Source organism: Mobula hypostoma, chromosome 1, assembly GCF_963921235.1.
Source record: "Mobula hypostoma chromosome 1, sMobHyp1.1, whole genome shotgun sequence".
NCBI lineage: Eukaryota > Metazoa > Chordata > Chondrichthyes > Myliobatiformes > Myliobatidae > Mobula > Mobula hypostoma.
Genome location: NC_086097.1, coordinates 133,825,901 through 134,979,333, shown reverse-complemented (window position 1 = coordinate 134,979,333; position 1,153,433 = coordinate 133,825,901). Strand labels below are relative to the sequence as shown.

Here is a 1,153,433-nt window from a genome sequence, read left to right as displayed (position 1 = left end):
GCAATGGAACGCCAGGTGTCCACCTAACCACACCAGTGCATGAGTGGGTCACAGAATCCAAAAGGAACACTGCATTTTACTTTTTAAAATCCATTTTCTTGAGATATAGGCATTATCTGTAATGATAGCTTTTATTACCTCTGAACAGGGTGGCTTGTGAGGATGTTTACTGGAGTCACTTACAGATCAGATTGTGTAAAAACATCAGATTTGTCAGCTGGCCTGATGGGATTTGAACTAGGATCCTTGGAATGTTAGTCAAAGTTAGTTCATAGAACAGAGACATAAAGCACTGCGGCACGTCCTGCTGAGTTCATCCAACCAGATTGTTAACTCATAGAGTGCTTGGTCAGTTCTGCATTACAAAGTATAGTGCACAAAAACAGTTGTATTAAGCATCAAAATTTCTAAGCCCTTGTTCTTAACCTTATTTGCAAACCAGGAAAGCTTACTTCTATCTCAAGCAACCCTGAATCAAAACTTCAATCAGTAATTTATGTTGGTTTCGAGTCAAACCAGGGAAACTCTCTTTCCCTAAAATTCAGACCCTCCATCACTGAGGTGAGTTCGATTCATGAGCACTTGAATTACCAAGGAATGGAGGCTATGGATCAAGTGCTAGGGTTACTGCTTGATGGTTAGCACAGAAACGGTGGATGGAAAAGCCTGTTTCTGTGCTCTTTGCGAAATCTACGCTTGGACTTCTAACAATTTTAAACACTGATGCATATGCTCACAGGTTTTCTACTCAAAACGACATTTACAGCCTTTCCCAGTTCTGATAAAAGGTCATTAACATGAAATATTAACTGTTTCCTAGCCCACAGATGCAACCAACCATGCCTTGAGCTTCAGTGTTTTATATTGTTAAGAAAATAGGAACTTGTATTCTTATAACACATTTCACCACTATCAGATATCTGTAATTGCTTCACAGTCAAAGAGGAACTTTTTGGAGTGTGGTCTGTTTTAATGTAGGATGTGCAGCAGCTATTCTGCAATAAGCAAGCTCCCAGAACTGTTCATCTGTTCTACTGATGTTGGTCAAAGGATAACTATTGGCCAAGGCATCACGGGCATCTCCCTTACTCTTGTTTAAAATGTAGGTAGGACGTGGTTCTCTGTAATTAGTCTCAAGCTGTCAACTTCATACTCCTTGTCAGTTTCATGAAATTGCACCATAAATACCAAGTAAACACACAATGTTAAGGTGAATATCAATGATCCTTTGGAGTATTCCCTGAATATCATTCAACTACTTGATTCAAAAAGGGACTCAGTGAATCTACGGGGTTTCATTTGTCAAGCTGTAAATTACTCCAACAGAAGTTTACAATGATTAATTTATTTTCTCTTAACTTTTTACTTCTGATTTTTATCTAACTCTTCCTTAATCCAATTGTCCTTTCCATCAATGTAGTTCCCCTTCCATATATTACTTGACTTAATTTACTCAGAATCCTTCCACATTCTGTACATTTCTCTATTCGTAATAAACAGGGAAGGAGGGTGATTATTGGTCTCAGTATTTCTTGTCTGGTCTGTATCATGCATTGCGTTTGCTGGACTGTTCCCAAGACAAGCACAGGACTGGGCTGTACAGTTTACCAGTTTTTATTGATGCACCATTCTGCCTGGTTACACAATGGTTCGGTACGGCAACTGCTCTGCACATGACTGCAAGAGACTGCAGGGAGTTGTGAACACAGCTCAGCACATCACAGGAACCAGCCTCCCCTCCATGGACTCTGCCTATACTTCTCACAGCCTCAATAAATTAACCAGCATAATCAAAGACACCACCACCCTGGACATCTTCTCTTCTTGCATATCCTTTCAGGCAGAAGATACAAAAGCCTGAAAGCAGTTAGCAGCAGGCTCAAGGACAGCTTCCATCCCACTGTCCTCAAACTCTTGAATGGAGCTCTTGTATGATAAGATGAACTCTTGGCCCCACAATCGACTTTGCTGTGATCTTGCACTTCATTGTTTACATGCACAGTACTCTTTTGGTACACGTGGCCAAGTGGTTAAGGCACTGGACTAGCGACCTGAAGGTCGTGAGTTCGAGCCCCAGCCAAGGGAACGTGTTGTGTCCTTGAGCTTTCACTTAATCACATATTGCTCTGCGATGACACTGGTGCCAAGCTGTATGGGTCCTAATGCCCTTCCCTTGGACAACATTGGTGCTGTGGAGAGGGGAGACTTGCAGCAGGGGCAACTGCTGGTCTTCCATACAACCTTGCCCAGGCCTGCGCCCTGGAGAGTGAAGGCTTGCCGGGCACAGATCCATGGTCTCGCAAAACTCTTTTGGTAGTTTTTACACTTCCTCTGCATAGTTATTGTTTTACCTTGTACTGTGTGACGATTTAATCTGCGCGGACTTAGTATGCGAGATAAACTTTTCAGCGTATTTGAGTATAGATGACAATAATAAACCAGGACTGAGACATGGAACTGAAGGAGAAAAATATTCACCTCCTGGGACCCACTTCTCCCTGCCTCATTAAGTTGTGTGTCAATGTGTCTGCTCTGGACAAATAATCCTGACTATTATTGCAATGTATTGCAACCTACCTCCTACGATAATGATCCTGTCCCCAATCACAGCTGCAGGACCACAGATGTTCTTCACCATTCTTGTCTCCATTCTGAACCATATGTTCCGAGATATGTTGTAAACCTGAATTGTATTACAGAATTGAAAACAAATGTTACAGTTAGGCTCTCTGCCCAAATCTTGCTGCAGGTTTAACCCCACTGTCACATAAAGTGAATCTGGCTGCATTCTGAGCAGGGTGAAGAATCTGAAAATATTGACTACATGTCTTCTCCATCTTATGTACACACAGATGACCATTTGGGATTCTGGTGGGATGGATTTGCTGGCTCCTGTAAGACTGCAGGCAACTTCATCCACGGCTACATCATTGCACCTTGCAGAGAAATTTGAATAGTTGAATTACATGTCCTTGTTTAACTGCACATTGACCTTGGTGCCCCATATTTTTACTTGAATATATCGCCTGGCAAATATATTTCTGACTTGCAAACGGTTTAGGTTCCAATCAGTTCTCAGGAACAGAACTTTGTTGGAGGACCAGTGTAGAAAAGAGAAATCTGAGCAGGGATGTTCAGAGAACTTTACAGGGTTTTGAAAAGATTGTTTGAGAGACTGTGATATGTTGCAACTTTATAAAACTCCGGTTAGGATACATTAAGCCATAGCACCATAAGACAAAGGAGCAGAATTAGGCCATCCTTCTCAATCACATTCTCCTGCCTTCACCCCATAACCTTTGATGCCCTTACTAATCAAGAACCAATGAATCTCTGCTTTAAATATGCCCAATGAGTTGGCCTCCAAAGACATCCATGGCAATGAATTCCACAGATTCACCACCCTCTAGCTAAGAAAATTCCTCCTCATCTCTGTTGTAGAGGGAGGTCCTATTCCAAGGCTGTCCCCTTTGGTGCTAGACTGTCGTACTATAGGAAACATCCTCTCAATATTCACTCTATTTAGGCCTTTCAATATTCAATAGGTTTCAATGAGATTCCCCCACCCCCCCATTCTTCTAAACTCCAGTGACTATAGGCCTAAAGTCATCAAATGCTCCTCATATGTTAACCCTTTCATTCCAGGAATCATCCTCCTGAACCTCCTGTAGACTCTCTTCAATGCCAGCATATCTTTTCTGAGAACTGCTCATAATTCTCCAAATAGATCTGGAATATTGTATTGAGTTCTGGTTGCCCACCACAGGAAGGATTTGGAGAGCTTGGAGGGGGTCCAGAAGAGGTTTACCAGGACACTGCCTGGATTAGAGAGCATGGAGGGATCAGACAAAGTAGTGTTGTTTTCTCTGGAGCAGCAGAAGCTGAGGGGAGACCTGACAGAGGTTTATCCTTTTTTTGAACAAAATAAACTTCATTCATAATAAAAATTATTTACAGGAATAAACTGTTAACTGCCTTTTCATTCCTTAAATTCCTATTCAATGCTTTTTGGACTGTTCTATTACATTCATACACCTCAATAGCGCCGCCACCAGTGGTATACTGTTACAATAATTACAGAGGGGCTTCCTCCCTCAACCCAGCCCCTCCCTCCCTCTCCAGCAGGCGAATAACCCTTACACTGGGCTCCTTCCCCACTAAGTCTGTGTGGTGGCTACACCAAGCTTCAGTGTGCCCCTCAGCAGATCGGAATGCACCAGTCAGTAACACTTTCCCATGGACATCTCCATGCGCAGGCAGACCAAAGGGCGTCTTTCACCGAGATGATGCTCTGTCAGCAGCATTTGATCTTCTCTTTGAGTGTGTCCCTGGGAAGCAGCCCATAGGCCAGAGAGTCCCCTGCCATGTATCTGCTTGGGATGAACTGCAACACAGCCTCTTCCACAAACAAGAGAAAATCTGCAGATGCTAATCTGTGTCACCCAGTACTCCCTGTGGCCACCCATTTTAATTCCACTTCCCATTCCCAATCCAATATGTCCATCCATGGCCTCCTCTATTGTCATGATGAGGCCACACTAAAGTTGGAGAGACAACACCTTATGTTCCATTTGGGTAGCCTCCAACCTGATTGTACGAACATCGATTTCTCAAACTTCCGATAATGCTGCCCCCCTTCATCATTTCCCAACCACCTTTCCCTCTCTCACCTTATCTCCTTGCCCACCCATCGCCTCCCTCTGGTGCTCCTCCCCCCTTTTTCTTTCTTCCATGGCCTTCTGTCTCTTTCACCTATCTACTTCCCAGCTCTTTACTTCATCCCTCCCCCTCCAGGTTTCACCCATCACCTGGTGTTTCTCTCTCCCCCTATCTACTTCCCAGCTCTTTACTTCATCCCTCCCCCTCCAGGTTTCACCCATCACCTGGTGTTTCTCTCTCCCCTCCACCACCTTTTAAATCTACTCCTCAGCTTTTTTTTCTCCAGTCCTGCTGAAGGGTTTCGGCCTGAAACATCGACTGTACTCTTTTCCATAGATGCTGCCTGGCCTGCTGAGTTCTTCCAGCATGTTGTGTTTGTTGAATGCAGGCTCTTTCATCTTTCTGCACATCTTTTTTGCAAACCCACAGCCTGCAAAGAAGTGAATTACTCTCTGTTCCTCACGACAGTCATCCTGCAGGCAGGCACCCTGGGAGTGATGTTCTGCCATACAGGAAGAATCTGAGTGAGAAGGCCCATCTCACCACCAGCCAGGCAAGAGCTTGCTTGCTGCTGGTGAGGCCTGGCTGTGAGGCCTGATGGTGAGGCCTGGCAGTGAGGCATTCTGGAGATGGTCTGGACAGTTTGCTCAGGGAAGCACCCCACTGTGTCCATCAAGTCCTTCTCCTGCCGTGCCTGCAGGATGTTCTGTGCTGACCACTGCCTGATGGACTTGTGGTCAAAGGTGTGGGGCCAGAAGAATTTTTCCATCAAGGATAGGTAGTACGGCAACATCCAGCTAAAAGGGACGTTGTATGGAAATGGGGCCAGACCTATCCTTCACAACACCAGGAGCAGATAGGTACTTGCCACCCACACATTAGATTCCAAGCACAGTTTGATGCAGTTGCACACAAGAGTTCCCCCCCGCCCCGCCCCAGTCTGCTCCAGTCACAATTTTTGTCGCACACCTTGGCCCCCGTGCACCAGACCCCCGGCACCTGCACGTAACCAGACCTGACAGTGAAGGGGACCCTGGATCAGTCGGGCCAGTTGCTGAAAAGCGGGGCCTCAATCTTTGTGCGGTTAACTCTGGCCGCTGATGCCGACTCAAGCTGGTCACAGGTGCTGATCAATCTGCAAACTGACCTTAGATCCGAGCAGAAGACGGTGATGTTGTCCATGTACAGGGAGGTTCAGAAGTTTATAAGATCATGAGAGGCATAGATAGATCAGGCAGCCTGTACTTTTTTCCCTGGACTAAAATGTCCAACAGAGGGAAAGAGATGTGCAGGACAATTTTTTTCATATGGAGTGCCTGGAATGCACTGCTGGGGGGGGGGGGGAGTGTTGGTGGTGGAGGCAGATGTGATAGCTCACGTTGAAGAGTCTTTTAGATAGGCACAGGAATATGCAGAGGATGGAGGGATATGGACCAATTGCAGCCGGAACGGTTTAGTTTAATCAGGCAAGAAACTCTGCAGATGTTGGAAATCTAGAGCAACACACACACACACACACACACACACACACACACAAAATGTTGGAGGAACTCAGCACGTCGGGCAGCTGAATGAACTGAATGAACGGTCGACGTTTTGGGTCGAGAACTCAGCTTACTTAGTTCGGCACAACGTTGTGGGGGAAGAGCCTGTTCCTATGCAGTGCGGTTCTATACTCTCAAAGTAATTAACCTTGTTTGTACTTTCAGACAAGAAAGTCGTAGTGGTGGATGGTTTCTGTACTCCCAGATGCTGGTTATTGGAACTTAGGAGGATGATGGCACCTAAGAGCGACTCCTTTGTCTGCATCTTCGGAAACAGCCCTATTTCTATCTTTGATATCACTTGTTTTCCCTTTCAATGTTCTTTTGAAGCCTCTGACTTGGAGTTACATGCTGACTTCAGTTCTTGGCGGATTCAAGGCCGGTGCCGCCGCCTGATGTGTCGTGGGAGTACACAGAAGATCGAAAGCAGCAAGCTGGCTGCTGGCTGTGTGCCCAGAGACCCAAGCTCTTTGGGTACAGAGCTCGGAAAAAGCAATGCAACAGACTTTTAACTCCATAAATCAGCAAGTTGTTTTGTTGTGTCTCCCCTCTCGCTGTGAAATGGGGACATCTCTTTTTCCCTTTTTAGGGAGAGAGCGAGCCTGTGTTATGTCAAATTACCAGGTGAATGAGTAGTCTTTGGGGTAGTGCAAGTCTGTGTCTTTATTGATGCTCTGCTGCACTCTTTAGTGCTCGATAGACAATAGGTGCAGGAGTAGGCCATTCGGCCCTTCGAGCCAGCACCACCATTCACTGCGATCATGGCTGATCATCCACAATCAGTACTCTTTTCCTGCCTTCCACCCTTATCCCTTGACTCCGCTATCTTTAAGAGCTTTATCTAACTCTTTCTTGAAAGCATCCAGAGAATTGGCCTCCGCTGCCTTCTGAGGCAGAGCATTCCAGAGATCCACAACTCTCTGGGTGAAAATGTTTTTCCTCAACTCCGTTCTAAATGGTCTACCCATTATTCTTAAACTGTGACCTCTGGTTCTGGACTCCCCCAACATCAAGAATATGTTTCCTGCCTCTAGCGTGTCCAATCCCTTAATAATCTTATATGTTTCAATCAGATCTCCTCTCATCCTTCTAGTGTATACAAGCTCAGTCGCTCCAATCTTTCAACATATGACAGTCCCGCCATCCTGGGAATTAACCTCGTGAACCTACGCTGCACTCCCTCAATAGCAAGAATGTCCTTTCTCAAATTTGGAGACCAAAACTGCACACAGTACTCCAGGCGTGGTCTCACCAGGGCCCTGTACAACTGTAGAAGGACCTCTTTGCTCCTACACTCAACTCCCCTTGTTATGAAGGCCAACATGCCATTAGCTTTCTTCACTGCCTGCTGTACCTGCATGCTTACTTTCAGTGACTGATGAACAAGGACACCTAGATCTCGTTGTACTCCCCCTTTTCCTAACTTGACACCATTCAGATAGTAATCTGCCTTCCTGTTCTTGCCACCAAAGTGGATAACCTCACATTTACCCACATTAAACTGCATCTGCCATACATCTGCCCACTCACCCTGCATTCTCATAACATCCTCCTCACATTTCCCACTGCCACCCAGCTTTGTGTCATCTGCAAATTTGCTAATGCTACTTTTAATCCCTTCATTTAAATCATTAATGTATATTGTAAATAGCTGCGGTCCCAGCACCGAGCCTTGCAGTACCCCACTAGTCACTGCCTGCCATTCTGAAAGGGACCCGTTAAACCCTACTCTTTGTTTCCTGTCTGCCAACCAATTTTCTATTCATGTCAGTACCCTACCCCCAATACCATGTGCTCCAATTTTGCCCACTAACCTGCTATGTGGGACCTTATCAAAGGCTTTCTGAAAGTCCAGGTACACTACATCCACTGGCTTTCTCATGTCCATTTTCACAGTTACATCCTCAAAAGATTCCAGAAGATTAGTCAAGCATGATTTCCCCTTCGTAAATCCATGCTGACTGGGACCATTCCTGTTACTACTATCCAAATGTGCCGCTATTACATCTTTTATAATTGACTCCAGCATCTTCCCCACCACTGATGTCAGACTAACTGGTCTATAATTGCCTGTTTTCTCCCTCCCCCCCTTTCTTAAAAAGTGGGATAACATTAGCTACCCTCCAATCCACGGGGGGGGGCGGTGGGGTGCTGATGCTTTTTGCTGGTGTGGTGGTGGGGGTGGTGGCCATTGCTTTGCTGCTGATTGTGCTTGGGAGGGGCAGTTGGGGGGGCTTTGGGGTTCTAACATTTTAACTGTCATTCATTCTTTGGGGCACTCCTCTGTTTTCGTGGATGTTTGCGAAGAAAAAGAATTTCAGGATGTCTATTGTATACATTTCTCTGACATTAAATGCACCTATTGAAACCTATTGATTATTTGATTGTCACAGGGTTAATCTGACACAGAGTGAGGGTATTTAGTTAATTGCCTCTACGCCGGCTCCTAAAAGTACAATTTTGTCAATCCCACTCCCCCTCTTACTTCCCTGTAACTCTGCAGCTCATTCTCTCTCATGCCCATTAACCTCCTCCTGACTTTCCTCCCCACCAATCAACACTAGGGATAATTTACCTGCATGTCTGTGGGATGTGGGACGAAACCCATACAGTCACAATCTGCAGTCTCCACACACAGTCAACACCAAAGGTTGGGGGTTGGGGGGGGGGTTGTCACATACTTGGCACGTATGGCCGAGCAAGGACCTCTGTGCCAATGCTTCCACTAACAGGGAAATCCAAAAACATGGAGTCACGACTATACGAGAGTCACAATTACATCCAGTTGGGAATTGAAGAGAAACACTTTTACCCAGTGAGTGATAAGAATTTGGGGCTCACTCTCTCCGGGAGGAGTTGAGGTGATTTTTTTTTAAGGGGTAGTTGGAGAAATGTTTGAGGAACGGAGAGATGAGGAGATGGGTGGGACAGGTCAGTGTGAGAGGAATCTTGGGGTGCAGTACTAACACCAACACAGCTGAGCTGAAAACACTGAGCTTAAGTTACTGATCTAGTTGGTATTCGGTGTGTCAAAAGGCAAGAGCTTGATTGCTGGGGAATTTGATAATTAGTTTTATTTCGTGCTTTTGGTTCTATGTAAGAATAATTTACCTCTGTCTGTGGCCCATTTCTTTCCTGCTGCAGTGGTTACTCATAGACAGATGGAGAATGTGATGATTCATTAAATAAATCTGGTTAAAATGCTAGCATTAGTAATAATGATCGTGATTGTTTTAACTCCATTGGTTTACTATTGTCCACCAGCTCCTTGTGCTGCTGACCCATCCAGATGGATGATCAAAATGGATGTCTCCTTGCTGAGGACTACTTAGGGATGGACAGCAAATGCTGGCGTTGCTGGCAACATCTGGTCCCCTGAATGAATAAATAAAAATAAGGAGGATATTACAGTGTGGCGAAATCATTGACTGAACCCTGAGATTCCCCTCAGGGAAAGGAAATCAGAAATTCAAGGACATGGGTTTAAGGTGAGGGGGGAAAAGACCTGAGAGGCAACTTCTTCATGCTGAGCAACACACACAAAATGCTGGAGGAGCTCATCAGGTCAGGCTGTCAACATTTTGGGCCGAGGGTCTTCATCAGGACTGATGAACTGAAACGCTGACCATTTACTCTTTTCCGTAGATGCTGCCTGGCCTACTGAGTTCCTCCAGCACTTTGTGTGTGTTGCTCAGATTTCCAGCATCTGCAGACAATGGCGTGTTTGCTCTTCATGCAGAGGCTGGTATGTATATGGAAGGGGGTGACAGAGGAAGTGATTGACCTTGTACAATAACAACATCTAAAAGACATCTGGACGAGAACATGGACAGGAAAGATGTAAGGAATGTGGACCCAAGTTGGGAAAATGTGTCTAGCTTAGATTGGCATCTTGGTCAGTATGGATGGGTTGGGGCAAAGGTACTTTCTTCATGCTGAATTACTGTATAACTTACAGAATTATATCTGTGTCCAGATTTAGGCAATGACTTTAGGAACTTGAGGCAGTGTAATGGAGATTTATCCAAGGGATGAGGAACTTCGATAAGGTGCAGAAACTGCGGTTGAGGTTTGTACAGAGAAGGCCAATGTGAAATTTAATTGGGGTGTTCAATATTATGCAATGTTTCGATAGGTTAAATAAAGATCTGGTTTCTAGATGAGTAACCAGGGCAACGTAAGTAGGAAAACTCCCAAGGCATGAGGAAAAGCATTATTGTTGATGTTGTGAGTGAACGTGGGATATGCTACCTGAAAGGGTGAAGGAAGCAGGTTTACTGGAAGTTTCAAAGGGGAAATTGGATGAAATACCATAAAATGGGGAATGTGTAGGGCTTAACGGAGATTGGGTCTAATTGATAAGTCCACAGTGGGCTGAGTGGCCACTGTGTACAGTGGAAGTCCAAGAAATACTGGAGGGCTGTCTGCAACTTGAGCTATATCATGTACCTGAATGGATGTAACAGTTTCAGTTATCCTTTGATCAGTGAGCAGTATTATGGGGATATTGTGGTGAGTTTGCCTTTCAATTATTTGCAGTTTGAGTCACTTAATTCACAGCAGATAAATTATTTACCGTTTTTTTTCAGAAAACTGTCGGCTATTCACAATATCTGAACGAAACGTTGCTCAGGATTTATCACCTTGAACGCTTGATCTCAATCATTTACGATCACATTATTTATTGATTATTTTACTCTGCTGTCTTGTGTCCTGGGTTTGATGACACCATCTGCTAATGTTCAGTTAATGGATTGCGTCTTGGTTTAACAGCCTGGTTAGACATTAATCTTCAAAGGTAACAATCATTAAGAGAGACGGCGATTAATGTTTTCCACTACTTTAGCCACTTCTGAGAGCTTGTATTCAATCCAGGCCAAATCATCCTGGCGTAGTCATCCTAAATCCTTGCTGGTGGTCATCCAGCAACACTAACTTGCTTATAGCACAAAAAAAATCAGATTAATAGAGCAATTTCAGCCTCACAAGAGCTAACCTTGCATAAAACTTTTTGATGTTTTTGCTTTGTACTGTCTGATTAGCTGCGCTATTGAGTAGCTGGATTTAGGGCTGCCAGAATTCTGTGCGTTTAATGACTTCTAATAAATCAAAAGCATAACAGTAACAACTATTGTGTTTTTAGAATGGCCAAACTTTTCCCAGCCTATTTACGCGAACATTAGCAAAGTTTAATACTGAGCTCATCCGGGGAACTTAAAAGCAGGTACCAAAAACTTGGCAAAGAGCAGGCTGGAGTGAAAGGTGGGGAGGTCCAGGGAGGGAGTTCCAGAGCTAGGGACTTCGACAGGTAAAGGTATGGCTGCCAGTGGTGACTGAATCTGGGGATAATCAGCCGCAAAATTGGAAGAGTGCAGAAAGCTCAGAGGTCATGGTGGGTGGTAAGAGGGGGTGGAGGGTTTTTAAAAGTCAAAATGATAAGAATTTTTAAACTGAGGCCTAAACTAGGAGCTAGTGTGAGCCAGTGTGCATGGTCTTGTGGGATGATTAGGGCATGGGGTGGTGGTGGGGGTTGGGGAATGAGGGCAAGTAGTGAGCAGAGTTTTGGATGTCCTCAAGTTTGTGGAGGAGGCTAAACACCATGGGATAGTCAGATGGCACAAGGCGTCACCAACTTATTGTAGAGACTTAGGGTCGTACACCACAGAAACAGGCCCCTGGTCCATCCCTACCAAGATCCCTTCAAAGCTAGTCCCATCCACCCAGATTTGGCCCAAGTTCCTCTAAAACCTTCCTATCCACGTACCTTACACTTAAACATGGTTAAATGTGTGTTGTGTCACCTCCCCTTCTCCGAACACAATCAACCAATGGAGAACAGATCTGACAGACATACCTGTATCAGGCGAGCAGCATTCCGGCCCACATCTTCCCCACCAAAAACGTAGAGGCGTTGATTGACAGCAGCGGTAGCTGGGTGCAGCACAGCAACGGGCATCGGGGCCATTCTTTGCCAGATTCCGAAAACGCTGTCATACCTGTGCAGTGTGTCCAGTATCTCTTGACTGGGCCCGATTCCTCCCAGAGAGAAAATATAATTCACGTGCGCGAGGGTCTGATGGGAATAACAGGGAAAAGGCATGTCTTTCTCGGTCCGCCAGTGGTTCATCTTAAAGGAGAAACTATAAACTCTTGCACTCGCAGTTCTCTTCTTGTTACTAATGATCAGTCCTCCAAGGACGTACACGTTCCTGTGTAAGCAAACGCAAGAAGCTTTATAAAGATGTACAGGGAGCTTTGAGAGGGCGCGCCATTGCTGGTCCATATAATTATACAAGAAAACCTCTCTCGTGGTCTCTTGGTTGCTCTTCCTACCTCCAATGGTGACAAGGAACTCCTGGGAAGCACACCTACGTGGTAAGTGCATCAAAGGTGTACTGTTGGGGCTGTTTGCAGGGCTCAAAGAAAATAGCAGCCTGAGGGCTGACTCCAAGATGCCCCTGCAAACGGGTGAACCTTGGATGAAGGGGTTGTTGGCGATGAAGTGAAAGAGGTAAGTGGGGTGGACATACTGGAGCCGCACCTTCTCGAGGAGCTCATGTGCATGGTGCTGCCGGGTCTTCGGGTCGTGACTGATCCAGGCGGACAGGGTGTCAAATACCTGCTCTTCTTCGGCGCGGAGTTCATCGTCCCCGAGGTAGCCCGCCAGCTCAGTGCAGGAGAGCTCCTTCAGCTCCTCCGTAGTTGCCACCTCCAGGAAGTGCTCCAGAGCCATTTTCTTCGCCCGTCTCTCCAGGCTCCTGCAGTTGAACACTTGTGCAAGCCTTACCATGCCAAGGCAGTTGTCAGCGGTTAACTGACTTTGCAAGTATGTCGAGCAAGCCTCAAGCACGTTGGGGTATTGGTAAACGGCAGCCGCTTCCATCAAATAGAAAACGTTTGCCGCATTTATGGTAATCTCCCCTGTATACACATAATCCACAAGCAGAGCCAGAATGTCCCCATCGATCCCCAACAGGTGGATCCGCCTGAGGAAACTCTCTCTGAAGTTGTGACAAAACATAGCCCAGAAGTAGGGACTACTGGACGCCAGGACACTTCGATGGCAAGGCAGTTCTTTCCCCCCAGCACAGAGTATTACATCAGTCAAGGTCTCTTCATGACGTAGTGTATTCAGCTGTTTCAATAATTGGTGAGACAGGTCCATTTCTTGGAACTGAAATGAGCTGTGAAGAACTGTAGGTTCATTCATGCTGTAAAACAACAAAAAAAAAAGAGACATGAAAGGTAACCCAGATCTTTTTCAGCAGAAATTTTATGGCGTACTTTATCCATTTGTTTCCAGCTTGCTTCAGGAAGAATTAATAATGTGAACATTCTCTAAATGAATCCACACCAACAACAAAGTTCAAGGATGTGGGTTGATTATGGATAGCAAAACATTCTCGATCAGGGGTTCCTAACCTGGGATCCACAGACCCCTGGTTAATGGTAGGGGTCCATGGCATCAAAAAGGTTGGGAACCCCTGCTCTGGAGAGTTTCACTTGTTTTACAAATATTTGATGCTGTTTGGCTTAGTTGGCTGAAGTCTTGAATTTTATAGCCTATTTGTGAAAGATAATTAGCAGAAAAAACATAATTAACAAAAAAAATTGTGGGATGTGCTAAGTCACCACTATGCACTAAGTTGTAATCTAGAACACTTTGCCTGAAAGGAGAATGAAAACAGATTCTGTGTGGATTTTCAAATGGGAGATGACTGAAGGAGTAACATTTACAAGGCTTTGCTGGAAAAGGAAGGGATGTAGGGTTACTTGAAGGGTAGCTTTAACCTCTGTGGTGAGACGTGTCCAGGTTAGATATTCTGCTCCAATCTAGACATGGTGAGTGCTAGTAGCATGTGTTAATGCCAGGAGAGCCTCCAGTTGTCAAGGAAACTCAGGCATGAAACACTCACCCCCCCCAAAAAAAACATACACTTCTCTTGCAAAGTTATTACACTGGAAACTGGGGCACAACAGCTATTGCTCCAGCAGCCTGGGGTGACACCATTGAGTTTAAATCCCAATTACAGCAGTCGGTAAATTTAAATTGAACCAATAAAACAAAGTACATTTCAGCAGTGACAACCATGAAGTTGCTGGATCATCAAGGAAACTAATGTACTTCAGAGGTGAGTATCTGCTGTCTTTACCTTGTCTGGCCAATATGTGACCCCAGATCAACCAATATGACCCCAGAGGTAATTGGGGATGGGCAATAAATTTCATTGTTTCAAGGGGCATCCAATCCCCAGAATTGAAATGATTTACCTTCTAGTTGTCACTGGTCCCAGAGAAGAACGAAAAAGTGTTCAAAACCATGGGAAGAAATTAACTGGTTTGGTGTGTTGAGTTCTGGTTTCTGATCAGCCAGTGTACCTCATTCAACTTGAACAATTTGACTGGGTTGGTTATCGTATCTCCTAGTTCCAGAGCTAAATTATTTTTCTGTTTGTCCAATGAGGTGAAATGATTTCCTGGTTATAGAAACGGGTCCTTTGACTCAGCTGGTCCATACCACCCAAGATGCCCATCATAACTGGTCCCGTTTGTCCACGTTTGGGCCATATCCCTCTACACCTTCACTTGAACATCTGACTGAGAGGCACCCCAAATGGTAATGGCATTTAGGTCAGTTATATCTGTTGCCCAGTAACTAAGTGACACTTCAGAAATTAGTGCCTTTCAGGCACGAGGTCAAATTGACCTGATAGTAGGCTCATTCATCTTTTCTTCTCCAAGCTTACGAACACCACGTAGACACTGGGTCCCAGTAAAGCCCCTCAATGCCAGCAACAAAGAGAAAATACTCAAGATTGCACTGCTGAGACATAGAATGTGAAGGAATCATTATCACATTTCAATAACAGTTGCCCAAACGTGTCCCACCCCAATTTTCAACCCTGTTCCTTACCCCGCAACCTATTCCTTCCCAAAACACTACAAGGGGCACCCTAATTCCCTAGGGAAATCAGAACTTGAACAAAGAAGGATACTTTGTTCGTTGGAAAGGATGAAGGTACAAACACATCACCTCATGTGAAAGGAACAATTAGTCAAGGAATCTTACCTCCTACATAAAAGAATCCTATTCCCCAATAACATCGGTGAGTCAACGTTATTTTCAAACGAATTGGCAAAGATCAAAAGGTTACGAGCTTGAAGAAAGACATACGGAGCGAGTTTTGACGTGCTTACACATTTCTTGAAGATTATTAAATTACCTGACTTCCAGGGTTAATGATGTCCAGAGTCCCTTCCAGGGTTAATAGCATTGAATTTTTCTCTTTACACCTTCTTTGCTGGTTTGATGTTGTCTGACAGTGGTGCTCAAAGGTACAAACGCAGCAGAAGAATGTAAAGGCCTTTCTGTGGTGGGTTCAGTAAAACTTCCCTGAATTAATGTTTCCAGATTTGTTAATAAGTAGACAGCCTTGCTTTGAAACTTGTATTTAGATCAGCTCTCAGACACAAAACATTACTTACATTCCGAGACTATTAATAGACCAGCATACACTTTCAGCTAACAGCACATGTGACATCGCACTTGTTTGTGCTAGTGGTAAGATAAGACATGCAATATTTTGATGACTCCTCTGAGGCAGGGTGGTCTGATATTTTCAGCCTTTGAAGGGTCCATCTCCATCTACTCTAAGCTTGGGACACATCCAGAAAGGATTGATTGATCTAGTACCAAACCTGGATTAATTTCCCCAAACCGGAGTTTCTACTCAAACTTCAAAATTTAACCTTGTTTTCGCTATGGGTTGCTTCTCTTAACCACTGTATGTTCTGATAAGTTGCTGCTGGACAGGAGATCGATCCCACAGATTACTGCAACAGCATTACAGCATCACACCTCACAGAAAAAAATTCTTCAGCCCAGCTTGTTCATGCCAACCAAAATGTCTGCCTGAGCTGGTCCCATTTGCCAGCAGCTAGCCAATATCCTTCTAAACCCTTTTCATCTATGTACCTGTCCAGTTGTCTTTTAAATTGTGCAGTTGTACCCATCTCTATCATTTCCTCATTCCACATACTCACCACCCTCTGTTGTTGCCAGGTTCTTGAGGGGCTGAATTATAGTCGGGGGGGGGGGGAAATGGTTTGGCACGCTAGGACTTAATTCGTCAGAGTGTAGGAGACGGAGTGGTGACCTAACAGAGGTGTAAAAGGTCATGTGGGGCATTGAAAGGATGAATACACCCAGAGAAAGAGAATCAAAAACTAGAGGGCAGAGCTTTAAGATGAGAGGGGAAGATTTTTTCCCCGAACTTCCAGTAATTGCCCCCCAATTCACCATTCCCCATTCCCATTTCCCTATCTCATATTATTTCCTTACCTGCCTATCACCGCCCTCTGGTGCTCTTCCTCCTTCCTTTTCTTCCATGTTCTTCTCCCCTCTCCTATCAGATCTCCCCCTTCTCCAGCCCTTTATCTCTTTCTCCAACCAACTTCCAGGCTCTTTACTTCACCCCTTACCCCTCTCCTGGCTTCCCTGATCACCTGTCACTTTGTACTTCTTCCTCCCCTCCCCCCACCCTCTTTCTCTGACTTCTCATCTTCTTTCCAGTCCCTGATGAAGGGTCTCGGCCTGAAACGTCGACTCTACTCTTTTCCATAGATGCTGCCTGGCCGGCTGAGTTCCTCCAGCATTTTGTGTGGGATGCAAAGTTTCAAAGGGATTTAGGGGGCAAGAGGGTGCTGCATTTATGGAACAAGCTACCAGGTAATCTGGGAGGGCTGGGTACCATTAAACAAACAAAATGCGTTTGGATGTACATGCACAGGAAAGGGTCAGACCACTGAAGCATTTGAGGAACATGGACCAAACATGAGTAAACGGGACTAGTTTAGAACGGGATCTTGGTTAGCACGGTCAGACTAGGTCAAAGGTCCTGTTTCCGTGTTGTATTACTCCATGGCTCTGGAAGCATCTTGAATGTTATCCCTTTAAATAATCTCATCCGAATGGAGGCACCTCTGCTGGAGTGCCAGAGGCATTGAGTACAGGAGATGGGGTGTTATGTTGAAGTTATATAAGATGTTGACGAGGCCTGATTTAGAGTCTCATTCGCTGCTCTGCTTACCTACCTGCTGGAAAGATATCAACAAGGATGTTTCTGGGAATTGAGGACTTGAGTTACAGGGAAAGGTTGAATGGGTCAGGACTTCATTCCCTGGAGCGTAGAAGAATGAGGACTGATTTGGTAGAGGTATGCAAAATTATGAGGGGTATAGACAGAGTAACTGCAAGCAGGCTTTTTCCACTGAGGTGGGTGAGACTAGAACAAGAGATCTTAGGTTAAGGCTGGAAGGCGAAATATATAAGGGGAACCTGAGGGGAAACTCCTTCACTCAGAGGATGGTGGGCTGCCAGTGAAAGTAGAGGATGCAGGTTTGATTTCAGTATTTAAACCTGCAAATTTTGCACCTGAAATTTGGGTAGGTACATATATAGGTGGGATATGGACAGTTATGGTCCAGGTCTGGGTGGATGGGACTAGGCAGATAAATAGTTCAACAGAGACTGGCTGGACAGAAGGGCCTGTTTCTGGGCTGTGGTACTCTATAGATTCTCACACTGTGCTAAATCTACCCCAACGAGTGGGCAAAACCCATGAGATCGAATCAGCAGCGGGAGCTGAGCCCGGGATAGTACTGGGAAAACGTTGCGCATTGGGTCCTGGTTTGGTTAACTTCCTGTGGAAGGGAAAAGGAGATGAAGGGTAGCAATACGTGTTGGCACATGTCAACAGAGCAGAGCTTTGGGTAACGCAGCTGAAGAGCCATTACAACTGGTAGGATTTCCTGCTCTTCGGCAAATAATAGTGGCATCATATGATTTCCAAACAGAAGCAAAGGAGCAGGAGGAGGCCATTTTCTTCTGAGATATCACTGTTACTTCTGATTTATTTCTAACAGCTAGACTATCTTCCCGAACCAGTCGCTCGCTGGTTAAATATTGTACCACTTGTTCTTTGGGGTGGAAGTGTGTTTGTGTGGTCCCAGTGCCAGGAAACTGTTCATCTTGGCCACAGCCCAGCCGAGCAGAGGAGACATCATGGAAAATACCATCAGTCACTCTGTACCCTGTACTGCAATTGACCCACATATAGACCGTTGGTCACTAAAGAGTCCTTTGGCTCTGATCCACGTCACAATGTGATTGTCAACAACAACAGTTGGCTGGCTTTCCCGGGGCTGAATAACTTTGTGGTAAACCCATTCCCTCCAGCAGAGGGTGACTCAGTAAAGGTCTGGTAGAGATCACGTCCCGTGCTATGCTACTTAGTGAATTAAAAGGGGTGATTCTTTATTTTATTCAACCTGACACATTGTTTTTTTTTAGAGAACTATTTCATCCATTTTCTATATATTTGTTTTGACTCCACATCTGGGCATTTCTGCTGTTGGCTTATTAATGCTACACAGTGGACACAGTAAAACATCATTGTTTTGCATGCGATCTGGACAGATCATGGCATACATATTTAGTTAAGATAGTAAAAAAAGAAACAAAATGCAGAATGCAGTGTAGCAATTACAGAGAAGTTCAGTGCTAGTAAACAAAGTGCAAGGGCCATGATGAAGTCCTCAGATTGTGTTGGTTGTTAATGCAAACACCACATGTCACTGTACTTATGAATCTGAATCTGACGTGGGTTGAAAGATCACGAGTTCATTGTTTAGCGGATGAGAGGTCTGTTCAAGAGTCTGATGCCAGTGGCACAGAAGCTGTCTTGAGTCCTTGAGTCTCAAACTTTTGTAATTTCCTCCCAACGGGAGAGAGGAGACGAGAGAATGACCAATGTGGGAGGGGTCCTCAATTACGTTAGCTACTTTCGCAAGGCGGCTGGCAGTCCATTGGGAGTCAATGGGGGGAGGAGGATGGGAGTTAGCTTGTGTGATTTTTGTTTCAGCCGGGCAGGATTTAAATTGGATGAAAGACACAAATAGCAACGGATTGAGAAGCTCAAAGGGTGTCACTGTGCGGCATTTAAAAATGGTTCGAAAACCAATTTCTTTCCTGGTGCCTTGGGGTCCCGATTCAATCTAACTTGCAGCTAGTATCTGGCTCATAAGCAAGCACTTAGCAACAAAAACAACACAACTTTCCACTCTTATGTCCCTCAGTAAATCATTCTTAAACCTATGCCCTCTAATTTCTGATTCCCTTACCTTGGAAAAAAGATTGCGTGCATTCACCATATCTGTGCTGCTCATGATGAGAATGTCAGGAACATTTTTAAAAAGTAGGATTACTATGAATGTGTGCTTGATTGTGCAAACGATTGGCCGAAGGGTGTGTTTCTGTGCTGCACCTCTCAATTACACAATATTAACATATGATCATAATAGTGAAGGAAAGGCACCTCCAATCTGCCCAGACTATGAATTATTTATATGCAGTATTAGACGGAAAAGATTGTCAAACCCAACTGATATCCCAACCCTGTTTTGAGAGCTATTTCTATCTGAGCTCTTTTGGCCAGTAAACACGGAGTCACAGAAGCCAAAAAAAAAATGCAGATGAAATAAAAAGAGGAGAATCTGAAAATACTCAGTCGATCAGACAGTACCTGTAAAGAGAGAAATACACTTAGACTTTCAATGGCAATGACTACATCTCTCTTTCTCTACAGAAGCTGACTGACTTGTTGATTATTTCCAGGGAAGAATGAAATGGGAGAAGTCTGTTCAGACAATTGAGCCTTTTCTGCCATTGACTGACATTGCGGCAAAATGATGAGATAACTCCATATAATCACCTTTCCCTTTATCCCTTATCATCTTTGGCTAGCACAGTTCTGTCAAGCTCAGATTTGAAAATAATTGTCTGACAGAGACATGTGGAGCTGGCTTCAGATTTTCCCCTCCACTGCTTTTGTCCTGAGAGCTCTGGCTTTGAATTTTGAATATTACGCCATTCAAAATCCAAGTCAGTAAAAATGCCACCTATTTGCATTACCCTCATTGCAATTCCCCTTAATATCATCAATCAAATCATTCTTTAAGCTTCAAAATTCCAGAGAGTGCAACCCTGTAAAGAAGCCTCCATATCAGGAATTACACAGTACGATGGTCTCTGTAGACTGCAAACTGTCCCCTTTAACTTTGGCATCACTGATCTCAAAAATGATTTGGGGGTGAAATGGTGGAGGCGAAGTTATCAAGTTATGCAGAAAAAGGTTTTTTTTTTCTCCAGAGTGAGGTACAAAAATACCCACTGACCTCTCAAACTTTTCACTGCCAAGCATACAACCTCATGCTCCTCGAGAGCCCTCCCTCTCCCCACACCCTAATGAAGACCCGTGTCTCCAAATGCCTTTCCTTCCCTGTTCAAACCTTGAAATGACTACCCAAGATCCCATCCTTCTCACTCCCAAACTCCCACAGCCAGTAGACATTACTGTCCATCTCCACCAACCTCCTCGTCATCTCCACAACCTGGCCTCGAGAACTGATAGAGGTGGCCCACAGGCAAAACAGTTTTTAGCTTCCTGCTGTCGCATCCATGGGTGTGCTAAGGAAGGGCCTCGGCCTAAGATGTTGACTGTCCATTTTCCTCCATAGATGCTGCCTGACCTGCTGAGTTCCTCCTGTATTTTTTGAGCGTTTTGCTCAAGATTTTGTGTGTTTAGCGGAGTGTATGTTTCTCCAGGCCAACTTATTGAGTCCGTACAACCACACAGGTAGTGCTCCGTCCCTCACCATTCTCATGGTCGGCTAATCAGGAAGGTTAGATCGCAAGGGATCCGGGGAGCACATGATAACAGGATTCATTTTTGGCTTGAATGCAGGAAGCAGAAGGTGATGTCAGAAGGGTGTTACTCAAACAAGAGCCCTGTCACTGGTGGTGTGCCAAAGGGGTCAGTTCTGGGACCTGTGATTCTTGTTACTCACATGAATAATTTGGATGAGAATGGTTCATATGTTTGTGGACAATACCTAAAATAGATGTTGAAAATTACAGGGGAGTCTTAAGCAGCTGGGTAAGTGGGCTGAGGATTGGCAAACAGTGTTTAATGCTGATAAGAGTGAGGTGCTGCAATTGGGAAGCCAAACCAGTTAATGGCAGAGCCCGAGGAGTGTTGCAGAACAGGGGGACCTGGAAGTACAAGTGCATAGTTCACTGAAGGTGGTGAAAAGGCATTTGGCACACTGGACTTCATCGGTCAGTGCACTGAGGCTAAGAGCTGGGACATGATGTTTCAGTTACAGGAGACACTGGAGAGGCAGCAGCTGGAGTATTGTCTACAGATTTAGTACCAGTCCTACAGGAACAATGTCATGAAGCTGGAAAGTGTGCAAAGAAGATTGAGGAGAATGTTACCAGGACTTGAGGGCCTGGGTTACAGGGAGAGGTTGGGTAGGTTAAGACTTTATTTCTTGGAACGCAGGAGAGTGAGGGATGGCCTTACAGAGGTGAATAAAATCATGAGAGGCATAGATCAGGTGAATGCATTTTCTGTAAGGGAAGGGAATCTCTGGGGCATAGGGTTAAGGTGAGAGAGAAAAGATTTAGGAGGACCTGGGGGAGAGGGCAGTGCAACTTCCTCATGCAGAGGGTGGTACATTTAAGGAATGAGCTACTGGTGGAAGTAGTTGATCTGGGAACAATGAAGACATTCAAAAGACATTTGGATAAGAACATGGATAGGAAAGATTTAGAGGGATATAGGTTAAATACTGGCAGGTGGTATTAACCTAGATAGGCACCTTGGTCAGTATGAATATAACACACACACAAAAATGCTGGTGAACGCGGCAGGCCAGGCCGCATCCATAGGAAGAGGTACAGTTGACGTTTCGGGCCAAGACCTTCCTTCGTCCTGACGAAGGGTCTCGGCCCAAAACCTTGACTGTACCTCTTCCTATAGATGCAGCCTGGCCTGCTGCGTTCAGCAGCACTTTTTGTGTGTGTTGCTTGAATTTCCAGCATCTGCAGATTTCCTCGTGTTCAGTATGAATGTGTTAGGCAGAAGGGCTGATTTCATGCTGCTTTAATTTATGCCTCCATTGTACACTGTATCCACTGTGTATAAGGACTGTTGTTCTCCATGGCCAGAGGTAAGGTTAGTTCCAGCTAAAAGGAATTCAGTGGTTAGTAGACACATGCAAAAAATAGAGCCTGTTACAGACACCCAAGAACCTGGAGGGGACTCTTGTTAATTTCACCACTGCGCTGTCCTGTTCTTTTTTTAAAAATACATTTGGTATAATGTTTGCTTAGACATGTGTGGGACCATTATATTAGCAACAATCAAGTTGGAAGGCAAGTGGGCTTCAAGAAGCTGAATAGTTTTCCCCTGCCCCTGTGTGAACACATTCCCAAGAAATAAAGGGATTCTCTACCTTGTTTGTTTTGCCTTGTACGACCTCAATACACTGTTGCAATGAATTTATCTGTATGACTGGTATGAAAGACAAGTTTGTTCACTGTTCTTTGGTACATGTGATAATAGTAAACCCATTTACTACAAACAAGTTTCACTCTCAAAACGGTGGTGAGGTGGAATGCCGAAAATGTTCCCATCTGGCCTCCCTCCTGTACCCCCTATCCCTCACCACATCTCTGCAACTATTGTGACAAAATGTTTCTTTATCAGATCCACGTGTTTGCACAAAGATGGGACTTCAAATAAATATTTCCCACACGTATTAAACAAGTCCTACAGATGCTTATAACACAATCATAGGATCGGGCATCGATGCGAAGAGGAGCCTTATGCACAGAGCATAGGAACAAAATCAAACACTTGATGCCGTGACATTGGGAGATTTCACACTGACTAGTTGGATGAGCAAAGGGTCAGTGTTATAGTTTGTTGTGGTAATTCTGGGAAAAATAAGTACATTATTTCTACGTTACATCAATAAATTTCTAACTTGCAAAGATGTTAAACAGAGCCGATGACTCAACAGACAAACCACTGACACGGCAACTTATTCATGTAGATTTCCTTTTAATTATAATGCATTGCAATGAAATATAAACTACACTGTAATGTAAAAGAAAGTGGGACTTCACAGTGGGCTGATACTGACATGTATCGGGAAGCAATAAGCTGAATACATCTTAAAACAAGTCCAGGTTTGCTGGATCTTCTAGCCCCTGAATTTCTAAGAGCAAGGTGGGAAAAAATGCAACACTAGTTCTGCATTTAGCTCTACCAGAAAATGTCCGGTCTGCACTTCCAAAATCAACTTAACTTGTAGAGATGTCAAAGAATACTTCTTTTGGCAGGATGATACTTTGTTTCCCATTTCGCACACTGAGCAGATTTGAGTCTTCTTGGAGTCTGGTTGCCAAACAATCATAGGCTGTCAATGGACGGTTGGAAATAGATAGTTCCCTAACATTCTGGTCAATGCCACAGGCAAAATGAACTGTCAAATGTAGCACAGACCAGTATTAGGCCACTTGATCCTCCTGAGTCCATGCCAAATCTCTTTGAGAACAATGAGGAAAGTTCAACAGCTCCACTCTTACCCTGCAATCCTCTTTCTACCCTTGAATTGTTGAAAGCCATGACTGAATGCAGCTCCCACTCACAGGCAGACAACGCATTCCACTCACACACCCTCAGCAACCCCATACAACTAAACCCTACCGAATACTATGACTTGTCTTGCATGATGTCAGACATCTTTCCTTGGGAAATGATCCAGCACAAAAGGAGCAGGTTTCACCCACCGATGCTGTGTTCGTTTGTAAAAACTAGTCCCACTCCCCCGCATTTCCCTCTTGTTCAGGCAGTTTTACTCCTTCAAGTATTTACCAATGAGAGTCTGCCTTTTCCAAAAGAGATCATGCTACAATACTATTATTTGTAAAGGATTATATCACAATAGCATGACGAGAAATAAACCATGGGTGTGTCCATTGAATAGTGACAAGCTCAGGACAACATAGCTACTTATATTCCAACTGTCCCATTTTCTTCTTTTACTAAGGCCAGCAGAACTTTCTGGAAATGCCCAGAGGTCTCCGATTTGATGTCATCAGCCAAAGGCTTCTTGTACATCTCCTGATACCTCTCCTTAATGTTCGGAAGATCAACCTGTTGAATAGAGAAGTACAGGTCATCTTTCTTACAGTATGGGAATCAGCTAAACCTATCACTTTTATGTAGATGGGCATCACTGTGGTTTGGGGAGGGCAGAGGGGGCTGATGTGTGTGTTTCATTCATAGGTTGCAGTTGTCACGGGTGAGGTTAACATTTAGTACCCATCCAACTTGCCACTTTCTTAAATCGCTTCAGTCCTTCTGCTGAAAGTGATTCCACGGAGCTGTTGGGAAGGGATCTCCATGATGTAGACCCAGTGACAATGTAGTGATGGCGTGTGTCTTGTGGGCGGGGGGGGGACCTGCAGGTTGTGGTGTCCTATGTCCATTGGTAGAGATTAAAGTTTCCGCTCACAAAGAAACTGCAATGTACCATGTAGACGGTACACAATGCAGCCACAATAATGAATGGAGTGTTTAGGGTGGAGTTGGTGGTCTTTGTCAAGTGAGTTGATTTCTTCTGGATGGTGTGGAGTTTCTCCAGTGTCGCTTGAGCTGTTTTCTACCAGGTAAGTGGAAATTGCATGAGAGATTATGGAAAGTTTTGGAGGAGTGAGGAGGGCATTAGTTGTCATACTAACCATCACAGTATGTCATAGAATAATAGAGTCATACAAAGTGGAAACAGGCCCTTCAGCCCATCATGTCCATGCTGACCATTAAGTACTATTATGCACCCAAGGGGCAATCTACTACTTGACAGGTCTTTGGGATAAGTGAGCACCTGGAGGAAACCCATTCATAGTCACAGGGTGAACATGCACACAAGACAGCACTCAAGACCAGCACTGAACCTTGATCATAGAGTCATAGAAAAGTACAGCTCAGAAATAGGCCCTTCAGCCCATCTAATCCATGCAGAACCATTTAAACTGCTCTTCCCACCCCCAACCATCCATGTACCTTTCCAAAGTTCTCTTAAATGTTGCAATCGAGCTTGCATGCACCACTTGTACTGGCAGCTCATTCCACACTCTCATGACCCTCTGAATGAAGTTTCCCCTCATGTTCCCTGAAATTTTTCACCTTTTACCCTTAATCCATGACCTCCAATTGTAGACCCACCCAACCTTAGTGGAAAAAGCCTGCCTGCATTTATCCTAAGCATACCCCTCATAATTTTACATACCTCCATCAAATCTCCTTTCAATCTTTAATGTGCCAAGGAATAAAGTCTTAGCTTATTCAATCTTTCCTTGTCAATTTTTCCTGCACACTTTCAAACTTGTAAACATCTTTCCTGTAGGTAGGTGACCAAAACTGCATACGATACTCCAAATTATGCCTCACCAATGTCATATACAACTTCAACATAACATCCCATTTCCTGTATTCATTACTTTGATTTATGAAGGCTAATGTGTCAAAAGCTTCACAACTCTATCCACCTGTGATGTCATTTCCAGTGAATTATGGACCTGTATTCCCAGATCCTCTTGTTCCACAGCAAGCTTCAGTGCTCTACCATTCACTGTGTAAGACCTACTCTGTTTGGTCCTACTGAAGTGCTGGAGCTATGAAGCAGTGACTTGACACTGCACTACTGTGCCATCAAAGTCCTCCACTTGCTTTAAACATGATTCCTCTTTTTCTCTGTTCCAATGAGGTGTCTCATACCTGACTATTTCTCAGAGATGCTACCGGACTGGTTGGGTGTTGTCTGGGGTTAGAATTGACTCCACCCATGAGCACTTTACTTTCAGAGTGCTGCCAATCATTCCCCGTGCCCCCCCCCCCGTCCAACCTGATTGGAAACCAGACCCAAAAAGCCAAGTTTGAATTCCATTTTACCTCTGAGCGTGAGACCAGGATGCGAATCAGCGTGTCCTCGTCCGTCCCCGTACCTTTCATTGCTTCATGTAACACTTCTGCAAAATAGGCTTGGCAGTCCTTGGTGCACTGAACTGCATAAGGAAATTAAAGTAAGCCGAGTGTGGGTGAACGGGCTCTACGCAAGTCACAGGATGGATTTGAAAAGTTAGAAGAGAAGACAGAAAAATACTGTAGAAAAAGAATAATTCAAAAACTTAATAATAATTAAACATTTAATTGCAAACGTAATTTGGCATGTTCATTTCTGGGAAACAAGATTACACACACAAGATGCTGGAGGAACTCAGCAGGTCAGGCAGCATCTATGGAAATGAATAAACAGTTGACGTTTTAGGCCGAGCCCTTTCTTCGGGACTGGGTGCACTGGACTGCACAAGTTACAAGATGAGGGCCCTGGTATCGAGGGTGGTGTGGAGAGGCTATTTCCTCACATAGAAGAATCGAGTATTAGGGGGTTGCTGTTTAAAACTAAAGGAGTTATCTAAGGAAGTCAAGAGCAGGGATGAGTTTATTTCTCTCCAGAGGTTGTGAGTTTTAGTAATTATTATCCTCAACAGTACTGGTATTCGTTTATTATTGTCACATGAACCAAGATACAGTGGAAAACTTTTGTCTGTGTGTCATCCAGGCAGGTCATTCCACCCATAAGTACATCAAGGTTGTTAAAGGAAAACAGAATGCAGAATATAATGTTACAGTTACAGAGAAAATGTAGTGCAGGGAGACAAATAAAATGCGATGGCTAGAGCCAGGTAGATCAGGAGATTAAGACTTCGTCTTTTAGAATTTGAAATGTCCATTCAGGAGTCTGATAACATGGGGATGGAAGATGTCCAGTGGAAATGACAGATGGTAGTTTATCTTAGAAGGTACCTGGCAAAAGAATGTACATTTAGGAAATCAAATGAACAAGAGTTGTAAATATGCAACATATCAATGATGGATTCTTCTAAATGGCAGAACCAGTTTGAGAAGATGATGATTGGTATTGGCTTATTATTGTCACATTACCAAGATATAGTGAAAAGTTTTTGCTTTGCATGCAATCCAGATGGATCAGTGCATGCATAATCACCAGCAAGGTAGTAGCAATGAAACAGAACGCAGAATATACATCTGTTTTATTTTTACTATCTTATACAGTAGAGTTGCAGTTACAGAGAGAGTGCCATGCAGGTTGACAAAGTGCAAGGTTGCTCAGGAGATTACGAGTTCATCTTTTACCCTATGAGAAGTCTGTTCAGGAGTCTAAGAACAATGAGTTAGAAGGTGTTCCTGAGCCTGTTTCTATGTGCTCCCAAACTTTTATACCTATTGTCTGACAAGACAGGGGAAGGGAGGGCATGATCAGGGTAGGTGGGTGGGGTGCTCCAGGATTATGTTACTGCTTTCACTAGGCAGCTGGAAGAGGAGGCAAAGTCAATGGAGGGGAGGCTAGTTTGTATGATAGGCTGGGCTGTGTTCACAACTCTCTGAAATTTCTTGGTGATCTTGGGCAAAGCAGTTGCCTCACCAAATTGTGATGCACCCGAATAGGATGCTTTCAAAGGTGCATCTGTGAAAATTGGTGAGAGTCATCAGGGACATGAAATTTTCCTTAGCCTTCTGAGGAAATAGAGGTGCTGGCATGCTTTCTTAGGTGTAGAATCTACATGGCTGAAATTGTTGGTGATACTTACACCAAGGAACTTGAAGCCCTCAGCCATCTGCACCTCAGCACCACTAACACAAAGAGGGGTGTGTGCTTCTCCCCTCTTCCTGACGTCAATAACCGGCTGCTTCTTTTTGCTAACATCGAAGAGCTTGTTGACTTCACACTATGCCACAAGGTGGGAAAGGTTCTTGCATTGACGGAACAGAGTTTTTGAGTATTTTTAACACTGAGGTAGACAGGTTCTTGATATGCAAGGGGGTGAAATGTTTCTATGGATAGACAACAATGAAGAATTGGCTTGGTGAACAGGGGCTGCTGCAGAATAGGTGAATCAGGGGTCTGAGACTGGGTGGGCAGGCATCCAGCCCTAGGAGAGACTGAGAGAATGGTTGGAGAGCCCAGAGGGAAAATGGAGTCTTGAGAACGCCTGAGGGGGAGGTGGGGGGGAGAGGCACACACCACGGAAATAGACGCATAGAGTCTTGGAGTTATATGGAATAGAAACAGTCCAATATGTGAATGCTGGCAAAGCTGCCAGAGCTAATCCCATTTGCCAGTGTTTGATCCATATTCCTCTAAACTTTTCTTATCCATAAACGGTACTTATCCAAATGTCTTTGAAATGTTGTTATTATAGCTGCCTCAACCACTTCCTCTGGCAGCTCATTCCATTAATGTACCTCCCACCATCTGAAGTTGCCTCTCAGAGTCCCTTTAAATCTTTCTCCCCTCATCTTAAACATATGCCCTCCTGTACCCTGAAAAGAATATGACTATCCACCTTCTCAGCCTCCTTAAGGTCACCCTCCTTCCACACTCAAGGGTAAAAAGCCACAGCTCATCTAGTCTCTCCTTTTACTCAAACCATCCATTCCCAGTAGCGTCCTCATAAAGCTTTCTTGCACCCTTTAACGGCTGAAAGGGAGGCACCAAAAGAGAGAGAACTCACAGACTACATGAAGAAGTGTGGAACCCCAGGAGTAAATTCATGATCTTGGGGCTCAGAAGATGGAATGCTACCTACTGATCCACTGACGCCTTTCAGCACCTTCAACTGGTCGTTGTTCCACTAGTGAATGATCCAGTAAATTTTCTACTAAAACATATCTGTCTGCAGTTCCAGGAGGAGCCTAGCCAATTTCCTGCAATAAATCCCAAAGATTCCTTGAGAGATGGTGCAGGTGGTGGAACAGCAGCTTTCACCAAGGGAATTCTGTCAATCTTCTAGCACATTTACATCCGAAGATCAGAGCAATCTATTGCATCCTCTCCCTCAATATCTACTCTTTTACCAATCCCCAAGTGTTAGAATTATTACCCTTCTCTGCACCTTACCAGTTCACACTTCCATTAGACACTTTGTCCATTGGCATTTGCTATTATTATGAAAATTTATGTGAAATGAAGAGCTTAAGAACATCCTATTAGCTCAACAGGTCTACCCACTGAGCTTAAAGATGAAAGATCACATTTATTTGTCACATGTACATCAAAACATAGAGTGAAATGCATCATTTATGTCAACGACCACATTGTACAAATATGTGCTGTGAATACAAGTCTGCAAGTGATGCAATGCGTCTGATGCTAACTCGTCAAAGCTTCATAGTGTCTGAGAGCAATATAGCGTTATACAACATGGAACTGGCCCTTCAGCATATCATGTCTATGCTAGCCATCATGTACCAATCTACAATAATCCCATCTTGTATTACTATCAGCTCTCCCCTTCCCAGCCATATACAGCGCCGATAAAAAGTATTCACCTCCCTTGGAAGATTTCATGCTTTATTGTTTTACAACACTGAATCTTCAAGTCACTATTTAGTATGTGCACCTGTGACAGCAATTACAGCCTTGAGTCTCTGTGGATAGGTCTCTATCAGCTTTGCACATCTGGACACTGCAATTTTTCCCCATTCTTCTTTATAAAACTGCTCAAGTTCTGTCAGATTGCATGGGGATCGTGAGTGAAAAGCCACAAATTCTCAATTGGATTGAGGTCTTGCCTTTGACTTGGCCACTCCAGGACACTAACATTGTTGTTTTTAAGCCTTTCCCGTGTAGCTTTGGCTTTATACTTGGGGTCATTGACTTGCTCAAAAACAAATCTTCTCCCAAGTTGCAATTCTCTTGCAGACTGCATCAGGATTTCCTCCAGGACTTCCCTGTGTTTCCCCAGGATGTTTTCTATAGTGAGAGTGTCTAAGGCCAGAGGACACAGCCTCGGAATAGAGGGGCATCCTTTTAGAATGGAGATGAGGAGGAATTTCTTTAACCAAAGGGTGGCGAATCCATAGAATTCTTTACCACAGGCAACTGTGGAGGCCAAGTCTTTATATATATTTAAAGCAGAGTTTGATAGATTCTTGCTTGGTCAGGGCATGAAGGGATACAGGAAGAAGGCAGGAAATTGGGGCCGAGAGGAAATTTGGATCAGCCATGATGAAATGGTGGAGTAGACTTGATGGGCCAAATGGTCTAATTCTGCTCCTTTACCTTATGGTATCTTGCTGCATTAATTTTACCCTCTACCTTCACAAGCCTTCCAGGGCCTGCTGCAGTGAAGCACCCCCACAGAATGATGCAGCCACCACCATGCTTCACAGTGGGGATGATATGTTTTTGATGATGTGCATGCAGTTTTTGGCTTACAACAAAGATAGGGTTTAGTCTGATGGCCAAAAAGCTCAATTTTGGTTTCATCAGACCATAGAACCATCTTCCAGTTGACTTCAGAGTCTCCCACATGTCTTCTGGCAAACTCGAGCTGAGATTTCATGTGAGATTTTTTCAACTGTGCATTTCTCTTTGCTGCTCTCCCATAAAGCTGTGATTGGTGAAGTATCCGGGCAACAGTTGCTGTATGCACAGTCTCTCCCATCTTAGCTACTGAAGCTTGTAACTCCTCCAGAGTTGTCATAGGTCTCTTGGTGACCTCCCTCACTTGTCCCCTTCTTGCACGGTCACTCAGGTTTTGAGGATAGCCTGCTCTAGGCAGATTTACAGCTGTGCCATATTCTTCCCATTTCTTGATGATTGATTTAACTGTGCTCCAAGGGATATTCAGTGACTTGGAAATTTTCTTGTATCCATCACCTGACTTGTGCTTTTCAATAACTTTTTTGCAGAGTTACTTGGAATGTTCTTTTGTCTTCACGGTGTAGTTTTTGCCAGGATACTGACTCTCCAGTAGTTAGGCCTTCCAGATACAGGTGTATTTTTACTACAATCAATTGAAACACCTTGACTGCACACAGGTGATCCCCATTTAACCAATTATGTGACTTCAAAAACCAATTGGCTGCACCAGTGATGATTTGGTGTGCCGTATTAAAGGGGGTAAATACTTATGCAATCAATTATTTTGTGATTTATATTTGTAATTAATTTAGATCACTTTGTAAGGATCTGTTTTCACTTTGACATGGAAGAGTCTTTTCCGTTGATCAGTGCCAAAAAAGCCAGATTAAATCCACTGTGGTTCAATGTTGTAAAACAATAAAACATGAAAACTTCCAAGGGGGGATTTTTTTTTATATAGGCACTGTATTGACAACTGGGGGCAATGTACAGTAGTTAATTAAGCTACCGATAAGATTTATGGTTGGATGGCAGTGCACTCAGATGCAGCAGCCTTTCCAGGTCTAATTAAAGGTGTAATCGGTTGTCCTTTATGTCTTTTTTACGATGGCAAGACACTGCTGAATAGTAAGAACGTCAAATACTGCAGGTCTACACCATCAGCGAGCTGCTTGCTAGCAATGGAGCTGGACTTATTGTGTCCCATTGTTGCGTTGTTGCCTGGACTTGTTGTGTAGCATTGTTGTGCCAAGGCGTTGCATGGTGCGAGTGATTGTCTTGGACATTTTTCTTGTGATTGCAAGACCCTATTGGGCGTTGGTAATGCAGAATATTGCAAGCCTGGTTTACTGATTCACTTGTGAGGCCGATGGCGATGGGGCTGCATTGCCTTGGTGTCGGCGTGGACTAGGTCCTCATGCCGCGGGGTCGCCTGATGCTGCTGCCCATGTGGCAGTGTGGGAGAGAGCAGAGGCCTCAGTGGGCATGCTGGATTCAATAGTGGTTTGGGAGATAGCCCCTCCATCAGTGCTGCCCTTTAGTGTTCAGTCAGTGGAAGAACAAGCTAGAGCAGACAGCATCCCACACACCAGCAATCTACAGGCCATGCCACTCTGGGACTTGGGCTATATTATTTTAGTTTGTGACCGTGTATTTTTCTGCTGTCAGAACCATAGGTGCTATATGTTCTATGTGCTGTGTGCTGTTGGTAATGCGTTTTGCACCTTGGCCCCAGAGGAATACTATTTCATTTGGCTGTATTCATGTATGATTGAATGACAAGTAAACTTGAACCTAAACTAGCAATCTACATTCCTTTCCAATGCAGATACAGGAGACTGCGAATAATGAGCAGCAAACATTCGGGAGGAACTCAGCAGGTTGAGCAGCATTTATGGGAGGAAAGGTTATTGCTGATGTTTTGATCGAAATCCTGGACAGGGAAAGCGACGGAATAAAATTGAAAGGGGGAATGGTAATACAGGGGCCAGTAAGTGATTGGTGGACTGAGGAGATAATCGATGAGAGGTCATTGGAGTGAGGTGCGGGGGGAGGGGGCTGGTGGAATCAGGAGGCAGGTGGGTAATGGATGGAAGCAAGAAAAATAAAGACAGATGAGAGGTTTGGAGGGTGAAGGTGAAGACTGAGGCTGGCAGGTGATAATCAGGAAGACAAAGGCTACCAGTGCTGAAGTCTTGGTCCACCAGTCATCTACTGGCCTCTGTAACAGCCCTTTCCCTCTCTTCTTTATATCGGCCATCACCCCTTTTTACTCTCAGTCCTGGTGCATGGTTTCAACCCGAAAAGTCATAGAGACATAGTCAAAAATTCTTTTCTACCCACAAACCTGCTGAGGTGGTTATGCAGATTGTTTGTTGCTTTTCAAACAGGGCAGGAAACCAGGGAGCAGAGGAGTGAATCCATTTGTTAACAGGGAGAACCTGCAGACTCCACACAGACAGCACCCAAGGTGAGGATTGATCCCAGGCGCCTGGAGTTTTAAAGGAGCAGTGTTAACTGATGTCCCTTCCCACCTGCCTTTTCTCGCCCTGTCACTGAACTCTTCCCCCTTGTTCATGTAACGAATGGTCTGTATTTTACTGTAAATTCTTTGTAACACATTGAGGGAGTGTTAATTCTACCCAGGTCAAACATCACTGGAAGTGAACTGGAAGAGGACATTTGCCAAGTTTTCAATGCATCTTGTCATTCTCATTGCTCCGGAGAATTGACTAGTTATAATCAGATAATTCTGGTATATCGTGCTACATTCCCCACCATTTGTCTGTTGTTGAAAGGGAAAAGAATAAGTTATTCTGAAATTGTGAGGAAAGCATAACCACATCAAGTGACCTTTGAACTTACATTCTGATGAAAGGGCTTCAAATGTTGACTGTTTTTCTTTCCATTGACACTGCCTGACTCATTGATTTTTCCCAGCATTTTCTGGTATTTATTTAACATTTCCAACATCTGCAGCCTTTTTGCTTTTTCTCCCTTTGAAATTTCCCATTGTTACATCAATAATAGAAATACTTTTAGCTGCCCAGAGGACCAATTTAGCAGAACAAAGAGAGCGTGATTAAAAAAAGACAACAGGACATGTTGGAAACACTCAGAAGATCAGGTAGCATCTGTCGAGAGAGAAGTAGGGTTAACATTTCAGGTTGAAGTCCTTTGTCATTTCCATTTTCAAGTTGATAGATTTATATTTAGAAGTTTTTAGATCAAGAGAACCAAAGTAGCGAGAAGAGGTTGTGATACAGAGTAGCCTGTTCCAAAAGCATGGTGTATAGGATAGAAGGGTTGAATGGCCCCATGCCGATGTAACTTGTGCAATACTACATACTCATACCTGAGGGTATGACACTAACGTGTGCCATATTATTGAAAGATTTTAAAAGGGACTAAAACTAATCCCACACTTGAGGCCTCAAAATAAAACAGTCTTGATTTATTACAAATTATTACTCAGCTATTTACCAATTGTCAGGTAAGCCTTCTTCACGTCACCAGATGCTTCTCTTTTGATCACCTCCTCAATGTTTGAGCCATGGAGCTGTGTAAATAAGAGGGAAATCAGCAACAGCCCAGCTTCCTTGTGGGACTGCCAACCAGTTAACGCATCCGGGGAGATCTCGTCAAAACTTACAAAGTATCTCAAGGGGAGACTGAACGCAGGAAGATGTATTCCCTGGCTGAAGAGTCTAGGACCAAGGGGTAAACACAAAATACTCTGCAGATGCTAGGGTCAAAGCAACACACACAACACGCTGGAGGAACTCAGCAGGTCGTGCAGCATCGGCCCGAAACATTGACTGATTGTTTCCTGCTGAGTTCCTCAAGCGTGTTATGTGCGTTGCTAGGATGAAGGAGCATTGTTTGAGAATAAAAGGTTGGCTGTTTAGGACTGAGATGAGAAAAAATGACTTCACCACAGAGAGTGCTGAATCTTTGGAATCCTCTATCTAAGAAGGTGGTGGTGATTTAATGATTGTGTTCATTTAAAACACAGGTTGACAGATTTCTGGTGCTGAGACAGAAAATCAGCCGTGATCTAGGTGAAGGGTGGAACAGGTTCCAATGGAATGGATGGTCAACTCTTGCTCCTTTTTCTGAATACTATTTCCAAATTCTGTGGAATTCGTTGCCACAGGTGGCTGTGGAAGCCAAGTCATTGGGTATATTTAAGACAGAGGTTGATAGATTCTTGATTAGTCAGGTCATGAAGAGACGCGGGGAGAAGGCAGGAGACTGGGGCTGAGAGTGAAATGGATCAGCCATGATGAAATGGCAGAGCAGACCCAATGGGCCAAATGGCCTAATTCTGCTCCCATATCTCATGATCTGTTTCTTATGTTGCTATGAAATACACAGCAGATGTTGCACTCCACCGGTAGACATGGCACTAGGTCTAGGGAATTTGGTAATGTACTGAATTGAGAGGCCAGACACGCTTGGCACCTGACCCTTCTGCTTCACTCCAGCCAGAGCTGGTGAATCCAGTCCAGTCCCATTAGATAGGATCGATGACCAATAAAACAGTGACTGAAAATCAGTGTCCTTTTCCCTCTTCATTTTAAGTAATATTAACACATGTAATTGATTTACACACTAGGTGTAGTTTTAATAAAAGTAATATTATTTAGAAGTGTTTAATATTTTTAATGATCTGTTAGCCATTAGGGTAGAGAATGATGAAGAACCAGGATACAACTCCTGAGGCTCAGTTGCCAACTATGGTTCACTCCGCTCTTTATGCAGCCATAGTAATGACTAAGATAGTTATGTGCATGTCCTGCCTTGACCTCATATCCTCTTGTTATTAGGTTAAAGGTTCAAGAATCTTTTACTGAGAAATGTTCAAAACTTTCTGATCTTAGCTCCTGAATCGATTGGCTTTGAGCGAACATCTCACCGTCCTTGACTATATTCGCTTTCAAACATCCAGGACAGACAAGCAAAGAAATTATTGCAGTAGAGGAGTTGAGGCCGGCATAGATTGGCCATGACCACATTGAACAGTGGGGAAGGCTAGAGGGACCAGGTAACCTATTCATGTTTCTATTTCCTAGTCTTCATGTTTGCTTCCAAATGACACAAGTTGTGATTGTTACTCACTGTTTCATAAGCTTTGAAGATAGCTCTTAGCTGCATACAGCTTCTCTTGGATAAAATAGTATTAAATGCCATCTCATCTGTACCCCAATGTTTTTCACCAGCCTGCAAACAGAAATTTTTGGTTTCAAAAGTTATTGCAAAGTGCAACTTTTTGTTCTTGCATGGTTTTGAGGTTTAGTTATGTCAAACAGAAGCTTTATTTACCTCAAACAGTTTTTTGGCATCTTGTTCAGCCAGGCCTTCATTGACTTCAGACCCCTCGTCTCGGTTGGCCTGCATTTGCAAAGTTATCAATAAGGTTAGCTAAGACATTGCTAATTTATTCTTATTTAAATTTTTTATTCCTTAGTGAGCAGCTGGTCCCTCTACTTAGATTGGATTGAAAAGACTTCCATGTGTATTGTATATCATCTCAGGACAAAAGTAAAACGGAGATGAGAGTTGATATTGGACCACTGGAAAATGGTGCTAATGAGGTAGAAATAGGGGCAAATAAATGGCAGATGAACTTAATGGGTACTTTGCATTTGTCTTCACTGTGGAAGATACTAGTAGTGGTGTGCCAGAGGTCTGTGAGTGTCAGGGAGCAGGAGTGAGTGCCATTGTTATTACAGAGGAAAACTCAAAAGGCCTTATGGTGGATAAGTCACCCGGGCCTGACGGACTACATTCCAGAGTCCTGAGAGAGGTTGCTGAAGAGATGACGGATGCATTGGTCATGATCTTTCAAGAATCACTTGATTCTGGCATGGTCCTGCAGGTCTGGAAGGGTGAAGGGGAGATCTACAGTGACAATTTCCATTCTGCTGAATCTTAGCTTTGTGGAGAACTTGAATAGACTGGGATCTCTTCTTGGTGCAGAGGAGGCGAAGGAGAATTTTAATTGAAGTGGAGATTATGAAAGGCCTGGACACTATAAATGGGAAGCACCAAATGTTAGTAAAAGGGGCCATTATATTTGGTCGTTTGTTGGTCAGCATGGAACTGGTGGGCCGATGGGCCTATTTCTTTGCTGTATGGCTCTATGATCTATTTCTTGTAGCAGAGATATCCATATCTTAACAAAGTGATCGCTGGAAAGACTTGAAGGGGAGTTGAGGAGGAATTTTTTCACCCCACAATATGCGGGTGGGGAAGGGTCTGGAACTCAGTTCCTGAAAGAACGATGGAGGTTGAAACACAGGTCACATTTAAACATATATATCTGATGAACTCTAATCCACATGACCCTAGCCTAGAGCAATAACTGGGAAGTGGCACGCTGGGGTGAATGGCCTCATTGCTACACATTCCTACTCCTAGAGTAATATAATGTATGTTTAGAACATGGGGCATAGAGTACACAGAGCAGGGACAGGCCCTTTGGCCCATAATGTCTATGCTGAACATGATGCTAAATCCCTTTTGCCTGTACGTGACGCACATCCTGGACATCACCTGACCTAACTCCTTCCTTCTGGTAGGCGCTTTAGATCACTGTACGCCAGGACAAATAGGTACAAGAACAGTTTCTTTCTGTTTGCCATCAGTCTTATGAACACTTGAATTTTAGTCTATTATAAACCAAGTCTACCTGTACATACACAGGTATACCTCATCGTATATAGTTCACGATTATTTGCACTATTGTTTGCTTTTTGATTCTGTACGGGAGAGCTCAGGGAAACTGGCATCAAATTCCCTGTATGTGTCCACATACTTGGAGATAATAAAGGATTCTGATATACCTCCATTCCCTCCCTGCATATTCATGTGTCCATCTACAGGGCTCTTAAACGTCCCCATTGTACTTGCTTCCTCCACTACCCCCAGCAGCCGTTCCACACAACTACATCTCTTACGTAAAAAAAAAACTTGCCCCACACTTCTTTAAACTTTCCCCCTTAACTTAAAGCTCTGCCCATTAGTGTTTGACATTTCTACCTTCAGAAACAAATTCTACTGTCTACCCTCTCTATGCCTCTCATAGTTTTATGATTTTTCTCTCAGGTCTCCCCTCAGCCTCTGAAATTTCAGAGAAAAGAATCCAATTTCATCCAAGCTCTCCTTATAGCTCATGCCCTCTAATCCAGACAACATCCTGGTAACACACACAAAATGCTGGAGGAACTCAGCAGGTCAGGCAGCAACTATGGAAACGAAGAAACAGTCGACGTTTCGGGCTGAGAACCTTCTTCAGGACTGGAGGCGAGGGAGGAGGTGAATGGGCAGGTGTAGCACTTAAGCCACTTGCAGAGATAAGTGCTGGGAGGGAGATTAGTGGAGAGGGACGAAAGGACAAGGGAATCACAGAAGGAATGACCTGTGTGGAAGGTGGATAGCGGGTGAGGGAGGTAAAGATATATTTAGTGGTAGGATCCCTCTGGAGATGGTGGAAGTTGCAGAGGTTGATGTGCTGGATGTGGAGCTCATGGGGTGGTAAGAACTCTGTTACTGCAAAGGCCATGAGAAGAGGGGGTGAGCGTTGATGTTCAGGAAATGGAGGAGATGTGGGTCAGGGCGGTATCAGTGGTAGAGGAAAGGAAATCCCATTATTTGTAAAAGGAGGACATCTCTGACATCCTGGAAAGGAAAGCCACAACCTGGGAACAGGTGTGGCAGAGGTGAAAGAACTGAGTAATTTTTACAGGAACATACATCAAAGTTGCTGGTGAACGCAGCAGGCCAAGCAGCATCTATAGGAAGAGGTGCAGTCGACGTTTCAGGCCGAGACCCTTCGTCAAGACTAACTGAAGGAAGAGTGAGTAAGGGATCCTGAAACGTCGACTGCACCTCTTCCTATAGATGCTGCTTGGCCTGCTGCGTTCACCAGCAACCTTGATGTATGTTGCTTGAATTTCCAGTATCTGCAGAATTCCTGTTGTTTGCGTTAAATTTTTACAGGAGATGGGGTGGGAAGAGGTATAGTCAAGATAAGCGTGGGAATTGGTAGGTTTATAAAATATGTCGATCAACAGTTTGTCTCCAGAGATGGAGACAGGGAGATCAAGAAAGGGGAGGGAGGTGTCAGGAATGGACCAGGTGAATTTAAGGGCAGGGCAGAAGTTAGAGGCAAAGTTGTTGAAACTGAGGAGCTCAGCATGGGTGCATGAAGCAGCACCAATGCAGTCATCACTGTAGCGGAGCAAGAGTTGGGGAGCGATACTGGGGAAGGCTTGGAACTTGGACTGTTCTTCGTAGCCAACGAAGAGGCAGGCATAACTGAGTCACATCCTACTAAACCACTTCTGCATCCTTTCTGAATCTGCCACATCCATCCGCTAATCGGGCAATCAGGTAAAATCAATAGTTTTGAGAAAAGAAATTTGCATTTGGCCTGCGCAAGGTTTTACATACTGTAGCTGTACCATGACCTCTTGACTCCTACACTGAATGCCCCAACCATTGAAGGCAATCATGACATATGCCTTCCTTCCTACCCTAACTACTTGTGTGGCAAATTATATTAATAATTGGTGACATAGATTTAGAGTGATTGGTGAAGCACTTAAAGGGGAGCCAAGGGAGGGTCTGGAACTCATTTCCTGAAGAAATGGTGGAGGCAGAAGCCCTCAATATATTTAAACAAGTCCACCTGACTGGCTGTAACCCACACCACCATGGAGCAAGAATGGGGAAGTAGTGTGAGTCTGGATAGCCAGAAAAGCTTTGCTGGGCTGAATGGTCTCCTTCTCACTGTTCATTCCTATTCCTGGAGCAACGTAATGTTAGTTTACATTCATTTTGTTACTGTTTAGAGTATACCTGCTAATTCTGTAGAAAAGCAGGCACTCAGTCAAACTTCAATCAGGAGTAGTTTCTTATCCACTGGTTTCAACACCGTCCTAGGTTCTGAGAAGTGAGAATCTATCTCTGTTCATTTCCTTTCTGCTGAATTCTCCACATTGTTTTCAAATTCCAAGTCTTGAACATATTTTTCAATCCTCCTTTTAATATCCGTCATACAAAAATCTTTCTTAAGGTTCTTTAAGGTTGGCAGTGGAGATAAGCTCTCTACCTATTAAATGCTCACAATGGTGTGCATCTCAAATAGCCTCTGACACCCAAGTCCAGCTCCGGGCCTTCACATGTGGCTTAGCTACTAAGCCCAGAGGAGCTCCTCCTACTGACAGAAGAATGAGCAAAGGCGGGTTACTGGCACCTTAAAACCAGTCGCTTTGGGCAGATGGGGCACGTCTGCCATGGTTGGCAGCTCATCTAGAAGAAGGAAAACTCTGATCTCAAACCTCTACTGCCTTGCGGCTATACCCACTCATGGGGAAGGATTCGGAAGTAAATCCCAGGGAATAATCTGGAGCTTGAATCCCTAAGACAGTTTTACATTGATTTCAATGCTGGCTGGCAACTCCTGCGACGCCGCTGGTGCCGAACTCTATTAGTCTCTTCCATCCCTTTGGAGGCAGCTGCATGAAGTGGGCAGCCTGCTACATGGGCAACGTCTTTCTCTCCATATTCTACTGCCCTGGCTTGTGTACTATGTAGAAAACCCAGTACAACCAACAGAGGGACCTCGTACAAAAATCTGACTGAAACCATTCCCCTTCTCATTCTCTGCCTCCACCTCTCACACCCACCAAGCCTTCCTTAGTATTCACCCCACCATCACCACCCCCAAGGCCTTGCTTAGGAAGTATTTGTTCAGAACCACAACTGGCTGACTTTTGGTGAACATATCAAAACTTTGATCCCTAACTTCTGCTTGTATCACATGGCCGCTTCTTCTGGGTTGTGCGCTGGTTTGTCCTGGCTAGCTCTGTTATAGAGACAGCTTCTCTGACTGACTTCTGTTGAAGCTTTAACTTACTTTTTCCCTTTGCCTGCTGACCAACCTTCCCTATTTTTATTTCTAAATTTGTCAGGTCAACCAGAGAATAAAATAATTACATTTATTTTACACAATCAATTGGTGTGATTTGGGACAATTCTGCTCGAATGAATGATAGAAGCATTATTAAAAGGATCTTCCAAAAGAAAACTGGATAACAAAGCATGCACTAGTTTGTTCCAGGTTGGGCCAGGACTGACCCTAGCTGTGTTAGGATTGAATTGTCCGTTTTCAAGTCTGGCTGTTCTCAACTGACTGTGGTCAGGTTGGATTGCTTTTGGATCGGCCATGTTTGGGTTGTATCTAAGTTAGCCTCAGTCAGGTTGGATTAGACTATAAGACCATAGATGTAGACCATAAATCTAGACTTCAGAATTGTTTAATGATTGGGTTGGACTGGTCATCGACCAGGTTGATTCGGAACGGTTTAGGTCTGGTCAGAGTGTGCTCTGATTGGCAATGGTAGTGTTGGGGTCAGGTTAGGTTTTAATGTCATATCTGACCAGCTCTCTTGTTTGCTGTAATTTTAGAAACAACAGGGAAATTGGAGGAACTGAGACTTCTCATTGAAGGTCAATGTGGACCCAGGAATCTGAATGACATCCTTTCTTCCTGCGTCAGTCATTCTTTCTATTCTAAAATCCATACTCTACAAATAAAGTTTTGGATAAACAGTAAAAATGGATATTAGTTTCATATTAGCTAAGGAAACAAGGTTTGATTTTATGAACCAACTTGTTAGTTGTCCATTTTTCAAGTTTTTATAGGTATGAGCATTGACATAAACAAGTAGTCTTCATCGTTGTCAGCATTTTTGCCACCTTTAGAGAGTGTTGAATGTTTCAATGTTTCTTACCTCGAGCAATGAGAGCAGCAGTTTCTGTAGAGTTCCTCTGGTGTCACCTTGAACATCAGTTTCCAGATCACATGGGAACACTGCAGCAGAACAGGGGGAATGACACTGATCATGTACATTGAGTCTAAATCTGATACAATGGATACAGAGTGAGAGGGAGAAATGGTGATCAGGATTATGTTTGCTTTTACTGTCCATGCACGTGTGGACTGCATCCAGCATTCCCTGGTATCAACAATACCAGACCAAGATTGTTTTCCCACAGAGTAATGGAGAGAGGTAATCGCCCAGGTTCATGTCAAAGCAGAAACCACTGGAAATAATTTCTTGTAGATCTGAACAATATTTTGTGTCTTCTGGCTAAGCAACAAGTCCACTTCAATCCCCCTTTCTCTGTAATCTCTTCCAGCTCCACAACCCTCTCACAGATCTCTTTGTTTTTAAACCAGGCTTCTTGCCTCTTCAATTTTGATCATTCCAAGATTGGTCACTGTTACGTTTTGTAACTTCAAAAATTCGAAGGAAGACTCAGGAGTCCGAAATGTGGGTCTAACTTTGAGTTTACTTTAAGTGAGGTGCACATGCATCACGTTGCAGTGTGATGACGTATGCAATTCGTGTATTTATACAAATAACTTGTAATTAATTATTTAAATGAACTAGAATGTTTAACCAACCTATATATATACACACACACACAAGATTACTCAAACATTAGTTAAATATTAAATATATAACAGTCTGGGTGCCTTCAGATGCCAAGTCATTAAGCTCTGGAACTCCCCCCTTACACCCTCTTGTCTCTCTGTCTATTTCTCTTCCTTTCAATTCCTCCTTAAAACCTTTCTGTATGACCATGTGCTTTAGTTCTCAGATCTCCTTTTGAAACTTAGCATAGATCTTTATTCAATCATTTCCAGGTAAGTGTCCTAGTGATATTCTGCTGTGTTGAGGGTGCTGTATATTGCTTTAGGTTACTCTCCTGGCATCACACATGTATCTCGGTCAAACCCTTTTTATTCCTCTCTCACACAGAAACACGCACATCTGCTTGAACGTGTGTAGGAGAGAAAGATCTTGTACATAGGGACTTGTGTAATGCCAGGAGAGTAAACCAAAGCAATATGTAGCAACCTTAAAGCACACCTACATAGACACACACACATATATAAAATGTATACACATCTGCTTACTCAAAAGCACACACATAAAAACACATTCAATACACACATCCTGGGATGGAGAAGATTCATTATGAGGAGAGGCTGGAAAGGCTAAACTGGTTCTCCCTTGAGTGGAGGAGATTAAGAGGGGCATAATTGAACTATATAAAGTTATGAGGGTAGGCTGCAGTAAAGGTTTCACATGTCAGGGGTAGATAAAACTAGAAGATGTAGAGCTAGAGTAATGAGGAAGGGATTAGAGAGGACCTGAGGGGGTCTTCCTCTTGCAGAGAGTAGTGTGCAGCTGGAATACACTGCCTGAGAGAATGGTTGTGTCACAGTGGGGGCATTGGGAGCAAGGGTGGACCCAAATGCAAGACACATCTTGTGAGGTTAATTAAATTTAGTTTATTGTTTGATATCAGGAGAGCTAGGCAGGAGCAGGAGTAGTGAACTGGACAAGGACTGAGGACTACGACCAGGCTGGGACCAAGGGTCTGGGCTAGGACTCGGAATCAGCTCCCAGAACTAGAGGAGACATGAAGAGGCTAAGGTATGGACTCCGAGCCCGAGACTGGGCAAGGACCCAGTACCTGGATCTTGCCTTGGGCTCAGACCCCAGAACCAGGCATGGACATGACATGGGCTAGGGAGAGGAAGAACATGGAAAACAGAGCCTCGGTCTTGGGAGAGCAGGTACATGAAACCTTGGACACATACACAGAACAGAGAGCCGGGACCCCTCCTTGGGTACAGGACATAGGGCCGGGACTCATGACCCTCTGCGAGGCAACAGCAAGATGGCCTGACTTACCCCACAGAGGCGAGGACAAGACACAAGACATGACCCCCCGCGGGGCGACGGCAAGACGGCCTGACTTACTCCACGGAGGCGAGGACAAGACAAGACAAGACCAACATGAATGAACACTAGACAGTACCTATCTACCTCCGGTGATGGGACTAGACCGAAGTGCAGCCGGGAGCTGCAGACGAGGGCTAGAGGCGAGAGGGGCAGAGAAGGGATTCAGACAAGGGGGTAGGACAGGAATCACAGACCACCAGGGCCAGGACTTGACTCAGAACTGGGAAGCCGCCAGGGCCAGGACTTGACGTGGTACTTGGACGCCGCCAGGACAGGACTTGACATGGTACTTGAACGCTGCCGGAGCCAGGACGTGGATGTGGTACTTGGACGCCGCCGGAGCCAGGACGTGGACGTGGTACTTGGACGCCGCCAGAGCCAGGACGTAGATGTGGTACTTGGATGCTGCCGGAGCCACCCTGTCCAGTTACCTTGCCGAAGCGAGCCTGCAAAGTTTCCTCATCGAGGTGGGTCCGTCAGTTAACCCGCCGGAGAGAATCAAGAGCTGCTGTCTACTGTTCCTGGGCCGAGTCGAGAGCTCGGCACTACCTGGAGGTTCCAAGTACCACGTCCAAGTTCTGGCCCTGGTGGCGTTCAAGTACCGCATCCAAGTCCTGGCCCTGGCGGCTTCCCAGTTCTGAGTCTAGTCCTGGCCCTGGCGATCAGTGATTCCTGTCTGAATCCCTTCTCTGCCCCTCTCGCCTCTAGCTCTCGTCTGCAGCCCCCCCGCCTGCACTTCGGTCTAGTTCCATCACCAGAGCTAGACAGGTACTGTCTGGTGTTCATTCGTGTTGGTCTTGTCTTGTCTTGTCCTCGCCTCCATGGGGTAAGTCTGGCCGTCTTGCCGTTGCCCCGCGGAGGGTCATGAGTCCCGGCCCTATGTCCTGTACCCAAGGAGGGGTCCTGACTCTGTGTTCTGTGTATGTGTCCATGGTTCCATGTACCTGCTCTCCTGAGACTGAGGCTCTGTGTTTCCATGTTCCTCCTCTCCCTAGCCCATGTCATATGCATGCCTGGTTCTGGGGTCCGAGCCCGAGGCAAGACCCAGGTACTGGGTCCTTGCCCAGTCTCGGGCTCGGAGTCCATACCTTAGCCTCTTCATGTCTCCTCTAGTTCTGGGAGCCGATTCCGAGTCCTAGCCCTGACCCTTGGTCCCAGCCTGGTCGTGGTCCTCAGTCCTTGTCCAGTTCACTACTCCTTCTCCTTATTATCGAACAATAAACTAAATCTAAGTAACCTCACAAGATGTGTCTTGCATTTGGGTCCACCCTTGCTTTTGGGTGCATTTGGGTCTACCCAGTTTGAGGCTGGGCTGCTGGCAGTATTTGAGAAGTGTCTGGAAGAAAATTTACATTGCTAGACATGAAATGCTAAGATAGATTGGAAGATGGGATTAATATAGGAAGATGCTGACTGGTCATTGAAAATGAGTTGGGCCAAATGGCCTGTTTCAACATTGTATGATACTATGATTATGAGACACACAGAGACATGCTTTACTACACACACACACACACACACACACACACATGCTTTACTACACACACATACACACACAAAGGCACACAAGCACTTTCACATACATATAAAATGCACAAGCACACACAATTAGCATGCATATGATACTTCTCATGTCGTAACTTGTCTTTTGGCTCTTATGGGATATCATGTTGACATCAAACCACTTTAAGAAGCTATTAGCAATGAAAAGTTTAGTCAGAGAGACAGATAAGTTTTAAAGTCACTTTCTGAATACGTATTAAGCCCTGGCCGATTCTGTAAAAGCTCTGCGCGACACTTCCTGGTTTTTGGGTTAGTGTGCGAACCACGAACAATGTTCTCCACCTGCAGGTCTGTTGAAGAACTGCAAGCACCAACCATTCCCAGCGCTGGGACATGAGACTCTGTACTATACATTCGCAATAAAACAGCGACACGTTTGTGTTACTTCTTCAGCAATGTTAGTAAGCTCTGCACTGCGAATGATGCAGTGAGATACGAGACAATTGAGGCAAATTCCCCCCAGTTTCCCAGAGCTCTACGTTGTACTCCATCACCTGAAATGGCTCCCAAACACAGTATTAGGGAGATCGCAGAAGTTTTAGGAGGTGGAGATGTTTTCTCTGGAAAGGCCGGAGAAGAAAGTTTTACTGGGTTATTACATTTACTGTGTCATGGGGTCATACCCGTCGGCCCCGCAAGTCTGTGTCGGCCATCAGTCACTAATCACACAGTCATCCCATTTTAATTCTCTCCACATTCCCATCGAACCCCTCCCCGCAGATTTTACACTCACATACACACCAGGGGTAATTTGGAGGAGCCAAGGAGCCCACCAACCCTCACGTCTTCGGGATGAGGGAGGAACGCAGAGCCTCCGGGGGAGTCCAACACGATCACGGGGAGAACCTTCAACGTACACACCGTGCACCATCAACAGGAACATGTGGACTCTCTGGAGGTCAAGTCGGGATGGCGATCTCAAGAAATGATGATGTAGCAAATTCTTATAGAGCGGGATATGAGAGGATAAATTGGATGCTTCTGGAAATTATAATGTGAGCTTTAGAGCATCTGGAATTTGTCTGCCTTTGTTGAGTGGAAGAGCAGTCTGAAAGAGATAGGGAGCTGTCTGCACCGGAAGCTGTGGCCAACCCTGACACAGCTACACCTGTACAGTATTGGAGTTGGAATAATGTGACAAGAAATACATCAGCAATCAGAAAATAAAGTGAAAATGAAAAGACCACTTTCTGAAAACAACACAGAACAGGAAACAGGAGACAGAGTTTGTCATTGGACATGCAAGCCAACTCTGCTATTTAGTAATGCCATGTCTATCTGACTCTGATCTCAGCTCCACTTTTCTGTCTGATCCCCAACTCCCTTGATTCTCCATATTGCAAATACCTGTCTCCATCTTTCTCTGCGAATCATGAGAGGGAAAGTGAACAAAACTTGAAAAACTTTACTCTCGAGGTTTCATTGAAAATTCTTACAGCACACGACAGGCTGGATGAAGGGAGTGTGCTTCGCCTCAGCGAGGAGCCTAGAACCGGGGTCAGTCACGCACAGAGTAAAGAGTAGTCTGGTTTGGAATGGGATGAGGAGAATTTTCTTCACTCAGTCACTGAGTTCATTCAAATAGAAACTGATTACAAAAGACTCAAGAGATTCAGGGATACAACAGCAAAGTGGTACTGAGGTAGAAGATTAGCCACAACCTTGTGCAGCCTTGTGTTCTTATGATTATAAATTCAGTAATAAGTAATTATTCTAATTGATTGAGTATTAATTGACTTAGTTATTGTTAAAAAGTACTTACTTTGTTTGTATGCTTCTTTTGTGGCAATGATTTGCTGAAAAACAAATTATAATGAGTAAATAGCTACATATGCTCATCAGAAGTATTAAACCGTAAGACCATAAGGGATAAGAGCAGAATTAAGCCATTCAGCCAATCAAATGTGCTCAGCCATTTCGTTGTGGCTTATCCATTTTCCCTCTCAACGCCATTCTCCAGCCTCTGCCCTGTAACCTTTCATGCCCTGACTAATCAAGAACCTATCAATCTCCGCCTTAAGTACACTCAATGACTTGGCCTCCACAGCCACCTGTGGCAACAAATTCCACAGATTCACTACCCTCTGGCTAAAGAAATTCCTCCTCATCTCCGTTCTAAATGGACGTTCCTCTACACTGAGGCTGTGCCATCTGGTCTGACTCCCCCACTATAGGAAACATCCTTTCCACATCCACACCATCTTGGCCTATCAGCATTTGATAGGTTCAATAGTCCAATGGTTCCATTTAATATCTAAGAATGTGTACAGTATACAACCTGAAATTCTTACTCTTCGCAGACATCCACGAAAACAGAAGAGAAGCCCAAAGAATGAAGGACAGGAAAACGTTAGAATGCCAATGTCCACTCTCCCCCCTCCCACACTCACAAGCAGCAGCAAAGCATCAACCCTGGCCCCTCCCCGTCCTCCACTTACTTCAGCAGGAAGCGTCACCACGACCACCCACCAAGCAAGCAATAGCAAAGACCCCAAAGAGAGACCATGATCTGCAGTCCAACAAAAATTGCACTGAGATTCCCCCCCACCCCCCCATCTTAATTCCAGTGAATACGGGCCCAGGGCCATCAAACACTCCTCATACGGTAACTCTTTCGTTCCCCAAATCATTCTCGTGAACGTCTTCTGAACCCTCTCCTATGTCAGCACATCAATTTAAAGAGACAGCACAGGCTGGATGGGCTGAACTGGCTTCTTCAGTGTCACGTGATTCAATCCTTCAGCTCTTTGAAGTTGGAGAATCGAATCAAGTGGGCTGCACGGTAGCTTAGCGGCTGGCGAAACGCTATTAGGGCACCAGCTGTGAGATTGGGGTGCAATTCCCAGCGCTGTCTGTAAGGTGCTTGTACCTTCTCCCTGTGACCGTGTGGGTTTCCACCAGGCGCCCCTGTTTCCTCCCACATTCCAAAGATGTACGGTCATAGTTGGTGAGCAAGCTGTGTTGGTGCCAAAGTGTGCTAACCCTTGCAGGGCTGCCCAGCACAAACATCGCTGATTTGATTTGACGTAACTGACTCATTTCATTATTTGTGTTATGTATTTGTGACATATAAAGTGAGCTTTTATCTTTCTTTATCTCCTTTACACTTCAACAACACTTTTTAGTGAATTAAGTCAGAATATGTTAATTCTCCAAATAATGTGGTTCAGGATTAAACGTACTGAGTTAGCTCTTGTGCAGAGAAGCTCGATGAGGATGTCTTCATCTGTTCCAGCTCCTTTCATTGCTTTGTTCAGCAGCTTGGCATCGAAGTGGCAAGGCCAATCTAACATGGCCAGTAGTGTCTTTTCTAAGCATCCACTGAGTTCTCCTTGAAGCACTTTCTCAAGATCCTACAGAAAAAGAGGTGGGGGGGAATGCAAGCGTTAAATCTGTGTTAGATCCATTTGTTTGAGCCCATCGGATCGCTTTATGTACCTCCTGGTCTAATCTGGTCTCCAAGGAGATTGTTCCCAGGAAGAGGCAGCCAAGGTGATGATCCTTTGATCAACATTCTGAAGGCAGTAAGCATTTCAGCAGACAGCTTCAACAAAGGAAGCAGAAATGTACAGTGGTATAAAGTGGTGGTTACCTGAAATGGAAGGTGTCAATGTGTCTAGAGAGAAAATGTGGTGTGGTTCTGTTCCTCAAGGATCATTGGATCAATGTTGGAGGGTAAATTCGTAGAGGCCAGAAAAGGACTGGGATTAATGATTGACAATTGCAGAGGCGGTAAAGGCAATGGCCCTAAATGGCTGGTTGTTTCCTCTGGAAGGTGTGTTAGCTGGATCTACCCCCACCCATGAGAAGGTGCCACCCATCGTCTTCATAGCAATCTGATTCACTGCCCATTGCAAGCTGGGAGCTGTGCCGTCTTCTCTTGTTCGATTACCACCACAGGGGGAGAAGTGAAGCAAGCAATTATTTTTATAGCATCTGATCAGTACCTCACTGAGGCCTAGGGAGATTTAACACCAGTGAAATAATTTGATCGTACAGGGGTGCAGCCAATGGCGCCACAGCCCCACAGCTCCAGAGATGTGGGCTTAATCCTGGCCTTGTGTGGAGTTTGCACAATCCCCCTGTGACCATATGAGTTGCCCCTGGGTGTTGCAGTTTCCCAAAGATGTGCGAGTTGGTAGGTTGATTGACGGCTTTAAATTGCCCCTAGCGTATGGATGGATGGTTGAATATCTGGGGGGTTGGGAGTGCAGATGGGAATGTGTAGAAACTAAAAAGAAAACACAAGTGTCGGATAGGCCCAATGAGATACCACATGGATGTGCAGGGAATGGAGGGATATGGGCTTTGTGTAGGCAGAAGAGATTAGTTCAGTTAGGCATTCAATTACTATTTTAATGAACTTGGCACAACACATTGTCCAGAGGGTCATTTCCTGTTCGATACTTTTCAGTTTTCTATGAGCTATTGATATGTATGACGTGCGGAAATGATGGGCGGATTGGCTTGTTTCCATATTCCATGACTCCCTGATTCTGTTGTAACTTTGGAAATATGCTGCCAACTTGTTCATGGTACACGGCGAGTAATAAAGAATTTGTCACCTGCTCTTAGTGACCAAAATCGGTTCAGGAACTTAGCAAGAACGGCATAAACTGAGACTGGTATTTTCTGCAAGGACTTGTGTAACATGCTGTAAGGTTTCACTGATAATGTAATGGTTTCTCTGTAGCAGCAATGTTTGGGTTATGACTAGAGATAATGGGGTTAGAAATGCTGTTGTTCTTTCTTGTGAGCTGGAAGAGAGATTTCCGTGGTCTTTTTGGCTGGGGAGAGATGGGGAGAGAAGACACGAATGGAAAGAGTTGGTAGACTGCTGGAAGGGGTGGACTCGGGGCGAGGGTCCGAAGGGCAGACAGTCGGAGGAGGTCGATGGTGGACGAATGGCCGTGCTTGTGAGCTCCAACATTGTGCAATAGACTTTTAATAAGATTGGGCCCTTTTTTTTGCGATTAAATAATTAAGTTTTATAATTCTTACTTTGACTATATGGTTAGTGAAAAAAAGGGCCCAATCTTATTAAACAGTCTGTTGAGCAATGTTGGAGCTCACAAGTACGACTATTCGTCCACCATCGACCTCCTCCGATTGTCATTGCCCTTCGGACCCTTGCCCTGAGTCCACCCCGTCCAGTGGTCTACCAACTCCCTCCATTCGTGTCTTCTCTCCTCATCTCTCCCCAGCCAAAAAGACCACAAAAATCTTTCTTCCAGCTCACAAGAAAGAACAACAGTATTCCAAACCCCATTATCTCCAGTCATAACTCAAACATTGCTGCTGCAGAGAAACCATTACATTATCAGTGAAACATTATGGCACGTTACACAGCAGTGAAACCCTACAGCATGTTACACTTGAAATAGTGACAAGTAACTGATCTTTCCAAAGGACGGCACCCGTGACAGTGCTGTACCCCTTCAGTGTTCAGCAGCGGCAGCCGGATTTTACATACTCCTGTCTCTGGAGTGGGGTTCAAACCCACAAACTTCTGACTTACATTCTGACTAATGTAAGACCAACTGAATAATTACTTTGGTTCTGTCTTCACTAAGGAGGACATAAATAATCTTCCAGAAATAGTAAGGGACAGAGGGTCCAGTGAGATGGAGGAACTGAGTGAAATACATGTTAGTAGGGAAGTGGTGTTAGGTAAATTGAAGGGATTGAAGGCAGATAAATCCCCAGGGCCAGATGGTCTGCATCCCAGAGTGCTTAAGGAAGTAGCCCAAGAAATAGTGGATGCATTAGTGATAATTTTTCAAAACTCGTTAGATTCTGGACTAGTTCCTGAGGATTGGAGGGTGGCTAATGTAACCCCACTTTTTAAAAAAGGAGGGAGAGAGAAACCGGGGAATTATAGGCCAGTTAGCCTAACGTCGGTGGTGGGGAAACTGCTGGAGTCAGTTATCAAGGATGTGATAACAGCACATTCGGAAAGCGGTGAAATCATCGGACAAAGTCAGCATGGATTTGTGAAAGGAAAATCATGTCTGACGAATCTCATAGAATTTTTTGAGGATGTAACTAGTAGAGTGGATAGGGGAGAACCAGTGGATGTGGTATATTTGGATTTTCAAAAGGCTTTTGACAAGGTCCCACACAGGAGATTAGTGTGCAAACTTAAAGCACACGGTATTGGGGGTAAGGTATTGGTGTGGGTGGAGAATTGGTTAGCAGACAGGAAGCAAAGAGTGGGAATAAACGGGACCTTTTCAGAATGGCAGGCGGTGACTAGTGGGGTACCGCAAGGCTCAGTGCTGGGACCCCAGTTGTTTACAATATATATTAATGACTTGGATGAGGGAATTAAATGCAGCATCTCCAAGTTTGCGGATGACACGAAGCTGGGTGGCAGTGTTAGCAGTGAGGAGGATGCAGGGTGACTTGGATAGGTTGGGTGAGTGGGCAAACTCATGGCAGATGCAATTTAATGTGGATAAATGTGAAGTTATCCACTTTGGTGGCAAAAATAGGAAAACAGATTATTATCTGAATGGTGGCCGATTAGGAAAAGGGGAGGTGCAACGAGACCTGGGTGTCATTATACACCAGTCATTGAAAGTGGGCATGCAGGTACAGCAGGCGGTGAAAAAGGCGAACGGTATGCTGGCATTTATAGCGAGAGGATTCGAGTACAGGAGCAGGGAGGTACTACTGCAGTTGTACAAGGCCTTGGTGAGACCACACCTGGAGTATTGTGTGCAGTTTTGGTCTCCTAATCTGAGGAAAGCCATCTTTGCCATAGAGGGAGTACAAAGAAGGTTCACCAGATTGATTCCTGGGATGGCAGGTCTTTCATATGAAGAAAGACTGGATGAACTGGGCTTGTACTCGTTGGAATTTAGAAGATTGAGGGGGGATCTGATTGAAACGTATAAGATCCTAAAGGGATTGGACAGGCTAGATGCGGGAAGATTGTTCCCGATGTTGGGGAGGTCCAGAACGAGGGGTCACAGTTTGAGGATAGAGGGGAAGCCTTTTAGGACCGAGATTAGGAAAAACTTCTTCACACAGAGAGTGGTGAATCTGTGGAATTCTCTGCCACAGCAAACTGTTGAGGCCAGTTCATTGGCTATGTTTAAGAGGGAGTTAGATATGGCCCTTGTGGCTACAGGGGTCAGGGGGTATGGAGGGAAGGCTGGGTTCTGAGTTGGATGATCAGCCATGATCATAATAAATGGCGGTGCAGGCTCGAGGGGCCGAATGGCCTACTCCTGCACCTATTTTCTATGTTTCTATGTTTCTATGACTTTACCTACAGGTGACAGGTAAAATTATCATTGTCAGCTGGTAAGCATTAAACACAGGGGACACAAGAGACTGCAAGTTATGTTTTGTAACTCCAGAAATAAATCAAAAGGAAAACACGGATAATTCATCTACTTAGTTTATTTTTCTTGGTGAGGTGGACACATATGACATAGTGGTGTAATGACGTCTGCCATTCACGTACTTCTTACATACAACCCATAATGAATTATAGGGTGTTAGCTTTCATAAGTCGAGAGATAGAGTTTAAGAGTCGCGATGTAATGATGCAGCTCTATAAAACTCTGGTTAGGCCACACTTGGAGTACTGTGTCCAGTTCTGGTCGCCTCACTATAGGAAGGATGCGGAAGCATTGGAAAGGGTACAGAGGAGATTTACCAGGATGCTGCCTGGTTTAGAAAGTATGCATTATGATCAGAGATTAAGGGAGCTAGGGCTTTACTCTTTGGAGAGAAGGAGGATGAGAGGAGACATGATAGAGGTGTACAAGATAATAAGAGGAATAGATAGAGTGGATAGCCAGCGCCTCTTTCCCAGGGCACCACTGCTCAATACAAGAGGACATGGCTTTAAGGTAAGGGGTGGGAAGTTCAAGGGGGATATTAGAGGAAGGTTTTTTACTCAGAGAGTGGTTGGTGCGTGGAATGCACTGCCTGAGTCAGTGGTGGAGGCAGATACACTAGTGAAGTTTAAGAGACTACTAGACAGGTATATGGAGGAATTTAAGGTGGGGGCTTATATGGGAGGCAGGGTTTGAGGGTCGGCACAACATTGTGGGCCAAAGGGCCTGTACTGTGCTGTACTTTTCTATGTTCTATGTTAAACAAATAAGGAATGCTGAATTAAACAATATATTTCAATATTACTCAAATAGTTCTGAAATATTAAATACACCACGTTCCTCACTGCTCAGTTATACTTCTGACTCAGTACAGAGTGCATCTCAACTCAAATTTGTAACAGGTTGCTGTACAGTCATCTTACTGTCCATACAGGCCTAAAGATTTAATCGCTGTGGGGGCTTTCTTACCCTGCTGGAGTAATGTTTTTCCTGACAAGGGGGATCAGTCTGCTTGGCGGGTGAGACTTGTGGCTGTGAAACAATCTCAGGTTCTGGGATCTCATCCGTGGTGGTTGCAGGAGTTGACTCTGGGATTTGACGAAGTGGTTCTGACAGCTCTGGACACCTTTCTTCTCTCATGATTGAATCTGCTCTCCTCAACTGATCGGTGGGTCGTCTCCAGAAGATATCAGACATAATCTCCACTGTCTAGGAGAGTGGTCTAGCTCTGTCCTCAATCTTTCCAGTTATCCACTTTTGATCATCTCTTGTAGTCTCTCGCCAGGACTGCTTGTCCAGGAGTAAAACATCAAACCTCCTTGTTTGAGGGAGGAAATTGGCAAGCTTCTGATTCCGTGTTAGTATGTTTAGCTGACATTGCTCGCAATGCATTCTTTAGACTCTGGACAAATCTTTCTGCCAAACCATTTGTAGCTTAGTGGTACGGTGCAGATGTAGTATGTCTTGTTCCATTCACTTTCAGGATTTTCTGAAACTGTTTCACAACAAACTGTGGTGCATTGTCAGTGACTAAGTGTTTCAGAACACCAGTCTTTGGGAAGAGGCTTCTCAACGCATCAACAGTGCGCAAGGCTGCCGTGCAGGCTAATGGCAACACAGCTGGCCACTTTGTAGCTGCATCCACTACGACCAAGAAATTTGTGCCCAGGAATAGTCCAGCAAAATCCATATGAATTCTTTTCCAGGGCAATGCAGCCCATTCTCGGGATGGAGAGGTGTTACTCCTGGCATCTTTTGGACATGTTGGCATCCCAAACAGTGCATGGCGAGCTGCTTAATCTGCTGATTATCCCAGGACACCAGACAAAGCTTCGAGCCAACACTTCCATTTTGACCCTGCGTAGATGACCAGCATATAGCTCTCAGCCTGAATGATACAACTCTCAATCTCCTTATAACGCTGCCTCCATCAAGGCTAAGTTCACTCTGGCACCGGTAAAAATGGAGGAGCTGAATTTCTGCTGCACATTCCAGCCATTTTGTGTGGACCTGAGACAGTCTGGGATACCTTCTGATTTCCTTTTGGGTCATCTCTGCCATAATAGGGAGACTTCCAATTTGCATTAGGGAGAATATGTCAAGAGGACATATTCTGTAAACTTTTCCGGTATTTTCTTTTCCAAGATTACTCATCCTCTTGAATTCAACCGTGTGTCCTCCAAGGAAGAGAGGCCATCTCTGCATTCATGCTGCTGTTAGTGGAACATATATCTACGGCTTGAAATGGACACTCGTAGTTGATGATCAGTAGTGAGGGTAAACTCTCTCCCAGACAAGACGTTTTACAACCCGAACCAGACTCAAGGCCTCCCTGTCGATCTGTGTATAATTTTTCTCTGTGGCAATAAGGGAATGTGATGCAAAAGCTGTGGAGCATTCACTTTCATCACTCGTAAAATGTGACATGACCGCACCTCTACCGTAGGGCGAGGCATCACAGGCAAGCTACATTGGTTGATGTAGATCATAATGTGTGAGTACAATGATGTCACCATCTCCTTTACCTTTTTGAAAGCCACCTCACACTGCTTTGTCCATTGCCATTTCTTCCCCATCTGTAGTAATGAGTTTAAGGGGTAAAGCATAGTAGCCAGGTTTGGCAGGAAGCTGTAATAGTAATTGACAAATCCTAAACCACACTGCTATTGTGACATATCCTTTGGCTTTGGTGCAACCACCACCGCTTGAATTCTCTCAGCACACTTGTGTAATGCTTGAGCATCAAGGGTATGATGACAGTAAGTGATGCTTGGTCTAAAAAATTCACACACATGTTGTACTCTGAGCCCATAATCTACCAATCTCTTTAACACTACCTTGGGGGTTTGGAGATGTTCCCTGTCATCCTCAAGGGTAACAATGACATCATCCAGACTGCCTGGGAAACCTTACAGCACCTGGTCCATGGCTTTCTGACAGAGTGGAGGTGCAGGTGCTACTCCAAAAATAAGTCCACTCTGCTGAAGTGTTTTCTTCCAGAAAGTTTTGCAAAGTTATCCTCTCTCCTGGCTAGAGTGTATTGATCTACTTTCAGTATTGGGTTGATGGTGACCTTAAAATCAACACAGATCCTGACAGGCCTATTTTTTTTTGGGTTCTGGGACCACTACTGTTGCCCATGGGCTAACCGTGGAAAGAATTCCTTCAGCCTCAGTGTGGTCTAGCTCACTGGCTACTTTATGGATGGTATAATGAACTGGACAGGCATTGTAAAATACGGGTGTGGCATTTTCATTTAACACTATTTTACCCTTTATATGTTTAAGTTTTCCAGTGCCATCCTTGAACAATGAGGTGATGTCATCCAATACTTTTCTTAATTTGCTTTCAGTTGACTCTACTGCAGGCGATGTGGCATGCAAATGGTGGATGGATCTCCAATTGAATTGTAGTTGTCTCAGCCAATCATGGCCCATATTGCTTGCTCTCCTGCTTTTACCACATACAAGCCCAATGTAGCTGGTTAGTTGTGGTATTTCACTGTTATGGATGTCATTCCCACAGGAGTCATCTTTTCTCATTATTAGTTCTTAGGTGGATATCTGCAGGCTTCAGTTTGTTATTTTCGAAATGCCATTCAAACTCATTTTGTCAAATGACTGAAGCAGATGAGCCAGAGCCCAATTCCATTTTAATTAATTTGCAACACACATCAAAGTTGCTGGTGAACGCAGCAGGCCAGGCAGCATCTGTAGGAAGAGGTGCAGTCGACATTTCAGGCCGAGACCCTTCGTCAGGACTAACTGAAGGAAGAGTGAGTAAGGGATTTGAAAGTTGGAGGGGGAGGGGGAGATCCAAAATGGTAGGAAGAGGGGGAGGGATAGAGCCAAGAGCTGGACAGGTGATAGGCAAAAGGGGATACGAGAGGATCATGGGACAGGAGTCCGGGAAGAAAGACAAGTGGGGGGGGGGACCCAGAGGATGCGCAAGAGGTATATTCAGAGGGACAGAGGGAGAAAAAGGAGAGTGAGAAAAAGAATGTGTGCATAAAAATAAGTAACAGATGGGGTACGAGGGGGAGGTGGGGCCTTAGCGGAAGTTAGAGAAGTCGATGTTCATACCATCAGGTTGGAGGCTACCCATACGGAATATAAGGTGTTGTTCCTCCAACCTGAGTGTGGCTTCATCTTTACAGTAGAGGAGGCCGTGGATAGACATGTCAGAATGGGAATGGGATGTGGAATTAAAATGTGTGGCCACTGGGAGATCCTGCTTTCTCTGGCGGACAGAGCGTAGATGTTCAGCAAAGCGGTCTCCCAGTCTGCGTCGGGTCTCGCCAATATATAAAAGGCCACATCGGGAGCACCGGACGCAGTATATCACCCCAGTCGACTCACAGGTGAAGTGTTGCCTCACCTGGAAGGACTGTTTGGGGCCCTGAATGGTGGTAAAGGAGGAAGTGTAAGGGCATGTGTAGCACTTGTTCCGCTTACACATCTACGCTCTGTCCGCCAGAGAAAGCAGGATCTCCCAGTGGCCACACATTTTAATTCCACATCCCATTCCCATTCTGACATGTCTATCCACGGCCTCCTCTACTGTAAAGATACACCTTATATTCCGTCTGCGTAGCCTCCAACCTGATGGTATGAACATCGACTTCTCTAACTTCCGCTAAGGCCCCACCTCCCCCTCGTACCACATCTGTTACTTATTTTTATGCACACATTCTTTCTCTCACTCTCCTTTTTCTCCCTCTGTCCCTCTGAATATACCTCTTGCCCATCCTCTGGGTCCTCCCCCCTTGTCTTTCTTCCCGGACCTCCTGTCCCATGATCCTCTCGTATCCCCTTTTGCCTATTACCTGTCCAGCTCTTGGCTCCATCCCTCCCCCTCCTGTCTTCTCCTATCATTTTGGATCTCCCCCTCCCCCTCCAACTTTCAAATCCCTTAATCACTCTTCCTTCAGTTAGTCCTGACGAAGGGTCTCGGCCTGAAACGTCGACTGCACCTCTTCCTACAGATGCTGCCTGGCCTGCTGCATTCACCAGCAACTTTGATGTGTGTTGCTGAATTTCCAGCATCTGCAGAATTCCTGTTTGCGTTTTAATTAATTTGCAGTTCACTTCTGGTGTAAGCCCTGTTAGTTTCCACTTTGTAAATCTTAAGACTACTCAGCCCTGTGTCACTCCTATCATTATTAGATTTTTCATCAACATCAAGCAGATTGGTGCTCTTTTTGAAAAGCCAGCTTGACATTTTATCTTCTTCTCTTCCCTGTGCAGTCCATTTATTTTTGTCTGTCCAACATGTATTTGTATGTGCCCTGCTTTGTTGCATTTTCTGCAAGTTTCACCTTTAAACTTGCATTGATCTCCTGTATGTGAGCCTGTGCCACAATGGTAACACAATTTGCTTGGCCAGGCAGGTTTCTGTTTAGACATCATTTAAACTGTTCGCGCTCTCTTTCATTCCTGACTGCAACTCAATTGCATGTCTGACTGCTCTTTCCAGTGATACAGTGAGTTCAACTGCTCTTTTAAATATGAATTGTGCTTCAGCTTCAATTGTGCTTTCTTGTAAGATTCCACAAAATGAATGATCTCTCAGTGCATCATTAAGCTTGTCACTGAACTGACAAGGCTTAGACAATTTCTTCAATCCAGCCACATAACCTGAAATGGGCTCCCCTTCCTTTTGACTCTGCTCATGAAACCTAAAGTATTCTGCAATCAACAATGGTTTTGGTTCTAAATGTTTCTGCATTATGTTTCCAATATCAGCAAAGCTCATTTCAGCTGGTTTGGTTGGAGCAGTTACACTTCAAAGGAAATTGCATGCTTTTCCACCTATTGCACTCGGTAGCACTGGCAATTTCTTTTCATTGGCTTCAAAATATTGCTCAATTCATTCAGTATACATCATCCAGTTATCTGTTGTGCAATTTAAGTATCTATCTTTCCAATGTAGTCAGTCATTTTTGCTTTTATTAAATTTATTATTATTTTCACCCAGTACTCACTGCTTATGAACCTATGAATGTTTTGTCTTTTTAAATTCATCGTCTCTCTCCCTTTCTGAGGGAAAAAAATATACTGTGTTTCAACAGGTACTGTCAATAGTCAACTTGGGTTCATTTTAAAACCTCCTCATTGCCACTGTTATGTTTTGTAACTCCAGAAATTAGTTGAAAGATAAACACAGGAGCCCAGGATAACCTGCTTACTTAGTTCTTTTTCTTTAGTGAGGTGTACACATATGACATAATGGCACAATGACATGTCATTCACGTACGTCTTACATATAACCCATCATGAATTATGTAAACAAAGAATGCTTAATCAAACAATATATTTACAATATTACTCAAATATTACTGGAATATTAAATACACTACACTGTAGATACTGGAATCTGGAGCAACACACAAAGTGCTGGAGGAAGTCTGTGGTCCAGACAGCATCTATGCAGGGAGGTGAAAGTCGGCATTTGAGGTAGATATAATAGGGTGGCGTTTTCCATTTAGTTAGTAAATGAAATCCATCCCCAGATTTTAACATGAAATGTGCATTTTGCCTTGTCAATGGCTTCAACGGAAGAAAGTTAAAGCCCAGGACCACAATAATGCCATCAAGTGGCATATTCAGCACTACTGACAATCTGTCTGTAAATTACTGAGATATATATAGAACAAACACACTGTATAATGTATAGAGGGAACCAGTGCAGTGTGGATGTCTCACAAAGGAAATGAAAATACACTCCCTGGCTCTGCTGTTTGTTTATCCCCTGCATGATGAGCTTATCCATTTTGATCCAAATAAAGGGAGGATACAGTCCTCCCTGAGTTTCAAACATCCAACTTATAACCACCCCCCTACGTATGGGCAAGCCCCCATAATATTATTGCAATTAAAACTCTGATGTACATACAGTACGAAGGTTCCTGTGAATGGTAGAACTCGCATCCTCTCTCCACTTTTGGTAATTGTTTTTCTTATCAGTCACTACAGTTCACTACCATTCACTACAGTATTGTGGAGGTGTGGTTATCATATCAAGTGATTTTTGTTGATTCTCTGATTTGCATACAGAATTGACTTATGGATGTCTGCAAAAATGAAACTTGTTCGTTACCCAGGGATGGCCTGTAGAGTGTCACCAAAATGGTGAAAATTGAGTAACATTGGAGATACGAAGATGCAATGGGCAGACTGTTTCATGAATAAGATTGGACAGGCTAGACTACACCTGCTGGAGTTTAGAAAGACTGAGAGATGACTTGATTGAAACACATAAAATCCTGAATGGTCTTGACAGTGAGAATGTTTCTGTTGGTGGGGTCCTTGAATGGGGGTCAGTGTTTGAAGACAGAGGGTTGCATAGGTAAGATAAGGAGGAAGAAAAATTTTGTTCTCCCAGAATCAGAATCAGGTTTAATATCACTGGCATATGTTGTGAAATTCGTTAACTTACGAAACTTCTGTTAAATTTGAAGACGGTGACTTTTGGAATTCTCTTCCACACAGGGTGATGGAAGCGGATATTAATATTTGACACGCAAGGAACTAAAATAGTAGGAGTGTGAAGTTGAATTACATTCATATCATCCATTATCTTATAAAACAACAAAACAGGTTAGCCTGGCCAAGTGTCCTACTCCTGTTCCTAATAAGTTGGAAAAATGCCTACGTCAAATTAAAACACTACACATGGGTACAAAATGACAAAAAGTCTAGAGGAAAGACTCCAAAGGGTAGAAGAGGTGCTATTGTTAAAGTCCTAGTTAGATCATGTGCTGAATACAGAGAGAAGATCCGGACCAAAAAGTAGAAAAGCTGTATTTGGAAGGAGGTAAGATTTTGCAAAACATAGGAACATAGAAAACCTACAGCACAATACAGGCCCTTCAGCCCACAAAGTTGTGCCGAACATGTCCCTACCTTAGAAATTACTAGGCCTACCTATAACCCTCTATTTTACTAAGCTCCATGTACCTATCCAAAAGTCTCTTAAAAGACCCTGTCATATCCGCCTCCACCACCGTTGCTGGCACATGGGATCAAGGATCATGAAATATTTGGCTGTATTCCCAAGGATTCTGAAGATTAACAGGATACTTGATTGACTACTCCAAGATACTTATGGAAAGTGGTAGGTGAGATGGAGAGAGACTTTGCCTGCTGCTCAAAGAGTCTGGGCTTGGGAGACAGAAACTAGAAGTTGGAGCCAGGGTTTGAGGAGTGAAGGTTGGGGACGCTCCACATACAGACGATGTAAGAAACCGCAGCTCTTCCACACATGACAATCATTGCTGGGTTTCATTTCAAACTGAGACTGATAAGACCTCTATTTAAAGGGCTTTGATTGCCATAATAGGAAAATGGAATCAGATTACAGATCATGGACTGGTTCAACATACCCAAGGGTCCAAATACCCAACTCCTCCTCCAATGTGTAAAACTGAAGCTGAGTTTTGTTGCAAGTTGTACTTACTTTTTTGTACAGATCTCTGTACTTCTCTTTTATTTTCTGTCTCTGTTCTGTTGAGCGACTTGCAAGAACTTTAATAATTGTGATTTCATCAGTTCCTGTGAAACCCAAAAATAAATAGTTCAGCTAAGATAAATTGCAATGCCTGTTGCAAATTGCATTTGGTCACAGAAATGTAGCCAACGAGATTAGAGCAGTCAGTGTTGGGTGGCACTGAAGGTCGTCAGTTCTCCTGCAGCCCGGATTCAATCCTGACTTTGGCTGCGGTCTGTGTGGAGTTTGCATGATCTACCTGCGATCACCTGGGTTACCTCCAGGTGTGCCAGTTTCATAGAATCATGGAGAATTACTGCACAGAAATGGACCCTTCAGCTGCCTGAGCCCATACTGACCACCACCCACCAATTTACACCAACCCAACGTTAGTACCATTCTACCTATATTCTGCTACCTCCCCAAACCCCCCACCCCCAGATTATACCACTCATCTACGCTCTAACATCAATTTACTGTGAACAATTATCCTCCCGACCTGCGCACGTCCCTGGGATGTGGAACGAAACCGGAGCATCCAGTCAAAATTCATACAGGCACATTGAGTGCGAGGATTGAACCTGCATCCCTGGAGCTGCCCTTTCACAGAAGACCACGAGGACACTTAAGACCAGGAAAACCCTCCAAATTCCAAATCATGCAGATCGGTTGGTTGATTGGCCTCTGTAAGTTTTCCCTGGTGTGGAGTGGATGAGAAGAACTGAGTGGGGGAGGGTGTTCAGATGAGGGGGAATTGATGAGTACGTGGGAGAGGATGAATTACTGAGAAATGTCAGTAAGTAGGAAGGATGGGATTGCTCTGAGAACCAACGTAGATTTGATGGGCCAAGTAGCTTCCTTTTATCTTGTATGAAATCGAAATACTATGGATTCGTGTTATTTGGCCATTGGTTAATCGGGGCAGCCATTCATTTGGGACAACTCATAAAGAACAAAATCTAAATTGAGAAAATAGCCATGATTCCCTTCATTTAGTTGGGACACTATGCCACTCAATTGGGGCAGGAGACTGTTGCCGAATGGTCTCTCGCCAGTGTCAGTCATGTCACTTGCGTGGCCGTTAGATATCACTCCAAGCTGACAGTGATCAGTATTTAAAAAGCATCACATGCATGTGATTTTTGTCACTGATTGTTGGTGACAAATAAGCAGTAAGACAATTCAGAACTGTTTTGCTCACTGCGGTTTCAAGCATTCAGGCTTGGAGATGCGAGAAGCAGACAGGTGTGAAAATGAGACAATTTCACTACTTCAACGAGTTAGGAATTTGAAAGTATCAACAATCATCTTGAATGTTACAATGAAAGTGAAGATTTGGAAGATGCAGTCACCTAAAACATTGTATGAAGTCATTCCATTATCTGCACAAGGTGTCTTCACTAACTTTGTTCATTTACGCTTAATCAGAAGAACATGGCAGATGAATTCCTCTGTCAATAACTATTAGAAATTATACACAGATTTATAGCACTGTGGAGATATTGGTAGTGTTCTAATTTGTTCTGTATTTCATTTAAATACATAAATTGTTACTCAGTTAAACAGTAATTTATCTTTTTTTTCCTTTTAACTATTTCCATGAAATTTTGGCTATTTGGGACAGCTGCTGATTTGGGCCAAAATATAGTGCTCTTGATATGTCCCAATTAATCAGAATCCACTGTATACAAAATATATATGGAGGGAGAAATGACTTTATGTCGGGGCAAGGAGCACAAAATTGTTGTTGCGTGGAGTACAGAAGACATTTCTTCACACAAAAGGGGGCACATCCCTGATGTTACCTTTACTTATTGAACGGACTCGTATTGAGATGTTTTGTTTTGAAACATAACAAGGAAAGAAACTGGAAGTAGGTGATGGGTAATTTAGCCATAGAACCATCCAATCATTGCAGGCAGAAGTCATTCAGCTCAGTGAATTCATGCCCCTTCCCCTTTCAGCACCCTCACATCACTTTTTAGCCTTATCCGACAAAATCATTTTCCATTTTTAGGGGTTCCACTTTGGCTTCCTTCCATTATTTTTACAGGCAGAGGGTTCAGGTCAAAGCCTTTCTTGCATTCATAAGTGTTTTTTTCAACATTTCTCCATGTATTTTTTTGCTCTTCACTCTAAATGCTTGTGTTTGAAACATCTTGTAGGGGAACAGCTTCTATCTATTTATCCTTTCAAAAACCCATCATGTTCTTCTATACTTCTATCAAGTTAAGGCAAAAATTTTACTTATTCAAGAGTAATAAATTCTGAAATGCAACATTAGCAACAATAGTTTGTATTTGCATGGTGCAGTTTTACATGGCTACTGACAGGTGTGAGAGGAGACAAAAATAGATCCTCTCCGGAGATATTCTGACAGGACACCGGCACGTTGGTTAAATTTCTTGAATATCTGTAGGATCTGGATGACTGGGTACAGAATTGGGGTCCTTGTTTAAGAAGGGATACTAATGCTCTTGGAATAGCTTAGAGGATGGTTTCTTGGCTAATAACTGACATGGGCTGGTTGAATTATGAGGAAAAGTTGGACAGGCTGGTGTCAATTTGATTGAAACATGCAAAATCTTGAGGAGTTTTAAGAGTGCCACTGTGCAAAGTGTATTTCCTCTTGTGGGAGAATCTAAAACTTGGTCACTTAAAAAAATAAGGGCTTTCCCATTTAAGAAAACAAAAAGGCGATTTTATTTCTTTCAGTGTCTGGAACTTTCTTTCTCAAAGGGCAGTGGAAGCAGAGTCTTTGGATCATTTTGAGGCAGAAATAAATGGAATATTGACAAGAAAGGGTGCGAAAGGTTACCTTGAGGTAACCATGAGGTTACCATGACAACAAGGTTATAATCAAATCATCCATGATTATATTACATGGAAGAGTTGGATCAAGAGACCCAGTGGTCTAGTCCTAACTGAAATGTGTGATTATATGTTCACACAAGAGAAAGAAAGAGAGCTGAGTATTCAACATCAACAACCTTTTTAAGAAACACCCCGGATGCAAGAAGATGCCTCAAGGTTCTTCACAAGAATAATATAATGCAAAATTTTTAACTCAAGGTCATCAAGGCAGTGAAACGACAATACAGGGAGAAGATCCAGACACAACTTTTCACCAAAAACACACACAGCTTATGGCAAGGTCTGCACACCATCGCAGACTTCAAAGCTAAGTGCAGTGGTGCTGCCAACATCGCTGCCTCTCTCCCAGATGAGCTAAATCTTTCTTACGCTCGGTTCAATGTCGCCAACACTGAACCCCCGAGGAGAGCACATTGGTCATCTCTGAGGCTGAAGTACGCAGGTGTTTCCAATGAGTGGACAGTCGCAAGGCTGCAGGACTGGACAGCATTCCAGGGCAGGTACTCAGGATGTGCACGGCACAACTGGCAGGTGTGTTTACAGACATTTTTAATCTCTCCCTCTCCCAGTGCAGAGTGCCCTCCTGCTTCAAAACATCCACCATTGTTTTGTACCTAAAAAGACCAAGCTAACATGTCTGAACGATTGGTGTCCTGTCACAATCACCTCAATAATAAGCAAATGCTTTGAGAGGCTGGTCAAGGACTACATCTGCAGCTTGCTACCACCCACCCCTACAATTCGCCTACCGTCACAACCGATCGACAGATGACACAATAACCACAGCTCTACACACTGTCCCTACACACCTGGAGAAGAAGGATGCTTATGTGAGAATGCTGTTCTTGGACTACAGTTCAGCATTCAACACCATAATTCCCTCCAGACTTGACAAGAGGCTCAGAGACCTCAGCCTTCACATTGCCCTCTGCAGCAGGATCTTGGACTTCCTATCAGATCGCTGACAGGAGGTAAGACTGGGGTCCCTCATCTCTGCCCCTCTGACCTTCAATACAGGTGCCCCTCAGGGCTGTGTACTAAGCCCCTCCCTTACTCTGTGTACCTATGACTGCGTCACCACCCACAGCTCCAATCTGCTAATTAAATTTGCTGATGATATTACATTAATTGGCTTTATCTCAAATAATAACGAGACAGCTTACAGAGGAGAAGTCATCACCCTGATGAAATGGTGCCAAGAAAACAACCTCTCCTTCAATGTTGCAAAAACATAGGAGCTGTTTGGGGACTACAGGAGGAATAGAGAAGGGCTAACCCCTATTGACATCAACAGATCTGGGGTTAAGAGGATGAACAGCTTTAAGTTCCTCGGCATATGCATCACTGAGGATCTCACGTGGTCTGTATATGCCGGCTGTGTGGTGAAAAAAACACAACAGCGCTGTTTCACCTCAGACAGTTGAAGAAGTTTGGCATGAGTCTCCAAATCCAAAGAACTTTCTACAGGAACACAATTGAGAGCATCCTGACTGGCTGCATCACTGCCTGGTTACGGGAACTGTACTTCCCTGAATTGCAGGACTCTGCAGAGAGTGGTGCGGACAGCCCAGCACATTTGTAGATGTGAACTTCCCACTATTCAGGACATTTACAAAGACAGGTGTATAAAAAGGGCCCGAGGGATCATTGGGGACCTGAGTCCAGCTGCTACCATCCGGGAAACGTTACTGCAGCATAAAAGCCGGGACCAACAGGCTCCGGGACAGCTTCTTCCACCAGGCCATCAGACTGATTCATTCATGCTGACACAATTGTATTGCTATGTTATATTGACTGTGCTGTTGTACATACTGTTTATTACAAATTACTATAAATTGCACATTGCACATTCAGATGGAGACGTAACGTAAAGATTTTTACTCCTCATATATGTGAAGGATGTAAGAAATGAATTCAATTCAATCAGGCTTGTTTGAAAAAATCTCGACCCAGTTATCATCAGCAAATAACTTGCAGCACCGGGGATTCTAATACACTCGATCACTGCTGTACTATGATTAGAAATGCCAACAATTACATGCCTGGACCGCATTTTGGGACATCGCATCACTTGGCTGACCTCCTACCTGATCCAGGCAGAGGCTGCAGAGATTAGGACAACAAAGAGGTGGTCATGGGAGGCAAAGGAATGTCTGAAGCATTGCTTCAAGTCGGTGGACTGGGGCATGTTCAAGGACTCATCAGAAGATCTGACTGAACGTACCACAGTTGTCATAGACGTTATAAAAACTGTAGTAGACAAGTGTTTCCCCACAAAATCATTCAGAGCCCTCTCCAACCAGAAGCCCTGGATGGACCATGAGTTCCATAATCTGCTGAGAGCCAGATCAGTGGCATTCAGGTCTGGCCAACAACTAAGATACAAGAGGTCCAGGTATGATCTCCAGAAAGCCATCTCACATGCAAAGAGACAATTCTGAACCAAACTTGAATCACCAAGTGACATAGGTGATAACAAGGCCTCGCTCCCAGTTGAGCTCAATGTCTTCTATGCTTGCTTTGACAGAACACTCACGAGCTTCCACACTACCCGATGACCCTGTGATTTCAGTCTCTGAGGCCAATGTGAGAGCATGCTTCAGAGGGTGAACCCACTGAGAGCATTGGCCCAGATGGGGCACCTGGTCGAGTATGAAAGAACCATGCAGATCAACTGGCTGGAATGTTCACTGAGACCTTTAACCTCCTGCTTTGGCAGTCTGAGGTACCCACCTGCTTCAAGCAGGCTTCAGTTATACCTGTGCACAAGAAGAAGGTGGAAATCTGCCTCAATATTTTTAAAGCGGCAGTTTGCTGTGATGCAGAATGTGTTGCTTAAAAGAAGCAGATTCAGCAATAACTTTGGAGACACAGTCACAGAGCACGGAAAAGGGCCTTCAGCCCAACCGGTCCATGCTGACCAAGAGTCCCACTGAAGTTAGTCCCACTTGCCCGCAATTAGCCCATATCCTTCTAAACCTTTCCTATCCATGTCTCTGTCCAAATATTGTTAATGTACCGACCTCGACTACATCTTCTGGCAGCTCATTCCATATACTGACCACTCACTGGGTGAAAACGTTGCTCTCAAGTTCCTTTTAAATCTCTGTCCTCTCACCTTAAACCCATACCCTCAGGTTCTTGATTTCCCAACCCTGAGGAAAAGACCCAGTGGAAAGCAGCCAACCTAATCAAAGTTCAAGGTTCAAAGTTCAAAGCACCATTATTACCAAACAATGTATAAATTATCGTCTCCTTACAGGCAGCCACGAAACAATAAACCCAAAAGAACCCATTAAAAAGAGACCAACAAACATCCAATACGCAGTGAGAGAGAAAAAAACACAAATCATGTTAACAATAAAAGCAAGCATTCAGAATGAAAGTGAGTCCATAGACATGAAGCTGGAGCAGCCTGGAGCAGGCCGACACCCTCAGCCTCAGTTCATCACACAGTGGAGCTTGCAGCCTGAGTAGGCCTCAGCCTCAGCCTCAGTGCAGCGAAGAGCAGAGTAAATATTGTGGAGCAGCGAGAAGAACCAGCCTGACACTTGCCTCTGGTCCCAACACCCTGCCTTTTCAATCCATCTCTCTCCACTGCCCATTACGCTGCTGGCATTTACGGCAGTAATGAAGGTCCTCCATCTCTGGCATAATTCAGGGCTTCCTTCATTGTGTCGGTTGCTCAATCTCCACTGCTGTCAGTCATGCAACTTCCAGGCGGAGACACAGGAATTCTATCGCACTCAGATGTAGAGGGATTCTTCATCGCTGTTTCTGTAACAATTTTGTTTTACTTGTCAGGGGTGTTAGCCCTGAGCTGAACCCCCGAACCTAGATTTCTGGTGAACCACTCTTAGTCTGCCCTCTACCCTTTGACCTGTTTGGCCTGGGTGACCCCACCAAGAGCCAAAGCATAAAGCCCTGACTCCAGCCAACACAGCTTTCTGGGTCACTGGGGTAGGCAAGCCCCCAAACACTTTGACAAGGTTGTGGTCCTCTTGGAGGTTCAATTCATCTGGCCTGGTGTTTAAATTGTCCAAACATGGGTCATTCCATGCTCTAAGACCCGGTATTCTCTGGGCCTGTACCGCGCCGCCACTTTCCAGCCCGTACCCGGTCTTTCCAAATCGGCCCTGCCCTTAGGTTGATCAAACCTCACTCGCAGTTTAGGTGGATGGGCTCCTCCTAAATTCTTCCGCTTCGCACATTCAAGTCCATCTCGACCTCGCTCCAATATTGCATCGCACGTTTCGACCCTCGAGTCAGCCTTGCCTTCTCTCATCTCTTCATTGTTTGCAGTGATCGTTTATCACTATTTTCCACAGAAAAATTGCATTAAAATGACTTTATTACTTACACCCTTCATATACATAAGGATTAAAAATCTTTTATGTTATGTCTTTGTCTAAACTTGTCTAAATGTGCAATGTGCAATTTACAGTAATTTGTAATAAATAATATGTACAACAGGATAGTCAATATAATATAGAAATACAATTGTATCAGTGTGAATTAATCAGTCTGATGGCCTGGTAGAAGAAGATATCCTGGAACCTGTTTATGCTGCGGTACCGATTCCCAGATGGTAGCAGCTAGAACAGCTGGAACACTGAAAAGGTATTATGAATAAAGCATTTAGTTGTACTTCTTGCTTTTTGAACCATTATTAAGCTGTTGCCATCTTCAGTAGCTCCATCTTAAACTGGAAGTTCCCTAGCAGAAGATAAAAAAGCTTGAAAACACACTACCAGGCTCAAGGACAGCTTCTATCCTGCTGTTATAAGGCTCTTGAATGGACTTCTTTTATGTTAAAGATGAACTTTTGATCCTGCTTTTCTTTGCCATTGTTCTTGCATTTTATTAGTCAGCAGCTCTACATTTTCTTTGTAACTGTAACACCATATTCTGCGTTCTGTTAATGTCTTTCTCTTATACTACTTCAAAGAACTGAAATTTTGGAATGATCTGTATTGATGGCATGTGAAGTTTTTCCACTGTATCTCAGTACATGTAACAATAATAAACCAATACCAATAAATTGGTTGGATTGCAGCTACAGTATTGTGTACAGTTCTGATCAGCACAGGAAGGATATGGTCGTGTTAGAGAGAGTGCAGAAGAGATTCACCAGGCTGTAGCCTGGGATGGAGGGCTAAAGTTGTAAGGAGAGATTGGATAGGCAGGGCTTTTACTCACTGAAATGTAGGGGGTCGAGGGATAACCTCATCAGGTTTACAAAACTATGAGGCACATGGATAGGACAGATGGGTAAAGTCTTTTCCCAGAGCAGAGGGGTCTAGAACAAGAGGACATAGGTTTAAGATCAGAGGGGAGAAATTTGAAGGAGGTCTGAGGAGTAAGGCAATGATGAACATCAATGAGCAGCATGCAAATGATGGGCTGAACGGCCTGTTTCCACTACGTCCTCTGGAGTGGTTTGCTGTAGTGGAAGCAGGCTGTTCAGCCCATCATTTGTGTGCTTCTTATTGTACCTATGTACCCTATATGCCCAGAGGCAGCACTGCTACTGAGGTGGACCAGACATGGGCGAATTAGGACTCTGGCAGCATGGCTCTGGACATTTAAGTGTGGTGTACTTATAAAACTTAGTCACTGATGTTTTGATTTTTGGACAAATGCTCGGTACTAAGTGCACTTCTGAGAGTAGGAAGTTGCCAAAAGGATCAGAAAGACAAACAAAGGAGCAAATACTCTTGCATTTCGATGGATACTTGGATAGGAAATTACTAGAGGGGCTGGGCCAATGGTGAGGTAATGGGATTAATATAGGTTGTCCTCGTGGTTGGCATGGGTCCCCCTTCCCACTCTCAGTATATAATAGAGACCCATATCAGAATCAGGTTCATCAGCACACACACATGTCACGAAATTTGTTTTTTTTTGCTGCAGCAATTCAATGCAATACATAAAATTACTAAAGTACTGTCCAAAAGTCTTAGGCAACCTAACGATACATACTGGATATGGTTGGTGCCATCCGATGGCTACAGAGTATGTGTGTTATTGTCAGTCAGGAACTGTTATTGAGTATCCTTTATCATGTCCAGCTGGGTTTGAAGCACACCACTGCTTGTTGTCTTAGGACACAAGCTGAGGAAGAGTGTCTCAGAGTCACTCTGTTAGCCTCTATTTAATAGTCATCAAGTCATAGAATCAAATAGAATGGAAATGGGCCCTTCAGCCTGACTAGTTCATGCTGACCAAGATTACCATTTAAGATAATCTCATTTGCCCAGGTTTGGCCCATTCCCTCTAAACTTTTCCAATCCATGTACCTGTCCAGGTACCTTTTAAAGATTGTCAATGTGCCTTCCTCAACCACTTTCTCGAACAGTTCATTCCATATACTGACCATCCTCTGGTCAAAACGGCTGCAAATTCACAAATATATTCCTTTGCCTCCTCTGTCAATTTTGGTTCCTGAACCTCCTGGTAGTGGAAAACACAGAACCAAAGTCAATTCACATTCCTTCAGGTAATACACTAGTGTGGCCTGTTTGTAATTTGTCAGAGACAGGACCGCGGTGTCCACAGGCAGCTCTGTGGTGTTAAAGCCCAAGGTAGGCAGACTGATAAGATGTAAGAAGGAAATAAATTTTTTAAAAAACACTTTAAATTTTTTGAACTGTAAAATACTTTGGGAAGTCCTGATATCAAGGAATGCCATCTCTATAAATGTCATATTGTCATACTTCCTTAGACGATGGCTATTTGCCCCTTTCAGTCATGTTGGGTCTCAGAGCAATCACATCAATCATGCTTGTCCACTTATTTCCCTGTAGTCTTTCCTCTCATATGACCCCTCACACCACCTCCCCACAAACACCGCCCCCCCCCCAATTCTTTGGCCACCCAACAACCCCAGCATACCTACTCCTTTGCATGCCTTTCTGATCCTCTTGGCATCTTCTTCTTCGCTGAAGTGCACGTGGTATTGAGCACTTGTCTGCAAAGTAAAACATCAGTTAATGACGTCCTTAAGTGCACCAGGGTTTATATGATAACGATGAGAAAGGGATAGGGAACTACACTCATTTATCCAAAGCTTTCCCAGAATCCTAATCCACTCCTATTTGGTTCCACCTCAGAAGCAGTGCTGCCTCTGGCCACATAGGCAGCAGGACAGACTGAAAGGCTTGTTTCCATGCTGTAAATGTGTAAGGTGGTGGCTCATTTATTGATACTGTCTGGGAGGTAAAATTCGCAGGGTTCTTCTGTTAAGCTTCTGGCCCACTGGCCTCATTTTCTTAATGTGTTAAACTGGTGGTACCAGAAAGTAGAGCTGAACCACCAGGCCCAACGTGAGCCAAGCAGGATTCAACTACATGTGTTAGATTCAGGTTGGGCAGGGTATATAGTATATTCTAACAGGACGTAAGTTGAATTGGTATAAATGGCCCAGTACTTTATCAATAAAATTCAGCAATTGTGAGTCTTTTCCATATTATCTCTGACTTTGTTGGGATGACTTCACATGAAAAACAGATTGCTATGTTTAGTGTGGTGATCAGGTTGGGTGTGCTAAAAATTATGTCCTTGAGCTTGGGTCAACTTTGGATTGACTGTAGTTAAGGTGGGAGGGATTTGCCATGGTTAGTTTTGGTTGGCCTTGGAGACACGAGAAACTTCAGATGCTGAAATTTGAAACAAAAAAGAGAGTTGCTGGAGGAACTCAACTGCTCAGAGGGCAACTGGGGAGGGAAATGGACTGTTGAGATTTTGGGTCGAGATCTTTCATATAATTTATGTTAATTAAGTTTATGTTAACTTATGTGTGTCTTCATCTTAGAATATGCTGTGCTACTGCTGCAAAAAGCAAATTTTCATTGGGTAGTTATACTGTATATATATGAACATGAAAGCAATGAATTTGAATGATCTAGACTGAAGGAGTAAAGAGGAGAGAGGAGATAGCCTCACATTTCTATAATGGCTATTTACCCTCAATTGTTTCAGTCCCGATGAAAGGTCTCAACCCAAAACATTGACAGCCTCTTTCCCTCTACAGATGCAGCCTGACACAGTGAGTTACTCCAATAGTTTGTCTTTTGACTGAAATTGGGTTCGGCTTGATGTGGTCATCAGCTTCAGATTGGACATGGCCAAACTAGTTTCAAATTGGCCATAGTTGTGTTGGGTTCTGATTGGCCTTGGTAGGCTAAGGTTGTATTTGGTTTGGCCTCACTTAGGTAGAGTTCAGATTAGTCATGGTCTGGTTGGATTTGGATTGGCTGTGGTCGGTCAAAGCTGGATTGAGATTGCCCATAGTCATGCTAGGTTTGGGTTAGCTATGACTGGAAAGCAAGAAAATGTGGACGATGAAAATCTGCAATAAAAATGGGCATTACTGGACTGTCAGGCAGCATTTCTGGAGCAAGAAGTAGAGTTTTATCAGTTTTTAAGACTTTTGTTAGCTCTGAAAATTAATGTGATTAATTTGCAGAGAGCAGGAGGAATGAAGAGAACAAAGGTCATGGTCAGGATAGGTTTGGATTGGGTTTTAATTTAATACCCGAGAAGCCCACTACAAGAAGTATCTTGGGTTGGTTTGCTACGTTAAGTATAATTTGTTGTTGTCCCCTACAGATGTAAAGAATTGTACATCATAATGTAAATGCATACTTCAACAGCTGAGGATCAAAGATGACTAATGACTACAAATCATTCAAAATCTTATCCCAACAAAGAAAAAACTTGGAACACTCTCTCCCGTCTCCTTTCAGTCAAATTCTGGCTTGGTTTAATCTTCCTAATCCCTCCAAGTCCCTATTGGACCAAGAGATGTCTTTGACTTCTTAGGCAGTCTCTTGGGTTGGAGAATGACTTGCTTCCATTTCACTTTGTGTTTTCCGAGGTGGGTGGTAAGACCAATCAGCTAAAAAGCACCAACACTCTATGATTCTTTTTGTTCCTGCTTAAGGTCCATTTAGGTTCATGTTCTTATTAAATCACAAGCTCAATCCTATACAAATTTCCTCCCTCCCAATCAAATTCCGTTGCACCCTATCAGCATATTGCAAGGATAAATGAGAACAATATAAGTCAGCTTAATTATATTCCTTTGTACTTATCATACTGTAACCCTTATTGGTGCACAAAATTGCATAAAAGGGAACACAATGTCTCATTCATCAGACCATGTGGTGTGGAAGGAGGTTCCATTTCATAGGATCACAAGAGGCCACAGAGAGTTATCAACTCAGCCAGCTCCATCTCGGGCATGACCCTCCCCACCACGAAGGACATTTTCAGGAGTTGGTGTCTCAAGAATGCAGCAGCATCCGGAACATGCCCTTTTCTCAATATTATCATTGGGGGAGAAGATACAGGAGCCTGAAGACCCACACTCAGAGATTCAGGGAAAGCTCCTTCCCCTCCACCATCAGATTTCTGAATGTCCTTAAATCCATGAACACTATCTTCTTATTCCTTTTGTTTAACATTATTTATTTACTTCTGTAATTTATGATAATTCTGTCTTTGTAATGTACTTCTGCTGCAAAGCTACGAATTTCATGTCACATATGTCAGTGATAATAAACTTGGTTTGGGTTTTGATTCTGAAGTGGTTGAGCTAACTCTACACATTATGTCTGATTATCCAGCATTTAAACATCACTCAGGGAAGCAGACAGATGGATTACAACCTCTCTCATGCTTTTATCCTTGTAAATGCTCTCTCTGGAAGCAGGCTTTACTTTTGTCTCCACCTACTTAGGAGGAAAGGGTTGTTTTTCATCTTAATAGTGAATAAGTTTCTCCACAAGATAAAGTATCCCCCTTATATCTGTCATAAGAATCTTCTAATCATAAATAGCTCTTAGTTTTTTTTTAGATATATATCTTTGTGAGATGCCGACACCTGTGTATTTAATATGCATTTCTGGAGGCAGCTAAGGGAAAACTACTTTGGTGAATTTGCAGTCACACAGAGGCCAAATCTGTTGAGGAAACAGGTTTCCTCCTCGGTTTTCACAGCAAAATTTCATGGTTATCATTGAAACTGGCTCAGATCAGCTTTATTTTAGATCCCATGTTTACTTAATTACTTGAATTTAAACTTCCACAGCTCCCATGGTGGATTTGATCAAAGATAAGCGAAGGGGCAGGCAGCTTTAAGGATGTAGAGAGTCTGCAGAAGAACTTGGACAGATTAGGAGAACGGGCGAAGAAGTGGCAGATAGAATTCGGTGTAGGGAAGAGTTTGGAGCTGCAGTTCGGTAGAAGAAATAAAGGGATAGGCTATTTTCTAAACAGGGAGTTGATTCAGAAAATGGAGGTGCAAAGGTACTTAGCGATTCCTGGCAGGTTACCCTGCGGTAGTGAGGAAGGCAAATGCAACATCAGTATTCCTTTTGACAGGACTGGAATATAACAGCAACAATCTAATGATGAGGCTTTATCAGGCATTGGTCAAACTACACTTGGAGTATTGTGAGCAGTTTTGGACCCTTTATCTAAGAAAGAATGTGCTGACATTAGAGAGGGTCCAGAGGAAGTTTATGAGAATGATCCTGAAAATGAAAGGGTTAACATATGAGGAGTATTTGATGGCTCTGGTCCTATACTTGGCTTTTGTTTATAAGAATAAGGAGGGATCTCATTGAAACCTATTAAATATTGAAAGGCCCAGAGTAGATATAGAGAGGGTGTTTTCAATAGCTGGTGAGTCTAGGACCAGAGGGCAGAGCCTCAGAATATAAATTTATCCCTTTAGAACAGAGGTGTGGTGAATTTCTCTTGCCAGAGGCTGGTGAATCTGTGGAATTCAATGCCACAGATGGCTGTGGAGGCCAAGTCATTGGGTATATTTAAAGTGGAGGTTGATAGGTTTCTAATTGTAAGGGTGGCTGCAAGGTTACAGGCAGAAGGCTGGAGAATGGGGTTGAGAGGGAAAATGGCTGAGAAGGTTTGATGGGCTGAATGGCCTAATTCTGCTCCATTGTCTTATGGACTAGTACAGTAACTTAACCTCCATACCACCATACAGTAGCATATCTTTATACTCTCGTAACCGGGGAGAAGTTCTACAGGCTCATTACTCCTTAACAAGCATAGGAACGGGAGGAGGCATTATAATCTGGTTGCCCACTTGTGGCCTAACTTTACATCCTGGACACCTCCTTTCATCAACATCCTTGTAAATGATCTCTTGCATCTTCTACCGTGCATAACATCTTTTTATACAGCACAGATTATACACAGTGCAGACGTTGTTACGTGACTGGACGTCCAAGTTTAAACAAGACTACATGGGTGTCATCAAAAAAAAAATGCCAAGGACGCGTTACATTCTGGAAAAGGTCCATGGGTTCACAACCACTGATCACAAGCAACCTGGACAACTCATTTTTGTTGCACCAGAATGCTCATGCTGTTTGGTAAACACTTCTGTGAGAGCTTTTCTGTAATTTGGTTGTAAAGCTTGCTTTATGCTTTTGTACCGTGCAGTGTCTAACACACTAATCAGATTTTGTTGACTCAGATACCACAAGTTACTTTATTAGCTGATAATATGGTAGGGGTGAATCTTCTTTCAGTACATGGCCTGCTGGAATTCAGGTCAAGAATCCAATTGTTGAAAGTTATTACTTCATCTCAGTCTATTCCTGGCATTTAACTAGAGCATTTATTGTTGCATATCCTCCTTTTCTAGGGTGTAAGACTGAGTACTCAACTATCATGAACTGCTGAAAGAGAATAGGAGAGAGAAAAATGAGAACAGGAGCTCTCTGGCCGGTATCCCAAGAGCGCAGCCTAGAAGACGAGCGTGCCCTCGGGGTTCTGAGGATTCGCAGCCCTGGGGATGAGCCGATTCTATGCCGGTGCTGCTGAATGAGGTGTCGCAGGAGAAAACAGAACAGGACATTGGAGGGCTCTGTACCTGGATCACCCTTTCTCTCTCTTGTTGATGGGGAGAGTTTGTTGCTGATTCTCAAGTCAGAGCACTCGGGGGGGAAAAACACAACGCGGCAGACTTCAAAGCTATAAGTCAGCGAGTTGTTTTGTCAATATCTCACCCTCCACTGAGTGATACCTCTCTGCCCCTTTATTAGGGGGAGAGAGAGAGCCTGTGGTATGTCGAATTGTCAGCTGAACGATTAGTCTTGTACTGCAGGTCATGGTGTCTCTTGGGGACTTTGCTATTGCTTGCTTGGTGGGTAGAGGGTGCTGCTCCTTTTTGCTGAATTAACTGGAGAGGGAGAGAGTCAATGCTTTGCTGCTGCTTGTGCGTGGCGGGGAGGGGAGTAGGGGTGGCTTTGGGGTTCTGTAGTCCATCAACAACAACCTCTTATTCTGTGTCAGCAAGACCAAGGAGCCGATTATTGACATCGAGAGAAAGAAACTGGAGGTCCATGAGCCAATCCTCATCAGAGGACCGGAGGTGGAGAGGGTCAGCAACTTTAAGTGCCTCGATGTTATTACTTCGGAGAACCTGTGTCCTGGGCCCAGCACCTAAGTGCGATTATGAGGAAAGCATGGCAGTGCCTCCACTTCCTTAGGAGTTTGCGAAGACGTGACATGACTTCTAAAACTTTGACGAACCTATAGATATGTAGTGGAGAGTACACTGACTGGCTGCATCACAGCCTGGTATGGAAACACCAATGCCTTTGAATGGAAAATCCTACAAAAAGTAGTGGATGCAGAGCAGTCCGTCACAGGCAAAGTCCTCCCCACCACTGAGCACATCTACATGAAACACTGTCACAAGGAAGCAGCATCCATCATCAGGCATCCCCACCACCCAGGACATGTTCTCTTTCCACTGCTGCCATCAGGAAGAAGGTACAAGAGCCTCAGGACTCACACCACCAGGTTCAGGAACAGATACTACTCCTCAACCATTAGACTCTTAAACCAAAGGGGACAACTTCACTCAGCTTCACTTGCCCCATCATTGAATGTTCCCACAACTAATGGACTCACTTTCAAGGACTCTTCATATGCCCTGGATATTTATTGCTTATTTATTTATTATTATCATTTCTTCTTTTTGAATTGGCACAGTTTCTTGTCTTCTGCACTCTGCTTGAATGTCCTAGTTGGTTGGTCTTCAACTGATTCTGTTATGATTATTATTCCATAGATTTATTGAGTATTCCCACAAGAAAATGAATCTCAGGGTTGTATATAGTGACATATATATACGATAATATATTTACTGTGAACATTGAAGTTATGGTATAAATATCCACAACCAAAACCTCTTGCACCAGCTTCTCCATTCAATCTTTCCCAAACTTTCCTGGAGGCACACCCCTTCCGAATGAGCCATCAAGCAGCCCTATCAGCATTCTATACTTTATCTCATTAAAGTTTATCGTTTTACTAATGTTAAGTAATCTGTAAATCTGCTTATCACTGATGAAAATAGTTTTGTTTCAGCTGCCTTATCTACAAACGGATTACTCACTTCAGTGCTTTGTAAAAACAAATTATTGTTGTTAAAGACACAGTAAACAAATGATTTAGTGTTTCATCTCTCTCCTCCCCGTCACCCATGCTCCTGCTCCCCTTGGTGACCAAGGCTTTGGCAGCACCCAGAAGTATGAGTGTGGTGACCTCCAAGATCTCCTGGTGCTGGCTCCAACGTGAATGAGGCTACACCTGGCATTCATCTGGGGTTGTGACCATAGCTCAGGTCTTCCTGGAAGATCATGTGTGGGCTGTGTCCAGCCAGGGGCACATCAAATGGTGTCGGTATGGATGCTCTTTGCTGGGCTGACTCTTATTATCAGCTGTGGGGAGATGCGTTGATATGAGGGGAACAGGGTCACCAGGGAGATGATGGTGGGAATTAATAGTGTCATCTTCATCTACAGGATGCACTGCAGCAAATCAACAAGATGCCTCATCCATCACCTTCCAAACCCTGACCTCTACTAGCTCGAAACACAAGAGAAGCAAAAGCGTGAAACAGCCCTTGTCTGGAAGTTGAACACCACCTTGACTTGGAAATGTATCACTGTTCCTTCACTGTCGCTGGCTCGGAATCCTGAAATGGACTCCTTCACAGCATTGTGGGTATACCCACACCTCCAGGACTGCGGTGCTTCATAAAAGCTGCTCACCACTCTCTTCTCAAGGTTCAGGTGGGGACGAGCAATTGAATCCTGGCTGCAAATGAAAAAAAATGGCATCCTTTGAAGGAATGAAAACATCTTTGAAAATGGAAATTTGGATATCGAACCATGAAGAGATATATTAACTCAGGACATCCAAGTGCTGTTGAGTCATTCCGAGATAATATTTAACTTGTTCATTTTTACGCATTGATGGTGATTCACCAGTCAGTGCTTTTGCTTTTGAATCATTTTGAAGTCTCGATCCATAACCTACTGAGTTAACAATCCAGTGCATTAATGAAGGGGATTTACATTGTCAGAGTGACCACATTTCACTTGAGATTATTTAATTATATTTTTATTGCGATGCAGCATGGAATAGACCGTTGTGGCACTTTGACCTGTGCCCCCCAACAACCCCGATTTAAGCCTAGCCTAATCACAGGACAATTTACAATGACCAATTAACCTATCAATCGGTACATCTTTGCACTGTGGGAAGAAACTGGAGCTCCTGGAGGAAACCCACACTGTCATGCAGAGAACTTACAGTGGCGGGAAATTGAGGACCTTTTGCCCTCTTCAAGTAGATGCCAATAATTCCACATTTTCAAAGAAATGAAGTCATCAATGGTGTTCATTAGAGGGAAACATTTATTACTCAGTCAACATCCCGAGGCCATTAATCTGATTGTCATAGCATTGATTTTTGTGGGAGCTTGTTGAGTAAAAATTTTTGATTTCCATGTTTTCCACAATACTGCAGTTAATTTTTCAAAAGAACTTTTCATTCATAAAACAGGCCCTTTGGCCCATTAAATCAGTGCTGACTACCAACCACCTATTTGAACCAATTTCACCTTTAATGGATTTTTTAATCTCCCCACGTTCTCATCACCTCCCTCCAGATATATCACTCATCTACACACTCAGAGCAATTTACAGTGGCCGATTAACTGCTCACCTTCATGTTTTTGAGATCTAGAAGAAAACCAGATCACCCATAGAAAATCATAACCACAAGATGCTGGAAATCCTGAGCAACACACACAAAATGCTGGAGGAACTCAGCAAGTCAGGCACAATCCCCTCCAAAGAGCAATTTTGCTTGTCACCCACAGAAAACCCAGGTGGTCACGGGGAGAATGTGCAAACTCCATGCAGACATCAGCAGTGGTTGGTATCGAACCTCGGAGTCTGACACTGCAAGGCTGTAGCTCTACTACGTCGGCCAGTGTGCCGCCTATGCTGGGTTGTTCATAGCAAAACAAGTCAGCCAGTGGTGTAGTGGTATCAGTGCCAGACTTCAAGGCAAGTGCTCCTGAGTTCAGATCTAGCTGTCTCCTTGCACGCTTTCCATCCGCGCTGGGTTGAGTGTCGAGCTAGCAACGTGGCCTCATAAAAAACAGACAAAATGCCAAGGGTGCCGCCTGATGTGCCACAAGGCACGGAAAGGAACAACAGCAAAGTAACATGCAAGTTTGCCTTAAAAATCCTATCCAGTCTCATTGGCTGCAAAGTGTTTTGTGATACCACCACACTCATCCACTCCCCTAACAGCTGGCTAAAACATAGGACTCATGAAAAACATGAAGAGGCCAAGCATCAATGATAATCAATAAAACCTTTAACAATCTTTTTGGAATACTTCATGAAGTTTCCAACTTGATTTAAATGGCTTACAGGAGACAAACACTTGAGCAAATCTCAGAATCGGGAAATTCAGACATAGTGCCCGTTCCAATAGGTTTTGTCTAAGGCCGGATGTATATTTACTTACGTGAGTATTCCCCATTTCACTTCTGTCTCTGTCTACCTTCTGCAGCTCAGTGAGCTATGAGAAATTTGTGGTGCGATTTTTATATAATCTGCAATAAAACCAACCTTTCCAATGACTGGGTGTGCCTTTGCTGTACAGGGGATGGAGTCCAGTGATAAAAAAAAAGTTTCACATAATACCTGACATGTTAACTTGGCTTCAAGATGCGTAGGCAAATAGAAGCAGAGTTCAGGTTATTCACGTCAGTTTCAAAAGATAAGTAAAGCATTGCTTCATTCATCAAGCAAGAAAATTATTACCTGGGTTGTTATCATCGATATCTGCATGATTTGTCACCCTGTGCTTGGTGATCCGTATTTGTTAGGTCCAGCAAAGCTTCAATTTTGAAACAGCTCATTTTCAAACACCTCCATTGTCTTAATCATCCTTATCTCTGTCATCTCTTCCAATTAGAGTCATAGAGTCATGGAGAACTACAGCACAGAAAGAGATCCTTCACCCTATCCAGTCCATGCCAAACTATTATTCTACCTAGACCCATCGACCTGCACTAAGACCATAGTCCTCCACACCCCTCCCATTCATGTACCTATCCAAAGTTCCCTTAAATGTTGAAATCGAGCCTGCATCCACCACTTCCGCTGACAACTTGTTCCACAGACCCAGCACTCCTCACGTTCCCCACAGATTCTATAATGCACGTTGTTCCTCTATTTCTAATCCTGAATTCAATCATCTCCATTTCTACCTTCAGAAACTTGTACCCTAGGAATCCCTAACTTCGCAAATCAATTTCAATCTCAGTCTTAGTATCAATTGCTGTTTGATAACAATTTTGGAATTTACAAACCATGTAAATGATTTGTAACTGAGAACAAATATCTGCAGAAAAGCGTCGTTACAACCTACATATACTGGGCGTCAATGAAAGCAGATGGACAAGGTCTGGCAGACTCAAGGCAGCAATTGGTGAAACGGTTTTATACTAAACTGTTCCAGAGCTGTGTTCTGTCCACACTCCTGTACAGGTCAGATTGCTGGCACATGACAGAGAGTGACCTTGCCAATCATTCCATACCATGAGACTCCAACCTGGCCAAGAAGGATCTCCAACCACGCCTTACTCCCTCAGTGTCATCAAGGGGACGTGGCCACAATCATCATGAGGAACCATTGGAGATGGAGTAGGCATGTGATGAGAAGAGAGGCCAATGCCGTCATCAAGACAGCACTTCATTGGACCCCTGAAGTGCAGAGGAAATGCAGCGGACCAAAGATAACTTGGCGCCATACCGTAGAGGCAGGAATGAGGATACTGAAACACATTGGGGCACTATAGGGAAGATGGCAAAGGACATACAGAGATGGAGAACCTTCATTGCTGCCCTAAATGCCCACGGAGCAATCCGCAATAAGTGAGTGACAGTCTTGTGCAAAATTGCTCCATTGGTAAATGGTAAATTGGTTAATTATTATTAGATGTTGCAAGGTATGGTGAAAAAATTTACTTTGCATGCAATCCATACAGATCAATTCATTACAACAGTGCATTGAGGTTCTACAAGGCAAAACATAAACAGACTGCACAATGAAGTGATACAGTAACAGAGAAAGTGCAATTCAGGCAGATAATAAGAGGTATGAGGTAGATTGTGAGGTCAAGAGTCTATCTTATCATACTTAGAAACATAGAAAATGGGTGCAGGAGTAGGCCATTCGGCCCTTTGAGCCTGCACCGCCATTCAGTATGATCATGGCTGATCATCCAACTCAGAACCCTGTACCAGCCTTCTCTCCATACTCCCGATCCCTTTAGCTACAAGGGCCATCTCTAACTCCCTCTTAAATATAACCAATGGACTGGCCTCAACTGTTTCCTGTGACAGAGAATTCCACAGATTCGCCACTCTCTGTGTGAAGAAGTTTTTCCTAATCTCGGTCCTAAAAGGCTTCCCCTTTATCCTCAAACTGTGACCCCTCGTTCTGGACTTCCCCAACATCGGGAACAATCTTCCTGCATCTAGCCTGTCCAATCCCTTTAGGATTTTATACGTTTCAATCAGATCCCCCCTCAATCTTCTAAATTCCAACAAGTATAAGCCTAGTCAATCCAGTCTTTCATCATATGAAAGTCCTGCCATCCCAGGAATCAATCTGGTGAACCTTCTTTGTACTCCCTCTATGGCAAGGATGTCTTTCCTCAGATTAGGGGACCAAAACTGCACACAATACTCCAGGTGTGGTCTCACCAAGGCCTTGTACAACTGCAGTAGTACCTCCCTGCTCCTGTACTCAAATCCTCTTGCTATAAATGCCAGCATACCATTTGCCTTTTTCACCGCCTGCTGTACCTGCATGCCCACTTTCAATGACTGGTGTATAATGACACCCAGGTCTCGTTGCACCTCCCCTTTTCCTAATCGGCCACCATTCAGATAATAATCTGTTTTCCTGTTTTTGCCACCAAAGTGGATAATCTTAGTTATCCACATTAAATTGCATCTGCCATGAATTTGCCCACTCACCTAACCTATCCAAGTCACCCTGCCATCCTCTTAGCATCCTCCTCACAGCTAACACTGCCGCCCAGCTTTGTGTCATCCGCAAACTTGGAGATGCTGCATTTAATTCCTACATCTAAGTCATTAATATATATTGTAAACAACTGGGGTCCCAGCACTGAGCCTTGCAGTACCCCACTAGTCACTGCCTGCCATTCTGAAAAGGTCCCGTTTATTCCCACTCTTTGCTTCCTGTCTGCCAACCAATTCTCTATCCACATACTTGGGGACTGTTAAATAGTATTTTAGCAGTGGGATAGAAGCTTTCGCTGGTGATATGTGCTTCTAGGGTTTTGTATCTTCTGCCTGGTTGGAGGAGGGAGAAGAAGGAATGCCTGGAGTGGAGTGGGTCTTTGAATGTATTGCCTGTTTTACTGAGATCATGTGAAATGTAGACAGAGTCCATGGAACGGAGGCTTGTTTCCAAGATGTGCTGAGTTGTGTCCACACTCTGTAGTTTCTTGGGACCTTGGGCAGAGCAGTTGCCATGATACATCTGGATAGGACGCTTTCTACGGTGCATCAGTTAAAAATTAGTGAGGGTCAAAAGGAGCATGCCAAATTTCAGGAGGTCAAGAGGTTGTTGTTCAGTTATTGTTCAGACCAAACATCAGAATGGGGAAGAAATGTGATCTAAGTGACTTTGTCCGTGGAATGATTGTTGGTGCCAGACGGATGGTTTGAGTATCTCAGAAACTGCTGATCTGCTGGGATTTTCACACACAACAGTCTCTGCGATTTACAGAGAATGGTGTGAAAAACAAAAAACATCCAGAGAGCGGCAGTTCTTTCGGCAAAAAGTTGTTGTTAATGAGAGAGTCCAGCGGAGAATAGCCAGACTGGTTCAAGCTAATGGGACAGTGACAGTAACTCAAGTAATAACATGTTAGAACAGTCTTGTGCAGAAAGAGCATCTCTGAATTCACAACACACCGAACCTTGAAGCGGATGGGCGACAGCAGCAGAAGACCATGAAAATACATTGAGTGGCCACTGAATGTATATGATCCTTACCTGATTGTAGTTGTATGTGTTTCCAGATCCTTTTAAAGTAGAGCATTACAGATATTGGAAATGTGAATGTGTATCTAAGAGAAGAAGCAATCAACTAAAATTCAGAATCACCACTCCTTTAATCTTGCATTCCTTAACAGTGAAACAGCCAACCCTTGTATTAAAGGCAGATTCATTAATTGCACTACCAATAACTCTTGAGTCCAAGCTGCCTAAGGTGAAGGAGGTTTGGATACCAGCCCAGAAGTAATAAAATGCAGCTGCACATTGGCCACTCAAGTGACAACCCACAAGAGAATGTCTTGTACTTCTGGAGCATCCTTTGCAATTGCAGGATATCCTAGAGTGCTTTACAGCCAATGAAGCATTGTAACATAGGAAACCGTGCAACAAAATTGTGTACAGTTAATTCTCGATCAGAAAGTGAAGGTTTCAATGATGTTGAAAAAGGAATCAATATTGCCTCAGATAACAGGAATAAGTCCTTTAGCTTTCTCCAAAATAGCATTTAATAATTGCAAATTTTCATGTACCTGTATAAGGGTTTCTTCAGTGATAGTATTGTATCTGCCTCAACCTCTGGTTTCTCACCACCTTCTGTGTGCAAATGTTGCCCCTCAGGTCCTTTTAAAATCTTTCTCCTCTCACTCTAAACCTATGCCTCCTAGTTTTGGACTTGCCAGTCTTGGAGAAAAGATTGTTCCATATCCATATTTTTGAGTGTGGGTGTTCAGGCTCTTGTACTTTCTGCTTGATGAAAGGACATGTAACTCCTGGTGAGAGTGCTTAATGATGGATGCTGCCCTCTTGAGACAGCACCTTTGGGAAATGTCCTCGATGATGGAGAGGTTTGTACCTGTAATGGAGCGGCTGAGTCTACGACCAGTCTTGAAGCTTCTTATGCTCCTTTGCATTAATGCCTCCATGCCAAATGGTGATGTAACCAATCAAGTGCTCTTCATGCTACCTCAATATCTTGTTACATTTTGGGGAAGAACTGTAATTCTCCATACTGTGATGAAAACTATGAATATCAATTGTATTTCTGTGTCCTACCTGGCTTAATTATTTTATGAATGTTATGAGATTTCTTATCTGATTTACTTTAAGATTATACTGTATACCTGATGATGCCCTGTTTAAGCATGATGTAGAAAGAAATGATCGGTGACAGTTTACCTCTTGCAGAACAATGCACCTATAGGAAATCAAATTTAAAAGAGTTGTAAATATGCAGCATATTAATGAGGAATTTTCTAAATGGCAGAACCAGTTTGAGAAGATGATGATCGGTATTGGCTTATTACTGTCACATTACCAAGATACAGTAAAAAACTTTTGCTTTGTATGCAATCTAGACAGATTAGTGCAAGCATAATTACATCAAGGTAATAAGAAAACAGATTGCAGAATATAGTGTCACAGTTACAGAGAAAGTGCAGTGCAGGTAAACAAATAAAGTGCAAGGGCCATGTCAAGATAGACTGAGATCAACAGTTTAAACGTTCATTCCTTAGCATATGAGAGGTCTGTTCAAAGCCTGAGAGCAATGGGATAGAAACTGTCCTTGAATTGGTGGTTCACGCTCTCAGACTTTTGTGCCTTCAGGCTGATGGGCAGGTTCTAAGTACTGAGCACCTGCAGAAGGAAGGCAGAGATAGTGCCAGAGTGACCCGCATTGCTATTTTAATGCCAAAAAAAGGGTGCAGAGCACATTTTAAATTTTGGCATTAAATTGAGCATTTTGGAATCTAAACATAAGGCAAGTAATCAGGTACATGGTAAAAAAAAACAGAACATTAACTTATTAAAATAAGCATAGAAGTGGATGGAGCATTGTCAGTGGAATGACCCAAGCATTCTCTCATGTAGAATTACATAGAATGAGCAACACAGAAACAACCTATCAACCTAACTACTCTGCTCCTTATAAGTTTTCTCCCATCCTTCTTCATCTTGCCCTTTCCCTCATACGTTTATCTAATTCTCTTTAGATCCACATCTACTGTTCAACTCAACCACTCACGGAGTTCCACATTCACCACTCTTTAGCTAAAGAAGTTTCCACCAAGTTCCCTTTTGGATATATTAGTGACTACCTCATATTTTATGTCTTTAAGAACTGCTGGTGAACTTTGAACTATGCTACGTCACAGCCCCACAGTGGAGTCCTCATGTTTCCCTGTGACTGTTTGGCTTTCTTCTAGATTCTATTGGTTCTTTAATTATCAGACCATCTGCACTTTGATCAGACTGCCACTTTCACAAGATGTCAGTTCCCAAAGCATCCCCATTTGCTTACTCTGTTCTCTGGGTGGTTTGTGGCGGGATTGTTTACAGTGGAATTCAAAGCTGTCTCAGCCAAATAATCACACGGGTGCTGACAAGGCTTCAATTACATGACCTCCATTCCCTGTGCTTTTTTGTTTTGTGGTTTCCAGTATCTCTCCTTAGCCTGCAGAATGCTCCACCGCTGCCTGAAGGGATACTTAACCTCACTTTTGCTGCTCTACACCTACATCCCAAAAATGTGCTGATTAGTTCAATTTCCAATGAAAATTACCCTTAATGTAGCTAAGTGTCAAAAAATATCAAAAGGGTGTTCATGGGGCACGTGAGATGCAGGGGTGGGGGGAATATGGAAAGTGGAAGAGGAATTGATGAGATTGTAAGGGGTTTCTTTTTTTTATGTCACTGCGTAGTCTAATTAAAATGGCTTCTTTGTTATGTTATAATTGATAGGGCTTCTTTGTTATGTTAACTGCTGAGAAAGTCCTCCCGCTAGTAGTTTGTTTTGGATTATCTATTGATAAGAGGACGAATGAACCAATGGGAATAGTTGTTATGTTTTTGGTTTGCCTGTAAGATATTGTATGCGCGGGGTTTTGGGGCAGAAGGCGGGAGAGAGAGACAGAGGATGGACCAAGTGCTGTGAGTCTGCTAACAGGGTTGGACCCTGAGTGAGGCGTTTGGTGAGGAGAGGAGACAGAGACGGACTTGTGTGGAGCGTCTGGTCATCCACCGTTGTTGGTCCCAGGTGGCCGGTCGAGGTGATCCGAGGGGTTGCAGGGTGAAGCAGAGGGGTCCTGAGCTCCAACTGTTTGTGCACGAAGAGACTGAACTTTGATAAGTGTGGTGCCTTTTATTTTCCTTTTATATTTCATTCTCTATTAATTATATAGTTCCAGTAATATTTATAAACTGTAAATCACTTAATCGTATCTGGTGTATTGTCTGTTATTTGGGTGGGGTGGGGTACATCACACAGCATCCACACAAACTGATTCCCCAGTTTGGCGGGGCCGAGGGCTGTTTCCCTAGACGACAGCGAGCCGGGCGACCCTGAGGCTGGCCATGGGGGGCTACGGTCTGTTGGAATCCAATGGGTAGAGTAGCCTACTTTGTTGCAAGGAGATGAAACCTTCTGTCTATGTTCACAATATCAACCCCTACAATAATTTTAAAGACCTCTACCACATCAGTTTACCAGCCTAGAGAAAGTGCCCTGGCCAGTTCAATCTTTCCTAATAAGTGAATCCCTCAGCTGAGTCAGGCAAGCTCATTCCCCATTTGTGATTCATGCTGGCAGAGATTTCCTGGTAAATAATTAAAACATTTTCTTGCAAAACATGAGCTTTCTGAAATGCACTTTGTATTCTGTGGGAATGGTGTTGAAAAAGAACAAAGTTTATCAAGTTTCAAAATAGTTAAAGATCAGCTAAAGATCGTAAATTACTAATTTGCAGCAGTACCCTAAAGCAACACTGCAAGGAAAAAAGGCTGTGCAAAGTATTTCTCAAAGGTAAGATGGAATGAAAATATTAATATCAAAGAAAACTTCACCATAAAACACCAAAAGTCCAGAATAAGCTCTGAGCAGTCAAAGCAACTGAATATGAGAAGGTTCACATGGTGCAGACTGATATAGAGGGAGTGATGCAGTGTCTTTTGGATCAGACTATAAACCACATTCCCATGCACTCTCTCTGGTGGTATTCAACACTTTGCCAAAAAACAGCAGTGAGTTATCCGTTGTGCCCTGGCCAACATTTATCCCTCACCCCATGTCACTTAAGCTATTTTTTATTTTTGGTTATTAACCCTTTGCTATTTGTGAGAGTTGTCCTGTCCTGATCAGGTCCTGATGAAGGGTCTTGGCTCAAATTATTAACTGCTTATTCATTTCCAGCCATATGCTGCCTAACCTGCTGAGTTCCTCCAGCATTTTGTGTGCGTTGCTTGCAATTTCCAACATCTGCAGAATCTCTTGCGTTTAATATCTGTCTTCCTTTTATCAGAAAATAAAGAAATAAAGAGCAATCTTCACCTCTCAAAGTCCAACCCTACATCTCCAACGTGAGAGGTGGAAACGCATAAGGCTGGCCAACAGGGCTCTGGTGAAGCTGTATAGGCCAATCCCATGTACAGTGGATACAGTGAATCACAGAAAGATGGACGAACTCCAACCATACCATTGACTTTGTGAGAAGAGGCTCATCTTTGAGTGAGCACATGATGCAGTGCAGGTAAAGTCATCAGGATCCTGCATGGTTGACAACTCTTTGATCACCAAAGCCCATATCTAGCTTGGATATCTGGAATGTGAGAACCTTGTACCAGGCAGGAAAATCCACCATTGTAGCAAACAAGATGAAAAGTTACAAACTGTCCATTCTTGGACTGAGTGAGACAAGATGAACATCATCTGGAGAGACTCGACTGACAGACTGGATAAGTATCATCTACTCAAGCCATCAGAGCAATGATGCACCACATACAGAGGGTGTAGTCTTCATGATGACACCAGAAGCACGTAGAGCCATGATCACATGGGAAGCCATCAGCTCCAGAATCATCTTTAAAAACAAGCATAAGAAGACAATAGCTCAAGTATTTCAATGTTATGCATCAACAAACAATGCTAATGAAGAAGACAGAGATGAGTTCTACAACACTCTGAGTGGAGTCATCAGCTGAAGAAAGGGAAAAGACCTGACCATTGTCATGGGAGATTTTAATGCCAAAATAGGCAGGGATAATGCAGGATACAAACAGGCAATGGCGAATTGTGGTCTCGGAGAAATGAATGAAAATGGGAAACAATTTGCTGAAACCTGTGTAAACTTCAAGCTATTCATTAGAGCAAGCTTATTCCCACACAGGCAAATACACAAGGCAACGTGGATGTTAACAGACAAGGTAACAGAGAACCAGAACAATGATGTATGCATCTGAAAGATTACTGCATGATGTAAGAGTGAAACCTGGTGCAGATGCAGGGTCAGACCACCATCTACTGATCACCAAAGTACAGATGAAGCTAAAAAGAAGCTGTACACCACCCAATCAGCAACTGAAGTAAGTATGAGCTACCTGACAGACAAAGAAACAGCTCAGAGATCTTGCTCAGGTTCCAGGCACTTGAGGACCTTGATATCGAAGACAAATGGACTGCTGTCAAAGAGGGAATAAACAAAACTTGTGAGGAAGTGCTGGACAAAAGGACATTTGAGTATAAAGAGTGGATTACACCAGGAATAATGGAAACAATCAACAAGAGGAGAAGACTAAAAGAAAAATGCAATAGAAACAGAAATAAGATCGAGAAAGCAGGGACACAGAGAGAATTTGACAGAGTGCACAAGGAAGCGAAGAGAAAGACCAAGAGGAACAGGAGAGAGTACATCAACACTCTTGCATCCCAAGCAGAAGGTGTCAAAGCCAGGATCAATAAACCAATCAGACACTGTGGGAAAACACCAACCAGGAATCCATAGAGATACAAATATGCAAACAGAAATGGAGGTGGATTGGCCACACCTTGAGAACATCAACCAACAACATCACCAGGTCAGCATTAAAATGCAATCCCCAAGGAAAGAGAAAGAAGGGATGTCCAAAGGGCACATGGAGGAGAGACGTTGAGGCTGAAATTAGATGATGGGGACACTCCTAGTCCTTGCTTGAGAAACTGGCAAGGAGGATGGAGATGGGAGGTCATGGATAGCCTGTGCTCCACTGGGAGCTCAAGGCCCAAGCAGAAGATCGCAATTTTCAGCATATCTGGAAGTTTTTGATTTAGGAAGTACTATTGTTATAGAGTCATTTACACTACAGAAGAGACACAGGCCCTTTGGTCCATCTAGTCCATGCCAAACCATTAGTCTGCTTAGTCCCATCAACCTGCACCCGGACCATAGCCCTCCATACCCCTCCCTTCCAAGTACCTATCCAAATTACTCTTAAATGTTGAAATCAAACCCACAACCACCAATTGAGCTGGAAGCTCATTCCATATTCTCACCACCCCTGAGTGAAGATGTACCCCTTAAACGTTTCACATTTCACCCTTAACCAATAACCTCAATGACCTCTAGTTGTAGTCTCACCGAACCTCAGTGGGAAAGCCTGCTTGCATTGACCCTCTCTATACCCCTCATAACTTTGTGTACCTCTATCAAATCTGCCCTCAATCTTCTATGTTCCAGGGAATAAAGTCCAAACCTTTTCGACCTTTCCCAGTATCTCAGGTCCTCCAGTCCCAGAAACATCTTTGTAAATCTTACCTGCACGTTTTCAATCTCATTTTGCTGTACATCTTTCCAGTAGGTAGGTGATCAAAACCGGACACAATATTCCAAATTAGGCCTCACCAGCGTCTTATGCAATTTCAACAGAACATCCCAACTAGGGTTGCCGACTGTCCCGTATTAGCTGGGATATCCTGTATATTGGGCTAAATTGGTTTGTCCCATACAGGACCGCCCTTGTCCCGTATTTCCCCCGCTAAGGTGGAGCGTTCCTATGAAACCTTTTGTGCCGAAATGGTGTAAAGTGAAGAAGCAATTACCATTAATTTATATGGGAAAATTTTTGAGTGTTCCCAGACCCAAAAAATAACCTACCAAATCATACCAAATAACACATAAAACCTAAAATAACACTAACATATAGTAAAAGCAGGGATGAGATGATAAATACACAGCCAATATAAAGTAGAAATAATGTATGTACAGTGTAGTTTCATTGAACAGAATCGCCAAAACCGATTTGTAGAAAAAAAATCGGCACATACACGCATGCGCACGTCATGTATGTGCACACAGGTGCCTGCGCAAGGCTTCATGTTCATGGTAATCTTTCTCGGGGTAAACACAAGTGTCCTGTATTTGAATGCTACTTTTGTCCCTTATTTGGGAGTGAGAAAGTTGGCAACCCTAATCCCAACTCCTGTATTCAAAACATTGATTTATGAAAGCCAATGTGCCAAAAGCTTTCTTTATGACTATCTACCTGTGATGCCACGTTGAAGGAATTATGGAAAGTACAACACTTCACACTTGTCAGCGTTAAATTCTATCTGCCGTTTTGCAACCCATTGTTCCAGCTGGTCCAGATCCTGCCACAAGCTTTGATAGTCGTCCTCACTGTCCACTATATCCCCAATCTTCGTGTTATCTGCAAATTTACCACATTATCATTCAAATTGTTGATATAGATGACAAATAACAATGGACCCTGCATTGATCCCTGTATCACACCACTAATCACAGGCCTTCAGTCCGAGGAGCAAATATCTACAACCACCCTCTGACTTCTCCCATGAAGCCAATGTCTAATCCAATTTACTAATTCAACTTGAATGCCAAGTGACTGAATTTTCTTGACCAACCACCCAAGCAGGACTTTGTCAAAGGCCTTGCTAAAGTCTATGTAGACAACATCCACTGCCTTGCCATCATCAACTTTCCTCGTAACTTACTTGAAAACTGTATAAGATTGGTTCGACACGACCTACCACATACAAAGTCATGTTGACCATACCTAATCAGTCTCTGTCTATCTAAACACATATATATCTGATCCGTTAGAATACCTTTCATTCACTTTCCCACGACTGATGTCAGACTCACAGACCTATAATTTCCTGGCTTATTCTTAGAGCCTTTATTAAACAAAGGAACAATATTAGCTATCTTCCAACCCTCCAGCACCTCATTCATGGCCAAGGATGTTTTAAATATCTCTGCTATGGCCCCTACAATTTCTGTACTACCCTCTTACAGAGTCCAAGGAAAGACCTTGTAAAGCTTGGGGCATTTTCCTCCCTAATTAGCCTCAAGACAGCAAAAACCTCCTCCTCTGTAATCTGTCTAAGGTCCCTGAAGGCAATGTTGCTTTGCCTCACTTCTATAGACTCTGTGCCTGTCTCCCGAACTAATACAGATCCAAAAAACCTATTTAAGATCTCCCCTGTCTTCTTCAGTTCCACACATTGATTACCACTCTGATTTTCCAGGGAACCAGATCAAAATGGCATCAGCCGTACAATGCTCCCTCGGCCAACATTTTCCAGATAGCTCACGAAAATGTCTATTTTATGTCTGTTTTTCACCTTAGATGTATTTCTGAGAATGTTAGAGCCTGTGATTTACAGATTAGAGTTCGTTAGAGAGTGATCCAGCACTTTGCTGTCTCTGAGAAGATTCCAGGAAGCGATCGTGTACTTGGACAGCCTCAGTGCGAAGAAACTTTGAGACAGGGCACAATCCAATGTTCAGCTCCATTTCACTGGTTAAAGCGTCGACTAATTGCTGATTAAAGTATCGAGGAAGATTGAGACATTGAGGTGAATGCGGAAGGCGAGTGAGGGTTCACTGTCTTCCTTTTGATTGCTGCCAGAGAAGGAATCTGTGAGCAGTCTATCGCTGTTTAGCTCACTGTGGCAGGTGAGTAGGCCTCCCTGCCGTGTATGGTGTCCCTTTCCTTCGAACGATCTCAGTGGTATTTCTTCAGATATATAAAGTGTGAAAGAGAGGCAAGAGTGGATATCAGACCGTTGGAAAATGATGTTGGAGAGTTAGTAATGGGTGACAACGAAATGGCAGATGAACTGAGTAAGTAGTTTGCCTCAGCCTTTACTTTGGAAGACGCTAGCAGTATGGTGGAAGTTCCAGGTGTCAGGGGTCATGCAGTGTGTGAAGTTACCATAACTAGAGAGAAGGTTCTTGGAAAACTGAAAGGTCTGAAAGTAGATAAGTCACCTGGACCAGATGGTGTACACCCCAGAGTTCGGAAAGAGGAGGCTGAAGAGATGTAGAGGTATTAGTAATGATTTTTCAAGAATTACTAGATTCTCGAATGGTTTTATTTTGGAGGATGGTATCATGGTTCTGCAATTATGGACCGTAGACTTTTTCAGACTTATGGTTTTTATATTTTGTGTTTTTTGCTGCCCATTCCTTTTCAATTTTGTTAAGCGAGGGGAGGGTGCTTGGGAGTTGATGTTCTGTTGTGCTCTTAGCTTTTTTGTGCAGGGGAGGGATTGTTTTGGGGGGGGGGGTCGATGTCCCTGTTCCATTTTGTGCAGGGGAGGGAGGGGTTGGGTTTGATGTTTCTCGCTGAATGACTTTCATGTTCTTTCTTTGTTTTGTGGTTATCTGGAGAAGACAGATTTCAGAGTTATATACAGATACGTGCTTTGATAATAAATGAACCTTTGCTATCTTGAGATTCTTGCTATCTTTTTGATCTTAATATATCTGTAGAAGCCATAGAAGACAGAGGGTAGAATAGAATGGAAATGTATTGTCATTGCTCAAGACAATGAGATTGCGGTGCTACTCCTGTCCGCGCTTTACATATATCTACAATGAACGTGGTACGGAAAATTTTTAAAACATCCCATATTTACATGCAACAAGTGACTATGATCATCCATAGCACTCAAAGGCCATTGTTAAGTCGGGGTGTAGCATATCCAGCTACACAGCGGCTCTCAGGAAGAAGCTGTTTTTCATTCTTAAGATGTTTCTATATCTCCTACCAGATAGCAGAAGATTGAGCAGTGTCTGGGATGGGACGGGATGGGTCTTAATGATGCTGTAGGCATTGAGAGTTGTAGATTGTTTCCAAATCTGGTAGTTGAGCCCCATCGATGTGCTGAGCCATCCTAATCACCCATTGGAGTGTTTTGTGATCTGTCTTGCTGCAGCTAGAGTACCACACTGTCATTCGGTATGTCTGTATGCTCACTACCACACATCAACAAAAGTTGGCCAGCAGTTTTTGGGGCAGATTAGCTTTCCTTAAGCCCCTTGGATAGTATAGTCATTGTTGTACCTTCCCTACCATCGAGGTTGTATTGACAGACCAGGAGAGCTCCTCAGTGATGTTCATCCCCAAAAACTTGAAACTGGAGAGCCTTTCCACAACATCTCCATTAATGAACAGTGGAGCTTGTTCAGGACCTTGCCCTCCTGAAATCAATGATCATTTCTTTTGTCATCTTGATTGTGAATGATAGGTTGTAGTTCCTGCACCAACTGGACAGTTTCAACACCTCCTGCCTATAGGCAGATTCGTTATTGTCTGAGATTAGGCTAATCACAGTTGTGTCATCGGCAAATTTGATGATTGAGTTTGTAGCATGAGCAAGAGTGCAGTCATAGGTGACGAGAGGGTGGAGAAGTGGGCTCAGAACACACCCCTGTGGGGCACCGGTGTTCAGGGTTGGGGGGCCGGGGGAGCTGGTTGATGTGCACTTGCCTCGTTTCACTGTCTGGGTATGATTGTTAGTGAGGAAGTCCAAGATCCAATTACAGGTTGATGTGCCAAGACCTTGATTGTGGAGCTTGACAGTCAGCTTGTTGGGCAGTACGGTATTAAAGGCTGAGCTGTAATTAATGAAAAACAACCTGACGATGGTGTCTTCGTGCTCCAGGTGTTCCAAGACAGTATGAAGGGTGATGAAACGGCATCTTCAGTTGATACATTTGCCTTGTAGGCAAATTGGTGCTGGTCTAAGGTAGCCGGGATTACATCCTTGAAGGGACTTATTCTGGCTGAAGGTCTATGATTAGTGGTGTTCTGCAGGGATCTGTACTGCAACCTCTGCTGTTGGTGATATATATAAATGACCTGGATTGAAATGCAGATGGGTAGGTTAGTAAGTTTGCAGATGATACAAAGATTGGTTGTGCTGTGGATAGTGTAGAAGGCTGGCAAAGAATACAACAAGATGTCGATCAGTTGCAGATATGGGCAGGGAAAATGGCAGATGGAGTTTTATCTAGCCAAATATGAAGTGTTTCTCTTGGTAGGTCAAATGTAGAGGGACAATACACTGTTATGGGCAAGATCCTTTACAATACTGATGAGCAGAGTGATCTTGGGATCTAAGTTCATAGCAACTTGCTACATAGGTTGATCAGGTGGTTAAGAAGACATATGGCATGTTTGTCTCTACTGGTCAAGACACTGAGTTCAAAAACCAGGAAGTTATGTTGCAGGTTTATAAAACTCTAGTTGCACCACCTCCAGAGTATTGCATACAGTTTTTGTCACCCCAGTAAAGGAAGGATATTGAGGCTTTGGAGAGGGTGCTGAAGAGGTTTACCAGGATATTGCCTGGACTAGCAGGCATATGCTGTAACAAGAGGTTGGACACATTTGTGTTGCTTTCTCTGGAGTGGCGGAGGCTGAGGGGAGATCTGGAGGTTTATAAGACGAGAGGCAAAGATAGGGTAGACAAACAATATCTTTTTTCCAGAGTTGAAATGTCTCATACCGGAGGGCATGTATTAAGGTGAGAGGGGGTCATTTCAAAGGAGATGTGAGGAGTAAGTTTTTTACACACAGAGTAGTGGGTGCCTGGGGTGGTGGTAGTACAGAAACATCAGAGATCTTTAAGAGACGTTTAGTTAGGCACATAAATGTGAGGAAAATGGGAGAATACGGACATTGTGCAGGCACAAGAGATTAGTTTAGTTGGCCGTTTGATTATTAATTTAATTGTTGTAGAACATCACTGCGGGCTGAAAGGCCTGTTCCTTTGTTGTTCCATTCTATGTTCTTTGTTCTATATTTCGATCGTGTGAGCATTAGTAAATATGTAATGAAGTGAAAGAATTTATTGATTTCTAGCAATACACACAAGGACCAGGACTGTTTGCCTTACATGTGCCAGCTTTGTTATCTATTTCATAATGTCAATTCCCCCTATCAGTCCTAAACACTCAGTACCAGTTCACAGTTGCACCAACTAATGATTTCCATGACATGCACCTGCAAAATAAAATCACAGAACTTTTCACAAAGCCTTTTCTAATACGTGGGTAGTGCTGGATGAAGGGAGGGTGACAAGAAGCTCACACGGAGTATAAATGAAAACACGTGGACTGGAAAATTGTTCTTTTTGAATTCTGTATAATTCACTAACTTCAATTAACTTTTTATCACCCTTATGTTTGCTCCTCAATGGTGGGGAGAAATGTGCCCGTGATGGAGCCAGTTGAGTCTTCAACCCTCTGTAGCCACTTGCAATGCTGTGCATTGGAGCCTCCACATCAGGTAGTGATGCGAAGAGCTAGGTTTGCTCTCCACTGTATATCTATTGAAATTTGCAAATGTTTCTGGTAACATACCGAATCTCTTTGTGACTGCATTTTATTTTGGGCCCTGGATAGATCCTCTAAAACGTTGACTCCCAGAAGCTTGAAGCCACTCACCCTTTCCACCAGTGATCCCTCAATGGTGTGTGTGTGTTCTCCCAACTTCCCCTGCCTGAAATCCACAGTTTGGGATGGAAGATCAGTGGTAACAGGACAGACACTGGAAGATGGTCAGAAGAGAGATCAAGAGAATTTTTTTGGTGCAGTGAGCTTGATGCTGGAATTTCAACCAGGTCAGCTGGAAGAAGTCTCTGAACACCACCACCAACATATTACATGAGAAACCAGAGGAGCCAGCACACCTGACCACCATCAGGAAAGCTTACCATGCCATCCCTTGCCCATACTTTGGAAAGTCCAATCACCTGGCTGTACTTCTACACCAGCGCATAGGCAGAAGCTAAAGACCAGTGGTGAGGACCGAGAAGGTATGGTCAAGGGGGCTGAGGAGCACTTACAGGACTGCTTTGAGTCAGTACACTGAGCGATATTCAGGAATTCATCCTAGAATCTGAATGAATATGCCACCATTGTCACCGACTTCTCCAAGACCTATGCGGATGAGTGTGTGCCTTGGAGAACATACCGGACATACCCAAACCAAAAGCCATGGATGAATCAGGAGATTTGAAGTCTGCTGAGAGATAGCATTCATGACCAGTGATCCAGAACTACACAAGAAGTCTGGTAAGAGCTGCATAAGGCTATTTAAGAGTGAAAGGCAATTCCAATTGAGGTTAGAGATGGATGCACGTCCGCTTTGGCAGAGTTTGCAGGTCCTTACTTCCTACAAAATGAAACTTAACATCGTGAATGGCTGCGATGCTTCTCTCCCGGATGAGCTCAACACCTATTGTTGGCAGAATTTCAGATGGTGATGAGAGGGCATACAAGAGTGAGAGATATCAGCCAGTTGAGTGGTATTGCAGCAATAAACTTGCACTCTACATCAGTAAGACCAAAGAGCTGACTGTGGACTTCAGGAAGGATAAGACGAGGTAACACACACCAGTCCTCATAGAGGGATCAGAATTGGAAAGAGTGAGCAGTTTCAAGTTCCTGGGTATCAACATCTCTGAGGATCTATCCTGGGCTCAACATATCAATGCAGTTATGAAGGAGGCACAACAGTGACTATATTTCATTTGGAGTTTGAAGAGTTTTGATATGTTGCCAATGATCCTCAAATGTCTATAGTTGTACCATGAGTAGCATTCGAACAGGCTGAATTACTGTCTGGTGTGGGGAGGGGGCTACTGCACAGGATTGAAATAAGCTGCAGAGAGTTGTAAACTTAGTCAGCTTCATCATGAGCACAGGTCTCTTCAGTATCAAGGATCCCTTCAAAAGGCAATGCCTCAAAAACGTGGCATCTATCACTAAGGACCCTCGTCACCCAGAACATGGCCTCTTCTTATTGCTACCATCAAGGAGGAGGTACAGGAGCCTGGCATACATACTGAACATTTCAGGAACCCCTACTTTCCCTCAATCATCAGATTTCTGAATAGGGAATGAGTCCTTGGATACAACTCACCCTTCCACTAGAAACTGCTACCACCAACCTCAGGCCAGTCTTGGTTCTCTGGTCCAATTCATTCCAGATCGTCTGCATTGTGGAACTCGCAGTCCCATGGGGGAATTCAGAGGCTGAAGCCTATGAACACAAGAGGCTCTGTTATGCATACCTATCAGCTGAAGCTCAGCGACGGGGCTGGAAAACTAAAGTTTGCCCTGTGGAAGTGGGCTGTAGGGGATTTATAGCCACATCCAGCAACAAATTGCTGAAGGGGCTGTGGATCCATGGTCAGACTCTATGGCAAACCTTCAGAGCCACATCAGAGGCAGCAGAAAGAAGTAGCCAATGGCCTTGGATCAAGTGAAAAGGCCCCTCCTGGGCTCCAAGATAGCATCAAGAGTGTGGGAGGACACAACGCAGGGTGACTCTGGGACGCCAGAAGTCATTGTCCAGCCCTCTGGAGATGTAGTGGGCTAATTGATAAAATATAGAGGAAGGAGGTTGCCCACTTGAAATCCCCTGCGTGTCAACCCAGTGTCAGTCCCAAAATCAAGGCAGTGTTGAGCAGGTGCTCACGACCCATTATTAACACCCTATCTTTCGTTTGATTTTTTTTACCTCACTACATTTCTCCATTTTGCACAACTTGTTCAATTGTTTATATACGGTATATATAGATAAACATATAGTATATACACACACTTTTGTAACATATATTATGTAGTGCAATGTACTACTGCCAATACACTTCACAACATAAGCCTGATTCTGATTCTGATTATGCTGAGAAGCCCCTAAAACATAGGTAGAGTGACATTTATTGAAAGGAAAATTGGATAAGTACTTGAAAGATCAAAACTTGGATGCCTGTAGTTGAAACAAAGGGCGTACAAAGTCTAATCAGATAGATCTTTCAAAGAGCTAACACAGACAGTGTGAACTGAATGAGTTGTTTGATTCACTGAAAACAATAGTCCCTCATTCTGGTAATTCTCTTCTGTACTTTTCTAGTTCTGTAGTGGTGGTTGTATAGCTTGAGGCTCCCAAACCACCTGTAATGCTTGTGATCTGAATGAGTCCATGTTCCACATTGGAAGCTCGATATTTGAAGAGTTTGCTGTTTAGTTACAGACTTCGCTGCAGTCCCTGCTCCTGATCATTGACCATTGGCCACTTGTGCTGAGGATCTCCTCAGCAATCTGCTCTGGCCTTGGTTGAATATGACCAGTGTAGGGAGACAGCGGAGCATTTCTGAAGCCACACTCTGTCTCCCTGACTTTCTGATTCTCCATAACATTGTCTAGCACTGCATGAGAGTACCGTTTAAAAGTTTCTGGCACCATAAGTCCAAAGAGAATGAATTCTAGGAATTGGAATTAAAGTGTTTGGCCAACAGGAAGCTCCGCTTTTGGTGGATGGTGTGGAGGTGCTTGACAAGGCGGTCCCCCGATTTATGACAGGTCTCATCGATGTAGAGGAGGCTGCATTGGGAGCACTGGACACAATAGGCAATCCCAGCAGATTTGCAGCTGAAGTGTTGCCTCACCTGGAAGGACTGTTTGGGCACTTGAATGGAGGTGAAGGAGGAGATGAATGGGTAGGTATAGGGCTTTTGCAGGGGTAAGTGCCAGGAGGGAGATTGGTAGGGAGGGACAAGTGGACAAGGGAATCATGGAGGTAGCGGTCCCTGTGGAAAGTGGAGATGGGGCGAGTAGGTAAAGGTATGTTTAATGGTAGAATCCCACCACAGGTTCTTGCCCACGTTGGGGTTGAAGGAAACAAGGGAGCAAACTGGTGGGAACGCAACTGGAAAATGTGTATAAAAGGAGGGAAGAAGTTATACTTACACACTTGCATATTAGGTTGAATAATACCTTGTCAGAATTAGTATGCATGATGCAGGCATTTGTAGTGAGGGCCCTTGTCAAGATATGCAGTTCGTATGAGGTGCAAAGGAAACATTCAATTGCTAAATTGAGATCTTTGGAACAGACACAGTTCAACATGGAAAGGTTGTAGGATATCACTGCCATTGTAATGTATAGTAGTGTATATTTCTGTAAAGCATTAGACTTTTTTGATGTCATTTGAGTTTTCCTTTTGGAGGGGTGTATTTTGTGGGTGACTCTTTGCTCCACACTCCAATTCAGTAGGTGGCGGTAATGCACCTTATGTGGGTCTGCCAACAACCATGAAACTACAAGTATGTCCAGATCTGAGTGCGTCTGCGCTCCAGGTCTGGGTTGGCGCATGCGCACGCCGGGTGGGCCGCTATGGCGCCGGGGTACCAGTGAGCGAAAGGTGCAGGGAGGGAGACGTTGGTGTTTGTCGGCCGGTGAGGGTGCGAAACAGTGCGAGCTCCGACGGCCGTTTGGATTACAGCTGAGCTCCGGCCATGGACTGAAGAGGAGACGCCAGCGGTGGTGACAGTCTGACAGGCCGCTCGCCATGAACATCGACGTGGAGTTTCACATTCGCCAGAACTACCCCTGGGCCAAACTGCCGGGTAACGTGAGGCAGGTGAGGCTGCCCCTACATCTTCATGGCGCCAGGCACATCCCACTCGCACTCTCCTCGGCCCTCCCGTCCACTGGAGGCGCATGCACTACTGACATTGTTGGGTAACGAGAAACTGCGCGTTGTGAGGGGCTGGGGTAACTGTTCATAGGAGGATCTCAGGGTAAGCCAGTGTGTTTAAATGCACTGGAGGAGCCGGGCTGTTTCGGTGCACAGGAAGCTCACAGGGTGTGCCCTTCTGCTCGTGGCAAGATTTTAAATAACCAGTTTGTCCTTTTGTGGCGAACAAGATCTAAAGGTAGACAACTTATATACAAGATGTCAAATGGACCATCCACCTATTTGGCATCTTCTCATACATGCATAAAGATTCCGTTTGTTTACAATAAAATCTTCGGAGCAACGACTTGTGTTTGCACAGCGGGATTTCAGACGAAATAGCCAGCCAATTCTGTTTGCACTGTTTTGTTTGCACCACAAGCAGCATTATGCTATTTATGTAAAATTGCCTGCAGCAGCAGTACTTTTACGTTGTACCTTTTGGAAAAACACTAAATATAAACTAGGACTTTAGATATGCTGTAAAGCAGAGCTTTTCTGGATGAGAAGTACTGGAGTTTTTAATTGAGTGGTGCTATTGATTTAGTTGGCCAAGAAGAATTTGGAGGCTTTGGAGAGGGTGTAGAAGAGATATCCCACGATGATGTCTGGATTAGATGATGTGAACTACAAGAGGTTGGTCAAACTTGGGTTGTGTTCTCTGCAATATCAGAGGCTGAAGGAAGACCCAGGAGAAAGTTATACAATTATGAGAGGCATTGATAGGATAGATGGTCAGAATCTTTTTCCCAGTGTAGAAATAGCAAGTACTGGAGGACGTGCATGTAAAGTAAGAGGGTGTAGGCCAGGGCATGTTTGTTTACATAGTGGTAGTTGCCTGGAAGAGGCTGCAGCATAATGGGGGCATTAGCAAGGCAAATTAACATGCAAGGAATGAATGAATATGGATCACGTGCAGGCAGGAGAGAGCGACTTTAATTCAGCATTGTGTTTGGTACAGGTATCACAGGCCAAAGAACCTGTTCCTGTGCTGCACTATTTGTTTTGTGATATACCTCATTTTTTTAAACTTATTAGCTAGTGGGTGTAACATGTGTTTGATCTGTGTCCCACTGTGAATTTAAAATAAAAGATTAAGCAAATCTGAGTGCATATTACCCTGGGAAACTGATGTGGAAGTCGTGAAAGTCCGAGATGCATCACATAAACAGGCCTCTTCCCTTCAGCCCCATCTCAGTTCCTCAAATTGATTGCACTTGGGTTGTGGAAAACAGGAAATGATGTGCATGTTTTAGGTTACTAGTTTTTCATTGGAACTACGTACTTCCAGTGTAGTCTGTTTTCATAATGCACAGCATGACTTCTGAATATGTTTTTATTTGTGTGTGTTGGTGATGTATTTTTGCCAACATAAATATTTAAGTGGCTATTTTGTATGTATATGGGTACCTATGTGCTAAATTATTGTGCAGTACTTTGTACTACTGTATTTTCAACCTATAATCCAGGGTTCGATTATAAAGTTTAGTGGGAATATGCAGTATTTTGTGGTATTGTTCAAACTTCTTATCCAGATATGATTGAAATTGTTTTCTTTTGAAGAAAGAACAGTTGTTATTTTGAAGAATATGAATTCATGGACCTTTCAGTTTTGTGTTTGCTCTGCTGGGGTGGCTATTGCCAATCCAACAAAACTATTTTAAAGAAGAGCAGGGTTTCTCTGATTACTTGTCACTTTAAAAACTTCTGGCTATTATCTTGTTATTGTTTACCAGAGCTTTGTTGTGTGCACATTGATTGCTGAAAATTCAACATCTATAACAACTGAGCATTCTGAAACCATTATTGATTTTTATCTGCTCTATATTGTGTGCCTTAGGAAGCTCTTGACAATCGTGAAATATCTTGGCAAGGAAAATTGACTGGAATGCATTTCTGAACCCTAGTTTTAGAATATTTTCCCAGCAAAAGTGGTTTTAATATAAAATGTAGTTGTGAACATGAGCTTCAATTAGCTAATCCAAAAGTTCACTTACAGATTTTGACTTGTGGACTCTGGGGCAGACTTATATAATGTTTTAATAAGTGTTTTCTTTTATTTCCTGATTGACAATCAAATTGTATTTTCTCAGTTCTTGGGCAATGGCTCTACCTTACAATTTTAGTGGTACGTGGGATTACAAATTCCTTAGCAACTTTATTCAATGTATTTTTGCTTAAACAGTTTTCATAAGCGATTGATGTTTTGAGCATATGTAAATAAGTTCAATTTTTGCTTTTATACCAAGAAATTTGCTCTTAAAATAAAAATATTCATGTGTTTCCTGCTGGATTATCTGATATCGTCATTAAGAAGAGTTTTAAAGATTTATTGGCCTGCGTGTTTGTACTTTCAAGACTTCTAATTCAATGAAAACTAGGTAGCTGATTGAATAAAAGTGTGTCCATAACTAGCATTTTGTTTTGTGTAGGAACAGTAAATGAGCTTGTTGAACCTTTAATCATCAGTTCTTGCAGTTGAGACATTGACCCAAGGTGTCTGGGTGCCCAACAAAAATACGAAGTGGACTCAGTTTACAAATTGCCAAGTTTTAAAGCTACATTTTTACCAAGTGGCAGCAAGAGCAGAATATGGCAGCCTGCCTTTTGAACAGGAAGAATACATCTCCAGCCTCTCAAACAACAAGTGTTTTATTACACCGTCACAACTGACATCAGGTAGAGGCAGGCCAAGGGAACTGTCAGATGATTGCTGCTCCTTTGAGCAGTATTTTTTGTTGAGTATTGAAATAATCTTGTAGTCCCTATTTCAGACCTCCTTTGCAGGTGGTATTGTGGAGCTACTTAACTAAAAGCTTATGAAATTCTACAGAAACTTCCATACCATTTGCCCCATCCACACGAAGCATAACACGGTATTTTCACTCAACTGTTCATCATGTATTTTTACAAAAATCGTCGAAGGGGGTCAGGTTGTTTATCCAGCAGGTAGACACATGTCTGTCCATTCTCATCCAGAGCTTTCCCCCTCATTCACCTTCTTTGACTTGCGGCCTTTGCAAATCGCAGTTCTCCTTACTGAATCTTGCTTTTTGCCCATTTAGAGGCAGGCTTACCAATACCATTCGTGATGTAGTCTTGCGGAATCCTTTACCTGGAGTGCGCTGAGGGGTTAATTAGGGTCTCAGTCGAATATTTTGTCTGAAAGAATGGCATTTCAGACAGCAGCATATCCTGAGATTTTGTGCTCAAATCCCTGTGGTAGGGTTGAAGCCACAGCCTTCTGAGGTGAGTGCAAATTAATTGAATGTAGTGTTTCCTTGCTTCGTTGGCATGGCAACGGCTATATTTCATTGGGAGTTTGAGAAGAATTGTAATGTCACTGAAGGCACTTGCCAATTTCTTCATATATACCGTGGAGAGCCTGATGAAGTGCCTGTTGAGTCATTGGAGTAGTAAACTAGAACTTCCAACACTTGTGTTCTAACATTTCTGACCCCAAGCCTCGTCCCCAATTTCTCAATAACTACTGGTATCTTATCCTGTATTGATACAATGACGTCTGCTGCTTGTTAACCTGTTAATTTTATACTTGTGTCTGCTGACTTACCTTATTCATTTTACTTGCAGTACATTATCAATTTACTAATTCACTGCTGCATGCTTCTTCATTTATTGATTTGCCATACTGGTTATGAATTTATTCCATTTGTTTATTTATTTGTTGGTGTCCCTGCAGTGTCATTAAGTTAATTTATGATTTATTTTCCCTTTAATCTTTTGGGATGTAGCAATGCCTGGTACACGGTGAATTTGTTTTGTTATTTGCTGCTCTCTGAGTTTAATGTTCTACTGAATTATTCAACTTTTTCACAATGCATTTATTTATACCTTTGTCTGTGGCGCTTCCTCCATTTAATTTATTGATTTGTTGATGAGCCCTCTGCAGTATGAGTTAATTGATTTGTAAAATGCCTTGTACCGTGTACATGATTGTATGACCAGGCACAGCTAAAATACCATCTATAAATTTGCTGAGGATACAACCATTGTTGGCAGAATCTCAGATGGTGATGAGAGGGCAGACAGGAATGAGATATATCAGCTAGTTGAGTGGTGCAGTAGCAACCTTGCACTCATCGTCAGTAAAACTAAAGTACTGATTGTGGACTTCAGAAAGGGGAAGACAAGGGAACACACACCAGTCCTCATAGAGGGATCAGAAGGAGTGAGCAACTTCAAGTTCCTGAGTGTCAGTATCTCTCAGGATCTAACCTGGACACAAAATATTGATGCAGCTACGAAGAAGGCATGGCAACGGCTGTATTTCATTGGGAGTTTGAGAAGAATTGTAATATCACTGAAGGCACTTGCAAATTTCTTCATATATACAGTGGAGAGCATTCTAACTGGCTAACATCACTGTCTAGTATTAGGGTTTTTTGGGGGGGCGGTATCCTGCACAGGATACCTCAAAAAAAACCGGCGTCCATCATTAAGAACTCTAATCACTCAGGTCATGCAGTGTTCTCATTGCTACCATCAGGACGAAGGTACAAGAGCCTGAAGGCACACACTCAGTAATTCAAGAACACTTTCTTCCCCTCTGCCATCCAATTTCTGAATGGACACTGAACCCATGAACACTACCTCACTACCTTTTTATTTCTATTTTTGCACTATTTAGTTTAATTATTTGATATGTATATATTGTAATTCAGCTTTTTACATTATTATGTATTGCATTGTACTTTTGCCGCAAAGTTTAACAAATTTCATGACATAGGCTCGTGATGTTAAATCTGATTCTGATTTTTTTGTGGTACTTATGTGTTTAATTCAGTTGTAAATTTGGTCGTCTTCAAAATGTTTATTGATAGCCTGCTCTTCATCCATCTACTGTATTTCTTGGTTCCTGATTTTTGATGATATTGGTTAAGAGGTAAAAATTGGCTGGGACTGAAGGGGAAAGGCTTCCGTGCTCTTTTTTTGAAATAATGCCACAAATCTTTTGTCCAGTTCAGATCATCCTGAAGGCCTTGTTTAACACCTTATCGGAAGGATAGTCCAGCCAAAAATGCTCAATTCCTTCAGTCCAGGACTGTAGTCTTAACCTAGTTTTGATATTTAATTTCTAAAATACAAATTGAATCCAAAACATTAATCAGGGTTAAAGTGCAAATTGATCCAGTACTGTACTTTTTTCCTTAGATTATTTTGGTATGGTGAATAGATCAAAAGTGCAACATAAATCTTCAAAATCAAGTTATGATTCTGCATCAGATGACCCATAATTTAATCTGTAAGGAAGTGCCTTATAATTATTTGCCATCGGGAAATTGTGTAAAGTTAACTGTGAAACAGTAGGTAACAATCCTGCCTCTTGCATCTGAAGATTCAGTTTTTAATCTCCAACTCAAAATCAGGCATTGTCACTGACAGGGTTGGCTGTCATCTCCTTGAGGCACCACCTCTTGAAGAGGTCCTCGATTCATCTGCAGTGCGCCGTCACTTTCTCAGATGCTATTGATTGAATCAAGTCCCCATCTGTTTCCTTTGACAGAATAAAGGATCTTGCAATGTACTTGAAAGAACAAGAAGTCCTATGTTGTCAATATTGAGCTTCCAATACATGATTAATTCTTTATTTGGTGATATTTGTGCAAAAAAATTTCTTAAGATTTGCTATTAAAGAATTTGCTTTTTCATGCTAATACTATTATCAGCTCTGATAATTACTTAAGAATTTTTTTTTTGCAGAGCCTTGGGAACTCTCAGCGCGAGTATGAGAAACAGGTCCTGCTCTACAGCATCCGCAATCAACTGCGATATAGAACTAACTTAGGTAAGCAGAACAATAAGTTCACTGAAGTCTGACCTACAGTATTATAAACTGTATGTGCTTCAGTATCAAGCCCTCACTGTCAAGGCAAATGGGAATTTGTAAATCTTTCAGAACTTGCCCACTTTTCCAGAATTATGTATTATTTAATAAGAAACAGTCTTGACATACTTACCCCAGTCTAAATACATGAAAAGGTTAAATTTACCATTTTATAGGGTTACTTTATGTGACCCCTTCACTGGGCTCATATGCAAACTTGGCTCATTAGCCAACTCTGTTACTCTGTAACTCGGCAGTGAGAAAGCCACCTTTCATAAACGATGTACGTCTAGGGTTGGTATGGCTTGAGGTTCAACCAAACAGGCATGTTGTGATGTTCTGATGAAAGAAACCTCAATTTGAACGAATGCTGTGTAAATACTACCTACATACAATCGTCAGTCGGCAAGAAATAACAGACTGTACACTGCACAAAATTATAAAGAAAGTATATTTACTAACCGGCTTTCTCGAACAGTTAATAGGAAAGAAAAAAGAAGAAAAAGGGCCCATTACAGTTAAGCTAGTCCAAATGTGCACATAAAGTCGGAGCTTATCCTAGAGTTGTCCTTTTACCCAGACCCTCATTCTGCATGAAAGCACACACTGCATTCCGAACTTAGCTTGAAATCCATCTCAAACAAAAGGACTCTCTCTTGGGAGTATTGGGCCTTCCTCTTTGGAGACATTCATCTGCACAAAGCACTTCGTGCAGCAGGGATGCTGCTTCCCCCAGCATTGTCAGCCTTCTTGCCCCCTGTCCTCTCCACAGCTCCCGCCAAAAAAGACCCCGAACCAGACTGCTGTCTGTCACAGATGTATCTCTGCCCCGCTCTCTAGAACTTTCTCCTGATTCTGCCATCCTGAATGGCTGATGCAACATTCCTAGGTCGAGCAGCATGGCTTCTTATCTCTAGCCAAAACCAAACCATTCTACCAGCGGGATACATTGCTTTTGCTGAAACTGCTAAAATGAAATATCTACAGCATGGGAATAGAAATCTTAACCAGGGCATTACATTTACTTTAAGCAAAATTGGTTTGGTAAAAACTGTCCTAAATTATGTGGTCAACAGATTATTTCCACAATAAACTCATGGATTATGCATCCTGATTTCCAGTGTCTCCAACTACCTGAGGTTTGAGCTCTGGAATTCTCTGTCCTACAAGTGTCGCTTAAAACCTAAGTAGCCACGTTCACCATCTCCATTGCCTCTCCTGTCCTCTTGATCTACCCTTCACCTACACACCTATCCCTCTGAGGGGTGTGGTAGTGTAGTGGTTAGCACAATTGCTTTACTGTGCCAGTGATCAGGGTTCAATTTCACCTACTCTGTCTGGAGTTTTGTACATTCTCTCCTTGACTGTGTGGGTCTCCTCCAGGTGCTTCCGTTTCCTTCCACATTCCAAAGATGTATGGTTTGGAAGTTGGGGCTTGCTATGTTGGCATTGGAAGCAAAGGGACACTTGGGGGGCAGGGGGGGGAACGACACACAATCCTTACTGATTTGATGCAAATGGAGTATTTCACTGTCTGTTTCAATGTATATGTGACAAATAAAGCTAATTTTTATCTTTAGTCTTTATCACTGGTTCACCACCTCCCCTTTATGCCATGGTTCATTATCCCCTCTCATCTTCTTCAGTCTTGTGTCATTACCACCTCCGCCACCTGCCTATCAGCCTCCATCACCTGATCCACTTGCCAGCTTTTACCTTATCTGCTTCCCTCTTCCTACCCTGACTGTCCATTTTCCTCCATGGATGTTTTTTGAGAAGACTAGAATATAAAAGCAAGGATGTAATGTTGAGGCTTTATAAAGCACTTTTGAGGCCTTGCAGAGTATTGTGAGTAGTCTTGGGCCTCTTATCTAAGAAAGGATGTGCTAATATTGGAGAGGGTTCAAAGACAGTTTATGAAAATGGTTCCAGGATTGAATGGCTTGAAATATGAGGAGTATTTGATGGCCCTGGGCCTGTATTCACTGGAATTCAGAAGAATGAGGCAGAATCTCATAGAAACCTATTGAATGTTGAAAGGCTTCAATAGAGTGGATGCGGAGAGGACGTTTCCAATGGTGGGGGAGCCTTGGACAAAAGGACTGCCTCAGAATTGAGGGGCTTCCATTTAGAACAGAAATGAGGAGGTACTTCTTTAACAAGAGAATATCTGCAGATGCTGGAAATCCAAGCAGCACACACAAAATGCTGGAGGAACTCAGCAAGCCAGGCAGCATCTATGGGGGGGGAGGGGGGGAGAGTACAGTCGACATTTTGGGCCAAATCCCTTCAGCAGGCTAAAAGAATTTCTTTAGCCAGGGAGCGGTGAATCTGTATAATTCATTGCCACAGGCCATGTCATTGGGTATATTTAAGGTAGAGGTTGATAGTTTCTTGAGTTGTCAGGACATGAAGGGTTGCGAGAAGAAAGCAGGAGATTGGGGCTGAGAGGGAAATGGGTCAGTCACGATTAACTGGTGGACCAGACTCGATGAGCGAAATGGCCTAATTCTGTTCCTATCTTATGGACTTGTGGTTTTATGTTAGCTGACCTGCTGTGTTCCTCTACCTTTGTGTGTTGTTACCATTGAAACTTCACTGTGTTGAAACATGAAACTAGATCCTTGTGTGTGACCTGCCCAGCATTTGCTTCATACAATTTGGATTTCCAGCATGCATGGTGTTTAACATTTGACATGTTTAAATTATTATATCTGTTGTCTTTATGTATTGATCTGTAAGAAAAAAACTATATTAAGGCAAGTGGTGGTGCTTTTAATTTGTCTGCCTTGCTGACTTTTTTTAAATTTCAACCTACCCACATCCTCAGTTAGATGCATCAAGAAAGATGAACGCAAATACTATGAAGAGCTATTTAAGTATAGCAGAGAACATCTCATGTTGTATCCATACCATTTATCTGACATAATGGTGAAAGGATTGCGGGTCACACCTTTTTCCTATTATATAGGAATTATGGAGGTGAGTTTAAGAATTCAATAATTTCAAACTGTCAGTCAGAAGTCTTAACCTGTAAGATTGCACACTCTGAGATCTGTGGTTCCATTGTTCATTAATTTGTGGATGTTTGTTTTAGTGATGCAAGCCTGCATCCTTTAGGATTCCAGCACTTACATTCATTGGAGCACAGACTTCTAACTAAATAGCATTAATTGATTGGCATGAGCAAAGAGCTAACTGTAGGCTGAAGTGCCTCTTCCGTGCTCTATTACCCAATGTTCTGCACAGAATTCAGAGCACACAAAATAGACTATTTCACCATTGGTCTGTGCTGTGTTTATGCTACATTTGAGCTTTCTCCCAACTCTTGTTCTAAGCTTGTTATTGCAAATGTAACCTTATATGTAACCTTATAATGTGGAGTGACCCCACCCCATTAGTGTTTTCTCTCATTATCAACTACCTTCATAGAAACATAGAAAACCTACAGCACAATACAGGCCCTTCGGCCCACAAAGCTGTGCCAAACATGTCCTTATCTGAGAAATTATCTAGGGTTACCCATAGCCCTCTATTTTTCTGAGAGAAAAATGCATATAGACTAGGAACACACACAAAAGTTGCTGGCGAACTCAGCAGGCCTACCTTCGAGTTGAATTGAATTGACTACATCCTTCACGTACATGAAGAGTAAAAATCTTTACGTTATACATATGTCTAAATATGCAATTTATAGTAATTTGTAGTAAATAGTATGTATGACAGGACTGTCAATATAGCATAGAAATACAATTGTATCAGCGTGAATTAATCAGTCTGAATGCCTGCTGGAAGAAGCTGTCCTGGAGCCTGTTGGTCCTGGCTTTTATGCTGTGGTACCATTTCCCAGATGGTAGCAGCTGGAACAGTTTGTGGTTGGGGAGACTTGGATTCTCAATGATCCCTTGGGCCCTGTAAAATGCCCTGAATAGTGGGAAGTTCACATCTACAGATGTGCTGGGCTGTCCATGCCACTCTGTGCAGAGTCCTGCAATTAAGGGAAGTACAGTTCCCATACCAGGCAGTGATGCAGCCAGCCAGGATGCTCTCAATTGTGCCCCTGTAGAAAGTTCTTAGGATTTGGGGGCCCATACCAAACTACTTCAACCATCTGAGGTGAAAGAGGTGCTGTTGTGCCTTTTTCACTATACAGCTGCTGTGTACAGACCACGTGAGATCATTGGTGATGTGTTGCGGAGGAACTTGAAGCTGTTCACCCTCTCAACCCCAGATCCATTGATGTTAATAGGAATTAGCCTGTTTCCATTCCTCCTGTAGTCCACAACCAGCTCCTTTGTTTTTGTGATATTGAGGGAGAGGTTGTTTTCTTGACACCAGTGTGTCAGGGTGATGACTTCTTCTCTGTAAACTGTCTCATTATTATTTAAGATTAGGCCAATCAATGTAGTATCATCACTAAATTTAGGTAGCAGATTGTAGCTATGGGTGGCAACACAGTCATGGGTATACAGAGAATAAATGAGTCCAATACTCTATAGAAAAAAATTCTGAAGTTAAGGTGGATGAAAAGCTGTTAGTGGTACTTTGTTAATTTCAGTTTTTAAATGCAGGAAGAATCAATTAGTTTAGGATTATAAATATACTCTGGAGCACCAACCAAAGCACTTTTAAACCTGGCCATTTTGTCCAAAGCTGGTAAGTTACAGTGTGCATCATTCCTTGTCAGCTAGCTGATATCTCCCAGTAGATTTGTAATTTAGGACTGTAGTTTTGGACTGTAATGCAGTACCAGAGACTATGCATAACTCAATTTTGTAATTTTTTTTTTCCTTTTAGGATATCATGAACAGTGAAAAAAGTTATGATTCGCTACCTAACTTCACAGCTGCTGATTGTAAGTCTTTTGGTGGTGGAGTTAAACCATCTGTTAGAAGAGCAAGTGTTTTTAACTGTTAGTTTAGAAGAGTACTTCTCACAAACAACAAATGTGAGAGTGGGACTTGGTATAAGTTAGAACACATGCAGCAGAATTTAGATAATTAAACTTTAAAGACTAGAATCAGTATTCAGTATTCTGCAATCGAAGATGAGGTCAATGACTGAAAACTAATTTTGAAAAATAACTATTTGAAATAGTTATTGTTTTAAAAACAAAGAAAACTTTGTGCTGAGAGATAGATCGAAGTACTGCAGAATACACTCTGCTGTAGCAGTCACAATAATAACAGTTTATGCCATATACTCACATGAATGTCGTAACTATGCAAATATAAAATTTGGAACTTCTTGAGGCTATTTCAGAATTTGACTAAACCCATCCTCTCTAGGGATTTGGTCATATTTAACCATAATATTCAAATACGTAGTTTGAAAATAACTGAAAGACTCAAAGTATGCCATTAGTTATGTTATTAGTGTCAATATTGGATTACCAAACAGAAATGTATATTCTGCAAACACCTCTTTATAACCTAAGATTTGTGCTTTCCTAATTATGGCTTCAGACAAACTCAATTTCCTTTGAGCCACTGTTGATTCCAGTACTTTAAACATCTTGAGCTCAAGAATTCACCTCCAAAATATCTCTGGCTCTTTAAGAATCTCTCTAATACCTCGTTCTTTAGTAAGCTGTTTGTCACCTTAAAAATGTTAAAAAATGCCTTAAAAAAAAAATGGCATTAAAAAATGCCTTATGTGTTTAGTCATCTTTTGCTATGCTAAAATTAGTGTAGATGTGCATATTTAGGTTTCAAAAATGTGACTTCAGTTTTTGCAACATACATCAAAGTTGCTGGTGAACGCAGCAGGCCAAGCAGCATCTATAGGAAGAGGTGCAGTCGACGTTTCAGGCCGAGACCCTTCGTCAGGACTAACTGAAGGAAGGTTTCTTCAGTTCCTTCAGTTAGTCCTGACGAAGGGTCTCGGCCTGAAACGTCGACTACATCTCTTCCTATAGATGCTGCTTGGCCTGCTGCGTTCACCAGCAACTTTGATGTATGTTGCTTGAATTTCCAGCATCTGCAGAATTCCTGTTGTTTCAGTTTTTGCAGCTGTTTTAATAAAATTTAGGCTTTTGAATAACTAGTATATCTACCTCTTTATGACCTTGCACCTTATTGTCTATCTGCACTGTAGTTTCTCTCGCTGTAACATTCTATGTTGTGTTATTGTTTTATCATGTACTTCCTCAACATTGAAATGAATTAATCTGAATGGTATGCACGACAAGGTTTTCATTGTACCTTGGTGCATGTGACAATTTATCAAAGCCTGGCTGAAATGAGAAAGAGCAGAGGTAAATCTTGAAGGTGCTTTTAAACATTTTAAACACTATTAATTGATGTGGATTTTCTTTTCATGTAGGTCTTAGGCTTCTGGGAATTGGAAGGAACCAGTATATTGACCTCATGAATCAGTGTAGATCATCAAAAGTAAGTTCCATTGTAATTTGAAGGATTTTTTTGTTTGTTTTGATTCTCTGTAAAGTTCCATTCCCACCATCTTCTCCTCCCCCCCCCCCCCCCCATTATTGAGTAGATGGTGACCAGATGCAGGGTACAAGTGAAGTGTTGAGCTCTTCATAATGTGCTGGGTTCATTCCACATCAGTACAAAACTTAAATTTTGCCTAGTGTTTAGGTTGCTGGGTCAGTGATCAGCAATCTGAACTGCTGATCCAGAGATGTTGCCTGACCTGAGAATTTCATATGAGATCTCCTGTGAATATTTTTCCCCAGGAGGGTGCAGCAGGCAGATTTCTTGGCAGGTTGTGGGGAGTCTGCACTGGCCTATTGGATTCCACAAGGAATCCAGGAGTCAAAAGCTGATATTTAAAGCAAAATGCTGTACCTCAAACTGTGTTTACAGTGCCAAGTTAAGAGTCTAAAAGATAGCAGGCCATAGTGGATCAATTGTCTTCTCAGCAGAATGTTGAGCTCAGTACTTTTAATGTGTAAATGTGCATAATTAATTTGCTTGAGGAAAATGACATTTGGTAATGGTGTTCAATTCACTGATTGCATTGAAGAAATATTATTACAGAAATTTTTCAGGAGGAAAACTGCTCGGGATTTGCTACCAGTGAAGCCTGTAGAGATTACTATTGAGCCGTGGTGGGTGGTTCAGGCTGGTTTCATCACAGAGGATGATATCAAGGTAAGAGAAAGCTAAGTTTATAAAAGTAACAGCTGATGGCAAAGGCGGAGTTTGTGGCCAAGATGTATTTGATTTGCATTAATGGTTGAGCGCAAGATGTCGACTAAAATCCAATATAACACTGGGATAAGTTACTTTGTTAAGGTATAATATGGAGGAATACTGGACATTTTTAGTTTTAGAGATGTAGCATGGTAACTAGCCCTTCCAGCCCAACGAGCCTGCACTGCCCAATTACACCCACGTGTCCAACCTACTAACCCATACATCTATGGAAATGGGAGGAAAGCCCATGCAGTCATGGGGGAACATAAAAACTCCTTACAGACAGCAGTGGGAATTAAGCCTGTGTTGTTGGCATAGTAATAGTGTTATGCTAACTGCTACAGTACCATGCTGCCCTACATATACTGGATGTGTAGGGTCTATCCTGAGATTGAATGGTGAGAGGAGTTGAGATCCATAATCTAGGAAGTGATAATAGATTCATTAAAACTATTAATTAAAAGCACAGGGATTTTGGCCTATGAGAATAGGTGTGGGTGAAGGAGGAATTATAGAGTCATATAGCACAGAATTAGGCCCTTGGGCCCAACATGTCCATGCCAACTAAGGTTCACTTCTAAGTTAGTCCAATTTGCCCATATTGGGATGTTTGACCCATATCACTATAAACATTTCTTATCCACTTACCTGTCCAATTACTTTCTAAATGGTGTTTCTAAACCTGCCTCAACCATTTCTTCTGAGAATCAGTCAGCATCAATGGATGCAGTGAAGTAAATAAGTTTTTCAAAAAATCCAGGATGAAACAGCAGACGTGTTTGTGGGATGTCTTAGCAAGACAAAATTGGGTACTAAAGTAAGAAGGAGAAAAAAACTGAGCAGTTGGGTTGAAGATGGAGTTTTGAGATTAAGAGATTTGAATTTGAAGCTGTGAGCTTTGAGGGAAAGTTTTTAATGGTCAGATGTGCAGAAGGTCATCAGACACATCGAAATGTCACCAAGTGTTTGATCAGGAGTTAATTGAAGCATATTTCAAACTCTGAGAACTCAGATTATAGATAGATCTGTTTAAGTTTGAGAGTGTTTCCTGAGCCGTAAGAATATGGCTAACCTACAACTTGTACAACTTACTGGCAAGTTGCTCGCCTTTTTTAAAAATTGCATATTTTATGATTCTCATCTGAATACTGAGTATAATTGCCTTATTTTTTTAGCTTTGTTCTGGACCCGAAAAGAGTTGTATTGATAAAATTATTGATTCAGGACCTCAGTTGGTTGGAGTATTGGAACACAATGTGGTTCTTGGTGAGTACACTCTTTTGTGATATTATTACTAAAAAAACTTGCTGAATCCTGAAACTATCTTTGCGATCAATAGCTTAGTTAACTACATGTTGACAGAACATGTGGCAGGTAGATTTCAGCAAAGACCAATGCAAGGTTGCTCAATTGGTGTAACAAAGCCTAGATCTGAGTATTTATTAAACTTGAGGAGGCCATGTGATTCCTTCACCTTTGACATACATCAAAACCACTGTAACCCATCTTCCTAAATTGTACTTCATCCTTGTGTATTGCTTTCCTTTGCATTCAAACATCAGATCATCCTTATTCTAGAATATATTAGCCTCATGTCTCCCATCCCTTTGGAGTAGAATTCTGAAGATGTGCAATGAGTTTGAGTGAACATTTTCTTCTTGATCTGAAATGGCTAATCGTGTCCTCAGCTGTAGACTCCCTTGGATGACGGGGGGGGGGGGTGGTGGGATCCAACTAATTACTTGAATATCTTCTTGTTTTCATTACTAGGTTGATGAAAGGTCTTTGATACTTTGGTTGCAAGAACACTGTGAGGAAATAGTTTGAGCTATTATTAGTAAATATTTACTAACATAATATAAAATGATGCCTTTCTTTGATTTTTATTGTGCTTCATCTAAATCATTTGAAGTTGGAAACAACAGGACATAGTGAAAGGTCATATTAACTTCATTAGGAAAAGCTTTTGAGATTGGGGCAATGACAGATGGTGGGAAAGAACTGTTTATTCTGGCTATATCTAATAAGATTCTTAAAAGGATGGGTACATTTCTGTTTCTCAGTATTAAGACACTTGTTTTGAAGTTTTTAAAGACAGCCATTAAATGAAAACCAGTGAATTTGAGTTGGAAAATTTGTACATTTGTTTTTGAGGCAAGATAAATCAAACAATTGCTGTCTGTAATTGATAGCTTGTTTTTTTTACTTGCAGGTTTGTATAACAAAGGCTTCATTTATCTTGATGTACCAATATCTGATGACAGCTGCATTGCAGGTGAGCATTTTGCTTCAAATGAGCCTTTAGTAACACTACTCTGGTGAACTTTACAAAGTAGCATGTGATCTAAGTGGCTTTATGAATTAATCAAACCCTTTATATAGATTACTTTAATAACAATTTAAACTAGGGTTATTCCCCTCAGTCAAAAGATTAAGGGGAAATACTGAAAAAAATTTTTTCCTTTAAATTTCCACCTTTCAAATTGTTGATATTTTGATGTAGAGTAAATAAAGAGAAACTAGTTTGCTTCCTTCTGTGGCCATATATATATAAGGTAGCTGGCAAAAGAAATTGTTTTCACCCAGAATGTGTAACTGAGGGAAAGATTCAATATTAACTCTCAAAAGGGAGTTTGATAAATGTTTGGAAAGTCTTGTAGAATTGTATGTGGAATCACTCTTTCAAAGGGTGAACTCATTGACCATATGGTCTCCTTCTGCAATACATCATTCTGTGACTCATCTTTACCACTAGATTATCAAGTTTTAAATTTCCCAGTAGTTGTGAATTAGAATTGTTGTTTGGAAGTCTGTGAACAGATCCTAGGGGTAATATCCCTTCTACTAAAGTCTTTCCAGTGGGCAATTTGAACACTTAATATGGTGACAACTTTACTAACCATGAAGGTTCTTAATTTGCATACTACAGTAGCAGTCCTTGTTTTAAATGTATGCATAATTCATTTGCCTTGCATCAGAAGATAGGTGACTCAAATCTCACTTCAGTGCTGGAGTTCAGAGTTTAAGGTCATACTTAAGTGCAGAACTGAAAAAGTTGCACTCTTTTGAAATACTTGTAGAAAATAATTTGTCTTAAAATGCAGTTTTATTGAGGCAACATCACAATGATTATGTGGATATGAAAGATCACAGAACACTGCTTGAAGATGAACTGGGAATTCATGTGCAGTCCTTTTATTTTGGCCCATTGGATACTCTGCCTATCAATAAAGTCACGGCTGATCTCACTGTGGCTTCAGCTCCACAAACCTTAATTCCCCTACTGTGCAAAAATCTACTTAACTGTCTCTTAAATATAGTTAAAAAGTTACCTCTACTGCTCCCCTGGCAGAGAACTCCACAGATTCACCAATTTGAGAAGAGGAGTTCCTTCTCATTTCCATCCTAAATCTACTCACCAAAATCTTATTGTTTCCCCTGGTAGATGACACTAGAAATAACTAGAGGACCAAAAGTAACATTAGTGGCACATATAATAAATGCATATTTGATGCATGTAAGAATGGAACAGAAGCTATCATGAAGAACTTTAATTTGTGTGTGTGTATATATACATATATAGCAAATCAAGTTGGTTGAGGCATTCTTGAGGAGGACTTCATAGAATGTATTCATGATAGCTTTCTAGAACAGCATGTTACTAAACTTAAAAGGGAACATACTAGCATAGATCTGGTCCTGTGCCATAGGGCAGGTAAAATTAATTGTAGTAAAGGATCCTCTTAATGCAACAACTGGGTGGTCACCATCCCTTTTTAGCATACCCTGTAGCCACTCCAAGACATTCCTGACCCTTGCACCTGGGAGGCAACACTCCAACCAGGAGACCTATTTGCAGCCATTAAAGCTCCTGTCTATTCCCCTTACATGGAATCACCTACTGCTATACTTTTGCCATGCTTTTCCTAGCCACTTATAGTACCATAGTTTTGGCTACTCCCTTAACAGTATTTCAAAGTTGTATCTGCTTTAGAGGTAGATGACCACAAGGGATTCCTGCAGTACCTTCCTCCTACTCCACTGCCTGTTGTTCACCCATTCCTTATCTTTTTTAAGGCTTTAAACTGCATTGTGGCCAACTGACCAGGTGCATTAATCTCAACATTCTTAGCATCGCGGATGACCCGAAGTGAATCAATGTACAGCTCCAGTGCCAGGAGCTGCAGCTGGATGCAGTTTCTGCACACACAATCATCGTGACTGGCAACCTCCAAGTTCCCACATTGCACAATGGTACAGCTCTGAGCTCACCTGCCATGACTGAAAAGATATGGGGGGGGGGGAATAAACTACCTTAGTGTTACCAAACCTTGTCACCAAAGGATATGCTTAGACAATCTTTGAAAATGGCCACTCCACCTTACCATAACTTCTTTTTATTGGATGCTATTAATTAGCATTTTGGCCAATCAACTATTAAGTAACAGTTTGCAAATGTGCCTCTTTTCCTGTCCTGTGAAACTCATCGGCAAGTGCCCAGGAACTTGTTGGTGAATTTCAGCTAATTACAGAGGTAATGTTGGGTTGATGGGTTTTCATTCAAACTGAAGAATGTTCTGTAGGTTTTAAGGGGGTGTAAGTGGGGTGAGTTTTTTTAAAAATGAGTTTAGAATAGGCATGAGAAGTTGCAATGGAAGATTGTTATTCGCTGGCAACATGATGAGTAAACAGACCATCCTGCTGGCCTTGTTGTTAGTGGATGCTCAACCCAAGTGTCAGTTTGCAACATGGCCACGCACTGTGTAAGGACAATTATAGAACATAGAACAGTACAGCACCACCCATGATGTTGTCCAGCCTATAAAGAGTACTCCATGATCAATCAAATCTTTCCCTTCTACATTGCCCGTAGCCCTCCATTTTTCTTGTATCAATGTGCCTATCTAGGTCTCTTAAATGTCCCAATTGTATCAGCTTCTACTGCCACCCTCAGCAGTGCATTCCAGGCACCTACCAGTCTCTGTAGAAAATCCTACCTCTGCCATTCTCTCCTAAACTTTCCTTCACGTACCTTAGGTAGGTGTCCTCTGGTATTGGCTTTTGCCACCCATGGATAAAACCACTGTGTGTCTACTCTAAATATGCCTCTCATAATCTTGCACACCTCTACCAAGTTGCCTCTTATCCTACTTTGCTTCAAAGAAAACAGCCCTAGCTTGCTCAACCTTCCTGCAGAAGACATTTTCTTTAATCCAGGCCTCATATTACATCCTTATCCTTAAGTCTTTAGCAACTGTCCATTCACCCTTTCTCTTGCTGTCCAGGACCGCAAATACTTTCAAATGTGTATCCTGTATTCATCCTTGGTGCTGCTGCCTCCTCTATTAAGTGTACATTGGACAATTAGATCAACGTAAACAAGATTGAACAATGTTAACTTAAAGTAGTCAGGATGCTATTGAGGAGAAAATGTGATGTGTAAATTTGCAGGGATTTTTAGGGGAAAGTTGAATAAATGTTTTTGGGCATGGATAATCAGAAAAAATTCCTTGCAGTTCATCATTCACTTAATGAAAAGCTATTGATTGGTTTATTGTAAAACTAGAGCAACAATAAAGGGAAATTATTATATATGCCTCCTTTGGGAAACATACAGTTTTGTAATTATTATTTTCAGTGAAATAAGCTTTGAGAAATGGAAAATTTGATATTTTTTCTCTTTTAGTTCCTCCGTTGGAAGGATTTGTGATGAATAGGGTGCAAGGTGATTACTTTGAAACACTTCTCTACAAGATTTTTGTTTCTATCGATGAACAAACCAATGTTGCAGAGGTAGGGAGGCTTAAACAATAGCAATGTTGTTTAATGTACTTTTTTTTGCCAGTACAGATAACCAACAACAGAATTTTATAAGGTAGATATTTGTTACTGAGCGAGTAACGAATTGTGGAAGTATTCTGTCAGATGAGCTGTTGAATAAAAGCTCTTTCTACTCCCGAGGGTGTATGTAAAGAATCTCTCAGCATGATTTGAATACAAAAAGGGCAATGGCTTCCAGTGTACTTGCCAGTTTTCTCCTTCACTCCACCGATCTTTATTAAAACAGACACTGCAAGATTTCATTAGTGTTTGTGAAAGTTAGTAAGGAAAAGTGGACAACTAGATTTCTTAATTAACAGCCATGCCAACTATTCAAAAGTGCTTCATTATCTGGAAAGTACTTGGGGAAGTCTTAAAGTAATAAAAGGTGGACTGTAAATGCAATTTCTTTCTTGTTTCTTTTTTGAAAATTTTAAATAGTTTGACTTTTTGTGTTATTTAAAACAAGAAACATTCACTGAAATCTTAGAATAGGAAAGGAAATAAGATTAAGGTTTTTAAGAAAGGTTACAATCTAGTTTCTAAAATATGTTTATTGAATTTTGCATTTTAAAAATAAACACAGACTGCAAGAATGAATGAACTGTTATTTATATAATGATTTGGCCGTAGTTGCTCTACTGTGGAGTTCTGGAAGTGCTGTGTGGAAGTAATATCTGGTTTATAGATAGTGATTAGCATAAATTGGATGGATGACAGCCAACCAAAGGAAATTAAAATTATTGATATTGGCTCATTATTATCACGAGTACAGCAATAAAGTGAAAAGCTTTGTTTTCTTGTCACATAGGCTTATACGTGTATCAAGGCAGTAAAAAGAAAACAGAATATAGATTTTTTTTTTACACAGCTGCCAATGTACAATGTAAGTTTTATAAAAACAAACTGCATGGGCCATGACAGGCTAGATTGGCTGATCAAATTACATAGAGATACTGAAATATAGTGACATTTCAAGCTGGTAAGAAATGTCCTGTTTTTAATTATAAGGATTTGGAAAACTTTCATTTCTTTGAGTATTTATAGGTAAGGGCTATATACAAACGTAGTAACCGGACTGGGAAGGAATGGTGGACATGAGCAATGGGAAAACAGTATTTTGTCTTTGGGAGACAATGGGAGCAGAGCGGTCATGGAGTGCCAGGATGGCCATTAGTGTAATTGAAAATGATCTTTGCACATACTGAGGAGCTATATTTGATGTTTTTTTTCTGTTATCTATCAAAATAATTATTTTTAATGTTTTCCAGTTGGCGAATGTACTGGAGATAGATCTATCCCTTGTAAAGGTATGTAGAAATATTTATCAGGGTTCTGATCATGAGGCATCTTAAAATGGGATTCTTTAATCTTTTTAGAATTGTTCCATTTTTTTATTGATAATATTTTAGGTTGTCCAGAGTAGGTTAAAGTTGATAAAATAGTGTGGTACTACTGTAGATGCTTATGCATCACCTTTTGTAATTTATGCATACGTCTCCCAATGCAATGGACAGTGAAATAGAATTTTTTAAATTCTAGTAAAGATTCTTTAATGCCATTTAATAAAAAGGAATTTAACTGATTACATCTTTTGATGTTATCCAACTCAAACTGTAAGTTACCCTATTATGTATTTTTTTTACTTATTGTTTCTTTTTTTTCTTTTCTTTTTCTCTCCTGTTTGATGGACAGCACAGATTTTTTTCAAACACTAGGCTGGTTGGCAGTATGCACCATAGTCTCCTGTTTGCATTGGTCCTGCTGGACACCTGTCTGCTTCTTGCTTCCACACTAAATGCTTATTCTCCACTGTCAGTGGTTATGTCTAGAGATTCCCATGAGACAATGGGCACGTTGCAAGGATGTGTTGAGCACACTTGAAATTTTTCCTCTACTTGGTAATCTCTTCCCTTAACAGCAATGAATAGTACATTGGAAGTTTAATGTTGGGCATTTGATTTCCATACCTTCTCAAAGTAATTGAGAATGTCAAAGTAATTATTGCCTCAGTAATAGGAATGTTGTGTTGGGAGAGATGCTGATGCTGGTTTGGTTCAAATGAATTTGGAGGATAAAGGTTCATAAAATTATGAGGGGCATAGATCAGGTCATAGTTTTTTTTCTTAAAGTAGAGGAGTCTAAAGCTAGAGAATATAGGGAAAGATTTGAGAGAGACCTGAGGGACAATATTTTCCAAAGAGAGTTGTGAGTATATGTAATGAATTGCTAGAGGTGGGTACAATTACAATGTTTGAAAGACATTTAGACAGGTATATGGATAGGGCAAGCTTCAAAGGATATGGACCAAATTCAGGTAAATAGGACTGGTACAAATAGACAATTTGGTTTACATGGATGTGTTGGGTTGAAGGGCCTATTTCTGTGTTAACTCTGTGCTCCAAAGTCCTACAAGCCAATACACATTCTAACAACAGCCCCATAAAATGTCATGTTGTTTTCACATCATTGGGGAACTATAGTGGTATCACTAGCATGGAGAAGCTATCATAGCATTACTTGCTACAGAGGCAATTTCAGATATTTCAATTATTTTCCAGTAGCTGATACTGTAACCAAGGAAATTATGCTGTTACTGAAAGGAGAAATACCTATAATACCTTTTTATTTATGTGATAATTCTGAAATTGGTTATTTTGAACGTTGATGGTAATGTTTTGTCTCCCCAGAATGCAGTGTCAGTATATTGCCGCTTGGGCTTTGCACATAAAAAAGGGCAAGTGATAAATGCAGATCAGCTTCACCCAACATGGAGGAATGTTCCATCAGTCAACAGATTAAAGTAAGGGAAAGATTTCTCTCTGGTCTGTCTGCAGACAACTATATCTTTGTGCATATCCCTTTAACCAGAAAGGTTTCAAATGTGAAATTGGTTTTGGAGTATACTCTGGGCTAATTGGTGACAAGTAGATAAGTGTACTGAGGCAAGATACGACTTTAGAAAGTGCTTGCTTATTTATGAATGGATACATTATTATTGGAAGCAGTCGGGAATTTATTTACTTTGTTAATTCCTAAGATGAGAACATTGTTCTATCACCAATGGCTTTAAAGGTGTGATAAAGAAGACTTGTATTCTTTGGAACTTAGAAGAATGAAAGGATTTTATGTCAAAACCTCCTTGGGATCCAAGATATTTCCAAAGTAGATATGAAGGATTTTACACAAATGGGAAGCTGTCAAAGGTCATGACAGCACTCATTTAAAACTGTGGTGAATTGCTTCTGATAGAGGGTGGTGAACCTTTGGAAGTTTCTATCCTGTAGGGGTATGGAGGTCAGATTACTGGAAGTATTTAAAGAGTAAGTAAATGTTTGAAAGATTGGGGAGTTGAGGCCTGTGTGGAATTGGGATCGAACTGTAGCATGAGGCAGATCAGCCATGATCAGACTGAATGGTAGGATAGATTTGAGGGGGTCAAGTGGTGTGATCATATTTTCTTTTGTATGTTCCTATGTATGCATCTAACAAATTTACAATGGGATTCTATAATGGGCTTCCTTTCATATGGTATCTTCATTTGCATTTGTGTGCTTGTCTTAGGAAATGTTAATAGTCAGTGTTGAATTCAGTTGAATGTAACTCTCTATTTCTAACATAAAACTATTTAGTTACAGATCATTAATTCAATTTCCTCTCATTAACAACATGCATCAAAAATACAAATAACTAATATTCTTTATTCCTTAGTAGATTCCATATTGAGATTTCTGAATATGGTAATACTTAGTCTTCAGTTACAAAACCTATTCTGCCAAATGTCACTTCAGGCCACTTTAAGGGTTTCATTGTTGGCATGTGTACTCAGTGGAAAACAGTGCTCTTGAGCAGATGCGTAACTTGCTTCAATATTGTTGTATATCATTGCATCTGAAAAATTAGTAGTGGCTTCTCACTTGTATATACTGGGTGCATTGATACAAAATATCCAAGGGAGATTTTCTTCCAATCGTGGGGACCTCAACTGTGATCTGGATTAGTTATCTTGTAAATTATGTATAATTTATTTTAGTCCCAAGTCACAGCGTAAAGAGAAAACAAGAAATTAAAATTTTTGTGTGGAAAACCTTTACCTTTTTCTGTAATAACATCTTTGACATACAGTACAGACCAAACTGTTTTCTTTGTCTTCAATCCACTTTATATATTTGTCATACAAGAACAAGAAAATAGGAGGATTAGATAGTCAAACCTGACTCTCCATTTAATGATCATGGCTGGCCTCAACTCCTCTTCTGTGTCAGATCCCTATACCCCTCTATTTGTTCATCCAGCAAGTATTTATCTCTCACCACTGCAATTTGGGGCAGCATAGTAGCGTAGTGGTTAGCACAATGCTTTACAGTACCAGTGATCTGGGTTCAATTCCTGCTGCTGTATGTAAGGAGTTTGTAAGTTCTCCCAGTGTGGGTTTCCTCCCACAGTCCAAAGACATACTGGTTGGTTAATTTTTCATTGTAAGTTGTTGCATGACTTGGGTAGAGTTAAATTGGGGATTACTGGGCGGTGTGGCTCGAAGGACCAGTAGGGCCTAAGCATTGTATCTCAATAACTATTCTTATCATCCATCGACTGAGGTAGAGAAATCTCTGTGTATCTCTGTTTTAAGTAACCTGCCCCTTGGAGTTGTGGGCCCTTGTTTGAGACTCTCCCGCTGGTTTCTTAGCACTTACCACAGTGAAGACAGATGTTTAAAAAAAGTCAATGTGTTTGCTATTTCTTTGCTGTTTATTAAATTTGGTTATTCTTGTTACACATACTAAGGTACAGTGAAAAACTTGCATACCATTCATACAGATCAAATTATTACAACAATGCATTGAGATAATGCAAGGTAAAACAATGACAAAGTGTAGAGTACAGTGTTACAGTACAGAGAAAGTGCAGTACCAGAAGAAAATAAGATTCAAGGTCACAACAAAGTAGATTGTGAGATAAGAGTCAATTATATTGGACTAGAGATAATCCCAATTAGATGGACGTATGGTTAGAAGTTTTTTCTTGGGCCTCATGGAATGTGCTTTTGGGCTGTTGTACCTTCTGCTCAGTGGAAAGGAGGAGGAGGTAGAATGTCTGGAATGGGTGAGGTCTTTGATTATGAGGCAGTAAGAAGTGCAGGCAGAGTCCATGGAGAGAAGCTGGTTTCTGTGATATGTTGAGCTGTGTCCACAATGCTACAGTTTCTTGCAGTCACAGGCAGAGAGCAGTTGCCATAGCGAGCTGTGCTGCATAGATAAAAATGGGTGTAGGTCAAAGAGGACATGCTAATTTCTTTTAGCCCCTTGAGGAAATGGAGCTTTTTTGGCCATGGCAGCAACATGGTTGATCAGGACAATCTATTAGTGATATTAGAGTCATAGAGAAGTCCAACCCAGAAGTAGGCCCTTCGACCTATCTAGTCCATGCCAAAACCATTTAACATGCTTATTCCCTTTGAACTACACCGGGACCATATCCCTCCATATCCCTACTATCCATGTACCTATTCAAACTTCTCTTAAATGTTGAAATCAAGCTCACATGTACCACATGTTCTGGCAGCTTATTCCACACTCTCGTGACCCTGAGTGGAAAAAGTTTCCCCTCATATTCTCCTTAAACTTCTCACCTTTCACTCTTAACCCATGACTGTGGTTGTAGTCCCACCCAATCTCAGTGGAAAAAGTCTGCTTGCGTCTACCCTATCTATACTCTTCATAATTTTGTATACCTCTCATCAAATCTTCTACGTTCTAAAGAATACAGTCCTAACCTATTCAATCTTTCCTTGTAACTTGGATCCTCCAAACCCAACAACATCCTTGTAAATTTTCTCTGCACTCTTTCAACCTTGTTTACATCTTTCTTATGTAGGTAGGCGACCAAAACTGCATACAATACTTCAAATGAGGCCTCACCGTCTTATACAACGTCAACACAACATCCCATCTTCGATACTCAGTACATTGATTTGTGAAGGCCAATATGTCAAAAGCTTTCTTTATAACTCTACCTACCTGTGCTCCACTTTCAATGAATTATGGATCTATATTTCCAGATCCCTTTGTTCTACCACACTCCTCAGTGCCCTGCCATTCACTGTGCAAGACCTACCCTGATTGGTCCTACCGAACTGCAAAATCTCACACTTGTCTGCATTAAATTCCATCTGCTGCAATTTTCAGCCTATATTTCCAGCTGACGTAGATCCCTCTGCAAGCCACGATAGCCTTGTTCACTGTCCACGACACCCTCAATCTTGGTAACTTCCGCAAACTTGCTGATCCAGTTAACCACATTGTCATGCAGATTATTGATATAGATGACAAACAACAAAGGACCCAGTACCGATCCCTGCAGCACCCCATTAGTCACAGGCCTCCAATCAGAGAGGCAACCATCTACTACCTCTCTCTCTCTGGCTTCTCCCACAAGGCCAATGTCTAATCCAATTTACTACCTCATCCTGAATACCGAGCTCCATGTGGGAGCTTGTTAAATGCCTTACTAAGATCCATGTTGACAACATCGGCTGCCTTGTCTTTATCCACCTTCCTGGCAACTTCCTTGAAAAACTCATAACATTAGTCAGGCATGACCTACTACCACGCACGAAGCCATGTTAACTAACCTTAAATAGTCCATGTCTATCCAAATACTTGTATATCCAGTCCCTTAGAATACCTTCCAATAACTTTACCACAATGGATATTGTCGTGGTTTCTCGTTTCTCACAAACGACAAGGAGACGCAGAAAACCCGTCAAGACATTTTAAACTTTAATTTGCAAATCAAAGTTGAGACAATCAGAAAGCTAGTAGCTGACTGCCCGTCGAGGCTTGTACACAGCATTTTTTATAGCAATTTTCCTATCTTAGCTACATTATCATATCCAATCGGCCTGTGATTACATATCATCAATATATCCGCTCTCGACTTTCCACTATTGTTTTATTCCCCAACTTAATTATGTCCTAGTTTACATTTTAGACCATATGTCTTCTCATCCTTAACCACAGTTATTTCTTAATTGGTCTTGCATTGACATGCTACCACATATTTCATCATCCTACCTGCCACCATTATCTTTCTACTTGGTTTCATTCTAGTTTTCTTCATGAATTAATAGTGAACAGGTCAAAAGTCATGGCTACATACTGAATACCTTCTAATAAGCTAACAGTGGTTACATAGAGAATATTGTAGAGAATACAGTGTGTGCATTTGAGTAAATACTGTAATACATAGAAAATACAATGTGTGCAATTGCATTTTCCAATAATATCAGACTCATTGGCCTGTAATTTCCTGGTTTATGTTTAGAATCTTTTTTAAACAGTGGAACAACATTGGCTATCCTCCAGTTCTCTGGTACTTCTCCTGTCACTAAGGATGTTTTAAATATCTCTGCTAGGGCCCCGGCAATCTCTGCACTTGCCTCCCTCCAGGGTCCAAGGGAACACCTTGTCAGGCCCCGGGGATTTATCTACCCTGATTTGCCTCAATAGCAAACACCTCCTGCTCAGAGGCAAATCAGGGTGTATAAATCTGTTCACTCCAGGAATTTGAAGCTCTCATCCTCAGCACTGTTGATGTAAACGGAAGCATGTACACCACCTCCTTCCTGAACTCAGTGGCCAGCTTTTCTGTTTTGGTGACTTTGAGTGAAGGTTTGTTGTCATGGCATCATGCCGCTCGGTCCCCATCTCCTTCCTGTAATTCACCAGCCTTACTCTGTCGAAGCCCCATATTTACTTTTAACTGCTTCTTATTTGTATACCCATAGAAGGGTTTGCTGTTTTGTACCACGTGTAAGATTTCTAAAATTCATTTTCTCCCTTATGCACTTCTTAGTTTTCGACTTCTGGGTCCAAAAAAAATGCAGGTACTCTGGTCTGCCACTACCATTTGCCACTTTAATTATGGTAGCTTTCAATTAAACATTATCCTTTGTCTCATGTTAACTGCAGGTTGTGTCTTTTGTAATCCCTCTTTTCTGCTATCTGCCATCGTTCCTCTTTGACTTGTCTCTTAGAATTTGGCTGTCAGAAAATTTACGCTCTAATAACTGTTCAGCTGAGCCTATGTGATGTTTATACTAAATCCAAAATTTTCCCCATCTCATCAAGACAATTTTCCATTCCTTTTTTTCCTGAACAGATCCATGCAGTGGCAATGTCCACTAAGTTAAAATATTTCTTTTGTGTTTTCTGTTCTCCAGATGCATATTTATATTATCCCTAGATAAGAGTCCTCTCACCAGCACAGTTGAAAACATCCCACCAACATGCATGTGCAGAAGCAGTTAGGAAGGGAGATGGTGTCTTTTATGGCTGGAGACCAGGCCTCCATAGGATTCAGAAGAATAAGAAATGGATGTACACTTAGAGGGCTCAATTGGATAGGTGTTTCTGCAGAAATAAGACTAGAGTTAAAAGTCAAAGGGGTAAGTCATTTTGGATTAAAATGAAGATAAATTTCTTCACACAAGGATGGTGAGTCTTTGGAATGCTTTACCCCAGAGGGATGTAGAGTGCTAGTCATGGAGTTAATTCAGAGATGATGTTGATTGCTTTCTGGATGCTGGAGGGAAATGGAGGAAGGACAGGGAAGTGGTCTGGTAAAATATTAATCATGAGTTTGCTGATTGGTAGAGCAGGATCCAGAGACCAGGTGGCCCACTTACACGTATAATTAGAAATCAAGAGACCCTTCATCAAATTGCACACGTATGGAGAAGAGAGCCCTGGCCTCTGATCTTTCCTGATAGATGCAAGTCTATTTATTAACAAGCTATGTTGGCTGTTGCTATGTACACAGTTGTTGTAATTGCACAAAAAATCAACATCATGCAGTCAGCAATGTCCTGTTGCCACATGTATACTGAATATTGATGTTGGAACCTGTCTTGGCTCTTGAAAACACCCATGCAACTAGACATACAGTGGCATGCAAAAGTTTGGGCACCCCTGGTCAAAATTTCTGTTACTGTGAATAGTTAAGTGAGTAGAAGATGAACTGATCCCCAAAAGTCATACAGTTAAAGATAAAACATTCTTTTCAACATTTTAAGCAAGATTAATGTATTATTTTTGTTTTGTACAATTTTAGAGTGGAAAAAAAAAGGAAGAGAGCACCATGCAAAAGTTTGGGCACCCCAAGAGATTTGAGCTCCTAGATAACTTTTACCAAGGTCTCAGACCTTAATTAGCTTGTTAGGGCTATGGCTTGTTCGGTCATTGTTAGGAAAGGCCAAGTGATGCAAATTTCTAAGCTTTATAAATACCCTGACTCCTCAAACCTTGTCCCAACAATCAGCAGCCATGGGCTCCTCTTAGCAGCTGCCTAACACTATGAAAATTAAAATAAATGATGCCCACAAAGAGGAGGCTGTAAGAAGATAGCAAAGCATTTTCAGGTAGCCATTTCCTCAGTTTGTAATGTAATTAGGAAGTGGCAGTTAACAGGAACGGTGGAGGTCAAGTTAAGGTCTGGAAGACCAAGAAAACTTTCCAGGAGAACTGCTTGTAGGATTGCTGGAAAGGCAAATCGAAACCCCCGTTTGACTGCAAAAGACCTTCCGGAAGATTTAGCAGACTCTGGAGTGGTGGTGCACTGTTCTACTGTGCAGCGACACCTGCACAAATATGACCTTCGTGGAAGAATCATCAGAAGAAAACCTTTCCTGCATCCTCACCACAAAACTCAGCGTTAGAAGTTTGCGAAGGAACATCTAAACAAGCCTGATGCATTTTGGAAACAAGTTCTGTGGACTGATCAAGTTAAATTAGTACCTTTTGGCCACAATGAGCAAAGGTATGTTTGGAGAAAAAGGGTACAGAATTTCATGAAAAGAACCCCTCTCCAACTGTTAAGCATGGGGGTGGATCGATCATGCTTTGGGCTTGTGTTGCAGCCAGTGGCACGGGGAACATTTACTGGTAGAGGGAAGAATGAATTCAATTAAATACCAGCAAATTCTGGAAGCAAACATCACACCGTCTGTAAAAAAGCTGAAGATGAAAAGAGGATGGCTTCTACAACAGGATAATAATCCTAAACACACCTCAAAATCCACAATGGACTACCTCAAGAGGCGCAAGCTGAAGGTTTTGCCATGGCCCTCGCAGTCCCCCGACCTAAACATCATCAAAAATCTGTGGTAAGACCTGAAAAGAGCAGTGCATGTAAGACGGCCCAAGAATCTCACAGAACTAGAAGCCTTCTGCAAGGAAGAATGGGCGAAAATCCCCCAAACAAGAATTGTAGGACTCTTAGCTGGCTACAGAAAGCATTTACAAGCTGTAATACTTGCCAAAGGGAGTGTTACTAAGTACTGACCATGCAGGGTGCCCAAACTTTTGCTTTTTCTTTTTTGTTATTTTGAAACTGTAAAAGATGGAAATAAAAAAAGTAATCTTGCTTAAAATATTAAAGAAATGTGTCATCTTTAACTTTATGCCTTTTGGAAATCAGGTCATCTTTTACTCGCTTAGCTATTCACAGTAACAGAAATTTTGACCAAGGGTGCCCAAACTTTTGCATACCACTGTAACTGAATGAGATACAGATAAGCCAGACTTTCCTTAGATATTTTGCTTTCTTTTCATTGTGCTGTTGGCTTCAGCTCTTTTTAAATTAAAATGACTACTTTTATTGTTTGGAGTTTATTTTGACCATTTTCCAAAGTGGATTTGTTGAAGAAAGTACATAGGTATTGTTAAAGCAAGCTCACATTATCATGTGATTCCGTAATTTTGTCAGATCAAGCTTCCGTTTGAAGAGAATTTCCTTACAACCATGTTTATGATACCACATAAAGCATTTGATCAGTCCTATTAGGACTGGTGAAAATAAATATTAACCAATGATACAGAAATGAATTGAAGAAACTGAGTTAATTATCTTGATATATTTAGTGTTTCTAACTGTGTATTTTCAAAGCTGTAAAGATTCTTTTTTATAAACAGTTTTTTTTTATTTTGACGTCTGAGGCTTATTCTTTCCCTTTCTCCTTTACCAACCCTTTTCTCAAGTTTTCCTGTAATTGAATATAAAATTCAGTTGAGAATGTGTTAAATTCTATACATTCTGTTACAGTTTTGATTTTGTCTGTGTTTTAACCACTGACCTTTATAATCATATTTAAGGCATTTTATCAAAACCCAATTGTTACTGTTGGAGAGGAAAGGTGCAAACACATTAATTAATTTGAAATTAACTAATTTACCTCTGTAAGCGTCTGTTCTGTTTAACACCATAATTCTTTTCACCTATATGGGGTGGGATCAAAAAACATTCTTCAAAAATAAGTGCATATTTGTACAGTTTTGTGCTTTTTTCCAAACCTGGGCTGATGCCAGTAATACTTGGCTGTTTCATACAGGTGTGCAATGGACCCTCAGAAAATGCTGCTATCATGGGATGGGATGGAAAATCGGAGTCCTGTGCATGACACCACATCAACAACAGACACTGATACAACTAGTCAAGATGATGTGGGTAAGTGCGGGATATATAAACAGTACTCATGTTTGATAATTTTCCTCAAAGATATGTCGTGATTGATGCTGAAGCTAATTGTACTTTGAAGCTATAGCAATGTCTCATTAATCTATAGGCTTATTCAAACCTTCAAGTATTTCATCTTAAAGTTGTTGATTTTTTTCCTGATTTTTAATTCATTTTAATGAAGTGTCATATGATGGCATCTTTTTGTAAATCATAAATAATTTGGGTGTTTTTCCAGCTTGGTTGTGTATTTATAACTTTAGTGCATTTTAAGTGATGATGATGTTTTTGACTTCTAGCTGACTCTGCCAGTGTGAACAGTTTAAGCTTGCCCAGTGGACACACAAAAAGAATTGCATTCCTGTTTGATTCAACTCTCACAGCGTTTTTAATGATGGGAAATCTTTCACCGGTAAAGTTCCTTGAAATGCTACTTGTGTCACTCTCTTGCCATTTTTTTAGTTGATGAGAGAAAGGTTGCCTTTTCCTTGATGACCAATGAAATATTTTTTAAATAGCTAATGTAATATGGGTAGCTTGGTAATCAATTTGATTAAACCCTGCTTTTGAAAACAGCAATATCATAGTGACCAGATTATCTGTTTTACTGATGATTATGTGGAGGTAAATATAGGTCAGGAGCCTAGCCTGCAGACTGGAGTATTTTGTAAAGGTGAGTGGACTTGGTTTCAATTCTGGTTCAGTTGGATGCATTCAAAAGTCAGAATTATTATCACTGATTTAGACACCATAACATTGGTTTTGTAGCAGCAGTATAGTACAAAGTTGAAGTTACTGTAAATTACAAAAATAAATAGTGCAACAAAAAAGCTTGGGGTGGGGAAAAGAAACCTGTTTCTGAATTGAGTGTGGGTCTCACAGCTTCTGTAACTCCTCCTTGGTAATAGTAATTATTGTGAGGGTCCTCAGTGATGGATACCATCTTCTTGAGGCTGCACTCTTTCCTTTTCAAAGGGTTCTGGTGTCGTTCCACTCAAGTGCAAAGATCAAAACTGACACTCTTATGCAGAATTGAGAATGCAGTAATATTTAATGTACCACCCTATATTTTAAACTAAAGTCCTGCCTGAGGTGAAAGGAATTGAACTTGTGGCAATAAGAAAAGCAGGAAACTTATCCCCTGTCTCTCAGACAGTATTAGCAAACCAACCTATGTTTCTATAACATGTTTAGCTCACTATCACATTGCTATTTGTGGAATCTTGCGTAGAAATTGGTTACTTCATTTCCTGCATTGGAAAAGTGTTTCTCAAGTTCTTGGCTGTAAGGTAATTTGGGATGCTGTAGAATGGTTGTGTGTAAATGTAAGACTTAAGGTTTTTAAGTCTTTCAAAGTTGCTGCCATTTAAAATCAAAGTGAAACAGACCCATTATGTGGATTCAGTGTGAAATGCTGGTGTTGCTTAAGTTGTTGTGAAACTTTGCTTTTTTATCAGTTATATCTATGAAATGGCTTGAGCAAATTATTACTACTTAAGAGATTTTAGCGCAACACTATTATAGCTTGGAGAGTTCTGAGTTCAATTCCGGTACCATTCTGAAAGGAGCCTCTGTGCATCCCCTGGTTTCCTCCCGCAGTCCAGAGACGTGCTGGTAGGTTAATTGCTCATTGTAAATTGTACCTTGATGAGGTTACAGGTGACTGACGTTGGGGTTTGCTGAGGCTGCGAGGCTTGAGGGGCCGGAAGAGCCTACTCCATGTTGTATCGCGAAATAAAATTCGGACCATTTTCTGCGGAGAATAATTGCAAACATCTGACATTTTTGGTAATGATTTGTTAGTGTTTTTCTTGTGTTTAATTAATGTTTTGTTGCTTTTTCTGCAGAACCTAAAGAGTCATGCTGTGACTATGTTTGAAGTTGGGAAATTATCAGATGAGTCTCTAGACAGCTTCCTTGTAGAACTTGAAAAGGTATGTTATTAGGGAGAAGTTACAGTAATTATCCTTGTGGTTTTCCCTTTGGTCATTATCTGCTCAAAATGGACAAAATGCACAGGCCTGTTGGTGGCAAGGTACACCTTACAGATTAATGTGCTCCTGGCGTTCTGTAGTGTGGTAGCTCATTTATCCTTCCATTCTTCTGCTGGACTTGGCACTCCATCCAGAGGCAGAGCACAACTGTCTTCAACCACACTTTATATCTGACTTCATAGTATTGTGTCATGGATCACTGGCATATCTAACAAGGTCCAATTTATTTTAATGCGATCACTGTATCGGATAGAGAGGTAAATGATTTAGTTTTCTAATGTAAACAGCATTAAGTTAAATGTGTTTTAAATTCTGTTACATCCTTTTTTTAAACTGCTTATTTCAGTTGCTTTAAAATATCTAATTATTGGAAACTGTTGATCAGTCCAGTTGGGTGACTTTGGAGTGAGGTGTGAGATTCTGTCTCTTGAAGCATCTAACGTGATTAGGCAGATGGGGCTACAAAGCATGATTGAATAGTGGGCATATATGGAGCCTGAACAAGGTCAAGCAGCATCTGGCTCACCAAACTGTCTTAAGAGTATCAAAATTGATCAGAAGTACTGAGAACCATTTCACGCTGATCAATGGGTTAGAGGACACAGGTGACAAAAAAAAAGGAGGAAATTCATTTGCACAACTGGTTTGTGGCAACTGAGAACATAGTGGAAGCAGATTCACTCAAAATTTTCAAAAGATAATTGGATACATAATTGAATATTTACCAGTGCTGGCAAGGAAAGGAAAAAGAATAGAACTAATTGATAAGAGTTTGAAGGACTCCAGTATTTGGAGAATTGCCATCTCCCATGCTGTAGAATTACTTGATCAGTGACTCTGTACTTTATGGAAAGGTTATTTTAATGTGATTAACTTAATAGCATAATTATGAAGTGAATAGAATATAAAATCTCCATGTTCATGCACACTAATGAAGATATGAACAGGAAATTCATAGCTGTAGACAATATTAAAGATGGCAGAGAGCTGAGGAGAACTTCAAATGTTGAAGCAACCACAAAGCTGTGGTCACTTGAGCATTTTGTTAATTTTTCAAAATAGTGGGTATTGAGTTGAGGGAGGGAAATCTAGAGCTTGTATATTGGTATCTCAAGTCAGCAATGGAAGCAAGGGGTTGTGCTAAATGAGAGTAGTGGAGGACCTGATGTTGATTGGAGGAGGGAGCCCATGATCAGAGGATAATCAATATACAAGAAATGTCAGGTTATTAAAAAGTGAGCTTCTATAGATGTAAGTAGATCTGAATAACACGAGTTCTATCACTCAACTATCTAAAAACAACAGTGACCAATTACACTATTGTACTGAATGGTTCTCGTACATACCAGGTGAATATTTGTGAAGTACAAACTGAAAGACATGAAAGGAACATGGTACAGGAAATGTACATGCTGATGGTGTTTCTCGGTTACATACTGCCGTTGTCTGAGATGGTAAAGACCTGGGATTTGTGGTTTGCTGTAGCAGAAACTTTATGATGGAGGCCACTGGATTTTTATTCATTCACAAATATTGGCTTCACAGGCAGGGCTGCCATTTATTGTCCAAACCCTTGAACTGAGTGGCTTGCTGGGCCACTCATTTATACGCATATACATTCACTCATACGCATTTAATGCGACAATAGTCAATTACACTGCTGTGGACCTGAAGTTATGTAGGCCAAACAAGATATTTGAGATGTGTTCACTGCTCTGAAATGTGATAACTGTCTGGTATTTTCACACATCTTTAATAATTCTACTTGTTTATTTCAGCTTTGTTTAATATATGGACCTAAATCTGTATACAGATCAGCTCTTAAATCAGCTCTTTGCATTATTCGTCAAGTATCTTATAATCTACATAATCTTGTGCAACCACTTCCTGTCTGTAATTAACAGAAAAATAAAATTATTTATTAAACACAAATATATCATAGAAATATAGAAATTGCACATTTCTCATCAAGTATGCCGGCAGGAAAAAGAATCTCAAGGTTGTATGTGGTGACATGTATGTACTCTGATATTAAATTTTACTTTGAACATTAAGGTTTCTAATTGTACAGCTTTACTAAGTCATTTTGATTCAAATATTTGTTTTTGATGCTGTTTATAAATGATAATTGGAATGTTTTATATTTAAGGTTCAGAACACTGGCGAGGGAGAGGCACAGAGATATTTTGATCATGCACTAACTCTGAGAAACACTATACTGTTCCTGCGACATAATAAAGACCTAGTCACAGATGATGAACAACCAAGCGGTGGTAGGATATACTCTGTGTTGAAATCAATTGTTAAGAAGGCTGAAAAATATAAAAAGGTCAATTTATTGTGGTTAAATAGTAATTTATATCTTAATTAATATAGATAGGATTTTATTTGATAATGCTTTACTTTAAGACAAACTTTGAAAGTAGAGAAACTGAGTTTAATAGAGAGGAAAGCCTTAATTCTTGGGGATTCATTTTATTTTGTATCAGGAAAAAAATAGTGTGAAAAGGAGAATCTTCCAACTATGGACCTAGAACTAATAATGATAAATTGAGCATGAATGAGTAGTGACTTAGAGGAGGTACCAAGAATGATAAACTCATTAAATGGCATGGCCCCGCGTAGGGAGGGTCAGAATTTGTGACTAAATATGTAACTCTCACTAACAAATATTACAGAAAATTGACAGAGGATGGCGAAAATACAGAAGTCATTGCAACAGTTGAGCAATGAAGTGCAGAAGTACATCATGTGAAGTTAGATAAACATGAGAATAAATGTGTAAGAAGCAATAATCATGTTGATAAGGTTAAATGAAATGAGGGACTGGTAGATTGCCAAAACCAGTGTGCTAATTGAACAGAATGACTTTTCTACTATAAATTATTTATAAACAAAAACATTTTGCAGTCCTCTAGTGTCTAATCTTAAGGTGCTTTTACTGTTCCTCTCACTCCACCCAAATGGAGTATTTTTGAAGTGTTCATTTAGGAAATGAGGCAGTCAATTTTCTGGACACTGGCTTCCGTTACAGAATTTTGCTTGCTAATGAGCTTGATTTCCTCGTAGGTTTTCCATTGGATTTGTTACGTTGCGAGAGCTTACTGGGATTGGATCCTGCCACCTGCAGCAGAGTCCTGAACAAGAATTACACCCTGTTGGTCTCGATGGCACCACTCAGCAATGAAATCCGTCCAATAAGCAGCTGCACACCACAGGTAAGCAGCAGGGTTTAGGAACAGTCTTCTTATCCAGCTTAAGTAATGAACCCCAACTGGGTATTTTTGTTTGCAGCAATCAAAGTGCCATTCTGAAGATGTTGGCCGTAAGCAAGTTCTAGAAAGTGCTTTGTGTGACTGCTTCATTGCACATCATTTTTAGTGGTCTTATCTATACACTGCAGGTGTCTGGTTGAAGACAATGTACAAAACACCAGAGGTTTTAATATTTTCCTTGTCCTGTTGATATTCCATAACTCATGACTATAATTAATGCTCATAATACCAAATGAACTTCAATGGGGATAAATTCTCTGCATCAGTGCACATATTTAGCTACTCTAGAGGAGATTCTGTGCTGCATAAAGGATGCAATCAGCCACAATAAAATGTTAATAATAAATGGAAGCAAAGAGTTCAGAAATTAAGTGAGGGAGTGTGGAAGATATGCTTGGTTTTGTTGTTCTAATATATGGTTGAGCTATTTGTAATTTATAATTTGTCTGTAAATGTGCAGTGATATTTGATTGTATGTTAACTTTGATTGTGATGAGAAATGTCCCTGATAGATTGTAGTCAGATGAAAAAAATTCAGTTCAAGAAACCTCACTGGTTAAAACAGATATTTAACAGACCGTATGCCAGCACCACAATGCTTCCTTTCTCTCTGTGCTGTCCTGCCTAAATATATTTAGAAAATTTCTTTGAAAAGTTCTCATTTGGATATAGCATATGTTTTGGATTTTGTATGCAACATTAGGTTGGTCATTGAATGAGCATGAAATTGTCAGATTGAAAAAGCATGAAATTAACTCTAGCTATCAGAAAATCAGGGTTTAATTTTCTGCAGTGTAAGAGTACCAGCACAACGTTCTTAGTGAAAAGGAATCTGTCAGTAGCTTTTGCTGAATTAAAATATTAAACTGTTAATAGAGGCACTTTGAAATATTACATTCTGAAAGTTATACAAACTGAAGATGCAGGCTGACCTCTCCTCAGTGCATGTACACAGCGCCTCCGTGGAGAAAATTAGGAGCACCAGGTTTCTGGGAGTGTATGTAACTGACAATCATACCTGGCCCCTCAGCAGCATGTCTTTAGTCAAGAAAGCACATCAGCTTATCTACTTCCTGATAAGATTGAGATGACTGTGGCTACTACCCTCAGCTTTCCATTTTAACCAGCTTTTATAGAAGCACCATTGAGAGTGTCCTGACCAGCTGCATCAGTGTCTGGTCCGGGAACTGCAAGGCATCTGACCATAACTGTCTACAAAGGTTTGCGAGCACTGCTGAAAAGATTATAGGGGTTTCTCTTCCACCCGTTGGAGATATTTATCTGGACTCCTATGTACATAAGTCCCTTAGCATTGTCAGTGAACCCTCCCTTCTATCCAACAATCTCTTTGACCTGTTACCATGAGGCAGGAGGTACCGTAGCATTAGGACAAGAACTGTTAGTATGGGAAATGATTTCTTCCCCCAGGCTGTAAGAGTACTGAACTCTGTGCCACCACCCAGGTCTCATCATGTATGAAGCACCATTAGTATTATACTACTTACTTTTTAATTTGCCTTGTATATGCATCTTATTTTTTTAATTTATTTGTGGTGATATTACTTTGTTTTGTATATGTGAGTTATTTATACTGTGTTGTGCACCTTGCTCCAGAGGAACATTGTTTCGTTTGGCGGTATACATGTATGCGGGCAAATGACAATAAACTGAATGAATGTGAAGTTGAAATCTGAGCAGTTCACTGCTCAGATTTCAGCTTCACAAGAGGATATCTGAAAATTCCATTGACGCTGCTGTTTTGCTGCAGTTTTCAGAAATACTTGTTTACTTGTAAATGCATAATCTTTGTCATGAATTCATTGCCTTTGTATGATTAGATATAATGGCCAATCTTACTTGGGTTAAAATTAGTTCCATATGATAGTCCTATTGGACATTCCATTTGCTGTGTGATATATTAACTTGTTCCAAAGATAAAAGTGCAGAATAAAAACAACAAATGAACTACAAAGCGGAAGGTTTGCTTGTGCTGCACGGAGATGGGGGGGGGGGGTAGTTAAACTGGAGTTACAGGGGGATGGGAACCAGAGCGCCAGAACAGATAGAGGAATTGTTGTGGGTAAAAACATTGTTAAGCCTATGTACAAAGTTGGGTATTGAAAGGTCTAGCATGATGGGACCAATGTTCTGAGCTGCGTATATTTCACGGTGTGAAAGGTACAAGGAGTATTGTAGGAAAGGCAGGTGGGCTTAGGGCATACATCAGCATGTGGAATTATGACATTGTAGGCATTAGTGAGACTTGCTTGCAGGTCAGTCTTCCAGGGTTCTGTTATTTTAGATGTGTTAAAGTGGGAGGGATTAAAGAGGGAGGAGTGGTCTTATTAGTCAGGGAAAATGTCATGGCAGTGCTCAGCCTGGACCAGCTGGAGTGCTCGTTTAGTGAGGCTTTGTGGGTAGACTGAGGAATAAAAAAGGCACGGCCACACTAAAGGGATGATAGTATAGACCACCCATTAGTCCACAAGTTTCAAGGTAATTGTGGAAAAGGATAGATCTGCTTCTCAGGTTGAAATTCTATATTGGAGGAAGGCTAATTTTGATGGTATCAGAAAGGATTTGGCAAGTGTGGATTGGATCAAGTGGTTTTCTGGCAAAGGTGCAGTTTGTAAATGGGAGTCCTTAAAAGTGAAATTTTGAGAGTACAATTTGTATGTTCCTGTCAGAATAAAAGGCAAGGTTAACAGGTTTAGGGTACCTTGGCTTTTGAGAGATACTGTGTTGCGGTCCTGGATAAGAAAAAGGAGGTGCATAACAGCTGTAGGTAGACTGGAACAAATTACGTACTTGAGTATAAGAAATACAAGAGAATACTTAAGAAAATCAGGAAGGCTAAAAGAAAACATGGAAGTTACTCTAGCAGACATGGTGAAGGAGAATCCTAAGAGCTTCTACAGATACATTAAGAGCAAAGGGATAGTGAGCGACAAAGTTGGTCCTCTGGAAGATCAGAGTGTAATTATGCGTGGAGCCAAAAGAAACGGGGAAGATCTTAAATCGATTTTCTGCATCTGTATTTACTCGGGAGACAGACGCAGAGTCTATAGATGTGAGACAATGCAGCAGGGAGATCATGGACCTTATACAGATTATAGAGGAGGAGATGTTTGGTATCTTGAGGGAAACTGTGGTGAATAAATCCCCAGGGCCTGACATGGTGTTTCCTTGGACCCTGTGGGAGGCTAGTGCAAAAATTAGAGGGGCCTTAGCAGAGATATTTAAAACATCCTTGGCCACAGTGAGGTGTTGGGGGAATTGGAGAGTAGCTAATGTTGTGCCATTATTTAAGAAAGGCTCAAAGAGCAAGCCAGGAAATTATAGGCTGGCAAGCCTGACATCAGTTGTGGGAAAGTTATTGGAAGGTATTCTAAGGGACTGCTTATGTAAGTATTTGGATAGACAGGGACAGGTTAATCATGGTAAATGGCATGGTAAATCATGCCTAACCAATCTTAATAGAGTTTTTCGAGGAAGTTACCAGGAAAGTTGATGAAGGTAAGGCAGTGGATGTTGTCCACATGGACCTTAACCAGGCCTTTGAAAAGGTTCCACTTGGGTGATTGGTCAAGAAGGTTGTCTCTTGGCATTCAGGATAAGGTAGTAAACTGGATTAGACATTGGCTTTGTGGAAGAAGCCGGAGTGGTTGAAGATGGTTCCCTCTCTGATGAGGTCTGTAACTAGTGGTGTGTCGTAGAGATTGGTGCTCGGTCCTTTGTTGTTTGTTATCTGTATCATCGATCTGGATGATAATGTGATAAACTGGATCAGCAAATTTGCAAATGACACCCAAGATTGAGAGTGTAGTGAACAACGAGAAAGACCACTAAAGCTGACAGCGGAATCTGGATCAGTTGGAAAAGTGGCAACTGGAATTTATTGCAGACAAATGTGAGGTGTTGTACTTTGGAAGGACCAACCAGGGTAGGTCTTATACAGTGAATGGTAGGGCAGGGAGGAGTATAGTAGAACAAAGGGATCTGGGAATACAGATCCATAATTCATTGGAAGTGGTGTCATGGGTACATAGGGTCGTAAAGAAAGTTTTTGGCACATTAGACTTCACTAATCAATGTATTGAGTACAGGAGTTGGGATGTTATGTTGAAAATGTATAAGATGTTGTTGAGGCCAAATTTGGAGTATTATGTTCAGTCTTGGTCACCTACCTACAGGAAAGATGCACTGTTAATAAGATTGAAAGAGTGCCGGTAAAATTTACAATGATTTTGCTGGGACTTGAGGACCGAGTTATAGGGAAACATTGAATAGGTTTGGACTTTATTCCCTAGAATGTAGAAGATTGAGGGGAGAATTGATAGAGGTACAGTACATAAATTTATGAGTAGTGTAGAGATGGTAAATGTAAGCAGGCTTTATCCACTGAGAATGGGTGAGACTGCAACTAGAGGGTGTGTGTTAAAGGAGAAAGTTGGAATGTTTGTGGAGAACCTGGGGGGAGCTGCTTCACTCAGAGGGTGGTGTGATTATAGAAGAGCTGCCAGTATGTGGTGAATGTAATGTTGATTTCAACATTGAAGAGAAATTTAGGTAGGTACACGAATGAGAGGGGTATGGTCCAGGTGCCGGTTGATGGGACGAGGCAGATAGATGGGCTGAAGGGCCTGTTTCTGTTCTGTACTGTTCTATAACTATGAATCTAAATGAATGTGCTTGGCTTATTTAGCCTTTGAAAGAAAAAGGTCAGATAAAGATTCAGAAGCATTTCGTATTTTATGTGACTTATAATAAGTAACATTTCTTCCTTTAAATGTTTTAGCACATCGGACCAGCAATCCCAGAAGTTAGTTCAATCTGGTTTAAACTGTACATCTACCATATTACTGGACAAGGACCTCCATCATTATTACTTACAAAAGGAACAAGGCTAAGAAAACTTCCTGAAGTTTTTCAGGTATTTTTTGAGAAAATGTACTTTCATAACTTTAATGTATTAACTGGATATTTTCATTTGTGTACAATTTGAGCATCACTTAGAATTGATTAAAAATGTAAGGTTCTTGCTCCCTTTTATTTTCAGGGCTATGACCGGCTGCTTATAACCTCCTGGGGGCACGATCCTGGAGTTGTTCTTACTTCAAATGTGCTCAGCATGCTGAATGACGCTCTAACGCATTCTGCTGTGTTAGTACAGGTAGCACCTGGGTTCCTTTGAGCATACCGCATGCTGTTAGAAAACATAATCTAGCCAGGAGAATTCTTTTTCCCCCCGTGTGTGTTCAATCACAAAGCCACAATTAACATAATAAAAGTATGAATTTTTGCAATATTAAATTTTTAGAATGGCTACTGGCAGTGTTACAGATAAATGTGCCTGTGTTAGAAAATATTGAAAAATCTGTAAAATTTAGCATAATAAGTTATCTGAACTTTGGGGCCTGGAGAAAGTTTGTGATGATTTGGGCAATATTACTGCTTGGAGTTCAGCTTTAGAAATAAGAAATATAAAACTATATAAACATATCCCAAGCAAATGTTTTTGAAACCATTGTTGTAAATCAGTGGGGCAGAAATATCTTTGGTTGCTGGTGTTAAACTCCATGGACTACAGTGAAGCTGAGAGTGAATACAATAGTGGCTAGTAGACGTATTGTATATTTGACATCAGTAACCAAAGATCTACTTCACTCCCCTTCCTCCCATAACATCATTTGGATGTTCAGCAATAAGGTAGTAATGTTGCATAAATAATAGTGTAATTTTAATAAATTAATCCAGTGCATTGTTGTTTCAAGGGTTTTGGTATCCATGGTGAGGGAGAAACCACGTATGTTCCTTTTCCCTTTGATGAAGTGGAGATGAATGGAGGTGAGCTTTTACAGCTATTTTTCATTAGCTTTCCTGATTAAAGTGGCATTATGAGAAAGTGCAAGCAAATTTCCAATCAAATCTGAGTTGACTGTTTTAACATGGAGCACAGAAGAATATAACACAAGAACAGGCCATTCGGCCCATATGTTGTGCTGAACCAACGAAAAAGCTCATCAAAATCACTTAAACATTAATCCCTCCTATCTACACCATGTCCATTATCTCTCCATCTATGTGCCTATACAAACATCTCTTAAAAGCCTCTAATGTATTTGCCTCTACCACCATAACAAACAGCACATTGCAGGCATCTTCGACTCTTGAGTAAAAAAAACTTACCCCTCATGTCCCTCTTGAACCTACTCCTCTCTCACCTTCGATACATGCCCTCTGGCATTAGCCATTTCAATCCTGGGAAACAGATACTCTCTGTCCACCATCTATGCCTTTCATAATCTTGTAAACCTCTGTAAGATCTCCCCGCAGTCTCTGGCGCTCCAGAGAAAACAACTCAAGTTTATCCAGCCTCTCGTGATAGCACATGCCTTCTAAACCAGGCAGCATCATGGTAAACATCCTTGCAGGTAGGTTTGCTAGCATGGTTCGGGAGGGTTTAAACTAATTTGCGAGGGGGATGGGATCCACAGCGATAGAGCAGTGAAAGAAGTGCATGGAGTAAAGCCAGATCTAACATATAGAGAGGCTTTGGGGAAAGAGAAGCAGAATAAAGGGTGTAAAGGTAGGAGGGTAGAAGGGCCAAAGTGCATGCTCTTCAATGCAAGAAGCATCAGGAACAAAGGTGATGAACTGAGAGCTTGGATACATACATGGAATTATGATGTAGTGGACATTACAGAGACTTGGCTGGCACCAGGGCAGGAATAGATTCTCAATATTCCTGAATTTCAGTGCTTCAAAAGGGATGGTGGGGGGGAGGGGAGGAGGGGTGGCATTACTGGTCAGGGATACTATTACAGCTATAGAAAAGGTGGGTAATGTAGCAGGATCCTCTTTTGAGTCAGTATGGGTGGAAGTCAGGAACAGGAAGGGAGCAGTTACTCTATAGGCCCCCTGGTAGCAGCAGAGATACCGAGGAGCAGATTGGGAGGCAGATTTTGGAAAGGTATGAAAACAACAGGGTTGTTATCATGGGTGACTTCAACTTCCCTAAAATTGATTGGCACCTGATAAGTTCCAAGGGTTTAGACAGGGCAGAGTTTGTTAAGTGTGTCCAGGACGGATTCCTGTCACGGTATGTTGACATGGCCGACTAGGGGGAATGCCATACTAGATCTAGTATTAGGTAACGAACCAGGTCAGGTCACAGATCTCTCAGTGGGTGAGCATCTGGGGGACAGTGACCACCGCTCTCTGGCCTTCATGGCAAAGGATAGAATCAGGGAGGACAAGAAGATTTTTAATTGCGGAAGGGCAAATTACGAGGCTATAAGGCTAGAACTTGCGGGTGCGAATTGGGATGATGTTTTTGCAGGGAAATGTACTATGGACATGTGGTCGATGTTTAGGATCTCGTGCAGGACGTTAGGGATGAAGTTGTCCTGGTGAGGAAGATAAAGAATGGTAGGGTGAAGGAACCATAGGTAACAAGTGAGGTGGAAAATCTAGTCAGGTGGAAGAAGGCAGCATACATGAGGTTTAGGAAGCAAGGATCAGATGGGTCTATTGAGAAATATAGGGTAGCAAGAAAGGAGCTTAAGAAGGGGCTGAGAAGAGCAAGAAGGGGGCATGAGAAGGCCTTGGCGAGTAGGGTAAAGGAAAACCCCAAGGCATTCTTCAATTACGTGAAGAAGAAAAGGATGACAGGAGTGAAGTTAGGACCGATTAGAGATAAAGGTGGGAAGATGTGCCTGGAGGCTGTGGAAGTGAGCGAGGTCCTCAATGAATACTTCCGTTTGGTATTTACCAATGAGAGGGAACTTGATGACGGTGAGGACAATATGAGTGAGGTTGATGTTCTGGAGCATGTTAATATTAAGGGAGAGGAGGTGTTGGAGTTATTAAAATATATTAGGATGGATCAGTCCCCAGGGCCTGACGGAATATTCCCCAGGCTACTCCATGAGACGAGGGAAGAGGTTGCTGAGCCTCTGGCTAGGATCTTTATGTCCTTGTTGTCCACGGGAATGGTACCGGAGGATTGGAGGGAGGCGAATGTTGTTCCCTTGTTTAAAAAAGGTAGTAGGGATAGTCTGGGTAATTATAGACCAGTGAGCCTTACATCTGTGGTAGGAAAGCTGTTGGAAAAGATTCTTAGAGATAGCATCTGTGGGCATTGAGAGAATCATGGTCTGATCAGGGACAGTCAGCATGGCTTTGTGAACGGCAGAGCGTGTCTAACAAGCCTGATAGAGTTCTTTGAGGAGGTGACCAGGCATATAGATGAGGGTAGTGCAGTGGATGTGATCTATATGGATTTTATTTACGTATTTGACAAGGTTCCATGGGGTAGGCTTATTCAGAAAGTCAGAAGGCATGGGATCCAGGGAAGTTTGGCCGGGTGGATTCAGAATTGGCTTGCCTGCAGAAGGCAGAGAGTTATGGTGGAGGGAGTACATTCGGATTGGAGGGTTGTGACTAGTGGTGTCCCACAAGGATCAGTTCTGGGACCTCTGCGTGATTTTTATTAATGACCTGGATGTGGGGGTAGAAGGGTAGGTTGGCAAGTTTGCAGACGACAGAAAGGTTGGTGGTGTTGTAGATAGTGTAGAGGATTGTCGAAGATTGCAGAGAGACATTGATAGGTTGCAGAAGTGGGCTGGGAACTGGCAGATGGAGTTCAACCCAGAGAAGTGTGAGGTGGTACACTTTGGAAGGATAAACTCCAAGGCAGAGTACAAAGTAAATGGCAGGATACTTGGTAGTGTGGAGGAGCAGAGGGATCTAGGGGTACATGTCCACAGATCCCTGAAAGTTGCTTCACAGGTGGATAGGGTAGCTAAGAAAGCTTATGGGGTGTTAGCTTTCATAAGTTGAGGGATAGAGTTTAAGAGTCGCGAGGTAATGATGCAGCTCTATAAAACTCTGGTTAGGCTACACTTGGAGTACTGTGTCCAGTTCTGGTCGCCTCACTATAGGAAGGATATGGAAACAGTGGAAAGGGTGCAGAGGAGATTTACCAGGATGCTGCCTGGTTTAGAGAGTATGGATTATGATCAGAGATTAAGGGAGCTAGGGCTTTAATCTTTGGATAGAAGGAGGATGAGAGGAGACATGATAGAGGTGTACAAGATAATAAGAGGAGTAGATAGAGTGGATAGCCAGCGCCTCTTTCCCAGGGCACCACTGCTGAACACAAGGGGACATGGCTTTAAGGTAAAGGGTGGGAAGTTCAAGGGTGATATTAAAGGAAGGTTTTTTTACTCAGAGAGTGGTTGGTGCGTGGAATACACTGCCTGAGTCAGTGGCGGAGGCAGATACACTAGTGAAATTTAAGAGACTGCTAGATAGGTATATGGAGGAATTTAAGGTGGGGGGTTATATGGGAAGCAGGGTTTGAGGGTTGGCACAACAATGTGGGCCGCAGGGCCTGTACTGTGCTGTACTATTCTACGTTCTATGTAAACCTCTTCTGCGCATTGCCCAAAGCTTTCTTACAATGGGGCAAACAGAACTGTTTGCAATACTCCAGATGTGGCCTAACCAGAGTTTTATAAAGTTGCAACATAACCTCCATTCTAGCTAATTACTACCTCTTCAGTCAGTTCCCAATCATTAAAGTGATAGAATGGTTCAAGAAGTTGGCTTACCTCCATCACCTTGAGGGCATTTAAGGATGGACTACAAATGCTGGTCTTAAATAAAGATTTCAATGCTCTGAGGTTACTTTTTCAACAATTTCCCTGAGCATAAAGGACTAACTTGTACCTTAGCTGCTGCTGCTTGTCCTGACTGTATCAAACAGTGTGGAGACCATAAGAGCATTGTTGGTTTGTTTCCAGTTCTATGTATAGGCAGTCCCTAGGTTGGGCAAGGATTCAGTTCCTAAGAACTGTCAGTGGACCAATTTTCCCTAACTCAGAAAGGAACAATTGCAATGAGAATTTATTAACAAGAATATATATTTATTGTCTTTCCCTGTATAGTTACAGTGGTCGAGAATCAGAATGTCCTACATCAAGTAGCTAATTTCAATGGAAGGAATCGATGGATGTTACATTGTTTGATAAAATATTTTCCAAGGATCAATTGAAGTGCTTGTTTTGTCTTATCCCAAGCCAAATATCTTAAGTGGCCTCCTTCTGTAATTGGGCAGGTGCATTCTTATGATCTGTTTATTACTGTGTGGAGGTTGAATGAAGCCTGGTTGTCTTTTGAATTAATTTGCTGCTAACCCTAACCCATAACTTCTGGAAGATGTTTGCATGTCTGTAACTAACTTTCCTGTCTTGAAAAATGCTTTAAATATTTCTGGGAAAATTTGCATAGTCTCAAATTTCCTTTAGACAAGAAAATCTGCAGATGCTGGAAATCAAGCAACACACACAAAATGCTGGAGGAACTCAGCTGGCCAAGCGGCATCTATAGAAAAGAGTAAACAGTCGATGTTTCGGGCTGAGACCCTTCATCAGAATGTCGACTGTTTACTCTTTTCCACAGGTGCTGCCTAGCCTGCTGAGTTCCTCCAGCATTTTGTGTGCGTTACTGAAAGGTTTTCCATAACCACTGTATATATGTTACTTTGATTAACTTTTCTTTTAACTCTTTTCCTTTGGATTATTGCAGAATTTTCCCAGAGTAACATGTGCTCACATCGAGCTTTGAAAGCACTGAGGGCAAAAGTGGATCTGGACCATTTCTGTGGGTTTGTAAACATGCTGAATCCTCGAGCTCGGCGCAGCAGTGGGAGACGACCCAGTGAAGACCTGGAAGAGAAAGGTACACAAAGTTCAGCTCATCATAGCCAGAACTACTTGGAAAATGCAGTTGTCCAGCAGTTTTAGAAATGGTGAATATCCTGAGGTATTTTGAGCCACAAAATTGTCATAAGACAGCACAATAATGAGGGGCATTCTAATGGGGAGAGTGTAGAACTTTTCATCACAGATTTATGGAAAGGAAGAGGCCTCTGTCCAGCTCCATGTGAGTCTCCAAATATTGTCTGACTTTACATACCCTATTTCTTTTAGTCTAAGTTATTGTTTAGCTTTCCTTTAGGGTTAACCTCCACAGGGCCTCAGGAGAAATTCCAAAATTCTTCATGACCAAGCATATTATCTTAAAATATAGTCATAGTTGTGAGGAAAGAAATATTACAGCCAGTTTATGGATGCGATAACCAGATCAGATTTTAGCTGAGCAGTTAACATTAGGCCATTCATAGGAAATTTCATTCTTTATTTCTGGAGCAATACTCTAATTATTAATGCCATGAGATCTTTTATGTTAAACTGAGAGGGAAGATGGTAGGGTGCAGGGGTTGCTGTGTGGTTTGGGATCATATCCTAAAAACAGCGCATGCAAAAATACAAAACTCTGTCACTCCTACATTGGGGTTGTTTAAGTTTCTGGAATGTAGAGCTGGAACCTCTGACCTCGGACTGAGTTGCTACAAGATAAACCTTGACTGATTCCATTAAGTGCCTTCAAGCTCAGCTCTGTGCTGCTATACTTTTCAGGCACTCAAAAGTACTCTGGGTAAAGCATTTATGGGAATGAGAATTGATGTGAATAACTTGGATGTTTTTCAGGGATAAACAAGATAACAATGGGAAGGATAGATATTGAAGAACGTATTGATTTATTATGGATTAGATTTGGAGAAGGCTCTTGTGGAACAGAAGTCCGTTGGCTCATGTCTACAATAAATTCTGTGTTGGGTCATTGATTATATATTGGTTTAACATTGTATTTTGTGATCAGATTCCACAGCTAGTGCTGAAGAAGATATTAACTAGATTTATAAAATTTCTAAAAGCTTTAATGTCACATAAATTAGTTGATTTTCCTAATCATGAGATTATAATCTTACAGTTTCTTCAGTGCTTTCATTGAATGCAATTAATGTGATCTTTTGAAAGCCAGGGCTACAGCTAAACAGTTGATTCATGTGTTATGGTTATGACTCATGAGCTGAGAGAACATATGAGCCGCAGGTACAACTTTAGGTCCTCTTCGAGATGGAACAAAAGCCAGTCTGTCTCTTAGATTGCTGTTCTTGTTAAGTGTACTACTACATTAATCTGTGCTTCCCTTTGGTCACTTAAAATCTGCTCAAATCTCGTTATTATGTTAAATGCACTCATTTGTGTCAGCATAACTCAGGGACACCACTCCTTTCTCAGTCAGGCCATGGATTCAAGACCTGTTCCAAAAAAATTGCACTGTCAGAGGCACTTCATTTGATATGTTGAACTCAGATCTCATCAGTCTTTTGAAATGGATATTGCGATCCTGTGGATTATTTAAAGAAGATCAGAATGTACCCCTGCTATCTAGGCATTATTTCTCCTTCTCCAAAATTCCCAACACAGTTTATATATTACCTTGCTGTGTATTGATTGATTGTTGAGTTTTGCTAAATTGCAGTAGTAACTACAAACGCTTCATTGCTTGGAAAGCACTTATGAAAGTTTTGCAGCCTTAAAAGTCACAATTTAAGTGTTACTTTCCTTGTTGAACTTCTCTTAAAAATTATTTGTCCTGCTGGCACATTTTGGTACCACAAAATGTTTTCACCCAAGCTGTGTTTTCACCCTGTAGTCCCCCCATCACTGATGATGGAGTGCAGATACAGGTCTTTTCCAGTTGTCTTGTTCATTCATTCAAATTTACAACTGCAAGGCCACTTCAGATCTATCTAAACACAAGAGATTCTGTGGGAGCTGCAAAATCCTGAGTAGCACACACAAAATGCTGGGGGGGGATGCAGCAGGTCAGACAGCATCTGTGGAGGGAAATAAAGAGTCAACGTTTCAGGCCGAGACCCTTCATCATGACCGGAAGGGAGTAGACCGAAGATAGAATAAGGAATGGGGATAGTCAGGGAAGAGTATAAGCTGGCAGGTGATGGTTGAGACCAGGTGAAGGGGAAGGTTTGTGGGTAGGGGAGGATTAATGATGTAAGAGGCGGGGAGGCAATAGGTGGAGAGGTGTAGGGACAGTTGTAGCATTTAAAACCATAAGACGCAAGAGCAGATTTTGGCCATTCAGCCCATCAACTATGCTCTACTGTTCCATCATGGCTGATATATTTTCTCCTCAACCCCATTCTCCTTCCTTCTCCCTGTAATAGTTGAAACTTAATAATCAAGAACCTGCATTTTTTTTTTAGTCAGAGGGTGGTGAATCTATGGAATTTGTTGCCACGGGCAGCAGTGGAGGCCAAGTCATTGGGTGTATTTAAGGCAGAGATTGATAGGTATCTGAGTAGCCAGGGCATCAAAGGTTATGGTGAGAAGGCAGGGGAGTGGGACTAAATGGGAGACTGGATCAGCTCATGATAAAATGGCGGAGCAGACTCGATGGGCCGAATGGCCGACTTCTGCTCCTTTGTCTTATGGTCTTATGGTCCTATCACCCTCTACTTTAAATATGCCCATTAATTTGGCTTCCACAGCTGTCCGTGGCAATGAATTCCAAAGATTCACCACCTCCGGCTAAAGAAGTTCCTCCTCATTTGTTCTAAAGAGACTTGCTTCTATTCTGAGTCTGTCCGTTTGGTCCTAGACTCCCCCACTATAGGAAACATCCTCTCCACATAATCCATCTTATCTAGTTTTTCAATATTTAGAAGGTTTCAATGAGATTCCTAAACTCCATTGAGTACAGACTGGGAGCCATCAAATGCTCATAGGTTATGCTTTCATTCTGGGATCATTCTTCAGCACTTCTGGACCTCTTCAATGCCAGTATATGTTTCTTAAGATACGGGTACCAAAGCTACTCACAATGTTCTGAATGTGGTGTGATACTTGCAGGGATAAGTGCCGTGAGGGAGGTCAGTGGGGAGGGATAATTGTATGAGAGAGTGGAGCAGAGAGTTGGGGGGTGAGAAATGGAATGATATGGTTAACAGTAGATCCTGTTAAACATAACAGAAATTGCACAGAATGATGTGCCGAATACAGAGGCTCATGGGGTAGTAGGAACTTCAGTTCATTTTTGTCACATCACAAGGAGCTTGTCACAAATAACAGAAATATGAGCATATGTGTGGTTTCTATCTAAGCTAAGTAATCCTTCACCTCTTAAACATCCTGTCATGATTTAGAATTGCAATATTACAGCTGTTTGCAGATTGAGGGGTTTATTAGCTGCTAGATTTGTGATTGGAGGTCAGTCATGTAAAGTAACTCTGGTTGCTCTTAACTGCACAATGTCATGATGCCTCACCACTGCCACCATCACCTCAACGGCACATAAATGCTGTTCTTGCCAACAGCATTCACATCCCAAAAATAATTTAAAAATAAATTTCAAACTTCTGGATGAAAACAATCAACATCTTCATGCAACACAACTCTGGAGGCATTCAGGCGTGAGCTGACAAGTGGCAATAACACTCATGCCAAACAGGTATTGACCATTTACAAGAGTTAAACCACCTACCATTCATGTTCCAAGGCATTATCATTCGCAAGCCCCCCCCCATCAAAATCCTTATTTTAAAAATAAGATTTTCTAATATGTATGTGATTATTTTTCAGAAGAGTTTGAATCCTCATCTGGTTCTGTACAAGGCAGCACAGAATCATTTGAGTTGGTAACAGATGAGCCCGTGTCTGATTCTGCAGTCAAAAGAACTTTTGAAGGTAAAGACAAACCTTAGTAATGCTAATTTTCTGCCAACATTTGCAATCAAATAATTTCTAAGCACACAAACATGAGCAATTGAAAGAACAAGGGCATTATGTCCTGGAGGCACAATTACTTTGCTTCTGTCTTTAACATATTGTCATGCCTTCATGGTCTTTGGTTAAAAATCCTGAAATCTATCCATTGGTGCAGACTGTAGTGATTTAAGAAGGTGGCTGACAACCACTTACTCTAGCATTTGTCACTGAGCAATAAATAGTGCCCTTCTGTACCAGCGATCATCCCCACCCAAACAAGAATAAAGTTTAAAAGAAACTTGATCTGGATTCAAAGTTCAAAGAAAATTTATTATTAGAGTATATATATATATGTCACCATATACAGCCCTGAGGTTTGTTTTCTTGCAGGCATATTCAGTAAATCCAATATCCATAATAGAATCAATGAAAGACTGCATCCTACAGGGTGGACAGCCAGTGTGCAAAAGACAAAAAAAAAATGCAAATACAAAAGAAAAAACAAGAAATAGTAGTAGTAAGTAAATTAACAATAAATATTGAGAACATGAGATAACAAGTCCTTGAAAGTAAGTCCACAGGTTGTGGGAACAGTTTTGGGCAACTGAAGTTTAGTGAAGTTGTCCCCTCTGGTTCAAGAGCCTGTTGATTGAGAGGTAATAATTGTTCATGAACCTGGTTCTGAGAGTCCTAAGGATCCTGTACTACCTCCTTGATGGCACCAGTGAGGATCCCTGATGATGGATGCTGCTTTGCTGTGACACTCCAGGAAGGTAGATGTGCTCTCTTCTAGTTGGGGAACACATAGTTGCCTTAACATGGAATCATTAAACCCCTGTATCAGCTTCATTTTGCAATCCTCCTCCCAAATCGATCCCTTTGATGAAGGTTTCAATGAGTTATCCTAATGACTCCCTGTCAAATTTTGTTCTTGCCCTCATAGAAATCTGTGTGTTGTTTCATTTTGTGAAAAGGCATGGAATGTCTACAAGTTGTTGAATGTGTCAAATGTAGAAAGGCCCATGGCCTAAAAGGCCAGCAACAGTAGATTACTCCTGTTATCCATAAATGCTGCCCTAAAATGAGAGGAGAATATTGTGGTGAGATTAATAATGTTGTAATTTTCTAGCCTCGACGACAGAGCAGGATTGGATTCCCCTGGAGCTGTGCTTTGGAATCCCACTCTTTGTTTCAGAACTGAACAGAAAAGTGTGTCAGAAAATTGCTGCTCATGGATTGTGTGGGAAGGAGAGGTATTTTTTTTTTCTCCATAGATTGTTTTCCATTTTATTTCTTTATGTCACATTGAATGACACAGTACAAACAGAAGCAGTTGTGCATGTCCTGGCTCTTAATGGGCTCAGCCCTTTCCTTGCATTATATTTCTGTTTATGGGAGTTTGACTGTGCAAATTGACTTCCACATTTCTGAAAATTGGTTGTGATTGCATCTCTGATATATTGTATGGACTGCAGGCTAAGTCTTATGATGGTGTCCTGTGTCTGTGAAAGGCATCATAGAAATGCAGGACTTTTTTTTTCCCTCAGCTGCAAGGAGGAGAATCTCATATTTCTTCATTTCCATTAAATGTGGTACAATTCTATAAGTGCATTATTTCAGGTGCTTTGTCACTTGCATGCATGTGCCCACAAATGCACTCTCACTTTTAAGATAAGCATTTAAGATGTACTATCTACACAGTAATTCTCAAAAGTGTAAAAAGCCACTTTTTAGAGAGACTTTTGTGGGAAGAGGCATTCTATGCTTGCCCAAATATGACACCCTTAAACATCCCCAGGGAGAATAAGAGAACTGTGTTCAGGGAATTCAATGCCAGGGTCACTCAGGACTTCAACCTTTGGAAGTGCACCATTGGAAATTAAGGCTTTGGCAACATCAACATAAATGAAATACTACTTCTCACCATATGTGCTGAGCACAATCTTATCATAACGAGCACTCTCTTCAACCAGAAAACAAAACAAATTCAAGTCATCTTGGCAGCATCTCATTGACTATATCATTGTTTAAGCTAGGGATGGCTGTGATGTGAATATCACAGGGCCCATGATTGGCACAAATGATTGCTAAACAGATCAGAGCCTAGTCTCCTCGACTATGTCCATCAAACTCATGAAATAGAGAAAGATTCATAAGAAGCAGACCATACTGAGATTAAAACTCAACAGCCTGCTTGACACTCATGAAAGAGCACTTTTAGGCCTCGTATGGTGAAAACCTCCAGATCCAGAAGATACCAAAGAACTTTGTGGTCTGCTTAAATTAAATCCACTACCCTTAATACCTGCAAAAATATGCTTGGGTACACGTCCAGAAAACATCAGGATTGGTTTAATGATAACTATGTGGAAATAGAAGAACTTATTTCCAAGAAAAGGAAAGCCTTTTGTGCCTGGCAGAATAATGTTGTCAACAAGGCCAAAAGAGAAGCTTGCCCTAGATTCAAGGCAAACGTCCAGCACAGAGAGTGGGAGGTAAAGAGCTTTTGCTGGACTGAGAAAGCCCTGGAAATCCAGTGACTGCCAGACTGTGGTGACATGAAGTCTTCTTTAGTGGCACCAAAGCAGCCTATGGTCCAGGTTACAGCAAATTCAACCCCTTGAGTTCAAAGAACTGGAAGAACTTGTTAAAGGATTGGAAAGACATCAATGATTGATGGAGAGTGCACTTTCAAGAACTTCTTTACCATGACAGCTCTGCTGAACTGGAGGTTACTAACCAAATTCTCCAGAGACCTGTGAGAAAAATCATGGGGGAGCCTCCTAGTACGAAAGAGGTTCATGATGCCATCAGGAGTCTGAAAAGCAACATAGCTGCTGGTTCTGACAGGATCCCAGCAGAGTTCCTCAAGGAAGGTGGACCAGCACATCTACACCGCATACACGTTCTCCTGACGCTCTAGGAAAAGGAACTAATCTCAGGCTCAGGGATGCTCTAATAGAGACCATATTCAAGAAGGAAGTCAAGGCTGATTGTGGCAATTGCAGAGGCATCTCCCTCCTGTCAACAGCAGGCAGGGTGCTTGTATGTATCTTTGTCAACCCTTCCGCATTCTCTGAATCACAGTTTTCTTTCCATCATGTAGCAGTACCACAGCAATGACCTTCATAGCACACCAATTACAGGAAAAATGCATTGAACAAAGGTACTTGGCTTTGGTAGATTTGACAAAGACATTTGATACAGTAGACTGCCAAACTTCGGTGTATGCTATTAAGACATGGCTGTCCTCACCAGTAGTTACAAATTCTGAGGCTACCCTGTGATGGTATGTCAGCCACAGTACTCAGCATAGCAGTGCTGAATCAGAGCTCTTCATTGTTAAGACAGGAGTTAAATGGGGCTGCATCATTGTCCCTTCCCTATTTGCCATCTTTATTGCTGCCATCCTTCATCTCATTGGCCAAGACCTGCCACACAGAATCCCAATCGTGTATAGAATAAACACAAGCTTTTCGATCTCAACTGGTGCACGACCAAGAACAAGGCCAGCACCACTGCCATCATGGAGTTTTGGTTTATGGATGATAACCATTGCAGCACACTCTGAAGACCTCTAATGTATCCTGAATGCCTTTGCTAAGGCATATAGGGTCCTGGGTCTTGGCTTGAATATAGACACAGGTCATATGTCAGCCGTGACCCAACCAGCCTTCCGTAAAAGCTGACGATATCATCCTTGAAAATATAGACCACTTTCCCTATCTTGGGGATTCTCTCCTCAAAGCCAGATATGAAGTCTGACATCAGCTAACACCCAAGTAGTGCGAGTGGAATCTATTCAAGGTTACGGAAAAGTCTTTGAAGACCGCGATCTACAGGTGCAAACAAAACTTTTGATTTGTAGTTCCTGCTTACTGTATGGATCACCTGTCATAGGCATCTGAAAGCCCTGGAACCATAACACCGAAGATCCCAAGGAAAGATTTTGAAGATTAGCCGGAAGGGCAGCTGCATTAACACCAGTGTACTAGAGAAGGCCAACATGAAAAGCATCTCCACCATGATAAAACAATACCAACTCTGATGGATAGGTCATGTTATCCAGACACATTACTCACGTCTCACAAACAGATCCTTTACTTCCAGTTGTAGGAAGTTGAGTGAGCCCCTGGTGGGCAAAAAAAAATATGCTTCAAAGATAACATCAAAATCAGCTTGATGAAATTCACCATGACATCTAAAAACTGGGAAGATACTTTTTAGAGATACAGCACGGAATAGGCCCTTGTGACCCAATGTGCCACACCACCCAATAATCCACCTATTCAATTCTAGTCTGGTCATGGGACAATTTAGCATGCCAAATTAACCCACTAACCAGTACGTCTTTGAACTGTGGGAGGAAACGGAAAAACATGGAGGAAACCCTCGCACTCATGGGAAGGATATACAAACTACTTCCAGGCGGCACTGGAATTGAACTCTGAACTCTGATACCCCAAGCTGTAAGAGTGTTGTGCTAAAAGCTGTGCTGCACCTGGAGGAAATCTGTTCAAAAGGGAACTGTGCTACAAGAGACCAAGCTGCAGCTGTGAAAGGGGAAACTGAACAACCAGAATACCCAGCCACTCACCACAGCCACCACTTGTGCTTCCCCACACTGCAGTGGAATAATTGGAGCCTGTATTGGCCTCTACAACTACGTGAGGACCCACCAATAAACCACTCTTTAGAGAACATCATACTGGACTCGAGTGATCACACTGCTGTTATTTCTCAAAACTCATGCTTGTATAAAGTTAATCCTATCACATTGAATAACTCTGTTCGTAACCTGACAAACAATGGGAGATTTTTACCAATAGTAATCCAAATGTATACCTGCCATTTTTTGTGTGTACTTCAGATTCACTTATTTTACATTTATTTATTTATCATTCATACATCGAAACATAGTGAAATGTATCATTTGCATTAATGACCAACATAATGTGAGGATGTTCTGGGACAGCCCACAAGTGTCAGCACACATTCCCACCATGTTCAGCAAAACAACACAAGCAACAACAACACATTATAAATGCAACAAAATAACAGCAAATAAGCCCCTTTTCTCTCTGTGTGTCTCTCACTCACTCTCTCACCCACATATTATGGGGCTTCGAGCTCTGGTTGCAGATGGACCCCCAACCCCAGGACTCACCAACGAGAGGGTGGGGATTTCCTGGCCCTCACTCCTCCTGCTGATGTGGACCTCCAATCCTGGGACTCCCCAACATGCAAGTTTCTCCACCCTCGTCCATTGAGCCTGTCAACTTTGGTCATTGACCACGTGGGTCGCGGTTCTCTATCTCAGTGCCTTCTGACCTGACATCTGTTCACAGGGATCACTGGCCGTCTACCATGGAGTGCAGACTCCAGGTTCTGCCTTTGACTCTTCATTTATTGATCCTACTTCTAACTCCCCACATCTCTGTCCTCTAATTCTCCACAGTGCCCCTAAAATCATCCCTATGAACTTAAAATAAGAAGCAAGTTTGAGCCACATCCTTAAATGAACATTGCAGCTTGACATTCTCTTCACCATTAAACAAAAGACAGGAAACTCAATAACCCTTTCAACCTAGTATGAGCCAATAATTTAAGCTGTGGTGTTGTGCTGAGAGCATGCATGAGAAAGAGATAGTGGGATACCCCTAATGTTGAAATATTGATCAATACTGGGATCATGTGCTGAAAACTTAAACCCAAAGTTATATGTAAATTGTTGGTAAGGGTCAGTTGAAATACTTAGGCAACATTATTGGTTCTAGAATTACAGACCATTAGGCCTCCGGGTGACCCATGCTACTGTTCTACAATGGTTTTAAATGTTATTACTTGGTACTCGCTTACCTTTGGACAAGTTGCTGCAGATAGAGGATTTAGATGATGCAAATCTGACATTCTTGGATGAGTTAAAGCAGTTCAGTTTGTAAGGATAGCTCAAAATATCAAAAGTGGGGGGCGGGGCACGGAGTTGGAACTGTTGCTTATGGAGTACAGGGCTTGGATTAAGTTTACAGGTCATAATATAATTCTGGTATCTATTTGATGTGGTGGCAGAGTTTAAAACTTGTAAAAGCATTGAAAAACCCCCATTCTAGTTGCCTGCTCCAAATTGTTCATTAATCTTCCATAACAATTTAGACCCTTTGTCCTTATGGAAGTTGGTGCTATAAGTAGATATATTTGCTCTTTTTATCTTGCCTGTGCAGATTCTTAATATACTGTGTTGTCATTGTATCTTGGTATGTGACAAAAATAAACCAATAATGATTATCATTTTTCCACAGCCTTCAGAAACTCTTGCATTCCAGTAGGAAGTTATCTCTGCAAGTCCTCAGCTTTGTACAGTCATTCCAGGTATAAATTAGCTGCTTGCATTCAAATGTTTACAGAGCTGTTTGATATTTTTTAACACGTGTTATTGGGATATAAAGAAGAATTAGACAGAACTCTATTTCCTTTGAGATATGGTTCAAATCCAGACTGAAAATCTACTCTTGGCTATAACAATAACAAATTTTGGATTTGGCAGACTAAATTCAACCATTGAGACACAAGAGACTGCAAATGCTGTAGTCTGGAGCAGCAAACAATCTGCTGGAAAAACTCTGCTGATTGAGTGAGGGGGAAAGTATTCTTCTCGTAGGAGAAAAGGAATTGTTGACATTTGTGGTGATGTAGGATTTTGACCCGAAATGTCAATAATTCTTTTCATTGCACAGATTCTCCTCTACACACTGAGTTTCTCCAGAAGTTTGTTGCTCCAAATTACCACTCGCCAATGTTGGATTCATAGCTGGAATGGCTGTGGGGAGATGATGCATAAGTTTTTAATTGAAATGGGACCCAAAGTATGGAATGGAGTGTGTTGGGAGCTAACAGCGATGCAGCTGGCCTGGGAGTATGACATTAACCAATTGTCTCAGCATTAACATCCAGCACCTCAATGCCTATCAAATCAATTGTTCAGAAGTTCCAAAATTGCCTTGAAACAAGTAATTTGGCCAAACTTAAACATTGTACTGTTTGTGCTCTACACTGGCTGCCTCCTCCCACCATCTGACTATAATCTGTTCCTCCACATGTGTTTTTCCAGCTCCCCCTTAAAAATATGCCCTTGCTGGAGTGAAATATGAATTATTTCTGCCTCTTCTCTCCTCCCACCCCCATCTCCATGGCAAACAAACTCCTGAACCAAACTCGGTGTAAATTTCACAAAAGTCGCAGATGAGGTAGATGAGGAATCAGAATATAATGGGTGTATCTGTGGTGTTGTATTTCTGTGGAATGTTCCACATAACTGCTGTTGTTATGTGTTTAGGAAACCGGTGAATCAGATGGGACAACTTTATTTCCTCAGACATCGTCCATTGATGCGGGAGTTCCTCTTCCAGCCAAGAGCCTGATCTTCAGAGATGGTGTTCTATCTGAATGGGTTAGACGGTCACCCTTACCTGTACATATTGCAAATTTGCACATGGACCAAACTAATTAAACACGTTTCCATAGTTGTACTGTACATCTTAATAAGGAAGTGTCAGACGGTAGTGCTGTTTCTTTCATTTCTTCCATACTTGTTTTTTCCTCTCTCCTTCCTTTTTCTCTTCCCAGCTATTCTGTTTATGTTCTCAGGTCCTTTCTACCTTTCAAACTTTCCCTTCTCTTTTCCTCTCTCTGCCTCTCAATCTACCTCACTGTTCCCATTCTACTGCACTTGTGCTTTCTGCTTCCCCTCTCTTCTTCCTCCCTCTCAGTCCAAAGGGCAGCCAAGTTCTAAATGCTGATCCAAATAGATGTGGTTATTTAGCACCTTAATAATGTTTTAAAAGTAAACTATGGCTCTTAATGATTTAATTTTCTTGTACAAAATGGTGGAAATATAATTTCTGATAAAACAACCAGATTGGTGTTCAAAGGTCAAAGTAAATTTATTATCAAAGTACATATGTCACCATATACAACCCTGAGATTCATTTTCTAGTGGGCTTACTCAATAAATCCAATAACCATAATAGAACCAATGAAAGATTGCAGCAACTGGGCATACACCCATGTGCAAAAGACAATAAACTGAGCAAGTACAAAAAGAAAGTGGGAAACAAAAAGAAATAATAAATAAGCAATGAATATCAAGAACATGAGATGAAAGGTCCTTGAAAGTGAGTCCATGGGTTGTCGGAGCAATTCAGTGATGGGGCAAGTGAAGTTATCTCCTTTGGTTCAAGAACCTGATGTTTGAGGAGTAATAACTTCCTGAATTTGATGGTAGTGAGTCCTGAGGCTCCTGTACCACCACCTTGATGGTGTCAGCGAGAAGAGAGTATGACCTTGGTGGGAGTCCCTCATGATGGACGCTGCTTTTCTGTGACACCACTCCGTGTAGATGTGCTCAATGGTGTGGAGCACCTTACCCGTGATGGTCTTGGCCATATCCACTATTTTTTGTAGGGATTTCCATTCAAGGGCACTGGTTTTTCCATACCAGGCTGTGATACAGCCAGTCAATACACACTCCACCACACATCTGTAGAAGTTTGTCAAAGTTTTTGATGCCATGCTGAACCTTTGCAAACTTCTAAGGAAATAGGGGCACTGTCATAGTTCTTCATAATTGCTCTAAAGTGCTGGGCCCAGGACAGGTCCTCTGAAATGATAATACCAAGGAATTTAAAGTTGCTGACCCACTCCACCTCTGATCCTCCAATGAGGTCAGGCTCATTGAAGTCAATCATGAGCTCCTTAGACTTCAAATCACAAACAGAAAATCTGTAGATGCTGAAAATGTGAGCAACACACACAAGTGCTGGAGTAACTCAGCAGGCCAAGCAGCATCTATAGAAAAAAGTACAGTTGACATTTTGGGCCAAAACGTCAACTGTACCTTTTGCCATAGTTGCTGCCTGGCCTGCTGAGTTCCTCCAGCATGTGTGTGTAGCTTCTTGGTCTTGCTGACAATGAGTAAGAGTTTGTTGTGGCACCATTCGGCCAGATTTTCAATATCCCTCCTGTATGCTGATTCCTCTCCACCATAGATTTGGCCTACAACAGTGGTGTCATCAGCAAACTTAAATATGGCCTTGGGGCTGTGCATCTGTACTGATGGTGATTGTGGAGGAGATGTTGCCAATCTGAGATTGCTGTCTGCAAGTGAAGTTGAGGATCCAGTTGCACAAGGAGGTTTTGAGACCAAGGTCTTGAAGCTTACTGATTAGTTTTGAGGGGATGATAGTCATAGTCATACTTTATTGATCCCGGGGGAAATTGGTTTTTGTTACAGTTGCACCATAAATAATAAATAGTAATAGAACCATAAATAGTTAAATATTATATGTAAGTTATACCAGTAAATTATGAAATAAGTCCAGGACCAGCCTATTGGCTCAGGGTGTCTGACCCTCCAAGGGAGGAGTTGTAAAGTTTGATGGCCACAGGCAGGAATGACTCTGTGACGCTCTGTGCTGCATCTCGGTGGAATGAATACCGAGCTGTAGTTGATAAAAAGCATCCTGATTTGTGCATCCTGGCTGTTCAGATGTTGCAGGGTTGAGTGAAGAGCCAGTGAAATGGCATCTGCTGTGGACCTTTTGTGCCAGTAGGCAAAATGGAATGGATTACTTGGCATTTCCACTTGAAACTGTTTGGAAAAATACATACAGCCTTTTCTTTCAACCGGTGTTTGCAACTGCAAGTTATGGGAGCTAACAGTGATTGTATGGCACAGAGCAGCTCCAGACAATGGTGATCACAATCTCACTTCCACTGATATAGTCAAATAGAGAATTGAATTTCTTGTTTTACTGTGACCCAGTGGACTGTCTGGATCGACATTTAATCACCCAGTTGAGGGCCCATCTGGCTGGGAACTTACTGTAGATGTTGGCCATTGTAGTAATATATTCCCTTTGGCCGTATATGAAATGGTGATACAGAATTTAAGTTTTTTGTGCTCTATACTGCTGATTGGAAGGTGCTTGTTAGCACACCTCAAATCCATAATCCTGCTGAAGACTTCATGCACCAGTTTAATTTTTTTGCTCTGATGTTTGAGATTGAGATCCTTGTATTAAATATCCATGACGAAGATTGGTCCCCAACAATGCCAAGCTACAAAATGTCACTGAAAACCAGAAATTCTTTTCTGTTTTCAGGAAGTTTAATTAAGAAAGGATGGTAGGTTTGATTTGGTTTGCAGGTTTTGCAACAGGTATTTTTGTTTACTGATCCTGAAACCAATATCAAATCCTGCAGTGAAATCAATGGCAAAGTTTCAACTAAATTGAATATACTTTATAACATTTCTATCTAATGCAAGTCTTCTCTTTTTGGCATAAACAGTAAATGTTGCGTTTTCAATCATCAACTTATGATGCCTTCAACGTCAGTACAGTTGAATTATCTATGTATTTCTGACACCAAATGGGGCCATTTGGGCCATTGAGTCTATGCCACCTCTAAGTGCCCTTCCTGCTTAATAATTTTTGAGTATTTTTAATATCCACTCATGAAACTGATCGACACTTGTCTTAAATTTAGCAGAAGTTGTTTGATTTTTGAAAACTAGAAATGGTTTAGGATAACAACATACATCAAAGTTGCTGGTGAACGCAGCAGGCCAAGCAGCATCTATAGGAAGAGGCGCAGTCGACGTTTCAGGCCGAGACCCTTCGTCAGGACTAACTGATGGTTTAGGATATAGGGTAGCCAATAAAGGCATTCCACAAAACTTGACTTGCACACAAGGGATCCTTTCTTTGTTAAACCCTATTGCAAAGCAGTTTATCCATGGTCAGTTTGACCTGCTACTTAAAGTTAATTTCATTCTTTTTCATGTATCTGTTCCAAATCATTGGAAAATCAATTATCCAAATGGCCAATTCGCTCTGTCTCAGTTACAACAAATGGCAACTACACCAGCACATTTGCCTTGGCACCATCTTTCCCCACTTTTTGGGGACCAGCCATGTTGTGCACAAGATTCTGGATGCTGTCGTATTAGTAACAAACCTATTAATCCTCTTATTCACTTTGTGTTCTTGGCTTTTGTAGTTCATCTGCTATTTAAATAGTACCAGTCATTGTAACTTCACAAGTCGCCTTGATATTATTTTTATTCCATTCAGCCTGTGGGTGCCCAATCATCTTAGCAATAAGAGAAATATGAGAAACTATGAAAATGTACATATTAATGTAGACATCAAGTGTGTGTGTGTCTTCATTGACTGTAATGATCTGTAATGGCAGGCAATGATCATGTATCTTTCTTACTTTTCTGTATACCTATCTTGTTTTGCAAAAGAAAAAGTTAAATTCTTGTTGTCATGTACATTCCAAGTACTTCAGTTGGAAGTGTTTTGAATGGTGAGGCTGTTGATTCACGGCGAAGAAGAGTGCTTTTGGAGGTTGGGGCGCCATGGTAGCATAGTGGTTAGTGCCACGGTATTACAGCTCGGAGTTCAATTCTGACATCATCTATAAAGCGTCATGGAAAATGTGGGTTTTCTCCGGTTTCTGCCTATGGTCTAAAGAAGTGCCAGTTAGTAGGTTAATTGGTTATTGTATCTACTTCCCTCGCAGTGCGTTGCATACAGGAAGTTAAACACCACCTCAAAAATAATCACCCAAGCCAGAAGCTTCTTCAGGGTTTTTAATAAAGAAAACTTTGTGAAACTGCAGAAAATTAAGATTCAGTACCGAATCGTTGCACACCTGAATATACTAATATTATCGATTATTCTCATTATCAGTATTGAGCAAGGTAATACACACCAAGAACATTCTATAGTTATGCTGTGGACTAGAGCAAACTTGTGGTGCAAAAATAGTTTAATAGCAATGAATGATAAACATAATACTACCTTCAAAGTACATCTACTAAATGTTTAGCAATATTAAGAAAGCTTAAGACTCACAAATATTACTGTTTCAAGGGCAAATAAAGAATGGATGGCGATGGATTCTTTCTACCATGTTTGCTCCAAGTCAAAATCCTAATTATCCCGCACGGGAAATTGATGTTTTTAAAAAAAGTTAACAGACTGGAAGTGAAGTTCGTACATAATGAACTGCATACAAAATGAACAGCATCTCTAGAGGCAGACCATTGTAAATCATCCAATGATTAGTTGGGTTAAATCGAGGGTAACTGAATGGTGCAGCTCGAAGGATTGGAAAGGCCTGTTCTCAAAATAAATAAATAAATTCTGATATCTTGGGAGACTATAGCTAATAAATGTTAATGACATTTGATAATCGGCGTAAGTTTCATGTCTGCTGATGCTCCACAAAACTCAACTGTTAAGTATCTTTCATGGTACAAGTTGTGCCTTTTTCCACTTCTCATTGCTTTCAGATCTTCACAGTCACTTAAGCACTGACCAAGAGTGAATCCATTAGTTCAGGTACAAAGGTCTTAAAACCAAATTGCCTTTTTCTGGAATTTATTTCAAAATCATTAATCCTTGAATCAGGTTTGTATCAGAGTCAGATTTATTATCTCTGATGTCATTGATGTGAAATTTGGTGTTCTGAATGATGAGGGGCTTTTGTGATGGATGTCACCCCTTTGAAGCACCTTGAAGATGCCCTTGATGTTGGAACAATTAGGATATGTTAAATTCTGCATTGGTTCCATTCATATTTTGAATCCTTTCTCCTTCAAGCTCTTAGGAATCCCTATTGGGGGTGCTTTGTGATGGGAATGGTGAATGTTTATCTGATGGTGTTTCCTTGGACCTCGCTCAGAAGAACTTTACATTTATGAGAAGGTTTCTCAAATTCTCATAAAATGAAGGCTACATATTTCCTTATATCTAGCACTGGAAATTCCAGCTGTGAGCTGAGGCTGAGGTATCCTATGATGTTTATAGGCATTCCATAAGGCCTGCTGCAAACTTTCAGCAATATAGTAGTTGTTAGGACCTTTTGGCACAGGCTCTTCCATTTTTTTCACAGTAACAGGTCGAGGTTAATTATCTCCTGAAATTTGTCCTGACATCTGATTGGATCAAGTCTTTCTTAACATCACTTTTTGAAAAATCCATCTTTTAAATATAAGACCATGTCCCAAAGCTATAAAATATGAAATAAACCTTTTATTTTCCTTTTAATGTACTGTAAACTTAGGTGAAATCTTCCTGTAAGTTTTATAAATTCTAAGCAATGCTACAGTTGTTTGTGTAATCAGTCCTTGTAATTTATAAACCATAATCAAATTGTGTTTATTTTCAGTTGTTTTTAATTGTAGTTTTCAGTTTAAATTTGAACATCTATTATATGCTACATAATAGTCACTTAACACATGCCAGGGAGATGAGGATAATACAGATGCAGCTTCAATAATGAATGGGGGTGGCAGTGAGAATAAAGATATAGCATAGTGACGAGTTAGAAAGTTGGCACTACAGAAACAATTGGGAATAGCAAGACTTAAATCCACAGTTGATAATCCAGATTGTTTGACTGCATAGAAATGGAATTAGGCCATCCAGTTCCTCATTTATTTTATTCCCAGCTAATTTACTGGTGAATTGGCTGCCCAAGCATGGATGTCAATGTAATGCCCGGTCAGGCTGAACCCTGTATTGTATAGAGACTAGTGTTGACTCCAGTTCAATCCTGTGTGGGTGAAGCCTTAAACTGAAGCTCCGTCTTCTTCAATCATTCAGTGGTTCTGTTGGAAGAGCTGGGGAATGACAACTGGTGTTTTGGGAAATACTTATCTGTCAAGGTCACAAAAAAAATTGGAATTACGAAATATTATTGGTGGGAGCTTCCTGTGTTGAATTTAACTAGTGCACCACAAGAGTCACTGCTTCAAGTTTCATTGGTTCATCCTGAATATTTTTTGAAAGGCACTACAGCATTGTAAAAGTTTATAAAGAGTTATCTCCCAGTGACTATTATTTGTGGGAGCTAAGAGACACATGGGAACAAAATTTGACATCTTAAAACTTTGTGGCACGTGAGTAAAAGATTGGTCGAAGTCATTAGTTTTAAGGAAGGCTCTGGCAGAGGCTGAGACAAGGGAAGTTCCAGAGCTTACTGGCACCTGCATTGGAGCGTGCCCAAAAGGCTAGTTTTGGTGACCTTGGGAAGTTGTCTGCATATTTCTATCCACAAAAATGCAAATCTCCAGATAATACTGTGAAAGATTACAACAGTGGGTGAATTCTGAGGCAATTTAAACTTGCGGCAACATTTTCAGTCTTATCACATCAGAAAGTAATTAGTGATGTATTACTGTGGGTCTAGTGTTGTAAACAAGTCAGGCTGGGTGGGGGAGGACAGACACTGCTCTCTCCAATTTGTGAACAACAATATTTTACAACAATCCGATTAGTAATGGTGACCACAAAACTGATACCAAGTTTTTATTTCAAAGCATGGTTAATTCAATTTTAATTCCTCTTCCATGGTTGGATTTTAATTTGGATGTAAATATCTTCAAACACATGCTTCAAGAGCACTTAGCTAGACACCTGCATTACTGAGTCAATAATGTGACTGCTCTACAACTGTAAAAGAGTGTGATCATTTATATATCATAGGTCAATTGGACACAATGAGCAGGGAAGGGGATAGGATTTGAGGAAATGAAAGCACATTAGCTCACAATCATAAACACAAGATTCTGCAGGTCAGGCAGCTTCTATGGAGAGAAGCGGTTAATGTTTCATACGAAGACCCTTTGTCAGAACCAGTGCTGTTATTTAGCAGGAAGAATTAAACGAGAATATTAGCAATCATTGGGATGCAGCATCTCAAAGGAAGTTAAGTATAATTTTGACCCACATTCAATGTGCAGTAAGAGTTTGCAGGTAATTGTGCTCTGCACCTTTCACACAGCAAAAAAAAAGTGTGCCCCTTGACGACCTTTTCCAATTTACAGTGAAATCCAGTGCCACCAAATGGAACTGGAAGTAACCTCATTTTAATTATATTTCTGCCTATTTAAGGTGCAGTTTTCAAAATAAGTACTGAGCCAAATATGTCTTTGTTCAGCACAGATGGTGATGGAATGTATCATACTAGAGTATAAATCTGAATCACTCAAGTATATAGTTGTATTATTATATTTCTGAATAAGAAGATTTTGAGTCCTACTCCAGAGACTTGGAAGACAAAGTTCTTGAATGACATTTCATTGCTGTACTGAGGGACTACTACAGTGTTGGTGAAAGCACAGCCCTGATTGTCCTCAATGGTAGGTATAAAAGAGCAAAGAATTTTTCCTGCACCCTGTGGGATTTTGCTGTGTACAAATACTGACTATAAAGGACAGCAATAGTTACTCTTCAAAAATAGTTTATTGGTTGTAAAGGTCTTTGGAACATCCTGAATTAGAGGTAACATGGGCTACTAGAAACCAGTTCTTTCCCTGTCTTTGCAAACCTTTTCATGGCTGTGCCCGCAGCCCTTTTAATACAAAACCTTCCTCTGGTTAATTTTTTTGGCAATGTTCTGACTATTATAACACTACTTGGTGTAAAAGTTTGAGCACTTAGATGTGGGCCAACAATGAGTCATTTTGTCTTTGAGAATTGGAGATTAGAAAACAAGGACTTCCAAATGTAGTGGAGAAAGCCAGATCTGTAGGGAACAGTGAGATACTAATAATTCAGCTTGATATATTCTGCTAAAAGTTTAGCTTGTGATCATGGCAAGTCTGTTCATTGTATTCATTTGAGTACATTGTCATTCACAGAAATGAATAACGCCTAAACTTTCCTCCAGTTGCTTAGAAATTTGGGGATGAAATGTAATGCAAAGCTGCACTTTTCTACTTCACTGCACTAGCTCAAGCAGATGAACTAGAAATAAATTGATGTCTTCTAGTAAATTAGTAGTTATTCCATTTCAACAAATGACTGAGGCAATAAGGTTATGTGTATATGGATTTCAGCAAGGCATTTGATAAGGTACCTCATGCAAAGCTTATTGAGAAAGTAAGGAGGCATGGGATCCAAGGCAACCTTGCTTTGTGGATCCAGAATTGGTTTAACCACAGAACCACAGAAGTGGTTGTAGATGGATCATATTCTGCATGGAGGTCGGTGACCAGTGGTGTGCCTCGGGGATCTGTTCTAGGACCCCTTCCCTTCGTGATTTTTATTAATGACCTGGATAAAGAAGTTAGTAAATTTGCTGATGACACAAAGGTTGGGGGTGTTGTGGATAGGGTGGAGGGCTGTCAGAGGTTGCAGCGGAATATCAAAAGGATGCAAAAATGGGCTGAGAAGTGGCAGATGGAGTTCAACCCAGATAAGTGTGAGGTGGTTCATTTTGGTAGGTCAAATATGGCAGAATATAGCATTAATGGTAAGAATCTTGGCAGTGTGGAGGATCAGAGGGATCTTGCGGTCTGGGTATATAGGACACTCAAAGCTGCTACGCAGGTTGACTGTTAAGAAGGCAGTGTATACAGGCCTTCATGAATGGTGGGATTGAGTTCAAGAGCCGAGAGGTAATGTTACAGCTATATAGGACCCTGGTCAGACCCCACTTGGAGTACTGTGCTCAGTTCTGGTTACCTCACAACAGGAAGGATGGGGAAACTATAGAAAGGGTGCAGAGGAGATTTACAAGGATGTTGCCTGAAATGGGTTAGTGAACTTGGCCTTTTCTCCTTGGAGTGGTGGAGGATGAGAGGTGACCTGATAGAGGTGTATAAGATGATGAGAGGCATTGATTGTATGGATAGGTTTTTACCCAGGGCTGAAATGGCTAACACGAGAGGGCACAGTTTTAAGCTGCCTGGAAGTAGGTACAGAGGAGATGTCAGGAGTAAGATTTTTACACAGCGAGTGGTGAGTGTGTGGAATGGGCTGCTGGCGATGGTGGTGGAGGTGGATACAATAGGGTCTTTAAAGGGACTCTTGGATAGGTACATGGAGCTTAGAAAAATAGAGGGCTATGGGTAACCCTAGGTAATTTCTAAAGTAAGTACATGTTCGGCACAGCATTGTGCTGTAGGTTTTCTATGTTTCTGTTATTTTCCTTCACACCCTATTTCAATGTTTGTAGTTTAAAGCAGGAGTTTTACATGCTTGGGCAGAATGACTTCCTTACTACAAATATTTGGAAATATTCTTATTGTGATAAAGAGAAACTGCTAATATTTCAGATACAAGGCACACATTGATTTGCTGAGCAATATAGCATGGGTACAGGCCCTTTGGCCCAACCAGTCCCTAATCTTAAATGCTTTTATCAGATTGCCCTATATTCCAAGGAATAAAGACCTAGCCTAACAAAAGCTGTCTATATAACTCAGGCTCTCTATTCCTGGCAACAGCCCAATAAATCTGCTCAGCACTTTTCCTAGCTTAACTTTGTCCTTCCTGTAAAAGGATGACCAGAACGGTATGCTGTACTCCCAGGTGCAGTGTCACTAACGACTTGTACAACTGCAACATAATACCCCAATTCCAAAAGTCAGTGCCCTGGTTAATGAAGATCAGTGTGTTTAATGCCTTTTTCATTTCTCTACTACCTGTGAAGCCACCTTTAATGAACTATGCACTTCTACTCTTTAAGTGGATCTGTTCCCTTACATTCCCTAGTGCCCTATTGTTCATAGTTTAAGTCCTACACTGGTTTGACTTTAGAAAGTAGATTACTTCACTCTTATCTGCAGTGAAATCTGTTTGCCACTCCACAACCCACTTACCTAACTGACCAAGATCCCTTTACAATCCCTGATAAACTTATTCACTATCAACAACAACTCCAAATCTTGTGTCAGCCACAAACTTACTGACTCAGCCTTCTCATAGAAGTCATTTATGTAAATAACAAGGGTATCAACTCCAACCATTATTTTCAATGAATGCAGTTGTTTGTGTTACTGAATAAATATAATCTACAGTATTTCTTCTCATTTCTTGGTCATACCGTATTTACTAAACATCCTAATTTTGCAAAGTAACCTTACAGTTCGCACTTGCAGTTTTCAATTTGTCTTTCCTCTTGGTGACACAACCATCGCCTCTTGATCAGGTGCTGAAATATATCGATTATCAAGATGACTGTGTTGAAGGTAAGGTCCTATATAGGTGAACTCACCTTGGTGAAGCATCAACAGATGTATTTATGTGCTTAAAAAAAAACACATAACAGAGCTCAGTGCGATTGCTTAACAGTGCTGGCAATCACTGTTCAGGGTTCAATTCCCACCGCTGGCTGTAAGGAGTTTGTGTGTTCTCCCCATGGCGGCATGGATTTCCTCCCACATTCCTAAGACACAAAATGATGCATTTCACTGTATGTTTTGATAAAGCTAATCTTCAACCAGATTACAACTCTGCAGTCTTCGACTGTTATTCATTGATATTGGAGGACAATTGAGCAGCTTAACAGGAGGAAGAGGGTGCTTCAATGCCATCACATTGGCGGGGCCAAGTAAGTGAGTGTTCAAGATGGAGCTGAATCATTATTCTGTGATTTGCCATGTGGATGATTCATCTCAGCTTCCTTCTGCAATCTCTGTAAAAGTCAGTATACAGCCATTTGGATTTACTCCAATGTGATTTTTAAAAAAGAAACTGAAAACCACTGGACACAGCCAAGGTTATGGGGTTAGGCTAATACCCAGATGCAGTACAGAAAACCTACTCCAGTTAGATCGCTGGCCAAGATGTTCTTGTAAAACAACAGCACTGGCATCTAAACAATAGGACATGATCTTATAGAAGTGTATAAAATCATAAGGGCCATAGACAGAATGAATGCACAGTCTTTATCTCAGGGATGGATTAAGAATGAAATGATTTAGGTTTTAGGTGAGAAAAGGGAGATCTAGTAGAACCTGAGGGGCATCTTTTGACACACGGAAGGTGCTTGGGATATGGAATGATCAGTCGGAGGAGATGCTTTAGACTGGTACAATAACATTACATTAGAAAGGCATTAAGATATGTACAATGGAAAGTCAAAAGTAAATTTATTACTAACGTACATCATGTCACATGACATTTTCTTGTGGGCATTCACAGTAAATACAAAGACACAATAGAATCAATGAAAAACTACACACAAGATGAACAAACAACCAATGTGCAAATACAAAAAGAAACAAAAACAAAGAAATAAATAAGCAATAAACATTGAGAACATGGTATGAGTTCTTGAAAGTGAGTCCATAGGTTGTGGGAACTGTGTAGTGTTAGGGTGCACAGTTATCATAATCTATGAACCAGCAGGGATAACTTCAAGAGCCTGATGATGAGGGGTAATAACTTTATGAACATCACACAATGGAGGAAATCAGCAGGCCAGGCAGCATCTATGAAAAAAGAAGTACAGTTGAAGTTTTGGGCCGAAACCCTTCAGCAGAACTCCAGAGTCCCTTCAGCATTTTGTGTGTGTTGCTCAGATTTTCCCTTGTTTGGAACTTCCTGAACCTGATGGTTTTGAGTCTCAGGACTCCTGTGCCTGCTTCCTGATGGCTGCAGCAAGAAGAGAACATGGCCTAGAAGGGGGTGAAGGGGGTCCTTGATGATGGATGCTGCTTTCCTGTGACAGTGCTCTGTGTAGATGTGCTCAATGATGGAGAGGGTGTTATCCATGATGAATTCAGCTCTACCCTCTACTTTTAGTGGATTTTTCTGTACAAGGGCATTGGTGTTTCCATAACAGGCTGTGATGCAACCAGTCAGAATCCTCCACCACACATTTATAGAAGTTTATCAAGTTTGAGATGACATGCCAAATCTTTGCAAACTTCTAAAGCTAGAGATGCTGCCAAGCCATCTTTGTAATGGCATTTACGTGCTGGACCCAGAATAGATCCTCTGAAATGATGTCACCAAGGAATTTAAAGTTGCTGACCCTCTCCACCTCTGATCCCCTGATGAGGACTGGCTCATGGACCTCCTGCTCCTGTAATCAATAATCAGCTCTTTGGTAAGAAAAGAGTTGGAGGGAATTGGGACTAGCTCAGGTGTCTTTCTTAGTTGGCGTGAATGAGTTGTACTGAAGGGCCAGTTTCTATGCTGCTTGACTAATTTTCCTGGTGTATCCTGTTCACTAAAAGCAGGACAAATCAGATCCAGCTAATTACTGTCTAATCAATCTGCACTCAGCCACCAGCAAAATAACGGAAGTAGTCATCAATAGTGTTATTGAGCACCACTTAGTTATAACCTGCACGTCAATACTATGTGGGTTTTATCAGGACCACTTACCTCTCAACCTTATCACATCTTAGTCAAAATGCAAAGGGTGCTAGTGACGCTGGAATCAAGAAATGTAAAGCTTTATATTGTAGGTGCGTTTTATTGAAGAAGGTTGTTCCTGTTTCACTGTTTGCAGTTTTTTTTTGCTTATTGTGGTCTGTATTCTTCTACTGAGCATCATTGGCACCAGAATGTGTGCTGACACTTCTAAAAGTAGAGGTCCCCAGCACACACTTAGGTCTGTTGGTTGCTACCACAGATGACACATTTGACTGTACATTTTGACACACAGGTGATACATTTGAATCTTAATGTGCCATCAAAAAGAAGACACTCCAGTGGTTGGAATGACATTCCACATCAAGGACGATGGTGTGACTCACTCCAGCTCCCAGACCATGTCTGTAGGAGCTCCTCAGGGCAAAATCCTGGGCCCAAAATTCTATAGTTGCTTCATCGATGACTGGCCTTCCATCACCAGGTCCAAAGTGGGTATGTTTACTGGTGTCACTGTTCAATTCATTCTGACACTTTAGCAAATAGAGCAGCCCTTGCCCTCTGGCAGCGAGACCCAGATAGCACTCTAGCGGTTGTGCCACAAAGGAGACAGGTAATGAATATCTGCAGCAGATGTGTGGATCCCCATTACTCAGACCCTGATCATCCATATTACTGGAGGATCACCATTGATCAGAAGCACAACTAGACCAGCCAGACAAATACTGTGTAAATGAGAGACACTGGTGACCCAGGGGACATCCCAAGGGCTTTGAGGTCAGGAGAGTGATGGAATATTCTCTACTTGCTTCAATGACAGCGAATCTAAAGCTATTCGAACTCCTCAACACCATCTACTTGACTGTTCCACCACCTTTGACGTCTTTAGTGCGCGTAGTCTTAACCACCTACAAAATGCGAGTAAAATGCAATTACTCACTTAAACTTCACCTTCCAAATTAATGACGACCACAACAAATGCCAAACACAAAAGTGGGTTCTCTTCCCAAATGTACCTCATACTCACTTGGAAATCTATCCTTGATTCCTCATCGTCACTGTGGGAGCATCTTCACCAGAATGCACCCTCAATAGGTGTAGCAATAAATCCTGGCCTTGCCAGTTGGTTTATTATTGTTACATATACCAGGATGCAGTAAAAAGCTTTCATTGTCGTGTCATCTGTACATATCATATTGAGGTAGTACAGAAGGGGGAAAAAATGAATAGCTGAATACACTGTTGTACCACCAGCTCAAAGACAGTTTCTATTTTGCTGTTGTAAGACGATTGAATGGTCCCCTAGTATAATATGGATTCTTGACCTCTCAATATTCCTTGTCATGCCCTTGCATCTTCTTGTCTGCCTGCACTGCATTTTAATTGTAAATACTAAGAAATTCAGCAGATTCTGGAAATCCAAAGCAACATACACAAAATGCTGGAGGAACTCAGCAGGTCAGGCAGCATCCATGGAAAAGAACAAGCAGTCGATGTTTCTGGCTGAGACCCTTCTTCAGGACTGGAAAAGAAAGGAAACGATGCCAAAATGGTTAAGACAAATGTAGGTCCCTTACAGTCAGAAACAGGTGAATTGATCATGGGGAACAAGGACATGGCAGACCAATTGAATAACTACTTTGGTTCTGTCTTCACTAAGGAGGACATAAATAATCTTCTGGAAATAGTAGGGGACAGAGGGTCCAGGGAGATGGAGGAACTGAGGGAAATACATGTTAGTAGGAAAGTGGTGTTAGGTAAATTGAAGGGATTAAAGGCAGATAAATCCCCAGGGCCAGATGGTCTGCATCCCAGAGTGCTTAAGGAAGTAGCCCAAGAAATAGTGGATGCATTAGTGATAATTTTTCAAAACTCTTTAGATTCTGGACTAGTTCCTGAGGATTGGAGGGTGGCTAATGTAACCCCACTTTTTAAAAAAGGAGGGAGAGAGAAACCAGGGAATTATAGACCGGTTAGCCTAACATCAGAGGTGGGGAAAATGCTAGAGTCAGTTATCAAAAATGTGATAACAGCACATTTGGAAAGTGATGAACTCATCAGACAAAGTCAGCATGGATTTGTGAAAGGAAAATCATGTCTGAAAAATCTTATAGAATCTTTTGAGGATGTAACTAGTAGAGTGGATAGGGGAGAACCAGTGGATGTGGTATGTTTGGATCTTCAAAAGGCTTTTGACAAGGTCCCACACAGGAGATTAGTGTGCAAACTTAAAGCACACGGTATTGGGGGTATTGTATTGATGTGGATAGAGAATTGGTTGGCAGACAGGAAGCAAAGAGTGGGAATAAACGGGACCTTTTCAGAATGGCAGGCAGTGACTAGTGGGGTACCGCAAGGCTCAGTGCTGGGACCTCAGTTGTTTACAATATATATTAATGACTTAGACTAGGGAATTAAATGCAGCATCTTCAAGTTTGCTGATGACACCAAGCTAGGCGGCAGTGTCAGCTGTGAGGAGGATGCTAAGAGGATGCAGGGTGACTTGGATAGGTTAGGTGAGTGGGCAAATTCATGGCAGATGAAATTTAATGTGGATAACTAAGGTTATCCACTTTGGTGGCAAGAACAGGAAAACAGATTATTATCTGAATGGTGGCCGATTAAGAAAAGGGGAAGTGCAACGAGACCTGGGTGTCATTGTACAGCAGTCATTGAAAGTGGGCATGCAGGTACAGCAGGCGGTGAAAAAGGCAGGCGGTATGTTGGCATTCATAGCAAGAGGATTCGAGTACAGGAGCAGGGAGATATTACTGCAGTTGTACAAGGCCTTGGTGAGACCACACCTAGAGTATTGTGCAACACACATCAAAGTTGCTGGTGAACGCAGCAGGCCAAGCAGCATCTGTAGGAAGAGGCGCAGTCGACATTTCAGGCCGAGACCCTTCGTCAGGACTAACTGAAGGAAGAGTGAGTAAGGGATTTGAAAGCTGGAGGGGGAGGGGGAGATGCAAAATGATAGGAGAAGACAGGAGGGGGAGGGATAGAGCCAAGAGCTGGACAGGTGATAGGCAAAAGGGGATACGAGAGGATCATGGGACAGGAGGTCCGGGACGAAAGACGGCGGCGGGGGGGGGGGGTGACCCAGAGGATGGGCAAGAGGTATATTCAGAGGGACAGAGGGAGAAAAAGGAGAGTGAGAGAAAGAATGTGTGCATAAAAATGAGTAACAGATGGGGTACGAGGGGGAGGTGGGGCCTAGCGGAAGTCGGAGAAGTCAATGTTCATGCCATCAGGTTGGAGGCTACCCAGACGGAATATAAGGTGTTGTTCCTCCAACCTGAGTGTGGCTTCATCCTTACAGTAGAGGAGGCCGTGGATAGACATGTCAGAATGGGAATGGGATGTGGAATTAAAATGTGTGGCCACTGGGAGATCCTGCTTTCTCTGGCGGACAGAGCGTAGATGTTCAGCAAAGCGGTCTCCCAGTCTGCGTCGGGTCTCACCAATATATAAAAGGCCACATCGGGAGCACCGGACGCAGTATATCACCCCAGTCGACTCACAGGTGAAGTGATGCCTCACCTGGAAGGACTGTTTGGGGCCCTGAATGGTGGTAAGGGAGGAAGTGTAAGGGCATGTGTAGCACTTGTTCCGCTTACACGGATAAGTGCCAGGAGGGAGATCAGTGGGGAGGGATGGGGGGGACGAATGGACAAGGGAGTTGTGTAGGGAGCGATCCCTGCGGAATGCAGAGAGAGGGGGGAGGGAAAGATGTGCTTAGTGGTGGGATCCCGTTGGAGGTGGCGGAAGTTACGGAGAATAATATGTTGGACCCGGAGGCTGGTGGGGTGGTAGGTGAGGACCAGGGGAACCCTATTCCTAGTGGGGTGGTGGGAGGATGGAGTGAGAGCAGATGTACATGAAATGGGGGTGATGCGTTTAAGAGCAGAGTTGATAGTGGAGGAAGGGAAGCCCCTTTCTTTAAAAAATGAAGACATCTCCCTCGTCCTAGAATGAAAAGCCTCATCCTGAGAGCAGATGCGGCGGAGACGGAGGAATTGCGAGAAGGGGATGGCGTTTTTGCAAGAGACAGGGTGAGAAGAGGAATAGTCCAGATAGCTGTGAGAGTCAGTAGGCTTATAGTAGACATCAGTGGATAAGCTGTCTCCAGAGACAGAGACAGAAAGATCTAGAAAGGGGAGGGTGGTGTTGGAAATGGACCAGGTAAACTTGAGGGCAGGGTGAAAGTTGGAGGCAAAGTTAATAAAGTCAACGAGTTCTGCATGCGTGCAGGAAGCAGCGCCAATGCAGTCGTCGATGTAGCGAAGGAAAAGTGGGGGACAGATACCAGAATAGGCACGGAACATAGATTGTTCCACAAACCCAACAAAAAGGCAGGCATAGCTAGGACCCATACGGGTGCCCATAGCTACACCTTTAGTTTGGAGGAAATGGGAGGAGCAAAAGGAGAAATTATTAAGAGTAAGGACTAATTCCGCTAGACGGAGCAGAGTGGTGGTAGAGGGGAACTGATTAGGTCTGGAATCCAAAAAGAAGCGTAGAGCTTTGAGACCTTCCTGATGGGGGATGGAAGTATATAAGGACTGGACATCCATGGTGAAAATAAAGCGGTGGGGGCCAGGGAACTTAAAATCATCGAAAAGTTTAAGAGCGTGAGAAGTGTCACGAACATAGGTCGGAAGGGATTGAACTTTTCGATGATTTTAAGTTCCCTGGCCCCCACCGCTTTATTTTCACCATGGATGTCCAGTCCTTATATACTTCCATCCCCCATCAGGAAGGTCTCAAAGCTCTACGCTTCTTTTTGGATTCCAGACCTAATCAGTTCCCCTCTACCACCACTCTGCTCCGTCTAGCGGAATTAGTCCTTACTCTTAATAATTTCTCCTTTTGCTCCTCCCATTTCCTCCAAACTAAAGGTGTAGCTATGGGCACCCGTATGGGTCCTAGCTAAGCCTGCCTTTTTGTTGGGTTTGTGGAACAATCTATGTTCCGTGCCTATTCTGGTATCTGTCCCCCACTTTTCCTTCGCTACATCGACGACTGCATTGGCGCTGCTTCCTGCACGCATGCAGAACTCGTTGACTTTATTAACTTTGCCTCCAACTTTCACCCTGCCCTCAAGTTTACCTGGTCCATTTCTGACACCTCCCTCCCCTTTCTAGATCTTTCTGTCTCTGTCTCTGGAGACAGCTTATCCACTGATGTCTACTATAAGCCTACTGACTCTCACAGCTATCTGGACTATTCCTCTTCTCACCCTGTCTCTTGCAAAAACGCCATCCCCTTCTCGCAATTCCTCCGTCTCCGCCACATCTGCTCTCAGGATGAGGCTTTTCATTCTAGGACGAGGGAGATATCTTCATTTTTTAAAGAAAGGGGCTTCCCTTCCTCCACTATCAACTCTGCTCTTAAACGCATCTCCCCCATTTCACGTACATCTGCTCTCACTCCATCCTCCCACCACCCCACTAGGAATAGGGTTCCCCTGGTCCTCACCTACCACCCCACCAGCCTCCGGGTCCAACATATTATTCTCCGTAACTTCCGCCACCTCCAACGGGATCCCACCACTAAGCACATCTTTCCCTCCCCCCCCTCTCTGCATTCCGCAGGGATCGCTCCCTACACAACTCCCTTGTCCATTCGTCCCCCCCATCCCTCCCCACTGATCTCCCTCCTGGCACTTATCCGTGTAAGCGGAACAAGTGCTACACATGCCCTTACACTTCCTCCCTTACCAACATTCAGGGCCCAAAACAGTCCTTCCAGGTGAGGCATCACTTCACCTGTGAGTCGACTGGGGTGATATACTGCGTCCGGTGCTCCCAATGTGGCCTTTTATATATTGGTGAGACCCGACGCAGACTGGGAGACCGCTTTGCTGAACATCTACGCTTTGTCCGCCAGAGAAAGCAGGATCTCCCAGTGGCCACACATTTTAATTCCACATCCCATTCCCATTCTGACATGTCTATCCACGGCCTCCTCTACTGTAAAGATGAAGCCACACTCAGGTTGGAGGAACAACACCTTATATTCCGTTTGGGTAGCCTCCAACCTGATGGCATGAACATTGACTTCTCTAACTTCCGCTAGGCCCCACCTCCCCCTCGTACCCCATCTGTTACTCATTTTTATGCACACATTCTTTCTCTCACTCTCCTTTTTCTCCCTCTGTCCCTCTGAATATACCTCTTGCCCATCCTCTGGGTCACCCCCCCCCGTCTTTCGTCCCGGACCTCCTGTCCCATGATCCTCTCGTATCCCCTTTTGCCTATCACCTGTCCAGCTCTCGGCTCTATCCCTCCCCCTCCTGTCTTCTCCTATCATTTTGCATCTCCCCCTCCCCCTCCAGCTTTCAAATCCCTTACTCACTCTTCCTTCAGTTAGTCCTGACGAAGGGTCTCGGCCTGAAATGTCGACTGCGCCTCTTCCTATAGATGCTGCTTGGCCTGCTGCGTTCGCCAGCAACTTTGATGTGTGTTGCTTGAATTTCCAGCATCTGCAGAATTCCTGTTGTTTGCGTCTAGAGTATTGTGTGCAGTTTTGGTCCCCTAATCTGAGGAAAGACATTCTTGCCATAGAGGGAGTACAAGTAAGGTTCCCCAGATTGATTCCTGGGATGGCAGGACTTTCATAGGATGAAAGACTGGATCGACTAGGCTTATACTCGCTGGAATTTAGAAGATTGAGGGGGGATCTTATTGAAACATATAAAATCCTAAAGGGACTGGACAGGGTAGATGCAGGAAGATTGTTCCCGATGTTGGGGAAGTCTAGAATGAGGGGTCACAGTTTAAGGATAAAGGGGAAGCCTTTTAGGACCGAGATGAGGAAAAACTTCTTTACGCAGAGAGCGGCGAATCTGTGGAATTCTCTGCCACAAGAAACAGTTGTGGCCAGTTCATTGGCTATATTTAAGAGGGAGTTAGACATGGCCCTTGTGGCTAAAGGGATCAGGGGCTATGGAGAGAAGGCAGGTACAGGGTTCTGAGTTGGATGATCAGCCATGATCATACTGAATGGTGGTGCAGGCTCGAAGGGCCGAATGGCCTACTCCTGCACCTATTTTCTATGTTTCTAAAATAAAAGGTTGTGGGAAGGGAAGAAGGATAGCTAAGGTGATGGGTGAAGCCAGGTGGGTAGGAATAGTAAAGGGCTGGAGATGAAGGAATCTGATAGGAGAAGAGAGTGAACCAAAGGGAAAAAGGAAGGAGAAGGGGCCCCAATGGGAGGTGATAGGCAGGTGAGCAAAGGTAGAGGCTAGAGTGGAGAATAGAAGATGGTGAGAGGGAGTTTTTTTTAAATGGAAGGAAAAATCATGCTATCAGGTAGGAGGCTATCCAGACGGAATGCAAAGTGTTGCTGCTCCACTCTAAGAGCGGCCTCATCGTGGCATAAGAGGAGGCCATGTCAGAACAGGAATATTTTATTCTGCATTTTGTTATGGTGTTCCCTTGTACTACCACATACACTGATCTGATGAAGTATAGATGACATACAAAGCAAAGATTTTCCATTATCTGGATACATGAAACAATAAAAAAAATATATACCAGATACAAGAAAGTGTAAGGGTCATGCCAGGGTGGATTGAAAGATTGAGAGATCAAGAGTTCATCTTTATCATTTTAAGAAGCTTATCCAAGAGTCTTAAAACAGTGGAAAAGAAGCTGTCCTTGAGTCTGGTGGTACGTATTCAACTGAGGGGAGGGGGGAAAGAGAGAATGAACTGGTGGGTGGGGTCCTGATTACACTGGTTGCTTCTCAAGGCTGCATGAAGTACAGATGGAGTCCATGAAGGGGAGGCTGGTTTTCAGGATTAATTGGGCTGACAAGTTGATGCAATTTCTTGTGGGCTTGGGCAGAGCAGTTACCATACCAACCCTTGATGCATCCGAATGGGATGATTATTGCTTATGCCAATTACTTCTGAAAAACTGAATGATATACAACATGATTATCGGCATTAGGACATTTCAAGTTGGGTTTCAGAGCTTTTGATGCTAGGGTAGATCAGTACTCAATTCTAATCCATGTTAGATAAATGAGCTTCTTTGTTAGTTAAGCATTTGCCATGAATCAGAGTCGGACTGTGGTCAGGTGCTTCCAGGCTGCTGCATTGGCAAGTTTGCAGCGCTGGAAGCTCATGGCAGGAAGAGTTTTCTTCCTTCTACCATCTGCGTGAGATAATGGGACTTTCAAGAGACTTTGAGACTTTTTTCTTAAACGTGCCCATGGTCTGTTCTCTATCAAATTACGGTATTGCTTGCACTGTTGTAACTATATGTTATAATTATGTGGTTTTTGTCAGTTTTTCAGTCCTGGTCTGTCTTGTGTTTCTGTGATATCACACTGGAGGAACATTGTATCATTTCTTAGTGTATGCATTTCTAAATGACAATAAAAGAAGACTGCGTGTCCTCATAATCCAATCTAATCTAATCCGGATTTTACAGATTCATCACCACCTGGTGTTTGCTCAATGTAACTGTCTTGAATGACTGATATACAATATTTCCCAGTTCGTCTGCCATTTCTTTGTCCCCCATTGCTACCTCATCAGTATCATTTTTTCAGTGGTCCGATATAAACTCTCACCTCCCTTTCGCTCTTTATATAACTGAAAAAAATAACACAGTGACAGTTTATAGGGGCTGTAAACTGGGGAGACGTGTAAAAACAGGCGAGTACAAATAAAAGAATGTTGGAACCATGAGATACGGTGTACTGTAGGAGCTGGAAATCCCCAGCCGGTCAGGCAGCAGCCGGGATGAGAGAAGCAGGTGGCTTTACAGGTTGTTTACCTTTCTTCAAAATCATGCAGTTCTGATGCAATGTATTGGTTTACTGTTGTCACATGTATCATGATGCAGTGAAAAGCGTTTGTTTGTATGCCATCCGGACAGATCATTCCATATATTGAGGTCGTAAAGGAAAATCAGAATGCAGAATATAGTAACATACATCAAAGTTGCTGGTGAACGCAGCAGGCCAAGCAGCATCTATAGGAAGAGGCACAGTCGACGTTTCAGGCCGAGACCCTTCGTCAGGACTAACTGAAGGAGGGACTTCAGTTAGTCCTGACGAAGGGTCTCGGCCTGAAACGTCGACTGCGCCTCTTCCTATAGATGCTGCTTGGCCTGCTGCGTTCACCAGCAACTTTGATGTATGTTGCTTGAATTTCCAGCATCTGCAGAATTCCTGTTGTTATGCAGAATATAGTGTTACAGTTACCGGGTAAGTGCAATATAGCCAGACAAAGTGCAAGGGCAGTGATGAAGTACGTTGGAGAACAGGAGCCCATCTTTTAGCACATATGAGGTCAGGACTCTGATAACTGGAATAGAAGCCGTCCTTGACTCTAGCCGTATGTGCTTTTAAGCTTTCAGATCTTCTGCCTGATGAGGGAGAATGCCTGGGAGAGGACGAACCAGAAAGGATAGTTATCTAAAATTGGGGAATTAATTGTTGAGTTCTGCTGCATGGTGGGAAGGTGAGGTATTCCTCACTTATGTATGGGCTTTGCTTAAACTGTAGGAGGGCAAAAATTGAGAGGTCTGAGTGGGACAGAGAATTACAGTGAAATGCAATTGGAGGCTCAGGGTTACTACTGCAGAGGAAGCTTCATAGTTTTAACCCAGTGACGATGAAGAAACAGTTAAGCTATTCCAAGGCATGTTGTGTAACTGCATGCACCATCTGTCCCCGCTCTTCCTCGTGGTGAAGGGCAAACGTGGGAAGGGGATTGTGAAGTAGGTTGGCCAGTTACAGTGGTGTTTACAGTTTTTTGTGTTATTTATTTAATTGGGTTCTCTGTCTAGTTTTAGGACTTGCGTGAAGACCTGACAACATTCTGGGTCATGTTTATAGAAACATAGAAACATAGAAAATAGGTGCAGGAGTAGGCCATTCGGCCCTTCGAGCCTGCACCGGCATTTATTATGATCATGGCTGATCATCCAACTCAGAACCCAGCCTTCCCTCCATACCCCCTGACCCCCGTAGCCACAAGGGCCATATCTAACTCCCTCTTAAACATAGCCAATGAACTGGCCTCAACCGTTTTCTGTGGCAGAGAATTCCACAGATTCACCACTCTCTGTGTGAAGAAGTTTTTCCTAATCTCGGTCCTAAAAGGCATCCCCTCTATCCTCAAACTGTGACCCCTCGTTCTGGAACTCCCCAACATCGGGAACAATCTTCCCGCATCTAGCCTGTCCAATCCCTTTAGGATCTTATACGTTTCAATCAGATCCCCCCTCAATCTTCTAAATTCCAACGAGTACAAGCCCAGTTCATCCAGTCTTTCTTCATATGAAAGACCTGCCATCCCAGGAATCAATCTGGTGAACCTTCTTTGTACTCCCTCTATGGCAAAGTTGTCTTTCCTCAGATTAGGGGACCAAAACTGCACACAATACTCCAGGGGTGGTCTCACCAAGGCCTTGTACAACTGCAGTAGTACCTCCCTGCTCCTGTACTCGAATCCTCTCGCTATAAATGCCAGCATACCGTTCGCCTTTTTCACCGCCTGCTGTACCTGCATGCCCACTTTCAATGACTGGTGTATAATGACACCCAGGTCTCGTTGCACCTCCCCTTTTCCTAATCGGCCACCATTCAGATAATAATCTGTTTTCCTATTTTTGCCACCAAAGTGGATAACTTCACATTTATCCACATTAAATTGCATCTGCCATGAGTTTGCCCACTCACCCAACCTATCCAAGTCACCCTGCATCCTCTTAGCATCCTCCTCACTGCTAACACTGCCACCCAGCTTCGTGTCATCCGCAAACTTGGAGATGCTGCATTTAATTCCCTCATCCAAGTCATTAATATATATTGTAAACAACTGGGGTCCCAGCACTGAGCCTTGCGGTACCCCACTAGTCACCGCCTGCCATTCTGAAAAGGTCCCGTTTATTCCCACTCTTTGCTTCCTGTCTGCTAACCAATTCTCCACCCACACCAATACCTTACCCCCAATACCGTGTGCTTTAAGTTTGCACACTAATCTCCTGTGTGGGACCTTGTCAAAAGCCTTTTGAAAATCCAAATATACCACATCCACTGGTTCTCCCCTATCCACTCTACTAGTTACATCCTCAAAAAATTCTATGAGATTCGTCAGACATGATTTTCCTTTCACAAATCCATGCTGACTTTGTCCGATCATTTCACCGCTTTCCAAATGTGCTGTTATCACATCCTTGATAACTGACTCCAGCAGTTTCCCCACCACCGACGTTAGGCTAACTGGCCTATAATTCCCCGGTTTCTCTCTCCCTCCTTTTTTAAAAAGTGGGGTTACATTAGCCACCCTCCAATCCTCAGGAACTAGTCCAGAATCTAACGAGTTTTGAAAAATTATCACTAATGCATCCACTATTTCTTGGGCTACTTCCTTAAGCACTCTAGGATGCAGACCATCTGGCCCTGGGGATTTATCTGCCTTCAATCCCTTCAATTTACCTAACACCACTTCCCTACTAACATGTATTTCACTCAGTTCCTCCATCTCACTGGACCCTCTGTCCCTTACTATTTCTGGAAGATTATTTATGTCCTCCTTAGTGAAGACAGAACCAAAGTAGTTATTCAATTGGTCTGCCATGTCCTTGCTCCCCATAATCAATTCACCTGTTTCTGTCTGCAGGGGACCTACATTTGTCTTCACCAGTCTTTTCCTTTTTACATATCTATAAAAGCTTTTACAGTCCGTTTTTATGTTCTCTGCCAGTTTTCTCTCAAAATCGTTTTTCCCCTTCCTAATTAAGCCCTTTGTCCTCCTCTGCTGAACTCTGAATTTCTCCCAGTCCTCAGGTGAACCACTTTCTCTGGCTAATTTGTATGCTACTTCTTTGGTATTGATACTATCCCTAATTTCTCTTGTCAGCCACGGGTGCACTACCTTCCTTGATTTATTCTTTTGCCAAACTGGGATGAACGATTGTTGTAGTTCATCCATGCAACCTTTAAATGCTTGCCATTGCATATCCACCGTCAACCCTTTAAGTGTCATTTGCCAGTCTATCTTAGCTAATTCACGTCTCATACCTTCAAAGTTACCCCTCTTTAAGTTCAGAACCTTTGTTTCTGAATTAACTATGTCACTCTCCATCTTAATGAAGAATTCCACCATATTATGGTCACTCTTACCCAAGGGACCTCTCACGACAAGATCGCTAATTAACCCTTCCTCATTGCTCAAAACCCAGTCCAGAATAGCCTGCTGTCTAGTTGGTTCCTCGACATGTTGGTTCAAAAAACCATCCCGCATACATTCCAAGAAATCCTCTTCCTCAGCACCTTTACCAATTTGGTTCACCCAGTCTACATGTAGATTGAAGTCACCCATTATAACTGCTGTTCCTTTATTGCACACATTTCTAATTTCCTGTTTAATACCATCTCCGACCTCACTACTACTGTTAGGTGGCCTGTACACAACTCCCACCAGCGTCTTCTGCCCCTTAGTGTTACGCAGCTCTACCCATATCAATTCCACATCTTCCCAGCTTATGTCCTTCCTTTCTATTGCGTTAATCTCTTTTTTAACCAGCAACGCCACCCCACCTCCCCTTCCTTCATGTCTATCCCTCCTGAATATTGAATATAGGATATGTAGGATTAGTGAAAATTCTGCAGGGTTCACAAACTTCCTTGCATTGCCGTATGTGTTTTCATGAGGAATCTATCATACTCTGCCTTAAATATACCCGAGGCTTGTCCTCCATTGTCCTCTGTAGCATTGAATTCCACAGATTCCCCGCTCTCTGGCTGAAGAAATTCCTCCTCATCACAAGTACCTAGGTGTCAGCATCCGTGAAGATCTATCCTTGTCCCAACACATTGATGCAATTATGAAGAAAGTATGCCAGCCACTGTATTTCATTAGAAGTTTGAGGAGATTTGGTATGTCTCCAAAAATGAGCAAATTTCTGCAGATGTACCATGGAGAGCATTCTAACTGGTTGCACCACCATCTCGTGTGGAGGGACCATTGCACAGGATTGGTAAAAGCTGCAGAGGGTTGCAACCTCAACACGCTCTATCATGGGCAGAAGCCTCCCCAGCATAGAGGATATCTTCAAAAGTTGATGCCTCAAAAAGGCAGCATCCATCATTAAGGAACCCCATCATTCAGGAATGCTCTCTTCTTATTTCTATCATCAGAGAGGAGGTACGGGAGCCTGAAGACACACTCAATGTTTCAGGAACAGCTTCTTCCCCTCCACTTCTCTCATTTTGCACTACTCATACTGCCTGGAAAAAGTATTCACCCCCTTGGAAGATTTCATGTTTTGTTGTTTTACAACATTGAATCACAGTGGATTTAATTTGGCTTTTTTGGCACTGATCAACAGAAAAAGATTCATGTCAAAGTGAAAACAGATCTGTACAAAGTGATCTAAATTAATTACAAATATAAAACACAAACTAATTGATCGCATAATTACTATAATTTTCTATAATTACTCACCCCCTTCAAGTCATTATTTAGTAGATGCACCTTGGCAGCAATTACAGCCTTGAGTCTGTGTGGATAGGTCTCTATCAGCCTTGCACATCAGGATACTGAAATTTTTCCCCATTCTTCTTTACAAAACTGCTTGTTCCGTCAGATTGCAAGGGGATTTTGAGTGAACAGCCATTTTCTAGTCCAGCAACAAATTCTCAATTGGATTGAGGTCTGGACTCTGACTTGGCCTCTCCAGGGCATTAACTTTGTTGTTTTTAAGCCATTCCTTTGTAGCTTTGGCTTTATGCTTGGGGTCTTTGTCTTGCTGGAAAACAAATCTTCTCCCAGTCACAGTTCTCTTGTAGACTGCATCAGGTTTTCCCTGTATTTTGCTGCATTTGTTTTACCCTCTACCTTCACAAGTCTATCAGGGCCTGCTGCAGTGAAGCATCCCCACAGCATGATACAGCCACCATCATGCTTCATGGTAGGGATGGTGTGTTTTTGATGATGTGTGGTGTTTGGCTTACGTCAAACATAGCATTTAGTCTGATGGCCCAAAAACTCAACTTTGGTTTCATGACATCATAGAACCTTCTTCCAGCTGACTTTACAATCCTCAATATGCCTTCTGACAAACTCCCACTGAGATTTCATGTGAGTTTTCTTTCAATAGTGGCTTTCTCTTTGCCACTCTCCCACCAAGCTGTGACTGGTGAAGCACCCGGGCAACAGTTGTTGTCTGCACAGTCTCTCCCATCTCAGCCACTGAAGCTTGTAACTCCTCCAGAGTTGTCACAGGTCTCTTGGTGACCTCCCTCACTAGTCCCCTTGTACGGTCACTCAGTTTTTGAGGATGGCCTGCTCTAGGCAGATTTACAACTGTGCCATATTCTTCCCATTTCTTGATGATTGACTGAACTGTACTCCAAGGGATATTCAGTGACTTGGAAATTTTCTTGTATCCATCTCCTGACTTGTGCTTTTCAATAATCTTTTTGTGGAGTTGCTTGGAGTGTTCTTTTGTCTTCGTGGTGTAGTTTTTGCCAGGACACTGATTCACCAGCAGTTGGACCTTCCAGATACAGGTGTATTTTTACTACAATCAACTGAAACACCTTGACTGCACACAGGTCTCCAAAAACCGATCTCCATTTAACTAATTATGTGACTTCTAAAACCAAATGGCTTCACTGGTGATGATTTGGTGTGTCACATGAAAGGGGGGGGGGTGTGGGTGAATACTTATGTAATCAATTATTTTGTATTTTATATTTGTAATTAATTTAGATCACTTTGTAAAGATCTGTTTTCACTTCGACACAAAAGAGTCATTTTCTGTTGATCAGTGTCAAAAAGACATAAGTTAAATCCACTGTGATTCAATGTTGTAAAACAATAAAACTTGAAAACTTCCCACGGGGAGCGGGCGGGGGGGGGTGGGTGATGAATGCTTTTTAAAGGCACTGTCTTTAATTTTTATGTAAATATATATTTTTTGTTATTGTATAGTATATTTTTGTGTTGCACAATATGACTGCTGCAAATCCACAGATTTCACGACATACGCCAATGATTGTGATTCTAAAGGGGTGCCCCTTTATTCTAAGGCACCTTGGCCCTAGTCTCTCCCACTAGGCTTCTGATTTTCTGAATCTCTGACTATAGTGTGCTTAAGATCATTCTACTTACAGTGCTGATACAAGAAGAAACTACCAGCTTGGCGTGTGTTGGACTGATCTTCAAGTGAATCAATAAATCATCGCCACTGTGTGCTGTGCAGGGAGCTCCATGAAGCGACGAGCTGCAAGAGGAGAAAAGGGAGCTGATGCCGGGAGGCGACGTGGCAGTGGAGTCAGGACAGAGAACGAGGGCAGTGGTAGAGCCCACACTGAGGTTTGAACTGAATCCACAACCCATGCTGACAGGGCACAGCCACACCTCAGGGTCAGGTTGTTGTCTGTCCACAGGCTGAGTTTAGTTTTACTCCGGTTCCCTCAACTATAACTTGCTCACGGTGCAAAATTTCACCTTGCAGCATCTGAAGGAGTGGGTAGTGATCCAGAGTAAGTCAGGCATCCCAGTAAAGAGTGGCAAGGATGGTCTGCGTTGGTGGGAAGGCGATGAAACGGCTGGGAGGATCCATCGAGCTAACAGATGTGGGCACTGAGGAGGGAAGGTTACACCACAGGTAACCCAGGAGAGTTGCTTCTCCAGCTCCAAAGTGCTACATGTCAGTGCAGGATGCGACCTACTGTGCCCCGCTCCCCACATTCTCTCAGAGCTCACTCCTGAGAGGGCTGTGTGAAGATGTGGATTGTTTGAAAAGCCAGTAACAGTAACTTACAACTCGGGGGAAGAAAATCTCCCATCCTTACCTGCTCCGGTCTGGGTGGGAATCTTACTGCAGTTGGAATGCTGCTCTGGGTGGGACTGGGCTCGTGGATTTCTGGACCTACAGCCATGTGATTGCCTCTGACTGAGCCTCTGATATTCCATTCCAAAGCAATCCCAGACAGGCAATTAACACTGGGATTGTCAGTGAATAAAAGAAAAATACTTCCTCAACATGCTGAGATCAAAAACTGTTTGGACTGGGATCAATGCAGAACACAACACAGGAACGTAGTATGAAATGTTTGAAATAAATGGACAAGCTGTGTTTCAGGTGGGTTGATCTAGGGAGTGTATAAAGGAGAAAAGCTGGAAAGTTGGAGTAAGAATGCATCAATGCAAGTCTAGACCAGATGCACCAAATGGCATTTCCCTCCATTGTTCATTTGTTGTGACAACAACTAGGCATTGTGTTTCCAGCCTTTTGATTTTTAAGTGTTTACGTAAGCATGTCCGTGACATTAAATAAGACAATGTTCAATAAGAAATACGTCATTGTTATGACAGGTGAAGATTGATTTTGGGCTCAGTAAGTAGTTGAAAAAAAAAGCAGTATTCCAGTCAAAACTTAAAAGCTGACTTTGCCTTTTGATAATCTATTCGGTTAATTTTTTTTTTAACTGTTGCTGGTGACTTTTTTTCCATCCTTTCCATAGCTTCCCAATGGAAGAACAATTCCCATACCACCAGTGATTCTGGATGAACTGGGAACAGATCCAAATAAAACAACTGTCTGTGTTTATGGACACATCGATGTTCAACCTGCAACAGACCCTTATGTCTTGTCTGAACAGGATGGTCAGTGTTGGGTTTGTGTGCACACTGACTTCTACAGTCCACTGGCTACTGGCCTCCTGCACTCTGTATATTGTCCTGTTTATGATCATTTCTTCTTTATTTTTGAACAAATATAACCAAATTCCTTCATTGTCTTGATCATCTAATTCACGGCATGACTGTCAATGATCTTTCAGTAAAGCCTGGATGTCCAACACCTTGATGCAAGAATTCTCACCCCTTTGTATCCAGTTAAGGCTCATCCAAGCCTACCTCTTCCAACCCTACAAATGTTCCAATCAGGGACATATAGCAGGAGGGGACGGGGTTGGGGGAGAGGAAGGTGAGGGGCAAGGGGAATGTCCAGCAGGGAATTACACAACAAACCCCTCTAACTGAACATCAAAGCTTGATGTATGTTAATGGAAACGCATGAACGTCTGTCCCAAAAGGTGGATCAATGCACCCATCCAAAACACAACAAAATTTTGACTCTTGTGTACATTATTGCTCTGAGATAACTGGGTGCTTCCAGCTCTTCTGCATCCCAAATTCAATTACTCCACCTTCCATTCTGTTACACCTTCACTACAACCTTCTGCCTTCTTTAAAACCTTCTCTCACCAGCATTTTAACTGTCCTAATATGCATCTTCCAAGGTGTTTCTAAAAGCCCACACCCTCATGGATTGCTGCTTACTAATCTCTGATCGGCCAAATCATCTCAGAGCATCACTTGGTGGTTTAGTGTATTGATTTGTATGAAATCATGTCAGACAACATTACAGTGACAGACCTAGTATTGTAAAGCTGCTCCTTAACATTGGAGACAGAAGAGCTGTCTGAAGAACTGAGTCAGGCAGCATCTGTGGAGGGAAATGATGTTTTGTGTCATGATCCTTTATCCAAATTGCTCCATCTTTCCAAACAGGGTCTCAACCTGAAGGTCAACTGTCCATTGCTGCCTGACTGAGTTACTCAAACAGCTTGATTTTTGCTCCATACATTTGGTGTTTTATATTTGTATTTTTCCTTCCACTGGTGTTTTTAATTGGGCTATGGAGTGAAATTAAATTTCCTGCCTTTTAATATTGTTTTTCTTTCTGAAATTCTCCAAGGTAAACTTTATGGTCATGGTGCCTCAGATGACAAGGGCAGGATTTTGTTTTGGCTTCATGCAGTTCAGACAGTGAAACAAGTTGGTCACTTCCTCTGTAAAGTTTGCATGTAGATACCACCTTCCATGAAGTAAAGCTGTTTCAAGTTGCATGACAGCATTGACAGACTAACTCTGATGTCAAGCTATATAAGATGCTTTTAGATGAAAAGGCCAATATGTAGGTTAGTCAGGAAAATCTTCAAGAAGGCAGAGATTTCCGGTGGTCGGACTTGGACAGCTGAAGGAATGGCCACTAGTAAACAGTTGGAAATCAGGGAATGCAAGGGAGAAGATTGCCCCAGTATTGTGCGCTGTAATGTTCTATGTACTTTGTTTTCACTTGCCTCCACCAACTCCTTGAACTGTGACCCTTTCAAACTCAGTGTAAAATTCTATCTAGTTCTATTAAACTAGAGTTGCAGGGGGATGGGAACCAGAGTGCCAGAGCAGATCGCGAAGAGACTATAGAGACAGATGTTCTTAAGACTTCAAAGTCTAAGTGGGAAGCTAAATTACTAAAATATTTAGGAATAACCCTACCAAAAGATCTTTCAATATTGTCACAGGTAAATTATGGGCCATTAGTTTCCGAGATAAAAGCAGATATACATAGGTAGAATCTTATCCCCTTTTAAAGTTTAAATTCAAGGATAAATACCATAAAAATGAATATTCTCCCTTGGTTACTTTACCTTTTCCGGACTTTAACTGTGGAGGTGGATGATAATCAATTCAGGGAATGGGACAAATGGATTTCCCGCAAGGAAATAAACCTAGGATCCGATTTAACACCTTACAGTTAGGAAAGGAAGGAGGAGGTTTGGCACTTCCTTGTTTGAGAAATTATTTTTATGCTTCACAGATAACCCCTCTGTTATATTGGTGTAATAGGGAATATAAGGCTAGATGGAAGGAAATAGAATTTGGATTGATTGACAGTTTTCCTCTACAGGCCTCAATAGCTGACAAAGGATTGATGGCCCAATTGGAAAAGTTTAAAAACAGCTGGATAAATCTCACATTAAAAATTACCGAATTTCTTCCCAGCAGAAGAGATAAAAGATTTGAAATGTGGATAAAGAAAGGTCTTACAACTTACCTCTCATTCACACATAAAAGTGTATTACAAAGTTTTCAGTCCTTGCAGGACAAACATGGCCAAATACAATGACTTTTTTTAGGTGCCTTCAAGTACAACATCATGTTAACCAGAGTTGTAGATATCAACAGAGTTGTACTTACCAACAGTAGAATTAGAATTTTTCAAGATTCTGAATTCGGCTTACAGTTCAATACCAAGTAAATCAATTTCTCAATTACATAATGCCCTCTCTCATGCCAAAAATGAAAACACATTGTATATTAAAGAGAAGTGGGAGAAAGAAGTGGGGTTGGTACTTTCAGAGGAGGCTTGGGGGAAAATATGCAGCTTCCAGTGGTCTTCGACTAACTCTTTGATTTGGAGAGAACATTGTTGGAAAAATATTATAAGATACTTCAAGACCCCATACCAGGAAGAATATAAAGATACAAACGTGGCGTGTTGGAGAAGGTGTGGCTCCAAGGAGGCAAATCATTTCCATATTTTTTGGGATTTCCCTAAATTAAGTTTATATTGGGAAGGTATTCACAGAACATTAGTTAAGGTATTTAAGACTCAGATACCTCTGAACTTTGAGACTCTGTACTTGGGGTATGTATTGTTTTTTGAACAGAAGAAAGATATAAAGCTGCTGCAGGCCCTTTTAGCAGCCAGTTAGAAATCAATCACCAGAAAGTGGTTAAATCCAACGTCACCTACATTAGAAGATTGGCGTGAAATCATTTTGGAAATATTTAAAATGGAAAAGATGACCTACTCTCTGAGAATTCAAAAGGAAAAATGTTATCAAATTTGGAATAAATGGATTGAATTTATAACCCCAGAGCAAGCAGACTTTAGATGACTCTCCTAATGGTTTATACTGTTTGTCTCACCAACATAGTAATAGTCTTAACATAAGCACCCTTGGCTGGAATGTTTACTGCTCTTTTTTTTGGAAAATGTGGAATTACACAAGTAAAGAAAAGATCTGGGGAAATTTTGGACCAGAAAGAAATGGACTGGAAGAGATACATGGAAATTAGTATTCAACCACTATTATTAATATTTTTATAACAACTATTATCATTATTTAGTTTAATAGAGTGGAATTAAAATTGCACATAAACATCTATTTAAGTGCCTAATTATTTTCTATATTATCTCAATGTGCACTTGTGAATGTACAAATTAATATAGATTTACTCACACAAAAAATGGAAAAGCTTATATATGTAAAAAAAAGTTTGTGTATTACTTGTGAATACATTATCCAAATAAAAATAAAATTAAAAAAAAAGACCTTAAAGTCAGGAACCAAAAAGTTGAGCATAGTGTGACTAATGTCCTGAGCTGCATATATTTTCAATGCGAGAAGTATCATAGGAAAGACATATGAGCTCGAGGCATGGATCAACAAATAGGAGGGGTGGCGTTACTAGCCAGGGAAAATCTCATGGCAGTACTCAGTCAGGACAGACTGGAGAACTCATCCAGTGTGGCATTATGGGTGGAACTGAGGAATAATGAAGGTAAGACCAAGTTAATGGTGCTATATTACAGGCCACCCAACAGCCCTAGGGATTTAGAGGAACAAATTTGTGGAGATCGCAGACTGTTGCAAGAAACGTAAGGCTGTTATAGTAGATGATTTTTCACATATTAGTTGGGACTCCCATACTGTAAAAGGACTAGATGGGATAGAGTTAGTGAAATGTATTCAGGAAAGATTCCTTAATCAGTATGTAGAAGTCCCAATGAGAGAGATAGGATCTGGCAAGTGTGAATTTGACAGGCTGTTTTCTGGCAAAGGTGTACTTGGTAAGTGGGAGGCCTTCAAGAGTGAAATTTTGAGAGTAGAAAGCTTGTATATGCCTGTCAGAATAAAAGGTAAAGATAACAGGTTTAGGGAGCCTTGGTTTTCAAGAGATATTGAGGACCTGGTTAAGAAACAAAAAGGAGGTGCGGAGCAGGTAAAGGCAGATAGGAATAAATGAGGTGCTTCTGGAGTATAAGAAATACAAGAGAGCACGTAAGAAAGAATTCAGTAAGGCTAAAATAGGGGCATGAGGTTGCCCTTGCGGACAAGGTGAAGGAGAATCCCGAAGGATTCTACAGGTATGTTATGAGCGAAAGGATTGTGGGGGACAAAACTGGTCCTCAGGAAGATCAAACTGGTGATCCACACATGGAGCCAAAAGAGATGGGGGAGATCTTAAATTAATTTCTTGCATCTGTATTTCTTAAGAGATGGATGCAGAGACTATAGAAGTGAGATAAACTTACTTCATGGACTTACTTCATGGACCCTATACAGATTACAGAGGAGGAGGTGTTTCTGTCTTGAGACAAATTAGGGTGGATAATCCCCCATGGTCTGACAAGGTCTTCCCTCATTACCTGTGGGAGGCAAGTGCAGAAGTTGCCAGGCCCAAGCAAAGATATTTAAATCATCCTTAGTGATAGGTGAGGTACCAGAGGATAGCCAATGTTGTTCTGCTTTTTAAGAAAGGCTCTAAAAATAAGCCAGGAGATTATAGGCCAATGATCCTGTCATCAATAATGGGAAAGTTATTGGAAGGTACTCTAAGGGCCCGGATCTATTAGTATTTGGATAGACATGGACTGATTCTGGATAGTCAGCATAGCTTCATGTGTGTAGGTTGTGTTATGGAGTTTTTTTGAGGAAGTTACGAGGAAAGTTGATGCAGGCAAGGCAGTGGATATTGTCTGCATGGACTTTAACAAGGAATTTGACAATGTCCCACACAGGAGGTTGGTCAAGAAGGTTCAGTCACTTGACATTCAAGATGAGGTAATAAATAGGATTAGACATTGGCTTTGTGGGAGAAGCCAGCATGCGGTTGTGGACGGATGCCTCTTTGACTGGAGACCTGTGACTAGTGGTGTGCTGCAGGGATCAGTGCTGGGTTTGTTGTCATCCACTTCAATGATCTGGCTGATAATGTGGTTAATTGGATCAGCAAATTTGTGGAAGGCACCAGGATATCAGATTCTCTGTGGCTCAGTTCAAAGCCATTCCTGACATATGGGAGTTGAGGAGTCTGCAATTTCCTTGTAGAGGTACTGAGTTAAATGGACAATCTCAACCCCTCAGCTGATCATTTTCATGATTAAATGCAATCAGTGTCAATGTAAAATGCTGTGAACGCTAGGTGCTATCTGAAGATGCCCATGAACAATGACTGAAGGTGTTGTCACAGTGATCTGGAGAGAGAGTTTCAGAATTAAGCTCCAGCAGTGATGAAACAACAACGTTGAATTTCCAGTACAGAAATGTGCATGGGATTGGGCGGCACTGCTGCACCTCCCAATATTAAATATGTTTTGTGTTGGAAAGATACCTCTTTTCCGGTGCCTCGGTGTGAAGAATAACGAAGTTCAGCATGTCACTGATAACACAACAATTGTTACCGATACACCATATAAAGCACCCTATCCTGATGCATCTCAGCTTGGTACAGCAACTATTGCAGGAGAGTTGTGGACAGTGGAGAGCACATCTTGGATTCTGCCTGCACTTCCCACTGCCCTGAGAAAGCAGACAATATAAACAAAGGCCCTTCCTATCCTGGCCATTCTCTCTTTTCGTCCATCCCTTTAGGCAGAAGACACGAAAGCCTGAGAACACGTACCACCAAACTGCAGAACAGCTTCTATTCCGCTACTGTCGGACTCTTGTAACACACCACTCTTACACTATAGATGAACTCTGGACCTCACAGTCTATCTCGTTGTGGCTCTTGCACTTTATTTGACTACCTACACCACAATTTCTCTGTAGCTGCAACACGATATTCTGCATTCTGTTTTTCTTTATATTACCTCGATATACTTCAATATGGAAAGGCTGTCTCGATGAAAAAACTTTCCACTTCATACAAACATGAACCAATTACCAATAATCATCCCCCTATTGTCCTCAATGTCTAGTCCTTCCTCATTCCACTGGTTCCCCTGGAAACACTTGCTCCTTCTGCTGTTCTGAGAGTTCCCTCGACCTTTGCCTCCCAATATTGTTGTAATCTAATGTGCCAACGCTGCCAGTAAAGTTCCTTCTGCAGATAAATGTAACCTGTGAATTCTTTTTGTAACATGGGTACAATGCACGAAACAAGATTTGCACTCCAGTAGCTAAAAGGGAACAGTCTCTGAGGAAATGACAGACTTCATTGCCCTTCTCAGTAGGACTTCACTTACACATTAAGTTGTAATTTAAAGTGTGTTAGTGGGAGAGGGAGAGGTTCACATATAGCTGTGAAGAAATGACAATCCTCAATGCCTTGCTGATTCAAGTGCTTGACCAGATAGTTTTTAAATATCAGGTGAGTACCACCCTTCAATACCTTCTCAGGCATTGTGTTCCTGGTTGCAGCCATCTTTGGGTGAAAAATGAAATCTTCAGATCCTCTCTAATCCAATTACACCTTTAAACCAAAGATGCCTCAATTATGGGGAAAAGTCTCTTGCCATTCACTATGTCTATGCCTCTCATAACGGCAGTAAATCAGATCACTCCTCAGTCTCCTGCACTGCACTCCAAGGAAAACAAACCCAACCCTTCCACTCTCTCCTCAACAATCCATCCCAGGGAACCTGGAGGTGAATCCTCCTTGTGCAGTCTCATCCTAAAGATTGGTGACCTGCACAGACTGCTCAAGGTTCAATCCAGCCAATGTTTTGTATCAAAAGCACTGTGCTCTTGTATCTTATGCATTAGCTAATGAAGGTCAGCTTTTTGTGTGTGTGTCTGTCTGTCTCTTTATTGTTGTATGGGAAGGGTTGGGGTGCGGGAGAAGGGGAGATTAAAATATCTAATGTACAGCAGAGTCAACGGAATCAAATTCTGCAAGGGAATACAATGGACAACCAACACTCTCACACCTTCTTCATGCTTACAGCTCAGACTGATTTTCAAGTGCTGCCCTAACCTGTTCATTAAATTTCAGACAGCCTTGTGAATTCAGCTGGTCATGTCCTCATTTCTGATACCGATTAAAGACGTGCCTTTAGCTCATGATGAACTTCTCTTGTACAAAACAATTGAGTTTGATCCAGAAGACTTCAAGGATAGAATTGGTGCCACTAGACTCCGCTATAAAACTAAGATATGGTGATGTGGTAAAACTAAGAGAGGATCCTTCCCCCTTTTCCTTCTCCCTGGGCCTCCTGTCCCATGATCCTCTCATATCCCTTTTACCGATCACTTGTCCAGCTCTTGGCTCCATCCCTCCCCCTCCTGTCTTCTCCTATCATTTTGGATCTCCCACTCCCACTTTCAAATCTCTTACTACCTCTTCCTTCAGTTAGTCCTGACGAAGGGTCTCAGCCCGAAACGTCAACTGTACTTCTTCCTAGAGATGCTGCCTGGCCTGCTGCGGTCACCAGCAACTTTGATGTGTGTTGCTTGTCATGCAGGTGGCCCTTGTTTCTTTCATTCAGCATTTAGCCCAGGAAAAGAGCTCTGCCACTCTCTACAATATTATGAAAGGTTTGTCTGCCTAAGGGAGGATACTGGGCCTCAATCTCCTGTCTCCTCCATAAAATGTCACCTCCAATACTCCCTCAGCACTGCACTGGATAGCTCAGCCTTCACCTTTGTACTCACACAAGACTGTAAGATAGAGGCAACACACATCAAAGTTGCTGGTGAAAGCAGCAGGCCAGGCAGCATCTCAAGGCAGGTATTCTGGGTATTTGTTTGTGGGGAGATTTCTGTGCATAGTGACTATATGATGACTTAGACAACTGGGCATAGTACATTGTGGATAAGAGTGAAGTTATCCACTTTGGTCTGAAAGCCTGGAAGACAATATTGTTTTAATAGCGATTGGTAGGGCAGAGTTGTTGTACATGGGGATCGGGGTGTCCTTGCCCACCAGCCACAGAAAGGAAGCCCGCAAGGGGACCAATACACAAAATATTGGAGGAACTCCGCAGGTCAGGCAGATTCCAAATTCTAGGAACTCCAGTGTCTTGTGTCTCCACACCCAAGAAGAAAGCAGTACAGAAAGCAATTGGGATGGTAGCTTTCAATGCAGGAGCAAGGTTTTATTACTTAAATGATACTGTCAGGGCACTAGAGCAGGGATCCAATTACAGACCTAGTACTGTGCACATAGTGATATTAATTGAGTAACAAATCCCAAGGTGCAAACCAAGTCAGCATCAAAGTTTAGGCAGAGATCAAAACATCCAGAGAAATCCAAAAACCAGAATCGGGAAACAGGCAGAGTACAGATTTGAATGCTGGACAGGCTCAGGATAATTCACTGGCACAATCTGGCAACAAACAGGTGAAAACACAGGACTGAAATACACTGAGCAATAAACAGAGAGGCAGATGATAGGTGGAGCACAATGAGACACAGGTGGCAGCAATACAGGTAACAATGAGGAACAGATGAGAGACGGAGTACTCAGTAATACAGGGGCTGGAGTAGACCAGGAGCAGGGACAGGAGCACATGGCAATACAAAACCACAGACTGACAGCTAGGGGGAAAACACACAACAAGACAGAGTTCAACTGGTGGTGCTGACAGTTATAGAGCCTCGGTGAGAGCATACCTGGGATAAGTGATCAGTTTTGGGACTCTGGGCTCAGGAAGGATACACTTGCCTCAGAGGGTGAATTCCTGGTCTATTGCAACTGTTCTTCAAGGTTGCTTTGATTAGGCCTCTACTCACTAAAGTTCAAAAAATTGAGAAGGAATCTCATTGAAATGTGCCCAGATCTAATACGTTGGATTCAGGGAAGATGTTGCTCCTGACTGGGAACTTAGACCCAGGGAATCACAATCTCAGGATACAAAAATAAAATAATTAGGGCTTAAATTAGGAGAAACTTCTTCACTCAGAGTTCAGTGAAGCTGTGGAATTCTGTCCCACAGAAAGCTATGGAAGCCAAATTACTGAATATCATTCAGATGAAGAAAGATAGATTTTCAGATTCACATGGCATCAGTACAGAGAAATCGGACAGAGAGTCAGTGGTGATGGTATTGAATAGCAGAACAGGCTTGATGGGGGAATGGATTTCTACTGCTGCTATTTTTTAAATATGTTCTACATTTTAACAGTTACAGCACTGCTATAACAATGCAAGTTTTTCAAAACTTTTTCATATTCTCATCACGCTATCCTCAAAATGCTTCGAGCAGAGACCCGAGAAATTTAGTTCAACCACTGTGCAGGTGAGTGTAGGACCTTCTACTACCAATTGCTATGAGTTGTTTTTACCTGGAAATGCATCAGTGTTATCATTTGCAGATACGAGCAGAGAAGTGGTAGCTGGAGTTCAACCCAGTCAAATTTGATGTGCTGCACTTTGGAAGATCAAATGTAAAAAAGGAAGTACACTGTTAATGCAAGACCCTTAAGTGTTGATGCAGAGTGGATATTGGAGTCCACGTCTGTAGCTCACTGAAAGTAGCTGCAGGATTGCTGGGGTTAACGATGGTGTAAAGCATGTTTACCTTTATTAGTCAAGGCACTGAGTACAAGTCAGGAAGTTATGTTGCAGCTTTATAAAACTGATTTAGCTGCACCTGTAATACTATATTCAATCAGAATCATGTTTAATATCACCGGCCTATGTCATGAAACTTGTTATGTGGCAGCAGTACATTACAATACAGTACATAATAAAAACTACAGTCTATAGTTATAAAAATTATACAGTAAATATATAAAAGTTTAATACGTAGTGCAAAAAAAAAGTAATGAGGCAGTGTTGTGACGAAAGTACACATAGACTAAGATGTTAACTGTCCTGTGCTGGCACCAGTGGGATGAGCAGTTGGTCTGCCACCTGTCTTCAGGAGAAAGAGAGATAAGGAAAACAGTGGAGCAGCATTTGGAGATGTTAATGAAGGGACGGGAGAGTTTAACGGAAGGAGACACGGTCTGAGAGCTGTCAAGATCGGCTCCTCTTTGAACCCTGAACTGTTTGAAGTGATGGACAGGCGATACCCCAGCAGGGGGATAAAAAGGGACAGGTTCGCTAAGGCAAGACACACAACACCACGAGGTAATGAGACCCTGGAAGCGGTGCGCCTCCCACAAGTCGGTGAGAGTTTTGGAGGGCTGGTCGCGGGACCAAGCCATGGACGCACAGGGTGGAAAGGTACGATCGGCGGGAACCTGGTGTGTGTCCACCCTTGCCTGGGTGCCAGGTTCACCGCAGAGAAACGATCGTATCTGGAAACGGAGGGGGTCACGGTCGGTGACCTCAGATGACATCACAAAGGGCTCGCCCAAAAGCTGACTGCGAAGAATATCGAAGGTCTGTGTGGAAGCCGTTTGAATATTCATTCGCTTTTGCTCTCTCTCTCCTTCCCCCCCACTGTCCATCGCCACGGCAGCGATTACTGTGAACTGAACTGAACTCCATTGAACTGAACTTTGCGTCACTTTGAAACTGGTCATTTACCCCTAGACGACGATAGAGCTTGATTGATCCTGTTATCTTAATTCTGTGTACATGTGTGATTATCATTGCTGAACTGTTGCATTTATTATCCTTTTGATTGGAGTACTGTGTTGCTTATTTCTTTAATAAAACTTTCTTAGTTCCAGTAATCCAGCCTCCAACTGAGTGATCCATCTCTGCTGGTTTGGCAACCCAGTTACGGGGTACGTAACAGTGTTTATAGGCTCAATGTCCATTCAGAAATCTGATGGCAGAAGAGAAGTAGCTATTCTTGAGTTGTTGAGTGTGTGCCTTCAGGCTCCTGTACCTCCTTCCCTAATGGTTGCAATGAGAAGAGGGCACGTCCTGGGTGATGGGGGTTCTTAATGATGGATGCCGCCTTTTTGAGGCATCGCTCCTTGAAGATGGTCTGGTTGCTGGGGAGGCCAGTGCCCATGATGGAGCTGACTGAGTTTACAACTGTCTGCAGCTTCTTACGACCCTGTGCAGGGGACACCCAGTGATGCAGTCAGTTAGAATGTTCTCCATGGTTCACCTGTAGAAATTCCAGTCACCTCACTATAGGACAAATGAGGAGGCTTTGGAGAGGGTGCAGAAGAGGTTTGCCAGGACGCTGCCTGTGCTGTAAGGAGAGGATGGACAGACCAGGTTGTTTTCTCTGGAGTGGTGGAGGTTGAGGGGGAGCCCTGGTCGAGGTTTATAAGATGATGAGAAGCATAGATTGAGTAGACAGCTGGTATATTTCTCCCAGGGTCACAATGTCCAATATTAAAGGGTCTGTATTTAAGGTGGAAGAGTTAAGTTCAAAGGAGGTGTGTGGGGCGAATTGTTTTTTTCTCAGTGTGTGGTGGGTACTTGGAATGTGCTGCCGGGGGTGGTAGTGGAGGCCGATATGATAGCAGTGTTCTTGGATAGGCACACGAGTATGCAGAGAATGGAGGAATAAGGATCATGTGAGAGCAGAAGGAATTAGTTTAGTTTGGCATTTATTTACCAGTTTCATAGTTCAACACAGCATCGTGATCTGAAGGGTCTGTTCCTGTGCTGCACTATACTAAGTTCTATCTTATTTTTATCCAGTGATCTTTTTGAGCAGCTTTATGGGAAGGTCACACTTGCATGAGCCCATATTTTCAGGAATAGCTCAATTTTAAATTCATAACCTTGTTTTCAAATATCTTTGGCGGTCTCCCTCTGTTCCACCTCTGACCTGCTCCAGAGCTCTGGAAGGGTCTTGGCCTGAAACATTGACTGTACTCTTTTCAAAAGATGCTACCTGGCCTGCTGAGTTCCTCCTGCATTTTGTGTGTGTTGCTTGGATTTCTAGCATCTGCAGATTTTCTCTCGTTTGTAACAAAAGTGTAAGTAATTTCATGAAAGGTCTTCAGTCCTGAATTTCCCAAGGTTCGGCTGTACAGTTAGATGTTGGATCTCCTCTGCAGTGGCAAGACTGAACACAGACTAGGCAACTGCTTTGACTAGTGCCTGCGTTCTCTCCGTGGAGGTCATCTTAAGCTCCCAGATGCAATCCATTTCAAATTGCCCCTCCATTCCCAAGGACTTGTCTGTCCTCAGCTTCTTCTACTACCAGCGTGAGGCTAAACACAAACTAGGTGACCAGCGCCTCATATTCTGAACATGAGAAGATGCTGGAGTAACTCAGCAGACCAGGCAGCATCTATGGAAAAAAGTAAACAGTCAATGATTTGGGCTAAGGCTCTTCATCAGGACTGGAAGGGAAGGGGAGAAGTCAGAGTAAAAAGGTGGAGGAGGGGATGAAGTAAAGAGCTGGAAAGTTGTTAGGTGAAAGAGATGAAGAGCTGAAGAAGGGGGGAATCTGATGGGAGAGGGTAGAAGACCATGAAAGAAAGGCAAGGGGAGGAGCACCAGAGGGAGGTGATGGGCAGGTAAGGACATATGGTGAGAAAGGGAAACAGGAATGGGGACTGGTGAAAGAGAGGGGAGGCATTACTGGAAGTTCGAGAAATTGATGTTCATGCCATTTAACATGCCGCTTCAAAATTAGTCATAGTTAAGTGCTTGACCCAGCTTCCTCCCAAGCATTCACCCTCTTCAGCCTCTTCAACTTCTCTTCTTACGTTAACTTTCTCATTTCAGGAACTAACCCAGTGAACTTTCTGCCTTCAATGCAAGCACATCCTTCCTTAAATATGGAGACCAAACTCTATGCAACACCCCAAGTCTTAGTGCAATCTGTAAAGTTGCCTATGTCTAAATTTCCCTACATTTATGCCCCTTGCAATTCCTGATTATTTGCTCTGCCTAGTGCTAACTCTTTTGTTTTTAATAGATCAGGGCTTCCATATCTCTTCCTACTGCAACATTTTGTTGTTTCATACATTTAAATAGTTACTTTTATTTCATTCTTTCTTCCATACACAACCTCATATTTTCTCATACTATACTCCAACTGTCAATCTCTTTCCCACTCACTTAACCTATCTATATCCCTTTATAGGCTCTTCACAGCTTGCAAATTCACTTTTTAGTATCATGAAAACTGGCTGTAGTTTAGTCCGTCCCTTCATCCAAGACATCAAGATAGACAATCCCAACACTGACCTTGATTGCCAATCCAAGTATGAGCTGTATCCTAAGTCTGTTTTCAGTTAGTGATCTACACCCTTATCCTTGCCAATATGTTACCCTTACCCTGAACTTCATGCTCCTTTTTGCAGCATCTAATGCAATGACATCTGGAAACACAAATGCATGAAACCAATCACAAGCAGGAGAAAATCTGCAAAGGCTGGAAATCCAAACAACGCACGCAAAATGCTGGAAGAACTCAGTAGGCCTGGCAGCATCTATGGAAAAGAGCACAGTCGATGTTTCCAGCCGATATCCTTCATCAGGATCCATGAGAGGTGAACTAGCAGGTCCTGATGAAGGGTCTCAGCCCAAAACATCGACTGTTTACTCTTTTCCACAGATGCTGCCTGACCTGCTGAGTTCCTCCAGCATTTTGTGTGTGTGTTGCTTTGGATTTTCCAAATCTGCAGACTTTCTTGTGTTTCTGTTTGTTAATGTACCTGCCTCAATTACTTCTTTCAGTAGTTCATGTTATACAAGTCCTTCTATTGTTTTGGAGCTAAAGTTTATCTCTTAAGCAACATTGTTATGAGCACTTGCAGAGCCGCTGAATCAAAATTGCTGAACACATTAATGGGGCTGGCACTCCCAGTGCAGAGCTGCTGAGTGAATGTTGTGTAGTTGGAGATGCAATATTCTAAGTGTGTATTAACTGCATTCTGGACATGACAGATAAACATTCAGAGGCGCTGCCCCTGTCCACGATAACGCATATCTACAGGAAAGGCAGACTGTGCAAAAACTTGCCCGAAAGTCAGCATTTCCCATCGTGTTTCACTCTGCTTTGCAGCTGCAGCCTACGATTCCATGCTCAAAACTCCGGAGCGGGGCTTAAACCAAGAGCATTCTGACGTGTATGGAACCACGGCTGACACCATCAGTGGAATCTCTGTGGTGTGCAATCAATATATTTCTATAACTAGCAGGTGTCTCACTGAAACATACGCTAATTCCCTATTCATGAGAGATAGGAACTCAGACTACGAGCAGAAAACAAAGAAGGATACCTTTCTGCCTGCTGGCAATGACATTGAGCTTGGAGGTGCAGAAGCCTGAAGTCTCACATCACTAGGTCAAGAACAGTTACTTTCCTCCTGTTCTTGAGGCAACTGGTTCAATCCTAATCACTGGAGTTTAGCAACACACACCACTTTGGTGACTTTAATTTCATTCTGGTTTGGCTCTTTCTCATAAGGTTGCTTCATTTCTGCCGACATTATGTTTTTCTTGTGAATGCTGCTTATCTGATGCTATAAACTCGACCTTGACTTTGACATATAGTGGCCGACACTTCCATTCAGAGAACAACTTGTGCATGTTCTTGTGCATATGACAATAATCCTGGATTTGACAGCTACCTAATGCTCTGGACCATAGCACCAGCCGCAATCCTGCCCGTGTCCCTGACCCTATTCCAGATGCACGCCAACTATTGATATTTCTCCACTTCCCGGTAGAAGCTGCAAAATCATGGCAAAGAAAGTTCACCTGACGCCACAGAGAAGGGGTCTGAACACACGCACGATGATTACTAAACCCTCCTTGGCCTGTCGCATGAGTTTAAGGATCCATAGGTGGTTCATCAACAGGGAGTGAGTATTTAGCGTGTTTAGAAGGACCAGGTCTTTCTATTGCATTCATCTGCAATAGTGAGGGAAGGAAGTGCATTTCAGGATGACGACCAGAAGAGTTTGACTTGCTTATGTTGTACCTTTTCCCATTTACTGGGGCAAAGTATTTGGAGTGGAAGCTGAGCTGATCCAAGCAGGAGGAACAATTCTGATCAACAGTGCATTCCAACAAGCAATGCAGGAAAATGTGATGAGGCTACCAATTGGTAGAGCACAGTCTCAGGGTGAAAATATCAGCAGGTAACAAAATCAGCTTCAAGAGCTACACTGCAACAGGACAGGTCAGCAGGGATGACACAATGCTGCGGCTGGTAGAATTGCTCCCTCCCAGCTCCAGTATCCTGGGTTCAATCCCATCCTCTGGCACTGTCCGTGTGGAGCTTGCATGCTCTCCCTGTGAATGCGTGGGGCCTTTTCTCCCCAGTGATCTGGTTTTCTCCCACATCCCAAAGGTGTGCAGGTTCAGAGGTTAATTGAACAATACCTTTCCCCAATGTGTGAGTCAGTGGTAGAAGCTGGGGGAAGTTGATGAGGTTGTGGGGAGAATAAAATGAGATTAGAGTGCTACAAGTAGAAATGGGTGCTTGATGGTCGGTGTGGACTCAATGGGCTTGTTTCTGTGCTGTCTGACTCCATTTGGTCATCTAGAATGTGTTGGTGATCCACATCTCCTCCCATTACTTCTGCCTCAGCTCAATTTCACTTCCTGTTCCTCTTTTTTTTTGCTCATACTCATTTACTTTCCTTCTCAACACTCCATTGTTCTGAGAACTTTCAGATTCCAACCTATCTCTGTAGCAAATTTGTTGCATTCCAGGATGTACTTGAATACCAAGTGAATGTGGAATAGATTGTGACTTTCAAAAGGGGAATAAATGAATACTTGAGGAAAAGATAACTGGCCAAGATTTTGAGAAAGTGATATTGGATTGGATTTCTCCTTGCAAAAGACACTCACAAATTCCGTGGAGAGGATTCTAACTATCTGCATCACTGTCTGTTTTTTTTTTTGGGGGGGGGTGGAGGGGGCCACTGCAGAAGATCAAAATAAGCTGCAGAACATTGTCACCTCAGTCATCTCCATCATGAGCACTAGCCACACCCACCCCCAAGCATCCAGGACACCTTCAAGGAGTGGCGATGCCCCAAAAAGGCGGCATCCATCATTAAGGACCCCCATCACCCAGGCTATGCCCTGTTCTCATTGCTACCAGCAGGGAGGAGGTATAAGAGCCTGAAGACACACATTCAACAATTCAGGAATAGCTTCTTCTCCTCTGCCATCAGATTCCTGTACGGACATTGAACCCATGAACTCTACCTCACTACTTTTTCTCTCTTTTTTTTGCACTTATATTGACCGGTGGCGTAGTGGCATCAGCGCTGGACTTCGGGGCGAGAGGTCCTGAGTTCGAATCTGGCCGGCTCCCTTGCACGCTCTCCATCCATGCCTGGGTTGAGTGTCGAGCTAACAACTCGACCTCGTAAAAAAAAAAAACAACAACCTGGAGAGGGTTTCAGATGCCCAAGACACGCCGTACGATGAGCAATCACCAAAAAGATCGGTGCAAAAAGCTTTTCATGATGGCACCCCGATGACTCCACCAAGAGTTAAGTGCGTGCGCGCGTGCACACACACACACAGAATCTAACATTTTTAATATATATAATTTACAGTTTTTTATTATTCTGTATTGCAATGTACTGCTGCCACATAACAACATATTTCATGACATATACCACTGACATTAAACCTGATTCTGATTCCTCAAAGAGGTGGCCATCTTCTGTGAATGGTTCCAGGACAAGAGTTGAGAAGAGCAGAGGGTGATAAATCTGTGGAGATCACAACTTTAGAGGGCTGTGCAATCTTAGACACTAAGAATATTGCCAGCAGGGATCAGTAGGGATCACACCAAGGCAAAGCAAAGGATAGGGTGGCCCAGTGATGCATCTGGTAGAGCAGAAATCCAGGTTCAATCCTAACCTCCAGTGCTGTTTGTGGGGAGTTTGTACATTTTCACTTTGTGGCAGAGTGACCTCTACTTTGCTGAGGTCAGACAGCAACTCACAGACACATTCTCTTATTTAGCCTTTGAAAAGGACCCCACTCCGTACCATCAGAAAATTGTCTCCGACACCATTGTCTCCAACCTGATGGCATGAACATTGATTTCTTGGGCTTCCAGTAATCGTCTCCCCCCTTTACCATTCCCCATTCCCGTTTTTCTCTCTCTCTCACCTTATCTCCTGACCTGCCCATCACCTCCCTCTAATGCTCTCCTTCCCTTTCTTGAAGTCTCTTTCCTCGAATATAGAATGTAGAGCATAGAACAGTACAGCACAGGAACTGGTCCATCAGCACAAAATTTCAAATTGACCTAGGCCTTTTCTGCCTGTATATGATCTATATCCTTCCTTTCCCTGCATATTGATCTGCTTAACAGCCACTTAAACACCACTGCTTCCCCCATATTCCTTAGAAGCTGGTTCCAGGCAACTACCACACTCTGTCTAAAGGAAAACTTGCCCTGAACATCTCCTTTATACTTTTCGCCTCTCATCTTAAATTCGTGCCCTCTCGTAGTTGACACTTTCACCTTGGGAAAAGATTCTGACTGTCTACTTGGGATAAAGAAGACGCAACCTGACAGATGTAATCTCTCAGTTGCATTACCCTTATTGTAAGCCCAACCAATGCTTCACTGCCTCTCTTGCAGATTAGGGATCAGAGCAGTTTTCCACAATTAATGCAGCCTAATTAATGATATATACAAGTTGAACATAACTTGCCCACCTTTGAATCTTACTACCATGGAACTAATTGTGTTAAAGCCCATTTATCACTCAAACCCCACTTCTTGACGTTTCCTGAGAGCATCTCGCATCAAGTTGCATTCTTCCTCAGGGTTAGTTTTACTTTCTCTTGATATTTGCTATCATCAGTAAATGTTATTATTGAACCATTTGTCCTGAGAAGTTTGAAAGGCTGCAGGCGATTAGAGATTTGGGGCATGATGAGGATAGGAAAGAATTTGAAATCTGGGATGAGATTTTTTAAGTTCAGGACCTTGGCAGCTCTTATAGATCAGCAAGCAGAGAGGGGTGGGTGAATTACACTTGGTATGATCTTGAACATAAAATAGTCTGCAGATAATTTCCAGCCCCTTGGTATGAACATAGAATTCTCCAACTTCCGGTAATTCCCTCTTCCTCCCTTCCTCTATCCCTATTTCACTCTGCCCCCTCCCCCAGCTGCCTATCACCTCTCTCATGATTCCGCCTCCTTGTTCTACTACCCATTGTTTTCCTGCCTATGACGTCCCTGCTTCCCTTCCCCTACCCCTTTGTCTTTCAAATTACTGGTTTTTCAACTGAACCTACAAGCATTCTTCAAATCCTTCCCCCTCCTTCTTTCTTCAGTCCTGACGAAGGGTTCCGGCCCGAAACGTCGACTCCTCGTTTCCACTGATGCTGCCCGACCTGCTGAGTTCCTCCAGCGTGCTGTGAGTGATGATCTTGAACATTTACTTAATTATTGCACAAAATTATATTGTTTTTAATGAAATATTGCATTCTCATTTTTAAGACACAACTGCATCAATGGAACAGAGTTACTTGCGGCATGTATAGCTGAGATTTCATAGCTTTAACAACAACTGTCTGCTTTGTAAAATACTAATCTAGTAACCAAATGCATTATGTGGTGAATTAAATTCACACAATAATACTGCTACCAGAACAAAAGTGGAACTTCCTTAGGATAACTTTCTGAATATAGTGGTAGTTATTGTTATATATTTACAATTTTCATTTTAAAAATTCACAGGTTAATCTGTTGTACATTTTAATATCAATACTTTTAATGTTTAAGAGGTCAAAATTGTAATTATGCACAGGTGCATTGCAAAACTTACTTGCAGCAGCATCACACACACACACCCACACACACACACACACACACATAATCATATAACCAGCATTCACGAGAAAAACACAAAATATAAATTCTACATAACACACACAAAATGTTGGCAGAACACAGCATTAATGGAATAAATAATCAATATTTTTTGGGCTGCAACCTTTTATCAGGACTGGAAAGGAAAGGGGAAGAAGCCAGAATAAGAAGGGGGGTGGGGAGGAGCGAGGAGTGTACTAGCTGGCAGGTGGTAGGTGAAGTCTACTGCGTGGGGAGGGTGGTGGAGTGAGAAGGTGGCAGGTGATAGGTGGAAAAGAAGAAGGAATCTGATAGGAGAAGAGAGTGAACAATTTTTTCTAGAAAGAATAAGAAAGGTTACTAATTCATTTTGAGAGCACTAGAATATAACAGCAAGGATGTACTAGTGAGACTTTATATGAATGTATTGGTCGGGCCGTATTTGGCCATAGAGAGATCCAGAGGGGGTTCAGAAGAATGGTCTCAAGATTGAAAGGTTTAACGTATGAAGAGTGTTTGATGTCTCTGGGCCTGTACTTGATGGAGTACAGCAGGACATGGGGAGGGGGGGAGGTGGTGTTGTGGGTGGTGTTCTCATTGAAACCTGAATACAGAAAGGCCTAGACAGAGTGGGAGTGTCAAAAATCTGAGAACATAGCTTCCCGTCAAAATTGAGATGATCAGCAATTTCTTCAGCTGGAGGCTGATGAATATGTGGGATTCGTTGCCACATAAGGCTGTGGAGACCAAGTCATTGGGTGCTTTTAAGGCAGAAATTGATAGTTTCTTTATTTGTAAAGGGTTTAAGGGTTATGGGGAGAAGTCCAAAGTTTCAAAGTAAATATACACCCAGAGATTTGGCCTCTGCAGGCAGCTATAAAACAAAAGAACACCATGGACCCCATTTAAAGAGAACATCAAACACCCAACGCACAATAAAAGGAAAGAAATCACGCAAACAGCAAAAAGCAAGCAAATAATAAAGTATTAAACGTCAAACCACCGAGTCCCAGAAACGGTCCAGGAGCCACAGTCACTGAGTCATAAGAACGTAACTGTGCAATGTGTTCAGTACTACATCAAACTTCAGAGTACCCCCCCTCCCCCCATACGTCCTATGGCCATGACCCGCAACATGGTGATCAAACCTGCACTTTCCACCGGCAGCAGCGACAGGGTAACCAGTCAAGAGCAGGCAGACTACACTGAACACCCGCTCGTCCTCCTCTCTCATCCTCATTAATTTCAATCTTGCTCAACACTTTCATCAGCGAGGAGCACTGGAGCCAACCAAGGGTTCGCGTTCTGCCCTAAGGAGATGATAGCTGCACGCTCCACCCTCAACCTCACCGAGTTCCCCAGGAGATAGCAAAAGTGCCAGATTGCTCAGTCGACCCGAAAGTACAAAATAAAAATGTAAATTGCAGGCTGCAATCAATGGCAGTTCAGGAAAAGAAGCGCAGTTAAAAGAAGTAGTAGATGTAGTTTTGTGAGCTGTCCGCAGAGGTTGCCATTGGTCACGTTGGTCGCTGGCGCCATCTTGTCAATGAAATGGGAGAATTGGTTTGGAAAAAAAGTCAGCCATTATTAAATCATGCAGCAGACTTGATGGGCTGAAAGGCCAAATTCTACTCCTCTCTCTCGTGCCTTCTTAAGTCCTGAAAGCACACACAGCCGTCTATCCTGGAAATATTGAATCCAATATCTGAGTTGAACAAAGATCTACTTTCACAGTGGAGGTAAAGCAATATAATTTTCAGTGAACAGAGATTCTAACAAAAGAAAAATTACTGTTCCTCTTGGCAGATCTGACAAAACAGCACCAAAAATATAGGAATCTGTCATGATGTCAGGATAGCATTTTTATGGGCTTCCCACAGAATAAGATGTTCCTTTGAATATTATTGACATCGACAAAGCATTAAGTTAAAGAATGCCTGCTATTTTGTTGAAAATGTAAACCCACTTACATTATCCAGGTGATCAATCACCATATCTATATTATGAAAGAGTAAATGGTGTCTCAAATCACACACTGTTTTCTGAATTTTCAATATCTTAGTTGCCAAAAGAAATCAAACGTGGTTTCTTACCTGACTTTTATTATGTTAACATTATTATTATGCCATCAAGGCTGCTCAGGTACATTGATCTGGGATTTTAGAGGTTGTGTTACTGAGGTATTATTTTGAAAATGTGGACTGACAGTGTAGAGTCATAACTCAAAATCCTTTGAAGGGCAGGTGGGGAATTTAAATGTGGAATAAATCAGGAATGAAAAGCTGGGATTGATTGGGGTGACCACAGAATGACGGAATTATCAGGGCAGACAATCGTCCACTCGTGGCCTTTTGGGAGACAAATCTGCTGTCCTGACGTGATCTGAGTTGTGTGTTACTCCAGATTTTCTGCGCAATTAGGAGTCGGGAATGACAATAAATGCCATCATTGCTTATGATGTACATTCCTTAAATACAGAAGAAATCTTAATGTGAAGTAGTAAAACTCTAATAATCCAGAACCTTGATGGTTTTGGTGTCGTATGAGCAGATATTCCAGACTATTGGACATCATTTCAATTCATGGCCTAACACACTGCTTTTTACATACTCCACTGCAGCAATAATAAAATTTTCCAGGAAGCCCAGTGAACCTAAGTGAAGAGGGAAATATTCAGCACTTTAGACTCTGGCTCGATCCACAGACATACCCATAATCCTGTCTCCTGGTGTTCTGGGTCCCGATGCCAGCTTCCAGCTGTCAGACCCTGGACTTGGCCACACTCCAGACCACCAGCTGTACATCTGATTCACATTTATATTTTTGCATGGAGCAACCCCTTCAATCCATCCATTTAACTCTAGCCTAACCACAGGACAATTTGCAATGACCAATTATCCCACTAACTGGACTGTGGGAGGAAACCGGAGCACCCAGAAGAACCAGAAGAAACCTATGCAGAGAACGTACAAACTCCTTATAGACGGCACTGGAATTGAACTCCTAACTCCGATGCCCCAAGCTGCAATAGCATCGTGCTAACTGCCCTGCTACCGTGGAGAGCCGAGACAAATGAGTGAAGCAAATGCCAGAAATCAGGGTATCAGAACCACTAAATGCTGAATGAAAGAAACAAGGGCCACCTGCATGACAAGCAACACACATCAAAGTTGCTGGTGAACGCAGCAGGCCAGGCAGCATCTCTAGGAAGAGGTACAGTTGACGATTCGGGCTGAGACCCTTTGTCAGGACTAACTGAAGGAAGAGCTAGTAAGAGATTTGAAAGGGGGAGGGGGAAGGGGAGATGCAAAATGATAGGAGAAGACAGGAGGGGGAGGGATGGACCCAAGAGCTGGACAGGTGATTGGCAAAGGGGATATGAGAGGATCATGGGACAGGAGGCCCAGGGAGAAGGAAAGTGGGGGGGGGAACCCAGAGGATGGGCAAGGGGTATAGTCAGATGGACAGAGGAAGAAAAAGGAGAGAGAGAGAAAGAATGTGTGAATATAAATAACGGATGGGGTACGAGGGGGAGGTGGGGCATTAGTGGAAGTTAGAGAAGTCAATGTTCATGCCATCAGGTTGGAGGCTACCCCCATCAGGAAAGTCTCAAAGCTCTCCGCTACCTTTTGGATTCCAGACCTAATCAGTTCCCCTCTACCACCACTTTGCTCCGTCTAGCAGAATTAGTTCTTACTCTTAGTAATTTCTCCTTTGGCTCCTCCCACTTCCTCCAAACTAAAGTTGTAGCTATGGGCACCCGTATGGGTCCTAGCTATGCCTGTATTGTTGTTGGCTTTGTGGAACAATCTATGTTCCGTGCCTATTCTGGTATCTGTCCCCCACTTTTCCTTCACTACATCGACGACTGCATTGGTGCTGCTTCCTGCACGCATGCTGAGCTCATTGGCTTCATTAACTTTGCCTCCAACTTTCATCCTGCCCTCAAGTTTACCTGGTCCATTTCCAACACCACCCTCTCCTTTCTAGATCTTTCTGTCTCTATCTCTGGAGACAGCTTATCTACTAATGTCTACTATAAGCCTACTGACTCTCACAGCTATCTGGACTATTCCTCTTCTCACCCTGTCTCTTGCAAAAATGCCATCCCCTTCTCACAATTCCTCCGTCTCCGCCGCATCTGCTCTCAGGATGAGGCTTTTCATTCTAGGACGAGGGAGGTGTCCTCCTTTTTTAAAGAAAGGGGCTTCCCTTCCTCCACCATCAACTCTGCTCTCAAACGCATCTCCCCCATTTCACGCACATCTGCTCTCACTCCATCCTCCTACCACCCCACCAGCCTCCGGGTCCAACATATTATTCTCCGTAACTTCCGCCACCTCCAACGGGATCCCACCACTAAGCACATCTTTCCCTCCCCCCCCCCCGCTTTCCGCAGGGATCACTCCCTACGCGACTCCCTTGTCCACTCGACCCCCCCCATCCCTCCCCACTGATCTCCCTCCTGGCACTTATCCTTGTAAGCAGAACAAGTGCTACACATGCCCTTACACTTCCTCCCTTACCACCATTCAGGGCCCCAGACAGTCCTTCCAGGTGAGGCATCACTTCACCTGTGAGTTGACTGGGGTGATATACTGCGTCCGGTGCTCCCGATGTGGCCTTTTATATATTGGCGAGACCCGATGCAGATTGGGAGATCGTTTTGCTGAACACCTACGCTCTGTCCACCAGAGAAAGCAGGATCTCCCAGTGGCCACACATTTTAATTCCACATCCCATTCCCATTCTGACATGTCTATCCACGGCCTCCTCTACTGTAAAGATGAAGCCACACTCAGGTTGGAGGAACAACACCTTATATTCCGTCTGAGTAGCCTCCAACCTGATGGCATGAATATCGACTTCTCTAACTTCCGCTAATGCCCCACCTCCCCCTCGTACCCCATCCATTATTTATTTATATACACACATTCTTTCTCTCTCTCTTTTTTCTCCCTCTGTCCCTCAAATTATGCCCCTTGCCCATCCTCTGATTTTTTACCCCCCTCCCCTTTTACCTTCTCCCTGGGTCTCCTCTCCCATGATCCTCTCATATCCCTTTTGCCAATCACCTGTCCAGCTCTTGGCTCCATCCCTCCCCCTCCTGTCTTCTCCTATCATTTTGGATCTCCCTCTCCCCCTCCCACTTTTAAATCTCTTTCTAGCTCTTCCTTCAGTTAGTCCTGACAAAGGGTCTTGGCCTGAAACATTGATTGTACCTCTTCATAGAGATGCTGCCTGGCCTGCTGTGTTCACCAGCAACTTTGATGTGTGTTGCTTGAATTTCCAGCATCTGCAGAATTCCTTGTGTTTATGCATGACAAGCAATGTCATTTTCACAGCGTGCAAATGTTCTAACGAAGCAAGAATTTCTGATGATGGAAAATGAACATAAAATGGCACTGCAAGGACTCATATCAGTCACCATGTAAGAAAAGCATTTTTACAGGCTATTGAGAGAGTAAGGTACTAATGGCATCAACAAGATCTTTGGCCAAAGAATGCCTTTGACTTATTTAACTATTGATGGCTACCATGTTATCAGGCAAACAACAGGAATTCTGCAGATGCTGGAAATTCAAGCAACATACATCAAAGTTGCTGGTGAACGCACCTTGTTTCTCTTTACTGTCTGATGTTGCTAGGATGCGAAGTGTTACAAACAGGCAATGCCTGCTGTTACCATGGGGTAGGCATGAACAGATGGGAAGCTGCAGGTGTCAAATACCTTCAAACCAAAAGGCCTGATTCTGCACTGTAGAACTCTATGAATGGATGTAGTGAGTAGTGAGGTTACTGGGAAAACTAGTGGGGTAGTAGGGTTATTCTGTGAGCTGGCATAAATTTTGATGGGCTCAATGGTCTCCTATGTCATTAGAATGTATGGAAATATGGATAGAAATGGAGAGTGTTGATCCACCAGAACACTTGCTGCTCAGGATACAGGAAGACAACAATCCACTGTCTGATACGTGAGAGGAAATAAATTGATACAATCAACTTCACATTCATACTCATTTCCTTATGGCATAGAAAGAGGCTTTGCAACCTCTAGCATCTACGCTGGCTCCAAAAACAATCAAATCAAAGCCATTCCCCTTCATTTTCCAGTAACCTAATCAAATGCGTCTTTGCAATTGTAAATCCAGCATTGTTCAAACCACCAGGCCGGCTGGAAGGGAAAGTAACCAGAGAGTGGAGGTGTAAGGTGGCAGTCAAAAGTAGCGGAGATGATGTGAGGTAAACAAAATAAAGAATGAGTTAATGTGCTCAGGGGGCTTCGGCATAATCTTCCCCATCTTTTACAGATGAAATAGCAACTTTTCATCCCTAGACCACAAGATATTGCAGAGTTGTGAATATAGCTCAGTCTATCTATGGAAATCAATGAATGGCTGTTGTTTTGGGCCAAGACCCTTCTCCTGGCTGGAAAGGAAGGGGGAAGATGGTAGAATAAGAAGGTCGGGGGGGGGGGGAAGAGGACAAGATACGTGGCTGTACTGGTCACAATGAGAGTGATATTCATGCTTTGGTTAACAGTGACAAAATGAGTCATGAACTAGATTCAAATCATTCCCGCGGGCAGCTGTGGAGGCCAAGTTATTGCGCATATTTGAGGTGGAGGTCGATAGGTTCTTGATTAGTTATGGTGTCAAAGGTTACAGGGAGAAGGCAGGACTTTGGGGTTGAAAGGGATAATAAATCAGCCATGATGGAATGGCAGAGCAGACTTGTTGGGAAGAATGGCCTAATTCTGCTCCTTTGTCTCGTGGTCTCACGATAGCTCGTCTCCCCTCCATTGCCTCCATCTACACCTTTTGCTGCCCAACTAGATGCTACGTAGTCAATATAGCAGAGAGGAGGCAAATATCGCAGGACATCACACAAGCCACTGACTTCACTGGGCTCTGAAAGCCTCAAAGAAGTTTATTTTAACAGTTGTAGGCAAGTGTGTCCCCACAAAAATTATTCCGTCTTCCTCCATAAGAAGCTCTGAATGAACCATGAGACCCAGAGGCATCCAAGTTTGATAACCAAGAAAGATTCAAGAAGTCCAGGTACAATCTCTGGAAAGCCATTTCATGGGCAAACTGGCAATTCCGGACTAAACTTGAATCAACAAAGGATGCTCAATAGTTGTGGCAATGCTAGGATATTATCTCCTTTTATAAATTTAAGTCAAGTGATATAGGCGACAGCAGGGCTTCACTTCAGATGAGCTCAGTGCCCTCTATGTTCGCTTTGACCATCAAAACATGGAGGAACATCATGAGACCTACAGGAGACGATTGTGCCAACACACATTCGTCTGGGAATCCCTCACAGCAGCAGTGAAACCGCTCGCACAGGCCATTGGGCTGTGGTGTGATGTGGCCTAATGCTGAGGTTCTGGGCCATCGCAACCCAGCGGTCTGATATGAATTGGGGACTGCAGTCAAGGGAAATATCAGATGGGGTGCCAAACCGAGCGACCCAAGCCAGCATCTGTGGCCCATCATCGATGCCAGAAGGACGACCTCTGGTGCTATGGTCCGACATGTTAAGGAGGTGTGTGAAACATGTTGGGGGGGTGGGGGAGAAGAGCAACAAGGTCCACATTGACATGGTCAAACCATATTTCAGGGACTTCAAAAGGTGCCAGTGACGCCTGGACATGATGGTTAATTTTTGCCCGCTGCCACTCTACACAGGCTGCAGTCCAATCACGCACATCCTTTCTGAGGCCCTGGCACACAGACTCTAGTGTAACCAGTTTACGTGAGGCCTTCTGGCCTGCATTTGAAAGGCCATATACAGAGTTAAGAACAGTTTGCTTCCAGTTTGCGGGCACTAGAGGGTGAGGGAGACCGGCTGAGGTATCACACAGGAGAGAAACCCCAGCTTCCCCAAACTTAATGTCAGCCAACCGCAGGCCTGTGACTGCCGTTCTGTAATCCTGGACCTCTGCGTCAGTAACATGGTTGGCTGCCATGACAACATAGCCAACCTCTATGTGTAGGCCTCAACGGCTAGCCATTAGAGACCATCAGCCACGGCATTATTTTCCCCCTTGATACGTTGTATATCAGTTGTGAACTCGGAACCGAGATGCAGCACAGAGCGTCATAGGAAGTCATTCCTGCCTGTGGCCATCAAACTTTACAACTCCTCCCTTGGAGGGTCAGACACCCTGAGCCAATAGGCTGGTCCTGGACTTATTTCATAATTTACTGGCATAATTTACATATTACTATTTAACTATTTATGGTTTTATTACTATTTATTATTTATGGTGCAACTGTAACGAAAACCATTTTCCCCCGGGATCAATAAAGTATGACTATGACTATGGATATATAGGCCAGTTGGCATTGCTGCTGTGCAGACCAAGGGTCTGATATTTTGGCCATCGCGTGCATGAGGGTTTTGTGGTCAATGAAAGCTGTAAAATGGCGACCCTCTAGAAGAAGACAAAAACGGCGAACAGCCAGCTAGAAACCAAGAAGCTCACAGTCAAATGCGCTGTACTCCCTTTTGGGGGGACGGAGTTGCCTTCTGAAGAAAGAGAGCAGTTGTCCCACACCTTCAACCAACTCTTTGTGCTCAGCACCCACAGCATAGTCTAACGTGTCAGTAGTGATGGCTCTAGATGCGATAGGGAGCGGGTCTGGTAGAAGGGTCGCATTGGAAAGAGCTCGTTTGGTATCATCAAATGCCCTGGTCATGTCCACTGACCAGTCAAGCACTTAATTAGGGGTATTGCCCTTAAGCGCTCTATACAGGAGGAGTGTAAGTTCGGCAGCTCATAGAATGAAGCGGTGATAGAAATTCACCATCCTTGAAAACACCTGTAGTAGTGCGGAGCGGTGGGAAATCCGTAATAGCAGCTACTTTTGATGGGAAAGGCTTTGTCCCTTCTGCAGAGATGCGTTGGCTGACAAAGTAAATGGTTGACAGCCCAAACTGACATTTAGCAGGGTTAATAATCAACCCGTGTTGGCTTAAGCCCTGGGAAAGTCTGCGGAGATGGGATACGTGTTTGGATTTGGATGCACTGGTGACGAGTACGTCATCCAGGTAAACAGAAAGAAAATCTACTGTAAGTCTTTTAGTACAGAGTCCATAAGGCTTTGGAAAGTCTGTGCTGCACTTTTCAGCCCAAACAGCATGCATAGACACTCAAGGAGGCCAAACGGGGTTATCACAGCCATTTTGGGAATATCCTCCGAGCACACAGGCACCTGATAGTAGCCCCTAACTAAATCGACTCTGGAGAAAATTAACTTTCTGGCTAAACGTGCGGAAAAGTCTCGGATGTGTGAAAACGGTTAACATTTGGGCGCGGTGACCTTGTTAGGGTGTCAGTAATCGTCACATGGGTGGCAACCACCATCGGACTTAGGAACCGCAGGCATGGGCGAAGCCCAGGGGCTATTTGACCGGTGCACGATGTGGGCTTGCTGAGGTTTTGGATTTCGCCCAGTAGTCGGGTAAACTCACAGCGGTGGTGCATGCTCTTGACTGAGTTGTTGTGGGGAACTTACTTGGGCAGCAGGCAACAACCCAAAGTCCTTGACATCCACAAGCCAGCAGTTCTTAAGGCCAACTAATCGTCCTTGGGCACACGGGAAAACTGCACCGAGGAGAGGCCTAGCCACTTTAGCCAGGACAAAGTCCCATGTGTAATGTCACTCACTGGGGCAGACCGTCATGTCCTGTACGTCTGCCGTCGGTGGCCTCTAGCGAAGTTTCATTGCTCTTTGCCTTCTCATCAATAGGCAATTCTGGCAGCACATATTTCAGCACCTGTGTCACACGGGAAATGTCGCCCTGAAAGGGTGAACGTAGTGAACAATAGACGACCCTAGCAAATGGAACCCTTGGTGTTCACAGACCTCTGATGTCCCAACGTGCTGGCACTGTCGAAGCTGCAAGGCAGTCAGCACCTCCAAGTGTTCATACCAAAGAGACCGTGGTAAAGACACAGACCCAGGGTAGTCTGTTTCGCGTGCTTATGTTGGAGGCCTTGTTGACCGGGGTCACTGAGACAGGGAAACGAGAATTATCCACTGCTGCCTGGCTGAGTGTGCACTATCAGCCATATGTCAAGCTCCATATAGTTATTCACGGGTGCATTAGCGAGTACATTTGCTGCATGAAAAGTTCTTTAATAAAAAAAGATGGTGATTTCCCAGGAGAGACAGCACGTGGTCTATAAGCTCCAATGGCTTAGCATCGCCAAGGCTGGGCAGGGAGAAGAACTATTTGGCACGCTCAGATTCCGATTGCCCGAAAGTCTGTAATCAGTATTTATCGTGTTGAGGAAGGCGTTCAAGTAGACTCACCACACTTGCAGCCGTGGCGTTGCTGAGCAACGCTAACCATATAGAAATATTTGATGTTGTTGGCGGAGATTTCTCGCAGCGTCAATTGGGTCTCAGCTTGTACAAACCAGGGATCAGCATTTCACTCCCAAAACTCAGACAGTTTCAAGGTGACTGCATTGGCCGACATGTTTAATAATTCTAGAATTGTCCTAGAGCATCAGCATCACCAATGTAGGTCTTTGCAAATAAAATGAGACATTTTATGTTTAAGAAAAACCGTAACAACTCATTTATTGTACTCCAAGCACTGAACACAACAAGTGCAGTAGTCGGCGATTGTGAATTATGTATGTTTCTACCAATTACGTTACCCTACATAATTACGAAGAAAGCACGGCAGCACCTAGATATGGCCCAGTCCATCATGGGTAAGTAAAGCCTTCCCCACCATTGAGCACATCTGCATGAAATGTCACAGGAAAGCAGTATCCATCATTAGGGACCCCTAACACCCAGGACATGCTCACTTCTCGCTGCTGCCATCAGGAAGACGGTACAGGAGCCTCAGAACTCGCACCACCAGGTTCAGGAAGAGTAATTACTCAACAATCATGTCTTGAACCAAAGGGGATAACTTCACTCAACTTCTCTTGCCCCATCATTGAAATGTTCCCACAACCATGGACTCACTTTCAAGTACTCTTCATCTCATGTTCTCAATATTATTTGCTTATTTATTTATTATTACTATTCTTTCATGCTTTTCGTACTTGCAACAGTTTGAATGCCCAAATTCTCTAGATTTATTGAATATGTCCACAAATCTAAAAAATCATTAAGCAATTACTATCAACTGATCACTTGCAATACTAGAGGAAACAACATACTGGACCATTGCCACACCACTATCAAGAATGCCTACCGTGCTATCCCACACCCTCACTCCGGGAAGTCTGGTCACCTGGCTGTACTTCTACTCCCTGAGTACAGGCAGAAACCGAAGACTGCAGCACCAGTAGTGAGGACCAAGAATGTTTGGACAAGGGAAGCACAGGAGCGCTTACAGGACTGCTTTGAATCTGTGGACTGGACTGTATTCAGGGATTCATCTTTGAATCTGGATGAGTATGCTGCGGTTGTCACCGACTTCATTAAAACCTGTGTGGATGAGTGTGTGCCTACAAAGATTTACTGTATATTTCCAAACCAAAAGCCATGGATGAACCAGGAGGTACATCATCTGCTGAAGACTAGATCTGTGGCATTCAAGTCTGATGACCCAGGTCTGTACCAGAAAACCAGGTTTGATTTGCAGATAACACACATCAAAGTTGCTGGTGAACGCAAGAGGCCAGGCAGCATCTGTAGGAAGAGGTGCAGTCGACGTTTCAGGCCGAGACCCTTCGTCAGGCTTTGTCGACTGCACCTCTTCCTACAGATGCTGCCTGGCCTGCTGCGTTCACCAGCAACTTTGATGTGTGTTGCTTGAATTTCCAGCATCTGCAGAATTCCTGTTGTTTTGATTTGCAGATGGCTATTTCAAGGGCAAAGAGACAATTTTTGAACAAGGTTGGAGGCGACATTGGATGTACGACAACTCTGGCAGGGTTTGCAAGACATTATTTCCTACAAAGCAGAACTCAATATCATGAATGGCAGTGATGCTTCACTACTGGATGAACTCAATGTCTTCTAATCCCTCTTTGAAAGGGAGAATATAACGACAGCTGTGAGGATCCCTGCTGCACCCGGTGACCCTGTGATCTTTGTGTCAGAGGCTGAAGTTAGGCTGTTTTTAAAGCGGCTGAACCCTCGCAAGGCGGAAGGTCCAGTGGAGTACCTGGTAAGGCTCTGAAGGCTTGTGTAACCAACTAGCGGGAGTATTCAAGGACATCTTTAACCTCTCACTGCTACAGGCGGAAGTTCCCACTTGCTTCAAAAAGGCAACAATTATACCAGTGCCTAAGGAGAATAATGTGAGCTGCCTTAATGACTATTGCCCGGTAGCACTCACATCGACAGCAATGAAATGCTTTGAGAGGTTGGCTATGACTCGTCTGAACTCCTGCCTCAGCAAGGATCTGGACCCATTGCAATTTGCCTGTTGCCACAATAGATCAACAGCAGATGACAGCCAAATATTTCAATGGTTCTCCACATGGCTTTAAACCATCTGGACAACATGTCAGGATGCTATTCATTGACTATAGCTCCGCATTCAACACCATCATTCCCACAATCCTGATTGGGATATTACAGAACCTGGGCCTCTCTACCTCCCTCTGCAATTGGATTCTCGACTTCCTAACCAGAAGACCACAATCTGTGCGGATTGGTGATAACACCTCCTCCTCGCTCACTATCAACACTGGCGCACCTCAGGGGAGTGTGCTTAGCCCACTGCTCTACTGTCTCTATACCCATGACTGTGTGGCTAGGCATAGCTCAAATACCATCTTTAAATTTGCTGACAATACAATAATTGTTGGTAGCATCTCAGATGGAGATGACAGAGTGTACAGAGCGGCTATGCCAACTAGTGGAGTGGTGTTGCAGCAACAACCTGGCACTCAACATCAATAAGATGAAAGAGCTGATTGTGGACTTAAGGAAGGGTAAGATGAAGGAACACATACCAATCCTCATAGGATCAGAAGTGGAGAGAGAGAGCAGCTTCAAGTTCCTGGGTGTCAAGATCTCTGAGGACCTGACTGGGTCCCAACATATCAATTCAGTTTTAAAGAAGGCAAGGCAGCGACTATATTTTATTAGGAGTTTGAAGAGATTTGGCATGTCAACAAATACACTCAAAAACTGCTATAGATGTACTGTGGGGAGCATTCTGACAGACTACATCATTGTCTGGTATGGAGGGGCTACTGAACAGGACTGAAAGAAGCTGCAGAAGGTTGTAAATCTAGTCAGCTCCATCTTGAATACTAGCCTACAAAGCACCCAGGACATCTTCAAGGAGCAGTGTCTGAGAACGGCAACGTCCATTATTAAGGACCTCCAGCACCCAGGGCATGCCCTTTTCTCACTGTTACCATCAGGAAGGAGGTACAGAAGCTTGAAAGCACACACTCAGCAATTCAGGAACAGCTTCTTCCCCTCTGCCATCTGATTCCTAAGTGGACATTGAACCCGTGAATACCACCTCACCTTTTAAATATATTTTTTGCATGATTTTGAATCTATTCAATATACATATACTGTAATTGATTTATTATTATTTTTTCTCTTCTGTATTATATATTGCATTAAACTGCTGCTGCTAAGTTAACAAATTTCACAACACATGCCAGTGATAATAATCCTGATTCTGAGATCAATCTCAGGGTTGTATATGGTGACACATATGCAGTTTGACAATAAGTCTACTTCAAACTTTGAAACTGCCCTGCCTGCCAGTGGCTTTACGTCCTTCTGCATTGGCATGTCTACATTTGATTGGACAATGTATGCTGGGTACGTGGATCACTAAACCTAGAAATCCTCTGGTCAAAGTGTTGAGATCACATGTTTTCTGTGGGTTATTGAACAATAGGTCCCAGGGTGTGGCCATAAATGTGAATTATTAAGCATCCTGCTGTGAGTGCAATAGCAACCCTCTCCAAAATGAACTAACATAAAACCCAGCTATCGGCAGCACGTGCTCCCGATCACGTGGGGATGAGAATCACGTGCTATTGTCAGCTCTGCGCACGCTCAACCTCGTTTTCGGTGACATCAACTCTGGGCTACGGCAGGCCACTTGTGACTAAGTACACGGTGAGCGGACGTGATCTCTTCGCGTGCAGGTACGTGCAAATAGCGGGGCAGTTTCATTTTTCTTTGCCCCCCTAAACTTCTACGCTGCAGCGCGGGCACAGCGGCTTCCGCGTTATCCTTTCTCAGCTGCTGCGGAGGGCAGGCGGCCGAGATCGCTCCGTCCAAGGCTTTTTGGGCCTCTGCGTTGCCGTCATTCCAACCGCCAGTCAGCGGCCGTTACCGTGGGGTGGGAAGGAGGCGGGGCCACGCCTTGGCAGTGCTGCCTTCCGGTTGGCCGCTTGGCCTGTCACTTTAATTTACGTTGATCTGCTCCGCCTCCAGCTGGGCAGAAGGAGGAAGAGGGAAGAGTACCAGGAAGTGAGTGCTGAACCGAGTCAGAATGAGATCTATTATCAGTGACATATGGCGTGAAGTCCGCTTTTTCTTCACGGTACCAGTACAGAGCAACGACATATTTACTGTACACTACAAAAAATAATAAATAGTGTATAATAGTGATGGCAGAGGGGAAGGAGTTGTTCCTGAATCACTGGCTTGTCGGTCTTCAGGCGCCTGTGCCTCCTGTCCGATAATAGTAGCGAGAAGAGCGCCTATGCTGGATGGTGAGATTCTTTGGTGATGGATACTGCCTTCACAAAGCATTGCCTCTTAAAACTGCCTTCAGCAGTGGGGAAGATTCTACCAGTGATGGAGATTGCTGCTGCAGATTAAAGTGGGGGAATGGGATTACACTGAGCTGATATAGATGTGATGGAATTGGTGGCTTCCTATTGTCATTAGAGTGGTTGGAAATGTGAACAGACATGGAGGATATTGATTCAGAATAACTCCTGCTGCTTAGCTTATATTAAGCCAGGAATTTTCTGTTTTGACACACAAGGAAAAATTAATTCAAGCAACTTCACATTCTTATTTATTTCCTTGTGGTATAGAAGGTAGCTCTTCAACTCATGCCATCAGTGTTTTCCACACCCAAAAATTGCATCAATCTTGCCCTTCTTCATTTTCCAGAAACCTAAACAAATTATGTGTTCTATTATTTGTAAGATATTGCCATCAGCACCCTTTCCGATCCATCAGATACCCCCAGGGCAGCATAGTCCATGTTATCATGTTGGGAAGAGTCAGAGTTATACAGCACAGAAGTTAGTCCTTTGACCCAGTTTATCCATGGCTTCTGTTCCATTGACCTTCATTTGTCCCACATCTCCCTATCTCTTTAAGGTGGGGAGGGGGTTATATGGGAGGCAGGGTTTAAGGGTTGGCACAACATTGTGGGCTGAAGGGCCTGTACTGTTCTATGTCTATATTTGTCCAAATGACTTTCAGACATTGCATATCTGCTTTTCCATTTCCTCTTGCAATTTGTACCACATGGTGTGTGGAACGCTTGCCCATCAGGTCCCCTTTCAGCCTTTTCACTCTCACCTTAAATCTAAACCCTCTAGTTTGGACGTTCTCCTACTCTACGGAAAACAGGTATCCTGGAGATACCTGATATCTGTCCCTCGTGATTTTATAAACCTCTTTAAAGTCACTATTCAGCTTCTTGCACTCTAGGGAAAACAGTCCCACCTATCCTGGGTGCCACTGTAGCATAGTGGTTATCGTGACTCTTACAGCTCAGGGTGTTCTGGAATTTATAACCATATAACAATTACAGCACGGAAATAGGCCATCTCGGCCTTTCTAGTTTGTGCTGAACTCTTACTCTCACCTAGTCCCACCGACCTGCACTCAGCCCATAACCCTCCATTCCTTTCCTGTCCATATAGCTGTCCAATTTAACTTTAAATGACATCGAACCTGCCTCATTCACTTCTGCTGGAAGCTCGTTCCACACAGCTACCACTCTCTGAGTAAAGAAGTTCCCCCTCATGTTACCCCTAAACTTTTGCCCTTTAACTCTCAACTCATGTCCTCTTGTTTGAATCTCACTAACTCTCAATGGAAAAAGCCTATCCATGTCAACTCTATCTATCCCCCTCATAATTTTAAATACCTCTATCAAGTCCCCCCCCCTTCTACGCTCCAAAGAATAAAGACCTAACTTATTCAACCTTTCTCTGTAACTTAGGAGATGAAGCCCAGGCAACATTCTAGTAAATCTTCTGTGTACTCTCTTGTTGACATCTTTCCTATAATTTGGTGACCAAAACTGTACACAATACTCCAAATCTGGCCTCACCAATGCCTTATACAATTTCAACATTACATCCCAACTCCTATACTCAATGCTCTGATTTATAAAGGCTAGCATACCAAAAGCTTTCTTCACCACCCTATCCACATGAGATTCCACCTTCAGGGAACTATGCACCATTATTCCTAGATCTGTCTGTTCTACAGCATTCTTCAATGCCCTACTATTTACCATGTATGTCCTATTTTGATTAGTCCTACCAAAATGTAACACCTCACATTTATCAGCATTAAACTCCATCTGCCATCTTTCAGCCCACTCTTCTAAGTGGTGTAAATCTCTCTGCAAGCTTTGAAAATCTATCTCATTATCCACAACTTGCAGTCATCTCCATCGCCGTTCTTTAAGGAGGGTCTGTACATCCTCCCCATGGAATGTGTGGTGTTTCTTCGGTTCCTTCTGTTTCCTCCCACAGTCCAAAGACATAACGTGTAGGTAAACTGGTCATTGTAAGTTGTCCCGTGGTTTGGTTGGGTTGATCAGGGTTGTACAGGGTTACTGAGGCAGTATGGCTCGCAGGGCTGAAAAGGCCTCTGCACTGTAACACTAAATAAATAAATTCTTTTAACTCAAGCCTTCCATTTCCGGCAACATGCTCATGAAACTGCATCCTCTCCAGCTTAACCACACCCTTCCTATTGAATGGCAGCTGGAGCTGCATAAAATGGTCCAGGTGTGGTCTCACCAATGTCCTTAAAGCAGTCAGCACGATATCCCAACTTTTGTGTTCATTCATCATTCCATTTGATGAAGGCAAATGTGACATGCATCTTCTTCACCACTTTGTCTACCAGTGCACAGCAAGGCCAAGCAGTGTGTGAAGGATCAGCTTCGGGCTCTATATATTGTGCCTCTGATGGTCTGCTCCCCTTCAGTTCAGCTGTCACCTCAGTGTTTGTGCTCAAATGTTCAGAGTAGGACGTGAACCCATAACTTGCTGATGCAGTGGAAAATGTGCGATCCTCTGTAATCACACCCGATGCAATTGCTGTAGGTGCCATGACTAATCCTATAATTATTGGAGTATGTGGATGCAACTGTTTATTAGCATTTGTAATACTTTTAAAGGTATCCTCTCTTGGATGGAATTGTTTGAATTAAATTGACACCGGTTTGACCTGATATTCTTCATATTTTTTTAAAATGGCAGATGTGTCGAATTATTAATAGGTTTCATGAAGTGTTTTGATTTGGCAATTGAATGTATACATGAAAACATCTTTTAACACTGGTTAAGATGTGCCTTTTAATTTTATGAAAAGTTATTTTAGTCACCACTTCCTCGTGTTTGTACCCTGGTCCCTATTACAAGTATGTGGGGATTGGGATGGTTGAGAGAGCCCATGGCTGGAGATGAAGCAGTGTCTGAAGTGTTGGAATTGGAATATGGGAGAATTTTACAGTACTGTGGAAAAGTCTTGGGCACCCCAACTATATATATATATTTTATATAGTTCTAAGACTTTTGCACAGTACTGTATTTAGAATGGAGAGCGAGTTTTTAAAATCTGGTTGGAGCAAAGAATGTCGGGAATGGCCAGGGTGGAGGGTGGGGTGAGGGACAGGTGGCAGAGAAGGAGTGCCATGGGCAGAGGGTGGGGTGTGGGACAGGTGGCAGAGAAGGAGTGCCATGGGCAGAGGGTGGTGAGGGACAGGTGGCAGAGAAGGAGTGCCATGGGCAGAGGGTGGTGAGGGACAGGTGGCAGAGAAGGAGTGCCATGGGCAGAGGGTGGGGTGTGGGACAGGTGGCAGAGAAGGAGTGCCATGGGCAGAGGGTGGGGTGAGGGACAGGTGGCAGAGAAGGAGTGCCATGGGCAGAGGGTGGGGTGTGGGACAGGTGGCAGAGAAGGAGTGCCATGGGCAGAGGGTGGGGTGTGGGACAGGTGGCAGAGAAGGAGTGCCATGGGCAGTGGGTGGTGTGGGACAGGTGGCAGAGGAGTGCCATGGGCAGAGGGTGGGGTGAGGGACAGGTGGCAGAGAAGGAGCGCCATGGGCATAGGGTGGTGAGGGACAGGAGCAGAGAAGGCATGCCATGGGCAGAGGGTGGGGTGTGGGACAGGTGGCAGAGAAGGAGTGCCATGGGCAGAGGGTGGGGTGTGGGACAGGTGGCGGAGAAGGAGTGCCATGAGCAGAGGGTGGGGTGTGGGACAGGTGGCAGAGAAGGAGTGCCATGGGCAGAGGGTGGGGTGAGGGACAGGTGGCAGAGAAGGAGTGCCATGAGCAGAGGGTGGGGTGTGGGACAGGTGGCAGAGAAGGAGTGCCATGGGCAGGGTGGAGGGGTGTGGGACAGGTGGCAGAGAAGGAGTGCCATGGGCAGAGGGTGGTGAGGGACAGGTGGCAGAGAAGGAGTGCCATGGGCAGGGTGGAGGGGTGTGGGACAGGTGGCAGAGAAGGAGTGCCATGGGCAGGGTGGAGGGGTGAGGGACAGGTGGCAGAGGAGGAGTGCCATGGGCAGGGTGGAGGGGTGTGGGACAGGTGGCAGAGAAGGAGTGCCATGGGCAGAGGGTGGTGAGGGACAGGTGGCAGAGAAGGAGTGCCATGGGCAGAGGGTGGGGTGAGGGACAGGTGGCAGAGAAGGAGTGCCATGGGCAGAGGGTGGGGTGTGGGACAGGTGGCAGAGAAGGAGTGCCATGGGCAGAGGGTGGGGTGTGGGACAGGTGGCAGAGAAGGAGTGCCATGGGCAGAGGGTGGTGTGGGACAGGTGGCAGAGAAGGAGTGCCATGGGCAGAGGGTGGGGTGTGGGACAGGTGGCAGAGAAGGAGTGCCATGGGCAGAGAGAGGGGTGAGGGACAGATGGCAGAGAAGGAGTGCCATGGCCAGAGGGTGGGGTGTGGGACAGGTGGCAGAGGAGTGCCATGGGCAGAGGGTGGTGTGGGACAGGTGGCAGAGGAGTGCCATGGGCAGAGGGTGGTGGGGTGTGGGACAGGTGGCAGAGAAGGAGTGCCATGGGCAGAGGGTGGGGTGTGGGACAGGTGGCAGAGAAGGAGTGCCATGGGCAGAGGGTGGGGTGTGGGACAGGTGGCAGAGAAGGAGTGCCATGGGCAGAGGGTGGTGAGGGACAGGTGGCAGAGGAGTGCCATGGGCAGAGGGTCGTGTGGGACAGGTGGCAGAGAAGGAGTGCCATGGGCAGAGGGTGGTGAGGGACAGGTGGCAGAGAAGGAGTGCCAGGGTTGGGAGTGGTGTGAGTGCAGACACACCCAGCCCTGAGACACCAGGCAAGGTCATTTGATTCCAAACAATTGATTTATTGATGATTACAGAATATCTCTCTGGTGCTTCCTGTGCATTCCTCTCTCTCTTCCCCTTTTACCAACAATGATTACTCTCTCCCTGTCCCCTTCCATAAAGAGACCCATATCAGAATCAGGTTTATCATCACTCACGTATGTCATGAAATTTGTTTTTTTTTGTTGTTGCAGCAGTACGATACATAAAACTGCTACAGTACTGTGCAAAAGTATGTGTATATATATGACTTTGGACAGTATTGTATATAATGTAAAGTAAAATGTCAAAAATGAAGATCTATCTCAGCTAGATTTTTAGAAATTGTAATCTGTAAGTCTTCAACCTGAAAAAGTTAACTCTCTCTATTTCCACAAGCTGTCTAATCTGCTGAGTGTTTATGGCACTTTCTGTTTGTGTTTCAGATTTTCAGCATTTTTGGAAAAGCAATATTTCTATGCACAGCCTGTTCTATATTTCAAAATATTTCTTGTACACTCAATGCTCAAGGTTACTGGAGTAGAGGGACTGAAGATATACTATTGGAGAAACCACTATTGCTGTCCTTGAGCAAATAAGTTTAAGAGGAGATCTAATTGAACAGTTTAGTGTTATTAGCAATTTCAAATACAGAGAAACTGATTCCCTTGGCAGGAGAGGCAGTAACGAGATGTAACTGGCAGAAGAAGAATGATTTTTATGGTATGTGACACGTTGCCTAAAGCAGGCCTTCCCAAACGTTTTAATAACATGGAGCCTTGCCATTAACTGAGGGGTGTGTGGACCTCGGGTTGCGGGGAATCCCTGGCCTTAAGGCATTGTGAATGCAAGTTCTGGAAAACATTTCAGAAACAACGTGAGATGAATAACTGCTCTTGCAAATATTTCTATCCTGGTATGGGTAATTTTTTTGAGTAGCTGACATGGGTATTAGTAATGGGTCAAGTAGCTACCTTGCATATTTGCCGTTTCTTGGATTTGTTTTGGTGGAAGTGTTACATTCATTAAATTTTGAACAAGTAAAAAAAATTAATTGTTTTTTAACCTTCAGAAGTTTTGTCTTTCAATTTTGTTTTATCTTGAAACCTACCTTCTCTGTATCGATAAGAATGATCTTGTTAGAGGTTTGGATTACTTTAATCTTCCCACTTTTCAAGAGGTCTATCCAAAGTTAAGCTAATATCTTAATAACTGATCACTATATTTATAATAACATTTGGTATTTTGTCTTTTAGTTACCTTATTTTATTTAAACCATTATTTCATGTGTTCTATTGTTTATTGGGTAACTATATCCGAGCGACAGAGCAGTGGGAGGAGAATTTTATCCTTTTAGCTGTGGAATGTTTTTTACCATATTACATAAAGTGCACAGCTCAGCCACCAGTTGTGCTCCACCTGAGTCTGCTCCTGCACTTCCTCAGTACAACTAACCTTTTCTTCTCCACGTGCTTTTCCCAGTCTACTATTTATCTCAATCACATTTTGTGGTAGCAAGTTTCATGTTTTAATCTCTCATAGGGTATTCAGAAGAAGTGTTTCTTTCCCTCTCATTTGGATTCTGAGTGACTATCTTGCTCTAACACGAGATTCTGCAGATGCTGGAAATCTTGAGCAACACAGGAATGCAGCAATCTATGGAGGGGAATAAACGGTTAACATTTCGGGCCAAGACCCTTCATCAGGATGAGGAAGGAATGTTAGAAGCCAGAATAAGAAGGTGGGGGAGGGGAAAGAGTACAAACTGGCAGGTGATAGTGAGGGGGCTGAAATGTGAAGATAAATGTGAAACCTTTACTGATGTTGGGGGGGAAAAAAACTTTAAGGCCTCTCATCAAGTGCACTAATCCTAACCTCACCATCAAACCTGCAGATAAGTTGGGGTGCTGTAGTAGTCTGAGGGACTGATCTCTACCGTGCTGAGGCCAGGCGACAACTCTCAGACACCCCTTACTTACCCCTCGAACGGGACCCCACTAAAGAGCATCAGGCCATTGTTTCCCACATTATCACTGAACTTAGCAACGGATATATCCTCATAGTTCCCTTGCCCTGCACTTCCCATTTCTACCTCCTACCCAAGATCCACAAACCTGCCTGTCCGGTTAGACCCATAGTTTCTGCTTGTTCCTGCCCCGCTGAACTTGTATCTGCATACCTCGATTCTGTTTTATCCCCCGGTTCAGTCCCTTCCTACCTACATCTGTGACACTTTACACACTCTTGATTTTTTCCAAAGACTTTTAAGTTCCCTGGCCAAAGTTCACTTTGGATGTCCATGCTCCATTAGGAGGGCCTTAAAGCTCTCTGCTTTTTTCTGGACAACAGACCAAACCATTTCCCCTCCACCACCACTCTCCTCCGTCTGGCAGAACTGATCTTCACCCTCAATAATTTCACCTTTGGTTCCTCCCACTTCCTTCAAACCAAAGGTGTAGCCATGGGCATTTGCAAAGGTCCCAGCTATGCCTGCCTTTTTGTCAGCTATCACGTTCCAAGCCTACACCGGTATCACTCCCCAACTCTTCCCACGCTACATTGGCGACTGCATTGGTATTGCTTCCTGCACCCATGCTGAGCTTGTTGGCTTCATCAGCTTTGCCTCCAACTTCTACCCTGCCCTCAAATTTACTAGGTCCATTTCCAAAACCTCTCTTCCCTTTCTTGATCTCTGTCTCCATCTCTGGAGATAGTCTATCTTCTGATATCTTTTATAAATCCACTGATTCTCACAACTACTTGGACTATACCTCTTCCCACCCTGTCACTTGTAAAAATGCCATCCCCTTCCCTCAGTCTCTGTCTCTGCTCTCAAGATGAGAATTTTCATTCCAGAGCTAAAGAGATTACTTCCTTCTGCAAAGAAAGGGACTTCCCTTCCTCCACCATCAATGCTACCCTTGCCCATGTCTCTTCCATTTCGCACACATCTGTCTTCACTCCATCCTCATGCCACCCTGTTAGAAATAGGGTTCCTCTTGTCCTCACCTACCACTCCACCAGCCTCCGTGTCCAGCACATAATTCTTCGTAACTTCCGCCATCTCCAATGGCATCCCACCACCAAGCACATCTTTCTCTCCCTACATGACTCCCTTGTCCATTCGTCCTTCCCTACTGATTTTCCTTCTGGCACTTATCCTTGCAAGGGAAATAAGTGCTACACCTGCCTCTACATCACCTCCCTCACTACCATTCAGGACCCCAAACAGTCCTTCCAAGTGAGGCGACTCTTCACCTGTGAGTCTTTTGGGGTCATCTACTGTATCCGGTTCTCCTGGTGTGGCCTTCTGTTAACAGATGAGACCTGACGTAGATTGGGAGACTGCTTTGCCGAGCACCTGTTAACAGATGAGACCTGACGTAGATTGGGAGACTGCTCTGTCCACCAGAAGAAGCCTGATCTCCCAGTAGCCAGCCATTCCAACTCTACTTTCCATCCCTCTTTTGACATGTCTGTCCATGGCCGCCTCTACTGCAGCGATGAGGCCACATTCAGTTTGGAGGAACAACACCTTAGATTCCAACCTGGTCACATGAACATCGATTTCTTGAACTACCGGTATTTGCCCCCTCCCCTTCATTCCCCATTCCTGTTTTCCCCCCATCATCTTATCTCCTTACCTGTCCATCACCTCCCTCTGGGTGGCGCTTCTCCTTCTCCCTTTCTTCCATGGTCTTCTATCCTCTCCTATCAGATTTCCCCTTCTGCATCCCTTTATCTCTTCCAGCAATCTACTTCCCAGCTCTTTACTTCACGCCTCCCCCTCCCAGTTTCACCCATCACCTCCTCCCCTCCTCCCACCTTCTTATTCTGACCTTCCCCCTTCCTTTCCAGTCCTGACGAAGGGTCTCGGCTCGAAACGTCAGCTGTTTACTCTTTTTCATAGATGCCGCATGGCCTGCTGGGTTCTTCCAGCATTTTGTGTGTGTTGCTTTGGATTTCCAGCATCTGCGGATTTTCTTGTGTCTGTACTTAGTGGCCACATTATTAAGTATACTTCTACTCCTCGTTAATGCAAATATCTAATCAGCCAATCAAGTGGCAGCAACTGAATGCATAAAAGCATGCAGACATGGTCAAGAGGTTCAGTTGTTCAGACCAAACATTGGAATGGGAAGAAATGTGATCAATGTGACTTTGACAGTGGGAAGATTGTTGATGCAGGACGGGGTGTTTTGTGTAGCTCAGAAACCACTGACCTCCTGGGATTTTCACACATAACAGCCACTAGAATTTATGGAGAATGGTGTGGGGGAAAAACAGAAAAAACATCCCGTGAGTGGCAGTTCCGTGAGTGAAAGCACCTTGTTGATGAGAGAGGTAAGTGGAGAATGGCCAGACTGGTTCAAGCTGACAGGAAGGTGTCAGTAACTCAAATAAACATGCGTTCCAACAGTGGTGTGGAGAAGAGCATCTCTGAACAGCATGTTGAACCTTGAGGTAGATGGGCTTCAACACTAGAAGACCACAAACATGCACTCTGACTACTTTATTAGGTGCAGGAGGTACCTAATAAAGTGGCCACTTCGTGTATATTTACTGAAGAAATGGGAGTGCTGTAGAGCTTCAGTGAGCTGTAATTCAGTTAATATTTAACATCAAGCCATGTAAAATGAAAATGAAAATTTTGGATTACTGGTTCTTTCAGGATTAACATGCCATGGTTCATGTGGAAATCTAATATTGCATTAGCATTGCAATTTCAAAATGAGCTAGTAATTTAATAATATGTTTCTTAGAAAAGAAAGCAAAGCTAGCTTCATCTTGTGTGCCAATCATAATCTTGGCCCCTTCTTCTGTTGTGAGGTGACCAAAGCTGAAATTTTAGATTCCTCCATGGATAGGTTAGCAGGTGCCTGACTGGGCAAGATGGAGGTGGTTTCTGAGGTACTGTACTCCCGCCATTTATGTGGGACCACTGTGTGCTTACTCAAGATTTTCAATAACTTCCCAAGTGCTCCTTCTGCACTGTGTGTAGTTGTAAGGCAGAGGGTCCCATGAGTGGATTGAGATAATGCATTCTTCAAGGAGGCTTTGCCACATCCTTCAAACCTTTTCTCCATCCACCTGGTCACCTGTTCCTGAGGCAGAGCAGGAAATGGGTGATGCTGGGTGAGCAAGGTGGTTTGCGTAGCAGAGCTGACTGAGTGTAACAGCAGCTTTAGTGCCTGTGATCTTACCAGCTCTGTATAGACAGTGAATAGCTCAATTCTTACAGAAGAAATCAGCTGATTTTTAATACAGGGATGCCCCAGAAAATGTTGATAAGCAGGTAATTTGTTCCTTGGTAAAAAGAAAAATACTGTCTGGAAAATTTTTTAGAAATCCCTGAGGGAGCAGGCAGGGTTTCAGCTTATCCTGTTGCAGTCGAACAGTGCTGCAGTCCCTCACAGCTAAACTACTGCAGTTGGAGTAGCAGGCTAAATTTTATGCTCTCTTTGGCTGCTCCAACCTTCTGACACAGAATCAAGAATTCTGTCTGCTAACCCCCATTAGAGATAATTGTTTTGGGGGTAACAGTACTACTATAGCATTTTAAAGACATTTGGATGGGTACATTGAGAGCAGAGAAGGATATAGGCCAAACATAGCCAATTGGTAGTAGCTGAAATAGGCATCTTTGTCTTTGAGTCAGGTCAAAGGACCTGTCTAGTTCTGTATAACGTTGACATCATGGGTAAAGCCCTCCCAACCATTGAGGACATCTAAATGAAGAGCATCCATCATCAGAGATCACCACCAGCCAGGCCATGCTATTTTCTTGCTGCTGCCATCAGATAGATGGTGCAAGAGTTTTAGGACTCAAACCACCAGGTTCAAGAACAGTTACTACCCCTCAACCATCAAGCTCTTGAACAAAAGGGGATAACTACACTCACTTGCCCATCTATTGAGATGTTCCAACAACCAGTTATCTCACTTTAAGGACTCTATCTCATTATCTCATTATCTCATCTTCTCATTATTTACTTTGTACTTATATTTGCATTTGCACAGTTTGTTGTCTTCTGTGCTCTGGTTGACCTTTCGTTGATCTTGTACTAGTTACTATTCTATAGATTTGCTGAGTATGCCCGCAGGAAAATGAATCTCGGGATTGTACGTGGTAGCAGATATGTATTTTGATAAGAAAATTTACTTTGGACTTTGAACTTTAGAGAGATAAAAAATGTCAAGAATTCTTATTTTTGCTTAGTTATTCTGTCCGGAAAAACTTTGTTTTGTGGGCTGGTAGACTCCTTAACAGACCAAGCATAGTGCACAAATGTTGAATGAGCCTGAATATTAAAGTGTGCATGGTGGATATTAAAATTGTTGTCAGATAATGAATAATGATTGTAAGTGACTGCTTTTGAGTTTGTTCGAGTACGTTGTCATGGACATACATACACAGGGTATAAATTCTATGAAAATTAGCTTTTTGCAGGAGAATATAAATTTTAAAAATTAATATTTAGATATTACCTGCACAATATCATTAGTGGAAGTTGAGAAAAATATAGTCCAAATTAGAATCTGTTGTTGAAATCATAAAGTGTGGGCCTTCGGACTCCTGTACCTCCTGTCTGATAACAGCAATGCAATAAAGACATTGCCCAGATGATAGGGGACCCTTAATGATGGATTTTGCCTCTTTGAGATATTGCTACCTGCAGATGTTCTTAATGGTTGGGAGATGGTCCCTGATTGAGCAGTTGCAGAACTTGAGCCTTCGTACCTCCCTCTGCAATTGGGTCGTCGACTTCCAAACCGGAAGACCACAGTCTGTGCGGATTGGTGATAACATATCCTCCTCACTGACGATCAACACTGGCGCACCTCAGGGGTGTGTGCTTAGCCCACTGCTCAACTCTCTGTATGCACAAGACTGTGTGGCTAGGCATAGCTCAAATACCATCTATAAATTTGCTGGCAATACAACCATCTCGGGGTGATGAGAGGGCGTACAGGACTAGTGGAGTGGTGCTGCAGCAGCAACGTGGCACTCATGTCAATAAGATGAAAGAGCTGATTGTGGACTTCAGCTAAGGGTAGGACGAAGGAACATATTCCAATCCTCATAGAGGGATCAGAAGTGGAAAGAGTAAGCAGTTTCAAGTTCCTGGGTGTCAAGATCTCTGAGGATCTAACCTGGTCCCAACATACTGATGTAGTTATAAAGAAGGCAAGGCAGTGGCTATACTTTATTAGGAGTTTGAAGAGATTTGGCATGTCAGCAAATAGGCAGAAAAACTTCTATAGTTGTAATGGGGAAAACATTCTGACAGGCTGCATCACTGTCTGGTCTGTCAGTGCTGTACTGTTCTCTGCTCCAAACTTTGTTTTGCACTCTTATATGTTCAGCAAAACATCAAATTGACAAGAGCTGAAATCTTAATTTTTAGCACAATCCGTTACAAAGCTATCCTAGGTGTTACAGTCACTGTCAATTTTAAGAGTGCATAATCTTCAGCACTTACTTCCTGACAGGCACTTCCTTCACACTAACACTGGATACAGAAATAAAATAAACTTGCAACATCATTTGGTGTTGAAGTTTCGAATACCTTCTAAATCTTTTAACCAATTCTTAGTCATTTTGTAAAATATTGTTTGCATTCACTGCTCTTTCTCTGTAACTTGTGAAACTTTACTCTGTGTTCAGTTATTGTTTTCCCTTGTACTATCTCAGTGCACTGTTGTAATGAACTGATCTGTGTGCATGGCATACAAAGCAAAATATTTCATTGTACCTTGATAAATGATGAACTAGCTTGCCAATTTATTACAATTACTTCCAACTCTTAACAACAGAAATGTAGATTTGCGAATCCGAATCAGGTTTATTATCACTGGCATGTGACGCGAAATTTGCTAACTTAGCAGCAGCCGTTCAATGCAATATATAATTTAGAGAAAAAAATAAACAAGTGAATCAATTATGTATATTGAATAGATTAAAGAAATGTGCAAAAACAGAAATACTGTACATTTTTTTAAACAAGTGAGGTAGTGTCCAAAGATTCAATGTCCATCCTTTGTGCACATTATGAAACATTCCAATGGAAAATGAATTAAAATTGCAGATGCTGGAATCTGAATCGAATATAGAAAGTACTGAACAACTCTGCTAGTTAATGTTTTACTGTTTCTCATTTAATATATCACATTAACTGAGTTCTCTTTCCACAGATGTTGCCTGACTGGCTAAGTTCTTCCAACATTTCTGTTTTTTTTTGTAAAGCATCTAAAGTCCTGTAAGAATATGTACCAAAATGTCAGATAAGGAGATATTCAGAAAATATGACCAAAAGCTTGCTCAGAAGAGGTTTGGGAGATTTTCAGGTGTGTCTGAAAGAGGGATAGGAAGTTAGAGGATTAGTACAGCTGCCAGAAGTGAGCCATTAAAATCTGTGATACTCAGGAGTGTGGCTACAATATAAGAATGACCAGCTGTTAATGTCAGTGGACAGACACCAGGCAGAGGAACCCAGCTCTGAATCAAAATTTCAGCTTGGGATCTTTTACAGCCAACTAAGTGCGCGGTTAGAACTTCTGCTGAATGAGTCATCTGAAAGAGCCATGGGCGTTGCAGCCCTCCCTTGCTGTACTTGGCCTCAAATTCTCATGACCATCTTTAACCTTCAGGTTTATATCAATGCAGCATTTTTTCTATCATGAGCTAAATCAGTGGGAAATCAACAGTTCGGTACTGTTAAATGCCAGCGTTTTCACTCCAGTATTCCAGGTCTGACGAGATGTGATTGTGTATGTGGGGTCATTGAATGCATTTGTGAACCATTTCTGTTTATGTTAAGTTCAGGAATCTGTGCATGCAGAGAACAGCAGCAATCAGCATATTGAGAGCCTAGGACCGAGTTAGGCAAAAAGTATAAGCACCTGGGGTTTGAATTGGGTTCAAGTTTGCCACTGTCAATTAAGATCCAGGTCTGGACTCAATTTTGCATACATGTACATCTCCGTACTTGGAAGCTGGAATATTGAGTTATTTGACTGGAAAGCTCAAGGGGAACTCACTGTAATGTGAGATACTAGAATTTACTATCTGCACATCATTTGCATCATACTAACAGTGTTCTGCTGGATGAATAATATTGCTTCCTTCAGGATCTGAAGTTTGGATAATGAGTTCTAGTTGCTCCAATGCACTTTGTTCCTGTTTCAATAGACTGTAGGCAGTTTGCTTTGTTGAGTAAACATTTTCAGCTGTAACATGAATTTTGAAGTGTGTTCCCCACCTTTCGACTCACTGACTGGTGCACAGATGTCCATGGGTGCTCTGATCTCTGATCTTAAATACGTTGAGGGCACAAAGCTTTGCAAAAGCTCTGAATGCTGCAGATATCTGCAGTGACATTTCTGGCATTTTGCAATGCCAGGCTGTTGATTTCCCATTAATTTAGCTCATGAAAAAGGCTCTGTGTCGACCCAAGCCCAAGGACTAAACAAAGACATCAAAACATAAGAATTTGGGACACCCTGCATCAGATGAGGGAATGTTGCACTGTCCATGGTACTGTCTTTCAGCCGACTCTGTAAGTAAATGTTCTAATTGCCCTGTCTGCTGTTTTGCAACTGACATCAGCAGATGGTCATTATCACATTGTTTGTGGGAGCTTGCTTTGTATGCAGGCCACTCCATTGCCTGCCCAGCACCAGTTTCCCAAAACAGACCATCCATCCATCTTGAGCCCTGACTTGAAAGTGATTATCTCATGGACAAGGGAAAAGATTCAATAATGTACTGAATGCCCCTTGAAATGCAACATTCCCACTGATTCCTGAGAATCTGTGTCCATGACCACTGAAAACTAGAGATGAAACATCTGGGATGGTACTGAGAACCTTGGATCTATGTACCAAGAGCACACAGAGCACCAGTGCAAGTACCCATCAGCCACCTCCTGTCCTGTCTGTGAAAGAGATTTCCACACTGGCTTCACCAGTCATCTGAGAACCCACACATCTGCAGTGGAAGCAAATAATCCTCAGTTGTGAGGAATTGTCTAAGAGGTTGTTGGCCTGCCATTCTTTCTGTTGTAGGACATTGAGTATTTCAGTTACTACAAGAGAGCAAAATGGAGGGAAAAAACCCACTTTATTCAGTGAAGTCTAAACCCTCTTAACTAACTTGTAGCTGGCATGAAGGAAAAATAAGCTAGAGAGCAGATCTGAAATTCAATCTTGAGATTCTGTAGATGCTGAGCATTGAATTACTGCTTATACCTTGTTCAGAGTATATTTTTATAATGTGTCCACTGTCATGCATCTTAAGAAAAATGATGCTTTGTGAAATTCTTGTAGAAAGAGAAAGCCTTTTCAGTCCAGTGTACTTCAGTGCTCTACGGGAACTTGAGGTAGGTGCTCCTTGTAATGTAGGTTTCTAAAGTAGAACTTGGAATGAGGAAAAAGTGTATAAATCCCATAAATAAGGCTCTCTGAGGGCCTTTAAGGATCAACCATATTGGTGAATCAGAAGCTGTACTTAGCCGAGACTGATGGCACATTTCTTTTGCTGAATGACATCAGTGAGCTCGATGAATTTTTAAAACAATTCTGTCACCATCACTGATGCTTGCATGATATTTCAGTTTTAATGAACTAAAATTAACTTCTTCAGCAGCTGTAGTTGGATTTGGACGTGCCGCTGCATCAATAGTCTAAGTATTAAGTAATAACTAGTTCAGCAACATCATCACTGTTCTACCTAACCCTTACAAAATACAAATAACTTCAGACAACTATATCGTGTTAACTTATTCCTCCTAGAAACTTTGTGTCATCAAAATAATTCCAAGGAATTTGCTTTCTTGGCACTTTCCACTTATTGAAAGATTCATAATGATCAATATGTGCCTGTTATTTATTTCTCACTAGTTTGAATCCATTTCTGCTTTCCCATGGCCACTAATGTGCCAGATTAACTGCTTTCTTAAATGTTAGTTTGTATTTGTTTCTTAAAAGCCACTTTAACTGCCTCTGATGGTCCAAAGCCCAAATATATCCAAGGCTTCCTTTCATACAGTAGCTCACTCATGTGACACAGGAGACTGACTTTGCGATTAGTCCTTGCTTTATCTCCAATGCCTGCATATGTGTATATAAGAATTTAGGAGCTAATAGCAGGAATAGGCTATATGGCCCTTTGAGCCTACTCCATCCATCAATAAGATCATGGCTGATCAGTCTCTTGCTTCAGTTAAGCTAAATCAGGCTCTTTGGGGTCAATGTGTAGTTTGACTCACATTCTTATGTTTTATTGTGCTCCATTGTGTTGACTACATATGATTATTTTTCAGGTTGCCAGATTAGTTGATGCTTAAATGATCTCTGATGGAACCTCAACTCCTTACACGTTATATTCTTTACACAGATAAAAGGCCCAAATGTAAAGTTTCCACATTTTTTACCTTTGCCCAAAGCTATTTGGGAAAGCAAGCTACAGTAAGGATGCAACCTGAGATTCTTTTTCTGTGGACATTCTTAGCAAATCTATAGAACAGTAACAGTAAATGGAATCTGTAAACTGTAAGCAATCTGCAAATGCAGATAGTAAATTAATAACGAGTGTGAAATAACAAGTTTAAAGTCTTTAAATGAGTGTAGTTATCTCCTTTTGTTCAAGAGCTCCATGATTAAGGGTAGTAACTGTTCTTGAACCTGGTGGTGCAATTCCTGAGGCACCTGTACCTTCTACCTGATGGCAGCAGCCAGAAAAGAGCATGACCTGGGTGGTGAGGATCTCTGATAATTAATGCCGCTTTTCTACAGCAGCATTTCGTGTAGGTGTACTCAATGGTCAGAACTGTTTTACCTGTGATGTGCTGGGCAGAATCCATTACTTTCTGTAGGATTTTCTGCTCAAGGGCTTTGGTGTTCCCATACCAGCCTGTAATGCAGCCAGTCAGCACACTTTCCACCACACATCTATAGAAGTTTTGGCAAGGTTTTTGATGACATGTTGAATCTCTGCAGAGTCCTGAGGAAGTAGAGGCACTGTCGTGTTTTCTTCACAATCATATTTATATGATGGGTCAGGATGAGTCCTCTGTGATAGTGACGCTCCGGAGTTTGGAGTTTAAAGTTACCGACCCTGTCCACCTCTGATCCTCCAATGATTACTGGCTCCTGGACCTCTGGCTTCCCCCTCCTGAAGTCTAATGTCAGTTCCTTGGTCTTGTTGACATTGAGTGAGAGATCCATTCTTATGTGTAGATACTGATGTAATGTAGGAAGCAACTAAGTGATAACTCAGTAATTTTTATGGTGCAGTTGCATTGCACCACTCTACAAAAGTAGAAGAAAGAAGCTATTGTGTCCACATTGGAGAACATTGTTTTTAATCTGAAACAAAATATCTTTGATAGTCTGCACACTTCCAGTACTGTTCTTGGGCATTAGCCTGGATCGAGAGCTTGAATCCCTAGAACAGGTCTTGAACCATTACCTTCTGATCCACTGGTGTGAGTTCTTCCCTGTGTAACTTTGCCGTGATCTGAAAATTCAGATTTTTTTTGTATGAATGGATGCTTTGACATAAGGTTTAAATCACAGAGTTAGTACCAGGAGGCAACTCATGCGCAGAAGTGGTTTTGCCCATTTGCCAAAATGTGTTTTGAAATCTACTATGAAATATTTTGAATTTCGAGTTTACTTTTGTTTGGTCCAACTGTTCTGTTGTGCATCTAGTTGGGTATGCAAATAGACAAATCCTCTGCTGATATATTGTCAATTAACATAATTTTGTCTTCCTGGATATTAGGGGAGTGTTGAACACAGAAAATGCCCACTAAAAATATTCCTTTGTTTTCTTTGGAATTGTATAACTTTGTCTCTGCAGCTGAAGACAAAATGGTGTGACAGTATATGAACTAGAAGAAGAATAGGAGCGAAAATAGAATGAGGCAATTGTAGAAGCAATTTGATTGCTTTTTGGGAAACAATGCTGACTCTTGGAGAGATATTTTTGGAGAAGAAAAAGAAAAATGTAGATTTTTAATTTGTGGACTGTTCTTGGTTCTCTACCTGCTTTTCATCGTGATTTTTATTTCTTGTCCACATGGGTGATGGATGATAGTTACTTGTGTTGGGTGTGACACATGTGAGTCACTAAGGTAGGTTCACTTTCTTCATCTGTAGTTACTGTTGTATGTTTACATATTTGGAGGCAAAAGAAGGGATAAGATTTTAAAAACTTGTTCACTTGAATTTAATGACTTTGTGTTTTTCATTCTGTTAATTTTTTTAAAAAAGTGTTTACTTTGACTTTACCACTCTTGCAATTCCTCAATTTCAGAGACATTTTAAAACGTAACATGACTCCTAGGTTTCACGGATGTTATACCCCACATCCAACTTTGCTGACTGTGAGTGGTAATTTGGAGCTGGTCCTCACCTGAAGCACAGTTACCATCTGGATTATAGCACTGAGCTTCAGGTTTCTGAGAGCTCACATGGTAGTAGTCCCTCTGTACCATGCGGTTAATTATGGACATGGATAAATCTGGGGAAAAGGGCTGAGTCCTGATTAGTGTGTTAAAATGCACACACAGGGGAAAGGTCATCTTCAGTCAGTGAACTTTTAATGAGTAACTTTTGTCAATAGTTGATTTTATTGTCATGTGCACAGGTATTTTAAAGTACAGGATCATCGTAAAACTTGTTTGTTGCAACATCACAAACATAGATACAAATTTTGTCCATTCTTTATAAGTATGAATTTAGTGCTTCCTTAAATTCCTCCTTTTAATGTCTCCTTTAGCAGAGTGAGCCTGTACTCCCCAGAGTTTAGAGTAATGAGAGATCTCATTGGGCATATTACTGAATTCTTATTGGACTTGAAAGAGTTTTTGCAGGAATGAGATTCACTTGCCTAAGGTGTCTGGAATCAGGGGCCACAGTCTCAAATATAATTGGTTGGTTATTCAGTAAAGATAGGAGATTCCTTCACTTAGAGGGCTATAGATTTCTGGAAATCTGTACCCAAGAATGCTGTGAAGTGTTGGTTGATGGTGCTTTTGAGGAAGAGATAATTAGCCTTCAGGATATTGAGGATTGCTAGGTTGTGTGTGAGAGTGGTGGTAAGCTGAAAGATCATCCATGATATTATTAAACAGAAGAGTAGGCAAGTGCCTATTCCTGCCTCTTTTTTTTAGTTCTTGTGTTCTTAAAACTGTTTACTTTGAGCAAAATGTTTGTTTTCTGACTTCCAGGAAGATATTGTTGAGGGAATCCCATGGCATTATGCAAGGAAGAGTACACTGCCAGTACACTGGTCAACCTTACGCTATATTACTAAAATAGATTATGGATGAAATTCGTCTCAGGTCTCCAAAGCCCAGGAGTACTATACTGTAGAGCATATCTGTTGAGTTGTATCTGCCTTCTGAGTGTTCTGCTCCATTGACAAATGGAACCAACTAAACAGATTTAAGTCATGGGTTGCAGGAGCTTGCTGGGATATATTGAGTGACTACCATTCACAAATGTCTTTGAGGCCACACAAGACTTTAACTAAATCCAAGTTGTTCTGATTTAGGTAAGAGTGCTACCCAGTGATCCAAGGGAAATCACATTGTGATAAATATGTCTATTGCCCTTTTTCTTCTTTGTGAATGACCATAGCATTATCAACTCACTGATGTACAAAACATTGATGCAAACTTCATGTAAAATTAGCGTCAGTGTTGTGTGCATCAATAAGTTAAACTTTACCAATGCAGTTTCCAGCCACTTAGTTTTGACTGTGATGAATGTTGATGTTAAGAGGTCAGCTTGCATATCCCTACCCTCTGACCCCCTGGGATAGATCACTTAGCTTTTGTGTCTCATTCCATCTCTGCTCACACCTAACAAATGTGAAGGCTGTCCAATCTAAACAAGTGCATCAATTGTTTATATTCGCAGTCAGCTTTACGTCAACCCAAACCATTGAGTCTAGAGTTTAGGACTGTCAGCATCTTGAGTTACTTCTCTTGCAGCCAAGAAATTGTACTTGATTACTAGAGTATAAAGTGAGTTAGAATGTTTTATTTTAGCACTGATTCCAATATGGATTGATGAGAAGTGGCAAGATCAGCATTAGTGGAAAAAATGTTTATATTAACAAGAAATCTCACATAATTAACAAGATGGCTCTTAAATAACATAATGCACCTTTTTAAATTTAAGTGACTACTTAATCTTTCATGTCGTTTGTTGATCAGATGGAACATAATGTAAAATAGGGTTATCTCATCTCCAGGTGTTAAATTTACAGGTACCTTATCACACATGCAAGATGTGATTTTTGAGATTTTGAGAAGCAGAACTTTTTTTTTTAAAGCCTAGGTACCTTTTCTGGCCTTACAATGAGCTTTTGAGTTCTTTGTGTCTTTTGGAGGAGTCATTGTGAATCAAGACTATTATTCTGCATGTATGCTTCCTCTCACTCTTCATTTCACCCATCGGTCCTCCCTCATGTTTATCCAGCTTCATCTTCTATTCATCTCTTGGTTGAGTTCAGAAGATGAACAAGGTTGTAAGGCTTTACAGTATTAAGTAGTTTCATTTAAGGTCCCTTATTGTGTAAGGGTAGCATTTTTCTATGTAGCAACTAGCAGTTTAGGTAGAAGTAATGCAGCCCAGTTGGTGGGATGAGGTGAGGGAAGATAGACGGACAAAGAATGGTCCAGGATTTTCCATGGAAAGAGCATGGATTCAATAGGCAATAAAGAATGAAGGAAAGGAGAGGAAAAAGATCTAATCAGTTATTATAAGTGCAGCTTCCTTCTGGGTTGCTTTGCCTTCCAAAGCTATTCGACAGAGAAAGTGAACATAAGGGTCACTTTGTGCCAGGGAAAATCCAGTATCAGCAACCAAGTTCAAATTCAAAGACTTCCCTGGTGCGTGTGCTTTTAAAGGATGAGCTTTATGCAAAGTTTCATTTAAATCAGACCAGCCCTCTTTTGCATTTCTTGCAACTTAAACGATGGTGATTAGTTTAAAAATAAATGCATTTAGATTCTGCAACTCTAATAACTATATTGTATTGATAAGAATGATCAAACTACCTAAGCCAGCAAAGTAGAACTATGACTGGGGGTTGGGGGTGGGGTACATTTTCTGAGAGCTGAAAGAGTACCAGGCTGGGAAAATAGACATGAGCTGTCACAGAAAGAGTTGGAAAGGATATATTTGGCTGAAATGAAGGATTGTGCAGGAAAGTACTCCAATCTGTGTCAAGATCATCTTTACTCTGGTAACTTCCAGTTATCAATTTCTCATGCTGGCTCTGCAGGAAAAGTGAAAGAAAAACAGAAAGTTCTGGAAACCCTCAGGTGGTAAGGAGTAATTGTGGACAGGGAAGCACAATTAATACTTCAGATCTGGGACCCTTCACCTGAACTGTGAAAACAAGTTAATTTAAGTTGCAGAGAGAGCATGGTAGACAAAAGGACTATCAGGTTTTCTGGCAGAATCCACATTTTATGGGGCTGACTGGTTGATAGATCAATGAGGGAAGTTAAAGGGGGAGAAAATGAGCAGTCATGAAAGAATGTGAAATGCAGGTCAGAAGTGCTTGGAATCACCTCAACAGAAATATACTTTTCAGCTCCCTCCATCCCCTCTGTAGCTTAAAACTATTTTATTTTCTCACTTTCCCAGTCCTCCTGATGGATCCAAGAAAGAGGAGAAACATTAACTGTTTCTTTTCCCACAGTTGTTGCGTGACCTGTTGAATGTTTCCAGCATTTTTCGTTTTTATTTCAGCTTTCAAGCATCTGCAGTTTTTGATTTGTAATTTCTGTGAGAGACTGAACGTGGATTCACAGCACGGAAACAGGCCCTTCGGGCCATCTGGCACATGTTGACCAAGATGCCCCATACAAGCTTGTCCCAGTCTTTGGCTGATAACCTTCTGAACCTTCCCTATCCATGTACCTGTTTAACTGTATTTTAAAATTGTTAATGTCCTTGCCTGAGGTACTTCCACTGGCAGATCATTCCACACAGATGCCTCCCTTTTTAGAAAAAAGAGGTTGCCTCTCAAGTTCCTATTAAATCTTTTCCCTCCCCTTAAGCATGTGTGCTCTAGTTCTTGATTCACCAACACTAGGAAAGAGACTGAGACTTGAATTGTTTGTGGTGTTGGGGAAACAACTTTCTACTTGTCCATAAACCTATGAACACCATCTCGATATTCATAGATGGCACTCTGGTTCCCATCCTTCTACAACTCAACTTTAACCCCCACCACCCACTGTGCAGCACCAGCAAACCTTGCAAGGATATTTGTCCCCCTCTAGTTCAGGTGCAAACTGTCCATTCTGTATAGCTTCCATCTTCCCTAGAAGAGAGCTGAATGATCCAAAAATCTGAAGGCCTCACCAGTACGTGGCATGGGTAACAATCCTGAGATCACAGCTTTGAGGTCCTGTCCTTTAACTGAGCATCTGACTCTCTGATATGGAGCCCCTCCCACTTTCAAGTCTCTTACTATCTCTTCTTTCAGTTAGTCCTGATGAAGGGTCTCGGCCCGATACGTTGACTGTGCTTCTTCCTGTGGATGCTGTCTGGCCTGCTGAGTTCCACCAGCATTTTGTGTGTGTTCCTGTAAAGACAGCAAGCTTGCAAGGAGGAAGGTGCAGTCCATGTGTACTGAGTCACCGTCTGGCCTGGTTTGAGCATTTTTTTAATTGCATAAGCCTGCTGTTCAGAGTGGTTCGGCACTGAAAGCACTGCTCGACTGTGGCAGTTGTAACTTACAAAATGGAATTGGATAAACACCTGAAGGAGAAAACGGCTGCAGTGATTTGGTGAGAGAGCAGGGGAATGGGATTAACTGGATGACTTTCCAAGTGAGTCAGTCCAGCTTTAATGAACCAAATAACTGCGCTGTTAGTCACTTCACATCTAATCAGTGGCCACTAGGTGTCAGGCATGCTCCAAATTTGGAAGCATGCACAGTGCCTAGCTACTGTAGGAAATCTGGAGCTTGAATTTCTGTTTCTATTTAACAAGTACGTACAGGCTGGTGAATGGATCACTGTCTGCTGGGAGTTTCAGTTGCTGTGTCAAGTCAGGCTTACTCTGTGACACTGGCAAGTTCAATGCATGCATGTACTGTTCCCACTCGTTAATGGGCTTTTGCTTCCTGATAATGGGATTGTTTGTGCAGTTTTCATGCATCTGTTGTAGATGTCTGCCTGAATTATTAAAATCACTCTGAGGTTTGGCAAGGTTACACGTTGCAATGGTAGCCCAAACGAATTTGGAAGTGTTCATTTATCACGTTATGGCTGCATGCATTTTCATGCAGCTTCCATTTCAGAATTTCACTGCTCAATGTGTTGGGGGGGCGGGGAGGAAACTGTTTTATTAACACCATCTGTCAGTGAATGCAAACTACCTTAAGTGTAAGTCAAACAAATCTTAAATGATTTCTTTTACTTGAAGCCAGAGTAATTTTCTTTTTAAAAACTCAAGATTGGGAATCTTAGCTTGTACCTGGCCTTCAGAAGCAGCTGCTGCCCTCTGTCTCTTTGTCACTCTTTCACTTCCCATTTGCCATTATTTCAAAAGGTATATACTTCAAAAGCAGTAGGAATGTTATCAAGGCCGTGTGCTAGGAGAACAGTTCAGAGCAGGTGTCCTGTGCTTTAAGTAAAACCTATATAATGTGATAGCTGGCCCACACTGGACTGTGAGGCAAGTGATCCCTGGTTTGAATCCAGCCAGCGCCCTGCACACTTTCCATCCATGCTGGGTTGAGCATTGAGGTCATATCTCGACCTAAAAAAAAGTCATAAAAAATGCAAAAGTAACAGCAAGGTTGCTGCCCGATGCACCACGAGGCATGGAAAGGAACAATATAATGTGATGCTGGATTTCAAAGCTGGGCAATATATTATTTAAACAATAAGGGTTTTGCATACAAAGCCACACTGTGGATGCAGGAAATCCTAAATAAAAGTGCAGAGCTTGACAAACTCACCTGGTGAGCTGCATGTGTAGAGAGATCTGTGTTTTATGTTGATGAACTTTTCATCCTGTTCCAAGGTATCTGAGATCCAGTGTTGTAAAGTGCAGGGAAATGTTTGAGGATGGCTGAGGAATGTAGAAAAGGAGATCAAGATAGAAGTTTGTGACAGGCTGGAAGCAAAGAGAGATGAATGGGGTGATGGTGCTATCAGACGTATAGGGGCACATTGGAGTCCAGGATGTGTTGATGGGTGTAGCAGAATTATTAGCTGTAATTTTGAGGGGTGCTGCTGTGTGCTTGGTTTTTGAGTTTGGGACTTGTTGTATTACACCTGTAAACAGCAGAGCCTTTAACTCAGTTGTGGTACTTCACTTAAAAACAAATGAATAAGAAATCCATAACACTAAGGTGGAAGGAAATATTTTGCACATAAGATGTTTGTCATGGAGAGCTAAAAGAAAATTACAACAAAACCTAAGAAACCCATTAAACTTTACTCCTCACCTTCTGTATTGCTTCATTGTTTTGGTAATAGAACATGCTTCCACATCCAGAGAGTGGTGAATCTCTAGCATTCACTTTTACAGAATGTATTTCAAGTCATATTATTACCTAATTCTTAGAGTATACTGTTCTAGTGGTTAATGATCAAAGAATATAGGGTGAAAGCAGACAGAGTATTTTGGGTGTTCTGCTGTGATCATATTTTGTCGCAGAACACTCAAGGGGCTGGATGACCTATTCCCAATTCCTAACTTCTACGGTTCTATGGCTAAGTGACAAATGGGACCATATTGAATAAAGGAACCTGCAGGTTAGATTTGAGGCACTACGGGAAGATAAAGGAATATCAGAAGACAAAATGGGGTAACTTGGATTATGTATAGAAAGAGTTATAAAGTGAGGGAAAGATAAAAAAAAAATAAAAATTTGAAGCTTTTAAATATGTAACAAGAGTTGACTACGTGTAAGAATAAGAGCAGAAGTTTCAATTCTTTCCATTTTGTGAGGACTGCAGTCCTCATCTGACAGGTCACTGATGGAAAGGGTGAGCAACTTCAGGCTCCTGGGCAGCAGCTTCTCAGGGAATCTATCCTGGGCCCAACACATTGAGGTAATCACAAAGAAGGCATACCAGTGGCTCTGATTCATTAGAAGTTTGAGGAGATTTGATGTGTTACCAAAGACTTGCAAATTTCTGCAGATGTATGATGGAGAGCATTCTAACTGGTTGCATCACAGCCTGGTTTGGAGCTTCCAATGCACAGGATCTGAAGGGGCTGCAGGGGATCGCAGAGTCAGCCAGCTTCGTCGTTGGCACAACCCTTTCTGCCATTGAGGACGTTTTCAAGGGGTGGTGCTCAAGAAGACAGCAGCACTATTGAACACAGTCACTATCTGGGACATGCCCTCTTTGTATTTCTACCATCAGGGAGAAGGTACAGGAGCCTGAAGACCCACACTCAATGTTTTAAGAACAGTTTGTTTCCTTCCGTCATCAGATATCTGAACGGTCCATGAACATGACCTCGTTATTTGTCTTTTACACTATTTATTTTTGTAATCTATAGTGATTTTTTTATGTACTGCACTGTACTGCTGCCACAAAACAACAAACTTCATGACCAATGTCAGAGATGATAAACCTGTTCCTGACAACAATCACATTTGTTGGTTAAGTTCCAGCCTCAACAAATGCGTAATTGCTCTGCACATCCAGAAAATTCTCAGAAATATGTGAAGCTGTAGGAGTAAACTAAAAGATCACCCAGAGCTCGTGTTTGAACTAATGGGTGATTTATTAAAAACTGGTGCGCTTTGGGAGACCAGCCAAAGATGATCTACCTGAGTATGAATTTGGTACAGCCTTTATATTATAAATTGCCAAGATTACCAGTAAAACTACACTTTAATAACAGAATGGTGGCTACAGGAAGACTTAATTAATTAACAGAATTGGTCCTGATTACAGAATAAAATGAATATCCACAGGTCCAACAGCAAGTCCAGTTTTCTATTAGATCAATACAATATTAGAGCAATAATTATACTCTAACATAATTAGTGAAGTTCCTGAAACATGGGTGTCATCACTGCTGCATTCCGTGTCTACTTTTGTCTGTAGTTCCCTGTTACTATGTTAACGCAATGCACATCCCCATTTACTAGTTATTAGCTCTCACAATTCTTAATCCTACAACAGAGGCCCAGGCAAGATGCAGTTTATATGAAGCCAACTGCAGAACAGCATAAATCAACAGCAGGTCCTGAGCAATCTTAACTCACAATCCATATCTTCATTCCCTTAACTTGCTGGTTGATTTGCACACTACTAGTGCCATGGGTCGTAACACAAGTCTTTTTCCCAAGTTAGTTTTCCCGGTTTTGCTTTGGTGGCAAAGTGAACTGAATGGCTTCGCTCTTCCGGCTCGTTGAAATTTTAAAATGACGTGGGCTTACTTCAGCACCATTTTTCTCTCTGATCTGATGTGTTGATATTCTTCAGCATGGCAGGATCTGGGCGTACGCAGGTGACCTGCTTTTCAGGGAGACATTTGTAAGTTGTATCATTGGCTTTGCGTTGCTGTTCAATTATTCTTTTCTGAAGCTAATACTGCTAAAATGATAGATTATCCAGTCAATTCATCCTTGCTGCAATGTTGGTCATGCAGAATGACCAGCAGTGTCCTTCAAGAGTAGTTCATGCTGTGCAATCCTATGAGGCATCCTGATATAATAAGACACTATATACATTAAAGCAGTTTTGTAATCAACTGTCAGAAGAACGTGAGGGGAGATAAGTATTTTTTCAATGTAGCAAGTTGCTATAATGTAGAATGATAGTGAAAGCTGATTCAGTAAGAGTTTTCAAATCAAGTAGATAAGAATTTGAAAAGGAAGATAAACACAACAGGGCAAGTGGGGGGCCTGGACGTCATAAATGTGTGTATTTGAAAGAACAACTTGCAATTACGTGGTAACTTTTTTACCTCTCAAGATATCACCATGATCTTCTGGTCAGGTCACTCGTCTGAGCGCTACTGGTACCATGTAACCCAGTACTACCTATCACATGGTCGGGTGGTCGGCGACTAAACCGGCTTCCCCACCGGCCTTGCCTGGTGAGCAGGGTGGCTAGATGCCCTGCAGGACGAAAAACAAGACCTGTCAAAGGGCGAATGAACCCTCCCGTAGGGTCAATGGCCATCTAGCAAACACGTGCCGTGAAGCGTGGGAAGGGCATCCCTTGCATCGAAGCTTGGTCTGGCCATTCACTGCAACAGAACTTCCCCCAGCCGTCTTGGACCCCACCATGCCACTGGATCGGGGAGGGGATGTCGAGAGGGTGGGTCTGGACCTGTGCAACCCCCCACTCACCTAAGATCCATTCACGCACACGTTCCTTTCTGAGGAGTGGGGTCAACCCCACTAACTGACTGAAAGGAACCATCATCATCCTGTGGGATGGATAGCCAGAGAGAGAGAGATCACCATAATGTCTGACAGCCAATGAGGGATTGAGTCAGGGTGCTAGTGATAACTTCCCTACTCATAGAGAATGGGAACACGCCCTTTCACCCAATTCATCCATCAGGATCAGAATCAAAATCGGGTTTCATATCTGTAGCATAGTTGTGAAATTTGTTGTTTTGCAGCAGCAGTATATTGTAATACATAATCCAAAAAAAACCCTAAAATTACAATAAGAAATGTATATTAATAAGTAAGGCAAAAAGAGGAAGTATACTGAGGTAGTGTACATGGGTTCATATTCTATTCAGAAATCTGATAGTGGAGGGGAAGAAGCTGTTCCTAAAATGTTGAGTGTGCAGCTTCACCATCACCTTGATGGTAGCAATGAGAAGAGGGCATGTTCTAGGTGATGGGGAACTTTAGTGATGGCTACCACCTTTTTGGGGCATCATCTTTTGAAGATGTCCTCGATGCTGAGGAGGCTGGTGCCTGTGATGATGCATGTTCCGAGTACCTTTTAAGAGTTTTATTTACTCTATATGCCCAAAGCACTTTCTTGGGCACCTCTTTCTATATATTCATTACTTTCTGCTTGAACAAACTGCTCCTCAGGTCCCCTTTAAAATTTTTTTACCTCTCATCTTAAACTTCAACACACTGCAGTTTACCTACCACCAAACCAGGATCATGGCTGACACTATCTCTCTGCCCTTCATCTCATCTGTGGAGCATCTGAACAGAGGTCTCTGAAGTCGAGTGATTGCTCGCTCTCTCTCTTTGATGGTGGTGGGAGTTTGTTGCCAGTTCTCGAGTTGGAGAATCTTGGAATAAAAAGTCACGTGGCAGACTGTAACATAGTAACAGCGACTGTTAGTCTCCCTTTTCGCTGTGAAATGGGTAAAATCTTTCTGTCCTCTTAGTGAGTGAGAGAGAGAGAGAGAGAGAGAGAGAGAGTGAGTCAGAGTGTCAGAGTCTGTGGCATGCCAAGCAGTCAGGTAAACTAGTATTTTTGACTGCAGATCAAGGTCTCTCTTTAGGGGCTTTGCCATTGCTTTGTGGATGGTTGGCGCTGACACTTTCTGCTGAAATGGGGGGAGGGGGAGAGTGGGCTTTGGGGTTCTAATGTTTTTCTGTCATTTTTTTCATGGTGTCTGCAAAGAGTAAGAATTTCAGGTTATATACTCTGATAATAAATGGAACTATTTGATCTAATTAAAGACACTAATTAAACTGCTGTTTATTGATTACAGCCCCATCTTCAGTTCTATAATTCCAAGCAAACTCATCTCCAAATTCCTAAATCTGTGACTCAGCACCTTCCTTGGCTACTGGATCCTTAACTTCCTGACCAGTAGACTGCAATCAGTAAGCATAGACAGTAACGCCTCTTCCATGATAACTCTGAACACGAGTGCCCCACTATGCTGTGCCCTCAGCCCCCCCCCACTCTAATACCAGCACACTCACGACAGTGTGGCAAATTTCAGCTGGAACTCCATCAGCAGGTAACACCACCGTAATGGGCTGTATCTCAAATAGAGTCATAGAAAAGAACAGCACAGAAATGGGCCCTTTGGCCCATCTAGTCCATGCCAAACCATTTAAATTGCCTACTCCCATCAACCTATACCGGGACCACAGCCCTCCATAACCCGAATGAAGAGTTAGAGTACAGGAAGGAGAGGAAGAAGACGGGGTGTCAAAAGAGCTGGTCATTGACTTCAAGAAATGTGTGTTTACGGTGGAGGGGGGAGCAGAGGGAGGTGCACATGCTCTTGTTTACATCAGTGGAGCTAAGTTTGAGAGTTTAAAGTTCCTGGGAGTGAACATCACTAACAACTTGTCCTGATCCAATTATGTATTTGCCATAGCTAAGATAGTGTTTCTACTTCCTCAGGATGCTAAAGAAATTTTGCATCTCCCCTTTGACCCTCATCAATTTTTATCTATGCAGCAAAGAAAGCATCATATCTGGATTCATAACGGCATGATGTGGCAATTGCTGTTCTTGTCCACAACTCCCTTTAGGTTTAGAACATCATGAAAACCAGCCTCCCCTCCGCTCTGTGACTTTCTCTATACTTCTAGCTGGCTCAGTTACATGGCCAGCATAATCAAAAACCTCATACTCCCTAAACATTCTCTTGTCTCCCCACTTCCATTGGGCAGAAGATACAAAAGCCTGAAAGCACATACCACAACTATCAAGGTCACCTACCCTGCTGTTATAAGTCTACTTAAGTGGTTTTCTAGTAGAATAAGGTGGACTCTTGACCTCACGATCTACCTCGTTCTGACCTAGCACCTTGCTGTCAGCCTCCACTGTACTTTCTCTAGCTGTTATAACTTATTTTACTTTCTGTTATTGTTTTACCTTGTTCTACTTCAATGCACTGTGATCTGTATGAACAGTATGCAAGACAAGCTTTTCACGGTATCTCAGTACATGTGACAATAATAAATCAGTTCCACATTCAATGCGTCATAGCGCTGCCCATTATATCAAGAAACCAAAGACAGTTGTGGTTCCAGCTCAGCACATCATGGAAACTCGCCCTCCTTCCATGAACTCTGTCTGCATCTTTAAAGCAGCCAGTGTAATTAAAGATCTCACCCACCCCAGAAATGCCTCTTTTCCGACTCCTATTAGGCAGATGATACCAGGCTGGTTTCTCTAGAACGATAAAATGGACTTTGCAATTTACCTATTTGTGACCGTTCACCTTACTATCTATCTGCACTACACTTCTATACTTTGATACTTTATTCGACACTCTTAATTTTGTACTAACTCAATGCATCATTGTAATGAATTGATCTGTATGGATGGTATGCAAGATTTTTTTCACTGTACCTTAGTACATATGACAATAAATCAATTCTCCTATGCCCACTAGGTTTTAGATCCCCTTTCCTGGGAAAGTAGATCATCATCTTTTTGAGTGACGGCACAGGAGCTTCTGTGTTCACTCGAGTTCCACGACTGCTCTGTGTACTGTGCTCTAACTCAGTACAGCCTTGGAGTGACAACCCACATTTTCATGCCCAATTGTTTTGCTAGGATTTTACTTACAGCTTTGTGTTTTGAAGGCAAATGGCCAAGCACATACCTTTTGACAATGTTAAGATCAAAAGAAATAGTTGGCAGAGGCCATATATCTCCTGAAACCTAATCTGCCATTCAATAAGATCATGGCTGATCATGTACCTAAAGCCCATTGTCCAGTTTAATCCCCATATTCCTGAATGCTCTAATATCAAAAACCCATTGAGTTCTGTTTTGAATGCACTCACTGACTGAATGTACACTCAATGGCCGCTTATTAGGTCCACCTGCTTGTTAAAGCAAGTATCTAAACAGTCAATTATGTGGCAGCAACTCAGTGTATAAAAGCATGCAGCCATGGTCAAGAGGTTCAGCTGTTGTTTAGACCAAACATCAGAATAGGGAGGAAATGTGATTTTTTTTTTAGTGACTTTGATTGTGGAATGATTGTTGGCGCCATACGGGGTGGTTTGAGTATTTCAGAAACTGCTCATCTCCTGGGATTTTCACGCACAGCAGTCTAGAGTTTACAGAGAATGGTGCAAAAAAACAAAAAAGTATTTAGTGAGTAGCAGTTCTGTGGGCAAAAATGCAAGAAATCAGAGCAGAATGGTCAAACTAGTTCAAGTTGATAGGAGGCAATAGTAACTTAAATAACCATGCATTACAACGGCGGTGTGCATAAGAGCAGCTCTGGACGCACATGTCAATCCTTGAAGTGGATGGGCGACAGCAGCAGAAGACCACAAACGTGCACTCAGTGGTGACTTTATTAGATATAGGAGGTACTTAATATAGTGGCCATTGAGTGTACATAGCCCTCTGGAATGAAGCATCACAACCATGTTAAACTAACATCTCCTTATTACAATCTTTGTCCTGAAGTATTGCTCCCAGTTCTAGACCCTGTAGCCACAGGAAATAGTCAATCAGTACCTAGCCTACCATTTCTTGTCAATAAGTTGCTTACCCCTTGTTCGGGGCTGAAAAGTTAATTCTGTTTTTCTTTCTCATTGATGGAAACTGAACTGTTGAATATTTTACAGCACATTATTGTTTTTATTTTGGATTTCCAGCACATGCAGCCCTTTTTGATTTTTTTCAAGGGAAAGAACTTGCATGTATATTGCAACTTGCAAATTGTCATTTAGCCCAGAAGTGTTTTACAGTATCAAAGATGTGGCAGCCAGTTGCATCAAGAAACTCTCACAAATGGCAATTAGATTAATTAAAAAGGCAGGTTAATTTGTTTGTGTTCTTGATTATTTAAAATCATATTTAACTGTATTTGACCATGATCAACATGAGACACGTCAATGTAATTTTTAATTTAAATTAATTGGTTTATTATTGTCTCATGTGCTGAGGTACGGTGGGAAAAACTGCATGCCATCCATACAGATCGTTTCATCTCTTCAGGGCATTGAGATAATACAATGGAAAACAGCAGAAAGCAGAATAAAGTTTTACAGTTAAAGTGCAGGCAGACATTAAGGTGCAACACCATAATGAGGTACATTATGAAGTCAAAAGTTCATCTCATCGTACTGGGGACCATTCAATATTTTTATAACGGTGGAGTAGAAGCTGTCCTTGAGCTTGGTGGTATGTGCTTTCAGAGTTTGTGTCTTTTGCCTAATGAGAAGGCACTGAAGATAGAATGTCTGGGATTGGTGGGGCCTTTGATAATGTTGGCTGCTTTGCCACGAGGCAGTGAGAATTGTGGACGGTGTCCACTGAAGGCAGATTGGATTCAATGATGTGCTATGCTATGTCTACAACTCTCTGCAGTTTCTTGTGGTCCAGGGCAGATCAAACTGTGATCCAACCAGATAGGATGCCATATTCATGTTTGCTGAAAACTCCGTTGCTGTTGGCCAAATCAAAGTCATGATGAATTGCATTTAGGAGAGAGAGTGAAAATTTGGTCGAATGGTGCCACAACAACCACCTCTCACTCAGCAAACGCAGAGAGATAAATATCAGCTACAGAAGGGAGAAGCTGGAGGTCCACGAGCCAGACCTTATTTGGGGAATGGAGGTGGAGAGGGTCAGTAGTGTTAAATTCCTTGGCGTTAACATATCAGCGGATCTGTCCTGGAACTAGAACGTAAGTACCAACGCAAAGAAGGCACAACACAACCTCAACCTCAACTTCATTATAAGTTTGTGTATATTCTGAATGTCACCAAAAACTTTGACAAACATCTGTAGATGCACATCAGAGAATATCTAACTGTTTGCATCATGGTCTGGTATGGAAACACCAATGCCCAGGAATGGAAAAAGGCTACTGATACAGCCCAGCTATCATAGGAAAAACCTTCTCCACCATTTACATGGAGTGCAGTATCTGTCATCAAAGATCCTACCATCTTGGCCATAAACTTCTTCCCACTACTACCATGGGCAGGATGCTCTGAAGCCTTAGGTTCCATGCCACGAGGTTCAGGAATACTATTACCCTGCAGCTATCAGGTTCCTGATCTTGCATGGATAACTACTTTCACTACCACTCTGAACTGATTTTACAACCTACAGACTCGTGTTCTCAGTATTACTTTTATTCGTGCACTACTTGCTTTTTTCATGTTGGTTGTTTATCAGTCTTCATAACGTTCTGCTACATTTTTTTCCCCCTGTAAATGTCTGCAAGGAAATTACTCTCAAGGTAGTGTATAGTAACATATATATAATTTGATAATTTTATTTTGAACTTTGAATTTCTATGTGCTTCTATAAAAATTAGTTAGAATCAAAGGTGACATGCCATATTTCTTTAGACTGCTGAGAAAGTTGAGGTGCTTGTGCACTCTCTTGGCCATGGTTTGAGCAGGACAGTCTATTGGTAATGTTTACTCCAAGGAACTTGAAGCTCTCAACCCTCTTGATCTCAGCACTATTGATGTAAACAGGAGTGTGTTCACTGCTGCCCCCCGCCCCCCCAACCTTCCTGAAGTCACTAGATTCTCCAACTTCTTCCTGTACTCCAACTCATTGTTATTTTAGATTTGGCACATTGCAGTTGTATCATCTGCAAATTTGTAGATGGAGTTAGAGCATTTTGCACTCATCTGACAAAACAAAGAGCATGTGGACTTGAAGAAATGATTCGAAGTTCCAAGTACATATACTACCCTGAGTTTAATTTTCTTTCAGGCTTTCACAATAGATACGAAGAAACATAATAGAGTCAATGAAAAACAGCACATGACAAAGACAGACAACCAATGTGCAAAAGATGACAAATTTGCAAATGCAATAAAAGGAAAAAAATCATAATAAATGAGCAATAAATATCTAGAACACAAGTTGTAGGGTCTTTCAGAGTGAGTCCACCAATTGTTCACGGTTGGAGTGAATGAGGTTATTCCCTTTAGTTCAAGAGCCTTATGGTTGAGGGGTAATAACTGTTCCTGAACATGGTGGCTTGGGACTTAAGGCTCCTGTACCACCTTCCTGATGCCACCAGTGGGAAGAGAGAGTGGCCTTGATAGTGGGGCCCTTGATGATGGATGCTGCTTTCCTACAACAGCGCTTATTATAACTGTGCTCATTGATGGGGAGGGCTTTACTCGTGATGGACTGGGCTGTATTCACTACTTTTTGTAGATTTTCTCCATTCAAGGACTTTGGTGTTTTGGTACTAAGCCGTGATGTGACCAATCAGTATGCTTTCCACTGTACATCTATAGAAGTTTGTCAAAATTTCAGATGACATGCGGAATCTTCATAAGCTTCTAAGAAAGTAGAGGATCTGCTATGCCATTTTTTTGTAATGGCTGTTACGTGCTGAAGTAATGACACAGAGGAATTTAAAGTTGCTGACCCTCCCTACCTCTGATTCCCTGAAGAAGGCTGGCTCATGGAACTCTGATTACCACCTCCTGTAGTCAACAATCAGTTGGTGCTGATGGCAATTGTGGTGGAGATGTTGCCAATCCGAACTGATTGGGGTCTGCAATTAAGGAAATAGAGGATCCAGTTGCACAAGAAGGTATTGCCACTTGGGTCTTGGAGCTTATTGATCAATTTTAAGAGGTTGATAGTGTTAAATGCAGAACTGTAGTCAATGAAGAGCATCCTGATATATGCAGGTTTCCAGGGTTGAATGAAGAACCAATGAAATGGCATCTGCTATTGACCTGTTGTTACGGTAGGCACATTGGAGTAGATCCAAGTTGCTTCTCAGGCAGGAGTTGATGTGTTTCATCACTAACCTGTTGGGATGAAAGTGCTACTGGATGATAGGCATTAAGGCAGGTTACCACATTTTTCTTGGGCACCAGTATGATTAAAGCCTGTTTGAAGCAGGTGGGTACCTGCAAAGAGACACAAGACTGCAGATGCTAGTATCTGGAGCAGAGAATAAGCTGTTTGTACTCAGTGAGTCGATTATCCTTCTTCCTCCACAGAAGTTGCTTGACCCACTGAGTTCCTTTACCATTCTGTCTTTAGACCTACATGAATTTAGCTTGTCCTTTGCACCAATAAAGTCATACCACACATACTTGAGGAACTGGAATTTAAATGGTGCCTTTAAAGAAATAAAACTTCCCAAGACACTGTACATCTGACGTGCAACCACTTAACAAGTCCATCCGACCAATACCTTGGGTAACAATGATTCACTATCAAAGGCAAGAGTGATAGAGATGTAGAGTTGTTCAGGGAGAGGATATCGGAGTATGACATCTTGATACTGAGGGTATGCCTGCTATGGTGGTGTGATTGAATTTGAAATGCATAAATGGTCAGAATTGTAAGAGTGTAGAAATTGAGGATGTGTAGGGTGGGAAGATTGTAGAGTTGTGAAGTAACTTGTTACTCCGCTAAATTTATGATTTAATTAACTATTTTTTTGGTTGTCCTCTGTGCCTATATGTCAGGTTTCAGCCCGTTATGTCGACTGTACTTTTTTCATAGATGCTGCCTGGCCTGCTGAGTTCCTCCAGCATTTTGTGTGTGTTGCTCGGATTTCCAGCGCCTGCAGATTTTCTCTTGTTTATCATTTTTCACATGGCATTTACAGCTCAGAAACAGGGCAGTCACTTTAGTTGCCCTCTGCTAATGTTCACCTGCTGTTTCACCATTACCATACCTTTTTACTTCTGCTCTGATTCAGATTACCCTTGCATGCATCTCTTCTATTCATCAATTGGGAATAAGTTCCACATTTCATCACTTGAGTAAAGAACATTCTCCTGAGTTTCCGACTGGGTGAATGAGAAACTTGTGTGGTCTCTTCAACAATGAAGACATACCTATGCAATCACACTTACAACAGTTTAAGTATTTCTGTTAGGCATCCTGTAACTTCCTCTTTTACAGAGGGAGGAGCCTGACAGTTATACATTTGTGGTTTGGTAAACTAAATTGGTTTGTTATTGGTAAATTGGTTTATTATTGTTACATGTACTGAGTGAGGTACAGTGAAAAATCTTGTTTTGCATCCCATCCATACAGATCATTTCATTACAATAGTGTACTGTGGCAGTGCAAAGGAGATCAATAACAATACAGAATAAAGTGTTGCAGTAGCAGAGAAAGTGCAGTACAGGTCAACGATAAGGTTCAAGGACATAACGCAATAGATTGTGATAACAAGAGTCTATCTGCTCCATCATGGGTACTAGCCCCCGTAGTACTCAAGACATCCTCAAGGAGTGATGCCTTAGGATGCCTACCACCAAGGACATGCCCTCTTTACACTGTTACCATCAGGAAGAAGGTGTTGGTGCAGAAGTCTGAAGCCACACGCTCAGCGATTCAGGAACAGCTCCTTCCCCTCTGCCTTTTGATTTCTGAATGGACATTGAACCCATGAACACTACCTCACTACTTTTTTATTTCTGTTTTTTGCATTACTTATTTTAATGATTTAATAGACATTTATAAACTTAACTCAGTTTTTTTGGTTCTCTGGACTCATTGTACTGCTGCTGTAAAAGTTAACAAATTTCACGGCATATGCCATTGATACTATACCGGATTCTGATTTTATTGTACAGGGAAATCATTTAGTAGTATAATAGCAGCAGGATAAGCTGTCCTTGAAAGCCAGCCGGTGATGTAGTGGTATCCGCACCGGACTTCGAGGTGAGTGGTTCTGGGTTCAAACCTGGTTGGCTCCTTGCACGCTTTCCACCTGTGTTGGGTGGAGTGTCAGCGAGCTAAAGTTGCTGCCCAATGCATCGCGAGGTGTGGAAAAGAACAACAAGCTGTGCTTGAATGTGGTAGTCTATGCTTTCAGTCTTATAACTTTTGCCCATCGGGGGTGGGGGGAGAAGAGCAAAGGTCTGGGGTGGGTGGGGTCTTTGATTATGCTGGCTGCTTTACTGGGGCAGCAAGAAGTGCAGATGGAGTCCATGGAAGAGAGGCTGGTTTCTGTGATGCGATGAGCTGTGTTCTCTACTCTCTGCAGCTTGCTGGTGATTGGATTGTTCCTGGGAATCTTTTTGTACCTACTCCATTGTTTACTATTCTTTTTATAAGATGGAGGCCAGAGTTTTGTGCATTATTTGGTGTTGTGCACTGATGACTCTGCACTTGTTATGCAGAAGATTATCCTTAGATTTGGTGCCAGTGGTTCAGGATAACTGCTAACACTGCTATGTACTGGCAAAGAAAGCATATGGCATGATTGCTTTCATTGTAAAGGGCGTAGAGTATTAGAGTTAGGAAGCCGTGTCATAGCTGTATAAAACTCTGGTTGGACTGCAGCTGGGGTCTTGCATGAAGATTTGGTTTCCCCGTTGCAGGATGAATGTGGAGGCTTTGGAAAGGGTGTAGAGGAAGTTTACCAGGATGCCACCTGGATTAGACGATTTGAGTTTTAAGGAGAGGTTGGGCAAACAGGTTGTTCTCTCTGGAGTGCTAGAGGCTGAGCAGAGAGCTGATGGAATATTATATAATTGAGAGGCATAAATAGGGCAGATAGCCAGAATCGTTTTCCTATTCTCAATGGTGGATACAAGAAGGCATATCTTGAAGGTTTTTAGAAAAGTACGTGAATATGCAGGGAATGGAAGGATATAGGTCATGTGCAGGTGGGTGGATTAGCTTAATTTTACATTGCATTTGTCACAAACGTGGGGTGAAGGGTTTGTAATGGTGCAGTGCTGTTCCATGTTCTGTGGAGTAAAAAGCCGCTGTCAGGATACGTGGCACTCAGCTGCTATTGGATGCCTTCAGGAAGCCTAGGAGAACATCTTTGCAGGAGCTCATTTGCAGAGGATCTGAATACAAAGCCCCTGCAGGATTTTGGTCCAGTACCCCATCTTTCAATGTACGAAGTAACCTATGAATGCCTGTACCTCAGTGCACCAGCCTGGCAGGCAGCCATTATGTGTATTTCATGCTAATTCCCTAGAGGTGCTCTTAGGTTCCATAACAAAGCTCCATCTGCAGTTTGCACACTTTGTGGCTTCCTTCAGGGCTAGTTAAATCAACAAGGTAACATTAAATGAAGGGTTACATTAGGTAGATGGGATAGGAGAGGGCCATTCAGCTCTCTGATCCTGTACTGCCACTTGATCTAATGGTCAGTCTTAATCCCATTTGCCTTGCCTTTTATCTGTAATAACCTTGCCTAACAACAAATTTATAGCTTTCCGTTGCTTCCCTTCCTCTTCATTATTCTGTACTCAGCACGTTTTACTCTAAGACATTCAGTTTTAAGGAACCATCAATTATTTTTTCCACTAACTCAGCAATTTGCAATATAAATACTAATATGCCAAAGGACACATAACTTAATCTCTGTCTCACCAACTGTGGTTCAGAGCACACATCTCTCCTATGAGTTAAACACTTAGTTAATTCATTACTGCGTATTTGCTGCATATTAGATCAATGTATTATGTATTTTATAAGTAATACTTAGTTCATTTCCAAGGAAGGACTGAGCAGACATGTATAATTTTGACTAATGGCATTGCTTGGCAGATCAGTTGGAGCAATTCCCTGAAACTTTGCTGGGTTCAGTAAGGAACATCTGTTGAGTTCTTGGTTATAAAATAAGCTAATAGCATCAAGTCTCTTCAGGAAAACCTTCTGTTCTACAACGTTAGCTGAAACATGTTCACCAGGATAATCCATGTTTGTCCTTTTGCTGACAGTCAACACTGGAGCACCTCATGGATGTGTTCTTAGCCCATTGTGTGGCTAGGCACAGATATAACACCATTTGTAAGTTCGCCGATGACAGAACTATTGTTGGCAGAATTTCATCTGGTGATAAAGAGGCATACAGGTGTGAAATAGATCGGCTGGTTGAGTGGTATCACAACAGACAACTTGCGCTCAATGTCAGTAAGAACAAGGAATTGATTATGGACTTCAGGAAGGGGAATGCAAGGGAAAATACACCAGTCCTGATCAAGGGACCAGGAGTGGAAAGGGTGAGCAGTTTCAAGTTCTCTGGTGTTAACGTCACTGACAATCTATCCTGGGCCCTCAGGATTGATGCGATGCATGGATGCAATTACAAAGAAGGCACAACAGTGGCTATAGTTCGTTAGGAATTTGAGGAGAATTGGTATATCACCAAAGACACTCGTAAATTTCTACAGATGTACCATGCAGAGCATTATAACTGGTTGCATCACTGGTGTAGTTGGGAAAAGCTGCAGAAGTTTGTAAACTCTGCCACCTCTATCATAAGCACCAGCCTGTCCGGATCCAGGACACCTCCAAAAAGCAATGCCTCAAAAAGGCAGCATCCATCATTAAGGGCATGCCCTCATTGCTACCATCAGGCTGCTGCACTTCCTCCTTGAAGAGATGCGCACAATGTTTCAGGAACAGCTTCACACCCTCCACCATATTTCGAAATGGACATTGAAACCATGGGCACTTCCTCAGTGTGTTTCTTCCCCTTCTGTTTTTGCACCACTTATTTAATTTAATTTTCTTTTTTTAAATATATATATAATTACTGTAATTTTATTACGTATTGCAATGAACTGCAATGCTGAAAAACAACAGATTTCACAACATACACCAGTGATGTTAAACCTGATTCTGTGTTTTTGGTTATGGTGTTAGCTGTAGTTTGTTTGGTTACATTCTCAACACTAATTCAGCAGGTTGTGGGTTAAGGCAGTCCAGAAAAGCGAGCACCAGAAGATAGCCTGAGATTTCAGTGCAGGGCTGACAGTGACAGGTTCAAGAAGATTGGCAAAAGAACCTGAGGTAAGGTAGAACGTATGGAACTTAAAACAATACAGCACAGGGACCTGCACTTGCTCTGTGATGTCTGTGCTGAACTCGATGCCAAATTAAACTAGCCCCTTCTGTTTGCACATGATCTATATCACTCTATTCCCTGCTCATTCAAAAAACCTCAACTGCCATTACCATATCTTCTACTACCATTCTCCCTGGAAGGCTGTAACAGGCACCCAGTCAAATAAAACCTTGCCTACACTTCTTTAAACTTGACCCTTTAACCTTAAATGTACAGTATTTGAAATTTCTACCCTTGGAAAACTATTCTATTTACTCAATCTATGCCTTTCATAATTTTATAAATTTCTGTCAGGTCTTGTGATATGGGGAGATGTTGTATTACAGACCTGGAACCCTCTACTTTCAAAAGCTAGTGGGAGCAGATTTAATTTATTAGGAATGTTAAGTTGGATAAGCTGTTGAAGGAAATGTATTTGAAGGACATCATGAAAGAGACAATAGTAAAAGGACTGCTTGAAGCTGGCCCTGGGTTGAAGGGTGAGAATCAAGTCCCAATCCAGAGGTTTGAGCATGTACATTTTGGCTAGTGTGTTGGTGTAATACTGAGTGAGGCAGAAATGTCAGTTTTCAGACTGAACAGTGGAATGAGATCCAGACTGCACTCCTTGGATAAATGTGAAAGAATGTATTATCTTATTTTGAAAAAAGAGCAGGGGAGCTCTGTCTCCAAAATCTGTCCTTTAATCCCATTATTTTTAAAGAATAAAGTTATCTGATCATTATCACTGCAGGAACTTACTATGCATAAATTGGCTGTCACACTTTCTGCATTAGTACAGTAATTAATGTAGTTTTAAAAGTACTATTTTGTTTTTAAAAAAAACCTTCAGGATATCCTGTGGTTGAGAAAGGTACACTCAAGATGGAAACCTTTCTCTTTATTTTTGCCATTGCAAGGAACCGAATGGCTTCTTTCTGTGTGGTATAATAGACTGTATGGACACTGCACTGTATGGACTGTGTGTCAATTATCTTCCGTTCTTTTTGAGGAAAAGCAGAGCTACATCATATTCCCTGCTTGTTTTCTAAAGTATTTTCATGCCAGGAGATTCTATTTTTCTTTCCCTTTTTCCTGTTTGAAAGTGAAGAATAGGGGACATTTTGTCAAACGTTGGCTGAGTGCTAACTGAGTCTTAGTCTATACCATCTTGATCTACAAAATGGTATTTCTTATCAAACCATGAGTTAGCAACACTTTGAAGTGGTAGCAGTGAGGTGTTTTGATGTTATTGTAACTTTGTCTGTCTGGATTCACTCCTTCCATCAGTGTCTGACTGCGAAGTGGAGTAAGTGGAGTGAGGACCTTGGCCTGCTTTTCCTCTTTGCCAAGTTGCACTGCAGTTATTTCCAGTAGCAGAATGGAGATCATAACCACACTATAAGTGTCCTCATGACCTCCATTCTGCTGACCACTTTCAGTTAATTAGCATTTCTTGTGTTTTGAACCTTGTACTTGTAGCTGAACCATAGTGAGATTGTGCTCAATCAGAGAATGATTAAAAGGAATAGCGTAGATGTATTTAAGTTGAGGTTGGTTAAGTCCTTCTTTACCTGTCTGGCCAACTTGTGATTCCCAGTCAACTGATGTGGTTGACACTTATCAGTTCAGGACTACTGGGCTTGGGCAATCTTTTATCCTTTGGGTGAATAAATAACATCTGGTTTGCTGAGCCCAAGTTGAAGTAAGGTAACCCATTAGTGCTGTTTTCCTGGCTTTTCCCCCGCAGTACTCTGAATTATTTAATCTGATGCCTCTCTAGCCTCCTGTTTGAAGGCATTGATTAACTCTGTTGTTAAGTCATAGAACTATTACATATTCATACAGTGTGGTAAAATAGGCTCTTCACCAGACATCAAAAACTACCTTTGCTCATCCTGTTGTTGGTGTAGATGTGACGGGCTAAATATCCTCCTCTCTTGAGTCATTCCACAATTGATGCAAATACCTCTTGAGACTTTAGTCACTTGCTGGTCAGAAACATATTAATTCTGTGAATTTTCCGGCTTTTGAATATAGGTGCTAATGAAACAAGCATTGCAATGGCCAATGAATTTGGTATTGGGACCTGGTGATTGTGGGGATGGCATTTATTTAAACTACTGAATTAGGGTTAGTGTACCTTTGTGGGTTTCCTCTATTATGTATTATTCGGACAACATCACAAACTATTCATGTAATTATGTTTTTATTTACATAGATATAACCTTTACATATGATTGCCTGCTTTCTCTGTCCATCCAACTTGCTTTGTTTGATGAATCCATTCATTAAATAAGGCATTCATTAAATAATATAATGTAAACTGCTTCTGTTATTTCCAAATTATTAAAACCTTGTCAATTTGAATGATGAATACCAATCATAGCATCCATTAATTTTTAGCTTTTATCTGTTGGAAGAAGACTTCTGTTGTGTGAAGCTTGATGTGGATATGATGTGATTTAATCATAGCAATGTTATGATAATATTTCCCCACCATCTTTCCCTACCACACATGTATACACAAATGCCATGCTCAGTTCACTGTGACAATCATGAGAACCTCTGTTCTTTTAAGAGGTACTAGAGAGATCATCACTGCTTTATGTGTTCTGGAAAGAGTCCCTGTTTTGATGTTCTAGGAGGTCCATAAGGAAATATTGCCATCTGGCACATTGCAGATTACAGGAGTACATGCCGAGAGATGAAATGAAGCTTTGTGCAGCCAACGCAAAGGCTCTGTGGAAAGGACCACAACGCTTTCCACAGAGCCTTCCACTACAGCTGATGGAGACCCCAGGGGTCAGATGAGTGGCAGCAGTTCTCTGGCTTAAAAAAAAGTGTCAGCAGTATTGAATGTATTGACCATGTTCCAAAAAAAAATGCATATTAGGAAAAAATTATACAAAAGAATAAACACAATTTGTTTTTCATATGTAAAAGATAATGTTCTAGGAGACTCTTTACTAGTGACAGACTTTGAGCATTGTGAACATATGCAATGAGAATGCCACATAAGCACCATTTAACTTGGCTTGTTGATTTTGGTGTGGGGCCCTTTTATCTTCCAAGCATTCTGAATTGACTTTGAAATGGCAGTAAAGATGTGAGGATGGGGTAGCTGAATTTCTTTTTGTAAAAGCAGATTTAAGTATTTGAATTGAACAGGAGAAACAGAGGTAGGAGTTGGCCATCGGGCCTGCTGACCTTACTCTGACATTCAATAAGATCATGGCTGATCTGTGGACTCAGTTCCACCTGCCTGTCTTTCCCCATTACCCTTATGCAAAAATCTATCTGACTATATCTTATATGTATTTAATGAGGTAATCTATGCTGTTTTGGCAAGAGAATTGCACGATTCACTACTCTCTGGGGAAAAACAGTTTCTCCTCATCTGTCCTAAATTTATTCTCTTGAATCTTAAGTCTATGTCCCTTAGTTCTAGTGTCAGTTACCAATGGAAATAACAATCTTGATTCTATTATCTATTACTTCCTTTAATTTATGTTTCTATAAGATCCTCTCTCATTCTTCTGAATTCCAGCAAGTGTAGTCCCAGGCAACTTCGTCCCTCCTCATGGGGTAACACCTTCATCTCTCGAATCAACCTGGTGAACCTCCTCTGCACTGACTCCAAAGCCAGTATACCTTTCCTCAAATAAGGAGACCAGAACTGCATGCAGTACTCCAGGTTCAGCCTCACCAGTACCCTATACAACTGCAGCATAACTTCCCTGCTCTTAAATTCAGTCCCTCTTGTAATGAAGGCCAACATCTCAATTGCCACCTTGATAATTGGCTGCCTGTTTTTCCTATAGTCCTACGTAACCAGTAAGCAGAAGTAGCTGACGGCAATTTCACCAAGAACAAGGCTTTCAGTTATGTCTATCAGAAAAGTAATTAAGTGAAGTTTCAAACTTTAGTCCAATTTATCTAAAACTTGTTGAGTGTTCCAAGTAATTGCAATCTGGAATTGGATCATAAACTGAAGAGATTCTGCAGATGCTGGACTTCCAAGGCAATACATACTAAATGCTGGACCAAGCAGCATCTGTGGGGAGGAATAGTCAGTCAATATTTCAGGGTAAGACCCATCATCAGGACTGGAAAGGAAGGGGAATGTGGGGGGAGGGGAAGGGGTGCAAGCTGGCATGTGATGGGTGAAAAATCAGGTGGGTTGGTAGAGGAGGGGAGATGAAATAGGAATCAGGGAGGTGATAGGTAGAAGAGGAAAAAGCTGAAGAAGCAGGAATCTGATAGGAGAGGAAAATGGACCATGGAAGAATGGGAAGGAGGAGGGGAATCAGAGGGAGGTGGTGGGCAGGTGAGGAGAAGAGAAGGGGTAAGAGTGGAGCCAGAATTGGGAATGGAAAAGAGGAAGGAGAATAGTGGAGGAATTGTTGGAAGTTAGAGAGATCAATGTGCATGCCATCAGGCGGCAACTACCCAGACGAAATATGAGGTGTTGCTCCTCTAACCTGAGAGTGACCTCATTGTGGCATTAGTGGAGGCCATGAGCTAACCTGTTAGCTGTTTACATGTACTGTGCACTACATGCACTTTGAAATATATTTTATTAACTTACCATTGGTAATGTTTTATTTGCTGTGTGATGTATGTTTTGTGGGTGCACCGTGGTCTGGAGGAATGTTGTTTTGTTTGGTTGTATATATGTACAGTCTATTGACAATAAAATGATCTTGAACTTGGCATGTTAGAATGGGAAAGGGAAGTCAAATTGAAATGGGTAGCCACTGGAAAATCATGCCTTTTGTGGCAATGGAGCAAAGGTGCTTGACGAAATGGTCCCCTGATCAATGGTCTCATCGATGTAGAGGAGGCTGCACCAGGAATACCGGATACAATAGATAACCCTGACAGACTGTCAGATGAAGTAACACACATCAAAGTTGCTGGTGAATGCAACAGGCCAGGCAGCATCTCTAGGAAGAGGTACAGTCGACGTTTCAGGCCGAGACCCTTCGTCAGGACTGATGAAGTGTTGCTTCACCTGAAAGGGCTGTTTGGGGCCTTAAATGGTGGCGAGGGAGGAGGTGTTGGGGCACTCGTTCCTCCCCACTGATTTCCCTCCTGACACTTATCCCTGTAAGTGGGACAAATGCTACACCTTCTGCACTGGTTGCATTTGAAATTAATTACTGACAGACCCTTTGATTCAGCTATAGGACCACATACAATGTTCTTACCTACTCTGTTTGAAGACATGGTCCTAAATGCCAGCTATTTTAACCACTGGGCTTGCTATCACTACATTTATCATATTGGGCTGCTTTTCTAAGAAAATAATATAGCTCTGTCCGTTTTGGAAACAAAATGGTTCCTGCATCATTCCTTACAAACTACCCTGGTTTTAAGTGTGACCAGAAATTTCCAGTCTCTGCTTGTGTGAATGTGTGAAATTCCTCTGCTAACTTTCCACACTTAACTTTTCACAGCTCTATTAACTCTTGCCAATGAGAAGCTTCTTGAATACAAACCATGACTATCTGAAATGTTTAATGTTGCCCTGAGTGACCTAATTTACTCAACTCACATATTCCGTCAGGTGTTTTTGCACAAACCATCATAGAGTATTTATCATCTCTTGCTAAAGGAGAGGCTGATGCCACACTGTCTATTAATTGCATAGGTGCTTTATACAGGGTATCTTCACAGCAATGCACTTGGGATAACTTGTATAAATATTGTATTATATAGGTAGCCATGGAGTATCCTGCTCTCTTCAGTTGGATTCCTTTTTTGAATCTTTTGACAACCCATAATTTTTTACTTCAGAATTTAACAATTATATACTTTGCAATAATTACACACTATTGCACTATAAATGAAGACACTCATGAGCAAAAAGATACACAGTGGAGCCCATTTATTGTCATTTTCTACTATGGTGCATTAGTATTTTTCTTTTGATCACACATCCACTATTAAAAATATGGTGCAGTGATTTAACGCTAGTTTTCTGTGTGACGAACAACAAAATAATGCCAAATGTTATTTTTGTGCTTCAGAAATGAGTTTACCCCATTTATAAAACAATCATTTGATCTTAATTTCCATTTTCTTTGTTGGTTAACGTAGTTTGCATGTTGTATAATTCTTTTTCTATTCTTTTTTTTTAATACTTTTGGACTATAATCATAATCACATTTTGTCTTCTTTCTGTTACATTTAAGGTTGAAAGGAATGGAGCAAGTTCTATTCTACTGGTGTTCCTTGCCAACACCATGAACTGACCTGATGGATTTAAATGAAGGATCCAAAGATTCTGGATCATCCTTTCATCAGCTGCCAGCCAAAAGCAAAGAACAAAGGGAGCGAATGGATGTTGAAGATCCACAAACTGAGGCGAACGGAAACTACGAGCAAGGAGTAACCACTGAACTAGAGAATACCAAGGACCTGGGTGGCAGTGGCGATTTGCTGATAAAGGCAGACTCTGATGCTCGTAAAAGCAAAATCAGGTCGGAGGATGGCAAGCGGACGTATGCTGATTACCCTCCAGCCAAAAGATTGAAAATTGATACTTTTGAAGAATCTCAGGGTAGCAGAAACACTATGGTTTCAGAGGCTGTAGCTCTGCCATCTGACTTAAAGCCACCTCTGACGCATACAGGGGAGGAGCAAAATGAAGCAAAGGGAACTGCTGAAGGCTGCCAGAATCAAGCCAGGAAGATCATAGCTGGAGTAGCTCTAACATGCCCTTCTTGCAACTTTCTGGGGAAAAATAAAATTGCACTAAAAATTCACACAAAGCAATGTCACTTCAATGACAACGATCTCATCTGTGCCATCTGTAACGTTACAAGCCCATCAGAGGAGAGTCACAGAAAGCACCTTTCTTCTGTTCTCCATAAAAAGCGAACAAAAAGCACAAGGGAAAGTACAGGGACAAAGGAGGGATTTAACTGTCGGCTCTGTGGCCAGCTAATGCCTTCACGTTATGACTTGGACAAGCACATTAAAGAGAATCATTCCAGAAGGTCCAAAGCCCATGTTTGCCCTCATTGCAAATTCAAGGCAGCAAGTGGAGCATCTTTGCAGGCGCATCTCAAACGCAAGCATGTGCAAAAAGAAAGTTTGGGTTGTGATCTCTGTGGTTTCCGATGTTATGATGAAAACCTGCTGAAAGCCCACTGCCGTGGGAAGACTCACCTCCGCCGTAAGAATCTTGCTGCACGAGGTGGATACATACATTTGCTCTCCAAAAAGAGGCTTCCTGTTGAAAATAGTGCCAAAGGCAAAGTAGAGAGAGCAAAATGTATCAGCAATGATGGCCCAAGTTTGCGCAAAAAAACCGAAAATTTGGGGAGAGCAAAGAATAAGAGTACTGCTCAAAAGAATAATAGAAGTGCGAAGTGTGTAGAGAGTCCAGATAGTGATCACTGTGAAGAAGCTCCATTGAGTAAGGCCGATGAAGCTGATAGCCATGCCAGAAAAACATCTCCCCAAAGAACTTCAAGAAGAGTAAAAGAGCCGTCTGATTTGCTCCAAGAATGGGTTGGCAAACAAAGATTAAAGTGCTCTGATGAAGATCATATCAGTGGCTTGAGACCACAGAGCACGCGCTGCATAGGCAAGGTTGAACGCATTCAGCAGATGAGAAATAAGGTGGGGAAACAGAGGGCTTCTCGAAACCTAAGGGAAAGCCTTTTGAAGGTGGATAATAGACGAGGTAGAGGGCGTCCTCCTGGCAGGAAGAATGTTATTCCTGACATCCAGCATGGTAGAGCGAAACTTGCTGGAAAGAAGAATCAACGTGTAAGATCAAAACACAAAATTGCCAGAGCAACAGATCAACTTGACAGCAATCCTGAGAATCAAGGTGAAGTTGGTGATGCAGACTCATTAACTGGGACTGAGGCAAACTTAGAAAATGAGAAGTCTTCCAAAAAAAGTTGCCCAAGTCGAAATGAAAAAGCTGAAACAGCCACACCGGTGGCTCTTAAAGAACCACCACTAGTTAAGAACAGTAATGGGAACATGTCTCGGGTTCAAAACCTTGTGTCCCCATCTAACATCCAAGCAGATAACAAAACTCCCAACCTTGAGAATCCTGAATCGAAGCTAAGCCCAGCCGATCGCAAAGCCCTCCGCACTTGCTCCTACTGTGACCATGTGTTTCAGAACAGAAAGGGGTTGGAGGTTCACATAAAGAGACGCCACACAAAAGAAATGGACTTCCACTGTCAGCCATGCGGCTACGCTTGTGTCACTAAGGGTGATTTTGAAAAACATTGTCAAAGCAACAGGCATCAGTTGAACTTCTCCCAGATCGACTGTCGACTCTGTGCATTTGTAACCTTAAGTGAAGGGGCTCTGAAAGAGCACATGAGCCAAGAGCACAAAATAGCCTTTTACTGTTCTGCGTGCAGAGTACACTTTGCATCAGAAAAGGATCTAGTGGACCATGAAGGCTCAGAGCAGCACAAAAGTCTTGTGCTTGCACAGCAAAAAGATAAGATGTTGGAGAAAATTGAAAACCAGCAGCCAAGGGAAGTGAGTCCAAGTAAGATCACCTCAGGTGGCACTGGAGATCCTACCATCCCAAAATGTGGCCTTTTGTTTAAAGATCCTCAGAAGCCTTCCATAGCAAGAGTGGTTGCAGGGAACATTTTGAGACGTTCAACACACAGCAAGCTTCAATTACAATGCAAGAGCTGCTTTTACAAAGCTCGATCCGCAACTGTGCTTTTGAAGCACATCAGACTCAGACATGCACAGGAGTATCGATTCCTGTGTAAAGTATGCAGCCTGTACACAATTAGCAGGGAAGCAATGGAAAAGCACATTAAACGGAGCAGACACATTGAGAATGCTAAGAAAAGAAACCTAGGGCCGTCATTGGAGGAATGTGTAGAGGAAGTGTCCATTGGGGTTCAGGATGTTCAAAATACTATAAAAGCCACTGGGGCTTTGGGGAATGTTAATAGTGAAATAGACAAAGGCTTTGTTCAGGTCCTTGAACCATCAAAATCCAAACAGGAATTTGTTGTGACCTGGGAAATATCAGAAGGCGATGCAACCAGCGTGGGAAATGTTGAAAAAGGCAATGACCGTGCATCAGCAGAAAGCATCAAAAAAGAACGGCCTAAAGGGAATATCTCTCGAACATGTCCCCATTGCGGTTTATTAGCTTCCAGTGTGACAAACCTGAATATTCACATTAGGCGGAAACACAGCCATCAGTACAGCTACTTTTGTAAGGCATGCAACTACTACACTGTCACCAAAGGAGACATGGACCGTCACTGCAACACAAAGAAACACAAAAATCGTGCTGATGTCTCCAAACCTGTAGAGATCTGTCGGAAAGCCACTATGTCGAACAATAAAGACAGTCCTCAAATTGCTGGGACTGATCCTCCTGCATTTCCTCCAGCTGACTGCATCGAGCAGAGTAGCAGTGCTCCAGATCCAGCGATACATGAAGTAAAGGGGCAGTCTGGAGTCACTGAGAACTGCTCTCAGGTAAATCTAGAGAGTGATCTTCCAGTACAAAATGAAGAGCAAGTAGATGAACAAAAAGAAACAGAGGCAATCCTTGAGGTAGAGCCGAATAATATGGGGCAGGATGGCAGTTCATCCAGCACAAAACGACTCAAAGGAACCCCCACCACTACATGTACATATTGTGGCTTTGTTGCTTATTCCCAGGCTACCCTGGAGTTACATGTTAAACGTAAACACACAAAAGATTTTGACTACTATTGCATGGCATGTGATTACTATGCTGTCACTAGACGTGAAATGATGAGGCATGCTTTTACGGAAAAGCATAAACTTAAAAGTCAATCCTACCTGAAATTAAATCTGGGTAAAGGGCAGTCTGTGATGCGTGCATCGGTAACATTGACCAGCGCACCAAACGGTGGGAATCAGAAGGAACAGACAGTGGATTGCCCACTTAAAGAGAGAAGCAATGAAGAGGAAAAAGCTTCAGAACTTCCTCAAGAGGCTACACAGGAATCTGCTTTACATGCTGAACCTAAGAGAGTGCCAGAAAGCAATGAGATAACTAATGATTGCAAAGAGACAACAGCTGTGCTTGAGTTGACAGGAACACAAGAAAAATCCTTCCAAAATGAAAGAGTGAATCAAGGAGAGCTAATTGAGACAGTATCTGCAGTGCATAATTCGGAGAATTTTTCTGAAGTTGAACCCAGAACGGTAAATGAAAAAAATGTCTGCCCAGGTGCCGAGAGTTCCTCTGTAGATTTGAATTCTGTATCTGTAAAGTCAAGGGAACTGGAGGGCACCAAAGATCAGGTTGGCGATGTACCTACAGAAGGTGATTCAAATCAGTGTATGGACATTGTCACAATGCAGAACACCAGTGTGACAAGCAATGATGCTGATTTAAATGCTGAGGCTCCTCAGACAAGAGAGGTGGATGATCTTCAAGGAGGTCCCCTTGGAGCCGAGAGGCCGAAAGATAATAAACCAATGAAGGAGACCATGAATTTGGATAGAAGACCTAATGAGTTGGTTAATTCAGTGAGAAACATGTTGAATTGCAGTGGTTTGGCAGAAGATGCAAATGTGCAAATGGGACCCTCAGCCCTTCCAGGAGGCAGTGAAGGTAACACATTGGAACAGAATACAGATGGACATCCAGATGTCACAAGCTTTCAGCAGCCTGCGAAGAATTCAGATCACCTTCAACCTAATTGTGTGCAGCATGTTGAGGGTAGCTGTGAAGATATTGCAACAAGTTCTAGTTCAGAGGTACCTGGACAAAACGAGGGTGAACACGAACAGGTTATTGAGTGTGAGGAAGCTCAAGATAAAGATGATGCATCCTTGAGGGAGAAGACCAAGGATGTGAAAAATGCAAATGATGTGAGGCAAGATCCCGAAGGTAATTCAGTGGAAGCAGCTGAGAGTTCTAGTGAGGACCTCAGAAAGTTGGAGTTCCAGGGTAAGGGACTGCAAAAATATTTTGAGTTTGATTCCTCCATTGTGAGATTGAAGAACAAGTCTGGCACTGAAAAACCTGAGTGTGCTGAAAATAGTGAAGATAGCCAGGGAGCAGATGGGATCTCACCCAGCGAGTGGGCCGTAGCAGTTTATAAGACAGATCCTTCACAGGCTGCAAGGAAGAGGAAGGCAAAAGGGGCCTTGCTGCAGGACCCGAAACGCATTCGCTGTGAAGACTGTGGGTTCCTGGCTGATGGTGTCAATGGGTTGAATGTCCACATTGCTATGAAGCATCCTTCTGCTGAAAAGCACTTCCACTGCTTGCTGTGTGGGAAGTCATTCTATACCGTGAGCAACCTGCACCAGCACTTGGCCAGTGTGGGTCACCAGAGGATGGAACAGGAGAGCATAGAAGAGTTGCCAGAGGGTGGTGCCACATTCAAGTGTGTCAAGTGCAGCACACCTTTCGAATCGGAGCAGGACCTTTTTGTTCACATTAAGCAGAAGCACGAGGAAATGCTGAGGGAAGTAAATAAGTACATCGTGGAAGACACTGAGCAGATAAATTATGAGCGGCAGGAAAACCGAGGGAATGTCTGCAAGTATTGCGGGAAGGTGTGCAAGAGCAGCAATTCCTTGGCATTTCTTGCTCACATCCGTACGCATACTGGTACGTATGTCTATTCAAGCATAAATTACTTTGTCTCACAACCCCTCTTGTCCTACTTCAAGTAAAGTTCTTGCTGATTCCTGAAAATCAATCGTAACAATATGAACCTTTTGTGAAAGATGATGTATGCAGAAAGTTGGACAATTACAGACAAGGGAAAATAAATTCTGGTTCACGGGCAGCTTTCCAACTGTGATATGAGATGTATTGTGTGACGTGAGATATATTGTGTGACATGACTTTAAGAATCTACTTAACCTTGAAATATAAGACCACTGTATAACTGTCTCCCTCACAACACTCATTTCATAAATTGATCATTACTTTAGCAGTCTTAGAGGCCTGGGATTAAGTGTTCATATTATTTGATGCTTATTGATAAGTCCACTCAAGTGGTGAGCATGTTGCAAGTCTTTATGCAATTGTCCAGTTAAGGCACGTTACCTATAACTGATGTGTCTATTACCTGAATTCCGTTGTAATTATAGTCCATAAGTCTTGTAAATGTGCTAAAGCTCACTAAAAGCATACCAAATCTGAAAGAGAGTCAAAGATGCATTGTGTTCCAAGCCAATAATTTAAAATAATCAATGCATGCTTCTGAGCACTTAATTTCCCTTGTGTTTTGATAGCTAATCATTCTTTATCCATTAAGATTTGTTCTATAATTTAAAATGTAAAATATGTTTTCAGTGACTACACTTAAGATCAGGGTATGTTCACCAGGTTAAGTATTACTGGATACAGTTCTGTTTGATGATGTATGCTAATTCTATTCACGATCCAGTTAATGTGATAGCTAAAGTAATGTGACTACCACAAATGGCACTGTGACCTTTATGCCGCAAAATTGCAGCATTGGTAACAGTGCCCTGCACCAATCAGAACAATATTGGATTTTACTGTTGTTTAGGGCTTTGCTAAGATGGGGAAAGAACAGAGCTAAAGGAGGCTGATGAATAATATGGTTTCTGCTTTAATAGATGTAAATAATATTAACTTGTGCTAATGCAAATCATCAGATTATCAGTCAGAATTAGTGAGCCTTGTTAAATGCCATTTACGCTTCAGTATTCACTTGAGGTATGTACTTTGCAAGGAATGGTGTTTTTTTTACTTGGATATTTCTCTGTTCAATTATGGTGCATCTTTCAGAATAAACTATATTTGATAATGTTAATTATTGTGCATTAGTTCCATAATTATAAGTGAGAATTCTTCCAGCATTCTCAAGCTATATGGACCCACTTTGCTTTATACTGATTATCTACACGAGCAGAACCACAAAGAAAGCATTAAGAAAATTCTATTTGTGATTTATTCAATGTGGTTTTTGGGAGACTATCTCACTGTGGTGATTAATTTTTAATTTTTTTTTTTACTTTGCTAAAAGAATCATGTGAAGACATAGACCCAGAAGTAGCAATGGGTCGATGATACTTTACAGGATTATTTTGCCCAAGTTCTTATGTATGAGGGACTGGAATAGCATCAGGAAAATTAGCTATCTTTATGTTAGAAAGGTGGTGGGTTTCAGTTTCTTCCTTCAGGTATCCACAGTGGTACTCGATAGGCTCTAAGCAACCCAAAGGCTGCAAGTCCATCATTCGTGGACGCAAGCTTAGTGGATCTACTAGTCTTTTCCTTACAATTTCCCAAAGCTTCTGGGGTGGATCTATCTGTGTGGGGAAGTGATATGATGCTACTCTTACTATTAGCACTGGTATCCTAGAAAGGACAGATTGTGAGAGACAATGATCCTGTGGATAGGGGAAAAATAAAGTGAGCACACAAAATTTGAACAGACACAGAGTACTGAACAGGTTTTTGGAGTACCTGGAATTACACATCAAAGTTTTGCATCAGAAGTTTTGTTTCAGTCTTCCAGAAGAAGTTACGAGATGGTGACCTCTCCAACTTCTCCAATTTCCAAGTTCGCTGTCAGTATTCGGAAAGGAACACTATACTTTTTTAAGGGGTATCCCATCCGTTCTGTTGTGTCGAGATAACTTTCGAAAAAACTCTTTCCACCCTATCTCCTGTATATATAAAAAAGGAAAAAAAAAATGCTATTCCCTTTTCTCAGTTTCTTGGCTCGGCCTCATCTGTTCCTAAGATGCGGCTTTCCATTCCAACACATCAGTGATATCCTCTTCCTTCAAAGAATGGGGTTTCCCTCCCTCTACTATTGATGCTGCCCGTACCCACATCTCCTTCATTTCCCGTACATCTGCGCACACCCCATCTTCCCGCTGCCATAATAGTGATAGAGTTCCTCTTGTCCTTGCCTACTATCCCATGAGCCTCTGCATCCAACACATCATCCTCCACAACTTCTGCCATCTCCAAAAGGGATCCTACCACTAAATATGTCTTTAACTCCCCCTCCCCCCGCTTTCTGCAGGGATTGCTCCCTCCGCGATTCCCTTGTCCATTTGTCCCTTCCCACTAAACTCCCTCCAGGCACTTATCCCTGCAAGTGGCCTAAGTGCTACATCTGCCCATACACCTCCTCCCTCACCTCCATTCAGGGCCCCAAATAGTCTTTCCAGGTTAGGCAACATTTCACCTGAGAATCTGCAGGGGTTGTCTTTTGTGTCCAGTGCTCCCAATGCAGCCTCCTCTAGATGGGTGAGACCCATTGTAAATTGGGGGAACCGCTTCGCCAAGCACCATCCGCCAACAAGTGTGACTTCCCAGTGGCCAAACATTTTAATTCTGATTCTCGTTCTGATGTGTCGATCCGTGGCCTCCTTGTGCAAAGATGAGGCCACCCTCAGGAATCATCGGCAAGCATGATAAAACAATTATGGTAGCCTGCTGGGCAAGGTGCATTTCATTTAAACAGTTTGCACTAACATCTGTTCAATTTTCATCAGAAGCGCATGGCCTAGTTCTCAGTTGCTTCATTTCCAGGGGAGTGTGCTGCTTGTACAGGACCTATAAATGCAGAGCTGTATTTACATCTGGGGTCGTCTATTGTGTCCAGTTCTATACTGACATCTTGTGCCATGATCTGGCCACCCTCAGGGTGGTGGAGCAACAACTTATATTCCAACTGGTTAACCTCCAACTTGATGGCATGGATATCGATTTCACCTTCCGGTGAACAAACTCTCCCCATTCCCCACTTCTTCTCACTTCCTTTCACTTCTTCTCACTTGCCTATTACTTCCCCCTGTGTCCCCCTCCTCCTTCCCTTTCTCCTATTGCCCACTCTCCTCTCCTATCCTATCAGATACCTTCTTCTCCAGCCCTTGACATCCCCCTCCCCGCAAAACTTGGCTTCACCAGCCTCCTTCCAGGTAGCCTCTTCCCCCCACTCACTTTTTTACTTAGGCATCTAGCCCCTTCATTTCCAGTACTGAAGAATGGTTTCAGCCTGAAATGTTGACTGTCTACTCTTTTCCATAGATACTACCTGACCTGCTAAGTTCCTCCAGTATTTTCTGTGTTATGCTTTGGATTTCCAGCATCTGTAGATTTTCTCGTATTTGCAACTTCCATGTCCTCATTTTTCTCTGTTTTGAAAAAGAATATTGTAATGCACGATGTGTGGTTGGAGGAGAAGATGTATTGGAGAATTGTTTTTGGATTGTAAGCTTGGGGATATCAATGGACGTGCTGCCACTGAAGAACAGATTAGTAGTGGATGAAAATTTAAACCTGATAAATGGACACCAGTGATGTTGGGATTAAAAATGGAGGTGATCAAGAGGCCAGAACTGGCATAATACACAGATCTGAGGGCTGAAGGAAGAGAGGAGAGAGGGGTTTGAAAAGAAGGCCAGGAATTTTAAAATCAATCTTGCCAGAATAAGCAGAAAAGGCAAAATGTATGAATGAGTCTTAATATGGGTTAGAAAATGTTTGTGTTTTTTATTCCAGTGTATAAATATAGTCAGGTATTAGATAAATATATTTAAATTAATTATTTTAGCTGATTCAGTCCCAACCTCTTGTAAGTTAAGTAGTTGTTTAAAAAAAAAAATCAGTTAGTTTGTTTAATGTAAGCCTCCTGTACTGATGGTATCATGTTCAGCATACTGGCCTTGGTAAAGCTGACCTCAAAGCTGTTGGAAAGCTGCCCAAAAATAGGAAGACACTAGGAGATTGAGTTATTGCTTCTCTATCTGCAAAATACTGCCTTTTCTTCCAATGATCTAGAGCTCGTTTTTTCCTGCCCTCTTTGATTTGTATTTTGGCAGATTAATGACTTTATTTGCTGAGGAAATACGACTGCTGTCCAAAAGAGTATTTGCAGTCATCAGCGGTATATGTACGCTTTGAATAGACAGCAGCCTGGCTTTCGTTATATGTGACGATTATTCTTTCAGCTGCTCCCAGGAAGCACACTGGGCTTTTATAGGTTGTTATTTGAGATTTGGCCTATTACAGGGGTGTCATCTACAAATTTGCAGAAGGAGTTAGAGCATTTTGCACTCATCTGACAGCACAAAGAGCACAAGGGAGAAGTGAATCAAAATTCAAATTAATTTTATTATCAAAGTTATATATGTCTCCATGTGCAACCTTGAGATTAATTTTCTTGTGGGCATTCACAGTAAATACAAGAAACCGAAAAGAATCAATGAAATAGGATCAGTGAAAGACCACTTGAAACCAATGTGCAAATACAAAAAGGAAATTAATAATAATAAAAAATAAATAAATATTGAAAACATGAGATGAAGAATCCTTGAAAGTGAGTCTATAGGTTGTTGGATCAGTTCAGTGATGGGGCAAGTAAGTTGATTGAAATTATCCCCTTTGGTTTAAGAGCCTGATGGTTGAGGGTAATAACTGTTCCTGACCTAGAAGTATGGGTCCTGAGGCTCCTGCACCACCTTTCTGATGGCAGCAGCGAGAAGAGAGCATGGCCTGCATGGTGAGGGTCCTTGATGATGGAGGGGGATTCGGGGGCTGATGTTGTTGCAATTTTGTGTGGGGAAGGGGGATTTGGGTGTCAATGTTCTTGTGGATTTTAGTTTTTTTGTGCAGGGGCGGGGGTTTGGGGGCTGATGTTCTTGTTGCATTTCGTCCTGAGGAAGGGGGTTTGGCAGGGTTGGTGATCGCGTTGTCATTCTTTTTTTTGTATGGGGGGGTAAGTTTGCTGTTTCTCTTTGACCTTACTCCCATAATTTTTCTTTGTTTCGTTGCTACCTGGAGAAGAAAAACCTCGGTGTCGCATATTTCCTACATACTTTGATGATATTTGAACCTTTGATGCAACTAGTCAATTTATTGTACTCTCCAGCACATATTTATAGAAGTTTTTCAAGGTTTTAGATGACATGCCAGATCTTCACAAACTTCTAAAACAAACGTTCAAAGTAAATTTATTACCGAAGTACATACATAGTATGTCACCACACACAAGACTGAGATTAGTTTTCTTGCAGGCATAGTCAGTAAGTCCAAGAATCATAATTGAATCAATGAAAGACCACACTGATTCCATTAAGGTTCTTGGACTTACTGAGTATACCCGCAGGAAAACAGAGGTGCTGCAGTGCTTTCTTTGTAATGGGACTTGCGTGCTGGACCCAAGATAGATCCTTTTGAAATTATAACACTGAGGAATTTAAACGCTGACCCTCTCCACCTCTGAACGCCCAATGAGGACTGGCTAATGGACTCCCCTTTTCCTCCTCGTGAAGTCAATATTCAGCTTCTTTTTCTTGCTGACATTGAGTGAGAGGTTTTTACTGTGACACCGCTCAGCCAGATGTTTAATCTCCCTCCTATATGCTGATTGATCACCACATTTGATACAGTCATAACTGTAAAGTAAGTAGAGCAGGGGCTAAGCACGCAGCTATGTGGTGCACCTGCACTGATGGTGATTGTGAAGGAGATGTTGCCGATCCAAACTGAGCTACAACTGGATGACCTACAGCTCATATGAGAGAAAAAGGAGGCTATAGATGAGAGCTACAGGGAGGTAGCCACACCTGAGGAGCAGGAGGCAAGCAGATGGGTGACTGTCAGGAGAGCGAAAGGGGAAAAAAAAACTGACTTGGCTGTGCAGGTGAGGAAATATGCTCTGTGACCCCATGTGTTCCATTTTCCATTCACAGCCCTAACATGCGCTGGTAGGTTAACTGAAAGCCATAATTTACCTGTAATGTAGGTAAGTGGGAGGATGAGGTGAGCGCATTGAGTTGATCAGCATGTGAGAGAGAATAGATTACTGAGAAATGAGAGGTGGGAAATGAGACTGGTGGAAATGTTCTGAATGTTGACATATACTTGATGTACTGATTGGCCTCTTATACTAAGAAGTTCTAAGAGAAATAGGTATAAGAAATTGATTGGAGTATGAAAAAGTACCAGGTGCATTTTAGGGGTTAAACTACAGCGAGAATGAGGTAGGGAGAAGAGGAGTACTGAACAGGATGAACAAGCAATGGCATTAAAATCGTAGTGCTTTGAATTTAGGAGCCAGTCGCTCAAGGCAAGTCAATAAATTTGAAATGACAGACGGCCCGTTGATTTTGAGCCAGCTCGAGAACTGTTAAGTAAGTCGAACAAAATATGTAAATGGCCAGAATAATGGCAGACAAAACTTAATCAGGCCAAATGTTAAGTACCACATATAAGAATTAAAAATGGATAACACAAATGCTCTGAGTGCAGTTGTGGTAACTAAAGATGAAATTGAAAGAGATCTAGGTTATTAGGCAATACTCAGTATGACTTGTTAATGAAGAGTAACAGTGAACATTATTTCTGTAGTTCAAAATCATGCAAACAAAAAATATGGAATGCAACTTAGAGAAAGTTTTCAGAAAAATTGTTTATTCTATTGGTCAAGCTACATAACTGCCATGTCAGCTTCTGCTCTCTGACATAGGTATTCAATTCGGTTCAGGAAAAGTTGCAAGGCTCATGTCTTATGTCAGGGGTCTGAGCTAATGAAAGCTCAGAGAATCATGACTTCTGAGTGATGATCTTAAAATGAAAATGTGGTAGTAAAAACATAATTTGCGGTGGAGGAAGGGGAAACAGCTGCAAACTAATAAAACACAAATTCAGGATGGAAATTTGAAATTCTTAATAGAAAAATGGTCAATTTTTTTGCTTTATCCTCTCAGCCTTAATCAGACGGTTATAAGGATAACCTCCAAGTACTTGGTGTCTATGATTAAATTAAAATATTTAATTATCTTTTGTGTAGCTTAATCAAAGTTCAAGTTTATTGTCATATGCACAGATGAAATGAAAAAACTTGTTTCAACAGCATCACAGGCACGTAGCATCATATGAGCAGAATTCAGAAGGAAAACATAAATTGTACTTAATTTTTACAAGAAAGAACACAGTTGAAACCAAAAGAAATCAAAGTCCATTTTAGTGCAAAATGATCATAGTGTTGCTAAACTGCAGTGATTATGGTTGTCGTATCTCAATCAAGAGAATATCTGCAGGTGCTAGAAATCTAAGCAACACACACAAAATGCTGAAGGAACCCAGCAGACCAGGTAGCATCTATGGAAAAGAGTTCAGTTGACGTTTTGGGCTGAGACCCTTTGGCTTATTATGGTTGTGCTGGTTGGTTCATGAACTGAATGAATGAAGGGAGTAGCTGTTCATGTAGGAGCACCAGGAGTGACTCAAGTAGCAGCAGTACTCTCAATGGATACGATTAAATATTCCTGTTTCAGCTTGATACAGCTAAAAAGCACAACTGCTTCCAAGGTCAGTCCAGTCAACAAAGATGTCCTAATGCATTTAAACAAACTATCGCTGCTTAAAACTGATGGGAACAACACTGATTGTTGTCAGAATTGCCCATGGAGGACACTTCAGAGGAAGCGCGGGCGTAGATCAGGATTACAATTGCTCTTTAGGAAATGGGGTTTTAAACTCCCCTTACTGACTATCTTGCTGGCGAGCATGCAGTCTCTGGTGAATAAAATCGATGATCTTAGAGCCAGGGTGCTGAATTAGAGGGACATTAGGACTGCGTGTGTCCTTCGTTTCACGGAATCCTGGTGAGCCCCTTCTCTACCGAATGCAGTGATTCAGATCGACGGGTTTACTATACACTGTCAGGATAGATCTATAGAGTCTCTCAAAAGCAGAGGTGGAGGAGTACGCCTCATGATCAACTCTTCTTGGTGCACAAGTATATCAGTGCTGTCCCAATGATGCTACTCACCAGGCCTGGAATATCAAGCAGTAAAGTACCGTCCTTTATACTTACCACGGGAGTTCTCTGGGGTCATTTTGGTAGCAGATTACATTCCACCTCAGGCCAATGTCAAGCAGGCTTTAGATGATCTGAGTAATGGGATCAACATGCATGAAACAGCGCACCCTAAGGCCTTCACCATCGTTTTGGGAGATTTTAACCAGGCCAACCTGAAAAAAATCACTAAACAATTACCATCAACAGATAACTTGCAATAGCAGAGGAAACAACACACTGGACCATCAAGAATGTCTTCCATGCTATTTGGACAAGGGAAGCACAGGAGCGCCTGCAGGTCTGCTTTGAATCAGTGGACTGGACTGCATTCAGGGATTCATCTTTGAACCTGGATGAGTATGCTGCAGTTGTTACCGACTTCATTAAAACCTGTGTGGATGAGAGTGTGCCCACAAAGACTTGCTGTACATTCCAAAAACAAAAGCCGTGGATGAACCAGGAGGTACATTGTCTGCTGAAGGCTAGATCTGTGGCATTCAAGTCTGGCAACCCAGGTCTGCACCAGAAAGCTAGGTATGATTTGCGGAGGGCTATTTCAAGGGTGAAGACACAATTTCGAACGAGGTTGGAGGCGACATCAGATGCATGGCAACTCTGGCAGGGTCTGCAAGACACTAATTCCTACAAAGCGAAACCTAATAGCATGAATAGTAGCGATGCTTCACTACCAGCTGAACTTAATGCCTTCTATACACGCTTTGAAAGGGAGAACACAACAACAGCTGTGAAGATCCTTGCTGCACCTGATGACCCTGTGATCTTGTCTCATGTGCCAATGTTAGACTGTCTTTAAAGAGATTGAACTCTTGCAAGGTGGAAGGTCCCGATGAAGTACCTGGTAAGGCTCTGAAAACCTGTGCCAGCCAACTAGCGGGAGTATTCGAGGACATTTTCAACCTCTCACTGCTATGGGCAGAAGTTCCCATTTGCTTCAAAAAGGCAACAATTATACCAGAGCCTAAGAAGAATAATGTGGGCTGCCTTAATGACTATTGCCCGGTAGCACTCACATCGACAGCAATGAAATGCTTTGAGAAGTTTATCATGACTAGACTGAACTCCTGCCTCAGCAAGGACCTGGACCCATTGCAATTTGCCTGTTGCCACAATGGCAGATGCAATCCTTGAAGGCTCTCCACACGGCTTTAGACCACCTGGACAACACAAACACCCACATCAGGATGCTGTTCATCAACTATAGCTCAGCATTTAATACCATCACTCCCACAATTCTGACTGAGAAGTTGCAAAGCCTGGGCCTCTGTACCTCTGTCATCAATTGGATGCTCAACCTCCTAAATGGAAGACCGCAATCTGTGTGGATTGGTGATGACATATCCTCCTCGCTGACAATCAACACTGGCGCACCTCATGGGTTTGTGCTTAGCCCACTGCTCTCTGTATACACATGACTGTGTGGCTAGGCATAACTCAAGTGCCATCTATAAATTTGTTGATGATACAACCGTTGTAGGTAGAATCTCAAGTGGTGACGAGAGGGTGTATAGGAGTGAGATATGCCAACTAGTGGACTGGCACTGCAACAACAATCCTGGCACTCAACGTCAGTAAGATGAAAGAGCTGATTGTGGACTTCAGGAAGGGTAAGACGAAGGAACACATACCAATCTTCATAGAGGGATCAGAAGTGGAGAGAGTGAGCAGCTTCAAGTTCCTGGGTGTCAGGATCTTTGAGGATCTAACCTGGTCCCAACATATCGATGTAGTTATAAAGAAGGCAAGACAGTGGCTATACTTTATTAGGAGGTTGATGTGATTTGGCATGTCAACAAATACACTCAAAAACTTCTATAGGTGTACTGTGGAGAGCATTCTGACAGGCTGCATCACTGTCAGGTATGGAGGGGCTTCTGCACAGGACCAAAAGAAGCTGCAGAAGGTTGGAAATCCGGTCAGCTCCATCTTGGGTACTAGTCTACAAAGTACTCAGGACATCTTCAAGGAGCAGTGTCTCAAAAAGGCAGCGTCCATTATTAGGTATCTCCAGCACCCAGGACACGTGTTTTTCTCACTGTTACCATCAGGTAGGAGATACAGAAGCCTGAAGGCACACACTCAGCGATTCAGGAACAGCTCCTTCACCTCTGCCATCCTATTCCTGAATTGACATTGAATCATTGGACACTACCGCACTTTTTAAAAATATACAGTATTTCTGTTTTTGCACAGTTTTAAATCTATTCAATTATATGTAATTGATTTACTTGTTTATTATTGTTTTAAATTTTATTTATTGTTTATTTTCCCCCCTGCTAGATTATGTATTACATCGAACTGCTGCTGCTAATTTAACAAATTTCACGTCATATGCCGGTGATAATAAACTTGATTCTGATTCCGACTTCACTCTTTAATATCTCGTGTTCCATGGTAGCTGTGAGAAGATGGCATGATGCCTAATATATTATCAAGTTTCAGTAACTATGTTTATAATTCCTTGGGCAATAACCAAGATGGATGGTGGAGAATCTTTGGTAAATGTCATCTTCTTGAGCCAGCACCTCCTTTCGATACTATCATTGTTGAGAATGGTTGTGTCCGTGATGCATTGGAAAGAATCCACTACCTCTGTGCATTTGCGTTGCTGCACCAGACCATGACACAAACAGTTTGACTACAGCTTACCAGACCATGACACAAACAGTTTGACTACAGCTACTTTGACTACAGCTTGCAGAAATTCATACATATGCCAAAGAATGTTACAAGTAGTTAAAGATATTTTGAAACTCCCTCAAGCAACTTTGTATTTTTGTGATGTTGGATGACAGAACCACCTGCCTCTTCATGGAAGGAATATCATGGGATATACCTGGCACATGACAGCAGGCGGGCTTTCGGTATAAGGTGATACCTCTGATAACACAACACACCAAAAGTATTTGATGGTGTGACAGTCCAGACTTTTAAATGCAAAAATATGTGAATTCTTGACAAGAGTATGACCTACTATGTCATTGTCTTACAGCATGGAAACAGACACTTCAGCCCAACTTGTGCCTTCCAGCCTAGATGTCCATCTAACTAATCCCATTTGCCTATATTTGGTCCATAATACTCTAAATCTTTCCTATCTACGGTATGTACCAGTTCAAGTCCTTCTAAAATGGTAATGTACCAACTTCATTTACTTTCTCTGGCAGTTCATTCCATTGATGGGCAATGCTTTGAATGAAAAAGTTGCCCCTGCAGTTCCTATTAAGTATCTCCTCTCACCTTAAAGTTGCCCTCTGGGTTCTTGATTTCCAGCCATGGGAAAAAGACTATGCATTGTGCCTGTCTTTGTCCTTCTTGATTTTATACATTTCTGTTAAGGTCATTCCTCATTCTCCTCGCCTGTTCATACTTATCCCATGGCTTAGTCTTTTAAGTCCTAACAACATCTTCAAATCTTTCCTGTACCCTTTGCAGCTTAATGTCATGTTTTCTCTAGTAGGGTGATCAAAATGTTCCAAATGGAACCACAGCACTGCTTTGTACAGCTGAAGCACTGGGAGCATTTAAATGGGAATAGAGTACTACTAAGATTACACAAAATCTATGAAATATTCGGTCATTTAGATTACATCTGTGGGGATGGAGTGGAGTTCATGTTTCAAAACTTTTCTTATGGAAGGTCATTGTTCTGAAATATTAACTCTGTATCTCTTTGCACAGGTGCTGCCTGATCTGCTGAAGACTTCTAGCATTTTCTGTTTTCACTTCTGATTCCTAGCATATGCATTATTTTGCTTTGGCGTGGTGGAGTACTGTGAATTGAGGGGCAGCTGTCAGATCATAACATATAATTGCTCTGGTAGTTGATAAAGAGAAACTAGATTGAGATTCCTCCCTCAGTAAACATTGCAAAAAAAAAAGTAATATTCATGGGCATTTAAAGTCATTGGTGCTTGAGATCAGGGGTCCCCAACCCTTTTTTTGCACCGCAGACCTGTTTAATATTGACAATATTCTTGCGGACTGGCTGACTGGGGGGGGGTGGGGCTGGGGGTGGGGGATGAGGTGTTCAAGTTCAACAGTGCGTGACAGGGAATGAGGAAAGGTGCAGCTGAGTCGTACCATTTCATATTGCCAAATCATATCATTTCCACATGCTTTGCGGCCCGGTGGTTGGGGACCACTGCTTTAGATGACCCTGGCTTAAACCATAAATGGGTTAACAGTCCATGGAGTAGTTTTATACTTGTATCAGGAAATGTGGCAGCCTCCATTAACCCAATGGGTATCAGTGCTTCGGACTTGAGGAAAAAGCTTGCTGAGGGCTGCTGAGGGCTGTTGAGGCCATGATGTTGGTCTGGTCCTGCAATAGGTTTGGAATTTTTTTTGGAACCCAGCTACCTAGCTTGAACTTGAAGTCTAATGAAGTGTCTTATCATGCTGCTTGGTCTGGGGGTATGGCTTGTTTCCAAGGACATGAGGTCACTTAGCAAGCATCATGAAGACTCTGGGCAAAGGATCACTGCCCTTTGATTGTTTGGTGTAATCAGCAAGGCACTGGGATAATTTGCTGGTGGAAAGGGGTTGAGATGTTGCCTGGACTTCGGGACAAAGAGCTGATGAGTTTGACTGGCAGAGAGGGACAAAAGAAAGAAGCATATTTGCCATTAGGTTTTCAAATTTGGATCATTTGGGGAGCCCTCCAGTGCTGTGCCTTGTAGGATACCTGACAGAATCTTGGCAGTGACTGGGTACCAAAGAAACTAAATGTCCTCCTGTTTGGCTTGACCATAATTGAGTTCTGTTTTACTTTGGCAGTCAAGCAGGCTTCTCCTTTTCTAAAAGGGAATTCAGGAGAACGTTTTGCACCAAGTGAGTGAGTAGAATGTGGCACTCCCTCTCATACTTGTAGAGGCGAAATGTGTAGGTGCATTTTAAGGGGAACTTGGATGTAAATATGCAAGAGAAGGAAATAGAAGACTCACTGATCGAAGGAAAAGTTCAAATGTGTGAAATGAGGCTTAAGGACTTCTCTGTGATCCTCATTTTGACTGAGCCAGTTTGCTCTTGTCCCATTGATTATCGTATCAATGAACTACTTTTTTAAAACAGTTACTCATTTTCAACACAGTTTTATTTCTCATTACCTTTCTAAACATAAGGGAATGCAAGCTATTTCAAAATCAGAATCAGGTTTAATATCACTGACAAGTTGTGAAATTTGTTAACTTGGCAGCAGCAGTACCATGCAACACATGATAATATAGGGAAAAAAATAAATCAATTACTGTAAGTATATATGTATATTAAGTAGTTAAATTTAAAAAAGAGCAAAAACAGAAATAATAAGTAAAGGTGGATTAATGTTCTTGGGTTCAACATCCATTTAGGAATTGCATGGCAGAGGGGAAGAAGCTGTTCCTGAATTGCTGAGTGTGTGTCTTCAGGCTTCTGTACCTCCTTCCTGACAGTAACAATGAGAAGAGGGCATGACCTGGGTGGTGGGGATCCTTAATGATGGACGATGCCTTCCCAAGGCACCGCTCCTTGAAGATGTCTTGGATACTGCTTAAGATGGTATCCAAGATGGAGCTGATTAATTTTACAGCTTTCTGTAGCTTTTGATCCTGTGCAGTAGCCCTCTCTTCCCCCCCCCCCCCACCTCCCATTCTAGACAGTAATACAGCATGTCAGAACGCTCTCCACTGTACACCTGTAAAGTTTTTGAGTGTTTTGGGTGACAAACCAAATCTTCTCAAACTCCGAATGAAATATAGTCACTATCTTGTCTTTTTTATAACTGCATCGATATGTTAGGACCAGATTAGATCCTCAGAGATCTTGCTCACTCTTTTCACTTCTCATCCCTTTGAGCATTGGTTCATATTCCCTCGTCCTAACCTTTCTGAAGTCCACAATCAGCTGTTGGGTTGTAATGTTGAGTACAAAGTTGTTGCTGCGACACCACTCAACTAGCTGGTATATCTTGCTCCTGTACACTCTCTTGCCTCCATCTGAGATTTTGCCAACAATAGTTGCATCATCAGCAAATTTATAGAAGACATTTTCAAGCAAACTGCCTTTATCAGCTTATCCATTAAGCCCTAACTTCTGTCTAATGTATTTGACATGCACTCTTAAAAGCATGAGATACAATGTCTGAAGCAGAACATAGTAACTCTTAAGGTATCTGACGAAATATACTAAGTACTACTGAAGTATTCTTCCCTTTTGTTCTCCAATCTTTTGAGATATTCATTCTGTTACCTCTTCGATTACGTTTCATGTACCTTTCTTTTTATTGAAATCCCTCTGCTCCTGCACAGCTCTTTTCTCTTTATTGAGAAAATTTTAAATTTTTCTTTCTAGTGAGATTCTGTCCAAATACCATATTGAACTATACCTGCCACATCCTTATCAACTCATTGCCTGTGTTCCTTAGCCATTTCCATCTGTAGTGTGTCCCTGGGTTACAAATACTTGACTTCTGGACAACCATACATTATGAATGAGATCTCATGTTATTATTAAATTCAAAAGTCTTATGCATCCTATGAATGATAGCACTCATCTCCTATGTCGTTCTCTCTCTCTACTTCTAGTAATTGTTATTTCTTGTCAGTCTTAAGTGCTTATGATGTTATTCATTACAATATTACAGTGATAGTTACTACTTTTTAAAATTCATTTACGGGATGTGGGCGTCGCCAGCTAAGCCAACATTTATTGTTCATCCCTGGTTGCCCTTGAGAAGGTGGTGATGAATCGCTGCAGTCCCTGAGCTGTAGGTGCACCTGCAGTGCTGTTAGGGAGGGAATTCCCTGATTTTGACCCAGCGACAGTGAAGGAACGACAATGAAATGATGTTGTTTATTTTTGAGCTTGTAGACAAAATTGTGTTAAGGATGCTCTCAAAATGGAATTTGTTCATTACCCAGGGGTGGCCTATACACGCAAATTGCACTTCCTAGCAAGCATTTGCAGCAGGGATGAACAGCTCCATCTCCAAGTACGTGTGTTTTTTTGAAAAAAAAAGCTAACAGTTCTGTGCAGATGCCCAGGAAACACCCCTTGTCACCCAATAGTAACAGGGACATCGAGGAGCAGATAGGGAGACAGATTCCAGAAAGGTGTAATCATAACAAGGTTGCTATGGTGGGTGATTTTAATTTCCCAAATATCGATTGGCATCTCCCTAGAGCGAGGGGTTCAGATGGGGTGGAGTTTGTTAGGTGTGTTGAGGAAGGTTTCCTGACACAATATGTAGATAAGCCTACAAGAGGAGGGGCTGTACTTGATCTGGTATTGGGAAATGAACCTGGTCAGGTGTCAGATCTCTCAGTGGGAAAAAATTTTGGAGATAGTGATCACAATTCTAACTCCTTTACTATAGCATTGGAGAGGGATAGGAACAGACAAGTTAGAAAATATGAGTTTATCAGGCAAGATCTTGGAAGTAAGGGAAATATGAAGCTATCAGGCAGGAACCTGGAAGCATAAATTGGGAACAGATGTTCTCAGAGAAATGTATGGAAGGAATATGGCAAATATTCAGGGGATATTTGCATGGAGTTCTGTATAGGTGTGTTCCAATGAGACAGGGAAAGGATGGTAGGGTACAGGAACCGTGTTGTAAATCTAATCAGGAAGAAAAGAAGAGCTAATGAAAGGTTCAAAAAACTAGATAAAGATAGAGATCTAGAAGATTATAAGGCTAGCAAGAAGAAGCTTAAGAGTGAAATTAGGAGAGCCAGAAGGGGCCTTGGTGGACAGGATTAAGGAAAACCCCAAGGCATTCTACAGGTATGTGAAGAGCAAGAGGATAAGATGTGAGAAAATAGGACCAATCAAGTGTAACAATGGAAAAGTGTGTATGGAACCAGAGGAGGTAGTCGAGATACTTAATGAATACTTTGCTTCAGTATTCACTATGGAAAAGGATTTAGGCGATTTGTAGGGATGACTTACAGCTTGAGCATGTAGATTTTAAGAAAGAGGATGTGCAGGAGCTTTTGGAAATCATGAAGTTGGGTAAGTCACCGGGACTGGACGAAATGCACCCTAGGCTACTGTGAGAGGTGAGGGAGGAGATTGCTGAGCCTGTGGCGATGATCTTTGCATCATCAATGAGGACGGAAGAGGTTCCAGAGGATTGGAGGGTTGCAGATGTTGTTCCCTTATTCAAGAAAGGGAGTAGAGATTGCCCGGGAAATTATAGACCAATAAGTCTCACTTCAGTGGTTGGTAAGTTGATGGAGAAGATCCTGAGAGACAGGATTTATGAACATTTGGAGAGGGATAATATGATTAGTAGTCAGCATGGCTTTGTCAAAGGTAGGTCGTGCCTTACAAGCCTGATTGAATTTTTTGAGGATGTGACTAAACACATTGATGAATGTAGAGCAGTAGGTATAGTGTATATGGATTTCAGCAAGGCATTTGACACGTGTACCCTATGCAAGGCTTATTGAGAAAGTAAGGAGGCATGGGATCCAAGGGGACATTGCTGTGTGGATCCAGAACTGGCTTGCTCACAGAAGGCAAAGAGTGGTTGAAGACAGGTCATATTGTGCATGGAGGTCGGTGACCAGTGGTATGCCTCAGGGATCTCTTCTGGGACCCCTACCTCTTCATGATTTTTATAAATGACCTGGATGAAGAAGTGGAGGGATGGATTAGTAAATTTGCTGATGACACAAAGGTTGGGGGTGTTGTGGATAATGTGGATGGCTGTCAGAGGTTACAGTGGGACATTGATAGGATGCAGAACTGGGCTGAGAAGTGGCAGATGGAGTTCAACCTAGATAAGTGTGAGGTGGTTCATTTTGGTAGGTCAAATGTCATGGCAGAATATAGTATTAATGGTAAGATTCTTGGCAGTGTGAAGGATCAGAGGGATCTTTGGGTCTGAGTCCATAGGACACTCAAAACTGCTGCACAGGTTGACTTTGTGGTTAAGAAAGTATACGGTGCATTGGCCTTCATCAATCGTGGGATTGAGTTTAGGAGCCGAGAGATAATGTTGCAGCTATATAGGACCCTGGTCAGATGCCATGTGGAATACTGTGCTCAGTTCTGGTTGCCTTACTGCAGGAAGGATGTGGAAACCATAGAAAGGGTCAGAGGAGATCTACCTAGATTGCCTGGATTGTGGAGCCTTATGAGAATAGGTTGAGTGAACTCGGCCTTTTCTCCTTGGAGTGACGGAGGATGAGAGGTGACCTGATAGAGGTGTACAAGGTGATGAGAGGCATTGATCATGTGGATAGTCAGAGGCTTTTTCCCAGGGCTGAAATGGCTAGCACGAGAGGGCGCAGTTTTAAGGTGCTTGGAAGTAGGTACAGAGGATATGTCAGGGGTAAATTTCTTTACACAGAGAGTGGTGAGTGCATGGAATGGGCTGCCCGCGACGGTGGTGAAGGCGGATACGATAGGGTCTTTTAAGAGTCTCCTGGATAAGTTATGGAGCTTAGAAAAATAGAGGGCTATGGGTAATCCTAGGTAATTTCTAAGGTAAGGACATGTTTGGCACAGCTTTGTGGGCCGAAGGGCCTGTATTGTGCTGTAGGTTTACTATGTTTCTAAATCATACCAATTGGAATGCTTCCTCTTTTTTTTCTAGTTTTTGCCCAATTATCAACATAGTTATTGAAACATAATGAGACATTAGACCGTTTATGAAAATGTGTACTATTTAGTTTCACTTCATTCCTTGACCTGGAAACTGGACAACCAATGTGCTTGGAGCTGGTCCTCTCTCAATGCAGTGAGGTCTTGATGGTCCCTTGCATTTCCTTTCGATTTTGTAGTGACATGGTTAATCCCCCGCCCACCACTGAGGGGATCAACATGATCTCCCTGAAATTTGGAACAAGACTTTGTTGATGTTATCTTTTTATACTTAAGTAATGAGAGATTGCACCCATTGAGCTTCTTGTTTAAGCTGTGCCCCAGATGGATAGTAGACTTGATCCAGTTGATTACTGGATAAGTGCAGCAATATTATCTGTGATATCATTACAGTCATGGTATTAAAATTTGCTTGGATGAATAGATTAAAATGTATGAGGAATGGTGTTTAAGAGATAAGAGAAAATTCATTTGGTAGCATCCAGGATTGTTTTGTAGAAATGTGAATGAAATTAGTTAACGGAACTGAGGTAATCTAGTGAGAGAGATCACCAGAAATGTACATTTGACATTTTATCTATTTAACTTGATACAAATTGGGGAATATTCTATAAAGAAGGCAAGACAGCAGCTATATTTCATCAGGAGTTTGAGTAGATTTGGTTTGTCACCAAGAGCAAACTTCTACAGATATACTGTGGAGGGTATTCTGACTGGGTGCATCACCATCTGGCTACTGCACAGGATCAAAGTAAGTTGTAGAGATTTGTAAAATTAGTCAGCTCCATTATGGGCAGTAGCCTCCATAGTATCCAGGACATCTTCAAAGAGTGGTGCCTCATTACAGTGGCTTCCAGCATCAAGGACATCACCACCCAGGAAAAGCTCTCTTCTCATTGTTACCATCAGGAAGGAGGTACAGAAGCCCGCGGGCATGCACCCAATGATTGAGGAACAGATTCTTTCCCTCTGCCATCTGATTTCTAAAAGGACATGGAACCCATGAACCCTCACTGCTTCTTTAAAAAAATTCTGTTTTTTGTACTACCTAGCTTAATTTAACTATTTAATATACATATACTTTAATTCAGATTTTCTTGTTTATTTATAATGTATTGCACTGTACTGCTGCTGCAAAGTTAACAAATTTCACAGCATATGCCGGTGATCTTCAACCTCATTCTGATTCTGATCCAGGTATGACTGAACAGGTTTCCATTTACAGGCACCACTTCCTGGAGTTTTTCCAAAAATATGCACAGAGTCTCACAAGAGAGTCCTGAGTTGATTGGTATATGATTTCTGATATTCTTCCAAAGGGAATAACCTTGTGTGTCAGTTTCATTGTCTGGAAGTCGTGGTGCTTGTACCAGTGAGGAAGCACAAATCCTTCTGGTGCAAAGTTCCAGAGTGAGCTGTTATCCTTTATTGCTGAATACCTGCTGCATCAAGAAGACAGCAAACCACTTTTCTCCTCTAACATGCAAAGCACTATTTATTATGTTGCGTTGCAATTTCATTTAAAGCCCAGTAATATATAAATATAACTTTGACTGTATACAGTGAGGGACAAAAGTCCTTCTGCATCTTTGCAATTGAAAGTTCGACTTTTGAATGAATTTGGTTAGTTGATTACCTTGTACAGCTGACCTCAAATTAACTTTTTCCCTGTTCACATTGTATCTCTGTGTCATCAATAAGAATGCTAGTAACTGCTTTTTCAGCTAATCACTGATACCTGATTCCTTTGTTACCATAAGTCCTTGTCAGCCATCCATCTATCACACTGCAAAACCCTGCTGCTTGTTCTCTCATGTACGTAAAGTCCTGTTTGCCTGTCACCCTTGACTTTGCTGACCAGTGTTGGATGAGAAATTTCATAGCTAATTGGGAACCATGTTTTCAATTCCAACTGTGTGGGTTTGGTCTTCTGGTCTTCCACCTTTTTGAGCTTCCCTTAGCAGAGTACAGCATAGGTACGGGCACTGCAGGCTACAACGTCTAATGGCTATGGTGCCAATTTGCACATCTACCTTCATGTGGTCTACATCATTCTAAACCCTCCCTCCAACTCTCTTGCTCATCCTCTATTCTTATTCCTCCACACAGACTACTGCTTTAGCTGGCTTGGTCCTAAAGCTGGAACTCTGCTCCTAATCTCTATCCATTTCTTTCTCATTTTTGCTAAAATCATCATATAAAATTTACCAAAACAAAGAAAGTCCTGGGTCAGGCAGCATCTGTGGAGGGAAATGGACAAACAATGTTTCAAAATGTCAACTGTCCATTTCCCTCTACATGTGCTGCTTGACTGGCTGATTTCCTTCAACATTTTATTTCTTGCCTCAGATTCCAGCAGTCTCTTGTGCCTCCATAAAATCTACAGTTTTAAGCTTTCAATTGTGTGCCCCAGTTTCGTGCCTGTCTATAGGTCAAATTTTGTTTCAATGATCTTGGAATGTTTTACTGCGTTAATACGCTGTGTAACTGTAAGAAGTTGTTGTCATTTATTGTTGTAATTGTAACTTAGTGCTGCGACCTGTTTGTCATAGATAAGAGTAAATACAGTAGCCGCTCGCCTTCACTGGTGTTGAGGGGTGAGCTAGCAGTCCAGTGATTACAGCTCTTGCTTGAGAGCACTCTCACAGCACAACTGTGCATTCAGCTGTGTAGGTGCTCATTGTCTTTGGCAAGATGTGGAGTCATCATTAGCACTCCAGCTTATTTTTCCACAGGGCATGAGTTGAGCAGGGAGAACCAATATGCAGCATGAAGTAATTTGTGCAATATATGGTGAGAATACAGGCATGGGTCAGTAATGACCCTGCATGTAATCCAATATGTGAATACATGTCATCTATTTATTTATAATTTCCTTTGCACAATTTACATTTTCTTGTTTGAGTTGCTGAGTCTTCTTGACACTAAGTTTGTCATTACTTGTACTTAGCAATACAAAAATTAGAACAATGCATTTTATTAAACGGTACAAAAGTGTGTCAAATACAACTAAAGTATTCATTATTAGTGTAGTTCTCTTTCCTTAAACTGATAAAAGCTCTTGTCTTCCTAAATTGAAAATGTATAATAAGAAATATGAATTATTTAAAAAGTTTTCTTCATAAAAAATTCAGAGTTGCCTCTAGACCAGCAGGAGAAATAGTTTCTCTATCAGCAGGTTGTTGTCTCAAAACCATCTGATTAAAGTAATAGTGAGATAATAGATTATGTTATTAGCCATGAGTGTTTCTTTTCCTACCAAACTTGTCTCTCCTCAGCACCTCCCCTGCTGTGGATTATCAATCTCTATATTGCTGTCCTGAATATCCACTCTTCTTAGATTACACAGTGCCATTGAGAGAGGGGGGTGACTGGACTTGCAATACAGCTGGCTATCCAAGCTAAGCCAAGCATCTGTGTATATACTTTGTATGTCAAATGATGTCTTTACGCCTGGGCCAGGCTGGCTCTTGACGAATAAATGCAATAAAAGGCTTTATACTTACCCAACCCAAGCAAAGGATGATCTGGCTGTATGTGTTGGGTATCAAAACAAAAATTAAGTCCTTATGTTTGACTTGGTTCTGATTTGGCCATGGTTCAGTTTGGTTTAGATAGGCCATGGATGGATTTAGATTCCATGATTGAATGGCGGAGCAGACTTGATGGGCCGAAAGGCCTACTGCCCCTATACTTTATGGTCTTACGGTTGAGTTTTTATTGTCATGGTTCTGTCAGACTGTGGTTGAATTAGCCTTGGTTTGGTTGGGTTTGCATTGGAGGTTCAGGTTTAGACCCAGGCAGATCTCTAATGTACCAGGGGTCAGCATAGTTCTGCTTTGTGTGACTCTGCCCATAAATTCATGGTGATAAATGTGCTTCTATTGTTGCATTAATAGGAGCATGCCCTTTTTGGATGTTTTTTCCCTTCTTGTGCCTGAACTCCTGCCCTAACTGTGGCTACATTCTAGCCTCTGTCCCAACTCAAATCTTGGCTATGTTTCAAGAATGGAAGGTGCCTAAAGAATTCAGCAAATGGAGTGTAATCTGTTAAAAGAGAAACCAATTAAACCAGGCAGCCACTGATTGCTATTTTCAGTTCAGCTTCTGAAACTGTCACCCCCACCCCCGCCACCATCCCATCCTGTCCTTTGCCTACATCTCTTGTCCCATCTTTTTACTACTAATGTTCTTCAACTGCTACAGACTTTCAGTCAGGAATTTCTTACTTAAATACCTGTGTCTCACCTCTTCTGAATCTTGCCTTTTCAACTAAGCATAACCATCTCCCTAAATCTGTGTTACATTAGCTAGTTAAATATTGCTTATAGTTCCCAACACCAAATCTGCTGGAGGTGCCTTTTCTGAAGAGCAGGATATCTATACACAGTGTCCTAGGACTAATATCTGTTTCTTGATCAAAATTACCAAATCCAGTATTGCATTGCTGTGTATGGGAGCTCATTGTGTGCAAAATAGCTGCATTTCATTGGCTTTGTGTCTGTACTCTGCACAATGACAATAAAGTTGAATCTAATCTAATCTAAATGCTTCCTACATTACAACAATAACCCTAAACTGCTTCATTGGCTCTAAGGTGTTTTGAGGACATCCTGAGGTTGGTAAAGTAGCTGTAAAAATGCAAGTTGTTTTCTTTTAACTTGTTGAATAATACTAGTGCAAATTGATCTGATGTTTGGACAGATAAGTGGTGCAAAGCATCATGATGCCATTGCACCACTTACTTTTAAATGAAAAGGAGATGGGTTATAAAACCTGGTACAGATCAATTACAGCTCTCTGACATAGTTTGTACCAAGCTTTGCTATCAGCCTTTCTTCATAATTCTAATTCTAATCATAAGGTTTACCAGCAGTTTATTGAGACTGTGAGAACTGTGGTGGAAAATAATAACTCCACATCCAGATAGCTCTAGATAGCTCTATCACTCCTGATTTATCTTGGGTCATCTTGCACTTTTCCTTGATTTTTTTTAGTTCTGTTATGTGTATCCTATGTAATATTTTTCTTGGGTGTGTGTCAAAATCTGGTTTTGAAACCTTTGTATTTAGTTGATGACTATTTGTAATTTGCAATGGACAATTGGGGAAGATTTGTACATGAAGCCTTTAAATTGAAAGAAACAAGGTTGCACCCTGGGGTGATGGTGGTGCTGGGGACGATGACTAGTTTAATTGTATTCCGCAGAACAAGTGGAATTAAAGAATAGTCCTTATTTGTTTAATAATCAATTAGTAAACACTAAACAGCTCAATGAAGTGTATGAACTGTCTTGGTACAATGACAGTTGTAATAACCTACCTTTCATCAAAATGTTTAGCACCATTTTGTTTTCTCAAACACAAGATAATTGGACATCTAAAAATCACTTAAAATTACTAAAACAATTGTGAGCATTTCTATTTGGGTAATTAGTACTGTCATTAGTAAAATGTAATTGTATGCTGTTTATTTCTATCTATAATAGGTTTTGTAAACACTTTTATATACAGTAGAATGGGTGTGCAATCAACGTAGGGGTGTGCACGTGTGCTGAGATGTCTAGTTTTTAAAGATACATCATCCATTTCTGATAGGCAGGTAGCATTATTTATAGTGCTTGGAAGTAAACAGACACCTTTTCATAATGCTGTGAAAACTAGCAATTTAGCATATTCTCCACAGCTTAATGTAATCGTGAGGATTTTTTGATAAGCATTGTTTGGAATCATTTTCATTCTGTATGAGACAAATTGAAACTCTTGTAGAATTAAACAGGTATTCAGAAAATTCAAAATTTTGACATTTCAACCTAATTTCCAATGATCTATACCGTAGTTTAGTTAGGTTAGTACATGGTATTGAAAAACTTAATTATGAATTTCTCAAGGACAAACAACGAGAGCAGTGCTCAGTCAATTTTTGTTTAAATGCACACAGGCAAAACTCATGATAATACATTTGTCACTTGGTTCACACAAGGAAGAAGCTGAGGACTGAGATAGATTAGCCATGATCGTACAGAACGATGAGCCAGATTAGAGGAGCCAACTGGCCAACTCCTGTTCCTATTTTCTTGTGCTCCTGTACAAAAGGCAAAGAAAGAAGGTTGACCAGAGAGAAAGAGGTTTTAAGGAGCACCTCAAAGAAGGGGAGATGATTAAGCAACAGGGGGATTGAGGAGGGATGTCATGTTTTGGGACCTGACAACTGAATACATTGCTGACAATATTGGAGTGACCAGAATCTGATGTTTAGAATTAGTGGGGTGCAGGAAACAGAGGATTGTAGGGCTGGAAGAAGACACGAGGGATTTGAAAACAAGGAACATCATTTTCCAGTTGAATCATTTCTGTACAAGGGATCTTGGGTATTGAAGAAGGGAAAAAAAATAAAGGAATATTTGTTTATATTCCTTTCTGAGAGTGAATTTCTTCAGAAATTTGAGTGATAAGATTTTAATCTCTGGATTACTACCAGTGCAACGTGCTAGTCAGAGTAGAAATAGGAAGATACATCAGATGAATACGTGGCTTGAAAAATGGTGCAAGGGGAGGGATTCAAATTTCTGGGGCATTGGAACCAGTTGTGGAGGAGGTGGGACCAGTACAAACAGGACGGTCTGCACCTGGGCTGGACTGGAACCAATGTCCTAGGGGGAACATTTGCTACTGTTGTTCAGGAGGATTTAAACTAATGTGGCAGGGGGATGGGAACAAGTGCAGAGAGACAGAGGGGTGTAAAATGAGGGTAGAAGCAATAAGTAGTAAGGTGAAAAGTAAAAGTGGCAGGCCGGCAAATCCAGGGCAAAAATCAAAAAGGGCCACTTTTCAACATAATTGTATAAGGGCGAAGAGTGTTGTAAAAGCAAGCCTGCAGGCTTTGTGTGTCAAGGCAAGGAGCATTCGTAACAAGGTTGATGAATTAAAAGTGCAGATTGTTATTAATGAATCTGATATAGTTGGGATCACAGAGACATGGCTCCAGGGTGACCAAGGATGGGAGCTCAACATTCAGGGATATTCAATATTCAGGAGGGATAGACATGAAAGAAAAGGAGGTGGGGTAGCATTGCTGGTTAGAGAGGAGATTAACGCAATAGAAAGGAAGGACATTAGCCAGGAGAATGTGGAATCGGTAGAGCTGCATAACACTAAGGGGCAGAAAATGCTGTTGGGAGTTGTGTACAGGCCACCTAACAGTAGTAGTGAGATTGGTGATGACATTCAACAGGAAATTAGAAATGCGTGCAATAAAGGAGGGTGACTTCAATCTGCATATGGATTGGGTGAACCAAATTGGTAAGGGTGCTGAGGAAGAGGATTTCCTGGAATGTATGCGGGATGGTTTTCTAAACCAACATGTCGAGGAACCAACTAGAGAGCAGGCCATTCTAGATTGGGTATTGAGCAATGAGGAAGGGTTAATTAGCAATCTTGACGTGAGAGGCCCCTTGGGTAAGAGTGATCATAATATGGTGGCATACTTCATTAAGATGGAGAGTGACATAGTTAATTCAGAAACAAAGGTTCTGAACTTAAAGAAGGGTAACCTTGAAGGTATGAGATGTCAATTAGCTAAGATAGACTGGCAAATGATACTTTAAGGGTTGACGGTGGATATGCAATGGCAAGCACTTAAAGATCACATGGATGAACTACAACAATTGTTCATCCCAGTTTGGCAAAAGAATAAACCAGGGAAGGTAGTGCACCCGTGGCTGACAAGGGAAATTAGGGATAGTATCAATTCCAAAGAAGAAACATACGAATTAGCCAGAAAAAGCGGCTCACCTGAGGACTGGGAGAAATTCAGAGTCCAGCAGAGGAGGACAAAAGGCTTAATTAGGAAAGGGATAAAAGATTATGAGAGAAAACTGGCAGGGAACATAAAAACTGACTGTGATAGCTTTTATAGATATGTGAAAAGAAGAAGATTAGTTAAGACAAATGTAGGTCCCCTGCAGACAGAAACAGGTGAATTGATTATGGGGAGCAAGGACATGGCAGACCAATTGAATAACTACTTTGGTTCTGTCTTCACTAAGGAGGACATAAATAATTTCCGGAATTAGTAGGGGACCGAGGGTCTAGTGAGATGGAGTAACTGAGGGAAATACATGTTAGTAGGGAAGTGGTGTTAGGTAAATTGAAGGGATTAAAGGCAGATAAATCCCCAGGGCCAGATGGTCTGCATCCCAGAGTGCTTAAGGAAGTAGCCCAAGAAATAGTGGATGCATTAGTGATAATTTTTCAAAACTCTTTAGATTCTGGACTAGTTCCTGAGGATTGGAGGGTGGCTAATGTAACTGCACTTTTTAAAAAAGGAGGGAGAGAGAAACTGGGGAATTGTTAGCCTAACATTGGTGGTGGGGAAAATGCTAGAGTCAGTTATCAAAGATGAGATAACAGCATATTTGGATGGCGGTGAAATCATTGGACAAAGTCAGCATGGATTTGTGAAAGGATAATCATGTCTGACGAATCTCATAGAATTTTTTGAGGATGTAACTAGTAGAGTGGATAGGGGAGAACCAGTGGATGTGGTATATTTGGATTTTCAAAAGGCTTTTGACAAGGTCCCACACAGGAGATTAGTGTGCAAACTTAAAGCACACGGTATTGGGGGTAAGGTATTGATGTGGATAGAGAATTGGTTGGCAGACAGGAAGCAAAGAGTGGGAATAAACGGGACCTTTTCAGAATGGCAGGGGTACCCCTAGCGGGGTACCGCAAGGCTCAGTGCTGCGACTCCAGTTGTTTATAATGTATATTAATGACTTAGATGAGGGAATTAAATGCAGCATCTCCAAGTTTGCGGATGACACGAAGCTGGGTGGCAGTGTTAGCTGTGAGGAGGATGCTAAGAGGATGCAGGGTGACTTGGATAGGTTCGGTGAGTGGGCAAAGTCATGGCAGATACAATTTAATGTGGATAAGTGTGAGGTTATCCACTTTGGTGGCAAAAACAGGAAAACTGAATATTGTTTGAATGGTGGCCGATTAGGAAAAGGGGAGGTGCAATGAGACCTGGGTGTCATTATCCACCAGTCATTGAAAGTGGGCATGCAGGTACAGCAGGCGGTAAAAAAGGCAAATGGTATGCTGGCATTCATAGCAAGAGGATTCGAGTACAGGAGCAGGGAGGTACTACTGCAGTTGTACAAGGCCTTGATGAGACCACACCTGGAGTATTGTATGCAGTTTTGGTCCCCTAATCTGAGGAAAGCCATTCTTGCCCTGGAGGGAGTACAAAGAAGGTTCACCAGATTAATTCCTGGGATGGTAGGACTTTCATATGATGAAAGATTGGATCGACTAGGCTTATACTCACTGGAATTTAGAAGATTGGGGGGGATCTTATTGAAACGTATAAAATCCTAAAGGGATTGGACAGGCTAGATGCAGGAAGATTGTTCCTGATGTTGGGGAAGTCCAGAACGAGGGGTCACAGTTTAAGGATAAAGGGGAAGCCTTTTAGGACTGAGATGAGGAAAAACTACTTCACACAGAGAGTGGTGAATCTGTGGAATTTTCTGCCACAGGAAACAGTTGATGCCAGTTCATTGGCTATATTTAAGAGGGAGTTAGATATGGCCTTTGTGGCTAAAGGGATCAGAGGGTATGGAGAGAAGGCAGGTACAGGGTTCTGAGTTGGATGATCAGCCATGATCATATTGAATGGTGGTGCAGGCTCGAAGGGCCAAATGGCCTACTCCTGCACCTATTTTCTATGTTTCTATGTTTCTGCATTTAAGTCTTTGTGTAGGAGGCTGGAAATAATTGACAGGTGCTCTGTTCATTCATAATGAACCACATATCCACAACATCACCTGAAACTACTGACATCCACTATAACGTTACTCGTGCTTTTGTTTCAGAAACCCTCATTTGTGCCTTTGTATGCTCAAACTTGATTGGTCCAAATAACTACTGGTCAGCTATTGTTTTTACTTAAGGTCATCCAAAATTCTGCTTGCCTGTGTGCTAACATGAGCTGTGTCACACCCAACCATGAGAATTGGCTGGTCTACTTCGACTCCCAGTTAAACAATGCATCAGTTTTAGAGTTCTGCCTATTGTTGTCAAAATCTCTCGGTGATCCCCTATCTAATATCCCTAGTTTGCTTTTCTATATTTCTCTAAAATATTTGCTTTCAAATTCAGATTTCTTAATCTTCCTCAATTTCAATTGCTTGACTTAATCTGTCTTTACTTTGGTTGGCATTTCTATAAGCTGTAGCTTTCTCTTCCTACTGGCCTTTCCAATTTTAAGACTTCCAATTTCAAGCAGTTTGACCAAACCCGTGGTTATATACTGCAATGTATTCCAATGTGACTTAATGCCAAATTTTGATAATTGTGCTGAGATATCTTGTTACATTAAAGTAAGTTATTATTCCATGTCAAGTAAATCACCTGATTCGTTAATATCCCAACACATCTCACTTGTTTGTGCATTAGTTTGCCTTCATGTGTAAGATGCCAGAATTCATAACGCATAATGAGGGTTTTGTTATCGTATAACCAAATTTCAGGTGATAAAGCCATTCTTAGGGCTGTTGACCAGTGACTGGTAATACTGAACTGGAGAAACATGTGCATCTGTTTCTCAAATTTGTCATTTGCTGAGATCTTATCTTAAAGGATCAAAATGTGCATGCTTTTAAAGTAATGGGCTGTGGAGGAATATTCATCATAACATGGTGGAAGAATGAGATCTCTCCTACTGTTATGTGCTTATTTAAGAAAGACCCCTTGTTTTCCAAAAATTCATTCATGGAATGTGAAATTTTGTTGTGAAGACCAACATTTATTCAGGTTATATTGTTAGAGGTAGAATTAAGTTTCGTATTTTTTGTTGTCCCAGTAAGATCTCTCAAAATAAATTAACCTGAATGAACATGGGCCATCCCACATATGTTTTGACATTAGATCCAGGGAAGAAGAACTCAATACTTTCAACACACTTTCTAAATAAGGACATTTCTGTTCCTTAAGACTATATTGATTGCACTAGTGTGGATTCTCTTACTGAAGTCAGGAGTCATAATAGTTAAGCCATTACTTTTCTGCCAGAGTCAGTTTGAGATTTTATATTCTTTTAATTTTATCACTAAAACAAAATCTTCAACATGTGCCTCTTACAATTTCCTTTGTGAGTTTGGATTCTTGGATCACACCCCTCTCTTCATCCTTCAGATGTTATGAAAGGAATTTGCAGCCCAGAAGTAGCCCAATGTAGTGTGTGGCCTTGAAAATGCTGGAGGAACTCAGCAGGTCAGGCAATATCTATGGAGTGAAATAATCAGTCAATGTTTTGGGCCAAGATCCTTCATCAGGACTGGAGCCTGAGCCAGAATAAAAAGGTGGGGGAGATAGAGGAGCACAGTCTGGCAGGTGATTCTTGAATTCAGGTGAGGGGTAAAGTAGGGGAAGGGATATGAAAGGAAATGGATTGGAGAAGCTCAGAGGTAATAAGTGGAAGGAATAAAGGGCTGAAGAAGAAGACAGTAGACCTCTGAATAAAGGGAAGGAAGTGGGGATCCAGAGGGAGTTGCTCATTCCATTAGGTTGGAGACTACCCAGACGGAATATGAGGTGTTGCTCTTCCAACCTGCATGGCTTCATCTAGGCAGTAGAGGAGGCCATGGACAGATATGTTGGTATGGGAATGGGAAGTGGAATTGAAGTGGGTGGCCATCGAGAGATTCTGGCTGTTGTAGTGGATGGAGAGAAGGAACCATCAGCGTTGGGTCTCACCGATGCAGAGGAGGCCACAACAGGAACATTGGATACAATAAATGACCCTAACAGATTTGCTGGTGAAGTGCTGCATCTCCTCTCCAGCGGTTTGTGTTGTTCTAGGTTACCAGCATCTACATAATCTCGTGTCTCTCAGCAACCTTGTCCTTTAGTTTTGAACAGGTGAAATTGTTTTATTTTTCTGTATCAGTTTTCTTCTAAATGTCCTGTGCTACTTTCTGCATTTTTCAGTTATGGAAAGGTGAATAGGAAAGGAAAAAAAGAATTAGCTTTATTTGTCACGTGTACATTGAAAAATACAGTGAAATGTGTCATTTGTGTCAAATCAAACTTGTGAGGATTGTGCTGGGTCGACTGCAAGTGTCACCACCCTTCCAACACCAACATAGCATGGCCACAACTCACTAACCCTAGCCTGATCATCTTTTGGGATGTGGCAAGAAACTGGAGCATGTGGAGGAAACCCACATGGCCACTGCAAGAACATACAAACTTTTAACAGATAGTGATAGGAATCAAACCCTGATCTTGCAGCTGGAGCTGTAAAGCTTTGGGCTTTGTTACACTTCCATGCCGGGAAGTATATTAAGATAAAAGACACATAAATCTTATCCAATTTATCTACTCCAAATAAAGTGTTCCAGTATTCAGGGGATGTGTACTAATTATCTATGATTACATAATTTGCTTTGTTGTTATTTTACCTAACTGTGCATTTTATTTTCTCCTTAAACCATAGGATCAAAGCCTTTCCGATGTACACTCTGTAACTTTGCAACAGCACAGTTGGGAGATGCTCGTAATCATGTCAAACGGCACCTTGGGGTTCGAGAATACAAGTGCCACATATGTGGGTAAGTAGCCCAGCAATGTTTGTGTGTTCAACAGAAGGACTGTTTTCCAGAGGAGTGAACAGAAATCCAAAGTACAGAAAACACTTCACCGCCGTTGTCTGCATCTGGCTTACAATATTTATTTGTTTTAACAAATGCCTATTTTATTTAGCGATACAGCGTGAGTAGGTCCTTCTGCCCCTTTGAGCCATGCTGCCCCAGTTACCCAAACAAACCCCCCAGGGCAGCTTACAATGACCAATTAACCTACCGATTCATCCTCGGACTGTGAGAGGAAACTGGAGCACCCGGGGAAAACCCACACAGTCCATGGAAAACCCACACACTCCATGGGGTGGGCACACAGACTCTTTACACATGATACTGGAGCACCCATGGAAAACCCACATATCCCATGGGGTGGGGGCATACAGACTCTTTACACATGATACTGTAATTGAACTCCAGACAGTCCCAAGCTGTAATAGCATCACGCTAACTGCCATGCTACTGTGTGGTCTGCCGTGGACTCTTTTATTACATTTTTTGTATGCAAAAACACAGCAGCTGGAAATTTTAATTTTTACATTGAACATGTCCATTTTCAATATATTAGTTTCCTTTCAGACGGTGATTGAATTAACTGGGTTATAAAGCATATACGACTGCAATCCTTACATTGTTAAAGTAAAATAGTAGGATTGGAGATCTACCAGTAGTACACAGTGACAAAATTGGGCAAATTTCTGAACTAGAACAGAACACATCATCGCCTATCTGTATGATGCCACACAAAGCAAGTGTCATACAACAATGGATAATATTAAAAAAGAGTGAGAGTGGGAAAAGGAGTTAGGTACAGAGATAGAGGGGGTTATATGGAATGAGGCTTTGGAGTATGTTAACTCCTGTTACATCAATGCCAGGCATTGTTAATACAATTTAAAATCTTACATAGATTACATTACTCAAAAGTAAGGATTCATAAAATATTCCCAGAGATGTCCTCAATGTGTGAGAAATGCAAGTCCTCAGAGGCAAATTTGTTACATAGTTATGCTTTGTGTACCAGGATACAAGAGTATTGGAAGCAAATATTTGAGGTCCTATCGAAGGTACTAAAGGTTCAGATAATACCAGACCCCATTTTAATAATTTTTGGAACTTCTGCGAGGTCAAATAAATTCCAACAACTCCTGACCTATGGCATACTTAATGGAAAGAAACTCATACTGATGTTCTGGAAAAAGGAGGAAACTCCATCACTCAGACAATGGCTGGCTGCATTAATGGATACTCTGCATCTAGAGAGGATAAGATACGTTATCAAGGACAGACTCAAGGAATTTGAAAAAATCTGGCAACCATTATTGTTGTATTTAGAAGAGACCGACAGCTGAACTAAGTGTGGGGGGTGGTAGGACCTAAACAGCACATACAGGAGGGGTGAGGGGAGGGGAGCGGAAAGGAGACAAGGTGGTGGGGTTTCCTTTGCTTTTTGCTTGTTTACTATGCATACATTCATTTGACTTTCATTATGTTGTTATAAGAAAGAAAAGAAAAAAGAAGCATTGTACTTTAGGATATTGTTGGTTGTGGTTAAGCTGATGTTGCTTCACAATAAAAACATTTGAAATCAAAAATATAATAAATAAATAATAAATAAATTCTGAACTAGAGAAATGGTCCATCTAAGAAAGGCTGTTTGACAACATGGGCAGTGGAAGTCACTGAATACTGATTACATAAAAGGATTTTATAGTCAGCTTTGTGTAAATGGGTAAATGAGTATAACATAAATAGTGCTCATTAAGTAAATTAATACATGTTTGATGAAGTTTTCGTTTTAGTAAGAGATGAATAATTAGGCTTCAACTTTTTCACATTCTGTGGATCTAGCTACTTTCAGCCAACTAAACAATGACTGAATTGGAGGGATGGAAATAGTGTATTAAAATTCCCAAGATAAATTCAACTAAAAGAATCTTATAAAAGTAGATGATTTATTTATAAACCATGTTTGGAGTCTGTTTATTGCCTGCTGCAAATAGAATAATGAATGGTGAGTATGTTCAACAAGCACATTTTTGTGTTAATGTCACATCTGTAAGTCATTCAGAGGATTACAGGTTTAGGGTTCCCTTTATGAAAAGCAAACTTAATAAAAGCACGTACATGCAGTTTGATTGTCTGGCTTCATGCTAATGGCTACCATCCAGGACCTTCAGACATTCTTAACAATTAGTAATCAATACAGAATCGATATTTTCATCCCATTGCTTGTCTGGTATCTTGCTGAACTGTTGGGATACGTGTATTGAGAAAATCTTCTTAACATGTGAAATCTGAGCCCTCCTTGTTTTTATGCTGCATTTGAATACAAAACAAGGCTGCAGCTTTAGAAATGTTTTGTTAAATATTTATAGTGATGCTTAATAAAAAGTATCTGAAACTTTATGGTATACAGTTTAATGGACTGAATGCCCATACCTATTGAACTTATGAGAGATAAGTGGATTATATATAAAGACGATTAGTTGAAATTCAGTTTTAACTATGACTTTGCATAATATAGTATACATCAAAAAGAATACAATGTACCACTTTTTTCAACTTCCCAGGCTTTAAACTTTTGTTTTACAACATTCCAGAATTGAACTTTTTAAAAATTTTGGCATAAAAGTTCAGCAGTTTTGTTATGCAGTCATAAAGAAAAGAATGCTTGTTTAATCATTGGTTATCTGGTTCATTAGGAAAGCATTTTTGAAAAATAATTGGGCGGGGGAAGGATCATATTTGCGTCATGCACCAATCCAGGAATTCGGGTGGTGGATGATATGAGAATTTGGGTTTGAGTGACTATTGTTAATGTGACCAGTGCAATTAATTATGCCTTGATTAAGTAGTGAATTGATTTGGATGGCTTAAGACTTAACATAATTGTTCAGTGATGTAACAACCAAACCACTTGTACTTGGTGAAGATTTGCTGCTAATATCATATTTTAATTATCAAACTTGTGCATTAGTGACATGGTTTTCATTTTAAAATAATAGCAAGATGTTAAATTGAAAAAAAATATTTTAATTAATTAACACTTCTTGCATCTCACATCACTTCCTCCCCATTAAATTGTCCAGAGTGTGTTTAAAACTGGATCATTCTCAACTGATCTGAAGTGTGCAGTGACGCCTGTTCACAAATTTTAAAGGAAAATTGGTATTCTAATCATTTCTAACCATTTTGTCTTGGAAAGAAAGGCTTTCAGTTCTGTAGTAACTTTCACAATGCCAGCATTTCACAAAATGTTTTATACAGCCGTTGGATCACAGAATGGTTACTGCATAGAAGGGGGCCATTTTGCCCACCATGGCACTTTAGAGCGATTCACAAGTTACAATTTGGTCCTCATCATATGTTGATCTAATTCACTCTTGAAGGCCACAGTAGAACCCATCTCCACCACAACTGCAGGATGTGAATACTAAATTCCAGTGTAGTAGTTATTATATGCAGACTCTGTTGCAGTGGATGAAAAGCAGGAAACAGCTTGTGCGCAGTAGAATCCACAGATAGCAATGTCATAGATGACCTGATAATCAATTTTAGTGATGTCGATGAATGGATAAAAACTATCCAGGACTTTTGTGATGCCTGATGTGGAAACCATGACCAGTGTGAAGATTCTTAGCAGCTTATTGAACAGCTTGTGGAATGAAACTTGTGTTTGGTAGATGTTGAAAAATACCAGCTAGGAACTGGAGTAATTAGAAGTATGCTAATTTCTGTACACTGGGTTAAAGGAAGAAAATGTTTGTTTTGATTTAGGAGCACCTGTAGGAAGGTGACTTCATTTATTTGTAATAAATTGCCTTTTTCTCTTTTTTTTTAAAGAAAGGCTGCTCTGAAGGAATAATTAACCTTGTTCAAATCAGGTGCTGACAATAGTACCTTCATAGCAATTGGAAAAGATAGATTGCTGGGGGTGCGGGGGGGGAAGGCTGTGTTCTCAGGTTCTTTTTTTTAAGATTGAGCTGGCTATTCTTATTCATAGCTCTTTTTATGTAAATGTTTTTCGAATCGGAATCAGATTTATTATTATGGGCATGTGTCATGAAATTTGTTATCTTAGCTGCAGCAGTACAATGCAATAGGTGATAATATAGAAGGAAAAATAAGTTTAAAAAAGTAATTAAAGAAAGTTTTATTGTATTTTCTAATAGACAAATTTTGTACCAATATTGTGATACCAAAGTCTCAAGTGGTTATTTACCGTAACTTTGTTTTGAAGTTTTTTTTTAAATTGTGACAAATATTGTTTAACATACATAGACTATAGAATTGGAGTCTATAGAAAGCTGAATATTATTTTAGGCTGGTGGCCTCAGCTAGTAGCATTGTTAAATACTGCTGGGGGAAATGTGAAATATACATTGATAAATCCTGACAGCGGATTCCAGTCTACAAGTTCTGACCTGTAAAGGTTAATACTTGTGATGTTTAGGTCAAACTGATGGAAAACATCGATTACCTGGTCAGTCTCCAAGAGAGGCAAAAAGAGTAGGACATATTATAATGCTCAAAGAAGTGACCCCTTCAGCATTGTTGAGGTTTAGCATTAATTAAGTGAATATGTAAATTAAGTAATGGCATCAGCTCGATGGTTAAAATGATGCAACATTTTACATTAATACTATGACAATGTCAATTCATTATCACCAATGACTAAATAATTTAGAGAATACTCGATGGACCCATTAGTTCCTCAACATAAGCAGCTCATGCTGCATTCCTTCATTACCATATTTTTTTAGGATTATATTTTAAAGGGTGAAGTGATCTTTCAGCAACATTAGCTCTGCATTCAAAAGCAGCAATCCAGCACAAACACTTTGTTACAGTGACTATGTTCCTATAGGAAATTGCTAAAATAAATGTTGTTGAAGTGGAATTTGTAAATTTGTGGTATATTCAACGACTATGAATTGTTTTAATTGTTCATAGTATTGTGCATTGGTATGAATGTACTTTTTTGAAATACAGGTAATATACCTGAGATGAATCAAGCATGTTAATATGTATTTCTCTCTCTTACTTATAAGTGTTACACTGTGGTTAAAATACAGCTGTAAACAGTTACAACTCCAGTAAAATTGTTGTTAGTTGCATTACCTTGTTTTGAGGATGTGAGGGGATCTCTTTGAAGATGATTATAATGTCACTTTCTGACCTTTGCAGCTTGAATAATTGTAAATCATTGCTTCATAATGTGTCAAAGAATGTCTGAACTAGGCAATTAAATGCTAGAATATAATAGACCAAATTATTGCCTGTCATGTTTTCAACAACACAGTTAGTATTTGAGTTACACTTAATCATTACATGCATTAACAACTTCATTGGAATCTGGCACCAGGCTGGGCATGAAATGCGTCGCATTATTTAAATCTTCAATGGTTTAAGTCACTTACTTCTCCTGAACTGTTCCAGCACAGAGGTTTTCATGAAGTGGGCAGTCCCAAAGGGCATAATTCATTTCCATCAAAGTTTTTGTACCAGATTACCGTGCATTGTTTTCCAGCAAGACGGCGTAGAGCTGAAATAAGTGGGAGCTCAAAAAAAACATCTTGTGTACAGAACAACTTGGGAGGCCAAGACATGATACAGTTGTGAGGTCTGACGTGCATGATATTGCAGCTCAGCCGGTTGGTGATAATAACACTTCAGACTGGATGCCTTGATACTCGCCGGCATGTTACTAGTTGTTCCGATTCTCCCTGGCTGTGATTGCTCTTTCCAATATAGAAAAATAGAGGCAAAGATGGCCCTTAGCTGAACATGCTTGCTCTGCTATTTAGTAAAGTTGTAGGCAAGCTACAAGTTAATTTCACCCGCCTGCTGTGATTCTTTAATACTGACAGTAATCCATCAATTTCGGTTACTAAGTTTTTAAAGGAATCCTGGGTTCAGCTGATATTAGATTGTTATTTTCGAAGGGACAAAATCAGCAACTAGTTTTTAAAAAATTGCCTTTCTATTTCCCCTTTTGTGAAGGTTGAGGTTAATTGTTTCTATTCCCAGTTTACTGAGGAGAGTTGCATACTCCCTTGGAAAATCAGAAATGAGCATTAGAAAGTTGATTGCAAAATTATTGAAATTAAGAAAATAGGAAGTGTAAAGGTGTGAAAAAATGTATTGAAATGCAAAATGTCTTGCTGCAGAAGCAAAACCAAGCAGATGTTGGGAATCTGACCTTAAAACAGGGGAAAACACACAAAATGCTGGAGGAACTCAGCAGGTCAGGCCGCATCTATGGAAATGAATAAACAGTTGAGTTTCAGGCCTAGACCCCTTTTCAGGACTGAGCAGGAAGGGGGAAGATGCCAGAATAAAGAAGTGGTGGGAGGGGATAGAGTTGAACTGGAAGGTGACAGGTGAAGATAGGAGGGTGGGAAAGATTGAGGGCTAGAGAAGAAGGAATCTGATAGGAGAGGAGAGTGGACCATAAGAGAATGGGAAAGGGGAGAAGACCTAGGGGGAAGTAATAAGCAGGGGGGAGGAAGTAAAAGGTCAGATTGGTTAATAAAGGAGGAGGAGGAAATACTGGAAGGAGTAATTGATATTCCTGCTGTCATGTTGGGGGGGTACACAGACGGAATATAAGCTGTTGCTCCTACCCTGAGAGTGGTGTCATCTTGGCAGAAGAGGAGGCCATGGATCAACAAATCAGAATGGGAATGGGAATTAAAATGTTTGGTCACCGAGAAGTCCCGCTTGTAGTGCATGCTGTGGAGGAGCTCGACAAAGCGGTCCTCTAGTTTATGACTGGTCTCACCAGTGTAAAGGAGGTCACGTCAGGAGTACTGGACATAATAGAGGACCAAATTGGCAGGTTAAGGGTGGCCAAACATTTAAATTCTGATTCTCATTCTCGTTCTGACGTATCCTCTCTTTTATTCTTTTCTATAGATGCTGCTGAGTTCCTCTAGCATTTTGTGTGTGTTGCTCTGGATTTCCAGCATCTACAGACTTACTCGTGCTTAAAACAGAGGAGGTTGGATATACTGAGAATGTGTAAGGCAGATTCTGTGGAGAGTGGAAAAAAAAATAAAAGGAGGGAGTAGGCCAGTCAGCCCCTTAAACTCACTTCACCATATATTAGGATTGTAGCCGACTGTGTCCTGGTCACAACAACCTCTTCTTGACTTGCGTATAGTTTTGAATCAGATTCTTCATCACTGATGTGAAATTTGTTGTTTTGCAAAGACACAAGATTACTATAAATTACAAAAAATAAAAACACAGTGTCAGAAAGAAGGAACAATGAGGTAGTGTTTATGGTCATTTATATATCTGATGGTGAAGGGAAAGAAGCTGCTTCGGAATCATTAAATGTGGATCTTGTTAATTCTGGAGATGTTGTCGAGAAGGTTCTTTGGAAGTCAGGAATAGGTGCAAATCTTCTGGTTAACAGCTGTTCATCGTAGTACAGATCAGAAAGCAAGGCAAGTAGCAAGAAATAACACTGTCTACACTGCAAACTGGACTAAACTGGTGAGCAGATACTGTCTTAATCACACTTCATCATTTGCAAATAAGCTACGGAAGTAGAGAATCAAATACACTCCAAGCTACAAAAAATTTATAGATAGCATAGAGGTTAGTGTAATGCTATTACAGTGCCAACAACCGGTGCTCAATTCCTGCTGCTATTTGTAAGGGACTTCCTCTGGGTGGTCCAGGCTTATTGGGCTGGAAGTACCTGTTATGTTTCCAAATAAAATAGTAAACAGGTGATTATACAGAAGTATGCAAACATAAATAAAGCAACAACTGCAAGGAAAATCACATTAAAAGGAAGTATCTGGACCCTATTTGTGTATAATTTATGTTTTGTGTTTCACTTCTGAATACTGCTCATACTATGCTCTGTGCTTGTGATGCCGCTGGAAGTAAGTTTTTCATTGCTCCTATGCATACATGTACATGGTGACATATATGTACAGTACTTTGATAATAAATTTACTTTGTACTTCGGAACACAAATCCCCATTTGACTACTACGTGTAGTTCTAGACTTCACACAATGGGAAGAATACAATATGCCAGAAGGAGTGCAGAGGAGATTCACCAGATCATTGCCTGGATTTTAGATGCGGGGAGAGAATTGATATGATGAGTTTGTTTTTGTTGGAGTGGAAGGGCTGAGGGGTGACCTAGCATGTAAAAGTATAAGAGATATAGATAGGGTGTACAGAATTACTTTCCACAGGATGGGCTATCAAAAACAAGAGGCACAGGTGAGGTGAGAGGAAGGAGTTTTAAAGGGGATTGTGGGGATTTCTTTTTTTATTTTGCACAGTGGTTGACATCTGGGACATGCTGCCTTAGGAGGTGATCGAAGTAAATGTAATTACTATGTTTAAGAGACTATTGGACAGTCCTTTGAATAGGCAAGGCGTTGAAGGATAGGACCTAATACAGGCAATTGGGGATAGTGTAAACTGGTGAAAAGGTTTGCCTGAATGTGGTGGGGCAAAAGGCCAGATTCTGTGCTGCACAACTCTTGCGATTCTGTAAGTAGGCTGGTCTTGTATCAATGCAGGTGTGAAGAATGATAGGTGATCTTATTAAAATGTAGGATTTTTAAGGGATTGATGTTTTCCTTAGTACAGCACTGGCCATTCAAGATAGAAATAAGGGGGAATTACTTTCCTCCAGTGTTCTAAGTCATTGGAATTCCCTACCCTGGAACGCATGGAGTTGCTAATGATATTGAGTTGTTCCGGAGCAGATACGATGGGCTGAGTGCCTCCTTCTGTGCGGCAATCATTCTATGATAATTAAGGAAGAGATTGATAGGTCACCAGTGGAAAGGGTGAGCAGCTTCAAGTTTCTGGTCTTAACAACTTGGAGAATCTATCATGGGCCTAACTCATTGATATAATCATGAAGGAAGCGTTCCAGTGGTTCTATTTCATTTGGGGTTTGGAGAGATTCTGTATGTAACCAAAGACTCAGCCAGTTCCATCATGAGCACAACACACACCACTATCAAGGATATCTTCAAGGGCAACACACATCAAAGTTGCTGGTGAACGCAGCAGGCCAGGCAGCATCTGTAGGAAGAGGTGCAGTCGACATTTCAGGCCAAGACCCTTCGTCAGGACTTGGCCTGAAACGTCGACTGCACCTCTTCCTACAGATGCTGCCTGGCCTGCTGCGTTCACCAGCAACTTTGATGTGTGTTGCTTGAATTTCCAGCATCTGCAGAATTCCTGTTGTTTATCTTCAAGGGCAGCTGCCTTAAGCTGTAGCATCCATCACTAAGGCCCCTCTTCATGTCACTACCATCAGCGAGAAGGTACGAGAGCCTGAAGATTGTGAGATTAGTTACAAAATTGAGTTTATTGTCATATGCACAAGTATATTCCAGATATCAACTTTCTCTGTGCAAAATAAAAAGAAAAATCCCTTCCAATCCCATTTAATACCCCCTCCTCTCACCTTAAATCTGTGTCCTCTTGTTATTTCCCCATCCTGGGGAAAATAATTCTGTCTACCCTATCTCTATCTCTTAATAATTTTACATGCTTCTATTTGGTCACCCCTCAGCCACGCCAAGAAAAACTACCATCATATCAATTCTGTCCCTATACCTGAATCCTCCAATCCAGGCAATGACCTGGTGAATCTCCTCTGCACAACTACATTCTTCCTGTCGTCTGGGGACCAGAACTACACATAGTAGTCAAATGCGGATTTGTGTTCCAAAGTTCAAAGTAAATTTATTATCAAAGTACATATACAGTACGTCACCTATACAACCCTGAGATTAATTTTCTTTTGATCATTCACAGTAAATACAAAGAAAGCAATAGAATCAATGAAAAAGTGTACACAACAAACACAGACAAACAACCAGTGTGCAAAGACACAAACTGTGCAAATAAAAAAGAGAAAAATAAAGCAATAAATATGAAGAACATGAGAGTGTAGAGTCCTTGAAATTGAGTGCCATAGGTTGTGAAATCAGTTCAGTGTTGGGGTGAATGAAGTTATCACCTCTGGTTCACGAGCCTGATGGTTGAGGGGTAATAACTGTTCTGTAACCTGGTGGTGTGGGACCTGAGGCCCCTGTACCTCCTTCCTGATAGCAGTGATAAGAGATCTTGGCCTGGATGGTGGGTGTGGGTCCTTGTTGATGGAAGTTGCTTTCCTGCAACAGTGCTCCTTGTTGATGTTCTCAATGGTGGTGAGGGCTTTACCCATGATAGACTGGGCTGTATGGATTACTTTTTGTAGACTTCTCCTTTCAAGAGCATTAGTGTTTCCATATCAGGCTGTAATGCAACCAGTTAGTATGCTCTCCACCACGCATAAAAGTTAAAACATGACTTCCCAACTCTTATTTTCTGTGCTGCAGGCTACGAAGACACGCATGCCATATGCCTACGTTACTCCCCATCTACTTGTGTTGCCACATTCTAAAAAAAAAGAACTTTGGACTGTGGTGCTTAAACTTTTTATCGTGCATGGAACCTTTTACCTCTGGAATCAACCCAGTGCTTCTTTTCTTTTCTGCACTACCTTCAGTGCAAGTAATTAGAAATGGAATTGGTTTATTATTGTCACATGTACCACGACACAGTGAAAAAGCTGGTAATGTATGCTTTATACAGATCAAATCATTACACAGGTAGAACAAGGTTTAAAAAAAATATAGAATGAAGTGTAGCAGTTACAAAGAAAGTACAGTGCAGGTAAACAGTAAGGTGCAAACTCACAATGAGGTAGATTGTAAAGCCTAGAGTCTACTTTATTGAACCAGGGAACTCTTTAATAGTCTTATAACAGTGGGGTAGGTGATGTCCATGAACCTAGTTTCAGGGCTTTTTTTAAAAAATCTTCTGCCCAATGGAAGAGGGGAGAAGAGAGTATGTTCAGTATGGGTGGGGTCTTTATGCTGGCTGGTTTACTGATGCAGCATGAAGTATAGACAGAGTCCATAGAGGGGAGGCTGGTTTCCTTGATGTGCTGAGCTGAGTCCACAGCACTCTGTAGTTTCTTGAGATCATGTGCAGAGCAGTTGACATACTAAAACATTATGCATCTGGATAGCGTGCTTTCTATGGTGCATCGATTAAAAATTAGTAATGGTCAATGAGGATGTGCCAGATTTCTTTACCCTTGTGAGGAAGTAGAGGCATTGGTGAACTAACTTGGGTATGGTGTCTATGTGTGTGGATCAGGACAATTAATTCATTAATTAAATATGGAGTCCATAATTGTATACAATATTCTGGATATGGTCTCATTATACTGAAAGAATATTAAAGACTTTCCTATATTTACACCTAATACCCATTGCAACAAATGCATTTTAATTATTTGCAGCCAGTCTGATAGCTGTTCTTGAAATATAGCTATTATGACGATGCATGAAGTGTTCCCAATTTATAGATAGCAAACTTGCATAACTAGTAGTATAAGATATGGCTGTGATCTCCCTTTGTATATCTCAGCAGTGCTAAGTGAAATCTGCTGAGATGTTCTGATTTGTTTTCTGATTGGTGCTCTACAGTCAAAAGAGCTGCAGAGAGCCGATGACATAGCTTCAGTACATCATAAAAACCAGCCTCCTTTCCAAGGATTCAATCTATACTTCTTGCTGTCTCAGAAAAGTAGCCTACATAATCGAAGACGCTACCCAGCTCTGACTTTTTCTCCTCCCCCCCCCCACCCCCACCCCCATTGGCAAAAGATGCAAAAGCCTGAAAGTACATACCACCAGGCTAAGGATAGATTCTATTCTTATCTTCTGTTGTCAGACTATTGAATGGATCTTTTGCACAATAAGATGGACTCACAATCTATCTTGTTGTGGCTTTGCATCCACTACAATTTCTCTGCAAATATGATAATTTATTTTGCATTCTGTTGTTGTTTTTGCTTTGACCCACCTTGATGTACCAATGTGATGTCATATTCTGTATGGAGGGTATGCAAAGTGAAAATTTTCACTGTACCATCGTACGTGACAATAGTAAACCAATTAACAATGCAGAAATCATACAATATTACCGGACCATTGTCATACTGCTGAAGCTGCGTGGCTGGAAGACAGAGGAATTCTCAATTACTCTGGCGGAAAAATGAAGTGATTTGGTCCAATTGGAAATTTCCTTCTTGTTTGGTGTTTTTAATAGAATTTTTAAACATTTTAATGTGCTCAGCAGTCCTTTTGGGGCAGATGGCATATTTTTCAGGTCATTTTTTGAATCTTGCATGTGCTTTAAATTTGGGTATCTTTAATGGTATAGAACTAAGTCCAATACTCAGGATGTGTCACCATTCATTCTTTCAAGTCAGAAAGTTATTGAGAGATGCAGTTCACAATGCAAGCTGGGTCTTACATTAAAGCATGAAATTTGCGAGAAGATGGTGGTCTTTGGTTGCCTCAACATTCAGTTCCTTTGGAGACAACAGAGTGTGTGTTAATTTGTGCAACCAGTAATTAGAATTTGCATGTTGACGTAACACAGGTGACCAAAGTTAATTTTCCTTCCCTTTCAAAGACTTAGCCTTTGAGACATAACCAGTGTCTGATTACTGTGGAACATTACATTCTTTGTAGGTTAATCGGTGATCTCGGTGGGGAAATACATAGGGAAGCTCAGCTGCTCCAGCAACTGTTTGCACTGGAAGGGTAGTGAGATTGGGAAAATCAGGTTCATGCATGGGAGCAGAGGAGGCATTGAAAGAATGGTCATAGGGAGGCATTAGGAGAAAAGTTGACAGGTCTCGCTGTTGATCTCAGCATTTCACATGGAGTTTGAAATAAAGAGAAGGAAGTTGGAGTGAGAGAAGCAGTCCAGGTCTCTGAGAATATTTATGATAAAATATAACTGAGATAGATTTGAGGAGTAGGTCAATGATTTTAGTATTGATCCCGAGAGACTTACTGGAAATGGGATGGCCAGAGTGAAGGACATTGGCCAAGTATATCACAGATGAAGAATGTGTGTTTAAGAATTTTGGAAATGGAGCTAATGATACCCAATTAACAAAGATCTGGAAGAGAAAGAAACAGGTTTGGGTGATAGATCAAGTACTTCATATGAGCTACTAATTGGAGTTTCATAGAACAGTGATGATGTACACAACTGAGTTTGCCTATGAAGTAGAGTAGACTGCTCAAGCCACAAAGGTGTTGGTGAGAGCAGGTCACATTATCTGGGCCAAACTTATTGGGGCACCAAGATTCTCACTCAGCAGAATTATATAGAATTTATGGGACATAATCTAGCTTCTTGTCCTATCTACCGCATTGTTTATACAGCACAAAACCCTCTACGATATATTCTTTTATTCTTTTCTGGTCATAACCTTACTTTGCCTCTCCTTGATTGTATTTTCCTTCTTCGCCTTAACTACTCCATCTGGTAGTAGTGCCACATGCTCATCTGGAAAGGTTTTACATGAGTTCCCTAATAGATTTGTTGGTGACTGCCTTGTAGTTTGTTGGTGACTGTCTTTAGTTTTGGTCTCTCCCACACGGGGGGAGGGGAATATCTATTCTATGGCCACTTTTAAAATGCTTGATTACTGTTTAGTACTTAAGAACCTGTCAAATAGGTTCAGGGTTTCTCAAGCTATTCAGAACTGAGTTCCACTGTGCTGCCAGCTCCCTAGGAACCATTGGCTTTGTATGGATCAAAAATCGGTCTGTCTCAGCCTTGAACATATTCAGTGTTTGAGCCTGCACAGTTCTCCAGTGTTTCCTTCCCCAGAAGGTTATGGCTATCTTGGAATGAATGCTGCTTTGAAACAGAGAATATTTGCAGATAAGTCTTCACCTCTTGTTCTGTACATAAATAACAACAAATTTTAATTGCTGTTACATTTGCTGTTTAATTACTGCCCTGCATTATGTAAAGTGGTGAATCCTGAGGTATATCATTTTCATTGTTAATATATCTGGATAAACAATTCTTTCTTTTTTACCAAATTTGTAAAAAGGTTTTGTTTTAAAGTGCTGTCTCTCATTTTAGATTTGCACAGTGTACATCAGTTGCTGGCCTGGGGTGAAAGCTGACATGAATAGGCCAGTGTTGTTTTGGAGCTGCCTGTTGGGATCTGTAAATGTGGCTTAGCATCTTCCCACTCAGATTTCACATTCTGCTCTGTGGGCAGTTTCCTCTTCTCTGCCAGTGACACTACGTAGATCGGTGTGAGTAGCTCATGATGATTCCTGAACAGGTGTGAGGAGAGGACATAATTATTGTTAGAGCACTATAATGAAAAAATAAAAATAGTTTTTTTTCATAATCCCTTTTTCTTTTCACCCCATTGCTTGCTCTCACTGGCTATACACCTGTTGGAGGTGTGAAGGCAGGCCAGCTGTTCCTGGGCATTTTGTTCCTTGTATATGAAATTACATTGATATTACAGCACAAGTGGTCTCTGATGATTTTCCTGCTCCATGTAAACCATTACTCTATCAACAAATAGTTTCATTCTTTACTCCATTTTGTTTATATAACTCCTCCTTAAGTACCTCTATTCTTCCACGTTCCTATCAATTTTTAGCTAACAATGAACAGTCTGCTGAAAGAACTTAGTGGATTAAGATCAGTGGGCCCTAATCAGGGTTTGACATTTCCTTTCTTCCACAAAAATTGATTGACCCACTGAATTCTTCCAGCAGGTTGTTATTCCAGATTCCAGCATCTATAGTCTCCTATATCTCCACCTTCAGGGTAAATTTTATTCAATTTAATTTGTACTTACAAATCCACGTTTTACAATGAAAACATTGTATTGATTCCTTCCTGATTTTAAATACTTCAATCAAACCTGTTCAGTTTCTCCTAGAAAATGTCTTAAAAAAGTAGTTGGCCTCTATTTAATAGTGGGACATGACAGTATCTTTTAACATTTTATTGGAAGTTTCAGTATTCTGTACTTTACTCTTGTGCTTGTACCTCTGATCTGATTCAGAGGCATTGGTGGTCTTAGTTAATACTGAATTATCAGTCTGCTGGAGGAACTCAGCAGGCTGGGCCGCAATTGTGGAAGGGAAGGAATTATCAATATGTTGGGTTCTGATGGGAGGTTTCAACATGAAATACCAACAATTCTTACCTCCCACAGCTTCTGCTCCACCTACTGAGTTCCTCAAGATTGCCTATTACTCCCAGATTCTAGCATTTTCAGTCTTTTGTGTCTCATGACACCACATTGTGTTGGTTTAGTCGCCTACAATATTTACATTGCATCAGTTTTCCATTCCCAAACATTCCATATGAAACGAGTTTGAGAGGTTATTATAGGGACCCAGCCCTTCAGTATTCAGTGGTAGTTTTGCCCTGAGTTCAAGTTCAATTGTCATTCAACCATACATAAATACCCATGAATACAGCCAAATGAAACAGCATTACTCCTCTTTTCTGGGCTTATCCCATGGAGTCTTTATAATTACTGTACAAGCTTCAGTGCATCTTTCAGCATGCTCTCTTGCATCTTGGAATATAGCAGCCCACAGCATTTGGATGTAGAAAGCTTCTTACTTGGGAAAATGAGCTGATTTCAGGCAGGCCAACATGCCATTCATTCAGATGGTCTTTCAACAGTGGTTGTCTCGATGTACTTCCCTGGGAGCAGCGTGGGTCATACCCTTGAGTTATGCTGGGAATGATCTTCAACAAAGACAACTGTATCCATTTCCAGGTCAGACTTGCAAAAGTACAATCCACAAGGTTGTTGATGACTATCTCATCCGCAGCGGGGCCACCCCAAGGATAGCATTAGGTCGAACTTGTCACTACATATATGCCTATTAAATAGCAGCATCGTGCCTTGCTTGAAAGTTTTGGCAATTAAGACTTCTGCCAAATGAGTTTGACAGTTCATTTGGGAACCATCCCACAGGATCCTTCTGCTCCTTTCCTTGCAAGGTCCCATGGCCACTCTGATTGTTTTATGGTCAATTTCTTTTTCTACAAGGGACAGGTAGTGTCATGGGCACTGTCTAAATAAATGGACACATTATGTGGCATCACATCACTGGGGACAGTTAGAACTTAAGCACTTGGTGTTGTGTACCCATGATCTGCACACACCTTGATAACGTTATACACAAAGGTGATCATCCAGTTGACTGCAATGTTGCATACATATATTTTTGCTCTCTCAGGACATGGTCCATTTTGGATTTCCCTGATGAAATGGAGGGTTGATTGGATGAATGCCATAGTGTAGGAATGTAGTATGGGCTACATTACTACCTAGTATATCAACATGGGAGGACTTTGGACCTGAAGATCTGGTTCTTGCCTATGATCAAGAGGGAAGGCCTCTTAAATTCTCAGTTCTCTTTTTCCTTGGATATGTGCTCCATCTAGTTCCTTATGGCCTTTGCTCTTCTGAACGATGGTTAATCTTCAGGTAATTATGCGTTATGGATTCTGATTTACTGCTAGGTAGAAGCATAATGCTGTATACTTCTAATAGGACGGACTGAGTCATCTGGTTTTGACTTGGTGTCTTGTAGCAGTTCTTTGGTGGAGGGATTATGAAGATATTGCATAGCTGCTAGGCCAGGTCTCTGGAAACGGTATACAATTTGAAATGGATGCATTTGAGGTCGCCACTCAGAATGACCAAGAAGGACATTGCGAAGTGTGGTGGGAACCGGTGACAGATGGCCAGCCATTTGACCTTCAGAGCCAATTTATCCTCAATATCCTGAAGTATTTTTGCACATTCCTATACACTGAGGAGATGACTGCTAATAACCTCTGATTAATTCTACTATGCAGGTAATCTTTATTCTATAGTGCTAACTTTCAAAGAAATTGTTTGATTTTCCTCATATCCCGATTGCAGTGAGTGTTGTTTCGTTCTTTCACCAAGACATCCCGAGGGATCTTTTCTGTCATTTATATTTTGACTGTACTATATACTTTCTTACCTTACTGTCCGTTAAGATAAACCTGAATACGTTTCTAATTTAAAAAAAAGAAAGATGTCAATAGCAGAATCAAAGAGGGTCATACTTCTGACAGCAAGTAGTGGTAACCCCTTGGTCATTTTATTCAGAAAAAGAAATTTACTTCAAGGGCAAAGGAAGTGAGATTTATGACAGAAACTGTAACAACTCCTTCCGATAACAGCAGGATAATTTTGCTGGGAAAATACATCATGGAGGATATTTGTATTGAAAATTAATTAAGTCAATTGCAGCTGTGCCCTGATCAGATTTGTTTGCAAGGGTCATCCACTCACTGATAGGAATAATGTTGTCATATCCAGCCATAAAAACACGTCATTAATCCTGGAGTTTATCTAAACATTTGAATGGATGGAAATCAGTTAATGTAATACAGATTATATTAAGGTAAAGAGTCCAGACTTTTACAATGGTGCAGAATGTTGTTTGGTTAAAAGCTAGGTGAAATTATTCTGTCGGAAAAGCATAATTATCAGCATTTACACTTCTGTTGGAAGTTTAAGTGGGAGAGCAAGGTATAAATTGTAACAGAATGGGAAAGGGAAGTGGGGGAAATAAAACTGTGCGGAAAGGAAATATAGGCTTTTTGTCATGTTGACTGTGGCGTTGAAGCTATTAGTAAACGTGTGGGATGATTCCAGCATGTTCTTGCTGTCCCTCAATATGAAAATTGGTTGCCAGGTGTCCTCAATCAGTTGACTGGATTCTGATAAGGTATAATCAAATTTAAATTTTCCCAGACTGTTACATTTGTGTTATACTGTGAAACATGCTTATTATCACATCAATTTATATCATAATCTGATTATCATAGAACTCCAAAGTGGCAAACCATTTCCAATTGTTCCATATAATTTAACCCAATTTAGGTTATGATAGAGCACATTTAATGCTGCATGGCCTCTCTGTTTTTATTTTTTTTTAATTTTGGGACTATTCAAAATAATTGCCCAGTGCAAAAAAAAACAAAGATAAAGATGTTGGAGTTTTTATTAAATAGCAAGATGCAAAGATATTTTAGATCCCTACAGACTGAAGAAATGCATTCACACTGAAACGGAAAATGCTCAGGGTTTCCTCCAGGTTGATGAATGTCTGGAGCTGACTGAAAGGGATTGTATTTGTGAAGCTTCTTTTATAGAGTAAGCTGAGTTATCATACATTTTAAATGTATTTGATGAGAAGCCTCAACTGTATAAACCATCTGCATTCACATTTATGAGAAATGTAATTGCACTTTATTCCTACAAACATAACTTAAATTATGGTTCTTCCCCCCCCCCCCCCAACCACCAACAACACTTCCCCCTCCCATCTCTACCAATGTCAGTGCAACTTTTGCAAGTGATGTTTTGGCAGCAACATGAGTCTTGCAAAAGCATCAAGGGTATATTAACACATCAAAATGAATGGATTTCTCATGGCTAGAAAACATGTAATTTGGAAGAACTCAGTAATTTTGGAATCAATCAAAACTGAAGAAACTTTAGTAACTCTGCAACTTTACTAAATACAGCTTTATTGAAACCTTAGTGATACAGATTTAACCCATTAATTGTATGTTCTCTTAAATAAATCTATATTTATGTAGAAAGCTTGCAGTTATTTTAATGAGCAGTTCTGTGACTACATTAGAATTATTCGATGTTTTAAAATCAAACCCCCTTTTTATAAGAAGATATATCTCAATGGATTGATGTTGACAGGAAGTCATTGACAAAATTGAAGTTGTTTTTGTGTTTGAATTTGAACAAGAGAATTGGTCACCTGTTAACCCATGATGTTTCAGTGAATGATTAATTGCCGAGCAGGTATCTTTTAGATTATGTTATCCCTACACACAACTTGGATTGATGCACAGAAAAGGTAGCTGATCCAGATTCCTTGATAAATGTGTTCTGGTGATAAGGAACAGAGTTCATAAATGCTAATTAATAGTATTTCATTGGACCAGTAATATTGTCTCATCAGGAATTATTATTTTATAAAATATAACCAAAATCAGCATTTGATCAGAATAATTTTTTCAATGTAGAGATTACACGGTAACCTATATTTTGCATAAATGTTTTTTGGAAAAAAAAATTGGGTATTGTGTGGTAATTAAGAAAAGTCTATGTGAAGACGTGAAAGTCTGGATTATAGGCCATTTTTACCTTTGGTGTGTTGTCAGTACAATTACTGTAGCTTGACAAATGAAGCAGCATCATACTATTAAATGCTTTGTGTGAAGACTTAATATTCACTCATAACTTGTAATCGGAAATTTAGTTGGCTTGGAATTGAAAAGTAATTAATTGTCTATCTACTTTTTAAATTTTATTTTACAGTTTACTCTATAGATTGAGAAAGACAATCCTTTAGAGTTGTGATTAATCATTTTCTCACTGCCATCTTTAAAGGATGGATCTAAAATACCATGTTTTGAAAATGACAATATTAAAATAGTGGAAATTACACGTTGGTTATGAAAAAAGTGTTTTGAGAAGATTTGTGAATCTTGTACTAGCAGTTTTTCAGGAGATGAAGTTAATGACTGATTAACAACAGCAATTAAAAGATGAGAATAAGGCATATAATTAAAATTGCAGCACTTGCTTTGTCAAGTAAGCGTGTCATCTATTGTATAGTTGTTAAAAGCAAAAGGAAAGAAACCAGCATTTAATTTAGTCTCGTTTTAAACAGGAGACTGATAATTTGCCTGTAGATGCATGCTTGAAGGTTGTAACTCATGTTTAACCGAGGCTGTGTCATTAGAAGTTCACAGCCATGTATTTTCTGTTGACAGTCATCGACAGCGAATATTTGGCAGTCAGAAGTAATTTAACTTAATTAATGGGATGCATATTTGATGGAGGAATAAAATATTCAAGCTCAGCAAAGTGGAAAAAGGAAAGATTTAGTGGGAGTAAAAGGTTGAAGAATGTAATTTGTGCATTCATTCTGCTCAGGATTATGAATTGTCTTATGGTGATATAAAGCCTAGCTGATCCTTAGATGGAAATGTGCTGTCCCTTAACAAATAAAGCAATCAGAATGACAGTCTATGATTTAATTGATAGTGGGGGTAAGTTCACTGTAACAAATACTACACTGTATTTGAAAGCTGTTCTGAATAAAAGTTGACCCCCAAGATTTTAAACATTCAGTATATATTTTTAATAGTATTATTATTCTGCTGTTGAATCAGACCACTGTAAGTTAATGCAGTGTCCTTAATCTCTCATGGCACAATTTAATTGGCTTTCTGTAAAAATAGATTATTTCATGATGAAATTGCTTTGTAATTTCATAGCAGGGAGAATTGCACCTGCTTTTAACACCTTGAACACTTGAACTTAATGCCATCATAGCCACTATGGATAAATTCTCATTTTTGTTGACAGTGTATACTGAATGGAACATACAGATAATTTTTGCGAATGTATTTAGTATAATTTGTAGGCTCTTCTATAATCCTCTGGTGTTTTAATTTGCATTGTGCAGTTAGCACAATGGTTTCCCCTTTGTGCAAAGAAAATAATTTTTTTTTTTGAAACTTGTGGATCAAAAGAAACAAACCCACCTATTTCAAAGGTGGGTTTCATGAACCTCAGGTTGCAATAAACCTACTTGGGGTGTGGTCACTGATCTAATGTGGGGAAAATTGTAATTAGTTTGACAGAATGATCTCCCAAAAACAGAAACATGGTAATGACCAGCTAATCTGTTTTACTGACATTAAATAAGGGTCCAGGACATTAAGGATAACACCACTACTCTTTTCTAGAATGGTGACATGTGTTCTTTTGTGTTTAATTGAGAAGACAGACAGCCCTCAATTTAAGTCTCACATGGGCGCCACAGTAGTGGAGCGATTAGTGCGATGCTATTACAGCTCGTGGTATTGGAGTTTGGAGTTTAATTTTGGTGTCCTCTGTAATGAGTAATGTACATTATTTCCCAGGTGCTCCTGTTTCCTCCCACAGTCCAAAGACACATTGGGTAGGATAATTGGTCCCGTTATTAGGTTAGGATTAAATCGGGGTTGCTGGGCCAGTACACCTCGCAGAGACAGAAGGCCCTACTCTAAATTGCATTTACAAAATAAAATGAGATTTGGCCTCTTTCAGTGCAGCAGTCTCTCTGTACTGAATTTCAAAGCTAGGCTCTTGTACTCAGACATCTGGCTTGGACTGTGAGACCAAGTAAATCTTAGCTGACTCTTATTAGTCAAGTTGTTTTGAACACAGCTCCTTAATGCAGTGATCTACTTCAGAAATATTGGTGCGGTTTAATATTCAATAAAACAGAGACATTTTTCTGTAGTTCTCTTTGTGGTCCACGTCAGTCCAGAATACAACTTATAGACTGCTAGTCTTGGAGTGCAACTATGTGTTGGGATACTGGTTGGTCATCTGTTATAAAATTAAGTTGTATCTGATTTCCTCATGGTATTCTAATTATGACAAATGACAAAATTGTTTGAATAACTCTCCACTGCAAGTAAGGATCTTTTAACTTGATCATCGTATAACCAGTATTCATAAACTCAGCAGGCAAATGTACAGGGAAAAGTACAACCTTACTCTTTGGACTAATTTTTTCAAGGTTCATCCAAGGCACAATGGCCTTGATCATTATTCTTACTTTTGCTGATAGACTGTAGTTGACAAGTGTAATTAAGTAGGGCCTTCATTTGAGTCTCATGCTTATTTACAAATTCCACTTTACATGCTCTGCTCCCTACCTCTGTAATATCTTTTGAGCATGTAGTTCTCTCTGCATCTCCAGTTCTACTCTCTTGTGCATTCACAACAGGCAATGATTCATTTGGCTTCTGAAACCCTCAATCTTGGAATTTCATCTCTAAACCTCGCTGCACTTTTTTAGGCATTGGATTGATTTGTGCCTCTGCATTGTCACTACCACATATTTGCCATACAGCATTTAATGTCATCAAGGTGATGATGACGAAGGAGATGTCCTGCATGGTTGACTACTTGCTTAGATATTCATTTCTGCTTAGAATTCTAGTGGCATGTATTTGATAGTGCTGAACACCTGATTGACTCCCCATCCTAGTAAACAAGGCTGAAGGAATGAAAGTATCAAGCAAACTCCTGCCATCTTTTACCCCGTCTTTACTGCCAATTTTACAGTAAGTAGGGTGCGTAAGGATGCAACTGAGTAAAATTAGCACTTCCTTAACAGTGGGAATGTACTGTTTAACAAAGAATAAGTTTTCAGTCTGATGAAGCAGACGCACCGGTCAAAGAAAAATACAGTACATATTCACCCCCCCACCCCACCTTGTAAGTTTTCATGTTTTTCAGCATTGATTCGCAGTGGATTTAATTTGGCTTTTTTGACATTGATGACCAGAAAAGACTCTTGTTTCAAAGTGAAAACAAATTTCTACAAATTGGTCTAAATTTATTACAATTATTAAATACAAAATAATTAATTTGCATAATTATTCACCCCCCTTCAAGTCAGTATTTAGTAGATGTACCTTGGCAGCAATTACAGCCTTGAGTCTGTGTGAATAGGTCTCCATCAGCTTTGCACATCTGGACACTGCAAGTTTTCTCCATTTTTTTTATAAAACTGCTCAAGCTCTGTCAGATTGTATAGGGGTTGTGAGTGAACTGCCCTTTAAGTGCAGCCACAGATTCTCAGTTCGATTGAGGTTTGGGCTCTGACTTGGCCACACCGCAACTTTGTTGTTTTTAAGCCATCCCTGTGTAGCTTTGGCTTTATACTTGGGATCATTGTCTTGCTAGAAAACAAATCTTGCAAGTCGCTGTTCTCTTGCAGACTGCATCAGGATTTCCTGTATTTTGCTGCATTCATTTTACGGTTAACCTTCACAAACCTTCCCGGGTCTGCTGCTGTGAAGCATTCCCATAGCATGATGCATCCAGCACCATGCTTCACAGTGGCGATGGTGTGCGGTGTTTGGCTTACGCTAAACATAACATTCAGTCTGAAGGCAAAAAACTCAATTTTGGATTCATCAGACTGTAGAACCTTCTTCCAGCTGACTTCAGAGTCTCCTATGTGCCTTCTGGCAAACTCTAGCCAGGACTTCATGTGAGGTTTTTTTTCAACAGTGGCTTTCTCTCTGCTACTCTCCCAAACGGTTGTTAAGCACCCAGGCAACAGTTGTATGTGCAGTCTCTCCCATCTCAGTCACTGAAGCTTATAACTCACAGCTGTCATACAGCTTTTGGTGACCTCCCTCACTAGTCCACTTCTTGCACAGTCACTCAGTTTTTGAGGATGGCCTGCTCTAGGTAGATTTACAGCTGTGCCATATTCTTTCCATTTCTTGATGATTGAATGAACTGTACTCCAAGGGATAGTGACTTGAAATTTTCTTGTATTTATCTGACTTGTGCTTTTTAATAACCTTTTTTCAGAGTTGCTTGGAGTGTTATTTTGTCTTCATGGTGTAGCTTTTTCCAGGAGACTTCCAGATACAGGTGTACTTTTACTACAATCATTTGAAACACCTTGACTGCACACAGGTGATCATCATTTAACGAATGATGTGACTTATAAAACCAGTTGGTTGCCCCTGTGATGATTTGGTGTGTCATATTAAAGGGGTGTGGGGGGTGAATACTTGTGCAATCTATTATTTTGTGTTTTATATTTGTAATTAATTTAGATCACTTTGCAGAAATCTGTTTTCACTTTGACACAAAAGGGTCTTTTTCTGTTAATTAGGGTCAAAAAAGCCAAATTAAATCCATTGTGATTCAATGTTGTAAAACAATAAAACATGAAAACTTCTGGAGGTGGGGGAAATACTTTCTATAGGCATTGCACTTGAAGATTTGGGGAATGGGTGGGTGAAATGAAACAGATCAACGAGTTCTTGCAGAACTGCTGGCACAAACATGATGAACTGAATGGTATCTTGTTCAGCTATCTGACTTATTGGAACTTGGAAACATGATCTCAATTTTATCACTTTTGGACAGAGAAATTCAATGTATTTAGTTCACAATTTTCAGCATATTTTGCATTTTTTTGTTAACTTTATTTCAGTTATTTATTAAAATCATGTTTGGTCTTAAAAATTCCTTATGTATTCTTGCTTCCATTGGATCTGGTAGATTCTGTTGGCTCATGCCAATTTCTAATTTATTCATCAGAATCAAGTTGCTTTTATGTACCCAAATACTGTATATATTGTCTCCGAAAAGGAAAAGGGAAGCTTATGTACATAGCAAATGTAATTATTTCATGAACTTTAAAGCATTTAATAGCTATCTTTGAAGTGTAAATGCTAGTTTGAGGTAAGAAACTCGGTGGTGAATTTGTGACCATAAGATCCCACTGACAAAGATCTAATGATAAGATTATTTTGGCCATGAGGGATGGGAGGGGGAAAGGAGAGAACGTCAACTCAGACCATGAGAGGCCTGCATTGGGCATTTTCATGCCTTGCAAGGCACAGATTGGAAGTCTGTGTGGGGCACCACTCCTCACACAGACACTAGAGTAATGTGTGGTTAAGTGCCTTGCTCAAGGACACAAACACACTGCCACAGCTGAGGCTCGAACTAACGACCTTCAGATCACTAGACGAACACCTTAACCACTTGGCCACTTGGCCACTTGCCCAACGTGCTCAATTTAATTCTAATTGAGTCCGACTGGAGCAGTGTAGTTTAGGGATATAACCTCCTGGATTGATGTGCAGCTGCAGGCTCTCAAAGTGGTATTGCGCTCAATAATGATGGTGTCACCATAAAAGATTACACCTCTAACCATTGACTTCAACAAGAAGTCCAAGATTCTGTATTTTCAATCAACACATTGAGTAAATCCAGGATATCCTGTTGTGCCCATGTCTGCTATCAAAACTTTGTACATCATTCTGAAATGCTCAGTGAGTTAAATCTCATTGCCTTAGTGCAGTGTATTTTAGGGATAATGTTTAAGAGGGGAGTGATAGGGAAACACAATCGTTCAGTAAGAACTTTCATTTCCATGCAGACCATTTCCATAAAATAAATCTCTTTCTGGGGCTCTGGGTAGAATTCTGAATTAGTCATTGCATAATTGCAGTTTCTCTTTACGCTGCTGAGTTGCATATTGATGCAAATCGCCAAACGTTTCAAAACAGTGAGATGTAAATAATAATTTGATATGTTCTTTGGGCGTATACAATGGTTTAGAAGTATTATTACAATGCGCTATAGGAAGCTTAGACCTTTTGCTCTGTGCATCAGCATTAAAAGTTTTTTTCATTTATATTCCCTACCTGTGGATCATTGCGTCTGATTAGTCAGCAGAAACATAGCATGCTGTGTTGCATTTGGCCAGTGAAGTGATGTCACTACCAACACTTCATTAATTTGTACATGCTACACTAATTGCATTTTTAACTCAGCAGTCATTAATGACTTGCTTTGCACAGTTAGTGTTGTAAAATTTCCCAAGGCATCTCTTAGAAGGATTATAAGGAAAAATTTCACACTAGATCATAAAGAGTGATGGTAGGACAGATGATCAAAGACTTCATCACAGCTAGCTCCTTAAACAAGGAGAAAGAGTGGTGGAGTAGTTTGGGAAGAGAATTGGTGCCAAATCAGCTGTAGGCACCAGTTGTGAAGTAAATTCAAAACTGGAGAGGGTCAGGAGGCTAAAACTGGAAGTGTGGAGGGAATTTGGAAGGCTGTAAAACTTGAGACGATTATGGAGAGTGAAAGGGACGACGAAATGTTAATATCTAGCAATCACTAGACCAAAGCCAATGTAGATTCATTAAGATTAACTTAACACTTTGGGATATAGACAAAAAGAACACTTTTGGACGTGGATGAAATATATTGTACATTGTTCTGTTGCTTCTGTTAACAATTATTTTGATTTCTATATTATTATGACTAGAGCAAGCCTCCTGATATTGAAGCACTTTGCTCTTTTGTTTCAATTTTAGATATTAATTAATTTTGGAGATTGAGTAACTTTGTTGTCAAAGTCTTGAAATGCATCGTTTCTTTTATCCATTAAATTCAAATACCATCCTAAAGTAAAGATTAAATGCAGACGAAGAGAAAACAAAAGTAAGTGGAAATCTGAATAAAACCATCATGTTTCTTGAATTACAGAGAAAGGCTGCAAGCAGTTTTGGTCACAACACTACTGGAAACTGTGGTAGCACCAGAGAGGCTGAAGATTTGGGAAGATGTTATAAACATAGAAACATAGAAAATAGGTGCAGGAGTGGGCCATTCGGCCCTTTGAGCCTGCACCGCCATTCAGTATGATCATGGCTGATCATCCAACTCAGAACCCTGTACCAGCCTTCCCTCCATACCCCCCGATCCCTTTAGCCACAAGGGCCATATCTAACTCCCTCTTAAATATAACCAATCAATTGGCCTCAACTGTTTCCTGTGGCAGAGAATTCCACAGATTCACCACTCTCTGTGTGAGGAAGTTTTTCTTAATCTTGGTCCTAAAAGGCTTCCCCTTTATCCTCAAACTGTGACCCCTCGTTCTGGACTTCCCCAACATCGGGAACAATCTTCCTGCATCTAGCCTGTCCAATCCCTTTAGGATTTTATACGTTTCAATAAGATCCCCCCTCAATCTTCTAATTTCCAACGGATATAAGACAAGTCGATCCAGTATTTCATCATATGAAAGTTCTGCCATCCCAGGAATCAATCTGGTGAACCTTCTTCTACTCCCTGTATGGCAAGGATGTCCTTCCTCAGATTAGGGGACCAAAACTGCACACAATACTCCAGGTGTGGTCTCACCAAGGCCTTGTACAACTGCAGTAGTACCTCCCTGCTCCTGTACTCGAATCCTCTTGCTATGAATGCCAAAAAACCATTTGCCTTTTTCACCGCCTGCTGTACCTGCATGCCCACTTTCAATGACTGGTGTATAATGACACCCAGGTCTCGTTGCACCTCCCCTTTTCCTAATCGGCGACCATTCAAATAATAATCTGTTTTCCTGTTTTTGCCACCAAAGTGGATACCCTCACATTTATCCACATTAAATTACATCTGCCATGAATTTGCCCACTGACCTAACCTATCCAAGTCACCCTGCATCCTCTTAGCATCCTCCTCACAGCTAACACTGCCGCTCAGCTTCGTGTCATCCGCAAATTTGGAGATGCTACATTTTATTCCCTCATCTAAGTCATTAATATATATTGTAAACAACTGGGGTCCCAACACTGAGCCTTGCGGTACCCCACTAGTCACTGCCTGCCATTCTGAAAAGGTCCCGTTTATTCCCACTCTTTGCTTCCTGTCTGCCAACCAATTCTCTATCCACATCAATACCTTACCCCCAATACCGTGTTGCTTTAACTTTGCACACTAATCTCCTGTGTGGGACCTTGTCAAAAGCCTCTTGAAAATCCAAATATACCACATCCACTGGTTCTCCCCTATCCACTCTACTAGTTACATCCTCAAAGAATTCTATGAGATTCGTCAGACATGATTTTCCTTTCACAAATCCATGCTGACTTTGTCCGATGATGTCACCGCTTTCCAAATGTGCTGTTATCACATCTTTGATAACTGACTCTAGCATTTTCCCCACCACCGATGTTAGGCTAACCGGTCTATAATTCCCTGGTTTCTCTCACCCACCTTTTTTAAAAAGTGGGGTTACATTAGCCACCCTCCAATCCTCAGGAACTAGTTCAGAATCTAAAGAGCTTTGAAAAAGTATAACTAATGCATCCACTATTTCTTGGGCTACTTCCTTAAGCACTCTGGGATGCAGACCATCTGGCCCTGGGGATTTATCGGCCTTTAATCCCTTCAATTTACCTAACACCACTTCCCTACTAACATGTATTTCCCTCAGTTCCTCCATCTCACTAGACCCTCTGTCCCCTACTATTTCCGGAAGATTATTTATGTCCTCCTTAGTGAAGACAGAACCAAAGTAGTTATTCAATTGGTCTGCCATGTCCTTGCTCCCCATAATCAATTCACCTGTTTCTGTCAGTAGGGGACCTACATTTGTCTTAACCAATCTTTTTCTTTTCACATATCTATAAAAGATTTTACAGTCAGTTTTTATGTTTCCTGCCAGTTTTCTCTCATAATCTTTTTTCCCTTTCCTAATTAAGCCCTTTGTCCTCCTCTGCTGGACCTCCCAGTCCTCAGGTGAGCCGCTTTTTCTGGCTAATTTGTATGCTTCTTCTTTGGAACTGATACTATCCCTAATTTCCCTTGTCAGCCACGGGTGCACTACCTTCCCTGATTTATTCTTTTGCCAAACTGGGATGAACAATTGCTGTAGTTCATCCATGCGATTTTTAAATGCTTGCCATTGCATATCCACCGTCAACCCTTTAAGTGTCATTTGCCAGTCTATCTTAGCTAATAAGCACTGGAGAATTTCAGTTATGGGCAAGGATTAGCTAGGCTAGGGTTGTTTTTTTGGAATGGATTGAAGCCTAGACAAAGTGCAAATGGAAGACTTATTTCTTTTAGTAGAGAGGTTGATATGTAAAAGATGTAGATGGCAGATAGTTTTGAAGCATTAGGGGGGATCTCCTCCTTCCTTTCCAGTCCTGATGAAGTGTCTCGACCTGGAATGATTGTTCATTTCCCTCCATAGATTCTGACTGATCCCTGAGTTCCTCTATCATTTTGTGTGTGTTGCTTAAGGTGTACAATGTCTGCAGAATTTCTTGTAAAGCCTAGATAGTTCTAAGGTAGGTACATGTTCGGCACAGCTTTGTGGGCCAAAGGGCCTGTATTGTGCTGTATGTTTTCTATGTTTCTATTCCCTTTCATTTGCCCTCTCCCAACCACCTTCCTACCTTCCCTCTCTCACCTTGACTCACCTATTACCTTCTAGCTTGTGCTCCTCCCCACTCCCTTTTCTTTTTTTTATTTGGGCTTCTGCCATCTTCTTTTCCAGCCTTGATGGAGGGTCTCAACCAGAAATGTTAACTGCTCATTTCACTCCATAGTTGGGTTCCTCCACCCTTTTGTGTGTGTTGCTCTAAATTGCTACCATCTGAAGAATCTCTTGTGTCTGGATGGAGAGTGGCAGCAGATGCATGGGGACCACATCAACGCCTCTGGAAATTACCTCCATCCAGACCTGGAAGTAAGTCACTGTTCCTTCCTTGACTTTGGGTGTAAATTTTACAACTCCCATCCTTCAGTTGAGGGACTCTAGTAATTCAAGAAGGGGCCTTCTAAAGAGAAATTAAGCTTTGGCAATAAGTGAACTAGCCCATGTCAGACAAAAGAACAGAATGCCTCACCGCCATCTGTAAGGAGTTTGTGCATTCTCACCATGACCACGCATATTTCCTCCGGGTGCTCTGATTTCCTCCCACATTACAAAAACAAACTAGTTGATAGGTTAATTGGTCACATCGGTGTAACTGGGCGGCGTGGGATCTTTGGACCTGTAGGGCCTGTTACCGTGCTTTATTTCTAAATATAAAATAGAATAAATGGAGAAACAAACTTAAGAAAACTTTTTTTAAAGCATGACTTTTAAAATAACTCATGAAAAGGCTATCCCTGACGTCACTTGTTATTTTATAACCCTGAGCTATTTCCCATTATTATTGTCTACTTCTTGACAAACCTCTAATAATCATCTCCCAGTGGTTAATCCTCTTGAATGAACATCTGGCTTTGAGCATGTGGCAGTTTCTAATCTTGCTGATACCCATTACTGGAACAAAATTTGACTATAACCTGAAAGCCATTCCACATAAAATTAAAATCAGATAAATTGGCTTAAGTTTCCTAATGAGCTGTAACTTTTATTATTGAATATATGACACATGTATAATTCTACATCTAAGTGGAAATTGAAATCTGCGAATTGTCATTTTTCATGTGAAATTAACAAAGCACCATTCAGTTGTGCATGATCTAATAAGTACCTATTGTAATCTGGTGCTGTATCATGGAATTCCCATTGTGCCTGTTCTAAAGAGACCTAGAGAACTGTCTGTTTTTGGTCTCTTTAACTAAAGAAGGTGGGCTTGCCTTGAATCTGGTGAAGCAGAAATTCATCAGGTGATGTTGGAAAGGTTCTCCCATAAATGGAGTGAATAAGATTACCCTAAACTGCATGGAATTTGGAACAATGATCTTAAGGAGGCACAAGTGTTTTAATTCCACAAGTACAGTGAGCCAATTCCCTCATGCTGGAGAACGTAGACCAGGAGCATAGTTAGAGTTAGATGCCAACCACTTAGGTGTGAGAGGTAACAATATTTCATAATGCGCTGCTATGATTTTTTTTTTGCCTTGTCTGCTTGTGGTTGCTTCTATGTTCAACATTAAGATTTAAAAATATTTAGGCACAGAGGGAATTGGAGAATATGGGGAGTGGGCAAGGAAGTTGACTCCACACAGAGGATAAATCATGATCTAATTGTATTAGCGGAGTATGCTTGAAGGGCTGCATAGTCTCCCCTGCTTCTCTTTCATATGTTCTTATGCTCCAACTGCCCACTTTGTGTCAGTCACCTTAGCTGATACAGAAATTCCGTGCTATCTGGTAGTCTTGCCTTTTTTCCATCTATTTCTAATCACACTCTTAGGAAACTTGTACAAATGGATTTTGATCAATAGATACCAATGTTGACGAGCAGTATATCATTTGCTCTTTGTTGCCCCATCATTGTCAGAGCTTGTAATGGCACCTTTGCAAGCTCCACTAAATTGCAGTGCATTTGCTGGAAATAACGTGCCCAGGATCGCTGCATCCATGTGAATTTGACCAGATCATGTGGCTGTAAACATGAAGTCAGACATCCCACCTCTCCTGGAGCTTCCAGGAGTCTCCCGCATATTAATAGTGGCTCCCTGATGCCCGCAAATTATATACAATATCACGGAAATCAATTTTTTTGAAAGTGAGCGAGAGAAAAGCAAGAGAGAGCGAGAGTGAAGGCGAGAGAGCGAGAGAGAGCGAGGGAGCGAGAAAGCAAGTGAGAGTGCGCGAGCGAGAGAGGGAGAGAGCAAGCGAGAGCGCTTGAGAGCGCGCGAGCGACCGAGAGAGAGAGAGAGAGAGAGAGAGAGAGCGCGCCATGGCAGAGAGTTCCAAAAAAATATAAAACATACGTCACCCCAGACTACACTAAAGTGTACCGCTGCCTAATAGGGGTCAAAATAATGACAGTGTTGCTCGCTGCACTGTTTGCAACAGTGACTTTTCTATTGCCCATGGTGGGTTAAGACTGTAAAAGACATGTTGAGGTGAGTTTAACAGGTGTCATTCGTTCATTAGCATAGCTAACATTATTTAAACTAGCTGGCCAGCTGCTAAGGAGCTACTCTTTTGCAGACATCCCACCTCTCCTGGCAGTCTCCCGCAAATTGAAGGTGCTACCTCCCTGAAATGAGTTTTTGCAGGGTGGGATGTCCGTGAAGTAATCATTGTTTGGCATTGGTGCTTTGGGAAGTTGACAGCAATGCCAGCAGTATGTGTTTGTGCAGTGTAAATCTACAAGTGTGTGCAAGTGATTTCCTCCTTTCTCATTGGTTTTGTAAAATTGGAAGAAACAGTCAATTGACAATAGCTGCAGATATTGTCAAGCTATTGCTGCTGAGGATATTGCAATTTGTTCCAAGAAGTGTAAATGTGAATTTAATGATATCCTAAGCCCTGATTATTACTTGTCAACCTTTCTGGCCCTCAGAATTAATTTTGTCCTGTGTTGTAAATCCTTCAGATAATTATTTCAATTTAATAAATTTTGAAATAATTTAACTTCCTTGCTTTTTAAAACTTATTTATAATTCTTAGTATTCCACATTGACGTAATATGCTAAGTTTACTTTGGACCCCATGAAATATTTGAAATGTTAATTTAATAATTATGCTTATTGCTTCTTGATTTGTTGTCAATGAGAATACTTCAGTGTAGGTATTGTGATCTCTTGATGGTAAATGCTGAATGCCAGAGATCCCTCTTAAGTGGCACTTGGAAGTAGCAGACGTTAGAAAAGAGTAAGTTTTCTCAAGAATGATTCAGATTAATTGATTGTCTTATGCCCCATGGTGCAATGAAATTCCTTTTTTACATGATGCTCACAGAGTAAACAGTATACTCAGTAAAAAAAATAGTAAAAACAAAAATGAGCACAGTAATGACTAAATCAATCAAATGGTGCAGAGATTGTAGTGTAATCTGAAGGAGTTCAAAAAGAAATACTAGAGTGACCATAATGGAATAACTGGGAAGGGGATGTGGAGGAGGTGATTGGTTCCGAAGTCTGATAGCAGTGAGAAAGAAACTGTTCTTAAGTTTGGTTGACTGGGTTTCAAGCTCCTGTACCTTATTCCAGAAAATAGAAGAGAGAAAAGGGATTCTTGACAATGCACCATGAAGATGGACTGGATAGAAGGATGTGACAAGGGAAGCTTTTACTTCTCTCTGCAGATTCCGTTGGTCCAGAGCAGAACTGTTGCCATATCAGGCTGGGATTCAACCTGTCAGATCGCAAAGCTTTTGAGGCCAATGTTTTCAAAGTTGGCTTATGGTACAGTTAGGCTCAGGTTGTGTTTTAGAGGATCCAACACATCATAATTGAAATTGTCTTTTCTGTAACTTGTAGTGATGGTACAGTATATTTCCAACATGTTTCTTTACTGTTTTCCAGATTTTTTGGCATTTTTAGAAGGCTTTGCAATTGGTATTTTCACTATTTTTCTTATCTAGTGAAAATGCCTAATGCAGCATTAAGAAATTTAGTTTGAGCAGTTTTACAGACAATTATACGGTTTCACATCCAAATCTCCGTGTGTGCCAAAAAAAATTAACTAGCAACTGACTGAATGAAAAAGCATTTTCTTGTAAGCTTTGCAGATGCCAGAAGATGGCGCCTGATCATTGCTCATCTTTAAGAGCATATTTTCCTAGGCAGCGGGAGTTGCTTCCTTGCAGTTAATAGATCAGTTCTCATCACCAACATTGCATATATTCATTTCTATGGTGTTGGAGAAAAATCAAGCAATAGATAGAGAAATAATTGTGCATCATAAATGAAATAGAGTGTAACTGTAATATCTTGTTTGGAAACTTTGTATTTTTCTCTTTGAAGAATAATAGCGAAAATGATGTTCACTTTGTCTTGAAATGCATTATTTCAATAATTATGATAATAATTAATTTTGATAATTATTATTAATAAAATTGTTGGTATAGAGTGAACAGGATGATGTATGGTGACGTGGTAGAATCAGGCGCAGTTACTTAAGAGGCATTTAGTTGGCTACTTAAAATAAGATAAGTGTAGATGGGCAAAATGTCGGAATGGATGAGGTTGGCTGATGAGCCTACTGTTTAACTCTATGACCATGAAATCTGCCTTTAAACTAGATTTTGGAAAACAGGGGAGAACGCACAGGAAAACCTTTTTTCCTTGCACCTTGGGGATAAAGCAGTGCAGCACATTCAGCTTGTGTGGACAGGATTAAATGACCACTTGCCTTCATTTTCATCCCAGAAAAACTCCATATGAAACACAAGTGGCTCTATCAATGTGGTCACTGCTTGTTTCTGTCACAGATTCCTCTATCAAAGACCCACTAGATTTCTCTCTATGTCCTTGCACTTCTTCTATTCCTTTCACCTTTGTGCATTTATCTAGCTTCTCACTGGATGCTATTGTTTCAGCTCGCAATTTCTTTTTGCCAGCTGTAAGCATCACTTGTGAATTAATCCAGATTCGAATGGTCCCTCACTCAGCACCACTTGGTGATCCCTCTTGGACAGATCAGTAGATTTCCTCTTTTGAAGTGTAAGAATATAAATTACAATTTTCTGACAATCTTTTAATTATATGGTCATTATTAACAATATTATCTTTTCATTCTACACTGAATTAATTGAATTTAAGACCCCCACTTTTTATAATCATACTTAAATTCTTACTTCAGGATCATCACTCCAACCCTCGGAAACTCCAGTAACAGAACTACCAGTAACTGTTGTTGTATATGAATGTCTGTGCTTCTGTGCTGCATAGATGTGAGGGGCAAATATCTCACACCCATGCAATGACCTTTCAGTCGGAAAAGTGCTGGAATCAAAAACCTATATCTGGCTAACATGAGAAAACATTTGGAAATCCCTTGCCTTCAGTGGGATTCTCCATTTATATTTGTTTTCCTTTTTTTTGTATTAGTATATTGTGTTCTTCAAAAAGAACTGAATATCTTTCACCTGCACTTGCAATGTTTTAATGCAACAAAAGTGAAAATCCAAAGCATATTGCTCCACCACAAAGCACACTGCAACTGCTTGGCAGGTGCAATAGCATCTGCAGAGAGACAGGCGTCGGGTTGATGGAAAGGCCGTGGATCTGAGGCGTTAACCCCTTTTCTCTTGTTATGGCCATACCAGCTGACCATTTCCTATTTCTAATTTTCAGCATCCATGATATTGTAAATCAAAATATTGCTCCGTTAACTGAGGTGCACCGTGGTGATCATTTTCAGTACAGTATTGTGAATGCTGACAGTGGTCTTTTTAAGTACCCAGCTTATTGTGTACTGTATAAACCCAGTCTGAAATGGCATGCTTTTGCTGCATCAGATCTAATGCAAATCATTTGTAGCAAATTTGAGGTTGAAGTAAAATGCATATTATTCCGTAACATAGCAGGTTAGCTAAAGAGGTCTTTATTGGTTTTTAAGTTGAACATTGGTCTAGGAAGAGGCATTCCTCCACACATAAAACAGTTTGCAAATTGATTCTGGACAGTTTCCATTGATTGAAAATCTTTCCAGGTGAATAAATTGTTTTTCTATTACTTGTTCCCATCTTGTACACTAGGAGTCACTAGAACATGGATATATTTCATCTTCACTTTTCCAAGACAAAATTATTTCCTTTCTTGGGCTTTCAGTGCATTTCACTACCCTTTTCTCACAACCTTGTATCCACTTGATCCAATATCAGAGAGCAAGAGTACTGGGAAAAGTATAGTAGAGTAGAGGGGAAGTGGGGGTGATCTTAAAAAGGGAAAAGATTTTCTTTTAAGGAATAGGCAATGAACTAGGAAAGGAAGGACATTCACAGAGCTTTTTAATCGGAGGATAGAATTCAGAAATTAGCAGGGTATAAATAAAACAAGTAATGATAAATGGAAGTAAATTATCAGAAGTTTAGGGTGACAAATCAGAAAAGCTGCAAGCAATTTAAAAAACCATTGAGGAGGAATGAAGATCACAGACAGAAAAAGGAGACAAGCATGAGAAAAGTGCTGGCAATTCGGTGAATGCAGAAATAGAAAGAAATTGCAAAATGGCATTCCAAGACCATCATATCACCTTTTAACTTATCACACAATGTTTTGGCATTTGTGTTATACTGACAGTTATTTTCAGTGGCCTTGTTTGCCCCAAACCATTATAAATGCTGTTATATGTGATTGTACCAAATTAAATAATTTACTACAGTAACAAATTTAAAAACAATTGTGGCTCTGCTGAGAGCAAAGAGAATAAGGAGCTTTTTTTTTCTCCACTGTTTATTCACTTGTTGTCTTCTCATTTACAGAGGAAATATTCTTACTCCACTGGCCAGCATTGTTCTTCTTGATGCAGCACCAACATTAGTTTCACATATTTGTCTGCAGTATATTTGTTCCCTAATGCTCAATGAATGGTTAATTGCAAAGCCAACAGCATCAAAATATTCTCGGTACCCTTGCAGCTTTCCAGAAGAACATTTAATATTGCTGTTGTCTTTTACTTCCTGGAGTTAATGTTGAATTTTACTTGATTTGTGCATTTTTCCTCCTGACATTTTGTAACAAGATAGCTGGTGAGATGATAATACAATTCAGACTTTTAATTAAATGTTAAAACACTAGTTTATTTAAATTTTCTGAAAGAATGGTCATGAAAAAATTGCTATCAATGCAGGATATTTAATTCTGCTGTTCAAGGAGAACTTTGAGTGTATCGAGGTCTAATGAGACAGAACCTTTTTATCCTTTCCGTAATGCTGGTAATTGACAGATGTGGAGCTGACTGTTGTTTAATGTTTCAAAATGAAAGAAATTTGAAAATGTGATGGGGTTGGAGAGCTGCATGGTGGAAACAGAACAGCTTTTTAAGAGGGCTTGGTAGTTTGCTGGTGTAGACAGATTTATGGTGAGCTGAACTGATTGTTCTGAACACTTTAATTGCAATTGAAATGGAGCAGCATCTACCGATCAGTTTGTTTCAGTTTGTTTCTTTTGCAAATAACCTGCTGACTGAGAAGTCTATAACATTCTCTAACATCTTTTCCTGAGAGTAGAGGTGGTAATAACTGATGATTGGAATTAATAAGGAATTAAAGTGCTTTGAAGCTGCAAGTCCCATTTTATGACCCAGGAGATCCGGTTTCTGAACACTTGACCTTGGAGCAGGAAGTAGCGAAGGGTTGTCTGTCATGTGGACTGAGAGCCATGGAATCATTAAAGCACTGAAAAAGGCCAGCTGGCAAATTGGGTGAGATTTGTTTCAGTGTGACCATTTCATGAAGTCTTCTTCCTTTCAGCACTTAGAGTTCACTATCTGCCTATAAGTCATGGTGTGCTGGTTACCATAAAGAGTTTAGGAAGAGCTCTTCTGAAAGATCCCTCCTTTTGATGCACTCTCAGTTTTGTTTTGTTGGTTAATTGTATCAAAAAATGTGAGGATATGTTAAAGGCTTAGTCTCCTGGAAGATCAGAGCTAACATCACACTTGTTAGAATCATTTGGGCTTTCCATGTTTTTGTTTGGAGACTTGAAACTTCTGTTGAGAGCTTTGGGAACAAAAGGTAAGTAGACTAAGTATAAGTATCAGCAGAGCTGATTTAGCAAATGAATTTTCAGAGATTTAATGTTGAAAAATAAAATGAGAGTCTAATGTGTTTGAAAGGGATGAGGGTACCTTGATATCCCCAGAGTTCAGCTGCTAAGTACGATGGTTACAGACTGAGGAGATGGTGGATTTGATGGATTTTGTGCGATGAGTTGCTCATCCTAGCCAAGTGGCACACTGGTGCATCTCGTAGAGCCGCTGCTTCACAGCTCCAATGACCCAGGTTCTGTCCTGGCCTCCAGTGCTGTTTGTGTGGAGGTTACACATTTTCCCTATGGTGTGCAGTTTTCCTTTGGGTGTTCTGGTTTTCTCCTACATCCCAAAACAGGTTGATAGCTTCATTGGACACTGTAAATTGCCCTAAGTCTGTAAGTGTTGGAATCTGGGTTGGAAGAGTTGATAGGAATGTGGGGAGTACAAAATGGCTTAACAGGTGCAAAACAGGTGGTTGATTGTTGGCATGGACCTAGTGAAGGTGAAGGGTCTTTTTCTATGCTGTATCTCTCTATAGGGTGATAACTAAGAGGTCCAATAGCTTGTATAAGAAATAACAAAAATGGCCAAGGTGCAAAGAGGACAAGAAGAAAGAGAGAAAGCAGCAACTTCGAAATGCTCTCCATTGATGGTCGCTGCAAGCTGGGAAGTTGGTTGAGGAAATTCTAGAGCCATTCTTTTCCAGACAAGAGTTAAAGATGATTTTTCTTTCAGAATGACAGTTTTATATGTGTGGTCAAGATAATAAGACCCAATTCTCCTCTTAACACTTACAAGCGCTCACTGATCTGAAGTAGCATAGCAATCTGTTTTCGAACAGGAAGTTTAGCTGGCTTGTTTCCCTAATTTCTTCGGTGCAAAGTGGCACTGAGACCAGTTGTACTTCCATTGAACTAGGTTCAACCACCTCTGTGTAGCCTGACAGCTGGGCCTTAAACTTGACTCTCTTTGTGACTCAATCATAAAATTGGGATAGATAAGGCATTGGGTGAAATAGCCTTATTGCAACATTTAAAGGGCAATTTTATTTTATGTTTAGTTTTGTTGGTAAATGTAGATGTTTGGCAAAAGAACCTAAATTTCATTAATGAATAAATAATGAAATTTTATATGTATTTTATCAGCTTACAAATAGTCAACAGTCTTAAATTTTAAAGTTTCAGTGTGTTTGTATTGGTATATAGGCATTTACCACAGTTCAGCTTTAAAAGCTGTTTTCCAAAAAATGGGTTACATTTTACAATACCCCTTTTACAGATAATTCCTTTGTTTACATGATGAAAATAATAGTATCTTTGCCTGGAGTATGTGCATTTTAATACAATGTAGTGCATTCCTTTGTGTTTAGGTGAAGTTGTAATGCAGTCTAACAAATAGTACATTTGAGTGTAAGTACCTAGAATTCACAAGTTTAGAACTTCACAATAGCATTACATTGAATAGCTGCTCTGAAATCTTGCAGTTATTAAGTTATATTGAAGGCTCCAAATTGATCATTGACTAACTTTTGAAATGTCTAAAGTAAAATCCATTGCGATGTTTTGCCAAGAGGGCAGATTAAAATGGGAAGCAATAGATATGAACCTCTGAACTTGTTTTAGATAAAAACCCAGACTAATGCACGAATTTCATTCACTTAGCTTCTGATATCTCACCTATTCTATATACTATTTAAAGCACAGATTATAAGTGCTGTCTTGCCAATCTTCTTCATCTCCTCATTTTACTGTCTTCCTGAATTGCTAATTTTTATTTGGTTCTTGATAGTTTAAAAAATTTCCGTAATTTAAATTATGTATCTCTCATTTAAAAGAAAAATAAATTGTTCATACACTTTACCAAAGCATCTTCAAATAGCAACTTTGGTATGTTTGACCTTATCTGTAAATCTTCCTACTTTAAAAATTTAGATTATATAAAAATATATAAATTACACAGTAACCAGTGTGATTTGTTTCATATCTGGAAACTAATCTGATCTTTAAATTCTTCTTACCATTATTGGAGTGATTTTTCAATATGCACTACCAAATCTTGGCCTCTATATTGTATTTAAGGACTACAGTATTGGGCTAATTGAAATGTTTTAAAAAATATATACTTTAAACAGTAATAGCTTGTCCCTTCTGTTAGTTCTGTTGTGATACCTGTTACCAGTAGGAATTGTGTAAGTCATGCTTTCGGTGGGTCAGCTGGGATGAAGGATTGTTCGGGCAGGTTTCAAGCCAGGTTACATAAGGAGTATCTCAGACTTAATGTAGTGTGTGCCGAGAGAACAGTTAAGCTTGGAACATGTAGGAAAAAGCATTGATGAACAGTATGCAGAAATTTTAATACTTAATACCAGAGATATTGGAAGCTAAATATAGACGGTTAAGTGCTACATTCTGGGTTTCCTGTGAAGTAGATTGTGACATCTATCACTTTCACTTTTATTTTGCAACAGCTAATGAATTGCAGCAGGATTAAGCAGCAAAATTGAAATAGGTAAAAATTACTGCTGGAAGGAAGGTCTCGAAGACTACAAACAGTTTACTTCCATGATGCTGGTCTCTCTATTTACAAAGTGTATAATGTCACCTTTGATTCCATTTAGGGATTGAAAATGACCCTCAGTGTTAAAATAAATTCTAGTAATTTATTATGAATCACATTAATTTTTGATATTACTTGTTGAAATCATTTTTTAAAGTAGCACAAGGAACATCTTAAAAAGGTTTGTTTTATTGCACTTGTTCCCACTTTTGTACTTCTATGTGATTGCTTCTACTGACAAAGAATAAATGATTTTTTTTCAGCTAAGTGCTGAGAGTTTTATTACAGCCAACTGGGTTGGGGGGGGGGTAGGAGAATTGTTTCAGTGTATAGTTGCAATATAGGGCAAACTCTTCACAAGTATATTGGAGGCTTGAATTCCAAGTGCTGGTGGTTTAGTCTTTTATGCTTTGTTGCCTGGGGAGGTCTTACAAAAATAGCTGAAACCACCACATGCAGTTACTGCTTTCAGCTTGCATTTGTTTGGATTGTACGGCCACATGAATAAAGCATTTTTTTTATGGCAGTTTACAAACAAGTGTTAAAATACTATTTTGTACATTAGAACTCAGAAGCAAATTTCCCCAAATATTTTTGGCCAATAATTGTGAATGTAAACTGTTTGCCATCTTGCTTATTTTTAAAGAAACTGGGATGAAATTCTTTTGTGATGCAGATGACAGTTCTTTAAGGTGGCATCTGCCACCCTTACAGCATTAATAATGTCTTAAATATTCTAATTTCGTTCATTGTAGATTTAAGTGAGCAGCAAGTATTTGGTCTGATAACATCACAGCCTTGTTATGTGTAGGAAGGCTAATTTAAATGACACAAAATATTTTTTTCTCTTGAATTCTACGGCTTTCACATTAGCTAAAGTGTTTCAGACAGGGGTGACAGGAGACATGTTTGATGGTTGTTTGGAAACCAAGTCTGCAAAAGATAAACAGTGGTGAATCTTTTAATGATTACAGTTCTTTATAGGTTTCATAAGAGTGCACATAATTTATGACAACTCCAATGAGAAAAAATGGCAGCCAAACTTTGCGAGTTATCAGCAAAACAAATAGGGCAGGCTTTGCATTTTGAGCACAAATTTTATGAACTGTGATTGAATTTGTCGTGAAAGAGTGTCAGAATTAATAATGCATTTACGCACAAGGTTGCTGGGCTTTGCAGCATGTTTTTGGGGCAGAAGTCTGGGTTACACAAAAAGCATTTTCTGTGCTTTTGCTACTACACAATCATGCCAGATATGCTTTCCCTACATTTTTTAACCTTGGTGTTTCTTCCAATATTCAACTTTTTTTTGGCAAATTAAACAGAATGAAACAATGATGCTTTGAGGACATAATTAAAGATACCCATTCAAAGAGGGCTTTATGCATATTTGAATTATTACTGCTGTGAAAAGCATACAAATATGGAAATATGATTGCCAGAAGCACATAAATCAATGATCAGCTTGGCCTTGAAATCCAATAAATATGTAGTTAAATACTTTAAAATGCAAATAGCACTGTAAAATTTACATATTGCAGGATTTTAAGGGAACTTTTCTCTTCTTGCAACCTCCAAGGTAGCGGTAAATGTTGTGGGTAAACATGGTTTTATTCATCATCAGATGAGTTGTGGGTTTGATAAATGATAGGAGACTGTTTTCCTGGGTAAAAATGACTGCTCTCTTTAGTGAATTCTGAAACTGCCTCGAAGTCATCAGAATAATTAAGAGTTAATTATTCTTCATCCATCTAAATCACAAAAGGACAGATTTAGGGAAGGAATTTATAATTTTTTGCCTCGCATCCTGTCACAATGTAATATGATAAACCAAACTGACTCCATATAATACCTAGTGACCTTGTAGTAAATCAGTCTTTTAATAGGTTCTTGCATCCTTTTTTAAATAGATATTATGTTTGGCAGTATTTTTGGTTGATATTTTTACTTTCAAACTTTCCCTTCAAACCAAATGACTCCAATCAGACATCACACGCAGCAAATATCACCTGTGTTAACAAATTGAGAAATGAAAAAAAATGTTAAAATCATAAGGGACTTAGCTGTGGGGTCTAATTTTCTATGTTTCTGTTATACAAGAAAAGCAAATCTTACAGGTTTTTGTATGAAATTTGCAATAAATTTCAGCTACCTGTGCATAAACAAATTCTGATTTTAAACCATTCAAAGCAATGTCTTAGCAGTTTCGTTATCTGTATAATTGCATTAGATCAGCGCTTAGCTGTGCAAATTGAATCATTTTATTGTGTTGTTGATATCTGTACATAATAGTAGGGGTGAAGTTAATGCTTTTGTCTGCACTAAGCCTTTGATATCCTTGTCACTTATAGCCCAGTCTTAGGTAGTGTAGTTCATATTAAAGGTTATGATGTGAAATTACTTACTGTTGAGTGAGTGCTGTATTTTACCTTTTGACTTGCGGTTGCAAAGGAGTTAAACTGTTCTCCATTTGTGTTCCACAATTAAGTGCATTTGCAACCGAAACAATTGCACATGAGGCATTTTGTTTGATCCGCATTATGGCTTTTTAGTAGAAAGGGGAACTCCGGTTACCTACTTGTGCTGTAGTCTTTAGAAAGGTTTTTTCAGTTAAGGCAGGACTGAAACAAGGAGCGGTCATCAGCAAGAAAAAAATCAATGTACATGATGTTTCTCATGTACTACAGCAGGGTTACATTGTTAGGTTAACTACAGGCTACAGAGCTAGCTGCTATTCTATAAAATCAATTTATTTTAAAGTCTACAGCTCCTACTTTATCCTCAAAGAGTCATTTTACATACTACTCACATTATTGACTACTGCATTAGTTCTTTCAATTTGCAATGAATAGCAGATCTGCACACATGGTAACATGATTCAGTTAAAAGTATGGCTGTAAAATTTCATTTGGAAAGGGATTTTGATTATTCAGTACCAATCTCTGTGTTAATTTCTTCTATTTAAAGATGGTGTAACCAGATCTTTTACTGTCTTAAAACAAAGAATTGGCATTAATTAGATATTTTGTTGAACATTTTCTGTTTAATCTTTCTTCCATTCACTAAAGCACTTCAGAAAAGTAGAAGCACTATACAAGAAACAAATATGTCATAGACTAACGAATTGGCTTTTTAAAAAGAAATATTGGTAAGGTTTTAAAGTGAATATGTGGTTATGATTTGCTTCTGTTATTACAATTATTTTAATATTAAATGTAAAAAATAAATATAGTTTGTTCTTCCAAAGTCTCAACGGAAAATAGATAGTTTTATAGAAAAGCTTTTAAAGATTTTGTTTTGAACAGGAAAAACTATCCAGTACACTTGGATTCATTCCTCAATTAAGAAACATGTTTTTAATAAAAAATCTTAAACCTTTTTTCCTAAAATGTTGTGACTGTCTGATGAAATGGTTAAATTGTGGAGACAATATTTTGCTTTTCCTGTGCTTCTCACTGTACACATCTTGAATGACTCTGACTTTGCTTTTTATTTCTGTCAAACCAATTACAAATATTGTTTATTTGTGGAGTATGCTAGTGCAGACTAGGGCGCAAACGTAATCAATGTTACCCTAGTGCGACATTACTTTTTAAATCTGTGCAGGCTGCAGTAATACTAGGTATTAACACGATTGTAACTGTAACAGATAGTCCTTCTCAGCAAAGTACTTTTAGTAACAACTTGCTTTTTCCAGGTTTAAATGGGGACACCATTTTGTGGGAAGGGGATTATGATTATTACAAATTTAAATTAAACCTTTCATTTGAATGAAACCCTTTCTCTTCACGCAGCGGTGAAATACAAATTGCCAATGATTTTTTGTGGTCTGACTGTTGTGGATGAAATAATTTGTAGGATTTAGGTTTTAAGCAAAACAAAAATGTCAAATGTGCCCAATAGTAGTAACCAGTAATATTTTAACAAGTCCAAATTATACATTATGTAATGTGTGAGGCACATGAGATTATTGGGGTGACAATATAGATAACATTCTCAAATTCTGCAGATGAAAAGATTGTGTTTACCTGTGAGTTGTGTAGCCTGGTTCAATTGAAATAACTTAGATTGTTTTAAAACGATTCTGGCAACTTGAAGGCTTGTTTCACTGTCAACTTGTCAGTCAGTTGGTAGTGCGAATAGTGTCTGATTGCCACTCTTGTCAGTCAATGGAAATGCAAGCTGTCGACCTAATGGGTTTCTTTACATCTTTGATTTTTGCTTCCATCACCATGCAGACAATGTGTTGTCATGTGTGGCTTGCCTGAGATAAACACCCTAATATAGCTGGGAATATAATATTGCAATATTTATATTTGCATATGGCTTTTAAATCTTTTAAAGAAGGGAAATAGCAACTTTGTTTGCAAACTTCTTTGTGGTTGGGCTCCAGTGATAAAGAGCAAGACTTCATTTTCCCCATTGCCTGTCCAATTTTTTGCTTCTGAATCAAATGAATTCAAATGCACTGTGCCTTGTTACAGCACTTAGAAAATTGCATTCTGAAAGTCTTAGAGTTTACATTAAACAAATAGTATAGGGAAATGCTCTTTAGTCCGGTGAACTGCATGGTTCCTCCACAATGATTTTGTCATCTGCATTTCCATTGCTGTAGGCTTGAATGCAGTCATTTGACTTTGGCTTCTCAGGCATGGTCTTTCAATATTTGCCTCATTGCAATTTGTTTCCATTTTAACGTGAATCATCTGTTTGGTAAAAAAAGAAAGCAGTGAAAATTGATCAAAATGATATTGTATGTCAGAATTGAAAGGTATAGGTAGGGTGGATATTCAGAATCTTTCTCCCCGCCCCCCCCCCCACCCCATGATAGGGAAATAATTTTAAAGTGAGAAGGAGGAATTTTGAGGGTGACCTGATGGGAAATTTATTCACACAGAAAGTGGTTGATATCTGTGATGGAGACAGATATAGTCAATGCTTTTAAGAGGCATTTAGACGGTATTTGAACAGACAAGGCAAGGATATTGTTTTGTATGCCATCCATACATCGAGGTAGTACAAGGGAAAACAACAATGTGGAATAAAGTGTCCCAGTTACAGAGAAGGTGCAATGCAAGCAGACAGAAGGTGCAAGGTCATATCAAGATAGATTGTGAGGTCAATAGGGCCCTATGTGAGCAAATGGGATTAGTCTAAATAGGCATACTGATTGGGGAGCATGTGGGAGGAACACTAGACATCCAGTAAGTTACCAGAAGCAGGTCAGAGGGAAGTAGAGGTACAGGTTTTACTGGGGACAGGGATGTGGTTAATTCCGTTCTAATCAAGCCGACCAGTCTGATGTTTTCTGCAACAATGCCAGCTGGCAATTATGTGGAGCTCTTACCAAAGCCAACTGTCAAAAGCTCTTCACAGAAGTATTACAGATCACAATTTGGCACTGTGTCCATTGAGAAATTACAGCACATGAACGAATGTGCTAAAGAATAGTTTAAGGAATATAAGAGTGAGGTTGCAATTTGCAAGGGCTTAGAGGTTTTAGAAACCTGGGCTGAACCATCTTAAAGCATTTGATTTGGTCATCCAGTCAGCAGCGTCTACAGGGGTCGACCAAAGGTGTTATTGTCTTTTTTAAATATATTTTTTTATGATCACAAGACACTGCTGGACATTAAAAACTTAAAGTACTGCAGGTTTGCCCTATCAGTGAGTTACTGGTTGGCGGTGAAGCTGAAGGAACTGGACTTGGTGCGGATTGAGATGCTGCTTGCAACAGAGAGGGTGCGTGAAGGAGGTGTACGTAACAGCGAGTGATCTTCTTAGTTGCTTTTCTTGTGATTGTAAGATCCTGTTGTATATTGGTGGTGCGGAATGCTGCAAGTCCAATTCATCGGTTTATTGCGAATGGCGGGGGAGCTGTGTGTGTGGTCTCACTCAGAGAGAGGACTCGGCCCCAAGGCCGCAATGTCACCTGTTTGCAGGCCGCTGCGGGAATCGTCAGAGTTGGACGCTCCAGTGGAGTGTCGGAGATGGTGTGGCAAGGCGTCCACGCTAGAGCAGGTGCTGTCCATCAACCCCCCCCCCACCCCCATCCAAGCTGGATTGTGTTTGACTGCAGACTGCTGCAACATTTTTCAACTCAGGAACTTGGACTATCTGTTGTTTTAACTGTTATATCATATGTGCTGTATGTGCCTTGTGCTCTGTGTAACTGTTGGTACTATATTGTGCATCTTGGCCCCAGGACAATGCTGTTTTGTTTGGCTGTATTCATGTATGGTTCAATGACAATTAAACTTGAAGTTGAACTTAAAGCATGGGAACCAGTATGGGACCAAGGAAATTGGACATGCACAAGAGACCAGAACTGATGGAGCACTTAATCAGCTTGCAGAATTACAGGGATAAAGGAGCTCATATTGAAGGGAAAGAACAAGGCCTTGAATGGATTTGAACTCCACCAGGAGAATTTTGAATATGTGATATTGCCAGATGTGAACCCAGTGTAGGTCAATGAGTGCAGAAGGGAAGGGTGAACAGTCTTAGGTAGTTTAGGACACAAGCAGTCGAATTCTGCATGAGCAAAGGTTTATGACATTTGCTGTTGTTATTTCATATTCTCAGCAGTTTTATCTGTTGTATATTACATGGAATAGAGAGTTGGGTTTTTGTAAAAGATCACTTGAGATTTTCTGATACACAATGCAGCACAGTCAGATTACACTATGCACGACAGAGAAATTAAAAAGTATTTAAATTCATTAAGTTGTTCATTTTAGCATCCAAAATCTCAACAGACATGCATTGTTCCAATGCTGTTTTGTAATGTTAAGGCATACAAAATAAAGAAGTGATTCCCTGGATCAAAGAAAATAATATATTTCAACCTTCTTTGAGAAAAAAATAGTTTTCTTTCAATTTCTGTTCCATCTTGGTTCCTGCCTTATTTGTCACAGACTATACCTACAGGAAGTAAAAAAATGGTATTCTAAATGAGAGAAAAAAGATTTAAACTTGTGATTCAAGCCCCATCAAGAATCCACAAAATCACCTGGTTCAGTTCATGAAAATCTTCAGAACATGTGTTTGTTTCTGTGACATTCAGTTTCCATTATCTTAACAGGACACTTCCTATGTTCAGAATGGTTGTCTATTTTTGAGCTAAGCCAGACCTCTGCGAGAGGGAAAAAATTCAAATTATTTCATCATGTTAAAAATGAAAAGCTATAATTACTTACAATTAAGCTTCGGTTTCTTTCCCCTTCAACTCTTTCCCCTCCCCCCTCCCCCCACCCGACCCTCTTTTCCAAACCTTGCAGTATTGTTCTAATGCAGTGCGTTTCATTTGAAAATTGATTTAATTTGTATGATGACAAAAGCTTACATGTGTTTTATTTTGAAAGGGAAAAGGGTTAATGGATTCAGTATTTCATGCTCACCATTAAGAATTGTTTATGTATGGTTTTTCCTAATTTTGTGCAGCACCCTGATTAAGATCTGAAATGCTTAAACAGTGGAATAAACGAATACAATAAATACCATTCTTAGACAGGTTAATGCATTTTAATTTCTTTTCACCACCGAGTTAATTTCATGAATAATCTTAAATGTACAAGTTATATTTTTCCAAGGGGTTGCTTTAGCAGCTCTTGTGTAGGGGATAAAAGAGGAAACCAAGATCATATATAGGCAATCTAACATGCAAAGATTGTGAAAAGGTTATCCTGAGTTTGTGACTATCCCCAGCTCCCAAACAAATTCTCACATTTGCCAAACTTGCGATGCAAGTGCAACTGCTGACTGTATTGTTTGGGTAGCTGCCTTATTGGCTTTGAGGAGTTTATGGACAGCCAGTGACTTCCAATTTCCCTGTCCCCCTACAACCCTTTACCTCAACTGTTCCCTGGTGTGATCCATTAAGAATAGGGCCTAGATTATTACAACATACCAGTGGCCCGATAATGTCACAGGCAGTAATGTTCCAGTCAGGAATTGTCACCACACCACAGCTTTTCCTGGCAACATCTTCACATAATGATAACATTGCAAAACACTATGAGAGACTTTTTAATGCTGACCTAATGAGTGTGTTTATAATTATTGGTGGGGAGTGATAGGAGGGACAAACTGTAGCCTTGAACTTGATGGTTTTTGAACACTTTATTAATTCTGTTGCAAAATTTTTAACTATGTTACATTGTTGCAGTGATTTTCTAACTTGGCTCAGAGTTCTGTGTATAAACTATGTGTATTCTGTATATGAATGTCAAAGATGTGTTATGTTGTGCTACAATATTTACAATAATGTTGCCTTTTTCAAAGCTGTGGTGGTATCCAGCCTTTTATTGTGTATTAATATTGTACTTTTTTGTCACACCTCCAACTGTGCCTCTTTATCTTTCCCTCTCTCTATCCCTCTCCTCACCATACCTTTTGATAATGGTCACCATTTATACATGCAGTTTAAGTGCAGTGTTTCACCTGTAATTTTCTCTGATTCTGTCAATTTAAACAGAGTACAGCCATAGATTTGTCAAGGGATGTGTGTCAAGGGCTTGCAACTGTTTAAAGCAATGCATGCAAAAAATTGCCTTGTGTTTATTTGGTGAGTGACTGGGTACTTCTGTTGCTTCAGTGTTTTATAGTTCATAACACAGTAAATCTCTGATAATCCAGATTGGAAATTCATCTGGATTGGTATCCGACTCACTAGGATCCCTTCAGACCCAGCCATGTACAATTTCCATATTCCTTTTAAACCCACTGGAACTTTGCTTCTCTGTTCTCTTTAAACTCGCCTGGATCCCATTCCCACACTCCCTTAAAATCTTCTCGTTTACTGGCAAAATGTATCAATTTACATTGTAACATCACAAAAAGATGAATGAATCAGTATACTAATTGGAGTAATATCCATTAGTCCAGAATACCCGTTGGTCTGATACCTTCAAAGTCCTGAAGGTGACATATTATTAATTCTACTGTAGTACTTAATAACCTTCTGTTGAGATGGTTGCTTGGGAGATCTCTTGTGTCCCCATGAGTGTGGATGCCCCTACCCTCTTCCTCGCATCTGCTGCACTGATTCCTCATCCGTCTACGGTGCCACGCAGTTCTGTTGGGCTGCTCTGTCAGCTTCAATGACAGCAAGCCTGACAACACCTGACCTAGCCACATGCATCTCGTTTTCAAGAAACACAGCCTAGCTTAACCAATATGAGGCAAAAAAAAATACTGATGGAAAAACTCAGTGGGTCAGGCACCATCTGAGGAGGGAAATGAACAGTCAACACTTTGGGTTGAGACCATTCTGAATTAGCCAGTGCTAGCCTGCTTTAATTGACACTGACCACCAACCCCCGCCCCCCCACCCCCAGCTACACTTGCTGATATTAAATGGTTCTACACAGGAAACATCAAATGAAGAGACTCCTGATGCAGGATTTTGACCTGAAATGTTAACAGTTCTTTCCTCCTACATCTGAGCTCTTCTGCAGATTATTGCTTTGGTTGGTCCCCTTGCATTTAACTGAACGTGCGCAGGCTAATCACGCTGATTCCCAGACCCACTTTTAGAAGTTACTGAATTTCCAGGACCCCTTTCTAAGAATTATTTTATTTTATATTTTTTAGTTTTTAAATAAAAAAGAGATCTTAATTGAAGCTAAGTAGAATGTGGATCAGGCATAATATATTTCTCATTTTAGTGCCATGCCGACTTTCCTTTTCTGCTTTTCTTGTTTCTCTATTCCACTCCCCTGCCCCCACTCCTGTCTGTCTCCTGGCTTGCTTGATGGTCTGTTACACTGCAGCTCTACACAAATGGTAATCTACTTTTATATATGTATTGATGTTTCAGACTCCACATAGTCTGTGTGATATAATATTTGGGTAAAGCTGAACAACTGATCCAAATCTGAGAGATCTCACATTTGTTATGAATTTGGTATTGCTGCAAACCATGTAAAATGCATCTCTTGATTGCTCCTTTTCTTTTCTCTGGCCACAGCTCAAGTTAAATTTGCTGCAATCCCACAAATGCAGTGAAATTTTTCGCGCGCAAAGCAGAGGCTATTTGGCCCATTGTGGCTATGCTAATTGAAAAAAATGCTAATCTAATAGATGCTAATCTCTTCATTGCAAATTCTAAATCCTGCACAGCTCTTAAGTATATGTCCAGGTACTACCCTTACCACTCCTGAAGGCAGTAACTTCAGATTGCCTCAGCTCTTTGAGTGAAAATTATTTTCCCACTCTTCCCCCTCTAATCCTTTTACCAATTGAAGTATTTACTCCCATTGGTTTTGACTGCTCTGATGAATGAAATAGACCTTTATTTTTATTCAGATTTTGTCCCCCTCATTTTCCATTATTCTAGAGAAAACAGACTTATTTAATTCAGCCTTTCCTCTCAGCTAAGATTTTCCAGTCCTTGTAAATAGGCTCTTTGCTGTCTCCAGTGCAATCACAACTACCCTGTAATAAAAAAAAAGCATACTGAAAAGCATGGCAAGTTTGGCAGTATTTGTGGAAAGAGAAACAATTAGCACTTCAGGTCAGACTTGGGACATGTGCAGCAAGATAGAATGTAGAAATGAAAGGAAAAGGGAGAGAGGGATGACGGGCAAGATTTGTTAGTGTGGATAAAAACAGCAAGAAAAAAAATTAATGTTGATGCCTGCCAAGATGAAAGATGAGGTATTGTTCCTCAGCAACACACACACAAAATGCCAGAGAAACTCAGCAGTATCCAGCATCTACAGAAATAAATAAGGATTGGACATTTCGGCTGAGTCCTGATGAAGGGTCTCTGCCTGAAACGTTGATTGTTTATTCACTTCCATAGATGCTGCTTGGATTTGTGGGTGTTGCTGTGGATTTCCAGTATCTGCAGAATCTCTTGTGTTTTTGTATTGTTCCTCAAGCTTGCAATGGATCATGTTGTAACATTGCAGGAGGCCAGGGACAGAATGGGAATGCGATACCGAATTAAAGTTGGGGGCGGGAGGGGGGGGGCCCACTGGAAGCTCTGAGTCACTCCCGTGGGATGAGTATTTTTTGTTGTTCTTTTGGATTTACAACATCCTCAGTCTTTCTTGGATCAGCCATGTTCTACATTTCTATCATAACCTTTATACTCTTGCTTTCTGTGCCTTGGTTAACAAAAAGCCAAGCATCACATGTGTTTTAAGCATTCATTTGTATTAAGGGGAAGATTTGCGCTTGGATTTTCTAGTACTGTATATTTAGCGGCATTAAACTGGTTAAAAAGTGTTTTAAGGTGATGCATAAAATCTTAGATAGAGTAATTAATGTGTTTATTTTTGAGAATGGAGAACTGGTGTGCTGCTCAGATGGAATCCATTCCACAGAAGATCTATAAGCAAACCTCACTGTCATTGCAAAACAAAAAATGTCAGAAATATCTCTCATTCTAGGTGACACATCATCAGCAGGGTAAATAGCGTGAGTAGATTTACCTTGTGTGGGATGTTATAAATGTAGCGAGCAGAAATGGAGGATCAGTCAGATTTTCAGTCAATTTGTTGTAAACAAAATTCTCCAAAGACTTGGTGAAGACATTGAGATTTATCAACAGGATATGGGGAGTTTGAGGAACTGGGCAATAACTTGACAGATGGAGTTTATTGTAGGGAAGTATAAGGTCATGCGCTTTGATAATAATCAAAAGGTGGGTATTATCTAAATGGAGTGGCTGCAGCTAGGCGATATTCAGAGTGATCAGGTGTTCTAGTGCGTGAATCACAAGAAGTTATTGGGCAGTCATCGTGTCAGTAGCTTCCTCTCAGTTTTCACTACTGTCAGCCATGCAAGTCCCTGGCAGAAACTCAGGAATACCGCAGCACTCAGATATAGAAGGATTCTTCATTGCTGTGTCTGTAACAATTTTGTTTTACCAGTCAAAGTTGCTAGCCCTGAATTGAACCCCCGAACCTGGAGGATTAGTGGATCATTCTTAGTCTGGCGTTTACCCTTTGACCTGTTTGGCATGAGTTACCCTACCAAGAGCCAAAGCATAAAGCCCTGACTTCAGCCAGCATAGCTCTCCCAAGTCTTTGAGGCATGCAATTCTCCAAACCACAACAGGGTTGTAGTCCTTTTGGAAGTTATCAGGCAGGTCCACAAGTAATAAACAAGACGTGACAAACAAGAAAATCTGCAGATGGTGGAAATCAGAGCAACACACAAAATGCTGGAGGAACTCAGCATCTATGGAAAAAATTACATTTGATGTTTCGGGCTGAAACTCTTCTGCAGGACTGGAGGGGAAAAAAAGGCACTTGATGTGGGTTTTATAGTGAAAGCGCTAAAGTTTAAGTATAAGGAGATTTTGTTACAATTCATTAGAGGCAGTCCAAATGAGATTCACCAAGTTAATTTTTGAGATGAGGAGGTTTCTCTATCAAGAGAGACCAAACTGTTTGAATTTAAGTGCTTTGGAGTTGAGATGAATGAGATGTGATCTTATTCAAACATATAAGATCCTAACAACACACATCAAAGTTGCTGGTGAATGCAGCAGGCCAGGCAGCATCTCTAGGAAGAGGTACAGTCAATGTTTCAGGCTGGTCATTTAAAACTGAGGTGCACAGAAACAAGAGAGAATCTGCAGATGCTGGAATTCCAAGCAACACACACAAAATGCTGGAGGAACTCGGCAGGCATCTATGGAAAATAGCACTGTCGACGTTTCTGGCCGAAACCCTTTGGCAGAACTGAAATGTACAACATGGTGCACAGAAATTTCCTTTTCTCAGTGGGTTGTGAATCTCTGGAATCTTTGTTCCCAAGGGTGGCAGAGCTTAGATCAATGATATATTTAAAGCAGAGACAGATAAGTATTTGGAAAGATTGTGGGTTGCAGGGAAGAAGAGGAGTTGATGCTAGCATAGATCAGTCACGCTCATATTTAACGGAAGGAGAGACTGGGGAGCCTGGTGGCCTACTCGTGCTCCTATTTCCTTTTGTTCTTCTGCGTTAACCCCTTTTATTCATTACAAGTCAAGATTTCCATTTCTAGATTTAACATGAAAAGCTGGTATGCTCCAGTTGCCTTCATCTTCTACCAAACTGTAAATGTAAGTCAAAGAAACAGACTTTCATTCGGATCTCACACAAGGCTGGCATGTGGCCTTTACAAAGAAACTTCTTGACCTTAATATTCCTGAAAAGTAGTCAGATTTGTCGTACTGCACCAAGAGCAGAGAAAGCTGACATTCTGCCTGAGGAGCTATCCCAATACATTTCCATACTTGTCGCTACAGATCAGAGAGCTGATTTCTGTGTATGCTTTCTTCCCTCATGTGAAGGGGAGGGTCATTGTTGGGGGGGGGGAAGTTGCACTTAAGTGGATGACTGAGTGGTGATGGTGCTACAGAGCGGCAGTGCATGTGGTTTGAACAACTCATTGTGTTTATTGAATAAGGCAAACTGAAGGAAGTGATTTCCTGTGTACTGTGTAGACATGTTCACTAATCAGCATTTTACTTTTTATCTGAATATATTCTAGTCCTGCTCTTCTTCCTACTGTGCTCTGTGCTGTTTCCTTTCATGAAGAGCATTAATATTGATCCTTCAGTGAGGCTGGATGTATAATAAGAACTTACTGCTGCGATTTTTTTTTTAGCATGAACCTGAGTGAATCCATCCCCTTTAGTTCTCTCAGAGTGGGGCTAACCTTGCAACGTGTACCTTTTGTCAATGTTTAGTGGTTGTTTCTGCTTTTTTCCCCAATTGTGGCTGCATTCCTTCCCTACCCATTCATCCACACATCTTCCATCCTGCCTTGTTGTTCAACAAAACCCACTCACCCCCATCTTGATCTGGATTTTGTCTCCACTTTCCACATCTCCCACTGCTCCACGTCATTGCCTCATCCACTTCTGTATTCAGTGTTTCCTTCCCACTCACAAATCACCCAGTCAATTAAAAATAACAGCAATTGAGTTGTTTTTTTCTCTAAACTTCCACCCTACATCATCTCTCCTGCTCCTTCCTTCCTCTCTCAACTCTTCCAACACACCTTGAGGTAACCGCTTACTATTACTCAGGCGAGACCATTGCCATGAACATTCTGGAGTCTTCATTAATCCTTCCTCCCCGGCCAAGACCATCCACTTCCAGGATTAGTTCTTATTTTGCAATGGCTGCCCTCATCGGTACTCCACTAGTTCCAAAGAAACTAGTAATGTGAAAAGTGCTAAAGAAGCGCACCCTGATATTGTGGGGTGGAGGGAACATAACTGAAGTAATTGAGGGATAGGGAATGGACTTAAGGAATGATAATACTGGGGTGTTTCTTCTACGGAAAGAAAGGTATTGATGGTTTTTTTATGGTCTGAAATATGCTATGTGGAAGATCAATGGAAGCAGATTTTACAGTAAGTTTCAAAAGAGAATTGGATAAATACTTGAGTGGGGAAAGGTTTCAGGATCATGAAGAATAACAGGAATAAAATTAATGTACCTCTTCTATGCTGTAAGAAATAGATTTGAAACATTAACTCTGTTTCTCTCAAAGTTCAAAGTAAATTTATTATCAATGTATATCTCACCATAGACTACATTGAGATTCATTTTCTTGCAGACATTCATAATAGATACAAAGAAATACAATGGAATCATTGAAAAACTACACACAAACAAATATGATCAAACAACTAATGTGCAAAAGACACTGCAATACAAAAAATATCAGTAATAAATAATATCGAGAACATGAATTGTAGAGTCCTTGAAAGTGATCTCATAGATTGTGAAATCATTTTAGTGTTGAGGTGAATGAAGTTATTCACACTGGTTCAAGTGCTTTATGGTTGAAGGGTAATAAATGTTCCCGAACCTGCTGGTCTGGGACCTAAAGCTTCTGTACCTTCTTCCTGATGGCAGCAGTGAGAAGAGAGCATGGGCTGGATGGTAGAGGTTCTTGATGATGGATGCTGCTTTCCTGCGGCATTGTTCCTCATAGAAGAGTTCAATGGTGAGGAGGACTTTTCCTGTGATCGACTGGACTGGGTCCACTCCATTTTGTAGGATTTTCATGTTTACACGCTAGGCTGTGATTCAACCAGAAAGGATACTCTCTATTGTGTCTCTATAGAAGTTTGTCAAAGTCTGAGGTAACAAGCTGAATCTGTGCAAAGTTCTACAAAAATTGAGTTGTTGCCATGCTGCCTTTATAATGCCACTTACTGCTGATCCCAGGACAGATCCAGTGAAGTGATAACACCAAGTTATTTAAAGTTACTGACCCCCTCCACTTCAATCTCCAATTGAGGACTGGCTCATGGACCTTCGGTTTCCTCTTCCTGCAGTCAATAATTAGCTCTTTGGTCTTGAGAGGTTGTTGTAGGACCATACAACCAAATTTTCAATCGTCCTCCGATATGTATTGAGTACAAGAGAGGGGATCTTATGCTGAAGATGTTGGTTGGAATGTGCAGTTTTGGTCAACTACCTACAGGAGAGATGTAAGCAAGGTTGATAGAGAGTACAGAGAAAATTTACAAGGATTTGCTGGGTCTGGAGGACCTGAGTTATAAGGAAGGATTGAATTGGTTAGGACGTATTCCTTGAACATAGGAGATTGAGACATTTGGTAAGTGGTATATAAAATTATGAAGGGTATTGATAGGGTAAATGCAAGAAGGCTTTTTCCACTGAAGTTGGGTGGGACTATAACCAGAGGTCATGGGTTAAGGGTGAAAGGTGAGAAGTTTAAGGGGGACATGAGGGGAAATTTCCTCCCTCAGAGGGTCGTGAGAGTGCAGAGTGAGCTGCCAGCATGAGTGGTGCATGTGAATTCGATTTCATTGTTTTAGAGATATTTAGATAGGTACATAGTAGGGGTATGGAGGGCTATAGTCCTGGTGCGGGTTGATGGGAGTAGACAGTTTAAATGGTTTCAGCATGGTCTAGATGAGCTGAAGGGCCTGTTTCTGTGCTGTACTATTCTATGACTCTATACCAATTCGTCTTCACCTATGATTTGGCCAACCTGCTCACTGTCACTATTTTTAAAGTTGTTTTAAAATTGCCAGCCACTGCAGTTTCATTTAAAAAAAAATTAGACTGACAAGTTTGGTGAATGCTGCCTGAGAGGGATGTGGACCACACTGATTGGTGTGCTGTTTTAATATAGGTCACAGGAGGCAGGGTGTTTGCAGGTGAGAGGATGGGTCATTCCTGAGAGGGCAAGACTGGATATGCAGGATATCACCTTGGGATTGCGTGAAAGAAGAGTGATCGCATACTGTGTGGAGTGAGAATATTGAAAGAGATAATAATTTATTCTTCATCTTTCCAAAGAGACCCTTCGTGGGTCTCGGCCTGAAACATCGACTGTACCTCTGCCTAGAGATGCTGCCTGGCCTGCTGCATTCACCAGCAACTTTGATGTGTGTTGCTTGAATTTCCAGCATCTGCAGAATTCCTCGTGTTTGTGTTTTTAGAAATCTATCAACCGCTTTAAGTATACCCATGGACTTGGCCTCCACTGCAGTTCTTGGCAGAGCATTCCACAGATTCACCACTCTTTGGCTAAACAAAAAACTCCTCTTTACTTCTGTCCCAAAAGGTTGCCCTTCCAGAGGAAACATCCCCTACATATCCACCATTCAACATTCGATAGGTCGATAGATTCGATAGATCCGATAGATCCCCACGCATTCTTCTAAATTCCAGTTAGTACAAGCTGAAAGGTGCCAGACGCTCCTCATATGTTAACCCCTTCATTCCTGGAATAATCCTCGTGAACTCTTCTCTGGACTCTCTCCAATGACATTACATGCTTTCTGAGATATGGGCCCCAAAACTGTTGACAATATTCCAAGTGCGGCCTGACTAGTGTATTATAAAGGCTCAGGATTATCTCCTTGTTTTTATATTCTATTCCCCTTGAAATAAATGCCATCATTGCATCCGCCTTCTTTACCACAGACTCAGCCTGTGAATTAACATTCTGGGAGTCTTGCATAAGGACTCCTAAGTCCCTCTGCACTTCTGATGTTTGAGCTTTCTCTCCATTTAGATAACAGTCCGCACTATTGCTTCTTTTACCAAAATGCAATATCATACATTTCCCAACACAGTATTCCATCTGCCACTTTTTTGCCTATTCTTCCAATTTGTCTAAGTCCTGCTGCAATCACATTGCTTTTGCAGCACCAGCTACCCCTCCACCTGTCTTTGTACCATCTACAAACTTTGCTACAAAGCCATCAATTCCACTATCTAAATCACTTACAAACAATGTGAAAAGTAGTGGTCGCAATACTGACCCCTGAGGAACACCACTAGTCACTGGCAATCAACCAGAAAAGGCTCCCTTTATTCCCACTCGCCGCCTCCTGCTTGTCAGCCATTCCTCTATCCATGCCAGTATATCTCCTGTACTGTTAAGCAGTATCATGTGAGGCACCTTATCAAATGTCTTCTGAAAATCTAAGTAAATGACATCCACTACCTCTCCTTTGTCCGCCCTGCTTGTTACTTCCTTGAAGAACTCTTAACAGATTTGTCCAGCAGATCTCCCTTTACAGAAACCAAGCTGACTTTGACTTATTTTATCATGGTCTTCAAGTACCCCAAAACCTCATTCTTAATAATGTACTAAAACACTTTCCCAACTACTGAGGTTAGGCTAACTGGCCTATAATTTCTTCTCTTTTGTCTTCCTCCCTTCTTAAAGAGTGGAGATGCTGCCTAGCCTGCTGCGTTCCTCAAACATTTTGTGTATATTGCTGACATTTGCAATTTTCTAGTCCTCTGGGACAGTGCCAGAATCAAGTGATTCTTAAAAGATCATGACCAATGCATCCATTATATCTTCTGGTCCAGGTGACTTATCTATCATAAGACCTTTTGTTTTGCCTTGTACTTTTTCCTTTGTAATAGCATTTGCACTCACTCCTGCTCCCTGACATTTGCTGACCTCTGGCATATAGCTAGTGTCTTCCACAGTAAAGACTGAAGTAAAGTACACATTAAGTTCATGCCTGTCCCCCATTACTACCTCATCAGCATCATTTTCCAATGGTCCAAAATCAACTCTCACCTCCCTTTTACTCTTTATATAACTGAAAAAACTTTTAGTATCCTGCTTTATACTATTGGTTGTTTGCCTTCATATTTCACCTTTTCCCTTGTAGTTTTTTTAATTGCCTTTTGTTGGATTTTAAAAGCTTCCTAATCATCCAATTTCCCACTCAATTTTGTTACCTCATATGCCCCTTCCTTGGCTTTTAAGCAGTCCTTAACTTCCCTTGTCAGCCACGGTTGCCTACTCCTGCCATTTGAGAGCTACTTCTTCTGTGGGACATATTTATCCTGTGCCTTGTGAACTATTCCCAGAAACTTCCACCACCTCTGTTCTACTGTCATCCCCGCCAGTATCCCCCTCCAAGCCACCTGGACAAACTCCTCTCTCATACCTCTATAATTCCCTTTATTCCATTACGATATTGATGCATATGATGTGCTTCTGCCTCTCAAATTGCAGTATGAATTCAATCATGTTATGATCACTGCCTCCTAAAGGTTCCTTTATGTTAAGCTGACTAATAAAATCTGTGTTATTACAAGACAGCCTTTTCTCGAGTAGGCTCAAGCACAAGCTGCTCTAAATAGCCATCTCGTAGGCATTCAGCAAATTCCCCCCTTGTGATCTGACATCAACCTGATTTTCCCAATCCCCTTGCATATTGAAGTCTTCCATTACAATTGTAACATGCTTCCAGCTCCCTTTGCAATCTCAACCCCACCATCTTGGCTGCTATTTGGAGGCTTATATATGATTCCCATAATGTGTCTTTTAAAAAAAATCCTTGCACTTTCTTAACTCCACCCATATAGATTCAACATTCTCTGACCTTGTGTCACCTCTTTCTAAAGATGTAATTCCATCTCTTACCAATAGAGCCACACCACCACCTATGCCTTTCTGCCTGTCCTTTTGATACAAACTATATCCTTTGATGTTAAACTCCTAACCTTCTTTCAGCCATGACTCAGTGATGCCCACAACATCATACTAATTGAACTCTAATTGTGCCAGGAGTTCGTTCACCTTATTCGAATGCTACGTGCATGTGTGTCATACATAATGATGTTGTACAATAATTGCTGTTTTAAGGCAGTACCCTGTTAAGGATTGGATCCTGTTACTGCCTGCTAGCTTTGCTGTTACAACAATGTTTTGGTGTTGAAAGTTCCAAGAACCTGTCTGTCTCGGGAGAAAGTCAGAATATGTTGTACTGTAAACTTTTGCTCAATGAAGTACCTTTGCTCTTAGTTCAAATGACCTATTACTCTCCAGTCTGTTAAAAAGAAAGATAAAGATCCTGAAACATATGATGCACCTGTTTATTTGAACTAAATTATGATTACATTATCTTTGAAGTTAGGGAAAAGATCATGACTTCATCAAATCCTTTCATGTACTATCAGATCTTTAACTTAAAACATTAAATTTTCATATTTTTCTGTTGATTTACAATCAGAACATGATTAGCAAAATGAAAGAATAACAATATGCTATGTATAGGACCAAAACTTATTTCAAAGCCTTGAGGAAAACTTGGTCCTATCACCATGGCAACTTCAATAGACATTTCTGTACAGTGAGGTGTATTATCAAAAAATAACTGAAATGCATTAATTGATTAAGCAAATAAAATGTTTCCCTGTCACACTTTTTTATATAAAGGAAAAGGTTAACCAGTGGTTTTCATCAATCAGTTTTCTAACCCACAAGTCTGTATCAGTGAATTTATCCTTCGAAATATAATTTTGTCTTCAGCAGACAGACTGGAAGATACCCAAACAGTCCCATCTAAGGGTACCTTGGATTTAGTTGCAAACCAATGCATTGTTTGTTTAAAATTTTGCACATTCATATTATAAATGTTCAGGAAGTTAAGGGAAAGTGGGTAATCTGCTGCCGTATTTCTCCAGAAATTAATATTTCCACAATGAGTATACTTGCTGGATAAATGAACTGAAACCATTGCAAACTACATAGAGAATACAAGCAAGGCAACCTGCTCGACACCGCTCCACCTCTGGCTTTGCCCTCAACTGTGATCTCATGTGCTCTTAACCTTTCATCTGCCAACAGCTTGAGGGTATCCTGGAACTTCCATGGTTATTGATTACTTTACAATTTCATACAAGGCCAAGTATAAATCTAATTGAATGTTAGGAGTTTTATTGAAGTAACATAAACCTCTAATGAGTTAATAAAGTGCCCACAGCAGTTTTAACTGGAATATTAAAAAAAAACATTGCATTTTCAACCTCCCCAAATCTGTTATTTTCTCATTTATTGTCATTTCTGAGGGAGGAAAATAAAAATATAAGTGATCTGCAGCAGCAAGGAATCCCTGGGTGCTTCCTCAGTGCTGCATTGTTGTTGGCCTAGGTGTGTCTTGGAGGTGGCCAGTTTTGGTTAGTTTCTTACTGAAATGTCATTTACTGGAGTCTGTCAATTGGTTGTGTGCTGGACAATTGAGCTTCTATTGTATTATTGTAGAAATCCCATTTTACAACAGTATTTGGTAATAACAGAAAGAAAATCTTGCATCTAGATTACACATATAATACCTTTGCCGTTCAGACGGCAATCTGGTTGTCCAAAGATCTTTATGGTGGATTCAGTATTTTAAAGAGAAGTTACTGCTCAGCTGGCAACAGCATGAAAGAGTCCACTGATTCAGTTAGGTGTGTGTTTTTCACCTAACGCTACTTAAGACTACACAAAGATACAGAGAACCTCTGTTTCAAATATAATGCCCTGAGAAATATTTTCCCAATGTTTATTTAGCACAAACAGAAAGAAACTGATGATTATTAAAAAAAATGCATTTGTCTCGGGGGCTGTGGAGTGTAATTCTTCTTGTATTTCAGTCAACAATTAGTTCAGTGGCAAATGTTTGAGAGTCTGGATCAAGTTAATTTACACTGTTTCATTGCAAGTGTTGCATGTGAATTGTTAATTGGTTCCTATTTTTAGTTAATTTGTCAAGATTTTACTCTGTGCCATTTGCTTTATAACTTTATTACTTAGGAGGGGAGTTTTTTGACTTAAAGTTGTAATCTTTAATGCAAACATTTACCAATTCTTGGTAAGTATAGAATATTTGCATATGCACCTTTTCACACCAACATTATGTTATCTCTAACTGTAAGTAATCACACAGATTAAGAAGAACTCAAGCTACCTCACAATTTAAGATTCTTGATCCTAATATTATTAATGCAGTAGTTGAGTGGAAGACTGTTGATGTGGAATATCATTTAACCATAAGGACAAAAGCTATCTGGATCAGGCAGAAACAGAAATTGGAATCAGTTTTATTATCGTTGTCTTGTATACCTTCCTGATGATTATGGGGAACTTTAACTAAACCAGCTTGAAGAAGCCTGACGAACTACCACCAACATGTCACCTGTGGAACCAGAGTAGGTAACAGGCTTGACAACTGTTGGATCATTGTCCCAATCCATGCCCTTGCCCTTTCTTCTACTCCCAGCATACAGCTAGAGAGTAAGGACCGTAGCACCAGTGGTCAGGACCGTGAAGGTATGGTCAAGGGAGAACGAGAAGTGCTTACAGGATTGCTTCAAATAACACAACCTTCAGATCTGAGAGAATATGCCACTGTCATCACCGAATTCATTAAGGCCTGTGTAAATGAGTGTGTGCCTTTGAGAACATACTGAACATACCCAAACCAGAAGCTTTGGATGAACCAGGAGTCTTGCAGTCTGCTTCAGGCTAAATTTGTGCCATTTAAGACCTTGACCCAGAACTACACAAGAAGTCCAGGTACGACCAGTGCAAGGCTATTCTAAGAGTGAAAAGCAATTCTGAGTGAAGTTAGAGACGCAATTGGATGTATGTCATTCATGACAGTGCTTGCATGACATCATTTCCTATAGGTGGTTGTCTCTCTGGGTCCGAGGAAGACTACAAATTGTGCAGTCATCTGTGGATACACATGTGGCTTCGGAGGCCAAAGGCCGAAGCACACATGTGGTTGCAGGTTGGACATGAAATAGCAGTTGTTAGAACAGGTGCATACACAGCTTTGTGGTGTCGATCTCGTGCTGCTGCAAGGCGCTGATTTCGATCATCCTCAAAGTCAGATGCAGCTTTTCTGGTCAGGGCGCGCCACGCAGCCCTGTCGGCTGTGGACTCCTCAAGTTGTCGAGCTGGAGGTCTGCTTATTTGATGTACGATTTTAGATTGTCTTTGAATCAACACCGCAGTTCTCTCAGTACTAATAAGTAAGCTTCAAAACCTAGGCCTCTGTGCCTCGCTCTGCAACTGAATCCTTGACATCCTCATCGGAAGACCACAGTCAGTGCAGATTGGAAATTACATCTCCTCCTCGCTGACAATCAACACTGGCACACATCAAGGATGTGTGCTTAGCTCAGTGCTCTACTTTCTCTACACTCATGACTATGTCGCTAGGTGCAGCTCAAATGCCATCTATAAATATGCTAATAAAGCAACTAGTGTTGGCAGAATCTTAGATGGTGAGGAGGAGGTTTGAAAAGGGTGAGCAGCTTCGGAAAGGGTAAGCAGCTTCCATTTCCTGGGTGTCAACATCTGAGAGCATCTATCCTGGGCCCAACATACTGATACAATCACCAAGAGGGCACACCAACAGCCATACTTTGTTAGAAGTTTGAGGAGATAGGATATATCAACAAAGACTCGAGCAAAAATTTCTACAGATGTATCATGGAGTGCATTCTGACTGGTTGCATCACTGCCTGTTAAGGAGACTCCAATGCATAAATGGTAAAAAGCTGCAGAGAGTTGGAGACTCAGCCACTACATCATGGGCACTAGCCTCCCCAGCACTGAGGACATCTTCAGAAAGCAAAAATTCAAGAAGGCAGTACTCATCATTAAGGACTCTCATCATCTAGTGCATGCATGCACTCTTCTCGAGGTACAGGAGCCTAAGAATGCACACTAACATTTTAGGAACAGCGTCTTCCCCTCTGCCATCAGATTTCTGAGCAATCCATGAACACTAGTTCATTATTTTGCTCTGTTTTAGCAATATTTATTTATTTAATGCCTCTAATATAACTTATAGTAAGTTTTTGTGAATTGTGCAATACTGCTATGACAACAAATTTCATGACGTATGTCATTGGTAATTAACCTGATTCAGATGTGAAATTTGTTGTTTTAAAGCAGCAGTACAGTGCAAAGACTTAAAATTGCTATAACGTACAAAATAAATAATACAAACACAAAGAATGTTGGAAGGACTAGATAGGGTGGATGTGGAGAGGATATTTCCTATGGTGGGGATATCCAGAACTAGGTGGCACAGACTGAAATTTGAGGGGCGACCCTTTAGAACAGAGGTAAGGAGGAATATTTTTAGCCAGAGAGTAGTAAATATGTAGAATGCTCTGCCATAGACTGCGGTGGAGGCCAAGTCCATGCATATATTTAAGGTGGAAGTTGATCATTTCCTGATCAGTCAGGGCATCAAATGAAATGGTGAGAAGGCAGGTGTGTGGGGTTGAGTGGGATCCAGGATCAGCCATGATGGAATGGCGGAGCAGACTTGATGGGCTGAGTGGCCTAATTCTGCTCTTATGTCTTATGGTATAGGAATAATGAGATTGTGTTCATGGACCATTCAGAAACCTGATGGCAGAGAGGAAGAAGCTGTTTCTGAATTGTTCAGTATGGATTGTCAGGCTCCTGTATCAGCTCCCCGATGGTAGTAACGAGAAGAGGTCATGTTCTGGAGGGTGTGGGTCCTTAATAATGGATGCCACCTTCTTGAGGTATGGATGATTGTAGATGCCCTCAGTAATAGGGAGGGTTGTGCCCTTGATGGAACAGACTAAGTCTACAACCCTCTGTACCCTCCTATGCATTGGAACCTCTGGAACAAGCTATGATAGAACAGTCAGAATGCTCTCCAGCCTGTGTCTACAGAAATTTACTAGACTCTTTAGTGCGGAAATTGCAAGAGCACTAGCAAAGGTGCTTAAAACATCCTTAACCACAGGTGAAGTGTTGGAGGACTGGAGGATAGCTATTACTGTTCTGTTGTTCAAGAAAGACTCAAAGAATAAGACGTAAAAGTATAGGCCAGTGGGTCTGATGTCAGCGGTGGGTAAATTATTAGAGGCTCTTGTAAGGAATCCGATATATAAGTATTTGGATAGACAAGGTGTCATTAGGGATGTTCAGTTATGCCTGTCTGTTTGTCGGCTACGTGGAACAGTCTGTGTTCCAAGCCTACGCTGGTGTAGTCTGCACTTCTCCTACACTACATCGATGACTGCATTGGAGCTGTTTCCTGCACCTGTGCTGAACTCGTTGATTTCATCAACTTTGCCTCCATCTTCCGTCCTGCCCTCAGATTCACCTGGTCCATGCCTGACACCTCCCTTCCCTTTTTTGATCTCACTGTCTCTATCTCTGGAGATGGATGTCTATTACAAAACCATGGACTCTCACAGCTATCTAGACTACACCTCGTCCCACCCTACTACTTGTTAAAACATCATCCCCTTTTCTCAATTCCTCTGTCTCTGCCGCATGTGCTCTCAGGATGAGGTCTTTCATTCTAGAACGAAGGACATGCCCTCCATTTTCAAAGATAGGGGCTTCCCTTCCTCTACCATCAACGTTGCCCTCAACTGCATCTCTTCCATTTTACACATGTCTGCTCTTATTCCATCCTCTCGCCACCCTACCAGGGATAGGGTCCTCACCTACATGACTCCCTTGTCCATTTGTCCCTCCCCACTGATCTCCCTCCTGGCACTAATCCTTGCAAGCAGAACAAGTGCTATGCCTGCTCCTACATCTCCTCCCTCACTACCACCCGGGGCCCTAAACAGTCCTTCCAAGTGAGGCAACACTTCACCTTTGAGTCTGTTGGGGTCATTTACTGTGTTCGGTGCTCCCGATGTGCCTCCTGTCCATTGGTGAGACCTGACGTAGATTGGAAGACTGTTTTGCTGAGCATGTACGTTCCATCCACCAGAACAAGTGGGATCTCCCAATGGCCACCCATTTTAATTCCACTTCCCATTCCCATTCTGATATGTCTTTCCATGGCTTCCTCCACTGTCGTGATGAGACCACACTTAGGTTGGAGGAACAACACCTTATATTCTGTTTGGGTAGCCTCCAACCTGATGGCATGAACATCGATTTCGCAAACTTCTGGCTTTACCCCCACCACTCCATTTCCCATCCTCTTTCCCCCTCTCACCTCATCTCACCAATCAACTTCCCAACTCTTTACTTCATCTCTACCCCTCCAGGTTTCACTTATCACCTGATGGTTCTCTCTCCCCTCCTCCCACCTTTTAAATCTACTCCTCAGCCTTTTCTCTCCAGTCCTGCTGAAGGGTTTCGGCACGAAACATCGATTGTACTTTTTTCCCATAGATGCTGCCTGGCCTGCTGAGTTCCTCTAACATTTTATGCATGTTGCTCGGATTTCCAGCATCTGCGAATTTTCTCTTGTTTATGGATATTCAATATGGCTTTGTTAATGGTATAGATCTTCGTGAAGGTTACCAGAAAAGGTGGTGGATGTTATTAATGTGATCTTTGACAAAGTCCCACAAAGGAAGCTGGTTCAGTATGTTCAGTCACTTGGGTTTCATGATAAAGTCGTAAATTGGATTCATCACTGGCTAGCAGGAGAAGACAGACAGTGGTAGTGAATGATTGCCTCTCTGACTGGAGGCCTGTGACTAGTGGTGTAACACAGGGATCAGTGCTGGGTTTGTTGTTGTTTGTCATCTATATGGATCATAATTTGGTATACTGGATTAGCAAATTTGAGGAAGACACCAAGATTAGTTGACAGCACAGAAGGCTGTCAAAGCTTGCAGTGATATCTGGACCAGTTGGAAAAATGAGCTGGAAAAATAGCTGATGAATTTAAGTCCCTACATACTTCCATCCCCCATCAGGAAGGTCTCAAAGCTCTCCGCTTCTTTTTGGATTCCAGACCTAATCAGTTCCCCTCCACCACCACTCTGCTCCGTCTAGCGGAATTAGTCCTTACTCTTAATAATTTCTCCTTTGGCTCCTCCCACTTCCTCCAAACTAAAGGTGTAGCTATGGGCACCCGCATGGGTCCTAGCTATGCCTGCCTTTTTGTTGGCTTTGTGGAACAATCTATGTTCCGTACCTATTCTGGTATCTGTCTCCCGCTTTTCCTTCGCTACATTGACGACTGCATTGGCGCTGCTTCCTGCACGCATGCAGAGCTCGTTGACTTTATTAACTTTGCCTCCACCTTTCACCCTGCCCTCAAGTTTACATGGTCCATTTCCGACACCTCCCTCCCCTTTCTAGATCTTTCTGTCTCTGTCTCTGGAGACAGCTTATCCACTGATGTCTACTATAAGCCTACTGACTCTCACAGCTATCTGGACTATTCCTCTTTTCACCCTGTCTCTTGCAAAAACGCCATCCCCTTCTCGCAATTCCTCCGTCTCCGCCGCATCTGCTCTCAGGATGAGGCTTTTCATTCCAGGAAGAGGGAGATGTCCTCCTTTTTTTAAAGAAAGGGACTTCCCTTCCTCCACCATCAACTCTGCTCTCAAACGCATCTCCCCCATTTCACGCACATCTGCTCTCACTCCATCCTCCCGCCACCCCACTAAGAATAGGGTTCCCCTGGTCCTCACCTACCACCCCACCAGCCTTTGGGTCCAACATATTATTCTCCATAACTTCCGCCACCTCCAACGAGATCCCACCACTAAGCACATCTTTCCCTCCCCCCCCCCCTGCTTTCCGCAGGGATCGCTCCCTACGCGACTCCCTCGTTCATTCATGCCCCCCATCCCTCCCCACTGATCTCTCTCCTGGCACTTATCCTTGTAAGCGGAACAAGTGCTACACATGCTCTTACACTTCCTCCCTTACCACCATTCAGGGCCCCAAACAGTCCTTCCAGGTGAGGCGACACTTCACCTGTGAGTCGGCTGGGGTAATATACTGCGTCCGGTGCTCCCGATGTGGCCTTCTATATATTGGTGAGACCCGACGCAGACTGGGAGACCGCTTTGCTGAACACCTACGCTCTGTCCGCCAGAGAAAGCAGCATCTCCCAGTGGCCACATATTTTAATTCCACATCCCATTCCCATTCTGACATGTCTATCCACGGCCTCCTCTACTGTAAAGATGAAGCCACACTCAGGTTGGAGGAACAACAGCTTATATTCTGTCTGGGTAGCCTCCAACCTGATGGCATGAACATTGACTTCTCTAACTTCTGCTAATGCCCCACCTCCCCCTCGTACCCCATCTGTTATTTATTTATATACACACATTCTTTCTCTCACTCTCCTTTTTCTCCCTCTGTCCCTCTGACTATACCCCTTGCCCATCCTCTGGGTTCCCCCCCTCTTGTCTTTCTCCCCGGACCTTCTGTCCCATGATCCTCTCATATCCCCTTTGCCAATCACCTGTCCAGCTCTTGGCTCCATCCCTCCCCCCTCCTGTCTTCTCCTATCATTTTGGATCTCCTCCTCCCCCTCCCACTTTCAAATCTCTTACTAACTCTTCCTTCAGTTAGTCCTCACGAAGGGTCTCGGCCTGAAACGTCGACTGTACCTCTTCCTAGAGATGTTGCCTGGCCTGCTGCGTTCACCAGCAACTTTGATGTGTGTTGCTTGAATTTCCAGCATCTGCAGAATTCCTGTTGTTTGATGAATTTAATGCAGGCAAGTGTGAGGTGTTGCACTTTGGGAGGACAAACCAGGGTAGGTCTTACACAGTGAAAGGTAGGGCACTGATGAGTGTGATAGATCAGAGGAATCTGGGAATACAGATTCATGATTTCTTGACAGTGTTGTCACAGGTAGATAGGGTTGTAAAGAGCATTTTTGGCACATTGGCCTTCATAAATCAGAGTACTGAGTATAGGAGTGGAGATGTTATGTTGAAGTCGTGTAAGACATTGTTGAAGCAAAACTTGGTGTACTGAATGCACTTCAAGTCACTCATGTATGGGAAATATATCAATAAAATTGAAAGAGTGCAGTGAACATTTGTTTGACAAGTTGTTTTTGGTTCCTGAGGATGCAAGTTATAGGGAATGATTGAATAGGTTGGGGCTGTAGTCCCTGGAAACGAGGCAAATAGGGAGAGATTTGATACAGGTATGCAAAATTATGAGGGATATGGATAGGGTAAACCCAAGCAGGCCTTTTCCACTGCGGTTTGGTGAGACTAGAGCCAGAGGTCATAGGTTAAGAAGAAAGGCAAAATATTTCAGGGGAACCTGAGGAGGAACTCCTTCATTCAGAGGGCCATGTGAATGTGGAGCGAACTGCCAGCGAACTGGCGGATGCGGGTTCGATTGCAACATTTAAGAAACTTTAGATAAGTACGTGGATGGGAGTGGTATGGAGGGCCAGGGTCCAGATGCAAGTTGATATGCGAACAGAACCAAGTTTGGCATGGATTAGATGGGCTGAAAGGTTTATTTCAGTGCTCTATGACTATTACTCTATTAAGGTTATACAGCTTGGTTCAAGAACTGAATGGTTGAAAGGAAGTAGCTGTTCTTGAACCTGATGGTGTGGGACCTAGGGTTTCTGTACATCCTGCCTGATGGTAGCTCTGAGAAGATGGCATGAGTCAGATAGTGGGGATATTTGATGACAGGTGTTGCTTTCTGTCGATACCGACTGACAGTGCAAAAGAATTCTCTGTAGTAGCTCCATTTTTCCCATCGTTTCTTTGTGTATTAGAATTTCTAAGCCTGTGTGTATGGATATATTCCTGTAGAGCTTTACCTTTTGGAAGAAGAACACATTTTTATTAAATTTTGATTGAAAAGGCAGATCTTTACAAATGCTAAAGATTAAATATATTCAACCGTATTTTTCAAAGTTATATTCTACCTTAAGCTTTTGCTTTAATTCAAACTTGTTGCAGTGAGAGGCCATAATCAGTAATTTCGCTTGTTAGTTGAGCCATACTGAAAGGGAAAATGAGGATTAAGTGCAGATTGGATCAGTTTGTTGATTTATTTTATGGTGTATTTGATTTTGTAGGTGTTCTCAGGCTAAACTTATGTACTTTTGTTTAAAAAAAGCTAGATGGCTTCTATCTGCTTGAAAGATGACAAATGGAAATGGTTTCATTTCTTACAACAAAGACAGATGCCAAGCACACTGTAAAACAGCAATTTCCACAATTTATTATAAATTGTACATCAGAAATTTCAGATATAACAATGGTGTGCACTACTACAGCTATTTTTGTTCCTGCATAGCCACAGGAGAATGTCCCTTCAGGTACACTCTCTGAGCTTGCAAAGAATCAAACCATCTTGGCCAATCAAAGATCTGCCTGATGACCTTTATCTCTTATCTCATGGTGATGCATTTTGAAGGCGAGAACTGGTTACAGTCAGGATCAGGGAGCCTCTACCAATGTGTGATGGAAGACTCGAATCAAAGCAGATCATTGCTCCTTGGAGTCTATTTTTTTCACATGTCCTACCAGCTTGCTGTATGGCTGCCACAATAGTAACACAGGGAGAAGCTTGATTTGTGGGGAGTTATATATGTGTTAATTAGGGTGGAACAAATGATTGGCTGCTTGCTGCATTGCCATAAAGGCTGCCCAGATGTACACAATACATGAACATAATGTGCACGGGCATGGCACATCAAAGTTTGTCAGCTGCATTACCTCAGCAGGCATAGGGTCTGTCGGAGAGGATTTGCTGATAATCATCCCTATAATTCAGTACTTGTCTTGGGGGTGAGTGAGCGGGGGGGGGGGCGGGGTGAGGATGGGTAAGTTGGTGCAGTAAAAGAATAAATTCCAAAAGACTTCAGATTTTCAAGTTACTTCTAAATTTGTACAAATTAACTAGGAAATGTCTGTGTACCATTAAGGTATTAGAAGTGTAGTTTCTTTAAAGAAGAATTCAAAACAGCAGTCGATTTTGCTGATTCCTGGATTGCTGCTGCATCAGACACCTCTTGTTGAAGATTGTAACAAACAATTTTTTTTTGGCATAAATGAGACATCTTTTGGTGCATCCTTTAGATGTTATTTGTGAATCACCATAAAACTGACACTATTAGTTTGGTCAGTGCATGGTCTACCCCTCTGTATGAGAAACTCTGGATTTTATTTTGAAGTGCATTATGTGCTTGTTCTTTTGTTTAGGCAACTGTCAAACACTGACTTTATTAATGCAGTAGCCATATGTCTTGATTCCGTGATTGTCTCCTCTTTAAATAACGATAACATACATCATGTTGTCACCGAACAAATACAGGAAAATGTTCTTTTCAAAAGGCGAATTGTGATCAAGTTTTTGCATTGCTTAATTATTAGCGAGACAATTATGTTCTTTTTTTTGGAATACCTTCCAAGATACCGTCATTCATGAAATGTCATCAATTACAGTTGAGAGGTTTTTTTCCCATGGCCAATATCATTAACAGGATTTTCTGAAATATAAAATGGTTAACTGCAGGATTGCATATGTGAAAATTCATGCCATTCTCCTGCTCATTGCATTTGATTTGGGTTTAACATTACAACAATGACCACATTCGAATCAACATCTTATTGTTATAAGTTTTTTTTTGGAATTTCTAGGGGTAGGTATTGGTTTTGTTTTTTTTTACTGTTATCTTCACCCAGATCCAGTGAAAAGCTTTTGTTGGCATGTCATCCAGACAGATTATGCCATTCATTAAGGTAAGAGAAAAGCAACAATGCAGAATATGTGAAGAGTATTGTGTAAATATTTACATTATTTGCAATGTATTCACATTTGAAACATATTCTTTTGAAATTTTTTTTCTGACTGCACACTTGTTTGAAACTTTTAGTTTTTTTCATTCAGTCTGATGTGCAGATTTGTACAAGTGTTTTGATACTGAAATTCCTCAAGCAAACTTTAATAGGCTTTTAACAAGCCTCTGTTTCTGAGAGTGTAACATCGGCAATAATAGTCCAAATTTGTTTCTGATGGAAATACGACTTCTGTTATTTGCAACTATATTGACTATAAACATATTCTGTTCATCTCAATTCATTCCAAAGAAAATAGCTTGCATTTTAATTGAGGAATGTGCAATAATTTTAAGTGGATGGATTTATACTTGCATCAAGTTGTAACCATGATATATATAAAATTCCTGTTTGCTGCAAAATGGTCCATGGAGATCAAGTACAACCAATAAATCTTTCACAATTTGCTTATGCTAACTGCCTCGGCTCATCTGATGCTGATTGCTTCATCTATATTTCTGAACTTGACTATTGCAATGCTGTCTTGATCATGTTCCTACCTGTCACCCTGCGTGGAAGGCAGGAGGCTGACCACGACTGCAGTAAAAAGTGAGCTCATCCTTGGCCAAAATTCTGTTGCTTTTGCCTTAAATTGAACTACTTCCCAATCACCCACTACTTCTCTACCTGTCTATTTCCAAGTGACTATTGTAGAATTCTTTACAAATTCCTACATGGCTTCATCACTCCATATCTATGTAGGAAACCTCTTTCAATCCTCTAAGTTTTGAAGATCTCTGTGATCCTCAGACTATGACGTCCTGCATATTTCTGATTTACTTCATAAATGTTGCATGTAATTGCATTTGTTCCTGTCTCTTCCCTATGTCATGAAGTTACATAAAACCGACATGCCTCTGGTCAGCTGGTCTAATATTACTTGGCATTGTTAAATTATGCAATGTTAAATTAACTGTGATGATGCTTGTGAAATGCCTTGGTATATGGAGACAATTCTGAGCATCAGATCTGGCAACACATGTTGGTGTGAGGGGGGAAAGAGAAGAAACAAGGGACAGAAGAGGAGGGAAAAGGGGAAGAATTTGTGCAAAGGGGCATAGAAGGCTGAATATGTGCAAGAAGATCTCTGCATGTGAGGAGTACAGAGAACTGAACTGGCAAAATGGAAACCTTCAAAGAATGAGTGTTGATGGAGGTGAATAGAAATGCAGACCCTGGGCAGAAGAAAAAACAAAGAGCTGATAAAGGGCTTAGAGAATGGAGACAAGGAAAAGAATATTTTTTTGTTGCCAATGCAAAGGAAATGTTTTAGTTATATTAAAAGTTGTTGATAAAACATGGTTTACAGTCATTAGTATTTTTTTCTATTTTATAATTAAACCCTTAGTGAGATTTAATTAACAACATCTTATGTTTATTTATCATTTGCATTTTTTAGCCATTTAAATGTGATTAAGCATAAAATTTTGTTGGTTTTTTTTTGAATTTAAAAATATTGCCTTGCTTAAGCATACAATTAGTGCTGGTGTATGTAAAACTGAATTTCATTCATGCACTGTATGTGATCCCCACGTATCATTTTATGGCCACAAAATTATTCAGTCTATTATTTGCAATATAATTCCCTGATTGTATAGCAGTTGCCATAATGCCATTTGACTTACTTAAAACTAGACTTCAAATCAATTATAATTGCTTCATAAAACTACGAAAGTCTGTTCTATTCAGTGCAATTTCTTTTCTCTTCTGATGACTAGATTTAATTACGTTACCACCACAAGTGGTTAAGGTATTTTCTACGGTTAAGTTTGCATCAGTTTAATCATCTTTGCCGTATATCATCCCCTTTATGTTTAACCCTCGTTTTAAAGCATACAAATGGATTGCACTTTAGTTCAGCTTAAGGTAATAAAAATTCAAATGAAGTTAATGCGTTTGTGAAAACTACAATCTTTATCATCAACTGCATCTGCACAACAGCATAAAGTTTCAAATAAAACAATGATTAGTTTGAAGTTGGTACACCATTAAACTTAAAGAAGCCAGGTGGTGATAAAGAAATTATATTGAATCATTTTTATTTATGTTGCGAGAGCCTTTGAGGTTCATAGTAAATGGGGAGATATGCTCAGAACAAAAGTTTTTGTTTAGTTATTGTAAGTAGAGTGTGCAGCTTATTTCCCTCACATAAATGTGCTGAATGTGGTTATTTGTGACTTTAATCAAGATTATTCCTTGTCATCGAGTCTGGTAATTGTCAATTTAAGTTTTTCCTTGCAACTTTTTGGAGTCTGTTTCTTTAATTCCAAAAAGTCATTTGTATCTTCTGGTCATTAATTAATTTGTTCACAGGATGTAGTTGATTTTCTTTCAGTGATATACTTTATTGATAAAATCTGCACATCTGATACAGTATATTCATATTTCTCCATTCGCAATTCAATAAATATGGTTCAGAAGATTTCCATAATTACAGCAGGGTCATCAATTTTTCTTCTGTATTTTCTGTATTCACCTCAGGGGTTCTTGCACCAGCCCCTCAGTATGAAAGGGTGAAGGAATTTTGTAGTGGTCTTGCATTGTGGCAGTTGTGCCAGCTTACCTAATTATCAACCTTACAGTATGCCAGTCAACAACACACAATTATGTACAGATCTTTGCACTGGAAGGCTGGTATCTGTTATGGGTGACCCTTCTCACTAAGTTCTGGTGATGAAGTCTTCTGCCAAATGACTTTGGCAGCCTTAGCAAGGAACCATCACGATCTCTGTGTGAATCATTTTCTGATTGACTTGTGGTTGAAAGGGTTGATCTGAACAAATGTTTCTGTGAGGTACAGGTGGTATGGCATGTTCCACCAGAATACTACATTCTGAGGGCCACTTTGGGTACATTTTTACTGCTTTTTGTATCTCAGTGGACACAGTCCACTTTGGATCTTCAGATGAAGTGAAAGATGGCTCTGGTGACCGCTGTAATAGGCTACCACTGAACTGCAGTATCACTAAGAGCACTGTGCATTAATAACAGGGAGGAAGAGCTACAGCCGTATAATCAGTTTCTGCTTTACTGCCCTGGTCATGAATTTCCTGGTTCCTTGGGACTTCCAATCCTTCAAGTATCACGGTTGACAGTGAAGTGAACATAAGACCAGCTGCCAAAGAACACACCTTTTCTTTTGTTGTAATTCACCCTTACCCTTGAGACCAGTTCATTAGTCTGTGGACTGGTGATGAATTTGAGCAGAGGACGGTAACAGCATAGTATTATGGGGAAACCTTGTCCTGAGCCCCTCTAATACATGGATCATCACCCCTCCTATGTCCAGATTCAAGCTGATGGTATTTATTGTCCCTTATCCTGGTGACTTGTGCTATTTCAGAGGGCAGCGAAGTATCTGCCACAGTGCTGTGTGTCTGGAGTCACATTTTATCCAGAATGAGTAAGAATGCAACCCAAAGGGAACTTGAATCAGATGGATTTTTGTAACAGCACCTTTTTGAAATTCCCCGTATTTAGTCACTCAAATTTAAATTCTTCAGATGCCAAGGTGGAACTTGAATTTGTATCTTAGGATCACTAGATACAGTTTCAATTTCTTGAACAGTTATGCTCCTTTACCTCTTTATAAATCACCCGTGTGTCAGTGTTTGGCATTTGGCTTTCACTCCATAGGGTGAAGGATATTTGGAACAAGGACTTGTCTGATTTGTAGGAGTATTTGCCCCAACAAACATAGCATGGTTAGGTAAACAAGCTGACTGTACGGTGATTAAGATGGTAGGGAGTGCTGTTCCTGGGATTCTGAGCAGTCTTTGAACAAGGGTGCTCACTGGCATATGCAATGGTCAATTTACCTCAAAAATCTATATTCAAAGAAACATTCACCCGCTTTAGAACCTCCATTGATCTTAGCATTAATCTTCTTTGAAAGGGAAAAGGCAGGTTTTTTTGCACTTTTTTCGAACATGAGCAACTGTCAGTTTTTTTTTGAGTGAAGTATAGTTGAGACTTTGAACTATGTTCTTTTCGGTTGATTCAAAAAAAACCTCTTGAGTAACTGTCAAGCAAACATACTAGTGTATATGTCATTCGTTTACAGGGTTCCACCTCTCACTATTTTCTTGTTACAATCCAAAATGGAAATGGGGAAACCTTGATTTAATGTACAAAGAATGCTTGTTAAGGACAATAGATTAGAATGAAATCTAATGCAATAGTTATCCACTAATAAAGGCACATGAAAACTGTGAGGTTGCTTGAGGGAATACAATTAGTTTTTTATTGCATTGTTTCGGTCATCAAATACTGAATGAAAAGTACTATAGGCTGACTGTGGGTTAGTTGCACATGGAGTATTGCCATTTCTGGTCCCCTAAAGTGATGTCGTGGAAAAAAATCAAGTCAGCAAGTGTTAATCAACTTGAAGACTTCTAGTTAAAAGGTTGGGTTCTCTAAGTTTTTGCAAAGATTGGTTTAGAAGCAGGAGGAATGGAGTTGTTAAAATGAAAGAAAGGATTGAAACAAATTTTAGAATGAGATGCATGACGAAATTAAAGGACAGATGCACCAAATCTTTGGGAAATTGAGCTGCTTAGGTGACAGGAGATGTTTTTGCAAAATGTCACTGCCTTCTGGGAAAGGCTAGCAAAGCATGCAGAGAGAATTGATTCACCGCTACTCCTTTTTTTTCAAAGAGATAAAATTTCTAGTTGTATAGGATATATTACTAGTTCATTGGGATTATATATTACAGAGGCAATTTGCTCTTGATTGCAAGTGCTACATAAAAAAATGTAGCCGTAGGTTACAATGAAGTTAGTGAAAGTAAAGTTCAGATGCATAGTACAAATCTGATCCACTTCTACATTGTATGTTTACTGAGCAAGGCTAAGAACACATTTTTGTTCTGTGGCCTCCATCCCCATAAGAAAGATATGGCAGCTTTATTCTTGGATTGGTAGAGGATTTTTTTGATCTCTTGGTCATGCCTTTCCAAACTGATTGTATTGTTATTGGTGGATATGTGGGGTAGGGTAGGGTAGGGTTATAGGTCAATCTGTTATGAAAAGTCCATCAAACTGCATCTGGAGAGGGAAGGAAACATCAATGATCTTGTTCCATCCTTCCCTTTATTTGTCTAATGATGTAAATCTGAAATAATTAAAATAAAATCCAAAGGTTATGTATGTCTTAAGGAGCCTTGTAAAGGACCAGAAAGAGAGAGGTTAATATGATTTTTCAAGAGATTAGGGTTTTGACAGCTGATCGAACAGTGAAAATCATGGAGATGCAAAAGTCCATAAGTAAACAAGGATGAAAATTTTTAAACATGAGATTGTGTAGATGCTGGAAATTTAGAGTAATGCACACAAAATGCTGGAGGAAGTCAGCAGGTCAGGCAGCATCTATAAAGGGGAATAAAAAGTCAATGTTTTGGGCTGTGACTTTTCATTAGGACTGATTTGTCCTGATGAAGAGTTCCAGCCCAGAACATTGACTCTTTTCTTCTCCATTAATGTTGCCTGACCCACTGAATTCCTCCGGCATTTAAACTTGGGCTTTGGTGGATTGGTAGCCACTGTAAGATACAGAGAGAGAATGTGACTTGGTCTAGATTAGTAAACTGGAAGAGTTTATGATGAACTCAGGTTTACAATGGATAGCATAAGTGAGGCAGTGGAAGGGAGCATTGAAATATTCTAGAGGCAGCAAAGATATGGATGGGAGTTTTGGAGGCAGAGGAACTGATGTGTGTGTTTTTATATTTTATATTTGTATTTACTTTAGTATAGCTATCTTAAAGATTATGTAATTGCAGTAAAAGCAGCTTGGTATATATTCACAGACTTATGCAGCATGTTTACAAAAAATAGCCTGTCAAATTCCTCATTCTGGGTAGCTAACAGGAGTTCAGGCTTACGATTATAGAATGTTTTCTTCATATTTGGCATCAGACACTGGGGCTTATCTGAAGAAAAATTCTGCAGTGAGCAATTAAATGCAAAATGACAGTTTGAAATGCAATTATTGCAATTGTTCAAAAAGAGCATTTTTGAATATTTGCAGATAACTGCCATTTCATTTGATGCTATTTTTCATTTGCTTTGTCGTTTAATGTCTTGGGCATGATTTGTATGAAATAAGGTAGAAAACTGACTTGATTTATCCTTTAGCTTATTTTGTGTGTTGTTTCATTGTTTGTGTAGAGATGGTCAGTGATGGGCAAATAGCAACTTCTGCCAGAATTCAAAGGCAATCTTAAAATAATTTAAGGCAAAAAATCAGTATTGCAACATTAAGAAAGCACAGATGCCCCATTTGGAATAACTATTTCATGTTGCAATGGAAAAAGAATATTTGCGTCATTATCTGATTGACAGTTAGTAAGGAGTTATGTTATTGGTGGAATTACATTTTAAAGTTAAGTTGCTAGAATTTCAGAGCTGGTTATGAATAAATCTAAAACAGGACAGAATTCTATTAACTGACTTTTCTGTACTTGATAGTTGAAGGAAATAGCTATCCAGGACCATTGGGTGGGTGGGTGGGTAAGTTGTTCAATATGTACCCAGACTATCAGGAGTTTTTGTAATAAAAAAGGAGTCTTAAAATGAGTGTGCCAAGTGCTTTGTGGTTTTTTTAAAATCTTTAAATTGTCTTGCAAAATTCCTGCTGCAAAAGTTTGAACACTAGGCGCGTGCTGGTTTGTCTCAGTTTATCCTCTGCCTAGCGTCAAGCCAGTTTGCATGGATTGCCTTTCTGGGAGGAGCACCCAAACATGATTAATAAAACATGAAGCATGGAATGATACTAACCATTGATTCCCATCAATGAATAAGCTCTGATTTCATGCAGGCTGTGTTGTCAGTGCAAAAATTATTCTGTAATTATCTGGCTTTCCCTTCTCTCTGCGCTACCTTTTTGTCGCACTCTGGGCTTGTCTAAGCTGGCAGATAGAAGCACTTGTTTTGAGTGTTCAGAGCGATTTGATGCCAGATGAGAGGGAGCCTGGCATTGATTAAGCAACTAGTCTTTTAAGTTCTATTTACCATGATTAATTCAAGCTCTCACTGGGTATGCTTTCTTTGAGTAATATTGTTTAACAGCAAAATAATTTACTTATTGCTCATAATAATGATTATTTATACTCTTCTATTGTTCGTCAGGACCTTCCTCCACCACTCCCAAGAACCACGGTTAAATAAAGCAAACAAGAGATAACAATTATATATTTTTATACTTGGTAGGAATTAATTTTGTTAAACAGAATTGACAAAGTAATATTTTGCACAACACAGGAATTCTAACAAATCGAATATGATTCCACTGTTAGTTCTGTCAAAATATTTTTTAAAAATGCTTATACCGCACCTGAGGAACATAATTACTTGGTTTATTTAATTTCGTTTATAGAGGTGGCCAAGTTTAATTGTCTGAATTTTTTGAACAAAATTCTGCTCGTGGTTCTAATAATTCTGAAAGTATCCAGTTTTATTCTGCAATTTATTTACCTTTGTCTCCCATTAATGACTCCACCAGTCTGTGTCCTGTGCAAAATGATAGCATTACTTTAGAAATCAATATTAAAATGCCTGACTAGCATACCTTTTTTCCTGAAGGACAGATAAGATGACAAATGGTTTACCCCACAAAGTTTGACACTTGCAGTCTGTCGTCAAGAGGGGAACAGTGGCTGCTATTGTGTGTGCTATGATGCATGGAGAAAAAGGACTAGTCTTTCACTGCCTAAGATTTTCTCTTAAATCTGTTTTTTTTTGTTTTACACCTCATTTGTGGTCAAGTTAGTTCATACTTACCATTTCACTGTCACTGACAATGGCCCTTTCCCCATGTCCTGTAATACTGTGCCTGCTCAACATTGATTATACGTAATAGAGTATAACCATTATTTTGGTTTCAAGCAGTATTATTCTCAGGTGGCCACTGCCCGCTATAACCTCTGACTTGAGATTATTATTGGGCTGTAAGACCATTATAAATTCATTCACTTTTACTTCCCCACATACGAAATGTCCTTCAGGAATAGCCAGGAATGATGTATGGTGCCAAGAGTTTTTAACAACAAAGACAGATTTTGTGCACAAGGTTTAATTGAAGATTGGTAGCCATTAGTCATTAAAGGACCATGGTAGACAAATGCAGTACTTTGAATTTCCCTGGAGATCTAGTGGTGCATGTTGGCTGCAGACCCTTATCTTTTGCTTTTGCCAAATCTTAGTTTGACAAAATATGTTAAATCATCACCAGTATCCAGTATATCAAATGAAAGTCTTTTGCTTACAAACTTGATCGCTATAGCAATTAATTGTGTTTCATTCTGCATAAGTTGCATTCAATTAATTTATGAATAATGATCATACTTGGTTCTTGTTTAAATTGGTTGGAAATAGTTTGAAGTTTTTTTATTGTACTGTTTTGTTTTGTGTGTATAGCAGATCCAGAATGGTTAATCTTTTGTTCTCTTCAATTAATGGGCACTTGTTTTCAGCCCCTACTGATGTACTGGTGGCACAAGACTTGTACAACTGCATCATGTTACAGTGCAGAAAGTAATGTCACAAAGCTTAAAGGATGGTTGATGCATGGATGTCTTCTGTCACAAGTGATCATCCTTTTACTTGAGAGCCAGGCCTATTGAAACTGAACTCTGCTGCTTTGCTGCAGGTCACCTTTCATGCACAATTAGTGTTGTAACAGCACTATGGTCACAAATTGTCGCAAATGTTTATCATAAGAGCATCATCCCGTGGAAGTGCAGCAGTGATTAGTTCAGCTTCTAGTTTCTTTGGTGCATCGGCAGGAGCTGCCACTTGGATCCAAGTCAGGAAAAACTGCTCCATAAGGCCCTATCCATTGATTCTCTGTGGCTTAACTGCAAGAAGCCTTGGGCTTTTGGAATGTACTGCAAAGAATTTTTCACCCCCCCCCCACAACCCTGCGCTCAAGTTGCTTCATGTCTTTCCCCTCTCAGTAACTGTCACTGACTCCTGTCACAGCACAATTTGACAAGGATGAAAAGAGCTATCTTCCTGCTGTTTGGCCTCGTGTCAGTATTGACAAGTTGTATGTCTGACACAGTGTTCGCTGACCCATTCCACACAATGCAGAAAAGCCACCAATAAATCCAACAAGCTGTTCAAGTTGCAATTCATTGATCATATAACGTTATAGAGGAGGTTTAATAAATTGATTGGTTTACATGGTGGGAAAGCCTCTGTTTCTTTTATTTTAATTAATGAACGATTAAAATAAAACAAACGTGATTGCTCTGAATTTAAGCATAATTTTTTGAATGTGTTAATAGGATTCTGAAGTGATAAATGACCATTTAATACTGCTACAACCATCGTTTTTTAATTTTTTTCCTTTACGGAAGTAATTTTTCTGATAAACATTCAGTCTTTAGAGGGGAGGAATGTAAATATTTCGGCACCACTATCAGAAAGTAGCACACAATATTGATTTTGTTACGGTATTGTTCCTATCGGCTTCCCTTATTATTAAAGGTTGCTAGTCATTAATTCAGTGAGTACATAACATCGAGTTTAATCACAGTGCCAACCCAATGATGCCGCAGCCTGAGAAATGTTATTCCACAGAAAATTGCTGAAGATTCTTTTTCAAAAATTTGCATTGAGAAAATACAATTATGAAGTTGGTAAATTCGAGTACTTTACAAGAATCTTGATACAATCAGAGGTTATTTGTTCCCTGGTACCTTTTATTGATGGTTGGAAAGAGTGATCCAATTAGCCTTATCTTTGTATTTATCCCTCAGTTTCTTCATCAAGTGTGTCTCCAACATCCAAGGTCATAATAAATTATTACATGTAAAAAGTTAAAATCATCCCTAAATATTTTCCTTCCAAATCTTAACAAAGGATTATTACAAAGTTGTGTATTAACCACTTATTATTAATGGACACACAGCTTTGAACTACATGAATTTATTTTTCATCGCCATGAATATGCACAGAATCTCGGCATCATGAACCATTTGCTCATAGAATAGCCGGTACTGGTACTGGCCCTCGTGCCATCTGTGGCTTAGTGGTAGAACACTTGCCGTATGAGCCAGCATTGGCAGTTTTTCACAACTTGAGCCAGTACTGTATGCGTGAGTATTGAGGTTAGGCTGCAGTCTCTGAGGTGCAGAATATATTGGAAACTTTCCATACGGCAGGCTGTGGAAAGAGTAACAGAGCTAATGTTTCACTTTTGAGACCCTCTGTAAGAACAGTGGAAAAAAATAATATAAGTTGGTTTTCAGTAGCAGATGAGCTTATGGACCTGTACAGCTTAGAAATTGGGCCTTTGGCCCAAATTGTCCACGCCAACAAAGATGCCCACCTGAGCTTGTGCCATTTGCCTGTATTTGGCCCATATCCCTCTAAACCAGGGGCTCTCAACCTTTTTATGCCATGGACCCCTACCATTAACCGAGGGGTCATAGACCTGAGGTTGGGAACTCCTGCTCTAAACCTTTCATATTCACGTGCTTGTCTAGAAGCCTTTTAAATATTGTAATTGTACTCTCTTCTATTACTTGTTCCACATTCATACTGCCCTCAGACTTATAACATCATAAATCAGCGAGTTGTTTGTTATATCTCCCCTCTTGCAGTGAAATGGGATACCTCTTTTTCCCTTATTAGGGAGAGAGAGAGCCTGTGGTATGTCAAAGTATCAGGTGAATGAGTAGTCTTTGGGTACTGCAAGTCTGTGTCTTTATTGATGCTTGCTGCATGCTTGAGAGCTTGGTGTGGGTGCCGATGCTTTTTTGCTGGTGGGGGAGTCGTTGCCTTGCTGCTGCTTGTGTGTGGGAGGGGGAGCTGGGGGGAGGGGCTTTGGGGGTGCTAACGTTTAACTGCCATTCACACTTTGGGCACTCTGTTTTTTCGGATGTTTGCGAAGAAAAAGAATTTCAGGATGCATATTGTATACATTTCTCTGACATTAAGTGTACTTATTGAAACCCTCTCTTTGTAAAACCTGCTCCTCAGGTCCTCTAAATATTTCCCCTCTCTCCTTAAATCTATGCTGTCTAGTTTTAGACACCACTACCCTGGGAAAAGGACTATGACCAGTTAAGGGATGTATGGAGAAGAGGATTCTATGGGTCAGGTATATGGGTAGTGGGTGGATGGAACTGGGATGGGAGTGAAAATAGGTGGAGGAGAATCTGACAAAAGGAATATAACTAGGAGAACCAGAGGTGGATTGGAAAAAGAGAGAGATGAAGGAACACAGGAGGTAAGAGTTATGAGAAATTAGCAAATAAGTGTTCAAACATTTTCTAATTGTGTTTCGTACAAAATTTTAACTTGGGGAGTTAAGGAATCTTGCTGCTATGTTCAAGAGCGCTTTGAGAACTTGTGCTGTGACCTGAGCATATCTTTAATGTAAAAAAAGCTACGTGCTACATTTTCATATGCACTTAGCCAAAGAACAAAAGAGATATCAAAGATGTGAAAAGAACATCGAACCTGGTGAAACTCCTTGCTCCAAGACATTAACTATTTCCATTCTCCCACCTATTGTATTCTGAACAAACCCCAAGAATATTTTGTCCCTTTTACATTATTAAAGGAATGATAAATCTTGAATAAGTACATTTGCTTTTGCTTGCCATTAATCTCCATCTACATTCCTGTGGAGTAATTGGAGTAACAATTAGGATCTCTCAGTCTGTGCACAAAACTTATTCACCAACTGTTACCTCATTAAGAAGAGCAAACAGTGTGAGACCTGGCAACATTTCCTTCTCAGATAGTCTGTAGATAACTTGAGATTGCTAAAACTTTTGTGTGATGAAAAGTAAAGTGAAGGGGCAATCTGTAGCAGGTTTTTTGAATTTGACTTTTGTTAATAAATAGAAGCATCAAATAGGAAGAACTGATTTTTTTTCAACATAGCATTGACTGTTTTTCTAGTCATCTGAAATATTTTGTGTATATAACTTGACTATGAGCATTCAAAAGCTATGAGCTTGCCAGGAGCTCAGAGCCGTGACTACTGTAATTTATTGCAATGAGCAATTTCGATATTTTAAGGCTTGATATGAGTGAGAGTATAATGCACTCAGAAAAAGAACATGAGAATTTATGATGCTGAATTGAGAACAATTAGCTCTCTGCATTGCCCCGAATCTTTAGCCTTGCTCACACAGCAGGGGATTTGAGGATTGTACATTAATTCTGTTAAATTATTAAATAGATGCTTTAAGTGTGGCAATCCAGTCCATTTTTTATAACTGATTATTAGTGTTCGTTGCTCTGGAATTACTTCTTACACTAGTTCAAATTGATCCAGCAAGATCAACTTTTTGCGTCTTGAAAATGTTCACGTCTTTTTTTTAAACTGTCAATAATATTGAACTTTTACCCCACTTTTAAAAATGTTTTGTGGATATGGACAAACACTAGAAATTGTTTCTGTTTCATTAATAAGGATGGAAAAAATAATGAAAGCGAATGAGAGGTGAAAAAGATGAATTTCTTTTCCACTGGGTACTAAGCAAATGAAGCAAAGGTTTGCACTAAGTGTATAATTCATTTCAGGTTTGGAGTGAAATCTCTGAGTTAGTGATAAATGGTTTCTCCCTAACAAAAATCCCCATCCAAGAGACAGTATTAGTTTTACTTTAATTACCAGCACAAGTAATGTTTCCTATCCATTACTGTCTGCAAAATAGACTGTTAACAAGCAGAGGGTATGCCCTGTTTACTCATCCCTTGTAAAGTGCACCTAAGTTTTGCCTTGTCTTGCTGATATTCGTGGCTTCCTCATGGGAGAAATTCATGCGTTTGAATACTTAAATATTAATGTTTCATTTCACAGTTAGAGCAGTTATAAGTCTTATTCAGAAATATGCACCATCTTCTTTGAATCTTGATAAATACACACTAATCTTGAATTTTTGTCAGTTGGATGACAATTTTGAAAGACTTGACAGATTTTAAGTTCTGCTGTTCCTTTGCAGCACGATGAAAGATAAGCTGTCTGGACTGGCTCTCTTCAAAATGGCTTGGCTGACATTAGCTGAAAATGAGCAGAGAGACACTAACTACTAATTGATTACTGTAATTACGCAGTCTTTGGCTAGTTTGTATTGGCAAACTATATATACTCCTTGCATAAATTTGAACTTACGGAATGCAAAGAAAAGGTCAGTCTAATTTGCATGATAGGCTTCATTAGAATATGCTAAGGACAGGACCTAGTGGGTTATGACTCCAGGTGATGAATAGCTGCTATAATACAGCAATAGCTGAAAGCATGCTTCAGCCTCCTTAATTTGCATGCCTTTTTTAAATACTAAGGGAAATTTGTGGGCTGTTAGCAGATCAGCAGACTGTGCTGCAAGGTAATTTTAGCCTGTTTTGAATTTGTGAAGGGAATCAGTTAAATTTGCCACAGCAAAAATCCAAACATTTGTCCCTTGATTTCACATTCCCAGGACAAAGTCCAAACAATTCATCTGATGTAACATGAAAATAATAGCAGTTTGTTGTTGATCGGTATTTTGGTTTGGATTAAATTATATTTAATTGAAAGTACTTATCTAGGTGCAGGTAATTACGAACTATTGTGATAAACTGCCGTTTTGTACACAAGAAGTTCGCGAGTTTACGGTGATAGGGAAGTGTATAGTGTGTGCACCTCACTAAGTAGAAGATAATACACGATTTCTACTCGTAGCTTAGTGTTGGTGGCAGTCAATAATTCTTGAATATCACTCATGCTTACATTTACCAGACACTTCAATGTTGTTAACAAACATTGGTTAAACCTACGGTACCACGATTACCATTGGTTATCACATGTATGGTGCAAGTGGTAGAAATGACTTTGGAAGCACGGTCTTTTTGTATCTCTTTGAAACAGAACTATTTTACTCAATGGTTTAAAATTGCCACAGTTTGCAGCAAAAACAAGTTAGATACAGGAGTGATTAAAATGATAGGATAGATGTAAAGACCATAACAAGGTGTCTGAGTCTTGAGTCTGGGGCCTCAGTCGGTCAGAGTTGATCATGGTTATTGCGTGCCAGCTGTCTAGATGTACAAGCCTGGGCAGTACAACATAGAGAGCAAGCTGTTGCCCAGGTAGCAAGCTCCCCTTCTCTACGCATCTGATGAACCTAAAGGAACGGCAGACACCGATACAGTTTGGTACCAGCAGCATCACAGGAATTGCCAGTCAGCATTGAACTCAATGTAGGACTGCCTTTGGGACACCAGCTCCAGATTTTTTCCTCGGGGTTTACTCCCGAATCCTTCCCCATGAGTGGGTATAGCCATGAGGCGTCTGAGGTTTGAGATCACTTTTCCCTCTCCTAGATGAGCTGCCAACTATGACTGACGAGCCTCATCTGCCCAAAACAGGGTGCACAGGCATTTAAAAATAGCATCACTAATTCATAGTGAATTCAGGGTGTTGATTTTTAAAGTCGAATCTATTTTATGAAAAGACAGTGTTGTGTTGGACTCTCAATCTCTGAAGTGTTTGTTACTTGGATAAATCATGATAGCTTGAAGAAGGGTCAGGGCAATGTGAGTCTAGATGAGAGCAGACATCTTGATCCAATTAAAATTGATGTTCTCAAACTGTTAAATTTGCAGGGATTTAGTTTTTATCAAAAGTTATAACCGTAGAATTCTTGGGTACCGTCTGAGATTATGAATGAAATCTGCATCTCTTGGTTTGTCTTCAATACTTCATGTGTGTAGATTTATTGTATGTGAAACTTCGTCAAAACAACAGATCCTGCTTCAGGTCAAAGATATTCTCCGATGCCTTACCAATATCAATTTGGCAGATGATTATTTAGCATACTGACCTTACATTAAAAAAAACTCAAAAAATATAATGAATGTCCTATGTCTGATACTTTCTTAATCTTAGTAAATAACAGAGATCTAGGAGTCAATGACGTGGCAGTAATTCCACCTTATATTCATTACCATATGCTGCTCTTTTGCTATTATCCTGACACATCCCTTCATCTAAATAGACTCAATGGCCACTTTATTAGGTACAGTCTTCGGGAGTATTCTGGAGTTGCGTGAATATAGCACATATTAATTCAAGAAAGAACCAGTCTTCAATTCTTAATGTAGGTTTTAAATTGCAAGCAGTAAATTGAAGTTAAAAGCACGCCTTTGCAAAATGGTGACCATGAATCACGTTTGCATATATATCATCCAAATGTTAAGACAATGGGTTTGTATTAATTTTCCTGCATCAACTATGGGTTTAGGGAATTTGCAGCATTGTAACATTATGAATATTGTGCAAATTCAGTGAAGTTTCAATTAGCTTTGTCTCAGGTATTTGAACATTCAGAAGTGTCGTCCACTGTAGATATGGAATTCAAAGGAAGCATTGTCAACCCAAATAAGCATCACACACAAAATGCTGGTGGAACACAGACAGAATCCATAGGAAGAAACACAATGGACGTTTTGGGCTGAGACCCTTCATCAGGACTAACTGAAAGAAGAGATAGTAAGAGATTTGAAAGTGGGAGGGGGAGATCCAAAATGTTAGGAGAAGACAGGAGGGAGAGGGATGGAGCTAAGAGCTGGAAAGTTGATTGGCAAAAGGGATACGAGGCTGGAGAAGGGAGAGGATAATGGGACGGGAGGCCTAGGGAGAAAGAAAGGGGGAGGGGAGCACCAGAGGAAGATGGAGAGCAGGCAATGAGTTATAGTGAGAGGGACAGAGAGAGAAAAAAAGAGAGAGGGAAAAAAGGGGGAAATAAATAAATAAATAAACAAACAAACAAATAAATAAGGGATGGGGTAAGAAGGGAGGAGGGGCATTAACGGAAGTTAGAGAAGTCAATGTTCATGCCATCAGGTTGGAGGCTACCCAGACGGAATATAAGGTGTTGTTCCTCCAACCTGAGTGTGGCTTTATCTTGACAGTAGAGGAGGTCATGGATAGACGTATCAGAATGGGAATGGGACGTGGAATTAAAATATGTGGCCACTGGAAGATCCTGCTTCCTTTGGCGGACAGAGCGTAGGTGTTCAGCGAAACGGTCTCCCAGTCCGCGTCAGGTCTCACCAGAGTTTCCAGCATCTGCAGGTTTCCTCATGTTTGTCAAATAAGCATGTCATTTTAACTTTTGAAACTATTCAATCACCTGTTGATCTTGAGGGTATAAGAATGTGAAGTACTTTGAAATTGGGAGACTACCATGAGTGCCTCGACTTGAGTAGCTGCTTGTTGTGATGAATAAAGACTTTAATATCCACAACTCCAGTGTTCCTCTGGTGACCTTGATCACAGTCACAACACACCTCAATAATGCAAATATCTAATCAGCTAATCATGTGACAGCAACTCAATATGTAAAAACATGCAGACATGATCAAGAGGTTCAGTTTTAGTTCAGACCATATATCAGAAAGGGGAAGAAACATAATCTAAGTGATTTTGTGTAATGATTGTTGGTGCTTGGTGGGGTGGTTTGAGTATCTGAGAAACTGCAGATCTGAGATTTTCTTGCAAATGAGTCTCTAGAGTTTACAGAGACTGGTGTGAAAAACACAAGAAAACATTTAGTGAGCAGCAGTTCTTGTGGATAACATTGTTTTCTTAATAGGAGAGGTCAGAGGAGAGTGGTCAGACTGGTTCAAGTTGACAGGAAGACGATAGTAACTCAAATAACCACGTGTTACAACAGTGGTGTGCAGAAGAGCATCTCCGAATGCTCTATACATTGAACCTTGAAGTGGATGGGCTACAGCAGACCACACAGGGTTCTACTTGTGTACCTAATAAAGCAGCCACTGAGTGTACTTTGGAACCTTTAGCCACTCGTTTATCATATGTAATGGAAAACAATTAACCTGTTGAATCTGGCAAAGCTTTTTCTCCCATGAGTGGGTTACAGTTTCAGAACGTGGTAAGTTTTTTTCTGATTCAAATACAAGTTGATAAAATAGATTAGCAACACTTCCCTAAACTATCAGCACTGACATTGCAGTTCTTCTATAGGAGTGCCTTTTAAAGTCATTCTAGAAATTAGGAGATGGAATAATACAGTTTACTTGCCATTAAATGTATAAATGAAAGATTATTGTTTTTTTTTGCTTTCATTTCATTGATCTCTTTCAATGGTATTTGTCTTCAGTTGCCTTCATAAACCTCTTAAATTGCTTCTCAAAAGCCACAGTGATCAAGCATGTGTTTACTTCTCCTGTTGATGTGATTCATTGTGAAGTTGTCTTTTGTTGCTTTGTGAAGTATCTTAAAATGTATTCCCAAGTAAATTTTAAGTCATCTGTTGTGTTGTAGTTGTTACATGCTATACAACATAATGAATGTTTCAGCTTGCTCAATACTAAACAAAACATTAAAATAGTTCTTTTCATTTGATCAATTGCTATTTGTTGTTGTTGTTTTTAAATAGTATAATCTGTAATATGAAGGGAAACTCAACTAGTTTCTTAGCGTGTCAATTAAAATTATATTCTTTGGTATAATGAAGTAGGGTATGTTGTAATTCAGTTATTTGATGATACTTAGATGAAGGGGGGAGCTTCAGTGAAAAGATGGAAAACTCTCTATTGGATGTTGACTGAATAAGTTAAGACATTTCCTTTTACTGAATAAGCCAGTGCCCAGATGGAAATCAGATGATTGGGCAAGGTGCATCTGACGTTTCCACATAGAATATTTCTAGGTGAATTTTGGTGAAAGTTAATTTAGGGATGGGAGAATGTGGTATTGGGGAGGAGATGCATTGAGATGATAGGCTGGAGGATTAGGGTGAGAAAAGTTTAGAAAGAAGAAGAACACAGAACAGGCTCTTGCTCTCGACTTCTGTGCTACTGTTTGTGTTACATGAGCCTTCTTCCAGCCCTTTTCTGTGTTTCCTCCAATTTGTTTCTCCGAAGGTTGATCCAACCTATTTTTTAAAAACACCTCAATTACTCCTTGTGATAGTTAATCCAAGATGAGCTGTGGCACTGTGCTGCTTATTCCCAGTTTTGTAGCATTGGCCATTTCTGTCCTGGTCACAGTGCATCTCTTCTGAAGTCTGCATCCCATCCTCTGTTATTTCCAAACTATACCATTGCTATTATGTCTTGTAACTCCAAAACATAAAACTAATTAAAAGGAAAACAAGGGAGTGGGAAATTCAAGTCTAATTTCATTTTTTACTTTAAGCGAGGTGTGCACTTATCACTTGGTGGTGTGTTGATATATGCCTCTTATGTGCTTTTACAGATGACCCACATTGCATTATGTACACAACAAAGAATGCTTAATCAAACAATATATTTACAATATTGCTCAAATATTACTTCAATATTAAATATACAAAGCTCCTTCCTGCTGAGCTGTAAACACCAACTCACTATAGAATGCATTCAACTATATACACAGTATATCATATAATACAACTACTATATGTGGACTTCCACAGCATAGCAAATTTTAAATTGCCCCACCCAGGATTAAAGATTTAATTGTTGTGGAGGATTTCTTACTCTTGTGACACAACAAATAGCACATGTGACTTGTGGCAAGGACTACATACTATCGCAGACTTCAAAGCCAAACGCTGTGGTGCCGCCAACATCGCGACCTCTCTCCTAGGTAAGCTCAATGGCTTTTATGCTCGGTTCGATGTCGCTAACTCTGAACCTCCGAGGAAAGCCACCAATGCAACCTGCAACCTGGTCATCTCTGAGGCTGAGGTACGCAGATGTTTCAAGGAGTGGACAGTCGCAGGGCTGCTGGACTGGACAGCATCCCAGGGCGAGTACTCAGGATGTGCGCAGCACAACTGGCAGGTGTGTTTACAGACATTTTTGATCTCTCCCTCTCCCAGTGTAGAGTGCCCTCCTGCTTTAAATTATCCACCATTGTCCCTGTACCAAAAAAGACCCAGGTAACATGCCTGAACGACTGGTGTCCTGCCGCGCTCACCTGAGTAATAAGCAAATGCTTTGGGAGACCGGTCAAGGATTACATCTGCAGCTTGCTACCACCCAAATTGGATACCCTATAATTTGCCCACCGACACAACCGATTGACAGATGACGCAATAGCCACTGCTCTACATGCTGTCCTTACAGGAGAAGAAGGATGCTTATGTAAGAATGCTGTTCTTGGACTACAGTTCAGCATTCAACACCATAGTTCCATCCAGGCTTGACAAGAAGCTCAGAGACCTCGGATTTGACCCTGCCTTGTGCAGCTGCATCCTGGACTTCCTGTCAGATCACCGGCAGGTGGTAAGAGTGGGCTCCCTCACCCCCAACCCTCTGACTCTCAATACAGGAGCCCCTCAGGGCTCTGTACTAAGTCCCCTCCTTTACTCCCTGTATACCCATGACTGTGTTACCACTCACAGCTCTAATCTGCTAATTAAATTTGCCGATGACACTACATTGATTGGCCTTATCTCAAACAATAATGAGGTGGCCTACAGGGAAGAAGTCCTCTCTCTGACACAGTGGTGTCAAGGAAACAACCCCTCCCTCAATGTTGAAGAAAACAAAGGAGCTGGTTGTGGATTACAGGAGGAATGGAGACAGGCTAATCCCTACTGCCATCAATGGATCTGGGGTTGAGAGGGTAAACAACTTTTAAGTTCCTTGGCATCCACATCACCCAAGGACCTCACGGGGTCTGTACACACCAGCTGTGTGGTGAAAAAGGCACAACAGTGCCTCTTTCACCTCAGACAGTTGAGGGAGTTTGGTATGGGCCCCAAAATCCTAAGAACTTTCTACAGAGACACGATTGAGAGCGTCCTGACTGGCTGCATCACTGTCTGGTATGGGAACCATACCTTCCTTAATCGCAGGGCTCTGCAGAGAGTGGTGCGGACAGCCCAGTGCATTTGTAGTTGTGAACTTCCCATGATTCAGGACATTTACAAAGACAGGTGTGTAAAAAGGGCCCGAAGGATCATTGGAGACCCGAGTCACCCCAACCACAAACTGTTCCAGCTGCTACCATCTGGGAAATGGAACCGCAGCATAAAGGCCAGGACCAACAGGCTCCAGGACAGCTTCTTCCACCAGGCCATCGGACTGATTAACTCACGCTGATTTGAGTGTATTCTATGTTACATTGACTATTCTGTTATAAATTATTATAAATTACTATGATTGCACATAGCACATTTAAATGGACATGCAACGTAAAGATTTTTACTCCTCGTGTGTGTGAAGGATGTAAGAAATAAAGTCAATTGAATTCAATTCAGTAATGACTTTCTTGACAAGGGAGTTCACTCTGCTTGGCAGGTCAGACTTGTGGCTGTGAAAACAATCTCAGGTTCTGAGGCCACTTCCTGATAGTTGTACAAGTTGTCTAAGAGACTGCAGGAAGTGGTTCTGACAGGCCTGGACACCATTCTTCTCCCTTTCTCTGGTTTTCTGTCTGGATCTACTTCAATCTTTGCTTCTCTCCTGGCCCTGGCTTCTTCCTCTCTTTATCCTGCTCTAGATCCCTATCATGGTCCTACTCACAGTCTTTCTACCCCCTCTTTCCTCTTCAACCTTTTTTCTTTCTTTTTCTCGTTTTCCTTTTATTTTCTAGTTTTTTGTGAGTATCTCTGAATTTGCTAATTTCTTAAGAAATTAGGTTTCATTTATCCCCTTCCATTTCCATAGCATTCTCCTCCTCCTTTTCCTTTTTTGTCCTTTCTAGGGTGTGCATTTAATTCACTGGAGTATTCTCTTATTAATCCTTCTGTTGGTTCCCATATGATCTGATCTCTTCACTTGGTTTCCTCATCCATAACATTATCTGACAAATCTACTGCTTTCATATCTTCATTGGCTCCTTTCTGTTTGGCCTTCCATTCATCCATCTGGGCTTTGTCCTTTGCATCTACTTTTACAAGCAACTTTTGTCTCCCATTTGAACTTCATGCAATATCCTTAATGCATGCACAGTAGATTTTGGTTCTTTATATTGTACTCACACAAGTGAGTCCAAGTCCTGAAGCTTCTTGAACTCTCTTTTAGCTTAAAACCAAGCCATGTTTTGCAAGTAACTGTCTTATTAACCTATCTTTCTCATACGTGTTGTTTACAAAAACTGTTAAAGTCAGACCATTGCTTTTGTCACTTTCACGATTCCTCTGAGCAACATGGTCCTTCCTTCGTCCAATATGCTTTCCAACCAGAGGCACAGAGGGTGGCACCAACACCTATTTGTCCTCTGTAGACAATGGTTCATGGTGTACTGCTTTGAGACATTCGTGGCATCATACAGTACCTTTCTTAATTCGCTTTCAGTTGACTCTATTGCAAGGGATATGCATTTAACTGGTGGCTAGATCTCCAGTCATTTTTTAGTTGTTTTAGACAACCACATCCCCACAATGCTAGCCCTCTTGTTTTTGTTATGTACAAGCCCAATGTGACTTTTTGGTTGTTGTATTTCACTGTTACAAATGTTATCCTATTGGAAGTAACTTTTCTCTAGTACAAGTTCTTAGTTAGATATCTGCAGGCTTCAGTTCAGTATCTTTGAAATGCTGTTCAAACTCATTTTGTGGAATGACAGTAGCAGCTGAGCCAGTGTGCAATTCAGTTTTAATTAATTTGTCATTCTCTTCTGGTGTAAGCCGTATTGTTTATCTTCTGTTAGTTTTCAAATCGTAAATCTTAAGGCTACGCAGTCCCGTGTCACTCTCATCATCTGATTTTTCATCAACAGCATGCAATAACCTTTTTGCTCTTTTTCAAATGGCAACTTGACTTCTTATCTTTTCTCTTCCCTGTGCAGTCCATTTATTTCTGTCTCCCCGACATATTCTTTGTATGTGTTCTGATTTGTTGCATTTTCTGTAAGCTTTGCTTTTAAACCTGTATGTGAGCCCTAACGGTAACGCAATTTGTTCGGTCAGCCCAGTTTCTGCTTAGGTGTTGAAGTTTTGTTCAAACTCACTTTCATTCCAGATTGCAACGCAATTCTGTCTCTGTTTGCTGTTTCCATTGATATGGTTATTTCAAGTGTTTTTTTAAATGTGAGCCGTGCTGCAGTTAAGAGTTGTTTTAGAATGCTTTCTTGTAAGATTCCACAAATAAATGATCTCTCAGTGCATGATTAAGCCCATTATCAAACTGACAATTCTCAATCTCTTCAATTTGGCATGTATACCGAAATGAACTCTCCTTCCTTTTGATTCTGCTTATGAAACCTAAAGTAGTTCTGCAATCAACAATGGTTTTGGTTCTAAATATTCCTGTGGTACTTTCACAATATCAGCAAAGCTCATTTCGGTTGGTTTGGTAGGAGCAGTTAAACTTCTAAGCAAACTCTATACATTTCCAGCCAGTGCACTCAGCAAAACTGGTACGTGTTTTTCATCGGCTATTCCATTTGCTTTAAAATACTGCTCAGTCCGTTCCATATACAATATCTGGTTATCTGTTGTGTAATCAAATGCATCAATCTTTCCGATGTTGCCAGCCATTTCTGTTCAGTTTGTTTTGTGATTATTATCACCTGGTACTCACTGTACCCATGGATTCTTCTGTTTTCTTCCTTTTTTTAAAAACACTATTGCCTTTCCTTTTGCAAGAAAAGGGCTGACTTGTTTTTAATTTGGCCATTGATCACTGTGCTTTTAAAAAAACTAGAACACCTTGCTGTGTTTCAGTAGGTTGGTAGTCATCTCGGGTGTGTTTAAAACTTCCTCATTTCCACTGTAATGTTTTGTAACTCCAAAACATAAAACTAATTAAAAGGAAAACAAAGAAGCTGGAAATGTGAGTCTAACTTCGTTTTTTTACTTTAAGTGAAGTGTACACCTATCATGTAGTGGTGTGATGACATATGCCATTTTTGCACTTTTACAAATAATCAGCAATGCATTATATAAACAGCAAACAATCCTTATTTAAAACTATGTATTTTCAATATTTCTCAAATATTACTAAATTATTAAGTACCCAACAAATAAATACCCTGCCTGGCCTATCCATTCCTACACCCATATCTATCTGTGTTCACTCAGAACTTTATTTTCTGTATTGTAATTCCCTCCTCCTTTATCTACAGTCTGGGATCTGCTGACTACACCAGTGACTGCTCCAATATTGCCTCATACTTCCATCAGATATCTCTACTGTTCCAATCCCACTTGCATGTTTGAGCCTTGATTTTAATTGCTCCACTTTTGGCAGATCTACTTTCTTTATTCTTCCTGGATCTTAAGCTATAAAATTACTTGTGCAAACTTCAGTCTCTTTATGTTTTTAACTTTTTAAGAAGCTCCTTGAATCTACCTTCTCCACGTAAGTTTTTGACTTCAGAATTGTTTTCTATTTATGTTCCATTTGTTAAGTACTTTGAAATCTTTTGTTACATTAAAGATGCCAGATAAACGTTTAGGATGTTGTTCTACTTTTAAACCAGACTCTAATAAAGAGAGCAATAAGTTCTGATGGAGGATCTTCGACCTAAACTGTTAACTGGTTTCTCTTTTCCACAGATTCTACGTGACTGGCATTTCTGTTCTTTTTAACAAGTTTTTTCCCTGATATCCAAAGGGAACATAGAACAGTATAGCACAGGAACAAACCCTTTGTCCCATGAGGGTCAAACTAATTAGTGTCAAATTAATTAAACGAGTAATTAAACATACAAGTAGCTAATCCAGAAGGTCCATATCCTCCATTCTCTGTACATTTGTTTATCTTTGTCTATAATTTTTTATTTTTAATTGGTTTTTTTTACTATATATTGTATGATAATATATCATTATTATTTAACATCATAAAATATAATATTATTAATACTATTGCTGCTATCTAAAATATCTAAATGCCTGTCTTGCATTTAGTAGCATAGAGATAGCCCAGTAAGTTATAGACTAGTGAGTCTTACCTCAGTGGTTGGTAAATTGATGGAGAAGATCCTGAGAGGCAGGATTTATGAACATTTGAGGAGGTATAATATGATTAGGAATAGTCAGTATGGTTTTGTCAAGGGCAGGTCGTGCCTTACGAGCCTGATTAAATTTTTTGAGGATGTGACTAAACACATTGATGAAGGAAGAGCAGTAGATGTAGTGTATATGGATTTCAGCAAGGCATTTGATAAGGTACCCCATGCAAGGCTTATTGAGAAAGTAAGGAGGCATGGGATCCAAGGGGACATTGCTTTGTGGATCCAGAACTGGCTTGCCCACAGAACGCAAAGAGTGGTTGTAGACGGGTCATATTCTGCATGGAGGTTGGTCACCAGTGGGATGCCTCAGGGATCTGTTCTGGGACCCTTACTCTTCGTGATTTTTATAAATGACCTGGATGAGGAAATGGAGGGATGGATTAGTAAGTTTGCTGATGACACAAAGGTTGGAGGTGTTGTGGATAGTGTGGAGGGCTGTCAGAGGTTACAGCGGGACATTGATAGGATGCAAAACTGGGTTGAGAAGTGGCAGATGGAGTTCAACCCAGGTAAGTGTGAAGTGGTTCATTTTGGTAGGTCAGTTATGGTAGCAGAATATAGTATTAATGGTAAGACTCTTGGCAGTGTGGAGGATCAGAGGGATCTTGGGGTCCGAGTCCATAGGATGCTCAAAGCTGCTACGTAGGTTGACTCTGTCGTTAAGAAGGTGTACGGTGTATTGGCCTTCATCAATCGTGGAATTGAATTTAGGAGCCGAGAGGTAATGTTGCCACAAGAGGACACAGGTTTTAGGTGCTGGGAAGTAGGTACAGAGGAGACACCAGGGGTAAGTTTTTTACTCAGAGAATGGTGAGTGCATGGAATGGGCTGCCAGCAACGGTGGTGGAGGCGGATATGATAGGGTCTTTTAAGAGACTTTTGGATAGGTACATGGAGCTTAGAAAAATGGAGGGCTATAGGTAAGCCTAGTAATTTCTAAGGTAGGGACATGTTTGGAACAACTTTGTGGGCTGAAGGGCCTGTATTGTGCTGTAGGTTTTCTATGTTTCTATTCTGCCCGCCCCCCCACCTCGATTAGTAACTCTTATTAGTGACAAAGTCCCATTTTTGGACTCCTCAATAATAGAAACATCTTCTCAACATTTATCTTAATCCTAAACTTTTATTAGATTACCCAGTGTCAGATTTTTTTTTCATAGACAAAAGATGGATCTTGATCAATCTTTCCTAATGGGTATAATCTCTCAATTCATTGCAAGATTCAGTAAGTTGCTTTTGTGAGGATCCTGTGAATTGAAATTAAAAGTGAGGTGCCAGAAATTCGGCAAAGTAATGGGAGAAATCAGCATTCTCTGGTAACGGAACAGGTTGCAGGACTGCAGGGAAAACCAATGTGCACGGGTCACAATGAGTTCGACTGGGAGAACAAGGTTCACTTTAGTGTATGAGAGGCTCATTCAAGTGTCTGATATGGGATAGAAGCTGCCTTTGAATCTTGTTCACATGCTTTCAAAGTTTTGTATATATTGTAGAAGTAAGCTGATGTTGGATATTTGTAATGATCATAATGTCCAGATGATGATGTATTGCTAAAGTATATAAGGTAGAAATAGCATGGGCAAATGAAATAGGGTATTTATAGCAACCATCATAATCCCTGAGCACTCCCACACATTATGGTCTCCAATCATAATATGGTTCTAGGAATTAGGATATCTATAGGTATGTGGAGACCCTTGGGAAATAATGCAGAAGAAATATTTGGACCGTTTTCCAGAGAATGAAGAAATTAGGAGCAATTATGACATCAAATACATCAAATGAACTTCATGTAAGAGATGATGAGTTACTACTTCAATTTTCACATAATATTCAGTTACCTATCCTAATGAAAGTGGATTTCAGCTTTTAACTAAAAGAAATTGGCCAAGTCACGATTCAAGGAGAGATGATTATAAGAAGGAGCCAAAGGCCAAGGTCAGTGAAATGGACTTAAGAGCAACCTCAGCCAGCAAAGGGTACAACAGAACTTAAGTTCTTTTTTCATTTCTTAACTTGTTGTATTAATTCCAATCGGGCACATGATGAATCTTGATAGGTAGAGCTAGAAGTAAAAACATTGTAACCGTTGATGTTACTATTTGTAAAGCAAAAGTGCTGAATGCCTGCAAGAGAAGTGTCAAGATACTTCTTAAGATATTAAAGCATTTTGGCAGATTGCTGCCGTTATAATGTGTCTGTGTTATTTTATAAAATGCTAACATGGCTGGAAACTGGGCATTAGATTTCTTCATCTTGAATGGTGTGTGGCTGAATGTGCTGTATAAATCAGAATGAGGAAAAATCATTTTGTGTTTACCGTAACATTTACAAGCCCCTGTTTTGTTCTCTTCATGTCAGGAAAGTCATGGCTCTTCATTGAGTTTCAAAATCTTCTCGACCAAGCATTGTTCACATTTCAGGTTTAACATTTGCGGGTTTTTTGTTTTCGTTGTAAAGGGCAGTGATGTCCAGCTGACATGATCTGTTTCAACAGCATGATGCTTTCAGGTTTATATTTCTGGACATGCAAGTTCCAGTCAGCCTCGGAGGCTGCAAAACAATTCACACAACATTTGGTTCTTCGATCTGTCTCTTCATTTCTTACTTCGAAGTGTGGCTTAAGGTGGCTTTCGCACATTTCATCTTGTGTCTTTTTAGTGTACCAAGCCATTAGAAACATTTCAGAAAACTTCGTCAGCCAAGATGTATGGAATTTTGTTGAAATCAAATCCAGTATCAGGCGAAATGATATGACACTCATTAAGTTTAAAATGCTCTCAGTTTTAATTTTCATTGACTAAAATATACCTGCTTCCTATACAGCAATATAATCTACTCAAAATGTGCATCTCTGTTTACAGAAATAGTTAAGCATAGCTAATTATCCAAGTTCTAAATAAATCAATGAAAATCTTCAGGATTAATTAATTATTGTATATTCCCATCAATTTAGGAATTAAATAGTACTGAAGAATATCATCTTTATTGCGTGCTGGATTTGATCTTAACAAATTCTTTCCAGTTGCTTGACAAAGTTTTCAATTTGCTTTTATGGGCTGTTAATGTCATGCTTTAATATATAGCTTCAGAGTTCAGTTAATGGGTCATGGGGTTGTTATGATGCTTCCATATTTTTATTTTCTTTCTCATTGAATAAAGAGCGGGTGTGTGGAATTTAGTTAAAATAAAACTCTAACTATTAAAATGAATGAATGTCATATCATTCAATTCACAACTGCCCCATTTTAACTAGGTTTTCTCCACCTGTCTTTCATGTGTGATCACGTGCATCTATGAAAATAACTGTGTGACACACTAACAGAATTATAAGGCTGTATATTATGTTAGGAACTTAAAACCCTCATTCAGTTTCAGCCAAATCATAATAGTTATCAGTTGTCTGATGGTTTGTTCAAAATAATGCATTTGGATGGTATCATTCACTTCCATCATTTATACACTTGGATGTAAGGACAGTTCAAAGTACACTTAGAAGAAGTGAGATTATGGCAGAAGTTTTCCTTATCACTTTCAAATTTTTTGTAAAAAGTAGCTATTTCCAGAAATTTGAGTTGAATGGCAGAACAAGAGAAAAACTTTAAGGAGGGATTAAGAATCACAGAGCAATGCAGCACAATACAGGCCCTTTGGCCCAACCATTTTACATCAACCATTTTGCCTAATCAGCTAGTTCCAACGGCCCATATCTCTCCAAGCCCCTCCCTTTCTATCCAGGTGCTTCTTAAATGATACTATTATACCTGCCTCAACCATTTCCTCTAGCAGCACGTTCCATATACCCTCCTCTCTCTGTATGGAAAAAGTTGCCCAGCGGGTCCCTTTTAAATCTTTTGCCTCTTACCTTAAACCTATGCCCCCGGTTTTGGATTCCCCTACACTGGGGAAAAGATTGATACTGTCCATCTTATCTATGCCTCTCAGAATTGAAAACCTACCTAAACTTAAAAATAATTTTAAAGCATTAATTTAAATCAAAGCATCACAGACGAAATAGTATATTTATTTTAGAAATGTTTGTTTCTGTCTGTCAATCTCTTTTTTAAGCAACAAGGTTTTTGTACTTAAACAGTGAACAGGAAATGACCAGGGGGTTATTCCAAGTATAATGTGTACACGACTGATGCTAATACTTCAGAGAACTGCACTATAACATAAAACATCATATTAATCACTGGCTTCTGTGACGGCTCAGCAATTAAGCATGAGAGATGGTAATGCATTGAAGAAATGAAAGACTTGCCTTCATGTCAAGTTGTCACAGTGCTTCACTTTTGTTATCACTATTCAAAAGTGGGAAACACATGCATTCAGCAAGATTCTTTAAGTAGCCATTGCCAATCCATTTTTGCTTAATCACTTCCCTTTCTAATAAACTGGGTATCTCTGTGTCTATCTTATTGTTGGTCTTTTCCTTAACTTTGTCTTTTTGAATACAATTACAATTTGCAGAGGTGCTCTCTCACTGATATTCCTTCTACCATTCAGGTTTATTCCCTAAATCCAGAATTTTCTTCTGTTCTCTGACATCACAACCCTCCCAAAGCTGTTCTGCCTGAATATACAGGTAATGCAGAAGTTAAGTTACTGGACCAGCAACTTGGAAGCCCAGAGCTTGATGCCCACTATGAATATTAAATGCAGTAATAATCTGGAATTCACAAAAGAAGATGCAATTAATAATGCTGACTACAGAACTCCGTCTGATTTATCAACATCCTTACCCAGTCTATTTGTGACTGCTGACCTATAGTGTGATTGATTCTGAAATCGCCTAACCTGTTAATCAGCTCAAGGGCAATTAAGGATGGGCAATAAGTGAATTAGTTAATGTAACACAAACGGCCTGTCATTAAGGTTATGTCAGCAGTGGTTGAAGTTCCCACTTCAGAAACCTAATTTTTAAAGTCCAGATTACTAATGTCTACTATAGAATATGGGGACAGAGTGAAGAGATTTGTGTGAATTAGCCATGGTGTTGACAGCACAGAGGAAAGTTTCTGAACACTAAATTATGCAAAGAAATAAAACCGCTGGAGGAACTGAGCAGGTCAGGCAGCATCTATGGCGGGAAATGGACAGTTGACATTTTGGATCGAGACCCATCACCTGGACTAAAAGATAGAGGGGAGAGAGCTGGTATAACGAGCTAAGCTAGAGGGTTGCAGCAAGGGCTTCAAGGGTTAGGTGGATCCAAGTGAGGATGGTAATAGGCAGATAAAGGAGGGAAGAGTGGAAATAGTGGCAGAGGGTGGGAAGTGATCAGTGGAGATGATGGAATCTGATTGCAAAGGAAAGTGGAATATTGGATTCAGTAAGGCAGATGAGGTGGGCAAATGGAACAGTTAGGGGAGGTGATCCAGCGAGAGGCAATTCCATTTGTTCCTCCCCACTAATCTGCCCCGGCACTTATCCCTGTAAGCGGCAGATGTGCTGCACCTGCCCATTTACCTCCTCCCTCACTCCATTCAGGGCCCCAAACAGTCCTTTCAGGTGAGGCAACACTTCACCTGTGAATCTGCTAGGGTCATCCATTATATCCATGCTCCCTATGTGGACTCCTGCACACTTATGAGACCCAATGTAGATTGGGAGACGGCTTTGTTAAGCACCTCCACTCCATCTGCAAAATGCAGGATTTACCCATGACCAACCATTTTAATTCTATCCCCATTCCCATTATAGCGTGTTAATCCACATCCTCCCCTTATGCCAGGATGACAGCACTCTCAGGGTGGAGGAGCACCACCTCATATGCTGTCTAGGTAGCCTCCAATCTGATGGCATGAACATTGATTTCTCAAACTTCCAGTAATCTTCTTTCCCCTCCTATTCCTGCTTCTCCAGTTCCCCATTCTGGTCTCTTACCTCTTCTCCTCACCTATCCATCACCTCCCACCGCCCTCCTTCCCTTTCTCCCATGGTCCACTCTCCTCTCCTATCAGACTCTTCCTTCTCCAGCTCTTTACCTTTTCCACCTATCACCTCCCAGCTTCTTACTTTATTCCCCTCCTCCACCCACCTTCCCCCTCAACTGGTTTCACCTGCCAGCTTGTACTCCTTTCCCTCCTCCACCTCATTCTGGCATCTTCCACCTTCCTTTCTGGTTTTAATGAGGTCTCAGCCTGAAATGTTAGCTGTTTATCCATGCCCATAGATCTTGCCTGTCTGTTGAGTTCCTTCAGCATTTTGTGTGTGTTGCTCTGGATTTACAGCATCTGCAAAAATCCCTTGTGCTTATGATTCAGTGAGAGGTGCACATATGTAATCGGCAGATGTAATGTACAGAGAAGGGAAATAAAGAGTGTGATGGGGAAGTGGGGAGAGTGTAGAAGAAACTGGGTAGATTAGCTGGAATGGTCAGTTGAGCAGCAAAGTGGTGAATGGAACTGAGTGTGGAAAAGTGCCAGTTAATGCACGTAGAAAGGTGCGGCAAACAAAAGATTATCTAGGAATGGCTGTATGCTGAAAGGTGCAGAGGAACTGAGGACCTTGGAGTATAAATGTCCTTAAATGTTGCAGGAGAAGTCAGTAAGGTTCTTAAAAGGATATAGAGAATTGTTTCCTTTTGTTAGTAAAAACTTTGAATATTGAAGTGGAGGTTATGCAAGCCAGAACTGCATGCATCATGACTTTGACCATGACTTGTCTGCTGTATGCAATTCTGGCCAGGCGTGAGAATGGCCGAGACTGGAAAATTGATGCCAAGAGGAAAGATGGATTATATTGGCTTTGTTTTCTTTGAAACAGGAGGCTAAAAGAAACTTTATTGAAATGCATAATATAGTGGAGGCATATTTAAATAGGAAGGCTCTGGTTCCATTAGCAGAGGAGTTGAAAATCAAGGTCTGTAGTTCTAAAGTACTGCCAAATGCATTCTCATACCTGATCTCTAAATAGTCCTGTAAAATGTGTCTCAGAAAGGCAACGTTAATTATTAAGGACCTCCAGCGCCCAGAGCATGCCCTTTTCTCAATCAGGTAGGAGGTACAGAAGCCTGAAGGCACACACTCAGTGATTCAGGAACAGCTTCTTCCTCTCTACCATCCAATTCCTAAATGGACATTTAACCCTTGGACACTACCTTACTTTTTAAAATATACAGTGTTTATGTTTCTTTCACGTTTCTATTCAATACTGTAATTGATTTACTTATGATTATTATTATTTTTTTTCTCTTCTATATTATGTATTGCATTGAACTGCTGCTGTTAAGTCAACAAATTTCATGTCACATGCTGGTGATAATAAACCTGATTCTGAAAGCCTTCAGCAAAGGGGCAAAGAGACAATTAGAGATGGTCAGTGAAGGCATAGAAGGAATAAGCAAACCCTAATGATAAGTGTGTTGAGCTCTCAGGTGTTGTTGAGGAATAGCTTGCTAAACAGAACCCAGAGATGAATGGCTTACTAAATGGAACACAACTATTGTTGTCAAAATTTAAGATGGTGGTGACAAGGCTTGTAAGAGTGAGATAGATCAGCTGGTGGAGTGGTGTTATAGCAACAAACTTGCATTCAACGTCAGAAAGACCAAGGAATTGATTGTGGACTTCAGGAAGGGGAAGTTGAGGAACACACACCAGTCCTCACTGAGGGATCAGAAGTGGAAAGGGTAAGCAATTTCAAGTTCCTGGGCATCAACATCTCTGAGGATCTATCCTGGGCCCAAAATTTCAATGCAATTACAAAGCAGGCACGGCAGTGGCTGTATTTCATTTGGAGTTTGAGGAGAATTAATAAGTCATCAAAGACACATGCAAATTTCTGCAGACGTACCGTGGTGAGCATCCTAACCGTTGGGTATGGTGGGCAAATTCTTAACACCGGCAAAAGATGCAGAAAATTGTACACTTAGCCAGTTTCATCATGGGTGCTAGCCTCCTCAGCATCCAGGACACCTTCAAAAGGCAATGCTTCAAAAAGACTGCATCCATTATTAAGGACTCCCATCACCCAGGGCATGCCCTCTTTTTATTCTTATCATCAAGCAGGAGGTACAGACTGAACAGTTCAGGACCAGCTTCTTCCCCTCTGCCATCAGATTTCTGAATGGACAATGAACCCATGAGCAGTCCCTGACTTCTTTTTGTACCACTTACTTAATCTTCTTTTTAAATATATGCTACTTATTGTAATTTGTACTTTTTACGATTATATATTGCAATATACTGCAGCCGCAAAACAATACTTTTCATGACATGTGCCAGTGATATTAAACTTGATTCTGACTCTGATTCTGAATTTTGACCTTTGGTTTTGTCACAAGGGACTGGGCTACTGCAAACACAACTATGGTAAAATAAGAGTTCTGAGGAGTTTCACCTAAGAATAGTTTGCTGGTGCTTGGCATTAGTGAGGTGAAATGTTTCAACTGGTGAATCCCCATAGACTAGAAGCTGTCTGAGTGTGGTTGTGTAGAGTTTGGTTACCAGTCGAATTTCTGCTGGGTACGTTGAGTGTTGAATAATAGAACATCTGCCTCTGTATTTCAGTAGCTTATTTGGAAACTTAAGAATGGGGCTTCTTGTGTTTCAGGTAATCCAATTAGCCCCCAAACTCTCCAGGGTCAAAATAATATAAAAACAGTACTTCGTGTATGATTTGCGTACTTTTGGTTGACCTCTTCCCCTCTATGATTTCAGGCAACTTTAATGGCCTTAAGGTTTTAACAAAGTGCTGAAGGTCTTTCTTTTTATCCTAACCCTGCATAGGTGTCAGACAAATGTGGAAACTTTCTATTTGTGGATGTCTGAGCACTCATTTAATTTGAGGAATTATTCAAACAATGTGATGTGTTTGCAAATTGCAGAAGTATTAGTTTGACCAAAAAGTGCTCAGTTTACAAAGTGAGTCTAAATATAATAGAAATGCCTTGCAGAAAGACAGATTTGTGTTTGTGTGATTGCTTTCAACATCAGTCTGTTTTAGTTTGCTCTGACATTTTCATGTCTGTGCATTTTCTGCTCATGATATTTTGACTGCTTTTGAATGATATCCAGACCTTCCCAATCATACTTCCCCAAGGACATATTCGTGAGCATTGCTCACATTGCTTGTTTAGGATGATATACATACAGTATATTACATTAATGTCTATAAAGCACAGCTTGAGAACAAAAATATGCAATCCACTTCCACAAAATATCATTGCTGACATCGCACAACACTATAATTTATTTATTTTAAACTCCTAGAGACCTTTTAATTTGAATAAGTTTTGTTAACCATATTAATGAAGGTAGAATATGTTAGGTGAATCTGTTCATCTTATTAAAAAAACATCTTCCCACAGAAATAAGGACAACTTTGTATATTTTTTTAACATTGCATTAATCAGACACAATTTTAAAGCATGATAGTTTATAAATGATTGTTGCAATTGGAGTACAAACTCCATTTGAAAATAATGAAACCCTTGAAAAAGTAAAAAGGTGTTGGAACTGAGTCGTGCATAATGCCAGCACTCGAATGTTGGGGCCAGAGGGATGCAGGAGGTGCACAATAGGGCGTTAAAGGTCATGTTGCTGTTTATACACTTTTTTCTTGGAAGAGGGATTAATTGATTTGACTATTTACTGTTAATACTAGTGAGTTGCACTTTAGGTAGATGTAGATATTAGATGGCTATGTTAAAACTCGAAGCTTGTGCAAGTGAATGTCCACTGGATAAATATTTGATAGATTGAGACATACAGTGATATGGAGAAATGGCACAGGTTGACAAGGTGGTAAAGAAAGCATTATGGTGCTTGCCTTCGTCAGCCAATGTCTTGAGTACAAGGGTTGGGGTGTTCCGTTACAGTCATGTAAAAAATATTGGTTAGGCTACATTTGGAGTATTGTGTACAGTTCTGGTCAGCATACTCAAGGAATGATGTGGTTAAGCGAGAGGTGCAGAAGAGATCCACAAGGATGTTGGCTAGATGGGAGGGCTTGAGTTGTCAGTAGATATTGGATATGCTGGATCTGTTTTACCTGGAACAAAGGCGGCTGAGGTTGATGTGATAGAAGTATATAAAACTATGAGACACATTGATAGGGTAGATAGCCAATGTTTTTTTCCCCATGATATCATGGGAAAGAAGATATAAAGCAGCATCTAAAGCTGGAGGGCATAGGTTTAAAGTGAGAGGACATCTGAAGAGTACATTTTTAACAAAGAGTAGTTGGTATATGGAATGAGCTGTCATAGGAGAATGGTGGAGACAGGAACAATAACAATATGTAAAAGGCATTTGGACAGGTACCTGAATGAGTAAGGCAGAGAAGAATACGAAATAAATGCAATAAATTTGGATTAGGCACGATGGTAATATTGAAGTGGAGGGCTGAAGGACCCATTTCTATGCTGTATAACACTATGACTCCAAGAAGAGTTGAGGCCAACATAGTTCAGTCATGATGATATTAAATGGTAGACTGAGCTTGATGGTCTACTCCCACACTAGTTTCTTACCTTCCTCTATTCAAAGATAGCTCTTGATTGCATATTCTGATCATAGAAGGTCACAGGAAACTGACGTTTCTTAAGTTAGTAATGGATTATCTACGGTGGCTCAGTGGGGAAAATATGCTGTGAAGAAATATTTGGACCACTTTTTGGATGATGCATGATACCTCGCTGCTTTTTTAGACTGAAGTAAAAGATTCAATGGTATTCTTCTGAAACAGTGCTTCCCACCTGGGATCCGTGGGTAAAAGAAGTTGGGAACCCCAGTTCTGAAGGATCCGTGGTATCCTGGCCAGTACTTATCCCTCAGTTCATCAGCAAAACAGATCATTCATTTGTTATCAATGAGCTGTGCGCACATTTCCACTGCAGGGTGTAACAAGGCCTCACCAGTATCTCATTGTCTGTAAAAATCTTTTGGTGCTTCTGGACAAAGATAAGAACATTCTGTTTAAGTGTAAATCCATTTCAATATTGAATTGATTTATTACTGTATTGGTGCATGCACCGAGGTACAGTGAAAAACTTTGTTCTGCATGCCATCCATATAGATCATTTCATTGCAATAGTGCACTGAGGTAGTGCAAGGGAAAACAATAACTGGATAAAGTGTTCCAGTTACAGCAAAAGTGTAGGGCAGGCAGACAGTAAAGTGCAAGGTCATAATAAGGTAGATTATGAGGTCAGGAGTCCATAATATTGTACTAAAGGACCATTTGATAGGCTTATAATGGCAGGCTATAGACTATCCTTGAACCTGGTAAGAGATGCTTTCAAGCTTTTGTATCTTCTCCCCAGTTGAATGGGGAGAGAAGAGAGAATATCTGAGGTGGATGGGGTCTTTGATTATGTTGGCTGCCAACAGGTCTTGCAAGTCTTTAAAACTTGGCCATCAACACCTCCATCAATATAACTATTAAAACCATGATAGAAACTTCGCAGGCACAGGAGATTCTGCAGATGCTGGAAAGCTTAAGCAATGGGGCTGCTAGATCCTTGCTGCTTGTAACTTCAGTGTTCAGCTGCTCTAAATATTTGCTTCATGGTGGGCGGCAGTTTACTCTGCAAGTCACATGCATACTTGCCCCTCATTATTTACAGGTCGTTTTGCAAACCTTTTGGCAATTTGCAATCTCATGCTGGTAGCAAGTCAAGCCAATTTCTAAATATGCCTGTTGCTTCACATGTGCCCAAGACCTAAAGCTTGGAGCTGGAAGAAAATTTCTGATGTTCTACCCAACCTACCACACAATGTTTATTCATTGTTCAGGAATTTTATAGTGCAGAGAGAAAGATTTTTTAAAAAATCAGTAGGAATACATCTACCACAAGTTCTTTACACGCAAGGACAATCTGTCCTCCAAAAATTACTTAAGTTGAATATTCAAGAGTGAGTTCAGTGACAATTTTTGCACTCATTATTAATTTCTTTTGGGCCTTATTGTAGTGTTTTGGCCCAGCCGGTTTATCTAATGTTCAGTACAAGCCACTCTGCAGTCTTCTCAAGTCTTCCTCTCATTGTGTTCTAATGATCGAAGTCGAGTTTATTGTCGTATGCACAAATATATGTATGCACAGCTGCAATGAAAAACTTAATCGCAGCAGCATCACAGGCATGTAGCATGCAATAAGCAGCCTTCACAACAAAAGCATAAAATTTTATGTAAATTATGCATAATTTTTACAAGAAAGAACAAAATTAGATCAAGATTCAAATCTATTTATCACATGTATATTGAAACATGCAATGAAACATGTCGGTTGTATTAACAACCAATCCATCTGAGAATTTGCTGGGTGCAGCCCACAGGTGTTGCATTACATTTTGGTGGCAACATAACGTGCCCACAATCTTTGTTAGAACAATACAGGACACAACACAACAGAACACAATAATCAACAAAACAACAACAAAACAAGCCGTGTTCCTCCCTCCCACATACCTACATGTAAGTTCAGTCCTCCAACTGCAGGACAGGCCATCTTCAGTCTCCAGCTGACTCAGCCTCGGACTCGCAGACATTGGGTCTTCAAATTCACCAGAGAGCTTGCAGAGATTCGCAGACTCCGAGCTCCTGCCAGTGGGCTTCAACATCCGGACTTCAAATCGACTCTATAAGCTTGGTATTTATCCCTGAACTTGCCAATTACTGAATACTAGGCCTTGAACTCTGACCTCAGCAATTTGCATACCCAGTGGGTCATTGGACTTCGTTCGTTCTGCCCGCCCAGAATTCCACCTCCAGAACCCACCAATAACTCGCTGACTCTGGGTGGGGTGGGGGCCATTAGTCCTTATCCACACTTGTCTGCTGGCTTGACATCCAACCACGGATGTCTTACGTCCATGTACTGGCCTTTGAATGCGGAGTGGAGGCTCGGACTTTGGCTTGACCTCTAATTTCCCTGCATCCCTGTCTCTAAACCCTAACCTGTCCCCAAAACCACCCCTGCAAGCCTGAGAAAAAAATCTGAGCTGCGACCTCAATGGAAACCACAACTCAGAACCATCTTGGTTGTGTTGTAACCCAAAAGCAAAATCCATTGTAGGGAAAAGTTATTGCTGAGTTGCTATTCTAAGTTAGTAAGTAGGATTTTGCTATTTGGTTTCAGAACTAAAGGGTTGAAGAGGAGTAGCTGTTCTTCAACTTAATGGTATGGGACTTCAGGCTTCTGTAACTCCTGCCTGATGGTAGCTGTGAGAAAACGGCATGGCCCAGAAGACTGACAGATAATTAGATTACAAATGGGTGGTCTCTGTTCTGAAGTCTACCTCTATTTATATCCTTCTATTTCTTTCTATCTTTTGTGGTTTATCAGGTTTCCCCTTAAATGCATCAATGTTTTTTTTTGTCTCAGCTACTGTCACTTAACTTCCTCTTGTTAAATACTTGGTCTTATGTTTCTCTGTCAAGTCTTCAAATGTCCTTCTAATCATGCTCACATTTTTTTGTTGTCCTCTAAGTGACCATAAGTCAATTCACTGCATGCTTCCAGCAACTTGACTGACATCAAAGAGCTGGGTGTGTTGAATAGCAGAACCCTGAAGTACATCATGCTATGTTGATGCAACTTTGTGAAAACCTGCTGTTCTGCTTCCTGGACATAGATAGAATATCAATAACAGCTTTTCAATATGATAATAATTGTGTATTTTTGCAAATATTGAACTGTGATCTATATTAGTTACCACAAAACATAATACAAATGTACATTAGATGTTTACTTGCGTCCCTTTAGCTCTTGTATGAGTTAAATTCAGGCAACACTTTGGTTTGTTGAGTTTTTATCTTGCGTTGCACTGATTAATACTGTACAAATATTTAATCTTTCAGTGGTTAATTTGGTATTTGGAGTACAATTGGCAATATCAAGATAGCATTTTAAAAGAAAAATTAGAAATACTTTAGCATTACAAATTCTTAATTGTTTGACTAAGCAGTGATAAATGTGGTAAATGCAAATTTGTCACTTTAATTTGAGCAGTATTTTATTATGACATGAACCATGGCTATATTTTGCCAGCATGGGCAGTCAGATCACCACCCAATGATTATTGAAAATGTCCCACAGTGTCATAAGCAAATGATCACCCACAGGCACCAAATCAAAATATTATTTGTAGTTCTCAAAAGGCAAAGAAATTATTAATGATATTCATTCACTCTGATTCCCTTTGTATCAAGCATCAAAAAATGTTTTCAGAAGAAATCTGCAAGTGAGAAATATGCTATATTGTAAGTGTGCTTTCTGGCAGTTGGAGTATTACCACAATTATGCAACAGAGGTATTTGGTCAATCCATCAGGGAAAATCACATTCTCTTTAACATGGAGACATAGAAAATAGTAGCATGAATAAGCCATTTAATCTTTTGAGCCAGCTCCATCATTCAATATGATTATGGCTGGTCATCAATCTCAATACTACATTTCTGTGCTCTCCCAATACCCCTTGATGCCTCTTACATGTGCAAATTTCTCTATTGCCTTAGAAATATTTAGCCCCCCTTAAATACCTTCAGCCAATGTTTTGCTAGTCTAAGTGAGTGAATCGTTATTCACCAAGGCTGCATAACCTACAATTCATGAACAACTGTGAACACATAATCTGTGCATGCTATCTTTCTTATATATTTAGTGGAATAAAGAGAAGAGCTTACATTTTGAAGTTTTAGACTTACAAAATTCATGATCATTTTGCACATTAAACATTGAACAAATGTCAGTACTTGGTCCAACTGTATACCTTTGGCTGCATAAATCATAGCTATGTAAAGTTGAGCATTTTAGAACATACAACAGCACACTACTAGAACAAGTCTTTCAGTCCACGATGTTGGACCAAACTAATTAAATGAATATTCAATAACTAATTTAACTAATCTCTTCTGTCTACACAATTGGTAAATTGGTTTATTATTATCATACGTGCTGAGGTACAGTGGAAAACTTGTCTTGCATACTGTCTATGAGAACAGTAATTGACATAGTACAAGGTAAAACAATAACAGAGTGCAGAATAAAGTACAGAGAAAGTGTAGTACAGATAGACATTAAGGTGCAAGGCTACAGCACAGTCAATTATTAGGTCAAGAGTCCACCTTACCGTGCAAGGGATAATCTTACAACTGTGGGATAGAAGTGCATGTACCTGAGGGGATGTGCTTTGTGGCTTTTGTATCTCCTGTCCAATGGGAGGGGGCGGGGAAGAGATAATGTCCAGGGTGGGTCAACATCATGTGCTGTGTTATATGATGTAGGTGATCGTGGTCTCATGAACATGATTGCTCTTAGCAAGTTTTTACAAAAGTGGTTTGCTATTTCCTTTCTTTGGGGAGTGTCTTTACAAGACAGGTGACCCCAGAGACTGTGTGCCTGGCGTCAGTGGTCGCATAACCAGGACTTGTGATATGTACCAACTGCTCATTTGACCATGCACCACCTGCTCCCATGGCTTCACGTGATCCTGATTTTTTTTGGGGGGGGAGGTGGTCGGTGGGGGCTAAGCAGGTGCTAAACCTTGCCCGAGGGTGACCTGCAGGCTAGCGAAAGGAAGGAGCACATTGCACCTCCTTTGGTAGAGGTACAACTCCACCCTGCCACCCAGGGTGGGTGGGATCTTTAATTACGTTGGCTGCTTTATCAAGGCAGTATAAAGTATGGACAAAATCCATAGAGGGAAGGCTGGTTTCTGTGATGTGCTGAGCTGCGTTCACAATTCCCTGCAGTTTCCTCTGATCATGAGCGGTGCAGTATCTATACCAAGCTTTCTGTAGTGCATCAACAAAAATTGGTGAGGGTCAGAGGGTACATGCTAAATTTCTTTAGGCACATGAGGAAGTAGAGATGCTGGTGCATTTTCTTGGTCCTGGCATCTACGTGATTGGAACAGGATGTGGCAATATTCACTCCAAGGAACTTGAAACTTTCAACCCCCTCAGCCCCAGCACCATTAATATAAATCAGTGCATGAGCACCAACCCCCTACCTGAAGTCACTGACCAGTTCTCTGTTTTATTTTGGTGACATTGAGGGAAAGGTTGTTTTCTTGACACTATATCATAGGCTCTTTATCTCTTTCTATCATCCAACTCATCATCACCCTTCCACGTCCTATATAGTCATGTGCTCAAATAAGAACCTCGTGAACAGCTCTATTGTATGTGCCTCCACCGTCACCTCTGGCAGTGCATTCCAGGCACTCACCACTGTCTGTGTACAGAACACATAAACCTTCTGAAATTACCTACTATGCCTTTATAGCTGCTACAGTTTATTTGGCATTGTTAATTTTTCACTTTGTTCTATCTCAATTCATTGTGCAACGATTAGATTGGTATAAACAGTATTCAGCTTTTCACTGTATCTCAGTACATGTGACAATTGTAAACCAATTCTAATTCCAATTTAAAACAACTTGCTCCACACAGCTCCTTTGAATTTGCACCCTCTCACCATGAATGCATGCCTTCTGATAATAGGGATTTCAACCTTGAGAAAAAGATACTGGCAGTCTCCTCCATTTATGCTTCATAATCTTATAAACCACTATCAAATTTCCTCTCAGCCTGTGCAGTTGCAGAGAAAACAATCCAAGCTTGTTCAACCTTTGCTTATAGCGCATGCCCTCCGATCTAGGCACATGTCCTGATAAACCTCTTCTGCACCCTCTCCAAAGCCTCTTACAATGGAGCGACCAGAATTGAACATAATGCTATGGATGCAACCTAAGTGGAGTTTTATAAAGCTGCACCATAACTTACTGACTCTTGAACTCATTCCTTCTGCTTGGTAAAAACTGATGGAAATTACTCATTTAGGACTGCTTCCAAGCACATCTTCTCTCCTTTATCTTTAAGCGGCCCTACATGCTCTCTAGTTGTCTTTGTGCTCTTGATGTATGTTTAGAATACTTTGGATCTCCTTAATTATACTTGTCAAGGACGTTTCATGACCCCTGCTGGCTTTCTTAATCCTTTTCTTGAGCTCTTTTCTGGCTTCTTTGTAATCCCCAAGGGCTTTGTTTGATTTTAGCTTTTACATACATTTCATTTCTCTTCTTGACTAAATTCACCATCTCTTGATGTCCAGAATTCTCTTACCTTACCGTCCTTGTCGATCCTCTTTACTGGAAGATATCTGTCCTGTACTCTGTGCAGTTTTTTCTTTAAAATTCCTCCACATGTCAAATGTAGACTTGCGCTAAAACACATGTTCCCACTTAACTTTCCTTAGTTCCTGCCTAATGGTCTCATAATTTGTCCTGCTGCAATTTAATACTCTTCTGCAAAATCCATACTATCTACAGCTTAAAACGTCAAGATTTGTGATCACTGTTCTCTAACTCTTCTCCCACTGAAAGGCAGTAACCTGGCTAGGCTCATTACGCAACACCAAGTCCAGTATGTTTGTTCTTCTTGTTAGACTACCTATTTAATGATGTAAAAAACCCTTTCGGATGCACTGAACAAATTCTGCCCTGATTAAACCACTTACACTAAGGAGGGTCCTAGTCTGCATTTGGGAAGCTGGTCATCCACTGCAACAACCCTATTGACTTCGCACCTTTCCGTAATCTGCCTGCACACCTGTTTCTCAATGTCCCATGGTTACTGGGAAGTCAGTTATCATATTGAGCGCATTTTTCATGTTTTTTGAGTTCTACCCATATAGACTCGGTGGTTGAGCCATCCATTATGTCCCCTCTGAGTGCAGCTGTGATATTGTCTCTGATTAATAGTGGTTTTAGTTTCATATTAAGTTTTATTTCAGTTTCACTGTGGCTGTGATTTTAAATGGAATTGATTTTCTTAACATTTGTCTTATTCGAATCCTAATGGCCCACTTCTGTTGTTCATTTATGGCGCATGTGCAATCACACTTGATCATCACAGATCTGGTAGAAATCCTTTGCAGTAGAACTGAGTTTGACAACCAGGGCTACCATATCATCTTGGAGTACTGTATACAATCACTAAACACACAGTTTTCTCTAGTCTTGTATCTAAGTATTGTCTCTTCCCTCCTGATCTTTTAAATATATTTTTTGACTAAATGTATGTATTACAGGATGATAACAATCTTCTCCTAGGATAGGTGAATCCAAAACTAGGGGACATAATTAGGATGAGAGGGGAAAAATTTTAAAGGGAGCTGAGGGGGGTAACTTTTTCCTCTCAAAGGGTGATGTGTGTATAGAATGAGCTGACAAAGGAACTGGTTGCAGCAAGAGGCACTCGAATAGGTGCACAGTGCTAGGGCTTGGAGGGGCATGGCCCAATGCAGGAAATTGAATGGACAATGTGGTTGGCATGGACTGTTTGGGCTTGAGGGCCTGTATCCGTGCTGTTTTGCTCTATGACTCTACTAAATGTTTGGAACAATTTGACCATCGGCGATGGCTATCTGTCGAAAGATTTGTGGGTTTTGATTGCAGAAGTGTTTCTGAAAAAAATAGAGCCAGAAATGCATAACATAGGCCATCTGGCAATTAATAGTAACTAGCTCAGACAGCAACTGTGAGGTCGAAACGCTGCATCAGCACCATTATAAGATTTTTAACACAAAACATCGACAGTTCCTTTACCTCTTCACATTTGTACGTCACCACAAATCCAGCAATTAAATCTTTTTCACCAAGAAAACTCAGTTGAACTTGGATAAGATGCAAAATGAGCTTCCAAATGTGAGTGGAAAAATAAACACTGGAGAAACATCTCCCAAAACACTGGAGGCATTCAAGTACTTTGCAACTCCTGTAAAACAAGAAACATAACAGTCAAATTATGCATAGTGAGCTCTCAAGCATCAGGGAGGATAGACAGGAGCCTGAAGACACATACTCAATATTGTGGGAACATCATCTTCCCCTCCATCATCAGATTTCTGAATGCACTATGAACTCATGAACACTACCTCACCTTTTATTCTCTTTTTGCACTACTTTTTAATTTTTAAAAATTTCTTACTGTAACTCAATTGTTTTTTTATGTATTGCACTATATTGCTACCAAAAATCAACCAATTTCATGATATATGTTAGTGATGATAAACCTGATTCTGATTCTGGTCAGATAGTTGTTTTTTCAGCTATTGGCTGGTGGAGAAATATTCTCCGAACTCATTGTTTTTCTTCAAAACTGACCTATGTGATTTTTTAAAAAGTGCTCACTATAGATGATAGCCTTAGTTTTTAAGTCACATGCTAAAGGAACCAGGATGTCTTAGCAATATTTCTCTCTTGGCCAATACCACTAAAATAGATAATTATCTCGGTGATATCCTGTCTGTGAATTGGTAGTTTCCTACTTTGCAATACAGGTTTCCCCTGCCATCCGAAGGTAGAGCGTTCCTATGAAACGGTTCGTAAGCTGAAATGTCGTAAAGCAAAGAAACAATTACCATTTATTTATATGGGAAAATTTTGTGAGCATTCGCAAACCCAAAAATAACCTACCAAATCATGCCAAATAACACATAAAACCTAAAATAACGGTAACATATAGTAAAAGCAGGAATGATATGATAAATACACAGCCTATATAAAGTAGAAATACTTTTCCACAATCATTACTGAACTGTTCTCCATAGCGAAAATCTCACGCAAGCGCCGTCAGCAGAAAATCTCACGCAAGCGCTGTTGGCAAAAACACTCCCTCCAGTAACCTTTAAGCTATGAAGCTGCCAAATCATACCAAATAACACGTAAAAATACACAGCTGATATAAAGTAGAAATAATGTATGTACAGTGTAGTATCACTTACGGGAATCGGGAAGACAGCGCCGAGCACACGGATGATGGTGTGTTAGGCTGAGTTGGAGTTTGGGTGGTGCAGTGGCCCCACCTTCCGGGCCGCCGAGCGATACATTGCCGCGAAGCATGCAGGGGTCCAGCGGTAGCCGGGAGGTACACAGCACATCTTTAAGAAAAAAGCCGAAATAAACAAGCTAATTAATTAGGTGCTGCCCGACATGTAGTTGTCGGCCCAGATCAGTGCCGATTTCCGATTGCGTCGTCTCTGATCTGGGCTGACAATTACATGTCGGCGGCACCTAATTAATTAGCATGTTTATTTCGGCTTTTTTCTTAAAGATGTGCTGTGTGCGTCCCGGCTACCTTTGCATTCTCCGTGAATTGGTATCTGCCCGTGGCCTGGGGGTTGGGGTGGTGGGACACTGGTGTGTCATCTCGTCGTCTGTTTCCATTAGAGCAGGCAGCTCATCTTCTTCTATCTCTGCCCACCTCGATGTCGAAGGTCGAGGTTCGTAGTCTGCTGTGGCTGATGTGGAAGGCTTACTTGACTGCTGAACCGCGCGCATTTTTCTATCATACAGTTCTCTAATAAGGACTCAAACCATCCTGCAAATATCTCCTTTCAAAATTAAAGTCATACTTTATCATTACTCATTCGGTTTCGATTGTTATCCCTTTTTCTTCCAATTGCATCAGCTCTTCATCTGTCAGTTCTTGGTGATGGGATGCCAAAACCTCTTCAACATCATGTTCGTCAGCTTCCACAAGCCAAACTCACGTTGTCCTTACTTCGTTCACCACGATCAAAACGCTTAATTATGTCTAGTTTTACCGTAAGTGTAACACCCTTACAAGCTCTTTCAGGCTTTTCCAATACCATAGAACTCATCTTGCAAACGGCTGCTCACAGGCTCGTGTTTAAGCAATGCCGTTCCGAATCCGGGGGAGAGCGGCTGCTCGGGCTGCCCTCTGCCTTTTATCACGCGCTGATTTTTTCGTGCGCTGAATTTTTTTTCGTAACAGTGAAAACACCTTCTGAAAGCGAAAACAGGGTACTAATGAAGGTCTTTCGTAACAGTGAGGTTTCGTAAAGCGAGCGTTCAAAAAGCGGGGGACACCTGCACCTAAATAGTAGAGACAAAGTGATTGCAAATGCTGGAATCTTGAGCAAAAATCTCTGGAAGAACTCGGGGTGGGGGTGGGGGTGGGGGTGGGGGGTGGTCAGACAGTATTTGTGAAGGGAATTGGACAACTGATATTTTGAATCAAGACCGTTCACACATTTCCCTCCATAGATGCTGCCTGTTGAGTATTTTCAGCAGTTTTTTCCTTCAAAAGTACTGCACTGGCTGTGAAGCATTTATGCTCTTTGAGAACTGTGAAAGGCTCTATGTAGATTTAAAGCATTATCTCCTTCTCTTTCTCAGTGTGTCACCAACTGGATGGGCTAAATGGCTTACCTCTGCAAGATTCTGTGAATTATAATTGAGCTGGAAGTACTAAAGAGTTTTAAATTCTGAGAGTTTAAAACAGTCACCAGGGAGAAGATGTATTTAAACTTTTCTCTAAAAACACCATTTGTGCAGTGACAGATGGGGAAGTAAATCATTTTTTTCCCTTTGTTTCAGCTTCAATCTCTCCACGGCAAATATTTTATTAATGCAGCAAATAGTATATATTCACTGTTTTAAAAATTATTTGTAAAATTATACAGAAAAATGTACCTAATTTAATATTTTAGATTTAGTGTGTCTTACAGGAAAATGCTCTTTCTTAATAAGCAGTTTCCATACTGTCATGGGGAATGAGGTAAATTTGTTATTTTTCTTGTAGTTTTGTTTTGTTTTTTTTCCTTTGAGAATCAGTTTCCACAGCTTAATATTAATTGATGTTTTAAAAACCTGATGTTTGGGGCTAAGCACTGTGGAAAAATATTTAAATGATTTCACTGGAGCCATTTTGCACTGGAACCGTCAAAGGTACAGGTGATTAAAATACAATTAAACTCATTATGTCATTATTTTTATGCAGAATATAAATGTGGGGACTGAACCTTTATCGTTAGATGCGAACAAGTAATCTGAGTGAATTTGCCTTTTATTAGTGGTGGTTGATGGAGAATCAGTTGCCCATTAGTATATGTGAGCTCTCTTCTACAGAGAGACACTTACAGAGAAAAGTGTGTAAAAGGGGCCCAAAGGATCATTGGGGACCCGAGTTACCCCAACCACAAACTGTTCCAGCTGCTACCATCCAGGAAACGGTACTGCTGCTTAAAAGCCTGGACCAATAGGCTCCGGGACAGCTTCTGCCACCAGGCCATCAGACTGATTAATTCACGCTACTTCAATTGTATTTATGCCATACTGACTGTCCTGTTGTACATAATATTTAGTCCAAATTACTATAAATTGCACATTGAGCATTTAAAGGAGACGTAACATAAAGCTTTTACTCCTGATGTATGTGAAGGATGTAAGAAATAAAATCAATTCAATTCAGTTCAAAAAAAATCTAAGCATGTTTGCTGCCATCTTAATAGATAGGGTATGATCACAAAGTGCAGAACACCACCCAGCCTGGAGACGCATCGTATCACTGAGCTGCTTTTTAGACTTCATGCAGTTTAGAAAGTGAAAATACAGAGGAGATCTGCCAGGATGAGAGAGTATGAGCTTTAAGGAGAGGATGGACAAACTTGGGATGTTTTCCCCGGAGTATTAGAAACTGAGGAGAGAGCTGATAGAAGCTTTATCAACTTACGGGGGCTTACACAGAGTAGGATGGTTGTTTTCCAAGGATAAAAATCTCAAATACAAGAGGACAAGTACTTAAGGTGAGAGGGGGAAGTTTAAAAGGAGAAGTGCGGGATAGGTTTCTACTTACAGAAAAAGCAGGAAGTACATGGAGTGGGCTGTCAGGGGTACTGGAAGCAGATACAATTGTGGCATTTAAGAGGTTTGTATGGATACATGCATATGTAGAGTAGGGAGGGATAGGATGATGTGCAGGTTGAAGAGATTTAGTTTAATTTGACCTTATGTTTGGCACAGATACTGTGAGCTGAAGGGCTTGTTCTGGTGCTGAGCTGTTCAATGTTGTGCGTCTATAGCAAGCGGGGCATTTTGGGCCTTGTCTGCGGAGTGGGAGGTCGCTTGGGTTATTGGTAATTTAGCAAGGGCTGATAAAAAGAAGTGAAATCTAAGTGGAGTGGCTGTTGTTAGAGTGGACCAGGGTTAGAGTGGGAGTCTTTGTTGAGTACAGGCAGAAGCTCTAAGTAAATTTATATTAATTTTTTTTTTCCCTTTTTCTCTGTCTTTTAGTATGTAGCTAGTGTGCTGAGAATAGAGCCAGGGTGAGTGGTATGTTTTTTTGTGTGAGATATGGGAATTCTAGAGACCTGCAGTCTCTCTAATAACTTCATCTCCACGAAGTGCATTGAGCTGCAGCTGTATGACCTTCAGTTTATACCAGAGAGTGAGGAGATGATAGTTAGGAGTGGCAGGGAAGTTGTCACCCTTAAGTCACAGGAGGCTGGTAGCTAGGTGACTGTCAGGAGAGGGAAAAGGAATAGGCAACTAGTGCAGAGGAATTTCTGGATCATTGCGATCTCTTCTGGGGAAGATATGGCCTCCACAAAAAGGACAGATTACACTTGAACTCGAGGGACACCAATATCCTAGCAGGTAGGTTTGCTAGAGTTGTGGGGGTGGTTCAAGCTAATTTGGCAGGAGGATGGGAACTGGAGTGATAAGGCTGATCATGGGGCAGTTGGTTTACAAGTAGATGGAGCATGTAGTGAGACTGTAAGGAAGGACAGACAGATGATAGGGCAAAATTACAGTCAGTAGGGTGAGTTAAATTGTAACATGGAGACAAAACTGAAGGAATTATATACAACCTCCAAACTGTAGCCAGGATGTAGGATACAAATTACAAAGGGAGATAGAAAAATCATGTAATAAAGGCAATGCTATGATAATCATTGGGATCTCAATATGCAAGTAGATTGGGAAGATCAGATTGGTTCTGAATCACAAAAGGGAATTTTTAGAAAGCCTACAAGGTGGATTTTTAGAGCATCTTGGTTGAACCCACTTGGAAAAAAATTAGTTCTGGATTGACTGTTGTGTAATGAACCAGATTTGATTAGGAGGCAGTGATCATAATATGATAAAATTCACCCTGCAGTTTGAGAGGGAGAAGCTAAAGTCAGATGTATCAGTATTACAATGGAGTAAAGGGAATTACAGAGGCATGAGAGAGGACTTGGATAAAGTTGATTGGAAGGGGAACCAAGTAAGATGACAGCGAGTGGGCATAGCAGTTGACACGACACTATTACAGCTCAGGGTGTCAGAGCTCAGTCCTTTGTGACGGAGTTTTCTGTCCTCCCTGTGGAATGCGTGGGTTTTTGTCGGAAGCTTTGGTTCCCTCCTACAGTCCAAAGGTGTACAGGTTAGTAGGTTAATTGGTCGTTGTAAATTGTCGGGTGTCTAGACTAGGGTTAAATCGGGAGTTGCTGGGTGGTGCGACTCAAAGGGCCAGAAGGGCTTTTTCAGTAAATAGAACAGTTTCTGGGAGCAGTTCGTAAGGTTCAGGAAGGATACATCCCAAAGGAGAAGTATTCTAAAGGGAGGATGACAAGGGAAGTCAAAGACAGCATAACAGCAAAAGAGTGGGCATATAATATAGCAAAATTAGTGGGAAAATAGAGGATCTGGAACCTTTTAAAAACCAGCAGAAGGCAACTAAAAAAGACATAATGAAAGAAAAGATGAAATTCCTTCCATGATTTACTCTTGCGCCCAAATTTTATTGCCTGGTAGGGCTGACATTATTCCTCATGGAATGCTCCTGTATACAGGGAAATGAAAACAATATTGCTCATCAACACCTGTTACTGGGCACTCCCAAGGCTTCCCAGCTTAATACTGGATTAGGACATCTGCAGGTAAGTGAACTACTCATCTTAATGCTTTGTATGGCGTATCCCCACAACAGCATCACCCAACCCCCAAATGCAAATGTCCATCTCCCGTACCCCAGAGCTACCCACCTGCAATTTATCAATTCATTCCCAATTACTGCTACCCTCCCTCAAAACTCCAACTTGTCAAGCACTAAAGCCATCTCCTCCTTATTTCTAACCATAGCACAGGCTTGATCAGGGTTCTGGTTGCCAACAATCCATCTCAGCTTATAAAAGGAATACTGGACATTATTGTGAACAGTATTGAGTTCCTTATCTAAGGAAGGATATGCTGGCATTGGAGATGGTACAGAAGTGGTTCACAAGAATGATTCTCAGAATAAAAGGGTTAACACTTGAGGAGCGTTTGAGTGTTCTGGCCTGTTCTCACTGGAGTTTAGAAGAATGAGGAGGTATTGAATGTTGAAAGGCCTAGATAGAGTGGATGTGGAGAGGAGGTTTCACAATAAAAGGTTTACAGTATTGTGTAATAGAGTAATACAGTATGGCCACAGGCTCTTCAGCCCAGTTTGTCCACGGCCATCAACCTGCTCATCAATGCTTTTCCCATTTGCCGGTGTTTAGCCTCTATTCCTCTAAATCTTCCCTATCCATGTCCTTGTGCTTGTGTGTTGCACTTAGTCATGTGAGGCCTCAAGTGAAGTTTTCAGCAGAGCACCAACAAGTGGGGAGGTGGTTGTCATCCTTTCACTGAATCTATTCAATACATCTTTCTGAGGGACTAAAGCTTCTATTGTGTTGAACTATCTCTTGAAACACTTCATCATCATGAAGTGTTTCGAGAGGTTCGTCATGAGGCACATCAAGACCCTGCTGCCCCCCTCACTGGACCCCCTGCAGTTCGCGTATCGTCCCAACTGCTCAACAGATGACGCCATCGCCAGCACCCTCCACCTGGCCCTCACCCACCTGGATAAAAAAGACACGTACGTTCGAATGCTGTTTATAGACTTCAGTTTAGCATTCAACACAATCATTCCTCAGAAACTGATTGGAAAGCTGAAACTGCTGGGCCTCTGCAGCTGGATCCTAGACTTCCTGACTTAGGAGACCTCAGTCAGTCCAGATTGGAAGCAGCATCTCCGACACCATCACACTGTGCATGGGGGCCACCCAGGGCTGTGTGCTCAGTCCACTGCTGTTCACTCTGCTGACCCACGACTGTGTTGCAACACACAGCTCAAACCACATCATCAAGTTCGCCGATGACATGACCGTGGTGGGTCTCATCAGCAAGAACGATGAGTCAGCATACAGAGAGGAGGTGCAGTGGCTAACGGACTGGTGCAGAGCCAACAACCTGTCTTTGAATGTTAACAAAAGAAAAGAGATGGTTGTTGACTTCAGGAGAGCATGGAGCGACCACCCTCCACTGAACATTGACGGCTCCTCCATTGAGATTGTTAAGAGCACCAAATTTCTTGCTGTTCACTTGGTAGAGAATCTCACCCGGTCCCTTAACGCCAGCTCCATAGCCAAGAAAGCATCTTTACTTTCCGCGAAGGCTGAGAAAAGTCCATCTCCCACCCCTCATCCTCATCACATTCTCCAGAGGATGTACTGAGAGCATCCTGAGCAGCTGCAACACTGCCTGGTTCAGGAATTGCACTGTATTGGATCACAAGACCCTGCAGCAGATAGTGAGGTCAGTTGAGAAGATCATTGGGGCCTCTCTTCCCGCCATTACAGACATTTATACCACACGCTGCACCCGTAAAGCCAACAGCATTGTGAAGGTCCCCACGCACCCCTCATACAAACTTTTCTCCCTCCTGTCATCTGGCAAAAGTTACCGAAGCATTTGGGCTCTCACAACCAGACTGTGCAACAGTTTTTTTCCCCCAAGCCATCAGACTCCTTAATACCCAGAAACTAGACTGACATCTACATCATTTATTATTATATTGTAATTTGTCCTCTACTGTGCCTATTGTCTTGTTTGTTATTTATTGTACTGCCCTGCACTGTTTTGTGCACTTTATGTAGTTCTGTGTAGGTCTGTAGTCTAGTGTAGTTTCTGTGTTGTTTTACGTAGTCTAGTGCAGCCTTGTGTTGTCTCACTTAGTTATGTGTAGTTTTGTGTTGTTTCATGTAGCACCATGGTCCTGGAGGAACGTTGTTTCGTTTTTACTGTGTACTGTACCAGCAGTTGATGGTGGAAATGACAATAAAAGCGACTTGACTTGACTTGATCTTATTTACGTAGTTAATAATCACATGCATTGAATAATGGAAACCCATGGCACTTTTGCTCATCATGGTTATTTGTACCATTTGAACTTATCCAGTTGAATATCCAGCAAATCCAGTTGGGACACGTAAATCAGGTTCAATTGGAGCCAATTAATAGTGGTGTGCTTTCAAATATCTATAAAGACAAAGTCATAGGTCCTTTACTGGGTAAACTGGTTTCTGATTAATATATAGCCTCAGTGCCTCACAATTGGGTTTATTATTATTGACATCTGTTGTGAAACTTGATGTTTTGCAGTAGTAGTATAGTGCAATACATAAAATACACCAAGTTATAATAAGAAATATATTAAAAATAAATTAGTACAAAAAGAAAGCAAATATAGTGAGGTGGTGTCCATGGCTTCAGAAACTATTCAGAAGTATGGTGGAGGGGAAGAAGCTCTCTTCAATGACATGTCCTGTCTTCAAGACATTCTCATTGGATTGCTAGTCATTGAGGATTTACATAGTTCTAACTTTCATTGTGTTTTTGTATTATTTTTGACCTTGTGTACAATGAATAGGTAATATGTATGTAGTTGTCCACAGTGCATCTTACGATTTTAATTTGGAGTGGCTTCAGATGTTAAGAATTTAATAACACTTATTTACACCAAATATGTTTTATTTAAATGATAAGCTATCACCTAGCATAGTAAACGAAGTGAAAATTCTGTTAGTGACTAATTAGCACCTCATCTAAAATGCTAAAAATTAATGGATGATAAATCATTGCATATTTCATTTGAGTTCCGATGAAAATGGTATAAATGAAGCAAATTTGTAAAAACATACCGTGAAATCTACATGGTATTTTATGGCGCCAAGTGAGTGAAGTCTGCATTTCATGCTGTAATTCTTGTCTGAAAAATAGTTAAAAATCAGGTTATATATCTGTTATGAATTGAAGGAACTTTAATCCAAAGTAAAAGAACTTTGAAACAGACTTCAGTTTTGCTGTTATAACAATGTGCTGATAGAACAATGTACACTTCCTGTTAAATAAATGCTGTACTTTCTTGGGTGGGGGGGTACTTTTGCTTTATTAAGTAAAAGTTGAGGTGGATGGAAGCAAGGGAGTACCAAAGCAAAAATAATGCAAGGTTTTCTTGGTGCAAAGGTCAAGGAAATTCAGGTAAATTTATTTTGCACATCAGTCTTCTATTCTGATTTCTCTGCTACTTGTTTCCTTAGTCTCAATCAGTTCTTGTGCCCCAGTACAGGAAGGATTGAATGGTTTGGAAAGGATACAGAAGAGGTTTATCAGAATGCTGCCTGGATTAGGGGGTATGAACTGTAAAAGAGAAGTTATACAAACTTGGGCTGTTTTCTCTTGAGCATTGGAGGCTGAAGGAAGACCAACAGAAGTATTGACAGAGTAGATGGTCCAATTCTTTTTCCCAGAGGGCAATTAAGGTGAGAGGGGGAAAATTTAGGGGTGATGTGTGGGGCAAGCTTTTTTACACAGTGTGGTTACACAGGCTGCTAGAGGTAGTGGTGGAAGCAGAAATGAAAGTGGTGTTTAAGAGGCTTTTAGATAGATATGAATATGCAGGGAATGGAAGGATATGGATCAAGTACTGGCAGAATACAGTAAATTTAGAGTGACACACATAAAATGCTGGAAGAACTCAGCAAGTCTGGCAGCATCTATGGAAATGAATAAACAGTTGATGCTTCAGGCCAAGACGCTCCTTCAGGACTGGAAAGTAAGAAAGAAGACACCAGAATAGATTTAGTTTGATTTGACATTGAGTTCAGCACAGATTTCGTGGGCCGAGGTCTTGTACTCTTTCTGTGTTCTATGTTCTAAATTGACTCTCAAGTTGCTCCAAAACACTAGTGAGATTTTCAGGGAAGTCCAGCATAAATTTTGGAATACATGCCAGTTGCATTCATCAGGCAACAAGCACAAAATGCTGGAGGAGCTCTGCAGGTCAGGAAGCAACTATGGAGGGAAGCAAATGGTCGACATTTCAGGCTGAGACCCTTTATCAGGACTGGAAAGGAATGGGGCAGAAGCCCAGGGAATGCTGACTGTTTATTTGCCTCCAAAGGTGCTTCCTAACTTGCTGAGCTCCTTCAGCATTCTGTGTGTTTCGCTCAAGACTTCCAGCATTTGCAAAATCTCTTGTATACATTCATTCAAAGTACCTCTCCATTCAGTTGTCCTTCAAATGATATTTTTCCAGGAGAATGGGGGGAAGATCTATTTTCTCCATTTGCAGTTCAAAGAATAAGAAAAGCTGGGTTCTAAACTTCTTTGGCAATGTTACCCATGTTGGTCAATTATTAACCAGTGGAGTTGGTAATCTATATTTATAGATTTGTATTTATATAACGCCATTGGCACTCGCAGAATATACTCCACTGCCCATGAACTAATCTGAAGTGTTGTAGGGAATGTGACAGTCCCCTTGTGCATAGTAGTCTATCGCAAACAACACTAGTGGTAGGCCTTTCTGTCTTTTAGTGCTGGAAACTAGAAGAGATTTGCAGAATCTGGAGCAACACACAAAATACTGGAAGAAATGAATGGAGGGAATTGACATGGTTATCAAGCAATATCATAGAACAACTAAGAATCAAAAGAAGATGTTTTCTCCAGTGTATTTATTCCATAGTAATCTCAAACTGACAATGCACAAAAATTGCTGGAGGGACTTGGTGGGTCAGGGAGCATCTATGAAAGGAAATGGAGAGAGAACATTTTGGATCAAGGCCCTTCCACTTTCCAAACATCGATTCTCCGTTTCCTGACCTGCTGAGTTTTCCCAGCTTTTTGTGTTAAATTTCTTTCAGTAACGTCTAAGGGATAAATATACTGTAGAGCATTTATCTTTTTTTTCCATTTTGAGTTGTTTTATGGATTGTTTTATAACCACCTTCTTAACGATGATTCCTCTACCTGTGCTGTTCCTCTAAGTACTGCTGTGGGACTGTTTTGGATAATTTGAATCTGGAAAGCACGGATTTAGGTGGGAGAACCTCCACCCTATCTGTGTATTTATAGGTGATGCAGGCAGACTGTTCTATTCTACTGAGGTAATACAACCTCCGTTACACTGCTAGGTATGAATGGATGGAAGTTGAAGCAAAAGCTGATTATTCCCATGGCCTTGTTGGGACACAGACTTGTGACTTTTGAGAAGAGTGAACAGCTCTCCATCATGTCCAATACCAGCCGATTTTAACTTTTACTATTAACTCACATATAATTTTGGTAAGCAACATAATAAAATGTGCAGCTGGTAAACAGGCTCTTATGCTGTGATTGGAAAAGTCCTAAGACTTTCAATAATATCAGAGGCAAAATTATGATAAATAATCCTATAGAGAATGAGACAAATAAACAAATAAGTAATAGGTAAAAAAAAAAATTAAACTACAGTATTAGGTGTTTGATTTGAGCAATTGTTAATATGAGGAGTACAACAGATTTTCTGTCTGACATATACCTGTTGAAGGAGGTTTGTATAGCCAGAGACTGCTGTTGTACTGATGGCTTTTCCAATAATTGTCACGTAGCAACTGGCTAAGTGTCAGTTTTTATCATCACCTCTCCACAGCTCTTAAGAACTCCCCTGAAGCTAGTCGAGGTTGCAGTCCTAGATGAGGTCTTCATGGGTGCTGACCATAAAAAGTTCATCAAAGCAATGAGCCGAGCAGAGAGATTTCAGCTCATGGGCAGAACTCTGCACTGAGAAGTGTGAACCTGCTCCAGCTGTGACAATAAAACAGCAGGTGGCTGTAGTCATGAGGGGTGGCAGATGAGGCAGGGGGCTATCATCCAGCCTCCAGAACTCTCATTTGTTAGCCATAGTCATTGTTCCATGCAAAATAGCTTCTATCTCAGTCCATTTTCTTCCTGCAAAATAATGCAGAGTGAAAGAGAGCAATATATTCTGGGGCCTGAGGTTCCAAAGCTTTCTGGTTGTTGTACGCTTACATTTTGCATGGAATGTTAATTCATTTATGCTCTTCTCTCATGATTTTTAATGTTAACCTCTTAGACTGACTTTTTAGAAATTTTTGCAGTCTCTTTTGCTTTTCTCTTAGATTCCTTTGTCCCTGTCTTTCACCCTTTCCCCCCTCCATTTTCTAATGCTCTGCTCTCTTATTCTTTCTCCATTTTCTTTTCATTTTCTCTTTCCCTCTCTTTCTCACAAGATATCTCCCAGCTTACACATGGGAATTTTAGCAAGAATGTCAGCTTTGTAAATGTGATAATTATTATGCACTTATGGAATTTTACATGGAATTTGATTGGCTTTTATAATGTTGCTTTCTGGTGCATTTTTATTATTGATTTGAAAATCACAGGCTGCAAAAAAAAAACAGCTGGTGCATCAAGTTGGCTCCACACATTATCCTGGAGCACTGTGACTAGTGCTTCCTACCACCCATCCTGCCCTCTAGCCATATGATGTACCGACAGGGGAAAAAAATCATTGGGAATATCTAAACATCGAACTGCATATGAATGAGCCCTTCGACCCACTTTAATCTTACTTGCTTGCACGAGATCCATATCCCTCGATCCCTTGCTTGTTCATGTGTCTGTCTAAGTGCCACTTAAGCATTATCTATTTGCTTCTACCATTTTCTCTGGTAAGACATTCCAGGCACTCATTGTGTTTTTTAAAAAAAACTTTCCGAATAAGTTTTCCCCCCATCTTACTTTATCCTACATCCTCTAGTACTTGACATTTTCATCTTGGGAAAGATTACTTTGACCATCTACCCTATTTATTCCTCTCATCGTACAGTTCTGTCAGGTCATCTGTCAGACCCTGACTCTCCAGTGAAAATAATCCAGGTTTCTCCAAAAAGTTCTTTATATAATACTCTCTAATCTGGGCAACAACCTCTTCTGCACCCGCACCAAAGCTTCCACATTCATCTTGTAATGTGGTGACTAGAACTGGACACAATACTCCAAATGTGGCCTGACCAAAGTTTCAGATAGCTGCAACATGACTTGCCAACTTTTATCAAAGTTCAAAGTAAATTTATGATTAAAGTACACACTTGTCCACGAGTGTCTTCATAAAGTCTGTGACAACTTATGAAGCTGTCATAGCATATTCATTCGGGTCCTCTTGAGTCCTAGAACATGGCCCAGTTCACCAACTCGAATCAATCCCGTAGCTGCTCCTCTGTCTCCTGCAACCACAGCTTTGCTGTCCTTGCTTCTGGAGTCTCGTTCTTTAGCAACTCCCTGTATGCAGGTGGGAGGAAGACAGACTGATGATCTGATTTCCCAACATGTGGTCTAGTTCTGGAATGGTAGGCATTCCTGATGGTAGGAATCAGTGGCTGAGTGTGTTTTGAAAAACTTATTTATTGAGATATAGCACGGAATAGGCCCTTCTGGGTCTTTGAGCTGTGCTGCTCAGCAGTCCCTTGATTTAGTCTGACCCTAATCATGGGACATCATGAGAGGCACAGAGAGAGTAGGCAGACAGCATCTTTTTCTTCGGGTTGAAATATTTAATACCAGAGGGGTTGAATTTAAGGTGAGAGGGGTTGTTTCAAAGGAGAGATGAGGAGCAAGTTTTTAACACAGAGAATGGTAGGTGCCTGGAATGCACAGCCACGATGCTGGTAGAGGCAGATACATTGGAGACTCTCAAGAGACGTTTAGGTGGGCACGTTAATGTGAGATAAATGGAAGGATATGGACATTGATAGCAGAAACGACGGGTTTACTTGGAGAGAGATTGGATTACTAATTTAATTAGTATTGTGGGCTGAAGTGTCTGTGTCCTGTGTTATCTGCAGTGTTCTATGTACTGTTCTGTTCTAAGTCCTGCTAAAATTGTCAGGCATCCCCACGTGATTCAAGTCTAGTTCGGAATTGCCATTTGGCACGGGGGATGGCCTTTTGGAGTTTACACCTGTAGATCTCGTACTTTCTTGGTTTGCCTGTCCTAAATGCTACTGATCTAGTCTAAAGCAGATTGCAAATTTTTTAGTTCATATTGAGTTTCCAGTGGGAGAACTTTGAAAGATTTTGTAGCTACACACTCAACTACACTTATCTTTATGAAATCTATGGAAACCATGGTGTATTCATTCAGGTCTACTGATGAGTCCTTGAACATGTCCCAGTCCACTGACGCGAAGCAATCCCATAGCCATTCCTCTGCCTCCTGTGACCACCTCTTTGTTGTCCTTACCTTGGTGCCTTGCTCTTTAGTCTGCAGGTAGGAAATGCAGTCGAGAGATGGAACATTGTTGATGGTAGTGTAGCAGCAGTTGAGTGTGTTGGGTCTTCTGGTGCTGCAGGTAATGCTGTGAGGTTGTTGGGAAGAGACTTCAAGGTAGCCCAATTGAAGATTCTAACAAGGATGTGAAAGGCAACAGAGTAAGCCAATTTTTGGATTAAGAGAACAACAGTGAGTAAATACCAGTACATCCAAGCACCGCGATGAGTTTGTAATGAAGTTGATGTCACCACCATTGCCCTTTCCTGATGTCTGGTCTGCCATTAGTCATCTCACGTTTTCTACTGCTATGTATTCTGCCATATCCTTTGGCAACCTTTCTCCCAATTACCTGTAATTACTCCACTGGGAAAAAAAGAGTGTGACCATTCATCCTATCCCTGTTCCTCATGACTTCTGAACTCTCGTGCTAGCACTCTTCTTCCTTTGCTCTATGAAGGACCAACCTAAACTATCCAATCTCCCTTTCTCTTCACCATTTACACCTCGGACTTCAACTATTGCACAGAGTCTTGTCATCTTCAGAAGTTCCCTGATGACTCTGCCATAGTTGGATGCATCAGCAAGGGAGATGAGGCTGAATATGGGGCTACGGTAGGGAACTTTGTCATATGGTGTGAGCAGAATTATCTGCAGCTTAATGTGAAAAAGACAAAGGAGCTGGTGGTAGACCTGAGGAGAGCTAAGGTACCGGTGACCCCTGTTTCCATCCAGGGGTTCAGGGTGGACATGGTGGAGGATTACAAATACCTGGGGATATGAATTGACAATAAACTGGACTGGTCAAAGAACACTGAGGCTGTCTACAAGAAGGATCAGAGCCGTCTCTATTTCCTGAGGAGACTGAGGTCCTTTAACATCTGTCGGACGATGCTGAGGATGTTCTATGAGTCTGTGGTGGCCAGTGCTATCATGTTTGCTGTTGTGTGCTGGGGCAGCAGGCTGAGGGTAGCAGATACCAACAGAATCAACAAACTCATTCGTAAGGCCAGTGATGTTGTGGGGATGGAACTGGACTCTCTGACGGCGGTGTCTGAAAAGAGGATGCTGTCCAAGTTGCATGCCATCTTGGACAATGTCTCCCATCCGCTACATAATGTACTGGTTGGGCACAGGAGTACATTTAGCCAGAGACTCATTCCACCGAGATGCAACACAGAGCGTCATAGGAAGTCATTCCTGCCTGTGGCCATCAAACTTTCCAACTCCTCCCTTGGAGGGTCAGACACCCTGAGCCAATAGGCTAGTCCTGGACTTATTTCCTGGCATAATTTACATATTACTATTTAACTATTTATGGTGTTATTACTATTTATTATTTATGGTGCAACTGTAACGAAAACCAATTTCCCCCTAATTCAAGCCCTTCAGTCCCAGCAACATCTTTGTGAATTTTTCTGCACCCTCTTTAGTTTAATGACTTCTTTTCTATATAATGGCACCTGGAAATACACACAATACTCCAGGTATGGTCACACCAGTGTTCTATGTATGATAACTAAGAGAATAAAACTAAGCCTTATAAAATTTGTTCTTGCTACTTAATTAGACACAGAAATAGAAAAAAAATTCAACAGGTCAGGCACCATCTGTGGAGAGAGAAGCTGACGTAATATTTCAAGTTCACGACTTTCATCGCAGCTGGGTGATAATAGATAAGAAAAATAAGAGAGTTGAAAACAAGAGAAGGTCTGTGATTACAAAGAGATTAAAAGACATAATGTTGCCACAAGTCAAAAATGGACTGCAGGAAGATAAACAAATCAGTCTGAATGTGGGAGAAGCGGAATCGTTATCTGAAATTAGGAGCTTCATTATGAGGAGGAATGTTCTGTGAAGTTAAATTACGTTTGTGATCTGTGCGGCTGCACACCCTAGCATATCTGCACAACCCGTTGATCTCATATTGATGGTGATCGTGTGCATGTGGCCAGGACTGATTTCTAGATTTCCGTACTGATGAACTAGAAGGGAAGGGAATTAACTATCTGGTGATCCCTGTTGTGTTCTAGAAACAATGTTCAATCAAATGAGATTTAAGTGCAATAGCTACATAAATAAAATTAGAAAAGTAAATAAGCACCAACAATGATTCAAAGTTAATTTAGAAGTACACAGGTCTGTTGAAGCAACAGAGAGTTAATGACAGCAATGTTATTGGCACACTAATTTATAATACCATCAGTCTCTCCAGTTGCTGCCTTAATCCTTTTCCCAATATTTTTTTCTGCTGTGGGTATGTATTAGGAAGATTTTTCTGGGAAATAATGCTTACAAAACTGGTGAGTATAGATGGCTATTTCTTCTAAAAAGCTGAAACTCTCAGAAGGCTGCAAATGCCTATTATAAGTGTCAGGCATTTCTAAAAGCTTTACTTTGTAAGTAGCCAGCCAACTTGAAAGGAATATCTCAGATCCTTTTCCATATGCCTTAGTATTGCCATAAGGTACTTGGTAATTGTTTACTATTATTTCATATACTGAGATACAGTGAAAAGCCTTTGTTTGCATGCTCTACAGACAGATCATGCCATACCATATGTAAATCGAGGTAGTACAAAATAAGAAAATCAGAATGAAGAATGTGGTATTACAATTACAAAGTACAGTGCAAGTAGACAATAAGATGTAAGGGCTGTGCTGAGGTAGATTGGGAAATCAAGATCCACCTTTAGTGTGTATGTATAGTCAGTCACTCTAGAAGTTAAGGGCTGTTCTAGCCTCACTCATTGGCTGCATTCAGATCCTGGAGTTGGGTTAGGAGATCAGTTCATTCCAGGTGTTCGGAAGATTGCCAGACCTGTCAGCAAATTTAAGCGAATGCTGTCAGTAATTCTTGCAGTCTTAGAATTGAGATTTGAAACAATAGAATGATTATAATAGTTGTAATGAATAGATCTGCTGAGAACCTCTTGCAAAGAGACACCACGCTGTGCCGCTGATTCAGACTTCCTTCCAAACTTCACTCGATCCAGAAAGATCCTAAAATACATAAATACTGAAGGTACATGTCAACATTTCCTTACCCAATAATGTAACTCCTTTAGGATATCCATTTATAAACTTGTAGTAAATAGTTTATGTAGTTTAAAAAGATTTTAGAGAGATTTTTTGCTTAACTTTTGTGCAGTGGCAGGCAGGCCTTCTCTGTGAAAAGTAACGTTATTTACTTACTTACAATGGTTAGAACAATTTCAGTTTATAATGAGACCCTTGCTTTCCAGAATGAGCCCTGGCCCCTGTTGTACCCATCTATTCTATGAGGCCTTCAGAGAGCCAGGTGACACCATATTTCCCTCTTCTTGGACTTGGATACTTGGGCACAGACCGAGGGGCAGGCACTTGGCTTGGATGGACAAAGTACCACTTGTCCAGATGACTGTCCTCAACACCACTAAACAGAATTACGCAAAAGGTCTATAGCTTATTATCTCAAATTATTGTTTGCTTCCTCAGAACAGCTCACCAATGGATATTGATCCCTATAATGCTCTGTAAAACCACAAGCTCACAGCGACAAGCATCAACAGTGGTATCTTACGGTTGTTTGTACCACCTAAAAGGACAAATGTGGCCTTTGTTTTTTCTCATTTGGTTGGTGCTTCCTCGGAGTGCAGACTTCCCTTATTATTACATAACCAAGATTTTGTTCTCAACTTGATACTGTGATTTCAGTGCCAGTAGCAAGGACTATTGCAGTCTTTCTGAACAGATTTAAAATGAGGACCTTGTTTACTTTCTTTAGTGGTGCTGGTGTAATACATTAATGGTACTGTGTTCTAACCCACTTCCTAGATGATTCCATTGACCTCAAAATGACTGAAGATTAATTTTTTTCTTTTTTAAATATTTTAAAACAGCAGAATAAAAACATCATAATTGATTAATTTTCATTCTGAATCAATGGGATATTTTACCAATAGTTTGTGCATTTTTTCTTCTTGTAAGAAGGGGAATTGTTTTATTTTTCTGCTAATTATTTCTGACTGCAATTTCTTTGTTTTGCTTTGTGATGTACATGAGAATTTTGAATTGTATCACTTACTGCTGCATGTAAGCTTTGTGTTGTGTCTGATATGTTTTATCTGGTTGTATCATCCATGATCAATGCAGATGGCCTGTAGCTGATTGGCTTAGGCTTTGAATTCATTAAACAGCACGAAATTGCAACTAAACAGTTTGTAGGGGAATGTAATCAGGACAAAATAAGGAATTGGGTGGATAAGATTCCAGTGATGAGCCTTTAGGGATGTATGAGGAAAGCAAATCAAGCATGGGAGGTTTGCAAAATCTTGCAATAAACAAGGCAGGAGAGTCAATCAAATCCTTCTGAAGTGTTTTATGAAATTCATAGCAGCCACCATACTAGTTTCTCCAACAATCTGAACACCTACTACAAAGGAAGAAACTTGCAGTATACATTTGTAAGAAAATGAGGTAAAAGCATATTTCAGTATTTCTAATGTCAAAGCCTGAGCTGAGTACTCAGTTTTCAATGTCTGTGCCTGGTAGTCATGAAAAACTCAAGAACAGCCAGCTGTGGTTTGCATTACATTATCAATACTTTGTCTGTTACAGCAATGTCAAGAGATTTTAATGATCATTCACATAGTCCTCCATAGTTCTTTTTGCTTATAAGCTCCTTTCTATTTCACAATTAGGAGCAGTGACACTCAAAACATGACTTGAAGCCATTCTTTCCAATGTAGCCAGAACTCATTCTTACTGAGAATGTTAGAGCAAGATTAAACTCAAACTCAAAGTAGTTGCGTGAACTGTAAACAAACTGATTTCTTGACATACATGTATAGTCAACTAGCACAGGGCACTGACATCAAGGGAATATCTGTTGCACTGGGAACAGATAAAGAATGGGTTCTGATAGTTAATTGCAAAATAATTATACAGTGGTATGCAAAAGTTTGGGCACCTCTGGTCAAAGTTTCTGTTACTGTGAATAGCTAAGCGAGTAAAAGATGACCTGATTTCCAAAAGGTATAAAGTTAAAGATGACACATTTCTTTAATATTTTAAACAAGATTACTTTTTTATTTCCATCTTTTACAGTTTCAAAATAACAAAAAAAGAAAAGTGCCTGAAGCAAAAGTCTGGGCACCCTGCATGGTCAGTACTTAGTAACACCCCCTTTGGCAAGTATCACAGTTTGTAAACACTTCCTGTAGCCAGCTAAGAGTCTTTCAATTCTTGTTTGGGGTTTTTTTGCCCATTCTTCCTTGCAAAAGGCTTCTAGTTCTGTGAGATTCTTGGGCCGTCTTGCATGCACTGTCCTTTTGAGGTCTATCCACAGATTTTCGATGATGTTTAGGTTGGGGGACTGAGAGGGCCATGGCAAAACCTTCAGCTTGCGCCTCTTGAGGTAGTCCATTGTGGATTTTGTGGTGTGTTTAGGATCATTATCCTGTTGTAGAAGCCATCCCCTTTTCATCTTCAGCTTTTTTACAGCTGGTGTGATGTTTGCTTCCAGAATTTGCTGGTATTTAATTGAATTCATTCTTCCCTCTACCAGTGAAATGTTCCCCGTGCCACTAGCTGCAACATAAGCCCAAAGCATGATCGATCTACCCCCGTGCTTAACAGTTGGAGAGGTGTTCTTTTTATGAAATTCTGCACCCTTTTTTCTCCAAACATACCTTTGCTTATTGTGGCCAAAAAGTTCTATTTTAACTTCATCAGTCCACAGGATTTGTTTCCAAAAATGCATCAGGCTTGTTTAGATGTTCCTTTGCAAACTTCTGAGGCTGAATTTTGTGGTGAGGATGCAGGAAAGGTTTTCTTCTGATGGCTCTTCCATGAAGGTCATATTTGTGCAGGTGTCACTGCACAGTAGAACAGTGCACCACCACTCCAGAGTCTGCTAAATCTTCCTGAAGGTCTTTTGCAGTCAAACGGGGGTTTTGATTTGCCTTTCTAGCAATCTTACGAGCAGTTCTCTCGGAAAGTTTTCTTGGTCTTCCAGACCTCAACTTGACCTCCACCGTTCCTGTTATCTACCATTTCTTAATTACATTACAAACTGAGGAAACGGCTACCTGAAAATGCTTTGCTATCTTCTTATAGCCTTCTCCTGCTTTGTGGGCATTGTTTATTTTAATTTTCAGAGTGCCAGGCAGCTGCTTAGAGGAGTCCATGGCTGCTGATTGTTGGGACAAGGTTTGAGGAGTCAGGGTATTTATAAAGCTTTGCAATTTGCATCTCCTGGCCTTTCCTAGCGATGATTGTGAACAAGCCATAGCCCTTACAAGCTATTTAAGGTCTGAGACCTTGGTAGAAGTTATCTGAGAGCTCAAATCTCTTGGGGTGCCCAAACTTTTGCATGGTGCTCCTTTCCTTTTTTTTCACTCTGAAGTTGTACAAAACAAGAATAATACACTTGCTTAAAATGTTGAAAAGAATGTTTTGTCTTTAACTTTATGACTTTTGGGAATTTGTTCATCTTCTACTCACTTAACTATTTACAGTAACAGAAATTTTGACCAGGGGTGCCCAAACTTTTGCATACCACTGTACATAGTCCTTTCTTAAGAAAAAGATGACAAGCGGAACTTGAATGTCTTACCATTTCTGTAAGGACATAATAAGCAGGAGCAGCAGGAATCTGCTCACCCTCTACAACCTACTCCACCATCCTGCAAGAACATTTCTGATCTTCTACTTCATATCTTCATATTTTTTGATATCTCCAATATTTAGACGCTATATGATGTTTTAAAAGCAATGAAGGAATGAACCTCTGTGACTTTCTAGGGAAAAAAATTCAAAATATTTGCCATGCTTTGAGTGAAGCTATTTCACATTTCTGTACCACATTGCTGAGCTCTTACTATAAAATTGTGATCTCTGATTCTAGATTTTCAGCTGGGGAAATCATCCTCCCTATATTTTAAACCAGCTCGCTAAGAGTTTTCTGTGCTTCAATGTGGTCACCTCTTATTTTTTCTAAACACTGAGGAATAGCAGTCTAATCCACTAAATCTTGTGTTACAACAAACAGGCTATTTTAGGAAGCAGACAGGTTAACCTTCACTGTACTACTTCTAGCAAATATCTAATTTCCTTTAGATAAATGCTGCTTGTGACCTGGGTCAACTTGTGAACCTCTAAGTGACCCAGGAGTTTAAGAGCAGCTACACCTACCTAGAATCCAGGCTACATTTGCAGCCAAAGTTAGCAGTGATAATTCAGCCACAGACTACCTGAGATTAACTCAGTAGGTAATGTATGCTTAGAAATCAAGAATAGTGGAAAGAGAATCTATAGACAAATATCCTCAGTGGTCTTGCATGTTAGTGGTGCCAAGTGTAATAACCAGTACATGGCATTGGAATTAGTTCATATGATTGTGTGTGCTTTCATTTCAGTATTTTTCTTCTCTACATTTTCCTTCCCTAAACATAGAACAGTACAGCACAAGAACAGGCCCTTAAGTCCACCATGTTGTATGGAACTAATTAAGCTAATGACACATAATTAAACTAATGCCTTTTGCCTGCACATGGTCCATATCCCCTCTATTCTCTGCATAGTCATGTGCGTACCTAAGTGCTTTTTAAAGTTCTCCATTGTCCCTGCCTCCACTACCTGCCCAGCAGGATATTCCAGGCACCCTCCACTCTGTGTAAAACAAAAAAGCTTGTGCTGCAAGAAAGCTTTGGACTTTCTTCTCTCTTGCCTTAAATGCCATGCCCTCTGGTATTAGACATTTATCTCAATTCTTTTGCATTTATTCTATTGCATCTCTATTCTATTATCCCCAGTGCTGTGGGTCAAGTAGCATCTGTGGAAGAGATTGTTGGCATTTTGGGTTGAGACCCTACAATACCTTTAACTCCACAGGTGTTTCTTGACCTACTGTGTTCCTTCAGCAGTTTGTTCTTTTTTAAATTTTCATTTGCATTTTCTGTGTCTCTATTTTTTGTTCTCAAAGCATTGATCATTTCTCCTAATGGTGTCAATTTTTTGTTAGATAACACCACTGTAAAGCACTTAGACTGTTTTATATTAAATATGCTACTAAAATGTGAATTGCTAAATGTATATTAAAAATGGAACAGAAGTCTGACAGTTATTTTCTTCCTTGAAGACATTTCTAATCAGATGGCCTTACTGGTGGTTTTGGTGCTGATGTTTTATCCTCTATTTTGTTTGATATTGAAGTTTTTCCATTGTGTCTCTTTTCCTAATGGAATTGAATTAATAAGGTTCTCTCAGCATCTCTTGTCATCCAAGTCAGTTAAATCTTTCTTGGTGTTGATAGTGTATTGTATTGTGTGATACCGAAGATCCAGTGCTGGGATGGACATTCATCTTGTGTGTGCAGGATTTAATGTGTTAGGAGGGTCGTGAGATTGAGAATTCTCAGATCTTGTGCATAATATCACGATTTCAGAGTAGACTGTATTTAAACACCAGGAGACATATGAGATATGCAAAGCAACAACAAAATGCTGGAGGAACTCTCTGGGTCAAGCAACATCTTTGGAGGGAAATGGACATTTTCGATTGAGATCCTTCATTTGGACTGATAGAAAGAGGGGAGATAGCTCATATTAAAGAGGTGAGGAGACTGGGTGGGGCAGGAATTGGCAGATGATTGATGGATCTAGGTGAGGAGGGGTGATAGGCAGATGGAGGGGAGACTGAAAGTGTTAGGTGGAGGCAACGTAGGGCTGAAGGTATTTGAAACTGCTGAGAAGGGAAGGAAGGGTGGAGGATGGAATCAAATAGGTGTGGAAGGGGTAAATAGTGGGGAAAGTCAGTGGGGAACCTAGTGTGATGGGTAACTGGATGGAGAATGGAAACAGATAGCTAATTATTTTATAGTAGGCATGACATTGTTCAGAATGGAATATGTCCCACTGAGTTAGACAGAAATCTAATGTTGAAGTATGTGTATTATAGCAATATGTTAATATTCCTTCCTTGATTCTGTTTCAAGATAGTTGGTTCTTTTCCACAATTCATCTCTCAGCCTAGAAGTTACTTTAGTTGATGTGGGCAGATGAATGCTTATCATATTTGAGTGATATTTGTCTGCTGGTTTAATACAGGCATTATCCTATTTATTTTAAATGAGCCAACACGTCTGCTACAGCACCAGAGATAGGAATGTCATGCTAATCCATTAAATGTTCAGCAGTAAACATTCATTTCAATAATGATTCCCTTGTGCCAGCAAATGTCTAAGTGCTTCGCATGAAGGGAAGCAAAGCAGTGAACACCAAGTTTAATTGGATAAGGAAAAAATCAACAAGTTCTGAGAGTAATGCTGAAGGCAGATATAAGGGAAGGATTTTGATACAGCAAAGAAATTATGAGGAAAATTGAGAAGAGCCAGAGAAAAAGAGGTTAGGCTGTTCTTTTTCTCTGGAACAGAGAAAACTGAGAAAGAATTCTATACAGCATTTTAAACAAATCTACAGAAGTGTAGAGCAAATGGATGGGAATGACCTATTTCTCTTATCAGAGAGAAATAATGAAGGGCCATTGTTGGAAGAGTAAGAGAGGAGTTGACAAATAATTTTCTTTCAACCAGTAAGAGTTTAGGGCCCAGAACTTGGTGATTTTAGGTAGAAAGCCTTATTGACTTTTTACAGAGATATCATGAGCACATGACAAAGCTGGGTACCAAGAACAAAGAATCAATTTGCAACAGATAGTGGATGAACAAGTGTGAGAAATTAGAGTAAACCAAAACAAGCCAAGGCAATAATTAAGGAGTCAGTGACTGGTTCTGAGAAGGCAGCACTGAAATAGATGATGTCATGAATGAAGAACATGAGTTTTATATAACATACTCTCTTCATATTTAATATCACAAGTTATCCACTCAGTTCCTTTTGATCCAGAGTTTGCTGCTTTGTGAAATCTTTCATCATGATAAAACGACCCATGGATCAATAGGCATTCAACTATTATTTACTGTACCAGATAGTTAAGAGTTGGTTACTCTTGCATCAAGCTGTAGTTACATTTCTCTTCATTCTCTGAAAGCAAAGGCTTCAGAAGGGAAATCTACAAATAATTTGTTTGTTGGAAAATAAGTACATAGACAGTACATGCTGTAACTTCTGCCTGTCTTAAAGATGCCATTAATTTACTCATTTATGTTGAAGTTACTTTTGGAGTTACTTATCTTGCTCTATCTTTTGGCTTATTTACTGTTGTCCCCAGGTGAATCTACATTTTAAAAAATTCCAGCTACCTCCAAAGCACAACAGCTGATCCTGTTCCTTCTCTTCGGCTTTAGGGGTAGCTTTTGTTCACAAACTGGTGATATGTGCCAGTTAATTTGCAGTGCTTGTAAAGACTGGATGTTTATACACTGTACAGCCATCTGTTAAAGGTATTATTTAACAGTTTGATTTCAATGACTTACTGTTAACCTTGGAATAGCACAAAGGCCTGGTATAACCGACCACAATCAATATTCCTTTACCTGCCATAAATAGACAACAAGGGTTGAAATTAGGCCTATTGCCACAAGTAAATTAATAGAGACAGGATGCTTCTCATCACTGATAGTTTTGGTTTTCCAAACAGTAATTTCTAAACCTTTGATTTCAACATTATATTGCACATACCATGTAGAGAGTAGTGTATTTTTTTTTCAGGACATTATTGGACAAGCAACTTGCAATCTTCATCAGAAGCTCTGATTCATTCATTCATGGATTGATCTATATCAGTTCTGGTCTCAAGCTTTTGGTGCTTGGATTTGATGTAGGATTTCTATGGATGTAATGATTCTGTATTCAGGTTCACATGATTAGAGCTGGTTTTTCAAAATAACTCAGGTTTTCCAATTCAAGTTAGTTTCACCCTGCAGGTTGGTTTGAAATGGACTCTTGCCGACGCTTATTACCAGCTATCTGAAAATGAGTGTTCCTGAAGTGTCATTTTACTTTTTATGTTTGTTGCATAATTATGCAGTGCCTTCAAAAAGGAGTACCTCACTGACACTGACCTGACCATTGTCTCGGACTAAGAGAGGCAGCTCACACCCTTGATATTGTACTTGAACCAGACTGTTTTAATTACTTCTTTTGTCTCTTAATATTTCTAAATATTTGAAGCTATGTAAAATTATCACTTCCATTCTTTCTCAGTCCTTCAGTGGTTGAAACACTTGTTTACACTTTTGTTGCTTGAAAACTCATCAATGTTCCCATGGCTGGCTTCCTGTGATAATCCAACTCAACTAAAACTCTGCTGGCCATAACCTAATCACGTCTCGTCCGATCGGCATCATCATTGAACTAACTCGATTTTTTGTCCTCTGTCTCTCCAGCTCCATATCCTCATCCAGTCCAACAAACCTCTGAACTCTGAGCTCCAACAATAGTGGCTACCAGTGCTCTGCCAGATTTTTTGTTTTACCATTGATGGATGTGCTTTCACCTACCCAGGTCCTAAGCTCAGGAAATGGCTTGAATGCTTGCCTCTGTCCGTTTTCAAAAAGCTCCTTTGAGCACAGTTGCTTAGTTAAAGGAACATCTTGATCCTAATAGTTCCTAATGTAGCTCGAAGTCAGATGCTGGCTGAGAGCACTGCAGTGTCTTGGGATATTTTGCAATGGTATATCAATGCAAATTGCTTTTGTAGTAGTCATGCCAAAATGTCTACTTTCTATTCTGAAAAGGTTTCAGCTTTCCTTTGTAAAAGGGAAAATGGTTGATGCTGCTGATTTGTGTCATTTTTAGAGTAAGCAAACTATTACTTCAAACATGCTCCTTCTCTGACTGACGTGCACAGCTGCAGAGCTGGGAGGCACCTGCTAGAGGTGACTATATACAGATGTTATAAAACAGCCACTGATAATTAATTAATAGATGTTCAGAATCTGTTAACTGAAAGAGACACTAAGGGAGACTTCTGTAACAATTTTGCCAACTGCTTTCACAATTTCACGTTAATATTTAACACCCATCAACAATTATGATGTATGTTTTTCTTTTATGTTAATATCTTTAGCTTAGTAGATTTGAAAACCTTGGTAAGTACTTTTAAATTGCAACAGCCAAAGTCTGTTGTTAAATTGGGGTTTTACATTTGGGATTCTTAGAAGCAATCTTTAATGAAATGCAAAACTTCCGCTTCCCTGAAGGAGGGGAAAAATCAGGTATCTAATTGCGACACATTATTTACATAAAGAATAATTTGTTTCATGTGGTTCATTTTTTTGTGTGTGGTGTGAGATTATCATTTGCATATAGGTTGCTTTGAGTGGCTTCCTGCAGCTGTTAAGGATCATAAAATGCTTCCAGGGACAACAGATTTCACAGTAAATTTCTCAGAGCCATCACAGAATTGATGAGGTTTGCTAAATTGTCAACAGCAGATCTGACAATTTCATTCTTTGAAAAATATGAGCAGCTTTCTTCATCTTTGTCAGTCGTCTACAGTATACATGGGATATCTGCAATTTTTTTATTCGATAATGTAGTCTGCATTTTGTTTTGCTCAAGAGCTAGAAATTGCAAGTGACTGCTAACTTGCAACAAAGCAAAAGCAATGGATGCCAGTAGTCTGAAATAAAAATGCAAATACTGCAAATACTTAGAGGGCTAGGCAGCATCTGTGGAGAGAGAAAGCTAGAATCAGCTTTTCAGGTTGGTGACCTTATGTAAAAAAAAATGTATAGTTTATAAAGCATAGAACAGAAGACCCATTGGTGCATGATGTTGTGCCAACATAATTAAACTAGTAACCAATTGCACAACTAAAATAATCAGTCTGCCTACACAAGGTCCATATCCATCCATTCTCTACATGTTCATGTGAAATGCCTCTATCATGCTTGCCTCCAGTATCACATCTGTGGGTAAAAAAATAACTTGCTATGCACAGCTCTTTTGAATTTGCCTTCCTTCACCTTAAATGCATGCCCTCAAGTATTTGACTGTGGGGTAAGATGGTGGCTGTCAACTCTGTCTATGCCTTTCATAATTTTACAAACTTCTATCGGGTCAGCCCTCAGCTATTGTAACTCTAGAGAAAACAACCCAAGTTTGTACAACCACTCTATGTTGCACCTCCTTTCCAGGCAGCATCCTGGTAAACCTCAACTGTATCCCTTCAGCAGCCTTCACATCCTTCCTATAAATGGTACAACCAGAATTGATTGTAATACTGATGCGGTATATCCAGAGTTTTATAAAGTTGCAATCTAATTTCCTGTCTCTTGAACTCAATACCTCAAAGACTGAAGCTTTTTCAAATCCAGATAGTGACTTGAAAAATTCTGGTGAAAGATTCCTCAAAGTCCTATTTTAAACTGATAAAATCACAATGGCTATTTTCTATAACGCTTTAAGGTTTCTGTTGCTATTTGATTATAAAACTCTTCATTTCTCAGCTTTGTCGGAATTACTTTTATTTCTATCATTCAGAATGTCTCAAAATGTTTTAAATGCAATACAGCATGTATATGTAGTCAGTTACTTCCAGTAAAAGAGAGGTAGAAGTTTGTCTAAAGCACATGCACAAAGCACACGATATAGTAAACCATGCATTTGTTGTCAGGAGAACCAAATTTTGGAAGTGGAGTTCAATCATCCATTCACTGCATTTAGATTCTTCTGCTATGTCTGTATCATTTCAATGTGCCATGTTGATCATATCCCAGCAGTTTGCACTGCAGTATATAGTCACAGATGTTTGCTATCCAGAAGCATGCTATTTTTGTAAAAATATTAACACACCATAAAGAATGAGTAAGATTGATAAGCCCAGCCTTGAGGCATGTGTTGCAACTTGAGCCCATTCAGGTATCGTTGTCCCACAACGTATTCCTAATTACTTCATGTCCTTTCTCCTTAGCATAAAGAATGGTAAGAGGAATATGAAGAGAGATATCCCTGTTTACTACATGATGTATTATAAATGATTGAACAAAATGTAATGCGCTTAGCTTAATTTATTCCATCACTAAAAAATATGATGTACCTGTGACTTAGGAAACTGAATCTCAAGCTGACTTGGAATGGAGTTTTATGCACTCAACTTCTTAATTTTCATTTAATTGTTCTTTCTACAGATTATAGCAAAGGAACAAGGTATCAGTCTAACTCTGTTGGGACTCCTCCTGCCTGATTTTGTCCAGCACCATCATCACACCCTGTACTCCATTTTTGTTTTAACTGAATGATCTTTATTTCTCATCTCTCTATGTTACATTACTCTTTTTATTTATTAGTCTAATCACTTTCATTTTTTGCACTTCAGTATATTAACTAGTTTCTGATCTTGATTTTCTTTTTAGATACTTCACCATTTTCCAAAATATGTTTAGTATTATTACTGCGATCCTGTTTAGGTGGCTGGAATGATGTCCTTGAAATTCCACTTTACTGCAGTTGAATGGCCTGTAACATTATACAAGATTATTATTGAAACATTTGCTAAACTGTGTGGGATAATCAAGACCATGTTCAGTCCTTTACTTTCTCAGTGATTATCTCATCTATTTCTTGGAGGTTGGTAAGATTTTACCTGTGTACCTTAGGTTATTTATCATATTCCACAGAAGATCTATGCTTCAGAAGAGTAAGTGGAATTAAGGGCATAATTCATTAAAATGTTCCAAAAATTTACCATCAGCTCATAGCCTTGATTTGTCGGAAAGTGATAGTTTCAGGATAAATATAGAAGTGATAAGCTGCAAGGGACAAATGTTAAGACATATTTGAGTGTACTGAGATGATTATTTGATCAGGTGTATTCTAAGACCAGCTATGTTATCCATATTCTTGGATAGGTAGCAAGTTTGATCAAAATGGGACAAAATAGGCCAAATCATGCTCTCAAACCTCTTAAAAGAGAGTTTCTGCTTTTGTCTTCAGAAGCTAAAGCTATGAAACACTGTAGTGTTGCTTTCTTGGCCCTGCTCCCTGATTCTGGGTGATGTGGTGTGCCATGGTAGCACAGCAGTTAACCATATAACCATATAACTATTACAGCACAGAAACAGGCCATCTCGGCCCTTCTAGTCCGTGCCAAACTCCTACTCTCACCTAGTCCCACCGACCTGCACTCAGCCCATAACCCTCCATTCCCTTTCTGTCCATATATCTATCCAATTTAACTTTAAATGACAACATCGAACCTGCCTCAACCACTTCTGCTGGAAGCTCGTTCCACACAGCTACCACTCTCTGAGTAAAAAAGTTCCCCCTCATGTTACCCCTAAACTTTTGCCCTTTAACTCTCAACCCATGTCCTCTCGTTTGAATCTCCCCCACTCTCAATGGAAAAAGCCTATCTGCGTCAACTCTATCAATCCCTCTTATAATTTTAAACACCTCTATCAAGTCCCCTCTCAACCTTCTACGCTCCAAAGAATAAAGACCTAACTTGTTCAACCTTTCTCTGTAACTTAGGAGATGAAACCCAGGCAACATTTTAGTAAACCTCCTCTGTACCCTCTCAATTTTATTGACATCTTTCCTATAATTCGGTGACCAGAACTGTACACAATACTCCAAATTTGGCCTTACTAATGCCCTATACAATTTCAACTTTACATCCCAACTCCTATACTCAATGCTCTGATTAATAAAGGCCAGCATACCAAAAGCTTTCTTCACCACCCTATCCACATGAGATTCCACCTTCAGGGAACTATGCATCATTATTCCTAGATCCCTCTGTTCTACAGCATTCTTCAATGCCCTACTATTTACCATGTATATCCTGACACTATTGCAGTTTGGGGTATTCAGAGTTCAGTTCCAGCGCCATCTGTAGGGAGTCTGACTGTCCTTCCCATGAAATGCATGGGTTTTCCCTGAGTGCTCTGGTTTCCTCCCACAGTCCAAAGATGAACTAGTAGGTTAATTGGTCATTGTAAATTGTCCCATGATCAGGTCATTGTTAGCATGGCTTGAAGGGCTGGAAGGACCTATTCCATGTTATGCCACGAAATAAATAAATAAAAAAAAGTTAATATCTTAGAGTAATGCAAATGCCTGCCAGATTGCTTCATACAGTGTCTTCCTACAATAGTAGCAACTGGAGCTCAGTTGTTTCCATCCAATGCTTGGTATTCCTGATTCTCAAATTGTCTGAATGACCTGAGTGCAAAGGGTCAGGTCGGTAAGAATTTTTGACAATTTGAGTAAAATGTTTCTTTTTAAACAACTTTTTATGAAAAAGTGTCCCAGTCAAAGCGACAAGCACTTCAAAAGTACTCAGCTGCAAATGATCATTGATGAAATAGCACTGTTCTTGTTGAACTGTGCATTAGAGTTTGTAAATATATTCAGCATTTTATCACAACATTAGGCAAGACTTTCTTTAGCAGTATGCAATTACTTGTATTTGTTTTATTGTCTAGATTGATGACCTGATGTCATTAAATGCCAAAATTAAATTAACTATTGAGAAAATATCAACATAGATAGACTTATTAACATAAAAACAAAAAGACGAATATGATGATCAAACCATTGAATAGGAAGAATTTAGACAGTGATGCATTACCTTCTGTGCTGAATAGAGCAGAACTCCAAATCCTTGAAGGTTGCTGATATTGTACAAAGTTCAAAGTAAGTTTATTATCAAAGTACATGTTTATCACCATATGCAACCCTGAGATTCATTTTTTGTCTGCATAGTCAATAAATCCAATAACCATATAGAAACAATGAAAGACTGCACCAACAGAGCGGGCAACCAGTGTGCAAAAGACAACAAACTATGCAACTAGAATAAGAAAGAAGAAAAAAATGATAACGATAATAAATAAATTAGCAGTAAATAGCCAGAACATGAGATGAAGTGTCCTTGAAAGTAAGTCCTTAGGTTGTGGGAACAGTTCAGTGATGGGGGAAGTGTAGCTGAATGAAGTTATCCCCTTTGGTTCAAGAGCCTGATGGTTGAGGCGTAATGACTGTTCCTAAGCCTGGTGGGGTGAATCCTGAGGCTCTTGTTGTGGCTCTGCTGCTTTCCTATGACAGTGCTATGTGTAGATGAGCTCAATGGTGGAGAGGGCTCTACCCGTAATGGACTGGGCTATATCCACTACTTTTTATAGGGTTTTCTGTTCAAGGGCATTGGTGTTTCCATACCAGGCTGTGATGCTCCGCACAGCTATAGAAGTTTGCCAGTCTTAGTTGCCGTGCTGAATCTTTGCATACTCTTAAGGAATTAGAGACACTTTCTTCACAATTGCACTTGTATGCTGGGCCCAGGACAGGTCCTCTGAAATGATAACTCTGAAGAATTTAAAGTTACTGACCCCCTCCACCTCTGATTCCCCCCCCCCAAGAGGATTGGCAAATAGACCTCCTGCTTCCTCTTCCTGTAATCAATAATCATATCCTTAGTCTGGCTGACTTTGAGTAAGAGGCTATTGTTGTGGTAGCACTTAGCTAATTTTTCAGTTTTCCTCCATATGCTGATTCGTCACCACCTTTGATGCTGACAACAGTGGTGTCATCAGCAAACATAAATATAGCATTGGGGCTATGCTTAGCCATGCAGTTGTAAGTGTAAAGCAAGTAGAGCAAGGGGCTAAACACCTAGCCTTTGGTAGACAGGTGCTGATGGAAATTGTAGAGGAGATGTTGTTGCTGAACCAAACGGACTGGAGTCTGCAAGTGAGGAAATCAAGGATCCAATTGCCCAAGGGAGTATTGAGGTAAAGGTCTTGGAGCTTATTGATTAGTTTTAAGGCTTTGATGGTATTGAATGCCGAGCTGTAGTCGATAAAGAGCATCCTGATGTATGCATCTTTGCTGCCCAGGATTGAGTGAAGAGCCAGTGAAATGGCATCTGCTGTGGACCTCTTGTGCCAGTAGGCAAACTGAAGCGGATTCAAGTTGCTTCTCAGACAGGAATTGGTATATTTCATCACCAACCACTCAAAACAATTTATCACAGTGGATGTAAGTGCTACTGGATGATAGTCATTGGGGCAGGTCATCAGATTATTCTTGGGCACTAGCATAATTGAAGCCTGTGTAACACAGGTGGTTACCTCAGAATGCTGAAGCGAGAGGTTAAATGTCTCAGTGACCGCTCCAGCCATTTGATCAAACTGGTCTATTTTATAAGACAATTGAATTTGTTACAATATCAACAGTTAGTCCTAAACACAGAATATTCTGCAGATGCTGGGGTCAAAGCAACACTCACGACAAGCTGGAGGAACTCAGCAGGTCGGGCAGCATCCGTGGAAATGTTGACTGATCATTTCCACGGATGCTGCCTGACCTGCTGAGTTCCTCCAGCTTGTTGTGAGTGCTGCTTCAACAGTTAGTCCTCTTGCTTTGGGCCTAATGACAACAAATTCAACACAAACATTATAAAGATTGTTGGGTATAAAAGTAAGCAAATCTTGACTTGTGTACAACCACCTGTAATGTGCTGTTGCAGTTCTCATCTGCTTGGCCTATGCACGCTTATTGTAAGTTGATGCAGAAATCATATCGTTCTATAGGATTTAAAGCTTAAGTCAATGGATATAGTTGTCAAGGGAAGTATTTACATAGCCATGTGGAGGTATTTACCCTTTCTGGCGCAAGCTTTGATATCCTAATGGGATATATTCAGTCAAACTGAGATTAGTGCTATATAAGAGAAGGTTGACCATCGAACAATGCAGAAGATCAGACATAGTAGAAAACAACTCAGACAGGAAAAGGAAAGTGATATTGAAAAGTATGTTAGGCAATATGTGGACCAATGAGAATTACTTTTGGTACTAAAAGGATAAGTGAGTGGAATGATGAGGAAATATTTTACTTGTACAGCTATGTGCATTTTATTGTGTGTTGTAGCTTTTGGAAGAAATAGATAGCGAGGAATTACAAGCAAGTTAAATTGTAAAGGAGTTCAAACTTTGGCTAGGATACACTTATCTGTATAGAATTTAAAAATTTGCTCTTCACAGTAGCTTCAAACTTAACATTACATGAACTATTGTCAAACATGTGTCCATGTTTAGTTGTACACCAAACTAAATAAAGACACTAAATGTTACATGAAAGCTCTCTCCACCACCATTCATCACCCCAACGTACCTGCTGCACAAAAGCATAATACAAAGAAAATTGCTTTCCAACAAATAATTAGATCATAAATGACATTTTTATCAAAAAGAAGATACACCAGTTTTTCTTTGAATTACTTTTTAAGTGTCTTTGTTTTATAGTTTGAAGAATCTTTGTTTTAGCCAAGCCTCTTTCTAATATATGCGAGTCATCTTTTTGAGTTCACATTTGCAGCCTCACTGTGTGTATAATATTACATGAAAGACAGATGGTTTAACATAATTAGAAGCAAAAATGAAGTTTGTTTTACAGCTGTGTTATAATATTAAGGTAAACGTATAAAGATGTATAACAATGGTTTATCCAAAGAGCATCTTTAATATAACAAAATTTCTACACATGTTTCAATAACCACAGGTGACCAACAACACCACAGGAGTGGGGTGGGTAGGTTTGAACTACATATTGGAGGAAGAGAAATGGAGAGATTCAAGAATGAATTTCTAAAGCTTAGGGCCTTGACAGCTGAAAGCATGACCATAAGCAGTAAGTAATTAAATATAGAATTGATTAAGCAATTAAATCTAGATTGGAAGCATGCCATTGCCTTGAAAAGTTATAAGACTGGAGGAAATTACAGAAACTGGGAGGCAAGGCTGTGGAGGGACTGGAAAAGAATGATGAGAACATGTCCTCAATACTGCTGGTCAGAATAATACAAAAGATCTCTTGTTTATCATGTAAGATTATCATTGGCTCCCTCAGAACAGCTCATCAATGGATGTTAATCTCTAAAGTACCCTGTGTGTGATTCGGGAACATGCCTGTCCTACCATGTAAAGTCAGCTCTGGCACGCTGGGTGGATGAGGTCTACAGGAAGATCCAATGGCCAGGAAGAAGGCTGTACAACTCTCCATGGAGAGTGAAGTGCATGACAGGGCACAGAAGAAGTCATGATCATCCACTGCAACCAAGACTCCAGTTGTGACGCTTGTTTCATACTACTGGACTCGGACTCCTGAGTTTGAGGGAGTGGAAGTGTCCTGGTGCAATGGCTTTTTCACTCTAAAAACAATCCTGCACAGTTTCCCTGTTATCGTTGGACAAGACGGACAACCACCACCCTGTGATGCAACAAGCTGACACCAACAAGTAGCAGTAGAGGTACCTTCAGACCTTTCACATGAGCGAAGTGGAACATTATGTAAGAGAAGAGATGTTAAATGAGGACCTCATTTACTCTCTCTGTATTGCTGGAAGTTTAATAGATTAATGGCACTATGTTTCAAACCACCTCTTGAATAATTCCATGGACTGAAGATGAATTTTTAACAAACAGTCCATCCAGGAGTGAGGCAACACTTCACCTACAAATCTGCTGGGGTCACCTATTGTGTCCGCTGCTCCCGATGCTGCCTCCTCTACATTGGTGAGACCCATTGTAAATTAGGGGACTGCATCATCGAGCACCTCCACACCATCCACCACAAGCGGGACTTCTTGGTGGCCAAACACTTCAATTCTGGTTCCCATTCCTGTTCTGATGGGTCTGTCTTGGCGCAAGAGGAGGCCACCCTCAGTGTGGAGGAGCAATGCCTTATATTCCATCTGGGAACTCTCCAACCCAATGGCATGATTAACGATTTCTCCTTCTGGTGACCAAATTTAACCCCCTCCCCTCTTCTCTGTTCTCCACTTTAATCTTTCATTTTTTATCAGCTGCCTATTACTTCACCTGTGTCCCCTTCCCTTTCTCCTATTGTCTACTCTTCTCTCTTATCAGGTTCTTTCTTCTCCACCCTTGACCTTTCTCACCCACCTGGCTTCACCTATCACCTTCCAGCCTCTTTCCCTCCACCCACCTTTTTATTCTGGCATCTTCCCCCTCCCTTCTCAGTCCTGAGGAAGGGTTTCGGCCTGAAATGTCGACTGTTTGTCCTTTCCCATAGGTGCTGCCTGACTTGCTGAATTCACCAGTGTTTTGTTTTGTGTCTGTTGCTTTAGATTTTCAGCATCTGCAGACTTTCTCATGTTTATGAATTTTTACTCTTCTGTTTTTTAAATCACTGCAGAAAATAATGTAATATTTAATTACGTTTGTATTTTGCATTCTCAATCAATTCATTTATATAGTATCAATGAATTATCAGTAGTTTGGCTATATTTATCTTCTTGGAAGAAAGAGAAGCGTTTACAGATTCTTCTTTTTATCATTTCAGACTGCAGTTTTTTTTTGCTTTGTGATTTCCTTGAGAATTTTTTAAAGAATTTGGAGGATTTTTGCATCAATAACGTGTATATATAATCAAAATATTTGGGTGCTGGGTGTGGGAGGCAGCTGCAAGATAGAGGATAGGCAAAAATATTATGGATGGTCTGAATTTTATGGAGGATAGCATCAGAGAGATGTGGGTGTTGTGTGTTTGAATAGTCTGGTCGGGAGAAACTGGTAAGGATGAGGATTTCAAAAGCACATCGTTGGAGTAGACATTGATGAGTATAGCCAAATCCCATTTTTCCAGAAATTTTCATGTAGATATCAATGGAAAATACTTCTTCAGAAATAGATGAAATAAGATATATTGATAGAAAATCCAGCATTATAGTTTAATTTGCATTATGTCATTTATTATAAAATGCATATTTTTATTATTGCATAATTTAGAAATGAATAATATTGTGAACATTTGTGACTTACTGTGCTTTGGAACAGATCAGTGGCAGAAGATGCATTTGGGAAGCTTTTAAAGTCCAACAACAGGCAACTTAGAAAGCCAAAAGAAGGGAAAAGATGAAGTATGAGGGCAAATTAACCAATAATATAAAGCAGGATACCAAAAGTTTTTTTTTCAGTTATATGAAGAGTAAAAGGGAAGTGAGAGTTGATATTGGACCACTGGAAAATGATGCTGGTGAGGTAGTGATTGGGGACAGAGAAATGGCAGATGAACTTAGTGTACTTTGCAACTGTCTTTACTGTGGAAGACAATTAGCCCTTCCCAGCGCTACCCTTCCCTCACCCCTGCCGTATGAACTGTTTAGGTCCTACCGCCCCCCACACGTAGTTCAGCTGTGGCTAATGTGGATGAACTGAACACACTGATGAGGGAGAGGGAGAAGTGGAGAGTCCGTCATCGTGCCTAACGCCTGCCCCCTAGGCCTGAGTCAACGTAGTAGTAGTAGTAGTTGTTCAGTGGATTAAAAGTGCTCATGATTCATTTGAGTTCAGCTTCTCAAAGTTTTAGTGATCTCTATGTTGGGCATCAGTTAAAAGCGATTCCTGGCATCCAGCAGCAATGTCATCAAGCTAATTGAGCAACCCAGAGGATTTGCAGCGATCTGAAACAAGAAAGGAAATAACACAATTTAAAACAAAATAAAACACTAAATGAAAGTTGGAACATCAGAACTAAAGAAGAAATTAACAAAATTGTTCTTTGTCATTCTCTTTCAGATGGGCTTTTGTTATGAAGAAACATCTCAGCACCCATTTATTGGGCAAACACGGCATTGGAACACCAAAAGAAAGGTAGGAGAAATGGGCAATAATATTGATCTAATGTTCTTTTTATGCTGAAACTTCTGATCTTTATTCTGATATAATTCACAAAGTGGAATGCAACTTAATTTAATTTCAACAACTCTGTTTATGTATTTTGACTGAACATAACAGGTCTGCTGATGTTATATATCGTGCACCAAATTCCTGGCTTGGGTATTTTAGCAGTTTAATTTGTGTTTGATCTCCAACATAGAGGGAGTCACTTTAACCCAGATCACTGGGTGGAAAACCCATAGCACATATTTTACATCCAGTCCTCATTACCTTTCATTGACCTCACTGATACTTCATAGCTTGTTTCAAAATCCAGGATTTGTAGATGCGTTAAATTCTACGTCAAGTTGTAACTTGACTTCAGTGGAGAGTAAAATAAGGCAGACTGCAGAGCCCATGTCATGCACAATTCTGTCACATACCTGACAGGCAAATTAAATTAAAATTTCCCCAGAGTAGTCATCCATGGACATTATATGCAACTTAAAATGTAAACCACATTTACAGTCAAGCTAGACTTTGTGGCTACAATAACCAGTAACTTACATAGAATTCCCTTTATAATCCTACCAACAGCACTAATATGCACTTAATTTAACTATCCTGTAGTTGCAAGCTGTCAACTGGCTGTTTGGTTAATGTAGCTTCAAATGTAGGCAAGTGGTTCATTATTCTTTGCATTTGTAACTTTTCTTTTGAACTAAAAGTACAGCTAGTCTCTATTTTCTTCTGCTATAGATTAAGATTAAAATAATTTCTTATGAAATCCTGTTTTTCATTAAGAAGAAGCCTATCCATTTGCATTTATATAATTAATTGTTAATGATTTACCAAGTGTGATATTCTAGAGAATTTTAACGGTGAAGAAGTTTTCGCTGGTTGTCACTATTTTAGAAAACCCTTCTGATGGAAATCTTACTTAATATATTTATATTGCTCTGGAATGATGATGTATAGTGAAATAGAAGTTCAACAAAAGAGAAGGTGCAAGTAGTATTTTCTTTTATAGACTGATTTCGTTGAGTTGTTAAGTGTTTTGGTGTTCACTGAAGTTTTTACAGATATTTGGAATATAATGGTCTTCAAGTTGCAGAGACCAACATCACCTTCTGATAAAGTAAAAAAAAGAAGATATTTGACATGCTTGAGCTACTTCTGACATGCTTGAGCTACTTCTGACATGCATTTATGTTGCACAGACCCCCCATTCAAGAGATCAGTATGTTTATTTATTTCTGTAGTGTTACATGTGAATTACAAGCTGCATTTGTGGTCTTTATGTGATTCTATAACTGTGAATCAGGACAGAGATGCAAAAAGTTTTCAGTGGTATCAGTGGCGAGAATTAGAATTTTTGCACTGGTCGAGCATCCTTTAGAACAGGGGTTCCCAGCCTGGGGTCCATAGACTCCTTGCTTAATGGTATTGGTCCATAGCTTGAAAAGGGTTGGGAACCCCTGCTTTAGAAGTATGCTAAATCTCTATTAGCTCAGTCTTCCTGCTTAAGAGCTGCCCATTCCTTGCAATTCATGCTTCATATTTGTATAGAGCCCCAGCACCTACAGTTTTCTCAACTCTGAATATATCCTCTTTACTAAATCATCCCAATAATTTTGTAGAAGGCATGTCCCAGTCAGGGAGTTCAATGTTAACAATAGCATGTGAGACTGCTCCTTTATGGTAGGCTGTGTTTTTTCATTGCCGGTTCAGGTTCCACATCGACTGAGTCCGATTCTTAATTCAGATCCTCCTGTTAAGTGATTGTGCACATGGTCATTTTGAAGAGAACTTCTATTAAACTGAATTTATTAGGTCAATCAATTAAAGTTCTTTTTGGTATGTTGCATGGCTAAGTTAATTTTTCATGCTGCAAATGGGAGTCATCACATTGTAGAAAATCTGCAGAGATGGCCTATGGCTAGAACACAATCCATTTGATTAGATAAAGCTGGCGTCATGGCCTTTTGTGATCTGTAAGTTGCAAGGCTGATATGTGCTCAGTTTCTAATATGCATTCTTGGTAGTAGACACAAATCTAGGATGTCTTTGTATCCATGGTGAGAAACCTCCAGGAGGTGACATTGGGCCTGCTTTCTGACATATATCAGAATCAGATTTATTTTCACTAACATAAGTTGTTAGTAGTTTTGTGGCAGCAGTACAGTGCAAGCATAACAAATTTATAGTGATCTGCATATTGACTCCCACAGGTGCCACATTATCTACTATAACTGTAGTTGATTATATGATAAATTTTCTTCAAAATTCTTTTAAAATATTAGATAGTTGTTTAAAATAGGTATTCAGTGAGATGTTAAATGCTTATCTTAGCTTTAATATATAAAATTAAGTGAATTCAGTTCGTTTCTGGGATTAGACAGTAGAAAATATGGAGAAAAAGCTTCAGAAAGCATAAATAATTTTTGTTGTGTGTGCAATCTGTTTTTAAAATTTATTTGCCTCCTTTCTTGTCTTTCAAAGAATAGTTTTCAACAAATCAAGTATTTCAGTTCCTAATATTTATTAAACCATATTGTTTAGGTGAAGAGTTGTTGACATCATAATTTTATTTGTTAACACAATGGGCATTACACTTAAGTTGGTTTAAGTTGAGATGCTGAGATGCAGCCCTTTGAATGGGATTCTATTTACCTTCTCAAATTGGTATCCAGGGTTTTTTTTCCCTCCAGTCCTACTGAAGGGCCTTGGCCCGAAATGTTGACTGTACCCTTTTCCATAGATGCTGCCTGGCCTGCTGAGTTCCTCCAGCATTTTGTGTGTGTTGCTTGGTATCCAAGGGTACTATTTCGAAGAAGAGCAGAGAAGCTCTACCCAGCAACTTGGATTACCTAAGAAAATAAATCCAATTGGTTACCACAACTCTCTTTGAAAGTACTTGCTTTGTGCAAAGCATATAGCACATTCTTATCATTACAGTGGAGAGCACACTTTTAAAAGTACACTCAGTGGCAGTTTATTAGGTACACCTGTACACCTGTACACCTTCACGTTAATACAAATATCTAACCAGCCAATCACGTAGAAGCAGCTCGGTGCATAAAAGCTTGCAGACTTGATCAAAAGGTTCAGCTGATGTTCATAACAAACATCAAAGTGACTTTGACCATGGAATGATTGTTGGTGTCAGACAGGGTGGGTTGAGTATCTCAGGAACTCTGAGGGTGTTCTGTGGGTGTAAACATCTTGTTAAAGGGCAAGGTTAGAGGAGAATTGCTATACTGGTTCAAGCTGACAGGAAGGAGACAGTAACTCAGATAACCCCGCATTGCAACAGAGGGGTATAGGAGAGCATCTCTGAATGCACAGCACATTGAACCTTGAACCTTGAAGTGGATGGGCTACAGCAGCTTAAGTCCATGAACATACACTCGGTGGCTACTTTAATAGGAACAGGAGGTACTTGATTAAAGTGCTGTAGTAAAGCAAGTTTCTTTCTATTTTTAATTAATATTAATTGCTGAGCAATAGAATATTTTAGGTTGGTTGATGAAGGATGTTTTTATTTTGATATATTGTCTCAAGTTCCTTTTATTATACTTCAATATAGTTTCAGTCCAATCATTTCAGCTGGTGATGTCACAAGTAGCTGTTGAGTGGATACTAACAGCTTCTTCTGTGGGATATACTTTGAACCACTTCCTCCATCCATCGTCTTTGAACGACGAAGGATGGAATATTAAGCTATCATCCAAGTAATTGTGTTCCTGTTGTGGACAGATGAAATCTGACTTTGAAAGCAGACCCTTTTCATCTGTTTTTGATGCAAAATTAAAAATGAATACTAATTTGCACGCTGGTTATATATGTGGGTGGTCCACAGCTGTCTGTAAATATTTCAAATACAAACTGGGGTAAGTCTCCAGTCTGTTAAAGTTCTCACTAAATTATACAGAGATTTATTTAATTCCAAGTCAACAGTCCAATAAAAATACCAAATGTTTAAATCCAGGAATTTCCTGAATGATAAGTTATAGTTTTAAGTTATGGTACAGCATTCTTTCTGAACCAAAATAATCCATAAGCAAATGTGGGTAAACAACAAAAACAAAATCTAGTATTACTGGAGGCGTATCTTCTTTTTAACCCTAACCTCCCATAAAATACTTAAAGGGCATGGCTGCACAGTGTTAGAATAGATTGTTCTTAAACTTAAAGCTGGTATGGAACTATATAGCCGCCAATTGCAAATTATGAGCTAATTCTGATATGCTTCCCCAAACTATGTTCTTCATTTTGCAACCCGTACCACATGGTCAATGCATGCTTTTAAAGTCACTTGTTTTAAGATGTGAGTACCTCCATAGGAATTAAAGTAATACATTTTTGCAATATTAGTTTTGAAATAACTGTAGATTAGCCATACCTGCTAGTGTAATCTAAACCACATTAGATGCTATTAGCTGGCATCATAAAAATGCAGATTTAAAGATTGTTTCCTTAAATTGAATTACAATTCTTACTAAACTACTGAAACTGGTGTCATCATCTTCTGCCAGTCCTTGAGACAGAATTTATCTCATCATTAATTAACATTCATATTTCTTCATTTACTGCTGTTAATTAGAATAAGGTCATTTGGGAGGGCTTATTAAGTGGAACAAATTCAGCAAATGTTAAGAAACTACTGGTGCCAGAGGTTCAGCAAGTTTGACAAAGCCTGCTAGGTGATTGATAACTGCACCAGTTTGAAATCCAGACCTCAAGGAATGCAATGGTAACTGGGGACGAGGAAAAGCAATTGCAAACATATGCTTGCTTGTAGGCAGGGAAGAGATAGATTACAGTGCATGTAGTGTCAGAAGGCTTTTTTATCATGAATTCCACCTCTCTTCTCACCTGTTATTTTTAGAACATTGGATCTGTTTGTCAAAAGATGAAGTTTGAATAGATTCAGTCTGCGTGGCCTTCAAAAAGCTCAAAAGCTGAAAGCTCTCTGATATGTGAAGTGACACTGTTTTATATTAACATAATCTAAAAAGACAGAATTGGTTTGCTTGTCGTTAAAATAACAGCTGTTTGCTCTGGCTGACATCGTTGCCAAATTTCAATTTAGCGGCAACTGATATCTAAGTCTCGTTGTGTGTGACCTGCCTCAGTTTGGCAAGCAGTGAATGGTAACTCTGGGTTGATGATAAACTCCAGCAGATGACAGCTTGTCGACAGAGAGACTGAAACTGAATCTGAAAATCTTATAATTTGACACATCTGGTACTGAATTGTGTGCAGACTTCTAAGATTTACATTTGTATTCCAGCGGTGTAAGTATGTGTAATCTATTAAATAGCAACTCATTTCTTTAAAGAAAATTTCTATTTACTTGTACCCAGTCCTGTTCGCCTGGTACCACTCTGCTTGCTGATCTGCATTGATTCTCAGATAAAATTTTCATTCCCCATCGTTTTGCCCCCCTGAATCTATAATATCTTCTAGTCCACTGAGGCATCAGTGGTCATCTAATTCTGGCCTGTTGATCATCCACAACTTTTATCACTTGGCCGTTGGCATCCTACCTTCAATTCCAAGAACCCCAGTTTTGGATTCCTTTCTCAAACCTCTGTTCTAACATCCTGAGCTGGCTTGATGCCAGTTTCTGTCTGAAAATGCACTTGTGAAGTGTCTGGGGAGGTTTATTCTGTTAAGGGTATGACGTAAATGGAAATTGTTGATTAACTTGGTGGAACCTGGTAAATATGCCAAAAGTATCCAAACTATTTTGCTGTATCTAGGGAGTATGTATATTAAATTTATTTTGTCTTTTGAAATCTATTTGTGTTGATGTTACACAAGGTAAGTTATAAGTCAAAGCAGCATCGCTCCTGAACTCGACTAGAAGCTTGTTAATTGATGTGCCAAGAAGGAATTTAAATGATACCCATGTATTAAAACCTCCCTCTGATGCATTGTTCATCACTATTGATTTATAGGTGTTTATAATTTATGTTCACTGTAAAAACAATAGTGATTCTCATGTTATCTGGCAATAAATTCATTCTTTAAGTCATCTCTGAAGGTGGAGCAGTGTTAGATTAATCAAAAACTCATTGAGAAGAAAATGAGTATTCCTTATTTTTTCCTGAGAATTGCATTGCAATGCACTTAAAGTTGTGTAGAATATCAGTGAATAAAATTATTCTTCTCTATGCTAGGAAAATAATGAATTGTCTTTGGAACTCCATCATGACAGGAACAGTGTCATAGATGCAAATCACTTGCTTTTTTCTTGTTTTGCATTATTTTCACTTATTTTCCTTCCTTCTATTATCCTCTGCTCCAGACCTTTGACTAACTTTGTAATTCAGGTTGGCAATGGTTGAAGCAGACAATGTTGCCACATTTTCTGAGTTTGTGCATACCAAATTAGGGTTGTAGGTAACACAGGAAATAGTGACAAAAGACCAGATAACATTAATAATCTCATTATATGGGCTTTAATTGGAAAATTAATTTCAAAGTAGGTAAATATAACGTGATGCACTTTAGTAAGATGCTTAGCTCCTTGGTTATTAAGATGGGATTAAAAAAAATAAACAAGAAGGAGTTTGTACTTGTATTGCATCTTTGATAACCAAAGGATATTGCATCTAGAAATTACTTGGAAATATAATCACTGTTGCATTATATGAAATATAGCTACCAGTTTGCCGACTGTAAGCTTATATAAAATACAAAGCTTATACATCTGTTGATGACTAATTTATTTGTTTTTAATTATTGGGTGGGAGGTGAATATCAGGTGGAATATTCAGGAAGGAATGCCATGTGATCTTTTACCTCAGGGAGAGTAGACTGGGCTTTAGTTGTACAGTTTATTTAAAAGATCACATCTCTGGCAATGCAGCATTGCTTCAGAACTCCACCACCACCACCATGTGTCAACCAATTTGAATCTGTGTTCCAGAAGATTTACCCCTCTGGTGAAAATAAATTCAGTGTCTGGGTCTAGGTTACAGATATGCAAATATGCAGCCCCTCCCATCCTTGTGCCTTCTATGTACTGATTAAGGAAACTTTCCTGAACACATTTGACAAACTTTAAACCATCTAGTTTTTTTTTACAGTATGGGAGTCTCAGTCAATATGTGGAAAGTTAAAATCACCTGCTATCACAACCTTGTGTTTCTCGCAACAGTCTGCGATCTCACCGCAAATTTACTCCTCTAAATCCTGTGCACTGTTGGGTGCTCTATAATTCCATTAACGTGGTCATACCTTTCTTATTCCTCAGTTCTACCCATAAAGTCTCACTAAATGAACTCTCCAGTCTGTCCTGTCAAGTACTGTTGTGACTAGTGATGCCACCCCTTCCCATTTAATCCATTTCACTCTATCACATCTAAAACAACTGAACCCTGGAACACTGAGCTGCCAGTCCTGCTCCTCCTGAAATCGTGCCTCACTAATGGCTACAATGTCATAATTTCATGTGCTGATCCATGCCCTTAGCTCACCTGTCTCTCTACAATACTCCTTACGTTGAAATATACGCAGCTCAGAACATTAGTCCCACCATGCTCAACTTTTTGATTCCTGACTTTGTATGTAGGCTTAACAACATCTTTCTCTACAACCACTCCATTATCTGTTTGAGTGCTCTGGTTCCCAACCCTCTGCAACTCTAGTTTAAAACCCCCTCCCCACTGTGCAGGACTAGCAAACCTTCTCACAAGGATATTCATCCTTTCTAGTTCAGGTGCAAACTGTCCATTCCGTATAGGTCCCACCTTCCCTGCAAGGTAACTTAACGATCAAAAATCTGAAGCCCTCCCTCCTGCATCATCTCCTTAGCCTTGTGTTAAACTGTATGATCCTCCTATTTCCAGCCTCATTAGCATTTGCGGGAGAACGTCGACTCAAACCATGAGAGGCCTGTGTCGGGCATTTTCATGTCTTACAAGGCGCAGATTGGAAGTCTGTGTGGGGCGCCACTCCGCTCACAGACTAGAACGATGTGTGATTAAGTGCCTTGCTCAAGGGCACAAACACGCTGCCACAGCTGAGGCTCGAACTAGTGACCTTGAGGTAACTAGACGAACACCTTAACCACTTGGCCATGTGCCCAACACTGGCATGTGGCATGGGTAGGAATCCTGAGATCACAACCCTGGAGGTCTTGTCCTTTAACTTAACACCTAACACCCAGATCTCACTTTGCAGAACCTGTCACCCTTCCTGTCCATATTATTGATACCAACATGGAACACGACTTCTGTCTGCTCATCCTCCCACTTGAGAATACTGTGGACTTGATCCGAGTTATCCCTGACCCTGGCGTCCGGGAAAGCATATCATCTGCGAATCTCGTTCTCAACCACAGAACCACCTTTCTGTTTCCCTAACCAACAAATTCCCTATCACTACAGCTCGCCTCTTCTCCCCCTCAGTGCCAGAGATCTGACTGCTGTGGCTTTCCTCTGCTAGGTCATCCCGCCCACCCCCATAGCAGTATACCTGTTGTTGAGGGGAATGGGCATGGGGTACTGTGCACTGGCTGCCTCTCCCATTTCCCCCTCCTGACAGTTACCCAGTTACCTGTCTCCCACACCATGGATGTAACTAGCTCCCTGTATGCCCTGTCTATTGACCCCACAGCCACCCGAGTGATCTGGAGGTCATCCAGTTCCAGCTCCAACTCCTTACCATGGTCTGTTAGAAGCTGCATCTGAATGCCCTTCTTACAGGTCTAGTTCTTACAGGCACTGGAGATTTCCCAGCCTTCTCACATCCTGCAAGAGGAGTGTTCCACTATCCTGCATCTCCACTGTTCTAAATGTGTAATAAGAAAGAGAGAGAATAAATAATGGGAAAAAAATCTGTCTACGGTCTACACCATACCTCATGAAAGACTCGATGAAGCAAAGCATCAATTCCTCACTCCGGCACTGGCTCACTGGGACAATGGCTGCTCAGATCATGGCCGCTCTGCTTAAACCTAACTTCTTTTTTATTGGATCTCGCCAAGTGCCTAATTATGTGCAATCCAATGTCTCCTTGGGAACTGTGGCACACAAAATATGCCGACTTCCCCGCTCACTTGGTTTAAACTCTTTCTCTCTGTACGCAGAGGTCATATCCCTTTGGGAAGAATGCATAGGCTGAGGCTCTTGAGTAAAGTCTGAGGATTGACTTATTAGAACTCTTTAAAATGACAGTTTTGATGAAATAGATACACAGAAGATGTTTCCAATTGCAGGAGATTAATCGAGAGGCCAAAAATATAAGACAGTCATTGATAAATACATTTAGGAATTCTGGAAGAGAAACTTCTTAACTTAAGGAGAGGCAAGAATATTTAACAAGCTATCTTAAATGCAATTGAGGCAAATAACATGGTGTAAGAAATTGAAGGATTCACTTAGAGCGTGAGGTGAAGGAGAGTTGAAAGGAAGTTTGAGTGAGTTTAACAATGGCATGGACTATTTGGACCAAATATTTCTATGCTGTAAACTCTGTCGTGGAATGCCTTAAATTCTTTTCACATTATATACCCTTGCTAACTTTAATGTGGAATTGAACCTGGTTAGTTTCATTCATTCCTATTCAAATGTAAAAGTCTAAAACGTGAAATGAGGTCAGAACTACCGATTTGTAATATATTTGAATAAATTGACAGAGGTCCACATTATTCTGTCCATGCATTGGAAACCCAAGTAAACTTTCCTGTGTTTACATGGATGTAAGTATCTGCATGCGTTTACATGGGAGTCTGTGTATATTTACCTCCTACATTTACACACTTAGTCCAGCGGTTGTGGAGCATATAGATCCCTTCTTTGTAGAATTCGGCGTCTTGGACCTCCAGAAAGTGGTCCAGAGCAGGGGTGATTGATAAGTTTGTGGCCTAAGGTAGAAGGAGATGAGTTATACAGCTCTGGTTACATGCACATGCAGTTCAACTCTTTGAGTGATTATGCAGAAAGTTTGAGGTTAATAACTCATCAGGGGTGATTGATAAATTTGTGGCCTAAGGTAGAAGATGAGTTATTAACTTCAAACTTTCTGCATAATCACTGAAAGAGTTGAACTGCATGTGCATGAAACGAGAGCTGTATAACTCATCTCTTCTACCTTAGGCCACAAACTTATCAATCACCCCTCGTACATATATCTTCTATATCTGTATAGTTTGATTAGGTTTTTGCAGGATTCAAAAGTAGAAAAGCAAATCCCTTCACAAACGCTTTCATTCCAGTTACAGGGCACTGTTTTAACTTTATTTTGTTGCTTTCAACATTAATAATCCTAATTTTCCCCCCTTAAAACTGGTCTTTGAAGTGATTTGCTTGCACTCTATCCAGAAAGCTGAGATAGTTATTTCTTACGTTATTTAGGGAAAAGAAAATCTTTTCACAATTGAAAATGTCAGCATTGATTTACCATAATACTAAGCATGAGTAAAAGCCGTTGGATATTATCCTCCTCACCCCACTCAAAACCACCCTGCTGAGGATCTGAGTGTGACATTTTGATTAGGTCATCAATCCTTACTGTTAACAGCATTTTTCCTGAACACCTGGGTTGCCAGGTCACATCTGGCTTTCAGCTACTGTTGTTTCAATAACCTAACATATATTTTGCAATAGTGATGCACATTAGACTGAAGACAAATTAAAAGTTTATTTTAAGCCGTAATTATTTATTTATAATTATATTGTCAGTATAACAGAGAAAGAGTCCATTTGGCCCAACAGATTGGTTCTTCATATTTATTTTTCATATGGGGCACTTCCCACATTTTTTTCAGCTCACCCTTTTAAATTATCATTCTGGCTCTATCTGTGTTGTCCGTCTTCCTAAATACAGGTCAGATATTGCTGTTGTACATCTTTTATGAACTAGGCAAGAGAACCCTGTCAATATTGTGCATTGGTATCAGGAGCTGCACACATGATGTTGGAGGAACTCGAGTCAGGCAACATCTGTGAAGAGAAATGGACAGTTGGTGTTTCAGGTTGAGATCCTTCATGAAGTCTAAATCTAGGGTCTCACCCTAAAATGTCGAGTGCCTGTTTCCTTCTGTAATTCCTGCCTGATCCACCAGAGTCTGTGTAACTCCAGATTCTAGAACTTGCAATCTCTTGAATCCCTACCAGGACTTGATGAAGTATTTTAGCACGTAGTACGTGATAGTATGGTAATGATGGAACAAAGGAATGTGAGTGAAGCCAGTTGGAATCTGTCAGGAATCGTTTGTGATATCATTTGAAACATTATTGAATTGGTAAATTATTATTGTCACATGTGTGAGGTGCAGTGAAAAACCTGTCTTGCATATTTTCAATACAGATTAATTGATTACATTGCATTGAGGTAGTACAAGGGAAAATAATAACAGGGTGCAGAATAAAGTATTGCAGAATTGAGAAAATGTCATGGTATTGAACTACGTGCCTGTGATGCTGCTGCAAGGTTTTTGTTGCACCTGTACATGTAGCTACATGTACATATGACAATAAACTCAACTTTGACTTTGGATAATAATTTTTCTTGTAAATCCAGAGAATTTAAAGTGATTGTGATCACTGCCCACGGGAAAAAAATACTCAAAGGAGGAAAACAAAGCAGATTACGACAGGCAGGCACAGATATTCATCTGCAGTTGGTAATAATAAATGCGCTCTCATAGCATTGGTGCTTTGCCTTCAAAACTCATCCCAATGACTTTGAGTCTTGGAATTAGATTACATATTGTTGACGCATCTGGTTGACATATACAATAATCAACTTGCTCTGAATTTCCGGTAATGTGTTAATATGAATTGAAAAGGAAAATCATACTCGAGTTGTATATTGGAGATTCTGTAGGAAATATCAGATGTGGTGAGCACAAGAGAAACACTGGTTATAATGTATATTCAGAGCTTAGTGAAGGTTTTGACATCTTGTCACTTTACAGTATGATTCACGGGGGTGGAAGACATGGAATAAGAATGCAGATTTTGAAGTGGTTTAGATAAATCAGAAGCAGTTGTCTATTGTTCCATGCAAATGATGAACATTGCGAGAACTCCAGGTTATCAGTGATTTGTAAATGATAGCAAAGGCTAGCCAAGTTGACAATGTGAGATTAGGCAGATGGATCAAGTAACAGAGAATAAGATGACCAAATGGAAAATATCTTGGTAAAATGTGATTTTGGCTACTTTCATGTACCCACAAAGTGACAGTGTTGAGGAAAAGGAATAAAAATTTAGAGTATTTTCTAATTAGTTCTAATTTCTGGGATCCAATGTAGGAAAGGGTTTTAAGGTTGTGATGAAACAAACACTATAGTAAGGAGTAACACACAAAATGCTGGAGGTACTCACAGGTCAAGCACTATCTTTGGAATGGAATAATGTTTTGGGTCGATAGCCCTTCATCAGAACTGCCTGTCCTAATGTGTTTTGTTTTCCTCTTTCTGGATACCTTTGAATATTTTTGTTCCATGGACATTGACCGCAATGACTTAAAATTCTCTGGATTTACAATAAAATTATTATTCAAGGTCTAGAGTTGAATTCATTGCCATTTACTTTGATGCTTCCATAGATTCATTCCTTTCCATAGATGCCGCCTGACCACTGAGTTCTTCCGGCATTTTGTGTGATTTACTCTGGATATACAGTATCTATATAATCTCTTTTTCTTATAGAGATACAGCACAGTAACAGGTCTTTCCAGGCCAATGAGCCCATGTAATAAATCACCCTATTAACCCATACCTGTCTGGAATGTGGGAAGAAAGCAGAGCACCCAGAGGAAACTCAAATGATCACGGGTGGATGAACATACTCCTTACAGGCGGCAGCAGGAATTGAACCCGGGTCACTGATGCTGTAACAGTGCTTTACCAGCCGTTGTGCTACCATGCTGCCCCTTTTGTGTTTGCTATTGCAAGGAAGCAGGATAGAATTGTAAGGGGTTTCTTCTTTTATGTTACTGCGTAGTCTAATTAAAATGGCTTCTTTGTTATGTTATAATTGAAATGGCTTCTTTGTTATGTTAACTGCTGAGAAAGGCCTCCCGCTAGCAGTTTGGTTGGATTATGTTACTGATTAGAGGGTGTTACAAACCAATTGGGATAGATGTTATGCTTTCTGTGTGTCTGTAAGATATTGTGATGTGCGGGTTTTTGGGGAGAAGGCGGGAGAGAGAGATAGAGGATGGACCAGGTGCTTGAGTCTGCTAACGGGGTCGGACCCCGAGCAGGAGTCCGAGGTCCAGGGTGTTCGGTGAGGAGCGGAGACGGAGACGGACTCATGTGGAGCATCTGGTCAACCACTGTTGTTGGCCCCAGCCGGCAGGTCGAGGTGGTCCGAGGGGATTGCAGGGCGAAGAAGGAGGGTCCCGAGCTCCGACTGTTTGTGCACAAAGAGATTGAACTTTGATAAGTGTGGCGCCTTTTATTTTCCTTTTATATTTTATTCTCTATTAATTATATAGTTCCAGAAATATCTATAAACTGTACTTCATCTAATCGTATCTGGTGTATTGTCTGTTATTTGGGCGGGGTGGGGTACATCACACAGCATCCACACAAACTAATTACCCAGTTTGGCAGGGCCGTGGGGGTGGGGGGCTACAGAATAATAAATAGTGTAGATCAAGTTGATGCTTGAATCAGTATGATTGAATATAATGAAACTGTATTAGAATTAATGACTGGCTGCTTAAATGGGGATTTGCAGAATCTACAATGGTCTCATTGGATACCTCAGAATTCCTGTAATTCGAAAGGAAGCTCATCATCCTCAATCCTCATCCTCGATCCTAAGGGGGTACCTAAGAAGAAGATGACATATGAAATCTAGTTGAATAATACACCTGAGGTTAGAATGTGATGAGTTCTATATCCAATATTAGGATTTCTTAAGACAGAAAGTGTTACCAGTGGTCCAGAGAATGTAGAAAGTAATATGTTTATTGAAAAACGGGTCTCATAAAGTTGCAATACTAGGATTGTTTGCAAAGTAGATTACCAAAGCTAGGTAGCAAATTATTTGAGAAGGTAATTGGCAGGGAATAGCATTGTTCTGCAAATGCAATGTCAAACACAATTGGTTTAATAGATTATTTTGAGGACATATTGCAGATCGAGGGTTCAAGTAAATGTGGTTTATTTGGAAGTGAAGTTTATACAAATCTAGTTGAGCAAATTCACAGAGTAGTTGTGGAAACATCTTGTGGTCATGAATCAAATAATGACAAACCAGTAGAAAGCCCTGAACCAAAATTGACGACAGGCATTCAAGGTAGGAAGTTATGATGCAGTTATTAGGACTGACACCTCTAAAAGTCTTCATGGGTGCAGTGGGAGAAAAGGGCAAGATCTAGAACAACCTGGAGATGTGTTGACAATTGATGCATGTCAGACAAAGGTGATAAGTGGAAGCTATATATCAAGGTAACCTCTGTAAGATGGAAGAGAATGCGATTATTCTGATAAAAATGGATTGAGCAAGCAATTGGAAGTCATGGCAGCTCAACACTGCAAGTCAGTGTCTAAGTTTGATCAAAAGCACCGATGGGATATTGTACTGTAAATAAAGAACAAGAAATAGGGTGTCATCTGGGGTAGCTTGTCTTTCAGCTGTATTGATTGTTTCGCAGAGTGTGCCTGAAACCTTGTGTCCAGTTGCTTCCTAACAGTGCTGGAGATGCAGAGTCAGTCCCATCCTCTGGCACGTTCTTCCTGTGACCATATGGGGTTCCTCTAGGTGCTTGGATTTACTCCCGTTCCAAAGGTATACAGGTTAGCAGGTTAATTGGCTACTGTAAATGCCCCCAAGTGTGTGCATGGGTGGTTAAATTTTGGGGGGGGGGATGGTGTTGGGGAGATGATAAAAATGCGGAGAATATGAACAAACAGGATTACTGTTGTATTGGAGTATATAGTAGATAATACAAAGTTGATGGGCTGAAGGGCCTATTTCAGTGCTATACCTCTCTGTCTCTAATTGAAACATTTACACAATAGTTCTATTGGGTATGGAGCCAAAACATCTTTGCACAACTGCTCATTGTCTTGGTTTTTCTGTGTCAAGGCCTATGCTGAAGCAGATTGTTCTTGAAAATAAGTTACTTGACTAAGCTGCTAAATATAATATAATGTCATTAAAAGGCCTATTGGTGCAATTAATGCCCCCTCTGTGTCATCCCTGTCCTCCACACTGTTGCGATGATAAAAGGGAGAAACTGGCAGAGGTTATGATCAAGTTCATTATGAAGGAACATCTTGTGTAAACTTATATTTTTAGTGTTTCAGTCTGACACAGCGTGGTGTTTATTGTTAGTGCAAAAAATACTCCTGCTTCCCTTGGTTCCTGTGGGCAACTTTTACTTGAATGTGCAATTAATTTAAATGTTTATTGAATCTAGATGCCGGCATTCACACTGCTTTAAATGTTTATCATCTAATTGCCGGGATTGGATCCTTATACACGGATGTATGTGCAGAGCCCTTTCCTGGGTAGCGGGATATCCAGTTCCAATCAGGGATTTCAAGCATCTGGCATATTTCAAGCATCTGGTACATTTATCATTTTGAGCCTATCTGATATTTGCAGTTCAAATAAGCCTTAGCTTGACCATTGGGATTCAGCTACCAAGCCCTGAAGAAGGCTATGCAAGTTGGGGACATCCCATTTTTTTTGGAGAAGGCTTGAGGAGTTATAATCTTCCAGGTTCTAAGAAGACATAAGAAAATTGAAAGTTGGTGTCATAAACTTAAAATAAGTTAGCCCAAACTTAAACTCTGTAAAGATATGGTAAACTGAGTTTAAGATTGTGGAAGCAAAGTACAGTAGAGAATAAAAATCTCAAATGGAAGCAGAGAATGTTGAAAGTCCTCAGCAGGTCAAGTAGGACCCTCGGAGAGAGAAGGGGAGTAAAATATTACAGGTCAATGATGAAGCTTCATCTCCACATATCTCTCTCCACAGGCAGTGCTTGGCCTACTGGGTAGTTCCATCATTTTCAGAGTTTTAATGTTGACTCAAAGCTTAATGTGTGGCTGTGGATTGTGTTAGTAAATTCAGGAGTGCACTGAATATATAGCACTGCTGGAAACAGTGGAAGGACACAAGATATTATTTTATTGATTTTTGGGAATGATCTAATGGAGTGTGATGATCATTTACTGTCCACTACATTGCGTGTGGCGTAAGGTAAATGTTTTACAACTGCTATGGCTTTGCCTTGCAGCTTGCATCCATGTTTTCTAAGTCTGCTATATCCTGATTTTTTTTGGCTGCTGTATTGATTCAGTCATATTTCGTGTTACCCATTTTTATCACTCCTTCTATGGCAGCTGCCAAGGCCTTGGCTCTGGAATTCCCTCCCCTTTCTCTCTGACTCTTTTCCCTTTTAAACCCTATTTCATTTACTGTGCCTTTATCACCTGTTTAAATATCTCTTAATGTGGCTTGCTGCCAAATTTTGTTTGGTACCTGTAGGAATGTCCCTTGAATGCTCTCCAGTGTTAAAGGTGCTGTATGAATCCAAGTAATTGTTGTACATTTGTTTTCATGTTACATTAAAATTGATGTTTGTGATGCTAGTACGTGAAGGTTTAAGGTGAATGGGTGAGGTTATTTTGTTAGCAGTGGGTCAACATCTCTCCATTGCAAAACCTGACAACAGGCAGATGTATCTGATCATCAGAATTATAAGAAGAAAATTATAACTTTATATGATTTAACACCTGATGTGAGAGGTGCTACTTTACAGTTCTTCATTCTTGTACTTTAGTTTTCACCTTTGAAAGAGCATCAAATATAAACTTTACTATTTTGTCAGTTGTACCAACACTACATGCCAGATTTCTTCTTGATGGTTTTATTTTTAATTTGTTCTCAGGCTGTGGAAAGAACAATAATTATTTTTCTCCATAGTCAACCCCAGTTAATTCTTGTGGCTCTTTCTTGAAACTCTGCACTTTACATAGCCAAAAGATAAAGTCAAGTTTATTGTTGAATGCACAAGTATATGTATGCACAGGTGCAGCAGAGAACTTACTTGCAGTATTATTGCAGGCACATAGGAAAGAAATCATAATTTATGCGCAAAAACGAGATTCTACAGATGCTAGAACTCTAAAGCAACACACATAAAACTTGGCAAGTTGGCATCATCTATGGAGGGGAATAAACAAGAAAGAACTTCATTGGAATAAAGTTACAAAGACCATTTTAGTGCAAAGTGATCAAAGTGGTCATAGTTTTGCTAAATTGTAATGATTACAGTCGTGCTGCTAGGTTCAAGACATGAAAGGTTGAATGAAAATATCTGTTCTTGAACTTGGTAGTGGGGGACTTCAAGTTTCTGTACCTCCTGCTCAATAGTAACTGTGTGAAGATGGCTTGGCCTGGATGGTGGGGATACTTGAAGATGGATGTTGCCTTCTTGAGGCAGTACTGCCTGTAGATACTACCAGTGGTGGGGAGGGGCATGCCTGTGATGTATTGGGATGAGCACACTACTCTCTGTAGCCTCTTGGGTTCCTGCGTATTTGAACTCCTGTACCAGACCATGAAGCTACCTTTCAGGACAGCAGTTAGATCATGACAATGAGTAGTGAAGTAAGAAACACTGTGAGGTAGAGAATGGACAAGCACTGGGAGTTTCATTCCAGATGGGCCACCGGTGAATCACTGTTTTTTCAGTATAAGTTAATACCTCCATGCTTACATTTTGTGTTCAGAATATTTAAGAAGTAGAAGCCCAGATATAATCAGAATAGATTCAGGCACAAGAAAACATTCTTTATCAACCACTTATTGAGTATGTGCTCTTTAAACCTCTCTGTTGTTCTCTTCTCCTTAAAGCTTGCCTGTCTGGCTATGCTTTTGATTACATGTTCCTTTCCTCAAGTGTGGCCTGGTTTGAAATTTTGTTTACTAATGCTTCTGTGAAACAGTTCTTTCAATATGTAAGAACTATATAAATGCAAGTCTTTTCCCCCTTCATTGTCAGGATTCTAGACTGAAGTAAGCAGTGCACCTGTGTCTCGTTAACTTCGAGCAGAGTTAAATATGGAGGTTTAGCCATTTGACAGGATGTTTGGAATGGCTGTTACATGAGGCAAATTCTTTGAAATGCCAAGAACCCTGAAATTTATCAGACATTCACAGCAGATTCCAAAGTGAACAGTTACAGTATATGACAAAAGAAAAGTCACATCTTGGAATAAGGGACATGCTGTTCATAATTGTTACGTGCAGCCTAAATAAAGGCTTTATGTGGTGAAATCTATAAATCATACTGGGCTATAATTTGCACCATCAGTTCTGAGTAGTACATCAAGTTGATGACGTTCTTAGTCAAAGAATATACCAATTATAGGTTCACTGTCCTATTGTAGGTACACTGATACTATTCTTAAAGGACCACCTATCCCAAAAGAACAATAGCTAAGGCTTGAGCATGTTGGGATCCGCCTCCATAAAAGACCACCTGAGGTCAGTCCTAAAGGTTGTTTTTTTCAGTCGTATTTTAGATGTTTATTTAACTTTCCTACAGCTCTAGTACCAAAAGATTTCAATTAACCTAGCAAAGTTTCCACTTTCTTTGCATAACAGGAAACGCTGGTACTTGCAGGGAGGAAACTTGCATTGCTCTTATTAAAAGCATAAAATATTGCACTGCCAAGTCAGGTGATGTGAACCCAGGAGTTTTAAATAGAGTTTGTTGCACCAACGTCTTTCAGGGGAATGGCCAAAAAATGTGTCTGGATTTTAGAATGCCGCATCACAAATGGACAATACCAGGTATTGCTAGAGGGCAAAACATTTTGGATTTCTGTTCTAAAGAATCTTTTTTTGTACATGTCCTATGTGCGCATATAGAATGTACACTACAGACTGGGCACAGTGTGCTTACACGTCAGTGTTCATGCTTCATACAATCATCTCACCATATCTTCATATCTTCTATTTATCCCTCACTTTAAAATACGTGGATGTATTTACGACAACTGCTCCAAGTTCCATCTGGTAACCATTCATCAGGTAAACTAGTTTCTCCTGCCTTCCATGTTGCATCCCTTCATAATGTCCTTATTAGTCTCACCCAGAGCAAAGTAGAATCTGTTAGGCTTCAGTTGGTGCCAATAAGTCAGTTTGCCAAGTTTCAGACAGCTTGAAGGAGGAATCTGTACCAGCCTCAGCTTGGCACGTTAAGATATATCAGCAGTCTAAGACATATGCTAATGAGAATGACAAGGAAGTACTTTCTAGAGAAAGCATTTGCTCTGGTCTTTTCTTCTGCAGATTGATTGTAATTATAAGTTCAGGGGTTGCTTTGCTTCTTTATCCACAGAGGGGAGATGATTTTTTTTCCCCACAACAAGTTGTTGTGATTAGGAAGGCATTGTCTGTGAAAAGCTGGTGGAAACAGATTTAATAGTAACTTTCAAAGGAAAAAGGGATAAATACAAAAAAAAGGCAACTTGGAATGGAATGGGGACAACTCTTTCAGAGGTCAGGATTTCAGCATGCTCAGTTCCACTTGATCAAGTGAACAGTGGAAGTCAAGTTTTATCCTCATATGCACGGTATGTGTATGCACCAGGGTAATGGGAAAGCCTACGTGCAGCAGCATCACAGGCACATATAAGCCACTTTCATAAGAAAAACTAAGCATAAATTAATCACAATCTTTGCAAGAATGAGCATGTTTAAAACCAAAAACATTTTTGTATAAAGTAGCCATAGTTGTTGCTATGATTCATCCATAATTGTAGTGATTAGAGTTGTTCCGGTTGAGAATATAAGTTAGCAAAGCCGTTAGATTGATGCTCAGCTAAGTTTTACTTGATTGCAACAGCATCTGATGATACGGTTGAAGAACCTTCATCAGAATTGGGGAAAGGAGATAAAAAAGAGCAAATTAATTTGTTCTTTTTTTCTCTTTTCCAGTTCTAATGAACAAACACTAACTCTGTCTCTCTGCACAGATGCATCTGAGTGCAGGATTTTCTGTTTTATTCTGAACAATAAAAATGTAATCTTCACTCAAGTAATCTCTTTTCTTACTGCAATATTACAACTCTTGTAAACATTTGAAGAAATAAAGTTAATTAATACATCCAAAAACAATTAGAATTAATTAAAAACAGTAAACTGGAAGAAAAATAATTGATGGGGTCTGAAATCGATGAAGTTTTTAAACTTGTGCCAGTTTGTTCAGGGTCTGTGAGATGGTGTCCCTTAATATAATGCTGGGGAATCTCAGCAAATGGGCCTCTCCCATTAGAATTCTATTTGGAATCTGGCATCAGAACATAGTCTCTGCATCCATCTCCCCTCTCAGTGAGAAGTAGGAGCAGGAGCAGGAGCAGGCTGCATGTTCTCCCCAAACTGCTCCACAGTTCAGTTACAATCATGGCTGATCTGAACTTGGCCTCAATTCCAATTTCTGGTCTGTTCACTTGCTTCCCCACTGTTCAGCCTTAAATATATTCTACAACTTTGGCTCCTTAGGTCACATAGAGGTAAGAAGTTGCAAAGATTCACAATCATGGGAGAGAAGAAATTCCTTTTCACCCCATTTTATATGCCTCCTTTTATTCTGAAGCTATTGCTCTTGCTTCTAGATAGCTTCTTGGGCAGAACCATTCCCTCAGCATCTATCTATCCAACTCCTTTCCCATCTAACTGTTTTATAGATGCTTAGAAGTAGTGGCTGTTACCGGAAGCATGGCTTTTGCTCTGCCCATCTCAGGTATGCATGCAACATGGTAGATATTGGGAGTAACACATACAAAACGTTAACTGATGCTGCCTGACATGCTGAGTTCCTCCAGCGTTTACGGTTTGTTGTTCAGGATTTCTAGCATCTGCAGTGCCTGTTGTGTTTAACATTGAAGTTTTCAAAAAACAATGCCGTACTCAGATGGAAAACAGTATGGCAAAATTAACTTGAAATGGAGCTCAGTAAGGCATCAAATGTTGGAATGATTTATAAGCAGAAGCACAGTATATTACACTGAGTGCTAACCATAAACAAAATTAAATGGAATTAAGTTAGATTCATTGCAAAACATGGTAATGATTGCCTTATCTTGTACCACTGTTAATTTAACTATAGTAGGAAGTAATATGAATTGTATTACGTAAAGAGATTGCTTACAGGAAATGTGTAACTACTACATGTTCTCTTAGGCTTTTACAAGGCAGTGTCAGTGGAAACCCTTTGAAGCACACTCTGTAACTGTATCCAGTTACGTCTCTTCATCCATTTGGTTCTTGAACCAACCAGCACAACCCTAATCACTGCAGTATAGCAATGCTATGACCAGTTTGATCACTTTGCACTAAATTAAGCCTAATTGTGTTCTTTCTTGTTAAAATTGTGTATAGTTTATGTTTAATATGTTTTCTTCTCGTGAATGCTGCTTATCTTATACCATATGCCATCTACTGCAAGTAATTTATATACTACAACTGTGCATATGACAATAAATTTGACTTTGAGGTCACCTTCATCTTTCTGAGGTGGTTTTCTTTTGCTGCACATTTATGTTCATGATACCATTTCAGGAACCAGAACACTGTTTAACTTTAGATATTGTGGAACTTCAAATTCCTGTGTGCCACGGTAGTGTAACAGTTTGTGCAATGCTATTGCAGCTTGGGGTGTTCTCGAGTTTGGAGTTCAATTCCTATGCTCTTTGTAATGGAGATTATATGTTCTTCACACTAGTGCATGTGTTTCCTCTGTGTGCTCTGGTTTCCTCCCATGGTCCAAAGATGTACAGTTAGTTTAGCTGGTCATTGTAAATTGTCCTGTGATTAGGCTAGTGTTAAATTGGTGGGATGCTGGATGGTGAGGCTCATTGGGCCAGAAGGACCTGTTCTGCATTGTATGTCTAAATAAGTAAGCATATCTGATGACCTGTCCTGGCTCCAGCACATAGATGCCATAATAAGGAGAGTGCACCAATGTCTTTACTTATACAGGAGGTTGGTACACCAGTGCCCAAGAATGGAAATCCATACAAAAAATTGTGGATACAGCTCAGTCCATCACAGGAAAATCCCTCCCCACCATTGAGCACATCTACGAGGAGAGCTGGCACAAGAAAGCAGCGTTCATTATCAAGGACCCCAGTCATCCAGACCTTGCTCTCTTCTTACTTCTCATTGGGAAGGAGTTTCAGGAGCCTTAGGTCCAACACCACCAGGTTCAGGAACAGTTATTACCCTTCAGCTATTAGGCTTCTGAATCAGTATGGTTAACTTCACTCACGTCAACTCTGAACTGATCCCTCAACCTACAATCTCTCTTTGAAGGACCCTACAACAGACATCCCACCCTACAAACACTCATTTCAGGGAGGTAGCACCATCAATTTGCGGGAGACTCCAGGAACTTCCGGGAGACGTGGGATGTCTGCAATAGAGTAGCTCCTTTGCAGCTAGCCAGCTAGTTTAAATAACATTAGTTATGCTAATGAACGAATGACACCTGTTAAACTCACCTCAGCATGTCTCTTACAGTCTTAACCCACCATGGGCAATAGAAAAGTCACTGTTGCAAACAGTGCAGCGAGCATCACTGTCATTATTTTGACCCCTACTAGGCAGGGGTACACTTTAGTGTAGTCTGGGTTGAAGTACGTTTTATAATTTCTTTTTTTGGAACACTCTGCCATGGCGCTGTCTCTCGCTCTTGCCCTCGCGCTCTCTCACTCTCTCTCGTGCTGTCTCTTGTTCTCTCACGCTCTCTTGTGCGCTCTCTCTCTCACTCGCTCTCAAAAAAATCGGTTTCTGGGATATTGTATATATTTTGCAGGCATCAGGGAGCCGCTATCAATATGCAGGAGACTCCCAGAACTTCCGGAACCGGTGGGATGTCTGCTACAACTCGTGCTGAGTATCATTTATTTAGTTGTTATTATTTTTTTGTATGTATTTGCACATTTTGTCTTCCCTACTATCTGGAGCATGCCATTATTTCATAGCTACTATTGAACAAGAGGGATAGAAGCCTGAAGTCCCACAGCATCAAGTGTCCGGACAGCTACAACCAACAAAACCCTATATCACTACAGTTTAGAAATACTGTGACCACTTTACACTAAAATTTACTTAGTCTTTTTTATGTTTTATGTAAAATTGTGTATACTTTACATCTAATTTCTGTTTTTGTTTCTTGCAAATGCTGCTTCTGCCTGCTTGTATGAGGCTATTTGACTTTTGTTCCTAGTAGGCGCTCAAGAATCAGGCGCCTGTTGTACTACTTCAAAGGACCTGAACTTCAGAAACTGAATGTAACCAGTAGCCATGACTCTAGCACTATTGACCAGAGATGAACTTGTACTCAGTGAAGCATTACAGTTAACTACTGCTTTGGTTAAAGGCATATGATGTGCAACTGATCCTAAGAAACTCATTCTGTTGCTTGGAAGTATAAAATGGCTGTACCATGTAATAAAATCACTTCAAGCTCTACAGATTGTTGTGATTTCTGAGATTTTCACTGATAATGCTAAACTATTTTTGCTAATTTTTGCAATATTTGTAGTTGCAGTTTATAGTGTGATATCTTTGAGCACTTCACTGTTGTGATATGCATAATTCAACACAATTTGTGAAGGGTTGGCAGTGAGAGGATGAGAGAGAGAGAGAGAGAGAGAGAAAGTGGGGCGAGGTTACAGTACGGTAGAGTGGAATGGATTCGGTTGGTGGAGAGGTATTCTAGGTGTGTGAGCAGGTGGTTATGTGGATGGGGGGTGACGGGAAGGAACCCCAAACATTTAGCCTGCTGGTATGTAGAATTAGTCAATAAGAAAACTACATAAAGGAAGAACCTGTCTGCAAAGTGATGGTCATCCGAGAATCCCTAAGGTCACATTACATGAAACTGGACTGCTTTTAGTTAATAATGAAGTGAGCCCTATCTCTCTGTTTAAGCCCTGGTACGTAAATTGCTCCACCAGGAAGCTGGTAGCTGTGGCCAGGAACTCCCAGGGAAGTCCCAACTCCTTCAAAGTACAGGACTGTAATGCCATTGGCTACGTATGTTGGGTGTACATTCACTGAATGTGAGGTAGTGGGGCTTTCATTCAAAAAGGTAGAAACCATTCGGTCATTAAAAATTCAGAAACATGGTTAAACCAATCATGAGGCAGATAAAACTGCTAAGTTACTTAATTAGTTTTGAAGGCCATTTTATTTTGCATTATTAAATATTGATTGCAATTTAATCATTATACAGACTCTCAGGTTGTGAAGTCAGGGAACATTTCCTGTGTGCACCTTGTATAACAATGTTGTAACACTGTTTGCAAACAATGTGTTTATCTGTTTTATCTTCAGTCTGCAGAAGAAATGCTGACCCAGCATGTTTCTGAATTTTTAATGACAGGGTGGTTCCTAACTTGGTGGGGCAATTTATGTGCCATTTGTATTACACCTTAATACCATCGATCCCTTGTAATCTTTTACTCAACAAACCCCATTTCCATGTTGTGAAGAATCAGTTGGATGGTAGACCCACTGTATTTTGAACATAGAACAGTACAGCACAAGAATAGGTCTTTTGGTCCACCATGACTGTACTGATCAAGATACCAATTTAAATGAATCCTATCTCCCTGCATATGGTCTATATGCCTTCATTCTCTGATAGTCACAGCTAATCCAAATACAATATTATATCTTAAACGTTCTATAATATTTACTTCTATCACATCTCCAGGCAGCATGTTCCAAACACCTACCACTCTTGGAGTATAAAAACAAAAATTGCCTCATAAATCTTTAAATTTCCCCCTCTTACTTTATACTTTATACTTTATTGTCGCCAAACAATTGATACTAGAATGTACAATCATCACAGTGATATTTGATTCTGCGCTTCATGCTCCCTTGAGTACAAATCAATAGTAAATATTGAAAATTTAAATTATAAATCATAATTAGAAAAGGGAAAGTAAGGTAGTGCAATAAAACCGAGAGGCAGGCCTGTATATTTGGAGGGTACGGCCCAGATCCGGGTCAGGATCCGTTCAGTAGTCTTATCACAGTTGGAAAGAAGCTGTTCCCAAATCTGGCTGTATGAGTCTTCAAGCTCCTCAGCCTTCGCCCGGAGGGAAGAGGGACGAAAAGTGTGTTGGCTGGGTGGGTTGTGTCCTTGATTATCCTGGCAGCACTGCTCAGACAGCATGCGGTGTAAAGTGAGTCCAAGGACAGAAGATTGGTTTGTGTGATGTGTTGGGCTGCGTTCACGAACTTCTGCAGCTTCTTCTGGTCTTGGACAGGAGAACTTCCATATCAGGTTGTGATGCACCCTAGAAGAATGCTTTCTACGGTACATCTATAAAAATTAGTAAGGGTTTTAGGGGACAAGCCAAATTTCTTTAGCTTTCTCAGGAAGTAAAGGCACTGGTGTGCCTTCTTGGCAGTGGACTCTGCTTGGTTGGACCAAGTCAATTCATTTGTGATATTGACCCCGAGAAACTTAAAGCTTTTGACCTGTTCCACTTGCGCACCACCGATGTAAATGGGGTCTGCGGTCCGCTACTCCTTCTGAAATCAACGACCATTTCCTTCGTCTTGCTGACGTTGAGGGATAGGTTATTGTCTTCGCACCATGCCACCAGGTTCTTAATTTCCTCTCTGTACTCAAACTCATCATTACACGAGATACGGCCTACAACTGTGGTGTCATCAGCAAACTTATATATTGAGTTCGATGGAAACTTGGCTACACAATCATGGGTGTACAGTGAGTACAGCAGGGGCTGAGTACAGAGCCTTGTGGGGCACCGGTGCTCAGAGTGATTGTGGAGGAGAGGTTGTCCCCTATTTTTACAGCCTGGGTCCTGTCTGTGAGGAAGATGAAGGTCCAGCTGCAGATCTGAGTGCTAAGGCCCAGGTTCCGGAGCTTAGGAATCAGTTTATTTGGAATGATGGTATTAAAGACAGAGCTTTAGTCAATGAAAAGGAGCCTTACATATGCGTCTTTATTCTCCAGGTGTTCTGAGGAGGAATGTAGGGCCAGAGAGATAGCATCTGCCGTTGACCTGTTGCTCCAGTAGGCGAATTGCAAAGTGTCGAGGTTGACTGGTAGGCTGTAGTTGATGTGTGCCATAACTAATTGCTCAAAGCACTTCATAGCAATTGATGTCAGAGCCACAGGTCGATAGTCATTCAGGCATGCCACCTTGTTCTTCTTCGGTACTGGGATTACCGTTGCCTTCTTAAAACACGAGGGGATCTTAGACTGAAGCAAGGAGCAGTTGAAGGTATCAGCAAACACTCCAGCTAGCTGGCTTGCACAGGCCCAGAGAACCCATCCTGGGACGCCATCTGGGCCCATCGCCTTCCTCGGATTTATCTTCAGGAAGGCCCTTCTAACCTAAAAGCCGCAGCTCTAGCCTTCAAAAGGGACTTGACCTCATAATTCATCCAAGGTTTCCTGTTATGGAATACCCGGATCGTCTTGCGAGACACACAGTCCTCTGTGCATTTCCAGATAAAGTCCGTGACAGCTGAGGCATACTCATCGAGGTTAGCTGCCGAGTCCTTGAATGCTAACTAGTCCACCGGTTCAAAGCAGTCATGGAGGAACTCATCCATTTCCTCTGTCCAAAGCGACACCACTTTTGGCACCATGACCACCGTGACTTTTGGTACCTAGACTCTTTTGTATACAACATTTCCAGTCTAAGAAAGAGACTTTGAATATCTACACTATTAAGCCCTGTGGTTTTATATAATTTAGTTAGGTTGACCCTTACCCTCTGACGTTCCAGAGAAAATAATCCAAGTTTGTCCAACCTCTCCATTATGGTTGATGTCTGAAGAAATTTGGGTTAGGTTAATTGGTCACATGGGGTCATTAGGCTGAAAGGGCGTGTTGCCTTGCTATATGTCTGGATAAATAATAATAAATTTCTAATCTGGCAATTTGGAATGTTGCAGATTGGAAGTACCCAGATTTTGTTTTGGGTCAATCTTTGTATACTAAGCTCAGCAAAATAACAAATGATACTTCAATGTGTGACAGGGCCAGCGATTGCTCTGCTCTCTCAGCTGTTATGTGAAAACCAGTCTTTTCACTGATTTGCTGATGAAGAGCCCATAATGGCAAATCAGATCGTGGTATTGAATTGGTAATCCATAGATGTGATCAAAGCCCAGCAGTAAACTTAGTTTTATATTAAATAAATGTAGGCCATAAGTTCTTGAGCAACACTGAAGATGCTGGAAATCTAGAGCAACACACACAAGACAATGCTGGGCATTAAGAATTTCAAGTACTACGGGTCTGCTGCACCAGCGAGCTGCTCATTGGTGGAGAAACTGGACTGGTTACTGCCTGCTACATAAAGGCACTGGAGTCAGTGCGCAGACTGGGTTTGCATCGAATAGCAAGTGATTGTCTTGGATGTTTCTGCTGCAAATGCAATGCCCTGTTGGATATTGGTAATGTAAAATGCTGCAAGTCATTTTCCCTTGTTTACTGGTGAGACAGATGATGTGGGAGCTGTATGGTCTCCGTTGTAATGAGGGCTAAGCATCAAGCTGCAGGCTTGCCTGTTACAGCAGTCCAGGAGAGAAGACGCTGGACAAGAGAAAATCTCCAGATGCTAAAAATCCAAGCAACACACACAAAAAGCTGGAGGAGCTTAAGATGGATGAGTTCCTCCAGCATTTTATGTATGTTGCGAGGAAACACTGTAGGTGGTGTCACGCGTTGCCCTTACTGGGCTGAAGACTGACCCTTCCCATCAGTGCTGCTCTCCAGTGTTTGCTCGGTAGAAGACAAACTGGATGGCATGTGTGCATATGTCAAGCTGCAGACTACTGAGAGCAGCTTGTTCTTGCTGATAACACCCATGCACGATCAATTTACAGGACGCATCACTTCAGGACTTGGGCTACGTATACTCTTTAGTGTGACTGTATGTTTACTGCTGTCTTGTATGTGTTACATGTATCTTGTACTGTATATTACTGTCAGTATTGTGTTTTGCCCCTTGGCCCCAGAGGAACATTGTTTCATTTGGCTGTATTCATGTATGGTTAAATGATAATTAAACTTGAACTTAATTTTGAACAGGAAATATTTTGGACCAATATACTTCATCAGGATTGTTAGAATAATGTTGACTGTGAAGCTATTCAGTTATTGTAAAAACCCATTGGGTTTTCCCATGTCTTTTAGAATAAGAAATCTGCTGTCATCACTGTAACACTAGAGTACTGTGGCTATTGCTTACCACAATGATCCACTATCACAACCTTACAGACAAGTTGGATGATATTGTCAGTTAATGAAAGAACAAAAAAAGCTCTTTCAATTCAGTGCTGGTGGCATAAGAAGATTGTTGAAAGGAAGACAAAGTGGAATTGTGAAAGATTTTGGGGCATTCTGTCGTGTTGGCAGAGTAGCCAAGCGTTTGATACCATTTGTGAAGGAAGACAGATAAACTCCTCTGTGATGAATAAGCTAGAGGTTTTAAGCTTTGTAAATTTTTGTGCCCTTGTTCCTGCTGTGAGGGGATCAAGATAACTTATTAAATATAGTCACAAATATCTCAGCTCCATACATGAAAAGCAGAACTTCCAATCATTTCAATTTCAATTCCTATTCCTATTCCCATTCTCAATCTGCCATGTCTTGCCATGTCTTTCCATGGCCACCTCTTCTGCCACGATGAGGCCAAATCATGTTGGAGGAGTAGCATCTCCTATTCCATCTAAGTACTCTCCAACCTGATGGCACGAACATCAAATTCCCCACTCTGGCCATATCTGCCATCACCTCCCCCTGTTGCCCCCCCTTCCTTTTCTCCCATGGTCCACTCTCTTCTTCTATCAGATTACTTCTTCTCCAGCCCCTTTTCTTTGCCACCTATTACCTCCCAGCTCCTTACTTCATTCCCCCCCACCTTCCTCAACCACCTGGCTTCACATATCCCCTTCTAGCTTACCACCCCTCCACCTTCTCATTCTGGCGTATTAACCCTTCCTTCCTTTAGGTCTTGACCTAAAACGTCGACTGTTTATTCATTTCCTTAGGTGCTGCCTGACCTACAGAGCTCCTCCAGCATTTGTGTGTGCTACTCAGGTTCTTCTGGTTGCTTCAGTGAGATTGATATGTAGAAGCTATATCAGCATGTTTTGTTTAACTTCAGTAAAATCTAATATATTTAATTTACATAATTTCCTTTGCAATTTGAGTGAATAACTGGTCCTTCGCATGAGCTGGCACTTCCTAGATGTTCCCAGTGTCATGTTAAAAGTGACGCTGCTATCTTTCAAAATGGCTTTTGAGTTTCTACCTCCATCAGAACTGAAGGTGTGAAACAAATTCTATCCTTCGTGAGTCTGATAGTCAGGCCTGGCTCTCAGGTTGTGAAACATAGTTTTACAATTTGAATATTGCAATCATCTCTAAGTATTTCCTGTCAGTGATAAAATAATTAAAATTCACTGTTGCATCCTTTGTCAATCTGCACATTAACATTTCAGGTTGTAGGTTGACAGTAATTGAAACTACATAGTTACCTGATTGGCAACTACTAAAACATAACCTATTCATTGTCCTGCAAAAACCCAATAATGTGATTTGATTGGATTGAGATACTGCTGGGGTTTGATTCCAGGATCCCTTTATGCAGTCTTCCATGTGGTATTTTTGGAAGGGATATTGCATTTGATATTAACTCCAAATGCCTTGAAAGCAATACAATATGGATTCACAAACTTCCTCTGGAGGAAAGTCTATTTTCTTCACAGCTGTCAGATGCAAATACTATAATGCCAAATTAAAATACAAATAAATGTGCATCTGTGGGGTTCATCAGTTCCTCCCTGACTTTTTTGACTAGGAGTATCTCTTGTACAAAACAGGCCCATGGGATTTTGTGTTTGATATTTGTCATAATTACATAAATATTCAGCACAGACAACCCCTACGTTACAGTTGTTTGGGTAACGGAAACTGATCCTTGTGGAATTTACAGATTAGTCCACAAAAGTCTGAGATGTAAAATATATTTTGTTCTCATGGGGTTTGGATGTAAATGCTTATTTTATTTTCAGCTCACACTTTTTAGCATGTGCCCTGGTTACCTCACATTATGGACCTTTTTTCTGGAAACATAATCCTTCGGTAAAGCAGGGAACCTGCACTCAAAGGGTGCTTCAATTTAAATAGAAAAAGAGACATTATAAGTTTGCATCTTTTAAAAAAATAATCAATTCAGTACGTAGGTAATGGAAATACATGAGTGTTTTTAATTTCCTTGTCTTGGTAATTACTCTGGTGTGGATCACATGGACTTTGTGGTAAGAAAGAGAGCTCGAGTCTTCTCTGACCTCAGGGCAGTTCAGACAAGTTCACAGCTTGAAATCCACTGATTGTTACAATGTATAAAATGGTGCAGTCAATATTCACATAAGAAGATCCCAAAAATAGTAATGTGATAAGCAGATAATTAGTTTCAGTGATGTTGGTTGAGGATAAACATCGGCCCCAGGATACCAAGAAAACGCGCTTTCTCTTTGAAGTGGTGTTTCAGCATCCCTTACACCCACCTAACAGGTCCTTGGTTTAGCATCTCTTTCAGAAGGCTACAACTGTGGCAGCATATGATTCTGCATATTTTGAATTCAGGTTTCTAGACTGGGGCTTGAACCATTGCAACACTGTGTGGGAAGTGAAAGAGTCCTGGAAGTACTTTGACCACTGACAGTAATGAAAATCAGAGAATATGTAAAGTTCAAAGTTCAGGGTCAAAGTAAATTTATTATCAAAGTACATATATATCTCCATATACAACCCTGAGATTTATATTCTTGTAGACAATCACAGTAAATACAAGAAACACAATAGAATCGATGAAAGACAGCACCCAACAGGGCAGACAACAACTAATGTGCAAAAAAAAAGACAACAAATTGTGCAAATACAAAAAGAAAGAGATAAAAAAAGAAATAATAATAATAAATAAATAAACAATATGTATCAAGAACATGAGAGGAAGAGTCCTTGAAAGTGAGTCCAGTTCAATGGGAACAGTTCAGTGATGGACGAGTCAAATTGAGTGAAGTTATTCCCTCTGGTTCTGACAGATGATGGGTAATAGCTGTTCCTGATCCTGATGGTGTGGATCCTGATGTTCCCGTGAGAAGAGGAGCAGTGAGAAGAGAGCATGGCCTGGATGTTGGGGGTCCCTGGTGATGGATGCTGCTTTCCAGCAACAGCAAACCGTGTAGATGTGCTCAGTTTTGACGGGGAGGGCTTTACTTATAATGGACTGGGCTGTATCTACAGTCTATTTAATATTTCAGTAACATTCTGTTGTTTAATCAAAAGGGCAGAAAACAGACGGAATTCATGGGTTCATAAACTAGTACTGGTGATAATAATCATAAATTTAAAAAATCAAATATGGTTGGCTACATTGAAAAGATAAATGAGTTTGATTTCACAAGAGATAACTGGATGTTATATAGTGCACTAATTGAGGAGTATTTATACTGGAGGAAAGATAACTCCTGTGGAAGTAACATTCATAACAGTAAAATACAACAATCAACAAGCCACATTGGGCTTGTTTGTGGTAAAAGCAGAAGGGCCATTGTGGTGCCATGATTGGCTGAGACAAGTCAAGCTTGATTGGAGATCCATCTGCCAATTTGCTTGCCGCATCCCCAGTAATAGGGTCAACTGAAAGTGAATTAAGAAATGTACTGGATGGTGCCACAGCAATGTTCAAATTGGCTTTGGAAAGCCCAAGCATAGCAAGGGTAAAATACTGATGAATGAAAATGTCACACCCAAGTTTTATAAAGCCCATCTGGTTCCTTAAACCATCTGTGATAAAGTAGCCAGTGAGTGAGATCGCATGGAAGCTGAAGGAATTCTTTCCAAGGTTGAGTGAAACCTACGTAATACCTGTGGTCCCAGTGGCCAAGAAAATGAATCTGTCAAAATCTGTGGTGATTTTAAAGGCACCATCACCCCAGTACTGAAAGTAGAACAATATCTTCTGCCCAAGACAGAGAATATCTTTCCAAACCTTCCTGGAGGAAAACACTCAGTCAAAGTGGACTTAACTAAGGCCTACCTGCAGATAGAGGTGGAGGAAAAATTCAAAGTATTTCTCATCATAAACATTCACAAAGGGCTCTATTGCTATTATAAGCTTATTTTTGGAGTCGCAGCTGCACCTGTACTCTGACAGAAAGCTATAGACCAGGGGTCGATGACCTTTTTGTCTCTGTGGGACAGATCACATATTAATGACCGGATGGTGGGCCAGATAATGCTATAAAAAACTTGAAATATGGGAATTATCCATTTATGTACATCTAGTTATTTTTGCCTCAAATTAATGAAAATCATTTGTGCTTAAGGTTGCCTACCCCTGCTATAGACCATGTGCTGCAAGACTTCCCAGGCACTCAGTGTTACCTGGATGACAAGGGATATCTCCAAAATCCCAAGACGGTGTTAAAAATATTAGATTATGGGTTCATAGCATGACACAACAATTGTGAATAGTTTAAACCAAACATCACTTGCTGTGGTCACGTCATTAATGCACAAGGATTACAAGTGTGCTGAGAAAATTCAAGCAGTGGTGTCACAGTCATGGACCTGTTTAGGATTTGTCAATAACTCTAACAGGTTCCTGTCAAACCTGGCTACTGTGCTCCCCCTTTGAGCTCATTACTACAGATCGGGAAGAAATGGCAATGGACAAAGCAGTGTGAAGTGTCTTTACAAAAGACTTGTGATGCCTCACCTTATGGTATAGGTGCAGTCATGTCCTATTTTATATGAGTGATAGAAATGAATGCCCATAGCCTTTGTATAATGTTCCCTTACCGCTGCAGAGAAAAATTACTCATAGATTGACAGAGAGGCCTTGAGTCTGGTTTGGGGTGTAAAATATTTCAACTCGTACTTGTTTGGGAGAGAGTTTACCCTCATTACTGATTATCAATCACTAGTGTCCATTTTCAATCTACAGAAAGGTGTTCTACTAACAGCAGCAGCACAAATGTAGAGATGAGCTCTGTTTCTTGGAGGACACAGCTATAAGATTGATTTCAAGAGGGTGGCTAGTCATGTAAATCCTGATGGATTGTCCTGTTTACCCTTGGAAAAGGGAATAACTGAAAAATTTACAAAAGAGGACACTCCCCTTGATGTATTCTCACTAACGCAATCAAAGTTCTCCTTATTACGGCTGAGATAATCCAAAGGGAAACCAGAAAAGAACCCATGCTGTCTCAGGTCTACATGGCGACGCAAATAGCTAGAATGTGCAGGAGAACTTCCAGTTCTCCCATTTTTACCAGTGTTGGGATGAATTTGCCCATGACAGGGGTTGCCTTATGTGGGGATGAGAGTTGTTGTACCATACAAGCAGTGTTAAGGGAGGTACATGCAGGTTACTTAGGAGTGGTCAAAGTGAAAGCATTGTCTCAAAGTTTTGTTTGATGGCCTGGGATACATCAGCAGATGGAGCAGCTCGCCAGCCACTGTTCAGGATGCCAGTACATCCAGAAGCTGCCAGGAACTGCGCCTCTCCATCCCTGGAAGGTGCCTGCATTGTTCTGGCAAAGTGACTTCACCCCCTTGTCAGGAAAGATATTATCCCACAAAAGTAAGAAATCCTGCACAGCAATACAATCTTTAGGCGTGAATGGGACAATTTAAAATTTACTATTGTGGATGTCTTTACGGTTGTGTTATGTAGTATACTGTATGTATATGTAATGTGTATATGTGTGTGTGTGTGTGTGTAAGTGGAAATGCAGGCTATATTGAGTTGGAGTTTATAGCTAAGCAGGGAGGAGTGCAGTCTATTTATTATTTAATATTTGAGTAATATTTTAAATACAAACGTATATTGTTTCATTAAGCATTCTTTGTTGTTTACACAATTCAATATGAATTATATGTAAAAGTAAGTGAATGGAATGCATCATTATGCACAAATCATAAGTGAGAGTCTCAGTAAAGTGAAAACGAAGTAGACACATTTATCCCTGGTCCCATGTTTTTCATTCAGTTAGTTTTGGAGTTGCAAAACAAATTTCATGTCACATGCTGGTGATAATAAACCTGATTCCAATTCTGATTCTAACAGTCTCCACTATTTTTTGTAGGCTTTTCCATTCAAGGGCTTTGGTGTTTCCTTACCAGGCTGCGATGCAACCAGTCAATGTACTCTCCATCATGCATCTGCAGAAGTTTGTCAAAAGTTTTAGATGCCAAAACTTCAAACTTCTAAGAAACTGGAGGCATTGCTGTGCTTTCTTTGTGATGGCACCAACATGCCGGACCCAGGACAGATCCTCTGAAAGGATAACACCGAGAAATTTAAAGTTGCTGACCCTCTGCACTTCTTATCCTCCGTTGAACGCTTGCTTATGAACCTTCGGTTTTTTCCTCCTGATGTCAATAATCAGCTTCTTGATCTTGCTGACAATGAGTGAGAGGTTGTTGTGGGACCACTCAGCCAGACTTTCAGTCTCCCTCCTATATGCTGATTCATCACCACCTTTGATTTGGTAAATGACAAAAGTACTTTACTTAGAGGGAAATTACAGGCTGCAAATTGTAGTGAGAGTAGTGCAAAAGAAGTATATTTAGAAGTTTAAAACGCAAACACTGAGGAATTCTGCAGATGCTGGAAATTTAAGCAACACACATCAAAGTTGCTGGTGAATGCAGCAGGCCAGGCAGCATCTCTAGGAAGAGGTACAGTCGACGTTTCAGGCCGAGACCCTTCCTGACGAAGGGTCTAGGCCCGAAACGTCGACTGTACCTCTTCCTAGACATGCTGCCTGGCCTGCTGCATTCACCAGCAACTTTGATGTGTTTTATTTAGAAGTTTTGTAAGCTCAGCACAAAATGTCTCGGTGTCTCACGCATGCTATCTACCCTCCCGAGGCTATACGCTTAGCCCCTGCTCTACTCACTTTACACTTATGACTGTGAGGTTAAGCACAGCTCAAGTGCCATATTTAAATTTGCTGTTGACACCACTGTCCTAGGCTGACTCAAAGGTGATTACAAATCAGCATCTACAATAGGAGGGATATTGAAAATCTGGTTGAGTGATGTCACAACAACTTCTCACTCAATGTCAGCAAGACCAGGGAGATGATTACTGACTTCAGGAAGAGGAAACCGGAGGTCTATGAGCCAGAACTCATTGGAGATTCAAAGGTGGAGAGGATCAACAACTTTAAATTTCTCTGTGTTATCATTTCAGTGGATTTGTCCTGGACCCAGCAATTAAATGCAATTACAAAGAAAACATGGGCAGCCCCTCTACTTTCTGAGAAGCTTGCAAAGACTCGTCAAGTCATCTAAAATGTTGACAAACTTCTATTGATGTGTGGCGAAGAGTATATTGTCCGGTTGCTTCATGGCCTGGTATGAAAACACCAATGCCCTTGCATGAAAAAGCCTACAAAATGTAGTGGATATGGTCCTGTCCGTTTCCGTAAAGCCCTCCCCACCATTGAGCATATCTGCACAGAGTGCTGTCGCAGGAAAGCAGCATCCATCATCGAGAACCCCCACCATCCAGGCCATGCTTTCTTCTCACTGCTGCAGTTAGGAAGAAAGTACTCACACCACCAGGTTCAGGAACAGTTATTACCCCTCAACTAGCAGGCTCTTGAACCAGAAGGGATAACTCCATTCAATTTCACTCGCCTCATCACTGAACTGTTCCCACAACCTATGGACTCACATTCAGGGTCGTTTTTTGTTATTTGTTGTTTATTTATTTGTTATAGCCAAGCACACTCATTTCTCAATTGCTAGAGACTTTTGGACTATTCTAGTGGGGTTTAGTATGGTGGCTTTTGATAGATTTACATGAATATTGCTGTGTAGTGTTAGTTGCTTAATGCTGTTGTATGGTGACTTTGGGTTGATACTAGTTTTAGTTATTTCTATTAGGACAATGTATACCCTGTTGATGTTCCATATTCTTTCAATTCTTCATATTTCTAGTATTTTTCACTTATTGATTTCTGTATGTTATATGTAATGACTATATCTATTATTTAAGTTGTGATTCCTGTAATATTATATCCAGACAGTTAGTATGGATTGTCCTACCTGTAATAATGGATCGACCTTAATATAATTTGCAGGACTCTGACTCTAAAACTGAATCAGGCTTGTATTTATAGTAAGATGTGGTGTCTTTTATGAGTTTGTATTTTAAAGCGAGATTTTGGTTTGCGAATTGATTATGCCTATGTAAGTAATTAGACTGAGTTAAGTTGCTGCAGGACACTGTAATATGTTAGATTCTTTTTCGTTCTTCTTGGGACCTTCTGCATTTACCCACCTTGAATTTGTTGATCTTTTATTAAGTATTTTTGATAATGTTTTGTGTTAACCACCTGGTCCTGTATTGCCACAGGGAACCCCTCTGTTTCTGGGAAGAGGTCTTCAACTCTGAGCCAGACATTCAACACTTCCTTGTTGACATCTAGTCTGCTCAGATCATGGGGATATCTGCCTTGGAGAGTTACGCTCTTCCATTATTAGCATTTTTCTTCTGTAGTGATAATTCCTTCATTTTTCTGGGTCGTGCTTTTATTTAAATTTTTAGTGGTGTGTATTTCTTATCAGAATTACATATGCTTGCATGGAGTGCTGAATCTTGTTTTGGTTGATGAAACTATATCCTTAGAAGTTTTATCTGACTGTTGTGGAAATATTTATGTCTGTTATTCCTCTTCCTCCCCCTGTCCGAGGCAGTGTTAATCTAAGTGTGTTCGAGTATACACAGGGTTTTATACAATTTGTCATTTCAGTTCTTATTTTTCTTAGTAAATTTTCCAGATCAGTTTTGAGCTAAGGTGTTATGCCAAAAGGGTACGTTAATATGGGTATGATGGAAGTGTTTATTGTCTCTGTTATATTTTTACTATTGAGCTCTGTTGAGCTGATTTTTCTAAGCCTTGAAGTAAATTTTGTCGAAGGTTTTCCCACAATAACACTATGACCTATGCTTGTTGATATCCCAGATACTCATCCATCGATTGCATTGTATCCTGCTGCTCTGTTTTATATTCTACCAGCTCGATTACTCCTTTCTTTATTTTTAATGTTCTGTACTTATCTAGTCAAAAGTTCATGCCTATACCTTCATAAAATAGTTTTACTATTTGAATTAATTGCTTTAGCTGTACTGATAAAGGAGCGTATAATTTCAAATTGTCCATGTATAGAAGGCATGCCAAAGTATAATTTGTTCAGTTGTTTCTGATTCGATACCCTATTTCCATCCAGTCCAGTTAATTAGAGAACAGGTTTAAAGCTAGACAAGACCATCGAGAGTCACTCTGGGAAATGCATTGGTTTATTTTGATAACAGTGGTTGTTCTTTTTTGGTCGTTAATAGATTGGGTGATTATGGTATGCCAATGCTTCATCAGATGTTGAAGGAATTTTACAAGTATTCGGTGTAGTTTATATAGATTAAGAACTTCTATTAACCATGAGTGTGGGCAAAATTAAATGCTTTTTCCTTGTTGATATTAGAAGTTGAAATATTTCTGCTTTTCTGCTGGGCTTGAGTTAGAATTACGGAATCGATTGTATCGTTTGCTGTTTACATCCTTTTATACCCTTATGGCCCCCTTTCTGCTCTTCTATAAGTATGTTCTGGTTATCTAAGTGAGTGTAGATTAGTTGTGAGATACATGCTATTACAACTTTATTATTATTATTATTATTCCTTTTTTCTTTTTGTATTTTTGTTGTCTTTTGCACATTGTTTGTCTGTCCTGTTGGGGGCGATCTTTCATTGATTCTACGTATTATGTTTCTTGTACTTACTGTGAATGCCTGTAAGAAAATGAATATCAGGGTTGTATATAGTGACATATATGTACTTGGATAATAAATTTATTTTCAACCTGAAATCTCAGTACCTTTCTATTCTCAGGTTTGGTATGAAATGCCGCTGTGGTTATACTACCATAGGAACATATGAAGTGGCAGAGGAAATTTAGACTAATGGCCGGAAGTAACATAAATTCAAGACTAACAAAGGTGAAGCAAGCACATTTGCTGAATTTAAAGATGCAACTCAATAATGATTAAACACTTGAATGCATTACACAATATGCAACCCCTTACAGTAGATTCTATTAAAGTTATTTGAGATGAGGGCTTGGTTTTATTTCACATGATGCCAAAAATTTTCTTACTTATTTTGTACTGATTGAGAAAACAAAACCTGGTGAACAGTAGATATAGTCCTTACAAAATTCCAGATCTGTAGATAACACAATTAAAAAGAAATAGACTGGAATGTCCCAAAAAGACTTCAACTAACATTAGCAAACTAAGGTTCCCTATACTGAGGAACATTGACTTACTTCCCTACCCTTTCTCCCCTAATCATAAACTCTGCTTAGCCCCATTGTCACAGACCTTACAATAGTCCCGCTCAGCAATGGCTGATTCATGTGATTTTATAGTGGTTCAACACAATAAGGTCAGTAATCACAAGGAATCACGCTTCACAGAAAGAAACAGAATTCAAGAGAATGTGGTGTAGCCGAATAAAATTGTCACTGTCATTTTATCCAAATCTTTATCCAAGTGCAGCCAATGGAGATGAATCTCCTCCTACAGGTGAACATAAATATAGGTGTGCAGAAAGTGTCTCATAAACTATTTACAGTGGCCTGCCCTATGATTTATTACCCATACATACGTTGTCTGTTAATATACCAGGAAGTGTGTTTTGCATTTCCTTTCAAAGCTGTTCTTATCATATCAACACGCTTAGCAGTAAGTGGTTGGATAATGTAGGGCTGTAGTACATTGAGAATACTGTAGATTTTCTGATTATAGGCATTGTGTGTCTGGCCATTCCGAACACAATGGTGGAGAGAGCACTCATAATCTCTGCATTGCAGAATGTAATGAAGGCATAACATTACCTGTAAATTATATTAGAAACACAAGGACAACTGAATATGACTGAGGCGTGGCTATGCACTGGCAGAATGATCAGACCCAGTGACCAAGATTAATGAAACTCAGATGGGTTTTAATTAGTGTAGCTGTGGCCATAAATTATCTACAGAATACAAATATTGTTATATTTGGGAAATCCTTGATTTATTTTTTTCTGTGGGACGGTAGATTTAGATGAATGAGTTCTAATCATAAACATTGTAAAAGAGTGCCTCAGGCAGCGATTTATTATTTAGTAAATGCAAGACACCATCAGCAAATGCGAGAGCTGCCCAAACACACTGCAGTAAACTTGTTCTCAGCATTAATTTTAAAATGTCGCTGAAATGTGTGGCCTTGTATGAGTCGTCAAAAGCATTAGGGTGTCGAGTATAAAACACAAAGCAGTCTGTCAGCCGAAGAATGTACAAGAATTATTGTCCAGCAGATGATCCATAACAGAATGCCACTGTGTATGCACTTCCAGCATATATCAACTACATTTATTTTGACACATAATGTGATCTTTTCATATTATACTTTAAGTGCATTTTTCAGTAAACAGAATGGTGAACAAGTTGCTGTGTGAAAGTGTTAAGATTTGACAACTCTTATTGTGATTATGAAAGATTCATGATACATGAGCAGCTTTGTGGATGCATGTAGATATCCTGGGAATTCAATATCCTGGATCAGCTAAAAATGTCATAGAATCCCAATAAAACAAATAAGAAAATGATTGAATCTCTTCCTCGACCTACCCCCACCTCGAAAACAAAATTGTTAAATTCTTTACAGCACTAGCCAGAGCTCAAACAACATTGCTTAAGGGACTGAAAACAAAAGATAACAAGAGATATATTAAGTGGCAACTTAACAACTGGTTACAAGAAGGATGATAAAAGAAAGCAGAATGTTCAAGTTAACAGATTACTGTCCTTTGTGGTTTGGGTTTTGCTGCTAATTTGTAATGTTTTGTGTTGTATGACATATTTTGAAATTGTATTGTGAAGTTAATAATGAGTCAACAGTAACTCTGTACTCTGGTCTGGTCATAATATTTTGTTGATGCTGCAGTTTTCAACATTAATTTTAAGTCACTTTTTAAAAATAATGTTCATCTGAATAGAGAATAATCTTGCATACTAATCCAAGTGGAATTAGTATATATTATCATGGGGTGGGGGGGAGAAGAAAAACTTATAGCTAAGGAATGAGATGGAGCCGAGTGGTTTCAAAACAAATCCTAAATTTCCCTGGATATCTCAATGGAAAGATGGAGTTCATTACCAAAACTGTGTCTGATATTTTATATAACTGCCTGTCATGGCATCTTTCTTCAGAATCACATTTATTATCACTGATTTATAAGACATGAAATTTGTTGTTTTATGGCAACAGTAGAGTGCAAAGACATAAAATTACTATAAATTACAAATATAAATAGTGCAAAAAACAAAAGGAATAATAAAGTGGTGTTCATGCACCGTTAAGAAGTTCAGTGGAGAGGGGAAGAAGCTGTTCCTGAATTGCTGTGGACTGTTCAGGCTCTTGTACCTCCTCCCCGATGGTAGTAATGAGAAGCAGGCATGTCCGGATGGTGAGTGTCTTTAGAAATGGATGCTGCCTTTTTGAGGCCCTGCCTCTTGAAGATGGTGGGTGAGAGTTGTGCCTGTGATGGAGCTGGCTGAGTCTAAACCCTCTGTAGCCTCTTGTCATCCTGTGCAAAACCAGTGAATTACTTTTTGAGGTTCCAGTCATAATGTGGGAAGTACATTGCAAGAAACAGCAGTGCTAGGATGACTAAGTAATCTGTTTCAGTACAGTTAATACTAAGGAGAACTCTTCGGATCCCATGAAAGTATATGGCAAAGTTATTTCCCATGGTAGGGGAGTCTAGGACAAGAGGGCACAACTTCAGGATTGAAGGATGCCCATTTAGAACAGAGATGCGGAGAAATTACTTTAGTCAGAGGGTGGTAAGTCTGTGGAATTTGTTGCCACGAGCAGCTGTGGAGGCCAAGTCATTGGGTGCATTTAAGGCAGAGATAGATAGGTTCTTGATTAGCCAGGACATCAAAGGGTATGGGGAGAAGGCAGGGGAGTGGGGATGACTGGAAGAATTGGTCAGCCCATGATTGAATGGCAGAGCAGACTCAATAGGCCGAATGGCCTACTTCTGCTCCTATATCTGATGGTCTTAAGTAAAGTCAGTTTAATGTTTCATCTGAAGAAGGCACCTTAGAATGTGAGGCACCTTAGTAAACAGTTGCCTTATTTTTCGTGGTTCATCATACTGTGTTGGAATATGAACTCCCTTCTGAATCAAGAGATAAAAGGTCCATTCTCAGAACCACAGCTAATAAAGGAAGTGCTGAAATATAGAGACTTTTACTGTATATGTACACATGTTTAAATGCGCCTCAGAAAGTTAATAAAGCTATTCGAAGAGCAAAGAGGACCCTTGGCTCGATAAGTTAAGGCTTAGGATATCAAGCTCTCATTTTGGGAGTCTTGTGGAAACTTGGAAAGCCTTTTCTAACCATGGTCACTATCATAAGCCTGAAAGACAAGGGCAGAGGAAAGCATGGGAACACTGCCTCTTGCAAGCTGCCATCTAAGCCCCCTGCTATCCTAACTTGGAAATATATCTGTATTCCTTCACTGTACTCCTGACCTAAAAGCTCTCTGCATGGACTTCAAAAGATCCAATAGATGGCTCTCCACTGCTTTCTCAGGGAAAATTAATAACAGTGGAACATTTCTATGTATCTGCAAGAAAATTAATAACAGTGGAACATATCCACAAATCTGCAAGATGTACCAGTCCAGATTTTATTGACTGAGCTCTTCTGATTTGTTGGTCAGAGCACTAGCAACCAACAGTTATGGAAAATACTAAGGAAAGCAGGTGGTGTTCAAACAGAAATTGGAGATGTATATGCATAATACAGTGTAAACACTGATGGTACTTAATGCTTATAGTGAATATCTATTTGCTTGAATAATCCCAGTCAAATTTTAAGTTCTAATTTTAATTGGAACTGCTGACCAAAGGCTTGGTCAACAAGAGACTGGGTCCTGTTTAACAGGGTCTTAAAGGAGAATTGAGAAGTGGAGGAGCATAGATGTTTATGGAGGGAATTTGATGCATGTAGTTATTATATATATTGGCTATCAGAACAGGGTAGGAAGTTAGTCTATTTTCCATAGACTTTGGGTGAATTTCACTATGAATGGGAGGAAATTTGCAAGTGCTTCCAGCCTGGTGAAAGTGGCGCTTTTTCTTGTGCTGTAAAATGAGTAATCATTGGTACTGCTTCTTCAAGTCACTGGTGGACATTGCAAACTCAGTTTACTTAGATAGTCCTTACTAATGACATAATGTATAGTATGATCACAGTGTATTCTGGTGAAACCTTAATGCCATAATGTATGAGCACAGTATATTCCAGTGAACCCTCCTATCCTTATTAATGCCATAGTGTATAAGCACAGTATATTCTGGTGAAACCTCCTGTTTTATGTTTCCTCGATATGTAGGAGGAAAAAGGGTACAGCTGTAAAAAAATGTCGGTTTTTACCAAATCGTTGTAGGCTTCCCACCTTTTTCATCTTGTTTGAAACATATGACTGAAATAGCTTTTAAATCCATTTCTTGTTGCTGCAATTTCTTCCCTCCCAAGAACCATATAAGATTTGCATTCCTTTTGGCCTGCTTTCTTTATCACCCTATGAGTTTAATCACTCTGTTTTAGCCAAAAATGTTTTCAGTTGCCAAGACCCTCAGGCTTAGAATTCCCTTTCTGAAGTTTTCCTCCTCACTGCGTATCACTTTTCCTTTGACACCGTCTCCCTCTTTGACCAAGCCTTTGGTCACCCACACAAATAGCTTCACATTTGTCTCAAACATCAGTTTTAGCTTGGTATTGCTCCTGTGAAGAACCTCGGGATGTTTTGAAACATCCTAACACTCTTCACAGGAGTAATAACAAGTTAAATATACTTACATTTATACAACAATAAGACGCTGTGTCAATGTAAGTACATAGATATACAGAAAGATCAGGAAATGGGGATTGATACCACCTGGAATGATTGAAGCAAAGTGCATAAAAGCAAGTGGGAGGAGGGTCAGATGGAACATGAATCCTGGTTTGACTGAATTGTCTGTTGGCAACATTTATCATCTAAGTTGGGTTTTTTGCTCTGGCCATCTTGTTGAAGTACACTGGAAATTATTTTTACAAAGTTTGATGTAAAGTAATCTACATCGCTGCTGGTCATGGGAAAAGAATCAGGGGATAAAACAGGAAGACAGATGTGCTGGCTGTAACTTTGATTGTTCCCACCTCAGCCTGCAATTTGGCAAGAATGGCGTCAGAAACGTGGTGTGAAGATTGCACCTTCAAGCTTCTGTATAACCCCCAAAAATGAATTTCATGTAGTTAATTTGATGCAGTGTTTATGGTGTGAAATGGAAATCCGGATGATTGCTTATGATCAATAGCAGAATTTATTTTGCTTTTTACTAGCTTTTATTCATGGATATTTGAAAGTAGTATTGAAGCAAATTGCTTCTGGATATTTCATCCTTTTCCCTGTGTCATCTTCCTTTGTTTCCATTGATAAGCACACCAATTCCATGCAACTCTTGTTTTAAAAAAAAACAAATAGCCAACTCTGTAAAACGACTGCAAAGTTGTGCAATTGTCAATTACTTTTCTTACAATGGTGCCTGAAGATGTTAGTGTGTCCATCTGGCCTGAAGTGTTTGATTAAATGCTGAAAGATTTTGCCATGTCAGTTAAGGGAGAAATTGTGACACCAAAGCTAATTGCAAGAATTGGAGCAATTGGTCCCACTCCAACAGTAGCTGGCACAAATATTGCATCTTGATTTAGTAAGAAATCCTGATGCAGGAAAATTTAGCAGTTATAATTTCACAATTTGACGCTTGTTACTTGAGCTTGCAAGAGAGGTAATAAGGAGTTTGATCAGAGTGGTAGGGTTTGAAGAGCACTGAAAAGCATAGGAAGTGAAAAGATGGGGAGTTCTTGCTGGGGAATTCCAGAGATCAAGGCCTTGGCGCTGGAAGAATGACCGTAAGCTGTGGATTGGATAAAATTAGGGGTACTGATTGTGAAGATGATGAAAGCCTTGACTGGGAGGATTGAAGTCTTGCCCGGGATAATTGAAGATGTCGTGGTAGTAGTTTGGGCTGGTGAAAATCATTGGTGCCTGACAAATGACTCACAGTTTTAACGGGAAACTGGGAGGAGCAGGCATGGCTCAGGTAACCAAAAAAAGATTTGACTTCTTTTTGCAATAGCCTTCTGCATTCCCTTTAAGAACTATTGCTTCAGGTTCAATGGACCTGACCATTGTCAATCAATGTTAGCCCTCCATTCATACAGACAATTAAGCTCGATACCAGTGTTCCTGTAACACGCAGTCGTACATGGCAAGCCATTTCACACATGTGGTTTCAAAGAAGCTGGATGTTGCAAATCCAAATTCTTTCCGGCTTCTCAGTTTACAAAAAAGTAAGTCCAAAAGGATAGAGAGCAATAGAAAAGAAGGAAGCTTCCTTTGTTTTTATGTTTCCATGACATGTCAAGTGGTGCTTTGCAGCCAGTTTTCTCTCAGCAAATTGGTGAAGTAAATGACGTGGTAACCTGTTTTACTGTTATTGATTGAGAGATGTGCCTTGAACCCATAGCATTCTGCCTTAGAGATTATGACCACTGGGTCAGAAGTGTCATGAGTTAACAACGCATTTTTGTTAATAGATACAGCGATCCCATTGTTAATAAGTTGCATATTGTGTGTGTACCTGTAGAAGTGGATGGCATATAGCACAGGCAGGAAAACTGTTGTCCAGATATCAGTTCACTCCCAAATTCCTAATTAGATTTATTGATGATTATCGTACTTTTCTGGCCCTAGTTTTGAGTCTGTAGCTTCTCTTCCTCTTCACTGTCAAATTTGTATGCTTCATGTATGCTTCAGAGTTTAATCCTTCCACAAAAACAGCTAAATTTCAAAACCATAAGCTGGTGTGTGAAAGCATTTGTGTTCTTTCTCAGCATAACAGCATGTTTTTCCAAAACTACTTGGTGTATTGCATATTTAGTGACTTAGGCAGCCAAAATCTTCAGGTCACTGTTGACTTGAAATGCAATAAGAGCCATTGCCATGGGTTAAAAAAAATCACTGTAATGGAAATGAATCATTATTGCTTCTATGTGAAACCAATGTGTATTTTTTACTTTTTGTCCTTCTCACCCTTCATGACCCTCCACTTTGTATTCGCTCATGTCCTTCAGCCGGTACAATGGGACTGTCTGAGTCACAGTCTTGTCCCTGGCCCTCACTGTACAGCTTCATATTTCTTTGTCAGAAATTGTAATTTTGTGAGACGGGGCCAGTTCACACTTATTTTATAAACTACTCCCTAAGATTAAGTGCTGTGCCTGTGCAGTCCTTCATTGATGTTGGCCTTGCCACTGACTGCCAAAGCTTGCCTAATGAGGGTAGGTGATGGAAGCTGATAGCTTGAAACTGAAACTTCAACCCAGCCCTTCATTCGAGACTCCCCAATGTCGCTCCTCTTGCAGTTTTTACCTTTGCTTTGCTTATATTTTGGCTTCCTTTTTTAAAATCTAGTTTTTGTTTCCCTGTTGATTTATATCTTTATGTGACTTAATGGTCAAAGTTTGCCCAATAACACATGATACCTTGGGTTGTTTTACTTTGTTATAATAATGCCGGTTTCCATTAGGAAGAGTGACATCCTATGGAAAGAAGTGGAAGTGAAAATGACAATAGAAACATTGTCAATGGTTAAGTAACAGGTTGAGCCTCACACTCTTTGTTGGAACTGTGTGGAGTTATCACTTTTCACTTGGATAAATCTATCTTCAGCATTGATGTCTAGTTTCTCAGGAGGAGGAAAGAAAACTGCAGCTGACACAGCTCATACAAGGTACCTGAAGATCTATGCTCAATGTTCCTTGAAGGAACCACAGTGAGCCCCGATCCTTCCTCCCGCTGTAAAGTAACTGTTTGCTACATATAACAAATGAAGCCATGATTTGAACAGTTTATACAGGAAATGAACAGAAGGGACAAAGGACAACAAAGTAGAATTAACTGTGTGTGGTGTCACTGGCAAGACCAGCATTTATTTCCCATTCTCTTGAGAACCTGGTAGTGAGCCTCCTTCTGGAACCACTGCAAACTTTCTGGTAAAGATGTTCCCATGCTGCCATAGGGAAGGAAGTTCCAAGATTTAGGCTGACTGATAATGAAGGAGTGGCCATGTATTTATTAGTCTTTTGGTGTTTGATTTGCAAGGGATCTTCCCAGGTGGTATTGCTCCCCATCCGTCTGGTAGTTGAAGAAACTTTGCAAGTAACTACAGTGCATTTGTTGAAAGCATACACTGTGAACATAGTGCCTTGATTATAGAAAGAAAGGTGGTGAATTCAGTACCAGGATATGAGGATTTGTTCTATAAGGTGGTGCTGAGGCTGCACTAATTTAGTGGAAAGTATTCCGTCACACTTCTGACTTGTGCCTTATAAATGATGGAGTTGAGAAGTGAGTCATTAGCTGTAGGGTAACCGGCCCCTTGTAGATGTAGTATTTACATGACTAGTATATTGCAATTTACATTTTGATGCAATTTGATCTGTAAAGGGTTAGAATGAACATTGTTAAATTACAATGGAGTTTCAGAAGTAAGTAATCCAAGTTAGTAGTTTTAATTGCTTCTAAATCATCTCTTCTGGAAATACACCTTTGTGGTGATGACCAGAGTTTAATGTGATTTCCCTAACATCTGGCAACCTGTCAATGTTTCAAGGTCACTGGACTTTGCTTGAAGAGCCAGAAGTGCACAGAGGCCCCTTGCACAAAACCATTCCCCAATTGTACTTCCGGAATTGGGTAGAATGCTAAATTTTAAACTCCGACTTCATACATTTCCGTCTATGGAAGAGCAGGTCCAGAAAAGACTTTTCCCACAATGTACACAGATTCATTAAAAATACACTGAAATTTATGAAAACTCTTTCTTCAGCTGTTTTGGTAATACCTACTTATTTCTGCTCCCAGACTAGAATACTAAAGGATAAAAAATAAGCTTCTTAAAAGCAGTATAAAACTTACTCATTAAAAGTATTTTAGTAAAACGCCCTTTCTGTTGCTTTTAGTTTTCTTTTATTGTTGTTGTGGATTAACCTAGTCTCCTTTTCCACTCATTCTCATAATTTGGAAGGAAGACTTGAGCAAATTGGAGTGTGGACTCCCTCCCTCCCCTTAATATCATTGTCACCATCATGAAATGGGCATGGGCAATCATGGCCTATGACCATGATTGTTCTTGGCCAATTTTTTTACAGAAGTGGTTTGCCATTGCCCTTTTCTGGCTAGCGTCTTTAGAAGATGGGTGTCACCAGACATTATCAATACTCTTCAGAGAATGTCTGCATGGCGTCAGTGGTCGCATAACCAGGACTTGTGATGTGCATCAGCTACCGTCCACCACCTGCTCCTATGGCTTCACATGACCCTAATTGGGGGTCTAAGCAGGTGCTACACCTCACCCATGGATAACCTGCAAGACAGTGGAGGGATGGAGCACCTTACACCTTTGGTAGAGACATATCTCCACCTGTCACCCCTTCACTTAATATACTGTCTAATTTAAGCTGAAGCATTTTAGCATGTATAGGTGTTTTAGCTGAAGCCAATTGTGTTGCAAGTTTTAGACAAGGTATTATTTATAATAATTACGATGTTAATAGCAAAGGCTGCATTCTGATAGGTTAATCTTTTGGAAGCAAAAATGACTCTTTGAATATTTAAAATAATTATGGTAAATATCAAAGAAAACAACTTCCCCTCCTTTATTGCAAGGCTGTCAAGAAGGATAAATCAGCTTTCACCAAGTCGGTTTCTACGAATTGCTCCTAAAAGACATTTCAGTATCAACATATCTATTAACTGAATTCCTGTGTGATGCTGTGCAATCAAATGATTGTGGGGTATGGGGATGAGTTCCATGCACTATTTGCTAACTCAACTAATAAAGTATTAGAAAAAGCTGTACAGGGTGGTCAAATTGTTTCCAGATGTCAGCCTAATTTTCTGTAATAATCCATTGATGCAGGTTTACTGTGCTGATGCTTTTGTTCAGCAACAGGGAGGAATCAGAGCAGTTAATATATTTTTGTGCTGTTCCCTGTATTTTTAAAGTCTCTTATGCCATGTTTTGTTTCTGAAGCAAGAGACTACTCTCTGTGTCTACTCTCCACTGGTACTGCTCTGTTTTGCTGTAAAGTTCACAAGTTCATCCTGTGGTAAATTACCTCCTACCTATTTTTTTGCATTTACGCTTCTCCCCCCCCCCCCCCACTTCTTTGTGAAAAGGTCTATATTCCTCGGGGAAACACAGAAACAAAGTTAGCTGTAAGCTTTTGTACTTTGATGGATGTGATTAAGTTGCAGTCCAAAGGTTAGTTCTGGTTTCCTTAACGAAAGTATTGCAACCTCAATCAATTTGCAGGAGTGATGATATTGAAATGGGCCATTTTGGACTGGCCTCCAATAAGAGCAAGCCTTTTTAATAATGTTCTTAATATAGCAAAATGTCCAAAGTACCGAACAGTGCCTATCAAATAAAATGTCACATTGAGGAGCAGAAAGGAACATTAAGCTAGTTAACTAAAATCTTGATCAGAGTTATTTTAAAAAATATAAAGGAATGAGGATGTGGAAAACATCCTCATGTCTTCTATTCAAATTGTGCTGAATGACGATGAAATGTTTGCTTTACTTTTTATCGGAATTGTGTGTAGAATATTAAGGTAAATTTTGCTTCCTATCAATATTTGGCCAATGCTGGAGTTAGCTATTAACATGATAATGAAAATAATACCATATAATCCTCAATAACTCTTTCAACTAAGTCTGGATAAGCATGCACATTATGTTAAAACAACTTAAAACCTCTTTATATTAAATGTCATACATGAGATTTGCAATTTAGTTTTCTGCTGTTAGAAAAGCATATTATTTGAAGTTGTGGCAATGTATGGTAGAGGAACATAGCCTGTTAAGATCATTGGAACCAAGATTATGTTGTTTATCAAACCCACACACGGAAATACTGCAGAGGCAGCTTTTCAGTGCATCAATCCTCTTTTTCTTGTTGTGGTCCCAGGTTGCCACCATTGGCCAAGGCTGTGCGTTTTGTCATTTGCAAACTGTGCCCTCTGACTCAGGAACCCAGCACAGTACTTGATTTTTTTTGTGAAGAATATTTGAGTCTATAAAACTACAAACAGAAATAACATCTTAAATGCAATCATTGTCAAGCCTGAACAATGTAATTTATCAAGAGAGCATTTTGGACTATATAATAAGTTTCATATATTAATACAATTTTTCATCATATGTCAGGTCCTGATTTATGAATAGCGTGTGATCTAAGGTAATCATTGAATTATTAGTCAGTAATAAGAAAGGAAGAACAAGAGGCTGGAGCTGCTACCCTGTCTTAGCTTACACACCACAAAAGCAAATTACTGAACAACCATGGGCTAAATTATATAGTGTTTCTTTTTTAATTTGAAAGAAGGCACAAGTTAATTGGATAAAAGCTAAAGCCCTCATATTTTTAAATGATGTCTGAAATTTGGTGCTACACTTATTCTACAACTAGCTTGCCTCTCATTCTGTGTCTTTTTATTCCATCCCATCTTCTACAATGAAATGAAATTAAGTAAAAACTTCTTTCTGCATGAACCACGGTGATTTAAAATAGACCAATGCCATTTCAAACCTAACCTTAAGTTCTGGTCTTTTATTTCAGTAAGTGGACAAGTTCAAGATAAATTAACCCAATGGGGTGAAACACTCTGGATAGGAGAGAAAGTACTTTTAGGTGCAGACATGTATTGTGTTCAAAAAAGGAAGGGTTTGTTTTTCTCAATTTGAAGTCATTCTCTGTTTTAATTGTAAGATTTCCTAAAGGCCAGTTATGTTGTATGGAGGCCGTTACAATTTTTTATTTGCCTTGACTTGTTTAAAAGAAATATTTAAATTACGTTCCATCATTGAGACGTTATGCTCAGTTCTGCATACACTGAAGCTCCTGTGCCCACTGCTTAACTTCATGTGATATAATTGATGCTCCTGGCTGGGTTCCTTGACATGTTTTACGATTGTAATCACATTGAGGCATTGGGGCTGTATTGACCCCACCCTTCCCCCTTTGAAGAATAATCTGTTCTTCCTGATGAGAAGCTTCAATGTAGAAAAGCAGAGTGCAGATAGGTGGCTGTGTTGGAAGGCATTTGGATAATGTTAGCAAGGCTATTCTGCAACTATTTTTTTGAATGATATCATCCCCAATTCTCTAGCCTAGTTCATCTGCTATACAAAACTTGTATTTATGTAGTGCTTTCACATATAAAAACTTCCCTCCAGAGTATGTTCAATGTTAGATCAGGTGAGATGGGTTTTAAGGGTATTCTTAAAGGTGGAAGGAAAGGCAAAGGTATTTACAAAGGGAATTAGGGCTGACAATTGATATCAGGGCTGCTGATGAGGTCAGAAATGCAGAGCACAGAGGTCTTGGGATAATATAGAATTGAGTGAACCATGGAGGGAAGTGAAGACAATTTAGAACTTTATTTTTATTGTTATTTAGAGATACAGCGTGATAACACATCCTTCTGGCCCAATGAGCCCGCCCTGCCCAATTCCATCCATGTGACCAAGTGACCTACTGACCTATACGTCATTGGGATGTGAGAGGAATCTGGAGCATCCAGAGGAAACCCATGCGGTCATTGAGAGAATGTACAAACTCCAGTCAGACAACAGTGGGAAATGAGCCCATGTTGCTGGTGCTGTATTAGCATTATGCTAACAGTATAATACTGTGTGGCCCCACTTTAAAATCATAGTAACACACATTGAAGTTGCTGGTGAACACAGCAGGTCAGGCAGCATCTCCAGGAAGAGGTACAGTTGACGTTTCGGACCGAGACCCTTCGTCAGGACTCGTAAAATCATAGTGCTAGGTTTGAAGCACTATAGGTCAATAAGCAGAGGGGTGATGAATGAATAAAACTTGTTGTAAGGGTGCAGCTAACAAAATTTTATCTGACCTCATGACTACTGAAATGCGAGTAGTTTTGCATGTTTTCCCATTGCTGTATGATATGCATTGTACCTTACTGTCCCATGTTATGTATGGTTGCATTGTTAAAGGGTTTGAGACCATAACTCTGAAATTTTACAACTTTATCTTTCACTTCATTTTGAGTGATTGATCAAGTCAAAATCTTCCTGTCATAGGCTGTAACTCCGTTAGGGTTAGAAGCTCATGTCTTCTATTTGTCAAAATTCATCTAGTCAAAATCTGTGTGAACTGCATTGAAAAAACGCCAGTGGGATAAAGCAATCAGCCGGCACTTTTTTTTCATGTGACATCTCCTGTGTATATCATGCTGTACTTAAGTAGACTATGGAGGGAGAAACTGGATATTGTATCCAGAGGCACCAGGAGATGCAGTACTGTGCATAAGTCTTGGGCACATATATATGTAGCTAGGGTGCCTAAGACTTTTGCACAATGCTGTAGTAATTGTATGTATTGCACTGTACTCATGACATATGTGAGTGATGATAAATCTGATTTGGATATGGGGCTCTATTATGACTGAGAGTGGGAAGGGGTCAGGGAGAGTGGAATCATAGTTGGGAAAAGGGCAAGAGAGAGAGCAGGGAGTGGGGAGCATCAGAGATTCACTCTGTAATGATCAATAAACCAGTCATTTGGAATCAAATGACCTTGTCTGGTGTCTCAGGGCTGCGTGTGTCTGCATCCGTGCCATCCCCTACCCCTGGCACTCTTCTTTCATCTGTCCCACACACCTCCCATGGCCCTCTACCCTTACCATTCCCAACATCCTTTGCTCACAGCAGATTTACAAACTTACTTTCTGTTCCACATTGATAAATACAGTACTGTGCGAAATTCTAAAGGTACCCTAGTTATATATATGTGCCTAAGACTTTTGTACAGTAGTGTATTTCCTGAATTACAAATCATGAGCAGCAATAAGCATTCTAACTTTGTGTGATGGACCACAATGTGAGATACCGGCTTGGATTACATCTCTCCCTGCTGTCTCAAATTGGAATAAAAATGAATGAATAAAATGGAATGTGGAGTCCCTTTTTCTGGTTTCACAGCACTTGACAAGCTCAAAGTCACTCCTTTCCCACCTTGCATCAAGGCACAACAGAATGTTGATGACACAAAAGTTGGACTTGTGGATAGTCTGGAGAGTTATCAGAGGTTACAGCATGACATCGATAGGCTGCAGAACTGGGCTGAGAATTGGCAGATGGAGTTCAACCCAGATAAGTATGAAGTGGTTCATTTCAGTTGGTCAAATTTAAAGGCAGAATATAATATTAGTGGTAAGACTCTTGGCAGTGTGGAGGATCAGCGAGATCTTAGAGTCAGTGTCCATAGGACACTCAAAGCTGCTGCACAGGTTGACAGTGTTGGTAAGAAAGCATATGGTGTGTTGGCCTTCATTAACTGTGGGATTGAGTTTAAGAGCCGTGAGGTGATGTTAAAGCTATATAAGACCTGAGTTAGACCCCACTTCGAGAATTGTGTTCAGTTTTGGTCACCTCATTATAGGAAGGATCTGGATACTATAGAGAGAGTGCAGAGGAGATTTACATGGATGTTACCTGGATTGGAAAGCATGCCTTATGAGAATAGATTGAGTGGACTTGGTCTTTTTTCCTTGGAGCGACGGAGGATGAGAGGTGACCTGATAGAGGTGTATAAGATGATGAGAGGCATTGATCGTATCGATAGTCAGAGGCTTTTTCCCAGGGCCGAAATAGCTAACATGAGGAGGTGTAGTTTTAAGATGCTTGGAAGTAGGTACAAGGGGGATGTCAGAGGTAAATTTTTCACACAGAGAGCGGTGGGTGCGTGGAATGCACTGCCAGTGACGGTGGTAGAGGTGGATACAATAGGGTCTTTTAAGAGACTCTTAGATAGATACATGGAGCTTAGAAAAATAGAGGGCAATGCGTTAGGGAAATCCTAGTGGTTTCTAGAGCAGGTTACATGATCGGCACAACATTGTCAGCTGAAGGGCCTGTAATGTGCTGCAGATTTCTGTGTTTCTAATGTACTTCTGTTTTGTTTATCTGGTAGCATTTACAATCTAAAGAGAATGATTTAAAATATTAGGAAGAGAAAGTTATCTCTGGTTATTAGATTTAAATAGGGGCAATAACACCTCTTCCTAATACACTGACTTTGGAACCATTCACTTTGATCGAATAGTATGTCAGGAAGAGAATGTAACTAGAAGCCAGTTTTCTTGTAAGCATTTAAGAGTAATGACCAAAGACAGACTTGTTACCCATAATATTAATTTGGAGCTATGATGTTTCTATTGGGGAGAGTCACACCTAACATTATTTGCTTTCTCAATAACCCAAATAAAAAGCAAATAAGAGATGTCGTGTTCTAGCTGATTTTAGGACCAGACCAATGCTGAGCAAGGAAGGCTCTGTTGTTTTTCCTTTCTCCACTCTTCTTCTGCTTCCATCTATCATTCACCTGCCACAGTCTCCCAACTCCACCCCGCTCACCTTCCCTGCCTAGCACTATCTGCCTGTCATCTTACATCCCTCCTCAGTCCACCAATCACCCCATAATCCTGTATTGCTACTCCCCTTCTCCTCTCTATGCTGGCTATTTCGCCTCTCCACTTTCAAGCTTAATGCAGGGTTTCATTCAACCTGAAAGATAGAAAAATTCTTTCCTCCTATTAATGCTGCTTGACCCACTGAGTTTCTCCAACAGATTGTGAATTGCTCTAGATTCCATTATCTGTGGTCTCTTGTGTCTCCAACAGATTCTCCTGGGTTTGTCCATCATTAATTATTCATAATGAGCTGCTTCCATTCAGTCTGCCTACAGTTTGTCTGCAGATGCACATAAAGTGTGTGGACATGTTTTAAATTCAGTCACTTATTCTTGTTCACATATCTCAGTCTTTTAAGTATTGGCTTAGTCTGAGTTTAAAAAGTAGTGGGTTCAAGTCTTCACTACCAAATAATTAGGTCTCTGTTGAATTAACAGAGCTCTTCTGTAAGCAATTTTGGTGACCCTGGTTGAACAATGGGTGGATGGATTTGCAACCCAGTGAAGAAACCCTGCAAATTTAGTGCACAACAGGTGTCAGATGAGCATTTGACTAATCTTGACTGTGATTTCTTCTGGAGCGAAATAGCCTTCAGCCAGGCACAAGGATGATAAATGGATATTTAAGATCTCAGATGGCTCTGGCTGACTTAAGATTGTGGCCCTATGCCTCTGAGATGAGGAGGAAGAGGGCAAGCAAAAATATTAAATCCCACAATGTAAAATAAAAACACTGCACAATACGATTTATTATTCTCATATGCTTGTGAAAGAACTTCCAGAAAGATGGCCTTGATATTATTATAATTTAGTCCACTCAGAGCTCGCAGTGAAGCTGTTGTGTTTTTATCTCCATTGTATATATTTCAAATATAGAATTTATATTTAAAAAAAAAGCAGTGTTCTACACTCAGTGGGCACTTTATTAGTTACCTCCTTTACCTAATAAAGTGGCTACTGAGAGTATGTTCATGGTCTTCTGCTGCTGTAGCCCATCCACTTCAAGGTTCGGCATGCTGTGCGTTCAGAGGTGCTCCTGCACAAAACTGTTTTAACACATGGTTATTGAGTTCCTGTCAGCTTGAACCAATCTGGCAATTCTCCTTTAACCTGTCTCATCAAGAAGATGTTTTGCTCACAGAACTGCTATTCATTGGATTTTTTTCACGCCACTATCCGTAAACTTAAGAGACTAGTGCATGACAATCCCAGGATATCAGCAGTTCTAAGATGCTATACCACCCTGTCTGGCTCCAACAATCATTCCATCATGAAAGTCACTTAGATCACATTTATTTCCTGTTCTGATGTTTGGTCTGAACAACAACCAAAGTTCTTGACCATGTTTGCATGCTTTTATAGATTGAATTGCTGCCACATGATTGGCTGATTGGATGTTTGTATTAACAAGCAGGTGTACAGGTGTACCTAAAAGAAAAATCTGGCCACTGAGTGTATATTGATTAATGAAGATTTACGGAGCTATAAAAGAACTTGTGGTATTCCAAGGTCTACAGTCTTAAAAATAGGCCCCTATCTGTTGTCTCACCACTCGGACAGTGTTTTGATTTCACATTGCATTGCACTGACTTGGCTGAACCTGGAGGCCAAACTTGCTGGCCTGGAGTACTCTGGATATGATTATCTGTATGGTGCCTGAGCCTTCAGACATGCAAGTGGGTCACATGGACAAGCTTTCCCATGAAATGACTGAAATTATCTTCAACTCATGGTGGAGCTCTTCTCAAAGCTGTCAGAATTCAGCAACATTTAAAGCTACTGGTTGAAACTCTGGTCCAGCATTTCATCGTCTGGCAACTTGTGTGGTCTGGCATGTTTTGGATCTGAAGCGTAGATTTGTACTAATTAACTAATTCTGAGATTTATAATTAACTAAGATCTGTACTAATCTGTAGCTAATTAACCTACCAATACAACTTTGGGGAGCTCAGCTGACAGTGCTTCTGACTTCAGAATCCTTGTGTGACTTAATGCAAAGTGGTTATAATGTTGCTGTTCTAAGGTTGTGATTAAGGTCGTGCAGATTAGTTCAAGAACTCATTGGTTGAAGGTTTGTAACTGATTTTGATGGCATTGGGACTTAAAGCTTCTGTTTCTCTTGCCTAATGGTAGCTACAACAAGATGGCATAGTCCTGATGGTGAGGATCATTGACAACAGAGGTTTTTCATTGCACTTGCGCAGGTGACAATTGACTTGACTTTCAATGGCTATACCTAAAAAGAATGATTTCCCTGCTCAGAGAATGATGATCAGGGGCAATTTCTATGGCAGTGGTTTTCAGTGACCAGACATCAGTGTCGTCCCAAGAATGTCAGACTAGAGAGTTTCAATCTGCATTTAAAATGAGGAAAATGCTTCTTAAAAGTTGTTATTTAGAAACGTAACAAAATAGTTTGAATTAGCTGTATATAATTAAGAAAAATGCATTACTAAAAATACAGCTCTCCAGTCTCCTGTGAAGTAAATGAGTTGAGAATCAGAATCTGGTTTATTGTCACTGACATAGGTCATGAAATTTGCTGTTTTGTGGCAGTAGTACAATGAAATACATAAAATACTATGTTACAATAACAAATACATTTTAAAAATAAGTAATGCAAAAAGAGAGCAATGAAGTAAGGTAGTGTTCATGGGTTCCTGAACCATTCAGAGAGAGTGGAAGGTGTTCCTAAAGTGTTACATTTGTGTCCTGTAACTCTTTTCTGAAGTAGTAATGAGAAGAGGGCATGTCCTGGATGATGAGGTCCTTAATGATGGATGCTGCTTTCTTGAGGTGTCACCATTTCAAGATATCTTTGATGGTATGGAGCCTAGTGCCCATGATGGACCTGGCTGAGTTCACAAAGATCTGCAGCTTTTTCTGATCCTCTGCATTGGCGCCTCCTGTTGAGTTAATAAGTCAGAATACTTTCCATGGTACATCTGTAGAAATTTGCTAGGTTCTTTAGGTACAAGCCAAATCTTCTCAAACTTCTAATTAAATATAGCTGCTGGTGCGCCTTCTTCATATTTGTATCAAAATGTTGGGTTACCAGGAAGAGGTTGGCACCCAGGAGCTTGAAGCAGCTCATCTTTTGCACTGCTGATCCCTCAAGGAGGACTGATGTGTGTTCCCTGACTTCCCCTTCCCAAAGTCCTCAATCAATCCCTTGGTGTTTCTTGCATGAAAGGTTGTTGTGAGGCCATTCAGCCAGTCAAATTGTCTCACCTCTGTATGCTTCTTCATCACCATATGAGATTCTGTCTACACCAGTTCTGTCATTCGGAAATTTATTGATGACCTTTGAGCTGTGCCTAGCCACAGTCATGGGTGTAGAGAGAGTGTGGCAGTGGACGAAGCATGTATCCTTGAGGTGCACTGTGTTGATTGTCAGCGAGGAAGAGATGTTATTTTAAATCATTCTGACTCTAGTCTCCTGATAAGGAACTCAAGGATCCAGTTGCAAAGAGAGGTATAGAGGGCCAGGTTTTGAAGGTTGTACTGTGAAGATGATGGTGTTGAATTCTGATCTGTAACCAATAAGCAGCAGCTTCACCTCATGTAGATGCTTGTAGAGATTCCCCAATATAAGTGCTGCGGTGCCTCAGAAATTTGCACCCTATGCAGAGTTCAAGACTTTCAAGAGGAGCACAACTTCAATGACCCGGAGGGCTATGCTGGTTGGAGTCAGAGCCTTATGCTTTGGCTCTTTGTAGGGTCACCATGCAGGTTAAAGAGTAGAGGCCAGACTAAGAGTGGTCCAATGGTCCTTCTGGTTCAGGGGTTCAGCTCAGGGCTTCAACTGTGGCTGGTCAAACAAAACTGTTATGGAAACAGCAACGAAGAATCCTTCTACATCGGTGTGTGACGGTATTCCTGAGCCTCCACCTCCACCTGGAATTTACAAGGCTAACAGTAGTGCAAACCAAAGGGAAGCTCTGACAAGGACAGACAGAGATGGAGAACCTTCATTGCGGCCCTAAGTGCCAGTGCCATAATGGGCGGTAATTAGGTAAGCAGAGTTCAAGAGCATTGCCAATAGGCAGATTTTGCTGGCTATATGGCATTTATTCGCAAATTTGCGACTCCCAGGATTTGGTAACGACTTGCCCAAGCTCTGAACTTGCTGGTATTTTCGGGTTTGAATGAGGGGAATTCCCAATAGAACTGCCAGCAACTACCAAGCAAAATCTAATTATTAAACTCCTAAGTACCTGGTTAGAATGATTCTCTGTAAGATCTTTCCGATATGTTGTTTGCATGCAATTATTGCAGCATTCAGAGCTTGCTTGAAGCATTTATGCTTTTTAAAATTTTCATTAATAAAAAGTCTGGCGTAGATAAAAAAACTGTGTAAAAAGTGATTTTACATATTAACTTAGAAAATGGTGTTATAGTTCTGTGGTTCTTAATGTAAAATTTAGAGGAACTGTTTCTTGGTCACACTATGTGCTTCTGATATCAAGCACTTATACTATTTCATTTTTTAGCATTGTAGATGGCAACTGATATTTGAAGTTGTTGCCATGCAATTTATTGGTGGCCTGTATCAATATGAGATATCAATATCCAATTATAGTACACCACCCATAGTTGCTTTGAGTAAATAAAATGCTGTCAGTTAAAATAAATGAAGGCAACAATGTGAATATTTCAGAAACAAATGTCACAGCAGGCCTAAAGAAACATTTTTCATTTTGATTGTTCCAGCACACAGTTTTGAGGTTGAACTCATACAGTATAATACAAGAGTTAATCATAGATTTTTTTTAAATTAATTTTAACTGAAGGGCTTATACTGATTCTAAAATAGATTGTCCTCCATTTACTGGGTATTGTTCCTTTTTAAAAACATGGCAGTAAAATAAATGTCACAAATGGAGCTTGTGCGACAATTTTTTATATAAAAATGCATCTTCAACATAAATTAGCTTGTGGCATAGAGGTTAGTGCATTCATTTCATGGCACGTTGATTGCAGAATCAAGTCTAGATGCTGATTAACCAATTTGTGTCTCTGATGAGCTTTGTTAGTTTTCAGCTAGTCTAATCTCTGATGTGTCCAACCTTGAGGTGATATTCCAGGCCTGGGAAATATTGATGCCTCTTTAAACCTTAGTTGCGTAGTTGGCATGTGCTGGTTTCTGTTTTTAAGGCTGATTTATCATTGATGCTTGGTTAGTAGGTTGTCATTGGGTGGGATCAAACTAACTTCAGTCATGCTACATTCTTCCCCAAAATTCACATTATCTTACGAACAGAAGAAACTGGGTGAAAAGAGCCAGGAAACTTGGTGTTGCAGGAAGATTGTATTACTGGATGTTCTGAAGAAATCAGTGCTCATTTTGTCACCAGTCCTGTCACAGGCAAAACTTACCCTGAAGTGCTGTTTGTGCTGTTAGGAATGCAGTTTTCCTATCTTTGTGTAAGATGGTGGTAGAGCAGCTGCAGAGCCTGCTATCATGAGGAAATCTGCAGATGCTGGAAATTCAAGCAACACAGATCAAAGTTGCTGGTGAACACAGCAGGCCAGGCTGCATCTCTAGGAAGAGGTACAATTGACGTTTCGGGCCGAGACCCTTCGTCAGGACTAACTGAAAGAAGAGCTAGTAAGAGATTTGAGAGGGGGAGGGGTGATCCAAAATGATAGGAGAAGACAGGAGGAGGAGGGATGGAGCCAAGAGCTGGACAGGTGATTGGCAAAAGGGATACGAGAGGATCATAGGACAGGAGGCCCAGGGAGAAAGAAAAAGGGGAGGGGGGGAAAACCCAGAGGATGGGCAAGGGGTATAGTCAGAGGGACAGAGGGAGAAAAAGGAGAGAGAGAGAGAGAGAGAGAAAGAAAGAATGTGTGTATATAAATAAATAACAGATGGGGTATGGGGGGAGGTGGGGCATTAGCGGAAGTTTGAGAAGTCAATGTTCATGCCATCAGGTTGGAGGCTACCCAGACAGAATATAAGGTGTTGTTCCTCCAACTTGAGAGTGGCTTCATCTTTACAGTAGAGGAGGCCGTGGATAGACATATCAGAATGGGGATGGGACGTGGAATTAAAATGTGTGGCCACTGGGAGATCCTGCTTTCTCTGGTGAACAGAGCGTAGGTGTTCAGTGAAACGATCTCCCGGTCTGCATCGGGTCTCGCCAATATATAGAAGGCCACATCGGGAGCACTGGATGCAGTATATCACCCCAACCGACTCACAGGTGAAGTGTCGCCTCACCTGGAAGGACTGTTTGGGGCCCTGAATGGTGGTAAGGGAGGAAGTGTAAGGGCATGTGTAGCACTTGTTCCGCTTACAAGGATAAGTGCCAGGAGGGAGATCAGTGGGGAGGGATTGGGGGGATGAATGGACAAGGGAGCTGCGTAGGGAGCGATCCCTGCGGAAAGCAGAGGGGGGGAGGGAAAGATGTGCTTAGTGGTGGGATCCCATTGGAGATGGCGGAAATTACAGAGAATTGTATGTTGGACCCGGAGGCTGGTGGGGTGGTAGGTGAGGACAAGGGGAACCCTATTCCTAGTGGGGTGGCAGGAGGACGGAGTGAAAACAGATGTGTGTGAAATGGGGGAGATGCATTTGAGAGCAGAGTTGATGGTGGAGGAAGGGAATCCCCTTTCATTAAAAAAGGAGGACATCTCCCTCGTCCTGGAATGAAAAGCCTCATCCTGAGAGCAGATGCGGCAGAGATGGAGGAATTGCGAGAAGGTGGCATTTTTGCAAGAGACAGGGTGAGAACTGGAGAGGAATAGTCCAGATAGCTGTGAGAGTCAGTAGGCTTATAGTAGACATCAGTAGATAAGCTGGCTCCAGAGATAGAGGCAGAAAGATCTAGAAGGGGAGGGAGGTGTCGGAAATGGACCAGGTAAACTTGAGGGCAGGGTGAAAGTTGGAGGCAAAGTTAATGAAGTCAACGAGCTCAGCATGCTTGGCGCCTCAGCCTCCCAGAATCCTCTCGGAGACTGCAGAGTGGTGAAACAAGCAAACGATCTCCAAACTTCAAATTACAGCCTCCAACAGTTCCAGAATCACAATCAGGATGAAAAACAAACGTGGGACCATTGCACACAGGTACCATCTTGACTGGTAAGACTAGAATATAAAAGCAAGAATTAATACTGCAGCTTACAAGGCTTCAGGCAGACCATATTTGGAGTCAAACAACAGGAATTCTGCAGATGATGGAAATTCAAGCAACACACATAAAAGTTGCTGGTGAACGCAGCAGGCCAGGCAGCATCTCTAGGAAGAAGGTGCAGTCGACGTTTCAGGCCAAGACCCTTCGTCAGGACTAACTGAAGGAAGAGTGAGTAAGGGATTTGAAAGTTGGAGGGGGAGGGGGAGATCCAAAATGATAGGAGAAGACAGGAGGGGGAGGGATGGAGCCAAGAGCTGGACAGGTGATAGGCAAAAGGGGATACGAGAGGATCATGGGACAGGAGGTCCGGGAAGAAAGACAAGGGGGGGGGACCCAGAGGATGGGCAAGAGGTATATTCAGAGGGACAGAGGGAGAAAAAGGAGAGTGAGAGAAAGAATGTGTGTATTAAAATAAGTAACAGATGGGGTACGAGGGGGAGGTGGGGCATTAGCGGAAGTTAGAGAAGTCGATGTTCATGCCATCAGGTTGGAGGCTACCCAGACGGAATATAAGGTGTTGTTCCTCCAACCTGAGTGTGGCTTCATCTTTACAGTGGAGGAGGCCGTGGATAGACATGTCAGAATGGGAATGGGATGTGGAATTAAAATGTGTGGCCACTGGGAGATCCTGCTTTCTCTGGCAGACAGAGCGTAGATGTTCAGCAAAGCGGTCTCCCAGTCTGCATCTGGTCTCGCCAATATATAAAAGGCCACATCGGGAGCCGTAGATGTTCAGCAAAGCGGTCTCCCAGTCTGCGTCGGGTCTCGCCAATATATAAAAGGCCACATCGGGAGCTGCGTCGGGTCTCGCCAATATATAAAAGGCCACATCGGGAGCTGCGTTGGGTCTCGCCAATATATAAAAGGCCACATCGAGACCCGACACAGACTGGGAGACCACTTTGCTAAACATCTACGCTCTGTCTGCCAGAGAAAGCAGGATCTCCCAGTGGCCACACATGTTAATTCCACATCCCATTCCCATTCTGACATGTCTATCCACGGCCTCCTCTACTGTAAAGATGAAGCCACACTCAGGTTGGAGGAACAACACCTTATATTCCGTCTGGGTAGCCTCCAACTTGATGGCATGAACATCGACTTCTCTAACTTCCGCTAATGCCCCACCTCCCCCTTGTACCCCATCTGTTACTTATTTTTATGCACACATTTTTCTCTCACTCTCCTCTTTCTCCCTCTGTCCCTCTGAATATACCCCTTGCCCATCCTCTGGGTCCCCCCCCCCCCGTCTTTCTTCCCGGACCTCCTGTCCCATGATCCTCTCGTATCCCTTTTGCCTATCACCCGTCCAGCTCTTGGCTCCATCCCTCCCCCTCCTGTCTTCTCCTATCATTTTGGATCTCCCCCTCCAGCTTTCAAATCCCTTACTCACTCTTCCTTCAGTTAGTCCTGACGAAGGGTCTTGGCCTGAAACGTCGACTGCACCTCTTCCTAGAGATGCTGCCTGGCCTGCTGCGTTCACCAGCAACTTTTATGTATGTTGCCCATATTTGGAGTATTGTGAACGGTTTTTGGGTCTCATATCAAGGATAGGATGTGCTGGTATTGGAGAGGCTCCGGAGGAGAGTAGGGGAATGATAACAGGAATGAAAGGTTTACATATGAGGAGCGTTTGATAGTTCTGGACATGTACTTGCTTATATTTCCTTTTGAAATTTAGAAAGGCCTAGATAGAAGGATGTAGAGAGAATTTATTTTGAGTAGTGAGAGAGTCCAGGTCCAGAGGGCACAGCCTAAGAATAAGAAGGATGACTGTTTACAGCAAAAATGAGGAGGAATTTCTTTAGCCAGAGAGTGGTGAATCTGTGGTATTCAGTGCCACAGACTGCTGTGGAGGTCAAGTCATTAAGTATGTTTAAAACAGAGGTTGATAGATTCTTGATTAATAAGCACCAACTCACCAACTCTTACGTCAGAATGCTGTTCATTGACTTTAGTTTGGCATTCAATACTGTGATCCGCTCCAAGCTGATTGCCAAACTTTGCCAGCTTGGTATCAGCTCATCCCTCTACAATTGAACCTTGGACTTTCTGACTAACAGACCCTAATCAGTTAAGTTAGATGACCTCTCGTTCTCCACTCTCACCCTGAACACCGGTGTGCCTCAAGGCTGTGTGCTGAGCCCTCTTCTGTACTCCCTTTTCACCTATGACTGCGTTCCTGTACATGGTTCGAACTCCATAATCATGTTCGCAGACGACACCACGGTGGTTGGCCTGATCAGAAGGGATGATGAGACGGCCTACAGGGACAAGGTCCAGCACCAGACCGCGTGGTGTGCCGACAACAACCTGGCCCTTATCACCTAGAAGACCAAGGAGATCATTGTGGACTTCAGGCATGCTAGGAGCCACACTCATGTCCCCATCTACATCAACGGAGCTGTAGTGGAGGATGTATCAAGCTTCAAATTCCTTGGTGTCCACATTTCCGAGGATCTCACCTGGTCCCTGAACTTCTCCATCCTGATCAAAATGACGCAACAGCACCTTTATTTCCTGCAGAACATCAAGAAAGCTCACCTCTGTCCCAGGATACTGATGGACTTTTAGCGCTGTACCATTGAGAGCATACTCACCAACTGCATCTCAGTGTGGTATGGCAATTGTCCCGTATCTGACTGCAAAGCACTCCAGCGTATGGTGAAAACTGCCCAGTGGATTATCGCACCCAATTGCCCACCATTGAGAACATCTACCATAAACGCTGCCTGGGCAGGGCGAAAAGCATTCTCAGGGATGCATCAAACCCTAACCATGGACTTTTTACTCTCCTCCCATCCGATAGGTGCTACAGGAGCCTCCGCTCCCGCACCAGCAGGCACAGGAAGAGCTTCTTCCCTGAGGCTGTGACCTTGCTGAACCTCACATCACAGCACTAATCAGTATTACACCCATATTATACTGTCTCAGTATTTTTATATTTGTGTGCTGTAGCATTTACTTTTTATTTGCAGTTATTTTTGTAAATAACAATATTCTTTGCATTTCTGGTCAGATGCTAACTGCATTTCATTGTCTTTGTATCTGTACTTGGCACAATGACAATAAAGTTGAATCTAATCTAATCCAATTATAGGTAATGGGGAAGGCAGGAGAATGAGGTTGTGAGGGAAAATAATTCGGCTGTGATCAAATGGCAGAACAGACTTGATGGGCTGAATGGCCTAATTCTGCTCCTATGGCTTATTTCTTTCCTTTTTCGCAGTTCAAGAGTAAAATCACACTACATACAGGATTGCTTGTAATGTTTCGCGGTGTTTCACTGTGTTTTGCTTTAAGCTTCTACTTTTGCTCTGTGCTCCATGCAACTGTAGAGTTGCAGTAAACATCCTCCAAGCCAAATTCAGCAGGAATGAACCACACTGATATTCTAAGATGCCATTCTTAACCCTTTTGAGTGAGACATTGGTAAAGTGAACTGAAGAATGCATAATAGATCTTCCAATGCACAAGCAAATCGATGAGTAATTTTGAATCATTTATGTTGATTTAAAAATTCTCATCAAATTCCTTGCACATTTTTGCATATAACCTCTACAACTTATCAAAATCTTCTCTTCCAGAAATTTAACAGCTCTGTTACTGACACTCATACCTTCAGCTGCCAAGGGCCCCTTTGGAATTCCCCCTAAACCTCTATTCTACCACCCCACTTTAAAGAGGTTCTTTAAAATGGCACTCGGCGGTCTTTAGAGCTTTTGCCTCTCTTCTTTTGAGATGCTGCTTAAAACCCACCACTTTTTCCAAGGTTTTGGTCATCTGCCCTGAATTATGCTTGATGAGGTTTCTGTGAAATGTTTTGCAGCATTAAAGGTGCTAAATAAATAGAAATTGTTGTTGTTGCACTTTGATACAATAATCAGTTCACATATGTTGGTTGAGCACAATATTTCCCCAAGATCCAATGGACTATGAAATGTAAATTGACTTACATTTTTACCCAGAAAAATGATTACAATCAGAGGCTGTCTGAGGTACTGCCACTGATGGAAATAACTCCATAAGCCAAGACAGGATGTCATTCTTCAGTAAGGGTGGAATAATGGTTACTGAAGAAGTCTGATAGCAGAGCTGGGAAAAGCTGCCAGGCATATCCTTGTTCCATAAACAGCAGGCAGTGTTTTATCTGACAGACAGCGTGTAAATCTGTCCCCAAAATGTCCAGATGTTTAGTTTCCAACAGTCACTGTAATAATTTTGCTATTTTCTTTAGTTAGACCGATAACATCACTTAGTAGAATAAACCGTTGACAGAATGCAGAAGTATGTCACTGTAGTCTATGAATATACTCACTCTAAGGCAAAGAGAAAAATATAAATGAAAATGTTGGCATATGACTGTTGTGCTGCTGAGCTGATCATTTTATGGTTTGTTTTAGTTCTGCTAATTTTGTGTTAATTTATAATGGAGCCATGCAGATAATAGTCTCAGAAGAGAGAATGCTCCAGAATCTTCAAATGACTGCAATGTCTTTTGCATAACTTCTGTTAAACTACTGAGTGGAATTAGTTCATAATCAGCAAGCAAATGCCCAGTGTCACTTTATGAATAATGAAAAAACATTGTGCATAAAGTGTCACTGGCCTTTTGCTTGCTGATTATACCATTTTTGTCATAGGGTCATGAAACACACAGTACAGAATCAGGCCCTTCAGCCCGTCTAGTTCATGCCGAACAGTTATTCTGCCTAGTCCCATCGACGTGCACTTGGCCCATGATCCTCTGTCTCCCTCCCATTCACATACTTATCCAAACTTCTCTTAAGTGTTGAAGTTGAGCCAGCATTCCCTGCACAGTCATATCAAAAGAAAAAAAAAAATTTGCATTACTATAGTGCTTTACGTGAGTTTGGGTCTTCCCAACACATTTTATACTGAGTAAGGTACTTTTGGAAAAGCCAAAAAGCTGCAGTTGATAGAAATCTGAACTTTAAATAGAGGATGTTAGAAACATTCAGTAGGTCATCAAGCAGCAGGTGATTGACTTTTCCCGAGAAATGGCCACCTTGATATGCCTGGGGAAGGCTGGTTGTCTGACATTATTCAGCAGTATTAAGTCCTGAGTGCTGTGATTATGCCCTCCGGACCTCTTAAAGAGCAGTCACTTCTGTAACGTACTAAGAGAGGTGCTAGTTGGTATACAGCAATCTTTTTCACAAATGGAAATTTGTCAATGAGCAGATAATTTTTAATATATTTCAAACCAAAAGGAGGAAGGGAAATCCTCGCTGTTATTTCCATCATGATAGGTGTAGGGTGTGTTAGACTCAGAATTGGGAGTTATCAGCCTTTGCCACTTGTCTACAAAAATAAGTAGAGAGCTCATTAGTTTGTAAAGTTTGGTTGAAATTACATAAATGGAGAAATGTACACACATTCTCTGTATTCTGCTCTCTCTAGCAAGAAATGAATGAATCTCGTGATTGTCTATCCTACATGTATACTTTGATAATAAATTTGCTTTGAACTTTTTGAACTTTAGTTCTGCTTCTTGGTGTGTGTTTCTCGATTTTAAGCAGTTACCCTTTATTGTCAACAAAATGTAGACGAAAGATTGAACTTAGAATCTCTCTCTCACACTCAGTTTCATTCTCCCTCTCGCTCCCTCCCACCCTTCTCCCCTCTCACCCTCCTTCCCCTTTATCCCCTCTTCTGCCTCTACACCCCTCTCCCCTCATTCCCCCTCACTCTCTGCCCCACTCCCTCTCCTCCCCTACAACCCCAACCCTCCTTCCACCCTGCCCCTTCCCAACCCCTCAGCTCCCCTTCCCCTCCACCCCTCCCACCTCCCCCTACCCCGTCCCCCTCTCCCTTTCATGCCCTACGCCCCCCTCCCCCTTCCTCACTTCTTGCTGCCTCCAAAGTCACTTAAAGTGTTTTGTGGTTTCATGAAGCATGAAAGGTTCTGCTTAAGAGTTTTTCTTCCCTGTTGATAACTTAGTTTAATACGTCTTCTGAAGTTAATTGGAAACAAAAGCAAAGCAGCAATGGAGATCGTTTTCTTGCCTGCATGCCTGTTATTTTGTAAGAGTACTATTTACGATAAATCTTAATTATTTGAAATATGTTTACTTGTTATGGTGGGAATGGAAAATTTGACTAATGTTTACTGTAGCACAATTTGGACTATGCTTCCTGGACACAGTGGATGTATTAAGCATCCTATTGTAAAAGGAAAGAAAAATCTTTACCAACTTTCATTTAGAAACTGCTGGCCCATCAATGACTTCCTTTGGCAGTGCTCTCAAATGAATGCAGCATCCTGTTCAAAATCCATTCATTCCTTTGCATCTCTGCAGTAATAGAATGATGCACTAAACAAGAGCCTTAAATGGCATCAAGTCAGAAGTTTAAAAGCAAAATACCACAGATGCTAGAAATCTGAAAAGCAAAACATGCTGGAAACACTCAGCAGGTCAGGTAGCATTTGTGGAAGGAGAAGCAGTGTTAAAGATTCAGGTCAATGATCTTTCATCAAAGTGAAGTGAAGACAGAAATAAAACGAGCACTGGGTTTCAAAGAAGAAGGTAGAGGAGGATCAGAGAGAACACGTGAAAGTTTGTAACAGCTTAGATGTCAGGAGATTTTGAATGATGTGAGTGCCAGTTGAAAGACTAGTGAGTTGCAAAGCTCAAAGTAAATCTCGAAGTTCAAAGTAATGTTATTATCAAAGTACAAATACGACACTACATGCAACTTTGAGATTCATTTTTTGTGGGCATACTCATTAAATCCATAGAATAATAATCAAAGTAGAATCAGTAAAAGACCACACCAACTTGGGTGTTCAACCATTGTGCAAAAGTCAATAAATTGTACAGAAAAACAAAATAATAATAATAAATAGATAAGCAATAAATATCGAGAACACAAAATGAAGAGTCCTTGAAAGTGAGTCCATAGATTGTGGGAATATTCCAATGATGGGGCAAGTGAAATTACCCCCTTTGGTTCAAGATCTTATGGTTAAGAGGGAATAACTATTTCTGAACCTCTTCCCACCCAATCTACTGTAAAATGCTATTCCCTTTCTTCAGTTCCTTCGCCTCCACCGCATCTGTTCCCAGGATATGGCTTTTTGTTTCAGGACATCATTGATGTACTTCTACAAAGAATGGGGTTTCCCTTCCTCCACTATTGATACTGCCCTCACCTACATCTCCTCCATTTCCTAAACATCCATGCTCACCCCATCTTCCCACTGTGATAGAGTTCTTCTTGTCCTTACCTACCACCCCATGAGCCTCCACAAGCAACACCTCATTCTCCACAACTTCTGCCATCTCCAAAGGGATCCTGCCATTAAACATATCTTTACCTCCTCCACCCACCACAAGCTTTCCATAGGGATCCCTTGCTCCGCGATTCCCTTGTCCGATTTTCCGTCCCCACTAATCTCTTTCCTGCCACTTAATCCTGCAAGCGACCTAAGATCTACATCTGCCTATTCACCTCCTCCCTTACCTCCACTCAGGGTCACAAACAGTCCTTTCAGGTGAGGCAACGCTTCACCTGCGAATCTGCTGGGGTCACTTATTGTGTCTGATGCATCTGATGCGGCCTCCTGTACACTGGTGAGACCTGTCGTAACTTGGGGGACCACTTTGTCAATCACCTCCGCTCAATTCGCCAAAAGCAGAACTTCCATGTAGCCAAAAACTATAATTCCGACATGTTGGTTCACGGCCTCTTCTTGTGCCATGATGAAGCCACCTTCAGGGTGGAGGAGCAACACCTTATATTCTGTCTGGGTGCCCTCCTACCTGATGGCATGACTATTGATTTCTCCTTCTGGTTAAAAAATATCTCCCCCCCCTCTTCTGTTCCTCTCACGGGACCTTCACCTCTTACTTGCCCATTTCTTTCCCCTGCTTCCACTTCTCCTTTCCTTTCTCCTATGGTCCACACTCCTCTCCTATCAGATTCCTCTTTCTACAGCCCTTGACCTTACCCACCCACCTGGTTTCTCCTATTACCTTCTAGCTAGCCTCCTTCTCCTCCCCCACCTCTTTATTCAGGCATTTCCTCCCTTCCTTTTCAGCCCTGAAGAAGGGCCTTGACTGTCTATTCACTTCCAAAGATGCTGCCTTATCTGCTGAGTTCCTCCAGCATTTTCTGTGTGTTCCTGAACAAGGTGGTGGAAGCCCTGAGGCTTCTGTACCCTTTTCCCGATGGTAGCAGCAAGAAGAGAGCATGTCCTGGGTGGTGGTGGGTCCTTGAGATGGACACTGCTTTCCTGCAACAGGGTTTTGTGTAGATGTGCTCAATGATGGGCCCATGATGGACTGGGCTTTATCCATTAATTTTTGCAGAAGGCATAGCTGGGGAGGCGTGCTGTAAATTGAAGACACATTTCTCCCCACAGTGACTGCTTGACTTTCTGAGTGTTTCCAGCAATATACAACCTCTGGAAAGAATGATGCATTACATAAGGGAGCTTTATGAAATTAGTGAGCAACAAGAAACATCAGTTTTTCTGAGGTTTCAACCAGATGCACGTAAAATTGCTTAAAACCCCACCCAGGTGTTATACTCTTAAGTGTTGCTGTTGTAACTTTTGGTAGCACTGGTTTAGCTTGTAGCTTAAAAGCAGTAATCAATATTTATTTTATTTTACTCGTTGACTCAATTTGTTTTAAGATCTGAAAGATTTCACCCATTTTCAACAAGCCATAGGCTATCGGCTGTCACATCACTGGTTGGTAGTTTTATTGCTTATTGACATCAACCATTGATATTGTGTCTGTGTGTGTGTGTATGTACATATAATTGGTTGCTTAGTTGGAAATGAGACATAATGCTTAGTCTACAATATTTTTGCTATTTTCCAGACATTAAACTATAATTTTGTAATTGTGATACCTTGACAGAGGCTATAGAAACAAGGCTATAAAATAAGTAACACACAAACCTTTGTGTATTTTCTGAGCCTTTGAATACAAATGTGTTTTTGCTTCAATGTGCTTTTTAACTACAGTTATTTGTCTTTTTAATTTGCCTTTTTACTGCAATATCTTCAGGAATGTTCACACTTTTAAAAATTCCATACTGCTTTAGGGCCCACATGAATTTAATTTTGATTAACTAAGGGGTTGCACAAGGACTTTTTCAGTTGGTAATTGGTTTATTATTGTCATATGTACTGAGGTACGAAGAAAAACGTATTTTTCATGCCATCCATACAGATCATTTCACATCATGGTTGTACAAGCGAACAGCAATAACAAAATGCAGAACATAGTGTTACAGTTACTAAGAAAGCACAATGCAGGCAGACAATAAGATGCTAGGCAATGATGAGGTAAATTGTGAAGGCCAAGAGTCCATCTTAATGTACAAGAGGTCCATTCAGTAGTCGTACAGCAGTGGTATAGAGGCTGACCTTGAGCTCGGTGTTTTCAGGCTTTTGTATCTTCTGCCTGATAGAAGGGAGGAGAAGAGAGAATATCCAGTATGGGAAGGAGTCTTTGATTATGTTGGCTACTTTTCTGAGGGAGCAGGAAGTGTTGACAGAGTCAATGAAGGAGGGGCTAGTTTTTGTGATTTTCTGAGTTCAGCATCTCAGGAATGAAATACCTTTCATAAAGAAAATCTAATTTATATTATTACCTGTGTGAGAAGTGAATAGTATCTCTACAACATTGTCATATGCTAAGGCACCTTCCCACAGGATGCAAAGATCTGAGGTTGTATCTTTGTGCTTTTTCCAAGGGACTGTTGAAAGGCTGTATGGTGGTGTTTTGTAATGAATTAATGTTGTGCCTAATCCTGTGTCTTTGGGTTGAAATTTTTGGCACTTGGCAAAATGCTTGTCTATACTTTAGTTGCAGTGATAATGCTAAGGTTAGACTTTCTAGGAACTAAGGATTTTATTGCTTATTGCCAGGGAGAAAACTGCAAAGGCTGGAAATGTGTACCATTCTAATAAGCAACAAAAGAGATTTGTTAACATTTTGAACTAGAATCTTCAGAAGTCTGTGGAGTCTTTTGTTTTCCTATGGCCAATCTGTTGTACATTTTCAGTTATTTTGTATAATTAGATAATGATGGGTTTAGATCTGCAGTATTGCGAAGTTTGTAAGCAGATTATTTTAAGATGCACTTTCATGAATGTTTGGAAAAGTTTAGGAAACCTTGCATCTTGGATATTGGCAAGCAAAGCGGGCCTACTGTTCAGCAAATCAAGAAGTTTGATGCCAACTTGCCTGCAATGTTCCTGTTGAATGATTTCCTTCTGTACCCGTTGTAACATGAAAGCTTGTGACCAGTCTCGTCATCCAACAACAAGGATGTTTAACATAGTGCCCAGACATAAACTACACCCAGCTGTGAGCAGTGGACAATGTCAGTGCCAGAAATGCTAGGCCCATGCTGCTTCTACTTCAGCTTGACATGCTCAAGCTATCCAAATTATACCTTTATATGATACTTTAGTGAATGGTAGTAATGATTTGCAAAACAGTTTAAGTAAATTTATCTTTAGTCAGAATGGTAAGTTTATCTGTCTTAATGTCAACGCTGAAGGGATATGGTGGTTGCATTCAGCCTATGATATGTTTAATGTCATATCTTTTCCTTTAAAAAATGGGTATTTCTGTTCTATGTACAGTGCATTTTTATTAAAATAACATAAGTGGAGTAGATATCTCAAATAGCAACCGGGAAACACCATTTAAAAACTGGTTATAAATGATGCAAGATTTCACAGGTTCAATCCTTACACAACGTATTCAGTAGCAGACCGGTTGTTACTTCTTTTTCTGCTTCAGTCCACTACATCTCTTGGGGCATTTGCAGCCTATCTGGCTACGGAACCAAGTTAATCAATGCCTCTTACCACATGGAGTCAAGCCTTATGAGATTTGTCTAGTCACAGGGCATAAAAATATGGGAATGTGATATGGTGCAGCAACGCCTGTGATTTCAGTCTGTGTGCTGATCCAGGAATGTGCGCACCGCGGCAATGGTTAAGTTCATGCTGGTGTGATTGGTTGAGTAACCTTGCGTGGATGATTTTCCGTTTAGCCTTTACTCTGACAGCACGCACCCTGGGTAAGTGAGAGGACCATACAGGTGAAATCCATTCTCACATTTGCCTTAGGGGCAACCGGACTGTAACAGAATTTTTCAAACCCTTTGGGTCCAACTGTGGAGCAGAGGATAAATGGCTGAAGTGCCTGGTGTCGACAGGAAAATCAATGCCTGGTTATATAGATGTGACAGGCACAAGCCTGCATTTCTGTCTGCACAAAGTCCACGCAGATACTTCAGTTTGTTTGTAACATGCTGTTTTAGGATCGTATGTGTGGTTTTAATTTTTGTACCCTTTCCTGCACCTTATATCTAAACCTCCTTCTTTTAATTTTGCACAACAGGAAATTTGTGTGCGAGATTTGTGACCGAACATTCATTGAGAAGTGGGCCCTGACCAACCACAAGAAGCTGCATATGGGCCAGAAGCCTTTCAAGTGCCCTTGGCTGACCTGCCACTATTCTTTCCTCACAGCATCGGCCATGAGAGATCACTTCAGGACCCACACAGGTTTGCAATTTAACCGTCTGAATAAAGAGATCGTTAAGTCTCTTAGCAATGTACGCCTGGCTAAAGGAAACTTGGCGGAAATTCATGTATCCAAAATAATTCACACACAGAGAAATTGCACTATTATAAAAGACTCTACTCCAACCAATAAGTGCTGATGAAGTTTGGATTTCGGTTCTCCTGTGTTAATTTCTCTCAATCCATTAGTTAACCCTTTGAAGGCTAAACCTCCAACATTTATACGGTATCTTTATCCCAAAGAGCTCTGTCAACAATGTTTCATGCTGAGCTGTGTGTTTGGACATCAGAATCTTGATCATACAGGTAGGTTTTTAGAAATGAAGGGGTAGAGAGGAGTTGAGGGACTTGGAGAAGATATTCCAGAGTTTAGTGCCCAGGTAGCTGAAGGTACACTCATTAATGGTAGGATCTTGGAAATTAGGGGTAAATTAAAAGGACTTTACAAGAAAAACATGGAGATCAAAGGTTTGTGGGGGTTATTCAATAGCATGGTCAAAAGCCAGGTGTGAATTAAAGTTAAGAATTTTCAAATTGAGGCATTACCAGACTGAGGCCCAGTGTAAGCCAGCAAACTCTGGCATATTTAGAACACAGGAGGCAGAATTTTGATCAACTCCAATCTATGGGGAACGGAACGGGCAAGAAATTTCTCTTCAGCAAAATCTCCAGAACAGGAGAGAAACCTTGTTAGATGATTCCTAGCAAAACAAAACTTTTAGTTACAGGTGGGTAATTGATGTGCTGTATGATTCAAATATCAAAGTAAATTTATTTTCAAAGTACAAAGATGTCACCATATACAACCCTGAGATTTGTTTTCTCTGCGGGCATCCACAATAAATTCAAGAAAGACAAAAGAATCAATGAACGAACACACCCAACAGGATAGACAAACAAGCAACCTATGTGCAGAAGGCATCAAACTGCAAGTATAAATTAGAAAAATGAATACACTTTAAATATCGAGAACATGAGATGAAGAGTCCCAATGACTCTCTAATCCCCACGGCCTTGTAAAATCTGTCTTCTTTACATAATAGGGCGTTTCTGCAACACTGACATCACCTAGTTATTCAGTTCCTGACTTGGAGACTTGTCTTCAACTTGTAGAGTTCTTAAATACACTTCTTTCCTTACTTGTGGCTTAAGAAAATAATTTACCAGCCGGCAGTCAATAGAAGACACAGTGTCATTTCTTGTAGAGAAGCTGAAATAATGAACAGACAACAAAAGGCACAATGTTGGTTTGGATATGTAAGCTGAGCCAACAGATAGGCAATGGAAAAGCATACTGTTGGCTGTTGTAGATAAGATGAACCAATAGGGAGAAAAATGGTATTTCACCCTTCCAGAAATCTCAAAATAACTGCATAATTGCAGTTTTAGCAACATAGCTTGAAAGGTTCTGGTATTACCCAAGCTGCCTTGAATACCATACTGTAAGTTAAATGGATCACAATTGTTAGATGTCGATTAACTTTACTTTGTATCAATATCGCAGGTTACCTCACTTAAAGTAAGCAGCTACACAGAGAGTTATCTGCAATATGTACAACTTCTTTTACAACACCCCTGAAGCCAACATCGTGCAAAGCCTGGAACAGACTGTGAACCACTCTCACATTTCCAGCGCCTTCCTCAATGAGACACAAGTTTTTCACAGAAGCAGTCAGTAGATGAGGAATTGAAAATACAAAGATCAGTGGAGCTGAAGTTAAAAATTATTACTTAGAATCTTTAGTCAGATTCAGAAAATGTGGGAATAGTTCTAACCTTGTTCAGCTGGTAATTGGTGGAATATGCTGCCTGATTGAAGTTTCTGTCAGATAGACCATAATTCAATCTTGCAGTGGATCCACTATTGTTCCACGTGGAAGTAAAATGACCCTCACTGCCTCAGTACCCCAAACCCCAGACTCCTAGAATGAGAATTTGTGGTGTTTGTTCTTCAATTGAATCCGTGTTGTTTTTTGCTGGCTCTTTTTTTGCAAATGACCCTAATTTATTCAGACTCAATTAAGTCTTAGTTTCAAAATGTTAATACTTAAAGGCAATTAAGTTTTTGGTTAAACTTTTCAGGCTGAGTGATGCTGGATGAATTTTACACATCATTGTATATCTAAAGAGTGATTTTCTTACAGATGTGTTCAGGATGTCTGTGCATATAATCAAATATAGGCACAGTGAGCTACCAGGGTGATAGCAGTTTTAATGAATAGCTTTGCCAGTTTGTCCGCACCAGTGTAATTTATTGATGGGTTCATGTAACTGTACAATTAGTGTTCTCTGAACTTACAATCACTTCCTGAAGTCTCAGAGAAACCTTTCTTAAATAAAAAGCTGGAGGCCCTGAAATAATAGTCCTCCATCTTCATTGATACAATAATACATTTGAGATATCTTAAAAATGTTTTTAATATGTTTTAAATGGAGCAGTGCTGTACTCATTCATTGGGCTCTTTAATAATCAAGTACAGCTTTTCTAGTGATAATCTCCAGTCAAACTCTGATAGATTGATTTCAGCAATAAATAAATATGAGTTCATTTTCCCTTTAGTGCTGTTGGATCATAGTTTCCTGTGGCAGGTCACCCAATAGCATTGTTATCCACCTGTCATTTGTCAGACCTGGAGCACAGGTGATTGAGAGGTAATCTTATAGAGATGTATAAAATCATTGGGGGACATAGATAAGATGAATGCGCTCAGTCTTTTTCCCAGGTTTGTGGAGTCAACAGTGAGAGGGCATGAGTTTAAGTGAAAGAGAAAAGATATATTAGAATCTTCAGGAGCAACTTTTATACACAAAGGGTGGAATATGTGTAGAATTAGCTGCTAGAAGAAGTGGTTGAGACAGGTATAGTACCAGCTTTTAACATACAATTGAATGGATTAGGGGGCTGTGAGCCAATTGCCAGTAAATGGGACGAGGTTGGGTGGGCCATCTTGGTCAGTATGGACCAGAAGGGCTGAAGGCATGTGTCTGTGCTGAATAATGTTATGACTCTATGATTTGCTCCTGTGTTGCTATCCGTTTGAATTTTTTGGCAAGTTATTGACATCACAAAAGGAAAACTGCAAGACAAATTAAATAGAAGGGCTGCGAATTGGTGCAAGGAGGGAAAATGCATGTGTTTCAGAGAGGGTGAACTTAAACAGAAGATGGGTGCAGAGAATTATATGAAGTACGAGAAAGAAAGATTGTATTCGGAGAAAAGAGATCGAAAGGAAAAGTTTTCGAGAATGCTTGTTTTATCACTAGAATAGGCAAGGAACGGAAGGATGTGGATCTAATGTGGGCAAATGAGATTGGTATAGATAGGCAAAATGGTCAGCATGGAGGTGGTGGGCCGAAGGGCTCGTTACACAGTTCTCTGACTCTAATGCTGGTTTTAAATTTATTTCAAAATTCTTCAACCATAGGGATATAAAGGAGGCATGTGATTCCAAATGTATGATAATGTCACAGAAGTTGATTGGCAGTGCTACATCTTTAAAGGGATCAATCTCACTCTTACAGTGTCAAAAGCTCTGCTTTACATATGTCATGAAATTTGTAGTTTTGCAGCAGCAATACAGAACAATACAAAAAACAATTACAATATGAAATATGTTAAAATATTAAATTAATTAAAGAGAATGGAAAAGTACTGAGATAGTTTTGATGGGTTTGTTCATTGTCCATTCAGAAATCTGATGGTGGAGGGGCAGGAGCTGTTCCTGAAATGTGGAGTGTATGTCTTCAAGCTCCTGTACTTCCTCCATGAAAGTAGGAATGAGAAAGGGGCATGTCCTGGGAGGTGGGGGTCCTTAATGACGGATACTGCCTTTTTAAGGGATCACCTTTTGAATATGCCCTGGATGCCACGGAGGCTAGTACCAATAATAGAGCTGGCTGAGTTTGCAACACTTTGCAGCTTTTTCCAATTCTGTGCAGTGGGCCCCTCTATACCAGAGCGTGTTGCAACTAGTTAGAATGCTCTCCACAGTACATTTGTAAAAATGTGCTAGAGTTTTGGTGACATACCAAATCTCCTCAAACTCATGAAATATAGCCACCAGCATGCCTTCTTCATAATTGCATCAATATGTGGGGTCCGGGATGATCTTCATAGATATCGACACCTAGGAGCTTAAAATTGCTCATCCTTTCACTGCTGATCATTCAGTGAGGACTGATGTGTGCTCCCTCGCCCTCCCTTTCCTGAAATCCTCAATCAATTCCTTGGTCTTACTGACACTGAGTGCAAGGTGGTTGTCACGACAGTACTCAACAGCCAATCGGTCTCATTCCGGTACATTTCCTCATCACCATCTGAGATTCTGCTAATGACAGTTGAGTCATCAGCAAATTTATAGATGGCGCTTGAGCTGTGCCTAGCCACACGGTCATGAGTGTAAAGAGAGTAGAGCAGTGGTCTAAGCACACACCCATGAGGTGTTCCAGTGTTGATCATCATCATGGAGATGTTACCTCTGATCCACACTGATTCTAGTCTCCCAAGGAGGAAGTTAAAGATCTATTTGCAGAGGGAAGTACAAAGGCTAAGCTTGTTGAGTAGTAATGAGGAGATGATGATGTTCAACGCTGAGTCGCAATCAATAAACAGCTGCCTCATGTGATGTGATCACATGACATGATCAGTGGTGAGGTAAGCATGAAATGGTGTTTCAACTGACTGGAGCCCACAGGTTATTTTACATCAGAAGTTTGCAGTTTGAGCCGTTGCAATGCCAAACAATTAAACAATCAGATATTTTTGTAAGCAATAATTTGTTTTGTTCATTAAGGGTACAAATGAATACCAGGTGTACCCTTGCATTTAAACTAACAGGAAATAGGACATCTTAAGATGCTGGAAATCTTGAGTAACACACACAATTGCTGCAGTAATTTAGTGGTCAGGCAGCATCTATGGAGGAAAATGAATAGTCAATGTTTTGAGCTGAGCGCCTCACCTGGTCTCCTTTGTTAGGACTGATGAAGGGTCTCAGCCTGAAATGTCAACTGTTTATTTCCCTCCGTAGATGCTGCCTGACTGCTGAGTTCCTCCAGCATTTTGTGTGAGTTACTTAGGAAATAGAATTCAACGGATCTTGGTTAATTGGGCCATTGGTTAATCAGGGCAGCCACTTATTTGGGTCAGTTCAAAGAGCAAAAACTAAATGAGAAAATTGCTGGGATTCCCTTCATTTATTTGGGACACTATGACACTTAATTGGGCCAGGATACTGTTGCTAAACAGTTTCCTACTAGCGTCAGTCGTATGCATTTGTGTGACCGTTAGACACTACAACATGCTTAGAGTGAACAGTTTTTAAATAGCGTTAGTTGTGTGTGTTTGTGTTTAAAAGCAGTAATTTTTGTCATTGATAGTTGGAAAGAAATAAGCAGTAAGGCAATTTAGAACCTTTTTGGTCACTGCAGTTTTAAGCATTCACACTTGGAGAAGTGAGAAACGGATGAGAGTGAAAATTAAACTTTCACTACTTCAGCAAGTTAGGAACGATGAAGTATTTGAAGGTATGAACAATCATCTTGAATATTACAATGAAAATTGGAGAATGCAGTTGTCGAAAGCATTGTATGAAGGCAGTCCATTATTTGCACTAGGTGTCCGGGCTGTTTTGTTCATTTACATTCAATCAAAAGAACACAGCAATGCACCCAGGTGAATTCTTCCATCAATAACAATTAGGAACTAATACACAGTTTTATAGTATTGGTGGACCCGGCTGATGGCATAGTGGCATCAGCATCAGACTTCGGGACGAAGGGTCCCGAGTTCGAATCCAGTTGGCTCCCCTGCACGCTTTCCATCCGTGCTGGATTATGAGCTGGTGATCTCTTTGGAAATTCACCCGGCAGAAGGCAATGGCAAACCACTGCTGTAACTTGCCTCGTACGCGGTTCCCCACTAGGTCAGAAAGGCGTGGAGGGAAATGGTCCGCTAACCGGAGAAACCGGATGTGACGTACCGTTCCTTTATAGTATTGGTAGTATTCTAATATGCTCTGTATTTAATTTAAATACGCAAGTTTGTCTTTTTTTATATACCTTTTTAGCTATTTCCATGAAACTTAGGCTAATTGGGGCAGCTGCTTTAGTGGGCCAAAATATACTGTTCCTGATGTGTCCAGAATCCACTGTACATTCAGGTGAGTCAAAGATTTGTGTTCAGTTCAGTTTCTATACCTTAGCAAATACCCCAAAGCCTCTCAAAATGTGCGGAGAAGATCAATTGGAGTAAGGCCAGGGTTAAGAGACTAATATAGGGTCTTTGCTCTGGAAGCTGGGAATCAGTGATCAACCCCTGAGGTGATTTCTCACTAACACTGTGGGCTGTATGAAGGGTTGCTGAAGGAGAAATCAACAGTTGATAGCTGAGGTTGAGGGGGAATGTAATTATGTGCTCAAAATTATAAGAGGCTTTGAAAAGGTAGATTGGTCTTATCTGAATAGCACTGACTGTGCAGTATTCCCTCGGTGTGGTCAGGTCATAGAGCCATATGGCATAGAAACAGGTCCTTCAGCTCACTGATTCCTTACTAACCATAAAACAACCATTTACATTATCCCATTCTTATCCTCCACCCATCATCTCACCTCACATTCTACAACTCATCTACACACTAGGTACAATTTACAGTAGCCAATTAGCCTAGCGACCTTTGTAGATATCTATGGGTTGTTGAAGAAAACCAGAACATTCTGGGGTCTCATGGAAAAAGTGCACCTTCCACACAGACAGCACTGTGGCATTTGGAGTCATGGGGAGGCAGCTTACTGGGCACTGTACGACCTGGATGTAGATGAGATAAAGATAAAAGCGAGAACTACAGGTGCATCAGGAGGGACCAGCATTCAGTAGTATCGAGTTGTAGCTCTCATAAGTGGAAGATTGCAACTTGTGGAGAATAGTCCACTAGCTGGATTCTGAAGCAACAAGAAAGATGCTGGAGGAGCTCGGGTTGAACAGTATCTTTGGAGGGAATTGCATAGTAGACATTCTGAAGAGAGATATTGGAAGTAAATGGGTGACCGTAGAAAAATCTGCACAAGGTTCTAGGAAGGATAATGCACAATAGTCTCATAGAACTATGGTTAGGGCAGTTTCTGCATTGTAGCAGCTTGGAAACCTGGAAGGAGAAACTTCAGCATATAATTTCAGATTGTAACAGCTAAAATTTGCAAATCATATTTCTTACCTACTCTGGTCAATCAAATCAAATCAAGCTTAATAGACTATACATGGATATATTTGAATAAGACAGCATTCCTCTGGGGCCATGGTGCACAACATACATTCAAAATAACAAGAGAGAGAGAAAAAACATATTGTTCCGCAAGAAACCACAAGTATAGTCCAAGTCCCTGAGCGACATGCAAATTGATGGTACAGCTCCCAGCAATCCAGCCTATCATTCCACTGATCAAACAGGGAGGGCAGCACTGATAGGAGAGGCCAGCTCCCAACCGAGCAGGGACTCCACGCTACATTGCTTCCAGCATCATCTCACATGGACTTCAGCAGCAGACAAGCCCGTGGCTTGAGGCCTAGTCTTTGCTACAACAGAGGTTACCTGCTGCCTCATCGCCTGTCTCGCCACCAAACAGGAGAAACAGGCCTGTGGTGTCTTACATTATCAACGTCCAACAAGGTCTTGTGATTGCAAGAGAAACATCCAAGACAGTCACTCACGGTTACACTGCATGCTGCTTTTGTGCGCTAACTCCAATGTCTTCGAGTAGCAGGCAGCAACATGGTCGTCACCCAGGTCAAATTAAAGGGTGAATTAGCCTAAAGTCAGATTGAGGTACCCTTTGTTATGTATTTATGTATATATTTTACCCTTATGGGTTGCTGTCACACTTCCCTGTATGTTATGTACTGAACGTAATGTGAGATGGCGTGTTTATTCCTCACCTCTCTGTCTCTTGTGTGTGTTGATCATGTCCACCTGGCTTCTCAGTACCATGAACATTACAGTCAGGGAGGGTTTAAACTAGTTGCCATGGGACTGGGAACCAGAGCGATAGCACAGAGGATGGGACAATTACAGTAAAGGTAGATGCAGTGTATGGAGAGACTGAGAAAGGATAGGCAGTGGACAGGACAAAATTGCAGTCAGTTAGATGGGTTGAAATGTGTGTATTTTAATGCAAAAGGTCGATGATTTACACTACTGACAGATGATCACCCCTTGAATTCAGTTTTTGGTCCACATGTGGGTATTCCTTCCATGGCTGCTTATCAAATGCAATGTTGGGCTCTGTTGCTATCTGTACATCAGTAAGATATAAAATACATGAGGTCTGAAAAAGGATCTAGTGCTTTCCCGGTGTTTATGACGAATAACCTCTTCTCAGGCTTCCAGCTGGGTACAGGTATCAATTATAACCGTAGTCTTGATGTGATGAAGATGGCGGAGTTTGTCATCGAAACGTCAGTTATAATCGATACCTGTACACAGCTGGAAGCCCAAGAAGAGTTTATTTATACACGAGCTCTGGTCATCATTCGAATACTGATAGATTATCCAGACTTCTGTTAGCTGTTACAGAGCCAGAGCCATCCTCGAAAGAGATCTTTTACTTCAAGGAAATACCTACACTGAAAACTGAGGTGCAAGTCTGGAAGCACACACGTACTGACACTGTTCTAGCTAAAGCGGTGGACATGAATGGAAAAGAGAGTCAACCACAGAATTAAAACCTTACCAGGCACGATGGAAGGAGCTCACAGTCCAAGCAGGAAGTTTACAATGGGGCTACCGTGTTGTCATTCCTCCACCGTTAAGAACACAAGTGCTTGATGAGCCACATGCTGGACACTGTGGCATAGTGTGCATGAAAGAAATCACACACAGCTATTTCTGGTGGCCAGGACTGGATATAACCATTGAAGAGAAGACCATAGCAGGCACACATTGTCTGCGTGAGAAATATTCCTCAGCTTACTCCTTTGCATCCATGGGAATGGCCTGAGGAACCACGGCAGAGGATTCACATAGATTTTACAGGATCTGTAGAAGCCATATGTTCTTGGTCATAATGGACACAAAGGACCTGAGGTTGCCAGCATGAAGAGCACTACATCTGAAATAGGCATTGAGGAGTATCATTCCATCTAGCTGTTTTGCGCTTCCTCAACAGCTTGTAAATGATAATGGCCCACAACTCCTGTCTGAAGAGTTCAAGGCATTTATGGAAACAAACAGTATTCAGCACATCCAGTCAGCACCATTTCATTCAGCCACTAATGACCTTGCTGAACAATTCATACAATGAAACAAGCCCTCAATACTTCAGCAGGAGGTGGATCCTTCAAACAGCGTCCTCACACTTTCTTGCTGACATAGGAACACACCTCGTGCCATCACCAAAATGGCTCCAGCCACTGCACTGATGAAAAGGCAGCTGCAGATCTGTCTTGACCTACTTTGACCCCAAACACAAAACAGATTGTGCTAAATGAACAGAAACCCCAAACAGAGAAACGTGCCAAAGTGAAGTACAGAAGTTTCACAGCAGGAGAGAGAGTACTTGCTCGTAATTACATCTCTGAAACAAAACGGATACCTGTGACAGTGTGGCACAAACTAGTCCTGTGTTGTACACAGTGGAAACTAGTTACCACAACATCTGGAGAAGGCATGTTTACTTTACATGTTGATCAGCTGTTGCCCACTTCCGAGGCAACTGAAAACCAAAATAAGCTTTCCAATCCATATCCGGATGTAGAAATGGGACAGTATTCTGAGACGACTGCAGAACCCCTGTTATGATCAAATGACACAGCCAGTGCTTCCCTTCAGCTATGCTTTCTGAGGTGACCCATACTGACAATGCAATACCCAAGTCAAGGTCTATACACACACCACCAAGAGATAAAATTACTTTGGTGTCCTCCATACGTAGTTGGTAGCTTCACAGAATCAGGTGGCCTCCAGATACATTGACCATTTTCAGGTTTAGTGACCATCCCTCAGCAGATGGGGCAGAATAATCCCCTGGGTTATTTCTGGGAATAGAGGCAGTCCACTCTCTTTCCCTAGTTTAGAAAAAAATATTTTTTGTTGTTGGTTGAATTTGATGATTACTCCATTGAATTGAATAGTTCAGCAGCTGATCTGTGTATAGGAAGGGGGCAAAACCTTTAAAATAAGGGCGGAAGGATACGTTATGTATTCATGTATATCTTGACCATTATGTGTTGCTGTAAAGCTTCCCTGTGCATTACGTGCTGAACATAGTGTGAGGGCACAAGCAAAACAAACAGCAGCTTGTTTGTTCCACGCCTCTCCGTCTCTCGTGTGTGTTATTCATGGCCACCCGGCTTCCCAGTACCACAAACATAACACACTTGATTTACTATTTAGAACTAACCAGAGACCTCATCAACTTTTTATATTAAGAACAATGAAAGCCTGGAGTTCTTAGCGTAACTACGTTGCAAACAGTCCGGAGTCTCTGTGTTTTTCTGGAATGATCTATTTTAAACCATATCCCTCCCAGCAGAGAGCTTCCCATGTAATAATTGAACCAGACAATGTGCATGCCTTTAGCATCCAAACAATCCATGCTACACTGCTAGAGATACCAACTTTTCAGAAAAGATGTTAAATAAAATCCATCATAATTTGAACCATTTCTTTTAAACCTTCACTTTAAGTTTTTGCTCTCAAACACTCTTTTCCTCTGATCTTGTCACTTTTCAGTGACATTGTCATTCCAACAAATCTCCCCTGCTTTCCTTCCATGCTTTGCCATTCTTTACACTCTTCCTGATCCCAGAATTGGACACTATCCTTCCTTTGACCTGAAGATCATCTGTTCCATCTAACAGTATCTGTACAGGAACACACCTCGGACTGCAGACCTCTCTAACTTATTTGAAGAAGGAAAGCACATGCACTTAATAAATATTACAGGTAGATTATCAATTAATATAAAACACTACTGCCAATTTAATGCATTGTCATTTGCATGCAGTTACATTGGAATCTCACATCACAACTTATTATACAGTCTTGAGTTAAACTATTGGAAAGAAATTCAGACTCCCATTCTGTGAACAGATTGAAAGCGCTGTGCTTGAGACTTGCTTGAAATTGACCATGATTTTCTCACATGCTGGAATCTGGAGCTACCAGTTGCCTTGAAATAAAGACACTGTCTTGTTTTTGCAAACTATGTATGAAAGAATGTGCCCATTATCAAAAAAGAAATCAGTCCAACTTTAGAGACTCATGGTGGCACTGTTTATGGAGCTACCCTTTGTTGTTTGCATTATAATGGTCTGGGAAGAAACATGCTTGATTTAAGTGCATGACTAGACTTCCAAGGAATGAAAGCTTTTAACCTGGAGTCTGAAAATCCCAGCCAGTTAGCAAGCTCTAAAAGTAATCCTTGCACTAAATACAGATTTAAACTCTTCGATCTGCCAAGTGTTTCAAGGAGATGCACATTCCTTCATGTGAAAAACAACAACTTCCAAGATGACTTCCAGCTGCCCTCTCCAATCAAAATACCCATTTACCCATCTCCAATCTTTTTCTCAACTTCCACTTCAATTTCTATTTCTTGTACCTCTATCCTGAAGATTAGTTTTCAGCTCCAAGAAATCCTTGGCCAGTCCTGAAGAGTTGAAAATTCTAACCTATGTTTATTTGAAGCGTTAGGACCATGTGACCTTTAGGGTGTATAATGCCATCTTTTAATCAAGTTTATGCATTTTGTTTTTCATTTTTCGGATATAAGGATGACATAGCTGTTGGTGTTTGCCATTACAGTCAGACACCCTTAACGCTGAGTTGCCTTCCTCAGAGGTGGAGCACAATGTAAACCAGCACTATGCAGAGTTATTATAATATTACTTAAATAGACCTCTATGCCTGATTTTAAAAAATTCAAACCCAAGATGTATGATATTTTATTTTATGTATACACAGTAATTTGTGGAGTAACAAACACGCAAATAGACCTAACCCATACTTCAGTGCAGCGGCAGCGGAGGGAATCAGGTGGTGGTTACATCTTAGAGGAGGGACCAGGCTGTGAGTCCGCCTCTAACGTTGGCTTCTTCTCCAAGTTGGTGTCGAGATTTGACTGCCTTTTCTTAAGTTTTCTCTCATGCTGCAGTTCTCACTAGCAGGAAATCATGTCAAGAACGCCCCTCCTTGCCTTTTTGCTTTGCTCCTAGTCAAGGTCATTATCAGTGAACTGGTCCATGATATGTGTGATCGTGATGGTGCTAGTGCCGAGGAGTTTTGCGGTGAGGTTTCTTGCTGGTGTTTTCTCTTCTCCATACATGTCTTCAGATTCACCCAAGATGTGTTGCTCTGCCAATTCTCAAAGCTCTTTGTTACTAGGCTCTCAGAATGAGAATGCAGTAACTCTTCAACATCGCCATCATTAACATCCTCATGCCGTATCACTTTCAGTTTCACTTGCTAATACTTTTTCTAGACATCTTGGATACACTACCGTCACTGGACGTTGCAGGCCGTTTTCCAGATGTTATGGGTGAAAAAAAGGAATAAATTGGTGAGGGAGCAAAAATGTTTACACATGTGGCAGAGCATGAACTAATACGTGATTGGCTGTGAGTGGCTCAGAGCGTATGTAAAGCGCTCTCTGTGGCTGATTGAATGTTTACTGTAATGGCGGCCACACTTGAGAAGTTTTAAGTGTTGCTTAGAAAGAAGTTTTGTAATTAAAAATAATTCAATAAAGAATTGAATAACTGCGTTGTAATGAATCAGCACTATGCGGGGTAGTGTTACGAGGGGTCTGAGTGTATCGCACTAAAAAAACCCAACAATTGTAGGATTTCTTATGTACCTTTTACAACACAGAAATCTCAAAGTTGCTGTACACGGGATGCATCCTTTACAGCCTTCTCTAAAGGACTCGGGAGAAATCCAACGTACAAACTAGCTTTACTCGTACCTTAAATGTTGCAGAGTGCTGTAATGGACATACTAAATCATAATTACTGTTTGGAAAACTTGCCCTTAAAAATTACAATGCATTTATGATATTTGAATATCTATGTTAATAATGCATTTCACATTTTTCTAAAGTATTTAGTTAAGTTTAAAATTATGACCGTTTTTGCCTTCCGGATTTGTAGTCTGCAACAATTCTTTAATGTGGTTTGCTGTTCAGTGTAATTGATAGAATGATGTTAATTTGACACTTCCCTAGAAGTGATAACACAAAACAACAATTTGTTTTCCATGGTGCTGCCAGCCTTAAAGATTACTAGATCTTTGTGTAGTTTTTGCGGTTGGTGGAAAGCGTATTTGCTCAAAGATGACAATAAAATCAGGTCATCATATCATCTTAATGTGCAGAAAGCATTTTTGAATACATAGGTATTTTACTTGCTACCATCAGCAACACCTCAACTTTAAGTTCTGAGACATAGAGCAAAAGAACATGGATGCTGGCCTGCTGGCTCAACTGTCCATGTTGAGCAAGGATTCCACCCAGCTAGTACCAATTTCCTGTATTCAGCCATTATCCCTCTGAGTCCTACTCCTCCATCTGCCTATTTATGTGCTTCATAAATCATACTGTTTTAACCACTTCTTCTGGCAGCCTATTTCATATACGTATTGCCTTCTGATAAATAAATACCTTTCAGGCCCATCTTAAATCTTTCCTCTCTCACCCTGACCCCTCCTGGTTTTGGACAGCCCTACTCAGGAGAAAAGACTGCTACTACCAAGTTTATCTATGCTTTTCATAATTTGAAACACTTCTATAAGGTCACCCCTCATTCTCCAATGTTGCAAGGAATAAAGACCTAACCTGGCCAACTTCTCCCTATAGCATGGGCCAATATCCTCGTAAAATCATCCTGCACTCTTTCCTGTATCAGGATGACCAAAACTGTAAACAGTATTCCAAGTACGGTTAATGCTTTTAAATCCCTGCAAACTCCAGCTTCAACTGCTCTGAGATAACCACGCTTATTTTGATTGTTGCTGAATTTAACTGCTCCACCACTAACAACCGTGATTTCAGCTGTATGGTCAATAATAAAAATGGAGAATGTTCTTTAAATATGCACAGCATTGTACATTATATTAAGTGCTGGCCCCAACCTCCCAAGCAGTGCAAGTAATCACAGGACAACGCAGAGCAAGTAATCAAGCTGGAAAATGATTAAGCAATGTCCTGGTTCATGGTATGTCGAATTGAAGCTCACTGGCTGAGATCATTGTTTCTAATTAGAATACCCTGTATTCAGTTTAAACTTTATCAAACTTCTAACTTATGCCCACCACCCATAGAAGACAGATGTTCACAGGTTTTACATTTATCACAGTGCTCCAACACTGGACTCTACTTGAGGGAATGGTTTAGGAGCAGTCTTGCTAAAGTTACTGGGATCACCTCTGCTTTTACATTGGGGAAACGATTAAGAGACCCCATAGTTTTAAAACCCCTTCATTGAAATGAGAATTTAATTTATAATCACTGACTTAGATGATGTGAAATTTGTTTATTTTGCAGTAGCAGTACAGTGCAAAGACATTATTATAAATTACAAAATAAATAGTGCAAAACAGAAAGAAATAACAAGGTCCATGTTACGTAGGTTAAGTTTTTATTTTAATTTTACTTTTGTTTATCATTAAGTAGATACTTTATGTTTTGTTTATTGTTTTCATTTTTAAAGTTTTAAATCACTTAAATGTTTTTTTAAATTTTAATAGATTTTTGATGTTTCTGACTACCAGACACATTAAAAATTTAACATTTTTGCTTAGTTTGACAGATGACTAAGCAGAGTTTCAGCTTTGTTTGCTGTCGGGTAGTTCCAGTGCAGGAGCCAGGTGACCATCCCAACCTTGCCACCTCACTGGAGGCTTCAAAGGACCAGCAAGAATGACTGTCACATGGGGCGCATGCAGGGATATCAGCTGTGTTCAGTCCTTTCTAACCAAATTTTAACTGGGGAATAGTAATAGAGTATGTGACGTGTATTTTGTAGCAAGAGCTAGAATTTCATAGTTCTTGAATGGTGAATGTGCTTATAGCAAAGGTAATGTGAGTTTCTTTGGCTTTGTGTCTGGGAAGCTAAAACCTCCTTAGCTTCATTGAAAAGGGTGTTGACGATTTCAGATCTCAAGAATGTCCTCTGAGATCACTTACATTGAACACCAGATGAAAAGCCTGTGGAGATGTAATTTATCGTCAGTGTTTCCTTTTAAAGAATAATTGTGGAGACTTGGTCCAATCAATATTATGGATTCTCGTTGTTAGATTTTGTAGTCTGCGCCATAATGACAGATGGGGGACAGTGTCTATTTCCTAATAGAAAATAAAGGATTTGTTTCCACGTCACTGTACATTTTAATTCTAAATTAGAAAATGTTTGAGAGGAGAGTGCTTATAGTTTGTATTGCATTAATATAAAAGCATTCCATAAGAAAGCACTTATTTTAATCCAATTTTAACTCTTAAAAATAGTCACTACTGTTATTACACGACTCCTGATTCCTCAGTAAACTAAGGACTTAAAATATCACCTGAGATTTGCAGGTGAGCTAGTACAGTTTGACCACTTCGAACTGTGACTTCCAGACAGATCTCAGAGAAATCATACTAGTGCCCAGGAAGAGCATAGTGAGCTGCCTCAATGACTGTAATCCTGTGCCACTCACATCTGCCGTGATGAAGTGCTTTGTGAGGTTGGTCATGGCTAGAATCAACTCGTGCCTAAGCCAGGATCTAGACTCACTGCACTTTGCCTATCACTGCAATAGTTCTACAGCAGATGCAATCTCATTAACTCTCCAGTTGGCAATACCTCAGGCTGCTGTTTACTTTACTTTATTGTCGTCAAACAATTGATACTAGAGTGCACAATCATCACAGCGTTATTTGATTCTGTGCTTTGCGTTCCCTGGAGTACAAATCGATAGTAAATATTAAAAATTTAAATTATAAATCATAAATAGAGAAGGGAAAGTAAGATAGTGCAAAAAAAACGAGCGGCAGGTCCGGATATTTGGAGGGTACGGCCCAAATCCAGGTCAGGATCCGTTCAGCAGTCTTATCACAGTTGGAAAGAAGCTCTTCCCAAATCTGGCCGTACGAGTCTTCAAGCTCCTGAGCCTTCTCTTGGAGGGAAGAGGGACGAAAAGTGTGTTGGCTGGGTGGGTCGTGTCCTTGATTATCCTGGCAGCACTGCTCTGACAGCATGCGGTGTAAAGTGAGTCCAAGGACGGAAGATTGGTTTGTGTGATGTGCTGGGCTGTGTTCACGACCTTCTGCAGCTTCTTCCGGTCTTTGACTGGACAACTTCCATATCAGGTTGTGATGCACCCTAGAAGAATGCTTTCTATGGTGTATCTATGAAAATTAGTGTTTATTGATTATAGCTGAGCATTTGACACAATCATACCCTCAGTTCTAATCAACAAGCTTCCAAACCTGGGCCTCTGTACCTCCCTTTGCAGCTGGATCGTTGGCTTCCTCACTGGGAGACCGCAGTCTGTGTGGATCAGAAATAACATCTTCTCACTGACAAGCAACACGGACACACCTCAAGGATGCATACTAAGCCCACTGCTCCACTCTGTCTACGCCCATGACTGTGTGGGTAGGCATGCACAAACGGCATCTATAAATTAATCGATGACACAACTATTGTTGGCAGAATTCTAGATGGCGATGAGAAGACAAACAGGAAGGAGATAGATTATCTGGCTGATTGGTATCACAACAACCTTGCACTCAACATCAGTAAGACCAAGGAATTGATTGTGGACCTCAGGAAGGGTAAGTTAAGGGATCAGAAGTGGAAAGAGTAAACGGTTTCAAGTTCCCGGATGTCAACATCTCTGAAGACCTATCCTGGGCCCGACGTACTGATACAATTACAAAAAAGGCACGTCAGCCGCTATATTTCATTAGGAGTTTGAGAAGAATTGGTATAACACCAAAGACAGTTGTTAGTTTCTACAGATAAGTGAAGAACATTCTAACTGATTGCATCATCATCTGTTACGGAGGGACCACTGCACAGGATCAGAAAAAGCTGCAAAGGATTGCAGACTCTGCAGATTCCATTGTGGGCACTAGCCTCCTCAGCATCCAGAATGTCTTCAAAAGACGATGCTTCGAAAAGGTAGCATCCATTATTAAGTACCCCCACTACCCAGGACATGATCTCTTCTCAATGTTACCACCAGGAAGGAGCTACAGGAGCCTGAAGACACACACACAACATTTTAAAAACAGCTTATTCCCCTCTACCATCAGCTTTCTGAATAGATAATGAACCCATGAATCATTACCTCAGTATTTTTCCCTCTCTTTTTGCACTAATTATTTAATTTATTTTTATATATACTTATTGTAATTTATAGCTTTTATTATTATGTATTACAATGTATGTTGTCACAAAACAACAAATTTCACAACATAGGTTAGTGATATTGAACTTGATTCTGTTTCTGAAAATTTGGTGATTGTTAAGAGATTAGTTTGCTCTCCTTGTCTCCAGAGTGAAGAAGGTGAAAGAGTAGATTGGTCAATAGTCCTTTCACCACAAGATGCATGAAGAGCTGCAATAAATGCAGATTAAACAGGCCAGATTTTTATAAGAGTGATGTAACCTTTGGCATTCCATTTAAGACAAGTTATTTATGGTTAATAACATTGAAACCCTGTTCAAGTTTATTCTTTGAATAATATTGAATGATGTTAGTCTGGAAACAATCCTGAAGAGCTGAAATGATTAATAGTAAGATGCATTAAAACCTAAAATCAGAGAGAAGTATATCTAAATTATTTATTAAACTTGCATTATAGAATTGTTTAATTAGTCCAATAGATTTTTGTTCTATGAGCAGATCAGGAAAACCGACAATGAAACTGGACTGTACCTTTTCCTAGAGATGGTGCCTGGCCTGCTGCGTTCAGCAGTAACTTTGATGTGTGTTGAATGAAACTGGACTGTTGCCGATAACGATTATTTCCCTCAGTACAGTCCAGCCTTTGTCATTTGTGTTGATAAAATTGTACCGTGTGGTCAACAACCAATCAGTTGAAATGAAAATAACCTCTCAATATTTTTTATTCAGTAAATTGATTTAAATAGCAAATAATAGACACCCAGGAATTATTCTTAGTAATATTGATCAAAGGGTTCACATCATTCCCATAAATGATGGTGTTCTGAAGCCTGAAATTAGATTACTCCCTGATAATCACTTCCATTTACTTATTATTTTTTATCATTTATCTGGGAAGGCTGAGAAAGAATTTATTTTCACTCATTTTGTGGGTGATGGATTTGGTATTCGATGATGATGGCGTAGGAATTCCATGTGTTATTAATTGCATGATTAACAATTATACATAATGACTACATTTGAGTGAAGGAAAACAGAGCCAATGTTTTAGGTTGAAGCCCCTTTGTCAGAACTTGGAAAGAAACAAATAAAAACCTGTTAAACTTTGGAGATGGTGAGGGAATGGAATGTCCCCGATAGGGTGAAACTGTGATGACCATGGAGATGAGCTGTAAGCAAGGTCATCTGGTCAATAAGTGAATGGCAGCAAATCAAGAACAAGTGTGTGGATTTGCAAAATACAAAGCAGGACTACATGTCTGGCAGGTCAAACTGGACATGTCCCCCACTCCTTCAGAACAAGGAAAAGATGGATAAAGAAACAAACTGATCATATATTATAGATGGTTGACTGATAAAGACAGAAAATTAACCCATCTGAAGTTGTAGAATCTGCTATAGTAAGCCCAAAAGGCTGCAACATGCCTTCAAGTTACTAAAACAAACCCTGATAACAACTTCTGATGTGTTCATTGTAGAACTATGATCTTTTTTTAGGACTTACAGGAGGAACTAAATGAATAAATAGCATAGAAAATGATCTGCATTTACAAAAGGCAATAGTCAAATGTCCTAAGCACTTCACAAAGTTCAAATAGTTCAAAGTACATATACACCTGAGATTCATTTTCTTGTGGGCATACTCAGCAAATCTATAGAATAGTAACTATAACAGGAGCAATGAAAGATCAGCCAGAGTTCAAACCAACAAACTGAGCAAATGCAAATATAATTAAATAGCAATAAATAACCGAGCACATGAAATAAAGAGTTCTTAAAAGTCAGATCATTGGTTGTGGGAACACTTCAATGATGGGGCAAGTGAGTGTAGTTATCCCGTTTTATTTAAGATCTTGACGGTTGAGAGGTAGTAACTATTCTTGAACCTGGTGGTGCGTGTCCTGAGGGTCTTGTACATTGTCTCTGATGGCAGCAGTGCGAAGAGAGCATGACTTGAGTGATGGGGGATCTCTAATGATGCAGGCTGCTTTCCTACGACAGTGTTTTAGGTAGATGTGCTCAATGGTTGGGAGAGTTTTACCTGTGATGTACTGGACCGAATCCACTAGATTTTGTAGGATTTTCCATTCAAATGCATTGGTGTTTCCATACCAGGCTGTAATACAGCCAGTCAATAGAAGTTTGTCAACGTTTTAGATCTCATGTTGAATCTGCGCAGACTCCTAAGGACTGGTCCTCTGAAATAGTAACATCCAACAATTTAAAGTTACTACCCTCTCCACCTCTGATCCTCTGATGAGGACGGCTCATGGACCTCTGTTTTCCCTCTCTTGAAGTCTAAATAGTTCCTTGGTCTTGCTGACAGGAGCATGTTCAAATAAAACAGGGTGCAGAATTATAGAAGAAGATGTTAGGGCAGGTGGTTTAAGGGATTCATTATAAAGAATTTTTTTAAAGCAAGGAAGGTGGAAAGTTGTGAAGAAGGATTCTGTTGCTTAAATCTGGGATAATTGAAGTTATGGCTGGTAATGGAGGATTAATGGAAATCAGGAATCAACGTGGTCCCAGAACTGGAGGAATTCAGAGACATCAGCTAATGTATGCTGTTGAGAGGATGGGGGGTGGGGGGTGATATTGGGTGTGATGTGAGATAGTGAATGTTCTGCAAACATGTGCATGCTCTTGCTGGATTGATAACTATAATACGACAGTGAGTGCAGACTTATTGGAAAGACTTGTTAACTTACTGCATTTTTACATGTGTTTGCCTATCTAAACCTTGTCTTTTGTTTGCAATCATTTTCTGCTTGCGTTACAGAATTTTGCAAACAGAAAATAGACCAATTCTGTGTTGCTGGGAGATAATATTGCATCAAGTTCAATGAATACAACAACATAAAAATAACATTTTAAATTTAAATTATTCTCAGAAATATAAAAGCATTTTCTTGTTTTAACCTTACTGGAGCTGAAACGTTTTTGCCAGAAATGTGCATAAATGGCACGTTCTTTTCAACTTCCCCACTTGGAAAAGGAAAGTGCTGGTTAGTAGGCTCTTGCAGAAATTGATTGAAATCTTGCAGCTATTGTGTTTTATTCAGGGATTCTGTCAATCATTGTTTTAAGCATTGGAAATGAAGGAATTTTATTTTGAGATTAATTCACACCATTTGCCAAAAAAAACTTGAATTGTTCTCCTTTCACTGGTTTGATGATTTTGAGAATTTTTAACATTTGAAAACTATCCAAGGTGTTGGTTAGAAGGAAACTGCCTGAATTTGTCAATCTGTTATTTCTATTATGTTTGAAATGAACTTAATGTCATTAGCATAGTTAAAAAAAAACAAATATTGGAGAACAGCAAGAGTTTCGAATGCTGTATCTGTTACCTGCTCCTATTACGAAGAGAAGACAATTCGATTTATAGATCAATGGATAATATTGATAAGTGCTTTTGATATGCAGTCTCTTGTTGCATCATGTTATTAATGCATTAAAGGTACAACACTCATTCCAATTTTAGATTGTGACTTCACAAAAGTTAACTCCTTTTATATTGACCTACTGAGATATATCTATGTGTCTAGTTAAGTTAAAGCATTGTTCCAGTGAGGTTGTGCATCCAATAGCTGGTGCTCAAGGAACCTTTTAGTGACTTCCAGCTGCCATTGTAAATGGGCAAATCAACATTGAGTGACTGGGTCTGTGGGAATTAAGGGGTAAAGAGGCAGGATGCACATAAAAATTGTTCAAGTGCATAAAGCAGCCCCATCTGGAAGACATCTAGCTGAAATGAAGTTGTACAAAACCATTCCATTGATATTAAAGCTAATTTTTATGGGTCTGACAAGTATGTAATTATGTTCAGTGGTGCTTTTCAGATTTTATCTCAGTCAATAAACTGCAGTGGTAATTTCATTCCCATTTGACATATTTACATGGAAACATTTGATTGGAGGAATTAGCAACCCTGAGAGTCTTGATAGATATGTTTTAATGATCTGTGACCTCCACGCTCTTCTTATCTGTTTATTACTGCAACAGGGGAGAAGTCATTTCTGTGTGACCTCTGCAGATTTGCCGGTGGAACTCGCCATGCTCTCACCAAACACCGGCGACAGCACACAGGTCAGTTCAAGTCATCCACTTCTTTAGGCTAATACTTATCATCGAAAAAATGTAAAATTATAATTGTGACCTACCCTGGAAGAAAAAAAGAGCGTTTTCTGCACAGTCAGACTGCTAATTGCTTCAGTGCAAAGTTATTGGCATAATAAATGATTTGTGGTATATACACTATGCGTATGATTTATATGTAAAGAGAAAATAGCTGATAGGAAAATCCTCCTTTTAAATCTAGAGTAATGTATTAATACTGAAATTGTTCTGTAGCAGCCTGTGACAGGAGCATGGGTAATCCTGTAATAAACTTAATGGAGGTGTAACCCATTTATATACCCAGATTTTAGTACACAAACCAATTCTTCAGCGATTTTCATATCCTCATTAAATGATACTCTGCAGGAACACAAACCCTGTTGAAAAGCAACATGGGCACCGTAACATAAAGCAAATATTGGAGTATTTTCCTGTGCACAATCCTAATTATGGTATTCCTGGAAAAAGTTATATGACACCTTGTTTCAGGTGTAGCTCATTTTTTTGTCTTTGTGAGGGTATGGAATCCCACTTAGTTTTCACATCTCCCTTGATTATACACTGACTACAGACTAGCTAGAAGAAGGGAAGTATTTCAATTATCTCAAAGTGCAAATTCAAAATTAATTTATTGTCAAAGTACATATACGTCACCATATACAATCCTCAGATTAATTTTCTTGCAGAAATATTCAAATCCAAGAAACGTGACAAACTCAATGAAAGACTGTACCCAACAGGATAGACGAACAACTACTGTGCAAAAGACAACAAATTGTGCAAATACAAAAGAAAAAAAGAAATAATAATTAATAAATAAGCAATAAATATCAAGAACATGAGATGAAGAGTCCTTGAAAATGAGTCCATAGATTTTTGGAACAGTTTAGTGATGGGGTGAGTGAAGTTTAGTGAAGTTATCCCCACTGGTTCAAAACCTAATGGTTGAAGGGTAATAACTTCCTGAACCTGGTATTGTAGGTCCTATGGGTCCTTTATCTTCTTCCCGATTTCAACAGCGAGAAGAGAGTATGTCCTGGGTGGTGGGGGTCCTACTTTCCTGTGACAGCACTCTGTGTAGATGTGCTCAATGGGGGGGGGGGGGGCGCGGTGGAAGATGGTTTTCCTGAGATGGGCTGGGCATATACACTACTTTTTGTAGGATTTTCCATTCAAGGGCATTGGTGTTTCCATACTAGGCTGTGATGCAACAAGATGTTTGTCAAAATTTTTGATGACATGCTGAATCTTTGCAATCTCCAAAGCAAGTAGTGTCACGGCCACGCTTTCTTATATCCTTAAATATATCATTAGATATATTGGTGAGGGGGGGATGTAATTGTAGAAGACTCTGGGGAAATGGCACAGATGAGGAGGTCAGTACTGGGGCATATCAGCCATGATAACATTGAATGGTGGGATAGGCTTGTAGGGCCGAGTGGTCTACTCCTGCTCCTGTGTTCCCGGAGTCGGGTTGTACCTGCTCAGCTTTTCAGCTACATGCAAACATCTAATGCTGTTTGGTTTGTAACATTGCAAAACTGCAACAGGTTGTTCAATGACACAGTATAATTTCCAGTGATATTTCCTGAGCTATGTTTCAAGTTTCAAGAATCATTTATTATCAAAGAATGTATAAATTGTACAACCTTGAGATTTGCTTGCTGACAAGTAGCCACAAAGCAAGAAACCCGAAAGAACCCAATTAAAGAAAAATAGAATAGAAATGAAAAATAAAAGGCCAACACTCGATGCACAACAGAAAGAAAAAAAAAATCAGGCAAGCAATTGAAGCGAACAACAACAGCATTCCAAACCAAAATTGAGTCCTCAGATCTGAACTCCGGAGTAGTCCCAAAGCCTGGTTTATCAGTTCATTATATTGGCAAGCACAGTTCTTAGTGTGTATCTTTGTGCTGCTGGGTTAATGTAAATTCTGCATTTCTTCAGCACATCCATCTGTTCTGCCAAACACCAGTTATCCGAACTTCACAGCACGGAAACAGGCCAACTCATTTGTGCTGACCAGGATACCTATCTCAGCCAGTCCCATTGGCCCGTGTTCAAAGATCAAAGTAAATTTATTATCAAAGTATTTAATAATATTCAATGCTTTCACAGGTTCCAGTCATCACAAAGCATTTTACAGGCAGAGTAGCACTGTTATATTGGAGAGAACACAGTGTGAAATTAGATCACAGGAGGCTCCTGCTCATCATTTGGCTAGGAGGTGAATGTTCACCCAACCCAAGACATCAAAAATTTACCTCAGCTCCTTCTTTGCTCTGGCATTTATTTCATCTCTGCCTCAGTTCAGCATCTTAGCCAAAAGATTTCACTCTCATCCTTGAAGTGGTTGCTCAATGCTGCACTCAAGTGTCAGTTAAGATTTCAAGTCTCTGGACTAGTACTTGAATATATTTCGCTGGCCATATCAAACCTTAACAGATCTTGGTGTAAGTGGTGAAGCAGGATGAACTGAACATCATTATCATGACTTGTTCCATTATCCCTCTCCCCCCAATTGAGCCACCTCCATCCCCCCCCATGATGCCAGTGGTTCAGGAATATCTGCCTTGCTAACTAAAGTCCAGTGTGCAGTTGACAAATACAGCAATTATTTAAAGAGAACTGTAATCTGAAGGAAAAATCTTGCAGATGTTGGAAATCTAAAAATTAAACAGAGGTTATCTGAAGCACTCAGTAGGTTAGGCAGCTTCACTGGATAGTGAAATGGAAATCTCTTCTCATAAAAGCTTAATGACCTGAAACATTGTCTCAAGTTGTTTATTCACAGATAATGCTTGACAAGTTGTGTATTTCCAGTATCCTCTCTTTTGATTTAAAAAAACTATGTTTTTTGAAAAATAGCTTTTAAACAACTTTGCTTAATGGTTTTTTTAAATAAGAGCTGAGAGGCTAAGGTGCTTGGCTTGAGGTAAAAATCATCCAATTAGATACTGAATTGGACCATTTGCACTTAGTTGGTTCTACACAGGTAGGGCATTACATTGATGTATGTACAGTGGGAGACCTTAGGTCATGTAATACAACCTCCTGGTCTATATCCAGTCAGAGCCACTGGTCCACAGCCTGAAAATAATGGATTGAAGTTCTCAGCAGAGTGACTGTGAAGTAGGCTGTAACCCAGTTGCTCTTGCATAAGCAGTTTGCCATCCATCCAGTGTAGTTTCAGCACACATAAGCTGAATAATCCAGTTTCCTTTCCTGTAAAATAAGGGCAAAAAGATTGCTAAACTTGAATCCAAACTAGTTTCAGTTAGCAGAATCACTGTATCACTCACAACGACCAGCTTCAAGGTTTTGGCCTGGATTAGTTTTCACTGCTCAAGGAGGTTAAAAAAGTAATTTCCCAGTTTTTCATACTACAGTTATACAGGGACATGGAGAGACCACAGCTGGAATATTGTGAAGTTTTTGCTTCCTTATCTAAAAAAAGTATACAGTTAAAATAGTAAAAATATTTACTCAAGTAGTTTCTGAGATGATGGGTTTACTGTATGAATAGGGATTGTCTATTAATCTTGTCACCTCCAGGTTTGAATAAATGAAAACTGATCTCATTGATGTTTACAATGTTCAAACAGGGCCTGCAAGGATGGATGCAGGGAGGAATTATAAGGGTTACAGTATCAGAATTTAAAATGAGTAGACATTTCTTTATTCAAGACTATAAAGGCACAGTCATTGATATTCTAATGGAGTTTGATAGATCTCTCTATGTTAGGGGATCAAGGCTTAGCAGGTAGTGCTGTGGTAAAAGATACCCAGGGTCTTCATGAATGGCACAGCAAAACTGGGACAGTGGGAAACCTGTCTTGCATGTTCTCCATACAGATCAATTCATTTGCAGTATAGACACAGTACAGTGCAGATAGACAAGAAGGTGCAAGATTACAAGGTAGATTGTGAGCTCAAGAGTCATCTAATTGTGCCAGGGAAACATTCAATAGTCTTATGACACCAGGAAAGAAGCTGTTTTTACAGACTGAAAGGGCCAGGTTTCCGACTCTTGCTTCTACTTACCTGATACCTATATGGCCAGATTTTCTATGTTTTAGCTCTCTTAAGACATCATATTATTTAGAGTGGATTGGAAAATGCATGTTGTGATGCTCAAGGCATCAAATTTATGTCAAGGAAGCTGGTTTGGCTCTTTCCTCCCCATTCACTGTTTCTCTATTTATTATGAAGTCTGCTAAAGAGTAGCAAAGACAAGCCACCAAATGAAAACTAGCCACCTACTAAACTCTTCAGTATCTTGATATCCTTTATAAAGGTAGCTCTGCCTTCCATTGAAATCTGTTCATTTAAAAATGCTAAACATTATGTTCACGACTGAAAAGGTTAATCCAGTCGTGACCATTTAATTGAGAGCTGGTACATTATTATGGTGAAAGATGCAAAAATATGCAATCTGTGACTTTTAAAACATTACACCTTATAATATAAGTATCAGACTTTTCAGATTGTGAACACTTACAAAAATAAAGTATATACAATAGCTCTTCAACTCGGTCAATGGGTAAATGCTTCTGAAATTAAATCTTTTGTAGTAAAGTTTTTTTTTAATCCTTACTCTCTAATAATTATAGGAGTCTGTCATGGAAAAAAATAATGAGGCTTTCTTTTGTAGGTGAAAAGCCATTCAAATGTGACCAATGCAACTTCGCTTCCACAACACAATCCCATCTGACCCGACATAAACGTGTCCACACAGGAGAGAAACCTTATAAGTGTCCTTGGTGTGATTACAGGTAACAGTTCATTAGATGCCATTTGATGTGAAAAAGATTAAAGGTGATGAGAAAAGGTTTGTTCAAATTAAAAATACATTGCCATTTAAGTACATAACCAGCATCAGTAATTACATATCTAATTAGGAATTAAATTCCTCAAAGATTGCATTTTTAAGGGTGTTTGGCAATCCAGATCATGTCTTGTTTAATTTCATTATTTGCATGCCGAAGAAATTTCAGGATACATTTTTTTAATTGCTTGTCAAAATCAGATGTTTAATTATGGAAGGATAACAAGAGAAATGTCTTTCTTAAATATAGGAGTGGTTACACTTAATTTGAGGAAGTTGTTGGTTACTTGATATATTTGCTCCAAACTGATCAAATGGATAGTTTTAGTAAACAAACAATTAAATTAAAACTCTGGTAAGTTTTACTCAATACTGTCTGAAGATTAGCAAAATGTTAATCTGATGCTACTTGATCTATTTTCCATTTCTAAATTTCTGCATTAATTTCAGATCTCAAACATTCCCACTGAATCTCTCTTTTTCAATTTCTTCTATGTTTCTACTTTTATTTTGGATAATCTTCCATTTTTAATATTGAGTCCATTGCCATTTGAGAAGCATGCTTCACTTAAAGCAGAAGTTAAGATTTACTGCAATGCATTTAATGTGCAACTGCTAACTATTTTTGAAAATTTAGTACATTGTTTTGAGAATGTTGATAACATTTCTGATCCCAATTTGGCTCAGTTAACCAGAGAAGTACAGAGAATTCTCCTTGAATGAGACAAAGGGCTTCACTGGTGTGTTTCAAAAGTAATTTTGATGGAGCAGATGTGAAGAAAATTATTTTGCTAAGTTAGCCTAAGAGCATTGGCAAAGGGGAATTGAAGGGGTTGTTGCACTTTGGAATGTGTTGAATAAGGGAGATGGATGCAGATATATTTTTAAAAGGAATTAGATTTAAAAACCTGAGGAAGAGATTAAGGGAAAAAATTGTGGAATTGTGTGGAAAGAACAAGGAGAATACAATTAATTTGATAACTCCAGTGAAGGGATAGCATAAATTGAGTGATGCACCGAATGATTTTCTTTGTTCATTTTTCTACTTGTGTTATGATTTTATTTCCCCAAGTGAGAGGGAATGGGTACATCGGTTTCAGTTGAAAAATGTTAACATTGTTATCTTGGATTTAAAAAGCTGGCAAAGATGTTTATAATAAGTCAGTGAAATAAAATTGCTCATTAATATGGGTACTATATTTTGAGTGTGAGTAAAAAAGAAAAGTGTTCCTTTAAAGTGCTTTGGCAAGGGGCGGCCTTTGGGGACATAGAACGTAACTTTGGTTAGAAATGGGAAAGCGTGCTTTAAATGATGGAAATTAAGGCTGATGATATTTAGTATCTGGAAAAAGAAAAAAAGTAACATTTTTAGGGTAAATGTTTTATCGAACTGGATATTGGAGATGCAGCAAGCCTTCAGAATCAGAATCAGGTTTCATATCACAGGCATATGTTGTGAAATTTGTTAACTTTATGGCAGCAGTATAATGAAATACATGATAAATATTTATAAAAATCTGAATTACAGTAAGTATATGTATATCTATTAAATAATTATGTTAAAATAGATAGTGCAAAAAAAAAGTGGTGAGGTAGTGCTCACGGGTCCATTTAGAAATCACATGGCAGAAGTGAAGAAGATGTTCCTGAATCGCTGAGTGTGTGCCTTCAGGCTTCTGTACCTGCTTCCTGATGGTAACAATGAGAAGAGGGTATGTGGGTGTTGGGGGTCCTTAATGATTAATGCCGCCTTCCTAAGCCTCAGCTCCTTGAAGATATCTTGGATACTACACAGGCTAGTACCCGTGATGGAGCTGACTAATTTTACAAGTTTCTGCAACTTACTGTATTTCGAGCCTGTGCAGTAAGCTCCCACACACCCACCCCCACCATACTAGACCGTCAGAATGCTCTCCACGGTACATGTGTAGAAGTTATCAGGTGTTTTAGTTGACAAACCAAATCTCCTCAAACTGTGAATGAAATATAGCCACTGTCTTGCCTTCTTTATAGCTGCATTAATATGTTGCATCTAGGTTAGGTCCTCACAGATATTTATATCCAGGAACCTGAAATTGCTCACTCTCTCCACTTCTGATCCCTCTATGAGGATTATTTTGTGTTCTCTCGTCTTACCCTTTTTGTAGTCCCTTTCTCTTTGTAGTCTCTTCTCCTTCCTGCCATCTGGAAAAGGGCACCAAAGCATTCGGGCTCTCACGACCAGACTATGTAACAGTTTCTTCCCCCAAGCCATCAGACTCCTCAATACCCAGAGCCTGGACTGACACCAACCTACTGCCCTCTACTGTGCCTACTGTCTTGTTTATTATTTATTGTAATGCCTGCAATGTTTTGTGCACTTTATGCAGTCCTGGATAGGTTTGTAGTCTAGTGTAGTTTTTGTGTTTTTTCTTACGTAGTTCAGTGTAGTTTTTGTGTTGTTTCATGTAGCACTATGGTCCTGGAAAACATTGTCTCATTTTTACTATGTTCTGTATCAGCAGTTATGATTGAAATGACAATAAAAAGTGAGTTGACTTGACTTGACTTGACTTTCTGGCATATGTTCAATGGAACTAATCAACACACAAGTGAGAAGATTTGATTCTCTCTCAAAATTCCATTGATTCCAAAGCGGTTCCAAGTTTCAGTTGCCTCATTGAAAGGCAGCAAATGAAACCTTACTATTTCAGAAAGGATGGAGAGGGAAAATGTTAGCTTGCCACCAGTAGAAGGAAAAATTCTGGAATCTATTACTAATATTCCCAATAGGATATTAAACAAGTGATAGTGGGTTGGGTGGAGTCAACATGGATTTATGAAAGGAAAGTAGTGTTTGATAAATCTGTTAATTTTTGGAGGTTGTAATCAGGGAATGAGTAAGAGAAATCAGTATATTTTATGTATTTGTCTTTTTGAAGGTCTTTTATAAAGTGTCGCATAAATCATTATTAAATAGAGTGCAAGCACCATGAGATTGGAAGTGTGGAATAAGATGTGGTTATTGCAGAGAAAATGGGATTGAAGTGGTCATTTCCGGATTGCGAGGTTGAGACTAGAGGGATGGCATTGGCCTTGTCACTGGCTCAAGCTGATCTCAGTCTGTATCAATGACTTAGTTAAGGCTACCAATCATAGTATAATCCCAGATTGCTTGGTTTGGTAGAAAAAACAGAAAAAAGTGATGGGGGATTGAAAGATTTTGGAAATTACAAATACAGACAATGAAGGCTGAAGATATTCAGCAACTGGATAAAAGAAAAGACAGTAACATAATTTTGGTGTTGTAATTTTTGGTCTTATAACATATCAAGGTTCTGGAAGTCAGAACGGCTAATTTTACTGTGGCCTTTATTGCAAGAGGATTTGAGGACCAGAGCAGACTGGTCCTGTTACAACTCTGTAGGGCCCTGGTGTGACCTCATCTGGAATATGATGTGCTGATCTGGACTCCCTACCGAAGGAAGGATATAGAGGTCATTTAGTGGCTGCAATGAAGGATCATCAGATTGATTCCAACAGTTGGGGTTTGTCATCTGAGGACTGATTAAGCAGACAGCAGTTTTGAATTTAGATGAATGATTGGTGTTCTGTCAAGGCTTAATGGGCTAGATTTGGGGATGATGAGGTAGAGATCAGATTTTAAAATAATAAGATGACGATTCAGGACTGAGTTGAGAAGAACTACTTCACAGGAGGCAGTTAATCACTAAAATTTTTTACAACAGTGACTGCGTCATTGAATATACATATTAGTGGCTGAGATTTTTGGTCAATAGAATAGTCAAGGGTTATGTGGCCAAGCAAGAAAGTGGATCTAATAACAAGATAAGAACAACTTTGATCTTGCTGAATGGCAGAGCAGGTGCTTTGAGCCATGTGACCACCTACTATGTTTGTTTCTACTGCTGAAAATATTTGGGAAAGGGGAGCACAGGTAGCTTATAATAGGATTTCGGCAAGGAAGATGTATACGAGGCTTAAAGAGGTGAAATTATTGGATCATAAAGAAGGATCATCTCTGCAAACAGTGAAGTGCCCTTAAAAGAAAGAGCAAGTAGCTGAATCAATATAACTATGAAGGGATTGCACAAGTAAAGGTAAAGGAAAGGAGATGTGGATTCCAAACACTTTAGAACTACCTAGTGTGCAATGGATAGTAGCCCCACTAGAGGGCTCGTATAACTGTGTAAGTCAGTAAGGACCATTGTCTGGTACCTTCTGTTCTCTTTTGTCAGTGACAGCCCTTAAAGTTACCTTCTCCAAACCAATAAACCTTATAGTTGTTCCATTGTCCCCTTCTTGGCCTCTTTGTGCCTCAGAGAGAAACTCATTCAAAATCCTGCTGTCTGAATTATCAATGCCACCAAGTCATTTTCACATACCTTTCATTTTCAATTGTCTACATCATTTCATGCACCCCATTGTACATGATTTAAAGTAGAGGAATAGAGCAATCCACCGCGATACTGGCCCTTTGGTCCATGCTGATCATAGTGTCTATCTATCTATCTATCTAGATTGAATTTCCTACATCTAGTCCATATTCTTCTATGTCCTGCATGTACCTATCCAAGTGCTTCTTAAATAATGCTCCTCTGGTAGATCATTCCATGTACTCACCACCCTCTGCATCAAAAAGTTATCCCTCAAGTCCCCTTTAAATCTTTTCCCCTCATCCGATGTCTATGACCCCTAATTTGGGATTCCGCTGGGGAAAACTCTTTCCCCTCTCACCCTAAATGAACGCCCCTCATAATTTTATAAACCTCTAAAAGGCTACCCTTTATTGTCCTGTGCTCCAAACAGTAGTGACCTAGCCTGGCCAACCTCATCCCGTAACTCAGGCTCCCTGGTCCTGGAAACGTTTTCATAAATCTTTTCTGCATCCTTTTCAGTTTAACCACATCTTGCCTATAACAGGATGAGCAAAACTATGGACCAAAAATGGAGGTTCTGTAGAAATCTTGTCTTCAGCAACAGAGGCCCTAAATGTGACTATCTCCTTTATTCCTTCTCCCTTTGAAGCTGCTATTTAATATCCACCTCTGTCATGAAGGTTTTTGGTCTTGTATCAAATTACTTGAGAAGATATTAAGGTCAAGTTACCTGGGAGACAACATGGAGTTTTTGCTTTGTAATAAATGTTTTATAGGTACAGGTAGTGTCAGTGTTTTGCTTTTCTTCCAGTCTTTAGTTCTGTCGCATGTCATATCAAAAACAATGATTTTTTTTCCAAGTACCCTTGGATCTGCTCAGCATTTCTATGGCTGTCTGATTTTACTCACATATATACCTGTAAATACAGTGAATTCTGGTTAATCAGTGAAGCCACTTATGTGGCTGAAAAAATAGCCGGTGTTTCCTTTGTCTAATTTGGGACACTCTACCGCTTAATTTGGCCAGGAGCCAGTTGCATAAGTTTTTAACTAGTGTCAATTGCATTCTCTTGTATGGCTGCTAAACACTATACCATGCTTAGAGCAAGCACTTTTTAAATCGCGTCAGTTATGTGTGTTTGTGTTCAAAAAGGAGTGATTTTTTTGTCACTGGTGAGAAAGAAGTGGTGAAACTCTAAGGAACTGTTTTGATACTGCGGTTTCCAGCATTCAGGATTGGAGATGCGAGAAATGGCCAGAGGTGAAAATGAAACGATGTCACTATTTCAACATGTTAGGAACCATGAGGAATTTGCAGCCTTAGAAACATAGAAAATAGGTGCAGGAGTAGGCCATTCGGCTCCTTCGAGCCTGCACCGCCATTCAGTATGATCATGGCTGATCATCCAACTCAGAACCCTGCACCAGCCTTCCCTCCATACCCCCTGATCTCTTTAGCCACAAGGGCCATATCTAACTCCCTCTTAAATATAGCCAATGAACTGGCCTCAACTGTTTCCTGTGGCAGAGAATTCCACAGATTCACCACTCGCTGTCTGAAGAAGTTTTTCCTAATCTCGGTCCTAAAAGGCTTCCCCTTTATCCTCAAACTGTGACCCCTCGTTCTGGACTTCCCCAACATCGGGAACAATCTTCCTGCATCTAGCCTGTCCAATCCCTTTAGGATTTTATACGTTTCAATAAGATCCCCCCTCAATCTTCTAAATTCCAACAAGTATAAGCCTAGTCGATCCAGTCTTTCATCATATGAAAGTCCTGCCAGCCCAGGAGTCAATCTGGTGAACCTTCTTTGTACTCCCTCTATGGCAAGGATGTCTTTCCTCAGATTAGGGGACCAAAACTGCACACAATACTCCAGGTGTGGTCTCACCAAGGCTTTGTACAACTGCAGTAGTACCTCCCTGCTCCTGTACTCGAATCCTCTTGTTATAAATGCCAGCATACCATTTGCCTTTTTCACTGCCTGCTGTACCTGCGTGCCCGCTTTCAATGACTGGTGTATAATGACACCCAGGTCTCGTTGCACCTCCCCTTTTCCTAATTGGCCACCATTCAGATAATAATCTGTTTTCCTGTTTTTGCCACCAAAGTGAATAACCTCACATTTATCCACATTAAATTGCATCTGCCATGAATTTGCCCACTCACCTAACCTATCGAAGGCACCCTGCATCCTCTTAGCATCCTCCTCACAGCTAACACTGCCGCCCAGCTTCGTGTCATCCGCAAACTTGGAGATGCTGCATTTAATTCCCTCATCTAAGTCATTAATATATATTGTAAACAACTGGGGTCCCAGCACTGAGCCTTGTGGTACCCCACTAATCACTGCCTGCCATTCTGAAAAGGTCCTGTTTATTCCCACTCTTTGCTTCCTGTCTGCCAACCAATTCTCTATCCACATCAATACCTTACCCCCAATACCGAGTGCTTTAAGTTTGCACACTAATCTCCTGTGTGGGATCTTGTCAAAAGCCTTTTGAAAATCCAAATATACCAGATCCGCTGGTTCTTCCCTATCCACTCTACTAGTTACATCCTCAAAAAATTCTATGAGATTCGTCAGACATGATTTTCCTTTCACAAATCCATGCTGACTTTGTCCGATGATTTCACCGCTTTCCAAATATGCTGTTATCACATCTTTGATAACTGACTCTAGCAGTTTCCCCACCACCGATGTTAGGCTAACTGGTCTATAATTCCCCGGTTTCTCTCCCTCCTTTTTTAAAAAGTGGGGTTACATTAGCCACCTTCCAATCCTCAGGAACTAGTCCAGAATCTAAAGAGTTTTGAAAAATTATCACTGATGAATCCGCTATTTCTTGGGCTACTTCCTTAAGCAGTCTGGAATGCAGACCATCTGGCCCTGGGGATTTATCTGCCTTTAATCCCTTCAATTTACCTAACACCACTTCCCTACTAACATGTATTTCCCTCAGTTCCTCCATCTCACTGGACCTTCTGTCCTCTACTATTTCCAGAAGATTATTTATGTCCTCCTTAGTGAAGACAGAACCAAAGTAATTATTCAATTGGCCTGCCATGTCCTTGGTCCCCATAATCAATTCACCTGTTTCTGTCTGTAGGGGACCTACATTTGTCTTAACCAATCTTTCTCTTTTCACATATCTATAAAAGCTTTTACAGTCAGTTTTTATGTTCCCTGCCAGTTTTCTCTCATAATCTTTTTTCCCCTTCCTTATTAAGCCCTTTGTCCTCCTCTGCTGAACTCTGAATTTCTCCCAGTCCTCAGGTGAGCCACTTTTTCTGGCTAATTTGTATGCTTCTTCTTTGGAATTGATACTATCCCTAATTTCCCTTGTCAGCCACGGGTGCACTACCTTCCTTGATTTATTCTTTTGCCAAACTGAGATGAACAATTGTTGTAGTTCATCCATGTGATCTTTAAATGCTTGCCATTGCATATCCACCGTCAATCCTTTAAGTGTCATTTGCCAGTCTATCTTAGCTAATTCACGTCTCATACCTTCAAAGTTACCTTTCTTTAAGTTCAGAACCTTTGTTTCTGAATTAACTATGTCATTCTCCATCTTAATGAAGAATTCCACCATATTATGGTCGCTCTTACCCAAGGGGCCTCTCACGACAAGATTGCTAATTAACCCTTCCTCATTGCTCAAAACCCAGTCTAGAATAGCCTGCTCTCTAGTTGGTTCCTCGATGTGTTGGTTCAAAAAACCATCCCGCATACATTCCAAGAAATCCTCTTCCTCAGCACCCTTACCAATTTGGTTCACCCAATCTATATGTAGATTGAAGTCACCCATTACAACTGCTGTTCTTTTATTGCACACATTTCTAATTTCCTGTTTAATACCATCCCCAACCTCACTACTACTGTTAGGCGGCCTGTACACAACTCCCACCAGCATTTTCTGCCCCTTAGTGTTATACAGCTCTATCCATATCGATTCCACATCCTCCCGACTAATGTCCTTCCTTTCTATTGCGTTAATATCCTCTCTAATCAGCAATGCTACCTCACCTCCTTTTCTTTCATGTCTCTCCCTCCTGAGTATTGAATATCCCTGAATGTTGAGCTCCCATCCTTGGTCACCCTGGAGCCATGTCTCTGTGATCCCAACTATATTATATTCAATAATAACAATCTGCACTTCAACAATCATCTTGAATGTTTAAATGAAAATGAAGATTTGGAGGATGCAGTCGTTGAATATACTGTATGAAGGCAGTCCATTATCTGCACTAGGTGTCTGCACTGATGTGTTTACAGTCTATCAAAAGAACACCTAGCATAACTGTGGATGAATTCTTCTGCCATTAACTGTTAGGGACTACAGTTTTATAGTACTGTAGTAATATTGTTAGTATTCTAATTTGTTCTGTAATTCATTTAAGTACATAATTTGTTACTCAGTTAATGGTAGTTTGTCTATTATTATATATGATTATCCATGAAATATACTATTATCCATGAAATTTCTCTGAGTGGGGTCGCTGCTTAATTGGGCCAAAATGTACTGGTCCCGATGTGTCCTAGTTAGCCAGATCCTACTGTACGTAAAAGCTCAAAATGTACTCACTGAGTTTTAAAACTTTTGTGGGATGGAAAATCAAAATATTTCCATAGGTCAGCAAAGATTAATATACACATCATTTCTTCATCATAGTCTGACATATTCTTACTGACATATTCACAAATTATATGTAATTGAAAAAATTATACTTCTGTTACATATCCTTTTATAGCATAAAATTATTTCAATTCTAATTTAGTGAATTCAGATGTACTGATTGACTTCTGAAATTGACTTTGCAAAGATATTGACTTAAATTTATTTTAGCTGCACAAAGTATACTGTCTGTGAATATTTATTCCAGTTACATAGAGGGATTTAGTAACAGCTTCAGTCTGAAACCCTGGTAATTAAAGTGTATTTTGTGTGTGTCCATGTGAATGTTACAAATTGAATGTAAAATGAGAAAAGTTATTGGACATTTAAGAAGGAACTTGTTACATGCTTTTTGGAGCGCATTCTTTTCACCATAATCTTTATTCTTGAATTGTAAAACCTTGAGGGAGAGCTTTGTTTTGCAGCTGTTTCAATTTGTATTATAGTATTTCAGCAGAACATTTTACAAAATGAGTGGCCATTCGCCTTGTGTATAAATTTTTACTTGCGGTTCATTGTCAGGCGCACTGTGTAACCTGGAGTTTCAGAATCACAATCATGTTTAATATCACTGGCGTATGTGTGAAATTTGTTTTGTGGCAGCTTTACAGTGCAATACATAATATTTTAAAATATATATAAGTTTCAGCAGTTTTAAAAAATTAATTTAGTAAGTAGTGCAAAAAGAGAACAAAAATATGGAGGTGGTGCAAAACACACAAAATGCTGGAGGAACTCAGCAGGCCAGGCAGCACTTATGGAAAAAAGTAAACAGTTGATGATTTGGCCTGAGACCCTCCATCCGTCCTGATGAAGGGTTGACTGTTTACTCCTTTCCTTCGATGCTCCCTTGCCTGCTGAGTTCCTCCAGCATTTTGTCATTTCCAGCATCTGCAGATTTTCTCTTGTTTGAGGTGGTGTTCATGGCTTTATTGTTCATTTAGGGTCCTGTACCTCCTCCTTTATGGTAGCAATGAGAAGAGGGCATGTCCTGGGTGATGGGGTTCTTAGTGATCGTCTTTTTTAAGTGTCTTGGATGTTGGGGAGGCTAATACCCATAATGGAGCTGGCTGAGTTTGGAATTTTTTTCAGCTTTTTCTGATTCTGTGCAGTTGCCCCTCCATATGAGACTGTCATGTAACCAGTTACAATGCTATCCACGGTACATCTGTAGAAATTTGCAGGAGTTTTTGATGTCATACCAAACTCCTCATGAAATATAGCTGCTAACATGTCTTCTTCATAATTGCATCAAAATGTTGGGGCCAGGTTAGAGCTTCAGAGAAGTTAACACCCAGGAAATTGAAACTGCTCACCCTTTCCACTGCTGATCCCTCGAGGAGGACTGGTGTGTGTTCACTTGACTTCCCCTTCCTGAAGTCCACAATCAATTCCTTGGTCTAACTGACGTTGAATGCAAGGTTGCTGTTGCGACACGAATCAGCCAGCTGATCTCTCTCCCTCCTGTTTGGCTCCTCGTCGCCATCTAGAATTCTGTCAACAATTGTTGTGTCATTGGCTAATTTATAGATGCTGTTTGAATGTGCCTAGCCACACAGATGTGTGTGTAGAGAGTGGAACAGTGGACTAACTACATAAGCTTGAGGTGTGCAAGTGTTGATTTCAATGAGATGTTATTTTTGATCTTGCACTTACTGTGGTCTCCTGCAGAGGGAGATATAGAGGCCCAGGTTTTGGAGCATGTTGATTAGTATTGAAGGTATGGTGGTGTTGAACGCTGAGCTGTAATCAACATACAAAAGCCTGAGGTAGGTATTATTATTATCCAGGTGATCTAAGGCCGAGTGGAAAGCCAGTGAGATTGCGTTCATTATAGACCTATTGCAGCGACAGGAAAATTGCAGCGGGCCCAGGTCCATGCTTAGACAGGAGTTAATCCTGGCCATGACCAACCTTTCAAAGCACTTCATGACAGTAGATGTGAGTACAACTGGGTGATAGTCATTGAGGGAGCTCACCCTGCTCTTCTTGGGCATGATATTTACTCTTTTGAAGCAGGTAAGAAACTCTTGACTGCAGCAGTGAGAAACTGAAGATGTCCTTGAACACTCCTGATAGTTGGTTGGCATAAGTTTTCAGAGGCCTACAAGGTACACCATCAGACTCCGAGACTGAGATCACGATCGCCAGATGCTGCAAGGATTCACACAAGTGAAGTTTTATTCCCTCTTTCAAGGCATGCCTAACAGGCGATGAGCGCCTCTGGAAGTGAAGCATCACAGCTATTCATGCCCCACTAACCCACCTACCCCATTGCCCCCCTCACACTCCAACCACCACAACGTATTATTTCCTGTCAGTCACCTTATTGACAGACTTTCCTGTGCCTAGCATCAATTTACGGACATACAATCAGTCTATGTATACAAGCTATCTTATGTATTTATATTTATTGTGTTTTTAAATTATTATTATTATTCTGTTCTTTATCTTTTAGTGTTTTTTTTGTTTTGCATCAGATCCAGAGTAACAATTATTTCATTCTCCTTTACACTCATGTATAGGAAATGATATTAAGCAATCTTGAATGTTAGGGTTTGCCTTGTTGGAAGTAATGGCCTGTAAACACTGCTAGAGCTGTCATACATTCGATTCTGTCTCTAACTTCAACTGGAATTATTTTCTCACTTCTAAAATAGCCTTGCGTTAGTTGTATCTGGATTTTCCGTATAGTTCTGGATCACTGATCTTGAATGCTACAGATTTGGCCCTCAGCGGTCTATAAATCTGGTTCATCCACGGCTTTTGGCTTGGGTGTGTTCAGTATGTTCTCGAAAGTGCATAGTCATTCACACAGGTATTAATGAAGTCAGTGACAATGGTGGCATATTCATTCAGACTTGAAGGTGAATCCTTGAATATTATCTAATTCACAATCTCAAAGCAGTCTTGTAAGTGTCCACCTGACTCCCTTAACCATACCTCATAGGTCCTCACCACTGGTGCTGTGGTCTTTAGTCACTGCGTATATGCTGGGAGTAGAAGTACAGCTAGGTGATTGGACTTTCCAACGCATGACTTTGTGATGGCATGGTAAGTGTTCTTGATGGTGCTATAACAGTGGTCAAGTGTGTTGGCTTCTCTGGTTCCACAGGTGATTTGTTGGTGGTAGTTGTTCAGAGACTTCTTCAAGCTGGCCAGGTTGAAATCCCCCACAATGATGCGGAAGGAAACAAGGTGTGCTGTTTTGTGACTGTTGATCATGGTGTTCAGCTCCTCCAATGCCTGAGTGATGTTGGCTCGAGATAGAATATACACTGTTACCAGGGTAACAATAGAAAACTCCTTTTGCAGAAAAATGGACAACACTTAACTGCTAGATGTTCCAGGTCGGGTGAGCAGGATTAAGACAGAACCACGTCTGTGCACCATGATGAGTTAATCATGAAGCGTACTCAACCTTCTCTACCTTTAAAAGACTCAGATGTCCTGTCATTGCAGTGAATGGTGAAACCCTTGGGCTGCAGCACTGTGTCTGAAATGGCAGGGGTGAGCCATGTTTCCGAGAAGCAAAGTACACAGCAATCTCCTGTGTCTATCTGGTACTGCAATCTTGCTCTGAGGTCTTCAGTTTTATTTTCCAGAGACTGTACATTCGCCAGCAGTATAGTCGGGAGTGAAGTGTCTGAGGCTTCTGCATTTCGATTGTATGTGTAGCCCAGCATGCTTTCCGCACTTCTCTTTTCTTAAAGGGAAGTTTGCCATCCAGAGTCCAGCGATTTTGAGGATTGCTAGAATTTTTGTAAATGCCTTAAAACGATAGTGCTTCCTGCAGTACCTGTGTCTGTGACTGTGGATTTCAGCTGTAGCAGTCCTAAATGGGAATATTTGATGAATTCCATCAGAGCTGCACACAAAGAGTCCCCACTTATCGGCATCATCTTAGGCTTTATATCTGAGCCACCATTTTAGACTGGAGGCATGTGCTGGAATTTAGAACAAAAAACAATCTGCTGGATGAACGCAGCAGGTTGAGCAGCGTCTCTGGGTGGAAGGGAATTGTGAAGATTTCAGGTCAAAACCCTGCAACAGGACTGAGAGTAGAGAGGAGAGATGGCCAATACAATAGGGAGGAGGGGACTGGCATAAAATGATTCTAGGGTGAATGGTGGATTTGCCTTGTATACCCTGCCTGTCATTTTACACTCCTCCTTAGTGCACCAATCACCTTGAAATCTTTTCTCCTCCTTTCCCCTCTTTATAGACATTTACTGCTTGTAACTTGCCACTATGATAATTATGTTTCAATAATGACTACGCTTTAGAGGTTTTCCTTGGTTGTAAAGCCTTGAAAGGGACCAAACAGCCCCTATATTTTTAAGAAACTCTGGGTGAGTCAGAAGCAGCCCCAGCAGTTCCAGAAAAACATTGTACAAGAGCACACATCAGGCTTTCAAACCATGCCACTTGTTCAAAGTACATTTATTATCAAAGTATTTATGTAATGCAAAAGTTTGGGCACCCCTGGTCAAAATTGCTGTGACTAGTTAAGTGAGTAGAAGATGAACTGATCTCCAAAAGTCATAAAGTTAAAGATGAAACATTCTTTACAACATTTTAAGCAAGATTAGTGTATTATTTTTGTTTTGTACAATTTTAGAGTGAAAGGAAAGAAAGGAGTACCGTGCAAAAGTTTGGGCACCCCAAGAGATTTGAGCTCCCAGATAACTTTTACCAAGGTCTCAGACCTTAATTAGCTTGTTAGGGCTATGGCTTGTTCACAGTTATCGTTAGGAAAGGCCAGGTGATGCAAATTTCAAAGTTTTATAAATACCCTGACTCCTCAAACCTTGTCCCTCCAATCAGCAGCCATGGACTCCTCTAAGCAGCTGCCTAACACTCTGAAAATTAAAATAAATGATGCCCACAATGCAGGAGAAGGCTATAAGAAGATAGCAAAGCGTAATCAGGTAGCCGTTTCCTCGGTTTGTAATGTAATTAAGAAGTGAGAGTTAACAGGAACAGTGGAGGTCAAGTTGATATCTGGAAGACCAAGAAAACTTTCCAGGAGAACTGCTCATAGGATTGCTAAAAAGGCAAATCAAAACTCCCGTTTGACTGCAAAAGACCTTCAGGAAGATTTAGCAGACTCTGGAGTGGTGGTGCACTGTTCTACTGTGCAGCAACACCTGCACAAATATGACCATCATGGAAGAATCATCAGAAGAAAACCTTTCCTGCATCCTCACCACAAAATTCAGCATCAGAAGTTTGCAAAGGAATATCTAAACAAGCCTGATGCATTTTGGAAACAAGTCCTGTGGACTGATCAAGTTAAAATAGAACTTTTTGGCTGCAATGAGCAAAGGTATGTTTGGAGAAAAAAGGGTGCAGAATTTCATGAAAAGAACACCTCTCCAACTGTTAAGCACGGGGGTGGATCAATCATGCTTTGGGCTTGTGCTGCAGCCAGTGGCATGGGGAACATTTCACTGCTAGAGGGAAGAATGAATTTAATTAGATACCAGCAAATTCTGGAAGCAAACATCACACCATCTGTAAAAAAGCTGAAGATGAAAAGGGGATGGCTTCTACAACAGGATAATGATCCTAAACACACCTCAAAATCCACAATGGACTACCTCAAGAGGCACAAGCTGAAGGTTTTGCCATGGCCCTCACAGTCCCTCGACCTAAACATCATCAAAGATCTGTAGATAGACCTCAAAAGAGCAGTGCATGCAAGACAGCCCAAGAATCTCACAGAACTAGAAGCCTTTTGCAGGGAAGAATGGCAAAAAAAACCCAAACAAGAATTGAAAGACTCTTAGCTGGGTACAGAAAGCGTTTACAAGCTGTGATACTTGCCAAAGGGGGTGTTACTAAGTACTGACCATGCAGGGACTTTTGCTTTGGGCCCTTTTCCTTTTTTGTTATTTTGAAACTGTAAAAGATGGAAATAAAAAAGTAATCTTGCTTAAAATATTAAAGAAATGTGTCATCTTTAACTTTATGCCTTTTGGAAATCAGGTCGTCTTTTACTCGCTTAGTTATTCACAGTAACAGAAATTTTGACCAGGGGTGCCCAAACTTTTGCATGCCACTGTATACGACCTTGAGATTCGTCTCCTCAGGCAGCTACAAAATAAAGAAACCCAAAAGAAGCCACTTAAAAACGATCATCAAACACCCAATGTACAGGTAAAAAAAAAGACAAATCATGCAAACAGTAAAAGAAAGCAAATAACATTCAGACCGTATCTTGCTCAAACCAGTAGCTCACTTTTTGAGCTGATAGAGGATTTTACAGATATCAATGAGTAAGATTCAAATTTAATTTATGTGAATTATAAATGAATTGTTTTTTTGACAATATTAATTATATGAACAAAGTATTTATGTGTGCCAAGAAAGTGCTCTTATTGAAGTGAATGTTAAAAATATGCTTTTGTGCCAGAAGTGATACAATGTTGGGTTTGTTTTGCTAGTGAGAAAGACCCATAATTTGTTCTTGACACAAGGCATATTAATTATTAGATCTTTATCACTGAGTGAAGCATTCGCTATGTGATACTGCCATCAGTCTCATCTTGCATTTGTTTCTTGAACCTTGATTTCTGTTTTAACAATAACTATTTGAGTTTCAAACCTTACTCTTCACAGTTTTGTTTTCCCACATGGAAGATGCTGGATGTTATCGTGCAGAGTTCGGGCCATCAGTCTGCTTGTAATGCTAGTAGTTTTTCTTCCAATGCTCAGGGATTGTTAAGGATTATCTTGATGGATGATGTTTTCTCAAAGTGTGAAGTGATACCTGGGTTCAAGGTAACATGGACTCTGAATAGACCAGGCTAGTGAAACCACTTTTCAAAACTGAATGCCAGGTACTCCATTTGGAATGGGAGACTTTGTAACTCAGTCATTGAGAAACAAACACAGCAACTGCGTTATTTTAAGTGTAGATTTTCTTTTTCTTCAGACAATTTGAATATAACACACTTAATTGCTCAGATTTTACTATGAAAATAGCAGTAAGGAATAAAGCACTCTTGGTTATTATAAAAGAATTCTGTCAGCAACCTCTGATGTTTGTACAGATGAATGGGGAAATCCAGGAGTTCCTTTCAGTAATTCACGATCCACCCACAGAGTCCACTGTTGTGCAGCCTACTATAGTGTGACCTTCAGAAATCAGTATACTGACTATAGGAGATATAGGAGCCGAATTAGGCCATTTGGCTCATCGAGTCTGCTCCACCATTTCATCATGGCTGATCCAATTTTCCTGTCAACCCCAGTCTCCTGCCTTCTTTCCATTTCCGCTCATGCCCTGACAACTCAAGAATCTATCAACCACTGCCTTAAATATACATAAAGATTTGCCCTCCACAGCTGCCTGTGGCAAACAATTCCACAGATTCTCCACTTCCTGGCTAAAGAAATTCCTCCTCATCTCCATTCTAAAAGGACACCCCTCTATTCTGAGGCTGTGTCCTCTGGTCTTGGACTCTCCCACTGTAGGAAACACCCTCACCACATCCAGTCTATCAAGGCCTTTCAGCTTTCTATAGATTTTCAATGAGGTCATCCTTCATTCTCCTGAATTCCTGCAAATACAGGCCCAGAGCCATCAAATGCTTTTCATATGACAAGCCATTCAATCCTGGAATCATTTTCATGAACCTCCTTTGAACCCTCCAGTTTCAGCACATCCTTTCTAAGATACGGGGCCCCAAACTGCTCACAATACTACAAGTGAGGCCTCACCAGGGTTTTATAAAATTTCTACATTATATTTTTGCTTTTATATTCTAGTCCTCTTGAAATGAATGCTAAGATTGCATTTGCCTTCCTCACGACAGACTCAACCAGCAAATTAACCTTTAGGGAATCCTGCACAAGGACTCCCAAGTGCCTTTGCATCACAGTTTTTTTGTATGTTTTATTCATTTAGAAAATAGTCAACCCTTTCATTTCCTCTACCAAAGTGCATAACCTTACACTTAACAACACTGTATTCCATCTGTCATTTCTTTGCCCATTCTCCTAATCCGTCTAAGTCCTGTCGCCTCTCTACTGCCTCAAAACTACCTGTACCTCCACCTATCTTCATATCGTCTGCAAACTTTTCAACAAAGTCATCAATTCCATCATCCAAATCATTGACATATAACATAATTATACCTATTGGTGAGGAGGATATCCACAGGAGTATTCTGCACTGGCACCTTAACTTCTTTCCCCTTCCTGACTGTCACCCAGTTTCTTGTGTGCAGCACCTTGGGTGTAACTACCTCTCAATATGTCCTGTCTATCACCCCTTCAGCCTCCCAAATGATCCGGAATTCACTCAGTTCCTGCTCCAACTCCTTAACATGGTTTGTTAGAAACTGCAGCTATAGTCTTCAGGAACACCAGAGGTCTCTCTGCCACCCCACATCCCACAAGAGGAGCATTTCACTATCCTGTCTTGCATCTATACTGCCCTAGCTGAGCAGATATAAAGGAGAGAAAGAGAAAAACTTCAGCTTTTCTTTCACAGACAATGCTGGAAATGCAAGCAACACACACAAAATGCTGGAGGAGATGTCTTGGGCCAAGACACTTCTTCAGGACTGAGAAGGAAGGGGAAAGATGCCGGAATGAAAAGGTGGGGGGGGGGAGGGGAAAGAGGCTATCTGGAAGGCGATAGGTGAAGCCAGGTGGGTGTGAAAGGCAAAGGGCTGGAGGAGGAAGTATCTGATAGGAGGGGAGAGTGAACTACAGGAGAAAGGGAAGGAGGAGGGGACACAGAAGGAAGTAATAGGTGGATGAGAAGACGTAAGAGGTCAGAGTGGGGAATTGGGGGGGAGGGGTGTGATTTGTTTACCGGAAGGAGAAACCGATAGTCATACCATCAGGTTGGAGGGTACCCAGACAGAATATAAGGTGTTGTTCCTACACCCTGAGGTTTCCCTCATGGCACAGGAAGAGGCCATGGACTGACACATCAAGATGGGAATGGGAATTAAAATGTTTGCCCACCAGAATCTGCCCACAATCTGCTTGTGGTGGATGGTGCAGAGGTGCTCAACAAAGCTATCTCCCAATTTATGATAGGGCTCACCAATGTAGAGGAGGCCTCATCAGGAGCATCGGACACGATAGATGACCCCAGCAAATTTGCAGGTGATGTGTTGCCTCACCTGGAAAGACTATTTGGGACCCTGAATGGAGGTGAGGGAGGAGGTGTATGGGCAGGTGTAGCACTTGGGCTGCTTGCAGGGATAAGTGCCTGGAGGGAGTTTAGTGGGAAGGAACGAATGAACAAGGGAATCGTGGAGGGATTGATCTCTGCGGAAATCGGAGGCGGGAGGTAAAGGTAGGTTTAGTGGCAGTATCCCTTTGGAGATGGTGGAAGTTGTGGTGGATAATGTGTTGGATGTGGACACTGATGGAGTGGTTGATAATTTGTAAATCAGACATCACTGAGATAAAATGAAATTGGTTGTTTTGCTGTAGTACTACAGTACAAATACAGAAAATAACTATAAATTACAAAAATAAATAAATAATACACAAAGAAAGGAATAACAAGGTAGCGTTTGTATACCATTAAGAAATATGATGGTGATGGGGAAAAACTGTTTCTGAGTCACCGAGCATCACCTTTGGGCTCCTGTACCACCTTCCCAGTAGTACTAATGAGAAAAGGGCATATTCTGGATGAAGGTCCTTGGTTAATATTTTTTAAATTAATAGATTTTAAAATAGAAATTGTCTACTTCATCACAATCTTCTGTGATGAAGTTGACAATGTGAAATGGTTAACATCTTGATTTGTAAGTGTATTTATTTTTCTGTGAGAGTTATCAATATGGCTGAATGCTTGGCTGGCTTAATGACATCATTGTAACTGGGTGCCAGAGATCCCCAGGATTGACACTTGACTGTGTGAAATCAGCATCGCGATGGTCACTAGATCTGATAGCATTCTTTGAGATCTTTTGTAATACAACCACTTAATGGTCTAGTACAGAATTCAGAATGCAGAAAACTTAACTTATTCAGCAATATAGCTTGGAATATTTCTGCAGTTCACTTAAATTAAAATAAGTCAACATTTTTTCCACAAAGAGCATTTATCAGAACACCTGTTCTGTAAATGCATAAGTAGACAGTTGTTAGAATGTGCTTCTTGGGAGCAAGTTAAGCAGGCCATTTATAATGTGGGAGTGTTATAAACTGGAATTATTCCATTGCTCACACAACTTTTAAAAACAAAATCCATCTGCCTGGTATCGGGAGACGTTTTTAAAGGAGCTGTATTTAGTGCCCTGCTGTTTCTCTCTACTGAGTACCATTGCACTGTTCAATCCCATTAAATTCACATTTTTCCAAGTGCTGCATGTCATTACTGTGGGACAGTCAAATGCTAGGCAGTGATTCCAATTTAAGGCAGAACTTGGCTTTATTTCCAGTAGAAGCTTCAGCTAAAAAACCAGTTACCTGAAATCTGATGTTTTCCTCTAACCAAAACTTTGCTTATTAAATATGATCTTGAGCAACTTTAATGAGTAACCATTCTGTACCTGTCTCTCTTCAGAATTAACTTTAATTGCGACATACAGAATTATACCTCCCACACTAATGGGCCAGTATTTTTCCTATTTTTACCAGAACGCCCTGTAGCTGCGCAGTTATGTTTTCATTCTGTTCAGTTTAAGTTTGTGAAAGAAATCAAAAAGTTCAAAAAGTATTATCAAAGTGTGTATATGTCACCTGAGATTCGTGTTCTTGTAGGCATTCAGAGCAGAACAAAGAAATGCAACAGTCAATGAAAAGTGACACACAAAGACTGACAAACAATCAATATGTAAAAGTAGACAAACTGCAAATACAAAATAAAACAATAAAAAAATATAAATAATAATGTTGAGCACATAAAAGAAAGTGAGTCCGTAGGTTGTGGAATCAGTTCATTGTTGAGGTGTGTGAAATTGCTGTTCCTGAATCTGGTGTTCTCCTCCTCCTTTAAATCATCAAACAAAAACAAAAGATACCGAAACTCTCTTCAGGATTTGAGCACTTTTAAGTGTTGCTCAGCTGCTGAAGGCTCCAACTATTCTTTGCTGTCTTAACAAGGACACTAAGATGATCCCCTGCCATATATGGAGGGATTATGAAAGATCATTTGGAAGAATGAAAGGATATCCTAAAAATCTGACAAAATCTTGCTGCAATGTTCCCAAGAGGTCATTCTGGGATTGTAACGCCAAACAGGTTCTGCATAAGTTCCTGTATTCTTGAAGCTAAATGGTGTTTTCGAGGTTAGAGTTTGAATATCAAAGGTGCCTCCATAACCTTGGTGAAAACTGAGCACCTTACCCCTTTAGTGCTGCAGCAACAACAACAAGAACTCCAATTTGTATTACACCTTCAGCATGCAATGTTCTTCATTAGGAACCTTATCAAGTAAAATTTGACTCATGCATATAAGGAAAAATAGGCAATACAGTAAATGCTGGCCTTGCTATTGATACACAGATCACAAAATAATGAAAAAAAACTAACCAAAGCATGGTCAATGTGAGAAGTTTTAAGAAGCCTCTCAAGGATAGCGAAGTAGTAGTGATGTAATAGTACATGTTTAATGATAGAGCCGGAGTTGAATGCTTTAAGCTAATAGAAGGTCAAGTGGTCAGAATTGGATGAGTGTGAATTTCTCTGGGGATTGATGGAGATATGAGTGGTCTGTCTTATCTGGAAAATATGTATAAGTAGGAGAGCTGGTTGTAGAGTTCATCATGCTCATACTGCAGCTATGTAAAAACTTTCTGTATAGTCCAGTACAGTTACTGAAACATTGCATGAGGAGGTTATCTTTACTGTCTTTTCCAATGGATAATAAAGATTTTATTGAAATGTTCAAAGTTCTTGAGGCTTATTTTTCTTCCAGCCAATGTCACTAAAAGAAGAACAAAAAATCCTCTTTTTAGAATCAGAATCAAGTTTAATTTCACTGGCATATGTTGTGAAATTTGATAGTATGCAGCAGATACATAATAAAACACTAAATTACAGTAAGAAATATTTGTATATGTGTTTAAAATTAAATTAAATAAGTAGTGCAAAAAGAGAGCGAAAGTCGTTCAGAACTCATTGTCATAGTCATACTTTATTGATCCCGGGGGAAATTGATTTTCGTTACAGTTGCACCATAGATAATTAAATAGTAATAAAACCATAAATAATTAAATAGTAATATGTAAATTATGCCAGGAAATAAGTCCAGGACCAGCCTATTGGCTCAGGGTGTCTGACCCTCCAAGGGAGGAGTTGGAAAGTTTGATGGCCACGGGCAGGAATGACTTCCTATGACACTCTGTGTTGCATCTCAGTGGAATGAGTCTCTGGCTGAATGTACTCCTGTGCCCAACCAGTCCATTATGTAGTGGATGGGAGACATTGACCAAGATGGCATGCAACTTGGACAGCATCCTCTTTTCAGACACCACCATCAGAGAGTCCACTTCCATCCCCACAACATCACTGGCCTTACGAATGAGTTTGTTGATTCTGTTGGTGTCTGTTACCCTCAGCCTGCTACCCCAGCACACAACAGCAAACATGATCGAACTGGCCACCACAGACTCGTAGAACATCCTCAGCATGTCTGATGGCAGAGGGAAAGAAGCTGTTTTTAAGATGTTGAAGTGAGTGTTTTCAGGCTCCTGTGCTGCCGACTTGATGGTAGCAATGAGAAGAGGGCATGTCCCAGGTGATGGGAGTCCTTAATGACAGATGCCTCTTTGAGGCATTGCCTTTTGAGGATGTCCTCGATGCTGGGGAGGCTCGAGCCCATGATGGGGCTGGCTGAGTCTGCAACTTCCTGCAGCTTTTTCCAGTCCTGTGCAGTGGCCCCTATGTATCAGATGGTGATGCAACCAGTTAGAATGCTCTCTGCCGTTCATCTGTAGAAATTTGCTCAAGTCTGGTGTCATACCAAATCTACTCAGACTCCTAATGAAGTACAGCCACTGTCGTGGGTTATTTGTATTTGCATCAATATGTTGGGCCCAGGATAGATCTTCAGAGATGTTGACATCTAAGAACTTGATACTGCTCACCCTTTCTACTACTGAATCCTCAATAAAGACTGGTGTGTGCTCCCTCGACTTCCCCTTCCTCATGTCCACAGTCCAATTCCTTGGTCTTACTAATGTTGAGTGCAAGGTTATTGATGTGACACCACTCAACCAACTGATCTCTCTCACTCCTGTATGCCTACTCATCATAGTCTGAAATTCTGCCAATAGCAAATTTATAGGTGGCATTTGAGATGTGCGTAGCCACACAGTCATAGGTGTCGAGAAAGTAGAGCAGTGGGCTAAGCACGCATCCTACAGGTGCACTGTTGTTGTTTGTCAGAGAGGAGGAGATGTTATTTCTGATCCACATCTGATGTACCAGTTTCTGTAATCACTTCTGTTCCTCATATTTCCATTCCAGGCCATGTTCTGTTGTGACCTATGATAACCTTTTACACTGTCCACAACACCACCATCCTTTGTATCATCTCCAAACTTATTAACCTGTCCTTCCACTTCACCCGTGGCCAGCAAGGATTCCTGCAGAACATCACAAATCACGGACCTCCAGGCAGAATACGCTCCATCTGCTATCACCCTCTGCCTTCTGTAGGCAAGCCAATTCTGAATCCATGCAGATCCCATGCCCCCTGACTTTCTGAATTTGCCTACCATGGGGAACTTTGAATGCCTTACTAAAATCCATGTACATCACATCCACTGCTCTACTTTAATTGATTTGTTTTGTCACTTCCTCGAAGAAGCTAATCAGGCTTCTGAGGCATGACTTTCCTCACACAAAGCCGTGTTGACTATCCTTAAAAATACTATCCTCGCAAGTGCTCATAAATCCTCTCTCCAAGAATCCTCTCCGATAGTTTGCACATTACTGATGAAAGGGAATGCTGGGTGGTGCTTTCTTGTGGCAACTCTGTAATGTAAATGTACTCGATAGTGGGGAGTGATTTGTCTGTGATGGACTGAACTATATCCATCATTTTCTGTGGTCTTTTCTGTTCCTGGTGTCTCCACAGCAGGCTATGATATAACCAGTTTGGATACTCTGCACTGGACATCTAGAGAAGTTTGCCAATGTTTCTGGTGGCTTGCCGAATCTACACAAGCATCTAAGAAAGTAGAGACACTGCTGTGTGTGCCTTCCTTGTGATATACTTACGTGCTGGTCCTAGGACTCATTGACACCAAGGAGTTTAAAGTTACTGACCTTCTCCACCTCTGAACCCTTCATCCCCGAACGAGGACAGGCTCAAAGACCTCTGGCTTCTTCCTCCTTTAGTCAACAGTCAGCTCTTTGGTTCCTTAAGCTTGTTATAGCCTGGGTGGTAGTCAGGATAAGCTCCTACTACCTACTAAATGCTCCCAAAGACATGTATCTAAAATAGTCTCTGACAACTAAGTACAGCTTCTGGCCTTCACTTGTACCTTAGCTACTAAGTCCAGTGGAACTGTTTCTACTAACAGGGTAAAGGGCAAAGGTGGGTTATTGAAGCCTTAAAACCAGTCGCTTCAGGCAGGTGAGGCACGGTAACTGTGTTTAGCAGCTCACCAAGGAGAAGGAAAACTCGGATCTCAAATCTCCACTGCTGTCTGGCTATAACCGCTCATGGAGAAGGCTTTGGGAGTAAACCCCAAGGAAAAATCCAGGGCTAGAGTCCCAACGATAGTCTGATATTGAGTTTAACTCTGACTGGCAACTCTTGAAATGCTGCTGGTGCCAAAATGTATTGGTCCCTGCCCTTCCTTTGGATTCATCACTGCATGGAGGGAGGGAGCCTGCTACATTGGCACAGCTTGCTCTCCATATCATGCGTGCTGGTTCACGTATCACATAGGCAGCCGGGACGCAGTATCCATCGTCCACCCTGACCAACAGAGGGCCTTAAGGTTTTGCTGACATAGAGTAAGTAGTTGCTGTGGCAATTTTCAACCAGATTTTCAATCACCCTCCTATATGCTGATTCATCACCACCTTAGAATCAGCCAACACTAGTGTTCGTGCTAGTCAAGTCTCACTACTCCTGCAGGAGGTTACCGATATTTTGATACCATGATTAGACGATCCTTCTGATCTACAAGCCACCTTGTTATTTACAGTGTTCAAAATTGAATAGTTTATTGGCTTCATATGAACTTCTTTCAAAGATTATCAGGTTGAACAGCGGAAATTTTCCTCCTCCTCCTGCACTCCTTTAATGAACAAGACCTCTCACAGTTTCAAGCATTGCAAATGAGTTCTAGTTTTACATTAAAATCAAGACCCATGCTGTTGCATCTTTTACATTAGCTCTCAGTCTGTTTCTCTTAGGCATCGTTATTTATTATACCAATTCATTAAGAGTCTGTGTAAGTGCAGTACAGTTTGTTTTCTCTAATTCTTCCTAAAGGTATAAACTCCATAAACTTCCATCTTGGAGCCACTATGTTTGCCTCTGCCTCCCATCCACCAGTTCTAGATTTATACTTAAAATGTCGCTATCATAGATAATTAAGTATATATACCTGATATAGTAAAGTTTACACCATTCCTGCATGTGATTTTAAAACAAATTTCTCCTTGTTGAAATTATCAAACCATGTTCTAATCTTTAACAAGAGAAAGTCTGCAGATGCTGGAAACCCAAACAATACACACAAACTGCAGGAGGAACTCAGCAGGTCAGGCAGCATCAATGGAAAAGCGTCAACAGTCAACGTTTCAGGTTGAGAGCCTTCATCAGAACCTTTCTCCTTTCTCTTAATCTTTATCCACTTAATTTAGAATAGAGGCACAATGCCATGAAGGCTTTGACTTACCAATTGGTCCAAAACTGGAAAATCAGCAAACCACTGCAGATGCTGGAAACTGGAAGTAAAAGCAAATAATTCTGAAAATACTATCATTCTGAAAATATGGGCCATGTGATATTTGAGAAGAGAGGAATAAGTTGATGCTTCAGTTGATAATCTTTAATCAGAACTCTTATAACTTTGTTAAAATTTTGTGTTTACCTTTAATTTTTTTTCTCAGCTCCTCTCCAAAGGGTTGAGTTCTCCTAGCATTTACTATTTTATTTTCAAAGTAAGTCACTCACAGTTCTTATTACTTGCTGACGTGTAATGAAAGAGATTTCTTTCTTGGAGTAAATATTGATAAGAAATCAGGCTGAGCATATTTTTCATTCCTGTCAAGTAGCCACTGGCAGATACAGCTAACAAGCACAACTGCTTCCAAGGTAATCTATTCAATATATGCATACTGTAATTGATTTACTTACTTATTATTATTTTATTTTTAAAATATTTTTTCTTCTATATTATATATTGCATTGAAATGCTGCTGCTAAGTTAACAAATTTCACGACACATGCCAGTGATATTAAACCTGACTCTGATTCTGGTTCAGATTCTGACTGTTTAGATGTTTTCTTTTTCCAGATACGTGTAAATTTAGGTTCTTACCGATCAAAAATTATAAATAGCAATGCATAAGGGTTTTTTTTATTAGCGTGAGGATGAAGGGTTTATTTATACCTGTATCTGAGGCAATAGAATACAACCTGCTTTAGGGAAGTAAAGTCATGCCAACAAGACATAGTTCAGAGTTTAAGATGCTGTCATATCCAGACAGAAATAGAAATACCATGGGTGCTGGAAACCTGAAATAGAAGTGGACATAGTAGCACTTGTAAAGATTAAACCAAAATTTGATTGTTGTCATATTCTGATTTCCAAGACAAAGGAGTAAGCAGTTTTTGCAATATAGAGCTCCAACAGCTCAGTTGACTTTGCTATTTCATTTCAATGTTAAGGTTCAATGCCAAGTCCAATTCACTGAGCTCCCTTAAGAAGGAACTGAATCTGATCCTGGCCATGTAATCACTTCGTCGAATGATACTTAGTAGCATTATTCAGGTCTTGAGAGTTCTGGATTAGTTTCATTCACCTCAGCGGTCATGAGGAATTTTTGCAAAATTTTCATTTGAATTGGTCTGAGTTATCATATTGTTCCTGCATCTTCCCAGGTTTGGTGGGGTGTATCCACAAGGTGAATGGGTGCTGCATTTGTGTGGAGCATGGTACACAGCACAAAATATCTTATCTTTTCTGAATCATATGTTCATTACATGAATCTGAATCACATGCATCACTGGGGTTCAGTCACAAGTGCACATCAAAAACTGCAGTGTAAAGCAAAGGTTCTAAATAAAGCCGTAGGTATTATTACGATAAAGCTTATTGATTGGTTGTAAGTAATAATTATTAGAGTAATCAAACCCTGATTTACATGAGCAGAGGTGGAATAGGTATACCCAGTCACATTTCACTTGGAGTCAGAAGTTGCAATAAATTTGGTAGCATCAGATTAATTTTTTTGTGATTGATTTCAGTAGGACAATGACATCAAGCATGATTGTGATTAATTTTCAATAAAACTGATGTACCATGTCTTGTCAATAAAACTTGCATGGAAACATTAAAACTAATATTAGGGTAATAAATTAAGCAAACAAACTTATGAACCATGACATTTGCATGTATTTATTTCAAATTAGATGTCCTGAAAGCAACAGGGTGAAATTGCACTATACAATTATTTGTAACAAATAAGATGTGTGTATAATAGTCTTCTATATAATTCTAATGAAGGTATGTGCACATTCATAATAGCAGAAAAGACATCTTGTATTAAGGTCTTAGTTACTAACATTGTGCAACATTTCCAAGTTGAAGGTAATTTTTATTCTTCTCAAAGCTGACATCTACCTGTGCTCCAATATACCTATACTTATACCTATGCAAATGCCGCACAGGCTGTGCAATTTCTACTGTGCAAGAACAAAGTTTTAAGCAAAGTAACACAATGGGATGTAACTTCAGAAGACCATGGTCTTAATGCGATTTATTTGTGTTTTAAAGACATTTTAATGTTCAAAGAAAGAGCAAATGCACAGAGTTGTATAGATTTCCAGCTTGCTGCTGAAAGTCTCCTCACTCCAACGTATTTGGAGAGAACTCAAAACAGAACTGCTCCTGCTTCCAATAAACATGAAGCTGCAATAGAAACTCTCCTTTATAAATTGACAGATTCACCTAGGGAGCTTGCAGGAATGGCTAGTGTGCAAAATGGAAATGCCACTTGTATAGAAGACTGTATAATGCTGAGGTTTAGCTTTGAAGTAAAGCACAGAGGGATTTCCACTTTCTGCACTTTACCCATGCTTAACACTAATATTGAATGTGATGTTAGAATATGTCCATTAATTGTATTTTGATTAGGAGACATAGCAACAGAGAGCGCTATTTATTCATTTTGTATCCTCTGTTGGAGTTAGATTGGTGATCCACATCTGGCCTGAACCCAGCATTTTTGTTGGACATAACTCTGGTTTTAAAAGTGAGACATACACGTCTTTGTCTTCTAATTATTGTGCTGCAACAACCAAAGATAAGTGAACATCCATTTCCCCTGCCTATCTCATTTCCAGTCATGGAGTATATTTGACTATCGATTATATTGCTGAAGTAATATAGATTGTGTTCAACTTTGATGCAAAATATAATTAAGTAAACCTGATCAATTGTTGCATGCCACTAAATTCAGAGCTCAATAACAATATAAACACATGTTTTTCTTTAGTGATTTCCATGAGCCTCAGGATGTCCATTTTATAGTCTCTGAAATACAGACGTACTTTGAGGTTCAATCATGAAATGATGTTGGAAATGTAGCCACAAATTTGTCTGTAGTGAATTTGCTTCATGAATAGCAACGTGATATTGACCAAATAATGTCGATTAATAATGTTAACCCCAGGACACTCAGGTGAACTCACCTACTCCTCATAATAGGATCTAGAGATGTATTGCCAGCGCCTGAGAGAGCAAAGAAAGTTTTTATGTTACATCTATTCTGAAATACAGCAGCTTTGACCCAGGACTCCCTCAGTTCCTGTTTACCATGAATCACTTAATGTGGTTTATGGTTAAAGGTCGTATATAAAGTTGGTGTGCAATAAATATTCTGTCATCAGTCTTATTCATATTTGAAAAAAAACATGTTTTAATAGAAACCCCTTCCCATCACTTCTATTCTTTGCTTCTTCATAAATGAGTTCAGTTTCAGCCAACAATAGAGCATCCTTCAGGAGTGTGAACCCAGGGAGAACATCCAGCTACTAAAGACCTGTGCTGATCAACTGGTTGGTGTGTTCACTGAGGTCTTTAACCTCTTGCTTTGGCAGTCTGAAGTACCCATCTGCTTCAAGCAGGCTTCAGTTATACTGGTGCCTAAGAAGAACGTGGTAACCTGCCTCAGTGACTATCCTCCAGTACCACTGTATAGCCACAGTGATGAAATGTTTTGAGGGATTGATGATGAATCACATTGTGGCAAGCATTTGGTCCCTGGTGACAGATGAGGAAGGTTGTTTAACTTAACAACATTTTTTGTGAGGTGCATTTTTTGTGACCCTCTCAGTCACATACATATGGCGCACCCTGGTTACAGTTAGGGTGACCCACAAACACACATGCGAATAACTGTATAACCCAAGTTAAAATGTAACAATAAATAAACTTGAACATCCCACCATAATCCCACGAAAGAATTTTAACACGAGAACAATTACTAGCATAGGTCACCTCCCCCCCCCCCGGAATGCAGCAATATCAACTTCTGCCTGAGAAGCGACTTGGATCTGCTTCAATTTGCCTAACGGCACAACCAGTCCACAACTGATGCCACCTTATTGGCTCTTCATTCAATCCCAGAACGTCCGGACAGCAAAGATGCATCCATCAGGATGCTCTTTATCGACTGCAGCTTAGAATTCAATACTATTGTCCGCACAAATCTAATCAATAAGCTTCAAGCTTCAATACCTCCTTGTGCAATTGGATCCTCGATTTTCTCACTTGCAGACCCCAGTCAGTTTGGATAGGCAACAGCATCTCCTCCACAATCACCATCAGTACTGCTGAACCACAAGGTTGTGTGGCTAAGCACAGCTCCAGTGACGTATTTAAGTTTGCTGATGACACTACTGTCGTAGGCTGAAGCAAAGGTGGTAATGAATCAGCATATAGAAGAGAGACTGAAAATCTGGCTGAGTGGTCCCACAACAACCTTTTACTTAATGTCAGCCAGACCAAGGACTTAAGGAAAAGGAAACCGGAGGTCCATGAGCCAGTCCTCATCAGGAGATCAGAGGTGGAGAGGGCCAGCAGCTTTAAATTCCTCAGTGTTACCATTTCAGAGGACCTGTCCTGGGCCCAGCTCAAAGGTGCAATTACAAAGAAAGCACAGCAGCACCTCAGGTTCCTTAGGAGTTTGCGAAGATCGGCATGATATCTAAAACTTTGACAAACTTCTATAAATGTGTGGTGGAAATCATATTTATTGGCTTAATCACACCTTGGTATGGACGCACCAATGCCCTTGAAAGGAAAATCCTACAGAAAGTAGTGGATATGGCCCAGTCTGTCACGAGTAAAGCCGTTCCCACTATTGAGCACATCTGCATGGAGCACTGTTGCGGGAAAGCAGCATCTATCATCAGGGACCCCCACCATCCAGGTCATGCTCTCTTCTCGCTGCTGCCATCAGGAAGAAGGTACAGGAGCTTCAGGACTCACATCACCAGGTTCAGGAACATGTATTACCCCTCAACCATCAGGCTCCTGAACCATGGAGATTAATTTCACTCAACTTCACTTGCCCCACAACCACTTTCAAGGATTCTTTGTTTCATATTCTTGATATTATTATTAGTTTTTTTTTCTTTATATTTTTAATTTGCACAGCTTGTTGTCTTTTATACACTGGTTGTCTGCTTTGTTGGTGTGATCTTTCATTGATTCTATGTTGGTTATTGCATTTATTGAGTATGCCCGCAAGAAAATGAATCTCAGGGTTGTATATGGTGACATATATGTGCTCTGGTAATAAGATTATTTTGAACTTTGAACTCTATCTGAATACTTGCTTCCTTCTGTAAGTTATTCATTGCCACATAGAGTCTTGCCACATGACCGCAATTGCAATTCCCAATACATCTGTCCAACTCTTGCCCAAATTTTCACTTTATTTTACGTGAAGGGTGTGTCAAAGCAGTGAAGCTGCTTTTGTGGTACCATGTGATCAGTAACAAAGTCACACCATTCTTTGCTGACGTCAACAAAGCTACCCAGCAACTAACTGGGGATCTTTTCAGCTTGGATTTTGTGTTTTCCAACTTCAGATGTGGATGAGGATCATCTTTAAGGGATTACTGACAACCTGAAATGGTATACTGAGCAGCCAAATGGACAGAAGAGTATGTAAAACATAGAGCAGTACAGCACAGGAACAGACCCTTCATCTCATGATGTTGTGCTAAACTAATTAAATTAGTGATTAAATGTCAAATTAAACCAACCCCTTCTACTTATACAATGTCCATATCCCTCCATTCTCTACTCATCCATGTTCCTCTCGAAGAACCTTTTAAACACTCGACTGTATTTGCCTCCACTACCAGCACATTCCAGGTACACACCACTCTGTGTGGGGAAAAAAAACTTTTTTGACCCTCCCATCGCCTTTGAATTTAACTTCTTTTACCTTAAAATGCATGCTGTCTAGTATCAGAAAAGATACCTGCTGTCTACTCTATGTATGCCTCCCATAATTACCAGTACATCCTGATATATTTTTACAGACATCAAACTAGGAAGCAATGATTTCTTATTTTTAAAAAAACCTTTTCAATGCGTTATAGGCAAGGAAATAAAAATTCTGAGGAAAAGACTAAAATCTCATAAACAAGCGTTAAAGCTAAAATATTTCTATATTTCAAGTTCAAGTTTAATTGTCATTCAACCATACATGAATACCCATGAATACAGCCAAACGAAACAGCACATTTAATTACGGTGAGTTTGAAATTATTATGACAATCCAGACATATAAAATTAGTTTTGAGTGCATAGAGGTTGGTAAGCTAAATAATCCATTCAAGACTTGCTCACACTTCCTTCATCAAGGCATAAAATTTTGCAAAGTTACTGCCATGATGAGAATAGTTTACAAGTACCTGAAGCTCACAGATTTCATGAATTATGCTGAGAAGATGCACCAGTGTGGAGAAGTAGGGAATCACTTATGGCACCCTCTGGATTTCCATGCTTAACTACATATTTGCATCCTCCAGAAGTTGCTGTGCAATTTCTTCCATCGTTATCACATCTATAATTCTTATCATGAATTCTAGTACATTTATATTGTACAGCACTGTTTCCTCCAAGCTGCACAGCCACCCAATAACTGAAATGTTCCTGTGCACATAGACTTTGTTGCCACACAGCTGGAATTTTCTTTTATTATAATGTGTAAGATAATTTTGAAATTGTGCTAATATGATCTTAAAATCTGTGTTAATATAATTGTGATATACTCTGTAATTAATTATGTAATAATGAATATAATCCAGAAATTTTCTAAATAATAAACATACCACAACCTTTACCTTGAAATATTGGAGCTTCAATGTATTTACACTGTCAGTGTTTCAAGTTACAACACCGTTACAAATTGTAACAATAAACACAGAATCGAAGTCAGTTGCTCATTGTTAATAAACCACCTACCCACCAAATGTTGAAGCAGCCTAGCCAAAACATTTTATTTTTGCCATTGTGCCTGTCGGTTGTTCTGACTGTCTGATATTGTTTACTTGTATTGTGAGTTGTGGTTTGTGTTTGTTTAATGTGAAAAATTCTGTATTCTGACTTTTTTGTTAAGTAATCTTTCAAAGAAGTCATAATCTAATAAGAGTTCTTAATTTAAAAATTGTTAGAACAAGGTAAAAATGTGTTTCTTTAAAATTGTTTGCCTGCCCTGGGATGCTGTCTGGTCCCACAGCCTTGTGACTGTCCCTCATTGGAAACACCTGCGTACTTCAGCTTCCAAGAAGACCAAGGTGCAGGTCGCTTCAGCGGCTCTCCTCAGGGGCTCAGTGTTAGCAACATCGAATCAAGCATAAAAAAGATTTAGCTCATCTGGGAGAGAGGCAGCGATGTTGGAAACTCCATTGCGTTCAGCTTTGAAGTCTGCGATGGTGTGCAGACCTTGCCATAAGCTGCGTGTGTTGTTGGTGGAGAGTTGTGTTTGGATCTTGTCCCTGTATTGTTTCGCTGCCTTGATGACTTTGTTGCAGATCATAGTAGCATTTTGTGAGTGTGCATGGCGCAATTGGCAGGTGTGTTTACAGACATTTTTAATCTCTCCCTCTTCCAGTGTAGAGTACCCTCTTGTTTCAAAACATCCGCCATTGTTCCTGCACCTAAAAAGACCAAGGTGTGACATACCTGAACGACTGGTGTCCTGTTGCACTCACCTCAATAATAAGCAAATGCTTTGAGAGGCTGATCGAGGATTTCATCTGCAGCATAGTACCACACACACTGGACCCCCTACAACTTGCCTACTAACACAACTGATCGACTGATGGCGCAATAGCCACAGCTCTACACACCATCCTCACACACCTGGAGAGGAGGGATATTTATGTGAGAATGTTGTTCTTGGACTACCGTTCAGCATTCAACATCGTAATTCCCTCCAGGTTTGACAAGAAGCTCAGAGACCTCAGTCTTCACCCTGCCTTGTGGAACTGGATCCTGGACTTCCTGTCAGATCACTGGCAGATGTTAAGAGTGGGTTCCCACACCTCTGCCCCATTGACCCTCATCACAGGTGCCCCTTAGGGCTGTGTCCTAAGTCCCCTCCTTTACTCTCTGTATACCCATGACTGTGTCACCATCCACAGCTCCAATCTGCTCATTAAATTTGCTGACAATACTACACTGATTGGCCTAATCTCAAATAATAATGAGGCAGCCTACGGAGAAGAAGTCATCACCCTGACACAGTGGTGTCAAGAAAACAACTTCTCCCTCAATGTCACAAAAACAAAGGAGCTGGTTGTGGGCTACAGGAGAAATGGAGACACGCTAATCCCTATTGACATCAATAGATCTGGGGTTGAGAGGGTGAACAGCTTTAAGCTCCTTTGCATACACATCGCCAAGGATCTCACGTGGTCTGTACATACTGGCTGAGTGGTGAAAAAGGCACAACAGCGCCTCTTTCACCTCAGATGGTTGAAAAGGTTTGGTATGGGACTTCAAATTCTAAGAGTGTTGTACAGGGGCACAACTGAGAGCATCCTGACTACTGCATCCTGCCTGGTATGGGAACTGTATTTCCCTCAATCGGAGGACCCTGCAGAGAGTAGTGCAGTCAGCCCAGCGCATCTGTAGATGTGAACTTCCCACTATTCAGGACATTTACAAAGGCAGGTGGGTAAAAAGGGCCCCAAGGATCAGTGGGGACACGAGTCACCCCAACCACAAACTGTTCCAGCTGATACCATCCGGGGAACTGTACCGCAGCATAAAAGCTAGGACCAATAGGCTCCAGGACAGCTTCTTCCACCAGGCCATCAAACTGATTAATTCATGCTGGTACAATTGTATTTCTATGTTCTATTGGCTGTCCTGTTCTATATACTATTTCTTATAAATTACTATAAATTGCACATTGCGTATTTAGATGGAGAAGTAACGTAAAGGTTTTTAATCCTCATGTATATGGAGGATGTAAGTAATAAAGTCAATTCAATTCAATCCAACTCAATTCATGACTGTGGTTATTTTATTAAAATTATAATTCTTTGACTTGTTAAATTTTTCAAATAATTATTTTTAGTAATCTCAAATAATAATTATTATTCTTAGTATCCAAAGAATGTCAAAAAGAAAAGCAGACGAAGAGTTAAATGATTTGAAGAACAAAGCTTGTACAGAATTTAAGGTAGTTTGGCTTTTGCAACTCCTAGATACTGATTCTATAAGTGCCAAGTATAAATTTGCTGATGATACAACCATGGCTGGCAGAATTTCCGATAGTGACGAAAGGGCATATAGGAGTGAGATATACCAGCTAGTTGAGTGATGTTGCAGCAATGATCTTGCAGTCAACATCAGTAAGACCAAAGAGTTGATTGTGGACTTCAGGAAGGGTAAGATGAGGGAACACAAACCAATTCTCATGGAGGGATCTGAAGTGGAGAGAGTAAGCAATTTCAAGTTCCTGAGTATCAATATCTCTGAGGACCTAACCTGGACATAACATATCGATGCAGCTCTCAAGAAGGCAAGATGACAGCTATATTTCATTTGGAATTTGAGGAGATTTGGTTTGTCAATTAGAACACTCAAAACTTCTCCAAATGTATTGTGGAGAGCATTCTAACTGGTTGCATCACTGTCTAGTATGGGGGGGGGGCGGTGGCTACTGTACAAAATCGAAGTAAGTTGCAGAAACTTGTAAAATTAGTTGGCTCTGTTATGGATACTAGCCTCCGTAGTATCCAAGACATCTTCAAGGAGCAGCGCCTTAGAAAGGTGGTGTCCATCATTAAGAATCCCCACCACCCAGGACATGCCCTCTTCTCATTGTTACTGTCAGGAAGGTGGTACAAAAGCCTGAAGGCACAAACTCAGTGATTTAGAAATAGCGTCTTCCTCTTTGCCATGCGATTTCTAAATGCACATTGAACCCATGAACACGACCTCACTATTTTTATATTTCTGTTTTTGTTTTGCACTACATATTTTAACTTAACTATTTAATAGACACATTTATGCTTATTTTAATTCACTTTTTTCTATATCTGTCATATATTTTGTTGTACTGCTGCTATAAAGTTGACAAATTTTATGACATATGCCAGTGGTAGTAAACCTGATTCTGATTCTGAGCTACTGTCTTTGTATCAAAACAAAAAATTAAAAGTGGCAATATTTTTACATATCAGGATACTGGCGATGCTGTGTGCACCACTTGCGTGGAAGTGAAAGTTGGGGACAAGTTCAGTAGCGTAAAAAAAATGGCAAGATTGGAAGTCAGATGACTTAAAATGACATTTTAACTGGATAATTCATAGGTACATGAAGATTAGGAGATATCTTTTTTCTGGATGCAAAATTAATCAGGACAGTATTAATAGACAATGGATTTGTAATAAAGACAGATGAGAAAAAGTTTATGAAATGTGAAAGATTTTCTTTGTACTGTATTTCATTATACCCTTGAATTAATAAATAAAATCAAAAGTATGTGATTTTTCAGTTTTCATTCTGAATCATCATAGTATGCATATTACAAAAAAAATTTAAATGCTGCACAGTTTTCAGACCGTGTAAGAAATTTCCTGCTCAAAGCAACGGTTGGTCCATGCGGCTGTAAAAAAAATTAGATGGAGCATTGTTGTATGTTGTTGTACAACTTGTCAAGTTCCAAAATGCTTTTGGTGTATTATTCTGAAATGTAAATACCACTGAGTGTACTGACAAATCAGATGATGCAACCCAGGAAAATAATTTCAATAGAATATATTTCCTATCCGGAATGATTTTTTGTCATTTTTCTTCCATCAGTCCTGAAGAATACTACAGCTCCATAATTTGTACAGTCACTAGCGCCAAGTGCTCTGAATATTAGCAGCATCATGTTCTACTGTTTTAAAATCTGGTTTCATTAATTTCAATGGGAATGAGTTTTGGAAGCAGATTAGAATACAGTCCTCTTACTCTAACTAGAGTTAGGAAAGGATGACTTACTAGGCATTGGATTTTAAGACTGAAGTAGTGCATTAGAACTGGTCGCATATTTATGTTATAATATGACTTTGAACTTTTTATCTTTTATAGTTCTTTCACTAAACCTACACAATTTTTGTCAAGCGCTTATCAATCCTTTGAATAAATTGCTGAGGAATACATTGAATTTACAACACTAGAACAAGCTACTCAGTGTTCCACCTGAGTTTTCTCCAATGCAACCTCGTCTTCCTCTATCAACACATTGTTCTATGTCTTTCTTTTTCTCTCATGTATAGTAGTTATCTGTTTTTTTTTCCTTAAATGGATTCATGTTGCTTTCCTCAACTATTCTATGTGCTACCAAGTTTCACATTCTGACCCCTCTTTGGAATTTCCTGTTAGACCTGTTAGACACTATCTTGTATTTCAGCTCCTTAATATTGGACTTAAGTGATAAAATCTGTTCACCCTTTGAACACTTCTATAACTTAAAAAACTCCAGCAGTTCACTCTCAATGTTTGCTTTCCCAGAGAAAAGTACAGCATCCTATTTAGAAAATCTTAATACTTAACTTCTGTTTGACCGTGCCCAATACATATTGGTAAGTTCTTACAGATGTTTTAATTGTGTTTTAGCATGCATGAGAATGTTGATGTCATAAATGATTTTGTAGAACTACAATGAAGTGGTTCTTTTAGGAAGCATTGCTAAAGCAAAAATATTTTGATATTTTTTGTAATCCTTCATTGATTGAACCAGCAGTCTCGGAGGTAATCTCAGCAAAATCCTTGCTGTTTGGTACCTGTACATGATATTTATTCAGTGTTCGGTTAGCAGTCCACGGGAGATTCACCAAAACACTTCCTGTGATGAAAGGGTTGGTCTGTCAAGAGAAGCTCAATAAGTTTGGATTTGTAACCCTTGGAGTTTACAAGTATGTGGGGTGATCCTATTCTCAACACCCTGAGGGTGGTGGAGTCCAGATCGATAGATATATTTAAAAGTAAATATTCAAAAGACTGAGGAATTGAGGGTTATTAGCACAGAATGGGAATTGAAGCCAGTATAGATTATTCTTGATTGTTTTGAGTTGAGGAGCCTAACAAGTCGCTCCTGCTCCTATTTTCTTGTGCTCTGTATTCTTCTACGCTACCATCTCCCTATTGAGAGGACATCCTGGATTGGAGTTAGTTGCCATGTCAATGTGATTGAATAGCATTTTAGCATCTGCTATCTAGGTGCAGTTTAGATATTTCTTGCAATATTCCAGTGTTGACCTTACCTGCCTCGCACCTTGTACCCTCTCTGGCTGTATTTGTCTGAATTGCACCATGAACTGCTTGTCTATCCCTTATTTGCTTGCCGATTTATACTGGCATCATCTCCTATCCATCTTAGATCCTCTAAAAGATCTTGCACATCTCAATCTCTGTCACCTCAATTCACAGCAACACAGAAACCTGCATTTTATAAGTTCTAGCTTACTGTACATCATTTGATTTTCTTCATATTTAGTAGCTATGCCTTTAATTGTCTGGACACCAAGCTCTGAAATTTGTTCTTGCACTCTCTTGCTGCTACTCACACTCTCTCTCACTCTTTCTCTCTTGTTCTATCCTTCAGTTCTTTCTGCCCTTGAAGCTTAACTGATTCACTGGAAAATTCATTACAACATTGTGTAACACCTTAAAAGGTGAATTAAAAGGACGTTGGATTATTCATAAGAATAACATCCAGTAACCTGGAAAATCCACCAATCTATTTCCACCAAAGTCCTGAGCATGGTGTCTTATCAGAGTTTTACTGTATCTTCTTATGTGGCTTAGTATGTCAGCCTTTGTCTACTAACACTTTAATCAGCCACCATCTGATGTTTCATAATGTTAAAGGCACTATGTAAATGCAAGTTTTTAGTGTGGCGCCAGGTATTGATTGACAGAGGAAGAAAAAAAATTTGGAAGAGAGTGAGTGTGGTGAATAGAACATCTTGCTATGAAAAAACAAACGAATCAAGTCACACACACACACACACTCTCCAATTATTACAAGAAAACATTTTCAAAATTCTTCGTGGACATGCTTCCCACTAGATGGCATTCCACTTTAGTTTGCATTTCAATGCTGTATGTGGGATTAACTTTTTGCCAATCATTGATTGCCCCACAGTGAATTATGTTAAACAGTTATTATTCTCAGCTTCTGCCTTGTGTAATTTTACCAATTTTTTTCTTTAATTTTTTTTGTCATTCTTGAAGAAAACAAAGATAATCTGCCTTACTTCTGTTCAAAGTCAAATTCACAAAGTAGATTCAGATCAACAGGATTTGACTTCATTAAATTGATCCTGTAACTCCTGAGTGCTGGGTGTTTCTCATGTTGAGTCAGGGAATGCTCATTGTCTGACATGTTGGCGAGTTGTTCCAGTATAGCGGGAACTAACTTCACTCAAATGAGCTCTAGTAGCCTTACTTTTATTGTACCAGCAAAGGTGATAAGGGCTAGTAATTGTATATTATATTGTTCATGAGTATCTGCCTGAAGTGTGTTCCAGCAATTCCTCTGTCGTGTAGTTAGTTTGTCCTTATTCCCCCACCACCACCTGCCCCCATGTCATCCTCATTTCTTTGCAGTTTAACCCATCCCTCGTGCTGGTCTGAGGTAAGGTTTTGATGGGGACCATCTCTGGGCAGGGGATCACATTAATCAACCCCCTTGTTCAATGCTCCAGCTGACATAATTACAACCTGCACACAGCAGTTATTCAAGTCGAGTCCTTGTCACTCGAATTGCAAAAACTACACAGCTCAGATCCCCAAGGAGATTGCTTTATCACACAGAACAAGGGCTCACAGGAGTTGAAGAGAATAGAAATGGGGAGGTGTCTTTCGGGAACATCATATATTCTGTTAAAGGAAGACATTTGTAAGAATTCCAAAGAACAAAAGATTGTACAAAATATGTGCAACTTTCTGAAACTCTATGGGATATTTTTAAATGTTTTTTTCAGCTTTTTATAAAACAGTCCTGCTTGATTTAGCTTCCCCAAAGTTTGATTGCCTTTTTTATTTCCTCATTTATTATAAAAAATCCTTTCTAAAAGTTGTGAAGCAGTTCTTATTTAGATTTGCATCAAATGCATACATAAAGAAATAGCCAGCAAAAAAAGGTATAAAACTGAACACAAACTGGATACCAGCAATGGAAATACTCCAACAGCTTAAAAAATACAATGAAAGCATAAAGGCATTTGTTTTATTGTGTTAATTTCAATGGTGTATCAAAAAATAATGCTTTAATATCTCCAGGTTTATAATTTGCATCCCCTGTGCTTTACAAATGATATAATCAATTTGTTTTCTTGCTGTTCCATGCGTTATGGATATGTTCCTTGTTAGGCTGAGCTTATGCAGCTGACAATATTGCATCAATTTGTTTTGTGAATTTTGAGCATAATCAAATACTATTTGATAGTTTGTTGAGTGAAATGAGCCATGGAATCCACTGTTTTATTTTACGTCTGCAACTAGTATGCTGGTTATATCCAATGTTTACATTCATGAGGGTTTTTGTTTTGTAGTTATTCTGGCATTTTAATATAGGTTTTCTTCCATTTATCCTCAGAATCCATTTTCATGTGTCTTCATTTTACTAATCTACTTATCATTCTGCATTACCAATCTGCCACAGGCTATTGTACTGCTGTATTCAAGTTCTCTAAGCATGAATAAAAATCAACCATTTTTAAAATTCATTTTATTTCTGATGAGAAAGCAGCTGAGTAAGCTTTCTTGCAGTACTCTTCAACCAGAATATCTTACCAAAGACACTTTCTGTAAAGTTCCTGCTGGGGTGGCCTGATGTGGCTTAAGAAGAATGAGCGTGCTCAATATTATGCACCTTGCTTAAGCTGCGGCATCATCTTATTGCTGACCTTCACTCACTCCTGTGGTTATCTCCAGTAAATCACTGTTTACCTTACAAAAGCAACACTCTGGTTTATCTGGTTCTGTTCTGGGAAAAGTTCAGAGGAAGAAAAATGATACATTTTTTGTGTGTTCCTTTTTAACCATTTTTATCTCATTATAAGAAGATACAGTTTTATGTTGTACATGGAAATATGTGATTCTTATTGTGGAAGCCAAACAAAGGGATCAATACTTGACTCTGAACAATATCTGGTATTTAATCTCTCTATTTCAAAACTACTTTTAATATGTTTTGGTGGGAAACTTAACTCCTGCTCATATTTGTAACCTTATTTTGTTAAAATAAATTTTGACATTTTCCCTTCCTTATATTCTTTGCTCTCATCAAAATAAATGAATTACACTTATATATTAAAAAAAATCACATCACTTTCATGATCCAAAAGGACTTTGCAGTCAGTTAAGCTGTCCTGTAGGAAATGAGCGAACTCCCAAAATCAGGAATTTAGTAGCAGTCAGGTGCTCTGTTTCAGAGATGTTGCATGAGAGATTAAAATTAGTGGGTGTACAAGGGAAAACTCCTCTCCTCTTTAGAGCTATGGGATCTCCTACTTGAGTGAGCAGCAGAGCCTTCAGATTTAGCATCCTCTCTGAAAGGTAACGCCTTTTCCAGTGCATCACTCCCTCAGTGCCATGTTGGATTTGTCTGCTTGGGATTTGAGTGAACTTAAAATCTGGAGGGGTTTGATTCAGAATGACCAAACTACCATCTAAGCTATTGATGGTGTGGTCTAATGATAACATAATAGGGTAGGGATGGACTATGATTCTACAGTACCAAAACTTATAGGAGTGTGAGTGAGACTCTGCTCCTTGATCCCAGCCCACACTAAGTTCTGTTTGCCTATCATTCACATTGAACAAATACTCAGCAGGATCTCATCTCTGTGTTTGAATCCCTCCATGATTTCATCCACTAATATCTCCATATTTCCTCCAACCCTACAATCCCCTGACATCTCTGTAACACCCTGACTCATGTGGTTTCTTGTGAAGTCCTGATTTCCTTTGCTTCCCCCATTGTGGAATCAGTTGCATGGGAGCTGAAAAGGAGTTCCTGCCCTACACTCACTATCTGTTGGCCTCTTGTCCTTCAGATGGATCCTGAAAACCTAGCTCATTGATCAAATTGTTGGTCAACTTGCAAGTAGGTACTTGTGTGCCCCAGTCTGATTCTGTACCTGAAAAGTACCTTTGCACGTTGTACTAGGTTAAAGTGGTAGGTTTCTGTTATCCCACTGCCTTTTCCTTTTCCTTTTCTACAAACAGATTCCTGAACAGGCCATGAACACTACCTCGTTATTCCCTTTTCTCCCTCTTGCACTACTCATTTTTGTCATTTATAGTCACTTTATGCTTTTGCACCCTATTGCTGCCGCACAAAAACACATTTCAAGTCATATGTCAGTGATAATAAAACCAATTCTGGTTGTGATGGCAGATCACTGACCTCAAACGTTAATTGTGTCTCTCTTTTGTCAAATGCTATCTGGCCCAATGAACATTTGCAGCAGTATTTCTGGCTCCTATTTCTGATTTCTGCAGTATTTTGCTTTTTAAACCACCACATAAGCCACTGTTAAAGCATCTGCTTTTAATACAATAATTTGTCTAGTAATTTCCCACTTTCCCATCCAGTTTATGTACATTTAAATATTGTATGTCCTGTACCTTTGTCCTTCTCTCTTACCAGTGCATTTGAATGCTGAATTCAGATATTAGCTGTTAATGATCCGCTGAGATGCCTTGGTACATTTTACTGAGTTAAAGTGACAACATAAGTGAAAATTGTTGATATGTATTTTTCATTTAGCTCTGTACTCAGTTATTCCAACACATCAGTTTTGATGCTCTTCAGGAATTAAAACTACTTGCTGTAATTCAAAAACTTAAAGACCTGATGACCTGAATCTGTTTAGGTATCTAAAGGATGAGCAGTCAATGATATTTGCATGTTGAATCATTCCCTGCATTTTAGGGATTACTGAGTGTTTGAGTTTTGTTTCAGTTTTGTGGTGTCTATCCTTTGCATGCAGCTTGAGTTATTTTAACAGGATCAATTCATCCTACAGTAGTTATAAGCATACTCAGACTGATGCTTTAACAGTAGCTCCTGTCGTGGTTTCAAAGGCAAAAAACTGTAGAATTTGGAAACAGGAGCAGAAAAAAACTGCTGGAAGTGTTTGTTAGATCAGACAACATTTCTGAAGAGAGAAATTGAATTAATCTTTGAGGTCACTGATCTTTCACCAGTGCTGAAAATATAGCAGATGTTCAAGCAAGCCTAGAGAGAGGAAGGGAAAAGAGGAGAGAGGGATGGGTGGAAGTCAGGAGAGAATTTAATGGCAAAGGAGCTGATGATGCAAGTTTTTAAGTACAATTGATTCACGGAACTGTTGTAGAGTTATAGAGGGATGGAAACAGACGTTTTAGCCCGCATCGTCTACGCCAACCCACTTATACTAACCCTACGACCCATTTTATTTTAATTCCCCTCAAATTCACATCAACTTCCCCAAGATTTGATTACTTTTCCACACAGGAGGAGCAATTTACAATGGCCAATAAATCTTTTGATCTATAGATCAGAATAGTTAGTGGGAGGAAACTGTGGGGTCATGGGGAGAACCAGAGCATCCAAGGTCAGCATTGAGTCTCTGCCTCTTGCACTGTGAGGCAGTAGTTCTACTAACTGCGTCACTATGCCATTAAAAGTATCTGGTTGTATAATATGCAGTATTTACTACATAGATTAATGCAATAAGGACCTGGATTAAGAATGGAAACAATTACCACATTGTATAATAATTACTTATTTGAGTGGAATACCACATTGAATGATGAATGCTTAGAATGACCAAACAACATTAGATGTAAATTATTTCACAATTCTTATATTAATTTCACAACTTGTGCTCTAAAGATTCTTAGGAAAAAGGTAATTACGTGAAATGACTACTTGCATTTTTACCAAGAAACAACCTGCTGGAGGAACTCAAGCACATCAGTAGAGGCAAAAAGGTGGTTGAGATTTTGGGTCAAGACCCTGCATCAAGACTCTTCATTTACATAGCGCCTTTAATGTAGCTGGAAGTCTTAAGATACTCAGGATGTATTATCAAAATAAAATATTTTTGACAGTGAACTACAGAGAGTGTTGTCAGGCCAGATGACTAAGAGCTTGGTCATAAGTGGTTTTGAAGGAGTGTTTTAAAGAAGTAAAATGTTAAGGTTTTGGAAGGGAATTCCAGAGCTTAGGGGTTTGGCAACTGAAGCAACAGCTGCCAATAGTGGAAGAAGTAAACTTGGCAGATGATCAAGAGGCCTGAATAGGAGGAGCATGAGGATCTTGCCAGGTTGTACATCTGGAGGAGGTTACAGGGACGAGGCAGATGAGAGTCACGTAGGGATTACTAAAAAAAAAGGTTGATAATTTAAAAATTGAATCCTTGTCAGATGGGAAACACATAAGGTGATTTGCAAGTTCAGATACATCTAATAAAAGAACATAACAGAGGTTTAAGAAATACATTTTTATATTCCTGTCTTTTCCTCCTCTTTGAATTACTAAAGGAAGATAATGAATATCAAGGGAGAGAGTACCACACTCTTTAATACTGAAAATTAAATATATTGCACAGTCTGAAATAAAAACACAGTACTGGAAATAACTTAGCAGGTCAGGCAGCATCTGTGGCAACAGAAACAATGATCTGTGAAGGGCCTTTAATTGGAAATGTTATCTCTATTTCATTTTTTTTGCACTCTTACTATTGTGGCTCAATGTTTTTCCAATAAGGGATAATTAAGGCATATCAGCTGCAAGATTTGACCCTCCAGAATCCATTCACATTAAGTTCTTGATCAGCAATAGTAAACATTTAGGGAAGGATGATCTTTCTGAGAAAATTTCTAAATTGCAGTCTCATAAGTCCTTGTTAGCCTCAGCCAATTCAGGAAAGACAGGGGAAGCAGAAATGGTTTCCAAGGGGAACCTCTGAAGAGTAACAGCCTGGGGATGTCAGAGAGTTGCCACACAGATACTGGCAAGTTCATGTTCCTTACCTTAAAAACCAATATAGGTGGGATCGGGTCTTCTTTTTACCAAAGACAAGGGTTCACTTCATGGAGGCAGAAGACAGAGTGAGGAAAGAATAAGAAAGAAGAGGCAAAATGACAGAAGTGGATCAACTTCTACTTTATTGTTCCAAAAATGCAATAAAATACATGCTTTGCTGATAAAATTGAATGGGACATTGTGAGATGTTCCCATGCTGGTGAAGCATTTTAAAAGGGTAACCACTGCTATAGTGCAGGAAGCATGGCTCCCTAGTTTGAACATAGAACATAGAATAGTACAGCACAGTACAGGCCCTTCGGCCCACAATGTTGTGCTGACCCGCAAACCCTGCCTCCCATATAAGCCCCCACCTTAAATTCCTCCATATACCTGTCCAGTAGTCTCTTAAACTTCACTAGTGTATCTGCCTCCACCACTGACTCAGGCAGTGCATTCCACGGACCAACCACTCTCTGAGTAAAAAACCTTCCTCTAATATCCCCCTTGAACTTCCCACCCCTTACTTTAAAGCCATGTCCTCTTGTATTGAGCAATGGTGACCTGGGGAAGAGGTGCTGGCTATCCACTCTATCTATTCCTCTTATTATCTTGTACACCTCTATCATGTCTCCTCTCATCCTCCTTCTCTCCAAAGAGTAAAGTCCTAGCTCCCTTAATCTCTGATCATAATGCATACTCTCTAAACCAGGCAGCATCCTGGTAAATCTCCTCTGTACCCTTTCCAATGCTTCCACATCCTTCCTATAGTGAGGTGACCAGAACTGGACACAGTACTCCAAGTGTGGCCTAACCAGAGTTTTATAGAGCTGCATCATTACATCACGACTCTTAAATTCTATCCCTTGACTTATGAAAGCTAACACCCCATAAGCTTTCTTAACTACCCTATCCACCTGTGAGGCAACTTTCAGGGATCTGTGGACATGTACCCCGAGATCCCTCTGCTCCTCCACACTACCAAGTAAACTGCCATTTACTTTGTACTCTGCCTTGGAGTTTGTCTTTCCAAAGTGTACCACCTCACACTTCTCCAGGTTGAACTCCATCTGCCACTTCTCAGCTCACTTCTGCATCCAATCAATGTCTATCTGCAATCTTCGACAATCTTCTACACTATCTATAACACCACCAACCTTTGCGTCATCTGCAAACTTGCCAACCCACCCTTCTACCCCTACATCCAGGTCGTTAACAAAAATCACGAAAAGTAGAGGTCCCAGAACAGATCCTTGTGGGACACCACTAGTCACAATCCTCCAATCTGAATGTACCCCCTCCACCACCACCCTCTGCCTCCTGCAGGCAAGCCAATTCTGAATCCATTTGGCCAAACTTCCCTGGATCCCATGCCTTCTAACTTTCTGAATAAGCCTACCATGTGGAACCTTGTCAAATGTCTTACTAAAATCCATATAGATCACATGCACTGCACTACCCTCATCGATATGCCTGGTCACCTCCTCAAAGAACTCTATCAGGCTTGTTAGACATGCTCTGCCCTTCACAAAGCCATGCTGACTGTCCCTGATCAGACCATGACTCTCTAAATGCCTATAGATCCTATCACTAAGAATCTTTTGCAACAGCTTTCCCACCACAGACGTAAGGCTCACTGGTCTATAATTACACGGACTATCGCTACTACCTTTTTTGAATAAGGGGACAACATTCGCCTCCCTCCAATCCTCCGGTACCATTCCCGTGGACAACGAGGACATAAAGATCCTAGCCAGAGGCTCAGCAAACTCCTCTCTCGCCTCGTGGAGCAGCCTGGGGAATATTCCGTCAGGCCCCGGGGACTTATCTGTCCTAATGTATTTTAACAACTCCAACACCTCCTCTCCCTTAATATCAACATGCTCCAGAACATCAACCTCACTCATATTGTCCTCACCATCATCAAGTTCCCTCTCATTGGTGATACCGAAGAGAAGTATTCATTGAGGACCTCGCTCACTTCCACAGCCTCCAGGCACATCTTCCCACCTTTATCTCTAATCCGTCCTACGTTCACTCCTGTCATCCTTTTTTTCTTCACATAATTAAAGAATGCCTTGGGGTTTTCCTTTACCCTACTCGCCAAGGCCTTCTCATGCCCCCTTCTTAAGCTCCTTTCTTGCTTCCCTATATTCCTCAATAGACCCATCTGATCCTTGCTTCCTAAACCTCATGTCTGCTGCCTTCTTCCACCTGACTAGATTTTCCACCTCACTTGTTACCCATGGTTCCTTCACCCCACCATACTTTATCTTCCTCACCGGGACAAATTTATCCCTAACATCCCGCAAGAGATCTCTAAACATCGACCGCATGTCCATAGTACATTTCCCTGCAAAAACCTCATCCCAATTCACACCCGCAAGTTCTAGCCTTATAGCCTCATAATTTGCCTTTCCCCAATTAAAAATTTTCCTGTCCTCTCTAATTCTATCCTTTTCCATGATAATGCTAAAGGCCAGGGAGCAGTGGTCACTGTCCCCCAGATGCTCACCCACTGAGAGATCTGTGACCTGACCCGGTTCATTACCTAGTACTAGATCCAATATGGCATTCCCCCTGGTCGGCCTGTCCACATACTGTGACAGAAATCCGTCCTGGACACACTTAACAAACTCTGCAGCCTCTAAACCCTTGAAACTAATCAGGTGCCAATCAATATTAGGGAAGTTAAAGTCACCCATGATAACAACCCTGTTATTTTTGTACCTTTCCAAAATCTGCCTCCCAATCTGCTACTCTGTATCTCTGCTGCTACCAGTGGGCCTATAGAATACCCCCAATAGAGTAACTGCTCCCTTCCTGTTCCTGACTTCCACCCATATTGACTCAGAAGAGGATCCTGCTACATTACCCACCCTTTCTGTAGCTGTAATAGTATTCCTGACCAGTAATGCCACCCCCTCCCCTTTTTTCGCCCTCTCTATCCCTTTTAAAGCACTGAAATCCAGGAATATTGAGAATCCATTCCTGCCCTGGTGCCAGCCAAGTCTCTGTAATGGCCACTACATTATATTTCCATGTATGTATCCAAGCTCTCAGTTCATCACCTTTGTTCCTGATGCTTCTTGCATTGAGGTACGCACATTTCAGCCCTTCTACCTTACTGTCTTTACACTGCTTATTCTGCTTCTCTTTCCTCAAAGCCTCTCTGTATGTTAGAGCTGGCTTTACTCCATGCACTTCTTTCACTGCTCCATTGCTCTGGGTCCCATCCCCCTCGCAAGTTAGTGTAAACCCTCCCGAACCATGCTAGCAAACCTACCTGCAAGGATATTGCTCCCCCTCGAGTTCAGGTGCAACCCATCCAATCTGTACAGGTCCCACCTTCCCCAGAAGAGATCCCAATGATCTAAAAATCTAAAACCCTGCTCCCTGCACCAACTCCTCAGCCACGCATTCAACTGCCATCTCCTCCAATTCTTACCATCACTGTCACGTAGCACTGGCAGTAATCCTGAGAACGCCACCCTTGAGGTCCTGTTCTTCAGCCTTCTGCCTCGTTCCCGAAACTCACACTTCAGGACCTCATCCCTCTTCCTGCCTGTGTCGTTGGTCCTAACATGTATCACGACTTCTGGTTGCTTTCCCTCTCATACCAGGATGTCGTGCACCCAGTCAGAGACATCCCGGACCCTGGCACCCAGGAGGCAACAAACCATGCAGGTATCCTTCTCACGTTTGGTTAGTCACTGCAAGCTCCAACAAACATTAATGCACTTTCGGACCAGATAATTTGTACTGCAGAATAGTATTGACTCAAGGGCACTGGCATGAACTCCTGTGCTCTTTCTTGAAGTAATGTACAATGTTTTTTGTCCACCTGGGTCTTAGTTTAACACTGTTGAGAAAAGTACCACTGACAGTGCAGCATTCTGTAAAAGCACTGGGAGTGTAAGCCTAAATTATGGTTCTTGGTTACAGTCCGATAAAAGGTATTTAGCTCCCTTGAAAGTTTTCATGTTTTGCAGCATTGAATCACAGTTTGACACTGATCAACAGAAAAAGCCTCTTTTGTGTCAAGGTGAAAATAAACAGATTTTCTCCTGAATCACAGTTCTCTTGCAGACTACATCAAGTTTTCCTCCAGGATTTCCCTGTAGTTTGCTGCATTCGTTTTGCCCTCTACCTTCACAAGCCTTCCAGGGCCTGCTGCAGCGAAGCATCCCCACAGCATGATGCAGCCACCACCATGCTTCACGGTTTGTGTTTACCACACAAACTCAAGGTTCTCTCTTTGCCACTCTCCCATAAAGCTGCGACTGGCGAAGTAACCAGGCAACTGTTGTATGTGCAGTCTCTCCTACTGAAGCTTGTAACTAGAGTTGTTATAGGTTTCTTGGTGGCCTCCCTCATTAGTCCCCTTCTTGCATGGTCACTCAGTTTTTGAGGATGGCCTGCTCTAGGCAAATTTACAGCTGTGCCATATTTGTTCCATTTCTTGATTATTGACTTACCTGTACTTCAAGGGATATTCAGCGGCTTTGAAATGTTCTTGTATCCATCTCCTGATTGTGCTTTTCAATAACTTTTTTGTGGGATTGCTTGGAGTGTTCTTTTTCTTCGTGATGTAGTTTTTGTCAGGATACCGACTCACCAGCAGTTGGACCTTCCAGATACAGGTGTATTTTTACTACAATCAATTGAAGCACCTTGACTGTGCACAGGTCTCCAAAAACAGATCTCCATTTAACTAATTATGTGACATCTAAAACTATTTGGCTGCCCCAATGATGATTTGGTGTGTCATATTAAAGGGGGGGGGGGTGAATACTTATGCAATCAATTATTTTGTGTTTTATATTTGTAATTAATTTAGATCACATTGTAGAGGACTGTTATCACTTTGACACAAAAGAGTCTTTTTCTGTTGATCAGTGTCAAAAAAGCCTAATTAAATCCATTGTGATTCAATATTTTAAAACAATAAAACATGAAAACTTACGGGGGGGGCGGGGTGAATACTTTTTATGGGCACTGTATATGGAATGGAATGTATCAACAACTCTCAGTGCTTTATACGTTAATACCATAAAATAATTTTATGTATTTCGTGCATTTTATGTCAATAATAAAATTAACTTTTATTCCTGCTGTAAAGGTGTAGAATAAGAATAAGCATTCAGACCAGAAAACACGGATGACCTCCGAATCATTTTTGATTTATTCTTGAATATTCTAATTTACAATGTTTAGTTCTTAGCATTACAGTATTTAAAGGGCATACAAAAAAGTTCATCCCCATTCCATAATGTGGTACTAATAATGTCAGTATGTTGTTTTTTCCCAAAAAAACAATTCAGTTGTGGTCACTAATATAGCATGTGTTTTCAGCTACTAGTGTGGAATGAATTACTTGCCTTACACTTGTTTAAATTGGGTTTAGGTTCTGGAATTAAGCATGCTATTCCAACAAATAGAGAAATGATGTGTTAACACTTGAAATAAATCCAAAAGATCAAAGGGTCAAGTACTTGTGACTTCAGGTGGAAAGGGCAAGTCTCGGGTGTATCTGATATAATGGGTTACTTGCTTTGATTGGACACTTTCCAGTTCTGCATCTGTGTAGAGGGTCAAGCATTAAGAGTTTTATTCAGGAAATGGGATCATAGGAAGAGACAAGATGCCATTTTTACATTCAGCATGAAGCAAAATCTCTTAGTAAAAGATAAGTAGATTCAACATTAACATTTCCCACTGATTCTTCTGATTTTACTTGGAGTTACGCCCAGGAGATTAATTCCTGGAGGCTCCAGGATGAGACCAGAAGACTGGAAATCTTACTCTATTAATTTACATGCAGTAACAATATTTCTGTGGAAAAGAAAATGTATTAACATGCAAATTGTTATTTTTATTTCCAATGTTTCATTTATCTTTAATGGCCTCTTTTTGCATACTTTTACTTAATAACAACATAAAGCTTAGTAATTGTTGTACCACTAGCTCATGACCACATGAGCTGGATTTTTATACAGTGTATATAATTGCCCTTCCGCCTTCAGCTTTGGATGTTTAATTTCATGTCATATGTATCTTTCCTCTGCATTGTTTGATAGACTGTTTTATAAATCCAAAGTGCTGGAGGACTGCATCTTCTGGAAAGAATTAACATTAAGGTAGCAAATAAGATTGTTCTGAGATTGATGATTCTTTTTCTTTTTTGGGGGAAAACCCTGCTTAGATCAAACTGTGCAGAGAATATTCGGAAGCACATCCTGCATACGGGCAAACATGAGGGTGTTCTGATGTACAATTGTCCAAAGTGCGAGTATGGAACCAACGTACCATTAGAATTTCGGAACCATCTCAAGGAGCTTCATCCTGATATTGAGAATCCAGATCTGGCATATCTCCACGCGGGTAAGATTGACCTTTCTCAAAGTACTAAAGCTTCAGCTTTTCAGTGTTCCTGATACAGACTGAGTTGGGTTTGTTGTTGGATGACAATTCATTTCACCTTTCCCCTTTAATAGCCTGGCCCAGACAAGTGCCCTTAACCTACCTCCTTCCCCGTATTTATAACAAATACACAAAATTGTATTCAAAGAAAATGGGGACTAAAGGTACATCTTATGTTTGAAGCTATATTTGCATATGGAATTTAATGATCAAAATTTGGACATTGTGAAGTGATCTTTCAGGACTGGAAATCCTATACTTTTCCTATGTATACAACATGATGGGATATCACTGATCTTTCTGTTGATGTTTTAGAACTGGACTTTAGGTAAGAACATAAATTCGCTCATTGTTTCCACCAGGCTATCTCTGCACCCCTACTGTGAATCCATAAAACCTACAGTTCATTTGTTGCTTTACATGGATTTGAAAGAGCAAATCAATCTAATATGTCTCCTTTTTTTTCTATTTGTGCAATATTACTATTGGAATAGGCATCTATAATGGACATTAATGAAGGGAGGTGTGATCCTACAGTGCTCTAGGATGTAATTGAAATCGGTCAGCAATAATTAGAACAATTGGAGAGGAAAGTCACACTCTACAATGACACTAGTCATTGCTGAGCTATGTGCAATATATTAACTTTTCACATTGAACTCCAGTTCCAAACTTTGGTTCTGTTGACTTCACCGTTTTTTTTTGTAAGGGTAAATAGCGTGTTTTTTTGGATGTTATTATATGAGTTTAATAACATTTCAAAATGACTGGAGCCACTTGCAGGCTGAGAATTTTTTTAAAAAGTACATTTTATAGAAGAGTTGAACACAAAATCATTTAAAAACAATGCTTTACATGAAGAAGACTAAGAAAGTCATCATTGTTATTAATGATTATGATATAGTTGGGATCACAGAGACATGGCTCCAGGGTGACCAGGGATGGGAGCTCAACGTTCAGGGATATTCAATATTCAGGAGGGATAGACATGAAGGAAGGGGAGGTGGGGTGGCGTTGCTGGTTAAAGGAGAGATTAACGCAATAGAAAGGAAGGACATAAGCCGGGAAGATGTGGAATCGATATGGGTAGAGCTGCGTAACACTAAGGGGCAGAAGACGCTGGTGGGAGTTGTGTACAGGCCACCTAACAGTAGTAGTGAGGTCGGAGATGGTATTAAACAGGAAATTAGAAATGTGTGTAATAAAGGAACAGCAGTTATAATGGGTGACTTCAATCTACATGTAGACTGGGTGAACCAAATTGGTAAAGGTGCTGAGGAAGAGGATTTCTTGGAATGTATGCGGGATGGTTTTTTGAACCAACATGTCGAGGAACCAACTAGAGAGCAGGCTATTCTGGACTGGGTTTTGAGCAAAGAGGAAGGGTTAATTAGTGATCTTGTCGTGAGAGGCCCCTTGGGTAAGAGTGACCATAATATGGTGGAATTCTTCATTAAGATGGAGAGTGACATAGTTAATTCAGAAACAAAGGTTCTGAACTTAAAGAGGGGTAACTTTGAAGGTATGAGACGTGAATTAGCTAAGATAGACTGGCAAATGACACTTAAAGGATTGACGGTGGATATGCAATGGCAAGCATTTAAAGGTTGCATGGATGAACTACAATTGTTCATCCCAGTTTGGCAAAAGAATAAATCAAGGAAGGTAGTGCACCCGTGACTGACAAGAGAAATTAGGGATAGTATCAATTCCAAAGAAGAAGCATACAAATTAGCCAGAGAAAGTGGCTCACCTGAGGACTGGGAGAAATTCAGAGTTCAGCAGAGGAGGACAAAGGGCTTAATTAGGAAGGGGAAAAAAGATTATGAGAGAAAACTGGCAGGGAACATAAAAACGGACTGTAAAAGCTTTTATAGATATGTAAAAAGGAAAAGACTGGTAAAGACAAATGTAGGTCCCCTGCAGACAGAAACAGGTGAATTGATTATGGGGAGCAAGGACATGGCAGACCAATTGAATAATTACTTTGGTTCTGTCTTCACTAAGGAGGACATAAATAATCTTCCAGAAATAGTAAGGGTCAGAGGGTCCAGTGAGATGGAGGAACTGAGCGAAATACATGTTAGTAGGGAAGTGGTGTTAGGTAAATTGAAGGGATTGAAGGCAGATAAATCCCCAGGGCCAGATGGTCTGCATCCTAGAGTGCTTCAGGAAGTAGCCCAAGAAATAGTGGATGCATTAGTGATAATTTTTCAAAACTCGTTAGATTCTGGACTAGTTCCTGAGGATTGGAGGGTGGCTAATGTAACCCCACTTTTTAAAAAAGGAGGGAGAGAGAAACCGGGGAATTATAGACCGGTTAGCCTAACGTCGGTGGTGGGGAAACTGCTGGAGTCAGTTATCAAGGATGTGATAACAGCACATTTGGAAAGCGGTGAAATGATCGGACAAAGTCAGCATGGATTTGTGAAAGGAAAATCATGTCTGACGAATCTCATAGAATTTTTTGAGGATGTAACTAGTAGAGTGGATAGGGGAGAACCAGTGGATGTGGTATATTTGGATTTTCAAAAGGCATTTGACAAGGTCCCACACAGGAGATTAGTGTGCAAACTTAAAGCACATGGTATTGGGGGTAAGGTATTGGTGTGGGTGGAGAATTGGTTAGCAGACAGGAAGCAAAGAGTGGGAACAAACGGAACCTTTTCAGAATGGCAGGCGGTGACTAGTGGGGTACCGCAAGGCTCAGTGCTGGGACCCCAGTTGTTTACAATATATATTAATGACTTGGATGAGGGAATTAAATGCAGCATCTCCAAGTTTGCGGATGACACGAAGCTGGGTGGCAGTGTTAGCAGTGAGGAGGATGCTAAGAGGATGCAGGTTGACTTGGATAGGTTGAGTGAGTGGGCAAATTCATGGCAGATGCAATTTAATGTGGATAAATGTGAAGTTATCCACTTTGGTGGCAAAAATAGGAAAACAGATTATTATCTGAATGGTGGCCGATTAGGAAAAGGGGAGGTGCAACGAGACCTGGGTGTCATTATACACCAGTCATTGAAAGTGGGCATGCAGGTACAGCAGGCGGTGAAAAAGGCGAATGGTATGCTGGCATTTATAGCGAGAGGATTCGAGTACAGGAGCAGGGAGGTACTACTGCAGTTGTACAAGGCCTTGGTGAGGCCACACCTGGAGTATTGTGTGCAGTTTTGGTCCCCTAATCTGAGGAAAGACATCTTTGCCATAGAGGGAGTACAAAGAAGGTTCACCAGATTGATTCCTGGGATGGCAGGTCTTTCATATGAAGAAAGACTGGATGAACTGGGCTTGTACTCGTTGGAATTTAGAAGATTGAGGGGGGATCTGATTGAAACGTATAAGATCCTAAAGGGATTGGACAGGCTAGATGCAGGAAGATTGTTCCCGATGTTGGGGAAGTCCAGAACGAGGGGCCACCATTTGAGGATAGAGGGGAAGCCTTTTAGGACCGAGATTAGGAAAAACTTCTTCACACAGAGAGTGGTGAATCTGTGGAATTCTCTGCCACAGGAAACAGTTGAGGCCAGTTCATTGGCTATATTTAAGAGGGCGTTAGGTATGGCCCTTGTGGCTACGGGGGTCAGGGGGTATGGAGGGAAGGCTGGGGCGGGGTTCTGAGTTGGATGATCAGCCATGATCATAATAAATGGCGGTGCAGGCTCGAAGGGCCGAATGGCCTACTCCTGCACCTACTTTCTATGTTTCTAAAAGAAAAGGTTTAATTTTCAAGCTGTAAGTAGTCATTTTTCTCTCCTTTTTAGTCTCTTTCTCTCTATTTCTTTTCTTTGTCACTTCTTTTTCTCTCTCACAACTTTCAGAAAAAAAATTGCACGCTATCACATCATTTAACAACTTTCTAGCTGAATTATCGCCCAATAAAGCTTATTTCCTACAGAATTCAGAACACACTCCTATAATATGAAGCACTTGTAAATCAACATGGAGGTCTCATTGCTTCGCTTGAGCAATCAGGACATCCTAATGTCTTGCATTGCTGATTAATTACAATATGGGTTTTTGAAAAGGATTTCCTAGACAATGAGGATCAACTGTGCAAACACTGACCTGGCCGTCAGGTATACTTTCAGTGGGGAGTAAAGAGCAATCATCTTTGTCTTGAACTCAGGGAGTTCCATAATGATTCGATAAAACTGTAGAAAAATGCAGAAGGCAATTATTCAGAGCCATGAAAAGAGCAGAGAACAGCATCTTTCAGTTATATAGACCTGCTCATTACCTATCACATTGATAGAAATATTGTCAATTTTAAAAAAATAGCACTAGGCCAGAAACAGTGATGCAGAGTGCTCTGTCCTAACCATAGTCCATGGCTTCAGTTGAAAGCTGAATTGAATTTGCAATTGGACATTTATAAAGTGTTAAAAATAATATATTAATTACAACAAATATCAGGACTGTTGTGTATTCCTGTATGTTTCTCTACTTTGCCCACCAGTTGTTAAAACAACAAATATTTTCTTTTAAGCCCAGAGCTTTATTACTTTCTAGCTGGGCTATCAGATGAGACTGGTTAGTTGTATCACAGTTGAAAACCTAGTCTTCCACACAACTGTTGGTTTGATTGACAGCTTGGACACACATCTGTCAAGAAAAACTACCCAGTTTATAGTATGTGTCTTAAATAAAATATGCACCTGAGAAAAAAAAGGTTTGAACTCTTAGGGATCAGAATGATGCACTTTCATTGCACTATCTGTCTATCTTCCTATCCTAAGTAAGAAATGCTACAACATTACTTAAACCCATTATATTTTAGAAATATACACATCATGCAGGTCAGCCTTCTACCAGTTAATTACCCTTGGTTTAGTACTACAGAATTTTGGTCTCTAAGTGTGAAATTTAAAATCAAAGGACATTTTTGTTTATGAAAAGGACATGGTAACTCCTTTACTTAACTTAAAATTTTAAAATAAATCTGAAATATGCTGCATTGATGTTCAAAGTATTCTAGCTGTATATGAATTTTACAACTGATATACTTAATCTCTGTTGTCATTTGGTAAATTAATGACTGAATTCATTACCAAGATACAAGAAAGCACCAAATCAATGAAAAGAATGATTTTTGCTTTGTTCCTTCTGAAGGGAGAAGTAAATATTTGATAGGTTGTAAATTTATGATTTTGATCAGATTGACAGCAGAGAAATACCCTGCTTGGCTCAAATCTTATATGCTCTAGTTCTACCGGCCGCCAGCTCTCATTATCCCAGCCCATCAGCGTACCCTTAAAGAACATATAGTCCCTTTGGTCTGTCAAGTCTAAGAATGCCAAGCATCCATTTACCCAAGATGTACTAACCCTTCCCCCCTATTTTTCTATCATCCATGTGCCTATCTCAGGGTTCTTTACTGCCCCTAATGTATCTGTCTCCACCACCACCCCTGACAGCATGTTCCACGCACTCACCACTCTCTGTATAAAATGCTTACCTCCGATTCTCCATGTATTTTTCACTAATCACCTTGAAATTATGCCTCCTTGTATTAACTATTTCAGCCCTGGGGAAAATGTCTCTGGCTATCCACTTGATCTATGCTACTTATAATCTTGTACACCTCTATCAAGTCATCTCTCATCCTCCTTCACTCCAGAGAGAAAAGTTCTAGCTCGCTCAACCTATCCTCATAAGATATGCTTTCTAATCCAGGTAAATCACCTCTGTACTCTTTCTAAAGCTTCTACATCCTTATGATGAAGGGGACCAGAACTGAATTCAAAATTCGAAGTGTGGTATAAGCAGGGTTTTATAGAGCTATGACATTGTCTCAAGGCTCTTGAATTCAACCCCCCAATCAATGAAAGCCAACACACCGTACGCCTGTTTATATTTCCGTCATTCACCTAAACACATTTCTGCAATTTACATCAACAACTCCCCATAGTAGTGAGTTCTACTTTTTAACCACTCCTTGGGAAAATCTTTAGGAAGGCAGAATTTGAGGGTCTTATATGCAGAAGATAACCATTAAGTATCATAGGGAATTCCAGAGATTTATCCAGGGTGTTCTCAGAATGTGAAGCTTGCTCCTAAAGGTCTGTGTGCACTCTATCTATTCACTCTATACTTTTAAAAATAATTCAGTTATGTCACTTTCTGCCTTTCACTTCCCCAGAATAAAGCTCACCAGGGAGTTCAGTCTGTATCATGTGGAACATAATCATTATAATACAGGCTATATATTATAGGCTATATAATTGGTTAAAAATAATTACCCTCCCTGCTTTCGAACATTACGGAAATAAACGGGGTCTTATCCTAAATCAGAGTGGTACAGCTTACGGCTCCAGTGACCAGGGTTCGTTCCAGACCACAAGTGCTAACCGTGTAGAGTTTGCACACCTTCCCTGTGACCACATGCATTCCTCTGTGTGTTCCAATCCTCTACCATGTCCCAAAGGTGTGTTTGTTGATAGGTTAATTAATCTCTGTAAATTGCTCCTCATGTGTAGGTGAGGGATAGAATCTGGGTGGAATTGATGGGAGTGTGGAGAGAGTATAATGGATTAGTGTAAATGGATGCTTGGTATTCTTAGACCTGATGGACCAGAGGGGGTGTTTCCATGCTGAATGACTATGCCAAGTCTGATGGTTATTATATAGAGTCCGGTGATGCAGGGGAATGGCAGATGTGATGGCATCATCACTTAATCAGTTCCACACATGCAGCTGGTCCTTACATGCATGGGAGCAGCAGCTGCCCTCCAATTACTGCCTCCATTTGCCATAACCAACACAGTTTTTGCCCATGTATAGATGTTGATGTTTTACATTGTTGCTGTGGTTTATGGTCTCTTAATGCATTATTACTTAAAAGCTGAAAAAACTGCATCTTTTCTTTTTGGCCATTATGGCCTCAGAACACCTTAAAGTACTATCGAGCCAATAAACTTTATTTTGAAGTGCAGGCTCTTTTGTAATGCAGGAAACTAATGCAGCCATGCATTAACTTACTTAAAAGACAGTAGCAGGCTCTATGTAGATTGTAACGTTTTCCCCTATGTGTGCACCCTTTTGTAGCATTTAATGTAATCCTGAAATATTAATGTGAAACAGGAGATTTGATTAATGCCACAGCACCAGGACAGGTTTTTTTTATCTTTCAGCCAGAATTCTTCTTGCGTGTCGTTCATTGTCTTTTTTTAAAAAGTAATTAATATTGAATCTTTGCTAATCTACATTGATTTTCTAATCTATCATTGATTCTTAGCTTAAAAAATGCAATGTATCACTGGCTTTTTATTGTAAAACTTGACAGTAGCTGATAAAGTATCAGTGTAGGAAGTGTCAGAAAAGGTTAATATTTATTGATCTTTGCTTGCATTAAAACCAGTGTCAGTTTTGCCATATGAGATGTATGACCAACATCTTTGGAGGATAATGTAGATTTTCTGCATGATGGTTATGCAAGCAGTCTAACTGTAACCTATTGCGGTATGGAGGTAGCGAAGTAAAAAGGAATGACAGATCCTTAATAATAAAATAACTTACAAAGTCCAGACCACCTGGGAGTTGATTTGAGCTTGCTGAGATGAAGCACAAGAGTACCACTTAAAAGCTGAATAACCCCTGGCATTGCAAACGAGAGTCACATTTAGCCTTTTCATCCACTTAACTAGGCACTATTGATCTGCAGAAGCAGCACAAGCAGGTGATAGCTGGAACTGTGAGCTACAGAGACTGTTTCTTTACAGAGGGAAAAGAAAGGATATAATTAGTAAACCAACCCAATTGGATGTTAAGGTTGAGGAGAACTGTGTTCTAAAATGAATATTGAGGGTTTCATTTCTCTTCTAAGGTGTGTAGTCTAGTTAAAGCCTGTCTGTAGCTTCAACTGTTGGTAAACGTGGGACAGTGATGAGAATACTACTGTTTTTGCATTTATCTCCATCACTGTACTGCTGTCAGAAGGGCAAGTCAATAACCAATGTCATGATTTGCATACAGTAACACACACACACACACACACACACACACACACACACACACACACACACACACACACCCACCCATATCTGAGCACAGATACTCAGAATTAAAATTTTTGTCTTCTCTGTCTGAGATTTACTAAGAATTGTCTGAGTACTATTGTTGATACCCTACTCACCTGCAAAGTAATACAATATACAAGGCAAAATATTATCAAGTTGTACTAAGCTGCGTGCTGCGGTCTCTGCTGTACTCTCTGTACATACTTGACTGTACGGCTAAGCGCAGCACCAATGCCATCTTCAAATTTGTCAGGTAGTGACGAATCAGTTTACCAGAGCAAGGTAGGTCATCTAGTTGAGTGATGCTGCAAAAGTAACATCTTGCCCAATGTCAGCAAAACTAAAGAGTTGATTGTTGACTTCAGGAAGGGAAAGGAGGGCAAACATGAGCCAGTCTATATTAGGAGATCAGTGTTGGAGAGAGTCAGCAGCTTTAAATTCTTGTCCATTAACATATTGGATATCCTATCCTGAGCCCAGCATGTGGATGCAATGGTAAGGAAAGCATGCCAGCATTTTTACTTTCTTAGAAGGTTAAGGATATTGAGATGTTATTGAACACTCTAACAAACTTCTACCGATGTACTCTTACATCATGGTCTGGTACAGCAATTCAAGTGTGCAGGAACCTAAGAAGCTACAGTGAGTAGTGGACTCTGCCTTAATATATCATGGGGCATATCATATCCTATCATTGTAGTATCTACAGAAAGTATTGATTCAAGAAGGAAACATCATCATCCAGGCTGCACTATCTTTTTTCAGTTATCATTGAGCAATTGGCACAGAAGCCTGAATTCCCACACAACCAGATTCAAGAATAGTTATTTTCCTTCGGCTATTCAATTCTTGAACCAAATTCATCACTACACTTTAGAACATAGAACATTACAGCATATTACAATCTTTTTAACCTACTCTAAGATCAATCTGGACTTTCCTTCCTACATAACCTTCCTTTTTTCTATCATCCACATGTCTATCTAAGTGTTTCTAAATGTCCCTAATGTATCCACCTCTCCACTACCACACTGGCAGGAAAATAGACAAGCCCTTCTAATTCCATAGCTGCTGAGGTGGGATTTGAACTCAGGTCTGCAAACCTCTAGGTCTCCAATCCAGCTTCTTAGCCCCTGCACCACCGTCATAGAGCAGAGTTTAGTAACACCATGACCACTTTCACTCCTCTGCACTGAAAAGGTTTTGTTTACTTTTGTTTTAATTGTGATTCATTTTTAAGTGTGCAATTAAAACAGTTTCTAATAAAAACGAGAGGGAAATGTGAACACGAGAAAATCTGCAGATGCTGGAAATTCAAGCAACACACACACAAAATGCTGGTAGAACACAGCAGGGCAGGCAGCATCAACAGGAAGTTGTACAGTCAACATTTTGGGCCGAGACCCTTATGTGAAACTAGTTCTGCCTTCAGAGAAATGGATGTAAGTTGTATATTGGACTTTTAAACTTAATAATGTTACAGGAGCTTGACTGTATATATGGCTGTTCATAGTAAGCAATCATACCCCAGGGATACTTGTATTTAGAATAGTCTCTGAAGGGATAAGTTTTTCACACAATGGGTGGTGAATATATGGAATGATTTGCCAAAGAAACTGGGAAGCATAGGTACAATAAGTTCATTTTTAAAGCGTTCAGACAATACATGGAGGAGAAAAGTTTATAGAGTCATAGATGTATTGCGCAGAAATAGGCCCTTTGGTCCATATATCCAAAGGTCCCATCTAATCTAATCCCATTTGCCTGTATTTGGGCCATACACCCCTAAATCCTTCCTATCCACATACAGTACCTATCGAAGACAGTGCTGTTAATATAGCTACCTCAACCACTTCCTTCAGCAGCTTATTCCATGTACTGATCGCTCTCTGAATGAAAATATTGCCCCTCAGGTTCTTAAATGTCTTTCCTCCCTCTCACCTTAAACATCTGCCCTCTACTTCTTGATTCCCCAACTCTGGGAAAAAGACTGTGCATATTCATCCTATACATGCCGCTCGTGATTTTATTAAAGCAGAGAGAGTGATATAGACCAAATGCAGGCAAATGAGACTAGCTGAGGAAGGCACTTTGGTCAGCATTGACAAATTAGGCCAAGAGGCCGTTTTCATGCTGTATTACTCTGACTTCATGAAATTTTATGAGATGAAAACTTCCTATTCAGTCCAACCAGTCCAGAAAGACTTTTACTCTTCAAAACGATCACAAAATAAATAAGGAAGATCTGCACTTTCCAACAAACTTAAGACTTCACTACCATTGCCATTTTGTACCCCAACCCTCTGTTTTGGTTTAAAAAAAAACTAATTTATACTGTAAACCTTATATTAAATATGAAATTTCAGAACTGTGTCCTGCAATACAAATTGCAAAGGCTTTTCTTACTGATAAATGTGGTTTATGGTACTTAGAGTAACCTCAAGTTTTTTTTAATTGTTTACAATGAAAAATTAACATCATTCCATCAGTTTAAATAATTTGCGATCTTGCTCTTTTTGATCATAAATCTCTTAACATTTTCTTCATATTGACAGTTCCTAGGATCTGTTCTGAATCACAATTAAGCTTCTGCTTCACCTTCCCATTGTGGATTTTCCAGGTTGGTTTAAAAATTGAGAATGGAAAGGTTTGAGGTTGTCACAGTTTGTTTTTAAGTGTAGGTGAGCAATGAACTTGAATGCAAATATCCATCAGGATTGGTAAATTAGTTTATTAATGTCACATATGCCAAATTTCAGTGAAAAGCTTTCTATGTCATCCATACAGATCATTTCATTACAACAGTACATTGAGGTAATACAAAGGAAAACAATAACAGAATGCAGAATAGAGTCTAGTAATTCTTAGAGTTATAGAATTTAGATTTTAAAAATACAAGTAATGAGTAGATCTGCAGTGATCAGCTTGCAACAAGTTGTCATGTTCCAGTGCTATCTTGCGGTGCAGCATCTCTGTTGACTTGTAGGAAACCATGGCCCATGACTGCCCAAAATAGAGACAAAACATGTGGAATAAACTTGGAGGATTTCGAGCCCACTGAGCAGGAGCATATAAAAACAGAGCACAAATGTTGGAAAGTTAATTACTGTCGCTTCACAGTATCTTTTCAAATTCTTACTGCTTCTTCGACCACCACACTAGGTAAAATGCTCCTCATCTGAGGATAAGTGATTTTTCAGGGCAAAGCCAGGAATAAAGTCTTGGATGTATCAACACATGTAATATGCTACCACAGAGTGGGTTATGCACAGGCATTGAATATCTTCAAAGCTGAAGTAGATGTTTTGGCCTCTTAAGTAATGAAGGTATGCGGACAGTAGAGGAACTCAAGGGAGCATTTTGTCTGCTCATGCTAACATTTCCGTAGAGTATGGAATACGTAGCGATCTTTAAAATAAACTGAAGTGTCGTGGTGATTAAAAGAGTTGATTGAACAAGCGGAGAGAAATTATTTCCTTTGTAAAAGAGGTTCCAGAACACAGTGCCTGTTATACTGAAGCATGCCTAACTTGATACTGGGATTTAATACACTTGCAGTCTTTAAATTAGTTAATCGGCTATTTAATCAGTATACAGAAACAGTTGCCTTTAATATCTAATTGATTTCCTGTATGTCATATATCCATGCAGGGAGATTTTCATAAGCTTGAACCAGCAAGTCGATTGCACACTTGTTACCTGTAATTCAATATAGAAGCGCTCTGTTTACAAAACCCAGATTTCCTGCCTTGTTAATACAATCAGCTCCAAAGATGAAGCCTCACAGATAAATAAGCAACAAGAGAACATTCAGTGCTGCCAGTAGCTCTTCATTGAAAACTTAACAGCCTTTGACTTTATTTATTGGTAACGAGAAGGCTCAAGCAAACAACAGTGACTGGGGAGGCATTCATTGCAAAGTGCCATGTTCAGTAAATATATTTAAGACAAGGTTGGATAGATTTTTACATAGTAGGGGAACGAAGGGTTATGGGGAGAGGCAGATAGGTGGAGATGATGACTCCATGGCTAGATCAGCCATGATCTTATTGAATGATGGAACAGGCTTGACGAGCCAGATGGCCTACTCCTGCTCCTATTTCTTATGTTCTTATGCCATTGCGGCAAAATCTGTGAAAACATCAAAGGCCTCAAGATACACCATAGCAGGTCCAACTGTGGAATGAAGGCAATTCAGGTGCAACACGTGGATTCAACATCTGGTGAGACAATGGAGAACCCCAGCCAGGAAGCACCCCACAGAACTGAAGATCTCTCCGCACCTGAGCTGCCCCAGTGCCAAAGAAGAGACCAAGAGCCTCTTCTGACACCCTATTCCATTCTTCAAGGAAAGAGAGGATTGGACAATGTATCTTGGCGGCAGTTTGATGATGACCTGGATTGGATCTTCGAAGCTACCCTGGCAGGACCTGTCTACAGATAAATCAACTCCCTCACAGCCGTTGTGTTCAACTTTGCTAGAGCGATTCGGCCCAATGGAGAAGAAAGGGAATCTTAAACCATCATAGCAACCAAATAGGAAAGAAAGGGAGATTCACCAGCTGAGAAGCAAGGTAAGACCCTGAACAAACAATTCAAAAGCAGTTCGCCTGATGAAAAAGCAGGTATTGAAGATCTGACCAGCAAATTGTGGGACAGCTGTGCGAAGAAGGGAGAAAGAGAGGAGAATGCAGTTTGTTAAAAACCGATTCAGGTTCACCAAGGCTCTTCTCAGCCAGCAAAAGTCTGACACCCTAACCAGCTCAAAGCAGGAGGTGGAAGAATTTCTGTGGGAATCAGACAGTGATCCCCATCGGAATCAGGGACTAGAATTCAATTCCAACAGTCCTCCAAATCCCAGAAACTGAGTTGAACGTGGCAGAAGGTCTAGGATATCTTCAAGAGAGCAAAGTTATCCGCACCCCAGGACCAAAAGGTATGTGAGAAATGCTCAAAACTCCTCCGGAGGTTGTGGAAGATAATGAGGAAGATTTGGACTAAAGGCTCTAGGTATCCCACCAAGCTGGAAAATAGCTGAAGGATGCTTTGTTCTCAAGGAAGAAGATTCCTCTACAATCACCCAGTTTAGGACAATCTCCCTCCCTAGCATGGTGTGCAAGATATTCTTCTCGGTGTTTGCGAGAAGGCACTTAATGGAGTACCACTATATCAACACATCCATCCAGAAAGGTGACATTCCGAGTTTTTCTGGGTGCCTTGAACACACCTCAGTAATCAGCCAATTGATCCGCAAGGCCAAGCAGAAGAAAGATGAACTAGTAATTGTCTGGTTAGACCTAGCCAGTGCCTGCAGATCAATTCCACATGTCCTCATCCACTACTATATCCTACCAGTAACACGAGACATGATCACCAGCTACCTAAGAGGATTCAAGCTACACATCACTTCAGCCCACTTTACAACCAGGTGGCAAGACCTCCAGAAAAGGATTCCAGCCGGCGGCACCATCTCCCTCATCTTGTTTGTCATGGGTATGAACCTTCTCATATCAGCAGCAGCAGACGTAACATGAGGCCCAGTGTTGAAGCCCAGCATTAGACAGCCTGCAATAGTCGGTGGTGGGGGTTGTGGATGACATCACAGTAACCACTGTAACCTATGTCCAAGCAAGATAGGTATTGGAAACCCTGGACAACGTAGCTATATGGGCTAGGATGACCTTCAAGGCTAGGAAGTCCAGATGCATGGTGATGTAAAAGGGCAAGTTTAGTAGCAAGTTCAGTCTTCAAGTACAGGGAGAAGTCATTCCATTCATAGAGGACAACCCAGTAGTGTCTTAGAAAGTGGTTTAATGCAGCAACGACAGACAGCACCAACATCTCTGACACTAAAGCAGACCAAAGAATGGCTGAAGAAGACCGACGAAACTGGACTTCCTGATAAATTTAAGACATGGCTGTACCAACATGGTCAACCAAGTCTGCAATCACAAACAAGAGAAAATCTGCAGATGCTAGAAAGCTAAGCAATGCACACAATATGCTGGAGGACCATCCATTTTAATTCCACTTCCCATTCCCATTCCGATATGTCTATCCATGGCCTCCTCTACTTTTGCAATGAGGCCACACTCAGGCTGAAGGAACAACACCTTATATTTGTCTGGGTAGCCTCCAACCTGATGGCATAAACACTGATTTCTCGAACTTCCGGTAATGCCCCCCCCCCCAATTCCCCCACCCCTTTTATCTCCTTGCCTGCCCATCACCTCCCTCTGGGAGCTCTTCCTCCCCTTTCTTTCTTCCATGGCCTCCTGTCCTCTCCTATTAGATTTCCCCTTCTCCAGCCCTGATCCTCTTTCTTCAATCAACTTCCCAGCTCATTACTTCACCTCTCCCTCTCCCCCTTCTGGTTTTACCTATCACCTTGTGTTTCTCCCTCCCCTCCCCACACCTGTCTCAGCCTGAAATGTCGACTGTACTCCCATAGATACTGCCTGGCCTGTGGAGTTCCTCCAGCATTTTGTGTGTTTTACTACCAAGGCTGCTCTGGCTTTTCACGGTGTATGAGTTCTGTATGACCACTGTAGAAGGCATTGAGGAAAGTTAACAAGCACCTGTGGGGGTGGCTGGGGATCCCCCCAAGTTTTTCTTCAGTGAGCCTCTACATAAGATCAGACCAGCTACAGCTCCCATTGTTATCAGTAGTGGAGGAGTTCAAGGTGGCAAAGTGTAGAGTTGTCTTAACACTGGGGCTCCAATGACAAGCCAATAAACCAAGCAGGAATCACAACAAGATCAGATGAAAGTGGGCCGCCAGCTCGGCCATTGATCAGGCAGTGAGCTCCCTGCAACTGAGAGACATCATTGACAACTCACGCCTGGGACGACAAGGCCTTAGTTCAGCACACTTTCAACGATGGGGGAGTGCAAGTGCAAGTGGTAGGCGTGACATGGTCCAGGCAGAGGTATGGAACCGTGAGAATGAAAGGTGGGTATTGAAGGCAATGGAGTTGGGGTCACAGGGTGGCTAGACAAAATGGGATCTTCCCAAGCGTAAGATCACTTGGGCAGAGCTTTGGAGATTGGAGCCCTTCTGGATTTCTCTCCTCCTGTGGTCCATGTATGACACTCTCCGTACACCATCACAGCTGCACACATGGGGGCTAAGAGAAGACCCTAACTGTAAGCTTTTTGGTCATTGGGGTTTGCTGGCACACACACTGTCAGAATGTAAAACAGCTTTAACACAAGGATGGTATAGGTGGTGCCACGACAAGGTCCAGCTATCCCTTGCTGACACACTGAAGTGGGAGAGGAGTGAAAATGAACTAACTGGCAGACAGGATAGTCATTTTCATCAAGCAGAGGGCCACACCAGTCATATCAAAGAGGCCTGAATCCAACCTGCAGCAAACTGAGAAATCATGGGAGATGAGGGTCGATGTGGGAAGCACACTTTGACTAGACATTGTACTGTGGACCACCAAAAGCAAGAAAATCATCCTGGTGAAGCTCACAGTACCATGGGATGAAGGATGCAAGGAGGCTCAGGAGAGGTAGGCCCTGAATTACCAGTCCTTAGTCCTGGGGTGCAAGGACAAAGGATTGCAGACGTGGTTTTTCCCTGTGGAGATCAGCCTTACAGTGTTCCCAGCAAGTTTGGCATGGAGGTTGCTGTCTGCGCTGGGTCTTAATGATAAGAGCAAGAACCAAGCAGCTCAAAGGATTGTGGAGGAAGCAGAAAGAGCCTTTTGCTGGATATGGAGCAGGCGAGAGGAGTTGAGCTGGGAGTCAGGAGTAGATGGGCAGTGACTTGGCCACCACTGTTGACCCACCAACTAGACAGTGTAGTGGTAAAGGGTCAAAACACTCTACGAAGGTTGGGCACCACCTGACAATCTGATCTTGGCCAAGGCTATGGTCACTTCATCAGGTAACTGTAGAGAGCATCCCAGGGCATGATGCAAGTTACCTGTAATTCAATATAGAAGCACTCTGTTTGCAAAACTCAGATTTCCTGCCTTGTTAATACAATCAGCTCCAAAGATGGAGCCTCACAGTTAAATAAGCAACAAGAGAACATTTGCGCTACCAGTAACTCTTCACTGATAGCTTAACAGCCTTTGACTTTATTTGTTGATATTTACCCGCTCAGATTCTGACATTCTCTCTATCATGTTTTGACAGTAGCTTCCTCTCTATATTTTGCTGTGAATCGGAGCAACATGCACAAAGTGCTGGAGGGACTCAGCAGGTCAGGTAGCATCTATGGAAATGAATAAATAGCCATTGATGCTGCCTAACCTGCTGAGTTCCTCCAACATTTTTTGTGTGTTGCTCTGGATTTCCAGCATCTGCAGGATCTCTTGTGTTTACGTTTTGCTATGATTCACTGAGTTGCTGTGGGTTTGCAGTGATATTTACTGTTGTCATCAAGTCAACTGTTCATATCTGTCCCCTGTCAAAGTTCCGAGCAAAAAGTAGCTTTGGAACATCTTGAGCTGCCTAACAGGGAGATACTGCATTGACTTTGAAAGATAGTTACATATTTGCCATGCTGTCAGTTCACGTCCCAGACAAGAGACTTGAGCATAAAGATCGAAGTTGATGCTCTGATGCAGTTCTGAGGGAATGTTGCATACCTGGAGGTGTTGTCTTTTGAATGAATTGTTACACTGGCCCTACTTACTCTCTTGAGTGGATGGGATAAAATCTTAAAGCATTATTTTGAATAAAGATGAGTTATCTCCAGTGCTATAGCTGAAATATAGTATTCTGTTAATATTGTTAAAAATGTATTTGGTTGTTTTCATTTTGCTGTGTTTGTTGGAGCTTGCTGTGTTATAGTGTTATCTGCATTATGGTAGTGGTAAGATTTCATAGATATTATAGTGGATCTAAAGTATTTTTGATGTCTAAATATGTTTAAAAACCTCTGCAGACACTTAAGTCTACCTTTGTTTCTTTTACAATCCAGCAACATTACAGTTTGGAAATAGCCCATTTGGTCCTCCTGATCCTTGCTTGTGTTTTCACTTCCCACCATTTTCATCTAACTCCTTTAGTGTGACCTTCGGTCATTGGCATATTTATCTGACCTCCTATTAAATACATTTCCCTTCTGATTTCCTTGTTGATTTTCCTGTATTCTGTTCTTCCCTCTGCTGTGTTTTTATCTTTCTTTAATTTCCTTCTTGTATCACACATATCCAGTATCTTGTTAGTGACCCATGGTTTAGACCTGCGGTGGCTTTTCCCCAGAATCTTGCTTGCTGTTTCCGTCATCACTGTGTTAAAGTTATTTATGGTGGTCTCCAGGTCTTCATCAAAGAGGAGTATTGGTGCAAACTTCCCCCCATTTGCTACCTGAAATTCTTCAGAGGTGGCGGGGTCTTTCAGTTTTTCAAGGTCGAATCTCAGCCGGCTGTTTTTTGGCTTGTTGATTCTCCTCAAGCACACTGTGAATTACCGTGCCATCAGTTTGATCAGCCATGTAAGCAAGGTAATGCTCAGAATCATCTTGAACAGACTAAGACCTCAGGCAGAAGACATTATTGTCGAGGAACAAGCAGGCTTCTGTAAGGGCAAAAGCACCACTGAGCAGATCTTCAACCTCTGCACCCTCTGTGAGAAACACCTCCAGCACCAGAGAGAGTTCTACCATGTCTTCATAGACTTCAAGAAGGCGTTTGACAGAGTCTGGCATGATGCCTTATGGGCCACCATGAGGAAATTCAACATGGGGCATAAGCTGATTCATACAATCCACCGGCTTTACGCCAAAGCAACCAGTGCAGTGCTCGCTCAGGGCACTATCGGGGAGTGGTTCCATACTTCTGTAGGAGTCTGTCAGGGCTGCCTCCTCTCCCCCACTTTCTTCAATGTCTTCCTGGAACGAATCATGAGTGTTTACTTGAAGATCATGTGGGCACAGTCAGCATCGGAGGGAGGAACATCACAAACCTAAGATTTGCTGACGACATTGATGGACTTGCAGGACAAGAGGACGAACTGGCCCACCTGGTCAGCCATCTTGACAGAGCCTCCACAAAGTTTGGAATGGAAATAAGTGCTGAGAAAACCAAGCTCATGGCAAATGTCAATGGCGCCATCACAACAGACATCTCAGTCCGTAGTCAGAAACTTGAGACGGTGCAGCAGTTCAAATACCTGGGGGCAATCATCAGTGATGAAGGATCAAGACCATAGGTCCTGGCAAGAACCACACAGACAATGACTGCACTATCCAAACTCAAGACAATGTGGAGGGACAGCAACATTACCATAAAGTACAAGATCAGACTCCTGCATGCATTGGTATTCTCCATCTTCCTGTACACATGTGAGACATGGACCCTCACAGCAGAGCTACAGAGGAAGATACAGGCATTGGAAATGAGATGCTATCACAACATTTTGGGCATCTCCTACTTGGACCACATCACAAACGAGCAGGTCCACAAGGCCATCCAGCACCACGTTGGCCCCCATGAAGACCTTCTTACAATGGTGAAGAAAAGAAAGCTGAGATGGTACGGCCACGTAACAAGATCCAGTGGCCTTGCAAAGACCATTCTACAAGGAACTGTGGAGGGGGAAAGAAGGAGAGGTAGACAGAGGAAAAGATGGATGGACAACATTAAAGAATGGACAGGGAAAACATTTGCAATGACCCAGTCTCTGGCACACAACTGTGACAGATGGAACAGACTGGTGCAAAGCTTGTCATGACGGTGCCCCAAGGACTCCAGCAGGAGTTAAGGGCACAAGGAAGGAAGGAAGGATTAAATATATCTATGAAGCAGGAAGATATTTGTAGTTTAAAATCTTCACCAAGAGAGTGGAAGTCTAGTTGCTGTTAATAAACATGTAAGCTGCTGCCACATAGGGTTAATATTCTAGTGAGTGTGTCACAATGTCTCTGTGGTGAGATCAATGAGCGTTTTCATTGGAAACTAATGGCACTTTGCTCTGCAGCTTTGAGTTGCTCAGTGTGTGCATATAAAAGACTGGCATTTAGAGCATGTTTTCTAGAGGAGATTGAAAGCAAAGCAGATGCTGGCATCTGGAGCCAAAAAAGCAAACTGCTGGAGGAACTTAGCAAGTTAGGCAGTATCTGTAGAGAGAAATGGACAACTACTCAAGGATCTCAACCTAAAATATCATTTGTACAGATGTTGCCTGACCAGTTGAATTCCTCAAGCAGTCTGGGTTTTTTTTGTCACTGCTTTTAAAGAGTTAATGGGCTACAATAGCCAGTTTATAAATTACTATTTCAGTGGTAGTTCTCTCTGCTCTGTGACGAAAGGTTGTGCGTTCAAACTCCACTCCAGGGACTCAAGTAACAAATTTGGGCAGATATTCCGGAAGGAGTACTATCTCTTCCTGATTGTGGATGCTTGTGTGTGAGGCCACAGGACTACAGGGAAGTGATTGTTGGGTATTCATCTTATGTTTTCTGATTTCTTAAGTGTTTCAAATCAGGGAAATTTAGTGTAAGTTCTGCACGTTTAAAATGGTGAGGTCTAATACAAATTAATTAAGCTAATAGATACAACTAATTAATGAGAACAGATGGCTGGGCATGCAACATGGGGATGAGTGAACCCCTTTGTGGTTAACAGTGACCACATATGCAGCAAATGGTGATTGCTCAAGAAACTACTGGCTCATCAATAAGCTGAAGTCCTAGCTCCAAACTCTGACAGATCAGGGAAGAGAATCACCTGGACATGAGATTCCAGGAGATTGTCACACCTCAGAGACCCTCTGTAAATTGGCAAATGGTCAAAGTCAGGACAGCGAGCTTGCAGAAGAGAGAAGTAGAAGGATCCTGAGGATGGTTGTGGAAGGGCCCCAGTTTTACCCTTGTCCAACAGGTATAAGGTTTTAAATTAATTATCTGTAAACTGCTGAATAGTTAGGGGCAGGATAGTGTGACTGCAGAAGAAAGACGTTTAACAATCATGAGGGTAGTTCAGCAGGAGCTTCAGCTCCTCCCCTTGTCCAACAGGTATAAGGATCCTACTTCCTGTGTGGATGAGAGTGAAGACTGTGAGGAGGATGTGCAAACTGTCCACAACACCATAGTACAGGGAGACATTCAAGTGACAGTGGTGGTGGGGGGGGGGGGGGGGAGGAAAAAAAGAGAAATGTGATTTTTCAAGGAGACCGCATAGTTCGAGGGACAACAGATGGTGTTTTCTCTCACAAAGGTGGATAGCCAAAGGCTGCATTGCCTGTCTGGTATGATGGTCAAGGATTTATCTTCTGGCCAAGAGAAAGACGTGAAGTGGGGGTGTGATGGTGGAGGATCCAATGCTCATTCTCCATATAGACACAGTTGACATAGATAGGACTAGAAAAGAGATTCCGATGAGGGAATATAAAGTGGTCTAGGCAAAACTACAAGAGTGATTATCTCCAGATTAATACCTAGGTCTTGTGCAAATTAGCTAATTAGAAAAGTAAATGTGTGGCTCAAAGTGAAACGTGGTAGAAATGGGATCCAATTTATGGGACATTGGCATCAATACAAGGGACGGAGAGAGCTATTCCATTGGGAAGGGGTTCACCTGAACTGTGCTGGGGCTAGCATTCCGGCTAATCTGAAAATTATTGTTATAGACAACTGACTAGGAGGAAGGAAGTCTTCGTGAACGGGCTGTTTAATAACTCAGGAGGAAATGAGAGAGTGGTGGCAGAGAGTAGTGATGGGGATATTGTCAAAGTGTGACTAAATGGGGCAGGAAATGTAAACAAAAATCTACAGCACTGAAATAATTGGGAGTTAGCAAGAGCTATATAAAAATCAAATCTGAATGGTCTTTATTAAAATGCATGTAGTATTACAATAAGGTAGATGAGTTGGCAGCACAGATGGTAAAATAAGAGTGTGATTAATAGAGGTACAGAGACCCAGTGACAAGGTAACTAGGACTAGGTGTTCAATAATTTAGGTTATCCAATGTTCCAAAAGAACAGGTGAAAAGTGAAAAGAGGCAGGTTAGTGTTGTTAATCAAGGGAAGTATCAGAATGGAGTTGAGTCATGATATAGAGGCAATGAATAGTAATGAAGAATGGTTTTAGGGTTGGAGTCATGAATAGCAGGAAAAGGAAGACAAAGAGGTGAGCCATGTATAAGCCGACAAACCATGATATCTCAACAGGATGACATATATGAGGGACTACCTAGAACATGAATTACAATTGTCATGGAAGATTTTAATCTTCATATGGATTGGACAAACCAAACTGGCAAAGGTATTGTAGAAGAAGAGTTTGTGGGATGTATCAAGCAATGCTTCTTAAAACAGTAAGTTATGGAACTTAGCTGAGAACATATATTGTGGATTTGGTCATGAATAACAAGGAAGGATTAATAAGAGACCTTGTGGTTCGAGATCCCAGGGGAAGTAGTGACCACAATCAGATAGAATTCTGGGTGCACTTTGAGGTTGAACACCACAGGACCAAAATCACTGACTACAACTTAAGTTACAGCAATTATAATGGTATAAGTTGTCTGAGGTGGAATGGGAAAATAAATTATGAGACAGGTTAATAGATTAACAGTGGTTGATATTCAAATAGCTGATCCATCACACTAGGCAGGAATTTATTCCAAATAGTAAGAGGAATTCCATGGGAAAGAAACACAACCTGTGGTTAACAAAGGACGTTGACGTTTACATTGAAAAACTGCGCAGACAAAGTGGCAAGGACTGGTGGTAGGCCAGAGGAGTGGGAACCTTTTAGGATCTAGCAATGAAAGACTAAACAGCTCTTAAGAAGAGAATATTAATTTTGAGAGGAAATTTAAATCTAATAAAAACAAGCTGTAAGAGTTTCTATGGATATAAATAATAAGAAGGAGGGAAAGTTGGTGTGGGACTCCTAGCGAATGAGACTGATGAATTAATAGCAGAAGACAAAAATAAATTACTGATATATTAAACTATTTTTTGCATCGGTTTTTACTATGAAAGTCACTGGAAATATAACAAATGGGCTAATTTCAAATAACAGGGATGAACCTGCAAAAGTCTCAATCACAAGGGTTCAAAGGTAGATGAATCACCGGGATACGATGGCCTCCATCCAGGGGTTTTAAAGAATATGGTTGCAGAGATAGTGGATTCATTGTTTTGTTTTCAAAACTCACTGAAATCCAGAAAAATACATGAAGATTTGTGCAAGAAAATTGGATCATGACTCCTGTGTCCAAAAAGGAAGACAGAAGTTGGATAAATATAGGCCAGTAAGCTTATCATCTGTTGTTGGCAAGGCACTCAAGTCAATAATGGAACAGGAGGTAATTAATCATTTAAGAAAGCTACATACAATCAGAGTCATCATGGTTTTTTGAAAGGTAAATCATGTTTCACAAATTTTCTCAATTTGACAGGGAAAATTGACGGGTCTTGGAGGAAGTGTGTTAGCATGGATTGAAAACTCATTAACACATAGAAAGCAGAGATTTGGAACAAAAGATCCTTTACAGACAGGAGGAATGTAACGTGGACTCCTACTTACATTTACATAAGGATATGATGCTGAGGCTTAATAAGGCATTGTTAAGACCGTATTTGGCATGTTGCGACAAATTTAGTGCCCCATATCTAAGAAAAGGTGTGCTAGTATGGGAGAGGGTTTGGAGAAGGCTCACAAGAATGACTGCAGGATTGTAAAGGTTAATGGATAATGAGTGTTTGATGGCTCTGGACTGTATTCATGGGAGTTCAGAAGAATGCAGGGGAGGGTTGGTATTTCAATGAAAATCACTGAATATTGGAAGGCTCTGATGCAGTGTATTGGACAGGATTTTTCCAGTAGTGGGAGAGTCTAGAGCCATAGGGTACAGCCTCAGAGTAGTAGGATGTCCCTTTAGAACCGAGATGAGGAGGAATTTCTTTAGCAAGTGGGTGATGAATCTGGAATTCATTGCCACAGACAGCTGTTGGGGCCAAGTCATAAGTTATATTAAAAGTGGAAGTTTACAGGCTCTTGATAAGTAAGGGCATCAAAGTTACCTTGAGAAAGGCATCAAGGTTACCTTGCATGGGGTTGAGATGGAAAATAAATCAGCCGTAATCAAATAGTGGAGCAGACTCGATGGGCCGAATAGCCTAATGCTACTCCTATGTCTAACGGTCTTATTGACCTTGTAAAGGGAACAAAATATAAGGTTTCCAAATTTGCTGATGATCCAAAAAATAGGTGGGAAGGGATATTGTGATTCTGTAATGATCAATCGATAGATTGATCAAATGATTAGGTGAGAACCTTCAGGGAAGTTTTCACCCAGTGTAGACAAATGGAGTTTAATGGGGGGAAATGCATGGACTTTGGCAAGGGGATTTAAAGGCAGATTATTTAAATGGAGGGAAGTTACAATTGAGTGAAGTTCAGAGAGATATAGCTGTTTTAATGTATGAATCACAAAAGGATATCTGGCAGGTCCAACAAGTAGTTAAGAAAACAAATGATATGGCCTTTTATTGCAAAAGGGCTGGAGTTTAAGAATCAGGAGCTTTTGTTACACTTGTACGGAGTTTTGGTGAGATCACAACTGTAATATTTAAATGATTTTGTTTCCCCTACCTAAAAAGGAGGCATTCAAAAGGAGATTCACCAGAGATGGTTGCCTTATCAAGACAGGCTAAACAGTTTAGGTTTCTATTCCTTAGAGCTTAGAATAATGAAAGGTGACCCTATTAAACATATAAGATATTAAGGAAGCTTGACAGATGTTGAAATGTTTTCACTTGTGGGAGAGTTATGAACAAGGCTCATAGCTACAAAATAAAGGGCTGTCAATTGAAACTGAGATCCATGTCATTTTCTTTCTTTCATAATGTAGTGAATCTCTGGAATTCTCTTCCCACAAGGGTGATGGAGGCCAGATTCTGAAATATACTTAGTGTGGAGATGGATACAAATTTCAAAGAACTAGGAATCCTGCATTATATGGAAATGACACAAAAATGACCTGAGGCCAGCATAGATCATCCAAGATCATATTGAATGGTAGGTCAGGCTTGGGAGGCCTGGTAACCTACTCTTACTTCTTCTGGTGACCTTGGTTTAATGTGTCATCTAAAAGACAAATCTTCATCTGCTCTCTTGGGTGGGCATAAAAGATCCCACTATTTTAAAGAAAAACTATGGCTTTTAATACTTGTATGCTGGCCAATATTTATCCTTCAACCAATAACACCAAAATAAATTATCTGATCATTATCACATTACAATTTGCAATGCACAGATGCCTGGAAATGCGCCAGTATTTCTGAATGCCTAACAATAGCAAGAAAATCAGTAATTGAGGAGCATGGATAGAAGATAACTGGTAATAGGGTTTGATAGGATGTTGAAGAATTTTTAAAATGCAAAGATTGATGGTGTCAAGAATTTGTTGCCTGATGAGTGGAGGAAGCAGAAACCATAAGACACTCAAAATTGTGCAGTTGATATGCTGTAACCTCTAGTATTATAGATTGGGAAGTGGGTTCGGCTTAAATAGCTCTGTTTATTGGCTGGTGTGGACACGCCAGGCAGAATGATTATGGTTCAATACTAATGCCTATCCAAAGGCAATAAGATGTGTAATTTACAGACTGCACTTTGATCTCTCGATAATATATGACTGATATTTGAGCTGATATTTAAAGTGTGTGATATCTGTGGTGGATGCTGCTGCAAATGTCAGGGGTGTGGTGAAAAATATCCCAAATGACCTCCACTCATGGAAATTAATTATACTGCTCTAGTACAATTCAGTAATGTTAGGCTGTAAAACATAGAAAGTGGGACCAGGCCCTTCAGCCCACAATGGTGGACTGAACTAATTAAATTAGTAACCAAATGCCTAACTAAATAAATTTGTTCTCTTTACACAATGTCCATATTTTTACATTCCCTGCACATTCATGTGCCTATATGAGAGCCACTTGAAAGCCTCTATCTTATTTGTCTCCACCACCACCCAAGGCAGTACATTCCAGGAACCCACCACTTTGTATAAAAAATGTTCCCCCACACATCATCTTTGAACTCATCTTAAATGCATGCCCTGTGATGTGAGACATTTCAACCTGGGAAAATGCTACCTGCGCTCTGCTCTAACTATGCCTCTCATAATCTTTTAAACCTCGAACTGATCTCCTCAGTTTCTGCCACTCCATGAAAAACAACCCAAGTTTGTTTGACCTCTCCTCATCCCACATGCTCTCTAATCCAGGTAATATCCTTATAAACCTCCTTGGCACCCTTTCCAAAGCCTCCACATCTTTCTTCTAATGGGGCAACCAGACTGAATGCAATACTTCAAATGTTGTCTATCTCAAGTTTTATAAAGCAGCAACATAACTTCCCAACTCTTAAACTCAGTTCTTCAACATGCCTTCTTTGCCTCCCTACCAATCTGTGTAGACACTTTCATCGAACTATGAACTTGGATCCCAATATCTATTTGCACGTCAACAGTGTTAAGGGTCCTGCTGTTAACAGTATACTATACATTTAATTGCCCAAAGTACAAAGCTTCACATTTTGCCTGATTAAATTTCATCTGCTATTTCTTTGCCCATATCTGCAACTGATCTACATCCCACTGTATTTTTTGCCAGAATTCTATGTTATCTGCAGCAACGTGAATCGCCATATGACCTGCAAGCTTACTAACCCACTCATGTACATGTTCATGCAGGTCATTTATTTATACCACAAACAGAAGAGATCCCTGTACAGATCTCTGCAGAATGCCGCTAATCACAGACCTTCAGCCAGAATAAGTCCCATCGACTACTACTCTCTGTCTTGGATGGGCAAGTCAATTCTAAATCAAAACAGTAAATTCACTATGGATCCCACAAAACTAACCTTCTGGATGAGCCTCCCATGGGTGGCCTTGTCAAATGCCCTACTAAAATCCACATAGACAACATCTTCAGATCTTCCATCCGTCACTTCTTTGAAAAGCTCAGTCATGTTAGTAAGACACAACTTGCTTCACATAAAGCCAAGCTGACTGTCTCTAATTATGCCATGTTTTTTTAAAATACTCATAACTCCAATCTCTAAGAATCCTTTTCATTAACTTCCCTACCACTGACTGGAGACTCACCTGTCCATAGTTCCTAGGATTACTCCTATTTCTTGAATAGTGACAATATTGACTCCTAGCCAGTCTAATGTGCCTGGAGGTATACAGTGAACCAAGTTTCTGATTTGGTTTGATAGGCTTGGCTTCCTGGTGAACTCTGAGCCACTTAGCAGCCATTAGCACATGGGAGATGCTGCGTGCAGTGATGATGCACTCACGCGGTTGCTGTGGGAACTCTTGGTAATATTTCCTTGCTTTGTTCCCACCTGAACTCAAATAAATTTCAGGTACGAAAAGTTTCCACATCAGTCACCTGGGAGTAAGGGAATATTTAAGAAATATTAAAAATAAATAATTTTGCGATCTTCTTTTGTTCTATTTTTAAAATGTATCAGTGTTCTTACTGCACCTTCTTGGGCACCTCCTTTGCCCAACACTCACCCTTGTTTTACCTTGTTTCCCACTGAGTGTTGGAAATTCAGGTGAGACAAGATGAAGCTTGGAGACTGCCTCACTCAGACACCTTTCACTCAGTGATCCAAGTGGAGCTGGAGTTGCTGAAAGAGGAAGTTGCCCTCTGACACATGGGCTGGGAAGATAAGCTCCCAGAAGTCTGACAAGATTTGCTAATTTGCTGGTGGAGGGAAGTCAGTGTTTCGGCATTTAACAAAGGACCCCTTTATTTCTAAGCATCAACACAAAAACTTAGTACGAGCAAACATCCCGTAATCACGGGATTGTGGTTTGGATGATTTGGATTAATAAGAAGTTTGGACAAATGATCCAAACTTTGGTCAAAGTGAGAAAAGACTTCAGGTGCATTTTAAAGCAAATGAGAAGGTTGCAGAGAGGGTTGGGTTTAGGATTAAGGTCAGGCAGCAGAAAACTTTGGGGGAATTTTGAGCATTGGAAGGATGTTGAGTATTTTTCTTATCTTAAGATGGAATTTATTTAAATCTAGAATTTATTTTAAATCTTATATCCATCCCACAATGTGAGGGAGTAAAAATTTTTGTGTTATGGCTCTGTTGCAGTGCACAGACATATGAATTTAAGTCTAATGGCTTGTAGAAAGAAGCTGTCCCATAGCCTGTTGGTCCTGGCTTTTATGCTGCAGTAGTGTTTGCCAGATGGAAGCAGCTAAAACAGTTTATGTTTAGGATAGTATCAGGAATTCACAGAGACCAGGTTCGGAGGAGAATGGATATTTTAAGATTATGGGCCTGGTGGGGATTAGACATAAGAAGGGTGAGGTAACGGAGGGAATTTTTTTTTAGCAATGAAATTTTCAGGTCTGATAATGAAGGAGAAAAGTTGAATGTTGATTATGAGGATATTTAGTATTTGATGTATTGGGGATTCAGTCACATGATGTACCCAAGATGCGAAGCAGAGGAAGGTTAGCAGATTAGTGGTAGACTATATTTCTTGTGACAATCAGGAGACTATTGCATTTGTAAAAGCAATGTAAAACACATGAAATATATTTTGTTTCCCATGAAGGATAGAATGTCTTGTCAATTCCAGTGCATCACAGAGTGCAATAAAACACCAGCTACTTGTACAATTATAGTGGATAGCCTTCATTCAACAAACTTGAATAGACCAACCCTCCAGGTATGATAACTGCGTTTCTCTGCCAAATATGACACAAACAATGCAGGTTGTTGATCAAGATAATGATGGAATTAACTTTATATATCCTTGGAGCTCTCACAGACCTTGCAAAGATTGGGATAATATTCTGCTCTTGCCCTTCTAATGTTTTGCTGATAAGTGGCTTATGGTGGAATTATTTGAACCTTTCTTGTTGGTTTCTCCACAACGTTCATGTACCAGGGTTTCTATGGGGTCTTATTGCAAAAGTCTCATGCCCAAAACTCAATTGGTGTTCCCTGGTTTATGTTGCCTTCAATAAAGAAACTTTAAGCACAGAAAGTATTTTAAGAGATGGATAAAGAGATTAAAGTAGCTGGAGGAATATACGTTAACTTGAAAGCAAAATATCAAGGATGTAGGAAACCTGAAATAAAAGCAGCAAACAGTGTATGATGCTCTCCTGAACCTGCTGCTGAAAAGCCAGAAGTCCTGTGAGGAAATTTGAGCCTCCTATGGAAATATGTCTGAAAACCTGTGTCAGAGATCCATAGATCCAAGGTGCTCCAGCTCCAGACTCCTTATTGATTCCTAATGGCATTAAGTGTGAGCTTCAGCATTTCCAAGTAGCAATGCAGGGAAGCCTGCCCTAGATTCTAGTGGGTTCTGTCTCACTTATGTCTGTTACAGAGTATTTAACAAACTTCCCATTGTACTTAATGTAACCTTGAATCTCTGGCCTAATCTTTGCCCACATTACACATATAGGAATATAATCCAATACTCTGCAATGCCTGGACAAGTGCAAATATTATATAACTGCACCACTCATACACCATTGCTGTACTGTGTACCATGTAAAAAGCATGTTTCTTCAACAGCAGCTCCTCTACATTTCCACCAAAAAAGAGGTGCTTCTGAAGTTATACACAGCATAGAAACAGGCCTTTCACTCCACTACGTCCATGCTGACCACCGAGTACCTATCCATTTTAATCCCATTTATGAGCGCTACTGTGTAGTTACATTTAGAGGGAACTCTGCAACCAATTTTCACAAAGCAAGTTCCCACTATTGGTTTGATTGCCACCAGATACACTGTTCTAGTCCTATTGGTTGAAAAATAAATAATAGACAGAGCACGGGGGGACCAATTCCTCCCATCCCTACCCTACCACCATTACCCCTCCCCTCCATTTCAAACACATTTAAAATGGTGCCATGACGTCTTTCGCATCAAACCAACGGGGCAGACAATAATATTGTAAAGCACAAATATACTTAAAGATCAAGTGAAACGTGGTAAAATTTAATTCTGCAATTATATGCCAAGAGTGATGTATTACACTGGTTATACGCAGTTATATACACTGGCTATTGCCAGTTTAAAAATATAACTGTGATCATTGCCAAGGCTATTGATATATACTTTATATTTTGCTTCAGAGGCTATCATTCCGCTGCATAAAAGCTCTTAATGGATATGTCTTAATCTACATTTCCGCTTCTTTCTCATGTTCTCCTCATTATTTGTCATAAGTTTTCTTGCTCAACTTAATCAAGTTCCTCAGATGTTGATCAGTGCTATAGTTCAGACAGATACTTGAACAACCGTAATTGGAACTTTGTCTCTCAAGCATGTGAACCCATTACATTTTGACACCTGCCTCTTTCAGACGCCACTGTACTGTGGGCACCATTGAGGGACAGGAGTTAGACAACACTTAGAATCAAGATTAGTAGTCCCTCCTCAGGAACTGGGGCCAGAACTGTAAATGTTACTTCAGGCAGAATGCCAACAGGGCACCATAGCGGCAGGAGGGAATGCGTTTAAAGAGACCAGCAGCTAATAAAACATAACATTGAAACATTGCCCAGCACTTTTAATAACTTGGTTTGAAAGCATGATTTAAATGTGAAAGAAATATGTTTCAAATTGGAAAACAGTTGGTAAATTACTGTGACTGTGAAAAAGGGGAAAATATTGCACTGGAGGTTTCAAAGAAGACCAGACTGCCAAAATCTGAGGATCTGGCATTCATACTTTTAGATTTAGTCATTACTTAGGTGTAACCTTTCTGACGAAAACATTTTTGTGTAACACCACATGTTGTCCTGCCATTTATGTCACATTCCTTAGGATTCATACTTGCCAAAACTAGTTCAGTATTGTCTAGTCAGCGTTTAGTCTCATTCAATGGTAGAGGTAGAGTCATGTCAACATTGCAGAAGATCTCATTGACAAATGCACACTATTCAGATTTATTGTTGTGCTGAGGGGCACCAGTCAAAGGTCTATTTCTTCAATGGCAATTTCTTCAAATTGCCATTTCTTAAACTTTAGTGAGAAGTATATGTTAACACAGAGCTCTCTTGGAATAATGCACCAGATAATCAAAGTGTGCGGAACTTTTCTTATTATTAGTTCTTCAGAACTGGGAATTGTTTAAGAGTCTGGCACTTGCTGCCCATTTCTAGTTGCCCTTGAATTATGGATGGCTTTCCCAACCAGTTTAGAGGGCAGTTAAGAGTCTGGTCACCTAGGAGCCTGACTAGATGATGAGTAAATATCCTTCTCTTAAAAAATACTAGTGAACATTATTTTCTTTCGACAACCTGTTGGATTCACGCCCACACTAATTTTATAATGCAGATTATTAAATTAATTGCACTTAAATTCCCCAGCTGAAGAGGTTTACATTTTTAGCTATTCTTCTAGCAATTGAAACATTATGTCAGGGCTTCCAAAAATCAGGCAGTTGGGACTATGTACCTCTAAAGAAATCATTAGTTTTTTTTTCAAAGGGATTGAAGAAATCCATTTTCTGCCTTTTGGCTGATTGGGAACCTGGATGTACAGCCTTTCAATGGTGCAGATGTTATTAATAATCTTCAGTCTCTGTTAGTCTCCCTTCTCACCTTCCAGGTTGAAGCACACACCAAGGAATTGGAACTGTCAATCGACTGGGAGGGAATAAGTAAGGTGGAGGTAGAGGAGAAATTGCTTAGGTCAAACAAGTTATGCACAAACAGCATTTGGCAATATTTCAGTGGGATTAGTGTCTCATTGCCACTCAAGCAGGTTAGCAGAAATCCCAAACACCCATCATTCAGTTTCTGAGTACCAATTTAAGTAATAAAGGGCAAGGATTTGCTTTGTAGGGGTGCTAAGTTGTGGTGCGGATATCATGTGCTCTCAATAGTTATGCTCATGATGAGAATAAAATTTTAATGATGGGAAAAAATCTGCTCTATAAATTATCGGGGGAAAAGTAGGAATAGATTGCCAGGTAAGTGCTTTGGTCTCCCTCCTTGTGATTCAGTTGAAGCATATTTTTTAAATTGTTGTGGACTTTGCTGTAGATTAACAATCAATCGTATCAGATTTATATTGGATTTATAAATGTGCTATCGTATGCAAGTTATTTTTAAAAACTATCATTAGAGTAAACTTCAGTGAGTGCTGTGATTTTGGTATAGAAACTAAAACTTGAGTTTCTCTAAGGCCTCTCAATATCTCTGGACATCCCAAAGCCACTTTGCAGCCAATGAATACTTCTGAAATATAATCACTGTTGCATTATAAGAAATATAGCAGCCACTTTCCCACAGAGCAAGCTCCCAAAGCAAATGTTGACCAAATAATCTATTTCAATGATATATGGTTGGGGGATTCTTCACATCCACTTGAAAGGGAATGCAAGACCTCGATTTAACATTCACAAAAGACTACACCTCCAACCCGGTACTATTCTGATATGTTGGCCTAGAATTTTGTACTCTAATCTCAGTGGAACTGATTCCCACAAGTTTGTGACTTTGAGGCAACCTTTAGACTGGTGCAATTTGTATGACGCCATTTAAAGTGTTATTAAAATTTGTTATTTTTTGCATTGGAATAAACCGTGAGAGAACTGCCATTCTAATGCTGTTTGCTACCTCCTCACCTGTGCAATTAATTGTTTTTGTTTAATCCTCTTGGTCTTTGGTTGTCTGTCTGATTGAGCCTGGCAAACAGAATGGTCTACCATAATTATTATATCTTCATTACCAATGTTTGAACTGTTCGAATGACAGGAAGTCCTCGCAGATCAGATTGTACTGGTTCAGTAGTTTGGTATATTAGTCAGAGGAGAGTGAACAATAACTGTTCTCCCTCAAATTAGTGTTCTAATACAATAGCTTTATATTCTTGATACATCTGAAATCAAGTCTGAGTCCAGTTTCCAAATTTGCTGCAATTGGTTGTTGTTGTAGTATTGTTCACTCTATCCCTGATACCCAAAGAAGTAGAATTTTTCACTTTACAGCATCACAACTGACTTAGAAATAAACACTGCAAAACAGAAGCCTAAAGCCTGATTTATACTTCTGCGTCAATGTGACACCGTAAGTACTACGTCACCGCAAACCCTACGCAGAGCCGACGCGGATCCCTACGCCAGAGCCTGACACGCACCTCTCCCAAAATGTAACTACGTGTCGCGGCAACGCAGACCGCAGCAACTGTGATTGGTCCACTTGGTAGCATCACATTTCCTCCCACGCTGCAACAGCTTCCCATTGGGCGACTGAAGGGCAGGGAAGGAACTCTGGCTGCAATTCTTTCCATAAAGCTTTACAGACCTCCGAAATTATGGAGGACACATTTCGCTTTTACGAAAAAAGACGCTCGATTCTTGTTTACCCCGAGAAAGACTACCATGACAATGAAGCCTTGTACGGGCAGGTGTGTGTGCATACGTGACGTGCGCGAATTGCAGAGCGACGTAGACACACCAACGCACAAGTATAAATGCTCACAATGCGCATAGGTCACTTGCGTAGGTTATGGCATCGAGCTGACGCACAAGTATAAATCAGCCTTAAGTTGGCCACTCTATTCTGGTCCACGATGAATAACATCTATCGAAACAGCAAAGAAAGCATCCTATCTGGATGCATCACAGTTTGGTATGGCAACTGCTCTGCCCAAGACACAAGAAATGCAGAAGGTTGTGAACATAGCTCAGCAAATCACAGAAACCTGTCACCCCTCCATAGTCTTTATCCACTACTCTCAGAAAAGCAGCTATCATTATCAAAGACTGCATCTACCCTAGACTGCCTTCTTCTCTCCCACACACCACTGGACAGAAGATATAAAAGTATGAAAGCACCTGCCATCAGGCTCAAGGACAGCTTCTGTCTCACTGTTGTATGACTATTGAACAGTGCCCTAGTATGATAAAGATGGACACTTGATATTGGAATCTATCTTGTCGTAGCCTTGCACTTTATTGTCTGTCTGAACTGCATATTCTCTGTAACTTTAATGTTTTGTTCTACATTCTTTTATTGTTTTTGTCTTATCCTACCTTAAAACACTGTTGTAAGGAAATGACCAGTATGGATAGGATTCAAAGCAAATTTTTCCACTGCACCTTGGTACATATTAAAGTAGTAAATACAAGAGATGCCGCAGATGCTGGAAATCCAAAGTAACACACATTAAATGATGGAGGAACTCAGCAGGTCAGGCAGCATCTATTCAGAGGAATAAACAGTGAATGTTTCAGGTCTCAAAAAAGGGGGGAAGAAGCCAGAATAAGAAGGTGAGGAAGTGGAAGGAGTACAACCTGGCAGGTGATAAGTGAAGCCAGGTGAGCAGAAAGGTGGTGGGTGGGGACGTTGGGACGAAGTAAAAAGCTGGGAGAGGATAGATGGAAGAGGTAAGAGGCTGAAGTGCTTCAGCCCAAAACATCGACTGTTGATTTCTCTTCATAGATGCTGCCTTACTTGCAGAGATCCTCCAGTATTTTGTGTTTGTTGCTTCCAATAAGATCATGGTTCTTCTGATATTGGCCTCATTTCCAACCTGCTGCATGATGCCATAAGCCTTGACACCTCTACTAATCAAAAAAACAAAGCATCTTCTCATGAGTAAGTGTTCTGGCTTTGAGAACAAGTAACGGCACTCACACGCAAACATTTGGACGGTTCTCTTGTTGAACACGAAGCCTGCTCCAAATGAAAGCGCTGTTGTCACTTTAGATTTGTTCTTATTAGCTCAAGTTATCACAGTTCTACATTTAGCACCCTTGGGGATGGTTCATGAGAGATTATCAGGCAGCTGCTTGGCTTTTCGAAATTCTCGGAAGAAGATCACTGGCTTCATTTTTATTCATTTGGGGCACTGTGAATATATTACTGTGCTTCCCTTTCTTGTCTTTATGAAGGACATGTGTTGGAAGATAGCAGTTCAACAATTTAGACTAATGCAAATGCCTTTAATATAGGGCAGTGTCCCAAGGCGCATTGCAGGAGTGTAGTCAGATTACATTTGATGCCAAGCTGAATTATGAGCTATTAGGGCAGCTGAGGCAGGTTCCAAGACTCATCCTAAAGGTGCATTGGAGGCAGGGCTTTTAGTTTGGGAACTGGTGTGTTAAGAAGCCAAGCAGTTGAAAGTATTGCCACCGCAGTGGTAGGAAAGTAAATGGGAGAGCACCAAAACTGAAAGAAGATGATCCAAAAGCCATAACACCACCCTGAAATTGAGCAGGATTTAACCCTCAAGCCTACTTTTCTATTCATTATCAGCATACATACAAAATGCTGGAGAAACTCAGCAAGTCAGGCAGCATCTATAGAGGGGAATAAACAGTAGGCTTTTTGGGCTGTGACCCTTCATCAGATCAGGAGAGCAAGGGGCAGAAATCAGAATAAGAAGGCAGGGAGGGGGTAGAAGTTACAAGCTGGCAGGTAATAAGTGAAACCAGGTGAGTGGGAGGATGGGTGGGTGAAGTAAGAAGGTGAGTGGGATAGACTGAAGATGAAGTAATCTGATAGAAGAGGAGAGTAGGCTATGGAAGAAATGGAAGGAGGAGGGGAATTAGAGTGAGGTGATGGGCAGGTGAGAAGAAGAAAAGGGGTGAGAAGGCAATCAGAATGGGAACTGGAAAAAGAGAGGAGGAGGAAGGGGGGGTGAAATTATCAGAAGTTAGATGTTCATGCCATCAGGTTGGAGGCTACTGAGACAAATTATGAGGTGTTGCTTCTCCAACCGGAGTGTGGCCTCATCATGGTAGTAGTGGACAGACATGTCAGAATGGGTTTGAGAATAGGGAGTTGAATTAAAATTGGAAGCTACCAGGATATCCTGCCTATTGTGGCAAACAGTGCGGACAGAGGACAGGTGCTCTGTCTGCAAGTGTTCCCCATATCTGTGTTGGATCTCACTGATGTAGCGGAGAGTGCACCAGGAATACCGGATATTATAGGTGAACCCAACAGACTTGCAGGTGAAGTGTCATATCAGCTGGAAGGACTTTTTGGGGCCCTAAATGGTAGTGAGGGAGGAGTGTAGGGGGCAGGTGTAGCATTGTCACACTTGCAGAGTTAAGTGCCAGGAGGGAGATCAGTGGGATGGGACAAGAGGACAAAGGCCTCGCGTACAGAGCAATCCATGTGGAAAGTGAAGTGGTGGAAGGAATGATGTGCTTTCTGCTGGGATCTCATTTGAGCTGGCAGAAGTTATGGAGAATGATATGTTGGATACAGAGACTCATGTTCATTGTCTTGATGGTCGCTTCCCTATCTTCAACTTATCACTCAATCTCATATCTTTTCCTTCTCTTCAATTTTTGGTGGCATGCTGTTTAGGATATCCTCTTAACAACAATATCCACAGCCTGCTGAAATGGAGAATTCCAGAAATTTTCAATCTCTTGAATGAAAAAAAAGGCCGGGAAAGTAACCGAAGTGGCAGTCAAAGAGCACTTTGGCTCTAGTGATCATATTTCTATTAGTTTTAGCATAGTAGTGGAAAAGGTTAGCACCGTTTCACATATTAAGGTCCTAAATTGGAGCTTCTTTGAAGGGAAAAGAGTAAATGGTAAGTGGGAAGTTTTTAAGAGTGTGATTTCAAGTGTCAGGAGCAACATGAACCTGTTAAAGGTGAAGGGTAAACTTGACACGTGTAGGAAACCTTGGCTGATGAGGGAGAGAAAGAGATTGAGGCTGTGATCAAGGACGAGAAAAAGGCATTCATTGGGCTTAGGAGGTTGGGATGGAGCAAATCCCCCTAATTATAAATGCATAAGAGTAGTCGGTAGAAGAAAATCAGGAGGGCAAAGTGAGGATATGAGCTGGATCTAGCAGATAAGGTTAAGGATAATATCAAAAGGGTTCATAGCTATATTAAGAGTAAAAGGATGGCGAGGGAGAGATTATGTCCCTTTCTAGAACTGCAGCACCACCTATGGTTAGTGCTGCAAGAGATGGGTGGGATTTTTTAGTGAATATTTCTCCTTGGTACTTACTGAGGAGAAAATCATGGTGCTCAAGAGATAAGGGAGAAAATGGAGATGTTGTGGAGGACATGATATTACTGGGGAGGAGGTATTTACAGCACATTAAGATGGATAAATCTCCAGGGCCTGACTGAGTGCATCCTCGGACTTTATGGGAGGCTAGAGAGGAAGTTGTGGTGGTCCTTATGAAAATATTTGCTTTATTGTTAGGCACTGGTAGAGTTTACAGAGACTGGAAGATAACTAATGTTGTTCCTTTGTTTAAAAAGGGTAGCAAGAGCCAGCCAGGGATCTCTAGACTAGTCAGCCTGACAAAAGTAGTGGGCAAGTTACTGAAAGGAAGTCTAAGGAACAGAATCTATATAATTTAGATGGATAGAGTCTACTTAGTAGGAGTCAGTATGTTTTTGTGCATAAAAAGTAACGCTTGATAAACCTTTTGGAGTTTTCTTGAAGAGGCAACCGAGAAAGTATACGAGGGTAGGGCAGCTGTCTATTTGGACTTCAGCAAGGTCTTGTATGGTAAACTGGTTTGGCATCCAGGGAGAGCTAGTTAGATGGGTTCAAAATTGGTTTGGAGGAAGAAGAGGGTGGTTTTTGAAGATTGTTTTTCAGATTAGAGGGCATTGACTAGTGGCATGCTGCAGAGGTCAGTATTGAAGCCCTTGTTAGTCATTATGTAAATGATTTAGATAAGAATGCACAAAGCTTGATCAATAAGTTTGTGTATGACACGACATTAGGAGGCATTTTGATAGTGAAGAAGGTTATCATAGGTTACAAGGGGATCTTGATTATTTAGAAAAAAACACTAGAGAGTTACAAATGGATTTCAATACAGATAAATGTAAGGAGATGTATTTTGAAAAGTCAAACTAGCATAAGACTTACACCATGAATAGGAAGGCACTAGGAAGCATACATGAAACAGAGTGACTTGGGAGTACAAATGTATAGTTCATTGAATGCCTTGTCACAGGTAGATTAATGAAAAAATGTGTAGCATGCTGGCCTTGATCAGTAAGGGCATTGAGTATGGGAGTTGGACATTATGTTTCAGTTGTACAAGTTGTTGGTGAAGCTGCATTTGGAGTACCATGTACAGTTTTGGTCACCCTTTTACAGGAAAGATGTAGTTAAACTGGAAAGACTGCAGAAAAGATTTACGACGATGTTGCCAGGACTAGAGTTGGCTAGACTAAGTCTTTATTCTGTGACGTTTAAGACTTAGACTAGTACATGGAGAAGTAGTACATGAATACAGGAAATTGGGATTAGCTGGGTGGAATTGGAATTGGAATTTGCTTATTAATGCTGTCAAAGGTTACAGGGAGATGGCAGGAGAATAGAGTTGAGAGGGCTAATAATCAGCCAAGATGGAATGGCGAAAGAGACTTGATGAGTCGAATGGCCTAATTCTGCTCCTATGTCCTATGATCCATGGTCTTATTGTTCTCACATTTACCAAGGTAGAGTGAAATCTCATTCTAGCATACATCATGCAGATCAATTCATGACATAGTGCATTGAGGTAGTATGGGGTAAAACAATATAGAATGAAGAATGAAGTGTGAGAGCTACAGTAGAAGGAAACAATAAAGTGCAACATCGATATAAGGTATAGTTCTATTTATAAGGTATATTTATAAGATCATTATAAGGTATATTGTGATGTCAAGAGTTTGTTTTTTTTGTGCTGGGAAACAATAAGATGAATACTGCAATGTGAAACTCTGCACTTTGCCACCATTGATCCAGGGTGTCCTTTGAGGTGGTGTAGTCCATAGCATTTTCTCCACAATCTAAGTTGAGCCAGAGATGGGAGTTGAGATTCTTTACAAACTGGCCTCATGTAATATATTTTGAAAACTTATGCTTAAGTGCATTAGTTTTAGAGGTGCTTTTAACAGTGTCTTAAACCTTGCTGATAATTTAGCTCTTGGGAAAAAAGTCGTGGTTTGATTATAATTTCCTTGCATGAATTTTACAAACTGTAAGAGTTTTCAAAGTGGGAAAACAAATTACTTTTTACATGTTATGATACTTCATCTTTGACTTTAATTATTACTGTATTTTCCTGTCTTTATTTAGCACTTTGCATGATCTTAAAGTAAATACAAAGCAACTTCCTGGTTTCAGGTCTGTGAAGGTACTAAAATGTGATTGACTGCTTTGCCAACTTGATGATGTTAGCATTGGTGGCTGCCAGTACTCCTTTTGAACTGATACTTAACACCAGCCGGTTTAGAAATGAAGCAAGTTCTGGTCAAAGGCATTGCCAGAGATTTGTGAGAAACTTATTCAAAGGCAGAGGGAGCATCAGTGTTCTACTGCTGATCCAAAAACCTGAGCCATTCTATTTTCTTCCATTGTCTCCCTGTCTCTTGCTTCTCTCCCTCTCACTCTACCTCTCCCTCTCTACTCCCCTCCCACTCTACTCTCCTCTCTTCCTCTGCATCTCTCCCCCTCTCTCCCCTCCCCCTTCCCACTCCCTCCCTCTGCCTCTCCCTCTCTCCCTCCCTCTACTTCTCCCTACCTCTCTCTGCTTCACTCTCTACCTCTCTTGTGCACACTCTCTCCCTCCCCCACCTCTCCCTCTCTCTCTACCTCTCTTTCTTTCTCTGTCTCTTTATTCTGATCATATGTTTTCTTAAAGAGGTGATGATGCATTATAAGCTTTGAATTAATTACTAAAATCAGTTCTTGTTTAATTATTGTACCAGATTACTCAGTAATTGTTGGGGTGCCCATTCCATGAGTATAATTGACCCTTCATACACTGTAAATTCTGTGCAGTTACTGAAACTATACCAAACCAGGATTATTGTCCGGTCTACAGGGTTACTGGCATAGAATATTATTGTCATGCTAACAATGGCAAAGGAGTTGCAAACTTTGCATTAATCAGATGAACTGATGAATACATGTATGTAATACATGAAAATGAAGCTTAAAAGGATTGAATTATAGTATGTTTCTGCATCACTTTTTGTTTTGACATAATCATTAAAGCAAACAGAATATGATTTTTAAGTTTATTTTATTTTTGTGACTTGGGGTTTCACTGTTTTTGGTACTCCTCCATTGGCAGCTAACCATCAATTAGCTGTAAGCTCTGAAATTGAGTCTCTTAACACCTCTACTTTACTCATTTTCTTCTCCTATATTTCAGCGTTTAAAACCTATCTCTTTAACAAAGCCTTTGGTTGTCCCTCCTGATTTGTAGCTGGTGTCAAATTTCTATTTTAATAACGTTCCTGTGATGTGCCTTGGGCTGTCTCACTACGTAAAATACACTTATATAAATGTGAGTTATCATCATTCAAAAATTCCAGAAAAATGGAGATGAAACTTGAACAGTTGTTTCCTGAGTTGTAAAATGGAGTATGGAGCAAACTTAACAAGCACTTTTTTCCATCGAGGTTTTCAGGAATTTTGCAAGCTGTTGCATTTACACTTGTAATTAAAATTGAGCTGTGTTTCAAGAAATCACAAGCTGAGTTAGGAAGGCATTTTGCTTCTGTTATTTTAAGTGATGCTTCACATTTTGTTTCTAATAGCTGTGCTAAAGCATTAGATTTAAATAAAGCCTCATTTTTAGTCAATCTTGGGAAAATGTACATTGCTCTTGCAATAAGTTCGAATCTATTTCAGCCCATTAGTTTAACTGATAACCAGTGAACTGAAGAAAGAAATGAACATAGATTTTAGTTGTTTTTACACATACTAGTGCCAACAGTATATAATCCACCACACAACTTGGATCCCAGAAGAGATAATTTCTTACAGGAGGGCACAGAGTAAACAATATTGTAGAAATGTTTTCAGTTTAGCAGTGATTGCAACCGGTGTATTTCTTGAATCTAGAGAACTAGTTCCCAGGTTGGATAAAATGTAGTGTTGGTTATGGTCTCCAGCTTTATTCTTCCCTGTGTTTGATTCAGGAGATTGGTCGATTTAACCATGCACAGACATTCTCCGAATGCATGGGCAAGGACCAACTGCGATGGCAAAGAGCTGGACTTGCACTGCATGAAGTTACACCACAGAAGTTAATTTCAATAGATTTTTAAAAGTCTTCAGAAGCAATTTCTTTATGCGGAGAGTAGCATGCACTGCCAGAGAATATAATTGAGGCAGGTATAATAATGACATTTTAAGAGCCATTTAGACAAAAAAAAGTGTAGAGGTAAACCTAGCAAATGCAGGCATATTGGACCAGCTTGGGTTGGCTGCTTCATTGACAAGGATGAGTTGGACCAAATGACCTGTTTCTTTGCTTATCATGCTATGATTCTGGAAAAAAGTCCATCCAGTCATGATTCCTCCTCCTCAACATGTTTTCCTAATTACATTTACCCACTGTGTTTCCTCTCCACCTGACCCTCACCATCTCCTTTTAACTAAACTTGGTTGGTACTTTTCTCCCCCTAAATGAGAGGAGTGTATGAGTCTGAGGTTCTAAAGGAGTGTTTCACTTCTGGAGCCACCATTTTTCAGACAAGATGTTAAACAGGATTTTCTTTAAAAAAAAACAAAACCACATCCAAGGACTCTGTGACTATTAGTTGCTACAACATGCTTTTAATGATAAATTTCAGATTAAACTGGTATGGTCCTTATTTTTTTCAAGCAAGCCTGTCAGACTGTTATTCCTCAATGGTCTCTCATCCAAGTACTAGTTGAAACTGGTTGCAGAGTTTAGATAGGGGAGTTGGGTACCAATAATTGTCTATTCTGTCGGGTTTCAACCCAAAAGATCTGAATTTCATTTCGCCTCCACAGATGCTGCTTGTTCCCCTGAGTTATCTGAGTAGATTGTTGTTCCAGAATTCCAGCATCCCTAGTCTCTTTCGTTCCAATAGTTGTCTACTGTAAGTGGGTATTAAAGGCCCTAGTTGAAGGACATGGAAGATGTTCTTCATGCCCTAACCAATCTTTATCCTTGAATAAAAGTAAATAGGAATTATCTGGTCACTTATACCGTACATTGTTGTTTATGGGAGTTTGCTGTGTCTCAATTGACAGCCGTATTTCTCACACTACAGTGGTCACAACATTTTGTAGATACTGGCTATAAAGACTGAGATATCCTGACAGTGATTCCAAGAGTTCTGAAGTCAAAAAAGTTGTAGGAATCTGAGTCATTTTATTTTCCACGTAGCTGTCCTTTTAAACCAGATGAGCTTTGTCCAATGATTTACTGGCTGCCATTGCCGATACCAACTCTCTATTCCAGGTTTATTTACTGACCTGAATTTAAATTGCCCAACTGAATGAAACTCATGGAACAACGGCAAAGGCCTTATATTTCCAGTCCAGTAATTTAACCACTATGTCATTGCGGCTTCCTATAAGGTAAAAGTCTCTTTGGATAATGGTCACATTAAGTGATAGTTTACCCCGTGGTAGAATCAAAACTACTAAACTTACTTTTAGATTCAAGGTAGATGGCTGCAATCAAAGTTGCAAACCAAATTGGGCTATTGACCTCAAAATCCTGGGGTCCTATCGAAGGGGCAATGCACATTATTGATTGCAGTAAAGATATTGACAGTCTGTGCTTGGAAGGAAAATAAGGAGTTTGATATGACATATTGTGTGTCTCAGCAAGCCTCATAAATAATTTTGACAAGTTTTTGTATGCATGGGAAAGTCCTTGATTCAGCCTACCATAAAAATAAACTTCTATTATGGAATGTATTTGTCAAGTGGCGGAGTGATGGATGGAGTTGTGTTTACCCTTTGGCAGTTCGATGAGTTTTAGATGCACAGTATTACTGGGGAGGATTTTCAAGATTATATATATAAAAAAATTGTGCAGTGGGAAAAAATTTAAACCAGAATTTTATTCTAAAAAGATTTTGTTGAGTTGTGTAGCAGTTTATGTTGTCATCCAAATCAACCTCCTTTCCTGATTTATTGGATTTTTTTGTGGTGTTCACAGCTTTTCAGGTTTAACCAAATCAAAACCTCAATTGTTGCTTCTGAATTTTATTTTCCATGCTGTAGATGTTTATAAGCACAGAGGTAGCGGAGTATTTTTTTTAAACTGCATTTACTTCTTTTCTTCTCCAATATATGAGATATATTGTTAATTTGTCTTTTTTCTCCAAAAGGAATATCTAAAAGATGTTTCAAAATGCCTTTCTGATGGAGTTTAGTTGATAAATTATTACAGTCAATTTAACCTTTGAAACACAGAAGGAGTATTATGTGCAGTTCTGGAAGGGTGGTGTTAAACTGGAAAGAGTGCAGAAGAGTTTCATGAAGATGTTGCTTGGACTGGAGGTCTGGAGTTATAAGGAGATAATCAATGGGCTGTTTTTTTTCCCTCGGAGGGTAGGAAGTTGATTGGTAAACTCAGAGCGGTATATGTAATCTCAATGGTGGGTGGCCGTAGGCTTTTTCTCAGGGTAGTGGAGACTAAAACAAGAGGCCAAGATTTTAGGTGAGAGGGGAAAAGTTTTAAAAAGTTTAAAAAGGTCTAAAGAGTCAACTTTTCACACTAAGAATGGTAGATATTTGGAACAAGCTGCCAGAGGAAGTGGGAGAAGTAGGTACAATTATAATGTTCTTTGTAATATGGGAGGAAACTGGAGCATCCAGGGGACACTCACATGGTCATGGGGAGAACATACAAACTCCTTACAGACAGCAGCAGAATTGAACCTATGTTACTGGCACTGTAATAACATTATGGGAGTCCTGAAGAAGGGTGTTAGCCCAAAATATCGACTGTTTACACTTTTCCATAGCTGCTGCCTGACCTGCTGATTTCCTCCAACATTTTGTGTGTGTTGCTTTAGATTTCCAATATCTGTAGACTTCCTCGTAGTAGAGCATATTTTCTTCTCTATGTCCAGTCCTACTTCTATTTCCATTTCCTTCCTTCCATTTTCTTTCATTCTTGCCTATACTGAAAGCTGCCTAGACTTACCCTTTAAGAACTGTTGCTGTTTTCTTTCCTGGAATGCATTTGCTATTGTCTTGTTGACATTTGCTACAACTTGTACATTTATACCTTGATGTCTCCTGATGTTACTGCCTTAGCTGCAGCAGAACTGAAACTATTGTGATTGAGCACAACAGTGAATGTCAGTATGCCCACTATTAGACATACAATCTTCCTCCTCATGTCAATCCAAGAGTGCTGAAGCTTTACAATCTTTTGACATAAAAATGGATCCATGTTTATATCTGACAAGTAGTACGACAATGATATGTGATGTCAATAACGTGGAGATGGAATTGGTGAGATGGGTATAAATAGCTTGCATCCTTTGCATTCCATTTGTCTGACCTGTATCACCTGCAAATGTATTTTATTTAAAATCTAAGCACTCATCTCTTGCAACAGCACCTAGCCTCTGGTCATTTTGGATGCCTTGCCTCTTAAGGCTTGTGTGATGGCAGATGTTCCACATCTACCCATATTACAATAAATTACACACAGAAACATTTCCTCTGCAATATGAAGTTTGATACCTGGAATAGCTTAACTCTCATGGAGAATCCCAACAAACTACCTACCTAACCCATTTGTGGAAGGTCTATTCCTACTTTGGGCTCATTAGCCACCTGAGAAACTGGGGTAATAGTAGGCCACACTCAGCCCCGAGGGACTACCTAACTAAGAACGGAAATCATTATCCGATAACCCGAAGCTAATTTAGGCAGAAGTAAATACTTTTATTATTTCGTGAACTATTATGTTTTGGTCTTGTGGACATTTTAGGATGTTTCTGTTCAGTATGACTCCAAACCCAAAATCTCCCAGGTCACAGGTATAAGCAGAGTAACATGCACCACATGTCAACCTGCTGAATTCTTCCAGCATTTCCAGCAGAATCTTTCGTGTATAAGAATGACACATAGGCAAGTTGTTTCAGTTTATTGCATTACATGACATTTATAACCAATGTCAGTGTTTGTAATAGCAAAACCAGATTTAGTGTTGATTTTAACATAATGGGAACCACACAGAATTTTGCAGCAAAGTGGTGTCACTCAGTGGAGACATTTCATAGTGATGGACAGATCGGCAGCCAAGAAATCCATTAACTAAGTGGGATCACTGAATTTAGTGCCATAATACTTCAAATATATAGTGCAGAACTAACTAAGGATTTACAGATCAATGGGAAACAGCAAGATAATTCAAAGTAAAAGTCAAATTTATTGTCATAGGCACAAATACATGTATGCACAGGTGCAATGAAAAACTTACCTGCTGCAGCAACACCACAGGTACTTAGCATCAGATAAGCAGCAGTAACAAGAGAAGACATAAATTAAACATAATTCTACACAATTTCTTCAAGAAATAACATAATTAGAACAAAATAAATGCAAAACCCATTTTAGTGCAAAGTGGTCATAGTGACACTAAACTGTAGTAATGGGGACTGTGCTGGTTAGTTCAAGAACCGAATGGTTGAAGGGAAGTAGCTGTTCTTGAACCTGTTGGTGTGGAACTTCAGACATCGGTACCTGCTGCCCAATGATAGCTGAGAGAAGAAAGCATGGCCCGGATGATGACGATGGGGGTCTTTGATTGTTGATGTTGCCTTTATGAGGCAGTGCCTCCTGTAGATAATAATATCAATGGTGTGGAGTGATAGAATGGTCAAAGTCCACTCCTCACTGCAGCTTCTTGCATTCTTGCACATTTGAATTACTATGCCAGACCATTATGCAACCAGTCAGGATACTTTCAATACTACATCTGTAGAAGTTTGTTGGTGTGTCAGATGACAGGAAGAACCTCCTTAACCTTCTAAGAAAGACACAGCCATGTCTTCCTTGTGAGTGCATCTATGAAACAGCTCTCAGAGGCTGTTTCATAATGGACCAGTTGATACACTGTTCCAACCTGGCAGAAGTATGGTGTGCCAAATAGCCTCTGAATCCTGTTTCGTAATATGGCACCATCTAAACGTTGAAGCAAATTACCCTTTCACTTATCAATGGTGCTGATTTAATTTCTATACATTTAATGGAACTTAAGACACATTCTTTATATTATTGTACTCCGTAATGTGACCTCGCTCATCTGACAGTTCAATCCTACAATCCCTGTTTGGAATTAATTTGGGTGGCTTTGGGCTAAGAATTCAGTATTCCACACTTGGGAGAGGGTGCTGAGGGGATATACTTGTGTTATGTGAAGGACTGGAGAAGCTTGGGGTTGTTCTCCTCAAAGCAGAAAAGGAATATAAGAAAGTTTGAAAGTGTTCATAATCAGTCTTGATCAATGGTCTCAGCCCAAAACATCGACTATTATTCCCCTCCATAGATGCTACCTGACTCATTGAGTCCCAACATTTTGTGTATGTTCTTCAAAATCAGGAGTTTTGAAAGGAAAATCTTTTTTCCAGTAGCACTAAAGTTGATAACCAGATGAGGTTGATTTAACTTCATGCACAAAAAAATCAGAATGCACTGCCTGAAAGTACAATGCAAGTGGGCTCTTTGGTATCTTTCAAAAGTGAAATTTGATAAATATGTAAAGGTGATAAATTTGTGTGGAAAAAGCAAGGGGAGTGGGATTAATTGGATGACTCTTTCAAAGAGCTGGCTTGCACATTACAGGCCAGATGGAACCTTTTGTATTCCATGATTTCGTTGGCCAATTCAGCCTAGAGCAAAACAGAGTAATGTTTGAGTCAGAACTCACCAAGAGGTCCAATCTCTTTGTCCTCCGTCTCAACTGAAGGAGAAAATATATAGGCAAAATATACTGGGCAAAATGAAAGCCAGCTTTTAAAGGTGTGTTTCCAAAAAAGAAATCTAGACATTCGTTTTTCCAAAGTGTGAATGAAACTGAATCCAGCCAGGAGGTATTGAACATTTCTCTTTGTTGCTAATGCCGAAAGAACTGTTCATCTTTCAAAATAGGAAGACCTACTTATTTCAGGTAACCATGTCAAAAGAACATTTGCCATGTTATTAATTATTCAAAACACAATGGAGAATCAAATTTATAGAACAGGCTCACAGTCATAGCATTTTTTCTATAAACTTTTTTAAAACATAAGGCAAGCTCTGTTCCATCTCAGGCTTTTGTTATAAGGACTCCTGTAGTCTCCAGGTGCTAACTATTAAGAGTACTCGTTAATGATCTGTTGCTGATTTAGGATGTCTGTACTTGCATTATTACACTTGTGAGGACGTAACTTGGAGCCCAGGAAGGATACAAAGGCTCGGAAAAACTTGTGTGAACTCTATGTGTGGTGCACATTCTTCCTGATGGAAAATAGCTGCCAGAACCCTACAGAGCCATCTTTTCCAGCTCAAATGTTTGTGTGGAGGTTTCTGTTTGTATGGCCAAATGGGGATTTTGTGTATTTGTTTGACCTAACTTTGGCAGAATCTTGGATTTGCACAGCATTTTCAGTATAGTAAAGCATCTAAGCATGCTTCCAAAGCAGTTTGATAGTGCACCATGTAAGAAGATGTTAAAAGAGGTGACAAAAAGGTTGGTCAAAGAAATACCATATCGAATGTTGGCACAGACATAGGTCAACCAACCATGGGTTATGCTTCACTTGATCATTTTACCTCAATAGCACAAACTTTTTTTTCCTTTCTACCTCATTTACTTATATAAATTTCCCCTTAAATTCATATGTTAAACTCTGAAGTACTCCTTGTGATTTGAGTTCTGTACTCTTTCCACTCTATGGCTCATAGAATCTCCTGAATTCACTGCTTAATTTCTTGGTTGCTATCTTATATTTATGCTCTCCTCCACTACACACCCACCCCCAACTTCCCTCCTTATCAATGACAGATGAAAACATCATCTCTACATTAACCCTCTCAAAATTGTTTTTAATCTTGACCTCGGGTAATTCATTTTGCTTTTTTTTTAGAGAAAGGAACATCAAAGCATTACAACCACCTGTTTCAGTATTTTTTTTTTGCAAATCAATTATTCCACCTATAAAGTATCTTTCTGAAAATATAGAACCAGAAATGTACAAAGTACTTTAAATTTGATCTGTGCAAGTTTAACATAACTTTCCTGATTTTCAATTATATTCCTGCAGAAATGAACCTCAGTACTTTGCATGTTTATGGCCTTTTTACCTTGTGTCTCATTTTTAGTGATCTGTGTAACGGGCCTTTAGATCATTTAGTCTCTTATTTTCTAAGCAGTAGGTGGCCTGCTTTTTGAATGTATCACCTCATGTTTATCTATATTGAAATTCCAAATGCCATTTACATGTCCATTCTGCAGGTTTATTAGCATATTGTATTTTGTTGCACTCTTTCTCAATGTTTTACATAAATTTCCAGGGATCCTCATTTGGGAAAGAAAAAAATCGGTATTCAAATTATATATATCAAATTTTTTCTAGCTGGAAAATACGATTGAGAATAAGCTTCACGTTTTTAATAGGTGGAATCCTCATTGTTCAAACTGAAATGTGAATGTACATCTGACCAGGTTTTGGAAACAGAGAAAAACTGCTGATTACAAGAAAGTCTGTAGATGCTGGAAATCCAAAACAACACACACAAAATGCTGCAGAAATTCAGCAGGTCAGGAAGCATCGACAGAAATGAATAAATATCCGACGTTTCAGGCCAAGACCCTTCTTCAGACTCTTATTCATTTAGCAGCTTTCATGACATCAAGGTGCCCAAGGTTGTTATACTTCCAATGAGGAACTTTTAAAAAGTAGCTGCTGTAGTTGTGTAGGAATGCATCATCAATCTGCATCTAGCATGTTCTCCACAAGTAATATGATAATAACCAATGTGTCTCTTTCAGTAATTTTGGAAGAAGAAATAATAATCAGTTTAAAAACATCATAACAACTTTCCTTCAAGGCTTCTGATTAGTGGGATCAAGATCTTTATGATACCCTCAGCAAACAGAAGAGGCCATAAGGTATAGGAGCAGAATTAGGCCCTTTCATCTTGGCCGATGAGAGTCTGCTGTGCCATTTCATCCTGGCTGATCTATTTTTCCTCTCAGCCTCAATCTCCTGCCTTCTCCTTGTATCCCTTCATGCCCTGACCAATCCAGAATCTTATCAACCTCTGCCTTAAATATATGTAAAGACTTGGCCTCCACAGCTGCCTGTGGCAATGAATTCCACAAAGGCCTTGGTTTAATTTTCATCCAAATGAACTCCCACAGCAATGGAGTGGAAAGACGCGCCTAGAACATGTATTCAGGTTCCTGGATTGGAACCTGAGCCACGTCCTTCTGAGTTAGAAGTTAGGGAGCTATTTTCTTAAATTCAAAGGACTGGCGTTTATTTTTCATCCTCAATTGCATTCAATAAATTGTCAGCTGTTGCACTGAACTATTGCAGTCAGTTTGCAACACATACTTCCACAGTGCCGTTAGCTAGCAAGGATTTTGACCCAGTATTGAAGGATCAGCAAAATATATCCAACTCAGGATGAATTTTGACTTGGGGAACTGTTGGGGTGGGGGGTGGGTGGAGAACATTACATATTCCACTGTTCTATGCACGCCTCTGTTCCTGTCAAGATGCTGAAAATTATAAATTCATTGGGAATCATTCTGCCAGATGTTAATGTCAAACCAAACTGCATTTTTTGAGAGCTGTCAGAAACATTTGGTAACGGAACAGTTAAAACATGAAACATATTCACAACTTGCACATGAAATAAACAAAAAGGATGTCAAATTTGACAAAAAGATTTAAACTTCTAAGCAATCAGATTCTGAAAGGATAGAGTTCTAAAAGATTTGGCTGAGATCAATAAAATAAATGGAATAATTAAGAGGATAGTGAATGACACATAGCATTGCAGGGGAATGAATTTTCTGTAGCAGATGTTTGTTGAAAGTTGGTGTTAGAATGATTGAAATATTTTAAGAAAGCTGAAATGCTGTCAGTTGCACCATTTATTTCACTGAACACAGATGTACAGCATCAAATTCTCACAATGATGGCAGGGAAAAAAAACTACCATATGGTTTAACAATCGTCTGAAATCTTGCGTATCCAGAGACACCATTTGAATCACACTTCACTTAGTTCAACTAAATGTCAGAAGTTTGTTCTCAGAAATCCTGCATTTAAAACACATCACCCAATAAGGTATTGATAAATTGAAAATTGTTTGCCCTTATGTAAGTACAGAACTGTATTATTGTTAAAAAACAAGGAAATGATTTGCCACACCTTGCATACCATTTGCAATTGTGACACTTTGAACAGCTGCCTCGAGAAATTCATACATTTTGTATCCACATCTGCTTTGCTTGGTGAAAACTAAAATTCAAATCCAATTTTATATATTGGAAACTCAAATTAACATTTAAAATTTATAATAGTATTTAATCTTCTGAGGAAAAAGAATTGCATATTTTTTGTTTAAAAAAAACCTCTATTCACTAAAATTTTGTCATATGGCTTTCTTATACCATTATCACCCAAAAATAGAATCCTGAAGAGGGTTTAAATTAAAGGCATTCTTTGCATGTTTAAGTGTCAGTAAATTGATATATGTTGTTTGTGAGTGGCATGGTGAATATAGCATCAACACTTAATTTTTAATCTATCTGCCTTGGTGTCTGTCATGCCACTTTGAATTGTTTCCCCAAACATTTTATGCTTACATTATTAAATATAGTGACTAATGTCAAGAAAGCCTTTCACCTAAGATGACAATTCCATTGAACGTTCAGCAGGATAACATTGGTATCTTTTTTTAAATGCTCCTGTTTTTTGGAAGTTATACTGCCTCTCTGATTTTGCACATTAGTCCATTTTTTAGATGGTCTTGTGCTAGCATTCTTTTAAGTTACTTGCTTGTGGGCTGATGCTGAAAAATACATAGAGAGCTTGTGACCTCCCTCAGACTGTTAATTAACTGCATTTGTGCAAGATTTTTCACACTAACACAAATTGACTAATCTGGCACTGAAGCAACACCAAGGTAACAACGACAAACTTCACTCAAGGTACTCTATTACCTGAGTCTTCCAAAGTCAAGGCCTTTTTATTTATTTAATTTTATTTCGAGATTGAGTGCACGACAGGTCCTTCTGGCTCACCAAGCCCTGCTGCCCAGCAACCCACTGATTTAGCCTAATCACAAGACAATTTATAATAACCAATTGACCTATTAACTGGAATGCGTTAGGCCTGTGGAAGGAAACCAGAACTCCTGGAGGGAACCTAAGGGCACTAGGGAAGAACATGCAAACTTTCTTACAAACAACTCCGAACTCCAACGCCCCAAGCTGTAATAGCATTTTGCTAGCTACCACGATGCCATGGCGCCCCTAATTTAGTGAAAGTTGAGATATGCTTCTAAGTGACAGTAATTGCTGAAATCCACGAGTCATTTTAGTTGCAAATTTCATTGTCAAAAATGTTGTAAAGAGCACACATTGAAGTGTATTCTTCTTCCTGTAACAATGAGTCACTGCATTCAACTTCTGGTGTTATGGGGAGACACCCATGTATAAAAGTGACAAGCCAGGGTAATTGAATGCACTATTCCATCATTTTCCAAGGAAAAAAGTGTAGAATGAATGGAGTCAAGCGTATTGATTTCTTTTTAATTTATACTTGCACTTTACAGAAGAGGGTAATGTGCGAATATGATTTAAAGATTTGCAAGCACTTAAAAATCCCTGCTTGGAGCATGTCAACATCAAATGCACAATCATTCAATTGTCCTCCTCCAGATACCAAAGATAAGGTCATTTAGCCAACTGTAAACTGTAATAACATGGATAAAATATAAGCATCTATTTAAAAGTGAGTTTTTCCTGCCAAGTTGAAAGACCTTATGCAGATTACCTGATTTTGCATTAAACCATATTTGCCCCACTCTGATGGAGAAATTTGGACTCCATTAAAGGGCAGTAAATTAGGGTGCAGATTGGCTTGTGTAAGTGGGACAATGTAAACAGGGTTGTAAAAGAAGCACTAGATCCTTTTTTCAGGTTGTAAATGTTTGGGCTGTGAATCATATGGGGTGTAAATCAGTTTCTAAACTTTATTGTCAACTAGCACTTTAGACTAAATCAAAATATAACAATTTGTACCTCCTTCGTATCATAGAAACTTGAACAAAAACCCAAGTGGTTCAAAATCTAATTCTGTCTAATGGTAGGATTCCACAGTGAAGTTAGCAAAGTTAAACAAAAGTGGTGACATCCTCTAATTCCTTTTTTTCCTTTCTGGGAAGGAGGAAATAGTCTCCCATCTTTCTATTAAATCAGCTATTTGGCACAGAAACAATTGCAAGGAAGCTTTAATGACAGATCTTTAGGATTGAGGATAATGATTATCTTCAGGAGGCAACTGCTGGTTAAACTTTCGGTCACCCCAGTATCCATTGTTACATTAATTGCTGGCAGAATCCTCTTGAATCTGCATTGTGAGGATCAATATAATTCCGTTATTGTCATTGCAATCACAACTCCCTTCTCTACCAGCCTCAGTAGATGTCTTTCTCTTTGACTGTTCAGCACAAATGGGTAAAAGGTCTCAATTTTAAAATTATCATCCTGTTTACAGAAAACCATATTAGCCTTTCCTCTCCCTACCTCTGTAACATCACTGAAATACTAGTCTTGATTGTCTCCAGTTTTCAGCACTTCATCATTGGCTGCCAGGGTAAGTAGATGCCTTGGCCCAAAGCCTTAATATTCCCTCCCTTTCTGCACCTTAAGAGCCCTATCTTTTTAAAGCACTTGGTTATTTAGCTTAACACCACTGTCAGATTCAGAATAAAGCTGTTTGCTAACCCTAAACTCCTTGGAACTTTTTACAATGATGAAGGTGCATTATAAATACTAGCTGAAGGTTAAGTAAAATAGCTTGGCAATGACCACAGAAAAGGGGCTGGAGGAACTCAGCAGGTCAGCCATTATCTATGGAGGAAAGTTGGTGTTCTGGGTGGAGATTCTTCTTCTTCATTGATTTTACACAGTCCTTTAGAGACAGTAGGGAGACAGCAAGGTTGAACTTACAGTCAAATCTAGTGCTTAACAAGTGAGTCACAAAATAATATAAAAAGAGTGTGCTATATTGTAAGATATTTAATACATTAGTCCTTATTTTACTTGATCCTTGATGTGGAAGGATAAGGTAAATCATGATCACATGGTATGCACCCTTGATGGAATTTTGGCAAAAGCAATGGAATTTCAGCAAATAAACAAGTATAACATTTCAGCGTTTGTGAAGTAATCACTGCAATCCTCTTCCTTTAGTTACTTAGATAACCTTTGCATGCAAAAGAAAATATTCACTATCAGTCCTGATAATATTTGGCTTGTTCATGCTGATAAAGGCTGCTTACCAGGATCACATCACTATAGCAAACATACTAACCAAAGGCATGCCAGTAGATCTCAGTTAGGCACTCGGTCACCATATCTAAAGCTTACCTGTTAAAAGATTGGAGTGTTCTGCAATCTTACAAGGGGTTTGTTGCATGTACAATAACTAACAATCAGCAGTAGGAAGAAATTAACAGTTAGAACCAAACAGTTTAAATGGTCAAGTATCTCAGAGTTCAAAGTTAAAAGTATACCTATTATCAAAGTATGTAAACATTATACAACCTTGAGATTCATCTCCTAACAGGCAGCCACGAAACAAAGAAACCCAAAAGAACCCTTTAAAAAATAGAGCATCAAACACCCAATGTGCGGAGAAAAAGAAACAAATCATGCAAACAATGAACGCAAGCAACTAGTGTTCTAAACTGAAGTCTATAGAGAGTCTGTCCCCACACCCTTAGTTCAGTGCAGAGCGGACCAGGGGCCGAACTGGCTCGTCCCTCACCCTGGGCCCTGGCACCCTAACCTTTTCAATCTGGCCATGCATTTAAGTTGTCATCCAAGCATTGGGCTCACCCGCTTCCATACGCTCTGGGGCCTGGACCCCGCGGCCTCAATTAGGTTTCTACCCGACTTCTCTGACTCAACCCTGCACTTAAATTGATCAAACCTCAGGTCTCACTCTCAGTGGCAGCCCCGCTGCCTCGCCTCACCTCGCCTCAGTCTTGCCACATAGAATTGCCTCCTAGTCCAAAGGGAAACATAGAAACATAGAAAGCCTACAGCACAATACAGTCCTTTCGGCCCACAAAGCTGTGCCGAACATGTCCTTACTATAGAAATTACCTAGGGTTGCCCATAACTGCTATTTTTCTAAGCTCCATATACCTATTCAGGAGTCTCTTAAAAAACCCTATCGTATCTGCCTCCACCATCGTCGCCAGCAGCCCATTCCACACACTCACCACTCTCTGCGTAAAAAACTCCCCCTGAGATCTCTTCTGTACCTCCTTTCAAGCACCTTAAAACTGTGCCCTCTTATGCTAGCCATTTCAGCCCTGGGAAAAAGCCTCTATCCACATGATCAATGCCTCTCATCATTTTATACACCTCCAAAATGTTACAGACTATTGCTTGTGATGGCCGTCTGCCAGGAAAAAAAAGAGTGATTAACAAAATATTTGGTCAATTTACCTTACCAGCAGCTTGAAAATGCTGAGATTCACCCGTGCCATCTTAAACAAAAGATAACATGGTTGCTGTGTTTGTCAGCATTCTCAATTTTGACTGAGTGAACATATTGTTGCTTCAGGTCCCATGGTTGTAATTTGAGCACAACGTCTAGTTGCAATGGTATGCTGCTGTACTGAGAGAGTGGTGTATGGTCAGAAGAATCATCTTTCGGGTGAGGTATTAAGCTGAGGATCTGTATGACCATGCAGAGGAACACAGCAGGTCCTAGAGACAGTAGTGTTCCCTCTGCTGCCCAGGTAAATATCTGTCCTTCCTTACACTGTCGCTTCTGGAAGCTTGTTGTGTGCAAATTGGCTGCATTGTGTCACCTTAAACAAACTACATTAACTCTAAACCAAGTCCCATCCAGAATAAATGCAAGTCTTTATGTATATTTAAGGCAGAGGTTGATAGATTCTTGGTTGGTCAGAGCATGAGGGGGTGTGGGGAGAAGGCAGGAGATTGGGGCTGAGAGGAAAATTGAATCAGCCACGATGAAATGGTGGAATAGATTCGATGGGCCAATTAGCCTAATTCTGCTCCTATATCTTGCGGTCTTATAGCATTATGAGGAATTTTGGGCCTGTATGTATGTATGTAAGGAAGGATATGCTGGATCTACAGAGAGCCCAGAGGAGGTTCACAAGAATGATCCCAGAAAGAAAGGCTTAACACATGAGAAGTATTTGATTTATCTGGCCTGTACTTGGAGTTCAGAAGATTGAGGAGAAATCTTATTAAAACCTACAAGACATTGAAAGGCCTGCATAGAGTTGATATGGAGAGGATGCTTCTATTAGTAGGATAGCCTAGGATCTGAGGATTGTAAAACCTGTTTTCTGACCACTTGTGTGCATGTCATTAATGAATAAAAAGCAGAGTACATTGACTTTTCAGTGTCAGTTTCAAACATGGGGCAGGTTTCCTTCAGAAGTGCTTCATGTAGCTGCATAAGGCTTTCAATTTCAACTTCACTCAGCAGATGGCTTCTAATTGAACCTGCTGACATGTTATATGCCTTGAACAAGTCAGCCTCTCACTCCTGTTGCGAATGAGTGCCCCAACTTTTGTATTTCAGTACCCTGCCTCACTTGGCTGCTCCCACACTTCCTACAGTATGTATGTGTGGAATCATATCTAACACACTCAAATCACTAATCTGCTTTCCATGTGGGCCTTCTTCCCTGTGGAGATCTAAATCGAGCCAATCGTAGAGCACAGATGAAGCCATAACAGCCATCGTGTTTTCTGTGCTCTTTGCAGAGGCGATCCATTTAGTTTCCCACCTCCTGTTATTTTGCCACAGCCTTACACAGTTTACTTCGAGTATTTATCTATTCTTGAAAGTTACAATTACCTCTGCATCCACTGCCTTTTCTCGTGACAAATTCCAAGTCACTCTTTTTAGGAAGCAAACTCTTCACCCCATCTAGTTCTTTTGCCAGTTAATTTCTGGTTACAAACATAATCACTACCTTATTTCCTCTTTTTAAAATCTTTCTTTTTTTTGACTAACTTTATTAAATATATCTTAACCTGTTCTGTACAGTGCTGTGATAACATAATATCCTCCATTATAACTGCGTCTGCATTTAAAAAGAGTTTTGTTGGCTCCAAACCACTTTGGGATATAATAAGATTGTGAAACTACAAGCCTTTTTCCTGTCTGTTGGTGCTGCTCTCCATGTGGGAACAGATTGTTTCTTGAGGCACTGAGTGACAATTAACACATCCCAACTCTATCATGAAACTATTACTTAAGTCCAGCAGCTGGAAACAGCCTGAAAGAAATAGAGTGTGATTTAACTTTACATTAGGAACTTCACACCATTATAATTATTTATTAAAATCCAGCTCAAAACTCTGTTGTAACAATTACCCTAAATTATGACAATTATATTTTAACAGGGGCAATGTTCAGTTGCAACTTGTTTGAATCTGTTTTACTTCTGATCTTTACAGTAAAGTGGGAGAGGAGACAGGGCAGGACTGTACAGTCGTTTCTGTTTCTGTGTAGATACTGTTAGCTGACAGGAGCGGAGTGTGTGTGTGCACATTGATAGCTCTCATTACGCAGTCATCTGGTGTTGTGCATGTGTCAGTCAGGTAGGCAGCAAATGTGTTATTTTTGTACGTGTGCAGCTGGATGGTGCAGTCTGAAACAACGTGACTATTATTGGACCACATCTGAGCATCATCCTTTTGTGCTGTTTCCCGATCTTTAAAACATACTGGTGACTCAAGTGGTGTGAGATTGCTGCCTTGAAATTCCACGTCGTAACAAGCTTACTCTTCCATCAACCAATGATTATGATCTGTTCTGTTTCTCTCTTTTTCACTTCATCTTTCATCCTGAAAGGGTATTTGGTGATATGCTTGATACACTGTAGATTAAATGTAGCTCAGTTATTGCATCGTTCTAGTCTCTGAGTACTAGGTGAAAATTCATCACATACATTTTGACATGGCCTTGTGTCTTCCTCAGTTTCTAACTAAATCACTCAATACTATATATTATAATCCTGACCATAACCCAAAATTATAGTGTAACTTGTTCCATTTATTTTTAGAAGTGTAGAATCTAGAATTCAGAGGTTGGTGTAAAATGTGCTGACATTATTATTTGCAAATATGTTTATGTCATTTACTTTATTAAGCCCTCTGTCGGTTTCTTTGAGAGATCTGAGTTTGAATAACATTATTGGTGCCTTTTTTTTGTTTTCACTTTATTTTTTAGTAAATTGATTTGGGTGAGGATGTCAGTGCTCAAGAATAGAAGTTATTTTATTTCTAGGACCCAAAAATCGAGTAGTCGTCTCTCTTCCCTTGCCCTGACCACATGTGCTGTATGTACATTGCTATTCGTGGGTTCAAGTACCACCCTGAGACTCAAATGAAAATCCAGCTCTCTACAACCTGGAAAGGATGCTTCCATTAGTAAGAGAGTCTAGGATCCATGGGCACAGCCTCAGAATAAAGCAAAGTCCCTTTGGAACTGAGATGAGAGGAATTTCTTCAGCTAAAAGGTGGTGACTCTGTGGAATTCTTTTGCCACCGATGACAGTAGAGGCAGAGTCATTGGGTGTATTTGAGCACAAAAAAGAGAAAATCTGCAGCTGCTGGAAATCCAAGCAACACACACAAATGCTGGAGAAACTCAGCAGGCCAGGTAGCATCTATGGAAAAGAGTACAGTCGACATTTCGGGCTGAGACTTCAGCAGGACTGGACTAAAAAAGATGAGGAGTAGATTTAAAAGGTGGGAGAAGGGGAGAGAGAAACACAAGGTGATAGGTAACACAGGGAGGAGGAGGGGGTAAGTAAAGAGCTGGGAAATTGATTGGTGAAAGAGATACAGAGCTGGAGAAGGGGGAGTCTGATAGGGGAGGCCAAGACCCTTCAGCAGGACTGGAAAAAAAAGATGAGGAGTAGAGTTGAAAGCTGTGGGGAGGGGAGGAAGAAACACAAGGTGATAGGTAAAACCAGGAAGGGGAGGGGTGAAGTAATGAGCTGGGAAGTTCATTGGTGAAAGAGAATCAGGGCTGGAGAGGGAGGAATCTAATAGGAGAGGACAGAAGGCCATGGAGGAAAGAAAAGGGAGGAGGAGCACCGGAGGGAGGTGATGGGCAGGCAAGGAGATAAGGTGAGAGAGGGAAAAGGGGATGGGGAATGGTGAAGAATCAGGGTTGGGGCATTACTGGAAGTTCAATAAGTCGATATTCATGCTGTCAGGTTGGAGACTACCAATCGGAGTATAAGGTATTGTTCCGCCGACCTAAGTGGGCCTCATCACAACAGTAGAGGAGGCCATGGATAGACATATCAGAATGGGGATGGGGTATTAAAATTGATGGCCACTGGGAGATCCCACTTCTTCTGGCGAATGGAGCGTAGGTGCTCGGGGAAGCAGTCTCCCAATCTATATTGGGTCTCACCGATATATAGGAGGCCACACCAGGAGCACCGGACACGGTATATGACCCCAACAGCCTCACAGGTGAAGTGTTGCCTCACCTGGGAGGACTGTTTGGGACCCTGAATGGTAGTGAGGAAGGGAGTATAGGGGCAGGTGTAGCACTTGTTTCGTATGCAAGGGTAAGTGCCAGCAGGGAGATCAGTTGAGAGGGTCAAATGAATGAGGGAGTCGCGTAGGGAGCGATCCCTGCGGAAGGCACAAAGTGGCGGGGGGAGGGAAAGATGTGCTTAGTGGTTGGGGATGGAGGAAGTTGCAGAGAATTTTGTGCTGGACGCAGAAACTGGTGGGGTGGTAGGTGAGGACAAGAGGAATCCTATCCCTGGTAGGGTGGCAGGAGGATGGGGTGAGACCATACATGTGTGAAATGGAAGAGATACAGTTGAGAGCAGCATTGATACTGGAAGAAAGGAAGCTCCTTTCTTTGAAAAAGAAGGACATCTCCTTCCGATGGGGGCCAGGGAACTTGAAATCAGACACATCAAAGTTGCTGGTGAACGCAGCAGGCCAGGCAGCATCTCTAGGAAGAGGTATAGTCGACGTTTCAGGCCGAGACCCTTCGTCAGGACTAACTGAAGAAAGAGTTAGTAAGAGATTTGATGGCATGGACATCAACTTCTCTAACTTCCGCTAATGCCCCACCTCCCCCTCGTACCCCATCCATTATTTATTTTTATACACACATTCTTTCTCTCACTCTCCTTTTCCTCCCTCTGTCCCTCTGACTATACCCCTTACCCATCCTCTGGGTTCCCCCCCCCCTTGTCTTTCTTCCCGGACCTCCTGTCCCATGATCCTCTCATATCCCCTTTGCCAATCACCTGTCCAGCTCTTGGCTCCATCCCTCCCCCTCCTGTCTTCTCCTATCATTTTGGATCTCCCCCTCCCCCTCCCACTTTCAAATCTCTTACTAACTCTTCCTTCAGTTCGTCCTGACGAAGGGTCTCGGCCTGAAACGTCGACTGTACCTCTTCCTACAGATGCTGCCTGGCCTGCTGCGTTCACCAGCAACTTTGCTGTGTGTTGCTTGAATTTCCAGCATCTGCAGAATTCCTGTTGTTTGCGAACTTGAAATCAGAGTTGTGTGAAGTGTCACAGATGTAAGTAGAAAGGGACTGAACTATGGGGGATAAAACAGAGTCAAGGTATGCAGATATGAGTTCAGTGAGGCAGGAGCAAGCTGAAACAATGAGTCTACCTGGATAAGTAGGTTTGTGGATCTTGGGTAGGAGGTAGAAATGGGAGGTGCGGGTGCAGGAACTATGAGGTTGGCGGCAGTGGATGGGAGATTCCCAGAACTAATAAGGTAAATGGTGGTGTGGGAAACAATGGCCTGGTGCTCCTTAATGGGGTCCTGTTCGAGGGGTAAGTAAGAGAATGTGTCTGAGAGTTGTCATCGGGCCTCAGCAAGGTAGAGGTCAGTATGCCAGACTACTACAGCACCTCCCTTATCTGAGGGTTTGATGGTGTGTTTGAGGCCGAATTTGTTAGGTTTTTGAGTGCTAAGGGGGTTAGGAATTGTTTTAATTTTACTCTGTGTTTTGCACCGCACGGGTTGTGATCCTGGCATTATTGCAGGTATGATTCTATGTCCCTCCAAGGAAACGCTCCACCTCTGTGCCAATTGACATTGAATTGAGAATAATTTTTCAGCTGTTGGCAGATACCCACGAAGAACTTGCTTGAAAATGTTCATTCTCAGCCAGGGAGAGGGAATTATCAAACATCCCAGTTTTCTCATATGCCAGTCTTTTCAGTTTGATTTTTGAAATATTTTACCTGGATTGCTGCACATTATATAGGAGCAGCTATCTTCTTTATTACACTGATTTAAGGCATTTACATCTCCACTGGAAATGGATAGGGATCTGAAATAGGTTCAATTATAAAGCTGTTTGCATTCTTAAATGCCATTATCAGCACAATAGAAGCTTTCACCAGTTGGTACTTATTGGCATAATTGAACTCTGATTAATATACAAGTATTTATCATTCATTAAAAATAAATTAAAAAATTAATCTCCATTGGGTATAGATTAAGCTCTAATTGGATCGCCACCTTTTAAACTACTGCTGACATTCGGTGCATCAACAAAAAATATTATTATATTTGACATAGTAATTTCTCAAACCCCTGGAACTTGGAAGTAGTTTAGAAGTCACCAAAATTTGATGAAATAAATGAAAGCACACCTCAATCTGCTGTCCCTTAGCAGGTTGAGCAGTATCTGTGCGGGGGCGGGGGGAGAAGGGGAGAGGAAATGTCGGTATTTTTGGTCAAAACTCTGTATGCAGTGTCTTAACCTGAAACATCGACAAGTCTTTCCCTCCTCATAGATGCTGTTCAACCTGCTAAGTTCCTCCAGCAAATTGATTGTTACTCCAGATTCCAACTTCTGCATTTACTTGTATCTCCACAGTCCCTTCTTTGTCAGGAGTAAATAGCAAATAGTTGTGATGATGTAAGGTAATATTACATGTTATGTGTTGTTATGCCTCACGTCGGCTGCAGAATTTGTAGGAGTGATTATAGAGTGATTGAATGAGGCATATCATGCAGCATCCTAAGGACAGAACATAACTGAGCCAGGTTCTACACTGACCTGAACAAATATTTCCTGCATTTGCCAAATTATATCCCACAAAACACACAATGAAAGTAGTGCCCATAAATGATGGCTTTGCAAAGAACAAGATATAATAGTACCCAAGTTACAATGCATGTAATTGTCAGTAAAATAATAACCCTTATAGCAAGGGAGCACCAAGAGGCAAATGGAAACCGACACTTTAGTGTCCTGTAGTTGATGCATTGAAGTATCATAGCAATCCAAAACTAGTTAACCCCAGTGAGGTTTTGGGCATCCTTTAGCTGTACTGTCTGAAGACTGCTAAGGTTTCCTCAAATAAAGCAAAAAAAAGAAGTCTGTTTTTGGGAAAAAGTAAAAGTGGAGACAGTGTCACCTAGAGGGAATTCTGTAAAAGCTTTTCTGTGCTTATGAAGCCATAATACATTTGGACTCTTTCAAAACTATTCCTAAATTCTGTCAACATTTTTGTAAAGATCTAGCTGGAGCCTTCATTTTTAAAAATATTTATTCCTGATTTAAAATGACTTGCAATAGCTTGCTTCTAACTAAAATTATGCACATAAGAACTGAAAAATAATACAGTTGTAGAGTTGTGCAATATAGAAACAGGCCCTTCAGCCCATCAAGGCCACAGTGAGTTGAGCAGCAATTATAGGAGGGGAAGGAATTGGCAACAATTTGGTTTGAAACCCTGCTTCAGGACTAACTTTCTTCAGTTGGTTGTTTGTTGCTCCATTTTTCAGCATTTGCAGGCTCTTCTTTGCCCATCTACACTAATCCCCTAATTCTACCACCTTCTCTGTCAGCATATTCCAGGTATCAACTACTGGTTATGTGTAAAAATAGAATTAGCTCTAAATATTAGTTAAAGGAAAATGAAAGTCTCATTCATTTTGCCCAATATTCTGTTATCCAACACTGATACTTTCCAGGTAAGTACTTTGGCTGTCAGACCAAAGATTATCTGCAGGGAACACCGAGGTAATGTCGCACAATTAGGAAGAGAAGGCAATGTAAGAAATTCTCTGGCTGGAGGTCAAGGGTGGAACCAGGTAAACTCAATCCCTCCTAGCTGGACAGTGGAGGGGAATAATGATATTTTCATCAATCCCCTCCAGCAGAGGTGAGGAAGGGTTATGCATCATGGTTGCAGTCATAAGTTTGTGCTTCAGGCCTTTGGTTGTAAAAGTCACCTCCTTGCTCCAATCCTTTCATTGTGAACTTCTGCCAAGATCTGTCCTGGGTCCAACACATTAGTGCCATTATGTAGAAAGCACAGCAGCGTCTCTACTTCCTTAGCAGCTTATGAACATTCCGTCTGTCATTTAAAACTTTGACAAACTTCTATAGATATGTGGTGGAGAGTATATTGGCTGGTTGCATCTCGGCCTGGTATGGAATCCCTTGTATGCCCTTGTATGGAAAAGCCTACAAAAAGGTGGATATGGCCCCATCCATTGCAGGTGAAGCCCTCTCCACCACTGAGTGCAGGAAAACAACATGCATCATCAGGGACACCCAACACCCAGGCCATGCTCTCTTCTCATGCTGCCTTCAGAAGGGAGGTACAGCAGCCTCAGGACCCACACCACCAGGCTCAGGAACAGGTATTACTCTACAACCATCAGGCTCTTGAACCAGAGGGGATAACTTCACTCACCTTCACTTGCCCCAGCACTGAACTGTTCCCACAACCGATGGACTCGCCTTCAAGGACTCTTCATCTCATGTTCTCAGTACTTATTGCTCATTTATTTATTATTAGTAGTGTTTTTTCCTTCTCTTCCAGTTTGTCTTTTCAGAATTTGGGTTTTTTTGCACATTGTCCTGTTGGGAGCGGTCTTTCACTTGTTTTATAGTGGTTCTTGTATTTACTGTGATTGCTTACAAGAAAATATATATGGTGGGTGATTTATTTATTTATTTATTTATTTATTTATTTATGATAATAAATTTACTTTGAACTTTGAACCCTTTTAAGATTACTGTGTACCTGAGGATAGCTTAAGACATCAGTGGTGTGGGTATTAATGCAAGTTTTGTCAGTGCTGAGGTGGGACAATAAAAGCTTCCAGAGAGGGTAGTGAAAAAGGTGAGTGGGATGAAACGATGCTTCTAAGTACCCTGAAGAGGTAAAAGATTATGTGATAATAATTTGGATGAACAGAACTGTTAGGAGTGTGTTTTAAAATGATATGCTTTTCTCTGTCATTTTATTGTACCAGCAGTTCTTTACTCTCTCCATCATCTTCCAGCCACTGTCCAAATAGCTCACAACATTTGCTATATCTTGGTTCAGTTTTGTGCTGAGATGATCCACAATTAATATAAGGCTCAAAAGAAATTTCCTACCTCAGCTGATTCAACTGGCTTCAATCCAGAATCACATTGATAAAACTGCGTGATTTCTAACCATTTTTCATTCAAAGAGCTGATCAGGTACAATGGGCTAAATGTTGTCTTTCGATACTGTTGATTACATGAAAATTAAAAACTGGGTTCACCAATAAAAAAAACTTCTGATTCAGAGCCTGTTAAAAATTAATGACTTAGGTGTGTTTATCTTGGCTCCGTGTAAATTGATCTTGAAATCTAACATTTGATTTCATAAACTGCAGGGGAATATCATTCCAGTTTCACTGCTAGCCTCAAAAAATTATCCAACACTTACAAACCATGAAAAACTTTCTGTAGCTAAACAGAAGAGAGTCCATTGCGAGCTTGTTGGTGCTGCATACCCTGCTAGATGTAGCCTGCGTTCAGCAACTTTGTGTTACCTCTCGGGCAAAAGAAATTACTGTATCAGTGTTTTTTGTGTCATCTGAATGAATTGAATTCACCCATTTTAATCCAAATAACAATAGACAGAGTAGTAACCTAGTGGAAAACAAATAGACACACCATCCCTAGTGGGGATTTAAAGCTTCTCAGAAAGATGGAGCTGATGGTAGTGAGTTGGCAGATAAAAACCGTCTGTAGCTAACAAGATTTCTGTGGTCATTTATTACATTGCCATGCTCGTAGTGCTTGTTGAACCAAGACTCCGAGTAATGATCCAGACAAATGATGTTAATAATAATAGCAGCCCTTTGGCAAAAGTAGAGTGTCTAAACCTGTGGCTTGTTAGCTTTGAATATTTTGGGACATAAATGTGATGTTCCCCTCCCAGAGATCGGAGTGCATGCACCTTACTTCCGCTGACACCATCGTGGGTAGTTTGGCAACTTCACATTCCTTGCTGGTGTGAGCAGCATCTGCATCCATACAATACTCACAGTGCTGTTTACCTGTGGTTGCATCAGTGGGTTGTGTGACGGTGTGATGGGGGTGGGACAATATTATGTGTTTTCAGCATCCATTTGTTGGTTAAAGCTGGATAGCTGTTAAAGGTGAGACTCATTGTGGTTGGAGAATGTGCTGCCAGTTTCGGAGGAGAAATATCTAGCCTGGAAGGTATTGAAGAACAAAGTAACACTGAGAAGTGGCAGCTACAGGGTTTTGTTGTAAAGAGGAGAGGGTAAGGAGATCCTCTAGTTCTCGGATCCCTTAGTTAATGGTAGGGGTCCATGTCATAAAAAAGGTTGGGAACCTGCACTAGTTGTAGCTCAGTTCTATTATTGAGAAGATCATGGAAGGAGGCTGATAGATACAACAGAGAATGATTTGGTGCACAGTGAAGCTTGTCAGAGTCTTGGAATTCATTGTCAATCAGTAGGGTAAAGATCACCAACAACCTGGTCAAGGGTTCTGTGCAATATTAGAGTCCACCCTGGAAGTGGTGGGTAACTCCCATGAGTACACTTGTGATCGTGGCCCCCACCACATATAATGGCTTATTTCTCAGTTTCCAATGCAGAAACCATCTGACATCTGGTGAGAAAACTCTGTCTGAGAAAAGAAGTAATTTAAACTGTTCATTTGCAAGTCTTCCAGTTGGAATTGGATACTAGATTTGTTTAAAAAGTTAGACTTCTTTCTGTTGCTTTTAAACTCTGACCATCCAATTTCTTCCTTCTCCCCTCCCTTCTACCCCCTCTCTCTCCCCCTCCCCCTTCTTCTCCCTCCCTCCTACCTGGTTCCCTCCTCTGTGACTCTCTCTGGTAGTAAAGATAACTTTGTTGATACTTTTATCCAGATTCTCCTTGTCTTCATTGTTCTCAACTTACGTTCTCCCATCACAACTAAATTCAAGTAAATGTGTACATTATGACTAAAACAGCTCCAACAAGCTCCACTATAAGAATATGAACTAGCATGTTGTTCAAGGTATAATATAGAACAGGTATGTATTGAAACATATTTCCTCTTTCTCTTCACCTGTTGATGGAATCAGGTACTTAATTATACAGCAGGATGTGCAAAATACGTCATTTTCTATACTGCTGCAACAATTTGCTTTGACATCCCCTTGACACTATTGCGTAGCTCCTTTTCCCATTACAAGCAAGCATTATCAATTTGTATGAGATTGTCCAAGATCATGCCATACTTGGCACAGATGTATCTTCATTCACATTTGGGTTGACACTGTTATAAACCAATTTTGCTTGGTGCTCATCAGAAGGAAATTACTTTTTCCCTGCCAGCCTGTACCAGATACAGAGCCAGGTCCCAAAGGGTGCCAAATAGCTCCAATCCACTGACTGGAAGCTCTCCAAAATGTTCTGAATAAGTGACTGGAAAGAATGAGGGACTTTATAAATTAATCATAATGAATATGCTAAAGAAGAACAGCTTCTAAAAATACAAGCTGTCATTTTATGTGGTTTGAAGGGGAAAGGCACCAATGTTTTTCTGCCCATGTAATTTGGCCTAGAGAACATCAAAACACAGTTAGACCATAAACCTCTTTGGCCTGTTTGACTGTTTATTCAAATAGTAGCTGATCTGTTTGTTGATTCCATCCACTTACCTTGGCTCTGAACTCTCTTTACTTTTGCCTGACATATATCCAGGTTTTGCCCTGATCATCACCAGCAGCATTTGTGTTTTCAGATTTCCTCTATGCTTTGTGTAAAACTCTGTCATCAATGTTGAAAGGCCTGACTTTAAACAAGATCCCATCTTTGTTCCAGGCTCCCTTGCCAGAGAAAGTATCCTGAAAGTCCATCCAACTTGGTAGTATCTGCACTTTGAACTCCATTGACTTCAGCAGAATAAATTACAAATGCAGGGGACAATACAGTATACTGATGCTGCCATACATCATATAACAACAAAAACAAAATGCTGAGAATACTCAACCAGTCAGTCGGCATCTATATGAAAAGAAATAGAGCTAATGAATCAGGCTGACAACCTTTCATCAGCTATTATATACCATTACTGACTAGGAATGAATCTCCAGGTGAATTTCTCTAACCGGCTTGAAGTTGAATATTATATTGGAAAAATGTTAGGATCAAGTTAAATAATAATGAAACTAGAATAATAATAAATCATTTATTTTGCTGCCTTCATTGGGACATTACAGCTACTTAAATAGATGTGTTAAAGAGGAAAAGCAATTTCTTAGAATTCACATTTTTTCCTAATACTTTTCTCTCAACAATTCCTCTGTTCTCCGGAAACCTGAGAGCTGGGAGGAATGTTTTATATTGCATTGCTGAATGGTATCTTAGCTGTTTAAAAAATCCGTAAGCTTTAGAATAATAGAATCTAAGTATATTTAAGGTTGCAAATTTTCAAATATGTTTGCGTCTAAAAATATTTACACTGGTCAACTGGTATTTCCGTTTTTATTTATCTAACACTAATTTTTGAAGTCTTAAAATATTTTTGGTTTCGGAGTTATTGTAAACGGTCTTGTTTATAAAAGATGCTTTACTTTTTAAATAGTACAATCAAATCATGTTAAGAATGTGGCTTAGAACTGAACTGACATGATAACATTAGTTATTTACATTATATAAGCTGTGACTCTTTGCTACAGGATTTAGGTACTGAGGAGTAACAACTGTGTTTTAAGACTGGTTCAGTGGTGTTTTGGTCTGCCCTGAAGTTGTAAGAGGTGCTTCATAAATGGAATTTCATCCCTTATGTTTTTTGCAATGCGCTGAAACCAACTGTATTTTGTGTGTGTGTGTGTGTGTGTGTGTGCGCGCGCGCGCGCGCGCACGGGGGTACGTGTGCAAGTACGATTGCACGCTTTTTTCCTGTCTAGTTTTTTATCTTTGTGTTTGCTTGCATGCATGCAGTATGTGTACACTTACATCTCTCCCTGAAACTTATCATTACTGATAAAATATATTACTGAGTTGCTGCACAATATATATATATGGTGCATGTAGGCAGCTGCAACAAAGGGGTAATATTGTGACATGATACAATTTTTCATACTTTGCTCATATTAATCATAACAGTTTTACATGGTGTAATTATGACGTTATTATATGACAGAAAAAGTTAATGTTCTGCACAAAATGCTCAGTATTCAGGCAGCTGAAATTCAATATTCTGTGAAAAATAATTTCGCAATCAATCGATACTATCATTTATCATCCCTAGTGAAAATAGATGGATCCGGAGCAGCGGAGGTTAAAACAACAGCTTCAGTTTCTTAGTATGTTTTCCTTCATAACTTTAGGTAAACAGTTTTTGCTATCACTTAATGCATAGGTTAAGTGTAGTTCCGGGCTATTATACATCATTAGAGTAAGTAATATTCAGCAGTGAAGGAAAGATGGAAGCTTTACACTTGTGGTCACACGGACATTTCATTTGTCATCTGGCAGTGTACTGCAAAAATTAGTTATGGCAGCCCTGATATAATTTACAGCCTGGCATCCTGAAATTAAGCAATGAATCACACCATTTTCACTGATTAGAGTTAATACATATTTTTCTGATGACATATTTTGTGAAACAATACGCCTTACTTGAAACTTTGCCCATCAGGTACAGTCATTTTTCATTCATTTGTGTGTATGTAATCCTACCACTGCAATGTATATTGTATGTGTGTGTGTGTTGTCTGAAACCTGTCATCACTCATAAAATTTAACCATCTCTACTCTCTGTTTTTGCTGTTTTTCTTTTCTTTGGGTTACAAGAGAAGAGCACAATGACTGTCAGTAATTGGGTCTGGGTAGGCTGATAGATTGAGGGAACAATATATAATAATCAAGTGAATGGAGGTCATTGGATTAAGCTTGAGGGCTGCACAGTCCATATCTGGTCAATAGCAAATTTACTACAATTCAAATGCAATAAAATGGAAACTACCTAGAATGGAATACATTTATTTTAATTTATTGTTTCGCAACTACCCATTCTCAAAAAAAAATGCTTTAAAAGAAATGAGAATTGTCACTGTGTCAAATGGCTGATCCGCATTTTGTGGAGCCAAAATCAGTAGACTAATGGGGATGTGCTACAGTTATATCTGTACGCCTGCTGTAGGTTTACAGGGGCTTAGTTGAACAAGCAGCAGGGCCTCATTTCTTCACTTGTCAGGAAGCCTTGTTCTGTTTGTTTTTAAGAATTTTACATTGTGAGCACTTTTATGGGCAGTGAGAACGTGTTCTCCCCGTGTTCTTATGTACATTGCAAGGACCGTTGGTAGCATAAATAGAGATTCTAGCCCAGGTTTTGTATAACACATTGTTTTCATGGGGGTAAAATTGGTCCCTATAGGTTTTCCAAACCACAAAACAGTATTGCAGTTTTAAATGTTGAATTGTGTGCATTGCCAGACCTATGGTAATTCTGTTTTTTTTTTAAAGTAAAGATTGATGAATAAATCTTGTCCTGTTTCACAGTAATTATCTCCATTTCTATATTAATGGAATTGATACCTTTACATCCAGTATAATGATTGATATCAGAGGCAGGGACTCTCCTTCACAGGTAAAGAATGTTTATAATTGATAAAATTCTTGCAGGCTCTAAAAGGAAGATGTTTAACCCTTTTGACACTAATACATAACTAAATAGATCAGATTTGTTTTGAGCTTGTTTTGGGAATATGTCAATTTAGACATATTCCATGGGCAAACATTGCAGTTGTGCATTTTAATTGCATCATTAATTATTGTTCTGATACACTTTGTTGTTGATTGTGTACTTATTTTGTAACTCAACTTAACCCTTATGGTTTTTGCTTGCAAATTGCTAATCTGTTAAAGTTACAGAATGTTTTAAACTTAATTTATTCCTGTGAAGAAAACAGTAACTGCTAAAAGTATTTTTCGCTATTTAAGACACTTAAGAGTGCTTGTGATCAGCTGCCTAATTGCTGCTTGTGAAATAGGAGAAAGAAAGAAAGCATTTTGTGTAACTACACACATCATCTTTGGCAATGTCAAAATGAGACATCAATCAGTCCATCTGGGTAAAATCACAAGCTGACTCAGATATTGCTAAATATTTATACTGTCAAATATATACAGACATACAGTAGAAAGAAGGCATTCATTAGAAATTCTACAGCCTGTCAGTTTAAAGATGTACATCAGAACAAACCTCCCACTATGGTGGTGCCGGTATTCTGTAAAAGACTATATTTAGCAATTCTTAAGAGTAAATATCATCCAATTGCTGTCCTCAGGTAAATATAGCATAAATATTGTTAGCCCAGTGTTGTGGTAATCTAAACAAATCCCTGTTTGGTATGCTTCTTGGTAAGGTATATTCCGATAAATGATGCACTTTATAATTTACTTAACCCTTTTACCAACTTTCTGACATTTTAAAAAAAGTAGGGCAGAACTTCTTTTTTGCCCTTAGTTTTCTGCCCCTAAACTTTTCCTTAATTGAAAATTAAATGAGATCAATTTCAGACTGCCAGTGTGGTGTTAGTAGATTGAGGTGATGAAAGGTTCTTCCACAATATGCTGTTTTCTTATTGTCTCAATGTACTGAAACAAGGGCACAATGTAACAGAATCATTCCATTCCTCTTCTACCAAATCAGTTTAGTGATGCACAGTCCTGAACAACTGAACATGGAAAGCACAGTTGCCAACGAAAATGGGGGACACCTCTTTCTCCCTTGCTTGTGGTTTGTCGAATTTCGGATGAAATGCGAAGCTTTTGGGGTAACTCTGGTCTGTGGCTTTGCTATTGCTTAGCACACGCTTGGGCTCGGTGATGGTACTGATGTGTGTTTTTTTTTGCTGGTGGGGGGCGGGGGATCGTAGATCGCTGCCACTTACGCGCAGGAGGGGGGAGCTTGAGGGGGACTTTGGGATTCTCATGTTTAACTGTTGTTCATTCTTTGGGGCACTTCTCTGTTTTCCTGAATGTTTGCAAAGAAAAAGTATTTCAGGATGTATATTGTATACATTTCTCTGACATTAAATTTGACCTTTGAACAACCTGTCCTTGACCTTTCTTGAAATGAATGGTGCCAATTTGGCCATTGTAATAGCAAGTTTGCAAAGTACAGATGACCCCTAGGTTAAAAATGCCTGACTTATGAATACCTCTATATTTTGATTTAACTCCTATAATATCATGCAATTAAAAAGTCTGATGTATGAATATACATTTGTTCCTTTGAATAGCAGAACTATTTTTCTCTCTCTCTACTTTTTGTAGTTATACTTCCTAATCAGTTTTGTGTGCTTCTGATGCTATTATAAAACTGTGGAGGTGTAGTGATAACATTGTTTGATTTTTGTGTACTTTCCAATTTAATGGGAAATATCAACTTATGTAAAAATGGAGCCCATTCACAGAACTTGTGCAGTCTGTTCAACTAAATGCTGTTAGGAAGAAATCTTCAAAGTAGGGTCAATACTTTTTTTTTACCTCAGTTGTTACACATATCCATTTTTACAGATGCAGTATCTATTGCAGTTATCATTGCTCCATGTCTGTAATACCATAAGAGTTAGGAACAGAATTAGACCATTCAGCCTATCAAGTCTTCTCTAATATTCAATCATGATTGATATATTATCACCTGTCAACCCTATTCTCTCCCTTTTCCCTGTAACGTTTGACACCTTTAACTAACCAAGTACCTTTCAACCTATGTTTTAAATACACACAATAGCTTGCCCCACAGCTGTCTGTGGCAGTGAATTCCACAGATTCAGCACCCTCTGGCTAAAGAAATTCCTCCTCATTTCTGTTCTGAAGCAACATCCTTCTATTCTGAAGCTGTACGCTCTGGTCCTGGACTCTCCCACTTTTAGAAACATCCTCTCCACATCCACTTAGTCTTGTCCTTTCAATATTCAGTAGTATTCAATGAGCTTTGCCCCCCCGCCCCCCCCCCCCGGCCACTACTGCCATCATCCTTCTAAATTCTAGCGAGTACAGCCCAGAGCCATCAGATGTTCCTCTTGTGTTACCCTTGCATCTCTCAGATTATTGTAATAAACCTCTGGACTCTCTCTGCCACGAGCACATCCTTCCTTAGATATGGGCCCAAAATGCTCTCAATGTGGTCTGGTCATCACCTTATAAAGCCTCAGCATTATATCCTGGCTTTTCCATTCTAGTCCTCTCCAAATGAATGGTAACATTTCACTTGCCCACTGCCTCAACCTGTAAGTTAACCCTTAGGGAATCCTGCACTAGGACTCCCAAGTCCCTTTGCACCTCCGATTTCTGAATGCTCTCCCCTTTAGAAAATGAACTATGCCTTTAATCCTTCTACAAAGTACATGATTGCACACTTCCATGTGCTGTATTCCATCTGCCACTGCTTTGCCCATTCGGTCAACCTGTCCAAATCCTTATGCAGAATCCCTGCTTCCTCAATTGGTCCCTGACATCCAACAGAAAAGGCCTCTTTTATTCCCATTCTGCCTTCTGCCTGTCAGCCAATCTGCTATCTATACTACCTGCAATACCAACAAAGGGCTGCTGTCTTGTTTAGCAGCTTCATGTGTGGCACCTTGTCATGGGCTTTCTGAAAATCCAAGGAAACAGCATTCCCTGATTCTCCTTTGTCTATTCTTCCTGTTACTTTCTCAAAGATGTGCCTAATATAAATACTAGCTTAATTTAGAAGGATCAATCTTTGAACTTATTACTTCACTTTTGAAATCTGATTTAGCCACCTAATCAGTCAGAGGTATTTATGCAAGTAATTAAACTAACAAAACTAGAAGCAGTGCCTGGAGTGGAAAATATGTCTTCTAAAGCACATGTTGGAGAATGATCAGAGCCCATGTTGGCACTTTTAATCTGGGGGTACATTTTGTGTATGCAGGAGTTGCTGCTTGTGCTGATGTTATTGTACCTCCATTCTGAGTCCTATTGATGGGTTTGGAGAGAAATTTGTCCATTCAAAAACATGTAATATCTCCTCCAGTTCCGAGTGCTCTTTGTAAAGTATTAAATACTGCAAGATAAACTTGTTCTCATGTAGCACTTTTGACATTAGAATGTGTTGCAAAGTGGTTTGTGGTACACCTTTAAGTCGTGTGTGTGTGTGTTTTTTTATTCAGATGAGCACAACTGTAACCCTCCGGCTCAAATAGTCATTGTCATAGTTATACTTCATTGATCCCGGGGGAAATCGGTTTTCGTTACAGTTGCACCATAAATAATTAAATAGTAATAAAACCATAAATAGTAATATGTAAATTATGCCAGGAAATAAGTCCAGGACCAGCCTATTGGCTCAGGGTGTCTGACCCTCCAAGGGAGGAGTTGTAAGGTTTGATGGCCACAGGCAGGAATGACTTCCTATGACGCTCTGTGTTGCATCTCGGTGGAATGAGTCTCTGGCTGAATGTACTCCTGTGCCCAACCAGTACATTATGTGGTGGATGGGAGACATTGTCCAAGATGGCATGCAACTTGGACAGCATCCTCTTTTCAAACACCACCGTGAGAGAGTCCAGTTCCATCCACATAACATCACTGGCCTTACGAATGAGTTTGTTGATTCTGTTGGTGTCTGCTACCCTCAGCCTGCTGCCCCAGCACACAACAGCAAACATGATCGCACTGGCCACCACAGACTTGTAGAACATCCTCAGCATCATCCGGCAGATGTGTTTAACGGAAGGAGAACTTGGATAAATTTCTGGTTTGTGATTCAATTTTAAGAACACCTCCATCCCTTCCTTTAAAGATTCATTATAAAGTTCCCCTTTGATTACATAGAGTCATTTTTGGCTCGATAGGTAGCATCTCACCAACAACCATTAGAGATACTGACCACCAGGTATCCTTAACACATCACAGAAATCGACCTCCCCTCCATGGACTCTTGCTGCTTGGGTAAAACAGTCAACATAAAGACTCCTTCCACCCTGGGCACGCTCTCTTTTCCCTTTCCATCAGGCAGAAGATACAAAAGGCAGAGAGCACATACCACCAGTCCCACTGTTATAACACTCTTGAATGGTCCCCTAGTATGATGAAAGGCTTAACTTCACAATGTACCTCATTATAGGGGGTGCTGCACCTCATTGTCCACCTGCACTGCACTTTATCTATAACTGTAACACTATATCCCGCATTGTAGTACCCCAATGTACTGATGTGATTAAATGACCTGTCTGGATGGTATGCAAAACAAAGGTTTACACTGTACCTCAGTACATGTGACAATAATAAGCAAATTTACCATTTGCCATTTAAAAATTTACCATTTAATTATTTGAATGCACAATGCAACTCAAAACAGATGATTTGATTCTCCACTCTTGTTGCATCTTTGCTATGCAGAGATTGGTTGCTGCATTTCCCAAAATGGACTGAGGATGGATCTCGACCTGAAAAGTCAGTGGTTATTTCCCTCCATAGGCATTGCCCAAAACATGTTCACAAAGACACATTATTCCACATGATAAAGGATCACGTCCAGCAGCTCTTTCTTTTTGTTATTTTTCCTTTACTGAATTAGCTTTGTTCAAATAGTGTACAACCCTCTATAAAAGTTGCTTGGAGTGGAATTGGGAATAGATGAAACTATTAGGAATTAAATAGGATTTAGGAAAATTTATTGGAAAAATGGCAACTTTTCTCAGTGGCAGCCACCTCAAAATCAAGTAGTTGAGGGTTTGAATCCCAATGTTAGGACTCAAGCACATAATCTAGAGTCATAGAAAAGTACAGCACAGAAACAGGCCCTTTGGCACATCTAGTCCGTACTGAACCATTTTAACTGCCTACTCCCATAGCCTTCCATACCACTAGCATTAATGTACCTATCCAAATTTCTCTTAAATGTTGACAACAAGTTGGCGTGCACTACTTGTGCTGGCAGCTGGCTCCACACTCTCACAACCCTCTGTGAAGAAGTTTCCCCTTGTTCCCCTTAAACTTTTCACCTTTCACCCTTAACCCAAGACCTCTGGTTGTAGTCCAATACAACCTCAGTGGCTAAAGCCTGCTTGCATTTACCTTATCTATACCCCTCATAATTTTGTATACTTGTCAAATCTCCCTCAACCTTCTACATTCCAAGGAATAAAGTCCTAACCTATTCAATCTTTCTTTATAACTCAGATCCTCCAGTCCCAGCAACATCCTTGTAAATTTTCTCTGCACTCTTTCAACTTTCTTTACATCTTTTCTGTAGGTAGGTGACGAAAACTGCACACAGTACTCCAAATTAGGCCTCACCACATCTAATTGAAGTTCAACATAACCTTCCGTCCCTTGTACTCAATAGTTTGACTTATGAAGGCCAATGTGCCTAAAGCTTTCTTTATGACTCTGTCTACCTGTGACACTACTTTACATGAATTATGGATCTGTATTCGAAGATCTCTTTGTTCTACAGTACTCCTCAGTGCCCTACCGTTCACTGTGTCAGGCCTCCCTGGTTGGTCATACCAAAGTGCAGCACCTCACAATTGTCTGCATTAAATTCAATCTGCCATTTTTCAGCCCATTTTTCCAAGCTGGTGCAGATCCCACTGCAAGCCATGATAGCAATCATCACTGTCCACTATACCCCCAATCTTGGTGTCAATTGCAAATTTGCTGCTGATCCAGTTCACCACATTATCATCCATCCAGATTATTGATATAGATGACAAACAACAATGGACCTAGCACCAATCCTGCAGCAATCCCCTGGTCACAGATCTCCAATTAGTCATCTACTACCACCCTCTGGCTTCTCCCACAAAATCAATGTCAAATCCAATTAACTACCACATCTTGAATGCTGAGTGACCTAACCTTCTTGACCAACCTCCCATTTGGGACCTTGTCAAATGCCTTGCTAAATTCCATGTAGCCAGCATCTACTGCCTTGCCTTCATCAACTTTCCTTGTAACTTCATCGAAAAACTCTATAAGATTGGTTAGGCATGACCTACCATGCACAAATAGTCATAGTCATAGTCATACTTTATTGATCCCAGGGGAAATTGGTTTTCGTTACAGTTGCACCATAAATAATAAATAGTAGTAAAACCATAAATAGTTAAATAGTAATATGTAACTTATGCCAGGAAATAAGTCCAGGACCAGCCTATTGTCTCAGGGTGTCTGACCCTCCAAGGGAGGAGTTGTGACGTTTGATGGCCACAGGCAGGAATGACTTCCTATGACGCTCTGTGTTGCATCTCGGTGGAGTTAACAAAGCCATGTTAACTATCCCTAATCAGCCCATGTCTATCCAAATACTCATGTATCCACTAACTTAGAATATTTTCCAATAATTTCCCACTACTGATGTCAGGCTCACTGGCCTATAACTTACTGGATTATTTTTAGACCCTTTCTTAAACAGCTGAATAATATTGGCTATCCTCCAATTCTATGGTACCTCACCTGACGTTAAGAATGATTTAAATATCTCAGCTAGGGCCCTAGTAATTTGTGCACTTGCCTCCCATGGGGTCCAAGGGAACACCTTGTCAGGCCCTGGGGAGTTATGCACCCAAGTTTGCCTCAAGACAGCAAATCCCTCCTCCTCTGTAATCTGTATAGTGTCTATCAAGTTGATATTACTTTGTCACACTTCTATAGATTCTGTGTCCGACTCCTGTGTAAATACAGATGCAAAATCTCATTTAAGATCTCCTCCATTTGTTTTGGCTCCTGTATGGATTACCGTTCTGATTTTAGGGAGGATCAATTTTGCCCCTTTTGCTCTTAAAATATCTGTAGTATCCCTTAGGATTCTTCTTTACTTTGTCTGCTAGGACAACCTTATACCTTCTTTTAGCCCTCCTGATTTATTTCATGTGTTTTCTTGCACTTCTTTACTCCATAAGCACCTTATTTGTTCCTACATGCCTATACCTGCTATATACCTCCTCTTTTTCTAAAAAAAAGGCACAGTATCTTTTGAAAACCAAGGTTCCCTAAACCTGTTACCTTTACCTTTTATTCTGACAGGCACATACAAGCTTTGCACTCTCAAAATTTCACTTTTGAAGGCCTCCCACTTACCAAGTACACCTTTGCCAGAAAACAGCCTGTCCCGATACATACTTGCCAAATCCTTTATGATACTAAAAGTGATTTAGGCTGTCATGTTTGTGCAGTAAAAAATAAGAAGCTGTTTTTGAAGCTGTATTATAAACCAGGGGCTTAACTGCCTGTTGGGTGAATGTAAATGAGCTTTCCGGCTGCTCATTGGAAGGCAATTCTGTTGCAAGGTTCTCCCTGTAATTTGGGCAACATTTTACCTCTCAATCGACATCACCAAAAACAGAATAAGCACGCGTGCATGTTGCTGTTCAGATTCAGATTCAGGTTCAGATTCCTACTTATCACATGCACATTGAAACATACAGTGAAATGTGTCATTTGTGTTAACAACCAACACACCCAAGGATGTGCTTAGAGGAGCCTGCAGGTTCGTGAGTCTACCTGTGTCTGTATTGGCTATGTGACCAAGTGCTTCCTGATATTTCATATTCAAGGTAATATCTGAACCTAATTCCTCAGTAATGTGCTAGAAACGGGACTAACGTGAAACAAGGCATTTCTTTTCGTACGTACACACCTTTGACATACAAGGCCACTGTATCTGGGAACTGCAGGGCAGTTCCTAACCAAAATGCAATTTGCTCAATATAAAATATACCAGACTCATAAATTAATATGCTTAGAAAACCTGTTACATAAGCTGCCTCTGTGTATGCTAGGACAATGTAATGGTTATTCAGTGCATCAAAAGAAATAATATTAAGGGACAAATAGATTTTATAAGGTAAAAGATGGTCACAAGTAAATTGCAATGTGGTAATTCCTTCCGTAAAGACATAATTAGTCGCGTAAAAACATGTGGTCAATGATTTCAATGAAGTTAACTTCATTGAAATCATAACAAGGCCATGATTGAAGGTGTTCAAACAACTTAGTCACATTGGTAAATTTGTTTAATGTACATATACTGAGGTACAGTGAAGAGGCTTTGTTTTGGAAGGCCATCCATAAAGATTATTTCCTCACACTGGTACGTCAAGGAAGTACAAAGGAGAAGCAATAACAGAATGCAAAATGTAGTGTTGCAGTTACATATAAAGTTAAGTGCAGGCAGACATGACAAGGTAGATGGAGATAAGGAGTCCATCTTATCATTCAAGGGGATCATTCAATTGTTTTATAACAGCAGGATAAATGGTGTCCTTGAGCCTGGTGGTATGTGTTTTCAGGTTTTTGTATCTTCTGTATGATAGAATGGGGGAAGAAGAGAAAATGATCAGGATAGTGGGGTCTTAGATAATTTTGGCTGCTTTGTAGAGGCAATCTTCTTCTTATCGTGTCCACGGACAGCCTATACATGGCCCAGCCAGAACTGGACACATTTTTGCACCTTGTTGTTGAATTTGGCAAGATTAGAAGCATTCACGTCGCGGCCCTGTTTCAACCAATTCTACCACCACCTCACTCAGCAAGTAGTTTATTCAGCATTTTTGTAGAGGCAATAAGAAGAGTAGGTAGTGTCTACCGACTATTAAATTGTGTAAGTATATTCTGGTAATTGTTAAGTCAGTTGCATTTGGTGTGGTACATTTCTTGGCGACTTGAGCGAGAGTCCTTGGTCCCATGTGCTAAGTGCGTAATGTAGCCACTTCTGATTTTCCACCATGTCGGTCTATGGCCTCCCCTTGTGCCAAGATGAGGCCACCTTCAGGGTGGAGGAGCAGCATCTCATATTCCATCTACAAAGTAGGTTGCCTCCAACCTGACGGTATGAATATCGATTTCTCCTTCCAGTAATTTTTTTCCCTCCACCTCCTTCTATTCCCCACTCTGGCCTTTTTCCTCTTCTCACCTACCTATCATTTCCCCATGTGTCCCCCTCCTCCTTCCCTTTCTCCTATGGTCCACTCTCCTCTCCTATTAGATTCCTACTTCCCAGCCCTTTACCTTTCCTACCCACCTGGCTTCACCTATCACCTTCCCTTCCCACCCCCACCCCCATCTTTTTATTCTGGTGACTTTCCATTTCAGTCCTGAAGAAGGGTCTTGTCCTGAAAGCTTGACTGTTTATTTATTTCCATAGATGCTGCCTGACCTGTTGAGTTCCTCCAGCATTTTGTGTGTGTTGCTTTGGATTTCCAGCATCTGCAGACTTGCTCATATTTATGACTTTTGCTATTTAGTTTCAGTGACATCAAGGTTAGATTTCTACTCCTTGGAATTGTCTTTAGGGCATTATTGATTTTTATTATCATCAAGTACACTTGTTTATTTACTATGAAATTACTGGCAAAGGGGAAAACAAGGCAATTTCACCAAGAACGAAGATTAATCCCAATGCGGTGGGGGGGGGGGGGGTTGAAGATGATGATCACCTGTCTGTGGTCATCCATGCGAGGTTTAAAAAGACAACAAGTATCATTGCTCCAATGGTTAAACATCCTAGTTTAAACTTGGTGACGAGTGAAGAAGCCACAAAATGCATTGCTAACATAATCTAATGGTTCTTGGGACCGCCTGGTAAAGGAAGCCATTGAAATAAAACTCGAGGAAAAGAATTTTAACGAGGACAAAGGTCTCACTCTAAGTGAGAACTGGGATTTGATTGCAAACGAAGTGGGAGGATGGATGAGGACTAACCAATCAGGAGGGATGGACTATGAGGGTATAAATACCGCCGGACTGGACATGCCCAAGCACCATCCCTGAAGAAGATGGCAGAGTTTGCCATTGAAACGTCGGTTATAGTCAATATCTGGACCTGGCTGGAAGCCCAAGAAGAGTTTTTGTAACATAATCCAGTCAGACAGTGTAATCTGTTTACTTTTCAATCATGTAGGAGTCCTGCACACTTGGAAGAAGGACCAATGGCAGGAATGTGGGGATAGGTGCTTTAATATGGAAGGTCATGTGATGAAACATCTAGGAATGCTCCCAACCAGAGTTATATAGCTGGAAGTACCTTGTAGACTATTTGCTTTAAAGTATCCCAAATATTCTTATCGAATGCTTGTTCACAGCAAAATATTTACTGCTATCAGGCATTATACATATTGTAATAAATTTAAAACACAATCTGTGTAATCTGGCATCAATAACTGGCACATTAAAAGGCCATCACAAGATGCTTGTTGTCTGGTTCTAATCCTGGCAGAGTTTTGCTCAGTTCTGGGTCCGCTGCAGGTCGCTGGGGAATGAAGGGCGCCTATGAGCATCTTTTTTTTTGGGGAGGGAATAGGTATGCGAGAGGGGGTGGAACAAAAGGGCAGAACAGCACACCCTTGTGAAATGTACGCAAGCAGTGTGCTGATCTTTGAAAGGCTGTGGAGATGATGATGGCCCAGACCATTCAGTTCTGTCAGCTGAAGGAGGAAGAGCAGGAATGGTGAGAGATCCTTAACAAAACAGAGGGAGGGAAGAAAGGGAAAAAAACTAACAATAATTACAGTGCTTAAATCTTAAACAAAAATGGTGGTATTGATGTAACATCTTCACAAAGACACATTATTCCAAATGTTAAGGCATCACCTTTTTTTGTATTGAGTGAAACATCAGCAGTTGTCAGGCAAACATTTTTCAAAAATATCACTAAGTTAACAGGAGCACTTACACTTGGGCTTAATTCACATTTACACTGCTGGGTTACTCTCTGGCAATCAAGAACTCGTCAACACTTCAACTAATGGGTTTTAATCAAAAACTGTTTGTAATAGCAAGCTTAGAGTATTTGAATATGAAGATTTCTATAATTTTGTTGTCAGATTGTGATGTATTCTGATGCTAATTATTAGGAACAATTATGGTTTCGTAATAACAAATGGAAGAAGCCATAAATTAAGGCTGCTTACCTTGAGCCCTCTTTGTAACCTTTATAACGTTATTGGTATAAAAGAATATATTTTTTCCTCAGACTCTGCTCATTATTATTGGTGATCATTCTTTCATGTCTACTTTATAAAAATCTTTTGCAATGTGTCAGTGCATGTTGACGAGTTCTGCACCCAGTATTTTCTCATTCCTGAGATTTGTGCCTGTACCTCCCATAGACTGCTTACTTCATTTGGATATTCAGGAACCATAATTAGTGCAGTAATTAGCATGTGGAGCCATCAAACGAGGACTGCTGGAATCATGGGACATCTCTCATCACTCCTACTGATGTACATGTGATAAAGAACTTAGAGCTGGAGCAGATCCTTATTGTTACACAGACACCTTGCTGTGGAGAGTGTGATGAGAATGATGATCATCCACATTAATTTTCATAAAAATAATTGTATACAATGATTTTCTAATGTACACATGCTAGACCATGTTAGTGCTTTTAATGTCAGTGTTGCAGAATTGCTGGCCTTTAAGGTTTTAAATAAAATGAATTTTCTAGTAATTTTAAATACCTTTTTAAAGTGTGTAACGACACCTTTTAGCATTTTTCTGTGATTCTATTACATCAGTTTTAAACTTCCTGATTCTATCCTTTCGCCTGATTTCCATATGTAGTATATTCAATCTATGTTATTGTAGTATTAAAGTTTAATAGTTTAGGGTGATTGATGCACTTACATTTAAAATGGGAAGAAGTTTTTTCAATTTGACAGTGTCATTGCAAGATGATATATCGAGTAAGTACCATACAGGAAAACAAGCTTCAGTTGTTGGGGCCTGAACTTATGAGAAAATCTTTACAGGTTAAAAGGTTATCATTTGGTGATCATAAGTTACACAACTAATTTCTGTAATTGGTTGTAAGTGCATTGTCACAGCTCCCCTGACACAGCTTTACTTGCATGATACTCGCGTTTGTTCAATACTCGCCTAGGAACAGACTGAGGACCTGATCAATAACTGCGTCAGTGTGTTTCTCATCTCTATCTCACCTTTATCACATTGCTTGAAAGAGCACAGCAAGTGTTAGAATTCTTCCAGAATGTAATATTTCATTCTGTAGTCAGAATCCCAAAAGTATTTTGGAATTCCAAGTTAATGGATCAACCAGGGTGAGTGGATTATCTCGCATGCATTCTTCCATTTTACTCTTATCACTCCTTCAGTTTCTACCCTTTCTTAGTTCCACTAACGAACCGTCTTTGTTTTGCCTCTGTCTTTCCATTCTTTAATTATCAAATGATGTAATTAAAATAATAACTTGTATTTATACTGTGCTTTTAAACATCAGAGTGCCTCAGGGGGGTATCCTTTAACAAAGTTTGACACCCAGCCTGATAGGAAGCAATAGCTCAGCTGATCAAAAGTTTGGTCAAAGAGATAAATTTTAAGGAGTATGTTGAAGGAGAAAATGAGGTATTGGGGTTCAAGGGCAGAATTTCAGATCTTGGGGGCTCCGCAGTTGAATGCATTGTGACTGAGTGATTAAATACAAGGAGATAAAGAGACGAGAACTAAAACAGTGCAATTGGGGTGCCACAGTAGTGCAGCAGTGAGATTAATGCTATTCCAGCAACCTGGGTTCAATTCTCACCCCCGTCTGCAATGAGTTTATACTTTCTCCCTGTGACCACGTGGGATTCCTCCAAGTGCTCCAGTTTCCTCCCAAATTCCAAAGACCTATGGGTTAGTAGGTTAATTGGTCATATGGGTGTGATTGTACAGGCTCGTATGCTGGAAGGGCTTGCAGCTATGTTGTTCCCCAAATTTTAAAAATCAAACCTAACTCAGCATCACAAATCACACACGTTTCAGGCCGAGACCCTTCAGCAGGGCCCTCCTACCGACTGTTCTCTTTTCCATAGATGCTGCCTGGCCTGCTGAGTTCCTCCAGCATCTTGTGTGTGTTGCTTGGATTTCCAGCATCTCCAGATGTTCTCTTGTTTGTGACTGGATAACTCAGCATATCGTAGACCGGAGCAGGTTGTATGTGGAGGGAGAAATGAAACCCACAGAAGGATTTGAAAATAAGGATGAAGATGTTAAAATCAAGGCACTGTTTTGCCAGGAGTCAAAGTGTATTGATAGTTAACTTGGAATGCTTGGGATTGGTATACATGTGCTAAGCACAAAGATAGAAAAGATAGAGGAAAAGTCTGGAAATCAGAGAGGTCACTTTAAGACTTTTTTGATAGCACTGTTATGTCACATGACAGTTCCTGTGGTGTTTCTAACCCCATTCTTCAGGTTACTCCCTGCTGTTCTTTTCTTCACTTGCCAACTATCACGGATTTATTGTTTCTTGTGTTAGCAAAAGGTTTAACGTTTAGTTCTGACTTGATGGTTAATTCCACTCCCCCGTGAATCCATTGCAACTACTAATGACACAGTCTGCTTGCTTAATTTGGACCTACCTTTGTTGCAATCCACAACGTGCTCGGTGCCCTTTGTTTGAACTCTCCTGCACTTCGATTCATACCCCCCAAGGGCTTCAGAGCCTGCATGTTCTGCCATCAGACATTTCATCTATCAAGTGTACATCCACTAGTGTATGCTGCCTGTGAATATACTGCAGTTTTACTATTTGTTGCACAAGTTTCATGATTCTCCCTCCAAGACAGCACTTGAAAATATGGAAATCCATCACACTTGAGACAGAAAACCTCCCACAAAGAAAGTGAATCCACAGTCAGACTGTGGATGCCCTCTGAACCAACATAAGAAAATATCATATTTGCACATTCACTCGATGTGATAGAAACACAAGTCTTTCTACCAAAGTTATTTCACTGAATAGGCTCCTACAACAATGGTCCTGATAAGGTAGCGGGGTCTGATATCAACCACCTCTCTCTCCAGCCTTTACAAGCCTTAATTCTTGAAGTAGAATTCATGACAAATTGTGGTTAGTTTCTAAGTACAAAACTGTTGTCTTCCTCAACACATCAACTATTGTCTATAGAGCAAAATAAGCACACTTCAATATAGTTGGTTTGTGAAAGTGACATCAGTGAACATTTTGTCAACAGGTTTAGCAGTGATAATTACTTATTTAAGTACTGGATAAGAAAATAGAAGTTAAAACAATTAATTCTAAATTTCTGAATATTAGAGAATTTTTCATAGCAAAAAAAAAACACAGGCACTGTACTGAGGCATTTTTTTTGATTTGTAGGACATTTCCTATATTCAGGTACAATCAGAACCCTTCATTTCCTAATGGAATATGGCCAGTATTTTCATTGTGTATCCGTACAGAACTTGGCGGTGAGATGCTGCTTTGAATCTAACGATGGTGCTTTCACAGTGCTGTTGCCCAGGGAGTCCCAGGATTTAAACCCAGTGACTATGAGGGACTGGTAATATATTTCTAAGACAGGATGGTCATACACCAGACAGTGTTATGTATTCGTTTATATTTTGACCCTAACGGGTTGCTGACAAGCTACCCTGTGTGTTATATACTGAAGGTAATGTGAGAGGGCGTTCTTGACTCACAAGCAAGGTAAACAGCTGTATGTTTGTTCCTCAATTCTGTCTCTCAACTGTGTTATTTACAGCCACCCAGCTTCCCAGTACCACAAACATAACGGAGGGGAACATGCAGGTAATGGTGCTCCAGTGCAGTTTTAGCCATTCATCTTCCAAATGATGGAGATTGTTGGGCTGTTAAAAATAGTCCTAGTGAACTGAGCTACACAGCCCTACAAAGTACCACGTAGCCGGTTGTACTCTGATGGAAAGAAGTACGGGATTTGTGTAAAATCCAGTTCTGTGCTTGTTAGCGACAGGCCACATTCATTTTGACTAAGAGCTAGCTAGGGAGAGAAATCACCCAAATTGAGGTTAAAGCATTGTTGTTTTGGACATTATTATCAGCACCTGTTGCTTTGATCAGCAGCCGACCTTGTTTAGCCATATCCTGTGAGTAGGTCAGAGATGGGTACGCTGATATCTGTCCGCCTCCTAATCCCTCAAAACACATCTATGAATGCAAAAAAATGTAAAACATCCATTTATATAGCATCTTTACGACCTTGGGATCTCTCGGGGGCACTTATGTCAGTCAAGCTTCAGTAGCATTTTTAAGCAGATAAAATCTGAGATGAAGTTCCACAAGAGACTTGATTGCATGATCCAGGCTGATACTCTAAGGAAGAATGTCCCTCTGTGAGAAGTCCAATTTGAAAATGAGGTACTAAATCAAGGTCCTCTGAAGTTTAAGGTTCTAGATTTACAGAAGAGATAAGGAGTTCACACCAGTATTGTCATGTCCACTATTTATCTCTATACCAGGAACATTCTGTCCAGTTCTGCCCTCATCGCACCAGGAAGGACTACATGGGCTTTCGGAGAACACTTACACTTAGATTGACAAGTGCCTGGCAACATTTATGCCAAATAAGAGTCAGGCAGTAACATCCTCAAAGTTTTACTGTCATCGTTCCTTCATCCTCACCTGTTGCTTTGATCAGGACCTAAAATGGTCCAAGCATATTGATGCTCTGTCTGTGAATAGCTCAGAAGATGAGTAATATATTGTCCCAGGTCTGTGGAACTTCAATATCATTGAGGAACTGGAGAAGCTGGGTTATTTCCTTGCCACTTGACTGATTTTATTAGTGATCAAATTCACTAAAAGGTTTTAAGAGAGGAAATAGGGAGCCGCAAATATGAGGTGAGTGGCAGAAGAGTCAAAGGAAATTTGAAAACAAACATATTTTCTGGGACGTTTGCTGTGATTTGGGACATGCTACTTGAAAGGGTGATGGAAGTAGTTTCAGCGGGTACTTTCAAAGAAGAATTGGATTCAGAGATATGATGGACTAAATAACCACCTACTGTGGTCATGAGGTTGTTTGAAATAGTCTGACTATGATCACTTTCCTTTCTAGGATCTTGATATGTGCACAGTTGCTGCCTCATTTGAGGTGTTGCAGCAGTAAGCACATCTTAATGCTATTAGGTTGGTTGTAGAAATGTTCTTAGATGTAAAGTTGTGAAAAAAAAACAGTGGAAACATTTTTATTTTGAGCTTCACAGAAGAAGATGTGTTGACTTGGCGTTTGTATGCTGCACATGGGTGCTTTCCTCCTATGCTCAAACCACTCAGTGAGTGCCATGAGCTCTTGCAAATAGTTTGACTCAAAACAATAACAAAACAAAAATGAACGTGGAAGGCATTGCTTGGTATACCTTTGGCTATAAGACCCGATCACTTCTGTCATTGGGGTCCCAGAATTATAGACTTACTTGTGCAATATTTATCCCTTATTCAACATTGATATGAACAGATTATCTGCTTGTTATCGCATTATGGAATTTGCTATGCACAAAATGATTGCTCCATTTCCTATATCACCACAATAGAAACACATCAAAAGTGCTGCATTGTATATAAATCTTGTTGGGACTTTCTGAAACTAATGTGAAATCTTGTCTCTAATTTCCTCATCTTTAGGAAGCTGATATAAAACTTAGAGAAGAATTTTAGCAGGCTACTGGCTTTCAGATGCCTTCCTCTGCCCTGTATCATGGCAAAATGATGGTTACAGAGATGTTACAGGTTGCAGATTAAAGGTTACAGCTAAATTTAGGAGGGCCTAAAAATAACAAAGAAAGTTGGACATCATTCTGATTTTTCCATTAGATTGTCTAACATACCAGTTAAAAGAGGAGGATGCATTTATCGTAAGATTGATTACTTACCTAAAGGTGAGTAATCTACCTTTATAATCTCCACTTGATCTCAAACTACTTCTGACATGCTGAAAGCTATTTTGAGTACTCAACTAGAATAATAAATTACAGAAGGCCAGTATTATATTTTTTGCTTCAGTGTAAAGGACTACTAAAGCAAGAGGTTTGCATAGAATTCATGTTTGATCTTAATAGACCTTTAAATCGAGCATTCAGTACAGAGGAAAATAAAGAAAGGATATCCATAATAGTCATAAAAATAGTGAAATTTATGAAAATAGGAGGCAGAGAGCATTGCGGTGAAGGGATGATTCTGAAATACTAACCTAGTTAGCTATTCCAGATACTGATGGCTTTGTGTTTAAAGTTCTTCATTGCTTCGGCAAAAAATCTGACTGAACAATTTCATAATTAGTTACACGGCTGCCTCCTCCTGATCCAATGGCGCAGGACAGTATGGTAGCATAGTGGTTACGGTAGTGCTTTACATGGCCAGTGATGTGGGCACAGTTCTCTCTAAGCTGCACAGTAGCTGCAGTGCTCCCATGCACATAGCCTTTGTTGCTGTGCAGCTGGAATTTTCTTTGATAGAACTTTTTACTGAAGTGCCTCACAGTTTCAAGTCATGTAAAAATTTCCTCTCAGTGTCATGGTTGGTCTGTGCAATTGTAAAGAAATATTAGAGGGAACATCGGACCTGGGTTTAATCCCCACCCATGTCTGTAAGGGGTTTGTATGTTCTTCCCATGACTGCGAGAGTTTCCTCCGGATGTTCCGGTTTCCTCCCACATTCCAAAAACGTACGGATTAGTAGGTTAATTGGTCACAGGGGTGTTACTGGGTGCGCAGGCTCGTTGGGCTGGAAGGACCTGCTACCATGCTGTATCTGAAAATAAAAAAATAAATAAAACTCGTCAATTCTCAAGATAACACATTTTCCCATGGCCAATTGGAGAGCCCAGGGGCTATTTCTTATACATTCAGATGACTTTTGACTGCCAGTCTGTTCCTCAAGTTCCATCATTTAATAGAAAATAAGGAGGGTATATGGAAGTAGATATAAAATTGTACCACCTCCCCACCTCACATTCTGTGATTTTGTTTCCCCAGCTGTCATGAAGTTGGTAGGGATTTCTGGACTTGCCAGCAGCATTGGTACCTGTAATGCCATTGCATTAGGGTGAAGTGGGGGAGTGTGATTGCTCAATGAACCAACATAGACTCAATAGGTTGAATGGCCTCATATATTTTAAGGAACAGTACTAACCAGTCAACCTTCTTGGTGTAATGCTTGAGAGATAATCAGTAGGTAGGACACTGGAATTATATTACTTGTTCTCCTCTCCAAATGAGTTATGTTTAATGTGTCAATCAAAATGCTCGACTCCAATTCTGCCATGCTCCTTGCATGGGGTGTTGATCTAGATTTGGAAATTAAATCTCTTGGGTAGAGCCTGATCTTACTGCCATCTGACTCAATGACGTTCTCTCATTGTATCTCACAAATCTAAATCTCTTGCTCAGTTGGTCTCCCACCTTAATTTTAATGCTGAAGCACCCAGAGAAAGCCTACATGGACACAGAGAGAAGGTACAAACTGCACAGACAGCATCCAAGGTCAGGACTGAACTCAGGTCTCCGGCACTTTGAGGCAGCGGCTGCTTCAGTTGCACTACTGTGCACTCCAGACCTGCAATTAAATACGTCCAAGCTAATAATGAAACCCAGCTATTCTCTCTCCTTCATTGGACCGGGGCTGCTGCGCTTGCCTAGGTGCGAAGAAGCCTGTGGAAGTTCCTGCTGTACCAGAAGTTCATTGACGACTACAGTGATGCAGCATCTGCAATCGCAGACTGGAAGATTCCACTGGCAGCTTAAGGCAGCACCAGGAGTTAATTGTTGAGGAATGGAGCTAGATGTTGGCTTTGGGGTTAGAAGATCTGTCCCACTATCAAGTAAGAATTACTACTCAGTGAGATCCCACCAGAAGCACTCAAATTAATGACATCTTCACTGATAAATGACAGAATTTTCAAGAGAGGGAAGGAGAATCTCCTTGCTGTTTGCACGGGGAATGCATTTTGTACTAATTGCATTTCACAGTCAACGTGTCTGAAGAACATTAATTTTCAAACATCGCAGTGAGTGTGACTGAAAATATTTGAATAATCAATTAACAACCAGTGTGTCTTCTTTTCATTTTCTTCCAATTGGATCATCTGCTATATGTCCTTTTTTTTTGAAAAGTTGTCATACGTTTACCATTTAGGAAATGTTGTGTTCCAATGATTGGATTTGATGGGGATCTTATGCATTCATAGAATAACTGGCTTCCATCAGCGGAACCCAGAGTTTAGCCGCCCCATACTAGTGAGTTAGTGATCTCAGCTGTGCTGTTGCAATGTAAGTGGACCATGTGATATCCCAAAGGAGAGGCGACAAGACAAATCAGCAGGCTGCTCAGAATCGCAACATGGGACACCCACTAGTACATCACTGGCCCTTTACTGGCAGAGTGATATACGACCGAGTGATGCTGTAGAGAAAATAGAGGGATTTGATACCTTGGCAAAAATATAAATTGCCTGACATCGATGTTTTTGATGAAGTTGATTCTGAACGATAATGGTGGAAGGAATTATAACACTGTGTAGGAAAGGCTTATTAGCACAGATTTAATCTCATGATGAGGAAAAATGTCCAAACTAAAGGAAATAGATGAGTGAATAAATCTTCCCACTCTTAGACAGAAAGCCCATTCCTTTCTGATCTTGAACATTAACTGGGAACACCTTAAGAAAAACCATTTTACACTCACTTCATTTTTGGCTTGATGAATTAACATGTAGCCAAGCCATTTCTTTTACCCCACACACACTTTTTCCTCATCTTCTTTCTCCTCCTCTTTTGCTTATTCAACTTCTCTTTTACCTTTTCTTTATCTTTCTCCTCTCCCCAGTTCATTTTTTTCACCTCTCCCTCCTATTCACTTTACTATCTCCTTCCCTTCCTTTTTCCTACATTTAACCTTTTTCCACTTTCATTCCCTCTGCTTCTTCCTCCTCCTCTTCACTTTCATCTCTAAGCTTTAAAAGAACATTGCCTACATTTTAGCATCACTGTAGCATTAATTATGCTCTGTAATTTTGGTAGTATGCTTTCTTTCTGAAATTCATTATTTTTTCTGCTAATTTCAAAATACATGGTGTGATTTAGGGAATTCTTAACTTTGTGGGGCAGGAATATCTACTACAGTATTCTTTCTTCCTCTCTCTTCCATTCTCTCCCAACCCCCCCCTCCCTCCCTCATCTCCCTTCTCCCCAACTTGCATAGGCACACACACAAACATGAATAAATATTGTTCACACGCCAATCCCATTCTTAACACCATGTGTCATGTATTACCATTCCTCAATCACAACACTGCTGCCTTGGTGCTTCTGCTTTGGAAGGAACAGGGCGTGACACAAAGCGCTCAGGAATTTTGCAAAATTTAAATAACGCAAAACGGGCAGACAGTTTGTTGAATAGCAAAGACATTTTTCTGAGGGGGAGCAAAATTGCCGACACAGTCTACAGACTCCCCTTTAAATATATATGAGCATCTGCCATTATTTGGCTAACAACAGCTGTTCGTACAGTATTCGAGCTGTGTAGCTGATAATTAAAACCTTACAGTTAATGTTTACCCCGTGTTTGTGTGCTGCTCATTTACTGTACAACTTCTAAACTGTGCCAGAATCTAAAAGACTTTATTCTAACTGAGTACAAGTTGAAGGGCACCAATTATAAATATGTAAGTATGTTAATTCAGTCAAGAAGATGAGTTATCTTGCTCTTCACTGCCAACAGTGGCCATTGCTATACTCTGTATTTCATTGTAATTGGCTTATGGAGCAGGGCGGTGTGTATTTACAGTCACCATTGTAGATGTTTCTGATGCTACATCAGCAACTCCTGTTTCATTATCACCTCTACTATCATTGTGCCCACACCCCACAACCTCTGTCATATTCAATGTACCACCTATTTTAACAAGATGCCAAAGCATATGCATATATTTCATTCTGTAACTGAAGGGAATGGGGGCGCCTTTCACCTTCACCAGCTGGCAGTTTGCTGGTGTCTGATGCCACATATGGAACCCACCCAACTTTCATCAACAGGTTAAACTGTAGATGGATTCTACAATAGGCAGTCACAAAATTTAACATTGGGGCAACAAACGTCATGCCTGCTTTGTGTTTCAGGTTTGCTATTATACAGAATGCTCTCATGTTTGACAGTACGGTCAGAGTCACAGTACCTTATAGCACTAGCACAGACCTGAATCTTGCCCTGCTCTCTGTTTGCTTAGGCACCTCCACACAATGAGGTTGCTGTCTCCCTCTTCAGTAGGTAAGGAAACACTGAGAGAAAAATTCAAGAGTTCCCCATGCCTTTCTGCCAATGAAAACCTCAGTGTAATAATTCCATTGGAAACATTAGTGGAAGTAACCTGGAATTAAAACCAGTGATTGGAATTTCAAATTGAATCAGAAATGACTGATTGATTATTAACTCCAGCCAAACAATAGGCAGTTAGTTTAAAATTTAAGGATGCCATACAACTCCCCTAAGCAATAATGTGCACAATTAACACCAAACCACCCCCGCCCCAACCCTTTTCCACACTAGCTAGTTCATCTACCAGAGTCCTGTAGGTTTGCCGAAATTAATTGAGACTTTAACTAACCAGCACCTTATTCCATCGGGCTAGGCAAGCACTGACTTCATAATCACTGACCCCAAAGCCTCCACTAGCCCTCACTATGATAGACTTCTGTATTAGACTGCCTGTCACCTGTAAGCTGGGCAAGACTGAAGATTACAAATTAAAGTTTTATATTATTAACCAGTCCTTCATAAAGAACTTCTTTTAGTGTATTGATATTCCTGACATTTACTTTTGCTATGTTAAACATTGGAGTATTGATTACTGTTGTAGTTAATTTCCCCCAAATGATTGTTTACCAAGAAATGATTCAAGCATATTGATGATTTGAGTTTTTGACTGGCCTGGGGAGTTCAAATGAAGTGTAAAATTGATTGCAAAGTATGATCAGCACTTAGTAAGGATAGTGTAGTGGAATTTTGTATCGTGCACTCCATATCACAAGTGCATAGTTCATTGAAAGCAGCATCACAGGTAGAGAGGATGGTGCTGGCCTTCGTTAATCAGAGCACTCAGTATAGGAGCTGCAACATTATGTTATAGTTACATAAGTTGTTAGTGAGGCTGCACTTGAAGTGCTATGTACAGTTTTGATTGCCCTATGATGTGGTTAAACTAGACAGAGTGAAGAAAAAAAAATTGCAAAGATGTTGCCAGAACTAGGGGGCCTGCGTTTTAGGAAGAGTTTTGGGTAACGTTATAGAAGAGTTTAAAATTATGAGAGGTATAGATAATATAGGTGATAACAGGTTTTTCCCTCAGTGTAGTTGTGTTGAAAAACCGGGGGAGCATAGATTTAGAATGAGAAAGGAAAGATTTAAAAAGGACCTGAGGAGCAACTTGTTCACACAGAGAGCGATGAATAATGAAATGAGCTGCCAGAGGAAGTGGTTGAGGCAGATGCAATAGTATCGTTTAAGAAGTACTTGGATAGGTACATGAAGGTAATGGGGATGAACATGGTGGACAATGCAGTCAGCATGAACTCATTGGGCCATAGGGCCTGATCTGTGGCTCACCTGCAGGTGGAAGACACAGTGCAACATAGTTTCAACATCACTGATGTAGCACTGGATCATGACACCTCACTGGCAAACGGGTTGGATCTCAACCAGGAAAGCCGCCATTTTACATGGACAGACTTTGTGTTGTGATAGGATGGTCAATAAAGCACAATGCAATGTCTTAACATCAAACAAAATGTACAGCATAGGAACCAGACCTTCAGACAACAATGTTGTGGTGAACCAATTTAAGTTAATGGCACCTAATGCCTTCTGCCGGCATGTGATCCAAATCCTAACATACTCTGCAAATTCATGTGCTCTCAAAGAGCCTCTTAAATGCCTCTCTTGTAACTGTCTCCACCACCATTCCAGGCACCCACCTGAGGATGTGCAAAGTAAAGGCTGATTTATACTTCTGCATCAAATCGATGCCGTAGGTACAGCATCGCCATGAACCCTACGCAGAGCCTACGCGGATCCCTACTCCATAGCCTGACGCACACCTCTCCCAAAATGTAACAAAGCGTCGCGGCAATGCAAACTGCAACAACTGTGATTGGTCTGCTTCATAGCATCGCATTTCCTCCTATGCTGCAATAGCTTCCCATTGGGTGACTGAAGGGCAGGGAAGGAACTCTGGCTGCAATGCTTTCCATAAAGCTTTACAGACCTCGGAAATTATGGAGGACACGTTTCGCTTTTACAAAAAAAGACGCTCGCTTTAAACTTGTTTACCCCGAGAAAGACTACCATGACCGTGAAGCCTTGCACGGGCAGGTGTGTGCGCATGCGTGTACGTGCGCGAATTGCAGAGTGATGTGGACACACCAACGCACAAGTATAAATGCTCACAACAGTATTGCCCACTTGCGTCGGTTACGGCGTCCATTTGACGCAGAAGTATAAATCAGTCTTAAGAGAACTTACCTTGCGCATCTCCCTTGAACTTTCCCATCAGTAACTTAAATCTGTGCCTTCTACAGGACCGTGGCAGAAGAGCAGGAATAGATGTACTGCCATTATTTTTTGTGTGCCTACTATTGCTGGGGTGGCCCATAAATCACTTGTGTAGACTAATCTGATAGCATATCGTGCTGTACAGCATTGTAAATTACATTATTTTGATCTTGCTATCGTGCATTTTGAAATCTCAATGTTAAAGAAGATCTGAGTTAAGCAATAGAATAAGTCTCTTATCAATAACTCTACAGGTTTAGGTATGCCCTTTTATCCAGAAAGGGGGTTCACTCCCTCAAGCCACTGGTAGAATTTTATTAGATTGTCATTAGTCTGTTTGTTTGCTCTAGTTCTTTAGTTGTGTCACCCTTAGCACCTTTGTGAAACAAAAACGGTATGTTAAAAAGACCTTGTATTTGTATAGAACCTTTCAGCCTGAAACTCCCAAAGTGCAACATTTCCAAGCCACTTAATTGACTGCCACGTACTTTAACCTGCCTGCAGGTAGGTTAATCAGCTGCTATGAGTGACAAGAGAATAGATAGGTGGAGGAGAAAGTTCATGGAGAAACAAGAAGAAAAGTAGGATTAGTGTAGATAGTTGGCTGTCAGCTGTAGTTGAAGGGCTTGTTTCTATGCTGGATGACACTGACTACAGGAGTCTAACCCAAAGCACAGGTAGACCCAACTAAAATCCGGCTTGGAAACTATCTGAAAGACACCACCTCCACCCTTGCAGCACCCCTCCAGAATTATAACAAAAACAATGAAATAACATCTGTGTCTTGTGGCTTCATTCATCTTTCAGTAACAAAAATTCAGTGGTAACCCCTCCTTCCCCTGAAGAATTTAATGGACAAAGAATTCCAAATTCCAGTCCTTTTTGTATGAAGAAGTGCTCTGTGGTATTGTGCCAAACCCCTCTTTAGGGTTATGTACCCCCTTTTCTTTGGGCAGAATCTCCTCTGCCAGAGGAAAAAGCTTATTTTATTTGTGTACACAAACTATTAAAATAAAGTTGATATTTATGATGTGCTCTGTTGGTTAATTAACATGATGTTAATTGGAATTGAACACTTTATTTCATTGCTATAGTTCCATGTCGTCTGAAACATTTGTTTGAAGAAAATGATCTGATCATAATTGTACTTTTCCATTGATAAACTTTTGCAGCATCCAACTGAAATCCATGTAAGTGTGTTGTACTAACCTACTAACTTATAAAAAGAGCCAATTAAATTGCATAGTTTAATTCTGCAGTCAGATTGCAAGAGGAAACTCAAGTGAGCACTTGAAATCTCAAAACACAAGTAAGTGCTTTGCTGCAATCTGTTGTTATTCTAGGGGAGTACCACACTGTCAAAGGTGCCATCTTTCAGAGAACGTGTTAAGATGAGATTCCCTCTTGGTGGATGTGTTTCCTTGGGAGTTCTCCTTTGTCCTGACCCTGACATTCATACCTCAACTAGGACCACCAAAATAGATTTTTTAATCTATTCATTTTTTTCTGATTTTAGGTATAATGAGTTAGGCCAGCATTTATTATTCTTCCCTAATTGCTCTTGATAAGGTGCTGGTGAGATGCTTTCTTGAAGCACTGCAGTTCTTCTGGTGAAGATACCACACAGTGCTGTTGTTTAAGAATTTAGGTCCAGCTGTGGTGAAGGAATGAGCTATTTCTAAGTCAGGATGGTATGGAACATGAAGAGAAACCACAGGTAATGTCTCCTTACACCATATGCATTTGTTCTACTTGGCCATGGGTTTGGAAGGTGCTGTTGAATCAACTTAGGCGAAGAACTGCTGTGGATTTTTGGAGGTGATTGCAGCCATAGTGTATCTGGTAGAGGTAACTAACACTTCTGATAGCAGTATCAATAAAAGGGACTGCCTTCTTCTGGATGGTTTTGAGTTTCTTGAGTTCTATTGAAATTACACTACCTCAGGCAAGTGCATAGAGTACCAGCACACCTCTGTCTTGTGGATAGTGAAAACGCACATTGTCACATTTATGACCTAGTTTGGTGAGGGGGGGATTCTTGCTGTGTACAGATTGGTTGCTGCATTTCTGAATCACAGTTGTTATTTCATTGGCTATCGAACAGTTCAGTGGGGCTTGGAGGGACCATATACAGTAAATGCAACTTGGTTTTATGAGTCAGGTATATATGCAGAGTTAGAATGGTGCAGCCTTAAAAAGGCTAGTTAAATTGTTCTCAAACATATTGATAGAATTATATTGTCTTTCATCACATTAATGATCTTCCGCACTGGAATATGGAGCAAAGTTCAGAAAGTTCTGGAACTGTTTCTCCATGTTTAGAAAATCATTGAATATGAGCCCAAGAAACTGTAATTCACATTGTAATCTGCTGTAGTGGCGAAATGCCAGATGTAAGTGGACAAAGAAAATGGATTAAGTCTGAGTAATTATAAAAAATACAGTGGAAAACCTGAGATGGATATCCCACTGAGTCGCTGATTGATGGTCATGCAAGCCTACGCCTCGTCATGCTGATCAATATGAGAAGTAACTGGCTGTGACTGGCACCGTATGCAGGATGGATTTAGTTGTGCTTTAAGTGTTCAAAGTACCCTTTCTTTATTTCTTAAGCACTGCTGGCAAGATAGCAGTCGACTGGTAACAGTGCAGTCCTCTGAAAGATGCTTATTATTTGCTCAAGTTCTGCAGAGACAGGCTCATCAGTTTGCCTGCCAGATGTGTATAGAGTTTTGTTCTTTCTCAACCAAGACTGTATACGACTGTCAAAATCTGATGCATTATATACTGCTTAAGGTTAGGGAGATTACTTACTCATGTCTACCTTACAGGTATAGGTTAAGCTACAGGAGAGACTGGCTTACCAATATTGACTTTAAGCACTATGCCTCAATCTATATTTCTATAAATATTCTTGGTGTGTGATTGTGTTCCCTTTAATGAAGCTTGCCTCAGTGGTTAGAGATGGCAGAGAAAAGGCAGGTGATGCATATGGTCAAACTTGATAACATCTGTCCATGCTGTGAGCAATATTCATGTTTGTTTTGCAATAATAATGTATTTTCACTCATCATTGCAGGTGTCATCAAAAGTTTATTTTTCTGTTAATTCTCTTTAGCATCCTTTTTTAAAGACATATCCCAACTATAGATATCCAGTCCAAATTCCTAAGGATCAAGCAGTATTTCGATAATAGATGTATTCAGATTATGAAATTCAAAGCTCAAAGTAAATTGTTATTAAAATATATATATGTCATCATATACATCCCTGTGATTCAGCGTTGTTGTGTGAATGAAGTCACAGGAGAAAATTAGTGGTAGATACGAAGCAGCTCCTTTATTCAACAAAACAAGGTACAACAGCATCATACGGAGACACTTTTGGTGGAAAGGTCTGTCGGCCCAACATGGGGCTCGATATTTTGTATGCCAAACATCAAAGGACAACTTCATATTTACAATGTATGGACAATACTTTCTTCGAAACGACATTCCCTGTTCAACCTTCACACCTCCTGATTCACATCCACGCCACAGTCATCCAAATGAATTTTAAGCATTGTCTGGTCTGGGATTCACAGCTTTTCGGAACCCATTGTTCAGAGCTGCACTCCAAATTAAATCCACAATACATTTTTAGATGTGAAGACTGGTAGCCAAAGTCAATTGTTAAATGTATATGTCCTAAACCCAAAAATCACTCTAACATATAGCATCATATACTTCCCTGTGATTCATTTTCCTGTGGGCATACTCAATAAAATTATAGAATAGTAGCCATAACAGAATCAATGAGAGACCACACAAACTTAGGTGTTCAACCAGTGTGCGAAAGACAACAAATGGTGCAAATACAAAAAGAAAGAAATAATAATAAGAAATAAATAAATAAGCAATAAATATTGAGAACCTGAGATGAAGGGTCCTTGAAAGTGAGCCCATTGGTTGTGGAAACCAATGGGGCAAGTGAAGTTATCCTCTTTGGTTAAAGAGCCTGGTGTTTGAGGGGTAATAACTGTTCCTGAACCTGGTGGTGTGTGTCCTGAGGCTTCTGTACCACCTTCCTGATGTCAGCAGCAAGAAGAGAGCATGACCTGGATGACTGGGGGTTCCTGGTGATGGATGCTGCTTTCCTGTGACATTGTTTCAAGTAGATGTGCTCAGTGGTGGGGAGGTCTTTACCCATGACGGACTGGGCCGTATCCACTACTTTTTGTAGAATTCTGAATTCAAAGGCATTGGTGTTTCCATACCAGGTGGACTATTAGAGAATATTAATTCTTGATGGTTTTTCAACATCATGTTTAAGTGTTACTTTTTGTAATATTTCACTGTACATCTAAAAGCGGTGTTGTTTTGTAACTTATACATTCGCTGTACATGGAAAACATAGTACTATACTGTAACAGCTTCTGGAAACTCACGGTCTCTTTCAGAAATAATGAGTGTGCTAGTGCTCTGATATTGGATGTATTCAGATTATGGATACACAACTAGACATTTTCTATTTTATGCGTTCTAGTGTATTTTACAGTTTTATCTAGCTAGACCTTATAACTTAACTAGTGTTGGTAGTTCTGGAATTATAGTGGTCTATTGTTAAATGCAATTTTAATTCCACCATTCCACAAGTAAGTCCAGCTAAGTGTCCTTTTGCATCAGAACTCTGCTCTAACAAGTTACCGTGGTTGTAAAGCATGAAAGTGCTACTTTACCAAATGTTCTTTCCAAAGCTTAGTGTTTTGCTCTGTGTTGCTTCGCTACTTTGAATATTCAGAACCTAGAGGGTGCCATGAGATTATTCTCTCTCAAGACATATAATATATATAACTTTCAGTAGCAAAGCTGCGATTTATGAGTACAAGTTTAAGGAAGGCCTATTTCACACCATCCCCACTGATTTTGCTTTTCCTTTCATGCTTGTCTTTATTTCTTCACTTAGTTGCTTTAGAACATAGGAGAGTAAAGGATGAGAACAGGATCCTCAGCACACAATGTTGGTCTAAATTAATTAAACTAGTAATTAAATGCTTAACTGAAGAAATCCTGTTTGCTTACACAATGTCAATATCCCTCCATTTTCTGCACATGGCTCTGCCTATCTAGGAATATCTTAATGCCCCTATCATCTTTTCCTCCACTAACTTCCCCGACAGTGCATTGCAGGCACCCATCACTTTCTGTCTGGGGAGAAAAAACCTTACTCTGTCCATATCTGCTTTGAACTTATCTGCTCTCACCTTAAATGCATGCCCTCTAGTATTAGACATTTTGACCCTGGAAAAAAGTTGCTGTCTACCTACACCTCTCATAATCCTATAAATTCTCTCAGGTCTCAGCTCAGCCTCTACTGCTCCAGAGAAAACTGCCCAAATCTGTTTTATGTTTGTAACAGTTTAGTTCTTAGCTGCAAAAGAAGCAGAGGTAGGAATAAATTCTTTTCGACTCATACAGTATAGAACCAGGCCCTTCAGCCCAACTCATCCATGCAAACTACTCCCGTCCACTGGCATTTGGCCCATAGCCTGCTAACCATCTCTTATCTATATATCTAAGTAGCTGTTAAATGTTGCTAATATGCCCACCTCAACCATTATTTCTGTCAGCTCATTCCAAATGCACGCCTGCATTTGTTTCAAGATACTGCCTCTGATGTCCCTTTAGAATCTCTCCCTGATCTTAAACCTATGGCCTCTTGTTTTGAACACCCCTTCCCTAGGCAAAAGACTGTGACTCATCTTGTCTGTTCCCCTCTGGTAAATAATCCCTCAATCTCCTATGTTTCAGGTTCTTTGTTTAATAGTCCATTAAATTAGTGGTTGGCTGATGAAGTTCATTTCCAAAATTTGGCTCATTTCCAAAATTTGGCCACTATGATTTCAACAAGGGAAGCAGAGTAAAGCCCACAGACACCACTATAATGAACCTTCAGTACAAGCAGCTGAAGGGGGTTTTTTACATATGGGTTAATATCACACCGCAAGCTCAGTACTCTAGGAAATGTGGTAACCAGTTAAAAGAACCAGACCACTGGTTTTATCACTTGAGATGTTTCTAACATACTGAGGGGGTTGGGGAGAAAGGTTACTGGACAAAGACAGATTGCATCAGCACAAATTTAATCTGCTTAGGTGAAACCTGAAATATAGAGCCTAGTGCAGAGTAAGATTCGGCCCCTTGACTTCTAGCACAGAGGCAGGGTGACCTCTCATCTGCCATCCATCTCGTTTCTTCAGCAACTCCATGAATTTTTATTAGAAGTTTCTTACACCTAAGCTAAGCTCACAACAAATTGCCTGACATAGATGAGATGAAGTCGTTTGGTAGCCTCTGCGTGTGTTACGCTGGTCTTCTGGTGAATGACACAAGCACACAGTCCTACAATGTCATACGCCAGTGATCACCGGAGCCTCGCAGTTGATAAATGCATCATTTTCTGGAACATTGATTGTTTTACAAGCCCAGTTGACTATTAAGCTCTGTGATCAAACCACTTAGATTCTATGCCTCAGAATCATGAGGAGTTTTAAACCGTAAATATCAGAAACAGTTTCACCAGCAGAAGTATTGGTAAGCAGACTACACAGATCAGATTTAATTTCTTAAAAATGAGTGGGCGAAGAAGGGCTAGAGATGAGATTTCATTTTAACCTGGTGAGTTGTTGCGATCCTGACTCCACCACCTCGAAGGAACAAGCTTGAGATTTTCAGAAGGGAATTGCAGATATAGTCGAAAAAAATTTTAGCAGGACTCTGGGCAAAGGACATGGAGGTGGAATAAATTTGATAGCACTTACAGAGAACTGGAAAAGGCATGATGGGCCCAATGGTAATGCTGTACGATTTTATTGTGTGTCCACAAAATACTGAGTTGGAAATCGTATTGTAAGCATTTTGGTGAACCTGCTTAGATTGTTTTCTGTGGCACATCAGAGGCTGAGGTGAGTTCTGATAGAAGTGTATCAAATAATGAGAGGCCTTGTAGTTGGAGCCTCTTTCCCAGGGTAGAGGTGTCAAATACTAGAGGGCACAGCTTTAAGGTGAGAGGGAGAAAGTTTAAGGGAAATGTGTGGGGCAAGTATTTTTTTACACAGAGTGGTGAATGCCTGGAATGCTGGAGAAAGCAGATATGACAGTGGTGTTTGAGCAGCATTTAGACAGACATATAAACATGGAAGGATTTAGATCATATACAGGCAGATGGGATTAGTTTCATTTGGCATCATGATTGGTACAGATATCATGGGCTTAAAGGGACTGAACTGTTCATGCTCAATAATTGAACAGGGTGTGTTAAAATAAGTGATATTTGTTGTTTTAAACTTCAAATTTGCTTGACATTTGTAAACGTTGCTAATTTTTATAGCTCCTTTGGTGCTTCAGTGGAAAGAGAGGCAGGGAAGAATCATGCGCTGTTTACCTCACTGTGCACTGTGCCCCACTAAAAGTTGCAACTAACTTACTGCAGAAACAAACCATGCCACCTGCTACTCAAGTGAGAAATTGACTGTTGACGACACAGCCTTGTGAAGTTAATTCTCATGCGTTCTCACATTAAATGCAGTGAGGAGTTTTGTTCTCTGTGCTTAGAGTATTAATCTAATGCTGCCGTGGTTGCTGTGAATGAGAATGATGGCCTATTTAAGGATGAGCAGGACATTTGTCAGCTGCGTGTAATGGTGCTTTCCTTGTGGCAGTTTAATTTGCTATGTTTTTACATTGATCCTTGTTGAGAATTCACTATGATGTGCTTCTCACTTCCAGGCACCACTGGTGCAGGGTTTCAAGAGTAATTTGGAAAATAGAATATTTTCCCCTGAATCAGTATGCAAACAAGCTTAGCAATGTACCATGCTGTCTTACAGCACAGGAAATAGTCATTTAACCTATGCTTGGCCGTGAGGACAGTGTGTCTATGTAATCCTCTATCAAGGGGAATGACACAGACTTAGGCACTGAATATATGGAAAGGACATGGGGTTGATGCAGGGGAAAGCGGGGCTGAGGTAAATAAAGAATCAACTATGATATCATCGCCAAGGAGTCTTGAGGTCCACGTCCATCAGTTCTCTGAAAGTGGCCAGGCAAGTAGATAGGCTAGTGAAGAATGCATATGGTACGCTTGCCTTTCTTGGATGGGACAATGAGGATAAGAGACAGGAAGCCATGTTGCAGCTACAGTATATAAAACGTTGGTTAGGCCAGCCTTAGAATATTGTGTGGAATTCTGGGCACCCCATTACAGGAAGATTATGGAGGCTTTAGAAATGGTCTCGAGGGAGTTTACCAGGATGCTGCCTGGATTAGGCTCTCTCTGGAGCAACAGAGGCTGAGGAGAGACATGATGGAAATTTATGAGATTGTGAGAGGTATAGATATGGTAGACAGTCAAATCCTTTTCCTAAGGTAGGAATGTCCGGCACCAGAGCACTTGTGGTTAAAGTTGAAAGGGGAAAGGTTTAATGGAGATGTGGGCAAGTTTCTTCATGTGGAAGTTGGTAGGTGCCTGGAGAGTCATACGATGAAAAAGGCTGTTAGATAAATAAACATGGAATGGCAGATCTGGATCATGTGCACGCAGAAGAAACTTGGTTTCATCAGTATCATTCAGTACAGACATTGTGAGCTGAAGGGCCTGTTCCTGTGTTGTATGAAGGCTCAGTCACCGGGTGCATTCAGGAGAGAGAGCAGTAGATTTTTATATAATCAACAAATCAAGGACCTTTGGGTTAGTGCATTAAAGTGGGACTGATGTAAAGAATCAGTTATTATCTTATTGAAAGGTGGAGCTGGAGGGTCTGAATGGCAGCCTTCTACTTCTGTTTCTGATATGCCTATGTGGGCTCTTTGAAAGAGTTCTCTCATTAGACCCAGTCCCTTGCTGTTTTGCTATAGCTTTGTAAATGTTTCCTCTTTCAAGTTTATATCTATTGGCAGTGATATATTTTCAGAAGGTCTAATATCAGCCTTCACCTATTAATTCATTCTTGGCCATATTTACTCTAAGTGCAGTGCACTGATCATTGTTAATAATATCCAAGCAACCTTCTGGCTGGGCTCTCCACACACCCAGTTCAATCACTGAGAAGAATTAACAGGCTGACTCATACTAAAATAAACCACATTTATGAAAGGTGACGAACACTTGTCCTGTTTCTTTAACACCCCATTGTGGAATGACTCCTCCCTTCCCTCTAAGAGTAGTTTTTATCATACTCTAGCTCAGTGAAGCAACCCTTCTCAAAGAATAAATCTTGATCGTATTGTATTTAATTCCAATTTATTGCAGGGCAAAAACTCTTCTGAATTGCAGTTACACCATCGTGTTACATTAGTTGTAATACCACTTGAACTTTTGCATAGCTTCACATTAATTCATCTAGGTTGAAATGAAAGAATCTTCAGTGGGTGAATCTTTACAATCTGATTGAGGTCATTACATTTTATAGGAGCCATTTTTCAAAGGAGTACTGACAGCACTCCAAGTTATTAAATTGCAGCATCAAAAGATGGACCCGCAATCACATTTATGAACTAGGATAGAAAAGCTTGAGTCATGTTCAGTGCAAAGGTTAAGATCCTGATGCAGTTAAGCTTCATCGCCCCCTTAGTGATGACAGTATTTACAGGAGCATCTTGGTTTAATGGTCAGGGAAGTGACTTAGCCCACCTCTGGTTTCGGAATAGATTAAGTCAGCAGATTGCATCCCGCAATTATCCGCTTTGAAAAGGATTCACCAGATATTTCCAAACCCTAGGGACTTTACATTAAATCATCGTGTGCTGAATGGAGATGTGCAGATTCTTAAAAGATCCACAGTGAACATGTGATCATAGGCTACGAGATTTTTAACTGTCAGTTATTTCAATGGTTATTCACAGTGCTTGAATGACAAGATTTAAGGTCACATCCTACGTTGGGAAACATTAATTTTTAGAGTGAAGATCAAGAACAAAGAATTGTGTTTTATCATTTTCGATCTCCAGAGATTATTTTTCTGGTTAGGAGAGGGTATAGAGATATTTCCAATGATTTTACCAACTACCAAGAATAACCTCTTGTATATGGTCAATAAGATGCTTTACTCCTATCTTTCTACTGTCAAGTGATCTCAGTGAAATTTACAAAGACAACTCCTTAAGAGTATCCCAGACACAAATGCAAGTTAATTTTGAGTAAATTCTTTTTCTTCTTTCCCCTCCTCTCTTTGTTAAAATTTAGTGCCAAGAGAAGAGGGTTTTCTCCATTCCTTTTTGCTTGTGTGTGAATGTTGACTTGATATTCAGCGGCAGAATCACTTGTTACACAGTGCATCTGCAGGCTCAAAGACGGCTTCTATCCCACCGATGTAAGACTCTTGAACATCTCCTTATACAATAAGATGGACTTCTGACCTCAAATTCTACGTTGAAATTCTCTGCCTGCAGTGCACTTACTCTGTAACTGTGACACTTTATTGTGCATTCTGTTATTGTTTTCCCTTGTACTACCTCACTGCACTGATGTGATAAAGTAATCTGTATTAATGGCATGAAAAACAGTTTTTTACTGTACTTTGGTACATGTGACAAAGATAAACCAATTTATTAATTTACTTGTGCACAAATGCCAAGAGTTTAAGACTCACTGACAGACTTGAGTGGTTATTTTCCCTATCTTATACCAGGTTATATCTGGCTTAAGATCCCAGATACAATTGATTTACAGGATTAAGAAGCAAAATGTTTTAGATTATTTGACGTCATTTACAATACACCTGTTCAAAGTAAGTTTCTTATCAAAGTACATATATGTCACTAATGGTACCCTGAGATTCATTTTCTTGCGGGCATTCATAGTAAACACAAAGAAACACAATAGAATCAATGAAAATCTGCACACAAGACCGACAAATGACCAAAGTACAAAAGACAACAAATTGAGCAAATATAAAAAATCATTAGCAATAAATCAAGAACACGAGTTGCAGAGTCCTTAAGAGTGAGTCCATAGGTTGTTAAATGAGTTCAGTGTTGGGAATAAGTGAAGTTATCCAGTCTGGTTCAAGAGACTGAAGGCTGGGGGACATTAACTGTTCCTGAAACTGATGTGAGACTTGAGGCTCCTGGTACCTCCTTCCTGATGGCAACAGTGAGAAGACAGCATGGCCTGGGTGGTGGGGGTGCTTGATGATGGATGCTGCTTTCCCGCAACAGTGCTCCTTGTAAATGTGCTCAGTGGTGGGGATGGTTTTACCTGTGATGAACTGGGTTGTATCCCCTACTTTTTGTAGGATTTTCTGTTCAAGGGCATTGGTGTTTCCATACCAGGCTGTAATTCAGCCACTCAGTATACTCTCCACTGCGTATCTGCCAAAGTTTGTCACAATTTTAGATGACTTGCCAAAATTGTGCAAACTTCTAAGAAAGTAGAGGCACTGCTTTGTCTTCTTTGTAATGACGGTTATGCGCTGGACCTAGGACAGACCTCCTGAAATGATAACACTGGGGAGTTGCTGACCCTGTCCATCTCTGATCCCCTGATGAGGATTGGTTTCCTCCTCCTGTAGTCAATAATCAGCTCTCTGGTTCTTGTGTGAGTGAGAGGTCGTTGTTGTTGTGCCACCATTCAGCCAGATTTTCAATCTCCCTCCTTTATGCTGATTCGCAGAAGGCAAAGGGTGGTTGTGGATGTCTCGTATTCTGCATGGAGAACGGTGATCAGTGGTGTTCCGCAGGGATCTGTTCTGGGACCCCTCCTCTTTGTGAGTTTTATAAATGACCTGGATGAAGAAGTAGAAGAGGGGGTTAGTAAGTTTGCTGATGATACAAAAGTTGAGGGATGTTGTGGATAGGCTGGAGGGTTGTCAGAGGATGTAGAACTGGGCCGAGAAGTGGCAGATGGAGTTGAACCCAGATAAGTGTAAACAGGAGGAAATCTGCAGATGCTGGAAGTTCAAGCAACACAGACAAAGTACTGGTGGAACGCAGCAGGCCAGACAACATTCATAGGAAGAAGCACAGTCGACTTTTCGGGCCGAGACCCTTCGTCAGGACTAACTGAAAGAATCTGTAACTAACTCAAACTGTGATCCTCTCCCTTCTCCAGCCTTGTATCCCTTTTTCCAATCAACTTTCCAGCTCTTAGCTCTATCCCGCCCCCTCCTGTCTTCTCCTATCATTTCGGATCTCCCCCTCCCCCTCCCACTTTCAAATCTCTTACTATATCTTCTTTCAGTTAGTCCTGACGAAGGTTCTCAGCCTGAAACGTCGACTGTGCTTCTTCCTATGGATGCTGCCTGGCCTGCTGCATTCACCAGCATTTTGTGTGTGTTGCCAGATAAGTGTGAAGTGGTTCATTTCGGAAGGTCAAACTTGAAGACAGAATATAATAGTAATGGTAAGAGTCTTGGCAGTGTGGAGGATCAGTAAGATCTTGGGGTCTATATTCTTAGGATGCTCAAAGCTGCTGCAATAAAACACCTCATTACTGGAAGGATATGGGTGCTATAAAGAGACTGCAGATGATATTTACTAGGATGTTGCCTGGATTGGAGACCATGCCTTATGAAAATAGGTTGAGTGAACTTGAACAACAGGAATTCTGCAGATGCTGGAAATTCAAGCAACATACATCAAAGTTGCTGGTGAACGCAGCAGGCCAAGCAGCATCTATAGGAAGAGGTGCAGTCGACGTTTCAGGCCGAGACCCTTCGTCAGGACTAACTGAAGGAAGAGTGAGTAAGGGATTTGAAAGCTGGAGGGGGAGGGGGAGATGCAAAATGATAGGAGAAGACAGGAGGGGGAGGGATAGAGCCGAGAGCTGGACAGGTGATAGGCAAAAGGGGATACGAGAGGATCATGGGACAGGAGGTCCAGGAAGAAAGACGGGGGGGGTGACCCAGAGGATGGGCAAGAGGTATATTCAGAGGGACAGAGGGAGAAAAAGGAGAGTGAGAGAAAGAATGTGTGCATAAAAATGAGTAACAGCTGGGGTACGAGGGGGAGGTGGGGCCTAGCGGAAGTTAGAGAAGTCAATGTTCATGCCATCAGGTTGGAGGCTACCCAGACGGAATATAAGGTGTTGTTCCTCCAACCTGAGTGTGGCTTCATCTTTACAGTTGAGGAGGCCGTGGATAGACATGTCAGAATGGGAATGGGATGTGGAATTAAAATGTGTGGCCACTGGGAGATCCTGCTTTCTCTGGCGGACAGAGCGTAGATGTTCAGCAAAGCGGTCTCCCAGTCTGCGTCGGGTCTCACCAATATATAAAAGGCCACATCGGGAGCACCGGACGCAGTATATCACCCCAGTCGACTCACAGGTGAAGTGATGCCTCACTTGGAAGGACTGTTTGGAGCCCTGAATGGTGGTAAGGGAGGAAGTGTAAGGGCATGTGTAGCACTTGTTCCGCTTACACGGATAAGTGCCAGGAGGGAGATCAGTGGGGAGGGATGGGGGGGACGAATGGACAAGGGAGTTGTGTAGGGAGCGATCCCTGCGGAATGCAGAGAGAGGCGGGGAGGGAAAGATGTGCTTAGTGGTGGGATCCCGTTGGAGGTGGCGGAAGTTACGGAGAATAATATGTTGGACCCGGAGGCTGGTGGGGTGGTAGGTGAGGACCAGGGGAACCCTATTCCTAGTGGGGTGGTGGGAGGATGGAGTGAGAGCAGATGTACGTGAAATGGAGGAGATGCGTTTAAGAGCAGAGTTGATAGTGGAGGAAGGGAAGCCCCTTTCTTTAAAAAATGAAGACATCTCCCTCGTTCTAGAATGAAAAGCCTCATCCTGAGAGCAGATGCGGCGGAGACGGAGGAATTGCGAGAAGGGGATGGCGTTTTTGCAAGAGACAGGGTGAGAAGAGGAATAGTCCAGATAGCTGTGAGAGTCAGTAGGCTTATAGTAGACATCAGTGGATAAGCTGTCTCCAGAGACAGAGACAGAAAGATCTAGAAAGGGGAGGGAGGTGTCGGAAATGGACCAGGTAAACTTGAGGGCAGGGTGAAAGTTGGAGGCAAAGTTAATAAAGTCAACGAGTTCTGCATGCGTGCAGGAAGCAGCGCCAATGCAGTCGTCGATGTAGTGAAGGAAAAGTGGGGGACAGATACCAGAATAGGCACGGAACATAGATTGTTCCACAAACCCAACAAAAAGGCAGGCATAGCTAGGACCCATACGGGTGCCCATAGCTACACCTTTAGTTTGGAGGAAATGGGAGGAGCAAAAGGAGAAATTATTAAGAGTAAGGACTAATTCCGCTAGACGGAGCAGAGTGGTGGTAGAGGGGAACTGATTAGGTCTGGAATCCAAAAAGAAGCGTAGAGCTTTGAGACCTTCCTGATGGGGGATGGAAGTATATAAGGACTGGACATCCATGGTGAAAATAAAGCGGTGGGGGCCAGGGAACTTAAAATGATCGAAAAGTTTAAGAGCGTGAGAAGTGTCACGAACATAGGTCGGAAGGGATTGAACAAGGGGTGATAAAACAGTGTCGAGGTATGCAGAAACGAGTTCGGTGGGGCAGGAGCAGGGGCAGGAGGTGAGTGAACTTGACCTTTCCTCCTTGGAGCGACGGAGGATGAGAGAGGTGACCTGATAGAGGTGTATAAGATGATGAGAGGAATTAATTGTGTGGATAGCCGGAGGCTTTTTCCCAGGGCTGAAATGGCTAGCACGAGGGGGCATAATTTTAAGGCGCTTGGAACTAGGTACAAGAGGGATGTCAGAGGTATGTTTTTCACACAGAGTGGTGGGTGCATGGAATGCACTGCCAGCTAAGGTGGTAGAGGCGGCTACAACAGGGTCTTTTAAGAGACTCTTAGGTGCATGGAGCTTAGAAAAATAGAGGGCTATGCGGTAAGGAAATTCTAGGCAGCTTCTAGTGTAAACTTTGAACTATATTGTGGGCCAAAGGACCTGTAATGTGCTGTAGATTTTCTATGTTCTATGTTCATGACCACGTTTGGTTTGGCCTACAACAATGATGTCATCAGCAAACTTAAGTATGGCATTGAAGCTGTATAAAGCTGCACAATCATTGGTATAAAGTGAGTAGAGCGGGGGCTAAGTACGCAGTTTTGTGTTGCACCTGTGCGGATGATGATTGTGGAGGAGATGTTTTTGCCAATCTGAACTTACTGGGGTTTGCAAGTGAGGAAATCAAGGATCCAGTTGCACAAAGAGGTATTGAGACCTAGTAGGTCTTAGAGCTTACTCATTAGTTTGGAGGGGATGATAGTGTTGAATGCTGATCTGTAGTCAATGATGTATCCATTTTCACTGTCCAGATGTTCCAGTGAAGAGCCAATGAAATGGCATCTGCTTTTGATCTTTTATGATGGTAGGTAAATTGGAGTGGAACCAAGTCACTCCTCAGGCAGGAGTTGATGTGGGAGGTGTGGAGGGGTGGGTTAGTGGGTGGAGATGTTGATCAGCCTTACTGCTTGGGGAAAGGAACTGTTTTTGAGTCTGGTTGTCCTGGTGTGGTTGCTAAGTAGCCTCCTCCCCGATGGGAGTGGGACCAACTGTTCACGAGCAGGGTGGGTGGGATCCTTTGATATTGCTGGCCTTTTTCTGGTACTTTTCTGTATGTATGTCCTTGGCGGTGGGTAGTCTGGTGCCAGTGATGACTACCCATTGTAGAGCCTTCTGTCCGTTGCATTGCAGTTTCAATATCAAACATTGATGCAATATATTAGGATGCTCTCTACTGCGCTTCTCTAGAAGGTCATAAGTATTGTTACGTATATTCCAGCTCTCTTCAGCCTCCTCAGAAAGCAGAGGCATTGGTAAGCTTTCTTGATTGTGCAGGATGAGTTCTGGGACCATGAGAGGTTGTGTGAGATGTGCACTCCTAGGAGTTTGAAACTGCTGGCAGTTTCTGCTGCTGTGCCGCTGATGTAAAGGGGGGCATGAGTGGTTTTGAGTTCTCCTGAAGTCAATAACCATCTCCTTTGTCTTGTTGACATTGAGGAAGGAGGGGTGAAAGGTATATTCCTAATTTGTTGTTATTTTTATTTAATTTAGAGTTTTTAATTATTACAAGCGGATTAGATGTTTTTAAACATTCATTATTTGAATTGTAATAGTTTTGAAATATTCTAGCATCAGGTTATTAATTAAAACCCCTCAGCAGCTTTGGTAGAAGGCAAAGCTATGTCCACACCAGCCCGAGGCCCTATCATTATTGGGACCTCACTCACCAACTTGAGTCTGTGGATGCCTGGTCCAGGTAAAGGCAGAGAGTTTGCCCAAACTTGCGTGATCTGGCTCGTTATATTGAAGCACATTGTCACTAGTTAAGATTTTGTTAAAATGCTATCCCCTTGCAATGAAAATTTCAAAAGTTCAAAGTTTATTTATTAGCGAAGTAGGTATACTGTATACAACCTTGAGATTCGTCTTACAGGCAGCCACAAAATCTAGTAGAAAAAAACATTAGAACCTATTTAAAAAAAGAAGGCTGTCAAACACCCAATATGCAAAAAAAAAATCAAATCGTGCAAACAACAAAAGCAAACGAACAACTGAAGCTCACTAAAGTGAGTTTCTAGCCGCGAAGCCAGTTATCACTGCAGCCAACCTAGTATCTCGTTAGTTAGGGGCCACAGCCTCAGTTCAATGCAGAGGTGAGTGAACCTCGCAGAGTATTGAGCTAAACAGTCCTATCCCTCACTCTTGGGCCTGGGCCCCACTCCCTCTATTAGGCCCATACCTGACCTTTTCAATTCAGCCCAGTGCTTAAGTCGATCAAACCTTGCGTCTTTCTTCGCTCATGGGCTCCCCTCAGTTCAGCCGCATCACATTGCTTCTGCGTACTCCAACAATGGCCAAACATTGGCTCATTCCCTGCTCTTGTGTCCGGGCCCCACTGCCTCGATTCAGCCCATACATCCCATGCCGCAGCTGTTCTGCAACTTAAAGCCTTGAGTTCACACACCGCAAAAATGGCAGGTCATGTAGGCGGTTCAAAAGCTCAACTCCAAAAGGGAAGTTACAGGCAACTGGTTACTGTGATAATTGTCCAGATAAAAAGGGTAATTAATAAAGTAGTTAATAGTTTTGATTGCTTCTGACAAGAAGTCACTGTGCTTCACCAGCGCTATCTTAAATTGTTTTAATTTGTGCAGTGCTACAGCCATTCCTGTGGAAGGTTCCTGTTTCCCTCCTATATAGAAACTGCTGATTCCCTGTGGACTTGGTAGCCCAGCCATTATTAGCCAATTGCCATCTGACTAGGGAGGAGGGAGAAAATAAAGTGGGGAGTGCAGAAGAAGGAAAATTCTTGGAGACTTAAGAATTCCACCTCTTAAATCTGTTAGCTTTACTGCTCCTTGGCGTAGTGGCATCAGCGTTTGGGATGGAAGGTCCCAGGTTCAAATCCAGTCAGCCATCTCCCCTGCACGTTTTCCATCCGTGCTGGGTTACGAGCTGGTGATCTCTTTGGAAATTCACCTGGCAGAAGGCAATGGCAAACCACTGCTGTAACTTGCCTCGTACGCGATTCCCCACTACGTCAGAGAGGTGTGGAAGGAAATCGTCCATTAACCGGAGAAACTCCGGATGCGACGTACCTGTTCTTCCTTACTGCTCCTTAGTCAGTAAGAAAGAGCACTGGTTCAATTAAAGCTATTTGAGAGACACTGACATGTTTAAGGAGACAATGCAATGGTTTCAGTTGAAAGTGTCAGATGTTTATGTTGCTTTTTGTCATCCTGTCTGAGTTGGGAAACTTTACTTGTGTTGGTAGTGCAAGGTGTAAGTTTACAGATCAGCTGTGGCTCTGCATAGATTTGGAGCTGAGTCCTGGCATGATGAGAACACCATGGGCAGTGAGCTGCATCACACAGACTGTATGGAAGTAATGATACAATGTAGGCCACTTAATGGAGAAAAGAGTTTAGACACACACACTAGTGACCTTTCCCAGCACTTCTCAAAGTTCCAAATAACCTTGACCCTAAAGTTATTTTATTTCAGCCCTAAAATTACTGCTTCTGGGGCAGTCATTGATAATCTGTAAAAAGTCCTAATTGGACATTGCCATTGCATTGGTAATTTAGAGAATTTACCACAGAGAAACAGGCCTTTCAACCCATCTAGTCAATGCAGGTTTTATGTCCCCCAAGGGCTCATTCTCAACTAATCATAGTAGTACATCTTATCCTTCCTTTCTTCCTCATAGATTAATCTACCTTGTCTTAGCATGCTTCAGTGCTAGTTGTCTCATAGTTTCTTTTTAATTATTTACAATATGTGGTGGCACCAGCATAGTGAGCATCTAATGATCATCTCTAATGCTCTTAAGCAGTTGACAATGAGCAGCCACCTTGAGTAGGCAGATCCAGAACTTACAACTTGCAGATATAAAGGAAAGGGATATATTACCAAATCAGTGATTGGGAAGGGGTCCTGCAGATGGCAGTGATCCCTTGCACCAGAAGCCTATGTCCTTTTTGGGGATAGAAGATGCTGGTGTGAAAGGTGGTAGCAAATTCCAATCTTGATCATTCCTCTAGATAAGGGATTTTTCTTTGTTGGATTTATTAGAAACTCTCTTATTGATGGCCTTTAGTTTTGTGTACCCCAAAAATGGAAGTAATTTCTTGAATCTCTGCAATCCACAATCTTTTGGCCACAAGTATTACTATAGTTAAAAAATATATATATATATATAGAATAATACAGCAGAGAGAAAGATTCTTCAGCCCAACTCATCCATGCCAACCAAGATGCCCACCTCAGCTGGTTCTGTTTGCCCATGTTTGACCCATAATCCCTTTAAACCAGAGGTTCCCAACCTATTTATGCTGTGGAGCCTTATCATTATCCGAGGGGTCTGTGGAGCCAGGTTGGGAACCCCTGCTCTGAATCATTCCTATCCATGTACTTATCCAAATATACAAATGCAACATATACACCAATTTCTATATTTGTTGCCCTGACCGATGGAGACCAAAGTGCCAAGTATCGTCTCCACCCAGTCTGTGACAGCACTTTCAGTGGACTATGTACAGTACTTCAGGGCCCTACCATTCACTGTGGAAGTCCTACGCTAGTTGAACTTCCCAAAGTGCAACACCTCACACTTATCTGAGCTGAAAGCCGTTCGCCACTCTTGTCCGCTGGTGGTGGATGGAGAGATTTAAATAAGTCAGTACTGTATATTGCTTTGGTACTTATATGAAAAAGTCTATATCAATTACAATGAGACATCAGTATTGGATAAAGTACATTATCTTTTCAGATCCTTTGAGCATAACTGATATTTCTTTATTTCTGAAATTCCAGGCATAGTTTCCAAGGCATATGAGTGTCGTTTGAAAGGACAAGGGGCACAGTTTGTGGAGACGGCCGTTCCATTCAACACGCCTCCAAGCACGAATTCTACTGAGGTCACAGGCGATTCGGTCAGTGGTTGCGTTCAACAGCAGGAAACAGCTGAACCACTCGGGCAAGTCATCATAATCCAAGGCTATCAAGATAGCTATGGGGAAACTATCCCCATTGACGCCTCGGTGGAAGCCACAGCAGCAGCAACTCTCCAGACCCTGGCCATGGCTGGTCAGATGGCCCAGGTGGCAGAGGTGGTCCACATCACAGAGGACGGCCAGCTTATAGCCACTGCACAAAGTGCCAGCCAGATCGATGGTATGATGCCTGGACAGATTCTGTCACAACACCTGGCGTCGGGCACTACCCAGGTCGTGGTGGTGGAGAGTCCCGTTAGAGGAGGGGAGGCTGGGGAAGCTGCCGTGACCATGGAGACCCTCGGAGATCCTAGTCACGTAATCGAGCATGTGGTGACTCAGGAAGAGCCGGTAGGGCAGCCTGCAGATATGCCAACAGCCCTGGACGCACTCCTGTGCGCCATCACAGAGCTGGGTGCGGTGGAGGTGAGGTCGACCGAGCAGGGAGGCAGCGAACCCGCCCAGGGGGGAGCTGGCACAGCTGGACCTGCCACTGAGGAGGTCACCCCAGTTCCAAGTGAGCCACTAGGGACAGATGCTCAGGCCTCCCACGAGGAGCAAGTGGCGGATGAAGCCATGAAGACTGTGGAGGTGACATCAGAGGTCGAACAGCCTGTAGCCATCAACGATACCATGGCACAGACTGTGTCTCAGGCTTCCCTCAGTGACATGGTGCAAGAGGTCCTACAGTTTACCATGTGTGACATAAGGACTGCAAGCCACATTGTGAAAGACGGCATCACACAGGTGATAGTGACCAAAGAAGGAGCTGCTCATGTGATGGAGGGGGCCTCCCAGATCATAATGCAGGAAGGCGAGGAGCAAACTATAACCACCAGTGGCCACCCCGTGCAGCTGATAGACTCCGACGGCAGTATATCGCAGTTAATAGTCACGGAGGAAATCGCCCAAGCCATGGTTCAGGAGGCCACCACTCATATGTCTGAGGAAGCGACTCACGTTATTGTTACCGAGCTGCCCCACGGCATGGTGAACAGTGTGGACTCCAGGACAGTGACGGAGCTTTACCCGCACGGTGTGATGGAGCTGATGGCAGAGGGTGTTTCTGCCCTCAGTCACCCAGTGACGACTATTGCATTGACGGAGTGCTACACCGAGGGCAGGTCAGAAGTAGTCATGACAGAATTGCCAGCGGGGGAGGAGCAAGAAATGGAAGTAGGTGAGAACCAGGAGGCGTGACCAGCCGTCAGTAGGGGAGGAAGGTTAATTAGAAAGACGTAATTACAAAAGGTGGCTAGTATGGCATATGTCAGTGATTGAGAACCTGGCTGTGGAAAAATGATTGGGTCGCAGCACCCACTATCTCATTAGATTCAGATTCAGCGAGGATTAGCTTATAATAATGACTTCACTGGAACAAAGGAATTTTTAAAATTCATTGTCTGTGATGATACAGCTCCACAAGTTATGGGTACAAAATGCCTCTAAGAGGAGCACAGGAGAACGTGTGTGATTTGGCCTGCGTTTTGCCATATACCTTCATGATTTCTACTGTGCAGGTTTGCTTATTTCAGCTGTTATTTAAAGTGGAAAAGATTGAAAGCGGTAACAGAGAGAGAGAGGAGCTGAAGGCATGCGGGTGAGAGAAAGAGAGGAACTTTGGCAAGTGCTCAACAAGAGTCTTAGTCTTGAGGGAGGTGGGGAAGGTGAGAGATTATCTCAGTCTCAGGGAGTGATGTGGACGAACGGGGACCAAAAGTGATGAGAAAGAAACACAGTTAAGAAAGGTTCAAGAGATGAACCATTTAATTGGGTGACTCAGTCGATCTGTGTTTATTTTTGACTTGAGCCCCAAAGAGTCGCCTCTGGATTCCAGTACAAAAGCTCTGATAGCCACATATTTCTTTAATTACCTTCCTTCTACAAGGCAAAAGCAGAAACTGAGCAAAACCTAGTCAGAAAACAAAACGACATGGGTGGAGGAACTAAGAAGGGATTCCTTGCATTTTCCTAACTTTGCATTTGGCTTTTGTCAAAGATGCAAGGAGAAAAGTAGGTTCAACCAAGTATTGCATACCCAGTCACAGTGAAATGCTATATGCAGTTAGCTATTTATTTTGGTTATTCCAACACTGATTTTTCTCCCCAAACTTATAAATTCTGAAGAATGCATCAATCCCGGCGCTTGTTTTCTTTTGTTGTACTTATTTTTAAGAAGGTGGGGAGAGGGGCAGCTTAACTGCTCGGGTGGCCTGTTTATCTGTACAATAGATGCAAGATAATACGATAATATGTGCTTTTTATATTTGACAATCGTTAATATGGCTCCGGAAAAAAGGAAAAGTTTGTGTTTTTCTGTTTGTTAAGCGCTTGTACCAATAAACAATTCTGTTTAAAGAGAGAAAGAAAAAGATTTCTATAATTCATAGATCCCACTTACATTTTCAAGACTACAAGCAATTAAACAAAATTGACTAAACTTTTTTAAAGAAAGAGAATTAGGTGCTTGGCTGGAACCCAGTATTTTAAGTGATTCATATGTTTACCAATTATGAAAATAAGCCCTGTTTTAATGTACAATTAGTGAATAACAATATAATTATATGATGTGTTTTACACACAGAGCAGCAACCAATACACTCCTAAATCTGTCAAATGCATATAAATATTATTTTATACATTCTTAACAACTTAATAGGTTCAGATCTACTTGATTTTGTGCATCTGCAAAGTCCTTGTGTTTCATTCTGTGGTAAAAATATTAATTGCATCCTTTGCAAAGAGGAACATTCAGAAGTGTGTGAAGCAGTGAAGGAAATAAAGTGACCACCAGCTGTATTGTCCACTTTACCTTGCAACTGCAGTACTGGTCCTGTTCACTGAATATCATGACACTTGTCATTCTGAGAATGACGCACAGGAGCACAAATGTTAACTGGGAATCCAGTTTCTGAGTGTTTAGTGGAGGAAAGCATGCCAGCTTAAACCTGGATACATGGACACTGATTTAATAGAGAGAGTTTTCTTCCAAGCAACAACACGGGTTATATACTGCTGCTGGAACATTGCTGCTTCACTTGTAACTACTCACCTCATGGCCATCAAGTCGTGTAATGCCATTGCGATTGTTCATTATCCTGGAGCTCGAATGCAAGCAGTTTGAATATATTTTCCTAGAGCCTTTATCCATTGAAGTTGGTAACTGCACATGTATTGCCTATTTTTAATCAAAATATACTGAAACTGTGCAGATTCACCTCTTTGGAATGCTGGCTGTAATACCGAGTCTGAACACTTGTATCCCACACTTACATTTATTGCCAAGATGTACCAGATCTTAGGAGTTTGCACATGAGAGGTTTGGATATAATTATAAACAGACATGTAGAGGAAATATAAAGATCATTTCAGAGGCCAAAGAACAACAAGATAAATGGCTAGAACAAGAAGAGCTGCAAACTTCTGTATCAGACGAGCGCATTACTTATAACTGACATGCAAAGCTGAATCTCTAGGTCAGCTGACCTTGGAGATATCATCATGTCTTTGACTACCCAGATTGCTGCTGTACCTCAAGTTGACGTTCAAGGAGTTAACATTGAACTCATTCAAAGCAGCTGCTTTATGAAAATCGCACAGTCTTTATGTGTCTGGGCTGTACACAAGAACCTTATGCACAGAAATACAGATGGATTCTTGCAATGACATTACTCATGGAGGACTGGTCTGACTATCTTTCAGGTGGGACATTGAAGTGAGGCCCCATTTGTCCATTTAGATAAATATAAAAGATCCCAAGGAAAAAAGAACAAAGAAGCTAATGCCCTGCCCTTTGCATTTTTACTCAAAATAGGTGACCTGATCATTGTGACAGAGCTGCTTTTAGGAGCTTGCTTACCTGGAAATTAAATTTTGTGTTAACCTGCTCTACAACAGTGAGCATACTTTGAAAGCAGGAACAAAAAGACAACAAATATAAAAGATCAGAGTAAACACTGGTTGTAAACTGTCTTTGTGATATCCAGAACTGTAAAATCTTTTTCTTGATTTTCTTTGGCTGCTAATTCTTGCTTCCATCCTGATCCAGATACAAACTAAAAATACTCCTTGTTGGAGTTACACTGAAAACTAAAATGATCAACATTGGCGACTAAGCTTGCTTCTGGCTTATTTCCACAGCAAGTCATCCCAATAAAAGAAATATAAAAGCAACTGAAGCAAGAGCAATCTACTGATTGAACTCAGCAGGTTAATCAGCATCTGTGGGAGGAAAAGAATTTGTCAGTACTTCAGTGTGAAACATTGAAAATTCTTTTTCTCCCATGGATGCTGCTCAACCTGCTGAGTTCTTCCAGCAGCTTGCTTCTTGCTCCGGATTCCAGCATTAGCTGTCTCTTGCGCCTATGCAAGCAACTAAGTTTGACACCTCTCCAGGCTTGCCAGCAGCAAATCACAATGCAGGAGCTCTTCCCTTCTCTTTCCTTTTGATCTCCTCCTCCCTTTGGATTCCCTTCTTGGTTTTCCCTGCTTGGTCACGTACTTCCATTTTCAGGTTCACTTTTTATGATTTTCCGCTTCATTCTGTTGTTGTGTTTGAATATTTAAGTTTGTTTAATAAAAGGTTAATTGGAACATCATATGTGTAGTGTATGTAAAACAAAAGATGTTATAGCAATGTTACTTTCAGAACACCCAATGCCTTGTAGAAGCAACAAATTACTAATATAAATGAAACACTTAACATGTCTTCCTGCACCTAGAGAGAATCAAAATCAAATCCTGAAGAAAAGATTTGCATAAATTCGCCATGTCTATGCCACTTATGATTTTACACGCATCTATAAGATCACCCCTTATTGTCTTCTGCTCCAATGAATTTGCAGAGTGCTTATGATTTGCTGGACAGTACAAGAACAAACCCCGTTCCTTAGTGGATAACATGATCCGCTTTGGTGTTGGGTTCAAGTCCAATCCAGCAGACAAAATCTAGGTTAATATTCCTAGTAGTACTGTCTGATGGATACGACTTTAACTGAAGTCAGACCCCACATAAGATCCCACAGTAGAGCAGAGAGTTTCTCAAAATATAAACACCAGGGATTCTAGAAATCCAGAGCAACAGATGGAAAATGCTGGAGGAACTCAGCAGGTTAGGCAGCATCTATGAAGGGGAATAAACAGATGAAGTCCTGATGAAGGGTCTTGGCTCAAGTTGTCAACTGTTTATTCCCCTCCATAGATGCTACCTGACCTGCTGAGTTTCTCCAGCATTTTAGGTGAGCTTCTCAAAATATTTTTAACCAATATTTATCCTAAAACTGACACCACTCAAACAGATATTCTTGTTACTAACTGTTGAAATTTTTATACCACTTCTGATAGCCACATTTTCCACAAATGTGAATATAGTTCAGAAACAACAAACAACAGGAATTCTGCAGATGCTGGAAATTCAAGCAACATACATCAAAGTTGCTGGTGAATGCAGCAGGCCAAGCAGCATCTATAGGAAGAGGCGCAGTCGACGTTTCAGGCCGAGAAGTGTTTGAGACATCCTGAGGTTGCAAAAGGTGTGACAGAAATATTGCCTTCTTATTTGCAAGAAGAAAACATTTGCAGAAAATTATTGCACATTAAAGACTAACTGAAGGCTTGCATCCTGGGAGAATTGTCAGTAATCTTCTTCACCTTGCAAAGACCTTAGAAAGAAAATAGCTCTTGTTCCTCCACTCCCTGCTCCTGACCCAAGTGGTGGTGAATTGGATGATTTTCTGGATGACTGGATGTTGTTCTATTTAGTACTCCCAATAGCCTTTAAATTCACTTAAAAATGGTTTCACAATATCTCAATAAATTTTCCAACAAACCTGGTACGATTAAAGGGAATTTAAGCAACTGAATCCAGTGAGTTTCAAGAGCACAATGAAATGAAGCCTCAGTGTGTATCAAGGAATGCGGGACACGTAACCAGATGAGTTTCCAAGGAACATGCCCATCAGCACCCAGGTGCCAAACCATCAGGCTTTCCGAACAATCAGACAACAGACCATCAGAGTTTTACTGTATTGTGTGATTTGTATCCAGAAATTTCAACGCTAATTTTCTTGTGATGAAAAGAGATTCCGTCACATTTTTTAAAGGCATGAGAGTTACCACTGTTGTTGTCTCACCATTAACAAAGCACAGAATGCCTGAATGCATTGACCCTAACTCTGCTGCCACTAGTTCAAATCTGGTGGACAAGTCCTCCAATTTCAGCTGTTTCATTCATTTCAGCCTTCAGTCTATAGCCAGGATTGCAAAAGAACAAAAAGTCTCCTTGAGCCTTTAAATTTCTGCATTTACCTGTGCATATGTGGTTGGCAATAGGTGGTACCCAATATGCACCAAAATAATGGCAAGCTACGACACCCTTATTACTTTTACAGCAACTAAACTTGTTGTGTTAATAAATGGAAGCATTTTAGGTCAAAGGCAATATCTTGTACTCTGGAGGGTGAATGGTAGCAATCTGCTATCTGAATTCATTGCCTCTTTCATCCCATAGTTCATCAGCGATCCCTTCGTGTATGTACGCCTATTGTTCATCCTTTCTGTATTGATCAACCAACTCCAAACCAAATTCATTTATTGGAGCTCCCTTTTCCAAACTTTCCTTTCCACATGGAAAGGGAACAATTAACCATTAATGTGCAAATTAACAAAAAAAAAGCTATTTTCCCTTGGCCATTATCAGTATTTCTCTTTTGTTGGAAGTTGCATTTTCCCTTTAGTTTCTTCCTTGGCATTGTGGTGTAGAAATATAATTCAGAGTGAAGAAGTATAATTGGTAAGTTGTTTGTTATTGTCACATATCCTGAGATACAGTGGAAAAACTTCACGTGCTTACATACAGATCATTTGAAAACTTAAGTGCATTAAGATAGTACAAGGAAAAAGCAATAACAATGCAAGATGTAGTGTTACAGTCAGACAATAAGGTGCAAGGGCCTGTGACAAGGTAGAATGTGAAGTCAAGAGTTTATTGTACAAAAGATGAGGTCAAGAGTCTGATAAGAATAGGATAGAAACCATCCTTGAGCCTCCTGGTACATGTTTCAATCTTTTGTATATCTGCCTTATAGAATAGGGGGAGAAGAGAGAGTGTCTGGGATGGAAGGGGTCTTAAATCATGTTGGCTGCTTTACTGGGGGTAGCAGCAAATGTAGACAGAGACAATGGAGGGGAAAATGGTTTCTGTGATAGACTGTCTAAAATGTCTGCAATTTCCTGCAGCCTTAGGCAAAGCATCAGGATAGGATGCTTTCTATGGAGCATCTGTACAAATTGGTGAGAGTCAATGGAAACATGATCCCTTAAGGTTGTTATAGCCAGGAATGGTGATGGGAACAGGCTCCTTCTACCTGTTAAATGCTCATAATGATGTGCGCCTCAAATAGCCTCTGACATCCAAGTCCAGCACCTGGCCTTCGCATGTGGCTTACCTGGTGCAACTGTTTCTACTGACAGGAGGACAGGTAAAGGTGGGTCACTGGCGCCTTAAAACCAGTTGCTTTGGGCAGATATGGCTCATCAGCCAAGGTTGGCAGCTCACCTAGGAGAAGGAAAACTGGTCCCAAACCTCCACTGCCTTGCGGCTATACCCACTCATGGGGAAGGCTTCGTGAGTAAACCCTGAGAGAAAATTCTGGAGCTAGAGTCCCTAAGGCAGTCCTACGTTGAGTTCAACACTGACTGGAAACTCTTGCTATGCTGCTGCTACCAAACTGGATTGGTCTCTGCTGTTACTTTGGGTTCATCAGAAGCGTGGAGAGGGGGGGCTTGCTCTTCATATTGAACTGCCCAGGCTTGCCTATGCAGAGAGCTGGAGCGCAACATCCATGTTTGAATCTGACTGATGGAGGCCTCAAATAATGGAAGCATGCCAGGTACAATGAGAACAACACAAGCCAATGCAAGCAGGAGAAGTCCACTCTACCTGCCATAGTGTAATCATGGCTGATGTACTCCAGGTCATCATTCCCTCTTCTGTATGCATGACTTTTCCAAAATTTATCTAGCTTCACATCTAATAATCTAGCCTCCACAGCCCTCTGGGAAAGAGAATTCTGAATGTTTACACACTTTGTGAGAAGAAATGTAATGTACTTGCCATCTGCTATCTGAAGGAATTGCCCCTCAGGTGCTTTTGAAATCTTTCCCTGTCACCTTAAACTCATGCCCTCTAGTTTTTAGTTTCCTTTCCCTATAAAAAGGACTACATTTACTTCATCTCTGCCTCTCATGATTGATTATACACTTTTATAAGGTCACTCCTCAAGTCTCCTATATTCCAAGGTATAAGGTTCCAGTTTGCCTAGCCTCTCCCTATAACTCAAACACTCAAGCTCTAGCAGTACTTGTAAGTCTTCTTTGCACCCTGTCATCTTTCCTATAATAAGGTGACCAAAGCTGTACACAATATTCCCAGGTGTGGTTTCACCAATGTCTTGTTCAACTGCAACACAGCATCTGAACTCCTATATTCAAAACCCGAGTCATGAATGCCAGTGTGCAAAATGCCTTCTGCGCCACCTTGTCTAATTACAACATAGAATATTACAGCACAGTACAGACACTTCGGTCCACGGGGTTGTGCCAAGCTTTTAACTTAATCTAAGATCAATATAACCCTTCCCCCCCTGCATAGGCCTCAATTTTTCTATCACTTGTGTGCCTAACGAAGAGTTTCTTAAATGCCTCTAATGTCTCTGCCTCAATCACCATTTTTGGCAAGGCATTCCATGCATCCGCCACTCTCAGTGTAAAGACCGTGCAACGCAGCAGGCTGAGGGTAGCAGACACCAACAGAATCAACAAACTCATTCGTAAGGCCAGTGATGTTGTGGGGATGGAACTGGACTCTCTGATGGTGGTGTCTGAAAAGAGGATGCTGTCCAAGTTGCATGCCATCTTGGACAATGTCTCCCATCCACTACATAATGTACTGGGTGGGCACAGGAGTACATTCAGCCAGAGACTCATTCCACCGAGATGCAACACAGAGCGTCATAGGAAGTCATTCCTGCCTGTGGCCATCAAACTTTACAACTCCTCCCTTGGAGGGTCAGACACCCTGAGCCAATAGGCTGGTCCTGGACTTATTTCCTGGCATAATTTACATATTACTACTTAACTATTTATGGTTTTATTACTATTTAATTATTTATGATGCAACTGTAATGAAAACCAATTTCCCCTGGGTTCAATAAAGTATGTCTATGACTACCCCCCCTATACTTTCCTCCAATCGCCTTTAAATTATGCCCTTTTGTATTAACCATTCCCACCCTGGGAAGAGTCTCTGGCTATCCATTCAATCTATGTCTCTTACCATCTTGTACATCTCTAACAAGTCACCTCTTATCCTCCAAAGAGAAAAGCCCTAGCTTAGTCAACCTACCCTCACAAGACATGCCTCTAGTCCAGGCAGCAGCTTAGTAAATCTTCTCTGTGCCCTCTCTAAAGCTTTCTCATCCTTCCTAAAATGAGGCAACCAGAACTGAAGACAATATTCCAACGTGATGCGGGTTGAATTCTGACATTGACGCCCAGCTATTTACCTTTTCTGATTTGCGAACAATAGCCATGCTTGAGCAGGCATTTGCTTTTTAAGTCCAGTGTCTAATCAACATGTTGGATTGGAAATGTGATGAGCTGAAAAGGAAGAGAAGGTGTTTGAGAACAAAGGATGTGCACACAAGGAGCGGTGAGTAGTTCTGAAAAAACAGTGAAAAATAAACTGCGATGCGTCTAATCTTTGACAGGAGCAGGTAGCTAAAAGACAAGGAGAGATATTCGACTGCAGGTTGTAATATTAGCCTGTAATTTAAAATAGAACACAGCTCACTCAAGCAGCCAATCCTTGTTTCATCGTGTGAAGGGAATATAATCCATTTTAAACTCTCTGGGGATAATATTTTTTTATTTTTTTTAAATAAAGCTCAGATGCCAGTTTTGCCTTTCTGAAGCACCTTCTAATCAGGGATTGGTGATTCATTATTAGCTTCGGTAGACAATTCATCTGACATGAAAGGAGAAAAAATTAGCAGCTGCCACGATGTGATGAGTTAATTTCCTGACAGAACTGACACTGGAAAGCCATTTGGAGACATGGAGATGGCTGATGAAAATCTGCTGGTAGTTTATAATTGGAGAGACGGAGAGGCTAGAAAATAAGGAGCGGTGGAGACTAGATAATCTACAAGTGTTGTTAGCAGAGCATTTGCAAGCACATGCCTACAAATATATGGTATGCTATGTTCTGATTAGCCACAACGTAGTATGGCAATCTAGTAATATTTGAGGAAGCAAATATTGAAGAAAATAGCAATCAGTGCTTTCATTATGCATCATGGGCAACAGCAATAACTTCCATTTATTGAAACATGAGAGAAACTGCAGATACTGGAAATCTGGAGCAACATACAAAGATGCTGGTTGCAACAGCAGTAGAGGGAAATGGACTTTCAATGTTCTGTGTTGCGACCCTTCATCTGGACTGTTAATAAAAGAGGGAAGATAGCCAGTATGAACAAATGGGGGGTGGGGGGAGAAAGGGTGGAGCAAGAGCTGGCAGGTGATAGGTGGATTCTGGTGTGGGAGTGATAGACAAGTGAGGGAGGAGGATGGGAATGATGTAAGGAGCTGCTGGGAGGTAATAGGTGGAAGTGTTGGGTCTGAAGAAGACAGAATTTGTTAGGAGAGGATAGAGGATAGGAATAATGGGAAGGAGCTTGGAAAGGAACTGGTGGGAGGAATGTCTGCCTGATGGGCAGATGGAGAGGGTGTGGGAGGGATAAGAGACCGAGTGACAGGGCCAGTAAGAAAAGGCATGAAATAGGGGAGGGGCAGAGGGGAGTTAGAAAATTCAATGTTCATACCTTCAGATTTAGCCTACCAGTGTACAATATACAATGGTTTTAATACAGTCAAACATCCCACTGATAAAATGTGATACTAAATTTCTATAGATGCACCCTGGAGAGCATTCTGAGTGGTTGCACCACCACCTGGTATGGAGTATCCAATACACAGGATCACAAAAAGCTGCAGAGACTCAAGCCACCTCCACCATGGGTACTGGCCTCCACCATCAAGGACATCTTTGCTGCGCTTCAAGAAGATCGCATCCATCATTCAGGACCCTCACCAGCTAGGACATGCCACCTTCTCATGACTACCATTAGGGAGAAGACACAATCGACATTTTAGTAATAGCTTCTTTGCTATCAGGTTTCTGAACAGTCCATGAACACCATCACACTATTTTGCTTTTGTTTTGCACATTAATCTATTTTATATATTTTGTTTTGTAATGTATAGTGATGTTTTATGCATTGCACTGCTTTGCTGCCACAAAACAAGAAATTACATAGCATACATCAATGATAATAAACCCGATTCTGATTCTGATGCTGGGCCAGATATATTGAAAATTTTGGTCAAAGAGGTAGGTTTTGGACATTATCCTAAATGAGAAGAAAGAGTTAAAGAAAGAAGGTTCCAGAGCTTCTAACCTGGGCAAGGGAAGGTAAAGTTGCCAAGTGTGTGTTAATTACAATAAGCTAGAATTGAAGGAACTTGCAGATCTCAGATGTTCTAGGTTACAGATATAGGGAGCAGCATGTCAATGTCAAGATGTCAAGATTGTTTAATGTAATTTCCTGTACACAAGTGTAAGGAGAATGAAATCATTGTTATTCTGGATCTGATGCAGCACAAGAAAACCCCCACAAAAGATAAGGAACAATAGCAAAACTAAAAACAACATACAATAAATATAAATACATAAGATAGCTTATATACATTGATTGTACATCCCTAAAGTGACAGTAGGCAGTGCATAAGGTGACAGATGAGAAATAATAAAGTACGTATTGGAGGTGTTGATCAGCCTTGCTGCTTTGGGAAAGTAACTTTTTGAGACTGATAGTCCTGGTGTGGATGCTAGGCAGCCTCCTCCATGATGGGAAAGGGACAAACTGTACATGATCAGGGTGTGTAGGATTCTACATAATGTTACTGGCCCTTTTCCAGCACCTTTCTGTATTTATGTCCTTGACGGCAGGTAGGCTGGTGCCAGTGATGGACTGGGTGGTTTGGACGACCCATTGTAGAACCTCCCTGTCTACTGCAGTGGAGTCTCTGTTCCAAGAAGGGAAGATGCTCTCACCTGTGCATCTGTAGAATGATGTGAGTATGGATGTGCAAACTCTGGCTCTTTAAAGCCTCCTCAGATAGCAGAGGCATTGATGAGCTTTCTTGACCATGTAGGATGTGTTCTTGAACCATGCAAGGTTGTGTGTGATGTGCACACCCAAGAGTTTGAAACTGCTTGCAGTTTCCACTGCTGTGCTGCTGATGCGAGTGGTGCGAGTTCTCCTGAGGTTGATAACCATCTCCTTTGACATGTTGATATTAAGCAAGAGGTTATTTGCCTGGTACCAGGACTTGAGCTCTTCCACCTCTTCTCTGTAGGCTGTCTTATCGTCTTGGTGATGAGCCCCACCACTGCCGTGTCATCAGTCAACTTGGCAATTTGATTGCTTGGGTGTGTAATACACTTCCTGCAAGAAAATAATATTCTACACTGTACATACAGTGTATGTGAAGGGTGCAGTTTTATTATCTGAGCAATGGGAAGATTGGCTGAGGGTCAATAGGATTCGAAAAGCAGTTGTGTGGCTCAAAGCAAGGTGTGGGGGAAATGAGATCCAATTCATCTGACTCTGGTACCAGAACAGGGGAAGGAGAGAGCTGTTTCTTGGGATGTGCCTTCTGGCTGCAGGTCCTTACCGAAATGCTTCAACTGGAAAGCAAATGTTTATTTTTTTAACTCACAATGGAATTCCCTTCTCCAGGCATGCAAAAGCATTAGAGTGACTTGCCACTCATTTTAATTCCATTCAAATGAACCCAAGTGCCCAAGAAATGGAAGGAAAGCTACTGTATTTTGCAATGACATCTCACTGTATGTAACACAGTAAGAGCTGTTCCTTTCATGAGGAGCACTCCAATTGTGTATAGAAATTCTTCCAAAAATGTGTGGAATATTCTGCTGAATAATGCATAAGATGCTCTATTATTTCCCATTTATTTCTGAGCAACATACACAATATGTTGTAGAACTCTGCAGGTCAGGCAGCATCTATGGAGGAAAATAAATATTTCAGCATCTGAAAAATCTCGTGTCCCTTTTATTTCTTTTTCTGTAAGGAATTTATGTTGAGGAAACTGCATGTTTCAACCCTTCCATGAGATCACGACAAACAAGTTGTGAAAATAGTGGCTCATTATTGAAGTAGAGCCATCACATTGACAGGCAAGGTGTGATGTTACCTAGACGCTACTCCAGCTCTAAGGCTTTGTGGTACTCTTGCATTTTTGGAGCTATGTGGCATGGGATATTACAGGCTGAGTACCCCTTATCAGAAATGCTTGGGGACAGAAGTGTGCTGGATTTTGGACTTTTTCAAATTTTCAAATATATAATGACAAGCTTGGGATCGCCATCCTTTCCATCTCTGCCTCAATGACTTTCGTCCAGTAGCACTTACATCCACAGTAAGAACTTGTTTCGAAAAGTTGGTGATGAATCATATCAACTCCTGCTGGAGAAGCAACTTGGATCCACTCCAATTTGCCTACCAGCGCAATAGGTCCACAGCAAATGCCATCTCATTGGCCCTTCCCTCAACACTGGAACATCCGGACAGTAAAGATGCATTCATCAGAATGTTCCTTATTGACTATAGCTGGGCATTCAAAACTATCATCCCCTGAAAACTAATTAACAAGCTTCAAAATCTTGGCCTCAGTACCTCCTTGTGCAATTAGACCCTCAATTTCCTCACTTGCAACCCCATCAGTTTAGATTGGCAACCATATCTCCTCCACAAATTCCATCAGTACAGATGCACCATAAGTTTGTGTGCTTAGCCCCTGCTCTACTCACTTTACACTTGTGATGGTGAGGCTAAGCACAGCTCCAAAGCCATATTCAAGTTTGTTGATGACCCCACAGCCATAGGCCAAATCAAAGGTGATGATGAATCAGCATATAGGAGGGAGATTGAAAATCCTGCTGAACGGTGCCTCAACAACAATCTCTTGCCTAATGTCAACAAGACCAAGGAACAGATTATTGACTTCAGTAAGAGGAAACCAGAGGCCCATGAACTAGGCCTCATCAGAGGATCAGAGTTGGAGAGGATCAGCAGCTTTAAATTCCTTGGTGTTATCGCTTCAGAAAATCTGTCCAGGGTCTAGCATGTAAGCGCAATTATGCAGAAAGCATAGCATTGCCTTTACTTCCTTAGGAGTTTGTGGAGATTCAGCATGACATCTAAAGCTTTGGCAAAGCTCTATAGATTGACTGGCTGATCACAGGCTGGTATGGAAACACCAATGCTCTTCAACTGAAAATCCTAGTGGATATGGTCCAGTCCATCACGAGTAAAGCCCTCCCCACCATTGAGCACATCTACTCAGAGCGTTGTCGCAGGAACGTAACATCCATCATCAGTGAGCCCCACCACCCAGGTCATGCTTTCTTCTCGCTGCTGCCATCAGGAAGAAGGTGCAAGAGCCTTAGGATTCACACCACCAGGTTGAGGAACATTAACCCCCAACTACCAGGCTCTTGAACCAGAGGGGACAACTTCACTCAACTTCACTTAACCCATCAGTAAGTGTTCCCACAACCTATGGATTCACTTACAAGGTCTCTTCATCTCATGTTCTCAATATTTATTGTTTATTTATTTATTATTATTATTATTTCTTTCTTTTTGTATTTGCACAGTTTGTTTTCTTTTTCACACTGGTTGCATGCCCATTTGGTGCGGTCTTTCATTGATTCTATTATGGTTATTATTCTATTATGGATTTATTCAGTAAGCCACAAGAAAATGAATCTCAGGGTTGTATATGGTGACATATATGCACTTTGATGAAAAATTTACTTTGAAATTTTGAACTTTGAACTTTGAATTTATGAGCTACCAGTAAGCAGTGTTTGTCTTACACTTGTTAATCACATCTATCTACTCACAGTAAAAATTCTCACATACCATTAATATAATGAAAATAGAATGTGTGCAGGGTAACAAAAGCCGCACAACAGCATTAGGAGAATACCTGAATCAGCTGTTGAACATCCACAAACAATGGCAGGCTTTCAGTCTCCACCTACAACGTCATGTTTTTTATGAAAAGGTTACAGTACACAGGTTTTGTATTCTACTTTTTTTTAGGTTTCATGTAAATTATAAAAACAATCAACATTGTAGATTTGTTCTGATGTTAGCTTTTCATCAGCGATGCTTTAAAAATTTAATGCTGTTATGTAAGGTATAAAAAGAATCAACATCATAGACTTGTTCTGGTGTTAGATTTTTGTGATCAGCAGATGCTTTAAAAACTTTAATGCTGTGCCTTTTCTTAAATTTGTACAACCAGCCTGTTGAATATTCACAATTACCTTCAAATTTCAGCTTGTCATGATAGATCTTTTCTTGTTTTATGATCAGCATACTGTTAAATGGTAGATGTGCACCCCGATGCTGATGACACGATCGAGATCTTCACTTTTCACTGTTTACAGTATCTTTCTATTTTTCCTTAACTCCTGTTCACTTCTCTGTCTGCCTGTGGTGTGCAGAGACCTGTGCATTACCGAAGAACCTTCCCAGCGTCTTGTGGAACTTTCCATTTGTGATGTTATGTTGGTGCTCAAAAAAAATTTGGATTTCTGACGTTTTCGGATTGTGGAGTTTCGGGTAAGGGGTACTCAACCTGTACCTTTATATTTTTCAAAAGTTGTTAATGGTAAAATTAGCCTTTGGCGGGATTGCACAAAGAATTAGAGCATGGAGTTATTTGGTCTAATACCCTTGAGTTTATTTACGACTGGCGCTTGATATTTGAAGTTCATGTACTGATTCCAGTCTCTACTGTCACAGAACAAAAGGAAGTGTTTATGACTATCAACACTTTGGGGACTGCAGTAAGTGGTGCGATTCAAAGTCTACAACAAGACTAAGCTTGTGACCATCAAACCAGGTCTTGAAGGATAGGGAAACAGAGAGGGTTGAGTCTGCATCCAAGGAATCCAAGGAAGGACAGCTGCTTTAAGGTAACCTGTGACTGGCCAATCTTGTCCATGATAATACTGGTGGGATTAATCACCTACTGTCATTGTGAGAATGCTCACCATTGTACAATGTGGTGCTAATACTCTGCTCATCAACCAGGAGATGGTACGTAGTTGTTTACTGTCACGTGTACTGAGGTACAGTGAAAAACTTCGTTTTGCATGCTAACCATACACACCATTTCTTCCCGTAAGTACCTCAAGGGATTAAAAGGTAAAACAATAACAGAATGCAGAATAAAGTGTTACCTTTACAGAGAAAGTGCAGTGCAGGCTGACAACAAGATGCAAGACCATGACAAGTAGATTGTGAGGCTGAGTCCTAATCCTCAAAGTTAAACCTCACCTTATGTCATATTGTTTATTCCTTATTTAGTTCAGTAAAGAGTATAGAGAGACATTCCTGTGAAAGTCTAACTTGCCTCAAAGAAAGACACAAAGCTATTATATTCTGCTTATTCATTTATAGTATAAGACTGTCCTCATTATCTATTGCCTATTTCTAATCAACGTTGGGAAGATGGTAGTGAGTCTGCACCTCAAGCTGTTCACTGTGGTGGCCTTGATAAGAGCCAGCTGAGCTCATTGTCTTGTGCACAAGTATATGTATGCACAAGTTCAATGAAGCACTTACTTACTTGCAGCATCGCAGGCACATGGAATCATATAAGCAGCATCCATGGGGGGGGGGAGAAAAACATCAATTACGCAGTTTTTTTTGCAAGAAAGAACACAATTAGAACAAAAACGACCAAAGTGAATTTTAGTGCAGAGCGATCAAAGTGGTCATAGCACTAAGCTGTTGTGATTAGATAGATCCAAGAAACGAACGGCTTAGGGGAAGTAGCTGTTCTTGAACTTGGTGCTGCTGGGCTTTAGGAGTTTATACCTCCTGCAATAAGATGAGTAGCTTGCTGGACCATTTCAGAGAAGAGCCAATCACATTACTGCGGATGTGGAATCACATAAAGGTCAATAGAATTCCTTCCCTAAAAGACATTGATAGCCCTGCTGAATTTTTGCAAATGTAGTGCTTTCATGGTTACCATTATTGAAGCTAGCTTTTGATTCTTTTCATTAATTAAATTTAAATTTACCGTTTAGCTTAGACTCATGTCTATGAATCACTAGTCTAGCCTTCAAGCTTCATGCAATCACCATATGAATTTATGACCTTGCAATCACAGAAATGCACCCAACCTTTGTCTTATGGAGAATGTTTGCATTGGTGTGAGAGTCTCGGATCTGAGGACATAACTTCAGAATAAAAGGATGTATCTTTAGAACTGAAATGAGGAGGTATTTCTTCAGACAGAGGGTGGTAAATCTGTGGAATTTACTGCTGTGGAGGCCATTATTTGGTGAATAAAAGGCAGAAATTGATAGGTTCTTAATGATAAGTGGGGGTCAATGTTTACGGGAAGAAGGCAATAAAATGTATTTCAGAAAAGGGAAAAAACAGCCCTGGTTGAATGACAGAGCAGACTCGGTGGGCTGATAACTTAATTTGGCTCCTATATCTTATGGTCTTAATGCATACAGTTTATTTATTTAAAGATACCATGTGTAATAGGCCATTCTGGCCCTTCCAGCTGTGCCAGCCAGCAACCTCTGACAACCCAGGTTTAGCCTTAATCTAATCACGGAAAAATTTACAATGACCAGTTAACCTAACCAGTACGTCTTTGGAGGAAACCAGAGGACCTGGAGAAAATTCATGCATTCCAAGGGGGAAGGACGTACGAAGAGCCCTTAGAGAGGACTCGAAACTCCAACACCCTGGGCTGTAATTGCATCACACTAACCGCTGTACTACTGAGGCATCATTGGCAGTGTCGAGAAAGGACCAGTCAAGTAGTAATGGGAGGAAGTTCCACAAACAACCTCATCCTGAACCACGGTAAAGCTAAATATTAGAGCACTAAAGATTGAGTACTAAGGCAATCCCAGAATCAGTTGATAAGGCTAAAGCCACTGTTCATCCCATTAAGAACATTCATTGTATGCTTAGAAATTGGCTGAGCGGAGGAAGGCTGTGGACACTGCTTTCAATTGTCTTTAAACTTGGCACCTCACAAGTCAATGATGCCCACCACCAAGGCAGCAGAACCAGGGAAACACTACCAACTGCAGGATGTATTCAATGTAACACAACATCCTGACTTAGAAATATACCGCTGGTCCTTCACTGTCGTTGGGTGTTGCGTGGATTTTGCACTTTCCCCAGTGTGGGAAGACTTTCACCAGCTGAACTGAAGCAGTTCAACGTGACAGCTCACCACCACCTTAGCAAAGCCAATTAGGGATGGGCAACAAAACCTGGGCTTGTAGGCAGCGCACATACTTAAAAAAAAACTCTCACATGAAGCTTACATCTTCCTGGTAACCAAGTCATCCCAAAACAACTTTAACACTGGCACTTAACAACGTGTCGATCTGGATATGGATTCAAGTGCTGAATGTCAGAGAAGTGATCTCATCATCAAAGCACCACATAAACTAAAGGCGTCCCAAGAAAGCTGAGAGCTAGTTAAGTCACAGAAGAAGTCAATGTAGTGATCAGACTCCGGTCAAAGTCCTGAAGCATTGCAGGAATTATTGCCCTTTTCTCAGCCTAGCTGTCTCAGCTACTTATGAAACGGCTGTTGTTCTGTTGTACAATTGGGAGTGAGGCTGTTTGCCATTTGTTGTACAATGTTCAGTTCTATTCACAACTCTTGGTGGAGTGCTAGTTCCACAATTGGTCTTCGGAGATGGGGAAGGGGAAGGAAGGAAAGCGAGAAAGCCATCCTCTTCCCTACTTTCTTCCCTCATTGTTTACCTTTCTTCTGCCCCTCTCGTCCTCCTATCACTTTTTCTATCCCTCTTTACAACCACCCTCTCTTTTTCTTCCACTCTATAACTTGTCCCCTTTCTCTCTCCCTTCCACAACTTGCCCTTTCTTTGCTATTCCCTCTACAGCGACTTTCTTCCCCCACCCCCCGTCTCTGTCATGATGGGTTGAGTGACCTACTCTGAGATTCTGTGATCCATGCATTGATCAGAATCCTCTTCATGACTGCATTGTGCAGTCTGTATTGAAGGATATGTTCAGAAGTGCCGCTCTCCAAGAGCTGTGTAATGTAGTCGGGGAGAAGTAATTAGCCCTATAATGTTCCCAAACTCCACTTCAGAGATTAATTTTTTGATTACCAGTGCCAGACTGCTATCTTTGTGTGAGATTGTTAATTTAGTATCAATCTGTGTCACAACCACGGATTCGGCAGCGCAGCAAATACGGCAATTGCGCTTGTGAATATGCACATGTCAGCTAATTATAATTTCATTGTGATGGTATTTAACTCCTTTCTTTTCATCTTAGCGTTTGTTGAGACTTGAGCAAAGCGCAACAACATTTCGCTGCCTGCTTGCACTCAGCCTGGCCTGAGAAATTGGACTGTCAAGTCAATTGACTCTGAAGTCTAGCGGTATTCGTTTTATACTTTGTTAATCCTTTCAGCCGCAGTGTTGGCTTTATTTTTCCATTTGAGAGTTTTAGTTAATGTCCCTGTTTGGCCTAGCGTTTATTGTTTTCTTTTCACTCTAACTCTGTTTGCATTAAAGTCGGTGACTACTGCCCTGCCTCAGTGTCTCTGGCTCGCACTTGGGCCATATCCGAACGTAGCGACAGTTTGACCGTGGTACTATGATGCTCTCGGTTCACGTCATTTGATCTAGAATACCCACAACGATAGTTTGGTGATCATAGTTAACACAGAGGCCAAAACTTTGTTTATCAAATTAAAGTAATCCCAGATTTTTATCTTTGACATGTGTTTTATTTTTATTTTTGTTTAGCGAAGCAGCACCATAACATTCACCCCGGCTACAAACCTGCACTGCCCAATGCACGTGGCTAACTGACTTGCTAACCCGCACGTCTTTGGAACATGGAGGAGACCCACACGGTCACAAGCAGAATGTACAAGCTCCTTGCAGATAGCAGCGGGGAATTGAACCCGGCGCTGTGATAGCATTATGCTAACCGCTACCCTACCATAACATTTCCTAAATTGTAAATAGATTAATAGCCTTTTCAAGATCATATCCAAGAGTTATGTTTCTTGTTGAACATAAAAAGAACATCTTGTCCCATTCTGGAGGTCCAGAAGCACATCACTTACCCTCCCCTTGTGATTCATAGCTTAGAAAAATTCAGATAAATGTGATGGGGCTGATCTGCCATTCACACACCCATGCTGGGCTGGAATTATTGCCTTTAGTTAAACACTCTTGAAATCACTTCCTTTATAATAGATCGCAGTGTTTCCCTAATATAGACATCAAGACTACAGCCTATAATTCTCCAGATCTGCTTCTGACTCTAAAAATATCTGGAAGAACACTAAGGATTTTCCAGTTATCTGGTGGTTTCCCTGTCCTTCCCCTGTACTTAAATGTATTGCGGTTCATTGCTCCCCCCAAGCCCTTTATATTCTGGATGCATTTTATTCCGTATAAATGTTTGTGGCCATAACGTATACTTACATCAAAACTAAGCATATGTTCTTATGATAATAGTTCACATCATAGATGACCTGGCTTTCTTTGCTACAGCAGCTATTCATTGTATTGCTAGCTCAGTTCAGAGGGTAGTGAAGAGCAAACTGTGATTTTATGGGTCTAGACTTATGTAGACCGTACCAGGTAAGGATGGACATCGTGAACCAGAAGGTTTTTTATGACGAACTATCAGTTTCATAGCCACTACAAGCCTTTTAACTCCAAATTTATATAATAGCTGTGATTTAAATTCATAGCAGTCATGGTATGATTTAAGCTTGTATCCCCAAATCTTTACATTAGTCGTCTACAATTTAGGTTCCAGTCACCCAACCTTCATACTGGCTGTTATAATCTTGACTCAAAATATCCGGTAATTAAACACTCGATCATTACACCATTCCACTGATTTCCATCCAACCATCCACCCATTGGATCCACCTGTCACCTGCCAGCTCTTGCTCCACCCCTTTCCCCACCCTTTTATACAGGCTTCCGGCTTCTATCTTTCCAGTCCTGATGAAGGGTCCCAACCCGAAATGCCGAGAGCTTATTTCCTGCACGAAGCAGTCATGAAAAGAATCCCGACAGATTCTGCCTGACCTGCTGGGTTCCTTCAGCATTTTGTGTGGCGCTGCTGATACCTGCTCTGATTTCTATCCATGAGCAGTTGTAAGTCTGTGTTAATATCTTACCCAATGCTTTCCGCAGCCCTAACGTTATGCATTTTATTGAATACCTTCAGAAAATCAAGATACACCGCATCCATTCCCCCCCTTATTTGCTCTCCAGATGACACCCTCAAAAACTCAGGCAGATTTGTTAAACATTATCTCTCTTTGTTAACACTGCCTGACTGCTTTGAGTCTTCTAATAGATGATTTCACTTTTCCTTACAGTTGATGGAAGACTAACTGGCCTATAGCTCCTTGTACTTTCTCTCTATCCTTTCTCAAATAACAGCTGCGTAAAGAATATTGAATAATCTAGGGAATCTGGGTGGCACAGTGGTGCAACCATTAGAGTCACTGGGAGAAGCAGGTTCAATCCTGACCTCTGGTGCTATCAGCATGAAGTTTGCAAGATCTCTTTGTAACTACGTGCATGGTGCACCTGGACCCGGCTGGGAGCCCGAGAAGAGTTTGTGCGTCATATACGCCGGGAAAGCACAAAGTCCTTTTTCACATGCTTGATTCATCCCCCTTTTCAGATTGGCCAGTGTAATTTCTCGCCAATGTGTAAGTAAGTGGTAGAGTCTGGCAGGAGTTGATGGTAATGCATGAAGAATAGAGAGGGAAAATTAGAAAAGGGAGATAAGATTGTTTTGTGAACTGACATAAACTTAATAGTCCAAATGGCCTCATGTGATTAGGAAATATGAAATACAAAGGTTAACCCTTACAATGTAGACCTTCAAATGCAAAGATTCAATTACATCTATTATCAAAGAATTAATAAATTATAGATTTGTTTGCTCACAGGTAGCCACAAAGCAAGAAACGTGAAAAAAAAATCCAATTAAAGAAGAAATAAATACTGTACATGAAAGACCAACACCTGAAAGAGAAAGGAAAATAAAACATATATCATGCAGACAGTTGAAGTGAACAACAACATTCCGAACCAAATTGAGTCCTCAGATCCGAACTCTGGAGTAGTCTGGAGTAGGCCCAAAGCCTCGCTTATCAGTTCATCATATTAGCTTGCACAGGGCACAGCAGCTGGGGCAGTTTTCATAGCCTCAGCGCCATGGAGAGAGGAGTGACCATCATGGAAAACGAGCAAAATCGGGTTTTGCCTCGGATCCTGACACCCTGTCTTTTCAGCCTTTCTGGGCCGACATTTAAATTGACCAAACAATGGAACAGCGAAAGGTTCCAGCAGCCTGGAGAGAGGTGTGAACATTGCAGTCAGAAAGCAAAATCAGCTCTTGCCTCTGATCTGGGACGATATTTAAACTGTTTGAACCGCAGATTGTACCTTACACTAGAACCTGGCTAGTGCGAAGGGGTTGGGGCCTAGAGCACGTCACCCAATGACTTGCTCCGGGCCCAGGTTTTGCTGCCCAGCCTGAAGCTGCTCTCAAGCTCTTCAAATCAGCTCAGCACCCAGAGTGATCCAACCTCACACCCCGGGCCAGTTGTGCATACATCAAATCTGCTCTGCCTGGGCCCCGACATCTCCCCAGAGTGATCGAACCTCACATCCCGGCCAGTTGTACGGGCATCGGAACTCCATTTGCAACAATTCTGCACCATGTTGGCTCATCTTCTGAACTCGCCTCGCCATCGCTTGTCCCTTTCACCTTTTGTGGCGATAATTTAACACAATTTACGTTAGTGATGTTTCTAATCAGATTTCTTAACAGTTTAGCTACCAGCGAGCTATTGCAGGCGTTCAGTAGCACCATCGTAACCAGAAGACTTTTTATTCGCAGCATTTTCTTCATTCTTCTTAATTGGTTTGTATTCCTCACTTATTATTAACCTCTTAATCTCTGCAATTTACAGCTTGCTGGTTTCTGTGAAGACAGACATAAAATATCACTTAGCATCTCTGTCATTTTATTATTCACAATTGTTTTATCGAGCAGCACGATAAACATTTGTTTCTATTTAGCACCTCTCAGTCTCCGGACCTTCCATCCAGCCTTTGGTCCCTCTTGTGAAGTTGGAATTGCGGCGGCAGACTTGCACATAGCAAACTCCCGTTCGCAGGATGTGATGATGACTTTCCTTCCGTATCTCTGGTTACCCAGGACAAAGGGATAACTCTGCATTTTATTGAAATAGTGCAACACAATCTTTTACAGCCATCTCAGAGACACGGCTAAACACCTTAACGGCAAGCAGGGGTGAGTGCGGGCGTCTTAGGTTCAGAAGGACATGCTAAACCAGTAAAAAGGTACAGCACCATTTACACTTTAATCCTTCACTGTTGTATACGCCTTTTGTACTCTCCCCACAGTCTTCACACTGCCCCTGGGTTCTAATGTTCACCCACACATTAGGGGCACATTACAGGGGCCAGTTAACTCATCAACCCGCACACCTTTGGGGCGTGGAGGCGAAACCAGAGCACCTAGAGGAAACCGAAAGAATCATGCAGAAAGTGTGCAGGCTTCGCACAGACAGGACTCAAGGTCAGGACTGAACCAGGTTGCTGGTGTTGTGAGGCTGTATAATTCTTCCTTGAGCTTGGGAGCCATGGATTTTCGGCATGCGGAGCGTTAGGAGAGGTATCTGACCTTTAAGGATTTCCTGGATTATCCAATATTTCCCATGAAGTTGTAGGCATCCACACACACCTTCCACTGGTCCCCTTCCTCTACTGTTCCCATCTGTCTTCTCCACCTCTCTCCCTTGATTCTCTGCTTTGCCTTCCTTTCCTATCAGATGCCATTATCTGTAGACCATTGTCAACTCCACCTCTCACCTCAGCCTCTGTGTCTATTTCCACTCTTCCCTGCTTCATCTGTCTGTCACCCCTCCTAACCTGGGTCCACCTATCACGTGCCAACCCTTCCACTCACCTCCTTATACTGGCTACCTCCCCTCTATCTTTCAGTCCGGAAGAAGGATCTCAACTCAACGTCAGTAAGGCGGAAGAGCTGACTGTGGACTTCAGGAAGACGAAGGAACACATACCAATCCTCATAGAGGGATCAGAAGTGGAGAGAGTGAGCAGCTTCAAGTTCCTTGGTGTCAAGATCTCTGAGGATCTAACCTGGTCCCAACATATCAATGTAGTGGCTATACTTTATTAGGAGTTTGAAGAGATTTGACATGTCAACAAATACACTCAAAAACTTCTATAGTTGTACTGTGGAGAGCATTCTGACAGGCTGCATCACTGTCTGGTATGGAGGCGCTACCGCACAGGACCAAAAGAAGCTGTAGAGGGGTTGTAAATTTAGTCGGCTCCGTCTTGGGTACCAGCCTACAAAGTACCCAGAACATCTTCAAGGAGTGGTGTCTCAGAAAGACCGTGTCCTTTATTAAGGACCACCAGCACCCAGGGTATACCCTTTTCTCACTGTTACCATCAAGTAGGAGATACAGAAACCTGAAGGCACACACTCAGTGATTCAGGAACAGCTTCTTCCCCTCTGCCATCCGATTCCTAAATGAACATTGAAGCTTTGGACACTACCTCACTTTTTTTTAATATGTAGTATTTCTGTTTTTGCACATTTTTAAAAATCTATTCAATATACATAATTGATTTACTTGTTTATTTATTATTATGTTTAATTTTATTTATTATTATTTTTCTCTCTGCTAGATTATGTATTGCGTTGAACTGCTGCTGCTAAGTTAACAAATTTCACGTCACATGTTGGTAATAATAAACCTGATTCTGATTCTGATTCTGATTCAAGGTGTTCATCCATTTCCCTAACTCACCTGCTGAGCTTATTTACTTATTTTTATTTAGAGATACAGTGTCGAAAAGGCCCAACTGGCCCAACAAGCCTCACCACCCAGCAGCCCACCTATTTAACCCTCGCCTAACCACAGGACACTTTGCAATGACCAATTGACCTACCAACCAATAATGCCTTTGGAATGTGGGAGGGAACCGGTGCACCCAGACAGAACCCACATGTTTATGGGGAGCAAGTGCAAACTCCTTCCAGACGGTAACGGAATTGAAGTCCTAACCCCAACATTCTGACCTGTAATCGCTTTGTGCTAACTGCTGAGCTATAATCATGGCTGGTGTTCCTCCGGCTTTTTGTGTGTTGCTCCAGATTCCAACACTTGCAGTCTCTTGTGTCCCCTAAATGGAAACAGAAGTGGAGAAGTCCTCTCTGATTTTGATTTTTGCAGCTGCACGTTTGTTTATTTTATTCTCTCTCATTTTGCCATGAAACTCTTCCCAGAGGTACTTGGAGCGCATTGCTGGGTGTTAGTACGCAGAGCAGGCACAGCTTCCCACTGAAGAGAGAGTGACCCACATGGCGATGAGGGAAATAGTCATGATTTATGGCCACTCCTCAGCCTTGATAATAACACACGGGGCCGGTGTGAAGAACAGAAACCGTGCAACACAGACCAGGAAAAATGATAGGGGGAATAGCCTGTCAGTGGAGGATTTGTAGGACATTATTGTTCCTGTTTCGACAGAAGAACAATGCGATGGTGTTGGACTGCAGATTTCATAAGGTGCCAATAGTGACCCACTGAGATTGCAGCCCGCAGACGCAGGCAAGGCTGGTAGATTTCTGGGTGATTCCCAACACCTCCCCTGCAGTGGAAATGCAGCAAGCACTACAATGCCAGAGATTTCATCTCATGCGGTGTGTAGTAGGGCGTCTCAACACCTTCAGTCAGTATGATAAAAAGCAAACAGCCTGGCTGGCTGGCGTTCTGTTGCTGATTAACCTAACAGGACACAGGCACAAGTTCCAGGAAAGGAAGGTGCTTTTACAACCTTGTGAAATAAAATGAAGAGGAGGAGTCTATGCAGCAGAGTGCCTATCATAAGTGACCTTAAGGTAGATAATCAGTAAGAGGAGTATGAAGGAATAAAACTTTGTCTTTTCACATTAGCAGTCATGCTTGGAGTGGCAGTTTATATAGCAATTGTGCTCTGCTTTTAATGAGGTTGTAGCATGTTAGTGTACCACTCTAATTAATCCCATATTTTCACACAGTGTAATTACTACGCCATAGCTGCTTGGCTAAGAGGGGGAAGAGAATTTCATGCTACACTCTCTGCTCGCAATTTATTACACTGTTGGCAGGGCAGAGCTGAACCTCTCACTGTAAAACTATCTGTCATCCATACATTATCAGCAAAATACACCACCTTCCATATTGTGTTACAAGCTATTTCTCAAATTGCTATTTTTGAGAAACACGATAAAGGAATTGGTGCTATTGCTTCACATTTTTTAATGTCAGGAAGTTCACAGATGGCATCCTGCACGATACATCCTTTTTGTTTGGTCAACTCTTGTACATGTTTCTTGCTAACTCTATATATGTGTGTGTTCTCTGATATTATGTGTACAAATCATATATTATTAAATATATAAATCTACCTAAGCTATTTCTATATGAAGTATAGTAAACATAATGTAAACTGTACAGTATATACAGTACCTGATTAATATATAGCAACATGATATGTGAATTAAATATGTTTGTATACATAAAATATTTTCATACCAAATATGCATAAAATGTATAAATTATAGTTTTGTAATTTGCTCACAGATCATGATTATTACTGGTCAGACCAGTATTTAATTCCCATTCTCTAATTGCCCCTTAACAGGGTAGCTTGCTGGATCACTTCAGAGGGAATTTCGCAGTCAGCCATGTGATTGTGGGTCTGGGACAGCTGGGGGGGCCAGTGTGTGGCAGATCCCCTTCCTTGAAGAACAGAAGTTAAATAGGTGGGGTTTTATGATAATCTAATAGTTCTGTAGTCATAATTATCATGACTAGCTTTTTTACGCTGCTTTATTTAGCAACAGCTAACAATGGTTCGATTTCAACTCTTGTCCAGCAATCCCTGCATTAATTCTAGCCTGTTCCTGTGTATACCATTTGTACGATATATCATATAACACATACGCATTATTTCTCTTATCTGAATCATTATGTATATACATGAAACGTTGATACAAAAGGAAAGAAATGTGAGTACCTGTATGTGTACGTTATATGGGCGTTCGTATATTCTACCTCCCACCCTCCAGCGCATTAATGTTCCTTCATTAATTCATTGTAGCAGCATATTATTGTGGTTCACCTCTGTCTTTTGAAGGAAAATTGAAATGTGTCTGACGTCGTTGATTAGTTAAAGGTCACTTATGGTTTGGCTACCTGCAATGTTGAGTTCTATGATGCCATTAATTACAGAAACTGCATGTGTACCCACTTCCAGGTTGGTCAATACAGCTGTGATAGTTTACTAAGTAATGGCCAGGGATTCTGTACCACATTGCCACATGTTTTGCACTGACTAGGAATCTCCCGTTGCTCGTAGCACAGCTCTTTCTCCAAGCATATAAAATCGCAGCTACTTAATTTACGCCAGTTGGATTCATAATGCTTCCTCCTTTGTTCCTACCATCTCCGAAGAATATAACTTGCTGCTGTTCACTTTGCCTTTCCCTACAAAGGGAGCTCACAGGCTCCAGCCTTCCACCAGATATGCTTCTGAGTGATTCATTAATGACAAAAAGGGGTTTAAATGATGCTCTCTAATAGAACTGCTGGTTACCAAATAAAGAATTTGTGGGAGGTGTCAAGTATTCTGTAGCCTGAGGACTTTTTTTTGACGAGCATCTCATCTCCCCTCCTTCAACCTGCCCAGACTGAATCTTCCCTCTGTTTGACAGCTTGAGCAAGACCAAAACTGACAGGTCTTCAAAACCCTTCTGAAGAAACCTAGCAATAATTAAGTCATTGCTGGACTGTAATTTCCTTGAGAAGTAAAAAAATTCTAACACAAGAAAAGGTTACTGAGACCTTTACTGTGTCAAAATTACCATGCTGCATGAATATTAATGCTCTTAATGAAGACAACCTTTGCTTCATCAAGACTGTTCTTGTGCAGGTGCCAAAATGAAGCCTTACTCCATGGATTTTTATTCTGCAAATGTCGGCACAAAGCAATTTTTCCATTAAAATCAACATTCCCCATATGACTTAAAATTTTACATGGATAATGAAAAAGTTGTTTTCAAATTTAACATTTAAGGAGCCTATTCAAGTTTAAATGTGCCGGTCATTAGGGGAAAAGTAGATGTTGGCCTTTGCATCTCTGTTTATCTCTTCCTTTTTCTATCTTTCTTGTCTCTGTATCTCTCTCTCTCTCTCATTCGCTTACATTCTCTCTCTCACGCACAGATCCTTCCTTTTCACACATAATGTAATTATAGTAACATTAGAATTCTAATAAATATTGCTAGCTAATGTTGGAGTGCAAAAGATCATTACCACATCACACAGTACGTTTCACATATAAACTGAGTATTTAGATCATGAAGAAGCAAGATCGCTTTGATTGTCCACAGCCATCTTACTACCTTGATTGCATACATTAATGTACAGGCTGTTTTCTTCACATATGCAATGTTCCTGAATTGTAATTACTTTTTTCCCTGAAAACATTTAATGCCATTGTCCTTCTGGAAAGTTAACATTGTTTTATTTTTAGTTAAAGTCATTTTATACATTATATATATTTTGCCAAAATTAGTGGGTGTCTTTGAGATAATCGACCAATTTCAGCAGAGTTGATGTTTTAATTTTGTTTAATGAATGCAGTCTTTGTAATCCAGCAGAAAAGCTTGCTGACAATTCAACAGCCATTCGGAAATGCAAGCAGCCTAATGTCCTTTTCCCAGACACTCCTGTTCATAAAATGTCAGGACAGTCTGACTACAGCTTAAAAAAGCTGGTCACTTTAATTTGACTGTTTCAAAATGTGTGCTGGAGAAGTAAAGGTACGTTTTTGCAAATACTCTGAACTTTGCTTCAAAGTCAAAGTCAAAGTTGAGTTTATTGCCGTTATGTACAAGTATGCGTGTGTACAGGTGCAATGTAGCAGCATCATAATGTCGCAGCATTCACAAGAAAAACATAAACATAAATTGTATACAATTTTTACATGAAAGGATACAATCAGCACAAAGAAATCAAAGTCAATGTTCGTGCAAAGTGATCAAGGTGGTTATAGTTTTGTTAAACTGTAGTGGTTAGGGTTTTGCTGGTTGGTTTTAGAACCGAATGGTTGAAGGGAGGTGGCTGTTCTTGAACCTGGTGTTGTGGGACTTCAAGCTTCTGTACCTTCTGTCAGAGGTATAGATGAGCTAAGTGTGTTTATCGATTTTGCTACCAATACTCCTAGGACCCAAGGGATTGTTGATGAATTAGGTGTGCTCAAGGATAGAGGGACTTTGGGTGAAGTTTGTAGGTCTCTAAAAGTGGCAGCATGGGCGGGTAACATAGTGGAGAAGGTACATGGGTGCTTGTCTTTGTCAGCCATGGCATCATCGTTTATGGTGCAGCATCATAAAGCACTGTTTGGGCCACAGCTGTAGTACTTGGTGCTGTTCTAGTTACCCCACTGTCGGAAGGATGAGGCTGCACTGTAGATGGCTGGAGGATGTTGCCTGGATTGAAGGATTACATTTATGAGTAGAAAGTAGATAGGCTGAGCTTGTTTTCCCAGGAGTGGCGGAGGCGGGGGGCTGAATGGATAACAGTATTTTTCACCACGGTTGGGTTGTGTAAGACAAGGGGTTTAAGATAAGAGATACAAAGTTTCCAGGGGATCTGACACAGTCTTTTTTTTCATACAAGTAGTGGTTGGAGTCTGAAATGTCTAAAGAAATGGTGGAGGCAGAGATTCCCATATTTAAGAGGCATCTAGGCAAACACATCTATTGTTAGGCATAAAATGCTATGTTCTAATGGGACTAGAAAGGTACGATGAACACGATAAACGTGATAGGCTGAAGGGCCTTTGCCTGTGTTGTACCACGCTATGACTCTGTGACAATGCTGGCTCATTGGGTTTCATTGATAAAGGCTAGTTGTGTGGAGAAGGGTAGAACTGGAAGCTGATACTCACAGCAAGTTCTCCCCCTAGCTTACACCACTATAGAGCAACTTACACAGAATCTGATGCAAAGTGTTTCACAGCCAATGAAATAATTTTGGAAAATTAATCACTGTTGTACTATAGGAATGTTAATCAGTTATTTTTTCTCCGATCTAAGATTAAGTTTCACACAATGGTATAACACAGAGCAGGACCATTCGGCCCATCATGATTATGCCAGCATTACTTCTATTGTACCTCCAACATTAATTCTACTGTACCCCTCACATCTTAATTCACCTCTGTCTGCCTGAAGGTGGCATGAGTTTTCTTCTGATCCTTGCCTCATTCTTTGTAATTCTCATCGGTTTCCTTGCCAAGGAGGTAGAATTGAGTCATGGAGATTGAACCAAATACAGATGATGCATAAACACACATTGGGGTAGGTAACTAAAGAGCTTGGAGCAAGCTCTCCTTTGAATTCCAGCTCTCTGTCCATAAACACCAATGTTGCAGTAACCATCAGAAAGGTTTCTTTGCATCCCAGAAATTTTTTTCTCACTTTTCACTGAATGATTACAGCTAAGTAGGCAGTCCTTTGGCACATCAAGCTCCTGCCAGCTCTCTGCAAGAGCAATCCAGCCATTCACACTCACTCTTCACAGCTCTCTTATTTTCCTTCAGATAGTTATCCAACTCCCTTTGAGTATTACATTTAACTCTACCGCCACCACTGCTCCAAGTAATACATTCTAACCCGTGATTACTTTCTGCACAAGAATTTTTTCCTCATGTTACTTGTGATTCTTTGTCCTCTGGTCCTTGACTTTTCTGTGAATGGGTGCGGTTTCCCTGTATGCCCTACCTAGTTTTACACACCTCCATCAGGTCCTTCTCTGTTCTGAGAATAAGCTCAGCTTCTTGAATCTGTTCAAACAATTAAAGTCCTCTTCACATTCAGAGATTCCACAGGACAATAGAGTGGGGACTGGGAACAAATTGCAGGGAATATGTCATTCATCACCTTCTCTGGAAACACTGACATGTAATAATTCTCAGCTGTCCCTCCCTAAAGGAGCCTACAGGTTGCCATGTTTGTTATTGTGCTGCTAACAGGCAGAAGTGTTGAGCAGCATGCAAAATACAAGTGATGACAAACCGCCCTTTTAAAATGAAGTCCAGATGAAGTGTTTCAGCCTGAAATGTCAGCTGACCATTTCCCTCCATCGATGCTGCTCTAGCCCATTGAGATGCTCCGTCATAGAATAGTGTAGCACAGGAGCAGGCCCTTCATCCATGTTGCTGCACCGAATTAAACTAAAGTTCAAAGTAAATGTTACTATTGGTGTACATATGTATATGCCACCATATACAATCCTGAGATTTATTTTCCTAGGGCATCCCCAGCAAATCTATAGAACAGTAACTAGAACAGGATCAGTGAAAGATCAACCAGAGTGCAGATCACAACAAACCGTGCAAATGTAAGTGTATATAAATAGCAATAAATACTGAGAACTTGAAATAACAGGATTAAGAGTCTTTAAAGTGAGATCATTGGTTGTCGGAGCATCTCAATGGATGGGAAAGTAAGTGTAGTTATCCCCTTTCGTTCAAGAGCCTGACGGTTGAGGTGTAGTAACTGTGCTTGAACTTGGTGGTGTGAGCCCTGAGGCTCTTGTAGCTTCTACCTGATGGCAACAGTGAGAAAAGAGCAAGGCCTGGGTAGTGAAGATCTCTGATGATGGATGCTGCTTTCCTACGACAGTGTATTATGTAGATGTGCATACATGGAAATATAATGTAGTGGCCATTACAGAGACTTGGCTGGCACCAGGGCAGGAATGGATTCTCAATATTCCTGGATTTCAGTGCTTTAAAAGGGTTAGAGAGGGGGAAAAAGGGGAGGAGGGGTGGCATTACTGGTCAGGGATACTATTACAGCTACAGAAAGGGTGGGTAATGTAGCAGGATCATCTTTTGAGTCAATATGGGTGGAAGTCAGGAACAGGAAGGGAGCAGTTACTCTATTGGGGGTATTCTATAGGCCCCCTGGTAGCAGCAGAGATACAGAGGAGCAGATTGGGAGGCAGATTTTGGAAAGGTGCAAAAATAACAGGGTTGTTATCATGGGTGACTTTAACTTCCCTAATATTGATTAGTACCTGATTAGTTCCAAGGGTTTAGATGGGGCAGAGTTTGTTAGGTGTGTCCAGGGCGGATTCCTGTCACAGTATGTGGACAGGCCAATCAGGGGGAATGCCATACTAGATCTAGTACTAGGTAATGAACTGGGTCAGGTCCCAGATCTCTCAGTGGGTGAGCATCTGGGGGAAAGTGACCACTGCTCCCTGGCCTTTAGCATTATCATGGAAAAGGATAGAATCAGAGAGGACAGGAAAATTTTTAATTGGGGAAAGGCAAATTATGAGGCTATAAGGTTAGAACTTGCTGGAGTGAATTGAGATGATGTTTTTGCAGGGAAATGTACTATGGACATGTGGTCGATGTTTAGAGATCTCTTGCGGGATGTTAGGGATAAATTTGACCCAGTGAGGAAGATAAAGAATGGTAGGGTGAAGGAACCATGGGTGACAAGTGAGGTGGAAAATCTAGTCAGGTGGAAGAAGGCAGCATACATGAGGTTTAGGAAGCAAGGATCAGATGGGTCTATTGAGGAATATAGGGAAGCAAGAAAGGAGCTTAAGAAGGGGCTGAGAAGAGCAAGAAGGGGGCATGAGAAGGCCTTGGCGAGTAGGGTAAAGGAAAACCCCAAGGCATTCTTCAATTATGTGAAGAAAAAAAGGATGACAGGAGTGAAGGTAGGATCGATTAGAGATAAAGTGGGGAAGATGTGCCTGGGGGCTGTGGAAGTGAGCGAGGTCCTCAATGAATACTTCTCTTCGGTATTCACCAATGAGAGGGAACTTGATAATGGTGAGGACAATATGAGTGAGGTTGATGTTCTGGAGCATGTTGATATTAAGGGAGAGGAGGTGTTGGAGTTGTTAAAATACATTAGGACAGATAAGTCCCCGGGGCCTGATGGAGTATTCCCCAGGCTGCTCCACAAGGCGAGAGAAGAGATTGCTGAGCCTCTGGCTAGGATCTTTATGTCCTCATTGTTCACGGGAATTGTACCGGAGGATTAGAGGGAGGCGAATGTTGTCCCCTTGTTCAAAAAAGGTAGTAGGGATAGTCCGGGTAATTATAGACCAGTGAGCCTTACGTCTGTGGTGGGAAAGCTGTTGCAAAAGATTCTTAGAGATAGGATCTATAGGCATTTAGAGAATCATGGTCTGATCAGGGACAGTCAGCATGGCTTTGTGAAGGGCAGATCATGTCTAACAAGCCTGATTGAGTTCTTTGAGGAGGTGACCAGGCGTATAGATGAGGGTAGTGCAGTGGATGTGATCTATATGGATTTTAGTAAGGCATTCGACAAGGTTCCACACAGTAGGCTTATTCAGAAAGTTAGAAGGCATGGGATCCAGGGAAGTTTGGCCAGATGGATTCAGAATTGGCTTGCCTGCAGAAGGCAGAGGGTGGTGGTGGAGGGAGTACACTCAGATTGGAGGATTGTGACTAGTGGTGTCCCACAAGGATCTGTTCTGGGACGTCTACTTTTCGTGATTTTTATTAACGACCTGGATGTAGGGGTAGAAGGGTGGGTTGGCAAGTTTGCAGACGACACCAAGGTTGGTGGTGTTGTAGATAGTGTAGAGGATTGTCAAAGATTGCAGAGAGACATTGATAAGATGCAGAAGTGGGCTGATGGAGTTCAACCCGGAGAAGTGTGAGGTGGTACACTTTGGAAGGACAAACTCCAAGGCAGAGTACAAAGTAAATGGCAGGATACTTGGTAGTGTGGAGGAGCAGAGGGATCTCGGGGTACATGTTCACAGATCCCTGAAAGTTGCCTCACAGGTCGATAGGGTAGTTAAGAAAGCTTATGGGGTGTTAGCTTTCATAAGTCGAGGGATAGAGTTTAAGAGTCACGAGGTAATGATGCAGCTCTATAAAACTCAGGTTAGACCACACCTGGAGTATGGTGTCCAGTTCTGGTCACCTCACTATAGGAAGGATGTGGAAGCATTGGAAAGGGTACAGAGGAGATTTACCAGGATGCTGCCTGGTTTAGAAAGTATGCATTATGATCAGAGATTAAGGGAGCTAGGGCTTTACTCTTTGGAGAGAAGGAGGATGAGAGGAGACATGATAGAGATGTACAAGATAATAAGAGGAGTAGATAGAGTGGACAGCCAGCGTCTCTTCCCCAGGGCACCACTGTTCAATACAAGAGGACATGGCTTTAAGGTAAGGGGTGGGAAGTTCAAGGGGGATATTAGAGGAAGGTTTTTTACTCAGAGAGTGGTTGGTGCATGGAATGCACTGCCTGAGTCAGTGGTGGAGGCAGATACACTAGTGAAGTTTAAGAGACTACTAGACAGGTATATGGAGGAATTTAAGGTGGGGGCTTATTTGGGATGCAGGGTTTGAGGGTCGGCACAACATTGTGGGCCGAAGGGCCTGTACTGTGCTGTACTATTCTATGTTCTATGTTCTATGGTTGGGAGGGCTTTGCCTGTGATGTACTGGGCTGTATCCTGTACCTTTCCAATCCAGCCGCAGTGCAGCCAGTCAATTCACTCTTCACTACACATCTACAGAAGTTTGTCAAAGTTTTTGATGTGATACTGAATCTCCGCAAACTCCTAAGGAAGTAGAGGTGCTGCCACGCTTTCTTCGCAATTACACTCACGTGCCAATCCAGGACAGATCCTCTGAAATAGTAACACCCAGGAATTTGAAGTTGCTAACCCTCTCCAACTCTGATCGTCCAGTGAGGACTGGCTCATGGACCTCTGCTTTCCCTCTCGTGAAGTCTACAATCAGTTCCTTGGTCTTGCTGACATTGAATGAGAGGTTGTTGCTCTGACACCACTCAGCCAGATTTTCAATCACCCTCTTGTATGCTGGGTCATCACCACCTCAGATATGTCCCACAATAGCGGTGTCATCAGAAAACTTGAATATGGTGTTGGAGTTGTACTGAGCCACACAGTGGCTAATAGTGCCGACTTAACCTAATTCCTTCAGCCTGCACATTGTCCATATCACTCCATTCTCTGCACATTCATGTACCTTTCTCAGAGCCTCTTAAGTACTTCTATTGTACTTGTCCCAACACTACCCTTGCAAATATGTTCTGGGCACCTGCCACTCTCCATCTAAAAACAACCTTCTCTGTTCATCTCCTTTGAACTTTCCTCCTCTCAGCTTAAATGCACACCCTCTCGTACTGGGCACTTCAACCCTGTGAAAAAAGGTAGCAGCTGAGTGCATTCACCCTATCTATGCCTCTTATAAATTTATAAACCTCTGTGTGGTCTCCCCTCAACCTCAGCTGCTCCAGAGAAAACAGCACTAGTTTGTCCAACCTCTCCTTATAGCGCATGCCCTCTCATACAGGCAACATCCTTGTAAACCTCTTCTGTAACCCTGCCAAAACCTTCACATTCTTCCTATAATGGGGAAACCCTTATAAAATGCTTTTCGTTGCTCCAGATTCCAGCATATGCAGTCTCCCGTGTCTCTAGAGTTACATGCACTGTGTTCTGTTTTCACAAACTGTCCTGGCATATCTTGTTCCAAATTGATTCAGTGGAAGGTTTTTCATATGTGGAATAAAATAAGAGTCTTACTTTACACATCTTTTTCCCATGGATTTACAGGCATTGTCGGAAGAGCTTTCTCATTTTACTACCACTGATTTCTACCACTGAATTAGCAGTGGAATGCACACTATGCCTTTCACAAAACTGTTATTCATGATTAATGTTCACAGTGCAGTAAACTGGGTGATTATAAAGTGAACTTTGGCAACACCAAGTGAGATCCAACCAATTGTAGGAAAGTTGCCTTTCTTAAATCAAAACAATTTTAAATTTAAAAAAAAATTATCCATTTTTTTGGATCTGGGCATTACTGGCAAGGCCAGAATTTGTTGCCCATTTGTCACCCTTGAGAAGGTGGTGCTGAGCCATTGTCTTGAATCGCCGCAGCCTTTACGGTGAAGCTCCTCCTGCAAGTGCTGTTGGGGAGGGAGTAACAGATGTACCGGTACCAGTGGAGTATAGATGGGGTGAATGCACTCACTCAGTCTTTTTCCTGAAGGCTGGGAAAACAAGAGTTAGAAGGTAAAAAGTTTAAAGTGAGAGGGAAATGATTTAAGAGGAGCTTGAGGAGGCCAAACCTTTTTATGCAAAGGGTGGGGGCATGTCAAATGAGCTACCAGAGGAACTGGTACAATAGCAGCTTTTAAAAGACAGCTAGACAGGTGCATGGATTGGAAAGGTTTAGAAGATCATGGGCCAAATACAGCTAAACAGAAATATCTTTTATGGGGCATCTTGGTCAGCATGAAACCGTGGGGCTGAAGGGCCTGTTTCCATGCTATATAATGCTGTGACTCTGTGTTGATCTGGTAACAATAAAGGAACGACAATGTATTCCCATGGTGGGGGAGTCTAGGACAAGAGGGTACAGCCTTAGGGTAGAGGTGCGTCCATTTAAAACAGATGTGGAGAAATTTCTTTAACCAGAGGGTGGTGAATTTGTGGAATTTATTATCACAGGCAGCTGTGGAGGCTAACAACAGGAATTCTGCAGATGCTGGAAATTCAAGCAACATACATCAAAGTTGCTGGTGAACGCAGCAGGCCAGGCAGCATCTCTAGGAAGAGGCGCAGTCGACGTTTCAGGCCGAGACCCTTCGTCAGGACTAACTGAAGGAAGAGCTGTGGAGGCTAGGTCATTGGGTGTATTTAAGGCAGAGCTTGATAAGTTCTTGATTAGACCTGACGTCAAAGGTTACAGGGAGAAGGCCGGGGTGGGGGGGCTGAGGAGGGGAAAATAGGATCAACTATGATTGAATGATGGAGCAGACTCAATGGGCCAAATGGCCTAATTCTGCTCCTATGCCTTATGATCTTATTTCCAAGTCAGAGTGAGGTGTGACTCAGAGGGGAAGCTGTTGCTGGTGCTGTTCCCAGCTCCTGCTGCCCTCATCTGCTTGGTGACGGAGCTCACAGGTTTTAGAGGCACCGTCAGATTAACCAGAGCGAGTAACTGCAGTGTGTTTTGTAATGGTGGCTGGCGGCGGAGGGAATGAATGTTTACGGTAGATGGACAAAGTGCCAATGATGTTGCTTTACCCTGGACAGTGCCACGACTAGTGAGAGAAGTTGCTGCTGGGCCCACTCAGGTGACTGAATGAACTCGCCTCTTAAAATGGTGATGCCACTTTTTCTCAACAGGACAAACTGCATAAAGTATCCCCGTGATGTTCAAGTATACTTTGACTAATATTATGCTGGTTGCCTCTAATACAAGGAAGGATCTGTGACTGTATGAGTGAGTTGTTGAGACATGCTTCAGCGTAACAACCTGAACTGCCTATTCATCCAGTATTATATCAGATCATATGACGCTCAGAAAGAAACCAACCTGCCCATTCAGTCTATGCTGGCTCCTTGTAAGAGTTCTCTATTTAGCCCTCTACCTTTCCCACTGCCTTGCACATATTCTCCTACTCAAAGATTTGTACAATTACCTTTGGAATTTGCTGATTCAGACGGAACACCCTGCAAAACTTTCCTCTAATTTAAGGGGACACTTGCCTTATATGGTAACACTTGTGGGCTGCCCCCCAGCACACCCTCGGGTGTGTTGGTTGTTAACACAAATGACACATTTCACTCTATATTTCAGTGTACACACGATTAATAAATTTGAACCTTGAATTTTGCAATCGTCATCTAAAGTTGAGGGTTTTAGGGATTTCTGCAAGTCAGGTTGTCGAGTCCAGTTTACTGTCATGTGCACAAGTACAGTGGGGTAAAAGTACAATGAAAACCTTGTTTGCAGCAGCATTTCAGTACTGACAACAGATAAACTATAAAAATACATAAATTATACAAAATAGTAAAGAAAAATAATTACTGGGTAAAACAAGACATCTGTGCAAATAGATATTATCAGAGTTGTCCATGGTAGTGCAAGAGGTGATCTGCAGTGTTCTGTCGCTAAAGTAGGGCTAGCATTGTAGGAAAGTAGCAACTCATGAACCTAGTGGTGTGGGGCTTCAGGCTTGCAGTGAGTGATGGATCTCTGGATCTCTGGAAACCCCTACCCCGGTATGTTATGGAAGTTAGATCATTAAGAAGGCATACTGTGCATTGGCCTTCATCAACCGTGGGATTGAGTTTAAGAGCTGAGAGGTAATGTTGCAGCTATATAGGACCCTGGTCAGACCCCTCTTGGAGTACTGTGCTCAATTCTGGTCGCCTCACTACAGGAAGGATGTGGAAACCATAGAAAGGGTGCAGAGGAGATTTACAAGGATGTTGCCTGGATTGGGGAGCATGCCTTATGAGAATAGGTTGAATGAGCTTGGCCTTCTCTCCTTGGAGCGACGCAGGATGAGAGGTGACCTGACAGAGGTGTACAAGATAATGAGAGGCATTGATCACGTGGATAGTCAGAGGCTTTTCCCCAGGGCTGAAATGGCTGGCACGAAAGGGCACAGTTTTAAGGTGCTTGGAAGTAGGTACAGAGGAGATGTTTTTTATGCAGAGAGTGGTGAGTGTGTGGACTGGGCTGCCTGCGGCAGCCGTAGAGACAGAAACAATAGGGTCTTTAAAGAGAATCCTGGATGGATACATGTATCTTAGAAAAATACAGGGCTATGGGTCACCCTAGGTAGTTCTAAGGTAAGGACATGTTTGGTACAGCTTTGTGGGCTGAAGTGCCTGTATTGTGCTGTAGGTTTTCTATGTTTCTATTCAAGGTATTTAAAGAGAAGGTCGATAAATAACTGAAAGGCTGGGATATTGAGTGCCGTGGGTAACTGACATAGAAGAGGAGTTGAGACCTCAGGCCTGGGGGGGCAGATCAACCCTGATCATTTTGAGTAATGGGGCAGGTTTGAGGGGTCGAAAGACTGATTCCTGCTTCTATTTTCATTGTGTTCATTTCACCTCTGACTCGTTTGACAATAACCTAAAATTAATTTAAATTTGAGTCTGGTGAGTTAGTCTCCCTACTTTTAACAGCAGTGGGGAAAAAACTTTCTTTTAAGTATTTAAAAGAATAAATTGGTAAATTGGTTAATTATTGTCCCACATACCTAGGTAACTAAAAACCCTTGAGTTGCATGCCATTCATACAGATAATTTCATTACATCAGTTCATTGAGGTAGTACAAAGGAAAACAATAACAGAATGTAGAATGAAGTAGAACAGTTACAGAGAAAGTGCAGTGCAGGCAGACAGTAATTTGCAGGGTCGTAATAAGGTAGATTGCAAGGTTAAGCGATCTTCTTCTTGTAGGGGACCATTCCGTAGACTTAAAGCTGCAGGATAGAGCTTTCCTTGAGCCTGCTTGTACACAATCTCAGTCTTTTACCACAGCCACACTCTCAGAGTGTGGTCTGATTATGTTGCAAGCTTTACCAAGGCAGCGAGCAATGTAGATGGAGTCTATGAAGGGAAGGCTGGTTTATGTGATGTGCTGAATACTCATAAAAATAACGCCGCTGCCGGACAACCATTATCTGACAACTACCTGTGTTTGAAGTCCAGGTTACACCTTTTTGGAGGAAAGGTTCTGCAATTTTCCCGGGACATATATCCTCAAGTGGTGATTTATCTGAGGTACTTAAGAAGAATATGGGAAATTATAGGATATTTAGAGATAAGCTGATTCCAATGGCAGGGGAGACTAGAACAATGGGGTACCATCTTAAAATTAGTTGGGGGCAATATCAGGAAACTTTGGGATTTATTTGAGCTATAATATAAGCAGAGACTGGATTGGCTGGGACTGTTTCTCCTGAAGTGTTAGAGACTGAGGGATAACTTTATAGAGGTTTATAGATTCATGAGGGTCACAGACATGGTAGATGGTCACAGTCTTCTTCTCATTGTAGCAGAGTCTAAAGAGGGGAAAGGTTTAAATGTTATCCGAGGGGCAAGCTTTTCACACGAATGGATAGTGGGTCCATGGAATGAGCTGCCAGAGGAAGTGAAAGGGATGGGTACAATTACAACATTAAAAAAATACATTTAGACAGGTACATGATAGGAAAAGGGTTAAAGGGACCTGGGCCAAATGTGGACAAAGATGTTATGCAGCAAGTTATACATGTCAGACACTATGAAACAGGATTAACTTAGGTTTGCATGCACAAGTTGGGATGAAGGGCCTGTCTCATTGTATGGCATGTATAACTTGCTGCATATCATCTTGAAGTACAAAAAAACTCAGCCTCTGACCATGCCAATGTATTCAGTGACATCAGGAACAGCTGGATGTAGGAGTCACATTAACTCCAGTGAGAGAGTCAAAGTCAAGTTGACTGCATGGGAACATTTATGCAGAGGTGAAACGAAAAAGTTACTTGCAACAAAATCACTGGCGCATCGTATTGGAAACACAACATTCACAAGAAAAAAACATAAGTTTAGCACATATTTACAAGAAATAATTTAACAAGTCTATATTAGTGTAAGGTGATCAGAATGGTCTTAGTGTTGCCAAACTGCAATGTGAGTGAGTATCTCAAATGAGAAGGCACAGTGGACAACATAACAAGAATAGAAAAGGACAGAAGCACTCAGAATGTCATTTAGCATCTACGGCCAGGATTCCTACCCTGAGGGCAACGGACCACTCGGTTAATGGTCAGGGTCCATGGAATAAAAAAAGTTGGGAACCCCTGATCTATGAAACAAGGTTAATGTTTTTGGGTAGAGATTGCTTGTCAGATCTGGGAAAGAAATATATTAAAACATATATATAACTTATAGTAATGTAGTGTGAGAGTAGGGTGGCTGTGGTAATTATTAATTGGTTTATTATTGTCACATGTACTGAGAGACAGTACAGAACTTGGTCTCGCATGCCATCCATACAGATAATGTCAAAGCAAAATTAGATCAAAGTGGTATAAAGAGAAAAGCAATAACAGGATGTAGAATACAGCTGCTGTCATAGAGCACGTACAGTGCAGGTAGATAAATAAAGGACAAGGGCCACAATGAGGTAGATTGAGAGATCAACGGTTCACCTTTATCGTCCTAGACATCAGTTCAAGCAACTTATCATTTTGCAGGATAGAATCTGCCCTTGAGGCTGGAGGTGACCTGCCCACGAAAAGTGGGAAAAGAGAGAATGACCCAGGCTGGGAGGAGTCTTTAGTTATGTTAGCTGCTTTCCTGAGGCAGCCAGAAGTGTCAGCAGAGCCAGTGGAGTACATGACGGACTGAGCTTTGTCTACAACTCCCAGCGGTTTCGTGTGGACTTGGATTGTACAGATGCTATACCAATCTGTGATGTATCTGGGCAGGATGCGTTATAAGTTGCATCTATAAAAGCTGTCAATAAGCATCAATGGGGATATGCAGAATTTCTGAGCCTTGTGAGGAAGTAGAGAAGGCTGGTGTGCTTTCTTGGACATGGTGTCTACTTGGTTGGAGAAAGACCAGCTATTAGTGATCTTTACACCAGGGAACTTGAAACTCTGAACATCTCAACCTCAGCACCATTGATGCATACAGGTACCCTGCCCCACTTTCTGAAGTCAATGACCAGCTCTTCAGTTTTCCTTACATTGAGAGAAAGGTTATCACCTTGACACCATGCCACCAGGGTCTCTTTTATGTGGGATAATTTCTCGGATGTATGAGTAAGGGGACCGGTGGTGGGTTAAACAATGGGAGTACCTCCTCTGTAAGCTTACAGTGGGCATTAGTCACTTATGTGAATGTGTAGCTCCAGAGTGAGAGAGCACATAACTCTGGTTGATTATGGAGCATAACTACATCTGGTGTGAGAATGTGCTGGGCATTACAGATTCTATTTAGTTCCAGTATCTGTGATGCCACATTTAGTGATTTGTTTAAATTGTACCCTGAGGTGTCTTTGTTCCTCTACACCAATATGTTTGAGCTGATAAGGAGGCTCCCTATACTTTTATTTTCCAAATACCCTTCCTCGGATTTATCTGCTTTAAATTTCATTTGTCAGTTATTGCTCATTGCATCAGGTTATTAATGCCTACCTGTATCTTGTTGTAATTTCCTCAGTATTACCCAATTACCCACCCTCAAATCATTTTTATCTGCAAATTTATAAATTGTGCTTTTGATTGCTGAACCTAAATTCTCTGTGTAAATTGTAAAACGGTGGTCCAGCAGTATAGAACACTTCTACCCACCTTCTACTGAGGACACCCACCCTTTCCTCCCACGGTTTTTGATCGGTCCTGAAGACAGTGAACTGCCAAGTTCTGCTCCTTCTTGCTAGATTTGTCATCTCTAATTTTCTTTGTTTGTGTCTTATGGGCTGCTGTCTCAATTGCCCCTTTTTGATCTCAGTAAATTACTTGTACTGCTTTGCAACTGTCCACTGAATACAAAAAGAGTCAGTAATGTTGCTGAAGCAAGATTCTCCCATTGGAAGTTCATGTTGATCTTTTCATTTCCAGATATTCCTTTCAGTAGGAATTCCATTTTCTGCTCCTGATATTAAGCTGGTTGGCTCATAAATCCCTGCACGTACCCCACCCCTCTTCTTAAATTGAGGTATTTACATCCGATACTACATCTTACCATTCTAAACTTAAAATGAAAGACACATACATTGAGTTGCTAAAAACATTTCTTAAGCATTCTATTGTAACGACATCATAAATTTTATTTAAAAGCTACTAGAATATATCTTTTTCTTTCTACTTTATATTGGAGTTAACATTGAAATGTGTGTGTGCCTTACATATTAAGCCTATTGCATTAAGATCAATCCTCATAGATCAAATTCTGCTTAAAAGCAGGTTTACTCCGTGTACAGTTTCCCATCCCCACCTCCTTTCCAATATCTTTGCAGCACTAAATTTCCAATCAGATCAAAGTTCTCCATTTCAAAATTATTTCTTTTCTGCGTTTTCAATAAATTGGCTCTATTGGGAAAGGTCATATGAGTGAGATACCTTAAGGACAGCACATGGTAATTGACACTGCTAAATCTTTTAGACAATTCCTGTGCTTTTCCAGTTAAAAGCATGACTTAAAAGGAAGTGATTTGTTCTGGAATGGATGGATAAAGACCTGATTCTTATTGCATCTATTTTTGATTACTGTAAATCCAGGAGACATGGTATTGTAGCTCAGGAGGGTTCCATGGCCCATTGTGTCTGCATCGTTGGTATAAATGCTATTGAGCTTTTGATCTGCCATCTCACATTCAAGTAAAAATGTTGCAGCTCTGATTTTACATCAGGCAACAGCAGTGGATAACTCTATGTAAGTCCTCCATTTTATTCCCTACCTTCATAAGCTACGAGGATCCTTGTGACAGTGTGTGTCACTCATTGGCTTTCCTTGCAATTTAGCAAGAGAAAGAAAATTATTAAAATTTACAAATCTCTAGTTATTGCCAAGACAATGGACAACACCTGTGATTTATCTAACTTCAGTGAAGTCGTGCTAGATATCAAATGGTGACATTCGAGTGATGCCAGGAACATCTGGGGCAAAGTTCAAACACTGGCAATCTCTGCAACTTGTTTAACTGTTCAGACCTCATAAATTGCCCTTTTATTCCTCCTTGTAGCATATTGAAACCTTGCACTTGTAGTGCAGAGTATGACATAACTCACTTAACCCCGCAATGTCAAGGGAACATGTCATTATTCTTGATTTTTAAAATATTCATAACAATTTCAAACCTGTGTAATATAGAAGATGAAGTCAACATTTTCAACACAAGTCATGTTCTTCCATTTACCTAATGTTGGCATTACATCAGTTATCATTTACAATGCTTGAGCAAACAGTTCATGTTGTTTCTATCCTGATCTATCCCAGGCTGAACACATTGATGCAATCACGAAGAAGGTATGTCAGTGCCTCAACATCATTCAGAGTTTGAAGAGATTCAATATGTCACTGAAGTCTCTTACAAGTGTATATAGATGTGCAGTGGAGAGTATTCTGACTGGTTATATCACAGACTGGCATGGAGGCTCCAAAGCACAGGACTGCAAGAGGCTTCAGAAAGTTAGAGACTCAGCCACCACCATCCCACCATCAAGTATATCCTCAAAAGGCAGTGCCTCAGAAAAGTGGCACCAATCATTAAAGACTCTCAACCTTTGGAACATGCCCTCTTCCTGTTACTACCACTGGGGAGGAGGTACAGGAGCCTTCAGGAATGGCTTCTTGTACTCCACCATCAGTTCTCTGAATGTTCCATTTTCTGCGTTATTTGCTTATTTTTGTAACTCAGAGCAATTTAAAGTCCTTCTACTGTACTGCTGCAAAACAACAAATTTCACGTGGGCGATAATAAATCTGTTTCTAATCCTGATCTTAACACAGATTCCTGCCACCGTGACCATTACTTGCAGTGGTTGTACCCTGTTTATTAAAGCAGTCCATATTCAACTGCTCAAAGAGTGGTGTATAGGCTGTTGCAACAACAAGCCAATTGAGATTTGTTTACAGATACTAGCAAATCCACCAAACTTATATCAATGCTTCCACTTCACATAGACACCTATAAACCATACTCCTGCTACTAAAAATGAGATCAATGCTTAGAACATCATGGAAACCAGCCCCCCTCCCCTACCATGGACTCTGTCTGCACTTCTCACTACTTCAGTATAACAGTAAGCACAATCAAAGACCCACCCACCACAGACATTTGCTCATTTCCCCATCCCATGGGCAAAAGTTACAATAGAATGAAAGAATATACTACCAGGTACAAGGATAGCCGCTATCCTGCTGTTATAAGACTATTGTTTGCCTAGTACAATAAGGCTGGCTTTTGATCTCGCTGTCTATTTCATTATGATCTTGCATCCTATTCTCTACCTGCATTGCACTTTCTCTGTACTGTAACACGTTATCCTGTATTTTGTAATTTTTCTGCCTTTTACTCTCAGTGCAATGAATTGATCTGTATAAGTGGTATGCTAATCACGTTTTTCACCATACCTCAGTACGGGTGACAGTAGTAAACCAATTTACCAACTCAAGCTTGGGGGAATAATGGAATCAGGAGTTAGGCTGCACTCTTCCTTGAACATTCCCTCGAATCAAAGGAAGAATTAGTGACTTGGTGATCAAGCAGTGTTAGTGGGCATCTGTGGTAGAATAGATTGTGGAAATGCTTCAAGAGTATAGGCTTGATGGACCAAAAGGCTTCCTTCTGTTCCTTAGGGAAGGATATGCCTTTGGGACATTGTGTTATAATTATATGATACTTATTCCGAGAATAATGGAGACTAAGGGCCTTTCGTCTAAATGAGAGATGATCACTAGGGGCATGTAAGATACTGAGGGATTTACAGGCAGGTATTGAGAAGCTATTTTTCTGTCATGGTTGCATCTCCATGTAAGGGGTCAGCCATTCAAAAACTCTTGAATTTTTGGGTCCTATACCTGAGGGTAATTCAAGACTGGGATGGACAAAATTCAGAGCAGTAAGGAAGTCGAGACATTTGAGGATTGGGTGGATTTGGAGTAGAAAACCAGTCATTTACTTGCAGGCTTGAGAAGTCATGTGCCCTATTCCAGACATCCCACCTCTCCCGGAAGTTCTGGGAGTCTCCCGCATATTAATAGTGGCTTCCTGATGCCCGCAAATTATATACAATAGCACGGAAATCAATTTTTTTGAGAGCGAGCATGAGAGAGACCACGAGAGTGAGAGAGCGAGAGCAACCGCGAGAGAGAGAGAGAGCATGCACCGTGGCAGAATGTTCCAAAAAAAAGAAAATATAAAACGTACGTCACCCCAGACTACACTAAAGTGTACCGCTGCCTAATAGGGGTCAAAAATAATGACAGTGTTGCTCGCTGCACTATTTGCAACAGTGACTTTTCTATTGCCCATAGTGGGTTAAGACTAAAAAACATGTTGAGGTGAGTTTAACAGGTGTCATTCGTTCATTAGCATAGCTAACATTATTTAAACTAGCTGGCCAGCCGCTAAGGAGCTACTCTATTGCAGGCATCCCACCTCTCCCGGAAGTCTCCCGCAAATTGATGGTGCTACCTCCCTGAAATGAGTTTTTGCAGGGTGGGATGTCTGCTATTCTCCCCCCTATATCTTGTGTTGTTCTAGTAGATACTAATTATCTTGGTGTTCATTTATGGCCATGTAATGGGCCTTACCTTTGGTGCACTATGAAAATAACACAGAAACATTGTCGATATGAATTAATGTTAGTTGATAATAGAGAGTTAGGATAAAGTATATAATCACAGCTGATTAGCAAAATGGTGCATATGCTGTGAAGTGTTAGAGTGTTACTGTGGGCTATGCACTACATTGAAATCTATGCAAAATCCCTAATGTTATATTTACAGGCAGTCTGTACACTGAGTACAAAAAAAAAGGGAAATGAAATGGTGACTTTGTACTACATTGGAAGGTGAAGTAGGATGGGTGAAGCAGACAATTTGGACAAACAAGTCTTTGGTCATTGCAGTGGCATGCAATGTGATTAGAGGTAACTTCTAGCTGTGATGGTTATTTTGCTAAGCATGACTTTGATAAGTAATATCTTAGGACAAGGACATTAATGGTTCAAAGTGACCTGTCCATTAACTACTTGTCCTTGGACAACTCTTTGGAGGAAGGTGTTGCAGATGGAAACTATGGCTTAGATTTGCTGGTAAATTTGGAATTGCTAGGTTTTAAACACTTCAAATCAGCAAGACCACATTTCTGCACAGACACAATCCAAAGCTGAGGCTCTATTAGGGGACACAACATAGAAGATAGCACATAGAACATAGCCTTCTATTTTGCTTCATAAAGTACAATGAAAGATGCTCTACTTTGCTGAGATTTCCCCAGGACTTACACTGAAGGATTGCTTCTGAGAAGTTATTGATTCATTAATGTGAATTATACAACTATGAGGAAAAAACTTTTTTCTCTCATTATCTGTGCTTTGCTCCTTTCTTAGTTATTTGAAAATGCCTTTGTTTCTGACTTGATTTTATTTTTAATAATTTCAACTTTTTTATCTTAGTTTTATAGTTTTGTAATGTTTCTGAATGTTTGAAGTATTCAGAAATATTTAAATTTTTGACAGCTCTGCTGGCAAAGAAGGGGGAGGGGGACGGCAGTTATTTAAAAAGGGAGCTTCGAGAGCATTTGTCCATTGTATGTGGCCTATCAGTGGGATCAACAGAGCTCTATGAACTAAATAAAAGTACAGAAGGGATAAGTGGAGCGGCCAATGTCAAGAGTAAGTCAGCGGCGAGAGTAGAAGCAACAGGCTTTGGCTCAAAAGAGGTGTTGACTCTGTGTAAGGCATCTGTTAAGGTTTCCTTTTTGTTTTTTTCCCCTCTCTTACTGTACCATTTAAATGGCTGTGATGTGCTCTTCGTGCCAGATGTTGGAGAACTGGGAGACCCAGAGTCTCTCAGGGAACTAGATCTGCATGAAGTGCATCCAGCTGCAGTTCCTTGAAGACTGTGTTAGGGATCTGGAGTAGCAACTGGGTGACCTTCAGCTTGTATGGGAGAGCGAGGATATAATTGATCAAAGTTACAGGGAAGTAGTCACTCCGAAGTTGCAGGAGGCGAGTAGCTGGGTGACTGTCAGAAGAAATGGAAACAGGCAGTTAGAGCAGAGCACCCCTGTGGCCATTCCTCTAAAAACGAGTATACCGCTTTAGATACTATTGTGGGGAATAACCTCCCAGGAGAATGCCACAGCAACCGGGTTACAGGCACTGAGCATGGGTCCGTCATGCAGAAGAGAAAAAGAGAGAAGAAGGGAGCAGCACTGATAGGGGACTCAATAGTGAGGGGAACAGGCAGGAGATTCTGTGGACGTGAATGGGACATGCAGATGGTGTGTTGCCTCCCAGGTGCCAGGGTCAGGGATGTCTCAGATCGCGTCCACAACATTTTGGAGAGGGAAGGGGGAGCAGCCAGATATCTTGGTCCATATTGGTACCAATGACATATGAAGGGAAAGCAATGAGGTCCTGAAAAGAGGATTTAGAGAGCTAGGTAGAAAGCTGAGAAGCAGGACCTCCCAGGTAGTAATTTCTGGATTGCTACCCATGCCACATGCCAGTGAGGGTAGAAACAGGATGATATGGCAGATAAATGTGTGGCTGAGAAGCTGGTGCAGGGGGAAGGATGTCAGGTTCTTGGATAATTGGGATCCCTTCTGGGGGAGGTATGACCTGTTCAAATGTGACGGGTTGCATCTGAACCCGAGGGGGACCAATATTCTCGCAGGCAGGTTTGTTAGAGCTGTTGGGGAGGGTTTAAACTAACTTGGAAGTGGGGTGGGAACCAGAGTGAAGGGACTCAGGACAGGACAGATGGGAACAAAGTAAAGATAGTCTTCACTCAGACTGTCACGAAGGGCAGGTAGGTGATGGGACTTAGTTGCAGCCAGTAGGCTGAGTATCGAATCTTTAGGGATGCAGTATCAGAAAGGATAGCAAATATGGTACTCAAAGTGTTGTATCTAATTGCACGTAATTTAGATACAAGGTAGGTGATCTTGTTGCAATAGTACAGATTGCCAGATGTGCTGTTGTGGCCATCACAGAATCATGGCTGAAGGATGGTTGTAGTTGTCAGCTGAATGTCCAAGGCTACATGTTATATCAGAGGGATAGGAAGGTAGGCAGAGGAGGTGATATGGCTCTACTGGTAAAGAAAGGCATCAAATCAGTAGAAAGATGTTACATAGGAATGGAGGATGTTGAATCTTGTGGGTTGAGTTAAGAAAATGCAAGGGTAAAAGGATGTTGATGGCAGTTATATACAGGCCTCCCAACAGTGGCTGGGAGGTGGACCACAGGTTACAACAGGAAATAGAAAAAGCGAGTCAAAAGGGCAATGTTATAATAGTCATGGGAGATTTTAACATGCAGGGTCAATTGGGGAAAATCAGGTTGGTAATGGATCTCAGGAGAGTGAGTTTGTTGAATGCCTAAGAGGTGGATTTTTAGAACAGTTTATTGTTGAGCCACTAGGGGATCAGCTATACTGAATTGGGTGTTATGTAATGAACTGGAGGCGATTAGGGAGCTTAAGGTAAAAGAACCCTTAGGAACCAATGATCACAATACGATTGACACACACAAAAAATGCTGGTGAACGCAGCAGGCCAGGCAGCATCTATAGGAAGAGGTACAGTCGATGCTTCGGGCCGGGACCCTTCGTCAGGACTAACTGAAAGAAGAGATGGTAAGAGATTTGAAAGTGTGAGGAGGAGGGCGAGATCCGAAATGATAGGAGAAGACAGAAAGGGGAGGGATGAAGCTAAGAGCTGGAAAGTTGATAATGGGTGCTGTCTGTGCCAATAAACCGGATTCTGATACATCTCGAGATAAATTCTGAATCCAGGTCTTATCATTTCAGATCTCCCCCTCCCCCTTTCAAATCTTTTACTATCTCTTCTTTCAGTTAGTCCTGACGAAGGGTCCCAGCCCAAAACATCGACTGTACCTCTTCCTATAGATGCTGCCTGGCCTGCTGCGTTCACCAGCAACTTTTGTGTGTGTTGCTTGAATTTCCAGCATCTGCAGATTTCCTCGTGTCTGCATCACAATATGATTGTGTTCAATTTGAAATTTGATAGGGAGAAAGTAAAGTCTGATGTAGGAATATTTCAGTGGAGTAAGGGAAATTACAGTGGTGTGAGAGTGGAGTTGGCCAAAGGAGGGAGCTGCTGGCAGGGATGTCAGTAGAACAGCAATGGCATGCATTTCTGGGAATATTGAGGAAGGTACAGGAGAAAAATGAAGAAATACTCAAATGAAAAAATGGTACAACTGTGGCTGACAAGGGAAGTCAAAGCTATTGTAAAAACAGTAGAAAGGGCATACAACAAAGCAAAAATTAGTGGGAAGATAGAGGATTGGGAAGTTTAAAAAATAACTTACAAATTCTCCATTTAAGTGGACAGTAAAAGTTTTTCAAGTATGTTAAAAATAAAAGAGAAATGAGAGTGGATATAGGACCATTAGAAAATAAGGCAGGAGAGATAATAATGGGGACAATTAGATGGCTGATGAACTAAATGAGTATTTTGCGAAAGTCTTCACTGTGGAGGACACTAACAGTATGCCTGATGTTGTAGTGTGTGAAGGAAGAGAAGTGGGTGCAGTTACTGTTACAACAGAGAAAGTTCTCAAAAAGCTGAAAGATCTAAAGGTACATAAGTCAGCCGGACCAGAGGAACTGTACCCTAGGGTTCTGAAAGAGGTGGCGTTGGAGATTGTGGTGGCATTAGAAATGATCTTTCAAAAATCATTGGACTCTGGCATGGTGCCAGAGGATTAGAAAATCGCAAATGTTACTCCACTTTTTAACAAAGGAGGAAGGTAGCAGAAAGGAAATTATAGACCAGTTAGCCTGAACTCAGTGGTTGGGAAGATGTTACAGTCAATTGTTAAGGATGAGGTGATGGAGTACTTGGTGACATAGGACAAAATAGTACAAAGTCAGCATGGCTTCCTTCAGGGAAAATCCTGCCTGACAAACCTGTTGGAATCCTTTGAGGTGATTACAAGTAGAATAGATAAAGGGGATGCAGTGTATATTGTATATTTGAACTTTTAGAAGGCCTTTGACAAGGTGCCACACATGAGGCTGCTTACCAAGTTAAGAGCCCATGGTATTACAGTAAAGTTACGAACACGCTGCCTTAGTATTAGTATTTTTATTTGTCATTTATCACCCTTTGTTGGTAGTTTTGTAGAGTAGTCATTTAGGTCATGTGATCTGTGTCTCTAGTTGATGACATCATCCAGTAGGTGTCGAGACAGTTCTCCATGTAGAGTTGAGGGAGAGCTTGTGCCTCTTCATCAGACATCATCCTGACGTTCAGGTCTTTGAAAGCATCGTCGGTATGTAAAAGTAATCTTTGGGTTTATTATTTATTGATGTATATGCATATTTCCACAAATCAGAGATATTTGAACAGTTTGTGTGCAGATAAAATACAGATGGAATATTCATGCGGGCCACATGTTCTGGCTGACCTGTAGTGAGAAAATGTGCATAAGATACATTGTATGTACCAGTAGCCTATCTTTGATATATTTGGAACTTATTTGTATACAGTATCTTGTGTATTATTTTGTATCATTTGTAGTATACTTAATGCTTGCCTTGTACTTTCCATAATGGGAATTCAGACACCTTTTGATGGTATGTTTTTCTTTCTGTCAGTTTTACCCTACTGCCAGTTGCTACATTAGAGAAAGTCAACTTGGAATGTCTTTGTCAGTGTGGTAATTGGGAATGGAGTTTATCTGCCTGTCACTTCATAAAAGGCGTGTGAAGAGGATAGGACAGTTAGAGCATTGGCTAATTGGAGGAAGGCAGCGAGTGGGAATAAAAGGATCCTTTTCTGGTTGGCTGCCAGTGACTAGTGGTGTTCCGTAGGGGTCGGTGTTGGGACCACTTCTTTTTATGCTGTATATAAGCGATTTAGATGATGGATGTGGTAAACCATATATATGTTGTAACTGGGTTAACTGTCTGGGCACGCCCCTCTGCTGACTGCCCCTGTGGCTCCTCCCACAGTTTCCAGTATAAAGGTGTTTCGCCTTGCCCCTCCCCCTCAGTCCGGGGGCAGACACTCACCATGGAGGTCGTATTGTACAGCGAATAAAAGCCTTTCAGTATTTTACCAAACCTCAGTCTTTTGGAGTTATTGAAGGTGCTTCAATTTTATTCGCTGTACATTTTAAAGCATGGAACATGCCCTGAGACCCGACAAATTAGACCTCGATCCGCAAACGCCTGAAGCTGGAAATGCTTTTGAACTCTGGCTGGCCTGCTTCGAAGCGTACCTAGAGCAGATTAAAATGACCGACCCCGTAGCGAAGCGCAGAGTTGTACTCTCCAGGGTCAGTCCATGGGTCTATTCGCTGATCAGAGACCAGCCAAGCTACGATGGTACGATGAGTGCCCTCAAAGGACAATACCTGCGGCCGATAAACAGCGGCTATGCTTGGCACCGCTTAGTGACATGGCAACAACGGCCCAGGGAATCAAGTGCTAAGTTCGTCCAGGCCCTACGGACACTCGTGTGAGCCTGCAATTGCCAGGAGCTGATGGCGGCGCAGCAAGCAGAGCTCCTAGTGAGAGACGCCTTCGTCACGGGGACCAGGTCAGTGTATGTGCGCCAGCGGCTGTTGGAAAAAGCTGATCTTACCTTAAGTTCAGCGATCGAACTGGCCGACACGCTGGAGGCTGCTCTGCATAACTCCAAGGCTCTCCAGGCACGCAATCCCCCGATGGCCTCATGGGCGCTGCAGACCCTGCAACCCACCGGCAAATCGACCTCGGCTGCCACCATTCTCAAGTCCCCACAACCAGCCGGCAAATTGACCTTGGCTGCTGCCAGTCACGAGTCCGCAAAGTGCTACTTCTGCAGACTGGAGAAGCACCCCCGGAAACGCTGCCCGATCCGAGAAGCTACCTGTTCCAGCTGCGGAAAGAAGGGCCACTTCGCGAAGGGTCAAACCGCGAGTGGGATCGAGCAGCGCCGTGTGCGAAACATGGGGGTCGCCATCTTGCCTGCCGCCATCTTCCCAGCACGCCGCCACCACATGCGAGACATGGGGGCGGCCATCTTGGTTGGTGCCACCTCCCACTGCCTACGACCAATGGGTGCTCACGGGGCACCCCACCGCGCCGGACCAAGACAGTGACCCAACCCTGGCTTCCGTGACCCTCAACCAAAGTGCTCCCCACCAGCTCGCAAGGTCAATGATGGACGTCCTGGTGGAGAGGTGCAGGACAAGCTGCCTGTTTGACACAGGCAGCACGGAGAGTTTTATCCGCCCGGACACGGTGCAGCATTGCGAACTCATGATACGGCCCGTAAGTCAGAGGGTCTCCATGGCTTCCAGGTCACATACAACAACAGACATCCGGGGGGGGGGGGGGGAGGTTGTGTAGCGACGCTAGTGGTGCAGGGCACAGAATATTGAGACTTTATGTTACTGGTCTTGCCTCAACTGTGTGCCCCTGTGCTATTGGGGCTTGACTTCCAGAGCCACCTGACAAGCGTGACAATGAAGTATGATGGGCCCCTCCCACCAATTACTGTTGTAAATCCCCAGTTTTGTAGGGAGACGTCACATACCCTGCTACTGACCACACACGAACACCAACCCGCACATCCCACCCAACACCATACCAACTGCCACACTACCGACGCCACTTGCGGCCTCTCCACCCTCAGGATCCCCCCACCCACCGCTGTTCGCCAACCTGACCCCCAACTGTAAACCTGTGGCAACTAAAAGCAGGAGGTACAGCGCGGGGGACAGAGCTTTCATTAAGTTGGAGGTGCAGCGGCTGCTCGGGGAGGGGGTCATTGAGGCAAGCACAAGTCCTTGGAGGGCGCAGGTGGTCGTTGTTCGGAACGGGGAGAAGAATAGGATGGTCGTGGACTATAGCCAGACCATCAATAGGTTCACGCAGCTCGACGCGTACCCTCTACCCCACATCGCGGATATGGTCAATCAGATAGCACAGTACAAGGTGTACTCGACCATAGACCTAAAATCCACTTACCATCAGCTCCCCATCCGCCGGGAGGACCGCCCTTACACTGCCTTCGAGGTAGACGGCAGGCTTTATCAATTCCTGCGTGTCCCCTTCGGTGTCACGAATGGTGTATCTGTCTTCCAGAGGGCAATGGACTGGATGGTGGACCAGTGCCAACTGAAAACCACATTCCCATATCTGGATAACATCACCATCTGTGGTCACGACTGGCAGGATCACGACAACAACCACCAAAAATTTCTCCAAGCGGCCAATGCTTTCAATCTCACCTATAACAAGGATAAGTGTGCATTCGGGCCCACCTGACTTGCTATCCTTGGGTGTGTCGTGGAGAATGGAGTCATTGGCCCTGACCCCGACCGCATGCGCACCCTGTTGGAACTCCCTCTTCCCAACACCCTCAGAGCCTTCAAAAGGTGCCTGGGCTTCTTTTCATATTACGCCCAACGGGTCTCTAACTACGCAGACAAGGCCCACCCCCTGGTCAAGTCCACCACATTCCCCCTCTCAGCCGAGGCCCATGTGGCCTACAGCTGCATAAAAGGAGACATTGCCAAAGGAGCAATGCATGCGGTGGACGAGGCCATTCCCTTCCAAGTAGAGAGTGACGCCTCCGACTTTGCGCTGACTGCTACCCTCAACCAGGCGGGAAGACCAGTGGCGTTCTTCTCCCGTACCATTCAAGGCCCTGAAATTCGGCACTCCATGGTGGAGAAAGAGGCCCAGGCCATAGTGGAAGCTATTAGGCACTGGAGGCACTATCTTGCCAGCAAAAGGTTCACCCTGCTAACTGACCAGCACTCAGTCGCACTCATGTTTAATAATCAACAGCGGAGCAAAATCAAAAATGATAAAATTCTGAGGTGGAGAATCGAACTCTCCACCTACAACTATGACATCATGTACAGGCCTGGGAAGCTCAACGAGCCCTCCGACGCCCTATCCCGGGGAACATGTGCCAGCGCACAGATCAACCGGCTATACGCTCTACATGTAGATCTTTGCCACCCGGGGGTCACCCGGCTTTTCCACTTCGTGAAAGCCCAGAACCTGCCTTACTCCCTTGAGGAGATCAGGACAATGACCAGGGACTGCCAAGTCTGCGTAGAGTGCAAACCGCACTTTTACCGACCCGAAAAGGCACAACTCATCAAGGCCACCCGCCCCTTTGAGCGACTGAGTGTTGACTTTAAGGGCCCCCTTCCCTCCACCGATTGCAATGTGTACTTTCTTAACGTTATCGATGAGTACTTGCGGTTCCCCTTCGCCATCCCCTGCCCTGACACCACTACCACGTTAGTTATAAAAGCCCTGCACAAGCTCTTCACTCTGTTCGGATACCCATGCTATATCCACAGTGACAGAGGGTCCTCGTTTATGAGTGACGAGCTGCACCAATACCTACTGGCTACGGGAATTGCAACTAGTAGGACCACGAGCTATAACCCCGGGGGAATGGACAGGTGGAGAAGGAGAATGCCACGGTGTGGAAAGCCACACTCTTAGCCCTCAGGTCAAAGGGACTGCCGGTCTCCCGCTGGGAGGAGGTCCTTCCTGAGGCACTCCACTCCATCCGCTCCCTGTTATGCACGGCCATCAATGCCACCCCTCATGAGCGGCTCTTTTCTTTTCCCAGAAAGTCGACCACTGGAACCACCCTACCATCTTGGCTGACGTCTCCGGGGTCAGTGCCGCTCCGGAAACATGCGAGGGGCAATAAATCCTCCCCGATGGTCGAGAGGGTTCACTTACTTCATGCGAACTCTCAGTATGCCTATGTGGTTCTACCTGATGGGCAGGAGGACACGGTCTCCATCCGCGACCTGGTGCCCACAGGAGCACCGGGCCCCTACCCTGAACACTCTGTGGTGACTGTTGACCCCGTACCCACCGATGTATGTACCCACAAGACACCGTGCACTCCAAAACCGACACAGACACCACACGACACTCCCATACTGGGCGTGACGCACACGCACGAGGGATTAACAACGCCTAACGCGCTGGCACCTCAAGTCAGGCCAGAGCCAGCACAACCGCCGTCGCCGATGCAATCACCACCGGTGCTACATAGATCACAGCGACGGACTCGACCGCCTGGTATACTTGACCTGTAAATATACTTGTTTTAAATATTGTCAGTCACTTCACCCCACGGGACTCTTTTTTAAAAAAAAAGGAGGGGTGAATGTGGTAAACCATGTATATATGTTGTAACTGGGTTAACTGTCTGGACACGCCCCTCTGCTGACTGACCCTGTGGCTCCTCCCACAGAATCCTATATAAAGGTGTTTCGCCTTGCCCCTCCCCCTCAGTCCGGGGGCAGACACTCACCGTGGAATTCATATTGTACAGCGAATAAAAGCCTTTCAGTATTTTACCAAACCTCAGTCTTTTGGAGTTATTAAACGTGCTTCAATGGAATAGATGGCTTTTTTGCTATGTTTGCAGATGATATGAAGATTGGTGGAGGGCAGTTAGTGTTAAGGAAACAGGTAGGATGCAAAAGAACTTTGACCGATTAGGAAAATTGGCAAGGAAGTAGCAAATGAAACACAGTGTTGGAAAATGCATGCTCATGCACTTTGGTAGTAGAAATAAATGTGTGGACTATTTTCTCAGCAGGGAGAAAATACAGAAATCTGAGATGCAGAGGGACTTGGGAGTCCTTGTGCAGAACACCCTAAAGGTTAACTTGCAGGTTGAGTTGGTGGTGAGGAAGGCAAATGCCATGTTAGCATTCATTTCAAGAGGTCTAGAATCAAAGAGCAAGGATATGATGCTGAGGCTTTATAAGGCACTGGTGAACAGTATTGTGAACCTTGAGTATTGTGAACAGTTTTGGGCCCCTCATCTTAGAAAAGATGTGCTGGCAGTGGAGAGGGTCCAGAGGAGGTTCACAAGGATGATTCCAGGAATGGAAAGGTTATCATACAAAGAACATTTGATGGCTCTGGTTCTGTATTCAGTGGAATTCAGAAGGATGAGGGGGGGATCTCATTGAAACTTTTCGAATGTTGAAAGGCCTAGACAGAGTAGATGTGGAAAAGATGTTTCCCATGGTGAGAGAGTCTAGGACAAGAGGGTACAGCCTCAGGATAGAGGGGCACCCTTTCGAAACAGAGATGTGGAGAAATTTCTTTAGGTGATGGTGAATTTGTGGCCACATGCAGCTGTGAAGTCCTGATCGCTGGGTGTATTTAAGACAGAGATTGATAGGTTCTTGATTGTACTGGCATCAAAGGTTACAGGGAGAAGGCCGGGAACTAGGGTTGTGGAGGAGATATAAAAGAAATTATCAGTCATGATTGAATGGCGAAGCAGACTCAAAGGGCCAGATGGCCTAATTCTGCTCCTATGTCTCATGGTCTTATGGCACTGGCTGTCAAAACTTTACAGGAAGGCTTGGACTTGCAGCTTCTCCACTAGAGACATGAGAGAATGCAGATGCTGGAATTTGGAGTTCTGTTGGAGGAACTCAGTAGGTCAAGGCATATATGGAATAAGATGGGTGATCTTGTAGCACAGTTAGAGACTGGCAGGTGTGACATTGTGGGCATGACTGAAACATGCCTGAAAGAAGATCATAGATGGGAGCTTAACATCCAAGGAAACACCTTGTGTGGAAAGGACAGGCAGGTAGTCAGAGGGGTAGATCTGTTGGTAAAAAATAAAATCAAATCCTTAGAAAGAGGTGACATAGAATTGAAAGCTGTAGTATCCTTGCAGTAGAGTTAAGAAACTCCCAGGGTAAAAAGACCCTGATGGAAGTTATATACAGGCCCCTGAACAGTAGCCAGGAGGTGGGATATACATTTCAAAGGGAAATAGAAATGGCATGTATTAAGGGCAATGTCACGATAGTCATGAGGGAATTCAATTTGCAGGTAGATTGGGAAAATCAGGTTGTTGCTGGATCCCAAGAGAGGGAATTTGTAGAAAGCCTATTAGTTGGCTTTTTAGAGCAGCTTGTGTTTGAGCCCTCTAAGGGAAAGACATTTCTGGATTGGGGGTTGTATAATGAAGCAGATTTGATTAGGGAGCTTAAGATAAAGGAATCCTTGGGAGGCAGTGATCATATTATGATAGGATTCACCTAGCAGTTTGAGAAGGAGAAACTAAAGTCAGATGTATCAGTATTATAGTGGAGTAAAGAAAATTACAGAGGCATGAGAGAGGCGCTGGCCTCAAAGTTGATTGGAGGGGTCACTCAGCAGTAGCAATTAAGAAGGCTCAGGATAGATACACCCCAAAGATGAAGTAGTATTCTAAAGGAAGAATAGGTAACTGTGGCTGAAAAGAGAAGTCAAGGAGAGAATAAAAGCAAATGAGAGTGCATATAATATAGCAAAAAATAGTGACAGGTTAGAGGATTGGGAAGCTTTTAAAAACCAGTAGAGGGCAACTAAAAAATTTCATAAGGAGAGAAAAGATGAATTATGAAGGTAAACTAGCCAAAAATATCAAAGGGGATACCAAAAGAATTTTTTTTCAGATTTATAAAGAGTAAAAGAAAGGCAGGAGTGTATACTGGACTGCTGGAAAATGATGCTAGAGAACCTAGGGAAAAAAAAAGGCGGATGAACTTTATAAGTATTTTGCATCAATCATCTTTGTGGAAGACACTACACCAGAAATTTGAGAGTGTCAGGGAGCAGAAATGAGTGTAATTGTTAATATTAAGGAGAAGGTGCTTGGGAAGCTGAATGGTCTGAAGGTAAATAAGTCACAGGGATAAGATGAACTACACCCCAGAGTTCTGAAAGAGGAAGCTGAAGAGATTGTGGAGGCATTAGAAATGATCTTTCAAGAATCAGTAGATTCTGGAATGGTTCTGGAGGACTGGAAAACAGCAAATGCCACTCCACCTTTAGTAAGGGAGGGAGGCAGAAGAAAGGAAATGATAGGCCAGTTAGCCTGACTTTAGTGGTTGGGCAGATGTTGGAGTCCAGAAGGCCTTTGACAACATGCCGCATGTGAGGTTGCTTAATAAGATAGGAGCCCATTGTATTACAGAATAGGTCCTCGACTCCAGCATGGTAGAAGATTGGCTGATTGGCAGGAGGCAAGGAGTTGAGGACCTACTCTGGTTGGCTGCCAGTGACTAGTGGAATTCCGTAGGGGTTGGTGTTGGGATCACTTGTTTTCACATTATATGTCAATGATTTGGATGACGAAATTGATGGCTTTGTAGCCAAGTTTGCAGATGATAAAAAATAGGGGGAGGGTCAGGTAGTGTTAAGGAAGCAGGGATTCTGCAGAAGACTTTGACATATTGGGGGAATGGGCAAAGAAGTGGCAGATGGAATGCAGTGTAAGAAAATGTATGGTCATGCACTTTGGTAGAAGGAATAAAGGCATAGACTATTTTCTAAAAGAGGAGAAAATTCAAAAATCAGAGGAGCAGAGGTATTTGGAAGACCTTGTGCAGGCTTCCCTAAGGGTTAACTTGCAGGTTGAGTCATTGGTAAGGAAGACAAATGCAATGTAGCATTCATTTTGAGAGGACTATAATATAAGAGCAAAGATGTGATGCTGAGCCTTTATAAGGCATTGATCAGGTTGCATTTGAACCCCTTACACTGGACAACAAAGATTTAGCTTCTTGAATACTTTTGGGAGTATTTTATGGATTTTGGGCTGCTGATCATGAAAATCGCCATGTAATTTCCCTATCGCACACCATTATTTTGTAATTACCTTTATTTGTTATATCAATTCATAATTCAAGTCAACTGAAATATTGCCCACAAGGTAATCTGTAAAGTTTTCTATCTTGTCTAGGTATGCTTAGGCAGGGCGGATGCTGCATGGCAGGACATGTATTAGAAAGGCTATAAAAGCATTACACACACACCGTTCTGTGCATTGCGTTTACATGTTTATCAGTTTGCATGCACATGCTCTACCTGAAAAGCATATTGTGTACTCAGTATAATAAAGTAATTGTATTCTCGGGAGTATTTGTGGTAGCAAACTATCTCACCAATATTGCAACAGCTGCGATACTTTCTGTTATATTTGTGGTGAATCTACGCTTAAATCTCAAAGATGGAACATGACTCCTCTTGTTAAGAAAACCTGTGAGCTCTACTTTGGGTGTAAAATTGGTGACCAAGACAAAGCTTGGGCTTCTCACGCTGTCGATCTTCAAGCTTGGCTCAGAGGTACTCGGCAGTCAATGCCATTCACTAACCTGATGATATGGTGAGAGCAGAAGGATCATGTGACAGACTGCTATTTCTGTCTGACCAGTGTGTCTGGCTTCTTTGCTAACAACGAGAAATCAATTGAATACCCCAATCTCCCTTCAGCCACGACTTCTGTTCCACATGACGATAGTCTTCCAGTATCAAAGCCACCAGCGACATGGAGTCTAGAGGAGGCAGACGAAGATGTCATGATGCACTAGGTAAAACTGGGAAATGATACTGATACAAATTTTGAATGCTGTATGTTGAGCGAGCCTCATCTGATAATTCAATCTGAGTTAAACGACCTGGTCAGAGACTTGGGTTTGTCAAAGGCCAAAGCAGAATTACTGGATCCTGTCGAAGAGTTTTGACCCGAAACTTCGACAATACTCTTTTCCATAGATGCTGCCTGGCCTGCTGAGTTCTTCCAGCATATTGTGTGTGTTGCTTGGATTTCCAGCATCTGCAAATTTTCTCTTGTTTGTGATCGGATTACTGGGCTCAAGACTGCAAGGATGGAATCTGCTGTCACCAGGCACAAAAATTTCTATGAAGGATTTCAATATTTGAGATAGATATTTCCAAAAATAACAGATGCCAAGATTAAGGAAGGCATTTTGGTTGGTCCACAAATGAAACAGATCATGAATTACAGGCAATTCGAAGAACTTCTAGTGGGACCGGAGAAAATCACATGGAAGGCATTCAAGGATGTTGTTGAAAATGTTCTTGGCTACTGCAGAGCACCAAACTACATGCTGGTTGACAACATGCTTCAACCATACAAAACCATGAAGTGAAATATGTCACTAAAGATTAATTTTTTGCATTCCCATTTAGACTTCTCTCCTCCAAATCTTGGTGCTGTCAGTGATAAGTGTGGTGAAAGATTTCACCAGAACATAGTGGTCATGGAGAAACAGCATCAGGGCAACTGGAATCCATCAGTGCTGGCTGAGTATTGTTGGACACTTAAGCAGGAAGCCTCAGACACTGAGTACGAATGAAAATCATCAACAAGACATTTTTACCTTAGTTGAACTATTGCAAAGCATCAGCACCGTTATGCAATTAAATGCATTATATTCAATAAAAGTTAATTTATTGTTTCTTCAATTCCTATGTGATACAAGTAGTGTGAAATTATATTTGTGTTAAGCTTCAAGTGGTGTGTCATAACCACAGAAAATTGCTGAGGAAGTAACACATTTGAAAAAATTTGCTGTCCAGTGTTATCGAAGAAAGGATGCACTGTCATTAGAGAGGGTCCACTGGAGGGTCAATGATTCCAGGAATAAATGGGTTAATGTATGAGGATCCTCCGATGGCTCTCTGGGCCTATACTCGCTGGAGTTTAGAAGAACAAAGGGGGATCTCACTGAAACCAATTAACTATTGAATGACCTAGATAGAGTGGATGTGGAGAGGATGTTTCCTATAGTAGATGAGTCCAGGACCTGAGAGCACAGCCTCAGAATAGAGAGACATCCATTTAGAGCAGATATAAAAAGGAATTTCTTCAGCCAGAGGGTGGTGAATCTGTGAAACTGATTGCCACAGATGGCTGTGGAAGCCAAGTCATTGAGTATATTAAAAGCAGAGAGTGATAGTGAGTCAGGACCACAAAGGTTATGGGAGAAGGCAGGAGAATGGGGTTGAGAGGAATAATAAGTCAACTATGATAGAATAGTGGAGCAAAATTGATGGGCTGAAAGGCCTAATTCTGCTCCTATGTCTTATGATCTTAAGCAGTATCTGTGGGGAAGGGGTGATAGGAAAGGAATTATTAATATTTTGGGTCAAAACCCTGCATTAGGTCTGAGGGTGCAGACAGGGGCGTGATGAGTTTAAGGAGAAGAGGATGAGTGGTGAGACAGGAGTTTGAGGACTGGAGGACTGAGGAGAGGTTTAAGATGACAGGCAGGGGAGGAAAAAGGGGGTGAAGTTGGAAGGCAGTGGCAGGTGAATTGTAGATAGATACAGACAAAGTGAAATAAATGAGTGGATGGGATGGATGGTCAACGTTGGAGACAGATTGGACTTTCCTGGTACATTGCTGGGGTCCTGCCAAGGCACCTGGACCTGTTACCAATTCCAAAAATGTTTGAGCAGGTTGCATTTTTCCTGCTGCTGATAAGTTTGTGTGTGGGATGGTGGTTCATGTGCCAACAAGATTTGGGTTTTGAGGAACAATTTCCTCCCCTCTACCACAGAGTAGAATTCTTGATCCTTGGTTGGAATATTATGACGTGTTCCTTTGCGTCAGCTCCTGAGACTCATGCACACGTATCTAAACTGACACACCCAGTGCAGTGGGAGGCTGCAATGTCCATGTTGCATATCAAGATCCTGTCGGACTATTTTTAGAGTTGTCCTTAATGTTATTTATTCCTCATTCCACATATCTAAAAACCTAGATTTCCTGATCATCATGGTATTGTTTTTGAGAACTTTCTGTGCACAAGTTAGGTGCTATGTTTCTCGCATTACAACAGTAATTGTGCTTCAAAGTCATTTGATTAGGTTTGACATGTCCTGAGTTTATGAATTATATCGTATAATATTTCTAACGGGACTAGCTTCTAGTGGTCTGGGCTAATGGTATGGAGATTTGACTGCTAACTTATATTAGAGTAATTAAACAAATTTGAATTGCAAAGGTAACATCGGTAATGTTATAAAAACAAATCTGATTCCCTCAAGTTCTTCAGGGAAGAAAATTTGTTGCCTATATCTTATTAAATTGGTAAATTAGTTATTATTGACACATATACTGAGGCAAAGTAAAAATTTTGTTTTGTCTGCCGTCCATACAGATCATTTCATCACAATAGAGCATTGAGACAGCGCAAGGGAAAATAATAACAGATTAAGGTAAAAACGTGTTGTAGCTACAGACAAAGTGCAGTGCAGCCAGACAATGAGGTGCAAGGCCATAGTGAGGTACATTATAAAGTCAAGAGTGCATCTTATCGTATTGGGGGACTGTTATTGAACAGGAGGAATCAATACTGTCCTTGAGCCTAATGACATATGCTTTTAGACTTTCGTATCTTCTGTGCAATGGGAGGGCGGAGGACAGAAAATATCCGGCGTGGGATTTAGTTGCATTTAGAAAAGTGTGGATTTATGAGATCAGGGATGGTTTTGTGTGGGGGATGTCCTGCCTCACAAACTTGATTGAGATTTTGAGGCCATTGACAAAGATGAGAGTGGTAGGTGCTGAGAATGTGAGATGGTAGAAGCAGCTATGATAATAACATTTACGAGGCATTGGGTCAGAGAAATGAACAGGCAGAGAACAGTGGGATTTAGGGACAGGCAGATTGGATTAGTTTAAGTTGGCATCACGTCAGTGCAGACATTGTGGGCTGAAAGGCCTTTTACTGTGTTCTGTATCACACTGTGTGTAGGCAAACACTGTGTTCACCTTATGATGAGGTTCCAATTGCTGCGATGAAAGGACTTGGCCTTGTTGCTGTGGAATGCCAACTTTAGAATCACAGCAAGATCGTGTAGACAAGTTCCTGTGGAAAATACCTTTGCCCACATGTTAAGTCAGGCAGCAGCAATCTGCGTGTACGGTTTGTTGGAGGAGATGGTGGATCATGTGGGATGGTTCCCTGGGCAGACTGTCAGATTCATTTATTGTTAATGGTACTGGTTTATTGCTGCCACATGCACTGAAATACAGCGAAAAACTTTGTTTTGCAAGTCAGCCCTACAGATCATTTCACAACATCAGGGAAAAACAACAAACAATGCAAAATATAGTGTTACAGTTAGTTAGAGAAAAGCAAGTAGATTATAAGGTGCAAGGGCTATGACGAAGTAGACTGTGAGTTCAAAAGTTCATTTTAACATACATAAGTTCAAGTCTTACAACAGCAGGATAGAAGCTTTTCGTGAGAATAGTGGTGCATATTTTCAAACTTTTGTATCTTCTGTTCAATGAGAGGGTGTGCGTGAGCTCTTTGATTATATTTGTTGCTTGTCCAGCAGTAAGAAATGTAGACAGATTTCATGGAGGGGAGGCTGTTTCTCGTGATGGACTGGGCTGTTTACATCTACCTGCAATTTCTTTTGATCCTGGGCAGAGCAGTGGCCATAACAAGCTGTAATGTCTCTGTATAGTTAGACCATAACCAGACATCCCACCTCTCCCGGAAGTTCCAGGAGTCTCCCACATATCGATAGTGGCTCCCTGATGCCCGGAAGTTATATACAATATCCTGGAAATAGATTTTTTTGAGAGGGAGAGCGAGCATCCTGATTGGTCTCTCTTCGTGCTAAGAGTGGCCCCCAACCACCGGGCCACAAGGAAACAATATGATTTAGCGATATGAAACGATATGAGTCAGCTGCACCTTTCCTCATTCCCTGTCATGCACTGTTGAATTTTAACGCACGCGAGGTCATCAGTGACCCAAGACGTGCAAAGGAATGGATCCGTGACCCATTTGTGAATGTCCCTGGTGAATCATCCATGTCACCGCGAAAAAAAGATCAACTCCTTGAGCTTGCAAATGACGGTGGGCTGAAAAGTATGTTTGACATAACATCTCTGCCGGCATTCTGGATCAAAGTCAAGGCTGAATATCCTGAGATAGCCACGAAAGCACTGAAAACGTTGCTTCCATTTCCAACATATTTCTGCAAAGCGGAGTTTTCTGCAATGAATGCAATGAAAACTAAATTGCGGAATAGACTGGACATAAGGAACCCCCTTCGAGTATCGCTGTCTCCCATCACCCCTCGATAGGACCATGTTGTTGCAGGAAAACAAGCCCAGGGCTCCCACTGATTCAGCGATATTGGTGTGTTGCAATGATTTTATATGTTCATACGGGGAAAATATGCGCTGTGTGTTTAATATCCAAACGTTACTTAGAATGTTATGATGCTATTGACTTATAAGTGACTTAGAATTCAGTGGTCCCCAACTTCCGGGCCGCGAAGAATACAGCAGTGGCCGGAATGCACCCAGCACATCTTTAAGAAAAAAGCTGAAATAAACAAGCTAATTAATTAGGTGCCGCCCAGCACGTAAATATCAGCCCAGATCAGAGGCAATTGCCGATTGCGTTGTCTCTGATCTGGGTCAACATTTACATGCCAGGTGGCACCTAATCAATTAGCTTGTTTATTTCGGCTTTTTTCTCAAAGACGTGGTGGGTGTGTTCTGGCTACCGCTGTACTACTGCATTCTTTGTGGCCCGGAGGTTTGGGACCACTGTTGTAATTGACTTATCACTACATTCATGCAAGAAAAATACGTGCTGTGTGTTTAATATTAAATTTGTTAGATAAACCCCTTCAGAAACTAAATCGAGTGTATTAGCCACTTACAATTGACTTATAGTTGACTGATCACCTATATTCTGGCTGTGATTAACACCCCCCGACCCCACTGGGTCGGCCGGTCCGCAAGAATATTGTCAATATTAAACCGGTCCGCGATGCAAAAAAGGTTGGGGACCCCTAATTTAAACTAGCTGGCTAGCTGCCAAGGAGCTACGCTATTGATGTCCTACGTGATGAGGCCAAACTCCCTGTAGACTTGCTTAAAGTTGTAATAGAATAAATATGATAATATAATATAAGTCCAATTTTAATGTCACATTTTCTACATATACTCAACTTGGTTTACAGATTAGACAAACTCACTAAACAAAGTATTACATACACCTTTGGAGGTTGACGTGGGGGTGGGGGATATGGGGTTGCGGGGGGGGGGATATGGGGTTTGGGGGGGGCGGGGGGGCTACCTCCCTGAAATGAGTTTTTGCAGGGTGGGATGTCTACCATAACATCATATGAGTTAGGAGCACAATTAGGCCATTTGACCCATCAAATCTGCTCCGCCATTTTCATGGCAGGTCCATTTTCCCCCTTCAACCCCATTCTCCAATCTTCTTCCCATATCCCTTCATGCCTTGACTGATCAAAAACCATCAGCCTCTGCCTTAAATACTACACTCAATGACCTGGTCTCCACAGCTGCCTGTGGAAATCAATTCCACAGATTCACCACTCTCTGGCTAAAGAAATTCCTTCTCATCTCCTTTCTAAATGGACATTCCTCTTTTCTGAGGCTGTGCTTTCTGGTCTTAGACTCCCCCACTACAGGAAACGTCCTCTCCACATCCACTCTATCTAGGCCTTTCAACATTCGATAATTTTCAATGAGATCCTCCCTCATTCTTCTAAATTCCAGTGAATACAGGCGTAGAGCTTTCAGGCACTCCTCATAAGATAACCTTTTCATTCTCAAAATCATTTTCGTTAACCTCCTCTGAACCCTCTCCAATGTCAGCATGTCCTTTCTTAGATAAGGGGCCCAAAGCTGCTCAGAATATTCCAAATGAGGCCTCACTAGTGCTTTATAAAGCATCAGCATTACATGCTCACTTTTATATTCTAATCCTTTCAAAATGAATGCTAACATCGCATTTCCTTTCCTTATTACTGACTCAACCTGTAAGTTAATCTTTAGGGAGTCCTGCATGAGGACTCCCAAGTCTCTTTGCACTTCAGATTTTTGAATATTGTGCCTATTTAGAAAATATCTATGCTTCTGTTCTTTCTAACAAAGTGCATGTCCATACACTACCCAACACTACATTCCATCTGACACCACTTTGCCCATTCTCCTAATCTGTCTAAGTCCTTCTGCAGTCTCTCTTCTTCCTCAACATTACCTGCCCCCTCACCTATCTTCCTCTCTTGTGCAAGCTTGGCCACAAAGCCATCCATTCTGTCATCGAAACCATTGATGTATAATGTAACACCGATCTCTGCAGAACACCACTGGTCACCAGAAGTCAATCAGGAAAGGTTCCCTTTACTCCCACTCTTTGTCTCCTGCCAATCAGCCAATCTTCTAACCATTCTAGTATCTTTCTTGCTCTTATTTTGTTAAGCAGCCTCATGTGCGCAACTTGTCAAAGGCCTTCTGCAAGTCCAAGTACACAACATCCACCAATTCTCCTTTGTCTATACTGCTTGGTATTTCCTCAAAGAATTTGAACAATTTGTCAGTCAAGATTTCCCCTTAAAGAAACCATGCTGACTTTGGCTTATTTTATAATTTGCCTCCAAGATACTTTCAGAGGAACATCTGTATAAATTAGTGAAAGTCAATAGGCATCATAAATTTTTTAGCAGAATATCTCAACACCAGAACTCTTAAACAAACACTGAGATCGTGCATGGCTAGTGAGAAGGAACACTGTTAGATTCTTCATTCACAGCCAAATTTTTACTACCACCACCCTCTCAATAGCAGTGATGCAGATGAGATAGGTTTCCACCTCCTTGTTGTCTGTGAGTTATCCAAGGAAATCTTGAAGGAATGGAGTCCACCCTGAGCAGTTGCTTAACAGAGGACTTTCTGATCAATGGGTTGTTCCCAGGGATGCATTGACTGCTGCTGGAAGGTCATCAGCTCAGTGGTAAAGACACACTGCCCAAAAACTGCTGGTCTGCCAGTGTAAGGAGATGTCTGCAAGCAAATGCTAGCGGCTGGCACACTCTGAGATGTGGGAGTAGGTGCAGAGGGATACACTGAAGCTCAGTGTAACCACCACAAATGCTCTTTGGGGAACAACCAAAGTGTCAGATCCTGGACATGGTGTGTCAGTCTCTTAAACATTTCACTGATGGTATATTTGGATTGGAGCATTACTGGGATGACATATTGGAAGTGAAATGTTTAGTACAGTAAATGAGGATAAACGACTGATAGTATTGTTGCATATTTTATGAATAGGGGATATTTTTAGAAAAGGAAACCAGTAGCCCGAATGCAGTCTGTTGCTATAAGTGACTTCAAATCATCTACAGGCAGTTCCCTGATTACAAGGCTTTCTTCCTGAGAACTGTCTGTAAGCCAGAAATGAACAGACACAGTGTGTGTGGGAGTGGATCACAGAGACAGCCACGATGGGAGAGCAAGCAGGCACATGAAGAATGGCCACCAGCCGGCTTCTCTGACCAGGGGAGAGAGCAAGTTAGTCCGTTCAGCACTCTCACCTCCAACCAGCCCCCAACTCTTTGCAGCCTGGGCAGGAGGGAAGAGAAGGTGCATTGACTGTTTATTCATTTCCATAGATGCTGCCTGACTTGCTGAGTTCCTCCAGCATTTTGTGTGTGCTGCTCTGGAGTTGCCCTGTTCCTAGTCAGAAGATGCCGCCCACAGTCCTGCAGCAGCTGGCAATTCCATCCCCATCCATCCAAACAATCTCCTGAAAGTTCATTCGCATGTACAGGCTGCCCATGAGTCAGACATTTTTACATCCAGAGGAGGAAATATACTGTGCATTTCCAATAATGTCGTGAAATATCCCAGACACCAGTGGATGGACTCTTGCTACTTTAGGGGATAGTGCAAATTTTATTATTCATCTTAACCATGTCTCTCTCTCTCTAAGTTTTCAGACTGCAGTGATGGGAAAGTCTCTTTTGTTCCTGAACACGGTGGTGCCAAAGATACTTCATGTTACTTGTTGCATCACACGATTAGAAGAACACCTTGTCAGCTTGTCTGTTACTAAACCAAGGATGGGAGGTGAAACCAGCTTTGTACTGTAATGTAGTGAAAGAATTTCAGCCTTCCAGCCACTCGAAACACTGCTCCCTGCACCAAAGGCTGTCCTCTCTTGGATCCAAATAAAAGCTGACTAATTGTCCTCTCGACTTATACACCATCATATGAGAGATGGCAAAGCCACTGGAAGGCAAGGGAAAATTTAGTAATGGACACAAATAGCTTAGAATTGAAAATGACCCAGTATCAAGCCAGTTCAATATTATCCTTCGCACATTGCTCTCCTCAAATAAATATGAGTTGATGGGAAATTAATTTCATCGGATGAGATGAGCAGAAGAGAAAAAATATATATTTACAACTATTCTGCATCCTGAGCAGAACTTTGAATATATTAGTGATTACGTCTCTTCTCTTAGGATTTTGGATAAAGCAGAATTTCCTAAATTCATACACATCCTAGGGGAACATCAGTCACCACTGTTGCATTTGTTCAAAGCTTGCAAATTAAAATTAGGCAAAAATATAGTTTAGGGGATAGTGCAAAATTAAAATATAATTAGTTAAGAACATGAGAAAGTCTGCAAATGTTGGAGATCCAAAGCAACACTGATCAAGATGTTGGAGGAACTCAGCAGATCAGGCAGCATCTATGGAGATGAATAACAGATGACACTTCAGGCCGAGAGCCTTCTTCAGGACTGAGAAGGAAGGGAGATGATGCCAGAAAAAAAAGGTGGGGGGAGGGGAAGGAGGCTAGCTGGAAGGTGATAGGTGAAGCCAGGTGGGTGGGAGAGTTCAAGGGCTGGAGAAGAAGGAATCTGATAGGAGAGGACAGTGGACTATGGGAGAATGGGAAGGAGGAGGGGCTCCAGAGGGAAATAATAGGCTGGTGAGAAGGTTAGAGTGAGATACAAATGAAGGGGGAGGGGGAATTTGTTTACTGGAAGGAGAAATCAATATTCATGCCATCAAGTAGGAGGGCAACCAGATGGAATACAAGGTACTGCTCCTCCACCCAGAGGCTGTCCTCATCTTGGCACAAGAAGGGGCCATGGATCAACATGTTGGGTTTGGAATGAGAATCAGAATTAAAATGTTTGGCCACTGGAAAGTCCCGCTTGTGGCCAGTGATGCGGAGGTGCCCAATGAAGCCATCCTCCAATTTACGATGGGTCTCACCAATGCAGAGGGGGGCCGCGTTGGGAGCACCAGACGCAATAAATGACCCAAGCGGATTTAGTTAAGATTGTGTCAGCTACTGGAATGAGACACGCTCTTCAGAAAGCCCCAGCTGCAGAGGATTGGTGGACTATGTACAGTATATTACAGTTGAACACAATGCTGGGTGAGATTACACAAGGAATATTGTGTGCAGTTTTGGACACCCTGGATAATTTACAGATTTATAAGATCCATAGGAAAGGCATCATTAAACTGGAAAGAGTGCTGATCAGATTTGCGATGATACTGCCGGGATATGAGCAACTGAGTTATAAGGAGAAGTTGGGCAGTTCTCGAAGTTTATTCCTTGGAAAGTAGGGGATTAAGTGCTATGGGATTGAGTTATGGAGTGTATAACATCAAAAGAAGCGTAGTAAATGTGAATGCACGGAGTCTTTTTCCCAAGGTAGGGGAATTACAACTTAGGGGGCATAGGTTTAAGATGAGAGGTGAAAGATTTTGAAAGGACATGAGGGGCAGCTTCTTTATGTAGAAAGTGGTGCATGCATGGAACGAGCTGCCAGAGGAAGTGGTTGAAGTTGGTACAGTAACAACATTTAAAAGATATTTGGATATGTATAGAGATAGGAGGGTTTTAGAGGGATATGGCCAAACATGGGCAAATGGGGCTAGCATAGTCAGCATGGATGAGCTGGGCTGGATGGCCTGTTTCCCCCTGTTACATTACTGTATGATGCTATGAAATGTGAAAAGAGGGTATACTTCATGTAGAGGGTGTGGAGTGATGGAATACACTTTTCACAAGTTGAGACTTCAAAGTAAAGTTATTATTAAAGTATGTATATGTAACATTATACAACCCTGAGATTCATTTTCTTGCAGGCATTCACAGAAAACACAAATAAACACAATGGAATCAATGAAAGAAGACACCACACAAGATAAACAAACAACAAATGTGGAAAAGGCAACAAAGTAAGAGGGAAAAAAAGAAATAAGTAAGCAGTAAATATTGAGAACACAAGGTGAAAAGTCCTTGCAAGTGAGTCCATAGATTATGAGCACAGTTTAGTGATGGGGTGAGTGAAGTTGAGTTATATCCATGGAGATATGCTCAATGGTGGGAAGGGCTTTACCCGTGATGGACAGGGCTGTACTAATTCATAAGAAATAAAAGATGAGGTACTGCAAGTCCTACAAGTCACTCTCCTCTCCTGCATCTGTCTATCACCACCACCACCCCTCCCCACACCATGATCTATCTATTACCTGCCAGCTCTTGCTCTACCCCTTCCCTCAATCTCTTTACTCTGGCTATTTCCCTTTGATCTTTTAGTCCAGATGAAGGGTCTTGCCTGAAACATTTCTTTGTCTATGTCCCTCCAAAGATGCATCCTGAGCCACTGAGTTCTTCTGGTATTTTGTTTGCTGCTCTTCAAGCCTGCTCTGCCACTTACTAACATTATTCAAAGTTCAAAGTAAATTTATTATCAAAGTACTTAATATATCACCAGCTATTATCTTGAGATTCATTTTCTTGCAGGCATGTACAGGAAAATAAAGCAACATGGTTGAGTTTATGGAAAACTATACATAACAAAGACTGGCGAATGTCCTATGTGCAAAAGAGGACAAACCATGCAAATAATGAATTAAAAATAAGTAATTGAACAAATAATACTGAGAACATGATTTGCAGAGTCTCTGAAAGTGAGATATAGGTGGTGGAGTCAGTTCAGCTTTGAGGTGATAGAAGTTATTCACGATGGTCCAGGAGCCTGATGGTTGTAGGGAAATGATTGATCTCAAACCTGAGGTTGTAGGATCTAAGACTCCTGTGCCCCATGCCTGAAGGCAGTAGTGAGGAGAGAGCATGGCCTGGATGAAGGGGGTCCTTGATAATGGATGCTGCTTTCCTGTGCCAGCTCCCTTTGTAAATTTGCTCAATAGCGGGGACAGAGAGAGAGATCCTTGGGTCAATACCTGGTCTAGAAGAGCAATCCTATTGGTCTGCTTGCCCCTATTTCCTTTAATCCTCCAGTAGATTCTCTCTCTCAAAACCCCTTTTGTATTTCTTGGAATGTGAGAGGAAACCAGAAAACCTGGAGGTAATCCGCATGGTCACAGGGAGAATGTGCAAACACCACATAGAAAGTGCCTAAAACTAGAATCGAACCCAAATTCCTGGAGCTGTAAGGTAACTGCTTTGAGGACTATGCCACCACACTGATCACGGTAGATCCTGAGGATCAGGTCCACCATATCACCACTTAGCATTGAAGATACCATCAAAAATAGTATTGAATTTGTCTATTGTTATTTCTAAGGAGTGAACATCAAAACCCATCCTGCCTGGATAATCTCCAAAATTAGGCTCCTACTGAGCCAAGAGATTACTCTGTACATCAATCCCAATTTCCTTACCTATCATGCAGTCACCACTATTCCTGTACTTAGTCTAGGGTTCCCAAACTGGGGTCCACAGACCCCTTGTGTAATTGCTTTGGTCCATGGCATAAAAGAGGTTGGGAGCCCCTGATCTAGTCTAAGTATGTGGCCGTTCAACATCAACGCTCTCAATAAACAAACTGATGGAGGAACTCAGTAGGTCAGGCAGCACCTGTGGAGACAAAGAGGTGGTCGACATTTCGAATTGGGACTTCAACCATCCACCTACATCCACAGGTACTGCCTGACCTATTGAGTCTCTGCAGGAGGTCTACCTTTTCTCCAAATTCCAACACCTGTAGGGTCTTAGGTCTCCATCTACTTTATCAATTCCTCTTAGAACCTTGTGCTTCCAGTTCACTTATAAACATGAGATCAATAGATTTTACTCTGCTCAAGAAGGATCAGAACCAAGACAGGTGCAATGTGTTAAGCTACCCATCCACTGGCAGATAGAGGTGTTTAAGAAGATCTTAGATAAGCACATGAATATGCAACACACACAAAATGCTGGAGGAACTTGGCAGGTCAGGTAGCACCTATGGAAGTGAATAAACAGTTAACGTTTTGGGCCAAGACCCCTCTTTAGGACCGGAAAGGAAGGGGGAAGGCCCTAGAATACAATGGTGAGGGGAAGGGATGTGGAATGAATACACAGAGAATGGTCAGAAGTGGAATATATGCAGGCAGAAGGAATTTATTTAATTAGATGTTATTAGCTCAATTAGATTGGCACAACATTGTGGGCTGAGGGGCCTGTTTGTGTGCTCTACTTTTCTATGTTCTAGGTTCAAGGTGATGTCATTGACTAGCATGAAAGGCAAGGTAAAGGGCCTGAATGGCCAGCTTTGAAGCAGCTGTCATGCAAAAATTCCTTTTTAGTAAGCAGCTATGATGCATGCTCTCTGTACCATACTGAGTAGGTTAAACAATTACACTGTACTAATTGGCCCATGTCAAGACTGATGATAAGGTAAACAAGCACTGTAAGTAAAAGCTGAGATAAATGTTAGCTAATTAAATTGGGGGGGGGGGTTGGAATGGTGGATGAAGGAAATGACAAAAAAAATAAAATATCTGTGTTTGTTCCAAACATCTTGCAAGCAAAAAAGAGAAAGCAACCATTCTCATTATATACCTCTGCACCATGTACTGTGTAACAAATTAGGTCCTTTGCATATATTTCTAATCCTGCTCTTCCAACTAAAATTATTCAACACTTTTTTTCATCTGCAAATATACAATAAGTGGAAAATCCAATTAGCTGAAGGCAAGCAAAATAATTTTCTTCAATTTGCAGCTATAGGGTGTGACAAAAATGCATCTTTTTTTTTGCGTTGTCTCAGTATTTTAGTTACAAAAAAATTCTCTGAAGCCAGGAGCAGATGATGAATTCTTAAGCAGATCATACTGATAATTGTATTTCATAACTGTCAGGCTTGTGAAGACTGTCCATGGAGGTGTCTTGGCTCTGTTGAGCTATTTGTGTCATTGCTTCTCCATAAGAGCTCAGCTCTCAATAAAACTGAAATCACAGGGGATATTGTTAGTCCTGAGGAAGGATTATTAAATTGAAAGAAAATTTATGGATGACACTTTGTAACAATTAGTCAGGAACTGTTGATTAATAAAGTTATTGCCTAATTCTCATGAAATGAACACCAGTGAGTTGTCAGAATGCCCATTTTTGTCATTTTCTGTTTCTTTTTTGATTAATGCACCCGTTTGAATCTCACAAAACCTTGCAAGTATACACTAAAATTCATAAATATTGAATAAGCGTACAGTACAGTTAACCTTGGGTTCCTTTTCTTTCTGTTGGAATTCTTACACAGGGAAATCTTAGATATTCAGGAAATAAATTGCTGTGGGATTAAAAAAAAACAAATTGGAGTTTTTTTTGCGGAATGTCACCTTGCCAAACCTTGTCATTTTGAACGGGTTGCAGTGATTAATTAGTTTAGTTAGATCTGCAATTAGGTCAAAAAAGCCTGCTAGAAATCCAAGTATACACCCACAGCATGACTGGGCGTCTCCGGTATGATTCTGGTTACTTAATATTCTGATAAGGAGAGCTGTCTTCTTGATTCTGAAGTGACTACGTGCTCTCCCCTTCTTTTCACCCCACAGGTGCCTTGACTCCCATTCTAGCCATGTTCACTGGTGGTACCAAAAGGTGAGATGAGACGTGCTGAGAAAGGTGTGCACTCTCAAGGTGTGCATCGCACCTACATGTTGCAAAAGCAGGACCATGGGGAATTGAGTAGCTCTCCCCCTACAGCAAACCCCTTTAAAAAAAAAGTCCTGGCTTGTTTGTTAAAATTGACCTTGACTCAAGTTCGATTTGCCCGGAGACTATCTTCAGGAGGTATCTTATGATCTTGGGACAACAATGAAAATATTTTCCCCGGTTACATTAAAAAAAAACTAGATGTAAACTCTTATCTCCACAAGGTGCAAATGCTTGTTGATGAGAAATAATTGTAACAAAATTCCAGTTAATTTTACTTCTTCCTGAGAAGAGATGCACATCAAAATCGTGAACACATTTTTTTTAAGCTCTGGCCATGATCATAATCTTGTCCCTTGGATTATTGTTATTGCAGTTATTTTTCATTCTGTGGAAACTAATGGTGTTGCTGGAGGAACAAAATGGAGGCTTATTTTCTTCCTGAGTTCTTTTAGAATAGGAATCCCTTTGTCATCTGACTTTGTTGAGGAAAGATGTACAATTACAAATGTTTTGTATTTTAGTGAGCATGTTTAGGTGTCTAATTCTGCTGTACAGTAAACGGAAACTTCAGAATGTATTCCAACATGAAAATGTTTATGACCTACATCCATTATACCCAGGCTCAAGCACCCTTTTGGCTTTTGATAATAATTATTACTCGAGTGCTTTATATCAAACTACAAAAGAAAAATGCAAAAGCTCTTGATAAAAAATAACACATTGCTGCAAAAAGAAATAATCCAACAGATGTGGTTGGTGGTTAAAACTAATAAACAACTTCAGAGGCTTCTGATATACTGACTCGTCGACTACCAAAGGCAAAAAAAAAATGGCAACATCTCAAATCAACCATATAATGGTGCAGCTTGTGATTTAATTTACAATGGAGTACAAGGGAACCGTCTGAGGAGCCTTCCCTGGAGGTGTCATAAGAGAAAATTTTCATAGGAAAAAAACTGGTATTTCAGCAGAAGGAAATCCCCAAATCAACTACATAATGAAATACATATATCATCTGGTGAAATACATATACAATATACTATAGGGAAATATGTATGTTATTTTGTGAGATATTTATGTACAAGAACACATAAGTATGTGTGAAAGATTACACTGTGAAATGAATAACAGATAAGTTAACATAGGTTGAACAATTGTAGAGTGGGAACAGAAGTATGTTGGTTAAGTTATTAGACTCTAATCCAGAGACTGCATTAGTGATTTGGATATTTGAGCTCATCATAGCATCTGTGAATTTAAATTAAACTAATTAAATAGAGCTGGAACACAATGCTTGTTTTATTAATGGTGGCCATAAAGCTGCTGGAGATTTGATGAAAAATCATGGACAAGCTAAATCTAACTCTCTCCGCCTTTCTACTGAGTATTTTCCAGGATCTATATTATTCAACTACTGACTTATGATTAGTAACACATCTGGTTCGTGAATGGTCTTTAGGGAAAGGGGTCTTGTTTTCATTCCTGGTCTGGTCTCTATGTGATTCCATTCCTTTAGCTATGGGGTTGTCTCTTACATGGATGTTGGCATCCCTCTGTTCCTCCACATTGCTAAGAATACCCCCATTAATCTTGTACTCTGCCTTCAAGTTTGACCTTCCAAAGTGTATCACTTGACACTTCTCCAAATCCAAATCCGCCTACCACTTTGCAGCTGAGCTCTGATTCCTGTCAATGTCCCGTTGTAACCTATGACAACCTTCTACTCTATCCACAACTTCACTAACCTTTGTGTCATCTGCAAATTTACTAACCCACCCAACGCAACACATGGGCAATGCTGGAGGAATGCAGCAGGTCAGGCAGCATCTGTGCCTGACCTGAAGAAGGGTCTCAGCCCGAAACGTTGACTGTTCATTTCCACAGATCCTGCCTGACCTGGCTGAGTTTCTCCAGTATTCTGTGTGTGTTGCTTTGTACTTCCAACATCTGCAGACTTTCTCATTTTTATGATTTACTAACCCACCCTTCCACTTCCTCAACCAAGTCATTTATAAAAATTACAAAAAGCAAAGATCCCAGAGCAGATCCCTGCAGAACACCACTAGTCACACACCTCCGGGCAGAGTACACCCTATCTACTATCACCCTCTGTCTTCTGTGGGCAAGCCAATTCTGAGTCCAGTCAGCCAAGTTTCTCTTGATCCCAAGCCTCCTTACTTTCTGAATGAGCTGAATGAGAGTGCCATAGGAACCTCATCGAATGCCTTGCTAAGATCCATTTACACCACATCCACTGCTCTATCTTCATTGATTTGTTTTATCACTTCCTTGAGGAAGTCAATCAAACTCATGAGGCATGAGCTGCTCCATCACAAAGCCACGCTGACTAACCCTGATCAGACTATGCTTTTCCAAATGCTTGTGAACCCTGTCTCCAAGAATCCTGTTCAAGAGTTTGCCCATCATCACCACTGATGAAAGATGATGATGCATGCCATTTTTTTGTGGCTGTATCTGGCAGTGAAGGGGCAATAGTAAAGCAGGAGAATGGCAAAAGAGCAATCACAGAGATGAGGGCAGAACTTCTTCTGAGGAGAGAAGTGGGAGTTTATTAATCCCTAGAAGAGAAGTAACATGCCCAGCATTTTCTGTTTTCCAAGATTTCCAACATCCCATGTTTTGCTTTTGAAACATTCACAAATCTCTTTTTCTCAATTTTTTTTCCCCATTCGCTTGCTTCATTGTGATGGATTTCAATGTTGCAGGTTTGGTCTGTGTTTAAATTATTTTCTTTATTTATTTGTGGGATGTCATAGAGTTGTGTATCATAGAATCAGGCCCTTTGTCCATTGCCTGCATTAATATAGCATCCCTCAGTGCCCTGCTCATTCAGGCATCTGTCAAACTGCCTCTTAAATGTTGTTACTGTTCCTGCCTCCACCATCTCCTCTGGCAGCTCGTTCGAGATACCAATTATTCTTTGTGTGAAAATTTTACCCCCAGATTTCCTTGAAGCCTTTTCCCTCTTCCTGTGTCATAGAATTGTGAAAAATGGAAACAGCGCCTTTAGCCCAACTTGTTCACACTGACGAAGAATTGTCGCTGGGTATATTTAAAGCGGAGGTGAATAGGTTCCTAATTGGTAGGAACATAAAAGGTTACAGCGAGAAGACAGGAGAATAGGGTTGAGAGAAAAAATAAATCAGCGTTAATGGAATGATAGAGAAAACTCAATGGACTGAATGGCCTAATTCTGCTTCTATGTCTTATGATCTTATGCAGTCCCATTTAATTTGGTCCATATCCCTCTAAATATTTCCTAATTCATGTACCATAACCCTTTTAAAATGTTGTTGATGTACCTGCCTTAAAGACTTCCTCTAGAGGAAGGTTTGAACAGTGGCCATTCAGCGATCGGGAGGGAGGGAAGAGGTGACTCACACAGGTCAGTGAGTGTGCATTAAAAAGCAACACTTTGCAGGAGTTTCAGTGTTTGAACAGCTGCCAATCAGAAATCAGGATTAATTAGCAAGGGCAAGTAAAATAAGGCAGGGCAAGTAGGGAGGCCTTTGTTGGAGTAGTCAGTGTTAGAGTGGGGATTTGTGAATTTAGCTCTTTGAGGCTTCAGTGAGCAGAGGCTTGAGTGAGGGAAGGTGAAAAACTGTAGGTAGATTTTTTTTCAGATTATTTATTGTTTTCTTTATTAAAATTGCACAGTTAGAGCAGTAGGGATGCCAGGCAGGATAGTTGTATGCTCCTCTTGCGGGATGTGAGAAGGCAGGTGGACTCCTGTGTTCACTTGCAAGAAGTGAAAGGGAGAAAGAGGGGAGCTATGGTGATAGGGGATTTGTTAGTCAGGGAAACAGAAAGGAGGTTCTATGGATAAGATGATTCCTGGATGATATGTTGCCTCCCGGGCGTCAGGGTCTGGGACAACTTGGATCAAGTCCTCAACATTCTTAAGTAGGAGGGTGAGAAGCCAGAGGTCATAGTCCATATACAGTCCAATGACTTAGGTAGGAAGAGGGAGGAGGTTCCGCAAAATGAGTTCATGGAGTTAGGTGCTAAATTAAAGGACAGGACCTCCAGGGTCATGATCTCATGACTCCTACCCATACCACATGCTAGTGACACCAGAAAAAGGAAGATCATACAGTTTAACACATGGCTAAGGAGTTGGTGCAGGAGGGAGGATCACTGGGCTCTCTTCCAGGGAATTTTGGACCTGTACAGAAGAGACGATTTGCAACTAAATTGGTGGGGGCTAATATCCCAGCAGGAAGGTTTGCTAGTACTGCACAGAGGTGCTTAAACTAGAGTTGCAGGGTATGGGAACCAGAGTGTCAGAACAGACAGTGGAGTGGTTGTGGAGACAGATATCGTTAAGACCTCAGACAAATTCAGAAATCAAAAGGTTGAGCATGTGACTAACGTTCTGAGTTGCGTTTATTTCAATGCAAGAAGTGTTGTAAGGAAGGCAGATGAGATCAGGGCATGCATCAACACATGGAATTATAATATTGTAGCTATAATGAGACTTTTTTGTAGGAGGGGCAGGACTAGCAGCTCAACATACCGGAATAGAGTGGGAGGGATTAAAGGGGGAGGGGTGGGAAAATGCCATGGCAGTGCTCAGTCAGAACAGACTGGAGAACTCATCCAGTGAGACTTTATGAGTAGAAATGAGGAATAAGAAAAGTATGATCACGTTAATGTGGCTATCTTATATATCACCCAACAGTCCGTGTAATTTAGAGGAACTAATTTGTAGGGAGATCACAGACTATTACAAGAAACATAAAGTTATGATAGTTGGTGATTTTAACTTGACAAATATTGACTGGGACTCCCATGCTGTAAAGTACTAGATGGAATAGAGTTTGTCATATGTGTTCAGGAAAGTTTTCTTAATCAGTACATAGAAGTCCCAACAAGAGAATGTGCAATACTTGATCTCCTATTAGGGAATGAGACAGGGCAGGTGACAGAGATTTGTGTAGGGGAACACTTTGCATTCAGTGATCATAATGCCATTAGTTTCAAGGTAACTATGGAAAAGGATAGGTCAGATCTGTGGGTGGAGATTCTAAATTGGTGAAAGGCCAATTTTGCTGGTATCAGAAAGGATTGGCAAGTGTGGATTGTGACAAGCTGTTTTCTGGCAAAGGCAAGTGCGAGGCCTTCAAAAGTGAAATTCTGAGAGCACAAAGCTTGCATGTGCCTGATATAGTAAAAGGTAAGGATAACAGGTTTAGGAAACCTTGGTTTTCAAAAGAGATTAAGAAAAAAAAGGTGTATAGCAGGTATAGGCAGGCAGGAAGAAATGAGGTACTTAAGGAGTATATGAAATGCAAGAAAGAAGTCGGGAGAGCTAAAAGAAGTCATGAGGCTGCTCTAGCAGACAAAGTGAAGGAGAATCCTAAGGCCTTCTACATGTGTATAAAGAGCAAAAGGATTGCAAGGGACAAAATTAGTCCTCTGGAAGATCAGAATGGTAATCTATCCATGGAGGCAAAAGAGACTGCAAGATCGTAAATCGATTTTTTCCATCTGTATTTACTCGGGAGACTGACCCTGAGTCTATAAGATGAGGCAAAGCAGCACCAAGTTTATGGGCCCTATACAGATTACAGAGGAGGAGGCAAATTAGGTGGACAAATCCCCAAGGCCTGACAATGTGGGATGCAAGTGCAGAAATTGCAGGGGCCCTAGCAGAGATATTTAAATCATCCTTAGTGACATGTGGGGTACCAGAGGATTGGAGGATTGCTGATGTTGTTCTGCTGTTTAAGAAAGGTTCTAGAAATAAACCTGGAGATTATTGGCTGGTGAGCCAGATGTCAGTAGTAGGAAAGATATGGGAAGGTATTCTAAACAACCCAATATATGAATATTTAGATAGATAGGGACTGATTAGGGATTGTTAGCATAGTAGGTCAATACCAGGAAAGTTGATGAAGGCAAAACAGTGGAAATTGTCCACATGGATTTCAGCGGGGAATTTGACAAGTCCTGCAGGGAAGGCTGGTCAAAAAGGTTCAGTTGCTTGATATTCAGGATGAGGTAGTGAATTGGATTAGACATTGGCTTTGGGCAGAAGCCAGAGCGTGGTAGTAGATGGTTGCCTCTCTGACTGAAAGCTTGTGACTAGTAGAGTGTCACAGGTATTGGTGTTGGGTCTGTTGTGGATGATCTGGATGATAATGCGGTTAACTGGATCAGCAAATTTGTGGGTGGCACCAAGTTTGGGGGTGTAGAGGACAGTGAGAAAGACTATCAAAGCTTGCAGTGGGATCTGGACCAGCTGGAGAAATGGGCTGAACAGTGGCAGATAGAATTCAATGCAGACAAGTGTGAGGTGTTGCACTTTGGGAGGACATACCAGGGTAGGTCTTAGACAGTGGGCGGTAGGATACTGAGAAGTGCAATAGAACAAAGGGATCTGGGAAAACAGCTCCATAATTTATTGAAAGTGGCGTCACAGAACTGTAGCCAAGGTTGTAAGGAAAGCTTTTGGCACATTGGTCTTCATAGATCAATGTATTGAGTACAGCATTTGTCGTGTTATGTTGAAGCGGTATAGGATATTGATGAAGCCTAAGTTGGAGTACTGTGTGCAGTTTCATTCACCTGCTGTACCTACAAGAAAGATGTAAATAAGATTGAAAGAGTACAGAGAAAATTTAAACACAAAATAATCTGCAGATGCTGTAATCAAAGCAACACTTACAGTACGCTGGATGAGCTCAGCAGGTCGGGCAGCATCAGTGGAAACGATGAGTTGACGTTTCGGGTCGGAACCCTTCGTCAGGACTGAAGAATGAAGGAGGTGGAAGGGGATTTGAAGAATGCTTGTAGGTTCAGTTGAAAGACCAGTAATTTGAAAGACAAAGGGGTGGGGGAGAGGAAGCATCGACATCATAGGCAGGAAAACAATGGGTAGTAGAAGGAGGCGGAACCATGAGGGAAGTGATAGGCAGCTGGGGGAGGGGGCAGAGTGAAATAGGGATAGAGGAAGGGAGGGGGAGGGAATTACCGGAAGTTGGAGAATTCTATGTTCATACCAAGGGGCTGGAGACTACCTAGACGGTATATGAGGTGTTGCTCCTCCAACCTGAATTTAGCCTCATCATGGCAGTAGAGGAGGCCATGTATGGACATATCTGAATGGGAGTGGGAAGCAGAGTTGAAGTGGGTGGCTACTGGGAGATCCTGTCTGTTGTGGCGGACGGATTGAAGGCGCTCAATGAAGCGGTCCCCCAATCTGCGTCGGGTTTCACCGATGTAGAGGAGGCCGCACCGGGAGCACCGGATGCAAAAGATGACCCCAACAGACTCACAAGTGAAGTGTTGCCTCACCTGGAAGGACTGTTTGGGGCCCTGAATAGTGGCAAGAGAGGAGGTGTAGGGACAGGTGTAGCACTTACGCTTACAGGGATAAGTGCCGGGTGGGAGATCCGTGGGGATGGATTTGCAGATAAGGGAGTCGTGGAGGGACCGATCCCCTCCCTTCCTCTATCCCTATTTCACTCTGCCCCCTCCCCCAGCTGCCTATCACCTCCCTCATGGTTCCGCCTCCTTCTTCTACTACCCATTGTTTTCCTGCCATGATGTCGATGCTTCCTCTCCCCCACCCCTTTGTCTTTCAAATTACTGGTCTTTCAACTGAACCTACAAGCATTCTTCAAATCCTTCCAACTCCTTCATTCTTCAGTCCTGACGAAGGGTTCTGACTCGAAATGTCGACTCATCGTTTCCACTGATGCTGCCTGACCTGCTGAGTTCATCCAGCGTACTGTAAGTGTTACAGAGAAAATTTACAAGGATATTGCCGGGTTATAAGGAAAGATTGAATAGGCTAGAACTTTAGTTATTAGAAAGTAGATTAATGAGGGGAGATTTGACAAAGATATGCAAAATTATGAGGGTTATAGATAGGTTAACTGCAAGCAGGTTTCTTTCCATTGATGAGACTGCAACTACAGGTCATCGGTTAAGGGTGAAAGATGAAATGTTTACTGGGAACACGAGGGGCAACTTCTTCTCTCAGAGGATGGTGAGAGCTGCAGCACCATTGGTGGATGCGATTGGTGTAGGTTGATGGGAGCAGGCAGTTTAAATGGTTCAACATGGACTAGATGGGCTGAAGGGCCTGTTACTGTGCTGTAGTTTTCTATAACTCTGGCATCTCATTGCATATATGGACAACCGTCTGAGTGAAAACTTTACTACTCAGGTCTCTATTAAATATCTCCACTGTCACCCTAAACCCCTGCCTTCCAGTTTCTGACTCCCCAACCCTGGGAAAAGGACTGTACGTATTCTCCCATTCTATGCCCCTTGTGATTTAATGCACTTCTATAAGATCACCTCATTCTCCTCGGCTCCAGTAAAAAAAAGTCCCAATTTACTCAACCTGCCTCCATAACTCAATCCCTTGAATGCAGGCAACATTCTCATAAGTATCCTCTGCACTCTTTCCAGCATAATGGTCCTCTAGTTTTAGACACCTATCACTAGACAGTGTCAGGATTAATCGTCAATCTCTCATTGTCCCTGGACTGAGAAGGCACCTAAGAGTTGAAGGATCTGGGGTCACATAAAGAGAAACCAGGTAGGAACAGCAGCAGGCAACAGTTACTGAGATTAGCTTTAATCCCAGATGTTTTTAATTATTGGAATTTAAATTCCCCAGCAGCCTTGGTAGGATTCGTACTTGTGTCTTGGAATCAATGGACCAGAGCTCTGGCTGCTGTTTTAGGAAGAGTGTAAAGGACTCTTCATGTAAGGTTAGGCATAATGCAAAGAGCTGTTTGCTTCACTTGTCTTCAAGTCCAGATTTGATTCAAGTTGAAGTGAATGGAAGGCAAATCTCTCTGTGACAGTTTCACAAGCCCTGTATAAATTGACGAAAGTGGATAAAGAGTCATATGGTTCAGTGTTTGTATTTTTGTACAGGTGGACCTTGGGGACTTCTGCTACATCAGTATGGATGAATGTCATTTTTCCTTCTTGTACCTTAATCTCCAAACTCATAAGAGAAGCAGTGAATACACCAGTACATTTCCTGTTTCTGGATCAGTAATTATTGTGGCTTGTCACACTACTGGTCCCAGACTTGGGTTAATGGACTGTGTACAATTTCATCTGAAGTTATCAGATTTCACATGGGACCACTTACAGGCTTACTATATCAGCCCGAGCTGGATCCAGAGGCGATATTCCAGTTGTGGAGGTGTTGGAATCGGATGTGCTCCCTATTCCTACAGTAAAGACTTGACAATAGATGTGATAGAAGCAGTCTTTATTGAACGGGAAGAAAAGTTCTGCCATTTTTGATTCTGCCATGGTAGTCAGCACAGGTAGACAGGGTGGTGAAGGCTTTTGGCATGCCGGTCTTCGTAAGTCAGGTTATTGAGTATAAAAGTTGGGAGGTCAAAGTACAGTTGCACAGGATGCTGGTCAGGCCACACTTGGAGTATTGTGTTCAGGTTTGTTACCCTACTACAGGTAAAATTATATTAAATTAGAAAGAGTGCCGAAATGTTGTCAGTTTTTGAGGAACTGAGTTACTGGGAGAGGTTGGATGGCCTAGGATTTTATTCCTTAGAGTATTGGAGACTGAGAAGTGATGTTATAGAGGTGTATAAAATCATAAGGGCCATATACATGCTCAAAACACTCAGTCTTTTTTCCATGCTTAGGGAATAAAGAAGCGGAGGGCATAGGTTTAAGGAAACTGGGGGTTTGTATTATTATGGAAGACCTTCCAGAGGATGTAGAAAAAAAAATTGGAAAGTATATCAACAGGAATGCTTTAGAAGGTTAGGGTCAAATGATAGCAAATGGGACTAGTAGCTTGGGTAGAGCATTTGGTCATAATGGATCAGACAGGCCAAAGAACCTGTTTCCCTGCTGTATAACTCAGTTTACAAGATTTAAGTATATGAAAGGTCTTCTGCTTAATCATCAAAATGTAAACTTGCATTTCTGTGATGCTATTTTACAACCTTAGAATATGTTAATGTACGTAGCATCTAAAAAAGTAAAATAATGCTCTTAAAATGTTGGAAAGATAATTGCTAATTGGAAGCCAGCAAACTCCCAAAAAAGAGAAATGTGCAAATGGAGCAAGTGGCTTGTTTCCATATTATTGCTGATAAGGTGTTAGACAGGGCACTGGAGAGAACATCCTTGCTCTTCTTCGAAATAGCACAATGGGATCTTCTAAGTTCACCTGACAGAATGGCCCAGGACCTTGACTTAATATCCAGTCTGATAGTTGTCTCCTCTGATATTGCAGCACTTTCTTAGTGGTGTGTTAGACTTAAAGAGGGAGGGGTGTGTTCTTTGATTAAAATAGCCATGATGTTCTAAGTAAGTTATTAGCTATTATACAGCAAAGAATAAACAAAATAAGCTAACAATTAAGTATCAAAATTATGGGGAATGGCGAATGAAATGTGACAGTCACAAAGTTGTACAGCATGGAGAAAAGGACCTTTGGCCCATACTTGTCCATGGTAACCAATATGAATCATAATCAGAAGCAGAACTAAACAAATCCCATTTCCCAGCACTGGCCCATATCCATCTATACTCTAGTCATCCGTATACCTGTACTACTTTAGTATATCTAATGTGCTGTACCTACCTCAACTACTTCCACTGGCAGCTGCATCCAATGAGCTACCACTTGCTGTCTAAGAAAAAGTTGCCTCTCACGTTCTTATTAAAACATTCACCTCTAACCTTAAAACAATATCCTTTAGCTACTGATGAGCTGCTCAACAGGTAGTCAGTTGGGCCTCAATGAAAAAAGAAAAGAGTAATGCAACTGCTTAGAGGCTGGGAAGTAAGTTATCCTTTTACAGGCGTTGAGGTAATGGAGTGAGTTTTTAAAAAAGAGTTTTTATAAAGCTTTTGGAACTGTAAGTGTAACTTATTGGGAGATTATGACTGGGACTTTTCCATGGGTTAACCTGATAGAGATGTAGAAAATCATGATAGGTTGTGACAAAGTAGGTACAGAGGTTTGTCCTGAATTCCTAATCTGATTTCTTGTCTGTCACCTTGTGCTGTGGTATCTAGTTTTGCCTTTGTTCCCAATTATTCGAACAATGACCAAAACCTAAGTTCTGAAGAATATTCAGATCTGATCAACAGGCCAGAAGTGATGGAATAGAATGTGGAACAGTACAGCAGCGGAAAAGGCCTTTTAGCCCAGAATGTTGTGCTGAACGAATTGAGCTATTGACGTCTAATCACTTTGGTCTATATCCCTCCATTTCCTCCATTCATGTTCTTACCTAAGAGATTCTTTGATGTTTCTGTCATATCTGCCTCCAGCACATCCCCTAAAGTGCCGAGTTTTTGGGTGGTTGTAGGGCTGGGAAAGATTGCAGAGATAGGGAGGTGTAAGCATTGGGGCAAAAAGCAAGAATATAGGGTGTTGATACTAAAGGTTATTTATCAAAACATTGAACATACAATGAAATGTGTTGTTTGCGTCAATGACCCACTCAGGCCGAGGATGTCCTGAGGGCAGCCTGCAAGTGTTAACATGCTTTCAGCACCAACATAGCATGCCCACAACTTACTGTCCCTCTCCCTTACGTCCTTGTAATGTGGGAGAAAACTGGAGCAGACAGAGAAAACCCACGTGGTTAAGGGGACGATGTACAAACTTCTTACAGACAGTGGCAGGAATGGAACCTATTATGTGACACTACTCTATACTACCATGCCACACTACTACAACTCATAGAAAAAACAGCAGTCCTTGCTTATACAAAATGTAGACTTTCTGGCTTCTTAGGAAAGCTACACTGGAAGGAAGCAGGAATTTTAGGAAGGAATGTTTCAATTCAAGGTTACTTTAGTTCAAACTTTAAAAAAAAATCCTTGCTCATTGACAGCTAGAAACACTGTTCTAAATAGGAAATAATAGTGTCTCAAATTTGGAATCACGCTTCAGATCAAGCCACAAAGCATTTATGACAGAGCTGCCAAGATACTTTTTGTGGCTAGAGGAATGACTCTGGAAGCATGCTAAGAATTAGCTTCTGCATTCAATAGAGATTTTAGTTCTTGCCAGGCAATTTCATAAAATGTAATAAAGGCCCTGATGGTTTTAAGCAGAGATTTTATATTGCAATTTTCACATACCATAAAATTAAGGGAATTAAAAATCTATTTATAGTTATAAGATCTAAAGCACTATTAATATGATTTAACTTAGTATGTTGCCTATCTCTGCAGACTGAATTGACATGATATCAGGTACAGTGTAAAGATGAACACCTGCACTGCACAATATTTATTTCCATGTGCTAGTAATCCTTGGGGTATGTTGATGCTTAAGTAGATACCAGTGTATGTTGTTCACCAGCTTATTATGAGCATGAGTGAGAATCAATCTTGTAATGTGTATTTATTAAAGTTCTTTATTTTTTAATTACTGTGAAAATATCAGGACTCAGTAATTGTGCAGGCTAATATTGGAAGAGATTCTTTGGATAAGGGGGTTGAATTAAGAAGATTTACGTTAGAGAGACGTTGACAGATAGCCGCCGAGAGGTTCCACCTCCTGGCTGGAGAGGTTCAACCAAGGAGGATGTATCTCAGTGTGAGGTGTTGGGCCATTTGAGACTCCAGGGAGATGATATTTCTTGTGCAGTAGTTGGTGGAATGCATTTGGAATTATCTACATCATAGAGCTGTAAAGAGAAAAAAAATCCCCTTGAGTATTTTCAAGGCTGAGATTGATTTTTGTGTACCTGAGAATTGAGGGATATGGAAACTGTGGACTAGAAATGCAGGGATATCAATGTTCTTGTTGAATGGTAAAGTAGACTCAAAGACACATTTATAGCCCCTCTTAAGTGATAATAAAGTACACATTCCTCCTGTTTAGATATTGTCCCAGCACTTTTGAAGTTACATCTCCCACCAGTCAGACCTCACAGGCAATCAGTAAATCACATTTCTTCTTCCCTCCATCTGTGTCTGCACCCACAATTTTTTTGTCCCTGTTGTGTTCGAACTCTTTATGAATTCACCTGGGTTCAAAACACTCTTATCCTTGTTTAGTGACTCTTTTCTTGCCTATTTTCATGTCAACTCCAGCATACACCATGTCATCCCAGTCAAATGTAAAGCTTTCTCTGGTCATTTCCTCATATTGCTCTCTGCTATCATTGCATTAATCTTTGCTTTTTAATAACCATGTGTAAAGGGGGTTTTGTCTTTTATATTACTGCATAAGCTAATTAAAATGGCTTCTTTGTTATGTTATACTTGGGAATGCTTCTTTGTTATGGTAAACGCTGAGAAAGTTCTTGCGCTAGCAGCTTGTTTTGGGTTAGGCTGTGATAAGAAGATATTACAAACCAATTGGGATAGTTGTTATGTTTTTGGTGTATCTGAAGATATTGTAAGCGCGGAGTTTTGGGGGAGAAGGTGGGAGAGAGAGAGAGAGAGACAGAGGATGGACCAGGTGCTGTCAGTCTGCTAACGGGGTCGAACCCCGAGTGGGGCGTTCGGCAAGGAGAGGAGACAGAGACGGACCCGTGTGGAGCGTCTGGTCGACCACCGTTGTTGGTCCCAGGTGGCTGGTCGAGGTGGTCCGTTGGGTCGCAGGGTGAAAAAGAAGGGTCCTGAGCTCCAACAGTTTGTGCACGAAGAGATTAAACTTTGATAAGTGTGGCACCTTTTATTTTCCTGTTATATTTTATTCTCTATTAATTATATAGTTCCAGTAATATCTATAAACTGTAAATCATTTAATTGTATCTGGTGTATTGTCTGTTATTTGGGCAGGGTGGGGTACATCACACAGCATCCACACAAACTTATTACCCAGTTTGGCGGGGCCGAGGGCTGTTTCCCTAGACGACAGCAAGCCGAGCGACCCTGAGGCTGGCCGGGGGGCTACATTGTGTGGGCTTTTGTCTGGGATTGGGTCTACTGGTATGCTGTGTGGGTGCCCTGTTTAAATCAGTAATGTGTGTCTCTGTGGGTTATTTGCTGGTTACTGCTGCATGCGTGGTGGGTGAGGTCTTTGTTCGAATTCAGACTAGCATTGACGAGTTGGAGGTGGAACTTGGGGCTGTCTATGCTGTTGGGAGAGAGAGGAAAGAGTGGTCTGATTTGGAGGTAGTGTCTGCGAATAAATGTTCTAGCTCTGGCAGGCTCTGCCTGGCGTTTGGGATAGTGTCCACCCCAAGAGGGGCGGAGGCGTGCGAGACGTGGGCGGAGCGGATCTCTCAGTTGTTAGATGAGTGGCAGTGCTTGGTTGAGGGACAGCGACAGGGATTGGTTGAAAGTTTAAGTAGGTGGACTGGTGACGGTGTTAGAGCTGTCAGGTTCACTTACACCGTAGTGACAGCTGTCAGTTTTTTTGAAAGAGGGGGGGAAAGTTTTCAATGTGTCTTCTCTGGCTAGGAGGGAGGCTAAATTGCTTGCAGTGCCAGGGGGATCATTTCAGGGGATCAGCCCCTCCTTCAGTTGCTCAGCTGATCAGAGAGGTGTCGGGAAACTTAGTGGAGGCCCAGTGGGGGAATGGCTTGGGGTCTCTGGGGATGCACATTCCCAGCAATGTACCAATGAACTTCCAAAAGGAAAAGACCCTATTCCTGAAGGCTTAGAGGGGCCACGCCCCAGGGTGTCGTTACAGATAGAGGGAAGCGATGCTCAAGCCATCCTCGACGCCACGGCGCAGGTCAAGTTGTTGTACAGTTCGTTTTACAACCGGTGTCTGAAGCATTTACCCTTGACAACCGCAAGGGCACCGGAGACTTTGGGTACCAGTGCCAGTAGTTATCCAGAAGACGATGATTGGTTAATGACCCTGGAGTTCATGGGGGCATTGTCTGGGCACCCAGCGTGTCAAGTTGCTTCTGAGGATGTGTGTAGCAGCCTTGAGCCGGTACTGAATTTAAGTGAGACCCAGCGGTGGTACGGCTTGGGGAAAGTAGCTGAGGGTGAGACCCTCTTAGTAGATGCTCCCAACTACCACGAGGGAGGGGAGTTGACTGCTGAAGACACCTCAGTGAGAGAGAGGTCGCGGCAACTGGACCCTGGCAGCGTGGAAGATGGAGGCAGCGTGTGTGTGGATTATGTGACGTGATTTAATGTGCTAGATCTGAGGAGTGGATGTTGCCAGATCCCGAGGAGTGCGGCTGTCGAGCCGAAGACGGCCGTTATTAGTTCCCTAGGATTCTTCCGACCCGAAAAGATGCCCAAGGGCATATCCGGAGCCCCTGCATCCTTCCTGCGGGGCATGAGGAAGACCATGGGGGAAGTGAAGGTGTGTGGAGTTTTGGCGTATGTGGATGACCACCTAGAGCTTGGATTCGCCTGGGGGGACTATGAAGTCAGGCGAGAGGCTGAACCCGGGCGACAGAGGCGGTGTCAAATGTGGAGGAGTTTTTGGCCGGAGGAGTTTGGTGCAATGTGAGAAAAATGACCTGACATACCAGTTGAACTTCCTGTTGTTGGAACCGACGGTGGTGGACCTGGGGATGGAAACCCAGGTCGTCAATCTGAATGAGACACATGGGAGAGAGGGGATTTGCACCGCTGAACTGAACACTCAGAAATGCCAGCCGGAGACTGAGTGCCACACTTGTGAGATGACCATTGCAGACTTGGAATTCACGCTCGTCAACATGGAGATGGAGCAACAGAATTCCGAGCCAACACTGCGGTCATGTACTGATGAATTAATCCAGCAAGAAGAAACAATGACCCACCTTCGAAGGGATCAGCAGAAACTCAAGACGTCAATTCAGAAAAGATTGGAAGACTTACAAGTTGGGGGAGATCAAGGAAGTGTTCTGACTAAGGCCAATAGAAAACTGAGAGCCCAGGGAGGGGAGTTTGACTACACTCCCGAGGAGGTGAAGAAATGGAGGACAGATCTTGGAAAAGGGAGGCGGACACTTGAAAGGAACCTGAAGATGACTGTCGACAGTTTAAATGAAGTGGAAAAACTGAAGGTTGACCTGGAAGACGTCATCAGGAAGAAGAAACAGGAGGCTGAAGGGGTAGCCCCGGCTAAATGTTTCAGTTTGGAGAAACTCAAACAGCAACAACCATTCAAGGGAATGAGGAAGAATATGGATTCGAAGAATGATGTGCTGGACATGTGGTACCTGCTGCCTTTCGCTAACTTCCCCGTGATTGAGGAAGAGACCTTTGGCCCTTCTCCCACTGAGTCAGGTGTAGTGGGGAGGGCTAGCTGTGGGCAGTCTGAGTTACGGCAGGATCAGGAAGGAAAAAAGGAAAAGAAGCGGGGCCCTGGACACGGGACCCGGGGGGGCGGGGGGGTCTTCGAGTTTTAATAGTGGCCTGAGAGGGAGAGGAGTTGGCAAGCAGGCCCGAGGTATCCCTAGTAGTGTCTGAGCCTTTAGAGTTTAGGTGAGGGGGTACGGAGGTATCGGAGGATTAGGAAGCTCTCAGATAGGGTGTCCTATGTAGCGCCTGTGGGACCAGGCATAAGGTCCACTGTTCGGGGAGCACTGTCACTGTGTGTATCTGTGTATGTGTGTGTTGTGTGTCTGCAGGACTAGTTGGCGAGTTATTTAGAAGTCATGAGAACATGACTTTGTTTGGCGGGAGGAGAGTGTAAGGGGGTTTCGTCTTTAATGTTACTGCTTAGGCTAATTAAAATGGCTTCTTTGTTAGGTTATACTTGGGAATGCTTCTTTGTTATGTTAAACGCTGAGAAAGTTCTTGCGCTAGCAGCTTGTTTTGGGTTAGGCTGTGAGAAGAAGATGTTACAAACCAATTGAGATAGTTGTTATGTTTTTGATGTATCTGAAGATATTGTATGCGTGGGGTTTTGGGGGAGAAAGCGGGAGAGAGAGACAGAGGATGGACCAGGTGCTGTGAGTCCGCTAACGGGGTTGAACCCCGAGCGGGGCGTTCGGCGAGGAGAGGAGACGGAGACGGACTCGTGTGGAGCGTCTGGCTGACCACCGTTGTTGGTCCCAGGCGGCTGGTCGAGGTGGTCCTAGGGGTTGCAGGGTGAAGAAGAAGGGTCCTGAGCTCCAGCAGTTTGTGCACGAAGAGATTAAACTTTGATAAGTGTGGCGCCTTTTATTTTCCTGTTATATTTTATTCTCTATTAATTATATAGTTCCAGTAATATCTATAAACTGTAAATCATTTAATTGTATCTGGTGTATCGTCTGTTATTTGGGCGGGGTGGGGTACATCACACAGCATCCACACAAACTTATTACCCAGTTTGGTGGGGCCGAGGGCTGTTTCCCTAGACGACAGCGAGCCGAGTGACCTTGAGGCTGGCCAGGGAGCTACACATGGGACAGTGATAGATGGAAATGGTACATTGCCTCTGGTTGGACCACATAGAATGCTCCTGTGCAGTGTCCCAGGAACATTCAAGACTGCAAAGATAATCCCTAGTTTTGTTTCTTTTGGTAGATCAAATTCCTAAGTCTTCACTTCAATGCCTTTCTTTAACAGCAAAGTTTAGATCATCTGGTGAACCCCCTCTTTTCTTCAAGACCATTAGATTCGATCTTCTCCCTGCCTTAGCCTTTACCTAATTCCATTAAGTAATTCCTTTATCTTCTTCCATGCCATCAGTATGTTGATGAGATCTTCCTCCTGCTCCCTTAACCATATTATCTCCAAACGATTGTTTGCCTGACTTCTCTTCTTGACCCTAGGATTGTTTGCCTGACTTCTCTTCTTGACCCTAGGTTTGGTGATATTGCTAACAGTTCTGTCTCCTTGGGTGCTGCCTCTTTATCTCCAGATCTGGTACCATCACCCTGAAAAGTAAAACCATGAACATCCCCATCCTTGTATACTTCTGTCCATCTTCAACCACCCTTTCCTCTCCATAGATCTGAATGTGTTGTCAGCTCACAAATCCATCGCCAACTTTTCCGGACTTAAATTCACTTTTTATTTACATTTTTAAACATTCTGATCAGCTTTTTACCAAAAGCATCTCCTTATAAAGTTGTGCCTGTAACCCTAGTAATCCCATCTTTGTTTCCCCTTGAGTACTGGACATGGTTGATCTCAGTATTCTTTTCCATCCCCTCTCCAATGTCAATGTGCTTGGTGATGCCACGCTCCTTGAGTTCATTCATACATTTCAACTCATTGTCTGATTTTTTTTTTTTGCGCGTCATACCAGACAGTCAGCCATTCTTGTCTGGTGTGTAGTGTCAGGATCGTTCTCCTTTCGGATTAACCGGGTCACAATATGAACGTTCCTGACTCGACCCTTTTTTTTCACGAGGTCGAGTGGCTAGCTCGACGCTCAACCCGGCATGGATGGAAAGTGTGCTCGGGGGGTGGCCCGACCTGGATTCGAACTCGGGAGCCTTCGCTCCGGAGTTCAGCGCTGATGCCATTGCGCCACCAGCCGATTGTCTGATTAGTGCCTGTAATATATTTTTTAAATTTTCAGTGGCCACCCTTGACCTTTGTGTTTTCCAAGGATTCCTCTGTAATTTCTTGGCAATATCATTGTCAAGGGCTTTATGCTTTGGCTCTAGGCAGGGTTACCCATGTCAAAAAGGTCAAATGGTTGAGGCAAGACTAAAAGTGGTCCACTGGTGCTCCAGGTCCAGGGGTTCAGATCTTTGGAGAAGAATAGTCTTGATACATCATATGCATCATTCTATCTTCATCAATTTGCTTTGTCATATCCTCAAAAAACACAATCAGGCTCATAAGGCATGATCTACCCCTCCCAAAGCTACACTGACTATCCCTACTAAGATTATTCTTCTCCAAATTCTCATTAATCTTGTCCTTAAGAATCTTCTCCATTAGTTTTGCTCACTACTGATGTACTGGTCTACAAATCGCACTCTCTAAGTGTGCCGGCTTCTTATCTGACATCCATTTCTGGGTAAGCAATAGCTTCTTCTGCTTAGGGTGGGAAAGCTGAAGCTATTGTCCTTGCAACGTAACACAACTCTATTCTCTCACCTCTATTGCAAATCCTTCCTTGGTGCCTGTCCGAAACTGAATGAGACTGTTTGGAAACCTGGTAATATATTTGATCTTAACATCAGCTTCTGATGACACGCATAGATGATCTGTAAGTGTCTCAACTTCTATCTCCAGACTGTCTAAGGATATATGGTATATCGGAAAGATAGGTTAGTAGGCAGAGTGGGTGGTGTGGTTCTGTGTATAAGAAATAATATTAAATCATTGGAAAGAGATGAATAGGATTGGAAGGTGTAGAGTCTCTATAGGTTGAATTAAGAAATGGCAAGAGTAAAAGGACCCTAATGGCATTTGTATACAGACCTCCAAACAGCAGCCAGGATGTGGATTACAAGTTACAGCAGGTGATAGAAAAGGCGTGTCAGAAAGGCAATGTCATGATAATCGTTGGGGATTTTAACATGAAAGTGGATTGGGAAAACCAGGCCAGTACTGAACCTCAAGAGAGAGAATTTGTAGAATGTCTAAGGGATGGATTTTTAGAACAGCTTGTTGTTGAGCCCACTAGGGAATTGGCTATGCTGGATTGGGTGTTGTGCAATGATCTGGAGGTGATAAGAGAGCTTAAGGTTAAGGAACCCTTAGGGAACAGTGATCACAATATGATTGAGTTCACATTGAAATTTGAGAGGGAAAAATAAAATCCAAGGTGTCGCTATTTCAGTGGAATATAGGAAATTACAATGGCATGAGAGGAGAACTGGACAAAGTTAACTGGAAAGGGACATTTGCAGGAAGGACAGCAGAACAGCAATGGCTGGAGTTTCTGCAAAAAATGAGGGAAATGCAAGACAGATATATTCCAAATAAGAAGAAATTTTCAAAGGGAAGAAGGACACTACCGTGGCTGACAAGTGAAGTAAGAGCCAAAGTAAAAGCAAAAGAGAGGACATACAAGGAAGCCAGAGCTAGTGGGAAGATAGAGGATTGGGGAGCATTTAAAAACTTGCAGAAGGAAACTAAGAAGGTCATTCAGAAGGGAAACATGAAAAATGAGAGGAAGCTGGCTATTAATATCAAAGAAGATACTAAAAGCTTTTTTAAGTATAAAAAGGGTAAAAGAGAGTTGAGGGTAGATATAGGACCAATACAAAATGATGCTGAAGGTATTGTAATGAGAGATGCAGAGATGGCAGAGGAAGTGAATGGATATTTTGCATCAGTCTTCACAGTGGAAGATGTCTGCAGTATACTGGACATTCAAGAGTGTCAGGGAAGTGAAATTTGTGCAGTGAAAATTACGACTGAGAAGGCGCTCAGGAAGCTTAAAGGTCTGAGGGTGTATAAATCTCCTGGACCTGATAGAATGCACCCTCGGGTTCTGAAGGAAGTAACTGGAGGGATTGCAGAGGCATTAACAACTACCTTTCAAGAATCTATAGATCCTGGCATTGTACTGGATGACTGGAAAATTGCAAATATTATTCCACTATTTAAGAAGGGTGGGAGGCAGCAGAAAGGAAACTGTAGACCTGTTAGCCTGACATCAGTGGCTGGGAAGTTGTTGGAATCGATTGTTAGGGATGACATTATGGAATACCTGGAGGCACATAACAAGATAGGCCAAAGCTAGCATGGTTTCCAGAAAGGAAAATCCTGCCCGACAAACCTACTGCAACTCTTTGAGGAAATTACAAGCAGGGTAGACAAAGGAAATGCAGTAGACGTGGTGTACTTGGATTTTCAGAAGGACTTTGACAGGATGCTGTACAGGAGGCTGCTTAGCAAGATAAGAGCCCATGGAGTTACAGGGAAGTTACTAGCATGGGTGGAGTATGGGTGGAGCATTGGCTGGTCGGCAGGAAACAGAGAGTGGGAATAAAGGGATCCTATTCTGGCTGGCTGCTGGTTACCAGTGAAGATCCACAGGGGTCAGTGTTGGGACCATTGCTTTTTATGATGTACGTCAATGATTTGGCCTACGGTATTAATGGATTTGAGGCTAAATTTGCCAATGATACAAAGATAGGTGGAGGAGCGGGAAGTGTTGAGGAAACAGAGAGCCTGCAGAGAGATTTAGATAGTTTAGGGGAATGGGCAAAGAAGTGGCAAATGAAATACAATGTTGGAAAGTGTATGATCATGCATTTTGGAGGAAGAAATAAATGGGCAGACTACTATTTAGATGGGGATAGAATTCAAAATGCAGAGATGCAAAGGGACTTGGGAGTCCTTGTGCAACATACCCTAAAGGTTAACCTCAAGGTTGAGTCGATTATGAAGATGGCGAATGCAATGTGGGCATTTAGTTCTAGAGGTATAGAATATAAGAGCTGGGATGTGATTTTGAGGCTCTATAAGGCACTCATGAGACCACACTTGGAGTATTGAGTGCAGTTTGGGCTCCTTATTTTAGAAAGGATGTACTGACATTGGAGAGGGTTCAGAGAAGTTTCACGAGAATGATTCCAGGAATGAGAGGGTTACCGTATGAGGAACGTCTGGCAGCTCTTGGGCTGTATTCCCTGGAGTTTAGGAGAATGAGGGGCGATCACATAATGAATGTTAAAAGGCCTGAACAGATTAGATATGGCAAAGTTATTTCCCATGGTAGGGGATTCCAGGACAAGAGGGCATGACTTCAGGATTGAAGGACGTCCTTTTAGAACTGAGATGCAGAGAAATTACCCTAGTCAGAGGGTGGTAAATCTGTGGAATTTGTTGCCACGAGCGGCTGTGGAGGCTAAGTCATTGGGTGTAAGGCATAGATAGATGGGTTCTTGATTAGCCAGGGCATCAAAGGGTATGGGGTGAAAGCAGGGAAGTGGGGATGACTGGAAGAATTGCATCAGCCCATGATTGAATGGCGGAGCAGACTCGATGGGCCGAATAGCCAATTTATGCTCCTATATCTTATGGCCTTATGGTTTTAACACAGGGCATCCACAATCCTGATTCAGATCATAGCTAAACTAATTGTCTTGGTCTTTGTAACCTCAATGCAATCCTAGCTGGCTATGCCATCTGAAGACTTGAGCTTATCCAAAACTTTGCTGCCTCTGTCCAAGCTCACATCAAATCTGATTTACCATCACTCCTGTGCTTGATATCTTTCACTGACTCCAAGATAAGCAATACAACTCTCATCCTTGTTTTCGAAACCTTCTATAGTCTCATCCTTCCCCACCTCTGTAATCTTCTCCAGTCCATGATGCTCACCTTCTGGCCTCTTGAACAAACTCACTCCAGCATTCATGTCTTTTGCTGTCAAGGATATAATCTTTAGAATTCCCTGACTAATCTTCTCTGTGGGTTTTGATAACATTCCTTTGAAGTATTTGGGAATATCTTGCATGTCAGACATGTTACATAGAACATAGAACAGTCCAGCACAGGAACGGACCCTTTGGCCTACGCTGTTGTGGTGAACTAATTAAGCTAATGACACCTAATCATTATGCTTGCACATGGTCTATATCCCTCCATTCTCTGCATATTCATGAGCTTATCTCAGAGCACATAAAATGCAAGTTTTTTTTGAGTGATAATTTAACTTAGAACTCCCAATACAGAGAAACAAATTACTTACATAGAACTCAAATGTAGCTGAAAAATATTGCCTTTTTATTTTGAAGTTTGGGATCCTATACAGTTTTCTTCCTCCCTGTCTGCTCTTTAATATGCATCAGCAATCTCACTGTCATATGTTGGGCTATTGTCAATATGCAGCAGGTGTTCCACAGAATAATGGGTGTATTTTGCTGGACTCTTCATCCAGCTTATTACGTGATGCATAAGTGATATTACACATCCTGTAGGAACCCACATTAGAATGCCACTGTGACTAAGGATATTTCAGCTGACAAAAGAGTCCTTCATATTTTTGCTTGCTTGGATGTTTCAACACTTTACTAGAAAATGTAGCATATCCTGAACCAATAATCCAGCCAGTTGGAGCACAGTTTTGGAGATGTGTGTTTAGATTCCATTAGGGCCAATTAACTCATTAAATACACCAAAATTAGAAGGTTGATGCCAATAATGCTGACCACAGGGCCATGGGATTGCCTTAGTTTGGTAAGGCACTTAAGAGAGGAAATCTGCCCTTCTTTACCCTTTCTGGACTGTATGTAACTCCAGCTTCCTGACTGTCCTCCTAAACCATCTTGCAAGCCACCCTGCTCAAAAGCAGTTGGGGATGGTTACTAAATGTTGGTTTTGACTGCAAAATACACATCCTTTTAATGAATTTTTAAAAATATATAATGCAAAGGCTATGATTTATACAATAGATGCAGACAATATTTCCAGGATAGAATACAGGGAACACTTTTACAATCTACATAAATCTTAGTGCCCTACTTCTAGATTCAAGGATGTCACAGAAGTTCTATCGAAAGAATAAGCAATGGATTGGAAATGCTAAATTGATATCTATAATGGTAGAACATTAAAGATTATATTTGTTTTCATAAAAACTTGGCATTTATGAAAAAAATGAAGTGTGTGTTAATTTTCTGAACTACATGCTTTTGAGAGAGAGAGGGTGAAAGAGGATGATAGAGAAGGAGAAAGAGAGAGAGACAGAGAGCAGGATAAAGGGGGTGGGGGTGGGGAGAGAGAGACAGAGCGATGAGAGAGTGACAGAGCGATGAGAGAGTAACCAGGGCAACATGTAACTCTCCTCATGAAGATATTAATTTATATTTAGCATGTCATGTGTTCCAGCACTATTTCTCTTATTATCTCCTATTTCTCAGTGGAGAGCAGTCTTTAAGTTAATCAGTTCAAACTCCACTTCAGATATCCAACACAGGGAGTTCTGCACTGTTAGAGTTGGGAACTCACAGATAATTAAACTGAGAGCCTGGCTTCTAAGGATAAACACCCATGACAACATTTCACAGAAAAAAAAATTGGGAAATATCCTGGCTACTCTTTATCTGCCAATAAACATGGCAAGAGGCAAAATCTGGTCACAAACACAGCAATTTCTCTGAAATTTCTCTGTGTGTAATATTCAATAGAGTGGCACGTCAGTGAAAAGTGCCATATGAACATGGTTATGTTTTCCAATGAGATGCTGTCCTTAGTATAAGGATATTTAAGAAAAAATTTACAATCAAGTGCCACCCTTCTTAACCAACGATGCCTATGAAATACTTAGAATCACTTCTATTTCTGGAAAGGTAGCCACTAATTTGCACACAGCAAGCTTCCACAAACTACAAAATTTTGATGAGTAGATAATCAACTGAACGTTAACCTAAAGGAAGATATTCCATTTTGGTTGATAGCACTAAATGTGTGTGTTGGTCACTGTTGACCCTTACCTCTAAGTGCAAATGGAACTGTGCATGTCAGTGAGTGCATGCAGTGATGGATATTCAAGCAAATGTTAGTGGCACAAGACAACTTTCTCTCGTCCCACAATATTTAACTCCTGTTATTTCATCTCCATTAGGTGAGGCCAGATATGTATGTGCTGCCTGTAATTATTCCTTGGGAAGGATTGATATTGTAAAATGTGTACAGTCTGGGCACAAATTATGAAATCACTTTTCCAGATGAAAATGTGTTATCTGTTCAGTCTCCTGGAATGAATTTGAATGTAGTTTATAAGAGGAGTATTTGTAGCCAAATAACAAACAGGCTTCTTGTTGACATTTAAGGTCCTTTCATTATTAGTTATTGTATTTCTCGGTGTTTGTAATTATACAAGAAATACATCAGCTTCAGTAATGAATCAGAGCAGATTGGCTAATTTATAGAGAATAGATTTTCATCAAAGGCCAGTAATCAGGGGGCTGATTTGGAAGGGAAGATTAAACCATAGTCAGTTCAAATCCCAGTACCTAGTTAATTGACTAATGGAGCTGCGATTCTCGATACGGAACGGGGAGTACAGTGGAAAAACTCAGCAGGTCAGGGGGTATGCGTGAAGAAAGAAACAGTTGGTCTGTGGCCCTGCATCAGAACTGGGAAAGAGAGAGATACAGTAGAAGGCAGGGGAGGGATATGTGTACGGAATGAGGAATATTGTACAAATGGAAATTATGTAAAAATATCAGTGGAATGGTGTCCTCTTAACCTAGACTGATAGATGTGCCAGTTGATTCAAATGATTCTGACAGGTGTATCTCGGTGGATCCCACTCCCATCTCTGAATGGTTGTATTGTGGATGCTGGTCCCACATTGGAGAGTTGAGCACAAAATTTAGGTTGAGGCTCCAGTGCAGCACTGAAGAGAGCTCTTCAATGGGACATTAAAATGAAGACGGAACTCCTTCTCAGGTGGACCCCACAGCTGAATTTGGGCAGCAATAGAATAGTTGTGATGGCATCTTGGCTGTAACTTTTCTCCTCTCCACCTAAATCTGGATTATTTAATCATTATCACATTTCTGTTTGCAAGATGTGTGCTCAAGAGGTTGGGAAAGGTGTTACATAAATCCATTTTCTTACGCAGTTCCTCTTGACATAGTTCTCGTAAAACTGTAACATGCATTAAACCTCACAATTCCCACTACCAAATGCTGAATTTAATTTAGATCATCTTACAGTTAATTTTTCAAGTTCTCATTAAAATTTGATCATTGAACAACTGATTGATAACAAGTGAAGAGAATTGAAGTGAATAGAACACCATTTGCTTTTCTAAACTTTCTTTAAAAAACCCCAAACTTAACCTCCAATATAAATTATACCTTTTGAATCCTTTTTCTAATTTGGTTAATAGGAGGTTCATTGGATCTCAAGGGACAACAAGGTGCAGTAACTTCAGAAACATGGCTACAGAATGATGTTGTGTGCAGTTTCGGTCGCCCTCTTATAGGAAAAATGTCATTAGGTTGAAGAAAGAGCAGAGAAAATTTATGAGAATGTTGCCAGGACTCAAGGGTCTGAGTTACAGGGGGAGGTTGGGCAGGCTAGGACTTTATTCCTTGGAGTGCAGGAGACTAAATGTTGATCTTGTAGAAATTTTTAAAATCATGAGGAGAATAGATAGGGTGAATGTATACTGTTTGCTTTTCCAGATAGAGGGAATCAATATCGAGAAAGAAGGCTTAAGTTTAAGGTGAGAGTGGTGAGAATTAAAATCGATCCAAAGAACAACTTCGTCACGCAGAGGCTGAAGAAATAGTTGAGGCAGGTATATTAGCAACATTTAGACTTTAAGGTCATAAGACATAGAAGCTGAATAAGGCCATTTGGTCCATCGAGTCTGCTCCGCCTTTTCATCATGGTTGATCCATTTTTCCTCTGAGACCCAATCTCCTACCTTCCCCCATGTCCCTTCATGCCCAGACCAATCAAAAATTTATCAACCTCTGCATTAAACATACATACAGACTTGGCCTCCTCAGATGCCTGTGGCAAAAAATTCCACAGATTCACCACTCTCTGGCTAAAGAAATTTCTCCTCATCTCTGTTCTAAGAGATGCCCCTCTATTATGAGGCTGTATCCTCTGGACTTGGACTCTCCCACAACAGGGAACTTCCTCTTCACAACTACGTTGTCAAGGCCTTTCACCATTTGATAGGTTTCAATTTGGTCAGCCCTCATTTGCCTGAATTCCATGAATACAGGCCCAGAGCGATCAAATGCTCTTCATATGACAAGCTATTCAAACCTGGAACCAATTTTGTGAACCTTCTTTGAACCTTCTCCAGTTTCAGCACATCCCTTCTAAGGGGCCCAAAACTGTTTGCGAATTTCTAAATGAGGCCCCACTAGTGCTTTATAAAGCCTTAGAATTGCATCCTTGATTTTATATCCTAGTCCTCTTGAAATGAATGCTAACGTCACATTTGATTTCCTCACCACAGACTCAGCCTGCAAATTAACCTTTGGGGAATCCTGCACAAGGACTCCCAAGTCTCTTTGCACTTCAGATTTTGGTATTTTCTCTCTATTTAGAAAATAGTCAACCCTTGCATTTCTTCTACCAAAGTGCATGACCATGCACTTCCCGACAGTGTATTCCATCGTTACTTCCGTACCCATTCTCCTAATCTGTCTAAGTCCTTCTGTAGCCTCTCTACTTCCTCAAAACTACCTGCCCCTTCTATCTATTGTCTGAAAACTTTGCAACAAAGCCATCAAGCCCCATCGTCCAAATCATTGACATATACTGTAAAAAGAATCAGTCTCAACACAGACCCCTGTGGAACACCACGAGTTACCAGAAGTCAAACAGAAAAGTCAAAATCCAACTCTTTGTGTCTTGTAAGTCAACAACTGCTTTATCCATGGTGTACTGTTTACTGTAATACCATGGGCTCGTAGCTTGTTAAGCAGCCTCATGTGTGGCACCTTATCAAGGGCCTTCTGAAAATCCAAATTCACATCATCAACCAATTCTCCTTTGCCTATCCTGCTTGTTATTTCTTCTAAGAATTCCAACAGATTTGTTAGGCAGGATTTTCCCTTGAAGAAACCATGCTGACTACAGCCTAATTTATCATGTGCCTCCAAGTGCCCTGAAATCATATCCTTAACAATAGACTCCAACGTCTTCCCAATGACTGAGTTCTGACTAACTAGCCTATAATTTCCTTTCTTCTGCCTCTCTCCCATCTTGATGAATGATGTGACATTTGCAATTTTCCAGACTTCTGGAACCATTCCAGAATCTAGTGATTCTTGAAAGATCATTACTAGTGCCTCCACAATCTCTTCAGCCACCTCTTTCACAACCTTGGGGTGTACACCATCTGGCCCAGGTGACTTGTCTACTGTCAGACCTTTCAGTTTCCCAAGAACCTTCTCCCTAGTAATGGTAACTTCACACACTTCATGACCCCTGACACCTGATGGATCTTCCACCACAATACTAGTGTCTTCCACAGTGAAGACAGTTGCAAAATACTTATTCAGTTCATCCGTCATTTCCTGGTCCCCCATTACTAGCATCTCCAGCATCGTTTTCCAATGGTTCGATATCCACTCTCACCTTTCTTTTACACTTTATGTATCTGAAGAAGCTTTTGGTAGCCCCTTTAATATTACTGGCTAGCTTACTTTCGTATTCCACCATACCTTCTTAATGACTTTTTTAGTTGCCTTCTGTTGGTATTTAAAAGCTTCCCAATCCCCTAGTTTCTCACTAAATTTTGCTCTATTATATACCCTCTCTTTGGCTTTTATGTTGGCTTTGACTTCTCTTGTTAACCACAGTTATGCCATCTTGCCTTTAGAATACCTGTTCTCCTTTGGAATGCATATTTCCTCAGCCTTCTGAATTGCTTCCAGAAATTCCAGCCATTGCTGCTCTGCTGTCATCCCTGCCAGTGTTCTTTTCTGGCCAGCTCCTCTCTCATGACATTGTAATTCCCTTTACTCCACTGTAATACTGATACATCTGATTTTAGCTTCTTCTTCTCAAATTTCAGGGTGAATTTGATCACATTATGATCACTTTCCCCTGAGGGTTCTTTTACCTTTGGCTCTTTTATCCATTCCAGTTCATTGCACAACACCTAATCCAGAATAGCTGATCCCCTGGTGGGCTCCACCACAAGCTGCCCTAAAAAGCCAGCTCGTAGGTATTTTAGAAATTCCCCCTCTTGGAATCCAGCACCAACCTGATTTTCCCAATCTACCTGCATATTGAAATCCCCCATGACTATTGTAACATTGCCTTTTTGACATGCATTTTCTATCTCACATTGTAATTTGTAAACCACATCCTTATTGCTGTTTGGGGATCTGTATATAACTCCCACCAGGGTCTTTTTACCCTTGCAATTCCTTAGCTCTATCCACAATGTTTCAAAACCTTTGGACCCGAAGTCACCTCTTTCTAATGATTTGATTTCAGTTTTTACCAAGGAGCAACGCCACCCCTTCTGCCTTCCTGCTTATCCTTTCGATACAATGTGTATCCTTGGGCATTAAGCTTCCAGCTACAATCTTCTTTCAGCCACGATTCAATGATGTCTACATTATACATGCAAATCTGTAACTATGCTACAAGTACATCAACTTTATTCCGTATGCTGCGCACATTCAAATAAAACACCTTCAGTCCTGTATTTGCCTCTTGCAATTTTGTCCACCTTTTACATTGCAACTCATCCTATTGACTGCAAACGTGCCCTGTCATCAGCCTTTCCTTGCTGGGAGTCTCACTACACTTTGCCCCTGTTTGTAAATGAACTGCCTCATCATCAGCACCATCAGTCTGGTTCCCATTCCCTTGCCAAATTAGTTTAAACCCACCTGAACAACTTTAGTTAACCTTCCCACAAGGATATTGGACAGCCTCGGGTTCAGGTACAGGTCCCACTTTCCCCAGAAGAGATCCTAATGATCCATGGAGCTGAACTCCTGCTCCCTGCACCAGTTCACAGCCATGCATTCACCTGCCAAATCATCCTATTCTTACCCTCACTGGTGCGTGGCACAGGCAGCAATCCAGAGATTACTACCCTGGAGGTCCTGTTTCTCAGCTTTCTATTTAGTTCCCTAAAATCTCTCGCCAGGACCTCCTCTCCTTGTCTACCTATGTCTTTGGTGCCAATATGCACCAAGACCTCTGGCTGCTCACCCTCGCCCTTGAGAATACCATGGGCACGATTCGAGACATCCCTGATCCTGGCACCAAGGGAACATACCAACTGGATGTCTCTATTGTGCCCACAGAACCTCATCTCTGTTCCTCTAAGGAATCTCCTATCAACACTGCAGTCCTCTTTACTTCTCTGCTCTTGCGAGTCACAGCACCAGACTCAGTGCCAGAGACACGGTCACTGTGGCTCCCCCCAGAAGGCTGTTCTCCTCAATAGTATCTACAGTTATATATTACTGAGGGGAACGCCCGAAGATGTATTCTGCACTGGCTGTGCTATTCTCCCCTTTCTCCTGACAGTCACCCATTTACCTGTCTCCTGCAAACTAGGGGTGATTACCTCCCTGTAGCACCTGTTTATCACCTCCTTATTCTCCCGTATGAGTCGAAGGTCATTGAGCTGCAGCTCTAGTTCCTTAATACATTCTCTCAGTGTACCTGGTGCAGGTGTGGTTATCGGGGAGACTGCTCTTGTCCCATATGGAGTACAATACACTGCCCCGGAGCCTTCTCACTAATCTGCTATGCCTGAGCAAATGCGGAATCAACAGCTAAGGACAGAGAGAGAGTAACTTACAAGACAATTAATCTCACCCAAGCCTGATCTGGCCTAAGCCTTTTGAGCCAAATCTACTCCTGACACTGGCACACTCACAACAATGGCAGTTCCGCTTGCACCTATGCTATTTTTATTGGCCCTTTCTAATGAATCCCTCTTGCTGACTGGTCGCTCCTCAACTCAGAGAAACTGCCAATGAAATTCTGGCTTTGAAATCTTGATCACCCGCCTGGTGAAAAGATAGCTCCTCCTTACACAGGCCTGACGTGGATTGTCCAACTCAGAGAAAACTGGCTCGAAGCTCTGCTTTTAAATCTTGAGTGCAGACCTGACTGAAAGGTAGCTCCTTTTACGCACTACCTCTTGCTGACTGGATGTGTATGTGGATAGGAAAGGTTTAGAGAGATGAGGGTCAAACGCAGGCACATGGGATAGATAGCCTTCGATGGGCATCTTGTTTGGCATGGCAAACTGTACTGAACGGTCTGTTTCTTTGCTATTTTACTCTATAACCCCGTTTTTAGTGACCTACACATAAAAGTGGAGACATCGGTGAGCAGTAATCTGAAGGAGGAGAGATTAAACCTAATTAATTAATTAATTTATTTATTTTTAATTTACTGCTTGATTTTTCTTTCTACTTTTCTGGCATTGGAATGGCTGACAGATCCAACCCAGACAACTGACCAATATTAAAATTTACCCAGTCCCAGATGGATTTTAGTACTTACAAGTTATTTTGAATTAGTAAGTCCTGAGTAGGAACTAATTGTTATTTCTGGTGCCTTTTTCATGGCTTCAGAGATACTGAAGAGTTTTACAGACAATGGAATCCCTTTGAATTAACCTCACCATTCTAATGCTTGGAGAATGTTTTACTGACGTTCAGCTCCACAATGAGATGATATGCTGAAGAGCAATTGGCCTGAAAAGTTGATGCTCTTTCTATCTTCATGGGTGCTGCCATCTTCTTGCAGCTACTGTTGGAGAGGAGGTATGGGAGTCTGAAGCCCTACACCACCATGTTCATGAACAACTACTTCCGTTCAACATTCCGTTCTTGAGCTGACTTGCACAACCTTAATCAGAAGAGTTTAGCCATTTCGATCACTTTGCACTAAAATGGGCTTTTTTATTTGTTCTAATTGTGTTCTTCCTTTTAAAAATTAAACCCTTGTGAATGCTGCTGCAAGTAAGTTTTTCATTGCACTTGTACATACAGCAATGAACTCAACTTTGACTTTGTGTGATCCAGTGCCTGCCTCAAGCATTGGATTGCCAATTTTTGCAACTTTCTTGCAATTGTGTTAACTTGCTTCTTGCGGCAGTGTTGGTTGGGAATTTACATAGCAGACCTGCTGTGATCATCTGTTGCTGGCTCCTAGAATGTACAGTGTAGAGTGAGTGGGTGGTTTCCTCTCCCCTTTGCAGAGGAACCTGGCTTATTTCTGCGACAGTGCAGTTACTACTGAAATCTTTTCTTGCAGGGAACTTCAGCTAAGGAGCTTTTCAATCACAGGGCTGTCAGACTGCGGATCTCACTGAAGCCCATTAAGTTTCATTCTGAAGATGCTAATATAACCAAATGCTTCCGATTTGCTTTGGATCACCTGCCCTTCTGAAGTACTCTGTCCTGTCGCATACTTTCTCATTTGTCTGTCCTTCCTATCTTCCCTGGATCCATGTTTAGTTCCAATATTTTACACCTTGACCATTCCCTAGTGCTGATGAAAGGTAATGAACCTCAAATATTAACATAGGCTCTCCTGGGTAACAAATGGAATTGGTAATAGTTTTAGTATTGTCACATCTATGAACAACTTTTGTTTGCATGCCTTCTACACAAATCATTCCATACATCAATGGTAGATTGCAAGATCAAGCATTCATCTTTTAGCATGTGAGAGGTCCATTGAAGAGTCTTTAAACAGAAGGAAGGAAGATGTCTCTGAGCCTGGTGGCATATGCTCTCAAGATTTTGTATCTTCTGCCCGACAGGAAGGGAGAGAAGAGAGAACGTCCTGGTGGAAGTGGTCTTTAATTATGTTGGCAACTTTTCCAAGGCAGACAGAGTCAGTGGAGAGAAGGTTGGTTCATTTGAATGGGCCCCAGTTTTATAGACATCCATACGTTGATTTTGTCTATAAGGCAGAAAATACCCGAAAATCACTCAAAATAGTAACCATAACTGTATAGCATTATAACAAATGGCATCGAAAACACAAAAGACTAATTTTGTAGTACAATTACATAGCGTGGTGAGAGAGAGGAAACTAATTTTACCATTTGTAGCAATGAACATTTGTATGAATGTCAGACTTCTGAATTTAATAATACTATGGGAGCTTGTTTGTATGTAGTGATGTCGGTAAATCAGGTATTTTTAACCTGTGGATTGACTCTATCCAGAAGTTGTAGAGTACCCCAAGAGGTACATTAAGACCATTTTGGTCAAGGGTCCATAATTCTGAACTACAGTAGTGGCCAAAGTCAAAGGCAGCAAGTCCATTGAAAGGGCATTATATTTCCTCTTCTTCAAAAATTCGCCCCCAGCATTCTGAAGAATTGTGGGGATTGAGGGCCAGTGGCTGTTAACTGGGTGGGTTACAATGGCTAGTAGTCAGAGTTTTGGGGGAGGGAAGGATGGTGAGGTGTGGTAAGATCAGGGCTGGGTGGTGGGGATATGCTAACTATCCAGAAATGGTGCTGGAGGAGGCTGAGGCCTCAGTTCTGGATCTTGGCTAATCAGAGGGAGATTAATGAGTCAAATGGAGATCATTGGGTTTGGGAGATTAAAGGGTTGAGAAGGTAGTCAGTACCTTGAGCAGGAGGGTAGAAGTGGTGGTATTCCTATAGCATAAAGATGTGATTTTCCCATTGGTGGATCCCAAACCATCTATGTGAAGAAATAGTTGTTGTGGGAATGCCCATCCATCTTATCTGCAGTGTACCAAAAGGGACCTTATATGAGGAGCAAAGGCAGCTCTTGCATAATTGGCAACCAGATCATGTCAGGTATGTACAGTAATTCTAGAAAAGATCTAGCCAAATATTCAAGGTGCCACAAAACTACCTGAAAACAGTGAGTTAATACCATTTGAGTGTCAAAGGGAGATGGTTAGCTTCATGCTTGTTTGGAATAAATGTTTCTTGCCACTTACCAGCTCATTCATTGATGTTGTCTAGGCCTTGCTGCATGCAGATGTGGGTGCTTCAGTTGCTGAAAGGTTGCTACAGGAATTATCAATTGTCATCCACATTCCCAACCTTGTGATGAAGGTGGTCAGGCCAAGGCCATTCTGAGAAACTCCTACAATTATGACCTGGGGTCAAGGCGATTTACCTCCAACTTCTGCCTTCCTTTCTGCAAGCCATGACTCCAGCAAGTGAAGTGAAAGGTAAGTTTTTCACACAGATGATGGTGTGTATATCAAATGAGCTCCCAGAAAAAGTCGTAGAGGTTGGTACAATTACTACATTTACAACACATTTGGACGGGTACTGGGATAGGAAAGTTTGAGAAGGGTAAGGAGCAAATGTGGGCAAATGGTAGAGGTCAGCAAGGCAACTTGCTGGTACAGATTTGTTTGGCTGAGGGGCCTGTTTCTATACTGTTTGTCTCCATGGCTCTATACATGAGTGAATTGTACACTTACCAAGTTACTTAGCAACAACCGAGTCAGGAAGAGGGAAAGATCATCTTACACCTCAAATACACGATGGAGAACAGTCTATTAATAGTCAAGGTGTTTAGCTTTATGTGAAGTAAACAGATGAAGAAGAAACAAAGAATAATTTTCAACATATTAAACCAGACACAGGATCATAAGCATGGCAAGAAGACATAAACCCTTCATCCTTCAGGATGCCCCACAGCATGTTACGGTCAATGAAGTATTTCTTAAATGTGGTCACAGTTGTAAAATCAGAACCATGGCAACCAATTTATTTACTTCGGGTTCCTGTAAATAGCAATTCAGTAATGACCAGGTAATTTGTTGTTTCTTATTAATGTTGTTTGGAGGATGAATATTGGTTAGGAATCTAGGGAGACTTAATTTATTCTTTGAAATAGGGTCAAGACCACTGATAGAACAAATAGAACCCGATCCAAAAAATAATTTTACCAGTAATTCCAGTAAATAGTAAAATTGATTAAAACTATTAGTTGTGGAGTTGTTTTTCTGGAACAGGATTGATCCAATAACATTTTGACTCTGATGAAAGAATTTGACCAACTTTTTCATGAATCATGTTCTCTAAATACTATAGTCTTTTAACATAGTCAACGTAAAATAAAAATGGAGTTATTGTTAAAAATAGTGATTTTATAGTTTGGTGACCTCAGGTTGTGATCCTCCTCAGCCTGTCAAATTAGGTGGATCCCAATGACAAGCAAGTTTACTCAATATGCCATCTGTGAATAGTGTGCCCAGTTCTTGCCAAACTGGGGATGTTGGCATTTCTCGCTCTCTACCTCCCCACCCATGGCATGTTTTGACATATGTAAAGGCCTTCCCTTTTAGGCAACATGAAACTTTGACACAAGATCAGAAAGACTGTCAACTTTGTGAATCAGTTTTGGGGAGGTTTTTCCACATGATTTCCTTCAACCCATGGATTCCAAGCCCCAAGCCCAGTTATCATTAGTAAATCAAGGCAAGGGCTCTTCTAACAGTTGAATGGATCCAATTAGGTAATACTTGAATTTCAATCTCCAATTTGTAGAACGAGTAATAAATCTTTCAAAGAAAGTGGAAATTAAAATATATTTCAATGCCCCAGTGATTTCCTCTGGGTTTTTGCCTGGAGTCTGGGCTTTAGATCCTGGAGGCTCCGGGGGAAACCTGGAGGTATGCTGGTGCAAGAAAACCAGATCCTTTCACTTTATCCCTTTGAAGAGGAGACAACCTGTGAGTTTGCAAAATACAGGCATGTGACGTTAAAAGTCACATCAGAATGCGATGGGGAGAAATTGAGCTTGGCTTCTTGATTTTGAACTTGGGCATGTATTGGAAACAGATGCATCACCTCTGCACATGTGGTTTATGGGAGGCAAGGAAGATGTTTAAATCCATCTGGCAGTAAAGACACAAGACAATTTGTTTACTTCCATCATTTAATCAGGAAAGTGGCATTGCAAGTTGAAACATTACAATGAATACCACTCTTATAGAAACCACTTCAGGCATTCACAGAACCCTTCCACCTTTTTTAAGATAGTTATGTAAACCCAAAGCAGTTCTGGATATTTCACTCAACAAATGTTTTCTGCATATTGTAACCCCACGATGGACTATTAGTAGATTCAGACTCCACACAGCCTGACATTGAACCAACTCCAGCTTCCATGTCACACACATCAGGCCCAGACTGTAACCCTCTTTTATAATAAAAGTACAAAGACCATCACATCATGCTGCTGCTCTGCTCTATAACTCATCGGTGTCATGCTGGGTGCTGGCAGTAGCCTGTTGTGCTATTTGTCTTTAGCGCAGTTGTGACACTATAGCACAGTCCATAATTTGGCAGCTATTTACCGTGACATTTCCTTTCAGTGCAGCCATAACACTCACTATAACCATTATTTGGTACAATTTACCATATAAATTGCTTTGTCGCGCATCAAAGTTAGCAGCTAGCTACACTAGACAGCTCAACGAGAGAAATATGCCTACCAGCTTTAGTCAGTCTCTCTTAGGTAGGCAGTGGATTGAGCTCATAGGAATCAATTAACTAGCAGTAATGCTTAATACATTTCTATCTAAGTGATGTAGCATTGCAGAGATACTGTTTCAAAAATAAAATTAAATTTCTCCTGGTAAATTATATTACACATATTAGCATAATGTGTTTATAAACATAAATGTTTTTACATGCATGTAATTCCATGCAGAAGTTTGTATACCAGGATATTTTTTGACAATTGTGCACTGGATATTTTCCCAGGGCTCTATGTGTGGGGGTATTTTCTGACAGGCATTTTAAGTGTGAATATTGTCCTGAAGGCTCAGCCATAGCATTATTTTACATCTGGAAGCATGGATATTTTCCTAAAGATATCGATGGGGTATTTTCCAACAGATTTATAGAACTGTGCAAATATTTCCTTAAAGATGCTTTGTAGTACAGACAATTTCCTGCTGAGGTTCCGTGAGGTTATATATTTCTACAGGAGTATGTATGGATATCATCTTGGGTGTTTTGTTTGGGTGCATATCTTCTTATAGACTCTTTTGGTGTGTGATGAACTTCCTACAGGTGTTCTTGCGAAATAATATTTTCTTTACAGATCTGTGTGCACATTTATGTATATATTTTCCTGTGAATGTCTGTGCATTGATATTTTCCAATGGAAGCATATAGTGAGTTCCCAACAGATGTTTTGTATGTGAATAATCTCCTCCAGGTAATTTTTGATTGTGGATATTTTTCTATGAATGGTTTCATGTGTGAATATTTTACATTTATTTTTGTGTGTGGATTTTTTTTTACAGTTACTTTGCATCTGTGGTTATTTTTCTACAGATGTGTATGAAATCTGTAATAAATGAAGCCAATTGAGTACAATAGGAATTCGCATTGGCACTTTTTTGTCAAATTTCACAGTGATGTACTTCACTCTTTTATTCACATTATGACAGCATAAATCCACTTTACCAAAACTGCATGAACACTTGCAATATAATACCACAGCTGATTTATCTTCTCAGTACATCAACAAAACAGAGGCTCAAATTGAGCAGTTGCTGTAAATCATTAAATCTCAGGAAAATATACTCTGTTGTTCTTCCTGTTGGAGGCTTTATTAATTTTTTTCTCCTTTTTTTCCATTAGCAGACATAATTAAAATAATGCATGGATCAACAGACTTAAAGCAGCCTTGAAACATTCCAAACATAGAGTTTATAATTTGTGTAGGTGTTTAAACCTTCAGCTCTTGCCATGTAAACCTTGGCCCCATGGTATACTGTTACTGAACTGCTACGCGTCTTTTACATGAAGTAAGCCCACTGTTCCTACTTTTGGAAGGCTTTCTATTCATAAACTAACATTTCATTTCAGCTCTATGCTCACTGGCTGTGGTAACTAAATTACAATTTTTCCACAGTTTCTTCATGAATAAAGGGAATTGACAACATAGTAAATGGACACCATGCCACAGATCATCCTTTGGGAGCAAAATCTCTCTGATGACCAGTTTACTTTTTTCCAACAGTTTGCCTACAAACCCCTCACACTAACTCGATAGAGTAAGTTGTAATGGGGTAAAGGAGCCCTCAAGCGCTAGTGGAGTTTTGAAGTAACTTTAAGGCCAATTTCCTGCACTTGGAACTCTTAATCCAATTGTGTTTTCACAGCTCAAGACCGAGTCAAGGCAACATGGGATAGCTTGATATTCTGGTGGGGCTGATGTTCTTCTCCCCACCTACCCAGTCAAAAAGAATTTCTATTCCCTCTCGGTGGTCAAAGCTGTCACATGTCCCCATCGCCTCTGGTGCTTGGGGAAAAACAACCCTAGTTTATCCAACTTCTTTCAAAGTGTCCTTATCTCTGTGGGTAATGGGATGCTCACACCCTATTGACTTCACTGTGTGAACGTTCTTTTCAAATATGCAGATCTCAGTTGTATGGCAACTGGCCACTAAATGTCAACTTGGCTAATACCCTTCTAACCTTGCCTGGTTCCCTGAGCTCCTGGGGGCTAATACAAGCCACAGAATTAAGTGACAGACAACATAAGGAACTAGGACCTGACACAGGGCATCAGTCATTCATAGAGGTAGAGCAAGCAGTGTTGGTCAAGATGCTCAGACCCATTAAAGTCAATGTCAGGCAGGGGATGTAGGGACACATTGCTTCTGGTACGTAGCTGATGTCCGTGGGTTGATGCCAAGAAGTCTGTATCAAACAAAAAAAGCTGTAGTTATTTGATTTTCACTGACATCAAAATTCACTGTTAAGGATTAAAACTGGGACATAACATGCTCTACCCCTTTCGTACTTTGCTAACTTCATTCTTATCGCCGTACGTGGCCGTGCCTGTGACTGCTTTGACCAAAGCCTCAGACCGAAGGCTCTTAAAGTGCCTTCCTAAACCTCTTTGCTGCCTTTCTTTGAATCTTACTTTTTGACCAAGCCCTTTTTCACTTGACTGTTATCTTCTATGTGGCTTTGTGTCGTATTTTGTTTGATAATGCTCTGTGAAGTCCCTTGTCTTTCTTCTTACTACAATAAGCTGATTTTGCACTACAAAATTCTTTTGTTGTATTAATTGCACACGTATAGTTTACATGTAAAAATTGAATAATAGATAGTAATGATTCATCAAATATGCTTATATTGTTATATTGTCCAGTCCCTCAGTAGATGCTTGTAGTGTATGCTTTAAACTATATGAATTTATATTTCTTATTGTATTATGATATACGAGATTACATGAGGATAATGAATCAAGTTTACAAACTAGGGCAGCCTAAAGTTAGGAAAGGGCTGAAATTAGATAAACAAATTTTAACACCGAAGTGAAGAATGGTGAAGGTGGGGGTGGGGTGAAATCAAAGATAAAACAAATCTTTGTCAGGTGGGGTCCAACAGAAAAAAAACTGTGGACTTTTCTACTATGATAGAAATGATCTATTGGTTACATGAATATATCAAGCAATCCCATCTGTTATGTTGAATTAGATTAATCACTTTGCAGTGTGTTGCTACAGTGTGTGTTAGTTGTAAATTGTGCTAAGTGTGATCGTCATGCTACTCATTTATAACCCCATCTTTGAGACTGCTGGAATCATGGCCTATGTGTCTTGCATCTTAGTACCAGCTTGTTACTTTGAGACACTCTGTAGCACCTTCTTTTGCACTGCTAAGAGTGCAGACTTCATCAATATGTCACATTATAAACCCATTCCCTAGAACTTCTTGCTAAATTCAGCATACCATACTCCTTCATTGATAATACTCCTAATTTAAAAGTCATGACAATCTCTACATGGCAACCATTGTCCATGAGGTTCTTGCTTCTCTCCTGCTTTAGATTTGGACCCAGCAACAGCTCACTCATGATGATATCGACCTGCGTCCCAACTCCCCTCCTTCTGTGGCCGACTTTCCTTCCTGTCTCAACTTACATTTAATACAAATTCCCAAATTTATCACTTCCAGCGAAAGAATTCAGGACCACTTCAATACTTCCAATCGAACTCCCACAATATGCATCACCTAGAACACTTACAAATATCAAGCTCAAATAAACTGGAAGGCCCTTCTGACTTATGGAATAATCACCAAGCACCAGTTGCACCTCACTTCCTGGAAACCTGATTACTCACCCGAATCTCTAGACTGGGTAGACAGTCGTAGTGTTAAAAGGATTTGGAACTCTCTGTGTGAATGATCCAAGCTGGAAGAGCTAAAATAGTTGAGAGATCAGAACATAAGGACTCAAGACCTTGAGGAAAGCCACATTATGGTACTCAGATACAGAGTAAGTAAGACAAAAGATCTCTGGTAATTTGATTTTGGTCCCCTTTACATTGTTCTTTCCCTACTTCTCCTATTCTGCTACTTTAAAGATAGAAGTGTTCATACTACAGCCAATATTTATCCATCACACACCACCACAAAAGCAAGGGTTCCCGACCTTTGTTATGCCATGAACCCGTACCATTAACCGAAGGGAGGTTGGGAACCCCCGATTTAAAGTGATTATTCATTATTAAGTTGTTTGTGGGAAACTGCAGTACACAAATTGGCTGCCACATTCCCGAAATTGTATCTGTTAAATAGGGGCCGTGGACAATTCTGATTTGATGAAGACAGACGTGAGAAGCACAGAGGAACATCTGGAGAAATTTCTGAAATGCCTGGTTCGCTGCCGCTGCTACTGTGCGTTCGAGAATCTCCAGAGGGAAGGCCCCAAAATCCCCGGCTTTGCCTGCTGCTGGCGACTGAGGCTGAGGTCGAAGTGTTCAGATAGAGGTGGTACTCGATACTCGGTGTCGGAGGGCTGATCAGAGCTTGAAGTTTTCGGACGACTCAGAGTCGGACTGTGGTCGGGCATGGCAGGGAGAGTTTTCTTCCTTCTCCCATCTGCGTGAGATGTGGGACTTTCGAGAGACTTTGAACTTTTTTACTGTGCCATGGCCTGTTCTTCATCAAGTTATGGTATTGTTGCACTGGTGTAGCTATATGTTATAACTATGTGGTTTTTGTTAGTTTTTCAGTCTTGGTCTGTCCTGTGTTTCTGTGATATCACACCGGAGGAATATTGAATCATTTCTTAATGCATGCATTACTAAATGACAATAAAAGAGGACTGTGTGTTCTCATAAGCTAAAAAAAAATTGCAAGACCAACTCAGAAGTATTTCATTGACTGTCAAGCATCTAAAGATAAAAATTAAAGATTAGTTTTATTTGTCACATGCACATTTTAAATGCACAGTGAAATGCGCCACTTCAGTCAGCAACCAGCACATGTGCTGGAGGCTGCCCGCAAGTGTCACCATGCTTCTGGTACCAACATAGCATGGCCACAACTTAATCACCCTAACTTTCTAGTTGTATGTCTTTGGGATGTGGGAGCATCTAGAGGAAACCCAGGCGATCGTGGCGAGAATTTACAGACAGCAGCAGGAATTAAACCCTGATTGCTGGCACTGTAAAACATTGCACTAATCACGAGGCTACAGCCAACATCCTGGAAAATGCTCCTAAAGAGCACATGAAAAATACATTTTGCTCTCTCCAAAATGTGGAATTTTTTAGCCAGGTAATTTGGATTAAAATGCCTGTTCAAGGTGACTGGGGAGAGATAGATTATTTCGTCTGATTGGTTAGGACACAGCAAGGAGCCATACATTTAAGTTTGCAGTTAAGCCAGTGAGAGTTAATGTCAGAGAATCTTTCACACAAAACAATATTGTAAATAGGAATATGTTCTGGCTATTTGACCTATTCTACAATTCAGGACGATGGCCTATCATAGAGCTCAGTTCCTCTAAGCACTTGATTCCTGTCCAGTCCAAAAATAGACACATCCCTGCCTTAAGCTGCATAATAATTCAGCATTCACTGCCTCTTGTGATGGAGAATTCTGAAGATTCACAACTTTTAAGCCAAAAAAAATTCCTCCTCATCTCTGGTTTAACAGCCCTCCCCTTACCCACCCCACTTCCAAGTTGACTGAACACCTGAAACAAAGGAACTTTTCCTCAAAAGCTGGGCATCAGTTGCAGAGACCAAAACAGATACGTTGTTAGATTTAAGGTTTGTTTAGAACATAGAACATGGAACAATACAGCACAATGTCTGCACCCAGCACTATCTCAAATTAAACCAATCCCCTCTGCCTGCATATGATCCCTATACAGTACCTCCAATTCCTACATATTCATGTGCCTATCTAAAAGCCAATTAAACATCACTCATCTGCTGTATGTACTGATAGTCCATTCCAGGCACCTGCCTCTCTCTGTAAAAAAACTTATCCCACATATCTCTTTTAAACTTTCCTTCTCTTACCATAAAGTTATGTTCTCTGCTATTTAACATATCTGCCCTGGGGGGGAAAAAAAGATTCTGGCTGCTTACCCTTTCTATAGCATTCATAATGTTAGAAACTTCTATCAAGTCTCCCCTCAACCTCCAATGCTCCAGAGAAACAATCCAAGTTTGTCCAATGTCCCATTATAGCAAATATCCTCTAATCCAAGCAGCATTCTGGAAAATCTCTTCTGGACCCTCTTCAAATCCCCCACCCCCTTCCTGTAATGGGCTGAAACAGATCTTCCTTTAACCAACTATTAAGAGATTACAGAATCAAGCGGAGGTATGGATTAGCTGAGATCTAACCGAAGAGATCAAGGAGATGGAAGACCTTCAGCTGTTGCTCTCCTCCAATCTCCTCCCCTCACAAAACTGAATTGAATTGAATTATAATAAATAATATGTACAGCAGGACAGTCGATATCACATAGAAATACAATTCCAATCTTTAAAGAAGGCAAGATCATAGAAGACAATACAGATGCAGGAATCCTATTTCAATGCTTTCTTGTAGGAGGTACTTTTATTTCCCTTGCACAATGGCATCCAATTATTTCTCATATAATTCTACATTATATATCTCTAAAGTGAGGTATTGCATGTTGGAAGGACAAACCAAGGTAGAACATACAGGGTTAATGGTAAGGCACTGAGGAGTACAGTAGAATAGAGGGATCTGGGAATACAGATACAAAATTCCCTAAAAGTGGTGTCACAGGTAGATAGGGTCGTAAAGAGAGCTTTTGGTACATTAGCCTTTATTAATCAAAGTATTGAGTATAAGAGCTGGAATGTTATGGTGAGGTTGTATAAGGCATTGGTGAGGCCGAATCTGGAATATTGTGTTCAGTTTTGGTCACCAAATTACAGGAAGGATATAAATAAGGTTGAAAGAGTGCAGAGAAGGTTTACAAGGATGTTGCCGGGACTTGAGAAACTCAGTTACAGAGAAAGGTTGAATAGGTTAGGACTTTATTCCCTGGAGCGTAGAAGAATGAGGGGAGATTTGATAGAGGTATATAAAATTATGATGGGTATAGATAGAGTGAATGCAAGCAGGCTTTTTCCACTGAGACAAGGGGAGAAAAAAACCAGAGGACATGGGTTAAGGGTGAGGGAGGAAAAGTTTAAAGGGAACATTAGGGGGGGCTTCTTCACACAGAGACTGGTAGGAGTATGGAATGCGCTGCCAGACGAGGTGGTAAATACGGGTTCTTTTTTAACATTTAAGAATAAATTGGACAGATACATGGATGGGAGGTGTATGGAGGGATATGGTCCGTGTGCAGGTCAGTGGGACTAGGCAGAAAATGGTTCGGCACAGCCAAGAAGGGCCAAAAGGCCTGTTTCTGTGCTGTAGTTTTTCTATGGTTTCTATGGTTTTCTTTGGTTCGTTTCATTGTGTTACAACACTCTTTGTACAAAGAAGCTGGAAAGAATGCAGAAAAGATTGATGGGGATGTTGCTAGGTCTTGATGGACTGAGTTATAAGGAGAGGTTGAACAGGCATGAAGGAGAATGAGGAGCGATGATGTTATAGAGGTGCACAAAATCATGAGGGGCATAGATAGGGTCAATGCATACAGTTTTTGCCTGGGGTATAGTATTCAAAACTAAAGGGCATAGATTTAGGGTGAGAGGGATAGATTTAATAAGAGCCTGAAGTGTAATAAGAGCCCTTCTAGTCCGTGCCAAACTCTTTCTCTCACCTAGTCCCAGTGACCTGCACTCAGCCCATAACTCTTCATTCCTTTCCTGTCCATATATCTATCCAATTTAACTTTAAACGACAACATCATACTTGCCTCAACCACTTCTGCTGGAAGCTCATTCCACACAGCTACCACTCTGAGTAAGGAAGTTCCCCCTCATGTTACCTCTAAACTTTCGTCCTTTAATTCTCAACTCATGTCCTCTTGTTTGAATCTTCCCCACTCTCAATGGAAAAAGCCTATCCACGTCAACTCTATCAATCCCCCTCATAATTTTAAACACCTCTATCATGTCTCCCCTCAACCTTCTACGCTCCAAAGAATAAAGACCTAACTTGTTCAACCTTTCTCTGTAACTTAGGAGATGAAACCCAGGCAACATTTTAGTAAACCTCCTCTGTACCCTCTCAATTTTATCAACATTTTTCCTATAATTCAGTGACCAGAACTGTACACAATACTCCAGATTTAGCCTTACCAATGCCTTATACAATTTCAACATTACATCCCAATTCCTATACTCAATGCTCTGATTAATAAAGGCCAGCATACCAAAAGCTTTCTTCACCACCCTATCCACATGAGATTCCACCTTCAGGGAACTATGCACCATTATTCCTAGATCCCTCTGTTCTAAAGCATTCTTTAATGCCCTACCATTTACCATGTATGTCCTATTTTGATTAGTCCTACCAAAATGTAGCACCTCACATTTTTCAGCATTAAACTCCATTTGCCATCTTTCAGCCCACTATTCTAACTGTTCTAAATCTCTCTGCAAGCTTTGAAAACCTATCTCATCATCCACAACACCACCTATCTTAGTATCATCCGCATATTTACTAATCCAATTTACCACCTCATCATCCAGATCATTAATATATATGACAAACAACATTGGACCCAGTACAGATCCCTGAGGCACACCGCTACACACCGTCCTCCAATCTGACACACAGTTATCCACCACTACTCTCTGGTGTCTCCCATCTAGCCACTGCTGAATCCATTTTACTACTTCCATATTAATGCCTAACGATTGAACCTTCCTAACTAACCTTCTATGTGGAACCTTGTCAAAGGCCTTACTGAAGTCCATATAGACAACATCCACCACTTTACCCTTGTCAACTTTCTTAGTAATCTCATCAAAAAATTCAATAAGATTTGTCAAACATGACCTTCCACGCACAAATCCATGTTGACTGTTCCTAATCAGACCCTGTCTATCCAGATAATTATATATACCATCTCTAAGAATACTTTCCATCAGTTTACCCACCACTGACGTCAAACTCACAGGCCGAATGAGCTGCCGGGGAAGCGATTGATGCAGTTACATTAACAACTTCTAAAAGGCACTTGGGAAGATAAATGTTGGCAAAGGTTAAGAAATATGGCCTAATACCTGCAAATTGGACAAGCTCAGATGGGCATCTTGGCTAACATGGACCAGTTAGACCAAAGAGTCCATTTCCACACTGCATGACCCTGTGACTCAATGTGTTTCAGAACAGAATTTGCCCTTTTCCTGTCTTATGCCTCGTTCTCTAATTCTGACATGTTTTTGGGTGCTTGCTCCAGCACCTCCCCATGCCTCAGTTTTGTTTAGTATTTGCTCCTGCAGCATGCCTTGGGATGACTTAATGTCTAAATGCAAACAGTGCAACTTAGTCTAGAGTATTTTCTAGACCAACTTTTCCAAAGTATCTTACGAACCTTACACAGTTGTTTCTTCTCAAAGAAGAAATGGTCAGGGCTTCTTTGATTGTTTCTCCTATCTTCTGCCTCAGTGTTCTCTGAGGAGCAACCTTCGGCAGTTGCCATCATTTTCTGGTGACTGGTGCTAGGTGTGGCCCACCCTCCAATAGTCCACAAGAAAAAAACACATTGCACAAGCTGGAGACCTGAAATAAAATGGAAAAAGCTGGCTACTAGTGGAATGGAGTAAATATGGAAAATGCCAGACACAGTCAGCAGGTTGTTCGGTGTCCGAAGAAAAAGAAGGTGAGTTAATATATTGCATCAAAGACAGTTTCATTCTGATGAAGGATCTTTGATCTGAAACATTAACTCTGTTTCTCTCTCCACAGATGCTACCTGACCTGCTAAGTTTTTCCAGAATTTTCTGATTTTAGTGCGTAATCTGAATGTGAGTTTTTTTCAGTTTTGGACTTTTGAATATACAGTTCAGCATTTTCTGTGGCTCATTGATTGTCATCTGGTAGTTATTGGCAATGCTGATATTTAAAGTCCATCAGTTGCACTGGATTTTCACATTTCAACACAATTCACTCTTTATATATACAGTATTCTGGTATTTCTCCTTAAATGGATTATTAAATATAATTTTCTAGTGTTCCATACAATTGCATATCATGCATAACATTCTTCCATCAGAGTGGTACGTACTGTCAACAGGAAGCAGAGATATACTGTAAGTCTCCAAGGCTTCTTTACAAGAGTCTGTCAATTCCCCAATGTCTACTGCCTGGCAAACACAGTTTATGAGCACAGGAAAGTGCCAAAATATGCCAGCTTTCCTCTCAGATGCATCCCACTCTAATTTGGCAATATCTGTGGTGAATTAACAGAAACACGAGAAAGTCTGCAGATGCTGGAAATCGAAAGCAACACACACAAAATGCTAGAGGGACTCAGCAGGTCTGGCAGCATCTATGGAAAAGAGTAAACAGTCGACGTTCCGAGTCGAGACACTTCTTCAGGACTGAAAAGGAAGGGGGAAGATGCCCGAATAAAAAGGTGGGAGGAGGGAAAAGCTGAAAGGTGATTGGTGAAGCCTAGTGGGTGGGAAAGGTCAAGGGCAGGAGAAGAATCAACTTTATAGGAGAGAGTGAACAGTAAGATAAAGGGAAGGAGGGGACCCAGGGGGAAGTAATATGTAGGAGAGAATAAGGGAAAGGTTAGAGTGTGGAAAAGAGGCAGGGGGGCGTTACAGAATTAAAAATAATTCATCAGCCTAAATCTTTAACCCTCAACACAGATGCTGCCTGGCCTGTTGAATACTTTCATCATGTTCTTTTCTTAATGTAAAGTGAAAATGCATCATAGAATTAGACAGTATAAAAATAGGTCCTTACAGTCCACTGTGATCATGCTGACTGTGATGCCTGTCCATCCTAATCCCATTTGTCTATTTTAGGCCCATTTCTCCCTCTTCCTTTCCTATTCAAGTACTTATTCCAATGCCTTCTAAACTGTGTGATTGTACCTGTCTCCATACTCTGTTGCATCAAAGCCTGGTCTGGGGGCTCCAATGCACAGAGGCTGCAGTGGGTAGAGACTAAGTTGGCTCCACTGCAGCCGAAGCCCACTGTACCATCAAGGACATCTTACAGAGGTGGTGCTTTGAGAAGGTGGCGTTCATCACTATGGACTGTCACTGTCCTGGACTTGCCCATCTTCTCGTAATTGCCACTGGGGGAGGAGGTACAGGTACTTGACTGCCCACATTCAATGATTCAGAAACAGGTTATTCTCATTCTCCGTCAGATTTCTGAATAGCTATTGTATCTTTGCACCTCTTAACTTTCTAAGTATCTACAAGCTCACCCTTTGGCCTCCCATGTTCCAGTGAGAATAAGCCCAGCCAATCCAACTCCCCTTATAATTCGAGGCAACATCCTGCTGACCTTATTCTAATGCTGCCACATCATTCCAGTGGTGGAGAGTCAAGAATTGTGCGCAATTAACACATCAAAGATGCGCACCTAGCCCACTGCTCCACTCTCTCTACACCCATGACTGTGTGGCTAATCACAGCCGAACACCATCTTGAATTTGAGGATGACACCACCGTTGTTGGTAGAATCCAAGACGGCAAATTAAAAAGACACAACTGAAGGAAACAGACAGAAGGAAAACACAGAAACTATTCTTTAAAAAGAAGTTATGAAAGGGAGGTAGAATGGAATGAGGTAGAGAAATAGATTCAGAGGAAGGAGCCTGAAGCCCCACATCCAAAACAACTACTTCCCTTCAACTATTCAGTTCTTGAACCAACTGGCACAACCCTAATCACTACAGTTTAGCAACACAGCAACTATTTTGATTACTTTGCACTAAAATTGACATTTCTATTCTAATTTCTTGTAAAAATAGTGTATAATTATGCTTAATCCATGTTTTTTTGTGAATGCAGCTTATATTATTCTATGTACATGTGATGCTGTTGCAAGTAAATTTTTCACTGCACCTGGATATACATGCACTTGCGCATAAACTCAACTTTGCACGATAAGGAACCAAAATAAAACAAACAAGATGTCGACAAAATAAACCAGCCAGTGCTTGGTAAAACTTGCTGAAGCTTATGACGGTTTAACCCTGCACCATATCTATACACACTCATAATCTTTGATTTCTTTTACAGCAGAAGCTCCTGCAGCTTTTAAAACTCGAGAAAGAAAATGAGGAACCTTATTGTGAATGGGGTGGGGGCGGGGTGAAGATGATGGGGAGGAACCAGCCCTAACCACTCCCCAAAACCTCTGTCACCAGTTCAGTAGTCTCTGTCTCTTCTCTCAAATAAGCTGTGATCCCGAGGGAGCTATCAGGATATCAGAAAGCTGCATAAATCAAAAACAGTTGAGGAATATGGCCTTGTCTCGACAGAAACTGACAGAAAGCAGAGACGGGATTGCAGAGTTAGAGGGGTGGCTGTCTGGCAGGGAAACCTGATTAACTACCTTGAAGGCAAATTGATGCACTGTTTAAAAAATGTAGCAGTGGTTTGATAACAAAATAGATGATTTGGGGAATTATTCTGGCAGGAGCCATTTCATTTCAATAAGCTTACCGGAGTGTGTGGATCCTGTGGCCTGCCTTTAGCTTACCCCAAGTGGGCTTCTGGGATTGTTAAAATCTCCAAAACTGGCTGCAATGCTTATCTCCATCACAGCGCAACCAACATGACAAGCAACACAAAGGCAAAATAAAAGAACGTTTCTATTTAAAATATCAAGAGCATAAGCTATGGCTAAATGTCTGTCAATGGAAGATTAATGTTGAAGTGGCTGTATTAATGTAAATGGTAATGCTCAGAAGCACTTTGAAAACTGGTGACTTGATTTTATACTATTTATCTATATGTATATATATCTATATAATAGATACACACACACACATACATATTTCAAAGACTATACAATGTCAGACTATGATAGTTTCTGGAGACACAAAACTGCAGTAGGTAGAATCAGAAGGAAGAAACAATCAGTTGGAGGAACTCAGCGGGTTGAGCAGCAACTGTGGGGGACAGGAAGTGTTGAAATTTTGGCTCGAAGTGCTGCATCGCAGCTCCACACATCACAGAGACTGGTTTCCCTGCTAATGACTCTGTCTGTATTTCTCACTGCCTCGGTAAAGTAGCCAACATAATCGAAGACTCCACGCACCCAGGACATTCTCGCTTCTCTCACTCCCGTCCGACAGAAGACACAAAGCCTGAAAGCACGTCTCAGGAGGTTCAAGGACAGCTTCTATCCCACCGTTATAAGATTATTGAACAGTTCTCAGTATTTGAAGTTGAACTCGACCTCACCATCTACCTCATTTTGCCCTTGCACCTTATTGTCTGCCTGCACTGCACTTTCTCAATATAATCTGCTTTATATTTAACAATATAACCTGCATTCTGTTATTGCTTTCCCCTTATACTACATCAATGCACTGATATGATGAAATGATCTGTATAGACGGTAAGTAAAATGAAAATTTTCCACCGTACCTTGTTACATGTGACATTAATAAAACATTTTACCAGTTTACCAAATTACCAGTTTATCAGGATAAACTTGGGATAAATAAGAATGTGAGACTATGGCAATGGGAGTGGAATGCTAGCCAAATAATTCCTGCTGTGCTTATGGACATGACTCTCTCACACACCACATCCTCCCAACAATCTGCATAATGTTCCATTCCTTTCTCCATCGTGTGCAGTAACTCCTGAGCTCAGGCTGTGCATCACATTTCGTTTTATTGCGACTTCAGTCACTCCAAAAGCTGGAAAACAGCTATCCAGACTGACACGCCCAGTGTCGCGCCCACATTGTCTGAAGTAACATCTCGAAAGGCCTGGATAGATTGGACATGGAGAGAATGTTTCCATTAGTAGGAGAGTCTATGATACAAAGTCACTGGTAAAATGGTGGCGTGCTCAGACACAGCAGCCCTCCGGGTCCAATCAAAGGTGGTTTTGTTCATCTCGTATGTCTTTTTACATTCGCAAGTCACTGCTGGATATTACAAACATCAAGTACCCCAGGACTATCCCATCAGTGAGTTGCTTGGTAGCAATGGAGCTGGACCTATTGTGTTGTTGTGTTTTGCCTGGACTTGTTGTGTACCATTGTGCCAAGAAGGTGCATGGTCCCCAAAAAAAAAGGGTGTGAGTGACTGTCTTGGATATTTTCATTGTGATTGCAGGACCCTGTTAGACATTGGTAACATACACTAGTGCCAGTCCGGTTCACTGGTTCATTTGCGGGACCAACAGAGGGGGAGCTGCATTGCCCCAGTTGTAGCAAGGGCTAGGCCTAGGCTGAAGCCGCGGGATCACCTTCGGCAGTCGCCCAGGGAGCAGTGCTGCCACCCAGTGCTTGCTCAGTGCTGCTCTGCAGTGTTTGCTCGGTGCTGCCCTCTGGTGTGTGCTCGGTGGAAGAACAAGTTTGACCAGGACAACTTAGCATCAATCTAGTCAAGCCACACGTGGACTTGGCTTGTATATTTTTTTCACTTTGTGATGACCTTTTTTTTGCTGTGATGGTAATTGTATGTGCTATTTGTGCTATGTGCCATGTGCACTGCAGTGTGCTTTTGGTAATGTGTTTTCCACCTTTGCTCCGGAGGAACGCTGTTTTATTTGGCTATATTCATGTATGGCTGAATGATAATTAAACTTGAAGTTGAACTTGAAAGGGCACAGCCTCAGAATAAAGCAACAAGGAGGAAATGCTTCAGCCAGATGAAGAGTGGTTTCTTCAGCCAGAGGGTAGTGGAATTGATTGCCAATGAGGGCTGGGGATGCCAAGTCATTGGGTGCAATTCAGGCAGAGATGGGTTGGTTCTTGATTGGTAAGGGGGTTAAGGCTTACAGGGAGCAGGCAGGAGAGTGGGATTGAGAACAAAAGAAATCAGCCATACTTAAATGGACGAGCAGACTCAATGGGTTGAATGGACTAATTCTGCTCAAATTTCTACCCAAAAGATAGGTGGAAGGACAGGTAGCATTGAGGAAGCAGAGAGCCTGCAGATGAACTTAGACAGATTAGGAGAATGGGCAAAGAAGATAGAATATAGTGTAGGGAAATGTATGACCATGCACTTTGGCAGAAGGTAAAAATATGTATACTATTGTCTAAACCAGGAGAAAATTCAGAAACCAGAGGTGCCAAGGTACTTGTGTTTCCTCATGCAGGATTCCTCAAAGATTAAGTTGCAAGTTGAGTTGGTGGTAATGTCACGGTCCTGAACGTTAATTCCTCATCTTCTCCTAATTTCCTTTGATTGTGCCATGGTTCCGACCGTTAATTCCCCATTTTCTCCTAATTCCCTTTGATGGCGACACAACTGGTTTTCATCAAGACCTGCAGCATAAGAACCCCAGCTTTGCATCCACTAGTTGCCAGATCGTTGGTTTTGCCAATATGGTAATTAACATTTCCTGGCCGTTTAGGACTGTGTATTCTAAGTTTTGCTTCAGTACTGAGATTTACCTGTGAAACTCAGTCTCTCCGTGTCAAGGTAAGTATTCTAAAGCCCAATTTATACTTCTGCGTCAAATGTACGTCGTAGGTACTGCGTACCCTACGCCGTAGGGTGATGTGCACCTCCCCAAAAATGTAACTCATGCGTCGCTGTGATGCAGACCATAACAACTGTGATTGGTCCGCTTGGTAACATCGCATTTCCTCCTACACATTTCTGGTTGCTTTCCTCCGCCATGTCTATACACTGATGCGAAATAAATGGTTGGAGACGATGAACCAAATCGTGAAATCTACCTGCCAACATCTGAAAATATTTGAAATGCATTTCCTTGTCCATGTCTCTCATGAAGAAACTCAACACAGTGGCACAGAAACCCCACCACCAACTAGCATTTTGGCGGTGAATTGCAGAGCGACGCAGACACAACTACGCATGCTCGCTACAGCGTAGGGTTATGCAAAATTATAAATCCGACCTATGGTGTAGCCCGTATGCACAAGTATAAATCAGCCTTTAGTTCTACTTCAGCACTGAGGTTTACCTGTGTAATTCCATCTCTCCGTGCTAAGTAAAGTTTTGTCTGCCACTTTCCTTTCTACGCTCCGTGTCAAGATAAGTTCTGCCTGCCTCCTGCTTTCCTGCACTGCCTCCTGTTTGCTGTTCAACGCTCACGCCCGCGTCTGCATCCTAACTCAATCTCCGTGCCTGTGCCCTGAGTTTGGGTTCGCCTTGTTCGTTGCAACAGAACGATCTGGCCACCACGGACCCAACGGACACGAATATACTTCAACAAGCCCTCGCCAGCCAGGGTTTCCTACCGGGACAACACGACCAACTCCTCCGGGATGTCATGGAGAACCTCCGTTCCCTGTCTACTCACGTCACGCAGATCGGTAACCAGGTGGACCGTGTATCCACTCATTTTACTCAACCCACTCCTGGAACCGTGTCTAACCAGCCCAGATAGCCTGTAGCGGCAAGCCCCTACGTGTCAGCAACACTCCCGCCAAGACGGCCTCACGTACCTGAACTATGCTAGAGATTTGGGGAAGTGCCGGGCCTTCTTTCTTCAGTGTTCCTTGGTGTACGAACAGCAGTTGTCCACGTACTCCATGGATAAGTCAAAGATTGCTTATATCATGGGGTTGTTGTGGGGAAGTGCATTAGCGTGGGCCACAGCTGTTTGGGATAGCCAACCGGATATCTGCTCTTCCTTTGCTACCTTTATCGCGGAAATGAGAAAGATCTTTGACCACCCAGTCCGTGCTAAAGATGCCGCCAAGCGTCTACTTACTTTCTGCCAGGGCTCACGCAGTGTTGCCGAATATTCCATGGAGTTCCGGGCGTTAGCGGCCGACTCGGGGTGGAACGATGAGGCACTCCAAGGGGTATTTCGGAATGGTCTCAGCAACATGGTGAAAGACGAGTTGGCGGCAAGAGACGACACTGACAGCCTGGATACCTTGATCTCCCTAGCCACCAGGTTGGACAATCGTCTCCGAGAATGCTATAGAGAAAGAACTGGTCGTCCACCACCTTTGGCCACTTCTCGGCACTCATTACCACCTCCCGCCAGAACAAGCCTCTCCCCTCCTTCTGCACCCCAAGTAGCTCCCAACCCGGCCGTTTCCACCACCCCGGGAGAGGAACCCCTGCAGCTGGGACGGATCCGCCTTTCTCCCACAGAACGACTATGGAGATTGAGAGTGGGTGAGTGTCTATACTGCGGCCAGTCCGGCCACTTCCTTGCTACCTGTCCCCTTCGGCCAAAAGGGAAGGCACCAGTAGACAGGGGACCCTGGTGAGACAGACAACATTCCCTTCTGTCCCCTGACCCTAGATGCAGCTTCAAGTCACTTTGTGTTACAACCAACAGTCCCTGCCTCTGTTAGCACTAGTGGACTCCGGCACTGAAGGAAACATTTGGGATGAAAACTTAGCCTTCCGAGCCGGAATTCCTTGTGAGCCATTGTGTACCCCCCTGAAAACTCGGGCACTGGACGGTAGACTACTGACCCGAGTCACACACTGCACAGAACACCTGCCTCTCCTTCTCCCCGGAAACCATCGGGAACAGGTACAGTTCAATTTAATTTCCTCTCCTCAGGCCCCTATAGTTCTTGGTTATCCCTGGTTAAGCCGTCGTAACCCCACATCGACTGGTCTACCGGGAAGATGGTCAGCTGGAGTTCGTTCTGCCATTCCACTTGTCTGAAATCAGCCCTTTCTGCAGTGGAGGTCACTGCGACCTCGCCTGCCTCTGAACACCGCCCCCCCCCGACTTATCCAAGGTTCCAGTAGAGTATCACGATCTGGGAGAAGTGTTTAGCAAGCAATGGGCCCTTTCTCTGCCCCCACATCGCCCTTACAATTGCACAATTGACCTTCTCCCCGGAGCCTCTCTACCCACCAGTCGGCTGTACAACCTGTCCCGACCAGAAAGGGAAGCAATGGAGGCTTACCTAAATGACTCTCTCATGGCTGGCATTACCTGACCCTCATCTTCCCCTGCAGGTGCAGGTTCCTTCTTTGTGGGGAAGAAAGATGGCTCACTGTGCCCCTCAATTGACCACCGTGGCCTGAACAATATCACCATAAAGAATTAGTATTATCCCCTGCCCCTTATCAACTCTGCTTTCGAGCCCCTTCACAGAGCCACAATTTTCTCTAAGTTGGACCTGCGGAGTGCCTATCACCTGGTCAGGATAAGGGAGGGACATGAATGGAAAACATAACACCCCCCTCGGTCATTTCGAATATCTGGTCATGCCGTTCGGTCTCACCAATGCCCCCGCCGTCTTCCAAGCCCTGGTAAACGACGTCCTTAGGGACCTTATTAACCGTTTCATTTCTGTTTATTTGGACAACATTCTAATCTCCCGTAGTCTTCAGGAACACACCATGTCTGTCAGCTCCTTCAGAGGCTTTTGGAGAACAAGGTATTTGTTAAGGCAGAGAAGTGCGAGTTCAATGCCTGTTCCGTCAGTTTCCTGGGGTACATCATTGAGAGCGGGCAGGTGAGGGCGGATCCCGAAAAGATCCGGGTGGTGGCGGAGTGGCCAAAACCCACGACGCTCAAACAACTCCAGCGATTTCTGGGATTCGCAAACTTCTACCGTCGCTTCATCAGGGACTACAGTTGGGTGGTAGCACCCCTTACTCAGCTCACCTCTCTTGTGACCCCTTTTCACTGGACCCCCGAAGCAGACTCAGTCTTCTCAGAGCTGAAGAGGCGTTTCACCTCCGCTCCCATCCTGATCCAAACCGACCCCTCTCGCCAATTCATTGTGGAAGTTGATGCCTCCGACTCTGGGGTGGGAGTGGTCCACTCCCAACACTCTGGCCCAGACCAAAAGCTCCATCCCTGCGCCTTCTTCTCTCGCCATCTATCCCCTGCCGAACGGAACTACGATGTTGGGCACTGGGAGTTTCTGGCCGTCAAACTCGCCTTGGAAGAGTGGAGGCACTGGCTGGAGGGAGTTGAACATCCATTTGTCGTCTGGATGGACCATAAGAATCTGGCATACATCCAAACTGCTAAACGCCTTAATTCCCCCAAGCCCGTTGGGCATTATTTTTTGCCCGTTTCAAATTCACCCTCACCTATCGTCCTGGTTCCAAGAATGGGAAGCCAGATGCTCTCTCTTGTCAATACGTCTCTGAGGAGGGCCTTCCCAACCCCAATACCATCCTTCCACCATCCTGTGTTGTGGCTGCCCTCACCTGGGAGATCGAATCCGTTGTCAACGAGGCCCAAGACACTCAACCTCACCCAGGCAATGGACCCCCCAGTCGCCTCTTCGTGCCTGACTCTGTCTGGTCTCAGGATCTCCAGTGGGGGCACACTTCTCGTTTTGCCTGCCATCCTGGAATCGATCGAACCCTGTCCCTTCTGAAGCGATATTTCTGGTGGCCCACCATGGATGCTGACACTCGCTCCTTCGTCTCTGCCTGTTCTGTTTGTGCCCGTGGAAAAGCCTCCAATGGGCCACCTGCTAGGCTGCTTCGTCCCCTACCTGTCCCTAGCCACCCTTGGTCCCACATTGCTCTGGATTTTGTTACTGGACTACTCCCTTCACACGGTAACACCGCTGTACTCACCGTGATGGACCGTTTCTCCAAAGCCGTGCACTTCATAGCCCATCCCAAACTCCCTACAGCCCGTGAAACAGCCGACCTCCTTGACATTCACATCTTCCACCTTCATGGAATACCCTCTGACATTGTTTCTGACCGGAGCCCCCATTTCATCTCTCAAGTCTGGAGATCCTTCTGTCAAGCCCTTGGAGCCTCAGTAAGTCTGTCTTCCGGTTTTCATTCATAGACTAACGGTCAAATGGAGCGAGCAAACCAGGATTTGGAAGCAGCACTGCGCTGCATATCCACCAACAACCCGTCATCCTGGAGCACCCATCTCACTTGGGTGGAGTATGCCCACAACTCCCTGGTCAGCACCACCACCAGAATGTCTCCCTTCGAATGCTCCCTCGGTTATCAACCCCCCTCTGTTTCCTGCCCATGAAGACGGCATTGCTGTGCCTTCAGTTCAGGCTCATCTCCGCCAGTGCCGCAAGGTCTGGAAGGATGCACGCGTGGCCCTGCTCTGCTCAGCTGACCGCAACCGGAGGATTGCCGATCGCCATCGAATGCCTGCACCTAATTATCAGCCTGGTCAGAAGGTTTGGCTCTCTTCAAGAGACATCCACCTCAAGAATGAACCCAAGAAACTCGCCCCTTGTTACCTTGGACCATTGGAAATCAAGAGCATCATCAACCCCTCAATGGTCAAACTCAAACTGCCCAGATCCATGCAAATTCATCCCACGTTCCAAGTCTCCCTACTGAAACCTGTGTCTGTCAGCCCTTTGTGTCCATCTGCTGATTTTCCTCCACCCGCCTGGGTCATCGACTGACTACCCAGTTTACACCGTCTGGGGAATACTGGATGTGTGTCGCCGAGGCAGGGGTCTCTAGTACCTGGTCGATTGGGAGAGATACAGTCCTGAGGAGCGCACCTGGATTCCCCACTCCTTCATCTTGAACCCTTCCCTCATCCGAGATTTCCATTGAGACAATCCGGACAAGCCTGGTGGTTTTCCTGGAGACTCCCGTTCAGGGGAGGCTACTGTCATGGTCCCGACCGTTAATTCCCCATTTTCTTCTAATTCCCTTTGATTGTGCCATTTTTCCAACTGTTAATTCCCCATTTTCTCCTAATTTCCTTTGATGGCGACACACCTGGTTTTCATCAAGACCTGCAGCATAAGAACCCCGGCTTTGCACCCACTAGTTGCCAGATCGTTGGTTTTGCCAATGTGGTAATTAACATTTCCCAGCCGCTTAGGATTGTGTGTTCTAAGTTTTGCTTCAGTACCGAGATTTACCTGTGAAACTCAGTCTCTCTGTGTCAAGATAGGTATTCTAAGTTGTACTTCAGCACCGAGGTTTACCTGTGTAACTCTGTCTCTCAGTGCTAAGAAAAGTTTTGTCTGCCGCTTTCCTTTCTACGCTCCACGTCAAGGTAAGTTCTGCCTGCCTCCTGCTTTCCTGCACTCGCTCCTGTTTGCCCTTCAACGCTCACGCCCGTGTCTGCATCCTAACTCAATATCCATGCCTGTGTCTTGCGTTTAGGTTCACTTCATTCGTTGCAACAGGTAAGGAAGACAAACACAATTTTAGCATTCATTTTAAGAGGACTAGAATATAAAAGCAAGGATGCGATGCTGAGGCTTTATAAGGCATTGTTCAGACTGCATTTGGAGTATTGTGAGCAGTTCTGGCCTTCTTATTTAAGAAAGGATGTGATTGCATTGAAGAGAGCCCAGAGCAGGTTCATGAGAATTATCCTGGGTATGAAAGGGTTAACATATGAGGAGCATTTGATGACTCTAGGCTGGTACTCAGTGGAGTTTAGAAGAATGGGGGGGGGGGAATCTCATTGAAACTTATTGATACTTTTTATTTTTACAGATACAGTGTGGAACATGAGCCATGCCTCCAAGCAACCCACCGATTTAACCCTAGCCTAATCACAGGCCAATTTACAATGACCAATCGGCCTACTAATTGGTACATCTTTGGACTTGGGAGGCAACCAAAGGACCCGGAGGAAACCCATGTGCACACTAGAAGAATGTACAAAATTTCTTACAGGGGATGCCAGAATGGAACTCCGAACACCGATGCCCCAGTCTCTAATAGTGTTGTGCAAACAGCTACACTGCTGATTGGCCTAGACAGGGTGGACAAGGAGAGGATGTTTCCTACAGTGGGAAGTCTATGATCAGAGGCCACAAAGATGAGATGAGGAGGAGTTTCTTTAGCTAGAAGGTGGTGAATCTGTGGAATCCATTCCCACATACAGCTGTAGAGGCTAAGTCACTGACTATATTTAAAGTGGAGGTTGATAGGTTCTTGAAGAGTCAGGACATCAAAGGTTATGGGAAGAAGGAAGAAGAATGGAGTTGAGAGGGATAATAAATCAGTCATAATTGAATGGTAGAGCAGACCCAATGGGCTAATTCTATCCCTATGTCTTATGGCCTTACGGTCTTTTGCTTATTGTGAGATTCTGGAGACTGATCCTTCGTATATAGTCTCCAACATAAACATAGTGAACTGACTATAAACACGAAGAAGTCTGCAGATGCTGGAAATCTGGAGCAGCACACACCAAATGCTGGAGGAACGCAGCAGGCCAGGCAGCATCAATGGAAATAAAAAGATAGTTGATGTTTCGGCCCAAGACCTTGCTTGAGGATTGAGAAGGAAGGGGGTAGATGCTACAATAGAAAGGTGAGGGGAGCGGAAAGAGGCTAGCTGGAAGGTGAGCAGGTCTGGCTGAGTACATGGTCAAAGAGTCCGAGGGCATTAGAGATCACAAGAGAGGGAGCAGTGAGAGGGTTTCACTGAATTCCTGTCGAAGAGAAGATTTAAGCTTCTTCAGGGTAAATTGACTGCCCTACACAGTATTCAGCCGTTATTTTGATTCTCTACTTGTTCTTAGGCACCATGTCTAACCTCACCCAATGTGGGCAGTTATTTTAAGTGTTCGTCTGAGCCATCAAGAATAGTCAAAAATCAACAGTGACAATCATTCCCTTATATCTGTCATTAAAAATTTTTGGGTTTTTCTATTATTCAGTCTCTTTGAAACTTTAACACTTGTTCAGCCTAACGCAATAAGCCACTTTGGTTTATCATACATCCACATGCAACCCTTTAAACTGGTGTAGCAAGAACACTGAGATTGGATCAATAGATATATTCTCTGCTGCCACGGTAGCCACATAGAACATAGAACAGTTCAGGCCATTCAGCCCACTTTATGGTACTGACCTTTTAACTTTCTCCAAGATCAATTTAACCTTTTCCTCCCACATGGTCCTCCATTTTTCTTTCATCCGCATAACTATCTAAGAGTCTCTTAAATATCTCTAATGGATCTGAATTTAATACCACCCCCAGCAGTGTGTTCCACACTGTTATTATTCTGTGTAAAATCCATTCCCCCTATACATTGCTCCAAACACAATAAAAGTATATAGTATAGATTTCATACCAATGTCACAAAAAATCATACTTTACAGCAGTGGCTCCCAGACATTTTTGGATTACCGCCCCCTTTGTTCTCAGACCACATCCTCAGTGCTCTCTCCTCTCCCACAAAAATTATAAAGAATTTTGATTTATGATGCACACAGGAAGAAAGTAGGAACAGTTAATTCAAAGCAGTGACAAGTAATTGCAAAAATTATTCAAATATATTTAAAGCTACAAATAAAATTATTTCTTTAATTGCAGTGAAAACAATTTTCATTAACAGTTTTAGAGAGTACATTAGTGGTCCAACTATTCACTCCTTTGTTGCTTTTTCACCTTTCAATGAGATGGATGGGCTTGGTGCAGTGATATTAAGCAACATACATCAAAGTTGCTGGTGAACGCAGCAGGCCAAGCAGCATCTGTAGGAAGAGGTGCAGTCGACGTTTCAGGCCGAGATCCTTCGTCAGGACTAACTGAAGGAAGAGTGAGTAAGGGATTTGAAAGTTGGAGGGGGAGGGGGAGATCCAAAATGATAGGAGAAGACAGGAGGGGGAGGGATAGAGCCGAGAGCTGGACAGGTGATAGGCAAAAGGGGATATGAGAGGATCATGGGACAGGAGGTCCGGGAAGAAAGACAAGGGGGGGGGTGACCCAGAGGATGGGCGAGAGGTATATTCAGAGGGACAGAGGGAGAAAAAGGAGAGTGAGAGAAAGAATGTGTGCATAAAAATGAGTAACAGATGGGGTACGAGGAGGAGGTGGGGCCTTCCAGGATCTCCCAGTGGCCACACATTTCAATTCCACATCCCATTCCCATTCTGACATGTCTATCCACGGCCTCCTCAGTGTAAAGATGAAGCCACACTCAGGTTGGAGGAACAACACTTTATATTCCGTCTGGGTAGCCTCCAACCTGATGGCATGAACATCGACTTCTCTAACTTCCGCTAAGGCCCCACCTCCCCCTCATACCCCATCTGTTACTCATTTTTATGCACACATTCTTTCTCTCACTCTCCTTTTTCTCCCTCTGTCCCTCTGAATATACCTCTTGCCCATCCTCTGGGTCACCCCCTCCTCCTTGTCTTTCTTCCCGGACCTCCTGTCCCATGATCCTCTCGTATCCCTTTTGCCTATCACCTGTCCAGCTCTCGGCTCCATCCCTCCCCCTCCTGTCTTCTCCTATCATTTTGGATCTCCCCCTCTCCCTCCAACTTTCAAATCCCTTACTCACTCTTCCTTCAGTTAGTCCTGACGAAGGGCCTGAAACGTCGACTGCACCTCTTCCTACAGATGCTGCTTGGCCTGCTGCGTTCACCAGCAACTTTGATGTATGTTGCTTGAATTTGCAGCATCTGCAGAATTCCTGTTGTTTGCAGTGATATTAACATCGGGCTGAATGTCAGTCAGGAGTCTCAGGTCCTCACAATCAGTCATTTGCAGTCTGTTTTGTTGCTTTCAACAAAATTGGGCAAGTTCATTGATACCGCCCTCCACTAAATGTGACATTGGAAAGGCAATAAAGAACATCTTGACCTTTTCCACAGTGTAGGATAGCCTTCAGATAGTTTCTTTCTGCAACTGAAAGTCCTGATATAATTTTTTGAGTCTCGGATTCAGCTCAAAGTCATTTTGTAGCGAGATCAGTTCTTCCTCCATCTTTCCTGTTACCTCCCCATTACAAGAGTTCAGGAATGGATTTATTACCGAATCTGGAACTTGGATTGAGAGAAGATCCTGAAATCTCTCTAACATGCCTTTATGCAGCTCACCCAGGTGGGCACAGTATACGTGAAGATCATCATTTGGTATTCTTTCTTTCTCTTCCAACTCAGAGAGGCTTGGAAATCGGAAAAGATTGCAATGACCAATGTTGCAATGTTGCACTTGAATAGGGTTAACTTGGACAGAAATGTGGAGACAACTGATTTTATTTTGGTAAGATTCACATCATCTCCTTGCAATTGAAGACTGATTTCATTAAACTTTGTGAATAATTCTGACAAATAAGCAATGTCATGCCTAATTCTTGAGTTGATTACAGAATGAAGCATTGACGTCTTCAAAGAATTACATCACAGTTTCATAAAAGTATAACAAATGGTCTCAGACAATTTCCTTTTGAGAGCCATCTAATTTCTATGTGCAACAGCAAGCATGCAAACTGTTCATCACCCCCAATACAAAGCTCTCGAGAGCATGGGACTTAATTTTTATTAACTGCTGTGATAACAGAATTTAGTGATTTGTACAGCTGATCACTTAGGTATTTTGTGATAAGATGTTGTCTGTCAATTACACAGTGATAGTAAATATGTTAGGAACAGCTTTTTTCAAGAAAGTAATAACTCCATAGTAGTGTACTGTCATTGATGGTGCCCATTTTTGCACAAGCAATAATATTGGTGAGCAGACTGTCCTTTTCTTTGTAAAATTGCTCAACATCCCGAAATACTGACTCCCCCTTAGTATCTGTTTCTAGTCCACTTACGAACAACTCTTGAACCATGCTTTAATATTTTTTGAAATGAATATAATCAAGGGGCAAAGATTTGTTGTTTGATAAAGTTGACTCATCCAATTGATGTCAAATTCTGTTGTCCTAAATATGTTGCACAATGTGTCTACCACATTCTCAGACATTACATCTATTCGTCTTTGAACAGAGGAACAGAGTTGTCACTGAGTGGAATCACTTTAATTATTTGGTCTGGTGACTTATGCAAAAACTTACTCAAAGCCTCCCTAACTGCTCGCAGAAATGCTTCTTCTCCAATTGTATGGGGCTTTCCAGATTGAGCAATAAGCAATGAAATGTATGAAGCATGCAAACCATCACTGTTTCGTTATGAAGTGCTGGAAAACATGTTTTGAAGTGTTTGCCATTTCTGAAAGTTTGTTCAAAATGACTGAAAGTGAGCCAAGTCCATGTTTGCTTTATGAGTGTATTCTCTTCAAACGTACAAGAAGCCTGGAGAGTTTCATTGCTTCACTTGAAAAAACTTTTTCACACAACAGATGCAGTAGCTGCTGTTGGTTGCTTGGTATTGGAATAACTCCATATTTCAGATACTCCACGCTATAGTGTCTACACTTCTTCTTCATTTAGTTTGCTTCTGCCATTTTCATTATGGGTTGACAGCCACATTCATTCGCCTATTGTTTAAGTCCAACCTCAAGCGCTGCAATCAATAAAGGGAAATGAAGGTTACGATGTCATCATAGCACACGCAAAACTTGACTCTCAGCCTGAAGGTACATAAAGTAGAACAGTGCTGATAACGTGCACTTTGGGAACCACTGCTTCAGATAGATTTGGGCCAAATGGGACTAGCTTAGTGGACAACCTGGTCAGCATGGGTAAGTTGGGCAGGAGGGCATGTTTCTATGCTGTATATTCTATGATTCCAAGATAACTCTGCAAAATTGCAATATCTGATGAACAGTTCTGCATTTACAAAACATGGAAATCTCCTGAATGGAAAAAGCAAATAAGTATATTAAATTAAATTAATTTTTTAGTTCAGCAACAAGCTAACAAAACTCAAACTTACACTTCCTTGAAGACCAAAACATCACGTTATCACTTCATATGCATTTCATTAGATTATCTTGTGTGGTGTTTGTGAGCACCACCAACAGCAGCTGCATCTCTAGGTCACACACCATTCTTAGTTGGCAATATATCAGTGTTCTTTCATCATTTTTGGGTCTAAATCCTTGAATTCCTTATTCTGTGAGAGAGTACTTACTCACTGTCGATGTCAACCTCTTACTCAGTGTCAGCAAGACCAAGGAGCTGATTATTGACTTCAGGAGAAGGAAACCGAAGGTCCATGAGCCAACTGTCAGTGGAGGATCAGAGTTGAAGCAGGTCAGCAGCTTTAAATTCCTTGGTGTTATTATCTTGGGGGACCTGTCCTAGGCCCAACATGGAAGTGCAATTATGAAGTAAGCACGGCAGCGCCTCTACTTTCTTAGGAGTTTGCGAAGATTCAGCATGACATCTAAAACTTTGACAAACTTCTATAGATGTGTTTGAGAGTATATTGACTGGCTGCATCACAGCCTGGTATGGAAACACCAATGCCCCGAATGGGAAATCCTATAAAAAGTAATGGATGCGGCCCAGTCCATCACAGGTAAAGCCCTCCCCACCACTGAGCATATCTGCATGAAACACTGTCGCAAGGAAGCAGCGTCCATTATCAGGGACCCCCACCAGCCAGGACATGCTCTGTTCATGCCACTGCCATCAGGAAGGTAGTACAAGAGCCTTAGGACTCACATTACCATGTTCAGGAACAGTCAACCATCATGCTCTTGAACCAAAGGGGATAACTTCACTCAACCTCACTCGCCCCATCACTGAAATCTCCCCACGACTAATGGACTCATTTTCAAGAACTCTGCATCTCGTTCTCGATATTTATTGTTTATTTATTTATATTTATTATTTGTTTCCTTTTATATTTGCACAGTTTGATCTCTTTTGCACACTGGTTGAACGCCGCAATTAGTGTGGTCTTTCAGGGATTCTGTTTTAGTTATTATTCTAATACGGATTTCTTGAGTATGCCCACAAGAAAATCTCAGGCTTGTATATAGTGGTGTACATGTATTTCGATAACAAATCTACTTTGAAGTTTGAACTTCAAGAAAATGGTTCACCATTATCTTCTCAAAAGCATGCCGGGACGCATAGTAAGGGCTACTCTTGCCAGTGACACCTACATCCCATGAAAGAATTTAGACATAATTGTCTTATATTAATCTAAATAATGCTTGAATATTACTTAGGGGGCAGCACAGTAGCATAACGGTTAGTGTAACACTACTACAGCACCAGTGTCCTGAGTTCAATTCCTAATGCTGCCTGTAAGGATTTTGTACATTGTCTCTCTGTGACTGCTTGAGTTTCCTTTAGGTGCTCGGGTCTCCTTCTACATTCAAAGTATATACGGGTTAGTAGGTTAATTGTCTGAATGTAACTGGGCGGCGTGGGCTCATCAGGCCAGAAGGACCTGTTACCATCCTATAAGTTTCTAAATCTAAATTCATGTACTTGTGACTTTGGGTTTTTTAGGTAGAAACTTTGCTGTGAGAGTGTTAGTCTGGCTTGTGGTGGCTATTAAAGTTCAAATAGGATACAAGTGAAAAAATTCAACTTTCATGTGACAAAAAAAAGAGTTGTGAAATCCACATGCTAAACTCCTTATGCTGACAGCTCAGCCTAATAAAATCTTATGACTCTGGGTAGGATGAGCAACATTCCAGGATTTCATCAATACGTAGAAAATTCCTGGAGGGTTAGATAGGAGCTAATAATTATTTCCCAGTGTGAAGAGTGTAGAACAAGGGATGCGAGTCTCAGGATAGAGGGGCAGCTGTTTAAAGCTAAAATAAAAGCTGTGAATCTCTGCAATGGTCCATCTCAGAGGGCTCTGAGGCTTGGCTAGATATTCAAGGCTGAGCTTGATGGATTTTTGGAAACTCAAGGGGTATTGGGATCAGCCAGGAAAGTGGTTTGAGATAAGAGATTCACCAGGATTGGCAGAAAAAACCCAAGAGGCTGATATTTTGATAATTGTGCTTTCACACAAGCACAGTGGTCAGACATTGTGATGTTGTACAACTACTTTGCACAAGAAAACCTACAAAATTTATGTTTCCCACATGAGGTTTGTGTTACCCAGAAGCAAAGTTATTTTATATAGCTAAGGCAGAAAAACGACTTCTTAACCTTGCTTTGCTTTTTTTAATACCAAAGTCCGCTGCCTAATGACCATGCATTTCCAATTTATATTATATTGTAACTGTCAAAAAAAATCACAAGACTAATTTCATTCATCATCTTTTGCTTTTAGGTAAAAACGGTAGCAGATGGAGTTCAGGAAATGTGAAAGTGTACTCCTTGGTTGGAAGAATGGGAGAGTGTAATAACTATTGGGATGCCTTTGGCATCCTTGAACAGAAATCATGGAAAGCTAACGTGTAACTACCAAAGGTAAATAAGAAAGAAGATGTTATGGTAATTTCTATTGCAAGAGGTGGTTGAATATACTGTACGCATAGAGTGAGAGTCTTGTTGCATTAGACAGAGCTTTGATTAAATCAAGCCTGAAGGGCTGTTTGTATCCTTCTTTAGGTTTTTTCTCATTACCCAAAGAAGTACACAGTTGATATTATCAGATATTACGATGAGAAGTTTCTCTTCCATGCCATCCAGGCAGTTTATGCCATACAGAAAGTACAGTGCAAATATACAAACGATGTGGAAAGGCCATGATGAGGTAGACTGGGAGATTAAGTGTTGATCTTTCAGTGTGGAAGAGTTGGTTTAAGAGTCTGATAACTGCACTATGGAGGTTGTCAAGAAATGCTCATTAGATTTTTTCCTAGGAATGGTATATTGCCATATTTGCCTTTATAGCTAGGGGGATGGATTTTAAAAATAGAGAAATACTGTTACAATTGTAAAGAGTGTCAGTGAGACCATTCCTGGAGCACAGTGTCAAAATTTGAATCCCTTATTAAGGAATGGGTATGGCAGCAGTGAGAGAGGTTCCAGAAAGTAGCAGAGGGCTTTGAGGCCTTCTTCACGGGGAATGGAGGTGTATAGGGATCCCTGGTTCTCACACTCAATAACTCCTCTTTTGGCTCTTCCCACTTTCTTCAGACCAAGGGTGTAGCTATGGGAACTCGCATGGGCCCCAGCTATGCCTGCCTCTTCATTGGTTATGTGGAACAGTCTGTGCTCCAAACCTATTCTGGTACTGCTCCCCAACTTTTCCTTCGGTACATTGACGACTACATTGGTGCTGCTTCCTGCACCCATGCTGAGCTCGTCAATTTCATCGACTTTACTTCTAACTTCCACCCAGCTCTCAAATTCACTTGGTCTATCTTGGACACTTCTCTCCCCTTTCTCGATCTCTTGGTCTCCATCTCTGGAGACAAGACTATCCACTGACATCTTCTACAAGCCCACTGACTCTCATAACTACCTCAACTATACCTCTTCCCACCCCGCCACATGCAAAAATGCCATTCCCTATTCCCAGTTCCTCCGTCTCCGCCGCATCTGCTCCGAGGATGAGGTTTTCCGTTCCAGAACATCTCAAATGTCCTCTTTCTTTAAGGATCGTGGTTTCCCTTCTGCTGTCATCAATGATACCCTCACCCGCATCTCCTCCATTTCCCACACGGGCTTTCACCCCATCCTCCCGCCACCACAACAGGGACAGAGTTCCCCTTGTCCTCACCTACCACCCCACTAGCCTCCGGATCCAACACATTATCCTCCGCAACTTCCGCCACCTTCAACAGGACCCTACCACTGAGCACATCTTTCCCTCTCCACCCCTCTCCACCTTCCGCAGGGATCGGTACCTCTGCGACTCCCTGGTCCACACGTCCCTCCCCACGGATCTCCCACCCGGCACTTATCCCTGTAAGCGCAAGTGCTACATCTGTACCTACACCTGCTCTCTTGCCACCATTCAGGGCCCCAAACAGTCCTTCCAAGTGAGACAACACTTCACTTGTGAGTCTGTTGGGGTCATCTATTGCATCCGGTGCTCCCAGTGCGGCCTCCTCTACATCGGTGAAATCCAATGCAGATTGGGGGACCGCTTTGTCGAGCACCTCCGCTCCGTCCGTCAAAACAGACAGGATCTCCCAATAGCCACCCACTTCAACTCTGCTTCCCACTCCCATTCAGATATGTCCATACATGGCCTCTACTGCCATGATGAGGCTAAACTCAGGGTGGAGGAGCAACACCTCTTATACAGTCTAGATAGTCTCCAGCTCCTTGGAGAATGAACACAGAATTCTCCAACTTCCGGTAATTCCCTCCCCCTCCCTTCCCCTATCCCTATGTCACTCTCCCCCTCCCCCAGCTGCCTATCACCTCCCTCATGGTTCCACCTCCTTCTACTACCCATTGTGTTTTCCCCTATTCCTTCTTCACCTTTCCTGCCTATCACCTCCCTGCCTCCCTTCCCCCACCCCTTTATCTTTCCCCTTACTGGTTTTTCACCTGGAACCTACCAGCCTTCTCCTTCCCATCCTCCCCCCACCTTCTTTATAGGGCCTCTGCCCCTTCCCTCTTCAGTCCTGACGAAGGGTTCTGGCCTGAAACGTCGACTCATCGTTTCCACGGATGCTGCCCGACCTGCTGAGTTCCTCCAGCGTGTTGTGAGTATGGCAGCAGTGGAGGCAGTCCCGAACACATTCACATGGCCAGCTCCTGGGATGAAAGTGTTTTGCTATTGTGAATAGCTAAGAAAATAAGTTAGTTCGGTATTGTCTGGATTTTATAGATGAATACAACATTATCTTATTGAGCATGTACGGTTGTAAGGGAGCATGAGACTAGTTGATGAGATGTTTTGACTATTGAGAATTATGGTGTTGGGCTGGCTGGTAGCACAATGACATTGGCGCCGGACTCTGGAACAGAGGTTCCTGGGTTCGAACCCAGCCGGGTCCACTCCCGAGTACGCTTTCCATCCGTGCCGGATTGAGTGTCGAGATCGCAACTCAACCTCGTAAAATAAAACAGAAAAATACTGCGTTATGTCTGTGTGAGGAGTGGCGCTCCGCGCCTTGTAAAGGCATGAAAAAGACATCGTCCCGCCAACATCTCACACACACGGACGCACATGCCAAAAAAAAAGAGAATTATAGTGTCATAGAGTCATACAACATGGAAGCAGGCCCATTGTCCGAACTGGATCATGCCCCAAAATCCCCATCTACAGTACTGTGCACCCTAGCTATATGTATGTGCCTAAGGCTCTTGCACTGTACTGTGAGCTAGTCTCATTTGTCCATCTGAAGAGCTCCATTTCATGATGAGGGTTATCAGCATTAGTGAGTTTCTAATGATGGGACATTTAACACTTTCTTTATGCAGAAGGTAGTGATTCTTTGGAATTTTCTGCTCCAGAGGGTTATAGAGGCTATATCACTGAAGGTTTTTCAAGAGGAGGTTGATAAATGTTTGAAAGAATTGAGGGGTATGGAGACTGGCAGGGGAGTTGAGAACTGGCGGGGGGTGCAGATCATCCAGGATCATACTGAATGACAGGGCAGGCCTGAGGGGGCCGGGTAGCCTACTCCTGGTCCTATTTTGTTGTGTTTTTGTGTGTGAGAGGATTGTTGTGTGAGTAGGGAGTTGAGTAGATTGACTTGTAAATTCTCTGAAGCTGAGAAGAATGAGAGCTGATTGTATTAAACATTACAAAATTCTTAGTAAATGATAGATGAGATGCTGACAGCCTATTTCCTCAGCTGAATGAGAGAGCAAATTCTCAGAATAAGGGACTGGAGATTTAGGATGGATCTGAGGGAAAAGTCCATCAGTCAGAGGGTCATGAACATTTGAAATTCACTTTGATAGAAGGCTGTAAAGGTTTAGCTATTGATCATGTGAAACACTTAAGAGAATCAGTATCAGGTTTATTATCACCGGCATGTGACGTGAAATTTGTTAACTTAGCAGCAGCAGTTCAATGCAATACATAATGTAGTAAAGAGAAAAAAATAAATAAAATGAAAAATCATTATAATAATAATAAATAAACAAGTAAATCAATTATGTACATTGAATAGGTTTTTAAACAATGTGCATAAACAGAAATATTGTATATTTTTAAAAAATGAGGTAGTGTCTAAAGAGTCAATGTCCATTTAGGAATCGGATGGCAGAGGAAAGAAGCTGTTCCTGAATCGCTGAGTGTGTGCTTCTGTACCTCCTACCTGATGGTAACAGTGAGAAAAGGGCACGCCCTGGGTGCTGGAGGTCCTTAGTGATGGACGCTGCCTTTTTGAGACACCGCTCCCTAAAGATGTCCTGGGTACTTTGTAGGCTTGTACCCAAGATGCAGCTGACTAGATTTGCAACCATCTGAAGCTTCCTTTGGTCCTGTGCAGTAGCCCCTCCATACCAGACAGTGCTCAGAATGCTCTCCACAGTACAACTATAGAAGTTTTTGAGTGTATTTGTTAACATGCCAAATCTCTTCAAACTCCTAACGAAGTATAGCCGCTGTCTTGCCTTCTTTATAATTACATCAATATGTTGAGACCAGTTTAGATCCTCAGAGATCTTGACACCCAGGAACTTGAAGCTGCTCACTCTCTCCACTTCTGGTCCCTCTATGAGGATTGGTATGTGTTCCTTCGTCTTACCCTTCCTGAAGTCCACAATCAGCTCTTTTGTCTTACTGATGTTGAGTGCCAGGTTGTTGCTGTAGCACCACTCCACTAGTTGGCATACCTCACTCCTGTATGCTCTCTCATCACCACCTGAGATCCTAACCAACAATGGTTGTATTCTACCAACAATGGGGAATGGACTGCAACAAGATTCCTTAGGTGGGACCTTTCAAACCCACTATGAGTGAGAAGGACAAAGACAAGGGAACAACACTGTTTGGAAATTACCCTGCAAGCCGCTTGCCATCCTGACTTTGGAATACACCATTGTTCCTGCACTGATCTGGCACTTTGCTGTCTCCAAGGAAGTTCGTGAGGTTTTGAGTGACATGGGCGGCCCGGAGACCACGATTGACTCCATTTCTCACCAATCTCACTGACTAAAGCATCGAGGAAGATTGAAATCAATGAGGATGAAGCGGAAGGCGAGCAGGTGTTCAGCGCCATCTGCTTGTGTTTGACTGGTCTCCTTCTCCCGCTCACTTGTTGCTCCTGGAGGAAGGTGCCTGCGTGAAACTAGACTCCCTCTTACTCTCAATCGATGCTGCTGGAGGATGGTGCCGGAGTCTTGGTTCTTGGGCAAGGTTTAATCAACACTGTTTTGTGGATTGGTCTCTGTAGCTCATGTTATGATGTGTTTCTGGTTTCTGGTTACTCCTTTTTTTATTGCTATTTTGTGCAATTTTGTCTGTCTCTGTGGCCTGAAGTCAACAAACAACACAGCGCTAAATTGAACTGAACTAAACTGAACATTCCTAGACTGTTTCAATGAGTTTGGGGTTTTATGTTTTACATTCTGTGTTTTTCACTCATTTTTTGCTGTTTGTTGTTTTTTTGTGCATCGGGGGTTTGATGTTTTTCTTTCAACAGGTTCCATGGTTTTCTTTGTTTTGTGGCTGTCTGTGGGAAGACAAGTGTCAGGGTTGTATACTGCATATATTCTTTGATAGTAAATGTACTTTGAATCTTTGAAAATAATGCATTGCCTTCTCCACCAGCACAGTGGGTATACCCTCAACAGTGGTTCAAGAAAGCAGTAGTCAGCACCTGTTCTCAAGGGCAAGTAGGGATGGGCTCAGCCTAACAATCAGCCTAACATTGCTTGAATGAATTACATGGGAACTAGTTGGGACAGCAAACTTCAGGCACAGAACCAGCCGTGGTCTCACTGAATGAAACAGCAGACTGTAAGTAGCTGGACGGATGAGTCGGCCTTGTGATGTTTAAGTAATTGTGATATCACTGCCTGTCACTTTGCAGCACTGTCCTACATAAACCTTTGCGTGGAAATGGTCTGATAGAAAAGGAAATTCAAGAAACGACTGGAAAATAAAATGTAAGCAGAGTGAAGAGCAGAGAGAGGGAATGATACATTACAGGCTGCCCATCACTTCTTATTTCTATGTGCTGGAGAAAATGCAAAGGAGGCACTGAGAGACTTCAGTTCCATGGGCAGACTAGAGAAACTGGGGCCATTGTTAGGAGATTTAAAGAAAACTTTTTAATTTCTGAAGGGTTTTGTTAGGCTCAATAGGGAGAAATTCAAGAAACACCTAGAAAATTGTGGCTGTTTTGAATTTCAAAAGTGGGCTTGAGTGTAGAGTGTAGAGCAGTGGGAGACACAAGATAGCAAGTGCTGGATTCTGGAACTAACACACAAAAAGCTGGAGGAACTCAATAAGTCAGGCAGCTCTTGTGCAGGGAAATGGACAATCGACAGTCTGGGTTGAGACCTTTCTTCCTGACTGAAAGATAGGAGGGAGATGGCTTAAAAAGATGAATGAAAAGAGTGGGGCAAAAATTGGCAAGTGATAGGTGGATCCAGGTGAGTGGTCCAAGTACGACCTCTGGAAAGCTGAGTGGCAATTCCAGACCAAACTTGAATCACTGAAGGATGCTCGACAGCTGTAGCAGAGCTTGAATGCTGTCACCGCCTACAAAGTGAAGCCAAGCGACAGAGGTGACAGAAGGTTTTGCTCCCAGATGAGCTAAATGCCTTTTATACACGCTTCGAATGTCAAAACATGGAGGGATTGTCACGATCGCCCACAGCCCCCAATAACCCTGTGATTTCACTCTCTGAGGCCGATGTGAGAGCATCCTTCAGGAAGGTGAACCCATGGAAAGCATCCGGCCCAGATGGGGCACCTGGATGAATGCTGGAGACCTGTGCTAATCAGCTGACTGGAATCTTCACTGATACCTTTAACCTTTCGCTTTGGCGGACTGAGGTACCCACATGCTTCAAGCAGGCTTCAACTATACCAGTGCCTAAGAAGAATGTGGTAACTTGCCTCAATGAGTATCATCCAGTAGCATTTTCATCCACTGTGATGAAGTGCTTTAAGGGTTGGTGATGAAACATACCAACTCCTGCCTGAAGAGTTTGCCTATCGTTACAGCAGGTCGACAGCATTTCATTGGCTCTGCACTCAACTGCGGAACATTTGGACAGTGAAGATGCATACATCAGGATGCTTTTCATTGACTAAAGTTCAGCATTCAATGTCATCATCCCTTCAAACCTAATCAATAAGCACCAAGACCTAGGTCTCACTACCTGCTTGTACAACCCGATCCTCAATTCCCTCACTTGAAGATTCAAGTCAGTACAGATTGTCAACGACATTTCCTTCACAATCATTATCAGCAAAGGTGCACCACAAGTCTGTGTTATTAGCTCCTGCTCTACTTGTTTTACACTTACGACCACGAGGCCAAGCACAGCTCCAGTGCCATATTTAAGTTTGCCGATGACACCATTCAAAGATATAGGAAGGAGGGAGACTGAAAATCTGGCTCAGTGGTGCCACAACAACAACCTCTTACTCAATGTCAGCAAGACCAAGGAGCTGATTATTAACTTCAGGAAGAGGAAATTGGAGGTCCATGAGCCAGTCCACGCCGGGTGATCAGAGGTGGAGATGGTCAGCAATTTCAAATTTCTTGATGTTATCCTTTCAAAGGATCTGTCCTGGGTCCAGCACGTAAGTGCCATTACAAAGAAAGCACAGCACTGTCTCTACTTTCTTAGAAGTTTGCAAAGATTCGGTATGTCATCTAAAACTTTGACAAACTTTATACATGTTCAGGGGAGGGTGTATTGACTGGTTGCATCACAGTCTGGTATGGAAACACCAATGCACTTGAACCAAAAAGCCTTCAAAAAGTAGTGGATACGGCCCAGTCTGTCCCAGGTAAAGACCTCCCCACCACTGAGCACATCTACATGGAGCACTGTCGCAAGAAAGCAGCATCCATCGTCAAGAGACCCCTACCATCAAGGCCATGCTTTCTCCTCATCGTTGCCATCAGGAAGGAGGTACAAGAGCCTCAGAGCCCACACCACTAGGTTCAGGAACAGTTGTTACCCCTCAACCATCAGGCTCTTGAAGCAGAGGGGATAATTTCACCCAACTTCACCCACCCCAACACTGAAATGTTCCCACAACCTATGGACTCACTTTCAAGGACTCTTCAACTCAAGTCCTTGATATTTATTGCTTATTTATTTATTATTATTATTTTGCTATTTTTGTTGTTTCTTTTTCACCTACTGTGAATGTCCACGAGAAGATGAATTTCAGGGCTGTATAGGGAGATATAAATGTACCTTGATAATAAATTTGCTTTGAAATTTGAACTTGGGGGATGGTGATTGGCCGATAGATGAGTGGATGTTGGGAATGGTGCCAATAGCTGAGAAATGATCATTTGAAGTGGAATGCAACACTGGGAACACAGGAACATGAGAAATAGAAGTAGGAGAAAGCTTTTCAACCTCTTATGCCCGTCCTGCCATATGACCTCAGGGCACCTTTCTTGCACTAATCCCAAATCCCTCGACTCCCTTAATATCTAATATATCTAGCTACACCCCTGTAAAAGCTCTTCAAAAGAGATTAGGTTTACACCATTCGTACCACTAAAAAATAGCACATCCTCGACTAAAGGCTTTACAAAGCGTCACTTAGAGAATAATGTAAAGATATGGAAGGAAGTCTTGAGGTTGGATGAAACTACAGTGGAACTTCTTGATTTCAATACTAAGCAGTATGCGGGGCATAAATCTAATACTGCTCATCAGCCAGGTAACACCATTCCTACTGTATAGTATGGTGGAGATAGTATCATGCTATGGGGATACTCTTTAGCAGCAGGGACTGGAAATCTGGTCAGGATTGATGTGAAGAGAAAAGCTGCTAAATACAGAGAGATCCTGGATAAAAACCTGCTAGCCTCTGCCAGAAAGCTTAAACTGGGGAGAATGTTCAACTTTCTGCAGGACAACAATCCAAAGCACACTGCCAGAGCAACCATGAAGTGGCTTCACGTGAAGAAAATTGATGTCTTTGAGCGGCTCAATCAGAGTCCTGACTTTAACCCAATCAAACATCTCTGGCAAGAGCTCAAGATTACTCTCCACTGCCATATGCATCTTGGCACAGCTTGAGCAATTTTGCAAGGGGGAATGGGCAAATCTTGCTCCATCATGTAGAGCAAAGCTTATTCAGAAAGACTATCGGCTGTAATAGCTGTGGGAGGTGATTCAACTAAGTACTGAGCAAAGGGAGATGAATACTTTTCAACTGCTGACATTTCAGTTTTTGAATTTTTAGTTTTTTATACTTTACAATTTTTCCTGTTTTTGAGCTCTACTGTGAAAAAAGGAGCATGTGATTCACAAATAAAAAAATCTCAGTTAAATTGATCAAAATCCCTGGTTGTAATACTCACTTGTGTGAACAAAGGGTTGGGGGCTGAATACTTTTTCAAGGCACTATGGACAATCCTGGGTTATTTTTGATGAGTGACCTAACAGAAGTTTATTAAGTTACAAGCGGCATAGATAGGGTAGCCAGTCAGGATATTTTTCCCAGTGTAGAGTTCTCAAGAACCTGAGGACAGGCATTTAAGCTGAGACGGGAATCGTTTCAAGGACATTTGCGGGGCAAGTTGTTTTCACCAGACAGTGATAGGTGTCTGGAATAGGCTGCCAGGGATAATGGTGGAATCAGATAAAGTAGAGCTTGTTAGATAGGCACATAAATATGCAGGAAATAAGGGGATATGGCTCACATGCAGGCAGAAGGGATTTAGCTTTAACTTGGTATCAAGTTTGACAGAGAAATAGTGGATTGAAGGGTCTGTTCATGTGCAGTACTGTTCTGTTATAAACTTTATAAAACTCTACTTTGGCTACAAATACTGTGCACAGTTCTGTACACCACACATTATAAAGGATGTAATGGCTTTAAAGAGGACGCAGAAGTGATTTACTAGAATGGTTACTAGACTTACTGGAATTAAATTTCAGAGCTTCAGTGATGCGAATACTCTGGTGAAGCAGGGGTTTGTTCTTTTGGAAGCAAAGGAGCTCGTGAGAGGATTTGGTATTGATATTTGAACTCATAAAGCTCCATGCAGACAAATTGATTAGACTGATACTGCTTGCAGTGGGGGAAAGGTGAGGGACAAGAGGATGTAGAATCAGGTAACAGGCAGGTGTCATGAGGAGTGACCTATTTTATGCAGCAAGTAGTAAGAATCTGAAATGCACCGCCCTGGGAGACAATGTGGAAAGAAGTTGAACTCATAGAGTTGTTCAGCAAAAAAACAGGCCCCTCAGCCCATGCCCCCAGGCCCCCCCATCTACACTGATGCCATTTGCCTGCATTAACTATACCCTTCTACGTCTACTCTATTTAAATGTCTCTTAGACATGGCGATTATATCTGATTCCACCATTTCCTCTGGCCAGTATTCTAGCAAACCATCACTCTCTGTCTAATAAACTTCCCCTCTTCTCCCCTTTAAAATGTCTTCTTCTCACCTAAAACCTTCGCCTTCTTGTTTCTTATGTGATGGGAAAAAGATTCTGACCATCTACAATATTTATGTCTCTTACTAATTTGACATACCTCTATCAGATACCTTTATTCCAGGGAGAACAAACCCAGCTTATCTCCCCTTAATTAAAGTCTCCCAAATCCAGGCAATCGCCTGATGATTCTCCTCTGCACTCTCTCCCGTGCAGCCACATCCTTGACATCCAGCAGAGAGCTAGACAAAGATCTGCAATGTTTGCAGGGTATGCACTCTATGGACTGACGAGCCTGCTCGATCTCCTCTCTCGATGCTACTGCTCCCCTACATATCTGGAGCAATATACAAGGGCCAATTAACCTACTGACCAGCACAGCTTTGGGATGTGGGAGGAAACACACACAGTCACAGGGAGAACAGACAACACCTGACGTTAGGATTGAACCTGGGTCTCGGGTGTCGTGAGGCCCACATCAGTGTGAAAAGTTAGAGAGGCAAGGTAAAGAAATCCACCCTCCTCCCCTCAGGAAAGGCAGTGATGTGAATTTTCTCTCCTCAGCAGCTTGATTATCACAAGGTTAATTATAATCCAAGAGATGCAAGAAGCCAAAATTGTTTGCATGCTACTTCTAGACACGAAGCCCCTTCTACCATCTAAATTCTTTTTGACGTGCTTAGCTGTTTTATACACACATCCTGGACAAAATTGAACAGCTGGCTCTTTGGGAGATTGAGGGACTTCCTATTGGAACAACCACAACACAGCTCTTGAATCAAAGGGCTTGCCTGTTGCCAAGAATAAAACCAGAGCAGATTCTAACCATCACCCTCGCCCCAGGGCTCAGATTACATCTCAAAGCTAGATCTTAGTATATTGTAATACATCTTTCTTAAATCTGATGTAGGCTGTTCTGCATTGTGATGGGGAGGAGGAGAAGGTACTGGCAGCAGCTGTCAATGTGGACATTATTACCATTATGCACAATGCCTTTAGAGAGCAATAACACTCCCACAAAAGGATTAATGATTACTGCAAGTTTCTTGAGAAATTTCATGCAGTTAATTACTAGGAAATTCTATATCTAGCATATATGTTTTAACTTCCCAAGCAATCTTAAATACATCTCTCTTGATACACATACTGATTTCTTTCACATTTTAAACTGAGAATAATTTAAAAGGTCTATGAGATTCTTCTGGAAAAAAAAAGTGTGAAAGGGCGATTAATTACTAAAAATTCCTCTTATCTCTCTCTGAGGGTAAAGGATGAGCTTCCAGTCTATTGTATTATGGTTACATGACATTATGTCATGTAGCATGGATGATGAAATCAAACAGCAATTCAGTAAGAACAATGGCTATTTTCATTTTAATCCCATTCTTGTATAAATTGCTAGAAAGGTAGAGTAATAACAACAGCCACTTGTAAAGAAACAGCATCTTTAAAGCCATAAGCCACCCCAAGCTGTTTCATGATGGTGATAATCAAACACATATGAACTCAGGTGTCATGTAAGATAATACTAAGGCAAGCCTAGATAGAATGGACATGGAAAGGATATTTCCATTAGAAGGAGAGCATAGGATTTGATTGCTTAGAATAAAGGGACTTTCCTTTAGAACTGAGCTGAGCAGGTATTTCTTTAGCCGGAGAGTGGTGGATCTGTGGAATGTATTGCCATGGAGTGCTGTGGAGACCATGTCATTAGGTGCATTTAAGACAGAGATTGATTGCTAAGGGGGTTAAGGGGTACAGGGAGAACAGAGAAGAGTGGGATTGCATGGCAGAGCAGACTAGATGGGCTGAATAGCCTGTTATGCTCTTATCTCTTATGGTCTATAACTGAAAGCTTTGCCACAGAGGGTCATCAAGGAAGAAAAAGGAAACAGGGAGACCCATGCTCAGTGATTTTGGAATAGTTATATCTTTTCTGCCCATGAACCCAGGAACATTACCTGTTGCGATGAGGCCACACTCAGGTTGGAGGAACAACACCTTATATTTCATCTGGGTAGCCTCCAACCTGATGATACGAACATCAATTTCTCGAACTTCTGGTATTGGCCCCCTCTTCTCCTTCACCATTCCCAAATCCCCTTTCCCTCTCTCACCTTATCTCCGTGCCTGCCCATTGCCTCCCTCTGGTGCTCCTCCCCCTTTTCTTTTCTCTTCTATCGGACTCCAGCCCTGTATCTCTTTCACTAATCAACTTCCCAGCTCTTTACTTCATCCCTCCCCCTCCTGGTTTCACCTATCACCTTTTGTTTCTCTCTCCCCGACCCCATCTTTTAAATCTATTCCTCATCTATTTTTTCTCCAGTCCTGAAACGTCGACTGTACTCTTTTTCATAGATGCTGCCTGACCTGTTTAGTTCCTCCTGCATTTTGTGTGTGTTGCTTGGATTTCCAGCATCTGCAGATTTTCTCTTGTTTGCAACATCATCTGTTTATTCCTTTTACTGCACTGTTTATTTAAATTGTAATTTATAGTAATTTTTACATCTTTACACGCACTGCTGCCACAAAGCAACAAATTTCATGACATATAAGACCATAAGGCCATAAGACATAGGAGCAGAATGAGGCCATTCGGCCCATCGAGTCTGCTCTGCCACCCAATCATGGGCTGATCCAATTACACCAGTCATCCCCACTCCCCTGCCTTCACCCTTTGATGCCCTGGCCAGTCAAGAACCTATCTATCTCTGCCTTAAATACACCCAATGACTTGGCCTCCACAGCTGCTCGTGGCAACAAATTCCACAGATTTACCACCCTCTGACTAAAGTAATTTCTCCGCATCTCAGTTCTAAATGGACGTCCTTCAACCCTGAAGTCGTGCCCTCTTGTCCTAGAAACCCCTACTATGGGAAATAACTTTGCCATATCCAATCTGTTCAGGCCTTTTCACATTCGGAAGTCAGTGATAATAAACTGGATTCTGATTCTGAAGACAGCTAGTTTACTTCCCATGTATTGGTTATAAACCAATGGATGTATCTCTGGAATTCCCATTACCCAGGGAAGTTGAGCGTGTTGGCAGTGGTGTCATGGGAGTTGCTTTTAGTCATCAATAAAAGATCCATGAAGCCACTTAGATTCTAGTTCTTTCACACAGTGCACCTAATCTTGCATGGCAGCAAACTACATGCCCAAAATTTGTAGTTGAAATTAAACTGACAGGCTTTCCCACGGCGTTGACAAAAAAAACCCTCCAAACATCCATCCATCGCTGGAGTGAGAACTTCAATTCCTTACCCCCCGCTGTCTTCCTGCTCAGCAAGATCTCTGGCACCCAACAACGGTGATATCATCAAAGTGTCATCGTTAAGGAGTGTTCTCAGACTCCAAACTAGGAACCATTTTTAATTAACTAGTTTAATATTTTATAATTCTAAATAAACTTGGGATGTTAATGAGTAAAGTAAAACTTGAAATATCAAAAGAAAACTTTACTGAAAATCCTTATGTTTTGATATATTTATTTAGGGAAACTGCAAAGATTTAGTTCTTTGGATCATTGACCCTCCCAATAAAAAGAACACATTTAGTTCCATGAAGGCTCTGTAAAATAATTAATTTGGAATGTAGTTGTTCATAAAAACTTTGGATAGCTAGGAGTTCAGTTGATTTCAGCTTGGTTATGCAGGAAAAGGCTGTGGTGAGGCACATTGCATCCCCATTAGAAACTTCCAGATGTTTTTGCAGAAGATTTCACTTGTGCAAGAAAACTGATGTTGCTGCTAGCTGCACTTCATTCAAGAAATGTGAGCTTTGCGGACTGAGCCAGCATTTAAATTGCCCACCACTAGCTTCCTTTGAGAAAGCTAGACGTGAGGAATTTTTTGCAATTGCTGCCTTTGTCCAGATCATTCCCAGAATATCCATGTCCACATAGAAGGGAGATGTCAGGAGTCCAAGAATGGAACTCACTAAAATTGAGTTGGTTGTTAGAAAACTAATCCGATGAGCTCATGGGGGTGTTATCATTATCTTGTGGACAATGGAAATATAGACTGATGCCAATAATGTTATGATCATAGCATGCTAATTAGATTACAGTTACAGTGATATCTCCTGTTCTGGTTACAACTCAGGACAGGAGTCAAGTCATGAACAAGAGAAAATCTGCAGATATTGGAAATCAAAGTAACACAAGCAAAATGCTGGAAGAACTCAGCAGGCCAGGCAGCATCTATGGCAAAGACTAAACAGTTGACGTTTCAGGCTGAGACCCTTCATTAGGACTGGGTGTCAGCCTGAAACATTCAATGTTTACTCTCTTCCACGGACGCTGTGTGGCCTACTGAGTTCCTCCAGCATTTTGTGTGTTGCTCAGGAGAGGAATATTGACTTTGGGAGGAAGAAACATCAGAAGGACATGATAAATGGTTAAAGTGATACAATAAATAGTAAGGATTATATAGACCAGGATTGTTCTCCCTCAGGTATATACAATTGTAAGCTGTTCATTTCCAATTAAAGGATGCTTTTCTTCATTATTTGTTTAAGAATTGTGAATGTCGTCATTCAAGCCATCATTGATTGTCCATTCCAGTTGGTATCTCCTGATTTGTGTGCATTTCTGAGGGTTGCTGAGAGTCAATCACACTGGTGGCTATGGAGTCACCTATAGACCAGACCAGGTAACTATGGCAGATTCTCCTCCCTGCAGGACAACATAGGCTTTATCATAACTATTACAGACCTTGATACGTATCAATCCAGATATTAGAACAGTAATGTAATCATATCCCACCTGATAGGCAGACAGCTGGAAACTATTCCCTTCAGTAACACCATCCTGAAAGAAGGAGAGAGACTTAAATGCGGAGCCAGGCTTCTTACTTTGGGTGTTGTCAAAAGCCCTCGCTTTTGGGCAGGGCTGATACCAGATGCATGTGATGCTGCTGTAAGTTTTTTTATTGTACTTATGCATACACATGCTTGTGCATTTGGGATAAACTCAACTTTGACTTTGACTTTGAAATCTTGATTAAACAATGGTCCACTCTGAGGGTCAGATGGAAATCCTGGAAGTAAAGTTGGCGGGTTCCTGTTAGGGAATGATGTTAGGATTATGGAGTGAAGATCCTGTTAGGGAATGATGTAGGATTATGGAGGGAAGATGCAGTTAAGATCCAGGTTTAAGCTATTGGGCTTGAAGGTCTGAGTGTCTTTTGTCCAATTGTGTTTCCATAAGGAGGAATAATTTCCAGTAAAAGTATATCTAATTTAAAATGTTTTACATACACATTCACACACTGCAGTAGATTCTTATTTTAATTATTTGAACTACATTAATATGTTTCACAGCTGTGAAGTATATGTAAGCAAACATCACAGGATCTGTTAATTATAACGTCATCCCTCAGGTGCAATTTTAAGAAGTATGTATTGCTGTTTCATAAAGTTGGGAGGAAATAAGCTTGTCAATGAGTTACAAGCATATTGCTTTCTTCATAAGTATGGCAAAAGACCCCCTCTCACAAGATGAGTTTTGGTGATATTAATGGTCTAAATGAATCCTTTCATTATTGAATGACAGCCTTCAAGCAATGACTGGAATGTAAATGAGCTTAGAAGTCATACATTGAACCACATCACAATAATCCACACTCTTGTGTCATTGCTTGGACTTCCCTTCTCTACTGCCATTAAAGCACAGAAATCTTCATTGGACTTACTATGTCAAAGAAGAAAATCAACAAGCCAGCGTTACGGTTGGCCTCACGGAATGCAAGAAGGTTTCCATTTTCTCTTTGATTATCACAAACGCCTAGAACAAAATCCATTTATCAAGCAGAATTTTCCATCTATTTTTCTCCTCTCTAACATCTTGTAGCTCCTAAGAGGTGAACATCTTGAAGGTCCTGGACATCAATGTCTCAGGGCCCAACACATTGAAGCAATCATGAAGAAGGCACGCCAGCAGCTCTACTTCAATAGGAGTGTGAAGACATTTGTCATGTCACCAAAGGCTCTTGCAAATTCCTGTAGATATATAGTGGACAACATTGTAATCGGCATGGAGGCTTTAATGCATAGGATTGCAAGGGGTTACAGATGGTTATAGATTTAGCTAGCAAAGTTTCCCACTGTTGCAGGCATCTTCAAAAGGCACTGACTCAATGTGATTCCACATCTCTAAAGACCCTCATCATCTGGAAGATACCCTCTTTATGTTACTACCATCGGGGAACAGGCACAGGAGCCTGAAGACCCACACTCAGTGATTCAGTAACAGCTTCTTCTCTTCTGCCATCAGATTTCTGAATGGTCATGAACCCATTAACACTACCTCATTATTTCATTTTTTTTTTGCACAATTTATTTATTTTTGTAATTTATAGCAATTTTATCTCTTTGCACTGTACTGCTGCTGCAAATAAACACATCTCATAACATTTAAGTCAGTGTTAATAAATTTTATTCTGAGTCTGATTCTTCCTGCCTTGATTTGTTCACAGAGGTTGGTTTGGGTAGCAACTGTGCGTTCCTGTGTCACAGAGCGCTCGGCAAACACACTCCTCACACATGCACATTTACACACACACACACAAACACTGCCTTGTCATTCTGCTGTCATTGTGCTGAGTATGCGCACTTCAAAGTCTTCCCCCAGTATATTCTTATAATGGGTTCATTTTACAAATCTTTCCTGCCATACATGGTGGAATATTCCGTTTCTTTAGTAACGGGGATGTATAAATGTGTATATATTGCACTTAAGGTAGATACTTCTGTTTATTTTGTAAAACGATTCTAACTACATTGTGGGGTGCATCATATTCTGATTTATGTGTGGTCTTAAGTTCGCTTTGTGGGTATTAAAGATGGTATGTCCTGGTGCCTAAAAAAAAAATGGGGTGATTCCCTCTCTATAGGTAGGAGAGGGAGATCAAAGCTGCCTGCAGTTCACACTGGCAAAAAGAGTATGGAGTTATTGTGTTTTCTGGCAGATATCCTTTTGCAAATACTGGCAGTTTTCTTCCAAGCTGATAGTTATCATTAAAAAAAACAAAAACATTACAACAATGATGTACACTGTGGCCACCTTATTAGATACACCTGTAAATATCTAGTCAGCCAATCATGTGGCAGCACCTCAATGCACAAAAGCATGCAGGCATGGTCAAGAGGTTCAGTTGTGATTCAGACCAAACATCAGAATGTGACTTTGACTCTGGTATGATTGCTGGTGCCAGATGGGGTGATTTGAATGCCTCAGCAACTGCTGATCTCCTGGGATTTTCACACACAAAAGGCTTTATAAACAGAGTTTATAGAGAATGGTGTGAAAAGCAAAGAACATTCAATAAGCAGCAGTTCTGTGGGCAGAAAACAGCTTGTTAGTAAGAGGTCAGAGGAGAATGGCAGCAAGATGAAAGCCACTCAAATAGCTACACGTTACAATGGTGATGAGCAGGAGAGCATCTCTGAAGGCACAAAACGTCAATCATGACGCGTGGGTATACCCCCTGTGTTAATGGGGAAGAAGCTGCAGGATTTTGACCCAAAGGTGGTGTCCCAAGTGATGTATTTCCATGTCAGGACGGGAAGAGGCTTTGATGGCAACTTCCAAGTAATGATGTTCCCACGCTTTTGTTTCCTTTGTCCTTCTCGCATATATTGGGGTTGAAAGATCTTGGCTAAGATGCCTTGTTGCAGTGCATTCCCCAAAACTCAAGTGTTTCACATCCTCAGTGGCTGAACCCTCACAGGCTTCTGCTGACATGCAGGAGTTCATGCAAGGTTCACGACCCCCTAACTAACAGACTTTTCCTCAAATCCATCCTAAATCTCCAACCCCACCTATCCTGAGACTCTGGTTTCTCATTCAGCTGAGAAATTGGACTGTCAGTATCTCATCTATCATTTACTTCAGAATTTTGTAATGTTTAATAAAATCAGCTCTCATTCTTCTAAGCTGCAGAGAATACACAAGCCACTCTGCTCAACTCCCTTCTCACACAACAGTGCTCTCACACTCAAAAACACAATAAAGCAAGAGCAGGAGTATGATACTTGGCCCCTTCAAGCTGCCATTTAATGTGATCATGGCTGACCCTCTCCCATATCTCAGCTCCTCTGCCAGTCTCCACATCCCTCAGTTCCCACATCTTTCAAAAATGTATCTCCCTCCTCTTTAAATACCTACAATGCTTTACACCTACCTTGTGTTGCACTTATGACTCTGTGGCTAAGCACAGCTCCAATGCCACTCCCAAGTTTGCTGATGACACCTCAGTCGTAGGCCAAACCAAATGTGGTGAGGAATCAACATATAGGAAGGAGATTGAAGATCTGACTTAGTGGGGTGTCATAACAACAACCTCTTACTCAATTTCAGCAAGACCAAGGAGCTGATTATTGACTTCAGGAGAAGGAAACCAGAGGTCCATGAGCCAGTCCTCATCCTAGGATCAGAGGTGGAGAGGGTCAGCAACTTTAAATTCCTCAGTGTTATTATTTCAGAAGACCTGTCCTGTGCCCAGCACATAAGTGCACAAAGAAAGCACAGCAGTGCCTCTACTTCCTTAGGGGTTTGCAAAGATTTGGCATGACATCTATAACTTTGACAAACGTCTATAGGTGTGTGGTGGAGAGCATATTGACTGGTTGCATCACAGCCTGGTACGGAAACACCAATGGCCTTGAACAGAAAATCCTACAAAATGCAATGGACATGGCTCAGTCCATTACAGGTAAAGCCCTCCCCATCACTGTACACATCTACATGAAATATTGCTGGAGGAAAGCAACATCCATCATCAATGACCCTTACCACGCAGGATATGTTCTCCTTTCACAGCTGCCATCAGGAAGAAGGTATAGAAGCCCCAGATCTCACACCACCAGGTTCAGGAACAGTTACTACCTCTCAGCCATCAGGCTCTTGAACCAAAGGAGATAACTTCACTTGCCCCATCATTGAAGTGTTCCCACAACCAATGGACTTACTTTCAAGGACTTTTAATCTCATGTTCTCGATATTTATTGCATAATTATTCATTATCATTTCTTTCTATTTGTATTTGTACAGTTTATTGTCTTTAATTGATTCTCTCATGGTTAGTACTCTACAGATTTATTGAGTATGTCCACAGGAAAATGAATTTCAGGGCTGTATATGGTGACATATATGTACTTTGATAATAAATTTACTTTGAACTGTGATCTAGCCTCTATAACCTGCGAGAGGAGAAAATCCTACCTTCTTCATAAAGAAAGTGTTAAATGACTTCCCCCTTATCTTGTAACAATGTCCCGTCATTAGAGACTCACTAATGCTGATAAACCTTATAATGAAATGAAACTCCTCAAATGGACAAATGAAGAGAGCTTAGATGAGGATCTTGGCCGGCATGAATCAATTTGACCAAAGGGCCTGTTCCCATATTGTATGACTCTATAACACTATGATTCCTGTTAGTCAAAAGTTCTCAACAACTACCCTCTCATGTTCCCTTATAACCTTTTATATTCAATAAGATAATCTTGCTTTCTTCTAAATTCCGTACAATAGAGATCTAACTTTTACTTAGCAGTTGACAATTGAACTACGCTTTCATCCCAGGAGTAGGCCTAGTGAATCTATCCTGGACTGCTTCCAATTGTGGCGCACTCATTCTTTAATAAGGCTTCCAATATTTGCACCACACTGAAGGAGTGGTCTCACTGACACTCTTTACAGTTGTAACAGAAGAGCATCCCTGAACACAAATGTTGAACCTTGGAGTGGTTGGGCTGCAGCAGCCTAAGACTACACCAGGTTCCACTCCTGCACCTGAGTTTATATTTTAATATCACTCTTAAATTACCTAAGTGTTCCCAAGGTACTTCAAAGGAATGGTATTAAAGTACAACTTACAATGATCTATCTAAGGAGATTTTGGGGCATGTGGCCATAGGCTTGATCAGCAAAGGAGGGTTTTAGGGTGTGTCTGAAAGGAAGGGAGAGAGTAGGGGTGGAAAGAGAAATTTGTAAGGAAATTGCAACGTTTTGGGATCCAAGCTGCCAAAGGCTCAATGCTACTGGTGGAGCAAAGAAATTCAGGATTGATCAAGAGACCAGAGTTGGTGGAATGTAGGGAACTCAGGGGTTTACTTGAAATGGAAGAAATAACAGCGTGGATAGGAGCAGTAAAAGCAGAAATACTTAACAGTGAATTACCCATCAGGCTCCCATAACTGGCAATGTTATCACATTGCTAGTTATGAGAGCTTGTTGTGCATGAATTGGCTTGCATGGTTTCCTGCATTACAACAGTCAGTACATACCAGAAGGCCCTTTTCTGGCTGTGAAGTGTTTTGGGAGGTCTTAAACCATGAAAGGTGCCATCAAAATACAAGTTACTATCTGTCTAGATTCAGGTTATGCACTGCAAAGTGCAAAGTTTGAATGACACTTGTGGCAGTCATTAAGCTTGTTGGCTACAAGCCTGAAAATGTTTCAGCAGCTCTTCAGCTGTCAATCAGGATTTGGCAGTGAACACAGAACAGTACAGGACAGAAGCAGGCCACTCAACTCATGCTGTCTGTGCCCACCATAATGCCAAATTAAATGTATCCCTTCACCTTGTATATGATCCATATCCCTTCATTCACTGCATATTCGTATACCTATCTAACAGCCTCCTAAACACCACTATCCTATCTGCTTCCAATAGAACCCTGGCAGCACATTCCAGGAACCTACTGTTATCAGTGGAAGAAACTTGTTCTATATCTCCTCTAGACTTTGCCCCTCTCACCTTAAAGCTATGTCCTCTTGTACTCAATATTTCTATCTTGGGAGAAAGTTTCTGTACGTTTATTCTACCTATGCTGCTCATAATTTTTACAAACATCTATCAGGTCTCCCCTCAGCCTCCAGCGATTCACAATGCAGATTTGTCGAAACTCTCCTTGTAGCTAATATCCTCTAATTCAGGTAAACCTGAGTTATTTGTTGAGAATAAGTACCAGGTTTAAAAAGCAAGCGGGGCTTGTTGGGACTTTTTGAGGAGCTTGAGATCGTTTGGGTTATTAGGCATTCGGCAAAGGCCAATAAAAAGAAGTGAGATTTAGGCAGAATGGCCACTGTGAGAGCGGTCAGCATTAGAGTGGGGAGCTGAAGTTTTGATCAGGAGGTTTCATCGAGGGGGGCAGAGGTTAGGTCGAGATTTCTGTAGATTTTCTCTTTCTTTCTTTATTAGAGTAGTGAGAATGGATCCCTGGTGAGTGGTTTAATTGTCATACAAGATGTGGGCAATCTGGGAGAATGTCCCTAATTGCTACATCTGCGAGAAGTGTGTCTTGGTGCAGATCTTCACAGACTGTATTAGATAACTGGAGGACCTTTACTCCTTTGGGAGAATGAAGAGGTGGTAGATAGGAGCTACAGGGAGGTAATCACACCTAATTTGTAGGAGGCAGGTAGCTGGTGATGATCAGAAGAGGAATAGGCAGGTAATACCGAGTACCCCTGTGGCTGTTCCCCTCAAGAACATACCATGTTGGATACTGTTGGGAGGGTGGAATGTCTTACCAGGGGAAAGCAACATCGATCAGGTCTCCAGCACGGACTCTGGCTCTGTGGCTCGGCGGGGGGGTGGGGAAGAGGAGAGCAGTGGTGTTAGTGGATCCAGAAGTGAAGGAAATGGACCTGGAGATTTTCTGGACATGAAAGATACTCCTGGATGGTATGTTGCCTCCCAGGTGCCAGGATCATGGACGTCTCAGGTCAGGTCCACAGCATTCTTAAGTGGGAGGGTGAACCGCTGGAAGTCATGGTACATATTGGTCCCAACAAATAGGTAGGAAAAGGAATGGGGTTCTGCAGAGGGAATATAGTAAGGTAGGTAAAAAGCTGAAAAGCACCGACTAAAGGGTAGCAATCTCTGGATTGCTGCCTGTGCCATGCAGCAGTGAGGGTAAGAATAGGATGATATGGCAGCTGAATACATGACTGAAGAACTGGTGCAGGGTTTTAGATTTAAGGATCATTGGGATGTTTTCCAGGGAAGGTATGACCTGTACAAAAGGGACGGGTTACACCTTTACACCTTAACTCGAGGGGGACCAACATCTTTGCGGGTAAGTTTGATAGAGACGTTGGAGAGGATTTAAACTGGTGTGGCAGGGGAATGGGAACCAGTGTGATAGGTCAGAAGATGGAGACATAGGTGTAAATGTAGATGCAGCATGCAGTGAGGCTGTGAGAAAGGACGGGCCATGGATATGGCATAAAAGCAATCAGCGGGGTATAAATAAAAGATAAAGATTGGCTTCACTTGTCACACCTAAATCAGAACATATAGCGAAATGCGTTGTTTACAGCGAAGATTTCGCCAGGCAGCCTGCTTGTATTGTCTCGCTTCGGGCACCAGTATCGGATGCCTGCAACTCACTCGTTTGGCCTTTGAAATGTGGGAGGAAACCAGAGCATCTGAAGGAAACCCACGTGGTTGTGGGGAGAATGTGCAGACTCCTTACTGACAGCGGCAGGATACTATCAGTATCAGGAACAAGAACGTATATCAGTACATGGAACTATGATGTTGTGGCTATTACAGATACTTGGCCACTACAAAGGCAAGATTGGCTATTCCGGGGCTTAGATGTTTCACGAGGGACAGGAGGGAAGTAGAAGGAGTAGGAGGTGATGTTTCTGATCAGGGAGATTATCACAGCTGCAGAAAGGAAGGACGTTGTGGAGGGATCGTCTACTGATTCAGTGTAGGCTAAAGTCAGAAACAGAAAAGAAGCAATCACTATTGGGAGTAGCCCATAGACCCACCCAGTAGCAACAGAGACACTGATCGGGATGCAGAAATTTATTTTTGTACCTTCCCAAAGGTTTGCACCTTTCACACCACTGTCTGTATAAAGAACTTGTGTCTGAGATCTCTCCTATACTCTCCTCCAATTACATTACAATTATGCCCTTCTGTATAAGCCACTTCCACTCTGGGAATGAAAATGCTGCCTGTCCATTCTATCAATGCCTGTCATCATGTTTTACCTCCATCAAATCACCCCCCATCCTCCTTTATTGCAAAGAGAAAAGCCACTGTGCGCTCATCCTGTCTCCATGTGTTCTCTCTTCAGGACATCATCCTGGTAAATCTCAAGCACAGGAGGCTCTGCAGATGCTGGAAACCCAGGATAACGCACACAAACTGTTGGAAGAACTCAGGTCAGGAGGCATCTATGGAGAGGAATAAAAAGTTGAAGTTTCAGGTTGAGACCCTTCATCAGGACTGGAAAGGAAGGAGGAAGAAGCCAGAATAAGAAGCTGGGGAGTGGAAGGAGTACAAGCTGGAAGGCAACAAGGTAAAGCCAGGTAAAGGGTTGAAGAGAGGAGAGTGGACCCAGGGAGAAAGGGACAGAGGACAGGCACCTCCAGATGGAAGGTGATGAGAGATGAGAAGAGAAAGAGTTTAGAGGGGAGCCATAATGGGGAATGCAAAAAGAGAGAAGGGGAGATGGGAGAAATTACTGGAGGTCAGAGAACTTGATGTTCATGCCGTCAGGTTGGAGGCTATCCTGTTGGAACATAAGGAGTTGCTCCTTCAGCTTAGGAGTGGCCTCATTGTGGCAATAGAGCTACGGACCTACATGTAGGAATGGGAGTGGTGAGTGGAATTAAAATGGTTGGCCACCGGGAAATCTTGACTGCTATGGAGTGCTTGACAAAGTGGTACCCCAGGCTATGTTGGGTCTCAGCAATGTAGAGGAGGCTGCACCTGGGAACGATGGATACGGTAGTTAACCCCGACCGCCCCGCAGGCGAAGTGTTACCTCATCTAGAAAGATGGCTTGGGGGCCCTGCATAATGATGAGGGAGGAGGTGGATGCTTGTGTCGCTTACAGGGAGGGAGATTGCTGGGGAGGGACGAATGAACTAGGGAATCATGGATGAGGGATCCCTGCAGAAAGCGGGGAGTGGGGCGTTTGGTGGTAGGATTGTGTTGCAGTTGGTGGAAATTGCAGAGAATGGTGTGCTGGATGCGAAAGCTCATGGGGTGATAGGCAAGGACAAAAGGAACACTATCCCTGTTATGGCGGCAGAAAGATGGGCTGAAGGTGGATGTCCAGGAAATGGAGAAGATGCAGTTGAGGGCAGCCTCAATGGTAGGTCACGCAGCATCTTTTCCATCCACTGCACCCTCTCTAAAGCTTCCACATCCTTCTTATAATGAGGGGACCAGAAATGAACACAATACTCTAAGTGAGGTCAAACCAAAGTTTTACAGAGCTGTAACATTACAGTACAGATCTTGAACTCATCTCCCAACTAATGAATTCCAACACGGCATATGCTTTCTAAACCACCCAATCAACTTGCACAGCAACTATGAAGGATCTTTGGACTTGGACTCCAATATTCCACTGTTCCTCCACAATGCTAAGAATCCTGCCATTAACCTTGTACTCTGTCTTCAAGTTCTATCTTCCAAAGTGTATCACTTCACACTTTTCCAGTTTGAACTCCATCTGCAACCTCTCAACCCAGCTCTGCATCCTATCAATGTCCAGTTGTTACCTATGACAATCTTCCCCACTATTCACTATATCACCAACCTCCATGTCATCTGCAAAATTACTAACCCACTTTTCCAAGGCCTCATCCAAGTTATTTATAAAAATCACAAAGAGCAGAGGTCCCAGAATAGATCCCTGCGGCACAACATAGGTTACTGACCTTGAGGCAGAATGCACTCTATCCACTACCAATCTCTGCTTTCTGTGGGCAAACTAATTCTGAATCCACAAGGCCAAGTTTCCTGGAACTAATGCCTCCTGACTTTCTGATTGGAGAACCTTGTCAAACATCTTATGAAATCCATATACGCCATACCTACTGCTCTACCTTCATCAATTTGCTTTATTACTTCCTTAAATAATTTGATCAGATTCATGAGGTATGACCTGCCCCTCACAAAGCCATGCTGCCTATCCATAATCAGACTATGCATCTCCAAATGTTCTTAAATCCTGTCTCTAAGAATCCTTTCCAATAGTTTGTCCACCAGTTAATAAGACTCACTGGTCTATAATTCCCAGGATTAGACCTATTACCTTCTTGAACAAAGGAATAATACTTGCACCTTCCAATTTCTGGTACTACTCCTGTGGCCAGTGCGGACACAAAGATCATCACCATAGTAACTTGTAGAATATCTCATCTGACCCCAAGACTTATCTACCCTAATGCTTCTCAGGTGTTCCAGCATACCTCTTGTTTAACATTGACATGTTCCAGCATATCCTTCTGTTTAATGTTTTATGCTATCCACACATTCATCAAGGTCCCTCTCAATGGTGAATACTGATGCAAAGTATTCTCTGAGGACGTCCCCTACATCTTCCAACTCCAGGCATAAGTTTCCTCTTGTATCCCTGATCGGCCCAACCATCATTCTAGTCATCTTCTTGTTCATCACATTCATATAGAATGCTTTGGGATTTTCCTTATTCCTAATTACCAAGGCCTTCTCATGTTTTCTTCCAGTTCTTCTAAGTGCCTTCTTAAACTGCTTCTTGGCTAATTCTCCTGAGCCCTCTCTGATCTTTGCTTCTTAAACCTTAAATATGCCTCTTTCTTCCTCTTGACTAGATGTTCCACATCTCATGTCAACCATGGTTCCTCCACCCTATCATCCTTGCCCTGTCTCAGTGGGTCAAATCTATCTGGAACTCTATCCAAGAGCTCCCTAAACAGCCTCCACATTTCCGTTGTGCATTTCCCTGAGTGCATCTGTTCCTAATTTGCTTCTGAAGCTCCTGCCTCATAGCTTCATAATTCACACTCCCCCATTAAGAGTCAAAGATTCAAAGCACATTTATTATCAAAGAATGTATAAATTATACATCTTGAAGTTTGTCTGCTTACAGACAGCCACAAAGCAAGAAACCCAAATAACCCAATAATAAGCGACCAAAAAGCCATCGTGCAGAGAGAGAAAGAGAAACAAAAACACACAGCATGTGAACAACAGAAACGACCCAACAGCATTCTAAACCGGACTGAGTCCCAGGTCTGCACCCTGAGCAGCCGGAGTAGGCCAAAGTCTTTCTCCCCAGTTCATCACACCCGTAGGCAAAAACGCACAGCAGCCAGATCGGTTCATACCTCAGTGCCATGAAGGAAGGAATGTACATTTGCGGGGCAGCAAGAGACATCAGCCCAACCTTCACCTCCGCTCCCAACACTCTGGCTTTCCAGTCTATCCGGGCTGACATTTAATTTATCCAAGCACTGGATATTGCCAAGTTTTAGGACCCAGATCCCGACGCCCCGATATGCTTGGGCTGCTCAGCCTGAAGCCGTTCTCGATGTCACCAAATCGGCTCAGCGTTTGTGGCGATCCAACCTTGCACTCAGGTTAGGTGGATGGGCAATGAAACTCCTCTCCAAACACTCATTCACTCAGGCAACAATATGAACTTCGTCTGCGACCCCAGTAGCTCGAACACGTTGCGCCTCACACCATCCCAAGATGGCTCATCTCCCGAATCAGCCTCACCTCCTCACTGTCTGCAGCGACAGTAAATACTCTTCCATACTGTCTGCTTCTTTCACTGTCTAAAGCTACAGTAAAGGTCAGCAAGTTGTGGTCAGTCTCCAAAATGCTCACTCACTGAGAGATCTGTCACCTGACCAGGTTCATTGCCTAGTACTAGATCCAGCATGGCCTCCCCTGTACGTATACATATTGCGCATGGAATCCTTCCTGGACACAAACAAATTCCACCTCATCTAAACCTTTTGCACTAAGAAGTTACCAAACAATATTAGGTGATTGAAGTTACCCATGTCAACAACCATGTTATTTTTGCACCTTTCCAAAATTTGCCTCCTGATCTGTTCCTTACTGTCTCTGTTGCAATAGTGGGGGAGAGTCTAAAGACTACACCCAACAGAGTGTTTGCTCTCTTCCTGTTGTTGACAGCCAGCCACACTGATTTAGCAGACAAAATCTCCATGATGGCCTCCCTTTCTGCAGCTGTGATACTATCCCAGGTTAGAAATGCCACACCCCCATCTCTTTTACCTCTCTCCCTTTCCCTTTTGAAATATCTAAACCACAGAACGTCCAGCAGCCATTCCGGATTTTATGACAGCCAAGTCTCTGTAATGACCACAACACTGTAGTTCCATGCACTGACTCCTGCTCTAAGTTCATTACCTTTGTTCCTGATACTTCTTGCATTAAAATAAGCACATTTCAACTCATCTAACTCACTGCACTTATGCCACCCATGGCTCATCATCGTCACAGTCTCTCTACACATTGCACCTACCTTTACACCAACTGCTCCATCCTATCATCTGGTTCCCATCCCCTGCTGACCTAGTTTAAATCCTCCCCAACAGCTCCAGCACACCTGCCCATAAGGACATTGGTCCCCCAAACATGAGAAAATCTGCGGGTGCTGGAAATCCAAAGCAACACGCACAAAATGTTGGAGGAACTCAGCACTGGTCCCCCCCCGTTCCATTCAGTTGTATAGGTCATCCCTTCCCAGAAGTGATATTAGACAATAGACAATAGGTGCAGGTGCAGGTGCAGGCCATTCGGCCCTTCGAGCCAGCACCGCCATTCACTGTGATCATGGCTAATTATCCACAATCAGTATCCAGTTCCTGCCTTATCCCCATAACCTCTGATTACGCTATCTTTAAGAGCTCTATCCATCTCTTTCTTGAAAACATCCAGAGACTTGGCCTCCACAGCCTTCTGGGGCAGAGCATTCCGCATATCCACCACTCTCTGGGTGAAAAAGTTTTTCCTCAACTCCGTTCTAAGTGGCCAACCCCTTATTCTTAAACTGTGGCCTCTGGTTCTGGACTCACCCATCAGAGGGAACATGCTTCCTGCCTCCAATGTGTCCAGTCCCTTAATAATCTTATATGTTTCAATCAATCTTATATGTTTCAATCAAACTGCAATGGTCCACAAAGCTGAAACCCTGCCCCTTGCACCAATTCATCAGACACACATTCAACTACCATTTCATCCTAATCTTACTCTCACTGGCACACGGCACAGGCAGCATTCCAGAGATCATCGCACTTGAGGTCCTGCTTTTCAGCTTCCTGCATAGTTCCTTCTATTCGCTCTCAGGATCCCTTTTCCTACCTATGTTGCTGCCAATAGGTAAAATGATCTCTGGCTGCTCCTCCTCCCCCTTAAGAATGCTGGTATTTATGAGATTATCAATGGAATGTTATCAAATAAGTTTTTACAAGCTATTTAATGAGATGCTGAGACAGGAGACCTCTTTCCCATCGCCTTCCCGGTGGTGTCACAGTCTCGACCCTTTAGTTCTTCCTCTTCTGTTATTGTCAGTTTAGCTTTTCTTTTTGCATTACCTCACATTACATGCCTGCACTTTGCACCATTCCAATGTTTTTGCACCCTTTGTTGTACTTATTATTACCATGTTTTCTCTGTGAACCTGCAAGCAAGGATCTTCATTGCACCCTGGTGTATATGACAATAAATTTGCACCTTTGGAAAGAAAAAGGGGTAAGGAGGTCCCAGGAGGGAATCTAAAAAAAAAACGGATATCTGCACTGAATTTTGGAGCCTTGAACGACAGGGTTTTCAGAATCAGGTTTATTGTCACCGACATATGGCGTGAGATTTGTTAACGTTGGGCAAGAGGCAAGCATACTGATGGGACTGCTCCACCAGCAGCCAGCACTGACCAAAATGGCAGAACGGCCTCTACCTACCCTGTAACTGAGTTAGGAAAGGGTTGGGATTCCATGGCAGGATCTGTAAGGGGAAGTGAAAATGACTAAATTAAAGCCTTTCTGGATTGCTAGCCGATGAGGGTCACTTCTGTAAAGAGTGGAGGGAGGAAGTAATGGAGAGAGTTGAACAGTGCACTGTCCCACTGCAACAGCGATGGTGCCCAGGTTCATTTTGGAAGTTTGTTAAAAAAGGAATAAAGTCTCCAGTTTACAATGGTGGAATGATATTCAGCTTTGAATTAGTTAACAGCACTTTTGAAATCCTCTGTGTAACTACTGACATGCAACATACCCTTGTGGGAATGTGCTTCTTGCCATTCTCTTGAAATGTACTCCACCCTGTGCAGTTCTAATTTCTAATCATCAATACTCTGATCTGAAGTGAATACTCAATGCAAATAGCAAATTACAGAACTTGTTCACTATCCAAAACGATGATTAAAACATAAATTTGTAATTCTAAAGCAATCCGCGGTCATGGCTCCCTGTCATTTCCCACTTCAAGCAAGAAAAAGAAGGGAAGTCTTCCTACAATGATATGCAATACTACACCTGGCCTCCTTAATTAATGAAGGGTTTAATTAACTTAGATACAGTGGAGAGGCAGTAAAAGGAAACTTTGTTAGAGCTCGTCTACTAAGCCTATATGAATGGAATTGAATACGAAAGGGACGTCCACATTAATGGGGCTATATTACAGACCACCCAACAGTCCATGGGATTTAGAGAAGCAAATTTGTAAAGAGATTTGCAGACTATTGCAAGAAACATAAAGTTGCTATAGTAGGTGATTTTATCATGCATTGACTGAGACTTCCACACTGTAAAAGGACTGGATGGGAAAGAGTTAGTCAAATGTGCTCAGGAAAGTTTCCTAAATCAGTACATAGAGGTCCCATTGAGAGAGTGTATGATATTAGATCTTCTATTTGGGAATGAGACTGGGCCGGTGATAGAAGTTTGTGTAGGGAAACATCTTAATTCAAGTGATCATAATGCTATCAGTTTCAAGATAATTATGGAGGATAGGTCTGGTCCTCGCATTGAGATTCTAAATTGGAGAAAAGCCAATTTTGATGGTATCAGAAAGGATCTGGAAAGTGTGGATTGGGACAGGTTGTTTTCTGGCAAAGGTGTACTTGGTAAGTGGGAGGCCTTCAAAAGTGAAATTATGAGAGTACAGAGTTTGTATTTTCCTGTCAGAATAAAAGACAAGGATAACAGGTTTAGGGAACCTTGGCTTTTTAGAGATATTGAGGCTCTGGTTAAGAAAAGGAAGGAGGCGCACAGCAGGTATAAGCAAGCAAGAACAAATTAAATACTTGAGGAGTGCGAGAAATGTAAGAGAACACTTAGGAAGGAAATCAGGAGGTGCAAAAGAAGGCATGAGGTTACTCTAGCAGACAAGGTGAAGGAGAATCTCAGAGGCTTTGACAGATATATTAACTGCAAAAGCATAGCAAGGAATAAAGTGGGCTGTCTAGAAGATCAGAATGGTCATCTATGCATGGAGGTGAAAAAAATGGGGAAGATCTTAAATGAAATTTTGGCATCTGTATTTACTTGGAAGACAGACACAGAGTATATAAAAATGAGGCAAAGCAATAGAGAGGTAATAGACCATATACAGATTACAGAGGAGGAGATGTTTGCTGCCTTGAGGTGGACAAAAACCCCAGGGCCTGACAAAGTGTTCCCTCGGACACTGTGGGAGGCTAGTGCAGAAATTGGAGGGACCCACACAGAGATATTCAAAACGTCCTTAGTCACAGATGAGGTGCTGGAGGATTGGAGGATAGCTAATGCTGTGCTGTTGTTTAAGAATAAGTCAGGAAATTGTAGGCCGGTGAGCCTGGGGTGTTCGTATGGGAGGTTGGTCAGGAAGGTTCAGTCCGTGGCATTCAAGTTAGTTAGCTATTTATTTATTGATTGATTGATTGAGACACAGCGTGGAATATGCCCTCCTGGCCCTTTGAGCTGCACTGCCCACCAATCCCCTAATTTAATCCTAGCCTAATCATGGGATAATTTACAGTGACCATACACCTTTGGACTGCAGCAGGAAATCAGAGCCTCTGGAGGAAACCCACGTGGACACGGGGAGAACGTACAAACTCCTTTACAGGCAGCGATGCTAATTGAACCAGGGTTGCCTGTACTGTAAAGTGTTGTCCTAACCACTACACTACTGTGTCACCATGGATCAGACATTGGCTTTGCAGGAGATGGTTGCATCTTTGACTGGAGGCCTGTGACTAGTGGGGTGCCACAGGGATCTGGATGATCTGGATGATACAGGGATCTGCAGGGATCTGACTGATCTAGATGATAATGTGGTAAACTGGATCAGCAAATTTGTGGATGATACCAAGATTGGGAGTGTAGTGGATAGTGAGGAAGACTATCAAAGCTTGCAGTGGGATCTGGATCAGCTGGAAAGATGACTGAATAATGGAAGATGGAATTTAATGCAGACAAGTGTGAGGTGTTGCACTTTGACAGGACTAACCAGGGTAGGACTTACATGTGAGTGGCAGGGCACTGAGGAGAGTGGTAAAACAGAGGGATCTGGGAATACAGATCCAAAAATCCTTGAAAGTGGTGTCACATTTGGATAGGGTTGTAAAGAGAGCTTTTGGCACATTGGCCTTCACAAATCAAAGTTCTGAGTACAGTCGCGATGTTTTGTTGAAGTTGTATAAGATGTTGGTGAGGCCGTAGTGAAGCACTGTGTGCAGTTTTCATCACCTACTTGCAGGATAGATGTCAATAAGACTGAAAGAGTGCAGAGAAAATTTACAAGCATGTTGCCAGGACTTGAGGACTTGAGGACTTGAATAGATTAGGACATTATTCTATAGCGTGTAGAAGAACAAGGGGAGATTTGATAGGTATGCAAAATAATGAGGGTTATAGAGAGGGTAAATGTAAGCAGGCTTTTTGCACTGAGGTTGGGTAAGACTAGAACTACAGGTCATAGGCTAAGGGTGAAAGGTGAAGTGCTTAAGGGGAACATGAGGGAGAATTTCTTCACTCAGAGGGTGGTGAGAGTGTGGAATGAGCTGCCAGTAGAACTGGTGGATGCGGGTTCAATTTCAACACTTAAGAGAAATTTGGATAGGTAGATGGATGGGATGGGTACAGCGTGCTATGATCTGGTGCAAGTCGATGGGAATAGGTAGATTAATGTTTTGGCATGGACTAGATGGGCCAATAGGCCTGTTTAGATGTTGTAGTGTTTGATGACTCCATGACTATTTATTCTTTCAGTGAATGGGTTGTCTCGTAAGGAAAGAATGAATAGATTTGTTTTTTACCCTCTGGAGTACAGAAAAATGAGGCTTGACTATATTGCCTTTGACAAGGTAGATGTTGTTAGATGTTTCCTGTGGTGAGGAATCTACAAATAGGAGATGTAATTTCAAAACATGATGTTTTCCATTTCAAAGGGAGATGAAGAGGATTTTTTTGTCTCAGAGAATCATGAATCTTTGGAATTTTCTGATATAAAAAAGTAAAAATTTCTGTAAACACTCAGCAGGTCAGGCAACATCTGTCAAAGAAACAGGGTTTAACATTTTGGGTGGATAACTAACTTTGATTCAGAATACCTGGGTCTCAGAGTGAAGAAGGTTGAGACGGATATATGATGAAAGGTTGATAGCCTGAAAGATTCACCCTCTTTGTGCAGTAATTTCTTCCCCTAAAGGTTAGTGAATCCCTGAATTCTCTGCCTCAAAGGTAGACCATTTGATAAATAAATATTTAAGGTGGAGATAGATAAATATTTTAAAGATTAGCTGTTTTGGGGAAACTGGCACTTTGAAGGATTTGAGGCCGAGGGTAGATCAGCCATTTATTTATCTAGAGATACAACACAGTAACAGGCCCTTCAGCCCAACAAGCCCATGCTGTCCAATTATACCCATGTGACCAATTAACTTACTAACCCGTGCATCTTTGCAATGTGAGATGAAACATGAAAGAAAGCTAGACAATAATAGAAAAGAAGATAACAACATTTTTTTTCAGATATATAAAATGTAATAGATGAGAGTGGCTATTGGACCACTGGGAAATGACACTGGAGAGGTGGTAATGGGGGACAAAGAAATGGCCAATGAAATTAATAAGCATTTTGCATCAATCTTCGCTACAGAAGACACCAGCAGTATCCCAGAAATTCGAGGGTATCAGGGGATAGAAGTGAGTGTAGTTGCAATGCTTGGGAGGCTGAAAGGTCTGAAGGTAGATAAGTGTCAAATCTGTTGGAATTCTTAAAGGAAATAATAAGCACGATAGACAAAGATAAGTTAGTGGATGTGCCTACTTGGATTTTCTGAAGGCCTTTGACAAGGTTCTGCACAGGAAACTGTTTAACAAGATAAGAGCCCATGGTATTACCAGAAAGATAATAGCATGGATAGAAGACTGGCTGACTGGCAGGAGGTCATGAGTGGGAATAAAGGGAACCTTTTCAGGTTGGCTGCTGGTGCATAGTAGTGTTCTGCAGGGGTTGGTGTTAGGACAGCTTCTTTTCACATCATATGTCAACGATTTGGATGATGGAATTGATGGCTTTGTGGCCAAGTTTGTGGATGCTACAAAGATAAGGTGGAGGGGCAAGTAGTGTTGAGGAAGAAGGAAGTTTGAGGTACTTGGACAGATTAGGAGAATGGGCAAAACATTGGAGATGGAATACAGTGTAGGAAAGTGAATGGTCAAGCACATTGGTAAAAAGAATAAAGGCATGGACTATCTTCTAAACACGGAACAAATTCAGAAATCAGAGGTGTAAAGGGACTGGGAGTACTCATGCAAGATCCTCTAAAATTGAACTCGTAGGTTGAGTCGGTGGTAAGGAAGGCAAATGCAATGATAGCATTCATTTTGAGAGGACTAGAATATAATAGCAAGGATGTACTGCTGAGTCCTTATAAGGCATTGGTCAGACTGCACGTCCAGTGCTGTGAACGGTTTTGGGCCTGTTATCTAAGGAAGAATTGGAGAGGGTCCAGTGGAGGTTCACGAGTATGAAGGGTGTTTGATGGCTCTGGGCCTGTACTTGCATGGGTTTGGATGAATGATGGGGGATCTCATTGCAACCTTTTGAATATTGAAAGACCTAAATGGAGTCGATGTAGTTTCCTATAGTGGGAGGGTCTAGGTCCAGAGAGCACAGTCTCAGAATAGCAGGACACCCCTTTAGAACAAAGATGAGGTGGAATTGCTTTAGCCAAAGGACGGTGATTCTGTGTAATTTATTGCCACAGACGTCTCTGGAGTCCAAGTCATTAGGTATATTTAAAGTAAATGTTGATAGGTTCTTGATTAGTAAGGGCATGAAAGGTATGGGGAGAAGGCTTGAGAATGGGGTTGAGAGGGATAACAATTTAGCCACGATGAAATGGCACAGCAGTCTTGATGGAACCAATGACCTAATTCTTCTCCTATGTCTCATGGTCTTATGGATTAAAGGACCGGTATCAAAATGGAGATCCTCATTCTGCAAACAGATGAGGCAGAGATGGAGAAACCAGGAAAAGAGATTAGCATAGCAACTGAAATGCTAATTGAATAACAGCTGAAATGTCCTTCTTCCGAATTAACAAGCCTTCACAAGTCCCTCGACTTCCAGTGCAACCAATGACATCACAGCCTCTCCTGGTCCTTTCCACACCACCCCCTTCTCTGCAATTGAAAATATGTAATTTTGTAGAGCACAACACAAACCGCTGAAGGAAGTCAGTGTGTCAAGCCGCTTATGTGAAGAGAAAGAACTGAATTTGTTTTAGTTTGAGACCCTGCATCAGGACTGAGAGTGGAGAGGGAAGATAGCTGGCATAAAGAGGTGGGTGGGGGGGGGGAGTGCGGCGGTGAGATAGGAACTGGATTTATAGGTGGACAGAGGAGGAATGAAGATTGATGGGCAGAGGGAGCCAGTGTATGAGAGAGAGGGAGAGTGGTGGAGATTGGAATTCCGGCATCTGAAGCCTTTGTTTCTCCGCTACATAGGGAAACAATTACTCACGTTCCACCTGGGTTGTCTACAACCTAAGGGGTTGAACAATTAATATAAATTTTCATTTTCAAATATTGCCCCATGTTCCCCCCTCCCCTTTCAATGCACCTGTAGTCCTATTTTTTTTGTTCCGTTTTCCCAATTACTGCCTTCCCCCACAGCCCCACTTTGTACTTTTTTGTCTCTTCTCCCTCCTGGTTGCACCCGTTTACTACCCATACAATTTCCAAACAAATCCTCTGCCATCTCTCTCGTTTAAATTGTTTCCATCATCACCTTTCGTACTTTTCAGGTTCCAGCACTTTTAGACCTTCATCTCAGGAGACAAACTATCCACTGGCACGGACATCAAGACCTGTGTGGATGTGTGCATGTGCCTTTGAGAACATACCAAATGTACCAGATCAGAAGGTGTGGATGATTCACAGCTTGCTGAGGGATAAACCTGTGGCACTTAAGGCCAGTAATCCAGAACCCTTCAAGAAATCTAGGTGCAACCCATGGACAATATCTCTTTTGCACGATTTATTTATTGCTATTGTAACTTAAAGTAATTTGCTATGCTTACACTGTACTGCTGCCAGAAAATAACAAATGATAATAAATCTGATTCCGATTCTATAACCGCAATGACTCCCAAAGCTACCTTGACTACATCTCCTTAAGTCCCTGTTTCTTGTAAAAATGCCACTCCTTTCTTCCTGTTTCTCCATCTCTGCTATGTAGGCCTTCCATTCCAGGTCTGCAGTCCTGATTAAGGATCTCAGCCCAAAACGCTGACTGTTCATTTAGATGCTGCCTTATCTGCTGAGTTCCTCCAGCATTTTGTGTGTGTTGCTCTGGACTTCCTGCACCTACAGAATCTCTTGTGTTCATCAGAGATTGTCTTTGTTTTCAGGATATGTAGCTCCCCTCCTATAGTGATTGATAGAGTCCTTGCTTGCATTTCTCACCCAGACTCCATCCAAACAGAACAGAGGTAAAACTCCCTTTGTTCAAGATCTTTTCCTTCCCAGTCACTGAAGGCCTTACAGCTCGTCTCATTTCTTCCACTCACACCTCATGTATAAACCCTCTCCCTCACTCCACTGTTGATGCCATGTTTGTCCCATTCTCTGGAATTCCCTATAACTCTCCATTGGGTCATTGGGTCATTGGGTCAATCAGCATCCGTGGGAAGAAAGCTTTGGGTCGATACCCAGCATCAGGATAACTCGATGCCCCCTATGCTCCCATGCTTTGTAAAATCTTCTTGACTTCTAATAATGGATAATATGAAAGGGCATTAACTTTAAGATACTTGGAGGAAAGAATAGGGGGGTTGTCATAGGCAGGATTTTTACACAGAGAATAATAGGTGCATGGAATGCGCAGCTAGTGGTGGTGGTCGAGGCAGATAATTTAAGAAATTCTTAGTTAGGCACATGAGGGAAGGGTTAGATTGGTCTAAGATAAGGGACAGCACAACATGATGGGCTGAAAGACTTGTACTGTGCTGTACCGTTCTACCTTCTACCTTCAATGATAACCTCCTTTAAGCTAAACATCTCCAAATTGAAGCACACCTGGTACCATTTTTGTTATTTTAAAAATGCTATATAAAGGAAAGATCTCAGACCTGAAACATTAACTTGCTCTCTTTCCAAACATACTCTCAGACCAGCTGAGTGTTTGCAGCACTTTAAAAAAAATTTCAGACTTTCAGTATTGTATTTGCATTTGATCACAGAAATTACATCATCTCTTCGAGAGATTAGTCTTTTTAAACCGATATTTTCAAGACATCCATTTCTACAGATTTCCCATTACAGATATTATGAAAGTATCATCTTAATTTCAGTATAACATTTAAAAATCACTTGTATATTTAAATAAAAGATTAATGGCCTTGTTTTCACCTTTTCAAATACCAATCTGATAATTGTTTGTTTAAATAGGTCCATTTAACACCTCATTATTCATGAACCAATAGGTTTTTTGAGTGGAACTATGCAACATACGGACTGTGGGTTGAATTTGGACCAACTAATTATTCATCCAACCCACAGTACAATTTTAAATTTGGAACAGATAAGCCATAACCAGCACCCTTTGTGAAAAAAAATCCATGAAATTGTTAACCCTTCAGATCATAAGATTCTCAAGGATTGTGTGCTGTTTTTAAACACTTCATTTCAAATCTATACAAAGATCATACCTTTAAGAAACCTTACCTCACTATTCCCCAAGTACTGTCTGAAGGAGTAGTGTTAAATCAAAAATGTTTTTAATTCTGTATTAGTATGTGAATTAGCCTTTGTAGAATGAAGATAACTATACCTTTTCATAACTTCAAGATTGAAAATGAACTGCATTTATTCAAATCCACATAAATGAATCAATAACAGCAATCACATTCACTATGCAAATAGGTAATAGTAAGAAAACAAACTGCATATATATATATATATATATATATATATATATATAGTTAATAGTAAAAATTCCAAAGGGAAATTATAATAAAATTTTTAATAGAAAGTCATGTCCATGCAAGTAAAAGCTAGTGCTATATCATCAGTGCTTTCTCCATTCTTTGAAACTATCCTCAGAATCTAACTTTTGGACAATGTTTTTGACACCTATCCATAATATTCCCTCACATCATCAAATTTTGTCTGACATTGCTTTTTGAGTAAGAGCCCCAAGGTGCTTTACTTTGTTACAGATGCCATGTAAATGCAATTTCCTCTTTGTACCGGTGAAAGAATCCTTTCCTGCCTTAATTCAGACACAACTAGAGAATCGAAGCACTGCCTATCACACAAATTACAATATGTTGTACAACACATCATTTTGGTTAAACAATCTTAAACTGTCATTTCTAAGGGTGCATTTGATGACAATACTTTAACCAAATATGATTGGTAATATCCCTATCAATCAATTTTAGAGCCCACAGCATAAACGTGATTAGATCAATTTTATGCACATCATTCATATATACTATCTTCTACTTACTGCATTTTTCAGAAAAATTGCCTCACTTTTGCTAGTAAATAATGCTGCAGTCTATTTCTTCTACTCTTTAATTATACTATATATGAACAAATTGACTTTATTTATTGTACAATAGCCTGGTCAGTCATACGTTCCAACTTTCCTCTAATTCATTGGCTGATGCAGTGTTAATCCACCACTACTCCCTAAAGTACATCTTACCCACAGAGCATTCATGCAACACACTCAACTGATGTAGAGAAAAGAAAATGCTGGGAGTACTCAGATCAGAAGGTCAGTCATATAGAGAGAAACAGGTTCACATTTCAGGTTGAAGCAGTGATTCACTGACAATTTGGTCCAACCTAGTACCTTGCATTCCATTGTCCTAATGTGGTCTCTAAACCAGACACAGATTGAGTGATCATTTTGCAGAGTACCTCTATCCAATCTACACGAGCTAACATTGAGCTTCCAGATATCTGCCGTTGTAATTTTATTTATTTTAAAACTTTACTGACTTCAAGCTGCATCACCTAGCAATCACCCAATTTGATCTAAAAAAAAGGACAATTTACAATGACCAATTAACCTAGCAACTGGTATACCTTTGGAATGTGGGAGGAAATCCACACAGTCACAGGGAGAATGTACAAGCTCCTTACAGGCAATGGGAGGAATTGAACCCGGGTCGCTGGTACTGTAAAGCATTGTGCTAACCACTACACTACCATGCCACTCCTCCCAATTCCCACTCTGACCTCTCTGCCATTGGCTCATGCTGTTCCAACACTGCCCAATGTAAGCTCAAGTGCAGCACCTGAAAGCTCGACCACTCACTCACGTGAAATATGAACTCTGTTTCTCTCGCCACAGACAGTGCCCAAACTGCTGAGTATCTTTGCAATTTTTGAATTAATTTCAGATTTCCAGCATCTGCAGTATTTTATACTTTTGCACTGATTTTGCTTGGTGACCAGCATCGAGGAAGTGCACTGGCATGATACTGCTTATCTTACAATGCTCTGTCAGGTTTTTCTCTATTTTAATGTGATTGAAATTCAGAACTTGGTAAAGGTTATTGCAGATGAGTGCTAGCCAATATCCGGTCATTGGTAGTGCTGCCCACCATCATTTTCCTATTATGAAAATATCACAATTCATAGAACACAGCAAGAGGCCATTTAGTCCAATCTGTCTGTGCCACCTCTTTGGCTGTTTGATGGGGTTAGCTGAAGAATCCCACTCACCTGCTCTTCACCTGTAGTCTTCTGGATGGTTCCTTTCAAAGTGGCATTGGAAAAATCCAAATCTGCTTCTCTTCCCCTTCCAGGCAGCAAATTCCAGAGCACAACTTGGTAGAGGAAAAAAAAAACATCTTTAAATGTGTAAAATCCCTAATGTTAGTTATATTTTAACATTCTACAAGAAGAACAATTCTAAAATATTTCCATCGAGGTAGTTATTTGTCTATTTGGAATTGCACACTTCAAATAAAAAAATTATTGCATAGTTGGATATAGGCTATGACTTAATATGGAGTCATATATAAAAGGCAAGTCTCATACAGCCTATATGTGTCCTCTAGTTTTATTGCAGTCTCTGAAAACCACTTTTGTCTATTTGCTGTAATTTTTCTACCCTTCTTTATCTCTACATTTTTCTCTATCTTACTTTTTCCAGTGATGGTTCTCTGCTCCAGAATTGTAGTTGTGAGCTTGTGAAATGTTTATCTCTCAATGGACTACATTTCTCATCTGGATCCAAGCCCTGCCCTCCTTGTTAATAAAAGATGATGGAAAAGGATGGACCCCATGTCACTGCTTCTGAGGAACCATATTTCAGTCTTTTTGTAACAGACCACTGAAGGTGGTATAGTACAATTCGACAATATTGCCTGTTTATAGAAAAATAATATGCATTTGTTTCAAAAAATACAACCCTATTAATCATAATGCTATAAATATAACTCCCTAACAATTTCTAGAATGATCATGTTGCCAATGAACTCAAATATTCATTATCCGAGAAATATATCCTTTAGTTTTAAGGATTTTAGCAGGGACTCAATTGATTAAAATGTTTGAATACCATTAAAGTATAAATTGTCAATTATTTGGTAATATTACCCCATAAATTGTAAGTCTTGATATTGTAGGCATTTTTTTTTTCCAAAGGAATTGGAATGTATGCAGAAGAAGACAGTTTATTACAAGGAATAATTGAAATCTTGTTCTTTAACCATTTAAAAAATACAGCAGACTCAGGACATTGACTTGCCAGTGAATCTTGAAAGAACAAAGAGTTGTGGTATAGAGAGTCATCCCTGGGCATACTTGCATGCAATGTAGATTATTTCCATTGTTAGAAACTAAACAAGGATCATATACATCAAATACACCAAAGGGATTTTAATGTAAGGTTCCAAATTATAAGTGATTTTAATTACTTGCACTTTTGGCTTGCTAATTTTGAGATTGGGTGAAGAAAGGAAGGATGGGGCGAGGTGTTTAATATAAATTTCCAAATATTAAGAAAGCCACTGCAGGGACAATGAAATATATTCCATCTTTGGAAAGGGAAATAGACAATCATGCTGGGGGAAAAAAGAACAGTGAGGTGAAGTAAGGGCAGAGGGATGAGAGGACTAACATCAGAACCGTTTGTGCAGTGAAATTCTACAATTCCAGCTAAAAGTGAACTCTGATTGGGACAGGTTATCATAACCAATGTACCAGGTGTAGTTGGATGCTCGATTATAATTTTCTTCCCGAATCTACACAACTTATTGAAACAGTTCAGTTAACCTGGAACTTGGGCGAACCATCATGAAGGGCCATAACGTTGGAAGAAAATGAGAGAAATGGAGCCGTTTTTGTTTAGTGAATCCAACTTAAATTACTAGGAGCATCGTAGTCCAGGTACTGGACGTCAATGCTCCTCAAAAAGTATGTTGGACATTAGCAAACTGTTTCATCATAAAATAGAGAAACAACCAAGATTTCTTTATGAATCTACCACTCACCAGTTTTGAGACGGTGTTGACAGTTTTACCGCGCAAGGGACCTTTGCGCTAATGCGTTTTAGAACCAAGTTTCCTGAATTATGCTGCTCAACCTCACCTCCCTGCACCTCCTACAGCCAAATGAATTCTTGCGTGAGTGCAGTTGAAGGATCATTATTTGATCTTCGTGCGTTGTGTGTTTCGGAATAATGGAATGAATGTTAAGTACGACAGTGGCCATTCACTGGAACCATTCTAATTTCACTGTGTGGCAGGTAACCCCTTAAGCACAGCGGTGGAAGTTTTCGCCGAAATGAGATAAAAGTCCCCTCTGCGTATGTTGATTGTGAAACTGTGTCGGACAAAGACCCATTTCTGTGCTTTATCTGATCTGAGTTTGTATCAGAACTTGGCAGAAAATCGTTTCCGTGGACGTTTGAATGTATGTGAATGGAGTGATTTTGTCAAGGAAATTCTGTGTCCGGGATCGAATTGTTCACTGACATACAATTACAAACCTATTGTGCCGTTATTTAAAAAAAAAACACATTTAATATCCCGTTCTCCAGGAGTTTATTATTTAGTGTGTTGAGTTTTAACGCAATAGCTAAAACTTCGAAACATTTTTGGTTTAATTCTTAAACTAAGGTTCATTTATTTAGTTTTCTATGAAGGAATTAAACCGCATCATATCTTTATATACATTTCTAAATCAAAACGTTAAAATCTTAACAAGATTAAAAGCTCTGAATGTTATTCTAAGAACTCTGAATCCTCTTCTGTACGTAGCCCGGGTTTGGATACAATTTAAAATATTTCAAGAATAACATTAAGGATTGGAATCATTTGGATATTAACAGTACGATGGTCACAAACTAACTAGTTCATCTGAAACCCACTGAATTATTAAAAGAACACCTTTCCTCCCAATAAATAATGGTATTAAAGAAATAAATAAAACTGACTTCAAGAGTTCCAGTTCGAGTTGGATTCCGTGAACTCCATATGGAATGCAGGCTATTTTTTGCAGTTTGAGTTTGAATTAGATGCGTAAGTAAACACATTTATAAAGGTCTTCAATGACAGGAATAAAACTAGTTTCATTTATGTTTAAGACTGCTGAAATTCTGTGAAAGTTTTTCTCTCCCTGTGTTTAAGTGTGAAGTGAGAGTTTCCTTGGTAGTTTTGAGAGACCTTTTTACTTAAATCAACCCTCTTCTCTTAATGCTTCTTGTACCAAGACAATTTGATTCACTCTCTATAGATTTCAAATGTCTGCGCCTTTTGATTAGTTATTCTCTCTCTCTCTCTCCCCCTCTCTCTCACTCACTCTCCCTCCCTCTCTCCCTCTCTCTCTCTCTCTCTCTCTCTCTCTGCTTGTGGAGGTTTACAAAGAACAGTCGCATTTTGTTGGGTTGAATAACCTTCCAATAACCAGCGTTTATCGCTCGCTCTTGACATGATCAAGGTATCAAAGCTAGTCGCCATCACTTTAACACAGGTCAGACAGAAGAGAGCCTTTCCGGTTTTAAAATCTTGCTCCAAAACACCCCTATTTGTTTCTCTTTTCTTTAAAAACGTATTTCCACATATTGTTTCATCTTCCTAGAATGTTTATTTATTTAAGGTCGAGATTTTCCCGCAGAATTCACCGGCAGGCAATCTCTCTAATTTTGACGTGGTCAAAAAGGACAAGATAGCTTCTGGCTGACGCCTAACTAACGTGTACAACCTGGTTTCGTAGTCGCCGCGATCGTCCCACAAGTCACGCGAACAATGTTACCTGCGCGTGTAATCTGCAATAGCACTGACTAAAATGATCTACTCCGCCGCTAGTCAGGGCATCCCGCTGTTTGAGTTACATCCTCCTATCGGGCTGCAGCAGGTACAAACACTCCAGATGTTCTGACACAGAATCTCGATTTAAGACTGCGACTCCAAAAAAAAAGCGCAACGAGTTTGCAAAAACCGAGACCGCGTATTGCGAGGTTAATCCTGAGAAAGTCTCAAATTTAAAATTATAAGTGTCGTGCCTGAATGCAGAATCCTGGAAGCTATATTTTAAAGAAATAAAAAAATATACAATTTATATCGAATGATGATTAGGAATCACCCCACCAATGAAGCCTTCAAATGATTTCCTTAAAACATACGTTTGTAATATCTTATTCTGCCACAATCCTAACCAAATTGAATTTACGACCGAACTAAACATGGAGAAAATGGTTCAGTAAGTTTACCCAAACCCGCAAGGTGCTGTGTATAAATGAGGGTGCAGTTCAGATGAAATTTTGGTGAATTTAAAAAAAATCGAAATCGTATTTTGGATTATTGTCAACATGCCTTTTTCTTTTAAACATACATTCCCACGCGTTGTAAAATATTTAACGACTACCCTACCCTCATTAACTGTTCATGATAACGAGAAAGGAATATTAAATCTCCCAGGCTCCCTCATAGGTAAACCAACAAAAAAGAGAACATATATTCATTCATGTGGCATCAGGAATCTGATTTTTCCCCCTTTTTAAGAATAAGTAAGGTGAATAGAACGTCGAGGGCGTCTTTAGGAGTTTGAACGGCAGGTTATCGCATAAGGATTCTCTAAAAACAGATTGTGGAATATCCACAATCGATCAAGGCAGGGATTTACCAGAACAATTTACCAGGGCAGGAACGCCTCTATAGCCAAACTATCTGGTGTATATCGAACGCTGGTGAAGTAGAAATTACATAATTCAATTCTATTTTATTCAGGAAAGGACGTAGGTGGGAAAAAGGCCATCTTTGTGTGTGCGTCCTTCTGTTCTTCAAGACGACCTGAATTGTATGTCCTTATGTTTCGTTTATCAGCAGTGGCTAACTTGTCTATCAAATGTTAAAATCCTGTGTGGTCCAACAGTTCTAATTGCGGTTCGCTCACCTACTGAGGGGCACTTGAGAATCCAGTTTAGAAAACGCGTGTAAAGTGACCCATTCTTCGCTGAGGGCACTATTCGGTATTTGGACATCAGAATTCCACTTCATAACACAGTGCACGCTTTCTAAATTGAACTGCGAATGGAACGCTAAAATACCGGACGGGTCTCCAACTATACTCGACACTGACATGCGCCACATTTCCAGGGAACTGGAGGTGCGTTAATAAAGTTGTGACTCCCGATACATTGCACAAAAAAATGGAATATATGGAGAGGGAGCAAGGAGGAGAAGTGGTGGCAGGGGGTGAGGGGATTGGGAGTGCAGTGCCATCTGAACCAGGGGTTATTTTATTCCTGATTCTGCCGAGGTATACCCTAATGTTCAAACGTAAGATGTTGCAATTCTGTAGCGCCACAAGAGTGACGAAAACGGTTAAAATTCCCAAGCTTTGCTTTGTAAAAGAAGTACATTCCATTATGAGTAATGACTAACCCCGCTCCTGATTTGGATATCTTAATCTACAATATAATATCCAAATCCAGCAACACTATTTTCCCGTGTGGGATAAGTACAAAAGTGTAAAATTAAAAAAGGCAAAGCTATTGCTTACAGGGACTAACTTACACGTTGTAATAAAACATCCGCAATGTTGGGAGTTATTAAGAGATTTTTTTTTCACTGCGTGGAGTTCTGTGGCACTATCTCCCTCTCTCTCTCTCTCTTTCGATGTACAGTACTGCCCCCAGTTAGTCCGTCAGTCAGTCAGTGTGAGTGTATCTGTGTCAGTCTACAGCCCACACGTAACCGCGCTTGGAACTGACGCACAGGCACTCAAAAGGCATACAGACAGACTGACAGATAGATGGACGGGTTATGACGGACGGATGAGTGCACAGATGTCAGGGCGGAACCTGGAGTTGTTCTATACGTATCACCTCCACACGCACTTCTAACATTCAAGTGCAAGTGGGTCGGACATTATTTTTCCAATCCCCCCACTCCCCTTTTTATTTCCTTTTTTAAAAACCAAATTCAAGAGGATTTGTGACTCAGAACCCAGGATCATCAGCAGATCGCTATGTTGTAAAAAAAAACGTTCGACCGACCGTTTCCAGCGGAAGTTTTACTTTTAAATTTGCAGTCGAGCTAAAATTCTGGAGATGCACTCACCGATTGCGGAGCGGTAATTCTGCGTGTGCGGGGGGTTGGCGCGTTGAACGCGAACCGCTTCTCTGAAGTTCGGGCTCAGCGTATTCCGTTGCCCGTTTTCTCATGGTGCCGCTGACAGACGAAGCGTTGGACTCCGGGAGACGGCGCGAGAGGGACCCGGCGACTCGACAGCGGTGAGCAGTGGTCGCTGGAAGGCAGCCCAACCCCAGACTTGTAACGTGGAGTCGGGCGAAGCAGCCAGCGTAACAACACCCCCTCCTCCCTACCAACCCTAAACAGGTCACCGAGCGACCAACAGGGAGCAAAAACAAGGAATAAAGTTAAGCAAAGTGCCACAACAGTTAATGCACGCACTGGGGATTTCAATTATTATTGCTTGGATTTGACCAGCTGCATTCTTTATATGAGGAGAAGAGGAACTTGTATTCGAAAAAATATTCTCTGTCGTTGGTTTTACGGCACAAACTCGGTACAAAGAGAGGTGGGCGGTAGTGCAAAATACGATTGTATGGAGTAATATTTCTGAGTAAGATCAGTGCAAGGAAGAACGCGGCAGAGAAAGAGAGAGCGGGAGGACCTCCTCTTCCCGTACGAAGCATCCACTTCCTTAAAGGTGTAACGAATCAATCTGGAGCCGAGTTTCAGCCAACCAAAAGTAGAAGAGGGAAAAATGCGAAATCCATGTACTCTTCACAACTATAACCCAAAATAGCGGGCATATGTTTGAAGAAACAGTATTAACTTGAAAGAAGAAGACTTTTGTTCAATTGGAGACTTAATTGACAATTAGTTGGAAAGTTCACATTACAACATCCCGCTTGGCAAATAACCTCTTATAGAGACCGCCGACAGAAATATCCCAAGGCCAGCAGAGCTGCAGTCTTACGTAGTTTTATTTTGTTTCATTCAGCATATAAGTTTGGAATATTGAGGTCCTATAAATGTAGAAACGCCACGGGGGATTTTAAGATTTAAAGGTTGGGGAAAACCTTAACAATCAAATCTTACTGGCTGTCCAAGCGGCTGAATCCTCATCCAGGAATTGCAAACAATTTCACCGGGTAGAGAGAGAGAAAAAAGCAGCTACGGTTTACCAGTGTACCTCGCAGACAAACGCCAATTAGATTTGGATCGCAAACAGAAACCTTTTAAAATGTTGTTGCGCTGCGTTAATACTTCCCTGAGCAAAGGAGATCATTGAGAACATTGCAGTGCGCTGGTGTCTGTAGGTGAAGAGGAGATTATCCCTGGGCACTGCTCGATGGCTCTGTGGATCCGCTGAGACTGTCTTGCATGGTGGATTTCCCCACAGCCCAACAGAGAGTTTTTCTCCCCACCGCCTCCGCCCCCTTCACAAAAAAAATAATAATACTGATGGTGCAGAAATAGTTCACAGCTCTCTCACTCAACTGTGTGTGATGTCTTGGCTGCATTGATTGAAGTGCTGTAAGTGGGCGCAGAGAGAGTGAGAGAGGGACCTGAGGTGCGAAGTAACTGTAGTGTGTGTGTCTGTCTCATGCACATGAAGCGGTGGCTGGAATCCTTCTCACTCTCACTCCTCTCTGCTGTCACTGAGGAGCTCTTCCGAGCGGCCGCCGCTTTTTATCGATATCCACGCTACAAAGCCTCAGCAGAGTGAGGACACCACACCAGACCCACGCCTCCTTCCCTCTTTCAAGAGCTGTAACTTTTCCTCTCCCATCCCCTTTTTCTCCCTACCACCACATCTCCCTACTGCACCCTCCCCAACACACACACACACACACACACACACACACCCTCACCTACCACCACACCCAAAAAAATTGCTACTTTTTCGCCTCCTGCCTTTTATTGGTCTGCATGAAAACACCGAAAATTAAAGTCAAAACTCTGGAAAGTCCCAACCGGCGTCAGAAGCGGTCAGAGCCATGCCGAGAAGAAAACAGCAGGCGCCGCGACGGTCGGCAGGTAAGATCGCCAGAGAGAGAGAGAGAGAGAGAGAGAGAGAGAGAGAGAGAGAGAGAAAGAGAGAGGACTTTATTTTGCATTTCATCCAAATCCTGTGCCCAATGCAAGATACGGAGATAGTGATTAATTTTTAGGGCTATTTCCCCTCACTAACACTAACCATCCTCCCACCCCCTCTCTATATTGCATTTGTGTGTATGTTATGCAGATGGGTACACTATTTCCCCGTGTGAGTGGCGTGGTTTGTCAGCTGTCTGTCAGACGCTGTCCTGATCATGCAATCTCCCCCTGTGCTGCGTCGACGATCTGCTGACTGCATCTCCACCAGAGCCCCTCACCTGTTTGTGTACCCCCACCCCTCCCCGACCCAGAGACACGCTTCCCCCCCCCCCTTCCAATCAGGAGTGCAGCTCGTTTTTTTTTCGTTTTACACAATATAGCATTGAAGCACTGAAAGTCTGGACATTCGCACTAGAACAAAAAAAGACAATATTATGTTTCTTTTTCTTTTTAAAAATAAGGAAGTGAAAATTTCCAAAAAAAACCAAACAATGATGTTTTAAAGTAACAAGTCACCCTATCGATAAGAGGTATATGCAGTATGGACCTGTCGGGGAATGCTGTAAGTTTTTTACCCTATTGTTTAAATGTATGTCTTTAAAATGAAAGCAAATGAAGAGGGCAAGTTTTTTTTCAACTGCAAGATTTTTTTTGTGTGGTCAACGGGACCTAGTTTTTTTTCCCACTCTTTCTATCCCTAATAGACGATTCCTATCCTTGATTTGACATGTGATTGATCCTCTGTCATCCAGGCATCCTTTGATCTATTCATTCCTGATAACATCAATAAATCACTCACCATAGCAACCCACATGTTCCTGACGTGGTGCACACTAAGCCACAACACTTATCATTATTTTACCCTCAACCCCACAAGTTTGCCTTCATCCCTTTCCGTCACATTTCCCTATCGACCCTTACAAGTTTTAAGGCTCTCTTCATTCTCTCATTCCGCTCTCCCGCCCCATTCAAGTACAAAATAATTAACTTGATATTCCTTTTTACTTTAAAAAATGCACCACCGAAACAATTCTCCATTGTGCGTGTTCTAATTGTACCTTTTACTGGGATGAGATTTACAACTGCGGGTGGGTGAGTCTGGATGACATTGTACGTTTCGATTTAATTCGTGGGTTATCGGATATTTGCAACTTTGAACAACAAATATTTTATATAAGCGGTCCTGGACATTTGATTCAAGCGTGATGGTGCATGGTAATTCGTCCTGACAGCTCTTACATAGAAACAAGCCGTCAAGGCGACTTTTTCCAATATTGATTTAATTGTCTGTCTTTTGACAGGCACATACATCATTGGTTTTAATGGCCAATCAAAAGTTGGCAGGCTTTAGTGTTTCAGTTCTTTGCTGTACATGACATTTGGCATGCTTAATCAAAATGCAGGTTTGCAATTGCAAAGGAGTTGATGACTAAGTCATCTGCTGTTTAAACAGATAGGAAATTAGCTGAAAAGATGCAAAAATATCTTTTGTAGTAGCACTTTAAGCACATTGCATATTTGAATCTTGGGTTCATTAGGATATCCCTTGCCTTGTCCAGCTGCACCAACTTGACATTTTTCCCCCCAGACCAGTATCCAGAGAGTCTTAACGAGATTATTTGGGCCCTAAAGATGTGGGCCAACTGTTCGGATGGAGGGGAATTCAAGATGAGGACTCAGGAAAGGGGAACATTTCCATTGCTTCTGCATGGGTGTAAGGAAAGGAGAAAATGGTTCTTCATAAACCAGGAGACCTTGGAATTATCACTTGCAAAAATAAATGGAGAGAATGGGGATGTTTCTCCCGTTTCATTACAAAGCATCTAATTATCTGTAAACTTGATGGATTTGTGACAGGTTCAATGATTAATGCTGATAAATTTAGTAAGGTGTCAGGTTGGCAGTCATTTTGATGTGATCAAGTTGATATTATACAGTCCCTATAGCCCGTAGTGCAGTATTAACTCAATTTACTGGTGCAGGTGACAAATGGACTTTACTACCTGACTAATCATGACAATGCTGCTTTAATCACCTCAGTAATTCTGCTGCTAAAATAACTCTGAGGCCAGACTAAAACATTCCATCTATGTTGCTTCTTTTTGTCTAATCTGAGAGGTTACTGCAGTTTTCCTCCCTTTTAATCTGACATCAAGTTCGTTTTAATAAACATTTTCGGTATTACATAGAGTCCGCAGCTTGTGGTCCCCGATAGTCCATGGTGCTGTTCACATCCCACACAAGCTTCTTCCCTCATCTCCACTCCCTCATCATCATCTCTGCCTATTCTCTTCTCTCCTGTGTTTACTCCACTTTTTTCAATGCACAGCCTCAACTACTCCATTTGGGAATGAGTTCCACATCCTCACCGGACAGGGATTTATTAAAATCTGTTAGTTTAATTTAAAGTTATTATTAGGATTTTAAACCTGGCGCGATGAACAAATGAAGGAACAGCTACTGTAAATGTTACTACATTGCATTTCGCTGCTGTGTGTAATGCTTGGTGGCTGTATTCATCCAGGTTGTTCTAGGTGTCAATATAATGTTCACGTGACAGAATGTGCCGGCAGTGTGTACCGGAATGAAGTTAATTTAGTTGGCATGTGTGTGTGTGTGTGTGTGTGTGTGTGTGTGAAACATTTGCTTTAAATTACCAATCCCCTCTTAACGCCTTGTTAGGGTTTGTGCACATGTTGAAGACTAAAAAGGTGATCAAAATGTGGTGCTTAAGGAGAAGACAGCACAGAGAGAAGAAAACTGTTTCCCTTGATATGTGTGTCTAGAACAAGAGAGAAGGGGCTGAACAAAATTGGAGCAAAGCCATTGAAAAGACAGAATTTGTTCATTCAGAAGGTAGTGGTATTCTGGCCGTCCATTTCCCCACAAACTAAAACATTTTAGTTAGCAGGTAGTTCGAGACAAGTGGACGACATGGCAAAACATATCAGATATGGTCAATGGCGGAAATGTCTTGAGGGGTTGGATGGCTTATTTCTCATTCTCTCTCACTATTCCGCAAGGAGAAATAACTGAAACTGTGGAATGAGTGGATTTACTCCCGGGTGCTGGGCTGCAGCAGCCACTGTAAGAGAAGCCTTTGCATTTTACTTGAAAATCCCAGCAAGGCGTCAACATTTGGTATCTCAGCTGGTAGGCAGTCACTGTGTGAAATGACCTGAGAGGCCAGGAATTAATCCACCTGTTCATATCTGTAAACGATTTGGAATATTAGGTCCTGTTCAGGTGTGAATACTAAACCCAATTGAACAAGGTGTAGAAAGGAAGAGATTTACTGCACACGGGGAGGTAATTTGGCACTTTACTTCCCCGCTGCCTATAAAAAAAGAGCAATTGAGACTAAGTCCAATCGCTGACTCCATAACCCGCCTGAGCAGGGTACAGTGCATCATGCGGGCACTTATCTCTCTTCCAGTCTTCCAGCCAACAGATTCCATATTTTCATGACTGTGTGAATAAGATTTTCTTTCCACTGAATCTTCAATCTACCAACATACATTTTTGCTCTAACACTGTATATGTCTGCTGGTGGTATAAGGGGAAGCAGTTTTATGCGTGTGTGTGATCTCTGTGTATGCTTATGTTAGTAGTACACTCAATGTAAGGAAATGCCCAGAGTTTTGAACTTCAGCTGTATTCTACTAATGTCCTTGAACTCCCACTAAACCGTTTTCACTTTAAATACAATTTAGCTTCAGTTATACGTACTAAGATGGTGCTTGAGGTCATAGGTTAAGGGTGAAAGGTAAAATATTTAAAGGGGACTTAATGGGAATTTCTTCACCGAGATGGTGGTGCAAGTGTGGAATGAGCAGCCAGCGGAAGTGGTGGATGTGGGTTCAATTGCAGCATTTAAGCAAAGTTTGGATAAGTACGTGGATGAAAAGGCTATGGAGGGATACGGTCCAGCTGTGGGTTGGTGGGACTCGGCAGAGTAACAGTTTGGGATACATTAGATGGGCTAAAGGGCCTTTATCTGTGCTGTGGTGCTCAATGGCTCTATGAGAACAAACGTTATAGTTTTATTCCTTAGTGCACTCAAGTGTAAAATGGACGACTGTATTCAATACCTCATGGCTCTAATATTTTTCCCTCACCTGAGTTCTGCTGAAACAGGTTAATTCATCACTATCACCTTGCTGTTAGAGGGAGCTTGCTGTGTGCAAATTGACTGCTGTGTTTCCCATACTTCAAAGAAGTATTTAATTATCTGTGAAATGTTTTAAGATGATCTATTATGCAAACCACCATTGTGATGCAAGCTTTTCTTCTTTTTCTCTCTGCACTTAATATATTTATATACTACAGTACTTTAAAATCGGTTCTGTTCTGTTCTATAATGGCCTGCAGACATTGCCAGCAAAGCCTTTATATATTGTCCATCCGTAACTGTCCTGAAACTCAGTGCACATTTCAGAGGACAGTTAAGAGTCACATCACCATGAGCATATCACATACAGGATAGACTAATAAACTCAGCAGATTTCCTTCCTTGGAGAACATTAGTGAACTAGATGGATTTTCGCAGTTACGCAATTGTTTTATTATCATTGCAACCCAAGAAGATGGTGGTGCAAGATCCTGACCCGGATCTGGGCTGTACCCTCCAAATATCTGGACCTGCCTCTCGGTTTTTTTGCATTACCTTACTTTCCCTTTTCTATTTTCTATTTATGATTTATAATTTAAATTTTTATTATATTTACTATCGATTTGTACTCCAGGGAGCGTGAAGCGCAGAATCAAATATTGCTGTGATGATTGTACACTCTAGTATCAATTGTTTGGCGACAATAAAGTAATAAAGTAAAGATGATTTTTTTTAAATTCCAGATTGACTTAATTAGTGGGTTATAAATTCCCCAGCTACTGTGGTGGGATTTGAATTTGCATCTCTGGACCACTGGACACAAGTCCGGTAATTTAACCACAATGTCACGATACAAATTGTGTGCACTCTGTTTCAGTTTAATCTGTGGATCTATCAATTAGCTTTTTTTCTCGGGGTGTGCTTTACTGTTCTTTCATCTTTCTGAAGCTATGAGGATGTAATATGTCCGTCTGTTTCCTGTGCTGTTGAGACCTCATCTCAGTGTGAATAGTTGAAGTTTGAACAACATTTTGTTTGAAAAGTTGGTGTATTGGGCTTGGATAGTTAGTCTCAAGGCTTAAATGCACAACTTGGTTGAGAGTTGAGTGGTTGATTGGGGTTCCCGAGAGCATCTGAAATTGCCCAGATGCTCTGACTGATATTTATCTTTCTATAAGCCTAACTGTGCAAACTGATTGACCTGTCATTGGTTTTTGGAGCTTGCTATGCACAAACCATTGATCAGTTCTCTATTGTAAAGGATTTCAGAAGCCAAGTTATTGGGGGTATTTAAAGAGGATGTCAGTGGACTTTTGAAGGATCGGGGAACTGGCACAGAAGAGGAATGGAGGCGTACAGCAGATCAGCCGTGGTCACACTGAATGGCAGGGCAGATTTGAGGGGCTGAGTGGTCCAGTCCTGCTCCCATTTTCTTCTGGTCACAGTAACATGGATAGCAACAATACTTGCATGTGCATTGGGGTCAGCATGGAGCCTGAGGAAACTGAGATGTTTCTTGAGGGTAGGAGAGGTTGGCGTTTGGAGTGGGTGCAGATACGTAACTCAGGACAGTGCTGGGACAAACCCTCGAGTTTTGTCTTGAGACTATCAGTAGGAAGAATGCAATTTTACTGCAAACATTCAAGAATCATTGAACACGATGCCTGGTTTTCCTATGTTACAGCAGCGACCACTCTTGGAGCTTGGTTAGAAGTGTGTGAGAGGCTCTCAGCTACTGAGAGACTTGAAAGGAAACTTTTTGATAGAAACATACAACTTCATAGAGGCTTCAGTAAAACTCTTTCTGCTTATTCACATTAACTGCAGAGAGTTGTAATGACGGATGTGTAATGTTTTGTAACTTCAAAACATTAGACTAATTCAAAGGAAGACCCAGGAGTCCGAGAATGCGGGTCCAACTTCGTGTTTACTTCAGACGAAACAGGCTTGTATCATGCAGTAGCGCGATGACATATGCAATTCACGTATTTATACATATAAATTGTAATGAATTACTTAAACAAACAAAAATGCTTAATCAAACAATATATTTTCAAGATTAGTCAAATATTACTTAAATATTAACTACACAATACTTCTCCCTGCTTAGCAATGAACTCTAACTCAATAGAATGCATCTCAAATATATAAGTAGTATAGTATAATGACCCGGCTGGTGGCGTAGTGGCATCAGCGTTGGACCTCGGGATGAAAGGTCCCGAGTTCGAATCTAGCTGGCTCCCCTGCATGCTTTCCATCCGTGCTGGGTTACGAGCTGGTGATCTCTTTGGAAACTCACCCGGCAGAAGGCAATGGCAAACCACTTTTGTAACTTGCCTCGTACGTGATTCCCCACTACGTCAGAGAGATTAATTAAAGTCTGTCACGAACCTTGTGGCTCATCAGGCCGGTGCTTATGCCGGTTTCCGTGGTGTAAAGCGACTGAGAGTATGAGACTCCTCCCCCCCACCCCCGGATAGGATGCCAGTCTATCATGAGGTTAACCCCCAGCATTTTTGCTGGTACCCATTCTCAGCTGGGTAGACTGGAGCATTGTGTGGTTAAGTGCCTCGCTCAAGGAGACACACACTGCCACGGCCAAGGCTCAAACCCACGACCTTCAGATCGTTAGTCCAACACCCTAACCACTTGGCCACTCACCACACACGTCAGAGAGGCATGGAGGGAAATCGTCCACTAACCGAAGAAACTCCGGATGCGACGTACCTTTCCTATACTATATAATATAACTACCATAAAGGCATCCCCAGCATAGTAAAGTTTAAATTGTCCCATTCAGGCCTAAAGATTTAATCACTGTGGGGGGCTTCTTACTCTTGTGTGATAACATCTTTTCTGACAAAGGGGATCACTCTGCCTGGCAGGTGAAACTTGTGGTTTTGAAAACAATCTCAGGTACTGGGGCCTCCTCCATGCTGGTTGTATGAGTTGACTCTGAGACTGCAGGAAGTGGTTCTGACACTGGTAGCCAACTTTCTTCTTATTCTTTTTTGCTTCTTCTAGTTCATGTATCTTAATCTAGGGAAGGGACATTTAGTTCACTGGAGTATTCCCTTATTAATCCTTCTATTGCTCCCCTTATGATCTGGTCTCCCCTTTTGGTTTCCTCATTCACATCATCTGATAAATCCTCTATTTTTGTATCTCTGTTGACTCCTTTCTTTTTGGCCTTCCATTCATCCGGCTGGGCTTTGGTCTTTGCATCTACTTGATGTTCATGCAATAACCTAAATGCATGCAGAGTAGATTCTGGTTCTATATACTCACAAAAGCCAAATGCTTGCAACTATCCAGAAACTCCTTTGACTCTCTCCCATCTTAAAACCAAGCCACATTTTGCAAGTAACAGCCTGATTAACAGATCAGGAGGTCTCTCAGATATGTTCCTTACAAACACTGTCGTAGTCAGATCACTGCTTTCGTCACTTTCATGGTTCCCCTGAGCAGCATAGTCGTTCCTTGGTCCAATGTACTTTCGAACCAGAGGCACAGAGGATGGCACCAACACTTGCTTGTCCTCTGTGGGGCAACGGTTCATGATGTTTGGCATGGAGACAGTTGTGGCATCATCTTGTACCTTTCTTAGTTCACTTTCAGTTGACTTTATTGTAGGAGATGTGGCATGCAAATGATGGATGGATCTCCAATCAAGTTGTAGTTGGCTCAGCCAATCATGCCCGCACAGTGCTGGTCCTCCTGCTTTTACTAATCACAAGCTCAATTTAGCTTGTATGTGGTAAAATCCAAAATTGTATTCTACTTTTAAGAATGTCATTCCCACAGGAGTTATCTTTTCTCCAGTATAAGTTCTTAATTGGATATCTACAGACTTCGGTTTAGTATCTTTGAAATGCCTCTCAAACTCATTTTGTGATATGACTGCAGCAGCTGAACCAGTGTCTAATTCCATTTTAATTAATTTGTCGTTCACTTCTGGCATAAACCATATTGTTAATTTTCACACTGTATATCCCAAGGTTACTCAGTCCTGTGTCACTTTCATCATTATCAGATTTTTCATCAACAGCATGTAGAATAATGCTCGTTTTGAAATTGCAGCTTGACTTTTTCTCTTTTCTGTGCTTCACATTTTCTCTTCACTTATTTTTGTCTGCCCAATTAATCCTTTGTATGTGTCCTACTTTGTTGCATTTTCTGCAATTTTCACCTTTAAACATGCATTTTTTTGGTGTATGTGAGACTTTGCCACAACATTAACACAATCTGTTCAGCCAGGCTGGTTTCTGTTTGGACTTTGCAGTTTTGTTTATGCTCACTTTCATTCCTGATTGCAACTCAATTGCATCTCTATCTACACTTTCCATTGAAAGAGCAATTTCAACTGTTCTTTTAAATGCATGTTGTATTTCAGCTAGGAGCCGTTTTTGAATGCTATCTTGTAAGATTCCACAAATTAAGCGATCTCTTAGTGTGTCATTAAGTCCATTACCAAACTGACAATCTCTTCAGTTCAGCTACGTAGGCTGAAGTGGATTTCTCTTCTTTTTGATTATGCTTTTGAAACCTACAGCATTCTGCAATGAACAATGGCTTTGGTTCTAAATATTCCTGCATCACTTTGATAATGTCAGCAAAGCTCATTTCTGTTGGTTTGGTCCGAGCAGTCAAAATTTGAAGCAAACTATATGCCTTTAAACCCAATGCTCTCAGCAAAATTGGTATATGTTTCTCATTGGTTATTTTATTTGCTTGAAAATTCTGTTGAATTTGCTCAGTATAAAAATCCAGTTATCTAATGTGTAATCAAACATGTCTATCATTCCAATGTAGCCAGCCATTTCTGATTTTTCATAATTATTATTACTCGGTACTTATTCTTTATAAACCTATAAATTCTTCTGTTTTCTGTCTTTATTTTAAAAACTCACTCATCTCTTCCCTTCCAAAGACTGTTTATGCATGTGCTGTGCTGTGTTTTTTTTTTACTCGCTGTTTCTCGCTGCATTTTTTTTTAACATGAACATCTCACGGAGCTTCATCAGGTCAATAGCTGTCTTGGGTTTGTTTTAAAAATACCTGGTCAGCAATTTTTTTTTTGTAACTTCAAAACATTAAACTAATTGAAACGGAAGACAGAGGAGTCCAAAAATGCAGGTCTAACTTTGTGTTTACTTTAAGTGAGGCACACATATATCATGTGGTAGCATGATGGCATATGTAATTCACAAATTTATATCTATATAACTTGTACTGAATTATTTAAGGAAAAAAGAATGCTTAATCAAGCAATATATTTACAAGAGTACTCAAATATTACTTAAATATTAAATACACAACACAATTAATTTAAATGGGAAGAAGCAGAATCAGGTGGGGTTTTTTAAACATGTATAATCAATAGCGTTAGATGCACTCATTTATCACATTTATTGGTTCATAAAAAGAACTCTTGTCTTATACAGTAATTGCACATTATTAAGTAACCTGGAAAAATGTTATAGATTTGTTCAACTTCCATTCAGCTCAGAAAGATATCAGCATTCCAGGAATTATTGGACAGTGAGAGTGAACAGCTATACTGCAGACTGATCTGATGCAGTCACATAACAGAAGTGTGACAATCTGATGAGAATCAAGGAGGTTTCAACCAGAAAGAGTAGGCAGATTAAGAAGGGTTCCTGACTGTTCCCTCCTGAGAGCTGTGATACTGCGGCAGCTTTGCTGTGATAGGATGCGGAGCTTTGTCCTTGATGTTGTAGCTTGTCTTTCACAAATGTCAGGTTGTTAGAATTGGTACATTGTGAAAACAAGAAGTTCCTCGTTTGCATTCGCTGTGATCAGTTTGGATACATTTTTAAAACAGACTGCAGCTAGGTTAGTACTCTGCAGTGTGATTGACATGTTACCCTGAAGCCTTGTCTGTCTTCTACTGTGGACACAAAATATTCCAATCTCTTGCTCTGAAGAAGATCAGGAGGGGGTGCCCTAGTGGTCCTGGGACCAAAATATATTCCTCCACCAATAATCCCACAGCATGAATGTTCAGTTATTGGAACCGCTCATAATTTTGGTTGCTGAAATTAACTGGGTTAACCCCTTCAACTGGAATATTATTCCTCCTGAAGTTTCCATTTTTGGCTATCCAAGCCATGAGTTTATAACTGTGGAACATGCTATATTGATTTTAGGGAGTTCAGAGTGTGATTACTTTTGCCAAAAAATCATGGAGCCCTGAAGTTCTGGGCACCTGCTCATTTAAAGGAGGCTAGGCCAGTCTTGGAAAGAATAATGGTCACTTGCTAGCATTGGCCCCTAATGAAGTTGTAAGTGGGACCAGCCAGCATCAATGCCTTGTTAAAGAAAGGCATTTTGAAAGCACTGAGTCTTATTCCAGGCCATAATCATTCACATTTCTGAATGGGATGCCAGCAACTTACTGAACTGGGCATCATATGTGTGCATCCTTTTTATGATGTGGAAAGGAATTGCAAGGAAATGCCTTCCACTGCTGACTTATAGCTGTTATCATAGAGTGGTGGCAGTGGTTAAATTACTGGACTAATAACCTAGAGGCCAGTACGAAAAATCCAGAAATCTGACTTCAAAAAAAAAAGCGTGGAAGCTAAATTTGGTTAATAATTTGGAGTTAACATGAAGTTAACTGTTTATAGCTATGACAAAAAAAAATCAGATTGGGGAGGAACTTGCCAGCGTTACACTGCCTGAAATACTTTCCAAACCCATCTATGTGGCTCACTCTTCAATGCCATTTGAAATGACCCACCAAGTCACTTAATTCAAGGCAATTAGTGATGGGTAGCAAATGCTGGTCTTGTCAGTGGCCCCCATGTTCCAGAAAATTAGTTAATAAAAACACTGAAGGGGAAAAGTTACCCTAAATGTTGTTGTCCCAATTCTAAAATAGCACAGGGTGCCCTCTTATGGGCCCCTGTTATGGGTGAATCGATGATGTTTTGTGTCTGAGATTTAACCCTCTGTTACAACAATTTCAATTCATTCTGAATGACGTGTGGTCCATGGGATTTTCACACTTATATGAATCATTATTCCACTGGGAGACAGGAAAATACTCCATTCCATTAAATTTCATGTAGAGCAACAACAAAGTCATGCTTCCAAAACGTTTTTGGAATGGCAGTTGTTCTGGACAGATCATTATTATTAACACAAGAAATTCTGCAGATGCTGGAAATCCCAGCCAACATGCTCAAAATGCTGGGAGTTCACAGCGGGTCAGGCAGCATCCATGGAGGTGAATAAACAGTTGACGTTTTGAGCTGAGATGCTTCACCAGGAATGGAAAGTAAGGGGGAAGATGCCAGAATAAAAAGGTGGGGAAGGGAAAGGAGAATAGTTAGAAAATCATAGGTGAAGCCAGGCAGGTGGGAAAGGTAAAGGGCTAGAGAGGAAGGAATCTGATAGGGGAGGAGATTGGACCATAGTAGAAAGGGAAGGAGGAGAGAGAAGTGATAGGCAGGTGAGAAGAGGCAAAATGCCAGAGTGGGGGATAGAAGAAGAGGGGAAGGGGAGGGAATTTTTTTTACCTGGAAGGAGAAATCAATATTCATGCCGTCAGGTTGGAGGCTACCCAGACAGAATATAAGGCATTGCTCCTCCATCCTGAAAGTGGCCTTCATTGGTGCAGAAGAGGAGGCCAAGGACTGACATGTCGGAATGAGAATGGGAATTGGAATTAAAATGTTTGGCCACCAGGAAGCTCCACTTGTGTCTGATGGAGCGAAGGTTCTCGACAAAGTGGCCCCCGATTTATGGGAGGTCTCACCAATGTAGAGGAGCCACATCAGGAGTACTAGATACAGTAGACGACCCCAGCAGATTCACAGGTGAAGTGTTGTCTCACCCGGAAGGAATGTTTGGGGCCCAGTATGGAGATGAGGGAGGAAATGAATGGGCAATTGTAAAACTTTAGCCCTTAGCAGGGATAAGTTCTGGAAGGGGGATTAGTGAAGAGGAACAAATGGACAAAGGAATCCTGGAGGGAGTGGTCCCTACAGAAAACATAGAGTTGGGGGTGGGGGTGAGGAGGTAAAGATGTGTTTAGTGATTGGATCCCTTTGGAGATGGTGGAAGTTGCGGAGAATGGTGCGTTGGATGTGGAAGCTCATATGATGGTAGGACCACTATCACTGTTAAGGCAGCTGGAAGATCGAGTGATCATGGATATCTGGGAAATGGAGGAGATGTGGGTGAGGACAGCGTAAATGGTGGAAGAAGTGAACCCTTTGAAGAAGAATGACATGTCTGATAGCATATTTACAGGAGACAGGGTGGGAGGAGATAGTCAAGATAGCCGTAGTAATGGTAGGTTTATAAAAGATGTCGGTCAACAGATTGTCTCCCGAGTTGGAGACAGAGAGGTTCAGAAAGGAGAAGGAGGTGTTAGAAATTGACCAATTGAATTTAAGGGCAGAGCAGAAGTTGGAGGCAAAGTTGATGAAATTTGACAAGTTCAGACTGGGTGCATGAAGCAGCACCAATGCAGTTGTCAATGTAGCAGAGGAAGAGTTGGGGAGCGTTACCCAGGAAGGCTTGGAACAGACACTGTTCTACGTAGCTGATGAAAAGCTGTGGCCCATGCGGGTGCTCATGGTGACCCCTTGAGTCTGGAAAAAGTGGGAGGAGCTGAAAGAAAAATTGTTGAGGGTTAGGACCAGTTCTGCCAGATGGAAAAGTGTGATGAAGGAGGAGGACTGGTTGGTTCTTTTATTGCGAAAGAAGCAGACAGCTTTAAGGCCTTCTCGATGGGGATAGAAGTGTATAGGGACCGGACATCTATGTTGAAAATGAGATGGTCAGGGCCAGGGAATTGAAAGTTAGTGAGGAGATCAAGAGCATGAGAAGTGTCATGGACGTAGGTGAGAAGGGACTGAACCAAGGGGGATAGAATGGAGTCAAGGTATGAGGACATGTGTTCAGGGGTCAGGAGCAGGCAAAGACAATGGGCCTACCCGGATAGTCAGGTTTGTTGGGGCAGAAGTGAGAAGTGTGAGGTCGGGGAACTATGAGTTTGGTGGCAGTGGATGGGAGTTCTTCAGAATTGCTGAGGTCAGTGCTGGTGTTGGAGACAGTTTTCTGATGGTCTGGAGTGGGTCCTCTTCAAGGGGTAAGTAAGAGGATGTGCCTGAGAGTTGACTCCTGGCCTCAATAAGGTAGGGGTCATTATTATTTTATAGATCTTAGATTTGTATCCTAATCAAGCCATTTAAAAAATCCCCCTAAATAATTCTGCCATATAACCAACCCCCAACCCCACAGCTTTTAAATCTGCACTTCTGAATTTACAATGAGGTAATAGATATGCCATTAGTCATGGAAAAATATGAAGGAGGCCTTTTGGCTCATTGTATCCATACTAGTCCAAAGAGAAGTCTTCATTCTAATTGTACTCCCCATAGCCCCAAAGGGATGCATGGTAACTGTAACGAGGATTGCTGCTTCCAATAACCTTTTAGGCACTGAGCGCCCCTGTCACTGTCTGCACTCAAGATCGGGAAAGATTTCCCTAGAAGTCTAGATGTTGAGAACCCTTTGATAAAACTTTCTAATGTCTTATTAATTGCCTTCCAACACCTCCCCCCCCCACCCCCGCTACACCCTCTTCCACGGCATCAGCTTGGTGCTATGACCAGTTCTGGGAGCAAACAATACAGTACAAAGAGCTGATGGAGGGAGATGGTTTAGTTACAACAAGGAGAAATTAAAACCTGGGAATGTTGCAAAAGTAGGAGCAATTTACACACATTTGGAAAGGATAGAGGGGATCAAATGGTGCGCTGAAAGAAAATTAAGGCTGACAAATCAACGGGCCTGGGATGAATTTCCCTGCAACATCTGTGACTGCTGCCATTATCTTGACAGGTGTCAATTAAGAATTACTGCCTGCTGGAGTCATTTTTCCAGCCCAGCTGTCTGTGTGTGAAAGAAATAACACTTTACCCTTGTCACTTTGTTAGTCCTCTGCTATTGCCACAAAATGAGCGTCAGCACGCTAATCGATAACTAGTGTATTAGCAATTATTTTGCACATTGATTTATGAATGAGAACAGCTCCTCCTGTATAGTTATTAGCTGCTGATTAAATGTGCCCACTGCCCAGCTCAGGGCGGATATATATTCCCGCAGAGGCCAGGTCTAGAACAATCTGTACAAGACAGCAGCTCAAAAACTCCTCTATCATCTGAGGTTGTTAACAAGGCAAGTTTTTGCCTTCACAAGGAGATGACCAGTGTACCTGTAATATGCATTTGTTTGAGTGTGTGCCTCTGTGTGCTTTATGTATGCTTGAGTATCTTTGTGTCTGAGTGTGTGTGTGTTTGTGTGTATACGCATGTGTATGTGTGCAAATACATCTGTATTAATGGATATATACATGAACTGTATGCATCTGTAGGTGATGAGCATTGTATCTAAGGGTATATATGCAATTCTGTGTGTGTGTGTGTGTGTGTATGCATGCAAGTGCATCATACCCTTGAATCTGATGCAAATATCCTCATGGTTCTATATGTTTCTAAGTATGTGTGTTTCTGTATTGATGTGCGCATATTTTGCACATTTTTAGAACTATGGTTCATGTTCCTATGTGGGTGTTCATTTGTATGCACATCGATGTTTCTAGCTGTATTTATAGCTATGTGTTTGTGTTTGTGCATTTGTGTCTGGCATGTGTTTTTGTGTGTGTGTATGTGATTGTATGTGTGCATGTTGTTTCTGTGTATGTGTGTGTGCCTAGCTTTTGTATGTGCCCAGCCGATGAAAGTAGCACTGACCTACACTGAATACCATTTTACCAGTGGAGAAGGGAGTTGGACCTTGTGCTGTTGTCCAGTCCTCACCCCCAGCTGTGGAAATAGATTCTGAATTCCCTCTGCTGCCCAACTCGAGCGAGGAGGTGACTGCCGTGCGCACACACACACACACACACACACACTAACAATCGCCAGCATCTCACCAGGAAATGGCCCATTTATCAAAAGGCTATTTAGTATTTTTTTCAGAAAGGGCCAGTGCTGCTTGCTGGCTTTAATGCTGAAAAGTTTCATTCACGTCACTGATTTACAACATCCTGCTGTCCTTTGTTTTGCTGGGTACTGGTAGGCATAGCATCACACTTCAGCAAAATGACAGCAGTAAATGGTGTCTGATGCTCACAGGATGTGCTCTATATAAAATATCTTCTGCAAAGCACCATTCCTAATAATTCCTATTGATCTCAGCCTTTTAAAACTTATATTTATGCAGCTCCAATTAAGTAAACTACTTTTATATATTCATCTGCTTATGTTTTCTCCTTACGTTTTCAAAGAATAATCCTCGGTAGACCTTCAGAAGCATTATTTTTAGGCCTGCGATTTATGCTATTGAAGTAACATACTTAATCTTTGATTTAATGCATGATGCAACATATTAAGTAAATTCTCTAGTGGGGGACTGAACCTTGGTCAAAATTATTTCATGATATCCCTTAATGGAATCTTAGTTGGAGTTGGGGAGTTGAGGATTCAAGTCCCACTCTGGACACATGAATGCATAGTCCAAGCTGACAAAGTCTTCAGCCAATTCCACCATGGGCCTCCCCACTATCTAAGACATCTTCAATAGGCACCATTATTAAAGACCCTCATTGCTGCCATCAGGGAGGAGGTACAAGGGACTGAAGAGACACACTCAACATGTTTAGAACAGCCTCTTCCTCTCTGCCATCAGATTTCTGAATGGACTATGAACCCATAAGAACTAGCTTATTTTTTGCACTACATATTTATTTTTTATATTTCTTATAGTAACTTATAGTCATTTATTTATGTCTTGGATTGTGTTGCTGCTGCATGGCGTATATCAGTGATAATAAACACGATTCTGATATTGATGAGTCAATCCATTGCTGGATATGCCGTTGTATATTGAGATGTTCAATTAAGGCACTCCCTTCTTCCTCCACCCAACCTCTTGGGTATGGATTGTAAAACCTCTGAAGTGTTGGGTTGGTATTTCAAAAGGGAGCACAAACATACTTTGCCCCAAACCAACATACGCTCACACGAGCACACATGCAGTTGGACATCGGCACATGATTAATACTTGTTGGTAAGGTATTAATCCAGTTAAAAGGAGATAGTTTTCTCCTGTTCGCTGAAGTTTTAACAAAGTCAAAAGAAAGACTTAATGTTGTGCTATTCAAAGTAATTTTAGGTCATAGTTACAGAGGAATTCTGTGCAGAATCTTAAATGAGGGTGGAGAAGTGGGGAAGGTTTTGGGAGTCGTTTTCAGAGGCTGAAGCTTTGGTCGCAGAAGGCAGAACTGCCTTTGATGGGACGATTCTCTTCAGAAACATTCAGGTTATTAGAGAGGGTGATCTAGGCCAATGCTGAGGGAAGGTGGAGAAAAGGGAGAAAGACAATGGAGAGATGTTTTAAAAAAAAGAAAAATAATTAAAATGAAACCAAGCAGAGTAACAGCACTAGGTCGAATAGTCATTTGGATATTTTGTTAGTCATTGGGTATTACCCATTTGTTCCTTTTGATCAACCCAGAATGTAAGTGTGACAGGTAGGCACCATGGATCTAGAAACAGCAAAGCAGTAAATAGCACATGCATGGTGCAATGTTTAGCTTTCCATCATCACTCCAGCTGAAAACAGAACTACTTGTATGTTACAGATGAGTGGAACTTTCCTGTTGGGCATCTACGGGAAACCCCCTTGAGCTTGATGAAGTCAACGCTGAGGGGCTGCTTCCTCTGATATGGGATTTAAGAAATGGGGAGGACTGTAATGGATGAAGCAAGCACTGACTTGTGAAGGAGAGGGTTGTGAGTACCCCAGACGGCTGTTGGTTTTTGACTATTGAGTATACTGAAAAATCGAGAGGTTGTGGGGCCTGGATGAACTGAAGGCAGTGGATGTTGAATGGCACCTTGTTGAATGGAGGTGCAAGCTAAATGGCTTTCTTGCTCCCACACCTTGTTCTTGTTGGCAGAAAGTCTGCTTTCTTTTACAATATGTGGCATCATCACCAAGAAAACGTTTCTAAATGAATTGATAGTTTCACTGGAAGTGGAAATCTACACCCGGTGAGGTGTCAGATTTATTTATGAGGACTCAAAGGCTGATGTGTATGGGATCCTACTAGTCTTAGGGAGATGGCTGGATGTGGTTAAGATCTAATAACAATAGTACAGGACCTATCCCATGCCTATAATTGATGATTTACACTATTTTAAGTGAAATAGCCCTGAGCATTCATGTTTTAAAAAACTTGTTAGCTTATATGATTCATTTGCAGAAATCATCCAAGAATTTTTTGTTCCCCCAAGTGATGCATTGATAATTCTGAAAGACTCTAAAGATCCTTCCTTCACTGATTAACCGGCTAGAAGCAGGAAAACCACAGGTAAGAGGAAAGCAAATTATCTCATTTCTACCACATAACTTCCCTGTTAAATTACAAAGCACAGCACGTACCAGAGTTTGGCACACACCAAGCATTACTTGGCATACGTCAAGTGTGCACATATACCATGATGAACAATTTACTTCAGAATTTTTAATACTCTAATACCCTGGGGTGTAAGTAGCAACAGTACTTTCACATCTGCACCTTGTGAAAAATAAGTATTACCAGAATGAGCTGCTAATGCACATTTATTTTCTCATTTCACTTTCATTGAACAAATATAAGCAGGGTTTCTCACAAAAGAAGCAATCTTTTATCTCAGCAGAATTCCTCCTTTTAACTGGAGCTTTCACCAGCAAGTATTAATCATGTGCCCATGTCCAACTGCATGTGTGCTCATGTGAGGGTATGTTGGTTCTCTGGCACCAGATGCAGCAAGGTAACCCTAGTCTCTATCTTGTTGATATTTGGCTTGGTCTGCGGTGAGCCTGGATACATTGAAGAGCAGCATGAGAGAGAAAGGCATTGAAGCTTGTGCTGATGGGGTGGGATGAGGAGGGGTGGGGAAGGGCTTTTCTGGAACACCAACACTGACAGTAACGAGTTGGACGAAGCAATTAAATGCGAAGTACATTGATCAACGAAGAGGATAAATAGCTCATTTGGAACACATTCTACAAGCAAACGAGCGATATTTCAGAAGGTCTTTAATATTCAAGGTTATTCAGACTCAATGTTGGTTAATTCCTCTCTCTACTTCATGACCTGTGGGCTTGTGTTGCAATACAATTCTCTCAGAGGCTGAGAGTCCTCAGACAAGATGTAATGCCTAGTTTGTTACCAAGGGGAACAAGGTGATTATTTCTTCAGTGCCCTATTTGGTGAAGGGCCTTCACAGGTCCTTGAATTCTTACACATCAGGAAAATCTGGATTACTTCCTATTAATTTGAGGTCTTGGATGAGTCCACACTGCCTCTGAGTGGGTGGTGGGAGACTATCCAGTTTCACAAGGTTACTGTCCGAGGGCACTCTTCAGTGAGCGCCCAGTTGGAATGAGTGTCTGTGTGGATGGAGATTAATAAATAGGGCCAGATCACTCATAGAAACATCATTTGATCAATAACTTGTTTTCAGTTACACGCTGAGGCTGACTGCTCAAACAGGGACAATCTGCTCCTGAGGAAACCACACCTCAGCATAAAGTGGAGACATAAGAGACTACGGATGCTGGAATCTGGAGCAATATAACAAACAGCTGGACAAACTCAGTGGGTTGAGCAGCATCTGTGGGGGAAAATGAATTGCGGATGCTTCATGTCAAGAACCCAGTGTAGGACCTCAGCCTCAAACGTCGATAATTTCTCTCCACTGAGGCTGCTCACCCCACTGAGTTCCTCCAGCTGTTTGATACCCTATGCTGCAACATAGGCCCAGCTGCCCAGGAGCATCTAAATTAAATCTGAGAAACCCATGAAGCTTTCTGCAAAATGTATGCAGCTCTATAAAACTCTGGTTAGGTCACACTTGGAGTACTGTGTCCAGTTCTGGTCGCCTCACTATAGGAAGGATGTGGAAGCATTGGAAAGGGTACAGAGGAGATTTACCAAGATGCTACCTGGTTTAGAGAGTATGCATTATGATCAGAGATAAAGGGAGCTAGGGCTTTACTCTTCGGAGAGAAAGAGGATGAGAGGAGACATGATAGAGGTGTACAAGATAATAAGAGGAATAGATAGAGTGGATAGCCAGCGCCTCTTCCCTCGGGCACCACTGCTCAATACAAGGGGACATGGCTTTAAGGTAATGGGTGGGAAGTTCAAGGGGGATATTAGAGGAAGGTTTTTCACTTAGAGAGTGGTTGGTGTGTGGAATGCACTGCCTGAGTCAGTGGTGGAGGCAGACACACTCGTGAAGTTTAAGAGACTACCAGACAGGTATATGGAGGAATTTAAGGTGGAGGGTTATATGGGAGGGAGGGTTTGAGGGTCGGCACAACATTGTGGGCCGAAGGGCCTGTACTGTGCTGTACTATTCTACGTTCTATGTTCTATGTGACCACAAATTAACACAGCAATCTGATCCAATTCAGCCCTTTATGGTTGTCACAGTATGATATCACTTGTATCACACATTTGCTGGATTTTTTGTATTATACTAAACACAAAAATGCTGCAACCAGGCAGCAACTGTGAAGTTACATACTGGTAACATTGCAAGTTGACCTTTCAGCCCATTGCTCCACGCTGGTGCACGCACTCCGTTCAAGCCACTTTCACGCCTCTCGCCACATCCTTCTACGTCTTCGCTCATGTGCTTGTTCTGCTTTCCTTTAACAAATTCCTGCTTTCACCTGGAGAACATGCTGCAGTAGTGAGCTCTGCATTCTTCCTGTACCCTGGTTGAAGTTGTATCTCTTAAATTCCCTGTTGGATTCATTAGTGATTCTCTTTATACTTATCATTCCAGAATCTAATCCCCCATATGTGGAAATATCTTGTTTGCATCTGCTTCGTTGAACCCTTCAGTAGTCTTGAGAAGCTCTCTCTGTTTGCTTCTCAGTATATCTAGTTTTCCCTGATAGGTTAAATCTCTCGTTTCTGAGGTCACCTTTATAAATCTTTTTTTTACACCTGTGGTGCCTCCGTGCCTTTTGTTTAGCGCGTAGGCCAGAAATGTGCAAAGTACGGATGGAAGTAATTTGCTGTGCTTGCATGTCCAAACACATCAATCTGAGAGGGTAAAAGTATTGCTTGAAAATAGTCCAAGAATTAAGAAGGTTATGATCAAACGTTTTGACTGAAAAAAGGAGAAGTTTGCTGAATTTTTCTTCAGTCATTCCTGAAATGTGTGCGTTGCCGGTCAGGCCAGAGTTCATTGAACATTTTTAACTGCCGTTGAGACACTGATGCTGAACCTCTGCCTTGAAACAAAGCAGGCCTTCTGATGGAGGTGCTGCCGCAATATATCTGGGCAAGGCGTCCCACGGTGTAGACCCAGTGACAGACTTCCAGGTCAAACTGGTGCATGATGTTGAGGGGAATCCACACTTTACAATGTTGGCATAGATGTTGTCCTTCAAGATGGTAGAGTTTCAGAAGGTGCTGTTGATGAAGTCCTTGAGAGTAACTGCAGTGCATTTTATAGATGGTGCACACTGCAGTTACAGGGCGTCGGCACTGATGAAAATGCATACTTAGGGTGGTGGATGGGTAGACAAGCAAACAGGCTGCTTCATCTGGACGGCGTCTAGCTTCTTGATTGCCGTTGGAGGCACAAGCGTTTAAATAAATAGAGAATATTGCATTATACCCTAAGTTGCAGTTTGTGTTTGGTGAAAAGACCTTAAGATGAACAATCACAGCAGAATTCCCAGCATCTGACCTGCCTTTGTATCTGCAGCCCAATATTTACATAATGTTTCCAGTCAGTAGATGATAAGGGTGGCAATTCGGCAATGATAATGCAATGGTACATCAAGGATAGGGGGTAAGACTACCCTCATCTCATTGCTTAGCACTTATGTGTATTTGGTATGAATGTTAGTTGCCACTTGTTAGTCTACACCCAAATGTAGCCTAGCTTTTTCTTTGTGCAGCCATGGACTGCTTGGTTATATGACAAATATAACATCCCCACTTTTGATTGTGAGATGGAAGAAAGGTCATTAATGACTGGGAAGACTGACCTACAACCATAATGTCATTGTGGTTCCAAACTTGCCAAATTACCACTTCAGTGCACCCATAGTGGTTGTACCTACTTAGGTCACACTTACACCTCAGAACCACATGTAGGCCCAAGTATCACCCCTGAGACTTGAGCACAACGATGTAAGCTGGCACTTCAGCAGCATTTAGGGAGGGCCACACTGCCAGAGGTGATACCTAACATGTGAAAGATGAAACAAGAGTTATCCCTTGCACTTTGTAGGATCTTGTTGCAAGCAAATTGGCTGCTAAATTTCCTTCCCTGACAACACACGTATTTCAATGGGCGTTACATCCTTTGGCAGATTCTGGAATTCTGGGCATTCTCTCACAATCCCAGAGTCCGCCAAAGGATAAGCACAAACCTCTTTTTCATATAGTTTGAGAATGATGTTTAACATGATGGAACTATAACACCTGGCCCTGAAAGATACCAGGCTCCTGACTCAGTTAACATAGTTGATCTGTAACCTGACCATCATGGATTTCAATGCATTGGGAATCTGAAATAATCATTTCCCACATTTGTGGCAACTTTCTGTAAAATTGCACCTTGGTAATCTAGCAGTACATTAACAGCATGCAGTACAGGTTGCTACTGACAGATTTGTCTGGGGTTATGAAGCCACTGGTTTTTTTCAATGTAGCCCTGCGCATATGCATACCTTTTTTTTGCAAAGCTTATAAATAGGATGAAGAGGAGAACCTAAAGATTGTAAGGTTCATTGTTGGCGTTGTCCAGTGGAAATTGTTAAACACTGAACATCTTTGAACAAGATCATGAGATACCTCTGAAATTTTTAAATCACCCTGGTATAAAGGTGGTCTGCACCAGAAAGATGCAGAACACCTTTATTTTTCACAGGGAGCAGTTGCCATATAGCTGATAACACTCTGAAAAGCAATGAATACAATTTTAGAACAATAGTTTGCTCACATGATAAGACATCTCGGATAGTATACAGTCTGCTGTATGGTCATTTGTCCTTGAGACTGACTGCAGTTTTGTGCAGGCAACTGTACAGTATGGCAGGGTTGGGCTGATGATTTTACCAGGGGTCTAGAGGTGATATCTTAATAATGTATACTTCGAAAACACCAAATAACGCAATCATTTGTCACTCTTCAAGCAGTTCCACTACACCCTGACAATCTGCATGTTGCAATCAGCACAGAATCAGTTTGATGATTTTGGGGTGTTTTGCCCCAGAGAAATGGTTTCAGTCTCAATCCTGTCACCAGTCATGACTTTGGGTTGTTTAGACATTTTCTATGCAATGTCACACCTGTCCTGTGGGGAGTTGCCCATTGTTCGGGTATTCATAGTTCACCTCCTTTTGTGTAGCAATAGGTTGATACTGACGTTGCATTTTGCTTCATTATTGGGGCAAAAATATCTGAATTCGGTGATGTTCTACTTTGTAAGATGAATTGTTGATCAGCTATAAAGAACTGATTGTTGAATTGTATCAGTTGCTGATGTGTTTTAGGGAGAAGGAACCTGTGAAAGTCTATTGCACAACTGTTAAAGGTGCAAACAATTTTAATTCACCCACTTATATAATGACATTCACCTTGTGAACCTGGCTGTATTAAATAATATATTTGAGATTCTTGTCCAATGGGAGAGAAACAGACCACTGTTCCCTTATTCTCATTATTACATGTTCACTGATCAAAGTTGCTGAAAATATAATATGTTTTTCTTTACATTTTTAGTGTCATGGAGTGATAAAGAGTGAAAAATGCCCTTCAGCCCTTTGAGTCTGTGCAGACCTTCATTCTCCCATTTTTATCCTACATCCAATTATTTTTTAACCACATCCTAGATTCTACCATTCACCAGCACAACCCACTTCATCCCAAAGCCTTACTAGACAGGACCACTAAATTTTGAAAAATCTGACGCCAGCACTTTGAACAGTGTGGCACTCTTTCGGTGCTGCACCAGTAATGCCTACCTGGATTTCCTGTGCAGGTTCCAGGAATGGAATTTAAATCTAATTCCAAACCTCAAGTGTCACTAAGTTGATGTCAACAGAGTCAGTGCTGGTTTCTGTCCACTTATAACTCAGGGTGCCTGAAGCAACTCAGATAATTATCGAGACTTTCTTGAGTACCGGTTATACTACAGGCTTTTCCCACTGAAGTTGGATGGGACTGCAACTAGAGGTCATGGGTAATGGGTGAAAGGTGAAAAATTTAAGGGGAACATGAGGGGAAACTTCTTCATTCAGAGGGACGTGAGAGTGTGGAATGAACTGCCAGTGCCAGTGGTAAACTCAATTTCAACATTTAAGAGAAGTTTGGATAGGTACATGGATGGTAGGGGTATGGAGGACTATGGTGCTGGTGCAAGTCCATGGGGCTAGGCCGTTTAAATGGCTTGGCATGGACTAGATGGGCTAAATGGGCTGTTTGTAATGCTGTACTTTTCTCTAACTCTATGACTCTACATACCAAAGTCAAATACTTTCCAAAACATCACCCAGTGAGCTGCTCGAATATCGATCTTCCCTTCCTTCCCCACCTCCTCTCTTTGTTTGGGAAGTGACCTCACTTCATTCAAGTTTCCAAAGAATGTGCTATCAATTTGGTTTTAGAGCTGTGAAAAAGGCATTCAAATCTGTTGCAGGTGTTTAACTGTGATACAATCAGTGAGCTTAAACCACGAATTGCAAAGCAGAATTATTATGTGGGAAACAAATGTTAACAAGCCGCTGTGGAGAAAGGAACTTCCCATCTTATCACCTGAACTGCTGGGGTCTTTGCTTAACATCTCTTCTGGGAACAGAATCCCAACACAATGATACCTTGCCTCATATTGTACTGAGGTATGGAACTACATGTAAGGGATGAACATCAAATGTACTTCTAGTTTGTCCAACTGATGTATATTCACGTCTCTCTATATTGAAAGAACATTTTCCACTTCGTGCCTTTTTTTGAATTGGGTACCATCAACTAAGTAGATAGGATTCTTGACTTCTGAGTCGGAAGGCTGCTGGTTCAAATCCGATACCGGAGGCTTGAGTGCCCAATATATATTTTTATATATGCTGACAGACCTGTGAACTAGTGCTGATGCTTTTTGCTTTTGGATCAGTGGCTATGTCTACTTCCTCTATTGGCAATCCGATGGCACCACAGTGAAGAAGGACAGGGGAGTTCTCCCAGGCACTTGGCCAACATTGATCCTCCAGTCAGCATCACCAAACAGATCATCTGCTCACATTTGGACTGTTGTCCATGGGATCCCACTATGCACAATCGGTCTACTATATTTCCCTACATTATAATTGTGACAACACCTCAAAACACATGCAAAGTATTCAGGGATGCTGAGGGAAGTGTTGGGTGAATGCTAGTCTTTCGTTGCACCCCTTAATGTTTATTTTAACATAATTGCTGCCAATAGATCTTTCTTTCAGGATGATTTCATCAGTCTGTGTCAGTCAGCATTGTGTTGTTAGGGGTATCAGTCTATACAGGGTAAAATGAGTGATGGTGACCCAACTTCCTGTTTTGCATCACCCTGTGCTTTGCAAAATGGGAATCACAATTGGGGGAAATGTGTGTACAACAGCTGATGAATTACCAGCTCGATACCATTGTACAGCCCACTCTAATTCTGTTGCTGCTCTGAGATGCAGAGGGATGTAGGGGACCCTATCTCATGTATTGCAAAGACTAGTATGCAGGTACATCAGGTATTCAGGAAAGCAAATCAAATTTTATTGTATATCACAAAGTGAATTAAATACAAAATTGGGATAATTATATTTCAGTTATATAGAGGATTGGTGAAACCCTGTCTGGAGAATTGTGAAAAAATGTCAGTATGCTTATTTAAGGATGTAAATGCCTTGCAAGCAATTCACACTGATACCTGCATAGGATAGTTTGCCTTATGAGGTCCAGATGGGCTGGTTTGGCTTGTAGCTCACTAGAATTATTGGTTCCATAGACTTTCTCCCCAAGTGCAAAATTAACGAATCTAGAGAACTCTAAACACAATGGCTATTTACTTAGGAAAACATTAAAAAAACTTTGCAAGGAAACATTCAGGTCCTTAAACCTGCCCTGCCATTCAACAAAATTAGGATGAAGTTTTCTATATTTATGATATTGTACCTGGAATGACCAGAATTCTGAGGAAAGTTGGATGGGCTAGTTGGATATAAAAGGTCCTGAGAGTTTTGCTTTGGGGTGAATAGGGAGAGGATAGGTTGACAGGAATGTGAAGCTAAGATTAAAAGTGGACCAACCATGATTTTATTGATTGGCAGGGAAGGCCAGAGGGGCCAAGTGGCCTTTTCCTGTCCGTATTCCAACCCCAACCCCCTGCTTCATGGAAACTGCAAAATTTAACTGTATCTGAAATAAGTTCCAAAAAAAATCTAGACTCTGTACTAGTATCAGTGAGATTACTGTTTGCAGTTAGATCAGAACTGGTTCACATATGACCTTGTTATCTGCTGTACACACCTGGTCTGGGTTACCTGTATGTGAATTCAGCTGCAGAGCACTGTTGACTGCTCTCTGATTGTGACCCTGCAAATCATTCAGTTCAATAAGATGCCTTTAATTCTTGTACTCAAACCATCATGTAACATAGGCTAATATACAATTTCCCTTCCTAATAATTGCTGTCCTTGTATGTTAACGTTCAATAATTCACATACAAGGACATTCTGATCGCTCTGAATAGCAACAGCTTTCAATCTCTCATCATTATAAAAACACTCGTCAATCCTGTTTTTTTCTACTGAGTGGACAAATCACACTTTTCCACATTTGGCATAATTAGTATATATGTTAGTTTAGTTAGACATTTATTAGTTTAATTAGTTTGGCACAACTTTGTGGGCCGAATGGCCTGTTTCCGTGCTGTATTGTTCTGAGCTCTGTGTTCTAATTGCAACCAGGGATGGGCAGTAAATGATTGCCTAGAATGACTCGTGAGTGTTTCAATTAGTCTGTTGCATTTAAGCCTGTTTTTATCAAGAGATGACGATAGAAGAAGGCTGTTCAGCCCATCATGTCTGCTGCAACATTCAGTAACACCAGTCCATTGATTTCTCCACTTCCCTGTCAATGTGGTGAATAAGATTTGTTTACATTACATTAATCTCTCAGGATCCATCACTGTCCAACTCGTTTGAATTAACACAAAGGAATTCCAATTCTCAACATTCATAATATTTTTTGAAATGTAACGGGTTTTCTTTAGTGTTGTTTCAAAAGTGTGTGTGTGTGTGTTTTCTTAAGAGTTACCGCCGTGATCCCCTGCAGCAGAGGGAAGCCAGGTTGCTGTCAATTTCATCGCGTTTTTTCCCCACTCACACAATCCCAATCGTTCGCTTCACCTTTCTGTTTGTATTTGAATTTTAGTGCAGCGCTGGGGTAGTTGCGCCTGAACCCAGTCCAATTACAAGGAGGTCGCTGGTTGGTTAATTCGATACTGTGCAAAACTGGTCTGAAATTGACCGATTACGCTGCTTTAGACGGGCGGCATGGGGGGGGGGGGTGGAGTTGCTGTGGAGAGAAAGTTGGGCCAAACTTTAAACTGTTGGGCACTTTTTTTTGGTACGGGAAACCTTGTGCGCGACGGGCATGTGAGAGTAGCCAGCCACAACGCGGTTAACTTGAAGGAATCATTGGTCGGTGGTAGCAATTAAAATAAATTGGGATGGGGGGGGGGATTTGTAAAGTCTATCAATCTTTTCGGTATCAGCAATAAGAAGTCAACAAAGTCTCTGACTGAACACACCCTTGTTATGGAGTGTCTCTGCTAATAAAAGACAGCTTATTACCAAGGCAGAGACCAAAAGCTTGGGTGAGGTGAAGCATGACTGGCAGTCATCAGTCACTCTTAATGAAGCTTCCCCCCACCCCACTCTCCTCTCTTTTTTTCTGGGAGGGGGAATTCTGACCGAAGTGCAAATCATTTGAGGTCAGCCACAGTTCATGTACCCGCAGATGGTTTGAGCTTTTCAAAGAAACACACACACACACACACACACACACACACACACACACACACACACACTTAAGATTTTTTTTGTATATTGTACATGAGTTTCAAATTTAATTGTTATTACATTTGCTACTAAGGCAATGTCCATTATTTGTTGACACCTCTGTTATTTTAAATCTTGCACTTCCTCAGGGGGTTGAAAGAATTCCCTCGGCACTTCACATGCTAATAATCACTTTTGATCTTTATGGCCGATATGTGTGATCTTAATGGGATTTTAGATCCTTCGGAAACTTCCTTGAGAGAGCCCGACGATTAATTGACGTGCGTCTGCTCGTCGCTTTCGGGATTAATTTACAAATCGCCCCTTTCACCCAAAGTGAACAAGAACACATTTGGTAAAATAAAAGGCGGGTTTTATTCCCAGTAGCAGATACAACAAGCTTTAAGTTCCAAAGCTTTCATTTCATTACCCCTTTCAGTCATTTATTCATTCCAGACTATATCATACAAAGAAAACGTCAGCTACTTTGCTATCTGGTTCTCGATAGTCACAACTTCAATTGATTAATAATTCAAGTTGTATGCCTTAACTTATTGTAAAGTAGCGTGTATTCTGTGATTGAGGGAAGGACGCTGCAGCGACAATTCTGCCGAGTCCGCCTCTACCGGCACTCAACTCCCTAAAAAATGTTAAACCCTATCTTTCACCGTCTGCTGAAACTATATCCTGATAGCACCGTCTTGCTAGCCGGCGAATAGTTGATTTCATTTTTGCAGCAAGATCGTACATCACCGGGCCTCCCAGTTGCTGTGTCAACTCTTGACAGAATGACATGTGCCATTTATCAAAGGAGTCGGGTCAGGCATGGGAAATAGAACAGAACAAAAGCCCGGGAGAGTTCATTTTTGCAGTATCCTTCTTGCCCCTCTCGTGTGCCCCATTGCTTATGTGCTGGTTTCTGTCTCAGCAGTCATACTGTACGTCAACCATATCCATGTTAAATAGATTCGGGTTATTGAAAGCTAATTTCATGATTTGCAAAGTAGAATGGAACTCCTCTGTCCCCGGGAAGGGAAATGCCTTACAGGAATTCTTTTCTCTCTTTTATTTATAAGTCCGCTTTCACTCTCTCGCCCTGAGCTCAAGCGCCAATTCATCAACTCATCATCACTGACCTTGTTGACAAGCCTTACCCTGCCCTGCCGTCACTGGTTATTTCTCAGCCGTTCCCGACCCGCGGAGGGTCGCGGTGCCTCCAACCCTCGCCAATGGGGGTTCGGGCAATGACAATCGCCGTGCTTGTGGGAAGCTCACACCACGCCCAACATTGTCTCCCGGTGTCCAGTGGTCAGCTACCTGCTGGCCTTCGACCTGTTCACGTTTTGGCACGGCTGAACTAATCCACGAAAAGAAAATAGGCGCAATAAATATTTAAGCTTAGGCGTGTAGCATTAAAAGCATTTGCAGCCACGGTGGTCATGCCTCAAAAACACTTCTGACTGGGCCACAAACAGATGTGTAGCAACCCAGTCCTTTTTGAAGCTGAGAGAGAGATGAGCGGAGATCCGTTGGTGTTAGTGATATAGTTGGTTTATTGGGTTGTTATTATAAATCAAATCTAGAATTTTAGGGTTTAGTTGTCTGGAGGATCTTCGATAAAAGTGACTGCGATTGGATGCGCTACGTCTATATTAAAGCCGCGGCTAGCCCATGCTTGATGAGTGGTACATTGCTTGTGTTCCATGCATGGGCGTGCTGCTATAGTGAGATGGGGATGTTCTACAAACTTTTACTGATACATTGTTGAAAGTATGCAGACTGGTTCCGTGGTCGTCAGGTATGGCAGGAACGGAAGAAACGGCCGAGAGTAATGGACTTTGCTAAATCCATCACGGGCACATCCCTCCTCACCATTGGTACTATTTACAGGAGGTGCTGCCTCACCAAGGCAACATTTATCATCAAAGATCCCCACTACCTGGGCCATATTATCTTTTCACAGCTACCTTCGGGCAGAAGGTACAGGAGCCTTAAGTACCACACCAGCAGATTCAAGAGCAGCTGCCCCCCTTCGATCAATCAGTTCCAGAACCAACCAACAAAACCCGAATCGTAACAGCTTTAGCAACACGACGGCCGCTTTCATTATTTCGGACTAAAATGAACTTTGTTTCTTTTTTGTTCTAATTGTGCTTTATTTTTTAAAAAGTGTGTGAGTTTTATGTTTAATTTACGTTTTTCACGTGAATTCTGTTTATGGTGCTATGTGCCTGCGATTTTGCTGCGAGTACGTTTTTCATTGCACCTGTGTTTACATGTACTTGTGCATATGACAATAAACTCGACTTCGGCTTTGGCTCTCCTCCAAGCCACAAGACTGTGGTGTTCATCATGTCCCACTCCAGAAATGTCTTCCCACACATTTCAGGTTGTTGCTTCACTGGAGGAGGAGGGAGCGCTGTATTATTGGAAGGTGCACCTGGTCTCTCTGGGAGATGTAAAATATCTCGAGCAACGGTGTTTGGACATGGACGGTGATCTGGCCAATACATCTTTCAGTCACCATGAGGTTATCTGGCCACTGTCTTACGCAAGATGCTACCGATGATAGAATCTGGAGCAACAAATAATCTGCTGGGGGAGCTCAGTGGCTGCAGCTTCACCTGTCGGGGGCAGGACGGTGACCATTCCTTATCCCCACTCATGCTGTTGACAAGACCATCGAACAGTCAGCTAGTACGATAAGATGGACTCTTGAGCTCGCAGTTTACTTATTATGAACTTGCATCTTATTGTCTGCCTGCACGTTCCCTTTAACTGTAACACCTTATTTTGTATTCGTTATTTATTTTCCCCTTGAACTATCTCAATGCAATGTTGTAATGAAGTGGCCTGTACGGATGGCACGCAAAACGCGGTTTTCACTGTACATGTGGCATGTGGCAATAGTAACCCAATGCCAATTCCAAACTGTTTGTCACACTTCTAGAGTTGGCTGTCTACTCAATGAGATGCCTCCTTTCCCACCAAGTCCCTCGTTGGTTGTAAAGAATTTGTGTTTGTCTTGAACGAACGAAGGTCTTATAGAAATGTAAACCTTCCTATCTTTAACATGACTTTTACTATAAGATCTGCCTCCGATCTCATGAGCGTCAGGATTTTCATTGCGTTTTATATCCAGGCGTGAGTGTGTGATAAATACACTGACAGAGATATTCGGTTGGTAAAGCACCGTGTGTTTGTAGTTTTCAGCAGTTAACATGAGCTTGCTTCGACCGGAAGGGCTGCCGACGTGTATCTCTTCAAATTGTGTGCTATTAATCACGTGTACGGAATATATGTCAACAATTAGTCTGAAAATGTAATAACACATCTGTTTGGACAATGTCAGCTCTCTCTGCATTGAACTCCCGACGCTCCTCCACTTCAAAACGCCGGTTTTAAATGGACAATTGCCAGGATCTGCCCAATCCCGAAGTCTTTTGGTTGCAAGCACCGGTCGTTAAAGTTGCCGCTTATAGTGTAAACAATTCCCTGTACTTAGGGAAAGAAATCAACCTTCAGGACCATAAAACAAACTTCTGCGGGATCTCAGTGATTCGCGCAGCATCTGCAAAGAGAAATGGGCAGTCGATGTTTTGGGTCGAGACTCTTCAGCTGTGTGAAGGGTCCCTACCCAAAATAGCGACAGTACAATTTCCTATTCCAGGCGTGCTTGACTCGCGGAGTTCCTAAAGCAGTTTTTAAAACATTTTTATGTTGTTCTAGATTCCAGCATCTGCCATCTCATTTTCTAGCTCCCTGAGTCATCCGCATCATGTGAGTGGGGTGGTAGCGTAGTGGTTAGCGCAACGGTATTACAGCGCCGGCGAACCGGGTTTAATTTCACCGATACTCTATCTGTAAAGAGTGTGTACGTTCTTCCCACGTCGCGTGGGTGCCTTCCCGTTTCCACCCACAGTCCAGACAGATGGGTTAGTAGGTTACTTGGCCACGTGGGTGTAATTGGTCGGCGTTGGCTCTTTTGGCCTGAGGGTCTGTTACCTTGCCGTATCTGTGAAAATAAAACACTGCAAAGGTTGAATTTAGAACGTTGCATAATATTTTAAACAAATCTGTTTCTTTGTACGCAGAGAGTATTCGGTGCACAACTGTCTCAGCCGCATTTTGGGGGTTTGATGGTCTGGAAAAACGTGTGCAGAAGTTAAATATTGTGTGTTGACAATTGTATCATTACGTGATCCTCTCTGGAGCACCGGGGATGCCGCAACTGGCAGGAATTTGAGTGGTCAGCGCGCTTTTGTTTGGGCTACGTTCGCTCTCCATTCAGCACGTAGCCAATGGTGCCGGTGAAACCAAAGTCACGTCCCATATAAGCTCGAGGAGATCCAGGGTCAGTTCAAGAGTTATGAAGATACAGGAGACTGCAGATGCTGGAAACTGCAGGAACGAGCAATCTACTGGATGAACTCAGCGGTTCCAACGGCGTATGTGTGTGGTGGGTGGGTGGAGATAAGGAACTGTGGAGATTTCTCGCCGGGGCCCTTGCAGCAGGACTATCACGGATACTGCTCTGTCCGCTGAGTTCCTCCAGCAGACTGTTTGTTGCTTCTGGGCTATATGGTGCTGTTTCAGCTCCCGATACTGGGGCGGATGCCTGAGGTTGGTCGGGGTGCAGAGACGCCACGACAACTTGTCACTCAGCGCTGGTTAGGTGGGTTCCGCTTCGAGGACTGCGTTCTCTGCAGATGCCTTCAGGTTGTAGTTAGACTGTCAAACCTTCCCCGCCACCCACGTTGTGGATCCAACTTTTTAGACTAGACGTTACACCGAGTTATCGCCGAAATTAGAGAAGTGCCATTTAAGAAGCACGTGGATAGTAACAGGACGGGATTGGGCCTAGTGCACAGAGGGCCATAAGAGGAAATTGGGAGTAGCTAGGACAGACATCATGATTGGCAAGGGCTCGTTGAGTCGAAGGGCCTGTAAACGTGCTATATTGCTCCATTACTGAATCACTCCCATTGCTCCCTTTGAGAATGGGCTCGCTGCCAACAATCGTCCGTCAGAAGAGTTTGCAAGTTTCTTTCTCCTTCCCGGGACCTTCAAGTGGAGAGCACGTGACCTGTATTTTGGAAGGCATTAATTGCATGAAACTGCACAACGTCCCTAGAATATAAGAAACCAGATCAATTCAAATATTTTATTTCTTCCCGTTGTACGTGTTGAAAATGTATTGAATAACACGATTTGCAGTGCGTTCGGTACGGGAAGCTGGAGAAGGTTGATTTTTTTTTGCCTGGACTGTCTTGAGCTTTAGAATTGTTCGGACTTCTAACGAAGCAGCATCAGAGAAATCTTCGTCCGGAGGGCTTTGCAAGTAGACACTCCAAGTCAAAAGCTTGAAAATTGTTCCAATACGCTGATGCCATTTGGGACTTTATTATAACTGTGCTGCACATTTGGCCTGAGATTTGATGCTTTCGTTATGACAGGCCGACTCTGTAACAATGAAAGTGGTTGGAATGTGAGCCCCCATACAATTTTAATGCAGACGCAGTCTCAAATTTCAGAGACCACCCTTTGTGCCGCCTATGGCTTTGTGTCTTGTCACAGCCCTTCCCAATCCTTTATACACAAACCACACCACACTGACCAACCCTCTTCCAAATACCCGCTTCTCCTCAGATTTATTCCTCTCGCTCTAATCACTGTGGCTGCTAGTTTCTTCTTCTCCCCCGTTCACGCACAGATCTCTAATACAAGCCCCCGGTATTGGAATTTGGCCCAATTCCTTTCCAGTGAGATTCAAATCCCTGGTTTTCCAGTTCCGACGAAGAGTGCCGGTTCCTAAATATTAACTGTTTCTTCGTCCACAGACGCTGCCTGACCAGCTGGTGTTCCAGCGTTTTCAGATTTGTTCGTTTTATTCCGGGACCCCTGTTTTATTTTGCAGCGAGCTAAATAGTCCCGCGGCAGTTTTTGGAAAGGCACAGGAGATCTCTCGGCTGACACCGTTCAGTAATAATAAAGTATCTTTTACGGCGGTGCAAGCTCTACCGGGGACACACTGCCTCACTGTAGATTTAACCCGATAATCTGGCCCACTGTGCTTCATGCACAATAATCCGCGAATAATAAATAATACGTTTTTGTTAACCCTCGGTGAATGATATAACACCAACGCCAACAATAACCATCATTTTGATATTAAATTCTTATTAGTTGGAAATGTTGTGTTGATCTGTGCTGCCCTATTGGTTTCCCTGAGTACATGAATAGATAAATTCTGGCTATTCACGTATTGAATCGTTCCAATGTTGGAGATTCTGCTTTCGGCATCTGCAGTCGGAGTTCCAGAATTGGTGCATCTAATTCCCTTTCTTCCTTCCTGCTTCTTCAAAACGCTTCCTAAGATGGATTTTGGTAACCTTCGCGCACCTGCCTCATCGCCACTCAGTTTGGCAGTGAATTTTGTTTGATGGCTGCTGTTAAAGGAACTAAGTAGAAGCAAGTTGTTGTACACCGTCACACTTGAAATGCTTACAGTACTGGGAACGTGCTGTCCATCTTTTATTCTGTACTGTAAACATAGATTGAAGACCACAGCAAAAATATTGGATAATGCACATTTACTGTTTGTTTGATGGAGAGCATGGAAAAATGTGCGAGCGCGCGCGAGTGTGTACACAGATATGTATTTATATATAATTGTGAAAGTTTTATTAATTCCACAAATGTATAAATTGCGCGTATATATATTAAACAGTCATGTATATGTAATTAATATATTCCATTTATTAATATGAAATTATCCATGCCTCGTCTTATGCCTAAGAAGTTGACTCCACAAAGTTCCGCCCGTGCATTATCATTACAAACAAATTAACATGGCATTGGGATTACACATTAAATCTGCTTTATTTACCTCAACGCTGAAAGTTAAACATTTGAGTGGGTAATGGCGGGAACACAACGTACAGCTGGCAGGTCACTGCTGATGCTGTATTCAGGCACTGATCTCCTACGGATACCTAAATCTAAACCCAGCATTATTTTTGCTAATAACACAAAATATGCTAGAGGAGCTCAGTCAACGTTTCGGGTTGGGACCCTTCATCAGTTCCAATGAAAGGTCTGAACCTAAAATGTTGATTGCCCATTTCTTTCCATAGATGCTGCCTGACTCCCCGAGTTTCTCCAGCATCTCGGTTGTTTCGCCACGTTCCGGCATCTATAATCTCTTGTGTTGTCGTCCTTTTTGCCAATCGCCAGCTTCGTGGTTGCAATCAGGATTGGGCCAGGGATGACGGGCACTGACTAAAAATATGTTTAACAAAGCCTGCAGATGCACGAAATCTGAAATGGAAAAAAACCCACAAACTGCTGGAAGCCCAGCGTGTCAGGCAGCATCTCAGGAGAGAGAAGTAGTTAATGTTTCAGGTCTGGTGCTACCAATTGGTGTTGATACACGCTGTTTCTATTTGGGACAAGTAAACACACGGGCTTGTTATTGCTAGCATTATCGCAATCCTTTCTTCGTGGTTAAGGAGAAGGTCCTGCACTCGTCCTACCTGACTGAAAGGCCTTCTCCTTAAGGCGTTGCAGTGGACCATTTAGGAATCAGAGGATATAGGCCATGTGCGGGATGATCTGCAGTTTAAATTGAAATCATCGTCGCCACAGACAGTGTGGCCGGAGGACCTATTCCTGCGCCGTAGCCTTGTGTAAAAAAAGAAAAGATGGGAAACTTACGTTGAGAATATTTATGTAAAAACGTTGCATTCAACAGCCAACTGGATTGGCATAACAGCGTACCCCACAGCGCTTCCTAGACACGTTTTCCATTTAATTCCCAAACATATAAGAGGTTCTTTCAAAGAAGGGAAATTAATGCCGTGTCTTTAAGAAGGGAAGACAATGAGAGAGGGATCTTCGAGGCTAAGGGTCCGGCTGACCAGTGGCGTAGCAGATGGTGGAGCTTCGTCACAGCTCCTGAGACTCGGGTTCAATATTAGCTTTGGGTGCTGTCGGTGTGGAGTTTGCATGTTGTGCCTCTGTCTGGCTTCCTTCCACGTCCCTCTGCTCCCTAAAAATGTGCGGATTGGTGAGTTAATTGGCCCCCAGTGTGTAGATGAGGGGTAGAATTTTTCTGAGGGGGCGGCTTGAGCGGAAGTTGTTGGGAGGAAATAGGTAGGTACTTTAGACGTCAGTGGCCCTGCTTAATATCTACCCCAAACGATCCATAAAAGCCAGCAGGTGCGGTGTGAGCAGGAATAATACCCTCGTCGAGAATATGTTGCTGAGATTACTTGAATTACGTTATATCTTGAGGCAAGGAAGGACAGGTATTAGAAAACCACCATAAGCCCGACGAGTCGAGTGTTCCCTATTCCTGCGGATAAAATTAAAGATGAAAATCCCTGGCCGGTGCTCTGCTTTCCGGATCACGTTCTCATTACTAATACCTAAAACCCTGCTTCCTGCAGCAATTTGGAAATAATGCCAGGCACTTCATCTGTGTGTATTGAGTTGAACGCTGCACTGTTCGCGCTGCTTTTCGGTATGTGATTTATGGAGTATGGTTTTTGAAAACATATTTTAATAGAACAAGGTGGATGGTTTGCACTGTGTGAACTCTTGTCAGTTCCAGCGCGGTCTTCTGGTGGGTGCCTGTTCCCGGTTCGAGAATTAATTTAGAATTGTAGGAGCGAGATTGTCATTGGAAAGCCTGATGCGTTGTTAGGTAGCTACTTTGATACACAATTGATTTCAGCCAGAAAAGAGACAATACATCTTAAAGGCAAAATGGATCGCTGGCGTGCGTTGTAAGACCAACTCGTCCAATAGAAAATGGTTTTCTGCACGTTTCTCGTCCCGCCACTTCTAATAATCCCTGGGTTCAATCCTTGTCCTCAGGAAACACTGTGGAATCTACCTGACTGATCGCCAGAACATGTGAATTTACATTGTGCGTGTTGACAGATCGTTCAGTTCCAGGAGCTCGATGAGACCCTATTAGCTGTTTATCTACACTGCAGGATTCCCAACATTTGATAGCAGATAAATCAGCACCCCTTCTCCTCGTCCTGCTGTCTTCTTCCTCCTTTTACTTTTCTCTCCGCTATCTTTATCATTCTCGTTTTTATTTTTATCCCCTCTTTTCTCTTCCCGTTATCTCTTTTTATCTTCCCCTTATCCTTTCTCTCTTTTCCCTCAATACTTTCCTGTGCTCTCCCTCCCCCCATAAAAATCTTTTTTTCCTTTTCTCTCCCCATTATGGAAACAATATAATTGTTTTTTTTATCGGCATTTAGAAGAATTTTTAGTTTTGTCATCAGCACGGACAGATAGAACACAGAACATCGCTGCACAAGCTTTTGGCTCCTGACATTTCTGCTGATCACAATGGCAATTTAAACTGCCTGCCCATAGTCTATATCCCTCTATCCCCTCTTGTTCATGTGGCCGTCTAAATGCCTCTTAAATTTTACTATCATACCTGATTAAAAAAAAGCTAAAAAGACTTGAACTCCGAGACATACAAATTAAGTAGCTCTGTCAAAAAAGATAACCATTCCCAGGATAATATTCCTGGCCTGTGCATGTCCCAACAAATCACAGACGGAAATATCTCGAGTTTGGACGAAGATACTGTGGATACTTGTAACAGGTCATTATAATTAGTGGTTAACTTATTTTATAAATTTGATTACACATTATTTTTGAAGTGACTTTCATTTCTTGCAAAATATGCAACTAAATATCCTTAAACCTAAAACCCTGTTATACTTGATCTGAGTCACACCAGATTCAAGTTGCTCCCAGGCTATGTTAAGTAACACTTGACCTTAAATTCTCTTATGAACTTTCATGTCTCCTCACTTTGTACCTTTTAGTCTATGTAATCTTCTTCAGTATCGTAACATATTTCTCATACTTATTTCTGACATAGAGCAAGGCTCTTCTGATTGCAGAAGAGATTCACCAGGATGGTGCCTGCAGTGGAGGGATCGGATAGGCTGGGATTGTTCTCACTGGATTGCAGGAGGCTGAGAGGTGACCTTATGTTGTGAGGGCCGTGGATGCAGTAGAGTCACAGTCTACCTCAAAGGGTAGGAGTGTTTACCACTAGAAGACATAGCCTTAGGGCGATAAGGGGAGATCGGAGGAGTAAGTTTTTCACACAGAGGGTGGTGAGTGTATGGGAAGAAGATACCTGAAGAGATGGTAAAAGTCACAGTTTTTAAAGGCATTTTAATGAGTACACAGATAGGAAAGGAATAGGAGGATATGGGCCAAAATAGACATATAAAAAAGGAAAGGAGTAGTTGAAGGAAACATTGGAGATTGAAACTAAGGATGAATAATGGGGAACAGGAAAACTGGGAATTTGAAACAGCTTTTATTACTAGAAGAGAAGTACTGGACATATTAATGGGCCCATAGGTCATAAGTGCCCTGATAGCCAGCATCATAAAGGAAGTGGTTGCAGAGGTAGTGAGTGCGCAGGGTTGTATTTTGCAAACCATTGGGGCTGTATAAATGAAAGTTTTTTTATTGTTTTATAGGTGAAAAGCAAATACAATTTCTGATTAATTTGCATATTTTTGTAATCTCTGAGAAAAGTCTCAAATCATGTACACTGTTTTTCAATGCTCTGTGACCACTCCAAAATCCCCTGGTTCCTGGAATAGTCACAGAGTGGTAGAAAACTGAAAATGTAACATTACTATTTGAGAAAAGAGGGAGGCAGAATGGATGAAACTGTAGGCCAAGTAGTTTAACACCTATCATTGGGTCAATGTTTGAATCCATTATTGAAGAGATAATAACAGTGCTTTTGGAGTCGTAGGATATTCAAGCAGAGTCAACAAGGCTTATGAAAGGAAAAATATGTTTTATAAATTTGATAGAGTTCTTTGAGGATGTAGCAAATGGGGTGGATACAGGACAGCCATCAAATGTAATGCATTTGGATTCTTAGGAGGCTTTTAATAAGGTACAACATGAAAGGGTACTGCATTAGGCAATAGCACAGAGAGTTGAACAGTATATAAACAGAACGTTGGGATAAGTTGACCATTTTTGGATCAGCAATCAGTCACTAGTTTGGTGATACAAAGATCACTTCTATGGCCTCAACTGTTCATAATCTGTATAGATGACCCGGATGAAGGGGGCAAATGTACCACAGACAGATTTGCTGTTGATGTGGCTTGGTTCACAAGTGATGAAGAGGACATCGTTACCCTACAAAGTGATGTAGATAGATTGAATACGAGGGCAAAACATTGGTAGATGGAGTGTATTGTGGGGAAATGTCGGATTATCCATCTGAGAAAGAAAAATGAAGATGTAGCTTGCTGCTTAAATGGAACAAAGTTTAAGATGTATTGTAATACAATGGACCCCTAGTATGTGAAAATTAACATGGAGGCACAACAATGAATTACGTAGACTAATGGATCATTGGCCTTTATTGTAAAAATTGTGGAGTATAAAAATAATAGGGTTCTGATACAGCTTCACAGAACACTGTGAGACAGCACTTGGAGTGGGAGTTCAGATAATCAACTCCAGGAGTGAGTTAATTTTCAGTTTGACTTGTTGGCAAGAAGGTTGCTAGTTATATCTGGTCATTTAATAACAAATGCTCCCTCCCTAGCTCAAAATTATTTGCTAAACTTCATTACAAAGATTATCTTTCAACAAAACTGTACGCTCATGCTTGCTTGTTTTTTTTCGGGTCATCAACTGACTTTCAGATATAGCAGGTTTAGAAATCTGAAATTAACAAATAAGATGTTACAAATACTCAGGTCCATTGGAGGAGTGAAAAATCTTTCAGATCATTGGGCTTTCATCAGAACTGACATAAATTTGAGGTAAAACAAGGAGAAAGGAAGGAAGAACATGGAAAACAGAAGACACTATGACGGGGGATGGAAGGAGAGAATTGGAGAGCTGGGCTAACATTGCTGTTCCCGTCAATAACCAGTGCTTTGCTTTGGATACTATTTTTGGTGGCGGGGGGGGGTGGGGGGAGAAGTGAATGATCAACCAAGGGAAAGCCACAGCGACCAGATCTGCAGCACTGAGTCTGGTTCTGTGACTCAGAAGAGAAGGGAGCTGAAGAGGGAAGCGGTGGTGAAAGGGGATCCCATTGTTAGGGCAGCAGACAGGAGAATCTGTGGAAGTGAAAGAGACATCCCAAGTGGTATGTTACCTCCCAGATGCCAGGGTCAGGGATGTCTCAGGTCGGATCCACGGCATGGCTAAAGGGGGAGGATGAGGAGCCAGAAGTCATGGTATATATATATTGGTACCAACGATGTAAGGAGGAAGAGGTGAGGTCCTGAGGGGACAGTATAGGGAACTAGGTAGGAAGCTGAAAAGCAGGACCTCAAGGGTAGTAAGCTCTGGATTGCTGGCTATGCCATGTGCCAGTGAGGTAAGAATAGGATGATTTGGTAGATGAATGTGTGGCTAAGGAATTGGTGCAGGGGGTAGGGTTTCAGATTTGTGGATCATTGAGATCTTTTCTGGGGAAGGTATGACCTGTGTAAAGGGACAGCTTGCACCTAAACTCGATGCGGACCAATATCCTTGTGGGCAGGTTTGATGGAGCTGTTGGGGAGGCTTTAAGCTGGTTTGGCAGGGGTTTGGGAACCAGAATGATTGGTCAGAAGATGAAGCAGTTTGTGTAAATGTAGGTGTTATGTGTAGAGAGACTGTGAGGGAGGATGAAAGTGGATCGATTCGGATTCATTTTCAGATTTATTTATCCCTTGTACATTAAAACATACAGTGAAAGGCATCATTTGCTTTAACAATCAACACAACCAATGCAGAATGGGTTGGGTGCAGCCCGCAAATGTTGCCATACATTCCAGCACCAATACAGCACACCCACAATAGGGCATAATTGCAGTCAGTTGGATGGGTTGAAATGTATCTACTTTAATGCAGAAAATACCAGGAACAGTGGTGATGAAATTTCGGCATGGATCGATACATAGAACTATAATATCACGGCTGTCATCAGAGCAGGAATGGCTACTGAATATTTTGGGGTTTAGTTATTTCAGAAGGGACAGAGCGTAATGTAAAAGAGGTTGGGGAGTGGTATTACTAATAAGTGCTGGTATCAATAGGTTTCAACAGATTCATTTAATGTCAGAGAAATGTATACAATATACATCCTGAAATTCTTTTTCTTCGCAGACATCCACGAAAACAGAGAAGTGCCCCAAAGAATGAATGGCAGTTGAAATGTTAGAACCCCAAAGCCCCCCCTCCAGCTTCCCCCTCCCATGCACAAGCAGCAGCAAGGCAACAACCCCACCCCCACCCCCATAGCTGTAGAAAGGGAGGGCGCTGTGGAGCGATCACGTATTGAGTCGTTGTGGGTGGATATCAGAAACAGGAAGGGTGACGTCACCCTTTTATGAGTACTGTGAGTGGTTTTTGAGCCCCTTCTCTGAGAAAGGGTATGCTGGCATTAGAAAGAGTCCAGAAGAGGTTCACGAGAATGCTTCCAGGAATGACAGGGTTAATGTTTGATGAGTGTTTGAAGGCTCTGGGCCTGTACTCACTGGAATCTGGAACAATGAGCGAAGGGGGGAATCTCATTGAAACCTATCGAATATTGAAAGGCTTACACGGAGTAGAGATGGAGAGGCTATTTCCTATAGTGATGGAGACAAGTACCATAGAGCACTACCTCAAAATAGAATGTCCCTTAAGAACACAGGTGAGGAGGAATTTCTTTAGCCAGAGGGTGGTGAATCTGTGGAATTCATTGCCACAGATGGCTGTGGAGGCCAAGTCAGTGGGAATATATAAAGCTGAGTTTGATAGATCCTTAATTAGTGAGGGGTTCAAAGGTCACAGGGAGACAGCAGGAGAATGGGGTTGAGAGGCATAATAAATCAGCCATGATGGAATGATGGAGCCAACTCGATGGGCCGATTAGCCTAATTCTGCTCCTATGTTTTATGCTCTTATGGTCTATTTACAGACCCTCAATGTGTAGACAGGCTGACTAGAAGAGAGGTCATTTTGGTTCTGGTATTAGGCAATGGACCTGGTCAGGTGACGGGTCTCTTGTTGGGTGAGTATTTCAGAGACAGTGACCACAACTGACCTATACTATAGTCTTGAATAGGGATAGGAACAGATGGTATGGGAAAATATTTAATTTAAGGAGGGCAAATTATGATGTTATTAGTCAGGAATTTTGGAGTGTAAATTGAGAACATATGTGCTGATGAAATTGCACATTGGAAATGTAGAGGTTCTTTGGGAAGCACTTGCATGGGGTTTTGGATAGGTTTGTCCCATTGAGGAAAGGAAAAGGATGGTAGGATGAAGGAACCAAGGTTGACAAGGGATGTGGAACATCTAGTTAAGAGGAAGAAAGAAGCATACTTAAAGGATCAGATAGGGAAAATGGAGAGTTACAGGATAGTCAGGAAAAAGCTTAAGAATGGACTTAGGAGAGCTAGAAGGAGATATGAGAAGGCCTTGGTGAGCAGGACTAAGGGAATCCACACTACTTGAAGAACAAGTGTATGACTAGTGTGAGGGGTTGGACGATCAGGGATAAAAGAGGAAACATTGGCCTGGTGTTGAAGGATGTAGGGGATGTTCTTAATGAATACTTTGCTTCATTATTCACCAGTGAGAAGGACCTTGATGAATGTGAGGGAGTGTAAAACAGGCTAATATGCCGGAATATTGAGAAAGAGGATATACTGGATCTTTTGAAAAATGTTAGGATAGATAAGTCCCCGGGACTAGTCATGATATACCCCAGGTTACTACTGGAAGTAAGGGAAGAGATTGCTGCACCTGTGACTATGATCTTTGCATCCTGACTGGTCATAGGTGTGGTATCAAGAGATTAGAGGGTGGCAAATGTTATTCCTTCGTTCAAAAATGTTTATAGGATAACCCTGGAAATCATACACCATGAGTTTTACATTACTGGCAGGTAAACCATTGGAAAGGATTCTCAGAGACAGGATATATGAGCATTTGGAGAAGGACAGGGATAATCAGCAGGGTTTTGAGAGGAAAGTCACGTCTCAGAAGCCTAACTAAATACTTCGAGGAAGTGACAAAACAAATTGATGAAGGTAGAGCGGTGGGCGTGGTTTATATAGATTTTAGTTAAGGTGTTTGACGAGGCTCTCCATGGCAGGCTTATTCGAAAAGTGAGGAGGCACGGAATTCAGGGAAACATGGCAGAATTGGCTAGCTCACAGAAGACTAAGAGTAGTAATAGACAGAGCATATTCTGCCTGGAAGTTGATGTTCTGCAGTGACCTGTTCTGGAGCACTAGCTCTTTGTGATTTTTATAAATGACTTGCATGAGGAAGTGGAAGGATGGGTTAAGTCTGCAGATGACATGAAGGCTGGAGGAGTTGTGGACAGTATAGTTTACTTTGGGACATAGTTTACAGTGGTTGTCGTAGTTTACAGTGGGACATTGATAGGATGCAGAACAGGGCTGAGAAGAGGAAGATAGATAGCAGGGTGCAGAGGAGATTTACCACGATGCTGTTTGGATATAAGAGCATGCCTTATGAGGATAATTTGAGTGAGGAAGGGGTTTTCCTTTTGGAGTGAAGGAGAATGAAGAGTGACTTGATAGAGTAGTACAAGATGATAAGAGGCGTAGATATAGTGGATAGCCAGAGACTTTTACCCGAGGTGGAAATGGCTAATAGAAGGGGGGAGTCATTTTACAGTGATTGAAAGAAAGTTCAGGGGAGCTGGCATAGATAGGTTTTTTTTCCAGAGAGAGTGTTGAGTGAGTGGAATATGCTGTCAGGGGTCGTGGTAGAGGACTCTTCATCTCACGTTCTCAATATTTGTCTATCTATCTATCTATTTATTTATTCTTTTCATATTTTTGCACAGTTTGTTGTCTTCTGCACTTTGGTTGAACACCCTAGTTGGACAATCTTTCATCGACCATAAGACCATAAGATGTAGGAGCAGAATTAGTCCATTTGGCCCATCGAGTCCACTCTGCCATTTCATCATGGCAGATCCAATTTTCTTCTCAGACCCAATCTCCTGCCTTTTCCCCATAACCCTTCATGCCCTGACTAACCGAGGATCTATCAACCTTTGCCTTAGATATACATAAAGACTTGGCCCCCTGCAGCTGCCTGTGGCAAAGAAGTCCATAGATTCAGCAGATTCTGGCTAAGGAAATTCGTCCTCATCTCCATCCTAAAAGGACGGCCCTTCTGAGGCTGTGTCCTCTGGTCTTAGATTCTCCCACCATAGGAAACATCTTCTCCACGTCCACTCCATCAAGGCCGTTTACCATTCGATAGGTTTCAGTTAGGGCACTCCTCATTTTTCTGAATTCCAGCAAATATAGCCCCAGAGCCATCAAATGTTTTTCATATGACAAGCCATTCAATCTTGGAATCATGTTTGTGAACCTGCTTTGAACCCTCTCCAGTTTCAGCACATCCTCTCAAGATAAAGCCTCAAAACTGCTAACAATACTCCAAGTGAGCCCTCACCAGTGCTTTATTAAGTCTGAACATTACATCCTTGCTTTTATGTTCTAGTCCTCTTGAATTGCATATGCCTTCCTCACCACAGACTCAACCTGTAAGTTAACCTTTCGGGAATCCTGCACAAGACTCCCAAGTCCGTTTGCGCCTCAGTTTTTTTTTGTATTTTCTCTCCATTTAGAAAATAGTCAACTTTTTCATTTCTTCCACCAAAGTGCATGACCATACACTTTCCAACACTGTATTCCATCTGCCATATCTTTGCCCGTTCCCCTAATCTAAGTCCTTCTATAGCCTCTCTGCTTCCTCAAAGCTACCTGCCCATCCATTTACCTTCATATCATTTGCAAACTTTGCAACAAAGCCATCAATTCTATCATCCAAATCATTGACACATAACGTAAAAAGAATAGATCCCAACACAGACCCCTGTGGAACACTACTAGTCACCGGCAGCCTGCTAGAAAAGGCTCCCTTTTTTCCCACTCTTTGCCTTCTGCCAATCAGCCACTGCTTTATCCATGCTAGAATCTTTTCTGTAGTATCATGGGCCCATTGCTTGTTAAGCAGCCTCATGTGTGGCACCTTGTCAATTGCTTTCTGAAAATGCAAGTACACAATATCAACTGATTCTCCTTTGTCTATCCTGCTTGTTATTTCTTCAAAGAATTCCAACAGATTTGTCAGTCAAGATTTTCCCCTTGAGGAAACCACGCTGACTATGGCCTATATTAATATGTGCATCCTAGTACCCTGAGAAAGCATCCTTAATAATCGACTCCAACATCTTCCCAACCACTGAGGTTAGACTAATTGGCCTGTAGTTTCCTTTCTTCTGCCTCTCTCCCTTCTTGAAGAGTGGAGTGACATTTGCAATTTTCCAGTCTTCCAGAACCTTCCAGAATCTAGTGACTCTTGAGTGATCATGACTAATGCCGCCACAGTCTCTCCAGCCAACACTTTCAGCACACTGGGGTATACACCATGTGGTCCAGGTGACTTATCTACCTTCAGACATTTCAGTTTCCCAAGAACCTTCTCTCTAGTTATGGTACCTCCGCGTACTCATGACCTCTGATACCTGGAACTTCCACCATACTGCTAGTGTCTTCCTCCATGAAGACTGGAGCAAAATACTTATTCATTTCTTCTGCCACTTTAATGTCGCCAGCCCTCTCTCACCTCTCTTTTACACTTTATGTATCCGAAGAAACTTTTAGCATCCTCATTGATTCTGTTATTGTTGTTATTCTATAGATTTGTTGAGTATACTCAGAAGAAACTGAATTTCAGGGTTGTATATGGTGACATATATGTACTGTGATAATAAAATTTACTTTGAATTTTAGGTACATTAGGGACATTTAAGAGACTTAGGCACATAATAAAAGCAAAATAAGGGCTATGTGGGAGGGAAGGGTTAGAGTAGGTTAAGATGTCATAACATCATGGGTTGAAGGGCTTGTACTGTGCTGTACTCTCTATGTTCTGACACAAGAGAAGATATTTGTATTGGTTTATTACTATCACTTGTACGAGGTATAGTGGAACGCTGTATTTTGCACACCCTTTAGATGGATCTTTACCCTTTAGGTAAAAAGAAAACGAGGTGTTGAGTTACAGAGTACAAGGGCCATGGCGAGGTGGGTTGGGAGATCGGGAGTTCACCTTTTAGTGCATGAGAAGGCCGTTCAAGAGTTTGATAACAGTGGGAGAGAAGCTGTCTTTGAGTCTGGTTGTTGTGCTTAGGCTTTTGTTTCTTCTGTCTGATGGTAGAGGGGAGAAGAGAGAATGACAGGGTGTGAGTAGTCCTTGGTTATGTTAGTTGCATTCCCAGATCAGTCGGAGGTGTAGATATAGCAGAACAGCTGAAGTAGTTGAATTCCAATGTTGGGTCAGGATGTCAATAACACATGCAGTCTGGAGGTAATGTGCTGCCCCTCAGGCTCCTATTGAGTATTGTAGAAGGCTGAAGACCAAGATGAAGAGGGCAATGGAATTAAAGGGGCAGGAAACCAAAAGCTTGATTTATTTTGAATTTATGTAGTGATCCAGTGCAGAGTAAGTCCTTCAGACACTTTGAGCCAAGCCGCCCGCCCCATTCCCTGAATTTAATCCGAGCCTAATCATGGGACAATTTACAATGACCAATTAACCTGCCAGCCGGTATGCCTTTGGACTGTGGGGGGAAACCGGAGCACCCAGAGGAAACACACGTGGTCACAGGGAGAATGTACAAATTCTTTACAGGCAGTGGCGGGAATTGAACCCGGGTCACCTGTACTGTAAAGTGTTGTGCTGACCACTACGCTACATCACCTAGTCTATATTTGGTCTACCCCAGAAGACAACAAAACAGAATCAGAATTAGATTTATTTTTCCTGCCTTGTATGATGTGGTTTGCTGTTTTGCCACAGAAATACAGTGTAAAGACATAAAATTAGTGTAACTTACAAAATTAGAATACATTTTGAAAAAAAAGCAACAATGAGGTAATGTTCATGGGTTCATGGGTGGTTCAGAAAACTGATGGCAGAGGGGAAGGGGATGCTCCTGAATGGTTGAGTGTGGATCTTCAGGCTCCTGCTCCACCTTCTCGATGGTAGTAATGAGAAGAGGTCACGTACTGGATGGTGACAGTCTTTAGTCCTCCTTCTTGAGACACAGCCCTTTGAAGATACTCTGAATTGTGGGAGAATTGCATCCACGATGAAGATGGCTGGCTCTACAACCCTCTGTAGCTTTTTACGATCCCGTGCATTGGAGCTTCCATACCAGGCTATGATGTTACAAGTCAGAATGCTCTCTGCCGCATATCTATAAGGGTCTGTGGTGACATACCAAATCTCCTCAAACTCCAAGTAAAGTAGGGCTGCTGGTGTGACGGCTTCGTGGTTACAGCAGGCCTATGAGAGGAGAATGCATTGCAAGGAGCAATCAGTGTGTACCAATTGAAAGAAGTAAAGATAATCTGATCCTTCTCCAAGAGTAGGTGTCCGGGCTCTTTGGAAAGAGAGGAGGTAGAGGAATGGCATTGTATCTCCTCCAACTACCCATGACGATACCATGGGAAGAGAATGGAAGGGAATGCTATATTTTGACACCACGAAACTTAATCGCTTCTATGTTTAAATTTCATGGATGGTGCATATTTACTGCATTGCTGATGTTTGTTTTAATATTTTCACACCTACCCTAGCTCTATTTATAACATAAACAATGGGGATTTGATTACATTATCACGTGAACAGTGTGTTAAGTAGCCCTTTAATTATATAGCCGTCAAGTCTCTGAATAGGGCCCATTAGTGTAATAAGGCCTGGTGCATACATTATCTCTGACCTTTGACCATGTTATCTTTAATGCCTTTAACCCATTTCGTACCATGTGCATCTCACTTACTCACTTGCATTATGGACTGAATCATTTTTTCCCTTACGACAGAAAATAATAACTGGGAAGTTATGAGTTAAACTGCAAAAAAGTAGTTATATAGTTGCTTGAGCATTGGTAGCTATGTCCCTGACCCCTGAACCTTGAACACAATTTTGGGGTATTATTTACTCATGTAGGAACAATTAATCAAAATAAAATGATATAAAAATATGATCAAGAAATTGCCAGATTCTTGCATAAATAGGTCCCCCAGTCACGTAGCAGTTAATGCGACAGCTCAGGGCGTTTTGGAGTTCAGAGTTCAATCCTGGTGCCATTCTGTAAGGAGTCTCTGTATGTCCTCCCCGTGGAATGCGTGGGTTTTCCCCTGGTGTTCAGGTTTCCTCCTGGGGTCCAAGGACATACGGAGTCATTGTAAATTGTCCTGATATTAGGTCAGGGTTAACTGGGGTTGTGGGGTTGCTGGACGGCGCAGCTCAAAGGGCTGGAAGGGCCTGCCCCACACTCTATCGTTAAATAAAATAAAGTAAATAGCTCTTTCTGGTTCACTAATATTTTTGAGCAGATAAAATCTACCATTTTTACCCACCAGTAGCTGACTCCAGACCCACCAATAAGGTCGACTCTAAACTGAACTCTGAAATGAGCCACTCAGTTCAAGAACAAATGGGGGATGCCCACATACCACAGATGACGCCCTGACTGAAACATCAGTGGCTGCCGGACGGTCATCCACTCAGTGAAAGTCTGAGTCTGCCTGAAACTTCTTGCCTTTCAGTGTAAGCAGGTGTTCTCAAGTGAACGATACCAGCTCACACATTTTAAATAGACATGTACATGCTGAGGGACACGCACAGGCTTGGTGCTGCAATTGCAAGGGCTCTGTGGGGTAGGGCCCCAGTCTAGCATTATCCCAGCACAGGACACTGAGGGGGCTGGGTTCTGGGTAACAGCTTATCAAACATTCCATGGTGAATTGTTTAAACACATGCCGATAGACTAATGTTTTGTAAAGGTATGTAATGATTTGATGGCACAATGAATGTCAGCATAATGTGTACTGATTTTACTGCATTTCGTTTATTTTTTATGAATAAAATAAATTTTTAATTCATAAAACCAGGAATGAAAGGGTTATCATACGAGGAACATTTGATGGCTCTGGTCTGTACTCGCTGGAATTCAGAAGGATGAGGGGGATCTCATTGAAACCTTTTGAATGTTGAAAGGACTAGACAGAGTAGATGTGGAAAGGGTGTTTCCCATGGTGGGAAAGTCTTGGACAAGAGGGCACAGCCTCAGGACAGAGGGGCACCCTTTCAAAACAGAGATGTGGAGAAATTCCTTCAGCCAAAGGGTGGTGAATTTGTGAAATTTGTTGCCACATGCAGCTGTGGAGGCCAGGTGTATTTAAGGCAGAGATTGATAGGTTCTTGATTGGAGGTGGCATCAAAGCTTACGGGGACAAGGATGGGAACTGGGGTTGAGGTTGAGGATCAGCCATGATTGAATGGCGGAGCAGACTCAATGGGTCAGATGGCCTAATTCTGCTCCTATGTCTTATGGTCTTATGGTCTAAGTATACTTTAAAAAAAATGCCATGGAGTCATAGAATTATACAGCACGGATACAGACCCTTTGGCCCAACTGGTCCATGCAGACCGAGCTGTCACATCTAATCTGATCCCATTTGCTGGTGTTTGTCTCATAGCCTTGTAAACTTTTCCAATCCACGTACCAGTCCAACTGTATTTTAAAAATTGTTTTTATACCTATGTACCCACCTCAATCTCAATATAGGTACAACCCTCAAGTTCCTAATCTTTCCCCTCTCACCTTAAAACTACACCCTCTAGTTCTTGATTTCTCAAACGTAGCATAAGGGCTAGTGTGTTCACCCTGTGTATGCCCTCATGATTCTTTGAACTTCCATAACATCACATCTCAGACTCCTACACTTCAAGGAATATCCTAGCCTGTCCAGCCTAGCCATGCAGCTTAAAAGGGGGCAAAAAAGGAAAGATCTACAAGGTTATTACCAGTACTGGAAGGTAAGCGATACAGGGTATGCGAAGTTTTTTTTTAGGAGACTAAGGGCTGACGTAAAAGATGTTTAAAATCAGTGAGGCATAGATAGGATGAATAGCCATTGTCTTTGCTGTAGGGTAGGGAGTTGGAGGCTTAAAGTGAGGGGGGGGGAATTTTTAAGGGACCTATGGGTCAAGTTTTTCACATTAAGTGTGGTCTGAATATGGAACAGACCTTCAGAGGAAGAGGTACTAGAGGCAAGTACAATAATGACATTTAAGTGATATCTGAACAGGTAGATGGACAGGAAAGACTTAGAAGATATGGTGCAAACATAACTATAGCACAGTTGGAGAACTTGGTTAGCATGGATGAGTTGGGCCAAACGATATGTTTTCTGTGCTGTACAGCTCTGTGTGACCTTAGGAAACACGATGGAGTTTTATCGCTTAGGTTTTCTATTCCAGGCCAATTTGTTTACTAACGTAATTAAAATGTATTAAGAGATTCTCCCATGCCAGTATGAATGCAGTTAAAGCAATTTACCTAGTTGGTAAGTTACAAAATCTTGAGAGGAACGTAGAAGCAGGTAGGTATTTTTGAAAGAGAATTGGATAACTGATGGAAAATATACAAACAAAGGTGTAGCAAACAGAGGAGGAGTGATTCTAATGTGAGAGATCTGTGCAGAGTCAGGACAGGCTGCAAAGGTTCCTCCTATGTTGAATGATTATTTTACAGTGTCTCCTAAACCAGCCAAGCAGTGGAAGAGTTAAATCTGTTCCTCTCTGCACAGATGCTGCCTGTACTACCAAACTTCTCCAGCAATTTTTTTTTGTTTTCTTCTTCCAACATCTGTTTGATTTTCTTGTGTGCTACATGTTGTGTTTTGTAACTCCAGAAATTAATTGAAAGAAAATCATCGAGCCTGGGAAAATGTGTCTACTTTGTTTTACTTTAGTGAGGTTCTCACATATGATGTGGACGTCATTGTGTAATGATGCATGCCACTAACATATAACCCATAATGAATTCTGTAAACAACAAAGAATGCTTAATCAAGCAATATATTTACAATATTACTCAAATATTACTGAAATATTAAATACACAACATACAGTGTGTGTATATATATATAGATAAATATATATATATATATATATATATAGATAAATAGAGATATATATATATAAAACTGTATACTATATAATACAACTGCTATGTAGACATCCACAACATTGTAAATTTTAAATTCACTGTGGCAGATTTCTTACTCTAGTCGGATAATGTCCTTACTGATGGTGGGGGGAGAGTCGCTCTGCTTGGTGTGTGAGACTTGTGGCTGTGAAACAAATTCAGGTTCTGGGATCTCCGCCGTGGTGGTTGTAGGAGTTGACTTCAGGATTTGAGGAAGTGGTTCTGGACGTGTTGGCATCCTGAACAGAGCATGGCAAGCTGCTCGATCTGCTGGTCTATCCCAGGGCACCGGACAAAGCTTTGAGTTCAATGCTTTTATTTTGACCATGCTTAGATGTCTGGCATTAGCTCCACCAACACTTTAGCTCTCAGCTTGGATGGTACAAGCAACTCTCAATCCCCACACAAGGCAACCCCCATCAAGGACAAGTTCATCCCGGCATTGGTAGAAATGAGGGAACTGGAATTTCTGCTGTACGTTCCAGCCATTTTGAGATGCATGTAGACTTGTGACAGTGTGGGGAGAATACATCAGAGCAGTGTACTCTTTAGTCAGTTTTTCAAGTGTTTCCTTTTCTAAGGTTAAACTGGATGATTCATCAGCATTTCTATGATCAGTTGTCCTGTTGAAATTGATCTTGTAATGGTGTCCTCAAAGAAACAGAGCCTAACGGAATCAAGTCTAATATCACCAGCATATGTTGTGAATTTTTTTTTGTCTAAGCTGTAGCAGTACAATGCAGTACACAATATAGAAAAATATCTGTAAATTACAGAAAGTATATGCAAATATTAAATAGTTAAATTGAATAAGTAGTGCAAAAATAGAAATTATAAAAGTGTTCATGGGTTCAATGTCCATTCAGAAATCGGATGGCAGAGCGGAAGAAGCTGTTCCTGAATCAATTGAGTGTCTGCCATCAGGCTTCTGTACCTCCTTTCTGATCGTAACAATGATAACAAGGCTTAACCTGGGTGATGAAGGTCCTTAATGATGGACTTTGCTTGTTTGAGGTATCACTCCTTGAAGATGTCCTAGATACTACAGAGCCTAGTGTCCATGATGGAGCTGACTAAGTTTACAACTCTCTGCAGCTTATTTTGCTGCTGTGCAGTAGACCCCACCCCCACACACCTGTATCAGACAATGATGTAGCCAATTAGAATGCTGTCCTCAGTACATCTGTAGAAACATGAGTGTTTTTGGTGACATACCAAATCTCCTCAAACTCCTAATGAAATATAGCTCATCTCTGCATTTGTGAAGTTAGTGGAACACTCTTCTGTGGATTGAAAATGGACACTAGTGGTTGATAATCAGTAATGAGGGTAAACACACTCCTGTACAAATACTGGTTGAACAGTATTTATACCCCAAACCAGACTCAAAGCCCCTCTGTCAAACTGTGTGTAATTTTTCTCTGCAACAGTAAGGGAATGTGATGCCAAGTCTAGGGGGTGTTCAGTTCCATCACTCATAACATGTGACAAGACTACACCTATGCCATAAGGCAATGCATCACAGACAAGCTTCACTGCACAATGTCGATCATTATGTGTGAGTAGTGTCTGACATCACCATTTCCTTTGCCATTTGGAAAGCCACCTCACACTGCTTTGTCCGTTGCCATTTCTTCCCAAACTGTAGTAAGGAACTCAAGTGGTGGAGCATAATTACCAGGTTTGACAGGAACCTGTTATAGTAATTGACAATTACAAAAAAGGATTGTAACTGTGACACATACTTTGCAGCATCCGCCATTGCTTGAATTTTCTCAGCACACTTATGTAAATCTTTTGCATCAATTGTGTGACCTCAGTAAGTGAAGCTTGGTTTAAAGAATTCACATTTGTCGCTTTATGCTTTGAGTCCATAATCTTTTAATCTTCTTAGCACTGTCTTGAGATTTTGGAGATGTTTCTTGTCATCCTCACTGATAACAATTATGGCATCCAGGTAACACTGAGCTTTGGGCACCAGAACAGCACCTGGGCCATTGCATTCTGCCAGAGTCCAGGTGTAGATGCTACTCCAAAAGTAAGCCCATTATAGCAATAAAACCCTTTGTAAAGTGTTTATGGTGAGAAACACTTTGGAATCTTCTTCCATCCCTTCTGTAGGTCCACTTTGTAGAAGTGTTTTTCTCCAGAAAGATTTGCAAAGATATCCTCTACCCTGTGCAGAGAGTATTGATCTACTTTCAGTACTGGGCTGATGAGGACCTTAAAATCACCACAAGTCCTGACAGACCCAACATTCTTGGCTATCGGGACCACTTCTATTGCCCATGGGCTCCACTCAACCTTGGAAAGAATTCCATCAGCCTCCATGTGATCCAGCTCTCTCTCTACTTTATCATAGATGGTGTAAGGAACTAGATGGGCTTTGTACAAGTTGGCTGTGGTATTTTCATTTAACACTATTTTACCCTTGATATGTTTGAATTTTCCAATGCCATTCTTGAACACTGCTGTGGCGTCATCCGGTACCTTTCTTATTTCACTTTCAGTTGACTCTATTGCAGGGGGTGTGGCACGCAAATGGTGGATGGATCTCTAATCAAGTTGTCATTGTCTCAGCCAATTACAGCCCCACAATGCTGGCCCTCCTGTTTTTAACACGTGCAAATCCAACATGGCTTGTTGGTTGTTGTACTTCACTATTACGAATGCCATTTCCACAGGAGTTATCTTTTCTCCAGTATAAGTTCTTAGTTGGATATCTGCAACTTTCAGTTCATTATCTTTGAATTGCTGTTCAAACTCACTTTGTGGAATGACTGAAGCAGCCGAGCCAGTGTCTAAAGCATTTTAATGAATTTGCTGATCACTTCCGGTGTATGCCATATTGTTTGTCTATTGTTAGGTTTCACATTGTAAATCTCAAGGCTACTCAGTTCTTTGTTACTTTCATCATTATCAGATTTTTTTAAAGTAACAACATGGGGATTAGTGCTCTTTTTGAAATTGCAACTTTTTGTCTTTTTCGCTTCCCTGTGCAGTCCATCTATTTTCGTCTGCTCTACATGTCTTTGTATGTGTCCTTCTTTGTTGCATTTTCTGCAAGTTTTGCCTTTAACCTTGCATTGGTCCGGTGTATGTTGGCTCCTGCCACAATGATAACATAATTTGTTCAGCCAGGCTGCTTTCCATTTGTTCACACTCACTTTCATTCCTGACTTCAAGTCAATTTTTGTATCTGGCTGCTGTTTCCTTTGAAACAGCAATTTCAACTGCTCTTTGAAATGTGAGGTGTTTCAATTAGAAGCTCTTTTAGAATGCTTTCAGGTAAGGTTCTATAAACTAAGCGATCTTTCTGTATATCATTAAGCCCATCACTGAACTGACAACGCTCAGACAATTCAGCTATGTAAGCTGGAATGGACTCCCCTTCCTTTTGATTCTGTATATGAAACCAAAAGCGTTCTGCAACTGGTTTGGTTCTGAATGTTCCTGCATTACTTTCATGATATTAGCAAAGCTAATTTTGGCTGGTTTGGTTGGAGAACTAAACTTCTAAGCTAACTGTATGGTTTTCCACCAATTGCACTCAGTAACACTGCCACTCTCTTTTCATTGGCTGTATCATTTGCTTCAAAATACTGCTCAATTTGTTCAGTAAACAGTACTGTGTAAAAATCTTAGTCACATATAATTAGCTGGGATGCTAATACTTTTGCACAGTACTCTAGTAATTTTATGTATTGCACTGTTCTGCCGTAAAAAATCAAATTTCATGACACATGAGTGATGATAAAACAGATTCTGATATGGGTTTCTTTTGCGGACTGAGAGTGGGAATGAGGCAGAGAGAGGGGAATCATGGTTGGGAAAAGGAGAAGGGAGAGGGGAGCCAGCAGGAAACACCAGAGAGACATTATGTAATGATCAATAAACAATTGTTTATAATCAAATGATTTTGCCTGGTGTCTTAGGGCTGGGTGTATCTACACCTGCACCAGCCCTACCCCTGACGCTCCTTCTCTGCCACCCGTCCCATACCCATCCCGCAGCACTCCACCCTTGCCAATCCCAACATACTTTGCTCCAACGAGATTTACAAACTCGCTCTCCACTCCACGTTGATAAATACAGCACTGTGCAAAAGTCTTAGGCAAGCTACCTAAATATATATGTGTGTGTGTGTGTGTGTAAGACTTTTGCACATTATTGTACATCATTTAATTATCTGTTGTGCAAATGTGTCCATCTTTTCAATGTAGCCAACCATTTCTCCCTTCCTTTCTTTCTTTCTTTCTTTATTATTATAACCCAGTACTCACCATGCATGAACCTGTGAACTTTGTCCACTTCCTGCCTTTTTTAAAAACTCAAACATCTCTTTCCCCTTCCGAAGAAATAAACATGCTGCGCTTTAAAAAAAACTCGAACATCTCTCTCCCCCTTCTGAAGAAATATGTTCTGCGGTTCAACAGGTAGGTAGTCATCTTGGGATCTTTTTAAAACTTCCTCAATTTAAGAGTTGCTTGTCACTCCAGAAACTAACTGAAAGAAAAATAAGAAATCCCATGAAAATGTGTCTACTTCATTTTACTTTAGTGAGGCGCTCACATATGATGTGGTGGTGTAATGATGCATGCCATTCACATACTTTGTACATAATGAATTGTGTAAACAAAGAATGCTTAATCAAATAATATATTTACAATATTACTCAAATATTACTGAAATATTAAGTACAATACACTATATTTTATTTTGCTACAAAAAGGTAAAAAAAAAATTAAGACTCAGTGCTATCCCAATTTTATGATCACTGAAAAAACTGGCTTGATTCAAACTTAATTAATATGATGGTGCAAATTACAAAGATAGTAGTCATTAATTGCTGTCAGTGTTATAGAATTCACTGGGATTTCTATACTCTATCCCATAATAATTATGTAAAAAAAATGTCAATGAGCATTACCTGTTTTTAATGTAACTGATGTGACTGCCACTCTTGCCTCTGTTTAGAGAGATCTGTGTCCCACTATTGGACCTGTAATTGAGGAGCCCCTTTCAGAAGCTGCTGCCTCTCTCTACATTTGTCTTCATAAGGTTAATTTATTTTTTTCAACCAGATGTGGGCTGGCAGGCATCAGTCACTGCTTCCTTCCCCCACTGTTAGGAGGTCAAGAACACAGTCACGTTTCCCATTTCACAGAATCCCGATCAACATTATTGAAGATGGATGTATCTTTAAAGCAAAGATTGATTGTGGATATCAGAGTTATGGCGTCATTTATCATGATGAATATTATTTAGACTTGGATCGTACAAGGCTGTAACTTGAAGCACTGTCAGAGGGGGAACAAATTGCAAATGAGGATGCATGGAGTTTAATGGATGGATAAATTTTCAGTGTAGTTCATTGCCAGTTAGCTGGCCAATGTTGTTCTTTTATATGTTATCCCCGAACAAGAGGAGGGGGAATTTGTTTTTTATTAGTTTGTGTAACTTAACTCCTGTCAGGGCAGCATTGTTTTTGGATTTCAGAATCTAGATTCAAGGTCCTTGACTATTATTGTGCACACAGTCCAGAGATGTAGGTTAAGCAATCTTATATGTGTTGTAATTAAGACAACTGAGACAATTTTTTGGTCAATCTGCTCTTTCTTAATTAGGTGTTCCCCTCACCCCATCGTTGAGGCAGCATGCTCTAATTGAGCCAGGCACTGCCACCAAGAGGGACGGTTTGAACAGCGGGCTCTAATTTTATTGACCACTACTGCGCATCTCAAAGAAAGCCAAATTTATCAACACACATTACTGAGAGAAGCGAATGCAGAGAAAACCATTGTTTTTAATCTTTTTTTCCCTGAGAGTCTGAATGAGGTGATTTATGGTAGTTATCCATCTTTAGGGTTATCCATCAAGTTTCAGTTGCTAGGCAATTGCGCCAGCAGCTGTTTGCCTTGAATAGAACTAAAAAGTTGTCACTCACCACATGCAGGTGTACAGTGCGTTTTTTTAAAGCCTCATCCTCAGCTGCAAAAATCTTATACCCTCCACTTTGTTTTTAAACAGGAATATGTCGGAAAGGAGATCTCAATTTAATTATTTCAGAATGGTGTACTGTGCAAAGAGGAAAAGAACTGGAGCATAACTTTATGTGTTAGAGAAAATGTAAATAGAACTCTGGACTGATGTGGCATTGTTACAATATCATTCATGGATTCTTTCAGTGCAAACAGTGGGATCTTTCAGAGTAACCAGGAAAAAAATCCCTTCACAACTTACAAAGGAGCTGGTGGACTTCTGCAGGTCAGTCAGCTTCTATGGAGGAAAATAGACTGTTAATGAGCCCAGATGCAGTTCTCAACCCAAAACAATGACTGTCCATTTCCCTCTGTAGATGCTGCCTGACCCACTGAGTTCTTCCAGTTCTTTTGTGTGTTGCTCCAGATTTTTGGCGTCTGTGGTCCCCTGTGACTACTTATGGTGTTGGAAGTACAACTTGGTTGCATTTGGCAGCAGTGTTTCATTCTCTCTTGGAATTTTTGTGTGGGTTTTTGTTACCTATCACATGGGTGGATGGATGACACTGGCTGGGGAATGGACCTACACTGTAACGAGAGCGTCTTGAACCTCCAGGTTCTCCGATTGTGGAGCATAAGGATTCCTTCTTTGTAGAAGTCGGCATCTTGGACCTCCAGAATTGGTCCACAGCAGGGGTGATTGATAAGTTCGTGGCCTAAGGTAGAAGGAGATGAGTTATTAACTTCAAACTTTCCGCATTTTCACTCAAAGAGTTGAACTGCATGTGCATGTAACAAGAGCGGTATAACTCATCTTGTTCTACCTTGGGCCACGAACTTATCAATCACCCCTGCTGTGGACCAATTCTGGAGGTCCAAGATGCCGACTTCTACAAAGAAGAGATCCGTATGCTCCACAATCGCTGGACTAAGTGTGTAAATGTAGGAAAAATAAATGTGCCAGGTTTTCTAAAATTGACTCCTCCTACCTTAGGCCACAAACTTATCAATCACCCCTCGTATGACGTCTTCCCAATTGTCCATCTCTTGTGCTTTGATGCCCCTCTTGCACACAGTACATCTTTGAAATGTTAACATAAGTGCCTAATTGGTCATTTTCCTGAGGCCAATTCCTGAACATCTTCGGGAAGGGAGTGTATGTGTGTGTGTGTGTGTGTGTGTGTGTGTGTAGTAAGCAAATGTTACAGTTTAGTATTTTTTAACCTCAGATGGCCCATGAAGTACTCATGAAATACTCCAGAATGCTTTGTAATGCTGCAATGTAGGAAGTGCAGTGGACAATTTGCACACAGCAAGCTCCCAAAAAATTTTAAGGAGCCGTCAATGGTATAATTTGCTTTGAAGGTGTTGACAGAGGAAAAATTACTGTCCACAACTCCAACGTGAACTTGTCTGCTCCTTGAAATAATACTTCAGGGATAAGTGGGTGGGAAGAACTTCTTTTCTTCCTATGGTGGTAGACGCTGGGACAAATTTTATAGGAATGCCTATTAATGTATATACATATATATTAAATGTGTTTAATCAGAAGAACACAATATGTGTCATGTTACTAGTACAAGGATTGTACCTTGATTGAGACCAATATATGCTGCCTGTGGGATTATGAGACAGTAACACAATTAGTTTATGTAACTATCATGCATCTAAGCTGGTGTTCCTGCATTAAACATGCTTCCATCTGATCTTCCTTGTACCATAATGTGTGGATTCCTTCATATTTCTTTCAGTTCCTTTGCTTTGTGCTTGGAAATTTGTGCTTTTGCACTGTGATTTGTTGCGCTCATCCCAATCTTCAGCAGCCACTGAAGCTTCCTCCTTCTCCTGGTGAAGAAGGCATATAGTATACTGCCTTCATTGATCAGAGCATTGAGTTTAGGAGTTGGGACATTATGTTGCAGTTGTACAAGACACTGGGAATATAGGTTTTGGCCCCCCTGTTATTAGGAAAGACAACATTCAGCGAGAAAATGTTCAACGAAGATTTAGGAGACTATCCTAGGACACTAGGCTGAGCATGCTTGAACTTTATTCCATGGAATGTAGGAGATTAAGGGGTGACCTGTAGATGTGTATAAAACCACAAAATGCTTAGATCGGGTGAATGCGTATGGTCGTTTTCCTGGTTAGGGGAACTAAAAACTACAGGACATAGGTTTAAGGTGAGAGGTGAAAAATTTAAAAGAGAATTGAGGGGCAACTTCTTCATGCAGAACGTGGTGCATATTTGGCACAAGCTGCCAGAGGAAGTGGTTGAGGCTGGTACAATAACAACATATAAAAGAGTTTTGGATTTGTACACGGATAGGAGGGATTTAGAGTGATATGGGCCAAATGCAGGATAATGCGACTAGCATAGACGAGTTGGGCTGAATAGCCTTTTCCTTGCTGTATTTCTCTGTGACTCAAGAACTCTTAAGTGCTCTTCTTTCTAATTCCAAGCTAGTTCCACGGATTGTTTGACTTGGCCTTTCCTGGAGATGGAATGGATCCCGATCACTATCCCAGCTCTCCACTAAGCTGACCATGGACATTGATTCAAGGGATATTTTTCCATATTATCTTTAAGTTACCCCAACTAATGTGTCCTCCGGTGTCACTGAAGAGGAGTTCAATATGCAGACCTTTGTTGGATCATTTCCGTTGGCAGATTGGTTCTGAAACCATTAGGCAGAGACAGAAGGCAAGACAGTCAGAAAGGAGCCGAGCAGAATTTCCTTTTTGACAAGGTAACCTATTGGGGATACACTGCCTGAAAGGGAGTGAAAGAACATTTGTCATAAAACCATCCATTCAGCGTAACTGAGCAAATATGTGGAGAGGAAGCATTTGGAGAACTGTGTGTTGGGGTGAGCTGAATCATGGAGGAAATAAGGGGTCTAATTGGACAGTACAGTCGAGGAGCTAGTGCAAGCATAACAGGCTGAATGGCCTCCTTCCGTGATGTGAGTTCCCTTCCTTCTGTCCAAGCAGCAGAATATTTTACTTGTTTTGTGTATATTTCTTATCTGCAGGGTGGTGAATCTGTGGATTTGATTACCACAGAGGGCCGTGGAGGCCAAGTCATTGGATGTACTTAAGTCAGAGATTGATGGGTTCTCGATTAATAAATGGATTAAGGATCATAGGGAGAAGGTGTGAGAATGAGGTTGAAAAAATCAGTACTGATGGAATGGTGGAGCAAGCTTGATGGGGTCAATGGCCTAATTCTGTTCATATGTCAGGACGCTGGAGCAGGGATCCAATCGCAGACCTGGTACTGTGCACACAGTGATAGTAATTGAGTAACAAATCCTGGGGTGCAAACAAAGTCAGTGTCAAAGTTCAGGCAGAGATCAAAACATCCAGAGAAATCCAAAAACCAGAATCGGGAAACAGGCAGGGTTGATATTCAGATGGCCAGAGTACAGATACAAATACTGGAAAGGCTCAGGAAAATTCACTAGCACAATCTGGTAACAAACAGGTGAAGACACAGGACTGAAATACACTGAGCTATAAACAGAGAGGCAGATGATAGGTGGAGCACAATGAGACACAGGTGACAGCAGTACAGGTAATAATAAGAAACAGGTGAGAGACGGAGTACTCAGTAATACGGGGTCCGGAGTAGACCAGGAGTGGGGACAGGAGCACATGGCAATACAAAACCACAGACTGACAGCTAGGGCGAAACACACAAAAAGACAGGGTTGAACTGGAGGTACTGACATCCTATATCTTATGGCCTTATAAAGTGTGGGTTGTCTAATGAGGACATGTTCCATAGGCTAGGTTTGTATCTACAGGTTTTTAAGAAAAGTGTGAGGGAATCTGATTGAAACATCTCTCTCTGATATTACTATATTGCATTCCATTGAGAGTTTACTTTTCAATTGCATTCTGTAGAAAGAAATGCCACCACACAATTTAACCTCTAAGCCAGGAGTTCCCAACCTTTTTTATACCATGGACTAATACCATTAAGCAAGGATCCGTGGACCCCAGATTGGGAACCGCTGCTCTAACCTGTTTTAGCTTTTTTCCTGTCTTTTTCAGTCATTCTTAGGAAAGGGACATCAGTAACAAGGCAATACTTTCTCCCCCCCTTAGTTGCTCTTGAATGCTTCAGTGAGTCGTCTTCCATGAGAACATAAGAAACAGAGTAGGAAACTGCTGCAGTCCTCTGGTGAGGGAGCTCCCACATGGTGAAGGTATTCCCACGGTGTTGCTTTGGAGGGAGTTTCAGGATTTAGAGCTGGTGATGATGAAGGACAGAAAATATATTCACCATTTGGGAGGTGGCCAGACTTGCAGGGACAATGATGTTCCTGTGGAATAGATGGTGAAAGTCGCAGCTCAGGGAGGCCCTTTTGAAACTCTATTGAGCGGGGAGTGCACTCTGCAAATGAGAGACACTACAGCAGTGTTAAGAGGGAGTGAGTGTTTAAGGTGATGGAAGCAATTGTAAGGAAGTGATCTGAGAAAATGGCAAAATGACCCAAGCAGCACCTTTGCACTAATGCAGAGTGATTGTCACTGCAGGGTGGATACCATTGATTAAATTTATCTGGCAATTGCTAATTTAATGTACTGAGAGAACATACATTGTGCATTGTACAGAATCTAAAACTACTGGAGCATTGTATATAAGCTGAACTGAGAAATGTAAAGTTCAACCATGTTTAACTCGTATGTCTTACACAAAAATGATTAGATGAGTATCAGGGGATACAATCAAATTTCAGGGTCAAGACATAATGGAGACCATTTATATTTATATAACCACAGGACATCCCAACGCATTTCACATCAGTACAGTAACTTAGGAAGCATAGTTACTGACATACTGCGAGGAAAGTTGGTGTCCAGTTTGTGCATGTCGAGCTCGTAATAACAGTTTTGTTACTGAAGCCTGTTAGTCTTTTCCCCCTTTGTTTGAAAGGTGAAAGTCAGCCCATGCACCAGGCATTAAGAATCTAGCAAATTCACAGTGCTTATTGTTCAGAAACTTCAGCGCCACACTGAATTATATCCTGACTCACTTACCGGTGTTGGCAGCATTAAGTAATCTCACTGCGGACTGTTGACATGTATTCTGGAGTGGATTGCAGTGTAATTGGTGAACATTTACATGTAAGTTAATTATTTAACAGAACATGCACACAACTAAATTCACACCATTCAGATTTTTCACCCAATGTACTCCAGATGTCGGAGAATATCAGACACATCTATGTTTCATTGACTCTGAATTAATCTGCCAACAATTTATTCAGCTTTACATTTTAGGTGTCAGTGAAGACACAGATGGAAGCACAAACATCCAAGCTGATGACTGAAGTGCTAAGAGAGTGCTACACTGTCTGATGTACTGTTCAGTCTGTCAGAAGACAGGTTGAACTACCCAGCTGGGTGTAAAAGGTCTTCTGCTGCCATTTCAGGAGCAGGAATCCTCCTTGTTGGCAAGGTGAATATCTATCCCTCAGCTGCATCTATAAGGCAAATTCCCTAGCTTAAACATGCCTGTGATATTTTACACTGCCATGATAGAGAATGTCCTTACATTAGCCATTCCTGATGAAAGGTCTCGGCCCGAAACGTCCGACTGTACTGTCCTGCATAGATGCTGCCTGGCCTGCTGAGTTCCTCCGGCATTTTGTGTGTGTGTGTGTGTGTGTGTTGATTAGCCATTGCTGTTTGCTTGGTGCAGCACCCTCTCACAATATATGGAAACTGTAGTAAACTGTCAGGTCAGCATAAAAGGTTTTGGCCGCAGTCTATCATCACTGCAGGACTTACATGTGTCCAGGATCAAGTAGCGGGCAGGAAAAACCTATTCATCCCACACTACCCATCCAGAAAACTGCTTTTTCCAAAAGCTCTCTTGTGGAACACACTGTAGGGCTATTAAAACAAAAGCTTCACGCCATCTTAAAAGTTCCTTCCCCCAGGCAGTTAATCTGACCAATCGTTTTAGATATTCCTCCCACCTCCCCACCTATTACCACAGTCAGCGTACTGTAATCTTTAAAACACTTTTTATATTGCTGTTTACATTGTAAGTCCATGCTGTTATTGAAGTATTTATACACAGTTTATTCCATATCTGTACTTTAACCTCTTACTTTATTTTTATATAATTCTTTATTCTTTATAATTGTTGAATAGTTTTGTTGCATGTCACACACTGACCAACACGCCACAGCTAATTCCTAATGCATGTAAATGTTTAAGGTGAATAAAGTTGATCCTTGATCCTTGAGAGGGAAACAGAACTGACATTTCAAGTTTGAAACCCCTCATTAGAAAAGGGATGAAGGGAGAGCAGGCACTGGAATCTGGAGCAACAGTCTACTTGAGCAACTCAGGAGTCGAGCAGCATCTGTGGGAGAAAAGGAACTGATAATGTTTCAGATCGAAACTCTGCATTGAACTGAGAAAATGCATGGTGCCACCATTTATTACTTGGCTTCTCCCTCTCTCCTTCCACCAGTCCCTTGAATGGTTCAGCACGGTGTCTATTTGTGAAGGTTAGGGAGTGTCGATTGAAGAGACATAATGAGTGACTCAAATCAGGAGCAAATCTTGAAGTACATTGGTAAACCAACATGGGAAAGGATTGGGTGAAAACATGTTGCGGTTTGGAAAGCCTGCAGTCCCCCGGTGTGTACACACCCCAAATCTCCACACCGGGGTGCACGCACTCAACCTGCCCGTTCACTCCTTTATACACGCCACCCCAAACGCAGAGTGAAATTCAAAAATGCACAAATGCTCTTCGACATAGATACAAACAGACATTCAAAAACACACAGTGAAACGCCAAAATAAAAAGAACAGATGCTGGAATTCTGAGATAAACACAGAAACTGCAGGAAATACTCAGCAGTTTGTGAAGGTTATTAGCTATAGTCTACCATTACTGTAGGATTTGTATGTGTTCCGGTCAAAGAAGTGAGCAGGAAAGTCATTGTGGTCATTACCCTGCATGCAAACTGCCTTTTCTGAAAGCTTCCTTCTGGAAAGGGAGTGGTGAATCTGTAGAATTTGTTGCCACAGGTGGCTGTGGAGGCCAAGTCATTGATTATATTCAAGGCAGAGTTTGATAGATTCTTAATTAGTCAAGGCATGAAGGGATATGGGGAGAAGGCAGGAGATCGGGGTTGAGAGGGAAGATGGATCAGTCATGATGAAATGGCGGAGTAGTCTCGATGGGGCAAATGACTGAATTCTGCTCCTATATCTTACAGTCTTATGAAAGTGCTATAGGACTATTAAAACAAAAACTTATTTTAAAAAATTTCTTCCCCCAGGCAGTAGATCTACTCAACCATTCTAGTTACCCCCGCACTCCCCTCTATCACTGACACTGCTCTGTAAACACTTTTTATAATGCTATTTACCTTGAAAATACATGACGATATTTATGTACAGTATTTAAGCACATTTTATTACGCTATCCATGCTTTAACCTCTAACTTTAATTTTTATATATAATTCTTTATTCTTTATAATTGTTGAATGTTGTTTTTTGTTGAGATTTTACAAATTGGTTGTTACATTTCTCATATTTTGTGATGCCTGGAACTGAAAGTAAGACATTCTGTAGAATTGCACATGTTTCTTTTTACTTGCTCTTCCTAGTAGGCCCGTTTTTAACAGGACATCTTCTTCAAGCAGAACAAGCTCAGGAAAACATTAAATAATCAGCATTCCAAGAAAATAAAGTCCTCATAAAACTGATGATACAAGAGACTGTAGATGCTAGAATCCGGAGCAACACACAAGCTTCCAGCGGGTCAGGCAGCATTTATGGAGGGAAACAGACAGTCAATGGTTTGGGTTGAGACCCTTCATCTGGAATAAAAGACAGAGGGAAATACCTATTTCCACTCTCCCCTCCTCCAACTACCTATCAAGCCTCCTCACCTGTATCTGCATCACCTGTGAGCTCTTGCTCCAACCCCACCCCTTCACCTCTTTATACTGGCAATCTCCCCTCTGCTGTCCGTTTCCCTCTATGTGCTGGTTTCCTGCAGCATCTTTCAAAAAATTGGTAGCTGGAGAATGTCATGGCATAGATGACGTTACTAAACTTCAGACATACAGTACTTTTATAAATTAGGCAACCCTAAGGAGATTCTGAGATGTGTAATGTGGAAAAATGTGAGTTTATTCACTGGGGGACAAGGAACAGAAAAACGGACTTTGCTTTTAAGTGCTGGAGTACTGGTTATAGTTGGAGGATAGAAATGCTTGCTGTGTTGGTTCCCTCAGGGATACCAAGTAACAAGGATGGGCTAAGAAAGTGAGGGAATATTCCCTTTACTGTATAGTGGCATGGTGAGACTACACCTAGAAATATGGTGCAGATAAGCCTCTGTATCTAGGGGAGAATACACTTGCCTAGAGGATGGTCTAATAACTCCACCTTTGTCATAACACTCTCCAGCTACTAGTTTTATGAAGCAACACACAAGATGCTGGAGGATATCAGCATATCAGTCAGCATCCATGGTGTAGTGTAGATTCACAGGACTGTTTCTGAAATGTGGAGTTTGTCCTGACAGGAAGGATTGAATTTTGGCCTCAATTAGAAATATAGGATTCAGAAAGGATTGGCAGGATAGACACTGACTGGCTGGTTTCCTTAGGATGGCAACGCAAGAATTAGGGACCACACAGAAGATCAAGAGGTAGTTATTTAGTTTTGGGAAGGGGGGCAATTTGACTGGGAGTGAATGATTTTAAAACTGAAGAGGATGAATTTTTTTGCATTAAAAATGTGGAGATTGGAAAGAAAAATAGACAAAGAAGCTGACATAAATGTATGAATTAGGAGAAGAAGTAGGCTACATTAACCTTTGTGTCTATTCTGCTGTTTAAAAATCTCAACTCCTCGATTCAATCTACCCGCAACAAACTTTCACCCCCATGTCGAAGTTCTCCCTACCTGTACCTTAAATCTAATTCAACCAATACGTTTACTGCCCTTTGAGGAAGAGAGTTCCAAAGATTCACTGCACTCTGGTTCTGTTTTAAATGGGGTTTTCTCCTTATGACTCCTAGTTCGAGATTCACCCACAAAAGAAGTATCCTCTCCACATCCACCCTATAATGACCTCGGAGGATCTTATTTGTTTCAATCAATCTCCCTCCCACTATTCTAAACTTAAAACAAACAGCCTGTCTAAGCTTTCCACAGTAGCCAAGTGCTCACTCTGCTGTTAGTTAGTGAACTTAGAAAATCTAGCCATTATTTAATTGAATGGTGGAGCAAGTTAAAGGTACCATAAGCATTCTTTTGATGGTTTTCTTCTTGAGCTCTTCAAGTTAACTTACCTTTGTGTTTAAAGTGCTTTGGATACTTTAACTTTACACTTGGGGAGGTTGTGTACAGAACCATTTATTCAGTAAGCTAATCCCCAACAGCTGAGATATTAAAACCTTTATAAAGTTTATCTTAAAATAAAGATCAATTGAACTTTACGTTACTCAAAGCTCTATTTCCTCTGATCTTGCTCCTTTTGGTGCTTTGGGACATTAACAGTGGAATCTATTCCCCATAGTTGTAAAATGGATAATTTCTAGTTTTACAATGAACACATAGCCAAGTTCCAGAAGCAATTGATGAGCATATTTTAATTATTTATGTTTACTTAATAATGGCATGTTTAGCTACCACTTAGGAAATTTCGTTTTTGTAGAGCACGAGAGAGAACTTGACATGAGATTTTAAGTGCTAAGTTTCAGGTTAAATTAACCTTTGTTTTGCCCAAATGAGCAACTTATACATATATAATCAAACTTCATTGGAACACTGCTAACACAAAGGTCAATGCAGCTTAAAATAGTGATTTAGCTCAGAGTAATGACACATTGCTGGGAATTTGATGCATGGGTGGATGACTGTAAAGAGAGTGAGAGGAATAATGGGAGCAGCCACTGGTTTAAAGTTGGGAGGGAAGATTGCTGTTTATGTATGGTAGAGCTGCACTGACCCCATCCATCTTGCTGGTTACTGTGAGGCTGAACTAGACTCATGATGACTGGGGCTGAACTCCTGACCCCATGCTTCCCTCCATCACTGAGAGTGCCTCATTCCAACCCTTCTACATCACTGTCCCTTCTCAGCTCCCATCAGGGTCCATGGATAGCTGAAATCTTTATATTGTTGTTATATTAGACTTGATTATTCCAGTGCTCCATCAACCTCCCTTCCATGAACTGCAGTGCACCTGTAGCACAGTTTTAAAAGTTTGTCAAAGACAAAGTCAAGTTAATTGTCATATACACAAGTACAAATATGCACAGATTCAATGAAAAACTTAACCTGCAGCAGCATCACAGGCACATAGCCCCAATTAAACAGCATTCACAAAAATAGCATAAATTAACTATAAACGCTGCAGGTAGTGCTGCTGACTCACAACTTCCGTGACCTGGGTTCAGTCCTGACCTTGGATGCTGCCTTTGCGGAGTTTGTACGTTCTCCCTGTGACCGTGTGGGTTCCCCCCAGTGCTGTGGTTTCTTCCCACAATGAAAATAAATGGCAGTTGGTAGCTTAACTCATTGCTGTAATTTACCCATAGTGCAGAGGAATTAGGATGCAGTTGATGTGGGTGAGAATAGGTTACAGGGAAAGAGAGGGGGGATACGACCGATGGGAATGCTTGAGAGCTGGCATAGAATTAATGGTCTGAAGTGGCTGTTGATTCATGAGGAAACTTCACAGCCTATGTCCTAACTCAAACTGATGATCATTTACCCATCACCTTGTGCTTGCTGCCCTGGACTACCTCCTTGTCCAACTTAAAATCCTCATCCTTGTGTTCAGGTCTCTCCAGGGGCCCACCTTTCCGAGTTCCCTCAGCCCTTCATCCCTCTATTTCATTGTCACTCTTTCAGCTCTGGTCCTTTTGCATATTGCCTATTTGCTTCAACCTGCTGTTGGCAGCTGTAACCTCTCTCCATCTGCAAGCTAGACCTTTGCAATTCCTGCCCTGGACCTGCGGTTGTCTCTCAGGAGGAATTGGAGAGAATGGGTTTCTGGGGTAAATGAATAGGAATGGAACTGTTCTGTGACCTGGCATACACTCAGTGCCTGAAATGGCCTCTTTCAATATTGCAGTGAAATATGGAAACCTCTCCTGTTCATTATCTTTCTCGATTTACACAGAAGCCTAGACTGGAAATCCTAGGTCGTCCAGTTTGATACAAAGCATTGAGCAGCAGAATAATGTTTAAGTACCTGGAAACTATAGAATGTCATGGTACAGAGAGGTCGAAGAGTGTGCATCCTGGTAGATGAAACACACATTAGCATGCAAATACAGTAAAGGGAATGTAAATGTACTTTGAACTGATAGAAGTGTACTTAATTATGAGAGGCATAGATAGAATAGATAGAGTCTTTCACACAGGATTTGTTGTTGTTCAGTTGTTAAGTTGAGTCTGACTCTTTGTGACCTCATGGACCATAGGGTCCATAGGGTTTTCATGGCAAAATATTAAAGTAGATTGCCAGACTTTTCTTCCGCGCATATACTGCTGCTGCCCAAGTTGGGACCTGGCTGGGTGCCTTGAAATCCAATGCTGATGCCACTACACCACCAGTCAGTCCTTCACACAGGGTAGAAATGTCAAATACTAGTGGACATAGGTTTAAAGTGCAAGAGAGGAAGTTTAAAAGAGATTTCTTAGGCAAGTTTTATTTTTCCACAGAGAGTGGTAGGTGTCTGACACGTGTTGCCAGAAATGGTGGAAGCAGATAGCATTGCAACATTTAAGAGGCATTTTCTGGGGTGCTGGGATTTGTGGGATATAGACCATGTGCAGGCAGATGTGATTAGTTTAATGGAGATACAAGAGTCTGCAGGTATTGAAATCTGAAATGACAACAATCTGTTGGAGGAACTCAGTGTGTCAAACAGCATCTGTGAGAGAAAAGGAATTGTTGATGCATCAGATTGAAGCCCTGCATCAGGATTTTTGATGCAGGGTTTCCATCTGAGCTGCTGAGAATTCGTTTTCACTAGTTGATTGACTGTTGCTTGGGATTAGTTTAATTTGACATCATGTTTGGCACAGACATCATGGGCCAAGGGACCTGTTCCTGTGTTGTAGTGTTTTATATTCAATTGTAAAACTACACCTGGAGCACTAAGTTTGGGTTTAGTCTCCTTATTTAGGGAGATATGTACTTCCATTGGAAGTGGTTCAGGGAACGTTTACGTGATAGGTTCTTAGGATGAAGGAATGGATGGTCAGATTGGGCCCCATCTCACCGGGATTTGGAAGAAACAGGTGAAATTTTATTGAAAAGCTCACAGTTCAGAATGCGGAAGCATCCGTTGAAAATGGAGATGAAAGGGATTTATTTTCTCAGAGTCCTGTATCTTTGAAATTCTCTTTCCCAGAGATGTGGGGATAGAGCCATTGAACATAATCAAGGTGGAGAAAGAGTGATTTTTAGTGGATAAAGAAGAGGTTTTGAAGTCAGGCTGGGAAGTCGGGCTAAGATTTTATCAGCCAGAACCTCTCAAATGGTCCACACCTGCTTCTATCTACCTCGTAATGGGCTTGTACCTTATGATTTGCCTAAATCGTTCTGTCGCTGAAAATGTAAGACTTCATCCTGCATTCTGTTATTGTTTTTCTTTGTACTACCTGAATGCACTTTTATGACAAAATGATCTACAACTCAGTACATGCAACAATAATAAGCAATACCAATCACCCAGCTCCTGCATCCCTTGATTCCCTTAATACCAAAAAATCTGTTGACCACTGTGTTGAATGTATTCAGCAATTTAGCCTCCACAGCTTGCTTTGGCAAGAGAATTCCAAAACTTCACTACCCTATGAGTCTTGTTTCAGTCCTGAATGGGCAATCTCTCATTTTGATACTGTGGCTCTGGTTTTAGATACCCTAGACAGGGAAACAGCATTCCCAGATCTGTAAGATCAAGGTCCCAAAGAGGTTTTATATATTTCAACAAGATTACCTTACATTTTTTTAAACTTTAGAGAATATGGGTGCAATGTGCTTACACTCTTCTCATATGACAAACCCACCATCCTTGGAGGCAATCTGGAGAACCTTTACTCCACTTCCTCTATCACAAGTATTACAGTGTCTGTGGAAAATTAATCCCATATCTTCACGCGCCTTCTTCCATAAGACCATAAGATATTGGAGCAGAATTAGGCCATTCGGCCTATTAAGTCTGCTCTATTATTCAATCATGGCTGATTTTTTTTCATTGCCATTTTCCAGTCTTCTTCCCAAAATCTTTAATTCCCTTATCAATCTAGAACCTCTCAAGCTCTGCCTTAAGTACAGCCAATAACTTGGTCTCCAGAGCCCTCAGTGGCAACGAATTCCACAGATTACCACTCTCTGGCTGAAGAAATTCTTCCTCATCTCAGTTTTATAGAGGTATTCTTTTATTCTGAGGTTGTGCCCCATGATCCTAGAGTCTCCTACGAATGGAAACATTCTCTTCATGTCCGTTCTATCCAAGCCTTACAGTATGTGGTAGGTTTCAATGGCATCATCGCCACATTGTTCTGAGCTTCATCACATACAGACCCAGAGATATCAAACACTCCTCATACATAAAGCTTTTCATTCCATAGATCATTCTTGTGAACTGCCTCTGGAGCCTCTTCAATAACCAGAATGTGTGTAATAGACCAAATGGCCTTTGTCTGCACTGTGAAGGTCTGAGTTTGTAAATGGGGATTGCAAGCACAATAATTTTTAGTGTAAAAATATATTAAATTTGGGTCCTCATGGGAAGTTAGATGAAATGATGTTTTATGAAGAGTTGTGTGCTATATGGTTATAGCAAAGAATGCATTACTATGATTATGTTGGGAATAAAATGAACAATAAGTGTAATCTAGAGCAGATGAAGACTTTGAAAAAATAAAATTTATTGAGAAATTATACAAAGTAATTTTACACTGTAGTTATGCTCTGGACCTCTCGCCTTGTAGATGTGTCAATTCAGATTCAATTATAGCTTTCGAAAAGAGTATGGAAAATCTGCAGGAGAATGCGAGGGGAGTCAGTTGATGGGCGTAATGGCAAAAATTGATCCAAAATCAAAACAAAACAATTACTGCTAGCCTGCAACCCCAGACGGAGTTGTTATACTTGCATGACATGCCCACAGCTCCAGTCATTGCTTCAAAGAGTCGAATTCCTTATTTGATCCTTTATTAGCAATTAGCAAATGTACAATTAAACGTTAGGGAACATTATCTCAGCGGTCAACAAAGATATGACCTCCGCCGGCCCCAAGCTACAGACTGCCCTGAAATGAGCATGAACACATAAACCTATTCCCCTCGCTTTTACCTCGCCCCTACTAGTGTGGCTGGATACTATAGTAAACATAATCGCATAGTGTGGAATACGTGGCTCTACAATGGGTGTCAAAGAAGTCTCCTGACTGGTGGATGTAGGTATAAATGGGTTTAGGGGCTCCCAGGTAGTCCATTTCCCAACTGTCCCTCGAAAAACTGCTCCATCCACTAAAGCCCTGCTTAACCCCACATTGTGTTTGACAAATCAAGTCTGTCACAATCCCCAGCGTTGGTCATAGTGTTAGTGTTGCCTTTCTGATGTTTTCCTGCACACATTTAAGCATTTGCACAGACTTAAGAGTGTGAGATGATTGTCACAACATTTAATGAAGCTTTTCACATCATCACAGAGAGTATTTTGGATGAAGTGTGTTAGTAATTGGTGTACCGTGATGCAGTGAAAGACTTTGTTCTGCATGCCATCCATCAGATCATTTCAAGCCGTTAAGTACACTGAGGTAGTACAAAGGGAAAAGAAGTGAAAGAATGCGGAATATAGTGTTACAGTTTCAGAGAAGGTGCATTGCAGGTAGACAGTAAGGTGCAATGGTCAGAACAAAGTGGATCAAAAGTTCATCACTTGTTATCATTAAACTAGAACCCCCATCTGCCAGTCAGCCTCTCCTCACCCGGATCCACTCATATCCCACCTGCTCTTGCCCCAACTCCTCCCAGCACCTCTCCTCTCAACTCTGAAAGGTCTTGACCTGAAACGTCAAAAATCCATTTCCCTCTACAAGTGCTACCTGACTCATCGAGTTCCTCTAGTAGCTCGCTTTTTGCTCTCCAATATTTTCTTCTCTTAACTTTCAAAAATAGATGACCCAGTTCTAATGTAACGTTGTTTGCTGTTTGTAAATTACCGGTTATTCCTAAAGTTGAAACAATGTCCTCATTTCCAAAGTACTTCCTTGTCTGTACCTTGCTCTGAGCCATCCAGAGATTTCTGAAAGGCATTGCTGAAATCCAGACTCACCAGTTAAGTCTCGTGATTCTGAGGGTTGTGTTGCTATGTCACTGTTATAACTTGTTGCTTATGCCAAAGGTCCCAAGTTCCAGGTCACTGCTTTAAGTTATGACCCTGGCAGAGTTAGTTTTGGAATGATGATATTGCACAAGTCTATCCAATTGAAATAAGGGCTCAAAGTGTGATGTGAAGGCCCTTGAAAACTTCACCAAGACCAGGATTGACCCTTTTCTTCCATTGAACTATTGCAATAGCTCAGTACATTGAGCTGAGTAAATTATCTGTTGAGTAAAGATCCTGCTGGTCAGCCCCAGTAATGAGGAAACTCTCTGCACTCTCTCAACCAGCAAGATTACTGTCATGCAGCCTAAGGGACAATACTTCAAAGTAAGACCAATTTATGATGTAGCCAATATCTACAACCATATTTTGGGCTGGTGCTTGTAGCAGAATAATAGGCAGTGTACAACATCATACACATCACTGTACCAATGAGTTTTACAGCCACTAAATACATTTTGAGGCTCTGGCACTATTGCAACAAAGGAAACTGGGCAGTCAGTTTGCATGGAGCTGACTTTCAGAAACAACGGATGACCAGAAAAATTTGTAAGATAAAATACAGTGATTGATAAGGTGGGGATAACTTCTCGATGGTGAATGGTGCATGGGATTCTTATGTTCAGATGGAAACGTAAGCAGGGCAATTCTCCACAAGTGATCTGGTTTCATTTGACAGCTCAAGGAGGTAGGTTAACTGCCTCTGTGCATTACCCTGATGTAAGGTGGAGGCAGATAAATTGATGATTGATGTATCATTGTCACTTGTGGAGAGCATTTATTTTTATGTTATTCAGACCAATGATTCAATATGTAAGCACATTGAAGTAGTACAGATGGACAAACAAAACAAAATGCAGAACATTGTATTTCAGTTGCGGAGAAAATGCAGTGCAGGTAGGCAATAAGGTGCAATGGCCACAACGACTGAGTGATCACAAGTTCAGCTTTCTTGTATAAGAGGTCCATTTCATTGTCTTATTCAGGATAGAAGATATCTTGAGCCTGGTGATTTATGATCTCAAATTCTCTGCCTTCTGCTGATGCAAGGGGGAGAAAATGACCGGTGGAAGGGGTCCTTGATTACTGTATTGGCTGCTCTCCCAAGGCAATCAGAAGTAGAGACAGAGTCAATGGAGGGGAGGTTGGTTTTCATGATAGACTGAGCTGTGCTCACAGCTCTCTGCAATTTCTTGCAGAGGCTGGTGTGTGGTGGTGATAGAGACATGAAAGAGAAATGGAGAATAGGAATGATGGGATGCTCAGAGGGCTAGAATAAATTCAGGGGACTAAATGGTCATCTTCCCTGTCATATGGAACAGTAATTATGGCAAGAAATAATTAAAGTGTGCTATAAGCAAGAATGAGTCCCTGCTCCTTTCCTGTCTCCCATAGTCCACTTTCCTCTCCTGTCAGGTTTCTTTTCTTCTTAACCTGCCAGCTTTTCACTTCATACCCGTTCCTCCATCCACCCAGCTTCCCCCCTCGCCTGCTATCACCTATCACCTGCCAGCTTGTACTCCGTTTCTTCCCCCCCCCCCAACGTCCCCCTTCCTTCCAGTCCTGTTGAAGGGTCTTGGCCCGAAATGTCGACTGTTTATTTCTCTCCATAGATGCTGCCTGACCTTTTGAGTTTCTGCAGTATTTTGCGTGCTTTGCTTTAGATTTCTGTTTTTGAACTGAGAGCAAATTCAAGCCTGTGATCTTAGCAAGATGCCCAAAATCTGCCGGTTATCACAGATTAGATTAGATTTCTTTATGTTAACGTCTCGCAAGATGCATTATTATATTAATAGTAAATAACATCATCTTGGAGATTTTCTCAACATCTGCAAGGTGACAGAGCACCTGAGTGGGACATTCAGCACCATGTCAGCTGTAGTTACTGACAGTCATAGAAACGTTGCTTGGTTATTGTTCAGGATCCCTTCTCCTTCATGTTAACCGATGAAAGAACATTGCCTGTCTCATGACTGCAGGGCATCTCAAAGCCAATGAAATACTTTCTGAAGTCAGGCCACTGCTGAAATGAAAGGAATAAAAATGGCAATTTGTGGACAACAAGTTCCCACCAAAAAGTGATTGTGACTAAGTTTCCTGCTTTAGTAACATTACTTGAGGGGCTAATGCTGGCAAGGATGCTGGGGATAATTCTCCTTGCTGTTCTTTAGTGAAGTGTTTTGCAATACCTCAGTCAGACTCCTCTGCTCCAAGAGAATAAACACAACCTGATTGTGGTAAAGGTTTCAGTCCCTACCATGCTTTTAAGCAATAAGTTCCATATCCCCACCATCCTCTGGGTAAAAACACTTTCCCTCATTTCCTTTTTAATTCTTCTCCCATTTAAATAAAATCTACAGACCAAGTTGCTGATCTTTGTGCTGAGGGAAACATTGACTCCGTTTAGGCCTCTCACAGTTTTATAAATCTCAATTAAATTACCCTTTCTCCCCTTTGTTGCAAAAACTATCCCAGTCAGAAATCTCTTGTTTTCTTTATAGTTACCCAGCTCTGACACAACCTGAGTAAATCTCCTTTGCACCTTTTTTTTTCCAGTGCTGTAGTGTAGTGTGATCACGAGAACTGTATGCAGTGTGCCTTAACTAATGTTTTCTCAATCCTAGCAAATCTGATATGTAATTGGATTATTTTAGTCTCATGTACTAAAATACAGTAAAAGCTTTGGTTTGAATGCCATCCATACAGATAATTTCAACCGGTAAGTACATCCAGGTAGTACAAAGGGAAAAGCAATAACAGAATGAGGAATATAGGGCTACGTGGTGGACTAGTGGTCAGCATAATGCTATTACTGTGCCAGAAATCACCAATCAAGGTTCAATTATCATCACTGCCTATATGGAGTTCGTACATTCACCCCGTGACCGCATGGCTTTCCTCTGGGTGCTCTGGTTCCGTCCCACACACCAAGGACGTATGGTTAGAGTTCCTGAGTTGTGAGCATGTTATGTTGGTGCCAGAACCATGCCAACACTTGCGGGTCGCCCAGCACAATCTTCACTGACTTGATTTGACGTAGTGATGCATTTCACTGTATGTTCTGATGTTTCGATGTACCTGACAAGTAAGGCTAAGGTACAGTTACAGAGAAGGTGCAGTGCAGGTAGACTGCAAGGTTCAGGGGCCATGACGAGGTAGATTGTGAGGTCAAGAGTTCATCTTTATTGTACAAGTGTCTTGTCACAGCAGGGAGAAAGCTGTTCCTGAGAGTGGTGGGATGAGTTCTGCCCAAAGGAAGGCGGGAGAAGAGAGAATAACTGGGGTAGGAGGTAGACCCCAGGTTACGACAGGGTTCCATTCTCCAGGACTCTCTGTGACTAGAACTGTTTGTAAGTTGGAAATAAACAAGAACAGAGTGCGGGAAAAGGTTACATAAGCGGCTTTAATGAGAGAGCGAACAGGCGGGGGAAGAGTGAATGCCAGCTGACCTCACCGACTGAGGAGTGAGTGACTGTGCTCTGTGCTCCCAGCTCTGCTTAGCTCATTCCAGCCCCTGAGTGTTGTGGCTCAGGGGTGGTGATAATACAATGCAGAAATGTCTAAATCCTACCTGACAGAAGGTGCCTGTGTTCCTGCAGCACCTGGCAAGTCCATTGCCATTCACCCCCACTGTCTCCCAAATGCTTACTCGTACGTAGGGGCATTCACAACCCGGGAAGGACATGTACTTGTTCGAGCATTCTGTGTCTCAGCTAATACAGGCAAGTATCCTGTACACCTCTTTAACTCCCTTAATGCTGTGTCTTGCTACCTTTAGGGATTTGTGGACTACATTCTGTTTTCCATGTGGTAAAAATGATCGGATTTTCCAAACGTTAATTAGATTTACCAGTCTGTGCTTATATGAAGCATTGGCATTCGCAGGCATTCTGAATATCTGCAGAAAAAAATTATGCTCCTGAATCCCATTCTACGGCATGAGTGCTGAACTGGGTCAGTGCTGTATTAAAACATGCACATACTACGACTGTGCGTGAATCAGCATGGGTGGTGTTTAATTTCAGTGTAAATTAACTGTGACTATTAACACACAAATGCAGCAGCAAGCGTTTATCTGTTACTTAGCAAACTAGTACTTTGCCTGCAATGTTTCTATATTTTCCACAGCTTCATTTAATTCTCAGCAGCGCTGGGAAAATGTTTTAAAACTGCGGAAGGAGCTGCTGAGGCAAATGGCACATTCTTGTAGAGGGAGAACTGAGGAGAAGGTTGAACTGATGCTGAGATACGAGGAACAGTGGGAGGAGGCTTGAACTGAGCATAAGGGCTGAATGGCCGATGTTGTGATGCGAAGACCATGCAGAATTGATGCAATTCTATCTTTCCTTCAATGTTCAGTAAAGAGTCACCTCTCATTGTTTTTGTTCTAAGTCTAATGGAAGAACAATAGCAAGGCTGTTGATTATTCTTTCAGGTTTCTTTTGAATAAAAATTTATATAAACTCTTATTGTCAAGCAGGTGAAGTGCAGATATAATGCTTCCAAAACTCGTCACCCTGCCGCTTGTTAGCTTTACCCTAAAGTTCAAAGTACATTTATTAGCGAAACATGTATGCTATTAGCAAGCTTGAGTTCTGTCTCCTTACAGGCAGCCACAAAACAAGAAACCCAGTTGAACCCATTAAAAAAAGACAATCGTACACCCAAAGTGCAGAAAAAAACACATTGTACAAACAATAAAAGTAAGCAAATAACATTCAGGACTGAAGTTCACAAAAGTGAGTTCACAGACACAAAGCCAGTCACAGCCGGCCCAGCAGCTTGTTATTTGCAGGGTGCAGCCTCAGTTCAGTGTAGAAATGAGTAAAGCTGGCAAGCAGTGAACTGAACACTGGCCTGACGCTCTCCTCTGACCCCAGCACCTTGACATTTTGAATCTGGCCTGGCACTGAAATCAGCCAAACAGCAAGTCGCATGTTGCCCTCAGAGCCTGGCCCTGCCATTTTGATACGCTCTTGGGCCCGGGACCCACCACCTCGATTTGGCCCTTACCTGAGCTTTCCAGTCGGGCCCAGCACTTAAATTGGTCAAACATCATCTTGTTCCTCGGTCTCAAGCTCGGACCCGGGCCCCACCGCTTCGACTCAGATCTGTCCCTCCGAATCGGCTCCAAGCCAACTCCAGCAGTGGGCAAACATCTGCTTGTCCCCCACTCTTGGGCCTTGGTCCTGGTTGCTTCAATTTGGCCCGTACACACCACGCCACTACAGTCCTGCAACTTTGACACTTCAATTCACACCACAAAAATGCAAGGTCATACAGGCTGTCCTAAAGTTCAACTCCAGAAGGGAAGGTCCGGGTTATTGATTGCAGTAATCATTTTCAAGAAAAAGTGGTGTGATTACTAAAATAGTTAATAAATAGTTTTGCCGCCAGTAAGTCATTGTTAGCCTTCACCAGCACCATCTTAAACTGGAAGCTGCTGTTAATATCATATATAATCACAGTTAAGAAAATTTTCAGTCGGTGGTTTATTGTAGAATTTAATTGGTATGTATCAGAATAAAGGTCACAATTCAAACCATTTTGACTATTCTGTACCAAGCAACAAAAACACTAAATTATAACTTTTCCCTCAGTGGCACACACACTGCAAGTGTTATAAGTAGAGTTGGCCAGATCAGCCATGTTTTTATTCAATAGATTGATATAAATTATTTGCAACTTTATTCGTTGTAAATGAGCTGCGGTTGCACAATTCCTTTCTGTTAGTAATGATGGGGTCACCACTGTGCAGTATTTATTGCCCATCCCCAACTACCTGTTATGAAGGTGACAGTGAGTTGCCTTTTATAATGCACAGTGCTCTCTAGCTGATATGAAGAATAGTCAATACGTTTCCAAATCAGGACAGAGTGTGACTTAGAAAGGGACCTGCATTGAAATTAATCTCCTTACAGGCAATCACAAAACAAAGAAACCCAATGATGGTATCCGTCTGTCTCGAAGGACCATGGCGAATGATGATCATCATCACAAGCCTGGGTGGAGGGTATGGAGATCCTGAGATGCCCAGTCGTCAAGATCCCCCTCTTGGCTTCACCAGTGAAGTTCAAAGGGAAGCTTGTGAAGCAATATGCTTGGCTGCAGGAGCTGCTGGAAGGATGTTCATTGATGTCCACTGCTAATTTGCTGTCTGGGTTTGCTCCTGTAGCCTTTGTCTCTTCCAAGGATGCCACCAGGCAGTGGGGCTATTTACCCATAGCTGCGGATCTGGTTCACGAGCACCAGGGCGTGTCCACACACCTGTGTGCTACCTGTGCAGGGGCCAGATCTCCTCCCCGTCCTCTGTGGTTCAGCCCGAGTCTGAAGGGAGTTCCGTTTGCATGTGTTGCCAGCAAGGAGGCTGTGTACTGGCAGGGAGAGACCTACACACTCAACTTTTGTTTTCGCGGGACTGCTGGCCAGCGGTGGAAGCTGAAAGTGAGAGCGGCAAGTACTACCCGTTACACTACCATACTAGATGCAGCACAGCAACCTTTTGAAACCCAACAGAACCCATGAAAAAAGACCATCATACACCCAATGTGCAGAAACCTGCACGACTGTAATCCGTGCACCTGCTGCCCTTGTTATTTTTTAGTGATGGGATTGTGGATTTGGGAGGAGCTGTTAGAGTTGCTTGGGTGAGCAACTAGTGCATTTTGTAGATGGAGCCCACTGCAGCCACTGTGAATGAGGGACTCAATATTTAGGTGGTGAATGGCCTGCCAGTTCAGTGGGCTCCTTTGTCCTTTATGATGTTGAACTTCCCCAGAGTTGTTAGAGCTGTATTCATTCAGATAGGTGGTTCATATTCAGTCATACTTGTGCCTTGTTGATGATGAAAGAGCTTCAATCTGGATGTCAGGAGTTGAGTCAGTCACTGCAAGGCACCTGCTCTTGTAGCCATATCTGGGTGGGGCAGAGTCATAGTATTGCCAAAACAATAATATCACCCTACACCTTTGGCAACAAATGCAACATATTACTTTAGAAACACTTCATTATTAAGTTCCTCTCTGCCCTCCTGATGCTAACACATGCGGGTGCATGACATTGTGATACCTCCTGGAATCATTGAATCACTGAGTCCAGAATGAGACTGGAAAGAGGTATCCTATCTCGACCCATAATCCAACATTTCCCTTGGCAACACACACAAAATGCTGGTGGAATGCAGCAGGCCAGACAGCATCCGTAGGAAGAAGCACAGTTGACATTTCGGGCTGAGACCCTTCGTCTTCCTTTCCCTTGGCAGTACATGTACAAGGTTGAGCGAGAGAGGGCTTTTCTGAAAGGTTGAGTGAACGAGGGCTTTCCTCTTTGAAGGAGGATGAGAGGTGACTTGGTAGAGTTGTGTAAGATGATAAGATTCATAGATAGAGTGGACAGACAGTGCCTTTTTCCCAGAGTGGCAGTGGCTAATACCAGAGGACATCTTTTAATGGTGATTGGAGGAAAGTTTAGGGGAGATATTAGAAATAGTTTTTTTTTTACCGAGAGAGTGGAAGGTGCCTGGAATACACTGCCAGGGGTGATGATAGATAGAAGATAATACATTAGGACATTTAAGAGACCCTTACAAGTGGATGAAGGAAAAATGGTGGGTTATGAATTGCATAGGAGGGAAGGGTTAGATTGATACTGGAGAAGGTTAACAGATTGGCGCAACATCGTACGCTGAAAGGCTCATACTATGCTGTGCTGTTCTCTGTTCTATGTACAGTTCTAGTTTAGGAGTTCCAGTACATTCAGATCCCACTACTTCAGGTCCTCTATACAGATCATCCTCCCCCCGTGTGAACACTTTGGTTGGGTTGTGTTGATGCCTTCATTGTAGATTCCTGCCTGGCCAGAGCACTGCAGCTTTTGGATGCCCTGGAGGTCAGATGTGGTTGCCACTGAGCTGAAACCATTGTGTCTGTGGGTGCAGCACAACTTGCTGAGCTGAGGAGCAGATTACCCTTCGCAATTAGCCTCTTAGCTTGATGTTCAACAGCATTACCGTCGCTGAGTTCCCTGTCACCAACATCTTGGGATAACTATTGACCAGAAACCCAGATAAATATCATGGCTCAAGTGCACGTCAGAGTCCAGGTATCCTGTAGGGAGTGGCTCACCTCAAACTACCCAGGGCCTTTCCACTATCTGGGAGCCACACGTCAGGAGCGTGATGGAACACACTGCACTTGCAGCTCCAACGACACTCAAGAAGCCTGACATCATCCAGGTCAAAGCCCCTTCACTACCCACAAAATGTACTGCAGTAAATTGTCCAGGTTTGTCTGACAGCGCCTCCCAAATCCATAACCTCTACCACCAAGAAGTACTGGGGAAGAAGGTGCAGAAGAACACTAACGCAGTCTAGGCCTTGAGGTATAGTGCTGTTACTTTAACATCACTATCTCTAAGTCTCAACAACACAGTGTAGTACCTTCACCAGAAAGCATGCAGGCAATCAAGATGGTATTTCACTTTGAGCTTCCCAGGAGCAACTAGGGATGGATAATAAATGCTCATCTTGCCTCCAACACCCAGTGGTGTTGTGAAGGGGTAAATATTGGCTAAGACCCCAGTCTTGGTCTTTTCTTGGTCTTCCTTGGAATAGTCTCATGGAAGAGCTGACAGGACCCCAGCTTTATGATATACGAGTCAGCACTTCAGGGAGTGTAGCATTCCCTTTGCGCGACACTGGAATGTCAACCTGGATTATTGTGTTTAGGTACGCTGGAGAATGTCTTGAACCTACAAACTTCTGAATCAAAGGTGAAAATGCACTCCCCTGAATCATTGCTGTCTCAAGGAGAACTTCAGTAGAAATTTGAGGGCTGCAAACAGCCCTTACAGCAGAACTTGTTCAATTGACCTGTTGATAGAAACTGGCTGCCAGATTGGGTCAGTTGTCTGGGGTACACCAGTTGAACAGTCAGATCTCAAACCTTCTAAATGTACTCATTGAACTTATCTTTCTTCTGGAATCAACATGCCTAACAGTACAGCAGTTTGTGATAAAAATTGTCAAGTTTTTTGTATGGAAAACGTACAAAGGCACATATATGTGTCATATATATATATATATATATATATATCACATATATATAGCTAGGGTGCCTCACCCCTTTGCACAGTATTGTATTTGTCAATATGGAGCGGAGAGTGAGTTTGCAAATCTGGCAGGAGCGAAGGATGTTGGGAATGGTGAGGATGGAGTGCCGTGGAAGAGGAGTGGGACAGGTGGCAGAGTAAGAATGCCATGGCAGACACACCCACCCTGAGACGCCAGGCAAGGTCATTTGATTCCAAACAGTTGGTTTATTGATCATTACAGAATGTCTCTCTGGTGCTTCCTGCTCCCTACCCTCTCCCTTCTCCTTTTCCCAACCATGATTCCCCTCTCTCTGCCTCCTTCCCACTGCCGGTCCATGATAGAGACCCATATCAGAATCAGGTTTATCATCGCTCACATATGTCATGACGTTTGATTTTTTTTTTGCAGCTGGACACCGCAATGCATAAATTTACTACAATGCTGTGCAAATAATACTTAAATCAAAATGTAAAGGACATTCCTGAAGGTTGACATTGGATGGCAAATGGTACAGCCCATCTACCCACTGCTTCACAGCACTAGTGACCCAGGTTTAATCCTGACTTCAGGCGCGGTCTGTGTGAAGTTTGCACATTCTCGAAGTGTGATCATGTGGGTTTCCCCTGAGTCCTTTGATTTCCACCCACATCTCAAAGGCATGCAGATTGGTAGGGTAAATGGGCACTGTAAACTGAGCCTATCATGTAAGTGAACGGTAGAATTTGCTTTTGGAAATGCTTGTGGAATAAAATAGGATTATTATAAAATTAGTGTGAATGGACGCTTGTTGGTCGGTTTAGAATCAGTGGGCAGAAAGGACTGTGAACCTCAAATATACTGACATTGAATTGCCAATGAGGAAGTTTTCTGCTGTTTTCTTTAGTAAAATGATAACTCTCAAAAACATGGCAGTTGAATGAGTTTGATTTATTTCAGCTTTGCCTAAATCCAGTGTCCAAAATCATCAATGGATGTGTAATTGAAACAGAAAAATGCTGGGGATACTCAGTAGGTCAGGCAGCATCTGTGGAGAGAGAAACAGAATTAATGTATCAGGTCAATGATTATTCCTTAAGAAGAGCAAGCGAATTCTCCCCAGTGCTTTGGCCAATAAACATTTGCCAGTCAAATGCCACAAGCACTAACTGTTCATTGTCACATTGCACTTGCTGAGGTTGCTAAAGAATTTGTACATTACAATTGAGGGAAGGTTTAAAGTACCTTGGGATATCCCAGTCTTGGAATGAAGAAGAGCAAATGCCAGAAGCAATCCAGTGGGTCAGGCAGCATCAGTGGACGAAGCTCTGATGAAGGATCTCGGATCTGGAAATGTTTAACTCTGCTTCTCTTTCCACAGGCCTATTGTTTTCTGTTTATAGTTCAAATTCCCAATGTCCGAAGTTTCTTTTTAACTTCTGTTTATTGAGGTCACAGAAGATTCAGCAGAATGCATGCCTGCCTCAATGAAGCAACAAATTTCACGACATATGCTAGTGATATTAATCCTGATTCTGATTTTTATGTTGCTATTGATGAAAGTCAGTAACCTGCACGCACTTTAAAAAGCACACTCTCTTTTTTGACCAGCATGATACCCAAATAAACCTCAGGCCTTCTGAATCCACACGAGTGATCAGGAGCTTTACCTGCCAGACACACTCTGGGAAGGTTTGCCTGCACACAGTTTAAGTTTATCTGTGTGGAGAGGAAATCGGTCTCAACATGAATGAGATAGATGGAAAAGCTTCCCCCTTCCTCACTTTATCATAATGTATCTGGAATGTGGAAAAAAATCGCCAGGAATAATCCCCATTCCATATTTCAACCCAGAGTTAAATCGTAAAGGGTTTTATTTTCCTTAAATTAAGCATAAGGATATGTGAGGGACATTATGCCTAGCCAGTGCAGAATAATAAAAAGGATCCCCACTGCTGCCTGCTTTCTTTAATGGACATTTCTAGTTAATTGGATGTATTAAGAAATATCTTTCCTGATTAAATTTGTTAAAGGAACCGTCACATCGCTGCTTGAACTACGGTCTTCAGGGCTCACTCAGATTGCAGCTGCAAATTAGCATAGGATTGATTTCAGATCCTCTTCACTGTGTAAAGCCAAGGAGATAGAGACAGAATACGTGGCTGATAGATGATGCAAAGAGACATGGGCCTAGCTTCTGCATCCCAGCTTTTATTTTAAATTCATTCACGAGGTGCAGACATGGTTAGCAGGGGCCACACATTTATTGCAGTCTTAACTGCCTGTGAGAAGATAGCGCGGTGCTGCCTTCTCAAATCCCTGCTGCTGTTCATGTGGTAATGTGTGCACACAATTGAATTGGATGGCCCAGTTCAGAGGGCAAATTGGGCGGCGGGGGGGGGGGTGATTGTGGCCAGAGGTAAGGATCACAGATTTCCCTGTCCATAGGACATTAGTGAGCAGAGTCACTACCTCACATCTCTAGTACATTGTCTTCATTCCTGACCTCTAATGGTGTCTGTGCAGAGTTTGCATGTTCTTCTTGTGACGACTTGGGTTTCCCCCAAGTGCTCTGGCTTCCTCCAACGTTCCAAATATGCGCGTATCATTAGGTTAATTGGCCACTGCAAATTGTGTAGGTGAGTGGTAGAGGGGGAGTCGCGGGGGAGAATATAATGGTATTAGTGTCGGATGAATGAAATGGGAGCTCAGTAGTTGGCATGGATTTTGTGGACCAAAAGACCTGATTTTGTGCAGCATGAATCTCTTTAAAAACATAATGATCCAGTAATTTCACTGTCACCAGCGTTTTTAATCCATGTATTTAATTAACTAAACTTTAATTCCCCAGCTACCGATGGGGCTTGAACCTGTATTATCTTGAAAGAGTGACTATCCTGAATTGCAGTTGAGAATTGCTCATATTTTGGTAATTGCACTGATTAAGTGAAGAGGGTGATGTGGGATTGTTCCCTTTTATGAAAATCTCTTTCACACTCACAAGTCCCAACAGTTCCCCTTTTAAAGAAAATTAAAACAGTTTTAAAAAAAATAATAATTTTAAATTCAGTGGAGCTACCTACTTGAATTTTCTGAAAAGCATCTATAAGTATATGCACCTTACAGATTATTAAGAGATTTTTTTTAATGCAACTCTTGTTTTAACTAGCTCTTCTGCTCCCTTGTTAAAATCTATCCGTAATAATCATGAATGCGAGTATTGTTTCCAGGAAGGTACTGAAGTGGAAAAGAGCATCTGTAGGTACCTTCCAGCCATCTTCCCCATGGGCTGAATATCAAATCAAATGGTGATCAAATGCACACTTTTAGTAAAAAGAAAAGAGAGAAAGTCTGTTTGCTTCTGTCAAGGTGAGTTGAATACTGACACAAACCTTCACTCCTTTTGTTTATACCAGATCTGATTCCTGCTAGACATTTGATTTTATTAATGTATTAAACAGTCTTTTCTTTTACTCCCCTGCTGTCCATCACACAATTTTCAGTAAAATAAAGTGATACTGACTCTGGTTGATGGATTATAAATCATTTGAGATGAAATTGCAAGATAATTTGAAAACTTAACAGTTTGCATTTTGCAGTTGGGATGTGGGTTTTGCAGAATTGCGTTTTTCTTTAATGACCATCTTGCATTTTATTAGTGGCTTGTTGAGACATCTATCACACCGTTCCTTTCCTGTTAGCAGTGGACATGTTACTGCATTAAGGAGAGTTGCACCATTGACGCCCGCATTAGCTGGTCCAAAAAAGATAGCTGTATTTTCATTGACACTCAATGCATTACCATAATTGGCTTTTCTACATGATAGGGCAGAGGAAATAATAATGTCATTTTATTTACAGCCAGAGTGTCCCTTTATGAGACTTCTCCAAGTTTCTGCCGTGCTGTGTAGGTCAAATGACATCTTTTGATCACTGCTGTCCAAAGATATCAACGCTGAGTGGCAAGTAATGGAGACCCAATGACAAACCAAATCTGGCAAAGAAATAAGATTGCCAGTTTCCTATTAAACAGCCTGCTAAACAGCGTAGCATCACTTTGTCTGCTATGAACCTACCCTGACCACCTAAATCAGTGGAGTGAAAGGAGACTGAATTGAACATTAGCACTGCAAATGACTGCAATGATTGCCACTGCCCGCCCACACATATTCCACCCCCCCATTCCATCTCCTCACCCCACTACTCCCTCTCCCCTTACCAGAAAAAAAAGCCAGTAAACAGTGTGAGTTACAGTTACCCGTCTCTTATCCGATTTGATTTTCATTCTGCTTGGCTGTGATGTTCAGGTCTGGTTTATTTAGGGCTTGACATCAGCCAAATTATTGATTTAACAACTTGTGCATTGGAGAGAATACTATTTCCTTCATATACTTCCCTCCACTGGTTATGTTCATTCTTCATCTGTGAATTAAAAAAAATATACATATACATTCATTCTTATTGTACTTGGACGTTATCCCATGATATTTTAATCTAGATTTTTATACAACATTTTGATTTGTTCTCTTTTGCTTAAGAAACCTCAGGGTCATGTTTTTCTTTGTGTGTTAATGTAAGTTTTTGTTTGCTGATGTGCCCCCTCTCTTTCACTGCTAGTTTACTCCCATTTTTATACACCTTGCCATCCAATGATGATGACAATAGATCCTGAAATGCCTGCTGTGTTAAGCTGAAATTGCTGTGAGCCCCAAGGCTGTGCCAGCCCAATCTCTTGTTCCCTCCATAACAAACCCATCTTGCCTCCCACCACAGTGCCAACTGTCTAGGTGAGCCAGGACCATTCTTACACGAAGTGACAATGTGTTTGCAGGGATTGCCATCTCTGCTGTCACGAATGGCCTGATCCATCTCTTGGAACTGACTTATCCAACAAAAGAATGATTTATATTTAGAGCACCGAATAGTTAACATGAGAACTGAACAGATTATTATTGTATTCTTACCGAGAACTGAACAGATTATTATTGTATCCTTAAATCTAATCAAGTCAGGTAAAGTACTTGAAGTGCAAGACAGAATTAACATAGAGTGATGCAGCGCAGTAGGCAATCATTCAAGGCGGAAAAAACATTATCAAGATGGACAAAGTACAAAGAAGACTTATGAGGATGTTACCTGGATTTGAGGGCCTGATTTATAGGGAGAGGTAGGCAGGCTAGGACTTTAATTTTTGGTAATTAGTAATTGGTTTATTGTAGCTACATGTACTGAGATACAGTTTTTATCTACCTACTACCCAAATAGATCTTACCATACATACAGTGCCTATAAAAACTATTTCCTCCCCATTGGAAGTTTTCATGTTTTATTATTTTACAACATTGCATCTCAGTGGATTTAATTTGTAATTACATTGAGGTAATACAAGAGGGAGTACGATAACAGAATGCAGAGTATAATGTTACAGTTACAAAGAAAGTGCAGTGTAGGTAGACAAGTGCATGGGTCATGATGTAGGAGATTGAGAGATCAAGAGTTAATCTTTATCATTTAAGGGTCGTATAACTGTGGGATAGAAGCTATTAGTGAACCTAGTGGTACACGTTCTGAAACTTTTGTATCTTCTGCCCAGTGGAAGGGGAAAGAAGAGGGAATGACCAGGGTGGGAGGTGTCTTTAAAATGCAGGAAACTGAGGGATGAGCTTGTAGGAGTGTCTAAAGTCATTAGGCACACATATGTGAATGTACGCAGTCTTTTTTCCCCCAGGGAAAGTGAACTAAATAGTAGAGAGCACTGGTTTAAGGTGAGAGAGAAAGATTTTAAAGGGACTGGGGGAAACCTCTTCATGCAGAGGTTGGCATCTACATGGAATAAGCTGCCAGAGAATGTAGTTGAGGCAGGTACAATAACAGCATGAAAAAGACATTTGGATAAGAGTGTGCATAGAAAAGGTTTAGAGAGATATGGGCCAAAAGTGAGCAAATGGGACTAGCTTAGGTGTGCACCTTAGTCGAATTGGGCCAACTGGCCTGTTTCTATGCTGTATTACTCCCTAATTCCATTCAGACCATTATACCTGTGCTAACTTTGGAATGAGGTCTCCAGCTCATCCAATGCTTTTATCTCCCTAGTGTTCCTGTTCTTATACTTTTCCAATTTCCTACTGATTTTCCCATCCACTTCAGGCAGTACATCACACAACATTACATCAAACAAGACCTCTTGGGCTCTTATGCCAATGGGCATTTATTTCTTGGTACTTCCATTAGTGGGAGATACAGTAAATGGCAATTGGTATGACTTCCATAAAGTGACTTTTTAATTCTGCTCTCAATAAAGTGAGGTCAGCTGAGATAATTAACATATGTAAAATAATTTGATATAAATTAATATAATTTATATTACTTTAAGTTTATGTTAACATGTTTGTCTTTGTATGGTACTGTGCAGCATTTACAAAAAGTTAGTTTTCGTGAGATTTAACTCCTGCGCATGTATGCTGATGGACCTCAGCCCTATTTGCTCAAGCCAACTCTTGCACCCTGATTGATCCCCATTCCCCACCCAACTTACACAACCCAACTGATATTTGCTTCTGAAGTAATTATCAAATGCCATTTTGGAAAATTTCCAACTAAATGAAAATCATAATTTTAAAATTTTGGAAACTTGAATTGAGTACAGGAAAGCTAATGTTTCAGTCTGAGACTTTTCTATCAGAACTGGCAAAGAGAGAAAACCCAGGGCAGTACATGAAATCTTCATAAATGCAGCCTGACCCATAGAGTTCCACTAACATTTTGTATGTTGCTCCAGATTCCAGCATCTGTAAGACTCTTGTGTCTCCTGCATAGAATTTTAATGTTCTATCTCAATCCTACTGGACAACATTAATTTCCTGTCCATTCCCACTCTGAGCTATCTGCCTATGACCCCCTGTATTGTTAGAACAAGACCCAAGGCACTTTTGAGGAACAACACCTCATCTAGCCGCATTGCAGTATGCAGAACTCAGTATCATGCAACTTACAGTAGAACAGTGCAGCAGAAATGGACATTTCCACCCATATTGTTGTGCTGAGCTAATTAAATACATAATTGGAAACCTACTAAGCTAGCCCTGTCTGCCTACACAAATCCATATACCTCTATTATCTGCATGTTCTTGTGTGTACCTAAGAGTGTCTTAAATGCTTCTGACATATCTGCCCCAACAATCACCCCTACCGGCACATTTCAGGCACCCATCATTCTCCATTGTAAAAAACTTGCCCCGCACAACTCACCAAAGCCTCTGCTTCCTCAGGAGGCTATAAGAAATTCTGCATGTCTCTATCAACTCTTACCAATTTTTATCGATGCACCCGAGAAAGCGTTCTGTCCTGGTGCTTAACAGCTTGGTATGCCAACTGCTCTACACATTTCTGCAAGAAACTACTGAAAGTTGTGAACACAGCTCACAACATCACAGAAACCAGCCTACCCTCCATGGACTCTGTCTATCCTTATTGCTGCCTCAGTTAGGCAGCCAGCATAATCAAAGACCCCACCACTGTGAACATTCGCTCTTCTCCCCTCTCTCATTGGGTAAAAGATATGAAAGCCTAAAGGCACCAACCACCAGGCTCAAGGACAGCTTTTATCCCACCATTATCAAACTTTTGAACAGAACTCTTGTATGATATGGGACTCTTGGCCTCATGCTCTACCTTGTTATGATCGTGCACTTTGTCGTTTATCAGCACTGCACTTTCTCCATAGCTTTTATTCTTTATTCTGCTTTGTTATTGTTTTACCTTATTCTAACTCAATGCACTGTGTGATAATTTGATCTGTATAAACAGTATACAAATCAAACTTTGCATTGTATCTTTGTCCAGGTGACAATAATAAACGAACACCAATACCAATAGTAATACATCTCCTTTGGGCTAATCTCCTCTCACCTTAAATGCATGCTGTCTGATGTTAGACATTTCTACCCTGGGATCTAGATGCTGGCTATATACTCTTTCGATGCTACTCATAATCTTATAGAATTCTATCACGTCTCCCCTCAAACTCTGCCACTCCAGAGAAAACAAGCCAAGTTTGTCCACAATCCCTTATACCACAATCCTCCAATCCAAACAACACCCTTGCAAAACGTTTCTGTCCCCTCTCAAGAGTCTAAATAAAATTCGAAATCCAAGATCAAATTCTATAACATTAAATTCCAACCAAATCAATTTCCACCAGATCTGTAGATATTACACTTCAGCTCACAACTGCTACATAAAATAAATTCTGCTCTTGCTTTGGGTTTTCATTTAAAAAAAATCAAAGATTTTAGTTCCAAGCAAGAGAAAATCTGCAGATGCTGGAAATCCAAGCAACACACACAAAATGTTGGAGGAACTCAGTAGGCCAGGCAGCATCTATGGAAAAGAGCACAGTTGACATTTGGGGCTGAGACCCTTCAACAGGACTGGATATTTTAGTTCTACCTTTTTTTCTGAAAAGTGAGGAATCTGACTTTTTTCATTGGAGAATCAAGGCGAGAAGTCAAGGTTCATAATGATGACAGAGGCAACAAGTGCTTGGGACCATACCAATAATTATTAAACATTAATAATGAGCATGTATTCTTGCACACATGCATATTGAGCATTTTTAACATGCTGCTTGAAATGTGGTCATATTTAACTTTGTGGGTACTGGGTTTGTTTGGAAGAAAAAATCTCAAGTAGGTTGAGAAATTCCTCGTTATTATTTCCGAGGACCTGTCCTGAGCCCAGCACCTAAGTGCAATTATGAAGAAAGTACGGCAGCACCTCTACTTCCTGTAAAGATTTGTCATGACATCTAAAACTTCGGCAAACTTTTATGGACGTGTAGTGGAGAGTATATTGACTTTCTGCATCACAACCTGCTATGGAAAACCCTCCCCACCATTGAACACATATACATGAAGCGTTGTCGCAGGAAAGCAGTAACCATCATCAAGGACCCCCACCACTCAGGACATTTTCTCTTCTCGCTGCTGTCATTAGGAAGAAAGTACATGAGCCTCAGAACTCTCAGGAACAGTTATTACCCCTCAGCCATCAGGCTCTTGAACCGAAGGGGATAACTTCACTCACCTTCACTCGCCCCATAACTGAAATGTTCCCCAACCTATGGACTCGCTTTCAAGAACTCTTCATCTCACACTCTAGATATTTATTGCTTATTTATTATTATTTTGTATTTTCACAATTTGTTGTCTTTTGCTCACTAGTTGAGTGCCCAAGCTGGTGCAGTTTTTCATTGATTCCATTATGGTTATTGGATTTACTGAGTATTTTCACAAGAAAATGAATCTCAGGGTTGTATATGGTGACATATATGTACTTAGATAATAAATTTACTTTGAACTTTGAAGGAGACGAAACAAAAAAATATAGGAGAAAGGGGGGTGTGGGTTTCAAGGAAGGAAAAAGTGACTCGTGTGAAAACGGTTTGAATAAGTATTATAAAATCATCTCATCTTCTAAACATCTCCTTACTCTTAATAACAAATAAGCTCCACTCATTCACTGAATGTGATTTTTAATTTGGTAAATTAAATGTTCCTTGCAAGAAGTATGCATTAATTTGATATGTGGCTAGTATATTGGAATACTCAAGTATGGTAGGGAGCTGATTTGCATCAGGGAACAGTTTGAAATCGCATAAAGTGTTTACATTGCGTAAGCAATGTGCCCAATGATGCAGTGCATTGGTTATTCATTTTCTGGCTTGCAGCCTTGTTCACTGAGGGATTTTTGTTAAAAAACAGTGTTAGCAAGAGTTCTGAAGTGACCATGAGCCAAAATGTTGTCTTGTGTGACGCACATTGTGGCTACTTCATTCAAGGCTTAGCCTCTGGTACAAATTAAGTTCAGTTGTTTAGTTATGTATTGATGTAATTCCAGTGAGATGGTTAAATGGCTTTGAAGATTATTAACAATGCAAAAGATAGGGACAGAAACTCCTTCAATGAATCACATGAACTTCTGTAACTCTTCCTATCATTGAGAAACAGAAAACGGCCTCTTCCATCAGTGGCGAAACAACTGTGAATTCTGGGGATAATCTTCAGCATCTGCTAAACCTCTGGCCATCCCCTTTAGAGACCCAATTCCCCAAGAAGTCCTGAAGAAGGCGTAGCCTTTGTAGCATTGTTAGCATGAATGCTTCATGGATTGAGGCAGATGAAGAATAATCCTGTCATTTGCACTTAAATTTCACCAATCTTTTTCAAAGTTTGTGCTGCAGGTGGTAATGTCAAGTGTAATTGCTGGCAAAATTCAGCTTGCTGCTGTTGCCATTGGCATCATCTGTGCATTTAAATAGCACCCTTTGATGATCCAAAGTACATTCAAGATAATAAATATGTTTGAAGAGCATTTACTAATACAGTGCAGGAATTGCAGCAGCCTATTTGTGTCAAGTAGGCACCTCCATTGAGGAGGTACAGGAGCCTGAAGACACACACTCAATGTTTTAGGAATAGCTACTTCCCCACCACCATCAGATTTCTGAATGTAGAACGAACTCATGTACCCTACCTCAACATTTTTTCCTCTTTGATCTTTTTGCACTACTTCTTAATTGATTATTTAAATATATTTCTTATTATAACTTACCTTTTTTATTATGTATTGCAATGTACTGCCGCAAAACAAAATATTTCACAACATATGCCTTTGATATTAAACATGATTCTGATTCTGCGTATAGCAAGCTCCCACAAAACAACAATGCAATATTGACTGGGTGATCTTTTCTGGTGTTTGTTGATAGATAAACATTAGCTACACCACTAGCAAAAAACGTTTACTTGCTTTTCCTCAGGGTAATGCCATGGGATCTATTATCTCCTCTCCTCCCATCCGAAAGAGCAGGCAGAACTTTGTTTTAAAATATTATCCACAGAACAGCATATCTAACAGTGTAGTAACTTCTTGGTGTTGCACTTCACTGGGAGAGAGAGAATGTACTCACAAAAAAAATGCAAGGTCAATGAAGCTGAACTTTACTAGCAGCTGCTATGGATTTAATTTAGATTTCAGATGAAGGGGTGAGGCAGATGCAGCATTTATAACCTAACATTTTCTTTTTAAGTTTTAACTTAGTTAAAGCAAGAGGAGACACAGTATACTTCAGGTGTTGGAATCTGAAGCAGCACACAAAACGCTGGAAGAATTCAGCAGGTCAGATAGCTTCTATGGAGAGAAAAGGACAGTGGGCATTTTGGATTGAGATCCTTCATTTCTGCTAACGGGAATCTAAAGTTTGTCTAACCACTACCTTTTATCTTCATCTCTGATCAAAGAAGAAAACTGAAAGACAACATCAACAATGTTGTGCTGATCCTGATACTAATTTATACTAAACATCATCCTCCTGTGTGTCACCAATATGCCTCATTCCCTTCATATTCACGTTTCTACCTAAAAGTCTCTCAACCTATTCCAGGCACTTTGCACTCTCTGTGTAAAAAAAACTTGTCCCTTACGTTGCCTTTAAAGTTCTCCCCTCTAAGCTTAGAATCAAGTCCTCTGGTGTACTTTTAAAATTTTGGGCAGATCACTGTTAGAAAATAGGTTATGCTAGAGGTTGCAAATTCCCGTTAAGCCTTATGCTTTATTTCTGAAACAATTTAACACCTTTGATATTTATTTCTTTTAAACTTTTTTTTAAAGCAGTAGCATAGGTTGTACAACAAAATGTTGATCTTGTGGTATCAACTCTGAGCCAAGAACCGATGAGTAGTTCTGTCTGCCATTAGCCTCGCAGACCTTATTAGCCCTGGTTGTTCTCCCAAAATGCATCACCTCTCATCTTTCATGACTAAATTCCATCTGCCGATTCACTGTCCATTTTATCAGAAGAAGCTGATGATGAAGCGTTTTCTACATTTAGAAGATATTTATTTCTTCCAACTATCCTCCATAAAACACTTCGGTTTATGAGCAGCTCCGATCTATCAAACCACACCCCCCTCCAACCAGGATACCTTGCTCCTTTTCAGAGTTATTCGATCAGTTATAGAAATGTTTTCTTCCTTTGCTCACTATTGAAGGTAAAGATAGTGGTTAGGTGAACTTTCAATATGATGAAGGGTCTCGGCCCAAAATGTTGACTGTTTATTCACTTCCATAGATGCTGCCTGACCTGCTGCTGAGTTTCTCCAGCAATGTATGTGCGGTGCATATATTTAGTAGGTTTAAAGTAACAAAGCACACCAAATCAGTTGCATAGGAGCATAATCAGACAAACAGTGATTCCAAACAATCTAATCAAACATTAGAATAGATGGCAGATTCAAAGGGAAAAGTTTTAAGGATTGTTTTAAAAGTGGTGATATCTAGGGGGGAATTCCACAGCTTAGGGCCTCAAAAATTTAAGGAGGAATGAATAAGTGCTGGGATCCTCTTGAGGAGGAACTGGGAGATTTTGGAGAAGGGAGCTAGAAAACAGGTGGGATCATGGAAGTAGTTGAGAACAAGTGCAAAAATGACATTATTGAATTGTTGCTTGAGTAGAAACCAATGTGGTCACCAAGTAAAGAGGCAAGAAGCAAGTAGGACATTGGTGCTGTGAAATGGTCAGCAAGATTTTGGTTGACCTCATTGTCATGCAGATCATGAAAGGACAACTAGATATACGTTGCTGAGGCTGTAAGTGTAACCCATGTTTATCCTTGTTCCCTGCATAAGGGACCCATTTCCCTTAGCTGCAACACATGTCAACATACTGTTGCCCTTGTTATTCCTTATTGTTGTTCCTCTTGTAACATTCATTCAGTTTTATAGTTTTCTGTTGAACACATGTGTCATTTACCTGGAGATTTAAACAAAGAAAAGCTCAATGGACATTCATTTGCTTGATGACTTTAATTCTTTTTCTCATTTTATTTTAGCTGCCTTTTGTGGTTCATTTCAGTTGTGTGATTTCACTTTTACACTTTTGACTCTTTAAAAAAAGAATTAATACCATTTTGGTAGACAAATTCTTGCTATGTGCATCTTTCTCTAAAAATGCAGCGAAATTGTAAGTGAGAATGCATTTATATCAATTATCCACTATAAACAATCTGTTTCCATTAGACCCTGCCACACACACAAAATGGTGGAGGAACTTAACAGGTCAGGCAGTATCTATGGAGGTGGTGTTTTAGACTGAGACTCTTCATCAGGACTAGAAAAGAAGGGGGAAAATGCCAGAATAAAAAGTTGGAGGGAGGGGAAGGAGGACAGTTAGAAAGTGATAGGTGAAGCCAGGTGGGAAAGGTAAAGGGTTGGAGAAGAAGGAATCTGATAGGAGAGGAGAGTGGACCATGGGAGAAAGGGAAGAAGGAGGGGCACCAAGGGGAGGTGATAGGCAGGTGAGGAGAAGAGGTAAGAGGCCAGAGTGGGGAATAGAAGAAGAGGGAATGGGGAGGGGAAAAGAAAAATAAATACTGGAAGGAGAAATCGATGATCATGCCATCAGGTTGGATGCTACCTAGATGGAACATGAGGTGTTGCTCCTTCAACCTGAGAGTGGCCTCATCATGGCAGATTGGAGGAGGCCATGGCTGACATTTTGGAATGGGAATGAGGTTAGGAATTAAAATGGTTGGGCACTGGGAAATTCCACTTTTGGCAGATGGAGCAGAGGTGCTCATCAAAGTGGTCCCCCACCTGCTTCAACTCAGCCCATGTAGACCTTGCTACATCTCAGCAGTTTTTTGACTATTCTCCAACAGGTAAGTTGTGTGGACTGAAGTTATCATTTGGTGGAATGAAATGTAAGAGAGGATTTTCTTTTTATTCAATCATATTCCATTGTAAGGTTGCAATAAATGCACAATTACGATGTGGGTAAAATATTTCAAGTACTTGAAGAAATTGCCATGTATCCGCATTAGCATTTTAGCACACAGCATTGAATGATAATTTAGAAAAGTAAAATAGTGTAATGACCGTATTACTTAACATTAAAAAGAAATCTGGCTCAGCATGAGAATTCCTAATGGGGTGGAAACACAATCTTCTTCTCCATGTTATACTGGGAATGGCAGGCACTGTGGCGAGTGTTGTGGAACAGAGGGACCTGGGAGCACAAGTGCACAGTTCGGCCATGCAAGCAGACAGGATGGTGAAGAAGGTACTTAGCATGCTAGCCTCCTTCATTCAGGACATAAAGTTTAGGAGTAGGGGACATTGGCCGGCGAGGCCGTACTTGGAGTATTATTTATGGTGTTGGTCACCCTGTTAGAGGAAAGTCAAAGTGGAGAGGGTGCAGAAGGTATTTACAAGTATGTTGCCTGGACTGGAGGGTCAGAGTTATTGCGAGAGTTTGGCCACTCTGGGTCTGTATTCCAAAAGCACAGGAGAATGAGGGGTGACCTCAATAAAGTGTATAAAATCACAAGGGAAATGGATAAGGTGGGAAATGATAGTCTTCTTCTCAGAGTTGGGTAATCCAAAACTATAGAGCACAGATATAAGAAAAGCGGGAACGATTTGTAACCCTCAGGCTCTCCCAGCTCACGTTCGTCTAGGGGAATCAGCTTTCGGCTCCGACAAACTGGGTAATCACGTTTGTGTGGATGCTGTGTAACATACCTCCAGTTACAAACCCACAATGCAAAATATCAGACAGTACACCATATGCAATTAAATGATAGACTTTATGAATCTTATTCTGAATATAGGGTTAGTAATGAAAAAAAAACAAAACAAAAAAAAAGGCCCAAGTCAAAGTCAAAATTACGTTGGAGCTCACTCAGCAGTCATTCTTCCACCATCGGTCTCCCCCGAACGTGGCCGACCTTCGGACCCTCAGATCCCTGTCCACTCCGTCTGGTGATCTACCAGCTCTCTCCACACTCGTCTTCCCTCTTCATCTCTCTCCACATGCGTCTTCCCTCTTCACCTCTCCTCGACAAAAAACCACGAAAAACCCGGCTCCCAGACACACAAGAAAGAACAACATTTCTTCCATTGGATAGCCACTGAATTCCAAAGTCCCGTTATCTCTAGTCATAACCCAAACATTGCTGCTACAGAGAAACCATTACCTTAACAGTGGAACGTTACATAGAAGCCACTACATTAGCCTTAGCAGTGAAACATTACAGCGTGTTACAGGTTTAAGAGTTCTGAGAGATAATTTCTTAACACAGAGGGTAATGAGTTCCCAGAGGAAGTGATTCAGGCGGGTACATGGAGGGGCAGGGCTTGGAGGGTTATGCAGGCAATTGGGACTAGCAGGGAGGAAGCTGTGGTTGGCATGGACCTGTTGTGCCATAGGGCCTGTTTATATACTATAGTACTCTACCTTCTACTTTAGGCAGTCGCTTGGTATTGAAGGTGTCTTGCTTCCAGTCTGATTCTGTGGTTTCTGAGCTGGCTGATGAGGCAAGTGTGGGACGCATAGGAAGGCCAGGAGGTTCTGGGTGGGGTAGGTGTTCTGGGTGGGCAGTGGTGAGCTCCTTTCACCAGTTGCACTGAGTTTGTGAGAGCTTCTGATGAATGTTTCTTGATTTTCATGGGCTCCTTGAGGCCATCAAGATCAGTCTTTCCAGTGGTTGATGGAAATTACAGTGCAGATTAGGCAGTGGTCAGTCTAACAATACCAGTACCTGGGACGTTGTGGGTAATGGCGACATTTAGTGCAATCTCTTGTGATAATGTTGTCTAACGAGGATTAGGGAAGTTGCCGGTGAGGTCTCATTCAGATTCAGATTCGGTTTACTTAACACATATACTTCCAAGCATACAGTGAAACATGTTGTTTGTGTTAATAATCAGCACAACCTAAGTATGTGTTGGGGGTAGCCCGCGGGTTTGCCACACATTCTGGCACCAACATAGCACGGCCACAAAGTTCAGCAGAGCAGCACAGAACACAACAATCAACAGAACAACAACAGCAAAACAAGCCCCTTTCCTCCCCCCCACTCACCGATCCGCACAGATAGTCAGCACTCCAAACCCAGAACAGGCCTCTGGGTCTCCAGTCTAGAGTCATATGCTGTCTCTCTGGTAAAAGCAGTTTTAGTTTATGATCAAATCTTGTTGTTAGGGTGTGCACTTCCTAAAGTTTGGTGACTTATTTCCTTGTCAATTGATCTAATGAACAATATAATTTAAAAAAAAACTTAAACACTCACAGTCACTGATATCTAATCTTATATAAACTACAAAAGGCCATAAGCACTCAGCAGGTTGGGGAGCATCCACAGAGGTAGAGCAATCTAATGTTTCAGTTCAGTGATCTTCCTTCAGAACTGGGTAAGGTTGGAAAACATTTCCAGATGCAGGGGGGAAGTCTGGGGAGCAGAGAGAATGAGAGGCAAGATCAGTGATGAGGGACAGCAGAGGGCACTGAATGATACAGATAGTGCTGCTGAAAGAGGGTGGTAAAGGTGTAAGTGATTAACGGAAGCTACGGGGGGGGGGGAGGAATGCAAACAGGACAAATAAATATCTGGAAGAGCCCTGTGGGAGTTGGAAATGTGATCTGAAGAGGCTGCAATTACTGATTGAACAATTAATACGGAACACTGCCGCACAGGAACAGGCCCTTAGATCCACGGTGTCTGTGTCGAGCACGATGCCAAATTAAACTTATTCCTTCTGCCTGCAGATAATTCATATCTCCATATTCATGTGCTGGTCTAAAAGCCACTATCATATCTGCTACTGCCATCACCCTGGCAGCAAGCTCCAGGCACCTGGAACTCCCAGTGTAAAAAGCACTTGCACCCCTCCCCCACCTTAAAGCTCAGTTCTCTAGCACTCTACATGTCTATTGCTGAATGAAAGATTCTGGCTGTCTACTTTATCGATACCTGATAATTTTAAATTCCCCACTCTTGCAGTATCTTCCTTTTGGGTCAGTCTGCTCTTCTCCACAGTTGCTGCTCTGGTTCCATTAGCACCAGAGCTTTTCGAACTTAAACCCCAGGTTCTCTGGTGGAGCTAATATTTCACTGTAGAATCGAGGGCCTGAATACCCTAACACTAGCTTCTAAACATCTTCAGTGTGTCAGTAGTAGCTCATCAGGAACTTCTCTCCCCTCTGAACCAGAAAGTAACACCCACTCTAAAGACCTAAGCTCAAAAATCTAGAACGATGGTGCCTGCACAAAACTGAAGAAGGGCTGCATTGTTGGAGGTGACATTTTCCAGTGGCATACAAAGAATACCAAGGCAATAATTCAACAAAGATTTAGGTCCCAATGCTTGGTTTTGATACAAACTTTGACAATTCATTTTTTTTCCCCACAGGTATTGCTTACCCCAATGAGCTAACCGATTTGACCACTGCACTACAAAGGACTTTGTTCTTTGTTGTTCTATTTGTTTCCTCCCTTATATAATTTTGTGGAATTTATGTTTTTCTTGTGAATGTTGTGTGTCTAATGCTGCGTGCCTGTGATGCTGCTGCAAGTAACTTTTTTCATTGCACCGCCTTGGGCACACATGTACAGTACTTGAGCATATGAGAATAAACTCACGAATTTGACTTTGGCAGATTCTCTGCTGCTCCATCATCTCTGGTATCTTGTGTCTTTTAGTTATCTTTGGTGCCTCACCAATGTTAACCCCTCTATCATTATCATTAAAGACGGGGTATCAAATAAACATCATGACAATAATGGAGATACAAGAAACTGCAGTTGCTGGAAATCTGGAATAGCAAACAGGAATATTAGATATTAGATTAGCTTTATTTGTCACATGTACGTTGAACCATACAGTGAAACACATCAATTGTATCAAATCAAATCACCGAGGATTGTGCTGGGTAACCTGCAAGTGTCACCATGCTTCTGCCACCAACATCTCATGCCCACAGCTCACTAAGCTTAACCTTTGGAATTTGGGCAGAAACCAGAGCATCTGGAGGAAATGCATGCAGTCTCGGGGAGAGCGTGCAAACTCAGTACAGACAGTGGTGGGAATTGAACCACGATCTTGCAGTTGGCACTGTAATATTGCAATGCTAAGTGCTACAGCACCGTGCCTGCCAGTCCTAAAAGGATCTTAACGGCCAAGGCAGCATCTCCAGGGAGAGCTGAGATCTTTCATCTGGACTGAAATATGGAGGGGAGATAGCCAGTATGAAAAGGTGGGGAGAAGGAGTGGAGCACGAGCTGGTGGGCAATAGGTGGATCCTGGCGAGGTGAGGGGAGGGATGATAGGTAGGTAAGGGAGGAGAGGAGTGGGAATGGTGTAAGTAGCTGGCAGCTGACAGGTGGAAGTAACAAAGGGCTGAAGATGGAATCTGGTTGAAGAGGACAGTGGAACAAGGAATAAAAGGAGTCAGGTGGGGCGGAGATTTGGTGGGAGGAATGATGGAGAGGGCTGGGAAGGGGAAAGATGGGCTGATGGGGTCAGGTGGGGTAGGGACAAAGAAGTATTTATGGAACCTTGCTAAACACACAGTGGCTGACTTGTTTCTAGCATATAAGCAATGACCAGATGTCATGAAATTAACTCTATGATGTCCTGAAGTTCACTGTTATGCCCTTGTCCAAGTTAATGGATTTTTGACTGTAACTCTGGGTATGTTTGGGGTAGATGGAGTTTAGATCCAGTTGAATGGGAGGAATTGATTGGCCTTCTCCAGTCCTGGGGTGTACGATCCTCTGGCCTGACAGTATGCTGCCCCTAGTGTGCTCAGCTCTGGGTAATGCTTCTTTGTCTTTCTTTCCTTTGTCAGCATACGTCCCCGAAGAGGAACTGAAGGCAGCTGACTTGAGCAAGGACCTGCCCGAGGATGAGCTGCCTGCGGCGGGGGAGCAGGACTGCGAGTTCCATTGCCCCAAGGAGGAAGAAGAGAGCAAAGAGGCGGCCAGCTGCCAGAACTCACCAGCCAGCATGACAGCCAATCCTGAGCCGGGCAGTAGGTCGCCTGTCAGCGACGCCAGCGACCAGCTGGCAGATTTGCGGAGCGTCTCGTCCAAGGACGGGCAGGAGCGGGAGGAGGGGCTGGCCGAGGACAGGCTGCCGGCGTCACGGGACAGCCTGGCGCAGATGAAGGCGGCCTACTCCAACCTGCTGAGCAGCTCCTACTGGACCAGCCTGGGCCTGGACCTGAAGACGGCCAACCAGGCCAGTGGCAGTGGCAGCAGCAACGGCAGCAGTCACAACGGCAGCGGCGGAGGTGTGGGCTACGACTGGCACCAGGCCGCTCTGGCCAAGACGCTGCAGCAGACCTCCTATGGAATCATCCCCGAACCCAGCCTGTTCAGCACCGTGCAGCTGTATAGGCAGCAGAACAAACTGTTTGGGTCGGTGTTCACCGGCGCCAGCAAGTTCCGCTGCAAGGACTGTAGCTCGGCCTACGACACCCTGGTAGAGCTGACTGTGCACATGAACGAGACCGGCCACTACCGCGATGACAACCGCGATCGGGACCCCGACAACCCCCGCAAGTGGTCCAAGCCCAGGAAACGCTCCCTCATGGAGATGGAGGGCAAGGAGGACGCCCAGAAGGTCCTCAAGTGCATGTACTGTGGCCACTCCTTCGAGTCCCTGCAGGACCTCAGCGTTCACATGATCAAGACCAAGCACTATCAGAAGGTGCCCCTCAAGGAGCCTGTGCCGGCCTTGGCCTCCAAGCTTCTGCCTCCCAACAAGAGGAGGGCACCTCAGGAACCTCCGCCCTGCTCTCCAGAGTCTGCCCCAAATCCCTCAGGCCTGTCTGCTGGAGAGTCGGCCTCAGCCCAGAAAGCGGCCAATCCTTACGTGACTCCTAACAACCGCTACGGCTACCAGAATGGCGCCAGCTACACCTGGCAGTTCGAGGCCCGCAAGGCGCAGATCCTCAAGTGCATGGAGTGCGGGAGCTCCCACGACACCTTGCAGCAGCTGACGGCGCACATGATGGTGACTGGGCACTTCCTCAAGGTCACCAACTCCGCCTCAAAGAAGGGCAAGCAGCTGGTGTTCGACGCGGTGGCCGAGGAGAAGATCCAGTCCATTCCCTTGCCCCCCTCCACCCCGGCACGGCTGGTGGCACCCACTGCCCAAGCCAAGCCTGAAACCTCGCCACCGCCGCTGGCTGACGAGGGGAAGGAGCAGGAAGAAGAGCCGGCAGAGGAGGACGAGAAGGAGAGGGAGATAAAGGAGGAGAGGGATGATCATGATGAAAAGTTTGAATCCACTTCCCAGTACCAGTATCTGCGGGAGGAAGATTTGGATGAGAGTCCTAAAGGCGGTATTGATATCCTGAAGTCTCTGGAGAACACGGTCACCTCCGCCATCAACAAAGCCCAGAATGGCGCTCCCACGTGGGGAGGCTATCCAAGCATTCATGCTGCTTATCAGCTCTCAGGAGCGATCAGACCCTTTCAAACAACAGGGCAGAACGCCCAATCAACCCCGTTCTACACCAACAACCTGAAGGCCCCATCTTCCGAGCATCTCGCTGTCGTGGAGCCCTCAGAGTGCCAGTCACCGCCGCCTCAGAAGAGCAATGTCCATGCCATGGAAGAGCTGGTGGAGAAGGTCACGGGCAAAATGACCATCAAGGCAGAAGAGAAGGCTGTGGAGAAAGAGCAGGCAGCCGCTCCCAGAATCAAGGCTGCCTGCGGCTCCTCATCCCCAGCTGTGAGGGACTCACCCAGGGCCGAAGACAGTGACGTTTCAATCCAACCATTGAGAAACAGCGATGGCCAGGAGGTGAAAGTGAAGAAGGAGACCAATTTGGATGGCTCTTTCCCAAATGGGACGGAGTGTTTTAGGTCAACGGTCAGCAATGGCTGTAACAGTATGGCAATTATCACTGACCAGTCACCTGAGTCGCCATTTGTCAATCCGCTCAGTGCTCTCCAGTCAATTATGAACACACACTTGGGCAAGGCAGCCAAGCCCCTAAGTCCCAGTCTTGACCCCTTGGCCATGCTGTACAAAATCAGCAACAGTGTGCTGGACAAGCCCATCTTCCCTGCCACTCAGGTCAAGCAGGCGGACATTGTGGACCGGTACTACTATGAAAATAATGATCAGCCAATAGACTTAACCAAATCGAAAAGCAACAAGAAGCTCATTTCAGCCATGACGGAAACGATTCTCTCCACATCACGGGAAAATGCGCTGTTGGACATCTCTGACATGGTGAAGAACCTCACGGGACGGCTGACGCCCAAGTCGTCAACCCCCTCTACGGTGTCGGAGAAGTCGGAAGCCGATGCCAGCAGCTTCGAGGAAACCTTGGAGGATGTCTCTCCCGTCCAGAAAAGGAAGGGCAGGCAGTCTAACTGGAACCCCCAACACCTCCTGATGCTGCAAGCTCAATTTGCAGCCAGCTTACGGGAGTCTTCCGAAGGCAAATACATCATGTCGGACTTAAACCTCCACGAGCGGGTACACATTTCAAAGTTCACTGGCCTCTCCATGACCACGATAAGCCATTGGCTAGCCAACGTCAAATATCAGTTAAGAAGGACAGGTGGAACGAAATTCCTGAAGAACTTAGACACGGGTCACCCGGTTTTCTTCTGTAATGATTGTGCCTCACAGTTTAGGACTCCTTCCAGCTACATAGCTCACCTGGAGACTCACCTGGGGTTTTCTATGAAGGATCTCTCCAAGTTATCGGTAGAGCAGCTTCGCGAGCAGCAGGCGGTTTCTAAGGTGATACCAAATAGGTCCGTGAACTCAGTTGGGATGTCCGAGGAGGATGTAAACTCGACATTCCAGTGTAAAATGTGCAACAGGACATTTGTAAGCAAACATGCGGTCAAATTGCACCTTAGCAAAACACATGGCAAGTCTCCAGAGGACCATCTGTTATATGTAACTGAGTTTGAGAAACAGTAGTATCCAGGTAAGCAGAATGCTCCTATGTGCCTACTGGTTAATACAGAGCATGATGGAACGCTTAAATGAATATTTTCCTCAAATGTCCCAACAGTTTTGTTTTGATGCCAATGCTTCCTAACAAATAATCTTCAGCCTTATAAAAGCAGGGAAGTCATGCTGAATCTTTATAAAACATTGGGCTGGCCTCAGCGGGAGTATCGTGTTCAGTCTGGTCTCCTCATCATAGGATACGAAGGTATTAGGGAATTATGAGTGACAGGGGAGATTTCTGAGTGACAGGGATGGATTGGAGAAGATAGGGCTGTGGAGAGAACTGATGGAAGTATATAAAAGGACAAGGGGTACGGACAGAGTGAATGGTGAGAGCTGTTTCCATTGGTGAAGGGATCATGGCATAAATGTCATGGGGATAAAAGCGAGGGAAAGAGAAGGAAGAGTAATGTGAGGAGAAACTTTTCAAAGCAGTGTGTGTGGTCATGATCTGTTGTTGTGGAGGAGGCAGGTTCCAAAATTGCCTTAAGTGGGAGAGTGGATAAATACATGGTGGAGAAACATTTACAAGAGGTCTAACGGGAAGAACTGGAGTGTTGCTCTGGTAGAGAGCTAGCATAAATATAGTGAACTTAATGGTCTCCTACTGTGCTCTTTGGTTCTATGAATCAGAATCCAATTTATAATCAATGATTCAAATGACATGAGATTTGTTGTTTTATGGTGGCAGTACAATGCAAAGACATTAAGTTAATATAAATGACAAAATAAGTTGTGCAACAAGTAAGTAATAACAAGGTTGTGTTCATGGGTTCATATATCATTAAGAAATCTGGACAGAGGAGAGAAGGTGTTTCTGAACTGTTGAGTGTGGGATTTCAGGCTTCTATACCTCCTCCCCGATGGTAGTAATAAGAAAAGGTCACGTCAAGTACGATAGGGGAGCAATTCCCTTTTTTTACCTGGAATCCTGTGACCAAATCGTCTGTTGCCAAATGGCCAAGTTCAGATTTGAATTTTGTAAGCACATATTAAGTTTGACTGCTTTGACTGCCTTAGGTAAAGCAAGTTAAAGGAAAAAAATGGCACAGTAATATTAAAATGTAATGACATCTCTGCATTGTTACCCTTTAAACTTTAAACTGAAATTGTCAACATAATTCCAAAATACCGGCTGTGGTATTGTGATAAAAAATAAAGATTATGTTTGAGCCTGTTTTTTCACACCAACGGTTATGTTATTACATGCGGTTGTGATGTACTTTCGTAAATTAAGTGGGACTTCTGAAAGTCTTTAGTTCAGAGCTGAAGTGCAACTAGAATTACAGATTTTGCTGAAAGTTGTGTGTTTTCAGATGTCCAAGCTTAAACACCTCATGTTAAATATTAAGGATGAAAATATTTGCTCTAAGCAGAATCCCAGAATATTTTAGGATTGTTTCTTTGTATGAACTATCAAACGCTGTATTTTTAAACTTCTGGAAAAAAATGTCAAAAACATCCACAAAAAGGTTGATGGGAACTGCAGCTGAAAATCATAATTTACTAAGTATTACTAAGTATTTTACTTATTGTTTGTTGAGGAAGTGAGGGTCATTGGGAACTGGCTCAGAAGCAGAGTTGAGGCTTGTATGGTAGGGTGGGCTTGATGACCACAGTAGCTCATTCCTGCTCCTATTTTCTTGTGTTCTTGTCTTTAGAATATGAAAAAAAGCTCACATGAATTGATACACTGAGGTCCTCTTTGATGGCCAGCACAAACTGCAAACAAAAGTATTGCCCAGCCCAGAACTCACTGCAGAATTTGTAACAGTTTTTAGTGATATGCAGAAAGAATTAGGCAATGGCCTTACTGCATGACAGAATAGACTCAAGGGATTTGATAGCTTCCTCCTTGTCCTTTCCTGTTCATTTTTGGGTAGAAAGTATGAAGGAATTTGAAGTTTATGACTGTCTATCCCAGTGAAATTGACTTTTCAGGAATTTAGGGCAGATGGAGTGAAATTTTTTCTATGGCTTGGGGACTTTGAGGCGAAAGGCGGGGTCTTTTCCGGGCATGGTGTTGGGAGTTTGAAGCTGTCTGCAAGCTGCGGTTGATGTCAGGTTGATGGTTGAGTTTAACCAGCAGTGCTTTGGATAATGGGTTCGGGCCCCAGTTCAGCCATGGGGTAATTGAATGGCTGAGCAGACTCAATGGCTGTGCCCTTTACCGTGCCTTTAGGAAGGTATTGCAAGAACATCTGCAGTTCTTGTACCCATTCAGCACCTATATTCGTGACTCACTTGGTGCTGAGTGACTGCATTGTGAAGTCAGCAAGGATGGCGGACTTGGTTTCAGAAGGTCTGCCTGACCTGGTCCATCTCAGTGTTAACCTCAAGCTGGACAAACAACTGCTAACACAGAGGTTTAACTCAACTGTTACAAATCTTGTGCATAACATTGTGGAGGGTAAATTTAGCCATGACATACAACTCCAAATATCAAAATGTTTGCTTTTTGCTGTTATTCATTTATTAGATATTATAGTCATTTATTGTCCATCCTTAATTGCCATTGAATTGAATGGTCATTTCAGAGGGTAGCTGCGAGTCTGGAGTTCGTATTGAACAGCCTGGATCAAAGATTTCCTCAAGGTCATTAATGAACCAAATGAGTTTTCACAACTTACCAGTAATTACATGTCATTTGTAATACACACTGCCTTATTCCAAATTTATTTAATTAACAATTGGCAAAAGGATTTGAATTCATCTCCATATCATTCAACTAAGACTCTGGATTACTAACCCTGAATGGAATTTGCAGTTATATAAAACTTTGGTTAGGCTGCACTTGGACTATTGCATGCAGTTTTAATTGCCCCATTACAGGAAATATGTGGAAGGTTTGGTAAGGGTAAGGAGATTTACCAGGGTGCTGCCTTGGTTACACAATATGACCTATAAGGAGAGGTTGGACAAAGTTGGGTTGTTTTCTCTGGAGCATTGGAGGCGGGGAGGAGACCTGATAGAGTTCAATAAAATCATGAGAGGCACAGATAGGGTAGGCAGTCTTTTTCCCAGGGTAGAAATGACAACCACATGAGGGCATGCATTTAAACTGAGAGGGAGGAAGTTTAAGGGAGCTGTACTGGGCAAATTTATTTTACCCAGAGAGTGGTAGTTGCCTGTAATGGGCTGCCGGAGATGGTGGTGGAAACAGATATGACAGGGGAGTTTAAGAGTCTTTAGATAAACACATGAGCATGCAGGGATAGTGGGATATGAATCACATGCAGGCAGAAGAGATTCAGTTTAATTTGACATCATGGGTAAAGAACCTGTTCCTGTGATGTATGTTCCACGTTCTATGATATGGAACTACATGTTCCTTTGTCTCTGATTACAATGTCCATTATGGTTCTCCAATGAATGTCACTTGAAAGTGAATGGTACAGGCCAACTCATTTGGTGTGACCGTCATCTCCCTCAGTCACCATGGGTTCTACCGGTGGTCAAGGTTAAGTAGCTGACTCACTTGAAGTTGACTGATCACACCTGGTCAACTCTCTGAAAATCAAACCTCACAACTTTAGCTCCTTGAAGTGAGAAGGAGGGGCACTGAAGCTGAGGGGTGGGGGGTAGTATTACAAGCAGTCAATGCTAAAGCCCACATTCTGGTCTGTTGTCCCATCTCACTTTGTCTGCTAGCCCAGGATCACATCCTGAGAGGCGCAGGCACTGATTGCCAGTTAATTGCTGACAGTGGGCATTATGGTGTTTGGATATAGAAACTGCAAAGTGGAGTAGCAGATATTCTAATGAGTTTGACTCCTTGATTGCCCTTCTCCATTCTTGTTGATAATGAAGAGCTGTCGCCATTGTGTGAAGGCTCGTTTCAGACGTTGAAAATGCATATAATTTCTTTTATACGTTGATAATACAGATGATTGCAACACAGACTCCTTGCAATAAAAATCATAAATGATGCCCGGTGTAGCCAGAGCTGGCACGTTTATTGTGCTGTCGCCTTGTGTTTGTCCAACTCGGATGGAGTGTTGAAGAAAACAGCAACAGGATTTAAATGCTAAGGGGAATATGCAGGAAACAGAGTACTGAGAGCACACTATCTTAATATATTTGGTTACCCTGTACAAAAGCCAGCAGGAATGTCTTATACATGTTGGGATCCCTCTGGTCTGTACCAAAGAACCTCAGGTTTAAATGAGAGGAGGGAGATGCTTACATTTTTATTTGTTTTCCCTCTAGATGCTAATTTATTTCCAGCCAGAGAGAAGGCAGGCTGAGGTGAATGATACGCATGCATTCTGGTAATTGTAGAGGGCTGCAAAGAGAAACATAGGTAGGGCCTTAGTTGTTTTGGGACAGAACAACAACGTAATTTTAAATTGATATGAAAAGTGAGCTTTCATCGCATTTGCTATCCCAGGAAATATACAGAAAAGAAAGCTCATTTCAAAGGGTGATGTGCAATCGCGGCTATGGTTTCCTGAATTGTACTGTATAATGGATTGGCATATGGAATGCTGTGGCCTCAGAGATTCTCTCTGGATTAAAAATTAGATTTTCATATTAAGGTCTGCAAATCGGGTGGAACCCTGCCATTTTGCTGCATTGAGGTGCTTGGAATGCAGTGCAGCTGAGCCACAGCATGCATGGCTAGAGAGCAAGATTTGTCTTTGTGAGCTGAAGAAGCGTTGCAGGGGTAAAAGAAACCTCTAAACAAAATAATGCAAAATTGTTTTACAATGCAGCTGTTTGGTAAATGAACAAAGTACAGCAACAGCCAAACTTGCTACCCATTCCACTTAAAACGACAAGGGGAAGAGTGCACGGGAAGACCACCAACTTCAGATTCCCTTATCAGTTATAAACCATCCTGACTTGGTAATCTACAGTATCTGTGCTCCTTCGTCACCACTGGGTCAAAGTCCTGGAACTCCCCACCCACCAGAGGGACTGCAAATTGGCAATAAAAGCTGAAAGAGAAACTGAATGCAGGGAGAACTTAGCCAGTCAATCAGTCGATCAGTATCTGTGAAAGCTGATATTTCAGGTCAGGAACCTTCCTTCAGGACTTGGGGAGAGTAGAGGTTTTATAATTTACAAAGCAGAGCTGGGGTGGGGGTGGAGGTGGAAGGTGGAAGGGGGTAAGAAAAGTGACCATATGGAGTTTAGTTAAGACACAAGAGGCTGCAGATATTGGAATCCAGAGCAATAGCCAAGATGCTGGAGCAACTCAGTCAGACGGCATCATTGGAAAGAAATGGACAAACGACATTTCAGGCCGAGATCCTTCAGCAGTACAGATGCTATCTATTGACTGCCCATTTCTCTTGACCTGACCAACTGAGTTCCTCCACCATCTTGTTTGTCGGTTAAGACAGATCAGGTGACAAGGAGCAGGAGTACTGATTGTTAGGGAGGCATTTTACAGAGACAGGTTTTGAAAGGGACGCCAGCATGGTAATGGGAAGCAATGAGCAGACAGTTACCTGAATTCAGTATTCATTTCATAAGGTTGCCCAGATAGAAGATAAAAAGTTCACACAAGGGTCCAGAGGGAATCTGTAGAAACAATAAAATGCTGGTAGATCTTGGTCACGTCAGCACTTTCACTCTGTCTGAAAGAGGCAGGATTTCCTGGTTGCCACCCGTTTAAATTCCACTTCTCATTCCCATTCCACCATGTCTTCCTGTACTGCTACGATGAGGACAGTCTTAAGGCTGAAGGAGCTACACCTCATATTCTGTCTAGGTAGCCTCCAACCTCACTGCATGAATTGATTTTTCTAACTTATGGTAATTTTCCCCTTCTCCTTTCTCTCTTTTTCCGTTCCTGCCTGACTCCCCTGTTACCCTTCCCCTCACCTGCCTATTACCTCCCTCTGGTTCCCCTCCTCCTTCCCTTTCTCCCATGGTCCACTCTCCTCTCTAATCCGATTCCTTCTACAGCCCTTTACTTTTTTCACCCATCACCCTCCAGCTTTGCACTTCATCCACGGTTCCCACAAACTCACCTTCCCCCTTACCGGGTTTCTCCTATCACTTGCCAGCTTGTTCAAAGTTCAAAATACATTTGTTATTGAAGTATGTATGCAGTGTACAACCCTGAGATTTGTCTTTCTGTAGACAGCCATGAAACAGAGAAACACCGTGGAACCCATTCAGCGAGTGCATCAACCACCCAACATGCAAAAAAAAGAACAAATCATGCAAACGGCAAAAAAACGAGTGAATAACACATGGAATATTAAACATCAAACCGCAGAGTCCTTGAAACAGTCTAGGAATGTTCAGTCTAGTTGTGTTCAGTTTGATTTAGCACTGTGTCATTTGTTGACTTAAGGCTGCAGAGCCAATCCGTGTCGAAGTGCCCGGATCAAAATAGTGCAAAATAACAAATAAAAAATGAGTAATCAGAAATGCATATAACATGAACTGCAGAGTCCTCTAAAAACAAGGCCAATCCACAAGCCACGCTGTTCAAACTTTGCCCAAGACCAAAGGCTCCTGCACCTTCCTGTAGCAGCAGTGAGCGAGACAGAGAGCAAGAGAGACTGGTGAAACGCAGGCAGACGGCGCTGAACACTCGCTCATCTTCCACTCTTGTTCTCATTGATTTTAATCTTGCGCCACCTTTTAATCAGTGAGATCGGCAAGTAATGGAGCCAATCATGGATTTGCGCTCTCAATCACACTGAATTCCCTCGGAGACAGCAAAAATGGCAGATTGCTCCATTGTTAGTTGCGTCGGTCGCTGGTGTCATCTTGAGCAACATTCCTTCGTCTTCCCCCACCTTCTTATTCTGGATTCCTCCCCCTTCCTTTCCAGTTCCGATGAAGAATCCTGGCCCCAAACATTGACTATTTATTCATCTCCATGGAACTGACCAGCTGAGTTGCTCCAACATTGTGTGTGTGTTACTTTAGATGCTGCCAAAACTCAATGGGTTAGGTAGCAACTATGGAGAGAATGGACAGGCAACATTTTGATTTGAGACCCTTCACCTGGACTTGCCATTCAATCCCGATGAAGGATCTGAACCTGAAGTGTTGACTGCCCACTTCCCTCCATAAGGGCCGCCTGCCCCATTGAGCTCCTCCAGCAGGTTGTTTGTTGCAGAAGATAAAATATTGTTCCTCTAGCTTACGTTGGGTCTCACCTTAGTGGTGGAGAAGGTCACAGAGGGACAAATTGGAATAGGATTGAAATTGGGAATTAAAGTGGGCTGCAGCAGGAAGCTCAGGGAATAGGACTAGGTAATGTGTTAAACAATCACCCAATTAAAACGGGCTCATCTGAGGTGGCCACGCTCTGTAAATGAATAAAAAAAATGCCTGAGAAACCTGAGAAATCAATACAACATTTTCATTTGAGAGCTAACTATATCTGAATTAGAATTATTAAAGCAAAGATATGCCATGACAAACACTGTGATGTCCAATTTATTCCTTGTCTGAGAAGAGCCTGATCATTTCTAAATGATGACAGTCTATCTCAAGCATGGAATAAAGCTGTGTAAATATGGTGACAACCTTTCGCTTGTTCTTTTCCTTCAGCATGTCTGAGGAGATTTAAAATAAAAGAGAATGCATTTTGTTTACTTAAGATTTAATGAAGATTATTGCAGACACAGAGGAAGCTTTAACATACTCACACCATGCAAATAGCATCTACTACCCTCTGGAGTCTATTGATTGGCACCTTCAAGTCCTTGTGGGTTTTTGACTGTTAAAGTATTGAGGCAGACCAAATACTTTGTCAGAAAAGTGTGGAAAAATGTATAAATGCTATTATCCAGATTTTTATCAAGCAACAAAAGTCTGATTGCAACTTTTAAATACAAACGTTTATAAGTAGCAAATATACAGATTCTAGGTCTATTATGGTCCCGAGGGATTACTCTTGGTGAAATGCTGCACTGTAGTTTACAGTGATGGAATGGCCTGAAGGTGCCATCAGGTAACCTAATTCTCAGAGGCAAAATTTCTAAGTACAATGTGGATTTTGATGGGTGAGGTGAGGCAAGACCATCACCTATTGGTCTTGGAGGTCCATATCCCAAACTCCAGGACATCAGTGTGGGAGTACCTCAGGGCTTTGTCCTAGTCTGAACTATCCTCACCAGCTTATCAATGACCATCCATAATATTGCCAGAAGGAGTGATGTTAACTGACAATTGCACTATATTAAATTCTTGTTTCAAATCCTCAACTAATGAAGCTCCACTAATGCAGGTGGCAAGAACTACAGTAGATCACGGTGAAACATGGGCTGATATGTGGCAGGTAACATTCATGCCTCAACAGTTCCAGGCAAGAACATTTCCAGTGAAAGAGAGTTTAACCAGCTACACTCAATGTTCAATATCACCATTACCTAGAGTCCTACCATCAAGACCCTAGGGGTCACCCTGACCAGAAACCCAATTCGAACAGCCATAGAATTGTGGCTACAAGATCAGGTGTGACTCTGTGTGTCCTGAGAATGAGTCACTGCCTGAGAGCACAGATAGTCTCTACCATCTACAAGGCACGTCAGGAATGTTGTGGATGAGTTGATATTCAACAACACCTGAGAAGGTCAGCACCATCCAAGACAAAGTATCTTCCTTGATCGGCAACCTAACCATCACCCTGGCTGCAGTCTCTTCAACTTACAAAATGCACCACAGGTATCTATCCTGGTTAATTTAATAGCTTCTCCCAAACCGGTTGACTCTGTCACTGGTAAGGATAAGAATTTCAGATGTAAGGGAACAACACCATTGTCAGATTCCCCTCCACATGGCTTGTCACTCTGACTTGGAATTATTTGGGTTGTTCTTACACTGTCATTGGGTCTAAATCCCAAAAATCCTTCCTAACAAGACTGTGGGAGCCTACCTTCTGCAGAAGGACAGCAGTCGTCATAGAATCATTCTGCATGAAAACAGGCCCTTTGGTCCAACTCATTAAGCTAACCAAGATTCCCATCTAAGTTTGTCTCACATCACTCTAAACTTTTCCTATCCAAATGTCCTTTAAATATTGTCAACGTATCTGCCTCAGCCACTCCTCCAGCAGCTTGTTCCATACACCCACTATCCTCTGTGAAAAAATTGATCCCTCAGGTTCTCATTCAGGATTTGCCCTCACACATTAAACCTATGCCATCTAGTTCTAGATTTCCCAGCCCTGGGAAAAAGACTAGATGGGTTCAAGAAGGCTGCTCACCACCGCCGGGTAGTCAGTGATGGACAATAAATACTTGCCCTGCAAGCCAGAAAAATGAAGAAAATAAGCGAGTTGAAAGGCTGAATGGTGAAGGAAAGGTGGTGTGGAGAATAGGTAAAGGTTGGATGGGCTAAATGGCCTGTTTCTGCACTGTATGTTCATTGCTAACATTAGAATTGTCACTACATTTGGAATTTACCATAGGTAAAACAGCAACACTAAAGCCAACATTGAGAGATATCAGTCTGATGGCTATTACCTCTGAGTTGAGTTCTTGTAGCCAACTACAGGCTATTAATAAAAACCAAGCTTTCAGAAACACAAACCTTAATGCTCCACCAAGAAGTCACACTTAAAACTAGAACTGTTTCCCAAAACATTACTACAAGCTAAGCCAAATCAAATAAATCATCAGTGGGACAATCTCAGCTACTCTTGTCAGTGGGTGGTAAAATGTTAGTGTTAATCTTTAGACGAGAAAGACCTTAGTTTGGGGCTGCAATTAAAACTGGATTGATTTTTTGCCACATAAAGTATGAGAGGAATAAAATTTTATGCCATTGTCATCTATTTATTGGAAATATGATGCCAGAGCTAGCATGCAACAGAATGCATGGTTTAGTGGATCTGCTATTTAAGGGCTACAGAGTTCGACAATAAAGTTCAGTTGAATGACCAAACCCCTAAATCCTACACTTGCTTCTATTGCAGGTGCAAGCCGAACTGTTGTGTGCGCTTTTTTTTTAAATCAGGTTTATTATCACTGACATATGTCATGAGATTTGTTGTTTTGCAATAGCAGTGCAGTGCAATACACAAAAAAATGTTACAATAAAAATATAAAAAGTAAATAAATAGTACAATAAGAGAGCAGAATAGTGATCAGAAATCTGATGGCGGAGGGGAAGAAGCTGTTTTTAAAATGTTGAGGGTGTGCCCTTCCACTCCTGTACCTCCTCTCTGATTGTAGTAATGAGAAGAGGGCATGTCCTGAATGGTGAGGGTCCTTCATGATGGATATCACATTCTTGAGGCAACACGTTTTGAAGATGTCATTGATGGTGGGGAGGCTAGTGTCCTTGATGGATCTGGCTAGCTCTACAGCCCTCTGCAACCAGGTGGTGATGCACCAGTCCGAATGCTGTGCACAGTACATTTGTGGAAATTTGCTAGAGTCTGTGGCAACATACCAAATCTCAAACTCCCAATGAAGTATAGCCTCTGGCATGCCTTCTTCATGATTGCATTAATGTGTTTGACCCAGGATAGAGCCTCTGAGATTTTGAATTCCAGGAACTTGAGGCCTTGATGAGGGCTTGTGTGTGTGTGTGTGTGTGTGTTCGTGTTCTCCCAACTTGCCCCTCTTCAAATCCACAACCAATCTTTGGTCATACTGATGTTGAGTGCAAGTTGGTCGTTGTGACACCACTCAACAGCCAACCTATCTCCCTCATGTATGCTTCCTCATCGCCACCTGATACTCCGCCAACAACAGTGATGTCATCAGTTCATTTACAGAGGGTGTTGGAGCTATGCATAGCCGCACAGTCAGGAGTGTAGAGAGAATAGAGGGAGCGGTGGGCTAAGAATGCATTCTCGAGGTGTAACTGTGTTGATTGTCAGCGAGGAGATGTTATTTCTGGTATGCATTGACTGATGAGGAAATCAAGGATCCAGTTGCAGAGGGAGTAGCTGAAGCCCAGGTTGACTTGTTATAATCCTTTTGACTCTGTCAATATGTGAAGAGACCTTCCTAGGGCAGGGAAGAGTGGAAGAAGGGAGGGGGTTTCTTGATGAGGAGTTAATGTTACCACCTTCCTTGTGGAGCTTCCTCAACTTCTAGCATTCAGAAATGAAGAATTAATCTTCAGATACAAGGAAGTATAAGAACAAAAATATTTATTCTCAGATGTTGCAAAAGTACAAGTAATTGGTGAGATCATACTGGGAGTATTCCTCAGCTAAAGGAAGGATGTAATTAAATTGGGAAGGGTGCAGAAAAGCTTCACATGGGACTGGAAAGCTTGAATAATAAAGAGAGACAGGAAAAACTGGGATCTTTTCCCCCTTGAGGTGTAGGAGACTGAAGTGTGACATTGTAGAGGTATATAAAGTCATAAGGGGTGTCACAATTTATTTTTTTTCCCAGGAATCTAAATCTAGAGGATATAGGTTTAAGGTAAGAGAAGAGAGAGTTAAAATTGACAAGAGGAGCAAGCTTTCACACAAAGTGGTGGGTATCTGGAATGAGCTACTGGGGAAGAGATATGGGCGGGTACAATTGATTGCAGCATCTGAAAGTTTTTTGGACAGGTACATGGATAGGAAAGGTTTAGAGGGATAGGCCTCTAAACAGGAAACACAGGAAAGTCAGACTAGCTCAGAAAGACATCTTGGTTGACATGGATGAGTTGGGTTAAAGGGAGGTTTCCTTGCTCTGTAAGTCTATGTCTCCAAATATCAAATTGTCAGCAGAAAGGGCTACTTAGCTGAATGGTGTATTTAGGGAAAGCATGTGACCAATTGCCATGAATACCCTTAACCAAAGCTGAATGGAGTGGGCTTCAGGATCTGAAAATCATTAGGAATGGTGTTAGAAATGCCATGTAATCACCCTATAAACGTGGTCATTAAACAGCATAGAAACTCATCTACAGAGTATAAATAGTTTGTCACTGCACTACTTAGGACAACTTTTTAAATCCAGTATTTCTGATAGTATCTTTTTTTGGCATGAGCCATAGAAACTGCAAGGAAAGATTTATATTTACATGATTTTGCAAAATCCCAAACCAGTTCATAGCTGTTGAAGCACATTTAGACTGTAGTTACAGTTGTAGTGGAGAAAGAACATGTCAATTTACACACAGTGAAAAGATGAAGGCTGACCCTCCAGTGCTGTGCCAAAGACATGTGGCATAGTCAACAGTGCTGTCTTTTAGAGAGTCATATGGCCATAAAAAAAAGTACAGCACAGAAACAGGCCCTTCGGCCCATCTAGTCTGTGCCGAACCATTTAAATTGCCTACTCCCATCAACCTGCACTGGGACCATAGCACTCCATACTCCTAACATCCATGTACCTATCCAAACTTCTCTTAAATGGTGGAATCAAGCTTGCATGCATCACTTGGGCTGGCAGCTTGTTCTACATTCTTACAACTCCCTGAGTGAAAAAGTTTGCCCTCATCTTCCCCTTAAACTTGCTATCTTTTGGGAGGTAAACCAGAGCATAATCTGCTATATTAGGCAGTCACTGAATATTCTATGGCACAGTTTCATGGAGTAGAGTACTTATTTCCCAAGTCCCGCCCAATGTTTGCTCCTTTAACTATCCGAAGTAGGAAGTAACTGAATCAGATCACAATGCACTTCAGGAGATCTTGCTGTGCTCATGTTTACTGCTACATGACAACTGAGCTTACAGTTCATAAGTATCTCGCTGGCCTCCTTCACAAAATAAAGCACCTTGATACTCCCTGAAGTTCTGCAAAACATCTTGTGGAAGCACGCTGTTCTTTTTCTAAAGATGTTCCCTAAAACCTACCTCATTAATTAAACTCCTGTTTCTCAACCCTAAGATGTATGGCACTGCATTGGAATTTGATGCACTCCTGTGAAACACCCTGCGCTATTCCTTATCACGTTCAAGCTGTGGTTTAGGTACTCTGGGATTTAGTGAGGATGATTAGTACTGCAGGTTGTCCTTCAGTCTAGTTAGTAGAAAGGAAAGTAACTGAGCATTTGAGAGAGAATTTGTTGCAGATGTACTGGGAATAAGACAAGTGGATTGATAGGATTGATCTTCGGATGGGTGAAATGACCTCCTTCTTGGTCATTATAAGTATGTTAGCCAATTCTTAGGTTCATTCCCAATCTTTTCTTTCCCTTACCTGCCTATCTCCTCCCTCACTTGGCTCTACCTGTCAGCCTCTAGCTCTTGCCCCAACCTTTTTTATACTGGCCATCACCCTCTTTATTTCCAGTCCTGACGAAAAATCTTGAGCCAAAACGTTGACCCTCCATAGATGCTGCCTGACCTGCTGAGTTCCTCCAGCTCCTTTGTGTGCTGCTTCCAGTATTTTTGTCCAGTTTGTGTTTATTCCCGAGCTACATATGAAGCTCCACTGATAATTTCCCCTTTAGAAAGACATCCCATGACCTTCAGCTGCTAAGTATATGCAACAGGAGTAACTGATTGCTGAAGCAGAACTTAATGTCTCCTACCTTCTGACTGCAATCATGGATGTTGTCCTGTGACCTAAGACTACTTTGTAAAGGGAGAGCTTAAATAGACTTCCCCACTGCTCCCCCAACTACCCGACTCCTTCAAAATTATTTTCCAAAGTATAATATGTTCAAAATATTAAGCAAATTTCTGCAATTTTTTCATGCATCCATCCTCCCATCCATTCTGACTCAGATGTTAGTTGCAAGAGTGAAATGAAAAATGAGGGTGTTTTTCTTCAACTCTCATGGAGAGAGTGCAGAGGGGATTCACCAGGATGTTGCCTGGACTGGAGAATGTTACTTGTTTGGAAAGACTGAACAGCTGGGCTTGTTTTTCATTGAGTGTAGGAGGTGAGGAGTGACCTGATGGAAGTATCTAAGGTTACGAGAGGCACAGATAGCATGGTCGGTCAAACTTTTTTTTCCATGGCAGGGATGTCAAAATCAAGCGGCCATAGCTTTAAAGTGAGAGGAAGGAGTTTTAAAGGTGATCTGAAAGGTAATTTTTTTTATACTGAGAGTGGTTAAGATGTTGAATTTGGTGTCAGGGGAAATGGTTCAAACAGGTACAATTATTACATTTAAGAGATTTAGACCGACGCTTATAGGAAAAAGCATAGAAGGATATGGAACCGATGTGGGCAAATGGGATTAGTGTAGATAGGGAAAAAAGGTTGGCATGGAAATACTGACTGAAGGGCCTGTTTCTTTGCTGTACTACTTTATAACTCTATGGTATATGGACTCCATTGCTAGAAACCCTAACATATGGCATACAAGCAAAAAGTTCCCTTGGGATGTGTTCTTGGATTAAAGAAACCACAGTGAGCTACATCACTATTTGCACTCTTATCAATCAAGTAGATTGGTATTAAACACCTGATGCCAGCACATTGATGGGTGAATGTGCATTTAACTTAACAGCGAGGTCAGTAATAGTGTGCAATGGTTCAAAGGAGCAGGAAAAGGACTTCAAGAGAGAGGAGGTGTGAGAGCTAGAAACCCTCATCACCTTATAAGGTATCTCTGATGAGCTCTTGTGGTTTTGTAACCTACAGGTTTGTGAACAAAAAAGTTGATGGTGGGATTTCTCTTAACAGTAGATTGAATGGTCTTTTATGATTCTAATATTCATTCAGGGTGGGAGGGAGAAAACAGGCAGCGCACAAGGCACCCATCAGGCAAAAAGACAGCCGTAATTTGTGTGGACAAGCCGTTAACATTTTTAAGAGAAATATCAGACTTGTCTGTCTAGTGTTTAGGACATCAAAGCCACAGTCTCATAAATCAATGATATTAACACAGTTTACACTGATGTAAAGCAGAGTCTGTTTAAATCAGCACCAACTGTATCATGTTGCTTTGACATTGAGTCCAATGCAGTACAAATTGATAAAAGATGTGAAATTCATTCTTTTCAATTCCTCATGGCCACATTGCTCCCAGTCACCAGAACCTCCTCCAGCACACAATCTGCTAAAATCACCACTCTAATTTTAAACACTTTACCAATGGCGGCTGGACCTCTGACCAACAAGGCCCTGAGCTACCGAATTTCTAAACCCCTCTGCTACCCTTCCTCAAAGTTCAAAGTAAATTTATTATTAAATATATTTATGTCACCATATCAAAGCCCAAGATTCATTTCCTTGTGGGCATGCACAATAAATTCAAGAAACATAATGAAAGACTGTACCCAACAGGACGGACAAACAACCAATGTGCAAAAGACAACAAGTAGTGCAAATTCAAAAGAAAAATAAATAAATAAATAAGCAATAAATATTGAGAACATGAGATGAAGAGTCGTTGAAAGTGATGGGGCAAGTGAAATTATCCTCTCTGTTCAACTCCATGTTGATGACATTAACTTGAGGAACATTCAGATCATGCGATCATGGGATAGAACTGTACTTGGCTCACCTTCTCTTCCTTAGAGAATCTGTGTGATGCCAAGACAATCTGGAAGTCAAATACAAGTGTACCTGATTACCACTTTGCTGCTGAATTCTGATTCAAAGCTTTGTAGTCGTGAGTTGAGGGGTTGGATGTATTTTGTACCTGGGCTCCCCAGTTCTACACCAGGGATGACCAGTCTAGGCAATGTGTCTCCATTCATTACAATGAAGTCACTGACAAGAAGATAAATGTGGCTTGATAATTTTACTTCAAGGGATTATATATTTTTTGATTATTTCATATTACTTAAGGCTAATTGAACTACTGGTGCAGGGGATAAGTCGCATGATCTATCTCCTGAGGCCCAGTCACAGCTTGGAATCTGCTCCACTTCATTGGATGAGCACCAGATACAAAAGATTAGCTTGGCGCTAATGTGCCAATTTGGAAGATAAGGTCTTGTTCCTCGTGTCTCACTGGGCCCTTATGGAGCAGTGTAGAAGCCAAAGGAAGGCAGAGATGGGGATAAGTGAGAGAATTAAACAGATGGATAGCTGGAAACTGGGTACCATGGTTGTGACTGAACAGAGGTGTTCTGCAGATCTATCCCTAGTGTAGAAGAGATGATAACAGGAGCATTTCAAATTGAAATTAGTAGCTGTTTCACCGGGAAAGAATGGGGCATTGGATGATAGTGAGGGAAGAGGTGGTGCATCTCCTGTGATCACCTCGGAAAGTAGTCATAGTCATAGTCATACTTTATTGATCCCGAGTGAAATTGGTTTTCGTTACAGTTGCACTACAGATAATTAAATAGTAATAAGCCACTGACCCTCCAAGGGAAGAGTTGTAAAGTTTGATGGCCACAGGCAGGAATGACTTCCTATGATGCTCTGTGTTGCATCTCGGTGGAATGAGTCTCTGGCTGAATGTACTCCTGTGCCCAACCAGTCCATTATGTAGTGGATGGGAGTCATTGTCCAAGATGGCATGCAATTTGGACAGCATCCTCTTTTCAGACACCACTGTCAGAGAGTCCAGTTCCATCCCCACAACATCACTGGCCTTACGAATGAGTTTGTTGATTCTGTTGGTGTCTGCTACCCTCAGCCTGCTGCCCCAGCACACAACAGCAAACATGATAGCACTGGTCACCACAGACTCGTAGAACATCCTCAGCATCGTCTGGCAGATGTTAAAGGACCTCAATCTCCTCAGGAAATAGAGGCGGCTCTGACCTTTCTTGTAGACAGCCTCAGTGACCATGGGAAGTACCATGGGAAGCAGAGTTGTTTATGGTTAGATGAAAGAACAGATCAGTGTCATTAGAGGGAACAGTTCCAGTGGAATATGGAGAGGAAAGAGGGTGGGAAGGTACATCTGGCAGTGACCTCTCTGCTGAAGATGTCAGCAATGGTGAAGTTATCCATAGAAGGTAGAGATGTAGGCTGAGGACTAGGAGGTTGCTATCCTGGCCCTGGAAGAAAGAAGAATGGATGACCGCAGAAGTCGAGAGAGAATAGACACAGTGCAGGGCACTGTCAAAAGCAGTGTAAAGGAATAGACAGTTATGGAAGATGAGGATAGGGAGATAGAAAAAACTGAGGGAGTTGAATGGATTTGCCACAGGAAGCAAAGTGGAAGGAAATATAGACAAAAGATTGGAGACTCTGTGAGTTTCACAGTGAAGGTGACGATTTAAGGTGGAAATGAGTTATGTCAAATGAAGAAAGGGACTTTGGACATGAACCATGTGAAGGTGAAGGAAAGATGGAAATTTCATTTCCTAGGATACAGACAAGCTGAATGAGCAGACTTATCAGGTCCTATCTGTGAATCCTATGCAGGAAGAAGAGGGGTGATGTGTGAGGGTGGGGGAACTGTGAGGACAATGGGAAGGTCTCCAGAGTAGAAGATATGAGTGACAGTATGGGATAATGGTGGTTAATGTTCTAACCACCATTACTACTGAACTGCCCAGGAAGACATCCTTTTAATGCACTGCTTCATGCTGTCAAACCCAATAAGTAAGCTGTTAATCAGAATTAGTAGGATCTTAGTGATTTTTTTTGGTTTCTGTCTGGCTGGATATTTTTTTAATTATTAAGAAGTTGGTGTTCTGCCGAGAAATAACTACACTGATTACAGATTGAGCTGGTGGTTGGGTTTACTTTCTCTGAGGCTGACCGACACACCTAGCTGCCAACCTTCAGCTGTCCTGTCAAGGTTGCCACGTGACCGTGGCCAATGGCAACGCAGTCCAAGTTGTGCAAAGACTGCAGCACAGGTGAAGGTCATCCGGTTTGTGCTGATAGTCACACCTCGTGTGAACCTCCACCAGCCCCTTTCCTTGGCCCCAGATATCCTTTCATTCTTCTTACCCATGAAGTAACTGAGACTTCCCTTAAACATATCAGTTCTATTCCTCTCATCCATACTTGAGAGGCATTCAGTTACGACAGCTATAGAGTAGATAGCTGGTATCTTTTTCCTGGAGCGGAAATGTCTAATACCAGAGGGCATGGATTTAAGGGGGGGGAGGTGGGTGGGAAGTTTAATAGAGATTTGTGGGACAAGTTTGTTTGTACACAGAGTGGTGGGTACCTGGAATGCACTGCCCAGAGTAGTGGTTTTAGGCAGATAGAATAGAGGCAAATTTCATGACATTTATGGGTAATGATAAACCTGATTCTGATATGGACCTCTCCTTTGGACTGAGACTGGGAAGGGGGCAGAGAGGGGGAATCATGGTTGGGAAAAGGGGAAGGGAGAGGGAAGAGAACGGGAAACACCCTGTAATGATTAATAAACCAATTGTTTGGAATCAAGTGACCTTGCCTGGTGTCTCAGGGCTGGGCGTGTCTGCCCCTGCGAGATTCCGCCCCCCGCCCCGACCCTGGCGCTCCTTCACTGCCACTAATCCCACACCCCTCCCATGGCACTTCACCCTCACCTTTCCCAACATTGTTTGCACCCTCCAGATTTACAAACTCGCTCTCTGCTCCACATTGACAACTACAGTACTGTGCAAAAGTCTTAGGCACCCAAGCTGTATATGTGTACCTAAGACTTTTGCACAGCACTGTTGAGAAAGAGATAATGTAATTGTGTATCATTAGATTAATTTGCTTCAAGGGTCAGAGGGCCAGTTCTAGCGCTGTACTGTTCTATGTCCTGTACTCCGTGAATCCACGTACAACACGCACACAGTTCTCTGGGGTAGAGGGTTCCCTAAAATTAGTTGTTAATAGAGACTGGAGAGGTAGTGTTTATTTTCCCTGATAGACTGGATTGATAGAGATATGCAAAGTTACGAAGGAGGCAGATGGGGGAAATTTTAAAAATCTCTTTTCCACAATGTCTAAAACAAGGGGGTATAAGTATCAAGTGAGAGGTTAACAGTTTAACGGGAATGAGGGAGAACTTTTTCAGGACATATGTGGTTGTAACCTGGAATTGACTGCCTGTGGAGGTGGTGGAGGCAGAGACTCTCACGTTAAGAAGCTTCTAGAGTCCCCCAGCCTGGGGTCAACAGACCCCTTGTCTAATGGTATTGGTCCATGACATAAAAAAGCTTGGGAGCCCCTAGGGAATCTAGACGATCACATAGGCATGGAAGACTTCTGTGTGTAAATTGGACTAGTACAGATGAGTGCAATAGATGCTGGGCTGAAGAGCATATTTCTAGTCTGTATGCCTCTGTTATTTCCAGATTAGGTGGCACCGGGGTGGCAAAGTGCTTTTGCCTTGAGTACCAGAAAACCAGGTTCAATCCTGACCTTGGGTGCTGTATGTGTGAAGTTTGCAATTTCTCCCTCTGCCTGCATGGGTTTTATCTGGATGCTCTTGTTCCTGCCCACTTTCAAATACATGTGGGTTAACTGGTCGCTGTAAATAGCACCTAGTATTAGGAGAATCAGGATGGAGTTGGTGAACATCTGATCGGGAATGCTTTACGGGGAAAGTAGTAGGGGATGGGATTATTGGGAATGCTGTCAGAACTGGTATGGACTCAATGGGCTGAATAGTCTCATTTTTGTCATAATACAATATGAAATATGAATTATTAATGACCATGGTGCATTGTGGAGCTCTGGTTTTGATGTTTCTTTGAAGTGGAATAATTTCCTCAATGTTTTATGATACTGAGTCTAAGTCTTGAAGATCTTAGTTGTGGCAAGTTCTGAACCTTCTTTCATTGAGAGGGAAGGGCACAGTCTGTCAAGCTTGTCTCTGATTCACGTGTCTCATCGGTTGCTCCCCGGAGATTTACTCTTGTTTAATAGTGATCTTGGCTTGAAAATTCTGAATAGTGTCCCATTTCTTGTTTGCTCCCCTAACCTTTGGCCTCCTCGGTTTGTAATTAAAACAGCTAAATGGTAACTTGTGACAAAGCCAAGTGCAGAACACGCTGTGATCTAGGATGTAGCTGTCAGCATGGCAGATGCATTGCTAAGCATGGATTGATGTTGAGGAGGTAGGTATCCAGTAAAGACACTGGAAAGTGGCAACCTGTGAGGAGGAAAAATAACAAATATGTACCAGTGAACTTTAGCTCTTTGTTTCTTTCAGATGGAAGGTTGAAAGAGCCAGTCTGGTTTCCCAGAAGGAGGTAAAATTATGCAAATTTTAACTCTGAAGAATAAGGTAGTTCTGCTTCTTTGTACCGGCGTAGACCCGTTCTACACTCCTGCTTTGCCCTCATTCATCTCCTTCTATCGACACATTCCTGACTTCCCTGACTTCTTTCCTTCAAATCACAAACAAGAGAAAATCTGCAGATACTGGAAATCCGAGTGACACACACAAAACACTGGAGGAACTCAGCAGGCCAGGCAGCATCTATGGATAAAAGCACAGTCGACATTTTGGGCTGAAACCTTCAAATTGCTGATTTAGAGCTATATCTGCAATAAAGCTTGTATCCTCCATAATAAAGACAGAGGCAAAATATTTGCTTAATTCATCTTATTTTCTATATAATTATTTCCCCTAATTCACTTTCTATAGGAGTAATGTTCTCTTTGTGAGCACTTATTTTTTTTCCTCTAGGCAATGAACGAGACCTCCCCACCCCTATCAGCCAACACCTCTGCTCCTTGTGTCTTTCAGTCTCTTTCAGACTCCACCAAGATCACAAATGTTCCCTTTGTTCTCTCCACTCTCTCCCCTTCTCTGTAACGTCAGACATGTTTGATTTCTAACAATGACCTGAAATATTAGCCTTGACCTGAAATATAAAGCCACAATGACCCAACATATTAGCCTAATTTATTTCTTCAAAGAGGCTTCCTGACCTGCAGAGCCTTTCCAAAATTTATTTCAGATTTCCACCACCTGCAGCTTTATTTATTTTCTGAAGAGTAGCTGTTCTCCTAAAGTATCCTGTAACCCCTCAGCTAAATCATTAGAAGAGGTTCCCTACTTACAGTATATTTCTTTTTGTGGGAGCTTGCTGTGCACAACGTAATACCGCATTTTCTCCACTATCTTATAAGGCGTGAAGTACATTGCAGAGCACTGCATAAATACAGGTCTCTCCTTCCTTCTGTCTTGTATTACTACCTAACCTTCTTAGGTCTAATGGCTGGCTAGAGGTGGTTTCTGGCTAACTGCTGTGATGGGTTGTGGAATAATGACAAGATATTGAAAGGGATAAATAAATCAGACTTTCATACTTACTCTGCCATTCAATAAACTCATGGCTAATTAGTTTTTTATTTTCCAAACTAGAACATAGAAATCTACAGCACATTCCAGGCCCTTTGGCCTACAATGTTGTGCCGACCATGTAACCTAGTCTACAATCTTCCTAGAATTACCCTAACGCTTAGCCCTCTATTTTTTAAGCTCCACGTACCTATCTAAGAGTCTTGTAAAAGACCCTACTGTATCCGCCTCCACCACCGTCGCCAGCAGTGCATTCCACACACACCACTCTCTGCGTGAAAAGCTTACCCCGACATCCCCTCTGTACCTATTTCCGAGCACCTTAAAACTACATCCCCTCATATTAGCCACTTCAGCCCTGGGAAAAAGCCTTTGGCTTTCCACATGTTCAATGCCTCTCATCATCTTATACACCTCTATCACGTCACCTCTCATCCTATGTCGCTCCAAGGAGAAAAAGCCAAGTTCACTCAACCTATTCTCATAAGGCATGCTCTCCAATCCAGACAACATCTTTGTAAATCTCTGCAGTCTTTCTAGAGTATCTACATCCTTCCTGTAATGAGGTGACCAGGACTGAACACAATAGTCCAATTGGGGTCTGACCAAGGTCTTATATAGCTGTAACACTACCTCATGGCTCTTGAATTCAAATGTAATCGAACCTTCCCAAATTTGAGGAATTTTGAAAAATCAAAACCAAAGAATGAACCACTGAATGAAATCTATCAGGACCCAGGAACTTGTAAACTCAGAATTCCAAGAGATTTTTCATTCTGACTTTCCTGAGTTCCTCCCTTCCAATTTCTGATTTACATCTGTTTTTGGAATATAACTTGTATCCTCCATAATGAAGAAAAAGGCATAATATCTGCTTAATTCATTTAATTTTCCATATAATTATTTTCCCAGCTTCACTTTCTCTAGGACTGGAGTTCTCCTCGTTAGCACATATTTTTTGAAAAGTCACAAGAAACTCTTAGACCAAAAGGCCATATGATATAAGTGCAGAATTAGTCCATCTGGCCCATTGAGTCTGCTTCCCCGTTCACCTATGGCTGATTATTTTTCAACTCCATTCTCCTGTCTTCTCCCCATTACTTTTACCCCCACTTCCCAAACATGAACTTGTCAATTACTACTTTAACTAGCCTGGCCTCCACAGTGATCTACAGCAGTTAATTCCATAGATTCAGCACCTTCTGGCTGAAGAAGTTCTTCATCATTTCAGTAGTAGAGGGATGATCCTTTTAATCTGAAACTGTTGCCTTCAGATCCTAGAAGCTCCTTTTAATTGAAGCAACCTCTCCAGTCCACGCTTTCTAGGCATTTTATTTAATAATCTATTTTTTCCCTTCCTGACCAATCCCTTTGTTCTTTGACTGTTTTTTATAATGAATTCTCCCCATTCTTCTGACCTGCAACACATCACTGCTCAGTTTTAATCTAAAGGCTAGAACATGAGGAGCACAAATTTCAAGGCGAAGTTCCACAATCCCCATGGATTCTTTGCATGAGAATTTATCACCTGGCACATCCCTGTGATTTTTTTCCCCTTCACTTTTAAAAACTGAAAGCGAAAGTTTAATTTTCTGCACTCAACATACGCCTTAAATTTCAGTGCCACGTACTGATGGGGGTTTATTTATGTGTGAAAGCTATAAAAAGACCAGAGCTCTCTAAATTTATTGGCCGTTATTTCCATAACAAATCAGTCAGCAATTGTCTTCTGATTTATTTTCCAAAGCCTGGGTAGAATTTAGGGTTTCTGGAAAGTGAAAGAAGCCGATATTGCTTTTGTTTTACCAGATGCACAAAGGAAAATTGTCGATCCTAGCAGATCATGCATTTTGCAGCCTGGACCTGCAGCTAATGTGAGAAGGTGGTTCCATTGAGAATAATATACTTGGATCATCAAAAGAGAAAATAATTCCTTTAATTTGGGAATATTTGCTTAAAATTAGCACATTTTATTCAGAAATGTTCTATTCATCACAGACCCTTTTTAAAATTCGGCTTTTGGGATAAGGTCAAAATTTATTGCTCATCTCTCACTATCCTTGAGAAGGCAGTGGTGAGCCACCATACGGTTACAGAGTGGTAAAGTCATACAGCATGTAAATAGGCCCTTTTAGCCCAACTAGTCCATTCCCGTCTAAGCAAGTCTTATTTGGTTGTGTTTGGCCCATATCCCCATAATAATCCTTTTTATCTGAGTATCTGTTGAAGTACATTTTTAATATTATTGATGTACTTGCCTTAGTCAGTTCCTCTGGCAGCTTATTCCTTATATGGACCACCCTCAGGCTGCAATCAAATCCCTCTCCTCTCACCTTAAACCCATGTCCTTTAGTTCTTGATTACCCAACCCTGGGCACCAGACTGTGCTCGTTCTCCTTGTCTATTCCCCTTATAATTTCGTACACCTCTGTAAGATAACCCCCCCACTCACTGCATTCTTTTTTCAGGAGAAATAATCCTGCTGTTACCAGGAGTTGTTGCTGTGGTTTTGACCATGAGGTCTGTTTACTGTAATTTGTGGTGCTTAACTAGTCTACACTTGCTATAAAGTTTTGCCCAATCTCCAAATCATCAATTGCCTACAGACAATCAATTTGAATAGAGACCTTTGTGTGTGATTTGTAAACATGGATATCCACAAGTTGGTGATGGCTGATATTATTAAGTAGTTTTGTAGCTGACACCATCAAGACCAAGTTTAAAATGAAATATGACAGTGTTAGCCTTTTTAACAATAGTGATCTATCCTCAATAGAACCTCATATTCAGTACCAGAAATTCAGTTGTGTGGGACCTGTCTGGCTCTTGGAGATGAGGAAGGGTAGGAAATGTGCTTCATCTTCCTAGCTGTCAGATTCATTTGTTACAATGCTGACTGCAGAGGATGGGCTCCCCAGCTCTGTAGAGAGCCCACACAAGCAAGATGGGTTGAATGGTCTTCTTCTGTCTTTGACCATTCTATGATTCTGCTTCATGGCGGTTTGCTTCTCATGTTCTTGCTGCAGAACATGAACTACAGCTCATTGAAATTTTCAACCTTTTCGCATGCTGAAGTTTAACCTTGGCTTTAGAGTCTCAAAAAAGTGTGTGGCCATTTAGGACTGAGATGAGGGGAAATTTCCTCACACAAATGATGATGACTTCTGAAAATTCTCTGTGCTGAAGAGCTGTGGTGGTTCAGTCACTGGGTTCATTCAAAGCAAAGATTAAAAGATATCTGGATATCAATAGAAGCAAGAGATATGGAAGAAACCTACCCAGGTCAGAGGTCATACAGCATGGCAACAGACCTTTCAGCCCAACTTGTCCATGTCAACCAAAGTCCCTATCTAGGCTAGTCCCTTTTGCCTGTGTTAGACGAATATTCCCCTAAACCTAGATAAAACCAGAGGTAATAGGTTTAGGGTAAGAGAAAAAAGTTTTAAAATGGACATGAAGGAGATCTTCTTCACCTAGAGAGTGTTGAGTACTGCAACACACTGCCTGAGAGTGAGGTGGAAGTAGTCATTGACAACATTTAAGAAATTGTCTAGGCACAAAGGGTTGTGGACAAATGCTGGGTGATGGGGGTTAATCTGATGATTTGGGTGGAATGCCCTGTTCTATACTGTATAATTCTATGAATCCGTATGAGAATAGGGCAGGAAGATGGTGCTGGGATTAGAATATCAGCTACAATCTTGGTAAATGGGAAAGCAGGTTTGGAGGTCAAATGGCCTTTATTTTTAAAGATCCAGCAAGGTAACAGGTCCTTCTGGTTTAATGAGTCCACACAGCCCATTACATCCAAACTAACCTACTAACCCATACATCTTTGGAATGCCCAAGAAAACCAGAGCACAAGAGGAAACCCAAGCCTTACCCTACTCCTTTAACAATTGGAACTGTTTTACAAACATCCCAACTCCTGTACTCAGTACTCTGATCTATGAAGGCCAATATGCCAAAAGCCATCTTAAAGACCCTATCTAGCCATAAAGCCACTTTCAATTGATTATGGACCTATATTTGCAGATCCATTGGTTTTACAGCACTCCTCAGTGCCCTACTGCTTATTGTGTAAGACCTACTCTGATTGGTCCTCCCAAAGTGCAGCACCTCACACATGTCTACATTAAATTCCATCTGTCATTTTTCAGTCCATTTTTCCAGCTGGTCCAGCTTTGATAGTCTTCCTGTCTGTCCTCTACACCCCCAGTCTTGGTGTTATTCACAAATTTGTTGATACAGTTAATCATGATATCATCCAGATCGTTCAAATAGATGGCAAACAACAACAGACCCAGCACCGAGTTACAGGCCTCCAGTCAGAGAGGCAACCATCTACTTCCACTCTCTGGCTTCTTCTGCAAAGCCAATGTCTAATCCATTTTACTACTTCATCCTGAATGCCGAGTGACTGAAACTTCTTGAGCAACCTCTCATGCAGGAACTTGTCAAATGCCTTGATGAAGTCCATGAAAACAACATCCACTGCCTTGATTCCATCAAATTTCCTGGTAACAGCCTCAGAAACTTAATAAGAATGGTTAGACATGCTCAACCATGCACACAGCCATGCTGATTATCCCCAATCAATCCTTGTCTATCCAAATACTCATATATCCGGTCTCTTAGAATACCTTCCAATAACATTCCCACTACTGACGTCAGGGTCACCAAGCATGCAATTTCCTGGTTTATTCTTAGAGCCTTTCTGAAACAGTGGAACAACATTTGCTATCCTCCAATCACCTGTCGCTAAGGATGATTTAAATGTCCCTGCAGGGCCACTGCAATTTCTGCACTTGCCTCCCACATGGTCTGAGGGAACACCTTGTCAGGACCTGAGGATTTGTCTACCCTGATTTGCCTCAAGACAGTAAATACCTCCTCCTCTAAATGCTGTATAGGGTCATGGCCTCACTTCTGCTTTGCCTTACTTCTATGTTCTGAGTAAATATAGATGCAAAAAACTCCATTTAAGATCTCCCCCATCTCTTTTGGCTCGATGCATAGATTACCACTCTGTTCTGATCAGAATGGTAATCTATGAAACTGGCAAAGGATGACAGATCACTTTCTATTAAGGACAACAGCCGAATAGTTTCAGGATCAATATGAGTAACATTCCAGATTTGTATTTGTGTATATGGCTGAATGTTTCCAGGCAAGTCAAGTTTATTGTCATGTGCACAAATACAGTAAGGTACAGGTAGAATAACAAAAAAATTGCTTGCAGCAGCATGACAAGCATGTAGGTGTAGACAACACAGAGAATATATTCATAAATTATACAAGACAAGGAAGAAAGATACACATGCAGAAATAGAAGAGTAGTGTGAAAAAAACAGGCATATCCATGGCAGTGCAAGATATCCATAGTGTTCCATTGCTGAGGTAGGATGAGGGTTGTGCAGTTTGGTACAGGAATCTGATGTTGTAGGACAGTAATTATTCCTGGACCCGGTGGTGACAGTGGCAGTGAGATGCATGGAAATGTGTCCAGTATTCCAACCCCGGGGCTTTGAATAGGACAATGAGTTGATATAAATTCTCGTTGTGGGTTGATTAGTTGCACTTCCTAGTATCTACTCAAGTTCTGCAAATATAAAACACCGAGAAACAGGTTGAATGGTTCCTGTTGAGGACATAATTCGATTTAAAGGTTCTGATGGCTAATCTCTCTGGGACATAAATGAACCAGACATTTGATTGAAACATTTAGCAATCATAAAACTGCAGTAGAGGTTAAATTGTTTTGAGCTATGGAAATGAACGTATTAAAGGTTATATTTCCAACTGCGAGCCATGCACCATTCAGTGATTCTGTGGCAGAATTATGTGACGCAGAAGGAAAAGGTCTAAAATGATTGCAGAATCATTAACAAGAGCAAAGGCAGAAGAAGACATTTCACAGCAGGAGGTGCATGAAGAAGAATAAAGCCATAGAGAGAGAGCTCATTAAGGATGAATCAGAGACCACAAACATTGGAAGCCACTAAGTGTGGAGCATATCTACCATCTAATGGCTCTGTTATGAGCTAAAAGTGATCTACAGGCAAGTCATCGCTCCAGGTTAAAATGCCCAACATTTGCTCTTGGAGTTTTCCAGAGGGGAAATTATCCCTCTGAGTGCATGTTGTTTTGTCAAACAGTTATTTGAGTTATTAACAAGACTTCAGTTGAGTAGAGTTTATGGCAGGACATTCGACGCTGCTGATAGATATTCTTCCCACTTTATTTCCCCTAATCAAAATACATTCCGTTACCTTTCTTCCTTGTCTTTATGGGATTTCCTCTTTGTTGCATCCCAGCCGTCTTCTGGCTGGAGATTCCGATTCCGATTTAATTATCACATATCCATGGAAACATACTGTTAAATGTATTGTTTAACAAATGAAAGGATGCACTGGGAGCATCCCGTAAGTGATGCCATACATTCCGGCGCCAACATAGCATGCGCACAATGTTCGGTAGAACAACACTGAGCACAGCAAGCAACAAAACAGCAACAGCAAAATTAACCCTGTTCCTCCCCCACCCTACCATCCACCCATACACATGGATAGTCTTCCAACTCCAGGAGATACCTCCACTGCAGCTGGGATGTGTTACTAACTGGGTAGTAAATCTGGAATTCTCTGTCCTGCGGGTAGTGAAGGTTAAATCACTAGATATAGTTAAGGTGGAGACGGAGAAACATTTGATAGAGAAATAATAGATTGAGGAATTGAGATTTGTGGGGAACTAGCACAGAAGGAGCTGATGCCAGTACAGATGAGACATGATCATATTGAATGATCAAGTAGGCCTGAAGGGCCTGGGGGTGTGTTCCTGGTACTATGTTCTACTGTTCTGGTGTTCTTGACATAATCATTGGAGGGAAATCAGCCCATTTTGCTCAAACTGGACATTTCAGAGAGCATTTCGAGAGTTAACCACATTTGTGAGTCTGAAGCCTCTAACAATGACAAGTTTGCTCCACTGAAGGGTAACTAGATAGGCTTTTACTATCAAGTGGCTGAAGAAATTGTTTTCAGTTCCCCAACTGCCTTAGTGAGATTTGAAACAGTAACTTAACCATTGCCCAATTACTTTTTGCTTTACAAATGTACCCCTTTGCATTACTTTGTAAACACTTTTTCAAGAATGAATATAGCTGGAGTATATTTTTGCAAATTTCACTTCCGGTCTTGACATTCATTTATTTTGTAGTACTAAAGGTGCGGATGCAGAAGCTGGGTATTGAATGTTTTAAGGTTACATCCAACAAGGTCCACTGCCCCTTGTAGAATATAAAATCAAAATACTGCAGATGCCATAACACTGAAACAAAAAGAAAAAAAGGTTTCTAAAGTGCTTGGTATCTGTGGTGGGGTGGAGTGGGGGGGGGGTGGGTGGTTGGGGATACCAAAAGAGGTGTGAGGTGCTCCTTCCCTCCATTAGCCTGCAGGTCACCCATGGGAAAGTTATACCACCTGTTTAGCCCCCCAATCAGGGTCATGTGAAGCCACGGGAGCAGGTAGTCACATGAGCAGCTGGTGCATTTCACAAGAACTGGTTATGCGACCACTGACACCAGGCAGACAATGTCTGAAGAGTATTGATAATGGCTGGGGGGTGGGGTGTGGTCACCCAGCTTGTAATGACACTGCCCAAAAGAAGGCAATGGCAAAGCACTTCTGTAGAAAAATTTGCCAAGAACCATCATGGTCATGGAAAGACCATGATCGTTCATGTCATATGACACAGCACATCATGAACTAAGAGTATCTGCGGAGAGGAAAACAGCTAATAACTTGGGTGAATAGCTTTCTATTGTTATCGTGCCTTGAAAGTCAGTTTTACTTTTCCACAGATGCAGGGCATTTCTCTTTCTAATAGCACTTATACGAACACATTTCATTCTGTTATTAATAACTTGTATAAACAATATTGATAAGGATGCAGCATCTAGTGACACTACTGTGTATATAAGAGTTTTCCATGAGATATCCCATTTGTGTAAAGTTTTCTATTAAATATTTTTTTCAAGTAAGCATTGTAAATTGCCATTGTGTAGGAATCAGGTAACTAACTCATGACCTTAAATTTCAAGGCAGTGTGATCAGCTTTGGGTTGTTTCAGTGAAAGATAGTCTTGGCATAAGGGCTGAATGGTCTCAGCTGCAAACTTGCTTGTCATAAGTGCTTTATGAAAAGTTGCAGGAGGATTTTGCTGTGGAGCTGTGAATTGTGAAGAGAAGTTCTTTCTGTAATCTAATCCTCTAGAGAATTTGATCCAGTGAATATTTTCTTCCCAGTTTGCAAAAGAATTGCATTATATAGAATTTACTGTACTGGAGTAGGTTATTTGCTCCAACAAACTGATATTAATGGTCCACAAGTGCCTCCCACTCTATTTATTTCATCATAACCTGTCAAAATAACATTTTATTCTCTTTTCCCTCTTGCTAAAAGAAAGCACCCTGGATCTTTGATTTTATAGCACTCAGGATTTAAAACAAAGCAACTTATGCCTTACATATAACTAGGCCTCAGTTAGGGCACAATCTAATTCTAGACACTGTATGTTTGATAAGAAAAGATAGATGAATTTACCTATCACCCTTCATGGTCATGTTGGATCTTTACCAAAGAACACAGCTTCATCCAATTGAATTAACTCATGAATGGCTGAGAGCACAGATGCCACAGAAAATGATGACATTTTGACTGTAATTTTGAGGATTGGTGCCCTAAAACTGTCGGTGCTCTGGCCAGACCGTTTCAGTGTCTAGGTATCTATCTTAGAAAATCAATGATTGCCCAGATATAATTTGTTCAGCAATAAATCTAAATTAAAAGACAGTCGTGAAGGCTGAAATTTCACAGTATAGTGGTGCAACAGTAGAGTTTTTCAAACAAAAAATCAATTCATAAAAATCAGATTTCCCTCCCAAGAACTGCTTTTGGAAGCGTCTTCATGTTCATTTCTAATTCCTGAAGATTCTGAACTTTATTGGTCTACCAAGGTTGTCCATTCTTCAGCTGCCTGGGCCCCAAGATCTGGAATATGCACCCCAGGCTTCTCCATCTCTCTTCCACTCTCTGTCATCCTTTAAGACACTTATTAAAACAAACTTCTTTGGCTAAACTTTTAATGAGAAATAATAGAATCGTAGAAGAGTTCAAAGGAGGTGACTCAACCCTGGAACGCTTGAAGTGTTTTTGTCTCTGCTATCCTTCCAGGCAGTGAGTTTCAAACCCCCACAAGGTAAACCAATAATAATACAGAATAAAGTGTAACAGCTACAGAGGAAGTGCAGTGCAGATCAACAATGAGGTGCAAGAGCATAACAAGGTAGATTGTAAGGTCAAGAGCCCATCTTATCGTGCTATAAATGATGAGAAGGTAAATTATCACAGTCTTCATCCCAGGTTTGGGAGTTTAAAACTAGAGGGCACAGGTTTATGATGAGAGGGGAAGATTTCCACACAGAAGTTGGTAGGTAGATAAAACGAGCTTCCAGGGGAGGTGGAAGAGGTGGGTGCAATTACAACATTTAAAAGATTTGGACAAGTGCATAGATAGGAAATGCTTAGAGGGACATGAGCCAATTTGGCTTCACTTAAGAGAGGTAACCTGGTCAACATGGACGATTTAGGACAAAGGACCTGTTTCTTTATGGGGCCTGTATAACTTAATGGATTAGTGAATCTCTCCCCGTGTCATGAGCTCAGTATTTTCTTCTAAGCCCCAGCATCACGTCTCATCGCTGTTTTTAGGATCTTACTGTGTTACCATGTTCCCAATGTTACAAAAGCGACCCAGCATTAAAAATGCTTCTTTGTCTGTAAGGCGCTTGAGTGATCTTGAAGCTGCAGGAGGTGCTACAGGAACGTACGTCTTCCTCTACGGTTGAGAATGGCATGGGGCATGCAGTCCTCTGCACTTGTGGTTTGCTGTCTTCTCTCCTGATGACCCACTGGTTCACCCATGTGACATGTAATATTACATTCTGCGGTCCATGGATTGACATTTTTCTAAAGGATCAAAGGTTGCATCACATTTTTAAGATCCCACAACTCACACAAGGATTGAGGCTCCCAATTTGACATCCATCACCCTGGGCCATAAGGCTCTCCTAACACACAGTATTGAATTTTAATATGAAGAAAGCAGTAACGGTGTAAGCAAAAACTAAAGATTAAGATGCAGCACTGAAGTAAAGACATCAAAAACTACTTTGGATTTACAAACCTTGACCTCAAATAGTAAATCCTGAAATGGTAGTTTCATCAAATATAATGCTTGTAATCTTTAGACTGTGGTGCATTATGATTTCTTACGTGGAACTATATACCTAGTTGATAGCCTTTTATGGAATATCTATAATAACATCCAAATCATTATTAAGCTTCAAATTCACAAGCAATTTCTGATCTATGTGACATTCACACTCCTTCAGGGTCAAACAACATCTTGTAGCCTTCATAAAATGATTAAATATTTTAAACAGATCATGCTTATACATCCATTGCCCCATGAGACTGATACTGTCATCGTTTTTGTCAGAGGCTGTTTCCATCTGCATTTGTCATTCTCGCTTGCATTTATGAGTTATCAATCAGCATGTCAGAATGCAAAGTAAATGATGTTCTTGGGGTAGTTCTTGCGTGGTCTATCTACAGCTTTTAATCAATGGTGATTTTTATTTTCCAAAGTTGCCCATAAATCTTTGCTGTTGCCGGTCATATTTTGTATATTTGCACAGAGGCTGTGACAAGAAGCAGTGGTTATATTGTCAGCACCCCAACTCTGAGCTAACTGCGTAACAAGGGCTTTTAAGGGAGATCACAGTGAATTGCTACACAGTGAATTAAAGGCTTCAGCAGCTGCCACACTCACAGATGATCCTTTCTGCACACTTAAACCTGATCTCCCTCTCCTAGTATGGTTATTTACAGCTGGGTTCCTGCTAAGTAGGGCCGTTGGTCCACCTACAATAAGTATAATAGGTAAACACAAGGAATTCTGCAGATGCTGGAAATTCAAGCAACACACATCAAAGTAGCTGGTGAACGCAGCAGGCCAGGCAGCATCTCTAGGATGTGGTACAGTTGACGTTTTGGGCCGAGACCCTTCGTCTGGACTAAGGGTCTCGTTAGTCCTGACAAAGGGTCTCGGCCCGAAACATCAACTGTACCTCCTCCTAGAGATGCTGCCTGGCCTGCTGCGTTCACCAGCAACTTTGATATGTGTTGTATAAGAGTAATAGGGCTCCCTTTGTTAAAAAGTTGTTTGCATTTTCAGTGTTATGGGTTTTGTTTCTCATTTTTTACAGGGCTTTTTATGAGTTGATCGTCTTGATTTCCCAGTCTACCTCATTATGGCTCTTACAACTTATTTGCATGCCAGCGCTGCACCTTCTCTGTAATTGTAACATGATATTCTGCGTTCAGTCCAGTCCATCAATGGGTAAGGCCCTCCTCACCACTGAGCACATCTACCTGAAATGCTGTTGCAGGAGCACAGCATCCATCATCAAGGACCCCCACTATCCAGGCCATACCCTGCTCTCACTGCTGCCTCAGGAAGGAGGGGCTGGAGCCTCAAGACCTACACTACCAGGTTCAGGGAACAGTTGGTACCCCTCAGCTATTCGACGTTTAAACAAGAGGGGATAATTTCACTCAGCTTCACTCACCTCAGCACTGAACTATGCCTGCAATGTATGGGCTCACTTTCAAGGACTTTTCATCTCATGTTCTCGATATTTATTGTTGGATATATCCTTTTTCTCAGCTCAAGCTGCTGAAACCTGACATACAGGCATAGTCAAGCACACACATTTCTCAATAGCTAGGAACCTTCGGACTATTCTAGTGGCGTTTAATATGGCGTCTTTCTGGAAATTTACGTAAATACTGCTGTGTAGACTATTGTGTAGTGACTTTGGGATGAGACCTGTTGCAGATATTACTGTTGGGCCAATGTCTATCAAGTTCATGATCCATAGTCTTTCAATTTCCTTTTTTAATTCAGCATATTTCTGGTCTTTTTCACCTCTTGATTTCAGTATGTTACGTGTATTTGGAATGGCTATATCTAGTAAGTAAGTTGTTTTTGCTTATTTATCCTGTAATGATATAGCTGGACAGTTACTATGGATTATCCTATCTGTAATAATAGATCAGTCACAATATAACTTGTAGGGCTCTGACTCTAAAACTAGATCAGGGTTATATTTATAGTAAGGCATGGTGTCTTTTACAAGATTGTATTTTAAAGCAAGGTTTTGGTGAATGATGTTTGCCTCTTGATTGTGCCTGTGTAAATAATCAGACTGAGTTAAACTGCTGCAAGATTCTGTAAAGTGTTCGATTGTTTCTGGTTTCTCTTGGCACTTTTTTTGCATTTATCATCTTGAATTTATTGTTCTTTTAGTATAGTGTGTATTCTTGATAATTTTTTGTGTTAACCACCTGGTCCTGTTTCTGGGAAGAGGTCTCCAACTCTGAGCCAGGCATTTAACACTTCTTTGTTGATATCCAATCTACTCAGATCTTATTATTATTGTTATTATTATAATTGTTCCTTGTATTTACTGTGAATGCCCACAGAATAAATCTCAGGGTTGTATATCATGACATACATGTACTTTGATAATAAATTTACATTTAACATTGAATATTGAGCTACCTCAATGTGCGGAATGATCTTCCTGGATGTCATTCAAGACAAAATATTTTCATTAGCTCTTGGTACGTATAACAATAATAAACCAACCCAATCTAAGATGCTTGTAGTGGAGGTGTTGTAGGAATGCAGACTGGTATTTTTAATGAAACCATAGAAACCATAGAAACTACAGCACAGAAACAGGCCTTTTGGCCTTTCTTGGCTGTGCCGAACCATTTTCTGCCTAGTCCCACTGACCTGCACACGGACCATATCCCTCCATACACCTCCCATCCATGTATCTGTCCAATTTATTCTTAAATGTTAAAAAAGAACCCACATTTACCACCTCGTCTGGCAGCTCATTCCATACTCCCACCACTCTCTGTGTGAAGAAGCCCCCCCCAATGTTCCCTTTAAACTTTTCCCCCCTCACCCTTAACCCATCTCCTCTGGTTTTTTTCTCCCCTTGCCTCAGTGGAAAAAGCCTGCTTGCATTCACTCTATCAATACCCATCATAATTTTATATACCTCTATCAAATCTCCCCTCATTCTTCTACGCTCCAGGGAATAAAGTCCTAACCTATTCAACCTTTCTCTGTAACTGAGTTTCTCAAGTCCCGGCAACATCCTTGTAAACCTTCTCTGCACTCTTTCAACCTTATTTATATCCTTCCTGTAATTTGGTGACCAAAACTGAACACAATACTCCAGATTCGGCCTCACCAATGCCTTATACAACCTCATCATAACATTTCAGCTCTTATACTCAATACTTTGATTAATAAAGGCCAATGTACCAAAAGCTCTCTTTATGACCCTATCTACCTGTGACGCCACTTTTAGGGAATTTTGTATCTGTATTCCCAGATCCCTCTGTTCCACTGCACTCCTCAGTGCCTTACCATTAACCCTGTATGTTCTACCTTGGTTTGTCCTTCCAACATGCAATACCTCACACTTGTCTGTATTAAACTCCATCTGCCATTTTTCAGCCCATTTTTCCAGCTGGTCCAAGTCCCTCTGCAGGCTCTGAAAACCTTCCTCACTGTCTACTACACCTCCAGTCTTTATATCATCAGCAAATTTGCTGATCCAATTTACCACATTATCATCCAGATCATTGATATAGATGATAAATAACAATGGACCCAGCACTGATCCCTGTGGCATACCACTAGTCACAGGCCTCCACTCGGAGAAGCAATTCTCTACTACCACTCTTTGGCTTCTTCCATTGAGCCAACGTCTAATCCAATTTACCACCTCTCCATGTATACCTAGCGACTGAATTTTCCTAACTAACCTCCCATGTGGGGCCTTGTCAAAAGCCTTACTGAAGTCCATGTAGACAATATCCACTGCCTTCCCTTCATCCACTTTCCTGGTAACCTCCTCGAAAAACTCCAATAGATTGGTCAAACATGACCTACCACGCACAAAGCCATGTTGACTCTCCCTAATAAGTCCCTGTCTATCCAAATGCTTGTAGATTCTGTCTCTTAGTACTCCCTCCAATAACTTACCTACTACTGACGTTAAATTTACTGGCCTATTATTTCCCGGATTATTTTTCGATCCTTTTTTAAACAACAGAACAACATGAGCCACTCTTCAATCCTCCGGAACCACACCTGTAGACAGCGACATTTTAAATATTTCTGCCAGGGCTCCTGCAATTTCAACACTAGTCTCCTTCAAGGTCCGAGGGAACTCCCTGTTACTTCCCGGGGATTTATCCACTTTAATTTTCCTCAAGACAGCAAGGACCTCCTCCTTTTTGATCTGTACAGTTTCCATGATCTCACTACTTGTTTCCCTTAATTCCATAGACTTCATGCCAGTTTCCTTAGTAAATACAGATGCAAAAAACCTATTTAAGATCTCCCCCATTTCCTTTGGTTCCGCACATAGCCGACCACTCTGATCTTCAAGAGGACCAATTTTATCCCTTACAATCTTTTTGCTCTTAATATACCTGTAAAAGCTCTTTGGATTATCCTTCACTTTGACTGCCAAGGCAACCTCATGTCTTCTTTTAGCCCTCCTGATTTCTTTCTTAAGTATTTTCTTGCACTTCTTATACTCCTCAAGCACCTTATTTACTCCCTGCTTCCTATACATGTCATACAACTCCCTCTTTTTCTTTACCAGAGTTGCAATATCCCTTGAGAACCAAGGTTCCTTATTCCTATTCACTTTGCCTTTAATCCTGACAGGAACATACAAATTCTGCACTCTCAAAATTTCTCCTTTGAAGGTTTCCCACTTACCGATCACATCCTTGCCAGAGAACAACCTGTCCCAATCCACACTTTTTAGATCCTTTCTCATTTTCTCAAATTTGGCCTTCTTCCAGTTAAGAACCTCAACCCTAGGACCAGATCTATCCTTGTCCATGATCAAGTTGAAACTAATGGTGTTATCATCACTGGAACCAAAGTGCTCCCCTACACAGACTTCTGTCACTTGTCCTAACTCGTTTCCTAACAGGAGATCCAATATTGCATCCCCTCTAGTTGGTCCCTCTATATATTGATTTAGAAAACTTTCCTGAACACATTTTACAAACTCTAAACCATCTAGACCCCTAACAGTATGGGAGACCCAATCAATATATGGAAAATTAAAATCCCCTACCACCACAACTTAATGTTTCCTGCAGTTGCCTGCTATCTCTCTGCAGATTTGCTCTTCCAATTCTCATTGACTATTGGGTGGTCTGTAATACAATCCCACTAATGTGGCCATATCTTTCCTGTTTCTCAGCACCACCCATAAAGACTCAGTAGACAAGCCCTCTAATCTGTCCTGCCTGAGCACTGCTGTAATATTTTCCCTAACAAGCAATGCTACTCCGCCACCTTTCATTCCTCTGCCTCGATCACATCTGAAACATCGGAACCCTGGAATATTAAGCTGCCAGTCCTGCCCCTCCTGTAGCCAAGTTTCACTAATTGCTATAACGTCATGATTCCACGTGTCAATCCACACCCTCAACTCATCTGCCTTCCCCGCAATACTCCTAGCATTGAAATATGTACACCTCAGAAGATTTTTACCACCACTCACAACCTTTCTATTAGCGGATTTGCTTGAACTTTTAACATCATTTATTTTCACCCCAACCACACTGTCAGCTCTGGCACTGTGGTTCCCATCCCCCTGCAAATCTAGTTTAAAGCCTCCCCAATAGCATTAACAAATCTCCCTGAAAGGATATTGGTCCCCCTGTGGTTCAAGTGTAACCCGTCTCTCTTGTACAGGTCCCACCTGCCCCAGAAGAGGTCCCAATGATCCTGAAATCTGAAACCCTGCTCCCTGCACCAGTTCCTCAGCCACTTGTTCATCCTCCAGAGCATCCTATTCCTACCCTCACTGGCATGTAGCACAGGTAGCAATCCTGAGATTACCACCCTCGAGGTCCTGCTTTTCAACTTCCTACCAAGCTCTCTATACTCACTCTCCAGGACCTCCTCACTCTTCCTTGCTATGTCATTGGTACCGATGTGCACTACGACATCTGGCTGATCACCCTCCCACTTCAGAATGTCATGCAATCGATCAGAGACATCCTTGACCCTGGCACCCGGGAGGCAACAAACCATCCTGGATTCTCTGTCATGATGACAGAACCTCCTATCTGCACCTCTAACTATTGAGTCCCCTATCACTACCACTCTCCTCTTTTTCCCCCCTCCCTTAATTGATAATTTAAGAACAAGTGACAGGAACTACCCAAAATTGAGGAGAATCTAACTGTGATTTCAGACCCAACCTGGTCTTTATGCTATTCATATGATTAAGTCTATTTGGTGGATATCATTTGAGGGTAAGTTAGCCCTTGCTGGAAATTGCTGCATGGTGATTGGTTGGTGCCATTGAACAAGTGGTGGATTCATGTCACAAAAAGCCCAACAACTGGATAGCTGCCAATTGCAGAGGTCAGTCACTTCCATCTGAACAACACACACAAAAAATGCTGGTGAACGCAGCAGGCCAGGCAACATCTATAGGAAGAAGCACAATCGATGTTTTGGGCTGAGACCCTTCGTCAGGACTAACTGAAAGAAGAGATAGTAAGAGATTTGAAAGTGGGAGGGGGAGGGGGAGATTTAAAATGTTAGGAGAAGACAGGAGGGAGAGGGATGAAGCTAAGAGCTGGAAAGTAGATTGGCAAAAGGGATACAAGGCTGGAGAAGGGAGAGGATCATGGGACGGGAGGCCTAGGGAGAAAGAAAGGGGTAGTGGGGGAACCCAGAGGATGGGCAAGGAGTTACAGTGAGAGGGACAGAGGGAGAAAAAAGAGAGGAAAAAAAAAAGGAAAGAAAATAAATAAATAAATAAATAAATAAGGGATGTGGTACGAAGGGGAGGTGGGGCATTAGCGGAAGTTAGAGAAGTCAATGTTCATGCCATCAGGTTGAAGGCTGCCCAGATGGAATATAAGGTGGTGTTCCTCCAACCTGAGTGTGGCTTCATCTTGACAGTAGAGGAGGCCGTGGATAGACATAACAGAATGGGAATGGGACGTGGAAGTCTATCATAGAGGGTCTTTGAGGGTTGTAAAGTGGGTCAGGGAGAGAAGAGGTGATGGGTTTGGATCAATGGTATAATTTGACCTGAGCTGAACGTTTGCGACAAATATCTGGGCTGCCTGCCAGCAAGTTGCTGGTGACAACTGTGCTGGACCAATATCTGAACAGGGGAGTGGTTTAACAATATCCTAAAGACGCCATCTCAATATTCAAAGCATTATGTCTATGATGGTTTATTTTTAGCATTGAACTGTGTTTGACAGACTCCAAAGTCTGAATCTCTTTACTCCACGTATTTTTATTCTTTGGGCCGCACACTGCGGCAGCAGGTAGAACCACTGCCTCACAGTGACTCTGGTTCAGTCCTGATCTTCAGCACTGTCTGTGAGGAATTTGTATGCTGCCCCTGTAGCCACAAGGGACTCCCCCCGCCCTTGTTGTGGCTTCTTCCATCATCCTACAGCCATGCGCGTTGACTGCTGTAAATTGTCCCCAGCTTGTAGATGAGTGGTAGAATTTGGGGTGAGCTGATGAGAATGGAGGGAATATAAATGGGATTAGTGTCGGATTAATGTGGGTGGTGATGGTCAGCATGACCTTACCTTCAGTGAGCTGAAAGACATGTTTCTGTGCTATTTGAGTTCATAACTCTATCTATGACTCTAAAATAAGTTTGGGATCTTCTTGAGTTAAGACCATGCAGGTGTATTCACGTCTGTTAGTGGGACCTAGTCCACAGAAGCTGAGTCTCTAGTTAGTGTGAATAATTATGGGGATTGCACACATTGCCTCCAGGTCAAGGGTAAATGCAAATTAATGGAACCTCATATCTAGTCTCCAACTTGGTGGCATGAACACCAAATTCCCAAACTCCCAGTAACCATTCCTCCTCTGTTTACTTTTCCCAACATTTTTTTTCCTTTTCTCTCTCTTCCTAATCCAACTGGGCCCCAAAACCATATCTCTTCAAAACCTTCCTCTCCAACTGCACATTTCCTTCCCTTTATTCCATGTTCACCATCCTCTCTAATCAGATTCTAACATCTTCAGTCCTTTGATATCCATCCAGCTATCACCTCCTAGCTTCTGACATCATTCCCACTCTCCATTCTTCCTCATCTGTCTATCACTCCCTCACCTTGTTCCTCCTGTCATTTGGAAGCTCTTGCTCTACTCTATCCCTACACCTTTTTCTGCCAGCTTTTCCCCTCTTCCTTTCAGTCCAAATGAAGGGTGTGCTGCCTTAAGTCAGTTATTTTATTTGTTATTTAGCACCCTTTGCTGGTAGTTTTGTATAGCAGTCATTTAGGTCATGTGATCAGCGTCTCTAGTTAATGACATCATCAGTAGGCATCGAGACAGTTCTCCATGTAGAGTTCAGAGAGAGCTTGTGCCTTTTCACCCGACGTCATCCTGACGTTCAGGTCTTTGAAAGCATCGTCGGTACGTAAAAGTAATCTTTGGGTTTATTATTTATTGATGTATATGCATATTTCCACAAATCAGAGATATTTGAATGGTTTGTGTGCAGATAAAATACAGATGGAATATTCACTCGGGCCATATGTTCTGGCTAACCTGTAGTGAGAAAATGTGCATAAGATACATTGTATGCAGCAACATCTTGCTTACCAGTAGCCTATCTTTATGATATATTTGGAACTTATTTGTATACAGCATCTTGTGTATTATTTTGTATCATTTGCGGTATACTTAATGCTTGCCTTTTACTTAATCATAATGGGAATTTGGACACCTTTTGATTGTATGTTTTTCTTTCTGTCAGTTTTACCCTACCACCAGTTGCTACATTAAAGAAAGTCAACTTGGAACGTCTTTGTCAGTGTAGTAATTGGGGATGGAGTTTATCTGCCTGTCAGTTCATGCAAGGCACGTGAAGAGGATAGGACAAAGGGTCTCGACCCGAAACATGAACTGACCGTTCCCCTCCATAGATACTGTCTGACTTGCTGAGTTCTGCCAGTACTTTGTGAATTGCACACATAAGTTGCTTTTGAACAGAAAAGCTCTCTGTTCAGCCATTTCTCCCAAGGTGCTCCAATATACTGTAACTCAGAGAAACCTGACACCAAAACTTACACGATCCATGTAGACATGAAGCTTCCATTTTCCTGTTCTGTAGCATTTAATGCGCAATGGTTTGATCTGTAGAGGAGAGCTTGCTGTGCAGAAATGGCTGTCATATTTTCTACATCACGCTTTACAAAAGAATCTCATTTGACCGTGATAATTGGGAAGGGTAACGTAAGAGCAAATTTTCTTTCTTCTCCTATGCGGCATGGGATATACACTCAGTAAGCTGCTTCTGTTATGTGATCTTTCAGTTAGTCCTGACAAGGGGTCTAGGCCTGAAACGTCGACTGTACCTTTTCCTATAGATGCTGCCTGGCCTGCTACATTCCACCAGCATTTTATGTGTGTTGTCTGTTATGTGGTGTTTTATCTTGATGCAGTGATAAGTGTAAACCATAGATTCTTTGCAGGAGTTAATTAAGTGCAGTTCTGTCCTCTGAGCATCGCTGTTGTTTTCAAGTAAGTGTTGACCTTATGTCAGAGAAAGTGAGGGCAGATTCAGGCAGGACTGTTGAATTCCAAGGATCCAGCTTTTCAGCCTGCCCTGTGCTTACACAAATGGTCTCAAACCGTCACCTCAATGAATATGTGTGACCTGGGACGATTGACCCGGTTGTAAGTAATTATTGGAGGCTGCAGGCATTGGCCAACTTGGTATGGTCTGTTCTGAATCAGAAGCTCGAGGGTTTGTTTTCTACTCTGCACATGTGAGCACTGTAATCTAGGCTGAGGGAGTGCTGCCTGGTTAAAGGTACTGACTTTTGAATGGAATGACAACCCAACTCAGTGGCCACTCTATAAGGCACACCTGTACACCTGCTCATTAATGCAAATATCTCATCAGCCAATCATGTGGCAGCAACTTAATGCATTAAAGCAGGCAGACACGGTCAAAAGGTTCAGTTGTTCTTGAGACCAAACATCAGAATGGGGAGGAAATGTGATCTATGTGACTTTGACCGTGGAATGATTGTCGGTGCCAGACGGGGTGGTTTGAGTATCTCAGAAACTGCTGATCTCCTGGGATTTTCACACACACAAGTCTCTGGAGTTTACAAAGAATGGTGCAGAAAACAATAAAACAAAAATACAAACATCCTGTGAGCAGCAGTTCTGTGGGCAAAAATACCTTGTCAATGAGATAGGCCAGAGTGGTTCAATCTGACAGGAGGGGAGGAGGGCGACAGTAACTCAAGTAACAACCCATTACACTGTGGTGTGGTCTCTGAACGGACAACATGTCCAATCTTCAAGTGGATAGGCTACAGTAACAAAATACAATGAACATACACTCAGTGGCTACTTTACTAGATACAGAGGGCACCTAATAAAGTGGCCGCTGAGTGTAAAATAGTTTGGCAAGGAACGATAATCTGTACTGAAAATACCAAAACATGGAAAGATAACCAGGATTCTGTTCTGCCTTGTAGCAACTATAACATAGATTTAAGGCAGACAGGAATGAGTTCAACATTACATCCAAGTAACAGTACCTCCAGTGATGCAACATACTGTCGGCACTGTACAGATCTCTGGCCTCTTGCTTCTGGGCTGGAACTTGAACCCACAACTGCATGACGCAGAATCTGGAGTGCTGCCGACTTGCTGAGATGGAAGAGAAGCAGCTTTCGCCTCCTCCCACATCATGGAGAAGTCATAAACAAACCTGGTGATGAACAAGAAGGCAGCTGTTTCTTGATCAACACACATTCTTGTCTCAGTGCAGTATTTTCCCCAGTTGCCCGCCCCTTAATCAGCTGCCATCTCCATGCGATTATAAATTCCATCAAAAACATCAATTTTCTTTTTACAGTCTAAATGATAAAATAAAGTGTTGCTGCAGACTTGGTATCATAGATTAACACAACATTCTGTAAAAATCTGCATCATCTGAAAAGGCTCAGTAAGCACAGAGCTGTATTTCTCTGAAGCACATGATGCAGCTTAACATAAGAGAAAGAATGTTGTCAGTAATAGTCCTTTGGCACTCAAATATGGCTCTTTACATTAATATTACTAAGTCAAAAGGGAGAGATGTCCCATTTATCAGCAGAAATTATTTTAAATGTTACAAATTAATTATAAATTGATGGAACGAAGATGTTTAAGACTATAGAGACACAAGAGACTGCAGATGCTGGAACGTGGAGTAACACATAAATCACAGGAAGTAATCAGTGGGTCAGGCAGCGTCAGTGAGGGAAATGGACTGAAAGAAAGAGGGGAGAGAACCAATGTACAAAGGTGGAGAAATTGGTTACCCCCCCCTTCTTTCTCTGAGTCCAGATGAAAGGTCTTGACAGATGCCAACGGTCCATTTCTCCCCATTGATGCTGCCTGATACAGTGAGTTCCTCCACTGCTTTGTGTTCTGTTGAAGGAGGTCAATGGGTTTTGACCTGAAGCATCGTTTAATATTATTAAAGGATGTGATAGGGTATTATTTCCTGTGATGGAGGAATCCAGAACAAAGGGGGATACTCTTAGAAGTAGACCCCGGCTTTTAGGGGTGATTTTGAGGACTGCTTTTTTACACAAAGAACAGTAGAAATTGGAACCTTCTCCCCACAGACTGCTAACGCTGAGTGTCAGCAGACCATTTTAAAACTGACGCTGATGGCATAGGGGGTATTAAGGATCATAAAAAACATGAGGGACAAATGGAGTCAAGGTACTAATTGGCTATAATCCAAGTGAACAGTTGCATAGGTTTGAGGAGGCAGAGCGGCAGTTCTTTGAGTTCCATACTGTGCTGCTTTTTAAACTCCCCTCCTGTAAACATTAGTTTGCTCTGTTTGGAATCCGACTGGGGAACACTATAAAAGTTCAATGGTTCCAGTGATGTTTTATATGCCGTTTTCAGTCATGTTGCTCATTGGTAGAGTTCAAGATATTCTTATTTAAAAAAATGCGGATAAGCTTATTTTCACAAACCTAAAACAGGGTCAATGCTCTCTACGTGTAGGAATGTCTTTTAGTGAAAAGGATAAAAATCAAGTCATCACATTTAAATTCACTGCCTAATTGCACTGGTTCTAGGGTATTATTAATGAGTGTGTTTATGTAAATTTATTATTTTTCTCTCTCAGAGGTTGTGAATCTTGGGGCCTCGTCTCCTCAAAGGGTGGTGAGGGCAGAGACTGAGTACTTTTCAGTCGGAGATAGGCAGGTCCTTGATAAGTGAGGGGGTGCGGGTGGTGGGGGGGGCAGTGTGTGGTTGGTTATTGTGGGTAAGTGGGAATAGTAATTAGTAACTGGTTGTTTATTATCACATGTACTGAGATACAATGAAAAGCTTTTGGTTGCATGCCATTTAGACCATTCCATATATAGCTAACAAGAAAAAACAGAATGTGAAGTATAGTATTATACTTACAAAGGAAGTACAGCACAGGTTGACAAATACAGTGCAAGGTCCGTGATGGGGTAGATTGAGAGATCAAGAGTCCACTTTTATTATATAAGAGGTCCATTTAATAACAGCAGTATTGAAGCTGTCTGTGAGCCTGGTGGTATTTTCTGCCTGAGGGGAGGGAGGCAATCGTAAGAGAACACAGACTAGAGGCTACAATCAGATCAGCCATGATCTTACAGAATTGCTAACCAGGCTCGAGGGGCTAAATAGCCTACTCCTGCTTCTAATTTGTATGCCCATGTGAAATTTCATGATACATGTGAATCCCTTCAGGCCTTCCGTTGGTCAGGGTTGACCATGGATTTGCATCCCAGCTGTCTATGTGATATGAAAGCTAGTACGCAAGCCAGGTGATATGGAGAGCAAGATGTTGCCCATGTAGCAGGCCCTCCCTCTTCACTCAGTTGATGAAACCAAAGGAACAGCAAAGACCAATACAGTTTGGCACCGGCGGCAGCCTAGGAGTTGCCAGTCAGAGCTGAACTCGACATGGACTCGACAGTCTTATGGATGTGAAGCAAAGTGCAGCCAGAATAATTTCCAACAAGCTAGACATACAAATCACTTGAATACCCCAGAGCGTTTTGCCCTCATTTACTGTAATATTAATGGAAATACCACACAGATGATCTCTCCACTATCTTCTGCACCTACCAAAAACTTCAATCATTGACCATCTAATTTTGGGAAGGTTTACAAATCTTGTCCTTTCTAACCACAACATCAGTATTTTGTCAAACGTCTCAAGGCATTTCATGGACTAGATCTGATACCAAGGAGAGATTAGGATAACAACCGAAAAACAACTTGTCCACAAAGGCCGACTTTAAAGCATTAAGATAAAGCACAGGGCAAGAATAATCAAGGATGAGAATTACAAACCTTAAACCCTGGATAGTTTTTGTCCACCTTTGGTGGAGTCATGGAATCAGGAACGTACAAATGGCCAGATGTGGAATAGCATGGAAAACTTGGTGGTTTAGTAGAGATTAGAGAGATGGAAAAGAGGGAGAGGCCGTGGAAATTTGAGTTACACATGTGACATACTGATAAAGAATGCCCTGGAATAGAGAGTGAAAAGATCGGCCCATGGTTCTGTTTTTTGAAAAGAAAATAGGAGTGCGAGGTGCAAAGTTTCCACCAGTGAGAGATACAACCTGTGATCTGAAGTACGCCGTAGTTGGAAGGATACCTGGCCATCTTTGTGCAGGCAGAGGGACTTCCCTTTAAATACGTATATTCTCTTCTGTAGGAAAGAGGCCCACAGCACCTCAGAGAACCTCTGCGGCAGCATTAAGAAGGACATTCTAATTCAAAATGCAAATTCAGCATTTGGGCCAAGGCACATTATTCGGCCTAGGCAGCACAGTGGCGCAGCTGCTGCCTCACGGCTCCAGCGACCCAGGTTCGATCCTGACCTCGGGCACTGTCCGTATGTGGGGTTCGCGCATTCCACTTGTAATCACGCTCTGGTATTCTGGTTTCTTTCTACTTCTCAAAGACCAACCTGTCAGTAAAGTTAATTGGCTGCAGTAGAAGCCCCTGGTTTGCGGATGAGTGGCATAATCTGTGAGAGGCTGGGAGCTGATGGGAAAGTGGGAAGTATTCGTGCCAACTGGGCAGTTAGTAGTCAGTACAGACTCTGTGGTTGAAGGGCCTGGTTTTGTGCTGTACAAATCTTCACCCCGTGTAGCATTATTTTCCTGCAGGACTTCCCTGTTGAGGGAGCCGTGTTGTTTCATATCTGTAACCATTACTTATCCTGGTTCCTCACTGTCAGCAATGGCTCATCATTCATAGCCACTGGTGCCATAAGGGAGGTCTGACAAACCTGAGTTGCTTTCTCTGGGGCAGTAGAGGCTGAGTGGACCCGATAGAAGTTTACAGAACTATGAGAGGCACAGATAGAGTCGGCAGCCATTATATTCTGCCAGGGTTGAAATATCTACCACTCGAGGGCTTGGATTTAAGGTGAGAGGAGGTAAGTTCAAAGCGGATGTGTGGGGTAAGTTTATTTACACAGAGAGTAGTGGGTGCCTGGAATGTGTTGCCAGGGATAGACTTGTGGCATTTACGAGGCTCTTAGATAGACACATAATTATGCAAAGAATGGAGGGATACGGAGCTTGTGTAGGTAGAAGGGATCAGTGTAGTTAAGCATTTATTTACCGATTTAATTAGTTCAGCACAACATTGTGAGCTGAACAGCACAGAGCTGTTCTTTGTGTTGTACTGTCCAATGTTCTGTGTTCTAGGTGCAGCCCTGTTAGTGTAGGATGAGGCTGTCTCTCTGAAGGCTGTGTCTTCGTCTCATGCCAAAGACTTCATTCAACATGAAGGTCTGGGCTGATCTCAGCCTGAATAAGAGAGAGTTACCTAGTTATGTGCTTCCTTTCAGGTGAGATGTTAGATCAAGCCCCATTCTGCCCTGTTATGTGGCTGGAAAAAAGCATGGAAAGCGCAGGTGTACTTCCCAAAAGTGTGTCATTATTAATCTCTTTACAGTTTATAAGGTCATTATTACTTTGTTGTTTGTGGAAGCTACTTATCTTTAAATTGAGGATTATTACGAAAGTGACTATGAAGTGCTTTTAGATTTTAAAAGGTGCTATAAGAATACAGTCTCCTTAATTTTTGAGACAAGCTGATTGCACAGAATGTGTAACTAGTACTTCTGGGTCGGTGTGATTTGCACAGTGTGTCATGTCATTATTAAATCAGCTACTCAAGAGAGTCATAGAGTAATATAGCAGGCCATTCGGCCCAATCAGTCCATGTTGATCACAGTGCCCTCCCAGCTAGTCCCAGTTTCCTCCACTGAACCCATATCCTTCTAAGCCATGCCCTTCCACGTACCTATCCAAATGCTTCTTAAATGGTACTGTCATATCTGTCTCAACTGCCTTCTCTGGCAGCTCATTTCATGTATTCACTATCCCCTGCATGGGCCCGTTTAAACATTACCGGATGTGCATTGGAGATGGCAGAAGTTCCAGAGAATTATGTGCTGGACGTGGAGGCTAGTTGGGTGGTAGGTGAGGACAAGGGAAACAATATGCCTAGTTGGGTGGCGGGAGGATGGGGTAAAAGCAGACATGCATGAAACAGAAGAGATGCAGTTGAGGGCAGTGTTGGTGGTGGAGGAAGGAAAGCCCCCTTCTTTGATAAAGAGGACATTTCCTTTGTTCTAGAATGAAAAAGCAACATCCTGAGAGCAGATGCGGCAGAGATGGAGGAATTAAGAGAAGGGGATGGCGTTCTTACTGTCACAACCATGGATTCCGCAGTGCAGTAGATATGGCAATTTCACTTGTGAATTTGCACGTGTCAGCTGATTATTATTTAAACGTGATAGTATTTAACTCCATACTTGTTGTCTTAGTACTTATCAAGACTTGAACAGAGCACAGCAACACTTCACTGTCTGTTTGCTTGTCTCCTACCTGACCAATGAATCTCACGGCCAAGGTCAGCTGCTCTCTCTCTGCTGGGTCCATCTTTGTGTTACCAGGTTTGGATATGGCCCAAGTGTGGAGTGAGAGACACTGAAGCAGGTCAATAGTTCACAAAACTTAAATGCGAACAGTTAAAGGGAAAATAACAATAAATGCTAGGCCAAATAGGGCCATTAACTAAAACTCTCAAATGGAAAATGAAGCCTATACTGTGGCTGAAAAGAAAATCTAAACATTAAATGAATACCACTAGTCTTCAGAGTCAGTTGACTCGACAGTCCAATTTCTTAGTGAAGGCCGAATGCAAACAGGTAGCGAAGTGTTTCTGTGCTCTTTCGAAGTCTCGACAAGCACGATGACAAGTATGGAGTTAAGTACTATCACAATTAAATAATAATTAGCTGACATGTGCAAATTCATAAATGCAATTGCCATATCTACTGCACTGCCAAATCCTTGGTTTTGTCATTTACAAGTAACATGGTTGGAAGATCCAAGCAGATCTTTCCCTGCCTCCCACTTTCTGCTTTCTGTAGGGATTTCACCCTACACAACTCCCTTGACCATTCGTCCCTCCCCACTGATCTCCCTCCTGACACTTATCCTTGCAAGCGGAACAAGTGCTACACCTAACCCTACACCCCTCCCTCACTACCATTCAAGGCCCTAAACAGTCTTTCCAGGTGAGACGACACTTCACCTGTGAGCCTGTTGGGGTCATGTACTGTGTGGCCTCCTGAATATCGGTGAGACCCAACGTAGATTCGCTGAGCATTTAGGCTCCATCCAACTGAAAAAATGGCGTCTCCCACTGGCCACTAATTTTAATTTCACTTCCCATTCCCATTTCAATATGACTATCCATGGTCTCCTCCACTGTCATGTTGAGGCCACAGTTAGGTTGGAGGAACAACACCTTATATTCCGTTTGGGTAGCCTCCAACCTAACGGCATAAACATTGATTTCTGGAGCTTCCGGTAATGCCCCCCACCCCCCCTTCACCATTTCCCATTCCCTTTTCCCTCTCTCACTTTCTCTCCTTGCCCGCCCACCACCTCCCTCTGGTGCTTCTCCTCCCCCCCCCCCACCTTTCTTTCTTCCATGGCTTCCTGTCTCTTTCACCAATCAGCTTTCCAACTCTTTACTTCATCATCCCCCTTCTGGTTTCACCTATCACCTTGTGTTTCTCTCCCCCCTCCCCCACCTTTTAAATCTACTCCTCGGGTTTTCTTCTCCAGTCCTGCCGAACGTGAACTGTACTCTTTTCCATGGATGTTGCCTGGCCTGCTGAGTTCCTCCAGCATTTTGTGTGTGTTGCTGGGATTTCCAGCATCTGCAGATTCTCGCTTGTTAGAGGAGGTGAAGGAAGCTAGTTAGAAGGTGATAGGTGAAGTTCGGTGGGTAGACAGGTAAAGGGCTGGAGAAGGAGGAATCTGATAGGAGAGGAGAGTGGACTAGAGCAGAAAGGGAAGGAGGATGAGGGGAAAGATTTGAAAGAGATCTAAAGAAAAGCCTTTTCACACTGAGCATGTTGGGTAGATGTAATGAGCTGCCAGAGTAAGTGGTAGAGGAAGGTAGAATTACAATATTTAAAAGATGCTTAGAAAACATCTTTTCTAAACTATACATGGATAGAAAATATAGAAAATTCATTTTGACAGGTACATGGATAGATAGGGAAGACTATCAAAATCTATTTTCCCAGAGTAGTACAGTGTCAAATACTGAAGGATATGCACTTAAGGTGAGAGGGGGTAGTTTAGGGGAAGTGTGGGGCAGGTTTTTACACAGAAAATGGTAGGTGCCTGGAACAGGCTGCCAGTGGTAGTGTTGGAAGCAGATATGATAGCGGCATTTAAGAGGCTTTTAGAGAGACATAAATATGCAGGGAATGGAGGGAGATTGTACAGGCAGAAGAGATTTATTTTAATTTGGCATTGTTTTTGGCACAGATATCATGAGCCCAAGGGCCTGTTCCTGTGCTGTAATATTCTGTGCTCTCTGCACTTTGTAAAAGGTTTAGAAGGATATGGACCAAAAATGGCAAATGGGACATATCAAACAGAACATAGTCGAGTACAGCACAGTAGGTAGCCCTTCGGCTCATGACCATAGTGCCAAAAAAAGCTAATCCCTTCTGCCTGCACATGGTCTCTATCTCTCCATTCCCTGTTCACGTGCCATCTAAATGCCACAATCATATTTTCTTTCACCACTTTCCCTGGCAGTGCGATCCATTCTCTATGTCAAAAAACCTTGCTCATAAATCTCCTTTAAACCTTCCGCCTCCCCCCCCCTCTTTCCTTAAAGCAACATTTCCAATCTGGTTATCTTGGATATACCACTTGGTCAGAAGGGAGAAGTTGGCCCTAAGAGCCTGTATTCTGCTGTGTGACTCTATGATTCTATGTTCTACAGTGAAGTTGATTCCTAGCTGCCTCCTCAATTCAAGGGGCAAATCAGGAACGGATAAATACTGGCAGCGATGTTATAAATAAAGAGGTCTAAATTCCTTTTTTGGTGCAAAAGTGAAGATTGCTATTTGATGACCATATCTTCAATAGCACAGAAACGGTTTCATGACTGCATTTATTAGTATTGAGAGGGAAGTTTTAATTTTTACAGGCAACAGCTTTTATTGTGGTGCATCTCTATTTGTGTGTGCCACATGCATATGAAATAGAATTGATTTTACGGGGTAAAAATCAATTGAGTTCATTCCTTCTAGAAGACACTTCGCTGAAAGTTAATTATTGATTTGTGTGAGTGAAAAAGTTAAATAGTTTGGAATCTGTCATCTCTGGAGTTTTGTTTGTATTGTGAAATAGGGGCTCATTCAATTACAGATGCTTAAGTGGTTATGATTAAAGAGAGGTTTTCATTTAAATTGGGTTGGGCAAAAATTGAGTGATCATAAAATTACCAGTGGTTATGCAGACATATTTCTTATACTACAGGAGACACCTGCAATACCAGCAAAATCTGCCCAGGGGAACTAATTAAATAGGAATATGCCTTAATATTTAAACAACAACTTGTTTAAATATTGTAAAAACTTGTAATTATATAACTTTCTGTTTCGTTAGCTGGGGACTTCATGGATGCTGCTCTCTCCTCTGAGTTAGATGGTTATAGGTCCACGGTCACTCTGGAGATCTGAGCATAGAACTTTCAGCTGACTCCCCAGGTAGAATAGGAAGGAAGCGTGATATGGCTGGAGCTGCTTTTCATTGGATGAAATGTTAAACGAAGGCTCACACATATGAGCTTGAAATTTCCAATTGCAGTATTTTGACAGATGTATGTGTCCTTCCTTCTCAGTGTCCTGGCCAGTATTGCCTTGCACAATGTTCGGTGCAATTGACCACTGTATTTCTTGTACCACACACTTCACAGCTCCAAGGTGTTTTGGAACATCTTGAAATAGACTTGGAGGTCGCTTTAAAACCACCTTCAAGGAAGTAAGATTTTCCACATATTTATGAGCTGGTGGATCTACTGGAGGCAATGTTGCATAGGGAGTCAAAAAGCAAGACATCTCGATTCTTCCTTGCTCCCCACATCTTCAGGGACAGTGCAGTTTTGAAAAAGAGATGGTATTGGGTGAGAGAGTGAGACATCCTGTGATAGAGAGAAGGAAAAGGACATTTATTTTCTAAGGAACAGAAAGTATACAGCAGTGAATAATGTCATCCATAATTTAATTCACAAAGTTATCTGCATCTGAAGTTTCCAGTTAAGGGAGATTTGTTGCTTTGTTGTTTGGTGTCAATAGATAGGGTGCGTTTGGTTTTGTTAATCATGGATAAATAGAAACAAAGTCCAATGAGTATGTAAATCATGGTCATTGTCATCTAAGTACTGAAGTTCAAGTTCAGGCATACACATGGTACAAATGCCATGAAAATCAGAATTTTGCAGTCACAGCAGAGTACCTTACAAACATAACAACCATAAGTTAGCAAAGATTAACTGAACATAAATTATACATAACTTGCACATGAACAGAAATAACAAACTAAACATAATAACACCAGTGCAAATTGAGAGAGGCATAAAGAAGTGTTCGGGTTTTCAGGTCGTTTCAAGAACCTGATGGCAGTTGGGAATAAACAGTTGTTGAACTTTGAGATGTGTGTCTTCGGGCTCCCATATCTTCTGCCTGATGGCAGCAGTGAGATGAGAAAAGGTGTTAATATTTTGGAGCATTATTCATTATAGGTATTGAGTGGAACAACTAATGAATGAGGAGAGGAAATATAAAAGTTTGAGGAGTGATTATCAGGCCCCTTTGTAAATTTGGCATGTCATTAATATAGGTAGAATTGTGCTTTGCTTATTGCCAGAATTGTCTGCAGATCCACTTTATCTCAAGCAAACTTCTCCTTTAACACTTTGAACATTTAGGTTTTAAAAATACCATTCAACTCTGAGAACATTCCCAGTGACTTTACATGAGATCTGTCAATAAGCAGCAAGATTCCACCACTGTGTAGGTTTGAGTTCTTTAATTACTTATTAAATCACAGGAAATTGAGGTCACTGCTTCAGCTGGTATTTATCGCCTATCTCTTATTTCTCCTGCCTGAACTGGGAAGAAGGCTGAAAGGTAGTCATGCACAGGCCAAACTGGGTAAGAATGGCAAATTTCCTTCCTTTGAGATGCAGGAGACTGCTGATGCTGGATTCCGGAGTTAAGAGAACTCAACAGGTCAGGAAGCATCTGTGGTGTAGAGGAAAATTTATCAATCAGCATTTTAGGTTGAGACCCTTCACCTGGACTGAAAGATGGGGATGGGGCGTGTGATAGCCAGTATAAAAAGGTGGAAGGAAGGGATGGAACAAGACCTAGCACATGATAGGTAGGTCCAGGTGATAAGCAGATGAGGGAATGGAGGGAATGGGGAGAATGGGACTGGTGTCAGAAGTCAGGAGGTGGTAGTAGCTCACAGTTAGAAGGGCTGCAGATGATGGAATGTGAAAGCAGACAAAGGTGGAGCATGGGATCAAGTAACAGAGGTGGGGGGAGGAACAGGTAAACAGTGGGGAAAGGGAGACAGTGGGAGGAATGTGTCTTTGGAGGATACTAGGATCATGTGGCTTTTACGACAATACAATAGTTGCTGTTACTCACTATTTTAAAAAATGTCACATTTATCTAACTCCCTCATCTGAACTTTCTCATGGTGGACTTGAACTTGTGTGGCCGAATCAGTGGCTCACCACTACAGCTGCTTGTAACTTAGCTAATTTACAATTCTTATAATCTTCCAGCACTCCCTCCTACATTACAGCAATGACTGTACTCGGAAGGTACTTCAAAAGAGTTATTGCCTAGAGATTCATCCCTGCTCATTAACACTAAATGCCCTACATAGTAGTATCATCACGTTCAATTCTACCTCTGAAATGATTTCCATTAGAGACAGTGAAATGTATCAGAGTCAGGGAAGCCAGTGCTGATGCCACTATGTGCCATGATTAATTGGGATGAATATTCAGGCAATAATTCTATTGATGTGCTTTCCAGGTGTAGACAGTTACAGTATAGGAGGGTGTACTTGAGTAATATCACCTAATGGCATTCATAGCCTCTGCTGAGGCAATGTATGAGCATACGAATGCATAAACTAGGAGCAGGAGTTAGTCACCTCACCCCTTGAGCTTACGCCATTGTTCAATAAGATCAGAATTGTTTCTCCTCATTCCAGTCTCCTTGCAGTAACCAGTCTCTCTCTTGTGAATAAAAGATCTTTCTACCTCTTTCTTTTAAAATATAAGAAGTCTCTGCATTCATTGGTCTTTGAGAAGAGTCCCAAAAACTCATAGTTGCCTTGAGAAAAGAAAAAATGCCTCATTATTTTAATATCCTTCTTTGCAATTGTTAAACATGTCCACAATTTGTCTCGCCTGCAACATAGCTGAATTTTCATAAGTTCATCTCAAACTTTTGCAAGGCCTTGGTTATCTCTCAAAACCTGACCATTAATTCATCCTATTCAGTTGATAGAGTTTCTGTCCTCTCTCAGACTTTGGAGGGCATTGAGTTCTCCATCTCATTCAGTCTAATAACTTGTCCCCATTCTTCAGGTCAATCAATGGCTCAAATCTGTCTGTCTCTATCTGTTCTGTTCCATCACTTCTCTAATATTCTCTCTTCTATTAAAACAACCATAAGCTGTGAGAGAAGAAATAAAATCTAGCTCTAGTAAAATTAAACAAGAAGAGATCACAACTGGTTTATTCATGATACTTAAAAGAAAACTTCTTACACAACATCTTTTCTAAGTTTGTACTGCTGAAGTTTGGTCTCAATTCTGTTGTTGGACATGCAACAGTAAGTTTGTACATGGATGGATTCCACAGACAACAATATAACGGTGACCAAATATCAGTCTAAGTATATTGGCCGTGAACTTTACATACATATATCACGTCTGCAAACTACTAGAAGCTGCAACTAAAGTAATCCAGTTGTGCAGTCCCTCTCCACTGATATAACTGTTCTGTGAAGGAAATAATGGGTTTAGGTTTGTCAGTGAAAATACATCATGGTAACAAGGGGTATTCAAGCAGTTAGACAGGAAGAGTATATCTTTGATATATACCTGAGTAAATTCCTTATTCACATTCCAAGAAGAAAAGGTGGAACTGGGGTTTCTAGTGATATTTATCTAAAGCGGTGAAAATTTTTTAAAAAACTACAGATGCTGGAAATCTCAAATAGGAAGTGTGGAAATACTCAGCAAGTCAGGCAGCATCTGTGGAGAGAGAGTCAATATTTCATGTTGAAAACCATTCATCAGAACTAGAAAATTTTGATGAAATAAGGTCTTTGACCTGAGATGTTAACTCTGTTTCTCCCTCTCCACAGTAGCTGCTTGACTTGCTGTATGTTTCCAGTGTTTCATTTCTTGAGGTATATAGTCATAGTCATAGTCATACTTTATTGATCCCGGGGGAAATTGGTTTTCGTTGCAGTTGCACCATAAATAATAAATAGTAATAGAACCATAAATAGTTAAATAGTAATATGTAAATTATGCCAGTAAATTATGAAATAAGTCCAGGACCAGCCTATCGGCTCAGGGTGTCTGAACCTCCAAGGGAGGAATTGTAAAGTTTGATGGCCACAGGCAGGAATGACTTCCTATGACGCTCTGTGCTGCATCTCGGTGGAATGAGTTTCTGGCTGAATGTACTCCTGCGCCCAACCAGTACATTATGTAGTGGATGGGAGACATTGACCAAGATGGCATGCAACTTAGACAGCATCCTCTTTTCAGACACCACCGTGAGAGAGTCCAGTTCCATCCCCACAACATCACTGGCCTTACGAATGAGTTTGTTGATTCTGTTGGTGTCTGCTACCCTCAGCCTGCTGCCCCAGCACACAACAGCAAACATGATAGCACTGGCCACTACAGACTCGTAGAACATCCTCAGCATCGTCAGGCAGATGTTAAAGGACCTCAGTCTCCTCAGGAAATAGAGACGGCTCTGACCCTTCTTGTAGACAGTCTCAGTGTTCTTTGACCAGTCCAGTTTATTGTCAATTCGTATCCCCCGGTATTTGTAATCCTCCACCATGTCCACACTGACCCCCTGGATGGAAACAGGGGTCACCGGTACCTTAGCTCTCCTCAGGTCTACCACCAGCTCCTTAGTCTTTTTCACATTGAGCTGCAGATAATTCTGCTCACACCATGCGACAAAGTTTCCTACCGTAGCCCTGTACTCAGCCTCATCTCCCTTGCTGATGCATCCAACTATGGCAGAGTCACCCGAAAACTTCTGAAGATGACAAGACTCTGTGCAGTAGTTGAAGTCCGAGGTGTAAATGGTGAAGAGAAAGGGAGACAAGACAGTCCCCTGTGGAGCCTCAGTGCTGCTGATCACTCTGTCGGACACACAGTGTTGCAAGCACACGTACTGTGGTCTGCCAGTCAGGTAATCAAGAATCCATGACACCAGGAAAGCATCCACCTGCATCGCTGTCAGCTTCTCCCCCAGCAGAGCAGGGCGGATGGTGTTGAACACACTGGAGAAGTCAAAAAACATGACCCTCACAGTGCTCGCTGGCTTGTGCGGGTGGGCGTAGACACGGTTAAATATAAATAAATAAATATATTTATTACTTCCTTTCCTTGGAGTAGTTGTAATTTGAAAGATGGTTATAAATGATTTTATATGCATTGAGATTCTTTCCTATCTCTCTTTTCTTCCGTGAAGCAAGTTCTGAGTACTTTTGTTGCTCTCTTTATAATTGCAACACTCCATGTTTTGTCCCCAATTTACTTGCTCCCTCAGTTCAAATTTAACCCAGAGATAAGAAAATTATTGCAAACAGTTCAGAATTCAGCATCCCACGATGAAATTCAGTTTCATTTTGTGATTCCTTTCACTACCAAGCAGTCCGTGATGATAACTCTCTCATAGAAGTGTTGCCATTTAGAGTGAGGTACAGGAGGATTATTGGCAACAGCACGTAGTGTGAATGGCACCTTTTACACCAAGGCATGCAAAGTGGGGAGAGTTAAAATTCACACCTGTTATCCATGATTTTGGATATATTTACATGCTTCACAATTTCAATGGCTATCAGAAGCAACGGGTCTGTGTTCTGTTGCTTCCACAAAATTTCTCACCCTTGCTTTTGAGAGAAGGAAAATGTTCAAGTATTTCTCGCACTACATTAAAGGCAATTATAACCCTTATTCATGAAATCACATAAAGTCAAAGTTGAATTTATTGTCATAAACTCAAGTGCATGTATGCATAGATGCAAAAGGTTGCTTGCAACAGCATCACAGGTACATAGCATTAGAAATACATAGCATAAATTAACAACATATACAATTTTTTATGAAAAAGAAAACAATTAGAAAATAATGTCTATTACATTGTAAAGTGATCATAGTGCTGCATGAATTAGTGATTAGGCCTGTACAGGTCGTTTCAGTTAGAATGTTCTCCACAGTACATCTGTAGAAATTTGAAAGAGCTTTGATGACGTACTAAGTCTCCTGAAATTCCAAATGCAAGATAGCCACTGTTGTGCCTTCTTTGTAATTGCAGCAATATGTTGGGACCAAGATAGACTGTCAGGTATGTTGACACCCAGGAACTTGAAAGTGCTCAATACCTACTACACTGCTGATCCCTCAGTGACGACTGGTGTGAGTTCCCCTGACTTCCCCCTCCTGAAATCCACAATCAATTCCTTGGTCTTACTGATGCTGAGTGAAAGGTTGTTGTAGTGACACCACTGAACCAGTTGATCTATCTTGCTCCCGCACCATTTGAAATTCTGCCAACAATAGTTGTGACATTGGCAAATTTATAGATGCCCTTTGAGCTGCACCTAGCCACACAGTTATGGTGTAACAAGGTTGGAGCAGTGGGCTAAGCACACAAGCTTGAGGTGTGTGAGTATTGATTATTAGTGAGAAGGAAATGTTATTTCCAATTTGCACTGACTGTGGTCTCCCAGTGAGGAGGGCAAGGATCCAGTTGCAGGTGACGGTAGAGAGGTCCAGGCTTTGGAGGTTGTTCATTAGGACTAAGGGTCTGATTGTGTTGAAGGCTGATCTGTAATCAATAAACAGCAGTCTGATGTAGGTATTACCATTGTCCAGCTGATCGAAGGCCAAGTGGAGAGCCAGTGAGATTGCATCCACTGTAGACCTATTCTGGCGATAGGCAAATTGCAACGGGTCTAGGTCCTTGCGTAAGCAGGGGTTGATTCTAGCCATGACCAACCTCTCAAATCACTTCATCACCATAAATGTGAGTGTAACTGGGTGAAAGTCTTTGAGGCAGTGCACCCGGCTCTTTTGGGGCACTTTTGAAGCAGGTAGGAGCCTCAGACCGCAGCAGTGAGTGATTGAAGATGTCTTTGAACACTTTCGCCACCTGGTTGGCTCAGGTTTTCAGTTCCCTACAAGGAACACCATCAGGACCTGATGCCTTGCGAGGGTTCACCCTCTTGAAAGATGTTCTGATGTGAGCCTCTGAGACAGGGAGCACAGGGTCACCAGATCCCGCAGGGATTCGCACAGGTGTAGCTTTATTCACCCTTTCAAACCGTGCATAAAAGGCGCTGAGCTCATCTGGGGGTGAAGCATCACAGCCATTCATGATGCTAGGTCTTGCTTTGTAATATGTAATGGCCTGCAAACCCCGCCAGAGCTGATGTGCATCCAATTCCACCTTGAACTTCAATCTGAATTGTTTCTTAGCTCTTAAAATAGTTTTCTGAAGGTCGTATCTGGACTTCCTGTATAGTTCTGGATCACCGGTCTTGAATGCCTCAGATCTGGTCCTCAGCAGACTCATCCATGGCTTTTGATTTGGGGACGTGCAGTATTATCCTCAAAGGCACACGCTCATTCACACAAGTCTTGATGACGTCCATGACAACTGTGGCATATTCATTCAAGTTTGAAGATGAATCCCTGAATATTGTCCAGTACACCAACTCAAAGTGGTCCTGTAAACATTTCTCCACCTCCCTTGACAATACCCTCTTTATGCTGCAGTTTTTAGTCTCTGCCTATATGCCGGTAGTAGAAGTACAGCCAGGTGATCGAACTTTACAAAGTGTGGGCATGGAATGGCATGGTAAGTGTTCTTGCTGGTGGTATAACAGTGGTCAAGTGTATTGGCTCCTCTGGTTCTGCAGGTGATAGGTTTGTGGTAATTATTCAGAGACTGGCCAGCTTAAAATCCCCATGCAGTGATAGGGAAGGCATCCGGGTGCATTGTTTCATGCTAATTATGGACCTCAGCTCCTGCAGTGTCTACCTGACCTTGGCCTGAGGTGAAAAGTACATTGCTTACATTTCTTTCCCTCACTTTCCTCCGTCACTGTCAACGTGATGACCTTTTCTTCTTCTTGAGCTGGTCCAGCCTTGCAGTGTATCCACGTGGATGAAATGTTGTTCAGACCTGGTCTGCGATTAAGGGTGTTCGTTGGAGGGACCATTTGCTAATGATTCACTCCATCGCACAGTTAGCATCATCTTTAATACCGCAACTTGTCTGTACTTCAGGAAGGTGAACCAAGTCACTGGCTGACACTTGCTACGCTTGTGCAGCAGCTCGTTCTAAGTGGCACCTGTTATAGGAGTGATTGTGCCACTTAACCGGGTGGCTGGAAGGGTGATGAGCAGACATCAGCTCTGGAGTTTGTTAATTACAAAAGTCATTAATATTTTATTAGCCTCTTATCAGTAATTAATCTACCACTTTGATGTAAAGTTCCACTTGCAAAAGCACAAGGAAATTGTCCCTCAGAAAAAGAAGGCTGCCTTCACCAAAAGTTGGATTTCACAACATTGGGGTTAATCCCTCTGAGGAGTAAAGGACTTTATTGTAAAAAAATACCATTGAAAGATCTTAGTGGCATGAAGCTAAGTAAAAATCGTTCCGCTGTATGATGCAAATGAAAATGCAAAACAGAATGCTCTTGCATGGTAAATATTATCATCTTTAGTCATTCATTAATTAAGTTGCTTAATTGCTGCTGTCAAAAGACCCTTGAGTTTGCAATTGGGCTTGTTGCATTGTCGCTCTGCTTCCTGCTCGTGAAGAAATATCATATCATTTGTTCATTCACTGGATCAAAGGAAAGAGAGAGATAGTGTGGGAGATTCACACATACCCGCATCATTTGAAGCTCTTCATAAAGAAACCGGCAGAATTTGCACAGGCAAAATCATTTACAATAAAAAAAAACAAAATGGCCAATTTTATGAAACCCATCAGGTTTTATTTCATTGGCTGATTGATATGCCTTCAGCTGTGTATTATCATTTTAGTCAGTCATCTAACCAGGGCTGTATGAAATCCATTTTTATGCAAAGTAATTCCTCTTTAATGTAGTTCCCACAAGGGGTCTGTATAATGGAAATAGGCTCAAGCCTTTGTGAATCCTCTTCGTTATAAATGTTTTTACTTTACTTTTTATAGGATTTATACATTATTTTTGTCTTTTTTATTCCTGTTGGGGATCTCTTGGGAAAACTGTATATTCAGAAAGGCCCATTCACTACCACACACCACCAGAAACACTCCCCAAACCCCAGCTCATCATAGCATATTGTATTCTCACTGACTAACTGAGTTTATAATGTAAGGGTATCAGTGACTGCAGTTGGGCCCAGAAAGTCTGCCTGCTCTCAATGGCATAGTTAAGGAGACTGTAGGCTTTGCTGGCCGCTAGGCCCCTGTGGGGTCACAGAGCAGCATTTGCCTGGGTTGAGACAAAGGTCGGCAGGGTGAGAGAAAGTTCAGCGGGAAGTTGACTGATTATAACCATGAGACGTCTAGACCCCGGAAAAGTCACTGGAGGTTCAGACTGCTGCAGAAAGTGCCTCTCAGCAGCCGCCAGCCGTTGATGAATAGGCCTCTGCCCTTCTGTGGACACAGCGGGCTAGAGCTAGCTCATTTTTGCACAGTGGCTGAAACACTCTTCTTAGACAGATGTGCTGCCAAGTTTAGCTGCTAAAGATCAGCTGCCACCCAGTGTGAAAAAGAACTACTGTACCTGGAAGATAAATGAAAAGCAATGAAAATGTGTGGAAATGACTGTGTGTTGCTTTCTTTCTATTACTGTAGGAAATAAATAAATAATTGAGCCCTCTCATTGGCAGAGGATGTACTTTCCACAATGGAAAATAAAATGCAAACCTTTTTAATAATTAAGACATGGATTAGATAGGTTCTGTGAATGAGAGCATGCTCATTCCAGTACCGTGCATGCATTTTATCTCACTGCTGGGCCAGATCGTCATTTGCAAATGAGCTTTATACCACAAGAAGGCATGTGTGTCTCTGTGTGTATGTATATGGGTATCCTTGCATGTGTGTGTACATGGGGGGGGGAGGAGAAACAAAAATAAATTGCTTTTCTGGATGCTTTGCCAATGCTTATCCTCTCTTTAAGTATTGTCCTGGCTACAGCATTACATCAGGATGCTTAAAGATCGATTGAGCCAGAAGTTGCTGACATTCTAAGGGCACTCATTACTACTATGTAAATTAGCTGGTGACAAGACAGGTCAGGGGAAATCAGAAGATGCCTCTCTCTGGCCTATTCTGTAGTTTTGTTGATACGTGTACAAGTATCCATCTGCCTTAGAACAAAATCAAACTGTGATATTGTCAAATAGTGAAAAAAAAACTTCCAATTGTATGAACTGCAAGTTGCTACAAAATCTTGAACACTCTCTTTAACATTTTCATCAGGGTCTCCTCCACAACCTGCCATGCTGTCCCCCAATTTGTTGAGTTAATTCCCCAGTAAATGTTTCGTAGAGAGTTCAGTATGGACTATGTCAATGATGTCGTTATTGTCAATGACTGCTATTTATCTGGCTCAGATAGTGATTAACTGAGTGGTGCCCTACTTCTTTAGGTTGTGGTAAGGAGAGTTTTGAAATGCCATATTTTAGAATTAGTTGCTTTCTTTGAATTCTAACATCTCTTTTTTGTTACTCTCTTTTGGTCCCTTTCTTTCTGTTTCTGTGTTTGATGTTTCAGTATATTCACCTTCTTTGAATTCTGCCTCCTGGTACAGCAAGGAAACAGGTCCTTTGGTCCACTAAGTCCGTACTATTTATCGAACACCCTTTTATACCAATCCCACACTGATTTCATTTTTTTTATGCTCTCTGAATTCTCATCAACTCCACCCAAATCCCATCACTCACCTACATACTAGGGGCAATTTACAGTGGCCAGTTAACCTCACAAACCACACCCCTTTGGGATATGGTAGGAAACCGGAGCTCCCAGCGAAAACCCATATGGTCACAAGGAGAACATGCAAAACCCCAACAGTACCCAATGTCAGGATTCCCTGGCACTGTAAACCATCACTGCATCACTGTGGTCCTTAGTTTATTCCTCAGTAATTGACAGACATAGAGAGAGTTTTGGTCCTACCAAAGAGCCAGATGCTTTATTGCCCCTATTTTACATTCAGCAGCTTATATCCAGCAAGAGAATTAGTCAGTGGCACAATAGACTTGGTTAAGTTATCCTGCCGGCAGACTGTGCTATTGACAGATCTGATGGCATGAGTTCAAATCCCCGTTATGACAACTGGGGAATTAAAAAAATGAGTCAGTAACAAATTAGTTGTAAAAACTCATTAATGATCTTTGGGAAATAATATCTCATGCTTTTTAGCGGTATGGCTTGAGTCTGATTCCAGACGCTGCAATGTGATTGACCTTCTCAATTTAACGGCTGTTAGGGATAGGCAATAACTGCTGTCACCAGCCTCCACATTCCACAAACAAAATCAAATGAAATAACCAACAAGGCAAATGACGTGTCACTCTACTGTTGTTCAATGGTACTACTTTTACTAAAATAATTCCTTCTTTGAATAAAGCTGGACTGTAATATTATCATAAAGGTAAATCTCTTGTATGAATTAATTGAAACAAAATCACTATACTAAACAATCATTGGCAGATTAGGACGATGCATTTTCTTTATTTTTTCCTTACTCTTACCCGGGATCCTGTGTACAGTTTTGATCTCCTGCTTCAAGGGAAGACAAATTGCTTGAGAGGCTTTATGGAGAAAGATCACTCATTGACTCTGAAGAGGATGGTGTTGTTTTATGCAGAAAGGTGGAACAGACTCTCTGGAACTCAGACGAATGAGATACATACTTAATCAAGATGAGAGATTGTACTAAGAGGATGGGTCTTCAGGTAGGGCAGCCAAGAACTGGGAGATACGTTGGCAGAATAAGCAGTGGCCGTTTAGCATTGAGATAAGTGTGCTTGCTCTCTGAAAAGGTTGCTGAATCTTTGGGATTCCCTACCTTGGAGGACTGTGGCTACAGGGTCACTGACAATTTTGGGAACATGGACCTATGTGGATTCTTGCCCTTTGTGCAGTCAATAATCAAGGTTCAACAGAGCATCTATTAAGCAGTTAGTTATTAGAACTTGCAGCAGTGAAACTGACTACTCAGCCAAAATGAGCTTCTTCCCACCTCTCTCCATCTCACCCCCATCATCTTATCTTTCTCTTCTTTTCTCCCTAGGGCATTTATTCAGTTTCCTTTTCAATCCACTTCAAACACATCTTTTTTTTTGAACTACGAAAATGGACATGTTCCTTATTGAACGCCTGGCTTCCTGTTGTGTTTTGAATTTGATGAAAGCTTTTGGGAGAAAAGACGTTTCCCTTGACAACTTTGCCCATTGTGAATACGTAGAAACATCAACATCAAACATAGACTTTTAGTGTAATCGCTGGCAAATGCTTTCCAGATATGATCACTGGTATGGCTGACAAATAGAATGGCATTTCAGTGGTGATGAGTTTGTGACTTTTGTTTATATCTGTCACAGAAACAAATGTACTCACCAACTGGGAGTGTACTCCTTAATTCAGTCAAAAGCTTATGACTTCACTGAGATTTCTTCCAGTGAAACTAGGGATTGAGGAGGCACAGGCTGATAAATGGATTGGTTAGAACTAAATGTTACCAAAGGTTAGTGGTGTTTGGAATAGATGATTGGAAATGTATCTACATCTATGTAAAGCATCAACCAAACACAATAGGGTGCACTGTCTGTCTTTCAGTCCAGATGAAGGGTCTTGACCCAAAACATTGACTGTACATTTTCTTCCATAAATGCTGGCTGACCCTTTGAGTTCATCCAGCATCTTGTATGTTGCTGCAGACTCCAGAACCTGCAGTCTCTTGTGTCTCCAAGATGTACACCTTGGCGGGAGAGCAGCATCGAACCACTTCAAAGATTCCAGGGTTAAAGGGTTAATCCTGAGGCCCCACAAGCTGCGTTAAATGGGACATTTGGTGGGAAGAGAGGAGCGCAGGTCACAGGGGCATTATTTTAAAATCAGAACCTGGCTGTTTGGCAATGATGGGTCACACAGAGGGGAATGAAAATCTGGAACTTCCTCCTCTTAAAATGTTTTATGGGGTTTTTGGAAACTTCATAACTGAAGTTAAATGGTTAATGGTTTTCATTAGGGAAAGATACTGGGGATAGCATAACCAATACAGATGGATTGGGTAAAGATGCAAGTTGGCCATAGTATAAGTGACAGAATAGGTTTGAGGGTTTGAATTGCCTTGGCCTGTTCTCCATGTTTGACCGTATGGAGGAGTTTAGGGGGCATCAATATCATGAATGCACAGTCTTTTTCCCAGTAAATAGAGAAGGCATAGGCTTAAGGTGAGAGGGGAAAGATTTAAAAGGGACCAGAGGCACAATTTCTTCACACAGATATATGGAATGAACTTGCCAAAAGGCGCTTGGACTTGTATGTGGATAGGGAAGGTTTAGAGATTTAGACGGATATGGGTGAAATGCAGGCAGATAAGAAGAGCTTAGATGGGAATCATGGTAGATAATAGACGATTTGGGCTGAAAGGCCTGTTTCTGTGATGCATTTTTCTGTGTCTATTACTCGATGTTCCTTCAGTCCTTATGTTCTTGCACAATGGGGTGTTTAATAGACAGCGTCACACGCAGCATTGCAAGGCTGAATTGAGGTGGAAGTCGAACCTCCCCTCAATCTGTTGAATTTAATCAGCAGTGCATGGCTGGCACTTTAAACCTCGGTTTAAATCCAGAGCAACAGCAGACCTCGGTCTCTGTAGCCTTGTGCTGGAACGGTGATTTGCAAAGAGGTGACATGATCCACACATCAACCACACGTAAAACCACGAGGCTCAACAGCTCTTGTTAGGAATTGAATTTGCCAAAAAAAAAGAGTGCTTGAGAAATTCTGCTCAGAATGCTGTGCAGTTCTGCATCAGTTCCACAATGCCTTCTGTCAGGCCAATTTTACCTATGTCTATTTTCATTTATACTTAAAGTGAGCAGAATAAAGAAAAGTGAAAAAGAAAAATAAGGCAAATAATAAAACAAATTGTAGAAAAGAATGCGCTGTAAAATCTGAATTATAATGCCTTCCTGTCTACATATGGTTGTTATTTGAGCAAATTTGTTCTTAAGTATCCTGCCACTGCATTAATATGAAAGAATCATCTATGTGTAAAACAGAACAAAATAATGGATGCTTTATAATTAATGGACGGTATTTCTACAAGGGTTAAAGGGGTTTATTTTGTTTTAATCGAAGGCTGGTTGCTAGTATTGGGAATCAAGCTTTTTACTACAGAATTGCAGAATTCTCCCCAATTAGTTCCATCTTGGATGGGCTGAATTAAAAGCTGTGAAGTAATGATCAACTGGAGTCAGAAAAAAAAACATACCTCTTCTCATTCAGAGTCTTAGCAACTGTTCAGGAGAGGCAGCATTTGCATCCCATCTTCCCATCTGCGTGGTTACTCCAGGGTCATAAGTAACTCTTTGAGAGATACGGTAATATTTCGACCTTGTTCTTGAAAAATATTTATCTAAAACTGTGTTATGAATGATAAACTGCCCTCTTTTAATACTGCATCATTGAGCTTAAAAACTGTTATAAAGTAATATAGGATCTAGACTCTTTAGAAGCAGAATGAGTCTTATTTTGATTCTACTCAGAGTTCCACATTTTTTGAAGCTGGTAACAGTTCTTCTGCTAAATTAGCTTGATGTGCACTTTTCAGTTACTATCTACAGCACAGTAAAAAGTTAGACTTCATTGGAAATAAATTATTAATGATTAAAAAAGGGACAGGTCTTTTAGAGTGTTGAGACATCATATCTCAAATGATAAGCACAATGCTAAATGAACTCAACAGGTCAGGCAGCATCTGTGGCAAAAAATGAACTGTTGATATTTTGGGTAGAAACTCACAGCCCAGATGAAGTGTCTCTACCCAAAGCCTCATCTGTCCATTTCCCTTTACAGATCCTGCCCGACCCACTGAGTTCCTCCAGCATTTTGTTTGTTGCCCCCTCTAGAGTGAGCTTCACAATTGATTTCTTTCTGGTGATGTTGGCAATGGGGTAAATATTGGGCTGTGTTTGAGGGAGATGCTCTGTATTCAAAAGTGAATGCTGGAAACACTCAGTAGATCAGGTAGCACCTGTGGAGGAGAAAAATCAAGAGTTTATAAAGCAGGTCGAAACCCTCCTTCAAAACTTCCAGTTCTTCTTGGAATCTGTGCCTTAAAGTCTGTTACATACAACTAAAAGGGCAGGTGGGATCTCAGGTGACCATCTCATATGTAGGACTGCTTCTCTGTCAGAGCAGCACTCCTTCAGTGAAACATTGGATGCTCATTTTCTATCCATGTTATGAATGATGATTCAAAGCAACTAGTGGCACGATAGCATCCTTTCCCTCAATGTCAGCAAAATGTAAGAGGTGATCATTGACTTCAGGAAAGGGGTGGTGGGCAGTGTGGGTGGTGCACATGTTTCTGTTTTCATCAAGGGTGTTAAAGGGGGGAAGTTTAAAAGTGAGGGGCAAGGCTTTTATGCAGAGAGTGATCAGTGTTGAATGGGTTACCAAGGGTAGTAGTGGAAGCAGGCAATTTGGTGACGTTTAAGAGACTTCTAGATAGATGTATGACTATGAAGGGAATGAGGGATATGGGCATTTAATATAAATTGGCATTAAAATCGGCACAACATCACAGGTCTAATAGCCTGCCAAGTGCTGTCCTGTTCTGTGAAATGTTTTCGGTTTCATTGTAGTTTCATTCTTTTAGCTTTGCTGTATAAAGCTCTCACTCTTCGATTTTTCCTCACTGGACAACTCTGCATCACTGTGAGACCTCTCTCAGTACACATAGTCCCTCTGTTGGGTAATCAGAGTCAGAAACAGGCTCTTCAGCCCGCTGTGACCTTGTCAACTACCAAATGCCACTCAGCACTAATGCTATTTTTATTCCATTTCCATCCCCATCAGACACTCCCAATTAATTGTACATTAAGGGCAGTTAGCAATGGCCAATTAATTTGCAGTCTTTGAGATGTGCCATTAAACCCAGAACGTCTGAAGGAAACCCACACAGTAACAGGGAGAATGTGCAAACTCTGCACAGACAGCATCAAGGCTTAGTATTGAACCTGGAGCTATGAAGCAGATATTATATGACAGACCATAGCAGGCATTCCAGACATCCTTAACAGAGCACTGGTTTTGCAATAAAGAACCATGATGCAGTGGTTAAAAACTGAGGCAGGATGCTGGGCAATAAGAGGTCAAGTTGCATATCAAACAAATATTTTCCTGGTTTAGAAACTCCCCCAGATAGTGGAAAATATAATGAAAGCCCTGGAGTATACAACAGCATTTGAAAACATGAATTTGTGACTGCTTTGAATCATCATTCATAACATGAAGACAGAAAATGAGCATTCTGGGAGTAGCACACAGTGGTTTGCTTGTGTTTGTTTTATCTTATTTCCTGCATATTACAGAGTGGTTTCATCTGTAATATTTGGATTCTGTCAAACCCCACTGAATCATGGAGAGTTTGACTCATGTTCCATTCTTGTGTGTATGATTTCCCCCTCCGTGAAATGAGCTCTGTTTTTTTTAAACACAAGCCATTGTGTTATTCTGGATCCTACTTGGATTAAAGGTGATACATCTCCCCCCCCCATCTCACCTCACACCCCCAAAAACACTCATTCTCAATAGCAATATATGGCACAAAACAGAGATCACTATAGAAATGCCAAATAGAATAGGACTGAGATGAGGAGAAGAATGTCAATGGTTATAGCAGGATATAGATCTAGTTGCATATATGGGCAGGTAAATGGCAGATGGAGTTTAATTGGGATAAGAATAAGGTGCTACATTTTTGGGAGATCTAATAGTCAAAGAGTCAAAGAAATGTACAGCACAGAAACAGATCCTTCACCCATCTAGTTCATGCTGAACCATTTAAGTATCCTAGTCCCATAGTAAACACAAAATAATCTGCAGATGCTGGGGTCAAAGCAACACTCACATCACGCTGGAGGAACTCAGCAGGTCGGTCAGCATCCGTGGAAATGATCAGTCAATGTTTCGAGCCGGAACCCTTCGTCAGGACTGTAGAGGGAAGGAGCAGAGGCCCTATAAAGAAGGTGGGGGGAGGGTGGGAAGGAGAAGGCTGGTAGGTTCTAGGTGAAAAACCAGTAAAGGAAAAGATAAAGGGGTGGGGGAGGGGAAGCAGGGAGGTGATAGGCAGGAAAGGTGAAGAAGGAATAGGGTAAAACACAATGGGTAGTAGAAGGAGGTGGAACCATGAGGCGGGTGATAGGCAGCTGGGGGAGGGGGCAGAGTGACATAGGGATAAAGGAAGGGAGGGGGAGGGAATTACTGGATGTTGGAGAATTCTATATTCATTCCAAGGGGCTGGAGACTACCTAGACGGTATATGAGATGTTGCTGCTCCAACCTGAGTTTAGCCTCATCATGGCAGTAGAGAAGGCCATGTATGGACATATCTGAATGGGAGCGGGAAGCAGAGTTGAAGTGGGTGGCTACTAGGAGATCCTGTCTGTTGTGGCAGACAGAGCGGAGGTGCTCGACGAAGCGGTCCCCCAACCTGCATCGGGTTTCACCGATGTAGAGGAGGCCGCACTGGGAGCACCGGATGCAATAGATGATCCCAGCAGACTCACAAGTGAAGTGTTGCCTCACCTGGAAGGACTGTTTGGGGCCCTGAATGGTGGCAAGAGAGGAGGTGTAGGGACAGGTGTAGCACTTACGCTTAAGTGCCGGGTGGGAGATCCGTGGGGAGGGACGTGTGGACCAGGGAGTCGCGGAGGGACCAATCCCTGCGGAAAGCGGAGAAGGGTGGAGAGGGAAAGATGTGCTTAGTGGTGGGGTCCTGTTGAAGGTGGCGGAAGTTGCGGAAGATAATGTGCTGGATCCGGAGGCTGGTGGGGTGGTAGGTGAGGACAAGAGGAACTCTGTCCCTGTTGTGGTGGCAGGAGGATGGGGTGACAACCGAAGTGCGGGAAATGGAGGAGATGTGGGTGAGGGCATCATTGATGACAGCAGAAGGGAAACCACGATCCTTAAAGAAGGAGGACGTTTGAGATGTCCTGGAATGGAAAACCTCATCCTGGGAGCAGATGCGGAGGAGATGGAGGAACTGGGAATAGGGAATGGCATTTTTGCATGTGGCGGGGTAGGAAGAGGTATAGTCGAGGTAGTTATGAGAGTCAGTGGGCTTGTAGAAGATGTCAGTGGACAGTTTGTCTCCAGAGACCGGTCCCATAGACCTGCACCCAGACCATAACCCTCCATACCCTTCCTATCCTTGTACCTATAGAAACTTCTTTTAAATGTGGAAATTGAGCTTGTGTGCACCACTTGCACTGGCAGCTTGTTCCACACTCTCATGGCCCTCTGAATGAAGAAGTTTCCCCTGAATTTCCCCTTAAACATTCCACCTTTCACCCTTAACTGATGACCTCCAGTTGCAGTCCTACCCAACCTCAGAGGAAATAGCCTATTTGTATTTACCCTATTTATATCCCTTATAATATTGAGCTGTCGGTCCTGCCCCTCCTGCAACCTGAGTCTCACTAATGGCTCCAATATCATAATTACATGTGTTGAATCATGCTCTGAGCTCATCTACCTTTCCCACAATACTTTTTGCGTTGAAATATACACAGCTCAGAACATTAGTCGCACTGTGCTCAACTGTTTGATTCCCAACTTTGTCTAGGGTCTTATCAACATCTGTCTCCAAAACCTCTCCGCTATCTGTTCTGGCTCTCTGGCACTCTGGTTCCCATTCCCCTGCAACCTCAATTTTACAAAATTATGAGGGGTGTAGACAGAGTAAATGTGAGTAGGCTCTTTCTACTTAGATTAGGAGAGATAAATATGAGAGGACATGGCTTTAGGGTGAAAGGGGAAAGGTTTAGGGGGAACTTCTTCACTCAGAGAGTGGTGGAGTGTGGAACGAGCTGCCACCTGACGTGGTAAATGCGGGCTCACTCTTAAGCTTTAAGAACAAATTGGATAGATACATGGATGGGAGAGGTCTGGAGGGTTGTGGACTGGGTGTGGGTCAATGGGACTAGCGGAATAAAGTTTCGGCACAGACTAGAAGGGCCAAATGGCCTGTTTTCTGTGCTGTAGTGTTCTATGGTTCTGTGGTTCTAACCCCTTCCTCCAGCCCGTGCAGCACTGACAGACCTTCCCACTAGGATATTAATGTAAAGGGAATGTACACAGCTAATGGCAGGATCATTAGCAACGTTGATGCACAGAGAGATCTTAGGGTCCAAGTCCACAGCTTCCTGAAAGTGGGTACACAACTCAATAAGGTGGAAAAAAAGGCACACGGCATAGTTGTCTTATTATCAGGTGTGGAATTGAATGGGTTGATATGTTGCAGCTTTATAAAATGCTGGTTGGGCCACATCTGGAATATTGCATTCAGTTCTGGTTATCCCAATACAGGAAAGATGTGGAGGCTTTGGTGAGAGTACAGGGTAGGTTTACCATGCTGCTGCTGGGATTAGACAGCAAGTGCTGTAAGGAGAGTGGAAACAAACCAGGGTTGTGTTCTCTGGAGTGGCAGAGAATGAGGGGAGACTTCATCGAAATATATAAGATTATGAGAAGCATAGATAGACTTCTTCAGGTATCTTGCTCCCAGGGTCAAGATGTCTAATATTAGAGGGCATGCATTTAAGGTGAAGAGGAAAAGTCCAGGAAGGGGAAGTTGGGAGAACATGTGTCAGTCTTCACTGAGGAATTAACAATGGAAATGGTGAGCAGTTTCAAATGCCTGCTTGTCAACGTCTCTGAAGGTCTATCCTGCGCCCAGCATATTGACGCAGTTACAAAGAGGGCACGACAGTGGCTATATTTCATTAGGAGTACTGTATAAGGAAACTTGTTATGTTGTCAAAAACTCGCAAATTTCTACATGTGTACCATGGCGAGCTTCTGACTGGTTGCATCTCCATCTGAAATGGAGAGGCCACTGCACATAGTCAGAAAAAGCTGAAGAAAGCTGTAAATTTAGCCAGCTCCATCATGGGCAACGGCCTCCCCAGCATCAAGGACATGTCCATATAGCGATGCCTCAAGATGAAGGCATCCGTTGTCAAGGGCCCCTTTCAGCCATGACATGCCCCCTTCTCATTGCCATCAACAAGGAGGAGGTCCAGAAGCCTGAAGGTACACATTCAGTGTTTCAGGAATAGCTTCTTCCCTTCCACCATCAGGATAATGAACCCATGAACACTACCTCAGTCACAAACAAGAGAAAATTTGCAGGTGCTGGAAATCCAAGCAACACACGGCCTGAAACGTCGACTGTACTCTTTTCCATAGATGCTGCCTGGCCCACCAAGTACCTCCAGCATTTTGTGTGTGCACACTACCTTAGTATTTCTTTTGCTCTCTTTTTGCACTGCTTATTTAACTTAAAGGTGGTGAGGTGGAGATACATCTCTACCAAAGGAGATGTAAGATGTTCCTTCTCTCTGCTAGCCCGCAGGTAACCTTTGAGTAAGGTGTGGCACCTGCTTACCCACCCCTCCCCCCCGATCAGGGTCAAGTGAAGCCATGGGAGAAGGTGGCAGATGGTCGTATGATCAGCTGGTACATATCACACGTCCTGGTTATGTGATCACTGACGTTAGATAGCCGGTTTCTGAAGAGGATTGATAATGGCTGGGGTCACCCATCTTGTAAAGACAATGCCCAGAAGAAGGCAATGGCAAGCACTTCTGGAGAAAAATTTGCCAAGAACCATCATGGTCAGGACCATGATCACCCATGTCATACGACACGGTACGTAATGATGAAGATGATAGTTAATTTAATTTTTAATATTTATGTCCTGTAGTAATTCATAGTTATTAAAAATTGTTATGCTTTGCAACGTACTGCTGCTGCAAAACAACAAATTTCATGACAAATGCCAATGATATAAAACCTGACTGATTCTGATTCTGAGATGCATGGGGCCAGTTATTTTGCACAGAGCCAGTTATTTTGCACAGAGCGTGGTAGGTGCTTGGAATGCGCTGTCTGGGGTACTGGTGCAGGCAACTAGATCGTAAGCAGACAGAAGGGATTAGGTTAATTAGGCATCATTAACTTAATTAGTTTGGCCCAACATTGTGGGCTGAAGCGCCTGTTTCTGTGCTGTACATGCTCAGTGTTCTGGAGCATAGAACCTGGAACAGTACCTCAGAGGAACGGGACCTCTGGCCCACAAAGTCTGCACCGAACATGATGTCAAATCTCTTCTGCCTACAATGAACCCTCCATTCCCTACATGTGACTACCCAAAAGCCTCCTAAACACCACAGTTGCACCTTCTTCCATCACTACCCCGGAAAGCTGTTCCAGGCACTTACCACTGTGTGTAAAAAAAAACTTGCCCCATATGCCTCTTAAGCTTTACCTCTCTCACCTTAACTCTGTGTCTTCTAGTATTTGAATATAATCAAAACCATATCTAGTGCTATTTCCTTTCATTTATTTAGTCCACTCCATACCCCAGAGTGCCTCATTTACTGATGCAGTAATATATTAATGCAAGTTTTCTGCTGTTAAGTCTAAAATATTGTAGTTAATTGAGTGAGGGAAACAGCAATGCAGTTCATTATTTGATGTATGGGTAGGCTCTTTGGTTTAATAAGTATTAGAATTTATTGTTTTTTCTCACTGCTGTTAAGCCTGTAACCATTTTACTCTGGATTCTAAATTCAAATCATAGAAGTTGTTTTAAAGAAGTGTTGTAGAAGTAGTTTTATATTCCAATCTGCAGTGGAGATGGCTAGAGCCAACTTAAGCAGCATTTTAAGGAAGATGGAAGAGACAACGAAAAGGCTATATCTTAAACGCAACAAAGCATTTTCTTGAATATTGAATTAAGTCACAACAGAGGTGACAGGCTGTGGGGTAGGTTCTATGTTCTGACTCTGGGGTAAGGAATGGGGTTCAAAAGGCTGTTGTTGATGTTGGGAAACTGAGAATGTGGGTTTGCCAGCTGATCTGCAAATAGAACTTTCACCCAGTGATAGGCCTACTGGGAGGTTGGATGCTTGCCGTGTAGGATGGCAGTGTAAAGGGGAAAGATAGGTATGAATTAGAGTGTAGGACCCAGAAACTGGCAGGAGCAGCCTGAAGGTGAGTGGATGCAGTGGGGGAGAGGAATTATGGGGTAGATTTCAAGTTGGGCAGGTTATCAAAAGTCCAAGGAAAAAGGAAATCATAGTTGCGGGGGCACAGACGGATTATGGAGCTGGATTTACTGGGTGTATTGTTGAGGCTGGTGAAAACTCAGGCCTTTAAACAATGCTGGAATGACTTTCATTTAATCAGGTATCACATTCCCTAAGTTTTGGGAAACCTGACCATCTGTGGGTAGAACCAGACTGCCCATTCTAGTGAAGGCTCATTGTAAATATTCTTTTCCTATGTGGATTGGCCAAACACTTCTAACCATGCCTCTGCTAAAACCGGAGGTGGCCAGGTTTTATTTTTGGAATCTTTGGATTTCTGGCACCATTCCATCCATTGGATTGAAGGTTTTAAGATTCAGTTGCACAAGAGAAAACCCACATTCACGAGGTATAATTGTTGTGTGAAAATGTCAACCGATCTTCTAAATTGACAAAAAAGTGTTTCAAATTGACAGATTTAGTGGTTTGCCAAGGCTAAAAAGAGGTCCCAAGATAGGAGTGAACAATTGAATAGAAGTATATCTTTATTGTTAACTAAATCAGTGGGGAGTAATTTTAAAATGTTTAATATATTGATTATTTAAATAAGTATAGATCTAATTGAAGTCCACTGCATTTCCAGACAGCCCTCTAGCTTTCCTTTCAAAGGAGGATATATTTTATTATTATTATGATTATGAGGACACGCAGTCCCCTTTTATTGTCATTTAGTAATGCATGCATTAAGAAATGATAAAATGTTTTTCCAGAATGATATCACGAAAACACATGACAAACCAACTTGAAAACTAACAAAAACCACATAATTATAACATATAGTTACAACAGTGCAAAGCGATACCGTAATTTAATAAGAACAAACCATGGCACGGTAACAGTCTCAAAGTATCTCGAAAGTCCCATCATCTCACACAGACGGTAAACCTCCAGCACCGCCAACTTGCCAGTGCAGCATCCTGGAAGCATCCAACCACAGTCCGACTCTGAGTCCGTCTGAAAAACTCCAAGCCTCCGACCACCTCTTCGACACTGAGCACTGAGCACCATCTCTGCCGAGCGCTTCGATCCCAGCCCCGGCAACAGGCGATATGCAAAGCCGAGGATTTGGGGCCTTCATCTCCGGAGATTCTCGATCGCACAGTAGCAGCGGCAGCGAAGCAGGCATTTCAGAAGTTACTCCAGATGTTCCTCTGCTCTTCTCACGGCTGCCTCCATCAAATCCAGATTGTGCACAGCCCCTAGCTACACATAATCGATATTCATTCGGAACGGCCGCACGTGCTGCGTCGCACGGCCATCTTCTCCTCCCTCCCTACTTAGTATAAAAGGAGTGCAGTGAAGTTTCACCAGACTGTATCCTGCCATGGTAGATTTTTAGTTGAGGAGAGATTAGGTCTCTGTAATTTAGAAGAAAGAAACTGACTGAAACTTGCAAAGTTTTTACAGAGCTTGACAGAGCTTGCAGGGAGAAAGTATCCCTTGGCTCAGGAGTTTACACTCACATTGAAAATGGATGAGGTCATTTTGGACTGAGGTGAGGAGAAGTGTCTTCACAGAGAGGGCAGTGAATCTCAGAGGGAGGAGGAGACTCAGTTCATTTAAAACAGATGTTAATGAGATAATAGAGAGGATGTAAATGAGCCGCGATCTTGTTAAATAATGTTGCAGATCTGGTGGGCAGAAAGATCTCTCACTACTTCTATTTTGTATGTTCAGTGAATGACCTCAGAAAGCAAACCGTAAAACATCCAGGCAAAACACTGTCTCAGTACGGTTGAGATCTTCTATTATTTTATTTAATAACATCCTTTAAATTCTTTAAAATTTGCAACTTTCTGATGGGAGATGTGGGCAGTGGTTCAAAGTGCCCTCTGTTGGAGCTATCAGTGATTCCAGTCACGATATTGTTTACAATGACTTGTTGACTTGTGACCAGCCCACCTCATCTTTACAGCTGAGTGGTATTATCCATAGACCTCCTCTTAACCGAGGTCAACAGTCAGGACACACAGTGAAGACTAAAGGAAAAAAAAGAGCAAACCAGAAGGTACAACTTATTGAGCATACATCTACTGTACATAGCTCTCTGAACAAAGTAAAATCACAAAGGATGCTTCACTAAACATTGAGAATGGGATTGGTTCCCATCATTTTTTAAATTTGGTTCCATTTAAGAACATTTTTGAGCTTTTTGGTTCCATTTAAGAGCTTTTTGGATTGTTTTTCACTTTTGCCAAAATAGGTATTTAAAACAAAAACACCCATGATGTGCATTGACTTTAAGTTTCCATAAGACATAGCCAATTAACATTATTAATCATAGCAATTATGGATTGGTTCAGGATTAGTTATTTCTTTAACAAAGTGCTATCTTGTTCACCTTTTGTTTTCCATGCATCACCTTTTTCTGCAATAGTCAAGCCACAGGCCTCATCTTAATTTAGGACAACAGGAGGGCACACAGTGTAGCAAGAGTATCTCCAGTCACATGGGATTGGTCAGTAGTCTGTATGAACATCATAAAAGCCATGCTCAACCTACCTTAAAGTATATGTAAATGTAACTTCTGATTGGTTGCCATTTGCTTTGGGCACAGAGTTTCATGTGATGTTCCTTAGGGAGTATTTTTTTCAGTAGTTCAAAAACTAGAATTTGGCAACATGCCAGGTTGGCTGGTTGGTTGGTCAAAGACGTGCTTAAAGAGGGAAGTTTTAAGGAGCAAGTTAATGGAGGAAGAAAACATGGAGAGTCATTTATGGAAGTAATTCCAGAGCAGATGCTCCAAATGAGAAATGGAGAGATCATGGAGAGATGTTGGGCTGGAAGACATTAAGGAGGGAAAGTGCAAAGCTGTAGGGAAGAACTGGATAACATCTGTGAACTAAACCCCAGAGAGACCTTCATATGGGTTTAAAGTGCAAGGGGAGAGGGGAGAAATGTTGTTATTTTCAGTTGGGTATGCTGTCTCTTCAGATCCAAAGGGACAGTAAAGGGCCATTTAGAGTCATAGTCAAATGGCAGCAAAATAGGCCTTCCAGACAAACTGGTCCCCACCAACCAAGATTCCTATCTACACTAGTCCATTTATTTGCTTTCATTTGGCCCGTATCTCTCTAAACCTTTCCTGTCCGTGTACCTGTCCAAGATTATTTTAAAAGTTGTTAATGTATCTGCCTCAACCACTTTCTTTAGCGGCCCATTCCATATATTAACCATCTCTGGGTAAGAAGTTGTCCTTCAGTTTCCTATTAAATTTCTTCCCTCTCCCTTTGCACTTTAACCCCATGCCTTCAGTTCTTGATTCCTCCACCCTGTGAAAAAGAGTTATGCCACACTCACATGTGCATGCACACACACGAGCACACACATTCTCATTCTCATTCACAGATGCAAGGAAGAAAGTATAAGACGACAGGTGTACCAATCCTTCATCCTAGTGTATAGATATGAGGCATTTGTGAACATTGTAATTGTTGCTTGCTACGCTTAGTGAGGAATTCATGAAAGAATTGGCATAGCAACTATATAATGTCCGGGTGCAACATTTAGTCAGTTCAGAATATATGGCAACATTTGTCAAAGTCACTGTGTTGCATGATCAGGTACTGTTTTTCTTTTAACAAGTATCATTTGGAGATACATAGTATAGTAATAGGTTCCAAGAGGGTTCAGTTCTCAGAATGGCAGAGACAATCATTCAGTTATCAAGAAAACACAAGCAAAAAGCATTCAGAAACACACACACACACACACACACACACACACACACACACACACACATGAATATATAGACATGCAGATGAACACATGTACATGAACACACATGTGCAAACATACACATGCAGGCATACACACATGCACACTGATTGTTTTATATATAAATATATATATGCAAACACGAGGAGATCTGCAGGTGCTGGAATTTCAAGCAACACACATAAAAGTTGCTGGTGAACGCAGCAGGCCAGGCAGCATCTCTAGGAAGAGGTACAGTCGACGTTTCAGGCCAAGACCCTTCGTCAGGACTAACTGAAAGAAGAGCTAGTAAGAGATTTGAAAGTGGGAGGGGGAGGGGGAGATCCGAAATATATATATATATATATATATATATATATATATATTCTTGTTTTGTGGCATTGACTATGGTAACAAAATATCCACTTAACAAAGGCATGCTTTATCTAGGTGTATCTAACTGTACCTGTATTAATACGTGCAAATTACAAAGTCAATATTGAGAGATTAGTTAAGTACTAACATGCAGTTATTTGGGCCATAGAGATCATTAGGTCCAGCAGTTCCATGCTGGTGTTTTTCTTAACTCTTTACTCTCTCCATGTCACTCATCGCCATCTCTAATCCTTTCTTCATTGTGTGTTTATGTATTTAAACCAAACTCAGTTGTTCATCTCAACCTGTCTCCGTGAGAATCAGTTTTACTCTCCTCCTACTCTCTGGATAAAGAGATTTCTCCTCAATTCACAACTGGGATTTATTTGTGATTGACTTTTATTCATGCTCTCCATCTGTCTCTCTTTCCTTGCGTTTATCTGCCTATCATTCTATCTCTCTATCTGCTTGCTTACTTATCATTCAATGTATCTGTCTGTCAATCCGTCTGACTATCTATCTCCCTTTCTCTTTATCTCTCTATCTACCTGGTATCATCTGTCTATGTCTGTGTCTAACTGTCTGCCTATCAATCAATATAAAATACAGACAAAATGCTGCAAACGCTCAACAGGTCAGGCAGTGTCTGTGGAGAGAGAAAAACACAGTTAATGATTCAGGTTGATGACTTGCCATGAATTAATCTATCAGTCCATTTATCTGTACATCTGTCTACCTATCTGTCTCTCTTTTCCTTTGTCTCTGCAAGTCTGTTTACATATTTATCTATGTCTGCATCTGAGTCTACCTCTCAATATTTAATGATCTTCATCTCTGTCTGTCTACACGTCAATCTCTGCTCTCTCAATGTCAGTCAATCTGTCTCACAATCTATATCATGCTCTTTCTATCCATAAATCCATCTACAGGACCTCTCCAGGTAATGACAGGGTTCCTCTCCTGAGAACCATTCATAACCTCCACAGTTCACAAACTGGAAGTGAGGCTGCCTGGTAATATATTTAAATAAAGATCAGCCAACCAAGGCAACACATGGTTAAACCAGGGCTTTTAAATCAACCATTTGGATTTTTCTGCAAGATGCAATGATATTGCCGCGATCTGCGTTTCGACCTGACAGAAGATGCCTGCAGCCCTGCAGCATCCAGCAAACCATCCTCCATCTGACTAATCTGTCTATCTGTCTATCCACCTTCCTTTCACTCTGTCTGTCAATCTATCCATCTCCCTTTCAATATCTCTGATAATCTGGGTAAATATATTTCCCTACCATTCATTCCTTTGCTTCTGTCTCTCTGCATATCTATCTTTCTCTCATTTCAGCTGTCCATGTGCCTCTCCATTTGCCTGGATTACAACATGTCACTTATGATGCAGCAGCAGAGCTGCAGACATGTTTGTACCAGCTGTTGCTGCCAGAGCTTTGTTTCTGATCTCAATTGGATGGTCAATGTGGAACCAGCAGCGCTGATTCTGCCTGCTGTTCCAGAGAGCAGAATGGCAGCAGGTTGGTACTGTACGTTCACAAAGTTGTTGGAAGGACATGCAGCAACACTTGGGTGAAACATGGCCATTCAGAGAGAATGAGCAAGAATTCCCAAGAATCCTGGTAGCCCATCAAAAATATAGACCTCGCATTATATACCCCCCCACACCCCCGTGTCCATTTGGAAGCTCACCCTTTGATCCTTGGTTTAGGAAGCACTGAAAATGCATTATCCACCCTTAATTGACGGGAGACATAGCCACCAGTACCATATTTTTGGTTATTTCTATTCCCACAGAGCTTGCAATACTGTTTCAATTTTACATTTTGCTCTTCCCTCCCCTTGTACAGACAATCAGAGATAAGGCTCTATGCTGAGTGAGGGTTGGTTGGGGAGGAGGGTGCGCATTGTATGGGGGGGGGGAGGGAGATGGTGGGTGGTGGGGACAGAATAAAAAAAAAGGCTTCAGGCTTCAATGCATCTTTCCAGGTGCTTTATCCTGCATGATTTCATCTGTGCACTATAATCAACTTCCTTAATGAAATACGTAATTAACATATTATAATTGTGGTAAGGATGATTTTGACAGAAATCATTTTCCATATCTAATACTATGCTAATTTAATCTGTTCTTCACTCCCCAACATGACCTTTCATGATTAAGTTTCATGGAGGAATTTTTGATGGATTGATTTACCTACAGTGGTAGGGACCCAGCACGCGAATGGCTGTCATTTTCATTTCTTGTGTAGCGAGGAGTGAGATGTGATGAGAAGGCATCTGAGGGTGGGGGTGGGGTGGGGTGCAGTGCTGAGTGGTGGCGGGGGGGTGGGCATTGATGAAATATGTAAAAGCTTGCATCATACTCAACTGCTGCTCCACGTAGTTAGAAAATGCAGCGTAATTAACAGCGACTTAAAGCTGCAATCAGAGCTGTTGTCCGTCGGATTAAACCAAAGCCCACCTTGAACACTCAAGTGTTATTTTGGAGGTTAGAAGAGTCTCTGATCAATTTCATTAAACTCTTATAAATGCTTAAGAGAGCAATACATTTTGGCTCCTACACCTCTTTCAAAACCCTTTGGAAAATGGGAGCAATTTAACAGAATGCCTTAAGTCTCTAAAACAAATTCCAAGATTCTGACAGTGAGATTGACATGTTTGTGAGAAATCTTGCCAATCTCAGCAGCAGGTGCAGTGTATTAATGCATACAGTCTTCTTGGTAACAAAGGGAGTCAAACCTGTATTTAAGTTCACCTTCATTAAGCCCTACCTGTTTTTAAATATTTGCTTGAACTGCAGTCTAAGCTGACACTCTGCTGTCACTTCACAGTTTAACCCTTTGTTCTCAGTAACACACTTTGACCAATTTATAAAGGGTATTCCTTCCTCCACATGACATGAAATCCCAACCTTGCTCATTTAAGAGTTAGAAGGAGGGTCGTTCAGCCCCTTGAACCTGTTCTATAATCCAGTTAGATGATGGCTGGTGTGCATGGACACAGACCCTCGAGTGCAACTTGTCCTTTCTGACCAAGATGCCTACTTGAGCTTGTCCTATTTATCCGCACTTGGCCTATATCCCACAAAGCCTTTCATATTCATGTACCTGTCCAACTGGCTTCAAACCATTATATTTGTATCCTCTGGCAGCATGTTCCATATACCTACTAACTTCTGCATGGAAAACTTGTCCCTCAAGTTCCCTTTGAGTCACTCTCCTCACTCTCCTCTCACCTTGAACTATGCCCCCCAGTCGAGGGAAATCACGAAGACTGTCCACCTGTTCAATGCGCCTCATGATTTTATAAAGCTCTATAAGGTCATCCTTCAGCCTCATTCACTTCAGGGAAACCAGTATTTCCTCATACCTCAGGCCCTCCAGTCTCAGCAACATCCTTGCAAATCTTTTCTGCACCCCACTACCTTAATCCCAGCCTTCCTACAGGATGGCTATAGGATGCTTCAAGAGTGGACTTCCCAACATCTTCCTCAGCTGTAATATGGCATCTTAACTTTTGAACTCAATGCCCTGACTGATGAAGACAAGCAAAATCCACACACGCAGCACTGGAAGTCAGGATTGACCTTGAACTTGTTGTGTGTGTCAATACTTCAATGTGCCTGTTCAGTATCATGGCAGGTATGAGGGCTGGGCTGAAGTGCACCTCAACCTGAGTCGTTATCCTGGCCTGGTAACGTTGGCTTCTACTATCTCTTTGTCATGTATGGCATCATGAGGATCGCAGGCAGGTACCGCTCAAAATCAGAGGAGAAGGGTATTGCACTCTGCAAGCAGGTGAGTTAGGGACCCATTAGTATGTCCAGAAGTCAGAGGCACAATGTCAGTGAGTCAGGGACCCAAAGTCTGTCAGTCAGCAAATCAGGGGACCTGATGTCTCTGAGTCAGTAAATCAGGGACCGATGTTTGTGAGTCAGTAAGTCAGGGACCGATATCTGTGAGTCAGTAAGTCAGGGGACCCGATGTCTGTCAGTCAGTAAGTCAGGGGACCCGATGTCTGTCAGTCAGTAAGTCAGGGGACTGATGTCTGTGAGTCAGTAAGTCAGGGGACTGATGTCTGTAAGTCAGTAAGTCAGGGGACCGATATCTGTCAGTCAGTAAGTCAGGGACCGATGTCTGTGAGTCAGTAAGTCAGGGGACCGATATCTGTCAGTCAGTAGGTCAGGGACCGATATCTGTGAGTCAGTAACTCAGGGAATGATGTCTGTGAGTCAGTAAGTCAGGGACTGATGTCGGTGAGTCAGTAAGTCAGGGACCGATATCTGTCAGTCAGTAAGTCAGGGGACTGATGTCTGTCAGTCAGTAAGTCAGGGACCGATATCTGTCAGTCAGTAAGTCAGGGACCGATATCTGTGAGTCAGTAAGTCAGGGACTGATGTCTGTCAGTCAGTAAGTCAGGGACCGATGTCTGTGAGTCAGTAAGTCAGGGACCAATATCTGTCAGTCAGTAAGTCAGGGGACTGATGTCTGTCAGTCAGTAAGTCAGGGACCAATATCTGTCAGTCAGTAAGTCAGGGACCGATATCTGTGAGTCAGTAAGTCAGGGACTGATGTCTGTGAGTCAGGGGACTGATGTCTGTGAGTCAGTAAGTCAGGGGACCGATATCTGTCAGTCAGTAAATCAGGGGACTGATGTCTGTGAGTCAGTAAGTCAGGGACTGATGTCTGTGAGTCAGTAAGTCATGGAACCTGATGTCTGTGAGAGAGGGTTACACTGAAAGAGGAGTTACACTGCGAGAGGGTTACACTGAGAGGGGTTAGTCTGAGAGAGGAGTTTCACTGAGATTGTTTTGCAGCAGCAGTACATTTCAATACATAATGAAAACCTATAAATTACAATAATATATATCATGAAGGGTGTGGCCGATCACCTTTTGAAGTTGTTCTCGATGTTGGGGAGGCTGATACCTATGATGAGCTGGCTGAGTTTACAACTTTCTGCATCTTTTTCCAGTCCTGTGTAGTGGCCCCTCCATACCAGACAGTGATGAAATCAATGAGAATGCTTTTCATGGTACATCTGTAGAAGTTTTGAGAGTCTTTGGTGACATACTAAATCTCCTCAAACTCCGAATGAAATATGGCTGCTGTTGTACCTTCCTTGTAATTGCAACAACATGTTGGGCCCAGGATAGATCTTCAGAGATGTTGTCACCGAGGAACTTGAAAATGCTCACCCTTTGCACTACTGATCCCTCAATGAGGACTGGTATGTGTACTCTTGATTTTCCCTTCCTGAAGTGCACAATCAATTCCTTGGTCTAACTGATGTTGAATGCAGCATTGTTGTTTGACACCACTCAACCAGCTGATTTCTGTCACTTCCTCATCACCACCTGAAATTCTGCAACAAGAGTTGTGTCATTGGCAAATTTATAGATGGTGTTTGAGCTGTGCCTAGCTGCATAGTCATAGGGTGTAGAAAGAGTAGAGCAGAGAGCTAAGCACATGCCGTTGAGGTATGCCAGTGTTATTGACTCTAAGCGAGGAGGAGATGTTATTTCCAATGGGCACTGCATGTGGTCTCCCGGTGAAGAAGTCAAGGATCCAGTTGCAGAGAAAGGTACAGAGGCCCAGGTTTTGGAGCTTGTGAATTATTTCTGAGGGTATGATGGAGTTGAATGGATGGACGTGTGAGTGGGATGAAAGAAAGAGGCTTGCTTTGCTGCTGCTGTTCTGTTTTGTTGTTATTGTTGTCTTGTTGTTTGTGCTGTTCTGCTATGTTGACACCGGAATAGAATAGAATAGTACAGCACAGTACAGGCCCTTCGGCCCACAATGCATGCCAACACTTGCAGGCTGCCTGCCGCACCTTCGTAAGTTGTGTTGGCTGTTAATACAGACGTTGCATTTCATGGTTTTGTTTGGATGTATGTGTGATAAATGGGTGAATCTGAAGCTGAACCCAGATCTCTGGGACAGCGAGGTTCTACCAGCAGCAGCACTGAGGCAGCTAAACTTCCAGACGGCAGTGCCTGGGTGGATCCGGATAAGGGAATCGACACTGTGGTGAGGGAGATCAATAACAGGGTCAGCTGCTGTGGGGCCAGTGATGAGGTTTTTGTCCCCTATAGGTGCCTCCCACGGCACATGTACTTTATACTTTATTGTCACCAAACAATTGGTACTAGAACGTACAATCATCACAGTGATATTTGATTCTGCGCTTCACACTCCCTGGATTACAAATATTAAATATTAAAAATATTAAAATAGTTAAATTAGTAAATATTAAAAATTTAAATTATAAATCATAAATAGAAAATAGAAAAATTGGAAGTAAGGTAGTGCAAAAAAAAACCGAGAGGCAGGTCCGGATATTTGGAGGGTACGGCCCAGATTCATGTCAGGATCCGTTCAGCAGTCTTATCACAGTTGGAAAGAAGCTGTTCCCAAATCTGGCCGTACGAGTCTTCAAGCTCCTGAACCTTCTCCTGGAGGGAAGAGGGACGGAAAGTGTGTTGGCTGGGTGGGTCGTGTCCTTGATTATCCTGGCAGCGCTGCTCCGACAGCGTGTGGTGTAAAGTGAGTCCAGGGACAGAAGATTGGTTTGTGTGATGTGCTGCGCCGTGTTCACGATCTTCTGCAGCTTCTTTCGGTCTTGGACAGGACAACTTCCATACCAGGTTGTGATGCACCCTAGAAGAATGCTTTCTACGGGGAATCTATAAAAATTAGTGAGGGTTTTAGGGGACAGGCCAAATTTCTTTAGTTTTCTCAGGAAGTAAAGGCGCTGGTGGGCCTTATTGGCAGAGAACTCTGCTTGGTTGGACCAAGTAAGATCGTTTGTGATATTGACCCCGAGGAACTTAAAGCTTTTGACCTGTTCCACTTGTGCACCACCGATGTAAATTGGGTTGTGTGGTCCGCTACTCCTTCTGAAGTCAACAACCAATTCTTTCGTCTTGCTGACGTTGAGGGATAGGCTATTGTCTTCGCACCATGCCACCAAGTTCTTAATTTCCTCTCTGTACTCAAACTCATCATTACCCGAGATACAGCCTACAATTATTGTGTCATCAGCAAACTTATATATTGAGATTAATGGAAACTTGGCTACACAATCATGGGTGTACAGTGAGTACAGCAGGGGGCTGAGTACACAGCCTTGTGGGGCACCGGTGCTCAGAGTGATTGTAGAGGAGAGCTTGTCCCCTATTTTGTCAGCCTGGGTCCTGTCTGTGAGGAAGTTGAAGATCCAGCTACAGATCTGAGTGCTAAGGCCCAGGTTCTGGAGCTTAGGAATCAATTTATTTGGAATGATGGTATTAAAGGCAGAGCTTTATGAAAAGGAGCCTTACGTATGTGTCTTTATTCTCCAGGTGTTCTAAGGAGGAATGTAGGACCAGAGAGATGGCATCTGCTGTTGACCTGTTGCTCCGGTAGGCGAATTGCAAAGCATCGAGGTTGACCAGTAGGCTGTGGTTGATGTGTGCCATAACCAATCTCTCGAAGCACTTCATAGCAATTGATGTCAGAGCCACAGGTCGATAGTCATTCAGGCATGCCACCTTGCTCTTCTTCGGCACCGGGATTATCGTTGCCTTCTTAAAACACTTCTTAGACTGAAGCAAGGAGCAGTTGAAGATGTCAGCAAACACTCCAGCTTGCTCCCTTGCACAGGCCTGGAGAACCCATCCTGGGATGCCATCTGGGCCCGTTGCCTTCCTTGGATTTGTCTTCAGGAAGCCCCTTCTAACGTCCACCTCAGTGACGATGAATCTCGATGCCACCAGGTCCGGTTCATCCGGAGGGAGCGGGACGCTCCTCTTCTGTTCGAATCTTGTGTAGAATATGTTAAGTTCATCAGGAAGAGAAGTGTCACAGTTATTGATATTCCCAGCCTTTTCTTTGCGCCCAGTGATCTCATTTAGACCCTGCCATAGTCTACTTTTTATATGATATAAAAGGCATTTCAACTTGACAAAATTTTTGCACAAAGATCTGTGTGGAATGAGCTGCCAGAGAGCATGGTTGAGACGGGTACAATAACAACATTATAAAGGCAGGTGGACAGATACATGGGTAGGCAAAGTTTAGAGGTTATAGGTGAAATGCTGACAAAGGTGACTGGCTTAGATGAGCATCTTGGTGACCATGGACTAGTTTGGCCCAGGGCCTGTTTCAGTGCTGTTTGATTCTAATTATTTAGTATCTGATTTTATGATTCAGCTCACTGGGAAGTGGTAATTTATTTTTAAAACATTCTTTGACCTGGTGATTTAATGTAGTGGTTGGTTGCCTGAACTCTTGTTGTGTGCAGAACATTAATCTCAGGTGACGACTCTGTGAGGAACATGGCTGTACATGGGCACTGGCAGAGAAAGAGATGGCCCCCTCGCAAACCCTTCCCTTCAGCCAAGTATTACAGCCAGCGGGCTTCTGCTACCTATCCCACTTTGCAGATGTCAAGTGTGTCATCTGTCAGTCTCTGTGCTATCAGGGAAACGTCAGACTGCTGAACTGCTGCTGATTTAAGGATTTGAGCACCTTACAACAGCAATCAGCTCAGACTCACTTGCGCTACTTTATGGATTGGGTCACAGTTAGTGTGAGCCATCATCATTAACTGTGCGATCAAAGCAATGTGTGCCATTTCACAACTACCCGCTGTGATGGCCCTAATCAATGATCCATTTTTTAAACTGCTTGCTTTCCATTCTTTAAACCTGATACACTCAGTCCACTTTAACGCAGCTGTAACTCTGCATGTTTAAGAAGAAGGAAAGACACTGAAATATTAACTCTGAGAATTGATTCAGCAAACAAAAGAGTGAATATTATGTATTAAGAGCGTGAAGCGAGTGGGTTTAGCAACCCAAGCATTTCTTGAAAGATAGATTTGTTTTCAAAAATCATTGTATATTACAGAGTAAATTTTTTAAACATTTCTTTCAGGATCCGATAGTTACAAGGAAGGTAATCATTTATTCCTCATCATTGACTGTCCCTTGAGAAACTGGTGCTGGCAACTGAATGGTGTGCTAGATTGTAGGAACAAAACACATTGGTCTGGGGTCACGTGTAGGCCAGACTGGTTAAGAATGAGCAAGATCTTTCCCTGAAGGACATTACAAGCTGTCCCTAGGTTATGAATGCCCGAATTATGGACACTTCTACATACAAGCAAGCTCACAAGGTATAATTAAATTCAAGAGTCCAACATGCGTATACAGAGTGGATCCCAGTTAATTGGGTCATTGGTTAATCGCGGCATCCACTTATTTGTGACATCTCTTAAAGAACAAAAGCAAATTAAGAAAATAGTGGGAATTCCCTTTAATTATTTGGGACAATATGCTGCTTAACTGGGACAGGAGACTGTTGCTATTTAACGTCACTTACATGCACCATGCTTAGAGTGAACTGTCTTTAAATAGCATCAGTGGCATGTGTTTGTGTTCAAAAAGCAGTGATTCTTGTCACTGATAGTTGGCGAAAAATAAGCGGTAAGACAATACAGAACGGTTTTGCTGACTGCAGTTTCAAGCATTCAGACTTGGAAATGCTGGGAGTGAAAATGAAAATGTTTCACTACTTCAGCAAGTTATGAACTACAAAGGATTTGAAGATATTGACAATCATCTGTGGGCAAGGTGGCACCAGTGATTAATGCAACTAATGGCGACATCCTGCAGACAGTTCATGAAACATTTGCTTTTCCTTCTTTGTTTAAATATACACCTACTACTAATCTGTGTGTGATTGGAGCCCATAACTTACTTTTTGATAATGTGTTTTTGGGTCAACTGAGCGGTCTGGTGCTTTTGCTGGCTCTAAGGAAATTTAGTGTGGTTGAGAGCAAGGTGGAAAATGGAGAATGCAGCCTAATGGTGGAGTGCGGACCCATAATTGGCTCCATCACTTGCTGATCTTACCGATTAAAGTGCCGAAAAAGATTGAAATCAACAAGGACAGGAGCAGAAGTCAAGCGGGTATTCGGCACCGTCTGTCTGTGTTTGACTGGTCTCCTTCTCCCTCTGGTTAATCACTGCCGGAGGAAGGTGCAGGAGTCTTGGCTCTTGGGCAAGATTTGATTGGCATGGTTTATGGATTGGACTTGTTTCTAGAGGACTCTGCAGTTCATTGTATATGTGTTTCTGGTTATTTTCATTGCAATTTTACATGATTTTGATTGGGGAACTTTTACGAGGCCTAGTTCTGCAGGCTGCAGTCAACGAACAACAGTGTTAAGCTGAACTGAACTGAACTGAACTGGACATTCCTAGACAGTTTTGGGGTCTTTGCAGTTTGATGTTTAATATTCTGAGTGTTTTTTACTTATTTTTTGCCATTTGCGTAATTTGTTCTTTTTTTTTGTATACTGAGTGTTTGATGTTTTCTTTGAATGGATTCCACGTTGTTTCTTTGTTTCGTGACTGCCTGCGGAAAGGCGAATCTCAGGGTTGTATACTGCATACATACTTTGACTTTGATCATCTTGAATGTTACCTTTGGTCCCCAGTAGCTCTCACCTATAGCTGTTTGCATGCGACAGGGGCTACACACCAGTATACCACTTTGACTGGCAGGCTAAAGCCGATGAGGGTAACCAGTGGGTCTCATACCCCAGTGAGACAGGGACATGCCTGTCTTAGCACGTGGTCAGCTCTGGCACACTGGGCAGATGAGTCTACAGTAAGATCCAACAGAGGTTCGTGGAAAGCCAAGAGCATGACCAGGCATAGAAGATGTTGTGGTCATCCACTGCAACCAGGCAAGACCCCAGCTGTGAAGGCTACTCATCCCACTGGACCCAGACTTCTGTGGTCGAGAGAGTGGAACTGCCCTAGTGCTACTGCTTTTCCACTTTAAAATCTCTCCCACATAGGATTCCTGTCATCTTTGGATACGACGGACAACCACCAGCAAGTAGTATTGGTAGTGTTCTAATTTGTTCTGTATTTCATTAAATACATAGTTTGCTACTTGGTTGAATTGTAGTTTGTCTTTTTTTAAATATTTTTTTAACTATTTCCTTGAAACTTTGACAAAATGGGCCAAAATTAACTGGACCCTATGTGTCCAAATTAACTGGAATTCACTGTGTATTCTTTATGGTAGAACTAGCTTCTTCTCTCTCTCCTCTTTTATTAATTATTCATTTTTATCAGTCTTACCTGCTTTTGGCAGTATTCACTGCAACACTGTGGAGATGTGTATAGTTACCAAACTGAGTGATATTTGTGTATTTTCCAGAATCGACTTACTCACTAATAGTAACTTGTCTTTTTTAAAAAAATCATATACTGTACATAGCATCTGAATTTACACATCATAGTTCCAAAAGCATGATTTGAACTCAGTTCTCTAGATTATCAAGCCAATACCATTATCACTGCACCACCTGAGCTCCCATACAACCAGATAGAGACTTCCTCAGCAAGAGCACCAGATTTTAAAATGCAGATGAGGCAAGGCAGTCTACTTAGATATTTTTTACTTACTTTCTTGTCAGCATTTATGACCTAAGTCTAATTGCCCTTGAGAGATGGTGTTCGGCCACCATTTTAAGTCACTGAACTCTGTGTGGAGAATGTAGCCCAGGGAGATGTTGGACAAAGGAGTTCTGAGATCTAGACGCAGCAATGATGAAGGAAGTCAGGATAATGTGTTACATGGAGACAAAACTGCAGGGATTGTTATTTTCCTGAACTTGTACTTCTTGGTGGTCAAGGAGTAGGGAGGTGACAACTGTGATGGTCCACGGTGCACTAGGGATGAATATTTGCGGGGGCGGGGGGCGGTGGATGGAGTACTAATCAGGCAGCCTACTTTGTCCAGATGATGTTGCAGTTCTTCAGTGTTATTGGAACTGCACTCACCCAGGGGAATGGGGAGTATAGAGCACCAACATCCATTATATCGGCAGAGTTGGAGCAATGTGCAAATGTGAGACATTTACTTTCATCATTCTTTTACTGATAAAGTGCACAATACAGAGCACAGTCCCCTCTAAAGTGCGCCGCCGCACAGTAACTGAAATGCTCCCACACACATAGCCTTTGTTGCCGTGCAGCCAGAATTTTCTTTTATATGATGTTTCATTAAAGTGTCGTGCAATTTTCAGGCCATGTAAAAATTTCCTGCTGAAAGCAATGGTTGGTCCTCACAGCTGTAAATAAATTAGAGGGAACGTTGATACAAAGTCACATTACAAACACTTTCATTTGAATATAAGTTATGCACAGGTTTGAGAAACATCCTACAAGAATTTAGCGTTAGCCTCTCTGCTCTGAGGCTCACTGATTTACAAAAAGAGGTCTTATTTCTGAAAAGTATTAGTATGCACCTCTAAGCTAGCAAGTTAGCTGAATTGTGGAGTAGTTAACAACTACTAGCTTCTCGATTTTCATACATTGGGTGAATGCACTCAATCCTTTCCCTGGGGTTGAGGTTTCAAGAACAAGAGAGTATGGGTTTAAGGTGAGTGTGGAAAGATTTAGTCAGAACTTGTGGGACATTTTTTTTACACAGAAGGCAGTATATATATGGAATGAGCTGTCAGAGGAATCAGATTCCAAATCAGAATCATGTTTATGACCACTGTCTTATTTAAGGTGAAATTTCCTTTGTAGCAGCAGTATGTGCAAAGACATAAAATTACTATTAAATAAGAAAGTTCAAAAAACAATAATAATGAGTTAGTGTTCATGGGTTAATGGTCCGTTCAGAAATCTTGTGGTGGAGGGGAAGAAGCTGTTTCTGAATCATTGAGTATGGGTTTTCAGGCTAGTTCACACCCTCCAGCATTACTATTTTTGTGACAAATTCTGAGCGAGCTGTACTGGGCCATATTTGATGGAGCAGATGTTCCCTTGTTAGATCTGTCTGTGTGAGCTTTGGTTTCAGATCTTTCATCATGTGAGGAGGGATTAAGCAGACTGGGCCCATACTCTCTTGAACCAGAAGAAAGAGTGTTGATCTCATTGAAATGTTCAAAATTCTTAGAGGCTTCCCTGACTAGATGCAGAATCAAAGTTTCCTCTGGCTATGGTGCATAGAACTAGGGATCACAGTCTCAAAATAAGGGTTCAGCTATTCAGGATGAACTTAAGAGAAGGTTTCTATACCAAGAGAGTTTTGAATCTATGGAATTATCTTTTCAAGAGGGCAGTGGAGACCCAGTTGCTGAGTATGTTCAAAATTCCAAGTTCAAAGTAAATTTTATTATCAAAGTACCTAAATGTCACCATATACAACCCTGAGATTCATTTTTTTAGTGGGCATACTCAACAATTCTATAGAATAGTAACTATAACAGAATCAATGAAAGACCACCCAACTTGGGTGTTCCGCCAGGTTGAAAAAGACAACAAATTGTGCAAATGCAAATATAAATAAATAGCAATAAATAAAGAGGACATGAGATGAAGTGCCAATGGCAATGCCAATATATTTTTAAGTATTATGGAAATCAAGATATGTGTAGCTGGAGCAGGAGAGTAACATCATGACCTCAGTGCATGATGGAACAGAAATGAAGGGCAAGTGGGTCAGTTTTGTCATACTTTGTGTTCTTATGGTCAATGAAGCCGAAAGGTTGATTGGGAATCCAGAGATTGAAGCCCGATGGCTTAAGCCTGGAGACTAGAGACTGAAGGCCTTGAGGCCTGTCCTGGTGTTGGAGGACTGTCCATGTGGGTAGGTGGGTGACAGGGAAGAAAGGGGGCTTATTTACTGTTGTTTTGCTTGTGTTCTGTTGTTGTTCTGCTGAGCATTGTAAACATGCAATGTTGGCGCTAAAATGTGAGACAACACTTGCGGGCTGCCCCCAGCACATCCTTGGTTTGTGTTGATTGTTAACGCAAATGACGCATTTCACTGCATGTTTCAATGTGATAAATAAGCGAACTTGATTCTGAAGTTGCTGGAAGTCTTAAATGGCGAGAGAGAAGCGAGGGCAAGGTGACATCTGTAAACTGGGTGAACAGCAAGGTTAGAAGTCCAAAAGGAGGAAAAAATGCAGGTGAATTTAGAATGGGTGAATTCAATGCATTTTTCTTTTATTCATTTATAGAACGTTGCTGCTGCAGGTCTGCATTTATTGCTCATTTATTAATGTACTTGAGAAGACGATGGTGAGCTAGCTTTATGAACCGTTATTAGCACTAAACTCTCATTGGGAGACCCAGTGGCAAAGAAGGACTGCTGAAACATTTCTGAATCATGATGGAGCATGACTTGGAGGGAACCTGCAGGTGTTGGTGCTCCCATTTACCTGCAGAACTCATCCTTACATTGGAAGCCACACATTTGGGCGGCGATGGTAGCCTTGCTGAGTAATTGCAGTGCATTTTGTAGACGGTACACTGTGCAATTATCGTGTGTTGGTGGCAGAGGGAGAGAATGTTAAGGATGGTGGATGAAGTAGAAAGAAAAATAATGCGAGGAGAAGAAAGGTGGATTAAATGAAAGATGTTTTCAAAAATAATGTACAATTTTTAAATCTATTAAAGCAATTTACAAACTGAAGCAGGTAAGATCCCTGCTTAGAATTGTTTATTACGTGGGTGGGAATGATTGATTGGCAGTATGAATTAGTTCATCATTAGCAGGATATCTACATGGTGAGTTATTAGAGTTAATATTTTTTACAGCCAGTTTAATGAGTAATTACTGTCCAAATAAAGCAACCAGAAAGATCCATTTCTGCCTAATCCTGTGACTGGTGGTGATCTGCAGGTATCTCATCCTCACACAGAGTATCAGCTGAATTTGCCCATTAAGGACAAAGATGATTGCTGTACTCTCCCAGCCTCGGACTCCCACCCACTCACCCCGCAGTCAACACATCAGTGTCCAGTGTGCTTTGAGTGCATTGTAACAATCGTCTTATCTCCCGAGGCCCTCCCACAAGACATGATAGGGACAATTTCTGATACCAGTGGATGTAAGTCTGAAATAACAAAAATCCAAATCGGCAGCGTCTGTGAGACTCGCCAGAGGCAAGAGCTTTGATTAAAAAAAGTGTCCTTTTTTATACCTTCACAATTAATCCATGATTATCTCCAGTAAGTTGAAGCAGGGAACACTGACAGCTTTTTTCTGCAGTGTGTATTTTGGAGATGAACTGACTGTCAGTCTAGATCCATCTGGCAAGCAGCTTTTAATTTCTGCTTTTTTAATAAAAAAATGACAATTGTACATTTTCTTTCTAAATTTTGCATCCAATTTTGCCCCCAACGGGAGCAGTACAAATAAAAAAAATGATCAGTGTACTGATCTGTTGAAAATCTGTGGTTGGCTGTGTCCTATTACTGAGACAGAGAAATAGAAATGGAGAGAGAGGATAGATAGGGAGAGGGAGAAAGAGAGAGAGGGAGAGAAAGAGAGAGAGAGAGAGAGAGAGAGAGAGAAAGCAGCTCTTAGTGAATACAAGAAAGGGAATTAGGCTATATAGTCAAATTGCCATCAGAAAAAATTGACAAGGGTTTATTATTCTAAGCTATATTCCATCAAATCTAGTCCCCATGAACAGAGAGCTCTCATCCTAGTATGTGTGTGTGTGTGTGTGTGTGTGTGTGTGTGTGTGTGTGTTATCCATCTGTCAGCTGTCAGTACCAGTGAGAGAGATATAGAACTGTCACTTCTCGTCTGCTCCTCTTTATGAAGCTCTTTTTTTTCACTCCTTGCAGCTGCTCTACAACATTCTGTCTGCACTATTGTAGACTTGAATGGAATTGTATGGGAAAAAAAAATGCCACACACTACGCAAGAAGCCTGGCCCATCCTTCTCAGGTGGGCCTGTGTTGCAGGAGCCAGGAAGCTCTTTGGCAGAGAGTGGCATCCTTTCTCTCTCCCTCATTCCCTCCTGTCTCAGTCTGTCTGTCTGTCTGTTTCTCTCTCTCTACCTTGTATATAATCTGGTTACACAGACCACCTTGCGTTGAGCAGTTGCCACTCTATATCTACAATTATGAAGACCCAGCTCCATATAATTCTTACAGAAGACAGGGGCTGTTGTTTTTGGATTCAAACATGGTCACAAATAAACTGAGAAATATCTCATTGTTTGCTTATGTGTGTACGTGCATATATATCTATGTGTATCTGTATGTGTGTGTGTTTGTATATAGAGGGATTATTTATTTCTGGTTTTCCTGTCCCAATCAGGAATTTAAAAATCCCTTCTTCTTTTTTACTTGTGGGGGTGGGGTCTGTGCACGGCAGATGAAGGATTTCAGTTGGACCTGTTGATGTTGTTCAGAACACATGACTGCTTTTAAAAGCTCCCCTCTCGGTATAAATAATGGACATTTTTTGACAAGCATCACTGTGAGAATCCTTGAACATCAAACGCGCATTGCAGCTTGGAGGCAAAAAAGATGGGCATGTGTGATCTAGCTGAGAGAGAGAGAGAGAGAGAGAGAGAGAGAGAGGGAGACAAATGGTTGATGGAGCAACTCCATCTAGGGATTTGTGACAAGGAAATGGCATTCAAAAGCTTAGACATCTGTCGGGGTGGAGAATATTGGCACCTGTCATGCCATTTCAGTCATGACTTTTAATAAATCCACTTTCCCTAAGGTAAAATTGGAACTATGTGTAATATTAGCTCAAAGTGGATCTTGTTTTTCCTTCAAAGCCCTTCCAAGTATATATTGTGTTTATGTGAATATTGGGGCAATAGTTTATTACTGGATTGCATTTTATCTGTTCTCTCTTTGTTTTCAAGGTGTGCCTCACCCCTTCCCAACAAATCTTTTGCCAAATGCCCCCCCTTGCTTGGGGAAAAAATCATCAGCCATTGCCAACATATTGAAAGAGAAAGAGAGAGACTGTTAATAGAGTAAATTTAGCCTTGGGAAGTATGAATGTCATAAAAAAGCTGGTTGGGATTTGTTGCTGTCTGTCAATAAATCAGTTTAATTACCCAGTGTATGCCGGGGAGACGTGACAGCCACTGAGTGTGAGGACCAGCGATTCTTGAGAGTCAAACATCGGGAGAAGGGGGAAGGGAAGGGAACAAATAGCAGCAACCCTTCCTCAATTTGCTTTCATTCCCCACTCGCAAAACCCACCTTAATTGTTGCCATCCTTTTACAGATTTTTAAAGCCCCTTTCTTTGTTAAATTTGAGCTCAGTGGAGGAGGTGCTGAGGGGTTTGTTCAGGTAAGGAGAGTGGGCAAAGAAATAGTAGATTCAACAATTCAAGAAATTCAAGGAATTCAAGATTGTTTAATGTCATTTCCTGTACAAATGTGTAAGAAGAACAAAATGATTGTTGCTCTGGATCCGATACAGCACAAAAAAAACCCCAATAAGATAAAGAACAAATAATGATAATAAAACACACACACAATACATATAAATACATAAGATATATATACATAGATTGATTGTATGTCCATAAAGTGATGTTAGGATTTATATAAGGTGATTAATGGGAAATAATAAAGTAGTGGTGGAGTAAATGGGTGGAGGTGTTGATCAGCCTTACTGCTTGGGGAAAGTAACAGTTTTGAGTCCAGTGGTTCTGCTGTGGATGCTACGTAGCTTCCTCCCAGATGGAATACAGTGTAGGGAAGTTTGGAGTCATGTACTTTTGTAAGAAAAGTAGAAGTGTAGACTACTATCTAAATTGGGAGAAAATCCATACATTGAGTGTGAAAAAGAGCTTAGGTGTCCTATTTCAGGTCTTCCTTAAGGCTAACTTGCAGGTTCAGCTGGTAGTAAGGAAATCAAATGAAATATTAGCACTCATTTTGGCAGGGTGAGAATAGAAAAGCAATGATGTACTGCTGAGGCTTTGTAAGGTATTGGTCAGGCTGCATTTGAAATATGGTGAACAATCTTGGGTCCCATATCTAAGGAAAGACGTGCTGGCCATGGAGACGATCCAGAAGAGGTTCACGCCCAACATCCCATAAATGGCAGGCTTAATGTGTGAGGAGTGTTTGACGTCTCTGGGGCTACACTCGATGGAGTCCAGAAGGATGATGGGGGATTTCACTGAAATTTATGGAATACTGAAAGGCCTGGATAGAGTGGAACTGAAGAGGATGTCTCTATTAGTAGGAGAGTCTAGGATCCAAGGGCACAATCTCAAAAGAAAGATTAGATTAGATTATTAGATTAGATTATCTGATCTAACTCTTTAGAACTGAGATCGGGAGGAATTTCTTTAGCCAGAGAGTGGTGAATGTGTGGAATTTTATTTCCACTGAGGACTGTGGAGGCCAAGTCACTGGGTATATTTAAGACAGATATTGATAGGTCTTTGACTGCTCAGTGGTGTAAAGGGTTACATGGAGAAGGAGGAAGAATGGGTGGAGAAAATAAATCAGACATGATTAACTGGTGGAGCAGATTTGATGGGCCAAATGTCCTGATCCTGCTTTTCTCTCTTGTGGTCTTACGACCTTACAACACCTCTGTGACCCCAGTGCTCCTACCTTTCTGTCTGTCTGTACGTTCCTGCCTTCCAATGTTCCACCAGTAATGAACACAGTGCATGGTCCCCGAGATCCTGAATTCCCTCCCTAAGCTTATGCCCTTCTCCAGACACTTTGTAACAATCTTAATAAGCAACAAAAGTCTCTAAAGCATAGATCACAACTCTTTATGTCTTTAACCAAGTCGTTTATACGATATACGAAATGAAATATTCCATGAACTGTTCCAAGCAACTCACACACAAAATGTTGAGGTCCTGCCCGAAACGTCACCTGTACTCTTTATCATAGATGCTGCCTGACCTACTGATTTCCTCCTGCATTTTGTGTGTGTTGCTTGAATTCTCAGCATCCACAGATTTTCTCTTGTTTATATTCATTCCATGTATTCCGCTGATAGAAAGGTTGTGAGTGGTGGTAAAAATCTTCTGAGGTGTATATATTTCAATGCTAGGAGTATTGCGGGGAAGGCGGATGACTTGAGGGCGTGGATTGACACGTGGAATTATGATGTTGTAGCAATTAGTGAAACTTGGCTACAGGAGGGGCAGGACTGGCAGCTTAATATTCCAGGGTTCCGATGTTTCAGATGTGATCGAGGCAGAGGAATGAAAGGTGGTGGAGTAGCATTGCTTGTTAGGGAAAATATTACAGCAGTGCTCAGGCAGGACAGATTAGAGGGCTTGTCTACTGAGTCCTTATGGGTGGAGCTGAGAAACAGGAAAGGTATGGCCACATTAGTGGGATTGTATTACAGACCACCCAATAGTCAACGAGACTTCGAAGAGCAAATCTGCGGAGAGATAGCAGACAACTGCAGGAAACATAAAGTTGTGGTGGTAGGGGATTTTAATTTTCCATACATTGATTGGGACTCCCATACTGTTAGGGGTCTAGATAGTTTAGAGTTTGTAAAATGTGTTCAGGAAAGTTTTCTAAATCAGTATATAGAGGGACCAACTAGAGGGGATGCAATATTGGATCTCCTGTTAGGAAACGAATTAGGGCAAGTGTCGGATGTCTGTGTAGGGGAGCACTTTGGTTCCAGTGATCATAACGCCATTAGTTTCAATTTGATCATGGACAAGGATAGATCTGGTCCTAAGGTTGAGATTCTGAACTGGAAGAAGGCCAAATTTGAAGAAATGAGAAAGGATCTAAAAAGCGTAGATTGGGACAGATTGTTCTCTGGCAAAGATGTGATTAGTAGGTGGGAAGCCTTCAAAGGGGAAATTTTGAGAGTGCAGAGTTTGTATGTTCCTGTCAGGATTGAAGGCAAATTGAATAGGAATAAGGAACCTTGGTTCTCAAGCGATATTGCAACTCTGATAAAGAAGAAGAGGGAGTTGTATGAAATGTATAGGAAACAGGGGGTAAATCAGGTGCTTGAGGAGTATAAGAAGTGCAAGAAAATACTTAAGAAAGAAATCAGGAGGGCTAAAAGAAGACATGAGGTTGCCTTGGCCGTCAAAGTGAAGGATAATCCAAAGAGCTTTTACAAGTATATTAAGAGCAAAAGGATTGTAAGGGATAAAATTGGTCCTCTTGAAGATCAGAGTGGTTGGCTTTGTGCAGAACCAAAGGAAATGGGGGAGATCTTAAATAGGTTTTTTGCATCTGTATTTACTGAGGAAGCTGGCATGAAATCTATGGAATTGAGGGAATCAAGTAGTGAGACCATGGAAACTGTACAGATTGAAAATGAGGAGGTGCTTGCTGTCTTGAGGAAAATTAAAGTGGATAAATCCCCGGGGCCTGACAGGGTGTTCCCTCGGACCTTGAAGGAGACTAGTGTTGAAATTGCGGGGGCCCTGGCAGAAATATTTAAAATGTCGCTGTCTACGGGTGAAGTGCCGGAGGATTGGAGAGTGGCTCATGTTGTTCCGTTGTTTAAAAAAGGATCGAAAAGTAATCCGGGAAATTATAGGCCGCTGAGTTTAACGTCAGTAGTAGGTAAGTTATTGGAGGGAGTACTAAGAGACAGAATCTACGAGCATTTGGATAGACAGGGACTTATTAGGGAGAGTCAACATGGCTTTGTGCGTGGTAGGTCATGTTTGACCAATCTGTTGGAGTTTTTCGAGGAGGTTACCAGGAAAGTGGATGAAGGGAAGGCAGTGGATATTGTCTACATGGACTTCAGTAAGGCCTTTGACAAGGTCCCGCATGGGAGGTTAGTTAGGAAAATTCAGTCGCTAGGTATACATGGAGAGGTGGTAAATTGGATTAGACATTGGCTCGATGGAAGAAGCCAGAGAGTGGTGGTAGAGAATTGCTTCTCTGAGTGGAGGCCTGTGACTAGTGGTGTGCCACAGGGATCAGTGCTGGGTCCATTGTTATTTGTCATCTATATCAATGATCTGGATGATAATGTGGTAAATTGGATCAGCAAGTTTGCTGATGATACAAAGATTGGAGGTGTAGTAGACAGTGAGGAAGGTTTTCAGAGCCTGCAGAGGGACTTGGACCAGCTGGAAAAATGGGCTGAAAAATGGCAGATGGAGTTTAATACTGACAAGTGTGAGGTATTGCACGTTGGAAGGACAAACCAAGGTAGAACATACAGGGTTAATGGTAAGGCACTGAGGAGTGCAGTGGAACAGAGGGATCTGGGAATACAAATACAAAATTCCCTAAAAGTGGCATCACAGGTAGATAGGGTCGTAAAGAGAGCTTTTGGTACATTGGCCTTTATTAATCAAAGTATTGAGTATAAGAGCTGGAATGTTATGGTGAGGTTGTATAAGGCATTGGTGAGGCCGAATCTGGAGTATTGTGTTCAGTTTTGGTCACCAAATTACAGGAAGGATATAAATAAGGTTGAAAGAGTGCAGAGAAGGTTTACAAGGATGTTGCCGGGACTTGAGAAACTCAGTTACAGAGAAAGGTTGAATAGGTTAGGACTTTATTCCCTGGAGCGTAGAAGAATGAGGGGAGATTTGATAGAGGTATATAAAATTATGATGGGTATAAATAGAGTGAATGCAAGCAGGCTTTTTCCACTGAGGCAAGGGGAGAAAAAAACCAGAGGACATGGGTTAAGGATGAGGGGGGAAAAGTTTAAAGGGAACATTAGCTTCTTCACACAGAGAGTGGTGGGAGTATGGAATGAGCTGCCAGGCAAGGTGGTAAATGCGGGTTCTTTTTTTAACATTTAAGAATAAATTGGACAGATACATGGATGGGAGGTGTATGGAGGGATATGGTCCATGTGCAGGTCAGTGGGACTAGGCAGAAAATGGTTCGGCACAGCCAAGAAGGGCCAAAGGGCCTGTTTCTGTGCTGTAGTTTCTATGGTTCTATGGTTCTATGGTATTCCCCACTATCTTTGAACTTGCAATGGACCACCAGACTGAAATAGATGACACTAACTTGATGACACATACAGTAGGCCTAGAAATTCTTCCAGGCTCAGTAAGACCTGTTAAATGGACAGTGCATAGCAGGTCAGAATTCATTTGCACACCAGTCCTAGAATGCTGTTTGTAATAGGGCAGGCACCCCATGCGCAGCATCTTCAAACTTTTAGGTTTTCTCCGATATCTGCCTGAAGTGGATTAATCTATGGTACACAATTGAGGCCTGACTGTTTTGGACAATTCTAGTCATTGCATTATAGTAGAGATATGGTTGCACTGAAGAGAGTGCAGAAAGCATTCACCAGGATGTTGCCTGGATTGGAGGACTTCAGTTATGGAGAAAGATTGTACTTGATTTCCCTGGAACAAAGGAGACCGAGGGGCGAGCATGTAGAAGCACAGAAGATTATGAGAGGCATAGATAGGGTAGGTACTCAAAATCTTTTTCACATAGCCATATCAAGAACACATTATTATATGCATATGTTTAAGGTGAAAGAAAGGAGTTCTGAAGAGAGTCTGAGGGAAAGAAAGGAGTTTTAAAGGAAACTTGAGGGTTCACTTTCTTTTAATCCTGAGAGTGGTTGATATTTGGAAAGTGTTAACGGATGAGATGATGGAATCAGATACAATCATGATGTTTAAGTGCCACTTCGACAGGAATTTACATAGGCAAGGAAGGGATTATGCGCATAATGTTGACAAATTGGATTTGGTATGGAAAGGCAAAAAAGCTGGCAGGGACATTATGAGCTGAAGAGCCTGTTCCTGCAGTCTATCACACTATGAGTGGAGTGAATTGTCCATACTGACAATTCAGTGAAGAACCAGAGGAGTACCTATCTGCCAGAGGTTCTGTCATCGCATGATATGTTAAATCAGGCCTTCATCTGCTCTCTCAGCAGGCCAGAAGAAGTCTCACAACACTATTTTGTATAGTTTCCTTGGTGTACTGGGCAATATTTAACCCCTACCCTCACCTCCGTCTAGCCAATAGATAGTTTTGTCTGGTCGCTGATACGTTGTTCAATGCGGGACCTTACTGTACGCCATTTGGCTGCCAGAATTCTCTCATTACAACAGCAACCAGAATACAAAAAGTAACCTATTGATGCAGATATGAAAGGAGGTATGTGAGGGGAATCTCACTGAAACCTATGGAATATTGAAAGGCTCAGATAGAATGGTCATGGAGAGGATACTTCCAGTCGTGGGAGTGTCTAGGACCAGAGGGCACAGTCTCAGAATAGAGGGGGAATAAGGAGAAATTTCTTTAGCCATAAGGTGGTGAATCTGTGGAATTCATCGCCACATTTAGCTGTGGAAACCAAGTCGTTGGGTACTTTTAAAGCGGAGGATGATAGGTTCTTGATTAGTCAGGGCTTCAAAGGTTACAAGGAGAAAACAGGAGAACATGGTTGAGAGGGAACATAAATCACTCCTGACTGAATGGTGAAGCAGACTTAATAGGCTGACTGGCCTAATATTCCTCCTATGCCTATGTCTTGTGGTCTTATGGCATATAAATGTAAGATTTTAACTGCACGTGTTAGATTTGTGTGGAGGGTGAAATTATTGGGCGTATGTTCTTTGTTAACAATCAGGATTTTGTCATACAGTCATAGAGTCACAGAGTTGGACCGCTCAGAGAGATAGCCTTCAACCCAACATGTTTCATCCTACCTATCTGCATTAATCCCATAACACACATGAGTGTTGATTTTCCTATCACTTGGGCTAATTCCACCTTCAAACACAATGAGCTGTTGTTGAACATGAGAGAAAAACAATTGTTTCCTGTACAGTACCCCATGTTACATGAGGTCCACGAAATGATTTTAATCTATTTAAACGATAAATCCTAATTCATCTTATGCATCTTCCCTCTTTCTGTGTTTGGAGGAGGAGAAGGAATTAAATGGTTAGGAGAGAGAGAGTTGGGTAGAGAATGGAGATCAGCCATGACTTTCATTTGGAAATGATACCCCACTGTGCTGACCTTGCTCCTTGTACTACGATTGGTTCAGTGCTAAAGTTGATTCACTGCCAATCATGTGTGAGACAGAATCTGCCCTTGAATGTTCACTGGGTGCTTAGGGAAAGAGAACAGATGGAAATTGATTATTTTATTCTTTCCTTTGGACGTGTGATATTATATAAAAATATTAATGAAATAGAATGCTAGTTGTTGGTCCTTGAAAAGGTTATGGGTACAATTTCCTGCATTGTTTTTATCCACTATAACCTTAATGTTGGATGTTGCTTCATTTTAAACTGAACCAATGCATTATTGCTGCACATCAACAACAATAACTTGCATTTGTATAGCATCTATAATGTAAGAAAATATCAGTAATAGTTCTGTTATTGTCACATGAAAAGCGAATAGCTTTTGTTTGCATTCCATCTTGATTTCCAGATATAATCAAGGGAGTATGAAATAGAATGCAGAATATAGTGTTACAGTTACAGAGAAAGTGCAGTGCAGGTGGACAAATAAAGCTCAAGGGCCAAAAACAAGGTAGGTTGTGAAGTTAAGAATTTATCTTTTTCGTACAAGATTTCCATTCAAGAGTCCTATAACATTGGGTTAGAAGCTGTTGCTGAGCCTAGTGGTATGTGCTCTTGATCTTATTTTCCTCCTGCCCAGCAGGAAAGGGGAGAAGAGAGGATGACTGGTTTGAGAGGAGTCCTTGATTATATTGGTTGCTTTCTCCAGGTGGTGGGAAGTGCAGAAGGGAAGTCTGGTTTGTACAATAGACTAGGCTGTGTTCACAGTTCTCTGCAGTTTCTTGTGGTCTTGGGCAGAGCAGTTGCCAATCTGTTTCTCAGGTGCACTATCCATCAGGATTTGCCGCTGGGTTACATTTTCGGGCAGGTAAGTGAACATGTGGGAAATTGGGTAGGCTTTAAGATGAAACAAGTAAACAAGGCGACACCACGGTGGTTGGCCTGATCAGAGGGGATGACGAGTCAGCCTACAGGGATGAGGTCCAGCACCTGGCTGCGTGGTGTGCCGACAACAACCTGGCCCTTAACACCAGAAGACCAAGGAGATCATTGTGGACTTCAGGCATGCTAGGAGCCACACTCACGTCCCCATCTACATCAACAGAGCTGTAGTGGAGCGTATATCAAGCTTCAAATTCCTTGGTGGCCACATTTCTGAGGATCTCACCTGGTCCCTGAACTTTTCCATCCTGATCAAAAAGGCGCAATAGCGGCTTTATTTCCTGCGGAGCATCAAGAAAGCTCACCTCTGTCCCAGGATACTGACGGACTTTTACCACTGTACCATTGAGAGCATACTCACCAACTGCATCTCAGTGTGGTATGGCAGTTGTCCTGTATCGGACCGCAAAGCATGCCAGCGTGAAGTGAAAACTACCCAGCGGATTATCGGCACCCAATTGCCCACCATTGAGAACATATACCATAAACGCTGCCTGGGCAAGGCGAAAAGCATTATCAAGGATGCATCTCACCCTAACCATAGACTTTTTACTCTCCTCCCATCCGGTAGGCGCTACAAGAGCCTCTGCTCCCGCACCAGCAGGCACATGAAGAGCTTCTTCCCTGAGGCTGTGACCCTGCTGAACCTCACATCACAGCGCTAAGCAGTATTGCATCATATTGTACTGTCTCAGTACTTTTATATTTGTGTGCTGTAGCACTTACTTTTTATTCGCAGTTATTTTGTAAATAATACTATTCTTTGCATTTCTGGTCAGATGCTAACTGCATTTCATTGGCTTTGTATCTGTACTTGGCACAATGACAATAAAGTTGAATCTAATCTAGTCTAAAATGTTGGAACTCTGCAGCATCTGTGGAGGGAAATGGGCAGTTGACATTTTGGATCGAGATCCTTTTGAAAGATAGAGGGAGATAGCCAGTATAAAGAGATGTGTGGTACAAAAGTGTAGCAGTTAGCATACACTGTATAGTGCCAGTGATCAGCAATTGTGGTTTGATTTCCTGTCACTGTCTGTAAGAAGTTTGCATGTTCTTCTCATGGGTTTCCTCCGGGTGCTTTGGTTCCCTCCCACATTTGAAAGACATACAGTTAAGTTGTGGATATGCTATGTTGGCACCAGGAGCTTGGCAGCACTTGTGGGCTGCACCCTGTACAGGATCAGACTGTGTTGGTTGCTGGCACAAATGATGCATTTCACTGTAGGCTTCAGGGTTTGGATGTACATGTGACAAACAAGGCTAATCTTTAATTTTTATGAGATGAAGGGAAGATGAGCAAGCGCTGGCAAGCAACAGGTGGATTCATTTGAGGAGTGGTGGTAGGCAGATGGAAGATGGGAGAATGGAAATAACAACAGAAGCTGGGGAGTGATAGGTGACAACAACAAAGGGCTGCAGGAGCTGGAATATTATAGAAGACAATGGTGGAGCATGGAATCAGGTGAGGGAAGTGCAGAGGGCAGGTGGGAATGGTGGGATGAGGGGAACCAATAGAAGGAGAATGTAGGTGGGCTGGGTGGAGGAAGGGAAAGAAACAGAGTGATGGGGAAGGCTAGAGTGAGTGTATGAATGACAGAGCAGATCAGGAGAAGAGAGGTAAGAGACAGAGTGGAAAGAGTAAGCAGGATGGATTTAAAAGGGAAATTCTGGTGCAGAAGGCACAACAACCAATGGTGGAGTGATTAAATTCAGGGGTGATCAAGAAGCCAGAATTGAGGGTGCAGCCGTCTCTGAGGGATATCGAGCTTACCGAGGCAGAGGGGATTGAGATCACAGAACCATTTGAAAATAAGGCTGAAAATTATGATGCGGTTTAACAGGGAGCCAACTCAGCAAGCAGGCACAAGGGTGATGGATGAGAGACAAGCAGTGCTAATTGAGTTTACAAGTTTTCAGAGAGTAGAATGAGGGAAGGCATTGTAGAACCGGTATTCCCCCTGGCTTACTCTTGTTTACAATGGGCTAGTAATTGAATTATTTCTAGCACTACAGAATTCCTAAGGAGGAATTTTTAGTTACAAATAAAAGACCAGAATTCCTTAGTCTATGGTGAAATACTTTTACTTGTAATCTTAATATAACTGTTGATGCTGGGGATACTCTTCACTCTCTCTCAGTCCCTCTGGGCTACAAGAGAGCTGGTGCAGCTCTTGTGGTTCTCAGAGAGTCCAACCACTGACAGTACACTGAGGCATGATGAACAGTGACTGACCAGCTCACCCTTCCCTTACTGCAGTGGTGCTGGTGGCAAAGACTTCTCCTCAGAAAAGTAAAATCTCTCTGCTACAAACAAGTGCAACTGCGGCTTTCCTTTTGATCTGGGATTTAAGTTTCATATCACCAACCCCAAACCCAGATCCAAAGGCCTCATCTGTGTTCCTCAGTCCTGCTCCAGTTTCTGTTGGAAGACACAATGATATAACATGGAACCTGGCCCTTCAGTCCAACTCATCCATGAACAGCCTTGTACCCACCAAGCTAGGCCTATCTGCCTGCATTTGGCCCATAACCCTCTAAACCCCTCCTATCCCTTTACTGTATCTAAGTGTTTTTTGAATGTTGTTATTGCACCTGCCTCATCCGTCTCCTCTGGCAGCTTGTCCCATATACACACCACCCTTTGTGGTTATAAATTGCCCCTCAGGTCCCTTCTAAATCTTTCACCTGCCAACTTAAACCTATGCCCTCTTGTTTTTAGTTCCCCTTCCCTGGGAAATGGGCAATGTGCTTTTCCCTATTTCTGCTCCTTATAACTTTATGCTCCTCAATCTCCTACACTCCAGGTCCTAGCCTGCCCAGCCTCTTTCTATAAATTGGGCTCTCCAGTCCCAGCAGCATTATTCTAAGTCTTTCCATTTTATTGCCTTCCATAAATAACGGAGTGACCAAAACTATACACAATACTTCAAGCATGGTTTCACCAGCGTCTTGTATAACTGTAACGTAAAGCCCCAACTCTGATACTCACTGCCCTGTCTGATGATAACTGGCATGCCAAGTGCCTTTTTCATTAATGCTTTTAACAAACTGTACACTTGTACTTCGAGGTGCCTCTGTCCCAAAATAATCCCTGGGCTCAACCATCTTATTCTTGCTGTTACTGAAACCAGTTTCTTTTCTTGTTTTAAATATCAGATTTATTTAAAATATTAAATATCAAATATCAAAACATATAATGAAATGGTGAGGATTGTGGTGGCCGGTCCACAAGTGGTGCCATGCTTCTGGTGCCATCATAACATGCCCACAATTCACCAATACTAACTGTACATCGTTGGAATGTGAGAAGAAACCCGAGCACCAGGGGAAGCCCACGTGATCACGAGGAGAACATACAAACTTCCCACAGTCAGCAGCAGGAATCAAACCCCGATCTGCAGCTGGCACCGTAGGACAATACGCCAACCACTACGCCGTTGTGTGCAGTGGCAGAACTTCGCTCATTTCTCTCGATCATTGGTCCAGAGCTCCAGAGCTCTCTGGCTACTCCTCCAGCAATCTCTAAAAACAAAACAACTGCAAACACTGCAAGTTTGAAACCAAGCTAAAACATTCAGGAAAATTCAATTTTACCATGTCTGATCTCCTATGTGCCAGTGCCCTGCTGACCTCAGATCTGCGATCCGACAAGGGTCTGGGGTAGCTTATTATCAGCCTCTGAAGGAGGAGAGCAAGGGGTGTGTTTGCCAAAATTCTTTCAGCTATAACCCTAAAGGTGTGACCTTCTTTCTGAACAAGGGTCAAGGGAAGGGAATGGAAATCATCTAATCAGTGACAAGCCTGCTCCTAGTTGTCCATCAATGTTGACAAAGTTGAAATGGAAGCCGGGCAAGCTGTGGTCCTCATTGAAGGGTGAGCAGCTTCGTGTTCCTGGCTGTCAACGTCACAGAGGGCTATCCTGGGCTCAGTACACATCTGAAACATGAAAAAGGCACAGCAGCATCGATACTTACTTAGAAGAATTTCTATCTCAAGCTTCAGTTTATTTCCCTTAACTTGCACTAATGTCATTATGTTTATTTTTGTTTATTCTGACAGTTACATATAATTTATGCTAATTTGTTTATGTAATTTATGTTTGTCATGTCTGTAATTTGTTTTGCTGCTGCTGTAAAAAGCTAATTTTTATGACATTTATACCCTGGGTATGTATGCCCATGACAATAAACTTGAATGAATTTGATCCCTAATCTGCAATACCTGGAAGATCCTCTGAAACAGAAAATCTAATTAGAGTTTCAGTAATATCTAATATTGGAGTTCCAAGTTTTACTTAAGAAACAATCTGATGGATGTGCCGATCTAATACAAGTTACATTGGACTTTGTGTATACCTGGTTAACTGTGGCTCAAAGGGTAACAAGTTTCCCTCTGAGTCAAAGGATTAGTTTCAACTCCCTTGGCAGGGAATCATCTGCAGAGGGAGAAATGCACTTTTCCTCTCCCAAGTGAGTGTAAAAGATGACTATGGAATTGAAGAGGGTCATGAGAATTCCCAAAGATAATCTCTGCTTGGTCATTGCTGGGGTTGAGGGCTAAATGTCGTGCCAAAGTTAACCCTTCAATTATCAATGACTAGACAAGGATTAGACTAAGATTATCTGGCCATTTATCACTCACCACGTTGCTGCTGGAGGAAGCTGAGTGTAAGCAGCACTTCTCTGCATTACCACAGGGCAAACTTCATTGCCCACCAGCAGCTGTGGTTGTGCCCTACAGTTGCAACATAAATTTATTTTATGAATTTCTCAATAACAGAGCTATTTCTTCACCCAAAGAGGAAGGGCAGTAAACATTTTACAGCTGGCTTTTTACAACTACGGTGGGAACTTTCCCATGCCATTTTAGTATGCAATATTTTAAGATAGGCATTAATTCATGTGTGTAACATGGCTAAGGATTAACACTTGTGGTTAATTTCCAGATAGTGCAATGCCTGACCAATGTGACAAAGCTATCTGGACACTTAACAACACCAGAGATTTTTTTTTAATCTCAGAAACACGGATGCTGTCTGATATTTTCAGTGCATCTGATGGCTTGTGACAGAGTCGTCTGCAGTGGATGGAGTGAACAACATGAATGGGCAAAGCAAAAGATGTATCTTTTGTCACTGTGACTGTATAGCTTAGCATGTGATCACTCAATGTGTCACTGACTGCTGGAGGGATCTCTTCTTATACCGGGTCAACTTAATCAGCACATGACTCCTTCATCCTGCTACTGTGGGAAACAGTCACCGGAATACCTTTATCATTAACTCTTTGCACCCCATGACTATTACTTTGTCCTTTTTTTAGTTTTTATCCTGTGTTCACTTCTGCATGTGCCCTTTTCCCTTCCTCAGTAAAGGAGCTAACATAATCAAAGGCCCCTCTCATCTTGGACATTCTCTCTTGACTCTTCCTCACCTCCCCCCTACCACATTGCGTAAAAGGTATGAAAACCTGAAATCACATACCAACAGGCTCAAGGACAGCATCTATCCTGCCGTTACAGGACTATTGAATGGTTTCCTAGTATGATCAGATGGACTCTTGACCTCACAATCTACCTCGTTATGGACTTGCGCTGCCCGCACTGCACTTTGTAACTGTAACACTTCTTTATCAATTTTGTTATTGTTTTTCCTTGTACTCCCTCAATGCATTGTGTAACAAAATGATCTGTACAGATGGCATACAAAACAAAGTTTTTTATTCCACCTTGGTACATTTGACAATTACAAACCGATTTATCAGATTACAAAACTCTAAGCTGACACTCCCACCGTTCTGCTGAGGAATTGCTGCCCCTAACAGCTACAACTGATACTAAGTTGAGGCCCCACCTGATCCCTGATGTGGATAAAGGATCTTACAGTACTATTCCCAAGAGGAACAGGAGAATTCTCCTCCAGGTCTTCACCAGTATTTGGCTCTCCACCAAAACCAAGAATAGATAAGTACACACAAAATGCTGGAGGAACTCAGCAGGCCAGGCAGCATCTGTGGGAAAAAGTACAGTTGACGTTTTGGGCCGAAACCCTTCGGCAGGACTGGAGAAAAAAAAGCTGAGGAATAGATTTTGTTCGTAAACACGAGGAATTCTGCAGATGCTGGAAATTCAGGCAACACACATCAAAGTTGCTGGTGAATGCAGCAGGCCAGGCAGCATCTCTAGGAAGAGGTACAGTTGCCATTTCGGGCCGAGACCCTAGTCCTGACGAAGGGTCTCGGCCCGAAATGCCGACTGTACTTCTTCTTAGAGATGCTCCCTGGCCTGCTGCATTCACCAGCAACTTTGATGTGTGTTGGAGGAATAGATTTGAAAGGTGGGGGGAGGGGAGAGAGAAACGCCAGGTGATAAGTGAAACTTGGAGGGGGAGGGATGAAGCAAAGAGCTAGGAAGTTGATTGGTGAAAGAGACAGAGGGCCATGGAAGAAAGTAGTAAGTGGGGGTGGGGTGGGGGGAGGAGCACAACAGGGATGTGATGGGTGGGCAAGGAGGTAACATGAGAGAGGGACAAGGGGATGGGAAATGTTGGGGGGGGGTGGGTTTCGGCCTGAAACATCGACTGTATTTTTTTCCATAGATGCTGCCTGGCCTGCTGAGTTCCTTCAGCTTTTTGTGTGTGTTGCTCAAATTTCCAGCATCTGCAGATTTTCTCTTGTTTGTTCCAAGAACAGATAATCTAGTGGTTATCACCTTCTTATTTATGGGAGCTTGCTACACAAATTTGTTTCCACATTTCCAACATGACTGAACTTCAAAAGTATTTTCTTGCTTGTGAAGAACTTCAGAACATGATGACTACTGCCATCAAAACTAAAGTCTTTCTGACCGGCTACCTTGTCAAGCCTGCCGTTTAATCAATTTGAAAGCACACAGGTTGCGATCTGTCTTAGGTTCTGGGCGTGTTTCCCACTCCCCCCTTCCCTCCATTGCTTCTTCTCATCCTCCTCCAAAATGATGCTGGCTACAGTCTTATTTTATCACAAATAAAGCATGCCGCAGATTTAATTAGCAGTACGCAAATAGCTGCCATTTCCGCTAAAGCTTCAGAACCTTGAGCCCCACGTGAGTAGCACTTGCTTTTATCTGGAGTGTGTACAAATTGTCAACTACACTAAGCCCTCATTCCCTGCTGACATATTCATGAGGATGGCCATGTATTTCTGAGAAGGTGGACAAAGTGTGTGTTTGGAGCTGGGTTCTAGAGCGTGGGCCATGTGTGTGATCAGAGCTAGAGTGTGAGTGTGCAGACTGGGTATATAGTGGCATGCAAAAGTTTGGGCACCCTGGTCAAAATTTCTGTTACTGTAAATAGCTAAGCGAGTAAAAAATGACCTGATTTCCAAAAGGCATAAAGTTAAAGATGACACATTTCTTTAATATTTTAAGCAAGATTATTTTTTTATTTCCATCTTTTACAGTTTCAAAATAACAAAAAAGGAAAAGGGCCCGAAACAAAAGTTTGGGCACCCTGCATGGTCGGTACTTAGTAACATGCCCTTTGGCAAATATCACAGCTTGTAAATGCTTTCTGTAGCCAGCTAAGAGTGTTTCAGTTCTTGTTTGGGGGATTTTCGCCCATTCTTCCTTGCAAAAGGCTTCTAGTTCTGTGAGATTCTTGGGCCGCCTTGCATGCACTGCTCTTTTGAGGTCTATCCACAGATTTTTGATGATGTTTAGGTTGGGGGACAGTGAGGGCCATGGCAAAACCTTCAGCTTGCGCCTCTTGAGGTAGTCCATTGTGGATTTTGAGGTGTGTTTAGGATCATTATTCTGTTGTAAAAGCTATCCTCTTTTCATCATCAGCTTTTTTATAGACGGTGTGATGTTTGCTTCCAGAATTTGCTGGTATTTAATTGAATTCATTCTTCCCTCTACCAGTGAAATGTTCCCCGTGCCACTGGCTGCAACACAAGCCCAAAGCATGATCAATCCACCCCTGTGCTTAACAGTTGGAGAGGGGTTCTTTTCATGAAATTCTGCACCTTTTTTCACCAAACATACCTATGCTCATTGTGGCCAATAAGTTCTATTTTAACTTCATCAGTCCACAGGGCTTATTTCCAAAATGCATCAGCCTTGTTTAGGTGTTCCTTTGCAAACTTCTGATGCTGATATTTTGTGGTGAGGATGCAGGAAAGGTTTTCTTCTGATGACTCTTCCATGATGGTCATATTTGTGCAGGTGTTGCTGCACAGTGGAACAGTGCACCACCACTCCAGAGTCTGCTAAATCTTCCTGAATGTCTTTTGCAGTCAAACGGGGGTTTTGATTTGCCTTTCTAGCAATCCTACGAGCTGTTCTCTTGGAAAGTTTTCTTGGTCTTCCAGACCTCAACCTGACCTCCATCGTTCCTGTTAACTGCCATTTCTTAATTACATTATGAACTGAGGAAACGGCTACCTGAAAATGCTTTGCTATCTTCTTATAGATTTCTCCTGCTTTGTGGGCATCATTTATTTTAATTTTCAGAGTGTACGGCAGCTGCTTAGAGGAGCCCATGGCTGCTGATTGATGGGACAAGGTTTGAGGAGTCAGGGTATTTATAAAGCTTTGAAATTTGCATCACCTGGCCTTTCTTAATGATGACTGTGAACAAGCCATGGCCCTAACAAGCTAATTAAGGTCTGAAACCTTGGTAAAAGTTACCTGAGAGCTCAAATCTCTTGGTGCCCAAACTTTTGCATGGTGCTCCTTTCCTTTTTTTTTCCACTCTAAAATTGTACAAAACAAAAATAATACACTAATCTTGCTTAAAATATTGAAAAGAATATTTCATCTTTAACTTTATGACTTTTGGAGATCAGTTCATCTTCTACTCACTTAACTATTCACAGTAACAGACATTTTGACCAGGGGTGCCCAAACTTTTGCAGGCCTCTGTATAACCAGGGTTAGGGCCAGGAACACTAAAACTTAGGTAGGTTGTTATATCCATGGAGGAACTGGCTGCCGTATGATATTGCCGCCTTAGTGTTTCTACCAGTGGACTGAATGGTACCGCAGTCTGCGTTATCTGTCCCCATCTCTCATGAATGATGAGGAGTTAATGTGGTGTGAGGACTGTCTGACACAAGGAAAGAGAAATGCACACAAAATGCTAGAGGAAATCATCAAGTCAGGCAGCGTGTGTGGTAGGGGTGGGGCGGTCAGAATCAACATTTCGGACTGAGATCCTTCATTAGGACCTGAAGACTGCATCCCGATGACGGGTTTCAGCCAAAAATATTAACTGTTTATTCTCTTACATAGATGCTGCCTGACATGTTGAGTTCCACCAGCACTTTGTGTGTGTTCTGCAAGATTTCCTGCATCTGCAGAAACTCCTGTGTGTACACAAAGAAAGAGTCAGTTGGTATAAATTACCCCAATACCTTGAGCCAACGTACTCTATGCACTTTTACAATGTTACGTGCCTGTCACCTCTCCAATGCTATGGGCCTGTGATGCTGCTTGTTGCAAGTAAGTTTTTCATTGCACCTCTGTTACTTGTGCTTACATGTATTTGTGCATATGTCAATAGACTCGACTTTGACTTGGACTTGTAATTTGCAAATGTTCCATACTGGTGTTGCTGTTCAGCTAAACCAGAGAACTGAATGCAAATTCAGTTTATACTGCAAATACTGCTTAAACTGAATCAGTTTGCTAATTTGGAGTAGTGTTTTGGAGACATTGCATGCATTTTGTTAATTTTACAGATGTTTCCACCCACCTGCTTTATGCCAAGCAGGGAAAGTTCCCATCCCAAAAATCAAACAAATCAATTGATTCCTTTTGGAACTGCTTTATACCCAGGCCAAGCATCAACAAATTGATTTGACCAGTCAAATGTATTTGTTTCCCATTTTTCTGAGTGGCCATTTTGGTTTATGCACCTCCATAGATAACAGAGAACTAGAAAGCTTTCAAATCACTTTCAAATCTCTTACTAACTCTTCCTTCAGTTAGTCCTGACGAAGGGTCTCGGCCTGAAACGTTGACTGTACCTCTTCCTAGAGATGCTGCTTGGCCTGCTGCATTCACCAGCAACTTTGATGTGTGTTGCTTGAATTTCCAGCATCTGCAGAATTCCTCTTGTTTGCGTTTTTAAATTCACTACTGCGAAGCCTCTTCTGGTGATGCCTACACTGAAGAAGTTTAAATCTTCTCTTCGACGGGAGTTCAGTGAAACTATCTCTCACTGCTCCCCATCTGTAGACTTTCAAATCTCTTACTAACTCTTCCTTCAGTTAGTCCTGACGAAGGGTCTCGGCCTGAAACGTTGACTGTACCTCTTCCTAGAGATGCTGCTTGGCCTGCTGCATTCACCAGCAACTTTGATGTGTGTTGCTTGAATTTCCAGCATCTGCAGAATTCCTCTTGTTTGCGTTTTTAAATTCACTACTGCGAAGCCTCTTCTGGTGATGCCTACACTGAAGAAGTTTAAATCTTCTCTTCGACGGGAGTTCAGTGAAACTATCTCTCACTGCTCCCCATCTGTAGACTTTCAAATCTCTTACTAACTCTTCCTTCAGTTAGTCCTGACGAAGGGTCTTGGCCTGAAACGTCGACTGTACCTCTTCCTAGAGATGCTGCCTGGCCTGCTGCATTCACTAGCAACTTTGATGTGTGTAACTAGAAAGCTGTTTGATTGTATAACTGTTCCAGTTAAATGAACATTTTCAACTCACCAATTAAATTGCTCAAGCACTTTCAGAAATCAATTACTCAGGAGGGCAGGTAACAGCTATAGAGAGAGATGGGTTAGTGTCTCAGGTCGATTAACCGCAGCATCAGAATCAAATTTATTATTACTGTATTCTGACATGAAATTTGTTGTTTTGGAATAGCATTGGAATTGGAATTTTTTACTTTACTAAAAATAAGGAAGTAAATAGCGCAAAATAAACCAATAATGAACTGGTGTTCAAGGGTTCGTGGACCATTCAGAGATCTGATGCTGAAGGGGAAGAAGCTGTTTCTGAATAATTGAGTGTAGGTCTTCAGGTTCCAACCTGATGGCAGTAATGAGAAGAGGGCATGGCCTGGATGGCGAGGGTCGTTTGTGGTGGATTCCACCTTCTTAAAAATCTGCCTCTTAAAGACACATCCTCAGTAGTAGGGAGGGTTGTGCTTGTGACGGATCTGGTAGCCTGTAACAGTCTACAGCCTCTTCCAATCCTGTGCATTGAAGCCTCCATACCAGGCTGTGATACACCAGTCAGAATGATCACCACCATGCATCCTTAGGAAGTTGTAAGCTTTTAGTGACACACTGATTCTCCTCAACTCCTGACAAAGTGGAGTCACTGGCATGCCTTCTTTGTGATGTGTTGGGTCCAGAGTAGATCCTCTGAAATGTTGGAATGTGAAGCTGCTGACACTTCTCAGCATAGAACCGTCAATGAGAACTGGTGTGTGTTCCTTTTCTTGAAGTCCACAATCAAGTCCTTGGTCATGCTTATGTTGAGTGAGAGGTTGTTGTTGTGGCGCCATTCAATAAGCCAATCTATCTCACTCTTGTAACAATGGTGTCATCTGTGAATTTATAGTTGGCATTTGAGCTATGCTTAGCCATGGTTATGAGTGTAGCAGTGCACTAAGCACACATCACTGACATCTTTGAAGTTTGCCTGTGTTGATTGTCAGTGAGGAGGAGATGTTACTCATCTGTACTGACTATGGTGTCCCGATGAGGAAGCTGAAGATCTAATTGCAGAGGGAGGCACAGAGGCCCAGGTTTAAAAGCTGTGAATAATACAGAGAGGATCATGGTATTAATTTCTGAGCAGTAACCGAAAAACAGCAGCCTTGTATATATTTTTTTGTGGAGGTGCTCCAAAGCAGAGTGGAGGAACAGTAAGACTGCATCTTCTGTAGACCTGTTGTGATAGTAGGTGAATGTCAATGGATCCAGATGCTTGCAAAGATGGGAGCTATTTCTATTCAATACCAATTTCTCGAAGCATTTCTTTGCGACAGATGGAAATGCTACCTTTTTCAATATTGTGCGTAGTAAGAGATAAAAGATATGTTCTAAGTTGTAGAGTCAGTGGGAGAAAGGTGAGTAGAACAAACGACAAGGGCAGTCATACGGTGGTGGGCAGGATAGTTGCTGAAATTGAGGTGAATGACAGCGGTAAAGCCAAGAGGAAAGCAATAGAAACGGCTGAGTGTGGTGCCAAATATGGTATGCAATAATAGACTTGCAAATGGCGGTGCGGCTCAGAAGAGAAGAGAAGTGAAGAGTACTGCAGTAGTGATAGGAGGTTCCATAGTTAGAGGAATAGAGATGAGATTCTGTGGAAGCGATAGAGACACCCGGATGGTATGTGGCCTCGAGGTGCCAGAGTCAGGGATCTCTCAGACCAGGTCCATGTCTTGCACCAGTGACATGGGTAGGAAAAGTGAGGAGGTCCTGAAGAGAGATTTTTCAAGAGCTCCAAAGTAGTAATTTCTGGATTGCTGTCTGTGTCACGTGCCAGTGAGGGTAAGAATTTAAGAATTTGAGAATTTGATAAGTGAATGCATAGCTGAGGAACTGGTGCAAGGGGCAGGGGTTCAGATATTTGGATCATTGTGATCTCTTCTGGGGAAGGTATGACCTGTACAAAAGGACGGGTTACACTTGAACCTGAGGGGGACCAATATCCTTGCAGGCAGGTTTACCAGAGCAGGTCGGAAAGGTTTAAACAAATTTGGCAGGGGTATGGGAACCGGAGTGATAGAACTGAGGATGGGGCAGTTGTTTTACAAACAGAGGCAGTGTGCAGTGAGACTGCTAGTAAAGACAAGCTGAAGATAGGGCAAAATTGCAGTCAACGCAATGTTTCAATGTAAAAGGGGGACAAAATGGAAAAGGGTGATTAATACAGGATTGTAGGTGTTATACTTGAATGCACAGAGTATATGGAATAAGGTAGATGAACGCAGCACAGTTAGAAATTGACATGTGTGACATTGTGAGCATCAATAAATCATGACTGAAAGAAGATTATAGCTGGGAGTTTAACATCCAAGGATATGCATTGTATTGAAAGGACAGGAGGGTAGGCAGTGGGGGTGTGGTGGCTCTGTTGGTACCACATGAAATCAAATTATTAGAAAGAAGTAACATGGAATTGGAAAGTGTAGAATTGTTGTCGGTAGCGCTCAAAAACGGCAAGGGTAAGAAACTGCAAGACCCTGATGGGACTTACAGTATATAAGACCTCTGAACAGTAGCAAAGATGTGGACTACAAATTACAATCGGAGATAGAAAATGCATGTCAAAAAGTCACTGTTATGATACTCGTGGGGGATTTCAATATGCAGGTAGGTTGGGAAAATCATGTTAGTGCTGGATCCCGAGAGGAGGAATTTCTAGAATGCCTACGAGATGGCTTTTTATAGCAGCTTGTGGTTGAGCCCACCAAGGGATTAGCTATTCTGGATTGGGTGTTGTGCAATGAACTGGAATTGATTAAAGCGTGTAAGGTAAAGGAACCCTTAGAGGAAGATGATCGTAATATGATCGAATTCACCCTGAAATTTTAGAAAGAGAAGCTAAAGGTTAGATGTATCAGTATTACAGTGGAGTAAAGGGAATTACAGAGGCATCAGTAAGGGATTAACCAAAGTTGATTGGAAGGGGATACTAGCAGGGATGATGACAGAGCCACAATGTCTGGAGTTTCTGGAAGCAATTTGGATCAAAACATACCAAAGAAGAAGTATCCTAAAGGCTGAATGAGGCAACCATGGCCGACAATAAAAAAATCAAAGCCAACGTAAAAGCCAAAGAGAAGGCATATAATAGAATAAAAATTATTGGGAAGTTAGAGGATTTGCAAGCTTTTAAAAACCAACAGAAGGTAACTAAAAAAAGTCATAATGTGGGAAAAGATGGAACATGAAGGTAAACTAACTAATAATATTAAAGAGGATACCAGAAGTTTCTTCAGATACATAAAGAGTAAAAGAGAGGAGAGAGTAGGTGTTAGACTGATGGAAAATAATGCTGGATAGATGGTAATGGGGGGACCAGGAAATGGCCGACGAGCTGTATATGTATTTTGCATCAGTCTTCACTGTGGAAGATGGTAGCAATATGCCAGAAGTTTGAGACTGTCAATTGGCAGTTGTGAGTGATGTCGCCATTACAAGAGAGCATCCAATGTGCAGGAAAACAAAAACAATAAAAATAAGCAATTAACATTCAGAACTGAAGTCCACAAAAGTGAGTCTACATCCATAAAGCCAGTCATAGTCGATCCAAGAGCTGGTTAGTTGCAGGTCTTAGCCTCAGTTCAGTGCAGAGATGAGTAAACCTCATGGATCAGTGAGCTGAACACTGGCCCATCCCTCGCCTCTGGCCATGACAACCTGACCTTTTCAATCTGGCTTAATGCTTAAATTGGTGGAACCTTGAGTCATTCCTCATTCTCAGACCTGGGCCTTGTCGCTTCGATACGCTCTCAGGCCTAGGCCTAGGCCCCGCCAGGTCGATTCATCCTATACCCAACATTTTCAATCTGGCCTGGCACATAAATTGGCCAAATAGCCTTGGGCCCAGGCCCCGTCACCTCAGCTCTGCTGCTGCAGATTCTGCTGCTACAAATTGCCTCTGAGTCCACTCCAGTGATGGCCAAATGTGCCATGCTGCAACTATTCTGCACCTTCGTGGCCTCAGTTCACACAGCAGAAACGCCAGGTCGTACGGGTGGTAAAAGGAAAGTTACAGGCTATTGATTGCAGTGATCATTTTTGAGAAAAAATGTGAATAATAAAGTAGTTAATGGCTATTTTTGCTGCCAACAAGTCATCACTGTGCTTCACCACCTCCATCTTAAACCTGAAAAAAGCTGCAAAAGCATGAAAGGCAAGTGAACAGTTTTGACAATAAATATTCTAGCTTTTTCACTTTTTTACCATATAGGAGGCCATTTGGCCTATCAAATCTATGTCGGCTTTTGGAACAGTCCCAGTCCCCTACCTCTATCTCTCTCCCATGTCCATCAACTTCCCCCTGATTCTCCTGCTGCCCATCTAGTCTCTGGGGGTAATGTAGAGTGGCCAGCTAACGCACAAGACAGCTTTGGGATTTGGGAGTTTACTGGAGCACCTGGAAGAGTAATGAATTAAAAGTATTGTATATGAATGCACGGAGTATAAGAAATAAAGTGGATGAGCTTGAGGCACAGTTGGAAATTGGTAAGTATGATGTTGTGGGAATAACAGAGACATGGCTTCAAGTGGACAGGGCCTGGGAAATGAATATTCAAGGGTATACGTCCTATCGAAAGGATAGACTGATGGGTAGAGGGGGTGGGGTGGCTCTGTTGATGAGGAATGATATTCAGTCCCTTGCGAGGGGGGACATAGTATCAGGAGATGTAGAGTCATTATGGATAGAATTGAGCAATTCTAAGGGTAGAAAGACCCTAATGGGAGTTATCTACAGGCCCCCAAACAGTAGTCTGGATGTAGGGTGTAAGTTGAATCAAAAGTTAAAATTGACATGCCGCAAAGGTAATGCTACAGTTGTTATCGGGGATTTCAACATGCAGGTAGACTGGAGGAATCAGGTTGGTACTGGACCCCAAGAAAGGGAGTTTGTGGAGTCCCTCTGAGATGGATTCTTAGAACAGCTTGTACTGGAGCCTACCAGAGAGAACGCAATTCTAGATTTAGTGTTGTGCAATGAACCGGATTTGATCACGGACCTCGAGGTAAAGGAGCCATTAGGAGGTAGTGACCATAATATGATAAGTTTTAATCTACAATTTGAGAGGGAGAAGAGAAACTCAGAAGTGTCAGTATTACAGTTGAACAAAGGGAACTATGGTGCTGTGAGGGAGGAGCTGGCCAAAGTTCAATGGAACAATACCCTAACAGGGATGACAGTGGAACAGCAATGGCAAGTGTTTCTGGGAGTAATACGGAAGGTGCAGGATCAGTTCATTCCAAAGAGGAAGAAAGATCCTAAGGGGAGTAAGGGGAGGCCATGGCTGACAAGGGAAGTAATGGACAGTATAAAATAAAAGAGAAGAAGCATAACATAGCAAAGACGAGTGGGAAGCCGGAGGATTGGGAAACTTTTAAAGAGCAACAGAAGGTAACTAAAAGGGCAATACGCGGAGAAAAAATGAGGTACGAAGGTAAACTAGCCAAGAATATAAAGGAGGATAGTAAAAGCTTCTTTAGGTATGTGAAAAGGAAAAAAATAGTTAAGACCAAAATTGGGCCCTTGAAGACAGAAGCGGCTGAATTTATTATGGGGAACAAGGAAATGGCAGACGAGTTGAACAGGTACTTTGGATCTGTTTTCACTAGGGAAGACACAAACAATCTCCCAGATATAATAGTGGCCAAAAGACCCAGGGTAATGGATGAATTGAAGGAATATATTAGGCAGGAAATGGTATTGGATAGGCTGTTGGGTCTGAAGGCTGATAAGTCCCTGGGACCTGATGATCTGCATCCCAGGGTACTTAAGGAGGTGGCTTTAGATATCGTGGATGCATTGGTAATCATTTTCCAATGTTCTATAGATTCAGGATCAGTTTCTGTGGATTGGAGGGTGGCTAATGTTGTCCCTCTCTTCAAGAAGGGAGGAAGAGAGAAAACAGGGAATTATAGACCGGTTAGCCTGACGTCGGTGGTGGGAAAGGTACTGCAGTCAATTATAAAAGATGAAATTTCGACACATCTGGATAGTAGTAACAGGATTGGTTCGAGTCAGCATGGGGAAATCGTGCTTGACTAATCTTCTGGAATTTTTTGAGGATGTAACTATGAAAATGGACAAGGGAGAGCCAGTGGATGTAGTGTACCTGGACTTTCAGAAAACCTTTGATAAAGTACCACATAGGAGATTAGTGGGCAAAATTAGGGCACATGGTGTTGGGAGCAGAGTACTGACATGGATTGAAAATTGGCTGGCTGACAGAAAACAAAGAGTAGCGATTAACGGGTCCCTTTTGGAATGGCAGGCAGTGACCAGTGGGGTACCACAGGGTTCAGTGCTGGGACCGCAGCTGTTTACAATATATATTAATGATTTAGATGAGGGAATTAAAAGTAACATTAGCAAATTTGCCGATGACACAAAGCTGGGAGGCAGTGTGAAATGTGAGGAGGATGTTATGAGAATGCAGGGTGACTTGAACAGGCTGGGTGAGTGGGCAGATGCATGGCAGATGCAATTTAATGTGGATAAATGTGAGGTTATTCACTTTGGTGGTAAGTACGAGAAGGCAGATTATTATCAAAATGGAGTCAAGTTAGGAAAAGGGGAAGCACAACTAGATCTAGGTGTTCTTGTACACCAGTCGCTGAAAGCAAGCATGCAAGTACAGCAGGCAGTGAGAAAGGCTAATGGCGTGCTGGCCTTCATAACAAGGGGAATTGAGTATAAGAGCAAAGAGGTCCTTCTGCAGCTGTACAGGGCCCTGGTGAGACCACACCTGGAGTACTGTGTGCAGTTTTGGTCTCCAACTTTGAGGAAGGACATTCTTGCTATTGAGGGAGTGCAGCGTAGGTTCACAAGGTTAATTCCCGGGATGGCGGGACTGTCATATGTCGAAAGATTGGAGCGACTGGGCTTGTATACTTTGGAATTTAGAAGGCTGAGAGGGGATCTTATTGAAACATATAAGATTATTAAGGGATTGAACACGCTGCAGGCAGGAAGCATGTTCCCGCTGATGGGTGAGTCCAGAACCAGAGGCCACAGTTTAAGAATTAGGAGTAGGCCATTTAGAATGGAGTTGGGGAAAAACTTTTTCACCCAGAGAGTGGTGGATATATGGAATGCTCTGCCCCAGAAGGCTGTGGAGGCCAAGTCTCTGGATGCTTTCAAAAAAGAGATGGATAGAGCTCTTAAAGATAGTGGAATCAAAGGTTATGGTGATAAGGCAGGAAATGGATACTGATAGTGGATGATCAGCCATGATCACAGTGAATGGCGGTGCTGGCTCGAAGGGCCGAATGGCCTACTCCTGCACCTATTGTCTATTGTCTGTTGAAACACACATGGTGTAGACTCAATGGGAACAGTGTCGGAGATCAGAAATGGTGGAACCATTGAACTGAGTAGCAGCAGTAGCAACAACCCTTGTGCTAATATGCAACAGGTTAAGATCACCATTCTGAATGTATGATGGTAACATTCTGAAATACCATTCTGCTTTGGTGTTGCTCTTCCTAACATGTAATCAATGGTTGTTAAAGAGGTGTTGAAGCAACTAACTTTTTAGCTAAGAAAGGGTTCGGTAGGGGAAGGGTTAATTGAAAACTTTCAGTATCTGAAAGGTTAATTGCCCAAAGCAAATCCAACTGAAAAGAAGTCAGTTAACCCACCACAGTAACAGAGAAAAATAAGTATTATGTTTACCTAACACTTCTTTGACTAATTATTGTCAACTCTTCCTTTTAAATTTGTATTGGCTTTTGGTTAGGCAAGCATAGATTCTGATCAGAGATGATGCATGCGGTTACTTTTATGAAAATTCAGGGAATTAATGGTATTTAATACTATTTGATAAATTGTACAGGATATTTTCTGATTCCAAAGTGTGTTTTGCATATCTATTTTGCAAGCATGCTTGCCTGCAGGGTTGTAAGTGATAGCATGTAGTAAATAGATTTGTAAAGTATGTATATAACCTTCCACAGTATATTGCAAACAATTGTACCATGTTATTCCATTCTCGTGGAGTTCTACTGTGTCAAGTCAGTTGTTTCTGGGTGAGACAATCATTTTACAACACCCCTACTGTTATGATAGTTATCTATGTTATGACTTTCTAAATGTGCTGTGGTCTACCTCGTAAACATTGAATTTTTGGTATTAGAGATGCAAAGAGATATTGCGTGCTTTTCTTTGATATTTGGGTAAATGGTTCATCAATATGGTTTGCAAACAAATTTGCATCAAACTCAATTTGTGCTATTCCTAAGATGCCTTCCACATTCTGCTTAAAACATTGCAGTCTCTGTATGCCCTCTGTGTAAAAAGAGTAGGCATTTTCCCTCAGCAAGAGCTGTTTGAGCAATTGATTCTATTTGTATCCTCTGTGACATGGACAGAATTAATAATATTGAATATACAGCAATGTTGTAGGTTGTGATTGAGACCAGACAGGCCTTTCATTCATCTTGCCCTCAAATGCAATGTATTTTATAACTATTATTAATTCTTAGCTATTATTTTCATTGTTTTGACCATAAAATCATTAGATTATAGGAGGATGTACAAATCTTAAGTCTGTTCTGCCATTCAATCATGACTGATTCTTTTTTCTCAGTCCCATTTTCTTGCCTTTTCTCCATAATCAGCGGGAGGAGAAGATGGTGGCGCAACGCAGTGGGCGCGGCCTCTCCGGTGAATGATATCTGTAATCTGTCAAGTAGGATGCCGTGTACAATTCTGATTTGATGGAGGCAGGCATGAGAGCATGAAGGAACATCTGGTGAAACTTCTGAAATGCCCGTTTCGCTGCCGCCGCTGCTACTGTGTGATCTGAAGTCTCCGGAAGGGAAGGCCCCGAATCCTCAGCTTTGCCTGTTGCTTGGCAGCCAGGGCCGGGGTTGAAGAGCTCGGCAGAGATGGTGCTCGGTGCTCGGTATCGGAGGGCTGGTCGGAGGCTTGAAGTTTTCGGACGGACTCAGAGTCGGACTGTGGTCGGGTGCTTCCAGGATACTGCATCAGCAAGTTTGCGGCGCTGGAAGCTCATGGCAGGGAGAGTTTTCTCTCTTCTACCGTCTGCGTGAGATGTTGGGGCTATTGGGAATTTGAGACTTTTTTTTTACAATGCCCATGGTCTGCTCTTATCAAATTATGGTATTGCTTTGTACTGTTGTAACTATATGTTATAATTATGTGGCTTTTGTCAGTTTTAGTCTTGGTTTGTCTTGCGTTTCTGTGATATCATACTGGAGGAACATTGTGTCATTTTTTAATGCATGCATTTCTAAATGACAATAAAATGAGGACTGAGTGTCCTCATAATTTAATCTAATAATCCTTAACCCCTCAAATCAAGAATCTATCAATCTGTGCCTTAAGTGTCAACAAACTCCACAGACTCACCACCCTCTGGCTGAAGAAATTCTTCCTCTTAGTTCTAAAGGAATCTCCCTTTATTCTGAGTGTGTGTGTCCTTGGATTTTTGACTCTGCTACTAATGGAAATGGCCTCTGCATGGGCACTCTAACCAGGCCTTTCAGTATTCAGTAGATTTCAATGAGATCTCCTCTCATTCTTCTGAACTCCGCCAAGTACAGGCCTAAAGCCATCAAATGCTCATCATAGATTAAACCTTTCATTCCTGGGATCATTCTTGTGAACCTCCTCTGGACCCTCTCCAGGACCAGCGCATCTTCCCCTAGATATAGAGCCCAAAATAGCTTACAATATTCCTTATGTAGTCTCAGCAGTAGGGAAGTAATTCCAGTGTAAGAAATGGAGTGGCATTATACGTTTTGGCATCATGAATATTTCCACTGGAGGGTGAAGACATGGGACTGAATGTCCCTTTTCGTGAGGTCACTTTTTGTTATTTTGTTCAGTACTGTAATAGAATTTTCATCACAGTGAAGAATGCAGAACAAGGAAGACAGAGACTGCAGCACAGGAACAAGCCCTTTAACTCATGATGTCTGCACCAAACTGAATGAAATCCCTTTTGCCTGTTGCATGATCCTAGTCCCTCCATTTACTGCACCATGCATCTAACAGTCTGTTAAATGCCACTATCATACTTGCTTCCACTACTGCCCCTGGCAGCCTGTTCTATGCACCTTGAACTCTGTGTAAAACTCCTGCCCCACACATCTCCTTTACATTTTCCTCCCCTCTCACCTTAAATGGATGTCATCTAGTACTTGACATTTCTATCCTGAAAATGAAAGATTCTGTCTACCCTCTCTATATCTCCTTGTGCTGCACTGCCTATTCCTGTACTTTAGTTTTGTGTTATTGCACTGTAATGCTGCTGTAAAGCAACAGAATTCATGTCATATATCAGTAAAGATAAATCTGATTCTGAATCCATCAGGTTTCCCCTATGCCTCTGACGCTCCACAGAAGACAACCATAGTTCGTCCAGCCTCTCCTTATATACCCTCCAATCCTGGAAGCATTCCAGTAAACCTCTTCTATACCCTTTCCAAAGCTGCCACACCCTTCCTATAATGGGGCAACTAGAATTACTCACAATACTTCAGTAAGCTTCATAATTCTTGGAAATAACTGAATTCCTCCAACCCTCCATCTTGCACATCCAAGATTTTAATTGATTCACTGTATTGGATCTATGTGCAGAAGCCTGAACTGTCAGTTTTGGAACCATCTCCCTGAACCTCTCTCACTCTTTCTATCTCTCCTTCTATCCTTGTAAGGTACTCCTTCAGACCTCCCTCTAATACTTTTAGTCACTAGCCTGTGTTTTTCATGTAGCCCGATGTTAAATTTTGTTTAGTAAACCATCACTGATGAACAGTTAGGAGGAGGCGGGAGAGGATGGTTCATTTTCTTTCTATATTAAGTACAGTAATGTGCAAAAGTCTTAGGCACATACATACAGCGAGGGTGCCTAAGACTTTTGCATAGTACTGTACTAATTTTATGTATTGCACTGTACTACTGCTGCAAAAAAACATAAATTTCATGATATATGTGAGTGATGATAAACCTGATTTGGATATGGGTCTCTATCATGGACTGAGAGTGAGAATGGAGCAGAGAGGGGGGAATCATGTTTGGGGAAAGGGTAAGGGAGAGGGGAGGGAGTGGAAAGCACCAGAAAGACATTTTGTAATGATCAATAAACCAATTATTTGGAATCTAATGACCTTGCTTGGGTTCTCAGGGCTGGGTGTGTCTGCACCCATGCCCTGCCCTGGCATTCCTTCTCTGCCATCTATCCCAAACCCCTCCTGTGGTGCTCCACCCTTGCCTTTCCCAATATCCTTTGCTCCCACCAGATTTGCAAGCTCATTCTTCACTCCATGTTGACAAATACACAGTATAAAAGTCTTAGGCACCCTAGATATATATATGTGCCTAAGATTTTTGCACAATACTGTGAATACAAATAGGGCGTGTTGTAGTCAGAGATAAAAATAGCAAATTTCTTACTGGTCCAGTTCCATCACATACTGTATATAGCATTGTCCACTGTTTTATCAGTGCTCTTTACCAAGGCTCCTTTTAACTACTGGTCTCCTAATCAATGTTTGCTTCTGATACAGTCCTACTCCTCACAGGAGCCACTCATTCCTTAGGGGAAGATGAAGAGAGGAACAAAAAAAAAATCCTAATGGATATTCACCAGCATCCACCTGTTAATTAGGAAGCACATCTGCAGAGGATTAAAAAAAACTGATACTGTTGCTTGGGCAGCCAGTATTGTTTACTTTGTGCAAAAATATATTTCAATAGATATTTCCTTTCTTATCACGCTCAGGCTTTGTAATCCATCATATTCACACTGTTGTTCCCCAATCTACAAAACAGTGAAACTTGTTTAAAGATTAGTGAAGGAGAGAACAAACTTTTATTTGCAAGAGAGGCTCATTGTTTCCCACTACCAGTTAATTGCACGCAGTCACTCTAGCGTGACAGCAAACAAGTTAGGTAGAATCGTGGAGATTTAAAGCAGAGATGGAGGGATTCAATTTGGGTCGATGAAGAACTAATCCTATCTCCCATCTCTTGGTCCGTAGCCTTGTGAGTTATGGCGCATATGGTGCTCATCCAGGAACATCTTAAATCTGGTAAGGAGTTCTACCCGCACCGCCCTTTCAGACATTGAGTTGCAATGCCCCATCTTCCTGAGGGCAAAGAAAATTTATCAGGCCCCGCTTAATACATTGGGCAATTATCTGTATTCAATTAGATTTTGACCTCTCTTCGAAGGGAATTTGGTCCTTTACATGATTGGTACTGATTGGAAATGATTGGTCATCAGGCTGGATTTGACTATGTACAGTAGATAGAGAAAGGTTGGTCAGTCAGGTGAAATTCCTTCTCCTCTTCCATTGGTTAGATTTGCCGAGAAATCTTGAAGTTGAAGTTGTATATATAGGAATGTATTGTCTCTGAGTTTGCTTTAGCTTTCTGTTGATCAATGTGTATTAATTTGTTGACCTCAATGTGCATTTATCTGGGTCTTTCTTACCATGAAACATCCTCAGAAACTACAATGATTCAACCTTGGTTTAGGAGATTTTAGACAGATGACCAAAATGTAATAGGGTTTAAGAGAGTATTTCATTTAGATAACATTAAGTCGACAATGTCAATTCTAAACAGTCCTAAAGAAAGTTAGAATTTGGACATCCAAAGTGCACATTTTAAATGGAATAGTTGTTGGAGAGCACAAGGGTGGTGGATGAATGGCATTTTAGACAATCTTTTTCATGGAAAGAGGTAGATGGGAGATCAGCCAAGAGTACTTAAATAAACATGAAATCATTTCCCAGAATTTTACGCAACTTCTTAATCTTTCCTTTAAATTATGATTGCCGTCATCTTCTCTGTTAGTCTTAATTATTCATTCACTTGGTTTCCAGTGATATTAGAATTGTTTAGGAAATGTCATCAAATCTGCTCAAAAATTCATACTCTTCTGCTGAGATTTAGATTGTTTTCTAAGTACATTATCGTTTGAGTGCAATAAGAGGATTATATTGGGGAAGAATTTTTATATTACACTAATAAATAAATCTTAAATAAAAACAGAACATGTTGGAAATTCTCAGCAGGTCAGGCAGCAACTGTGGAAGGGATACAGCCTTAAAACTTCAGGCACTTCATCTTGATTCCCAATTGAAAAATGTCAGTAGTATTATTAAAAGTTGCAGAAACATGTGAAGGGGCAGAGAAGAGGGAGGACAGAGATTGAAAGATGAGTAGAGAGAATAACTTATGAAACTAAGTCTCTTTGGGACATTAATTTTATTGTCTTCTCTATCTTGTCTGTCGTAATCTCAAAATAAAAAGTGAAACTCTGCTGTCTATAAACCAAACTGTAACTTTGTCCCATCTACTATCAATCCAGTTGTCTCTCCTAAATATAAAATAGAAATCGCTGGAAGTACTCCACAGGCCAGGCAGTATCTGTGAAGAGCAAAGCAGAGTTAATGCTTAAAGTCAAAGGCCATGACAATATAAGAAACCAAACTGCAGAGATGATCAGGGAAGAAAGGGTGGGGCAGAGGGAATATTTCTGATGGAGTGGGGCCAGGATTGAGTGGGTTTTTCCACTTTTTAATGGAGCCATCTGGTTAATAGGGCAGTGAGTGCAGTTAGAGGGGAAGAACACAGAGAGACATGTTAAAGCAGCGAAATTCAGATCAAACTTGTGAAATCAGAAGGAGAATGCCATAAATGCCCAGCAGATAGCCAGAGTCTGTAGAGAGAGACAAACTCTCTTAATGATGAAGTATTAACTGTTTCTCCCTCCACGGCATGGTGGCATAGTGGTTAGCATAGTACCTGCAACCCAGGTTCAGTTCCTGCCGCTGTCAGTAAGGAGCTTGTATGTTCTCCCCGTGAGAGCGTGGGTTTCTTCTGGGTGCTCTGGTCTCCTTCCAGATTCCAAAAACCTACCGGCGGGTAGGTTAATTGGTCATTGTCAATTGTCCTGTGGATAGGCTAGGGTTCAATCAGGGGTTGCTGGGTGGCATGGCACAAACAGCCAGAAGGGCCTATTCTGCACTGTATATCTAGCTATCTAAATCAATCAATCAGTGCTTCGCTAAGCATCGACGCTCCGTCCGCCAGAAAAAGCGGGATCTCCCAGTGGCCACCCATTCCACTCCTCATTGCTAAGTCTATCCATGGCCTCCTCCACAGTCGTGATGAGGCCGCACTTAGGCTGGAAGAACAACACCTTATATTCCATTTGGGTAGCTTTCAACCTGATGGCATGAAAATCGATTTCTCAAACTTCCAGAATTATTCCACGGCCCCCCGTCCCCTCTCCTTCACCATATCCCATCCTCTTTTTCCTCTCTCACCTTATCTCCTAGCCCGCCCACCACCTCCCTCTGGTGCTCCTCACCCCTTTTCTTTCTTCCATGGCCTTCTATCTCTTTCACTAATTTACTTCCCAACTCTTTACTTCATCACTTCCCCTCCAGGTTTCACCCATCACCTGGTGTTTCTCTCTCCCCTCCCCCACCTTTTAAATCTACTCCTCGGCTTTTTTTCTCCAATCCTGCCGAAGGGTTTCGGCCCAAAACGTTGACTGTACTCTTTTCCTAGTCGCTGCCTGGCCTGTTGAATTCCTCCAGCATTTTGTGCATGTTGCTCAGATTTCCAGCATCTGCAGATTTTCTCTTGTTTGTAATAAATAAATGCTGCCTGACCAGCTATTTCCAGCATTTTTCTGCTTTTACAACATTCTCACTCACCTGACACACAGAAGCAAGCCATGGATGATTGTTAGTATTTTCAGTTCTTTTTCTCATTAAACCTTTTCAGTACACCTTTGTACCCCTCTGTCCCTCATTTGTACACTTGAAAATGCACCCTGTGCTCACTGTGTTGTTAATCTTAACCTCTAAATGCTGCATTAAGCCTGTGCAGCTATAATGTGGCTAGTTACCTGGCACGTGAAAAAGCATGCTCATTTAAAAATAGTGCTCTGACACATAATTATTTTGTGCTTGCACCTCATAAATAAACAGGACTGCTTCAATTTATAATGACGTTTGTGTGTCTGCATTTACTTTGTTCAGATCATTGGCTTTGAGATATGCCCATAGCATGTTTATTGTTGACAGTTTCATTGCTGGTGGAGGCTTCAAGCAGAGGAAAGCAAGGGGCCCTGGGAAAGAGAAAGAGAAAAAAATACCCTATTGTGGTCCACAGTTTCATTTGCACAAATCTCAGAACTAGGCCTTTAACCTCAACAAATCTAAACCGGGTCTCCATTAAATGTAGATCTTTTCTTGAGTATTATTAGCCTTGCTTTGGACAGTTGTTTCTTAGGAGTTTATTGAGTGCCAGGTATTAACTTTGGAACCAATAAAAAGACCGAGAGACAAATAATGACTTGTAACAAGATATTTGGTGGGTGAACCCTAGTCTGGGTCGATTAAAATGAGTCCTGTACTGCAGTGAAATCTTTACGTTTCACATTTGAATTTCAGTAGTTATGGTCTTGTGAACTTAAATCTGTCAACACTCCCTTATATCCCCATAGTCAGCCTGTTAACATCTGCTGTTGGCACAGAGCACCAGGGATTCTTTGCTCTTGTGTGTTCTATTTTTTTTCACAGCTCTACATACTTCTTAATTAATAGAAAAGTTAAGATGTAATTCAAAGCGTCAGGGAAAAAAATCTGTAAATTGGAAGAAACGGTTTACATACTTCCATGTGTTACAGCGAAGCAATAGTTCTAAAGCTGTAAGGCCAACATGAATCATTGGGTCCCTTCAATTTCATATGTAATTCTAATTGAAATGTTTGTTAATCCACACTAACTGTGTTCAAGCTGTGCTAATAATTATACACAGCAGCATGGGGTATGGAAGTCACAAAGTTTTTCAACCAGTGATGCATACGCATAGCTCTTGTACTGCCCTGTAACCTATTACAATAACATTATTGTCTGTCTGACTTTGATTGCCACTGTGTTAAGTGGGGAATGTCGCTGAATTATGTCCTTTGTGTGAGAATATGTTCTTTGTGTGAGATGTGGGAATTCTGGGAGACCTCCACTCTTACTGATAACTACATCTGCACAAGGTGCATCGAGCTGAAGCTCCTTAGGTACCCTGTTAAGGAACTGGAGCTGCACCTCAATGACCATCGACTCATATGGGAAATTGAGGAGGTGATAGGCAGGAGCTAGAGGGAGATAGGTACCTGGGTGACTGTCAGGAGAGGGAAAGGGTCGAGGCAGCCAATGCAGAGTACACATGTGGCAGTTCACCTCAGTAATAAGTATACCACTTTGGATACTGTTGGGTGGAAATGAAGCTGCATTGACTGGGTCTCTGGTACCAAGTCTGGCTCTGTGGCTCGGAAGGGAAGGGCAGAGAAGAGGAGAACAGTAGTGATAGAGGTTCCCATAATTAGAAGAGCAGAAAGCAGATCATGTGGACATGAAGGGGACTCCCAGATGGTATGTTGTCTCCCAGCTGCTAGGGTCATGGATGTCCTAGATCGGGTCCACAGCATTCTAAAGGGGGCAGGCTGAACAGCCGGGGTCGAGGTTCATGTTCGTGCCAATGACATAGGAGATTCTGAAGAATATAGGGAACTAGGCAGACAGCTGAAAGGCAGGACCTCGAGGGTAGTAATCCTGGATTGTTGCCTGCGCACATGCCAGTAAGGGTAAGAATAGGATGATTTGGCAGATGAATACAAGTCTGAAGAATTGGTGCAGGGGACAGGATTTCGGATTTCTCGATCATTGTGAACTCTTCTGGGGAAGGTATGATCTGCACAAAATGGACAGGTTACGCCTGAAACCAAGGGCGACCAATATTCTTTCAGGCAAGTCTGCTAGAGGTATTGAGGAGGGTTTTGAACTACTATGGTGTGGGAATCAGAACCGGAGTGATGGGGCTGAGGATGGGGCAGTTGGGATACAAGTAGATGCAGTGTGTAGTGAGACTGCAAGGAAGGACTGGCAGATAATAGGGTAAAATTGCAGTCAGTGGGATGAGTTAAAGTATTACAGGGGGCCAAAATTGAAACGGGTGATGAATCCGGGCTGAAAATGTTATATTTGAATGCACACAGTATATGGAATAAGTGTGATCTTGTACCGCACTTAGAGATTGGCAGCTATGATGTTGTGTGCATCCCTGAGTCGTGTCTGAAAGAAGATCATAGTTGAGTGCTTAACATCCAAGAATACACATTGTATAGAAAGGACAGGCAGATAGGTAGAGAGGTTGGTAAGAAGGAAATCAAATCCTTAGAAAGAGGTGACAAAGGACTGGAAGATATAGAAACTTTATGTGTAGAGTTAAATACCTGCAAGGGTAAAAAGACCCTGATGGGAGTTATCTACAGGCTTCTGAACAGTAGCTATGACGTAGGCTGCAAGTTACATTGGGAGAGAGAAAATGCATGTAATAAGGGCAATGTTGTGATCATCAAGGGGGATTTCAATATGCAGGTAGATTGGGAAAATCAGATTGGTGCTGAATCCCAAGAGAGGGGATTTGTAGTATGCCTGTTAGATGGCTTTTTAGAGCAACTTGTGGTTGAGCCCAGTGGGTGAATGGCAATTCTGGATTGAGTGTTATGTAATGACCCAGATTTGATTAGAGAGCTTAAGGTAGAGGAACCCTCTGGAGACAGTGATCATAATATGATAGAGTTCACTTTGGAGTTTCAGAAGGAGGCTAAAATCAGATGTATCAGTTTTACAGTGGAATAAGGGGAATTATAGAGGCATGAGAGAGGAGCTGGCCAAAGTTGATTGACGGGGACACTAGCAGCAATAGATGGTACTTTCAGGGAAAATTCAGAAGGCACAGGAAAGATACATCCTGAAGATAAAGAAGTCTTCTAAAGGGAAGAGGAGGCAACCATGGCTGACATGGGGAATCACAGACAGCATAAAAGCTAAAAAGAGGGAATATAATATAACAAAAATTATTGGGAAGATGGAGGATTAGGAAGCTTTTAAAAACAACAGCAGGCACCTAAAAAAGTCATAAAGAGAAAAAAGTTGAAATATGAAAGTAAGCCAGCCAATAATATAAAAGAGGATACAAAGGGTTTTTTCCCAGATATATAAAGAGTAAAAGAGAGATGAGAATGGATATTGGGCTACTGGAAAATGATGTTGGAGAGGTAGTAATGGGGGACAACGAAATGGCAGATTAACTGAATAAGTATTTTGCACCAGTCTTCACTGTGGAAGGTACCAGCAGAATGTCAGAAATGTGAGAGTGTCAGGGGCAGAAGTGATTGTGGTTTCTTAAGAGAAGGTGCTTGGGAAGCTGAAAAATCTGAAGGTAGATAGGTTGCCTGGACCAGCTCGACTATAGCTCAGGGTTCAGAAAGACGTAACTGAAGTCATTAAGGAGGCATTAGTAATGATCTTTCAAGAATTACTAGATTCTGGAATGGATAATGAGGATTAGAAAATTGTTAACATCAATCCACTCCTTATGGAGGGAGGGAGGCAGAAGAAAGGAAATTATAAGCCAGTTAGCCTGACTTTGGTGGTAGGAAATATGGTAGAGTCGATTTTTAAGGATAAGGTTTCAGAGTACTTAGAAGCAGTTGATAAAAAATGGCCAAAGTCAGTATGGTTTTCTAAAGGGGAAAACTTGCCTGACAAATCTGTTCGAACACTTTGAGGAAATAACAGGCAGGATAGACGAAGGAGAGTGAGTGGATGTTGCTTATTTGGATTTTCAGAAGGCCTTTGACAAGGTGCCATACATGAGAATTCTTAACACGGTAAGAGCTCATGGTATTATAGGAAATGTACCAGCGTGAATAAAAAATTGGCAGGCTGATAGGAGGCAAAGAATGGAAATAAGGGGCCATTTCTGGTTGGCTGCCAGAGACTAGTGGTGAGCCAGAGGGATCAATGTTGGAACTGCTTTTCACATTATATGTCAATGACTTGGATAACGGAACTGATGGCTTTGTAGCCAAGGTTGTGGATGATACAAAGATAGGCGGAGGGACAGGTATTTTTGAAGAATTATGTTGTCTGCAGAAGGACTTAGACAGATTAAGGGAATGGACAAAGAAGTGGCAGATAGAATATAGTGTAGGGAAGTGCATGGTTATGCATATTGGCAGAAGGAATAAAGATGTGGACTGTTTTCTAAATGGGCAGAAAATTCAAAAATCTGACATGCAGAGGGACTTGGGAATCCTCGTGCAGGGCTCTCTAAAGATTAACTTGCAGGTTGAGTCGGGGGGTAAGGAAGGCAAATGTAATGTTAGCATTCGTTTCAGGAGGACTAGAATACAAAAGCAATGATGTAGTGCAGAGGCTTTCAAAAGCATTGATCAGACTGCACTTGGAGTATTGTGATATGTCGGCCTTGGAGAGGGTCTGGAGGAAGTTCACAAAAATGATCTCAGGAATGAAAGGGTTAACATATGAGGAACGTTTGATGGGCATGTACTCGCTGTAATTTAGAAGAATGTTGGGGGGGCGGTCTTTTTGAATTTATTGAATATTGAAAAACCTAGATAGAGTAGATGTGGAGAAGATGTTTCCTATAGGGGTGGAGTCTAGGATGAGAAGGCACAGCCTCAGAATAGAGGGACATCCATTTAGAACAGAGATGAGGAAAAATATCTTTAGCCAGAGTGTGGTAAATCTGAGGAATTCATTGACGCAGACGACTGTGCAGGCCAAGTAACTGGGTCTATTTAAGGTTCTTGATTAATAAAGGCATCAAAAGTTACAAGGAGAAGGCAGGAGAATGTGGTTGAGAGGGATAATAAATTAGCCATGATGGAATAGCTGAGCCGAATCGATGGGCTGAATTGTCTAATTCTGCTTCTATGTCTTATGGTCTTAATTCACAACTAAATGCTAGTATTTCAACTAGTGGTATTTCCAGTTCATCAAATAGGATTAAAAACACCTTTCATTCTCTCAGTCAACAATTGCAATACTAGGTATAAACCAGGGCATCCAAACATGGTTGGTCTTGATAAATAAATAACTGATCATCTCCTTTATATTTTAACCAAGTCTTCAAGGATTCAAGTTATGTATAATACATAGCCCATGTAATTTATTTATAAAGACAAAATGTGAATTTTCTGTATTGGGGGGTTTCAAATGCAATTTGTCACACAGCTAAATGATGTATTCTTATTAGTCTCACTCAATTACAAAGTCATTGCTCTGCATTCTGTATGTTTGTTAATGAACAGAACATTGTCTGTTAGTGTAATAATACTGCTATTGCCAATGATGGTAACAGTAATGACTTCTTTAGATTGCACTGAGTTTTTTAACCACCTGTCAAAATGTGAAAATTATAAATTAACACATTGTTGTTTAATGTACAATTTCACATATGCTTGTGGATGGATAGAGAGAGTAAGTCTGCATGGGTTGGGGGAGGGCTGTTCATATTTATAATCCATGTGTTTCACTGAAGACAAAGCTCATTTTGCTCAGTATAAGACTTTACAAAAGTAGGCATCTGCATTAATAAAAATAATCACACATTCAAAGTGTTTGATAGGTTATTCTTATTGAAGTGGTATTTAAGACGGAATGACTGTGTAATTCGCACTGTTCTTTCATAGGGTCTGTGTGTAAAAATGCAATATGAATAAAATCTGTTAAGCATTGTGTAGTCATAAGACATTGAGTTATACAGCATAAAAACAAGCCCTTTGGCTCATCTTGTCCATACCAACCAAGATACCCCTTCCAAGTTAGTCTAATTTGCCAGCCAGCTTATGACTAATAGCCTTCCAATCCATGTGCCTGTCCAAGTATCTTCTAAAAGTTGTTACTGTGCATACCTCACCCACTTCTGGCAGATCATTCTACTTAGATACTACTCTACCATAATAACTGAGTTAATGATAACCTGGAATGGTTCTTACTATGCCATAAGAACCGAGGTAATGGTTACCTTGACGTCTTCACAAAGACGGGAACCATTGGAGTCGTCCATTTACTTACAATCACTGGCTCCAATACCTTATTCTGGACTAGTCTATCCACTTCATTCTCTACTTTTGGGTTGAGGGCATATGGAACAGTTCTTGCTTTCAGGCATTTGGGTGTTCTGTCAGGCTTAACAGTGATTCCTTTCATACTGTCCAGTTCTCCGTTGAATTTTTTTGCATGGTTCTTCAATACCTCTTGCAGAACAGTGCTCTCATCAATCAAGTGCACTTCCTGCCAGTTGAGTTTGATCTGCTCCAATCACAAATGGCTCAGAAGCACTGGGTAACTACCTTTAACAATGTACAATGGAAGTTTCTTTCTCTGTTCGTTAATCTGCACTGTAACACGTACTACTCCCTTTACAGGAACATCCTCACCAGTGTAAGTCTTTAAAGTCAACCCTGCCCCTTCTAGGGTGAGATGCTGCAATTTCATCTTGTAAACTGTCTCTGACTCCATTGGTACTGTAGCACCTGTGTCCACCTGCACCCTCACTGTGGCCCCATCCAATTGTGGCCCAATGACCCAATAAGCCGTCTGTATCCTGAAACAGATAAAACATGGAAAGTTTCTTCAACCACAGAGTGAGAGACACTCAGCCCTTCCTCAGTATGCTCCATCTTGTTCATATGTTGCTTTTTGTTTTTCCATAAGTCATTTTTCTTTATTGCTGTATTTTGGTTGTCAGTGTCTTTTTACTTTTATAGGAGTGTTCAATATATGCCTTTTTGCCACAGCATCAGTTGTATAAATCCTTATACCAGCATTCTTTTGCTGAATGCCCCATTTTGCCACAACAGTAACAATGATGGCCAATTGCTATCTTATTCTTAAAATCAAACTTTGGAAGATGCGCTTAATAGCTCCGCTTGATCTGCCATCTCCTTAGCAGTACTAATCTCAATTGCCTTCTGTAACATTAGTCTGTCTTCTGTAAGCAAATGTTTCTGAATTGCCTCACTACGCAGACCACTTACGAATCAATCATGTAATGTGTCATTCTGCAGCTGCCCAAAATCAGAGTTCAGACAATTGCTTCATCACCTCTACAAACTGTGAAATAGACTCACCTTCCTGTGATTCCTTTTATGAAATCTAAACCTTTCAGCAATAGTCAAAGGTTTAGGTGAACAGTGGTCCTTCAAGCCTTTAATTATGGCCTCATAATGTTTACAGCCACGCTGAACAGGGTGCACTAGACTGCGTAATAAATTAAACGCATTTGCACCCATCACAGTCAGAAAAGCTAGAACATGAATATCATCTGAAATTTAATTTGTCAGCGCAAAATATTCAAATCTTTATGTATATGAACTCCATTGCTCTGTTGTTTTGTCATATGGCCCCGTACTTCCAAACATTCTCACCATTTTCAAACACAATCACCTTCCAGAAAAGTTAACTAGTCTTATCCGTCTCTCTCTCCCTCTCTTATTTGTTTTATTTAACCGTCACCTTCTCATTCTCTCCCATCAGTTTCTTCGCTCGCCACACGTCCTGTGGCCAGTTTCTTTTCGCTCACCCACATTACACAGCAGTACACCGCAGTACACCGCCAGTGTTGCACATGGACTTTTCTTGCCAAAGGGGGGAAAAAACCCAACAAATATCACGTGAGGACTTGTCACCTTGTCGTCAGTTGTTATGCTTGTGGTACTGGGAAGTCAGGTGGGCGTGAATAACACACACGTGAGACAGAGGGGAGAGGAACAAATGTGCAGCTGTTTATTTTGCATCTACTCAGAATGCCCTCTCACATTACATTCAGCACATAACACACAGGGAAGCTTGACAGCAATCCACAAGGGTCAAAATAGAAGTGAATACGTAACAAGTGGTCTGTTAGCTCATTTCTCAATCTTCCATGCTCTGAGACCCTAAATAAATAATAAATAATAATATTCTAGCCTGTCCAACTTCTCCCTGTAACTCAGTTCTCAAGTCACGGCAACATCCTTGTAAATCTTTTCTGTTTTCCAGTTTAATAATATCTTTTTATAAGACGGTGACCAAAACTGAACACAATTCTCCAAATCCAGCCCCATCTGTGACCTGCGTAACCAGACAAGGACCTCCAAATTTTTAAACCATTGGTTTTGATGAAAATCTCACGCATTATAATTTTGGACTATGTACATCTAGTCACAGAATATTTTCAGTGCACATTGTCATTCTTCTAGTGTCATTTTCACACATAATGCCATCAGAGTGCTCAGTGTTCCCTTATGACATTCCAACAGAAATAACTTCTAAAAGTCGTGACCTACAAATTTCTGTTCTATAACTTCATTGTGAGAAAACTAGGAGAACATCTTGGGGTAAGTCATCAAGTAGACACGAATCAAAGTGATTGGAACATCAGTGTTTTGGTCCCTGCAGAGTCTTTACTGCTCAGTACATTACAATCAGCTTTGCTGTGCTTCACAGTGCCTAATGAATATCATCACGGCAGACCTATCAGCGGCAATCTCTGTAGCCTGTGTCTCGCAGTGACTTGGGACCAGTTGTGGCAGGGGACATGATTGGTACCAGAGCTTCTAGTGTAATGTGACTACAGTTGCTTATGACACAGGTACCCCCAGCACAGCACCCTCTTCATTCTTAGCTCCCTAACAGCTTTGTGTCATTGCCTCTGGCTTCCAGGGAGCTTGCATGCAGGACTAACACAGCACTTGGATGCTCAGCTGATGCTGTGAATTAGTACACACAGCATTCTGTCAAGGAAAATAGCGCAAATAAGTTTTTAAAAAAGTGATTTTCAGAAATTAAGCTTACTTAGTTGTAAGTCCCTAACTGAGCGCTTTGCATACCAAAAATGGGTGAAATGCAACTTCTGGGTAAAGTTATCCTTTCAGTTAAGAATAAATGTATATTTATTCATCAGCATTTACATTTTTGGGAGCCTGCCTTTAATTAATTTCAAACACATGTTTTGTACTTCATAAGATATTATGGCTCTCATATATTTTTGCAATTTATGGCAAATACAGATTTTCTGCATCTCTTGATAACAGTTGGAAATTGAAAAATACTGAATTTAGTGCATTTAACAAAAAATAGCTAAAACTTCCAACATCGTCTCCCACACCAGGTTTACATTGCTAATTATGTGTACCTGACATCCTGCCTGAGCTTCACCCCACTACTTGATCAGTAAGGGAACAATCAAAAAGGAAGCAATTTCAGTTTTCCTACTCTTTCCAAATAACTGAAAATTGTGGGTTATCCTCATAGCCCTCTAGAAACCTACCTATGACCAGAGTCTCTGATGCAAACCATTCATGAATATTTGCAATATGGACTTTGATTTTAAATGCAGAATGCCTGCAGATCTGAGTTTTAATATTCATGAGATGTGGATGTGCATCGAGTAGATAGAATGGTTTATTTGGGATTTTATCTCTTTAGACAGTGATGAGAGTTCATTCAATTAGGGCTGAGATTAGGAGAAATCTCTTTATTCAGTTGGTTGTAAATCTTTCGATTACTCTCCCCTAGCAGGGTTGTGGATTCTCAGTCATTGAGTATGTTTAAGGCTAAGATTGAGATAGCCTTGAACATCTCAGGGATCCCAGTGAACAGAGGGCAAAAGAGAGATGAGGTAGAGGATGGAAAATGGTCTTACTAAATGGTGGAGGAGACTTGAGTGACAATATAACTGACTTCTCCTTCTGACTCTTGCTAACAGAGCTTAGAATCCAAGGTCATAACCTCAGGGGCCAGTCATTTAACACTGAGAAGAAGGAGAGCTCCTTCTCTCTAAGCTCTGTAGACCTTTGTAATTCTCTCCCCCACAGCTCTCTGGACATATGAGTCATTATAAATACGTTCAAGGCTAGAATTTTTGGACTATGAGGGAATGGATAGTTGTGGGGAGTCAAACAAGGAAATAAGTTTCAGGCAGAAAATCAGCTAGGATCTGATACCTTGATTCCATTCTTAGTGTAGGTAGACATAAAGGTCAGCCAAGGCATGATGGGCCAAAGGGTGTTTGTTGTACTACTCTATAACTTTGGACTCTGTGATGTTACAGAATATATTAGACAGGCTGTATGACCTTCTCCTGTTCTTATTTCCTATTTTCTTAATGGTCAACATAAAATATATTTGTGCCTTTGTTAAAAAAGCAAGCCATGAAATTCTCCTGACCATGGTCTGTCAGGGCGATGATAGAGATTATACTTTCTGGAGAGGGTGATCTGTGAATGCTTATTATGGATGATTACTCTGCATTCTCAGTTCTTCCAACTCATTGGCAATTTGGTCTCTAATGGCGCTAAACTGGTCTCTTAAAAATGATTGGAATTAATGTAATCTTTACTATCCTCTGTTACTAAAACATGGTGTAGTGTATTAATGATAGAGTCATAACTTGTTGATGACTTATTAATGCTAATTAACCTTCAATGAACTTTAATATTTTGTGAACTGAGTGAGCTGTTTGCTTTAAAGCCATTATTATTCAGTCCTAATGGGCATTCCCACAACTCAACATGTTAAGTGCTAAGGCAAACACATTAATGGTTAATATATATTTCAAGCACTTTTTGTGCTTTATGCAATCTTACTTCATAAGTGCCAACTTATAAAGGACCTCCAAGCTAATGGAATGAAATTAATATTCTGCCATTATTCACTGTATACACTCCATGTTTTTGCAGATATTTGGTTCTTAATCAAAACCATTTATTCCAGTTATTACAGGAGAAGAAAACAATGATAATCCCCTCTAGTGTTTCTTAATTTCCTCTCCATTGCCCTCTTTTGGACATGATTCCTCTATTGTGTCCTCTATTTTCCTATCTGACTGAGGTGTGGAAAACAGCTCATCCCTGGCCTTTCCCCAACTCTGTCTTCTCACTGTCCAGCTCTCAGTCTTTCATGCTCCTCTTATCCCTTCTCCCAGACCAGTTCTCTAGCACTATTTTTGATCTGTTTTAACACTGGTAGACATAAGTACAGGGAAAGGGGTCAGAGAGGATCTGAGGAAGAACTAGGTGGTTGGAATCTAGAATGGATTGCCCAAGGGACTGGTGGAGATAGAGACTCTCAGAAAACTAATCTAGACAAATGAATTACCAAAATGCTGAAACCTGTACCAACAAACAAGATGCTGGAGGAACTCAGTGGGTCAGGTAGCATCAATGAAGGGAAATAGACATTCGACATTTTGGGTTGAGACCCTATATCTGGATGACCTCAGGAAACCTTTGCACCCTCTGTTTTGAACATCCCATTGCCCCCATTGCCTGAGTCACTGAGTTCTTCCAGCAGTTTGCTTTTGGGAAAGGATATTGTAAGTTCAGTCAAAAATTTTAAGAAAAGAAGCAAAAGCAAGTTTTTGGAAGCTGAAATCAGTCAAAGGCTTTGAGCAGTATAAAATAACCAGGAAAAAATGTAAACAAGAAATTAGGAGGGGTAAAAGGAACTATGAAATGCCTTTGACAAACAGGATTAAGGAGAATCCTAGGCATTTTATACATACATTATGGGAAAATGAGTAGCGAGGGAAAAGGTAGGACCACTCAAGGACAAAGGATGAAATTTATGCATGGACTCACAGGAAGTGGGTGAGGTCTTTTAATGTGTAATTTGCATCTGTATTCACCGGGGAGAAGGATATGGATAATGGTGAGATTAGGGAAGGGTATGGTGATATCCTGGGGACATGTCAGTTTTAAGAAGGAGGAGGTTTTGAGTGTCTCGAAAAATTAAAGTGAAAAGTCCTGAGAGCCTGATGAGATCTATCCTTGGATATTCGAAGTTCAAAAAGTTCAGAGTACATATATGTCACCATACTCATCCTGAGAGTCATTTCCTTGAGGGCATTCACTGTAAATAAAAAGAAACACAATAGAATCAATGAAAGACTACACAACAACACAAAAAAACAACCAATGTGCAAAAGACAACAGACTGTGCAAATACAAAAAGAAAAAAAACAGAAGTATGATAACAAATAAATGAACAATAAATATCGAGAACATGAGATGAAGAGTCATTGAAAGTGAGTCCACAGGCTGTAGGAACAGTTCAGTGTTGGGGTGAATGAAGTTATCACCTCTGGTTCAAGAGCCTGATGGTTGAGGGGATAGTACTGTTCTTGAACTGGTGATGTGGGTCATGAGGTTCCTGTACCTCCTCCCTGATGGCAGCAATGAGAAGAGAACATGATCTGGATGGTGGGGATCCTTAATGATGGATGCTGCTTTCCTACAACAGCACTCCATGTAGATGTGCCCAACAGTGGGGAAGGTTTTACTTGGGCTGGGCTGTACTTTTTGATGTCTTTTCCACTTAAGGGTATTTGCATTTCCATACCAGGACATGATGAAACGAGTCAATATTCTCTCTACCACACATCTATAAAAGTTTGTCAAATTTTTCGATGACGTGCTGATTCTTTGCAAACTTGTAAGAAAGCACAGGTCTACCATGTTTTGTTTTTCTTAATGGTACTTACGTGCTGAAGTTCAGACAGATTCTGTGAAATTATAACATCAAGGAATTTAAAGTTGCTGATCCCCTGATGTGGTGGCACCACTCAGCCAGATTTTTGATTTCCATCCTATATGCTGATTCCTCACCACGTTTGATTTGGCCAATAACAGTGGTGTCATCGGCATACTTAAATATGGTATTGGGGCTGTGTTTAGCCTTACTGTTATAAGTGTAAAGCGAGTAGAGCAGGAGAGCTAAGCACGCAGCCTTGTGGTGCGCCTGTGCTTATGATGATTGTAGAGGAGATGCTGTTGCCAATCCAAATTGACTGGGGTCTGCAAGTGAGGAAATTGAGGATCCCGTTGCACAAGGAGGTATTGAGGCCTAGGGTCTTAGAGCATATTGATTAGCTTTGAGGAGATGATAATATTGAATGCAGAGCTGTGGTCAATGAAGAGCATTCTGATGTATGCATCTTCACTGTCCAGCTGTTCCAGTGTTGAGTGAAGAGCCAATGGGATGGCATCTGCTGTTGACCTGTTGTGCTGGTAGGCAGATTGGAGCAGATCCAAGTTGCTCCTCAGACTGGAGTTGATATGTTTCATCACTGACCTCTCAAAGCACTTCATTACAGTGGATGATAGGCATTGAGGCAGGTTACCATGTTCTTTTTAAGCACCGGTATAAATGAAGCCTTCTTGAAGCAGGTGTGTTCATCAGACTGCTGAGGCAAGAGCTTAAAGATATCAGTGAACACGCCAACAAGTTGATTAGCACAGCTATTTAGTACTCGGCCAGGTACCCTGTCTGGACCGGATGCTTTCTGTGGGTTCACCCTCCTGAAGGATGCTCTCACATCGGCCTCAGAGACTGAAATCACAGAGTCGCCAGGAGCTGTGGGAGTTACTGAAGTTGCCTCCATGTTTTGATGGTCAAAGTGAGTAAAAAAATGTGTTGAGCTCATATGGGAGCGAAAGGTTGTTTTCACTTATGTCGCTTGGCTTCTCTTTGTTAGAGGTGATATCAGTCAAGCCCTGCCACAGCTGTTCAGCATAATTCTGTGGCCCGGAACTACCACTTCACATGTGAGATAGCTTCCGGAGGTCATACCTGTATCTTTTGGCCTTTACTTGGGCACCACTGATCTGGCCCTCAGCAAGTTGTGGATCTCTTGATTGCTTCTGGTTGGGGAAGACTGAATGATTTTGTGGGAACGATTGTTTCTAAGACTGATTCTATAAAGTCCTTGACAACCATGGAATATTCATTCTGATCCTCTGATGAATCCTTGAACATGGCCCCGTCCATCAATTCAAAGTAGTCCCATAGCTGTTCCTCTGTCACTCCTCTGAGAGAGGGAAGGGGAAAGATTGCTGGGGCAATGACCGAGACTGGAAGACTGGAGAACAGCAACGTTGTTCTTTTGTTTAGGAAGGGCAACAGAGACAAATGAAGAAATTATAGACTGACAAGCCTTACATTAGTGGGAGCGAAATTATTGAAGAATGCTCTTATTGACGTGAATTACGAGCATTTGGAAAAGCAATAATTTATTTCTGGTAGTCAGTTGGCTTAATGTGTGAGGTCCTTTCTCACAAATTTGCTAGAGGTTATTGAGGACATGGTGAAAATGATTGATGTGAGTAGGACAGTAAATGTTGTCTTCACAAACTTCGGTAAAGTACTTGACAAGCCCTTCATGGTAGGCTGATCCAGATTAGATCATATGGGATCCATGGTGAATTGGTAAACTGGATTCATTGGCTTGGTCAAAGAAAACAGCAGTAGTAGTGAGTTACTCTGACTGGAAGTCTGTGACCAAAGGTGTTCTGCAAGGATCAGTGCTGAAACCCTTGTTATTTGTGATATAGATTAATAATCTGGATGAAGAAATAGATGGTAACTGGTGCAGTAGGTTTGCAGATGAAATGAGAATTGGTAGAGTTGTTGATAGCGAGGAAATTTATTAAATGATGGAGCAGGAATCGTGGCTAGAAATCGTGGTGGAGAAATTGCAGATCGATAGCATGTATCATAGTCAGAGCAAGATTGTGCAAAAACTTAGTACAAAAAAATCCAGAGAGACAATTCCGGAATAGTGCAAGAGGTGTCTGCAATGTTCGGTTGCTGACTGCAGTGATTAAGATTTTGCCAGTCAGTTCAATACTTGATGGTCATAGGAAAGTAGCTGTTGCTGAACCTGGTGTTGTGGGACTTTGGGCTTCTGGACCTCCTGCCTGATGGTAGTAGTGAGAAGAGATCTGGATGGTAAAGATTGTGGTGACCGATGCCACCTTCTCGAAGCAACACTTCTGTCAAGCTGTCAATGACGAGGAGGGCTGTGCCCACTATCATCTGCAGCTTCCTGGACGAAAGTGGTTGGGTAGTACTCGGGACCTTGATTTGGTTTGGAGGACAGGACTTGGCTGTTGGAGTTGTGATTGGTTTAAAAGGAAGAGCTAGTGACTTGCTCTCAGGGCACGATGGTAGTGCTTTGGGGGTCTGAAACAGATCTGCCATCAAGGGTAATTGGCTGAGGATCTGCTAGCTCTAGTCTGACCTGCAACCCCTTGATGACAAAGGCCTACTTCAGTATGAACCATCAGGCAGCATCCAAACCACACGGACAGGAAGTGGTGTCCAACTGGAAAGTGACCACCCCATGCCCTTCATCTGGTTCTGGTTCCACCTGCCATTTACCCCTCTTCTAATGGTTCCCATTATCACCTCCTTTACTTACCTGAGTCCAACACTGGTGACCTTTTGTGTTCCTGCTCATCTTCCTCCAGCAGCTGTCTCCAACCCACCCCTCCTCCCAAACTTTTTCCATCTTCCTCTCCTTCTTTGTCTGTCTTTGTCTGCTTCCACGTGTAATTCATGTGCTGCTGTCTGTCAACTCCACCCCTGCTCACCTCCCCAACCTGGTGCGACCTGCCTGTCATCTTTCACCCTTCCTCAGTCCACCAGTCACCTCAGGCTCTTGACTCACTCTCAGTCCTGACGCAGAGTTTTGACTCAGTGCTCCCTTCCCACCAAAAATGCTGCTCGACCCGCTGAGTCTATCCAGCAGATCTGGTGTTGCTCCAGATTTCAGCATCTGTGGTCTCTTGTGTCTCCCTTGCACTCTTATCCATTGGCTTGTGTGAACATTGTGACACCAAGAAATGCTTATCTCACCTTCCAATTCAATATTCCCCGCTGTACTGTTGCAGCACAACTTCTCTATTCTTGTATTCTAGATCTCTGAGGTATTTTGTCTATTGGAGTTTAAAAGACTGAGGAATTGAAGTCATCCTGTTGGTGATAATTGCACAGTAATAAAGCATATTATTTTCCTGAGTAAATGGATGCTTTATAATTATCAATACTTAATGCAGAGAGAAATCACGTCAAGAAGAAACAAAAATTACTGAATTTAATGCCTGCATCTCGAAAGTATGTGGTTTTGTTTTTAAAAATAATTGCAACTTTGCAAGTTATTGGTGAAATACTACGCGGATAATTATTTCTTTTGGGTTCTTCTTTTTAGCAATCTCTCATTTTTTGACATGTTTTTTTTTGTTCTCTCTCTTACACAGAAAGAAGATACGGAACAAGCTTCTTTGAGATTGTGCCCACTTTGTGGCCTGTCCTCCTGATGTCCTCTGCTTGCCCCTCAGTCATGCATCACTCTTTCTGTCACATTGAACTCCAGATGCTCCTACCCCAGAGAAATGTTCTGACTCCAGCAATTCTTCTTCATTCTCACTAACAATTTGGTAATGAAATATTGATTTTTAGTTAGATTCATATTGATGCTATTAGGTTTGCATCGATAAATCATGTTGGGCTCCTCTACGAACAGATATAGAGCGCTGTACTGAACTCTGGAGATTACGTCCAAGTACACTGATGTTTTAATTTGATGGATCTTTCACCATTAGAGGGGTAAGAGTGTGTGTCAGGAGACAGGGGGTAGGAGAAGCAAGGTGATAATAAGAGAGGAAGATGTTATTTTCCCCCATGTTTTTCTCCTGTGTTTTTTTTAAAACTAAGCACCTACGTTGACATATTCATTGATGGGAGAATGCAAATAAATTAGGAGCTGCACCGGCTAATCTGCTCAGAGTGAAGGTGATGCTCGCAAGGCAGGGAAGGACATGGTCCTCCTTATCTGAGCGTGCTCTGGACTCCTTGTATGTGTCTGCAATCTCAGGGCTTGTGTGACCTTTTTCCACACCCCCTCCCCCTTCTCAATACGGAAAGGAACATGGATGAATGCAAAACAGCTGCTCTGTACAACGACATGTCTGCATCAACAGCCAGACGGGCGGCCAGTCTTCACCGGAAAATGAGCAGCATTGATGGTGGATCTTAACTCATTACCATTGTGTAGGGTCAAGTACCCCAGGACTGTAAGGAGTGGATCAACGGATATATAAGTGTCAGCAAAGAAGACTGATCGTGTACGTTAAAGTGTTCAATCTGCTGGACAGGACCGGCTGTTCTTCACCCCTCCCAAGTCAGGGATGCACAGAATCCTGGAAGTTTACAAATATGTTAGGATACTTATTCAATGAGCCTAAGCCTAAAACAACATTCTATATGTCTGCATAGAAAGGAATTGCACATACCAGATCATCCTTTCATCCTTGAATCCTGCTTGCCTGCCCATCGTTCATTCCACTAGGCATTGGAGGCAGCAGACGTTTAGTAGGGACTGTGTGTGTGGGGGGGTTGTTGCAGGTAAGGTTACTGCATAGCCCTGAATAGCCCTGCCCCTCTTGTATCCAGACTCTAACAAGCTGTCAATCTTCCCCTGCACCGTCACACAAGGCTGAGGATTTATGACGAGCAATCTATCAAGGATTTATGTTTGGGAGGGGAAGAGAATGGATTCAAGAATGTGGTGGGTGGGGAAGATTGAAGCTCTGATTGGATTAACAAGGCAATTTTGAGGATTGTTATGGCAAGTTACATATGCAGACCAACTCACTGTCAGTACCTCGAAGAAACTATAAGATAATCTAGACATTAAGACACATTGAATCCATCATGCACTGAATATAAAGTTCTGCAGTATTAGTTCTCTATTATAATATGGTAGGTCCTCACAACCCATAGTTTCAGAAGATCACCAGCACTCCTGTGATCTTTGGCCTTCTTGGCTGCTACTTCAACCAATAGAACATACCTATTTATTTTCCACCATTTAATCTTTCCTCTCAGCTGAATTTCTTTCAACAGTTTAGTTAAGGCCTTGTTGATTCGATACCGCACAGAAACAGACCCTTCAGCATAGCTCACCCATATCGACCAAGGTCCATCCCGTCTAAGCTCGTCCCATTTGCCTGCATTTCACCCACATATCTCTAGCCTTTCCTATCCATTGACCTGTCCAAGTACCTTTTAAATGTTGTTATTGAACCTGCCTCAACTATTTCCACTGCCTTCCATTCCATAAAGGTCTCACCCTTTGCATTAGAAAGTTCCCTGTCAGGTCCCTATTAAATCTTCCCTCTCTCAGCTTTTACCAATGTCCTTGATACCCCAATCCTGGGAAGAAGACTGTGTGCATTACCCCTATCTAGGCCTCTCATGAAGTTATACATCTCTGTAAAGTCTCCTAAACTACAATAAATAAAGTCTTGTTCTGCCCAACTTCTCCCTGTAAAGTATTCCTTAGAGTCCTGGTAAAATCCTCGCAAATCTTTTGTGCTCTTTTCATCTTAATGACATCTTTCCTGCAACAGGGTGACGGAAACTGAGCACAGTACTGCCAAGTGCAGCCTCACCAACATCCCGTACAATTGTCAAATGCCTCTCCCACTTTGGCATGCAACCGAGCATTTCAAAGTAAGTGGCACTCAATAAGTCAGGGTCAGCACACCGGGCTTCCATAAATAAGTGGAGGATGTGTGTGTGCACAGGCCATGTTGTACACAGGCTTCAGGTGAATAGGAGGTCTCATCTCTGAGGAGTGACTGCTTTGTGTCAGCAGTAAATAGTAGGTGTTTCCTCCTTTCCTGGGCTGTCTTGCCCCTAGCTGAACTGGGACAATAATATCTATAGTTTCCCTCCAAGGCATCGATTCATTCTCTTGCGGAAGTTGGCCAAAGCTTCTCCATAACTCACCCTGGAAGGCTTCCTAACAATGTGTGCGGGCTTGAAGTGGAAAGAAGAGACGGCAGAACCGTCAAACATTTCAGGCGTACCATTCTGGGGTAATGAAGCGTGCCTGCAAAAAATACCCATACAAAACTTGATAAAGATGAGCTGACACACCAGTCCAAATAGGTTCTTTTGTGTGTCTGCACACATCTGTCCATCAAGTTTTCCATCAGGATAGACAAGTAGCAATAATAGGAGCAACTGCAGGGATGGGAAAGGATAAAAGGGAAGGTAACAATTAAAATTATCTCTGTACTTCATTGAAACTGAATCAAAACTGTAAGACTGACAAGTTCATCTTTTGAATCTTTTGTTTTAGCCCCAGTACAGTAAAACTCTGATAACCTAGCGTCCCGATTGTTTGGCATCAGGCTCACTTATGAGTCCAGGATATGAATGGGAGGACCCAGTGTCTAGTTGGGATCAGCGGCTGGAGCTGGGATTACAGTGAGTGATGGGATAAGGATAGGGGCTGTGGCCCAGATCCATTATTTGGATGTTCAAAACACCAGAGGTTAGGAATTTGAGCAGGATAGTTGCAGGAGATAGAGTCCAGAGTGCCTGTATATATACATATTTTTTTCCCTTTAAGCTTATTGGGCTTGCCTGAAGATGTATTACACTAGTAATACATGTTAAAAAAGTGCTTTGGGGTATTATTGGAGTAATGTTCTATAGTCCAGAAAATCTGCCTGTAAGATACCATCAAAATCCTGAGTGTGCTAGACTATTGGAGTTTAACTTGTATAAACTTATTTAATCACCTGATCACCTGTCTTTAATGGCATGTTTCAAAGACGGAAACAGGTTTACACAAGTGATAAAAACACGATACTGACCTGCAAAGTGAACTCAGCAAAGTGCTTGTATCCTGACTCGCCAATATGTCCTGGATGCCAAACTATGTCAGAACCGGGATGGAGGGAGCTTCATGTGGTATCTGAGTTAAATAAGACTGCCACCCTGCTATTTCTAACACATTCCTGGCCTATCTCCCCTCTCAATGATAAGAATAATTAACCAGTCTGTATTTTATATTCACCCACTTACCATGCGACTAAGAGTGTCTGCTAGTAGTATTCGATTCTCTTTCACCTCACGGCTGACCCTCTTCCCATTTTAGATCTTAAGGGTAGCAGAGATCCTTGTTACCCTCTCCCTACCAGGGCATGTTGTATATTTACCCTCACTACCACGATGCAATGGTATCTGCTGTATATATGTTCAGGTACAAGACGTGTTTCCTTACTTGATCTTTTTAGTTTATATAAAAAAAGTTGAAGAAATGTAATGCTGCACTGCCCCTTTCTGGGAAGACATGTACATATGTAAAATATTTAAATGTGATAACTTAAAACACTGATTGTAGATTCTACTGTGTTTAAATTTTACCCATTGTTGGTACACACATCACTCTCGTCCCTTTGCAAGTGCACAGTACTTCCTTGCTATCTTACTGACTGCTTTGTATATTTCCCCTGAACTCACAACTTTAAACTTCTGCCACATTAGTGAGACCAACTCTTTTTTAAAATAAAATAAAATCTGAGACTTTTTTGAAGCCAGCTGGATTCCTCTGATGGTGACGGAATATGTGGATGCGTCTTAATAACCCGTGCACTTATTTATTAAAATTAACAAGAGAAAACAAATCATTTGTATGATAAAAATATATATTTAGATTTTCCAAGCACAACACTGAGAAAATGAAAAAAAAAACAATGTCTCTTTTTATGTTTCATAAAGATGTTACTACCATTATGGATCTTTTTTGCAATAACAGGCTTAATAAACACTGTAATGATATTTAAGTCACTGTGAATTGTTCTTCATGCCTTGAAGCAAGTGAGTGGATAAATGTCAGAATATCCCATGCAGTTTCTCAAAATGTCAAGTCCAGCTCCTAAATGGTGTGGTTGTAGGCTGTCTTCAATGCCACAAACATGCTCAAATGACTCCTGTCACTTTTATTTTTAATGATGTAAGCAGAGTTTGCACTGGTCTCTGGAACGGGTAGCAGATTCATCTCTAATACCAAATATCAGTCCATTCACCTTCAATCTCCCTCAGTTTCATCTGAATAGAATGAGGCAGCATATTGTGTCTTTTACCAACACATTTGATTTGAATGGGAACTGAGAGTCTGAATTGGTTGAGAACCAGGCGAACTTTGTGACAGAAATAAAATCCAATTGATTGTACCACTCACTTTGTAGAAAGGTTGCAAGACTAATTATATGATTTTTCAAAGGAATGCACTCAGTGGCCACTTTATTAGGCACAGGAATGGAATCTGGTATGCTGTTCTGCTGCTGTAGCCTATCCACTTCAAGGTTTGGTGTGTTGTGTGTTCAGAGATGCTCTTCTGCAAACTACTGTTGTAATGCATGGTTATTTGTGTTACTGTCACCTTCTTGTCTGCTTGAAACATCCTGGCTATTCTCTGAGCTCTCTCGTTACAGCGCTGCCATTCGCTGGCTGTTTTTGCACCATTCTCTGTAAACTCTAGACACTGTTGTCTGAAAATCTCCAAGGAGATCACCAACTTCTGAGATTCTCAAATCACCCCATCCGGCACCATCAATCACTTACATCACATTTTTTCCACATTCTGATGTTGGGTCTGACCGACAACTGAGCCTCATGACCACGTCTACATGCTTTTTATGCCTCGAGTTGCTGTCACATGATTGGCTGATTAAATTTTTGCATTAGTGAGCACATGTACCTAATTGAGTGATCACACAGTGCATTGACTTATGATTCTTACTGATAGCTTTCCTAACTAGAAGCAGCTACCTTCTAGAATATTGCAGCACAGAAAGAAGCCATTCAGCCTACTGAGCTTGTGCTGGTTCTTGGAAAAAAAGTTGGTATAAGTATTCCCACTCGTGGTCTTTGCATACAGCTCCACATAGTTCTGTTGATGTGTTTATCCAGCTTATTTTTGAAGCTTCTTATTGAATCCTGGTAATGCATTCCAGATCATAAACTCATATTACGTTGTGGCAAAATATTCTGTGCCATCAAACAAAATTTATTGCCATGTGAAATGTGATAATATAAGAAGGGCTGGCATTTTGCCATGTGAGTGTTAGCAAGTTCAGGACATTTAGACAGAATGAGTGATTGCTGTCAGCTTTTTACATGCGTTGCCTCAACTACACACTGCCTGAGTACAATGGTAACACATGAAGTTGTGGGCAGTTCTCCAGAATCGACATGAGGAATCTACTCCAGCTGGATACAACAACAAACTTATTCATTTCAGTAGAGGAGAACAATCTATTGGGTAAGAGCTTTTGACAATAACTTTACAGGTTAGTAATATTCATTAATTTAGAAACACAGAAAACAGGAGAAAGAGAAAGGCCAGCAACACACACAAGATGCTGGAGGAACTCAGCAGGCCAGGCAGCATCTATGAAAAAAGTACAGTCGACGTTTTGGGCCAAAACTCTTTGGCAGGACAGGGTTTCCTTTCAGGATTTCGGCCTGAAAGGCCGACTGTACTTTTTTCTATAGATGCTGCCTGGCCTGCTGAGTTCTTCCAGCGTTTTGTGTGTGTTGCTCGGATTTCCTTCATCTGCAGATTTTGTCTTGTTTGTGGAAGGAAAAAGCCATTTGGCCTATCAGATCTGCTCCATTATTTAGTGGGATGATGGCTGATCATCCATTTAGTCCCCTGTACCTACCTCCTCCCTATATACTTGCTTCCCTTTGCAATTAAAACACTATTAAATGTATGTAACAGGGGCCTTCATTGGCAATGTTCATCACTCTCTGGGTGGAGAAATTCTCCCGATCACAGTTCCAAATTGCAAAACAGTGTCCTCAGACAGTGACCACCCCCCGGGACTCCCCAGCCAAGGGAATCATTCTCCCTATATCTAGTCTGTGTGGCCAGAAGGTGAGAGAGTCATACAGCCTTGAAACAGGGAGTTCAGACCCCCATTTCCATGCCACCATGGAACATAGAGCAGTACAGCACAGGCACAGGCCTGTCTGCTCACACAACAGACAAAAAAAAATACTGGTGAACGCAGCAGGCCAGGCAGCATCTATAGGAAGAGGTACAGTCGACGTTTCGGGCCAAGACCCTTCGTCAGGACTAACTGAAAGAAGAGATAGTAAGAGATTTGAAAGTGGGAGGGGGAGGGGAGAGCCAAAATGATAGGAGAAGACAGGAGGGGGAGGGATGGAGCCAAGAGCTGGACAGGTGATTGGCAAAGGGGATACAAGGCTGGAGAAGGGAGAGGATCATGGGATGGGAGGCCTAGGGAGAGAGAATGGGGAGGAGGAAAGCCCAGAGGATGGGCAAGGAGTTATAGTGAGAGGGACAGAGGGAGAAAAAGAGAAAAAAGGTGTAAAGAGAAAAAAAAAGGGATGGGGATAAGATCCACAAACCTGCCTGTCCCGGTAGACCCATTGTCTCAGCTTGCTCCTGCCCCACCAAACTCATTTCTGCATACCTCGACACTGTTTTATGCCTCCTTGTTCAATCCCTTCCCACCTATGTTCATGATACTTCTCACATTCTGAATTTTTTCAATGATTTTAAGTTCCCTGGCCCCCACCGCTTTATTTTCACCATGGATGTCCAGTCCCTATATACCTCCATGCCCCATCAGGAAGGTCTCAAATCTCTCAGTTTCTTTTTGGATTCCAGACCTAACCAGTTCCCTCTACCACCACTCTCCTCTGTCTAGCGGAATTAGTCCTTACTCTTAATAATTTCTCCTTTGGCTCCTCCCACTTCCTCCAAACTAAAGGTGTAGCCATGGGCACCCCTGTGGGTCCCAGCTATGTCTGCCTTTTTGTTGGCTTTGTGGAACAACCCATGTTCCAAGCCTATACTGGTATCTGTCCCCCCACTTTTCCTTCACTACATCGACGACTGCATTGGCGCTGCTTCCTGCATGCATGCTGAGCTTGTTGACTTCATTAACTTTGCTTCCAACTTTCACCCTGCCCTCAAGTATACATGGTCCTTTTCTGACACCTCCCTCCCCTTTCTTGATCTTTCTGTCTCTATCTCTGGAGATAGCTTATCTACTGTTGTCTACTATAAGCCTATGGACTCTCACAGCTACCTGGACTATTCCTCTTCCCACCCTGTCTCTTGCAAGTGCCATCCCTTGTCCATTCGTTCCCCCCCCCAATCCCTTCCCACCGATCTCCCTCCTGGCACTTATCCTTGTAAGCGGAACAAGTGCTACACATGCCCTTACACTTCCTCCCTTACCACCATTCAGGGCCCCAGACAGTCCTTCCAGGTGAGGCGCCACTTCACCTGTGAGTCGGCTGGGGTGATATACTGCATTCGGTGCTCCCGATGTGGCCTTCTATATATTGGCGAGACCCGACGCAGACTAGGAGGCCGCTTTCTGAACACCTACGCTCTGTCCGCCAGAGAAAGCAGGATCTCCCAGTGGCCACACATTTTAATTCCACATCCCATTCCCATTCTGATATGTCTATCCACGGCCTCCTCTACTGTAAAGATGAAGCCACACTCAGGTTGGAGGGACAACACCTTATATTCCGTCTGGGTAGCCTCCAACCTGATGGCATGAACACTGACTTCTCTAATGCCCCACCTCCCCATCGTACCCCATCCCTTATTTGTTTATTTATTATTAGTTTTTTTTCTCTTCCCCCTTTTTTCCCCTCTCTTTTTTCTCCCTCTGTCCCTCTCACTATAACTCCTTGCCCATCCTCTGGGCTTTCCTCCTCCCCATTCTCCCCCCCCCCTAGGCCTTCCATCCCATGATCCTCTCCCTTCTCCAGCCTCATATCTCTTTTGCCTATCAACTTTCCAGCTCTTGGCTTCATCCCTCCCCCTCCTGTCTTCTCCTATCATTTTGGATCTCCCCCTCCCCCTCCCACTTTCAAATCCCTTACTAGCTCTTCTTTCAGTTAGTTCTGAGGAAGGGTCTCAGCCCGAAACGTCGACTGTACCTCCTCCTATAGATGCTGCCTGGCCTGCTGCGTTCACCAGCATTTTTTGTGTGTGTTGCTTGAATTTCCAGCATCTGCGGATTTCCTCGTGTTTGCCTTTCAGCTCACAATGTCTGTATCGAACACGGTCCCTTCTGCTGCAGATGGTCCACACACCTCCATGTTCTCCATATGCATGTATCTACCTTAAATGCCACCATCCCGTGTTCTCCTATGACCAGCCCATTCCAGGCAACTGTGTAAGAAACTTGTCGCACCTATCTCCATTAAACGTGACCTGAAGTATCATATGTTTCGACCCTGGGGAAATGTTTCTGATTTTCTATCTTTTCTATATCTCTCTCAATTTTATAAATTTCTACAACAAACAACAGGAATTCTGCAGATGCTGGAAATTCAAGCAACACACATCAAAGTTGCCAGTGAACGCAGCAGGCCAGGCAGCATCTCTAGGAAGAGGTGCAGTCGACGTTTCAGGCCGAGATCCTGATGATGGGTCTCGGCCTGAAACGTCGACTGCACCTCTTCATAGAGATGCTGCCTGGCCTGCTGTGTTCACCAGCAACTTTGATATGTGTTGCTTTTATAAACTTCTCTTGGGTCTCCAATCAGCTTCCGATGCTCCAGAGAAAACAATCCAAGCTAGCTCACTGCAAATCTCATCAACTGGACAAGGACAGAATATGCTTTCAACTCTAACCAATCTAACTTGGAGCATTGCTCCAATAAAACCTTTGGCTCATTTCAGCAGTGGCCTAGTCTAATCCCTCTGCCTCTTGCCCATCTATCATTTCCTCCCTATGTTATTCAGTTGCTCCTCTTTGCATCGCATGATGGACGCACAACATTATGGGCTGAAGTCCCTGTACTGCATTCTAATATTCTAGTATTCGGTGTTCTAATGGGCTGTTAGTGGTTTCTGTAACCTGCATGGTGGAGATGAAAGCCAGGAGGATTGAATGCTGAGAACTTGGTGGGACCAGATAACTTCAAAGCTATAGTATTGCAGACTGAGATCCAGAACAAGCTTTGCCTCTGGGCAAGCTGTTCCAGTCTGTTTTTAAACACTGGAATCTGCCTGATAATATTGGAAATTACCTGGGTTTTCCCTGTTCTAAATAAGCAGGATGAATCTGATCTCATTAATTACCCTGCCTCCTCCCCCACCCCAATCAGTCTACTCTGGAACAGCAACAGAGGGCTGGACAGTGTCACTCGCCATCAATTATCATTTACTCTCCAATGATGGGCTCACCATTGCCCAGGTTAGAATGTATTCAAGATGAAGCTTCTCATTCTAAAACGTCGGCGGCCTATTTTCCTTCTTTGATGCTGCCTGATTCACTGAATTCCCCCAGCATCTCCTGTCTTGTTCAGATTCCAGTACCTGCAGTCTTCCATCTCTCCCCAGTTCAGAATTTGCCAGGACAAATTATCTCCAGAATTTATCATGGTCCTGGTCCAAACATGTACGAAAAAGCTAAATTCCATCAAGAGTAACTGTCCTTGAAATCATATGACATGGTGGTGCTGTAATACCCTAGTAAAAGTGAAGTCAATGGGTGTCAAAGGAAGAATTTTCAATCCTTGGAGATTCTTTTGCATAAAGGAAAATGGTTGGGGTTGTTGGAGATCCACCATCCCAGCCACAGGACATCACTGTAGGAATTTCACAGGGAAGTAAAGATCTTCCTTCTATCATAAGGTCAGAACTGAGAAGTTCTCTGATGATATTGCAATGTTCAGTTCCATTCCCACACCTCAGCAAATGCAACAGCTCACCTACAGCAAGAGCTAGACATTA

At 41.5% G+C, this 1,153,433-nt stretch overlaps 5 protein-coding genes, 3 long non-coding RNA genes and 1 pseudogene across 14 annotated transcripts in view; 3 read left to right on the top strand and 6 right to left on the bottom strand.

Moving 5' to 3' along the window:
* LOC134350631 (kelch-like protein 38) overlaps positions 1-15,744 on the bottom strand; it is an 18,017-nt gene extending 2,273 nt beyond the window's left edge. Inside the window, exons 1-3 of one of the 2 annotated variants that reach the window (XM_063056123.1) lie at positions 15,428-15,744; positions 12,058-13,414; positions 2,578-2,683 (exon numbers count right to left, since the gene is read on the bottom strand). In XM_063056123.1, the coding sequence (XP_062912193.1) occupies positions 2,578-2,683; positions 12,058-13,413 (1,462 nt within the window). In that variant the 5' untranslated portion in view covers position 13,414; positions 15,428-15,744. Of the gene's footprint in view, positions 1-2,577; positions 2,684-12,057; positions 13,415-15,273; positions 15,398-15,427 lie in introns of those variants that run through there. The other variant, XM_063056113.1, reaches the window with a different exon arrangement.
* A 7,415-nt stretch (positions 15,745-23,159) lies between these two features.
* On the bottom strand, positions 23,160-79,456 carry LOC134350623 (annexin A13-like). The gene is made up of 11 exons (XM_063056106.1): positions 79,327-79,456; positions 70,348-70,423; positions 60,550-60,644; positions 47,923-48,093; positions 46,503-46,536; positions 41,150-41,229; positions 35,673-35,741; positions 35,469-35,570; positions 33,831-33,906; positions 26,069-26,181; positions 23,160-24,271 (listed from the first exon to the last, which is right to left on the bottom strand). The coding sequence occupies exons 1-11, from the start codon at positions 79,339-79,341 to the stop codon at positions 24,128-24,130; spliced, it is 975 nt and encodes a 324-aa protein (XP_062912176.1). The 5' UTR covers positions 79,342-79,456; the 3' UTR covers positions 23,160-24,127.
* A 6,407-nt stretch (positions 79,457-85,863) lies between these two features.
* On the top strand, positions 85,864-162,963 carry fam91a1 (family with sequence similarity 91 member A1). 4 transcript variants are annotated; one of them, XM_063056083.1, is made up of 24 exons: positions 85,864-86,031; positions 105,210-105,294; positions 108,164-108,315; positions 110,131-110,188; positions 111,658-111,725; positions 112,335-112,448; positions 113,669-113,759; positions 114,706-114,768; positions 118,180-118,286; positions 119,585-119,623; positions 121,004-121,116; positions 129,700-129,815; positions 130,124-130,236; positions 131,672-131,758; positions 133,968-134,091; positions 134,888-135,036; positions 139,892-140,026; positions 140,153-140,266; positions 140,868-140,940; positions 145,687-145,839; positions 149,610-149,714; positions 150,865-150,988; positions 156,035-156,104; positions 157,069-162,963. In XM_063056083.1, the coding sequence occupies exons 3-24, from the start codon at positions 108,232-108,234 to the stop codon at positions 157,240-157,242; spliced, it is 2,274 nt and encodes a 757-aa protein (XP_062912153.1). In that variant the 5' UTR covers positions 85,864-86,031; positions 105,210-105,294; positions 108,164-108,231; the 3' UTR covers positions 157,243-162,963. The 4 variants fall into 4 exon arrangements, with proteins under 4 accessions (XP_062912153.1, XP_062912142.1, XP_062912133.1 ...); XM_063056072.1 differs by lacking the exon at positions 85,864-86,031 and adding an exon at positions 99,121-99,392 and having other exon boundaries at positions 149,613-149,714; XM_063056063.1 differs by lacking the exon at positions 85,864-86,031 and adding an exon at positions 99,121-99,392.
* Positions 162,964-204,880: 41,917 nt separating this feature from the next.
* On the top strand, positions 204,881-714,018 carry znf407 (zinc finger protein 407). 3 transcript variants are annotated; one of them, XM_063056048.1, is made up of 9 exons: positions 204,881-204,985; positions 265,845-271,258; positions 301,566-301,680; positions 451,443-451,517; positions 523,826-523,992; positions 545,400-545,483; positions 550,171-550,291; positions 600,330-600,508; positions 711,458-714,018. In XM_063056048.1, the coding sequence occupies exons 2-9, from the start codon at positions 265,909-265,911 to the stop codon at positions 712,834-712,836; spliced, it is 7,470 nt and encodes a 2,489-aa protein (XP_062912118.1). In that variant the 5' UTR covers positions 204,881-204,985; positions 265,845-265,908; the 3' UTR covers positions 712,837-714,018. The 3 variants fall into 3 exon arrangements, with proteins under 3 accessions (XP_062912118.1, XP_062912101.1, XP_062912111.1); XM_063056031.1 differs by lacking the exon at positions 204,881-204,985 and adding an exon at positions 219,436-219,529; XM_063056041.1 differs by lacking the exon at positions 204,881-204,985 and adding an exon at positions 236,623-236,714.
* A 132,042-nt stretch (positions 714,019-846,060) lies between these two features.
* Positions 846,061-897,037, bottom strand: LOC134350587 (uncharacterized). The gene is made up of 3 exons (XR_010018939.1): positions 895,645-897,037; positions 889,799-889,902; positions 846,061-847,921 (listed from the first exon to the last, which is right to left on the bottom strand). It is a non-coding gene; the product is annotated as an uncharacterized LOC134350587 (long non-coding RNA).
* Positions 897,038-897,056: 19 nt separating this feature from the next.
* Positions 897,057-1,147,456, top strand: tshz1 (teashirt zinc finger homeobox 1). The gene is made up of 3 exons (XM_063055995.1): positions 897,057-897,594; positions 997,188-1,000,298; positions 1,143,097-1,147,456. Exons 1-2 carry the CDS (start codon positions 897,555-897,557, stop codon positions 1,000,289-1,000,291), a joined length of 3,144 nt encoding a protein of 1,047 aa, XP_062912065.1. The 5' UTR covers positions 897,057-897,554; the 3' UTR covers positions 1,000,292-1,000,298; positions 1,143,097-1,147,456.
* Positions 904,635-905,443, bottom strand: LOC134356644 (RNA-binding protein 25-like; annotated as a pseudogene).
* On the bottom strand, positions 944,078-974,681 carry LOC134350593 (uncharacterized). The gene is made up of 3 exons (XR_010018942.1): positions 974,446-974,681; positions 952,328-952,550; positions 944,078-944,329 (listed from the first exon to the last, which is right to left on the bottom strand). It is a non-coding gene; the product is annotated as an uncharacterized LOC134350593 (long non-coding RNA).
* Positions 979,440-994,473, bottom strand: LOC134350590 (uncharacterized). The gene is made up of 3 exons (XR_010018941.1): positions 994,422-994,473; positions 982,758-982,921; positions 979,440-979,547 (listed from the first exon to the last, which is right to left on the bottom strand). It is a non-coding gene; the product is annotated as an uncharacterized LOC134350590 (long non-coding RNA).
* Positions 1,147,457-1,153,433: the final 5,977 nt, after the last annotated feature.

Excerpts from the sequence above, each read along its gene's own strand:
- LOC134350623 (XM_063056106.1), bottom strand. Across the intron at positions 35,571-35,672 it reads ATGCCAAAAAACTGTTTGAG|GCTGGTGAAAAACATTGGGG; the intron begins GTAAATAAAGCT and ends TTCTGTTTGCAG. Across the intron at positions 26,182-33,830 it reads GAAGGCTTACCTGACAATTG|TTCAGTGCACCAAGGACTGC; the intron begins GTAAATAGCTGA and ends TTCCTTATGCAG.
- znf407 (XM_063056048.1), top strand. The coding sequence starts at position 265,909 with ATGGATTTAAATGAAGGATCCAAAGATTCTGGATCATCCTTTCATCAG. Across the intron at positions 523,993-545,399 it reads TCACTTCAGGACCCACACAG|GGGAGAAGTCATTTCTGTGT; the intron begins GTTTGCAATTTA and ends TTACTGCAACAG. Across the intron at positions 545,484-550,170 it reads ACACCGGCGACAGCACACAG|GTGAAAAGCCATTCAAATGT; the intron begins GTCAGTTCAAGT and ends TTTCTTTTGTAG.
- fam91a1 (XM_063056063.1), top strand. The coding sequence starts at position 99,321 with ATGAACATCGACGTGGAGTTTCACATTCGCCAGAACTACCCCTGGGCC. Across the intron at positions 112,449-113,668 it reads TCACAGAGGATGATATCAAG|CTTTGTTCTGGACCCGAAAA; the intron begins GTAAGAGAAAGC and ends TTATTTTTTTAG. Across the intron at positions 156,105-157,068 it reads GCTTTGTACAGTCATTCCAG|GAAACCGGTGAATCAGATGG; the intron begins GTATAAATTAGC and ends TTATGTGTTTAG.
- tshz1 (XM_063055995.1), top strand. The coding sequence starts at position 897,555 with ATGCCGAGAAGAAAACAGCAGGCGCCGCGACGGTCGGCAG. Across the intron at positions 897,595-997,187 it reads GGCGCCGCGACGGTCGGCAG|CATACGTCCCCGAAGAGGAA; the intron begins GTAAGATCGCCA and ends TTCCTTTGTCAG.